Below are 1,153,433 nucleotides of genomic sequence, written 5' to 3'. Positions count from 1 at the left end.
TGGATCCAGATTTGGTAATTGTTGTTCCTAGCTCTGCATAACAAAGGGATCCGATCACGGAAAATATCCCACCAATTGTCCACATGATAAGCGAAAGCCCATAGGAACTGCTGTGCAGAAGAACTCCCTTTGGAGAAATAAAAATAGCAGCGCCAATGGTGTTTCCTAAAAGCAGGCACACTCCACGCAGAAATGAGATCTCCTTTCTAAGATGAACCGAGTGAGCCGAACAGCTATCAGTGTTCTCTGGAATTTTCATTTTTTCCTTTGTTGTAATCCAGCACTGTCTGTTGCAAAGGAAACCAGAAGCTCATAGGTACAGAGGGTAGCAGGCGGGAAAGAAAAACGATCAGTGATCTGCAAAGAAGAAAGAAGAAGAAATCAAACAACATGAAAAAAACACTTTGGGCCCCATTCCACAATACTTCCAAATCATAGAAACCTAGGTTTTTTTTGTTTTTTGTTTTTTCATTTCAAAATACTTTATTCGGCTTAAAAAACATACCATAAAAGACCAGATAAAATACATCACAATATAAAATGTGTGCAAATGGATAGAAAAGATACTTGTACAATCCATCCACAAGTGGGGCCACCTCTCATATAACACTCATCTTTGGGGTCTTTAATGGATAGGCCTGTTTAAAATAAATCATAGTAAGTTTAAAAAAAAAGATAACATTTAAAATCAATGACATAAAATACATGAATGATCAATCCCGCCATACTTAAAAATACCCTCCCCACGTCCAGTTCATTATTAGGGCCTTTAGCAAGCAAATACTGCAAGCCATATGTATTCACCTCTCGCCTCTTGTATTTCTAAGTCTCACAGCGGCCCTTAAAAAGTTTACAATACAGAACAATGTTAATACCTCTGTGGACAATTTCAAGAACTATAGGGCCACCTTCGCCTGTTTAAAGCTAGCATTCTTTAAAATACTTTTTAAAAACAGACTCCTTGGGCGCGAATAAAAGGGACATAATAAGACAAAGTGAAGGGTATCCTGCGGAGACCGATGGTCGCAGCTGCACGGGCCCTTCAACTCTATAGTTGTAGTGTAACCTGCCGGAACTGCTAAAATATGGTGTAATAGATTTAGCCTAAAGCGTGTCATTATAAATCTGTCTTGGGCATTGTGAAAATAAGACAAATAACGCTCAATGCCCAGACAGGATTTAGTCAAAATATGTGCTTTTACTGAAGGCTTAACCAACTCCCTGTCTTTCCTAAGGGATACAACGTGCTTCTGGAATTGATCCTTAACCTGAGCCTTATCCCGGGGTAACAATTTTGTGGTATGATTAAAACAGTCTGCACATCCCATGCCAGTTAGGGTCTCCTTGACGTACTTTAGCCATGGGATATTGAGGCCCCAGTCACGGGCAAGACAATCTGTTATAATCTGCTTGCTCAGTGAGGCATCTGTGGTTGTCCAAATGTTAACCCAACATGTTAGGAGTTTGAGTTCCAACCTGTCTCTGACATAACTAACGCGCAATTCTTCATGGATAATGTGGGATGGTGTACTCTGGGGCACTTTTAACAATCGCCGAAGATATTTATTCTCTGCAGTTTGTAGATGTTGTGAGTCAATAAAACCCCATACCTCACTTCCATAGAGGATTTTGGCACAGCACATAGAACTATACAGTCTCAAAATTTGCTCCGGGGATCAACGACCCAGCCTGCGTGCAAAATTCATGATTGACCCGGATGAGCTGGCTAATGTGCGGCATTTCTATTCTAACAGAGCTTTGAAAGTGAGGCGTGTGTCAAATAAAATCCCCAAGTATGAAAACGAGTGCACCTTTTCCAAACGATGGGAGCGAATCAGATAGTCATATATATTTATTTTTTTTTCCCCACTTCCATGATGTATGACTAGGTTCTCCATAAAACGGACAAAACCATCTATCAAGCCCTGAAGCCCTTTCGGGGTACGCGCCAGGAGAACCGCATCATACGCGTAGAGCAGGACGGGGATCCCTCTCGAGCCTATCTTTGGTGTATCAACCCTTAGGGCACCGAGTGCCTGATCCAGGCCATTTATATACAAGGTGAACAAAAAAGGGGCCAAGATGCAAACCTGTCTCACCCCCCTTGAGCATGGGAAAGGATCAGTGGTGCTTCCCTCCTGATTAAATCTAACTGTGGCAGTAGTTTTCCGGTGTAGCACTCTTAAAATGTTAACCAATCCCGGGTCCACGCCAAGAACCCCCATTTTTGCCCACAACTTCCTACGATTCACTCGGTCAAAATCCGCCGTGAAGTCCATGAAAGCCAGGTACACCGTTTCTTGGCTGGCAACAGTGTACTTGGCTACTAGTAAATATAGATTGAGACATTGATCGTTGGTTGACCTTCCTTGCCTAAAACCATACTGGGTGTCAGTGATTATGTGGTGGTCATCAACCCAGTCCACTAACCGGTTGAGGATTACCCTTCCTAATACTTTCACTGTCACGTTGATTAGGGAAATAGGCCGATAACATAGTAGGCTGTCCTTATTTCCCTTTTTGAAAATGGGAACAATTGTGGCTGTGGACCAGGATGCTGGCATGCCTATATCTACTGCTACATTAATACCTCTGGTCAGGATGGGTGCCCACAGATCTACCTGGCTCAGGAAAAGGTCGGGAGGGATCCCATCAGGACCTGGGGCCTTGTTCCGTGTCAGACCCTCAATGCCTGCCTTGATCTCACCCAAGGTAAATATTATCTGGGCGATAGTCTCGACCCCACCCTCAACTTCGATCTGGTCGTCAGTCATACAGTAATTATAAAGGTCATGGAAGTGCTCATACCATGACTCTGGCAGAATGTGGTTCGCTACCCTCGGTTTGTTTGCATCTTGGAAGCAAGGATCGTGTATGACTTTCCAGAAGGCAGCTGAGATTTTTGATTCAACCGCTTCCCTCAAGTCCTCCCACGTCTGCCATTGCAAGCTAGTTTTATGTCGTTTTACAGCCTGCTTATAATGGGCCCTACATAGAGTCACCCTTATCTTATCTCTTGGGGAAGCTTTTAATGGTGATGTCAGCTCCCTCAGGGCATTGGATCATTGATGTTCAAAGCACCTATGTTCATCCGTTCCGGCTTTCTGCTTATTGCTCCTAAGTAGGCCAACAATTCACTGGGCGACACACCCTCAAAGGCCTTAACCAATTCTGCACCCTCCACTTCTAAATTTAAGCACTCCGCAATACGCTGTTCTTCATCTGTCATTAAAGCTCTATAAAAGGCTTCATCATTAATCTGGGACCATCTGAGCCTCCTCCCTTGATCTATGGCACTTACCATGCCACCCCCCACTTTTAATGAGTGCTTGTTAGGGTTTAACTCCTTGAGCGACATGACTAGAGGATTATGGTCACTAAAAATGCTCGCACATATTTTAAAGCCTGTGATACATTTCTTAAGTGTGTTGGAGATGAAGATAAAATCAATAAAGGAGTCACTTCCTCTGCCTTTGAAAGTTGGATGAACTATTTTATACTCCCCAGCTTTGATCAGATCCATAGTGTATGTGAGGGCGTGTGTGCCTAACAGCTTACTTAACACCCTTCCCTCTCTTGTGTGCTCCATATGCGGGCCCTCTTCCAGGGAGCAGGATGACCAATCCCCCTGTTTGCTTTCAAATGTGGGCACAGGTGGCAATTAAAATCGCCAAGTAACACCATCTGGGGCATCAGCGCTCCTTGATCCTGTATACATGCCAACCTACTCTCCAACTCATCCAATCTTATTGTGCTCTGTCCCAATAAGATATTATAAAAACAGTGGTCCCTATTCTAAAAAAATAAACAAGGGGAGATAATCATACGCTAAATAGAAAGTATGACTTTTGTCCAGCCGGACAAGAATTTATTTTCATAATATTTTTCAATAAGTAGCGTTTAAGAAACAATCAATAACAAGTGGGCACAGCCGTGACCCACAAAACACAAGACAAAACAACGAGAGGGATAGGCCAAAAGGCAAGCCAAAATGGGTCTGTATACTTGTACTCAGTTTACACAGACATATATCAACTTTTTAACACCATTGCACATTCTAATACAGCTTAATCTTGGTGCATAAGGTGTATCAGTGTCGACAACATTTCGATGCCACTATTAAATACCAGGCATCATCTTCAGGACAATAGAATTATACATTGTAGTCTTGACAGTAATATGCTGCGCCTTTTTACGTTACTTTTACATTTTAAAAGGACATGGGAGAAAGGTAAGATACACAGGGAGAAAGGAGGGAGAAAAAGGTGTAAAGCATATTTAGAAAAAATAAGCTAGGCATGTTTTCAGCATAGAATCGGTGACATTTGTGAATAAACCGGCGATTTTATGGTTATTGCTGTGCCGATTTCATGCTCGGGTGATATAGATATGAGAATCATGTCAGAACCACGTAAGTACTATATAGGTGGTTAAACATAGTTTTCTCAAGTATAAAGCGCGTGACCCAGTCCTGTGGGTGGGTTGGTCCGGACTAGGCTTGTGAGGGTGGGTTCCATCATAATCACATGCTTATACAAAATTTAAAAACGGCGCAGTATATAGTAGTGAGTGTCCCAATAAGATAGCATTATAAAAATTGATAAAAATTAGCTTGTAGCCCTTGTTATAAAATCTAATCCCCTGCATGAAGTCTGAGTTCCAACCCAGGTCAATCCATCTTCCATGTAACTTCAGATCCACATATGTGATCAGTCCTCCCCTTGAACTCCCAGAGACGGCCTTACGTGCTGGTACAAAATACATTTTGTAGCCTTCTAGGGAAAACGCGCTACTTTCCACCTCCCACGTTTCCTGTAGACAAATACCTGGAATTTCTTTATGTAGGCAAGCCAATGGCCATTTTTAAATTTAGCTGATAGCCCTGCTATATTCCAGGAGATTATCTCAAAATTACCCTGTCTAAATTTGTCTGGACTATCTGATGAGGGGCAAGAATGAGGACTGTGAGGTGCTTTATGTCCATTACTAAGCCCCTGCATACCCGGTTCCCAAGGCTCTCCATGTGATGGATTTATGGTAATCTCATTTAACTTTGTGATGACTGTTCCTCCCATATCTACGTTAAGGGGGTAGCACACCAAACTGTGAACACTCCTAGTTATCGACCTCCGGCCCAGTCAATCAATATCATTTAGAGCCGATGCGTTATTGAGCGGGGCAAACCGGTTAATTGCCGTGACAATCAAACCCCTCCCCCCCCGGTATAATCCTGCTGGGTGTCCTCTATAATCGTCACGATAATTTGCACAAGTCATATACCTGTAAATAAATCCCAGTGGGAGCATTTTGATACTTGAGCCGCCCTCGTCATAATGGGACCCCTAGCTCTGGGTGAGTAGATTGCGTACAAGCCCGGGGTACCTTAGGTTTAGAATCACACTATCTCCTGCAACACCTTTCCTGCTGCTTCCAATCCAGGACACCCTTCTAGCCATTAAGATGTTCCTATGGTTTGAAATATTGAATCCTACATTTCTATTCATCCAATGGGCCGCTTTATAAATCAACATTTGCGGGATTTCTTCTCTGTCTCCAATACAGGCCGGGACCCCCGGTGGCCACAGTGGTTGAGATGCTATTCTGTACGAGAAGTAAAGACAATTTTTCTTCTATTAAACTAATTTTTTCCAATACGGGCCCTAGAAGGGTGGTTAGCGTTGTTTCCAGCCTTAACCACAATTCATTATCCACCCCTTGGCTCATATCAACCTCTCCACAATTTAGGCATGGGTGGTTGTCTACGGGGCCTTTTATGTCTGTAGGCCTGGTGGCTTTGGGCTCTGCCCTATGCTTTTGTTTCGGGTTAGAAATGGGCAGCCCCTCACCCCTAGTTCGCTTAACTGGGGCCATGGAGTCGTCCAAAGGTTTAATAGCACTATTTGCTTTAGAGGCCAGTTTAGATCGAGCGACCACCTCCCCACCTGCACTTGGGGTAATTTCAGTGCTAGGTGATACTACAGCCGGCACAGTCTCCCCCACCTCCAGCCTTTCCCCCTGCATTAACATAGGATTTGATTCCATGCCCCCCTCGCTATCTTTTGTTACAATCTCTGCGGGGCTTATCTCATCAGATTATAATTCGATAGGTTGGAGTAACGGACCCGTCGCCTGAGGGGAGGAAGCATTTCTACAAAGAGTTTACATCCATGTAATTTGCACATGCAAGAAACTGTATGATGAACGAGTTATTCTTCTAAAATCAAGCTTTAATGAAAGAGGTATTAGGTCCTGTAGAGCTGCAATAATGGCGTGCCTAAATCCTTCAGATCCCCCACTGAACGGAAGACTGATTAAATTCCTCAAAGCATTTACAAAGCTTTGTTAAACAGGGTCGGAAACGTGGCAAAGGAGGATAATGGACAATACCACTGCACTGAATTTTAACAATGACATTTTAGAAGTATTAGAAGAAATGAAATGAATGTATTGCTAAATTTTTAAACTTTTTTGTACTACAATGGTCTTTTCTTTTTTTTTCTATTCTGGTTTTAAATTGTTATGGTTTTAATTAACTAAACAATAAACATTTACTTTGGTAGGATTTACTTTGGTAGGGAGGAAGCAGCGGAGATTAAGCCTTTTGCGTTGTTGCCACCCCCCAGCTTTACTTGGCCTGGAGAAGCCCCGACATTAGGGGATTTAGTCATGGCTATGCTGCCCATTGACGATCGCTTTTGAGCCACAATGGAGTCCAGAGACAGTCTCTTTTCCTCAAGCTGTATTTTGTGGTCTAATAGTGAATCCGCTCTCGTGAAGAAGGCGTCAAGAGTTCCCTTAACACTTCCCCCCACCACAGAGCTAGTTGCCTTACGCTTGCTCATCCTGCAACTTGGTGAGCTTGTTAAAGAAACAATGGATACAAGGCCAGTACCTTAGTAGGTTTTACCCGGCCACCTTGAAGTTCACCACAGTAGCCTCAATGTTTCCTGGGCCCTAGATGAAGAAGTGCCCTTCGAGCGCCTCCTGGCGCTAGCTGGTGCGAAGCGGTGCAGCTTTTTATCAATTTCGCCCAGTACATATGACTTCTACCTGGCTTCAGCGGTACTCAGGGTTCCGATGACAATGCTGACGGGCGCGGACGGGCATGCCCTTGGCCCGGGCTTCGCTGCGGGAGCCCTGACGGCCTTATGAGCGCCTCCTGGTGCTTCTGGGCGTGGTGAGCGGTGTTCCCGCAAAGGATGAAGGGGGATGTAGTCCCCAGCAGACAAGGAGCTGTTTGGCGGCACTCGGGCACAACAGGCAACAAACCACATCAGCGCTCGAACAGGGCGGTTCTCCAAACAGCCACTCCAGTCCTAGCAGCCTCAGGTAAGGGCAACAGCAGAACGGGCTACCTAATTTCATACTGGACCCCCAAAAAATGGAGCTTTCTCCCCAAAATGTTATTTGAAATATTTCCTAGTTCAAAGTGCTTTCAAGTACTAAAAGTCTGAAAATCAGGTTTTAGTGTTTCTTACAGAAAGCATCATTTCCAAGACACTGACAAATTCTAGCTGTAAAACGTAGTTCACTTTGAGGGTACATCAACCCACTCTGTGGCAATTTTTCATGATTTATTTATGTTTGAGGTGTTTGTTTATTTGTATAGTTCTCACTGGTATTTTGTCTATGAGTTAAAGTTAGCCACCTAACCATTTTAGGTTTCTCCTGCACAGCACTTGTTATGTGCTTGTGAAATCTTTTGAATTTAACATATCTTAAAAGGGGGCTCTTTTCAGTTCCCATTTCTCTATTACTGTGTTATTTCGCTGTTGTGTATGATTTTTCTTTTTGGTAACCTCCCCTGGCTGCACAGAATTACGATGCTTCTACTCAAACTGTCAGATTAGATCTCTTCTCAGGGAGAAGACAGACAGCTTCTAACATTATGCTGGAATGCTTGCTTTTTATTACTCAGCTGTGTAAAGTAGATGCTTTAGTCTTAGAAGTCTGTGACATTTCCTGTTCTTGCCTCAGTACCTTTCTTTACACACTGCAGGCATTATCACATTGATTTTTTCAACTTAAGTTATTTAGTCATTATGATGAAATTCCAAATGTAGAAATAAAACATTGCACGTTAAAAATAAAATTAATATACAAGAGCTAGTCTATATTTTACTACTAAACAGGCAGCCACAAGTGCAGGTACTTTGCAGACAACAGGGTCATGATTTGAATGGTGCAGCAGGTGCAGTAGCACCGGGCCCAAAAGCTGTCAGAACTCTTCTAAACATATAATATTGCAATATTTGACTACTAAACAGACAGTCATAATTGCAGTTACCTTGCAGTTAAAGGATACTTGATTTGATTGGTGCAGCATATGCAGTGGCACTGGAGCCAAAAGCTCTCGGGACCCCATTAAACCCAGTGTATTTGCTAAAATGTTAAACTAAACAGGCGGTCAGGAATCCAGTTACCTTGCAGACAACAGGGTCATGATTTCAGTGGAGCACCAGGTGCAATGACACCAAGACCAAAAGCTCAAGGCAACCCACTAAACATATTACGTTGCTATATTTACTACTAAACAGGCAGTCACAAGTGCAGTTTCCTTGCAGACAACAAGGTCATGATTTGAATGGTGCAGCAGGTGCCGTGGTACTGGGCCCAAAAGTTGTTAGAACTCCTTTAAACACCTAATATTGCTATATTTCACTACTGTAAAGGCAGGCACAATTGCAGTTACCTTGCAGTTAAAAGGTGATTGATTTAAATGGTGCAGCAGGTGCAGTGGCACTGGGTACAAAAGTTAACAGAACTCCTCTGAAAACTTAATATTGCTATATTTTACAACTAAACAGGCAGTCATAAGTGCAGTTATCTAGCAAGCACTAGGGTCGACGTTTCAATAGTGCAGCAGGTGCAGTGGCACCAGGACTAAAAGCTCCAGGCACCCCACAAAACACCTAATATTTCTATATTTTATTCCTAAACAGGCAACCACAAGTGCAGTTACCTTGCAGACAACAGAGTTATGATTCGAATGGTGCAGCAGGTGCAGAAGCACCCAGCCCAAAAGTTGTCAGAAGTCCTCTAAACACATAATATTTCTATATTTGATTACTAAACAGGCAGTGACAATTGCAGTTACCTTGCAGTTACAATGTACATGATTTGAATGGTGCAACAGGTACAGTGGAACTGGGGCCAAAAGCTCTTAGAACCGAACTAAAACCCAAAATATTGGTAAATGTTACTACTAAACAAGACAGTCATACGTGCATTTATCTAGCAGACAACAGGGTCATGGTTTGAATGATGCAGCAGGTGCAGTGACACTGGGCCCAAACGTTGTCAGAACTCCTCTAAACACCTAATATTACCATATTTTATTACTATACAGGCAGGCCCAACTGCAGTCATCTTACAGTTAAAAGGGCCTTTATTTGAATGGTGCACCAGGTGCAGTGGCCCTGGGACCAAAATTTGTAATATTCAGGAATTACCGGAAATAAAAGACGCGGAATGTTTAGCTTTTAATTTAAAAGCACACAACTCTTTTACCTTTTCAGGGGCACTAATCTACCGCCCACCAGGACATGGCAGCCACTTTTTAGAAAGTCTAGGAGAAGTACTCACAAATATGACACTCAAGGCCGCTAACTTTACCTTAATGGGAGACTTAAATCTCCATCTCGATTGCACTAATGATACAAACGTACTATATTTTAAAGACATTATGCATGTGTTGGGGCTCACAATTCTTACAAATGAGCCCTCACATACAGCGGGCCATGTGTTGGACTGCATCTGCACGAATTTGAAGTCAATAAATGTCTCTACGCCCCTACCCCAAACGTGGACAGATCATAAATTCATTGCATTTCACCTCAAAACGTAAGAAATGAAAATGTCAAAACCAGATAAAATCAGAGAGGAGAAGCCAACCCCTTGCTGGACCAAAATCATTGAACATCCGAACCTACAAGACTGGGTCAGAGAGAATAAACCAGAGACAGTAGGAAACGCTACCATTGACAATCTTAGTTATGATAAATGGATGAGAACCATAGGTGAGAAATTGACGTCAGGAAGAAACAATAAAAAATCCACATCTAAACAGGGGAAAATATCAGCTCCCTGGTTTACAGAAGAACTGAAAGACACACGACGCACAGTTCGTAAACTCGAACGCAAATGGCGCAAACAATATGATGAGGGAGATCAGGTCAACTTTAAAATTGCCAGGCAGAATTACCACGCACTTATAAAAAAAACTAAAACAACTTATTTTACCAAAAGAATAGAAATTTCACAGAATGACCAAAAAGAAATTTTTCGTATAGTCACAAGTTTCAGAAACCCCAAAATACTATCTCACGAGATACCACCATCACAAAGTTTCTGTAATGACATTGCAGACTACTTTGAACAAAAGATTGTAAACATCACCAAAAATTTCCCTATTACTACGGAAAACAAAGAACATAATTCGCAAGAAAGTAACCATGGGATAACAGTTAGATGGAATACTTTTGACTCGATTGAGAAAGCAGACACTCTGAAAATTCTATCAAAAATCAAATCTGGATCGCCACTTGACCCATGCCCTCCCTCACTAATCCAGGCTATCAAAGAGGACGTAAGTCCCATGATCAATGACATCATCAATGCCTCACTTCAATCTGGAGAAGTCCCCAATGCGTGGAAAACGGCCATTGTAAAGCCATTACAAAAAAAGGCTTTACATGATCCATCTGTCCTAACTAATCTACGTCCGATCTCCCAACTCCCTGCATTGTGTAAATGCACTGAAACCCTGGTCAATAGACAGTTAACAACATTCCTGGAAACAAATAACATTCTACATCCAAACCAGGCTGGTTTCAGAGCTAAACATTCTACCGAATCAGCTCTGTTATTTACAACAGAAACCATAAGAACTGCACTAGACCAGGGGGGCAGGGCTGTCCTTGTCCTCCTTGACTTATCGGCAGCTTTCGACACGGTGTCCCATACCATATTATTACATCGCCTGGCTGAGGCAGGTATAGGGGGGCACCGTGTTGAACTGGTTTACAAACTTTTTGTTAAACAGAAAACAAATCGTCAGGTTAGGACAATTTTATTCAAAGGAGAAGGAGATTGGCTCAGGGGTACCTCAGGGCTCTAGTCTGAGCCCTACCGTATTTAATTTGTACATGGCTCCCCTGATAAGTCTTATTGCGTCCTTCAATGTGAATACGGTCGCATACGCCGACGACACCCAACTGGTCCTGATTCTGGACAAAGATATAGCCAAAGCAGAACGAGACCTAAAAGAGTGTCTGACGGCAACCTTTAAGTGGATGCACGAAAACCATCTGAAATGTATCTCTGCAAAGACAGAGATCATACCATTTGGGAAAAATAACTTATTTTCCCCACTCACCTGTTGGCCACCCGATGCGGAAGCTCCCCCAGACACCATCAATGCCACTCGAAATCTGGGCATAAAATTTGATAATCTGCTTTCTTTTAAGCAACAATCCAAAGAAATAGCAGCTGCCTGCTTTAACATCATGAAAGGGCTACGCAAATTTTTTGACTATCTACCATTGCCCGCCCGCCGAACAGTAGCAGTTGCCCTAATAACATCCAAAATTGACTACTGTAATAGTCTGTATGCTGGAGTAACAAAATCTACTCTACATAAACTACAGACTATTCAAAACGCGGCAGCGAGATTGGTCCTAAGGTTGCCTAGAAGATCATCAGCATCAGCTGCCCTGAACAAGCTGCATTGGCTTCCTATTCAGAAGCGGATCTTATTTAAAATCATTGTGATCACATTCAGGTGTTTTCACAAACAGGGCCCAAAATACTTAAATAACAGATTCCACAGGTATTATCCCTCAAGAGAACTTAGATCAGCCACAGCCAATCTGATCACTGTCCCCAAGTTTAAACTTGCCACCAAGGGGGGAAAATCATTGGCAGTTCTTGGGGCTAAGGCCTGGAACACACTCCCTACAGACCTTCGTCTAATATCTTCAGAACAGACTTTCAAAAAATCTTTAAAAACATGGATCTACGGACTCCCAGAATCAAAATGCAAAACTTTGGTCTAATTATACTCAAACTTCCCAAACTCAGTCGAAACACCATACTACCTATCAGCAATGAAGATAAAAGCGCCAGGATGCTCCCTGGAGTGACAGAGCGCTATATAAAAACCACAAAACATCAAACATCAAACATCATTAACCCCTTCCGTGCTCCCATCGGCCGTTGGCCGACGGGAACACTCCCACCCCAGTGCTGCGAACGGCCAACGCCCGTCACAGCCCCGCCCACTCAATAGAACGCATGCACGGCGGCGGAATTGCCGCCGCGGTTAAGGCGTTAATCCTCTAAACACCAAATATTGCTATATTTTACTACTAAACAGGCAGTCACAAATGCAGTTATCTTGCAGGCACTAGTGGCATGATTTTAATGGTGCAGCAGGTGCAGTGGCACTGGTCCCAAAATTTGTCACAACTTTTCTAAACACATAACATTACCATTACATCAATTCATTCTATTATTTCTCTTTCATTGCATTTTCCTAAATGTTGCTATTGCTTACCCGCATTATACTACTTGTAACAGCACAAGCCTTTTTGTACATAAATAAGTCATAACACTAACAGGCTCTCTGTAACTTATATTGTACAACTACTCAGCAAGCTACAACTTACAACAAAAACAGGTTATTATTAATAACATAGGCAAAACCTCATGCATTTACCAATTCTTGTTATATGTTACTATCTTTCCAGTCAGGTTCTCCTTCATGCATCTAGACGTTCACAAGTGTTAGTTTGATATGGATATTTTCAGACTTTTAAAGATGGCTAGCACAAGCTGGACCTCATTATAGGTGCCCTCTCAAGCCCCCCAGTAACTCTCCCACCCGAGTTACCAATATTGGGGCAACCAGTAAGTCCAGAGGCAGAGATAACAGAGGATTGCAGGTTGAAGCCTGAGGAAAACACCAAGGCCTTGGTACATGCGTGTACCTGATGGGGTCAGTAACTCCTTTACTGGTGCCTACTGGAAGTCTGTGGGAATCCTACTAAGCTTTTCAGTAAATGCTTGGCAGACACCTACTGGTCATCTAAGATTCATTTGTCCCAAACGGAGTCAATGAAAGACATGACAAAGCAAGCAGCCTCCATTTATTCTCAATCAAAAGCCGTACCTCCCCTTTTCCCATACTGTAGTGTGTTTATCTAGGTACCTGAATTGATATTCCTATTCTTTGCCTTTGTCCGGTTATAAATCAATAATATCCCTACAACGGCATAGAAACCCTTTTCATAATTCAGTCATAGCGCATGCTGTCACATTAAGCAAGCCTATTTCTCCAGCCCCCTAGAAAGCACACCGAGTTCTTAAACAAATCCAAGCCTCCAGCAACCTGGGAAATCCCCGCTGCTGTTGTTTTGATTTCATCCAAGAACTCATGTAAAGCACTGTAAGAACGACCAGTTCTTAGTGACATCTTTATTGACGTCTTATGTCCATCCTTACGTCAAGCCCGGCACCTTTCAGGTATAAATATACCAACGTTGCCTTAAGCAAACACACGGTGGTACTCCTGGAGCAGAGCAGCTATCTACTTCCGAAGAGCCCAGCTGATGCGAGAGCCCACGGACGCTGCCCCTCCCTTTTGACGCGCTGAGAAAGACGCTGTCTTTTCTCTTGCCGAGAAATCCAGCCTCCGGCGTTTCCAGCTTACCCTTGCGGGTGACTGGGATACCGAGTCCTGAGAGAGAGATACCAGCCCTCCTGCCTTCTATTACCCAGGTACTGAACTGACTAAACCCTTACAGAAAATTCTTGAGTCAGATTCTTGGCAAAACAAACTTAACTTAAACTGCTACTTACTTACTCCTTCCCACTTATTAGGCTTAGGTCATGTACACCGGGGTAGGCGTAGTTAGAAGCACCAGTTGAGTACGATTAGTCAATGTATATATGTATGTATCTATTTTATCCATTTTAAAGTATCATATGGCTAAGAAACCATATCCATGCTTTTACAGTATTATTTCATACTCCTGCTTTTACTGTATGCACTTTACTTTACTATAAGTATTGCAATTGTAGCAATTCATTTCTCTTGTATGAGGAAAGAGACTGCTCAATAAATAACACCTTTTATTGAAAACGCCCGTCTCTCTTTTTCTCTGCAAACTGGTGAAACTAAGTACGCACTTATTGACTAAGTGAAATAGCTGTCTTTTGTTTTCACACGACTCTAGAGATACACTCTTATTCAGGGAGAGCAAAGTTGTCATGTTTTATGGTTGTCAGAAACTAAGGGCCAGATGTAGGTAGCGAAATACCGGTCGGTAACGGCCGAATTCGGCCGTTACCGACCGGTATTTGGCTACCGAGATGTAGGGGGTCGGACACAGGGCAAATCGGTAATTTTACCGATTCGGTAAATATACCGGTCGGTAAACTTACCGACCGGTATATTTACAGAATCGGTAAAATTGATATGTAGGTGGGACTCTTCTGAGTCCCACAAGGCCTACAAAATCGGTATTTTACCATCAAATTCAATTTGATGGTAAAATACCGATTCAGGTGTGCATGCACATGTGTGCATGCACACCTGTGCCATATGACAGGCAGACCTGCCCTTAGGGCAGGTATGCCTGCCACATGGCCCCCGAACCATTTTTGGGGGTGCTAGAGGGTGTCAAAGTGACACCCCCTGCACCCTTGTCAAATTCGGTATTTACCGATTCGGTAAATACCGACCGGTAATGCCCCATTCATTCCTATGGGCTTCAAAGCCCATAGGAATGAATGGGGCATTACCGGTCGGTATTTACCGAATCGGTAAATACCGAATATTAAAGATTCGGTAAATCCACATCTGGATTTACCTACATCTCGGTACTTCATATTTACCGACTCTTAAATACCGAATCGGTAAAATTCGGTATTTAAGAGTCGGTAAATATGATTTACCTACATCTGGCCCTTAATCCCTTCTTGTCTATCCAGGGAGGTTAAACTCCTCCTCGCTTATTTGAGAAAGTTTCTAGTGAACTCTGAGCTAGCTGGCAAAAAACTTAGGTCTAATATAGTCAGTAGAGACCTAGTTAACCTCAGTCCTACGTCTACACTACTGAAGATATTATTCCAATGTGCAGAGCCTATTGGGACTATAGGAACTACACTACATGGCGCCCAACATTTGGTAAGGCGATAAATCTAACGCAAGACGTTAGAGTAACTCAGTTGTGCTTTTTCACACAGAGCCTTTCTCCCGTAAATACTCCAAAAGACGTCTGGAGTAGGTCAAAGGTTAAAAATCCGCCGAAACTTAGTAGGAAGAGATTTCTATGTATAGTTTTTGGTTTATTCAACGTTGAAGGATACAGTGTTCCAAAATATTGTGCACCTAATCTTTGTTTCCTTGAAACTTGATCTGCAAACAAAATCCTTTCTGCCAGTAACATGGGGGAAAGTGAAGAAGAAAGGGAGACAGCTAGAATGGCAGCTCGACTCCTAGAGGATGACAATAGTCTCCTACAGAGTGACCCGGATGCAATACTCATTCCGGTCAACATAAGAAAAACTATAACTCTTAAACTTATAGAAAATGGACTGACATCGAGAGGTGGTACAGTCATATTCGTAATTGAGGCACATGAATATCGGCAGACAGAGGTATTCTATTCATGGATAAACATTCCAGCAGCAAACGCTGTCACACGTGAGTTCCACTATTACAAAATAGAGGAACCTCCGGATGACTACACTCCTATCGAGGAGGTGGAAATCCCATTAAAATACCAAGAGCACCTGCTCTGGTTTAAAGGCGCCCTAAAACATAATAATCACATCACCAGGCTCGGTTCACTAGGTAGACCAGGAGCAACGTGGCCGGTTCTAGCCAGCTACACACCACATCCAGACATCGAAAAAATGTCAATACCAGAACTTTTAGCACAGCTAAAACAACTAATTAAAATACATAGACAATTAGTCCAATATGTAATGCGGACCTCAACAGTTCAACCAGCTATTAACATTCCACAGCTGACCCCTCATCAGGTGAACACAAATAAAATTACACCACAGAACATACAATCATGTCTGGGAAAAGTACCCATAAAACGGGAACAAATTCCATTCTGGTTAGCACAAAAAATAACTCAAATAGAGGCAGTATTTCCGGATACTACCCCTGTTGAGAAACACAGAATTCTGACTATCTGCCTTCCAATGGGGATCGCACCACATGTGGAGGACTGTGACACTTGGGGCACAGTCGTTGCTTCCATATACACAAAAACACATGGTATTCCGTCCATGGCGGTAATACCCGATGTGCTAAGACAGATTCAAAATGAATACGGTCCAGAACCTGCTTTAACTCTGGGTATGAAATTACTGAAAGACTTCAAGCAGGTCTCAGCTTTATTATTATCCAACATAAAAGGGGAAGCAGCATATGTGGCGATCCGCCAGAAATTGAAAGAAACAGATATAGCAGAACAACCATTTGAACTTGCCAGAATCATAGAAAAATCCTATGAAGAGCTAGGAAGAGATAGTTTGGGTCGGAAACCAGTAAAACCCCAACTAACTGAAAATCCTGAAAAAATATTTATTAAAAATAATCTAAACACTCCAAAAAAGAGCTGGGATGGAAATAAACAATCCACTCCCAAAGAAAAAAGATTCCAGTCCAGAGGAAGGTCTCCTCGGTGGAGAGAAAGATCTCCGGACCAAGGACACAAGTCTCCCCAGAGGGAGCCCTCTGAGAAAAGATACAACCTTAGAAATAGGGATAATTTGAAAAAACCTGATAGATATCAAGATATTGATACACGTCCCTCTCGATCTTTTCAGACTTCCTCGCAGAAATCGGAAAGAAGAGGACGGTCAGAACACAGGGAAGAGCAGGTCAAGTCCAAAGACAAGGAACCTGCTCATCAAAGTAAGAAATTACAATTTCCAAAAAAGAAGGTAGCCAGTATTAAAGTAATCAAACATGCCGAGGATCCTGAGGACACAGCTGAAAAACGGAGAGTGGGCTCAGACAATGCTAGACAGCGCAGCAGAAGTGAGCATAGCTCGCAAGATCCTGATGAATCATCTGGAGACAGTGGACACGAATGAATACATTCAGGTGGAAACTGCAGATACCAGAGTTAGCAAACCTCATAAAATATACGAAATAACATTACGTATAGAGGGAGATAAGACTAGGAAAATAAGGGGTCTATTTTGGGATAATCTCTCCAAAGGCTATGACATCCTTTTAGCTGAAAAAGACTGGCCACCAGAGTTTGTCAGGGAGTGCCCTCATGGCGCAGAAATGATTATGCCTGCCTTCTCAAATCACATTCCAATTCATAAAAAATATACACTTGCAAGAAAGTGGGCAGTAGCCCAAGCTCCTGCATTATATAAAAACCATGTTGGATGGGATGAGGACTCTCCTCCTCACAAAATCCAGTTAAAATGTCAACCAACTGCACAGAGGCAGTACCCAATTAAGCAAGAAGCTAAAAAACAGGTCAGGGAGATCTTAGATCAACTTGAATACCAGGGGGTGATTGAAACATGCACCTCACAAATGAACAATCCTTTGTTTCCTGTCTCCAAACCAGACGAGTCATATCGTCTAGTTTTGGACTACAGACACCTTAACTCATGTTGCAAAACCTTTGCAGTACAAAACTCACATAGTGCAGCACTAATGAATAACATCGTGCGCAAAAAATACAAAACAACATTAGACATCTCTAATGGATTCTTTTGTCAAAACATAGCACCTGAAAGCAGGTATTTGACCGCTTTCTCAATAATGGGCTCGCAGCAAAAATTCTGTCGACTCCCACTTCCGTTCTCAAGAACAGCCCAGGATTATTCTCAGCAAGAGTAACAGAGTTACTACAAATATATGATGATGAGGCATTATCTTATGTCGATGACATCTATCTAACAGATGATGACTTGGATACTCACTTGAAAAGAGTGAACACCATAATACTTGGGTTCGCAGCAGAGGGTTACAAATTCAACTTTAAAAAGTCACGAATTGCCCATCTAACTGTCCTGTTTTTAGGATATGAATTATCAAGTGAAGGTAAAAGCCTGGCAGACAATTTCTTAGAGAAATGCGCTGTAATCCAAGCACCAAGAACGCTGAAAAACTTACAATCAAATCTAGGTTTCCTGAATTTCGGAAGAACTTACATTCTAAATTATGCAGAGAGGGTTAAACCTCTCTATGAACTAATAAAACCAGATTTTAAAACAATCAATTGGACTCAAAAACACACAGAAATTTTGAGATCATTGCAAACAGACATGTTAGTTAAAACAAAATTGCAAACACGCGATAACACACGCAACCTTGTGATCCGAGTCATCCCAGGAAGATGCGGATTCACGTACCTAACCTCTAATGAGGGAGAAACGGTACCAATAGCATACAAATCACATTTGTACACAAAAGCTGAAATGAAATTTAGCTCAACTGAAAAAATTCTAACCGCGGTTCAGACTGCGGTAGCAAAAGAAAGAGCCCTAGCACAAGGTAAACGAATAATCATCGTTACACCTGTACCAGCTCTAGGATCGGTAACAAAGGCAAGCATTCCAAATGCTAAAGCACTACATCCGAGATGGATACAATGGGTTAATTCTCTTGCTGCAACAGGCGTGGTCTACGAATTTGATCCTAATTTAAAAACACAAGAATTTCTCCAATATGAATTTGAATGTCCTCTGCCGACCGAAATCCTGCCTCTTGAACACTACCGCTGTATAATATATACAGACGGATCAGCACAGCCCGCAGTTGGGGGTAAACAAGCTTACAGTGCTGCGTGCGCGATTGTTAAGGGTCGTTGGCACGAAGGAAAATTTAGACCACTGGTCACTAAAACACAATCTCTAGGAGATTGTACAGCTCAGCGACCTGAACTAGCATTTAAGATGGCGCTTGAAAATACCGATCGCGAATTCCCCACACTCATAGTGTGCGATTCATATTATTGCGTTCAGTCTTATAATGAATACTTGCAGAATTGGGTTCTAAATGGTTTCAAAGATGCAAAGGGTGGCACAATGAAGCATAAAACAAGTAGTTCTTTTACAAAAGGAACTACAAAAGACTCACGTGATACATACACTGAGTCATCAACGTGATGGCGTTCACGTTGCAGGGAATTCATTGGCTGATGAGGCCGCGAAGGCAGCTGTGCAAATGGCTTCCGTAGCTGCTATCACCCGGTCAAAATCAAAAATAGACAGCAAGATATTGCAAGCTGTCAGCGCTACAGTAAAAAATGCGATACAAACACTCCCGAAAAGCTTTCCAGTAAAGTACTCATACATAACTGATGCGAATAACGTTCCATTTGCTCGAATCCCTGGAGTGGGGGATAGGGCAATTCCAAACATGGAACATAGGTTAGGACTAATTATAGCGGCACACGAAGGGCTCGCCTCTGCACACGCTGGTGTCTCGGCCACAGTATCATTATTAAAACAGAGATACTGGTGGCCACAAATGAGAAGACAAACTAGGAACTATGTTCTAGATTGTGAAATATGCCAAAAAATGAAAGTTTCGACAGTAAAAAGACCAGCACAGACGCCCCTTCTGATCTCGGATAAACCATTAGCGTGTGTTTACCTGGACCACTGTGGTCCCTTACAAAGGGATGGCAACTATAAATACATCATGGTCGCAGTGGACTCCTGCACGAGATTCATTTGGATGTGGCCCCAGCGCTCGGCTGACGCCAGAACGGTTATAAAAGATTTGCGAGTCTTTATCGGCACATACGCAATTGGCATGCTACATTCTAACCAGGGTCCTGCTTTTAACTCTCGAGCTTATAAGGAGGCCATAACCAGCATGGGCATTGCATTGCGATATTCTTGTCCCTTCCATCCTGAGGGAAACGGGCTTGTGGAAAGAAAAAACCGAGACATAAAGCAATCTATAACGGCAAAGTTATTAGGTTCGGGGGTTGGGTGGGTCAAACATTTAACAAGTGTCCAACGTAGTCTTAAGATCTGCCAAGAAATTCTCTAAAAGGTTTCAGTACGTACGAACTATTGTTCGGGACTAGAATGCATATCCAGGACCTCGATAATCAGACTTTAGTGGTAAAAGAAAAATGCTTTGATATCAAAGATCGTTTGGCTATTTTACAGGACTTAAATGAAACAAGAAAAGACCTGAGCAACATAAAGTTGAAACAACAGCCAACAGCCACTGAAGAGAAACCACCTGTCCCAAAAGGCCTGTCTGGATTCCAAAGATTGGGGATCTGGTCAGAGAGAAAATCGCGGTGAAGAAGGAATTTGGGCCTTCTTACAGAAAAGCAGTACCTGTCTTAGCTGTCAACGGAACAAGATCAGTTGTACTACCGCCCCTTGCTGGTAAAAAGGAGAACCGAGTTGTATCCATCGACCTGGTTAAACCACAATCATGTGGCCAATAATAAGTAGTAGGCCAAGTGGACTCCCAAGAAATAGCAGAACACCAAAGTTTGCTACAAATCAAGAGGTTCAAACTGAGAGACTAATCACATTTGATAAACCTACAGTGAATCAACAAGGACTATGCAACAAAGCCATGGAACTTATGCCTCTTAAAACCCAAATTGCAACAATTTGTCAAGAAACACCTGTCTACAACGATGTAGCCACAGACTATGCTAATGAAACAAAGAAAAATCCAGAAGCAATTCCAACAATGGACAGAACTGCATCAGGCTACTTCATCAATTTCGATGACTTTTCTGAGGATCCAAGCAAACCTGAGGAACAGCCAACAACAACAGAAACTTTTAAAGACAAAGCTAAAGAACTCTTTCATCAACTACAAGAAACCTATCTGATTTCCCCATGGATTGAATTTTGGGTGGTGCTAGGTGTACTTTTCCTCCTGCTTTGGCTCATCATGGTACTATGCTTGGGACACTTCATTGAGGGAAAATATATTACAATGGACACAGCAAGCCAGAATATCAACCTGGTCCTAAAGCCACACAAGTCTTCACACATCGAGAAAAGAGAACTTTCTTCAGTAAACTTCACAGCCAATCCGACACCCGGTGGGGTAGCATGGGACAAAACAGATTACGACATATATGGCCCGGTCGAGCTCCTGAAGTATCCTCATCAATTTAAGGTTTCATTAAGTGACTTTGTAAAACCGAGCACATTCTCTGATGATTGGGACTTTGAAAGTATTAATGATATGATGTCAGACTTAGTTATGTCAGCAAAATTTACAGAACATGATTATTTACAAGGTTCATCAAATTATGAACAGATGTATTGCTACAACCACTATGCTAACCATTATTTGCATAAATCTGCTCAACCTAGAAATGTTTTAAATTATAATCAATGGGAACATTGTGCAACTCCACCAAAAGGCAGTTCTAAAACATTTTATGATAAATTCCCATACTTCTCAGGGTTTAACACAAGTGAAGCGGAAACGTTTTATTTCAAACTATTAAATAAGACAGGAATGAAAACCATGCTGACAAACACAAAATTAATCTATTCAGAAACATTTTTTGAAAAAATGAATACATTTGGTTTTGATTTTTGGAAAAATAACATTGGAACGAAAACCATCTGGGGTACCAGAGATTGGCAAGTCCAAGGTATAGAATCATTATTCAGAGCCTGCATGATCCCAGAACAAATTATATTTTTGAATGACACAATTCAACAAATAACCTGTCTTGGCCTAGCCAAAATTAAAGACTTAAAAAAAACGTCTATTCCAAAGCCAACACCTGACAGTAATAGCACTACAGAGGTTGAGATAGACGTATCCCATATTTTAAACCAAAACAGAACACATCCTGATTGAAAAAAATGGTTGATCTGGCCCACAGACACAAATAACTGTCAAGATAGATTCCTGAACAAAATACAGTGGTTCAAATTGACCAGGCCAGACCCTAGATACTCCCAGAGACAACATCCAGGGATAGTAACAACATACAGTGTAGGGAAACTCTGCCTCGAATGGCTACATACATCCACACTGGCAGAAATTAAGCAACACTTAACTTTACTTAAAGAAGGTGCTGACTTGCGTGATTTCATTATGGGACCACGCAAACTGCGTCAAAAACGTTTCATAGCGGCCTCTATATATGCAGCTTATAACGAAGCTTGGAAAGAAACTCAAATTGAAACAGCAGAGAAAATACGGGAAATTGACCGTATTAATTTGGAAAAATCACTTTCTGTTGTGGACAATGGGTTAATGACTCTGTCTTCCAGAATATATTCACTGGACAGTATTGTATCATCTGCAATCGATATAATAGAGCAGGACGTACTAATGTTACAACATGGTCAGTCCCAATTACGTTCTATTGTACAGCTTGGCTGGACTTTACAAAATCTGCGTTCAGGCTACGGGCCTTGGCGTTTAATCAACACAACGTCATTATTCTCTATCTTTAACCTTACTGATACACAAATCAGCCTGGCACAAAAAGGAGCAGAATATACAAATCTGAGCATTGAAAAACTTGAGAGATTACCATTGACAATGTCAGAACGACCTGTCATTGAATAGATAATACACGGAATCATAACTGTTCCGATAACAACTTTCCAATTTCGATACTGCCAAAAGTATATGCAGGCAGGCTATTATGAAAGGTTGGGTAAAGAATACATTAAGTCATCATGGAAATTACCTTACACACACACATGTTATAGTGACAGAGGACAGAATGTATTTCTTAGTGGTAATAATTGTGAAACATCACTAAGTGGTATACTTCTGTGTCAGGGTATAAATCTACATGGGGCCTGTGAGGGGACTTCAAATAACCTTTCATGTCACCAGCTTGGCACACCTGCAACTCGAATAGAGCCATTCTTTAGACGGCTTTCGAACGGGAGCTACATTCTAATAGTGGACCACAGATGTTGTGGCTTGGTGCCAGGAAAAGCTTATCTAGTAAGCGTTTCGTCCATGGTCACTTGTTGTATGCAAGTATTGTATCCAAACGACACTCCAGACAGGGAGGGAAACATTTGGCCCAGTTTGAAAATCTCTTCTATTCGAATTGATACTTTAAGCAGAATGAAGGCTGTTCTTCTACAGACGCCTGTGCCCTTGACGTCATCAAAAGAAAAGTATGATCTCCAAGTCGCAAGGACAATAACTGAGTTACATGCACTTTTATCAACAAATTGCCCCTTGCATTTCACAGAAATGCTAAACCAAATCTTAAACGTTTCTGATACAAATGGTATCTCAAGTGTATTTAAGACAATTTTTTCGGGACTGTTAACACCCTTCAAAGCAGTCCTGGGCATTTTTCCTAATTTTGTCCATTCGGTCTTTGGCAGCCTTCCACTCCTGTTGGGACTCGTAGCAGGCATTTTATTTTTGATTCTCCTGCTTCGTTATGGCAAGCCAAAATGCAGACAAGACTCCAGCAACAATGGAAGAAACTATCCTAGCTATACGCTATCGAGACCGCATAACTAAAGTCCTTGGATTAGCCCGGCTAAGAGATCTGAATATGACCTGGTTTCTTTCATTCAGACCCATCTGGCAGAATTGTATCTTACCTGTGTTAAGATGTATGCTGTGCGGAGAAGAATGCGTGTTAGACGTCTGTCTTACACTACAATCAGAAGTACCAATGGATACAGATACTTTGCTCAGTCCAGTAACTGCTCATGCATCGTGTTGTCCCCAGCGGTTACCCATCCTGATGACGGCATTCGTGGAAACTTCACCACTGCGATTAAAGGGTAGTGAAGTACAAGATGAGAGCAGCATCAACCAGGTACGACCTTCTGTGAACAATGCTGATCAGTACATCGATGATAGCAATCATTCTCACGACTGCACAGTTGCGGCATTTTCCAACTTGGTCGAACTTTCACCTGAAGCGGTAAACTGCTTTTTTGAAAGTCTGTCTGAAATGATGTTCTCCCCTGAACAAAAAGAATAACTTTTAAGCAAAAGAGCACTCAGCGTTCCCTGAACTCTGAATTTGGCCTTCAGCTTTGAAAACAAAAGCTTCTGGAAATATTTGGAACTGTTTTGACTTCTTCCCCTGCAAAAACGAAATTATTTTTTCCCCGATTCCAAAATATTTACTTTTTTTGGCACTCATCCTCTGCTTGAAGTAGAACTATTCTTAGAGAACAGAGCTTCTATTTTTTAGGAACTCTAGAGACAATATATTACCTCAGCCTCTAGCATATTTACAAATAACTGTATTTATATGTGATGAAGTGGTCTCACACTTTTCTTTTCTGTATTAAGAGCCATTTCATGTGTAATTTTCGCTAAATCATTCCGCTGATATATATGCATCCTATTTTATGAATGATTACTCTGCTTGAAATACTGTACCTATACTCATTTTTCGTGTATTTCGCATATGCCATTTCAGATGCAAAAAATTTATTTTGGGGTGGATCGGTATACACATGCTCCGTTAGATATGTTTACTATTGCTTAGTTTAGTAATTATGGACATGAATTCGTGGAGTGGGTGTAGTGTGTTTATCTAGGTACCTGAATCGATATTCCTATTCTTTGCCTTTGTCCGGTTATAAATCAATAATATCCCTACAACGGCATAGAAACCCTTTTCATAATTCAGTCATAGCGCAAATCCCCGCTGCTGTTGTTTTGATTTCATCCAAGAACTCATGTAAAGCACTGTAAGAACGACCAGTTCTTAGTGACATCTTTATTGACGTCTTATGTCCATCCTTACGTCAAGCCCGGCACCTTTCAGGTATAAATATACCAACGTTGCCTTAAGCAAACACACGGTGGTACTCCTGGAGCAGAGCAGCTATCTACTTCCGAAGAGCCCAGCTGATGCGAGAGCCCACGGATGCTGCCCCTCCCTTTTGACACGCTGAGAAAGACGCTGTCTTTTCTCTTGCCGAGAAATCCAGCCTCCGGCATTTCCAGCTTACCCTTGCGGGTGACTGGGATACTGAGTCCTGAGAGAGAGATACCAGCCCTCCTGCCTTCTATTACCCAGGTACTGAACTGACTAAACCCTTACAGAGAATTCTTGAGTCAGATTCTTGGCAAAACAAACTTAAATTAAACTGCTACTTACTTACTCCTTCCCACGTATTAGGCTTAGGTCAGGTACACCGGGGTAGGCGTAGTTAGAAGCACCAGTTGAGTACGATTAGTCAATGTATATATGTATGTATCTATTTTATCCATTTTAAAGTATCATATGGCTAAGAAACCATATCCATGCTTTTACAGTATTATTTCATACTCCTGCTTTTATTGTATGCACTTTACTTTACTATAAGTATTGCAATTGTAGCAATTCATTTCTCTTGTATGAGGAAAGAGACTGCTCAATAAATAACACCTTTTATTGAAAACGCCCGTCTCTCTTTTTCTCTGCAATCTGGTGAAACTAAGTACGCACTTATTGACTGAGTGAAATAGCTGTCTTTTGTTTTCACACAACTCTAGAGATACACTCTTATTCAGGGAGAGCAAAGTTGTCATGTTTTATGGTTGTCAGAAACTAAATCCCTTCTTGTCTATCCAGGGAGGTTAAACTCCTCCTCGCTTATTCGAGAAAGTTTCTAGTGAACTCTGAGCTAGCTGGCAAAAAACTGAAGTCTAATATAGTCAGTAGAGACCTAGTTAACCTCAGTCCTACGTCTACACTACTGAAGATATTATTCCAATGCGCAGAGCCTATTGGGACTATAGGAACTACACTACAATACAAGTAGTGTGCCCCAGCCAACAAGCATACCCACCATGTGCAAAAACAAGCATTTATCTTTACTTGCTGGTATTAAAACTGTTGAAAGTCCAACAATCAGGCAGAGAAACCAAAGAATGGCCTAACATGTACAGAAAGTCAGGGCCATTGTTATTCTGCCCTTCAGAAACGGGGAACATCCTTTACAACGCGGATGTTACCCCGCGCTACCATTACGACGCGTCTCTTACAACGCAAGTCGTAACCACGACTTGCGTTGGAGGGCGCTCAAGGACAAGGAATAGTTAATTTACTATTTCAACACCTTCCCTACTATCCACGGGGACTAGTGTTGGAATAGTAAATGAAACTATTCCTAAGTCCGCACCCTACAGCGCAAGTCGTAGTAACGACTTGCGTTGTAAAACACGCGTTGTAACGGTACGCGTGGTAATAGCCCGCGTCGTACCGTCATACATCCTTCAGAAACATACCCGGCTCTGGAGGTTTGCTTTTAAAAACCAAATCAAAATGCTGGATGCACCAAAAAAGCATGGCAGCCTGCTTAACTTTAACCTGTGATAAAAGTATCCACGGATATAGTGTGGATATCTCTAAATGTTGAAGTAGGAGGCGAGCAGCTCTGCACATGTGATATGTTGGCCTGCGAGCCACCAACATCTAAATGACTGACACAGTCTTCTCTAGGCTCTTGAGCCATGTTCAATCAGCATCCTTTAAATGAGTCAGGAGACAGGAACCTGTAAATAGGCATGATAACGTTTCAAAGCCCCTCAGAGCGATGATACTAATGTAAAGGTACTTCAGGTGCACATTAATAGGTTACTTCAACCTGCTCTGGAGTAATAGTCATCGGAGAAACTGAAATGAATTAAGCATTTGTAAGGGACACTTGACCAACTTAATGAGCTTTGGGTGTAGCGAGTCTCTGCTCAACTGCACAGCCTTCTGGGCTATCTTAAATTAGGACGTGACTTTGTTGCCGGCTGCCTAAAGCAAGTTAATTTCTGAATGCAACAGTACTCTCTGTACCCTACCAGCCTAATCGCTGAGACTATTCTCGTGGGTCCCATTAGTCAGACTCCCCTGGATATTGCGACATGGCTTAGGAATTTTTGCGGCACAAAAATGGAAATTTTGTTGAGTTGCACAGAATGAAACTTTAAAAAATCTGGGATCAATCCCAGCTTCCTACTTGACTAAATTGTGTTATTTTGGGCAAATGCTCTTTGACTGAGGCTCCATTTTGTTCATTACCCCATATGAGAACACCTTCAAATATATGAATTCAGAATGTGTACTGTGCAACAACCTCTATAATGCTTGATATAATCTATAATGTTGCTCCATCTATAATAAGAATCCAGGCCACCTATAGGGAACGCATGACAACTGACTTGACACTTAGGGCCAGATGTAGGTAATTCATATTTACCGACTCTTAAATACCGAATTTTACCGATTCGGTATTTAAGAGTCGGTAAATATGAAGGGGGGAGATGTAGGTATTACCGATTCTGTAAATACCGAACTTTGAAGCCCATAGGAATCAATGGGAAATACCGATTCTGTAATTACAGAATCGGTAAATACCGATTTTAGCAAGGGTGCAGGGGGTGTCACTTTGACACCCTCTAGCACCCCAAAGACGGGCATGTGAGCCATGTGGCACACAGACATGCCCTAAGGGCATTTCTGTCTGTCACATGGCTAGGTGTGCATGCACACATGTGCATGCACACCTGGAATCGGTATTTTACCACCCAATTGGATTGGGTGGTAAAATACCGAATCTGTAAGGCCTGTGGCACTCTCAGGAGTGCCACCTACATTTGGATATACCGAATCGGTAAAAATACCGATTCGGTATTTTACAGAATCGGTAAATTTACCGAATCGGTAAATTTACCGATTCTGTAAAATATATGCCCCTACATCTGAAAACCCAAATACCGGTCGGTAACGGCCGAATTCGGCCGTCACCGACCGGTATTTTGGCTCCTACATCTGGCACTTAGTTAACTAATAGCATTGTGTTGGTATTTTCTGAGAGTTTCCGAAAGATGAGCAAAAGTTTTTCAACTGTACTGAGTTATGCTATATTTGATTTTTTTAGTACTCCCCCAGTGGCTACAGGATTGGGCAAAGCGAGGAATTAAAAAAAAGTTAAAATATAGCACGATGTTATTACATGTGAAAAGATCTTCTGAAAACTCTTAAGAAAATATTGATACAGGTCTGGCGTTCTCGCTCTCCCCATTCCCCGAGGCAACTCCAGAAACAGGGAGAGGAGGCAGAGCAAAGGAAGGCCACTTTATATGATTTATAGCACATCTTGGGAGGGTGTGCAAGCTATGAAAGGACAGACCGTTCTGCTGCCTAGGAGTGTTGTTTTTCCGAGCAGGGAGGCAATAAAACAATAAATAAATCAGGGAAGCAAATAGTTTGTTTATTTTTCGCAGCACCTGGACATGAAATTGCAGGCTTCCCGCACCTTGACCAATTTTGCGGTAAAATCGCGTTTCACGTAATTGCGAAATGCTGGGGGCTCTAATTAGCCTTTTCTACTTTGCGCTTGCTGGATTCCACGTGTTCTCCACCTATACCACCTTTAAAGGCTCCAAGGACAAATCAGAACTTTTTATTAGGTCGAGCCTAGAGTCAGCGCGCATGCACTGCTGTGCGAGAACTGCTGTATCAAGTGTCTGAGGTAAGAGCACACCCATCGTTTCTGATTCGTTCCGTTGTGCACCCTTCGAAAATCCTTGTTTTTCAGTGGTGCATCACTTACATTTGTCCGCCTCTTGGTGTATTGTTCCCGCTCATGGCTACTGGCCCTGTTACTTGTAGGCTCTCACACCCGCCCATTTATGTGTTTCAGCGCACTATGTGATTCTTTTGGTTCAGCTCATGTTATAGGACTGACACAAAACGTGCTCACCCTACCCTGTAAGTCACCCCTGTAAGTTACCATCATTCAAATATGGCCGCTAAAAGAGACTCAGGCTTCTTTCTAACAACTCTTGAATCTGATGACCGCAGCATTCCTTGCGTCAAAGTTCAGGTAGGTTTGCCAGCGGCCCCTGCTGCAGTCTATGCTTATCAGCCCATCTTGTGCCCCCAGCGTGTTCATTTATAGTGTATAGTTCTAGTCGCCGCTTTTATTCTGTTACATGCAGTACTGCTTGTTCCAGGTCACTGAGTCGCTCATCTACGAAGGACTGCGTGTTTAGGGGCAGATTCAATCTGATCAGGCATGGCGGCTCTGTGCTGCAGGTTTTGTAACGTTGTTAGGGCAGTAGGACTGCACAAGTACTAACAGCCTCCCTTCCGTAGTGAGAAAGGAGGACGAGGAACTGGAGGCCATCAGGAAGCAGCGGATGTCTGAGCCGCAGGCCAAGCAGCATGGGGTGCCTTTCCTTTAGCTTGAACTGAAATGCAGAACCTTGGTAGGGTTATAGAGGAAATCCAATTACCCAATGGTGAGAAATGTGCACAAAAGGAGCACGGATCCTGAAATTTGAATAACCAATGTAAGGCTTCATGGATCTGGGCTTTGTCGCCGCACTGTCCCCGTTCTACTACTGTATTTTACAATGCAAAGACAGGATTCTCCATAAATCTGTCCCCTCTTCTCTACATAATAATACTCCTGTTTACTGTTCCTTCTAAAAATTCAGGTGCGCCTCAGAAGTCCGTGGTCGCAAAAAAATGAAATATGTCAAAATATAACATTGCCAGGGACACAGGCAAAGAGGCAGGCGCACACACACACAAAAGCACAAACACACTATTCTTCTCTGTAGTGATAGTAAAGAACGTTCTCTAGTGATCTATTTTTGAAGAAATCTGTATGGGACCCATGAAAGTACAACATGCAAATATTCAGTGATAAGCAAACAATACAATTAGCATAAACAAGTACTGAGTACTTACCTGTTGTCAGCAAGTAAGTAGGCAGGTAGATCAAAATACAGGGGTTGACTGGAGGATCATTGGGGTGGTGACCTTGAACATTTACTAAAACGTTGACCTCTACTAGATCTGCGAGTGAATCTACGTACCTTCCCTTCTCCCAATGAAGTGCTAGTGAGTACAATAATCATGGTATGCCACATAGTGAATGGCTTCTAGGTGCTGTGCATCTCATATTATAGCATGGCTCATCTGTTATATATTGCCTGAGAAATAATTGCTTATTGAATGGAACAACAGCTTCTCCAAACACTAGTTACACTTGCTATCCCTCTGCATTTTTTCACTCATACCAGCGTCAGGGATGCCAGTCCCACTGGGATCTGTTGAAGCCGGATGTATGTCGTTACAATGCATGCTTTTACCACGCATGCCTTTACCATGCAGGTTTTACAACGCAAGTCGTTACAACGACTTGCGTTGGAGGGTGCTTGATAGTGGAATAGTTTAATTTATTATTCCAACTCCAGTCCCCGTGGATAGTAGGGAAGGTTTTGGATAGTAAATTAAACTATTCCCTATCCTAGTAAATAGTAAATTAAACTATTCCCTATCCTACAGCACCCCCCCAGCGACTTGCATTGTAATACCTGCGTGGTAAAGGTACTGCGTTGTAAAAGTTGCGTGGTAAAGGATGTTCCCCGTTGAAGCCTCGCATCCCTCAGCCCACTGTACACAGGTCCACTTGGCCCCACCCCCTTTTTGTGTGGTTTCATTTTTTTCCAGTTTGTATATGGCGCAAACCTGACCTAAATGTATTGTTGGAGCGCTTTATATGAGCACTAGTTACATTACACAAGAACACATTTTTCTTTTTTTGGTAGGGTTGACAGCGTGACCAGGAGGAACCAAAAGAACCGATGGATGGGTGGGGGCAGGTATAACTACCTCGCCCCAACCTTCCGATGCGCCGGAAGTGATGAGGAATCTGCTCCGTACTTTAGGGACTCCCCGGTGGTCCCAACAACAAGAATGTGACACTAAGGTGGTCGCCCTTTTGAGCAGGCACACTGCGTGTGCTGCTGGCAGCCTTAAAGTCAGCAGCCAGGGAAGGTCTGCCGCATCCTCTACCCAAGTCCTTCTAGATTGTGCACATCTCACATTTCAAAGGTATGCAATTACCATCATTCAAAGACTCTCATTTGTATGTAATCTAGCACAATCTGGAATAATAACCAACAACTCCTGATGTTACAAAAAAACTGTAATGCTGCTGTCGCCACTGCAAGCACATCCGAGAGAGCCTATTTTATTGCCAGCTTTCTTAACACAGCGGAGTAAGCCATCTCTTCTCTGTTGGTCGTGCTGTCTTTCACTGCCCCCTTGCCCTGCCTCCTCCTCTCTGTAAACCATCTTGGTCCTGTTAGTGGTGCTGTCTCTCACTGTCCTCTTGCCACGCCTTCCTCAACTCTTGCGTCACCTCTGCCATGCCCTGTTTGTCGTGCTGTCTCTCACTATCACCTAGCCCTGCCTCCGCTCTGTTAGTCGTGCTGTCTCTCACTGTCCCCTTGCCCTGCCTCTGCTCTATTGGTCATGCTGTCCCACACTGTCCCCTTGCCCTGCCCCCTCGCTTCTTGCAGGATGCCAGGCAGACCCCATGAAGGAGGCTGAAGGCAGCCCTGGTCCCAGACTTTGGGACATGTGTGGAGTGATGCTGAACACTGCTTCAGGAACCTGTTGGCGACACTTGTTTCATTTCATGGCAGCGTAACTTGCACTTACCAAACTGGGCAGACATTGCTCATGCTGATAGCGGAATAACGTTTGAAATATTTTTAGCCAGCGTAGAAAAACTTTGAACTTAGTTGTATGCATATTGCTGTCTTTGTAGCTCAGGCCTTCTCAGAGATGTTTAGAGCCAGTGAAGGACAGGAGAGGGCAAAACCTGGGTGAGGGGGCATCCTCCATCATTGAAGATCTTTACATGGCCAGGGGCGGCTCTAGGTTCATAGTGGCCCTGGGCAGGGAGCGTAGGTAGGGGGCCCCGGAAGAGGGGGTCCTGGCGGGGCGGAGCGCGGAGGACAGTGAAGAGGGGGGGTCAGGGTGTTTGGAAGTGGAACTACCAAATCCCAGCCAGAGTCCGCCACGCAAATATGTATCCATCCTCAGAGGATTATTATATTAAGGATATATATTGGCGTGGTGGCCCCTGGGGTTTGGTGGCCCTGTGCAGGTGCACAGCTTGCACATGCCTAAGGCCGCCCCTGACATGGCATTGGGGAAGCTAAGGGGCACACATGTGAAGGGCCTGTGACGTGGCATGTGCATTGAGATGCTTTGCATCTAATGGGGTGCATGATCCTGCCTGAGGTCCTAGGGGTTGTGCTGCTCTGTGAGACCACCATTGAGGGCACTAGTATATGACACAGGTGTGTAGTGAACACTGCAATCATGGGAAGCAGTGATGTATGACACAGGTGCACGGTGAGCACTGCAATCATGGGAGCCATCTGCAATAATAATTACCAATTCCTAATAGATTGGTGCCCAAATGCTGCTAAAAACTGTGATCATGCTTCTTATGTCAAATGCCAAACAACCCAATCGTTAATGCTGCTGTTGTCCCTGCAAGCACATCCGAGGGAGCCTATTTTTGTTGCCAGCTGTCTCAAGACAGCGAAAGAGTTATGGGTGGGTGAATCAGTATGCTCTTGTCTTAAAGGGTTTACAACAATTTATATGGAAGATGGAGGTAAAATTCTTTCCCAAAATAAACAATATACTTAACCGTTACCACGCTGGAATTATCAGAAATCTCGCACCACTGTTCATGACACATGGTTTATCAGTTTTAATTCTTGACAGGGATGAGGTCACATACTATTTTGTCACCCTGAGGCTCTCTTTGGTGCATGTTACTTAGCTAACATCCCATGGCCCTTTATCTGTCGGAGCACTAAGGGCCAGATGTAGGTAACTTCAATTTACCGACTCATAAATACCGAATTTTACAGATTCGGTATTTATGAATCGGTAAATTTGAAGGTGGGAGATGTAGGTAATTTCTAAATGTGAATTACCGAATCGGTAACATTCGGTATTTACCGATTCCGTAAATACCGAATCGGTATTGCCCATTGATTCCTATGGGCCTTGAAGCCCATAGGAATCAATGGGCAATACCGATTCGGTAATTACCGAATCGGTAAATACCGAATCCTGCAAGGGTGCAGGGGGTGTCACTTTGACACCCTCTAGCACCCCAAATACAGGCATGTGTGACATGTGGCACACATACATGCCCTAAGGGCATGTCTGTGTGTCACATGGCACAGGTGTGCATGCACAGATGTGCATGCACACCTGAATTCGGTATTTTACCACCCAATAGGATTGGGTGGTAAAATACCGACTCTTAAGGGCCTGTGGCACTCTTAGGAGTGTCACCTATATGTGGATTTACCGAATCGGTAAAATTACTGATTCGGTATTTTACAGAATCGGTAAATTTACCGATTCGGTAAATTTACCGAATCTGTAAAATGATGGCCCCTGCATGCCAAATCCTAAATACCGGTCGGTAACGGCCGATCGGCCGTTACCGACCGGTATTTGCTCTCCTACATCTGGCCCTAAATCTTTTTATCGCCGTCAGGCCGCTCTAAGACAGAATTTTGGTCCCCTTTGTTTCTTGGCGCATCATCACCATAAGATTTCTTGATCATGAATATGTTCCTACTAACTGGCAAACTTTTTCCCTTTTGCCATCACAAATGATTGTGAGCTCTATTTGTCTATTTCAATGTCCTTTCAAAATCCTTGCTTGCAAAAGGCAATCCTTCCTCCTTGTCCCTCCTGTTTTTTTTGTTTCCTCCCACTACAAACCAAAATACATGTGTAAAAGACATTGTCATTTACAATGCCAGTAGCTGTAAATCTCACAAATCCAAGACCAATTTGCATGGCAAATGCTTGTTTTTATGTAGTGCAAACTTGACCCAAAGGTATCAGAGCGCTTCACACGAGCACCAGGTGCGCTGCAGAAGACACACATTCATTTTAAGATGCACAGGCAGATTAAGTGATTTGTCCATAATCACAGGATATTGAGTGCCCCTGCCAAGACTCGAACCCGCTTTCCCAGCTTCGAGGTCGACCGCCACACAGCTGTTAGGCCATATCCTCTCCCCTGTCTCAGTGCTTTCCTCTCCTTTGCCAATCAAATGAATGCAGCCAGCATGAATACGTTCTGACACGTAAATCTTGTTGGCAACATTTATCTATTACTCTCCCTTCAAAAATGTACTTAAATTGTGCGTGATTTCTTCTTGCTTGGGCTACTGTAACAGTCTACACATTGGTCTCCCAAGGAGGACAGTGGGCAAACGACAAGTAGAGTACAATGATGCTGCCCCACTCTGATACAGGGTTACAAAGTGACCATAACATGTCCATGAACAACACACTCCACTGACTTCGTTCAAGGAGAGTTCACAGCCAAATGCAGGGCATATAAATCTCTCCATAGGCTCACCCTGTGCTTCCCCGCCAAGTTTTCCAGACTCCACAAATATACCAGGTCCCTGTGATTGTCCTATTTGAACATACTCTTGATATACCTGTATAAATATGAAGCATTCAAAGGATGGGAACTAGGGGTGGGTGTAACTCATGTAATTCTGAGTAGCGTAATCACACAGAATCACCCCGAAACTCAGCGAGATTGCACAGAATTACACAGTAAGAGAAATTCTGCATGTAACACTATTTGCTTAGTGCAAAAATGCAGCGCGCATCCAAAATGGACGTAAGGATGCATTTTGAGCTACGAAATAGTGCTAAGTGCGAAAGAACATGAACAGCAACCATGAGTAGCCTCTTTTGTAGGATTTACCCCAACTTATTCCCAGCATTTAGCAATAGTTTCTTAGTGCAAAATGTACCCTTGTGTCAAAATGGATGCGAGGATGCATTTTGTGCTAAAAAAAACAGTGATATATGCAACAAAACATAAACAGCAAGCAGTGAAAGTAGCCACTCATGCTCACTAAATGTGCTCTTGCTGTAGGATTTGTTCTCCTAAATTACTCTTAATTACGTCAGTGGGTGACATTGTGCTGTTATCTGTAATTCTGCATCATAGTGTAACACCGAATTAGAGAAATCACTGTGATTACTCCAGGGTAATCGAAATTCCACCCAGGCACAATGAGATCTCTCCTAGCTGAAGATAAAAGACAAGGAGGCATATCACCTCTCTCCTTGAGATGGGAAGAAATCCTCTTAGGTTTCAGAAAAAAAACTGACTTCACCTTTTCTGCTCTACCTAGGCAAGTTGAATCTGAATGAGTAATTTTAGACACCAATGCAACTCTTGCTTGGTCCAGTCAGCTACCTAAGACTGGTTATCACTGCCTGAGAAAAAATCTGATACATTTCAATGAAACTTACATCTGCAGCTCTGCATCTGAATCTATCGATCAATCAATCAATCAATCAATCAGGGGCTTATATATCATGGCTACTCACCTGTTAGCGTCTCAAGACGCTGGGGGTGGGGCTGCTGGGCCTTCTAGGTGTAGGATCATTCAGAGAAACAGGTCTTGGTGTACTTCTTGAATTGAGTCAGCAACGAAGATTGCCTGAGGTGGTGGGGCAGAGTGTTCCAGGTCTTGGTGGCAAGGTAAGAGAAGGATCTTCTTCTGGTCTTGTGGATCCTGGAACAGAGGCTAGGGCGAGTTGGGTGGAACGGAGTTGTCTGGCGGGTACGTGGAATGAGAGGAGGTGGTTCAGGTATGCTAGTCCTTCATCATAGTGAGCTTTGTAGGCATGTGTGAGGGGCTTGAAGGTGATTACCTTGTTGACTGGGAGCCAGTGGAGTTGTCGGGATGTTGGGTGATGTGGCTATGTTGGGGGATGTCGAGGACCAGTCTGGCTGTGGTGTTTTGGACATTCTCTTGTTTATTTAGCTGTTTCTGGGTGACGCCGGCATAGAGTGTGTTACCGTAGTCGAGTCTGCTGGTGATGAGTGTGTGTGAGACCATCTTTCTGGGTTCTGTGGGGATCTATCTGAATGTCTTTCGAAGCAGGTGGAGCGTGTGGAGACAGGCTGGAAACTGCGTTGATTTGGCGGTTCATTGTGAGCGATGAGTCCAGTATGATGCCAAGGTTGCATGCATGGTCCATCGGGGGGGGGTGGGAGTTGATCCCAGAGTGGCTGGCCACCAAGAGTCATTCCAGTCTGAAAGGGGTGGGTCCCAGGATGAGTACTTCAGTCTTGTTTGAGTTGAGCTTGAGGAAGCTATCTTTCCTCCAGGTAGCAACATCCTTCATTCTGCTATGGAAGTTGGTTCTGGCAGTTTTGGGTTCATTGGTGAGGGAGAGGATCAGCATAGGAGACGATGTTGAATCCGTGGCTTCTGACGATGGCTGCACGGGGCCCACGTAGGTGTTGAAGAGGGTGGGGCACTCTGCAGCTGCTCTCTGTAGGTTCTGAGAGGAAGAGGACTATTCTGAGTGGATCCAGTCCAGTGCCTTGTCGCGATTGCCAGCGTCGTGGAGTCTCATGATTAGGGTGCGGTGGGAGACAGTGTCGAAGGCAACTGAGAGGTCCAGTAGGATGAGGGCTGCGGTCTTGCCCTAGTCACGAAGGGAGCAGATGTCGTCGGTGGCAGCCAGGAGTGAGGTCTTGGGCTATGGTTGCTTCAGAAGAAGGATTGGGAGGTATCCAGGATGTGGTTTACTTTTAGGAACGCAGAGAGTTGGGTGTTGATGGCCTCCTTGAAGACCTTGGCTGGGAAGGGGAGGAGGGAGATCGGTCTGAAGTTCTTGAGGTCAGTCGGGTCTGAAGACAGCTTCTTCAGCAGAAGGTTGATCTCTGCATGCTTCCAGTCATCTGGGATGGTGGCGGTTTCAATGGAGCAGTTGATGGTATCGCATCCAGATACCCAAATGCCAAAAACTAGATGACATAGAAATCACTTGACCTACTGAAATGGCACGTCCACCTGAAAGCATAGAAAGTGATATATAAAAGGCAAAAATCTATATTTGGTTATTTCTCTCATGTTCACTACTTTTCAAAATGGTCTCGTTTTGTATGTGACTGTTTATAAGGTTCTTAAATGTGGGCCTGGGATTTCTAAGTGCCAAAACAAACACAAAATGATAGCCAATTGATGTTATGATCATTTTGACAGAATACTATTTTATTTGTTTAATTTTTTTGGTTGTCTAGGTAAACAATACAATAAGACCTAAAAACATGGTGCGATGTGGAAGAAAACAGCCTGTGCTTGTACCATCATTCTTTTCACGCGTGTGGTGGCGTTGATTCTCTCTGTGATCCAATGCTGGTTGGTTCTGGCTCACTGTAGTGAGAGGAGAGCCCTGGCACGGGAATGCTAGCAGAATATTAAAGAATAAAGGTCGAATGACAAAATTATTGCGTCCCAAATATTGTTAACAAAAACCCCTGTTGGAATTAGCACGAGGAAATCTGCATTGAAGGAGACAGTATTTTTCCTAACAGCCTTCTAACCTACAACTCCTTCGCTGGCCCCAATGGGGCACCAGAAGAGCCACAAAATGCCTGAGCCCTCTCTGGACCCTAACACCTGAGCCTTGCATGAACTGTGACTTCACATCCGCTGCAAGTTAGTCCTTAACTATGCGTTTTGCTGCTTATTTACAAGCCCCTTGAGTCCTTGGTGCATCACTATTAGTATGGGAAAAGGTGATGCACCTGTGGCTCAAGGGACTTGTAAATAAGCCCCACATTGGAGAAGCCTCCAAATAGCAAGCAGAGTTGTGAAGAGCAGAGTGGAATAAGAGGGAAACAGTTAAAAAGATTCCTCAGCCCAGTGAGTCGCGTTAAGAAGTCCATTACTGAAGAAGTCTACCATCTTCTATTGTATATTGAGAAGATGGGAGAGAAGCTTAACCCTAAAAACTGTCTTGGATGAATGACCCCCTTTAATTAGGAAAACATCATGTAATCAATCCCCTTCCTCTTACGATAACAAATTGCTCAATTTATTTTGCAGCATTCAAGCATCATCCATCCACCTGACCTTTAAAGTTATAATTCCAAATTACAAGAAGCTAATATAGTCGACCCAACAACTAATGTCATGCCAACCCTTCCTGAGAACTCTGCTAAGTGAAAATAAAGACAGAGGTGTGGCTTAATGGCAGGAGCTGCTGACTTTCGAATCTGGGAACCAGGGGGCAGATTTACAATGAATTGTCTTAGTGCAGTGCCAAATGTCATGTGGCTGCATTGCAATAAGTCAATTTGAAAGAACAGAAATCACCGAATTTGCAAGCTACGGTGCATTCCTGCCCTTTAAGCCACTGCCGAAATTGAAGCTGTGCTCCAACGCAGGCACCCTTGCACCATGGTGCAAAGATGTCTGTGTTGCTGGCATCATTGTTTTTGTGCAGAATGCAGCACACCTGGAAAGAGGAGAAATGTAAGATTTCTCCTTGCTACGCCTGCTCTGCGTATGTTTTCAGCAGTGCCCCAGATTCACACTATGTTGTGTATCTGGGGCAGTGTCAAATTCTATGGGTGTTGCGTGCACCCACAGTAACACCCAGGCCACTCCTCCCTGCTGCAATGTAAGGCGAAGCAGGGACTTGCGCTGTGCGGCCTTACACCTGATCTACAAGGCCATGAAAAGCCATGAGGGTGGTTTTGCGTGGCCTTGTAGATATGGGCCTGCACTCCGTGCCACCAGAGAGTCAAAAACATTGGCACTCCAGTGGCGCAAGGGGCTTGTAAACCTGCCCCCAGGTTTGAATCCTGGCCGCAACTTAATGTCATTGTGATCCTAGACAAATCACTTAAGGCCTCATTTAGAGTTTGGAAGATGAGATACTCCATCACAAACGTGACTGATAGATGTTCTGTCTGCCATATTACAAGTGACAATAAATATTTTGCACTTGCAATTAGGTGGAAGGGATATCCACCACTTTTGTGACGAAGTATCCTATCAACCAAACTCTAAAGTAGGCCCTTAATCTCCCCATACCTAAAAATGTTTAACATCTGGTTTTCTTATAATGTGCTTTAAGGCCCTTGGGTCAAGATTGCGCTATATAAAACTGCAAAGCTGTTGAAATAAATAAATGAGATTGCTGCTCTAATATCTGCATCTGGTATAATGGGGTAACCCAGTGCCCCTCAGAACCTGGGTGTGAAGTTATAGAGGTAAAGTGGTTCTGTGGGGAACCGAATTGCTTTCTTATTTACTGAATACAAACCTATCATGTATGTATACAGAGTGGCTTATGCCAATATTTGTCGTTCAGAATGAATGAAAAGAGAAAACAAAAAACACAAAGGAACACACAAAGGACATGAGCAAATCAACGATTATATTCAAAAAAGGGAAGAAACCACTTTTTCTTGTTGAAAGAAGAAATAACTTTTTCTTTTTTGCTTTTTTACATTTTTTAGTGTGTAAATGACAATACTGGGCTGTCACAGACAATACACAAATTGATTGGCGCAAGTGCTGAAGTGACACAGTGCAAGGGAAGTGCTGGTTGTGAAAATGTTATATACATTGATACATTGCGGATTATAAAACAATCATTTTTAAATGACATCTATCCCTAGCTGCATAAAGCTCCGAACCACTGAGGGTTTGATGTTCCTTTTGGCGTAGAGTCGAGAAAGTAGGGTCAGGATTGTCTCAGGCACATCGACGTTTCGACCGAGTTCTAAGCGCGGTTTGAGCGTCACGGCGGGTCTTTATCAAGAAAAGTGAAGCGGAATTTGACAGCCTTGTGACAAGTCGGTGATATTTGACCATCAGGTTGGGATCTTGTATACGCATAAGTTAGGTGACCGTTGCGAGGAGATTCTAGAATGAAAAAAGGGGTGGAACCTTCATTAAGGTCATACGGATCCACCAACCGGTTATGATCACACTTGAAAATAGTTTTCAAAGTTTTAAAGTCAAGAGCTGGGGCCGCGAGTGTCTTGTCAGTCTCGAGAGCCACATATGTAATAGTGAAAAAGGAATGCGCTGGCCTCTGCACTCACCAATCAATATATTGGCAGTACAATATTATTTCTGCCCTTAAGGTAAAGGCTGAAACATAATCCTGTACCTCAAGCATTTCATGTGCAGTGACATATGAGGTCTGTAATGCAAGGAGTGCGCATTCTGTTCCTTCTTTGCATTACACCTTCACTTCTGGCAGTCCAATGCTAGTTCAGAACTACTATAGAGGTGTGTACCAGGTGCAAACCTACGTTCATTCCCCTGTAAATGCGGGTCGTGTGGTGTGCAGTAATATTCATCTGACACTTTCCCTGGCATGCCCCAGAGCAAACATTGAGCTAAAGGAAGAAAGCACCAGAAAAGCAGTTTCTGCACATGCAACTCGCGTTATGCATATTATTAGACCTGCCATCTTTTGGCTTGTTTCCCCTGTCTTTTTGCTTTTTGACCTCCCGGTTTTGACTCTTTTTTTGCTGGTTTAGTGTCTCTGCGCAATTCCGCACTGCTGTTCAGTTTTTAAGTGCAAATGCTCCAAGTGTAGATTGTATTATGGATTGGTGTTTCAATGATTAGCATATTTGATTTACTGGTAAGTCCCTAGTAAAGTGCACTTAGAGTGCCAGGGCCTGTAAGTCAAATGCTCCCAGTGAGCCTTCAACACTGATTGTGCCAGCCGAACAAGCAGCCTTTCAAAGGGTTCTCAGACCTGCCACTGCAGAATCTGCACTCAATTTTCACTGCCATGTCGACTTGGCAAGTGAACCCACTTGCCAAGCCCTAATCTTACCTTTTATTGCTTTGAAGTCATCCCTAAGATAGGCCCATAGTACCCTTGTGAGCTGGGTGCAGTGTATGTAAAAGTAGAACATGGTGTGTGTGACATGTCCTGATAGTGAACTACAATGTAATGCATTTTTCACTGTTGAAAGGCTATCTGTCCCATAGGATAGAATGGGAAATACTTGGTAACATTTTGCAAGTGCATCCTCCCATTGGGACAAGATGGAGAAATGGAGTTTAGTATGCCTGAACTCAGAATGTAGAACAGCATCTTTTAGTAAAGATGATTTTTATATTCTGTGTTTGAAAACAACACTTTTAGAAGGTAGATCTGTTTTTGCTTAGCTACCCTGTGTGCCTCTACTGGGCTGTGGAATGACTGTCTGGATTTGGAGTGACAGGGCCTGGGCATGTGCATTCTCTTCAGACAGTCACGGGGGGGGTCAATGTGTGTCCTGCCTTTCCTGGATGAGTCAGGACTGGGCTGAATAGACATGGGCTGCATTTAGATTAGTGGGAGGAGATTTCCTTGCACCTGAGTGGCCCTGGTCTGCCTTCGACATGGCTGTCTCCACCTCCAGACATGAAGCTGGGCCAGAGAGGACCAACATGATTTGGACTAAGCACAGACACTCTCTGCCCAAGTGAACAAAGAGAAATGAGGTATAAATATTGAGCTCCAGACCCCAGAACTTTAGAAATCACTTGGATTAAGGACCTCGCCAAGAAGAAGAGCTGGAAGAACTGCCAGGAGGAGTACTCCCACTTTGCTGTGTTGTTGCTTTGTTGGGTTGGCCTGCAATTTCTGCTTCTGCCTTGGGCAGTGAAAGCACTGGACTGAACATTCCCCACTTGTTGCAGAGTATCTTCAAGGGCTTGAACTAGAGCTTGCCTCCTGTTCACGAAGTCTAAGGCACAGGAAAGAGTTCACTTACCTCTGGGTACCACCTCTGGAACCATGGGTTTAAGTTGCAACAGAGGGGTAATGCAACCGATACCATCACCAACACCGCTGCTGGCTCTGTGTCCTGAAGGCACTGCCACAATTTGCATCGCAACCCTGGTCTCACCGACGATGATGGGTGCCACCGAGCTGCTGCCTGCACCCAGACCTGTGGGCACCACAATCCGCACCACCTCGCTTCATTCTGCCACCCTGGTCTCACCGACGACATTGCTGCATGCTGACCTCGACACCCTTGGCCAGACAGTGGTTTGGGGGCACCGCTTGTAGTCACACAATGCACCGCCCCATCCCACACTGCAGTCTGGGCCGACAGATGCCAGCTCCCATCAACTGCACTATGACCTTTCAGCGCCACCAACAGCACCACCTCACTCCACACTGCAGCCCTGGTCTCACAGATGCCGCTGGACGACCGTCACCGAGCCGCTGTCTGCACAGCGACTTGAGGGCACAGCACGCCGAACCGCTACGCTTCACATTGCAACCGCGACGGTTGCCACATCTGGCTCGCATCAATGCGGTCGACCGGAACCAAAGGTACAGTTTACAAGTCTACTGACACTAACGTCGGACCGCACCGACGCAGTCGGACGGAACTGTTGGATTCTGTTTTTTTCAGCACTGCGGTAGCCTCGGAAGAAGCTACCAACTTCAAGGAACTGCATTTTAAAGTCATACTTGCAAAGTGCATAATATGAATTACCGTATGTTGGCTTTTTTCATCGCTTTGGTCTTGTTTCCACAGATAAATATTGGTTATTTTTCTAAAACTGGTGTGGTGTCCTTTTGTAGTGTTTTCACTGTATTACTGTTGGTTATGTGCAAATGCTTTACACACTGCCTGTGAGATGAGCCAGACTGCTCATGCCAAACAACCAAGGGTGTGATCTGGGTTTTTTAGGAGTGTATCTCCCTTATCCTGAATAGAAGGAAGGGCCCCTATTTGGACAAAGGTGCAAACCATTGCCAACTAGAGGCTCCTATTTCTAACTATAATAGGGTAGTGAACCTGATGCAAACCTATGTGCATCCCCCTGTAAATGCAGGGTATGTACTGTGCAGTAACATTCATCTGCCACTCTCCCTGGCATTCCCTAGTGCAAAAATTGAGCTAGAGGAAGAATGCCCCAGCAAGGCAGTTTCTGTATATGCAACACGCTTCATGCATATACAAATTACTTTTGATAAGTCCCTGTGATGTATTCCTATAGGTTCTGTATCGATCCCCCTATTCCTGACCCTGTTCTGGTTAACAAGTTAACTAGCAGCCATCCCATGATGCAGAAAACCCCCATGATGCAGAAACCGTTATCTGATCAAGCCATACCACGGCACAGGAACGTGTTATCTGATTAGGTCATAACGCTTGCCATCTAATTAGACAAGCGATATTCCTCCAGCCCCTGATAAGGCATACGGAGTTCTCAAAACAAATCAAATCTATGACAACCTGGGAAAAACCCTGCGGCCATTGTTTTGATTTCATCGAGAACTTCAGCAAAAGAATGTGCTAACGACCAAGTCGTATGACATCCTTATTGACGTATCTATGTCCATCCTTACGTCAATCTCGGCACCTTAAAGGTATAAATATTACCGATATTGCCTTAAGCAAACACACGCGGTGGTGACGAGATCGGAGCAGCCAGACTTGCCGAAGCCCAGAAGCAGAGCAGACCCCGCTGGCGCAGCCCCGCCTTCCTGACGCGCTGAAAAGCACACGCTGCCTTTCTCCTGCCGAGAAATCCAGCTCCGGCGCTTCCGGGTGGCCCTCGCAGGCAGCCTGGAATATCGAGACCAGTGACGAGAGATACCATCCCTCATTCATCCTAAATTCCAGGTACAGAACTGAATAACCCCTCGCAGAGAATTCTTGAGTCAGTCACTTGGCAAAACAAACTTAACTTAAACTGTTACTTTCTATTCCCGCCCACGTATTAGGCTTAGGTCAGGTACACTAGGGTAGGCGTAGGTAGAAACACCAGTTGAGTACGATTAGTCAAATGTATATGTGTATGTATCTATTTTATTCATTTTAAACCTTCATATGGCTTAGAAACCATATAAATGTTTTTACAGTATTATTTTATACTTCTGCTTTTAATGTATGCACTTTACTTAACCATCAGAATTGCGATAATATCGATCCATTTCTCTTGTATGAGAAAAGAGACTGATCAATAAATAACATCTTTTATTGAACACGCCCGTCTCTTCCTTTTCTCTACAATCTGGTGAAACTAAGAATGCACGTACTGACTGAGTAAAATAAGTCGTCTTTTGTTTTCACACGACTCTAGAGATACACTCTTGATTAGGGGAGAGCAAAGTTGTCATGTTCTATGGTTGTCAGAAACTAAATCCCTTCTTGTCTATCCAGGGAGGTTCAACTCCTCCTTGCCTATTCGAGAAAGTTTCTAGTGAACTCTGAGCTAGCTGGCAAACCCAAAACTTTAAGTCTAATATCGACAATAGAAGACCTAGTTAACGTCTGGTCTAGGCCTATACTATTGAAGGTATTCTTCCAATGCGCAGAGCCTATTGGGATAATAGGAACTACACTACATGGCGCCCAACTCGTTTGGATAGGCGATAAAACTAACGCAAGACATTTAGAGTAACTCAGTCGTGCTTTTTCACTCAGACCCCTTTTTTCCCATAATACTCCAAAGACGTCTGGAGTGGGTGAAAGGTCATATCCGCCAGACCTCGCAGGAGGAAACTCCTATGTATGGTTCTTGGTTTAGTCAACGTTGAAGGATACACTGTTCCAAAATATTGTGCATCTAATCTTTGTTTCCATAAGAAACCTGATCTGCAAACAAACTAAATAACCTTCTGGACAGTACAATGTCAGACAGTGAAGGAGAAAGAGAGGCAGTTAGAATAGCAGCTGAACTCGCAGCAGCTGATACTGCTATACAAGATGCAGACCCGGGTATAATAATCATCCCGGTCAACATAAGAAAATCTATAACTTTAAAACTTATAGAAAATGGACTGACACCTAGAGGTGGCACAGTCATATTCGTAATTGAGGCACACGAATATCGGCAGACAGAGGTATTCTACACATGGATAAACTTTCCAGCAGCTAACGCTGTAACAAAGGTCTTCCACTATTACAAAACAGAGGAACCTCCTGATGCGTACACTCCTTACGAGGAGGTGGAAGTACCACTAAATTTCAAGAGCACCTGCTCTTGTTTAATGGCGCCCTAAAACATAATAATCACATCACCAGGCTCGGTCCTTTAGGTAGACCAGGAGCAACGTGGCCGGTCCTAGCCGGATACACACCACATCCAGACATCGACGGGATGCAGCAGATCTTTTAGTACAACTAAAACAATTAATAAAAGTACATAGACAATTAGTCCAATATGTAATGCGGACTTCAACAATCCAACCAGCAATTAAAATTCCACAGCTGACCCCTCATCAGGGGATCACAAATAAAATTACACCACAGAACATACAATCCTGCCTAGGTAAAGTACCAGCTAAACGGGAACAAATACCATTCTGGTTAGCACAAAAAATCACCCAAATAGAGGCGGTGTTTCCAGACACCACCCCGTTAGAAAAACACAGGATTCTGACTATCTGTCTTCCAATGGGAATCGCACCACACGTGGAGGACTGTGACACTTGGGGTACAGTCTTTGCTTCCATTTGCACAAAAACGCATGGCGTTCCATCCATCTTGGTAATACCAGATGTGCTAAAACAAATTCAAGACATATCACGGTCAGAACAGCAGAATCAGCCTTTGAGGCATTAACAACACCATGTAATTTACCAACAACAACATTGAATCCTGAATGGATACAATGGGTGAATTCAATTACAACGGAGAAAGTATACTACTACTTTGATCCAGAATTAAAAGAGTTAAAAAATCTAGAATATGAAAGAACATTCCCTCTGCCAATCGACATTCTGCCATTACGACAATACGCGTGTGTAATCTATACAGACGGACATGCCCAACCCTCCGTTTGGGGAGAACAAGCATACAACCCCACATGTGAGATTACAAAAGAAGTGTGGCGCGGAGGTAAACTAAGACCTCTATTAACAAAAACACACTCAGTAGAAACTAATTCAGAACAACAGACTGAAATACTAGCATTGAAAATGGCGCTAGATAATGCGGATCGCGAATTCCCGACACTTATAGTGTCCGATTCATATTACTGCGTCAAATCATATAACAACGATTTGCAGACATGGATTCAAAACGGTTACAAAGATGACACAGGTGCAACAATAAAGCAAAAACTGCTTTGGGAACAAATAGTTCTGTTACAAAAAGAACTACCAAAGACTCACGTGATACATGCACTGAGTCATCAACGTGATGGCGTTCACGTTGCAGGGAATTCATTGGCTGAGACAGCCACAGCGGTAGCAACTAAATCGGCTTCCGTAGCTAGAAAAAAGCGTACAGTAAAATACATTGACGGTGAAACAGTGCTGGCGGTGAAAACGTCATCAAAAGGCGACTGCTCAGCGCTACCGATCAACTATCCACTCAATTATACATACATAATCGATGCAAACTCCGTCCCTTTTGCTCGAATCCCTGGAGTGGGGGATAGAGTAAGTCCAAACATGGACAGGAGAACATTGTTAATTGCAGACGCACATATGGGCGAGGGTCTCGGACACCTCAAACTAAAACATTCTCTGGAAGAATTACAATCAGTGTACTGGTGGCCAGGCATGAGCCTGCAGCATCACATTTTTGTAAAAAAATGCCCGGACTGCAACAGAGATCGCAGTGGCGAGAGAAACGGTATACTACCGTGGCGTTTCACTCCAGAAAAGATCAACAGTAAAAAACAAAGCGTCCAATTAACATATACAGGCTAGTTTCCACTTATAATGTAGATCCCCAGCACTCGGCTGACGTCTGGACTGTTATACAAAGATTTGCGAGTCTAAATGGCATATACGCTAGGAGCATGCTACATTTGACCGATGTTTTTACTTAAGCCCTCGAGCTTGTAGGGAAACATGGCCAAATGAGCATAGCATAGCGGGATTCTTCTCACTTCCTTCCTGAGGGATACGGGATGGTGTAAAGAAAAAACCAAGGCAGAAAGCTATCTATAACGAAAAGGATATTAGGTTCGGGAGCTGGGTGGGTCAAACATCTAATAAGTGTCCAACGTAGTCTAAATAACCTGCCAAGAAATTCTCTGAAGGGATTCAGTCCGTACGAATTATTGTTTGGAACTAGGATGTTAGTCTTAGATCTCGACAGTCAGACTTCAGTGGTGAAGGAAAATAACTTTGATATCAAAGATCGTTTGGCTATTTTGCAGGACTTAAACAAAACCAGAAAAGACCTGAGTAACATAAAGTTGAAACAACAGCCAACAACCACTGAAGAACCACCACCTGTCCCAGCAAGACCTGTCTGGATTCCAAAAGTCGGGGATCTAGTCAGAGAAAAGATCGCGGTAAAGAAGGAATTTGGGCCTTCTTACAGAAAAGCAGTTCCTGTCTTGTCTATCAACGGGACAAGATCAGTTGTACTACCGCCGCTTGCTGGTAAAAAGGAGAACCGAGTTGTATCCATCGACATGGTAAAACCACAATCATGTGGCCGATAACAAATAGTAGGCCAAGTGGACTCCCGATAAGTAGCAGAACACCAAGGTTTGCTACAAATACAGAGGTCCTAACTAAGAGGCTAATCACATTCGAAACGCCTACAGAAGAACAACAAGGACTATGAAACAATGCAATGGAACTTAAACCTCTGAAAACCCAAATAAAAACATTTAGTAGAGACACACCAACCTACAATGAAGTAACAAACGAATATGCAAGAAACAGTAATCCTGAAGCAATTGGAACAATTGACAGAACTGCATCCGGCTACTTCATAAACTTCGATGATTCCTCTGAAGACCTCAGTGAATCAAAAACACAGCCATCAACAAAAACTTTCAAAGATAAAGCTAAAGAACTTTTGAAACAACTGAAAGAAACCTATCTGATTTCTCCATGGATTGAATTTTGGGTGGGCTTTGGTGCATTTATCCTCATACTTTGGCTCATCATGGTACTAACTTTGGGACGCTTCATTGAGGGAAAATATGCTAAAATGGACACAGCAAGTCAGAAAATCAACTTGATCCTCAAGCCACACACATCTTCACACGTCGAGAAAAGAGAACTTTCTTCAGTCAACTTCACAGCCAATCCTATACCGGGTGGGGTAGCATGGGACAATACTGACTACGAAATTTATGGTCCGGTTGAAATCCTGAAATATCCACACCAAATTAAGATCTCGTTGAGTGACTTTGTAAAACCAAGCTCATTTGCTGATGATTGGGACTTTGAAAGCATTAATAATATGATGTCTGAATTAGTGATGTCTGCTAAATTTACCAAACATGATTATTTGCAGGGTTCGACTAATTATGATAGTATGTACTGTTACAACCACTATGGTAACCATTTTCTACATAAATCGGCACAACCTAGAAATGTTTTAAATTATAATCAATGGGAACATTGTGCAACCCCTCCAAAAGGAAGCTCAAGAACCTTTTATAACAAATATTCATACTTTTCAGGTTTCAACACAAGTAATGCTGAAACATTTTATTTCAAATTGTCAAATAAGACAGGGACAAAGACCATGCTAACAAACACGAAATTGATATATCCAGACTCATTCTTTGAACAAATGAATACTTTTGGTTTTGATTATTGGGACAAAAATGTTGAATTAAAAAGTGTTTGGGGTACAAAAGAATGGGAAGTACAAGGTATAGAATCATTGTTTAGAGCCTGCATGATCCCAGAACAAATTATATTTTTAAATGACACTATTCAACAGACCACCTGTCTTGGCCTAGCCAAAATCAAAGACTTAAATAAACCGTCTATTCCAAAGCCAACAATGAACAGCAATAGCTCTACAGATGAAGAGATAGACGTAAACTATGTATTAAACCAAAACAGAACACATCCTGATTGGAAACAGTGGTTGATCTGGCCCACAGATACTAATAACTGTCAAGACAGATTCCTGAACAAAAGACAGGGGTTCAAATTGACCAGGCCAGACCCTAGATATTCCCAAAGACAACACCCAGGGATAATAACCACCTACAGTGTGGGCAAATTATGCCTTCAATGGCTACAAACTTCCACACTGACAGAAATTAAGCAACACCTAACTTTACTTACTGATGGTGCTGACTTGCGTGATTTCATTATGGGACCACGCAAACAGCGTCAAAAACGTTTCATAGCAGCCTCTGTATATGCAGCATACAACGAGGCCTGGAAGGTGACTCAAATTGAAACAGCAGAAAGTATACGGGAAATTGATCGTATTAATTTGGAAAAATCACTTTCTGTAGTGGACAATGGGTTAATGACTCTGTCCTCCAGAATTTTTTCTTTGGACAGCATTGTGTCTTCAGCAATCGACATATTATCGCAAGACTTACTGTTGTTACAACACGGTCAGTCTCAATTGCGTTCTATTGTACAGCTTGGCTGGACGTTACAAAATCTGCGTTCTGGCTATGTGCCTTGGCGTTTAATCAACACAACGTCACTATTTAATATCTTTAACCTTACTGATAAACAAATCAGTATGGCACAGAAGGGTGCTGATTATACAATCCTGAGCATTGAGAAACTCGAGAGATTACCAGTGACAATGTCAGAACGACCTGTCAGTGAATGGATAATACATGGGATAATTAATATTCCAATATCTACCTTCAGGTTTCAATACTGCCAAAAATGTATACAGGCTGGCATGTACGAAAAATTGGGAAAAGGGTACATTAAAACAACATGGAACTTGCCCTATTCACATGCATGTGTCAGTAATAAAGGACAGAAAGTGTTTCTTAGTGGCAATAATTGTGCGATGTCACTAAGCGGTACACTTCTGTGTAATGGAATTAGTTTGCATGGAGCCTGTGAAGGGAACTCAAATAACCTTTCATGTCACCAGCTAGGCGCACCTGCAACAGAGATAGAACCATTCTTTCAAAGACTCTATAATGGGAGTTACATTCTAATTGTAGATCGCAGATGTTGTAGTCTTATGCCCGGGACTCCTTATCTCGTAACTACGACTGCGAAGGTCAAGTGCTGTGGACACTCATTGTTCCCCAGCTCCTTTCCAGACAGGGAGGCAAGGGCATGGCCCAACTTGAAAATTACTTCTATTCGAGTAGATACTTTAAGCAGAATGAAAACAGTGCTTCTTCAGACGCCAACCAGACTCACGTCATCAAAAGAAACGTATGATCTCCTAGTCGCAAGGACGACTGCAGAGATTCACTCTTTGTTATCAACTAATTCCCCCATACATTTCGCAGAAATCCTGAATGAAATCTTAAATATTTCTGATACCAGTGGAGTCTCAAAAGTATTTAAGACAGTATTTTCGATGGCATTAACACTATTCAAAGCCATACTGGGTATTTTTCCAGATTTCGTCCATTCGATTTTTGGCGGACTTCCCCTCATTTTGGGACTAATTGCAGGAATCCTATTCTTAGTCCTTATATTTCGTTATGGCAAACCGTGTCACAGACAAAACACCTGCGACAAGGGAAGAAACAATCCGAGCCATTGGATACCGGGACCGGATATCAAAAATCCTGGGACTATCCCGGCTTAGAGACCTGAACATGACTTGGTTTCTTTCATTTCGACCAATGTGGCATCGATGTGTTTTACCTGTATTAAGGTGCTTGCTATGCGGAGAAGAATGCGTGTTGGACACCTGTCTGACGCTACAATCGGATGCGCCAATGGATGCAGAAACATTGTTGAGTCCAATAAAGGCTCATGCTTTGTGCTGCCCTCAACGGCTACCAATCCTGATGACGGCATTCGTGGAAGCTTCACCACTACGATTAAGGGGTAGTGAAGTTCAAGATGAAAGCAGCATCGATCAGGTACGACCTTCTGTCAGCAATCCTAATCAAAACGTCAATGGAGACAATCATGCGCACGAATGCATGGTTACACCTTTTTCCGAGTCAATGGAACTCTCCCAGGAAGCTGTTGACAGCTTTTTCGACAGTCTAAATGATATGATGTTCTCACCAGAGCAGAAATAGAGACTTTTGAGCAAGCTAGCACACAGCGTTCCCAACACCCTGAATTTGGCCTTCAACTTTAATAATAAAGTAGCATGAACAATTTTCCCTCCAGTTCACGGACAGCAATTTTTTCAGCAGCCCCAAAATATTTTTACGATTTTTTCGGGACACTTATCTTCTGCTTAAAGTAAGAACTATTCTTAGAGAACTAAAATTTCTATTTTTAGATACTTTATAAACATTAGCTACCCGCTGGTATGTTCATAAATATTTTATTCTGTGATGGAATGGTCTCGAACCTTTTTTCTGTATTAAGAGCCACTTCATGTGTAAATTCTCATATATCAATTAGCAATAATGTATACATATGCGTGATTACTTTAGCATTATTCTACAGCTTGAGTGCATATAATACATGTGATTTTTTTTCGTATATTAGATAATTTCAAAATGCATTTTATGTATTTTGGGGTGGTAAGGTATAACCGATACTCTACAGTATGTTTTACTATGCCTAGATTCGTAAATATGTCCATAGTTAGCGTGGAGTGGGTGTGATGTATTCCTATAGGTTCTGTATCGATCCCCCTATTCCTGACCCTGTTCTGGTTAACAAGTTAACTAGCAGCCATCCCATGATGCAGAAAACCCCCATGATGCAGAAACCGTTATCTGATCAAGCCATACCACGGCACAGGAACGTGTTATCTGATTAGGTCATAACGCTTGCCATCTAATTAGACAAGCGATATTCCTCCAGCCCCTGATAAGGCATACGGAGTTCTCAAAACAAATCAAACCTATGACAACCTGGGAAAAACCCTGCGGCCATTGTTTTGATTTCATCGAGAACTTCAGCAAAAGAATGTGCTAACGACCAAGTCGTATGACATCCTTATTGACGTATCTATGTCCATCCTTACGTCAATCTCGGCACCTTAAAGGTATAAATATTACCGATATTGCCTTAAGCAAACACACGCGGTGGTGACGAGATCGGAGCAGCCAGACTTGCCGAAGCCCAGAAGCAGAGCAGACCCCGCTGGCGCAGCCCCGCCTTCCTGACGCGCTGAAAAGCACACGCTGCCTTTCTCCTGCCGAGAAATCCAGCTCCGGCGCTTCCGGGTGGCCCTCGCAGGCAGCCTGGAATATCGAGACCAGTGACGAGAGATACCATCCCTCATTCATCCTAAATTCCAGGTACAGAACTGAATAACCCCTCGCAGAGAATTCTTGAGTCAATCACTTGGCAAAACAAACTTAACTTAAACTGTTACTTTCTATTCCCGCCCACGTATTAGGCTTAGGTCAGGTACACTGGGGTAGGCGTAGGTAGAAACACCAGTTGAGTACGATTAGTCAAATGTATATGTGTATGTATCTATTTTATTCATTTTAAACCTTCATATGGCTTAGAAACCATATAAATGTTTTTACAGTATTATTTTATACTTCTGCTTTTAATGTATGCACTTTACTTAACCATAAGTATTGCGATATCGATCCATTTCTCTTGTATGAGAAAAGAGACTGATCAATAAATAACATCTTTTATTGAACACGCCCGTCTCTTCCTTTTCTCTACAATCTGGTGAAACTAAGAATGCACGTACTGACTGAGTAAAATAAGTCGTCTTTTGTTTTCACACGACTCTAGAGATACACTCTTGATTAGGGGAGAGCAAAGTTGTCATGTTCTATGGTTGTCAGAAACTAAATCCCTTCTTGTCTATCCAGGGAGGTTCAACTCCTCCTTGCCTATTCGAGAAAGTTTCTAGTGAACTCTGAGCTAGCTGGCAAACCCAAAACTTTAAGTCTAATATCGACAATAGAAGACCTAGTTAACGTCTGGTCTAGGCCTATTCTATTGAAGGTATTATTCCAATGCGCAGAGCCTATTGGGATAATAGGAACTACACTACATCCCAAGTCCAAAATTGTTTATTTAATGATATGCAGAAACTAAAAGCAAAAAAAATATTTTGTGAATTAAAATTTGTAAACATTTTTTTTTTAGTCTTCTGAAAACACCTACGTAACTATCAGTAGGGCAGTAGCAGTGGCGCTAGGGCCCCGGGTTTGGAGAGTTGGGGAACATGCACCCTGATTATGACTGTCTTTCAATACCCATCAGGGAAGGAGCGTAAGGGGTCTGGTGTTGTCCTTCATTTTAGCAGGGCCATAGCACACTATTCCACTCTTTAAAGAAAGGGGAATTCCAGCATCCTTTTTGCAGAACTGAATAAAACCATTAATTACCGGAAAACTTCATTACACCGAATCAGGAACTCCTTGTCCCAGCTCCTAAGTATTGTCTCTCCTGAACCAGTTCTAGGTGTGACTTCTGTACGTCTAATTTGAAACCTGTCTGGTGAGGAAGATTGGTTGTTGTGTCACTGCTTCTTGTGCCTCAGAAAGAAAGGAAGCACAGATTAACCAATTATCCAGGTTCGGAAAAATGGGCACCCATATATATTGTAGAACCTTTGTGCAAGTTCTTGATGATGTTGAGAGTGAACGGCAGCGTTTAAACTGATAGAGTCTTCAGTCCACCACAAACCTGAAAAACGACTTGCTCTCTGGATAATTCGGCAAATGAAAATCTGTGTCTCCAGATCCAAAGTTAAGAAGTCACCTATCTGGATTAACAGAATGATTGTTTGTAGGGAAAACATCTGAAAAGGTTCCAATCTTACACATTTGTTCAGGGATTTGAAATCCATGACAGGACAGAATGACCCATTTGCTTTTAGCACAAGGAAGAGAATTGAATGGAATCCTTCTTTTTCTAGATGAGGAGGTACTGTAACTATTTCCCTCTTCTTGAGTAACTTTTCAACACCTGACAGCATTGCTTCTCTTTTTACCTCATCCTTTAAAAATGATGTAGGTCTGAACAAGGTGGGTAGAAGAGAATGCTTGAAAGGGATTTGATGTTCTCCCCAGTTTTTTTTAACGTCCCACTGATCCATTATATAGAGAGTTCACTGATGTAGGAAGGACTTCAGCCTTGCTCTGACCTCTATCTCATCCTTTTTGATTTGGTTCTTAGTTGAGATGCACCTGTGGTCAGGACTTGTTGCCAGACGTGGCTCCATGATCTCTTGCATGGCCTCAAAAGGATAGTTTGATTTTCTGTTTTAACTGCAAATTTTGTTTCTGGAAAAGGGTTTCTTTCCCCTGAATAGTTTAATTGATCAGCAGACCTCTGGACCATTTCATTGAGCAGCTCTCCAAAGAGCTTAGTGCCAGTTAACAGTAGCTTTTGAACCAGGGACTGTTGGTTAGTCTCCAACTTCTATGGTTTCTTCCACAGGATTCTCCACCCTGCTATGGCGGCTTCTGCTGATGATGCAGATGCCTATGAAATGCTGGAAGTTACATTTGACAATAATTGGGACAACACCTCAATCTGGGCCAGGATAGAATTGGGATCCCTGCTTTCCTGCATACATTGATATAAGTTTTGAAACTCCTTTAATAGAAGCTGAGGGGCATAACCAGCATATAATTTGGCTTGCATGCCAAATTTTGGTGCTGCATAAGACATTTTCATGGCCGAATCGACTTTCATGTCCACCGTGTCTGGTAATGTGGACTCCTCTGTGGAAAGTGATGAGGAGGACGTCATGAATGACAAGATCATATACACTTTTGGGATATGAAGACATTTCTCATCAAAATGTTTAATTAGTTATCTCTTAATTAAATATCATGGAATGTTCCTCTTATGCACATCCTTTGACTCATTGAACATAATGTCCTTAACTACATTATGAAGAGGAAGATCATCAGCAGTAGTCTCACTATTATGTGCAAAAAAATCTCTCTTCCTCTTGGGTCTTCCATTCAAATCCCAACACATCCATTATTATGCTTTTGCAAGGACTTGTCCCCTCAATGTATGGCATCCATCTTTCCAGAAAGTGCGTTGTGCTAAGAGCCACAACTTCCTGTTTATAATGATCAGCGACCAAGTCTCATGAAGAACAAGACTTGGTAACTGAGAAACTAGCCTGCAGGCTCCCTGGCGCGATGCGCACTGACATGAAGTCTGCTAAATCCAGGACAACCACTACAACTCTGACTCCTGATTGGTCTGCCTATGGAGCGTAGGATCATGCTTCCCACCCGAGGCACCACACATAAACTGGGAGCATGAATGAGGCGGAACAGTAATTCACCCTGTTCGCTCAGCATAAAGGTGAGAAAAAGATAAATAATATTGTTGGGATGGAAAAGTCCTCTGCATTGTGAAGAGATGTACCCCTGCCAGGAGTGCCCAATTATATTGTTTTCTGAATCCCTAATAAGATTTTTTCTTGTCATCGGCAAACTCAGATCATATAAGTGCACTATGACATAGGCCTGTCTCGCAGATTGCGGTCTCGTTAAACCAGTAGGGGTATCCCAAGTGCTACCCTCATAGTGGTGGATGTCTACCGCCTTCACGAGAAGTTAAGGCGGTGGAGGCAGCATACCGTGTAGTGATCAATAGAAGTCATCTGGACCTTCTACCCTTCGGTATACAGTCAAAATATTGAGTTTTTAATATCGATTTACATTAATATCGATTAGAAAATATAGAATGGACACAATATCGATTGGACAGAATGTAGACTACAAAAATATCGAATAGGATAGCATTAATGTCGAATAAAAAAATATAGAATGGACATAATATCGGATGGACAGAATATAGACTACAAAAGTATAGAACGGACAGAATATAGACTACAAAAATATCGAATTTGAGGTAAGTAAGGTAATATCAATTTTTAAAGTGTTATTATGTTAGTATATGTTTGAACAGTGTATATTTATTTTATTATGTATATAAATTATTATTTTTATGGTATTTAATTTTTGCGTAATATAATTCTGTAGCGGGTTGTGGGTTTATAGGGGAATAGGGTGGGAAGTAATTTAATTATAATTAATTAAATATGTTAATTTATTTATTGGTATTTATTTTGAATTAATTGTTAATTAATTATTAATTGGTAATTAATTAAAATATAATTGGTAATTATTTTTGATTAATTGATAAATATGTTAATTTTAGTAATTTATTTTCTGTAGCGGGTTGTGGGTTTGTAGGGGAATAGGGTTGGAAGTTATTTAATTATAAATAATTAAATATGTTAATTTATTTATTTGTATTTATTTTGAATTAATTATTAATTAATTATTAATTGGTAATTAATTAAAATATAATGGGTAATTAATTTATTAATTGATAATTATGTTAATGTTATTAATTTAGTTTCTGTAGTGGGTTGTGAGTTTATAGGGGAATAGGGTGGGGAGTAATTTAATTGTAAGTCATTCTATTTTTAAATTCTTTTTTTATTTTATCAAATGTTTTATTATTTTTTATTTGTTAATACATTTATTGTTAATTGGTAATTAATTTGTATTAGTAGGAAATTATTTTTATTAATTAATTTGTATTTGTATTTTTAATTGATTAATTAATATATTATATAAAAGTGTTAAGTATTTTAATTATTTTGTAATTGGTATTAATATTTATTTTATTTTTATTTATATATGAAGTATTTACTTTCCCTACTGTTGCACTCACTGGAGTGGGAATAGTAAATTTTACCCCTACCTTATCCAACGCTTACCTACTGTTGCACTCTCTGGAGTGGGAATAGTAATTTTTACCCCTACGCTATCCAGCGCTTTCCCTACTGTTGCACTCTCTGGAGTTGGAATAGTAATTTTTACCCCTACGCTATCCAATGCTTTCCCTACTGTTGCACTCTCTGGAGTTGGAATAGTAATTTTTACCCCTACGGTATCCAACGCTTTCCCTACTGTTGCACTCACTGGAATGGGAATAGTAATTTTTACCTCTACGCTATCCAACGCTTTCCCTACTGTTGCACTCTCTGGAGTTGGAATAGCAGTTTTTACCCCTACGCTATCCAACGGTTTCACTACTGTTGCACTCTCTGGAGTGGGAATAGTAATTTTTACCCTCCCGCTATCCAATGCTTTCCCTACTGTTGCACTCTCTGGAGTGGGAATGTATTTTTAATTGATTAATTAATATATTATATAAAAGTGTTAAGTATTTTAATTAATTTGTAATTGGTATTAATATTTATATATGAAGTATTTACTTTCCCTACTGTTGGACTCACTGAAGTGGGAATAGTAAGTTTTACCCTCCTGCTATCCAATGCTTTCCCTACTGTTGCACTCACTGGAGTGGGAATAGTAATTTTTACCCCTACGCTATCCAACGCTTTCCCTACTGTTGCACTCTCTGGAGTGGGAATAGTAATTTTTACCCCTACGCTATCCAACGCTTTCCCTACTGTTGCACTCACTGGAGTGGTAATAGTAATTTTTACCCCTACGCTATCCAACGCTTTCCCTATTGTTGCACTCACTGGAGTGGTAATAGTAAATTTTACCCTTTCCGCTATCCTACGGTAAATTTTACTTACATTAATTATTTATTAATTTTAAGGTTATTTGAGTATTTTAAGTATGTTTAAGTTGATTATATTTATTATTTCATTAATTTTTAATTAATTTAAAGCATTTTTAAAAATTCGATATTTTGACTAACTATATTTTTTACATCGATAATTTTGATTCAATATTTTTGTACTTACCTGTTTGGAGATAGGAGGTCGATATTTTGGTATTCTATATGTTAGACCTCTTGCTTTTTTGGCGGAACAAGCAGGTCTCACTATTTATTCCTATGCCGATGACACGCAAGTCATCTATTCACTTTCCACCAACAAACATCTTCCCTCCTCCTCTCTTCAAGCTGGACGGAAACGGATATCGGCCTGGATGTTTGAGCACAAATTAAAATTGAACGGGGAGAAAACAGAACTACTCCTGTTTGGCTCTGACACCCCGCTCTGGGGCCCACAACATTGGCCACCGGAGATGGGCCCTCTTCCCACCCAAACTACTAGTGCTCGTAATCTGGGGGTCCTCCTGGACAATCAACTATCCTTCAGGCAACACGTCGTGAAAGTCTCCGCCACCTGTACCACCATCATCAGGTGGTTGAGGAAAATCACGTGGATGCTGCCTGCTGACACCCTGAGAACTGTAGCCCAGGCTCTTGTCACCTCACGCCTGGACTATGGAAACATCTTACTCCTGGGTGCCTGCAAGGAGGTAACTAAGAAGTACCAGGTGGTACAAAACATGGCTGTTCGCCTTATCTGTAACCTTCCTGCTAGAACCTCTACCACCTCTCACATGCGTAAACTACATTGGCTGAGAATTGAGAGCAGAGTCAAATTCAAGGCACTTTGTCTTATGCATAAGATCATGTCTGGAAAAGCTCCACACTACCTATCTGCTCTAGTGCACCAATATCTTCCACCTCGCACACTTAGGTCATCTACCCAGAATAAGTTCAGGATACCGCGTGTCAAGAGAGCTAAAATGGGAGGTCGCTCATTCTCCCTGCTAGCACCTTCTCTTTGGAACTCTCTACCCCTCCCCTTGCGATCTGAAATGTGCTTCTTGACTTTCCGTAAAGGAATTAAGGCCTGGCTCTTCAATATGTAAACTGCTGTCCTGACACTCCCTCCACCCTGTATACTGGTTTATTTGCCTTAGCGCCGGGAAACCTCCGGGTAGCTGTGCGCTTAATAAATGTAATAATAATAATAATAATAATAATTCTATATTTTTACCTCGATATTTTGGTAGGTCGATATTTTGGCATTCTATATTATGTCAGGGATCCCTACCCTTCACTACTGGAGTGAGAAATACAGACTCACTCACTTTCTTAAAAGATCCTGTGTGTGCTTAAGTCACTCTTTGCCTATATCAGGTAGATGTGGAGTGCTGCATAGCACAGGAGTAGTGACTCTGTATTGGTTTAATGTGTGCCTGGGAAGGGTACAGTACAGGGATGGAGCAGTAATGTTCAGTGCATGTGTGGTTAGTACATGTACTGGGTGTATGTATGCCAAAGAGGAATACATTACATGTGAGAAGCAGTGTTGTCCAGTGCGTGTGCAGGAACTGCATGTGCTGGGTGTATGTGTGTTTGTGTGAAGTACAATACATGAAGGGTGAAGAGTTGTGCAGCAATCACATAGTGAGGAGGGGAACCCCCCCAACAGATTTGTGTATTGTTGCATCCTGTGAGTTGGGTGGGGACATACTGGAGGGAAAACAAAGAAACTCCCTTTAAATTTCAAGAGACTGCTTCAAAAGTTTAAAAGTGATTAAAAAGGAAAGTTAAAAGCTTAAATGTGATTCAGTTATATATCACAAGGGAGGGGCCTGAATACATCTCAGGAAGGGAGATGGGGCTGATATGAGAATCATGAAGGGTAGAGCTGGGGACTAGCGTTAGCCTTTGGGTGCACATATCACGGGAGTGAGCTCTGGTCACTATCATGTATTGTGTTAAGGACAATCAGCTTCAGAGTCGTGCCTGCTGTGACAGCTATCTTTCATGAAGGAAGAGGAGAAGGAGAAGTGCCCACTTCAAAAGACGCAAAACCCGAACATATAACTTCAAATACCCAGACCATAGATCACATTTGGTGTCTGGAAAAAGAGCATAAGAAGGGGAGGTTGAGTGCCCAAATATTAGTCATCTGCCAAGCAGCCAGGCAGTCTTTGTGAGAAGGAGAAGCTCTGCAAGACTTTTGTCTGTGACCAGGGTTGGAGGCCAAGGTACGCTTTTCTGCCTGCTAGGTGAGGGGACTGAATCTCATACCCCCCAACCAGGGAGGACTTGACTTACTGCATCACTAGGTGCTTGAAGCTGCTCCAATCACTGGGGAGAGCGGCTGCACCACTCTGAAAAGTGAGCCTGCAACCGCCTGCCACTGCTGCTTTTACCGCAAGCAACCCAACTTCTCCAAGCAGGATCTGATCTTGCAAGTGCCCGTGCTGAGGGTATCCACTATTATGGAAAGCCCTTCAGTGCTGCAGCAGTGGGTAAGACTTGAATTAGGGCCTTTGGGGCCCTGAAGGATTCACTTATGAAGGTGCTGTGGTACCACAAACACTTTTAACTGAAATCCTGAAGAGTCAAAAGGGAACTCTTCAGTACAGCCAAATAGTCTGCATTCCCTAGTGTGGCCAACAATGAATGGGGAATAACCCTGAACTCGTTACACAAAGGAGGGTGGGGCATTGATTCACCTGATAACTACTAGAGTCCCGGCCTCAAGAGGATTGTGTTACTGCATTTGAATGTCACATCTCTTTGTATGTTTTGAGATAGAAATAAAATACTATGTTTTCTTATAAACGCAAGTATTAGGCTGGACATTGATTTATTGTTCGAACTGATTGCACTTTGAGGTATGAGTTGTCTCTTATGACCTATATCTACGCCCTCCCCCCACTGCCCCACCAGAGGGAGCCTTAACTGCTCGACCACAGATACCACTAAAAGTCAAGTGCAGAAGGGGTACTTGGCCCATTTGAGCGGGATCCATAGTAGGATGGGCCCCGGGACATCAGGAGTAAATGGCCTCAACTACTACATATGGCACCAGTAGCTCCTCTGTGCCCTTTGGCCACCTGAAAGGGGTTCTGATGAATTCATTAATACAAACCAGAGTGGACTAACATCCTCTGGGCCAGGGCGGTCTCTAGGGCGGTGCGGCCAGTGCCACCACACTGTATGCTGACTTCAGGGGGGCCATGTTTGCAAGTTTATCTTGGTTTCAAAAGCAAATAATTAAAATGTCAAGTTAACTCAGTGATTAATGTTCTTCCTGGAGAGAGATTTGTCTAGTTGATATTTGACTGATCATAAAATAGCACAGAGGATTAATATGCCTGGTGAAAAGAACGTGCACCATGCAGATCACAAAGTGCATATAATGGAAATTGGTGAGTGGGTTACTGCTTTTTTAAGAGACATACTTTTGTTACTTGCAGTTTATAAGTTAAACTCTCTTATGCTCAGCACTTGTTTCCTCCCTTCCTTCCAGTTTCTCATCGCCTCTCTCGATTACTCAAGTCTCGTTTTTATGAATTCGATTAATCGGAAATGATTAATTTGTAAACTGCTTACTTTCCGAGTGCGTCCGTGACATATGGCACATACAGGAGGAACTGTTTTACTGCTGATTTTCTTGTTTAGTGCTGGTTGCGTATGCTAATGCATGTAATACGCGCCTTCCACATTCAGGCAGTTCCGCGGCAGTCGTACTCAGTCAGGAGCACCGAAATCACATTTTGTAAAAGTACAACGGCATTCAAAGACAAAGCGTAGTAAGTATTCCTGTGAGAGCGAGGCCTATTAATTAGATCATGCGTGTGCTGTAAGCACCGTACAATAGCTCCGTGGATAGGAAAGTAGTTCGGTTGTACGTTTTTTTAACTTGTATTTGCTGACAGGGAGCAACATATCATATTAATAAAAGTTCTTTCATTAAATCATTTCTCAAAACATAAACTGCTTACAATCTTAACAATCACGCCAATGATAAAAAACAGCGGTAGATGGTCCCTTTTGAGGGGGTGAAAATTAGCTGTAAATAATGCATGTTTTCTTCCGCACTTGAGCATCCGTTTTTCTCACACATTTAGGCTTACACACAGAAATCCCCGCTTACCTCTACTTAGTCCAACCAGCAACTGAACAGAGCCGAAGGGCGTGCAGAATCTTATGGCTGGAGGCATTCAAGTTAAAATGTGTGATTAACCCCAGCGCTTCCAAATTCAGCGAGAGCAAATGTGATTTAAACGAGTCTGGCAATAACGGCCTTCCGTGTGAAACCCTCAACTTATTTGACACTTTACGCTGTGACCCGAGTCCTAAGTTCGGCAACATAAATTTGTTTTCTACAAAAGTATTTGTAATTAAACTAAACAAAGGGTAAATTAACAAGGCCTTGCGCATGGTGCACTTTTAGGTTTAATAATTGTGTGTTTCCGTTGGTTATTGTCAGTCTTGCACTTCCATTTTAAATTTAAAAAAATGAAAGTCATTCGTGCCCAGCCCTTTCACTGCAATCAATGCCGCGTGATTTTACTGTTGGCATGACGAAACTGTTTCAGTGGCATGGAAAGGTATGTGTGACGGAATGACAGCCCGTATTGAGGGGCACATTTACAAGCCCCTTACGCCAGATTTGCGCCGCCGTTGCGTCACTTTTTTGACGCAGCGGCAGCGCAAAGCCAGCGCCATGCTGAGGGCTATTTACAACGCAACGCATTTGGGAGATGCGTCACGTTGTAAAGCCCTGCACCACATGTGGGCGTTCCTGCGCGGGGGGGGGGCGTTCCTGCGCCGGAACGCCTCCTAAAAGTGGCTGAGTGAAATCTACAAGATTTCACTCAGTCACTTTTAAGGCCATGCTGCGTCAAAACCCTTCGGTTGCTTGAAGCAGGCGTAAGGATTGACGCAGCATGTTAGGGATAGGGGCACCCCGAGCCGTGCTGGAGCTGCGTTGCGACTCAACTCCAGCAATGCGCCGCCTTTCCTCCGGGGGATGTGACACGCATCTGCCCATCCGTGCACCACGGTGCGCCGCATTGTAAATGCGGCGCATCAGTGGTGGTGCACAGGTGGGCAGATGCGTCGCAACTCTTCTGGCGCATCCCTGCTGATTAGCAGAGATGAGCCAGAAGTAGTAAATCTGCCCCTGAGTATTTGTAAACTAGCAGAACAGAAGCACTCTTTCACATACATGCCTTTGAGAATAATTAAAATACATAAAACAAATAAATATAAATAATAAAGAGAATCGTCCCTGAAAAGCCAAAATCCATATTAGTAAATGTCAAAGAGGGCACAGTCATTTCTAGTTTTACTAACTGGAAATAAATTGCTAAATAGTAAATATTCACATTTGATTCCCATTTTGAATGTCTTGGGGCTAAACCAATAAGAAACTTAAGACTACTGCAGGACTCAGGAGTACTACTGGAGTACAAATTTACGTGCTCTAAAATGGTTTTGTCAATAGACCCTTTTTATATACACAGTGATACTAGAACCCATATACATGCAATGCACTTATATAATTTGATACACGCACCCAGCAACCCAGCTACAGGCAATCATTTACAAAGAGGCCAACACACATGCACCTTATGCAAGGAACTCCAGATGTACAGGTACCACCCACATATCAACTAACACCCAGGCAGACAGACCACCAAAGTTACTGGCGCATATAGATCACATCATATGCAGCCATCAGGGCACACAGACTCACAGGCACTCATACACACCAACTAACACATATATACAGCCACTCATACAGCTTACACAACACTTGCAGCGAGACAGCACATAAGCAGGCTTGTACAGATGGACAGGGTTACAGACAGAGGAAAGGGGTGGGTAGTCAGAGAGGTTACAGGTAGATACAGGTTTAATATACACTACCTTAAAACTGCAGTTTCAGAAATAGTACAGTGGAGTGTGAGTTGCTGTTCAATTCTTAGCTTCTACTAGTCTGTTGGATAACTCAGTTTCCATGCCATTTCACAGGACAATGAGTAAATAATTGTGGAACTGCGGGCCTAAAACAGTCACAGGATATGCAATAGTAGATAGGGATACCTTAGAGTCACTCTGCCTGAAGCAAGCCTCAGTGGTGTACTGGGGAGTCAGCCCTTTGAATTTTGCCAAAGTAGTAGAATGTATGTTTTACCAAATATTTTCTCAGAGACAGGTTTGTGAGCTCTACAAGGTGGCCTCCTTTAAAAGATGGCGACTGACCTCAAAATTTTTGAAGGTGGTTTCCAGTTCTAAATCTAGATTTTATTCCTGTAATGAATAGGAGTAAAGGATTGAATGTCTGATGGAAGGTGCCATCCGCGTATGAGTCAAGCACTGGCGTGTGGCATTTGGAACATCCCCTGTAACTGTGTCTTGTGTCTATCCACAGATCATCATTTCTCAATCTTCAGACTCTTGATGCTTTCTTAAAAGCTTCTTGGCAGCAGAAGCTAGGGATGCATTTTGAGATCCAGCAAGATCCTACACTAGCAGATTTAGGGCATATTTACTAGCCCCAGCGCCACAGGAACATCACTTTTCAAGAAATTCCTATGTTGATAAGGGCCTTGCCTTATTTTCAAGGCAGTGTTAAGCCACTTAAGCGGCCTTGTAAATAAGGCCCCCTTTCACGCTATGCTTAGCATGAAAGGGGAGGGAAATGGGTGGTGCTGTGGGCTTTCGACCGCAACGCCCATTGACTCTGACTTTTCCCCCTATTTACAGGGGAGGCGTAAATAGGAGGGATCACAAGAATAATGACCAAGGAAATCCTGGTCTTACCCTGGCTCAACGAGGAGAAATGTTTTATTTCTCCTAGTTTTTACTGTTTTCATGTGTACTGCGTTCTGCAACACACATGAAAACAGCAAAAGTCCAATGATTGTTTGTGTGCAGGAAGGTCCCTCTTCCTGCACAAAACAATCTTTTTTTTAAAATGCGGGTTTGCAACTTCTATGTGTGCTGCATTAAGTAGCACACAAAGAAGTTACAAAACGACATTTAAAGATTGAATATGTGAAGGATGGGGGACCTTCCTGCACATAAACAATATTCCCCTGCTCGCAGACACCCTTGCACTATGGTGCAAGGGTGCCTGCGTTGGCGCTGGGCTGCTAAGTGTAGCGCCACTACAGGGGGAAACGCAGTGCTACACCATATTTTTGTAAATATCATGGAGCCCTGCGTTTCTGAAGTGGCGGAGTGAGGCGTTAAGCCAGGAAGGCTAATGCACACAAAGAAGTTACAAAACGACATTTAAAGATTGAATATGTGAAGGATGGGGGACCTTCCTGCACATAAACAATATTCCCCTGCTCGCAGACACCCTTGCACTATGGTGCAAGGGTGCCTGCGTTGGCGCTGGGCTGCTAAGTGTAGCGCCACTACAGGGGGAAACGCAGTGCTACACCATATTTTTGTAAATATCATGGAGCCCTGCGTTTCTGAAGTGGCGGAGTGAGGCGTTAAGCCAGGAAGGCTAATGCTGAACTCCGCCACCTTCCTTGTACATTTGCCCCTCAGTCTCTTGGTGGCACTGAGGCCGTGGTGTTTCTGGATACAGCGGCTATGCAATATGAGGGAGAAAGGATCCCGACTGTGAGTCTGGCCTTAGTTTATAGTGCAGTGTTAAAAAGGCTTACATATAAGGCTTTTATTTCAAATTTATACAGAACTTACTTAAAGGTTTGTATTCCGCCATCCTGATCAACTGACTCTTTCAACTACACTCTACACCCCTAAAACATTAAACAGGTATTCTCACTGAGCTTCCTTCACACACAAGAATCCCCTAAGCTTGTGTTCCTAACGTACCTAGTCAAGTACACCTTACTGTTTTAAAAGGGGTCCCTGAACCCCATGGGTAGAGCTGGTAGCACAAAGAGAATGCCTGCATGGATGAAGGCAGGGCACCTGAGACGAGGAGGATTGAAGGCCGTAGTTCTTTGATGAGGCCTCCTTGATGGAGCCTCAGCTCTCTTTCCAGAAATCCTTGGATAAGCTAAGCGGGGATCCAGCTACCTCCAAATTAAAGCAGAAGGGACATCAAGGAAAGGGGTGCTCTCCAACTCTTTACGCTTGTCTACTTGATTGTCAGGACGCAGTCGCTTTAGTATGGGACCGGACCCACAGTAGCCGCGCAAACTAAGAACTAATCCACCGTTTAAGAGATATGAACACAGTCAGACGTTTCTGTTATATAGTGATTGGAGTGCATGCATTCAATTTCCACCAAAACCACCAAGTACTAGTATAACATGAATGCTGATCTGGGATTCTGAACAAGATCACACATCCACGTCTAGTCAGGATGATGAAATGCAATATTCTATCATAATGAAGCAGTTAAAGCTATGATAATACTTTTCGTAGATATAGAGCCAAGGATCATGTACGTTATCATATGGAACCACAATAGCTTTGTCAGAATATCATCTAACATACATGTTATGGCCTCCTAAATAATGCTTGCTAACATATTGTCCCATTGGAGGAATATACACATCCAATGGGAAGATATTTTTTTAAATGGTATTTTAGAGTCAACATTTCTCAGACAATATATTTGAAAATAATATTCTGACATGCAAGCCTACTACTTCAGTGAGTGCGCCCTCTACACATTTTCACAACATTTTAGGAAAACAAGCTTGAATACAAGGGATAAGCTATCTTGTCTAATGTGGTACTCTCTACAAATTACAAACATTAAGCTGCATTTCAAATCCACCAGTTTACAATATCTTTTTCTGATTTCTTTTTGGCTTATGACTTTGGATAAACAGCATTTAACGGTATGCCATGACTGTTCTACCTCGCCCTAAGTGCGCCGGATAGGCCCAGAGGTGGGCCCCGGGCTTACTGTGCCACTGGAATCAAGCTATCCTGGCTGAAGAGGGGTGAAACCTCGAAACCTGTGGTTCTTAAAAATCCGGACCCTGTTGTTCTCCCGATATCGAGGTCCAATACCCGTGTCACAAAACCTCAACGTACCAAGACGATTTTGGCGTCTATGAACCGATAATTATTAGGACATCATTCCTATGTATTTGCGTCACAATCGAGGGTTGCCAACACCCCAAAATAGTAGTTTCCGTCCCCATCCCTTAAACTCCATTTTGTGAACGGCATCCATCTTGCATCTTGCCCTCATATTAAGTCAATTAAAGGTCGAGCTTGATCGAAAGGGACACGTCCACCTTTCGCGACTTCCCCCTGACCTGTCCCAACTGACTCCATTGCCGTAAGCCAAACCTGTTTTAGCAGCTCCCCGCCCAGTGGCCGAATACGATAGCATCAATACATAACATTCCACAAGCCATTCACTACATACAGACCATGCTTCCTGCAAACATGCACCTGTCCACGTTCCTTGTTTATGGCCAGTTTTATGACTGGGTTGTACCCTTCTTTATTGAGGTTTCATCGATATCTGATGGGAGTTCCAGGCCTAACTGGGTAATCTATCAACGAACTGGACATCTAAAGTAGGGGCTTGCTTACATGACTTCGCTCTTTGTATTATTGTAGAAATATGTGTATAGCCATATCGTAAACTCAGGAATTCTTGCTTGCAGCTATTATTTTTGTATATAAGGAGACGGCTGGTTCTGTAAAAACGAACAGTCTCCCGAGAACCTACTCTCCGTGTGGTGTACTTCTGGGACACGTGTTACTTGGTAGCTACCAATAAAACTTGATCTTTGACGGTAACTAGAAGACTCAGTGTTTCTGTGGTCCGGAACAAGGGAGAACTCAGAGGTCTTCGGGTGCTACCCCCTGGCACCACCGGGTTCCTAAAAACCCGGCACCTCAGTTGGCGCCCAACGTGGGGCGATATCAAGCGGCGACGGTCCAAGCCAGATGTTCGTGAGGAGCTTCGTGTGAAAATTCCGGAGGACGGCCAGCCACTTCAGCGACCCCTGTATGTCGACGTGGTTCCGAAGGTCTTTGCTGCGAGGTTCCCCGCGTCCCGACGGCTACAAAGGACTGCTGCCCTGACTATCGCCTTGTTTTTGACCCAGTGATCCTTGGTAGAGCGAAACGATAGACGAGTCTTCTAGCGACGTCACAGATCTTCAAATACTTCAGTTAAGTATAAGTGGAGCGTCTCCCAGTCCTTAGTTTGTCCTTAGTTTTTGGTATCCTTGAGATACGACTTGATTTGGTACTTGCAAGCCCCAAAGCCGAAGGACTCGTGTATTCACGAGAAATATCATAATAGATAATCCTTTGAAGTTTGAAGCTAGACTAGTGAGCGAAGATGCCTGGTTTTAGCAGACTTGGAAACTTGTTTTGTCTTGGTTGTAGTAAGGACTCCCGATTAGAGGATTCTTGTCCGGTTCCTCCAATTGGAACTCCAACGTATGAGCTCTATGTAAAGCACGGCGTAGGTCCTATAACATATAACGAAGTATGGATAAAATACACCCGCAAGGATGGTGTTTTAAAATGGCCCCAATATGGTAGTTTCGACTCAGAAGTTTTAGATAACCTAGAGGTCAAACTGTTCAAGAAGAAAGCCCGACCGGCGATGTTTGACTCTTTCCGCTTATGGCGCAAAGAAGCCAAACAGAAAGAAATAAGATTAGCAAAAAGAAATAAAAGAGGTATGTCGATGGTGCAAGCTGCCGTTGCATACAGAGATAACGAGGAAGAGCAGGAAAGCGAACAAATGCTTAGGAGCAAGAAACTAGCAGTAGATAAATGTTACCCGATGTTACCAAATAAGGGACAGGGTCAAGAGAAAGGATCCGAGAAAGATCCATTAATGTCCCACTTATTAAATTCGCCACCACCCTATGCACAAAATGCCACAGCACCTCCGCAACCTTTAGTTGCACCTCTGGTAGCTGTTATACAGGCTCCTTTACAGCACTCACCAGCTGCTCTTCAGCTGGCTCCTGTTTCTCTGGTGCAGCCTCCTCAAGGCTCACCGATCACATCTACTTCTCCTACTGTTCCTTCTAAAATTTCGCCTAGCACACCTTCTAGTCTCTCTGATACTCGTTCTATGAACATTTCTGTTTCTACTTTGCGTGACTCTGTTCTACCACCAGTTATTCCCCCACTTTCACCTTCCGTCTGGCATAAAATGGCCAGCATTGTTACTAACTTTCCTTCACCACTTTTTCGGTCGCCTAAAACGACCCCTAACACGGAACGAAGACAATTACGAAGCCAAATGCCCGATTATCAGGAAAGAGAATCATTGAATAAGTTAGCACGAAATTGGGCTATTGACACAGCAAGATATGATGTAGAGTCTGTCTTGAAAGTTTTCCGTCAATGGGATGAACCAACGCAAAGATACGTCTTTGAGCAGATGTGTGTTTTTTCTGTGTGAGGATTTGGAAGATAATGGTCAGAAGAGCAACCAGCAAGAGTTGTGTAGTGTACGATTTAAATTTGGGGAGGGTATGATAGTTGGTCCCGACGTTGAAAAAGCAGTTGAGATATTATTATCACATCGAAGTACGGGTGGTAATTCTGGGTCATCCTCTGAAAGTGGTACATCTAGCAGGAAAAGAGCGAGACAGTACCCCATGAGAGAGGTTCCTCCGGTCTGGAGGGAAGGTGACGCAACTGCAGTTCCACCGGTTCTGCCTCATTTCCAGCGTGTATGGGTACATGTCCCCTGGAAAAGATCCGAAGTTTTAGCACTCAAACAGACACTACCCGATCCCCGTAAAAACCCGACTGGGTATTATAAGGAGTTGTCCCAAACTGCAAGCTCATGTATAATGAATTTAGCGGATATAGACATGTTGTTTGGGAACGTTGTTCCACATCCTTTATGGAGTAAGATACGTCATACAGATCATGACCAAGAATTAGGTGACTCGTGGGCGAACATTGCGACTACAGATGCTAGACAAGTCGGTGGTTTCAAGCCTGAGCCGTTAATAGCTGAACTTCCCGGTAGAATTATTGCGTACATGAAGGCAATTATGCCTGAAGTACGCGTAAACTGGGACAAGCTATCTGCATGCAAGCAGAAGAAAGACGAGAATGTATCTGACTTTTTCACGAGATTCGAGGAAACTTTCACCGATCATAGTGGTCAGGATATGGCTTCCGAGGGTGGCCAAAGATTGTTCGTAGACAAATTTGTACATAATTTGCTTCCTGAACTGTGCACTAAACTAAAAGATTCAGAGAGTGCTTGGGCTGTCTCTACGTCAGCGCAGATTTTAGCAACAGCTCAGTACTACGAAAACAGGCGAAAAGACGAGCTAGATAAGGCAGACAAAAAGACGAAAGATTTAAAAACTAAAGTTCTTCTCCAGCAGGATTATCCGCCTCGTATGGCTAGTCAGCCCAATTATCAGCAACAACCGCAGTATTCGAGAAACGCGCAAGGAAACGAGTTTTCCCATCAGCGTGTTCCGTATGGCCCGAATCAATGTGCGTATTGCAAGGAAGAGGGCCACTTCAAAAGTAATTGTCCGGCTCTTGCGCGACGCTTAAACAGTGTTTTAGGTGTAAGGGGAAGAGGTGTTCAACATGCCCCTAGAGGTAGGGGCCGTGGAAATTTTGTCCAAAACACAGCTTCTTTTCCGCCTCAGAATTCCATGAATAGCTTTGACCAACAGAATAATACATCGTCCAGGTCAGCTCAGTACTATGCTGACGACTATTACACCGAACACGACAATGAGGGTAACGATTGCTAGGACAGCCATGGACAAAGAGAGGGAGTTGTTTCAGTTCCAGTAGATCAGGATGGACCTTATGTCGAGGTAATTACCTCAGGAGTGTCAGAGCCATTTCTGCTGGATACTGGTGCTACAAAAAGTTCTATTATGCACTCAAAACTTCCTGGCGCACCTTTGTCTGGCGAAATGAATGTCTCAGTAGGCTTCTCTGGTGCCCCTGTTAGAAACCCGATCTCTAGTCCTATATCCCTTTCTGTTGGCCCCTGTGTATTAGAAACACCCCTCATTCTTACAACAGGTTGCGGTGAAAATTTGTTAGGATTGGATTTGCTAAAGAGGTTGTATGCGACTTTGTACTGTTCTCCCTCGGGAGTACAACTTACCTTAGGGAAAAAAGTCATTTCTCCAATGTACTTGTCAAAAGAAGGTATTCCAACCGAATTGTCATCACTTCCTGATATACTGTGGGCTAATGGTTCCAATGATGTAGGTCGTTTGGAGATAGCACCGTATGTCATAACTTTGAAAGCCAACGTCGGATTGCCACGTATTCCCCAATACAAAATATCTAACGAATGCGAGAAGGCATTGTTAACGATCATTTATGATTTGATCGATAAAGATGTTATCGAAGAAACAACAGGGAACGTTTGTAACAGTCCAGTTTTACCGGTCTTAAAACGTACTGATCCTTCACAGCCCCCTGTGTATAGGTTTGTTATTGACCTCCGAGAAGTAAATAAGGTAGTTATCCCGCAGTTTCCAGTCGTCCCCGACATTACCGCTTTATTGACAATGGTTCCAGCTTCAGCAGACTGGTTCTCGGTGATTGACCTGAAGAACGCTTTCTTCAGCATCCCGATCGCCGAAGAGAGTAGAGACCTTTTCGGCTTCAATTTAGGAGGACGAAGCTTCCGCTTCAAATGCGCTCCTCAAGGCTACTGCGAAAGCCCATCAATATTCAGTCAGGCTCTGAAAACACAACTAGACACAATTGTGCTGCCAGATGGGTCAACTTTGATCCAGTACGTAGACGATCTACTGATCACTGCAGACACTAAAGAGATTTGCAAGGAAGCTACGTTGTCGCTATTGCGTCACTTATGTGACATGAAGCACAAAGTCTCCCTTTCAAAACTGCAATTTTGTCGACAAGAAGTAACCTACCTAGGTCACATCTTATCGAAGGAGGGAAGGAGACTGACACCAGAAAGAATACAGGCAATTACAGAACTAAGTGCCCCAAGGACACAGAGAGAGATTCGAGCCTTCTTGGGCATTACATCGTACTGTAGACAATGGATACCGAATTTCTCACTACTAGCCAAGCCCTTGCTGGCACTACTCCGCAAAGACACGCCTAATCATATGCCTTGGTCTGAAGATTGTCAGACGAGTTTCCACGAGTTGCGTGATGCATTGTGTTCGGCTCCTGTGTTGGGAAACCCCAACTACAGTAAGCCTTTTACATTGTATGTCCACGAAAAAGAAGGTTGTGCATTATCAGTCTTAACGCAACTCTTTGGGGACAAACAGCGCCCATGCGCGTATTTTTCGGCAACTCTGGATCCTGTGGCTAAGGCACTGCCAAGTTGTCTGAGAGCAACCGCCGCAGCAGCTGTCTGCATTCGACAGTCTGCTGGATTAGTCATGAATAACACTCTGATTGTTATGGTTCCGCATGCAGTAGACATTTTGCTAAATAGAACAAAGACACAACATCTTACTAGCGCTCGACTATCCAGTTACGAACTTACCCTGCTAGCAAGTCACATCCACATAAAGAGGTGTGATATACTCAACCCTGCTACGTTATTACCCATCCCGACAGAGACAGACAAGATTGACAAACATGACTGCTGTTTCAGGACAGAAGAAGAGACAAAAGGGAGAGTAGACTTACAGGACACTCCCCTTCCCGAATGCAATGATACTTTATGGGTTGATGGTTCATGTTTCAAGTTGCCGAATGGTGATACGACTACAGCATATGCCGTAACGACATTACACACCATTGTAGAGACTGCACGCGTTTCCCACAATTCTGCGCAAGCTGCAGAGCTGATTGCGCTTACTAGAGCATGTGTGTTGGCGAAAGGAAAGCAAGTGAATGTGTACACTGACAGCCAATATGCCTTTGGTGTGGCTCACAGTTTTGGGAGATTGTGGCGTGAACGTGGGTTCCTTACGTCCCATGGTGCAAAGATACAACATGGCCAGCTAGTCAATGAGCTCCTTGAGTCACTCACCTTACCCCTACAAGTCGCCATTATAAAATGCAGTGCACACAAAAAGATTCAGGAGGATGTTGGCCGCGGGAATGCATTGGCAGATGAGGTTGCGAAAGAAACTGCAAGGAACACAATGAGTCGGATGTATGTTATGGGTCCCGCCAGATGGATTGCTGATGTAGGAATGTGTGAGGACACCATTGAAAGCGTAAAATCAATACAAGCCGAGGCCACTGAGAATGAGGTGAATGAATGGAGAGAAAGCACAGGTAGATTGGATGCGAATGGTTGTTGGGTCGAACTATCAGAACACCAGCGATGGCTATTACCTAATGCATACGTACTTGCAGTAGTAACGATGGCTCACGGAATTGCGCACATCAGTTCGAAAGGAATATGTAAACTATTGGCCCCAGTATGGCAGAATAGCAATATCCCAAAATATGCAAAGAATGTGGTCGAAAAGTGTATGGTGTGTTTGAAGTACAATCCCGGTAGGGGAACCCCAACTCCAGCTGGTCATTTTGTGCCTCCAACGTATCCGTTCGAGGTTTTGCAGCTCGACTTCATCCACATGGAGAGGTGCAACAATCTAAAGTACGTGCTCGTTGTTGTTTGCGCCTTTTCGAGGTGGGTGGAAGCGTACCCCCTTAAGGACAACACCGCCTTATCAACTGCCAAAGCCCTTGTCAAAGAGTTCTTCCCGAGGTTCGGTATGCCTAGAATTGTCTGGAGTGATAACGGAAGTGAATTCGTAGGATGCGTAATGAAGAGAGTGTGTGAGTGTTTAGGCATCCACCAAAAATTCCACGCTGCAAATCACCCCCAATCAGCTGGACTAGTAGAGTGCTACAATGGCACTCTAAAACTCAAACTAGCCAAGATCCAAGCCAGTACAGGTCTTAAATGGCCCGACGCCTTGCCTCTAGCACTTTTATCAACCAGGATGACTGTCCACTCCAGATTAGGACTTAGCCCCCATGAGATCGTGTTTGGCCGCCCAGCCAACGTCTAGGGCGTGCCAAGACCCAAGAAACTAAGCGAGATAGAACACCCCGTACTGCTTGACTATTTGTGCGAATTGACAACTAAATTACGTGTTTTACACCAACAGGTTCACAGTTCCTCTCCACCAGCCTCTGACGATCCAGGTCACCTCATCGAACCCGGCTCGTGGGTTTTGGTGCGAAATTTCCAGCGCACCAACAATGGACAGCCGAGGTGGACCGGACCACACCTAGTGCTGCTTTCAACGAGATCTGCTGTTCGGGTGGAAGGCAAGAAGAACTGGGTACATGGGACCCACTGTAAACGGGTCCCTCTACCCCTTCCATACGGCCGGTGGGTCAACAAAGGACTTGCCGACTCTGAGACAGAATCCGTACCTCGCTTCATCCCTTTCAGCGATGCACGTTTGAAAGAAACTAGTACCGAAAAGGAGAGTGATCATATTTTACAAGGACTTGTGTCACCATCTATGCAATTGGACACTACCGAACCTGAGACGCTGTTTGAAGACCACACCGTACCTGGGAAACGACGCTACCACCTGCGGTCTAAACAAAGAGACTAATAAACGATTGACCTAAATGTGATTTCCTTTTCCCCCTAAGAACTATTTTTAGATTTTTCAGCTCTCTCGTCCCAGGGGAACTAGCTCATTTTTGATTTTTCGAACCGCCATCCGGTTCTGCTGCTAGGGTCGCGGTTGAAGTCTGGGGAGTGCAACTGGGAAGTTCTAGGTCCACGGTTCTGATTGGTCGACGGGAGTTACCCCGGACTGAGCAGAGCGCACCCCCTGGGAGAATCAATCAACCACCGCGGGCAGCAACTAGAGGATGGAGTTTCCAAGGGTAGAGAGACCTATCAGACTCACGAACTTCGGAAAACAGTTATGCACGATACTGTCCAAAAGAAGATTCCTGATACTATGTGTTTTAATGTTATGTAGCATACTTGTGTTTTTTACTGGTTATACTCTATTCGTATTTAAAGTTACCTTCTCGAATGACACCCAGACACCACCTCCTCCCACTATTTCTCCACACTACTTTCACCCTCTACCTGAACACGAGTCTGCCCGAAGACTCGAATTTGTAAACAACTCTTTCATTCAGCTTCTACACCAACACCAGTCCATAATGAACACATCAAACTGTTGGATATGCGGACTCATGCCACACACAACCGATAAGGGGATCCCATACTTCATTTTGCCATTCAGCTACTATGGTTCTCTGTGGGCTTTCCAAACCATGTTCCTATTCGCCCTAGAACCATACCCGACCCGCTCCACTGTGAGCGATTCCAGTAACAAGGCACTGATTGCAGGGATAAGAAATATGAGTAGGGATATCGACACATATCTGACAATCCCCAAAGATGAACTCAGTCCCTACACCCGTTGGAATGTGACTAAACATGGGGTTTACCTGATCAAGAGCCAGGCAGCAAGGAAATCCCGCCCAGTTTGGATAGTGCCCCACCGAGGTCACTTATGCTTACAGGGTATTGGTAGGGACCCCACAGCACAGTTAGGAAAGAGCATTTGCACGGAAACATATGTATTTGCTTCCCGAACTTCCCCTATACTTTTGGCAGCCAAAGGCACGTATTTCGTTTGCCACGACCAAGCCTACACGTGGTTGCCCCCTGACTTCTCAGGTACATGTTTTATCTCATTTCTGCTGCCTCCCACCTACACGGCCAGAGCAGATTACCATCGGACAAGGACCGCTAGGGGTGTCGTGAGTAAAGACGACACCGCGGGTCAGGAATTCGCTGACTTCGCAAAGGGTTTTCTGCCATTTTGGGGGCCTATGGTGAACAGCAGAAATATTCGCCAGTTATCCAGGATAATTGAATCCGCCGTGACTACGACGGCCGGAGCGCTTGGCAATCTGACAACCGAGCTTCAGTCGGATCGACTTATGACCCTTCAGAACCGAATTGCCTTAGACATCATACTCGCCAATCGTGGTGGTGTGTGTAGAGTCATCCAATCCAGTTGTTGCATTTTCATCCCTGATAACGCACCGACAGTGTACCAGGCCATCTCCAAACTACACGAAATATCTGGTTCCCTTCACGTTGAGAAAGGGGATTGGTCCCTGCTGGGGTGGTTCTGGGAGCTGATCACTGCCTGGGGATGGAAAACCTTGATCTTCATTGGGATGATCTTGGCACTTCTGTTCATGTTTTGCCTGTGTATACAGTGTGCTCCTGCACTATGTGGCCTCTGTGCTACCTCGTGTGTACGGAAGCCTGTGTCCCAGGACGAGCTGAGTAACAGAATGATGCTACAGCAACATCTCCACGAATTTCTTCATACCGATTTGGACTCAGATTAGCATGAGTTATTGCCTTATATGAGGGCAAAAGGAGGGTGTGTGGTTCTTAAAAATCCGGACCCTGTTGTTCTCCCGATATCGAGGTCCAATACCCGTGTCACAAAACCTCAACGTACCAAGACGATTTTGGCGTCTATGAACCGATAATAATTAGGACATCATTCCCATGTATTTGCGTCACAATCGAGGGTTGCCAACACCCCAAAATCGTAGTTTCCGTCCCCATCCCTTAAACTCCATTTTGTGAACGGCATCCATCTTGCATCTTGCCCTCATATTAAGTCAATTAAAGGTCGAGCTTGATCGAAAGGGACACGTCCACCTTTCGCGACTTCCCCTGACCTGTCCCAACTGACTCCATTGCCTTAAGCCAAACCTGTTTTAGCAGCTCCCCGCCCAGTGGCCGAATACGATAGCATCAATACATAACATTCCACAAGCCATTCACTACATACAGACCATGCTTTCTGCAAACATGCACCTGTCCACGTTCCTTGTTTATGGCCAGTTTTATGACTGGGTTGTACCCTTCTTTATTGAGATTTCATCGATATCTGATGGGAGTTCCAGGCCTAACTGGGTAATCTATCAACGAACTGGACATCTAAAGTAGGGGCTTGCTTACATGACTTCGCTCTTTGTATTATTGTAGAAATATGTGTATAGCCATATCGTAAACTCAGGAATTCTTGCTTGCAGCTATTATTTTTGTATATAAGGAGACGGCTGGTTCTGTAAAAACGAACAGTCTCCCGAGAACCTACTCTCCGTGTGGTGTACTTCTGGGACACGTGTTACTTGGTAGCTACCAATAAAACTTGATCTTTGACGGTAACTAGAAGACTCAGTGTTTCTGTGGTCCGGAACAAGGGAGAACTCAGAGGTCTTCGGGTGCTACCCCCTGGCACCACCGGGTTCCTAAAAACCCGGCACCTCAAACCCGTCCTAGGATGCTTGTTTCCGGTCCAGGGAGGACCTGCCTTGGCAGTTCGGGCTGGACTGTTTCCATGAGGCACAGGGTCAAGGCTGATTTGTATATGGCAATGTCTAAACTGGGGTGGCATGGTGAGCAAAAGAATGATGGATTTAACCCAGATCTCTTGACTGGGGTTGAATGTTTTGATTTGTTCGGCATTCTGTCCATCAATTTTGTGTCTTTTGCTTTATGTTTTTTAGACATCGCAATGGACTTGAAGGTATTGGAGCACTTTATTTGAGCACAAGTTACATGACAACGCATTATTTTTTTAGGTAGGTATGGGGACATGAAGTGATTTGCCAGAATCACAGGATGATGAGCCGCTGCAGAGACTCGAACCTGGGGGTATATTATCAAGGGGTTTTATCTCCGCTTTTTTGGCTTTAAAAGCCAAGAAAGCGGAGATAAAATTATCTCCCTATTACCAAGCTGTCGCTAACACCAGTTAGCGACAGCTAATAGGAGATAGCGACCATCATGGGCCCCACTTTGCATGTCAGTGATATTTATCACTAATGATATGCAAAGTGGGCGTGCCAAGATGTTAGCGACTGGAAACAGTCGCTAACATCGCTATCTCCTATTACCAACTTTTGGAGATATTTGCGCTAAGGGCGAATATCTCCAAAAGCTAACACCTGCCCTGAGCAGTTCTTAGCCATGTTATCCAATGGGAGGTGGATAACATGGCTAAGAGCATTTGCTCGATAATGCATGAATATCGCTGACTTTTCAGCGATATTCATGCATTGCGGGCGTTTTTTATCGCATTTGCGATAAACCTTGCTAATAGCAAGGTTTATCTGCGATAAAAATCGCCGATGTGCGGCGATAATTTTTGTCTCTAAACAAGTTAGAGACAAAAATTATCGCTAGTTGTTGATAATATACCCCCTGGTTCCTTAGCACCAAAATTGGCAACTCTGGCCTTTAATGCCACATCTGAGCCATTACACTCTTACTCTGAGCCTTGCTTTTCCTTAGCTGTCTGATGGAGGGTGCTTTAAGCACCTCATGCAGAGGTGTAGCAAGGATGCACGTGCCTGCTGGGGGAAGTGTCTGTCTAAGACCTTACGCTGACCTCCAGCACTTGTTACACTTGTTAACACTACCTGGGCATAGATTGCAGCTCATTAGTATTGGTTCATTCAAATATATCAATAAGGAACAGAAAGGTGTCCAGTCAACCTCTGCAAAGGGCATTTCCCTGCATAGCAACACGTCACTGCGTTTTCAGTAACTGTTTAACCATGAGCTAGAAACTTGTGCATCTGATGATGGATTATGTGGCATATGTGGCAAATCCATAATTGTGTAAAAAATGGAATTACTACACATATTGCCTTTCTCAATAAACAAGTCAAGACACTTTTACGTAGTTTTAGTAAACTTTTATTATACAACTGCTCACCAAGCTAAAATTTACAACCCCAAAAAATTATTAATCACATGGGCGAAACCTAATGTATTTACCATTGGGTTTTTTTAAACCCAAAAACACAGAACTAGAGCTTAGCTCCTACGTATTTGGTTTTTTTTGTCACCATAAAGGAAAAGCTATACACACAGTTCCATGCCACACAATTAAACTCTACAAATTTCCAATCTACACAACATAATTCAACACCAAACCACATAATTCAACTCAACATAATTATACAACACACCACATACATCCAATCCACACCACAGAATTTCCAATCATGCCACAAAATTCAACACACCACATAATTAAACTCCACTACATTCCTCTCCACAACACAAAAAATCCACATAATTACACTCCATAACACACAATTCAACTTCACATAATTCCAGTACACTCAACACCACATAATTACTAACCACATATTTCCACTGCACACCATGCCACAGAATTCCACTACACAAATCCACTCCACACCACAGAGTTCCACACCTCACAATTCCACAACTAAAAATACCAATCCAACCCACATAATTCCACTACACGCCACATACATACACTCCATAACACATAAAAGACATTGTCATTTACAATGCCAATAGCTCTAACTCAACAAAATGTGAAACCTATTACATTCCCAATGCTTGCTCTTGCCTATATTCCTGCCCAGAACACCCTTGCTACCTACACCACTGAACAGGACTGGCAGGTCAGCAAAACTGTTACCAATTGTGTCAATACTCACCACTTAGGAGCGAAACTCAGGATGTATGTTGACAATATTTTTTTCAATTTGTTGTACTTGATCCCCAATCAAACGCAGGTCAAAGGACACTAATGGCACCAGGATATAGGGGCTGGTTTAGTATATTGCTATGTGATGTAAAGGGCCTGAAGTTAACTGAGATAGTTAACTATTGAAGGGCACATCTGACTGGAAGAGGAAAGCAGAGGAGCATGAAGAGGAGGAAGGAGGCTTCCTTGAACACTGTTGGGGAAGGGCACCACAGGCTATTTAAGCAGAGGGGCTACCACACAAGTGAGCAGCTGCAAGTGATGGGTAGGGTGGTAGGGGCCCAGCCACGTTTATCCACAGGGTCCTGCAGTTTATGAGCCAGGAGTTAAGTGCTACAAGGAGAGGAAGTTCCAGGAGGCATTCAGCAAGCACCACCGGACTCTGCTAGAGCTGAAAGGGCTGGGGCTGCTGCTGCCCCAGTCCAAAGGGGACCTCAAAGGGGACTTGACCGCCAAGCTGAGCCATATGGTGGAGAGCATCGAGGCAGCCTGTTACAACAGCGTAGCAGGTCCGCAACCCTACCCTTACTTTTAGTCCTGGCTGAAAGGCAAGGGCTGGCTCATTCCATTCAAGTTTAGAACAATGTTCACACTCAAATGTATTAATTTGCTGCACAATGAAAGATTTCCCACCCTTCAACAATCTACCTTTGTCCAAGAACTTCATTGCACAAACTCCATTACACTTTGATAGAATGTGCACATCTAACATTTTCATAGCCAGGTTTTAGATAGCACTTGATGTGTTGCTACTTTTATGGGAGACTCAAACTCAGAAACAGCCATTCAATTTGACTGAGTTGTCTCCTAAATGACAGATGCTAGGGCAGTCCATATGTATGGTGCTAGAGTTATTGACCACATCAAAGTTCGAGCCTATCATACCAACATTCCATCCTGTACACTTTTCTGAGGCCCTTCCACCTCCTAGTGTCTGTCAGTAGAGCCTCATCGAGTCCACCTTTTGCCTGGGCAAGCCCCTTAGGCGTGTTGCCAATGGGTCTGCCTGTGGTCTGTGCTGGAGCTTCGTTTATGCCAAGAGTGGGCGGCTGCAAAACCACCAAGAAGTCACTGCCTAGTCACTCGTGCAACTGTAGGGGTAGATGGATCATGGTGTACTACAGACAACAGGCTCAGGATATCGCTGGTTGATTGGTACTTTAAAGTGTCATAGGCACTTTATGAATTTTGGTCTTTCAAATTTTGTTGGGATTTACTACGATTGTAAATCCCTCCACAGATGGTAGCAGTGATGAAGGTGACAGGTATTGGCAGGATGGTGTCACAAGTAGGTGAACCTGATGTCGACAACTGGTCTTCATCATTGCATTCATTTTTCTTTGGTTGGTCGACAGGTGGAATGATGGTGACCAGATAGCCTTTGTAGCCTGGTGAATCTGTGAAGCGGCGGTGCTCTAATTCATCTTCCTGTGAGGGCATCTATATCTCTTGGTATGGATGACATGGTGACTCTTTGCACGTTTGTGATTACTCTTGATTGTCCCCCTCGGCATGTGCCAGGTAGTCTCCAACTTGATAGCTTGCTTGTATCAGTAGATGCACTCATAGTGAGTTGTATGAATGTTTTCAAGATTGCCTTGCAGGCCTGGTCCTACCTAATCTTTTTTACTTCGGCCGAGGAGCGGTTGTTAGGTTAACCAATGTGAGTTGGCTAGTCACTCTCTTTTCCTTTCCTTTTTCTTGGTTTTCCGGCAGACACTGTCTTATTGACTAATGCCGGTGAGACTTCAAGTTGTGTAAGTTTCTTCTTTCTTCTAGATGCATTGGTGTGCATTATCTTCAGGAAACGTCCAAAAGGGCCTCTCAGTGGTCGACTGTCTCTGTAGTATGTCCAACCAGCTTTGGGGTACTAGGTTAATTGTTTGTGGTGTTCTGGGCAGGCACTGATCCACTTTTTCATAGGGATCACTCAGGCATCATCTCACGTTTCATATGTTCCCTCATCAGGGACCTTATTGGAGCTCCCACTTCATGGACAGAAGGATGCTGCAGTGGAGAGCCGTGGTTCAGCCTTGCCTTGTCTCGGTGCGCAGTGTTTGCACCTAGAAGGTGCAGTCCTGAGATAAGATAATTGGGTGTGGCACAGTGAGACTTGAGGGTGCAGAACGACAGGGCCCTGATGTCTGGAGCAGGGTCTCAGGTACGGTGTCCTTTCAGTCTGTACTAGCTTTGTCTGGGACTCATCCTGTCTGGGGTCATTTTCAGATGGCAGGCTTGGACAATCAGTGTGGCATCTCTGGGGTTACTGGCTGTGAGGCGGTGGGAGATTTAGTCTCTCGGTTGGGTGGCAGGCAGCCTGTTAGTTTCACCAGGTAATCTAGGTAGCTGTAGTGGTGCCTCTTTTTTCTTCATTGGGGTAGAAGTTGAGTCGAAGAGCCTTGCTGTGGTATAGCTGTGGGTGGCACTAAGGACACCTAGCATGGGACTGGGCAAATCTAAAATAGGGTATTCTAACACCCTTCACTTCAGTAACTAGCCATCAACGTGTTGCTACCATCCGAAGGAGCACTGTGACATTCTTACCATTTCTCCTGGTGATAGACGTTTGTAGTTGCCTGAGCGGTAAAAGGGAGCCACTATTAATCAAACAATTTGATTACACTGGCTACACAATGAGAACCAAGAACTGATGGATAAGGTTAGATGGGTTTATTACAAGTTCAAAGCCAAACTGATATAATTGAATCTCAAGAACATATTATAAAGATATAGAATAACGACAGAGAAACTGATATGAATGAAATTAAGTCTTAGTAGAATAAGGCATACAAGAAATTCAGCTGCAGCAATACAAAATATGAGAAATAGGAATTTATGATCAGTGAACTGATTCCATTCCTGTCTATGCATGAATAATTCTAAAGTCACCTAAACTAGTCCTAAACTAAAGCTGGAAATCTGGGGACCCTAATAAATCGGGGTAAGCAGGAAGGTGTCAGCATAGTGGAGACTTCAGTAAACGTTCTTCAAATTTGGCCAATATATAGCATAAAGCCACACAATGGAAATATGAGCAGAGAGGACTGTACCTCTCAGGGTCCAACGGGTATCTTCTCTAAAGACTAACTGTGTGATTCACCAATTAAACTCACATAACATTTGAGAATTCCACTTCATCGGCTACATAGTTTTCCACCTTCTCACAGTAAAATCTGGCGACTTCATTCAGTGTTTCCCTCCTACGGTTTGAACATCAAGACGACTTTGGATGTCTCCCTGTTCCTACTATGATCTTAGTTTGTTAGTGCCTCTCGTTCTTGCCAAAAGTTTCCTTCCGCATCGTACTTTCTCTAACACACAATATGCCTTTCACTAGCTATTAAATCATGTGAACACACCTGCAAAATAAGGAACATTGCAGCACAAGCAAAACTTAGATATTGAAGCGTAAACATTGAAGAAAAGATGCTTAAGGCCTTTGATTGAGCTAACTGACAGTCAATGTGCATCTGATGCATGATTTCTTTAAAAAGTTTTGTATAGCTCGAACAAGACCCCGAAGGGTATCAGAGCGCTTCACAATAATGGGAGGGGAGAACAAGGTAAAACGGGAACATTGTAGAGGAAGTAAGAGAGGATAACATAAAGAGCTAATAAAATCTACAAGGATGCGCACAAACATTACTTGGTACGGCAAGGTAGACAGTAATGGGTATTACAGTTGTTAGGCCAGCAAAAAAAAAAAAAAACATGTAGAAAGCAGATGACCAATGGTCATTTAAGGCAGGAACCTGTTCATTAGGATTGTTTTTACTTCATGTTTGAAAGCAGCTGTGTGGGGAATTCTGCGGATTTCCGGGGGTAGCAAGTTCCAGATCTTTGGTGCCGCGCCAGAGAAGGCTTGGAGCCTTGTTTACTTTTTGCGAAAGGTCTGAGGTTTCAATAGAAGAGAATTTGCACTTCTTGATGGACTGCCCCCACCCGATAGTTCTAGTTTGTGAGCCAGGTAACCAGGGGTTTTGAAGTGGAGGGCTTTGTGCGTCAGACAGGCAATCTTTAGTTGTATTCTTGCTTTGGAGGGTAACCACTTTAGAGATCTTAGGGCTGGGGAGATGTGATCAGCTCTTTTTGTATCAGTAATCATTATGGCAGCTGCATTCAACGAAGCCCTGAGTGGAGCCAAGGTATGTTTGGGGAGGTCACACAGCGTCGCGCTACCATAGTCCTGTCCTCTTGAGGGAGGAATGGTTTTAGGGTTCTAAGAAGCCTCATTTGGTAACTTACACATCTTACTAATGTTTTTCTCCATGTTCAAGTCCAAGTCTATGGTGATTCTAAGGGATTTCGCTGAGTTGATGATAAGAGGGGAGCAGTTGAAGGTAGTGAGGTGCTTCATCCAGAGGTCAATCTTGGGGGTGTGCTTAGGAGGGGATATGAGAAGGAATTCTGTTTTGGCGGTGTTAAGCAGGAAATGGTTCTCAAGTAGCCAGTTTTGGGTAATCATCAAGGAGGAATTGAGTGCGATGAAGACTTCAGAAGAATAGTTTTTTTGGGTAAAGTTGCGTGTCATCAGCATACATATGAAAAAGATTGTTCATGGATTTAAGAGCGTTCGCTAGTGGTTCCAGGGAAATATTAAAGAGTATGGGAGGGAGCGCAGACCCTTGCAGGATTCCCCATGGAGACTTTAGATGGTTGGGATAATGTATGGTTCACCTTAACTCTTTGGGATCTATTGTGAAGGAAGGAAACAAACCATTGCAATACCCAACCAGAGAGGCCCATCCTGTGTTCCAGAATGGCTAAGAGGATACCATGATTAACCGTTTTGAATGCAGAGGAAAGATGAAGGAGGATTAGTAGGCAGGATTCGTTATGGTCTAACATTTTTAGGATGTCATCCATGATGTGAAGGAGTGTGGATTCAGTACTATGTCTTCTCCTAAACCCAGATTGATGTTGATCCAAGAGATTGAAAGTCTTAATGTGTGAGCAGAGTTGCGAATGAACACATTTTTCAAGGAGCTCAGCCAGAGTAGGGATATTGGAGGTGGGACGAAAGTTATTGAGGTCAGATCTGTCTGCATTCGGTTTTTTGAGAGTGGGTGAAACCTGAGCTGCTTTTAGACATTCTAAGATCTTGCCTTGAGATAAGTAATGATTGTATGTGCACATACAGTTACTGAATAAATGCAAACATTAATAAATGAATACATAAAAAATGCAATTTCAGTAAAAGCAGTATAATTCGAAATACACAAACATAAGTGAACGAGAACTATAATTTGTAACATTATAATGAAAACATTAAAGGACACGCTAATATGAATCCCTAATTTCTACAGTAAATGCACTCCAATAATATGTTTCAAAGCTCACTCTACATTAATATGGTTAAGTCACCCAGTAAATAAATATATTGCACAAATCCATGCAAGCTTCGCTCTTCAGTGGCATATAGGGTTGGATCTTAAATTGTGCGTTCCCACAAGCATTGGCAAAGAAAATATGTTTCGGCTATTGGCATTGGCATTTTTTTTTAAAAATGTTTCACAGCAGCGTTCACCGTTTCATGGCGCTTTAGTTCTATACTTTAAGCCCAAGCTGCTGTGCAACATCTTTAAAAAACATTGACAACACCAATAGGTCTCATACATGAGAAACATATTGGGCCCGATTCACAAAAGTAATCTGAGACAAAATCCTAACTTTACGACTTTCAGTATTCACAAAGTGCATTTAGGAGTAGTAAAGTAAGAAATCTTAACTTTACTACTCCTAAATGCCCTTTGTGAATACCAAAAGTCGTAAAGTTAGGATTTTGTCTCAGTTAAACTTAAGTTTTGGTTAACTTAAGACCAAAACTTAAGTTTAACTGAGAGAAAATCCTAACTTTACGACTTTCGGTATTCACAGAGGGCATTTAGGAGTAGTCAAGTTAGGATTCCTAACTTGACAACTCCTAAATGCACTTTGTATAACGAAAGTCGTAAAGTTAGGAATTTGTCTCAAATTACTTTTGTGAATCGGGCCCATTGACTTTGCCAATGCTTGTTTTAATTTCAAGAGATGTTGCAAGCGCTGTGTAGGTGAAGTCTAATAATTACAAGAGATTTCCCAAGCGCTGTGTAGGTGAAAGCTAAAGAAGAACACACTGCTTTAAAGAATCATCAAACTAGCTGCAATTACATGCAACCAATAGAGGGAAGACTTGAGCTATTTTCTGGTATTATATGTGTTTACACAGCACAGTTCACAGAAATTAGTCTGAAGATTATTTGTATGTTCATTCTTAAAGTATGCGATCCACAGGCTGATTAGAGAGCGTGAGATGCTGATGCCCAAAGAGCAAATCCCAACTACAGAAACAATTGATGAGCATGTGTGGGATCTGGTGCAAGCAACGATGTGGGGGAAGGTGCTCTGGTTGCAAGTAACTATGCGAGAGGAATGTTTGAGAGGAAGGGAAACTGTCTGAAAACATGTGCAAGCCTAGGGAGTGCTAGAGCGTAAATAAAGAAAAAGTGCCTCGAGAAGCATATGGCCAGCTGAAGGTCACTGGCCACCACCCAGAATTTGTACTTTGTCCAAGTTCCAGGAGGGAGCAGCTTAGGAAAGATGAAGTGAAACCTAATGATGTGACCTTGATGCTGTTGACCAGTGAGAAGCAAGAACATTTGAGAGACTGCAAAGACAATGAATGGTAAGCAATGGGCGGGCCATACGCCCCTTTTAAGATTTCTGTTTTTTAATTGCATGAGAATTAGCAAGCTGGAAAAATCTAAAAGTGGGGCCAGTGGGAATTGTTTTACTGGTGTGAGTTTTGTTTCAAATCCTGAGTGACATGGAAGGTCAATTGTGGTGCCAAATGCTCAGGATATCCTGGTTGAAGGATATGTCATTGTGGTACTCTGGCGATTATCTCCCCCGTGGCCAGTAGATCCAATACGACAATTGTGCAAACTAGAAGTGAACAAGTCATTGAGAATACACTAGGGTGGCATTTTAGAAAACAGCTATTTAAAGGACCGCAACCATGGCCATATTTGCCCATAGCAACAGCAATGTTGCGCTGATTGCTTTGTATTTTCCAACCAATGTGTTCGAAATTTACTGGATGTGATAATTATTGCACACTCCAAGTTTTTGGAGAACAATATCCAGAATTTTGTGCTAACCAAATTAAAATGCACATTTCTTGGTAAACACTGGGAGTTTTCTATTAAATTCTGTTAGATTTAACCTGCTGAAACTTAACAAAGGGTGCAATCGTTATCACACCTAGGTAATTACCAGGTGTGATGAAAATTGCGCCACTTGTAATTGCGATCCCTGCTCAAAAAGATGTTTGTGCACTGATCACAAATTAATCGGCCACTAATAATAAGGCCCTACGAGTTTTATTGGTAATGGCCCAAAGTAGTGATGTTATACACTTTCTTAACCTCTTCCATGCTCATGACGGCTCCCGGCCACGGTGGGCGTGTGCTGATGACGGCTCCCGGCCGTCATGACCACGCCCGCGATAGGAATGTTCAGCACTGCGGCGGAATTCGCGCTGCAGTGATGAGGTTAAAGAGTGTTTTGTTGCCTGCTGATTTCTGTTATTTTTTGCTCAGTAATATTTTATTTACGAATTTTTAAAGCACATAATTCTACTTCACATATATTATGCCAAACCTTTAGTTACAGAGGCCTTGCCTCTTCTGCAACTTTATAGGATATGCTTTATAGGCTACACCACTTTTAAAGCCTGATCCTCTATCTTAATCCTACTAACACTACCTATTTCCATGAGTTACTGTTAAACTTGTCAGCCTTGGGGTGGCCTTCTTACTAAATTTTGCCTACTGCCCTCCATTTCTGCTGAAATTCGTTTTTGGTGGCCTTAAGACTTTGTGCACTTTATCACTGCTTACCAGTGCTAAGGTACTTGTGCTCATTCCCCTAAACCTGGTTAAATTGGTTTACACCACGTGCTGTATTACAGAAAGTGTCCTGGCTGCACCATGACCTAGTGCGCCAGCTGGGCAGCCCCGTCTGTAATACAGAGAGCGCTGGCACACATGTAGCGCCAGGTCTATCTCAAGGCAGCATTCTCTCATTTGCATGGGAGCGTGCCCTCACGCAAATGAGGCAATAGCTTTGCCTCTGCTTCCGTGTCATATTATAAACGTATAGATAATGATGCCTTCAAGGGATTCTTTTTGGAATCAATGTCAAAACAAAATTTAACAAAATTAATGAACCTTAAGCCCCAAGTGGTGACTTGATACAAACAAATGTTGGAAATGAATTGATTCATTAAACCATGACTCAATCATTGAAATGAAATATATTCAGTAAAAAAATAATGATACACGGGTGTATACTTCAAAAAGATGAGCTTTATATAAATAGTTGTATTGAGTAAAAAGGGTACATGTTGCAATTCACAAAAAGACAAAAGAAACTGAACCAAAAAATTTTCTATCATGAATACTTTTGCCATAACCCATTTCACATATTGGATAGAAACAACATCATTGACTATACAATGAACTTTTCTTAAAACACAAATGACAAACAAAATGGGTCAGATAGTCGACGTTTCGGTCTTTATAGTGAAGACCTCTGTAAGACCATATTCAGGACATGGGTTCTTTTGTGTACTGATCCTAGCAAATAGGGAACCTAAACTTCAGTTCCAGGCTCTTGTCGGATGGCTGCTAACACAGTTAGCGAGGCACATCAAGAATTCAAGATTGCTTGCAAGTAGCTACTGGTGGGGCTAGCGCTCGCCATAGGATCTTTATTTTCCTAAACACACGGGGAGGCTCGTAGAGATAGGCGTCTCATTCATCCACTCAGTTGGAGAAAAGTCTATTTCGTCCTCACTTTCATATCTCTAGATGGGGAAAAGGGATCCTATGAACCTTTCCTCTCTTTAAAATGCAGTTGGGTTGCTGCATTTACAGTGAAACATGGGGCATCTTATTTATTTTTATTTATTTATAAAGTGTTATATAGCGTAAACATGATCCCAAGGGATATCAGAGCGCTTTACAATTGTGAGGAAAGGAAGGTAATAGATGCAGTACATGTGTCAAATAGGGATACAGGCAGAATCACATATCAAAATGGAACTCACAGGACAAGGGTGGTAACAGGTACAAAGGGTCAGCACAAATAATGAGAAAATAACTGGTATATAGCGAGATGGGGGGGGCAAGTGCATCGAGGGAGGGGAAAAAATAGCATCCAGCGTAGGGCTTAAAAGTGAAGTCCAATGCAGCAGACAATTCATCAGTCTATTAAGGTAAGAACTTGTTCATAAGGAATCTTTATACTTCGAATTTGAAGGCAAACTTGGAGGAGTTACTGTGTATTTCCGGTGGGAGAGAGTTCCAGATCTTCGGTGCTGAGCCTGAGAAAGCTCGGTGACAAGTTCTCTTTTTTCGAAAGATCTGAGGTTTCAGGAGGAGAGAGTTGGCACTCCAAGAAGGTCTACCCCCTCCGGATAGTTCCAGCTTGTGCGCTAGATAACTGAGGGTTTTGAAATGGAGGGCTTTGTGAGAAAGGCAAGCAATCTTTAGCTGTATTCTTGCTTCAAAGGGCAGCCAATTTAGGGATTTTAAGACTGGAGAGATGGGCGCATTTCTTTTGGTACCCATAATCAGTCTGGTCGCGGCATTCAATGAGGCCCTTAGTGGGGCCAAGGTATATTTGGGGAGACCACAGAGCGTAGCACTGCCATAGTCTAGTCTTGGCAAAACAAGCACTTGGACTACTCTGCCTCGAATCCACTATTTCACTTGAATACACTGCCCCCAGGGCAGCACAACTTTGCAGCTGCCTTGGGGGCAGTGCATTGAATATAATAGGGTGCACTTTCCCCGTTTGAGTCTGGCGCATCTGTTTTAAGGTGCGCCATAGCGCAATAGGAAAAGTGCACCCTATGTGTAATGGAGCTCCAGAGTGGTATATTTATTTTGTCTAAAAGTCCATTGTAGAGTGGTATACCATATACCCAAGGCCTGTAAATTAAATGCTACTAGTGTGCATGCAGCACATAATATGCCAACCACTTAGGAAGACTCTTAAATCATGTACCAGATCTGCCACTGAAGTCTGAATGCAGTTGTAAACTGCCAATTGGACTTGGCAATATAACCTCCTTGCCAAGCATTAAACTCCCCTTTTATTACATGTCAGTCACCCCTAAGGTATGCCCTGTGCAGCCCAGAGGGCAGAGTGCATTGTACATAAAATGTAGGACATATACTTTTAACCATTACACTGGTAGCAACAAACTCCTAAATTAATTGTTCACTACTGTGTAGCCTACCTTTCCCATAAGATAACATTGGGTTGCATTATCACATTTAATTAGTGCTAGCGTTTGATTGTGGACAGATAAACATTCCTTGTTTGGTATCTATGAAATAGTAATTAGAAATCTTTTTAATGGTAAAGTCAGATTTTAAATTACAGTTTTGAAAATGCCACTTTTAGAAAGTAGAAATGTTATTGCCCTTAGCCATTTAGTGCCTGCAGCCTCCCTTGGGTCACAGGACTGGTTGCAACTAACAGTTAGACATTGAGAATTCATCCCATACAATTATACAATAGAGAGATTAGGTGTGCCTGAAAGGGTTATCTGCTAGCAGGATTGGGGCGAAGCTGGGCACAGCCCCAATTGCAACTCAATAAGCTGGGCTCTCTCTACATAAAGGGCTTGTCACATCCACATTGACTCTGCAGTCAACTTCCACGCACTTCAAAGAGATACCCACTGAAACTTCTACCGACTTCAATTTGGAACCAGGTCTAGAAATGTATACTCCTTCATCCTGTCGGGATCACCTAAGTATCTGTCTCTGACTATGCTCCCTGATGAGGAAGAACACGGAGAATACAATGACTGACGTCCATTATATTAACTGAAGGAACACCATTAGAAATCTCAGCTAACCATATAGTTGGTAGCCTTTACTGGTGACTGGGTCACTTACTTACTGTCCACAAAGATCCTCAGTGTTCTACACCTGCTCTATGCCCTTTGAAGCTTTATGCACCTCATGAAGATGAGCTTCTTAACATCAAAAGCAATTGGTAACCTCTCTGTGGGCTGGTTGTTTGATGAGGTTCCAGCAGTTTGGGTCCAGTCTTGATACTCCTCTCAGCCTGGAGGTCCTCTTCTAAAAAGGTCTCTTCCACCAGGGATGATGACAGATATTTGCCACTTATGAAGGGTTTAACAGGCCAAAGGGCTCAGCAGGACAGCCCATTGTCATGCCTACAAACATCACTCTGCTCCATTCAGAGGCCAGCTCTTATTCTGAAGTATCTACTACTAGGTGAGAATTTAGATTTGGAACTGCCTGGTAGTCTTTCTACCAAAATGTCCTGGGTTTACCAAATGCCCTCACACACTGTATCTGAGCTCCTGGAGCTCACACCTGTTCATCGCCTTCAGGCTTCGACAGGTGAGAAACCTTTTTGACATAACTTTTCTGGTTAAACAAGGCCATGCACTGGAGTGATTCATCCTTGTGGAACCAATCGCAATACTGCTGTCATGAAGTATGAAGGCGAGCTTCTTCCCAGAGACAACTCACATTCCAGTATTCACCTGCAAGTGCCCCAAAGTCACCTAGCGAGCATGCACATGTCCTATCAACGTTATAGAAGTACTACTTTCTACCTTTTCCTATTTTTGACCTATCCAGGTAGATTTTTCATGTAATGTATTTAGTATTATTTTTATCTGGGGGTATTTTAAATTATGTAGTGCACCACATATTTGTACAGTGATATGTCTCTCTTGAAATGTTTTTGATTTTGTTTGGAGCCATTTATTGCAAGGATACTTGAGCTCCATTTATTATCATTTATAGCATTTTTAATTATTTGTACCCTCTTGGTCCTTGATGCAGCAGTTTTTTCACTGAAAAAAGTTTTTATTATTTTTGATGTTTTAATAATTTTAACGTACCATCTTTTCCCATTAATTCATTGGTGTTATTTATTTTCTTGTGCCTATAATGTTTCAAATCTCTTATTGCTTTGCTTCGGTTTGTCTTTTTTTTTGGGTATATTTCTCTTTTTGACTTACACTTGTTACGGACATTGAGTATTTTAATTTCTTATTGAACTAAAAACACTGAAAAGGTTGAAGTTTGTTAGATATTGCACAAACATGTTGTCTAAGGATTTGATTTAAATATCAATCAGTTTACGAGACCAAAGGCTTAAAATATGATTGGAAAATGCTCACCTCTGTGTTCTGAACTGTAGGGCATTGTCAAAAGGCCTGTTTTCATACACAGCACATCTGGAGGATGGCAAAGAAGGCATCACAAGATTGTGAGCCGAGAAGGAAAATGCTAATGAAAAACCGAGCGAGTCACCTGGTGAGGGATTGAGGGCGATGGCGAGTAAGAGATTGATTATTTATGTATCGCAACGAAGGGACAAGAAGCCTCCTGTTCAAGGTGCATTTAAGTTATACAGTTCCTTCATCTGAAACGTGTTCGTCTTGTATGATAGAGTTTAATTCAAATACACTTCTTTCTTTGACTGATTGACCGGACAAGGCCAAGAAAGAGAGTGGTGATGACGTAGCTATGGAAAATAACAGACTAGTAACTAATCTGCCATGTCAGTGTTTTTTTTCTAAATGCAAGGTTCAATGACACATAGAGATTCAATCTCACCACACCGTGTACACACAGCAAGTACAAGAGTTAAAAAAAGGACTTGTTTGCAGTAACTCCTGGGCAATAGTTATACATTGAGAAATGAGTTCAAGAGAGTGCCCCTCCCTGGTCCAAATTCCAGATGACGTTTTGCAAACGAAGTTTACGAGAAAAACTTGCAGAAGTTTGCTAAAAGACTCTACCTATCCACAGGAATAATAAAGGGTGTTCTTTCTAGTCTTAAAACAGCAAGCAGGGGTGTGTGTAGCGTCGGTGGGAGTGAGGGGGCGACGGAGGGGGGATTAGGGGTTTGGGGTGGGACACCCCAAGAATGCGTGCATTCTTGGCTCGGTATTTGGGTCAGAGCCTGCTGTCTCTGTGTCGTTGTGACGAAAGAATGAGAGACAAAAAAGACAGTGACCTTTGATGTACGGGGGAGGGAGAAAGAGAGTTTGAGGCAGAGGGAGAGATGACCATCTCGTGGCTGAATTTCAAAATGCGAAAGCAGATAACTCGAAATCCATATCGGCTTCCTTGTTTGTGCAAATTGTGTGATCCTAGGGAAATACTTTTATTTCACAGAGCCTCCTTTTTCTTTACTATCAGATATGAGCGCACTTTTAAATACCTGAGTTCAAGCTGTGCCCTGTACAGTCGGACTGGCCTTTTGGGCAATTTGGCAGTGCCCAAGGGGCTGAGATGTCATGTCAGTGTGTAGACCTGTTTTTGGCTATTTGTGGGCCTATTTTATGGTCTAGTGGGCTGGTTTCTATTTTGATTTCCCTGATATTACAACAAAAATTGCTTGCAGCAAGCATAAATGCATGTGATCTCCCATACCTTGTAAAACACCTATACAGCATATCATCACAAGTTCGTAACTGCCTAATTTGTAAATGTGGGACACTTTTTTAGCTTTCTAATTTGCCAATGTGGCCACTTTTATGTTGGTGTCCGTGCCTACTTTCTGTCCCGCTCCGACTCTGTGTATAAGCACCTCTTCTGTTTTATTTAATAGACTATAAAGTTGTTCCATCCCTAATATGAATCTAGGCCACATTTAGGGTTTACAAGACTACTGCCTTTCTTCTTAGCTCACTAATGCATCGTCGATGGAGGGGCGAGACATGGATGTTTCTAAAAACTATCACTTAGGGGGGCGTGGCTAGCAGCCAACCGTAATGGCTGCGTAGCGAGAGGGCTCCATGGTGAAAACGGCCCTTTAATCTATCCGGTCACTGATGCGTCATAATTTAAGGCCCCGAAGGCTGCACCCAGGGTGCGGGACCGAGAGGCCACGACCGGTGAAGCTCCGGCATTGAAACGCGGCTGCAATCTGGAGACAGTGATGCTGATGACCTGCGGCCTGTGCCGACACCCAGACGCCGACCTGAAGTACTGAAGGAGCCCGACCGGAAGTGGCAGCAAGCCGGCGGTGCCCCGCCGGAAGTTCCGCCCAGCCATGTTGGACCCCGGAGCCCTGGAAACCCAGGCCATAGTGCCGTACCTGCGGTAAGCGGCGGAGCAGTGGGAGCCCTTGACACCGCATCGGCCCACCAGCGCGAGTGAGGAACTGCCGGCGGATGGAAGCATTTAAATAAATCGATGCGGCGGGTCTAGCAGCGCCCGCTCAGCAGACTCGCACCATCGAGGCCCAGTGACGCCACCAGGGGAGAGGAGACCCGGTCTGAGGACTGATTGCCCCCCCCGGGCTGTGCAAGCGGCACCAATACAGCATAGCCGCCCGGCGCAGTGCAGGAGTGGGGGAGGCTCGTGGCGGCAATTGCGGCAGCATCACGCATTGGCCCCTGCAGTGCTTGTTGCGCATATCACTTGGGCGCTTTGGAGGAAAAGTGTGGCAGTGGCAGGTGCACAGCTAGGGTGATGAGTGCGCGAATAAGGTGTGCACCGGAGCAACGGAGTTCTCATACCCGGATTGGGCAGTGGCCCTTCATAACTGACTGGCACGGCCCAAGAGAAAATAAAGCACGCACAGCCTGGGGACACACAGCTCTGGTGGGGGGCACCTTCACGACTCCCTCCTCCGTTACAGTGGTTACACCAGGTGAGCTCGAAGAGCTACAGTGTTGGGGACCACCTCTCACTACCGGGGGGCGTGGGAACTACGCACACCTTAATTGTAGCGGCTACAGTGACCACACAGTACTTCACGCACAACACGGAGCAGTGATCCAAGGGGTGGGCCACGACAACGAAGCGCCGGAAGCAGGGCATAAGCGCAAGACACTCGTCTCTGCAACAGGGGACCCCAAGCGGCAACGTAATGGCAGGCAGAGGTTCGAAGACCCACTCGGCCCAGCTGAAGTTGGACAAATATGCCTCTGAGAAAAATACCACGCCAACACCGGAAGGACGCACGCCCCCCGGGAAATCGCAAGAGGGTGACGTGGCCAAGAGGGTGACCCTTGAGGATGTTATGAAAGCCCTGACGCAAGTACAAGCCACTGTTGGGACAATCTCCACTGATGTCACACTGCTGCGGGCAGACTTTCATAAAATGGCAGAGCGTATAAAAGAAGTGGAGGTAGTCACGAAATCACTCGTAGAGGATGTATTGGAGTTACAGACGACAGTGACTCGCCTCGAGACTGAAAACAAACTTATCAAGGAGAAGCTGGATGACCAGGAAGGGCGCTCCAGACGGAATAACGTAAGAATTCTGGGAATTCCGGAATCTGAGGGCCTGCCTGCAATGGATCTCTACGTGGAGGACATGATCAAGAACAGGTTGCATCCCAAAGGTATATCCCACTTCTTCTCTGTGGAAAGAGCGCACAGAGTCCCTGGCGGGAAGCCGAAGCCTGGGGCACCCCCGAGGCCGGTTCTGGCTAGACTCTTTAATATTAGGGACAGGGTGCGAGAATCGCACCACCAATACATATCCAGAACTCCACAATTGCATTTTTTCCGGACTACACCGCGGAGGTTGCCCGCAGACGTAAAAGCTTCTTAGAAGTCAAGAAGGCAATGAGGGCGAAAGAACTACAATATTCTATGTTATTCCCAGCGAGACTGAGGGTGGTGGATAACAACAAGACGTGGTTCTTTGATATGCCGGAAGCAGCACACGACTGGTTGGAGGGATGGAGGCGGGTGGAGGCACCTCGCCGGACGAACAGGAACAATCGAAACTAACAGCAGGGAGACCGCACTGGCCCCTCGGCGTCAAGACGCACAACTCCTGAAAGATCGCCGGGGGCGGCATCACTCGACAACGAACAATGACAGGACGCAGGATGTCTCTGTAATTGCAGGAACAGCAGCTGCTATGAATAAAGGTGGTCGGGATATTGTCAGACGCTGGCCCGGGGCAGGCTGAGGAGGGCATGGAGGGCCGAGGCCGCCACGGGACCCTTACCCCAGCAAGCAAGTACTATGGGTTTGAACGGGGACAAGCACTCTGCTACGTTGGGGGGGAGGGCAGTTCAAAGTCCATTATGCAGGGAGGCAGGGAGGTGGGAGGGATGGGGGATTGGTTTTAGTTTTGTTGATTTAAGTATAGAGGCAGGATACATAAGCAAGAACACGCTGGTGACGTCACAGAGAGGTGAACAACCTACACTACGATTCAGGAGACACTCATACAATCACAGACTAATTAGACATCGCACAAAGCTCAAGGCCTGACAAGGACACGGAGGAAACTCGGGAGACACCCCTAAAATTGTTAATATGAAATGTGCGGGGACTAGGCGATAAGATTAAGAGAGGTCTAGTACTGCAGGCCATAAAGCGACTTGGACCGGCGCTGGTCCTATTACAAGAAACACATCTTACGGGGAAGGCAAGTCAGGCGCTAGATAGGCGAGGATACAAAATGGTGGTACACTCCGACTTCACATCAGGCTCGAGGGGAACAGGCATTCTAATGCGGAAGACATTCCCTTTCATAGTTTTAAACACCAAAATAGACGATCAGGGCCGTTTCGCGGCTGTACAGGGACAATGGGAAGGTAGACCACTGACTGCGGTGTCTGTCTACATACCTCCAGCGCTCCACTCCATTGCACTACCAGCACCAGGGAAATTCCTCTTAGAACTGCCAGCAGGTGACCTTATTATAGAGGGCGATTTTAACGCAACAGCCCATGAAGCAACGGACAGACTCCCTACTCGAGTACAGACACAGGGGCCCTCTCGCCTCTCCAGTTTCTTGGAGGCGCTGGGACTGAGAGACGTATGGAGACACTTACACCCCACCCTACAACAATACACTTATTATTCAGCAACACATAATAGTTTGTCACGCATTGACTATTTCCTAACGCAGAATACTGGAGCTCTAACCATTGACAATATAAGCATACACCCTAGGGGTATCTCAGACCATTCCCCGATGACCTTAACGCTGTCCTGCAAGGAAAAGACCCGCAAACGAATATACCCAATATATCCGGGATATTTTAAAATCCCCACGATTCGAAAAGACCTACGAACAGCCACAAAGTGCTACTTTGCTGAAAACACCACATCGGTTTCCTCTCCCTCAGTACTTTGGGAGGCATACAAGACTGTCCTGAGGGGGCAAGCCATAGCGTCCATCATGGGGTACAAACGGTTGCAGCAGCAGGAATTGGCAGACCTAGAGCTTGCACTACACATAGCAAACACGAATCACATGGCAGACCCAACACCGGAATCCCTGCACACACTACAACTATGTCAGCAACGCCATGGGGACCATCTGAAGAGATGGACCATTGACAATATTGCAGCGACCGCCCATAGAGTCTATGACATAGGGGACAAGGCAGGGAAAATGTTAGCCTGGTTAGACAAGAAGGGGAAAGGTGCTGGAGGTATCTTACAACTGCGTGCCTCCGACGGCACACTTAGATCTCGCCTAGAGGATGTCGTCGGCACCTTGGCTGACTATTTCCAAAAAGTGTACACCCCGAATAGAGAGGTAAAGAGAGAGGTAGTCACGGATTACCTCAGTCGCATACCAACCCCAACACTTACACCGGAAGCGACAGAAGAACTAGAAGCCGACATTACGTCGGACGAAATACAATTGGCCATTAAGGCAGTACAATCCGGGAAGGCGATGGGCCCCAACGGGATCCCCATTGAATGGTATAAGTTGATGTCTGAGGAGTTGAGCGCACCGCTGTTGGCCATGTACACGGATAGTCTGGCACTTACTGTGCTCCCACTTGACCAAAGGACCGCGACCATCGTGGAGATCCCGAAACCCGGCAAACCCCCTACAGAATGCAGCTCTTATCACCCTATCTCTCTCCTAAACGCAGAAGCAAAAATACTGGCGAAACTGTTGGCTACTAGAATGATGGCCCACCTTCCACAACTGATCCACCCAGACCAATCGGGCTTTATGCCTCACAGAAGTACAGCTCTGAACCTTCAGCAAATCCATGGAGCATTGGCTCAAGCGCCGCAACTGTCAACGGCGGCGGTGATATTTTCCTTAGACGCGAGGATGGCATTCGACATGGTCGAATGGCAATACCTCTTTGCAGTGCTCTCGCACATGGGATTCGGTCCTAAATTTATATCTTGGATCCGACTCCTCTACACGCGTCCAATGGCACACGTAGTGGCGAACGGCCACATCTCACACTCGATCCCGCTTGCGAGGGGGACGTGCCAAGGGTGCCCCTTGTCCCCATTGCTATTTGCCCTGGTGTTGGAGCCACTGGCGACTCTGATTAGAACTACGCCGCTGTTGAAAGGCGTCAGTTGGGAGGAAGGGTGGGAGGATAGAGTCTCCCTCTACGCAGATGACATGTTGGTCTATCTGATGCAACCTGAGCATGGGATACCGGAGCTCCTAGTCCTTTGCGATACCCATGGGGCGGCATCGGGCTATACGATAAATTGGACAAAGTCCCAAATTTATATACTACACGGACCGGAGCCAGTCCTGCCTGCAGGGTGCCAGCTGGAGGTGGCAGTAGATTCCTTTAAATATCTTGGTATACATGTTACCAAGACCCCGTCTGAGTTTTACGACAAAAATCTGAAGCCGCCGCTCGATCGCCTACGGCGGGACGTGCAATGTTGGGCGGGTCTGCCTCTGACACTGTTGGGGAGAGCAGCATTGTATAAAATGATGGCGTTGCCCCGCTTCCTCTATGCACTTGAAAACACCCCGTGTCCTGTGTCGCCGCGCTACTTTCAACAGGTAACGGCCTTAGTTTCTAGCCTACTATGGGGAAATCGCCCTGCACGTATAGCGCATGCAAAACTGAATCGCAGCTGGGATGGGGGAGGAATTGCGTTACCAAATCTACAGATGTATTACTGGGCGGCGCAGCTCAAGGTTATTAATTACTGGATACATACACCCCAAAACGACCCAGCGTATAAGGCAGATAGAGCTCAGCTAGGCACACACAGCTTATTGGCGGCGCTCTACCACAAAGGGATGGCGGCAAGACTTCTAGGCCCCACGAAACACACAGTGAAACTATGGTACACGGCGCAGGCCAAACTTGGGTGGAACGGTGTGATCACTAAACTAACTCCATTATGGGATGCTAAAGCGCTGGGGCCCTTGAGACGGAGCAAGGGCTTTACACAGTGGGATAATATTGGTATATCAACAGTGGGAGACTTATGAGCAGACGGGACTGTAATCCCGTTCCCCCAGCTCCAGCAACAGTATGGTCTAGGCCCGAACGAACTCTACAGATACGTAAAAATTAGACATGCCTTGTTCACTGCGATACATACAGATACAGACGTCCCTGAAGCCTCCCCGCTGGAGGACAGACTGCTTACAGATTTTATGCAGCACAGCGACACTTCCCTCACATACCGCAAACTGATGAACAATATAACTGACCCTACAGGTAAACTGCGAGAGAGGTGGGGGAGCGAGCTGGGCGACATGGACGAAACAGAATGGAACGAAGCATTAGCCTCCCCGAAAGAAATAGGCATCTCTGCCAAGTTCCGTTTGGTGCAACTTAAGATACTGCACTGGGTGTACCACACCAGAACCACCTTACATAAATTTCACCGGGCACAACACCCGTATTGTCTTCGCGGGTTTGGGGAGGAAGGGACTTTTCTACACACCATCTGGGAATGTCCGAGTGTACTGGAGTACTGGAGGCAGGTAATGCATACTGTTTCACAAACATTAGCGATCACTCTCCTTCCTGAACCCCGCAAATGTCTCCTGAACATATGGGAGCCTAACAATCTCTCTCGTCATGGTCAAATCTGGGGAACGATAGGCATGATGGTGGCTAAGAGAGAATTGGCGCAGAAATGGGGAGCGACTGACACGCCTACACTGGCACACTGGTGTAGAAACATGGATACGCTAATGCTAATAGAACGAGCGGTCTATACGGCAAGGGAGTGTCCACGTAAGTGGAACAAGATCTGGATGCCGTGGAATGCGTATAGAGGGGACCTGTGTGACCCACTGCCTGAAGAGACCAATACTGATTCTGATGATGAGATGGACGAGGACGACAATAGTTTGGATTGAAGGGTATGAGTAGTAGTGCCAACGACTCCACGTGACTCCTATAGACGACTTAATATGATGATGTGATACAGCCAGAGTACACATAGCCGTACGCAAAGGCTGCATACCAATTTGGATACTATACATGACGTTTGCTGCCCAGTTACTGTTTGGTTACTGTTCATACTAACTATTTGATGATTTATTGCAATGTATACACTAAAAAAGAAGTCAGACGTTATTTTATTCACAGCATATACTGATTGAAAGTTTTAAAGCTCCTTCACTACGCCGCCGGACCCAGGGTTGTCGGCTGACGGGCTGTGTTAATCCGACAATACAAAATGATCGTTGCATAATATCGCGGCCGGCCCCCTGGGTTGTAGGCCTAGAGCTGTGTATTGCTACTATTTTGCAATAAAAGTCTTTACCCAAAAAAAACAAAAAACTATCACTTAATAAATGTCTGTCTGTGCAGTGATATAATCTGGTGTACTAATGTGAAATGCTTCCGCATTTTAATTTGAAGAAATACACTTTTTTTAAATTACATTATCTTTGTTGCATGATGTAAATGCCAAAATGTTTAAATGGCTCGGCTCTTGGAGTCAAGCCAGACACATGGCTTGTCCCTATTGGTCTCGCCTTATTAATTTGTCTGCCATTGTTAGAAATGGGATTTCTGGTTGGCTAGGGCTTGCGCCTAAGCCAGGCAGAAAACACCACTATAGTCAGGGCAAGGGAGTTACACACCGAAGATAACCCCTGCTCACCCCCTTGGTAGTTTGGCACTAGCAGTCAGGCTTATTCCGGAGGCAATGTGTAAAGCACTTGCGCAACACACACACACAGCAGCAACACACTAGGCACACCACAAAAGAAACTCCACACAAGTCTGTATAAAAATAGCCTTTGTATTATCCAAAACACTTTAGAATCATAATCACACATATACACTGTGCCAACTGGCACCGGGTCATAATTTACAGGGGATTATATACATGACAGGGCCAATTGGGCCGCAGTCAGAACCTTTGGAAAGCACTAGTTGCATATATAAAACACAACCAGTGACAACTGGTAAAATACTGTACTGAGCATTATCACCTGCAACATAAACACATTATGTCCGCATCACATTAGGCTCCTCTTCCCCTTTGTCAGGTGGGGGTTCAGTCATCAGACCACCACAGGGAGGCGGAGCCAGCATTCACCCAGGCAGACATAGACCTATTCAGGGTCAGGGGACTACTCCTTCCACTACTCCAAATGCAGATCCCCTATTCAGCCTAGCGCTGACTCAGCCAGGCCTCCCTGAAGCCACACACACCTCCCCAGCCCCTGTCACTCGAGAGCCAGACATGCAATACACATCAGGCAGGCAGACACATAGCACACAGAAATGCCAACTCCTAAAAGTGGCATTTCTAAAATAGTGATAATAAATCTGCACACACCATTGCACAGCATTTATTATTACTATTCCAAACATACCAAAGTTGACCACGCTTCTCCTCTCATATCAGGAATTACCATTGAAACACTTATCAGGGAATCCCCAATGCATTCCTATGAGAGGGCAGCCTCACAGCAGTGAGAAACCAAAATGACTGTTTGTCTCTACCAGTACATTTCACACACTTAAGGTACATGTCCCAACTTTTACCTACAACGCACCCTGTCCATAGGGCTAGCTAGGGCCCACCTTAGGGGTGCCTGACATGCATGGGGTTCACAGATGTGGCACACACTTTAGGTGTCACTTCACCGCGGCAGTAACACTGCACGCACAGGCCCTGCAATGGCAGAGGCCTGAGACAGGTTTTAAAGGCTACTTTGGTGGGTGGCATAATCAGCGCTGCAAGCCCACCAGTAGCATTTAATTTACCGGCCCGGGTACCTGAGATACCACTTTACACGGGACTCACAGGTAAATTAAATATGCCAAACAGGTGTAGACCAATCTTACCATGTTTACCACAGAGAGCACACACACTTTACACTGGACAGCAGTGCTAAAGTGCCCAGAGTCCTAGAACCACCAACACCATGTCAGAAAAAAAGGCTAGGAGGAAGGCAAAAAGATCAGGGATGACCCTGCAAAAAGGGCCAATTCTAATAGCCACCCCTCCTCTATTTTTGACTCAGGCTTAGTACAAGGGACCATCAGTCACTTGATAATATTATTTGTGAAAGGTGAAGACTAGAAACATGCTGCACCGAATTGACAACTCTAAATTAAGGGTTCTTGTAGCGCGTAAGAAGAAGAGTGTGCACAGTGATAATACATCTAAAATAAGTAAACCTAGGCAAGGACTCCAGGCCACTGTGTTGTAAAAGACCATAGCCATGTGCTTCCAGGGGGAACTACCAGACCCAGGTTGGATGGGTAGGGGTGTATCTTGGGGAGAGGTGTAGCTTCAGTAGTGGTGTGAAACCTCTCAAATTATTTTTTGGTTTGGTAGTTGGGTCTAGGGCCTCTGAGTTGGGTTTTCTATGTCTGGGTAATTTGTTCTCATTGTTCTCATTTCACTAGGAAGTTTTAACTCGTTCATTTTTTTGTATTGGGTTCTTAAATATATAAAGTGGGCAGTTTATCAAAAAAGTAGTAAAGCAGGACCCATAGTGGTACTAATTAAAATACGTCCAAATGTACTACTTTTTGGAATTCACAAACATTGACAATAGTAGTTTTGGTAAGCTGTCCGAGACTAGTTTCCAGGCATACTACTAGCAATCAAACACACAAAAGGTTATGGGGTGAGTACTTGCAAATAGTCTAACCAGTGGCAATCAATTGGGCTAACATTCCAACCCACTGTTTTTCACCCACTCTGCCGCTGTAGACAGAGGCCCACCTAATGCAAATTAGTACTGACCGTGTTCTGATGGAAACAGAGCATCCCAAACCTTGGCATCTCACCCTCTCCACTTCTTAGCAGTCTGCTTTTTTAGTTTGGAAATTTGAGATTCACATCCCTCCATCCCTCCAAGACTGTCCAAGCTGCACCCCTGACAGCAAATGAAACAAAGAGACATCCTTAACACACTACTAACTAATTTCAAGAGGCAATTCAAATAAGCTGGATTGGTTAATTATTTAGTAAATATGTTCGAAGGTCATATGCCAGCATGCCGTAGAATTTGTTATAAATGGCCACATGAAATTTCCACTAGGGTACAGATACACATTTTCTAAATTTAAACTAAGGGATCACTATGGGAGTTCAGCAGGCGGCACTGCATAGGACTGTGGTTTGAATTCAGAGATCCCTACTGACTTTGTAATAAGAGTGGTGGCAACAATGGTGATTTTTAGGTCTCACCTGAGACACCTATTGTTTCTAAAAAAGGAACTCTCAAAAAGGCTTTTAGCCCTGCCATTACATACAATTGGTTGGCTTAATTGTCACTTCTTTCTTCCTTTTCAATGATGAGCGCATCACCATGTTTTTGTTTCTTTTCTTCCCTTGAGCATGGAAAGGCCCCAGGCCTAGCTACCGCCCTGCTTCCTCCCTGTTTGTCTGAGTGTTTTCTCCTAATTTTGCACATTTTTAACTTTTTCGTCCTACCCCTCCCTTTTTCTGAGTGTTTTTCCTGCTTTTGCCTCGTATTTGTTACTGCTTTCTTCAACCTTTCACCTGTTTTTCTAAGTGCTTTTCCTGTTTTTGCCTAGTTTTTTACTGCTTTCTCCTAGAAGCAGCTTGCAACTCCAATGTCTTGAGACCTTCACGGGTGACATGTCACGCTTATAAATGCTGATTGATGGAACAAGTACTGATTGATTTCTTTAATAGTGTTCTTCCATGCTGCTTGCACTCAGGTTGCGGTACTTAGTTTTTTTTGTGAGTGTGAATTGTTTGTTTGTATGTTTTCATTACATGCCCCTATGCTGCTCTGTCTTTCAGCCACTTTTATGCCCCTTCGTTTTTTGTCATGGACCTGCCACTCCACTTATTGTTTGCTTTCCAGATTTTTCAAACCTTCACTAGCAGTAAGCCACTTTTCTGTAGCCGGTCTGTTGCATAAAAACACAACACAATTTATTACCTTTTAATAAAGTTAGATGTTCCAGCATTCACTAAGAGCGCGTTTGTTTCAGACTCGTCCTCAGTTTGATCACATTTCATGTAATCCCCATTCCTTTCCAATTTTGGAAAACCAATGTAAGAAATATGTTTTAAAACTGTACCAACTGGTGATATCGGCACTTGGCTAAATGCATGTGTTTGTATGCTGTTAGCAGTTCATAGGTTGTACATCACAATAATACGCCATACAATAGTCATACCTCAACATGCCACTGATCAACAGACTCCACTGCATTAGAATCCAGGGAGACACCCTCAAATGGATCGCCACATACCTCACCGAAAGATCACAAAGAATCTTGTGCCCACCATTCACCTTGGAACCCAAGACATCTGCGGTTTCCCCCAAGGATCGTACCTCAGCCACATCCTCTTCAACACATACATGACTCCCTTGACCAACACCATCTGATCGCACAGCCTCAACATCATCTCCTACGCCGACGACACCCAGCTCATCCCCTCATTGTCAGAAGACCCCTTCCTCCACCAGAGCCAACTTCCACAAATGTATATTGAACGTCGCCAACTGGATCTCAAGCTCAACATGGACAAGAGGAAGTCCTCATCTTTAGGAACAACACTGCACTATGGCACAATGCATGGTTATCTGCTGAACTCAGCCCATTCCCTGCCTGACACACCACACCCTCCACCTTGGCATCATCTTGGTTAGCAAGCCATCTATGAAGAAACAGGTAAACATAGTCTCATCAATCTGCTTCGACACACTACACATGCTCCGCAAGATTTTCAGGTGTCTCCCAGTCAACATCAGAAGGACCTTGTCACCAGCAGTCTGGGCTGCGAGAACACACTCTACGTCGGAATCACCCATGCCTTCTGCAGATACCACAGACAATGCAACACTCAGCGGCAAGACTCATCCTAGACTACTCCAGACGTTACCATATCACACCACAAGAAACTAAACTGGCTCCTAATTCAGAAGAGTTGCCAGTTCAAGATGTTGACCCAAGCATACAAAGCCCTACACAATGAAGGACCAGCATACATATAAAAAAATTGTCCTTCCACCAACCGACCAGACACAGCTGATCCGCCTCCCTCTTCCTCGCAGACACCCCCAGGATCCACTGAGGAAACAGCAGAGAACGCTCCTCTCATCTAGTGGCCAAAGCCTGAAACGATCTTCCCCTGCATCTTAGGACCTCCACATCGCTCTGGGAAATCAGGAAAGGACTCAAGACCTAGCTGCCTGAACAAACAGATCACCACAAAGCAGCTAGCTGCCAATTTGCAAGAAGACACGGGCTGACATTTGACCTCTTACTTTGAACATGCAGCAAATGTGACAAGACAAAGACAAATTTTCAAAGCATGTTTATTGCTCCGAAGCTTCCAAACTCCTGCATGGTTATTTCTGGGGGTGCTGCAGCACCCCTGGCCCCCCTACTTCCAGCGCCTATGAAGATTTGTTGCTTACTCTCCCGGCCACCCTCCTCCTGCGTTGTTGTTGTCTGTCTAGTTCATCCCTCCGCTGTTGTTGCATGCCCTGTCCACCCCTCTCTCACCCCCTTTATTGCTTTCCCCTCCAGTCCCACCAGAAAAAAGCGCACAAAAGTCACTGCAACAGGTGTCAATATGCTACAAAGATTCAAACAGCACTGCACTCCAACTTATGCATGGGTTTTTTAGTGCTGTCTTCACATAGGGCTAAAATGGCGAACTACAGCTTTGATGTAAGATAATTAACATTTTTTTTTAAAGTAGAGTAAAATCCCATACTAAGAAAATGTGGGGTATATTTACAAGGGGATTGTGCCACGGCAGCATCACTTTTTCTGACGTTCTGGTGGTGCAAAGCCCTGCTCCATATTAACAAAGTGAAGTTAAGCCACTTTGCGTGGCTTAACCTGCTTTGTAAATATGGTACCCTTTCCCATAAACATCTGGCTGAGAGGGCGTGCAATGGGTGCTGCTGTGAGCATTCTACCACAGCACCCATTGCTTTTTGACACTGCCCCAGACTTACAAAGATGTATAAATCTGAGATAGCATCAAAAACTAATGACATTCAAAAGCAGGTGTGAGATTGGCGCAACGAGGAGAAATACTTTTATTTCTCCTAATTTTTGTTCTTTCGATGTGTGCTGCCTTCTGCAGCACACATAAAAAGAGAAAATTGCCTTTGAAGATTGTTTATGTGCAAGAAGGTGTACCTTCCTGCACATAAACAATCATTCTCTGCGACACAGACACCCTTGCACCCTAGTGCAAGGGTGTCGGTGTTGCAGAGATGATTTACTGCAATGCAGGCACCGTTTCACTATGGTGCAAGGGTACATGTATTGCAGCGAAGCATCCCAGCAACGCAGGCACCCTTGCACTATGCTCAAAGCAGCACACATAGAAGTTACAAATCACCAATTAAGAATGTTTATGTGCAGGAAGATACACCTTTCTGCACATAAACAACCATTCCCACAATACAGGCACCCTTGCACTATGGTGCAAGGGTGCCTGCGTTGGTGCTAGGCAGCAGTAATTAGCACCAGCACAGGGGGAAACACAGGGCTGCACCGTTTTGTTGTGAATATGGTACAAACCTGCGTTTCAAAACTGGCTGAGCGTGGAGGTAAGCCAAGAAGACACTGGCTGCGCTCCGTCACTTTTCTTGCAAATATGGCCCTGTGTTTTCAATTTCGGCTAGTCCAAAAAGAGTCTATGGACAAATATGTGGAAGAGAAACATGGAGGTAATACATGCAGTTTCAAGTTTGGATATATGTTTCCGGATAATCCAGATTCATTTATTGCACTCCTGGTGAAATTGAGGTTAGCACAGCAGGCCCTAGGTCAGATGTGAACTTTACTTCATCTTCATAAGGAAGATGATATGAAGATTAAGAGAAGGTGAGGAGAACTGTTGCATTTGGTACCACCACCATCCCAAGAACTAAAGACTTAAAACTGTGTTTGTGGTCATAACGCAAGGTAATCAAAAAGACAGAGGAGAGTACATTTAAGGTTATCCAGGTAAATGGCAGGCTTCAGACAAAGCACAAATAATATCCTATGACTAGTGTGTCATAAGACACCATCTGCAGTTTAGGACTTGGAATAGAGGAATAGAATGCCCCTGGGGGGTTGCACACGTTTGTAATGGCAGCTCTTCACAGATATGAAAGCTACACCTACAAAGGTAAATAATTTTTAGGAACACAATTTTCGAAGAGAACAGCCAGATAGCGGGCATATTTTGGTGTGTCTAAATTCTGATTACACGTTTGTGTCTCCTATTCAAAAGCATGTCTTGTATCTAGTTACATTTATATTAGTTTACATTTATATTTGTGTTTGTATAATTGGGGTTACTTTCATGATCAGAGTAACATAATCGTAAAAGCACCAAAGGAGTAACACTGACAGTGACATAGTAGACAAATCTGCATCTAAAATTGATTAACGACAATGCTAACTTGCATAGAGCTGAAACATGAAAATGCATTTACAATGTCACATAGACGAATGGGGCTGACAGCTCGAGGTATTCATTGTTACTGGTAGGCTTCATCTAGATTTTGTTTCTTACTTTCTGTTATTCCCCTTTAATAAATAAATGCTTTAGGAAATGCTGAACAATGCAAGTGATTTCGATGGCTTTTAACATGACATGCTTGGATTTTCTTATAACTGTAGAATATGCCGAGTTTATAAAAAAATTGAATTCTCGAAGAACTAGAATTAACTTCCTTTTTCATATAATACTCAATAGAGATGTATGCACTTAACAAGAGGTATGCTTATAAAGAATGTGAATATCATTATTCAACTAGAGATCTGCAAGCAAATGTTTGTCTTTAGTGTAGTTTATTGCTCCTCAGTAAAACATTTAGCAGATGATAGCAAAAACACTGCAAAGTTCTTCCCTGGGAACCAAGGTTAGCCCGGCCTAGCTAGGTAGTATGATACAATTTTCTAGTGAATAGTGGTCGTCATGTGTTGTGTGGTGGGAACAAAAAACGAAGTCCGGGAGATGTCGTAAGATGTCCGTTTGCTGGATGGAAGAAGACAGAGCTGCAACAATGTTGTTAGTGTGTTCCCATTACTTTTAAATGAGTGCATATTTCTAGTCAGTTAGCATTAATTTATGTTGCATTGAATTGCATTGCATTGCATTGCCCCATGCTGTCCCAATGCTACCACTTCTTCTGGAGAGGCGTTCCCTGTGACCAATTCTCTGTTTTTCTTGGTCCCATGTGCGACTTGACAGAGATACTTTAGCTTGCTGAGCATGGCTACTGCTGTGTCTGTGAGATTGTTTTTGTACAGTCTGCTACTGGACTGAATACTGAGACTTTGAGAAAAGATGAGACTCGGATGAGTTTCCAAACCTACTCTTTATGGGGAATTTGGCTACTTACTTCTGATTCAATTTAATGCTCCTTCCATCTGATTCTTTTCCAGGAACTTTTTTTGGGTTCTGATCGGGTAGGATACTTTGATTAGAATAGGGGCTAATTCCTTTATGGAACACGCTAGAATTTTCCATTATTGATGAATCTAACCATATTTTTCTTGCTGATTTCCTTAAACAGTTTATCTGACTTACTAACTGAATATAAAGACAAAAAAAGAACTTACTAATCTCCGAAAGAGAAGTAAACGTATAAAAAAGTACTTCCAACTCTCATCATTGACTGAACTTAACTTAAACTGTAATTTGATAATGTTGATTTAAATTAACATTGATTTCGGTTTCATTCAAACTACGTTGGCAAATATCTGTCACCTCATGAAGATAAAATTCTAAAGTAGAGTTTGAGTCTATGCGTGTAAGTAAAGAGGTTGAATCAGTATTGCAGAGTAAATTTAAACTTGGCTTCAGTCTGTGGCTATGAAAACAAGTGTCCAAAGGAAATCTATCTGATTGAGTCATAGGTGCCTGCTCTTCTGAACTTTTAGTCTACGAATCTCTTTGTCGTACAATTGTTCTTCAACATACTGACTGTTCTTCATTTGTTTGTCTTCCTCTTTCTGCTTGCATTCCTGCTCTGGGGCAGAATTTAAACCAAAACCAGCCCTGGCAAGAAAGTTCCAGTCAGCTCCACACTGCAGGAGGCTGTGACTTGAATGGGCTATTGGGATATGGCTGGGTCAAGAAGAGTACTTGAAGGGAGGTCTCCACGGCCTGATACCCCCTGCTTTATTGCTATTCTTTCGATCAGGACAATTGTAATAGGTGGCATCCCTGAATACTTTAAGGGCATGTTGAGCCTTGCACCCGCATTAAATGACACAGTGTAGAGTCACATTAAAAAAATAATATGCTTAGAGACTAGTCTTACTTCAGAACAGTAGAGGAATAGCAGGAAAGTAGAAGAAATGAAGACATTTGTTTAAATTCCATGGTCTTTAGTAAACAATCCATAGTGACTGACTACGTTTTTTAAGCTATGAGGACCTATGTGTCTGTGGGCCTAGGGCTTGTTCAAGGCTTGTCATTCTTTGCCGCTTAGTGCATCAGGCAATTGGTACATCTCTTTAGAACAGAAATATTTTGTGGTCCAATGCGTTTTTGTCACATATAAATGCAGGTGGTCTAAGTGCCAAACAATGAGAAGGTATATTGTAATGTATTAACATAAGCTCTGAATGTCAGTCGTGTTTTGTCTATTAATTAAATCTAAGGGATTATTCCTTTAGATCATGACTCAGCAGGAAGCTGTGCATACCCAATGTCATCTCCTCTTCACCTTGCATCAATCTGCTTTTTGCAAGAAATCTCCATGTCTCTATTCAATGTCTTTGTATTATCATCATCATCATCATCATAACCACTTTATTCGATTTTTCAAAAAATCAAAAAAGTATGCTATACACAATAAAAACATTTCAACAATTCATAAAATGCATACAGTACATTCAAGTATAATATAATAACAATAAAAACATATAAAAGATTTCCTCATTTAAAAAACATAATTCATAGTCAATATAATACAGCTATCCTGAAAACCCCCATGACTACAATGCAAGTCTCTTCTTCCTACTTCGAAAGGATGCAACAAGAAAACTTGCCACACTATACATTGTTACAGGTGATTCCAATAGTAGCAAAAAAAGTAAAGCAGGTTTAGCCTGTATAAATGCTTTCTCTTTCAACAGGGGAACAATAAACTTCCTTCTGGCATCGTGATAGAAAGTGCAAAACAGCATGAAGTGCATAGTGTCTTGTGATGAAAAATCATCACATTTACATACGGCCGCATCTTCAGGCTTGGTCCACCCAGTTTGTTCGCTTAGGACCGTATGGATCTGATTAAACCGGAGCTTTGTTAAGAGCCATCTATGGAATGGATTAGTGACGACTGCTAAGTATGGTTGAACGGATAGGCAGGAAATTAACATATAGTGGGCCCTGACATTGGGTTTACTTAGTTGTTTTTCCTCCCGCTCAAGTTCCTTGTATTTAGGGAAGTTAATTTTAACCCAAGTCAGGTTTGTCTTTTTCAGTCCAGAAGGATTGAAAAAGATCTCTGGACGCCCCAGTTCTATTACTGTCCGCTTGATGTATGCTAACCATTGAATGTCCTTAGCCTTATCTAGGTTTAAGCAGTCCTTAAGTATTTTATGGTTCAAGGTAAGATTAGTGTTAATCCAAACTCTGATCCAGAGTAAGATGGGTGCCATTGCTATAGTGTCGCTGATATATCCCATCCCCAGCTCCTGGTGGACCGAAAAGGTAGCGGTCGATTGAGGGAGACCCAAGAGGGAACGAAGACATTTATTTTCCTCCCTTTGGATAATATCTCCTTTTACATATCCCCAAAGGCCCGCACCAGGCTGCAGGTGGAAAGCGCCGGGACACTCATATCGAGTAGACGTGCGCTATATAAAAGTTACATAACATAACATAACATAACATAACCATACCTAGCTATTGAAAGTGTCTTTGCCTTGTAAATAGCTATCGTGGCTTCACATGGTTTCCTCCCTAGTCTTCTCGCGAAGCTTAGGATTGCATTAGCGGAGCTTCTAACCGCTTTTCTCTTTGATGTAAGTTGCGGGGGCCAGTGTCCCTTGTTGTCAAATACCACCCCAAGGTATGTGAAAACCTTTACACTTGAAATGACTTCCTTGTTGCAATAGAAAGTTTTGGTGGCCTTTATGCTGGCCCCAATAGCCATTATATGGGATTTGGAGTTATTCACTACTAGATCAAGCGAATTCATGAAGGCCCCAAAGGAGTCAAGCAATCTTTGCAACCCGAGAGGTGTACGTGCTACCAGAGCAGCGTCGTCCGCGTATAAGAGTACAGGTGTAGGAGTACCTCCCATACGCGGAATGTCGAGGGACGCAGTTAGCAACCTCTCCTCCAGGGAATTTATGTACAACGTAAAGAGCATGGGGGCCAAGATGCAACCCTGGCGTACACCTCTCCCAGATTTAAACCACGCCGTACATTTGCCCTCCTGTGTCATCCTATTGGTAGCCTTCAGATCTCTATGTAATTCTAATAAAAAATATACCAGGGATGCATCAAGCCCCAGGTTCAATAGCATAGTCCACAGCCTTGACCTGTTGACCAGGTCAAAGGCTGTGGACAGGTCCATGAAACCTAGAAAAATGGAACCTTTGGCTGCCCTCGTATATTTCGACACAATCAGATGTAAATTTAGGCATTGGTCCTCCGTACTTCTCCCTGACCTGAAGCCATATTGGGCGTTGGATAGGATGTCATTATCCGTCGTTCACTGTGTTATTTTGTCTAGGACCACTTTCCCCAAGATCTTGACAGAGGAATCCAATAAAGATATCGGCCTGTAACATCTGGGATCACCCCTTTGGCCTTTTTTGAAAATGGGGATGATAGTTGAACAAGACCATGTTTTTGGGAAACCTAGTTTAGAAACGGAATTAAAAACATTTGCAAGTAAAATCGCCCAGAACCTAGCATTGGACTTATACATATCGGAGGGAACCCCGTCCGGGCCAGGGGCTTTACACCCTGCTGTGCCCTCTATCGCAACCTCGATCTCAGCTACTGTAAATCTTAAAGGTGGCAGAGGATGCAAACTGGTTGGTAACAAATACGGCTCCTGTACTTTATTGCTCCCATAAATTTCCTTAAAATGATTTAGCCAGCCTTCCTCCTCAAAATTTGTTTCTAGGACAGTATTCATTGTCTCAGCAAAAAAGGGATTATTAATAATTGCCCAGAACTTAGAGCATGGTGGCTGATTCCATTAACGAGTCCCAAGCATCTTTCTTGATGGTCTTTTTTCTTTCCCGCAGGGTCGATGCATATTCTTTCCTAAGGTTTGCGACCAACAGCTTATCCCTAGGCTAATTTTTGAGTGCTTTCATCAATAGACTATGCACTTTAGAGCAATTCTGGTCAAACCAGCCTAGAACTGGAGCGGCTTTCCGCTTGGTTTTGATTGTCAGTTCCATGGATACCCGTGCACAAATAGCCTCGAATGCTGCTATTACATCTCCCCCAAAATGTGTCGGATCTTTACAGATGCTTATTTCCCTAACCACCTTTTGTTGAATAATGCTAAAAAAGTCTCCAGGGCACACCTTACTCCATTTCAGTCTCCTTCCTTGATCTTTACTCTTTACATCTATCGTTGTCTTAGTAAAGGAGTTTTTGTTCAAGAGGCCGAGGGTCCCATCCAGAATGAGTATAACCGGGTTGTGATCGCTATACCCACTAGGGATGGCATTGTAGGACACTGCATAATGTAACAGCCCCAGTGATAATCAATAATTGACTCGCTATCTCGAGCTTTATATGTAACAACTCAGTCACCCTGGTTTAGAAACCCCACCTCAAACAAATCATTAGATGACAGGAGTTCTTCCATAGCCTCGCCCTTGGCACTGTGTTCAAAGTGTTGTGGAGTAGTAAGTTCAGGGCCATCATAATCCTTATACTGACAATTAAAAGCACACAAATGAACATTAAAATCCCCCATCATAATAAACTGAACAAAAGTGGATTGTTTATGCTTGTAATCAGTTAAGAATTCTGACAAAGAATAAAGATTGAAATTTAGGGGCCCCCCTTGCATAGAATTGTAACAATTTATGAGAACCAACTTATTATGATCTGGTAGCAAGATTTCTAGCAGCATAAAGTTATTTGATGGGCTGTCAAGTTCCTTTACTCTGCCCACAATATTAACTGAGACAAGGAACATAAGACCACCTTTATCTCTCCCCATTGGTGATCTTTCAGCTGGGACAAAAAAAGATGTATATCCGTCAAGCCAAAAAACCTTGTCCCTGGCCCAGGTCTCTTGGAGAGCTATAATGTCGTATTCTTTTACCATGTTTAACCATGCTGGATCATTCATTTTCGAGCGCAACCCTGCAATATTCCAGGTCATCATTTTTATACAATCCCTTGTAGATGTTAATATGCTGGCTCTGGAATCATCTCCTCTTCACCTTGCATCAATCTGCTTTTTGCAAGAAATCTCCATGTCTCTATTCAATGTCTTTGTATTAGCATCATCTTACCTACTGTTTCCACTGGTTCTTAATTGTTGATGTTGTTACGCATCAGGATTTGAATACCTATCCATATCCTGGACACTTACTATATGTCATCTTCATGTACCCAGACTGCGAGCACAGTCTTACCTGAGTAGTGGAAATTAATGAACCAGTCTGCACAGATGCATTGCAGCTACTGTTTGAGGATATCCCCAAGACGATTCACTTCCTAGAGCACTCCCAGCAAAGTTTCACGGGCCTGTGTACCCTTTGGTAGGGTGTGCACATTATTTTGTAAATGTAGCTTTTTTGGTGATAAATTGCTTTGCTTTTCACCTATGGTCTGGGCACCCAGAGGTAACAGCTAATCCTGGTGTTCCTGTCCAAATCAACCTAGGAGAATTACAGTATGCTACTTAGGGAACACTAATGATGTCTGTGTGCTGTGTAGTTGTTCTCTTTCCACAATTCTTTTTGTTTGTCTCCGCCTTGTTGTTTGGGGTCTTCCCGTCCCTCACAGGCGCTAGGTCTTGCTATATTTGAGGTACTATTATTATTGGGGGGAAGAGTGAGAATGCTGGGTGATAGATCCCACAGGTTCCAGAAGTTTTCCTCACAGAAATGAGGAAAAATGCATGATTCTAGCCAAGGTTTAGGGTTTGCAAGGTATTCTGGGGTAGAAACGAATTGGGGTCCATGCAAGTCACAACACCCTGGATTCCTCTGAATGTCTTGTTTTAAGGAATGTCTGGATTTAGTAGGTTTCATTACTTGCCATCTCAAACTGAGCCTGAATAGTACAAATGTTCAGCATGTTAAGTGAGTGAAAATTGAGATTTACTACCACTCTGCCAGCCTATATGTTAAAACAATGCCCAAAACCATCCAAATGTCCTCTTGCTCACCATGGGTATGGGCATGCAATAGGCCCCAGGAGGCCAGAAAAACTGTTAGGGCTTTAAAGGAGGGAGTGGGGCTTAACACCTTGGTAGCCCGCCTCCAACTCATATATTTGTGCATAAAATAGAAACTCTGGCCTTTCTATATTCTGCAGTGGGTGGGGGGATTAGTTATATGGTGAGAAAATGTCCTAAAGAAAGACTGAATTGCCCATTCTGGGATGGGACCATGGGCTCCTGCCAGAGTGGGCCACCACATCTATTTTTTAACATAAGGACAAACTTCCTGGTGTCTGTGGGCTTTCTACATCCCTGGGGAAAGACTGGGGCAACCCCCCAAATCTGTTCCCTGAAGGGAGTACAGAAAGACTATCCCCCAGATGCATCAAGCCCAGATTCTGCGAATTCTAAATACTGAATCGAAATTTAGAATGCATCAAGAAAAGCGATTAAAAAAAGCGAATCGCAGTTGGCTGCAATTGCCGATTGCGATTTTTGCTAAATCGTACAAAATTCGCAGATTCGCCTGTTTCCCATGTTGAAATTGCGATTTCGCAATTACCGAAATTGCAAATTGCGATCTCGCTAATTGCGAGATCGCAAAAACGGGAAGTCGCATTTCGAGCACAATGATGACATCACAACCAGGGAGTAGGCAGTTCCCTCACTCATTCTGAACCCAGAGCCTAAGAGTGGAAGAAGCACAGCACAGAGCTCCACCAGACACACCCTGCAGCACCACAACAGGACACACTCACTAAACCAGAATGTCCCAGGAAGCAGCAGGAAGCAGTGCACCTGGCAGAAAATGAAAAATCAAATTTTCTGAGCAGGAGTTGGAGTTCCTCATCGAGGGTGTAAGCAAGGACCATGACAGGCTCTTTGGCAAGGAATCCCGGAAGGTGCCTGAAGCAGATAAGAGGCGCATTTGGCAGTGCATCCGGTCCAAGGTGAACTCTGTTGGAGCGACCCAGCGCTCCATTGATGAGCTGAAGATGAGGTGGTACGACCCCAGAGGTCGTGCCAAAGAGCGCATTGCAGAGAGGCTGGGGGAGCAACATGCCACGGGAGGAGGAGACCCCACAGTTGCGCCCAACACTCCACTTGAAGACCTGGTGGAGGACACAATCAACCCTGCAGCCTTCGTGGGGGTCACCCGGCTGGACACCTCCCGACCCACCCAACAATTCCAAGGTAAGTTACATGCAACTGCGGCCCGTCCCCTAACAATGCCCATGCCTCCAGAGCTAGCCATTTGATAACCCCAGTAATGCAGACCATGCACATCTGAAATGCCATATTGCATTGTGGGACCTGTAGTGTGACAATAGTTCCCTGATAGCCACACACAGCCAGACATGTCAAGTGAAACATATCCCTAAAGCCAGTCAGGGAATGCAAGCCTGCATGCATGTTGCAACATCCCATGTGCAAGATACATATCATTAATCATGCACCCATTTACATCACAGGTGCTGCAGAACAACCCAGCACAGACAGCGAGGCACTCCAAATTGAGGAGAACCCTGAGGATACCGAGGGAGAGGGCCATCGTGCCCCATGACCTGGACCATCACAACCACCAGCACCAGTACCACCACCTCCCCATGCGAGAGGGCCACCCCTGCAGCCACAGGAGGACAGAAACCACCCCATGTGACACCCATGGCAGTGGTACAGGCCACACCACCACCCAGGAGGCAGACACGCCGCAGAGCCACTGTGCGTTCGCAGTCCAGCGGACTGATGAAGCAGCAGCGCAACGTGGCAACAAGCGCTGGCAGGGGGGAACATGTCCAAGATCCAGGGCTGGGTATAGAACGCCGGATGCTAGCTGTCCACCAAAAGCAGGCACGGCACATGGCAGCCATGCAGCTGCAGCTTTATAAGACAGCACGCAACGTGAGCCAGCTCACGGAGAGCGTGCAGGTACTGACGGCTGCAGTCAGGGAGAACAGCCAAATCATGGTGTCACATCTTTTGACTGGGGGAGTGTGTGACATTGATCCACATTCAGTCCATCACTTGTTGTTTTTTGCAATTGCCGCCCTAAGTGCGCTGGGGATGCCCAGACGTGGGTCCCAGGCACTCCACACCACTTGGAGTCAAGCTAGCCGGGCTGAAGAGAGGTGTTACCTCGAAACCGGTCCGGTCCTCGGATGCTTGATTCCGGTCTGGGAAAGATATGGCTGTTGTAGTTCGGACTGGACTGTTCCCATGGGGCAACAGGGTCAGAGCTGATTTGCATAAAGCCATTATCTGACCCAGGGTGGTGTGGAGTGCAAAAAAACGATGGATTTGGGCCCAGATCTTTTGACTGGGGGAGTGTGTGACATTGATCCACATTCAGTCCATCACTTGTTGTTTTTTGCAATTGCCGCCCTAAGTGCGCTGGGGATGCCCAGACGTGGGTCCCAGGCACTCCACACCACTTGGAGTCAAGCTAGCCGGGCTGAAGAGAGGTGTTACCTCGAAACCGGTCCGGTCCTCGGATGCTTGATTCCGGTCTGGGAAAGATATGGCTGTTGTAGTTCGGACTGGACTGTTCCCATGGGGCAACAGGGTCAGAGCTGATTTGCATAAAGCCATTATCTGACCCAGGGTGGTGTGGAGTGCAAAAAAACGATGGATTTGTGCCCAGATCTTTTGACTGGGGGAGTGTGTGACATTGATCCACATTCAGTCCATCACTTGTTGTTTTTTGCAATTGCCGCCCTAAGTGCGCTGGGGATGCCCAGACGTGGGTCCCAGGCACTCCACACCACTTGGAGTCAAGCTAGCCGGGCTGAAGAGAGGTGTTACCTCGAAACCGGTCCGGTCCTCGGATGCTTGATTCCGGTCTGGGAAAGATATGGCTGTTGTAGTTCGGACTGGACTGTTCCCATGGGGCAACAGGGTCAGAGCTGATTTGCATAAAGCCATTATCTGACCCAGGGTGGTGTGGAGTGCAAAAAAACGATGGATTTGGGCCCAGATCTTTTGACTGGGGGAGTGTGTGACATTGATCCACATTCAGTCCATCACTTGTTGTTTTTTGCAATTGCCGCCCTAAGTGCGCTGGGGATGCCCAGACGTGGGTCCCAGGCACTCCACACCACTTGGAGTCAAGCTAGCCGGGCTGAAGAGAGGTGTTACCTCGAAACCGGTCCGGTCCTCGGATGCTTGATTCCGGTCTGGGAAAGATATGGCTGTTGTAGTTCGGACTCGACTGTTCCCATGGGGCAACAGGGTCAGAGCTGATTTGCATAAAGCCATTATCTGACCCAGGGTGGTGTGGAGTGCAAAAAAACGATGGATTTGGGCCCAGATCTTTTGACTGGGGGAGTGTGTGACATTGATCCACATTCAGTCCATCACTTGTTGTTTTTTGCAATTGCCGCCCTAAGTGCGCTGGGGATGCCCAGACGTGGGTCCCAGGCACTCCACACCACTTGGAGTCAAGCTAGCCGGGCTGAAGAGAGGTGTTACCTCGAAACCGGTCCGGTCCTCGGATGCTTGATTCCGGTCTGGGAAAGATATGGCTGTTGTAGTTCGGACTGGACTGTTCCCATGGGGCAACAGGGTCAGAGCTGATTTGCATAAAGCCATTATCTGACCCAGGGTGGTGTGGAGTGCAAAAAAACGATGGATTTGGGCCCAGATCTTTTGACTGGGGGAGTGTGTGACATTGATCCACATTCAGTCCATCACTTGTTGTTTTTTGCAATTGCCGCCCTAAGTGCGCTGGGGATGCCCAGACGTGGGTCCCAGGCACTCCACACCACTTGGAGTCAAGCTAGCCGGGCTGAAGAGAGGTGTTACCTCGAAACCGGTCCGGTCCTCGGATGCTTGATTCCGGTCTGGGAAAGATATGGCTGTTGTAGTTCGGACTGGACTGTTCCCATGGGGCAACAGGGTCAGAGCTGATTTGCATAAAGCCATTATCTGACCCAGGGTGGTGTGGAGTGCAAAAAAACGATGGATTTGTGCCCAGATCTTTTGACTGGGGGAGTGTGTGACATTGATCCACATTCAGTCCATCACTTGTTGTTTTTTGCAATTGCCGCCCTAAGTGCGCTGGGGATGCCCAGACGTGGGTCCCAGGCACTCCACACCACTTGGAGTCAAGCTAGCCGGGCTGAAGAGAGGTGTTACCTCGAAACCGGTCCGGTCCTCGGATGCTTGATTCCGGTCTGGGAAAGATATGGCTGTTGTAGTTCGGACTGGACTGTTCCCATGGGGCAACAGGGTCAGAGCTGATTTGCATAAAGCCATTATCTGACCCAGGGTGGTGTGGAGTGCAAAAAAACGATGGATTTGGGCCCAGATCTTTTGACTGGGGGAGTGTGTGACATTGATCCACATTCAGTCCATCACTTGTTGTTTTTTGCAATTGCCGCCCTAAGTGCGCTGGGGATGCCCAGACGTGGGTCCCAGGCACTCCACACCACTTGGAGTCAAGCTAGCCGGGCTGAAGAGAGGTGTTACCTCGAAACCGGTCCGGTCCTCGGATGCTTGATTCCGGTCTGGGAAAGATATGGCTGTTGTAGTTCGGACTGGACTGTTCCCATGGGGCAACAGGGTCAGAGCTGATTTGCATAAAGCCATTATCTGACCCAGGGTGGTGTGGAGTGCAAAAAAATGATGGATTTGGGCCCAGATCTTTTGACTGGGGGAGTGTGTGACATTGATCCACATTCAGTCCATCACTTGTTGTTTTTTGCAATTGCCGCCCTAAGTGCGCTGGGGATGCCCAGACGTGGGTCCCAGGCACTCCACACCACTTGGAGTCAAGCTAGCCGGGCTGAAGAGAGGTGTTACCTCGAAACCGGTCCGGTCCTCGGATGCTTGATTCCGGTCTGGGAAAGATATGGCTGTTGTAGTTCGGACTGGACTGTTCCCATGGGGCAACAGGGTCAGAGCTGATTTGCATAAAGCCATTATCTGACCCAGGGTGGTGTGGAGTGCAAAAAAACGATGGATTTGGGCCCAGATCTTTTGACTGGGGGAGTGTGTGACATTGATCCACATTCAGTCCATCACTTGTTGTTTTTTGCAATTGCCGCCCTAAGTGCGCTGGGGATGCCCAGACGTGGGTCCCAGGCACTCCACACCACTTGGAGTCAAGCTAGCCGGGCTGAAGAGAGGTGTTACCTCGAAACCGGCCCGGTCCTCGGATGCTTGATTCCGGTCTGGGAAAGATATGGCTGTTGTAGTTCGGACTGGACTGTTCCCATGGGGCAACAGGGTCAGAGCTGATTTGCATAAAGCCATTATCTGACCCAGGGTGGTGTGGAGTGCAAAAAAACGATGGATTTGGGCCCAGATCTTTTGACTGGGGGAGTGTGTGACATTGATCCACATTCAGTCCATCACTTGTTGTTTTTTGCAATTGCCGCCCTAAGTGCGCTGGGGATGCCCAGACGTGGGTCCCAGGCACTCCACACCACTTGGAGTCAAGCTAGCCGGGCTGAAGAGAGGTGTTACCTCGAAACCGGTCCGGTCCTCGGATGCTTGATTCCGGTCTGGGAAAGATATGGCTGTTGTAGTTCGGACTGGACTGTTCCCATGGGGCAACAGGGTCAGAGCTGATTTGCATAAAGCCATTATCTGACCCAGGGTGGTGTGGAGTGCAAAAAAACGATGGATTTGGGCCCAGATCTTTTGACTGGGGGAGTGTGTGACATTGATCCACATTCAGTCCATCACTTGTTGTTTTTTGCAACAGCAGGACATCACCCGCCACCGCCACTGCCAGCCGCTGACCCAGCTGTCATCATATACCAGATCAAACCACCTGATTGGTAATGCGACCTCCCAACTTTCACGCCGGTCCCTGGCTATGCAAATTCAGATGGCGCAATGCTGCCAGGACGTTGCTAGGGCGTTGGAACAGATCACAACTGCTGTCCAGAATCAGCAGGCGTGTGGCCATGGCCATCCAAGGTGGGGGGGTGATGCCAATGAGGGCATATCAAGTCTCAGCAGCCTGTCCGTGCCGTTGATAACCGAACGCCGCCGCAGCACCAGGCCCAGTGCAGCATCACGGGCCATTACTGGCGAGGAGGATGTGGAGAGGCGATTGGGTGCGTCCGGCCGGAGGCGCCAGTGATTGCATGTACTCTAGCAGCAGTGCCATGCTGATATGACAAGTACGCCTGCTTCGCTATCATGGGGCTGTATGAGGAAATACAGTTTTCATGTATTGTGAAAAAATAATTTAAAGAAATATTTTTGTGCAAAAAACAATAAGAATTTATTTCCAACGTAAATCCGACTCATGTCATTATTTCATTTGGCATGCATGAGTGCAGTGTTTTGTGAGGGGTATGGGTGTACTAGAAATAGTTCATTGTGATGTTGTTGCGGCGCCTGTGTCCTTTTGCAGGATTCTCCCCGCGTGCATAATGCACATGTGCAGGTGGGCAGTTGTCCCCCTCCGACTCACTGCCAGAGATCTCCACAGGTATCCTCCGCTTGGTAGCAATATTGTGAAGTATGGCACACATGGCCACAATGCGGCAGCAGACCTCAGGCTGGTATTTGAGGGCCCCACCAGTCTTATGTAGGATGCGGAATCGTCTCTTTAACAGCCCAAATGTCCGTTCAATGCAATTTATACTGCAAATGTGTGCAGCATTGTAACGCCGTTCCTGTGGTGTGGCAGAGTTGAGGTATGGGGTGAGGAGGTACTCACGGAGGCCGTAGGTGCTGTCACCTGAATGAGAAAAAAAAATGAAAGTGTGTATCCTCATGTAAAACGTAGCTTGTGCTATGTAAAGCGCTCTGATACCTGATTCGGTTTGGGTCTAGTTCGTGCTATATAAAACTCTACAAAAAAAAAAGAAAGGAGCAGAGGGTCAGTGCCTGTTATGTGCAGCTACATGGTCTCGATGTACTGTATGTGGGCATGTGTACTTACCTAGGAAGTGTCCTCCGCCATAGTCACCCCTGGCCAAGCAGGTGTGTATGCAACTGTGCCGGAAGAAGAAGGAATCATGCGTGCTCCCCGGGTATTGGGCCACTATGTCAGTGATGATTGTCTTTGCATTGCAGAACATCTGGATGTTCAGTGAGTGGTAGGACTTGCGGTTCCGGTAGATGTACTCTGTCTCTGCGGGTGGGCAGATGTGGATGTGGGTACAGTCCATGCATCCAATTACATGGGGAAATTGCGCAATGTTGTAGAAGGAAAGCTTTGTTTGATTTAAGTCCTGTTGGGTGGTTGGGAAGGTTATGTAGTGGTGTATCTGGGTCAGCATGGCGTCCAGGAAACACCGTAGGCAGCGTGACAGTGTGCTCTGGGAGATCCCCCCTGCATATGCAACTATCCCCTGGAAGCTTCCGGAGGCCAGGAGGTGCAGGCAACACAGGACCAGGACATGGGTGGGCACGGCATTGGTCCTCCTTGTTGGGTGCTGCATCAGGGGGTCAAGGTCTCTGATGAGCTTGTGAATCATTGCCCCATTCAGCCTGTATTTGGAGTATATCTCCTCTTCAGTCTGGCCCAGGAGTGTTATCCGCAGCCGGAAGATGCGCTCCTGAATCCTGCGTTGGTTCCGGGCTGTGCGCTGGAGCCTCAGCCACCTTGCCACGATGTATAGACATGGCATTGTGAATGTACTCATGCTACTACTGTGTCTCCTTGAGTGTGTTTGTTTTGCTCCGCCAAATGTTCCTGTTTGAATTTTTTTTCCCCAATTGAACTTCATGGTTACCACCTGGTTTGACTTCTCCTTAAATTGCGACTCGAATTTAGCGATTTGGGTTTTTTTCCCGCAATTTGCGATGTTTGATGAATTGTATTTGCGGTTTATTTGCGAATTCGCAGAATTGGTGGAAAATTGCTATTACAGATTCGCTAAGGGGGTCCACATTGATTCTGTGAATATATGTTTGCGAATTCGCAAATTGGTTGGTTTTTGCTTCATGAACTGCGGAAGCTGAAATTGCGATCGCAATTGCTGTTTCACAGCTATTGCGATCGCAATTTCGATTGATGAATCTATGCCTTAGTCTCTTTGGTATGGCAGCATGCCCTGATGCCGGTATTGGTGGCTCCATCCCTTTTTTCCACCACTTAGAAATCTCTAGAGTCTAGTGGGGTTTCTACTTGGCACATCTGGTAGATTGTGCCAAACTCTCCTATTTGTCACCTCTGTGGGGGATAGGTCACAAAGATTGTTTCCTCTTCTGGGGAGAGGACATGGCCCAATGCAAAAGCAGGATGCCCCCATCCAATGTATTTCCCACCCTTTTAAAATCCTTGGAGTCTAGTGGGTTTTTTACCCCCTGAAGGGGTAGATAAGAGAAAACCCTCCAATCTGACTCTCAGGGGCGGGGAGGGGAGCAGGCTAAAAACTGCATTGCCCTGGTTGTGGGGAGCACTTAGCACTGACCCTTGCCCAAGAAGCCCCTCCCCTTTGTAAAAAAGAACTCCCTGGTATCTAGTGGGTGGATCCCTGCATAGGGTTACCCTATGAGGCTGAGTGCTAAGCAGGGATAAACTAGGAAGAGACAGCACTGTAAAAGGGACTTTGTCCTCTATCTAGTACTGCATGTCTAGCAGATATTGGTGTTAAGTGGACAGAAATATGCCCCCGACACAGATCAAAAGTTGAAATGGACTGTATTGCCTTGACATCAGCCACCGTGCAGGGTCATGTTACAGCAAGACTAAAAAAGCAACTTTAGATGCAAGGGAGACTTCTCCCTTGCGTCCTGATTTTGATTTGGAAAGGGAAATGATTCTGGTGTAGGGGTGCCTGTGTTGTTGACAGCATTGTTTTGTGCAGGAAGGGGCACCTTTCTGCACAAAAACATTCCTGGGAGGCTTTTTCCTCTTTTCATGTGAGCTGCAGAATGCAGCGCACATCGAAAGAGGAAAAAATGAGGAGAAATACATGTATTTCTCCTCATGATGACTCATTGCAGGAGGCGTAAGGTTTTGGCGCATCCCCAGGATTACATGATTTTGTAAATCTAGGGAAGTGTCAAAATCCATGGTGTTGAGTTGGAACACCCACTGCAATGCCCATGGAACACCTCCAGAGTGCAGAGTAAGGCAACACAGTGATTTGCGCCGCCTTGCCTTACTTTATATCTATGATGCCGTTCAAAGCAATGCAAAGAGACTTTGCGTGGACTCATAGATATCATTTTAAGGTTTGGAGCGTCTAAAAAGAGATGCCCCAATGGTGCAAGGGGCTCATAAATATGCCTCTTTTTTGGTGCAGATGGAGTACTTTGGAAAACGTGTGCCACATGTTTGTATTTCAGAAGTTAAGGTACTAAATTGCCATGCTGTACATTTATGATTATTGCAAAGAGGTTAGCAATTGAATTGGAATGCAAAGTACACTGCTTTATAACTGAGAGGCAATCATTCCAAAAATGTACTGATTTAATAAGCATTGGCTGTGAAGTATTTTATCACCCATGTGAAGTGATTTTTATAAGGGCAAGCAAGGGACTGACAGAGTATCATTTTTAATTTGTTTTTCAATCATTCAGATGCGGCAGGGTCATGAAATATGAATAACAACTCCTTAATGGGACACAAATCAAGAATCAATAAGAAACTATCACTTTCTTCCGCAATCCATCTCAACATTATTAAACAAAAAAAAGTGCATTATAACATACTTAATCCATTCATAATTCATATAAATTTTCCCCAGTTTTTCAAAATGTTAAACACTTTAAGCGTGGACCATGTATGCTTTGCATACATTATTTCACGCAAATGGACTCTTTTCATCTTAATAATCCACTGGGTCATTGAGGGGACTGTGTCTGCCTTCCATTTAGCCAGAATTAATGGTCTTGCCACCAGCATGGAAATGAATACTTCGTGCCGCTGTCTAATTGACACTTCCCCTCTGATGAACCAATATCCCAACCAGTGCTACATACACATCCAGAAGTTCAGTGCACTCGTGTCTTAAGCTAATTTCCACAAAGATGTCTTGCCAAGACTCCATTAAATGAGTGCAAGTAAACATAATATGGAGCCAGTCCTAGTTCGGATTGTTACATCTATAACATTTAGACTCTACCGCTGGATATAATTTATGGATCCTAGCTGGATTGTGATATAACATCCATTGGCTGAAAAAGCTAGCTGGAGAGTGATATAACATCCATTTGCTGAAAAAGGAAATTCTTCTTAAATTAGTAGCTCATACGGCCTTTAAAACTTTGTGCTGCGAGATAACCAGTTTACAACCTATGGAAGATTTAATTTGCAGCAGTAAATCTAAAATCAGCGCCTTGCTTTTAAGGTGCAGTAGTCTATACCAGTTCTCCGTACCCAGTATTTTAGACACAAAGTAAGCTTTTCTAAAGGAGGCTCGTAAAGTTCCATCTCTAATTAAAAAACTATCACAAAAATGCTTAATTTGGACACATAATAACCAATCACTGCCACTGAGAAAACTCATTGGGGCAGATCTACACGGAAGTGCCGCAGCGTGGCACCGCAAGTCCTTTGGCTGCGTCATGCTGCCGCACTTCCGAAGCACAAGGATAAGACATATTTACAAGACTATGTTGCATCTCTGTGCTTCCTCCTGCGCTGGCGCACAAACTGCAGCCATGCGCAGTTTGGGGCACCTTTGGGGCACCTTCCTGCGCAAAAACAATCACTATAGGAATTTTCCTCTTTCAATGCCTGCTGTAGAATGTCAGGTGATAATAAGGAATTTAGCTCCAGGTCAGGGGATGAGGAGGGACAATAGTTTTAATGTGGGTGCAACACAGGGCAGTTGGGGTGGTCGGTAGTTTTTAGTCTATTTAATTTGGGATTTGTTTAGGAGTAATTTGAGAGATAATATGGCTAAGGCATGCTTGTGCAGTTTCCTCTATGCTCTTGAGCTTGAGCATCAACTATTTATATCGGACCCTGTTTTATGTATGAAGTCTTCAGCCACATTACTGTGTGGGGAGGTTAAAAATCTGAGGGGGATATTCTCAAGAACATGTGATAATCATTGAAAAATTAGCTTAACGCAGCTTTGCACATCGCAGTCTATCGCTTCAAATTAACACAGTTTTAACGTTGTATTTCTAACTCGGCAGCACCATGCGATAGTAGCAGAATAATGTGCCAAATGACTGCGTAAAAATCAACGCGATGCGGAAAGAATGCGTAACACGAACACGAAAAAGTTGCCATGGCCCAAACTGCAATACAAAAATCAGCGACAACCAGCAACAGGCCTGCGATTACCACGCGTCACGTGGGTAAATGCACTATAAAAGCCACACAAAAAAAACACAAAAACCAAACTAAACTGGGAAGCACCATGGATGCACCTGGACCGAGTGCAGAGAACAACCCGAACCCCACAAGCCCCACGGAGTACCAGCCAGGAACCCCGTGTACGGGAAAGGGAAAGGAGAAGAGGAAGACGGGGTTCAGTCCGCAGGAAGACCGGATCATCGTCACAGAGGTGACAGAACACTACCAACAACTGTTCGAGACCTCCACATTGGCAACAGAAACAGAAATATGGCAGTCCATCGTGAACAACGTGAATGCAGTCAGAGTGTCGAGCAGGTCAATAGAGAAGGTCAAGAGGCGCTGGCATGTTGTGCAAAGCCAAGCCAAACAGTAACTCGCTGCCAACAGGAAGGCAGCAAAGGCAACTGGAGGCGGTAGTCCTGCATCACAGGAGGAGCTGGATGAGCTGGATGAGCTGGAGGAAATGGTGGCCACGGTCATCAGTGTGGATACGGTGCAAGGAGATGGGAGCCCAGACACAGCTTGATATGACCTGACCAAACAGCAACAGGGTGAGTAACGACCAGGGACCAAGGGGAAGGAGGGAGATAGGCACCATGGCACACATGCACACTTATGTGTAGCACACTGCACACCCACAATGATTGGGAAATATGTCCCTGATACCCTTGGCACACTGCAGCACACATAGATACACCAAGTAGGACCCCGTCCACAATGTGCACAAAGGGTTCCCCTCCCCTATCACCAATCCCACAACCTACCCATTCACATATGCTGAATCCAGCAAAGCCGCGGCTCTGTGAGCTACACTGACAATGCAAGTGACACTGCATGCAGAGAGTATGGCTGCAGCCAAAATACATGACATGGTTCACGACGCGACACCGAGGTGTACCAGTGTGGATCACATCCTCAAAGTAGCAGGTCACACTCTGACACATCCACATGCATAAACAACCCCTGACATCAACAACACATCTGCAGACAAACAATGCACAAGAGTACAAAAACCGTCCAAGAGCACAAATTACCCAAGTCGTACACACCTCAGCACCCGAAAAGCACACAAGTCAAAGGCACACTGCCTCAAAGGGATAAGGGGCCGCTAAATCAGAGCTGCAGGGGCAACTCTCCCACAATGCAGCTCACACACATAGCAATCACAGCACATCGACATTGACGACAATGTGGTACAAAGTGCAACACTAACACCACAGGACAGAGGACACAACTGATGCCGCTTGTGTGTAGAAACTGGCCAATCACATCTGGAATTGCATGAAACTGTGGGATGATAATGTATGAGTACAACCGCATATTCGTCATGTCGTCAAAATGTCTACTGTCCCGCATTAAATAGGCAGCTCCTCCAAAACAGTCACAATGTACATTGTCATGCTGTCTGTCAGGAAACATGTACAATGCTTCAAAATACATGGGACACACTGTTAATCTGCATCACCCCTTTACATTGCAGAAGGACAATCAACAACTCCTGCAGAGCAGACCAGACATATCTACAGTGAAGATGAAGAGTACCCCCTGGTCATCTGCTCCGACACCCTCTAACTTATCGTAGACAGCATCTGCACCCCACCTCCAGGAGCTGGGCAGCCCAGCTGCATCGAGGTGACCCCACCCCCTGCACAGACCACACAGCAGGAAGCACACACCACCACGGCTGACTCACAGGACCCCCACGGCCAACACATGACATTCCAACGCCGTGTGTTAGGGTGCCAGGAGAAGATGGCTGATCAGCTTTGGGTGGGGTTCGACCTCATGGCAGCCAAACTAGATGCCATACGTGGGTGTCTGAGTCCCATCAGGGACCACTTATAGTCCCTAACGGACACCCACTGTCCGTTCCATGCTCTCCAACAATTCTTGGCTGGCATCGCTCTGGCCATTACTCGGATACAAGAACTGTCTAGTTAGACAGGCTCCAGCGATGACAGCACAGAGTTGGCACAGATGCGGAGGACAATGGAGACCATGGAGCAGATGCAGGCTGGAAGTATGGCTGCCATGGCTGAACACCAGCGAGATATAGCTGGGCTCTTCCATGCCCTGCAGATCCTCATCTTGCAGTCCCAGATGACTGCTGCAGGAACTTCGACACACACCTCTCCGCCCCCTGATGTGTCAGTGGCACACAGTGATGCAGCCAGAACACTATACACACATTGGTAGTAGTGTTTCCCTCTATAGGAAACGGAACTGCACCTCAAAAATTCGTTCAGCATCAACATACAAAGTAATACAGTGTGAATACGTGGCAATGGATCACTGACATAATATCGACGGACAGAATATCGACTATCAAAAATATCGTTGACAAAATATCACAGACAGAATATCGAGTTTACAAAAATATAGTTGTTAAAAATATCGACTTTATTAAAAACAGTGTAAAATTAAATGAATAGTAAAAATTAATTACTATAATATACTTAAAAATACTAAAATTAGCTTATAAAAAATAAATAATTAATGAAAGTAAAAAAAAATGTTTTTACAATCATATTTGTAAAAACATATATATATATATAGTAACATAATATAATGAAATAATATCCAATATTATTACCGTACAATAGCAGAAGTGTAAAAAATACTATTCCCACTCCAGAGAGTGCAACAGTAGGGAAAGCGTTGGATAGCGTAGGGGTTAAAATTACTATTCCCACTCCAGTGGGTGCAACAGTAGGGAAAGCGTTGGATAGCGTAGGGGTTAAAATTACTATTCACACTCCAGTGGGTGCAACAGTAGAGAAAGCGTTGCATAGCGTAGGGGTTAAAATTACTATTCCCACTCCAGTGGGTGCAACAGTAGGGAAAGTGTTGGATAGCGTAGGGGTTAAAATTACTATTCCCACTCCAGTGGGTGCAACAGTAGAGAAAGCGTTGGATAGCGTAGGGGTAAAAATTACTATTCCCACTCCAGTGGGTGCAACAGTAGGGAAAGCGTTGGATAGCGTAGGGGTAAAGATTACTATTCCCACTCCAGTGGGTGCTACAGTAGAGAAAGCGTTGGATAGCGTAGGGGTTAAAATTACTATTCCCACTCCAGTGGGTGCAACAGTAGGGAAAGCGTTGGACAGCGTAGGGGTAAAAATTACTATTCCCACTCCAGTGGGTGCTACAGTAGGGAAAGCGTTGGATAGCGTAGGGGTTAAAATTACTATTCCCACTCCAAAGAGTGCAACAGTAGGGAAAGCGTTGGATAGCGTAGGGGTCAAAACTACTATTCCCACTCCAGTGAGTGCAACAGTAGTGAAAGCGTTGGATAGCGTAGGGGTAAAAATTACTATTCCCACTCCTTGGGTGCTACAGTAGGGAAAGCGTTGGATAGCGTAGGGGTAAAAATTACTAGTCCCACTCCAGTGGGTGCAACAGTAGGGAAAGCGTTGGATAGCGTATGGGTAAAAATTACTATTCCAACTCCAAAGAGTGCAACAGTAGGGAAAGCGTTGGATAGCGTAGGGGTAAAAATGACTATTCCCACTCCAATGAGTGCAACAGTAGGGAAAGCGTTGGATAGCGTAGGGGTTAAAATTACTATTCCCACTCCAAAGAGTGCAAAAGTAGGGATATGAAATACTTCATATAATACTTCTATAAATATAAATAAATATCTAGAAAAAATTAATCAAAACTAATTACCAATTTAATATAATATAATAATTAATCAATTAAAATTACAAATTAAAATTAATTATTACAATTATTTACCTATTAATACAAATTAATTACAAATTAACAATTAACATAATTAGCAATTAATCAAATAATTACAATTATTTGCAAATTAAAATTTAAATAATTACCAAAAATCAATTAACAATTAATGAAAATGAATACTAATAACTAAATTGACATATTTAATTAATTAAAATTAAATTACTTCCCACCATATTCCCCTATACACCCACAACCCACTACAGAAAATAAATTAGCAAAATTAACATAATTAACAATTAATCAATTAATTAAAATTAATTGCCAATAAAATTTTTATTAATTACCAATTTAAAATTAATTAACAATTAATTTAAAATGAATACCAATAAAAAAATTTACATATTTAATTAATTTTATTTAAATTACTTCCCACCCTATTCCCCTATAAACCCACATCCCGCTACAGAATTAAATTACGCAAAAATTAAAACAACACATTTCATTAATTAAAATAAATTATAACATAAATACACACTTTTCACACATATATTAACATAAAAACACTATAAAAAATTAGCTTATAAAAAATAAATAATTAATGAAAGTAAAAAAAAATGTTTTTACAATCATATTTGTAAAAACATATATATATATATAGTAACATAATATAATGAAATAATATCCAATATTATTACCGTACAATAGCAGAAGTGTAAAAAATACTATTCCCACTCCAGAGAGTGCAACAGTAGGGAAAGCGTTGGATAGCGTAGGGGTTAAAATTACTATTCCCACTCCAGTGGGTGCAACAGTAGGGAAAGCGTTGGATAGCGTAGGGGTTAAAATTACTATTCACACTCCAGTGGGTGCAACAGTAGAGAAAGCGTTGCATAGCGTAGGGGTTAAAATTACTATTCCCACTCCAGTGGGTGCAACAGTAGGGAAAGTGTTGGATAGCGTAGGGGTTAAAATTACTATTCCCACTCCAGTGGGTGCAACAGTAGAGAAAGCGTTGGATAGCGTAGGGGTAAAAATTACTATTCCCACTCCAGTGGGTGCAACAGTAGGGAAAGCGTTGGATAGCGTAGGGGTAAAGATTACTATTCCCACTCCAGTGGGTGCTACAGTAGAGAAAGCGTTGGATAGCGTAGGGGTTAAAATTACTATTCCCACTCCAGTGGGTGCAACAGTAGGGAAAGCGTTGGACAGCGTAGGGGTAAAAATTACTATTCCCACTCCAGTGGGTGCTACAGTAGGGAAAGCGTTGGATAGCGTAGGGGTTAAAATTACTATTCCCACTCCAAAGAGTGCAACAGTAGGGAAAGCGTTGGATAGCGTAGGGGTCAAAACTACTATTCCCACTCCAGTGAGTGCAACAGTAGTGAAAGCGTTGGATAGCGTAGGGGTAAAAATTACTATTCCCACTCCTTGGGTGCTACAGTAGGGAAAGCGTTGGATAGCGTAGGGGTAAAAATTACTAGTCCCACTCCAGTGGGTGCAACAGTAGGGAAAGCGTTGGATAGCGTATGGGTAAAAATTACTATTCCAACTCCAAAGAGTGCAACAGTAGGGAAAGCGTTGGATAGCGTAGGGGTAAAAATGACTATTCCCACTCCAATGAGTGCAACAGTAGGGAAAGCGTTGGATAGCGTAGGGGTTAAAATTACTATTCCCACTCCAAAGAGTGCAAAAGTAGGGATATGAAATACTTCATATAATACTTCTATAAATATAAATAAATATCTAGAAAAAATTAATCAAAACTAATTACCAATTTAATATAATATAATAATTAATCAATTAAAATTACAAATTAAAATTAATTATTACAATTATTTACCTATTAATACAAATTAATTACAAATTAACAATTAACATAATTAGCAATTAATCAAATAATTACAATTATTTGCAAATTAAAATTTAAATAATTACCAAAAATCAATTAACAATTAATGAAAATGAATACTAATAACTAAATTGACATATTTAATTAATTAAAATTAAATTACTTCCCACCATATTCCCCTATACACCCACAACCCACTACAGAAAATAAATTAGCAAAATTAACATAATTAACAATTAATCAATTAATTAAAATTAATTGCCAATAAAATTTTTATTAATTACCAATTTAAAATTAATTAACAATTAATTTAAAATGAATACCAATAAAAAAATTTACATATTTAATTAATTTTATTTAAATTACTTCCCACCCTATTCCCCTATAAACCCACATCCCGCTACAGAATTAAATTACGCAAAAATTAAAACAACACATTTCATTAATTAAAATAAATTATAACATAAATACACACTTTTCACACATATATTAACATAAAAACACTATAAAAAATACGATATTATTAAAAATTCGATAATTTTAATAACCTATATTATATACTTCGATATTTTAACTGTCTATATTTTTAACATTCGATATTATATTACTTACCTTAAAAACGATATTTTTGATGTCTATATTCTGTCCTGTCGATATTTTGTCCATTCGATATTTATAACTCGATATTCTGTCCATTCGATATTTTGAAGTCGATATTTTGACTGTTTACCCGTGGCAATATCTATCAATTTAGGATTTGGGGTGCTGTTGCCACTCTACCACATCTACTACCAAAAGATGTGATTAACACAAAAGAAGTCTCTTTTGTGTATACATTATGCAAGTAAGAGAGCATTGATGAGCACACCCTTACAAGGTAAAAATATCTTCAGGTATTAGAAAAGATACCATTTGTTTTTAAACAAACAGAAATTCAATAGATGATGCTTGGTTTGTAACCATATTCTATTTCAAAATCCCGGTCAAGCGAAAATATACAAAAGTCCATGCAATTTAGGTTCTTCAATAGGATGATTCTTTAATCTTGTTGGTGTTACAACCAGCATGTAAGACTGTGAATATGCCAACACGTGTTTCGTCTTCCCTTAGATTTGATCAAGGCAATTGTAAATGCAATCCTGGTCCATCCAGCGTAAAACTGTGGACTCCAGTAGTCTAATCCCTCCATTAGAAAAGTATCAAAAGCTTATTAAAGACGTAACTGATAAAACAACAGTCCAAGATATTTCCCAAGGCTTCAGAGTGTACCTATTGGTCGTTACAATCATTAAATGATATCCTTGAACACAAGTTAATTTATAAAAAACGTGGCTTGTTATTATACAACCGTCCACAGGAATTTCTCAGATTTGGGAGTTCTTTCATAAGTGGGAATACTCGTTTCTTGAAACACTCAATTCATAGAAATTTTTAGTCCAACTCTTTTGTGTAGTTAACCATATAAAAAACAGGACTCCCACGACCAACACATGACATTCCAACACCATTTGTTAGGGTGCCAGTAGAAGATGGCTGATCAGCTGGGGGTGGAGTTCGACCTCATGGCAGCAAAACTAGATGCCATAAGTGGGTGTTTGAGTCCCATCAGGGACCACTTACAGTCCCTAACGGACACCCACTGTCCGTTCCATGCTCTCCAACAATCCTTGGCTGACATCGCTCTGGCCATTACTCGGATACAATAACTGTCTAGTTAGACAGGCTCCAGCGATGACAGCACAGAGATGGCACAGATGCGGAGGACCATGGAGACCATGGAGCAGATGCAGGCTGGAAGTATGGCTGCCACGGCTGAACACCAGCGAGATGTAGCTGGGCTCTTCCATGCCCCGCAGATTCTCATCTCACCATTGCTGCCACAGAGCCTGTCCCAGATGACTGCTGCAGGAACTTCAACACACACCTCTCCGCCCCCTGATGTGTCAGTGGCACACAGTGATGCAGCCATAACACTACCACACACACCTGACACACTGGACACAGAAGACTTATCAGAGGAGTAAGATGTGGATGGTAATGACTGTGTGAGGAAGGAGGTTGTAGCATTCATCCCTGCCATATGGCCTGTCCCTGCCTGGTTCAGCCCTATGCATCATGCTCTGGAACAACACCTCCCACTGTCCCGATACACTCTGCGACATGCACCTGGACCCCGACATGGACTGCCATATCTGCTCTGATTACCAATGACACAGCAATCCGGCTGAGGACTAAACTCTTCCTCTTCCGTTTAACTTTTCATTCCCACAAGGACTCTGGTTGGCACACCACTGGGCAACCATGTAATGTTGGCTTGGCATGGCCATGTACTGCTCCAGTATCGACATACCACAGAATGTGAATAAAATATTACAAATCACACAGATGTGTCATGTCTTTTTTCACTCAGGTTTAAAGTATGGATGAATGTAGGGACATTGATTACACTAAAAGGTACAGTCTGGGAAATGACATCAATGTGTTTGTTTGACCATGACCCACTTGGCCAATTAGATGACTGTGAAGGTGTGAACTAGCTGTGGCCTCATTGCACATGAACAACAATCTCGCAACCCCCCAACGTAGCCCCACATCCATGTATTAAATAGCGCTGTGTGTAAAAATGTCAAATTCGGTAGCAGGCCTGAAGTAGTGTCCCCATCACATGTGACAACAGAATATCTCTTCGTATACCTACTCACACACATCTGTGTGGACACAGCCTGTTTTGATGGATCACATTGATCCACATGGCAAGAAGTTGGACACCATACTTACACTGTTGAAGACACGTAAGAGCACAGGTCTACCAGCAACTATCCCAACCACAATGTCTGGCTCACAGAAGTGGAGCTGCCAATAGGGACTCACACCCAATGTACATGCGGCAGTCTGTCCCTACTTGTGTACGGACAATGCTCATTGAGGCACAAGATTTGTCATACTAATCAACACTCATCACAGTTGAACACTGGTGAAGTTGTGTAGATTTTATTAGCATGTGCATGTCAGTACGGGCAAGGAAAGGGCCACAACATGCAGACAAATGCTTAAGACACTTACAGGCAGCATGGGAACATGTTGAGGTGCAGGACATGGGGAGGCAAAAATGAACACATCTCAATGCGGATGGCAACGGTCTCAGCCCACCTTGCCTTGCTGGACGAGTCATGTGATGTTTGGCATCTGCTCATTGCCCCGTGTCAGGGGACACGACTCACAGCCCATGGGATCTGCATAGTCCTGTACACCGGACTGCGCCGACTGTGTGCTCTGCTGACAGTGAGCATGTGAAAGGCTCAACAAGGTCACATGTCTTACTACATTGCCATGTGTGTAGTCTCCCTCCAGCAGTATGTCAGATTTAGGAACATTGCCAAATAACGCTGTGCAGCTCCGCCCATGGGACTGCATCACATTGCACAGGTGTGTACCAACACGCGTAGTTGCGCGCACATGCATTCTGAGTCCAGGTGAATGCAGACATGTCCACTGTTGTGCTGGGATATGTGACCATTCCTCCAAGATGCAACAAGGTGTTGGGACCTGTGCTCTGGGTGACAATCAGTTGTGGCTGCAGGAACGTAGTTAGTCATCCATGAATGCGAGCGCATCTTCATGGGCAATCAGTTCCAGAAGTACGTCGTTCTCGAGTTCAACGAACACGAGGGAGAGCCAATCCATTAACTGGTCCGGACAGATGTGCTCCGTCCACGCAGTTTCACCAATCCACAACACAGCCCAGGGAGGCACCTCAATGTGGTTACTGCACATGATGACTTGTGCAAACTCCCATCCACTACTGTCAGCACATATGCCACATATCAAGGCATCCCAAGCACGGGTATCCCGGTTACACTCCTGTTCGTGGGTCAACAGGGGGCGCACACACAAGTCATAATCCAGTTCAGCTACCGTTGTGTTGATTGGCAAACCTCCATGGGCCACTCGAATGTGCATGATCGACAGTGGAACCAGGGCTGGACGCATGTGACGTACGCAAGGCGAAAACTCGTGCGGTAACTGATTCGCAACACTTCCAGTGGCAGTGATCCCAAAAGATGCAGCACTTGTGCACAGTACAATTCCACATGATAGGGGTTGTGCATGTGCCTGGGTGTGTCTGCCATTGCATTTGTTGGTCTCATAGCACCGGCACTCCTCAGACCTGCGGCAGTTATGTGGATGATATGCCACAGCTCGGAGCAATGAGCTATATGTGTGTGCAACGTTTGGACGTATGGGTTGTTTTTTACTTATGTGTGAAGGGCATCCCATGCTGGTGTACCTCGAGCAGGGACAACTATGTTTGTGGTGTGGACACGTTGGTCTTTCATTAGCACAGTTTGTGGTATGGGAGTTGTCAGAATCTGGTATGGTATCTCATTCAGGGGGTGCCAGCCACATTCAAGACCAAGGTCGGAGGTTCGGATGTCCTTCCGCCTTGTGTATTGAGACAAAGGAGCTTTCATACCTAATATTAGTCTGACAGCTGCTTGCATTTCTGAAATGTGATGTGGCCTTCACGCTGAAATTGATGCCAGGCCTTAGACTTAGGGTGCACCAATAGCGATACACACGCAACAGTTGGCATATATGAGCCAAGATCCTGATTGGCCTTGCAATTCTTGTTCAGTTTCTCTCTCTCTCTTTCTTTCTCTCTTTCTCTCTCTCTCTCTCTCTCTCTCTCTCTCTCTCTCTGTCCTTTGATGAGTGCCTGACACACCTTCTTATCTTGGATATTATCTTGCAGGCTGTGACTTACAGATTGTCCAGGGATGACCCACCGTGACTCTTCCAAATAGTTGCTTGGAGTCAGATTTGATGGTGATATTTTTTTGGGACTTTCAATGGTGAATAAATGATTCTGCTTTTGCTGTACACACTTGAATGTTAATTGGTGTAACTGTGCGACATCAGGCAAATGATTTTGTTCATGATTTTGTGACGTTGATGTGCAATATCTTGGTCCAGGGGGTTGGGGGTTGTCCTGGGGGGGTGGCGGTGGGTGTTGTGGCCCTCTTGGGTGTCCGAGCTGCATGGTCAATGGCTCCATGGCATCTGTTGTTCTTCAGTTGTGGCTCTGGGCTGGGCTCCCTTTTCTAGTGCAGGTTGTCGTCCAACTTTACACCAGGTAAGAGCAGGTGTTAAATTCCTGCTGCTAGCGCGCCTTATCACCTGCTTTGTAAACTTATTACAGATCTGGCTGGTCGTTGAGAATGTTGTGACATGGTGTTGTAATGGCTTTTGGCACGGGAACGCCTACTCTGCATATCATTAGCGTTAGTTGCCGCGGTCATCTGTGGCTAGACTTTTTGCGGCTGATATCGCAGGCGATATATTTATCGCAACTTTGGCTGTGATAAAGGGCTGATAACTTGGCGATACATCCTTGAGAATATGCCCCTCTGTGTGCTCAAGTCGGCAACCTTATCTATAATCAAGAAATTCTACTAAGGTAGACCAACCAGAAAGTTATTACAGTAAAAAAAAAAGCTCATTTTTTTCTCTCTGTAGGTTGAGATTAGAGCATTTATTTTCTACACATATTACCTCACTGATGTGGCAGTGATGAGAATGCAAGTTTTCACTCGCACGATTGGGATCAACAACAAGATGAGGGCCCAGATTTACAAAGGGTTGGTGCAATGCATGGTAGCAAGCAAAGTTGCTGCTCTGTACTAAGTTGTCTGAAATGGAGTAAACAGAGCTGTGACATATCTTCAAAGAAGTGGTACAGTTCTCCTCTCTCCCTGTGCTGGCTTATTATTAGCAGCCATGCGACAATGCAGGCACCCTTGCGCCACAGTGCAAGTGTGTCTGTGTTGTGCTCAGCAAAGTGGTTGTGCAGAAAGGGGTTGTTTTCTCCACAGTCTCCCCCGATCTACCCTGTCGAATGCTGTAGAGAAATCTAAAAAAGCTGCATATAAGGGCATTCACTGGGTATTTTTTGGTTAAGGTTTGCAAGACAGTGATATTATCCAAGGTGCCACTACGTTTACTAAATCCCGTTTGTTCTAAGGGAATAAAATCATTCCAGAATGCCCAATCTTGCAGATGATTGAGGATGCTCTTTGCAAATAGTTTCCCAGTTGCGTCCAGGAGAGAGATCTGTCTAAAACTGGCAGGGGAATTGTTTGGACCCTTTTTGTACAGTGGAACAATTATACTTTCCTTCCAGGATTGTAAGATATCACCATGGGTATAACAATAAACAAACAGCAGATGCAAAAATGTTGCCCACTCTTCGCCATCCTGTTTTATTATGGCTATAGGTACATTATCTGGGCCCATCGCACTAGAGTATCTTGCTCCTTTAATGTAGGCCTCTATTTCTGAGCATGATGGTGCCCCATAATTGCTCCCCATGGTCTGGGCAGAGCTAACTTCTTGATTCTGCCCAACTGCGGAATTTAAGGCACACAACTGGGAAATACGTAGACCATTCTGCTTCTGGGATCAAACTAGGTTTTGACATCTCTCTCCCATCACAACATTTTTCTATCAGTGCCCAATACTTCCTAGTGTCTCAAGAAAGAGCCACCTATAGAAGTCTAACCCAATTAGAGTCTTCGACCCTTCTACGATCCAATATCATTTTCCTTTTCCGTATTTGTTTCAGTCTATTAATTTCTCTTTGCCTTTGTCTCGTGAGCAGCCTAAATTGATCTCTAATTAAAGCATTAATTTCCAGATTCAATTTTTTTATTACCCTTGATATAATTACTAACGGTGCTAAACTGTTAACTTGCTTATTTCTTCCAAAGGTTGAAGTTGCAGCCAAGATTCTCTCAAACCTGTGAATAGGGGTTTCTTGAATACAAATAAAAGTAGTATTTTCAAAGACCCTCTTAAAATTTGGAAGCAAATTATTTGACCAGCAAGTGCGCCCGTTACTGCGATTATATAAAACCTTCTCATCCCTCTGATTCCAGAGTTCAGGCTCCTCGATTTCTATAACTACATTAATAGCTAAAATACTATGGTCGCTCACACTTGTAGAAAATACTTAAATTGTGTACATACGCTAAAAAGTTGGTAAGATACCACCATGTAATCAATTAATGAGAGACCATATGTGCCCCGATAAGTGTAAGAGGCTGGGGAATTCTCTGGAAATCTGCCATTTAACATTATATGGTCTAAAATTCTGAGATTATGCAGAAGTAGCAAGCCTTGTTTATCTGATCTTAAATAAATAAAGAGTCTGGAATGGATCATACTTCCTCCAATTCAAGGTTTAAAAAAGACATTAATGCACTGTTGGATAATTTGGCCTTATAGTCACCCACCATCATAATCCGTGAGCATTCTTCATTGTTACTTAACCTTTGCACAAAAGTACAAATTGAATCGACCAGTGAGTTCGATGCTCTCCCTGGGGGAATATACATATTTACCAATAAAAGGAAAACTGCTTGCCCCGAATTATCTTCACCAATCCTCAACTTCACTCCCATACAACACTTTGAGGGATGAGTATAAATCACAGAATCCCATCTCATGGTACAGCTAAGTAAAATAGCTAAATCACCACTGGCATGCCCTTTTACAGATGATTTTGCTGTACAACAATACACATAAAAGTTCTCAAAATCCTCCCCCTTCCAGGTTTCTTGGAGGCAAATTATTTTAGGGTCATATTCTACTAATGATTTAAGCTTGCAGCTACTTTTTCCTACCCCGCTACATTCCAGGATAGGATTCTTCCCAATTGGCTACCCCTGCAATTTAGGCTTTGGGTTTGTTACATTTGACCCATTCAGGGTACCAGCCACCCAACTCCACTTAGCCAGCTCATCCTCCACATTGGAACTGCTGAGCATTTGGACTTCGGGACCTAAGATGTTAACTTCTCTGTTTCCTAGATTTCTCCCTACTGTTATTTCAATGTCTTTAGGGTTTATAGGGATTTTAGCGTCCCTGTTAGTAGAGAACCCGCTCCCTTGCATCCGACGGACCATTTCTGAGCTTTCAGACAGAACTGGGCAAGGTGTTAAACTAGAGAGCACATCTAAACCTCTCTTCCTAAAGGAATCTACATTAGCTATTACTAACATTGAAACTATCCCTGACGTGACTGTAACTCTAGTGCTTGGGGGGGGGGTGCTTCTCAAATCTAAGTAGACAAACTGAAAGTCGTTACTTGTTGTCAGTCGCAAGTCCTTTATTTCTGATAACAACTAAAGAAGCCTGGGCTGAGTAATTTTAAATGGAATGATTCTGCTTAAACACTTTCATAAGGGGTTCTAGGAGGACTGAATTACTTCAATTGCACGGACACAAGAATTAGGGTGGTTATGACAACAAATTTATTATCTCCATAAATTGGCTTATCATATACTTTCTACATGGTATTTTGCTCACAGAGGTGCGTGAAGTAAAGGTGTATGGGTGACATATTAAAATTACATTCCATTGTACCACAATCATGGTTTTCAAAACTCCACAATTAAATGAGGGCAATACTGGAGTTTTTTGTTGGGAAGGTCGACGGCCTTTCGATCTCAGATTTATTGTGCGTGGAAGATTGTATCGGATTCATTCCTGGATGAACACGGGCTACGCCGGTCCTCACCCGCCGATACAATCTTCCACGCACAAGTTAACCACCCTCGGACCTTGAAATCATTCCAGTCCTAACTCTGCTGTTTTCTTCTTCTGACCCTCCGGGTCACAAAAATCAGTCTCCAAGGGGAATTTGCGCATGAGTGACAGCGCCAATAAAAGGGAAATTCCACTACATCAGTTACCGCCCTCCTTGGATTATCAACACCAATCCAGCAACAAACAGTGATGGGATTGTTTTGCTCACAGGCTCACGTCCCGAGGATCATCTCAGTAATCTGAGATCGAAACGCCGTCGACCTTACGCTTGGAGCACCTTTGTGAGCATTGACATCACCGATGGGTACGTTTTCAAATAAGAAAGGTGATCTCTATTTCTCCTTTGCCGGATAATTTTATGGATTTTAAGGAGACTACTGTGGTTCTTATAGCGACCTACTGAGCTAGCAGTTGGCCCTGACAGACCTGTAGTTGTTTCTACTGTTGCAATTGGGTGCAAACATCTAGATGGCAATTATACTCTATTATAGTCTATTATTGTAATACTATTGGGCAGGAAGTGTGAAGAATAGGGAGTCCGACTCTCTGCTCTTCCGCAATTACTCCTCTTCTCCACCGGCTCCACAGGCTCTCTTAAAAAGGATGGATTCACCCCCACAGCGCCCGCAACCTCTCCCACAGTCATTAACCGCGCCCTATGTAAGTTATTATCACTTACTAGGTCGCATGAGGGGAATGGGAGTGGGAGTGGGAGTGGGAATGGGAGTAGGAGTGGTAAAGTTGGTGCTCTCAGCCCTCAGCTGGGAAGTGCCGGGAAGTGCTGGAAAGTGCAGCCCGAGAGGTCACAGAGCCTTAGTATCTCAAAACCTCCTGCTCAAACTCCTGGCTCCAGGCTCCCAGAGGATTCCAGAGCGCTGAATCGCCCCTGAGGGAAGGGAAGGTGTATAAGGGACTTTAGTGAGGCGGGGGCGATACAAGGCGATAGAGGAGAGCAGGAAAAAAACCAACAGGAAATGATGGAGCGCAGTGAAGAGCAGCACGGTAAACAGTCAAAATATCGACTACAAAATATCGAATGGACATAATGTCGAGTTTTAAATATAGAATGGACAAAATATCGACTGGACAGAATATAGACATCAAAAATATCGTTTTTAAGGTAAGTAATGTAATATCGAATGTTAAAAATATAGACTGTTAAAATATCGAAGTATATAATATAGGTAATTAAACTTATCGAATTTTTAATAATATCGACATTTTTATAGTGTTTTTTATGTTATTATATGTGTGAAAAGTGTGTATTTATGTTATAATTTATTTTAATTAATGAAATAAGTTTTTTTAATTTTTGCGTAATTTAATTCTGTACCGGGTTGGGGGTTTATAAGGGAATAGGGTGGGAAGTAATTTAATTATAATTAATTAAATATGTAAATTTATTGATTGATATTCATTTTTAATTAGTTGTTAAATAATTTATATTTGGTAATTAATTAAAATTTAATTGGCAATTCATTTTAATTAATTGATTAATTTTTAATGATGTTAATTTTACTAATTCATTTTCTGTAGCGGGTTGTGGGTGTATAGGGGAATAGGGTGAGAAGTAATTTAATTATAATTAATTAAATATGTAAAATTATTTATTGGTATTCATCTTTAATTAATTGTTAATTAATTTTTATTTGTTAATTAATTAAATTTTAATTGGCCATCAATTTTTTAAATAATTGATTAATTGCTAATTTTGTAAATTTTACTAATTTATTTTCTGTAGTGGGTTGTGGGTTTATAGGGGAATAGGGTGGGAAGTAATTTAATTATAATTAATTAAATAAATCAATTTATTTAATTGTATTTAATTTGAATTAATTGTTAATTAATTTTTAAATGTTAAATTATTAATTGTTAATTTGTAATTAATTTGTATTAATAGGTAAATATTAGTAATAATTATTTTTAATTTGTAATTTTAATTGATTAATTATTATATTATATTAAATTGGTAATTAATTTTAATTAATTTGTATAGATATTAATTTTATATTTATTGAAATAATATATGAAGTATTTAATTTCCCTACTATTGCACTCTGTGGAGTGGGAATAGTAATTTTTACCACTATGCTATCCAACGCTTTCCCTACTGTTGCACTCATTGGAGTGGGAATAGTAATTTTTACCCCTACGCTATCCAACGCTTTCCCTACTGTTGCACTCACTGGAGTGGGAATAGTAATTTTAACCCCTACGCTATTCAACGCTTTCCCTACTGTTGCACTCACTGGAGTGGGAATAGTAATTTTAACTCCTACGCTATCCAACACTTTCCCTACTGTTGCACTCACTGCAGTGGGAATAGTAATTTTAACCCCTATGCTATCCAACGCTTTCCCTACTGTTGCACTATTTGGAGTGGAAATAGTAAATTTTACCGCTACGCTATCCAACGCTTTCCCTACTGTTGCACTCTTTGGAGTTAGAATAGTACTTTTTACCCCTACGCTATACAACGCTTTCCCTACTGTTGCACCCACTGGAGTGGGAATAGTAATGTTTACCCCTACGCTATCCAACGCTTTCCCTACTGTTGCACTCATTGGAGTGGGAATAGTAATTTTTACCCCTACGCTATCCAACGCTTTCCCTACTGTTGCACTCTTTGGAGTGGGAATAGTAATATTAACCCCTACGCTATCCAACGCTTTCCCTACTGTTGCACTATTTGGAGTGTGAATAGTAAATTTTACCCCTAAGCTATCCAACGCTTTCCCTACTGTTGCACTCTTTGGAGTTGCAATAGTAATTTTTACCCCTACGCTATCCAACACTTTCCCTACTGTTACACCCTCTGGAGTGGGAATAGTAATTTTTACCCCTACGCTATCCAACGCTTTCCCTACTGTTGCACTCACTGGAGTGGGAATAGTAATTTTTACCCCTACGCTATCCAACGCTTTACCTACTGTTGCACTATTTGGAGTGGGAATAGTAATTTTTACCCCTACGCTATCCAACGCTTTCCCTTCTGTTGCACCCACTGGAGTGGGAATAGTAATTTTAACCCCTACGCTATCCAACACTTTCCCTACTGTTACACCCACTGGAGTGGGAATAGTAATTTTTACCCCTACGCTGGGAGACCTTAATTTTCATTTTGAAGATTTGAAATGTAGAGAGGCACAGGCCGTGATAGAAGCCCTGAACTGTCTATCACTCACACTGCAATCACTATCCCCATCCCATCAACTTGGCCATCTTCTAGACCCTGTATTTGCTAGCTGGGAAGGTCTCAAAATGAATATCCCGCTACAGATCACATGGTCTGATCATTTTGTCATCCCCTTTGAGGTACAAAATGTTCTTGAGGATTATAGCACGATTAACTCCAATGTGCTCAACTCTAATCCCATGAATCGTAGAGACTGGAAGAGCTTTTCAGAAGAAAAGTTTAAATCTGCCCTTGGGAGGGAACCTCCCCCCTCCAGCGACTCCCTACTCACGGCATGGGAAGAATATGAAAAATGGATGTCCAGTGCTCTGGACACAGTAGCACCGTGGACTTCTAAACCCTCTGTTAGAAAGACTCAAACGGCTCCATGGTTCTCCAAAGAACTCAAGGAAGCGAAAGCCAAATGTAAGAACATCGAACGAGGATGGAGGAAAAACTACGATTCAGAGGACAAACTAAAATATAAAAATGAATTAAAAATTTATCACAAACTTATTAGAGCAGCCAAAGGTGTGTATTTCAAAGAACGTATTGAAAATGCTAAAAATCCCACTAAGGAACTGTTTTCAATATACAAAGAGCTCACGGTCCCCACCAGACTTGAGGCTCGAGACACATACTCTAACGAGTTATGTGAGGAGATTGCAGATTTCTTTGTGAAAAAGGTAGATTTAATACACAATACTTTCTCAAACAGCCCCCTTGACCATCACTCAACCGTGACAAAGGTTTCCGACACCAAGCCCCAGCTGACAACCTTTACAGTCCCTAAGAGATCTGACCTGCTCTCGATTATGAGGGGAAAACATTCTGGATCCCCCCTGGATGTGATCTCCCCTAAGCGATGTACGGGAGTCCTTGATGGCATGACCGAGCAGATTGAACAGCTTATTGCTCTCTCTTTCCAGGAGTGCCATGTGCTGGATGCCTGGAAAACCGCTCAGGTTATACCCCTGAAAAAGAAAGCAAATATACAGATCTCTCAACTGCAAAACCTCAGACCGATATCTCTTCTCCCCTATTGTGGGAAAGTTGTGGAGAAGGTTGTGAATAAGCAACTTATGCAATTCATTGAAGAGAACTCCTGCCTCCACTCAACCCAGTCAGGTTTTAGAGCAGGATATTCAACCGAATCTGCGGTTCTGTTTTCTACAGAACGCTTAAGACAGCTTGTTGACGGAGGGCAGACAGCAGCGTTGGTGTTATTAGATCTCAGTGCAGCATTTGACACCGTGCTGCACTCAACGCTGCTGTCACGTCTATCAGATATGGGAATTGAGGGTCCAGCCTTGGAATGGGTAAGATCCTTCCTGGAAAACAGGAGTTTCCAGGTACATTGCCCTCCCTATAAGTCATCCCCCCGCAAGTTAAGGCATGGGGTTCCACAGGGCTCAAGTTTGAGCCCCACGCTGTTCAATATTTATATGGAGCCTTTGGCACATATTGTGGAATCCTATGGTGTGGATATCGTCACATACGCTGACGATACCCAACTAATAATTCAACTTGCTAATAACCAACCTGAGGAAGCCATTAATTTTTCCAACTGTATGCGGGCAGTTGCTGGGTGGATGAACAACAACTGCCTTCGCCTTAATGGCGAAAAAACTGAGCTACTAGTGATCGGTAAATCGTCATCTACCTGGTCACAGGTCTGGTGGCCGACGGAACTAGGGCCTATCCCCCGCCCAGCAGAGGCTGTAAGAAACCTGGGAATCATGATTGATGCGGAGTTGTCCTTCAAGCAACAAATTAATAAAATCACTGGTAAATGCTTTGGAATTCTTAAAACCCTCCGCAAAGTTCTCGACCTGCTTCCCTTTGGTGTCAGGAAGAAACTTATCCACGCCCTAGTCACGCCGCATCTGGACTACGGCAATGCCCTTCTCCTTGGCCTGAGCAAAAAAGGCATTCAACAACTTCAATGTGTCCAAAATGCCGCCGCCCGTTTAGTATTAAACCTTCCACGTAGGGCATCTGGCACAACGGCATTACGCAAACTCCACTGGCTCCCCATCGTAGAGCGTATTAAATTTAAGGCACTATGTATGGCTCACCGCATTGCCCACGGAAAAGGCCCCAAATACCTGCAAAGACTCCTTATCACCCATCGCCCTTCTCGTAATCTTAGATCCGCTGGAGCGATGTTATTCAAACTCCCCCGTGTCTATAAGTCCAGAATGGGAGGCAGCTCATTCCGCTTCTTGGCTAGCAAGCACTGGAATGGCCTCCCCCTGAACCTTCGGATGGAGCCCTCCGAAACAAGATTTAGACAGAATCTAAAAACTCATCTTTTTCCAAAGTAAGTGTATTCTGACACTTCGGGAATTCACTGTACCTTGGTTTTCAGCTTCAGTTGGGAGCAGCAGTCTTTCAGCGCGGGGACACACCGTCACTGGTGTAACCAGGCGCTTAAGAAATGGCCTTATTATTATTATTATTATTACGCTATCCAACGCTTTCCCTACTGTTGCACTCACTGGAGTGGGAATAGTAATTTTTACCCCTACGCTATCCAACGCTTTCCCTACTGTTGCACTATTTGGAGTGGGTATAGTATTTTTTTACCCCTACGCTATCCAACGCTTTCCCTACTGTTGCACCCACTGGAGTGGGAATAGTAATTTTAACCCCTACGCTATCCAACGTTTGCCCTACTGTTGCACCCACTGGAGTGGGAATAGTAATTTTTACCTCTACGCTATCCAACGCTTTCTCTACTGTTGCACCCACTGGAGTGGGAATAGTAATTTTTACCCCTACGCTATCCAACGCTTTCCCTACTGTTGCACCCACTGGAGTGGGAATAGTAATTCTAACCCCTACGCTATCCAACGCTTTCCCTGCTGTTGCACCCACTGGATTGGAAATAGTAATTTTAACCCCTACGCTATCCAACGCTTTCCCTACTGTTGCACCCACTGGAGTGGGAATAGTAATGTTTACCCCTACGCTATCCAACGCTTTCCCTACTGTTGCACTCACTGGAGTGGGAATAGTATTTTTTACACTTCTGCTATCGTACGGTAATAATATTGGATATTATTTAAATATATTATATTACTATATATATATGTTTTAACAAATATGATTGTAAACATTTTTTTTATAACTTTCATTAATTATTTAATTATTATAAGTTAATTTAAGTATTTTTAAGTATATTTTAGTAATTAATTTTTACTATTAATTTAATTTAACACTGTTTTTAATAAAGTCGATATTTTTCTAAACTATATTTTTGTAAACGATATTTTGTACTCGATATTTTTGTACTTACCTGTTTGTAGATACAAACTCGATATTCTGTCTGTCGATATTTTGTCATCGATATTTTTGCTAGTCGATATTCTGTCCGTCGATATTATGTCAGTGATCCGAGCAGCACATCTCCCCTCCTCACTCGCACCCGCTCTCGGTCTCACCCAGGGAGCAACCTCTGACTTTTCCCACTGAAAGAGCTGGAATAGGTCTTATGCTTCGCTTTGCTCCCACTGAAAGATCTTGGAATAGGTCTTAAGCTTTGCCTCGTCCACATTACTATCCATCCTGCTCAAGTTACTTCAAATCACATCAAGTCACATCCATGTTCAATGTTCAGTATCTGAGCCAGTGTTCAGTGCCTGCCTGCCTTAAACCTCAAACCTCATGAGCGTTTTGTTGTGCAGGCTGCAGGCGATGTCGACACCTCCACCTCCACTGATGCCGCTGTTGCCGCTTGCCCCCTCAATGCCACCAACGTTTTGTCTAAGTGCTTAAGCTGGATGCAAATGTGAAGAAAGAGCAGCCCTGCTAAAAGGAAACAGCTTTGCGGGGGGCGTGGCAGGTTCAGAGACGACCCTATAACGCCGATTGGCACCTCGAGGGGCAAGGAGGGAGAAAGAGGAGACAAAGCCGCAAAAAGACAGCCGCTAATAGAAGGGAGGCTCAGTCTCAACCAGGCCAAAAGAGGAACAGAGGCCATGGCAGGCAGGGACGGGAAACAAGGGGCCAACGACTTGAAGAAAAGCAAGAATGAGACACCGCCCTCACCGGGCAAAGAGCGAAACATCCATGGGGATGGCACCATAACGCTGGACATGCTCCTGAAGAAAATAACGGAGGGGAACGAGCTGGCAAAAGCCACGAAAAAAACAGTAGACAGCATCCAGATGGAGCTAATAGCAATCAGAGCCGAGCAAAGCAGAGCCAATGGAAGAATTGACGAGGCAGAGAAGCGAATAGGTGCGCTAGAAGACAACGCAAACATAACACATAAGGACATGGGGCTTGTGATAAAGAGAACAACGGCATTACAAAAGGCCGTAGCGGAGCAGGAGGACAGGAGTCGCAAGGGGAACATAAGACTCTTGGGAGTGCCCGAGGAGGAAGAAGATACACCAGGAGCATGTGCCCTCATGCTGGAGGCCCTAATACCTAAAATAACGGGACTTACTTTCGACAAACCGCTGGAGATCACCAAAGCGTACCGCATACCAGCCAGGAAGCAAATGAACAGCAACGCCCCCAGACCCATAATATGCAAACCATTAAGAGAAAATCAAACAGAGGCGATATTTGCGGTAGCCAGGAAGGGCCGCCCGATGATGATAAACGGGAGCAAAGTAACCATCACCCAGGACTTCTCCAAACTAACAGTCGAGGTGAGGAAAGGCTTCCTAGCCCAAAGGGAACATTTGCGGAAAAAGAACATTGCTTTTACATTTGCAGGCCCGTCCAGGATGAGAGTGACAGACAGACACGGAAGCAGAATCTTCGATGACCCCAACGACCTGCACCGATACCTACGAGACCCGGAACCAGAGGAGATGGAGCTGCCGAGCCCGGGGGCAAAGAGAAGGGCATCCTCTGACGAAACACACAAAGGAGGTGAATAAGAAGGAGTGTTTTGAAGGAGCATGCATGTGCAACTAAGCTCCGAGAGTCTGAACGTAACAAGCTGTCGCAGACAACCATGTACAGGAGCAACAGCAGCCACCGAGACTCTTGACCGCTACGAACAATAGGCTGGAGTAACAAGCATGCGCAACCATGCAAGGAAAACTCTGACATTAACATTAACAACAACCTACCTCAAAAAAAAAAAAAAAAGAAATTACCTCACACAACAACAACATCCTACCTCAGATGGACACAGAACAAGATTGACCACAGCCACCGAGACACAGAACATGCCGTGAGCTACCAAACAGCGAGAACAACCATACCTACCTCAGCAAGGCCAAGGTGGCCACGGGAAGAACGGGCGAGCCACCGATGACCATATCCTTTTCTTTTGAAAGTGACCATGAGGGGGGGTTTTTTGGCTAACACGCTAAGGACTAAAAGACTCAGGAAGAACTTGGGGGGGGGGGAGTGTGAGGACCCTTGCTGTCGCACACCCGGTTTACTAATGACGGGGGGGAGGGGGGAGGGGGGGAGGGGGTCGGGCCAGGGGGGGGAGTGAAGTCGGCGGATATGATAGTACATGGCAGAGCCGCCGGTTGCATCATGAACAAAGGACCCAGAATCTTGCCTTTCTCCACAGGCACCCTATACTTTTCCTATCTCTTTTTTCCCATCCAACACCCCGGGGGGGGCCGCAGAACGCAAAGCACAAGCGACGCAACGAAACCACCATGACAAACCCAACAAGAGTGGGCCTGTCCACTGATTTGAAGATAGTGTCCATGAATGTTAAAGGACTGAACCACCCGGTCAAACGCAGGAAAATCCTGGACTACTTGTCCAAACTAAAGGGAGATGTGTACATGCTCCAAGAGACCAAGCTCTCCAAAGAGGAGGCGAAACTACTCAAAGCTAGATGGATAGGGGAGGTACTCTGCTCACCGGCAAAAGGAAAAAAAAGAGGAGTAATAACCATCCTGAGCAAGAAGGCCAACATAACAACACTAGCAGTGGACACTGATGAAGATGGCCGCATGCTCATAGCAAGCGTCCAGAGAGGAGGCGACACAATCCACATGGTCAATATCTATGGTCCGAACTCGGAAGACAAGCAATTCTGGCGGGGAGTGGACAGCAAGCTATCAGACCTCCCCCAAGAGGACCTCCTGATCACAGCCGGGGATATGAACAAGACGATGGACCAGGCAACAGACAGACACCCAAACAGACCAAGTCACAACTCCAACAACAACAACAACACCCTGAAAGACTTATGCACCAAACAACAACTGGCAGACCCGTGGAGGCTCCAACACCCGACAGCGCGAGAATACACCTTCTACTCACACCCACATAACTCCTACAGCAGGATTGACTACATACTGATGTCCAACACACACACGCACCTCATAGAAGACACGGAGATAGCCACAATCACCGTCTCAGACCATGCTCACATAACACTCACTCTAAGTGGGAAACACAATGAAAACCCAACGAGGAGGTGGAGACTGAACGATGACATCCTCCAGAACAGAGAGAACGTCAAAGAAATTGAAGCTACAATCAAAGAATACCTCGAACACAACGACAATGGCGAAGTAGGGAAAGACACCGTATGGGATGCCCTCAAAGCGACAATAAGGGGGAAATTGATAAACATCAAGGCCAGGATGAACAGAGGAAGGAGCAAGAAACTCCGTGAGCTCGAGGAGGAAATAACAGCACTGGAGAGAGGTCACTGTGCTAACATAACGGACAAAAACACGCTCACTTTGCTCACAAAAAAGAAATACGAGCTGAACAAGATCCTAAGCGAAAGAGCGGGTTCCTGGCTGACGAAGTTCAAGTCAGTCAACCTATGCGCAGCAAACAAAGCAGGGAAGCAGCTGGCGTCCTACTTAAAGGCAAAACAAAGGCAACACACGATAGCAGCGATAACTGACCGCACGAACAAATCCCAAACAACGAACAAAGGAATACTGGAGGTTTTCAGACAATTTTACCAAGAACTGTACACTGAAGATCAAAACCTGAGCAAAGATGCAGGACGAGACCTACTCAGTAAAACCAATCTGCCGAAGCTAGAGGAGGCGGAGAGGGAGTCGCTCGAAGCCGACATCTCGGAGGAAGAGATTGGAACTGCCATAAGCCAACTGAAACGGAACAAGGCGCCAGGACCAGACGGCTACTCGGCGACATTCTACAAAACCTTCAGCGAACACATCAAGACACTGATGGCACAAACATACTCCACATGCATCCAGAACGGGAGGATGACGGAGTCCATGTGCGAGGCCAACATCACCATAATTCCCAAGGAGGGGAAAGACCCACAATATCCCCAGAACTACAGACCAATATCGCTAATAAACGTCGACTGCAAGATCTACGCAAAAGTCTTAGCCAACAGACTAAACAGGATCCTGCCGAACATCATCCACCCCTCACAAGTGGGATATATAAAAAACAGACTGTCGCAGGACAACACAAGGTTACTGTGCCACCTGATCAACCACACAGCAAGCAGCAACGAACAGGCGGTCATGATAGCGCTGGATGCGGAGAAGGCCTTCGACAGAGTTTCATGTCCCTTCCTGGGTAACTGTCTGGGAGCCTTTGGCCTAGGCAGGAAGTACACGGCGATGGTCATGGCCCTCTACAACAAACCGAGGGCAAAAATAGTGGTAAACGGGAGCGCATCCGAAATGCTCACGCTGGGCAGAGGCACCAGACAAGGATGCCCTCTCTCCCCCGGACTATTCCTGCTCGCTCTAGAGCCCCTGCTAGCCAGAATCAGGGACAACACTGAGATAACAGGCGTAAAGCTCAAGAGGAAGACCGTCAAACTAGCGGCATACGCTGACGACATCCTAATCACAACAGCGAACCCCTCCACGTCGATAAAAGCTCTGATGGCCACAATAGGTGAATACGCAGAAGCCTCAGGCTACAAACTCAATAAGGAGAAATCGGAGTGTAAGCCAATGAATGTCCACACCACAAGAGAAGTCCTAGGCGAATCCGGCCTGGCATGGCAGACGAAACCACTGAAATATCTAGGGCTCCACTTTGGGAGAGACCTCACGTCAACGCTGCAACACAACGAGGACCTCACGCTGAAGAAGATAAAGGAGAGACTGGAGTTATGGTCACCAAAGTACATCAGCTGGTGGGGACGCATTGAAACGATCAAAATGATGATAACACCGGCAATAAACTACACGCTAACAATGCTACCACTCCCAATGACAGAGACATTTCACAAAAAATTGGACCAGCTCATAAACATCTTCCTATGGAAAAACAAGAAGCCAAGGATAAGCCTACAAAAACTAAGACTGTCAAGAGACCTCGGAGGCCTTAACCTGGCGAACTTCAAGACATACCAGACAGCATGTCTGGCGAGACAGGGTATCGCCTGGGTAGATGCCACGCAAAAGTACATGCCAGTATGGCTGGAGGTCGAACAGGACATCCTAGGAGGGCTCAAGCCAATAGCACTCCTAACAGCGAACCGGCACCCACTGAAAGCGAGCGCCATACTAAAACACACGAGAGACGCCCTGCTGAAAGTGGACAGGCACATGGCGCAGAAACTGAAAGGCACTGCTTGGGAATCCATCTGGTTCAACAGTAAAGTGACCTACCAGGGGGCGACACTGCACAATGACACGTGGATTGGAGAAGGCATCAGCACGCCCAGTCAAATGGAGACCAGGCAAAAACCGCTGACGTTCCAGAACCTACAGCAGCTACATAACCTCCCGAACCAAGAGTTCTATAATTTCCTAAAAATTAAGACAGCAATAACAAAGGCCAACCTGTGCGGAGGAGAGCCGGGGATCATCAAGTACCTGCAGCTCATCAACTCAGCAGGTCACCAAACGGCAAAGATCTATAAACTCCTCAGCCCATACAAGCTGGCGCAGAACAAAAAAGCAACCAACACATGGGAGACGCGCCTGGGCAGGCAACTGAATGAAACAGAGCGAGCGAAAATGTGGAGCTCAGCGACAACAAACAAAATCACCCCACAACTAGCGCAAACAAAATACTGGCTGCTCCACAACGCCTACTGGACGCCATCCAAACTCCACAAGGTCGGCATAGCAGACTCAGACAAATGCTGGAACTGCCTGAAAGAGGAAGGTACCCTCGAACACCTTATCTTCACCTGCGTGAAAGTCAGGAAGTTCTGGGCACAAATCAACACTTTCCTGAACGATATGCTCAAAACAAATCTGGAAATCAGCTTCGTCAGCCTGGCGACTGAGCACCTAACAGCGAACCTAAAAAGCAGAGAAGAGAGAGAACTCCTAGACCTACTTCTCACAGCAGCCCTCAAAATAATCCTAACGAACTGGAAAAACACAGCCAAAGCAAGCTTTAAAACATGGATCAACTGGATCACCTTCCTGAGAGGAGCCAACAACATTACAGGCACCTTCTCGAAAGAACATAAAGCCAAGCTGCATATGTGGGACCCGCTTGACGAGCTCCTGAGGAAGATCCAATAAAGGACAATCAAGGACAACTACGTGCGTACCCCCCCCCCCCTTTCTCCTCCTCTCCTTTCTTCTTCTCTCTTTCTTCTCCAGTGGAGGGAGAACAATAGATATGACCGCCATCTTTGTACCTATATCTGTATATATATATTTTTGTACGACCTTCTTTTGTATACCAATAAAAAAATCTCTAAATAAAAAAAAAAAGGAAACAGCTTTGCGAACAACCTTGTTATCAGCTTTGCTTCACTGAAATTAATTAAAAGTACTTTGAACAAGAACGCTGTGCATTGATGACAGTTATCAATTCAAGGTGACAGTTATAGGAATTGTGTCTCACTATGCGCTCTTCAGGTGATCTGTGAAGTAGATTTGGTATTAACTGAATGCTCAGAATGCAGTGTAATTAATTAAGATTTTTGACGTGCTAGCTTGCGAGTGAATAGATTCATTGGCAAATCCCATTTTAATATTGTCCAGCAGAGGGCAGTACGAGTTTAGCTATGCTTGTGGATGCGAATCACTGACAGAATATCGAGAGACAGAAAATTGACCTACAGAAATATCCATGCAAAAATATCGAAGTCAGAAATATCTACATTATGGTAAGTACAATAATATCGAAAAAATAATATTGATGTCAAAAATATTGTTGTTAACAATATTGTTTTTTAAATTTACTAAAATGAAAAATAAGTAAATAATATATATAATTAAAATAAACATAGTTAAAAATTTTCAAAAATGTAAAAAAATTATAAATACTATATAATGTAAAATAAATTAAACAGATACATATAAAATATACACTTACTTAATAACATTTTTAAATAATTATTTTAATAACTTATAAGTGGCTAAAAAATATCTTATACATTACAACTACATCTATACACATAAAACAATAATATAAATAAAAAATAAATAAATATATATAACAAATTAAAACTATTACAATTATTTTTTATATTTTTTAAGTTAATTATATACTACATTAATTAAAATCATACAAAACATATTAGATAGTGGAAGAAATAAAATTACTATTTCAACTCCAAACAGTGCAACAGAAGGGAAAATGTTGGAAAGCAGAGGGGTAAAAATTACTATTCCCACTCCAGTGAGGGCAACAGTAGGGAAAGTGTTGGATAGCGTAGAGGTTAAAATTATTATCCCCACTCCAGTGAGTGCAAAAGTAGGGAAAGTGTTGGAAACCGTAGGTGTAAAAATGACTATTCCCTCTCCAGTGAGTGCAACATTAGGGAAAGTGTTGGATAGCGTAGGTGTAGAAATTACTATTCCCACTCCAGTGAGTTCAACAGTAGGGAAACTGTTGGATAGCGGACGGACAAAAAATACTATTCCAACTCCAAACAGTGCAACAGTAGGGAAAGTGTTTAATAGCGTAAGGGTAAAAATGACTATTACCACTCCAGTGAGTGCAACAGTAGGGTAAGTATTGGATAGCATAGGGGTAAAAATGACTATTCCCACTCCAGTGAGTGCAACAGTAGGGAAAGTATTGGATAGCGTAGGGGTTAAATTAACATACTTATTCATTAAATATATATTTATATTTTTTAAGTAACATAATAATAATTTATCCACAAAAATATTAATAACAAACTCAACCTTTATGACCACCTTTACTGATAATGTTAAATAGCTCATCCGCTTCCTGCACCGATCTTATGTGGTGCATTTTTTTTATTATGCATCACCTTTAAAAAAAACGGGAATTTTAGTTGGGCTACTGCGCCAAGTTTTTAAAAATCTTTCAGCCTCCTGCCCAGTTCCCACTGCCTCTCCAAGGTGCACCTCGAGAGGTCGGACCGAATCTCGAACGAGAATTCTTTTGCCCAAACTGTTTTCAAATTCAATGCTGAGTTAAGGATTTTGTCCTTTAAGGAAAAAGTAAGAAAATGAATGAGAATTTTTCTGGGTTTTGGGCTGTTGGGGTACCTTTGAAAAGGATCTCTATGCACGCTCTGTATATACCGGCTAAGTTCTTCCTCGGAGACTTCAAGCTGTAAAGAGGTCTTAAGTAAAGAAACAATATAGGACCTGATATTGGATCCTTCGCTGCCTTACGGACCATTCAATAAACGTAAGTTAAATCTGCGTGCATTGTTCTCTAACTTCTCCATTCTATCACTGAGGTTCACGTGTTCTGTCTTTAGCAATTGAATATCCGACTTTGCTCGTCCAAAGTCTTCTTTCAATTCACCGACAGTATTCTCAAGAGTTACCGTCCTGGAATTTATGAGATCTACTTTTTTTCCAGGGATTCACAGAAGCTACTGATTTCCCCTTGATTCACTGCGGATACTGCAAAACCTTTTTTAATATCCTCCGACAGTGTCTCAAAAAGACCCGCCAAACCTGAGGGTGGGGATGAAGAAGACTGTAAAGACAGAGGAGCCACCTCTTGTTCCCCTCCAGGGCTGCTGTTAAACGTTGTCAATGACTGTGCCTGTGATTGTAGTTGACTAAAGGGGCAAACAAAAGGGCCAGCATTCGGGCCATTCTTGTCCCCTGAAGGCACCCCAAGATCACTTTGTTGGAGACTAAAACTAGCGCTGCTTCCATACTGCTCACAGTGATCGTATCTGATGGTAATATTGATGCTATGGAAGTGTTTAGGCTTACCAAACTCTGTTCAGAAGGTTCAGGTCTTGCACTGATAACCAGTACCTCTGGTTGAATCCTGAAATAAGAGCGCATCAACGGGGTCACTCTAACCAAACTGTTTACTAACTTATTGGTTTGCCTCTTAGGTTTTATGGACCTTCCTTTAACTTGGTATACCTGGAAGGCAGAGTCGCTGCTTAGGGACGCTGTTTCAACAATGGAGGAGGGCTCTGCTCCCCCAGGGCTAAACCCGGCAGTGATCAGATTCTGAGATAGCCCTATGTTGTTCCTCAGACTATCTGCTCTGCCTGAGGTGTTTTTAACTTTTGTTTTCACCTGTCTGCCAACCACTGTGCCTCCTTTCTTTGATTTCTTTTGTCCTTTCCTAGCAATGGTAATGGCAGCTGTTTGCGGTACAGTATCAGCAGTGGGAAAAACCTCCTGTATATTTAGAGGTATCTGGGAGGTTTGATTGCTGAGGGCAGAAACGCCCAGCAAGCACTGCTCAGGTGGAGAAACTGACCCCCCAACCTCTATCTCTGCACCGGTGCCTCGTTCCGGTATACCAGCAGCAGCCTCGCCGACCTTACCGCTACCTTCCTGCGCAAGTCCTTTACTCTGCTCTGACGCTTGATAGAAGAAGCCGCTGATGCTGACTCTGACTCTGCTGTCTTTCCCCCTGAGGTGGTCTTTCGAGGCGGTCTTGCGTCCCCTCCAAATCTCCAGGGCGGCTTCCAGACGGCAAGGCGGCGTAGGTAGGCATTTACTCGCCTCCTCTCTGCACATTCCTGGCTGCCCTAGCCTGGTTTGGCTTACTCAAATAACGCCGCAACTGTGGAAGATGACTCCAGCACAACCAGTAAGATAGCGGAGGGGGTATTAGAGAATAAACTAAAGATTCTTCCGTCTCGTCGGTTCTCTGCCCCAATTTCAAATCATTAGGTGGCTGGTGCGGGAGCTCCGGGTGCTAGCAGCTAACGTGCAGCCGCCATGTTCCCTCATTAGAATTTTTTTGATTAGTTTGAGGGTCTAGTCAGGGGCAGCATTTGGTCCGGTAGGTTAAGTTTTTCCTTTCGCCTCTTGTATGGAAGAATTAGCATAATTAGAGACTATAGGAGAGAGAGGCTTATATGAGAAGGAAAAGAGTATACTTATTAAAGTTCTACGCTCCATCCAACTGACCCCGTTTACCTTGAAGTATAGATAGAGTCCCTCTGCTCTTCTTCTCTTTTTAGTGTGACTTTTCGTATTTGGTCTCTCCGTCTCTTGGTGTATCTTCTCTTTTTATTTTAGTGGACGGGCGGATACCTCCGGGATGCAATTGCCTGGACTTCATCTGTCCAGATAATTGGGGTAAGGGTTCCCAGAAGTGGGTGGTGGGTTCGGGTTTGGCACTGGGTAGTAGTTGGGGTTAGGTGTAGCAGGAAAAAAAATCCTCATTCTCCTTCTTTTTTTGTTGTTTGTACTTACGTTACTCTTAAAGTGATGGTTTTGGAGCTGGGCTGGTTTAAATGCTGTTGTGGGTCACTCCAAATTCATACTCCTATTGTTGTGTTGGGCCTTTCGGCTGACTTAACATGAATCTTATACAGATTTTGTCCTGGAATGTTAACGGGCTGCGAACTAGAACCAGAAGGGACAAGATTATACAGTATCTTCAAGATTCACCGGCTCAGGTAGTGATTCTTCAGGAAACACATCTTCTTACAGAAGAGGTAGCTTCTCTCCTTAAAAATAAAACATGGGTGGGCTCATATGTATGTACAAGCCAGACAGCAAATTCCAGAGGAGTCCTTATTATATTTAAGAATTCAGTCAAAGCGCATATCTTACAGCAAATGATTGACCCAGGTGGCAGATGGGTTATTATTAAAGGTATGATAAGGGGGACTCTGTTCACCCTGGTTGGTTACTATGGACCTAACCAAGACGATGCATTCAGTCTTAAGACCATCTTTTCTCATTTATTCGATTTTCCTGAACCAATAATCCTAGCTGGGGACTTTAATATAGTCTTGAACCCTGCGTTGGACAAAACTCCAAACAGTAGAGCCATGGTCCCTTCAAAATCTCAGGACTTCCTATTAGAGGCAATGAAACAATTTGCTTTTTTAGATATATGGAGAGAAAGATCGGTCAGCAGCCGGGTGTATCGTTTCGAAACCATAAATATGGGCACCAATTCAGAATAGACTATCTGCTGATAAGTAACTCGCTAAGAGGTAGAGTCAACGAAATTTCATACCTGGCTAATCATCTTTCAGATCATTCTGGGATCCTCCTACGTTTGGAAGGTCCACTAGCAGGGCCCACGCGGACATGGTCATTTGTACCGCTCCTTACTCCTGGAAGAGGAAAAGAAGTCCTTTTTACTATAAGAAACTGAATGGTTTCTGGAAACGAATTTGGGGTCAACTTCAATGACTAATGTATGGGATTCTCTGAAAGCTTTTTTGCTGGGCCAAATTACCAGCAGGGCATGCTTTAGAAATAAAAGATATAAGGAGGAGATATCTTATATAGAAGGAAAGCTGAAGGATGTAGAGGCTGAATTAATTCTCCAAGCCTCTCCTGAAATCCAGCAAGAACGGAAAGTTAAGTGGGATAGCTTAAATGGGCAGTTAGAGAACATTCTACACTCCAGGCTTATTCGTAGATGGGAAGCCAGTAAAATCGCCCATTTCGAGTATGGTGAGGGTGCAGGCAAGCACCTTGCATGGAAATCCAAAGCTGCCCGGGTAAGAAATCATATTAAAGAGATTATTAGCGGTAATGATACCTTCTCCTCAGATGGAGAAATTAGTCAGGCCTTTCAGACCTATTTTTAGGACATCTATTGTGAAGATAAAAGTTTGGATGTCCCTAGTGTCCAGAGCTGACTGGGGGACATCCCCCTTCCCTCCTTGGAGTCTGATCAACAACAACACTTAGACCAGGGTTTTACTCAAGCTGAGGTCAGAGAAGCTATTCAACGTTGTAGGAACGGGAAAGTAGCTCGTCCTGACGGCCTCCCAGCTGAGATTTACATGATGTTGGGAGATAAGATCATTCCCACTCTCACGTTGCTTTTTAATCATTTGTTAGAGGCCGATCTAGGGCTCCCAGCTTCATGAAATGATGCTTTAATAATCCTGATTTAGTTTAACCTGGGAAATCTCCATCTAGCTGCAGGTCATATAGACCTATATCACTTTTGAATGTATCATTTTTACTTCAATTTTAGCAGCAAGGTTGGGCCTCGTGGTGGGGGATATCCTCCACTTAGATCAGAAGGGCTTTGTTAGGAACCAGCAGCTTTCAGATGTCACTTATGATTTCATTGGAGCTATCGATCTTGCTTCTACATATTCCCTCCCATTGGCAGCCATGACTCTGGATGCCACCAAGGCCATTGACAGAGTGAATTGGATCTATCTGTCAAGGTCTTGAGGTAGTTCAACTTAGGGGAGAAAAATTTCTGAATGGTCCAGTTGATATATCAGAACCCAACGGCTAGACTTTTGGTTAACAGAAATATTACGGACCCTTTTAGGATCACAAGAGGGACCAGACAGGGCTGCCCACTCTCCCCTTTTCATTTTGATCTTTACATCGAGCCATTTGCTCAACGGCTTAGGGACGATCCTAATATTCAGCCTTTTAGATATGAGGAGTGGGAGAGGACGGTAGCCCTGTACGCTGATATTTTGTTTTTTCTGCTAATTTACAGTCAGCCTTTCCAGCAGTCATCAGTTTAGCCTGGGAGTTTGGTTCTGTCTCCGGATATGAAATTAATGCTTCAAAGACGGAAATCATGACCTGGAATCTTGGAGAGGCACCACATCACCATCAGCTCAATTCTAAAAGGAGATATTTGGGATTCCATGTTGTTCAAGACATCACTAAGATCGCTGATACCAACATGGCCATAGTGGCAAGGGACTGCCGGAGGCTAATGAGATCTTGGGCCTTACTTCCCTTATCCAACTTAGGTAGGATCAATTTGATATTAAGATGTCGATACTCCCGAAGATTACTTTTCTTTTTAACTGTATTCCTCTCTATTTTGAAAAATCTACGATTGATAAGTTGCAGAGTGAAATTAATTCATTTGTCTGGGCATCTAAATCACCTAGGATCGCCTGGAAAAATCTGAGGCGGAGAAGAGAAAATGGAGGCCTAGCTTTACCAGATCTCCAGTTCTCCAGTTGTATGCCTGGGCTTTCCAACTCTCACATTCACGCATGTTATTTAGAATGCCTGTGAATACAGGTGCTGGAGGGATGTTTCTGGCTATGCTTAGGGGTGCCAACTTATAAGAACAAGGTTTTTTGTTTAAATTCGGGGATCCAAAGTTTACAAAAAAAGTTACGGTGAAGGTTCTCCAGGGGGTGGCTTAAACTTGGGCCAAAGGAGGGGTTCAGTGGCGCTTGGGTATTTCTCCAGTTTGGCTCCCCTCTGGGATTCCCCAGGAGCTCCAGAGTGTTTAAAGGACAGGTTGGCAATACCTTTGAGAGACACTGGCTTTGTGGTTTAGGGAGACCTTCTTCCTGGAGGCACTCTTGTTTCCTGGGAAATCTTGAGGACAGGGTTGGAGTAGGTCTTTCCCGATTTAAATATTTTCAACTGGAAAGCTCGGTTCAATCCCACCCACAATTAAATTGTAAGAATGCGGTGGGTTGTGATAGCTTTTTTAGAACGCCAGCTTGTGACCAAGCCCCCAGGGAGGAAGGAAGTCTCTTTCTGGTATCAAACCTTGTTAGAAGAAGTAGACACTGAATGTAATCTAGCTGACGAACTGTGGGGTGGCTCTTTTACTACTCAGGACTGTGTTCAACTATGGCAGAAGTCTTGCAAGATCCTGTATGAAGTCATGAAACCGGCTTGGTTAAAAAGAAACCACCGGTTTACCATCCACAGGGCTTACTTCACTCCTCAAAAATCACAAGACCACCGGTGAGTTGCAAAAGATGTGGTCAGGTTTCTGCTTCAGACATCCACATGTTTAAGGAATGTCAATCCCTGGCTGCCTTCTTGGAAAATATTGGTAACTTTTTGACAAGCACCTTAGGCTGCCCTATCAACATAGATTTACCTCTAATCATATTAGGCTCTGCAGAAAACGTTACTGGCCCTGCTGGAGCTCTGCTTTTCTATGCTATCCTTCTAGCTAGGAGGCAAATATGTATACGTTGGACAGAATCAACCCCTCCTACCTTTTTAGACTGGCAGTCTTCAGTCTTGGCAGTCTCCAAATTGGATCTTGCCAGTAAAAAGAAGAGAGCATTTTGGAACCTTCTGCAACTTAGATGGGGCTCTGAGTTGATGGGATGAAATTCCCCCCCCCCTTTTTTTTTCTCTGAGTCCTATGATTATATGGTTAATACTCTTCGGGCTAAGTCAGGCTTGGCCATATTCTATGGTAGTGCTCCGACGAAAGTCATCTAGCTCTCGGAGCTTGGCAGAAGAGGTATCTCAGTGGTTTCTTCATTGATCCCCAAGCTACTCTGGTACTAGTAGGCGGGTCTCCACTTCCAACAGCCTATGTCCCTCAGCTTGCTGAGTGTGAGTACAGACATCTAGGGTGTGATTTGAAGTGAGACTTGTGGCGAATGAGGAGAAAAGAAAAAAAAATATTAATAATAAATACCAATAAAATTAAATACATATTCACTTAAATAACATTAAATTACTTCCCACCCTATTCCCGTATAAACGCACAACCCACTACACAAAAAAGATAACAAAATTAATTAAATGATCAATTTATCAATTAATAAAAATGTATTACCAACTGATAATTAGATAGCAATACATTAATAATCAATACCAATTAATAAAAATTAAAATGTACTTAATTATAATACATTACTTCCCACACTATTTCCCTATAAACCCACAACCCGTTACACATAAAAAATAACAGTGACCTGCACTGGCTTCCTGTTAGGAAGAGGATCACCCTTAGGATCCTACTGCTATCCCACAAAGTGTTGCATGGTGTAGGCCCAGTGTACCTAAGAGCGAAGATTGTTTCCTACACTGCTCTCAGACGTTTATGCTCAACAAATCTCTATCTGGCCAAAGTTCCTTGGATCCATGGGTCGAGGACAGGGGGCAGATCCTTTTCCTTCTTGGGTCCGTCTTTATGGAATAAACTCCCACTGAAATTAAAAGCTTCACAACAACCTACCTATTTCATAAGAAGCTGAAAATGTGACTCTTCTCTAGCAAATGAGCAGCACCCAGTGCCCCCTCGGTCGTTCCACTGTCTGTGCAGAGTGCCAGGACGATCTTAGGAGTAACACTCAAGCTTTAGAAATTCCCTTACATTTACATTTACTGGCAATAAGGCCAATAACATGGTCTAGGGCTCAGTATAGGTGCCAATAAATTATTCCGATGCTCAACCCTGGGTAGCTTGGCTGTGAACAAGCAGGCTTACCTTAAGAGACAGGTGTGTAAGCATTTAAAAACAACAATTCAATACATATTTAAGACCCAACACACAATAAAAATCCCATACCAGTGTATAAACATAGGACATACTTTTATCTTTAAAATGACACCGAAACAACAAAAATCCAATGTAGTGAACCGGAGATGAGAATGTTTAAAGAATAACCGCTTTCTAGCACTTAGTCACCTAATAGATTTCTTTTTCCAAAGTTGCTCCAAACTTCTCCAAACTTCTGCAGTTTCTTCCTGGAGTTCCTCTTGGGGGTCCAAGGGGTCCAAAACACATTCCACAGTCTGGAAGCTCCAAGATGTCCTGGAAAGTTTGAGACATTTCCCACAATGCATCTGGCCCAAACAGTTCAAAGTCCACTGAATGGACTCCAGGCAGGGGTCTCTTCGTGGAGTTGACACAGGTGAGCTCTGATAACCTGTAGCTTGCAGGAAGCCAACTCTTTATTCCTCTTGAACTAAGGTACATCCAAAGGGCTGTAGTTCCAGATAAGGAAATAGGTGCAGTCAGTCAGAATGCAGGGCCTGATGATGCAAATCAAGCTTCCAGCTTGCTGTCCACTCTTTAATCCTCTTGAAGCAAGATACTTCCAAAGGGCTGTAGTTCCAGATAATGCAGCAGGCGTAGTCAGTCAGAATGCAGGGCCTGATGGAGCAAATCAAGTTTCCAGTTTGGCAAGCCTTTTCCTTCTCTTACTTTCAAGCAGCAGAGCCGAGAGAGTCTGTCCCTCTCTGATACTTATTCAGTGTTCTCTGGGGTCAAGCAGGGGGGCACTCCTGTCCAATGAGGTGGAGGGCAATACTCCAAAGCATGACCACTTCCTCCAAAGTGTGGCGTAATGGTCTTCCGGAGAACACTATTCCCACAAAATTCAATTTTGCTGAAATATCAGCAGAGGAGCAAGAACTAGTTAAACCAACCTCCAATATGGCTCATTTCCATACCTGTCCTCCCCCTGACTTCTGCAAATTCCTTTGTTAAGCTTGACATCTGGCTGGGTTCAGAGATGATGGGGTAGATGGACCTGGCCTTTTCTGCCTGTCCCCTTCTTCTTTTGAAGCTCATGGTTTACAACCCCTCACCCCTGCTCTGGCATTCAAGTGTAACAGGGCCCTCACCCCCCAGATAATCTCTCTCCCTGGGTACCACTTATCACTTCATTAAAGCAGCCTGGCTAATCCTGTTAACTCTGACCAATCAGGGAAGAGAGAAGGAAAACTGAATTTTGGCTTAGAGACAAGAAAGTTTTATAACTTCTTTTCTGTATACTTTATTATAAATTCAACAATAGCATTTTAGATTTATCAATACCATACTCCTAAGTCCTTGAATGATATTTTCTGATATTTCCCTAGCGTTAGTTATGAGTTCATAAACTATTGCAATGCTAACATATGTGGCTGGGGATCTACAATGGGGAAAATTAAATGTCCAATTTCACCAATATCAGGGCCTATAAAACATCTTTAATAAGGACCCTGCATATGGCTACATAACCTCCCACACTTGGGACAAATAAGGGAGACTTTAGGGGTCCTGAATATGCAAAAATACTGCAGATTATCACTTTACAGTGCTCTTAACACAAAAGTTGATTTTGGGAAGCACTTTACTTCGATGAGGAAGTGAAATGGGCAATTTCTCTATCCCCAGGGGATATAAAACTTATTTTATAAGAACCCTCCTTATACGTACCTGCCCCCACCTGCCCCTCCTCCCCCCTTCCCCCGGGGCAGCTAGCAGAGACCCTGGGGATGCCTAACATGCCACAATATTGTAGCTGTCAATTCTTAAGTGTCCCCACAACCAAAGTCAACTTTGGTCTCAATTTACATTTAAAAGCAGTGCTGCAACCCAGGGCTGCTTTTAAAATGGCTTCAAACTCTAAGCAGTGCACACATGCAAGTGCAGAAATGGCTGCTGGCCTCTAAACTGTCATGATCTATTATTTATTAGGGAGTTAAAGGTAGTTTTAATCACAGTGCCCTATTATGTACCAGGGACTTATAGGGTACGTCATGTCAATCATAGTGGTACCCTGACACATAGTATACCGTAATGTGTGTGTGTTTTCACCATAGCACTAGCTCTCGGCTGGTTAGGCAGAGCCCAGGGACAGTCAGATTCAGTTACCAGCAGTACCCGTCAGCAAAAAATGGGGGTGCTCAGGGCACAAGATGACTTTGCAACAGTATTCATCTTGCAAAGTACTTTGCTAAGTCCCTTTTGCCCACATGCATCATTGGTTTTTGCATTCACAAACGGTGCGAATCGCAAAATTCGGCCGTTTGCGAATGCAAAAACCTTTTTTGGAATGCATCATTATTTTTCATTTTTCGCAATTTAAAAATTCGCAATTTTTTGCGATTTCTTAAATTGCGATAGCATTTAAGAAATCGCGAATTTTGCGAATTCTTAAATGCTATGCATGTTTTTTTAAATTGCGAATTCGCAATTAGGAACGGGAAAATTACCATGAAGTAAACCTTCATGGTAATTTGCGAAAAGTTTCAAAAAGTGCATTTTTGAAACTTATATTTTACACACACACATGCCCTTGGGACATGTGTGTGAGTAAAATGTACTTACGTGACATTGCAGGGGTGCAGGGGGGGTCCTTTGGACCCTCATGCACCCTTGAAATTGCATTCTCATTTTGCGATTCCTTAATTGCGAATTCGCAAAATGAGAATGACTTCCCATTGATTCCTATGGGCCTCTAGGCCCATAGGAATCAATGTAAAGCGATTCCTTATTTGCGATTCACAATTAAGGAATCGCAAAGAAGGAAATTAAGAAATCGCAAAAACTTTTGTGATTTCTTGGTGCATAGGAATTTGCGATTCCTAAATTGCGATTCCTCAATTTTCGCAATTTAGGAATCGCAAATTCCTACAATGATGCATGTGGCCATTTGTGTCTTCTCTGTCACCTACCACTCTTTAAAAACTACATGCTCCTGCTGCACCAAGTTTTTGATCAGACCCACATGCGCTTTTGAGTGCATTTATATGACACCCAGATTCACATCTGTTTGGAGAGCTTTCTAGGGAAGATGTCAACATTTCAGAGTGCCTCACTGTGTGGAAAGATTCCACTGTTTAACCAAAGTCAAAACAGAAATTCCAATTCTGAGACAGGAGGCCTCCTTTGATTTAATCCATTTAATTAGACTGGAAAGACTTGGAAGACATCCGGCACCCTCACGGGTAATGAGAAACCTAGAAATCAATTTTAATTTTAATCTCTCCTTTTCTTTTAAATTTTTAATGTTATAAAGGGCAGCAGTATCTAAAATCAGAAAATTGACCCATTTCATGAGACAGACCATCACAGAGTTGACATAAATCCTAATGGTAGCACACTTGGACTTCTGTAAAGTGTTTTTCAGTGGCCTCTCATAAAACCTCTTCACAATGATTCAAAGATTACAGATCCAGACTCAAGTTGAAGGTAGAGGCTCCCAGAACCAGATGGACTCTAAAACCTGTATTTTCCTTTCATTACATGTATTGTGTACATGTTTGTTTTCGTTGCGCACCTTGCAATGTCAAGGGTGGCTTAAGGGTACTGCACAAAACTTCTAAATAAATACATTCTGTTAAGGGACGACTGATTCTGCTGTGCTGTACTGGTCCCAGCGCCCCTGCCCACTTACAGTGCGTTAGCACATATGCGTCCTGGTGTACACTAACCCATCTAACAGCATCTAAGCCTCAGCATTGGAAGGATGTATATGATGCAATACTAAGCGTCATACAGTGTGGTATAGCTTTTGTGTCAGGTGGAGCCCGTATTACAAAAAAAAGCATTGTCAAAGCTGATAGGTCTTGCCTTTAGGACCCACTGGCTTTGCCAACTCCTTTAGACGATGCCCTACAGCATTGGAATTTTTCCGAACTCTGTGCAGCATCATCAAAAATCAATAAATGCAAAAGAACGGATGTAGGACTTAGCCCTTTTTGCAGGGTCATCCCTGAACTTTTTGCTTTCCTCCTAGCTTTTTTTCTGACATGATGTTGGTGGTTCTAGGACTCTGGGTACTTTAGCACTGCTGTTCAGTGTAAAGTGTGTGTGCTCTTTGTGGTAAACCTGGTAAGATTGGTCTACACCTGTTAGGCATATTTAATTTACCTGTCAGTCCCTTGTAAAGTGGTATCTCAGATACCCGGGCTGGTAAATTGAATGCTACTGGTGGGCTTGCAGCGCTGATTGCGCCTCTCACTAAAGTAGCCTTGCAAACCCATCTCAGGCCTCTGCCATTGCAGGGCCTGTGCACGCAATGTTACTCCCGCTGTGACGTGGCACCTAAAGGGTGTGCCGTGTCTGTGACCCCCCTTTTACTACTTGTCAGTCACCCCTAAGGAAAGCCCTAGCTAGCCCTATGGGCAGGGTGTATTGTAGGTAAAAGGTAGGACATGTACCTTAAGTGTGTGACATGTCCTGGTAGTGTCAAACCGCCATTTTGGTTTCTCACTGCTGTGAGGCTGCCCTCCCATAGGAATGCATTAAGGATTCCCTGATAAGTGTTTCAGTGGTAATTCCTGATATGAGAGGAGCTGCGTGGTCAAGTGTAGTATGGTTGGAATAGTAATAATAAATGCTACGCAATGGTGTGCGCACATTTATTATCACTATTTTAGAAATGCCACTTTTAGAAGTTGTCATTTCTGTGTGCTATGCGTCTGCCTGCCTGATGTGGATTGCATGTCTGGCTTTGGAGTGGCAGGGGCTGGTGAGGTGTATGTGGCTCCAGGAGGGGCAGGGTGAGTCAGCTCTAGGCTGAATAGGGCATCTGCATTTGGAGTAGAGGGTGGAGTAGTCCCCTGACCCTGAATAGGTCTGTGCCTGCCTATGTGAATGCTGGCTCCGCCCCCCTGTGGTGTGTCTGATGACAGAGCCCCAACCTGACAAATGGGAAGGGGAGCCCTGGAAACAAAGAACTCCAGAACCAGTTAGGACTGGTTCCTCCAAGCCCCGGAAGCTTGTTTCCTTTCCAGTGAAGAATTGGCTTGGTAGTTTGGTCTGCCCTGTTCCCATGATGCACTGGGCCAGGGACAGACTAATTTGCATATAGCCAGGTTCTGAACTGGGATGGTGCAGTGAGCTAAAAAACGGTGATGGATCAAGCCCTGATCTGTTGACTGGGTAGGAGTGTTCTGATTAACTCAGATACTCTGTCCATCACCACCCCCTTTATGAATCCTCCAAGCCCTGTGCCAGGGCAGACAAAGGAATTTGGGATATAAATAGATATAAATATTGGGGCTGTGACCCCATATGTGGTGCTGTTCCTGTGGTTCTCGGTGATGTGGGGGCTTGCTGCTGCTGGGCCCCAGGATGAACCGCCACGAGGGACAGCCTCCCTGCTGGAGGGTGTTCTGGCCTCCATGGGCCTAGTTCTTCCCCTTTAACTTTTAGGGCTCTAGCGCCTAGTGAGCGCTGTGTGTGGACTGCAAGGTGAAGAGGGGGCGCGGGTGTCTGTAGAGCTGGGCTGAGATGGGCCATGAGGGAACCCCGGCGTGTGGGATTCCCTGTGCGCTGTTCATTGGAGCGGAAGCCCACCCGCGTTTTGCCAATCGAGCGGGAGCCCACCCCGCATTTTGCGCTGCTTGGTTTATTTGCAGCCACATTAGTATTTTTTTATAAAGCGGTTGGCCACCCCGCATGTGTGCTCGTAAAGCAGGAGCCCACCCCGCATTGGCCCGAAATCACCACCGCGGCCCGAGACGTAGGCGAGAGAGCCGCCTTCACCACCACAAGCAACCCGGAAGCCAGGCAGAGGTGCGTCTGACTGTGGGCGGGCCTGCAGGAACTATGGAGCCTCGCGGTCTCCCTCTTCACCTCCTTTGGCCTTGAAGAGGAAGCTCAATGGTTAGAGTCGGAGAAGGGACCGGCGTGAAGCCTGGAGGAGGACGGGAGCCTACCCCGCCTCCGTGACTAGGAGCGAAGTCTGGCGATGGGCAGGGGTCTACCCCACAGAGAGAAGCAACCAGAAAGTCGCCAGAAGCCAGGCAGGTATTCCTGGAGGAATGCAGGCCCCCTGTGCCCGTGGGAGCCCTGCGCGTCTGCCTCCGAAGAGGAGACTCAGGTGAGTGGGGCTGCGAAGGCACGTTGTCAGTGCCTGCCCCGCCACAAAGACGGAGACTGGAGGAGTCCCCGAGCAGCCCCAGTGAGTGGGGTTCAAGTTGGGCACGGTTGTTATCAGCGCAGAATTCCCTTGGAATGATTTCTTTTTGGGGGCAGATTCTGGTTCCCTGAGGCACCGTGGTGCCTGTGCCTATTTTCTTTTGGGGGCAATTGCGCGCTTAGAATCCCGGAGTGGGGCTCCTCAGGCACAGTGGTGCCAAGGCCAATTGCCTACAGCTGCCCCCCCGGACAGAGGGCAGCAACAACGTTGGGCAGAATTATTGTAGAGTCCCAGTGGGGACTCAAGAGGCACAATAGTGCCGAGGCCCAATCTCACAGCTAGATTGCAGAAGCGCGGGCAGCTGCAACGCGAGGGCATTTTGTGTCCATGAGAAGGGGTTGAGATTCACCCCACGCCCCAGCGCATTGCGCACAGTGGCTCTTGCTGCATTGGCAGCCAGAGGGCTAATTGGAAAGCCCTAGAGTAAGCCCTGACATTATGGACAGAGTGCATTTTGAGCCCCAGTGAAAGGTCAGTTCACCTGGGTTCAGCGTTATGGGGGTGATAGGGCGCAAGGCCCTGAGGTGATTTATGACCCTGGTACCTATGTATAATGAGTTTATGCTGCTGATTTTTTTGCATAAGGTGTTTTATGCTAATGCGAGGCCTATTGCATAATGTGTTTATGCTTCTGATGGTTTTGCATAAGGTGTTTTAATGCTAATGCAAGGCCTGTTGCGTAATATGTTTATGCTAATGAGGTTTGGGCCTAATGTGTTTTATGCCTAATGTGATAATGCTGAGGTCATTATTGTACCAGTAGTTACTGGTTGTGTTTTATATTTACTACCTGCATTCTGATGGTTCTGACCGTTGCCCGATTGGCCTGGTCCTGTATATAATCCCCTGTGAATATTGCCTAGTGCCAGTTGGCACAGTGTATATTGTGTTATTATGATTCTAATGAGTTTATGATAATACAAAGGCTATTTTTGATATAACCTTGTGTGGAGGTTCTTTTGTGGTGCGCTTAGTGTGTTCCTGCTGTATGAGTGTGTTGCGCAAATGTTTTACACATTGCCTCTGGGATAAGCCTGACTGCTCTTGCCAAGCTACCAAGGGAGTGAGCAGTGGTTATCTTCAACATGCAACTCCTGTGCCCTGACTAGAGTGGTGGTTTCTGCCTGGCTTAGGCGCATGCCCTAGCCAACCAGAAATCCCATTTCTAACAACGGGCAAATATGTGACTGCTGCTGGTGGGCTAGTCATTGCCCTAGGACGTGCATGCATGTTGACGTATGCACGTGCATGATTGTTGACATAAGGGCGTGCCTGCGTGAGGACACATTTGCATGAATGCATCATCACGCAGGCGCGTCAGCGGAGTGACATGGGTATAATTTGCTTTGATATTTTGTTTTCCAACTAAAATGGCCGACACTTTTTGGATTGGTAAAGAAAAAAAGTACTGTTTTTTCAATGTGAAAGCACAAATTAAAAAAATAAAAAGGTTGTGGATAACAGAGTACTAAATGATAGAGCGGATGAGCTGAAATAAGCCAGCCAATGAGAGAGATGGTAAAGAGGCTATGCTCGTGGGGAGGGACGAACACAAGAGGAACAAGCTAGGACAAAGAAAACCAACAAATGAGAAGCAGGCAAATTGGAGTGGCAATAGAGCCAAGCAATGGTAAGTAACGGGCTCCTGTATGTTCTTAGTAAACCCATAATAGAACTTTTCCAACCAGGCAACTTGTTGTGCCGCCTGGTAGGCTCGTCCTTTAAAACACACTCCCCAGGTCAAAGTACCGCTAGAACATTGCTGACTAAGCAGGTATCAGGCGCGTAACACCCATTGGGCTCACAGGGCTTTATCCCCAACGCCACCCACCTATCCCTCCCCCACCGCTCCCCCCCCCCCCCGACCCCCCCTGTCTGTCAGACCGGGCTGACACAGCTTTGCAGGCTGGCGGCTATCTAATTGCAGCCGCACCCGAGTACTTAACAGGTCTTTAAAAGACCATTTAGGTGTAAATTAAGCGTTTGGTGTGTTTTCACCTCTTCTTTCAGTCACTTTGTCCATGGTTGGAAGGATTAGCCCCCCCCCGAAATATTTTTCAGCCCCCACCCGAAATTTGGCTCTAGTTGCCCGCCTGGCAGTATTTTTAAACACTAGAATGTTGCCTGTGGAGCGAGCGTCCTTCTGAAAACAGCCTGTCAACCAGTCATAAAAGCAGACCGGTAAATAGACCGACGAATTTATTATCTGCATTTCTGAAAACCCCAATCAATAATATGTTGTACGTCACTGCCGTATTCACAAAACTGCATGACAGTTACGCGACTATACATGTCTCACAGCATACACCCGCTAGTAAAACAGTCATGGTAAACAACTGCGTGTTACCGCCACTTACCGAAAGTCTTCGCCGCCATATCCAGTTGGCATTACTTTGGCATTCATCCACGGCTTTTTCTGAGAAAAATTCGTTCAAAAATGCACCTTAAACACGGAAGTAGCGGCGCCACGGCAAAGAACAACCTCGCAGAACCGAGTTGCAACTGCAAGACGTCAACAGAAAAAAAACTATCCTTCAAGTTTCTGCTAGCGTCCAACTACTTTCCGCATCATAAACATTCCCCGTGTATCGCGGCTCCACAGAACTCGTTAAAAAAAATTAATGAATAAGGCAGTACAGAAGAGCAGTATCTTGCCATGGGCAATCCTGGACCGGAAGAAGGCAGGATTATTGCACTGCCTCGCTCCAAGCTGGTAGACTGAGACTATATTTAAAGCTGAAAACATGAGCCTGGCACAAACACAGCAGAAAAAAAGTTAACGCAGCCAAGAGAACTTGATGCAAGAAGAGGTCCCGCCCTCTTTTCGCTCGTTTGGATTATTTATTTATTTGTTATACTGTATAGACTAAGTATGCTGATAACAACGAGTACAACAAATAAACACCTAATGCCGGTCCTTGGTGCGATGTAATGTTTGGTGCAAACGCCTTTTCTCACGGCATAATGAGAGCAGATTCCTAGTGGGGATAATACGTGATAATGTTTGTGTATGTTCATACATGCCAACGTTTTTAAATGAGAAATAAGGATTTTTGAAAAAAGAAACATGGGACTGTATTTTCCCTATTGACACACGTTGAGGTGGAGGCAGTTTTAAGTGGGAGGCAGCTGAAATAAAGCTGCTTTTGTCTTATAAAATTGGGGGGCATATTTATGAATTTTTCACGCAATGGAGGGCAGCAAGCAAAGTTGATGTTCTGCGGTGTGTGAAAGGCAGGGAGCAGAAATGCTGCATGTTTGCAAAGATTTGGAGCATTTCTGCTCTCTCCTTGCGCTAGCACACTCCCTGCAGCCTAGCGCTAACGCAGGGATCCTTGCACCATAATGCTAGGGTGTCTGTGTTACAAGCAGGATAGTTTTGGGCAGGAAGGGACAACTTTCTGCGCAAAACAATCCTTACAAGCAGTTTCCTCTTTCTAAGAGTGATGCAGAATGCAGCTCATTTGGAAAGAGGAAAATAGGAGGAGAGTTAAAGATTCTTCTCCTTATTACCCCTCACTGGTGAAAATGTAGCATTTTGACATATTCCCAAGTTTATAAGCTTTAGTGAATTTGAGAATGAGCCATAATTCATGGGAGGATGCATGGGAATGTCCATGCTCCACCCATAGAATGTCTACAACTTGAAATGCAACACAACGCAGCTGCTCGGAAGTAAGCCAACCATAATCATGAGTGCCCTGGGACAGGGTCAGTGAGTAGGGTGGTGGGATTAAAGATGTGGCTAAAAAGAACAAAATGTTCAGTAACTATTAGATATTTTTCAGATTGAGGTAATTGCATATGTAAAAAAAGCACAAAAAATACATGCACAACTTAAAAAATAAATGCTTATTTCGGTCAGACTTGCCGGTGGAAAACTAGATACATCCACTTCTCCGCGCGTGTGTATGGTTTCAAAAATGGTATTCTGTATTTTGGAAACGGTTTATCAAAGGTTATATTAGGGTGTGAGAGGGTGCATCACATTTTCACATGGATGATGTCATAAGTGATGTCATTAGTGATGTCATTTGAGATTTCATCAGTGATGTAATCAATGATGTCACTGACCATGTCATGAATGATGTAATATGTGACGTCATGAGCAGTGCATTGCGGGGGTGCGAGTTATAGTTAGCTCAACTAACTATAACGGGGGAATTTCTATGGTTTTGTATGAGTGAAATGTCCAACTAACTAGAACGTCCTTGAAACCTATGGTTTTTTTCAGTGAATTTCAAAGGTTTTTAAAGTGCTAATTTGTAACTATAATGTCCCTGAAAACTATGTTTTTTTCAGTGAATTTCAAAGGTTTTTTAAATGCTAATTTCTAATTATTTTCTTCTTTAAACCTATAGTTTTTTCACTAATTTTAAATTATCACTTTATTGTCAACTTAGTGAAAACAGCCAATATCTCCAGTTTTCCAGCAACATCTTCCACAATTTTATTTTGTCACAAATGAGAACAACTAACAGTAATAATATACAGAGTAAATGTCCCTGTACAAAAATTAACACAAAAGCACCGGTTTCCGATATTTTCAACGAGCAACCAAATCTGGGTGCGATCCAAAAACAGGGAATAAGCCTCATTTGCAGTAGGATTCTAACATCTGCATTTTACTGGTGTAAACCAGGACGACTACATACAATGAGAAAGGGCTCGTAGCCCAGACTCACATCTGAAGCACAACATATGTCATAGAGTTACTGATCACACAGCTCAAACACCCATGAAGGCCACAACATGCACTGCCACCAGCCTCAGGATGTTCCCCCGGACCACCCCCTCCCTACTACCACCGAGGCAGCGCAGAACAGGACAGCAGACCTTCCAAAAACAGAATGGTCCTTCAGCCACACAATACGGAATGTTGCTAGATAGGGCAAGCAAGTATGTGTGAAGGACGCAACTCATCCATCAATAATAATAATGCACACAATACCAACTGTAGCACTGATGTGCTGGACAGACCTCACTCTACAGATCATAAATCTCTCCATGTGTATATATACTACTGGTGTTTGTAGTGTTGTGCACAATAGACGCAACCATGTTATCTCAGGCAGTGGGGAAGATCTCGAACATGTAGCTGTGTTGTCCTCCCCTTGAAGCGGAAGCGCAGTGCGCTCCTCCAACATACGCCACTCCAACGTAGGAGTATGAATAAATAAGCCGGGGCTCTGGGCATGGTTCTCTTGTGAACTGTGAAGGCCAATGACTCTGCCAGAGCTGCTGGCCTCACCCTGCCACGTGGCTGCCGCATTGACCACGGGCCTCCTCGACACAGGACCCTGCGAACTCAGCGGCACAGCACCATAGACTTATGTTTGTACAGACTACTGCCTTCGATCTACACTGCGGACAGCAGGCCTCACATTTCATATCGAGTAGCGATTGCAGATGACACAGACCAGTACGCAGGACACATTGCTCCCAGTTCAGCCCTCTCGGACACGCATCATCGCAGGATGCGCACACGCTGAGTATTTCAGGTGCCACTAACTCAGTGCACCACAAGTCATCGGCACGTGGCCTTATTAAGGCAGAATTCAAAAGACATTGGTTTGAGTGCGGCCCCCTGGAATATGCATCATCGCAGGGTAGGTACATGCTGAGCGCCAAAGGTACTACTAACTCAGTGCACCATAAGTCATCGCAAGGAAGAATGAACAGTTTTATGTCAGCAGTGAGGCATACTATCACTCGAAAATTGAATTGAGGCAGAATTCAATAGACAAAAGACATTGCTCTGATCGCGGCCCCCCATGACCACGAATCATCGCAGGGTATGTACAGGCTCAGCGCCAAAGTACTACTAACTCACTGCACCATAAGTCATCGCCACATGGCTGTTTGAAGCAGAATTCAATAGACAAAACATAGGTCCGAGTGCGGCCCCTCCGGATCACGCATCATCGCAGGATACATACACGCTCAGTGCCAAAGGTACTACTAACTCAGTGCACCATAACTCATCACCACGTGGCCTTATTAAGGCAGTATTCAATAGACAAAAGACATCGCTCCGATCGCGGCCCCCCCCCAAGACCACGCATCATTGCAGGATACGTACATGCTGAGTGCCAAAGGTACTACTAACTCACTGCACCATAAGTCATCGCCACATGGCTGTATTGAAGTAGAATTCAATAGACAAAACATAGGTCCGAGTGCGGCCCCTCCAGACCACGCATCATCGCAGGATACATACACGCTCAGTGCCAAAGGTACTACTAACTCAGTGCACTATAACTCATCGTCACTTGGCCTTATTAAGACAGAATTCAAAAGACATTGGTCCGAGTGCGGCCCCCTGGAATATACATCATTGCAGGGTACGTACACTCTGAGCGCCAAAGGTACTACTAACTCAGTGCACCATAAGTCATTGCAAGGAAGAGCGAACAGTTTTATGTCAGCAGTGAGGCATACTTTCACTCGAAAATCGAATTGGGGCAGAATTCAATAGACAAAAGACATTGCTCCAATCGTGGCCCCCCAAGACCACGCATCATCGCAGGGTACGTACACGCTGAGCGCCAAAGGTACTACTAACTCACTGCACCATAAGTCATTGCCACGTGGCTGTATTGAAGCAGAATTCGATTGACAAAACATAGGTCCGAGTGCGGCCCCTCCGGACCACTCATCATCGTAGGATACGTACACTCTCAGTGCCAAAGGTACTACTAACTCAGTGCACCATAACTCATCGCCACGTGGCCTTATTAAGGCAGAATTCAATAGACAAAAGACATTGGTCTGAGTGCGGGCCCCACGGACCACGCATCATCGCAGGGTATGTACAAGCTGAGTGCCAAAGGTACTACTAACTCAGTGCACCATAAGTCATCGCAAGTAGCAGTGAACAGTTTTATATCAGCAGTGAGGCATACTATCACTCGAAAATCACCCAAAAATACTTATAATATATAAAGAACAGAACAATTGAAGTACATTAACGATTACAATGTGGTGATTTTGAAGATGTGGAATGCAAATATGGACATACAATATGTTGCAGATAACTTTGCTGTTTCTCGCTATGTCACGTCATATATTACCAAGTCTGAGAAGACAGAATTGAAAGTAATGTGGGAAAAAAATTCAAAGGAGAAGACACTTAGCAAAAAATTGTACAGCTTCAGCGCAAAGATGCTTTCACATCAAGAAATTAGATCCTACGAATGTTCGCATCGATAGACATCTGCAAGTTTATGTTCAAAGTCAAGAGGAATCATCTGAACAAGTCTAGGTCTTGCTGCGGCACAAAGTCGAGTTTTCATATAAATGATATAAAATATGGGCCTCATTTATGAAGCTCCTTGCACCATCGGAACGTCACTTTTTGTGACGTTCCGTGGCGCAGAAGCCATTGTGATGTTTATCAGGCAGCAATAAGCCATTTTTTTTGGCTTAATGCTGCCTGATAAATATCAGTCCCTTTAACGCAGTGTTCTGTGTTAAAGGGGCGTGCAATGGGTGTTGCTGGGGGCGTTCCCAGCAACATCCATAGCCTTTTGACACTGTCCCAGATTTACGAGAAATCGTAAATCTGAGTCAGTGTCAAAAGCTTGGGCCTCCCCAGGGAAGGCGTAAGGGAGGCGCACCAGGCAGAAATATCTTTATTTCTCCTCGTTTTTCCTTTTTCTTTGTGTGCTGCATTTTGCAGCACACATAGAAAGAGGAAAAGCCTCTTGTGATAATATTTGTACAGAAAGGTTTCCCTTCCTTTACAAAAATAATCATCCCCGCAAGGCAGGCACCCTTGCACCATTGTGCAAAGGTGCCTGCATTGGCGCAGGCAGACCATTGTGCGCCGGCGCAGGGGAAAAAGGACAGGAGTGCGCCTTACCTTATAGATACGGCATATTCCTGCCCTTTTCTTTTGCCGTAGGGAAGCGCAGCATGAAGGCCTGCTGCGCTTCCCTACGGCAAAACCTCATAAATGAGGCCCTAAGTTTGTAATGATATAGAGTTACCTTTCTTTGGTAGTCAAGAGAAGTGTACAGAAAATAACAGTTTGATAAGTGTACTTGTTGAAGAAGAGATGGAAGATAATAGTGATGTGAAGTTTCAAAAAGAAATAACAAAGTTTAAAGTAGTTTCTGGTGAAAATCCCAACTAAGTATAATGTCTCTCAAATCTACACAACATCCTTTTAGTATCCTAGCTTCAAGAACTTGTTTTATGTCAGTTATAGTTCTACTATGTTAACCAAATTCATCTTCCAAGTTCAAATGAACACTGAATGGCAGTCTACACTGCCGACAGCAGAGCTCACAATTTGAACTATAACATCCCTGAAACCTACATATTTCGACAGTGTATTTCATAAATGTTTCATCTTTTGTTCCATCCACTTACACCGCAGACTGCAGGGCTCACAATTCACATTGAGTCACAATAGCAGATGACGCAGTGCAATAGGCAAGAGACATTGCTCCCAGTGCGGACCCCCGGACCCCGCATCATTGCTGACTGCGCACATGCTCAATGCTTCTGATGCCCCGAACTCACTGCAACACAACTCATGCACCCTTTCTGATACAATATTTTGTGTGTAATTTCACATCTGCTGTTCTACCTTAGTGTATCACAATTCATGAACCCTTTACGATATAATCTTTTCTGTATGATTTCATATCTGGTACCCGTACCTTAGTGCTGCACAAATCATTGACCCTTTATGATTGAATCTCTGTGTCTGATCCAATGATTACTGTTGTACTTGTTGCCACCACCAACCATTCACGGAGAGTTGGCTTACAATCGCCCTACACGCATCCACCACAGATGTCACTGGACATGTGATCCTGTTAATAAAAAGAAGTTGAGTGCACGTTCCCGTACCCAGTTCCACTCTCTATCTGTGTCCGTGTGTTCATTATGTATTCAACATGCTTCCCATAGGCCCTACCACATTACATACTGCTCTGGGCAGTGTATTCAACCATCTTCCCTTTGACAGTGGTGGAAAACTTTAGTTATGTAACTTTCTCTTGGTCATTGTACAAGTACGTTTGTAGAGACTGCATCATTACAGTACTGCAAGGAGAGTCTATACTGAATTTATAAGTGCGTGAGGATCGTCGGAGTGATTGTATAAGTACATAAGTTGGAGCAGCCTAACTCTGGCAACGACCTTGTCTCTAATTGACAGCCCGCCATGTGCCAAAAATGGAAACTTCAACTTTCAATGGCCCTGTATTGCTACAGCTGCAATACTCCACTGAATGTGAAATAAACATTATTATCTACACAGATATCTTATGACCACCATCTTTCTTATGTGGAACTATGGATAAATATAGGGTCAGTAATTCCCCATACCTTCCATGTTGGCATATTGTGGGACTTCACTCACAGCGTGACACTTTGGCTTTTGCAACATGGGTGATGGTAGCACTGCAACACGGACACTCTCATCCAGTGTTGTCAGATTTTTTCAGCTTTCTATAGCCCAAAACCAACTAAAAAGTAGCCCAAACTCACTCAATATTGCTACTTTAGAGACGGAGAGGCAGGGACAGCGTCAAGCAGGCAGTGAATGCATTGGAATTGATGTTGCAGCAGTATGCCAAGTAAATATGTGTCTAATAAAGAGCTTTAACATACTACTTTGCTGGGGCGTTGTATATACAATTATAATCTGGCAACTAGCACAAGCCAAAATTTTACCACACAACCGGAAAAATATAGCGTGATCTAGCCCAATCTGGCAACACTGATGCCATAGCCACTCCCTCACGGCTGGTATACACCCACCCCACACCCATCCAGCACAGGCGTCACAGGACACGTGACCCTACTAATATAAAAAAACAGGCACACATGCTCTACGCCATTTTAAAGTTTAGAGTGCGAGGCCTCATTTCCCACTGAGTTAGTAGCACCGCAAGCACTGAGCGGGTGTACAACCTGTGATGATGATAAGTGCACTAGTATGTCCTCTGCCATGGTGATAGCAAGACTCAGTTCCAAATGTGAAACCTGTTACCTTGCAGAATGATGCTGCATGATGTAGAGGGTGCCGTGATCGTGAAAAGGTGAGCAGTGAGGCCTTGGTGCACAGCGGCGGGCAGATACCTCTAGGCGGCGGGAGTGGATGGGGTACAGCAGCCTGAATGCAGAAAGACGGCAGAGCGATTTAGGCGTATGCACTCGTATAAACTCTGCCACAGTGTCAGATTGGTAACGCGTGCACTGGTGCAATGCCCAAGGAGCCGATGCTGAGTTCCAACTGTGGGCTGCTTTTTGGAACAGTCTGAGGGGCGGATTTGGGCGATGTCGCTGTTGTTTGGATACAGCCAGCAACCCAGTGGGTGTCTGAATGGCCTTTCTGGAGGCAGATGAGCGTCATTACCTCACGTTTAACAACAGGCACTTTCTTTCTCTCGCAGGGCCGTCCATTAATGTATGCATACCTAGCATGGCAGGGGGCTTAAGCAGAAGTGGCTTCACTTGTTTTAAAGACACCAGTGTACACAAATCTGTGCATTTTTTGGTATCTTCCCACCCGTGTTTTTTAAATAAAATTTCGCCGAACCAGTGTTTTGAGGAAAGGCAATATTCAAATGTGGCCCGGGCCGAATTTGAATCCTAATCCAACCCTGCTCTGCCATTACTAAGTCTGTACTATCTTTCAGATGTGGGAGCTTAAGAGTTCCACTAGGTCGCGGCACGTGGTTGGAGACAGAGCGGTGGCGTAAAGGTAAGCTGTGACGGTTTTGTACACTCAGTGTCCCTCCTCATCTCTTCCTTTCTCTCCCTCACATTCTTTCTAGCTCCCTCTTCCTCTTACACTGTTTGTCTCTTTCTCTGTATCACTCTTCCGCTCTCTGTTTCTGTCTCTCTCTCACTCTTCCTCTGTTTCTCTGTTCCTCTTTCTCACACTCTTTCTCTCTCTTCCCCTCTCACTCTTTCTCTCTCTCTCTCTCTCTTCGTCTTTCTCACTCTTTCGCTCTGTCTTCTTCTCACTTTCTTTCTTTTTCTCTCTCTCTTTCTCTCACTGTCACTGTTTCTCTCTGTCTTCTGCTCACTCTTTCTTTCTCTCTCACTCTCTACCTCTCTCCTTTGATGGACGCTAGACGCACAACCTTATCTTGCTTTTTATCTAACAGGTTGTGAATCACAAATTGACGTTTGACTTGGCCATACTGAACGCACGACAAAGTTGCTTCGGCATGTGGTGGACCCTCTTACACATGCCCCGATGGCACAAAGTGAGCAGAGAGACTTCTTTCCGTAGCAGCGGACAGTCACCACTGGGAGGTGGGAGTAGATAGTGTGCAGCAGTCTGGGCGCACAAGAGCGCACAGACACCTCTGAACAGAGGGAGTGGATGGGGTGCACCAGCCTCATTGAGCATTAGCGAAACAAAGAATTACGTGTATACAGTTGTATGTACTCTGCAATTACTAATTCTATACTAACTTTCAGATCACTAAACTTGAGGGTTGCACTATCTCCCGGCACGTGATTGGAGACCCACCGGTGGCACAAAGGTGAGCTGCGAAGATTTTCTCCAGTGTCAACACTACCTCTCCATCTCTTCCTTTCTCTCTCTCACACTTTCTCTTTTTCTCTGTCTCATTCTTTCTTTCTCTCTTCCTCTCTCTCACTCTGTATCTCTCTCTCTTACTCTCTCTCACACTGTTTCTCTCTTCCTTGTAGTTCACTCTTTCTGCCTTACTCTCTCTTACTCTTTCTTTGTCTGTCTTCCTCTCTCTCAAACGTTTTCTCTTTCTTGTATCTTACTATTTCTCTCTTTCTCTCTCTCACTCTTTCTTTGTCTTCCTTTCTCTCACTCTTTCTCTCTTCTTCTCCCTCTTTCTCACTTTCTCTCTCTCTCTACCTCCTTTGCTAGATGCATGATGCATCATCCTATCTTTCTTTTTGTCTTACAGGCTGTGAATCACAAATGGACCAACGATGACACGTTACAGCTGTACATAGTTTTATTTGTTGTTGTTTTGCTTAAATAAAATGTTTTATATGTAAATCTATACATGACTAAGGGCCCGATGTAGGTAATTTTTATTTACTGGTTCATAAATACCGACTCATACCGAATTGGTATTTATGAACCGGAAACCCAAATGTAGGTAAAAATCCGGTAAAAAATACCGAATCGGTATCAATCGGTATTCAAACTCGGTAAATACCGAATCGGTATTTACCGATTCGGTAATATCCGACTCGGTAACACCCATACAACCCTATGGCCTTCCAGTCCCATAGGAATGAATGGGAGACACCGAATCGGAATTTACCGATTCGGTAAATACCGATTCGGTAAATAACGAATCGGTAAATTCCGATCTCGAAATTTCGAATACATGACATGTGAGCCTGTGCACCAATCAGGGACACCCACCACACCCCACAACCAAGCATCTGAGAGATCAGCCAATCAGGTGCAAGTACCACACCCCAGTACCTGGAGGTGGCCACGCCCATGCAGGTGCAGAGCAACAGAACTGCAGAGAGAGCTGGAAGGGAGACAGAGTAGCAGGCTGCACTGAGACCAGAAGAGAAACAGCATGGAGTCCCAGGAGGCACAAAAGGATGGAGGGGACAGAAAGAGAAAGGTGAAATTCAGCCCAACAGAGCTCCAGGTGCTGGTGGAGGAGGTTGTGCAGCACTACAGCCAGCTGTTCGGGCGACAGTCTCTGCAAGTAGCTGAGTCTGTAAAGAGGACCACCTGGCTGGCAATACAGAGCAAGGTCAATGCCCTAAGAGTGACCCACAGAGAAATTGACGACATGAAGAAGAGGTGGTATGATCTGAGGATCACCACCAAAAAAAAACTAGCCACCCAGAGGAAGGAATCAGCAGCAACCGGTGGGGGGAAGAGCCGTGCCCCAAGCCTCACCGACCTGGAGCAGCTCGTGGAATCAACCATGGAGCCTGAAAGCATACATGGGATCGGGGATGCTGATAGCTCAGCCAGAGCTGCAAGTAAGAAAGGTAAGATGCATGGACATGTACCCCACCCATTCCCAGGCCCCTTCCCCAATGTGGGTGAATCACTCACAATCTAGCACACATGACTCTAGTCCCCAGCAATGCATCATGGTAGTTGTAGTCATAGGTACATACATCAACGCTGCCAACACCGAACCCTGCATGCCATGCCACACTCCCCATGCACAAACAGTCTAGGCAAATGAAAATGTGTGTTAGGAATCTGTGTTGGGAAAACAGGCAGCGGATCATTGTCCATGTCTGTTCACAGGAGAGTCATCGCGCAGAGCAGCGCTGGGAGGGGAGTGTAGTGCCACAACATCGTCTGCGAGGGAGAAGGCCAAAGACACTGCTGGACCTAGCACTGTCCCTGAGGAAACATCCACACCCCAGGCACCCACAGCAATGGAGCACGACACCACTGCTCAGCCACTCTCGCCCCTGCTGTTCGACACACAGACTCAGCCAGCACCAGCAGAAGCCACAACACCCAGCCCAGGGTCCCCTGTGCACGTGAGGCCAAGGAGGCAGGATGTACCACCTGTAACCCCTTCCATGCTCATGACGGAACGGTTCCGTCATGAGCGTCGGTTGAGCTGTGCTCATGACGGAACCGTTCCGTCATGAGCCCATAGGCTCAATAGAATGTTCAGCACAGCGCAGGAATCTGGGCCGCACTGAAGCGGTTAAGGATCCTGGAGAGCTCCGATGAGGAAGTGGTAGTGGCTCCCAGACCTAGTACACCATCAATGGCTGGCCACGCTGGACAACTTGGCTCACTGGGATCTGGCCGTGCAGGTGACCGTGTCCGTAGGGCACGAGAGCAGGATGAGGGGCAGGATGTGCAGGGTGTCTTCGCTGGGCTTGAAGCCACAATGGTGAAAGTCCAGCGTATGCAGGCCAAAGGCATCATGGCTGTGCACCGGCAGGTACGCATCCGGAATACCAGGATGTCGGACATCGATCGGGGGATAGGTGCCATGGCAAGGGGAATGGAGGCCACGGGCAAAGGGATGGAGGCAATGGGCAAAGGGATGGAGTCCATGGCAGAGGGGGTGAGGGGCATGAAGGTGCACATGGGCACCCTCTGTGACAGACTGCAAAGTGACCAAGAAGAGAGGCGCAGGTATAGGCACGAGGTCAGGCTGCTCAATCAGCCGATTAACCGGTTGGCAACTTGCACCACCCTGCAGTGTCGCCGCTCTGTTAATCTGCAGACTGACATTGTTCACTGCTGCAGTGACTTGTCCCGGGGGATGGGGAGGGTGACCTCAGCAATGGAGGCAATGCTGACACAGCTGACAGCCACAGGTGGCAACATGGTTGTTGGGGACACTGAGGAGTCAACGAGCAGGAGTGGGTCCAGCACGCCTGTTCAGGACATTCGTAGGAGCAGCAGACTCCATGCCGAAGACACCGGCACCACTGCACATGTAGACCCCCAGCCCCGTGCCTCGCAAAACATCATGCGTAAGCGCAAGCATTGAGAGACATATTGATCACAGGACAGGTCAAAGTGAGGCAACTTTGGCAAAACATTGTGCAAAGTTCATTTAATTTGATATATGTTTTTTTGGAAGGTGCAGTTGTGTACATTAAAGTGAGTGTTCCAATCACTGGACATGGCTGTGTGTCATCGCTCAATTAGAAGTATCTGTTGGTAATTTCAGCACGTCGCAGTCGACCATCTGTTGCTGGTGCTGCTCCTGCTGCATTGTGATCTGCTTGTACTGTCCCATCATCAATGTCCTCATGATATGTGAGTTCTATCTCTGTGCCCTCCTTGGTGGCAAGATTGTGCGGCATGGCGCAGGTCGCAATAATCTTGCAACAGATAATTGGCGTGTACTGACGTGCACCTCCACTCTTATGGAGGCACCTAAATCTACTTTTCAGCAGCCCAAATGTACGTTCCACCACGCAACGTGTTGTTCTGTGTGCCACGTTATAACGCCTTTCACTCCTGGTGGATGGGTTCAGGTAGGGGGTGAGCACAAATGACCGCAGGGCATATGCACTGTCACCTGGGTGGGAAAGGATAATTAGATTAGTCACATACTCAGGAGTGCTCCTTCTGCATGAACTGTCAGGGTGTCTCACACATACTTACCCAGCAGGTATCCATCACCAAAATCACCAGCAACAAGGCGTTCTGTATATCCCACTGTTGGTGAATATGTAGGAGTCGTGGGTACTCCCAGGATATTTGGCTACAATGTCCGTTATCATGTTGCTAGCGTTGCAGATCCCCTGCACATTGATTGAATGTGTGGACTTCCGGTTTCTGTATATGTGCTCAGTTGCTGCAGGTGGGCATAGTGGAATGTGCGTACCATCTATGCAGCCTATTATGTGCGGGAACTGTGCAAGTTGATAGAATTCGGTTTTTGTCCTTGCTAGTTCTGCAGGTGTCTCAGGGAACTCAATGTAGTGCTCCATCCTCTGCATCATGGCGTTTAGGAATTTTCTGAAGAAGCGTGAGAGGCAGCTCTGGGACACTCCACCTACAGAGGCTATCACGTGCTGGTAGCTCCCAGAGGCAAGAAGGTGTAGGCAGCACAGCAACTGTACATGGGGTGGGATGGCGTGTGCTCTTGGGGTTGGGTGTTCTAGATATGGGTGGAGGTCCCTGATCAAGTCCAGGATTGTTCTGGGGTGGAGTCGGTACCTTTGCAGGATGTTTGCTTCAGTGAGTTGGAAGAGGGTGATCCTCTGCCTATATACCTGCTCCTCCCTTAGCCAGACCCTCTCCCCTGCTGCCTGTATCCGTAGCCGCCTTGCAATTACGTAGAAGGCTGCCATTGTGGGTGTACTGTAGCATTTTGGGAGCTTCTTATATATCCTGTTCCGGGTTTCCACCTGCTTCCAATCCATGTTAAATACCGACTCTTAAATACCGAATTTCACGAAATTCGGTATTTCCTGACTTTGCTACATCTCAAATGGCCTTTTTTACCACTTCTTATTTACCGACTCGGTAAATATGAATCCGGTATTTACCGATTCGGTAACTTTCCATTTCTTATTTACCGATTTGGAGATTATGTATTCGGTAAATTCCGAATCGTGTAATACCGATTCGGTGTTTTACCGACTGGTATTTACCGATTCGGTACGTTTTTGGTGACATACATCTCGATGCACTAATACCGGTCGGTAATGGCCGAATTTACCGATTTTCGGCTGTTACCGACCGGTATTTGGCTACCTACATCGGGCCCTAAGATTCTTATTTTTCCAACCGCACAGGGACCCTTCTGGGTCCAAGAAGGTTGTTGGGGGTATGCTTGTGATGTGGGAAGAGGGTGTGTTTCCTGCTAATGTTGGGAGATGCAGCGTGAAAGGGGTATCTCTCAGAGAAACAACTCCGGTATGTTTTCAGAAATGCCTCGCACAGATGCCAGCTGACAGACTGAATCACAAAATGGCTTTTCAATACTCAAGTAGTGTGACTTATGAACAGTTCACACCCAGTATCAAGAAAAGCATTTAAAGAATATAGGGGACAAGGTGGATGAAGCGAGGAAGGGTGAGGGTATAGGGTAAAGGGGTAGGAGGGAGATAGGACATAGAGACAAGGGAAAAATCTGCCCAAGGTCCGGCTGGGTAGGTGACGGCGGCAGGGGGGAGTCCACAACCAATCTCCTCTTTTAGCTATCTGGTAGCTCCACCGGGCATCAGCCAAATCGCTTGGTCTCAACAGTCTGGGATAAGTTCTGCAGGTACAACTCCTGATGTGTAGGCAGGTTAGGGGATAGGTTAAAGGTCTGCTCAATGTCTAATTATTGTCCCAGGGAAGTACAACAACGTGGAGGGAACCACTATGGCAGCCATCTTGGGGTCAGGCAGGGGACTGCCTTGCCCCTTCAGTGATCAAATATCCCCCGATTAGCAGGCCAGTCGGATAATGCCCCAATCCTAGGAAGTAACAGGGATTTGCACCTTGCGCAGAGTGTCCAAGGAGCCTAATGGCGATCAGTTTCATGCCCATGGGGCTCCCTTTCCTCCAAGTATCCTACCAAACGGAGATGCCCAGGTCGGTCTCACCCCCAAGAAGAACACAGTTGCCCCCAGTCGGCCCAGGACCCTCAGTACTGTACTCAAGACCTCCTTGTGGTTTCCCGCCGAAGGCCCAGGAGCGTAGACCCACACAAACTCTGGTCTCTCCCATCAGATTCCCACTTACAGGATCCAGGTCAGTGCTGATGCTGCCACAGTAATTCTTGTACTCTGCACTTACTTGCCACCTCAGCCACATTTCTCAGCAATATAGCTATCTCAGGGGGGGAGGGGCCTCGCACACTGGCCTCCGATCTTGTACAGTAGGGACTAGCTCATACTTGCGAGTATATAACCAGTTTAGAATCACGGCTGTCTTCTGCGTAGAATGGACATAAGATCCTGTTGCATGAGTTGGTTGCCCTATTAGGTACCGATGACTGAGACTAGGGGTGAAATATCTCAATTAAATATAGAATTCAATAACACTCTAAACTGAACTTAGGTTTCAGAAAAAAATAACCACTTTTAAAACCAGCCCATTGCAAAATATATACATGCTAAGTGCTGTTGAACACCTTGTTTGTTTTTCAGTGGTCCTATTTGTAGCATTGCAGGATTGCCATTACAGACATGCCTATGAGTGCCTCTGATGCACACGTTAGAGCAGTAGGCAGCATGCAATCATAATAACGACCTGAAGGTTCCTGGAAAGATCGGATCCTGATGCATTATCTAATCTGCCAGATGGCCTTCCTCCAAGGCCTTCTGGGGGCTCGACAGAGAGTGGAGCTTCTGAAGGCGACACCCTTTGACTGCAGGGCCCGTGGACGCAGCACTCTGAGCTGTCCCGAAACAAAACCAAATGTTGCTACATCTGTTTGGCCACAGCATGATTCAAATGGGTTTTCAAAGGAAACAAGTAGCAAAACGTAATGCAGGTGCCTCTCTGTACAGGAAATAAAAATATGCTGCTGCTCATTTATCTTTATGTGACTGTGTTTACTGGAAACACTCTGGGCAGCGTCGATAGTAGGTTCTCTTGTGCAGACCAGAGCTGGTGCCCCGGAGCTCGCTGTTTATTCCGGTGAATCCTTTTGTCACTGTGCGCGCAGCATTGGTCTCCAGGGGCCTCATTTATGAAAAGTGACGCATCGCTGCGTGAAAACAGCGATGCGTCACTTTTCACTGTGCCCTCCTTGCGAGACCAATGATGCATCATATTTACAGTATGATGCATCATGGCGCATGGAGTTACAGATACGTAAGTATTTCTGACGTATCTGTAGGGCGCAAAAGTGACGCACTGCTGGAGTGTGTCACAAAAGTGACGCAACTCCAGCAATGTGCCCTTTCACATGGGGCAAGCCCCATGTGAAAGGGCCTGCGTCAGTCTTACGCCTGCTGCGAGGCAGGCGTAAGAAATTGAGACATTTGCGTCCTAGAAGTGGCACAGTGAAATCTTATAGATTTCACTGCGTCACTTCTATGACCCTGTCTTGCGTCAGAATGCCCCCCCTGCATACATTATACCTGGCGTAGGTATAATGTAGCGCAGGGGTTTACAAAGTGACGCATCTACCTAGATGCGTCACTTTGTAAATATGGTGCAACAAGGCACATTTTTTACGCCACTGGTGCATCACAAAAAGTGACGCACAGCCTCATAAATGAGGCCCCAGGTTTCTTGTTTCTGGCTAAATACGGAGGCACCAGGATGTGCTTTTCTGAACTGAAATCCATCAATACTGTGCAGTGTGAGGAGTGGCAACTTTCCGCAAAGTGAAAACTGCACGCATTTTAAAAGACACACTAGTAGAGACCAAAGAGCATAAACAAAAAAACAGACCTCAGTCATTGACTGCACAGCAAATGTGTGATAAGAAACGAGATGTATAGCCCTGTTTACAGCAGTGAACCACAGTACTCTCTCAAGTGCTCCAATAAACACACAAGAGGCATGACTAATGCATTCCATGGACAAATGAGGAGAAAGAAAAAGAGAGTGGCAATGGAGCCGGCAAATGGGAAGCCTTAAGGTGCGCTGTAGCCCACAAAGTAGCTACAGCATGTCTCATAGAGACAGGGCAAGCGCTGTCTAGCTGAGACCTAAAAAGCTATCCTTAATAGGATCCAAAAGGGCTACCCATCACGAGCAGACAAGAGAAAAGTTAACTGCTAGTAACGCGGTCCGAAAAGCAGACCATGGAGCCTTTTTACCATGCAGACACCGCACCCACTTGTCAAATTTTGACAAGCACCGAGCGGCTGTCTCTACGCGGAAAGCACGTGCACTGTGAAGGCAAGTCCCGCACTTAAACGAGGAGGGTGCCTGTCCTCCATTTCGCTTGACAGAGACGGTCACACCAAGAGGGCAAAAGTTAATTATTTCCCTACTGTTCACGGTCGGCTTTTCGTACCGCGTTACTAGCAATTAACTTTTCTCTTGTCTGCTCGTGATGGGTAGCCCTTTGGGATCCTATTTAGGATAGCTTTTTCTCTTTTCTTTACACTCACAGACGGTTTACAACACAGAGTTTTGAGAAAACTGAGAATGTGTTTCACTACGTAAAGGTAAAAACACTCTCCTTCCTTTCCCCGTAACATGCAATTTATTAGACTGCAGTCAATCATTATAGGCAGTGGTTGTTGACCTTTGTCCAGTTTACTTTTCTCTATTTATACAATACAGCTACTTTCGGAACCTTGGAGTTCATTTGGGCCCAGTACTGACTTCATAATTTACAATTAATTTCCCTGCCCTAAGAAGTGATTTTCAGCAGTGTAGAACCTTTGAGATTTATATCAAGTGAGTTAGATTGATTGCTTTTGGGAGATCGTTGTACATACCCCTATTAAATATACGTGATCTTGTCCTGATGGGCCTCAACTTTTCCTCCAGATGCCATCCTTCCGCTCTCTGAGTTTGGAGCTCGTGGGCCCGCCTACAATTTTCCCTCCCAACATTTGTGGGTGGTACATAGTAATTTTAAGTTCATGCTTTACCCTATGATTTTGTAAACATCCTTATACACTAGAAACTAAGAACCTCCTTTGTTAATATCCTCAGGTGCCCCACGTTCAGTCCTGAGGAAGGCCTAAACAGCCTACTTGAGTTGGGGTTTGAAACGTCGACATGCTTTCCTTTGTGTGCCAGTTTGGTCAACAGTGATTTGTTCGACTGTGCCTTTACACACAACTGGCTGTGTATTCATTATTTGATTAACTGTGAGGCTGAGCAAAGCCGTCTTTCTACTGTAAATAATGGTGTGATGGGTTTAATGTCACTACTCTTTCCTTTTCACTCCTTCAACCCTCACTTGATGCACAATACCTTCTCCCTTTCTTGCCCTATTTACGTGGGGCACTTGTTTGGTGCATGTTTGTATTTATTTTTGTGGATATATGAACCCTTGTTCAATGTGATTAAATAACGTTAAACTCTATTTCATGGAATACTATTGTATCAAGTTTCTACTTACTTTTAAAAAAGTGTGTTATTTAGAATTGTTCCACTCGGACCAGCCTCCCTATTGTACTTCTTTATACCCAGGTCCCAGTCACTTTGTTTGGGTTTACCCTTTTTCCCAAATTTACTATTACAAGTGGCTGTAGATATTTAAAAGGAAAAATGTTCAAGGAAAAATGTTCAAGAGGACCACTCTTCCTCTCACTTTTAGGATGCCCACAAGCTTCCAGAGTTTCAGCCTTCTTCCGGACAAGCCAGAAGTTTCAGGCGCAGTCTGTCCACTTAGTGTTTGCCCTTGGCAGATGCCCCCTTGGAACTTTGGCGATTACAGCTTCGTTCTGGTCAGGTCAGAAGTCGCAAGCCTGTCCCTTCGTGTCACACCATTGCCCGCCCAAATCAGACACAGCACACAGAGCTCGGCTTAGGGCAACCTTCTTTATTCCCTGCCAGGAAGCTACTGGCTTACAGACTACTCGCTCCTCCTTTTCCTGTGTGTCCCATGTCCTGTTCCTCATTGCCTGACCTGTCTCTCTGGGGCCAGGCATAACGACGTGACACTTCGGTTCTAGAGTTCTCTGATAAATGCCTCCTCCCACGCTATCTGCCACTTGACTGATCAATCAATTGAGATACCCCACTGCTGCCAGACCAGCCACGCAATAAACCTCTTTGCTTTAGAGAGGAAATTGAACGTTGCCTTCCTGCTTTTATTTGTGGTAGGTAGGTGCAGGGGGATAAGTGTTAGTTGTGTCCAAGGGTGCTTTTAATTGTGACAATGTTATTCACAGTGTAGTATGTTAATTGGTGAGCTTATTGTAATGTTTTTCAAAGGCTTTATTAACAGGAAGTTAAGACGGTTATTTTAAGGTAGATGTAACAAAGCACTTTTAACTTTTTCTATTATTCTACCAGCATGGTATGGGCAGGGGACAAGGAGGGGTATGGTGAGCTGAGACTAACAGGGAACTAACAGAGAACACATATAGTTGGCAGAATGGAGCAGGTCAAAATGCACACGACATATATATATATAATTTTATAAACCTGGGGCCTCATTTATGAGGCCTTGCGTCAGTTTTGCGCTTCCGATGCGTCACTTTGTAAACCCCTGCGCTACTTTATACCTGCGTCAGGTATAATGTATGCAGAGGGGGCGTTCCACCACAAAAAGCCTCGTAATAGTGACGCAGTGAAATCTATGAGATTTCACTGCGTCACTTTTAGGACGCTGTTGCATCAAAATCTTGCGCCTGCCTCACAGCAGGCGTAAGACTGATGCAAGCCCTTTCACATGGGGCTTTCCCCATGTGAAAGGACGTATTGCTGGAGTTGCGTCACTTTTGTGACACACTCCAGCAATGCGTGACTTCTGCGCTTACAGATACGTCAGAAATACTGACGTATCTGTAACTCCTTGCGCCATGATGCGTCATAGTGTAAATATGACGCATCATTGGTCTCGCAAGGAGGGCGCAGTGAAAAGTGACGCATCACTGTTTTCACGCAGCGATGCGTCACTTTTCATAAATGAGGGCCCTGGATTATTTCTCGCTAAAAGATAGAAGTAAATCTGGATACCAAGACGGCAGCACTGGGTCGTTGCCCCAGATACCGATCGTAGAAGGAAACACAACAGAGTCACTTGAAAACGTGGAGATAGAAAAACCATGAGCTACCCACGAAAACAGGCAACTACTTCTTTCAAAGGATAAGTCGTCAGTTGTCTCACAATTAATTAGAAAGCAAGACTTTGCACTCTTTTGCCAGAAAACAGAATAAAAAGACTAATCCGTACAATGTAAGAAATGTTGACAGATAGGAATCATTTATTTTCTCTTAGACGGAGAACGCAGGAAGCCGAGAAGGGAGCTATTTTCGAAAGTGAAGTACTTCGGGGCAGATTTATGTTAACTGGCGCATCCCCAGGGATGCGCCAGTTAATGTGCGCCACAGTGCGCCACAGCTCCGCCACCCATGGTGCAAGGCAGGGAAGATGCGTGACGCATCTTCCGGTGTACGGGCGGCGCACTCCTGCAATGCACAGGGGCCACCGCTACAATGCATGGTGCGTCACCCTTACGCCTGCTTCAAGCAGGTGTAAGGAATTGACGTAGAAAGTGACTGAGTGAAATCTCATAGATTTCACTCAGCCACTTTTAGGAGGCGTTCCTGCGCAGGAACGCCCCCCCCTGCGCAGGAACGCCTCCTTATGGCGCAGGGCTTTCCAATGTGACGCATCTCCTAGATGCGTCACGTTGTAAATAGGGCGCATTGTTTGCGCCACCGTTGCGTCAAATTAAGTGACTCAATTGCGGCGCAGAGAGGCGCAAGGGCCTCATAAATCTGCCCCTTCCTCTTTATTTTGCTACGCAGTTAGAAATGCTTGAAAGTGAAGTACTTCCTCTCTATTCTGTTATGCAGGCAGAAATATTTTATTTCATTAATGCAAAAGTAGGAGAAGCTAGCCGGGCACCCATTCATAGAGCTATTTATTTAACCATTAACATTCTTTAACTTTTTAGGACTGCAGAAGCTGGAGATTTCTTTTACTTTCAGCACTAAACCTCCCTTTCCAGTCACCAGACGTGAACTGATGAACACTTTTAGGAGTGCTGACCCTTTCAGAACCCACAAGAGCTGAGAGGACCAAGGTGCTATTCCCCTTTTCCTATTTGTACTAATTAAATAGGTGCATAACCTGTCGCATCAGTTATCAAAGAAGATACTCTGGCATGTCCCCAGATGCATGAGAGATCTGGATTTGCCTGCCCTATCTACTTGCATGACGTCCCACTGACAGACCAATGAGACAAGCGATCCCTATCTTGTTAGACAGGCGATATGAAGAAAAATACACAATATAAAAACCGTGCGCGGGAAACCCAAAAACCACAACCTCAAACTTCGAAATCCGTCAATAAATCCTGGCTCAGTGCCTGCTCATGTGCATCTTATTAACCCCTTCCGCGCTCATGACGAGCTCAGCTCGTCATGAGTTACGGCGCTCGTACGCTGATGACGAGCTGAGCTCGTCATGTAACGCGGCTTTTACAAAAACGCAGCACACAGCGGGAAAACCGCTAGCGCGCATGCGGTTAAAAAAGGGTTGTTTGTCGTGGCAAGACACCAGTCAGCATGGAGCGATGACCTAGGCAGAATAACACCTGCAAGCCCTCAACCAACCACAGGCAGACACTACACCAAGGCAAGGCAAAGAGAAAAAGCAAAAGGCTCTTTGACTTTGCCGTGTGTGTCCGGTAGTTCAGTCAGGAAGGGCCAACGAGGGGCAAACTCCGGCCGCGGCCTCCCTCCTTACAGTCTGGAAAATCCAATGCACGTCCCTTCGAGGTCGCCAGCTGTTAGAGGGTGGTTTTTACCACATTATGTAGCACACTGGGGTGCTATCTGAAATAACAAGACACACATGCGAGATGCAGGAACTAAGTCAGGAGTGGCCCCATTTATTCAAAAAACTGTTTAAACAATAAATGTCAAAGACACGTCATTATTCAAAAATAACACCAAGCAGTGTAGCAAATAACAAGTGTCAAGGACATATTGCAGATCATGAGCAAAAACATGCAATCTAGTAAGTTTAAAATCACGGCAAATCAAAGTAAAAGAGAGAGAGAATGACCATCAAAGTACAATGAAGCATTGCGACCTTAGTTGAAAATGCTAAATAAAATGGTTAACCAGGAGCACCATTGCGTCATGACTCAAAGCTTCACTGTATGAGGTGGTCAACGAATAAACTGATAGGTGGCCTTTTATACAATTTTTAATGTTCAACAGTTGACGGCAAGATCTTATATGTTGATATATAGCTCTGGCAGGTGCTTGACCACAAATCATAACAAAAAATTGGACATTTTATCAAACACAACTTGCGTCACTTCTCTGAAGTTTTAAGGCGGAGTTTCCTTATATGTACATAGCGCACAGAAAGGTCATTGTCACTTTAAGGAAAGTGGCCGTCTGAGTTTCAAAGGCAAGCAAAAATTATCAGGTGAGAAGCTATGGAGAGGTACAGTTAGCCCCAACCCTATTCCTGCCCCATCGTGTTCTTCTAAATGACAGATGCATCCTGTTATTGCTACATCTTCATGATGTTCAGAAAGATGTGCATGCAGAGGACAGTAGAGGTGGGTGGGGGCCTGGTGACTTGTTTATGAGAAAATCAGTGAGCTGAGGTTAGTGGCCTTCACAGGAGAGATATCTGTATTCTTATTAGAAAGGCGTGAAGCCTACCGTTTCAATGAATGCTTTAAGGCAGTATGGACAATTTAGCAAACTCCTGCATGTTGGCTGACAGGGACATTCAGGACTCTATATATGATATTCAAGTCAAACACTCCAGTGTATGAATTCCAAGAGGTTAGAGTTCACCTATATTAATATCATTGACAGTGTTGAATGGAAAGAAAGAGGGAGAGGGAGAGAGAAAAAGAAAGAGAGACAGGGGGAGAGAGAAGATTTGTATTCTTTGGGGTAAGACAAACTCATAAAGAGTGATATTCAAACAAGCAGAAAAGAAAAACTACTATCACTACTATTACTACTATTATATCACTTCTGAGGTGTACCAGAGTAAATTCCATTCCCACTTCAAGTTAAATTCACAAGCTTATTGTAGCAATTTTTCAAACTAGGTATATTCTTTACTCAGATCTATTTACACCTAGATTATGGTTCATTTGAATTTTCTTAAAGAGGTTTCACTGTACAAATAAGTTTCAGCAAAGTGCTCCATCGCTAAAGATCAGAAAGATGTAGGAGAGAAAAGAGTTTAACATGTTTTAAATAACTTTTATTGGGTTCTCTGATCGCCAGACATTCTCTGATTATTTACAGACGTGGGAGAAACGCAGCCGCGGGCCGTGGAGGGTGTTACGGTGGGGCAGGGAGGCGGGGAGGGGGAGGGGCAGGGTGGAGAGGGCTAAAAACCGGCACATGGATAATTACAGGTAAGTAAACAATTAAAAAAATAAAACGAATTTCCTAGCGCGCACTGCATCGCATTTTGCGATGCAGTGCGCGCTACGAAATTTGTTTTATTAATTAAATTGTTTACTTACCTGTAATTATCCATGTGCCGGTTTTTAGCCCTCTCCACCCTGCCCCTCCCCGCCTCCCTGCCCCACCGTAACACCCTCCACGGCCCGCGGCTGCTTGTATTGTTAACTTTCTGCATGTTACTAACATTTCCTATGTCCTTTGCTCACATTCCATTTCCCTTAGACATCGGTAAGTATCCAGTAGTTATTCATCTTGCCACTTTAACATATCAATACAATGCCTTTTTGACTTTCCTAGGCATGCATTCTTTAGTGATTCCATAGCAGCAGAGTCTTCACTAAGTGAAGGTAAGTGAATGTGAGATCTTTGATGGGGATAGAAGATACTAACGGCCAGATTCATCAAAGTAAAATCGGCTCGCAAAGGGCCAGATTCTGAGAATCCGGCCCTTTGCGAGCGCTATTTTTGCATTTGGGATTCATCATCCCAAATGCAAAAATCGCAATTACAGAACTCGCTAAATTGCGAAGAATCGCATTTAAGGAATCTCAATTAGAGATTCCTTAAATGCTATTCATGAACCTTTTAAAAATTGCGAATTCGCAATATGGGGCCGCTATTTACCGCGAAGTGTAACTTCGTGGTAAATAGCGAAAACTTAGAAAAATGCACTTTAGTGCTTTTTTCTGAGGTGCATGTTACACACACACATGTCCTTTGGACACAGCCGCGGGCCGTGGAGGGAGTTACGGTGGGGCAGGGAGGCGGGGAGAGGGAGGGGCAGGCTGGAGAGGGCTAAAAACCGGCACATGGATAATTACAGGTAAGTAAACAATTTAAATAATAAAACGAATTTCCTAGCGCGCACTGCATCGCAAAATGCGATGCAGTGCGCGCTACGAAATTCGTTTTATTAATTAAATTGTTTACTTACCTGTAATTATCCATGTGCCGGTTTTTAGCCCTCTCCACCCTGCCCCTCCCCCTCCCCGCCTCCCTGCCCCACCGTAACACCCTCCACGGCCCGCGGCTGTTTGGACATGTGTGTGCCCAACACCTGTGTACATTTGCATTTCAGGGGTGCTACAGGGTGTCCTTTGGACACCCTGGCACCCTTGAAATCGCGTCCTTATTTGCGATTCGCTAATTGCTAATCGCAAATAAGGAATGACTCCCCATTCATTCCTATGGGCCTTGAGGCCCATAGGAATGAATGGGAAAGCCATTCCTTATTTGCGATTAGCAATTAGCTAATCGCAAATAAGGAAGCAGTAGAAATCGCAAAATTAATTGCGATTTCTACATGCATCCCGTTTTGCAAGTCTTTAATAGCGATTCCTTAATAATCGCTATTAAGGACTCGCAAAAGAGGACAATGATGAATCTGGGGGCTAGACGATAATAAGAATAGTCCTTTAACATTTTCATTCAGGGTACTTTATCTGTCATGTTCTGCATTCAGTCCATCAACTGTTGTTTTTGCCTTTGTCGCCCCGAGTGGGATTGGTATGCTCAGACATGAGTCCCATGCTCTTCACACCACTGGAGTCAAGCTATCCTGGCTGAAGACGTCTGATAGCCAGAAACCGGTCCTAGGATGCTTGATTTCGGTCCAGGAAAGACATGGCTTGGCAGTTCGGACTGGACTGTTCCCATGAGGCACAGGGTCAAGGCTGATTTGCATATGGCCATGTCTGAACTGGGGTGGTGTGGAGTGCAAAAAAACGATGGATTTAGGCCCAGATCTCTGTACTGGGGTGAATGTATGACATTGTTCTGCATTCTGTCCATAAACCGTTGTTTTTGCATTTTTGGCTTTCCTAGGAATTTATTTATTTATTTATTTTATTTTGAAAGTTTTATATAGCGCGAACAAGATCTTTGCAGATATCAGAGCGCTTTACAAAGCCGGGAATGCCAGCAAGAGAGTGGGGTTACACATAATAAGTGGGAAGGGTAGGTACGTGAGGGAGCAGAGTAGTACAGCACATCAATAATACAAATATAACAGTTAAATGTGTACATAGATAGTCAGTAGCGTCAGTAATACAGGTGAAATAAATAGTATAGAGTTCGAACAGAGTAAAACAGGTCGGTGTAGAGTCTTTCCAGATCCACGCTAATAGGTCAAGTGTATTTGGCCATAAAAATAGCTTTTACTTCTTTCTTAAAAAGTGTGAAGGAGGAGATGAGCCTGGTTTCAGGAGGGAGTGAGTTCCAGATCCTGGGTGCCATTCCTGAGAAAGAGCGTTTATAAGTTTTTACCTTCCGGAATCTTCGAGGTTTTAGCAGAAGATTGTTTGTGCCTCTAGTGTTTCTAGAGCCGCCGGAGCTTGACAGCTTCTGAGTGAGGTATCCGGGAGAGCTCAGATGTAGAGCCTTGTGTGTCATGCAGGCGATTTTCAAATGTATTCTGGCTTCAAAAGGCAGCAAGTCCAGAGTTTTCAAGTCAGGGGTGATGTGCGAGTGTTTTTTTGATCCAGTGATGAGTCTGGCTGCAGCGTTTAGAGAGGCTCTTAGGGGTGCAGTGCTGGTTAACGGGAGACCGCAGAGGGCGGTGCTGCCGTATTCAATTCGCGGGATTACTAGTGCTTGTACTGCAGTTTGGAAGTCTTTGGCTGGTAGGAAGGGTTTGAGTTTCCTCAGGGTATTGATTTGGAAGTTCGCTCCCTTAGTAGCCTTGCTGATATGATGCTGCATGTTGAGGTTGGAGTCGAGGGTTATGCCTAGGGATTTCGCTGAGTCCACTATGATGGGTTGGACATTGAGTGCAGTTAACTGTTTAAGCCAAGTTTGCGTGGTGGGGATCTTCGCGGGAGGTGTGATCAGCAGGAATTCTGTTTTCAGAGCATTGAGTTTGAGATGATTATCAGCAAGCCAGGATTGAGTGCTTCTGATCATTGAGTTCAGTAGTAAGATGTCATTGGGGGATTGTAATTTGAGATATAGTTGGGTGTCATCTGCGTACATGTGAAAAAGTACATTGGATGCTTGTAGCAAGGTGGTGAGAGGTTCCATAACTAGGTTGAACAAAGTTGGTGATAGGGAAGATCCTTGGGGGACGCCTAACGAAACAGGTATTGGAGAGGACATCAGGTTGTTACTCTTGAATTTCTGCGACCTGTTGTGTAAAAAGGAGGTGAACCACTTGAGAACAGTCCCAGAAAGACCCATTCTTGTGCTCAAAAGATCGAGTAACTTCTCATGTTTGACAGTGTCGAATGCTGAAGAGAGATCAAGCAGGATGAGGAGGCAGGTATCACCTTGATCTAGGATTTGAAGGGCGTCGTCAATTATGTGAGTCATAGCAGTTTCAGTGCTGTGTCCTGCTCGGAAACCTGATTGATGAGGGTTGAGGAGATCAAACAGATCGATGTGTTTAGTCAGTTGTAGTTGAGCGCATTTTTCCAATAATTTGGCGAGAGTGGGAATATTGGTAATGGGACGGTAGTTGTTTAGGTCGGATGGGTCGGCAGAAGGTTTCTTTAGCAAAGGTGTGACTTGTCCAACTTTGAGGGAGTCAGGGATGGTTCCTTCTTGGAGCGAGCTGTTGATAATTTTAGTCCAGAGAGGAAGGAGCAGTGGGGTGAAATCTTTGACAGCGTTTGCAGGGACGGGATCCGTGAGGTGATTGGAAGGTTTCAAGGTGCTGAGCAGTTTGCCTATTTCTTCTTCGGAGTAGGTTTCAAAGGTTGACCATGTTGCATTGTTTTTAGGTTCGGTGGGTGTTATGCAGTTGAGTGTGTTGTGGAGTCTTGCGTCAGCGCGGAGATCATTCTTTAAGTTGTCAATTTTTTGGGTAAAGAAAGTGGCGAAGTCTTCACAGGAGGGTGCTTCGTGCAAAGTACTGAGAGGTTGGGGTTGTTCCTTGGCTTGTGTTCTGATTAACTCAAACAGTTTTCTAGGGCGATTTTTTGCTTGGTCGAGCTGGAGGCTGAAGAAGTTTGCTTTTGAGCGCTTTATTTTCCTGAAGTAGGCGTTTCTCTTTTTCTTCAGGGTTTTCAGGTGCAGTGCAGAGGGAGCTGCCCTCCAGGTGCGCTCTGCCATTCTCATGGCTCGTCTATCTTCATTGAGACTCCCGTCGTACCATGGGTTGGAGATTTTAGCGGAGACTCTTTTTAGCTGCATGGGAGCAGCCTCATTAATTATTGAGGTCACGGCATTAAGATAGTGGTCAGTCAGGGATTGGACATCTGTAGCGCCTGTAGGCGGGAGTAGGAGGTCGCGACTGCTCGGGGGTATGGAGAATGGGTTGAGTTTTTTCAGGTCTCTTTTCCAGACTTTAGGTCTGGAGGGTTGAACCGAATTGAGTTTGACTTTTTCATTGATGTGGAATGTGACAATATGATGGTCTGACCAGTCACAGGGTTGAATAGACTCAAGTTGAGTAGCGTCCTCTTTGGCGATGATAAGGTCGAGGATAGAGCCTTTCTCGTGGGTCGGGCTGTTGCATAATTGTGTGAGGTCCAGGGCGCTGAGGAAGCTTTTAAGACTATTTACCACCGCATCATTGAGATCGTTCCAATGGAGGTTGAAGTCACCCAGGTGTATTTGGGTGAGCTGTCGTCCTGCGTTGGTTGAAATCAAGTCCATCATTTGTTGGGCGAAGATGACGTGGTCTCTGGGAGGGAGGTAAATGCCATGAAGAGAGCATATCGGTTTGCCATCGCTGATGATATCGAGGCAGATGTATTCGTAGGAAGTTGGAGAGGGTAGGGACGGCACGGAGACTTTCAGAACAGAAAGGCTGTTCCTGTATATGCATGCGATTCCGCCACCTATCTTGCCAGACCTGTCAAGCCTAATGATGTGGTAGTTAGGGGGGACCAGAATGTCCATTATAGGTGTAGAGGATTCGGTTAGCCAGGTTTCAGTCAGGATGATTAGGTCAAGGTCCAATGTTAGGATGAGATCAGCGATGGAGGAGGAGTGTTTAGAAGCCGATCTGCAGTTTAGGAGAGTGCATTTGAGACGGGGTGTGTCGGGGGAGGAAGAGGGTACTAGAGAGGGGGACTTTTCTAAGGTTATTCGGGACGGATATTCTGTTGTTAAGAGTGGAGGGTCTACGGGGATTTGAGTGTATTGTGGGGATGGGGAGGTGCGAGGCGGTTGTGAGGTTTAGGGGAGCTGGGTCGTAGGAGCGGAGGAGGGAGAGAGTGTCGAGGTCCGAGAGAGGGTTGCATGTACGAAGGGGGCGGTTGTTGCGATTGTGGGCAGGGATCGCGGTCCAGTGAGTGCGGCGGGTGTGCTTGTTGCGATTGTGGGCATGGATCACGGTCCGGTGTGAGGGACGTGGCTTAGGAGCGTCGTCGGGATGGGAGGAGAGCAAGTTGAGAGGGGAGGTGGTGATGAGTGAGGTGAGTCTAGGGGGTGTGGTGAGCAGCTCTTTGATGGTGTGCGTGTCTTCTTTGATGGTGTGAATTTCTTCTTTGAGTTGTAGGAGGAAGGACATAATCTTGTCTAGCGTGGGGTGAGTATTAGTGCTGGGGGTGGAAGTCATGGTTGGGTGGCTGACCTGGGGCTTATCGTGCGGGTGGGGGGGAGGGTTGGTGTTCATGCAGGGCTCCGTGTTGTCGTTGTACGGGTTGGTGTTAGGGAGGAGAGAGGGTAAGGGGGCGATGGGAGTGGATGAAGTACGGAGGAGGTTGGAGGCGTCGAGGCGGGAATTCGTGGTAGGCGGAGAGAGCGGGGTGGAAGTGGAGTGTATGATGGTGGTGAAGGGGGAGCCTGAAGGGTAGTGAGGGCTAAGAGTGGGGGGGGGGAGCTGGGGTTGGAGATGGTCCTGTCGTGGGGAGGGGGAGTTAAGATAGTAGATGTGGTGTGCTCTGCATGGTTAGTTAGCGTTTGGAAGTGGGGGCTGAGAGAGGGGGGGACAGAGTGTGGGATTTGTCGCTATGTGTGTATGTGTATCTGGTGCTGAACTAGGTTAGAGGGGTTGTGGGCGGGGTCTATGATGTCAGGGGGGAGAGGAGGGGTGGGGGTGTTATGAGTGGGGGTCCCCGGGATGGGAGTGTGAGGGCGGCTGGTGTATGATGGGAAGTTATTTGTGTCTGTGATTGCGGAGTGTGGGGTGGTTACAGCAGGTGGGTGAGTGACTGGTGTGGTGGGGGAGGAGGTGAGGTGCATGTCGTTCTGGTGCTGAGCTAGGTAAGAAGAGTTGTCGGTGGGGGCTGTGAAGTCTGGGGTGATATTACTGGAGGGGATGTGAGTGGAGGTCCGATGGTTGGAGAGGTTCTCTTTGAAAGTGAGGAACAGGTTGTCTAGTAGTTCCAGGTTCCTGTCTGTGGATTGAATTAGGACAATCCCGTTATTGTAGATAGTAATGGTGGTTCTGCCTAGGAAGAGTTGGGATGGTGTGATGGAGAGAGTTAAGCCATGAGCGGATTTCCTGGTGGTAGAGACAGTGAGTAAGGTGAGGAACGTTTTTCTCCATTGAGCTCTGCGAGAGGTGTGGAAGATGATATCGATGTTCAGGGATCCATTGACCGGTGAGAAGTAGGTGTCGACAAAGGGGGTTTCAGGGTGGGACCTCAGGAAGTTGTGTTTAAAGCGTTTAGCTGCTTTTTTGGTGAGTGCGGGTGGGTAGTTGATTTTATATGTGTGCTTGCCGATGGGCTCCATGCTGGGATGGCGGTATAGGTGGGTGTGGCGGTAAAGGTGGGTGTGGGAGGGTGGATGATAGTGCTACACATGTGCAAAGAACAATGCAGACAGTAGGTTACATGGTACACAAGTGACATTAGTGAGTAACAAAAATAGCCAACATATAGAGGTAGCAATCTGTGCAAAGCACAATGCAGACAGTAAATTACGTGGTACACGAATGCCACTAGTGAGTAACAAGATAATCAAAATAAAGAGGTAGCAATCTGTGCAAACCAAAAATAAACAGTGAGAATGGGTGTAGCTTACACAATGTACACAAATGAATAAAGATATATGAGGTAGCAGACGGTACAGCTTACACAATGTAACGAAATATACAGAAATATAAAAATATAAATGGTGTCAAACGGTGCATATCCAGAGTAGACATGAAATAGACCTGAAATAGGTGCGGCTTACAGAGATGTACAGTGCCCAAATAAAGAAATAATATTGATGATATACTGAAACCGAATACCGGTGTCACCAAAAAGCTGCATGAGCAATATTGATACTAGTGATTCGCCAGAACAATTTGAGGTAGCGCTCGGTACATTGACAGTGTAGAAAAGTGAGATGTGTGCAAGTTTACAAAAAAAAAAAAAAAGAAAATGTACAAAATACAAATAGAGGTATAATGTTGCACTAAAGGCAGACACTTAATCACACAAGTGTTTAAATACACAAAATAATTGTAAGTAACAATGTACAAGATACAAGTAGAGGTAAAGTACTGCAAAAATAGGCAGGCACTTATGAGTTAGCAGTCGGTAAATTACATGAGAGAAAAGTGAAAAATGGGTGCAGGTTGCAGCATTGTGCAGAGTAGTGCAGAGTACACTTGGAGGAATAGTTCTGATAAAATATAAACCTACACTATATGAGGTAGCAGTCGGTGAATTACAGGAGATAAAAGTGAGAAATGGGTGCAGGTTGCAGAATTGTGCAGAGTAGTGCAGAGTACAATTGGAGGAATAGTTCTGATAAAATATAAATCTATAACTAAAATATAAAAATAAACAGCAGAATACACATGCAAACAGTCGGTTACATGACACAGATAGGTGTGTATCAAAGTACAGTAGTTGGGCTTAGTCTAAAGTGGTGAGTTCTTAGTGTCAGTTCATATAGTGAATTAGTTAATAGCCCAGCGACAATGACTAGTCCAAGATGGCGACCCGAGAGAGAGACTGGACAAAATGGCCGCCACATAGAGGGGGAAGAAACATTAGTCCTCTGTTTATTGTGGCTGCTTTGTGAGCAGGGAGGGCAGTTTCACTTTCATGCTGTGAGGGAGTCTTATCTTGAGGAGCCTCGTGGGCACAGGAGGTGATTTATTGCCTTAGTTTTTAGATCTTAGACCCCGCCATTTTGAACAATGGGGTTTTGATAATGTATGCCGGCAGATGCAAATAAACAAATACCTTTTCTCTTCTCCGTGACTAAACGGTGCTTAGCTCTCGCGGGTCCGCTGCGAGTGATTGTGTCACCCCTGAGTGGCGGGTGGGGCGTCCACAGCCTCCCGTGACCTCCGCGAGGTCTGTAGGGCTCCCGGTGCAACAACCAGCGACCCAAGCCCCTCTCAGCCCTCCAGTCCGCCAGGACTCCTCTGCTGCGGAGCGGGCGGGAGGGGGGGAGTAGCTCTGCGTGCAAAAGAAACTCCGGGCAGAAAGTGACAATCCTCAGGCTTGGGGAGGGCTGGCCAGAGCTGTTCTCCGCTAGTGCCCCGATCTGCAGAATAACAAAAAGATGAAGTGCAGGGTCGATTCCGCCCGCCACCTACACTGTAACATACATTCTTGGAAAAACAACAAAGTTAGTCATTTCAATGCTTTATATAAATGCTTAAAGGCAAATTATATAGACCTTGTCAGAAGTCAATTTTAATAGTAAAGCATACAAACCATAAGTAAATCTAAGTGAAATCTGGCATAGATTTATCTTCTAAGTGTGGGGAAATTGGGTATTATGGTATCATATATGCAATTGAATCAACATCACATCCTATGATGATAACTCCCTGCTTGTACTCTTCCTTTCTCACAAGATTCCAAACACCCAGACTAATTTCTTTACCTGCATGACCAAAGTCACCAGATGGAAGAAAACCACCTGCCTCAAGCTCAACACAGACAAAATTGAAGTAGTGATCTTTGGCAAAGACATCTTGCTTGCGGACTCTAGCTGATTCCACCTGGAGGCCTGCAGAACTCGGATCTGCAGCCCTCTTGGCAACTCATGCAAAGAACCTCGGAGTGGTGATGGAGCAAGGACTTGCATAAAAGAGACTTGCTCAGACACAGTCCTCTCAAATAAACCTGTATTGTAGTATTAATAAAACACGCCTTTTTGTACAAGCGTATGAGTAGTCATGCCATGCTTTTCTGATTCCTTTGTTAGGCGCCTTGACACCTTTGGGTTTTAGTTTGCGCGGTACAAGATGCACAAATAAATAAATAAATAAATAAATTAATAATGTATTGTGATACTAATAAGCACCACATTTCATATATTTTTAGTTAACGAAGCTTGACTATATGTTCTACTAACGAGTAATCTGAGTGTGACTTAAAATGGCTGCTAACATGGGAAACTGTATTGCGCATTCTTCAGCAGCATCTATGCAGAATTACGTCTTTACACTTGGAGGGAAATTTCTGCTTCTGCGCAAATGCATCTAAAATGGCCACGTGAAAACTCACATGCTAAGCATCTGCTTTGCTGAAATTAAAATGAAGTATATACTAAATGCTAATGCGGGGAGAGTCTTTATAAGTAAATGGCATTGGAGTAGAGATAGGTGGTATACAGTGCAATCATTTTATTTTGAAATAAATAGTTTTCTTTTGACCTCTCTATTAGTTCATATTTGGGCCTCTGAAAGATGTTAAAGTCTGCACCACATATGGTTCCTCACGCAGGCGCAATGAGGACAAGCCCGAAACAGTAATGTTAAATTTACAAACTTGTCCAATGCCTTTCTCTGTACTTGACCTGGTGTAGAGTAGTTCCTATATTCCCAATACGCTCTGCGCATTGGAATAATAGAAACAGCAGTGTAGACGTAGGACTGAGGTCGACTAGGTCTCTACTGACTATATTAGACTTAAGGTTTGCCAGCTAGCTCAGAGGTCACTAGCAACTTTCTCGAATAAACGAGGAGGAGTTTAACCTCCCTGGATAGACAAGAAGGTATTTGTTTCTGACACCCATAAAACATGACAACTTTGCTCCCTCAGAATAAGAGTGTATCTCTAGAGTTGTGTGAAAACAATAGACAGCTATTTCACTCAGTCAAGTGTGCATACTTAGTTTCACCAGAGTGCAGAGAAAAGAGAGACGGGCGTTTTCAATAAAAGGTGTTATTTATTGAGCAGTCTTCTTTCTCATGCAAGAGAAATGAATTGCCACAATTGCAATAATTAGCATAAAGTAAAGTGCGTACAGTAAAAGGAGTATTATGAAATAATACTGTAAAAGCATTGATATGGTTTCTTAGCCATAAGATACTTTAAAATAGATAAAATATATACATACATATATACATTGACTAACGTACTCAACTGGTGCTTCTAAATACGCCTACCCCGGTGTACCTGACCTAAGCCCAATACGTGGGTAGGAGTAAGTAAGTAGCAGTTTAAGTTAAGTTGGTTTTGCCAAGAATCTGAGTCAAGAATTCTCTTTAAGGGTTTAGTCAGCTCCGTACCTGGGTAATAGAAAGCAGGAGGTCTGGTATCTCTCTCTCAGGACTCGATATCCCAGTAACCCGCAAGGGTATCTGGAAACACCGGAGCTGGATTTCTCGGCAGGAGAAAAGACAGCGTCTCTCTCAGTGCGTCAAAAAGGGAGGGGCGTCATCCGTGGGCTCTCGCATCAGCTGGGCTCTCGGGCAAGTAGATAGCCGCTCTGCTCCAAACCACCGTGTGTTTGCTTAAGGCAGCGTTGGTATATTTATACCTGAAAAGTGCCGGGTTTGACGTAAGGTTGGACATAATACGTCAATAAAGATGTCACTAAGAACTGGCCGTTCTTACAGTGCTCACAGGAGTTCTAGGACGAAATCAAAACAAAAGCAATGGGGATTTCCCAGGTTGCTGGAGGTTTGGTTTGTTTAGAGAACTCGTTGTGCTTTCTAGGAGTCCGGGGAAGTAGCCTTGCTTAACGTGGACTGCATGGGCTACGACTAAATATGGATACGATTCTTATGCCTTTATAAGGATATTTTTGATTATAACCGTACAAGGGCATAAAATAGAAATATCGAATTAGGTTCCTAGATAGAAACACAATACCAACTCCACGATCTAATGTCCATCATTACTAAAACTAAGCAATAGTAAACATATAAAAGTGCATGTGTTTTTCCAACCCACCCCAAAATACATACATTGCATTTGAAATGGTAAATACACGAAAATGATTATTGGTACTGTACGCTTTTCAAGCAGTGTTATCATTCAGAAAAAGGATTGCATATAATTATCAGCTGAATGATTTGCGAAAATTACACATGAAATGGCTCTTAATACAGAAGAGAAGGTCGAGACCATTCCATCACATAATAATACAAATGCTTGTACTTGTGCTAGAGGTTGAGGTAATATATTGTCTCTAGAGTTCCTAAAATAGCAGCTCTGTTCTCTAAGAATAGTTCTACTTTAAGCAGAGTACTTTGTGCCAAAAAGAAAGTAAATATTTTGGAAGTGAGAAAAAATAATTTCGCTTTCAGGGGAAATAACAGTTCCAAAAGCTTTCAGTAGGTTTTGTTTATCAAAGCTGAAGGCCGAATTCAGAGTTCAGGGAACGCTGTGTGCTCGTTGCTTAAAAAGTTATTCTTTCTGTTCAGGGGAGAACATCATTTCAGACAGACTCTCAAAAAATTGGTCTACGGCTTCAGGTGAAAGTTCGACCAAGTTTGGAAATGCCGCAACAGTACAGTCATGAGAATGATTGCTATCATCGATGTCAGGATCAGCAATGCTCACAGAAGGTTGTACCTGGGTGATGCTGCTCTCATCTCGCACTTCACTGCCACATAATCGTAGTGATGAAGTCTCAACGAATGCCGTCATCAGAATGGGTAGCCGCTGGGGACAACACGATGAATGAGCCGCTACAGGACTTAGCAAAGTATCTGTATCCAATGGTACTGCTGATGGTAGTGTAAGACAGACGTCCAACACGCATTCTTCTCCGCATAGCATACATCGAAGCACAGGTAAGATGCAATTCTGCCAGATGGGTCTGAATGAAAGAAACCAGGTCATATTCAGATCTCTTAGCCAGGCTAATCCAAGGACTTTAGTTATGCGGTCCCGATAGCGTATAGCTAGGATCGTTTCTTCCATTGTTGCTGGAGTCTTGTCTGTGACTTGGCTTGCCATATCAGAGCAGAAGGATCAAAAATAAAATTCCTGCTACGAGTCCCAAAAGAAGTGGTAGGCTGCCAAAGACAGAATGGACAAAATTAGGAAAAATGCCCAGAACTGTTTTGAAGGGTGTTAACAGTCCCGAAAAAATTGTCTTAAATACATGTGGGATGCCACTGGTATCTGACATATTTAGGATTTGGCTTAGGATTTCTGCGAAATGCACGGGGCAATTTGTTGATAAAAGGCTATGTATCTCTGCCGTTGTCCTTGCGACTTGCAGATCATACGTTTCTTTTGATGGCGTTAAGGGCACAGTTGTCTGTAAAAGAACAGACTTTATTCTGCTTAAAGTATCAATTCGAATACAAGAGATCTTCAAAGAAGGCCAAATTGTTGCCTCCGTATCTGGAGTGCTGTTTGGATACAATACTTGCATACAGCAAGTGACCATGGAACTCACGCTAACGAGATAGGCTTTCCCTGGCACCATGCCACAACAGCTGTGGTCCACTATTAGAATATAGCTCCCGTTAGAAAGCCGTCTAAAGAATGTCTATTTGTGTTGCAGGTGTGCCGTGCTGGTGACATGAAAGGTTATTTGAAGTCCCTTCACAGGCTCCATGCAGGTTCATACCTTGACACAGAAGTATACTGCTTAGTGATCGTTTACAATTTTTACCACTAAGAAATACATTCTGTTTCTTTTCACTGTAACATGTGTGTGTATAAGGTAATTTCCATGATGACTTGATGTATCCTTTAGCCAACCTTTCATACTGGCCTGCTGGTATATATTCTTGGCAGTATTTAAATTGGAAAGTCGTTGTCGGAATTGTAATTATTCCGTGTATTATCCATTCAATGACAGGTCTTTCTGACATTGTCAATGGTAATCTCTCAAGTTTTTCAATGCTCAGAATCGTATAGTCTGCTCCTTTTTGTGCCAAACTGATTTGTTTATCAGTAAGATTAAAGATAGAGAATAAAGACGTTGTGTTGATTAAATGCCATGGTACGTAGCCTGAACGCAGATTTTGCAACGTCCAGCCAAGCTGTACAATAGAACGTAATTGGGACTGACCGTGTTGTAACATTTGTAAGTCCTGCTCTATTATATCAATAGCAGATGATACAATACTGTCCAGTGAATATATTCTGGAGGACAGAGTCATTAACCCATTGTCCACAACAGAAAGTGATTTTTCCAAATTAATACGATAAATTTCTGGTATTTTTTCTGCTGTTTTAATTTGCATTACTTTCCAAGCTTCGTTGTACACAGTGTATATACCGGCCGCTAAGAAACGTTTTTGACGCTGTTTGCGTGGTCCCATTATGAAATCACGCAAGTCAGCACTGTCTTTAAGTAAAGTCAAGTGTTGCTTAATTTCAGCCAGTGTGGATTTTTGTAGCCACTCAAGGCATAGTTTGCCTACACTGTAGGTTGAAACTATCCCTGGATGTTGTCTCTGGGAGTATCTAGGGTCTGGCCTGGTCATTTTTAACCCCTGTATTTTGTTCAGGAATCTATCTTGACAGTTATTTGTGTCTGTGGGCCAGATCAACCTTTTTTTCCAATCAGGATGTGTTCTGTTTTGGTAAAAAATATGGGTTACGTCTATCTGAACATCTGTAGTGCTATTACTGTCAGGTGTTGGCTTTTTGAATAGACGTTTTTTTTAAATCTTTTATCTTGGCTAGGCCAAGACAAGTAGTCTGTTGAATGGTATCATTCAAGAATATTATTTGTTCTGGGATCATGCAGGCTCTAAATAATGCTTCTAAACCTTGGACCTGCCAATCTTTGGTACCCCAGATGGTTTTTGTTTCAATGTTGTTTTTCCAGAAATCAAAACCAAACGTAATCATTTTTTCATAAAATGTTTCCGAATAGATCAATTTAGTATTTGTCAGCATTGTTTTAACCCCTGTCTTATTTAACAGTTTGAAATAAAACGTTTCTGCATCACTTGTGTTAAACCCTGAGAAGTATGGGAATTTTTCGTAAAATGTTTTTGAACTGCTTTGAGGTGGAGTTGCACAATGTTCCCATTGATTATAATTAAAAACATTTCTAGCTTGAGCAGTTTTATGCAAATAGTGATGTGCAAAGTGATTATAACAATACATTTCTTCATAATTTGATGAACCCTGTAAGTAAACATGTTCTGTAAATTTCGCTGACATTACTAAATCTGACATCATATCATTAATACTTTCAAAGTCCCAATCATCAGAGAATGTACTCGGTTTTACAAAGTCACTTAATGAAACCTTGAACTGATGTGGATATTTCAAGAGCTCAACCGGCCATAGATCTCATAATCCGTTTTGTCCCATGCTACCCCACCGGGTATTGGATTGGCTGTGACATTCACTGATGATAGTTCTCTTTTCTCGATGTGAGATGACTTGTGTGGCTTTAGGACCAAGTTGATGTTATGACTTGCTGTGTCCATTGTACTGTATTTTCCTTCAATGAATTTTCCCAAACAAAGAACCATGATGAGCCAAAGCAGGAGGAAAAGTACACCTAACACAATCCAAAATTCAATCCATGGAGAAATCAGGTAGGTTTCTTTGAGTTGATGAAAGAGTTCAGTTATTTTGTCTTTAAAAGTTTTTATTGCTGGCGTTTCTTCTGGTTCGCTTGGATCTTCAGAAAAGTTATCGAAATTGCTGAAGTAGCCAGATGCAGTTCTGTCAATTGTTGGTATTGCTTCCGGATTTTCATTTGCTTCTGGATTTTTCTATTGTTTCAATAGCATAGTCTGAGGCTACATCGTTGTAGACTGGTGTTTCTTGACAAACTGTTGCAATTTGGGTTTCAAGAGGCACAAGTTCCATGGCATTGTTGCATAGTCCTTTTTGATTCACTGCAGGTTTATCAAATGTGATTAGTCTCTCAGTTTGAACCTCTTGTATTGTAGCAAATTTTGGTACTCTGCTATTTCTTGGGAGTCCACTGGGCCTACTACTTATTATTGGCCACATGATTGTGGTTTTACCAGGTCGATGGATACAACTCGGTTCTCCTTTTTAGCAGCAAGGGATGGTAGTACAACTGATCTTGTTCCGCTGACAGCTAAGACAGGTACTGCTTTTCTTTAAGAAGGCCCAAATTCCTTCTTCACCGCGATCTTCTCTCTGACCAGATCCCCAATCTTTGGAATCCAGACAGGCCTTGCTGGGACAAGTGGTTTATCTTCAGTGGCTGTTGGCTGCTGTTTTAACTTTACGTTGCTCTGGTTTTTTCTTGTTTCATTTAAGTCCTGTAAAATAGCCAAACGGTCTTTGATATCAAAGCATTTTTCTTCTACCACTGAAGTCTGACTATCAAGGTCCTGAATATGCATTCTAGTCCCGAACAATAGTTCGTACGGACTGAAACCTTTTAGAGAATTTCTTGGCAGATCATTAAGACTACGTTGGACACTTGTTAAATGTTAGACCCACCCATCACCCGAACCTAATACCCTCGCCGTTATAGATTGCTTTATGTCCCGGTTTTTTCTTTCCACTACCGCATTTCCCTCAGGATGGAAGGTACAAGAGTACCGCAATGCAATGCCCATGCTGGTCATGGCCTCCTTATAAGCTCGAGAGCTAAAAGCAGGACCCTGGTCTGAATGTAGCACGGCAATTGGGTATGTGCCGATAAGGACTCGCAAATCTTTTATAACAGTTCTGGCGTCAGCCGAGTGCTGGTGTCTGCATTTTAAGTGAATCTAGTCTTAAACATAAATGGGACGCATTTCTCCTATTGGATTTCTGCGTATAGATAGCCTTATGCTTTCTAAAAGAAGGATCCTGGCAATACTCTGGTCGGTTCGCCACTGCGATCTCTGTTGCAGTTTGGACAGCCCATTGCAAATTTGTAGTTATGCAGGCTCATCCCCGGCCACCAGTATTCTGATTGTAATTCTTTCAGAGATTACTTGATCTCTTTGTGCCTCAGACCCAATCCCATGTGTGCTTCTTGAATCAAGAAGACTCTCCTGTTCGTGTTTGGAATTACTCTATCCCCCACTCCAGGGATTCGAGCAAAAGGAACTGAGTTTGCATCAATTATGTATGTATAATTGAGTGGATAGTTCACAGGTAATGCTGCACAGTCGCCTTTTGAAGACGTTTTTACCGCCAGCATTGTTTCCCCGTCTATGTATTTTTCTGAACGCTTTTTTGTGGCTACGGAAGCTGGTTGAGTTGCTTCCGCTGTGGCTCTGTGAGCCAATGAATTCCCTGCAACGTGAACGCCATCACGCTGATGACTCAGTGTATGTATCACGTGAGTCTTTTGTAGTTCTTTCTGTAAAATAATTACTTGTTCCCAAAGCTTTTTATGCTTTATTGTGGCACCTGTGTCATCTTTAACAAAGACAGTTGTGGTGAGATGCACTCCTTTCCTTTCATTTATATTCAACTCCAAATTTTTCACGTTTACTCATTTCCGCTCGTATTTAATCTTTTTTCGGCGTGCAAGCCTACTCCGCGCTCCGCCCAAATTGCGCTGCAATTATCAAACTAAACTGAAGTGAGGCCTGTTTAGACCCCGTTTAAGCTGCACAGCCATGTCATCCAATAAGTCCAATAAATCAAACTTATATTTTGCTTCAATTTAATCCTTATTTTCTCCATGCTTTTATCAATCCTTTCATCCTTAAATTTCTTCGATTTATTTTACTCATTTTCACTTCTTTCTTGATGCCTTCGTACACAACACAGGAGAAACTTGTTTCCACATGTCACCATTTGTTCCAGAATACCCAATGCATTTCGGGATTTCCCTTCGTCAGGGTTTATCTGAGAGAAACAAACGTATACTATCAATACAATCCGACTTTTTGACATCAGGGCACAAACATTAAATTAAATATTCATCAACACTATCTGTTAAAAATTGCTATCTACTAAACATTATTTCATTTTCTTAAAATTATTATCACCGTGTACAACAACTTAATGCTCATTTCTATTCAGAGTTCAACAAGAATGCCCTCCTGATTTTAATGCATCATATAGCTCCCTTTTAGATATGGAAACTGCAACTTTGTTATACTTTTGTTGTGAATTCCCTCCATTGAGGCAACTTTAAAGTTCATCCGAACCCTCAACTTCCACTATCTGCTTTCTATTACAGTCTAAACTGAAAATTCGGCCCATACCCTGCTTACCGTGACTCGTGTTTGTAAACTGTTTGCCATCATCATTCTGATCTGCTTTACGCATTTAATCGAGCCTCATTCCCGCCGTCTCGCGGTCTATCTGCGGTTACGCCCGCACTCTTGTTACTTACACAGCTTTGCTCTGTTTCTGCAATTTATGTCCTGACCTCCCTTTCCCAGGTGTTCTGATTCAATGCTCCGCCTAAGGTACGGACCGGAATTGAACCCTCATACTCTACGACATGTTTATAAATACTTCAGTTGGATATCATCAAAACATGCACTGTGTCGTACTCTCGTATTAAAACTACATCAATCAGAATGCTTTCCTTAGACAATTACCCACCCTGAACTTACACTCATCTCCGCCGTGAGCTCTCTTATTTTAAACACTATATGATGTGACATTACATTCTGTCAATACCATGAACAACTAAATACACATATCTAAGTGATGTATTATATTTAAATCTCTGTCTGCATAACCACTTGCTTGTGTCCAAATAGTCCAACAAATCATATTATATGTAATCTGTGTTTTATGTGACCCAAAAACAGCTCTCCTGAGTGTTCCATGCTGTTCTCCATGTTGTTGAATGCACTTCTTCGTTTATCCGTGTTTCCTGTCTCTATGGGTGCAATCTCTCCCTTGGACGGTAAATTCATACATAACAAAGACAGTTGTGGTGAGATGCACTCCTTTCCTTTCATTTTATATTCAACTCCTGTGTCATCTTTGTAATCGTTTTGAACCCAGTTCTGCATGTCATTATTGTAAGATTTGACGCAGTAATGCGAATCGCACACTATTAGTGTGGGGAATTCGCGATCGGCATTTTCAAGCGCCATCTTTAAAGCTAGTAGTTCAGTTCGTTGAGCCAAACTATCTTTTACAGATTGAGTTATAGTGACCAGTGGTCTCAATTTTCCTTCGTGCCACCGGCATTTATCAACCGCGCACACAGCACTGTAAGCTTGCTTACCCCCAACTGCGGGTTGTGCTGATCCGTCTGTATATATTATACAGGCGTAATGTTGTAGAGACAGAATCTCGATTGGCAGAGGATATTCTAATTCATATTTTAGATTTTTTAATTTTTTCATTTCTGGGTCAAAATAGTATTTCACTTTGTCTGCAGCAAGAGAATTTTCCCATTGTATCCATTTTGGATCTAATGCCACAGCAGTCAAATTGAGTGGGCTTGTTAATGCCTCAAAGGCTGATTCTGCTGTTAAAACAGTTATCTGTCTGCCTTGGGCTTGGGCTCTTTCTTTTGCTACAGCTGTTTGAACCGCATTTACAATGTTTTCCGTAAGACTGAATGTTTTTTCAGCTTGTGTGTACAAATGTGATTTGTAAGCTATTGGTACCGTTTCTCCCTCATTAGAGGTCAGGTACGTGAATCCGCATCTTCCTGGGATGACTCGGATTACAAGGTTGCGTATGTTTTCACGAGTTTGCAATTTAGTTTTAGCTAACATGTCTGTTTGCAATGATCTTAAAATTTCTCTGTGTTTCTCAGTCCAATTGATTGGTTTGAAATCAGGTTTTATTAATTCATAGAGAAGTTTAACCCTCTCTGCATAATTTAGAATGTATGTTCTTCCGAAATTCAGGAAACCTAGTATTGATTGTAAGTTCTTCAGCGTTTTAGGTGCTTGGAGTACAGCGCATTTCTCTAAGAAGTTGTCTGCTAGGCTTTTGCCTTCACTTGATAATTCATATCCTAAAAACAGGACTGTTAGATGGGCAATTCGTGACTTTTTAAAGCTGAATTTGTAACCCTCAGCTGCAAACCCAAGTATTATGGTGTTTACTCTTTTCAAGTGAGTCTCCAGGTCATCATCTGTGAGATAGATGTCATCGACATAAGATAATGCTTCATCATCATATATTTGTAGTAACTCTGTTACTCTTGCTGAGAATAATCCTGGGCTAATCTTGAATCCCTGTGGGAGTCTGGCTTGGAGACAGGAAACAAAGGATTGTTCATTTGAGAGGGGCATGTTTCAATCACCCCTTGGTATTCAAGTTGATCTAAGATCTCCCTGACTTGCTTTTTAGCTTCTTGTTTAATTGGGTACTGCCTTTGTGCAGTGGGTTGACATTTTAACTGGATTTTGTGAGGAGGAGAGTCCTCATCCCATCCTACATGATTTTTATATAATGCAGGAGCTGGGGCCACTGTCCATTTTCTTGCATATGTATATTTTCTATGAATTGGAATATGATTTGAGAAGGCAGGCATAATCATTTCTTCGCCATGAGGGCACTCCCTTAAAAACGCTGGTGGCCAGTCTTTCTCAGCTAAAAGGATGTCATAGCCTTTCGAAAGATTATCCCAAAAGAGACCTCTTATTTTCCTGGTCTTATCTCCCTCTATACGTAATGTTATTTCGTATATTTTATGAGGTTTGCTAACTCTGGTATCTGCAGTTTCCACCTGAATGTATTCATTCGTGTCCACTGTCTCCAGAAGATTCATCGGGATCTTGCGAGCTATGGTCACTTCTGCTGCGCTGTCTAGCATTGTCTGAGCCCATTCTCCGTTTTTCAGTTGTGTCCTCAGTATTCTCGGCATGTTTAATTATTTTAATACTGGCTACCTTCTTTCTTGGAAATTGTAATTTATTACTTTGATGAGCAGGTTCCTTGTCTTTGGACTTGACATGCTCTTCCCTGTGTTCTGACCGTCCTCTTCTTTCCGATTTCTGCGAGGAAGTCTGAAAAGATCTAGAGGGACGTGTATCAATATCTTGATATCTATCAGGTTTTTTCAAATTATCCCTATTTCTAAGGTTGTATCTTTTCTCAGAGGGCTCCCTCTGGGGAGACTTGTTTCCTCGGTCAGGAGATCTTTCTCTTCGTTGAGGAGACCTTCATCTGGACTGGAATCTTTTTTCTTTGGGAGTGGATTGTTTATTTCCATCCCAGCTCTTTTTTGGAGTGTTTAGATTATTTTTAATAAATGTTTTTTCAGGATTTTCAAGTAGTTGGGGTTTTACTGTTTTCCCACCCAAACTATCTCTACCTAGTTCTTCATAGGATTTTTCTATGATTCTGGCAAGTTCAATTGGCTGTTCTGCTATATCTGTTTCTTTCAATTTCTGGCGGATCGCCACAGATGCTGCTTCTCCTTTTATGTTGGCTAATAATATAGCCGAGACCTGCTTGAAGTCATTCAGTAATTTCATACCCAGAGTTAAAGCAGGTTCTGGACCGTATTCATTTTGAATCTGTCTTAGTACATCTGGTATAACCGCCATGGACGGAACACCATGTGTTTTTGTGTAGATGGAAGCAAAGACTGTGCCCCAAGTGTCACAGTCCTCCACATGTGGTGCGATCCCCATTGGAAAACAGATAGTCAGAATTCTGTGTTTCTCAGTAGGTGTAGTATCAGGAAATACTGCCTCTATTTGAGTGATTTTTTTGTGCTAACCAGAGTGGAATTTGTTCCCGTTTTGTGGGTACTTTACCAAGACATGATTGTATATTCTGTGGTGTAGTTTTGTTTGTGTTCCCCTGATGAGGAGTCAGCTGTGGAATGTTAATTGCTGGTTGGACTGTTGAGGTCCGCATTACATATTGGACCAATTGTCTATGTATTTTAATTAGTATTTTTAGCTGGGCTAAAATTTCCCGGTCTGACATTTTTTCGATGTCTGGATGTGGTGTGTAGCTGGCTAGAACTGGCCACGTTGCTCCTGGTCTACCTAGTGGACCGAGCCTGGTGATGTGATTATTATGTTTTAGGGCGCCTTTAAACCAGAGCAGGTGCTCTTGGTAATTTAATGGGATTTCAACCTCCTCGAAGGGAGTGTATTCATCCGGAGGTTCCTCTATTTTGTAATAGTGGAAGTCGTGTGTCACAGTATTTGCTGCTGGAAAGTGTATCCATGAATAGAATACCTCTGTCTGCCGATATTCATGGGCCTCTACCACGAATATGACTGTACCACCTAGCGATGTCAGTCCATTTTCTATAAGTATAATAGTTATAGTTCTTCTTCGTTGACCGGAATGAGTATAACATTCGGGTCATTCTGTTGGATAGTTGTGTCATCCAACAACAGTTGAGATGCTGTAGCATCTCTTTCTTCGTCTCCGTCAGGCATTTTACTGACAGAAAGTTTTTTGGTTGCAGATCAGGTTTCAAGGGAAACAAAGATTAGGTGCACAATATTTTGGAACACTGTATCCTTCAACGTTGACTAAACCAAAAACTATACATAGGAATCTCTTCCTACTAAGTTCCGGCGGATTTTAACCTTTTACCCACTCCAGACGTCTTTTGGAGTATTTACGGGAAAAAGGGGTCTGTGTGAAAAAGCACGACTGAGTTACTCTAACGTCTTGCGTTAGATTTATCGCCTTACCAAACGTTGGGCGCCATTTAGTGTAGTTCCTATATTCCCAATAGGCTCTGCGCATTGGAATAATATAAACAGCAGTGTAGACGTAGGACTGAGGTCGACTAGGTCTCTACTGACTATATTAAACTTAAGGTTTACCAGCTAGCTTAGAGGTCACTAGAAACTTTCTCGAATAAACGAGGAGAAGTTTAACCTCCCTGGATAGACAAGAAGGGATTAGCTTCTGACAACCATAAAACATGACAACTTTGCTCCCTCAGAATAAGAGTGTATCTCTAGAGTCGTGTGAAAACAATAGACAGCTATTTCACTCAGTCAAGTGTGCATACTTAGTTTCACCAGAGTGCAGAGAAAAGAGAGACGGGCGTTTTCAATAAAAGGTGTTATTTATTGAGCAGTCTTATTTCTCATGCAAGAGAAATGAATTGCCACAATTGCAATTATGAAATAATACTGTAAAAGCATTGATATGGTTTCTTAGCCATAAGATACTTTAAAATAGATAAAATATATACATACATGTATACATTGACTAACGTACTCAACTAGTGCTCCTAAATACGCCTACCCCGGTGTACCTGACCTAAGCCTAATAAGTGGGAAGGAGTAAGTAAGTAGCAGTTTAAGTTAAATTGGGTTTGCCAAGAATCTGAGTCAAGAATTATCTTTAAGGGTTTAGTCAGCTCCGTACCTGGGTAACAGAAAGCAGGAGGTCTGGTATCTCTCTCTCAGGACTCGATATCCCAGTAACCCGCGAGGGTATCTGGGAACACCGGAGCTGGATTTCTCGGCAGGAGAAAAGACAACGTCTCTCTCAGTGCGTCAAAAAGGGAGGGGCGGCGTCCGTGGGCTCTCGCATCAGCTGGGCTCTCGGGCAAGTAGATAGCCGCTCTGCTCCAAACCACTGTGTGTTTGCTTAAGGCAGCGTTGGTATATTTATACCTGAAAGGTGCCGGGTTTGACATAAGGTTGGACATAAGACGTCAATAAAGATGTCACTAAGAACTGGCCGTTCTTACAGTGCTCACAGGAGTTCTAGGATGAAATAAAAACAAAAGCAATGGGGATTTCCCAGGTTGCTGTAGGTTTGGTTTGTTTAGAGAACTCGTTGTGCTTTCTAGGAGTCCGGGGAAGTAGCCTTGCTTAATGTGGACTGCATGGGCTACGACTAAATATGGATACGATTTTTATGCCTTTATAAGGATATTATTGATTATAACCGTACAAGGGCATAAAATAGCAATATCGAATTAGGTTCCTAGATAGAAACACAATACTGGGAGCCAGCTGGACATCCTGAAGACTCTATGGACAACTGTAAAATTTAGGCATTGTTGTTGATAAAATTGAGAATACCGGTGGGAAATAAAGCTTGGGAGAACAAATTAATGTGTGGTAACATAAAACAAAAAACTAAAGTAGTTTATTAAAAACTTAGCATGGTGTGATGATCATCCCCTCAGCCTGTCCAATCAGAAATAGGAGCTTAATAAAGTTGAAACATTTAGGGGAGGTACATGTCATTAGAAAAGTATAATTGAGGTAGTTAGTTAGAACAGTGCACAGTTGCAACAAGACAACGTTGAGAGACGGGGATACTGTCCGAATGCTGATCAAATATTTGAAGAAGCAGACTTAGAATTTTAAAGCAAAATAAGTAGAAGAAGATCGCGGAAGAATCGAGGAGATATATAATTAGAAGAAGATCGCGGAAGAATCGAGGAGGAAGTTAGTGTTAGTGAGGGGTGAGACGCAGGCGTCGAATCCAGAAGAGGTCATCTATCCTGTCCTGAATCCTTTTCTGAAGTCCCTGTCACCTGTTCTTTCCAGGGTACTCATTAATCTCTTGGCCAGAGGGGTCTGATTTCCACACCATCCTAGGTAAATATATCTCTGTGTATTGTGTCAATGTGCTACACTCGCTTTCCTTTTTCCTGAGGTACTGTTGTTGTGATGATCACATTGAAATATAATATTAACATTTAGTAAACTGATCTTACTTCCTTGGGGATTGGAATTCGTACTGTATTTTTTGCTTTGGCTCATACGATTCAAACTAGATAAAACATTTAAACTTTTCCAGAGTCTGTGGTTATTTATTAAATGAGAGGTAATGCACCAATGTCATATCACCATCAACTAATATTAACAAAATAGGTCCATTGACTAAAAGGAAAGGCTTTAAGAAGTGAGAGGATTATTAAGATGTTATAGGTAACTGATCTTAAAGCATTTATAAAATTTGACCCCCAGTGGTGTTAACCAGCCTATATGAGTGAGATTGTTCATTGGCCCAGATGATTATATGGTACTAGATTTTCGGAGGTTGATAACCCGCTAGATCAGTGGTAATCAACAACCAACTCACCATGACCAACCAAGTGGATGCAATCTCTGCTTCCTGCTTTCACACACTCATTATGCTCAAGAAGATCTCCAAAAGGCTCCTCAGCAACACTTGAAGAACAGTCTCCTAAGCCCTCATCTCTAGCAAACTGGACTATGGCAACACAATGCTGTAATCAACGCCCAACTGAGTAAAATACACCAGACCATACAAAATGAAGTGGCCAGGCTGACTCTCAACTGCCCACCCCACACTTACATCACCCCGCACCTCAAAGAGCTACACCATCTCCCAATCCACAAATGAACATTCTTCAAAATCCTCATGCACACTTACAAAGCCTTACACGACATTGGCCACACGTACCTCAAGAACCGCATAAACTTCCAAACAATTTACCAGACAACACAGTTGAGACGCGCTCCTACTTGCACACATTCCCCGCCTAAGAAAAAACAAGTCTGATGGTATAGCTCTTCCTGTCTCACTCCTGAAGCTTGGAATGGCCTGCCCTTGCACATCTGCGTCACCTCCTCAGTTTTTGAGTTCCGCAAGAAACTCGAAGACCTGGCTCTTCACCTAGCCCCGACCCTGGCTCACCCCACACAGCTCATGCTTTATTGCCAGGATTCCTCCCGGGTGAGTTGTGCGCTATACAAATACACATAACATAATAAGGCGTAACATGAGGTGGGCAGAAGGAAATTGATTCACATACGCAAATAGTCTGAGGTAGAAGTTGTGGGCAAAGTTAAGTTTATTGAAATATGCACCCGATGCACCACACAGGTTGTTAAAAAAACCAAGTTGATTTAAATATGCACCTATTTGGCTTGTAAAAATTGGCGAGGAAATAGGTTGAATTCAATTCAATTCAATTCAATTCAATAATAACTTTATTCGGTAGTTTAAAAGAAAACACCATAAAAGTTAACATTAAATAAATTACAGGATTTACAAAGATAAAAACCAATTAAAAGTACAGTTGTTAAAAGACGGTTAAAAGAAGACATCCCGGTTTATATATTTTTCAGTCATACCATAACATACAATTTTCCATTTATCTAGCAATCTTTCATTTAGGCAAGGTTTATATATAGTGCATATTCAAAGGTTCGCACGATGACGGGTACAAAATTTAAGAAAGCGTACAATCGTTTTGGCATAATTTTCGTTTTCGAGATACTGAAGTGCCAGATATGCTGGACGACACTGTCGGAGTCCCCAGATTTTCAAAATGGGCAATATCCAGCGTTTGCGCGGTTCAATAAAAAATTTACAAAATAACGTTGTATGTATAGTTGTTTGTGGGGACACCAAGTCGCACGGACACATGGACAGTGTAGATGACCAAACATTCTGAATTGGAAATGCGATCAGTAGATGAAATATGTCAAATCTGAAACGGGTAAACAGCATTTTTTCATATTGCGTTAAGCCAAACATCAAATAGGGTTCAACGGAAAACACAGTCTGCGCTAATAAAGAGTGTTGAACAGATGGTTTATGGATCTCTGATACTAAGCGTAGCTGACGCAAGTGTACAAGACACTCTTTTTTTAGATCCTTCTTGGAAATTTCATTTATCGTTGACGGGTGGTCAAAAAACTTCCTGTAACCCATATCTGTTAATAGCGCTTTAACATACGATAACCATTTAATTTTCCTACACCAATCAAGTGTCAAAATATCTTGAATGATCGCTCTAGTTAGTTGACATTGTTCGGTGACCCATATTCGTCTCCACAACATTACTGGTTGTAATTTTATAATGTCTGCTATGTAATCAATACCCAGTTCTGCGTGACAGGCATACGTGGAACAGCTTTTAGGTACCGCAAGCAGGTACCTCAAAAAGGAATTCTCAACTTTTTGTATTGAGTCCACATTCGCAAAGCCCCATATCCCAGCCCCATATGTGGCCGTGCTTACACATTTCGCATTATATATTTTTAACAATTCTGTTGTTGGTCGTTGGCCCAGTCTTTGTGAGAACATTTTTAACGATACAGTCTCTCGCAAAAAAGAAAGTTTCCTTGCATTAATAGCTGGGTTCCATTTAAATTTTTCATCTATAACAATCCCTAAATAGGGATAGGTTGTAGTCCTGTCCAATGGTTCACCTTTTACAAACAATCTCCGATTTTTTGCTTTTTTTTCCCCGCGTGCATAGTATATGTTTTTTTTGCATTTAGTTTCAAGTTTAGGCTTGCCATAAAGGCGCAGTATCTGTCTAATGCCAGCTGGAGTTCAATTGGTGTTCTTGCTAGAATGACAGCATCGTTGGCATATAAAAGCGCAGGTATCTGCCGACGAGCAATTAGAGGAAGATCTTTACTGCCTTGAAGCATGGCGGTCTCTAAGCCATTAGTATACAGGGTGAATAGAAAGGGGGCCAGTACACATCCCTGTCTGACCCCCTTTTCCACCCTGAAAGTATCCGTTAGCTCACCTTTGACCCCAAATCTTACCCTGCCTGTAGTGCGAGTATACAATTCTCGTAGGAAGTCCACAATTGGGGGGGCAACCCCCATTTTCAGAATAATGGTCCATAGCCTTGAGTGTGCCACACAGTCAAAGGCTGCGGAAAGGTCGACATATTCCATGTGAAGCGTGGACCCCTTAGCCTCCACATATTTACCCGCCAATAGGGACAAATTTAAGGCTTGATCTACTGTTCCTAGTCCCTCACGAAAACCATATTGTATATCTGAGATGATGCTATGGTCAGTGGCCCACTCCTGGAGTCGATCGAGAAGTATCCGCCCTGCCATCTTCCCGAGCGAATCCAGGAGAGAGATAGGCCTATAGCAAGACGGGCTATTTCGGTCCCCTTTTTTAAATATGGGGACCAGCGTCGATGTTCTCCAGGAATCTAGTAAACCCACTTCTGTGGTGGCATTCAGGACATTGGTCAACAAGGGAGACCAAAGGTCAGATTGGTATTTGAAAATGTCGACAGGGACGCCATCCGAGCCAGGAGCTTTAGCTGTTTTTGAGAATTTTAAGGCTTTTTGGACCTCTTCATGGGAGAACTGCAGATTTATTGGATAGGTGAACTGTATCAGGGGATCTAGTTGATCCATATCTACTGAGGCGTCTTTACTTAAAACTTCTGTAAAATGACTCACCCACTCACGTTCGCTTATGGCGACATCAATAGAGGGAGAGTCATCTTTATCTGTTAAGAATGGGGAGCGAACTACCTGCCAGAACACAACACTATCTTTTAATTCTGAACTTTAATTAAGGCGTTCCCACAGTTCAGCTTTCAATTCTTTTTTCCTATTATTTAGGGCAACCGCATACTCCTTTCTGGATCTGCTGACTTCAGCACTGTCCCTATGATCTCTGTTTAGGGCTTCCTTTAAACTTGAGTGTGCCTTTGTGCATACTGAATTAAACCAGCCTTTTTTCGTTTGGGACTTTTGTTTGTGCGTCCTGGTTAATTCTTTTTGAATATTTTTTATAACAGCCAAGAAACTCATTATGACTTCCTTAGGTTGTGACTTAGGGTCAAGACAATTTATAATAGCAGTTTGATTGTATTTAACTATTTTTCTAGTTGTTGCTTCCTTATCAATACTACCCCATTTCAATGTGTAGCCATTCAGAGAGCCTAGTACTAACTCACGTTGGTGTAAGATAGTCATGATATCATGTGATTTGCATATTTTTGTTTCTGATAGGATCATAATAATTGGAAAGTGGTCACTCAAAGGGTTTTTAGCGATTTGAATTCAATATTCAAGAGCGTGAGTGAATCGCAAGCTGTAAGCAATATACACTTGATTTAAACATGGATGCACACAGGGCAAGGCACTCATTTTCAGCAAAATGAAATTGATTTAAATGTGCATCCAATGCGGGGGGAGGCAAACGTTGTTAGGAAGAATGACTTTTTAAAAAAAATATGCACCTAATGCTCGGTCCAAGTTATTTAATAAATGTGTTAAATAAAAGGTGTCCTAGAAGTGTTGAGGAGACCCCTTTAATTATGCAAAATGCTGTAATTGTGTTTATTTATATGTTTTGGTTTAATTAAGCACACACTGTGCCTGTTCTGTAATTATGTCTGAAGAAGGAAATACAATAATAAATGCTTTGAAAAAATTGCTGAGATTAGCTTGTTAAACGAAAACCATTGACAAAACTATTATATGATCTTACCACATTAAGATTCGAAGAGGTATTGCTGAAGTTGGAACGTTTTCCAGTCCATACCAGTAATAATTATCTAGTAACTAGACTACAAGCGTTTGTTTTTCAAGCCAACATCAACATAATCATCAGGTTAATGGCCTTTTTTAAAAAATGTATAAAACGCTTACAGCCGTGTATGTAAATATGAAGAAGCACTTGCTTCCTACGAGCAGCTGGCGCTTAGTGTTAATGCTGCACTGCCATCTAGTGGATTGTATTCAAGTGGCAGACAATAACTGCACGGCATATCATTCCAGCCAAGAAACGAGGCAGGTCAGTCAGAAACCAGGCCTCTGATATTTCTAGCAGCTGGAGACAATAAGATAAAAGAAACATTCAAATCATTCATCGCACTGAAAAGTTATATGGATAGTTTGTAGTGCTTGGTTTTCAACAAGTATCTGTGGTCATGAAACAAAACCATTCTAAATTCACTTCAGTGCTGGAATTTGAAAAACTTAACTCCGAGATCCCATCAATTAAAGACAAGATGAGGGGCAGAAAAAGGGTAGCTTCATGAGGAGCTGCTTATACATTTCTTTAAAAGCTCTGCGCCCCGACATCCCCCCCCCCCAAAAAAAAAAATGTCAACAAGGACAAAGAGGATTATAAATCTATTATGGCATATCTTGTCACAAAAATGTGTCTTATGTCTCAGAGGTCTTTCAGGGATATTTGTGTAACAGCAATTTCCAGGGTAGACCAATGATGACATACATCTGCTGGTTAAAGCACTAGCTGGTTAGATCTGCGTGCAGTCTAGACAGAGGAAAGACTTAAAATAGCATAGTTAATGTGCCTGCTGCAAAATATATTGTAACCTGCAGGTCACTGATTTGTGGGGATATCAGTGGGTGGAACTTTTGTCACAGAGATTCTTGTGTTACTTGCAGGTGATATGTCACAATCCTTGCACAGTGAGTTATGAACCAGCATCCAGGAGCGGCATGCAAACTGCAAGAACCTTATTGGTTTACTCTCAATCTTTTGCTACTCTAAGGTTTATTAGAAATAGTTCCTTATGGTAGTGATGAAGTCTAATTACCAATCACTGTATTCTGTAGATCCCAGACACATTTTAAAACCCGACTGTGTGTTTCTGCAATACAAACCTGCCATTCGGGCCTATAACACGGGTTCAGGGTCTTTAAAAACCAGAATAACCCTCAACAGCGGGCTATAAGGCTATAATGTAGAATACAATTTTAATATGCTACAGTTCATGGAAACATACTAACATAGCCTTATAGCCCGCTGCTGAGGGCCATGCCCTGAAGCTCAGACCCATAACAAGGGAAAGAGCCTTTGAGAATTGTTATAGCCCGAGGCAAAAGGACTATAAGTCTATTAGAACATTTCACTTACTGAAGGTAGAATGTTCTAAATTAAAAACAGAGAAACAGAAAGACAAAAATCTACATGTATGAAGCAAAGGCTCATATCAGCCATTATTTCCTAGGGGGTTTTATTTTAAGCATATAGCGTTTATTATTTTTTTATGGGAAGGTACTGCACTTCCAGTGATTGGCCAAGTGCAGGGCTGGGCTTACTACTGTTTTAGTAGTAATTTACACACAGAGGGACCAATTCACAACGGTACACTTAGACCAAAAGTCGAAAGTCTAACTTTACTAGTAGTAAAGTTGTACTTTTGGTCGTAGTTTAGACCAAAACTCTAAGGTGAGACGAAAAGTCCAAATTTACTAGTAGTGAAGTTAGACCTTTGGTATAATATAGATTTTTGGTCTAAATTTAGACCAAAAGTCTAACTTTACCACTAGTAAAGTTAGACTTTAGGTCTAAATTTAGACTTTAGGTTGTTGTGTGGCGTTTTAGGCTCCGAGTGAATTCTCCTGATTCATGCCCTTATATAGGTATGATTCACATTGCCCTTATATAGGCATAGAAATCAATCCCTTATTTAGACATAGCCCATGCAGACCAAATACAGGCAGCGCTACTTCCACCCGTACCAAACTTCACAACGATTTCTTGGAAAATCGGCTTAAGCGGTTAGGGAACTTGCCCTTCCTTGAATATTGATTTGTCCAAGAACTCATGTACTTTGCAAAGAACAACTATTCCCTAGGGGTTCTTTCCTGATGTTATTATGCCGGACTTTACGTCAATCTATGGCATTCCTAAACACCTTCAAGGTATAAATATAACTTCACTTGATATGGCAAACTTCGGTGGTTCGGAGCAGTTCTACTATCTACTTGCCCGATGCAGCTCGCTACAGCAAAGTGCCGAAGGAAGCCAACCCTCCAGCTGACGCACTGATCAAGAGACTGTCTTTCTCTCGCTGAGAATCCAGCTCCAGTGTTTACAAGCTCCCCTTGCGGGTTGTTCGGAAATCGAGTCCTGAGACAGAGACACCAGACCTCCTTCATTCTAAACCAAGGTATGGAGCTGATTAGAACCTAGAGAAACCTTTGGTAGATTCTTGGCAAAAGCAACTAAACCTATGCTACACAATACTTACTTCTTCCTGCGTACTAGACTTAGGTTAGGTACATTGGGGTAAGCATTTTTAGAAGCACCAGTTGAGTATTTTAGTCAATGTTATTTATGTATGTATTTTTATATGGCTTAGAAACCATACAATGTTTTTACAGTGTTATTTTATAATACTATTCTCCCTGTATGCATTATACTTTGCAGTCTGCTTAACGATTGTAGCAGTTCACTTCTCTTGCATGAGAAAGAACACTGTTCAATAAACCTTTTTATTGAAAACACCAGTCTCTCTATTTCTCTGCAACTCTGTTGAAACGAAGCATGCACGATTGACTGAGTGAAATACTTATCTATTGTTTCCACGACTAGAGATATATTTCTTATTCGTGAGAAACAAAGTTGTCATGTTTATGCGGTTGTCAGAAACTAATCCCTTCTTGCGAATTCGAGAAAGTTTCTAGTGACCTCTGAGCTAGCTAGCACTCACTATTAAGTTTAGTATATTCAATAGAGACCTAGTTGACCTCAGTCCTACGTCTAATCTATAGGATATATTATTCCAATGCGCAGAGCCTATTTGGGAATATAGGAACTACACTACAAGGTCAAATCTTGGGGCCTCATTTATGAAAAGTGACGCATCGCTGCGAGAAAACAGCGATGCGTCACTTTTCATTGCGCCCTCCTTGCGACCCCAATGATGCATCATATTTACAATATGACGCATCATTACGCAAAGACTTACAGATACGTCAGTATTTCTGACTTATCTGTAAGCGCAAAAGTGACGCATTGCTGGAGTGTGTCACAAAAGTGACGCAACTCCAGCAATGCGTCCTTTCACATGGGGCAAACCCCATGTGAAAGGGCCTGCATCAGTCTTAAGCCAGCTGTGAGGCAGGCGCAAGATTTTGACGCAACGGCATCCTAGAAGTGACGCACTGAAATCTCATAGATTTCACTGCGTCACTTCTACGACCTTTCTTACATCAATACGCATTATACCCGGCGCAGGTATAATGTGGCGCAGGGGTTTACAAAGTGACGCATCTACCTACATGCGTCACTTTGTAAATATGGTGCAACAAGGCACATTTGTTACGCTGCTGGTGCGTCACAAAAAGTGACGCACCGGCGGCGTAAAAGTGACGCATGGGCTCATAAATGAGGTCCCTGGACTTTAGGTTTAAGTTTACCTTTGTGAATCAGACCCAGAGTTTGTGAATATCAAAAAGTAGTACAAACTTGCTCGAAAGAGTAATTTACCTTTGTGAATTAAGCCCTGAATGATTAATCATTTTTTCCTGAGTCGTAAAAGGTGTTTAGTAAATAAGGAAATGATTTATAATGGTGGCAAGCTCTCTGATTTAGCACATTGTAGTTGCAGTAAAAGTTTTGGTGCATCTGGCCCAAGGTTAGAGTCAGGAAAGGATTCACTTCTTTCAAATTATATGAGCAGAGGAAATGTAATTTGAAAACCACATACCCACGAATGCATCAACCCGCACAAACACACACGCACACAAACACACATTGTGGTTTCACATGTAACGTCCCTACAGTTAGACACCTGTGTTTTTAAGTAACCTACACCCTCTACACTCTATAGTCAACAAATGTTTGGTTATGCATAGTAGAAGACGCTACCTCTGCCCCAACATATCATAATAACTATATCATATATATTGATATATATCATGATAACTATATGAAGCAAGCAATGTCAAAATATAATACGTAAATCCTTGATAACAGCAGTGATACATTCAGCTTGACTCTGTTTTTTCATAACTGTTGAATTTTCAGTGGCGACCAAACAGCATAACTCCTTGCTTTATGCAAGAGGGACACCTTGTGGCGTTTTGAAGATATGACAAAAAGAAAGGCTATTTAATTGGCTTTTCCTTAGATGTTTATCGATTGTTTTGAGAGTTGGTTAAGCACACTGAACTTTTTTTAATTTTTTTTTTTTTAAAACGTTCCCATTATGAAGTTCAAGTATGGTAATTCATTACTCTGAAAAAGACCCTTCTTATTCAGACAGTGTTTGCTTCTGTTCAGATTATATTGACGAGAGAAGCTCCATACTTGATTTTATTTGGACTATGTTACAGAACAACTGAAGTATAGCGAGTGACCATGTTTTAACGGGGTCTTTTTAAACTGCATTTTATGGAATGTGGGCTAGGGCAATGTGGTGCTCTGCAAGTCTGGGAATAGGGAGTTTGCAAGCGTTAGGATTTTTGGTGGATAAGGGAGAGCCTGGGCGGCTGAATGTTATTATGTGAGATAATCCCTTCCACAAGCTTTGAGTCTCGGCATACAGAGGCCTGGTTTGGTTGTTGTGTGATTAAACATGCTTTAAGAGGGTAGTGCACAACATTAAAAAAAACAAAAAAAACTCGCTAATACTTAGCACCAGCATCAGTTTTTGGCAGAGGGTGCAAAATCCAGACTTGTGGTGCATGCTGTCTGGTCTAACTCCAGCCTCTAAGAGACCTTAGCACCAGACACATGCATTAAATATTAATATTCAGTGAATTTCACTGCATTTCCAAGACGTGCGCTAAAACCTGCACAAATACTTGAAGGAAAACAGTGAGCATCACTTGCTCCTTTTTTTCCACTATAGTTTTAATTTGGAAGTTGCCTAATGTCTAACGTGTAGTTGAGGTGTTGCAGATAGGCCGCACAGCGACAGCGATATCTTGAGGGCCTCCGCTGCATGGATATCTTGGATATCTTGATCTCTGGTACTAATTTTTGGTCATGGGTAAACACTGTCCATGTGGAGGCTTGTCTAATGGTAATGTATTGTTAGTAGACAAGGAGCGGTGCAACAAGTGCCACCCTCATTGTGGAAGAGGGTTACTTCCCTTGCAATGGTTTAAGTGACATGAGTGCGGTAGTGACAACATACCTGTTTTGTGTTCATAAAAGTCAGTAGTGTGAACAAGCCTTTGTACCAGTGCCAGTGGAGTGGTGCCTACCAGCTCATTTATGTAAAGTTCCCCTGCTGTGTACTTAACTCATGTTGGCTTATATGATACCTGTAGGTAACACACAGGGCAGTGTGTGATGCTTGCATGTGCATGCTGTGTTGTATGTGTGCCTGAGCGTGGTACATAACATGGATGCCTGTGGGTTCCATTTTGGAAGCCAAGGGCCTGGAAAAGCTAGTTGGAGGTGATGACTGTAACCTCAGACAAACGATGTGGATGACTGACATTCTTGAGGGCTGGGGGAGGAACACCAAGACTGCAGGAAGGGGTACAGAACATCTGCTGTGTACATCAAAGGTCCCTATGATTCAAGGAAGAGTTACTGGCTAGTGAGGTCTGGGCTCATCGTCAGGAAAGATGGTGGGTCTAGTAAGGTTGTGTTGGACGTGGCCCTTTTTGCAGGGTCATCCCTGAACATTTTTCCTTCCTCCTGAATTTGTTCTGACCTGTTGTTGGCTGTTTTATGACTCTGGGCACTTTACCACTGCTGATCAGTGATATAGTGCATATGCTCTCTATTGTAAATTGATGTATGGATTAGTGATTCCATGATTGGCTGGTTTGGTTTACTTGTCAGACCCTAGTACAAGTGCACTGAGTGTGCCCAAGGCTTGTAAATCAAATGCTGCTGGTGGGCTTGCAGCACTGGCTGTGCCACCCACAGAAGCAGCCTGTAAAATGTGTCTCAGGTCTGCCATTGCAGAGCCTATGTGCAGTCTGTTGCTGCCATGTTGACTGGGCAAGTGCAACCACTTGCCAGTCCCTAAACCTTCCCTTTTCTGCATATAGGTCACCCCTATGGTAGGCCCAAGGGCAGGGTGCATTGTAGGTAAAAGGTAGGACATGCCCTGGTGTGTGGCATGTCCTAATAGTGAATTACAGCCATTTTCGTTTTTCACTATTGCAAGGCTACCTGTTCCCCATAGGCCAGAATGGACAGTTTGATTATAAAATCTTATAATCCTAACTGACTCAGAGAACCAGGTAGAAATTCGAGTTTAGTATGCCTGAACTCAGAATGATAAAATACATCTTTTAGTGAAGGTGGTTTTAACATTCTGTGCTTGAAAATACCCCTTGAAAATAGGTATTTCCTTGCCTAACTGTCCAAGCCTGCCTCTTCCAGGTTGTGTATTCCTTGTCTGGAGTTTGAGTGACAGGGGCTGGGGGATTCCAGGAGACAGGGTGAGTCAGCACAGGGCTAAATAGAGCTATCTGTATGTAGATGGGTAGGAGGAGTTGCATCTGGGACCTGAATAGGGCTGGGCCTGCCTTCCTCAATGCTGGCTCCACATCCTATGGTGTATCTGATGTCCCTGGAAAGAAGGAGTCTTGCCAACAAAGTGCTCCAGGGCTGCACAGAACTGGCTTGAACTGGGTACAGGAACCTCTGCCTTCAGAGGAGAAAGGATTTGCTAGAATAAATATTGGGTCCCAGGCCCAAGAACTTTACATCACTTTTGGAAAAAAAGAAGAACCTTTGTTGAGGAGAGAAACCAGAGAAACTGAGGAGGAGACTATCCCTAAGCTGAGTGTTGTTTGGGGGATTGGCCTGCAGTGGTTGCCTGACTGCCATAAAAAGGAGAAAGGACTTTGTGCTACTTTCAAATCAACTTGTAAAGGATCTCCAAGGCCTTGAGATGGAGCTTGCCTCCTGCTGAAGTCTTAGGGACTGTTATTAGGAAACAAGGGAACCCAAAGGTAATTCACTAGGGACCTTGGGCGTTAACTTTTTACAAAAACAGTTGACCCTAGTATTTGAAAGCATCAAGTTAAGAATAGACATACACTAGATAGTTAGTATGTCCTTTGTCTAGGAAAATACACAAAGTAAAGGAGAATCTTAAGGTAATGTCAAGTGGGCACAGCCTGTGACCCACAGGGAACAAGACAAAACAAAAGATTTCAGGCAAAAGCGAACAAGGCGGTCTGCGTACTATTAATCAGTGAACAGACATGATTTAATTCTAAAGTACCATTGTACAGAGCATTGAGACATTTAAGGAACATATGGTACTATTGTTTCGACAACGTTTCGATGCCGAACACTAGGATACATGGCATCATCTTCAGGACAATTATATCATTCATGTTTGTCTTGAGAAGTGATAATTACAATTGCCTATCATACCATCAGTGGCGGGTTTCAGGGAGATCCCGTGTCTTAATTCTGGAGGGCGGGTCAATCGCAGCACTTCAGTGACAGCCGAAAGCCGAATCGCTTTGCCGCGAAGCATGCCTGCAAAGCGATTGAAGAGCTGTAATGACAGCGAAACACGTGTCAGTGGTTGCTTTTATTCATTTCAGGTTGGCTTGGATGGTATTTTACCAATCCAAAGCTGTAATATTGTGCCTGGAGTGGTTAACGGCTTTAGTCATTTTACAGCTCGGCGTGGATAGCACTGTGCTAATCCTATGCTTAAAAACTATGATAGAAAAGCAGACATTTGAGGTGAGCAAATTTAGAGTGTCGTTGGGGTTGAGGGTGCTCTATACAGGAGCTGCCTTCCACCTAAACTTGTGAACTACCCAGAGTTCTCTCCTTCTTTTTTGCATATATATATATGTATATATATATATATATATATATATATATATATATATATATATATATATATATATATATATCTTCACGCTCCAAGTTCCCACCAAACTGCTGGACTCTTATGGCGGGTGCCGTTATTCGCGAGGTAGGAGTCGCGATGGATTGAGGACATTGTTATTTAAGCAATGAGCAGACTGTTTTCACACAAGCATTTCTTGTATCTGATGAAGGCATCACGCCGAAACGCGTCTTATACAGAAATGTCTGCAAGCGAACCTGTGTCCCCGTGAGTGCTTTACACCCTGTGTGTTTGAGCGTGGATATATATATATATATATATATATATATATATTTATATTTATATATATATATATATATATATATATATATATATATATATATATATATATATATCGCTCAGCTGAGCGATGCAAAATCATGCAGTCGTCTCACACTTGCCTCTTGCGGCGGCTTTCTGCGGAGGGACGGCGGACCCCTCAATCTAGATACACATGCTGATTATTCCTTTTCAAACAGCATGCTATAGACCAGATTAGTTGCGAAGCGGTTGTTTATTTAGGCTTCTGACACACTCAACGCGTTTACCCCCTTGATCACAAGTAGAAATGTAGAGTAGAAATGTCTTTAGTTTGTTGGTTTAAATAAACAATCATGTGATACATTGACACAGTGAAAAGACTTCAAACAAGTTGCATCACTCGCTGATACATTAACAAAGCAAAATAAAATAAACTGCCAGTGGTGATCTATGTATGTTTGGCAATAATGCTGTCACATTGTTGTTCATTGCTTATGTAACAGAGGCACATCACCAATTAAGAGACACCCAGTACTATGAAAAATTAAAGAAGAATCCAATGACAGAAATCAAAAGAATGATTGATGAAAATCTTCTAGACTGGTCATCAAGTGGCATGATTGATGAAGGGGAATGGAAATTCTTGACTGTCACACATCCAATAATGGCAACCATGTACTATTTACCAAAGTTACATAAAGACCAGTAAAAACACTGGGCAGACCAATTCTGTCCGCGAAAGGATCGCTATTGGAACTATTGGCTGATTTAATTGATTACTTCCTGAGACCATATGTAGCCCAACTGAGTTCCTACATACAAGATACAAGTGATTTACTGAGAGCTTTGCAAAAAACACCATGGCAGGCATCAAATCATCTGATTACGATGGATGTCATCTCTCTCTATACTAACATCAGGAATGACTTGGGAAAACAAACCTATAACTACTTCCTACACGAGAGAAATATGAAATACAGCGATCACAACAAAATGCTGTTAGATATGATATCAATCTGTTTGGACCAAAACGTATTTGTCTTTGGAGAAGAAATATTCCGTCAAAACAGTGGAACCGCAATAGGATTTTCCTTCAGTCCCAGCTACACGTGTTTAACTATGGGATGGTGGGAGCAAGAAAGAGCATGGAGCATAATGAATGATCAAGCTGTAAACAAAATCGTCAGCTGGAAAAGATTTATTGACGATCTGTTAATAATATGGGATGGCACAGTATCAGAATTCCAGGAATACTTTGAAGTCATCAATAACTGCACAAGAGATCTGAAATGTATGTATGTAATGAGCAAGGAAAGAGTGGTATTCCTGGATACGGAGATCTATATTAAGGACAACCAGATCCACACCACGCTACACAGAAAATCTACAGCCACCAATTCCACCTTAGAAGCTACCAGCTTCCACCAAAACTTCCTGCTTTCCAGCATCCCTTAAGGAGAACTTCGAAGGATCCGGAGGATCTGTAGTGAGGAGGATGAGTGGAGAACACAAAGTAAAAAAACAGCTGAATGTTTCATAAGAAGAAAATATAAACCAAATGTGGTAACAAAATGCTGGGAGAGAACCAACCAAAGAACACAGGAAGATTGCTTAGCGGTAAACACACCTCAAGAGAAAAAGAAAATAGAACAAATACGGATGATAACAGACTTTGCTCAAAATGGCAACCAAATAGAAAATTTTTTGAGGATGAATTGGAAAATTCTCCAATTGGCTGCTACTGTGAAGCCAATAGTGGGAAATCATCCCACAGTGACCTATAGAAGAGCAAAGAATCTAAAGGATCACATGATTCACAGTCATTTCAAGGAAAAGAAATAAGAAGACACATGGCTGAAAACCAAAGGATTTTTAAAATGTCATGCTTGCAAAATTTGTCAAATTGCAAAGCCAAGTAAAGAAATAAAATTGGCAAACAACAAATGTGGGAAATCCGACAACTTATCACTTGCAAAACACAGTACACAGTTTATATAATAGAGTGTCCGTGGCCCCAAAGGTACGTTGGAAGTACCATTTGCGAACTGAAGAAAAGGATAATGGACCACGCGAGGGCTACAATCCATAAAGATCGCACAAATGCAATATCTAAACATATGGAACAATGTCATCAGGGAGATTGAAAACAACTAAAATTCTACGGAATAGAGACAATTCAGAAAAGAGAACGTGGTGGGGATCAGGAGAAGATCCTACAACAAAACGGATCGCGCCACATCTTGAACTTAAGAACTTTACATCCACACGGCCTGAATCAGTCGGAGGAAATGTACATTCATTTGTGAAAAATAACTGTCCTCAAGAAAGCTAGAACAAAGAAGTTTGAATAATGGGAGCAATTGCGAGCCCCACTCGAGGGGAAAAAAAAGAAAATTAGAAAATGAAAAATGTGAAGAAAAACAATAAAGTTTTTTTCTGGGAAAAAAAGGAAAGGAAAAAGAAAGAAACTGTAATCATCTACAAATCAAAAAAAGCAGAAAACAATATAATGTAAACAAATGGAAGATAAAAGATTGACCCATCACTCAACCTAAAGAGACTCAACATAATCTTTGAAAAACGAAAAAAGGAAAAAAGTGTTCGTTGTTGGACCTGGCCTTTTTGGCAGGTTCACCCCGAAACTTTTTGCTTTCTCCTAGCCTGTTTCTGTGACCTGGTGTTGGTGATTTTAGGCCTCTGCACACTTTTTCACTGTGGTACAGTGTAAAGTGCGTGAGCTCTCTGTGTGTGTGGTGACAGTGAACTACCCTCCCATAGGAATGAATGGGGAATATGTATGCCCATGGTAGTTCCTGATGTGTGGGGAGTGCAGGGTCGAGTTTGGTATGTACGAATTCGTGAGATTGAATGCTGCGTAATGGTATATGCGGCATGATTGTGTCTAGTGTAGAAGTGCCACTTCTAGACATGTGGGTGCATGTGTAGTGATTCTGCTGGCACGTGATTGGCTGGAGCCTGGCTCCAGGAGTGCCTGGGACTGCTTGTGGATTGACTGTCTGGTTTGAGGGTGGCAGGGGCTGGTGAACCTCAGGAGGTTGTCTGAGTCAGCCCGTGGATGAAAGGCTGCATCTGCTGCCAGGGAAGTGGGAGGAGATGGCACCTAGGAGTGAATAGGGCTGTGCCTGCCTGCCACAATGCTGGCTCCACCACCTGCTGGGCGACTGTCGCCTATGCCCCTCACCCTGAAAGGAGTTCCCTATAACCAGTTCTAGCTGGTTCTCACACTGCCTGCACCCTTTAGACAAAGGATTTTATAGTATAAAAAGGGGCTGTGTCCCCTTCCAAAATGTTCTTGTTTCTGACTTGAATCTGCAAGGGGCATGCTGCTGCTTGGGCCCAGGGGAATCCCTGGGCCCTGCCCAGCCCCTGGATGCCTGGAGGACTTCTGGGGGACCCCTCTGCCCTGCCTGGGCTGATAGGGGGACTTTGCTTTGCCCTGCCCAGCCCTCTCGCGCCGCCATCAGGAAGCCAGGCATCGTAGGGCCTGACGCGGGGCGGGACTTCCGGTTTTCGGAGGAAGTCCCCGCCGCCGCGCACTGATTGGCCAGTACCCCCGGCCAGAGGGAGAAGGAGAATGGCGGCGCCGGTGTAAGCAGGGCTCCCGTGTTCTGGGGAGAGCCCTGCTGGTGCAATGGACGATGTTGCCGGTCTCCCGTGATTGAGAGGGAGACCGGAGAAGAGGAGAGCCCCGACGCGAAGGGAGAGCGGCAGAGAGCAGCTGAGAGTGCAGGCGGGGCTCCGTGGTGGAAGAGGAGCCCCGCGCTGCCCAAAGGAAGAGACCGGCAGTGAGTGCTTCCCCGCCCCCGCAGCAGCCGCAGACAGCCGGTGAGTGACTTGAGGGAGAGGGGGCGTCGGGGCACATTGCCGGTGCCCGCCCCTCTCCTCCAGCACCGGTGCCTGGGTGTTGGGAGGCCGGGGGGGGGGCCTCACTTGATACCGAGTCCCCCGGGAGGGACTCCAACGACAGGGGCAGTCTTTCTTTGAGCCCCGAGGCTCTTGGGGGCATTTGTGATTCAGAGTCCCCCGAGTGGGATTCCAACGACAGCCCAGTTGTTTTGCTAGAGCCATGAGAAGGCTCCGGGGGCATTTTTATTTACTGAGAGCCTGAGAGAGAGGCTCATGGGCAGTTTTATTTACTGAGAGCCTGAGAGAGGCTCGTGGCCGCATTTACATTATTTGGAGCCCAGTGAGGCTCTTGGGGGCATTTTATATTTAGAGTCCGGAAGGGCTCACCGCCCACATGATGTTTAGAGCCCTGAGAGGCTCCCACGTTGGCCACATCATCACAGCGGCCCAGCACTTCGTGGGCAGCTGCCACGTTTAGGCCCCTGACATTGGGACACAGGGCGTCCTAGCCCCAACAAGGCCGGTGGTCTAGGGACTGCCACAGGTGGTGGCTTATGTAAGTTTTGCGCAATTGTGTGGTTTTATTTCACCTCTGAATGTGTTTTCATGCATCATTTCATGCATCATGTGTTTTTGCGCTATTGAGTTATGTTCTTGCACCTCTGAATGTTTTTATGCATCATGTGTCTTCCTTCCCTGCACCTCTGAATGTGTTTTTGCTGCATCATGTGTCTTGTTTCTACACCGCTGAATGTATGTTTTATGCATCATGTGTTTTTCTTTCCCTACACCTCTGAATGTTTTTATGCATCATGTGTAATGTGTTCTTGCTTATACCCCTAAATGTATTTTATACTTAGGTGGTTGTTCTTTCTAGTACAGGTGGTCCTAGTGAGGTCCTGGTTCCCTGCGTGACATTCTCCTAAGGTGGTTAGGGTTGCGTAGGTGGTACTTACCTGTTCCCAGTAGTTACTTGATGTGATCTATAATTGTTATTTTGTGCTATACTTATTCTAAGTTCTAGAAGTGCTATTTCTAAAAGTGTTGATTCTGACAGTGGCCCATGTGGCCCTGTCTTGTGAATAATCCCTTGTGAATATTGCCCGTGCCAGTTGGCACAATGTACATGTGTGATTTCTATCTGATGTGATTTTGACAATACAGAAGTTATTTTTTATATAACCTTGTGTGGAGTTCCTTTTGTGGTGTGCCTAGTATGTTGTTGCTGTTGTGTGCTGGCGCAAATGCTTTACACATTGCCTCCGAGTTTAGCCTTACTGCTCGTGCCAAGCTACCAAGGGGGTGAGCAGGGGTTATCTTGGTGTGTGACTCCCTCGCCCTGACTAGAATGGTGGTTTCTGCCTGGCTTTGGCGTCAGCCTTAGCCTACCAGAAATAGCCAGTACTAACATTGTTGGTCAGCGGTGCGGATTAGGACTTGTGTTTGCGCAGTGCCACAGCGACAGCTGGCTACATTACAAAACTCTGCATTTTTTAGATAGTCACATGTTTGGGATTATTGTTATGATTTTATTTTTCCTCAAGAGTGTCATTTTCAGATGGTGTTCCTGCGCTTTATGTTTAGCGGCAGATGAGAGAAAGTGACAGGGCGGGACGCCAGTAGAGGGGGAGGTTCCCATAGATTAGGATTCCCTTGCTGGGTCCAGTGCCCAATCCCTGTTCCTGTTCCTGTCCCTGTGTGGGTAGATGGAAGAGAGGGAGTGTGGAGGAGGAATGGCTTGCTCGGGAGGGTGGTTATCGCCTGAGTGTAGTGTTTGTGTCTGGATTCCCCAGTATGGTAGGATCCAGTGGTGGCAGCTTAAATGTGTCCAGTGCGTGAAGTCCCATTCCCAGTTCCCAGAGTATGGTGCCTGGTGCTCAGTAAGAGGGGTACAGGTTGAGAGTCAGGGGCAGTGAGGAACTGTCTCGCCAGTCTGGAGGGGGAGTGTGTGGATGAGTGCTGTGTTGAACTGGAGGAGTTGGTGTGAGTTTTTTTACGGAGCTTGCACGTGAGGTGTACCTCTGGTGGTGTGCAGGAGATCCTGCAGAGGCACTGGACAAGAAGGTGGATGTCTGGCGGTGTGCTAGATGTCTTGCAGAGGCTTTAGGGAGTGGCTTGTGTATCTAATGATCCTGTGTAGGTGAAGAGGTTCATGTGTAGCCCAGCTAGGTCCCATTAGGACGGTAGGGGTGTAGGGGCTCACGTCCTGTCTCAGTGGAGGCGGAGTGAGTGTGGGACGGTGTGTCCCATGTTGGCCCGAAACCCTATCTCAGGGCCTGGAGGGTTCCCTAAGGGAGCGCCAGGTCAGGGGCCTAGGCTGTACTTACAGGTCATTTGAGGAGGATCTTCCTGTGTCTAGAGGACGGGAAGTGTCTGTAACCAGAACTCCGGCGGTCCCGGTGTTTGGCTTCCAGGGGTACCGCTCCAAGGTGGGAGGGTGCAGAACTCTGGACGGAGGTGCAGAGGGACGGTGTGCTTCTGACCCCGGTGCAACCTGAGGGTTTAGATCCTAGGTTGGGAGATTAGGAAGCTTCCAGGTCAAGAGGAATCTCTACCAAAGTGGATCAGCTGAAGAGACTGCGGGGCTGCCCTTGCTGTGTGATCTGGGGCTCACCTGCAGTTTGTTGTTTCCATTAAGGTAGAGGAAAGGGGACTTTGCTGTGTGCTGTGTCCCCCCACCTGCTTGAGAGGGGACTTTGCTGTGTGCTGTGTCCCCCCACCTGCTTGAAGAGGAACTGTGCTGTGTGCTTTGTACCTCAGAAGTGAAATAGTTTCCAGGTGGTAGACCAGTGATGGAGTGAGGTCCTGATCTGGTAGGAGAATTGTGTTCTGGTGAGTGCTTCCCTGTGAGGGTGCGGAAACCCCAGAAGTAGAGGTAGGGTGGGGCATTCTTGCCCGTGACCTCTGGTCAGCCTGGGGGTGTGGACCCTAGGTTGTTGGATCAGTGGTAGTTGTAGCTACCTTGAGAGGGAGAGTGGAGATTGGCTATTGTGTGCCAGGGGTTACTGCCCCCCACTCTCTGGTTTGGACAGGACCTGTGATATTTGGATGGCCTAGTGCCTGGTCCTGGCTGTGGATGACTAGTGTGTACCAGTGGGGTATCCTAGTTGGGTCAGAGAGTTCTGGTTTGGAGGTAACTAGGTGGGTTCAGAGTGGCGAAAAACAGGAGGGTGTCCCTGCCGTGCGGGCCCGTGTCTGTGTTTTGTCGCCCAAAGCAGGGAAGCCCATCAGTGGAGTGATTGGTCTACCCTGCGTTTTGGCTGGAAGGGGGTTGTGTTGGACCTGGCCCTTTTGGCAGGTTCACCCCGAAACTTTTTGCTTTCTCCTAGCCTGTTTCTGTGACCTGGTGTTGGTGATTTTAGGCCTCTGAGCACTTTTTCACTGTGGTACAGTGTAAAGTGCGTGCGCTCTCTGTGTGTGTGGTGAGAGTGACCTACCCTCCCATAGGAATGAATGGGGAATATGTATGCCCATGGTAGTTCCTGATGTGTGGGGAGTGCAGGGTCGAGTTTGGTATGTACGAATTCGTGAGATTGAATGCTGCGTAATGGTATATGCGGCATGATTGTGTCTAGTGTAGAAGTGCCACTTCTAGACATGTGGGTGCATGTGTAGTGATTCTGCTGGCACGTGATTGGCTGGAGCCTGGCTCCAGGAGTGCCTGGGACTGCTTGTGGATTGACTGTCTGGTTTGAGGGTGGCAGGGGCTGGTGAACCTCAGGAGGTTGTCTGAGTCAGCCCGTGGATGAAAGGCTGCATCTGCTGCCAGGGAAGTGGGAGGAGATGGCACCTAGGAGTGAATAGGGCTGTGCCTGCCTGCCACAATGCTGGCTCCACCACCTGCTGGGCGACTGTCGCCTATGCCCCTCACCCTGAAAGGAGTTCCCTATAACCAGTTCTAGCTGGTTCTCACACTGCCTGCACCCTTTAGACAAAGGATTTTATAGTATAAAAAGGGGCTGTGTCCCCTTCCAAAATGTTCTTGTTTCTGACTTGAATCTGCCAGGGGCATGCTGCTGCTTGGGCCCAGGGGAATCCCTGGGCCCTGCCCAGCCCCTGGATGCCTGGAGGACTTCTGGGGGACCCCTCTGCCCTGCCTGGGCTGATAGGGGGACTTTGCTTTGCCCTGCCCAGCCCCTGGATCCCTGAAAGGACTTTGTTGCTGGACTTTCTGCTCCCCTAAGCACCTGGAAGTGCTTTTTCTTTGCTATAGCGCTTGGGAGCGCTTGATTTGTCTTTCCTAGCGCTTGGGAGCACTTTTTGCTTTATGGGAGCGTTTCTCCGCCCCGCATTTTGCGTGAGGAATTGCAGGTGCCACCCTGCTTTATGCCCGATATCGCTATATTTTTTATTTACGGGTGCCACCCCATTTATTTTATTGCCTAACGGGTGCTCACCCCGTTTCTACTCTTATTTGTGATACCAAGGGTGCCCACCCCTCATTTTGGCCCTTGTTTATCACCGCCGCGGCCCTCTCACGCCGCCATGAGGAAGCCAGGCATCGTAGGTCCTGACGCGGGGCGGGACTTCCGGTTTTCGGAGGAAGTCCCCGCCGCCGCGCACTGATTGGCCAGTACCCCCGGCCAGAGGGAGAAGGAGAATGGTGGCGCCGGTGTAAGCAGGGCTTCCGTGGTCTGGGGAGAGCCCTGCTGGTGCAATGGACGATGTTGCCAGTCTCCCGTGATTGAGAGGGAGACCGGAGAAGAGGAGATCCCCGACGCGAAGGGAGAGTGGCAGAGAGCAGCTGAGAGTGCAGGCGGGGCTCCGTGGTAGAAGAGGAGCCCCGCGCTGCCCAAAGGAAGAGACCGGCAGTGAGTGCTTCCCCACCCCTGCAGCAGCCGCAGACAGCCGGTGAGTGACTTGAGGGAGAGGGGGCGTCGGGGCACATTGCCGGTGCCTGCCCCTCTCCTCCAGCACCGGAGCCTGGGTGTTGGGAGGCCCGGGGTGGGGCCTCACTTGATACCGAGTCCCCCGGGTGGGACTCCAACGACAGGGGCAGTCTTTCTTTGAGCCCCGAGGCTCTTGGGGGAATTTGTGATTCAGAGTCCCCCGAGTGGGACTCCAACGACAGCCCAGTTGTTTTGCTAGAGCCATGAGAAGGCTCCGGGGGCATTTTTATTTACTGAGAGCCTGAGAGAGAGGCTCATGGGCAGTTTTATTTACTGAGAGCCTGAGAGAGGCTCGTGGCCGCATTTACATTATTTGGAGCCCAGTGAGGCTCTTGGGGGCATTATATATTTAGAGTCCAGAAGGGCTCACCGCCCACATGATGTTTAGAGCCCAGAGAGGCTCCCACGTTGGCCCCATCATCACAGCTGCCCAGCACTTCGTGGGCAGCTGCCACGTTTAGGCCCCTGACATTGGGACACAGAGCGTCCTAGCCCCAACAAGGCCGGTGGCCTAGGGACTGCCACAGGTGGTGGCTTATGTAAGTTTTGCGCAATTGTGTGGTTTTATTTCACCTCTGAATGTGTTTTCATGCATCATGTGTCTTCCTTCCCTGCACCTCTGAATGTGTTTTTGCGCTATTGAGTTATGTTCTGGCACCTCTGAATGCTTTTATGCATCATGTGTCTTCCTTCCCTGCACCTCTGAATGTGTTTTTGCTGCATCATGTGCCTTGTTCTTACACCGCTGAATGTATGTTTTATGCATCATGTGTTTTTCTTTCCCTACACCTCTGAATGTTTTTATGCATCATGTGTAATGTGTTCTTGCTTATACTCCTAAATGTATTTTATACTTAGGTGGTTGTTCTTTCTAGTATAGGTGGTCCTAGTGAGGTCCTGGTTCCCTGCGTGACATTCTCCTAAGGTGGTTAGGGTTGCGTAGGTGGTACTTACCTGTTCCCAGTAGTTACTGGATGTGATCTATAATTGTTATTTTGTGCTATACTTATTCTAAGTTCTAGAAGTGCTATTTCTAAAAGTGTTGATTCTGACAGTGGCCCATGTGGCCCTGTCTTGTGAATAATCCCTTGTGAATATTGCCCGTGCCAGTTGGCACAATGTACATGTGTGATTTCTATCTGATGTGATTTTGACAATACAGAATGTAATGTAATGTAATGTAAATGTTTATTTATAGAGCGCAGCTGTCACTCCAGGGAGCATCTTGGTGCCAAGTTATTTTTTATATAACCTTGTGTGGAGTTCCTTTTGTGGTGTGCCTAGTATGTTGTTGCTGTTGTGTGCTGGCGCAAATGCTTTACACATTGCCTCCGAGTCTAGCCTTTCTGCTCGTGCCAAGCTACCAAGGGGGTGAGCAGGGGTTATCTTGGCGTGTGACTCCCTCGCCCTGACTAGAATGGTGGTTTCTGCCTGGCTTTGGCGTCAGCCTTAGCCTACCAGAAATAGCCAGTTCTAATAGTAACTACAATTACCAAAATGCAAAGGGCCACCTGGAATGAACAGGAAATGACATCATCAGAATCAGCCGCAGGAGATCGCACCCACAGTGACCGCTGCGTGAGCCGGGACAAGGGAACCCAATTGCATGAATATATATATATATATATATATATATATCCCTCAGCTGAGCGATACAAAATCATGCAGTCGCCTTGTGGCGGCGTTCTACGGCGGGACGGCGGGCCCCTCAATCTCGATACAAATGCTGATTCTTCCTTTTCAAACAGCATGCCATAGACCAGATTAGTTGCGTAGCGGTTGTTTATTTAGGCGTCAGACACACTCAACGCGTTTGAGGGAGAACCCCTTGATCACGAGTACGAGTGTCTTTAGTTTGTTGGTTTAAATAAACAATCACGAGATACATTGACACAGTGAAAGGACTTCAAACAAGTTATATCACTCGCTGATACATTTGAACAAAGTAAAATAAAAGTAAACTTACAGTGGTGATCTATGTATGTTTGGCAATAATGCTGTCAAATTGTTGTTCATTGCAGTGAAACTACGAACATTTGGGCCGTTTTCATAGGCTGCTCATTCAAGCTGCCAAAACTTTATTTTACACAATGACTCAAACTAAATTAGGCTAATCAATATTTAGGAGATTGTTGCACTTGGAGACAAACAATGTCATCAACCTATCCAACCGTCCACTGAATGAAATGGAGGTAGAGATTCTTTCATTGGGCTTATCATTCTGCCCTTCATTTAACTTTAACTTTAACCAAAGCTGCATTGATTTGTTTTATTTCACACGTAAGCTCAGAATTAAGTAGTGGTATGCCACGAAGCTTACTGATACTGAGAATAACATGAATGTGATCCCAGTACCATCAGTATAGAGATTTTGAGTTATGGCACACATTGAAAGAGCTGGAAAGTGATGACTATGATGACACTAATTATCTTGTTGATGAAAATGGTATAGAGTCAAAATATCGAGTTTTTAATATCGATATGCATTAATATTGAGTAAAAAATATAGACTGGACACAATATCGACTGGACAGAATATAGACTACAAAAATATCGAATAGGATAGCATTAATATCGAATCCAAAAATATAGAATGGACATAATATCGAATGGACAGAATATAGACTACAAAAATATAGAATGGACAGAATATAGACTACAAAAATTATCGAATTTGAGGTAAGAAAGTTAATATCAATTTTTAAAGTGTTTTTATGTTAGTATATGTTTGAAACGTGTATATTTATTATATTATTTATATTAATTAATTATTTTTATGGTATTTAATTTTTGCGTAATATAATTCTGTAGCGGGTTGTGGGTTTATAGGTGAATAGGGTGGGAAGTAATTTAATTATAATTAATTAAATATGTTAATTTATTTATTGGTATTTATTTTGAATTAATTGTAAATAAATGATTAATTGGTAATTAATTAAAATATAATTGGTAATTAATTTTAATTAATTGATTAATTGATAAATGTGTTAATTTTAGTAGTTTATTTTCTGTAGCGGGTTGTGGGTTTATAGGGGAATAGTGTGGGAAGTCATTTAATTATAAATAATTAAATATTTTAATTTATTTATTTGTATTTATTTTGAATTAATTGTTAATTAATTATTAATTGGTAAATAATTAAAATATAATGGGTAATTAATTTTAATTAATTTATTAATTGATAATTATGTTAATTTTATTAATTTATTTGTTGTAGTGGCTTGTGGGTTCATAGGGGAATAGGGTGAGGAGTAATTTAATTGTACGTAGTTCAATTTTTTTTTCTAATTATTAATTATTTTTTAATTGTTAAATAATTTATTGTTAATTGGTAAATAATTTGTATTAGTAGGTAATTATTTTATTAATTTATTTTTAGTTGTATTTTTAATTGATTAATTAATATATTATATAAAAGCGTTGATTATTTTAATTAATTTGTACTTGGTATTAATATTTATTTTATTTGTATTTATATATGAAGTATTTACTTTCCCTACTGTTGCACTCACTGGAGTGGGAATAGTAAATTTTACCCTCCTGCTATCCAACGCTTTCCCTACTGTTGCACTCACTGGAGTGGGAATAGTAATTTTTATCCTCCTGCTATCCAACGCTTTCCCTACTGTTGCACTCACTGGAGTGGGAATAGTAAATTTTTACCCCTACGCTATCCAACGCTTTCCCTACTGTTGCACTCTCTGGAGTGGGAGAAGTAATTTTTACCCCTACGCTATCCAACGCTTTCCCTACTGTTGCACTCTCTGGAGTGGGAATAGTAATTTTTATCCCTATGCTATCCCACGCTTTCCCTACTGTTGCACTCTCTGGAGTGGGAATAGTAATTTTTACCCCTACGCTATCCAACGCTTTCCCTACTGTTGTACTCTCTGGAGTGGGAATAGTAATTTTTACCCCTACGCTATCCAACGCTTTCCCTACTGTTGCACTCTCTGGAGTGGGAATAGTAATTTTTACCCCTACGCTATCCAACCCTTTCCCTACTGTTGCACTCTCTGGAGTGGGAATAGTAATTTTTACCTCTACGCTATCCAGCACTTTCCCTACTATTGCACTCTCTGGAGTGGGAATAGTAATTTTTACCCCTACGCTATCCAATGCTTTCCCTACTGTTGCACTCTCTGGAGTGGGAATAGTAATTTTTACCCCTACGCTATCCAACGCTTTCCCTACCGTTGCACTCTCTGGAGTGGGAAAAGTAATTTTTACCTCTACACTATCCATCGCTTTCCCTACTGTTGCAGTCTTTGGAATGGGAATAGTAAATGTTATGCCTATGCTATCCAACGTTTTCTCTACTGTTGCACTCACTGGAGTTGGAATAGTAATTTTTACCCCTACGCTATCCAACGCTTTCCCTACTGTTGCACTTTCTGGAGTGGGAATAGTAATTTTTACCCTCCCGCTATCCAACGCTTTCCCTACTGTTGCACTCACTGGAGTGGGAATAGTAATTTTTACCCCTACGCTATCCAACACTTTACCTACTGTTGCACTCTCTTGAGTGGGAATAGTAATTTTTACCCTCCCGCTATCCAACGCTTTCCCTACTGTTGCACTCATTGGAGTGGGAATAGTAATTTTTACCCCTACGCTATCCAACGCTTTCCCTACTGTTGCACTCTCTGGAGTGGGAATAGTAATTTTTACCCTCCCGCTATCCAAAGCTTTCCCTACTGTTGCACTCACTGGAGTGGGAATAGTAATTTTTACCCCTACGCTATCCAACACTTTACCTACTGTTGCACTCTCTGGAGTGGGAATAGTAATTTTTACCCTCCCGCTATCCAACGCTTTCCCTACTGTTGCACTCATTGGAGTGGGAATAGTAATTTTTACCCCTACGCTATCCAACGCTTTCCCTACTGTTGCACTCTCTGGAGTGGGAATAGTAATTTTTACCCTCCCGCTATCCAAAGCTTTCCCTACTGTTGCACTCACTGGAGTGGGAATAGTAAATGTAACCCTCTCGCTATCGTATGGTAAATATATTGTATATTTTTTGTTAATACTATGTTTATATATATATATATATATATATATATATATATATATATATATATATATATATATATATATGTATGTATTTTAAAATATATATTTTTATTTATATTAATTGTTTATTTATTTTAATGTTATTAAAGTATTTTAAGTATGTTTAAGTTAGTTATATTTATTATTTCATTAATTTAAAATTACTTTTAACTATTTAAAGAATTCGATATTTTGACTATCTATATTTTTGTAGGTCTATATTTTAGATTCAATATTTTTGTACTTACCTGTTTGAAGATAGGAAGTCGATATTTTGGCATTCTATATTTTTTACTCGATATTTTTGTAGGTCCATATTTTTTACATCGATATTCTTTCAGTGATCCCATGAAAATGTACGTATTGACATGAATGTAAGAAGTGGTTTTAAGCCTAAATCGATATTTCTCCCACAGATAAAAAACAATGCCATAGATATTTTTGAAAGAGGAGTAATGCAAGAATTTCATAAGCTATCACAAAAAAGATGGTATGGTAATAAACACTTCTCAGACATACAAATGGAGGCTATTGAGAATTTGAAAAGTGACCATTCAATAGTCATAAAGAGAGCAGATAAAGGTGGAAATGTGATTGTGTTGTCACGCAACATGTATATAAATGAAGGTATGAAACAACTATCAGACCCTGAGAAATGTGAAGTTAGTAGTAGAAAAGAGTACGAGAAATCCACACACACCTATCAAGTCCAATTATCAAACTGGAAAGATAGTGGCATTTTAGAACAGGATGAATTTAAATTCTTGGTATACAAATATCCCAAGCTACCAGCGCTATATCTTCTCCCGAAAATTCACCAAGATAGGCAAAATCCCCCTGGGAGACATATTGTTACTTCCAGGGGGAGTTGCCTTGAGAACACATCAAAATATGTGAATTCCTTTCTCCAGCCCCTTGTACAATCATTACCATCCTATGTTAAGGGCATAGGGGATTTCCTGAGACGCCTTGAGACCATTGAATGAAAAACTGGCTACTATCTATTAAGATTAGATTCTACAAGTGTATATACTTGTATCCCTCATCACCTGGGATTACAGGCCGGCCGGCATTTCCTAAAAGATAGATCAGTCTCCTACACACTCCACACTGAGATGGTAATCTCAATGATGCTCAGCTGTCTCACACAAAATGTCTTTATCTTTGATGGGAAGATATTTAGGCAAACCCTCGGAACATCTATGGGGACTTGCTTTGCTCCATGCTTTGCAGGTCTCTACCTAGGTTATTGGGAAGAAGCTGTAGTCATGAAAATGTAAGCCAGAAATATAAAGGTGATTACATGGGCATGCTACATTGATGATATTTTTGTGGTGTGGGAAAGCAATGAGGCAGAAGCAAAGGAGTTTGTGATTGCTCTGAATAACAACAAATTTAATTTGAAATTCACAAGCCAATTCTCTGACACATCCCTGGAGTTTTTAGACCTGAAACTCATTGTAGTGCATGGCAAGTAAGATAGTAATCTCTTTCGGAAAGAAACAGCAGGCAACAGCCTGCTACATGCCCAGAGTTGCCACCCAAAAACCCATATCTAAAGCATCCCCCTAGGCAAGTTTTTACGAGCAAAGCGTAATTGCAGCACTGAGGGGTGTATGTAGGAGAGGAAGCTGTTATGACCAAGAGATTCTTCCAGAGAGGGTATACAAAAGCCACCCTAAGAAAAGCAAAAACTGAAGTCAAAAACAGAATAAGTTCAAACTTACTTGCCATCAAAGTTACACCACGTGCAGACGCTGATCAGAAGATCAGATTTATAACCACCTTCAACAGACACGCCAAACAAGTGAGATGGAGCTTAGGTAAATTCTGGCAAGTTTTACGCACTGACAAGGATTTGGTACCCCAAATTGAAACATACCCACAGATAACTTACAGGAAGGCTAGATCGCTAAAAGATATACTCTGTAGGACCCTAGAAACATCACTGACCAAGAAGTCTGACATTAGAGGCTTTTACACATGCCGCAATTGCAAGGCGTGCAAATATAGTAAAGACTGCAAAGAGTGCAAACTATCAGCCACATGCAAACCCTTTGTCATTGAGAAACATCTATCTTGCAACACTGAGTACGCGGTGTATGTTCTTAAGTGTCCATGCGATAAGAAATATATAGGAAGCACACTGCACAAAGCAAAAAACGCGTACTGGAGCACTTAGGAGCAATAAGAAATGGGGACAAACAATACCCGGTCGCCAGACACTTTCAGAAAGTTCACAATGAAGATGACAAATTGTTATCTTTTTGTGTATTAGACACAATAAGTATCAATGTGAGAGGAGGCAATCGGATTCAAGATCTAAAACGTCTGGAATCAAGGCTAATTATCCAATACCAGACAATGGCTCCGGAGGGGATATAACTGTGACGTAGAATTGTCAGTTCACTTGGGCTAGGATATTTTCTAAGTCTTTGCTAATAAAAATTGAATTAATGTGGTTAAAACCTATCAGCTATAGTATTGTTCTGTTGTAAATAGTAGGTTGTTATTCAATCCAATCAGGTAAACTGATCAGTTATTGGTGCTGTCCTCACACTCACTTCAAAGACATGATAGCTGGGTGATTATATTATATTTATGACCAAAATGTATGGAGATGAGTTGTAGTTTGCTGCCTCATAGCATAATGTATATAGTTGTCTTTGTAGATTTTAATTATAACTGGAAATTAACAATCTTTGTTCTGTTTGGACCAGAAGTTGAATAGAATGAAGCCATGAAGAACATGAAGCTATGTTCGCTGTCCAAGATGTCAGCTCTGGGTATCACCAGTCAGTTTTAAAAATGTAAGAAAGTTTCCAAGTTGGAGTACATCATCACCCACAGGACATGGCTATATAATGTGATGATATGTTTTTTTCTGCAGGATTTCGCTCACTGGGGCGTGAGTAACAATTAATAAGGAAGCAGGTGACCGTAAAAGCCCACTAGGGCTCAATTGTAGTGAGTCACAAAAGGTTATAGTATATCTAGTAACCTAGAATTATTCGAATGGACATGATCAATGTAATCAAATATATGCAGCTGCATAAGAATCCATGATTGGCCCACAGAAGCATGTTTTACCCAGATCTGAATATTGAGTTCTGAAGCGCAACGATCTCCTAAGTATTGGTTATCCTAATTAAGTTTGAGTCATTGTGTAAAATGGAGCTACGTCGAAGGACTGAAATGTGGACAATAAAGTTTTGGCAGCTTGTGTGAGCAGCCTATAAAAATGGCCCAAATGTTCGTAGTTTGACTGCTTTGAACAACACAAAACCAAAGGAAATGATGGACGGAGCGTTGACAATACAAGCACTCACCCCCAGTCAACTGATCTGGGTATAATCCATCACCATTCTTTAGCACACTCTGCCACCCCAGTTCAGACATGGCCATATGAAAATCAGTCTGACCCTGTGCCTCATGGGAACAGTCCAGCCCGAACTGCCAAGCCATGCCTTCCCTGGACCGGAAACAAGCTTCCCAGGACCGGTTTCTGGCATTGCAGCCGTCTTCAGCCGGGCTTGCTTGAATCCAGTGGCAAAGTGAGCAAGGGACTCACGTCTGAGCATACCCTGCCAACTTATGGCGAACAAAGCAAAACCAAAGGAAATGATGGACGGAGCGTTGACAATACAAGCACTCACCCCCAGTCAACTGATCTGGGTTTAATCCATCATCATTCTTTAGCAAACTCTGCCACCCCAGTTCAGACATGGCCATATGCAAATCAGTCTGACCCTGTGCCTCATGGGAACAGTCCAGCCCAAACTGCCAAGCCATGCCTTCCCTGGACCGGAAACAAGCTTCCCAGGACCGGTTTCTGGCATTGCAGCCGTCTTCAGCCGGGCTTGCTTGAATCCAGTGGTAAAGTGAGCAAGGGACTCACGTCTGAGCATACCCTGCAAACTTATGGCGAACAAAGCAAAACCAAAGGAAATGATGGACGGAGCGTTGACAATACAAGCACTCACCCCCAGTCAACTGATCTGGGTTTAATCCATCACCATTCTTTAGCACACCCTGCCACCCCAGTTCAGACATGGCCATATGCAAATCAGTCTGACCCTATGCCTCATGGAAACAGTCCAGCCCAAACTGCCAAGCCATGCCTTCCCTGGACCGGAAACAAGCTTCCCAGGACCGGTTTCTGGCATTGCAGCTGTCTTCAGCTGGGCTTGCTTGAATCCAGTGGCAAAGTGAGCAAGGGACTCACGTCTGAGCATACCCTGCCAACTTATGGCGAACAAAGCAAAACCAAAGGAAATGATGGACGGAGCGTTGACAATACAAGCACTCACCCCTAGTCAACTGATCAGGGTTTAATCCATCACCATTCTTTAACACACTCTGCCACCCCAGTTCAGACATGGCCATATGCAAATCAGTCTGACCCTGTGCCTCATGGGAACAGTCCAGCCCGAACTGCCAAGCCATGCCTTCCCTGGACCGGAAACAAGCTTCCCAGGACCGGTTTCTTGCATTGCAGCCGTCTTCAGCCGGGCTTGCTTGAATCCAGTGGCAAAGTGAGCAAGGGACTCACGTCTGAGCATACCCTGCCAACTTATGGCGAACAAAGCAAAACCAAAGGAAATGATGGACGGAGCGTTGACAATACAAGCACTCACCCCCAGTAAACTGATCTGGGTTTAATCCATCACCATTCTTTAGCACATTCTGCCACCCCAGTTAAGACATGGCCATATGCAAATCAGTCTGACCCTATGCCTCATGGGAACAGTCCAGCCTGAACTGCCAAGCCATGCCTTCCCTGGACCGGAAACAAGCTACCCAGGACCGGTTTCTGGCATTGCAGCCGTCTTCAGCTGGGCTTGCTTGAATCCAGTGGCAAAGTGAGCAAGGGACTCACGTCTGAGCATACCCTGCCAACGTATGGCGAACAAAGCAAAACCAAAGGAAATGATGGACGGAGCGTTGGCAATACAAGCACTCACCCCATGTCAACTGATCTGGGTTTAATCCATCACCATTCTTTAACACACTCTGCCAACCCAGTTCAGACATGGCCATATGCAAATCAGTCTGACCCTGTGCCTCATGGGAACAGTCCAGCCCGAACTGCCAAGCCATGCCTTCCCTGGACCGGAAACAAGCTTCCCAGGACCGGTTTCTGGCATTGCAGCCGTCTTCAGCCGGGCTTGCTTGAATCCAGTGGCAAAGTGTGCAAGGGACTCACGTCTGAGCATACCCTGCCAACTTATGGCGAACAAAGCAAAACCAAAGGAAATGATGGACGGAGCGTTGACAATACAAGCACTCACCCTTAGTCAACTGATCTGGGTTTAATTCATCACCCTTCTTTAACACACTCTGCCACCCCAGTTCAGATATGGCCATATGCAAATCAGTCTGACCCTGTGCCTCATGGGAACAGTCCAGCCCGAACTGCCAAGCCATGCCTTTCCTGGACCGGAAACAAGCTTCCCAGGACCGGTTTCTGGCATTGCAGCCGTCTTCAGCCGGGCTTGCTTGAATCCAGTGGCAAAGTGAGCAAGGGACTCACGTCTGAGCATACCCTGCCAACTTATGGCGAACAAAGCAAAACCAAAGGAAATGATGGACGGAGCGTTGACAATACAAGCACTCAACCCCAGTCAACTGATCTGGGTTTAATCCATCACCATTCTTTAGCACACTCTGCCACCCCAGTTAAGACATGGCCATATGCAAATCAGTCTGACCCTGTGCCTCATGGGAACAGTCCAGCCCGAACTGCCAAGCCATGCCTTCCCTGGACCGGAAACAAGCTTCCCAGGACCGGTTTCTGGCATTGCAGCCGTCTTCAGCCGGGCTTGCTTGAATCCAGTGGCAAAATGAGCAAGGGACTCACGTCTGAGCATACCCTGCCAACTTATGGTGAACAAAGCAAAACCAAAGGAAATGATGGACGGAGCGTTGACAATACAAGCACTCACCCCCAGTCAACTGATCTGGGTTTAATCCATCACCATTCTTTAGCACACTCTGCCACCCCAGTTCAGACATGGCCATATGCAAATCAGTCTGACCCTGTGCCTCATGGGAACAGTCCAGCCCGAACTGCCAAGCCATGCCTTCCCTGGACCGGAAACAAGCTTCCCAGGACCGGTTTCTGGCATTGCAGCCGTCTTCAGCCGGACCTTTTGAGTGGGTGTGAGTGTTTGATTGGTTCAGATGTTCCGTCCATCACCACCCCCTTTTGTACCGCTTTGGCCGCCATAAGTGTGGCAGGGTATGCTCAGACGTGAGTCCCTTGCTCACTTTGCCACTGGATTCAAGCAAGCCGGGCTGAAGACGGCTGTAATGCCAGAAACCGGTCCTTGGAAGCTTGTTTCCGGTCCAGGGAAGGCATGGCTTGGCAGTTCGGGCTGGACTGTTCCCGTGAGGCATATAGCCATGTCTGAACTGGGGTGGCAGAGTGGGCTAAAGAACGGTGATGGATCAAACCCAGATCTTTTGACTGGGTGTGAGTGTTTGATTGGTTCAGATGCTCCGTCCATCACCACCCCCTTTTGTACTGCTTTGAACAACAATGTGACAGCATTATTGCCAAACCAAACATGCATAGATCTCCACTGTAAGTTTATTTTATTTTACTTTGTTAAAATGTATCAGTGAGTGATGGAACTTATTTGAAGTCTTTTCACTGTGTCAATGTATCACGTGATTGTTTATTTAAACCAACAAACTAAAGACATTTCTACTCGTGATCAAGGGGTTCTCCAGGAAGCGGGTTGAGTTTGTCAGAAGCCTAAATAACCAACCGCTTCGCAACTAATCTGATCTACGGCGTGCTATTTGAAAAGGAATAATCAGCATTTGTATCAAGATAGGTAGAGCATTTTTTGTTTTGCTTATAACTTTGGCGTCGTTTGACGAATCTTCATGACATTTTCAAAACTTGTTCGTATCAGCTCCTATGTTAAAAGTTTGGGGGTGATTCGTCAAGGGGAGGCTGAGAAAAAAAAGGGGTCCCAAAACGTGTTTTCTCCATGTTATTTCCGTTGGAAACTTTAGACAAGACTATAGGTCGAACGGGTGAACGGAATTACCCCAAATTTGGCAGGGAGAAGGGTCTTGGTCTAGAAAGCACGCTTTTGTTTATTTGGTGTAAATTTGTTCAGTAGTTTTGGAGAAATATTGAAATTTACAGATATCAATATTTGGGAATTCTGCCATCAGATTGGCTGAGGCGTTAGGAGCCCGAGCTTGCTGTTTATTGGCTGCGAGCACTGCAAGCAGTTCCAACTAGGAAGTGTTGGCCGCCATTTTGTGATTCTTTTGAAGCGAGTAAGGGGAAAAAAGTAGGAAAGCGGTGGGTAAGAGCGCTGGGCGCTCTGTAGGGTGGTTAGGGTGTGCTATAGAGGGAGTGTGAAGCAAAGTATTTACCCTTACCGGTGTGAAAGTGGTGTTTTGACCAGAGTGAGATGGTGGTGAGGTGCCGGTAAACTCGAGGATGAAAGCGTGCACCTAAACCGTGAGCTGAGTGCTGTAAACTGATGTGCTGTGGGTGCTGTAGCATACTGGTCGAAGCGAAGTATTTACCCATACCGGTGTGAAAGTGCTGTTTTGCTTAGAGTGAGATGGTTCTGAGATGAAGTACCGGTAAACTCGGGAATGAAACCGGGCACCTAAACTGTGAGTTAAGTGCTGTAAACTGATGTGCTCTGGGCGCTGTAGCATACTGGCGGCTGTAGCATCGCTGTGCAGGTGGTGTTAGTATGCGTTTAGACTATAGCAGGAGTGGGAAGCAAACTACTCACTGGTACCGCTCAGAAGACTCGGGATGAAACTGTGAGTCTAAGTCGTGAGCTGGTTGCTGTAAAGTGATGTGCTGTGGGCGCTGTAGGATACTGGCTGCAGTACCATACCTGTGTAAGTAGTGTTGGTGTGCGGTTATACTATACAGGGAGTGGGAAGCGAACTACTCACCCCTACCGGTCTGAAGACTTGAATGCAGTGTTTTAGCATGCAGGAATAAAGAAATAATTGTGAAGAATATAATGCAGAATGTTGCAATACTACAGAAGACAAATGGTGAATTCAGATGTACGTAAGAAAGTGGATGTGTGTAATAAAGCGATGGAGTTTGAAAGTTATATAAAAAGTGTCTTTATTTAAGTGCCATAAATGGACCCACTGGTGCAATAGCTAAGGCATCCAGCTGAGGCCAACTCTACGCTGTCCTGCTGGATTCAAACGTAAGCTCCTTTATCAGTGAATTCCACAATACATGTTACAGTTCCATGTGACATCAACAATACCTATTAGAGTTGATTAATTCTATAAGGAACATAAAAGTAGGATACAAATACCACATGTATCCTTTAGGAAAACAAAGAGAAAAAAAGATTCTGCAAAATGTAATCATCACACTTTTTAGGTACCCTGGTACTGCTTTTTTGTAACACAAAATTATCAACAGTAGAACAGTCAGGAATCTGTTGTACAGTAGATTCTATCTGGCGTGTGTCAGAATTGGTAATAGTTCTACTCACATTGGAACTTTGAGGAGGCATACAAACATTGCGCTTCTGAGAAGCACATTCGATACCCTTCTGGTCAAATCATACATTATTGTCTTCAGCTCTTTCAAAAAAAATTCTTGTGCAGAGAGCTAAGGCATCGAGCTGAGGCAAACTCCAACCGCTTCTGCTGTTTTCAAACTAGGCCTGGGCGGCAAATTCCGTTCCGCTCACGGAATTTGGGTAATTGTGCGTTACGCGGAGAACGCGAAATTGCCTAAAATTGTACGTTCCTCAACTTCACGAAATTTTTTGCTTGTTCGCGTTCTCAAATATGTGTTCACGAGATACAGTAAAAAAGCATTGCGAACAAGCAATTCCACGTGTTCCTGGAATTTCTGCGTGTTCGCTGAGATTTTTTACCGTTTTGCGGAGATTTGCGTAACGCGATTACACAAATTCCGCCCACCCCTAATTCAAACCGAAGCTCCTGCATCAGTGAATTTCACATTACATGTTACAGTTCCATGTGACATGAACAATAGCTATTAGACACAAATGACTAAATTGTATAATGAAAATAAAGGTAGGATACGATTACCAGACTGTGCCAACCAGTTCCTAAACAATGTTGTGTTTTTTAATCTTGACCGCCAGCTTGTGAGCACAGGCTGAGGAAGAGTAAATTTGTGTGAAAGGGCTTTGTGGATAACAGGCAGGCAGAGAGACGTATGGACAAAGAATAGACATGGTTTCAAAATGGATGTCGGGTTTAGGTTAATTTAGCAAGTAAATAGCGGCCTTGCATAGGCCATACATCACCGATCCCTGGTTAGAGTGGAGACGTAAGGGGCAATAATGAAAACAGAGTTTAAATGCGTGAGCATACTTAGAAAGTTATTATATGAAAATAATTCAATTTAAGTGTATTAAAAAACTTTAAAGGAAAAAGTCAGAAAAGTTGCAAAAATTAAATCCAAGAATAATGTGAATTTCTTACAAGTCTTGGAGATTGCAGTCCGGAAGTTCTTCAGCGGCTTGAGATGTGTAATAATCCAAGAGGTTATTGTTGCCATTGTGTGAGAAAAGCGAAGCAATCCAATTCATATCCTCGAAGGGACAGTAATGTTCCTCGAATGTTGGAGCTGCAATTTGAATTGGCAGGCAATCTGCGATGTTGTCAAAGGTCGCACGTTGCAGGAGATCTTTTGCGGCTGCGCAGAAATTCCATTCCGCCACGATACCCTTTGCATTGCTTCCACAATTGCTCCACTGCCTGAACAATCAAGTTAATGGTTTTCAAGATACTCCATTACCTGCTGGATATCGGGAGCGATTGTTGGGATGTTGGCAAGGCATAGATCCATTCGCCAGTCGAATGGGCAAATTTTGCAATAACAAGATGACTGTATGCAGATTGCATATGTGTAAATAAATGTTATGTTGTAGCTTGCTCTGATAATAGATAGAGGCAGGCATCCGAAAAGTTGTTCCGTTTTTTGACAGTATTGATGTAGCTTCGCGTAGAGGCATATTCTGTCGGACAAGGCTGTTAGCACAGGGAGCGCAGCCATTTTTTACAAGCAAAAATACTAGTAGGATGGCCGCAAAGAGAGCGAGAATTATGGGCACTGTTCCTGTTATACCATAGATGATCGAATAAATGAAGTCTGGTATTATACCAGAAACAGTTTGAAAGAGTGTGAGACGGCCAGAGGAGACCGTGTTAAAAAAGTGTGCTAGACCTTGAGTGTGAGATGTGTTGAGAATTGTGTAACAATTCACAAAGTGTAATGGGAGGTTTGTATTTAAGAGGGACTGTATTTTACTTGAAGTTCGTGTTATCTACAGCCGATAAATTTCTTTTGCAGAAGTGAGGGACACTTCTGTTCTGAACAAAAGTTGTTCACTTTGGTTAGTTTAATGAAATCTGTTTTCAAAGTAGGTTTTGAAGGTCAAGTTGAAGTTTGGGAGTTGTTTTGTGTGGGTGGGAATAGACATTGCCACAGGAAGTTACTCAGTTTGAAACAGTAAAGACAGACAGTATGCCAGCTCATATTCCATAGGAGTGCATGGTATTGAGAAGCAGATAAGTGCTGTTAGAAAACTGTGTGAATGTTGGACTGATTGTGGGAGTTGGCGTGGTTTTAAGAAAGCATGCAAGATTTGGGGCTGTAAGCTTAGAAGCGTTGTGCCGTAGGACATTCTTGGATAGTAATGAATGAGTGCCATTGTGGTCGCACTTGTCACCTGTGAAAAAAAGTCCTGTATCCTCTTTAAGACAGCAATATGTAAATGGGAGAAACCACCGCTCGTGAATAAACGCGCTACCTTATATAATCACATGCAACATGACAAACAACATGTACACCTAGCAGACCCAACAACACTACGTACTGTGGGATCCGCGGCAAGCCATGTATACAAACCAAACATGGCATGGCACCTCTGCCACACAATGCAGAATGCGGGAAGCGATGGGAGCAAAGTATGTGCAAAGGTAAGAAGTGATTGTCTATTATAAAAGTATATAATGCAAAGTGTTGAGGGGATGTGCTAGACAGACTTGAGTATGCAGAGAACAGACATGTACATGTGAACATACACTTATGGTCTATTGAGTGAAGTAGACAGTGGACACAACCATGATCGTAAAGTCAGTAGGGAAGATTACGAAAAGATAGCGCGTACTTGCCCCCCCAAACCTTTAGGGTAGTGGGCTGGCTCGGCGTATGCAAGGCTAGCGTAGGGGTATGAATAAAAGGCATGTTTCTGTGGGTGTGATTTTGCTTAGGAATGGCAAACGTGTCTGCCAGGTCTGCGCAGCTTACACCGCCATGAAGTTGGCCCAGTGAGCCAAGGTGGCTGCGTGAATGATGCTCTCAGCCTGCTGGTATCCAGACACCGTCATGGCCGCTGCGACGCACATATGCTGTACAGTTCACCTTTTGCTACCGAATTATGTGAAAGAGGGCCCACCACGTGCCGGAGGAAGCTCCTGGACCGAGTTCTGCGAGGTCGGAAGGTTCCTGAGATCAACGCTGGCTACCGTGACACAGGCACACAGTGCGCAGCCTGAGGCCCAGCACCCTGGAGTGCTCTGTATACTACTAACATAGTAGTCCAACAGGTACCAACAGTAGAACGGTGTCTTGTTCGCATAATGGACGATGTTAGAACTGCATCTGAGAGTGGAAATGAAGGTATTTCCTTCGAACAGGTGCAACCAACTCTAAGTCCCAACAGTGGAACGGTGTCTTGATCCCACAATGGATGATGTTAGAACTGCATCTGAGGGTGGAGACGAATGTACTCCCTTCGACCAGGTGCAACCAACTCTAGGTCCAAACATTGAAATGGTGTCTTGATCCCCCTATGGACTATGTCCAATATTACCTGCTGCTTGCTTTTCTCAGTACTCCCTCTTTTGAGGTGCATCACACTCTGTGCTTCCGTAGTTAACTGCTGTACATGATTATTGGGCTTGGCTGACGGCAGTCGCTGGACTACACTGCGGTACAGCAGGTCAGAACAGTGAAACAGGGTCTTGATTCTATGATTGAGGATGTCAGAAGTTAAAGTCTGTGATAATTTCTGTGTACCCCCTCTGACCAGGTGCAACCAACTGTAGGTACCAACAGTAGAATGGTGTCTTGATCGCATAATGGACGATGTTAGAACTGCATCTGAAAGTGGAGATGAAGGTACTCCCTTCGACCAGGTGCAACCAACTCTAGGTCCCAACAGTGGAACGGTGTCTTGATCCCACAATGGACGATGTTAGAACTGCATCTGAGAGTGGAGATGAAGGAACTCCCTTCGACCAGGAGCAACCTACTCTAGGTCCTAACAGTAGAATGGTGTCTTGATCCCACAATGGAAGATGTCCGATATTACTTTTTGCTTGGTTTTCATCGAACTCCCTCTGTTGAGGTGAATCAGACTCTGTGCTTGCGTAGCTAACTGTTGCACATGATTATTGTGCTTGGTTGACACCAGTCGGTAGAGTACACCGCGGTAAACAGGTCCAAACAGTGAAACAGGGTCTTTATTCTATGATTGAGTATGTCAGAAGTTCAAGTCAGTTATTATTTCTGTGTACCCACTCCGATCTGCTACAACCAACTCCATGCTTTCGAATTCAAAGGTACGTGGCTGTGAGGCGTGAATGAATAGTGCCTCTGGCCTACACTGCGGTCAGCAGGGCTCACAATTTAGATTGAGTGGTGATTGTTTAATTACAGAATCCAGTGGTCAAGTAACTAGAACGTCTATTGAAATATACACAATATCCTTTTAGTATACTTGCTTGAAGAATTTTTTTTAGATGACTTATAGGTTTACTACAATTACCAAATTCATCTTGCAAGTCCAAAGGAACACTGACTTGTCTACACTGTGGACAGCAGAAATTGCTATTTGAATTGTTTTGATTTATTTATTTTAGAGTTTTCTGTAATTTATGTTGTTGTATTTTGTGAAGAGGAAGTGAGAAAAACTATTTATGGTTGTCTGTGTGAGTACTGCCTTCAATTAACACTGCATACAGCAGTGTTCCCAATTCAGATTGAGTCGCTATTGTAGATGATGCAGTCCTGTAGGAAAAGACTTTCCTCGAGTGTGCTCTGTCTGCACCATCAATACGTATCATTACAGGCTCCGCACAAGCTTTTTGTTGCTTTGCTTATGACATATCGGGGAGCTCAAGTCCACATTACGTAGCTGCGGGACCTTGCTGACCGCTCTCTCTGGCCTACACTGCAGACAGAAGTGTTCACAATTCAGAACGAGTGGTGATTGTTTCATTACAGAATCCAGTAGTCAAGTAACTACAACGTCTATTGAAATATACACATTATCCTTTAAGAATACTTGCTTGCTTTTTTTAGATGACTTATAGGTTTAGTGCAATGACCAAATTTATCTTGCAAGTGCAAAGGAACACTGAATAGTTTCTGTAATTTATGTTGTTGTATTTTGTGAAGAGGAAGTGAGAAAAAGTATTCACGGATGTCTGTGTGAGTACTGCCTTCAATTTACACTTCACACAGCAGTGTTCACAATTCAGATCGAGTCGGTATTGTAGATGAGGTACTCCTGTAGGAAAAGACATTGCTGCTGTGCGGTCTGTCTGCACCACTCATACGCATCATGGCTGACTCTGCACATGCTTTTTTGTTGCATCGCATATTGCAAACTGTGGAGCTCAAGTCAATGACACGTGGCTGTGGGCCCTTGCTGAACACTCTCTCTGGCCTACACTGCAGACAGCAGTGTTCGCATTTGTGATTGAGTCGGTATTGTAAATGACGCAGTCCTGTAGGAAAAGATATTGCTGCAGTGCCCTCTGTCTGCACCACTCATACGCATCATGGCTGGCTCCGCACATGCTTTTTTGCTGCTTCGCATAATGCAAACTGTGGAGCTCAAGTCAATGCCACGTGGCTGTGGGCTTTTGCTGACCGCTCTGTCTGGCTTACACTGCATACAGCAGTGTTCACAATTCAGATCGAGTCGCTATTGCAGATGATGCAGTGTTGATGGCAACAGATATTGCTCCTAGTACGGCCCTCCCGCAGCACCCATCATTGCTGGCTGTGCATATGCTGAATGCTTTTGATGTGGCTATGTGAGTGCACTAGAACTGATGGAGCGTTTATGATGTAATCTTTTTGTGTATTATTTCAGATCTATTGATTGTGTCTCGGTATACCACAAGTTGTAGTTCTTTTACGATAGAATTTTTTCTGTATTATTTCACATCTACTGTCCATATCTTACTGCAGCACAAATTATTGATTCTTTTAATATTGAATCTCTGTGTGTGATCCAACGATTACTGTTGTAGTTGATGCTAGCAGCAACCAGTCCCTCAGGGCTGCTTTAAACTCACCCCACAATCATCCAGCACAGACGTCACCGGATATGTGACGCTGGTAATAAAAAGGAGTTGAGCGCACATGCCCGTACCAACTTCCACTATTTATCTGTGTCCGTATGTTCATTATCTATGCATGATACTGCTTCTGGGCCGTCCTACATTACATTGTGCTGTGGACAGCGTATGCAACCATGTTACCTCTGGTAGTGGAGACAACTTTGGTTATGTAACTTTTAGGTGTATGGCTGTCACAGGTGGAAGGCTACTTTACAAAGTATGAATATTGATGAAGATGATGGTTGCATGTTGTGTGTAGTGTAAGATATGTGTACATTGCAAAAAGTTTAGAAAAAAGCTTTCTAAGCAGAATAGGTGTGTGTCATCAAATGCAGTACAGAGATTGACAAAAATGGGTGGTGTTTTCCAACTGTGACAATGGGAAATGTTACGAACTAATGAAATGCTTTTTTTTATGGTCACATGGCAATCGCGCACGCAGCGCGCAAGAAGACTGCAACCGATGTGATTTTGAGAAAATATATTTACTATAATATAAGTTTATTACATTTAGAAATATGTAAAAGTTTAAAATATTTTTCATTATCGCTTTCTCTCATATATACTTTAAAGTAATTTAGATTTAGTTTTGAGACAAAAAAATGAGGGAATGGCGGACGCGGTGCGACACCGTATGTCTATGACGTAACACAGGGCTTGGCAGTGTGCACTCGTCACATACGCAACGCGCAGCGGGCGCGACCCCAAATGTATATGACATAACAAGTGGCTTGGTAGTGCATACCCGTCGCATACCAAAGTAGGGCTAAAGAATGGTGATGGATTAAACCCAGATCAGTTGACTAGGGGTGAGTGTTTGATTTGCTCAAACGCTCCGTCCATCATCCCCTTTTGTATCGCTATGTTCGCCCTAAGTGTGGCAGGGTATGCTCAGACGCGAGTCCCTTGCTCACTTGGCCACTGGATTCAAGATAGCCTGGCTGATGAGGATTCTGAGCTGGGATGGGGCAGTGAGCTAAATAACGGTGATGGATCAAGCCCTGATCTTTGGACTGGGTAAGAGTGGTCTGCTTAATTCAGACACTCTGTTCATCACCACCCCCTTTTCTGATGAGGATTATGAATCCGAAACCGGTCCCAGGATACTTGTTTCCGGTCCAGGGAAGACATGGCTTGGCAGTTCGGGCTGGACTGTTCCCATGAGGCACAGGGTCAGACTGATTTGCATATAGCCATGTCTGAACTGGGGTGGCTGAGTGGGCTAAAGAATGGTGATGGATTAAACCCAGATCAGTTGACTGGGGGTGAGTGTTTGATTTGCTCAAACGCTCCGTCCATCATCCCCTTTTGTATCGCCTTATACATACAGTTAGTCATCAATACAGTACTATAATATGTACTCGTACACCTATACATACAGCCACACTCTACCACTCATCCATAGAGTTACTCACACACCTAGTCAGTCATGCAAAGAATGAATTACATACTCATTTACTCATGTATACAGTTATACACACCAACTGAGTTATTTATACACACACACCTATTTATGCAGAGACTAACACATACTTACTGTCTTATACAATCCCTGATACAAGCACAGACTCATTTATACACCCACTCTTCAAATAACGTAGTCTCATGTAGTCATTTATATACTCCAACACTTACATATGCTGCCTTATAACAAATGTAGTTCCTTACATATATACCACTGAGACATTCATTCATTCACTAACACACCCATAGACACACTCACACACACATACAGCCCTTCACAGATGCACTCTTGAACCCATACACCCAGTGAATCACTCACACATCTATGCACAAAGTCACCCCCCCACCCACCCACACAGACACTCAAGCACCTATAGAGATACTCAGACAATAAATCAATAACCCATATAGACACTCATGTAGCTACTCACCAACCCATGCAGCCGCTTACACACCAACTGAGAGATTAATACAGACTTTCACACAGTTTAGTCACAAGCCCATGCATTCAGTGAGACACGTTCAATCACTGACTTATACAGTCAGTCACGCACCAACTAATTATTCCCTTGAGGCACTTGTAAATCCACTCATTCTTCAATATACCTTGGCATAGATATATATGCAAAATATTTAAACTTTACAGAAATATACATTTACTGGATGATGTCATCAGTTATGTCATTTGAGATGTCATCAGTGATGTCATCAGTGATGTCACTGACCATGTCATGAGTGATGTAATATCTGACGTCATCAGCAGTGCATTGCGGGGGGGCGAGTTATAGTTAGCTCAACTAACTATAACTGGTGAATTTCTCTGGTTTTATATGAGTCAAATGTTCAACTAACTATAACATCCCTGAAACCTATGATTTTTTTCAGTGCTGCATTCTATAGGTACCCATCACTATATCCGCCACACCCAATGCCTTTCTACCATGGGGACCAAGGACATCCTTTTTTAGGACAGGGCCGCAGATCACGCGGCAGAAGACGAAACCATCAACAAGTCCACTGGGCGGAAGAAGAAGACCCAGTGAGTGCCAACACATGCAACTAATCCCGGGAACAACTAGGGACCAGCAAGCAGTGACCACTGAAACAACCACATCTCTGGTATTCAACCTATCAAGCATGCCTGTGACAGAAAGAGAAACAGCGGTCCTCCAGAAAGGCCTCTCCTTCGTTCCGACAACAAGACTGGATAAATTCAAACTTCATGTCGAATTGGTCGAATTTCTCAGAAAATTAAAACTAAAGGCCTCCTTTGAAAAAGTCAGATGAGGAAACCACCAATATGTATCCCAATGAGACCGCCCTTAGGTTAAAATCCACTTTCGTGCCACCACTGACCAGTGTACCTGCAGAAATATCTATCTTCGAGCAAGCAGTCTACACTGACATAGAGAAGCTGAATCCTAAAGGAACCTTCAATAACCTGTCCAAACAAGACCGTGATGTCATTAAACGCCTCCAGAACAACCCCTCAGTGATCATAAAACAGCTGAAAAGGGGGGAGGAATCGTTCTCATGGATAAAACCGATTACGATCAACAATGCCGCAGACTCCTTAGCGACACCCGCAAATACAAACGCCTGAACAATTATCCCACAGCAGACCTACAGACCACAATACATACCTCGGCCAAAAGAGCCAGTGACGCAGAACATATCTCTAACCAAGAGGCAGAATATCTGTGTACCAGAAATGAGAACATTCCCTACTTCTACACTGTACCCAAAGTACACAAGGGCACAATCCCACCCCGGGAAGATCCATAGTATCAGGGATCAACTCACTGCTGGAACCACTTTCAAGGTACTGTGACCATTTTCTCAACCCACTGTTCCAACAGACCCCGACCTACATTAAGGATACCAAACACCTCCTGAACATAATCACAGAAGAAAGCTTTGACCAAACCACCCAACTTCTAGTGGGACTGGATATAGAAAGTCTCTATACCAGTCTACCGCAAGACGCCACACTCCAAGTGCTACACGATGTGCTCATGCGAACCCCCTGGACCTACCACACACCACGACAATTTATTTTAGATTGGGCAGCCCCAGCGCTCAAGGAGAACTACTTCGAGTACGAAGGGACTTATTACCTGCAAACCAACGGAACCTCAATGGATAGTGTTTTTGCACCCAGCGTGGCGGGACTATACGTCCACCACTTTGAGCAGGAACATAGAAAGCCACCCACCAACCCATAGTCGAACGATATAAAAACGTGGCGTAGATACATAGATGACATCTTTTTGATCTGGGAGGGCACACAGGACACACTGAATGTATTCCTCACCTGGCTTAACAGCCGGGACCCATATTTACAGTTCACCTGCATCTCCAGTGCCACTGAGTTGGCATTTCTGGACCTCAGCATCACAGCAGAAAATGGGACCCTGCGTACCACCACCTACTACAAACCGACAGCTAGGAACTAATTACTGCGGTTTGATAGTTTCCATCACAGACCACTGAGAGAGAACCTCCCATTTGGGCAGTTCCTGTGAATACGCAGGAACTGTAGCCATCTAACAGACTACAAAAAACAATACAGTGCCCTATCACACAAACTACAGGAACATGGATACCCTAAAGCCGTTCTTGCCAAAACTAGCAACAGGGCTCGCAACCAGAACAGAGAATCCTTCCTGGAAACAGTGCTAAGAGACCCTGAATCACCACCCATGACTTGTGTGACCACATACAACACAGCCTCAAACCAGGTCTCTAGCATTATCCGAAAACATTGGAGGATAATCAATTCAGGGACCGGAGACTGGGACACCCCACGTTTTGCATTCAAAAGAGCCAATATTCTCAGAGACCAGTTAGTGTCCACACGGCCATGAGCCAGTCCTAAACCCATGGACAGCACCATCCCTAATTCATGGGGATTACCTAAGGTCACCGGCCATTACCCATGCAATAACTGTAGTGTGTGCCACCTCACGAGACAAACTAAAACACTTGACCTTGAATCTGTCAAAACACGGACACAACGCTGACACACTAATTGTAATTCAAGTAACCTGGTGTATCTCATCACATGCCCCTGCGAGCCCCGCTATGTTCGCATGACAACCCGAAAAGTCAGGACCAGAGAGGTAGAACACCGGAGCACGATCAGATGTGGAAAAAATATCAGCAGACTGATAGAACATTTTCTATCCAGGAACTACACTCCCAACGACATAATCTGGACAGTCATTGAACAGTTTGACACCAACCAACCCGATAATGACCAGGTCCTGTTAACCAAAGAACAAAGATGGATCTATCGCCTTTAAACACAGCAACATGGCCTAAATGACTCCATAACTTGGAGTTCACTGAAAGCATGATAGTGCCACTGCATGACATTACATGAGTATGACACCATACAGCCTCTTTCTGACTCTCGGAGTTTAATGGAACCATGATAGTGACACTTAAGATAATCCCTGCCTATGACACCATACGACCCTTCTTCCCCCGCTCTCTCCGTTTTTAACCATAGTCCCACCTTAACAGTAGCGGCCAGTCTTTCCACTTTTTTTGTAAATATTACTTTTTGTGTAAATATTTATTGTACACATTGTACCAGATTGCGCTATATTCCGATACCTTGCCGGTACTGTTCCACGAGCCTTGCACCTAATGCACAGCCGTGGCTAAGTAGTTCCGAGCATGCGCGAACCGGGAGACTCTCTCCTCCCGCACATGCGCAGCACAGGCATGACTCAGTGAGGGAAGTCTCTGTTTCATGTCCTCGCATTCACAGGTGAACTGAATCAAACCGGACAATACTTAGAGCCAGAACAGCTCTCATGGCACACTTACGGAGGTCCACGAGAGAGCAACAGGTTCACCGCAGGTCTCGATCTATAGTATCGTGAGTATACACCTGCTACAGAAATGACCCGGGTAAGCTTTTTCTTTGCAGGTCGCTAATCATCCAAGGACCCTTTTATCTTTCCAAGGTCAAAAACCTCTGCCGGACGACTCCATGGGGCATATGTGGGAAAAAGCCAACGTGAGGATAACAATCCCTTTATGCACCTACCACCCCATTTTGTGTGTGTGTGATGCTTACGATATCTAGCCCACCACAAATCCTTTACGCATTCCTGATAATTTTCACTTTAACCATACCACCAATATTACACCCTTTGCCGCTTTTTTATCGTCTAGACATCACAATAGAAATCAGCATCAAAACTGTATTGTGAATATAAGTTATCATACTAAGACTCGCCCCTGTGTGTTTGTATTGTCATAATTGTTGTGTGTCCAGTAATGCTTTAAGAGGGAATCCCCCTTGCACACATATAGCACCTTAGCGAGTGCTTCACATTTTTCAAATTACACACTCACTTAAATTAAATTTGCACCATCACTTATTTATTGGTCCAGAGGAAAGCCAGTTGTAACAACGAAGGCCTGGCTGAAACATGTAGACCACACCTGGATGCAGAAGGCCCTAATTGATACTCCTATTACATCCAACAGCCTTTTTTAATGCTAACAGAGACCCAGTGATTAAAGTTTAATTTACCCATGGGTACTGGGACCCCTGTATAGCTTTTAATTCTCACTTTCACGTCACCACACTGCACACTCAGTAACATAACTGCTCCGCTGTATCCAGGCGTCGAAGCACACCCGGGACACATTCGGTGTCACTGGGTGGGCCCGATGTTGAAGCATGCCACCAACCAGGTTGGTGGGTGAGGGCTTCATGAACAAACAGAATGGTTTGTACGTTGCCATACAGGTTTTGAGTCAAACGAAATAATTCACATAGAGGCTAGTCCTCATTAATTAAACATATAAACCCTGGGGATACGGACTAGCTACCTAGTCCTCTCTCTCTCCTTTGATAACGATATAGATCAGAAAGTTATCATCATGTTATGATTCCTATTCTTGCACTGCTTGAAAAGCAGTGGGGAGATGCTCTTCAACCATAGCAGATGAGCCGGCACTGGGGGTGCGTTACCCACAGGTGCTAGGCCTTGGCGTGACTCGACCCTGGGGCCTCCTCTGCCACTCATCCCACCTTCTCCTCATCTGAACATTGACACTGTGTCGCAATCCGCTGCACTCTCTCCAAATATGTGACTCATCCAGCAGGAGCCTCAGCCGGGTGGGATTTCGCAAGTCTGGATACGGCAGTCGACAAGTCTGGTAGGGAACCCGATGCAGGTCATGCAACAGAGCCCCCTTAGGTGTGAAGTTACAGCGCTCCTGCAACACAAGTTTGGCTCAGCTTAGTGGCCTCCCCCTCCACTGTGTCTGGTGAGCGCAACATCCTCCGGCGTGTGATGCAGAGAGGCGCGGCCCACCATTAGTAATCTCCTCTGTTCACCCCGGTGTAGTGGTGGCGCGTGGAATGCGACAACAACCTCCCTACGTTGGTGCACAGGAGCCCTTCTACCGTTCACAGCTCCAAGGGGCACCAGGCGTTCTTCTCACACAGGTCAGCAATGTGTCTCCATGCAACCGGGCAGACTTCACCACCAGGCAAAGGTGATCGCCGATGCCTCAATGTCTATCGCACCGGCCCAGCAACTCCACAGCACCTCCGCATCCCACTCCATGTCTCAGATGCAGGTTTAGCGTGGTCTCCAGGCCCCGGGGACTATCCGTGCTTTCAAGGTTTTGGATGTCATGGTGTTGCAAGGAGTGCGCAATGATAAGTGATGCATCACTGGTTTTGCCAAGCGATGTGCCTCTTTTCATGATTGTAGCCCTGAATTTCCTCTTTCTCTGGGACTATGGATGGTCATCCTGGCTGTTTGGGGATTGGGGGGTTGTTGATCTGTGCTGCACTTGGCCCTGGCTGCTCTATTCTGCATTCCTTTGGTTTTGTTTCCTATTTTTCTTTGGAGGTGGACTTATCGGCTATTTTTACCTCTAGAGGAAAAAAAGTCACGCTGGGCTGACTAACATGAGATTGTTTGCCGCTAATGGGCCTTTTGTCAGTTTTCGCCAGCTGACATCACAATTTGTACCTCCTTCACGCTAGTATTAGCAGCAGTATTCACAGCGGCTACCTGAAACTATCGCCATGTAGCAACGTATTGTAAATACATCGCTAGCAGGGCAACAGGTTTCGGCGATAGGCTGCATTAGGAAAAGTGTTGCTAACTACTGCTAATGCTAGTTAGCGGCAGTTCTTGTACATATGCCCCTTGGTTTCTACCTGTCGAATTGGCCCATGACCTCTATAGCCCTAGACCCCTGCATCATATGTCGCCACAGAGACACATTTGCTCCGCTAAATCTCTGTCAGTTCTTTGGCCGGTTTGTGGCCCAGCCTTCTCGCAAATGAAAACACTGCCTTCACAGCTGTTTGAGTAAGAGCAGTCCTGGATTTATATAGGCTCTGCCAGGTTATGCTTTGATCAAAAGAGAGACCCAGATAATTTGTCCCCCCAAAAATAAAGTCCTAGTTTTCCACTTTTCTAGGCCCTCATTATAAAGGAACTTTGTAAGGGGCATATTAACAAGAGGCAACAAAAATTATCGCTGGCCGCGCTTAGCGAGAAAATAGTTATCGCCGGCTATCGCAGAAAATTATCGCCATGCTAGCGCTGTAACAAGAAACCAAACCAGTTGCCAATGCTGCTGTTTTTTCAATAAAGTTTTACCCACATGTAAGAACAATCAATACATATGTAAGCTCATTAATCGCTTGTTTATTTTTAAGGACTTATTTCATTTTTTTTAGAGAAAAGTTCTTTTCATTTTATACCCATATGTACAACAATTTTTAAGCAATATCCCACAAATACAAAAAACGTATACTTTACAAGACAACATCACATCACATACACTGGTTCACACACGCTACATCTATACTCATACACAAGGAATACAAAAATTATACAATAATGAACCAAACATTGAATAATCATGTAAATTATGTTGCTTTTTCAATCCCCAAAGTTATATACATTCTATACAATTAATACACTCAATGGATTTTGTATAAATCTCCTGCTGGGTTTGATATACTTTTGAGTAAAACACAAGCGTTTGGTTTATCCAATGGCCTACGCGTTTCAAACCTCTTTATGTGAGAGGTTCCCATCAGGACCAAACTCACTCTAAGTGAGCTCAAAAACCACAAAATGGCACCATATTATAGATGACCAATAGAAAATTTATGTCGATGTGTCATGTGGTGTGGGAATTCGTGGGTTGTAAGAGTCGTGGTTTGATGATCTCCTAAAAGCCGCTATTTCTGCTTGTACAATGGAGGTTGAGGATCAGTTTGGATGGGAATCCTTTCCTGGAGCGTCAGTCGACAGTTACCAATGAAAGAGCTGTATTAACAACGCATAGCGCAATGGCAATAATTTCCCAGCGATAGAGGTGTTTTCCATGGAACATCGCTGGTTTTCCAGTGATGTTCCATGGAAAACAACAATATCCTTGCTGATACGACCCTGTGGTCGTATCAGCATAATCCACCCCCAATGATAAGTATAGCTAAGTCTGCATTTTAGCAGACGTTAGTTTTTGTCGATTTTCTTCATAAACTAACGTCTGCTAAAATGAGCGGGCATCCGTGTAAATATCTTGATGTGCACATCAGCGATATTTACAAGGTTGTACTGCCCAGTGACACCCACTTTGTATCTCATTAGAGATGCAAAGGGAGGCGTCGAGTAAAGGGTGCTAACATGCACTAATGCATGTTATCACCCTTTTAACTTTGGAGGTTTGAACAAAATATTATTCATCACCTCGCTCCATCAGTCCTTTCTGACGGTCTTTCAATAGCGGTCCAACAGTCATTGAAAGGCTGTCAGAAACAGATTTTGGGGGCCCATAGCAGGGCCCCCGTCCCTCCACAGCCTCCGCTATGAGGCCAGAGGGGGACCACAGGTGCCTCCACATACATCCATGCTCCATGTAGCAAGCACTGTTAGGGAGGTTTAAAAACATGCCTTTTGGCATTAGCGCTTGTGTTGCGGTCGCAGCAGAAGCCTCAATGCAAAGAGGCATGTTTCCGACCTCCTCTATGGGGGTCAGATCCTAAATTGGCGGTCAGGACTGGTCAGGACTGCCGACTACCTATCGGCCAGTCCCTTTCCCGCAACAATGCCAGTCGAACGCTCGTATGAACAGCAACATTTGTAATTGGGGCCTGTCTGTCTAAGTAATAAAGTGGTAAGGTGACAGTCACTCACTCAAATATTTGCCATGCAGAGATATGTGGCTCCCTGTAAGACAAAGGCACTCTCTCATAATTGGTTCCCGCTACAAATGCTTCTGGTGAACTTTGAGTTGAATGTGACAATTGGAAATGACAACTGTCCCCCTTATTGGGCATAAGGGAGCCACTCTTGCCTGCACAGTATTACCCTTTTACCTCACTGAAGCTCTGCACATCCTTACATTGAAAGGACTATTCCTGAAATAGAATCAGTGGCTGTTTTTCTTTATGGAACTGGTAGCAAAACCCTAGAACAGGGTAGGAGATCCATGTTGCTGAGCCTTGTCAATACAGACAATTCTGATAGAATACCACACATCCCTATTCTTAAACAAAGAAACCACAGAGAGAAAAAAAGAGATTAAATAACGTATAAAATATGCATACAAGCTAGATAGATAAATGACACACACACTTTCTTACAAAGCAATATTTTCTTATTCTTCAAAGAAAATAATAAACTTTTGCTACATTTTAGCTATTTTCACAGTCTTTATTTTCTCAGCACCTAAGGAATTGAAGATTAGTCATCTAACACGGCTACTACCAGTAGATGGTGCCATGTGCTGTAAATTTGCTGAGATGGTGCCACAAAAACCTCTGAGACACAAACAATACTAGTCAGATTCATTTGACTAATTAAAATTATTTCAATTAATTTCTAAATTTATATTTTTTTCATCATCGCTGGTCTTTTTCTGTTTTACTGAAAAAATCAGCAGGACCATTGAATATACTATCAGTCCAATTGCACTCTACTGGAGTGATTTGAGGTGAAAGGTAAAGCTGTCGTTCTGTTCGAAAGGGCCTCAGTTAATGGTAAGGCCTTAACGGGCGGACACATTTTCAACGCATTTATGAATCAGCAAACATCCGTACTACTAACTTTCACTTTTTGCGAGCCACTTTATTCATAAGCTCTCTTTACATTGTGCATGTATTTATCCATGGCATCATTCGCCTATTGCTTTGACTCATTCATGAAATAATTCAGGGGCATATTATCAAGGGGGTTTATCTCCGCTTTTTTGGCTTTAAAAGCCAAGAAAGCGGAGATAAAATTATCTCCCTATTACCTAGCTGTCGCTAACACCAGTTAGCGACAGCTAGTAGGAGATAGCGACCATCTTGGGCCCCACTTTGCATGTCAGTGATATTTATCACTAATGACATGCAAAGTGGGCGTGCCAAGATGTTAGCGACTACAGTCGCTAACATCGCTATCTCCTATTACCAACTTTTCGAGATATTCGCGCTAACCGCGAATATCTCCAAAAACTAACACCTGCCCTGAGCAGTTCTTAGCCATGTTATCCAATGGGAGGTGGATAACATGGCTAAGAGCATTAGCTCGGTAATGCATGAACATCGCTGACTTTTCAGCGATATTCATGCATTGCGGCCGTTTTTTATCGCATTTGCGATAAACCTTGATAATAGCAAGGTTTATCTGCCATAATTTCTGACGATGCTTAGCGTTAAGAAATTCGTTGCTAAGCATCGTTAGCGATAAATATCGCTTAACGTTGGTAATATGCCCCTTAACAACTATCGTTTGGTGCTTTACTAACACACAGGCAGATGTTGTGTTACCTTTGAAACGCCGATCTGCATTGTGCTTGTTTTGACAGCACATCTGCGCTTGGTAGTTCATTCTTCCTGCACGAAGTTCTGTTTTCCATTTGACACATTTAGCCAGCAGCCATCTGATTTTTAGGAAGTAATGTCATTACCTAAGCCTGGATGCGTTTGAGAAGTATTCCACTGGGATCTGCCTTAAAGACATTTCAAATATCATTGTTTTCACGTCTTGTCCTTTTTCTGGAAAGCATCATTGCTCCCAGATTTTGAAATGAATTAAATAGACTCTCTGTGACAGCCCCAGCCCCTGGGGGCACAGTTTCGCTTTGTAGTCAGTGTTCTTTCGCAGGTATGTTTTTTTTTTCTTTTCAGCGACCCACCGAGTTTAACATTCTTGCGCGCTTTACATGCAGAAAATAGTAACACAGAAATGCTTTGTCGGCTTGTGAATCATATTTACTATAATTGGCTTCGACAATAAAAAGCGCGGACATATGTGCAGATATTTCACAATCAAAGAAAAACAATGAGAAAGAAAACACATTCAAACGATAAACTTTCACCATTTACCACAATAATTGTTTAGTTTTGTATAGAAAAATTCCTTTACAACAGAGATGCATTTTGTAATCACATTTGAAATAAAATGAATCACATAATACTGCCTTCCACATTATGTGAGAATAAACGCTAAGCACTGAAGTGGTATTAAGGGGCTTATTTACAAGCCAAGTGGGCCGCCGGAACGTCACTTTTTATGACATTCCAGCAGCACACTGGTTTACCCATATCCACTGGCCACCCTATGAGGCTTTTCATGGCCTTGTAGACAGCCGTGGCCGCTGCAGTTAAGAGCGGTGGGGCCAGGTGAGGGGGGATTTCGAGAGAGGACCATGAGGGGAAATTAATTATTTATTTAATTTTCCCTCGTGGTCGCCTCTCGAAATCCCGCCTCACCTGGCCCCACCGTTCTTACTTGCAAGTGGCTGCGGCTGCTTGTAGATATGGAGTTAGGCAACGCAGCACAAGTCGCTGCATTGTCTCATACTATGATGGGGAGGCATGCCATGGGTGTTATGGTGGGTGTTCCCACGTAACACCCATGGTATTGGACACAGTCCAAGATTTACAGCATGCTGTAAACCTGGTGATGCATAAAAAGCCTGCGCCTCTCAGGGGTGGTGTAAGGGAATTGGATATCAATGCAGACACCCTGGCACAATGGGGCAAGGGTGCCTGCGTTGGCACATGGTAGCCATTTGTGCGCCAGCGTTGTGAAAGAGCACAGGAATGAACCGTATCTCATAGATATGCCGCATTCCTGTCCTTTTCTTTTGATGTAGAGCAGCTCAGCAGGAATGATTGTGCTGCTGCCCTACTCCAAAATATTGTAAATGCGGGCCTTAGAGTATTTCTAGATCGCATGATAGTTCATTTTTAGGTCTAGCCTGACTCAGCGCATGCGCTACCCTGGCGAGACTTTTAGTAAGGGCTTAAAAAAATCCTACCATGGCCGGGCTACAGCTTGCGTGCATGTGCACGTGCGCGCGCTTACGAGTAGAGGCGCCATATGGCTTTCCTCGTCATCCTCATTAAGCGCATCGCTTGCCGCGCTTGATCGCCATCGCGATCACTTTCACTCTCTCCGCCGCGTGGCCACTTTGCTGTTCTCAGAGATAGACACGCAGCCAATGCTTGTTTCTTTCCCCCTCCCTTCAACCTCACGCAGCGGATGGATGCTCGGAGACTTCCGGGAGCGCCTTGGACACCTGCATCAGAGGCGCTCACTGACCGCTGGCTTGTGCTCTCCGCGCACCATGCATTAGTGAAACAAGAATTGAGCGGTTGCCCATATTTGCTGACGCCACAGCTCAACACCCCGCCCCCCACACACACACAAGCTGTCCTTCTCTCACTCACTCTCACACCTTACACCGCAGGTCTTTTTGACTTTGCTAATAAAAATCCAGCCAGCGACCAGCGTGTGAGTATGGGTTATAAGTACATCAGTAGTTTTAGCGACACGTCAGATCTGTGACTCATAAAGAGAGCCACCAGGTAGTACTGTAATAAAGTTTGTTGCATGTGCCTCCTTCAAAACTACTGCCTTTTTAGACAGCACAGCCTTTCAGAACTGTTGTTTTATAGTGCTAATCTGACCAAGGGCATCAGAGAGGTTTACAGCAGTGCCGCTTTACGTTACACACATTTCTAGCACAGGGAAATTAAATGATTTGCCCAAAAACATAGGACACTGAGCCGACGACAGGATTAGAACCACAGGATTTTGCACTAGAGCCGGGTTTCGAGCCTGAATCCCCATGTTACATGGTCAAGCGCTCCAGCCACATCTCCATAAAATCTACTGCTACGCTTTGAACCCTTCACTTAGGTGTTAACAGGGAAATTACAAGTCTTAGAGTACAACTTTATCTAAAAACTTTGGCTAAAAAGTAGAATTGCAGAATGACATACAGCATTGTCTGTCCTATCTGAAGCTCTGTGAGAGAAAAGAAAGACGCTGAACATCCGGCCTTAAATGTCATGCATGGTCTTAACTCGGAAACTGTTTGACGTGTTCCAGATGCTCTCTCCCAGCGACTGGGATTTTCTTCTTCATTTTTTTATTATTGAGTTTAAAAACTGTACTCCTAATATCGGAGGCGTTAGTCTCCTTTTTCCCTCTTAAATCCTTCAGATAGTCCCTTCATTATGTAAAATGTTTTTGCTTTTAGCCATTTTTATTTTATTTTTTAGATTGAGAGCCCCCCAGCTTCACCAACAATGTTTTGTAAAAACACAAAACTAAACATTGACAAAGCCAACGCCCGACTTCCTCGCTTTGTTAGTTGCCCTTTTGCTTTGCCAGTGTTTTCCTTTATTTCCGCCTGCTTTCTCTCACCTTGCTGCCTTCCCAGGGTCCTTACCCCCATCGCCCAGCCCTTTACACCATGATCCCAGTTGTTCACCCCAAGGCTCCTTCCTCAGCTCCCTGCTACACCTCATGTTTCCAAATGGGGTGCCTTGCTTTCCTCACAGGTATGGGTCATTCTGCTGTTCCCCAACGCAGAGCCTTTTACTCTTCCTATACCATGCACTGTCCCTCACATCTTAATTTTTTCCTTGCACCTTTGGTCTCTACTTAGACTATGTACTACCCCTCCTAAATTGTACTCTCCTCCAAAATACATGTCTTGTGCTTTCTTCCTCTGATATGTTCAGGCCTCACCCACCCCTTGCGTCGTGTTCTTGTTTACCTCAATGACCCTAATGGCCCATGTGCTTAGTCCGTTATGCTATACAGACCAAGCTATCAACTGCCCCATTGCCTACCTTTCTTATGCCACTACCTACTCCTTTGCTTCATGTGCCAAGGCCCCTAACCCAAGTATTTGCTTTGCCTGCTTATGTACCCTCATCACCAATTACTTGGATTGCATGGTGTCTTGAACACTCCCCGTTACCCTTATTTGCCTGGGGTATTCCTAGTGTTTCCTTTTCCTTCCCCCCTTTCAGTCATCCCAACTTGATGCATGTGTGAGTCTCCCTTAACTTGTGCGTTATTCCCTGTGTGAAAGCAACAGATGGCATGACCTTCTTCTGTGGTGGCAGTGGGCCATCCCTGAAGGTAAAACTCAACTGGTCCTTTAGATTTTGTTTGCTGTGGAGCCTTTGTGTGAGCTGGGGCTAGACGGCCTTTTGCACACCAGTGCATGCAAACGTTTATTGGGGCTGTTTTGCAGACCATAGTATGATGCTCCTGTTGGCTTTTAAAGATTATCATGGCGCTTCTGCAATTCAGTGTCTCTTAAGTTCATGAAATCACAGCTTTGCTTAGTGCCACCATGAGCAATGGGCTTCAGGGTCTCCTGTTGCTCCAGGTGAGCCTCTGACCCCGACTGAGGATGCCCATAAACAGATGGAGATTGCGTGGCAGTGGGATGTTGAAAGTGTGCCTTCATGCCTCATACCATGTAGCTGGACTTTTTTTTTTTTTTAGATGAATTCAGGAGTTGATCCTCTACATGTGGACATGCTTTTCTATTATGTCCTTATTTTAATTAATATATTTGGAAAGCACAAACCTTGCTTTAAGTACACAGCGCTGTGCAGAACATGGCGCGTGCTGCATGACACAGAAATTAAAATCTCTGAAAAAAAATCTAAAGGAAAGTCAAAAAACATAGATGAAAGCAACACTTGAGATTGCCAGAAACTGAACGGCCATTTTTTGAGAACCCCCTTTACCTTTACCTGAAGCATAACGTTAAGGCCAGAAGCAAGGCATTGCATGCAACCTAAATAAGAATTCTTGTCTGCAGGATTTTTCTCTTAAACGTTTAGCATTTTTTTATTTCTGAATTAATTTACCTATTTGTGTGAGGTAAGTGCACACTCTAGGCTGTGCAAGCGTGTATGGATCCACTTACGAAATAGGTTAACCTATTTGGTGTCACAGAGATCAAAGCAATAACATTGTATCGGGAACTCACTCCAAATGACTAACTTTGAACCCCCTTGACCAATTTGCCTCAGAAAATTCGAATTTTGTGCCCAAGTTGAAACTGTTCAAAAGTTGAAAGGGGAGAATGTTTTCCATAGGTTTTGCAAATTAAGCTTTGAGCATAAGACCGAAACTGCTGGCAGAAAGTTTGGCAAATTAAAACAAGCATTGGCATAGCCAATAGGTCTCTCCTTTGGGAACTTATAAGTGTTTAGCCATGCAACAGTTGATGTTGTTGCACCAAGGATATTGTGCTGCATAACTAAATACTTATAAGGTCCCAAAAGCGAGACCTATTGGCTATGCCAATGCTTGTTACTTAGATTGTCTTGTGCTACTGTTTTCATGTCTTTCTCAATATTCACGTAAAAAGCAAAAAGGACATTAGATACATTAAATGGGTCCTGTGGAAGATGTTGCTCAAGGCTATATATATATATATATATATATATATATATATATATATATATATATATATTCACTGAAAAAACCATAGGTTTCACACACGCTATAGTTAGGAATTAGCATTTTAAAAACCTTTGAAATTCACTGAAAAACACCATAGGTTTCACACCAGTTATAGTTAGCTGGTCATTTTACTCATACAAAACCTTTGAAATTCCCCCGTTATAGTTAGTTCAGCTAAATATAACTTGCGCGCCCGCAATGCACTGCTGATGACGTCACATATTACATCACTCATGACATGGTCAGTGACATCACTCATGACATCACTGATGACATCTCAAATGACATCACTGATGACATCACTGATTACATCATCCAGTGGATGTGTGTCTTTCTCAAAAATAAACATTTTTTATATATGTATATCTAAAGGTCGATGGAAGAATAAATGGGTAAGTAAGTGTCTAAATGGATGTATGACATTACAACGCATGCTTTTACCACACATGCCTTTACAACGTGGTTTTTACAACGCAAACCTTTACAACGCATAGCGCTTTTGGGTGCTGGATAGTGAATAGTTTAATTTACTATTTCAACCCCAGTCCCCGTGGACACTAGGGAAGGTGTTGGATAGTAAATTAAACTTATTCCCTATCCTAGAGCGCCCCCCAGCGCAATGCGTTGTAATGGTTTGCGTTGTAAAAGTTGCGTCGTAAAGGCACTGCATGGTAAAAGTTGTGTTGTAAAGGATGTTTCCAGTCTAAATGGATGACTTTTTTATAAAATTGATTGTATTACTGACTGGTTAATTGTATCTTAGTGAATACATGGGTTAGTGAGTAATGTTTAAATATGTAAATATCTGTATCAGTCTCACACATTTTTTGAATAAGTGGCTGCATGGGTTGGTGAGTAACTACATGAGTGTCTATATAGGTTATTAGTTGGTTTTTTGAGTATCAGTATGAGTGTCTGAGTGTTTATATGGTTTGGTGGGGGATATTACTTAGCACATAGATGCATTAATGAGTGACTCACTGTTTATATGTGTTTTGAAGACAGCATGTGTGCAGGACTGTATGGGTGGATAAGTGTGTGTATAGGTGTGTTAGTGAGTGAATGACTGTCTCAATACTATCTTTATGACTAAGTACATATGTGTTAAACTACCATATGTGAGTCTTGGTGTATATAAGTGAGTATATATGAGAGTTAGAGATTTGAAGAGTTCCTGTATAATTAAGTAACAAATGGGGGTGGGGTCGCACACTACTCACACACCGGCGGTGTCGCCCCTAAGGACTCTGGTCAATGTAGTAAAGTGTTCGCGATGCATCATCTTTCGATCTTCTGCTATCTTCGCTGTCTTCGCCATCCCTGGACACGTGTTTCGGGGTATTACTCCTCATCAGCAGGGATAGGCCGTGTACTGGGGTTGCCGATGGCTGCCAATATCTGCCAGGTATAGTACCACTCAGGCGCGTAGGTGTGGGATCCCAGGCTCGTCAGCCCACTGCTCACGGGAGCTTTAAAGTTACAAATGGGGGTGGGGTCGTACACTACTCACACACCGGCGGTGTCGCCCCTAAGGACTCTGGTCAATGTAGTAAAGTGTTCGCGATGCATCATCTTTCGATCTTCTGCTATCTTCGCTGTCTTCGCCATCCCTGGACACGTGTTTCGGGGTATTACTCCTCATCTGCAGGGATAGGCCGTGTACTGGGGTTGAAGATGGCTGCCAATATCTGCCAGGTATAGTACCACTCAGGCGCGTAGGTGCGGGATCCCAGGCTCGTCAGCCCACTGCTCACGGGAGCTTTAAAGTTACAAATGGGGGTGGGGTCGCACACTACTCACACACCGGCGGTGTCGCCCCTAAGGACTCTGGTCAATGTAGTAAAGTGTTCGCGATGCATCATCTTTCGATCTTCTGCTATCTTCGCTGTCTTCGCCATCCCTGGACACGTGTTTCGGGGTATTACTCCTCATCAGCAGGGATAGGCCGTGTACTGGGGTTGCCGATGGCTGCCAATATCTGCCAGGTATAGTACCACTCAGGCGCGTAGCTGCTCCCGTGAGCAGTGGGCTGACGAGCCTGGGATCCCGCACCTACAGCAGTGTGCCCTGCTGATGAGGAGTAATACCCCGAAACACGTGTCCAGGGATGGCGAAGACAGCGAAGATAGCAGAAGATCGAAAGATGATGCATCGCGAACACTTTACTACATTGACCAGAGTCCTTAGGGGCGACACCGCCGGTGTGTGAGTAGTGTGCGACCCCACCCCCATTTGTAACTTTAAAGCTCCCTTGAGCAGCGGGCTGACAAGCCTGGGATCCCGCACCTACGCGCCTGAGTGGTACTATACCTGGCAGATATTGGCAGCCATCGGCAACCCCAGTACACGGCCTATCCCTGCTGATGAGGGGTAATACCCCGAAACACGTGTCCAGGGATGGCGAAGACAGCGAAGATAGCAGAAGATCGAAAGATGATGCATCGCGAACACTTTACTACATTGACCAGAGTCCTTAGGGGCGACACCGCCGGTGTGTGAGTAGTGTGCGACCCCACCCCCATTTGTAACTTTCGAGCTCCCTTGAGCAGCGGGCTGACGAGCCTGGGATCCCGCACCTATGCGCCTGAGTGGTACTATACCTGGCAGATATTGGCAGCCATCGGCAACCCCAGTACACGGCCTATCCCTGCTGATGAGGGGTAATACCCCGAAACACGTGTCCAAGGATGGCGAAGACAGCGAAGATAGTAGAAGATCGAAAGATGATGCATCGCAAACACTTTACTACATTGACCAGAGTCCTTAGGGGCGACACCGCCGGTGTGTGAGTAGTGTGCGACCCCACCCCCATTTGTAACTTTAAAGCTCCCTTGAGCAGCGGGCTGACGAGCCTGGGATCCCGCACCTACGCGCCTGAGTGGTACTATACCTGGCAGATATTGGCAGCCATCAGCAACCCCAGCACACGGCCTATCCCTGCTGATGAGGGGTAATACCCCGAAACACGTGTCCAGGGATGGCGAAGATAGCAGAAGATCGAAAGATGATGCATCGCGAACACTTTACTACATTGACCAGAGTCCTTAGGGGCGACACCGCCGGTGTGTGAGTAGTGTGCGACCCCACCCCCATTTGTAACTTTAAAGCTCCCTTGAGCAGCGGGCTGACGAGCCTGGGATCCCGCACCTACGCGCCTGAGTGGTACTATACCTGGCAGATATTGGCAGCCATCGGCAACCCCAGTACACGGCCTATCCCTGCTGATGAGGGGTAATACCCCGAAACACGTGTCCAGGGATGGCGAAGACAGCGAAGATAGCAGAAGATCGAAAGATGATGCATCGCGAACACTTTACTACATTGACCAGAGTCCTTAGGGGCGACACCGCCGGTGTGTGAGTAGTGTGCGACCCCACCCCCATTTGTAACTTTAAAGCTCCCTTGAGCAGCGGGCTGACGAGCCTGGGATCCCGCACCTACGCGCCTGAGTGGTACTATACCTGGCAGATATTGGCAGCCATCGGCAACCCCAGTACACGGCCTATCCCTGCTGATGAGGGGTAATACCCTGAAACACGTGTCCAGGGATGGCGAAGACAGCGAAGATAGCAGAAGATCGAAAGATGATGCATCGCGAACACTTTACTACATTGACCAGAGTCCTTAGGGGCGACACCGCCGGTGTGTGAGTAGTGTGCGACCCCACCCCCATTTGTAACTTTAAAGCTCCCTTGAGCAGCGGGCTGACGAGCCTGGGATCCCGCACCTACGCGCCTGAGTGGTACTATACCTGGCAGATATTGGCAGCCATTGGCAACCCCAGTACACGGCCTATCCCTGCTGATATGGGGTAATACCCCGACACACGTGTCCAGGGATGGCGAAGACAGCGAAGATAGCAGAAGATCGAAAGATGATGCATCGCGAACACTTTACTACATTGACCAGAGTCCTTAGGGGCGACACCGCCGGTGTGTGAGTAGTGTGCGACCCCACCCCCATTTGTAACTTTAAAGCTCCCTTGAGCAGCGGGCTGACGAGCCTGGGATCCCGCACCTACGCGCATGAGTGGTACTATACCTGGCAGATATTGGCAGCCATCGGCAACCCCAGTACACGGCCTATCCCTGCTGATGAGGGGTAATACCCCGAAACACGTGTCCAGGGATGGCGAAGACAGCGAAGATAGCAGAAGATCGAAAGATGATGCATCGCGAACACTTTACTACATTGACCAGAATCCTTAGGGGCGACACCGCCGGTGTGTGAGTAGTGTGCGACCCCACCCCCATTTGTATAATTAAGTATGTGTTTCTATAAGTGATCGTTTAAGAGAGTCAGTATGTGTATGTTTGTGTGTATAGCTGTATATGCAAGTAAATGGATGTTTGATAGTTTATTTGCATGTGTGAGTATGTGTGTAAGTAACTCTATGGATGAGTTTTGGTGTGTAACAGGATGTATAGGTGTATGAATACATATGATGATTGAGTACATGTATGAGTGACTTTATAGAACTGTTGGGGAATGAGTGGATGTGGAAGTAGATGTTGGAATAGGTTGTTGTAACTGGTATTGGTATCTCCATTTTTTTGAAAATTTTTGTTTCTATTTTTGAATGTGTGTATCAAAGGTTATATTAGAGTGAGAGGAGGTCTGCCACTCTTTCACAAGGATGATGTCATCAGTGATGTCAGTTGAGATGTCATGAGTGATGTCACTGACCATGTCATGAGTGATGTAATATGTGACGTCATCAGCAGTGCATTGCGGGGGCGCGAGTTATAGTTAGCTGAACTAACTATAACGGGGGAATTTCAAAGGTTTTGTATGAGTAAAATGACCAGCTAACTATAACTGGTGTGAAACCTATGGTTTTTTGAGTGAATTTCAAAGGTTTTTAAAATGCTAATTCCTAACTATAACGTGTGTGAAACCTATGGTTTTTTCAGTGAATTTGCAAGGTTTTTTAAATGCTTATTCCTAACTATAACGTGGCTGAAACCTATGGCTTTTTCAGTGAAATTCAAACGTTTTTTAAATGGTAATTCCTAACTATAACGTGGCTGAAACCTATGGTTTTTTCAGTGAATTTTAATGGTTTTGTAAATGATAATTTTTAAATGTATTAATTGTTATATTTTTATACTGATTTACTACATTATTTTAAATTATTTATTTTTAGATATCTTATTTTTTAAATTACATTACATATTTTTAATATAAAAACAAAAATGTTTTCACACCTCTCTGCAACGCAGCCCCCTGGTGTGTTTGCAGAGGGGGAACTAATTCCCCTTGCATACTGGGGGTCCCTGGGGGCCAACTAGCCCACCTAGAACCTCCAGTATGCGCCAGGGGGCTGCATTGCAGAGAGGTGTAATGAGGCCACACCCTTTTTTACACCTCTCTGCAATGCAGCCCCCGGGCATGTTTGCAAAGGGGGAACTAATTCTCCTTGCATACTGGGAGTCCCTGGGGGCCATCTAGCCCACCTGGAACCTCCAGTATGTGCCAGGGGGCTGCATTGCAGAGAGGTGTAATGAGGCTATGCCCCTTTTTACACCTCTCTGCAACGCAGCCCTCTGGTGCGTTTGCAGAGGGGGACCTAATTCCCCTTGCATACTGGGGGTCCCTGGGGGCCAACTAGCCTACCAGGAGCCTCCAGTATGCACCAGGGGGCTGTGTTACTTTGCCCCGGGGGGTGGCGGTCCCTGGGGCAGTGTGGGGGGATTGGGGACCCCCACACTTCTTTATCACTATGCCCCCGCGATTTATTCCCCCCGGGGGGTAATTTGAAAAACAACAAACCAGGTTTAAAAAAAAAGAATTGGGCCTTGGGGCTCCTTGTGGGACCACCCGGGCAGGCCTAGGGGGTCAGGGTGTGTCTACCCTGCCCCCTTTTTGTGTTCTACACGTTTGTTTTTCTGCTTTCTTGTGCCTCGGTCTACCGAGCACACGATGGATGCCAACACTTCCTGGTTTGAAGTGTTGACAGCCAATGAGCATACAGCTTTCTCGGGAAGGCATGCTGATTGGCTGCCACTGTCTGTCAACACTCCAAAACAGAAATTGTTGGCAGCCATCTTGTGCCTCGGTAGACTGAGACACAGGAAAGCAGAAAAACAAACGTGTAGAACTCAAAAAGGGGGCAGGGTAGAAGCACCCTGACCCTCTAGGTCTGCTCAGGGGGTCCCAAGGACCCCCAAGGCCTCCCCCCAAAACATTTTTTTCCGGAAAAATCGCGGGCTGCTCGCACGGTGCGCGCACGGTGCGCGCTTATAGATATATACATTTTTTCAAATTCGATTTTCTCAACAACTACTGGAGGGATTCTCTAGAGGGCAAACCAGGTACAACAAATCTAAAACGAATATACTGGAACAGCTTCAATAAAGAGAAGTGGATCATAATAATAGAGGCCGCATTGAAAGAGCTGGATAGTGCAACAATGGACAAGATACAAGCCTGGTCTCTTTTTATAGAGAAATTAAAGACAAAAATGAAACCATCTAAAACAGGGGCTAAGAGAGAGAACCCAACAAAGAAACTTCCTCTGGAGCTACAAGAACTAAGAAGGGTTTTACGAAGAAGCCAAAAAAACCTTCAACTAAACGCCAACGATCAGAGCTACCTGGAAACTTTTCTTGCTCAAAGAAAATTATATAAAAAAAAGGATTTGGGAGCACAAAAAGGAGACTAATGACGAGTTCTGGATCAATTTGCTGGCTAGCTCTAAGCTCCATGATTCAAATAAATTTTGGAAAATCATAAACCAGCTAACAAGACCGCGAAACATTTTAACATCAAACATCCAAGAAACTGTATGGGCAACTTTTCTGTCAACAAAATTTAAAGAAAACCCAAGGAAGGCACCTGGGCAGCAATTCTTTCCGGCGGATCCCCATACAAACAGCAGTGAAGAACAACACCGTAGCCATCCAACAACAAAGGACTTAAGGATTACGGCACATCCTGCGACTCCAGACGGCCCCCACTCAACTGAGGAGATAATTACCATTATTAGAAAGGGTAAAAGCAACGGGGCACCGGGACCAAACGGTATCCCGCAATTCGCCTTCAAAATCGCTCCAGAATTTTGGGGCCCACCTCTTGAAAAACTTTTCGCAGACGTTCAAAAATGTAATCGCATACCCGAAAGCTGGAAAGGCTCTATCATCACGCCTATACATAAAGGAGGAGACAGAGCTAATCCTCTAAATTATCGTCTAATAACACTCCAGGACATAGAAGCTACATATTTCGCTTCTCTCCTTCTAAAAGACCTGGTAAATTGGGCAGAAGATAAAGCAATGATTCCAATTAACCAAATTGGATTTAGAGCCGGAATCGGAACTATGTCGAACATATTGTCATTAACCATGATAGCAGAAAAATGCCAGCGCGCTAAACAGGAACTTAACCTTTGTTTTATAGACCTGCAGTGTTGATCGCAAGCTATTATGGGCGAAGCTGAGAGGATGGACCTTACCGGAGGGTATACTTAGGGGCCTACTCTTGTTCAACTCTGAGACCTGGACACAAATCAAGCTAGGGGACAGGTCACACCTATCAAGAAAGGTCTAGACATCGACCGGATTAAAACAGGGTTGCGTCATAGCACCACAACTATTAAACTATTCATATCAGACCTTTCGGGCAAATTAAACAACTGTAATGTGAACGCACCGAAACTTGGTAACCTTCAACTTACTCATATGGCTTACGCTGATGACATTGTGCTTCTGAGTCTAACTAAAGTGGGCCTGACTAGACTGCTAGCAGTAACGTCGGAATTCCTGGAGGCAAACAACCTTGCTCTCAATCTGTCCAAGACAAAAACAATGCTAATAACCAACCGCCGATCAGCGCATCTTAGCATCAGTCTTGAAGGAAAACAGCTGGAAAGAGTATCAAATTACAAATATCTAGGATATTATATCGATGATAAACTTAACTTAAACGCCCCAAAAAAATACATGAAGCAAACAGCTGGAGCATTAATATTTGCACTAAGTACACTGTCAAAAAAACTAGAAGGTCCTTCGTTTGCACCTTTATTGACAGTGATGGCCACCAAAGAACTTCCTACCCTAGCGTCTGCTAGTGTAGCAATGCAGGGCAAAGATGCTACTATTTTAAACAATCTTATTATAAAAATCTATAAGAAGGTCTAACAACTCCCAAGCTCAGCTTCACCAGCTCAGACGCGCCTAGAATTTGGCCTAATGAACGAGTCACTGGGACGACTCTACACATGCATCAGAGTATGGTACCGAATTAAAATGAATGCCACAAATAACACTATGAACAGATTCTTATGGCAGGAACTAGAAAGCCAACAAAACTCAGCAGCTAATAAATATCTGACCTGTGCCCTGGAGCAAACATGCACTGTCAACCTATGGGACAAAAACCTGCCATTCATCTCCTTCAAGCAGACACTAAATGAGGCGGCCAAATTTCATTCGCTAATAATTGATAAAGCCACCTTTTCAAACCGCTCCCATTCTTGGTCTGTGGTTAACAGTTACAAAAAACTCACCCCGGCTGCCTATTAAGAAACAACATATTCTGTCCTCATTAAAAAAAGGCTGATGGCCCTAAGATTGGGCAAATTACCAACTCTGGCAGACGAACCGGCCTGGAAATGATCAGACTCAATCATCTGTCGACTATGCGGCACAACAAAAGAAAATATAATTCACATCATATGCCACTGTAAGACTCTGAACCAGGAGCGCACGTATTTTTTAAAGAACATTTTTAGGATCAAGAAACTACGCACCTGCAGGTCTGCCATTATTGGTGCTTTGGACTCAACAGCCCCCATAATCAACTGCAAGCTGATAAAGTTCTAGATAGCCTTTGAAAAGCGTGTGAAATCTATATGAAATTTTAAAACAAAAGGGTTTTCTATATTACTAATTGTCTTACTGATGTGCAATCTGATAAAGTTCTTGTTTACCTCAGAAAGGGGGGTAAAAAAAATAAATGTTTATATCCCTTTTAAATCTTGCTTTTAAAAAATATATCCTGAAGAACTTTACTCGTTTTATTGTAAAGGTCAATTCTTTCACTTGTTTGTTATGGTTTTAATTAACTAAACAATAAAGTTTATATTTATTTATTTATACTGGAGGGATTTACACCATTTAAACAAAAGGGCGATCTGCGAATCAGACTCTACCATTTTGCCAAATTTCTTGTAATTCCGTTCAGCCGTTCGGGCTGTAGCCGTGTCTAATCGTCCTATGGAAAATAACATGGGGAAAACATGTTTTGGGACCCCCCTTTTTTCTCAGCCCCCACTTGACGAATCCCTCCAAAACGTTCAGGGAAGGAGCGGAGTGGGCCATCTTCTTTGAGAAATTCGCAAAGATTCATCAACCGGCGCCAAAGTTATTCCCAATAGAATGTTGCGGATTTCCTATGGAAACTAGGTCCTAACTATAACTACCTACTGGCAACCGCCAGTAGGTAATATATACATACATACATACATACATACATATATATATATATATATTAACCCTGGGCGAAGAACTACGCTCCGTTCGCGGAGCTTGCGGAGTTTCGGCAGCTCCGCGTTCCGCGGAGAACGCGTAGCTGTCGATTACTCCGCGATCCGGTGCGTAGCGTAGTTCTCGCGCGCTGAATAACATTATCGCGTGCGCGGCAATGGCTTACCTTCGTTCTGCGTTCGTTTTTTCCTGGTCGCTTGTGCCACCATGTTTGGAAACACTCTCGCACAGTCCCGTGCGACTGTGCGAACGCGATAACGTCATTTTGATGCGCGATAGCGTCATAAGGATGCGCGAGGATGCTTTTTGGTAAGATCGAGTTGCCGAACACGCAGAAACTGCATTCTTGCACAGAATAACTCGCGAGCATGTTAAAACCATAATAAATTACCATTTTGGTTAGGAAAAAAAAGCAAAAAACCTTAAAGTTGTACCTTTGGCTTTATTTTTAGGGGGGAAGGACCCCTCTTTTTGTTTCTACTCTTGTTTTGAAGAGTAAGGAGGAAGGGCTCTTGAGTTTACAACTTCCTGTTCCTGTCCACCAGGCTCCTCCCAGTGCTTTGTCCATGTGGTGCTCACTTTCCTTTGGATTTTGAGCTGGAAGGATCACTTTCTGTCTGTGTTGGCTGCATTACTGATTTACCTTGGATTTAATGAGGACTTTTTGAATTGGAATTCTCTTTTTCAAGTAAGTTTGTGTAATGTATGAGTGATGTAGACTTGTGCTTGTTTGATTTTTTTTTTTTTCTAACTACAGTATTCAATCCTGGAATTAAATTATTGATGGAGGCCTGTACTTTCATGAGGTCCCAAATTGTAATTTTTTTTTAACATTGCATTTTGTGGAATTTAAAATGTTTCTAATTTTTAAGCCAATATCTGACCCTAGTACCCCATGTAGTTAGTGTGTAGGCATGCATGAGTTCATTGTATTAACTTTCTGTGGTTGGCCTGGCCATGTGTTGGCGGCCATTTTATGTTTCCAGCCACTTTGCTCTTGCCATAGGCCTCCAACCTTGTGGCCTACTCTGGCAGTAGGCCATAGGTACTACTCATAGGGTCATGAAAGTTAATCAACTGTTTTTGTGGTGTACCCTTAATGTGAAAATCATGGATGGCTTGGATTGATATAGAAAATCTTATTTTTATGTGTGGGGTATTTCTGGTTTTGGGTGTGTTTAAACTTTAAATACTCTGTCAATTTCTGCCATTAGGTAACCCTAGGAATACAGCTTGGGTCGTTTTGGTAACTTCGCACAGTGTGAGCACGTGAACTTACATTTTTTGTCTTGTTCGCGCACTCAATGTACTTGCTCGGGAACGCGAACACGACTTTTTATTCCATTCGCGCTGCCGAACATGCCGATTTAGCATTCTCGCGGACAATATGTCCCGAGTTGCATAAAAGTTTCTCAAAAATGTTGCAGGTGTTTCTTGTGCACCCAAAAAGTCCTCATTTATGTTATGTTGTCATTTGGTTGTAGTTTTCTCTTTTTGGAGCATGGACCACTTCCATTTTCTGTCCTCTATGTAATTTTTTTTTTTTTTTTGGGTGGGGTGACCAATTTGGGCGGTGGTGTGGTGTGTCCATTTTGTGAAGCAAAGCATTGTCCCTTTGCCATAGGCATTATTGTCTGTCTTCTCTTTCTTGTCATGTTGTTGGTGGCCAGGCCATGTGGTGGCGGCCATTTTGTGTATGCTTCCTTTGTGATTTATTTTGCCATGTTGTTGTTGGTGGCCAGGCCATGTGGTGGAGGCCATTTTGTAAAGTTGTCCATGTTGTTGTTGGTGGCCAGGCCCTATGGTGGTGATCTTTTTGTGTATGCTTCCTTTGTGATTTATTTTGCCATGTTGTTGTTGGTGGCCAGGCCATGTGGTGGAGGCCATTTTGTGTATACATCCTTTGTGATTTTGCCATGTTGTTGTTGGTGGCCAGGCCCTATGTCGGCGGCCATTTTGTGTGTCCTTCCTTTGTGCTTTTGCCATAGGCATAGGCCTCCAACCTTGTGGCCTACTCTGGCAGTAGGCCATAGGTACTACTCATAGTAGGGTCATGAAAGTTAATCAACTGTTTTTGTGGTGTACCCTTAATGTGAAAATCATGGATGGCTTGGATTGATTTTTGGAAATCTTATTTTTATGTGTGGGGTATTTCTGGTTTTGGGTGTGTTTAAACTTTAAATACTCTGTCAATTTCTGCCATTAGGTAACCCTAGGAATACAGCTTGGGTAGTTTTGGTAACTTCGCACAGTGTGAGCACGTGAACTTACATTTTTTGTCTTGTTCGCGCACTCAATGTACTTGCTCGGGAACGCGAACACGACTTTTTATTCCATTCGCGCTGCCGAACATGCCGATTTAGCATTCTCGCGGACAATATGTCCCGAGTTGCATAAAAGTTTCTCAAAAATGTTGCAGGTCTTTCTTGTGCACCCAAAAAAACAGAATTTGTCATTTGGTTGTTGTTTTTGGAGCCTGGGCAGGGGTTTGTTTGTATGTGTTTTTGCGGTGTTAGGTTTACAACCTCTGTCTTAGCCATGGGCTATTTATTCCTTGCACATTAACCTGTCATGTGCAGCAGGCATCCTCGTTTTTCTGTCCATATTGGTATCTATAGGCCTGCTTGACTTTATTGGTTCTTTCTGGACTTCATGTGGCCTTTGAGCTGTGGTGCTGCTGGACTGGTATTATTAGTCTTCTGTTTTGTCTTTTATACATTGGCCTGTGTGTCTTTCAATTGTTCATGTTGCCTTACTGCTTGTTTGACTGATGTTGTTCTGCCTTCTTTACTTGTAGGTGCACAAAAAAGACTGAGGAGGTGCTGGTTGTTTTTTCATCCATCGCTCGTTCTACTGCCAGACGGACGTCCTTCAGTTGTACGCCACGTGTGGTGTGTGACTCATCTGACCAGACATCTCTGCAATTTGTGCTGCTGTGAGCTGACTGACATCAGAAGAAGATGGGCCCTAAGAAAGCTACCAGGTCCTCCACCACAAAGAAAGTTGCTGCGAAGAAGGAACAGCAGAAGGAAGTGTCACTTAAGTCTGGTATGGACCCCAAAACCTTTTTTGGCACCCCAAAAGGTACGCCTGCAGCAGCGGGGTCTGGGGTGCAAGCTGGGACCAGCACATCTGCATTAGTGGGGGCAAGCCAGCATCCCAGGGCCAAGCACATGATGAGGGTCGAAGAGGTAGCCAGCCTTCTGCTTGCGAGCAGTGATACTGAGCCAGAACTAAACTTATCGCTGTCTCAAAGTAGTACACAATCCACGCAAGATGGAAGTGCTCAACAACCACCGCCAGCAGTAGATGTTCAACAACCACAACCACCGCCCGCAATAGGAGTTGTTCACCCACAACCACAACCACTTCCCGCAACAGTTGTTGAACAACCACAACCACCGCCCGCAACAGTTGTTGTTGAAAAACCCCAGCCCGCAATAGTACTTCCTCAAGAACAACAACCACCATCTCCGCACCAAATAGTAGTAGTTGTTCCTCCCGAAGTCGGGGCAGTTCAGGAAGTAGAGCCTCCTTCCGAGCAAGAAGAAGAGGAAGCCACTTCTGTAGGTGATCTATTTCCTTTGAATTCACCAAGGGAAAGGAGGGTTAGTGCATCGAGTTCTTCGCAAAGCATCCCTTCCGATGACCTTGATACGGATTGGCAGCCACAACTATCTGCGCATTCAAAGGAGAGACATCCCAAGAAGACCATGCTAGGAAAAAGGAAGTTTCCAGGCAGGCTTGAACTTATGGAGGTCGATGTAGGTGAGCAGGATACTGCTGGTGATAAAGGCGGGTCTGACACTGTCATCATCACAAGCGTTATTCCTGGTGCAGAGGATGTAGAGACCAACATTTTCACCCTATCCAGAAATGCTGCAATGACTGATGAGCAGGTACCACGCATAACTCCTACACACTCAACACCCAAAGTAACACCAGCTCCAATTTTTTCAACAGCGATGGCCCGGCAGCATCCGACATCCAGCAGAAGCGCCACTTCAACAGAAGGAGGTAGTGGCAGTACTAGGACTGAGCTGTCCCATAGTGAAATTCCACAATCCTCCAGTCCATCCGGCATTGGCAGTGGGTCCTCCTCTTCCTATGGCAGGAGACAAAAGTTTACCTCCCCAGTGTGGGACTTCTTTACGGTTCACCCAGTTCAGGAGAACATTGCTGTATGCACCATTTGTCATGTCAATGTTAGTCGTGGTAAGCTTGGTACAAACTATGGGACTGGAGGCCAAACGACCCATTTGAAAAAAACACACTTGATCAGGTGGGAGAACCACCTTGCAAGCTTAAAAAATGTTAGCACTCGTGTTGGTGGGGATACAGTGGTACAAGGTCCACTCATGGTTGACCAGGAGGTAGAAGAAGAGGGAGACGATGACCTTCTATCTAGGAGTGGTACACAATGGACCCCTGTCGCCAGCACTGGAGTGGTAAAGTCCACATCCTCCGCATCTGCAACTTCTCAGTGGCACCAGAGTCAGCTGGAAACACCAAGGAGTGCAAAGTCTGCGATGCAAGGTGGTCCGTCTAGCACAACTCAAAGACATGCAAAGCAGCTTACCATTCCTAGCATGTTAAGGCAGGAGGGAAAGTACGAGCGGAACCACCCAGTAGCACGTTTATACAATGCCAAACTTGCGAAAATGTTAGCACTGGACCTTCTCCCATTTTCATTTGTTGAGGCTGTTGGATTTCTGGAATTAGTGGCAACCCTCTGCCCAAAATGGAACGTTCCCAGTCGCTACTATTTTGCCCGAGTGGCTGTTCCAGCACTACACCACGATGTGCTGGAATTGATTGGGAAAGCCTTACAACAGAGTGTTGTCCATTGTATCCACCTGACAACAGACATGTGGAGCAGTTGCGATGCTACAGATTTCATGTGCATCACCGCACACTGGATCTCTTTTGCAGGTGTTAAAGACAAGTTAACTTCAGGCCTCCGTGACGTTGCTGGAATTTTTAATGATACGCGCAGACATGCAACTATAGCCATGTTTGGTATGGACAAAAGTCATACTGCTGAAAACATTTTGTCTGACTTTAACGACAAGGTCTTTGAATGGCTGAAACCAAGAGGCCTTAAGATTGGTTTTGTTTCCACCGACAATGGCAGTAATGTAGTGAAGGCAATGAGAGAAGGACATTATTTCAGGGTACCCTGTTTGGCACACTGCATAAACTTAGTCGTGCAAGACTTTCTGAAAAATGAAGCCAAAGTCAGCAACATAATGGCCATCTGCAGAAGAATATGCACGCACTTTAACCATTCTTTCAAAGGACGGAAGCTGCTACGGGTCATTCAGCAAGAGCATAGGTTGCCAGTCAAAGCACTGATCCAGGAGGTCCCAACACGTTGGAAATCAACTTATTTCATGCTTGAGCGTCTCTTTGAGAAGTACATCCCACTGAATGCTTATGTCATGTCAAGAAGATTAGGGGATCCTACTGTTAATCTTAAAGCCCTGACCATTGAGATGTGGCAGTGGGACCTCATTAAATGCATCACAGAGATGCTACAACCCTTTGAGGTCTTCACACGTGCAGTTAGCAGGGAGGACTGTACTATGGGCCAAGCCATCCCATTGTTGTACATGCTTGAGCAACAGGTGAAGGAGGTCTGTCAAACATACGAAGGTGACGAACAAAAAGTTGATGCATATACCTTAGCCAAGGGCTTAGTCAACCGCTTGTGTGAAAATGTAAGGCTCAACAATATTGTGTCAGGTGAACATTACATAACTGCAACAATCTTGGATCCACGGTACAAATTATTTGTCAGCAGTAACGAAGTAATTCCATTTTCAGATGAGGATGTTGACAAGTACAAAACTTCCATAGCTGCGGAAGCTAATGAGTTAGAAACTGAACGGCTGTTACTTAAAGGCCTGCCACTGCCAGCCCAGGCCAGTCCAAGTACTCCTGACGCAAGTTCTTCACAGCATGAGAGCAGTGCGTCTGCTTTCCAGCAGGCACCAACAGTACCAAAAGCAGCACCTACACGATCTGATTCAGCAGACCCAACCAAAAGCATAACTGCTTTTTTTCTACAGAAAGGGATGGGTAAGTCCGTTGCTGTTGCAAAGGGAAAAGAGGACCAGCAAAGCCGAGCACCAATGAACATTGAGCGGATGGTTCAGGCCTATCTGGATGACACAACAGAGGTGTTCATGGAGCAAAGCCCATTGGTCTATTGGTATGAAAGAAGGAGACAGTGGCCAGTGCTGAGCAGGCTGGCGATAAAGTATCTGGCTTGTCCTGTAGCCAGTGTCTCCTCTGAGCGGGTTTTCAGTGCTGCTGGTGCCATTGTCACATCGAAAAGGACTAGTCTCTCCCCCAAAAGCGTGGAGCGGCTGACAATGATAAAAATGAATCAACGCTTCATACCACCAGACTATCAAGTACGTGAATCACCGCCGGATGAAGAAAGCGAGTGCGAAGAAGACGTCCTCACTACTGGGTTACATGACCTACTTCTGTCTGAACGCACAGAGTTTGAGGACGAGCTCCTCTTCCCTGACAACTAGGACAGGTATATTAAAGGAATGATGCAATGCATTGCATAGGATTGTTTAGCCGACTCTGAGCAAATGTGCATGGAATTAAAGTATACTAGTAACTTCAGACTCACGTGATGGGCAATTTTCCCATGTTATTTAATAATATAAATTATTTATGCACTTGTGACCCTACTACTACAGGTGCAGTCAGTACTTAATTTATCGTTCGTAGTTCATGTTCATGTTGCACAACGTACATTTTTTTGTGAAACAGTCCCCCCTCCACCCCCCCAACAAACACAAATGAACTTCAAATGTTTTCTTGTGAAAATATCTTTGTTTTATTTTTATATTTTCATAATGATAATAGAAAAATAAAATATATAACAAATGTAACCCCCTGACCCAGAGCTGTCCCTACCCTCCCCTAACCCCAACCAAATTTCAACCCAAATGTACACCCCAACTCCCACATCCCACCCACCAACAAAAGGATTAAAAAAGGGGCAAAAAACAGGGTCCATTTCAAAGCCGGCGGGCTTTCAGGTGTTTGTCCACCATTATCTTCACACGCTCCTCTAGACCATCATCCAGCTTCTTCCGCTCCTCCTCCAACTTCGCTACCCGGCGGAGAATCTTTGCTTTGAAATCACGGCACCTACACTTGCATGCATGTTGTTGTTGTTGTGGGGGGGCTGCCGAAGATGTAACAATGCGGCGGCGGGCGGCTGCCTGACCACGGCGACGTAGTCCTGCAGGCTTGGGGCCCGGGGCATTGGAAGAGGCAGCAGCTGCTGCCGCCGCCTCCTCCTCCTCCTCCTCGGCCTGATCCACCAGCCGGCGGTAGGCCTCTACAATTGCCTGCAGTTTCCGCTGCCGGGCCCGGACTGCCAACTCCTTCCTTGTTGGTTTTTGGGAAGGAGTAACTATAAAGAAAGAAACAGAATTGTTGTAATCCAAACTCCCCGCAAATCAAGAACACAACATTGATTCAACACATAGTGGGCGGCACAGTAGCACTAGCAAGCAAGCTGAGTACCAGAAATTGTGTTGCGTCTATCTTGAACATTCTACAGCCTCTATTAATTTTTTGGCCTTTTTGGCACGGCATTATGCCTGCCCTATTAGCATGGGTGTACTTCAACGGTCACACACATTAGAACGAACACCTGTCTTTTTCATATCTCCTTTTGTATTATATACTCTGATTCCGGGAAGGCGGGAACACTCTCAAAGTAACATTAATTAACAGGGGGCAGCTAGTAGCACATGTCTAGTAAAGACTATAATACTTTATACCGCGCAACAAACCTTATTTGGTTTGTGTTTCACCAGCAACGACCCATGCACCCAGTCGTCCCCTCCTTCCCTTGCCTTTGGGTTTGCCCAAAACACCGCTGCTGCTGAGACTATCCACTAACCACCGGTATTGGGTGTGTCTCCCAACCATGCTGGCAGCTGTGTTTTCCCCTTTACATGCTTTAACAACAACCCATGCATCCGACTGCTATCAGCCACTTGCATTACTGTAGTGGTAATGCTTAGCATGCTAATGACAAGTAAAGGTAACATCATATATTTTCCAGTAGAGTACAGTGAGAAAGTTTTCCCCTCCCACCAAGTAATGCAGATCACTATTGAATGTAACTTACCATCGCCCGCCGCTGTTGGCTCCCCCCCCACTGCTGCTGGTGTAGGTGCCTCTGTTCCTCCTGTCCCCGCCGGGATCGCTGAAGCTGCGCCGCTGTCCCCGTCGGCACTGGTCGATGGTAAGGGTTCTGCACCTATAAAAATAAGTACACCTTTTTAGATGGATGCACAGCCCCCTTTGTACTTGTTCACCAAGAATGGAGTTCTTCAAAACAGTTAAGTACAACGTACGTAATCAGTATGAGTCCACATTGCATAGTACAGCAGAGTCACTACACATATTAGCATCCATTGTTATGGTATGGTACCCAAGCTCATCTCATCTGTCCTGCTACTCTAGTCCTTGGAAATTGGAAGTGAACTATGTAACCTTTGTTCATCAATGTATCCAGTTTTGCGCATGTTAACTCGCAGCTTGTTGCGCAGTACGAGAAGACGCTCTGGGGCAACACATCATTGTTCAATGCATACACCTGAAGAGGTGGGAAAGTAAAAGGGCCCGTATTTAAGTTTTCTATGTGGATTGTGGAATAGAGTTTGCTTACAGGTTACAACTTCTTTTTAGCATGGCTGCATAAAACTGGCATAAATGTATTTCATACTGTCTAACGTGCACCACTTTTGTCATTATTTTTCGGCAGGTGAGAAGATTGCCTTCTACGAAGTGGACATTTCCATAGCTTACAAAAAAAGAGGAATATCTGACCAGTATACGTTGGTGAGAGGTCTCCGATAGTTGCCACATTTCCCTATTGTGCACTAGTAGCTGTACAAATGTTGATTACTTTATTATGCTTTTTTTAACTCTGGATTTTTTCTGGTGGGCCCTTCAACGTATTTGACGGAACAACTTAAAAACATTGATGTTACTTACTTACTTCTAACAAAATAAAGCTTTATATATATATATATATATATATATATATATATATATATATATATATGTATATAACTATATATATATACATACACACTTTATTTTTGGGGTAGCCACTCACCAAGACCCACAACCTCCACACCAAGCAGGTCCAACAGGTCCTGCTCCCGGTCCAAAATGTCGGCCCAGCGGTGGGACAGCTGATGGTGGGTACGCCGGATACCGGAGCAGCGGAAGACTGCACGGCGCACCTTCGCCCACCGCCGGAGACGCTCTTCAATGCGCTGGTAGCCGGAGCCGGGCCTGCCGCCTGCTGCCAAAGTCAAGGGGAGGTGACGTTGGATAAAAAAGACCAGGGCGGCCACCTCCTCCTCCCCAAAAAGTTGGCGGGGCGTCACTCCTGCCGGGCGCATTCTGCCGCAAGGCAGCCGGGTTTTTTTAGGCACAGCCGCCTTGCCCTTTGAGCCGCCGATGCTGCTGGCACCCTTCACCATGGTTCTGGGTGGAGGGGAGAAGGAAAGTTGAAGACAAAAAGGTTAGGGGAAGAAAGAAGAAAGATAAAAGAAGGAAGTAATATAAAACAAGAGAAAAGTTGCAAAAAAAGTGGTAAAAGTAAACATAAAATGAGAAATATAAACCTAGGCGCAGACAGAAATAGGTAAGAAGTAAAGAAAGTTAGAAAAACTGAGGGAAAAGACCAGGATGGAAGAGATAGGAGTGAGATGCTAAAGTAGGCCCAAAACCATAGCCAGAGTGTGAAATCGAAGATGGCTCTGCCCGTCGCGACCGCCGCGGTAAGTTCGCGCGATATTTGACGCGATCACGCACTTTGGCAGTGCGAACGAGAAGATGAGTTCCCGAACATGTCTAACACAACGCGAACACGTTACTTGTGACCCGGAACCGGAAATAAGGGAACGCAAGCGGGCGGGACAAACCTCATTGAGTAACTTAGCGCGCTAGCTATCTCGAGCATGCAGGCAGCGCCCCGAACACGCGCACCGCGCTCCCGAAGACAAAAAACGGCGCGCGAACGGGTCTAGCAAGCTACTACGCATGTCCGCGGAGCTACGTGTAGCTCGCGGAGTGCAAGTGCGTCTTCGCGTAGCGTCGCGGAGTGCGGCTACGCGAACTACGCCCAGGGTTAATATATATTCACTGAAAAAACCATAGGTTATAGACCATATATAGTTAGGAATTAGCATTTAAAAAACCTTATTTTACTCACACAAAACCATTGAAATTCCATATATAGTTAGTTGCACTAACTATATATCGCGCACCCGCAATCCACTGCTGATGATGTCACATATTACATCATTCATGACATGGTCAGTGACATCACTGATGACATCACTGATGACATCTCAAATGACATCACTGATGACATCACTGATGACAACATCCAGTGACTGTATGTTTCTGTAAAGTTAAAATATGTCTTACATATTGAAGAATGAGTGGAAGTATAAGTGTCTGGACGAAGGATTTAGTAGGTGCATGACTGAATGTATGAGTGAGTGATTAAATGTGTCTCACTGAGTGCATGGGTTAGTGACTAAACTGTCTTAATTTGTGCGTCATTATGTCTGTTGTTCTGTAAACTGCTGCATGTGTTGATCAGTAGCTATATGATCAACTATATGGGTTATTGATTGATTGTCCAAGTATTTGTATGGGAGACTGAGTGTGTGTGTGGCTGGCTGGGAGGTGTGTGACTCTGTGCAGATCAATGTGTACTTGTATCAATGATTGTATAAGAGAGTAAGTATGTGTTAGTATATGTTTGAAAATGTAAGGTGCTCTATGTTTAACTGTATAGACAAGAAAATGGAAGTGTGATTGATTCTTTACAGGACTGACTAGGTGTGTGAGTAACTCCATGGATGAGTGGCAGAGTGTGAGTGTCTGTATAGGTGTATGAGTGCATATGATAGTGTTGTAAAGATGAGTGATTGTATGTATGAATGATTGTATGGGTGAATGAGTGAATGTGTGTGTAGACGTAGGAATCAGTGAGTGCGTATGTAGTAACTAGTATTGGTGTGTCAATGGTTTCAAAAATTATACTCTGTATTTAACACTGGGTGTAACAGAGGTTATATTAAAATGTGAGGAGATGCATTGTATTGTCACATGAATGATATCATCAGTGATGTGGTCATTGATGTCAAATGAGATGTCATCAGTGATGTCATCAGTGATGTCATTTGAGATGTCATCAGTGATGTCATCAGTGATGTCACTGACCATGTCATGAATGATGTAATATGTGACATCATCAGCAGTGGATTGCGGGTTCGCGATATATAGTTAGTGCAACTAACTATATATGGAATTTCAATGGTTTTGTGTGAGTAAAATAAGGTTTTTTAAATGCTAATTCCTAACTATATATGGTCTATAACCTATGGTTTTTTCAGTGAATTTTCAAGGTTTTGTAAATGCTAATTCCTAACTATATATGGTCTATAACCTATGGTTTTTTCAGTGAATTTTCAAGGTTTTGTAAATGCTAATTCCTAACTATATATGGTCTATAATCTCTGGTTTTTTCAGTGAATTTCAATGTTTTTTTAATAGGAAATATCAAAAGCTTTAAAATGTATTCTTCTTTAAATCGAAAAATATATTTTATATGTTTTTAATACAATTTTTTTATATATTTTTTTTTGTATAATTTTTTTTGTTTCGCTTCTGGTCCGCGAACCGGGTAGCTTCCCGTTAGCTCAGTTTGGTGCCGCGACCTGGTCCGTGAACCGGTAAACGTTCCGTTAGCGCAACTGCGGCGTTAGAAAACAACATCGTGACGCGTCGCGTAAGGGCGACGTATCGCGTTGCCGCGTAATGCGTCTTATGACGCGCCGCATTAGCGCACCCGGAAGTGTTCCGGAGCGCGAACCGAGGCGCGAAGCGCAGCTCCCCGGAAGCGATCCGGGGCGCGTCGCGTAAGCGCGACGTATCGCGTTGCCGCGTAATGCGTCTTATGACGCGCCGCGTTAGCGCACCCGGAAGTGCTCCGGAGCACGAACCGAGGCGCGAAGCGCAGCTCCCCGGAAGCGATCCGGGGCGCGGTGCGGAGCGCGTAACGTAAGCATAACAGGTCATGTGACTTGTTAATAAAACTTTCTATTGGTTCATTTCACTTTTGGTTTCCTAATGATGTAAGGCTAGGTCATGTGACCTAAAAATAACACTTTTCATTGGTTTAGAACATTTTTTTTTCCCAAATGATGAAAGCCCCCACCTTCTTTCCTCACTCTGACTTTCATCTTTGTGAGAGGAAGACCTGTTTTTGCTTTTTAAAATAATGGCATCTGTAGTAGCTGCAGCTGGTGGACCCCCACCACCACCACAACCACCTAGGAAGGAAGGACCACCTCCACAGTTCCTTCCCAACCCAGAGGAGGAAGAGGACGAAGAAGAGGAAGAGGAAGTACAGCCAAGACAGTTTTTACGTGAGGAGCCCCGGATATCTCACCACAAAGATAGTTTTATTTGGCATTTTTTTTCTTTTCCTCAAGGCCAAAAAAAAGTGAATGCTCGCCACGTGACATGCCTCATATGTAAAGATGTTTTATCTAGAGGCACAGATAAAAAGTATAGTTACGGCAACTATACTATGCACCGTCATATGCAGAGGTGGCATCCACTGAATTACAGCGTTGCAGAGATGCGTCACCTCCAAGACAACCCACCAACTCCTGTGGCCAGTACATCGGCACAGGTAACTCTGTCGGGGCCAGTGGCGCGGGAAACGGTGCCAAACATTCAACAGAATTTTGTGCACATGAAGATAGTGTGCCTTTATTGTGGTAACCTACTCTCATGTGCAAATATGAGTATCAATTTGATAAACAGAGCAAGTGCTCAAAACGCCCCCAAAAATAATTTTTTTTTTGCTCCTGTTGAGCCCTTTCTAATGCCTGTTTTTCGTTGTTCCCCCTCAAAAAAAACAAAAAAAATATAAAACCGTTCAAAAAATACAAAAAAGTAAAAAATTGTTCAGAAAAATAATAAAAAAAATATAAAACAACAAAAACAATAAAAAAGTTCTTTTCAGAACTACCTCCCCTTTATAAAAAAATTGCTAGAATGTTTAGCACTCTGGCAACCTCTATTTCTTTTGGTTCGCTTCCCGGTTCGCTCGCCGGTACGCGAACCGGGAGCGAACCAAAACATTTTAAAAAAAAAAAAGAAGAGTAAGTATAAGGGAAGGAAACAGAGAGTAATGTTAAAAGAAAGACAGCTACAGGGAGTAACACAGAGATACTGTTTAATAGATCTATTTACCGAAGAAAAGATGGAAGAGGGTATAATTGTGAAAAACAAAATAGATAAGGAAGTGGAAGAAAAAAAGGAGAGTAGAAGAATAATAAACAAGAGTTTCTTAGAGAATGTGAGTGAATGTTCAAAATAAGATTAAAACATGTGGAATAACAGAGAGAAAAAACAGAAAGAGGAAGTAACAGAAAAGGAATGATTGAAACAGCAAAGAAATGTAAATAACATAGGGGCATATTATCAACATAGGTGATAAAATTATCGCTGCTTTTATCGGCAAAAATCTGCCGCTAAAGCCGCTTTTGCGGCAGTTTTCTGCCGATAATGTCTGCTTTTATTGGCAGAAATCTGCCGCTAAAGCCACTTTTGCGGCAGAAAACTGCCGCTAAAGCCGCTTTTGCGGCAGTTTTCTGCCAATAAAAGCAGCGATAATTTTATTGCCTGTGTTGATAATATGCCCCTTAGTGTGCTTGAACTACAGGGAGAAAGCATAATGAACTATTAGTGAAAGAGTGATCAGTCAGAGACAGTGAGAGTAATAGAGACGGAGTGAGTGAACAGGAGTGAGGAACTATGAGAACAGAGAGACTGAGAAAAGGAGTGGAAGGAGTAGAGTAAGTAAGTAATAGAGAAAGGAATGAGAGAAGTAGCAAAGGCAGGAAACTGATGGTTAAAGAAATGAAGCAGTGGAACTAATAGAAGTTAAATGTGATAGAAATTTAATGAAAAGAGTACAAAACATTTACCTTATAATTGTCGTTAACTTAGTCACTTGTTATTTTTATACTTTCAATCTGTGAAAGAAAGAACAAAAATTTGAAAAATATTAAAACATGTATTTAAAAATTAGAAAAGACAAGGGAAAAGATTGAAGGACAAACAGTTTTTCAACAACTTTGACACTTACAGAAGCCTCTGCTTCTCCATGCCCCCTACACAGTCCTAAAAATATACATTTTAAACTAACAGTATCTTGATGCAGATGAAGTGAGGCCTATCTTGCAACATGGTGCATCTTTTGCACTGCTGCTGCATCACATAAGTGATGCAACAGCGGCACAAAAGAGGCGCATGGCCATCATAAATCTGCCCCTAACATTTTAAATGATTGATTCAGGATGCCGATAAGGTGTGGCCTATCCATGGGTTTGTTTGAGGTGAGGCCTACACAGGGTTACAGATGAAATTTAGACTTGTTGAAGAGTACAGAGGAGATAATACATGTCCATGCCTACCAATGAAGTGAGTCATGTCCACTGCACTCTTTAACAAAGGCCAGACCTCCTCTGTCTCCCTGGACAGGCCTAAACCTGATCTGCACAATGTGATTCGTAATGTTAGGAAACACAGGTGATGTAATTGAAAAAAGTGCAATTTCTTTTGCTCATTTCACAATCACATCACTTGTGTTTCCTTTGCTTAGGTATCTCATTGTGCAGATGTAGTCCAGCATATGAAAGAGTACGCAGAAGTGCAGCACTGCATGCAACAACTTTGACACTTACTGAAGCCTCAGCTTCTGCATGCCCCCTACACAGTCCTAATTATATACCTTTTAAACTGACAGTATCTTGTTGGAGATGAAGTGAGGCCTATCTTGCAACATGGTGCATCTTTTACACTGCTGCTGCGTCACAAAAGTGACGGAACAGCGGCGCAAAAGAGGCGCACGGCCATCATAAATCTGCCCTTAACATTTTAAATGATTGTTTCTAGATGCTGATAAGGTGTGGCCTATCCACAGATTTGTTTCAGGTGAGTCCTACTCAGGGTTGCAGATGAAATTTAGGCTTGTTGAAGAGTACAGAGAAGATAATACATGTGCAGGCCTACCAACGAAGTGAGTCATGTCCACTGCACTCTTGAACAAATGTCAGACCTCCTCTGTCTCCTGGAACAGGCCTAAACCTCATCTACACAATGTGATGTGTAATGTTAGGAAACACAGGTAATGTAATTGAAAAACGTGCAATTTTTTTTGCTCATTCCACAACCACATCACCTGTGTTTCCTTTGCTTAGGTATCTCATTGTGCAGATGTAGTCTATCATATGAAAGACTACGTAGAATGTGAGCACTGTATGCAACAACTTTGACACTTACAGAAGCCTCAGCTTCTCCATGCCTACTACACAGTTCTAAATGTATATCATAAATACAAAAAGTACAGAATTAATTATACATGTTAAATGGTTTATTTTTGCTGTTCTCAGAATTTATCAAATTTCACTAAAAACAGTGACTTGAAGGTATTCATCATATAACAGCGGGGAAAAAAACCACAATCAAAATGATTGTGTTTAAAAAACCCATATAACATAACCAACCAGAAATCAGAACTCCTGAAAAGTAACTTACTTTCCATGACGTCGAAGGATATCCTATGAACAGCTGTTGTGTTTTTTTTTATTTTTTTATTTTTTTTCCACTTTCTGAAAGAAAAGCTCCATCGTTTTGACAAATATGTTACATACAATAAATGACTTCTCGCTCTCTACCGCACTTTTCCACAAGGCCAAATCGTGTAAGAGCCATTTATAACTCTTGGAATTCTTCTAAGCAAATCCCGTCATTTTGTATTTCCGCAACTTTCAGAAAGAAAACGTTCAAGATCACTTTCACAATCCTGTACTAGTAATATCTCACCCTTCTTGCTCACTCATGTTCCACATTTCCTATGACACTGATACTGCTTACTATGAGGCACATTACACTACCTCTATGACTACTATAATTATTTAATTCTCTTGATCACAGTGGATGTTGTCAAAGGACCATCATGTCATACAATAGCTGCAGTTAGAAATGTTCTTCCTAAAATCAACAACTGTGTAGCCACAACATTTGTAATTAAAGTTGAAAACTTATTTTCATCAGGTTTATATAGTTGGAATTTTTAAATGACATTATAACCAAAAGTTTGTTCAAAATATGTCAACAGCATTGCAGACTTACATTACCTCTACTCCATGTTTTGATTGGCTGCTTGAATTAGCTTATTAAAAGAAACAGTTTTTCTGAACTCATTAAAAGTGCAGTTATTTTTCCATGACATCAAGTGTTATGGTAAGAACACCGTTTGCTTTGGGAAATACTCTGTTGTCCTTTAACTAATCCGTGCCCACCACTTTCTGTAAGAAAACCTTTTTTTTTTCAGTAACTACTTAAAACTCAACAAAAAAAAATTGACTCTGTACTACACTTATCCTCAAGGCCAAATAGTGTAGGATCCATTAGAACCTCTTGAAATTCCTCAGAGCAAATCCCAAGATTCTTTCCCTAAAATTTTGGTTGTAAAAACACCAGGTAAGAATTTTTAAGGTCAAAAGGCAATTTTTTTTTTAAAGTATAAACAGAATCATTGCAGAATGACCAGCCGTTTCTAGACTTCAAATAAGCTGTGTAATGTCCTGATGTTGTTGAAGGACCGTCATGATATATAATTGCTGCAGTTACAAAAGTCCTTACTGATATTGACAACTGCGAAGCCACAAAATTTTTAATTAAAGTTGTCAATTTTGTTCCATCAGGCCTACATCGTTGGAACATTAAAATGACATACTGGCCATATGTTCGTATAAATAATGTGGACAACACTTCAGACTTACATTGGCTACACTCCATGTTGTGATCAGCTGCTTTTACTAGCTTATTAAAGGACACTGATTTACTGTCTGGCAAAGTTAAATATATACATTTTTCGGAGTCTACACTAGTAGTACTTGATACCCTACAGTTCTCGCAGTCATGCTGCCATTGATAAGAAAGCCCAAACAGGTGATCTACATCTACACCTTCATCTTGCAATACATCAAGCATATACATTAAAAACTCCTGACAATCTTGCTGAATATTTTGAGAGAATTGTGTTTGACCTGAACATTTGTCTAACAGATTTCGAATTTCAGACACACTTTCTATTTTTGTTCTATCAGTGCTATATTTCTCTAACACAGAATTCAACAAACTGCAAAATCTTTCATCCGAATTGACCACAATCTCTTCTTTTAAATTTTCTAGAGAAAACAAAACATTAACCACTACATTAGCATAGCAGTTGACACCAGAACTGTTTTCAAATTGAAAACCAACAACATCTTCAACAAAATCCTTTTTCTTTCTGCTTATAATTTCTGGTTCATCGACTTTTCGTCTTTTTGCTACAACCTCTCTACTATTGGTCACATTTCTTCGTTTCCGGCCTACCACACGTTTCTCAAACAAAGGATATTGAGGCAAATGTGGCGCATACTCTCTTCTTAACCTATTGTATTCCTTAACACAATCTAGATCCGCACAAATGTTTGTGACATCACACTCAATCAAGTACAATCCCGATAAAGTTCTGACTCGTGACAATGCCACATATGCCATACCCTCCTTGAACACAGAACTGCCAATATTCACCAATGCACTGTCTACACTTAAACCTTGCGATTTATGGATTGTCACCGCATATACCAAGCAAACTGGAAACTGCTTACGGCGAACATATAAGTCTTTTACAAGCAAAAACCTAGCAGAGCAACGACCAATTAGCTGTACTTCCTCAATGCCATCAAATTTAATTTTAAAAAATTCAATTCCATCTCTATTTCTGTATTTCTCAAAATCAACAACATTACCCATTGATCCATTTACCAGACCTCTTTCAACATGTAAATTCCTTCTTAAAATTATACGGCAATTTAAGCACCCATTCAGAGTCTTTTCAAAACCAGCAGTTTTAGATATAGTCTTCTCTAATAAATCCAATTTTGATTTCAAATTCTCAGACAAAATAATTGTTGCTCCCATATGCTCTACTCTGTCAATAGCTTCCAGCTTCACAATCTCTTGGTTTTCTAAATGCAACATTTTGTTGTTGAAGATGGTACATTCTGCAAGAGTTGGCATCAAACATATTCCAGATTTCTCCTCAGTAATTTTCTGAAAAATATTCTCAGGCACAACGTCTTCTTCTGGATACAAATTTGACAGTAATCGTGCATGTAAACCTTCTTTCCCATGCTCGGTCACTTTTCCGATTCTAACATCTTGTAGAAAATTCTTATAATCTTCATCCTTCGCTTGACGCATATTTTCACGCAGTTCAGCATAATTGAAGTTTAACCATATATTGACGTTGCCAATACTCCCTAGGAACTCCCTGGTATCTTCATGCGTGAGCATTTTGAACACAGGTTGTCCTTTCACTGGTGTCAGCTGCAGAAGATCACCGAAAACAATGATGTGTTTGCCACCAAATAACACATCATACTCTGTTTTAAGAACTTCTTGCATTCTCAAATGCACAAAGGCAAGCATGACATTGGAAACCAATTGGAAACTTCGTCAATGATAAGAAGTTTCATTTTCCTCAAGACTCTTGAAACTTCACAACAAGCATCTCCAGATAACTTGTGGTATTGTAATTTGTTATCATGCTCCACTGGCAGCATCAGTAGACAATGCAAAGTAATACCTTTAATGTTATGTGCTGCCAGTCCAGTTGGAGCGGTGACAACACAAGACAGCGATGACTCAGTCCTTTTCTGCAAATAACATGAAATTGCTTTAATGAGGAAACTTTTTCCAGTTCCCGCTTCTCCTCTCACGTACAGTCGGACAGGCTTCAACAACGTACATGAGCACTCTTTCTTCTCATGACTTAATCCATGATCAATTTGGTTGGTAACTTCGTCATATATTTTCCTCTGCTCAACGTTGAGTTGTCTTTCCAAGTCTTCTAAGTTAACCGCATCCTCCTGAGCATGTGCCATGGCTCTTTCCACTTCAATCATGGCAGTAGCAGCTTCATTTTCGATAACTGGTCCTCCTAGTGGATCCTGACTCAATGAAACAGAACTCTGACTGTCCTGAGAACTGTCTCTAGCAATCTCGGCTGCAATCGTTGCTTCCTGCTCGATTTCCGCATTCAACATTTCTAGATATTTGGGAAAAACAGGACATTCTATGGTCTCCTTGGCGGCATTGAAAGAATCTTCGTAACAGAGGAAATCTCCAAGCAGTTCCTCTTCTGCACGCCAAGGCTTGAAAAGTTGCAAAAGTGCTAAATAGAAAAACTCTTTTTTTTCAGGAGATTCGCCACTCAATTTTCGATGGTTTACCAAGTGGCATTTTCTTTGCTTGACCAGACATCCCTCACTTCCAATTACAGCATACACTCCTTTATCAATATCTTCTTTGATGTTCCTCTTGAATATGTAATTTTGTAGAACCTCATACAGACAAACATTCTCGAGGTGACTGCTTCTATTTGGATAATATGTATCCAACATGTTGGTCTTCAAAATATCGGTACTGTTTGGCTCCTTTTCAGCCAAATACTCAATTTCCCGCACAGGTTTCAGAACTCGATTACGCGTTGCAGCAAGACCAAGACTCGCCCAAACGATACTCCTGGATTTGGCATAGAGACTTGCTGAAGACAACCGGTCAGAACATTCGTAAGCTCCGATTTCTCGATGTGACAACATCTTCAGACTGAAACTGTACAACTTCTTACTGAGGCTCTTTTCATGGGAAATGTCCTCCCACATATCCTTCAATTCTGTCTTTTCTTTTTTGGTGATATAAGATGTCACATACCGAGCCACAGCCATACAGTTATCAGCCACAAACTGTATATCCATGTTAGCATTCCACATGGACAAAATCACTGGGTTGTAGTCGTTGATGTACTTGGACTCTTCGTTCCTTTTCAAATTGTATGTGTTTTTAGGTGATTTCTTCATCACATTATGTCGCAGCGAAGACATCAAAATGTTCACTCTTCCTTTAAAAATCACCGGTCGTGGAAAGGCGAAACAACATTTGGTATAGAACTTGTCCTTTTTTCTGAATTTACGACGACAGTACTTTCCACAACGATGGCTTTGGAAGCGTAAAACTTGTTCTCTTAGACTTTTGTCTTCCTTTGCGTTTGGAACAGCACATGTAGAATACTGTTCTATGAAACGCATCACTAAGTCTTCTGGATCTGTTCCAAATTTAGGTGCATCCTTGATCCACAGCAGCATATGTATATGAGGAGCACCTCTTGCTTGGTACTCCTTTCTCCAGAAGAAATCCAACACCTCTCCAAGAGGTGGATTTTTCTTGTTCATGATGAAAGACATCATAGCTTCAAATCTATGATTGAAGTACCTGCATACATTCACTGGATCCAAAGAGCACAGTTCTCCGGGTGTCTTGAATTCGATATTTTCAATGTTTCCATTTGCCTCTCGTAGAAATTCAAGTAAGTCTTCCCAGCCATACTCGGCACAGCTGAGAGTGAGGAACCATGTGGGAGTTCCTAAGTTCCTCAGCATACATTTTAAATCACCATGACGACGGTACCAGTACTCATTAGTACCACGCTGACACGCCATGAGATTAATCAGGTGAGAATCCAAAATACTGTCTTGCACATTGACTTTATCCATAAAGTCACTTGCCGAGATGTTTTGCATCTGTACACCACTTTTCAAGATGTGGTTCACTGCATATGACAGTCCAGACAGATCGCTTTCAAACAGGAGATGAAACAAATAGGGAATGCATTGACGAAACCCAGGATCTTCTGCATACAATCATAAAGTCCGGTATTCAGAAGCAGGAATTTGATGAGGTCGCTCATCATATCTTCCTCCTTGACCTGTTGGAAATAGCTGTGGGAAACACCGAGCTTCCAAACTTTCCTCCCAAACACTAATGGGACTCCCTTTGGCTTGTTTCATTTGAAACAACTCAATAGCATTCCCCATGACTTCCTTGGAATGCAAAGGATGAACACTATAATGTTCATATATTTCTTCATTTTTAGAGGGTTCTACTTTCTCAATTTGACCAGCACACAAATCGCTATCCTCTTCATCACTTACTTCCTCTTCTGCAACATATACATTCTTGTAGTACTTATTGTTTTTTTTCAAATACAATGTTGCCTTTTTGACTTTCCTAACATCCACTAAATCTTGCCATATTTTCTTACTCTTTGTCGGAACCCCATTAACTAAGATAACCAGAGGTTCCTCTTCCACTTTTTCTACTCCAATTGTATTAATGTTTTTCTTCAAATCTAGAGGCAAATAAACAACTCTTCCCTTTAATCCTCTCTGTAAATCTGATGGAGGCAATTTCCCTGTCTTTGGCTCCATTCTTACAATAGCCTGAAAGGGATGGATACTTTGAATCAAAATAGATTCATAAGTATTTAAATCCTTCAATTCAGAAGGAATCTCAACCAATTCCAGATTATTATGAACCGCTCTAGCAGGCATCCGGTTTTGATTTAATTTGTTACAACAATAAGTACACACGTTGATCCAATCCCAAATCAAAACAAATTTTCTACCATCAAGTATGTTGCGAAATCCTTCCATTCACTATTATTTTCCCTTTCACTTTTCGCATATAAATCCACTAACTTAGTCTGATTCTTATAATAAGTGCGTAGACAACACACACAAGTGAAATTAGGCCTCTCACTTGATTTCACCTGAAACGTGGCAATTTCCTTCTGAAAATTATCTGTACTGGAAACCTGTACACTATCTTCCACATTACCCTCTTCTTCTGGGTCAATTTCAACATTCTCCTCTTTACTTGCAAAGTAACAAAACTCAATTTCTTCACAAATATTCTTCACATCTATTTCAGAACCATTCAAAAGAGCAGTGCATAATTGTTTAAGCATAATTGCTGGACTCTTAGCATAATACAACATTCTAACTAATTTCCTCACTTTATTATGATGCACTGCTAGCATCCTGAAATGATGAAAAACACTCTGGCATACTCTCCTGGAAAGACAAGCCAGTGAATGACCATGCAAACCTGTCACTTCTCTCACTCTGCAAGGATCTAATTCTTGCAACAACTTCATTTTCTGTTTTAAACTTTTCTTATTAAATGTCCGTACAAAATCACAAAGCAAATTGATGGAATCCTGTCGCGCACTGCAAATACTACTACACTTCCAGATATACACTGGTCCCTTAGGACGTCTTCCTAAAACCTCATTACCAAACACCTCTTCTGCCTCTGTTGTCACAAGTTTTTCTTTTTCAACTGGACAACCATCTTTCACCTCATAAGCTCGACCACTGGTGTCAACTGCATGCACCAAATCATTATCCTGGAAATAACTCTCCTCATTAAAAAATGCCTCACAACTTGAACTATGCATCCATCCTCCTGAAAAAACTTCACAAAAATTACTACGATTAACTGTTCTCTTCCATCTACTATTTCTTTTGAAATCATAAATTGCCTTGTTTAGCTTCCTAATTCTATTGATCATCAAAATAAATAATTTTCGCTTAATTTCAAATGCCTGATCAATAATTTTCTCAACTTTTTTTTTTCTCTTATAAAAACCACTTTTTGTTGACCTTTCTTAATATTTTTTAACAAATTGCCAATTATCCTGTTGTGGAACATTTGTCTACGAATGTCCCTAAACTGATTTTTCCTTCTACTACCATGCACAGAGTTATCTCCTGCTCTAGCAGTAACATTTTTGATTGGCCTTTCCTTTCCGTTTAAATTGGTTCTCTTTTTCTGGACTAAAACATTTTCTGTAGTACTACTTTTTTTTCCTACAAATGTTTCTTATGAATGATTTCGTTATCTTACCCGGAGCTTTCTTGGTGACTTGACGAGTTTTTATTGTAGAGGACTGCTGCAAGAATTTATTAAGCTGCTGTCTTTGACGTTTTGTAGCCTTTCGGTTTCGTTGTTTAGATGGCATTTTGTACTTTTGAAATGATCTGCAGTTGAATCTGTGGTAAAATATAATTAAAAATGTTATTAACCACTATTAGCAAACAGTAAATCAATAACAGTCGTCAAAAATTTAACACACTACTTGTCATTTTTACATACAATAATTTTTAGTGCATTGGCAAATTTAGTAGTCACAAATAGTAGCAAAGAAATGGAATGCTTCTACATTTGACCTGTGCTGTTTTATATGTGAATCTGAACTAATTTTATGAGCATATTTGACTATTTTATTAAAGACACTACACACAACCTGTTTTTGAAGTTGTGTTTAATTTTAAATGAAACGGTTTACATGTTTACTTTTCATTTCCAGTAACTTTTAAAAATAAATGTTTATAGTTCCATAGGCTCAAGCAGGTCAGCTTCCCACCCTATGTCATACAATTCTGACAAATCGGCATCCTCATCATGTTCTTCATCATCCTCAGGATTTAAATCATCCAAGGGATCTACTTCCACTGACGTTTCAATGACAAGTTCAATGATAAGATCGAGATCAACGGATTGCTCATTATCACTCATGGTTGATGTTGTCGTTATCTTTAAAGAAAGAGAACAACAATGAGATGTTGCAGAGTAAGAGACAAATCTCAGAGACTATAATAGTAAAATTGTTTAACAAGAGTAACATTTTGCAGCTATTATTTAGCCATGTCCAGCGATGCTGAGGAGGTGAGGCCTATGTCCAAGTTTTCAGTGAACAGGACTCATCTCTTCTTAACCTTGGATAAGCCTCACCGACTCTGTGTCCCCTGCTCATACTTAAATGTAAAGGGGCAGATTTATGTTAACTGGCGCATCCCCAGGGATGCACCAGTTAACGTGCACCGCTGCTCTGCCACCCATGGTGTGCCGCATTTACAATGTGGAGCACCATTGAGCAAAAACAGCACAGATGCGTCACGCATCTGCGCCGCAAAAGCGGCACATTGCAGGAATCACGTCGTAAGCGCGACATGTCTACTGCAATGCACAGGGGCAAGCCACACATTGCATGGTGCATCACTCCTTATGCCTGTTTCAAACAGGAGTAAGGATTTGATTCAGCAATGCCATAAAGCTGACTCAGTGAAATCTTCTAAATTTCACTGTGTTAGTTTTACAGGGCTTTCATGCAAATGAATGCCTACCCTGCAACAAAACGCCTATATGAAACCTGACGCAGGTTTCATGTGGCACAGGACTTTACACCGTGACACATCTGCCTAGATGCATCAAGTTGTAAATATGTCGCCACATAGCGCATCTTTTGCGCCGCCGCTGCGTCACAAAAGTGACGCACAGCGGCGCAAAAGAGGCACACGGCTATCATAAATCTGTCCCTAACATTTTAAATGATTGATTCAGGATGACGATAAGGTGTGGCCTATCCAGAGGTTTGTTTGAGGTGAGGCCTACTCAGGGTTGCAGATGAAATTTAGGCTTGTTGAAGAATACAGAGGAGATAATACATGTGCAGGCCTACCAATGAAGTGAGTCATGTCCACTGCACTCTTGAACAAAGGTCAGACCTCTTCTGTGTCCGTGAACCGGCCTAAACCTCATCTGCACAATGGGATTCGTAAAGTTAGGAAACACAGGTGATGTAATTGAAAAATGTGGAATTTCTTTTCCTCATTTCACAATCACATCACCTGTGTTTCCTTTGCTTAGGTATCTCATTGTGCAGATGGAGTCTAGCATATCAAAGAGTACACAGAAGTTGAGCACTGTATACAACAATTTTGACATTTACAGAAGATTCAGCTTCTCCATGCCCCCTACACAGTCCTAAATGTTTACAGTTTAAACGGACGGTATGTTGTTGGAGATGAAGTGAGGCCTGTCTTGCAACATGGTGCATCTTTTGCATCACTGCTGCATTGGTTTCATGTGGCACAGGACTTTACAGCATGACACATCTGCCTAGATGCATCAAGTTGTAAATATGTCGCAACATAGCAAATCTTTTGCACCGCCGCTGCGTCACAAAAGTGACGCACAGCGGCGCAAAAGAGGCACACGGCTATCATAAATGTGTCCCTAACATTTTAAATGATTGATTCAGGATGACGATAAGGTGTGGCCTATCCAGAGGTTTGTTTGAGGTGAGGCCTACTCAGGGTTGCATATGAAATTTAGGCTTGTTGAAGAGTACAGAGGAGATAATACATGTGCAGGCCTACCAATGAAGTGAGTCATGTCCACTTCACTCTTGAACAAAGGCCAGACCTCTTCTGTGTCTGTGAACAGGCCTAAACCTCATCTGCACAATGTCATTCGTAAAGTTAGGAAACACAGGTGATGTAATTGAAAAATGTGGAATTTCTTTTCCTCATTTCACAATCACATCACCTGTGTTTCCTTTGCTTAGGTATCTCATTGTGCAGATGGAGTCTAGCATATCAAAGAGTACACAGAAGTTGAGCACGGTATACAACAATTTTGACATTTACAGAAGATTCAGCTTCTCCATGCCCCCTCCACAGTCCTAAATGTTTACAGTTTAAACTGACGGTATCTTGTTGGAGATGAAGTGAGGCCTGTCTTGCAACATGGTGCATCTTTTGCATCACTGCTGCATCGGTTTCATGTGGCACAGGACTTTACAGCATGACACATCTGCCTAGATGCATCAAGTTGTAAATATGTCGCCACATAGCAAATCTTTTGCACCGCCGCTGCGTCACAAAAGTGACGCACAGCGGCGCAAAAGAGGCACACGGCTATCATAAATCTGTCCCTAACATTTTAAATGATTGATTCAGGATGACGATAAGGTGTGGCCTATCCAGAGGTTTGTTTGCGGTGAGGCCTACTCAGGGTTGCAGATGAAATTTAGGCTTGTTGAAGAATACAGAGGAGATAATACATGTGCAGGCCTACCAATGAAGTGAGTCATGTCCACTGCACTCTTGAACAAAGGTCAGACCTCTTCTGTGTCCGTGAACAGGCCTAAACCTCATCTGCACAATGTGATTCGTAAAGTTAGGAAACACAGGTGATGTAATTGAAAAATGTGGAATTTCTTTTCCTCATTTCACAATCACATCACCTGTGTTTCCTTTGCTTAGGTATCTCATTGTGCAGATGGAGTCTAGCATATCAAAGAGTACACAGAAGTTTAGCACTGTATACAACAATTTTGACATTTACAGAAGATTCAGCTTCTCCATGCCCCCTACACAGTCCTAAATGTTTACAGTTTAAACTGACGGTATCTTGTTGGAGATGAAGTGAGGCCTGTCTTGCAACATGGTGCATCTTTTGCATCACTGCTGCATCGGTTTCATGTGGCACAGGACTTTACAGCATGACACATCTGCCTAGATGCATCAAGTTGTAAATATGTCGCCACATAGCAAATCTTTTGAACCGCCGCTGCGTCACAAAAGTGACGCACAGCGGCGCAAAAGAGGCACACGGCTATCATAAATCTGTCCCTAACATTTTAAATGATTGATTCAGGATGACGATAAGGTGTGGCCTATCCAGAGGTTTGTTTGAGGTGAGGCCTACTCAGGGTTGCAGATGAAATTTAGGCTTGTTGAAGAATACAGAGGAGATAATACATGTGCAGGCCTACCAATGAAGTGAGTCATGTCCACTGCACTCTTGAACAAAGGTCAGACCTCTTCTGTGTCCGTGAACAGGCCTAAACCTCATCTGCACAATGTGATTCGTAAAGTTAGGAAACACAGGTGATGTAATTGAAAAATGTGGAATTTCTTTTCCTCATTTCACAATCACATCACCTGTGTTTCCTTTGCTTAGGCATCTCATTGTGCAGATGGAGTCTAGCATATCAAAGAGTACACAGAAGTTGAGCACTGTATACAACAATTTTGACATTTACAGAAGATTCAGCTTCTCCATGCCCCCTACACAGTCCTAAATGTTTACAGTTTAAACGGACGGTATGTTGTTGGAGATGAAGTGAGGCCTGTCTTGCAACATGGTGCATCTTTTGCATCACTGCTGCATTGGTTTCATGTGGCACAGGACTTTACAGCATGACACATCTGCCTAGATGCATCAAGTTGTAAATATGTCGCAACATAGCAAATCTTTTGCACCGCCGCTGCGTCACAAAAGTGACGCACAGCGGCGCAAAAGAGGCACACGGCTATCATAAATCTGTCCCTAACATTTTAAATGATTGATTCAGGATGACGATAAGGTGTGGCCTATCCAGAGGTTTGTTTGAGGTGAGGCCTACTCAGGGTTGCAGATGAAATTTAGGCTTGTTGAAGAGTACAGAGGAGATAATATATGTGCAGGCCTACCAATGAAGTGAGTCATGTCCACTTCACTCTTGAACAAAGGCCAGACCTTTTCTGTGTCTGTGGACAGGCCTAAACCTCATCTGCACAATGTCATTCGTAAAGTTAGGAAACACAGGTGATGTAATTGAAAAATGTGGAATTTCTTTTCCTCATTTCACAATCACATCACCTGTGTTTCCTTTGCTTAGGTATCTCATTGTGCAGATGGAGTCTAGCATATCAAAGAGTACACAGAAGTTGAGCACTGTATACAACAATTTTGACATTTACAGAAGACTCAGCTTCTCCATGCCCCCTACACAGTCCTAAATGTTTACAGTTTAAACTGACGGTATCTTGTTGGAGATTAAGTGAGGCCTGTCTTGCAACATGGTGCATCTTTTGCATCACTGCTGCATCGGTTTCATGTGGCACAGGACTTTACAGCATGACACATCTGCCTAGATGCATCAAGTTGTAAATATGTTGCCACATAGCAAATCTTTTGCACTGCCGCTGCGTCACAAAAGTGACGCACAGCGGCACAAAAGAGGCACACGGCTATCATAAATCTGTCCCTAACATTTTAAATGATTGATTCAGGATGACGATAAGGTGTGGCCTATCCAGAGGTTTGTTTGAGGTGAGGCCTACTCAGGGTTGCAGATGAAATTTAGGCTTGTTGAAGAGTACAGAGGAGATAATACATGTGCAGGCCTACCAATGAAGTGAGTATGTCCACTTCACTCTTGAACAAAGGCCAGACCTCTTCTGTGTCTGTGGACAGGCCTAAACCTCATCTGCACAATGTCATTCGTAAAGTTAGGAAACACAGGTGATGTAATTAAAAAATTTGGAATTTCTTTTCCTCATTTCACAATCACATCACCTGTGTTTCCTTTGCTTAGGTATCTCATTGTGCAGATGGAGTCTAGCATATCAAAGAATACAAAGAAGTTGAGCACTGTATACAACAATTTTGACATTTACAGAAGATTCAGCTTCTCCATGCCCCCTACACAGTCCTAAATGTTTACAGTTTAAACTGACGGTATCTTGTTAGAGATGAAGTGAGGCCTGTCTTGCAACATGGTGCATCTTTTGCATCACTGCTGCATCGGTTTCATGTGGCACAGGACTTTACAGCATGACACATCTGCCTAGATGCATCAAGTTGTAAATATGTCGCCACATAGCAAATCTTTTGCACCGCCACTGCGTCACAAAAGTGACGCACAGTGGCGCAAAAGAGGCACACGGCTATCATAAATCTGTCCCTAACATTTTAAATGATTGATTCAGGATGACAATAAGGTGTGGCCTATTCAGAGGTTTGTTTGAGGTGAGGCCTACTCAGGGTTGCAGATGAAATTTAGGCTTGTTGAAGAGTACAGAGGAGATAATACATGTGCAGGCCTACCAATGAAGTAAGTCATGTCCACTTCACTCTTGAACAAAGGCCAGACCTCTTCTGTGTCAGTGGACAGGCCTAAACCTCATCTGCACAATGTGATTCGTAAAGTTAGGAAACACAGGTGATGTAATTGAAAAATGTGGAATTTCTTTTGCTCATTTCACAATCACATCACCTGTGTTTCCTTTGCTTAGATATCTCATTGTGCAGATGGAGTCTAGCATATCAAAGACTACGCAGAAGGTGAGCACTGTATGGAACATGGCTATGTAACTCAAAGAATGAAAATCTAAATTTGCCAAGCACACATGGGGGCGTATTTACAAGGACCTTCCACCACGGGGCAACGTCTTTAATTAAAATGGGAAAAATAACATCAAAGGGACTCAAATGCCTTTTAAATATACCCCAAGCAACCTATGAAACTCTAGCAGTACATATCAAGAAACCTAATTGATTTCAAAAAACGTTTTTAAACACATCATGTACATCAATTATATACCTACATTCAAGGGGAAATGACTTAAAATGCCCTAAGACACATGAAAGCGTTTTTTTAAGGCCCTTGCACCATTTTTGCGTCACTTTTAACATGGCTATGTAACTCAAAGAATCAAAATCTAAATTTGCCAAGCACAGATGGGGGCGTATTTACAAGGACCTTGCACCACGGGGAAATGTCTTAAATTAAAATGGGAAAAATAACATCAGAGAGACTCAAAGGCCTTATAAATATGCCCCAAGCAACCTATGAAACTCTAGCAGTACATATCAAGAAACCTAATTGATTTCAAATAACGTTTTTAAACAAATGATGTAAAGCAATTATATACCTACATTCATGGGGAAGTGACTTAAAATGCTCTAAGACACATGAAAGCGTTTTTTTAAGGCCCTTGCACCATTTTTGCGTCACTTTTAACATGCCTATGTAACATGGCTATGTAACTCAAAGAAACAAAATCTATTTCTAAAACACTTGACACAAAGCAACATTTTAAATACACAACTTTCTTCATAAATTTCTCCTTAAAGCATACTATTCTCTATTTAAATTAAATGAATCTTTTCTCACCTTAGCAAATACTTTTTGAGTTTCAAAACAGTCTCAGACACACACCAATTTGTCTTCAGCAGAGCAAAAGGTATGCACTTCAGAGGCTGCAACCAACAATGGCACAGAAATGCTGTAATTCATCACACATATCTCTCATGTCACCCAATCAAAACTCTTCCCTCACTTTTTTCAAATCAACACCCTTCCCCCTTCTGCCCTTTCTGCCTTTTTTGCATAGCAACCACCTCCTGAAAGACCTCTCATGTTTGCAACTTCACACAACAATGTTTCAATTGAACTCTGAACTCTCAGTACACCTGCGTATCCAGTGCAATCTTTCATAAAATGATTTTTTCTTGACCATTTAAATTACATCTTTCAAAGAACTCATCCATGCACCCTAACCTTCTGTTTTCAGCAATCAAAATCCACCAATCACTGCTACTGATTAATTACTACAGAAACTCCACAGTTTTTTTCATTATAAACTCTTATTTTTTCAACTGCCATTTCATTCCCACACTTCATCTGACTGCAGCAGAACCTTCTCTCACCATGTTTTCTGTCTGGATTGTTGGACATAGTTACATCCACTGGGCTCAAAGGTATGCTGATAACAGAAATTTACACAACCTCAATTTACAAAATGTGGAAATCAACTGGATTGGTCACAGAGGATTAAGATGTCCCCAATTGATACCATTGGTGAAAACCTTTTTGCATTTGCCAAAACCTGACCTGTTAATTGTGCACTGTGGAGGAAATGACTTGGGCACTTTGACTGGGGTAGGTCTGGAAATGCTTTTAAAGGACACCTTTGAGCAATTGATGGCACTATTTCCTCAAACTGCCTTGGTATATTCAAATATATGCCAAAGACAGAAATGGAGGTGGTCGAACGAATTTTGTCCACAAATTGAGAAATCGAGGAAGCATGTAAATAAGTCTGTTTCAGCTTACATGAGAGACCATGGAATGGGCTCCATCTACAACAATAACTTGCATTACTACATGCAAGATATCCACAGAGCAGATGGAGTTCACTTCTCAGATGAGGGGAACAGAATTTTCATCCTCAATGTAAGACTGTGCATTGGTACCTACTTGTAGGTACCTACATCAGCCACAGGACCCAAAAGCTCTTTTCAGAGCTACCCTACATCTGATCACTCACAATTATTATTTTACTCCAACTTTTTTCACTAATTTTCACCAAAGTACGCTCCCCGGAGCGCTACCCGGTACGCGCACCGGACGCTAACCGCGCGAAAATTTGAAAAGAAATGTTTTTTTCTCGCACATATGGGCCTCCTCAGCCACCCTCAGAAAACCTAGGGGGTCAGGATACGTCTACCATGCCCCCTTCTACCCATTCTGAACATAATTTGCCCTCCATCTTGTATCTCAATTCTACCGAAACACAAAATGGAGGACTCCCGTAACGCTGCCGGTTCGCGTACCGGGGCGCGCACCGGGAAGCGCTCGCTCAAAAAAGGTGGGAAAGTAATTCACAGAAAAACCACTGGAGACACTTTCACCAAATATAGATTAGCTCATACTACATACCAATCCCTACCATTTTCACAAATTTGATTGAAATTCCATTTAGCCATTTAGCCTGTAGACCTCTCTAAATACCCTGAGGTAAATTACTTCACAAAACACATCTGAAGTGTTGGAATTGACAACCAATTAAAATGTTACTTTCATTTTCTACTTTTTTTACCTGACATTTGATTGGTTATGTACCTGAATATATATAAAGAAAGAGAGAGAAACACAGCCATTTTGACTACTACTTCCTGAACTACATTGCAAGATCATTTTCACTCACAACTTAAACTTGTTTTTAAAAGGTAAGATGTTATTTTATAAATTTGAAAACATTTTCAGATAGTTATATACTATCCCTCTGTAAGAGTTAGACATTGAGAAAGGCTTGTTTATTATAATTATGGATTGATTTAGGTTTCTGTGGTATAATTATGAATTTACTTAGGCTTTTTCACAGGCACTTTTTAATAGTACTACTTCACGCCTCAAAAGTACCTGTCTGAACTTAAACCCAACAGTGCCCTATCTCTAATGATATATTTATTTTTTATGCAAATTTCAGCACAAAAATGGAAGGAGAACAGAACGTTTCCTTTGAAATTGTCCTAGAGATGAACAATGAGGAAATCATTGAACCCATTGACTTGGAATTCATGGATGAATCACGAGACCATGAACTTCTACAATGTGTAGAATCTGTGGATTTCTTACTTCAATATGAGGACGGTCAAATGTGGGAAGTTATGTTCAGTCAAAAAGAAGACATATCAGACAGTCAAATGTTAGACGTTCTATTACATTTTGAAAAAGAATCAGAAAAATAAAATTATATTTAATAATAAAAAATTGTTTGAGTCTTTAATAATTTTTATATGTAATTCATAAACTAGTACCAAATTGATTATAATTTAAAGTCAGACTTATAGTATACTCTGCACAATCACAAAAATAAATTTATATTTAATAATCATAAATACTGCTACTTAAATAAAAACAAACAAAAAAAACACAACAAAAAGAACAATCAATAAACATACAATATTTCAAAATATCATAGTCTATCATTCTTTTTTCCTTATAGTACGCTTCCCAGACCGCTTCCCGGTGCGCGTACCGGGCGCTCCCCACGCAAAAAAAACCATTTTTTTTTTTTTGCCCCACGGGGCCCTTTTAAAGCCTCCACATCAAACCTAGGGGGTCAGGGAGGATCTACTATGCCCCCTTATGGTCATTTCCCCCTTTGTTTTGGCCTCCTCTTGTCTCTCGATCCTACCGAGAGACAAGATGGCGGCCCTCCGGACTGTTTAGAATGTTGACAGACACCGGAGAGCCAATCAGCTTCGCTTCGCGAAGTTCCGTTACGCGTCAGGTACGCGAACCGGGGCGCTGCCCGGAGCGCGCTTACAGATATATATATTTTTTTGAACGTTAATTTCTCAAAATCCACTGGAGCACATATATTGAGACCTAGCAAAGGCACATCGGGCTACCAGTCCCTACAATTTTGCCAAGTTTCATGCAAATCCATTCAGCCGTTTGGGCTAAAAGTGAGGCCAACCGCCCTATGGAAATTAACATGGGAAAAACGCGTTTTGGGACCCCCTTTTTTCTCGGCCCCCCCTTGACAAAACCCCCCAAAATTTTCAGGGGCTGCTCAAAAGCAAAATGTTCCATTTTCCTGAAAATTACAGCCAATTCCGTCCACAAACACCAAAGTTATTAGACATAGAATTTTCAAAAATCCCATAGAGAAAAAATCCTAACTATATATACCTACTGGCGACCGCCAGTAGGTAATATATATATATATATATATATATATATATATATATATATATATATATATATATATATATATAGAGAGAGAGTTTGAGCTTCAAAAAGTAATTATGCATGCTTAGGGCCGTATTTATTGTTTTTTTGCCGCAGGGTAGCTCAGCAGGCCTTGGTGTTGCACCGCCCTAAAGCAAAAGAAAAGGGCAGGAATGCATCTATTAGATATGGCCCATTCTTGTCCTTTTCCCCTGCGCTGGTGCACAACAGGCTGCCGTGCGCCAACGCAGACACCTTTGCACCATGGTGCAAGGTTGCCTGCATTGCAGGGATGATTATTTTTGTGCAGGAAGGGAAACCCTCATGCTCAAAAACAATTACAAGAGGGTTTTTACTCTTTCTATGTGTGAGCAGCAACAACGACTACAAAGACAAAATGGGGTATGAATAGTAGACCGAAACCCCTAGAATTTTAGATTACTTTTGGATTAAGAGTGCCCTGTCAAAAATAAGATCTGAAGAGCTGTCAGGAGAAATAATGCCCCTTTGCTGTATGTTGCACTGCTGGGTGACTTGCAGTTGCTTCTTCTGTCTGTAGGCCGTGGGCAATGCTCATGAAGTGCACAATATGCCACCCTGCCTACATCTTGGCTCTGACACCCGCCAACACCTGCAAGTTATCGATCTCTCCAAAGCCAGCTCTCGCACCGATGCCGGTCGCCGCCAGCACCTGCATCTCGACATCATAGAGGCGATAACCGATGTGGGTGACTTCCTGAACTCATCAACACCGCACTGCTGAATAGAACCGATGCCTCACCACTGCCACCACCTTACCTCTCCTGCCAGCCCAGACTCAATACTTCGCCTCCTCGAGGACTCAATGCCTCGCCTCCCCTGTGGCAGTAAGGAGCCAGCCTTGCCTTGGCCATCGATGCCTCCACAACGCCATGCACCATCAATTGACTTCATTTTCCAGTGACCTGTTACTTGGGGATCTGTGTGACTCCTTTGTCGGCCCACGTACCTCACGGTTGGTGCTGTGCTTTGGATTTTTGCCTGTCATGACATCATAATAGCCCCAGTTGGAGCTGTATGTTTCTATGAGCTTTATTTTTGCAATAATCACTCTAAAGTGATATTTTGATATATGGTATTCACTGTGTTACTGTGTGCCTGGGTGAAAATAATTTACACCTTGTCTTTAGGAAAAGCCTGTCCTCTTGTGCCAAGCTACCAAGGCGGTGAGGTGAGCAGGGGTTATCTAAAGTGTGTAACTCCTTGATCCCAACTAGAAGCAAGGGTTTCTACTGGGGCAAGGTGCATACCTCTGCCAACTAGAGACCCCAGTTTCCAACAGAGGCATTCACCTCTTTCTGTGTGTGCTGCTGAATGCAGCACACGTAGAAAGAGGAAAATGGAATAGAAACAAAGATATTTCTCCTTGTTATGCCTCACCCGGGGAGGCATAAAAAGATGACACAAGTTTACTTTACAAGTCCTTGTAAATCTGGGAATGCACAAAAACCATTGGATTTGCATGGGAACACCCACCACAATGCCCATGAATGACACGCTTGTGCAGGGTAAGGCCACACAGCGATTTGCATTAAATATATTTGTGTATCCATTCAAAGTCACACAAAGCACCTTTGTGTGGCTTCATAAATATGACTTGGTGCTCTGCGTTGTGCATGTACCACGTTGCGTGGTGTAAGCATGACACAAGGCCCTTGTAAATATGCCCCATAATGAATAGAGTAAGCCAAAAATAATAGATGGAGAGTGAATGGCTTACCTGTTATAGTGGCAAAAGCAGTGCATTTAGCTCCCTTCAAAACAGGATACAAGGCTCTTACCCCAGGCACCATAAGACAATCAGATCGCAAGCTGAGGAGCAAAGCATAAAGGAGGAAAATAAAAGAAGGCTATACCAGATCCAGTTAACTATGTAAGGGACTAAAAGTATACCCTAACCATGGAAAGGGACAAAGTAACAAAGGTTCAATAAATGCTAATGATTTTAAACTAAAGCAAAGCAGTAAACCTCTGCAACAATGCAACACAATGCCAGCTGTCCACTCCTTATTAAAAGTGCCCTGAATATTGACTATTTTGACAATAAACCCAGAGATAACAAACTGTCCAAGAAGTGAGAATGTCCCTAGAAACTGTGTTGTGTGTTGTAGAGGTTGCATGAGCCAAATTTCAGAGTCCTGTTCTCCAGACTCTCCTGGTTTTTCAAACTCTACAGATGCCTGATGTGAGTGAGCCTTCAAAATAATGTCACTGCTGCAGTGTAGTAGTAATCCAAGTCAAGTCAAGTCAAAATTTGTATAGCGCACTACTCACCCAGAGGGTCTCAAGGCGCTTTGGGGAGGGGGGTTTCGTTATTTATCAAACAGCCAGTTTTTGGGTTGTTTTCTGAAGGAGAGGTGGTTCTGTGTAAGGCGGAGGTGGGTGGGGAGAGAATTCCAGGTTTTGGCCGCTAAGTAGGAGAATGATCTTCCTCCCATGGTGGCTCTTCGGATTCGTGGAATCGCAGCGAGGGCTTGATTGGATGATCGTAGTTGGCGGGTGGGGGTGTAAAAGGTCAGGCGCGTGTTGAGGTAACTAGGTCCTAGGTCGTAGAGGGCCTTGTGTGCGTGGGTGAGGAGGCGGAACTTGATTCTCTTGTTGACGGGGAGCCAGTGAAGGTCTCTCAGGTGGCCGGAGATGTGATTGTGGCGTGGTATGTCTGGGATGAGTCGGGCGGAGGCGTTCTGAATGCGTTGGAGTTTTTTCTGTAATTTGGCTGTGGTACCGGCGTATAGTGTGTTTCCGTAGTCCAGCCGGCTTGTGACAAGTGCTTGGGTGACCGTCTTTCTTGTTTCGGTGGGGATCCATCGGAAGATCTTTCGGAGCATGCGTAAGATGTTAAAGCATGATGACGAGACGGCGTTGACTTGTTTGGTCATTGAGAGGGAGGAGTCTAGAATGAATCCCAGGTTGCGAGCATGGTCCGTTGGTTTGGGCGCACTGCCTAGGGCCGGTGGCCACCATGAGTCGTCCCATGCAGAGGGGGATGATCCTAGGATGAGGACTTCCGTCTTGTCAGAATTCAGTTTTAGGCGGTTGTTCTTCATCCATTCGGCTACGTCTTTCATTCCTTCGTGTAGGTTGGTTTTGGCGGTGTTTGGGTCTTTGGTGAGGGAGAGGATCAGCTGAGTGTCGTCAGCGTAGGAGATGATGTTGAGGTTGTGCTGGCGTGCGATGGCTGCGAGGGGGCTCATGTAGACGTTGAAGAGGGTGGGGCTGAGGGATGATCCTTGTGGTACTCCACAGATGACTTCGGTGGCCTCCGATCTGAAGGGGGGGAGGTGGACTCTCTGGGTTCTTCCGGCGAGGAACGAGATGATCCAGTCCAATGCTTTTTCTTGTATCCCGACGTTGCTGAGGCGTTGTACAAGGGTGCTATGGCAGACCGTGTCAAACGCTGCGGAGAGGTCCAGGAGGATGAGGGCAGCTGTTTCCCCATTGTCGAGTAGTGTTCAGATGTCGTCTGTGGCTGCGATGAGGGCGGTCTCGGTGCTGTGTTTGGCTCGGAAGCCGGATTGTGAGGGAGCCATTAGACTCGAGGAAGGCGGCGAGCTGGTTGTTGACAGTCTTCTCTATGACTTTGGCAGGGAACGGGAGGAGTGAGATGGGGCGGTAGTTCTTATGTTCGGTGGGGTCTGCTGTAGGTTTCTTCAGGAGGGCGCTGAGTTCGGCATGTTTCCAGCTTTCCGGGAAGGTAGCGGTGTAGAGGGAACAGTTGATGATATCCCGGAGTTGGGGTGCGATGATGGAGTAGGCCTTGTTGAAGATGTGGTGGGGGCATGGATCGGTTGGTGATCCGGAGTGGATCGAGTTCATCAAGCGGATGGTGTCTTCGGTGCTGATCGGGGTCCAGGCGCAAAGGGTGGTGGTGGGGGGCTTCCGTTCGGTGGTGAGGGGAGTGAATTGTTCGCCAAAACTGTTATGTATGTCAGCGATCTTGCTGTGGAAGAACGAGGCTAGAGAGTTGCAGAGGTCTTGAGAGGGAGTGATGTCGTTGGTGCCGGCGCTGGGATTGGTAAGCTCTTTGACGATGCTGAAGAGTTCCTTGCTGTTGTGGGCGTTGTTGTCGAGTCGATCCTTGAAGGTTGATTTCTTGGTGGATCGGATCAGCTGGTGGTGTTTGCGGGTGGCGTCCTTGAGGGCGGTCATGTTGTCTGTGGTTGGGTTTTTTCGCCAGGCTTTCTCGAGGGTGCAGCAGTTTTTTTGGGAGTTTTTGAGGTCGTCATTGAACCAGGTGGCTTTGTTGCTTCTTGGGTTGTTGTGGTGGTTTTTCAGGGGTGCTAATTCGTCAGCGCAGCGGGTGATCCATTGTGAGATTGATGGCTGCATGGTTTGGGTCCGATGCTCTGGCGGGAGGGTTTTGGTTTAGCGATGTGGTGAGCTGGTCGGTGGTAATTTTGTTCCAGTTTCTGCGGGGGACTTGTTGTGGGTGGTGGTGTGTAGTGGTTTTTCTGAAGTTGAAGTGGACGCAGCTGTGGTCCGTCCAGTGGAGTCCTGTGGCGTGATTGAAGGAGATGTGCTTGCTGGAGGAGAAGATTGCGTCGAGCGTGTGTCCGGCGTAGTGGGTGGAGGTGTTTACCAGTTGTTTGAGTCCGAGATTGGCGAGGTTGTCCAGAAGGGTGGTGGTGTTGCTATTGTTGTTCTTTCCTAGGTGGAAGTTGAAGTCTCCTAGGCGTGTGGGCTGATAAAGTCAGTGATGTCTTCGTTGAATTGTGTGCGGGGTCCTGGGGGTCTGTAGACGAGGGTGCCTCTAAGTGTGGTCTTGGGGTCGGTGTGAATCTGAAAGTGAAGATGTTCGGCGGCTGTGAGGGTGTTGTCGGCGCTGGTCGTGATGCGGATGGAGTTCTTGTGGACGATGGCGATGCCTCCCCCTGTTTGGTTGATGCGGTTCCTTCGGATGATCTTGTAACCGTCCGGGATGGCTATGGCGATGTCGGGCGCTGATGAGGCGTTCATCCAGGTTTCTGTAAGAAAGGCGACGTCCGGCAATGTGGTGTCGAGTAGGTTCCAAAGTTCAATGGCGTGTCTGTGGACCGAGCGGGTTCACAGACATTGCTTCCCTTTCATTGCTCCTGGGCTGCTGCTCTGCAACCTCTTATGCTAGAGCCAAATAATAGGCAATTATGCATTTTTTGGATAGGGTTTCTGTAGGAATGTAGGATCTGCTTCTTATGGTTACCCCCACTTTTTGCTTTTTGCAACTACTGTTTTGACTAGTCTGGCTGAGATTCTGATATTCAGGACCATAGCTTATCTGCTTTCTCTCTCAAATTGATATGTATGTACTTTTGTACAACTCCAGATTGGATACTGGGGTACCCTTATCAGTCCCTAGTATATGGTACCCATGTACCGAGGGCATAGGTACCCCAGAGGCCTCCCATGGGATGAAGCATGTATTATGCCACCCATGAGAGGCCATGCAAAATGGAACCTCAGGTCTGCTACTGCAGCCTGTGTAAGCTGGTGCTTGCGTCACTTACGAGAGGTATAGGTTCACCATATCTATATATACCACTACACTTAAAACTTTATGAGTCACCCTTATAGCAGGCCTTAACAGTCCTGAAGGCAGGGTACCGGGATTTACATGAGAGGGTGCTCCTGCATGAGCATGCCCCCTCTGCAGTCTTCGGAGATCATTCTCCCGGGGTGTAAGTGATACTGCCAGACCTATAGGTAGAGGTGCATTATAACCTCGGGGTAAATGCTATCTCGAAATCTCATGTTTGGTGTCAAACACCTTGGAATCATACCTCTACACCAGTAACCGGTGTGGGAGGTATGATTCCTACCCTCAGGACTGAGGTTCTGGGGGTAACTAAGTCTACTGGTACTAACTTTCTCAATCCTTACAGCACAAAATGGATGCTGCCAGCCACAGACACAAGTCTGCCCTCCTGCTGCTGAGCCAAGCTCACGCAGAGGAAGGTCGAACAATAGTTATCCTGTCACAGGGAGGTGTGACCACCTCCCAGACAGTATTTAGTGTATTGCGGCTGGGTGGGTGCAGGGTCTCGGTGCCAGAAAGTCTTCACGAGGGGCACATTTGGTGTCCCTGTGCATAGTCCAGCTCAAACCAGTTATGGGAGCCATTTGCTCCTGCTCTGGTGTGAAACTGGACAAAAGGCATGGGTGTAGCCATCCCTCTGTCCTGTCGGTCCCCTAGGAGTGTCCCTACAATCTGTCCAACCCTTTCCCGTGGGTATAAAATGGGTTACCTTGCTACAGGATATTAGATTTTACGTGAACAAGATTCTGCAAGACGATACCACTACACTTCGTCCGCATGGGCACACCGGACTTCGCTGGACCTCCCTTTGGCTCGACTTCATCTTCCCTTGCCATCCCAAGTCTTGTGTCTTTCCATGATCCATACAGGCTCCATGCTGGGCCCTGTGGACCTCCAAGACAACAGAAAAATCTCCCATGGGGTGAAGGAGTCACTCCTCTGCAAACACAGGCACCATGACACATCATGCCCCAGAGCTCCTGCAGACTCCGAAGACCCTACCAACACAGCAGGTGGGTTTCTGAAGGTCCCTGAGGTTGAGCTACCCTCTCATTGAGTTTGAGATGGATATCCCTCGTGGGGACCGTAAACCCATACTCCTGTCCACTGAACTGATTTGCAATTGCACATGCTTGTTGACATGCAACAATTTCATGCATTTGGCCCATTTGTAGCCCTGACCCCAGGGCATCTTTTCTGAGAAGGACTCCAGCATCCTCTCACTCTATGCCCTGCTAGCTGTTGTCCTGTGAAACTGCCTGAGGTTGCCCTCGCGACTCCTGTGCCTGTGGGTCCACTTGAGGGTCAACTTTGCTTTATTTGGGCTCCCCTGGTTGCTCCAGGTCTGCCCTGACTACCCTTGCTGTGGTGAGTCTCCTGTTCCTTGCTGGGCCAGACCGACACCGAATTTGACAATCTCCGTTGTTGCTGCTGCCATGGCTTGTGGGTGCTCCAGCCGGACACTGACCTCTCAGCACTTGACATTCATCGTGGGACAGCTCACCTCCGGCTCCAGGTCATCCTAGACATCTCCGGGTCCTTGCAGCTGAAGAGTCAAGATCACTGTCAACACACCTGAAGCAGCCGACATCAATGGGCATTCGTCAACTGAGCCCCTGGTCACCCCAAAGTGACCCAGACTCTGTCCCCTCTGCTTTCAGTTTCTTCTCATCTAGAATCCACATTTGGATTCCACCGGACACTTTTCGTACTTCACTGAAGAAGCCCGCGTTGGCTGTTATGTATAAACTAATGAATAAAAGCAATCACCACAGCATCTAGAGAAAAAAACATTTATTTCTGTCATCGCCTTCTTTCTGTGTTTTTGGGATTAAACCCTATGTGTGTTGTCTTTTTAATAATGCCTCTCTCACTCTTTGTGCTCATTGATTGTATTTGAGACCATGGTGGCTGGTTTCGAGACGTTGGCATTATTGTTAGCAACTGCGCAATGAATCACTATTAGCTTGTGTAGTTACATCTTGGATAAACACTGGTAGTTGGTGCAGCAAGATATATACCCTGCCACCGTGCTCGTGTGTGTGACACTTATTTAGTATATGGTTTGATCTCTCCCTGGAGCCCACTGTATATTGTGCTACTTACGCTTGATTCTTTGTAACTGTACTAATTGATTTGTGTTCTATCCTCTTGTAGAGGATACTAGAGAGTGTTATAGATAATAATTACATATTTGTATAACTACTGTGTGGTTTCCCGTTCATTTAATCAATACTAAAAGGGTGCATTCTAGTAAAACAAGTTGTTTAACATTTCTTCAAGACTTAGCCTGAAGGCTGCTCTCCATAGCTACCACTAGGAGAGCTTTCAGTAAAGGTTATCTTTGATCTACTTACCATCAGGGTTGTTTGGACTGGTGCAAGGTGCCCACTTTGACTAGTGGACAGCATATACCAGGCCAACTTTTCACAGTTTCTGTGCCAGACGGTGATCTATGTCCCTCTTGCCATAGCCACCATCTCGTTTATATTGTTTAAAGCTTCCTAATCTAATGGTTAATGGTAGGAGAAAATAGAGACAATGTAGCCTCACTCCTGGCAAGGTTTTTACTGCCACCAACGCATGTGAAAGTTATAATAGTAACATTACTCTCAATTTACCAAGTTCAATGTCACATCGCGCATTGAATGCTTGTCATACCTACCATTGGGGACATTCCAACGCCTTCTTTACATCCACACCCTAGACCAAGATGCTGCAGTATGCTCTTGCAGCCTTCAGGTATCCATCTCATACCCAGTTTTGTACTGCCCCTCCTTTCTGATTTGGTCTCTATAGGCCACAACTACTTATCGTTTTTTTTCTGAACAAGCTCACAGTGGCTCCTCTGGGCGGCATCACTTGCCTCACCTTTTGTCCATGATCTATGAAAAATTCACTCAATGCAGCTTGGAACACTTCCAGTATGAAAATTATCCATTAACACTTTTCTGGCTTTGGATGTGTACACTACAATGCAACCCACATGGAAAGTGGGAAAAGCAAGGAGAATTAAAAAATTTCTCCTAATTATCCCTGTCTCGAGGAGACATTGGATTTTTGCTGTGAAACCCATGAGTTCTTGCTTGAAAAAACCCATGTACCATTCATGGAATAGCCCCTTGATGCAAAGTAATGCAAAACAGGGCATAGCATAACTATGTGTTACTTTGGGAAACTATTCAACACAAATCAGAATTTGTGTTGGATAGCAAATCCCAGTATAACATTTTGCATTTGGTTGCTGTCACCAAAGTAATGCAAATACGCCATCAAGCATTAGTAAATCTAGGTCAAATTCCCATCTGTTGGACATGTCCTTTTCTGCAGGGTCATCTACAAATTTTTTGCCTTCCTCCTCCCTTTTTTTGCTGAGGTTGTTTTTGTTGGCCTTAGAACTTTGCATTTTACCACTGCTAACCAGTGCTAAAGTGCTTGTGCTCTACACTTAAACCATGGTGGTGTTGTCTTATACTCAATTGGCATATCTAATTTAGTGGCATTACATATGCCCATGTCCTATAAATTAAATGTTGCTAGTGGGCCTGCAGCACCAATTTTGCCACCCACATAAGTAACCCCCTAAAAGTAGCTGAGGGCTGTCATCGAAGAGCCTGTATGTGCAGTTTACACTACTATCATGACCTGGCAAAATAAAACTTTTGACAGGCATGAACCTTCTTTTGTAATACATAAAAGTCACCCCTTGGATAGGCCCTTGGCATCTCATAGACCATGGTGCAAACGTTTTACATGTCCTGATATTGAAAAACTCTTAAATTAGTTTTTCACTACTGCAAGGCCTATCTCTCCCGTAGGATAACATTGGAGTTGCCTTAATTAATTTGGTAAGTGTAATTTCCAAAGTGGAGGAGATGAATGGTACGTGTTTGGTGTCCATGGTATCCTAATTTAGAATCCTAACTTATGGTGAAGCTGGATTTTAAATTAAAGTTCTTAAAATGCCACTTTTAGAAAGTTGCTATTTTCTTGGCTTAGCCATTCGTCGCAGCAGCCTATCTCTGGTCACTTAACTGGCTGTAGTTGTCAGTTGGGATCTGTGTATTCCTCCTAGACAGTCACACACAATGGGAACATAGGTCTGACTGAATGGGCCATCACTGGCGGGATAGGCAGGAGGAGCTAGATCTCACTTACACCTGAAAAGGCTGTGTCCTGTCACCACACAAAGGGATGCATACCCCGTAGTTAGTCTGAAGCCAGGGTAGAGAAGGCAGGGCATCTGTACATATCAAAGGCATACCCCCAGAAGTGTCTTTGGGCGAAGTGAGACCCAACCTGTGACCTGTCACTCTATAGGCATGGGTTGGGATTGCAGGACATGTCTGACCAGCAATCTCTGATGCGAGGTTGATGGGGAGGTCACCGTGGATGAATCTGACGGCAATGAACTTACCAAAATGATATGGCAATCATTGATATTATTTTTACTGACATTCTCAACATTGTGCATATAGATGCCACAGCTTCTATTGACATTGTCTTTACTTATATTGACATCGTTATGAATGCCTAGATCACGGCGTACATTCTACTGTAAACAACATTGTTATGCATGCATGGATTATAACATATATTGTCATTGTTACCGTGGGTATCGACTCTGTTGTGTGGGAATAGAGTGACATTGCATTTAAGTTTAAAGCATTTTATTGAGTTATTCACAAAAACAAGAAACAGTAGTCGCAAAAGGTTCGTGTCATAATATCACCATTCTGAAGCGCATGGGTGCTTAAAGTCTCTGCAAAGGAAGTGTCCAGCCGGCACCAGCGTTGATGCGCATACAGCGACAATAATATACTAATAAACAATTCCCTTTACCAACTCCCCCTATCCCTCCTACCCCTTCTGTTCCCTCCCCTCCCTCCCCGTCCAGTGTCTAGTTTGCCTCCTTGTTTCATCCCTCGTCCATCATTTCCCCCTTCCAGCCAATCTCACCCTAAACTCCATCCGTCAGATGCATCTGCAGGTGACGTTAGTCTCAAAAGTCGAAGATACCGTGGACATGTGAGTTCTTTAAATTCCGTAACCAGCAGTGAATGAAACGGTTGCCACAGGTCATTAAATTGCTCCACGTCACCCGCTACTGTGAGCGACAGCTTCTCCATGCCCAGGACATGCCATAACCTATGTAGCCAGCCCGTGAGAGAGGTGAGTGTGGTGGTGCGCCAGTGTATAGGAATGTTCTGAACGGCCGAGCCCAGCGCTATTGCAATCTGTCTGCCTCTTCGGGACTTTAGTGGGTACATCAACCGTTTGGGCAGACCCAGCAATACATACGCCGGGAAGCGTGGCAGCTCAATGTCAAAGTGTGTGTCTATCTCATCTAAGATCTCCTTCCAGTAGGGGCGTAGCAAAGGGCAATCCCATAACAGATGTGTAAGTGTGCCCACCTGCCCACAAGCCCGCCAGCATGTGTCCTCAATACTATGATTCATTTCGTGCAATCTTTCTGGGGTGTAGTACCAGTAGGTAGTCATCTTAGTGAATGTTTCTGTAAGTCCGGTGTGATATGCGGAGTGTCGTGCCCGATATGAGATCTGGTCCCACTCTGTATGACTCAGTGTCCTCCCCAGTTCCCGTTCCCAACACTCCCTACCCGGGTTATAAAGATAAGAGGAGGGAGGCTGCAAAAATTGGTAAAGATCTGAGATCAGCTTCGCGTCCGAAGTGCGTGTCACAAGCCACTTCTCGTAAGGTAAAAGCTTTCTGTCCGCTGATTCACGTACCTGTGGTTGCAGCGCCCAGTGTCGCACCTGCAAATATCACAATCTCTCCGTTTCAGGTAGGTGATATTCGCGCTTAAAATCCTCAAAGGAGATAATGCCCTCTGGGGCATACATATGAAACAGCGCCTTGCACCCCCCAGCCCGCCAACGCTGAAAGGCGCCCTGTTCCATCCCGGGGGTGAAATCTGGGTTCTCAACCAGTGGCGTAAACGGGGAGGGGAACGTGGTGAGATCATGAACAACATTAGTGGCATCCCATACCTGCAGTGGGACTCGCGTGATGAAGGACGCATATAAATTGGGGGGGCGGTGTGCTCTGCGCAAGAAGGGCACCTCCTGTAAAGGCCTGCCCGCTACCGCCTGGTCTTGAAGGAGCCAGTGTTTATCTGACTCCCATCTGCTCCACTCAACAAGATAGCGCAGTTGTGCCACCTGAAAATACTTACGCAAGTCTGGCACACCCAGACCCCCCGCCGCCGGGGCCAGAGTGGTGAGGGCCCTCTTCAGCCTGGGTTTGCGGCCCTGCCAAATGAAGCGTGCAAGGTCCACTTGCGTCTGTTGAATCCACCCCTTGTGAGGCAGGAGTGGCAGGGCCCGGAACAAATATAGAACCTGTGGTAAGATCGTCATCTTAACCGCTGCTACCCTGCCTAGCCAGGACAAGGTGCCTTTGTCCCAGTGCCTCAGTTCCTCCCTAATTTTCTTTCCCAAGGCCGTGTAGTTGGCGGTAACCATAGCGGGCAAGGTGAGTGCCAAGAGAATGCCCAAATAGGGTACAAGATCCGAAGACCAATGCATTGGGAAGAGACTCTGGAGTTCAGTTCTCGTGGCTGCGTTCAGCGAGACATCAAGAGCTACGGATTTCCCCATATTCATTTTGAATCCCGCAACCGACGAGAAAGCGTCCAGCTCCGCAATACACGCTGGAAGGGCCCCCCTCGGGTTAGCCAGTGTCAGTATAACGTCATCCGCATAGAGGCTAATCGTGTGAGTATATCTCCCCATCTTCACTCCAGTCGCAGTCGGGTTCTGACGTACCCTTTGAGCCAGAGGCTCCATATATAGAGCAAAAAGCAGCAGTGATAATGGGCACCCCTGCCTGGTGCCCCTCTCTACGATGAACCTCCGGGAGCTGCAACCATTCACCCGCACTACCGCCGACGGGAATCTATAGCAGTTGAACACTAGGGTGCGGAACTTCTCTCCAATCCCCACCTTTGCCAGGGCCCGCTCTAAATAAGGCCAATGTACCCGGTCGAACGCCTTCTCCGCGTCCACGGCTAACAACATTCTTTCCCCAGGGATCTGGGAGGCCTTCTCCAGGAGGTGAACCACTCTCCTGGTGTTGTCCACCGTCTGTCTCCCTGGGACAAATCCCGCCTGGTCCGGGTCAATCAGACCCGACAGATAAAGTGCCAGCCGTGCCGTAAGGATCCCGGTGTACAGTTTGAGATCAACGTTCAGGAGGGAGATCGGTCTGTACGAGCTGCAGTGAGCCCGGTCTTTCCCTGGTTTGGGGATGACCGACACGGTCGCCTGGAGTAAATCAGGTGGGATAGCTCCAGGAGTGGAGAATGAGTTGAAGAGGCGGGTGAGTACAGGGGCCAGCACAGAGCAGAACGTTTTATAGAAAAGTGAAGTATAGCCGTCCGGGCCCGGAGCCTTCCCATGCTTGAGTCCCTTTCCAGGTATACGGAGCTAAGGAAGGGAGAGTGACTGAGTCCAGATAGCTCGCCTCCGCATATGGAGACGGGGGTTCACCGGCGTAGAGCGCTGCATAGTATTGACGGAAAGTCTCCGCTATCCGGTCGTCTTCCGCGACCGTCTCGTCGTTTGAGACCCGAAGCTCCTTCACTAAGTGCCGTTGATGCGCCACTCGGAGCTTGTTCGCCAACAGCCTGCCACACTTGTCCCCCCCTGTGTAGTACGCATGCTTCAAACGCAGCGCAGCATACTCCGCCCTATCTGTGTCTAAAGCCAACAGAAGTTTCCTCGCCGCCTTAAGTTGTCTCCATACCCTAGGGGCTCCCGTGCGCTGATGTACCTGTTCCAACTCTCGAACTTTGTGCGTGAGTTCGTCTCGTTTGAGCTGTCGTTCTCTATTCTCCGCAGACGATATTGCTATAAATTCTCCTCTGAGCACCGCCTTCAAGGCCGCCCATTAGGTTGCTAAGGAGGTGTCGGAATTATCATTGTGGGCCTGATAATCACGGATTGAGTCCGTGATGTGCTTCACTACTGGTTTTTTATGCAGTAGTGTGTCCCTGAGGCGCCAAACCCCGCGCGACGGAGACACCGGTGGTAAGCGAAAGGTGCCCGTAACGGGCGCATGATCTGATAGGGAGAGAACCCTCATTTCTGATGCCATAGCTAGGGCACACACTGGTCCCGTGACCAAGAGGTGGTCCAATCGCGCATACGTCTTATGCGCATGTGAGTAAAATGAGTAGTCCCTGTCGCTGGGGTGTAAGCGGCGCCAGAGATCGTGGAGATCTAAGTCCTCTAAGTGGGATTTACCCTCACATGAAATCTCTCCTGTTTGTGTGTACCTCTGCGCTGACCTATCTAGAGACGAGTCGAACACCATGTTCAGGTCCCCTCCTATGATAATGTGTCTATCCGCGGTGGCTGTGACGTCCACTAAGGCTGAGTGAAAAAATCGCTCCTGCTGCTCGTTGGGGCAATATACCGACCCTATGGTGAACACTAGTCCTCCTAACTTAACCCTGTACACCAGAAGTCTCCCTTTCTGTTCTGCAAACGTATGTATAACCTGCCCCTTGAATGTTCGGGAAATTAGGATTGCCACCCCCGCTGTCTTGGTAGTGTTGGAAGAAAAGAATTGTGTTGGAAATTTGCGAGATCGCATTCTATGGCAATCGCGGGTCAGCAAGTGGGTCTCTTGTAAGAGACAGATATCCGCCTGGGTGTTCTCAAGCAAAGACAAGACTGCCCTCCTCTTGACTGGATTATTCAACCCTTTCACATTAAGGGTTACTACCTTAAGAGCTGCCATTATCGTAGAGTCAACTGTAGCGCAAGCAATGCATCGGAGCCCAGGTAGGGCGGCTCTGTGCTAAGCAGTGTGTGGGAGCCCTGTCCGGCCAGAGTAGGTGCCACCAGAGCACTGGACGGTCCCCCCCTTCCCCCCCAACTCCCCCTGAACTTCCCCTGACCCAATTCCCCGAGCAACAGAAACAACCCCAACATTCCCCACCTCAAAGGCATGGGTGTAGCCATCCCTCTGTCCTGTCGGTCCCCTAGGAGTGTCCCTACAATCTGTCCAACCCTTTCCCGTGGGTATAAAATGGGTTACCTTGCTACAGGATATTAGATTTTACGTGAACAAGATTCTGCAAGACGATACCACTACACTTCGTCCGCATGGGCACACCGGACTTCGCTGGACCTCCCTTTGGCTCGACTTCATCTTCCCTTGCCATCCCAAGTCTTGTGTCTTTCCATGATCCATACAGGCTCCATGCTGGGCCCTGTGGACCTCCAAGACAACAGAAAAATCTCCCATGGGGTGAAGGAGTCACTCCTCTGCAAACACAGGCACCATGACACATCATGCTCCAGAGCTCCTGCAGACTCCGAAGACCCTACCAACACAGCAGGTGGGTTTCTGAAGGTCCCTGAGGTTGAGCTACCCTCTCATTGAGTTTGAGATGGATATCCCTCGTGGGGACCGTAAACCCATACTCCTGTCCACTGAACTGATTTGCAATTGCACATGCTTGTTGACATGCAACAATTTCATGCATTTGGCCCATTTGTACCCCTGACCCCAGGGCATCTTTTCTGAGAAGGACTCCAGCATCCTCTCACTCTATGCCCTGCTAGCTGTTGTCCTGTGAAACTGCCTGAGGTTGCCCTCGCGACTCCTGTGCCTGTGGGTCCACTTGAGGGTCAACTTTGCTTTATTTGGGCTCCCCTGGTTGCTCCAGGTCTGCCCTGACTACCCTTGCTGTGGTGAGTCTCCTGTTCCTTGCTGGGCCAGACCGACACCGAATTTGACAATCTCCGTTGTTGCTGCTGCCATGGCTTGTGGGTGCTCCAGCCGGACACTGACCTCTCAGCACTTGACATTCATCGTGGGACAGCTCACCTCCGGCTCCAGGTCATCCTAGACATCTCCGGGTCCTTGCAGCTGAAGAGTCAAGATCACTGTCAACACACCTGAAGCAGCCGACATCAATGGGCATTCGTCAACTGAGCCCCTGGTCACCCCAAAGTGACCCAGACTCTGTCCCCTCTGCTTTCAGTTTCTTCTCATCTAGAATCCACATTTGGATTCCACCGGACACTTTTCGTACTTCACTGAAGAAGCCCGCGTTGGCTGTTATGTATAAACTAATGAATAAAAGCAATCACCACAGCATCTAGAGAAAAAAACATTTATTTCTGTCATCGCCTTCTTTCTGTGTTTTTGGGATTAAACCCTATGTGTGTTGTCTTTTTAATAATGCCTCTCTCACTCTTTGTGCTCATTGATTGTATTTGAGACCATGGTGGCTGGTTTCGAGACGTTGGCATTATTGGTGGCAACTGTGCAATGAATCACTATTAGCTTGTGTGGTTACATCTTGGATAAACACTGGTAGTTGGTGCAGCAAGATATATACCCTGCCACCGTGCTCGTGTGTGTGACACTTATTTAGTATATGGTTTGATCTCTCCCTGGAGCCCACTGTATATTGTGCTACTTACGCTTGATTCTTTGTAACTGTACTAATTGATTTGTGTTCTATCCTCTTGTAGAGGATACTAGAGAGTGTTATAGATAATAATTACATATTTGTATAACTACTGTGTGGTTTCCCGTTCATTTAATCAATACTAAAAGGGTGCATTCTAGTAAAACAAGTTGTTTAACATTTCTTCAAGACTTAGCCTGAAGGCTGCTCTCCATAGCTACCACTAGGAGAGCTTTCAGTAAAGGTTATCTTTGATCTACTTACCATCAGGGTTGTTTGGACTGGTGCAAGGTGCCCACTTTGACTAGTGGACAGCATATACCAGGCCAACTTTTCACAGTTTCTGTGCCAGACGGTGATCTATGTCCCTCTTGCCATAGCCACCATCTCGTTTATATTGTTTAAAGCTTCCTAATCTAATGGTTAATGGTAGGAGAAAATAGAGACAATGTAGCCTCACTCCTGGCAAGGTTTTTACTGCCACCAACGCATGTGAAAGTTATAATAGTAACATTACTCTCAATTTACCAAGTTCAATGTCACATCGCGCATTGAATGCTTGTCATACCTACCATTGGGGACATTCCAACGCCTTCTTTACATCCACACCCTAGACCAAGATGCTGCAGTATGCTCTTGCAGCCTTCAGGTATCCATCTCATACCCAGTTTTGTACTGCCCCTCCTTTCTGATTTGGTCTCTATAGGCCACAACTACTTATCGTTTTTTTTCTGAACAAGCTCACAGTGTCTCCTCTGGGCGGCATCACTTGCCTCACCTTTTGGCCATGATCTACGAAAAATTCACTCAATGCAGCTTGGAACACTTCCAGTATGAAAATTATCCATTAACACTTTTCTGGCTTTGGATGTGTACACTACAATGCAACCCACATGGAAAGTGGGAAAAGCAAGGAGAATTAAAAAATTTCTCCTAATTATCCCTGTCTCGAGGAGACATTGGATTTTTGCTGTGAAACCCATGAGTTCTTGCTTGAAAAAACCCATGTACCATTCATGGAATAGCCCCTTGATGCAAAGTAATGCAAAACAGGGCATAGCATAACTATGTGTTACTTTGGGAAACTATTCAACACAAATCAGAATTTGTGTTGGATAGCAAATCCCAGTATAACATTTTGCATTTGGTTGCTGTCACCAAAGTAATGCAAATACGCCATCAAGCATTAGTAAATCTAGGTCAAATTCCCATCTGTTGGACATGTCCTTTTCTGCAGGGTCATCTACAAATTTTTTGCCTTCCTCCTCCCTTTTTTTGCTGAGGTTGTTTTTGTTGGCCTTAGAACTTTGCATTTTACCACTGCTAACCAGTGCTAAAGTGCTTGTGCTCTACACTTAAACCATGGTGGTGTTGTCTTATACTCAATTGGCATATCTAATTTAGTGGCATTACATATGCCCATGTCCTATAAATTAAATGTTGCTAGTGGGCCTGCAGCACCAATTTTGCCACCCACATAAGTAACCCCCTAAAAGTAGCTGAGGGCTGTCATCGAAGAGCCTGTATGTGCAGTTTACACTACTATCATGACCTGGCAAAATAAAACTTTTGACAGGCATGAACCTTCTTTTGTAATACATAAAAGTCACCCCTTGGATAGGCCCTTGGCATCTCATAGACCATGGTGCAAACGTTTTACATGTCCTGATATTGAAAAACTCTTAAATTAGTTTTTCACTACTGCAAGGCCTATCTCTCCCGTAGGATAACATTGGAGTTGCCTTAATTAATTTGGTAAGTGTAATTTCCAAAGTGGAGGAGATGAATGGTACGTGTTTGGTGTCCATGGTATCCTAATTTAGAATCCTAACTTATGGTGAAGCTGGATTTTAAATTAAAGTTCTTAAAATGCCACTTTTAGAAAGTTGCTATTTTCTTGGCTTAGCCATTCGTCGCAGCAGCCTATCTCTGGTCACTTAACTGGCTGTAGTTGTCAGTTGGGATCTGTGTATTCCTCCTAGACAGTCACACACAATGGGAACATAGGTCTGACTGAATGGGCCATCACTGGCGGGATAGGCAGGAGGAGCTAGATCTCACTTACACCTGAAAAGGCTGTGTCCTGTCACCACACAAAGGGATGCATACCCCGTAGTTAGTCTGAAGCCAGGGTAGAGAAGGCAGGGCATCTGTACATATCAAAGGCATACCCCCAGAAGTGTCTTTGGGCGAAGTGAGACCCAACCTGTGACCTGTCACTCTATAGGCATGGGTTGGGATTGCAGGACATGTCTGACCAGCAATCTCTGATGCGAGGTTGATGGGGAGGTCACCGTGGATGAATCTGACGGCAATGAACTTACCAAAATGATATGGCAATCATTGATATTATTTTTACTGACATTCTCAACATTGTGCATATAGATGCCACAGCTTCTATTGACATTGTCTTTACTTATATTGACATCGTTATGAATGCCTAGATTACGGCGTACATTCTACTGTAAACAACATTGTTATGCATGCATGGATTATAACATATATTGTCATTGTTACCGTGGGTATCGACTCTGTTGTGTGGGAATAGAGTGACATTGCATTTAAGTTTAAAGCATTTTATTGAGTTATTCACAAAAACAAGAAACAGTAGTCGCAAAAGGTTCGTGTCATAATATCACCATTCTGAAGCGCATGGGTGCTTAAAGTCTCTGCAAAGGAAGTGTCTAGCCGGCACCAGCGTTGATGCGCATACAGCGACAATAATATACTAATAAACAATTCCCTTTACCAACTCCCCCTATCCCTCCTACCCCTTCTGTTCCCTCCCCTCCCTCCCCCGTCCAGTGTCTAGTTTGCCTCCTTGTTTCATCCCTCGTCCATCATTTCCCCCTTCCAGCCAATCCCACCCTAAACTCCATCCGTCAGATGCATCTGCAGGTGACGTTAGTCTCAAAAGTCGAAGATACCGTGGACATGTGAGTTCTTTAAATTCCGTAACCAGCAGTGAATGAAACGGTTGCCACAGGTCATTAAATTGCTCCACGTCACCCGCTACTGTGAGCGACAGCTTCTCCATGCCCAGGACATGCCATAACCTATGTAGCCAGCCCGTGAGAGAGGTGAGTGTGGTGGTGCGCCAGTGTATAGGAATGTTCTGAACGGCCGAGCCCAGCGCTATTGCAATCTGTCTGCCTCTTCGGGACTTTAGTGGGTACATCAACCGGTTGGGCAGACCCAGCAATACATACGCCGGGAAGCGTGGCAGCTCAATGTCAAAGTGTGTGTCTATCTCATCTAAGATCTCCTTCCAGTAGGGGCGTAGCAAAGGGCAATCCCATAACAGATGTGTAAGTGTGCCCACCTGCCCACAAGCCCGCCAGCATGTGTCCTCAATACTATGATTCATTTCGTGCAATCTTTCTGGGGTGTAGTACCAGTAGGTAGTCATCTTAGTGAATGTTTCTGTAAGTCCGGTGTGATATGCGGAGTGTCGTGCCCGATATGAGATCTGGTCCCACTCTGTATGACTCAGTGTCCTCCCCAGTTCCCGTTCCCAACACTCCCTACCCGGGTTATAAAGATGAGAGGAGGGAGGCTGCAAAAATTGGTAAAGATCTGAGATCAGCTTCGCGTCCGAAGTGCGTGTCACAAGCCACTTCTCGTAAGGTAAAAGCTTTCTGTCCGCTGATTCACGTACCTGTGGTTGCAGCGCCCAGTGTCGCACCTGCAAATATCACAATCTCTCCGTTTCAGGTAGGTGATATTCGCGCTTAAAATCCTCAAAGGAGATAATGCCCTCTGGGGCATACATATGAAACAGCGCCTTGCACCCCCCAGCCCGCCAACGCTGAAAGGCGCCCTGTTCCATCCCGGGGGTGAAATCTGGGTTCTCAACCAGTGGCGTAAACGGGGAGGGGAACGTGGTGAGATCATGAACAACATTAGTGGCATCCCATACCTGCAGTGGGACTCGCGTGATGAAGGACGCATATAAATTGGGGGGGGCGGTGTGCTCTGCGCAAGAAGGGCACCTCCTGTAAAGGCCTGCCCGCTACCGCCTGGTCTTGAAGGAGCCAGTGTTTATCTGACTCCCATCTGCTCCACTCAACAAGATAGCGCAGTTGTGCCACCTGAAAATACTTACGCAAGTCTGGCACACCCAGACCCCCCGCCGCCGGGGCCAGAGTGGTGAGGGCCCTCTTCAGCCTGGGTTTGCGGCCCTGCCAAATGAAGCGTGCAAGGTCCACTTGCGTCTGTTGAATCCACCCCTTGTGAGGCAGGAGTGGCAGGGCCCGGAACAAATATAGAACCTGTGGTAAGATCGTCATCTTAACCGCTGCTACCCTACCTAGCCAGGACAAGGTGCCTTTGTCCCAGTGCCTCAGTTCCTCCCTAATTTTCTTTCCCAAGGCCGTGTAGTTGGCGGTAACCATAGCGGGCAAGGTGAGTGCCAAGAGAATGCCCAAATAGGGTACAAGATCCGAAGACCAATGCATTGGGAAGAGACTCTGGAGTTCAGTTCTCGTGGCTGCGTTCAGCGAGACATCAAGAGCTACGGATTTCCCCATATTCATTTTGAATCCCGCAACCGACGAGAAAGCGTCCAGCTCCGCAATACACGCTGGAAGGGCCCCCCTCGGGTTAGCCAGTGTCAGTATAACGTCATCCGCATAGAGGCTAATCGTGTGAGTATATCTCCCCATCTTCACTCCAGTCGCAGTCGGGTTCTGACGTACCCTTTGAGCCAGAGGCTCCATATATAGAGCAAAAAGCAGCAGTGATAATGGGCACCCCTGCCTGGTGCCCCTCTCTACGATGAACCTCCGGGAGCTGCAACCATTCACCCGCACTACCGCCGACGGGAATCTATAGCAGTTGAACACTAGGGTGCGGAACTTCTCTCCAATCCCCACCTTTGCCAGGGCCCGCTCTAAATAAGGCCAATGTACCCGGTCGAACGCCTTCTCCGCGTCCACGGCTAACAACATTCTTTCCCCAGGGATCTGGGAGGCCTTCTCCAGGAGGTGAACCACTCTCCTGGTGTTGTCCACCGTCTGTCTCCCTGGGACAAATCCCGCCTGGTCCGGGTCAATCAGACCCGACAGATAAAGTGCCAGCCGTGCCGTAAGGATCCCGGTGTACAGTTTGAGATCAACGTTCAGGAGGGAGATCGGTCTGTACGAGCTGCAGTGAGCCCGGTCTTTCCCTGGTTTGGGGATGACCGACACGGTCGCCTGGAGTAAATCAGGTGGGATAGCTCCAGGAGTGGAGAATGAGTTGAAGAGGCGGGTGAGTACAGGGGCCAGCACAGAGCAGAACGTTTTATAGAAAAGTGAAGTATAGCCGTCCGGGCCCGGAGCCTTCCCATGCTTGAGTCCCTTTCCAGGTATACGGAGCTAAGGAAGGGAGAGTGACTGAGTCCAGATAGCTCGCCTCCGCATATGGAGACGGGGGTTCACCGGCGTAGAGCGCTGCATAGTATTGACGGAAAGTCTCCGCTATCCGGTCGTCTTCCGCGACCGTCTCGTCGTTTGAGACCCGAAGCTCCTTCACTAAGTGCCGTTGATGCGCCACTCGGAGCTTGTTCGCCAACAGCCTGCCACACTTGTCCCCCCCTGTGTAGTACGCATGCTTCAAACGCAGCGCAGCATACTCCGCCCTATCTGTGTCTAAAGCCAACAGAAGTTTCCTCGCCGCCTTAAGTTGTCTCCATACCCTAGGGGCTCCCGTGCGCTGATGTACCTGTTCCAACTCTCGAACTTTGTGCGTGAGTTCGTCTCGTTTGAGCTGTCGTTCTCTATTCTCCGCAGACGATATTGCTATAAATTCTCCTCTGAGCACCGCCTTCAAGGCCGCCCATTAGGTTGCTAAGGAGGTGTCGGAATTATCATTGTGGGCCTGATAATCACGGATTGAGTCCGTGATGTGCTTCACTACTGGTTTTTTATGCAGTAGTGTGTCCCTGAGGCGCCAAACCCCGCGCGACGGAGACACCGGTGGCAAGCGAAAGGTGCCCGTAACGGGCGCATGATCTGATAGGGAGAGAACCCTAATTTCTGATGCCATAGCTAGGGCACACACTGGTCCCGTGACCAAGAGGTGGTCCAATCGCGCATACGTCTTATGCGCATGTGAGTAAAATGAGTAGTCCCTGTCGCTGGGGTGTAAGCGGCGCCAGAGATCGTGGAGATCTAAGTCCTCTAAGTGGGATTTACCCTCACATGAAATCTCTCCTGTTTGTGTGTACCTCTGCGCTGACCTATCTAGAGACGAGTCGAACACCATGTTCAGGTCCCCTCCTATGATAATGTGTCTATCCGCGGTGGCTGTGACGTCCACTAAGGCTGAGTGAAAAAATCGCTCCTGCTGCTCGTTGGGGCAATATACCGACCCTATGGTGAACACTAGTCCTCCTAACTTAACCCTGTACACCAGAAGTCTCCCTTTCTGTTCTGCAAACGTATGTATAACCTGCCCCTTGAATGTTCGGGAAATTAGGATTGCCACCCCCGCTGTCTTGGTAGTGTTGGAAGAAAAGAATTGTGTTGGAAATTTGCGAGATCGCATCCTATGGCAATCGCGGGTCAGCAAGTGGGTCTCTTGTAAGAGACAGATATCCGCCTGGGTGTTCTCAAGCAAAGACAAGACTGCCCTCCTCTTGACTGGATTATTCAACCCTTTCACATTAAGGGTTACTACCTTAAGAGCTGCCATTATCGTAGAGTCAACTGTAGCGCAAGCAATGCATCGGAGCCCAGGTAGGGCGGCTCTGTGCTAAGCAGTGTGTGGGAGCCCTGTCCGGCCAGAGTAGGTGCCACCAGAGCACTGGACGGTCCCCCCCTTCCCCCCCAACTCCCCCTGAACTTCCCCTGACCCAATTCCCCGAGCAACAGAAACAACCCCAACATTCCCCACCTCAAAGGCATGGGTGTAGCCATCCCTCTGTCCTGTCGGTCCCCTAGGAGTGTCCCTACAATCTGTCCAACCCTTTCCCGTGGGTATAAAATGGGTTACCTTGCTACAGGATATTAGATTTTACGTGAACAAGATTCTGCAAGACGATACCACTACACTTCGTCCGCATGGGCACACCGGACTTCGCTGGACCTCCCTTTGGCTCGACTTCATCTTCCCTTGCCATCCCAAGTCTTGTGTCTTTCCATGATCCATACAGGCTCCATGCTGGGCCCTGTGGACCTCCAAGACAACAGAAAAATCTCCCATGGGGTGAAGGAGTCACTCCTCTGCAAACACAGGCACCATGACACATCATGCTCCAGAGCTCCTGCAGACTCCGAAGACCCTACCAACACAGCAGGTGGGTTTCTGAAGGTCCCTGAGGTTGAGCTACCCTCTCATTGAGTTTGAGATGGATATCCCTCGTGGGGACCGTAAACCCATACTCCTGTCCACTGAACTGATTTGCAATTGCACATGCTTGTTGACATGCAACAATTTCATGCATTTGGCCCATTTGTACCCCTGACCCCAGGGCATCTTTTCTGAGAAGGACTCCAGCATCCTCTCACTCTATGCCCTGCTAGCTGTTGTCCTGTGAAACTGCCTGAGGTTGCCCTCGCGACTCCTGTGCCTGTGGGTCCACTTGAGGGTCAACTTTGCTTTATTTGGGCTCCCCTGGTTGCTCCAGGTCTGCCCTGACTACCCTTGCTGTGGTGAGTCTCCTGTTCCTTGCTGGGCCAGACCGACACCGAATTTGACAATCTCCGTTGTTGCTGCTGCCATGGCTTGTGGGTGCTCCAGCCGGACACTGACCTCTCAGCACTTGACATTCATCGTGGGACAGCTCACCTCCGGCTCCAGGTCATCCTAGACATCTCCGGGTCCTTGCAGCTGAAGAGTCAAGATCACTGTCAACACACCTGAAGCAGCCGACATCAATGGGCATTCGTCAACTGAGCCCCTGGTCACCCCAAAGTGACCCAGACTCTGTCCCCTCTGCTTTCAGTTTCTTCTCATCTAGAATCCACATTTGGATTCCACCGGACACTTTTCGTACTTCACTGAAGAAGCCCGCGTTGGCTGTTATGTATAAACTAATGAATAAAAGCAATCACCACAGCATCTAGAGAAAAAAACATTTATTTCTGTCATCGCCTTCTTTCTGTGTTTTTGGGATTAAACCCTATGTGTGTTGTCTTTTTAATAATGCCTCTCTCACTCTTTGTGCTCATTGATTGTATTTGAGACCATGGTGGCTGGTTTCGAGACGTTGGCATTATTGGTGGCAACTGTGCAATGAATCACTATTAGCTTGTGTGGTTACATCTTGGATAAACACTGGTAGTTGGTGCAGCAAGATATATACCCTGCCACCGTGCTCGTGTGTGTGACACTTATTTAGTATATGGTTTGATCTCTCCCTGGAGCCCACTGTATATTGTGCTACTTACGCTTGATTCTTTGTAACTGTACTAATTGATTTGTGTTCTATCCTCTTGTAGAGGATACTAGAGAGTGTTATAGATAATAATTACATATTTGTATAACTACTGTGTGGTTTCCCGTTCATTTAATCAATACTAAAAGGGTGCATTCTAGTAAAACAAGTTGTTTAACATTTCTTCAAGACTTAGCCTGAAGGCTGCTCTCCATAGCTACCACTAGGAGAGCTTTCAGTAAAGGTTATCTTTGATCTACTTACCATCAGGGTTGTTTGGACTGGTGCAAGGTGCCCACTTTGACTAGTGGACAGCATATACCAGGCCAACTTTTCACAGTTTCTGTGCCAGACGGTGATCTATGTCCCTCTTGCCATAGCCACCATCTCGTTTATATTGTTTAAAGCTTCCTAATCTAATGGTTAATGGTAGGAGAAAATAGAGACAATGTAGCCTCACTCCTGGCAAGGTTTTTACTGCCACCAACGCATGTGAAAGTTATAATAGTAACATTACTCTCAATTTACCAAGTTCAATGTCACATCGCGCATTGAATGCTTGTCATACCTACCATTGGGGACATTCCAACGCCTTCTTTACATCCACACCCTAGACCAAGATGCTGCAGTATGCTCTTGCAGCCTTCAGGTATCCATCTCATACCCAGTTTTGTACTGCCCCTCCTTTCTGATTTGGTCTCTATAGGCCACAACTACTTATCGTTTTTTTCTGAACAAGCTCACAGTGTCTCCTCTGGGCGGCATCACTTGCCTCACCTTTTGGCCATGATCTACGAAAAATTCACTCAATGCAGCTTGGAACACTTCCAGTATGAAAATTATCCATTAACACTTTTCTGGCTTTGGATGTGTACACTACAATGCAACCCACATGGAAAGTGGGAAAAGCAAGGAGAATTAAAAAATTTCTCCTAATTATCCCTGTCTCGAGGAGACATTGGATTTTTACTGTGAAACCCATGAGTTCTTGCTTGAAAAAACCCATGTACCATTCATGGAATAGCCCCTTGATGCAAAGTAATGCAAAACAGGGCATAGCATAACTATGTGTTACTTTGGGAAACTATTCAACACAAATCAGAATTTGTGTTGGATAGCAAATCCCAGTATAACATTTTGCATTTGGTTGCTGTCACCAAAGTAATGCAAATACGCCATCAAGCATTAGTAAATCTAGGTCAAATTCCCATCTGTTGGACATGTCCTTTTCTGCAGGGTCCTCTACAAACTTTTTGCCTTCCTCCTCCCTTTTTTTGCTGAGGTTGTTTTTGTTGGCCTTAGAACTTTGCATTTTACCACTGCTAACCAGTGCTAAAGTGCTTGTGCTCTTCACTTAAACCATGGTGGTGTTGTCTTATACTCAATTGGCATATCTAATTTAGTGGCATTACATATGCCCATGTCCTATAAATTAAATGTTGCTAGTGGGCCTGCAGCACCAATTTTGCCACCCACATAAGTAACCCCCTAAAAGTAGCTGAGGGCTGTCATCGAAGAGCCTGTATGTGCAGTTTACACTACTATCATGACCTGGCAAAATAAAACTTTTGACAGGCATGAACCTTCTTTTGTAATACATAAAAGTCACCCCTTGGATAGGCCCTTGGCATCTCATAGACCATGGTGCAAACGTTTTACATGTCCTGATATTGAAAAACTCTTAAATTAGTTTTTCACTACTGCAAGGCCTATCTCTCCCGTAGGATAACATTGGAGTTGCCTTAATTAATTTGGTAAGTGTAATTTCCAAAGTGGAGGAGATGAATGGTACGTGTTTGGTGTCCATGGTATCCTAATTTAGAATCCTAACTTATGGTGAAGCTGGATTTTAAATTAAAGTTCTTAAAATGCCACTTTTAGAAAGTTGCTATTTTCTTGGCTTAGCCATTCGTCGCAGCAGCCTATCTCTGGTCACTTAACTGGCTGTAGTTGTCAGTTGGGATCTGTGTATTCCTCCTAGACAGTCACACACAATGGGAACATAGGTCTGACTGAATGGGCCATCACTGGCGGGATAGGCAGGAGGAGCTAGATCTCACTCACACCTGAAAAGGCTGTGTCCTGTCACCACACAAAGGGATGCATACCCCGTAGTTAGTCTGAAGCCAGGGTAGAGAAGGCAGGGCATCTGTACATATCAAAGGCATACCCCCAGAAGTGTCTTTGGGCGAAGTGAGACCCAACCTGTGACCTGTCACTCTATAGGCATGGGTTGGGGTTGCAGGACATGTCTGACCAGCAATCTCTGATGCGAGGTTGATGGGGAGGTCACCGTGGATGAATCTGACGGCAATGAACTTACCAAAATGATATGGCAATCATTGATATTATTTTTACTGACATTCTCAACATTGTGCATATAGATGCCACAGCTTCTATTGACATTGTCTTTACTTATATTGACATCGTTATGAATGCCTAGATCACGGCGTACATTCTACTGTAAACAACATTGTTATGCATGCATGGATTATAACATATATTGTCATTGTTACCGTGGGTATCGACTCTGTTGTGTGGGAATAGAGTGACATTGCATTTAAGTTTAAAGCATTTTATTGAGTTATTCACAAAAACAAGAAACAGTAGTCGCAAAAGGTTTGTGTCATAATATCACCATTCTGAAGCGCATGGGTGCTTAAAGTCTCTGCAAAGGAAGTGTCCAGCCGGCACCAGCGTTGATGCGCATACAGCGACAATAATATACTAATAAACAATTCCCTTTACCAACTCCCCCTATCCCTCCTACCCCTTCTGTTCCCTCCCCTCCCTCCCCCGTCCAGTGTCTAGTTTGCCTCCTTGTTTCATCCCTCGTCCATCATTTCCCCCTTCCAGCCAATCCCACCCTAAACTCCATCCGTCAGATGCATCTGCAGGTGACGTTAGTCTCAAAAGTCGAAGATACCGTGGACATGTGAGTTCTTTAAATTCCGTAACCAGCAGTGAATGAAACGGTTGCCAAAGGTCATTAAATTGCTCCACGTCACCCGCTACTGTGAGCGACAGCTTCTCCATGCCCAGGACATGCCATAACCTATGTAGCCAGCCCGTGAGAGAGGGGAGTGTGGTGGTGCGCCAGTGTATAGGAATGTTCTGAACGGCCGAGCCCAGCGCTATTGCAATCTGTCTGCCTCTTCGGGACTTTAGTGGGTACATCAACCGGTTGGGCAGCCCAGCAATACATACGCCGGGAAGCGTGGCAGCTCAATGTCAAAGTGTGTGTCTATCTCATCTAAGATCTCCTTCCAGTAGGGGCGTAGCAAAGGGCAATCCCATAACAGATGTGTAAGTGTGCCCACCTGCCCACAAGCCCGCCAGCATGTGTCCTCAATACTATGATTCATTTCGTGCAATCTTTCTGGGGTGTAGTACCAGTAGGTAGTCATCTTAGTGAATGTTTCTGTAAGTCCGGTGTGATATGCGGAGTGTCGTGCCCGATATGAGATCTGGTCCCACTCTGTATGACTCAGTGTCCTCCCCAGTTCCCGTTCCCAACACTCCCTACCCGGGTTATAAAGATGAGAGGAGGGAGGCTGCAAAAATTGGTAAAGATCTGAGATCAGCTTCGCGTCCGAAGTGCGTGTCACAAGCCACTTCTCGTAAGGTAAAAGCTTTCTGTCCGCTGATTCACGTACCTGCGGTTGCAGCGCCCAGTGTCGCACCTGCAAATATCACAATCTCTCCGTTTCAGGTAGGTGATATTCGCGCTTAAAATCCTCAAAGGAGATAATGCCCTCTGGGGCATACATATGAAACAGCGCCTTGCACCCCCCAGCCCGCCAATGCTGAAAGGCGCCCTGTTCCATCCCGGGGGTGAAATCTGGGTTCTCAACCAGTGGCGTAAACGGGGAGGGGAACGTGGTGAGATCATGAACAACGTTAGTGGCATCCCATACCTGCAGTGGGACTCGCGTGATGAAGGACGCATATAAATTGGGGGGGCGGTGTGCTCTGCGCAAGAAGGGCACCTCCTGTAAAGGCCTGCCCGCTACCGCCTGGTCTTGAAGGAGCCAGTGTTTATCTGACTCCCATCTGCTCCACTCAACAAGATAGCGCAGTTGTGCCACCTGAAAATACTTACGCAAGTCTGGCACACCCAGACCCCCCGCCTCCGGGGCCAGAGTGGTGAGGGCCCTCTTCAGCCTGGGTTTGCGGCCCTGCCAAATGAAGCGTGCAAGGTCCACTTGCGTCTGTTGAATCCACCCCTTGTGAGGCAGGAGTGGCAGGGCCCGGAACAAATATAGAACCTGTGGTAAGATCGTCATCTTAACCGCTGCTACTCTGCCTAGCCAGGACAAGGTGCCTTTGTCCCAGTGCCTCAGTTCCTCCCTAATTTTCTTTCCCAAGGCCGTGTAGTTGGCGGTAACCATAGCGGGCAAGGTGAGTGCCAAGAGAATGCCCAAATAGGGTACAAGATCCGAAGACCAATGCATTGGGAAGAGACTCTGGAGTTCAGTTCTCGTGGCTGCGTTCAGCGAGACATCAAGAGCTACGGATTTCCCCATATTCATTTTGAATCCCGCAACCGACGAGAAAGCGTCCAGCTCCGCAATACACGCTGGAAGGGCCCCCCTCGGGTTAGCCAGTGTCAGTATAACGTCATCCGCATAGAGGCTAATCGTGTGAGTATATCTCCCCATCTTCACTCCAGTCGCAGTCGGGTTCTGACGTACCCTTTGAGCCAGAGCCTCCATATATAGAGCAAAAAGCAGCAGTGATAATGGGCACCCCTGCCTGGTGCCCCTCTCTACGATGAACCTCCGGGAGCTGCAACCATTCACCCGCACTACCGCCGACGGGAATCTATAGCAGTTGAACACTAGGGTGCGGAACTTCTCTCCAATCCCCACCTTTGCCAGGGCCCGCTCTAAATAAGGCCAATGTACCCGGTCGAACGCCTTCTCCGCGTCACGGCTAACAACATTCTTTCCCCAGGGATCTGGGAGGCCTTCTCCAGGAGGTGAACCACTCTCCTGGTGTTGTCCACCGTCTGTCTCCCTGGGACAAATCCCGCCTGGTCCGGGTCAATCAGACCCGACAGATAAAGTGCCAGCCGTGCCGTAAGGATCCCGGTGTACAGTTTGAGATCAACGTTCAGGAGGGAGATCGGTCTGTACGAGCTGCAGTGAGCCCGGTCTTTCCCTGGTTTGGGGATGACCGACACGGTCGCCTGGAGTAAATCAGGTGGGATAGCTCCAGGAGTGGAGAATGAGTTGAAGAGGCGGGTGAGTACAGGGGCCAGCACAGAGCAGAACGTTTTATAGAAAAGTGAAGTATAGCCGTCCGGGCCCGGAGCCTTCCCATGCTTGAGTCCCTTTCCAGGTATACGGAGCTAAGGAAGGGAGAGTGACTGAGTCCAGATAGCTCGCCTCCGCATATGGAGACGGGGGTTCACCGGCGTAGAGCGCTGCATAGTATTGACGGAAAGTCTCCGCTATCCGGTCGTCTTCCGCGACCGTCTCGTCGTTTGAGACCCGAAGCTCCTTCACTAAGTGCCGTTGATGCGCCACTCGGAGCTTGTTCGCCAACAGCCTGCCACACTTGTCCCCCCCTGTGTAGTACGCATGCTTCAAACGCAGCGCAGCATACTCCGCCCTATCTGTGTCTAAAGCCAACAGAAGTTTCCTCGCCGCCTTAAGTTGTCTCCATACCCTAGGGGCTCCCGTGCGCTGATGTACCTGTTCCAACTCTCGAACTTTGTGCGTGAGTTCGTCTCGTTTGAGCTGTCGTTCTCTATTCTCCTCAGACGATATTGCTATAAATTCTCCTCTGAGCACCGCCTTCAAGGCCGCCCATTAGGTTGCTAAGGAGGTGTCGGAATTATCATTGTGGGCCTGATAATCACGGATTGAGTCCGTGATGTGCTTCACTACTGGTTTTTTATGCAGTAGTGTGTCCCTGAGGCGCCAAACCCCACGCGACGGAGACACCGGTGGTAAGCGAAAGGTGCCCGTAACGGGCGCATGATCTGATAGGGAGAGAACCCTCATTTCTGATGCCATAGCTAGGGCACACACTGGTCCCGTGACCAAGAGGTGGTCCAATCGCGCATACGTCTTATGCACATGTGAGTAAAATGAGTAATCCCTGTCGCTGGGGTGTAAGCGGCGCCAGAGATCGTGGAGATCTAAGTCCTCTAAGTGGGATTTACCCTCACATGAAATCTCTCCTGTTTGTGTGTACCTCTGCGCTGACCTATCTAGAGACGAGTCGAACACCATGTTCAGGTCCCCTCCTATGATAATGTGTCTATCCGCGGTGGCTGTGACGTCCACTAAGGCTGAGTGAAAAAATCGCTCCTGCTGCTCGTTGGGGCAATATACCGACCCTATGGTGAACACTAGTCCTCCTAACTTAACCCTGTACACCAGAAGTCTCCCTTTCTGTTCTGCAAACGTATGTATAACCTGCCCCTTGAATGTTCGGGAAATTAGGATTGCCACCCCCGCTGTCTTGGTAGTGTTGGAAGAAAAGAATTGTGTTGGAAATTTGCGAGATCGCATCCTATGGCAATCGCGGGTCAGCAAGTGGGTCTCTTGTAAGAGACAGATATCCGCCTGGGTGTTCTCAAGCAAAGACAAGACTGCCCTCCTCTTGACTGGATTATTCAACCCTTTCACATTAAGGGTTACTACCTTAAGAGCTGCCATTATCGTAGAGTCAACTGTAGCGCAAGCAATGCATCGGAGCCCAGGTAGGGCGGCTCTGTGCTAAGCAGTGTGTGGGAGCCCTGTCCGGCCAGAGTAGGTGCCACCAGAGCACTGGACGGTCCCCCCTTCCCCCCCAACTCCCCCTGAACTTCCCCTGACCCAATTCCCCGAGCAACAGAAACAACCCCAACATTCCCCACCTCCCTCCTCCCCTACCCCACAACAGATCCCAAGGTCTCATAGTCCCAGTCCGGCCCCACAAGGACAAGACTGTGGTTGGTTACTGTAGTGGACATCCCGCCACTGCACCCCCGTCCGCCCCCCTCCCCCTCCTACCCCCAAACCTGCATCATAGAAAGGCTACATCAATCTCCCCCCGGAAACATCTCAAGCTGTCAGCGCGACAGTATCAGGGACCGCGCCCCCGGCTGCTTCCTGCACCGCTCCGTCCATGCCTGACCGGATAGTAGGTGAATCTGGGCGGGTGGATGAGGCAGAAGACCGGCGGTCCGGGACCCGCTGCCAGCCGTCCCTTGTGGTGCGTCTGCGACGCGGTGTAGGTGGGTCTTCGTCCGACGCGGTGATGCCCAGCACCTTGCATGTGTCCTGGAGAGAGCGGAGTTGGTGCAAGGTGCCATTCCATCGAAAGATAAGCCGGAAAGGGTGCCCCCATGTGTACTGCGTCTCATGGCTTCTCAGAAAGTCAGTCGCAATCTTAAATGCCCTACGTTTTTGGAGCGTAATCGCTGATAAGTCCTGGAAGAGTGCGATCGAGTGCCCTCGGAAGTGCAACGACTGTTGTTTCCTAGCCTCACGGAGGATTCGCTCCTTGAGCGGGTAGTCCGGCAGGAAAGCCAGGATGTCTGGCGGCGGCGCAGAGGTCCGGCGTGCCGGGCCCACTCTGTGCGCCCTGTCTATCCTGATGGGAAAGTCCTCCGATTCCCCCAGTATTTCCCTGAAAATGCACTGTAGATAATTGGCGACGTCCTCTCCTTCTTCCTTGTATGGCACCCCCCAGACTCTGATGTTATTTCGACGGGACCGGTTCTCAAGGTCTTCATTGTGCGCCTGGAGGTCCAGTTGTTGATCCCGTAGACGGAGCACTTCCTGCTGCAAGTGTTCGATCTCTTCGTCTCTGGAGTGACCAGCTCCCTCCATGGTAGCCACTCTCTCGCCCAGGTTATCCACTTCCCTCCGCACTTCTCTGACTTCTCCGGCCACCTCCTGTTTTAGCGTCTGGAAGTCATCCCGCAGGGAGCTGAATAGAGATTCTAGGAAAGATCTGGTGACTGGCGGTTCTCTGTCCTCCGCATCCAGTGGACTTCTCGAGGGGCCCGGCAAATGTTGCCCTTTGTCAGGTTTCGATGATCCTCTGTTCAACATCTCGGGCAGTGTTCAGTCACCCTTCTTAAGTCCTCTGTTGCCAGCCATTGCTGAGGGTGTTGGTGCGTGGGCGAGTCCGCCCGGACGGCAAGGCCGGCGTGAAGGGTGGCCGCGTGTTGGGGAAAGTCTGACCGGGGAGGGGCGGGCCCTCAGTCCTCGGTCCGCAGCCCACTTCCTTCGGCTGGGGTTGGAGATTGGCCCTCTTCTGTGTAGGGTCACCAATCCCCCACTAGTGCAGTTCGTCGGTCGGAGATGCTATGCCGGCGCAGTCGAGACCTTCGAGTTCCCCTTCCTTGCAGACCGAGACCTCCGGCTGATGCTTTGCGGCTCCCTCACGTCCCAGCTGCACTCTCTTAACAATGCGCAGTGAGGTCCCCCTCAGCGTCGAGGCCGTCTGACCCTGCTCGATGAGCTCTACCAAAATTCCACACCGGGGCAGCCCCGGGCTCCCATATGCCTTATGGAATGCTGATAGCGACTCTCTGGGTGCTCGTTGTGTCGCGATCCCCACTGGTATTTAGGCCGGCCTCGTGCTTGGCCGCGCTCCAGCGCGACCCATCGCTCCAGATGGGCCCAAGTCTGAGCTCACTCCCCTCGTCGGCCGTCGCGAATCTATGCTCCAGGAAGCGCTGTCCCTTCAGTTCGCTCCACCGTCGCAGGCCCTTCACCTGTCTTCCCCTGGTGGCCGGGATGTCGTCCGCTCAAGTCGGAGCAGGGGGAACGTCCTGCACCAGCTGCAGGCCCGCGTCCCCGGCCTCGCGTGAGAGCCTCACCCCGGGTGCGTCAGGTCACGTTCCCACCGGCCTTCTCCGGTCGCCCCCCGGGTCCAGGGACCCCCAGCCCGCTTTTCACCACTGCCACCGGGCCGAGTTGGGACCGCAGGGCTCGCTACGTTCTGCCTTACAATGGCGCCAGTCCGGTCCAGCGCCAAGTCACAGCTCTGTGAGGTCCCTCCACCGCCGCTGCAGCTGGGCGAGCAGCTGAGTCCTCCCCGGGGAATGACCACTGCGGTGCTCCTCACCTCCGTGGGCGTTGCGCTGTCCGGCCACTCCACGGCAGCCTGGTCCGTGGCAGGGGGCCGGGACGCTCCGCCAGTAGGCTGCGTCCCCCGCCTCGCGTGAGAGTTTCCGGTCCTGCTGGACCCCTGGATGTTGTCGCTGCTAACCGCCCCCGGGCCTCTCTCCTTCCCAGGGTCCAATCCGGGAGTCCGCCGGCATCCGCTGCCAGGCGTCGAGCTGCGTGGTGCCCCTGTCGCGTGTAGGACGGGTGTCCAGCGATGGATCGTCGTTGGCTGTGTGACGCTGCCACTGCACCGCCACAGTCCGGGGGGAGATCTGTGCGGTTTCACGGCGTAGGGGCCTGAGGTCAGAGGAGCTCGCGGAGAGTGCGTCCGCTCACCTCGCCATCTTGGCCACGCCCTTCGTGACATTGCATTTAAGGAATAGTTACATTGTTATGAGGGCACAGGTTATGGCATTTGTTGACATTGCATTTATTGATATTGCCAGTGTCTGGCCTGCACATGTGATGGTATTCATTGGCATTGTATTTACTCATTCCAACACTGTTGTGGCTGCAAGGGCTATAAGGCTACCTCTTCATCTGAAGCCTCAGGCTTCCAACATCCCTGCATCCTCACCTAGACTCTGCCATGTGCGAGTCTACCCTGCCAAGTGGTGCCACCCTGTCCTGGACTCTTTGAAGTTGGCTAAAGGTGCTGTGCCACTCCCTGTGGATCAAGCAAACTGATACATCTCCTCTGCTCTTGGCGCAAACCCAAGCAGAACTGATACATTGCTGCGGCTGTATGGATTGGATCAGACAACAATACCAGCACTGAGGGCAGCCTCAGTGACAATGCCAGACTCTAAATTGCAAAAGAAACAATTGTTGGATTGACTGCTGGTCAATGCAAACATTCACCCCCAGTTACAAGGATCTGGGTTTAATTCATCATTCTTTTGCTCACCACCCCACCCCAGTTTGGACCCAGCCATATGCAAATCAGTCTTGACCCTGTTCCTTATGGGACCAGTCCTGTCCGAACTGCCAAGCCAGGCCCTCCCCGGACAGGAAACAAGCATCCTGGGACTGGTTTCAGGGCCCTGGTCCATACGAACTTCCAGATCCATTTAGGAGAAATCATTCATTGTTTCTTTAACATGTATGATACGAGTGGGATCGTACACCTATTTAAGCGCCTTGGATCAGGTCTCTTAACCACATTTCAGACAATTTTTGAAGCAATTCCAGCTTTCATACACTCTGTACTTGGAAGTGTTTTTGAGGGCTCCCTTTAGTCCTGCTATCAGTAGAAGGCATCTTGATTGTAATTATATTGCTTCGCAATGGATGTCTCAATCCCTCAAGACATGGAGAGAACACTGCAGAAACTACATTGTCATGAGCGTATGGTGTTCTACCTGGATTATGCCTTGACTTTGAGAGCTGAGTGCGCAAAGGTTCTAGAAGAAACCCTGGCGTGACCACTCTAGAATACAAGACCCTTATGAAATTCCTTCCAAGCTGACACGGGGTCCTGCATGCTGAATCTTCGACACGCAGTGGTCTGACATCCTCTGCGAGGTGTCATCCTTGAAGAAGAGACAAGATCCTTCATTCTCAACCATCAGGTGAGGGGGTTGGTTCTTCCCTAGGGTATTCTTGGCTATATACATATATATATTTCTACACACATATACATCCTCCACCTACTTATCCAGGCTAAGTATATTTAGGCAATTACTTGGGGCATGCATTTAAGGAGTATGCAAATGCTACTATTTTATCTGAACTGTATATGTTCATCTTTTTAGCATTATGGTAGAAATGTATCTACTGTTTACTATATTAGTACTTGCAATTTCTTTTGTATACTTCTGTCTCCTGATTGTAGCAGCAAATATGTTTACACAAAACTGACATTGGACCAATAAATACTTATTGAAACATCCTGATTGCCATCCTGTGTATTTTCTGAGAATAAGTAAGCACGAATGACTAAGTAAAAAGTACTGTACTGTTTTCCAAGATCCCTGAGGAATCGGTGTTGTCATGTTCAGTGGTTGCCAGAAAATACCTACACGACTGTAAAATACAGGGGGGTGGTAGTGGCACTGTAGAGCTAGCTGGTCTAATGGCTGACATATCCTGTGGGGATGTCCGAAAGTGGTTTGGACTCCAAGCCCTTAGTTTAGGCCATCCAAGACGTGCAGGTCCTGGGGATCCCTAGGAACTACATGACAATACTTTACACATTGCCTCTAAATTAAGCCTGACTATCCTGTTGCAAGCTACAAAGGGGGTGCTTGTACCGTTCCCAGACAAGAATTGCGGTTGTTGCTTGACCCGTCAACCTGTTACCCAATTCCGTACACCAGCCTAGCACTTTCTGTCAGGTTTACGTTACAAAAATATAATAAACCAGGAACAAAGCTTTAGGGAATCTGGGTATTCATGTGTTTATTGTGACCACAGACTCGTCAAATCTGCTGAGTCCAAACAGATTAGTCAAATGCTCATGCCTCAATACAAGGATTGGGCATTTCTTTCCTTGGATGTACGTGGGACAGAAAAGATGAAAGCCTTTTCATTGGCCAGCAGAAGCCTAGAAGAAGTTCCTATTACAGTGTACAGGTGGGCAGATTGTGGAAAAGACTCACAAACAAATGTGGTCTTCTTAAATATGGCTGATGCGGCACTACATTTGGTGTATTTCTCTTCAGGCTGAATTGAAATGAACAACAGACTGCAGCCTTTGTTGACACAGCAGATCTTTATGGAACCAGTTACTAACTGTGCTGCCAACATTCAGAACTACAGTTCACTCTGTGTGCCTGTGATGTCCCCACAGAGGGAACATTGTCTCTGCCAGTTCCCACCGCTGTCGGCTTGAGAAAGTATAACGGTTGTTACCATCTCATGCAGTGCTTTTATAAATTATGTCTATTGTATGGTGTTAAAATGTGCACCTCAATAAGTGGTATAACAGCTGAGAAACACTGAGGACCAACAATATTTGTTGGTGTTGGGCTTTTTGAGTTCTCATGGAGAACTCCTGGCTTACTTCTAGAAATCAGTAGTGAGCCAGGAGTGCTACAAGAGGAAGTCACATCTACCCATAGCAAATCTTTCTGAATTGGGCCAATAGAAGGAAATATATTGGCCACATTGTCTATGGTATCACTGTGCTGTAGCTACAAATGGCACATATGGTCTTGTAGAGTTCGTAGATTCATTAGCCGTAGGCTTTGCTTCAAGAAAGACATTTTGTGAAGCACCCCGTGAACACATGGGTCTCATTCGTGGGAAGCATCTTGTTGTCGAGAGTGTGTGCTGTGATACTTCCACCACCTCGTTATTTCCATCCCTGATGACGTGGTTTATTTGGCAACGCACAAGACCCTAATGTTAGTGCTTAGTAATTTTATGAACTGTCTTTGTGGTACATTGCCATTTCATTCTAGCATGCATCGAAACATATTTAAGATTTATTATGAAAACAGCCTGGCCTATTATTCTACTTCAACCATTATCAATGTGCAAGAATGAGAAGCACAACATAGGTATGCATTGTGAAAGCTTTACTAAGCTGCTCATTGCACAAATCTCCTGACTACAAGGAATGCTTTTTTTATTTAGCAGTGTACACTGCTCTCACTTTACAAGGCATAACATGTACTGCAGTACATCCTGATCATCAGAAGTATTTATTTGTACTGTATGTGCTCCTTCTCCCACCTGACAGCTAAGACCTGGAACACCCACCCCTGCACCTCAGAGCCTCACCATCGCTCCAGCTGTTCAGAAAGGACCTCAAAAACTGAATGTTAAACCAGTAGGTACAGGCAGCATGATCGCATAGTGCCTCAAGACCTTCGCAGATTAAACAGCTGCCCTCTACACATCCTGATTGCTTGATCGAGTGATGTGCTAATAATCAGGGCACAGTTCTCCAAGTTTGCACCACACATCCCCCATACCACCTTACTTTAAGAAGTCCATAGCAAGCTCTCCTTTCTTAGTACAAACCAACAAGCTATGGAACTCACTGGCAATAACAAGATTTAAAGCATCCAAGAACATATACACTGAAGACGACTTTTGAAAACATTGTTATTCCAAGATAACTATATCATCCCATAAACCTGGAACTGAACCCAGAAAAGTAATCTCACGTTTAAGTTCAATCTACAGTTCACAACCCTCAGTTATGGAACAACCCAAATCGCACACTATGTTCTATATCCAAGTAAGATAGAAGGGCTGATGTATGGTTGATCTGGGTATTATGTAGTGATGTCTAGTCATATACATCCCATCTGGCCCACACTAATACTATTACAATTAGACTCTACGTTCATTTGACAACTATAGCTCAGTCCTCTCAACAGAAGTCAAGTCAAGTCAAAAAGGCTTTATTTAGATAAAATTTATCATAAAAGCTTTACAATAAAAACAACACAAAAGAACAAATATGCAAAAAAGTTTGTGTCCAAATACTTTGAAAAATATTGCTATTCACTTAAAAAGGGCTTTCCATAAATTATTTAAAAAAGAATTAAACAGTTGATTTAAGGCTTTTGGCTCTAATAGACCAGGCCCATGCTAAAAACTTGGCTAGAACACAAGCGTACAAGGTGCGGCTATCAGACATTAATATGCGTAAGGCCTCCACATGACGTCTAGTGCCCAACTGGCGACACAAGTGTTTGAGCCATTTCTTCCTAGGCAGGGCATACTCTCCACACTCAAACATGAAGTGCGCCACTGTCTCTGGTCTGTTTGTACATACTGGGCAAAATTTAGTGGTTTGCGCAGGTGATTTCCACCGTGATGAAAAGGCATGCAGGGGGAGAGTTCCAGCTCTAAATTTAAAATAAAGGGCCCTATCAAAAGGTTTTTCAATAATGTCCAAGTACAGTTCCCGTTTCGGTAGGTCCTTGAATTTCAGAAAATCCTCGGTGAGTCTGCCCAGGGATTCATTGGAATTCCTTTGTGATGTAACCCAGTTCCAGTAGAGAGTTTTTAGGGTTGCTTTTGGGGGAGAGGATCTATCTGTCCAGGCTTCCTTCAGGCCCAAATTAAATAGCAAAGTCTTCATGTCTCTCAGCCATTTAATTTTGTGCCACCCTGGTAGAGACATGATTTCTGAGAGGCCCTCCGCATATTTACCAAGTTCCTGGACTCTCCAGAGGCGTGCCCATAACAAAAGTGGACGTAATTTTGCTAGGTCATCAATGGGGCGAGAGCCTAGATCCAGCATTAATGGGACCATGGGAGTGCCTTGCGGGAGTGACATAATCGCCCTACAAAATTTCCTCTCGGACTTTGGCAATTCGTTGGTGATAGAAGAACCCCATAGCTCCGCCCCGTAGAGAGCAGAGCTCACCCCTTTAGCTGCGTAGATTTCAAGGACCGCAGCTATGGGTCTAATTACACAAGATCGTTGTTCTTTCAGCAGGGCTCCCATTATTCTCTTGTGGTTCAGCAACATCTTGTCAAGGTGTGGGCCCCAATGCATTTTGTGAGACAAGCGAATGCCCAAGTAGTCGAAAACTTCTACCCTCCCCAGAGGTTCTGCATTCAGGGTAGGCGGATGTACTGTTTTCAAAGGTGGGTTCAACACAAGGTATTTAGTCTTGTCAGTGTTGATTACCAGGCCTCGCTTGATACAGAAGGATTGGAAGTTGTTAAGTAGTCTTTGTAATCCTATTGGAGTTTTAGATATTAGCAGCGTATCATCCGCAAAGAGAAGGGTCGGTATACGCTCTCCAGCCAGGGATGGTTCGTCTGAGGGATGTTTCTGAAGGTGCTCGACCACCCCATTGATGTAAAGGGAAAAAAGGGTGGGAGCTAGAACACATCCCTGGCGGACCCCTCTCTCAACCGGGATACTGCTGGTTTTTTCGCCTTCTGGTCCCCACCTTATCTGAGCAAAACTTTTTTCATGTAGCCTAACGAGTAGTGAGAGAATATTGGATGGCATCCCCATGTCATCAAGGACTCTCCATAGAGTTTCCCTCGGTACTAGGTCAAAGGCAGTCTTTAGATCAATAAACGCGAGGTAAAGACTGCCCTTGCCTATGACCACAACCTTCCAATACACCATCATCAACCTAAAGGCTTGCTCAATTGTGCCTGTTCCCACTCTGAATCCTGCCTGGTAGTCCGAAAGGATTTTGTTTTCGTCTATCCAGTCTAAGATTCTAATCAGTAGAACCTTACCAACTACTTTTTGGCTAATGTCAAGTAGACTGATAGGTCTATAGTTAGACGGGTCTTCCCTGGCACCTTTTTTATAAATGGGAACAACCTCCGCCCCCCTCCAAGATGAAGGAATCGGAGCTCCCCTGCAAATGGCGGTAAGTAAACAGTGTATAAGTTTGCCCCACCTCGGGATGTCTGATCTCAAAAGGTCCCCAGGAATGCCATCCGGGCCAGCAGCTTTTTGGGGAATGATGGTACTTATGGCATACTCGACTTCCTTTAAAGTGAAGTCGAGTCTTTCAAATTGGGGCTCCCCTTCCAGTTGGCTCCTAATTGGAGCCCATTCCTTCCATTCAGCAGCGTAAGGGGCAAAAGTGTCAGTGGGGTCAGCTTGACGAGTGTATAGTTTTGAGAAGTGGCAAACCCATGCCTGGCTTGGGATGCTACAAGTTATAAGATCGCTGTCTGGTCTGTTTCTGGTTCTGAATATGTCCCAGAAACATTTTGGATCTTTTTTAGAGCTGGCCTCTTTAAGTACACGCCAGTACTCTTCTTCCCATTCTCTTTTTGCAAGTGTCAATATTCTCTTATGTTCTTTTCTAGCCGCCTGGATCAGGGATTGAGATTTACTTTTAACAGCCTCTATTAAAAGAGACTTTGTCCGCCTACATGATGACGTGTACCAGTCGTGCTTTCCCCTGGGTTTATGATTGGGCAGGTTCCTCCCTGCGGAGCCTTTTACCAAGAATACCTCCCCAATGGATTTTACGACCGCCTCAAAAATGGGTGTAGCTTTATCAGCTAACAAATCCAAGTTGGTAGTATCTAGTTCTATTTGTGAGGCCTTTAATAAATTGTTTATAATAGAGAGTTTAAGCGCATCAGCAGAGATTTGACACCACTTTAGGCGTCTACCGCAGGAGGAAACCGTTGCGCTATGTGCACATTTGGGTGGGGCCACAGTTGTTTTGGTTAACCATGGATTAGATAAAGTTAGGGATAGCGAGTTATGGTCGCTTTCGACTGTAGGTATAACTATCATGTCTTGCAGCAGTCCCCACAGTTTTAGATCCAATAGGATATAGTCAATCCTAGAGGTTTGGTTGACTCTGTTGAATGTGGGAGCACCCAAGCGGTCAGACAAAGTGCGGCCATTGGTAGCTCTTAGGCCGAACTCTAAGGTCATCGCATTTAACTGAATAGCATTTCGGGACCATCTTTTTATCGAGGGATGGTTAGTGGTGGAATACCACATTTACTGTCATCCTCATCTAGGTCTGGAATATCAACCATAGGGAGAGGCTCATAGGTACAGTTAAAATCGCCCGCTACTAGGATATGGTCACCTTCAGCATGGTCTCTAAGTAGTGCCTCAAGGTTAGTTATTACCAATGATGGGGCCCAATTTTTGGTGCCTCTAGCATAAACATTATACAGGATAAAGGTTAAACCCCTACTGGGGTTTCTCAATGTAATTCCAAGTATATCTGGGCTATTGACCTGCTTGGAAGATATGCAGCAGTTGAGAGAAGTGCTTACCCAGATAAGGAGACCCCCCGAAGGTCTACCCCTCCCCTGTATTGCTTTCTCTGCGGGTATAAAGTAAGTTACAAAACCTACCCTATGGAGTGGTTTGACTCTCCAAGTCTCCTGGAACAGGCAAATTTTGTGCGCATCGACCAAGTCATTCCATTCTGGCAGACCCAGTTTCCTATGGATCCCTGCAAGGTTCCAGCTAAGGATTTTTAAAGGGTCCTTATCAAAGTGACGATTATTTTTAATATTAGTATTAGAGTGAGGTCTTAGTCCGTTACTTTTATGATTGTAGGAAATTGGCTGGGTGTTACTGGGAGCTATGATAGTTATAGGATTAGAGCACTTGGACTGTAAACTATCTATCGTGGATGTCACCTCCCCCCTTTTCGGGTCCAAGGATGGAGTGTTGGTTGCTACAGGAGTGAGTCAGTCTACATCTTCAAGAGCACAAAACCTATTCCAGTGTGCAAACTGGGATAAGAAGGGGTCGGCTACAGGAGGGCCCTGCCAAGGTAATTGCCATTGGTGGAAACTATGGTGTGGAGCTTGTAAATATGCTCTATTAATTGGTAGATCTGACCTCGGAATATGTTGTCTAGGAGCCAATGGATAGAAGAAGGAGAGGGGGAGTGGGTGAATTTTGGTGCTATCTCCCTTGTTATGTGCACTGCAGATATAATTCACTACTGCTGGGTTCTTGAAATTAATAGTTATAACATCCCCTGCTATTGTTTTGATGTTCCTGCCTATCCACTCTCCTCTTCTGACTGCTAGTATTTCTCCAGTCATATGTGGGGGTAGAGGTCGGTTTATCTGTAACCATTGAGCGCATTTATTTCTTAGCTCAAGAAAGGATTCACTTCTTCCTTCCTTCAGCGGTGGTACACCCGTCAATACCACCACAAAGGGTGCTGCTTCTGATGGTAGATTGAGTGTCCTGAAGCGAGTTGGTTTAGACGTTGCCTCTTTGTTTGTAGTAGGTGTGGGGACTGGTGTTGTGTATTTCCTAGTACTTTGTTCGTCCTTGCCTCCTTGTTTGGGAGATTTGCTTATGCTAGAAGCCTGCTGGGGCTGCGGGATAGAAGAAATAGTAAAATTTGAGACAGCATTCGAAGGTTTCTTCCCAGTGTAGATCGGATGTTGCGTAGTTGACGCTAAATTAGCTGGGGCTGGTTTGGGTTTAGAAGGAGCATCCTTTGTTGGTTTGCTGTGAGGTCCCCCCGATGTCCCCACTTTGGTGCCCACTTGGGATGTTGTGCCCGTGTTTCCACTTTGCTTATTTGGCCCAAACCCTTTAGTATTGACTAATGATGTCAGTCTGTCAATTTTTGACATAAGGGGCTTGATGTGTGCTATAATCGTATCCTCAAGATCGGCTTTCAGGTCAGCTACCATGTTTGCCACCCAACAAGGTATGCCTGGTGAGGAATTGAAAGTTGGAGTCACTAAATTATGATTGCGTACATTAGCTTTAGGTTTTTTCTTGTTCTTGTGGGCGCTACTTGGGATGCCTGTGCTCTCTTTTCCTGCAGTTGGATTATTTGGCATTTCAATATCCCTTGTGGGAGTATCAGGGAGAGTGTTTTCAGTAGGCCCTGAGAACTCGGTAGGAGGTTGACCGCAAGGGAGCTCAGCAAAAGAGGCAGTGACTCCAAGGCTTAAGTCCAGATCATCAGTAGCATCTAGAGGTAAAGCCGTGGTGTCAATTGCTACCTCCTGAGAGTCGTGCACGAGTATTGTTGGAGGTAAAGATAGCCTCCTTTCTGTGCTGGCTATAGCAGAAGATACTGCCCCTATAGTCTGTTGTAACATAATGTCAATTGCAGTAAGGGTAGGGACCGATTGAGGGTTGGACTCCTTTTGTTTGGTTTTTGATCGGAGAACAGGCATTCTTCCAGGTTTCAAACCCCTCCTCATACTGTATCGATTCACCAATAAAAAGGATGTGCAGGTAAATGGCAAAGTCAGTATTGGAGTAATTGCAAAATATGGCACTCGGTAAGATATAAAAATAGAGTGCACAATGCGGGCAATGGCTAAATACCTGACCGATTTAAGAAAGGTGGCCCGGCCCGGCCTGGCCTCTTCTGGCCTCTGAGGACAACAGAGGGCCCGCCTTTTGCCCGGGCTTAGCTCCGGGCGTCCCGCTCGCGTACCGCGGAGCGGTCTCTGCTCCTTCTTAAGTAGCCCGGAAGGCGGGCATGGGGCGGGGCTAACAGGGGGCGCTGGCCGGATGTTGATAGGCCACGCAGGGACTCCTGGTAGAGCGAGTCCCTGCCGCGCTTCACCCCTGCCAATGACTCACCGCCTCACTGCCCCCAAGTCCACCAGGCGCACTCTCCCAACGAGAGAGACACGCAGCGGCACCCGCGCAGCGGGTGCGGCAAGGAGCAGCGTCCGTGGCAGCCTGATAAGGAGGACAGGCTCAGGGCTTCAGCGACGAAGGATTCAGCAATGTAGATTTGGTGGCACTCCTGTGCTAAGGTAGCGTGTTCCCGCTTTGTCCCCGGGTGGAAATCTCTTTTATCCACTCACTCTGCCGGGCGGGGGGCGGGGCTAGCAGGGGGCGCTGGCCGGATGTTGATAGGCCACGCAGGGACTCCTGGTAGAGCGAGTCCCTGCCGCGCTTCACCCCTGCCGATGACTCACCGCCTCACTGCCCCCAAGTCCGCCAGGCGCACTCTCCCAACGAGAGAGACACGCAGCGGCACCCGCGCAGCGGGTGTGGCAAGGAGCAGCGTCCGTGGCAGCCTGATAAGGAGGACAGGCTCAGGGCTTCAGCGACGAAGGATTCAGCAATGTAGATTTGGTAGGCACTCCTGTGCTAAGGTAGCGTGTTCCCCTCTCAACTCACATACGACATACATGCTATAAATCTTGTTCATCACCTAGTAATATAATGCCAATAGGCCAGCCATCACCAACTGAACAGGCATGGAATGATGGAAGAAATCTGTCACATACTGCTGGCCACCCGGAGGACTCTGATCTAGATCACCACCCAACTAGCTACACACTATGAAGTTCTCTACATCGCACAATGAAATGGGATGTAAGCAATAAAGCCCACCCCAGCAGATCTCTTCACCATTTTTCCAACCAACCATGCCTGCGGAAGACCAAACAATTTAAACAAAATATCAGGCTAGACAACCCAGTGCAGTAATCAGTTAAGTAGACAATGATCATAAGAACTACCAGAGCTGCTCATAGCTACAACCCTACTGAAAACCATAAAATGTGTGTCTCTCACTCACACCTCTTCATCCACCACACTGCTAAGCACGGCATTCCACAACACACTCCGTAAAAGCCAGAAACAAAGACACCACCCTTCCATCCACACACTGCACAGCATGATCTCCATGTAGGTAAACACTTCTGTGCCCCACATAGAGGTAGTAAGCGCTATAAATGCTGCAATACAACAAAGTGCAATTTATTTAAATTTTTAGTACAATATGTTGCCTTATGACTTCCAATCAGTGCTAAAGGGCTAAACTGTACAGTCCTGCTGCAGTATGAAAAATAAGCTAGGTCGAGTTCTGTTGGATGTCAGGACCAGTAATCCGTCCAGTATTTCTTAAATTACTGTCCTACTTGTATTGAGACTTTGGCAGAATGCTGTATTAAAGAGTTCAATTAAATGTTTCTATTACTTACCGGTAATCACATTACTCCAAGTCCTGCTCTCACTTATCTCCATTGCCTCGTAGAGACCCCCGTTCCTATTTTAAATGGCTCTGCCCACTCAATAAGTCCTGTATATACCAAGGCACTGTATACACAGTTGGCCAGGCAACCGGGAGGGAGGGACGGAGTAATGTGATTATCGGTCAGCAATAGAAACTTTAGCTTCTTGTTCCCCTCGAGACATACCAAGTAAAAAAAAAACAGGCCAATTGTCCAAGCATCAGCCCAGAACACCCAAACAAGATCCACAATTGAAGGGCAAACAAACAGGGAAGACACATCCATCCCCAACACAGCGGACAGAATCCCAGAGCCAAAACTGGCCCCAAACACAGAAAAGAAAGAAGACCCACAAGGCAACGAGCTGAGGACCCCCCAGCCTGCGAGCTGAAACAAATGCCAACCGGAAAAAAAGGAACAATACCTGCAGAGCCAGAAGGCATAACCCCCACAGACGAAAGAAAAACAATGGGGAATACAGGAGACCCCGCAAAACCAGAGGGAAAGCCCCAAGAGGGACACAACCCCTGAGGGAACCGATCGCTCCACAAAGAACCAGAAGACACTAACTGAGACCGACCATTAGACACTATCACGGGGACCACAAAGCCTTAAAGGACATTCTGGAGGCATGGCAGCACCAGAGGCAGAGAAACAGAAAATGAGCACAACAAGCCCCAAACAACAGCCAATGCTGAGCATTAGAAGACCGGGCCAACCCCCACTGGGCGCCTGCACAGAAGAGGAGACAGAAGCCAAGAGACCATGCCACGGGAAGGTACCTCACCCAATCAGCAAGACACCAACTCTGGAAATGCCAGAGAGGATACTAGGGGACAATGAAACCACAGGGCAGACATAACCAGTGGAAGCCGTGACTCCGGACCCACCACCGTCTCCAACAACAGAGGAAACCAATTGAACATGGAACAGGCCATGTTGATGCAGAACAACCAGAGCCCCCCCCAAAAAACTAAAACCGAACCAGAATCCCTGGAAAAAGTCAAAGAGAGGGAAGCATCCAACAAGCCAGCAGGCCAATGAAACCGCAGGGCATCCACCCCCAAACCGACACCTCGTACCCAGAAACAAAGTCAGGGAATAGCATAGTGGAGGCACCAGAACAGCCACCAGGGAAGCCCATACCCAGGCAACAACAGTAGATAGTCCACAGCCCAAATGGCAGGAACTGGAAAGGCCGAGACTCCACAACAAACCCCAGGGACCGCCAAATACATGGACAAACGTAGACGCACAAGAATGCAACCTGCAAAAAGAACGCAGCCACGAAGGCCCCAGGGGAAGGGTCAGCCAGAAGGATAGCAGATGAAAGGAATGAACACCACCCAGGATATGAGGTGCCACAGAACCAACACTGGCTGAAACACCCCTAGACCTTCAGCATACATCAAACCCCTTCCCGACTCAAACCAACAGAACCCGGGCAGCCAGCCTTAAGATGGGAGCAGGGAGGCACCCCATAACATGAGGAAGGAAGAAGGAAATGATAGGAAGGTAGCTCCGAACGAACCACCACACCCACTAGATGGAAAGGCAAACACCCTGCAGGAAGAAATACCACAATTTTCCATCCACAGGTCATGCGCCCCTGGACAACCCAAGCCAGGAGCTCAGGCCAAGGGGCCCGCAGCATGGAGGATAAACATCCACCAACCCAAACTGGCCAGAAACCACCCCACAGAAGGAAGAGGAACGGGGAACCATGTATGGGACAGCCCTGGGCACCCAGGCAGTAAAGCGAGAAAAGGTGCTGGAAGAGGACCATCAGGACTCAGCATGCAACCAAGCCACGCCAGACAGCCCGGGAAACAAAACAACCATTCACTGAATAGCCAGGCACTCCCAAAGGTGAAGTAAGAAAGGACCATGGGACAGCCATAGCCACCTACCAGCAGAAAAAGGAACCGTTAGGCCAGAACAGCAAAGGACGTTGCCATGGGCGTCATTCAAAAACCCAGTACCCAAGGACCGAATGAAGCTGCGTCACCAAGAGGGGCAAAGAAGGAACCAAGGAGAAGAAACGTGGCAACAGCGCCATCCCTACCGCCAAGGTATTGGAGAAGCAGGAGATGGAGACCACCGCCCCACCATGGAACATTAAGAGGGTAAAGCCTAAACGAAACCATAGAAAGCCAAGAAACACTGCACACCAGGCACATAACCAGACGTGGTGAGAGGTAAAGCACACAATCCCCAGGAGACCATCCAGGTGCAAGGAAGCCCCCCACAGAAAAAATTGGCGGTGACCCCTGCAAGCAAAAGGCCAGGACAGCAGGGGAGAATGTTCAAGACACCCCTAACAAGAACTGCAAATAAAACATACAGGAAGACTACATAACGAGACAACAGAATGTGGATTTCTGACATAAACACCCAACGGCACAGCCACTGCCAGAGGTGACAAACCCTGCCTCAAGAAAGAAGCCGTCACCACCCCAAATGATGCAGACCAGGCGCAAAACCAGAGGCCAGGAAACAGGCCGACAGACCACCACCCACAGGCAAACCACAGGATCCGAAGGCAAAAAGCTTCAGGACAGAACGAGGAGCAGCCAACCGGTGGGTTCCTGAAGGAATAACCAGGCCGGAAAGCGGCAACAACGGAACCCCTCCAACCAGCAGACAGGCGAAGCCGAAGACAGAGACCACCGCCATACCAAAGTGGGAGAAATCCTACAAGGGAGAATCCACCAGAGTGACATGCAACTTCCCAAACAAACACCAATGCACCATACAATGGGCCAGCATGAGTGCAGCTGCCCATGTAGACACCCACCGCTACAGTCCCCGGCAAGCCGAGAATAGCAGAAGCGCAGAAACGCAGGAGAAGAGCAGACATGAAACACCACCCGGCTTCTACCATAGGTGCTCAGCAGCCCAAGTGACACCACCAGGAAAAGCAGCTCCATGCCTACATGCACAGCAATGCAGACGCGGAGTCAGAACACAGAGGAAAACCAAAGGTTAAGGAGAAAATGGACAGGCTATAGGCCAAGAAACAACTCAATAAATAATACAGCACAGCTATACATAATATAGAAAAGGACATCCAACCCATAATGACTGTTTTGCCAACAGCAAGGAGCACAGCATCCTCTTCAGGCAGTCACCCACTGCATACTCCGAGAGGCCCAGCACCTCTATAACCATTGGTAATCGAATGGCCAAAAACCCTGCAGGACACACACTGAGATGCCAATCCTGCCACATCGTCAGCGACAGTCAAAACACTGCTCTGAAGTGCCTAGACAAGCCAGGGGAATGCCATAGTCCTAGGATTCCCTAATCTCAGGAACCTCTGCACAGCCGGTCCCGCATGTCAGTCAGAGAACCGCACGTACTTCTGATAACAGGCCCATGAGGACACTGTGAAGCTTCTGCAGCCCTGACCAGGAGACGAGCACTCACAAGGAAGGAATGTGCTGAAACCCATAAATTATGGACCAGGCTGCCTGTGAAATGCCACATACCAAGACGACCCCGCAAGTCTAAAGTTCAAACTCAGGCAAGCAACCCCTGCACTAGGCACCCACCCATAAAGGCCACAGATACAAAAGAACAGAGGCAGACAAACCACCTCAATAACAAGTCTGTCTAAACCCGCGGCAGGACTTGAACCCTTAGCACAAATGCCATGGCAATGCAAACAAGCATTTGCAATGCAATGGGTTTCGTGTTTGGGACCTTACATGTATTTAGTTATGCAGCACATTAGCCTGGGTGCTGAAACATCTACTGTTCTTTAACATGAAGCCAAAGTAAGCACCAAACTGCGTGACATGCCAGGTATGGGAACACATGGAGAGAAATATTGCCTTTGAGCTAGAAATGGTATAGTCCAAAGCTCTGTTCTTAATATAAAATCTGAGCCTTCGGTGGACGTATTACTGAAAATACAAGCTTTGAAAAAAATACACAAGTCCTAAAACTAAAGTGCACTCTTTGTCAGGCATGTACACATCTGATAAGTCAAAAAGTGTTCACTCGCATTTCAAGTCAGCCAATTGATAAAGAGGGCTGGTACACTGTCCATGCTATATCGATGGTAAGTGGAAACTAAGGGCCATATTATCAAGAAAGAACAATACATTATAGCCGCTAAAGCAGCGATAATGGGCTTGATAATATACCCTTGTGAATTCCCATAGAAGCCCAGGTTCTGGTGTTAACCTGGGCTTCTATGGGAATTCACAAGGGCATATTATCAAGCCCATTATCGCTGCTTTAGCGGCAGTTTCCTGCCGATAAAAATGGCGATAATGTATCACCCTTTCTTGATAATATGGCCCTAAATGTCAATGGCAGTTGAACCGGCCAATCGATTAATACGGCTGACTGAAAGACATTTTATTTATGCATTTATGAGGTTCAGTTATATTTATTGCTTCTATGGCAAATGGTCAAGCTCGCAATGCGGATCTGTGGACATTTCTTAATTTGGCTGGGTCAGGCCAACCACAGGCACTTTGAGCTTCTGCAATGGACCACACAGTCTGTTCAATGCCAAAAAACAGTAACCGAGGTCAAAGCGGAATTCACCTTCTTTGCTTTCCAGGCAGCAGGATGTAACAAAATTAACTGATATTATGCATCTGGGAGAGAAAAAAGGGCACATAGAGTTATTGTTTCAAATATTGGCTGATTATGACATAATATTTAACAGCACATGTTGTCAGTGTTGTGACGAAAAGCATCAGCCTTACAATGTTGGTGACAGCCTCCTCGGGGTGTGGTTTCTTCAGTTAAATAAAAAAATAAAACGTCGGAACAACAGCCTTCTAGTTGGTTTTTGTCACGTCAGAGGTGGCTTCACTGAAATTAAACATCGAAAGGCATTATGTGCCCTTTGTGCAGGAGGCCAATGTCCGCCTAAACTATTACCACATCCCCAATGTAGCATTAATGACCACGGTAGTGGGCATTGCCATGAGATAAATACCTGCACAAGGCGCTAATGGAGATACACACAAGTGTGGAGGGGCGTTTTCTCAAAGTTAATGGCCTCGCTAACTTTTATTAATATTGGAATTCCTTGCTGAAAGCAGCAGTTTGGTAAACATTATGAGGGGTACTTAAAAATGTGTACATGAATGATGTGATTTTGCCTAATGTACTTACTTTAATAAACCGAGGCACATTTCTGTAAAGTTAAAGTTACGAAGACCCATAAATAAAAGTGTGTATTAAGACAAAATATGCTGAGAAAGTATGCAGTAAAACACTGTGAGCAAAGGTTAACAGAATGCAGAGTCTTTCTAACTGAAATGCAGATATCAAGTTACAAGCCAGATCATTTTTTGAAGCTACATGTGTTAATCTGTTTATAAAATCCGTTGCCGAGTGAGCACGATCTTGATGGTGAGTGCCCCGTCCATTTGCTCCTTCTGTGTTCCTGATGAACCTTTTCCAAGTAAATAAAACATAAGACACGAGTGTCCTCACCTCTTGTAATTTGTTTGCTTTTGATACATGCACAATTGCCACTATTGCCTTATGTAACGTAACGTTTGTTCTTGTGTTTTGAGTATCTGCCATTTAGTGCAGTATTACACCTCTATTTGTACTCTGTACGCTCTTGTAACATACACACATGTCACTTTTTTCCTCTTGTAGCGTTTCGTTTGCCACCTCTAGTATTTTGTTTGCTCTTGATACATGCACAACTGTCACTATTGCCTTATGGAACGTAACGTTTGCTCTTGTAACATGCTGACTTGTAATTTTTCCTGATGTTTCACTACTGTTCCTATTGTGAAGAACTCTGACACCTTCGGGTAAAGTCCCGCTATATAAAAACGCATAAAAAAATAAAATAAAATAAAATTCTCGTGCTACGGGAAGGAAGCGCGTGCCAGGAACTATGGCCAGCATTGAATAGTTTGGTCTTTGTGAATGGCTCTCCTCCCTCGGCACACCCAAGATTGGTGAGGGGCTGTCACAGCACGATGGCTCTTCTAGTCACCGCTGACCCCCTCGCAGATTAAGAATGCATGGAAGGGGGTGGGACCGCCAAAAGTCACGGACTGCAGGAGGGAGGGGGAGAGCGGCTGCGAGCAGCTCTGAACAGCTGGGAGCAGCACAACATGCACACGCTCAGGAGGACTGTAATGCAACATGCCGGGCACGAAACAGCGGAGTGGGCCCCCGCTTCTCTCCTGCAGACAGGGGCAAACAAGGCAAAGGCTGAGCCCCGTAGTAGCACGAGCATGACTGGGAGTGCCTGGAGGGGGGCGGGGCTGCCAAGAAGTCACAGACTGCAGGAGGGAGGGGGAGACACTGGAAGAAAGTAGTCTTTGCAGTAAAGGGGCTGATAGCCATGGAAGGATACAAATGATGACTGAGGAGGGACTAACAAACGTCAAACCAATCGGAAGGCAGCATTTAAGACAAAAGCCAATGGTCAGAGAGTGGGCAGAACTTCCTCAAAGCTTCCACACTATAGTGTATACTGCATGCCTCGCAAAGCGATGGCAGCACATTTATGCTGCATCGCTAGGTGAGACCTAAAAATAGGCACCAGAACAACTGAGCCATTGCATTCGGCTGCTAGTGGGGCAACAATTGACATACCCAATAGTACATCAAGAAACGCGCTGGCATCTAAAGTTCCAAGACCATGACCCCTTATGCACACTACGGCCAGAGAAGGCACCAAAGCCCTGCAAAAAACACAATCTCTTGCAGGGCTGGAGGGATATTTATAGACCATGCCTAAGTATTATCCCCCGTAGGAATCAACAAACAACTACAAACTTAGGGGTCTAATTATGGATTCAACCGTAGTTTAGGGTTATGCGTGGGTCATACCCTTGACAGAGCATGTCATGATTTGTCCTTGTACACAACAGTATTCTTCCTTTGAGGGTAATACACTAGTTGGCCGTTGGCTATGTATCTTCTTTAGCCTACTACTTATTGATTATCTTAAGAATACTTCGCCTTTGGTTTGAAGCTTCTTACCAGGGATATCCATTCCCCGCGTTGCCCGTATGACAGGGTAGTTTGGCGGCATATTCAGCGTTTTCTGGCACATATGACGGTGACCCAGGAAGTTGTATATTGCTAACTAACCTTATTTAATGATAGGAGTCCGCTACGTGACGAATATTCCCCGTCCAATCCCGATATAAATGGTACGTATCCGGGTTTGTTTTGTTTTGAGCAACATTTTTGGAGTGGGTATGTGTGTTTCTAACGTGTCATTACTACTGTTTGACCCAGCATTGCGCCATCTGTGAGCTAGTGCGCTTTGCCACGATTATATAGCAATGCGGTATTTTGTTTCAATAAACTACACATGAGTGGGCACGTGTGTTTCTATCCCGTCATTACTACTGCTGGACATAGCATTATGCTATCTGGGAGCAATTGCGCTTTACCACGGTCTAACTAGCAATGCGGTAGTCTGTTTTTATTATAAAAAACTACAATCTCGAACGACGTGACGTCATTCTGTAGTTTTACACCGGCAATGCTCGTGAGAGGATGCGCGCGAGGCCGTGAATGAGTGTGTGAGAGGGCATTGCCAAATACTGGGCGATTAGGAAGTCCGGACACCATAAGTGGGCATCACTGAGTGTGGGCATGTGTGTTTCTATCGCGGCATTACTACTGCTGGTCATAGCATTACGCTAGCTGTGAGCTACTGCGTCTTGCCACGGACTAACTAGCAATGCGGAAGTCTTTTTTTGAAAGAACTACAATCACGAACGACGTGACGTCATCCTGTAGTTCTACACCGGCCATGCTCGCGAGAGTACGCGCGCGAGGCCGTGAATGAGTGTGTGACAGGGCACTGCCAAGCACTGGGCCATTATTAAGTCCGGATACCATCAGTGGGCATTACTATTAAGGTAAGCGGCAGATGAGTAACAATGATAGACATGAAAAGTGATCTCTGGGAAGGCGGCGATCGGGCTAGCCCCTCCCTTACCGGTATCGATTGGCTGTGTGCTGCTCAGCCTAACAGTGAAGGAGTCAGAGCTTACTGGTGACTGCGCCTCCCCCTGACTCAGTCACGGCTCGAGATACCAACGGACAGGTAGGATTACCTGTATTACTAGCCTGACACTAAGGTTTTTGTCATTGTGCCAGCCATATGCTGTATACAAGTAGTTTTGTAAACCACTGCTAGTTTAGCCTGTAGTTGACAGGGAAGTGGAGGGAGGGTGGTTTGTGAACCTTTTGATGGGTGTTAATTAGCTCCATTTACAGAAGACCTTGGATTACGTAGATATATACATCGCCAGAGTAGCTCAATGTCTGGTCGTCTGGCCTTTGTATTTTACGCAGTCGGTTTCTGTTATTGTAGAGCGGGGTCTCATATATCCTGAGCCAGGTCCAGGAAGAGGTGAGGTCCCCTCCCCGGACATACTGGGTGAGTAAGCAAGTTGTTATAATTTTTTGCGAAACAATTTATTATGTTTTCTACAGACCAGTGTAGCGGATTGTGATTTTCCTGTACGTTTGTCCTCTCTAAACAGTACATATTCAACCAGGTGCCGAAGAGAGGATTTGACACAGTCGAAGGAACATTATATCCTTTACTGGTTTTCACTTGTGTGTTTTTCCATATTTTTTCACACTTTAATCACATCTAATGCAGTAGTATTATTACAGAACAGAGACCCTGACGAAAGCCGAAAGAGTTAACCTTTAGTGGCTGAAACATGTTGGTCTCCTCGCAGCTATTTGTGTGGACTGCGATGACGATATTATACTGTTCTTGTTTTTATTAAGGAAGGGGCCAACAATCATTAAAGTTTTTTGGGTTGAGTTCCCTATCCTTTTTTAAGATCACCACTTATTTTTATTTACACTGCACTTCCCATCACATCAACACCATGTGGTAGTACCGAGTGATTGTGGGTCGCTACCCCGTATCTGGTTATCAGGGTATGCCGGTCTCAATGATCTAGAGACACAATACCCGATAAGGACTACCAAATGATAATATTGATCATTACAAGACTGTTGATGGGAATCCTATACCAGGGGTGACTCACGTTACTGGTTCTTCACATCTTGTGTTTTGGTTTGTTAGTATTATTGTGTTCGTACCCTTGTACTATTGATAAGGTGATGACGAGCAGAGGATTACGGTTGAATCCATAATTAGACCCCTAAGTTTGTAGTTGTTTACCGAAGCCCTGCAGCCAGACGAGAATAGAGCAAAGATGATACCCTTGCAGCCATACAAGCACTCCCCTCGCTGGCAGCACCAAACAGAAACATGTCATCGCCAGCCATTAACATTCTCCTGAATACCATGGACTAACCAAGAAGAGCTCCACCAACGAGATAAACACACCAGCAACCATGCCTGCAGGAAAACAGCTGCCCAGCCGAGTAGAACAGAGCTCACCTGGCAACAACTCTCCACCGGAGAAAGGCACTGCAGACCTCCGTCAGGGAGAAAAAAACAGCACATAATCAGGTAAAAGCCTGTTGCACTGTGAGCAGATGCTGCTCCGCACGCCGGTCACAGGAGACTTACGACAGCATCGCTGGCCCGGTTAACATAAAGAATGGAGACAGGCATCCCCCCTTTACGCCCACCACAGGGGTCCAACAGCCGGGGAGATGCCAAAACCGTGCATCCTCTCCCCCTGCACCGCAAGCAGGAACAGAGAGATGCTGCAATGCCTCAAGTGCACACCCTGCATATGAGAAAACAGCACCCGGTCTGCAAGCTCCTCAATGTTGTTGCTGAGTCATGTGCAGCTCTAAAGCCTTCAATAGTCCACTGCTGACCAGCTGAGTGTCACTGCCACACAGCAATACACACATCCCAGCAGGGTTGGATTGGGATCACAATTTGGCCCGGGCACTGACGAAAAAAGTGGCCCACATTCGCGGGGCGTGGCCCACATTCGTGGGCGTGCCCTTTCATGAAATACACAAGGAATGTAAGTGAGAGGATATAGTTCTTGGGAAGGATACAGGGCAAAGGTGACAATGTCCTACAAGCTGAGCAACTGAAAAACAGCGAAGTCCTTTCTATTACAAAATTATTCCTCAGCCCTGCAACGCAGGAGCACCTGAAAAACAGCAAGACCCCTTTCTATTACAAAAGTATTCCTCAGCCCTCCAGTGCAGGAGCACCTGAAAAACAGCGAGGCCCCAGCTATTTGTAAATTACTCAGCCCTCCCTAGCCCTTCACTGCCTCAGGGCAATGGCCTGGCAGGAGAGGGGATAAAGCAGACAACACAGCTGGTGGGCGAGAGCCATTCTTCCTCGCCCACTATGCCCTGAATAAGGGCTGTGGGTGAGGTGTTAATGCAAACGCTGTTTCAGGGCTGCGTCGGCCCCAGGGGGGCATCAGTGAAAATGGCTCAATGGCCTGAGCACAACTGGCCCCCTGGGAGGCAGATTCTTGCACACAATCACCTCTCCCCAGCCCACCAACAGCGTGATTGCTTGGCAGTGCAGGGGGTCAAGGAGAGGCCACAGCTGATAATCGCTGAACAGCCGCCCAGCGAAGCTACTTTCCTCTCCCTGTCAGTGCTCTCTGTGGACTGGGAAAGGGAAAAAAACGTCCCACAAAGTGCACTGAGACACAGGCCCTTCGGCCCATGCCCGAGTGCCCGCAGTGCCAATCTACCTCCGCATCCCAGCCACAGAAAGGTACAGCACACCTTCAGCCAGTGGAACGCAGCCCCAGCAACAGGCTAGGCCCAACCCTACCAGAAGAGGGCACCGCCGACCCCCGGCCTGGTGAAAATATGCAGTCATCACAGTGCAGCAGAAAGGAAGCAGCTGACACCGCCCCAGAAACAAACCCACGCAGGAATGAGTGTGCTGCACTCACCCTACTGTGTTTACAGACACAAAAGAACAGGAGTTGTGGAGGGGGCGGAGCCTTTTTATATTGGTATGGGGTGTGTCTACGAAGTAGAGGGGCCTCATTGCATAATGGAGATAAGCGAGAGGGATGAGGAGAAAATGCGGAAGGTTTGGCTTTGCTCTCAAACTGAGATTTACAATCTTCCAGAGTGTGGGCCCCTGGAGTCCCAGTGATCAACCGCCATTTTCTCGCCATCTCATGATGGCCTCCTTTTGGGATGCTATATCTTCTAAATTTACTGCTCATCGTTTATGCTAATTTCAAAACTTGTTATTAAATTATTGTGAAGTGATAGTATGAGTAAAACAAGAAGGAAGTACAGTGCATTGTGATACACAATCTTGCGGAAAAGGTCTGTGGACATATTAGAAAAGAGTCACATTATTGTAGGGTGATTAACCCACAAAGCTATTTGTCACACCTCCAGAGACTACCAGAAGTAAAGAAGATAAGTATGGTAGTGCTAGAGTGCTGCTGAAGAATGGGAACTCAGACACAAAATAATGTCTGTTTCTTTGGCCTAAGTTGTACCTGTAGTGAAAATAGAAGAGTAGAAATAACCGAAATGAAAAATAGCTTCTGGCTTTAAGCATAAGACCTACTGGCTACTCTTCAAAGGGTCATGAAAATCTCTGTATATTGCCTGCAAATTCTCTATCTTTTGAAGATGTAGGTTGGTTACGTGGAAGCCAAGTTTCAGAAAGAATTGGACCAGGAAAGTTGAAGAGCATGGAGGAATGCTCTGCTTTAAAAATCAATGAAACATGGGTGGTAATGAAAACATCTGGGGCTTGGCTTAAGAGTCTTAGTAAAGTACCATATGGACATTATTTATAATATTAATACTTGGCTAGGTGTTTGACAGAGCTGGCTGGTGGGAGCAGCAGAATGTGTACCAAGTATCTACAGTGTCTATAATTAGTGGAAAACAGAAGGAGTAAGAAATGTGTCAAGTGCTTTCAAAATCCAAAATGTAAATCATGAGGAGCGAGGCAATGCATCTAAAATTGCACTGTGCAGCCATGATGTTATTCTAGATTGCAGACTACGGGACTTATTTACAAGTCCCCTGCGCTTACGGAGCGTCACTTTTGGTAATTCTCCAATGGCACAGATTACAAAATCATCTCTAGGAGGCTACACAAAGTCACTAAGAGTGGCTTTAAATTACCTTATAGATATGGAGTAAGGCAAACGGGGAACATCCATTACGACGCGGTTGTTACACCGCGCTACCATTACAATGCGGGCAATACAACGCAAGTCGTTACCCCGACTTGCGCTGGAGGGCGCTCTAGGCTAAGGAATAGTAGATTTACTATTCCAACACCTTCCCTACTGTACGTAGGCTGGTGTTGGAATAGTACATTTTACTATTCCTAAGTCCAGCACCCTACAGCGCATGTAGTGGGAATGATTTGCGTTGTAAAGCCCGCGTTGTAATGGTAGCGCGGTGTAACAACCGCGTTGTATTGACATACAACCAGGCAAGCTAGTGCAAATTGCTGCGTTGCCTTACTCTGCGTTCAGGAGGCGTTCCATGGGCGTTGCAATGGGTTTTTCCACACATTACCCATGAATTTTGACCCTGTCTCAGATTTACAATAGCATGTAAATCCAGAGAAGCTCCAAATCCTTATGCCTCCCAGGTTGACGTAAACAGGAGAATTTATTTATTCCCCCTGGTTATTTCCCCTTACTGTGTGCTCTGCATTCTGCAACACACATAGAAAGAAGAGAACACATCTTAGGATGGTTTCTGTGCAGGAAGGTGCCCCTTCCTGCACGAAAACAATCCTGCCGACAGCACAGGCACCCTCGTGCCATGGTTTAAGTGTGCCTGCGTTGGTACTAGGCAGCTGAAAAAGCGCAGAAAGAAAGGGCAGGTATGCACTGTAGTGCATAAATATGGTGCATTTCATGCCCTTTCACTTTGACACAGAGCAGCGCAGCAAGATGACTTTCTGGACTGCATGTGAAGACTGATGATACTTGGTAAAGTGAAAGGGAATACTAATGAGATTGACTCGATTGGAATAATGTTGCCGAAGAATTAGCAAATCTCATGGTAAATCTCAACTTTACAGGGGATTCTGAGGATACCACTTGTAATTGGCCAGTAGTTTCTCCTTGCCGAGAGTTGCCAGTTCCCCTGGGACAGATAGATTTGGGGTGGGGGCTTATCAGCAAACCTTACAGGAATCTCGCAATGAGACAAATAGCTGTAAATTCAAGACAATTGAACAAGCCAGATCACATTACAAACTTTAATACTTATTTCACAGTGCCTCGGTAGGTGGAGTACTAGGTTCATTAGCAGGAAACACATGGAGGAAGATATGGGAAATAGTTAGCAAGCTAGTTATATCTAAGCAAAAGTAGTAGTTGGCGCAGAGACAACTTTACAAAGAAAAGGGCATATGTACCATCGGCAACGTGTAAAATGAATCACTGTCGAACATTTTTACAGAGAGCACAGATCACATAAGATAAGCAACTAATCTAGAAAAATAAGGGCTCCCCTGCACCAAGATGGCTTGCCCAAGGCAGGAATGATATCAATACATTTCAAAAGGAGATCTCAGGCAGTGGGGATAATTTTAGCTCCTCTGAATTCTGTTTTCTGGCCACTAATATGTATAGATGTTGGTTGTATCAGTACCTTGAAATATTCTGTTCAACTTTGTGTTATTAAAACAATGAAGAAGAAACAATTTACCTCCATAACACAGAACAAATGAAAAGGATAAGGAATGCATGTATGTCTGTATGAGCAGGAGTATGTCTGATGATTGTAAAGTATGTTATTTATATATTATATATATTCATTGTCAATTATTGCACCTAAAGACATAGTGATACTGCACTTCAAAGAGTAAATAGATTTTCTTATTTTTGCATCAATAAGGCAGTCTTGCTGAGTCTTTCTTTGTGCCCTCTACTACATTTTATACTCACTTGCCTGAGATCTCCTTTTGAAATTAAAAAAATGCACTATACAAACTTTTGCCAATTCAATTTAGCACTTTCTACTGACATCAAAAAGAACAATAAAATCTGGGTAGCAGTTAAACTAATCCTCAAGGGAAGTCTTCCGTTGCCCCGCAATAAAAGATGGTCAGACTAACAATACTCCAGCCACTACTAACACTTTGTTCATGTGACTAAGTCTTACTCTGATATACACAAGAGGAAATCTGTGGTGATCTGTAATCTGTACTCTACTCTGCCTGTTGTCATTCCATCACTGAACACTGTGATGTCACCTATGGGGTTGCTGAGTGCTGAGGATTCCACCCGAGTGTTCCTTGTGTGGCAGTTGCAGCTGCTGTGTCTCCTGTTCAAGCTGGACGGCTCTCTTCTCTACAATAAACCTACAACCTCCATTTCCTGTCTCCGCCTCATCTTTACATTGGCGACAAGGATGGTCAGCTGTCCCTCAGCTGTCTTCAACCCTCACCACAACATAATCGTTTAAATCGTTCTGAAGCTCAGGACCTTTTTATTTCTACAAACTCGACACTCATGTGAGTACATTTACAACTTTCATTGCCTGCTGTACATGTTGAGAACCGTCACAGCCGCCGGACTTTTGTTCATCTTTCCTGTCGTTTTGTTATCACTCATCAATTAAGCTTGAGCAGCGCTACTCGTGACTTTCTCTTGTGCCAGTCAAAAGAATCCAACGGAACATTGTCTCGACCGGCTGACCTCACCGAGACCGTTCCTCCGCTAATTAAGCCTATCTTACCTCCAGTTCTGCCTTTCTAGCGCTGCATGTTTTCTCTGCCGCTTGTTCTTCTCCTTCCGACTTGCGCTTCGTTATGATGACGTCGTAGAATTCCCAACGTACCTCAGTCAAGCGCCATCACGTCTCACGCATGCTGGTTGTCATAGCAATCTTCAATCGTCACGACGCTCACGCTGTCTCTCAGCTACCATAATTACACGTCACAAAGGCTTCATTCCTGCTGTAACCAAGTGCTCATTGTTCCTGACGTGCCCAGCTGACCAGCTCAAAAGCTCTTGTCTCCGCTGATGCACACAGCTCTGATTTCTAGTACTCTTCATTTACACGCTGATGTGCACAGCTCTTGTAGACATAGAACCGTTTTCTCATGCTAACGTGCACAGTTTTAGCACACTGAAAAGAGCATTATCACGCTGATGTGCACAGCCTTGGCACACAGAAAACAACTCTTCTCACGCTGACGTGCACTACCTTAGCATAGAGAAAACAGCATTTTCGCGCTGATGCGCACAGCCTTTGCACACAAAAACGATATCTACACGCTGGTGTGCACAGCTTCTGCGCACAACAAAGAACATTTACACATTTGCGCTGTTGTGCACAACTTTAATTACTTTGTTCATTGATAGATGCAGTTCTTATTTTTTTTAAAAAATTCTCTACAGCATTGACTTTTATTTCCTCTTTTGCTCTTAGTTGTACACTTTTCAAAGACAGTTTTTTCTACAATTTTTTTTTCTTTCTTATTTCAATTCAAAAAAAGAGGAGATTCCACAATGCAAAGTGTCACTCCTCCAGCTCCGTTTCTCCAGACTCCTGGCGATCCTCCTCTTGAATGGAAACTCTGGTTAAGATCTTTCATGGCCTATTTAGGTGCAATTGTTGGTCTTAGGTATCGTGCTGAAAGGAAATTTTTTTTTATGTACTATCACCTTGGTGTTGAAGGCCAGAATGTGTTTGACCATTTACCCCCTTTTGTTCCGCCTCCTGGTGAAGCTCCAGATGAATTCGACATAGCTATAGCTAAATTGGACAAGTATTTTGTTAAAACTAAAAACATGGTTGTCCATCGTTACAAATTCTTCACCAGAGCTCAAAAACCTGAAGAAAGCATTGACACCTTTGTCACAGCTTTAAAAATACTCGCTTCCAAATGTGAATTTGATAATTTCACCTCACAACTTATTAGGGATCAACTTGTTTCACGTTGTTCGTGTAAACAAATTCAAGGGAAATTACTAACTTGCAAAGATCCTTCTCTGGATAAAGCTATTGACATAGCTAAAAGTATAGAGACATCTTTGGAGGACTCTAAACAATTGGAAGTTACTCTCTCCAATACCTCTATTTCAAGTGCAGTCTCTTCTAAAGCGTCTGTTTCTACCAAGACACCTAATTTTATTCCTCGTGAGACACGTGGTAATTTTAGAAGAATGGGAACTACTAGTACTAGAAGACCTTATATGCCTAACAGACAATTCAGTCAAAGTACTTTTTGTTTCAGATGTGGCTCTTCTTACCATGTTTCCAATTTCAAAAATTGCCCTGCTGCCAACCAACAATGCAGCCAATGTGGAAAAAATGGTCATTTCTCAAGAGTTTGTATGAGAGGTAGAAGAGGCAGTGTGCGGTGTGTCATGAATGAGAGTGATTCCCTTGATTTAAATTCTCCAGAAAATTCAACTGAATATTCAGAATGTGATATAACTAGTCAAGAATATGTAGTTGTTGTGAAAGACAGTAACAACGTCAGCCAAACATTTCATGTCCCTGATCCCGAAGTCGACACCATTATTGAAAAACATCATGTCCAATTACTTGTAGATACTGGGGCTCGTATCACCATTGTTTCTCACGATAAATACACTCATTTTTGGCAAGATAAGTGTTTACTTCCCCCGGATGTTCTCACTGTAGCTTTTGAAGGGAGCAGAATTAATCTTTTAGGTTATTTCTGGGCTGAAATCTGTATTTTTGGAAAATCTATTAAGTGGAAGGTTTATGTTGCCAAGCGAGGTATTAATGTCCTTGGTCTTCTACATCAAGCTGAATTTGGTATCACTATCAAACCTGGTTTACCCAATCCTGTATTTATTGAAGGGTGCAATCTCTCTTGTTCTACGTCATCGTTTTCTGTTCCTGTATGCAACATTTTGGATGGTAAAGTGTGGGAGTGCAAGTATGGGAACATTTTTGAAGATCGCCTTGGTAAAATCACCAATTTTCAACATCTTATTAAAGTCAAAGATAACATTACCCCAGTCAAACACAAACTCAGAAATGTCCCACTCAGTATTAGAGAGGATTTGTCTAAACACCTAAAGTCACTATGTGAACAAGGAATGATTGAAAAAGTAGAATCCACATTATGGCTTTCTCCCATTGTGCTTGCCAGGAAGAGGTCTGGTGACCTTAGGATGTGTGTGGATTTGCGCAGTCTTAACGAGGCCATCTGGGTCGATGGTTTTCCTCTTCCTCGTATTGAAGATTTGATAGCTAAAGTAGGTTCGTCCACTTGGTTTTCAAAACTTGATCTCAAGGCAGCTTACCACCAGATTGAATTACATCCCCTTTCACGACATCTCACTGCTTTTGTTACGCCTGATGGCGTATTCCAATTTCGTCGTCTTCCCTTTGGCCTGGCTTCTGCCGCTGCTGTCTTTCAGCGAATCATGTCTGAAATGTTTGAAGAACTTTCTAATGTAGTCGTATTTCAAGATGATATTCTTATTTTGACTCAAACTGAGGCCGAGCATGAAAAAACCATTGACCAAGTCTTTAACATTTTGGAACAGAGAGGTGTAACTTTACAGAAGAGCAGGTGTGTATTCAAAACCAGAGAGGTAGAGTATCTTGGTCATACCATTTCTGAGAGTGGCATCAAACCTAGACCAGGTTTAGTTAAAAGCATTATTGAAGCTCCTGCACCCTCTAACAAAGAACAGCTTTTGTCCTTTCTTGGTCTTTGTGAGTTTTACTCAAAATTTATGAAAGACTATGCCAAGACTACTGAATGTTTCAGACTCCTACTAAAGAAGGGTGCCACCTTCAGCTGGTCTGATGAGTGTGAAAAGGGCTTTCAGCTCATTAAAGAGCATATCACTAAAGCTCCTGCTCTTCAGCCTTTTAATGGTAATAGAGAAACTGTGGTCACTGTTGATGCTTGCGAATATGGCTTAGGAGCTGTCCTTTCACAATTGGCTTAAGGCAAGGAATTTACAGTGGGGTTTGCCTCCAGGACCCTTCGTCCTGTTGAAAGAAAATATTCCGTCATAGAGAAAGAGCTCCTAGCTTGTGCTTGGAGCGTTGAGAAATTCAAATCTTACTTGTGGGGTAGACCGTTTATCCTTCAAACCGACCATCGACCTCTCGTCGATATTTTGTCAGGCAGAAATATCAAACGCACAACCGCACGGTTGGCTAGACTTTCCACTAAATTATTGGAGTTTAATTTCAAAGTTATTTATATTCCTGGAGGTAAAAACAAACGGGCAGAATGTTTGTCCAGGCTACCTATACAAGATCCTGACCAAAATGAGTGGGAAACTGAGATTGAAGAATGCTTTGTGGCTAATATTTCCCAAAATTCTATTTCTTTTGCTGAAAATGATTGGATTAAAGCAGTTGAAAATGATGTTGTCCTTAAAGATGTAATTTCCTTCATACAAAAAGGTTGGCCAAAGGAAAAATCTCTTTCTCCCGAACTTCAGATCTATTGGAAAATTAACTCAGAACTTTCTTTAGAAAATGGTAAAATTGTTAGAGGTGACAAATTCATCCCTCCTTCTGTTTATCGAGAAAAAATAGTTGCTGATGCCCACTCTGGACATCTAGGAGCCACCATTACCAAGAGAAATGTTAGATCGAATTTTTGGTGGCCTAAAATGGACAATCAAATTGTGGAAGCTATTAAACTTTGTACACGTTGCAACACTAGTGACAAGGTTCTTGTCTTAGAAGGTGTTTGTGATTCCATTGTTCCCCCACCTGTTAGAGCTTGGCAAAAAATTGGCCTGGACTTTCTAGGTCCATTTCATGTTCTTCCCAATACTTCCAAATACTTCCTAGTACTTGTTGATCACCTTTCTAGATGGGTTGAGGTTGAACCTATCAATGTCCCCAACTCTAAAAGTGTCATTGATTGCTTAAGTAAAATTTTCTTGAGGGAAGGTTGTCCGGAAGAAATTCTCACTGACAACGGAGTACAGTTTATTTCTAAGGAAATGAGTGTTTTTTTGAATAACTGCTGCATTAAACATACCAGAACTCCTTTATACCATCCCCAGAGCAACGGCAAAACCGAGAGGTTCAATAGAGTTATTGTTGAATGTGTGCAAGCTGCTTTCAGGTCTAATAGTTGTATTTTTCAAGCTGTTAAAGATCTTATATGGTCTTATCGGATTTCCCCTCATGTTGCCACGGGTTTTTCTCCCTTCGAACTTATGAGAGGAAGAAAAGCTTGCTCCCAGGCTTTCCCTTTTTGGATGGTGTGATTTAGAAGAAGTTTGGGAATGTGCTAATCAAAAGTCTTCCAGTTCACTGCCTAGTAATGTGAGATTAGGCAAGAAGTCTCTACACAATATTCATGCGGGTGATTGGGTCAGAATTACGAATCCTGTCACTGTTAGGAAGGGGTTTTCAAAATGTCTTGATTCTCAGCAAGTTGTGGAAGTTCGCAAGAATGCTGTTAAATTGTCAAATGGCAACTGGTGGAGCACTTCTCGTATTGCTAAAGATCCCTCTTCCCATGCAACTGCTCCTTCACCTAAAATTGTTAATGTTGGGAATGGTTTCAGGAAAAGCTCTAGAGTAACTGTTAGGCCTAACAGATTTCGTGATTATATCTAATTTGCTCATCCCAGTTCTCATATTCTTTGTTTTTTTTTCTCTGGGAATGTTTTTTTTCATGTTGTTTTTTTTTAAAAAAGGGGGGAGGTGTGTGGTGATCTGTAATCTGTACTCTACTCTGCCTGTTGTCATTCCATCACTGAACACTGTGATGTCACCTATGGGGTTGCTGAGTGCTGAGGATTCCACCCGAGTGTTCCTTGTGTGGCAGTTGCAGCTGCTGTGTCTCCTGTTCAAGCTGGACGGCTCTCTTCTCTACAATAAACCTACAACCTCCATTTCCTGTCTCCGCCTCATCTTTACAAAATCCCCTTCAAGAAACACTAATATGCATCTCCATTATGTTGCTGCATGGGCTTGAAACTGACCCTCTAAAAATTAATGTTGTGCCGCGGCGCCTTAGCCATCTGTATGTTTCAAGACCACTATGCCTAGCAAGGTAGTAGGGTTCTTAGGTGTCATAAATCGCCCCAAGAAGCCTGCATAACCTGCGTGCCTCAATCTCCTGGGGTGCCTTCTCTATTCTTCTGGTCTCCTGGTTCCTTCTCCTCACCCCTCCCCCAGCTCTAAAATAGTGATCACCTTTCTGAGTGTTTGCAGGTGCCTTTTAAAGCTACTCTTCCCATTTTTGTTTTGTTTTCCTTTTTCCCCATCTTGCCTGTGTCTTCCTTTGTTTCTTCCTGATATTCTCACTCCGATAAACTTCCTGCCATGTGATGTTTGATGTCATTTCTTTTTCGTCTTCATTTGCTTTACAAAGGCTTACTGTGGTTAGAGGTTGCATCACAAAAAAGTTGTGTTCCTTTGGTTGTGTCCTTGCTCCATCCATTGCTAATCCAGACTCTTCCTTCATGAAGAGGTCTATTGTTGGATTCCCGATTCCTGGTTTTCTTTAGTCCTTCATTCAGCCAGGAGGCTTTTCCCTCCTGAGAAGTTGGCAACTCCTAGAAAACACTTGGCTACCACATATTCCAGTGTGTGGTTACAGTCTGTGGTGTTGTGGTTTCAGGAAATAATCACCCTTACCAGGGGCAACTGAAATCCTGGGTCCGGATTGCAGGTAATTCAGCTGCCTTAGGCTAAATGCAGGCAAAGTTGAAATCCTGGTAGTTGGAAAGAAACCACCTTTATGGTCTACTGCCTGGTGACCGAATGAATTAGGCCCTAAGCCCACCCCCAAAATAACCTCGGCATCTGGTTTGACTCCACTTTGTCTTTTGACAACCAGATCTCCATGCGTGCTGGAGCCTGCTTTGGAATACTAAGGATCCTATGAAAAAAATCCTAGGGCTCCTGCCTGATTCGACCAAAATAACTGTAATTCAAGCACTTGTGGTATCATGTATTGACTACTGCAACATGCTTTACTTATGGGCCTCTAAGGGCAGGCTGAAAATGCTTCAAAGGGTGAAAAATGCTGCGGCACGTATTCTCCTGAACATTTGAAGATGTTTATCTATTGGCAACGTTTTTGCTAAGCTCCATTGGCTTCCCAGTGAGGATATAATTTCTTTCAAAGCACTATGCTTTGTCCATAGAATTCTAAATCAGAAAGGGCCTCATTACCTTTTTCCACTAATAAGACCTTATCTTCCTAGACAATGCCTCAGATTTTCAGGGACTGCTCAGACAGTGATCCCTAAAACCAGTAGAGTAGGGCTGGGTGGCAGCTTCTTTCGTTTTTTGGCTGCTAAATTCTGGACCTTGCTCCCCTTGAATTTTAGACTGGAACGCTTTGAAAACCTATTCTGGAAAAATGACAGACAATCTTCAGGTTATTAGTCTATACCTGGCTGACCTATTCACTAGCTTCTCAGTCGGAATCCAGCGCAGGGGCACTCTGAATTGGAGTAACCAGGCGCTTGACAAATCTTTAACATAACATAACATAAAATGAGGTAATATAGTTCACATAATAAAATCTTAACACAGGAAGGAAGAGTAAAAAGTGTATAGAGGGGGTACTGGCTGCCCTCAGGCAGAACATTTAAAAGAAGGAGGGCATGTTTTTCGGAGCATCCTCATATAGGGTTGCCACCTTTGAAGTAGAAAAATACTATAACGGCCATTTGTTGTAGTTGTAAGAGTCTGCAAAGGACAGGGCGTGATACAAAATAGGACTGTAAACAAAATTGTATGTTTTCATTTGTCACAAAACGTTTCTTTCTTTGTTTACTTGAATTATTAATCATAGATCATTAATGAAGCTCTAAAAACATTTAAAAGTGATTTCTATTAATATTTTCTGTTTGAAATATGTACAGATAAAGGCCAAAAATACTGACTTTTGAGAGTTTTACTCATTTTTGTACTGGCCAGGACATGAACATGCCGGTGGTGCCGGTAGAAAATCGGCCAAGTGTCAACCTTACCTTCATACCGTGTTAGGTAATATTTTGGTATCAATATAGGAGTATGACACACACAGCATGCTGACATTATGTGTAACACTAGAATGATGCCTCATCAGCTATATCGTCAAACCATATGCATTTGCAACGCCCATTGATTTTGATGCTGCCCCATATTTACAAAGGTGGTGTAAATATGGGGCAGAGCCAAAATTAAGACCAAAGAAAACCTGGTCTTAACATGACACAAGGAGAATTGCTTTATTTCTCCTCGTTTTTGTTGTTTCTATGTGTGTTGCATTCTGCAGCACACATAGAAACTGCAAAACGCCATGCATGATTGTTTATGTACAGGAAGGTGTCCCTTCCTGCACATAAATAATCATTCTAAAAATGACGAGTTGCAACTTCTACGTGTGCTGCACACATATAAGTTACAACTCACCGTTTAGGAGTCCCTTCCTGCACGTAAGCAATCATTCCCACAACGAAGGCCCCCTTGCACAATTTGGGTTGGTGATATGCAGCTGTAATTAGCACCAGCGCAAGGGGAAACGCAGGCTGCACTGTATTGTTGTAAATACGGTGCAGCACTGTGTTTCAAAAGAGATGAAGCCCGGTGTTAAGCCAAGAAGGCTAACGCCGGTCTCGCCACTTTTCTTGTAAATATACCTCTGAATGTGCCCCAAAAGATGTTGGGCCTCATTTATGAGTTCTTGCGTCAGTTTTGCGCTTCCGATGCGTCACTTTTTGTGACGCATCGATGGCGTGAGACATGCCTCCTGTTGCGCTCTATTTACAAAGTTATTTACAACAAGGGATGGTGAGGGACAGAGTCTCTGAATTAAGCAGAATACTCTCACCCAGTCAAGAGATCAGGGCTAGATCCAACACCGTTTTTTAGCTCACTGCACCATCCCAGTTTCAGAACCTGGCTGTATGCAAATTAGTCTGTTCCTGTCCCAGTGCATGATGGGAACAGGGCAAACCGAACTACAAAAGCCAATTCTTACACTGGGAAGGAAACAAGCTCCCGGGGACCGGTTTCTGGCATTACAGCCGTCTTCGGCCCGGCTTGCTTGAATCCTGATGGTGCAATGAGCAAGGGACTCATGTCTGAGTATACCCTTCCACGCTTAGGGTGGACAAAATTATTTACAACAAGGGGGGGTGAGGTCCCCGGAAGCTTGTTTCCTTCCCAGTGTAAGAATTGGCTTTTGTAGTCTGGTCTGCCCTGTTCCCATGATGCACTGGGCCAGGGACAGACTAATTTGCATACAGCCAGGTTCTGAAACTGGGATGGTGCAATGAGCTAAAAAACGGTGTTGGATCTAGCCCTGATATCTTGACTGGGTGAGAGTACTCTGCTTAATTCAGAGACTCTGTCCATCACCACCCCTTGTTGTAAACTATTTACAAAGTGACGCATCTAAGCAGATGCATCACTTTGTAAACCCCTGCGCTACATTATACCTGCGTCAGGTATAATGTATGCAGGGGGTAGTTTCCCCGCAAAAAGCTTCGTAGAAGTAACGCAGTGAAATCTATGAGATTTCATTGCGTCACTTCTAGGACGCCGTTGCGTCAAAATCTTGCGCCTGCCTCACAGCAGGCGTAAGACTGACGCAGGTGCATTGCTGGAGTTGCGTCACTTTTGTGACACACTCCAGCAATGCGTCACTTTTGCGCTTACAGATACGTCAGAAATACTGACGTATCTGTAACTCCTTGCGACATGATGCGTCATACATTAAATATTATTTACAACAAGGGGTGGTGATGGACAGAGTCTCTGAATTAAGCAGAGTACTCTCACCCAGTCAAGAGATCAGGGCGAGATCCAACACCGTTTTTTAGCTCATTGCACCATCCCAGTTTCAGAACCTGGCTGTATGCAAATTAGTCTGTCCCTGGCCCAGTGCATCATGGGAACAGGGCAGACCAGACTACAAAAGCCAATTCTTACACTGGGAAGGAAACAAGCTTCCGGGGACCGGTTTCTGGCATTTCAGCCGTCTTCGGCCCGGCTTGCTTGAATCCTGATGGTGCAATGAGCAAGGGACTCACATCTGAGTATACCCTTCCACGCTTAGGGTGGACAAAATTATTTACAACAAGGGGTGGTGATGGACAGAGTCTCTGAATTAAGCAGAGTACTCTCACCCAGTCAAGAGATCAGGGTTAGATCCAACACCGTTTTTTAGCTCATTGCACCATCCCAGTTTCAGAACCTGGCTGTATGCAAATTAGTCTGTCCCTGGCCCAGTGCATCATGGGAACAGGGCAGACCAGACTACAAAAGCCAATTCTTACACTGGGAAGGAAACAAGCTTCCGGGGACCGGTTTCTGGCATTTCAGCCGTCTTCGGCCCGGCTTGCTTGAATCCTGATGGTGCAATGAGCAAGGGACTCACATCTGAGTATACCCTTCCACGCTTAGGGTGGACAAAATTATTTACAACAAGGGGTGGTGATGGACAGAGTCTCTGAATTAAGCAGAGTACTCTCACCCAGTCAAGAGATCAGGGCTAGATCCAACACCGTTTTTTAGCTCATTGCACCATCCCAGTTTCAGAACCTGGCTGTATGCAAATTAGTCTGTCCCTGGCCCAGTGCATCATGGGAACAGGGCAGACCAGACTACAAAAGCCAATTCTTACACTGGGAAGGAAACAAGCTTCCGGGGACCGGTTTCTGGCATTTCAGCCGTCTTCGGCCCGGCTTGCTTAAATCCTGATGGTGCAATGAGCAAGGGACTCACATCTGAGTATACCCTTCCACGCTTAGGGTGGACAAAATTATTTACAACAAGGGGTGGTGATGGACAGAGTCTCTGAATTAAGCAGAGTACTCTCACCCAGTCAAGAGATCAGGGCTAGATCCAACACCGTTTTTTAGCTCATTGCACCATCCCAGTTTCAGAACCTGGCTGTATGCAAATTAGTCTGTCCCTGGCCCAGTGCATCATGGGAACAGGGCAGACCAGACTACAAAAGCCAATTCTTACACTGGGAAGGAAACAAGCTTCCGGGGACCGATTTCTGGCATTTCAGCCGTCTTCGGCCCGGCTTGCTTGAATCCTGATGGTGCAATGAGCAAGGGACTCACATCTGAGTATACCCTTCCACGCATAGGGTGGATAAAATTATTTACAACAAGGGGTGGTGATGGACAGAGTCTCTGAATTAAGCAGAGTACTCTCACCCAGTCAAGAGATCAGGGCTAGATCCAACACCGTTTTTTAGCTCATTGCACCATCCCAGTTTCAGAACCTGGCTGTATGCAAATTAGTCTGTCCCTGGCCCAGTGCATCATGGGAACAGGGCAGACCAGACTACAAAAGCCAATTCTTACACTGGGAAGGAAACAAGCTTCCGGGGACCGGTTTCTGGCATTTCAGCCGTCTTCGGCCCGGCTTGCTTGAATCCTGATGGTGCAATGAGCAAGGGACTCACATCTGAGTATACCCTTCCACGCTTAGGGTGGACAAAATTATTTACAACAAGGGGTGGTGATGGACAGAGTCTCTGAATTAAGCAGAGTACTCTCACCCAGTCAAGAGATCAGGGCTAGATCCAACACCGTTTTTTAGCTCATTGCACCATCCCAGTTTCAGAACCTGGCTGTATGCAAATTAGTCTGTCCCTGGCCCAGTGCATCATGGGAACAGGGCAGACCAGACTACAAAAGCCAATTCTTACACTGGGAAGGAAACAAGCTTCCGGGGACCGGTTTCTGGCATTTCAGCCGTCTTCGGCCCGGCTTGCTTGAATCCTGATGGTGCAATGAGCAAGGGACTCACATCTGAGTATACCCTTCCACGCTTAGGGTGGACAAAATTATTTACAACAAGGGGTGGTGATGGACAGAGTCTCTGAATTAAGCAGAGTACTCTCACCCAGTCAAGAGATCAGGGCTAGATCCAACACCGTTTTTTAGCTCATTGCACCATCCCAGTTTCAGAACCTGGCTGTATGCAAATTAGTCTGTCCCTGGCCCAGTACATCATGGGAACAGGGCAGACCAGACTACAAAAGCCAATTCTTACACTGGGAAGGAAACAAGCTTCCGGGGACCGGTTTCTGGCATTTCAGCCGTCTTCGGCCCGGCTTGCTTGAATCCTGATGGTGCAATGAGCAAGGGACTCACATCTGAGTATACCCTTCCACGCTTAGGGTGGACAAAATTATTTACAACAAGGGGTGGTGATGGACAGAGTCTCTGAATTAAGCAGAGTACTCTCACCCAGTCAAGAGATCAGGGCTAGATCCAACACTGTTTTTTAGCTCATTGCACCATCCCAGTTTCAGAACCTGGCTGTATGCAAATTAGTCTGTCCCTGGCCCAGTGCATCATGGGAACAGGGCAGACCAGACTACAAAAGCCAATTCTTACACTGGGAAGGAAACAAGCTTCCGGGGACCGGTTTCTGGCATTTCAGCCGTCTTCGGCCCGGCTTGCTTGAATCCTGATGGTGCAATGAGCAAGGGACTCACATCTGAGTATACCCTTCCACGCTTAGGGTGGACAAAATTATTTACAACAAGGGGTGGTGATGGACAGAGTCTCTGAATTAAGCAGAGTACTCTCACCCAGTCAAGAGATCAGGGCTAGATCCAACACCGTTTTTTAGCTCATTGCACCATCCCAGTTTCAGAACCTGGCTGTATGCAAATTAGTCTGTCCCTGGCCCAGTGCATCATGGGAACAGGGCAGACCAGACTACAAAAGCCAATTCATACACTGGGAAGGAAACAAGCTTCCGGGGACCGGTTTCTGGCATTTCAGCCGTCTTCGGCCCGGCTTGCTTGAATCCTGATGGTGCAATGAGCAAGGGACTCACATCTGAGTATACCCTTCCACGCTTAGGGTGGACAAAATTATTTACAACAAGGGGTGGTGATGGACAGAGTCTCTGAATTAAGCAGAGTACTCTCACCCAGTCAAGAGATCAGGGCTAGATCCAACACCGTTTTTTAGCTCATTGCACCATCCCAGTTTCAGAACCTGGCTGTATGCAAATTAGTCTGTCCCTGGCCCAGTGCATCATGGGAACAGGGCAGACCAGACTACAAAAGCCAATTCTTACACTGGGAAGGAAACAAGCTTCCGGGGACCGGTTTCTGGCATTTCAGCTGTCTTCGGCCCGGCTTGCTTGAATCCTGATGGTGCAATGAGCAAGGGACTCACATCTGAGTATACCCTTCCACGCTTAGGGTGGACAAAATTATTTACAACAAGGGGTGGTGATGGACAGAGTCTCTGAATTAAGCAGAGTACTCTCACCCAGTCAAGAGATCAGGGCTAGATCCAACACCGTTTTTTAGCTCATTGCACCATCCCAGTTTCAGAACCTGGCTGTATGCAAATTAGTCTGTCCCTGGCCCAGTGCATCATGGGAACAGGGCAGACCAGACTACAAAAGCCAATTCTTACACTGGGAAGGAAACAAGCTTCCGGGGACCGGTTTCTGGCATTTCAGCCGTCTTCGGCCCGGCTTGCTTGAATCCTGATGGTGCAATGAGCAAGGGACTCACATCTGAGTATACCCTTCCACGCTTAGGGTGGACAAAATTATTTACAACAAGGGGTGGTGATGGACAGAGTCTCTGAATTAAGCAGAGTACTCTCACCCAGTCAAGAGATCAGGGCTAGATCCAACACCGTTTTTTAGCTCATTGCACCATCCCAGTTTCAGAACCTGGCTGTATGCAAATTAGTCTGTCCCTGGCCCAGTGCATCATGGGAACAGGGCAGACCAGACTACAAAAGCCAATTCTTACACTGGGAAGGAAACAAGCTTCCGGGGACCGGTTTCTGGCATTTCAGCTGTCTTCGGCCCGGCTTGCTTGAATCCTGATGGTGCAATGAGCAAGGGACTCACATCTGAGTATACCCTTCCACGCTTAGGGTGGACAAAATTATTTACAACAAGGGGTGGTGATGGACAGAGTCTCTGAATTAAGCAGAGTACTCTCACCCAGTCAAGAGATCAGGGCTAGATCCAACACCGTTTTTAGCTCATTGCACCATCCCAGTTTCAGTACCTGGCTGTATGCAAATTAGTCTGTCCCTGGCCCAGTGCATCATGGGAACAGGGCAGACCAGACTACAAAAGCCAATTCTTACACTGGGAAGGAAACAAGCTTCCGGGGACCGGTTTCTGGCATTTCAGCCGTCTTCGGCCCGGCTTGCTTGAATCCTGATGGTGCAATGAGCAAGGGACTCACATCTGAGTATACCCTTCCACGCTTAGGGTGGACAAAATTATTTACAACAAGGGGTGGTGATGGACAGAGTCTCTGAATTAAGCAGAGTACTCTCACCCAGTCAAGAGATCAGGGCTAGATCCAACACCGTTTTTTAGCTCATTGCACCATCCCAGTTTCAGAACCTGGCTGTATGCAAATTAGTCTGTCCCTGGCCCAGTGCATCATGGGAACACGGCAGACCAGACTACAAAAGCCAATTCTTACACTGGGAAGGAAACAAGCTTCCGGGGACCGGTTTCTGGCATTTCAGCCGTCTTCGGCCCGGCTTGCTTGAATCCTGATGGTGCAATGAGCAAGGGACTCACATCTGAGTATACCCTTCCACGCTTAGGGTGGACAAAATTATTTACAACAAGGGGTGGTGATGGACAGAGTCTCTGAATTAAGCAGAGTACTCTCACCCAGTCAAGAGATCAGGGCTAGATCCAACACCGTTTTTTAGCTCATTGCACCATCCCAGTTTCAGAACCTGGCTGTATGCAAATTAGTCTGTCCCTGGCCCAGTGCATCATGGGAACAGGGCAGACCAGACTACAAAAGCCAATTCTTACACTGGGAAGGAAACAAGCTTCCGGGGACCGGTTTCTGGCATTTCAGCCGTCTTCGGCCCGGCTTGCTTGAATCCTGATGGTGCAATGAGCAAGGGACTCACATCTGAGTATACCCTTCCACGCTTAGGGTGGACAAAATTATTTACAACAAGGGGTGGTGATGGACAGAGTCTCTGAATTAAGCAGAGTACTCTCACCCAGTCAAGAGATCAGGGCTAGATCCAACACCGTTTTTTAGCTCATTGCACCATCCCAGTTTCAGAACCTGGCTGTATGCAAATTAGTCTGTCCCTGGCCCAGTGCATCATGGGAACAGGGCAGACCAGACTACAAAAGCCAATTCTTACACTGGGAAGGAAACAAGCTTCCGGGGACCGGTTTCTGGCATTTCAGCCGTCTTCGGCCCGGCTTGCTTGAATCCTGATGGTGCAATGAGCAAGGGACTCACATCTGAGTATACCCTTCCACGCTTAGGGTGGACAAAATTATTTACAACAAGGGGTGGTGATGGACAGAGTCTCTGAATTAAGCAGAGTACTCTCACCCAGTCAAGAGATCAGGGCTAGATCCAACACCGTTTTTTAGCTCATTGCACCATCCCAGTTTCAGAACCTGGCTGTATGCAAATTAGTCTGTCCCTGGCCCAGTGCATCATGGGAACAGGGCAGACCAGACTACAAAAGCCAATTCTTACACTGGGAAGGAAACAAGCTTCCGGGGACCGGTTTCTGGCATTTCAGCCGTCTTCGGCCCGGCTTGCTTGAATCCTGATGGTGCAATGAGCAAGGGACTCACATCTGAGTATACCCTTCCACGCTTAGGGTGGACAAAATTATTTACAACAAGGGGTGGTGATGGACAGAGTCTCTGAATTAAGCAGAGTACTCTCACCCAGTCAAGAGATCAGGGCTAGATCCAACACCGTTTTTTAGCTCATTGCACCATCCCAGTTTCAGAACCTGGCTGTATGCAAATTAGTCTGTCCCTGGCCCAGTACATCATGGGAACAGGGCAGACCAGACTACAAAAGCCAATTCTTACACTGGGAAGGAAACAAGCTTCCGGGGACCGGTTTCTGGCATTTCAGCCGTCTTCGGCCCGGCTTGCTTGAATCCTGATGGTGCAATGAGCAAGGGACTCACATCTGAGTATACCCTTCCACGCTTAGGGTGGACAAAATTATTTACAACAAGGGGTGGTGATGGACAGAGTCTCTGAATTAAGCAGAGTACTCTCACCCAGTCAAGAGATCAGGGCTAGATCCAACACTGTTTTTTAGCTCATTGCACCATCCCAGTTTCAGAACCTGGCTGTATGCAAATTAGTCTGTCCCTGGCCCAGTGCATCATGGGAACAGGGCAGACCAGACTACAAAAGCCAATTCTTACACTGGGAAGGAAACAAGCTTCAGGGGACCGGTTTCTGGCATTTCAGCCGTCTTCGGCCCGGCTTGCTTGAATCCTGATGGTGCAATGAGCAAGGGACTCACATCTGAGTATACCCTTCCACGCTTAGGGTGGACAAAATTATTTACAACAAGGGGTGGTGATGGACAGAGTCTCTGAATTAAGCAGAGTACTCTCACCCAGTCAAGAGATCAGGGCTAGATCCAACACCGTTTTTTAGCTCATTGCACCATCCCAGTTTCAGAACCTGGCTGTATGCAAATTAGTCTGTCCCTGGCCCAGTGCATCATGGGAACAGGGCAGACCAGACTACAAAAGCCAAATCATACACTGGGAAGGAAACAAGCTTCCGGGGACCGGTTTCTGGCATTTCAGCCGTCTTCGGCCCGGCTTGCTTGAATCCTGATGGTGCAATGAGCAAGGGACTCACATCTGAGTATACCCTTCCACGCTTAGGGTGGACAAAATTATTTACAACAAGGGGTGGTGATGGACAGAGTCTCTGAATTAAGCAGAGTACTCTCACCCAGTCAAGAGATCAGGGCTAGATCCAACACCGTTTTTTAGCTCATTGCACCATCCCAGTTTCAGAACCTGGCTGTATGCAAATTAGTCTGTCCCTGGCCCAGTGCATCATGGGAACAGGGCAGACCAGACTACAAAAGCCAATTCTTACACTGGGAAGGAAACAAGCTTCCGGGGACCGGTTTCTGGCATTTCAGCTGTCTTCGGCCCGGCTTGCTTGAATCCTGATGGTGCAATGAGCAAGGGACTCACATCTGAGTATACCCTTCCACGCTTAGGGTGGACAAAATTATTTACAACAAGGGGTGGTGATGGACAGAGTCTCTGAATTAAGCAGAGTACTCTCACCCAGTCAAGAGATCAGGGCTAGATCCAACACCGTTTTTTAGCTCATTGCACCATCCCAGTTTCAGAACCTGGCTGTATGCAAATTAGTCTGTCCCTGGCCCAGTGCATCATGGGAACAGGGCAGACCAGACTACAAAAGCCAATTCTTACACTGGGAAGGAAACAAGCTTCCGGGGACCGGTTTCTGGCATTTCAGCCGTCTTCGGCCCGGCTTGCTTGAATCCTGATGGTGCAATGAGCAAGGGACTCACATCTGAGTATACCCTTCCACGCTTAGGGTGGACAAAATTATTTACAACAAGGGGTGGTGATGGACAGAGTCTCTGAATTAAGCAGAGTACTCTCACCCAGTCAAGAGATCAGGGCTAGATCCAACACCGTTTTTAGCTCATTGCACCATCCCAGTTTCAGTACCTGGCTGTATGCAAATTAGTCTGTCCCTGGCCCAGTGCATCATGGGAACAGGGCAGACCAGACTACAAAAGCCAATTCTTACACTGGGAAGGAAACAAGCTTCCGGGGACCGGTTTCTGGCATTTCAGCCGTCTTCGGCCCGGCTTGCTTGAATCCTGATGGTGCAATGAGCAAGGGACTCACATCTGAGTATACCCTTCCACGCTTAGGGTGGACAAAATTATTTACAACAAGGGGTGGTGATGGACAGAGTCTCTGAATTAAGCAGAGTACTCTCACCCAGTCAAGAGATCAGGGCTAGATCCAACACCGTTTTTTAGCTCATTGCACCATCCCAGTTTCAGAACCTGGCTGTATGCAAATTAGTCTGTCCCTGGCCCAGTGCATCATGGGAACACGGCAGACCAGACTACAAAAGCCAATTCTTACACTGGGAAGGAAACAAGCTTCTGGGGACCGGTTTCTGGCATTTCAGCCGTCTTCGGCCCGGCTTGCTTGAATCCTGATGGTGCAATGAGCAAGGGACTCACATCTGAGTATACCCTTCCACGCTTAGGGTGGACAAAATTATTTACAACAAGGGGTGGTGATGGACAGAGTCTCTGAATTAAGCAGAGTACTCTCACCCAGTCAAGAGATCAGGGCTATATCCAACACCGTTTTTTAGCTCATTGCACCATCCCAGTTTCAGAACCTCGCTCTATGCAAATTAGTCTGTCCCTGGCCCAGTGCATCATGGGAACAGGGCAGACCAGACTACAAAAGCCAATTCTTACACTGGGAAGGAAACAAGCTTCCGGGGACCGGTTTCTGGCATTTCAGCCGTCTTCGGCCCGGCTTGCTTGAATCCTGATGGTGCAATGAGCAAGGGACTCACATCTGAGTATACCCTTCCACGCTTAGGGTGGACAAAATTATTTACAACAAGGGGTGGTGATGGACAGAGTCTCTGAATTAAGCAGAGTACTCTCACCCAGTCAAGAGATCACGGCTAGATCCAACACCGTTTTTTAGCTCATTGCACCATCCCAGTTTCAGAACCTGGCTGTATGCAAATTAGGCTGTCCCTGGCCCAGTGCATCATGGGAACAGGGCAGACCAGACTACAAAAGCCAATTCTTACACTGGGAAGGAAACAAGCTTCCGGGGACCGGTTTCTGGCATTTCAGCCGTCTTCGGCCCGGCTTGCTTGAATCCTGATGGTGCAATGAGCAAGGGACTCACATCTGAGTATACCCTTCCACGCTTAGGGTGGACAAAACTATTTACAACAAGGGGTGGTGATGGACAGAGTCTCTGAATTAAGCAGAGTACTCTCACCCAGTCAAGAGATCAGGGCTAGATCCAACACCGTTTTTTAGCTCATTGCACCATCCCAGTTTCAGAACCTGGCTGTATGCAAATTAGTCTGTCCCTGGCCCAGTGCATCATGGGAACAGGGCAGACCAGACTACAAAAGCCAATTCTTACACTGGGAAGGAAACAAGCTTCCGGGGACCGGTTTCTGGCATTTCAGCCTTCTTCGGCCCGGCTTGCTTGAATCCTGATGGTGCAATGAGCAAGGGACTCACATCTGAGTATACCCTTCCACGCTTAGGGTGGACAAAATTATTTACAACAAGGGGTGGTGATGGACAGAGTCTCTGAATTAAGCAGAGTACTCTCACCCAGTCAAGAGATCAGGGCTAGATCCAACACCGTTTTTTAGCTCATTGCACCATCCCAGCTTCAGTACCTGGCTGTATGCAAATTAGTCTGTTCCTGTCCCAGTGCATGATGGGAACAGGGCAAACCAAACTACAAAAGCCAATTCTTACACTGGGAAGGAAACAAGCTTCCGGGGACCGGTTTCTGGCATTTCAGCCGAAGACGGCTGAAATGCCAGAAACCGGTCCCCGGAAGCTTGTTTCCTTCCCAGTGTAAGAATTGGCTTTTGTAGCCTGGTCTGCCCTGTTCCCATGATGCACTGGGCCAGGGACAGACTAATTTGCATACAGCCAGGTACTGAAGCTGGGATGGTGCAATGAGCTAAAAAACGGTGTTGGATCTAGCCCTGATCTCTTGACTGGGTGAGAGTACTCTGCTTAATTCAGAGACTCTGTCCATCACCACCCCTTGTTGTAAATAATTTTGTCCACCCTAAGCGTGGAAGGGTATACTCAGATGTGAGTCCCTTGCTCATTGCACCATCAGGATTCAAGCAAGCCGGGCCGAAGAAGGCTGAAATGCCAGAAACCGGTCCCCGGAAGCTTGTTTCCTTCCCAGTGTAAGAATTGGCTTTTGTAGTTTGGTTTGCCCTGTTCCCATCATGCACTGGGACAGGAACAGACTAATTTGCATACAGCCAGGTTCTGAAACTGGGATGGTGCAATGAGCTAAAAAACGGTGTTGGATCTAGCCCTGATCTCTTGACTGGGTGAGATTATTCTGCTCAATTCAGAGACTCTGTCCCTCACCACCCCTTGTTGTAAATACATTAAATATGACGCATCAGGTATGTCGCAAGGAGGACGCACTGAGAAGTGACGCATCGCTGTTTTCACGCAGCGATGCGTCACTTCTCATAAATGAGGCCCGTTGTGTCTAGATCTACTTTAACCATTGCCTCATTTACCCATCTACTTAAACTGTAATGGTGGGAATGGTTTCCTCACAACTATCAATAGTTGAGGCGCAAAAGTCCTCAGCCCCTCTATTAATTGAATATATTGTTTAACCCCTTCGCTGCGGCCGCGATTTTTCACCTGTGCGGTAAACAAAAGAACAGGGCGGGGCCGTGACGAACCCCAGCCGTCATCCGGACACGCCCACCACGGGGCGTGACGGCTGGGGTTCGTCACCAGCATGGGAGGGGTTAAGACACTGCACTAAACAAACGTTGAGATGTGCAGTAAAACTCCTAATTTGATGAAAGAGGGAGAATTTCTATTTTCCGTAATGAAAAACTGCATCTCTATTGATATTAACCGCATAGCAGTGATACCTAATGCTCTAACATCAAAAACCTTTTTAAAAGACAATGAGCATAACAAAGTCACCAACTAAGCAGGCAACGATTTAATTGACACATTTTCATAATCATCTCAGGACTCAAACATGTGAAGAGTACAACATAATTGTATATCTTGGTTTAGGAGGATTCATATTTCTAATACCTTTCGGTGGCCCACCTTTTAAAGGATAGAAATGGTTTCCCATCTATTTTCTGACGTGCCGCTAACATTGTCGACCTGTAGCCTTTAAAGGTCCTATATATCTTCTACCTTTCCTTCAATTATGCTAAAATAATTGAACATCCCCACAACATCTGCTAAAATGTGACCCAAACTCCTCTCCAAACACATGCTACTCCACAGCTCCCATCCTGATCTGTTCGTCTTGACAGCACCTGTGGACCTTAAACTTCAATATCCCCTGAAGCCTCATCCTAAAGTCTTGGCACAATGATAAACAACCTGAAAGATTTCATTTCATTTCACCAGAACCCATTTGTTCTACAACACTAACTCACGGGTCTGCCCATAGGGAATTCTTAACCATTGTGGGAAACCTTGCAACTGAATTGTGCACTCTACTGTGAGTTCTCGCAGCGTGGGGTACCAAGGGTTTGTTACTCTCATAGAGCTGTCAGTATCACCACCCTCTCCAACTGCCTGCGAATTTGTGCCAAATTCCTGGCTATCAAAACAAAGGGAGAAAAAGCATAATGTACAACCCTGACCACTCTTGGAGAAACGCGTCTGTTGCCAAGGGCCCCCAGCTCTGGCCTTCAGCTGATTTTTTTTTCAAATCTGGGCTTAATTTGTAAAAGAATAAGTGCCAGGGCCCTCGTCAGGAGGCCACTGCAGCATATGCTACCCAATGCCCCTGTCAGCGCTGCCAATGACAGTTGTAACACAACTAACTACCACACTCCTACAGGTGTGACAATTCTGACTATTCCTGGCCCCCAAAGCTATCAGAATGGCTTCGGAAGCAGGTATTAGTTATTTTTATTGTGCATTGAATTAATATATTACTGTTGTTCATAATTTCTAAATTAGGCGGACATCGCCACCACGTGGCAGACCGTCATGGAAGCTGCTGTTGACAAGTAAGGGCCGGTGCGGAGCACCGGAAACCACTGGCTCAAATTATGCACTGGTCCAAATGACTTCTCAGTATGGACACTAAGAGATCTATACAAAAGGGCCACCATTGATTCTCCAAAGCTCTGGACACCTGGTAGGGTAAACTCCAGTCGCTTCTGTCTAATGTATTCCTTGAACACCAATCTGCCACTATGTTTGTTGACCCTGGCAAGTGTTCTGCCATTAACAATATGCCTTGTCTGAAACAGAACACCTATAACTCCTTTGCTAATTCTTCAATAGGTTTTGATTTTGTCCCGCCTAATTTGTTGATGTATCTGACCTCTGTCAAACTGTTCATCTGAAGGAGGGCCATACATTGTACCCTACTTTATACCGGGCTTTGAATTGCAAGAGAGCCTACAAGAAGCTCTGCACAATCTATATTCCGTAATTACACCCTCCTGGACCATCTTTCGCCAGTTCAAAAAGTGTCACACCTTGTACCCCATCAACATAGAGCTGCATTTGATTCTCATACAAGATCTGGACATGAGGGAAAATGTGCTCTCCCATTCAAGGTGTCCATGTGTGCTATCCAACATTACATCTCTGCTTTTGCCTCTTCGTCTGATAGAATCATTTGAAAATACCCCAGACCTCTTTGAAAGTACCAAAATGTTGCCATTTGGAAAGCCCCGTAATATAATGGGCCTGGGAATGTTGTCTGGCTAGAGGAGCACATCAGACCCACCAGTCTTGCCTGATCACGCAAGTAAATATGGGTCTTGGTTAGTACAGCCCTTACAGCCTGATTCATCAAGCTAAATTGCACTCGCAAAGGGCAAGATTCTCAGAATCTTGCCTTTTGCGAGTGCAATTTTTGCATTTGGGATTCATCATCCCAAATGCAAAATTCGCTTTTAGAGAATTCGCACATTTGCGAAGAATAGCATTTAAGGAATCTCAACTCACGACTGTCCTTCTACACCCCCTCCCGCCAACTACGTTCTTCCAGCCAAGCCCTCGCCACTGTACCTCGCATCAACAAGACCACCATGGGAGGCAGATCCTTCTCTTACCTGGCTGCTAAAACATGGAACTCACTCCCCACTGACCTTCGCCTTACCCAGAACCACCTAGCATTCAGAAAACAACTGAAAACTTGGATATTTGACAAGTAATCCTCCTCCCCTCCCTAAGCGCCTTGAGACCCTCTGGGTATGTAGTGCGCTATATAAATTCTTTGACTTGACTTGACTTGACTTGACTATTCATGACACATTTAAAAATTGCGAATTAGCAATTTTGAGCCGCTATTTACCGAGAGGTCAGACCTCTCGGTAAATAGCAAAAACTTAGAAAAATGCTTTTAAAAGCATTTTTCTAAGTTGCATGTTGCACACACACATGTCCCTTGGACATGTGTGTGCGCAACACCTGTTTCAATTAGCATTTCAGGGGTGCTACAGGGTGTCCTTTGGACACCCCTGGCACCCTTAAAATCGCTATCTTATTTGCGAGTAGCAAATTGCTACTCGCAAATAAGGGATACTCCCCATTCATTCCTATGGGCCTTTTGGCCCATAGGAATGAATGGGGAGTTATTCCTTATTTGCGAGTAGCAATTTGCTACTCGCAAATAGAGAATATGTAGGAATCGCTATTTATTTAGCAATTCCTACATGAATACCGTTTTGCGAGTCCTCAATAGCGATTCGCTATGAATCGCTATTAGAGACTCGCAAAACGGTACCTTGATGAATCAGGCTGATAGTACCTTTCGCATCCCTCTCATTTTTCCCTCTGGCAACATCGCCATACCTCTATCTCAGTCTACCAGGAACCGCAAGAGATCCTTCTTTCTGGAAGGAGAGAAGTCCGGTTTCTCTACTTTTATTATGAACTCTAGACTTTAAATAAGTTCCACTGTTATCTGCGCCTGATTTACCAAGATTCCTTCTCCTGATCGTAGTCATCCAGATTATTCTTAAACCCCAGGATCTTGGAAACGCTGCAACGACTTTAGCAGTTTGGTGAAATACGAAGACATCTCCTGTGACCTTGAAATAAAGGCACTATAAAGTAAGCATCCTTCTAGCCTAGATGCACTATCTGGACTCCTGCCAGTAACGTGTCTCTCAAACAAATTACTGCCTCTATCTTGAAGTAGCAGTAAAGCATACATTAATTCAGGTCCCTTAGATGCCCTAAACCTTTAGTTTTTTTTGTACTAGAAGAATATCACAGACAAATTCTGTGGGGTGCCTGGAACAATGGTCTATCGACCATCTGAAGAGAAGCTCCCTGAACTCAGTGGAAGTCAAGTTCTCCCTCATGGAAAAAAAAACATTGGATTTGGGCACTCTTCCAACACCTTCCATACTGTTGCGCAGGCTGGAGTTGGAATAGTAAATTCCACTATTCCTAAGTCCAGCGTGCCCCCTACAGCAAGTCGATCTAATGACTTGCGTTGTAACGAACACGTTGTGATATTCTGTAGAATCCATGGCTCCTTGGAAATATTCTCTCATTCTAGGCCGAACAGGGCTAACCTAACCCCATCTTTCACAAGGGGAGATAGCGATCTCTTACCTTGCACTCCCTCTCACCTTGACTGTCCACCTTTGTATACGAAGCCAAATCTGCCACTCTTGCCCTCTGTGGGAAGAAGACAGGTTTGTTGAAACTGAATTTGCAATTGTAGTAGGGTCCGAAGGGGCATTGACGGCCAGTGAAGCAACCCCTGAATCCACCTGCCTTGGAGAGACCTGCTCATATACTTTAATTAGTGACAATTGCATCTTGTCAAGAGAGGAAAAAGCTTGAGTGTAATGCCCTATCTCTCTTATAAAATCATCACCAAACAGACACCTTTTGTATTTGAAAAAGTTTTTGATCTGGTCAAATTCCACAGTTTACGTCCATTTTTTAGAGCAAATCCAGCACTGGCGTGCCCCAGAGAGCACAAAGCCCTTTGAGCCCACCTGGACCCTATCAATGGATCCAAGGACTTAGCTTGTGAGCACAAGATTCTAGACAATGGTTTCAAAATATGTAATCTCTAGCTTCACAGGAGGGTGCCTTGTCTATGTGTTTTCTTGTGTCTTTGCCACCTTTAGGAAGGAACATGACCATTTTGACACCTGTCATAGGGGCCAAGGCCATTTTGTCTGAGATTGTAGAACTTGGACATTCCACCCTCATTTTAGTTCTAGTGGCAGGATCCAATGGATTCTTAATTCTTGACTTAATATACCATTCTATAAATGAAGGAGGAAACCTTTCTGCAGAATGAGGGTGCTGCAACAGGGTGGAATTGAACACAGATTTTCCCATAGAATTCAAAATTAGTTCCTGAGTGTATACATGTGTTTATTAGTAGTGCTTAATATAAGGCCATTACAAGTAATATGCCCACAGCTGCATCATTAGTTGGAACCAAGGGAGGCGTGGCTAACCGCCATGCATGGCGGACATGTTTTAGCTGAGCTCCGAGCCGGGCCCTGAATTGTGCCAACAACTACATCATTGCGCGGCCATCTAATTTTTTAACCAATCTGGAGTGACTCCTGTACCCCTGGGCACCACTGCAGGTGCAGAGAGAGCTTCGCTACTGGCGCCGAAGATAACTGGAGCAACAATGCAGCTTCGGCCCATACCACGAGGGCAGGCGGCCGCTGAGACACGCAAGCTCCGGAGTCGAACGTACAGTGGAAGAGCTAGAGGGCGCACCATAACCCTGCAGTCGCTGCACCTGATGTCCCGAGAAGCGAGTACCGAGCGAGGGGTCCAACTGCGGCTGAGGGTGCCTGCCGGCGGCCACTGGACATGACGCTCAGGTACATCTTACCCACTCTGAGGCCACTAAGTTACAGAAAATGTGGGGAGGACAGCTGTTCTATACATCTTATTCAGCATTTGCAAGGGGGGCTGCCATATGGATTATGAATGGCACCCCTTTTGTGATACTAGAACAGAGAATAGACACGAATGGCAGGTACATGCTGCTCCTTGGCACATTGGATGGGGAACACCTAGTGCTCAGTAGCATATATTCCCCTAATGCAGAACAGGATAAATTTCTAGGGACACTTAACACAGTGATAGCTGACTGGGATGAATATCCCTGGATCATGGGTGGGGATTTTATCGCAGTACTGAACACGGACCTGGACCGCTCCCACCCACCGCTGCAGGGAACCAGCTGTAAGAAACAAGCAGAGGCATTATAAGGGTGGGCGGAGGGTTGAACTCCGTGGGATGAGTGGCATGCACGGAATACGACAAGCCGGGAATACTCGTTATATTCCCCTCCACACATGTTGCATAAACGAAATGATAGGGTATTCTGTTACTTGCAAAAATTAACCACACTACCTGTCTAGGGAAAACACTGTCCGATCATAATCCGCTAAAGATAACTCTCTCGCTGGGGGAAAGTCCCCACACCAGTTCCAACATGGAGACTGCAGCCCTTAATTCTCGAGGACCTTGTATTCCGTACCACCCTATCCACTGCCATATCTAATTATTTTGCAGAAAATACGGACACCACAAGTTCACGGCAGATGGTGTGCGAGGCCTTTAGTTCGGTAATACGAGTAGTGGCCATTAATACAAGAGTAGGTGCTCATATCACTCTAGACAGAGATTTGCGGGAACTGAAAGACCGGCTTGGTAGACTTGAACAGGCAGTAACCTTGTACGACACAAACGAGGCGGCCCTACGGGATGCTCATATAAGACAAGCAGAACTCCTAGAACAGCTACGAATTATAGCCTACTGCCCCCACACACAGAAACAACAGGCAGAGGAGGACCGGGCAGGTTCCCTACTGGCGATCATCATAAAGGATGCATCAGCTACAACCCCAATACATGAGATCATTACTTTAGAGGGCACAACAGTCAACACGCAATTAGGCATTAACAAAGCCTTCAGGAGATATTATGAGTCACTGTACGCACCACCCGCAGAACTCCAAGAGGAGGAATTTGAAAACTTCCTTGATGGACTAAAGTTCCCCCAGCTTTTAGATGCACATAAAAAAGAGCTAGCAACACCCATAACCAAAGCTAAAATTAGATCAGCAATTAAAGACCTTCCACGCAACAAAACCCCGGGCCTGGATGGCCTACCAGTAGAGTTCTATGAGACGTTCTCGACATTACTATTTCCCCAACTAGAACGATTATACCAGGCAGCGCTGGAAACCGGCTCCCTTTCCCCTACCACGCAGCAGGTGTTGGTCACGTCCCACCAAAAGCCTGGCAGGAACCCCACGGACATATTAAGTTACCGTCCCCTTTCCCTAATGAATACTGACTATAAACTATTAAGCAAAATATTAGCTAATAGATTACTTCAATTCCTGCCAAAGTTGATCCACATTGACCAGTGCGATTTTGTGCCAGGTCGGAGCACTTCCCTTAACATTAGATGTTTACACCAAGTGCTAACCTCTGCTGCGTTGGAATGGGCTGGATATCCCTAGACCTGAGACAGGTGTTTGACACATTGGGTTGGAGTTTCATGCTGAGAACCCTCGCAAAGTTTGGGATACCATGTGAATATGTGAACTGGGTAAGATTGCTGTACACGAATCCCACAGCACGTGCCTGCACTGGTGCTCACATTTCACAGCCACACCAGGTAGCCAGGGGCACGCATCAGGGATGCCCACTCTCACCCCTGCTATTTGTATCAGCGCTTGAACCCTTAGCCATTAAGCTACATGCGGTAGCAGAAGACAAAGGTATTAGGATCGGGCTGCCACCCTTATTCTCTCCGCCTACACGAATGATATAAACAATCTCCAAGGCGACCACAAACCCATTCCTACATTGTTTCACAATTTTCAAGTACTGTCAGAATTATCCATCAACTAATCCAAATTGTATGCATATTATTTCACTGACACAGCACAATTAGATCCCATCTGCTTTGGTCACTGAACATTCCCTATTGCTCCTGTCACTTTTAAGTACCTTGGCGTACAGATATACAGGGAGGTGCGGGATCTGTTGGACAGTAACCTGATCTGTGCCATTAAAACACTCAAAACCCAGATAGCGTTCTGGACCTCTCTACCACTCTCTGTGGCAGGGAGAGTGGCCGTCTCTAAAATGGTCATGCTTCCTACGCCACTCTATATTTTTACTAATTTACCAATACCAATCCCAGCACATGTCTTTAAAACTTTGAACACACTTTTAGTGGAATTGATTTGGGGAAAGGGCCATAGGAGAGTGGGACTGTCAAAAATCCAGCTGGGCACAGACCGGGGGGGACTGGGGGTCCTGGATTTCAAAGTATATTGTTTTGCGAGCCAACTCCAGTGGCTCTCATACTGGATTACAGGTCACCATCTGCAAGAGATAGGTATTTCACAGCAAACATGGGAAAGAGGCGCAGTTCATACCCTGTTGTTACCGAGAAGTGAATTCCCGATAATAGCATCTCCACTATTAAAAGTGGCTTTAATATACTGGAAGAAAGCAATCCACTACACTAATGGGTTGCTTCCCTATGCCCCTAACATTCCACTGTTGGGGCTCCCCACACCATCCAGATTAGTCACTACAAGGTGCATTTCCAAATGGTCATATGAGGGAGTGAATACCATTGGGATTCTGTTTGCGGATAATATGCTAATGAACCATGATACGTTTGTCAGGGAACAAGGAGTTCCCAACTCCTTGTACATCCTCCATGCTAGCATTAGCAGATATATAAAGAATACCTGGGCTCTGAAGAGCCCCCGATGCATGAGTTAGTGTACATGCAATACCTAATGGGTAATGGAAGACACTTAACCAGGTGGCTGTACAGCGGTATACAAGCTAACGCAGCAACCTCTCCACAGTCACTTAGAGACAAATGGAATGTGGATATCGGCCGTGAACTAACAGACAAGGAATGGGGGAAAATTCTGGAACACCCCAAGAAGGTATCTTGCAACCCCAAGTTTAAAACCTTTTCAAATGGTAGTACATAGAGCCTATGTGACTCCACATAGATTACGCAAAATGTTTCCAGACACGATAGACTTATGTGCCCGGTGCCATACACAACACGCTGATTTACTACACATAATCTTGACATGCCCACATTGGGCAACTCTGCTTAAAATACGAAATGAAGTAGCACCTGTAGCAGGGGTGACACCCTTGACTACTGCATTTTGGGATTATGTTCTAAACACAAGAAGCGGGGAGTGCAAGCCCTGTTCGCTGATCTGGCATTGATCTTGGCGAAACTGTCAATCACGATGCGATGGAAATCTGCTTTGCCCCCGACAGCACTATGTTGGCATAGTTAGGTTGTCAGATGGGTAAGAGCGGAAAGTATGTAGATAAGAAGGGAGGAAAATAAAGGCCTGCAAAAGAACCCAATTTCATTGAAGTAGAGTACGATGTTGGAACGGTTTATTTCCACCAAACTTTCATTGCATAACAACTCTGTAATATTAACAATCTGATTAGCAAATATATGTGCCAACTGGGTAACAGACCCCGCGTGAACCCAATAGTGCTGGGATATGTATTGTATTGTATTGTAATTGCATTTGTATACCGCTTACTACCCCTGACGAGGCATCGAAGCGCTTTTTCGGTGAGTAGCACGCTACTCCGGGACCCATAGAGGATTAGTGTTGAATTAGTGTAGTGAAACATGCAGGTAAATTTTAAGAGGTGGATATGTTAGTCAGTTATTTGGATTCGGAAGAATAGCAGAAGGATAGAAGGTTTGTATTTATATAGCTCTTCAAACCCCTGATGGGGTGTTGAAGCGCTATTTTTTGGGGGGGAGTAGCACGCTACTCCGGAAACCCATAAAGGATTAGTGGTAAATTAGTATGGTGAAATATGAAAGTGATTTGAGTGGTGGATATTAGTCAGTTGTTATGAGTGAGAAGGATAGCAGAGGGATAGATGTGAAAGAAAAGTTTGCATTCATATAGCACCTGTTACCCCGATGGGTGTTGAAGCGCTTTTCTGGCGAGTAGCAGGCTTCTCCGGAACCCATAAAGGATTAGTGTTGAAAATTAGTATAGTGAAATATGAAGTCATTTGAGTGGTGGATATGTAATTCACTTATTTGGATTGAGAAGGGTTGGGGAGGGGTACAAAAGGAAAAAAGGTTTGCATTTATATAGCACTTGTAACCCTGATGAGGTGTTGAAACGCTTTGTTGGTGAGTGGCACGTCAGAACGTTGGATTAGAAGATATATTGAGAGAAGTATAGGGTGAGAAATAAGGTAGTGCACTGGATATGCAGAATTAGAAGAAAGTGATAAATATATAGATCCATATGTACATTGAAAGTATATAGATGCATAAAGGACAGTCTGCAACTCATCGGCCACCACCAGTACAGTCTGAAACTCATCAGCCACCACCAGTACAGTCTGCAACTCATCAGCCACCACCAGTACAGTCTGCAACTCATCGGCCACCACCAGTGCAGTCTGCAACTCATCGGCCACCACCAGTACAGTCTGCAACCTGCAACTCATCGACCACCATCAGTACGCCGAAAGGCCTGTCAAAAGTGTCTCCTGGATAGATCCTGATATGTCTGCTGGCCTATGGCCCATGTTAACACTTTAGTGAGTCTGGGGTAGGGAGGGGGTGGGATTTTATTGTACTTTTTGTAAGGATGGCGGTGGGTACTCTTTCTTTTGGTTGCGCTGGATCAATTTTAAATGTATAGATATGTCCGCTGAGATTGCAGTTGACCTCCAAAACTCATTGCTATTGATGCAAATGTACCTGCTGCCAAATACTGATACAATAGTGTTAATACTGTAACAGCACTAGCCAACTCTTAAGTGATCCTGGTACTGTCACTTCCAATGCCTTTTCCTTTTGAATTGTTATTCTTGAAAAACTAATAAAATATGTTAAAAAAAAAAAATTAGTGGGAACCAAGCACCCTATTGAAGTACTTGACTCTCTCAGGTTAGCAAAGCAGAGCAGTCCAAGGTCTATTTAGGGGAAGTATTGTGGCCTAATAATCTCTGTTTGCAGTACACAATACCAATACCTAGCTAGTGCTTTTTCTTAGAAAAAGGAAAAGTACACTTTTTATATACATTACTAAATACAACACATTAATTTACAGATATGTACATCAGGCAGATGGAATTAGCGTTGGTATTATTGAAGTACCGAAAAATAAATAATACCATATAGAGCTATACTTACTGATAGCCCCCAGTACCAATTAGCAATAACCAGTCAGTTGGCAGTGAAGAAGGTTCAATCATTTATTAAACAAACACTCTGCCAGAGGAGCCTCTCCCGACCTAACCCCTGGAGGTTCGCTGAGAAGACTGCAGGCACATTATCAAGAGATCACATATATACTGTTACATTTCGAAACCGTTACCTAAGAAGGAAAAATAAAAGTTGGTACAGGTTGTTGCAAAGGAAAGACCATATATGGGACACAAAGCAACCTCAGTTCAGCTCAGCTCGTTATAGCAAGGTCGATAAGGGCAACTCCCTTCTGTCTGTCTCAGGAGGGTTTGCACAGCGCCTCCTGCAATGTGCTTATCCGGCCTATCCCCACCTATAACCTTGACAGACCTAACATGCAGGAGCAGCAGTTTGCTACAGTTGTCATGCTATTTCTCGAGGGAACGACCCTTACTGATTATAATGGTTGGATTCTGCTAGTGCTGCAGGCAAGCTAGGCCACAAAATGGCGCTGGTCGGGTTAAGTTACAATACCCATTAAAATGCAAAACTCATATAGGGTGAGTAGCAACCACAAAATTATTATATATGTGAAACCCACTAATGCACGGGTGCCTATACTAAACTGAATAGGTACATCACGCTAATTTCTAAACAATACTGTGTGTCTGCAGTTTACTCCCAAGGCCTAATTTAGATTTCAGTCCCTCATTATTTTGCACTCACAATTGACCCCCGGTAGGTCATGACTCGCAAAATCACAGCGACCCCCACCTATACTAAACTCTATTTCACAATATAAGGGGGTGCCATTTTAAATAAAGCTCAGGGAATACTTAAAAATGCTAAAATCACCCTAGGTCATACATCCTTTGACTTGGGAGACATAGGTTTAATTTGTAAGCTAGCCAAAGTGTGGGGGGGGGGGTTGCTGCACTCCTGCGGCCCCACAAACACTACCTCACAACTGATGGTGCACATAGCCAATAACATCATTCCAGACCTGTAATTAACCTCTCGTAGTTCAGTTGCCCCATTCTTTGCACTTAGCAATTTAACGAATGTTTCAGCCCAGACACACGTCTTTCTTTGTCTTTCTTGCTTCCTCCACCTCCTGAAGTCTGTCACGGTAGTGACCACCCACAAACATTTTTGATCCATATCTAACTTTATAGTGGAGATAATTTTTGAGATGGACCTTTGAAGACCATCTTTGCACTCCTTTATATATTCCTCTAAAACGGGATGTAAGGTACATTCTGACCGGTGCAGATACATCTTTTTGGGGCATAATGTTTATGATCTTCAACAGTTCTGCGTTAACATGCTGCACCTGCCAATGGCATCATCAAAGAAATGACAACAACATGCAGGTCCCTCCTAGTCTTGCAGCAACTGGGATTTCCATGTAAATCCTCCCAATGAGCAGCTTTCAGGGAGTGGAGGTGTCGACTTCATTGACAACCAGTTCGGCATCAATGAGAACAGTTTGTCATGACTCTCCTTACTGTAAAGGCGACATCCCACAATCCACCGTTGTTCATCAAATGGGCATATATAGGAGCTGGGGCACCCAACAAGGTCAAATAGATAGTCACTTACGCCTCCCAAACAGTTTACAAGGTCACCCAATTTTGCCAATGACAGGGACAATCTCATGGGCAAAGATTGTCAGTACAGTAGCCATAGAGAGCACTCACTTGCCACCAGAATGTTTGCCCCGTGGCCATTGCATTACGGTACCTCCTGTAGTCATCATTAGCCGAGTAAGCAGAGCGAGTACCAGTCCATGACACACACCCTCAGAAGCGCAACACATCACATTTTAAGTCTCTAAAACATAGATCATTGACTTGGATGATCAATGGGCTCTGGCCTCGTTCTACCATAAAATCTCCTGGGGCCCTCCTTCACCGTCAGGGGTGGCGACCTCACCCCATGACAGGGACTACATGAGGTCCTTTTGACACTTTTGTGGTGGTACAAAGGACAGCATCAGTCAATAAGGGTGGGAAAGAATGAAGGGAGAAGGGCAGCATTTGGTTTAAGAAGGTTCAATCTCAAACTTCCTTTGTCTAAGACAATCTCCAACCCACTCTTCACGCTGAGTCCTCTACAGTCTTTGACTTGAATACATTCATCACCCAGCACTCACTACCAAACCAAAATTAGCGATGCAGCCACTTTCTCTTTGCTCCATACTGTATCAGCGCCGGGACGCCCCGTTGGGGCAGCTGTGCGCTTTATAAAACACACAAATAAGTAAAAATAAAAACAGGGCCAACCAGTACAGGGCAAGATTTAGTTTCATTACCGGATATCTGCTCCCAAAAGGCTACCAGTCAAATTATTTCCTCCCTTGTATACCCCTGGGTACTCTGCAAATGTTGTGGGGACCATCCATATAATGTTAGCAGTCGTGAAGTGGCTCCACAGAGGATCAGGCCTCTACCATTATCAACCACCTGGACACGTGCCTCCTAAATATTGCTTCATAATTTGAGGTTTATAAAATTGTCCGTAGTCCACTGCTCAAAAGTGAGGCTTACAATTTTTTTAATATGTATTTATACTTTTTGGAAAAGTATATAAGTCATGTGTGACGAAATAACACTTCTGGATCTTGCCTTCCGTGGTCTCTTAGAAAGGATTTTTAGATTGACTAGAAAAAATATAGACGCATTATTTAATTTCTGTATTGCTCTTACTACATTACTAGATGATAACTGCAGCTCGCAGTTCTATATTCTTCCTCTACAGCTTATGCACTGATAGTCTATGTGTTGGAGAGATTTTTGTGTCTGCGCACACTTGTGCTACGAAATTTGACAGTGCAAAAGGTTTGTCTTCACTATGGAAAAATGGGGCATATTACCAAGCTATAGCGATAATTATCGCTAAGCTTGGTTAGCGGGCATTTAAATATCGCCGCGCTCCGATAATTTTTATCGCTTAGGAGCCTTGATATTATCAAGGTTTATCTCCTAAGCGATAAAAATCGGCCGAAATGCATGAATATCGCTGAAAAGTCAGCGATATTCATGCATTAGCGAGCAAATGCTCTTAGCCATGTTATCCACCTACCATTGGATAACATGGCTAAGAACTGCTCTGGGCAGGCATTAGCTTTTGGAGATAATCGCGCTTAGCGCGATTATTTCCAAAAGTTGGTAATAGGGGATAGCGATGTTAGCGACTGTTTCCAGTCGCTAACATCTTGGCACGCCCACTCTGCATGCCATTAGCGATAATCATCGCTGACATGCAGAGTGGGCCCCTAAATGCCCGCTATTGCCTATTAGCTGTTGCTAACTGGTGTTAGCGACAGCTAGGGAATAGGGCAATAAAATTATCGTCACTTTAGCGGGAATTTTTCCCGCTAAAGTGGCGATATTGCCCTTGGTAATATGCCCCAATGTTCTTTCACTGCGACTTCTGAGATGAGACACTTGGCAGGCAAAACCATCACAAGCCTCCTTTTGTCTATTGTCACAAGGGAGCTTTGTTCAGGAGCAAGCTGGGTGCAACTAAAAACATCCTCCAGTGTTCTAACCGGTATAAACGGAACCCATCCCCCACCCCTACACAATTCTCGCTTCCCATTAGCATAGCATCTTAGCTTCACCTGGACTCTTTTCTTGTGTGCCTTGCTAAGGCCCCTCTGGCTTTTCTCCTGACTGCACTGCGTTCTGCCTCAGTGGCTTGCCTACACTTGGACCAGGCCAGTTACCTCCTCTTTTCCTCCATCTGTCTTTACTGTCCGTTGTTCTCTGTCCTATAACCATTAATCGTGTCCTTAGCGCCCTTCATACTACCATCAGAAGAGCCCCCCCTGAGTTTGTACTTCTGCCCACCCACATAACCAGGCTCTTGTTCTCGTCTTTTCCCAATCCATCAGTCTTTCCTTCACCTGTGCAAGGTGTATTCTGTTCCCCTTCTGGGATAAATGAACCATGTCATGCCAAAATAACTGTGGACATTCTTACACTATGTCTGCATGCTTCACCACACCTATCCCCCTCACCGTAGCACCTCTCTCTGTTAACCTCCCTCCACGAATTTTGATGCCACTTGTTTACATGCCCCTGCCACACTCTCCTGGGTAAGACCTGTTTCCATGCCACTGCCATCTCCAGCCATAAGTCTCTCACCATCCCCAAATCTTACTGCACCATCTTTATCAGGATGTGACCACTTCCCTCTTTTTCCAAAAGCAACCGCATTAACTGCCCCTCCCCACTGCATGCCTCCTTATCCATACCATCTTTATGTCCAAACCCACCCAGATGTGTACTGTCGCCCGTCTTTTCAGCCTTCACTCCAACCCACTGGACAATGGAGTTGCATCAGATCTATACATCCTGTTTAAAATTTCCCTCCGAGTCCCACCTCTCAAGTGAAAGACATACATTCAGCAGCCACCATGCTTCCATAATTTTTTTTAAAAAACCTTTATTTTTCCATTTTATAATACAGTACAAAGAACCACTCAACAAGTAGTGGTAGGTACGGTGGGAGAGATACACATACAAAGCATGCACATTCTTACACATATCATTATTATTATTGGCACCAGAAACAGGAGGCTTCATAGTATCACATGAGCTTCCCTCCCCATCAGTACGTCCCGTTGCAGACCCCCTACCCATAAATTCTTCTCCTCTATCAAGAGCCTCTTCATTTCCTGAGGACCATGCTTCCATCATAGTTGCTCATAAATCTACATGCAGTTACTCTTCCACCGCCCCAATCTTAGTTCCTGCTTCCTCTATCCTTTTTCAAGTCATCTGTGGATGCTCCTAGCTGAAATGTATGCATGCCACAATCACCCCCGTCAAACCCCTCTCTGACAGCAGAGCCGTAGCACTGCCGAACCTTTCACACTGTCACAAGACTTCCTCGATAGATCCAAACCTAGGGCCCAGCCATTCGCCTTTAATCTGATATTTTTTTTGATGCCTGCACATGCATTTAACCTCCCCCGGTCTAACCTGCACACACACTATGGTACCCCTCCTTCTCAAAGTAATGTCCAGGTCATTGTTCAGTATCCCTTGGTCATCCCACTGAAGTCCTCCCAAAAAAATCTGCACCCCACCAGTTCTAACGCCCTGAATACCCCATAGAACATCACCGGAAACACTGCCTTAACAAGTTAGACTTCCCAGGCAAGTCTCGGCTGTTCCACCACACTCCATAATATTGCCACCATAATAATTATTTTGTTCCAGTTTTATGTAGCATGAACTTGAACCGAAGGTATTGGAGCCCCTTACATGAGCACCAGTTACATTACACAAGGACAAGTTCATTTTTGGTAGGCACGGGGGAGATTAAGTGATTTGCCCAAAATCACTGGAGGTTTAGCCAACGCTGATACTCCAACCTGGTTCCCCAACTCCAATGTCAGCAGCTCTGGCTATTACTCCACATCTTCTCCGATCTCCCACTCTCCTCTTTCCGTCTCATAGCTCCAAATGCATTTGTCATAAAATACTATGCCTGCTATATTTCCTGCAAAAGTTACAGGTCAACCCTTCTTCTCAATAATCCCCATGACAAATCTCACTGCATTATTTTGTTGCATCTGCATGTGAGCGTGCCCCCGTCCCTCCTTTTGACCATGACTTCACAAACTTGGTCCAAGCCACCCTTGTGTGACCTCATCATATATTCCACCTACAAATGTTCCAGCAGTCTCTTCGCTTTCACCCAATGTCCCACCTCTTGGGCTACACCACCTTCACTGCCTCGAATGCCTCAGGGCCAAGCCACGGAACCTCCTCCACTGCGAACGAGACAACATTTTAACCACTTAATTTTCTATCATAGGTCTGAACCGTTTTTCATCGTAACACAGTCATACAAATTCTCTCAGCAAGTACAGTATACATTAGTCCTCCGTGGTCTGCCTGTTTAACAGATGCACCCTTGCTTCATTGTCAAGTCAAATGTCACCTTCCTGTGTCTGCCGGTTTCTCCCCCACAGTCGCACTGCCACTACTGCGGGAACATTCTCCAGGAATGCTATGCTGTGTTTCTTTCTCCAAGTTTCAGGCCTTGCCTCCGTACACCACCTGCCTGCCCAGTACAAGCCAAATCCACCGCTTCCTGAGCAGTCTGAAAATATCTCCAGAGCCCACTCCCACGGGTCACGCCGCTGCCAAGCCATCACTGTTATAAGCCACAATTGCAGGTCCCTGCATACTCTGTCCATTATTTCTATGTGATAATGGAGCTTTGATGCTCCTTTCACATGCAAATGCCAAATGCCTGCTGAACCCTTGACCTTGGGACACCCCTCTGCACACAAAGTTGAGATGCCCATGTATTTGTTGGATGAAGTGCATCTCACACTATTTCATGCTCTGCACTTGAGACAACATTTCTAACAATGTTCCCAGTTTCTTTGGGGACATGCATTACTCTCTCACCACAAAGTTGAGCTTCATGCCCAAATGGACAAGCATGTGGCTGAACCTTCTGTTTTTTCTTCCGCCGGAGGACTGTCCAGATCTTTGGATACTTCCTTGAAGGTTGTCAACAGTCTCAGCACTCTTCCCTCTTACCTCTGTTGTAGTGTAGTTCCTATTATCCCAATAGGCTCTGCGCATTGGAATAATACCTCCAATAGTATAGACCAGACGTTAACTAGGTCTTCTACTGTCGATATTAGACTTAAAGTTTTGGGTTTGCCAGCTAGCTCAGAGTTCACTAGAAACTTTCTCGAATAGGCAAGGAGGAGTTGAACCTCCCTGGATAGACAAGAAGGGATTTAGTTTCTGACAACCATAGAACATGACAACTTTGCTCTCCCCTAATCAAGAGTGTATCTCTAGAGTCATGTGAAAACAAAAGACAACTTATTTTACTCAGTCAGTACGTGCATTCTTAGTTTCACCAGATTGTAGAGAAAAGGAAGAGACGGGCGTGTTCAATAAAAGATGTTATTTATTGATCAGTCTCTTTTCTCGTACAAGAGAAATGGATCGATATTATCGCAATACTTATGGTTAAGTAAAGTGCATACAATAAAAGCAGAATTATAAAATAATACTGTAAAAACATTTATATGGTTTCTAAGCCATATGGTGTTTAAAATTGACAGAATATATACATACACATATACATTTGACTAATAGTACTCAACTGGTGTTTCTAACTACGCCTACCCCAGTGTACCTGACCTAAGCCTAATACGTGGGCGGGGATAGAAAGTAGCAGTTTAAGTTAAGTTTGTTTTGCCAAGTGACTGACTCAAGAATTCTCTGCAAGGGGTTTTTCAGTTCTGTACCTGGAATCTAGGATGGTTGAGGGATGGTTTCTCTCGTCTTTGGTCTCGATATTCCAAGCTGCCTGCGAGGGCTGCTCGGAAGCGCCGGAGCTGGATTTCTCGGCAGGAGAAAGCAGCGTCTCGTTCTCAGCGCGTCAGGAAGGCGGGGCTGCGCCAGCGGGGTCTGCTCTGCGCTGGGCTTCGGCAAGTCTGGCTGCTCCGATCTCGTCACCACCGCGTGTGTTTGCTTAAGGCAATATCGGTAATATTTATACCTGTAAGGTGCCGAGATTGACGTAAGGATGGACATAGATACGTCAATAAGGATGTCATACGAGCTGGTCGTTAGCACATTCTTTTACTGAAGTTCTCGGTGAAATCAAAACAATGGCCGCAGGGTTTTTCCCAGGTTGTCATAGGTTTGATTTGTTTTGAGAACTCCGTATGCCTTATCAGGGGCTGGAGGAATATTGCTTTGCCTAATTAGATGGCAAGCGTTATGACCTAATCAGATAACGCGCTCCTGTGCCGTGGTCTGGCGTAATCAGATAACGGTTTCTGCATCATGGGATGGCTGCTAGTTAACTTGTTAACCAGAATAGGGTCAGGAATAGGGGGATCAATACAGAACCTATAGGAATACATCACACCCACTCCACGCTAACTATGGCCATATTTACGAATCTAGGCATAGTAAAACATACTGTAGAGTATCGTGTATACCTTACCACCCCAAAATACATATAATGCATTTCGAAATTATGTAATATACGGAAAAACAGTCATATATACTATATGCACCCAAGCTGTAGAATAATGCTAAAGTAATCACGCATATGTATACATTATTACTATTTGAATATGAGAATTACACATGAAATGGCTCTCAATACAGAAGAAAAGTTTGAGACCACTTCATCACAGTTCAAGAAGAAAAAAATATTTATGAACATATCAGCGGGCAGCTAATGTCTATGAAGTTTCTAAAAACAGAAATTAGTTTTCTAAGAATAGTTCTTACTTTAAGCAGAAGATAAGTGTCCCGAAAAATCGTAAAAATATTTTGGGGCTGCTGAAAAAATTGCTGTCCGTGAACTGGAGGGAAAATTGTTTATGCTATTTTGTTATTAAAGTTGAAGGCCAAATTCAGGGTGTTGGGAACGCCGTGTGCTAGCCTGTTCAAGAGTCATTATTTCTGCTCTGGTGAGAACATCATATCATTGAGACTGTCGAAAAAGCTGTCAACAGCTTCCTGTGAAAGTTCCACTGACTCGGAAAAAGGTGCAACCATGCATTTGTGTGCATGATCGTCTCCATTGACGTTTTGATTAGTATTGCTGACAGAAGGTCGTACCTGACCGATGCTGCTTTCATCTTGAACTTCACTACCCCTTAATCGTAGTGGTGAAGTTTCCACGAATGCCGTCATCAGGATTGGTAGCCGTTGAGGGCAGCACAATGCATGGGCCTTTACCGGACCCAACAATGTTTCTGCATCCATTGGCACATCCGATTGTAGCGTCAGACAGGTGTCCAACACGCATTCTTCTCCGCACAGCATGCACCTTAATACAGGTAAAACACATCTTTGCCATATCGGCCGAAATGAAAGAAACCAAGTCATGTTCAGGTCTCTAAGCCGGGTTAGTCCCAGGATTTTTGATATCCGGTCCCGGTATCCAATGGCTCGGATTGTTTCTTCCCTTGTCGCAGGTGTTTTGTCTGTGACATGGTTTGCCATAACGAAATATAAGGACCAGGAATAGGATTCCTGCAATTAGTCCCAAAATGAGGGGAACTCCTCCAAAAATCGAATGGACGAAGTCTGGAAAAATACCCAGTATGGCTTTGAATGGTGTTAATGGCATCGAAAATACTGTCTTAAATACATTTGAGACTCCACTGGTATCAGAAATATTTAAGATTTCATTCAGGATTTCTGCGAAATGTATGGGGGAATTAGTTGATAACAATGAGTGAATCTCTGCAGTCGTCCTTGCGACTAGGAGATCATACGTTTCTTTTGATGACGTGAGCCTGGTCGGCGTCTGAAGAAGCACTGTTTTCATTCTGCTTAAAGTATCAACTCGAATAGAAGTAATTTTCAAGTTAGGCCATGCCCTTGCCTCCCTATCTGGAAAGGAGCTGGGGAACAATAAGCGTCCACAGCACATGACCTTCGCAGTCGTACTAACAAGATAAGGAACCCCGGGCAGTAGACTACAACATCTGCGATCCACAATTAGAATGTAACTCCCGTTATAGAGTCTTTTAAAGAATGGTTCTATCTCTGTTGCAGGTGTGCCTAGCTGGTGACATGAAAGGTTATTTGAGTTCCCTTCACAGGCTCCATGCAAACTAATTCCATTACACAGAAGTGTACCGCTTAGTGACATCGCACAATTATTGCCACTAAGAAACACTTTCTGTCCTTTATTACTGACACAGGCATGTGAATAGGGCAAGTTCCATGTTGTCTTAATGTACCCTTTTCCCAATTTTTCGTACATGCCAGCCTGTATATATTTTTGGCAGTATTGAAACCTGAAAGTCGATATTGGAATATTAATTATCCCATGTATTATCCATTCAATGACAGGTCGTTCTGACATTGTCAATGGTAATCTCTCGAGTTTCTCAATGCTCAGGATTGTATAATCAGCACCCTTCTGTGCCATACTGATTTGTTTATCAGTAAGGTTAAAGATATTGAATAGTGACGTTGTGTTGATTAAACGCCAAGGCACATAGCCTGAACGCAGATTTTGTAACGTCCAGCCAAGCTGTACAATAGAACGCAATTGAGACTGACCGTGTTGTAACAACAGTAAGTCTTGCGATATTATGTCGATTGCTGATGACACAATGCTGTCCAATGAAAAGATTCTGGAGGACAGAGTCATTAACCCATTGTCCACTACAGAAAGTGATTTTTCCAAATTAATACGGTCAATTTCCTGTATACTTTCTGCTGTCTCAATTTGAGTTATCTTCCAGGCCTCGTTGTAAGCTGCATATATAGAGGCTGCTATGAAGCGTTTTTGACGCTGTTTGCGCGGTCCCATAATGAAATCACGCAAGTCAGCACCATCAGTAAGTAAAGTTAGGTGTTGCTTAATTTCTGTCAGTGTGGAAGTTTTTAGCCATTGAAGGCAGAGTTTGCCCACACTGTAGGTGGTGATTATCCCTGGGTGTTGTCTTTGGGAATATCTAGGGTCTGGCCTGGTCAATGTGAACCCCTGTGTTTTGTTCAGGAATCTGTCTTGACAGTTATTAGTATCTGTGGGCCAGATTAACCATTGTTTCCAATCAGGATTTGTTCTGTTTTGGTTTAATACATAGTTTACGTCTATCTCTTCATCCGCAGAGTTATTGCAGTTCATTGTTGGTTTTGGAATAGACGGTTTATTTGAGTCTTTGATTTTGGCTAATCCAAGACAGGTAGTTTGTTGAATAGTTTCATTCAAGAATATAATTTGTTCTGGGATCATGCAGGCTCTAAACAATGATTCTATACCTTGTACTTGCCATTCTTTTGTACCCCAAACACTTTTTACTTCAACATTTTTGTCCCAATAATCAAAACCAAATGTATTCATTCGTTCAAAAAATGAGTCTGAATATATCAATTTCGTGTTTGTAAGCATGGTTTTCGTTCCTGTCTTATTTGACAATTTGAAATAAAATGTTTCAGCATTACTTGTGTTGAACCCTGAAAAGTATGAATATTTGTCATAAAAGGTTCTTGAGCTTCCTTTTGGAGGGGTTGCACAATGTTCCCATTGATTATAATTTAAAACATTTCTAGGTTGTGCTGATTTATGTAAAAAATGGTTACCATAGTGGTTGTAGCAGTACATACTGTCATAATTAGATGAACCCTGCAAATAATCATGTTTGGTAAATTTAGCAGACATCACTAGGTCAGACATCATGTTATTAATACTTTCAAAGTCCCAATCATCAGCAAATGAGTTTGGTTTTACAAAGTCACTCAACGAGATCTTAATTTGGTGTGGATATTTGAGGATCTCAACCGGACCATAAATTTCATAGTCAGTATTGTCCCATGCTACCCCACCCGGTATAGGATTGGCTGTGAAATTCACTGAAGAAAGTTCTCTTTTCTTGACGTGTGAAGACGTGTGTGGCTTGAGGATCAAGTTGATTTTCTGGCTTGCTGTGTCCATTTTAGCATATTTTCCCTCAATGAAGCGTCCCAAACATAGTATCATGATGAGCCAAAGTATCAGGATGAATACACCAAAGGACACCCAAAATTCAATCCATGGAGAAATCAGATAGGTTTCTTTCAGCTGTTTCAAAAGTTCCTTAGCTTTATCTTTAAAAGTTTTTGTTGATGGCTGTGTCTTTGATTTACTTAGATCTTCAGAAGAATCATCAAAGTTGATGAAGTAGCCGGATGCCGTTCTGTCAATTTTTCCAATTGCTTCAGGATTACTGTTTCTTGCAGCTTCAGCATATTCATTTGTTACTTCATTGTAGGTAGGTGTGTCTCTACTAAATGTTTTTATTTGGGTTTTCAGAGGTGTGAGTTCCATTGCATTGTTGCATAGTCCTTGTTGTTGTTCTGTAGGCGTTTCGAATGTGATTAGCCTTTTAGTTAGCACCTCTGTACTTGTAGCAAACCTCGGTGTTCTACTACTTATCGGGAGTCCACTTGGCCTACTGTTTGTTATCGGCCACATGATTGTGGTTTTACCAGGTCGATGGATACAACTCGGTTCTCCTTTTTACCAGCAAATGGCGGTAGTACAACTGATCTCGTCCCGTTGATGGACAAGACAGGAACTGCTTTTCTGTAAGAAGGCCCAAATTCCTTCTTTACCGCGATCTTTTCTCTGACTAGATCCCCGATTTTTGGAATCCAGACAGGTCTTGCTGGGACAGGTGGTGGTTCATCAGTGGTTGTTGGCTGCTGTTTCAACTTTATGTTGCTCAGGTCTTTTCTTGTTTCGTTTAAGTCCTGTAAAATAGCCAAACGATCTTTGATATCAAAGCTTTTTTCTTTCACCACTGAAGTCTGACTGTCAAGATCTAAGACTAGCATCCTAGTCCCAAACAGTAATTCGTACGGACTGAATCCCCTCAGAGAATTTCTTGGCAAGTTGTTTAGACTACGTTGGACACTTATTAGATGTTTGACCCACCCAGCTCCCGAACCTAATATCCTTTCCGTTATAGATAGCTTTATGCCTTGGTTTTTTCTTTACACCATCCCGTATCCCTCAGGAAGGAAGTGAGAAGAATCCCGCTGTGCTATGCTCATTTGGCCATGTTTCCCCACAGGCTTGAGGGCTAAAGTGAAAACATTGGTCAAACGTAGCATGCTCCTAGCGTATATGCCATTTAGACTCGCAAATCTTTTTATAACAGTCCCGACGTCAGCCGAGTGCTGGGGTCTACATTATAAGTGGAAACTAGTCTTTGTTTGTTAATAGGACGCCTTATTCACACTGGTCTTATTGATTATTGTTTAGCCCTTCTTGAGTGAAACGCCATGGTATTACACCGTTTCTCTCGCCGCTGCGATCTCTGTTGAAGTCCGGGCATTTTTTTACAAAAATGTGATGCTGCAGGCTCATGCCTGGCCACCAGTACACTGATTGTAGTTCTTCCAGAGAATCTTTTAGTTTGAGATGACTAAGACCCTCACCTATATGTGTGTCTACAATTAACAAAGTTCTCCTGTCCATGTTTGGAATCACTCTATCCCCCACTCCAGGGATTCGAGCAAAAGGGACGGAGTTTGCATCGATTATGTATGTATAATTGAGTGGATAGTTGATCGGTAGCGCTGAGCAGTCGCCTTTTGATGACGTTTTCACCGCCAGCATTGTTTCACCGTCAATGTATTTTACTGCACGCTTTTTTCTAGCTACGGAAGCCGATTTAGTTGCTACCGCTGTGGCTGTCTCAGCCAATGAATTCCCTGCAACGTGAACGCCATCACGCTGATGACTCAGTGTATGTATCACGTGAGTCTTTGGTAGTTCTTTTTGTAACAGAACTATTTGTTCCCAAAGCAGTTTTTGCTTTATTGTTGCACCTGTGTCATCTTTGTAACCGTTCTGAATCCATTTCTGCAAATTGTTGTTATATGATTTGACGCAGTAATACGAATCGGACACTATAAGTGTCGGGAATTCGCGATCTGCATTATCTAGCGCCATTTTCAATGCTATTATTTCAGTCTGTTGTTCTGAATTAGTTTCTAATGAGTGTGTTTTTGTTAATAGAGGTCTTAGTTTACCTCCACGCCACACTTCTTTTGTAATCTCACATGTGGGGTTGTATGCTTGTTCTCCCCAAACGGAGGGTTGAGCATGTCCGTCTGTATAGATTACACATGCGTACTGTCGTAATGGCAGAATGTCGATTGGCAGAGGGAATGTTCTTTCATATTCTAGATTTTTTAATTCTTTTAATTCTGGATCAAAGTAGTATTTTATTTACTCTGTCCGTTGTAATTGAATTCACCCATTGTATCCATTCCGGATTCAATGCTGTTGTTGGTAAATTACACGGTGTTGTTAATGCCTCAAAGGCTGATTCTGCTGTTCTGACTGTGATACGTCTACCGTCAGCTTTATCTTTTTCTCTAGCTATTGCGGTTTGAACTGCATGAACAATGTTTTCTTTAATGCTGAACTTCTTTTCAGCTTCTGTGTACAAGTGTGATTTGAATGCAATTGGTACCTTTTCTCCCTCATTAGAGGTCAGGTATGTGAATCCGCATCTTCCTGGGATGACTCGAATCACAAGATTGCGTGTGTTATCACGTGTTTCTAATTTTGTTTTAATTAACATGTCTGTTTGTAAGGATCTCAGAATTTCTGTGTGTATTTGACTCCAATTGGTTCTTTTAAAATCAGGTTTTATTAGATCATAAAGGGGTTTGACCCTTTCTGCCTAATTTGCAATGTATGTTCTTCCGAAATTTAGGAAGCCTAGAATTGACTGTAAGTTTTTTAGTGTTCTAGGTGCTTGGAGTACGGCACATTTCTCTAGGAAATTGTCAGCCAGGCTTTTGCCTTCACTTGATAATTCATATCCTAAGAACAGGACTGTTAGATGGGCAATTCTAGATTTTTTAAAGTTGAATTTGTAACCCTCTGCCCGAACCCAAGTATTATGGTGTTCACTCTCTTCAAGTGAGTATCCAAGTCATCGTCTGTTAGGTATATGTCGTCGACATAAGATAATGCTTCGTCATCATATGTTTGTAGTAACTCTGTTACTCTCGCTGAGAATAATCCTGGGCTGTTCTTGTACCCCTGGGGTAACCAACAGAATTCTTTTTGAGCGCCATTTATTGAGAACGCTGATAAGTATCTGCTCTCTGGTGCTATATTTTGACAAAAGAATCCATTAGAGATGTCTAATGTTGTTTTATATTTTTTGCGCACTATGTTATTCATTAGTGCAGCACTATGCGAGTTTTGTACTGCAAACGTTTTGCAACATGAGTTGAGGTGTCTGTAATCCAAAACTAGACGATATGAATTGTCTGGTTTGGAGACAGGAAACAAAGGGTTGTTCATTTGTGAGGTGCAAGTTTTAATCACCCCCTGGTATTCTAGTTGATCTAGAATTTCTTTTACCTGTTTTTTAGCTTCTTGTTTGATTGGATACTGCCTTTGTGCAGTAGGTTGTGATTTTAACTGGATTTTGTGAGGAGGAGAGTCCTCATCCCATCCTACATGATTTTTATATAAAGCAGGAGCTTGAGCTACTGCCCACTTTCTTGCAAGTGTATATTTTTTATGAATTGGAATATGATTTGAGAAGGCAGGCATAATTATTTCTTCGCCATGTGGGCACTCCCTGACGAACTCTGGTGGCCAATCTTTTTCAGCTAGAAGGATATCATAGCCCTTGGAGAGATTATCCCAAAAAAGGCCCCTTATTTTCCTAGTCTTATCCCCTTCTATACGTAAAGTTATTTCATATATTTTGTGAGGTTTGCTAACTCTGGTGTCTGCAGTTTCCACCTGAATGTATTCATTCGTGTCCACTGTCTCCAGATGATTCATAAGGACTTTGCGTGCTATGCTCACTTCTGCTGCGCTGTCTAGCATTGTCTGAGCCCACTCTCCGTTTTTCAGCTGTGTCCTCAGTATTCTCGGCATTGTTGAATACTTTAATACTGGCTACCTTCTTCTTTGGAAACTGTAATTTTTTATTTGGATGAGCAGGTTCCTTGTCTTTGGACTTGACGTGCCCTTCCCTGGGTTCCGATCGTCCTCTTCTTTCCGATTTCTGCGAGGAAGTCTGAAAAGATTGAGAGGGACGTGTATCAAAATCTTGATATCTATCCGGTTTCTTTATGTTATCCCTATTTCTAAGGTTGTATTTTTTCACAGAGGGCTCCCTTTGGGGAGATTTGGGTCCTTGGTCCGGAGATCTTTCTCTCCGCCGAGGAGACCTTCCTCTGGACTGGAATCTCTTTTCTTTTGGATTGGATTGTTTGTTTCCATCCCAGTTCTTCTTTTGACTGTTTAGATTATTTTTAATAAATATTTTTTCAGGACTTTCAATTAGTTGGGGCTTTACTGGTATTCCACCCAAACTATCTCTACCTAGTTCTTCATAGGATTTTTCTATAATTCTGGCAATTTCAGCTGGTTGGTCTGCTATATCTGTCTCTTTTAACCTCTGGCGGATCGCCACCTTCGCTGCTTCTCCTTTTATGTTAGCTAGTAATATTGCCGAGACCTGCTTGAAGTCTTTTAGTAATGTCATACCGAGAGTTAAAGCGGGTTCTGGACCGTATTCGTCTTGAATTTGTTTTAGCACATCTGGTATTACTGACATGGATGGAACTCCATGTGTTTTTGTGTAAATGGAAGCAAAGACTGTACCCCAAGTGTCACAGTCCTCCACGTGTGGTGCGATTCCCATTGGAAGACAGATAGTCAGAATCCTGTGTTTATCCACAGGAGTGGTGTCTGGAAACACCGCCTCTATTTGGGTGATTTTTTGTGCTAACCAGAATGGTATTTGTTCCCGTTTAGCTGGTATTTTACCTAGGCAGGACTGTATGTTCTGTGGTGTAATTTTATTTGTGTTCCCCTGATGTGGGGTCAGCTGTGGAATTTTAACTACAGGTTGGATGGTTGAAGTCCGCATTACATATTGGACTAGTTGTCTATATATTTTAATTAGTTGTTTTAGTTGTACTAAAACATCTGCTGCAGACATTCTTTCGATGTCTGGATGTGGTGTGTATCCGGCTAGGACCGGCCACGTTGCTCCTGGTCTACCGAGCCTGGTGATGTGATTATTATGTTTTAGGGCGCCATTAAACAAGAGCAGGTGCTCTTGGAATTTGAGTGGTACTTCCACTTCCTCGAAAGGAGTGTACTCATCAGGAGGTTCCTCTATTTTATAAAAGTGGAACTCCTTTGTTACAGCATTTGCTGCTGGAAAGTTTATCCATGAATAGAATACCTCTGTCTGCCGATATTCGTGTGCCTCAATTACGAATATGACTGTACCACCTCTTGGTGTCAGTCCATTGTCTATAAGTTTTAACGTTATAGATCTTCTTTTGTTGACCAGGATGAGTATTATATCCGGGTCTGCTTCTTGCATAGTATTATCAGCTTCTATTAGTTCAGCTGCTAATCTAACTCTCTCTCTTTCATCATCACTTTCTGGCATTTTACTGTCAGGAAGGTTATTCTGTTTGTTTGCAGATCAGGTTTCTTATGGAAACAAAGATTAGATGTACAATATTTTGGAACAGTGTATCCTTCAACGTTGATTGAACCAAGAACCATACATAGGAGTTCCCTCCTGCGAGGTTTGGCGGATTTTACCTCTCACCCACTCCAGACGTCTTTGGAGTATTATGGGAAAAAGGGGTCTGAGTGAAAGAGCACGACTGAGTTACTCTAATGTCTTGCGTTAGTTTTATCGCCTTTCCAAACGTTGGGCGCCATGTAGTGTAGTTCCTATTATCCCAATAGGCTCTGCGCATTGGAATAATACCTCCAATAGTATAGACCTAGACCAGACGTTAACTAGGTCTTCTACTGTCGATATTAGACTTAAAGTTTTGGGTTTGCCAGCTAGCTCAGAGTTCACTAGAAACTTTCTCGAATAGGCAAGGAGGAGTTGAACCTCCCTGGATATACAAGAAGGGATTTAGTTTCTCACAACCATAGAACATGACAACTTTGCTCTCCCCTAATCAATAGTGTATCTCTAGAGTCGTGTGAAAACAAAAGACAACTTATTTTACTCAGTCAGTACGTGCATTCTTAGTTTCACCAGATTGTAGAGAAAAGGAAGAGACAGGCGTGTTCAATAAAAGATGTTATTTATTGATCAGTCTCTTTTCTCGTACAAGAGAAATGGATGGATATTATCGCAATACTTATGGTTAAGTAAAGTGCATACAATAAAAGCAGAATTATAAAATAATACTGTAAAAACATTTATATGGTTTCTAAGCCATATGGTGTTTAAAATTGACAGAATATATACATACACATATACATTTGACTAATAGTACTCAACTGGTGTTTCTAACTACGCCTACCCCAGTGTACCTGACCTAAGCCTAATACGTGGGCGGGGATAGAAAGTAGCAGTTTAAGTTAAGTTTGTTTTGCCAAGTGACTGACTCAAGAATTCTCTGCAAGGGGTTTTTCAGTTCTGTACCTGGAATCTAGGATGGTTGAGGGATGGTTTCTCTCGTCTTTGGTCTCGATATTCCAAGCTGCCTGCGAGGGCTGCTCGGAAGCGCCGGAGCTGGATTTCTCGGCAGGAGAAAGCAGCGTCTCGTTCTCAGCGCGTCAGGAAGGCGCGGCTGCGCCAGCGGGGTCTGCTCTGCGCTGGGCTTCGGCAAGTCTGGCTGCTCCGATCTCGTCACCACCGCGTGTGTTTGCTTAAGGCAATATCGGTAATATTTATACCTGTAAGGTGCCGAGATTGACGTAAGGATGGACATAGATACGTCAATAAGGATGTCATATGAGCTGGTCGTTAGCACATTCTTTTACTGAAGTTCTCGGTGAAATCAAAACAATGGCCGCAGGGTTTTTCCCAGGTTGTCATAGGTTTGATTTGTTTTGAGAACTCCGTATGCCTTATCAGGGGCTGGAGGAATATTGCTTTGCCTAATTAGATGGCAAGCGTTATGACCTAATCAGATAACGCGCTCCTGTGCCGTGGTCTGGCGTAATCAGATAACGGTTTCTGCATCATGGGATGGCTGCTAGTTAACTTGTTAACCAGAATAGGGTCAGGAATAGGGGGATCGATACAGAACCTATAGGAATACATCACACTGTAGACTACCATCAAAAGGTCTTTGAGGTAGTTCTGCACATGCCATAACCTCCCCACACCCTGCACTGCCAAATATAAGAAGGTGTTAAACATTCTAAAGGCTGTGGAAGTTACTGCACAGCCTGTAGACATTGTCCTACCAATGTAAATGTGCCCTTGACATTGAACACACAGGGGGCATATTAACAAGAAAGTGGTGGAGTGCAGGTAAGCTCAAAAATTGCTAACTGCTTTTTGTCACTTTAGAAACGCTGGGATGCGCTGTAGTTACAATAATATGGAACACCCCTGCATTTTTCCCTGCACAGGCACTAAATTCATCTACCTAGCACCAACGCAGGTACCCTTGCACTAAAATGCAAGGATGCTCCATTGAGGGAATGATTATTTATGTGCAGGAAGACACACCTTCCTGTACATAAATAATCTAGAATAGCGATTTGCAACTCCTATGTGTGCTGCATTGTGCAGCACACATAGAATTTGCAAATCATACTTTTTTATGATTGTTTATGTGCAGGAAGGGAAACCTTCCTGCACATAAACAATCTTTCATGGCAATTTGCTGTTTCTATGTGTGCTGCACAATGCGGAGATCCGGCCCGAGTTCAGACATAAAGATAATACTCATAAATGCCCTTTGTGAATTCCCAAAGTCATAAACTTAGACGTTTGGGTTAAGTTTAGACCAAATGTTAGATTTGAAGGTCTCTAGGTGGCACAGGTATGTACTTGTAACAAGTAGGGACTCTTGCCTCTAGTCAGTGTAAGGGTGATACACTCCTAAAATAACCCCTGCTCACCCCCTTGGTAGCTTGGCATGAGCAGACCGGCTTATCTCAGAGGCAGTGTGTAAAGCATTTGTGACCACATACAGTAATCAAGTGACAACACTACAGATGGACGCCACACAGGTTTTATATAAAAATAAGTATTCTTTATATAGGCTTATCACAAGACCACAAACGACAAAAATCCACAATACTGTACTTAAAATGGTAGGTTTAGCTTAGTTCTCTTTAGTTCTTAAAATGCGACACTTTGAGTCAATGTACCTTGCGATGCGTTACGCTTCCACAACAAAAATGTTGCAGCGATGGAAATGCGGCAAAGTTCTGGTGCAATGAAATAAAGACGTGACGTTCTTCCAGTCTTTAGTGTGCGGTGGCAGACCGCATCGAAGGTGGCTGACAGGTCCAGGAGGATGAGGGCTGATATTTCACCGTTGTCAAGTTGCATTCTGATGACGTCCGTGGCAGCGATGAGGGCTGTCTCGGTGCTGTGGTTTCTTTGGAATCCGGACTGGGATGAGTCTAGGATGTTGTTGTCCTCGAGGAAGCGGGTCAGTTGTGTGTTGACGACTTTCTCTATGACCTTCGCCGGGATCGGGAGCAGGGAGATGGGCCAGAAGTTCTTGTGGTCCTTGGGTCCGCCTTGGGTTTCTTGAAAAGGGCGTTGATCTCGGCGTGCTTCCAGCTTTCAGGGAATGTGGCTGTCTCGAGGGAGATGTTGATTTCTTTCCGTAGTTGGGGTGCGATGGCTGCATCTGCTTTATTGAGTATGTGGTGCGGCAGGGGTCTGAAGGAGATCCTGAGTGGATGGAGTTCATGATCTTGCGTGTTTCTTCGTCGTTGACGTTGGCCCAGGAGGTCAGGTGGTTGGTGCAGTAGGTGTTTGCAGGGTTGATGGAGTCTGGAGTTGTTGCGGCGGTCGTGCTGTTGAAGCTGTCGTGGATGTCAGCGATCTTGCGGTGGAAGAAGGTGGCCAGTAAGTCGCACAGTTCTTGTGAGGGAGGTGTGTTGTTGGCGCTGGAGTTGGAGAGTTCCTTCACGATGCTGAAGAGCTCTTTGCTGTCGTGTGCGTTGTTGTCCAAGCGGTTTTTGAAGGAAGATCTCTTGGCTAATCTGATGAGGTGGTGATGTTTGCTGGTGGCGTCCTTGTGGGATTTGTGGCTGTCCGGTGTTCGTTTGTGTAGCCAGTTCTTCTCCAGTTTCCGACATGCTCTCTTGGAGGTTTGGAGCTCTTCGGTGAATGTAAATGTAAATGTACCGGTATTTATAGAGCGCACAGCTACTTCCCTGAGGCAGTGTCCCGGCGCTGTCCGTATACTGCTTAGGAACCCTTCCTGGTTTTCCCTGTGAGTGTCCACTCCTGGGCACCCCCAGGGTGAAACCAGGCATCCCAGCGCTTTTGGGGCCATTGTGGAGATTAAGCAAGCTATTGCCCAGAGTCGCAGAGTGGGACCCATGATTAGAATAGGCACCGAGGCGGGAATTATCAGGTCCGAAGAAATTGAGCCCAAGACCCGCCGAGGCGGGTATTGAACCCTGGTCCCGGGCCAGACCTCTGCATCAGGGTCTGCCGCTCTAACCATTGACTAAAGCAATGCACAGCTTACTGGCGCTAAGGCCTATTTTTTATAAATAAAAGTTATTAATCACAATTCTTCAAAAAGCTTCTTTTACTCAGAAATGCTTCAAAAAGTTATTTCCAATATTACAACAGTCTAATAATCAAATCAATTATAAGGTAATGCATATCAAGAAACTCATCAATATCTCTGTTTTTGAAAATTATGTAACACATTTAAATGCATAAACAATCATCCATAACCCAATGCATTTCGGGTTCAATCAGAACCCTTCATCAGGGGAAATCATATATGAATGTCCACATTAGTGAGGTTTAAACTCCTCGGAGCCAGTCAGAAAGCGAATCTACAACAGAAAACCATTGTAATGATAATTAGTTGAAATTCATAGTAGTAATGAGCATAATTCAATTGCCATCAATTGTAAAATTAATACTGTGGGTTTATCATACCGCAAAACGACAAAAGAAGAATAAAAGAAGAATAAAAGAAAACCTATGTGTCCCCACCGTGAGAAACAAGAATACAAAGAAACCATGAAAACGAAAACAAACTGAGTACCCTCGTGTACTAAAGTCAATAAAGTAAATAAAATTCCCAAGGTTATATGGATCTACTCAGTGCCACACAAGTGAAGTGTGTTAACATAAAATGCGGGCAAAATACCTTATAACGTCCAGGAAAAAGACCAGAAGGTCTATTTCATAAGATTCAATCTACGAACTTCTCTTCCTATTAAAATAAACAAATTGCTATTGTCTAACCGTCCTCGACAAGTAAATTCGAGTCACACTGAAAATAACGGGCTCAATACTCACAATTCTCAATTACACTCCATGGTCAAATCAAAACCCTCGAAATTGGTAATCACCCCCTCCGTGTTTATGAAGTATCTGAAACCAACAAGATTAAATAAATAAATAACGGGGTATTTGTCAAGAATCCTAAATGGTTCTAAATGAATTAAAGAAGTTCCCCTACCTTCTTAGTTAAAGCGTGCAGCTCAAAAAGGTCTAACCGCTCCTCGTGTGTATCCGGAGCCATTAGTCGGTAGCCAAACTTAATCTAACAGAGAGGACGGCGTACCGCCCTGTACTTGGACAACAACATCGACATAGGACTCTGAATGTGACCTATCTAAAATGGCCCTCCTTATTCAGCCCCCGAACCCAATAATTATAAATAATCGAAGAAAGGATAGCCATAAGTGTGAAATGATAAGAAAATGAAAAACAAAAATAAAATAAATAAAATGTAATAGTCGTTATGAAATATGTTAAATACCCCTCACAATCTTGAATCCCTCATTTTGATGTAGATAAAAACGTTTCTATGAAAAACACAAAAGATCATAGTGTTAACGCTAGATGTCAATGTTTTATGAAACATTTTTACAGAAAACACAAAAGCTCATAATGGTCATTGAGACCCCCAGGGATTACGGTCCCTAACATGAGAATCCACTGTGTCTCTTTTCGTGACAGTGTGGTATTAATGTCAATTCCTGTATGTGGTGTGATGCATTCAAGAATAGTGAATCTTAACTGTGGAATGGTGTGTCCTGCCTTGATCCAATGTGCTGCTAGTGCTGAATTCGTGTTTTTGTTACGTATGCGGCTCTTGTGCTCCACTATCCGTGTTTTTATTTTTCTACTTGTTCTGCCCACGTAAGTCAGTCCACAAGGGCACTTGATTGCATATATGACATTCTCAGTGGTGCAGTCGGAAGTATGCCTTAAGGAAATGGTTTTTCCAGTGTGCGGGTGTTGGAATTCCTTCCCTGTGATTACATTCCCACATTGGCCACAATTGTGGCACTTCCTCATCCCCTTCCATTCTCTCGATGTGTCTTTCCTCTGTGTTTTCAACAGTTCTCGAAGATTTTGAGCCCGAGTGTGAGCAAATAGGGGTGTTCCTGTGATAATTCCGTGAAAGTCAGGTTCATTTTCAATGAGTTCCCATCTCTTGCAGATGATCCTTTTGATTTGTGAAGCTTGAGTAGAGTATTTTAAAACAAACACCTCCTTTTTCGCTGTGGGTTTGTTTTGTTTTTGTAAGAGATCTTCTCTTTTTTTATTGGACACTGTCATTCTTGCCTCACACAGAGTAGAATCTGGATAACCTCTGGACCTATATCTCTTCAACTGATCATCCATCAATTGTTCACAATCCTCCTTTTGTGATGTTATTCTTTTAATTCTCATCAGTTGCGAGATCTGCAAATGCTTTTTCAGAGATAAGGGATGGGCACTGGAAAAGTGAAGTGCACTGTTCACATCGGTGTATTTTTTTGTAAACTCTAGTCTCCAATCCTGTTTCAGTTTTCAAAATTTCAATGTCCAAAAAGTGTATCTTGTTTTCATTGATGTCATGCGTGAACTGTATTCGACCATTATAGGAGTTCAATTCTTCAAGACATTTTTCCAATTTCGATCGTGGGCCCTTCCAAATCACCAAAATGTCGTCGATATATCGAATAAACATAATGGCATGCTGTTGCCACTCAGGATGGTGAAGTATGTGTTTCTCTTCAAAGTGTGCCATAAACGTATTAGCATACGCAGGTGCCCCCGGAAAACCCATGGAGGTCCCTGTTCTTTGTGCGTAAAAACGGTCCTGCCAGCAAAAGTAGCTGTGGAACAAAGCAAAGTGTAGTAATTCCAATAGAAATACACATTTTTCATGTGGTAAATCTGAATTCAGGAGTCTCCATTCAGTGGCTTCTAGTCCTTCTTCGTGGGCTATAGAAGTATATAGCGCCACCACATCGATGGTACAAAGTAATGTGTTCTCGGTAAGTAATTCTTGGATGGAGTCAAGTTTCATGAGACAATCCTGTGGTGTCTTTCACGTAAGTTGTCCAAGTTTGGACAAGTGGCTGTAGATAAAAATCCAAGAAGAATCCCAATGCTTCATGTATCGACCCGCAACCCGCCACAATGGGGCGGAAGGGGGGATTATTTCTGTCTTTATGTACCTTAGGTAACATATATATCGAGGGAGTTTTGGGGTATTGATTGTACAAAAATTGCTTTTCTTTTTCCGTGATCACTCCCATCTCCACTGCTTTAGTCAAAATGGTGATTAAGACCTGTTGTAATTCTTTGATAGGATCTAGTGCTAGTTGAAAGTATATATCCTCATCTGAAACATGCATGTTAACGCTCCTTTGATAAAATTCAGTGTCAAGCACCACCAGGGCACCCCCCTTGTCTGCTGGTAAAAAGGTCGTCGTGTGATCTTGTCGCATGTTATTTAAGATCCTCCGATCTTCAGGGGATAGATTGGAATAAGACGATGTAGAATATTTCACTTGTTCCAAATCTTTTTTCACCAGGATTTCAAAATTGTCTAAGGTTTTATGAGATATGGGTGAGACAAATTTGCTTTTAGATCTGAACTGAGTCTCCATTGTTTGCGTGTCTGAAGTCATTTCGCTTGAGAAAAACCATCTCAATCTTAATTTTCTCATGAATTTGAATAGAGACACTTCGGTCTCTAGTGCATTTGAAGTATACGATGGTACAAACGATAATCCTTTGTTTAATATTTTTAGTTCCTTATTACTGAACTTTTTTTGCGAAATGTTGATCACTAAAGATTCCTCAGTGTTTATTTCTTGAGATCTCACCTGGGTCTGCCCGTTTCCACTGGTGTGACTTTTTTTGTTTTGTCCCCTGCGTGTCCTCCGTCTCCAGAGGCTGTTTTGTCCAGGGGTATTTTGTCCACTTGGCCTGACTCTAAAAAAGGCTGCCCAGTTGTTGATGTGGTTGGTATCTCCTCTCTGGTTTTTCTTAGAGTTTGCGATACTGATGCCGCACTTGGTCTTTGCATAGTTAAATCTTGGTCTGTGGCAACACTCTCCTCGGATGAGGCTGTACCAGGTTTTTTAAAAACTCTTTTTTGGGCATAGTTGTCAGCCCACGTATAAACTTCATCCAGTTTATAATCAATAGTGTCCCGTCTGAATTTTCGGGTCTTACGTTCATGTACTTCACGGGCATGAATGTCTAGATTCCTATTTATGTCTTCCAAAGTTTTTGTCCAATCTTCCTCTTCTATCTTACTTGAAAGGTCATCTTTTAGTTTATTAATGTCCTGTGTTAGTTCCTTCAGGGCATTGGAAATCTCCTCCACTAATAATAAAATTAAATCCAATGAACACTTGTTCAAAATTGCGTACCATCGTGACATGAAGCCCTTGTCAAATTTAAATAACATAGGACGTAGGGCAATCCGCAGTCCTCGGGGTATTCTCCTGACCTTGTGATACTCTATCAGCGTGGTGGCATGTAGCCGCTGGTTGATTTCTTTTTTCATAAGGTATTCTAACTGTCTCAATTGATTTGTGGTAGATCCGGTGGCTGAACAGAACTCTCGAACTTCTTTAACCAAGGCGTATATGGTGTCTGCTTCCTCATTGGAATAGGCTTTCGTTTCTGCTTGATTGGATGTCAAATTTGATATATCTTGCCACATTGTTATGGGTGCTAGAGCCACTGGGTTGTACCAAAAAGTTAAGACAATGTAAATATGGGTGGGTCTGCACACCTATTTCTCAAGTTTTATAATAAATGTTCACAAGTGTAATCAAATGTTTGCGTGCAGTGCTATGGGTGAAGGTACCTGTCACCCGGGGACAATGCTTATGTATGAGTCTAGAGGAAGACAAGGGGGGTGCCCTGGTGGTGCTTGACACTGAATTTTATCAAAGGAGCGTTAACATGCATGTTTCAGATGAGGATATATACTTTCAACTAGCACTAGATCCTATCAAAGAATTACAACAGGTCTTAATCACCATTTTGACTAAAGCAGTGGAGATGGGAGTGATCACGGAAAAAGAAAAGCAATTTTTGTACAATCAATACCCAAAAACTCCCTCGATATATAAGTTACCTAAGGTACATGAAGACAGAAATAATCCCCCCTTCCGCCCCATTGTGGCGGGTTGCGGGTCGATACATGAAGCATTGGGATTCTTCTTGGATTTTTATCTACAGCCACTTGTCCAACCTTGGACAACTTACGTGAAAGACACCACGGATTGTCTCATGAAACTTGACTCCATCCAAGAATTACTTACCGAGAACACATTACTTTGTACCATCGATGTGGTGGCGCTATATACTTCTATAGCCCACGAAGAAGGACTAGAAGCCACTGAATGGAGACTCCTGAATTCAGATTTACCACATAAAAAATGCGTAGTTCTATTGGAATTACTACACTTTGCTTTGTTCCACAGCTACTTTTGCTGGCAGGACCGTTTTTACGCACAAAGAACAGGGACCTCCATGGGTTTTCCGGGGGCACCTGCGTATGCTAATACGTTTATGGCACACTTTGAAGAGAAACACATACTTCACCATCCTGAGTGGCAACAGCATGCCATTATGTTTATTCGATATATCGACGACATTTTGGTGATTTGGAAGGGCCCACGATCGAAATTGGAAAAATGTCTTGAAGAATTGAACTCCTATAATGGTCGAATACAGTTCACGCATGACATCAATGAAAACAAGATACACTTTTTGGACATTGAAATTTTGAAAACTGAAACAGGATTGGAGACTAGAGTTTACAAAAAAATACACCGATGTGAACAGTGCACTTCACTTTTCCAGTGCCCATCCCTTATCTCTGAAAAAGCATTTGCAGATCTCGCAACTGATGAGAATTAAAAGAATAACATCACAAAAGGAGGATTGTGAACAATTGATGGCTGATCAGTTGAAGAGATATAGGTCCAGAGGTTATCCAGATTCTACTCTGTGTGAGGCAAGAATGACAGTGTCCAATAAAAAAAGAGAAGATCTCTTACAAAAACAAAACAAACCCACAGCGAAAAAGGAGGTGTTTGTTTTAAAATACTCTACTCAAGCTTCACAAATCAAAAGGATCATCTGCAAGAGATGGGAACTCATTGAAAATGAACCTGACTTTCACGGAATTATCACAGGAACACCCCTATTTGCTCACACTCGGGCTCAAAATCTTCGAGAACTGTTGAAAACACAGAGGAAAGACACATTGAGAGAATGGAAGGGGATGAGGAAGTGCCACAATTGTGGCCAATGTGGGAATGTAATCACAGGGAAGGAATTCCAACACCCGCACACTGGAAAAACCATTTCCTTAAGGCATACTTCCGACTGCACCACTGAGAATGTCATATATGCAATCAAGTGCCCTTGTGGACTGACTTACGTGGGCAGAACAAGTAGAAAAATAAAAACACGGATAGTGGAGCACAATAGCCGCATACGTAACAAAAACACGAATTCAGCACTAGCAGCACATTGGATCAAGGCAGGACACACCATTCCACAGTTAAGATTCACTATTCTTGAATGCATCACACCACATACAGGAATTGACATTAATACCACACTGTCACGAAAAGAGACACAGTGGATTCTCATGTTAGGGACCGTAATCCCTGGGGGTCTCAATGAACATTATGAGCTTTTGTGTTTTCTGTAAAAATGTTTCATAAAACATTGACATCTAGCGTTAACACTATGATCTTTTGTGTTTTTCATAGAAACGTTTTTATCTACATCAAAATGAGTGATTCAAGATTGTGAGGGGTATTTAACATATTTCATAACGACTATTACATTTTATTTATTTTATTTTTGTTTTTCATTTTCTTATCATTTCACACTTATGGCTATCCTTTCTTCGTTTATTTATAATTATTGGGTTCGGGGGCTGAATAAGGAGCGCCATTTTGGATAGGTCACATTCAGAGTCCTATGTCGATGTTGTTGTCCAACTACAGGGCGGTACGCCGTCCTCTCTGTTAGATTAAGTTTGGCTACCGACTAATGGCTCCGGATACACACGAGGAGCGGTTAGACCTTTTTGAGCTGCACGCTTTAACTAAGAAGGTAGGTGAACTTCTTTAATTCATTTAGAACCATTTAGGATTCTTGACAAATACCCCGTTATTTATTTATTTAATCGTGTTGGTTTCAGATACTTCATAAACACGGAGGGGGTGATTACCAATTTCGAGGGTTTTGATTTGACCATGGAGTGTAATTGAGAATTGTGAGTATTGAGCCCGTTATTTTCAGTGTGACTCGAATTTACTTGTCGAGGGCGGTTAGACAATAGCAATTTGTTTATTTTAATAGGAAGAGAAGTTCGTAGATTGAATCTTATGAAATAGACCTTCTGGTCTTTTTCCTGGACGTTATAAGGTATTTTGCCCGCATTTTATGTTAACACACTTCACTTGTGTGGCACTGAGTAGATCCATATAACCTTGGGAATTTTATTTACTTTATTGACTTTAGTACACGAGGGTACTCAGTTTGTTTTCGTTTTCATGGTTTCTTTGTATTCTTGTTTCTCACGGTGGGGACACATAGGTTTTCTTTTATTCTTCTTTTGTCGTTTTGCGGTATGATAAACCCACAGAATTAATTTTACAATTGATGGCAATTGAATTATGCTCATTACTACTATGAATTTCAACTAATTATCATTACAATGGTTTTCTGTTGTAGATTCGCTTTCTGACTGGCTCCGAGGAGTTTAAACCTCACTAATGTGGACATTCATATATGATTTCCCCTGATGAAGGGTTCTGATTGAACCCGAAATGCATTGGGTTATGGATGATTGTTTATGCATTTAAATGTGTTACATAATTTTCAAAAACAGAGATATTGATGAGTTTCTTGATATGCATTACCTTATAATTGATTTGATTATTAGACTGTTGTAATATTGGAAATAACTTTTTGAAGCATTTCTGAGTAAAAGAAGCTTTTTGAAGAATTGTGATTAATAACTTTTGTTTATAAAAAATAGGCCTTAGCGCCAGTAAGCTGTGCATTGCTTTAGTCTTGGAGTTTCCTCTAGACTCATACATAAGCATCGTCCCCGGGTGACAGGTACCTTCACCCATAGCACTGCACGCAAACATTTGATTACACTCGTGAACATTTATTATAAAACTTGAGAAATAGGTGTGCAGACCCACCCATATTTACATTGCTCTAACCATTGAGCCACACTTCCCCACCAGGTGGCTTTCTTGCTGGTGGAGTTGTTGGGTGGTTTCTTGAGCGGGGCGAGGGAGTTGGCGCAGTCGTTGATCCATTGTCTGAAGTTGCGGGTGGTGGAATTCGGGTCGGTGGGGTCAGTGGGTGGGTTCTGAGCGAGGGTGGTGACCAGCTGGTCTGCAGTGATTTTTCTCCAGTTGTGGCAGGGCAGCTGTTCGGTGCAGTGGTGCATGGTGGGCTTCTTGTAGGTGAAGTGGATGCAGGTTGGTCGGTCCAGTGGAGTTCGGTGGTGTGGTCGAAGGAGACGTGGGAGCTTGCGGAGAAGATGGGGTCAAGCGTGTGGCCGGCCGCGTGGGTGGATGTGGTGATGAGTTGTCTGAGGCCGAGGTTGGTGAGGTTGTCGATCAGGATGGCGGAGTTGGTGTCGTTGTTGTTCTCTAGGTGGAAGTTCAGGTCCCCGTGGAGGATGTAGCCCGTGGAGGCAAGAGCGTGGGTGCTGACGAGGTCAGCGATGGAGTCGCTGAACTGTGGTCGGGGTCGGGGGGTCTGTAGACAAGAGTTCCTCTGAGGGTGGTGTTGGGGTAGGTGTGGATCCGGAAGTGCAGGTGTTCGGCGGTGCTGAGGGTGTCGTTGTCTGAGTGGGTGGAGACCTTGAGGGAGGATTTGTGGACGATGGCTATTCCTCCTCCAATTCCGTTAGTGCGGTCTCTGTGGGAGATCTTGTAGCTGCCCGGGATGCCTATGGCGATGTTGGGCGCCAAGGAGTCGTTCCACCAGGTCTCGGTCAGGAAGGCGACGTCTGGGGCACAGGTGTCGAGCAGGTCCCAGAGCTCAACAGCGTGTCTGCATGCAGAGCGGGTGTTCAGGAGAATGCAGCGGAGGTGGTTGTATCCAGTCCTTGGTGGTTTGGCGGCTCTGTCGCAGGTGAAGCTGCAGTTGTGGCAAGAGAAAGGTCCATGGGTGCGTTTTGGGGCAGCCTGGAAGCAGGTGTGGTCTCGGCTGGCTTTGAGTGCGTGGATGGTGCTGGCATCGTAGCAGAGGCTGGCGTTGTGGTGTTCGCGGGGGCCAGGGGATCTGAAGCTGGGCGCGGTCCAGGCGCAGACGCTTTCCTCGGTGCGGCCGCAGCGGTGGGAACGGGCAGCGGGGTACAGAAGAAAAAAAGGGGGGAGGGGGGAGGGGGAAGACAAGGAGGCAAGGGCAAAACAAGGATACAAAATACACAAGACAGTGGGAACAGTAGAACACAATCAATGGGGCACAGAACAAAAAAAAAATAATAATACAGTGGAACACGAACAGCAGGATCGAATTTACAGACTGAGCGGCAGCGAGGGGGGAACGACACTCACACACAGGAGGAGCTGTGCGGTGTGGGGAGTGACCTGACCTGCACAGTCCTATTCAGGTCCCAGATGCAACTCCTCCCTCCCATCTAGATGCAGATCTCTCTATTCACCACTGAGCTGACTCACCCTGTCTCCTAGAATCCCCAACCCTGTCACTCAAACTCCAGACAAGGAATTCACAACCTAGCAGAGGCAGGCTTGGATAGTTAGACAAGAAAACACCTACTTTCTAAAAGTGGTATTTTTAAACACAGAATGTTAAACCCAACTTCACTAAAAGATGTATTTTATCATTCTGAGTTCAGGCATAATAAACTCCAATTTCTACCATGTTCCCTGAGTCAGTTAGGATTATAAGATGTAATAATCTAACTGCCCATTCTGGCCTATGGAGCACAGGTACCCTTGCAATACTGAAAAACGAAAATGCCAGTAATTCACTATTAGGACATGACACACACACCAGGGCATGTCCTACCTTATACTTACAATGCACCCTGCCCTTGGGCCTACCATAGGGGTGTCTGATATGAAGAAAAGGGCCGGTTTAGGGACTGGCAAGTGGGTGCACTTGCCCAGTCAGCATGGCAGTACAAGACTGCACACAGGCTCTGCAATGGCAGGCCTTAGACACACTTTTACAGGCTGCTTCTGTGGGTGGCACAACCAGTGCTGCAAGCCCACTAGCAGCATTTGGTGTACAAGCCCTGGGCACACTCATTGCACTGTACTAAGGTCTAACAGGTAAACCAAATCAGCCAATCATGGAGTTACTAATCCATACATCAATTTACAATAGGGAGAGCATATGCACTTTAGCACTGATCAGAAGTGGTAAAGTGCCCAGAGTCATAAAACAGCCAACAGCAGGTCAGACAAAATAGAGGAGGATGGCAAAAAGTTCAGGGATGACCCTGCAAAAATCGCCAAGTCCAACACAACCCCCTTCCAGCCAAAACGCAGGGTAGATCAATCATTACCTTGATGGGCTTCCCTGCTTTGGGCAATAGAACCTGGACCTGGCCACAACAGCAGGGGCATATTCTAGTTCTACGCCAATCTGAACCCATTTCAATTCCTCTGGCCATATTCTCAGGGTCCACCATGCTAATCCATAGGGAACCCTTCTCCTCACCTTTGGACACCACCTGTGCAGCATCTAACCTTAACTTGCTCACAGGTGTGTCGTAAGAGACACACAGCAAGCCACAGTGGACACTGACAGTAGTCAGGGATGAGACCCAGGCCTTATGCCTCTCAGGGCTCTCGTAGCCCAGGTGCTTGGCACCCTTTGTCCACTCTCCCTCCTGTCAGGCCAGGTATGACATCCTGGCACTGACCCACCAGCCCCAGGCCTGTACCCGGCGGCTGGACAAGAGACTGGGCTGGGGTCTCCCACACCCGGTCCTCCTCTTTGGGGCTCTATACACTCCTACCTGGAGCAGTACCCCCTTCGAGAATTGTCAGGGTGCCTGTAGCAGGTGTCCTGCACAATTCGCCCACCAGTTCAGGGGTTCTATCCTGCAACAGGGCTACCAGGTCAGGGGGGACACCCTGAACCTGGCCCTCCACTCTAGAGTCTAAACCCTCTCGCTGAACTGGGGTCAGAGGTGAGGACTCCCTCCCTCTGCACCCCCTTCCAGAGTGCTGTACCCTCCCACCTGGAGTGGTATCCCTAGAAGTTACATCGGTCAGGACACTGATTACAGTTGCCCCTTCCTCCAGGTCAGACAACACCTGAACCTGGCTTCCCAACCCAGGGACCAACCCCTGCAGTTGAACACTTGCCTGGCGCACCAGGACTTCCTTGGGAGCACATATGCCCGCCCAAGGGTAACACATAACTTATGCGTCATGTGACAGTCTGCCTGGCACAGCTTTCCCAACCCCTGTCCATCTGACAGCATGTGGAGATCCCCCAGGACAGAAGTGGTGTCACCAAGGTCATTCACTGGTGACGCAGCCCTGCTGGCTGGCCCCTGACCCACTGGTTCTTCCACTGGGGTCTCTTTTCCCCACTCACCCCTCAGTCTGGACTTCTGTACCCTCCACTTAGGAGCGGCACTGCCAGACACCAGAACTAATGGAGGCCTGCTTACAGACACTTCCTGTTCACCAGACACTAGGAGATCCCCCTCAACGGGCGGCCCATCAGGACAGCCTAGTTTCTCCACCTGGTGTTCCCTTAAGGAACCATCCAGGCTATGAGACTGGGTTTTCGGGCACCTTAGGACACGCAGCCCCACACTCACCCCTTCTCTACTGAGACAGGATTTGAGCTCCTACACCCCTCCCACTACAACGGGACCTAGCTGGGCTACTCTGAACACTTTCACCACTCTGGTTTGGAAGTTACCTAAGCCACTCCCCACAGGGTCACTCCCCAATGCCTCTCCAGACCCTCTGAAATCCACCAAAAGGTCTGCCTCCAATGTGAGCTCCCTGGGATCAGAATACTCACTCTCCAACAGGTGTAGGCATTGCTCTGGAAAACAGGAACTTACAATATGCTCCCCCACAATTGGATCACACAGCCCCCCACAGGGGTTAACCAAACTATCCTTCACCTCACCACCCAGTACCTCCCACACGTACTCCATACCACTCTCCTGAGAATGGCAAGACAGTATCTGAATGTCTCTGTCACTCAACCCACACTCTTCTGGGCGGTCTTCACACTCACATACCAGGACTTCAACTTTGGGGGAACCCCTCTCCCTGCACCTCTCATCTAGAGTCAGTAGAGCGTCCCTCCCACCACTAGGACTATGAACCCCTGTGCCAGTTACCCTATTCTCCTCAGGGACGCTGCGCACTACTGGAGCTACCTCATGTCCTTGAACTTCCTGGTGTATGTTAACCCCCCCTTCAAGTCAGGCCCCACATCTCTGGGTGTTTGTACTGCCCACTCAGCACTAGATAACTAAATTTTGCTGCCACCGTCTAAGCTGGACTCCACCTCCAACTCAGCAAAGCTCACTGTCTGAGTGGTCCGAAGATCTTCTCCTTGGGCTAAGGCTCTCTGGACCTCATCAATCTCTCTCAGCTCTTCGTCAATTTCTCTCATCCTCTGCTCATAATCCAGAAGCCAGATTTTTCTGTTTCTCCCTCACTTTCAGGGAATTCCTCCTTCTCAGACTCCACTGGTAGTGTTGCCTTCCAGCTGGGTAACTCATACTGAAATAGGGATGCCTCTAGATCCTCCCTGAACCTTCTCTTCACAGGCAGCCCCCTTTCCTTGCAAAACACACATAGCTCCTTCATTTTGTAGACAAACATGTGCCAGAAGTCAAGTTCCATTTTGCAACAATTAACCAGAGCCATAGTATCAAAAAATACCATCAGGAGGACACCATAAAACAGAAAAAAACAGTATGTGGTTGCGTTTGGTCTGCACTCACTAGTAGTGTTCACCAATCACTATACATGAATCACAAATGCAAGTCCAGAATCCTCACCGCTGACCACCAATGTTATATTTGGGGGTCTCTAGGTGGCACAGGTAGGTACTTGTGACAAGGAGGGACCCTTGCCTCTAATCAGGGTAAGAGGGATACACTTCTAAAATAACCCCTGCTCACCCCCTTGGTAGCTTGGCACGAGCAGACAGGCTTATCTCAGAGGCAGTGTGTAAAGCATTTTTGACCACATACAGTAATCAAGTGACAACACTAAAGATGGATGCCACACAGATTTTATATCAAAAATAAGTATTCTTTATATATACTCATCACAAGATCACACACAACAAAAATCCACAATACTGTACTTAAAATGGTAGGTTTAGCTTAGTTCTCATTAGTTCTTAAAATGCGACACATTGAGTCAAAGTACGTTACGATGCGTTACGCTTCCACAACAAAAGTGTTGCAGCAATGGAAATGCGGCAAAGTTCCGGTGCAAGGAAATAAAGACGTGAAGTTCTTTCAGATGTGGCACGCTTCTCTGATGATGCGAGAAGTCTCGACTCGATGAAGCAGCTGCAGCGGCGACACACTTGTTCCGTGATGCGACGACAACAGCTCTGGTGGCGATACTATTCTCCGATGTTGTGAGACGCTTCTGCGCAATGCGACTACTGTAGCGGCGACACCCTTGTTCCGTGATGGGACGACAGCAGCTTCGATGGTGGCACACTTCTCCGTGGATGCGAGGTGCTTCTCTTGATGCGGTGAAATACGACAGCTACAGCGGCGACATCCACGATGCGACGGCAGCGACAGCGACACGCTTTTTCTTCGTTGCAAGCCGTTTCTCTTGATGCAGTGCAGTACGACAGCTACAGCGGCGACATCCAAGGTGCGACTGCAGCAGCAGTGATGGTGACACGCTTCTTCCTCTTGAGCCGTGCTTCCAGCCCCAGAGCAGCAGCAGGCACTTCCCAAGGAACTCTGGGGAGCTGGGGGTTGATGTCTGTTGTCCCTGAGACTTCAGCAGGAGGCAAGCTCTCTTCTCAAGCCCTTGGAGATCCTTACAAGTTGATGAAAGTACACAAAGTCCCTTTCTACTCTCTTTGGCAGTCAGGCAACCATTGCAGGCCAATCCCCCAAGCATCACTTAAGCTTAGGGATAGTCTCTCCTCAGTTTCTTCAGGTTCCTCTCCTCAGCAAAGGTTTCTTCTTGTTTGTCCAAAAGTGATCTAATTTCTTGGGATCAGGGTCCCAATACTTATACCCCAAAGTCCTTTGTCCTCTGAGGGCAGAGGGGCCTTTGTCTTGTCCAAACCAGTTCTGGTCAGTCCTGGAGCACTTTGTTTACATGGCTCCTTCTTTCCTTTCACAGTGCAGGGCAGAAACATCAGACGCCCCACAGGGGGTGCAGCCAGCATTATGGAGGGAAGGCACAGCCCTGGAGCACTCTGTTAACGTGACTCCTTCTCTGCTTTCACAGTGCAGGGCAGAGACATCAGACACACGACAGGGGGCGGAGCCAGCACTGTTTGGGGCAGTGTGAGAAGTCGGCCTGGCATATGCTGTCCACTATTCTAATAGGCACCTTGCATCATTATAAACGACCCTTATTGATGGTAGATTTACAGACAACCTATATAGAAAGCTTTCCTAGTGGTAGCCGTAGAGAGCAGCCTTCAGGTTAAGTCTTGAAGGAATGTAAAGCAGCTTGTTTTACCAGTCTATAATCCCATGAATGACCAAATGAAAGGAGCACCACACCAGGTATATAAATAAAATATATGTATTTTTTCTAAACACATCCATCTAGCCTCTTTATGAGGCTACAGGCAAAAGTAAATAAAGTAAACTTATTTAGCCACAGTAAATTAGCACAATATATGATTAGCCCTAGGGGCATCTCAACCCATATACTAAGAAAGTGGTATAAGAACCACAACTGACATAGATACAAGGCCTAGAGCTTGTAGAATGGCTGGGGGCCACCATGAACCACCCAAGGTAGTGACACAGGGGCCCACAGGGGACGCATGCAGTGTCAAAACACAGCTGCAAATCACCATTTACTTCTAAGGGGAAAGTCGTGGTTGGAAAATTACAAAGGAAGGACACTTAGAAGAGGACTTGGAGCAAACCCCTTTAGGATTAGGCAGTTCTAGTGTCAATACCCACGGGAGCACCAGAGTACTCGAGTTACCTCACCCAGGGAAGCCGGGTGCATAGGTGTCTTTTGATGTCGGGTTTGGTCGTCATTTTTAATGGCGAGCTGCGGAAATGTGCTGCAGGCGACCAAGTGGAAAGTGTTCGGGTGGATCCAAGCCTGGATCGGAGTTGAGAAGAACTTGAAAGCAGAGAGGACAGAGTCTGGGTCACTAGCCAGTGTCCAGAAAGGCGAAGAGAAGATGCCAACCAATGTCGGGTGAATTCAGGTGAAGAAGGTGAAGCTTGACTCTTCAGCCACGAGGACCAGGAGGCGTTGACGACAACCAGGAGCTGGATTCGAGCTATACCACAAAAGATGTTGAGTGCTGCAGTGTCAGTTTGTGGAAAAGTAAATTTTGCCATGTTCTGTGTCCCTACGTGTCCTCCATCTTATGTTATGTGTGCATGATTAATATGCATATGTATCCCCCATGTTCGATTAAAGACGCAATTACAGTTGTGTCCATCTCTAGTATGCCAGTTTCCAGTTCTCGTGAAAGCTACGAGTATTAGGCCTATGTAAAGTTGCGTTGCCACGTTTCTCAGTGTGCACGTTATTTCATTGTAAAGTCCCCGTTTTCTAGGCCTTAAATGGGCCCGGACACCAGATTCAGCTTCTGTTTCCTGAACCCTCGCTGAGGAGCGATACAGCCCCCACCTGTATCCTCGACCCTTCACTTACTTCCTGCCTCACAGTGCCCGGCTCAGCCTGGCTCTGCCTCTGAGTCTGCCAAGAGTATGTTATGATTCTAGTTATCAGTTCAGCCCTCCTTCTCTGCATTCCTAAGCTACAGAATCGCATCAATAGTTTCCGTCATCGTCTAGCTTTTACGTCTCCATGTAAGAGAAATACTGTATTTATGGTCATTTAATATTCCTCAACACGCACTACATGTAGAATAATGCATGCATCAGTCTTAGAGTCTGTTAGCCTTTACCCCGATAACTTTTGGATTCTATCAACATGTTCCTTAAACATCAGATACTAGATATGGTTTAGGCACATGTCGCCCTGACTCTCCAGACTTCAGTCTCTGCTCCTAGCACAGAGTTCATAGCCCCAGCTTCTCCTAGTAACACGTCATTGTCAGTTTGCGCGCACCATTAGGTTAGAGGTCCCGGCTCCTTAGGTAGCCCCCTCCATGTTTCCGCCCCATTTATGACATACTCTGTTACGTTTACATCACATGTCTATGTATACGCCTCCTGTTACACCTACTTTCACCCTTATCTTTCGCGACTGCTATTGACCACACCCACTGCTCCGCCTATTGTATTCACTGTAATGCAACTGTTTTAGTATATATGCTTGTGTACTGTTATTAAAGTTAGCGCGCTCATCCCAGATCCAGCCCCGGCAGCTGCCGGGCCCTGTCATCCTATTCCTGTGCAGGTTGTCCTGTTCCTGTCCTTTATGCTGTATTAAACCTGCAAACTCCTACTACCTCGAATCTTGACTCTTATTTATTGAGCTATCTGTTATTCATTTATCCATTCAAAAATAGAGGTATTATTTATTTATTTACCACATAATGGCGCCCGAACAGGGACTTGCCCTTTCCCCACGCGCCGGTGAAGCCACGCCGGCCCCCTGACCCTCTGCAGCCGTGACGGAACCATACCGTGCACGTGCAGATATTTCTGCTTCAAGTATCCCTCAGGCCCACGGAGGAGACGGAGGTGGCGGTCCAGCATCCAGACGAGGCGGTGGAGGAACGCGGCGAGTCCCGACCAGAGCCCAAGCCGAGAGTCCAAGGTCCGAGGTATCCGGAGGCCCACCCGTAACAGAAGTCCGAAGTTCGTCCGTCCGGCGTCGAAGCAGTCCAGTCCAGTCCGAGGCCTTCCGTTCTTGCTGCCCGGTGAGTACCATTGCTGGGGTAGTATCTAGACAGGGTCAATCTAATTGACTCTGGTCCGTGGGTTGGTGGTACACAGACCCAAAACGAAGTGTCCACTTTGGTGGATGCGGGTCCTAACGTGTCTCTTTATGAGACCGGTGAGTTTCGTACTGTTTTAGCAGTACATCTAGTTTCTGTTCTAGTCAGTTCTGTTTCTCGAGAAAATTCATGTATTCTGTTTTCAGTATTCCAGGTAGTATTCTGTTCGAACTGTTATTTTAAATGTTTTTTCATGTATTTTAATGTCGTGGTATGAATGTGGAGTAATTATCGTGTTCATTGTGTATTGTAATTGCGTATTGTGTCTAGGTTACAGTTCAGTCATGCCCTTATTTTCTAAACTACGTCAGTTAAAAACCAGAAAAGGTCTGCTAGAAGCAGCAGTTCCTGTCCCGCCTAGGGACAGTCCAGGTCATTTTATGTATCAAAAGCATGGCATAAGTGCCATATTATATCTAGATTTATGGGTAGAGTATACCAAACAGTTAGAGGAAAAGTATAGATGGCCCGTATCAGGTACGTGGGATGCCGAGTGCATCATGCGAGTAGAAGAAACATTATGGAAAAAGAAAGCCAGACAGTCACAGAAAGATGCCATCGAGTTATGGCGCAAAGAATCTCATAGAAGAACCGAAAAAGAAATCAGAAAGTCAGAATTAAGTAGAGAATCTTTAGAACGAGCCCAAGAAAGGGAATTAATCGAGATAGGTGAACGAGTTAAAACAGAACAATCAGACAGACAGAGGAATGCCCTTATTAAGGGTATGTATCCTCTTCTTGCCGAGGGCTTGCCAAAGGCAACCCCGGAGGCATCCAGTAATTTTCCGCCACCATTAGTTCCGACTAAGCTACGTCACAAACCGACCGCAGCTGATATTTTCATCTCGTCCTATTTGGACGACACAGTCCCGGAATATGCAAATCCTGTTCCGCCAGCTCCTGTAAATAATGTAAATCCTGCTCCTCCAGTCACCGGAGTACCTGCTACGGTACCCCCGGTCCAGCCTACATTACAATTCACCACTCTGCCGGTACGACGAGTATCAGTCGACGATTCCAGTTTAGGGGCCGCAGGAGGAGGTCCTCCTGGTACCCCGCCACCACACCAACGTAGAACGTTGGCCGAGTTACATGAATGTGCGTTACAGCGTACGCCCAAATATAAGCCCGTTGCAGATATCCGACGAGCTCTCACTGAATGCCGCTATGATCCAGTTGCAGGTGATGATAGTACAGTAATATATTCCATCCGTGTAAGACGGGTGACCGGGTATTTGGACACCCTACCGGATATGAAAGGAGATCTAGACAGAATATATCGTTTCATCCGTACAGGGGATGATCCAGAAAGTATTGGCGAAGCCATGTCTCAAAGGAAAGCTGAGATCCAGCTCATGTTATTAAAGTTTATGATTAATTGTTTAATAAGAGAACAAGATTCCCCGACTAAAGATCCGGCCGAAATGAAAATCCTGACAAGCTGGAGTGATAATATAGCCGAGGGTAAACACAGAACCATCAGTGGCATAGAGAGTATGTACAAGAAAATCCGTAAAGAAATAATACGGTTACACGAGAAACGCAAAGAAGCACTAGTAAACGAGAAAGAAAATGACTCTTCTACTGAAGAGGTAGACGACGAGAATCCCACTAGAATAGCGTATGTAGGTAGAACTAGACTTTCCGACCGACATTCACGTCTAGATTACAAGAAAACTGTTCCTCATCCAGCACCAGAGCAAGGTTCTCTAGAACAAGTATTTCAAGCTACCGATCACATACTGAAATCACGAATCGGTTACAGTGAGTTAAGTACTATGCATGAACAAGAACTAGCCCGATCAGCAGTCCGATGGATTACTGATTCTACCACTTTTCCAGACGAAATAGTGGCACAAATGTTTCTGAAACTGCCTCCAGCCGAGCAACGACTGGTGGGTATGTATATGATCCAGCACCTCATTACTCTGTATGAGGGTCAACATTCTGATCCAGGTCCGTTACACGATGTCCTGAACGAGTTACTCCAGTATAGATGGAAAGGTCTAGGTACCGATTTAATTAGTGTCATCCTAGAACAGCGCCACAAATATAGAACGTTTTTGAACCCGCATTTTGTTCATGTCTCACCCCCAGAAAGTAAACCCTTTTACATAGATAGACAGAATCCGTTACGAGAAGTACACCCAGTCAGGACAGCAGATGGTGAAATGCAACGAGTGTTTGTTTACACCCCGATTACAAAGATGGAACTCTTAGAGATGAAGAAATTAATTCCCTGTCATGACAAAGATCCAGCAGGGTTCCACCGAGAATTAAAAGACATGCTCCGTATGGGAGAATACACGTATCCAGATATAATTAAAATGTTAAAAGTCCTGTTGCCCGCAGGGGTATACGAGAAACTCAAGGAAAAAGAATGGGAGGTGGGAGAGAAAAAGATCGATTGGGCAGTTCTCGAAGCTGAAGATAAGATACGAGTACCAGGTACCGGTCTTGGAGAGAAATGTAAAGAATTACCTGAATTATTGATACAAGTTTTGCCAAGATTATTAGCCACTAAAAAGGAAGACTGGGATGCAATCTCAGCCTGTAAACAGAAACAAGACGAAGACACTAGTGATTTTTATTCTAGATTCGAGAAATGCTTTAGTATTAACAGTGGCCTCAAGACAAGTAGCGAGTCATACCCTCATCTTTTTGTTACTAAATTAGTCGAGAATTCAAGTCCACAAGTTAAGAACCGAGTTTTGAAAGTCGAAAGTACCTGGCAAGCTAATACCCCGTCCCAGATGTTACAGATGCTTCAATATCACCAGAATAGAATCAGAGAAGAGCAAGATCATGAAAGAAAACGTATGAAAGATACGAAAATGAAAGTACTAGTTGCACAATCTGTTCCTCAAGACAGTCAGAAGAGGGGTACGAATCAAGCCAGTCATCCTGCAGTTCCCGTTAAAGGACCTGCAATTATTGTAAACAGCCAGGTCACTATATAAACAAGTGTGCAGTTCTGAAACATAATATAGCTACTGGTAAAACTAAAGAAAGACCACGTCCGCCTAGACAAGAACAAGTTCCACAGACTTCTCAGTCACAGAATGTACAACAGACAGTTCCAGCACCGCAGCCTATTGCTGCAACACAGCATGTTACACAGCAGATGTACCAGTATGCACAGTCCGAGTATCCAGAGTATCAGCCATATTCATGAAACAGCCTAGAGAGGGAGGTAGGCTTGCCTCTCATCGAGATACCTGTAGATCAAGAGGGTCCCTATGTTCATAGTCAAGTACTAGGGAAAGACAGAAAGTTTTTGATTGATACAGGGGCAAGTAGGACGACCATCAGTCACGCCGAAGTTCCAGGGGCTCCGCTCTCAGGCTCTAGAAATGTTTCCCTTGGTTTTTCAGGAAAGCCTATTGTAAACGAGATATCTAAGCCAGTTATTCTAGAAGTAGGTCCATTGTCGCGAACTACTGATCTGTTACTTACGAAGTCATGTCCAGAAAATCTGTTAGGTATTAAAACACTGAAAGAATTAGGTGCAGTTATTTGCTGCTCCCCAGAGGGAATACGATTGTTCTTACGTGACTTCAAGGGTCACTATGTATTACGAGATTTTGATCCGAGATTGTCTAATGTTCTGCAGCATCTATGGGCACAAGGTCCAACTGATGTTGGCTTCATGCAAATCACACCCCATCGTGTGACTCTCAAACCAGGTGTAGTGTTACCACGAATCAGACAGTACAGATTGCCACCTGAGGCTGTAGCAGCCTTATCCAAAATTATTGACGAGCTCATCGCTCAAGGAGTAGTTGTAGAAACTGACTCCAATGTATGTAATTCTCCGATCATTCCAGTCATGAAACGTACTGATCCAAATGCACCCCCAGTATATCGATTAGTGATTGACCTTCGAGAACTCAACAAATGTATTATTCCCCAGTACCCAGTTGTCCCAGATATCTCTTCCCTATTGACAGCCATTGATTCTGAAGCCTCATTTTTTACAGTCATAGACCTCAAGAACGCATTTTTCAGTGTCCCCATTCATCCAGACAGCCAGTTTCTTTTCGGATTTTGTTTAAATGGAAGGAGCTATATGTTCACACGAGCTCCTCAAGGTTTCACAGAAAGTCCAAGTATTTACAGTCAAGCACTTAAGAGACAACTAGACAATATTCACATGCCAACTGACACTGCCCTGCTCCAGTATGTCGATGATCTACTGATCACAGCCCGTTCTGAACGTGCTTGCGAGCGAGCATCCCTTACAGTCTTGTATTTCCTTGCCGAAATGGGGCACAAGGTGTCCCCTTCGAAGCTTCAATTCTGTGTCCAGCAAGTGATCTATTTAGGCCACTTACTGTCCAAGAGGGGTAGGCAGTTGACACCTGACCGTATCCAGTTAATAGCGAGTCTTCCTCAGCCCAAGACCCAGAAGGAGGTACGTGCTTTTATCGGCCTCACTTCTTATTGCAGACAATGGATTCCTCAGTATGCATTTCTAGCCAAGCCACTGACACAGTTAACGACACAGGAGGCAGCCGTATCGACTGTCCTCCCTTGGACATCTGAACATACACTTAGTTTCAATGAGTTAAAGAAAGCTCTATGCCAAGCTCCAGTTCTCGCTACACCGAACTACAGTAAGCCTTTTACACTTTTCGTCACTGAACGTGAAGGTACAGCATTATCTGTTCTCACACAAGATCAAGCAGGACAATACAAGCCCTGTGCTTATTTTTCGAGCACACTAGATCCTGTAGCCCAGGCGCTGCCTGCGTGCCTCAAGTCAGTTGCAGCCACAGCACTAGCTATCAGACAGAGTGATTCCATAGTGTTAGGACATTCCTTGACAGTACAAGTTCCACACTCTGTGGAAGTTCTTTTAAACCGAACACAGACTCAGCACTTGACAATTGCACGTTTAACAGGTTATGAATTGACACTGTTCCAGCCACACATAGAAATCAGACGCTGCAACGTTCTAAATCCTGCTACACTGTTACCATCAGTTACTTCAAATCCTGCCACACACGACTGTGTGGAAGTAGTTAACATTATGACAAAGCCAAGACAAGATCTGACAGACATTCCATTACCAGATCCCGACCTGACACTTTATGTGGATGGTTCATGTATGAGAACAAGTACAGGAGAATTAGTAGCCGCGTATGCAGTGACTACAGACACTGAAGTTATAGAAACACACCGTATTGACACCCTGTCTGCTCAAGCAGCAGAGCTAGTTGCTCTGACTCAAGCCTGCATACACGCTAAAAACCTGAAAGTTAATGTTTACACAGATTCACGTTACGCATTTGGAGTCGTACACGACTTTGGAGTGCTCTGGCAGGAGAGAGGTTTCATGACTTCTCATAGAACCAAGATTCAGCATGGTCTCCTTATTCAAGCTCTGTTAGATGCCATACACTTACCGACATCTATTGCTATTATGAAATGCAAAGCACATACGAAAGTTACTGACATTATTTCCCATGGTAATGATCTAGCAGATCGCACAGCCAAGCTTACAGCTCAGACACCAGACATTCCAGTTAATAAGACACAGACACATACTTCAGATCTGACTACCTGTATGACAGTTAAGGACCCTACTCAAGATGTCATAGATATCCAGTTACATGCTACTCCCGATGAAATCAAGAAATGGTCCGAACAAGGAGGGGTCCAGACAGATCAGGGATGGGTGACGAAGGGAAGAGCCACATGGTTTCTCCCCGACTCAATGGTTCAAGTCATTATCAATACCGCACATAGTCCAGCACATTTAGGAGAAAAAGCTATGTCAGATAGTATCCAGAACATTTGGTCCAACAAGCATTTACGAGCTGCAGCCAAGCAGAAGGTCCGTACTTGTATGATATGTTGCCAGTTTAACCCAGGTAAAAGTGTCCCGGTGGAACAAGGTGGATTCCAGCCCCCTGACCACCCTTTTGAAGTCCTCCAGATGGATTATATTCAGATGGAGCGATGTCGAGGTTTCAAGTATGTCCTCGTAGTTGTATGCGCTTTGTCCAGGTGGACAGAGGCATATCCAGTCCCAGATTACACAGCCACGACCACTGCCAAGCAGTTGGTTCGTGAATTCTTCCCCCGCTACGGACTCCCTAGAGTCGTATATTCTGATAACGGCCAACCATTCTCATCCGAGCTTATGAAACATATTTCCCTGTTGTTAGGGTACCAGTGGAAGTTTCATTGTGTACGCCATCCTGAAGCAGCCGGTCTCGTAGAGAGACATAATCAGACCCTGAAAATTCGAATTGCAAAAGTATGTAAAGAGAAAGGTGTGGACTGGCTAGTAGCTCTGCCAGTCGCTTTGTTTTATATGCGCATGGTCGCACATTCCAGATCAGGTCTGTCCCCGTATGAGGTCGTATTCGGCCGCCCCCCTAACATGTGGGGTACACCTAGACCTCGAAGTATTACTGATGTTTCAAGTAATATGCTGACCGATTACCTAGCTTCCTTGATGTCTGCCCTCAACTCTTGTCGTTCACAGGTTGCCGCTGCATTTCCAGACAATACCGAGGTGGCACCGCATGAAATCGTTCCCGGATGCATGGTTCTTGTGAGGAACTTTGATCGTTCAAGTCCGCTGGAGCCTCGCTGGAAAGAACCCAAACAGGTCCTCCTGGCCACCCGTACTGCCGTCAAGCTGGAAGGCAGGAAGGGCTGGGTCCATTTGTCACATGTGAAAAGATTTTTTGGATTAAAGTCTGTTACCAAGAACATTTCCGAGGATTTGAAAGACTGCCAAAGTACTATTCTTAAGGACTGTCCCGCAAAAGACTATGATACGAATCCCTCCCCGTTAGAGAAAATTCCGCAGCAGGAGTATAAGAAAAAATTAAGGTCTAGTAAAATAAGTCAGCCAGTTTGATTGTCTAAGTCCTCCCCTAGGTGAAACGGTTAGACCGGTTTCTGACATGTATAAAATAGACCCCCATAGTGAGAGAGTTAGTCAAAACTCAATCCGATGTATCGTTTTTCTAAGTTTCATATTGTTTTTCAGCCTTATGTTTACCTGCACAGGTTATGCATTTTATTTGTATTTTCCAGCTCCTCATGTAAATAAGTCTTCTATTGCTACAGTAGAGCATACGTTTAGTGATCTACCTCCTCATGAACTCTCTTATCGTCTTGCTATGCGTAATAACTCCTTTATCCGCATGTTACATTATTCACACCAGACCAGCAATGCCACTAATTGTTGGGTGTGTGGTCGACTCCCCCCTTTCCAGACACCGAAGGGAGTTCTGCCACTCTTTCCTTATCCATTTTCACATAATGGTTCGTGTGGAGCATGGTCCACGTTAACGTCATCCTCAACAGATATGTCTTTTCTTAATAGTACATGTTTCCCAGGCAAGCAAGGTCTTCCCCACAGAACAGGGTTAGATCTAGAAAAGGAAGTTTATAATTTGGGTAATTATTCTTCGAATTTCATGGTCCTGAATGTTCAGTCTGATTCTACTCCCGACTTACCTGCTATGTCAGTATTACCAGTCAAAGGTGAATTATGTGTCCGAAATAACGGTTCCGTACATGTAGGCCATAGTGATTGTACGACTATTGTCAAGTATAGTGACAGTAGGAAATCTATTTTCAAAGCTTCACGTCATTCCTATTTTGTTTGTGGTCAAACCGCATATGTTCGTCTGCCCCTCGATTGGGAGGGAACCTGTTACATTGCCTTCCTACTGCCACCAGTTTTTCTAGCCCCACCTTACTATCATAGGAATTCCCACCTAGTACATACTAGACGCAAGAGAGATCTCCCGATTGTCGATTATACTGAAACTGCTCTAGAGCAATACATAGATATCAATAAAGGTGTCTTCCCCTACTTAGGTACTGTCGTGAATAGTAAACTGATACGTAGATTAACCAGAACCCTTGAAGCAGTAGTGATTGAGACTACTTCTGCTCTAGGTAGCTTAACCGAAGAACAATCCTTTATGAGAATTGTCGTGCTCCAGAATCGTCTCGTCCTTGACGTCATACTGGCCGATAGGGGCGGGGCCTGTAGAGTCATCGGATCTAGTTGCTGCATTTTCATTCCTAATAACGCGCCGTCTGTTTATTCAGCTATAACCAGACTCCATAAAATTGCCCATATGTTACACCAAAATCCAGGCACCTGGACATGGTCCGGTTGGTTCTGGAATATAATTTCTGCCTGGGGATGGAAAGTATTGTCTTTTCTAGGTATTGCAGTAGCGATCATATTCAGTTGCTGCCTCTGTTTACAATGTGGCCCCGCGATTTGCGGCATTTGTGCTACCTCTTGTATTCCTAGTCCCAAGTCCTGTTCTAAATCCCGTTCCAAGAAAATTCGAGACGAGCAAATGATACTGTATGAAATGATAGATGGTATCATGAATATTGATGTTTCCTGATGGAAACGTAGTGACAAGGAGGGAATGTGGAAAAGTAAATTTTGCCATGTTCTGTGTCCCTACTTGTCCTCCATCTTATGTTATGTGTGCATGATTAATATGCATATGTATCCCCCATGTTCGATTAAAGACGCAATTACAGTTGTGTCCATCTCTAGTATGCCAGTTTCCAGTTCTCGTGAAAGCTACGAGTATTAGGCCTATGTAAAGTTGCGTTGCCACGTTTCTCAGTGTGCACGTTATTTCATTGTAAAGTCCCCGTTTTCTAGGCCTTAAATGGGCCCGGACACCAGATTCAGCTTCTGTTTCTTGAACCCTCGCTGAGGAGCGATACAGCCCCCACCTGTATCCTCGACCCTTCACTTACTTCCTGCCTCACAGTGCCCGGCTCAGCCTGGCTCTGCCTCTGAGTCTGCCAAGAGTATGTTATGATTCTAGTTATCAGTTCAGCCCTCCTTCTCTGCATTCCTAAGCTACAGAATCGCATCAATAGTTTCCGTCATCGTCTAGCCTTTACGTCTCCATGTAAGAGAAATACTGTATTTATGGTCATTTAATATTCCTCAACACGCACTACATGTATAATAATGCATGCATCAGTCTTAGAGTCTGTTAGCCTTTACCCCGATAACTTTTGGATTCTATCAACATGTTCCCTAAACATCAGATACTAGATATGGTTTAGGCACATGTCGCCCTGACTCTCCAGACTTCAGTCTCTGCTCCTAGCACAGAGTTCATAGCCCCAGCTTCTCCTAGTAACACGTCATTGTCAGTTTGCGCGCACCATTAGGTTAGAGGTCCCGGTTCCTTAGGTAGCCCCCTCCATGTTTCCGCCCCATTTATGACATACTCTGTTACGTTTACATCACATGTCTATGTATACGCCTCCTGTTACACCTACTTTCACCCTTATCTTTCGCGACTGCTATTGACCACACCCACTGCTCCGCCTATTGTATTCACTGTAATGCAACTGTTTTAGTATATATGCTTGTGTACTGTTATTAAAGTTAGCGCGCTCATCCCAGATCCAGCCCCGGCAGCTGCCGGGCCCTGTCATCCTATTCCTGTGCAGGTTGTCCTGTTCCTGTCCTTTATGCTGTATTAAACCTGCAAACTCCTACTACCTCGAATCTTGACTCTTATTTATTGAGCTATCTGTTATTCATTTATCCATTCAAAAATAGAGGTATTATTTATTTATTTACCACAAGTTTCTGGATTGGACCCAACAAGCCTTGGCAACAGCAACCCACGCAGAAAGCAAATATTGGCTTCGGTGCACACCAGCAAGGTCTGAGGGACTCACCCTTTGGAGGGGAGTCAGGGCATGTCGGGAGCAACCAGGAAAGCCCCAAAAAAAGAAGAGTTACCTTCGTGGGTTCCCACCAGTCGACGGACCAGGGATAGTGAAGTAGCTTCGAGCAGAAATGCTAGAAGCGGGCCCACGGAACACTTGTGGAGTGTAGGTCCACAATCTTCAGTGCAAATGGTGCTCGGGGCTTGGAGTACAAGTAGCCCAATGCACATCTTCGGAAAAGCTCAGGAAGTTGATGCACTATCAATTGTGAACGGTGTCCAGGGGTTCCGGTTCCACATCACTTGTGAGGGCTGCGGGTCTCAGCTTTGCTGGGATCTCGTGTCGGCCTCGGAGAAGTCTGGAAGTCTGGGTCCTGTGTTGTAAATCCAACGGGATCCGGCGGGAGCCTTGGAAATGCAGACTGGCAAGATGCTTATTTAGTGTCTGTTTGAACAGGGGAGTCACTCCTTGACCCCAAGGGAGATTCTTCCATCTTCTAGTCGAAATAGAATGTCGAAGTTCCAGGATATTTGTTGCAGAGTTTCGTCAAGGATAATCTAACGTCCTAAGAACTGGGTTCCTATACTTATACTAAGTCTAGGGGTTGGACTTACTCTAGGGTCCCACCTATGGGAGGACCCAGGGTGGGGGTGGTTACGCCCCTTTCCCTTTGTCCAGTTTTGCGCCAGAGCAGGGGCTGAGTGCCCCTGCAACCGGTTTGAACTGGGATATGCACAGGGACATCAAGTTTGCCCCCAGCACTGTCTGAAAAGCATTCTCTGAATGCACCCACCCAGCCCCAATACATTAAAGCCTGTCTGTGACAGGAAATCTATTGTCCAGGCCTACCCTGCTGGAGTTTCGTCCAGCAGTAGGAGGTCAGACTTTTGTCTGTGGCTGCAGCATCCATTTTGTGATGCCAGGGCTCTTTAAAACTATTACTGGTTAAGTAAGTTCGAACATCTCTTCTTCCTCAAGAAGGATGGAATTCGGGCAGGCGTGGCAATCGTGGCGATGGTGAGGCCCGGAAAGCGGAAGGTAGCAGTAGAGGAGGAGAGGGCCTCCGTCAGTCGAGACAGGGTCCAGCAAAAGCCACCGTCGGAAGGGGAGCAACAGAACTGCGTTGAGGTGCGGAAGACCCCTGGGGTATAATCAGCGCCGAGTGCCTGGAGAGGGACGGGATGAGCACCAGGGGAGCGAGACAGGTGCAGAACAATCGTATAGACAAGTACACGCTAACGAAGAGCCAGCAAGCAGAGCAACATCCAGGAACTCCGGCCACGAGTGATGAGACTCATGGATCCCAGAAAGAAGTCACGCTACAAGACGTTATGGCAACGCTAATACAAATGCAAACATCCATTGGCTCCATTTCCACGGAGGTGTCGCTGCTGAGGGCAGACCTCTCCAACATGAGCTCTAGGGTGACGGAGGTCTAGGCCACGACGAAAACCCTCACGTCAGATACCACGACATTACAAAAACAAGTGGCGCACCTGGAATGGCTGAACGTGCAGCTCTCGGCGAAACTGAACGATCAGGAGGGGCGGTCTCGGTGCAACAACGTGTGCCTAGTTGGTGTGCCGGAAAGTGTTCGGGGACAGGGTTGGAACTCTTTGTGGAAGAACTGATACAAACGCAGCTCTGCCCCTGGGGGCTCTCCAAATTCTTCTCGGTGGAAAGGGCGCACAGGGTCCCAGGCGGGCGGCCCAGACCGGGAGCTCCCCCGAGGCCGATCCTCGCAAGACTTTTCAATTTTCGGGACAGGGATAAGATCCTTCAGGTGGCTCGAGTGGGCCCCCCTATCACAATAGTCAACAGTACAGTGACGATTTACCCTGACTATACGGCGGCAGTCACGGCCCAAAGGCGCAGCTTCACAGCAGTCAAGAAAGAAGTCCGTACTCAAGAGCTGAAGTATGCGATGCTGTTCCCAGCAAAACTACGAGTGGAGGTGGAGGGGAAGACCTGGTTTTTTGAGTCGCCAGGAGAGGAAACCGACTGGCTGGAGGGCTGGAGACCGGCGACCAGGAATCAAGGGCAGAGGGGACGACGGCGGAAGCCCTCCCAGCGTGATGGGGTGAAGAACAAGAGACGGCGACACAGGATCTGAGTGAGGAACAGAGAACAGGCAATGAAGAAGAATGAAGGACCAGAGGCCCGGGAAGGAACCATGGAACAGTCAATAGAGAAACGGATCTCCGCTGGATAGACCCCACTAGCAGGGAGATCAATCAGCAAAGGCAAATTAACTGGGGCGCTTGGACCACACCGGACTGAGATTACGGTAAGACTGATCTGGTAATACAGAGAGAAGCCACTGCAATGGTGAGAGAACAGCTGCAGACTATGCAGAGACTCTGTTGCAGGCTTTAGATGAGTATTGAATAAGGTCGGGCGGGCGGGGTAGGTGGGCTTTCTCCCTCCCCAAGTTACAAATGTACAATGGTTTGGTACTGAAGCACTCTGCTATGTTGGGGAGGCGGGTAGTTTTAAATCCGCTAGGCAGGGAAGCAGGGTGGGGGGATGTGAAGGGGGGAGTTTATAAAGGGGAGTGTTGCTGGGGAACCGTTCCCACTGTTCATGGGAAGTTTGACAGTAAGAATGATGCATGACATATCAGATCAGATTGCAACACTCCTTGCACAGGGGCCGATCATCAAAACCCATGATGGACACACACTAGCGACACAGCCCCAGGGGCTCAAGAGGCCCAGCAGCGGGCGCCACAGTTAACAGTACTCTCCTGGAACGTGAATGGACTGGGAGACAAAATTAAGCGGGGATTGGTCTTGCACTACATAAGAAGGAAGAACATTGATTCAGGATACGCACCTGCAGGGTACGACAGTTAAGGCCCTAAATAAATGGGGGCTCCACACAGCAGCACATGCAGAATTCTCTTCCGGGTCTAGAGGTGTGGGTGTTTTGGTAAACAAACGCTTCCCAATGGTGGTGTCAAAAACTTATAATGACGAACAGGGACGATTTGCGGCCATATCGGGTCAATGGGATGGCAAGACATACAATATTGTTTCAGTATATATCCCACCAACACTGCACCAGACAGCATTTGCAGATTTGGGGAAGTTCCTACTTGCCCTCCCTGCGGGAGAATTGATTATAGGGGGGATTTTAATGCAGTCATGGACCCAGACCTTGATAGACAACCTTTGAGGGGCACAGGGTGGGAGACCCGGAAGTTGTGGGATTTTGCGGTGGCGTTGGGACTAGTAGATATATGGAGGACTAGGTACCCGACCGACAGACAGATTACGTTCCACTCGGGGGCACATAATAGTCTCTATAGACTGGATTATATCTTTACTTTAGCCACCGGAGTATTGGGCGTGACAGACATCCAACATCTCCCAAGAGGCATTTCAGATCACTCCCCGGTCAGTATCACATACACATCCTCCAACCTGCAAAATCGACGACCCTTCCCCATTAGACCAGGGTATCTACAGGATCGGAAGATTCGAAAAACGTTACTTCAGGCCACCAAGGAATATTTTGAGGAAAATGAGCATTCGGTATCCTCACCGTCAACACTCTGGGAGGCGTATAAGACGGTCTTGCGAGGCCAGGCTATATCGGCGATTACGGCAAAAAAGAGGGATCAACAGAAACACATAGGAGACCTTGAGGAGGCGGTAGCGAGGGCCGAGAGAGCGCATGCATTAGATATTACAGAGGGCACGACTCACGCACTAAACCTGCAAAACAGGAATATAGGGCATACACACGAGAGGAGGTCTCTGACAGATTTACAAAAACCCAGCATACTATCTACGGCCAGGGGGACAAGGCAGGAAAATTACTGGCGTGGTTAGGGAAGAAAGAAAGGGCGAATAACTGGATTGCACAAATACGTACACGGGAAGGCACACTAGTACAGGCCCCACAGCAGATTGCAGACGAGCTGGCGCATCACTATGAATCAGTGTACACACCAGTAGCTAAGGCAACAGTTGAGGACAATCAGGCATTCTTACATGACATACAGACTCCCACCCTGGCGGAAGACGCTTTATCAGCGTTAGAAGAAGATATGACACAGGCGTGGCCTTCTTGACATGTATAACGAAAGCTTGGCAATTGGGGCTCTGCCTAGGAACCAGCGCCTGGCCACAATCGTTGCGATACACAAGCCGGGTAGGCCGGCGCAGGAGTGTGTTTCATACAGGCCAATTTTGCTACTTAATGCAGAGGCAAAGATATTAGCTAAAGCCCTAGCTACGAGACTCCAGCCTTACCTACCTGAAATCATCCAGCCGGACCAGTCGGGCTTCATGCCTCACCGCAACACGGCACTTAACCTGCGGCGGCTGTTCGGTGTGCTGGAACGTAGGGAAACCATAGACGAAGACGCGGCCATACTCTCCTTAGATGCGCGTATGGCATTTGATCTGGTGGAATGGCCCTTCCTCTTTGCAGTCCTCCAGCATCTGGGCTTTGGCCCCAAATTCTGTAAATGGGTGGGGTTACTGTATGAGCAACCATTGGGAAGGGTGGTAGTGAACGGCTGTCTCTCCAGAGAATTCCCACTGGGTAGAGGGACACAACAGGGGTGCCCGCTGTCACCCCTGCTTTTTGCTATCTTCTTGGAGCCATTAGCGACATGGGTCAGACAGGACCTCACGATAAAGGGCAATGGGCTGGGAAGATCGAATTTTGTTGTATGCAGACGATATCCTGCTATACCTTACCTCCCCAGCGCGGTCTATTAATTGTCTACTTGACATCTGTGCTGCATAAGGATGAGCGTCTGGATACATGATAAATTGGGATAAGTCTTTGTTATATGTCCTCCGAGGCTCGCCACCTCGATTACCAAGGGGGTGTGCTCTACAGATAGTCACAGATGGCTTTAAATACCTAGGGATCTTCATTACACCTGACCGGATGCAATTTATTGATCAAAACTTGATGCAGCCGCAACTGTGGCTCAAACAGGACGTCCAGCATTGGCGCACACTGCCCCTTACACTCCTTGGACGTGCAGCGCTGTTTAAGATGGTGGCGCTGCCGAGATTCTTGTACGCACTACAGAACACCCCATTCCTGGTCCCATCTAAGTATCTTGGGGCAGTCGAGGCAGAGATAACTACTCTCCTATGGGAAGGGAAGGCACCCCGTATTGCCATGAAGAAACTAAACAGAAGCTGGTATGACGGAGGGATAGCTTTGCCTGAAATTAGGGCCTAATACTGGGCCTCGCACCTTGTCCCGATCAACCAGTGGCTTCATGTCCCCCAAGAAGAGCCAGCGTTCAGGCTGGACAGACATATTTTGGAGAAAGCAGGTATCATGGACGCCCTATATAACAAGAGGCGAAAGCACTCGGCCACCGGACCGACACTCGTTACGATAAACATCTGGTTTATGGCGCAGCGTGCATTGAGATGGGAGGGAGTGATTACATTGGCAATGCCATTGTGGGACACCCAAAAGCTCGATAGGCTTGGCTACTCCAAGGGATTTCGAAATTGGGATCACATTGGGATCTCGTCAGTAGGAGATTTGTGGCAGAAGGGATGCCATTAGCGCAACTTCAGACCACCTATGGCCTCGCTGAGACGAAGCGCTTCCGCTATATGCAGATTAGGCATGCCCTGCAGTCGGCCCTGCCGCCGGGCGCGACCCCAGAGGAGTCCTCGCCGTTAGAGGATAGGCTCCTGACTGACCACCTTCAAAAAAAGGCAATCTCGATGACATACAGAAAAATTTACAACAATAGGCTTGACCCCACCGGAACAGTAAAGGCGGCATGGGGAAAGGATATAGGGGACATTGATGAGGCGGATTGGCGAGATGCACTCGCCTCCCCGAAAGAGGCTGCAATCCCGATCAGACTGCGTCTGGTACAGCTTAAAATATTGCACCGCACATACTACACAAGGGTACTGTTGCACAAGATAGGGAGCGCAGATACACCAGAGTGTTTGAGAGGGTGTGGGGAACTAGGAACCTTTTCTCATACTCTGTGGACCTGCCCCGCAATAGGAAGATACTGGATGGCAGTAATGAGGACACTCTCCCAAGTTACAGGAATCATGATAGTGCCAGAGCCAAAATATTGCTTATTGAACATCTGGGAACCAACAGATTTGAATGCGGCGATGCAAGGGTGGGTGACCCTGGGAGTAACAGTGGCAAAGTGAAACATTGCGCAGCGATGGGGTTCCAGGACCAGTCCGACCCTTACCCAGTGGTGCCCTGATATGGACCTTGCAATGAGAGATCTGTTTTTGTGTATAGGGGATGTCCCTAAAAGTGGGAAAAAATATGGGGAAGTTGGAACTCCTATAGGGGTGGAATCTGCGAGCCACCGCTCCCGGAGGACTGTGATTCAGATGGGAACACTTAAATGTTTTTTGTTTATGTCAGAAGACCGGCCCACCACGCAAAGCAGGGGAGGGGTTGTGGACTGAAGTACCCTGGAGGAGGGCCCTCACACCTAAAGGAGTGAATGTATATGTACACGCTTTTGCGATCTGTATTTATGTCATGCTAAAATTAATGTATGAATCTTGCTTTAATCTTTCAAATAAAAATATTTTTTTAAAAGAAAGAAGGGTGGAATTTTACCCCGGCCACTAGGACTGGTGGAGGGGTAGGATTCCAAAGTGTTTGACACCAAGCACGACATGTTTCCATGCAGCCATTCCAAAGTTAGCATTAACCGCGAGGTTATGACACGCTTAAGAGTATATGGTCTGGCTGCATCACAGAACAACTACAGAGAAGTGATTTCAAAAGCTGCAGAGGGGTCCTGCTCATGTATGGGCATCCTCTCACACAAAACCAAGCACTCTGCCTTCAGGATTGTTAAGGCATGCCATAAGAGTGACTTATAGGTTTATATGTGTCAGTGATATAAGGTAGATATAGGTAACCTATAACTCAGTAAGGGGTGCATGCACCACCTTACCCAAGCTGCAGTAGCAGACCTATGGTGCCATTTTGGAAGGCTTCCCAGGGGTGGCATAATACATGCTTCAGCCCCTGGAAGGCCTCTAGGGTACCTATGCCCTTAGTACCTAAGGTACCATATACTAGGGACTCACAAGGGTAACTCAGTAACCAAATTGGAGTGTACCTAATGTACATGCAATCAATGTAGAGAGGAAGCAGCTAGGCTGGTGTCCTGGTTAGCAAGGCCCCAGCCAGACTAAAGTCGAAAAACAGTAAAATACCAGCAAAAAGTGGGGGGAACCATAGTAAGCAGATCCTACTCTCCTACAGGCAGGCGCAGTCCTATTCATGTCCCAGGTGCAACTCCTCCCTCCCATCTAGATGCAGATCTCTCTATTCACCCTCTTTCCTGGAATCCACCAGTCCTGTCACTCAAACTCCAGACAAGGAATACACAACATAGCAGAGACAGGCTTGGATAGTTAGACAGGAAAATACCTACTTTCTAAAAGTGGTATTTTCAAATACAGAATGTTAAAGCCAACTTCACTAAAATATGTATTTTATCATTCTGAGTTCAGGCATGATAAATTCGAATTTCTACCATGTTCCCTGAGTCAGTTAGGATTATAAAATGTAATAATCTAACTGCCCATTCTGGCCTATTGAGAACAGGTAGCCTTGCAATAGTGAAAACCGAAAATGGCTGTAATTCACTATTAGGACATGCCACACACACCAGGGCATGTCCTTCCTTATACTTACAATGCACCCTGCCCTTGGGCCTACCATAGGGGTGGCCCAAGTTACTCCGTCACATATCCCTTCCGCCGAAATATGAATCCTATAGGATATCATGGGATTTATATTTCGGTGGACAGTATATCTGTCACTGTTGTTACGGAGTAACCCATCCGCCAAGATCTAAATCAGACTCTAAGTCTTAGTAACATAAGGCATACAAGAAATTTAGTTGCAGCAATGGAAACATAAGAAGTAAGATTTGATGCTCAGTGTACAGGTTTCGATCCTCCCATCTATACATGAATAAATCTACAGTCGCCTAAACTATTCCTAAACTAAAACTGGGAAAACTAGAGGGACCTTGTTAAATCAGATCAAGCCGGAAGGTGTCAGCATAGTGAAGACTCCAGTAGAAATTCTGCAAATCGAGGAAATGTATAGAATAAAGCCACACAATGAAAATATGAGCAGAGAGGTCTGTACCTCTCGGAGTCCAAAGGGTATCTGCTCTAAAGACTAAAGAGTGAACACCAATTAAACCCACAGAGCATTCAATAATTTCACGTCATCAACTCCAGTACTTTTTCACCTACTCACAGTAAAAATTGGCAACTTCATTCAATTTTCCAATCCTATGGTTTGAACATCTGGGTAACTTTGATAGTGTCCCTGCTCCTGCTACAACATGAATAGGAATCTTCTCTTGGTTCGTTAGCACCTCTCATTCTGGCCAAAAGTCCTCCTCCCAGACCTCACTATCGCTAATACACAATATTCCTTTCACTAACCATGAAATTATGTGACTGTGCCTGCAAAAGAAAGGACATTGCATCACAAGCAAAACTTTCATGCTGAAGGTTAAACATTGGGGTGGGGCACCCTAACCAATAGGGAATAAGCTACCTACCTCTAGTATGACCATCTGGGCCTAACTGGCTGCAGTGGGCACCAAGCGTTTCCCTGGTGATCCGCCAGGGTGGAGCCGATTTTAGATCCCTGAGGGGACGTATTTGTTACCGGGCTGGTTTTGCAGCATAGATGCAATATTAGCCCCCTACAACAAAAGCGAAAAGTGCTCCACCCCCCGTTCTTTGTCAGGGCTATTCCTGATGACCACTTCCTGTAAAGTGTGGCAAAGTTCTGGCCCCACACACACTATTCTCCCAAAAATCAAGGATGGAAAAAATCTCTCCTTTGTGTATGTGTCTGAGTAACCCAACCCAGAGGTATTACTAACTACTGGCTACACTCCTCTTCCAGCCCCTCTGCTAATCTAAATAGGGGGGGCTCCCATCTGGCTTGGGATCAAAGGATGCAGGCTGGCCTGGGTCCTACGACATCTGATCTCCTGGCTTTGAAGTCCAGCTTATCTCCCCAGCCCCCTCCCTGGCTTTTTCAGGAAACAAATCTGCTTCCACCTAATGGGTGTATTGTTGCAGCCCCAGACCTCTTCACGCCTACTCAAGGAGCAGCTTTTCCCAGGCTGTCAAAGGCTGACCAATCAGAAGATGCTGCTAAAGGGCTGTTTTGGGTAACTTCTGGATAGTAAGCTCTAAAAGTACTTTCCCGTTATAAATATATTAAATCCAACCTTGGCAAAGTGTTGGATTTAATGTGACCCTTAATTTGATACTTTGAATGGTGTTGCTAACTAGCTCCTTTGCAAAGATTGACTTTATTAAATTTGATAAAGCCTCCCTCTATGTTAGCATATGAGGCTAGCAGCACTACAATCAGGAAACATTACTTTGGCTCTTTTTCCTTACCAGGGCATATAAAACATCTTTCAGATTGTTACTGTTTTATTTTAGAACAATGCACCCTGCCCTTGGGGCACCTAGGGCAGAACTTAGGGATCACTTACAAGTACAAGTGGTTTTGGACTTAGGAAATATTTGTAATTCCAAAATCGAATTTGGACATAGTTTTATTTTAGGACTGGCTTTATAATGACACCAAAAGACACCCAATAGATAGACGGAATGCAGAACAAATAAAAATATTCACCCCCAGTCAAGAGATCTGGGTTAAATCCATCATTATTTTGCTCACCATGCCACCCCAGTTTAGACCTGGCCATATGCAAATCAGTCTTAACCCTGTGCCTCATGGGAACAGTCCAGCCAAACTGACATGCCAGGTCCTCCCTGGACCAGAAACAAGCATCCTAGGACCGGTTTTGGGGTTTCACCCCTCTTCAGCCAGGATAGCTTGATTCCAGTGACAGAGAGGGCCCAAGACCCACGTCTGGGCATTTCTGGCACACTTAGAGCGAGAAATCAAAAGACACACAATTGATGGACAAAATGCAGAACAAATCAAAACTTTCACCCCCAGTCAAGAGATCTGGGTTAAATCCATCATTATTTTGCTCACCATGCCACCCCAGTTTAGACCTGACCATATGCAAATCAGTCTTGACCCTGTGCCTCATGTGAACAGTCCAGCCCGAACTGCCAAGCCAGGTCCTCCCTGGACTGGAAACAAGCATCCTAGGACCGGTTTCGGGGTTTCACCCCTCTTCAGCCAGGATAGCTTGATTCCAGTGGCACAGTGAGCCCAGGACCCCCGTCTGGGCATACCTGGCGCACTTAGGGCGGAAAAGCAAAAGACACACAATTGATGGACGGAATGCAGAACAAATCAAAAAATTCACCCCAGTCAAGAGATCTGAGTTAAATCCATCATTATTTTGCTCACCATGCCACCCCAGTTTAGACCCAGCCATATGCATATCAGTCTTGACCCTGTGCCTCATGGGAACAGTCCAGCCTGAACTGCCAAGCTAGGTCCTCCCTGGACCAGAAACAAGCATCCTAGGACCTGGCTTGGCAGTTTGTGCTGGACTGTTGTGGTATGTGTACATTTGTTCTTCTTACTCCACCTCTAAGTATCCTGTAGATGCATATATGTTTCATTGTACCATGCTAGCTCCCCTACAACTGTTAACCTGATTAACTTGCCTGAGGTCCGCTACCCTCTGCTGCTTGTCTATGTGCTTCCCTCTGTTCATGCCTCCTTTGCTCGTTTCTTGCACTGTTTTGCCTTCTGTGCTAATTTTTCTGCCCTCTTTTTCCCCATTTTCTGCTTGTTTTTCTGTCCTCTGTTTCACCTTTCCTACTCATTTTTCTGCCCCCTGTTTTGCCTTTTCTGCATGTTTTTATCCTCTCTGTTTTGCCTTTCCTGCTCATTTTTTTGACCTCTGCTTTGCCTTTTTTTGCTTGTTTCTTTCCTCTTCCCACCATTTCCCTCATCTCACTGTGTCCCTCCTCCCGCCACCCAGCACCCTGCCTTCCCCCAGGACCTACTTAATAGAGGCCGCAGTGCAACCTCATTGAGAAGGTCTGCGTGCCATATCCCCCTGCGACAATTCTCTTGTCCAGCTTGCCCACAGTCCACTACCGCCTGTGTAACTGCTGCCCTCCATTTGTGCATCCTCTACTAATTTCTTGCTCTTTTTTGCCTTTTCTGCCCTCTGATTTGCCTTTTTTCCTGCTTATTTTTCAGCCCTCTGTTTTGCCCTCTTCTGCTCTGTTTTGCCTTTTCAGCTCATTCTTCTGCCCTCTGTTTTGCCATTTCTGCAAATTGTTCTGCCCTCTGTTTTGGCTTTTCTGCTCATTTATTTTTCTGCCCTATGTTTTGCATTTTTCTGATAATTTTTCCCTCTTCCCACTGTGTCCTCAAGACCTGGCTTGCTGACGGAGACCTCGCACCCCAGCGCCCAATACCTCCAGGGGTGACAGTGCCAAGCGATACAAATGCTGATTGTTTGATTGATTGGTATTTCCAAGGTAAGTTGAAATTGAGCTAAGTATAAAAAATCTACACTTACCACTATATATTTACCTTGACGGTATAGTAATTGATATCCTACACTCAATATTGTCGCAGGGCGATATTTAATGATCAATATTGTTGCGGGGCAACATTTAATGTTCAAGATTGTGGTACGACACAGAAAAAGTCTCTCAAGCACAGGCATGGATGAAGATTATGGTCACTTTTTTTAACTATGTTGATCATGGTCACCAGCATCCTGGGCCATTTACAGTGTTGGAAATATAACTATAAATTAATTTACTAATACCACAAGTACCCGGTTTTGCGCAAAATGCCACCACATGCATTCATTCCTGCTAGCACCACCATTAATGTCTGCAAGACATTTTGGCCATAAGAACCTTGCTTATGGTGTTTTACAGGCCCGGCCCGTGCAAGTGAAAACGTTGGGGCGGGGTGGGGGGATTCGACATACGATCAATAAAAGAAGAGAAAACCATGGTTTTCTTTTTTATTTATTTAAGTTTCCCTCATTGTCGTATGCCGCACCCCCCACCCCGCACCCCCGCTCCACTGCTCTTACCTGCATGGGCTGCGCCTGGTGTTTTATCCATGAACACTATAATGTCTCTATGCACAGGAGAACAGCGATCATCACAAACAGAGAGACGCCAAGGAGGTTGGGAGATACTGGGTGTGTTTTAATTCTTGGTGGTAAGGATACTTCGTTGCAACTGCGATGGAATAGCTTTACAGCCAAGAATGGGGTCCTCTCGACGCTTTTATATGCAGGAGGGCATTGGTTTAATCACAGCGGAGACTACTCCATCTCCGTCATCCATAAACCCCTCTAACGGCCCAGTGGATAAAGGGATGTCAGAGTCAGACCTTTAACTCCACCCACCTAATTAAGATGGGCAGAATTAGAAGTCAATTTTCACTGCCCATTACTGCCAGCAAAACCCTGGCGGTAAGGGGCAGTGAAATCTGTTAAATGTTCCCCTCCCGAGGAGAGTATTTTCTTTTGTATTTTTAAAAAGAAAATCCAGCTTCAGTATTTAAAAAAACAAAAGAAAACAGTTTAGTTCAGGGCTCCGTCATATTGACGGAGCACTGCTCCAAACTTACAGCATTGACAGGAACCGCCATGATGCCGGTTTCTGCCAATGCTCTAGAAATTACCAATAGCTTGGGAGTAATTTCTAAATTTACTCCGTTGCAAACTGGCTACCTGCCCATATCTAAATTATGCCCTAAATCACTCATCTGCATTTATTTTCTTAAGTTTTTGAAGTCATGAACAACACCTACAGAAGTTGAGAATTGAAATGACTTATTGATGGTAAGTTTAAAACATTCCTTTGCCTTTGGCCGTACATGTGTAGCCAGATTAATTCCCACTGACCAAACATAGTTGGACTGATATGTACTGCTTGATTGCCGCACACAAACTGCTGCTCCAGTCCTGGCGCATGGGTCCTTTCCCGGAGAGGGGCCCGGAAGCACATTACTGAGGTAAGAGAGAAAGGCATGCCCAAGCACTGGAGAGTACACAACACTACAAACACCTTTATGAAGGCAGTGGTTAATTTGTAAAAAAAAACATAAGGAGGCAGGTCAAAGTAGCCCATTTCTCCTGTTAGAACCAGCAACTGACCATGAAAGTGTGGAGAGGATGTGGCGTAATGACCAGAGCTGGCAACCTTGGTGCTAGGGAACTAGGTTCGAGTCTCGGCGTTGGCTCAACATCCCGTGATTCTGGGCAAAACACTTAATCTCCTCGTTCCTTTAATAAATTAATGTGTCCTTAACTAGTGCTCATGAAACGCACCAGGGTTGATGATTAAGTGCCGTTGCTGAGCACCGGAAACCACTGGCTTAAATTAAGCACTGCATGAAGGCTTCTGGCATGCAAATGGCAAGTAAAAATGGGCTCATTTTAGTCATGCTGTGTTTAGAATGCCTTCTTAGCAGTGCTGATGAAGGTGACCTGTTGGATACTTAGTGCCCCATTAGGATGGCGGGCGGATCACCCCCGCCAGGCCAGCGGTAGCCACCACCGGCCTGGCAGGGGCAATCCGCCTGCCATCCGTGCCGGAATGACCCCCCGCCATATTATTATGGCTGGGGGGTCCGCGGCGGACGGAAAGACCGTCCGCCGCTTTTCCGCCCCGGTCGCCTTGCGACCGGGCGGAAAAGGGTTCTATATGGTGGCGGTGTCTGACACCGCCAGCCATATTAGAATGGGCATTTTCCAATGCCTTACGGAAAGGCATGCAGAGTCTGCTTTGAGGGCCCATTGCGGGCCCCCAGGGACTCCGGGGGTGCACATGGGGGGAACCTATGGTACCCCCAGGCAGTTCCATGCACAACATACCTTCCAAACATTGTGGCGGGCGGTGCTGAGTGCACCGCCCGCCACAATGTTAGGGATGCAGGATGCGCCCGCCACTGTGGCAGGCGCATCCTAATGGCAGGCACGGGACCCCTGCCCTTATGGCGGGCGGTCCCTCTGTCCGACGGGATCCACCCGCCATCCTAATATGCCCCTTAGTGTTTTCTAGCAGATTTTTACTGTTGCCATCTCCTTTGTATTTGGTAAAAAGGAAATGAGAACAAGTGAATGAACTAATACCAGATGCCACCCTACACATAAAGCAGTATCTTTAAACTGCACTCTGACGTACTTATCGGCCTATTATAGAAAAGACGAGTCGTGCATTTCAATAAGTGCATCAGCATCAACATGTGCCAGGCTGGTGTGCACATGCTAATCCCATTCCCTTTACTCTGCCGTTCCAAATACTTGTCATTTTCTTGAGCTTTCTTTGGCTGCACTGGAGAATACTCTGACCTTGCAAGGTCATGATCAAGGATTTGATGAAGTGATGAAATGACTGCTGTGGTGAAGGTCTTGTGGCACATATGAAGAGATATACAGCCTGATTCATGTAGGTAAATTGCACTCGCAAAGGGCCAGATTCTGAGAATCTGGCCCTTTGCGAGTGCGATTTTTGCATTTGGTATTCATGATACCAAATGCAAAAATCGCTATGTAAGAATTCGCATATTTGCGTGGAATGGCATTTAAGGAATCTCTAATAGAGATTCCTCAAATGCTATTCATGACACAAAACAAAATAGCGATTTTGGACTTTTGGGGCCGCTATTTACCGACAGGTCAGACCTGTCGGTAAATAGCAAAAACTCAGAAAAATGCTTTTAAAAGCATTTTTCAAAGTTGCATGTAGCACACACACATGTCCTTTGGACATGTGTGTGCGCAACACCTGTCCAAAAGTGCATTTTAGGGGTGCTACAGGGCGTCCTTTGGACACCCCTGGCACCCTTAAAATCGCTATCTTAGTTGCGAGTAGCAAATTGCTACTCGCAAATCCCCATTCATTCCTATGGGCCTGTTGGCCCATAGGAATGAATGGGGAGTATTTGCGAGTAGCAAATTGCTACTCGCAAATAAAGAACATGTAGGAATCGCTATTTAAGTAGCAATTCCTACATGAATGCCGTTTTGCGTGTCCTCAATAGCGAATCGCTATGATTCGCTATTAGGGCCACGCAAAACGGCCTGTACATGAATCAGGCTGATAGTTACTCTGAGAATACAGAATGGTGTACTATTTCCTTCTACTAATGTTTCCCTGAGCGCAATAATACAATAGCAGATTCCTCGTACATGTTTTCGTCATAAAAGAAACGCATCTTTGAAACCTACAATTGAGGTTTCGTTTTGAGGTTTGTTTTTATTCAATTTACCTAGTAACATTGCATAATGTATGAATCAGTGCCCTCCAAACATGTACAGGATATGAAGTTCCAGATTTACAAGGAATACACACTGGGTTTGTATCATAAAAGTGACATAAACCATTGCAAAATGTTTTTTTAAATTAACTTTCCAGAAAAAAACTTGTTTTGCACTGGAAAATTGCCTGAAAGTAACACAAAGCAGCGCAGTGCTGCTTTGCATTACTGTGCATAAAGAGGGCATTCGGGGCGTTCCTATGCACCCACCCATGGCTTTTGACGAAAAACCCTAGCTGCTAACAATAGGAGGCAGGGTTTTGTGCAAAAAAATAATGCCACTTTGAAGCAGTTGTTGAAAGGATACATTATTTTCTTTCTCCTAAGGTTCAACACTTTGCACTATACAGTACCCATCCGAAGTGCATACTCTTACAGAACGAAACCTATGCTAGACATCAAGCACACACCCTTGCACTACAGCACAGTGTGTGCATAGCGCTGGGCGCCATGATTCTGCGCCAGACCCAGGGAGAGAGCAGGATAGTGCCCTGTCTCTAGATATGGTGCTGCGTCATGCAACACAGTGCAGCAACTTTGGGTGCTGAGCTGCGTTCCGTGACATATTTCTATATCTGGCCGAAGTGCTGTTCACCATGCAGTCAAGAATCCATATTTGTTGTTACACAATGTTAAATCGACAATGCTAACAAAGGTCAGAGCCCAAGTTGTTAGTGACCTCTAAGACACAACACGCACTGGCAAAGCAATAGTTCTGGTGTGCATTTTGAGTTACAAGCCAGACCCACTGGATTTGCCAAAGCATGTTAGCAGAGGATGAAATGTAGGATGAGAAAGAGCCACCAAGCTCTCTGAACAGCTGCGGTAGCACAGCAGTTCTTTTTCATCCTGATACTGGGCAACTTGAACAGTATCGACTCAATGGCTCCTGTTCATACCGCAACCTACTGGGCATCCTGCACAGGAGCACAGGCCCAGCAGCAGGAGGAAGGGAGCGCTGGGACTGCTGAAAGGAAGCAATGTTCTTGCAGGAGCAGACAGCCGAACCCCATGAAGGCTGCCTTAGGTCTTGCAATATTGTGCCAGTTGTTGCTGATCTCAAGAGTCAGCATATCTGATTTGAAAAGGAGCATGACAATGAGGCAGTCTAAGTTAGGATCATGCTCATGGTCAAGCACTGGCAAAACTAGCTGAAGAATAGCTATTACCATAACAATAAACTTAAAAAATTCAATTGATTTATGTGAAAAAAAAGCATGCTGAGTGAAGTGATAATGTAAAACTATGAATATTAAGTGTACTCTTGCACCTTTTGAATTTAATTGCAGCTGAAAGGATGCATTCAAACAGACCAAAGCATGACATTGATACTATCTTACTCCACTGTGCTGAGCTAAGTTGTGATTGACAATGTCTAGAGCCAATGGGTAAAGTGGGATGAAGAAACCAAACCAATGGCTTGAAGGTAGCTGTCCCAAAGCACGTGTTTTGTGTTACTTGAAAACAATAGATCTGGGAATGGTGTTGCCAGATTTAGGAAAGGAGCATTCTTCACCCTAGGTCTGAGCACAATCTACCCAGCTTCCACAGTGCAATCAGCCAAGCTCTTGATGGATCGTTCTTCAATGCTGGTGCGTACAGAAAGTGAATGAGGTATGCCCAATTGTTCTATGTATTTCAGTTATAGTTGGCAGTCACAACACCCATGCCTACCCAATGAACAGGCGTTGATCTATGCCCACCACTTTGGGCAGACCAGCCTAAAGGAACATAAAAACCATAGTGAATGAAGTATCTTGGGCACCAAACAATTTCACCAACAAAATTCAAGTTTATAAATTCTTGTGTGTGATTTGCAGAGGGCGTGTGTTTTCATATAGTGCAGGTTGCTACTATGTTATTTCTTATTCAGTTGGTTCCACTTTATGCCATTGTTCAGACCTGAGATGTGGGTCTTAAGTCTGTATACCCACCGCTGTTCACGTTCCAACAGTATTCTCATAATGTTGCCCTCACCTTGAACCCTTTCAATCACTGACCACCATAAGTCACAATCTGTATGTTTCTTCTCTACATAGTGTGCGGTTAGTATAGTGGCAGTTATAGATCTCCTGATGGTGCTCCTATGCTCACTTAAACGCACTTTCACCTTTCTTCCTGTCATCCCAATATACATCAGTTGACACGGGCACTTGATCACATAAACTACTCTATCTGAGTTGCAGTTAGTGTGCGACCTTTGTTCCCACGCATGGTGCATGCCCAAGTCTAGTTCTTTCGTGTGATCCGTGAACGCACATGCCACGCATGACCCGCATGGATAGTGACCCATGACTACACAAGTGGCAGACTGGGTCATCTTGGGAGTACTTGTGTTGTGATACGGTGTTTACCCACGAGAGGGTGTACTCCCTCCAGAAGTCCCTCTCGGCCCCCCCACCAAGCGAGGAAGCTCGTTCCACGCGAGGTTTTGTGATTCATGCAAGGCGACCCCATCATGACACCGTGACACTTGTATTCCCCTCCAATTGGGTAAAGATGAGTGAGAGCATATGTGTGAAAAAACGAGGCACGACTGGCATTTAAACTAATACCGTAGAGTGAGAGTGTGATGACGAATATGAGACAACAATGGCATGCAGTAGTTTACAGAGGTCACGAATAACAACTTTTTACATATGTGAGACCACTGGTTTGACATGTACGCATTACGACACAGGTTGTTTATGTTTTTAGTGAGTGTGGTGCAACTTGAAGAGGCAAACTTCACTTCCAAGTACATCTCGTACGTTATGATAATACGCACACTGCCAAATGGGCAGGATTTGAATAATGGTTTCAATAAGGCTCTGCTGTTTGTGGTCACAAAAACACAAACCATGCATGCAGAAGAAAGGTGCACCCGTGCATGATGGATATAATTGCACTATAAGATTGCTATTGTAATGCAATGTGATTTTTGCCCTTTTCTTCTTCTTTTTCCTCTGTTTCTTCTCCTTACAGGCGGAATTTTTCGTTTATGGAAGAAGAGAGAAAAGTATTCTCCTTAATGTGGTTGTTTTTACTGTCACTTTTGTCATGAAGGTAGCAGCTTTCTGCACCATCAAAACGAATATATAGCCCAGCATAGTTTTTCTCTAACTCTACACCAGGGAGGGAACTTCATTGTGCCCTGACGAAAGCCCGGACCAATGTTGGCCACCTAATTTTGGGCTGAAGCATGTTGGCAGTCTTTTAGGGTCTTAGGACCATAACCTCAAAAAAGACCTATTTTTATTTGTTTTAACATCCACTACACCCTCATGAATACAGGGATACCTGGGGGGTGCAGTAAGAATTGTATCTTTAAGTCCCCCTGGCCTACATATCCTAAGAGCTCCCTGCAATACGGTTGAGCCCACCCTGACCTTTAAGAGTCAGGGTGAACCAGATGATGAAGCATGACACCAATAGGGTGTGTGAGGGTTAAATAACAAAAGGATTTTTTTTCCTCTCCGCTGAAGCGGTACACACCGCCGTAAGGAGTTCATAAGTTTCTAGGAGCCAATTTGGGGTTTGGATACACAGTTGTGAATAAAGGTTCTGTTCTGCCAGAGCAGACCAAAGTTGCGGTGCCTAGTTAGCACAATCAACACACGCTTGTAACTATGAGTTGTCGAGGAGAGAAAATTACACATAATGGCTAATATTGTTTTAGTTCAAAGGCCTTTGGCTAGAGGTGAGAGCAGAGTTACTAGGAGGGGGAGCAGTAGTGTGGGAAGAGACTAGCGAAATGAGAGTTTGAAAGGGACGTTAACTTGTGGAGGTGTATATAAAAAGTGTTTTTCAAAAGCTTCACAGGTGAGAGAAGAGCTGGGCTAAGAACATTGAGAACTACCAAATCGGTGCCATGCTACTGTTGTAGCTGAAAAAATACAGTAGGGTAAGACTCACTACATTGTCTCTTTTTACCCTGAAATGTCATTCAATACTAATAATGAAAGAGGATGTTGTTCTGGGAGAAAATCCTAGCAAGTCAGGTGAATGACTCATTATGTACAATGGAAAGAACAGGGATCTCTCAATCTATGAAAATTGGGACTTGCATGAAGGGGTGAGGACAGGGTAACACAAGGCAAGCTAATTCACTCTTGCACTGTCAGGACAGAAACCTACCAGGTACTTCGGCTCTCACCCTCGCATGTGCAGGGTGCCTCTCTAGTTGTGTCTAAGATCCCACCTATTCGGGCATGTCTGACTGGTGTTTGTCCACTTTTGAGAGCCTGAAAGGGTCTTGGGGTGTGAACCTCTGTCCAAATATTGGCTTTCTTCTTCTGCCTAGCACAAATAAGTGGAGCCCAGGCCATTTAAAGTATAGTTTCAGCTCAGTTTGCCAGCCTTACTTTCTCTTCTATATATAACCTTTCTCCTTCATGGGTTGCATTTGTTCAGGGGGGGCATGGCTAACCGCTGATGTAGGAGGAAGCGGGTCGCAGAGCTCTGCCTAGAGAATCCCCCGTCCAAAAGGATCCTGTGCCCCAGCCTGCCTCAAAATTGACTGGAACAGCGGGAGAAGTGCACCTGAGTAATTCCCCACTGGCTTGGTTGGACCCCGAGCCGCGATTCAAGGGTGACTGGCAAAGGTCGAAGAGAGGTTCCATAGAGAGGGGCTAGAGACACATGAGGGCCCTGAAGGGGCACGACGGTAGCCCGCCAAGACAGAGAAGAGTGCAGCAACTGTCCAGGGCAGAGGCAGAGACATAGCGGCTGAAAGGGGAGGCGGAGACCGAATCATAGGCATCATGCACAGCACAGCAGGGGAATCAGTAAGCGAGGACGGGCAGCAGTGATATGGGGCCTCTGGCCTTGCAGAAGCAGAGGCTGAGAGCGGCCTGCAAAACCATGCTGGGGGATCCCAGGAAGACTGACTGCTCACAAAGAGGGAGGAGTGGAGAGGGAGTGAGCTGAGGGGACACCTTTGGTGGGACAGAGGCACCAAGAAGACAGCACCTCCAAGACTGTCCCTTCACATTACCACACCTAAGTAGGAGTATAGGTCCTGAGGAGTTCTTGTGCTCACTATACCAACCTGTACTTAGATGTAGACAAAAGAGAGACCTGAGCCTACACAGGAAAGATTAGAACCGCAGACACCCAAAGGGGGGCCCGGGGTGTTGCCCGTCAGCGAGATAAGAGCATGCAGAGGTCCGCGAGGGATTGCTGGCCCCCTGGTTGGCACCCAGCCCAAAGAGGACAGCGGCTGTCTGGACAAAGGGTGAAAGTCCCAAAACGCAGAGGGCACAGTGTCCTCAGTATGAAGGAGCTGGGACCAGACAGATGATGATGAGGAGGGCCCGGAATTAGGGAAGGATGCCTCTACTGCATGGCCTACCTGGACGGACATTATGCAAGCCATCATAGCCTCCTGGGATGCACTCAAAACAAAGATTGATGTCATTGTCATCAACTTAAATCTTCTGAAGGATGATCACAACCGATTAACAGAGAGGGTAACGGCCATGGAAAAGACACTCTCCGACCTCCCCACAGAAGTGGCAGAACTGCAGAAATCGCTCAGGGACATTGAAGCCAAGGTACGGGTCGTAGAAGTGAGAGCAGAAGACAGTGAGTGGGGGTCTCGTAGGAATAACCTACGCATAGTGGAGATGCTGGAGAGAGAAGAAGGAACAGATATGGTGCAGTTCCTAGAAGACTGTATCAAGACAGAAGTAGCACCAGAGGAGCTTTCACCATTTTATGCGCTCGAGCGGGCACACAGGGAGCTCCCTTATGACCCATAGTTGGCTTCTTCACTTTAGGGACCGGGGCCACATTCACAAGCAGGCTCGCCAGAAAAATTATCTGCAAATGGATAACAGTAAGGTGATGGTGTTTCCCAACTTCACTAGAGAGGTGCAAAGACAGAGAGACTCATTCTTAGCGGTTAAAATTAAGCTGAAGCAGGCACAAGTCACATATGCAATGCTGTTCCCAGCACGACTGAGAGTGGTTGGTCAGGTGGGGTGCAGTTTTTTTCACACACCACAGGAAGCCTGGGATTGGCTGGACTCTGGCCCTGGACGGGAGAGGCAGGGAACTTCCCCAAGATCAGTGTAGAAGAAGAAAGACAGGGGACCAGGCACAACTGGGATGCCCTTCTCAACAGAAGATAGAGAGCGTGGCACAAGGCTCTCAAGGCGGTGGCAGAACTTAGTCAGCCAACCCCAGATCAAGTAGAAGTGACCACAAGACAGAACGCTCAGATGATTCACATCAGCAACAAGTGCAGCTGAAGACTTGGAGACGGATATCCCGAAGACAACGCCCAAATCTGTGGATAAGATCATCTAAGGGAGGAAGGAGGAAACAGAGAGGACATGGACCCTAATGGAACATATCCTTTTGGAAGCAGAGTTAAGGACTAGAGGGGATTAGCCTGGAGGCAAGATGATGGACAGAGCACAAAGCTGGGGCCAAAGTTCCGGATATGAAAGATGGAGGAATTGGCTAGCGGGGCTCCTGATCCTGACATGTAACCTCAACAACCCCAAAGTTACTTAGAATTTTGCCCTGTTTTCTTCTTGTTTGGATGGGATCTGGACTACCTTTAGCTGTCCAGGGGAGGGGGATTTGGGGGGTTTGTTTACTTTGGGCGTTACTTTCAGGGGCCAGGCGTGTCAGGGGTAGGAAAGTAGATGGGCAGTTGTTAATACAAGTTCAATGGCACCCGCCGTAGACCTTAAGTGCATCTTGTGGAATGTGCGAGGGATGCACACCATGACAAAGCGCCACTGGATACATGCATACATGGTGAGGCGGGGGCCCAAATTGCAATGTTGCAGGAGACACATATAACTGTGAAGGAAGGGGCCGTGCTACAACGAAGATGCGAAGATGGCGGGGGCAAGTGTATTACATGAATTACTCAGCATTTCCTAGGGGAGTCCTTGTATGGGTGAGAGCAGAGGTCCCATTCCAATGCTCTAAGCAAATACTCGAGTAGTCCTGGTAGGTAAACTGGATGGGAAGGATGTGTTGATTGGTAGCATCTATGGGCCTAACACTGATCAAATTTTGCTCCGAGCACACCATTCTGACTGGATCGGTGACACTAGGGGGGGGGGGGGATTGCAACTACATTGAAGATGTGGTGCTTGACCGATCCCACTCTGTCCCTACCAGATTCACCCATACATAGAGCAGCAGAAACACACAGGAACTGGCAGCCGCAATGGAGGCTGATAGACACTTGGAGGGCACAACACCCGGGGGACAGAGATTATCTTTTTTTTTCGCACCTACATGAACTACACATTAGGTTAGACTCTCTGCTGTGTTCTCCATATGTGCATGAGTGTGTGCAGACGAGTGAGAATCTGGTAAGGACGATTTTGGATCATAAGTATTTATTGGTGGGGCTGGTCTGGATGAGGAGTAGGCCGAAAATTCCCAACTGGCACCTTAGACTGGAGGCATCAGAGGACAATGTTTTCCAAGCACCAATACGCACAGCGATTGGGCAATACTTTGATGAGAATGCCGGGATGGCTGTGAACCCTTTGGTGGAATGGAAGGCCTTCAAGGCTGTGATACGGGGTAGGTTCATCTCTGAGGCGGTGGGCGTGAGAAAGATTCTTCTGAGGGACACCGTAGCAATAGAGCAACGCCTCCAAGAGCTTGGGAGGGAGGGACCGGAAAGGAGAGACAATCAAGAGGAACAGTTAGCGGCTAAAGAAATAGCAGCTGAACATGTAGAGATGTTGTGCTATAAAAGTTATATGGCACGTACTCACACAGAAACGGATATTCCTGGGGCGCTGCTAGCTTTGCTGGCTAGGAGAGGGTTGGTTATCCTGGAAATGAGAGAAGTGCAGGGAGAGGTTTGGCAACGGCAACAGGACATTAACAACATATTCCTGAGGTACTATACCGGTCTATATGAAAGTAGGGTATCCCCTACAACTGCTGAGATAGTCGATTTCATGGAAGATATTGAACTGCCAGCAATATTGGAGGAAGAGGAGGAGACTCTAAGGAGGGAGATAGAGCTGGGGGAGGTGAGTTGAGCCATCAAGGCCATGGCCAGAAACAAAACACCTGGGACAGACAGGCTCCAAGTTGAGTTGTATTCCACATATTTCGACATCTTGGGCACCCGGTTATAATCAGGCAAAGCACATTGGGAAGTTACCAGAGTCAACAAGGGAGGCATTGATTATCCCACTATGGAAACCAGGGTAATCGCCATCTGATAAAACAGTGTACAGGCCACTCTCTATGCTAAATTTGGATTATAAAATTCTGAGCAAGATCCTAGCCACTCGTCTCCTGCCACATATGGTGGGTCTCATACACCAAGACGAAGCAGGGTTTATACCACCCCGTAATACAGCGATGAATGTTCGGAGACTATTGCACCTACTTGAATCCGACTCCTACTGTAAGGAGGAAGTTGTCATCTTTGCAGTGGACATAGAGAAGGCCTTTGATAGCCTTGAATGACCTTATCTGTTTCGATGGTGAGAAGATTTGAGTTGGGGTCTGAATTTGTGGCGTGGCCCGCCTTACTTTACACAGAATCTACAGCCAGAGTCAGAACGGGTAAGCTCATATCGGACTGCTACAGGGTGGAGCGAGGAACAGGGCAGGGTTGCCCTTTGTCGCCCCTGCTGGTTGCCTTGGCCATGGAGCCCCTGGTAGCTAGATCTATTAAAGGATGCTTCTACTGTGGGCTGGAGGCAGCAGGCTAAACACACTACATAGCACTGTACGCTGATGACTTATTATTATTCCTTAGCAACATGAGGGAGGACCTTCAAGGAGCCAGGGAACTGATAGCGCTAATGGTGATAGTGGCAGGCCTTAGGGTAAATTGGATGAAGTTGTGCGTCTTCCCGGCCACAGAGGGCAGAGAACGACCACTGGCGATGGAGGGAATCCTGTGGAAAAATCGATGTTTGCCGTACCTGGGAGTCCAGATATATCATGACCAGGCAGACCTGCTAGAGGGAAATGTGGGGAGGTCATTAAGGGGAGTGAAAGAATGTTTTTGATTTCAGATGGCTCTTCCCTTATCAGTAGCAGGCAGGGTAGCCTTACTGAAGATGGTGACCTCTCAGAGACTATTATATTATTACCGAGTACTCCCGGTTTGGATCCCAGCTGGGATGTTTCGGTAGCTCCAGGCACAGATAACGGCATTCTTAAGGGGTACGGGGAGAAACAGAGTAGCACTCACAACACTAATGAGACCAAAAGCAGTGGGAGGATTGGCGGTGCCAGGCTTTGAGTATTATTAAATAGCAGCCCAGCTGCAATGGCTCACGAAATGGATAGCGAGCCGTGTGAGAGGGACAGCGCAACAAGGTGATGCTGCACCAAGTCTGAGTCTCCTGTCGCGTGTGGTGCTGAGGCTCCCCGTTCAGGAGGGAGAGATCACCTCTGAACTAAAAGTAATTTGCAAAATGCTGGAACAGAAGCCTGCAGAGATTCAAGATAAGTGCCCATATGACCCAGATATTCCACTGTGTATATGTAAAGTTCTCCCACATAGGGGAGATTGGCGAGGTCTAGAGGACTGGATAGATGTAGGGGTGACCACTATTGGGATGTTGTACGAAGAGGGAACCTTACTACCCTTTAATGACTTCAAGGAGAGATAAGACATACCCAAGGGAGACTTCCTATGACATACTGCCCTCACAGCGGCGATATGCAAACAATGGAGAGGGGGAATCTTGGAGCCACCTACGTCAGTGAGGTGTCAATATGTGGTATCCACGGCAGGGACATATAAAGCAGTCACCTGTTTATACAGGCGGCTCAGCAATACGACACTTCCTGCCCTCAGTGAATAACACCAGAGATGGGAGGAGGATTTAGGAGAGCCAATCGCCAAAAAAACATGGGGAGAACTGGGAGAACGAGCAAGCAAGGGTACCAGAAACACCAGATTTCAACTTGTTCACTTGCAAGCTATGCTGCCAGGACATGAGATCTGTCAGAAGAGTGGACAATGGGATGCAAACGAAATGAAATAATGCTTGAGTATAACTGTATTTGAATTGTTGATTGTAAGACGCCAAGAGTAAATGTTCAATAAAATTTGTTTAAAAACAAAATGGGTTGTATTTGTTCAGCAGTAGACAGTGCCAAATAAATAAAATAAAATTGTACATGGCTACTGATTTCTCACCAATTCCCATTCTTGCCCTCTTGGTATCCTTTTACTCGTTCAAACACATCTCTGCCTGGCACATGACACTTGATGGAATACTGGGCCTTCTCCTATTTCGCCCCTTTTTTGGAATACAGCCTCAGCAATCAGCTGCCCTGGTGGCTAAGCTGTTTGGACCTTATTATAATTATAATTTGCACAGCTCCCTCTCACATACCCTTCGCCATGGGGAACAACGCGGATGTTACCCCGCAGTACCGTTACAACGCGTCTTTTACAACGCAAGTCGTAACCACGACTTGCGCTGGAGGATGCTTAAGGATAAGGAATAGTAGATTTACTATTCCAACACCTTCCCTACTGTACGTAGGCTGGTGTTGGAATAGTACATTTAACTATTCCTATGTCTGCACCCCTACAGTGCAAGTCGTGGTGACTGTCCTTCATTTCGTATCAGTTTGTAGTAGAGTTCTACATATATGAACAGATATTGTTAAAAAGGCTGCCATATAACCTGCCGTTATAATAATTAATTGCTAGTGTAGTCTAACTGTGTGGGTAATACTTAAATGTATAAGACTATTGTCATTTTGCTGCATTGTGATTAATTCCTTGTGAAAGAAAAGCGTTTGTGAATACACAGAAAGGTAGTTTGTGTTTTGTTCACAAGAATTCACACTTTACCCGCCAGCCCTGTGTTTGTGTAAATGGATTTCAACTCAGATCAATTTTTTGGCACGCCCAAGTTCCATTTACAGGCCTCAAAAAATGTTGCCAAATCAGCCCCAAATGCAACTATACTGATTTAATTACAATTCGAAGCTTTCCTTCAGAGGAATCTTGCGCGTAGCATATCCGATTGCTTTTCAAAGTTTACTGCTATCTCCACAGTCTGAATACGTTTTGCGGCTTTTAAATACACACTTGAGAAGCACTAGCATGCATGTGGGGAACACTCAGAAATGTTTTATTGTGAAAGGCTGCATTATAACGGACATTTTTTGATGAAACATTACAACCAATGAAATCACATTTCCAGTTAGGGTGGAGGGACGCTCGGCTGGAAATCATCCAGTTAACCAAGACCCCAGAGCAGAAAACAAATGAAAAAGTAAGCAGGATAGCCAGTTGTTTACGCACTCACGTGTGAGCCGGAGTAGCACGAGCCGTCCCGCGAGCCTGGAGGGGTGGGTTTGTTTATCACCTTTTGCTTTCGCTCTTTCGTTTGAGCGTATTAGTCCTCTAGTGGAAAAGAACAGACTGATGGGGCGAAAAAAGCAGAAGAATTCTAGAACTTGGAACAACAATCCTAAACAGCCGGTTTGCAAAAGCGAGGTATAGTAGTACTCAACTCTGTGCATTTTATTTATTTTAGTATTACAGCGTTATATTTTTTTCATGTTTAAATATATGTATATGTACAACAATAGCACAGTTTTTCTCAGTATTGTATGATTTTCGGTATGGAAAGTAGAGCGCGCTATCAGCTGTCACAGTTCATGCGTCAGGAATTTGTATTTAAGACTTTGAAAGACTACATCTGGTTTACAAAATGTAGCTGTGTGTTTATAGAGCTACACTTGAGACAATTCATATATAGAAAGTATGTTTACCTTAAATTCACTTCTGTCAGGAAAATGTAGCCGCCTGTTGATATCAATCATGAAAGAATGTTTTCATAGTACATGGTTTTACTGATATTCGCATGCCTGCCAGACAACGAACTGGCACATTCTGCCCATTAAAGTCAGAAAATACGTTTTAGATTTCAGAACTGGCAACTGATACCTCACACTTGTTTCTTGTATTCCGAGTCTCTGGATAGAGGGCTAACAACATTGTAGTGGTCCACTCAGCTGAAGGAAATTAATAATATGCTTAGCATTAAAAATGAGAATAGTTTAAAAATCAATGTGCCTCGTAAATGATGTCCATGGAGCTGACATTATTAATGATTCTATTAAACTAGTGTATTTCCAAATCAGTAATCGTAAACTTGTCCACCATACCTATATACCTATACCTATATGGCTTCAATTATGTTTGACGCTAATTCGTGGAAATGGATTATCGTTGATCAATGTAATATTTAATTGAAGCCTATAGTGGGAGCTCCTGCTCGTTTGTTTCCATTTCAAACCTATGCATTCATTATTAGGTACTTAATAGTGGCTATTTCAGGATTTTTATGTACCATATTATTGAAATACACTATCCAGAGTTCTTTTCCCTGAGATATGAAATGTGGCTACGATTATATATCTCTTGGAAAGGTGCAGATGGTGGAAATAAATACTGTTGTGTTTCTAAGTTACAGAGTGGAACATTGCCATTTTGTATCCCAAAACACCCTAAATATGCATCACTTATTAAACATGGTAGCCAAAGTTCCCTACTTGCTGTCCCAAAATTGCAAATTACCTACATTATTCTATATTTACAAAGCATAATATATAAAATGGGCACCATTTGATGGTTATATTAATGGAAAAGAGGTTCAGTTTTGCACACCTATTTAGAGAAGTATTATATTTCATACGTTTTGTATATAGCTAAACAAAATATGTTTCTACGGCACAATAAAATCGTTTAGTCTGTAAAATCAATGTCTCTTTAAGGACATCTCTTGAGAATACATCATAGAAACTCGTGCTTCATTTGTAAAATAATAAGGGCCGGTGCTGAAAGAATTCCCAGAAGCACACAGTCGCCAATGCCAAATGACAGGTTTGCTGAATACCAAGGCTGCATATCCGTGATTCCGCCTCATGGCTCTTTCATCCACTATCAGACTCTCCTTACCCCATTATCCCACACTTGACAGTTTGTTTCCTTCCTTGATTTCTCCCTTTCTCACTGTTTTCCTGTCCTTCTCTTGCTGGTAGCTTGCCACAAATAAAGTCAGGCCTAACTAAGAGGCAATGTGTAAAGTATTTATGCAGCCCACAAACAGTAATAAAGTGAAAACACAACACAAGAAAAATCTCACACCAATTTAGACAACTAGAGTACATTTAATAAATTATTTGACACCATAACAACAAAAATACAATCAGTAGAATTGGAGATATGCAATGTTAAAGGTTTAACGAAAAAAGTGCCTAAAAGTACAAAGTGCCAACTGTGGTAATCTGTTTTCGCTGGACTGGGACAAAGTCACAGGTTCAGGCCAACTGCAATGGACCATAGGCCGGATACAGGAACCCATTTAGGCCTGCTGAACAAAGTACCTTAAATCCTGGTTTCCAGAGCATTGTGAGATCCCACGTCGAGGATGCATCGTGCAGTTGGGGATCTGCAGAAGCTGCAGTGCGATGATACAGAGTCCTGTGTCATGGTCAAGGATGCCATCAACGAGGGCTTGTGGTGCGGTGTCCTGCTTTGAGGATGCATCATGCAACACTGTACTGACGAAGTTTAGAGGCTGTCATATGAAGTTCTGCGTTGTTGTGGAGGATGCTGTCAATGAGAGGCTTGCAATGTTAAGGTCTGCGTTGTCTCGCAGCAGCAGTTACAAGGAGGCTGTGGGCTGTGATGTGAGGTCCTGCACCAGGGGTGCGATGTGTACCGTCAGTTCTAAAGTGGCTGTGAGGTGTATTTGTTCTACCCGCAGAACCACAGCTTGGCTGGCAGAGCACTTTTAGGCCCACTTCCAAGGGCCCAGGACTGGGATGGCACCACTTGGGAGGGGGGAGGGGGATAGGACACACAACATACAAAGTCCTGGTGCTGGGTTCAAGATGTTTGGAGGCTTTTCTGTCCCTGAAGCTCTTATCATGGTGCCAGCAAACTAGCCCTTGGAGTCACTCTGGTGGTCCTAATTTCAAGATTCAGGTCCAGTCCTTCTTACTGTGGTAGCAGGGCAGCAGTACAGCAGGGCAGCATGGCAACAGGGCGGCAATGTAGCAGTCCTTCTTGCAGAGTAGCACAACTGTCCTTCTGAGTCTTACACAGGTCCAGGGGTGTACTTAGGAGTGGGTCTGAGAACCCACATTTTATATGTGGTGCCTCCTTTGAAGTGCTTATAGTTTTCTGAATTCCCAGCCTCCCAGCTGTGTGCATGGACAAGTCAGGGGTAAAAAGCTCAATGTGTGAATGCAGAGCACAACCTATCCAGTTGCAAGTGGGGCTGTGCCCAGTTCATCCCCATCCTGCCAGTTGATGGCCCATCCAGATACACCGTATCCCTTTATTGTGTAGCTGTCCGAGAGGAATAAACAAAGTCCATCTGTCAGCTACACCCATTCATGTGACCCAGGAACAGGCTAAAGGGCACTTTTGGGCATTAAAACGCCAACTTTCAAAAATGGGCATTTCCAAAATTGTAACTTAAAATCCGACTTTACCAGTAACAGGGATTTTTATTACAATTCCTCAGACACCATACATGAAAAGTCTGCCAGTTAAGGCTTGGCAAGGGGGTTATATTCCAAGTCGAGTTTGCAGTTTAATGCTGCATACAGGCTGCAATGGCAGGCATGGGCTATTTTTTAAGGGTATACTTAAGTGGCTTGCACAATAAGTGCTACAGGTCCACTAGTAGCATTTCATTTAAAGGTGATGGGTATATGGTATACCAATGTACCACGGACAGTAAATTACATATGAAAATCTGGTGTATGCCAATTTAACCATGTTTTAGAGAGAGAGCACAAGCACTTTAGCACTGGTTAGCAGTGGTAAAGTGCACAGAGTCCTAAAACTAACAAAAAGCAATTGCTCTTCTAATTTTTAAGCACTTTTTCACTTTTTCTTTTTCACTTTCACGCCCCCAGGTCAGGGTGGACTATTAGAGTGTCCATACCGCCGGGGTTTAGTCCTGAAGAATGCCTTGGTGAATACATACCACAAGTACGGCAGAAACATGTTGACTGATTAATTTTAAAACCCTTGGTATTTAGCTGAATTTATCCCAACTCGTAATAAACTTGGCACGTAAATTCAGACACATAAAACCACCCACACGTGTCTTAGGGATCACTCATTAAAATTTTTTTTCTGATACCCTGTTAGGCACTTTTAATTTTCTAATTTTCACATCACGTCCTCCCCACACGACCAGCTCCGCAGTCTTTCTGGCGTCGCAGCACACCGAAGAGGCACTCGGCCTCTTCGGTGGGGCCCGATGATGAAGCATGACACTGACCAGGTCGGTGTGTGAGGGCTTTCCTACTCAATCGGAGTGACTGTGTACAAACAAAACCCACTTATCTCCTTGCTCCATATCTCTGGCAGCCTTAAGACTGACCAGACCTCTCTTTTCTTGTTGTTTGATACTTAACTGGGGACTAAGAGAGTGTCCTTGATTTCCCTACCTCTCTCTTTGTTGACATATGATTTGACACTTGCCCACTGTCCTTTAATCTGACAAGGACATATATGTATCTGGCAAGTTGAGGTATTGTGGTTTAAGTGAAACATGCTTTATTTGGTTCATTGTAATACCTTTTTACGGTCTCTTTAGGAATCTGATATATTCAGGACTAGGTTTCTGTGAGCCAAATACCATCATAGCCTGATTTTGGTAACTGATATAAGATTCCTGGGTTCCTCCCTCTTTCTCTAGCTGTCGCCATTTTCAAACTTGTAATCTCATACGTGAATGAAAAATTTCCACTTCCCTTCATCTAGAACAGTGATTGCTATCAGAAACACCATCAATAATTCTGACACATGTACACATTTCACCCATACTACATTTAAAGTGGTATCCATAGTTGAAATTTCCCTGGTGAGAGGAGAGCATGTAGCCTTAGGGCTAGAGCGGTCAAGTCGAAGCTGGATAACCGGGTTTGAGTCTCGGCAACAATGCTAAACATCTTGTGATTCTGGGCAAATCACTTAATCTCCCTGTGCCTACACAAAAATAAACGAATGTGTCCATCTGTAATGGAACAGGCGCTCATGTAAACACTCTGATACCCGATGTCTCGGGTCTAGTTCCCGCTATATAAAAACTCTAGGTAAAAAAAAAATGGTAACCCATAGGCTTCATTTGTGCTTTGAACTCTTAGCACTTCCTTTTCCAGCCATCTAAAAACTGCTCATTTATATTCTCTGTGTGTTCATATGAGCCACAATTTCCCCTTTTTCAATGGACCTATAACTCTTTATTAATTTTAACTAGTTTCAATCATGTTAGTTCCTGACTATCAGAACTTTTGTATTCATTTTGCAATCTTGTCACTTATGTTTGCTTTCTTGTTTTTCCCTGGTATTTGTTTGACAGCACCAATGCAAATTAATCAGCGGTTGTTGGTTGCCTTGTTGAGCATCTAAAGCAACATTAATTGGAGTTAGGTTTCACATGATTTCTTCTTTAGTATCTATGTCAGGTTTTGTGAAACGTGATCAACTGAGTCTGAAGACAATAAACCTCACTCCCTAGAATGTAGCTTGTCTCATGTGTGAGGAAGCATGAACAGCAGGAATACCCTGTAGGAGAAGGAAAACTGAATTGGGAGAGAAAAGAAACAGCTGGAATAGTATGGACTTGTCAATATGTTTCTTTTAGTTCAGGATATTTAAAATAGAATTTTCAATGATGAATTCCCATTGTATAGCGAAGGTAAATAAAACAAAGTTTTACTAGGTTGCATGAGCATTGAAATACTCTGAAAAAGAGGTATTGGTGAAAATGCGTGTCATGGTGGGCTCCTGGGAACTTAAGCCACAAATAAAAAAAGTCAATAACAGCTATGGTGGAACGTCAGGTCGACAGCGAACCTGGAATTCAGGGAGCTAGAGGGAGAGCAAGCATAGCAACTAATGGAGAGGCAAGACAAGAGTTCTGGGGATCGTTTAGAAAATAGTACCAAGTCCTAATCCAAAGGGCAGGTCAGAATTCGTGCAAGAAGGCCAGGGAACTGATGGAGCTGTTAAGACAACAGAAAATACAAAATTGAAGGATGCAACAATGGTGAATGAACTGAGGAAAAGCAAAGGAGACACTACAACAAGAAGAAGTTGCCAGCCGCCTTCCCCAAGGAAGTGAACTGCTTATAAAGCCCTGGTATGCCTCATAACCTGAAAGTCTTTCCCCTTGACCTCCACCATGCTGATTCCTTGTGCCCCAGTCACCACACACCCCTCCCCCACAACTTTCCTGGCTTTCTCTAACGTATTCTATGGCAAATAGTCCCAGCACCAAATCCCTGTGCCTGAGTAACTTGCTTATTCCTGACTGGCTAGTCCTATTAGTTTGCTCCCAGCCTTGAAAATTAGTCTGAAAGGAAATGCCCATTGTTCCTTTGTTGATTTACATTGTTGTTCACTATTCTTCTTCCTTCTGTGACAGAAGCTTGTATTAGGCCCTGCAACATGGAGGCCTTGCTTAATCTAAGGGGTATCTTGCATTTTTGAAAGACCGCTTCCCCAGTGTTGCCTTTGGCCTTGAAGTGCTGCATCTTTATAAGCATGACTAGCTGAAGCTGACTTTTTTCACTGCACTGTGTAAACTCTCTCATTCTCATTCTGACCCCTCTACAAATTCTGAAAAAGGACAGAAATGGGGTTGGGACATATTTGCAAATCTGAAACTGGCGTTTTTTTCCCCTAGAAATTTCTCCAGATATTACCAGTGGGTAATTTTACCAGTGGCCTATAAAAGTTCTCTCTATATGTCCAACACCACTTTAAGTGGTCTTTGCTAGTCCATGGGCTAGAATCTTAGGATGGTCTTTTAGTCATTTATTAATAGACTACATAGGGTAGTGGGTGGGTCATGTACATACCACCTACAAACTTCACTTTAAACGTGAGGTGTTCAAGAGGGTTTGGGGGGCTTTTCTATCCTCATTTCGGAGGCAACTTCGCCCTGATTCTAACAATACACACATTTGCTTACATTTCGTAAAAGGTCCAGATAATTTAGCCAACATTGCTTTATGTCTGAGACATTTGTTATACTGGGTGAAGAAGATCTTCATGTGTATGAATAGACCCAAGACTGAGATGCTGGTATTCGGAAGCACTGAGCTCAGTTCACTACCTTCTTACCTGTCAGGCACAATTCAAATAAGGGAGGAAAAAAATGTTTTTACAAAGTCCAAACAATTATGTCCCTTTAGTGTGTCTGGCAACTTTTTTACCCACCATATATATTTGAGATTTGACCCTTAATGCTGGACATCAAAAGACCATTATCAGGACTGGTGAACAATAGGAACAAATATAGAAGTAAATATCAAATAACTTGTATGATTAAACTTAGTTCACTAAAAAGCATAAACAATAACAGGGATGTAAAAAATAATGACTCCCTACAGAAGAGAGTTAGTACAGTAGAGGAGTCCACAAAGATCTACTCTTGGGAAATTCAGAAAATAATCTATGGAACAGAAGTTAAAAGACAATCTAAAAGACACTCTTTTGGTGAACAGGCAACCAGCGAATAAAAGGCTTTACCAAAGTGGAATTATTTCATGCTGTAATGTTAAAGTCAAATTAGACCAATCTACGAAAGACAAAAATATGAACCTAATTTCACTATTTCAAATTACGAAATTTGAAAATTAAATCAGAAATCGGGATTCTAATATGACCGATGACTCCATCAGCAGGTGCAATGCGTGCCACAAGCACGTGTGAACTCGTGGCACACTGCAGTGACACTAGGGCAGTTACCCACTATTTTAACATCAGAGGTAGAGCAATCACTCTGAATGAGCTTTGCTAACCACAGCACAATTTATCGTCTAAGGCAAGATGAATTATTCTTATATTAAAAATGGTTTTATGGTAAGAAAAAAACAATAAACAAATAGAGAAAGGGAAAATCTGCCTCCCACAAGACAAAGAAAACAGTATCTTCTTGCTTTATATCAGATTCATGGCAGATTTGGGCCACATATACCACAAGTAAGCTAGACACTTGCTGATTTGTGTACTGCTCATATGAGTAGTGTTGCAAAAACTTCAACAACATTATAGGCACCATTGTACAACACATAGAGAAATTAAAAGCACAGTCAATCGTTTAAAATTGGTACCAGAAATAGAGCATTGAGAAGAGACGATTTGGTTTCTTGCATCCGTCCCAATCGGGCTTTAGGGCTAACCACTCCACAGAAACGACTCTTCTTGGAGTCACTGAGAGATTGCGTCATTGCATGGACCGCGGAGAGACAACAGCACTCATATGGCTTGATTTGAGTGCCGCATTCAATACTGTGTCGCATTCCATTCTTCTTGCCTCCGGTCCTTGGGAGTGGAAGGTCCTGCCTTGGCCTGGCTTGCCTCCTTCCTTAGTGGCTGCACCTTTCAGGTCTTTTCCTCTAAAGCCTCTTCTAAAATCTATTCTTCAGCGTACAGTGTGCCCCAGGGGTCTATTTTGTGTCCCTTACTCTTTAATATCTATATCAGACCCCTTGGCCACCATCGTGGAGGATGCTGGTCTTTCTCTATTTTCATACGCTGACCACACGCAAATCATCTTTTCTCTTTCAGCCACCGAAGATGATAACATCTCAGCCCTCAAACAAGGATTGTATAAAGTCTCACAAAGGATGCGTAACAACTTTTAGAAGCTGAACAAGGGGGGGGGACAAGACAGAGGTTGTCGTCCTGGGCAAATGCAAGGACCTATGGGGCCCCCAACACTGGCCCCAAGAAATGTGTCCTCCCCCCCAACCCGTTGCCCAGGTCCGCAACTTTGGCTTTCTCATTGATGAAAACCTTTCTATGCGGCAGCAGGGGGTGAGGGTGGCCGCTACATGCTTCACCATTTTGAGATGGCTTCCATAAAATCTACAGAATGCTTCCTGACTCCACCAAAAGGTCGGTTGTCCAGGCCCTGGTCACCTCTCGCCTGGTTTATGGCAATGTTCTTTATTTGGGGGGGGGGTGTCATGAAGCTCTTAGAAAGCTTCAGGTGGTGCAGAATGCGGCTGCCCGCCTCCTATGCCATGTCCTGCGCAGAGTCTCCATATCCCAGTCCCTCCTGAACCTTCATTGCCTCAGGATTGAAAGTAGAGTTTAGTTTAAGGCACTTTGCTATATTTTTAAGATCAAACAGGGTGTTGCTCATCTATATTTACAGGAGCTCATTCATGTCTATTTCCCTACACGTTCTCTCCGGTCTTCCTCGAAGGGTGACTTAGTGATTCCCAGATTTAAGTTGGTGAGAATGGGCGGCCGCTCGTGCTCCCACTTAGGCCCTAAGAGTTGGAATCCCTTGCCTACTTCATTGAAAACGTAAACCATCTATTTCAACTTTCGAAAGGGCCTCAAGACATGGCTTTTTCTGCAATAAGCTGCATTTTGTTCTCTTTTCACCCTTTTAGACTATCCCTTGGTGCCAGGAAACCCTGTATGGGTAGCTGTGCACCTTAAAAGTTAAATAAATAAATAAATAGTCATATGGATGGTCGCACACATCCATATAACTCATGATTTACAAATGAAAAATCATTCTATAATTCACAACAATGTAGCATACAATAATAAAATAGCACATCAACCAGAAACAGAGTATCATCATCTTCTTCTTCTTCTCTCGAGTATCATCATGTACCATAATAGATGATGACACTCATCTATGCTGCTTTTTGGCAGCCTAATGCAAATGGCTAAATATCAATCTGTGAATTAATTAATTATTTTACTATCATCATACCAGCACTTGAACACTGGGAGGCCTTTCCTTTGTGAATATATGATTATCGCACCCTGAATTACCAATATATTGTATAAAACTCACTACAGTGTCTAGGTTATTTATTTATTGATTCACACACTTGTCTCAAGACACAAGACATGTAGCAGGAACAGATTTTCCTGATATTATATTGTTTACCCAGGTTTGACTATGGTGATGGGTATCCCTAGCACTTGCATAATGACAATAAAAGTAAGGCATTCAACAAACTATGCTCTAATTCAATCCCACAGTGGCTTACGCGTCCTTCTGAACAAAAATCAATCAACATTAATGAATATTTCTTTTAACCGCATGCGTGCGGGCGGAATTCCGCCCGCATGCGTGCGGGCGGAATTCCGCCCGCACGCTGACTTTTATGGATTCGCATGTTACGTGACGAGCTGGGCTCGTCATCAGCGTAGCAGGAGGCTACCTCATGACGAGCCCAGCTCGTCATCAGCGTCGAAGGGGTTAAAAAGTGGACACAATCAGGTTAAACACTAACAACATCCTTGACCTTGCTGCAAATCCCTATGTACTGCTGACACACTCCATAAAAGTCTGACAGCAAACTCCTGTCCACTATCTTACACTCTCTAAAAGCAAACTCCTATGATGATGACCCCCATCTGTCTTTTAAAATTAAGTTCATGCCCCAGGAGACTGTTACATCCATCTTGGACTTGGCCAACACCTTGCTGCACAAATGTAACTTTGATCTTCACATCTTCCTACCACTGTACCAACATTGGTTTCTTCCTAGCTTTAGTACAAAGATTGAAAACCTGCATATCATAGATGAATTTCTGACAATCACTGATTACGGGCAGCTAAGTCTCTTTGCCTGCTTGACATGTGAACTACCTTTGAAATCCTGATCATTTGCTTGAAAGGGATGACAGAATGTTTGTAGATTTTTGGTTCTGGCTTCTCATATTATAATCACTTTCTCATCAATATTCTTATACCAAAATCCTGTGTAATGTTGTGGTGCAGATTCTCCCCATTCAGCAATGATGCACTGAAACATTGATCATTGGATGAAAATGCCATCAAGCATGAAAGTGAGATTATACTGTATGCCTGTAACTGCTGATCAAAAGTGCCAAGCGCTTGCATTGGGTTATACCTCAGAGCCGATTGAATTAGCCAATTGAATAGTAAAATACAGTCATTGTTTTGAAATATCTCCAAAGGATATATATGAGGAGATTTTAAATACAATTAATTTCAATAGCAACCATTTACAACTATATTAGCCATTCTGACAATTTGGCTGGACTGTACCATTCAATGGAGTGCCCAGCTCTGAAAATCATAATGTATAATAAAAAAAAAAATACAGTTTGTGTGAAAACTGTTCACCTTGAACTGAGCTCTCAGGTTCTGTGCAGCTTATTCGCATCAGTGAAAGGTTCAGTCACAAAAAGCATTTAAAAAGGGCATTCTGGTTGACTTGTAGGAAATCAATTCATGAAATGCATTCTTCTTCAGAGCACATCTGGAAAAACATCATAATTGAAACAAACTCCCTGTCCCTAGTTTTGTCAATGTTTTATGGGCCTTTTAGTGGAATGGAAAGTCTGTGTTACTGAAACTGCATTGACCATGCCTGGCATTGCTCATTGCACTGCTTTCCAACAACATAAAAAAGTGGTTCGATGTTTAATTCTTCAGATGGTGCATGAAGAAAATGTCTAATAACACGTTCATATAATAATGATAATAGCAACATTAAAAAACAGAACAACATCAACACCAGCCACATTACAAAACGAATTATAATTATATTGCTTCTTCAACTAATACTATTACTATTCGTGTTATTAATCGTTAAAAGCATCATTATAATGATCATATTGTTTTAAAGTTAATAACAAGTAGAAATGTACAACTCAATTTAGAAGAATGTTTCCAAATTGTAAAAAAACAGCCACTGGAGGGACAGGGACAATGTTACTTTTAAAAGATTGACTGATTAGTTTGTAAATAACACTGGAGGTACACCTTGACCTGGCCATGCCCGAGTGATCAAGGAAAAAGACAAGGAATTGACCATAATGGTATAGATAAACCCCTTGGGCGTACAAGAGGTGGGAATCAAGGTTCACTTTTAATTTAACCACCACACTTTATGTACCGAGAGATAGTTGTTTTCAGAATAAAACACTTTACTTAGAAAATGAGTTTGTGTTTCCTGAGAGAATCTGTTTCTCATTAAGACGTGAAGGTTTTTCCAAAGTACTGAATTCTTTTCCGAAGTAGCAAGTAAATGATTTTGTGTAGTTGGAAAACAATCACAGCGCTTTTTTAGTGTTTAACTCTTAAGCACCTGAATCTCTATCCTGTGTTTTGTGAAAGGCAAAAGTTCCAAGTATAATATTGGCTGTCGAAGTACCTTATATTAAAATACGCATTTCAGTTTCAACTCATCTGAGTTTATACAGTGATACATGTGGACAAAAAGTCAGCATAATGCTATTATGTGAATCTATTTTCCTTCCAAAGGGCAAAGGATTTAACTATAATAAATGCTACTTAACAGTTTAAAATGAAGGTAGCTGTACACATTATATTTTTATCCGGAGATAAGGATGTTGTGAATTTAGGTTTTAGTGAAAAAGTATGACATTATTACAGAATTACAATATCTGGCAAGTACACCCCCCAGCCTATTCAGTACTGTGTCGCTTGAGGTGCAACATGTAATACCAAAGTTGTGGCTGTTTTTTCAGTGGCTGGACATTGGACGGGAGAGGTTTTCTTAATTGCATAAGCTGTGGCCTATAAAAACGAGAGAATACACTTAGTAGCTTTCCATGCTCTCATTATTTAAGCACAAACTAAGAAATGTTTTGAAAACACCCCAACCCGATTTAAAAGGCACATGTAGTCCTGGGTATGGTTGTTGCACTGGTCTTGTAGCCCTGCTGGCAGTTTGACATTCCAGATGGTACAGCTTGAAAGGGCCAGTGTATGAGATGATTTTTTGGTCCCATCACGGTGCACCGGACCATAAAAATGGTCTACTTATTGGCCCATTCAAGCTAGTCCATTTGGAAATGCCAGATTTTTAAGGTGAACGAAAAGCCAGCCCAACACTGCTGAACATATTGTGGGGATCCAAGCAAGGAAGGAAGGGACGGACAATTTTCCCAAGTCATATTGGAATGCTTATGCACAAACCATGTGTGTGTGCCCTGACACGGATAGACCATCCCCTTATATGCTTTATACAAGTGTTTCTGAGCCTCACTCAGTTCCAGATTACCAAATAGGCAAAGTAGGCACTGCCCTATGGGCCCCACTCCTTTTAGGGGCTCTGTGACAACGGATCAAAATAATATTGATTTGATCTTAAAAGAAAATTAAAATCAAGCTTTCTTAAATATTGTTTCCAAAAGATAGAAAAAATGAATCAACTCATAGAAACGAAAACTTTACATTAAAGACTCAAGAAAGTACTGTATTAATGTAATGTACTCATTAATAACTTAAAGTGCATAACCCAGAGACATCAGATTCACATAACAATTTGCCTCTTAAAAGCTCATCTTCTGGCAGCTGTCTTTTTTTTTTAACAAATCCGGTCATTGCATATTAGGAGATAATTCGCGAGTGGGGCTCGGAAATTTCGACTGCCTTGGGGCATCCACAGGGTTTAATCCAGCACTATCCCCACTGCATGGTTGGGTGCGGTTTCATCTGACTGATATAATTTATCATTTACAAAACAACAATACCAAAACTGTGTACCTAGGCACTAGTCTTAAAGTCGCCTTGCTAAGAAGTTTTACCTTCAACTTTTGCTTGGAGGCTGTCACAAGGAGATCCTCATATCCGAAGTAAAGGTTTCCAGATGCTAGTGGTTGGAATTAAAAGGATCCCACCCACCTTGGTAGGTAAAATTGATTGTAGGTTCCTTACAAACGGCTTTTCTTTACTCTATAAATTGCAAACTAGCATTAAGGGAGACATTTTATCAGTAAGATAGACGTGGATCAGTTGCCTCAGGTATTTTAATGCTAGACAGAAAACCAAAGTAGAGCACTCGCTGTAGCTGCAACGTGATCTTTACGGCCAAGCCAGGGATGCCATTTACCTTTTGCTCTAGACCCTTTGCAGTCATTGAAACAGTATTGTTGGCAGTTCACAGTCCAATGTTTGATAATAATCAGTACTGGCATTAAGGGGCTAATTAGGAGGTTTTCCGACTGACATCCCTGGTTTGACTTCCGACCGCCGTATAACAATCACAGTGGTTGGACTTCAAACCAGCCAGATAATCCGACTGCCTTCCGACGGGCTCGAGGAGCCCCTCAGCCAGTCTGAAGGGACGCATATTCCAGTGAGGATGGCATTTCCGCATTTGGAATTATGATGGGACTTTCCGAGAGCAAATCTATGTCGGCCTTTCCGATATAGATTTGCTCTCGGATAGTGCCTTTGGGGGACCCAGCAGGACCCCCTTCACTCCTGGCCCACCGGTTGGGGGCTTGGAATTCCCTCCAACGTGTGGCAGGCACCCTATGGTGCCTGCCACATGGTGCAGGGCTTTACACTGGCTCCCATTTCTCTATGGGAGCTTGTGCTACGGCCGGTTTATGGTCACAGCACAAGCTCCCAGAGAAAAATAGGAGTATGCGACCACACCATGGGGTCGATTAGGATCGCGGACGGACTTGAGTCCGTCCGCGACCCCTGAGGAGGAGGGAACGTCCGCATGGGCTGCGGCGTTCCCTCCGATCTGATTAGGATGTGACCGCCAGGGTGGCGGTCACATCCTCTATCTCTAACATTGCGGCGGGTGCAGCTTCAAGCTGCACCCGCCCCAATGTACAGAATGCATGCACAGCATTTGCGTGCACAAAGCGGCAGGCACCGCGCGGTCCCTGCTGTATTGTGCACGCAAATGCAGGGGGGTACCATAGGTACCCCCCATGTGCACCCCCCACCACCCCTTCACCCAGGGGGCCCGCAACGGGCCCCCGAAGTGAAGGTCCGTATGCTTTTTCACGGCGGAAAAGCAGCCGTGGAAAAGCATAGAATTGCAGACATCCTAATATGCCTGGCGGTGTCTGATAGACACCGCCAGCCATGTTAGTGCTTTTCCGCTGTGGTCGCCTTCTGACCGCGGCGGAAAAGCGGCGGACAGATTGTGAGACCCACCAGCCATCCTGATTTGGCGGTGGGTCTTTCAGGCCTCCTCGGCGGATTTCCCGCATACTCCGGGCTGGCGGTGGCTTCCGCCGGCCCGGAGTATGCGGAAAATCCGCCATCATAATGACCCCCTATGTGTGGTGACATTGGAATTGCGGTGTTGGGACTGCCGACCGGAGGTCGGTTAGTACCGTCCCCTGACATCGTAGTCATGCCCTTTTTATTACATTTGTTTGTTGGCGTTTTATTTTAAAAATGTAAAGTTTTCCGATTTTTCAATTTTATTCCTAATATAATTTTGTGAAGGCTTGGGCTCCACTTTTGATTCAGGCGTTGAACGCAGCTGCACTGGAGAGGATTTTGCCCTCCTGGTCTACCGTTGTGATTGTCCTGATTTTCAAGAAGGATGATAAGGACAATCCACAATGTTACCACCCAATATCTTTATTAGATGTGGTGGTAAAGGTCCTGTTGCAGGTTATTTTACATTGGCTGGGGAAGTGGGTAGAGGAGAACAATATTTTGAGCAATATCCAATACAGTTTCAGGTCAAGGAGGTCTGCTTCAGATCTGTGCTTGAACCTACATCTAATTATTAATAAGTACATGGCTGCACGGTTTGAATCTTTGCATTTAGCATTAATGGACTTAACGTCTGCATTCTTTAAGATAAACCAAGCAAAACTTGGGCTCTGCTTGGTGAGTTGGGGGTTGACCCGAGTATTGTGGGCCTCCTAGACAATCTCAATTCAAAGACATCTGCCTCGGTGCGTTTTTTCCAGGGTGCTGCTTGCACTTGCTCACTACCTACTAGCTAAAGTGTTTGTCAAGGGCACATTCTTGCTCCTTTTCTGTTTACTCTATAGATGAACAGACTAGAGCCCACTTTATTATCAGTCTCAGCGGACTGCCCTAGAGTTGGAGCTAGATCCCTGCCAGTTTTATTACATGCGGATGACTCCGTTCTAATGGCCCGCACCACTCAGGTTTGGATTTACTCATGACCAGGTATGTTTCATTTATGGAGAACATAGACCTGTTGTTCATCTTTTCAGAGTCCTATGTAATAGTAGTGGGTCTAAAATCTACAAGAAGTGAGACCTTTAAGGTGGCTGATTTCACTCTAGGTAAAGTCACGGCATTCCCTTACTTGAGCGTCTTTTTTGATGCCAAAAACTTTTAGGAGCCATTAATCGAGGCTAATAGATTTGAGTTTGTTAAAACCATGGGGGAGGTTTGCAGGTTTGCACGTAATTTTGGTTTGCGGGTGCCAGAGGACCTTTTAGAATTCATCAGGCTAAATGTATATCTCAACTTCTGTTTGATAGCGAGGTTTGGCGATATCTAAACTTGGATTGTATTCAAGTGGCAGAGAACACATTTCTTCAGCAGATGGTACAGGTTCCACATTCTACCCCAGCATTTTCGGTCCAGGCGGCGCTAGGCCTTGGACAAGGAATGGACTAGTTGCTCTTAAGCCCTTAATTGCGCTGGATGAAGATATAGAGAATGGAAGAATTAATGCTAAATTGGTTCATCCTTGAGGACTGCATGGCTCTTGACCGGGCACATGAAATACTATGGATAGCCTATGTGAATGCAGCTTTTGCTTCCCGAGGTAGGACCGATATTTTTGAGGATCACACTTAATTGTCCATGCACAAGCTGGGGTGCCTTAAAAGGCTGTTTTTGGATCAATCCCATTTGGAGAGAGAGATGAATGAGCTGCAGAAACCATTTGTGCAGAGTCACAGGTTGTTGAAAATCATGCAGGGGATGGAGACGTATTTAGCCAAGGTCTGTTTACAGTAATATAGATTTTTATTGGCCAGGTTGGGTCTAACCAACGACCTCATATTTTGGCATCCCCATGTGGTTGAGTGCAGTCTGAGGCAAGGTTGTACTGCACCTGAGACAATAAGTCTCAGCAGAACATTCTGCACTTTGTAATGTTTTGTTTCTATTTTAGCTGGTCAAGGAAGTGTTTTTTAATTCCCTTGTTGAAGGCCCTGAATTTTAACCAGATAAGACCAGCTATGCTTTATCTCCAGTTGTTTCCTAATGAATGTGTTACTATTACTGTTTTATACTTTCTGCCAGCTGCTTTGGTGTCCAGGAGATCGAGAAAGGACTCCAATTGGCTAATTGCGATACGGTCGGAACGGCTTTGACCGACGGTCGTAGTCATTTCCGACTGCATTGTAATTAGGCCCTTAATTTAAATATTATTATTATTAATGAATATTTTTTCATTTTAAATATATTTAAACATTTATATTATGTTATATATGTATTTTTTAAAAAACCCTAGGAGTTGGAATAGTGAATTTATCCCCTCCAAAATCCAACGCTTTCCCTACTGTTGTACGGATTGGAGTGGGAATAATTAATCTAGCCCCTCCAAAGTCCAACTCTCTCTACTTTTGCGAACATTGGTGTGAGAATGGTAAATGTAACCCCTCCTATTTCCAGCACTTTCCCTTGACTGTTGTATATTTTGGAGTGTGAATATTTGACCACTGAATGACCCTCACTTTCCATACTGTTGCTTGGATTGGGGTAGGAATAGTAAATCAAACTCTTCAAAGTCTAACACTTTCCCTGATTTTGTTTAAACTGGAGGGATGATTGTAAATCTGACCCCTTTAAAGTCCAACACTTTCCCTACTGTTGCTTACTTTCGAGTGGTGGGGACACCTTAAAGTTTAGTTAGGATTATTAATATTTAAAAAACAAAATGTAGCAATATGTAAATTATCTATACATTTAAGTAATTTGTATGTATTTATATTTTCAAATTGTTGGTTGTGTATTCCTTTTACTATTATTTGGCAGAGGTTTTTCCGGTCTATATGTTTGTTGTTTTAATAATTGTATTAGTATTAATAATTTCAATGTAAGTTACTTTTTAGTTGTTTACATATTTTTCAATTTTTTAAGTTTAAATATTACCTACTGGCGGTCGCTAGTAGGTAGTTATAGTTAGGACCTGTTATCCATCGGAAATCCGCAACTTTCTATTTGGAATAACTTTGGTGTTGATTGTTGAATCTGCGTGAAATTTTCAAAACGTTTGACCAGCTCCGATCCGCTCCCATCCTGAAAGTTTCACGGTGATTCATTAGGCGGGGCCGAGAAAAAAGGGGGATCCCAAAACGTGTTTTCCCCACTCAATCTCCCATAGGACCTTTAACCGCAGCTACAGCCCGAACTGCTGAATGGAAATACACCAAATTTGGCACAGAGGTAGTTCTTGGTTCAGACTCGTGTCTTTTGCTTATTTGATGTGAATCCGTTCAGTAGTTCCTGAGAAAATGACAGTTAAAGTCATTTATATATCTATGGGCTTGGTGGATCCGCGTACACTACGCGCAGCCTACGCGCAGCCTACGCGCACCCTGCTGTGCATGAGTTGAATTTTAATTGGCTGTCAACACTCCAAATCAGGAAGTGTTGGCAGCCATCTTGTGCCTCAGTAGAATCGAGGTACAAGAAACCGCAAAAAAAACGCTGGAAAACGCGAAATGGGGGCAGGGTAGAAACACCCTGACCCCTAGGCCCGCTATGGGGTCCCACTAGGACCGCCAAGGCCCAAATAGTTTTTAAAAAAAATCGCGGTATGCGCGTAGGATCCGCGCATCCCGCTGCTGAGAAAAAAACGAAGCGAAGGTTCACGCGCTTTAAAGGTTATTAGCCCCCAGGGGGCCAAATCCCGGGGGCATTTTCTAAAAATAGTGTGGGGGGTCCCAATCCCCTCCACACTGCCCCGGGGACCGCCACCCCCGGGGCTCTAACTTAATATAGGCAAGGGGCTCACGCCCCCCCCGCAGACCCGGGGACCGCCACCTTTGTTTAAAATGGGTGGGGGGCTCTCAGGCCACCCCAGCCCAGGGGACCTCCATCCCCCGGGGCTTCAACATATTATAGGTGTGGGGACGCACGGCCCCTGCAGCCCGGGGGCAGCCAACCCCCGGGGCTTCTTGAATTGGGTGGGGGGGCTCTCAGGCCCCCCAGCCCTAGAGACCGCCACCCCCCAGGGCTACTTAACGTAAGGTGTGGGGGGGGTCTCAGGCCCCCCAAGCCCCGGGGACCGCCACCCCCGGGGCTCCTTAATATAAGGTGTGAGGGGCTCTGAGGCCCTCCCAGCCCCAGGGACTGCCATCCCCCGGGGCTTCGAACAAATGTGAGAGGGAGGCCATGGGGCCCGCCTCCTGGAGCCTTGTCCAGGCCCTGGGGACCACCACCCCCCAGGGCCGGCTCCTGCAGTGTCCCGCTGCACTGCTGTTTGCAATGGCAGGGTGGGAGCCGCAAGGGAAACCTGCTCTCGCTTCAATGAAGCAAAGCAGATTGCTTTTCCATATGGGGAGCAGCATGTTAACTGCTCCCCATATGGAAAAGCAATGCCGGCTCCTGCAGTGTCCCGGGGTGCCCACCCCGGGACACTGCTGTTTGCAATGGCAGGGTGGGAGCCGCAAGGGAAACCTGCTCTCGCTTCAATGAAGCAAAGCAGATTGCTTTTCCATATGGGGAGCAGCATGTTAACTGCTCCCCATATGGAAAAGCAATGCCGGCTCCTGCAGGAGGAGAGGAGCCGGCGGGACCATGGGGAGATTGGGGACCCCCTCACGGGCCCCAATGGTGAGGGCCAGCCCCGGGAGATGGGGTCCCCGGGGTTACCAGTGGCCCGGGAGGGGGGCCACGCGCCCTCCCCATTAACACATTTTTTTTTTAAAAAGGCCGGCCCCGGGGGATGGGGTGCCCGGGGCCTTGAAGTGGCCTGAGGAGGGGGGTTATGCAGCCCCCTCCATAACAAAATTAAATTAATTGGCCATGCCCCGGGGGATGGGGTCCCCGGGGGCCCGGAATTGGCCACGGGAGGGGGGCCACGCGGCCCCCTTCCCATAACAAAAAAATTAAAAAAATTATATTTGGGGTTTAGGCCCTGGGGGTTGGGGACCCAGGGCCCAAAAAAAGTAAAAGGAAGGGGGCCACACAGCCCCCTTTTCAATAAAAAAAGACGCGCTTGTCCCTAGGTCCCCCCCCTCACAAACACACTCTGCAAACGTGCCCTGTGGCACGCTTTAAATTGGGGAATTAATTCCCCTTCAATACTGGGGGTCCCTGGGGGCCAACTAGCCCATCAGGTACCTCCAGTAAGCACCACAGGGCTGCGTTGCAGAGAGGTGCTCCAGGCCATGCCCCTATTTACATCTCTCCGCAAAGCAGCCTTGTGGCGCTTACTGGAGGTACCTGGTGGGCTATATGTACCCCAGGGACCCCCAGGATTCAAAGGGACTTAATTCCCCAATTTAAAACGCACCACGGGGCGCGTTTGCTCAGTGGTGAAGGGAGGGGACGGGCCTGAGTTCACATGTGTGCAAACACGCGGTTTAAGTTGGGGAATTCATTATTTTTCAATATTGAGCGTCCCTGAGGGCCAAATAGCCCAACAGGTATGTCCAGTATGCGCCAGGGAGCTGCGTTGCAGACAGGTGTTCAGAGGCCACGCCCCTTTTTACACCTCTTTGCAACACAGTTCTGTGGCGCTTACTGGAAATACCTAGTGGGCTAGTGTGACCCTAGGGACCCTTAGGGTTGAAGGGGACTTAATCTCTCAACTTGAACGGTGACAGAGCGCGTTTACACAGTGGTGAAGGGAGGGGAGGGGCCTGACGTGATATATGCAAACACGCCCTGTGGCACGTTTTAAGTTGGGGAAAAAATTCCATTTCAAACTTGAGGGATCATGGGGGCCAAGTTGCCCACCAGGTGCTTCCAGGAGGTGCCACTGCGCTGCGTTGCAGATAGGTGGTGGAGGCCGTGCCCCTTTTTACATCTTTCTGCTTTGCAGATCTGTGGCGCTTACTGGATGTACTACAAATTCTGATTTACTCACCTTTAATCAGGAGAGACCTCAGTGCAGCATCTTTGAGCCCAGTACTGATCCTGAAAAGTAATTCTAACCATACTTACCATTAACTTGAATTTCCTTCCATAGGCTAACATTTACTGGTTTCACTTGGAAATTCTAAATATGGAGTTTTAGAACTTTTAAATATTCACCTAAAATCATCCGAACAACGAATTCCGATTTACTCTCCTGTTATCAGGAGAGAACTCAGTGTTGCATCTTTTAGCCCAGCACTGACCCTGAAAAGTAATTCTAACCATACTTACAAGTAACTTGTATTTCCTTTCATAGGAATCCATTGTCTGGTTTTCACCAGAAAAGTTTCGAAGAGTCTATTTTCACAAACTACAAATATTCCTTAAAAATCACCTGTATGACTTAAACGCATTCTTTCAACTGTTTACAGGAGATGCACCAGTGCTGGATCCAGGATCCACCACTGAGTAGGAAGAAATAACGATAACACTACTTACTTGCTAAGTGAATTTCCTCCCATGGGATAACATTGGTGATTCTATGTGAAAAAGTTTGTGTCAACTTTTAAAATACAATAATATTCCTTAAAAATCTCTACTGTAACCAGAACGCTTTTACTCAACTGTTTACAGGAGATGTCCCAGGACTGAATCTAGCATCCAGTCCTGTGGTTAGAAAAGTAATCCATAAAGTAACTAATTGCATTTAACTAGAAATTCACATTCAGCTCAATGTTGCATTGTGTTTGACATTGTGTTGCCCATTGCAACAACTGTAACTTAAAACTCCATTGCCTATTTGCAAAGTATTTAAACTAAAGTAATTCATTCTGAGAAAGAATATGTTGTAATGTAATGTATAATGTAATTATAATGTAATTTAAAAAATAAAATATCTAAAAATAAATAGTTAAACAAAATGTAGTAAATCAGTATCAACAAAATAAATATAAGAATTAATACATTTAAAAAATTTCATTTACAAAACCTTTGAAATTCACAGAAAAAAACATAGGTTTCAGACATGTTATAGTTAGGAATTAGCATTTAAAAAACCTTTGAAATTCACTGAAAAAACATAGATTGCAGACATGTTATAGTAAGGAATTAGCATTTAAAAAACCTTAGAAATTCACTAAAAAAACATAGGTTTTAGGGGTGCTATAGTTAGTTGGACATTTCACTCATACAAAACCATTGAAATTCCCCCGTTATAGTTAGTTGTACTAACCATAACTCGCGCGCCCGCAATCCACTGCTGAAAATGACACATATATTACATAATTCATGACATGGTCAGTGACATCACGGATGACATCTCAAATTACATTACTGATGACATCACCGATGGCATCATCCACGTGACAATCTGATACATCTTATCATACACTAGTATAACCTTTCAACACGTATTATAAAATATGGAGTACCATATTTGAAACCATTGACATACCAATACAAGTTTCTAAAAACCCACTCAGTGATTCCTACATCTACACACACATCTAAACATTTACCTATAGATTCACTCATACATGCTAATAAAGATCAATAGAACACTATTAAATATACTTATACACCTACATCAACATTACACACCAGCACACATCCTATTCACTTATGCAGTCATCCTACTCACTTATGCAAACAATTGATCATACTTATATTTACTAAGCTACACACTTACACAAACACCACTTTATGTATTCATATAGATAGTAACTCATACTTAGCCTTTTGTACAACTAACTATAACAGGGGAATTTCAATGGTTTTGTACGAGTGAAATGTCCAACTAACTATAACACCCCTAAAATCTATGTTTTTTTCAGTGAATTTCTAAGGTTTTTTAAATGCTAATTCCTAACTATAACATGTCTGAGATATATATAGTTCCACGCCTCCACGTAGCACCTGGGCTACCTGATTCCTGGCTCCTCCCTTCCTCCACGAGGCTGATGGTGGATGGCGGCGGGCTGCTAGCTGGCTGTTAACGTGGCTACTAAGCGGCAAACGGCGCAGCGTTTCTGCACAATTCCAGCGGAGTTTCCAGCAGCATTCTCGACAGGATGCAGTGAATTCTTTATGTGCTTTATGACGGCGGTGGCAGATGGAGTAAAGAGGTGCGGTCCTTTTGTTTGTGGCAGCTCGATACTCTGCTGCGGAGGCTATTCAACGCAGGATTGCGCTTCATTGTTCCACGCAGCAACCGTGAGTCGTGAGTCGTGATTGCTGTTCTTGGCTTGCTGAATTAAGATATTCTACCACATTCAGCAGTTTAACTGATCGGAAGGGGGAAAAAACGGAGAGAGGAAGACATTTTTCCCTGGACTGTCTGGCAGCAGTTTTGCGTATTTCTCCCTCTTCCCTTTTTTGCTGCACTTTAAAAGCCTCATTTACCCTGCGAGTTCACCCCGCCGCCGCAGCCTTTTGGATAATAGGCAGCGGCACAGTGTGGGTAGTACTATAAGAGTTTGCTTTTTTAGTTGTCCCGAGTTATGGGCAAGTAGCTGACGGCCCGAGCAAAGGCGAGAATACGTCGCCAGTATCTGAAAGACGAATTAGAAAAGGCTAAATCGGCAGGGTTGGCCGCGAATAAAGAAACCTCCTCTGTTGAAAATTCGGAGTGTTCGGGTGAGGGCGAAGACGACGTCCTAGACAGTGCAATTATGCCAGTCCCTCCGCCTAATCTCTGCAATCTTGGTATCAGCGTGCGGCAGGAAGTATTGGAGGTATTGGAGTTACCTGGGGTAGAAACTTGTACGGATCAGCCTTCAGCTCCAGCGTTTAAATTATCTGAATGCCCAAATACAGGTGCCCTACCTGGCGTGCAGGCCCCCAAAGAAGTTAAGACACCCAGTGTTCCCAAAGTCTCTAAACAATTTCCTTTATTTGAGAAAAAAGTCACGATACATGCTCCTTTTAATATTTCTGATACTCGTGCAGGGCCACCAGGGGCTTCTATAGCTACAGCCTCTTTGGGAAATCTAGAGAACTTGGGTTCAATGAGCTTGTCTACTGATTTAGTTGATAAAACCGTCCTTTCACCTCCAGGTACAAGACCTTTTTTACCCAGTGGTAAAGAAACTTGTGCTACTGTGTCCCATACAACGCCACAATCAAACTTAATCTCTACTGATGATATTATGTTGCAGAGCTCGAGTATGGGGATGGACACTGAGACTACTGGGGATTTTCAGATTTCAGTTAAGGACATGCTAAACTTGATTTTGGGGGAGGTAAGAGAGATAAAACAATTTCAAAAGGCAGAATTGGAGGTTATTAGCCAGCGTTTGGATAAAATTGAAGAATCCATGCTTTCGTTTCCAATCTGACTTCAAGAGGCTGAATCTAGAATCTCGGGATTGGAGGACAATATGACTATAGTGAAGAAAGAGGTGTCAAGCATATCCAAAATTTCGAAAGACTTTGAATCGAAACTTGATGAATTGGAGAATTACAATAGAAGGTCAAACCTTCGAATAGTGGGCGTACCAGAAAATATCGAGGGTTCTAACATGATGCAATGGATTACTTCTTTTTTCTCTCGAGAGTTTGTACCTGAGTTTAAGGGGGATTTAACAATCACCCGGGCGCACCGAGTCCCAGCTCGCCCTTTTTCCAATTCTCCGTTTCCACGGACTATCATTGTAAATTTTGCGGTTGTCCGTGTTAAAGAAATAATCTTAACTCAGGCTTTCAAACAAAGACAATTCTCTGCCAATCCTACTACTAAGTGCCGGATTTTTTCGGACATGTCTGCTGCGGCTGCTAGACAGAGAAAGGATTTTGTTAAGATTCTTCAATTATTTAAGGACAAAGGCGCTCAAGCCTTGATTGCGCAGCAATCAAAGTTAAAAGTACTTGTTAAGGGCAAATTCTATATGTTTACTGATGTTGATGAGGCCCGGGAGCTGCTTGGCCAGATGGCGCAGGGCTAGAATGAACTCAGGATTTGTTTTGACTACAGTGTTGTTTTTCTAATTATGTTACTATTGTGTGTATATTGGGTTTTTCTTTCTCTCCTTCTTTCTATAATCCTTATTTACTATAAGGGGGGGAGTTCAGGAACCGGGGTGCCATGGGGTTAGGGGCGCAATTGCAAGGCGCCTCCATGTTAGGGGGTAGTACCGTGTGGCCAGCGTGGGAGGGAGGAGAAGGAGTAGGTTTCGGCCACGGGGTTAGGTGTAGGGGTTGGTCACCTGGGTTGGGTGGGGTGGACGGGGAGGGGGGTAAAAAGAGAAAAAATTGAAGTTCTTGGTGAGCAGCAATGGGAACATATTTTGGCAAAAAAGATGATGGTTGGGAAGATTCGCTTTCAAGTAATTTACTTGTATATCTATTGGGGGGCTTAGAGTGATCTCTTTTAATGTCAATGGGCTAAATAATAGAAAACAAATGCGGGCTATTGAGTCTTGGATTAAAACAGAGCGTCCAGCTATCGTAATGTTGCAAGAAACTCACATTCCTTCTGCTAAAATTGATGCTTTCTCCATGTTTCAATCTTGGTCCTCATATCGCGGGTTTTCATGTGCTCAAGAACCTCAAAGAGGGGTTGCCATTTTTTTAAACCGGAACTTAGAGGCTGATATTATCCTGTCCGAACATGTGGGGGTAGGTCGGTGGTGTTGGGCCACATGTTTAATAAAAGGCAGGAATAGGCCAATCACCTATGTTAGTTTTTATGCCCCTGTGGAAGACCGCGCTCAAATCTATGAGGAATTGTTTCATTCATTGTTGATGGTCAGGGGGATATAGTCATTGGAGGCGATTTTAACCTTCTTATGGACACAAAGCTGGATTCCACTATTTCCTCGAAGAAACAATTCAAACTAAAGTCACGTAGGGCTATTCTGAATAATATATCTGTACTTGATCTGTGTGACCCCTGGCGTTCACAATATCCACAAAAAAAAGAATTCACTTGTTGGTCCGGAAGACATAAATCTTCTTCTCGTATCGACTTTTTTTGGGCCTCCAGGATATTAAAATTTTTTCACCAGAAATTTTTTCATAATGGTTTTTCCCACCATGCAATGTTGGTAATTGAATTTATGGTTGGCCAAGAAACCAGGGCCCCTAAAAGATGCATATTCAATAAAACATACCTACAAGATGGTGATTGGATCACCTTTTTAAAATTGGAAATCGCAGAGTTTATAGTTTGTAATTCTGGTACAGCTCCTCTGCATATCATCTGGGATTCACTAAAAACCTATATGCGTGGCATTATTATCCGTAAAGATGCAGAAGAATGGCGTGCTATTAAGCAAGCCAGGATTTTACTTTATCGAAAAATAAATTCGCTAACTTTGCTGCGACAATCCGACTTCCAGCGCTGTCCAAAGTAAATTAAACGAGGCCAAACGTGAGCTTAGTGCACTTTTTTTTATACAGAGTGAACAGCAATTTTGTTCACAATCTCAGCGGATCTATGAGGATAGCAATTTCACTGGCAAACTCTTAGCCTGGCAGGCGAAAGAGCAAGTCGCCGCAAATCTGATCCGTTCATTAAAGTGTCCTACTACACAGATAGAAACATCACAGTCTGAGGCTATCGGCACTATAATGTTGTCCCATTATATACAGATATATAGGCAACATCAAAAAATAGATCACTTTAGGCTCACCAATTTTTTAGACAGATATGATCTCCCCTCTCTTTCACAGGTAGACCATGAAGTAATGATGACTCCATTTTCCAAAACGGAATTAGAATTAGTGGTTAAGGACTTACCAATTGGTAAGGCTTGTGGCCCGGACGGCCTCCCAGCTGAATTTTTTAAGGTTTTTTCGTGCTTTTTCTGATTTATTACTTCAATTATGTAACTCTATGTTAACTGGTGGGCAGGTTCCAGACTCCTTCGGAGGTGGTACAGTTGTTAGTTTCCTGAAGAAGGGTAAAGATTCAAAAGACCCCAACTCATATAGGCCTATTACTTTATTGAAACGGATTATAAGATCATTACTAAATTACTAGCATTACATTTTAATACTATAGCGTCAGGCCTTATTCATCCAGATCAGAATGGCTTTGTCGTCGGTCGGCAGTTAGCCACTAATACACACTTTCTTACAGAGGCTATCGGATTATTAAAAAAAAGACGGAAATTCTAGTCTGTGGTGGGGCTGATGTGGATTTACATTTTGATTTAGTCGGCTGCATCAATTCAAGACCTAAGAGGTATTTGGGGGTTATGTTTTCTGCCCTGGTTTCCGATTTATATAAATTGAATTTTGAACCTCTTCTTCGGAAGGTTCATTCCATGTTCACTAGATGGAATCCGTTGCCTTTCTCCATTTTGGGGCGTGTGGCATTGATTAAAATGTCTATTCTCCCGCTTTTTAATTTTCTATTTTCTACTATTCCCTGTTTTTTGCCCGGTGCCTTCTTCTCTAAAGTTGAATCTTTATTTTCAGGGTTTATATGGGCAAAAAAAAGTCCTCGTAGAGCAATAGGGACACTTTATGCAGAAACTGAGAGGGGAGGCTTATCCGTACCTAATATCAGAGATTATTATAGTGCATATTTTGCCCAATACTTAGAGCGATTTAAATCTGGAATGCAAGGTCCAAATGTATTTATTAACTTTTTTTTGGAACAAATTTGTCTTGAGGCTCAGATGCTTCTCCGTTACAGGTCCCTAAATCCCCGAAATTCACTCGATATAAGATTATGAATTGGTTCTTTAAACGTCGTGATGCTATTGTTAAAAGATATTCTCTCCCCCAGTTTAACTCTAGAACTCCCTTAGCGCATGTTCTCACTTTCACGGGGATTAAAATCGGAGCTGATACAGTAAGGCAATGGGAGCGTGCTGGGTTTCCTACACTATCAGATTTTCTTAAGGAGGGAATATGGTTAACGCCCGGAGAGTTGCAATATTTAATTCCGGGGAATTTTTTGTTAACAGGCTCCTATACTCCGATTTATAAAATGCTTGAACAAGTGGAGCCAAGACTCATGTGTTCCCCTAGCCCGTTATGGGACGATTTGTTTTTGATTTCACGGATTAGGAAGCCAGGGGAATGGAAACGTTGTCTAGCTCAACATATTGAGGTAGATTTGAGTTTGAAAGCTATTAAAAAATGGCAGGAACAGGAGAATCATGTTCTTACCATTAATACCTGGAAATGTATTAACAAGTTGAACTTTAGTGTGATTCGAGGATCTAACTGGAGAAGAATGCTATTTTTCAGTAAATGGCTTCTGTATCGCACCCCTGCTGCCATTGCTAAAATGTACGTTAATTTGAGCGCCATTTGTTTTAGATGTCTGCAATTTACACCTGCTAATTGGTCTCACATTATAGCTCACTGTTGTAAAATTGTGCCTTTCTGGAATGATATCTTTGAATATTTGCAAATATATTGTGAGATTCAGATTACTTATAACGTTAAATTAATACTGTACGGATATGACTCCGATCTCGGTTTTGTAGAACAGATGGTTAAATTGTTGTTCATTGCAATGGCAGTGGCAAGGTCTCTGGTTTTACAGAACTGGAAATCAATCCAGGTTCCTTCTTTTCATACTTGGTTTCAAAAAATGAAGAATGTTAGAATGAGTGAATTACGATACGCACAGCGAATTGGTGGGACAAGGAAGTTTGATAAAATTTGGAGATTCTATTTTGAGTAATTTTGGATTGATGTATTCCAGCCAATAATCTCTTTTCTTTTTCCTTTCTGTATGTTGAGATATTTGTATGATTATTTGTGGTTGCCAATTTGTGTTGTATTCGTTTTGACTTTATGACCAAGAACTTCAATAAAAATGTATAAAAAAAAAATAAAAAAATGTCTGAGATATATATATATATACATTTTTACAATTATTTTAATTTGTTTTATATTTATATTGAATTATAATATTTCATTATTTTATATCTAAAATAAATTAAATATACTATACATCTATATAATTCGATATATTTACCTGTTTTTTTATGATAATGTGGATCATGATATTCTTTCTGATATTTTTGTTGCTTACTTGCAAAGTATGTAAACTTGATATTTTGGTTCCTGATACTTTTTTTGCAATAATATTGTTTGAAATATTTTTGTTCCTGATATTTTGTTATGGAAGTGACTTTGAGACCCACGTGAGACAACGTAGCTCAAATTTATAGTTTCAGAAAAAACAGTGCCTGATTTGAGCCAATGCGTGTGACTTTGAAGGAAAGATTTAAACCATTTTATTGTAAGAACCAAGGTCTCTAACACAGTGGATAGACGCTCCAGCAAGACAGATTTGCCCTTTGTGTCAAAAGTCAGGAAGAGAACTAGCAGAACGGGTAAGGAAATAGCCTTGTCAACAAAAGGGGATGGGCAAAATAGTTGGTGAACATTCCGGATATTACTTGAATTTTGCTTAGTAGATGTCTGTGTGGAAATTTAGCATGAGTTATTACCTCATGCATGAAAGTCACACCAGATATCTGGTCAACGTATTTCTGCACAGTTACTAAAAGTCAAACGATGAACAATGCTCATGTAGCCCGAGCAACTGTAAGCAATGCCCTGTTTCACATGTGCAAAGACATTTCCTTTTCAAACCAGTCTCCAGCAGGCAAAAATTATGTGTAAAGCATAAACAGTTTCAATAAAAAAAAGTGATATACACCTAGATCAAACTTCATAATTAACACACGGCCTTGCTGGCAAGATAAAAATTGCTCACCCAGGCCTCATCTGAAACCTAGACTGTATTGAAAACAAAATTACTGATTATCAGGGAGATTCATGCAGTCATTCGGGCCTCTCCACAAAGGTAAATCTCAATTTGTATATTTATTACAATTAAATTTACTCTAACACTTTTAAGTAACTCTACTCGATTTGGTTATTCACCATTTATGAGTATAAAGCTACTCAAAAGTGTATACTTACATGTTCCTACCCCCTGAAATAAGTCATGGAGTCAGGTAAAACATCAAATGTGATTGTAATGTTATTTCTAGTTGTGACTTTCTTACCGTATTGGCCTTCAGCACACTTGGTGGAAACCTCTGCAATTGGGGCTGAATTCTCCATATGTCATTAAACAGGAAACTTTTAAAGTGTTTTAAACATTACAAAATTAAGAAAAACAATGTAATGTTAAGTATGAATGTTTATTTTAAATGGTAAATAATTAATAACATAAATAAAAAAGATAGTATTATGTATTTACAGTTATTAAAAGTGAGGTACTGAATTAATTAAAAGTAATGTAATTCTTTTTAATACATATTTCTGTTGCATTATTTTTTAAATGTTATATGTGTACTTAAATACTTTAAAATATGTTAGTTATTATGTTTTATTAAGAGGCAATATTTAAACATTAAATAAAATACATGTTTATTTTTAAATTGTTTAAATAATGGAAGTATTGTAACGTTAGTTCCAATGGGGTTTTATTTTATGTCCCTACCTCCATTATTTTATAATGGAGTGTTATGCAGTACCAGTGGCTGGCCATGTGGGTGCTGGATTATTCCAACTCTGAGATGGAGTATATTTTTGACTGTTTTGATTCCTTTTTTGTTTGTAGTAACATTAAAACAGAAGCTTTCCAATACCAATATGCTTACTCTTTTGTGGGTGAGTGCATGTCCATCCTTAAACCCCTCACTAACCCTCCTAAAACCCCTCCTTACTCCTCTCTTAACCCTTCTCCTGTACTAGTAACTTGTCGCGATTTTCCAGCCATTCCCCACTGTCCCTCCCGCATTTACTGCTAAAGCGTATATTTATGTTTGTGGCGATCTCCACAGTCAGGTGGATTATGTAGGAGAGTAGGATCTGCTTACTATCGTTACCCCCACTTTTTGCTGGTGTTTCACTGTTTTTCGACTTTAGTCTGGCTGGGGCCCTGCTAACCAGGTCCCCAGCCTAGCTGCTTCCTCTCTAAAATGATTGCATGTACATTAGGTAAACTCCAGATTGGTTACTGGGTTACCCTTGTGAGTCCATAGTATATGGTACCTTAGGTACTAAGGGCATAGGTACCCCAGAGGCCTACCAGGGGCTGAAGCATGTATTATGCCACCCCTGGGAAGCCTTCCAAAATGGCACCACAGGTCTGCTACTGCAGTCTGGGTAAGGTGGTGCATGCACCCCTTACTGAGATATAGGTTACCTATACCTACCTTTAATCACTGACACATATAACCCTATAAGTCACTCCTATAGCAGGCCTTATCAATCCTGAAGGCAGAGTGCTTGGTTTTGTGTGAGAGGGTGCCCATGCATAAGCAGGGCCCCTTTGCAGCTTTCGGAATCTATTCTCTGAAGCTGTCCAGTGATGCTGCCGGACCATATACTCTTAAGTGCATTATAACCATGCAGGAAATGCTAACTTTGGAAGGCTGCATGGAAACATGTTGTGTTTGGTGTCAAACACTTTGGAATCCTACCCCCCGCCAGTCCTGGCGGCGGGGGTAGAATTACACCCTTCTAGAGGGAGAGACATGTACACACTGACCTAACCGGTAATAGTTTAAAAGAGCCCCAGCATCACAAAGTGGATGCTGCAGCCACAGACACAAGTCTGGCCTCCTGCTGCTGGATGAAACTCTGGCAGGGCAGGCCTGGACAATAGGTTTCCTGTTATAGGGAGGAGTAACTACCTCCCACACAGGCTTTAGTATATTGGGGCTGGGTGGGTGCATTCATAGAATGCTTTTCAGACAGAGCTGGGGGCACACTTGGTGTCCATGTGCATATCCCAGTTCAAACTGGTTGCAGGGGCACTCAGCCCCTGCTCTGGTGCAAAACTGGACAAAGGGAAAGGGGTGTAGCCAACCCCCTCCCTAGATCCTCCCATAGGTGGGTCCCCAGAGAATGTCCAACCCCGTAACTTAGTATGAGAATGGGAACCTAGTCCTTAGGATTCAGATTACACCTGGACGAAACTCTGCAACATATATCCTAGAACTTCGACATTCTACATCGACTAGAAGACGGAAGAATCTCCCTTCGGGTCAAGGAGTGACTCCAACGTTCAAACAGGCACCAAAGAAGCATCTTGCCAGTTTGCATTTCCAAGGATCCCACCAGATCCCGCCGGATTTGCGACACAGGACACAGACTTCCAGACTTCTAAGAGGCCGATACTCAATCCCAGCAAAGCTGAGACCCGCAGCCCTCACGAGGTGATGTGGGACCGGAAGTCCTGGACACTGTGCACATTTACTAGTGCATCCACATCCCGAGCTTTCCTGAAGTTGTGCATTGGGGTACTTGTAGACAAAGCCCCGAGCACCATCTGCACCTAAGATTGTGGGCCTACACTCCGCGAGTGTTCCGTCAGCCCGCTTCTAGCATTTCTGCTTGAGCACCCTTCGCGATCCCTGGTCCGTCAACTGGTTGCTCCCCACAAAGGTAACTCTCCTGTTTCTTGGGCTTCCCTGGTTGCTCCAGATGCGCCCTGACTCCCCTCCAAAGGGTGAGTTCCTCGGACCATGCTGGTCTGCACCAAAGCTAATCTTTGCTTTCTGCGTGGGTTGCTGTTGCCAAGGCTTGTTGAGTCCAATCCGTAAACCGACACTGCAGCACTCGACATCTTTCGTGGGCCAGCTCGAATCCAGCTCCTGGTTGTCCTCGACGCTTCCTGGTCCTCGTGGCTGAAGAGTCAAGCTTTACCTTCTTCATTTTCCAACCACGACTTTCCCCATAGAAGTTAATGGTGATTCACGGCTGTGTTTAGACACTGCACGCGTCCCCCCGTGGGTCCCCTGTGTCACTACCATGGGTGATTCTTGGTGGCCCCAGTGGTTCTAAAGGCTCTAGGGGCCCGATGTAGGTAAATCTTTTTTACCACTTCTTAAATACCGATTCATACCGAATCGGTATTTAAGAAGTGGTAAAAAGAGGAGGGGAGATGTAGGTATTTCAGATTCGGTAAATACCGAATCGTTAAGATTCGGTATTTACCGATTCTGTAAATACCGAATCGGTAATGCCCATTGATTCCTATGGGCATTGAAGCCCATAGGAATCAATGGGCATTACCGAATCGGTATTTACAGAATCGGTAAATACCGATTTCAGCAAGGGTGCAGGGGGTGTCACTTTGACACCCTCTAGCACCCCCAATACAGGCATGTGTGCCATGTGGCACACAGACATGCCCTAAGGGCATGTCTGTGTGTCACATGGCACAGGTGTGCATGCACAGGTGTGCATGCACATCTGAATTCGGTATTATACCACCCAATAGGATTGGGTGGTAAAATACCGAATTCTGAAGGCCTGTGGCACTCTGACATGTGCCAGCTACATCTGCATTTACAGAATCGGTATTTTACCGAGTCTGTATTTACCGATTCGGTGCGCATGAGCAGGACCCCTCTGCAGCTTTCGAAATCTATTCTCTGTCGCTGTTCTATGATGCAGCTGGACCATATACTCCTAAGTGCATTAAAACCTCGCGGTAAATGTTAACTTTGGAATGGCTGCATGGAAACATGTCGTGTTTGGTGTCAACCACTTTGGAATCCTACCCCCCCCACCAGACCTGGTGGTGGGGATAGAATTCCACTCTTCTAGAGGGAGAGACAGGTACACACTAACCTAACCGGTAATAGTTTAAAAGAGCCCCAGCATCACAAAATGGATGCTGCAGCCACAGACACGAGTCTGGCCTTCTGCTGCTGGACGAAACTCTGGCAAGGGAGGCCCGGACAATAGGTTTCCTGTCACAGGGAGGTGTAACCACCTCCCAGACAGACTTTAGTGTATTGGGGCTGGGTGGGTGCATTCATAGAATGCTTTTCAGACAGTGCTGGCGGCACACTTGGTGTCCCTGTGCATATCCCAGTTCAAATCGGTTGCAGGGGCACTCGGCACCTGCTCTGGCGCGAGTCTGGACAAAGGGAAAGGTATGTAGCCACCCCCTCCCTAGATCCTCCCATAGGAGGGTTCCCAGAGTATGTCCAACCCTCTAACTTAGTATAATTATGGGAACCCAATCCTTAGGACTTCAGATTACACCTGGACGAAACTTTGCAACATATATACTGGAACTTCGACATTTTACATCGACTAGAAGACAGACGAATCTCCCTTGGGGTCAAGGAGTGGCTCTCCTTTTCAAACAGGCACCAAAGAAGCATCTTGCCGGTCTTCATTTCCAAGGCTCTCACCGGATCCCAACGGATTTGCGACACAGTTCACAGACTTACAGACTTCTCAGAGGCAGACACGAGATCCCAGCAAAGCTGAGACCCGCAGCCCTTACGAGTGACTTGGGACCGGAACTCCTGGACACCGTGCACATTTGATAGTGTATTGACTTCCCGAGCTTTCCCGAAGTTGTGCATTGGGCTACTTGTAGTCCAAGCCCCGAGCACCATCTACACCAAAGATTGTGGGCCTACACTCCACAAGTGTTCCGTCAGCCCGCTTCTAGCATTTCTGCTCAAGGCCCCTTCGTGATCCATGGTCTGTCGACTGGTGGTCCCCACGAAGGTAACTCTTCTGTTTCTTGGGCTTCCCTGGTTGCTCCATACGTGCCCTGACTCCCCTCCAAAGGGTGAGTCCCTCCGATATTGCTGGTCTGCACCAAAGCCAATCTTTGCTTTCTGCGTGGGTTGCTGTTGCCAAGACTTGTTGGGTCCAGTCCAGAAACCGATACGGCAGCCCTCGGCATCCTTTGTGGGACAGCTCGAATCCAGCTCCTGGTCATCCTCGACGCCTCCTGGTCCTCGTGGCTGAAGAGTCAAGCTTCACCTTCTTCACCTGAAATCACCCGACATCGGTTGGCATCTTCTCATCACCTTCCTGGTGACTGGCAAGTGACCCAGACTGTGTCCCCTCTGCTTTCAGGTTCTTCAGATCTCTGATCCACTCATGGATCCACCCGGACACTTTCCACATGGTCACCTGCAGCATTTTTTAGCAGCTCGCCATTGAAATAGATGACGAAACCCGACACGAAAAGACACCTATGCACCCGGCTTCCCTGGGTAAGTTAACTCCAGTACTCCGGCGCTCTGGTGGCTGTTGACTCTAGAACCTCCTAATTCCAAAGGGGTTACTCCAAGTCGTCTTCTAAGTGTCCTTAATCTGTAATTTCCCAACCGCGACTTTCCCCATAGAAGTTACTGGTGATTCGCGGCTGTGTTTAGACACTGCACGCGTCTCCTGTGGGTCTCCTGTGTCACTACCTTTGGTGGTTCCTGGTGGCCCCAGCGGTTCTAAAGGCTCTAGGCCTTGTATATATGTCAGTCGGTGTTCTTATACCACTTTCTTAATATATGGTTTGGTACGCCCCTAGGGCTCAATGTATATTGTGCTAATTTACTTTGTGTTAAAAAAGTTTACTGCATGTACTTTTGCCTCTAGCCTCATAAAGAGACTAGAGGGATGTGTTTAGAATAAATACATATATTTTATATATATACCTGGTGTGGTTCTCCTTTCATTTGTTCATTCATGAGATTATAGACTGATAAAACAAGCTGCTTAACATTCCTTCAAGACTTAGCCTGAAGGCTGCTCTCCACAGCTACTACTAGGATAACTTTCTATATAGGTTGTCTTTAAACCTACCATCAATAAAGGTCGTTTGGACTGGTGCCCACCAGAATAGCGGACAGCATATGCCAGGCCAACTTCTCACAGAAAAGATTGATTGGAGAGGGGAGGCATAGACCTCTGTACATAGGTTTATACGCTGCATTGTTGTACATTAGTGGCACTATTGGAGTTCTACTAAACATACTAAAATGCAGTTAGGGAATAGGCCCCTAAAAGTTATTGAATAATGCTTCACAAATGATTCAGCAACAACCAGTACAGGTGATATTTGTGTATGTATTTCATTTGTCAATGCATGTGATATTTGTTTAACTCAACCCAGCCAAAAGGCAATGGAGTGCTGGACAGAATCAAAGGCAAGAATACAGCAAAGGTGTGATTGGAGGAGTTGCTGGTTTCTAAGTTTAAGAGTGGACTGCAACTGCAAAATGATGTAAAGTTCTTTGAAGAGGCATGTCTTACTAAATTGAGGTAGGGTTGGACAGATCCAATGAATATGGGACTATCATTCAAGATTCTGTGTGGCATGTTTCCATGTTGCTTTTTTTATAGCACTTCTTTGTCTCCAGTCTGATAGTGTACTAGCCGCAGTTAAGCCAAAAGCCAACAGAGTTGGCGACCTTGTCAGCCAGTTGGACAGGGATGCTGATTGTGATGGTTTTATAGCTTCTTTAAATGATTTTGAACATGATGCAGGACAAAAAGGGGAGCCAGTGGAGTTTCATAATTGTGGCGGCAGGTGATGTGATCATCTACTGTTAGGCTTTTGATAAGACGTACTTGGTGAGTAGACAGTCCTTTAGAGGCATACTATAGAGTCTGGGATGCCCTGAGCAGGGCATCCAGATGTTAGAATGCAAGGGCTTGAACAGCATCAAGGGCTTGAACAGCATTTCCAGACGGGGCTCTTAAAGAGGATTGTTTCACTTTCATTAGTAGAACGAGATGGTTCCCGGCTGTTTTGTTTTCCTTGGAATATGTTCCTATAGGGTGAGGTCGGTGTCCAAAGTGAATCCGAGTGACCTAACATTCAGTTGAAATGTGAGGTAGACACTAACAAGGTTTGTGTTGTTGAGCCAGGTTTAGACTAGTTGTTGCTCTTTCCCATAGCAGAAATTCTGTTTTGGTGAGGTTAAGATTCAGGCAAGTCCTGGACATCCATGTCTGAATGATGCCTTTCAAATATAGTTGTGTGTTATTGGTGTAATCGTGAATTTTGATGTTGTTGCCAGAGAGTAGTGCCTCAAAGGGATCAATGTAGAGGCTAAAGATGATGTAAGACAACATGGAACCTAGGACGAACCAGAATGTGCTGGGGATCTTCTGGGACCCTGAGGTCCACCATGTAATCAAATTGGTGTCAGTTGATAGGAGAACAAGCGTTGAAGGATGGTGTCAGTGAATCTCATTTAAGGTTTTATTGTATGGATGAGGATGGATGGTTAATGGTGTCAAAGAGTGCTGAGAAGTCCGGCCGTGTCATGAGGCATGTATCATCATTATTTATTTTTCACAGAAGCAGTGTGTATGATATGTACGGAAGCTATCTTCATGGTACAGTGTGATCTTAAACTGGATTGGTAGTTTTGTATGGATGGGTGGCGTTGATGTGATTGCGAAGGTGTGTGTAGTGTTTTCTTATGATCTTGCCTGTGAAGGACATGTGGGTGGTGGAGTGGGAGTTGGCAAAGCCATCTGAGTCTAGTGTGGGTTTCTTCTGGAGTTGGAGAATCAGGCTTATCTTGAGAACTTTAGTGAACATACCATGAGTGAGGGAGGTATTAACCACAGGGATTAGGGTTGATAAAGCATCTCAAGGGAAGACGTTGATGAAGGACAAGGGTTGGACATCATCTTCCTTGGTGGTGGCATTGACATAGTTAAGAGACAATAGCTTGAATAATGCTGCTCAGATGCAGCCTGTAGTAAGACGAGAAGCAGGTTTGTTGTTGTCTATGTGCTGATGGATTGCCTATAATTTCTTCAACTTATTTTTAACTTTTCCTCAGAGTCTGGACTAGGAAGCTCAGGCAAGGAAAGAATGCTGTCCTTTGTTGTCTTGAGTAGTGTTTTGCTGCTGTTGGCAGCTTTGTTGAGGGTGTTGATGTAGTACTTGGCTATGGCTAATGAGATGAGTGGCCAGCATATTATGTGGGGGAATGTCAGTAGCTTCAGGTTGTGGAGGTTCTATTTAACAGGATGCTGAAAATATGAACTTGCAGTTGCTTGTTTTATAGGGAGCATGGGTATTCACAGGATTCTCCTAAAATGTTTTGAAGTTCTTTGTAAGAGTGTTAATGTTAGATATGAAGATGGCAGGTGATAGGTTGGTTATTAGGCACCTCGAAGATGGAGTGGTTAACTTTCTTGAGAAGAAGTGTAAATTGACCATCTTACAGTATGTATGTGTATATATGGTATTAGTAAAGCATGAATCTAGCCAAAAGACAGCTGGTCATTGTATAGGGTCAATGGTAAAGATACAGTCAATCTGTGAATGGAGATTCTTTTTAAAAAAAGGTGTGCATTCAGCTCTTTCTTAAATTGCAGCAGGTGTTTCTTCACAAAGATTTCCTTGAGGATGAGCTGGTATCCATAGTGAATTCAAGTGACTTCACAATGGATGAAATTTAGGTTTCAAATCCATCCAGGTTTGGCAAATAATAGGAACTCATTCTGCAGCACGCATACAAGGAGGAAATTGCCTCAACTGATTTTGAGCAGGATGGTGTCCCTTCCTGCGCAAAATCAATCATCCCTGCAATGCAGGCACCCTTGTACCATGGTGCAAGGGTGCCTGCATTGGTGCATGGCGTCCATTGTGCGCTGGGGAAAATGATTGGATTGCACCATATCACACACATACGGTGCATTCCTATTCTTTTTTTTTTAAGTAGGGCAGTGCAGCAAGATTCCTTGCGGATCTGGATACGACAAAACCTCATAAATGAGGCCCACTGTCTTGGTGAGTTTGAGCTTAAGGTAGGTAGAGGACATCCACATCTAGATGAGGTGCAGGCATGTGTGAGGTTGACCAGTTGGCTTCACGAGGGCATGTTAGCGATTGTAAACATCTTTTTGCATTTGATTAGTGTGAGACGAGGTGACCCATTTATTTTGTCATCATATGATTTCTCAATGCAGTTTCGCCTATTTTAATAATTGCAATTCCTGAATGAAATAAGACACTCTATGAGATTTCATCTTAGATTTCTTGATATAGTATGTTGGTTCATGAGGAACATCATGCACTTGGTCAATTAGTAAAAAGCACTCTATTTACCTCGCATTCTCTTTGGTTTTTGCCACCACCGCTGCCAGAGTTACTTGGGGGAATCACCGGTCTCTTAAGTGGAGGCAGGACCACAACTCCCAGCAGCCCTAGCGCCGCACATGCCGCCCACGCTGACACCAAGCGCCAGGATGCGCTTAAAAGGATCACAGGGCTCCCGCAGCGCGCAGCTGCACCCGGGCCAAGGGCGGGCCCATCCTTGTCCGTCAGAGGCCAAAGGAGGCTGGGCTGGGACACGTCATTAACACCTTTACATCACCTTGGACTCAATCAGTGTGGACCTCATAAGGTATTGTGACATTATCACTGTTGCTACTGAGTCTATATCACGGAGGGTGTCAAAATGATCAGGTTAAAATCGGGAAATGGACAAGGGGTAGTGGGGACCTTGGATACTTTTTTATTGAGGGCCGAATCAGCACTCATTCATGAAATTGAACTCACCGAGCCACAAAACCCTCATAATTGACCTGCTCATAATGTCCCTGCTCCACAATTGGGTTTGGAAACAAACCCATTACAAATCAGTAAGCCACGTTCCCAAGGAATTGAAATCATTAACGCTTCTGATATAACTGAAAAATCTGATACTTTTGTAATGCCAAAAGTTGTCACACGTTGTCAAAAAGCTAAGATTAATCATGGGAGTAGCCTCGCTCCGCTGTCAAAGAAAAGAAAGGGGCAGGTTCTAAATAAACAAAATAAGCAAAGTTATCTTCTGCCTAAACCTTGTGGATGTAGGAGTAAACTTGCTGTCATAGAGCACAATCAAGGGGCAACTAAAGCACTAGCTTCAGCTGCAGATGATGGGGTATCATTGGTAGTATCACCTAGTCGGGAGAGTTTAAGAGTATTTAGAAAAATCCTACCTTTAAGACTTTCGGTATTCACAGAAGGCATTTAGGAGTCCTAAAGTTAGAAGTCCTAACTTTACTGCTCCTAAACTGAGAAAAATCATAACTTTAAGACTTTCGGTATTCACAGAAGGCATTTAGGAGTCCTAAAATTAGGACTCCTAACTTCTGTGAATACCGAAATGAGTAAGTGCCTTCTGTGAATACCAAAATGGTAGTAAGTTTAGGAATTTGTCTTAAGTTAGTTCTGTGAATCGGGCCCTCAGTCACAGCAAAACCTGTAATCATTTAAAAGGACATTTGGTGAAGATTATATCTATTTCAGGTGCAGAAATAAAGAAATATAGACTTGTAGATTAGTTTGCATTTGCTTTTGCTGTTTTTGTAAGATGAAAACTATGTGGGAGAACACAGGTGGGTTTCGAGTCACAAGTAGCATCAGCATGACTTTTACAGGGTTGTACTTGGAGAGAAAATTGGCCCAGGCATCAAAATAAAAGTGTCCCCCATTAGTGATTTACATCCTGATTTAGACTTTGACCGATGGAATACTCCATCACAAACATGACAAATGTCTCATCCACCGTATTCCAAGTGCCATAGGATATAATGCACTTGCTATTCAGCGGTTAGGATTTCTGTCACATTTATGACAGAGTATCCCATCTTCCAAAGTTTAAATCAGGCTCTTAGTTTGCTAAAAATGTGGCCCATGTTTGCACATTGGGGCAGTTTTGAACTTAAAAAGACAAGCTGTGTAAGTGTTGTGCAAAGTATGAAATACTATGGATTTGAGCTTGTTTCAGACAATGCTTGTTTTAATATCAGGAAAATCAACAGGAAAAATTAGTCCAGCAGACCATAAAACAGACCCACAAACATCCAAAAAACTGGCCCACACTCTTACCTTTCAGGCCAACCGTCAGGCGCTGCCTGATTGCCCTTTGGGGTCAGTTCGTCCATGGACTTTTATAAAGGATTCATCCCTAGGGCCCTCCTAACAAGTGGGCAGATAAATTCTGATATGTGCGATAACTTCTGCTACTGCGCATATCTGAATTATGGGTTTTGTGTAAAATATCGTCAAACCTGATAATATTTATCTGTGGAAAAATACTTGGTAAATACCAGAAAATGCTGATTTTTTTGGAGTTAGAATGAAAGGCTACATGTTATTTGCCAAAAATCCATGACAGGTGTTGATAAATACAGAGTGCCAATTCACAAAGGGCCTCTGCACTGGTGGCGGGGGGCCCCCAGTCATAGCGGGGGGTGGTGTCGAGCACTTGAGGCGGGACCTCTGCATTGCAGTTTCTCATTGCAGAAGTCCTGCCACAAGTGTGGGCCCACTGCTGCAACTGTGGGGTCTCCGCCACCAATGCAGAGGCCCTTTGTGAATCAGGCCTGAGTGCCAGTTATCTGGCACATTTTTATAAATGTGATAATGGCAAACTTGTAATGGAGGCAATTGACAGTTATTGAAAATATAATCAGAGTTCAACTGATTCTTTAAAATATTTACTTGCTTACAATTGATTATTTATTGCTGTAAATAAAATGACTGCATAATCCTAGTGCAGACTGGATATGTGGGTGATCCAGTCTGAGGATGTCTGTGTTTAGTCTGTTTCTCATTTTGAGAACATTGCTACTTTCAAATGAAGGAAGTTCAATATTGTGATTAAATTATGCCACATCTGCTTTCAGGAGCCTTTGAGCATTTCTGAGTAATTTACATAGGAAATGAATGTGTTTCCTTTCCATGACCTTTTCCAAATGTTATGCTACATCACTTTAGCGTTTAGAATTGCGTACTATTTTAACCTTAATCTTCTTTTGGCATACGTCTTTGTGTTTCATGTTCATTTTAGTCATTAAAGTTACTGCATGTAATTATTATTTATGTTTGTTGTGATGCGCTCTGGTTTGTAGTTATTCAAACAATTTGGTTTAAGCAGAGGCTTAGTAGGTTATATCCAACAATAGGTGTAATTGTTTCTGATGGACAAGGTCACTCTTTTCAAGTGTAATTAAAATGTCTACAAAACTAAGGGGTATATGTATGCTAAAGTGGTGGAGTGAAGGGTTAGCTGCAAGCTGCCTAACGCCAACGTAGGCACCCTTGCACTCTTTACCTGCATTGAGGGAATGATCGTTTATGTACAGGAAGTTAACCCTTCCTGCACATAAACAATCCAGAATGGTGATTTGTAACTTCTATGTGTGCTGCATTGTGCAGTACACATAGAAATTGCGAATCGTAATTTTTTAAATGATTGTTTCCCTTCCTGCACATGAACAATCATTCATGGCAAATTTCTGTTTCTATGTGTGCTGCACAATGCAGCTCATGTAGAAACAGCAGAAACGAGGTAAAAGAAAGCATTTCTCCTTATTTCGCGATGTTAAGACCAGGTTTTCCCTGGTCTTAATTTTGTCTCTGCCTCCTATTTACGCCACCCTTGTAAATAGGGGACAGTGTCAAAATCAATGGGTGTTGCGGTGGAACGCCCACCACAACACCCATTGCACCCCCCTGTCACGCTAGGTGTAGCATGAAAGGGGGCCTTATATACAAGGTGTCGTTAAGCGGCTTAACTCTGCTTTGTAAATAAGGCGAAGGATTTCTTGCCACAGGAACGTCACTAAAAGTGACGTTCCTGTGGCAATAGGGGCTTGTAAATATGCCCCCAAATGTTGCATCTTGATTGGTTTCTAGCAGGTCGGTTTGTACTAAGAGAACTTTAGGATCTATAACAAAGCTTGTTACAAGCACAACTCAAATATTCACTGTACTCTGTTCCATAAAGATTGTCTTCGATGATCACAGTCATCCAATGAGGAATTTCTGTTATTTTTTAGAGTTTTATATAGCGTGAACTAGACCCGAGACATCGGGTATCAGGGCGCTTTACATGAGCACCAGTTTCGTTACAGAAGGACACATTCACTTTAGTTAGGCACAGCGAGATTTTGTGATTTGCCCAGAAACACAGGATGTTGAGCATTGTTGCTGAGACTCAAGCCCAGGTCTCCAGCTTCAAGGGCGCCCGCTCTAGCCATAAGGCTACATCCTCTCTCCCAGAATTAAAGTTATCATCTAACGCCCAATGACCTGCTGACACTGGGAGTCATGCCTCTAGATGAAAGAGCTTTATAATGCCCCCCATTCCAGTACTACAGGCAAAGTTTGTCAATATAAGCAGTTCCTAAAATCGACATCCCCCAAAAACTTCTTACTGTTTCATTTCTAAACTCCTAAGCATATGTTTATTGACTATGAAAATTCTGCCCCATGCTGCAAGAAAAATGAGTCACTTTAACAAAATGAAAACACTTCAAAATTCACGCAGTCTTGCAGATGTGGAGAAGTATTTTAGTGTATGAAACATCACTCCTGTATGAATCAATCCATTAAAATCTTCTTTTTGAATCCTTACAAGCAAAACATTTCATGACATGCCACGTATCACTAGGCTATAACACTCCAGATGAAATAAATCAATGGCTATTACACAAGCTTCCCCCAGTGCACTGGCCATGGTAAGCAATGCATCTACAACTTCCTCCAGTGCACTGATCTTGTCCTCAAACTGATAAGGGCCATCAACCTTTCTACGGGATCTGTGATTGGCCTATGGCAAGACCCTGGGGCTTATTTATGAAAACTGTTGCATTGCTGCGTGAAAACAGCAATGCAACAGTTTTCACTCACCCTCCTTGTGACAGGATGGATGTGCCATATTTAATGTATGGCGCTTCATGTCACAAGGAGCGCCGTCAGTATCTCGGACGTATCTGTAAGCGCAAAAGTGGCGTATTGCTGAGGTGTCTGAAACCAGACGAAACTCCAGCAATGCGTCCTTTCACAAGGGGCAAGCCCCATGTGAAAGAACCTGTGTCAGTCCTATGCCTGCTGGGAGGCAGGCATAAGATATTGACGCAGTAGCATCCTAGAAGGGGTTCGCTGAAATCGTATGGATTTCAGTGCTCCACTTCTATGGGGCTTTTGCGGGATAATGCCCACCCTGCATACATTATACCTGGCTCAGGTATAATGTGGGCACATGGGTTTACAAAGAGACACATCTGCCTAGATGCGTCACTTTGTAAATAGGGCACAACACAGCGCATTTTTTATGCTTCCAGTGCGTCACAAAAAGTGATGCATCGGCGGAGTAGAAGTGTTACGAAGCCTCATAAAATAAGGCCCCCTCTGCTCAATTCCTTTATCCTTGCACTTTGATCCTGAGTGCCCCAGCCATCTTTTGGGGTAGAGTATGTTCTTCATCTCAGAATACACCTTGAAGCCATCCCCATTGTCCCCAAAACCAGCTCAGCTGACCGTAGGTGCAGTGCCTAATGTACCTTCAATGGGAGACAGCCTTTACAACAAAACTATTACAGCGCGTGCCTTTACATCGCATGTCGTTGCAACGCAAAAGGTGTGCAGCAATGGGTAGAACGTGTTGGATTTAGCTCCAACACCTTCCCTACTGTTGCACACACTGGAGTTGGAATAGAAAATTAATCTATTCCAACTTCCAGCACCCCCAACAGAAAGTCAGAGTAAAAGTTTGCGTCGCAAAGGCATGCAATGTAATAGCATGCGTTGTAACTTGACCTATTCACCTCCAATAGTAACTTCACACAGTCTTTGGCAATTCACAGTGGCACTGTGGCTCTTTGAGTGGATCTTCAGATGTTGTATTGAAAAGTAACAACGAATTATCCATGCTATTTTGAAGTTCATTTCAATCAATCAATCAATCATGCCATTTGTATAGCGCGCTACTCACCCGGGAGGGTCTCAAGGCGCTTGGGGGGAGGGGTATGCTACTGCTCGAACAGCCAGGTCTTGAGTTGTTTCCTGAAGGCGAGATGGTCCTGGGTCAGCCGAAGGTGGATGGGGAGGGAGTTCCAAGTCTTGGCAGCCAGGTAAGAGAAGGATCTTCCTCCGGCTGTGGCTCTTCGGATGCGTGGTACGGCTGCGAGGGCGAGGCTGGTGGACCGTAGCTGGCGGGTGGGCGTGTAGAAGGTCAGGCGGTTGTTGAGGTACTTGGGGCCCAGGTCGTGGAGAGACTTGTGTGCGTGGGTGAGGAGCCGGAACGTGATCCTCTGGTCGACGGGGAGCCAGTGCAGGTTCCTCAGGTGGCTGGAGATGTGGCTGCGTCGGGGGGCATCCAGGATGTGTCGGGCGGAGGCGTTCTGGATGCGCTGGAGTCTTTTCTGTAGCTTGGCTGTGGTTCCGGCGTAGAGGGCGTTTCCGTAGTCCAGTCGGCTGGTGACGAGTGCCTGGGTGACAGTCTTCCTGGTCTCGGTCGGGATCTAGCGGAAGATCTTGCGAAGCATACGCAGGGTGTTGAAGCACGATGAGGAGACGGCGTTGACTTGTCTGGTCATCGAGAGGGAGGGGTCCAGGATGAAGCCCAGGTTGCGTGCGTGGTCGGTTGGCTTGGGTGCGGTGCCCAGGGCTGGGGGCCACCAGGAGTCGTCCCAGGTGGAGGGCGAAGATCCTAGGATGAGGACTTCCGTCTTGTCCCAGTTCAGTTTCAGGCGGCTGTCCTTCATCCACTCGGCGACGTCTTTCATCCCTTCGTGTAGGCAGGTTCTGGCGGTGTCGGGGTCTCTGGTGAGGGAGAGGATCAGCTGGGTGTCATCGGCGTAAGAGATGATGTTGAGGTTGTGCTGGCGTGCGATGGCTGGGAGAGGTTTCATGTAGATGTTGAAGAGGGTGGGGCTGAGTGAAGATCCTTGCGGGACGCCGCAGATGACTTCGGTGGCCTCGGAGCGAAACGGGGGGAGGCGGACTCTTTGAGTTCTTCCAGGGAGGAACGAGATGATCCACTCCCGTGCCTTCTCTTGGATACCGATGTTGCTGAGGCGCTGGACTAGGGTGCGGTGGCAGACCGTGTCGAACGCAGCGGAGAGGTCCAGGAGGATGAGGGCCACTGTTTCCCCCTTGTTGAGCAGGGTCCGGATGTCGTCGGTGGCTGCGATGAGGGCGGTCTCGGTGCTGTGGTTGGCTCTGAAGCCGGACTGCGAGGGGTCGAGGGATCCGTTCGTCTCGAGGAAGGCGGTCAGCTGTCTGTTGACGATCTTCTCGATGACTTTAGCAGGAAAAGGGAGGAGCGAGATGGGGCAGAAGTTTTTGAGATCGGTGGGGTCCGCTGTAGGTTTCTTCAGGAGGGCGCTGATCTCGGCGTGCTTTCAGCTCTCCGGGAAGATGGCGGTGTTGAAGGAGGCGTTGATGATGTTCCGGAGTTGGGGTGCGATGGTGGAGTCGGCCTTGTTGAAGACGTGGTGTGGGCAGGGGTCGGTCGGTGATCCGGAGTGGATGGTGTTCATCGTGCGGGCTGTGTCTTCGGTGGTCACCGTGGTCCAGGTGCGAAGGGTGGCGGTGGGGGGCATTGGTTTGACGGTTGGGTGCGTGGGTGGGGCGCCGAAGCTGTTGTGGATGTCGGCGATCTTGCGGTGGAAGAAAGAGGCGAGGGAGTCACAGAGGTCTTGTGACGGAGTAATGTCGTTGGTGCCGGTGCTGGGGTTGGAGAACTCCTTGACGATAGTGAAGAGCTCTTTGCTGTCGTGGGCGTTGTTGTCCAGTCGTTCCTTCAGGGATTTCTTCTTGGTGGTGCGGATGAGCTTGTGGTGCTTGCGGGTAGCGTGTTTGAGGGCGGTCATGTTGTCGGTGGTCCGGTCGAGGAGCCAGGCTTTCTCGAGGGTGCGGCAGGTCTTCTTGGAGTCCTTGAGGTCGTCGGTGAACCAGGATGCCTTCTTGCTTCTGGGTCTGCTGGGAGGATTCTTTAGTGGCGCGAGGTCGTCGGCGCAGGCGGTCAGCCACTGTGTGAAGTTGCGGGCTGCTTCGTTGGGGTCCGTTGTGTTGGCGAGTGGGCTCTAGCTGAGGGAGGTGGTGAGCTGGTCTGCGGTGATCTTGCTCCAATTTCTGTGAGGTACCTGTTGCGGGTGGTGGTGGGTCGTGGATCTTTTGAAGCTGAAGTGGACGCAACTGTGGTCGGTCCAGTGGAGTCCGGTGGCGTGGCTGAAGGTGATGTACTTGCTGGAAGAGAGGACGGGATCAAGCGTGTGGCCGGCGTAGTGGGTGGTTGTGTTGACCAGTTGCTTGAGTCCGAGGTTGGCGAGGTTTTCCAGCAGGGCGGTGGTGTTGCGGTCCTTGTTGTTCTCCAGGTGGAAGTTGAGGTCCCCGAGGAGGATGTAGTCAGTGGAGGGGAGGGCGTGCGGGCTGATGAAGTCTGTGATGTCTTCGCTGAATTGTGTGCGTGGTCCCGGGGGTCTGTAGACGAGGGTGCCTCTGAGGGTCGTCTTAGGGTCGGTGTGAATCTGGAAGTGGAGATGTTCGACTGCGGCGAAGGAGTCGTTGGCGTCGGTCGTGATGCGGATGGTGTTCCTGTGGACGATGGCGATGCCACCTCCGGTCTGGTTGATGCGGTCCCTCCTGATGATCTTGTACCCGTCCGGGATGGCGATGGCGATGTCGGGTGCAGAGGAGGCGTTCATCCAGGTTTCCGTGAGGAAGGCGACGTCCGGTGATGTAGCGTCGAGGAGGTTCCAGAGTTCCACGGCGTGTCTGTGGACGGAGCGGGTGTTGATCAGGATGCACTTGAGGTGGTTGCTGTTGGTGTTTGTCTTGGCGGGTGCGGGGCAGGTTCGGAGGCAGGTGAACTTGCAGGTGCAGCAGGTGAAGGGTCCGTGGGTGCGTCTCGGGGTGGCTCGGCAGCAGGCGTGGGTCCGGCCGGCATTGAGTGCGTTGATAGTGGCGGCGTCGTAGGTCAGTCGGGTCGTCTTGCCTCGGCGGGGAGGGCCAGGGGTCCTGGCGCTGGGCGCAGGCCAGGCGCGGACGGGCGCAGACGGGCTTACCTTTGGCGCACCTTCGGCGCTCAATCGGTGCTCCCGCTGCGCGCGTCCGCTGCGCGGTCGCTCTGGGGGCGTCATAAGTGAGGAGCCGGGAGGGAGGAGCAGCTGGGTGGCGGGAGCTGGGCGGCGAATGGAATCACAGGGGGGCGGGGCCGCAGGGAGGCAGCGGCGGGAAATTCCAAGAAGCAGCAGGCAGCGGGAAATTCCCAGGAGCAGCGGGAAATTCCCAGGAGCAGCGGGAAATTCCCAGGAGCAGCGGGCAGCGAGCGAAGGAATCTTCAGGCAGGAGACGGCAAAGGCAGGCAGGAGCGGCAGCAGTGAGTGGGGCGACCAAGCCCTGTGGAGGGCTGAGCGGTCACACTCTGTGGTCCCCTATGGTCCCCTTAAGTAAGGAGCCGGGAGGGAGGAGCAGCTGGGTGGCGGGAGCGGGGCGGCGAATGGAATCACAGGGGGGCGGGGCCGCAGGGAGGCAGCGGTGGGAAATTTCAAGAAGCAGCGGGCAGCGGGAAATTCCCAGGAGCAGCAGGCAGCGAGCGAAGGAATCTGCAGGCAGGAGGCGGCAAAGGCAGGCAGGAGCGGCAGCAGTGAGTGGGGCGACCAAGCCCTGTGGAGGGCTGAGCGGGCTGCCCGCTGCTCCTGGGAATTTCCCGCTGCCTGCTGCTTCTTGGAATTTTGTCTGTCTCCCAAAACCACCTGATCCTTTCTGAGGCCAACTCATGTTACCCCAGCCTCTTTAAATGTACACAAAAAAATTGCTAATCCTGTGAATCACTTAATAGTAACTGCAAGAAAAAAAATCATTTATGGGAAACGAATGAAATCACTCAGAGACTCTGGATCCACTCAGGATCTTTCTTTCTTTCTTTCTTTCTTTCTTTCTTTCTTTCTTTCTTTCTTTCTTTCTTTCTTTCTTTCTTTCGGATTAGGTGGCAGGAATATGCTGAAGGTCATTACAGAGATGTGCTTACCTGTAGAGAGCCACAAATTGTGGTGGGGCTTCACAACATGTATTATTGCCAATGGCCCTAGATAATGGGTGCCATATATATGTTTGTGGACATCAACTAATAGACTTCAGGACAATTAGCCAAGACAGTGAAAGGGTTTCGCGTCATAGTTCTCAAAAAGTGAGCAGTGGCATCTTATGAGCTGAATGACAAAGTAACAAGCCTCAAGCTTCAATCAGACACTCAGGTTTTACAGGTGATCCATAAAGATCAAAGTGTCAAAATGATCTTCTGAGACCCCAGAGGTAAACACTTTGTGATATGGCTCTATGCCACTTAATGCTGAATGTTCAATAGAGCAGGACTGACGTCATCCAGGGGCAGTGTTTAAGTTACTTGGTCCTTAGATACCCTGTATTAGGAAATAGCTCTGGGTGATTTTCATTATAAAACCACTGAACATTGGCCCCAAGAATATCATGGTGCATGACTATCGAGGACAGAATATTGAGGGACAAAATATCGAAAGGTAAGTGTATATAGGGAGGCACAGATTTTATATTCCTAAGTCTATATCTATGTACTTTGAGGATTTTATGTACCACTTACATATATGTGAATTCAGGTATAGAAAATCTGGGCTTACCTGTTGATATTCTTTTTTCCAATGTTTTCCTTGATATTGTGCCCCATGGCTATTTTGATGTCGATATTCATGTCAAACAACGATTTTCATTAATCAGCAGTAGTAGTCACTATAGGAAAGGAAAGAGACTCCTCCTCTAATGTATACGTATTGGAAAGTGGGCTCAGGTACTTGCTGCAGAAATCATTTATACAAGAAAAGGGAAATCTATACCTCTTTATTCTTCACTTTTAATTCATAAGAAAGAAGTTGTGTGTTTTTAGCACACATAATGAAGTGAACACAGAACAATCAAACTGCGATGGTTAACATGCAATTTAATTAAATGTTTGCCATTCATTTCCTAATAATTTTGGTGTTGTTTCACAAATCTGCATGAAATGTGGTAGCTAATTAACATGTTTAGGATAGTTTTGTTATGTCACATTTCATGTAGCTCTTTCAAGCTAGGTGAAGCTAAAATTGGGTTGCAAAAAGTCCTGATTTTCCAATAAGTGTTTTACAAATATTCATATAAAATGAACGATGATTAGTGCATTGAACTCAATTTTGTTGTGGGCAAACGTCACAGGGCAAGGTTAATGGGGAAGAGCGAAAAATTAGCTTTCCTGGTTTATATAGCATCGCATCTTATAGTCATCAATGACTAGGGATACATAGACAGAGACCACCCCACTAGTATCTTAGAAACGACTCAATTTCAGACACAAACACAACAACATTTCCTCTATGGGGGGAGGGGAAGGCGTGCCCTTTTACCCACTATTCAAGTAACTCATGAGGCATGGGATAAGGCAAATTCCTCCATGGGTTGGAAACAGAAAATTACACAGGAGACTCCTTTATGGATAGGCAGAAATTTGAAAGAAATTACCAAACTAAAAGTTTTCACACCCTGGGCTCGAATAGGCATTTCCAAGGTGTGGAACGTATTGGAAGATGGGACCTTAATGCTCTTCTTCTCCCTTCAGTGAGAGCTCCAACTCCATGCTCACCAATATTATAAACACCTCCAACTTGCACATGTATGGAAAGCTAAACATATTCCCCTGGACCACCTAAAGTACAGTCTCTTAAACAACAGGCTTCTGGTAGCTGAATTATGAGAAAAGGCATTATCCTCCACTTACAAAACTATAAACAATAATATGCCTGATACCCTTTTAAAATGAAGGATAACCTGGGAGGCTGACGTCTGCCCACTTGAGGATATTGATTGGGAGGCTGCAATGATGTTCTCCCGAGAAGTAGTAATTAAAGCGTCTTAATCAATTTAAAATTCTACATAAAATTTACTAAGATAGAGCCCACCTCCATAAAACAGGCGGGGTAGCCTCACCAGACTTGCCTACATTGTAGGTGAAACCTTGGAGGCTTAATCCAGACATTATGGTCATGTACGGCTCTTAAGGCATACTGGCACTGAGTACTGTCGAGCTTAGCATAATACTGGATGTACAAATCCCTGCGAATCCTAAATATGTCCTTTTAGGGATACTTACTGATGCTGATGTATCACGGATGCAACTAATATTATGTAATTTGAGATTGGTAGTGGCCCAACGAAATCTAGCTAAGCTTTTGGGAGCTCCGGAGGTACCCAGCCTTGCTGAATGAAGGATAAGCATGGATTTATGGATGGCTGCCGAAAGAGTAACTAACAAAAGTAGGGGATGTCCATGCAAATTTCTTAAAATATGTGGAAGCTGGATAGACTATATGGACTTGCTAATGATGATGATGATGCAACAGTGCCCTCTCTGTAACTATGTTATGCAAACCATGATATTCTCTTATGTTGTGGTGGTCGTGACAATGTTGATGTCTCCTTTCCTTTCTGGGTTGCTTGATGATGTCAAAACTGCAATGTATTGTTGTCCTACAGACATGTTTACATGTTTGATGGGAGTATCTTTCAGTACCACTTTTGTTATTTAAACATTTTAAAATATTTTTTTTCTTATTTATTGGTATGTAATGTTTTTTGGTATTCATATCTTGGAGGGTTTCGCCTTTGCGTGCATTGAAAGGGAACTTTGTGTATGCCATGGCTGCTAATTTGCAAATTATTTGTTGATCCATATCTGAGGAATGGTTGTATGACAGAACCACGCTTGTCCAAACCACGCATGGTTTAGCAACGTACTCTAAACAATGAGTGCGACATTACCACACGTTCCTTTAGCATGCAAGTCAATACGACTTGCTTTAGGGAATCAATGGTCTTAGGAATAGTATAAATACTACTCCAACTGCGGTCTGTGTATCATTAGGGAAGGTGTTGGACTTAAAATCAAACACCAGTCCAACACCGTGTTTCCTAAAGCAAGTCATCGTAACGACTTGCGTGCTAAAGGAACGCGTGGTAACAATGCAGTCGTTGTAGTCCCTGGGATGTAAAGGCACTTCGTGATTTTGAATATGTATTAAATGATGCTTTCTTTGAAGAATATCTACTGGTGAAACATTTGCAAAGTAAACTACTTTGATTGGACAAGCAAGTTTTCCCCATCAGACATTGCAGGATAGAAATAAAGAAAGAAAAAGAAAGAAAGAAGAGTAGTGAGAAAAAATGAAACAGGAATGGAGACTAAAAATGAGAAAGAAAGAAGAGGAAGAAAAAAATGGAAGGGAATGATGAAGAAGAAAGAAAATAAACTGTGGATGAAAGAAAGAGAGAAAAAGAAACAGAGAGAAAGAAGAAATGTAAAAACTAAAAAGAGACGAAGAAAAAGAGAGCAAATAGCACAAAAGAAAAAGGCGATAAAACAAAGAAACAATTATTGGAAGAGACAGAACAAAAGAAAGGAGAAGTAACAAAGAAAGTTAGAAATGATAGGAGAAAAAAATAAAAAGGTTGAAGTAGAATAGTAAAGAATGTGTGAATGACCAAAGACAGAAAGACCAGAGAAAGAAAGAAAAAAAGAGCGAAAGGGAGATAACGAGGAGAGAAGGAAAGATAAAAGAAAGTAAGGAGGCAATTGAGACACAGTGGAAAAATTTAAATACAAATTAAAGAATAACAAAGAACAAATAAAAAAATTGAAAAAGAAAGAAGATGAAGAAAAGGGAGAAAACGGCAAGAATGATGGAAGAACAAAAAGAACCAAATAAATAAAGGACTAAATAAGTAAAGAAAGGGGTAGAAGATGAAAGGGGTAGAGGAAAAGGGAAAGAAAGCAAGAAAGATGTCAGAAAAAAGAGATGGTCAAAGAAATAGTCAAAGAACGAGTGGAAGAAAGAACAAAAGAAACGGAGAAGGATGGAGAAAAGGACTGAGAGAAAAAAAGAGAAAAAGAAGGCCAAAGTAAAGAAGCAAAAAACAGCAAGAATGAAAATCCTATTTAGAAGAGGCCCTACTCTGTCATCTTCTCAGGTTTTTCAGAACTGGGCTTGCTAAGTTTTCAAGTGTTGCTTTAGCAAGTCGACAGTTACATAATATTAAACCGGCATCTTCCATGTGTAAGTTACTCAAAATGACAACTACTGCTACTGCACAGTCGACTTGTTCCAAACCCCTGCTTTAGCAAGACATGGGGGTAGACTCACAAACATTTGTGCGCTGGGTTAGCTTCACAAACGTCATGCTAACCAGCACAAAATGTTTTTTCCTATTTACCTTCCAGTGCAGAACTTGTTTTGTGCTGGAAAGTACATTAAAAGTAATTTAAAGCAGTGTGAAGCATTGATTTGCATTGCTTAGCGCCCATGTACCACCCATGTAACCATCCATGCATTTTTAATGCAAACCCCTATCTACAAACAATAGTAGACAGGGTTTAGCGCCAAATGTTAACGCCATTTGAAAGATGGCATTAAAAGGATAAACGTTTTTATTTCTCCTTTCATTTTCTGAGTCCGCATGTATGCACAGTGCAGCGCAGACTTTACATGTGTGCTGCACTGTGCAGCACATGTTCGAAGTTGGAAAAGCTTTAAAGTGTGTCTTAGCATATTATTTTGTACTGGAAGGCTACCCATCCAGTACAAAATATGTGGTAGACTCAGGCACGCACCCTGGCACTATTGCGCAAAGGAGTGTGGCTGCCGCACAGCAACTATAATCTGCACCAGCACTAGGGAGAGGGGTGGAGAGGAGAGAGCCATATGTCTGTTGATATGGTGCTCTCCTGCTCCCTCTCTATCACGCAACGCTTTGCAGCATTTTCCCTGCTGCGCTGTGTTCGTGATGTTTTTTTGAGAATCTGGGCAATTGGAGTATGAGTCAAGATGCCATTGGCTGTTTGCATCAGATGGGGATTCATCCTTTAGCTGCAGTTTTGTCTCAATGTATCATAAACAGTTTCCCACATGTCCCACATGTTGGACAGTTGGGCTTTGGAATTCTTGACCATGTCTGTTCTTATTATCAACCTATTTACTTGCATCCCTCTTGGAATACTTTACAACCCCCAAAGGAATACTGCTCCATAGGAATCCAGTTTAAAAGCCATGTCCTAGGAGAGGGCAGTCTCTCACTGTTCGAGCCAGAGCTGGATGTCAATAATGTTCGGAATCCCATGGCACAACTCTGTCACCTTCAATAGTGACAAGCACATGGAGTAAAAATACTCCTTTAAAAAAAAAGAAATTGTTTTGCACATTACACATATAAAAGACATACAATGTCTGCGTAAGCACCCCATATCATTAGAATGGGCTATTCTACTGAATCAATTCAAACAACCACTACCCCATGACGACCCAGAGGGGGATGCCCACACACCACGGGACACACACTCGCAAGTACAGACCACAAACATGTGCGCGAGATCTCCTCCCGCAGAACACTCCTAAAGACGTTTGTTAGTAGTACCATCCAATACACCCCAATCGAAGGCCAGATCCCGGAGCTAGGCTGACCACAGTTCCCCCCCCTGGAAACACGCAGAGCCACCATCAATCGGGGCACATGCCACCCTAAGGCCCCATTCGACACCTGTACCCAGAACTTCATGAACACTTCCCCAGTTATATTTAGAAATTCTAGGCCTTAAGACCTCACTAGTGGCAGGAAACTTGTCTAATTACTATGCGAATAGCAATGCATTATGGTTTAAATACGAAAAATATGACTTGACAAACAGTCTGTTGATGCACAATGTCACTGTAAATTCAAAATGCCAATAAAAATATTTTTGATAAAAAAAATAAAAGTCATACAACGTAAAAATAAACAGTGCTGCACAATTCAAATGAAGTTTGTGACCTGTGCTGTACGCTCACCGCTAAACATCTTGAGCCCGATTCACAGAACTAACTAAAGACAAAATCCTAAACTTACTACTATTTTGGTATTCACAGAAGGCACTTACTCATTTCGGTATTTACAGAAGGCACTTACTCATTTTGGTATTCACAGAAGTTAGGACTCCTAACTTTAGGACTCCTAAATGCCTTCTGTGAATACCGAAAGTCTTAAAGTTAGGATTTTTCTCAGTTTAGGAGTAGTAAAGTTAGGACTCCTAACTTTAGGACTCCTAAATGCCTTCTGTGAATGCGGGAAGTCTTAAAGTTAGGATGTTTCTCAGTTTAGGAGTAGCAAAGTTAGGACTCCTAACTTTAGGACTTCTAAATGCCTGCTGTGAATACCGAAAGTCTTAAAAAGTTAGGATTTTTCTCAGTTTAGGAGTAGTAAAGTTAGACTAACTTTAGGACTCCTAAACTGAGAAAAATCCTTACTTTAAGACTTTCGGTATTCACAGAAAGCATTTAGGAGTGCTAAAGTTAAGACTCCTAACTTCTGAGAATATCGAAATGAGTAAATGCCTTCTGTGAATACCAAAATGGTAGTAAGTTTAGGATTTTGTCTTAAGTTAGTTCTGTGAATCGGGCCCCTTATCAGCATGACATGGTCTACTGGATAAGTCATAAATGAGCTCCACATCTCCATGAGCAGGGCTCTCCAATGGCAGTCCTGGAGAGCTGGATCCATGGCAGATTTTTTGTATATCCCCATTTAGATAAATGCAGTTATCTTAAAAATCTGGCATGGATCCAGCCTCCTGAATCAGCTTCGGAGAACCCTGTCCTAGAGTAAGAATGCTCCTTGTTGTGTTGGACTTGGACTAACTTCGGCACAATTCTAGCTGCACTGACCGGCAAACAAGGCTGAACATTTCTACGTCTTGGGAGGATTTCACCAGCAGCATGACTCACTTATAGTAAGGACATTGTTAATATGTGTCCAGCATTTTTACAAATAAAATGTAGAACAGAGAATACAGTGTACGCAGGGTCGCTGGAAGTAGATGGGGGGGTGGGGGGGCTGCAGCATCCCCACAATATCCCTTGTTCTGAAGAGGAATAAGCAGCAAAGAGCCTTTACGGTTACTTTTTATCTTTTTGCATTGGATGTGATTTCAGTGACAAAGTTAAAGTGTTGGACAATGTCTTTAGACATTCGCATGCTTATTTATAATGAAGATTGGTGTTTAATGTTCTTTTCACCAGGGTGCAAGAATGCCTATGTTGCATGTGGGACTGTTTTTGTGCAGGATGGGACAACTTCCCGCACAAAAACAATCCAAAGTGCAGCACACATAGAAAGAGGAAGTAATGAAGAGAAATACATATATTTATCCCCGTTACGCCGCTCCTGGGGAGGCGTATCTTTTTGGCACATTTCCAGGTTTACAAGGTCTTGTAAATTTGGGAATGCATCAAAAACCATGGGAGTTGCATGGTAACACCACCACAATGCCCATGGAATGCCTTCCCAGGGCAAAGTAACACAATGCAGCTATTTGTGCTATTCCAGATTTTTGGAGCCTCTCAGAGCCATGCAAAGTGGCTTTTCATTTCTTCAAAAACCTTACTTAAAGTTTGCGTCACTGTTGCACCACGCTATGTGGTGCAAGAGTGACACAAACCTTAAGTAAGAAGCAAACCGTGTCATAAATATAGCCATTAATGGCCATTTCAAGAGGGCATCTATGCTTCATTCATTTATATAGGGCAATGCGGTCCAAAATACTCCACTGGACATACACTATTCGCAACCCATATGGCTTCATGGATATACCGCTGATGGCAGCACCGCCAATCTGAATATTGTGCCAGTACAACTAAGTGTACTGCTTTGTAGGCAGAGTCAGACTTGCAGAGAGGGCAATTAGCCAGATCCCAATGGGCTAGCTTGTCTGACAGATTTGTCTATGGCTGTTTTTTCAGCAGTTGTGGGCCAGTTTTATGGCCAAGAGGGCGCAGTTTTTACTGTTGATTAATGGGGCTACTTTTATTTGGGTTCCTTACCACATCGTCCATCTGCATATCGTAAACCTCTTCTCTTTCCTCTCCAGCACCCTCTTTTAACTACCCTCTCCTGATTGCACTTCCTTGCATCTCTTTCACTTCACCACCTCCAAACATACACTGTACTTACTCACATGCAAGCACTTTAATTTATTTTACTTGTGCCTTGTCAATATTTTGGCTACTGTGTATCCTCTTTTTTTTTCTTTCCCAAAAACCTTTATTAGTGACAAAATAAAGAGTACATAGCTTCATGCCTACAACCTGCGTCCGCAGTCCGGCAGCTATCGATGACAGAGTCCTGTGTGTATTTACGTCTAACAAGGTAAAGCAACAGTTATTTAACACAGCATGTCGCCTACAACCCTTTTGGGCCGGCCACGATGTAAAGTTGATGTAAGCTGTTTAAGGATGCATTGTCTAGCAAGTAAGTTAGCAAGATATATTCAAACAGTATATACTTGAGGTTTCTTTTATCATTTATAATGAACTGAAGAAACCAACATAATCTGTTCCCTCCCATGATTTCCCCACCATACTTAGTATGTTGCGTAAAGGACCTTGAGGTGCAGAGCTGTAGAGCGGTACCGTCTGTGTCGAAAAGTGACCCTCGTCGGGGATAATGGTACTCTGCACCCGATTAACCTTTCTGGCTGACATGGGAGGGGGAGGGGGAGTAGTCTATGATCCGATCTGTGAGTTCAACAGTATGTAACGTCCTTGGATGCTGTGCTATATATGACATTCTAGTGTAGTGTGTAAACAATCTGGTTATGGCGACGAACGGCACACAAGCCATCAGCTGGGTAGCTATTGCTGGTATGGTATGTGTTCTAGTCTCCTGCAATCTCAAAGGACAGTACAGTGTCCCGAGTCATCCGCCCCATGGCCCATCATGCAGACTGACTTACAAGTGGAATGATGCAAAGGGGGTGGAGGGATTCTGCTAGTCCCTGCTGTCTGGGATCCTGGTTCAGGCTTGGATAAATTGGACGGGTTAGCTTAGCTTGCTTCTCTGTTACTTCCCGCCTCTGACGAATCCTCGCCCTGTTCACGAAGAAGATATGTAGTGAGGGGACCCCATAGGTCTTTAGGACATGACTTTTGTGGTAAAAGTTCAGCATAATTGTGCAGTTGATCCTGCCAAGTAGACATTGTGTTCAACCATATCTTGAATTTAGGCGCCCGACCCCGGCCCCATCTGCACGCAACATGGCGTTTAGCTAATAGGAGGCCTAGCGCGAAAAATGTCCTATGTGTTTTTATCGCTGGATTCGACTGGCCCAGTAGGGCAATCTTAAGACAGGGTACGATGTCCACCCCGATCATGTCGGACAATGCCTTAAATATCTCATCCCAATATCCTGCTACAGCAGGGCACATCCATGCCAGGTGTATGAAGTCTGCACCTTCGCTTCTGCATCTTAGACAGCTGTCATTGTCCCGAAGTCCGAAGCGGAACAGTTTGGCAGGGGTGTAGTAGAGTCGGTGTAAAAATTTTAAATGAACCAGTCTGAGACGTGCATTGCCTGTCACAGCGTTGGTATGCAGGCAGCTTTCTTCCCATTGTTCGTCTGGCAATGGGGCGTCTAGATCCCCGTCCCAGTCACGCCGCGCTCATAGTGGTGGGGGCGATGGGGCAGCCTGCGCATGTTTATATAGCATGGAGACTACATGTCTCTGGGTGTCTGCTTGTAGGAGGGCGTGTAGGGGCGCCATAGTATCCGGCTCATTAGGGAAACTGGGTGTGACCGCTTTAACATTCTGACGAAGCCGAATATAAAGGAACGTATCCATCACTGAGGGGGTGTTATCCCCAAAGAATTGAGCCGATGTGCGAAATTGCCCCTGAAGGTATAGATCGCCCCATGTATGGATCGCCAGTTTCGTGATCATTTTACGGCCGATCTCCTCACAGGAGACACGTAGTCTGGGGTCATGCGCTAGGGGCATACATGGTGAATATAGGAACTCGACCCCCATATTATCAGCTAGACGCTTCCAAGCCTGTACCGTACAGTCTACCGTGGTCGGGTCTTGGTCTATGATACGAGCTGCAGTGTATAAATAACCCGATGGTTGTTCGGGCCTCATATATCCGTCCTCCACCGCCAGGTGAGCCATGAAGGGAGGAGGATGAAACCAGTACACAACAAAGTGGCCCTGGGCACAGTCATAATATCGTTGAAAGTTTGGAACATCAAACCCACCTTGGTGATAGGGTAACATGAGTGTCTTCAGACTAATCCTGGCCTGTTTGCCGCCCCTAATGAGCCGAGATAATTGGGAATTGAGGGCGCGGAAGAAGTATGAGCCTGGACTGTACGGTATATTAGTAAAAAGATATAGTAACTTGGGGAGAACCTCCATCTTAATCAGGGAGATGCGCCCTGCCATTGACAATGGGAGATGGATCCACTTAGTGATGGTGTCTGTCAATTTATCCAGGACAGTACCATAATTAGCTCTAATGAGAGGTTCCCGGTTCCTGGTCACAGTGATGCCCAAGTATTTTAATTCATCTGTCTCCCATATTAGGGGGTAATCCAGAGGGAAATGCAAGGTCTTGTCCGTCAAGGGGAATAGAGCAGACTTTGACCAGTTTATCTGTATCCCCGATATGGCTCCGAATCTGGTAATCTCGCGCAACAGAGGGTTAAGGTTATCTTGCGATTTGTGTACATATAAGGTCATGTCATCAGCATATAATGCGATGAGCAGCTGGCGTTCCGGGTATATTAGAGAGCGGTGATTGTGATGTTGTCGGAGTTTGGCCGCCAAGGGCTCAATGGCGATCGCGAAGAGAACTGGGGAGAGCGGGCATCCCTGCCGGGTACCCCTACGGATCTCAAAGGGGGCTGAATGGGAGCCATTTAGCAGGACAGAGGCTTGCGGTTTGCAATATAGCAGTCGGATCCAATCGAGAAAGCTAAAGGGAATCCCCATCCATTCCAGAAGGGCCAGAAGGTAATCCCATTCGAGGGAATCGAACGCCTTTTTGGCGTCTAGGAAAACTGCAGCAGCCTCGCATCGAGGATCAATGTCCTGCAGCACAGTCTGGCGGGTGCACAGGTTATGTGACGTCGCCCTATTTGGGACAAATCCCGCTTGGTCAGGCAAGACCAGACGCTCCATCAATAGGTTAAGGCGTGTCGCAAGTACTTTGCTAATATTTTCACATCGGTATTTAGCAATGACAGAGGTCTGCAAGAGTCGCATTGCTCTGGAGGCTTGCCTGGTTTCAACAGGGATGTTATAAGGGCTTCACGCATAGTGATCGGCAAAGTACCTTCTTCAAGGGCCGAATAATAAACTTGCTTCAGTATTGGAACGTGTAGATGGATATAGGCCTTATAAAAGTCAATTGGCAAACCATCAGATCCAGGTGATTTGCCCGACTTCATAGACATGATAGCGTCTTTTATTTCGTCCAGCTCGAGTTCATGATGCAAAAATTTCTGCTGGGACGGGCCAAGCCACGCAATAGCAGTGTCGTCGAGATACAACTTTAAGTTGATAGGTGTCGATCTTTGGGAGGTGTATAGTGTGGAGTAATGATTAGTAAGAATGCAGAGTTGTTCTGGGAGGTCTCTCTGCGGAGCTTCATGTTCGTCCAGTAAGGTCGCGACATATATATATATATATATATATATATCTTGGGGATCTGACAGCGGAAGCAAGTGCCCTACCGGGCCTATCCCCCTCGCCATAGATGCGCACATTATACGGTTTCCCTAGGAACTTACATTCGTTATCCGCCACTTCCGCATATTCATTCAGCTTCTCCCTGAGTAGAGCGTTAGTTGTATGCCCCCGCGTGTCGTGAGTCATGACCCGTTCGAGGTCTCGGAGCTTGGTTTCTAACTTGCGCAATTCACCACGCAGTGATTTGAGGACGCCCCCTCCTTTAGCAATGCACCACCCTCTTACCGTGACCTTAAAGGCCTCCAATACCATCGTGAGATTCGACACTGACCCCATGTTACGCTCAAAGAAGTCTTGTATGTCATGGTCAAGTTCCGCCCTGAAGGCCGAATCAGCGAGATGCGTGGGATTAAGGCGCCAGCTTAAATATGGGGAGGCAACAATGGGTATGCGTAGTGATAGGAGGACTGGTGAATGATCTGAGAATGTCCTAGCAAGGTGTAGGGTGTTAACTAGCCAAGACGTGAGGCCAGCCGATAGGAACACGTAATCAATCCGCGCCCAACTGTGTATCCTCTTCACATACAAAGTTTCTATTGCAACTCGAATATGTGACCATTGTTTTGCGTGCTCTGCAGAGCACCAAACCCACTGACAGGCAATGTGAGAAACTCACCCTGCCTTTAGCGATACTGACAGCAAAAAAATAATCTAAAGAGTTTTTTCTTAACAGTAAAAAGACTAGCTAAATGCACTGAGGCTACTGATTCTCCTAACTCCCATGCTTCTTGTGATAGAGTGGCCACATACTTCCAAGAGAAAGTTAAGGAGGTCTACGACAGTTTCGCTGAGCAAACGGTTCATGGAATAACAGCCGTGTCAGTGGAATCAGCAAAGCCTGATATTGCCTGTATTGCGCCAGGCATCCTTGCGTGTGGTAACAGTAGCAATACTCCTGAATTATTTACCTTCTTGCCACTGACAATGGAAGTAACAATAAACCTGCTAAAATCGATCAAATCGGGTTCTCCACTGGACCTTTGCCCTCCAAAAATCTTTCACCTCTTACCTGAGATATTTGCATTTCCCTTGATGCCCATTTTTAATAAAAATGTTTTTATCTGGTATTTTCCGTACCAGCTGGAAGCTGGCTTCCGCGCTCCCCCATCTAAAAAAACTTAACCTGGATGACACTGATCCCAAGAACTATCGTCCCATTTTGAGACTTCCACTACCTGCTAAAATGGCGGAATACATTGAAAAGAACGATTTCTTTGATGACACTCAATTCGGGTTTCGTAAACATCACAGTACTGAATTGGCACTAATCACAGCCTCCGAAATGATTAGGCAAACTGTCGACTCAGGGGGCAGTGCAGCACTTGTGCTGCTTGACCTCTCAGTGGCATTTGACACTGTGAACCATCAGAAAATCTTGGAAGTTCTGAGGGGAATCAGTGTCAAAGGGAAGGCTCTTACCCTATTTGAATCATTCCTGTCTGGTAGAGAACAGTTTGTGGCTTTAGATAACTTTAGGTCACCAAATTTTACACTACCCTGTGGGGTGCCGCAGGGATCATCCCTGAGCCCCACTCTTTTTAATGTTTATGTTGCACCATTGGCGAAATTGTTTAGATCCCTGTGGTTCTCTGCCGTCTCCTATGCGGACGATACGTAGATTATTTTCACAGTGTCAGGATCCCTTACTGACACTGTGAAGCGGTTCCACTCCTGCCTCCGTCAGGTGGGGGAATTGCTGGCTACCAATTGCTTAAAACTGAACTCCAGTAAGAAGGAGGTTTTACTTTTTGGGGCTCACACCAACTTCTGGTCACCAGATCTCTGGCCCCTGGAATTGGGACCACTACCTACATCAGTGACCAAGGTTAAGAATCTGGGAGTCACTTTTGACTCTAAACTTTCATTTGAATACCACGTCAATCAGGTTACCTCCCTCTCTTTTTATACATAAAAATCCTTAGCAAAATCCTCCCATTCATCCCAGCTGAGCTTCGTAAGTTAGTGGTCTCAGCACTTGTTCTCTCGAGAGCCGATTATTGCAAAGGGCTTTTTAATAACCTCTGCAAATAATGCTTAGCCAAGCTGCAGGTCGTTCAAAATGCTGCAGTCAGGCTCCTGCTGAGTATCCGAAGACATAAATCAGTTTCTTCGGCACTGAATCATCTGCATTAGCTGCCAATAAAAAAAATGTATAGAGTTTAAGGCTCTATGTATTGTTTTCAAGACCACTCAGGACATAGGACCAGGTTTTCTAAAATGGAGTCTGCTATTCTACAGTCCAGCACGTAACCTTCGTTCCTCCTCTTCCAATGACCTTGTTGTTCCCAGGGTGAAAAAATGCTCCTGGGAAGGGAGAATTTTTTTGTTGGGTGCTACTAGGCTGTAGAACTCTCTCCCAACATATCTGAAACATGAGAATAATCTGTTAGCTTTCTGGAAGGCGCTAAAGACTTGGCTCTTTAGTCGTTAGGGCCTTAGTCGAACCTCAGCCTCAATGAGTAAGCGCCTTGACACCCTCGGGTGAATTTTTGCGCTCTATAAACAGCCATTTCATTTAGCCTCAGCGCCAGAGCTCTCAATTGCGGCCCATCATAAACACATGGCCTCAGTATGCACTGTTCAAAAGTAATAAGATGTACAAAAATAACACATGAAAACATCATGATGTAGATAGCTAACAGTCTTAGGAAATGCAAGATTAAGTAAAACATGTGAAATAGAATCAGGAACGAAATCGCTGACATGCATTACCTTAAGATTTTTAGCATTCATTGCTAGGAAATCAATCAGTGTTTTTGCAGTTAATGTTAAGGTCATGAATATAGAGTTCGACAGAGACCCAATTCAATGTCTGTTGAAAAGACATTATAGAGCCAGATCCCTAAAATTACGCAAATGTAAACATCAAGCATGCTCCAGCGTCTGTGTTTAAACTCAAATAAAACATTCTAGAACCATTGCTCCAATTAATCTAAATTAATCAGAATCTTAATAGCGCGCCGCATTCTAGGCATGCATACTCATAGTATTTAATGTTTTTTAAATTTTAATGGTATTCCACTAATCAGGACACTATAAGCAGAGTAGCCTCCCTTTGCACTTGACTGATATTTGGATCAAGTTTGCCAGGGAGCAAAAGCCCTGAAAGTTTTTGGGATAAACTTCAGTGGGGAACAAATACAGCAGCTCTACTTTGAAAGAGGCCAGTAATCCTCAGCCACGGCCTTGGGTGCCTTAGTGGGGGAGGTCATTGTGACCAGGCACCTGAGCACAATGTACCTACTAAAAGTTTACCTTTAAAACACACCATTACTGAGGACAAGGCGCTAAATCTGATTATGGCACTTGCATCCTAAGCCTACCATGTAAATAATGGGAAACTCTGGAATCTAAGTCTGTGAAAGGCGGATGTCTGCCCTCATGCAGGGATGCAGCATGCCATGCCTGAAACCGTGATGGGGCAGTGTCACTGGCCTAAAGTGGATACCACCATGGACACCCCGGCCACTGACGGGATTTAGAAAGGTAAGCCCTGTGTCCTACTTCAATTTGAAGAAAGTTGATTTACTGCCTGGCAGAAAGCAGCAGATAGCACTGCCAACACATGCAACTAAATAATGATTGTTGCAGAAAATAAAATACATTTTTAGATATGGCCTGAGCCTTATCCTTTTTACTTTAGTATAATTATATGTATAATATACTGATGGGGGCTTTCAGCCGGCCCTCTTTATCAATTGGCCTGTTATTGTGTCAGTCACATTTTTCTTCCACCCACTACAGCATAAAGCATGCAGAAATAGGTAATCACATTTCAGCCATTGAATAACTTCACTGTGAGTGACGGCGTGCTGCTCTTTCACGAGTAGCACATTCACACACAAAATAGCATTCTTTCTTATTAGGGCCTAATATGGCTATGGAAGCTTTTTGAGACCCACAAATATTCTTGCTTTTAGAATGACGAAACCCAGTAGCATTCCGAAAAATAAAGCTTTGCAAAACCCATGATAAAAATAATTAAGCATTGTCAAAGCCAAACGTCTGGCAGCTATTGCCAGACCTATTGGCTTTGCTAGTGCTTGGTGTTTGTATGTATTTTTCAGACACTTTTCTCTGCACTGGCTCCCAACAGGGCCGGTTTTGGTACTGGGCATCAGTTTTGAAGCATGGCAGCAATATAGGCCCCCTGTTACAAAAAAACGGCAGCAATGCTAGAGCGGCAGCAGTACTTTTCACTAGAATTCCCCCCCAAACCTCTCCCACTCCCTGGGCCAGTGTAGCAGAATTGTAAGGCTGTTTTTGTTCCCAGTTCGGCCGTCACGCCAAAGTGTTGTTGGGCGAATAAACACTGGTAAATGCAATATATGTTATGTTTTTTTTTTATATTTAAAAAGCTTTATTGAATGAAGATAAAACCACGTACAACATCATTACAGGAGTAAATGGTATAAAAAGAGCAAGAAAACAGTTGAGATACAATAATAACTAGACTAATAACCCCAAAAAGGGGCTTATAACTATACCAAGAAACTTAGGGGTCCATTATGATGTCGGGCGGATTTCCTCCGCCAGGCTGGCGGTGGCTACCGCCAGTCTGGCGGAGGAAATCCGCCCGACATCATCAGCCCAATTCCCCCTGCCAGATTTGGATGGCGGGAGGGACCGCGGCGGTGGGAAACACCGCCCGCCTGTTTTCCGCCCTGGTCACCTAGCGGGCGGGGTGGAAAACCAGTAACATGGTGGCGGTGTCTTTTAGACACCGCCTGCCGTATTACTATGGGCTGTGCACAATGCATTTATGCGGAGACTCCCTGCGGGGGCCCCTTGCGGGCCCCCTGGGAGTCCGTGGCTTGGGGGGTGCACATGGGGGGTACCTATGGTACCCCCCCGCATTTCAAAGTGCAACATGGCAGGCACCGCGCGGTGCCTGTCATGTTTCACTTTGAAAAGCACAACATGCACTTTTACCATTGCGGCGGGCGGAGATTCCTGCTCCGCCCGCCACAATGGTATACATACAGGATGCGCCGCCTGTGTGGCGGGCGGATCATAATGCCATTTTTGGGACCCCCGCACTGTTAGCGGGCGGTCCACTACTCCGTTAGGGTGGCGGGCGGGCAAAGCCCTCCCGCCATCCTAATGGACCCCTTAGCTTTTATGGGAAAATTTTCATTAGGGGGAAAATGAGAGGGGAAAAGAGAAAGGGAATAAGGCAAATGTAAATTCATAATCTACCATTATATGTATCTAATAACCAGAAGAGAAGAGATAATAAAGAAACCAGAAACAACTCAAAGGGTGTATCTAGAGAGATAATCAGTTAAAGGCAACCATAACAAATCTCTTTTGATTAAAAGTGGTACAATTGTAGCATCAAGTCTGTGATGGTGACAAAGCAAATTCCACCAAGCATTATATGCAATTTTTGAAGTGTCTTTCCAATTAGTAGTAATAATCTGAAAATAAATAGCTATGAAAAGGTCAATAAATTTGCGGACATTATGTTGAACATTCCAAACGGGAGAGGAACCACCCAGAAAAATATGCACAATATAGAAGGGGATATCAGTAGACAAAATATTATTAAGTGTAGACCAAATACGGGACCATAAAGCTTTGGCCACAGGGCAGTAAAAAAACATATGAAGAAAATCACTGAGATCACAGGGACAGGACCAAAGTGTTGTTGGGCGAATAAACACTGGTAAAGGCAATATATGTTATGTTTTAATTGCCTGTTCACCCCCATTTACATGTCATAAGAAAGCTAAACCTACTGGCTTTGCCTCTACCTGTTTGCAATATATTCTGTTCAAAACCAAGGTAGCAACGCATTGCCAAACACTGCAATAGAACAGCAGCATTTATGGACAACAAATAACGTGAATAAAAATATTTCAATTGGATCCCCATTTCACTCAGAATATTTTCTGCAAACCCACTATTTATTTGGAAATGAAACTCTAAAACATTAAACGTATTTTCTATTCCAACCGTGCCAACACACGTAAGCTCATATCTTCTGACTGAAAAATAATGAAAGTACTGCAGAATTTTTTTTTATGTAGTCTAAATAAAATTTTGATAACACACCATACCGCCAGTTATAACACACATTCTTGTCTTCTCTCTCTCAGCCTCACCTGAAGTAGAAAAGTTAACTTTTTTAGTGCTTGATTTTCATGAAAGAAAAATGGCTGCCTATAAACCTTCAAACGATAAGAAAAAAACTGATTTAATCAACAATATCTGGCTCTAAGTCAGTTATGGGAATGAAACAAAGTTAACCTTGTCTCCTAAGTAAATCCATGACTAAAGCGACCTCGTATCATTTTTGGGAAACTGAATTTGCACTCTCTCTAACTCAACTGCATTCATAAAAATGTGGTCCTTAAACAAATTAGCTGGTGACTTGGGGAATCTTTAGAACTAATGAAAAAGGGCAAGTAATATTGAATATAACAAAATGTATGCAATGTGGATGAAATCAAATTAGCCTGCAGACTAGTGACACTGAGGCTTTCTTGTGGCCTCACTAAAGGAATTTTGTGAGAGAGATCAAAGAACGCAGACACAGTAGACTCCTTCTACGCAGTTGTGGCTAGACAGAAAATGTTCAGGATCAAATAAATAGCCATCACATAGTCATTATTAACTGAGCTACAGATACATCCTGATATATAGGCACTTGGGGATCGTTCTGTTTGCGGTCTAACTTGTATGAACGTCTATTCAGTTGTGCTCAGTTTAATTCAGAATTGATCATAGAAGTTAGACAGTTGAAATATATGTGTCACAGGCCTTAGTAACTTACAGGTTCTCTGTGATAAAGGATGACCTGACAGGTAGGTGAGATGCTACGCAGCCTGTTTAACCTCCCTCTTTGATGTCCTCATTCACAAAGGTAAACTTACACATTCGCCTTTGGGGCGGAGAACTTAGCACCTAAAAAGATAGACCTGGTCATTGTGTGTCAGGAGATATACATTTAATGTATCTGCTAGTTGACCTTTAATCCGCATGAGTGATGGAGCTGATACTTAAGGTACCTATTTTCATGGGTGCCGTCAAAGACTTCTGAAGCAATTGGGGGTACTCATGAACAGAACAAAGAGTGGTGCTTTGATCCACCTCTCGTCTTTACTCTGCAGAGCATCCGCTAACTCACGTGGTCAGCATATTTGGTGGAGACAGTTCAGATTTGATAATCGAGAAAATAGCAGCTGTCAGTGTTGTGTACCCCCTGTGAAAAAGGGCGTTGTGCCTTGGTAAGAAAGATCTTATTGCGTGATTAATAAAACAGGAATCACTGACAGAATATTGACGTCAAAAATATTGGAGGCAGAATATCGATGTCAATAATATCGAATTCCTATCTACATTTTGGAAAGTACGAAAATATCGGCAAAAAAATATTGTTGTCAAAAATATTGTTGTTAAAATATCGTTTTTTAAATTATTTTTTTTACAAATAATGTAAAATAAAATAGATAATACATATATTTAACATAAACATAGGTAAACATATGTTTAAAATGATAAGTAATACATATAATGTAAAAAATAAATAAAAATATAAATATAAAATATAATATATATATACTTACTTAATAATATTCACAATTACTTATTATAATAACTTATAAAGTGTTAAAAACATTTTATACATTATAAATACATACATACACATACAACAATAATATAAATAAAAATATAAAAACTATATATAACAAATAAAAAAAATAACTAAATTATACACTACATTAACTAAAACAGTAAATAATGGATAGCTTAGGGGTAAAAATGACTATTCCCTCTCCAGAGAGTGCAACAGTAGGGACAGTGTTGGATAGCGTAGGGGATAAAATTACTATTCCAACTCCAAATAGGGCAACAGTATGGAAAGTGTTGGATAGAGTAGGGGAACAATTACTGTTCCAACTCCAGAGAGCGATACAGTAGGGAATGTGTTGGATAGCGTAGGGATTAAAATTACTATTCTTACTCCCAAGAGTGCAACAGTAGGGAAAGTTTGGATAGCGTACGGGTCAAAATTACTATTCCAACTCCGGAGGGTGCAACAGTAGAGAAAGTGTTGGATAGCGTAGGGGTTAAAATTACTATTCCAACTCCAGAGGGTGCAACAGTAGGGAAAGTGTTGAATACCATAGGGGTAAAAATTACTATTCTAACTCCAGAGAGTGCAACAGTAAGGACAGTGTTGGATAGCGTAGGGATTAAAATTATTATTCCAACTCCAAGGAGTGCACCAGTAGGGAAAGTGTTGGATAGCGTTGGGGTAAAAATTACTTTCCAACTCCAGAGGATGCAACAGTAGGGAAAGTGTTGGATAGCATAGGCATTAAAATTACTATTCCAACTCCAGAGGGTGCAACAGCAGGGAAAGTGTTGGATAGCGTAGAGGTAAAATTGACTATTCCAACTCCAGAGAGTGCAACAGTAAGGACAGTGTTGGATAGCGTAGGGGTTAAAATGACTATTCCAACTCCAGAGAGTGCAACAGTAGGGGAAGTGTTGGATAGCGTAGGAGTAAATATTACTATTCCGAATCCAGAGAGTTCAGCAGTCGGGAAAGTGATGGATAGCTTAGCGGTTAAAATTACTATTCCAACTCCAGAGGGTGCAACAGTAGGGAAAGTGTTGGATAGCGTAGGGGTCAAAATTACTATTCCAACTCCAGGGAGTGCAACAGTAGGGAAAGTGTTGGATAGCCTAGGGGTTAACGCCTTAACCGCAGTGGTTTTTCCACGTTCTGAAGAGTGGGCGGGGCTGCGTCAGCCGTTGGCCGACGGCAGCACTAGGGAGGTAGTACTCCTGTCGGCCAACGGCTGATGGCAGCACGTATGGGGTTAAAATAACTTACAAATAATTTTTTCTTTACATAATTTATTTATTAAATAACAATAAATTAAATAACAATACCAATAAATATGTACTTAAAATCGTTACCAATTAATAATTAATTACCAATTAAATTGATGATGATACCAAATAATAATTAAATAAGAAACAGTTAATTTTTAATACCAAAAACAATAATTATTAAAAATATTTAGCAATGAACACTAAATTATTGATAAATACCAATTAATTATAATTTATAACATATAATTACCTTAATTACAAATATTAATTAATTAACAATAAATAATTAATTTCCCCAGAAAATATTAATTATTAAAAAGTTATTACCAGTTAATAATTAATTAACAATAAATTAATTGTCAATAATCAACAATAAAAATAAATAATTAAATACAATCAAATTATTTCCCACTCTATTGCCCTATCGCCTCACAACACACTTCAATAATAACTTAATACACTTACCAATGAATCAATTAATAAAAAATATTTACGAATTCATAATTATTTAACATAAAATGTATTATCAATACCAATAAATAAAAATAAATAGTTACTTAATTACAATTAAATTACTTCTCACCCTATTCCAGTATAAACCTACAACCTGCTACAGAATTAAAACGGTAAATTTATTTTAAAATAATTACTAATTCCTAAAATGTTTTAATTAATTTACTATAAATAATGCTTCTGCAAACGTCTGGAGAGCGACTGGAGGAAGAATTTTTGTTCTGAGGATAAGTTAGCGTATAAAGCGGCATTAAAAGCCCACTATACTAAATTCCGCTTGGAAAAAAAGAACTTTTTGTCCTTAAAAATAGAGAAGCAGGCAACAACAGTAAGGAATTGTTCAAAATTGTCAAAGACTTCTCTTCCCCGTGCGCGACAAACAGTCCTTTTATTCCCACAAATGAATGGACGACACGCATTGCACATTATTTTTATTAAAAAATTACTACCATCCAAGCTACGCTTGGGGAATCACCCACAGCCACAGCAGCCATTATTGATAAGCTCCCTCGTGCTTTACCCAATGCCGGTGGATCCCTACTGCACTTTCCACCAATCACACTCGATGACTCATTGAAAATAATGAAATCACTAAAATCAGGCTCACCCTCAGACCCCTGCCCAGCAAAAATATTGGCATCTGTTGCAGAGGCGATAAACCCTACCCTCAACAAGTTTATAAACCTCTCTCTGGTCGAAGGAGTGATGCCGTATAGCTTGATGCACGGGAAAATTCTCCCCCTTCTAAAAAAATCTTCAGCTGAACCTTCTGTAGCCAGCAACTACAGGCCTATTTCGTTGCTGCCTTTTTTCTCCAAGGTCCTGGAGAATTACGTAAATAAGGTCGTTGCGGATTTTGTGGTGACCAATTGTGTATTACATACGAGCCAATCAGGGTTCCATACTAATTTTAGTACTGAAACTGCCCTTCTGGAAATTTCTGAATCCATTAAAACCTCTTTGGATAAAGGAGGGAAGGCAGTTTTGATACTGCTGGACCTACACGCAGCTTTCGATACTGTGCCCCATGACCTCCTTTTGGGTAGACGCCATGATGTGGTATAGGGGGCACGGTCCTCCAGCGATTTACATCTTATCTGGAAAATCGTCAGCAAACAGACTGGTCTCCCCCTTTTCGGCCCCTATTCTGCCACTCAATGTAGGTGTTCCACAGGGATCTATTTTGAGCCCCACTCTGTTTAATGTGTTTATGGCCCCCTGGCGCCGTAGGCAGAACAATACGGTGCCAAAATCATATCATACGCCGATGATACACAACTGTTGGTCACGTACGGTAAGGACGAGGCCATGAATGGCAATGATATAAACACCTGCCTGTCAGCAGTATTTGAGTGGTTTAAACAGAATCAGCTACTGTGCAATTCTGAGAAATCAGAAATTATCTTCTTTGGTCAGAATCCGGGGGAAGAGTGGCGTGAATGGTGGCCACAGAACATGTCCCCTCCTGCTACCTCAGCCACTACTGTTAAGAATCTTGGGGTAAAATTGGACGCGGATATGTCCATGAAATCCCAGGTTCAGACTGTGGCTGGTACACGTTTTGGCCTACTGAAAATGCTGAGAAACTTCCTCCCACTACTCCCAGTTTCCCACAGGAAAACAGTAGTACAAGCACTGATTATGTAAACGTTCTTCATGTCGGCTTTCCTGACTATCTTCTCGGCCGCCTACAGGTGGTACAAAATTCAGCTGCAAGAGCCATACTTATTGTGGACCTCAGCACACCCATACCTCCTCACCTGAAGTCCTTGCATTGGCTCTCAGTATGAAAGAGGGCACATTTCAAGGCCTTGGTGTTGGCTTATAAGGCCTTCCATAATATTGGGACCTTTTATTTGAGAAACAGGTGTCAGCACTTTGTTCCATCTAGAATTCTGAGGTCTTCAAATCAGCTACTCTTGCAGATCCCAAGGTTCTCCCGCTCTCGTCTGGGTGGGCGGTCTTTCCAGGTGGTAGCTTCTCGGCTCTGGAATAACTTGACTCCAGCCTTGCGTCAGGTGCAGGACCTCCTCAGCATTAGATGCGGATGAAAAACTTGGCTTTTTGCACAATAGGTCAGCGGCCTGGGGGCTGCCTGCTCTGCTCTGTCACTGGTTTCTCCTTTCCTAGCACCGGGACACTCTAGGGAGTAACCGTGCGCTTTATAAGTACCCAGTACCATTAACATTAACATTAAATTACTTCCCACCTTATTCCCCTATAAACCCATAACCCGTTACGGTACTAAAATGCATAATTAACTTAAAAAAAATATTACTAACTTCTAAAAATGTAATACTTATATTCTAAAACTAGTACAATAATTAACAAAAGATATAAACACAAACATATAAAATACATAATAAAATAAATAACATCGATATTTTTGCTATTGATTTTACTAACTTCGATATTAAACAAACTATATTACTTACCTTCAGGTCGATATTCTGGTTGTCGATATTCTTCATTTCGATATTGTGTCCCTACGATATTTCCAACTCGATATTCTTGTACATCAAAATTAAAAACTCGATATTTAGACTGTTTACCATAAAACACATTCCAAGGTTACAACATTAAAAAACACAAACTCATACTAAAACCAACATTAATAAATACAAATAAAACAATGTTTAGTTACACAGACCCCAATTCACAAAGGTAAACATACACTTTTTGGTGTGTAAGTTTACAATTGTTTACTATTCACAAAGGGATTTATGAGTAGTATCTGTACTAGTGCATAGTCTCTGCACATAAAAAGATAGGTCTTTTCATGTGTGGAGGATCCGCACTCGTAAAGAAACTACTCGTAAAACCCTCCGTGAATAGCAAACAATCATTAAGTTACACAAAAGTGTAAGCTTACATTTGTGAATCACAATATTTTAGACATGGATATGTGTAGTGTTCACTGCAGGTGTGATTGGACCCTGGTCATGAAATTGACAACACACTCAGCGAGCTGTGGGCTACCAATATTCAAGCACCCTAAAACAACTTCTTAACTTCTCCTAATGTCCAAGTAATAAAGAATTAGCATCAGAAGGATTTTGCCCAGAGAGTCTATTTCATAATGGTTGCTTAAAAGGGCTGTGTGGCTGGGTCACCAATACTGTCCCACGACTTGACATTCTGCTTTCAATGACTTAGCGAAATGATAGGTTTGGTGCTGTAATTTGTACAATTGCTTGTTCTCTCATCATAAGATACCCTGAGTTAGAATTTGACAGAATTAGCTGGAGAACAAAAAACACAGGCCTTCATAGAGATTGACAGGCGAGATACCTCGTCATATTCTGTTGAGTCGCAGACCTCTGCGTCACCTAAGGCATATTTCTTCCCAGAACCCTGGGTGGAGGCAATACCACTGCATGGAAGCAAGTGCAGTATTTCTAATTTTAGTGGGCACTCAAGACTTAATGCTGGCCCCCCGTAAATTTTAACATATAGGGTAGGTAATATTCTGGTCCTGAAGGAATGCCAATTGACCCTACAGGCAACTAAGGCATGAAATATGTCGACCCCACTATTTCTTTCACATGATAGCTATTAGGATACATTATTACCTCAAGATAGCACAGTTGTTTTTATTGTGTCAAGGGACCCATATCTGATTAAAAAATCCCTGGGTTTCCTCAGACTCTTTTATATCACCCCTGTCACCACCCTATCTCTGACCCCTTACATGTATTCATCTCATGGCGTTCATGTATAAGAAGATCTCCGCTAAAGAGCCCACAGGCATGTCAGGCATTGCAGCGCCGGCTTGACAAGGAGTGCTCTATGATGAAGCATGACACCCTACCAGGTGTGTGAGGGCACTGTGATCTGACCACAAGGATCCTCGATCTATGTGGTTGGGCATGTTTGATTCCACTTCAAATACAGTTTACTTTGTCTTTTCAGAGCAACTACCCCCTCTTTTTGTTTTGATATATTGAATTTTAAACATTTACTAACAGACAAGCATGTTTTCAATGAGTTTACGTCTGCAGTTACTCCCTTCATCCTCATAATGTCACCTTTTGATGGATCTCACCAACATACCAATGGGGCTCCATCTCATAATCATCATCAGGGATAAATGGGATGTTTCTCCGAAGGGCACTGCTGTGAAGGTATGACATAAAACAACAATCTTCTAGGCACTTCCCAGGAGAGTAGAGGAGGCCCCCTCCAGATTTGTCCAGGAACCAGGACTGGGCATTCAGAAGTGCAAAGGCCCACTCTGCGGGCCCCTTGTTCACATTGGACCTCATTGAAGAAGACTTCCGCTGGCATTGTTGAGTTTTCTCATTGATGTTAAAAGCCATATGTAGTTAGAATATGTCAAGCCATGTCTAAAGCAGAATCAAAAAGCAAATGTAAGTAAAATTATGCCTGAAAGACCCGAATCTTCCAAACAAATGTCACTAGAACACTAACTTTAGAACTTACCAACAAGTCATGCTCTCCTTGGTTCAAGGTCTGCCATCTGATGTGGTATGGAGGTGTTGCGTAGCACTAGCAACTCATGGGTGGAGCACACACCAGAGGCATAGGGAGTTACAATGCAAACCACCTGCACATTGATGGAGTGAAAATGCTTCCTATTGCAGTACACTATCTCTCACTCATGAGGTGGCTCCAATGCAATTTGGGTTCTATCTATGGCACCAATAACATTGTGGTATGCCTTCCAAATCATAGAACTTGCCCTGCTTATAGTGTAGCATTATCTGATGAAAACTGAATGTACTCATTCATATGTGTAAGCACAATATCCCGTAACTGGCTAAGGACAGCTGAAAAAAAAATACAGCATCTCTTTGGACTCGCTAATGGTAAGTGTCATAATCTTCACAATAGGTGGACTGCCAGTCTGAATTCTTGTGTCTGACAAGGGTTGTGCTTAAAAATTGTATCACTGTTTAGCCTGCACTTCTTAATGATCTGTCTTTCCTACATGGTTTCCAAATGAAGACGTGGTGTATACACTCTTTTGCTCCTTTGGTTTTTCCTTCTTCCATGGGGTGTTGAATGGACATATCTGCAACATGTGTTAAATAAAAAAAAATAAAAAAAGGATTGTATCTTTACGCATTTGTTAGACATATTTCACAATGTAATGATTTTAATCCCTTGTGAGATACTGTACTGTTGGTTGCTCAAGCAAGCTGCTCAAGCAGCAGCCACAATCCTTGTCAGGGTGAACCACAAAAGTCTCTAAAGTAACTTCTGCTTAACCCTCTGGTAGCTTGGCACAAAGCAGTCAAGCTTAAGTTAGAGGCAGTGTTTAAAGCATTTACAGATCACACAAACAGTAATAAAGTAAAAACAAAACACAAGTTAAATCCCACACCAATTAGAAAATTGAGTACTTTTTAATAAATTATTTGACACCAAAATGACAAAAATCCAGTGAGTATGATCAGAGTTATGAGTTTAAAAATGTTAGGTAAAAAGTATCGAATAAAAGGTAAAAAATATGGCAGACCCCAGTGAAGCATGGGACAAATACAAAGAGTGGATTTGGTACTTACATTCAAACTTAAAAGAAATTTCAGGGCGTGGCCAAGATGGCGAGTGGGTAGGACGTGTGTTGCTTCGACTCCCCCCCCGCTGATGCCCAACTCAGCCCCAATGTAACGCATTCCTCCCCCACAAAGCAACCAGGGAGCAGTGCAATTGGTCCCCAGCCGGACTAACACTTCCATACTGTGATCTTGTGGCTGGGGGCTGACTTTCGAGCCTTTACAGAGCAGAGCAGCGGAGCAAGCATGAAGGCCAAGATGGCAGCCGGGCCCTGAGTATCGCCGGATCTCGGCAAAAGGTATGGCCGGCCGGTCTTCAGCCCCTACTCCGGCCGGTGGGCACAAGCAGCGGCATTGACGGCGACCAAGAAGACATCAGAAAGGGGCACCATTGCCGCAGATCGCTGACGAGCTCGGAGAGGGGCTCCCGACATAGCCAGCTGCGCACAAGGCCTGCAGGTCTGCAACACCAGAGAAGTCCCGGAGTAGTAAGGAGCGGAGGCCTGTGTTCTTCGTGGGCGGCACTGGGTGGAGACGAGCGGCCAGTGAGGACCAGCTGTCGCTCTAGTGCTGAGGGTGCGACCGGCCTGGAAGCCCCCGCACTCATCTACGACTCCAACAGCAGCACCCCGAGGGACGGAGGAGACGCAGAGGGATGCTGAGTCTTGCGGCGGCCCTCCGGATCGGCGAGGGTAACGGTAAGCAGCACCTACTACCCGGAGGGGGATCCAGTGAGTGGCCTTCCTGAGCACCTGCTGCCCCCGCACATAGACTGAGGCTGATACTGGTGCAAAAGGTCTGCAAGGTCTGCAAAGCAGTGCAGCGTAGCAGTGAGGCAGATTGGCGCATTTGAAGGAGACGGGACAGCGCTGAGCAGCTGGGGGTATTGGCCAGTGCATATTGGCTGGTGATGAGGGGTAGTGTAGGCGCTCCATCAGTCGCTGACCCCCACAGTTCCCCACGGAGAGGACCTCATTTTAGTGCAGGAAAGCCCTGATTACCTGCAGGGGCCTCCCATCCTGACGCGGGCGGCAGCACGAAGCCCTCCGCATCGATTCAAGGGGCCCAGCATATGGAAAGGGGGCGTGAGATCTCTTACACTGCCTGATGTCCTTCTGGAGCTCCTACCCCTTGTGAGCAATCTATAGCAACTGAGAGCCACAGCGCAGCCGCAACCGCCTTGAAGCCACAGTGGGTCGCGATTTCCTTCTGCACTGGCACAGGCCCACGCCCAGGCGGCGTCAGTGGGAGCCAAGACTGGTGAAAGATTCCCTTGACCTAGCAACGCTGGTGATGCTACCCAGCTGGCACTTGTGATGGAGGGAGGTGACACAATCCGGAGGATTGGCGACCCGGCAGCCAGACAATTACCAGCCTGAGCCTAACCCTTCACATTACATTAATTGGGGGAGACGCGGCTGGGATTTGAGTGTCCTGGAATGTCGTCGAGGGCTTCTCCATCATCGCTAAAAGCGGCAAGTGGAACCTGGCCCTGAGCAAGGGTCCAGCATTTTGATAACTCATCCATAATTGGCAACGGGGGGCTTTGCTGGAGATTGCAACACTGGCTGCCCAACTGTTACGACCACTGGGAGCTGAGATACTTCCTTGGGCAACTATTGTATCTCTCTGGGGCGCACTCCCCCAGACCGCAGCGTAGCCCTTGGTCTGGTTGGCGCAGAACAACCTGTCGACCGGCACCCAGTGACCCTTCAGCCCAGGAGATGTCTTGTCCAACCAAAGGGGTAGGTTGGAGCGCACACTGAAGGAGATGCTCACCAAGGGCCCTCAAGCCAGTGTAGGACACGAAGATGAGGTCACTCCCATAACCAAATCTTTCCTAGAGGCACTATTTAATGAACTTCGCAAAGACTTCCACACCTTGAAAAGCAGGAGAGGTGCGCCAACTCTGGAGGGAGTGACCACTGCGCCTTCCGGCCTGGTCACCCCCAAGCTCCTGTGCCCGTGCCTGCTCCCGCAGCCCCAGCTACCCGAGGGCCGCCGAGCCCACACCAGCCTCCCGCAGCCCCAGCCACCCGAGGGCCGCCGAGCCCACACCAGCCTCCCGCAGCCCCAGCCACCCGAGGGCCGCCAAGCCCGCTCCAGCTTTTCCCGCCACCCTAGCCCGCGGCCCCGCCCCCCGCCAGCCGATTGGCTCTCGCTCCCGCCTCCCCGCAGAACCTCCCGACCGGCTCCCTTCCTATGACGTCCCCAGAGCGACCGCGCAGCGGACGCGCGCAGCGGGAGCACCGATTGAGCGCCGAAGGTGCGCCAAAGGTAAGCCCGTCTACGCCCGTCCGCGCCTGGACCGCGCCCAGTGCCAGGACCCCTGGCCCCCGCAGAGGCCACCCCTCCCGCCGGACGTACGACGCCGCCACCCTCAACGCACTCAACACCGGCCGAGCCCCGAGATGCTACCGAGCCACTCCGAGACGCACCCACGGACCCTTCAGCTGCCACGCCTGCAGGTTCACATGCATCCGGACCTGCACTACACCAGCACCCACCAAGCCGAACACCAGCAGCAACCACCTGAAGTGCATCCTGCTCAACACCCGCTCCGTCCACAGACACGCCGTTCAACTCTGGAACCTCCTCGACACCACATCTCCAGACGTCGCCTTCCTCACGGAAACCTGGATGAATGCCTCCTCAGCGCCCGACATCGCCATCGCCATCGCCATCCCGGACGGATACAAGATCACCCGGAGGGACCGCGTCAACCAGACGGGAGGAGGCATCGCCATCATCCACAGGAACACCATTAGCATCACGACCAACACCGACGACACCCTGACAACCGCCGAACACCTGCACTTCCAGATCCACACCGACCCCAAGACCACCCTCAGAGGCCCCCTGATCTACCGTCCCCCGGGACCCCGCACACAATTTAGCGAAGACATCGCCGACTTCATCAGCCCGCACGCCCTCCCCTCCGCTAACTACATCCTCCTCGGGGACCTCAACTTCCACCTGGAGAACAACAATGACCGCAATACCACCACCCTGCTTGACAACCTCGCCAACCTCGGACTCAAGCAGCTGGTGACCACCCTCACCCACCTCGCCGGACACACACTCGATGCCGTCTTCTCATCCAGCAAAGACATCGCCTTCAGCCACGCCACCGGACTCCACTGGACGGACCACAGCTGCGTCCACTTCAGCTTCAGAAGGACCACGATCCACCACCACCAGCAACAGGTTGCACGAAGAAGCTGGAACAAGATCACGGCCGACCAGCTCACCGCAGCCCTGAACCAGCACCCTCCCGCCAGCTCCGCGAACCCCAGCTAGGCCGCCGACAACCTCACGAAGTGGATCAGCAACTGCGCAGACGACCTCGCCCCACTGAGGACCCCGCCCAGCAGACCCGGCAGCAAGAAAGCATCCTGGTTCACCGACAAACTCAAGAGCTCCAAGAAGAACTGCCGAGCTCTCGAGAAAGCATGGAGAAGAGACCCAACACCGGACAACATGACCACCCTCAAGCTCGCCACTCGAAAACACCATCAACTGATTCGCTCCACCAAGAAAACAGCATTCAAGGAAAGACTGGACAACAACGCACACAACAGCAAGGAACTCTTCAACATCGTGAAAGAGCTCTCCAACCCCAACGCCGAAATCAATGACATCACCCCATCACAAGACCTCTGCAACTCCCTCGCCTCCTGCTTCCACAACAAGATCGCTGACATACACAACAGCTTCAGCACACAACCAACGCTTCCCACGACCGCACCAACGCCCCCCACCACCACCCTCAGCGCCTGGACCCCTATCAACACCGAAGACACCATCCGCACAATGAACTCCATCCACTCCGGATCTCCAACCGACCCCTGCCCTCACCACGTCTTCAACAAAGCCAACGCCGCCATCGCACCCCAGCTACGGGACATCATCAACGCCTCCTTCGACACCGCAACCTTCCCTGAGAGCTGGAAGCACACCGAACTCAGCGCTCTACTAAAGAAACCAACAGCAGACCCCACCGAACTCAAGAACTACCGCCCCATCTCGCTCCTCCCGTTTCCAGCCAAAGTCATTGAGAAGACAGTTAAAAACAAACAGCTGGCCGCCTTCCTCGAGACGAATGGATCCCTCGACCCCTCACAGTCGGGCTTCAGGGCCAACCACAGCACCGAGACCGCCCTCATCGCTGCCACCGATGACATCCGTGCCCTGCTTGACAACGGAGAAACAGCGGCCCTCATCCTCCTAGACCTCTCCGCGGCATTCGACACTGTCTGCCACCGCACCCTAGTGCAACGCCTCAGGAACGTCGGAATCCAGGAGAAGGCACTGGAATGGATCATCTCCTTCCTCGCTGGAAGAACACAGAGAGTCCGCCTACCCCTGTTCAGGTCAGAGGCCACCGAAGTCATCTGCGGCGTTCCTCAAGGCTCCTCGCTCAGCCCCACCCTCTTCAATGTCTACATGAGCCCCCTTGCGGCCATCGCACGCCAACACAACCTCAACATCATCTCCTACGCCGACGACACACAGCTGATCCTCTCCCTGACCAACGACCCCGCCACCGCCAGAGCCGACCTACACGAAGGGATGAAACACGTAGCCGAATGGATGATGACTAGCCACCTGAAACTGAACTCAGACAAGACGGAAGTTCTCATCCTGGGCTCCTCGCCCTCCGCCTGGGACGACTCCTGGTGGCCACCCGCCCTGGGCTCCGCACCCAAACCAACAGACCTCGCACGCAACCTGGGCTTCATCCTGGACTCCTCCCTCTCCATGACCAGACAAGTCAACGCCGTCTCCTCGTCTTGTTTCAACATCATGCGCATGCTACGTAAGATCTTCCGGTGGATCCCCACCGAGACCAGGAAGACGATCACCCAGGCCCTCGTCACCAGCCGTCTGGACTACGGCAACGCCCTCTACGCCGGAACCACCGCCAAGCTCCAGAAGAGACTCCAGCGAATCCAGAACGCCTCAGCAAGACTCATCCTCGACATCCCCAGACGAAGGCACATCTCCAGACACCTGAGAGACCTGCACTGGCTCCCGGTCAACAAGAGAATCACGTTCCGACTCCTCACCCACGCACACAAAGCCCTGCACAACCAAGGCCCGAGTTACCTCAACAGCCGCCTCAACTTCTACGCTCCCACACGCCACCTTCGATCGACCAGCCACGCCCTCGCCGCCGTCCCCCGCATCCGAAGAGCCACAACAGGAGGAAGATCCTTCTCCCACCTGGCCGCCAAGACTTGGAACTCCCTCCCGACCCACCTCCGCCTGACCCAAGACCACCTCGCCTTCAGGAAGCAGCTCAAGACCTGGCTGTTCGAGCAGTAGCGGACCCCCCCCCACCCCAAGCGCCTTGAGACCCACCGGGTGAGTAGTGCGCTATACAAATGCTATGATTGATTGATTGATTGATTGATACCCTTGGAGAGTGGCGGCCATTGAGGACCAGGAGCGGGCCAAAGAAGAGGAAGTAACGCAACTACAACAGGAGGTGATCTGCTTGAAGGACCAACAGCTGAACCTGCAGGCCCATGCCGAAGACCGAGAGAACCGTTCTCGGCGCAACAACATCCGAGTCCGGGGGGTACCATCGGATGCCGAAGGGACTGACGTCACTGGGTTTTTGCAGGGCCTATTCCGAGACATTCTAGCAGCCCCTTCAGAGATGGAGATCCGCATTGACAGAGCTCAAAGGGTGGGCTTGCGTCGACGGTCTAATGCACCACCACCGGACATACTGGCCTTCCTCCCGGACTATCCGCTGAAGGAGTGCATCATTAGGGAAGCCAGACTGAAACACCCTGTGCAATATCAAGGCCTGAACATCACTCTGTATCAAGCCTAGTGGCTAGCACTCTGCAGAAAAGAAGAGAATTCAAGAATGTCACATCACATTTACAGGAGAACGGGGTGGCATACTCTTGGGGGCACCCTTTCCGCATAATATTTACGTGGCATGGCAGATTTAATCAAATACACTCCCTACTTGAAGCAAGCAAACATTTGGGTCTACCACACCAGAGTTCGGCGGCGGAGCACTCAGCTAGCCCATGCCAGTCCCCAGCACGATGGCAGATGGTTGGTGGTAAACGATTAACAGGAACTGCGCTAGGGCCCTACCCGGAGACACTAGCTCAGGAGCGGAAAGTGGTGCTTGCAGCCGTTAATAACGATACGTCCTCCCAGGAAGAACTATGACAGAGCTCAGGAGGATTTTGCATGTTTTCGCGAAGTGAGGGCCGGGGGAGGGAGTGCGGGGGGGCAAAGGGTTTTGCTTCGTCACCCTAGTCTGAGATGCCCCTGAATTCAGTGATCCACCAAGGGCACTTCTCGGTACCGTGTGCGCGGGACTATTTGGGGTTGACAGACTTTTTGGTTGGGGTTAGGGAGGGGAGGGAGGGAAACTGGCATGCTAATAAGGGGATACTGTTCTTAGGCACTTGCTATTCTGGGGGGTGCCGTGGGGGAGGGGAGTTTTGGGTCCCAAGCGGTACGTTAGCACTATGAGCCTGGGAGCGCACTGCCCATCTTCCCCAGTCATGAGGGACTCAGAATTAACCGTCCTCACACTTAATGTCAACGGTCTCAATAGCCCCAATAAGAGACGCTCCATACTGTCCTATATTTAGAGAATTCAGGAGTGGATATCAGTCTGTTACAGGAAACTCATCTGCTTGCAGGAGACTGGCATAGAATGAAATCCAGGGCTTTCCCCTTCCAATATTTTTCCTCTACGCCAGACAAGAAGGTGGGGGGGGGGCAATCCTAGTATCAAGGGCATTTAGAGGGTCAGTGGGGGACAAGATACCCGAAATGAGAAGGCGGTTATTAGCATTTCACTTTTGGGTGAACGGCCTAGCCTTAACGATTGGGACTAATACTCACCAAACACAGGACAGGAGACATTCCTTAGAAATGCCTTATCAGCAGTTCTGGAGTCGCAAGACCGCTTCATAATGGTGGGAGGTGATCTGAATCTAGTTATGGACATAACTGCAGACAGATCTGGCAGTCAAAGTTCCCAAGTGGGGGATGTGTCTGAAGTAGGCAAACGATGGTTGGTGGAAAGTGAATTACTAGATCTATGGAGAGAGTCGCACCCTCGAACCTCCCAATTCTCCTACTACTCACATGTACACCACACCTATGCTAGATTACTCAACTTTCATGGCTCCACAGAGGGTCAGGCGGCTATTAAAGATATCTATATCACAGCAGCGGCCCTGTCAGATCATGATGCGCTGGTGGTAACCATGGGGGTCCCCCACATAGCTAGGCAAGCCGGAAGTTGAAGGTTGAGGGAGACCATGCTCCATAAACAGGTGGTGGAGGAGCAAATCCTCAAATGCATTACAGACTATTTAGAAGTCAATGACATCCCGGACACATCCATCTCTTCTTTGTGGGGGGCACTTAAAGCAGTAGTATGGGGCAAGCTGATTGCTATATCAGCGGCAGAGAACAAGGAACACAAGGTGAAACGGGAGGAACATACCGCCAAGTGCTAGAGCTGGAGAAGGTGCATAGCTGAACGGGAGCGCCTAGGATCTGGAGGAAATTGAAGAATGCACACACCCTGCTGGTGGGGCTCAACTTGAACAGGGCAGAATACGCAGCCCTCCGCCTTAAACACTCATATTACATAGGGGGATAAGACAGAACGGATGCAGGCTAGTAGACTGAGAGCGAGGACGCAACAGTGTAACGTAAAGGAGACTATAAGCCCTATGGGTGATACGATTACCAATCACATGGGAATAGCACAAAGATTTTGAGATTTATATGCTACTCTATATGCGGGTGACTCCTCGTCCATTCGACATATAGATGCCTACCTCCGTAACGCACATTCGACCACATTGAACCAACATAAAGGAGAGACGCTCGACATCTCCCGCCTTAAACCCTGAAATCTCCGGGGCCAGATGGTTTCTCGGCTGGGTCTTATAAACAGTTTTGTTCATGATAGCTCCAATACTTACTCGTCTTTTTCATTCCTTCACTGGTCCGGGCACGATCCCTCAGGAGATGTTATTAGCTTCATTAAGGGTGCTTCCCAAACCGGGTAAGGATGCCTAAAATTGGGGCTCGTACCGGCCAATCTCGTTGCTTAATGTCAACCTAAAATTGTTTACAGGCATACTGGCGAAGCGCCCGGGCCCCCTTATGCCGGGTATAATCGACCCGGATCAATGCGGTGTTATACAGTCCCGGCAGAGTAGCGATAATACTAAGCGCATCTTTCATCTCATAGACAAGGCTCAACGCACCAAGTTGGACGCTCTCCTCCTGTCAGTGGACACGGAAAAAGCGTTCGATCGGGTGGATTGGCGCTTTTTAGATAGGACCCTAGTACACTTTGGCTTTGGAGATAGGTTTAGAGCGTGGGTCTCAAGTTGCTACACTAACCCCAAGGCTTCAATTAGGGTGAACGGGGTAACGTCCATGCCCTTTGAGATACAGAGGGGGACCAGACAGGGTTGCCCACTGTTGCCTCTCCTCTTCACCCTTTATATTAAACCGTTGGCTCAGAGGATCAGGGACAATCCAGAGATAGTGGGCATCCCCTTTGGGGGAGAACAACACACCATTAGTTTATATGTTGATGATATCATTGCTTCTCTGGAGTCCCCAGCTCGATCGGTCCCCGCTTTTTTGAAAGAATTGAAGGAATATGGTCGGGTCTCCGGTTTGCGAGTTAATGTGGGGAAGTCCTCAATCCTAAGGTTTCAGGCAGACAGCCAAACACTTCCCCCGTAGGTTCAATGTATGCAGGTATACCGACTTATTCTTCTATCCCCTACCTGGGCATTGAACTGGCAGCGTTGGTGGCCCAGACGCCCCACCTCAATTACTCCAAATTCTTCCAGCGATCCACAAAAGACCTGAATTAATGGAAGCGCCACTTGATCTCTCTGCTGGGCAGGGTAGCAGCTGTTAAGGTGTCTCTCCTACCTAGAGCGCTGTACCTCTTCCAGACTATTCCAGTCGGGCCGCCCCTGGGCACTCTACAGGCTCTATAGCGAGCAATCAATCATTTCATATGGGGAGGAAAGAGACCCAGAATACGCAAAGACCTGAGCTGTTCGAGACCAGATCAGGGGGGATTAGGGATTCCTAACATCCTAGAATATTTCCGTGTGGCACAGTTACGGTACCTTGTTGAATGGAAACGCCCCGAATCCGAGAAGAGCTGGATCTTCCAAGATAGGGCGATAGCTCAAATGGATCTATGGAAGGTCCCCTTTCTTAAACGGATACACAGACCTCCCAGCCTCTGGGTCTCCCCTACTACAAGGACTTTAATGAGGGCCTGGGATGGGGTGGCAGTAAAAAGGGGTCTGATAACGTTTCCCTCCCCATGACACCTCTATTTGATAATAAAGAGTTCACCCCAGGCGCGGGCATGAGGGCATTTTCAGTCTGGAGGGCATCTGATTGTCGGTCAGCAGGTCATTTCTTCTTACCTGGAAGGCATCATTCCCTTTCAGGACCTGAAAGCTGACTATGGGCTTCCGGGCACACAACACTTTCCCCATTTTCAGCTTCAACACTGGCTCCTTCATGTCGACGTTCTCCCTGGGGTAACTAGGAAACTCACTAAGTTCGAGAAGTGGCTGTACACTAAAAATACTGAGAAGGCAATGATTTCTGAGCTTTACGATATGCTTAGAGTTGGGACCCCCAGGGAACACACTGCAGGTCAGCGGAGATGGGAGAGAGAACTAAGGAGAGAATTGACGAGCAAAGAATGGTTGGACATCTATTACTGTGCAAATCATACAGCACGCAACATAGCTAGTAGGGTGTCAGCACTTAAGGTGGCCATGTATTGACATCTGACCCCGGGCCGCTTGCATAAAGGGAATCTAACATGAAGCTCGCTGTGCTGGCGTGGCTGTGGTGAGGATGGCACTCTGGCACACATATTATGGGACTGAAGAGAGCTGCAGACTTATTGGAAAGATGTTTTGGATGACATTGATCAGCAATTCGATACTGAGATATCACGGTTCCCTGTCTATGTGATTTTGGGGCTGCCTAACCCCATAATATACCCACTTAAGTCCAAATGAGGCAGTCTAATGGGGATTGCATTAAGAGCCACCCCACAGAACATCCTATCACACATGGGCTCCCCCATGAGACCGACCAAATTGGGATGGCTACATAAATTATGGTATATTATAGGAATGGAACGCATACAGGCCTCCCTATCGAACGCTATGGCCAGCTTTTCTGATTCTTGGCAACCATTGCTTTCTCTCTTGTTGCTGGAGATGAACGAAATCACATGTCCTAAATATCTCCTCCTTCTCCGTCTCACAAGCTTGGCCTCCACAAATGATGACCCATGACTTCACCTTTGTCCATCTGCACCTTAATACAGAACAATTGCACACCAGTTCGAGGGAGGGAGGTGGGAGTTGGGATTGGGGGGGGGTCTCTTATATTCATTAAAAGGCAGTAGATCACTAGCTCTTAATAATGATTTGCCGTACAGGGGCCATCCTGGCAGCACAAGAGGCCCTGGTTGTAGCCAAGTGCCTCACATTTGTCTTATTGAATATTGTTTGTACAACTTTGACTCAATGCCACTAAAAAAAGGTACTTTACAAAAAAAAGAAATTTCAGTAAAAATGGTGTCTAAGAATGTAAAGTTCAGCAGGTCGAGGATGCAGGAGGTTTCTGAGGAGAAGGAGGCACCATCGTCAGAGAGTTCTATGAGGTTGAATACTTCTTTGGCAAAGGACTTCTGAACAGAATTTGCTGCTTCTGAGAAGATTGTAGTAAGTTCACAATGGGGTGAACCCTAAGACAACCTGACCTGGGTCAGTAAAGGTAGGTATGTATATATTGGTCAGTGTCTCTTTAGTTATGGATCAAGAATTCATCATGAGCAAGCTTTACATCACAAACTTCTTTGAAAATTACTTTGGTGTAGTACAAGGGATTTATTCCAATTTTTCAAAAATTAATATACATGGTAATGTATTTACCGGAATCCCACAAGTTATGCCTCATTTAGGCAAACAATTTCTTCATTAAATCAAGCAAAGTCAGCCAAACAAAAAGGCTCAACACAATTGTTTCAAAATAGTCCTTGTGGATTCATACAACCATATTGAAAATTCACACATAATAATACAATGAAAATTGCGCTCAAAGTGAAGGAGAGAGGAGACAGTTTGAGAGGGATGGGTGTGATTGGGTGGTGGTGGGGACTGGGTAAAGGATGTTGTGACCATGTAACAATCACAGTGATTAATGCAACCTTTCCAGACTAATTTTGTTCATTAGTTCCGTAAAACAACTTTAACATAGGGTCTGTCTGTATCAACGAGTTACTTCCTACGTTAAGTAAATGGAAACAATGCGGTCTACGTTTCGACCCCTAAGGAGCAAGGGTTGATTGAAGCCTCATACTGGGGTCTTCTTCAGGACGAGAGTACATGGAGCGCCTAAAGGTGACATAATTTAAAACAAAAGGAGATTATCAGGAATTATATTTAATGCAGGGTTGTACTACAATTATTTAAATGGGAAGGAAAGATTTCTTACTTAATAACGGGCCGTTCAGTGGCCTCATGTTAGTGCACCTATTTCGGTTCCTCAGGCATGGCCATTCATCTAAAAATGATTCAAAAATGAAGGATATCGGTTTAGGAAGTGGGTTAGAAAGTAACCCTGTCATTTTTACATAAAGTATGATCCCTCAGGGGACTTACTGGGGCATCCGGGGCTTTCCAATCAGGCACACCGTTATGGCTTGGTTTCCGCTCCTCCAGATGAAAGGTATCTGAGGGTTCAAGAAAACCAACATGAAGAAATCACTTAATTGATCTGGAAGTCATGGTCCGTGGGCATGGTCTTAAGTAAAGTATTTAAAAGGCGAGATTATATTGCTACTCGTCACACAATGCCATGTGTACAAAATGTACTAAACGGGCTGAGCGTACAAGATTAATCATGAATTCAGTTAAACGTAGCCGTCCCCGCGGGTGCATAACGCAATATCTTACCCTCGACTCCACATCTGCGCGGGTGTTAACATCAACACAGCCTGACCGCGAGTGAAGCGAGCGCGAGGTGCAGGCGCTGGATACCTGCCGGGGGCTCGTCCTTGTGGACCAATCACAAGGTGCCACCTCCAACCCGTTTAGGGAGTGTGTAAAAAATGGCCTGAGCCAGTGAAACGTGACGTTTCATTAAGGAGGGGTTGGTTTGGCATATGCGGTGCCGGCGGAAAAATGAAACCGAATTCATATGAAATTATAAACACTGATACCCGAAGGGTCCGGTGTATCTTAAGGTCATCTGATCAAAAATATAAGGAGTCGCAGCGGCTCGGCTGCAGGAGTTCGACAATCTTGGACGGGGCTGTTGCGGACTGATCAAAAACCGGTACCAGGGGGGAAGATCTACCCCATTAAGATGGTCGGTTATAGACAGTGCATAGCAAGCGCGGTGTCTTGCTTTCTGTACATAACAGAGACAGGTCGCTTATTCTGATAGTGATCTGTGGATTATCACAGAGTAGTACACTACGCGTTATATATTTGAAAAAGGTATACCCATGTCTGAACCTAGAGTCCACCGGGATACGGGCAGACAGGTTGAATCTGTGTGGTATTACATAGAGGAATGTCATCAAACATATGGCCCTGGGCCTACAAGACGTTTTTACATCGTACAGTTAGAATGGGTATGCCTATGTTTCAACACATAATACAAAAAAGATTACAAGGAAATACGGGCATTACGATGGATGCAGTATTTGAAACAGGAGTGTCACAATACATTCAAAAACTGGGCATGCACAATGTTGTATACAGTACCAATGAATAATGAATTGCCATACTGTTGTGTGTAATACACTGTAGTATAGGCAATATTGGACAGATAGCATACAAATTTATTAGGACGCACTGGTTTATGCCCCAGAGCTCAGTCACGATTAATCAAGGCCATTTGGGAAAAAGTCGAGTCTATTTCATTCAACCCATTTTTCACTGAATCAAAACGCTGCATCCATTTACATTCTCTTATGTTCAAGATGGAATCTAGGTCGCCACCCCTTGGTCCTAATGTGATCTTCTCAATAACCACCCATTTGAGCGATTCAGGTGTGTGGGCCTTCGTTTGAAAATGGTCAACTAAGGGTGCCCCCACAGTTTGGCATCTAATTCTACTGCAATGCTGAAGTATTCTGTTTTTGATCTTCTGCTTTGTTTGGCCTATGTACATCATCCCACACGGGCAGAATATAGCATAAATCAGGCCATTACTATTGCAGTTTGTCAATGTTTTGAGAGTGATGGTAATGTTATTGTGTGTTACGATCTTAGTCTCCAAGCACAGGACACAGGCCTTGCAGGTGCTGCATTTGTAATTCCCAACCACACTGGGTAAATTCCACATTGTTTGAATTGTGGGTGCTGGTGGGGTGTCTAGTAAGGAGCGGACCACAACATCTCGAATGCTCTTTGCCTTCTTGAAGGCATGCATAGGTGGATCCGGTATTTCAATCACATCTGCTATGATACTCCAATGGTTGTTGATTATTTTCCTGATCTCATTGCTCTTGCTGCAGTACGTGGTAACACAGACCATCCTGTTCTCTGGGAGTTGACGATTCTTGGGTGTAAGTAGTGTTTCCCTGTCACTAAACCATGCTCTTTTCCGTGCTCTTTTAACCAACCTTTTCGGGTACCCTCTTTCCAAAAGCCTGCAAATTAGTCCATCAGATTCCGCAAAGTAATCGTCTTTCATTGAACAGTTCCTCCGGATGCGGAGAAACTGTCCGAAGGGTAAATTATCTCGCAGGGCCCGAGTGTGGTGGCTTGAGTATCGTAATAAAGTATTCCTCTCACTGGGTTTCCTGAATAAGGTGGTGTATAACATTCCCTCCTGTTCCTTTATGGTAATATCCAAGTAATCTATAGATTCATTGCTGCTGCTGGAGGTGAATTTGATGTCATCCGATCGGGTATTCATCCATTCCATGAAGGTATCCAGTTCATCTTTATGGCCAGTCCAGATCATCAGGATATCATCGATGTATCTGCGGTATTCCGATATATTGTTCGCAAACGGGTTGTTGGGGGTGAGAATGTGATGTTGCTCGAACTCACTCATGTAGAGGATCGCTAGATCCGGAGCAAATGCAGCCCCCATCGCTACCCCTTTCGTCTGCATATAGTAGTTGTTTTGAAAGATAAAGAAATTTCTGGTCATCGCGATTTCAAGTAGATCATTCAGGAATTCCGTAGGGACCCCTGCTGGTTGTGGTCTTGTTGATAGCGCTCTCCGTATAGTTGTTAGTGCTTGGTCTTGGGGAATGCTTGTGTACAGTGACACAATGTCCATGGTCACCAGTAATTGATTGTTCTTATCAAAAGGTTTGTTATCCATCAAGTTGATAACCTGCATGGTATCCCTCAGGTAAGTGGGTGTTGCCTCAGCCAAAGGTTTCAGAAAATTGTCAACATATTTACAAAGAGGTTCCAGGAGGGAACCACAGCCCGATATAATTGGTCTTCCCGGTGGCTTGGTTGGGTTCTTGTGGACCTTTGGAAGGACATAGATGGTCGGAGTGCGTGGTTGGTCTACATTCAGGTAGGTGTACTCCTTATCCGTGAGGAAGCCCTCTTCTCTCCCTTTTAGGGTCAGATCCCTGATCAATCCTCTTATGTTTGCAGTTGGATTGGATCCTAGCAAACGGTAACTCACTCCATCATTAAGTTGTGAATAAATCTCCTGTCTGTAATCATCCACATTCATAACCACAATTGCTCCCCCCTTGTCCGCTGGTTTAATGACTATGGACTTGTTATCATGTAGGCCATCAAGGGCAATCCGTTCATTTTTCGTGATGTTATGCTTCACGTAGCGTTTAGTTCCACATAATTTAAGCACATCTCTAACAACCAGACTTTCATATGTCAAAATCCGATGATTAGTCAAGGCAGTTAAGGGAGTAAAGGTGGAGGGTGGTCGCAGGTTCGTGAATGTTCTGGTTTGATTGAGAACTTTGTGTAGAAAAAAGTTCCTGAGTCGGATCTTTCTGAAAAACTTGGTCAACTCCGTCTTGATATTGAACACATTTACATGGGATGTAGGCACGAAGGATAGGCCCTTACTAAGGACTTGGATCTCATCTTGCGTCAAGGTGGCATCCGACAGATTCATGATCGGGCTTGTTTGTCTCAGTATCGGTGGATTTATAGTGAATGAACCACCCACGTCTAGCCAGTTTCTACAAGTATAAGGAACGCGTACTGGTCAATTTCCCCAATTAATTTTATAATCTTCGAGCTGAAAAACCTAAAGATAATACTAAAACAATTACCAATCCTGGAAATTCTCCAGTAGATACAAATGAGAAAAGTTAATTGCCTACCCAATGCAAAAATTAAGTGGCCAAAACGAGTAAATGCATGTAGATATCTAAATAGTTGACCTGATAACACCAAATCACGGCTATTTTTATAAGTTCTAACATTTTGGGTGACTTTCACCGCGTAACTAAACGACTCGGTAAATATAAATTTGAAATATCACTTTCTTATATAATATAGAGCAGTTTGAATATTTTTTCTGACAAATTGTAAACGTAAATAGTCAGTACTGAAAGAGGCTTCCGCGATCACTAACAACGGGTAGTCTCTTTTCCCGTTCTATCTTCTTCTCGCTACGTCATCACTAAACACCCGCGTTATGCTGGGTATTTAAATTCGTGTATTTCATCTAAGTGTCGCTAGCCGGTGACACGGAGATGAGCACGCGGGACGCCCGACGATCCGAGAACTAAGGTAGGCAGACCGTTAGAAGGGGCCACGCTATATGCCAGCAGCAAAAAAATTTTTTCTTTTTTAAGAAGGAGCACGTTTTTCCAAAACGGCATTTTGACCTTGTTCCTTGTTTAATCACATAGGGACTAGAGAGAGGACTCTCCCAACACAGCGGGTACCTGTGTACAAATCCCCGGGACCCATGCTGTATTTGAATTGCACTGAATCGGGACTGAAGTGTAAAGGATAAATCCCCATTACTGCGTGCTCAAGCACTAGCACTTTTAATTAATTGTAAGTATTCCGTTTAAACCAGTACGCGTTCCTTATACTTGTAGAAACTGGCTAGACGTGGGTGGTTCATTCATGTATATAAATCTCTTACAGTGCCCAGTCATCCAACTGGAGATTCACATTACCCTCAAAGACGTATTTACGCCTTGCAACACTATATAGTAAGTACCTAAAATAATTTTCCGGCTTCAGTGAAAGAACCCGCCATATATTCGAATTCTGGCTAAACAAAAAGACTTGGGATTAGCTCGCTGTTGGCTAAGTTTTCCTATTTGATTTTGAACTAAAGATAAACAACCTTATGAGCAGTAACGTCTGTAATAAACTAACAGGCATAGCGCATAAAAACAGTAGCCCATAACACAAAGCCCTAAGCAAATAAAACATGGCCCAAATGGCGATACAGGACAAGACTGATAAGAGTCATAAATCTATGTGAACTCTGTAACGCAGCCTTGCAAATGGCTACCCAACATTACCCTGTAAATTATTTCTTTACTACTAGGTATCTTATTGCGTATTTGAACGCACATCTAAAAGAATTCGCTGGCCGAATTCCCCGGTTTGACGCATAGGAGGCGGAATACCCCATGCAATATAGGTCATACCCTCTATACGCTCGAGGTAGGTGATGTACCAATGTTCTTTACCGTATGCCACCTCCGCCACTATATAATTTGGGACTCTTGTACCTCTAAAGAAAGCCAAATGTTCCTGAATTCTACATCAAGCCTGAATATGCATATATCAGTACTTTGAAGGATGTTGTAGAGGAATTGTTAAATCTTGAGTTGTTGTCATCTAACGATGTAGGCTATGTAGTCTGATAAATTGGTTTATGTAGTGTGTCTTGGAAGCAATGTAAATATGTTGGTGCAATGATCTAATTACATTAGAGTTTTTTAAGACTGTGATTTTCTGATTACCATATGTTATGAACTTGGTAAGCCTAAAATTGGTTTTATTATAATTGCAGAATCTATTTGGGAAACTGTATTGTTCTACTGTCCTGATGAAGGCGGATTAATATGCTAATTCCGCCGAAACGCGTCGACGCCTAAGGAGTGAATCTAGGAATATACACGAAGGAGGAAACCAAATTTGTTTTTCTATGAATGGTTTCTATCCTTATTTCTTGCACACTCCTTTTTAACTGAATGTTGTTGTTTTTATTGATTATTACACCGTCTGTATATGTTTCCCAAACTTCTGTTTTTATTTAATGTGATGTTTCTATAATAAATTGTTTTTATAATTTGAAATGTTTTGAGAGTGTTTTCACACATAGTTGCTGCACCCTATCTATCTACATTGCTTCGTTGGAAGAAAAAATTGTTTTTGTCTGTATGCCTGTGAGTACCTATGTACGGTTGCTATTTTACCCAAAGGGAATTTCTGTCTGACTAACGATAAACACTACTTACACCCAAGAATCGTCAACTCCCAGAGAACAGGATGGTCTGTGTTACCACGTACTGCAGCAAGAGCAATGAGATCAGGAAAATAATCAACAACCATTGGAGTATCATAGCAGATGTGATTGAAATACCGGACCCACCTATGCATGCCTTCAAGAAGGCAAAGAGCATTCGAGATGTTGTGGTCCGCTCCTTACTAGACACCCCACCAGCACCCACAATTCAAACAATGTGGAATTTACCCAGTGTGGTTGGGAATTACAAATGCAGCACCTGCAAGGCCTGTGTCCTGTGCTTGGAGACTAAGATCGTAACACACAATAACATTACCATCACTCTCAAAACATTGACAAACTGCAATAGTAATGGCCTGATTTATGCTATATTCTGCCCGTGTGGGATGATGTACATAGGCCAAACAAAGCAGAAGATCAAAAACAGAATACTTCAGCATTGCAGTAGAATTAGATGCCAAACTGTGGGGGCACCCTTAGTTGACCATTTTCAAACGAAGGCCCACACACCTGAATCGCTCAAATGGGTGGTTATTGAGAAGATCACATTAGGACCAAGGGGTGGCGACCTAGATTCCATCTTGAACATAAGAGAATGTAAATGGATGCAGCGTTTTGATTCAGTGAAAAATGGGTTGAATGAAATAGACTCGACTTTTTCCCAAATGGCCTTGATTAATCGTGACTGAGCTCTGGGGCATAAACCAGTGCGTCCTAATAAATTTGTATGCTATCTGTCCAATATTGCCTATACTACAGTCTATTACACACAACAGTATGGCAATTCATTATTCATTGGTACTGTATACAACATTGTGCATGCCCAGTTTTTGAATGTATTGTGACACTCCTGTTTCAAATACTGCATCCATCGTAATGCCCGTATTTCCTTGTAATCTTTTTTGTATTATGTGTTGAAACATAGGCATACCCATTCTAACTGTACGATGTAAAAACGTCTTGTAGGCCCAGGGCCATATGTTTGATGACATTCCTCTATGTAATACCACACAGATTCAACCTGTCTGCCCGTATCCCGGTGGACTCTAGGTTCAGACATGGGTATACCTTTTTCAAATATATAACGCGTAGTGTACTACTCTGTGATAATCCACAGATCACTATCAGAATAAGCGACCTGTCTCTGTTATGTACAGAAAGCAAGACACCGCGCTTGCTATGCACTGTCTATAACCGACCATCTTAATGGGGTAGATCTTCCCCCCTGGTACCGGTTTTTGATCAGTCCGCAACAGCCCCGTCCAAGATTGTCGAACTCCTGCAGCCGAGCCGCTGCTTTGACTCCTTATATTTTTGATCAGATGACCTTAAGATACACCGGACCCTTCGGGTATCAGTGTTTATAATTTCATATGAATTCGGTTTCATTTTTCCGCCGGCACCGCATATGCCAAACCAACCCCTCCTTAATGAAACGTCACGTTTCACTGGCTCAGGCCATTTTTTACACACTCCCTAAACGGGTTGGAGGTGGCACCTTGTGATTGGTCCACAAGGACGAGCCCCCGGCAGGTATCCAGCGCCTGCACCTCGCGCTCGCTTCACTCGCGGTCAGGCTGTGTTGATGTTAACACCCGCGCAGATGTGGAGTCGAGGGTAAGATATTGCGTTATGCACCCGCGGGGACGGCTACGTTTAACTGAATTCATGATTAATCTTGTACGCTCAGCCCGTTTAGTAAATTTTGTACACATGGCATTGTGTGACGAGTAGCAATATAATCTCGCCTTTTAAATACTTTACTTAAGACCATGCCCACGGACCATGACTTCCAGATCAATTAAGTGATTTCTTCATGTTGGTTTTCTTGAACCCTCAGATACCTTTCATCTGGAGGAGCGGAAACCAAGCCATAACGGTGTGCCTGATTGGAAAGCCCCGGATGCCCCAGTAAGTCCCCTGAGGGATCATACTTTATGTAAAAATGACAGGGTTACTTTCTAACCCACTTCCTAAACCGATATCCTTCATTTTTGAATCATTTTTAGATGAATGGCCATGCCTGAGGAACCGAAATAGGTCCACTAACATGAGGCCACTGAACGGCCCGTTTTTAAGTAAGAAATCTTTCCTTCCCATTTAAATAATTGTAGTACAACCCTGCATTAAATATAATTCCTGATAATCTCCTTTTGTTTTAAATTATGTCACCTTTAGGCGCTCCATGTACTCTCGTCCTGAAGAAGACCCCAGTATGAGGCTTCAATCAACCCTTGCTCCTTAGGGGTCGAAACGTAGACCGCATTGTTTCCATTTACTTAACGTAGGAAGTAACTCGTTGATACAGACAGACCCTATGTTAAAGTTGTTTTACGGAACTAATGAACAAAATTAGTCTGGAAAGGTTGCATTAATCACTGTGATTGTTACATGGTCACAACATCCTTTACCCAGTCCCCACCACCACCCAATCACACCCATCCCTCTCAAACTGTCTCCTCTCTCCTTCACTTTGAGCGCAATTTTCATTGTATTATTATGTGTGAAATTTCAATATGGTTGTATGAATCCACAAGGACTATTTTGAAACAATTGTGTTGAGCCTTTTTGTTTGGCTGACTTTGCTTGATTTAATGAAGAAATTGTTTGCCTAAATGAGGCATAACTTGTGGGATTCCGGTAAATACATTACCATGTATATTAATTTTTGAAAAATTGGAATAAATCCCTTGTACTACACCAAAGTAATTTTCAAAGAAGTTTGTGATGTAAAGCTTGCTCATGATGAATTCTTGATCCATAACTAAAGAGACACTGACCAATATATACATATCTGAGAAGATTGTAGCAGCAGCCACAAAGCCAGGCCGACTGGCAATGCACCTTGAGTGGACAGACGAGCTAAGTGCTGTCATTAGCTCAAAAAATAAAGTTACAAGTTTTGACTTTTGGCTATCTGGGCACATTTAGCTCCACTACTGAGGGTCCAGGTCTGATGATATACCACTTGGGGAGTTAGGACTCACTAAGAATGGGTAAAGGTGTGGGTTCAAGATGGTTGGAGCCTTTTCTGTCCCTGAGGCTCTGATCAAGATACCAGCCAACTAGCTCTTGGAGTCACTCTGATTGTCCTGGGTCCAAGCAGTTGAAGAGGACTCAAGCAGCTGGGGAGGCCTCAGAGAGTTCAAGGCAGGCTCCAGGCAGCAAAGCTGTCTTTCCAGGTGCAGCAAAGCAGTCTTGCCGAGTACACGGAAGGACACAGCAGCAGGCAATCATCTGAGAGTTCTTCTGAAGTTCCAGAAAGTGAACTGAAGAGTGGGCCTGAGGGTCCTATTTTTATACTGTGTGCCTTCTCTGAAGTAGGAGAATCGTCTAGAGAATTCCCTTTGAGATGCTTGAAGTTTCATGCTTTCCCTATTCTGGGTCAGGGCTGTATGAATGAATAATGTAGGAGTGACAAGTCCTTTTTATGAATGCAGAGTGCCACCTATTTAGGTGCAAGTCGAGCTGTGCCCAGCTCTGCCACAATCCTGCCCGTGATGGCCCATCCAGGCACACCTAATCCCGCTATTGTGTTGCTGTGTGAGAGGAATGAACAAAGTCCAAAAACCAACTACACCCATTCATGTGACTCTTGAACAGGCCGCCATATTAGCATGGCTGGGGGCGCCGCGGCGGACGCAAAGACCGTCCGCCGCTTTTTCGCCCCGGTCAGAAGCCGACCAGGGTGGAAAAGGTGTAATATGGGCTGTAATATGGGCTGCAACAGATGCCTTTCCGTGGCGGCGATGCCGCCACGGAAAGGCAGGCGGTCTTCACTTCGGGGGCTCCCTGCGGACCCACTGCGGGCCCCCGGAGTGAAGGCAAGGTACCACCCAGCGTTGGCATACACAAAGCGGCAGGCACCGGTGCCTGCCGCTTTGTGTATGCAAATGCATACATGCATTTTTAGCATTGTGGCGGGCGGTGCTGAGAGCACCGCCCGCCACAATGTTAAAAATGCAGGATGCGCCCGCCACTGTGGCAGGCGCATCCTAATACCCCACACGGGACCCCCACCCTTATGGCGGGCGGTCCCAAGTACCGTGGGGATGGCGGGCGGGCAAAGTCCGCCTGCCATCCTAATGGCCCCCTTAGTGTCAATAATGGGTTTCAAAATCATCAAATATGGAAAATGAAAGAAAAACAGTTGCTTTTCATAGAAAGACCTTAGTTGTCCTCCATATTAGTGTAGTTTGAACATGAAAACCCAAAAATAATAGTCTACCTGTTTCAAACAATATATATTATAGGTTCTCCTCAGGACCAGGGCTGGATGATTTCTGAGATGTTCAAATATGATGTAAGAGGATGAGCCTCTTTCATCTGTGTCTGTGTTTTCTATCTGGATATAAAACTGAGTGGCAGCGAAATGCAGTCCTAATTGGTGGCTGTGTTTCATTCCTTCATTAGGAAATCTTTTGAACAATATAGACCTTTGACTTTTCGTTGAAAAACTAATGAACAAGATCTCAGTTTTCCTTCCCTCCAGCTTCAGTTGGATTGGCAAATGTTATGTTATGTTATGTTAAATATGCTTTAGGCAACGCAGTGTCATCCTGTGGGAGAGGTAAGTCTCCCAGCAGTAAAAAATGTATTTAGGAGTTTTTTAGTTCTAGGAGATGTGAAGCTTAAAAGTACATGTCCAACATTGTAATTACAATGCACTGTGCCCATCGGCTACCTAGGGCCTACCTTATGTTTATGTGTTTGTTCATGTGTTTATTTTTGTATAGCGCATATGTCACCGTTCGGTCTCAGAGCGCTTGCTGAGTCTGAGTTGGAGAGACAGGGGGCAGTGGACTAATTAGAATAGCCAGGTTTTTAGATTCTTGCGGAAAGTTTTGTGGTTAGGGTCAGTTCTAATGGAAAATGGTAAGGAATTCCAGGTGGTGGGGCCTATTTTTGAGAAACTTCTGTCCCCATTTCTGACAGTCCTGACCTTTGGGACTTTTAAAAGGTGTTTATTTGATGAACGTAGAGTCCTTCCCGGGCAAAAGCCCTGGAGCTTTCTCTGAAGGTATTTTGGCCCCTGTCCATTAATGGACTTGTGCACTAGGCAGCAGATCTTAAATTTGATGCGCTTTCTAATTGGGAGCCAGTGGAGAGTCCTTAGGCACAGAGCTGAAGGGGTACGGGGAGGGAGGTCAAGAATCAGCCTTGCAGCGGAGTTTTGCAAGGTCTGAAGTTTAGTTAGCAGACCTTCATTCACATCAGCCAATAGTGCATTCCCATAATCAAGGCGACTGATTATGAGGCCCTGGATGAGGGGTTTCCGGGAAGCAAGTGGAATCCACTTGAAGGTTTTTCTTAGGTTTCTCATTTGCCCAATGCAGGTATGAACCACTTTATTTATGTGTTGGGACAGGGTCAGCTTATCATCGATGATGATACCCAGGTTCCTAGCAGAATTTTTTGGAGCTGGGCAGGGGCCTAGGGATGATGGCCACCATTCTGCCGACCAGATTTTATTGGCCTTGCCAAATAGCAGAATTTCCGTTTTCGCGGCATTTAGCATTAAGTGGTTGGTCGTCATCCATTCTTGGGTTGAGATCATGCACTGTTGGAATCTCCCTTTGACATCTGAGTGGTTTGGTCCTAGGGTTATGAGGATCTGGGTATCGTCGGCGTAAGATACCGTCTCAAAGCCATGAGCTTTGATTACTTTAGCTAGAGGTGATAGGTATATATTAAATAAGGTTGGGCTCAAAATCGGCCCTGTGGAACACCTCTATAATTATCCACGTAAGATGAGGAGAACGGGCCTAATTTCACCTTTGATCGTCTACCTGTCAGATAGCTCTGAATCCATCTGTGTGCTTGACCCTCGACACCAATCTCAGTTAGCCGCTTTAATAGGACGCTATGAGAGATGGTGTCGAAGGCCGCCGACAGGTCAAGTAAAATTAGGATGGCCGATTGCTTGGCGTTCAGGGATAGCCGGATGTTATCTACAACCTCCAGGAGGACAGTCTCGGTGCTGTGGGATGCTCTAAAGCCCGATTGGGTGGAGTCCAGTAACATGTTGTCCTCTAGATGTTTGGTTAGTTGGGTGTTGATTAGTGCTTCCATTATTTTCCTGAAGAGTGGCAGAAGAGAGATAGGAAGGTAGTTTACTGGTTGCTCCGGGTCAGCATTGTTCTTTTTTAAGATGGGTCTTACAGTAGCTTCTTTCCAGGACTCAGGAAAGATGGCTTTGTCTATAGATAAATTATAGAGTGACGTTATTTCAGTCATCATGGCAGGGGCTATTTTTGTCAGAATCTGAGCAGAAGCGGGATCACTAGGGGAGCCTGATTTTACTTTTTTAAATTTATCTGTGACTTCTCCCACCGTTACAGTGTGGAATTCGAGAAGGGGTTTAGGCAGGGATGTGGCTTCCAGGGTAGGCAGATTAGGTGGACATAAGAGATTCCTTAGGGTGTGACATATGTAATAAAAGGTATAGTTAAGGCTTAGCACAGTGGTTGCATTGTAAAATTAAATTGGCAGCATACAACAGCATTTAGGCTGCAATGGCTGACGTAGGACTAGTTTTAATGGGCTACTTTAGGGTATAGCTGAATAAGTGCTGCAGGCCCACTAGTATCCTTTATTCTGGAGTCCCTGGGTATATGGTATACCACTCTACAAGGACTTATAAGTAAGTTAAATATGCCAATCAGTTGTAAGTTAATTCTACCATGAAGAAAAGAGAGAGCACAGGCACCTTAGCCCTGGTTAGCCATGGTAAAGTGCAGAGTATCCTAGAGCCAACAAAACAAATTCCTGCAAAAAAAGAAGGCTAAAGGTTTGTTGGAAGACCCCCATAAGGCTGACAGGTCTTACACTCCTGTATAAAGGAATCCATGTATTTCATTTTCTCATTTTTCCAAAGATGTTTTGACTAAAATATTTCATTTATTTTTGACTGAAAATATACACGCATTCATTCCCAGTAGTAGTATTTTCTGAACTTACCAACCATTACTGCATTAAAAAAAATATTTTCTGGTTCAAAAAATGCTTTCAGTCAGGAAGAATTGGATATCCTTGCGGATTGCCTCCTTAATCAACGCCTGCCAACTCTGCTGGCCAGTAGTCTCAGGCTTGATCCAGACATGAAATGCATTTACATTGACGTGCAGTATTTTTTAAACAAGGGTTGTAAGTGCCTTCACAAACTTTAAGTAACATTGAAATACTCCCTTCAGCCATAATCTTAATGTTAATTCAACCTTTTATGTCAAACATTGACTTTAATACCTGTGGTAATGTTAAACCACACTTGATGCTGACCTTGTGTGTCTAAACTATCAATAGTCACACTTTATGATCCTGAAATTGCACTTAAGGACGTGGGAAACAAGTCGCCTTGGGGCAATCATTCACCTTTTAATAGTACAAGTCAATGCATGCCCAAATATATTTTTGTTATACATTTTCACACATATGTATATCTATACTATCTATACTACTATTATAAAGGAAGAACTTTGAACCTTTGAGGCGGGTAAACTCGGGAACCACAGCGCCAATCCACACACCCGATACATCGTTGTAATCGTCAGGGTGTGCAGATGGACATAGGCTATATAAAGTTAAAAAATATACGTTATTTAAAAAATTTAGCGAAAAAAAAGTAGTCCCGTGGAAGAAGCGCCGGCCGCGACCTGCGTGCTGACGTCAGGAGCGCGGGGAGGAGCGGCGTCCAGGAGTGCGAGGAGGAGTGGCGGACATGGCGCGGGGAGGAGCGGCAGACCAAGCGGGGAGGAGCGGTGAGGAGCGGCGGACAGGCGGTGAGGAGCGGCGGACAGGCGGGGAGGAGCGGTGACCAGCGGCGAGGAGCGGTGGAGCGGTGAACTGAGGAGCGCGGGGGAGGAGCAGCGGCTGAGGTAAGGCTCCGGAGGCAATGTCGGGACAGGCGGGAGTCGGGGCAGGCGGGGGACGGGGCGGGCGGGGGCCGGGCGGGGGCCCTGAACACTCATGGCGGGGGGGCGGCGGGGGCCGGGGCGGACGGGGGCCCTGAACACTCATTTCGGGACGGGCTGCTATGTCGGGGCGGGCGGGGGTCGGGGAAGCCTGATTGCTCCCGGACAAGGTCGGGGCGGGCTGCTAGTAATATAATAAAGAGAGAGCCCAAACCTTTGAGGTGGGTAATCTCAGGAACCACAGCACCAATCACAACACCAAATACAGCGTTGGAAAGGGCAGTTGCAGCAGAAGGACATAGGCTATGCAGATGCCCACCATATACATCTAAAAGGTAAAATAACCATGCCAGCAAAGTAGTCCCTTGTGGGCGTGTCTGCGTTGTGCTGTGGGCGTGTGCTGGGGGCGTGACAAATGCTGGGGGCGTGTGGTACGTTCCACCCTTCATGCCATGTCTCATATCGTGTGCTAATCCCACCCTGCTCCCTTTAAATACCCCTGCACCCCATAATCATAACCCACCCTTACTTATTAAAATACCCCAATACCCTTAAACGCTAACCCATCTTAACCCTATAAATATACCCTGTACCCCAAAACCCAAACCTATCCCTAAACCCTAAAAAAAAACCTGTACCCCAAAACCCAAAGCTAACCCTCAACCCTATAAATACCCCTGTACCTCAAAACACAAACCTACCCCTGAACCCTATAAATACCCCTGTACCTCAAAACACAACCTACCCCTGAACCCTAAAAATACCCCTGTACCCCAAAACCCAAACCTACCCCTGAACCCTTAAAATACCTCTGTACCCCAAAACCCAAACCTACCCCTGAACCCTAAAAATACCCATGTACCCCAAAACCCAAACCTAGCCCTGAACCCTAAAAATAACCCTGTACCCCAAAACCCAAACCTACCCCTGAACCCTAAAATACCCCTGTACCCCAAAACCCAAACCTACCCCTGAACCCTAAAAATACCCCTATACCCCAAAACTCAAACCTAGCCCTGAACCCTAAAAATACCCCTGTACCCCATAACCCAAAACTATATCTGAACCCTTAAAATACCCAAACACCCCAAAACATATACCTCAGTACCCCAAAACATATACCCCTATACCCATACTTACCTTATCCAAACATTAAAAAAAACATGCTTTTACCATTCATGCATTTACAACGAATTTCATTGTAAATGTATGCGTGGTAAAAGCATACAAAATGTAATTCATGCATTATAATGGCATTGCGGAGTCATGGTACTTTCATAATGAAAGTATGCGGAGTGATGGTATGCGGAAAGAAAGTTGCAGAATAATGGGTGTTTACCCTCCCCCGGTAAGTACATTGGTGGCACGGCGGCCCACATCTCCAGCAACATGCTCATATTTTTTCACCACCCATTTGAAAAATGCACAGGTCTCTCTCATTGATGGCCAGCACCGACATACACTTTTAGACACACCTCCCGCCACAAGTTCTAGAATTGCGAACTTTAGAGCTGGGGAGCTACGTTCGAATCTCGGCATCAGCTCAACATCCTGTGATTCCAGGCAAATCGCTTTGTCTCCCCGTGCCTACCACAAATGAATGTGTTCTTCTGTAAAGTAAATTGTGCTCATGCCATGTTGTCGAGTTCGCGCTATATAATATTGCAAGGAAAATAAAGTAGGGAAACTCGAGTTCACACACTACTGAACGCGCACTCTTAAGTGCATCAGCAGTGCACTGTGAATCAGAGCGTTTCACAGGCCTGTCACAGATAAGAAATGCTATCAAAACGAAATCCTACAAAACAATATACTACTGGCCGGCAGCAATTCATACCCGTACAACGTCGGGACGGGCTGCTAGTATATATATAGATTATTTTTGGAACATTACTAAGGTTATGTATACAATGTTAAAACTATCACCTCAAGAAGGTGTACTTATTGTTCAATGCTTTCATGAGATTTGTTACATTTGCTCTTGCTTATGGTAGTGGAAATATTTTGAGGTATGAAACAAAACAATGATTGTATTAATACTCTTAAAAGAATGAAGGGGTATTCTTTATCGAAATGAGTAATCGTTCTTTTCTTTTTCCTGAACACCATACATCTGATTGTGTTCCATTTTTCATTTATGTGTCCATTTAAGGAGAAATGCATGTTTCAATAATATAGAATTAAGTACACTCATCCTAAATAATAAGGGTAAAGTAAGCTTCTGCAGAGTACTGTGACATGACAATGTACAGGAACAAATTACAAAAAACAGTGGTCCCTAGTAGTTTGGAGGATCAAGATAAGAATAGACATAAACTTGAATAGTATTTATGTCCTTTGTCCAGCCGGACAGGAATTTATTTGGCGATGCACAAAATCAGAAAGTAATGTCAAGGGGCACAGCCCGTGACCTACAGTGAACAAGACAAAACAACAATTATAGGCAATAGCGAGCAAATCGGTCTGTATACTTATTATCAGTGAACAGACTTGATTGTAGTTTGAGTGACCATTGTACATAGCATTCACAAGCATATTCAGTACATATGATCCTATTGTGTCGACGACGTTTCGATGCCAAAGTGAAAACTGAAAACTTTTACTGAGTTAAGTGTTACCATAATTCTTCTCAGCGAACGTATGCTGGGATGTGAGGCAATGTGCTCCTTTCCCCTTAGTTTGATAAGGTTCACATGAGCTGATGAGCTCTGGTTCATGCCCTTAGTGAGTGGTACAGAGAAGTGGGAAGGATGTAAGCAGAATTTTCAGCACCTCTAAAACAGCGTGTTACTCTTTATTCTTGAAGGACAACTATACTGAAACACAAAAACAATTCTGGATGCAAAGCTCTTGTGTTGAAACGCGTGCATCAGTGTTGAGGAGCCATCGATGAGGAGCTGTGATGTGGAGTCCGGCGTCAGGATGCATCATGCAGTAGAGGGGTCGATGTCCATTGATGAAGAACTGCAATGTGAAGTAGTGCATTGTTGTTGAGAAAGCTGGTGGGGCTTGCAGATACTTAAAATGTGATGCATTGGCACAGAAATGAAATGTGTTGTGCTGGGATGGTGTTGACATCAGCCAAAGAAGTCACTAGTGCTTGTGAGGACTTGCAGAAAGATGCATCTTCATCAATGACTAGCTGCGTCGGGCTGGGCCCGAGTCGATGGCGCGTTGGATTTTGTTGCGTGGAGATTCATCCAAGTAAAAATAGCCAGTAATGTCTGTGTGGCTTGAAACAGGGGGCCTGCCAACTAACCCTTAAAGATTTACTGGTGTTGTGGGTCCGCCCAGGGAGTTTGGATCCAGCAGGGCAGCCCACAGCATCAGAAGATTCCTGGCACACACACTGCATCAAAGCAGTCCTTAGTAAACAAAGCAATCCTCGGTCATCAAGCTAGTCACTAGAGCAGCCTTCACAGCTGGTCAGTCTTTCTTCCTGATAGAGTCCACAGGTCCAGAAGTGATCAGAAGAGTTGGGGCTGAGGGTCCCATATTTATACTTGGTGCCACCTTTGAAGTAGAAGGTTTCCACCCCAGAGGTGTTGGGAATTTTCTGCCCTCCTGTCCTGGCCCCAGCTTGCCTAGGGGACAAAAAATGAGTGTAAAACTCTTTTGTGAGTGTCCTGAGGCAGAGGCTTTTTGATGTGCAAGTATGGTAGGTGACAGCTCCAACCTCTATAAGGTCAGAGATGGCCCATCCTGCTAACACCTATTCACCCTTTTACACAAAGATCAACTGCCAGCTACACCTAGTCATGTGGCCTAGGATACATGCTACAGATGCCGAATGTTTGGAACAAGAAAGTGCCAACTTTCTAAAAGTGTCATTTTCAGAATTCTGACTTAATATCTAACTTTACCGGGGCGTGGCCAAGATGGCGACATGGAACCCCTGGCGGTGTGATTGCTTGGGGACATGGAATCATGGGCCATAGTGGTTGACGGTTGTGCACACATTGTCTCCATGTAGGCGGATGATGCACTCCTCTATGTCAGGGAGCCGGAGGGGGCAATCCCGGCAGCTTGGGAAAGATTATACTCATTCGGGTCGTCATCTGCCTCCGAATCAATTGCTAGAAAACTATATTGTTCCCTCTCGCTGCCTTGGTGTGTGGGACACCTCAGGATCTTCCTGCGGTTGGCATGGATTGGAGGTGTGACCGATTCCATTACCTTTTTATACAGATGGCCCATCAACTGGAGTCCCAATTTGAACTGAACATGAGGAAAGTCCTCACAGGACAGCGGTGATCGATTACATTCTGGAACAGGTTGCCGTTGCTGGAAATAGGGAGAGTAGCAATATCAAAGATGGTGCTCTCACCCCGTTGTCTCTATGTGCTACAGAACTCCTTTTGTAAAATCCCTAAGGGTACGTTTGACACCCTGAATGGTCTCTTGATCTCACTAGTATTGGCCGGTCGACATAGCAGAGCCAAGCTGGAAACATTTAAACTGGATATGGACATAGGATGCGGATGTCGTCTGTTGCTGTGAGGAGGGCGGTTTTCGTACTGTGTTTTTTTCTGAAGCTGGATTGGGAGAAGTCGAGGATGTTGTGTTCTTCAATGAATGTGGCGAGTTGACTGTTAATGGCTTTCTCGATGACTTTAGCTGGGAATGGGAGCAGGGAGATGGGTCTGTAGTTTTTGAGGTCAGTGGGGTCTGCTGAGGGTTTCTGTAGGAGGGGGTTGACCTCGGCGCATTTCCAGTTGTCGGGGACAAGGCGGTCGCCAGGGAGCATTGATGGTGTGGCGGAGCATGGGTGCGATGGTGTCAGTGGCTCTGTTGAGGATGTGGTGGGGGCAGGAGTCCGTGTGGGCCCCTGAGTAGATTTACTTCATTGTCTTCAGTGTGTCTTCAGTGGTGAGGGCTGTCCTGTTGTCAATCACTGGTTTCCGGGTGTCTGGGGTGGTTGGTGAGTGTTCAATGTGTTGGTGGTCTTCGTCGAAGTTGTCGTATATGCTCTTGATTTTGTGGTGGAAAAAGGTGCTAAGTTTGTCGCAGAGGACTTGTGAGGGGAGGATGTCGGTAGACTCGCTGGAGGGTTGGGCAAACTCCTTGATGATTCTGTAGAGTTCCTTGCTGTTATGCGCCTGGGTGGAGAATAGCTTTATTCCTTGTTTCTCCGATGAGTTCATGGTGGGCGTTGGTGGTGGCTCTGAAGTTGCTGTGGGCTTCTGTGGATTTGGTGTTCCTCCAGGCCTTTTTGAGGTGGCGGCAAGTGCGTCTGGACTCTCCAAGTTCGGTGGTAAACCACCTGGCTTTCTTGGCGCGGGTATTATTATTTTTCTTGAGGGGGGCTATGGTGTTGGCGCTGTCTGAGATCCATCTATGCAGAGTTCGGGCTGCAGTGTTGGGGTTGTCGTTTTCCACGATGGTTGGGGTGGAATTGTTCAGTGAGCTGGTCGTCGGTGATTTTGGTCCAGTTTCTTCGTGAGAGCAGTGCTGGTGTCTATGTATGGTGGGTGTTCTGAAGGTGAAGTGGACGCAACGATGGTCGGTCCATGAGAGTTCAGTGGTGTGGCTGAAGGTGATGGAGTTTCCTGTAGTGAAGAGGGGGTCGAGGGTGTGTCCTGCTGAGTGCGTGGGCTCGGTCACGATCTGGCGGAGTCCAATGTTGTGGAGGTTGTTCAGGAGGGATGAGGTGTTGGGGTCCAGTTGGTTGTCGAGGTGGAAGTTGAGGTCTCCCAGCAGGGTGTAGTTGGTGGAGGCGATGGCCTATGGGTAGATAATGTCCATGATGGAGCTGGCGAAGGGTCCGAGGAGGTCCAGGGGGTTGGTAGATGAGGGTTCCTCGGAGGCTGGCGGTGGGGCTGGCCAGTATCTTGAAGTGAAGGTGTTCCATCAGTTCTGTCGGCTCTTCTGGGAGTTTGCTCAGGCGGAGGCTGGAATTGTGGACCTTGGCGATTCCTTCTCCCGACCAGAAACAAGGATCCTGGGACCGGTGTCTGGCAAATCAGCCGCCACCAGCCAGGCTAGCTCACTTTGCCACTGTATTCAAGCTAGTCTGGCTGATGACGGATGATTAGCCAGAAACCGGTCCCAGGATGCTTGTTTCCGGTCCAGGGAGGACATGGCTTGGCAGTTCGGGCTGGACTGTTCCCATGAGGCACAGGGTCAGACTGATTTGCGTATGGCCATGTCTGAACTGGGGTGGTGGAGTGAGCTAAAAAATGGTGATGGATTAAACCCAGATCAGTTGACTGGGGGTGAGTGCTTGCAATGTTCAACACTCCGTCCATCATCCCCTTTTGGTTTTGCTTTGTTTGTCATAAGTTGGCAGGCTATGCCCAGACGTGGGTCCCTTGCTCACTTTGCCACTAGTTTCAAGCTAGCCTGGCTGATGATGGCTGATTAGCCATAAACCGGTCCCAAGATGCTTGGTTCCGGTCCAGGGAAGACATGGCTTGGCAGTTCGGTCTGGACTGTTCCCATGAGGCACAGGGTCAGAATGATTTGCGTATATCTGAACTGGGGTGGTGGAGTGGGCTAAAGAATGATGACGGATTAAACCCAGATCAGTTGACTTGGGGTGAGTACTTGCAATGTTCAACACTCCGTCCATCATCACATTTTGGTTTTGCTTTGTGCTTTTAGGCGCTATACCTACCTAAAACTTTAAAATTGCATTTTTCCTCTTGTATGGGTTGGATTTTCTACGAGTTGTTCACTTTTTATTTTTAAAATATACTCTATTTTCCAAATTGATTCGGGATTTTTCATGTGTTGTTTTGCACTTTATTACTGTTTGTGTGCTTCATAAATATTTTACATTTTGCCTCTAAGTTAAACCTGACTGCTTTGTGCCAGGCTATCAGAGGTTCAAACTAAGGCTAATTTAGTGACTTTTGTGGTTTACCCTAACTACGGCTGTGGTTGTTGCACGAGTAGGCTCTAGTGACTTTTGTGGTTTACCCTAACTACGGCTGTGGTTGTTGCACGAGTAGGCTTAACACCCCCTTCAAGCAATAGCCCAATTTCCTGCAACCAATTTTTCGTATCTGACCTCCTCCCAATTGTGTCAGTTTGAAATCACACCTAGGGCCCGGTCAACTGCAAACTGATATTTTTCAATAGCCCTATACATTTTGAAGTTTAATTTTGCCCTATAATGTGATATTTTATAGCTCCCTTTTCCCTATTTTGATTGTTTTGGTGTATTATGCTTCTTATATTTTCTTCATTTTTCTAAATGAGTTTGGTAATTTTAATTTTGCTTTCTTAACTCTACAATTTTTAGTTCTGCTTTTACTTATCATGCATTTCTCTGCAGAATAGCCTACTGCATGTTCCATAGCTATCAGGAATTGAGCTTCACTGACACTTGAGACCTAACCAGGGTATGCCCCCCTTACCAATTTCAGATAGTTGTCCACTACATTAACAATCTGGTATGTATTACAAGATTCTTGCCATTCTACATGCTGATGAATGAGTACACCTGAAATAGAGACTTTAACCATGCCATGGACGTAACGGTTACGTCCATGACAACAGCACTGGTGTGCCATGGATGTAACTGTTACGTCCCAGGCACACCACCACATAATCCTTCTGCTGTTTTCAGCAGATGGATTTCCTTTCTTTTTTAGAGCCTCAGGAGGTGAGGAAGAGCTTCCTCGACCTCCCAAAGCATTTGTTTTCATATGTAATGACGATCATGCGCACGGAGCGCTGACATCATTACATATGATCAGTTCATTTCAGTTTCAGTGCTTCGTGCTCGTGGGACTATCTCAGCCCCCCGAGCACCGAATCACAAGTGAGAGGTACCATTGGAAAGGGGAGAATCACCCTCTTCTAGTGGTATCCCTCCCTAGTGGATCCCTGCTTGGGGATCGCCCCAGGAGAGTGATCCCCAAGCAGAGATCCACCTATTAGGCACCAGGGAAGGGGGAGCATCCCCATGGGCATGAGGTTTTGCTCCCCCATAGTAACTTGGTCATAGTGGGTCTTTCTGCCCCCCTGGGAGGCAGATGGGGCAATAGCATACTAGAAACCAGGGATTCTTTTTTTTATTGCTTTGGGTCGTAGCACCCTAAATGGGCACTATAATGCCCCACCCTTCCCAGAAATGATCAATAGTCTTTCTACTCCCCCGGGTGCAAATGAGGGCAATAGTCCCCAAACTGCCCCCTGGAGGACAGAAAGCCCACTAGACACCAGGGTATTTTTTTTATAGTTAGGGGTGAGGGCTGCCCTAATTAGCACTGGAAAAATGTGATGTGCCCATGTTGCGTTTTGGTCCATTTTCTGTTGCTGGCACTCAGCCTACCCACACAATTGAGGTACCCTTTTTATCGGCAGACTTGGGGGAGTGCTGGGTGGGTAGAAGTTTGTGGCTCCCTGCAGATTCCAGAACTTTCAATCACAGAAATGTGAGAAAAATGTTTTTTTTCTTCTAAATTTGAGGTTTGCAAGGGATTCTGGGTAACAGAACTTGATGAACGCCACACAAGTCACACCATCCTGGATTCCCCTGGGTATCTAGTTTTTAAAAATGTACAGGTTTGCTAGGTTTCTCTAGGTGCCGGCTAATCTGGACCCAAAATCCACAGCTATGCATATTGCAAAAAAAGGTCAGAGTTTTCACTGGAAAATTCTGATGTGTCCAGGTTGCGTTTTGGGCTATTTCCTGTCACGGGCACTAAGCCAACCCACACAAGTAAGGTACCATTTTTATCCGCAGTCATGGAGGAATGCTGGCTGGGTGGACGTTTGTGACTCCATTCAGAGTCCAGAACATCACGGAAATGTGAGAAAACATATATATTTTTTTTTTTTACAGTTTGAGGTTTACAAGGGATTCTGGGTAACAGAACCTGGTGAGAGCTGGACTGCATTCCCCTTGGTGTCTAGGGTTTTAAGCTCCACAGGTTTGCTATGTTTCCCTAGGTGCTGGCGGAGCTACGGCCCAAAATCCAGTTAGGCACATTGCGAAAAAAGGGTCAGTTTTCATTGTAAAAATGTGATGTGTCCATATTGCATTTTGGGTAGTTTCCTGTCGCAGACACTATGCCTACCCACTCAAGTGAGGTGCCGTTTTTATCGGGAGGCTTAAGGAAACACAGAGTAGTAAAACAAGTGTTATCTCTATTTGTCTTTCTATGTATTTCTATCTTCCAAATGTAAGACAGCATGTAAAAAAGAAGCAATTTTGAACAATACCCTCTAATTCACATGCTAATATGGGCACCCACAAATTCAGAGATGACTAAATTCCATATCTTATTCCAATTTCAGAAATACATAGGTTTCCTTGATACTGATGTTTCACTCTTTATATTTTACCAAATGAATTACTATATACATGGTACAACTCAGTTATTGGCTCTGGGTACCTCGGGTTCTTGGGGAACCTACAAGCTTCATATAACCCTGCAACCAGAAGGTCCAGCTGACGTTATGGTATATAGCTTCCAAAAATCTACCATAATTCGAAGTTACAAGTGAAAATGAAGGCACAAATGGCTGTATTTTTCAACTAGATGTCAATATTCTTTTATTTCAACTGTTACTTTTCATTGGAAAACTTTGAAGGATTTACACAAATGACCCCTTGCCTAATTTAGAATGTTGTCTACTTTTCAGAAATGTATAGGTGTCTGGGATCCATTATTGGTTTCATACCCTTTTCTACCACTAACTGGAAGGAGTTTGAAAGCACAGAAAATAGCAAAAATAGGCTATGTCCCAGTAAAATACCAAAACTGTAGAAAATGTTGGTTTTCGAATTGGTAATTAATTTTTATGAATTGGTAATTAATTTGTACTCATTGATTAATTGATAATTATGTTAATTGTTTTAATGTATTATATGGAGTGGGTTGTGGGTTATAGGGGAATAGGGTGTGAAGTAATTTAATTGTAATTAAGTAATTATTGTAATTATTTGTGTGTATTGATAAATAATGTGTTGTTAATCAATTATTAATTGGCAATTTTTTATTACATATTACATTTTAGGGATTGAAAATTAATTAGTTGTTAAATAATTATTAATAGGTAATTATTTTTGAATAAAAAATATTTATTGGTATTTATAAATATTTAATTATTAAATATTTTGTGGTTGGTAATTAATTTTAATACATTTTTGTATTGGTATTGATAATTAATGTATTCTTATTTAAATATTAAATCATTACTTTTCCTACTGTTGCACTCTTTGGAGTGGGAATAGTAATTTTTACCCCAACACTATCCAACGCTTTCCTTACTGTAGCACTCACTGGAGTGGGAATAGTAATTTTTACCCCAACGCTATCCAACGCTTTTCCTACTGTTGCACTCTCTGGAGTGGGAATAGTAATTTTTACCCCAACGCTTTCTATCGCTTTCCCTACTGTTGCACTCTCTGGAGTGAGAATAGTAATATTTACCCTCCCACTATCCAACAAATTCTTTACTTTTGCAATTGTTGGAGTGTGAATATTAATTTTATTCTCTTAGCTATGTAATGTTTTTAATTTTGTTATATTTAATGTAGTGTAAATTATTAATTAACATGAGTTGAGTTGTGTTGTCATAGTCAGTTGAGCTGCAGAGGGCGCTGTTGAGTAAACGAACGAACGTCGAGCGAGGAACGAGACGAGGAAGACGCCAACTGCAGACTGCAGCACCTGGCACCCGGCACCCGGCGTGGATAAGCCTGTAAACCGCCTAAAAAATAAGGCAAGCAGGCAAAAAAAACGAGGATTGAGGCCACCTCGCTGCAAGGGTATACCACGGAGGCCGAAAGCATCCCGGACGCGGTAGGAGCGGCAAACTGTGTCCCGGGTGCGGCCGGAGCCGTGAGAGCCCCCAGGACGCGGCAGTAGCCGCGAGTGGTGTCCCGGGTGCGGCTAAGCCGCGAGGGCTCCCCGGATGCAGCAGGAGCTGCGAGGAGTTGTGAGCTGTGAGTACAATTTTGGGTGCGGCCAGGCGCGGCCGAAGCAGTAAAGGTAAAGGCCCCCAGAACGCGGCAGGACCCACGTGTGGTTCCAGGTACGTGGCTGAAGCCGCGAGGATCAAGCTTGTGGACCTGCAATTCCTACTTTTGACTACCGCGGAGCAAGGATTTTGTGAAATTACCATAAGGAGCCCCCTAAAACCTCTTCTAAGAGACCACTTCCATTCACTATACAATCTCATCTAAGTGGCCACCTGTATTCACTATACGGTTTCCTAAGGCTCGGGTTGTGTACTAAAAACCCTCATTAGGAAGCAGGCCTTAACCTCACAGGTTTTTTTTGCAGCAGGAGTAACGAGCGGTATTAATATTATAATAACCGAATGACTGGTAACTAATGTCTGACGTCTCTGAAAACTTTATAATTTCATAAGAAATGGAGTTAGAGAGCGGGAACTGGGGGCTAGCTTCGGTGTTGCATGAGAGGCGCACCGGTTTACTGGCCCTTGGAGCTTTACCTCTCTGACTGTGTTGACTGGAATTGGGCAAGAGTATCTTCTCTAACGTTGGATCAAAAGTAGGGGGCAGCAGGGGATAGCATATTAAGCATACGGCTGGTTAAGACCCCCAGGTAATAACTCTCCGCTATAAACAGGATGACTAAAATTACAACTAAAACAATACTAAGTGATCTACTATACTGTAATGGCTTATAAAAAAATAAGATCAAGAACCATCTTTGTGAAGAGGATGGGAACGGAAGAGGCAATTAGAAAGAGTACTAGCAAGACGGTAAGAACTGGAAAGTCTGTAGCAACTTCTGGGATTATAAAGTATTTTGCAAAACGAAACCAAGATGATCAGGAGCAAGTACCAAAAGAGCAGATAATCAAGGAAAAAAAAGGGAATAAAGAGGATGGAAAGGATGGAATACATCAAACTCAAATTCAAAATCAAAGAACATCTGAGGTTCCTCAAAAAAGTACCTTAATCGACCGGGAGGACTCAATTCCGAATTTAATGGTATCAGGATCAATAATACCGGAATCATCCAAAATACAACAGTCTCAAGAATATAATATCACCTGTCCAGATATTAATATCAAGGACCTAATATTTCACATGGGACCCCAAAAGGAGACCCAGAATATTCAGAACAGTACTCCACAAAAACCATTAGATCTAGAGGGATTCCTTGAAAAATCGCCAGATCTCTCTCTTTTTAAAACTACAGGTCTTTCTAACAACTACACCCCAGTATCCAAATCTTTGTTCACCCTGCAAAATATCCTGGAATCAGTTCTCATCCATCTAGGGAACATATTGGAAAATTCTGACCAAACGCTTGATACTCAACTAGGAATACTAAAATTTCTAGTAGAGAAAAAGAAGGAGAAAGAGCACATGAAATCGACAATAATAACAGGAGTCTGTAGTAAATGTAAAGGGGAAAACTCTTACAATTCAAAAGTTGAAATAAAAAAACGCCTCTCCCTCTAAAAAAGAAACTGCAACTCAAACCGGAAGGAAACTATCTATGGAATCTAAGGGTAATCAGGATAATAAACTGATATATTCTCTCAGAAACCTTTTCAAGGAGGAAACCAAATCAGTGCCACACCATCAGCCTGTAGCTTACTATCCAATTTTTACAAAAAGTAAACCTAAATCTACTTTGAACAGTCCTGTAATATCTCATCTTAAAGCAACTGCAGATATTGAGCTATATAATGATGACATACAGGGCCCAGAAAGTATAAATAAAAGAAAAAAACAAAAGATGACCAAACTGAAAAGAAGAAAGGCGCTAAGAAGAATTGAGAAAAAGAAAGCCCATAAAATTAGATTTCAGAATAATCCCCCTTTACCAATCGGATTATTAGGTAATGAGGAAAGAGCAGAATCGCCCCGGATACCGAAGATAAAGGAGCAGAAGTCACCGGCGAAAACCCAAAGTGATAACTTTAACCAACTGAGTAAACTAAACCCAAAGGCAACACATTTTCTTCTAGCACCACACGGCCCTACAAGCCCGGCATTAAGAGAGATGCCAAAAAGAACTTCTTCTATTCAGAAAAAGGATCCACAAGCAGAGGAGATCAGGTCTAACTATCTGCAAATCACAGAATTATTCCCTTCAGAAGAACCAAATTATTAGAGAGAGAGGTCAGAACAATCTCTGATCAAACTTTCAGGGATTTTTAAGGACCACACGAAACGGAGTCAGAAATAAGGTTAGCACACCCAATTTGGGTGATGAAGAAAGCCCTCACACACCGACCTAGTCAGTGTCATGCTTCATCATCGGGCCCCACCAAAGAGGCCGAGTGCCTCTTTGGTGTGCTACGACGCCAGATAGACTGCGGAGCGGGTTGTGTGGGGAGGGCGTGCTCTAGATTACCGTGAATTAATTTAAAAGTGCCTTAAAACGAGTATCAAAAACAAAATTTAATGAGTGATCCCTAAGGCACAAAGAGTATTAAGTGTCTGGATTTAGTTGCCAAGGATTATGGTTGGTTAAATACAGAATATACTCAAAATAGATTTACTTAGTCAACATGTTTCTGCCATAAGGGTGGTTGTTTACCAAGGCATTCGTCAGGACTAAACCCCGGCGGTATGGGCTCTCTAATCACCCACCCTAACCTGGGGACGTGAAAGTGAAAATTAAAAAGGTGAAAAAAGTGCTTAAAAAAGGGGGAAGAGTAAGTTACTCATTCCAAAAAAAACTCCTTAAATTTTGGAGTATATCCTCGGGGTCCGGAATCTTCGGGGTCCGGTCTGGAGGCTGCAACTAGGTTTCCGGCGGGTCGAGAGCACCGAGGGCGATGTGCCAGGTTCGCTCCGATCCCCTCCCGTGACCCATGGTGCCAATAGCGCCCATTTTGAAAGTGCTGTTATACTCCAAAATTTAAGGAGTTTTTTTTGGAATGAGTAACTTACTCTTCCCCCTTTTTTAAGCACTTTTTTCACCTTTTTAATTTTCACTTTCACGTCCCCAGGTTAGGGTGGGTGATTAGAGAGCCCATACCGCCGGGGTTTAGTCCTGACGAATGCCTTGGTAAACAACCACCCTTATGGCAGAAACATGTTGACTAAGTAAATCTATTTTGAGTATATTCTGTATTTAACCAACCATAATCCTTGGCAACTAAATCCAGACACTTAATACTCTTTGTGCCTTAGGGATCACTCATTAAATTTTGTTTTTGATACTCGTTTTAAGGCACTTTTAAATTAATTCACGGTAATCTAGAGCACGCCCTCCCCACACAACCCGCTCCGCAGTCTATCTGGCGTCGTAGCACACCAAAGAGGCACTCGGCCTCTTTGGTGGGGCCCGATGATGAAGCATGACACTGACTAGGTCGGTGTGTGAGGGCTTTCTTCATCACCCAAATTGGGTGTGCTAACCTTATTTCTGACTCCGTTTCGTGTGGTCCTTAAAAATCCCTGAAAGTTTGATCAGAGATTGTTCTGACCTCTCTCTCTTTTTGTTTATGAACGATTGGTTGGGGACTGAGAGAGTGTCTCCTCTCCCTTGCTCTCCCTTTGTTGTTGAGAACCAAATTATTAGTCTGCTTCAAAAGATTCAGCCGTTACAATCCCTAGCGCGAAATGAAATAAAACTAATTTTCTTCCCGGAAAAAACTAAAACAACTACTGCGATTGTAGAATTTTGGTCTCCAGTAATACCAGGAATTATACTGATGGAGAGTGAGACTCTCTACAAATATGGTTATGATCTGATCCCAGTATTAAAGCACGAAGTTCAAAAGAAACATATAATAGAAGAATCTCTCAAAACGCAGCGATTGAAGCAAACCTTTAACACCATTATCAATTCCCTAGACCATGTTGCAGAAAACATATTTGGTTCTATAAAGAATGGCGAAAGAGAAATCTGGAGTAAAAATACCCCAGTAAGGAAATAACAAAGAGGGATCATTCATGGGCCTGGATCTCGGATACCCTGAACAGTAATAAACAAATTAAGGAAAACAAATTCTCTGTTTAGCACAGGCTTGACGATCTCCTCTTGGAACATAGCTGGAAAAACTAAAGAAAAAATGGCTGAAATAACAAAAAACTCTCCAGCTTTGGTGGCTCTTCAAAAACTTGGACTACACAAAATTTTGATCAAGATAAATATTTTGTATATGATATTCCTGCAGAGCAGGTTGATCGGGGTCATGCGAAAGGTGGGATAGCGATTTTATTAAATGATTACAATTGTGCCCAAGAAATAATTCCAACTAACTCAAAGAATCATCAATGTATTAAGATCAAGTTTGGGACAAACCTTCAAGAAACTTTAAAAGATCCACTAATTTATAATATCTATATCCCCCCTGGGTTTACTCTTTGCTTGCCTGTACCCGCGGAAAATCGGAGCTGCGGTCAGCGTATTGACTGCTGGGATCAGCGTGGTGCTCAACGCTACAGTTCGCCGGACCCGCTTCATCTGCATACTCTGTGGGGGCTTGTGATAATTCCAGGGCTGCAAGCGTGAAGGCAGGGACTCGAACTTCCAGGAGTCCCTGCGAGGCCGATTGCTACCACCTGGCCCGCTCTCCCTGTTGCCACGCCCACAACACACACGTATATAAACAGCTTATTACCCGCGTACGCGCGCGGGACGAAGCGCGGTGCGAAGCCCGGGCAAAGGGCGGGCCGTTTGAGGCCGTTCGAGGACGGCTGAGACCGGACCGGGCCACCTCCCCTTTGACCTCTTTCGTCTGGAACTTGTTGATTCTTACTGAGTCCAAGGATGGCCACGATGGAAACAAGGAGTAAATGTACACAGCCGGCTACTGGACCTAACAAAGGTACTTTGGACAATTACTTTGTTAAAGCAGGGTCACTATTGATCGATGAAATTACATTACTTGAAAGGCGCATTTCCCAAGAAATCGACTGGGCGAGGAGGTCCTCTATGGGCCCCCTTGCACAAGCCATGACCCCAACTAACAGACCAAATTGCTCCGAGTTATCGGGTACTACCGAGGGGACATCTAGGATTAGCGAGCACAATACGGTTTTAGACTTGTCTAGCTCTAGCTCCCATACCAGTCTAAAAGAAGTAAGTGACTTTGATGACCTGAGTTTGTTAAACCTCCCAATAGTCCAATCGCAGCCAGCCCAAATTTTGAACCTCGGGCAAGACTTACCGCTATATGTATCAACAAACCATTTTGCATTTCCTAAATAGCGAATTTTAAGGAATCGCTATTTAGGAAATGCAAAACGGTATGTATGTACAAAATCGCTTTCCAATAGCGATTCCTTAGCATTCCTTAATTTGAGATTAGCAAATTGTCAATCGCAAATTACCCCTTCATTTCCATGGGCCAGGAGGCCCATAGGAATGAAAGTGCAATTTGCAATTAGCAATTTGCTGATCGCAAATTAGGGATGTTTCCAAGGGTGCAGGGGTGTCTCAAGAACACCCTGCTGCACCCCTGAAAAAGACATTTGGGGGCATATGGCGCACATACATGCCCTAAGGGCATGTATGGGCGTCATATGGCACCTTTGGTTATTATCAAAAAAGATTTTTGATAAGAATTCGCAAATTACCACCAACTAGAAGTTGGTGGTAATTTGCTAATCCTTAATGGCATTTTTTGCATTTTATTTGTTTGATACATTGCATTTAAGGAATCGCAAAATTTGCAATTCCTTAAGTGCAATCGCAAAATAAGGATTAGCAAATTTTGCTATTCCTTATTTTGCATCAAACTAGTTTGATACATTCCATTTGTCTATTTAGCATTCGCAAAGGCCGAAATTCGCAGAATTTCGGCCTTTGCGAATGCTAAATAGCTTGATACATATAGCGGATACTCATGGTTGACACAAACGACAGAATTACATCACAGGGGCTAAGGGAAGGAGCAGTACCTAAAGTGAAAAACAATAGGGCACAGAAAAGTGGTGGGAGGAAGACAAAAACATCAAAGAAAAACCCCAACCCGAAGACAATTAGTCTTGGACCAAGCACAATGGGGACTATGCCCATCGAGCGAGCTGAGGCAATCCTTCCAGAGACTCAGACTGTCGTGTCTGAAGAAAATACCACCAACAACCGCCATGACATCTCGGGCGAAGATATTACTTTGGCCGACATAGGATCACTTTTGAGAACCTTATTGTGCCCCCTAGAAGCACGGCTTATTAAAATGGAAGCCAGGCTAGTGAATATCGAGAAATCTACAGCCCTACTATCCGCTAATCCTAAAACTGATACTAAAATAGAGGACAAGGGAGGTAGACTAGGGACAGCGATTAAGCCTAATACTAAGAGCGGTGCCCCGGTTAATAGTAAGACGGGGAAAAGCACAGGTCCTTTAGTACTCCAGGACAAACTAATTCCCCCTCAAATAAGATCACACAGTCTAGTACCACCACAGCATCTCCCAACCTCCGACAGGTCCCCCCTCCCAAAACCATTTCAAATCAGCCTAAGGCTAATACCTCTGCCTCTAGCTTACCCCTAAAAGCGCCTACACCGATAGATGAGGCACTAGCGAGCAAAAAAAAGCCAAGAGTAGTGCATTTGCCGCCGGAGGCTAGCCAGTACACAGTAATCTTAGCGGGGGTGCCAGAGTTAAAAACAACGCTGATAGAGCCCACCACCTCTCTTAAAAACAAGGCGTTGGATTGGCTATCCAAATATAGACCTTTACGGCATGGCATAACTAGTGATGTCCTTATGGCAAGAAGGGTCCCATGGGTGGGCACCACTAGAAAAACCATCAAAGGAGACTGTGTCCTGGTCAGCTTCAGAGACCCCACAACCGTTTCTCACAATTGTGGCTGGCAATATGAGGATCAGGGGACCAACATCCAACCTCTACCTCTATCCTTTTTCTACCCCCGGCTGCCGCATATCCTGGAGGAAGAGGGGTGGGGGAGCCCCCCTGAGGTCAGTGGGAGAGGAGACAACTACTATCCTAGTCGCCACCCACAGGTGTATTATCCTCCAAACATCGAAGAAGAGGGATGGGAAATCTGCCAAAGAGCGGGAGGCGGTTGGAGGAGAAGAGAGAGAGCTGATTCTCGCCACCCCAGATTACAGACTCATACATACCCCCCCCCCTGTCCAATAGGTACAGCTATTTGGACATGATAGATTGACAGTCCAGGCAGAAGGCCAATGGGGACAGCATGTATTCTAGGGAGGGTGTGGAGGCAGATACGACTCTCAACGGCGCATACTTGCCCCAAAGTCAGACTTGGGTCAGTCTGCTGAGAAAAGTCGAACCAATGTAGACTCCCCCCCTACAAATCCAGAGAAAAGGGAACCTAGGGATGCTCGGTCCCCCAGTGGTGATCGGCCTCCCATGGTTTCACTTGTGGTTAATTCAAATAACAACGTTATGTCCCCTAAATTGGCCCAGTCCTCCAAACCATCATCATTGAAGTTAATCTCATGGAATGTGGCTGGTCTAGGTAATAAGCTAGATCTACAGGAATGGACCGCCTTCGTGGATACCGGGGATATATGTATGTTCCAGGAAACCTGGGCGAAGGAAGAATACTCCCGACAGGGTTACCTTGCATTTTCAATCCCAGCAAAGTGGGCGGGAAGGGGCCGTCCCTCTGGTGGACTCACAACGTGGGTAGCGACCCATTTGGGCTGTCAGGCAGTACGTCTCCCACTGGCATCTGAGGACATACTGCCTGTTTTGTTGGTATGGCCCAACTCAGCTAGACTTGCCTTGATAAATGTCTACTCAAGGCCGGTCAACATTACACGCGAATCACCCACCATTGAGGAACTATCGGTTTACCTCAGTGAAATCCCGAGGGGCACCCCATTTTTGGTTGGTGGGGACCTGAATTCACACTTCAAGCCCCTAGCAGGCCTCCTGGATGGTTTTGCCATGGAAGAGGAAGGTAGGTGGGCGGTCGCCCCTGTAGTGGCACCTCCTCCCAGAGCCTGGACACCTCTAGCCTTACAGATTACTGCCCTGACCCTTAACCATGGAGTCAGAGCCTGTAATGGGCGTATTAAATCAGATATACCGAGCAGGCACACCTACAATAGAGTGGGAAGGGAGTCCCACTTGGATTACGTCCTTGTACAACTTTCAGAATGGTCGCATATCATTGACTTTAGGGTGGCAGAAAGAGTTGATAGCGACCATAATGCTCTCGAACTAGATTTTGTCCATCCTGGTATGGCCATGCGAGTTAGTGATCAAAGTATGGTGGTGACCAAACCCTAGCTTCTCCTTGAAAATAACAGAAGGAGAATTAGGTGGGAAAAACTTGTTGTTAGCCGAGAAAAGCTTCCCAAGCTTTACGCTGGGATAATCCCAATTCTGGAAAAAGTGGGCGTCTTAATTGACGAAATAAGTAATGAGGACACTCGAAAAGTGATACATCAGACTCATGAGGATCTTATTAGTACTATGGCGGATGACCTCTTTACTAGAGCCCAATGCAAAAGGGGGGGACCTCACTGTAAGTTCTCATGGTACAATGCTGCATGCCGTAAGGCAAAGGGAGAACTCCTTTTATGTATCAAGGAGGGCAAAGGCAGAGGGGAGATACAGGCTGCTAGACGGGCGTATAAGAAACTGGTAGCCCAGGCCAAGATTGAATGGGAGGAGGGCCAGTGGGAGGAACTCTCTAGTTCCCTAGCTACCAGGGATTATCGCAAGTTTTGGCGAATTGTCAATGGGGGTTCGGGGAACTTACATTCAGCAATTGAACCTAATATTGCAGCAGGGGTGTGGCAGGCGCACTTTCAGTCGCTCTACACTTTGGATGCTGGGGATACTGGTTACACACTTTCAAGTACGCCCATCCATTGTAGGGGCGAATTTTCACACTAAAGGAGGTGCGGGCAGCCATTCTGGGACTGGCATCCGGCAAGGCCCCCGGACTGGATGGTCTCCCAGGCGACCTGTTTAAACAAGAGCCTGATATCTGGGCCCCCTATTTTGTCTCAATATTCAATGCTGTACTGCTGGGCATGGAGATTCCCAGCACTTGGCTGGGGGCAGAGGTGGTTCGTATATTTAAGAAGGGCTCGCCTCTGCTCCCAGCCAACTATAGGCCCATTAGCCTAATAGACGTGCCCCAGAAGCTTTTTGGTAGGATTGTGCTGGATCGCCTCCAAGCCTGGATGGAAGAAACTAACACTCTTAGCCCTTACCAGGCAGGATTTAGAAAGGGGGTTTCCACAGTAGATCAGATTTTTCGCCTAAACCTCATCTATTGGAGGACGGCACTATTCGAGGGGGGCAGCTTGTACACGGTTTTCGTGGACTTGCGTGCCGCCTTCGATTTGGTGCCCAGAATGAAACTGTGGCGCGTGCTTGCTGAGATGGGGGTTCCACCTGATATTCTTGACATCTTACAGAGACTCCATCGGAACAACTTTGCACGCGTCAGGTGTGGAAGAAACGGCGAACTGACAGACAGATTCCCCGTTGACAGAGGGGTGAGACAGGGCTGTGTGCTCGCACCGACCCTGTTCTGCCACTTTGTCAACGGGGTAATCGCCCACTTGAATGGGATTGAACATACCGATGCCCCCAAATTGGATGGCAGCAGGGTGCCCGCAATCATGTTTGTGGACGACACCCTGCTGCTGTCCAAAACCCCCAATGGGGATACAGCGAATCCTTGATTCCTTCTTGGTTTTCTGCACGGAGAGGGGTCTAGAGATCAAAACTAAATTTATGATCCTAAATCCCACCCCGAGGACGCGTCCAAATCCATTGCTTGGCTTAACACGACTAGAGAGGGTCACCACATTCGACTACTTAGGTGTAACCTTAAATGAGAACATGACATGGGGGGCACACAAGACTAAGGCCAACTTGAAATTAGTGCAGATCACGGGAGGCATATCAAGGATGATGAATAAATCAACATATCGACCATTGGGACCAGTCATCCAGATTTACAAAGCCCAGGCACGGGGTGCTGTAACCTAGGGGGCTGAACTCTGGGGCCACACTCCATCCCCAAACTTGATGACAACCGAAAACAAATTCATCAGACAATTGGTTGCTCTTCCAAACAGCACGCCGCTGTTCCCTTTGAGGCTAGACCTAGGACTTAGACCAATTATGGATGAACTGGGTCTTAAACCTCTAACATTCTGGCGAAAGATATGGAGCTAAGAAAAACAATGAGGGGAGGTAGAGTAAAGAGATAGGATTCCTACTCCACGGGCACTGATAATTAAACAAGGAGAATCCTACTTCCAGTGTACACCACAGGGTAGGGGACACTCAGTGTTGTGTAAAATACCCCTCACACACCAACAGGCCCCTTGGTGTCATGCTTCATCATCGGGGTCTTCGCACCCCGCTAAGGGGATGCGGCACGCTGCGACCTGCGACTACGCGGGAGCGTTGACAGGGTAGACTATGCGTGGTGTGTGTCAAGTGCAAGTGAGGGGATATATGTGAGTGAAGGGTGTTGTGAAAAATTAAAAAGTACCTGGCTAGTGGGTGATGTGAATTTTTTTTTATTCAGAACCCCTAGCTGGTGCTATTAAAAAGTGTGCAAAAGAACGAGGTTGGTTGTCTTAATTAGGGACAAAACCTCTGGTGTGCGTCGACATGTTTCGGAACTGGTGTTCCTTCTTCAGGACGGGGCACAACTTCCCAACCCTACTCACGTATTTCTATATAAAAAGTGTTATCTACCAAACTTATTATTTTTAAAAAATTGTGATAAAGATAACCCATAAGCTAACAATGTGCCTACAGCGGTATTTCGTAGGTTCATGCAATTGCATGCCCTGTAAAAAGAAAAAACCCAAATGAGTTCGGTTATCCCACAGGATCGGCTCAAACAGGTGCAGTCACCTGGAGCCCCAAACAGTTAAATAAACCTGTAAGGAAAAAGACAAACAAAACACACAAACATAGAGAACACATTTATAGTTTTTGTATTTGTTCTGTAGGACATACTCGTAATTACTGTTGTATATGCATCATGAGCATATCCAGAACATCAAGGTAGGTAGGTGGATCCACAATCTGTGAGGGTAAAGAGTGGATTTCAGTGTTTTTACTCCATTTACTCACAGTTTAACTCCACACTCAGAGTGGGATATTTGTGGGTTGTTTTCCTGTAAAATACTCACGAAATCCGCCTGAATTGGCCTCCTTCTACCACCTTGTGCTGCTCCGCTGTCAATGCGTTAGCTAGCACCGTGGTGGTATATATTGGTTATTCAGGCGTTGTAGGATTGGTTAATTGGCGGACATAGTCAGCAGACCATGTATGGGACATCCATGTAATAGCCTATCGTGAGCATGTTCACGGTCTAAATGTTACATGTATTGGCCATGCCTTATCTCATTGGTTAATTACCTGGTTATTTTACAGACCAAATAAGGAGTGTCCGCCTCGATTCCTATCGGAAGGCGGACAAAGGTTCTCCCATGACGCGTGTCTCTTGCCTGGCAAACCCGGTTGAGCTGAGTTCTGTTTCTGATATGAGCATGCGCATATCGTGCTTGTCCCGGTTTGCTTATTCAACGCGTTTGTGCAGTTAGACGGATCCTCATTGTGCCTTGACAAGATATTACCAGTTTTACCTCGTGACACTTTTTAATAGCACCAGCTAGGGGTTCTGAATAAAAAAAAATTCACATCACCCACTAGCCAGGTACTTTTTAATTTTTCACAACACCCTTCACTCACATATATCCCCTCACTTGCACTTGACACACACCACGCATAGTCTACCCTGTCAACGCTCCCGCGTAGTCGCAGGTCGCAGCGTGCCGCATCCCCTTAGCGGGGTACGAAGACCCCGATGATGAAGCATGACACCAAGGGGCCTGTTGGTGTGTGAGGGGTATTTTACACAACACTGAGTGTCCCCCACCCTGTGGTGTACACTGGAAGTAGGATTCTCCTTGTTTAATTAATTGAAAGATATGGAGCAGCGAGGATCTTAGCCAGTACAGGTCCGAGCTCAAGGAGCTTTTAACCCATTCAAAATCTATGCAGATTCCTTGGCTAAAATATATAAAATCATCGTGTGAGTGTCTAGGGTTCTCCGAACTTTGGACTAACCCAGCCAATGCATCTGCCAGGATACCGCGCAAAGTTCTGTCGAAGGCGTATTATGACTTAAAACTTACTGTTGCCTTAGACAGCAAGCGTGAGGGTTCATTGACGTCCTTATTTATCCAAAGCAAAGACTCCTACTGCCTGGAGAAGGTTCTGGATGGGATGACCCCTGTGTTGACCAGGAAGCTGTTTCTCCAGTGGAGTTATGGCACATTGCCCCTTAGGTCTTTTACCAGTTCTTGGACTACGCCACCAACCACAAAGCAATGCCCGGCATGTGCTTTTGCGGTGGAAAGTTATCTACATGTGGTTTTAATTTGTAAGGCCTACCAAGTCATCAGAAAACACTGGCTTGTTCCCCTCATCAGAAACTTTGGATGCAGACAGTTCTCCCCCATGTACAGAATTTTAAAAACTGATGTTTCACCTCTAACTGTCTTTGTACTGGCGAAATACCTCACAGCCATGTGGTTTATCCGCACTCGTACCTTGGAAGCGGAGTTGGGTCCTTAACATATTTTATTACAGTTTATTATTATATTTTACTCTTTCTTTCGAAACATTGCTGACGGATTATCCTCATATTGGCAGGCTTTTTTTTAACTAATGTTGCATATGATTGTGTTTATTTGTATATCTTTGATGGTCTACCTGATCGAAATAAAGATTGAAACTGGAACTGGATATCCCCCCTGGAGTAACAATGGACATACTTGCTATAGAAATCTTAAAAGATATTGAACAAACAATTGAAAGTCAGGGTTATCCATCGCTTTTTATTATGGGTGACCTTAATGGAAAAATATCTAATGAGGTATTACTAAAATGGGCAAATTGGCACAAAGAAGAGGCCCTGGGAATCTCCATTCCACTACTTCCTAAAGAAAATAAGGCGGATAAAAGAGGAAAAATCCTAATAGCTTCACTCCCCATGATAAATGGAATAATACTAAATGGCAATGTAGAAGGAGACATTCCTGCCTCAAATACAAGACAGGGAAACTGTAGTTCCTCACTGCTGGACTACATGATCTGCAGCTACGATTTTTTTGGATCAGTCTTACAACTCAAAACTAATTTGTCCCTGGTAGTGACCATGCTATTTTACAAGTAAGTACAGAGTGGAAAACACAACTTTCCCCATCAAGTCAAATTATGTACAGTTATAGCACAGTTTTGGCAAACCCAGTCCAAAGACAGATTCATTGGAATTCAGCTACACTTAATAAGATAATTACCACAATTGATTCAATTTAACTCCTACAAGTAATACATTCTACAAATCCGATAACAAATTTTGAAATGGTTATCAAAAAGTTAACACAAAGATTACAGGAAAAGTTGATGCAACCGAGAACAACAAAGAATCAAAACAAAAAGCCAAAGTCAGCTACCAATACAAAACTTCTAAATAAACTGATAAGAGAACAGTTTCTAGAAAGCTTAGCATCCAAACAGTAAGAAATTAACAAATTGAAAAACCAACGTAGGAGAGAAAAAGAAAAAAATAAGAGAATAACCCAAGATAAAAACTGGGTAGACCTGCAGATAGCTGCGAAACAAAACAATCAACGTGACTATTGGAGTATAATTGCCAAAGAAACGGGTACGAAAAAAGCATTACAAGCAATTCCGGTGCCTTCAAAAGAATGGAAACTACCTTGCCAATTTATATAAACTTAATACCAATTCAAAAATGAGCCATAATTTTGCTAGGAATTCAGAAATAAAACCCTTAAATATCGGAGTATCTAGTCCATTTTTAATTGAGATACATATAAGAAAGGCGAGACAGGAGCAACAGGTCCTGACCAAATCCCGATCAAGGTCCTCCAATGTAACCCCAAAGAATGGAGTAAGATGTTATCTCCCCTCTTCAACCATATTTTTAGTACTGGGGAAATCCCAAAATCTTGGAAGGGGAGCATTGTAATACCCATACATAAAAAGGGTACGAGGCTGCATCCTGGCAATTACAGGCAGATAGCCCTTCTGGATGCAACAGGAAAAATCTTCACAGCAACAGTATTAGAGCATCTTAAGGACTGGGCCTTTTCATCTGGACTAATTCCCCCATACCAGGCTGGATTTAGACCAAAGCATTCGGTCACCGACAATATTGCTATGTTGCAAACCATCCTAGATAAATACGTGACAATTAAATCCCAGGTTGTATATGCTGCTTTTATCGATTTCTCCACCGCATTCGATAGAGTGGATAGAGGAACACTCTGGAGAAAACTTAGTAAAATGGGTATCCCGGATAAACTATTACATATATTAACATCACTACATACAGATACCTGGTGTCAGGTTCAAATTGGGAGGGAAAAGGGTCTTACTAGTCCTATCCCGACTCCAAACTGCCTTAGGCAAGGATGCCTTCTTGCTCCCCTATTGTTTTCCCTGTATCTTAGTGATATGCCTCAATGTTTTCAGCAAGTATGCAACTTTCCAACAAAAATAGCCTTCCACAATATACATACTATGTTATATGCAGATGATGTAATTATATTAGATCTAACCCCATTTGGTTAACAAAGAAGCCTCCAGGCACTTCATAATTATACGGAGGAAAATTATCTAATTCCTAACATCGAGAAAACAAAAATAGTTTCATTTTCAGGAAGGAAAAAGAGCACCAAATTCAGCTGGTCCCTAGAGGGAAAAATCGTGGAAGTGGTAAATGAATATACCTATTTAGGTCGAATTTTCACCAAGTCTTTACAAAATAGGCCCCATACTTTGAATCTGACCCGGAAATCTGATGTGCATGTGGGAGCACTTTCACGGTTATACGCAGCATCTGGACAAAGACACTTTTCTTTCATGCTTAAGGTATACAGCGCCAAGATTCCACCAGTATTGTCATACGCTCTCGAATATATACCAATAAGCCAATGGAGTTTTTTAGACCTAAAAGAAGGAAAGATCCTACGGAAACTAACAAAGCTGTCTCAGGCGGTACCAGTACAAGCTCTCCGCCTTGAGTACTCATTAACCAGTTCCTATGCTTGAGGAATTGCCAATATCATCAGGTGGGCGTACAATCTCCTCCACGCGGAAGAAGGAACGCTTCCATCTCGGCTCAAAATAGAAACATTTGAATGTGATTCGTCGAAACATGTATTTTCAAAAAATGCTTTATCCGCTTTCAAGTTATCAGAGACTAACATCAATCTGTTACTATCTTGGACACCTGCCCAGCTGAAACTCTTCTTAAAGCACTTTACTCCAAGACTTAGTTTTGACCTTGACTCTCAGTACTGCTTTAAATTGCCTTTATATGAGAATGTTACAAAAACTATAGCTTTTAAGAAACCTCAGCAGTATATTAACTTTAATCTAAACCACGGGTCAGGAGATCGATAGTTCTGCTCCGATTTGGGATACTTCCTGTAAAAACCGTCACATCTAGGTGGCACCTAAAAGAAAGCACTATTTGTAATCTGTGTAATGGTGGAGAGCAGGACTTGGAACATTTGTTGTTTATCTGCCCAAATGCGATAGTGGTAAAGGCAAGAAAGAGGTTTTTACAACCAGTTTATACCAAATGTAGAATTAATTCAGTACAGGAACTGATTATTTTATGTAAAGCTCCGCCAAACGAATTTGTTTGCTACAATTTTTACAAATTTTTAAAACCATTTTTAACTTTGTATTAGAATGAACATTTTAACAAAATGGTGTAAAATTGAATACTGTGCATTAAATATTTGTGGTTCTCAGTGGAGAACCAAATCAAATAAATAAAAAAATAAACTTGAAACTTGAAATAAAACATAAAAAGTATTACTTTAATTATTTAAATTATTATATATTATTTATTTTTATATTTAGATAATAGGTTTATTTATATTTATGTAAATATATTTGTAATAATGTTTTAAATATTTTATAATTAAGATTAATAATTATTTTATATTATTAAGTAAATATATATTTAAAAAAAATTACATTACATTTATTATTTTTACATTTTAAGCTTTTTTACATTATTTTAACTATGTTTTATTTAATTGTGTTTATTATTTAATTACTTTTAAATTATTTTTGATACATTTAAAAAAAATCGATATTTTAGTTAACTATATTTTAAAATTCTATATTTTGTACTAGATAATTTAGTACTTACCTGTTTGTAGATAGGCATTCTATATTCATTCCCTCAATATTTTGGGCAGCCTATATTTTGTACCTCGATATTTAGTCACTGAACCATTCTGTGCATGGCAGATACTGGCAGGAAAACCTAGTGATGGTATCAAGTCTGCAGTTTCCTGCGGTACCCTACTTCTAAATGGGGTGCCAGAACTACAGGTATGGAGGAAAAGGCATCCACTCTATCGGGGTTATTTCAACATTGACATTTGTAAGATATTCCAAAGACCAAAATTGTGTGATTGTTTCTGTTGTGACGGAGGAGATTGTTTACCTATTTAAAATGTTTATGTGGTGGTTTTGTTAAACCTTCAATGCAAGAAATTGGGTTGTTGGTTGACTGGGGAAGAAGTCCTGGTCAAGCAGCAACCACAAGCCGCTTCGGGGGAGGCACACGCTAACCCTAAATTAACCTGTGGTCAACCCTCTGGTAATTTGGCATGGAGCAGCCTGACTTAACTTAGATGCAATGTGTAAAGTATTTGTGCAACACTTCAAACAGTAATGAGTGAAAAACACCACACAAAAAAGGATCCCACACCACATTTGAAAAATAGAGTGACTTTTAATCACAAAAATCCAATCTAGAACTGGATTTGGTTATTGTGAATTGTATGAATTTTTAACAATTTAGTATAAATAGCGCCAAAAACGATAATTATCTGGTCACGCTAGACCGGGTCAAAGTCACTCGTTTTCAGGCCAACCGCATTTGACCGTAGGTCTGCTACAGTCACTAGGCTAGGCTCGCTGAATTTACCTTCTCAAAGTCTGTGCCAAGAGTCCCGTTCGTGTTGGAAGGTGCTGCGGGAAGCAGGGAGAGAGTCGCTGGAGGCTGCCAGCATAGCTGAAGAGCAGGCCAGGTGTTGTGGGTGGGCGTTGCTAGAGCTTTTTGTGGTGGTTCCCGTGGCAGTGGATGCTGGGGCATAGAGAATAGGGCTGACAGAGCTTCACACTGAAGCATTATGCAAGCGGCGAGGTCTCAGTGTGAAAGGACCAGTTCGTGGCTGCAAAGAGTCCAAAGCTTGTTTCAGCTCACTGGGTTACACCAAGGGCCAAGGACCTGAGGGGCACCAATTAGGGGCCAGGAACTCGCTGCAGCTAGGTCCAGGGGCTGTTGCAGGGTTTTGGGAACCCATTTATGACCCTACAGCTAAGATCAGGAGGCCAGCAGACTAGCCATTGGAGTCACTCTGGAATCCTGGGTTCAAGATGAGGTTGAAGGTCCAGTTTTTTGTCCCTATGAAAGAGGTCAGCAGATCAGCACAGCAGGGCAGCACTTCCTTCAGAGTAGCAGTCCACCAGAATGACAGTCCTTTACTCTGCATAGCAGTCCTTCTTCCTAGAAGAGTATCCGCAGGTCCAGAAGTGTACTGAAGAGTAGGGCCCCCATTAGGATGATGGGTGGACTTTGTCCGCCCACCATCCCATCGGAAAAAGGGACCGCCCGCCTTAAGGGCGGGGGTCCCGATGGTGGCATTAGGATGCGCCCGCCACAGTGGTGGGCGCATCCCTCATTTTTAACATTGTGGCGGGCGGTGCTCTCTGCACCGCCCACCACAATGTTAAAAATGCATGCATGCATTTGCATACACGAAGCGGCAGGCACCGCGCGGTGCCTGCTGCTTCGTGCATGCAAATGCTGAGGGGTACCACAGGTACCCCCCGTGTGCACCCCCACCTCTCCACTCTGGGGGCCCCCAGAGTGAAGACCGCATGCCTTTCCATGCCGCCACGGAAAGGCATCTCACCAAGCCCATCATAATATGGCTGGCGGTGTCTAATAGATACCGCCACCATATTAATCCTTTTCCGCCCGGCCGCAAGGCGACCGGGGCGGAAAAGCAGCAGACGGTATTTCCGTCCGCCGCAGAATTCAGGTGCGGATGGCTAGCGGATTGCCCCCGCTAGGCCTGGCGGGGGCAATCCACCCGCCATCCTAATGGACCCCTAGGTGTCTGAGGTCCTACTTTTATACCCTGGTGCGCTGGTGCTCAAAGATGTGAGAAGCTTCTAGGCAGTGGCTTTGAAGTGGTATACACCCGTTACAACGCATCTTTTACTCCGCACTACCATTACAACGCGACTTTTACTCCGCATACCATTACAACGCATTGCGCTGGGGGGCGCTCTAGGATAGGGAATAAGTATAATTTACTATCCAACACCTTCCCTAGGGTCCACGGGGACTGGAGTTAGAATAGTAAATTATACTTACCACTATCCAGCACCCCAAAGCGCTATGCGTTGTAATGGTATGCATTGTAAAAGTCGCGTTGTAACGGTATGCGGAGTAAAAGTATGCGGAGTAACATGGTACATCCCTTTGAAGTGCACGGAATTTCCTGACTCCCCTGTCCTGGCTCCAAGCTGGCTGCAGTGACAATGTGGGGTCATTAGTCCCTTTTTGTGAAGGCAGAGCACAGGTGTTTCATTTGTAAGTGGGGCTTTGCTCAGCTCCTCCCCCCATTCTGTCAGCAGATGGCTTATCCAGGCACACTTGATCCCTCTGTTGTGTGACTGTCCGGGAGGAATTCACAAAGTCTAACTATCAGCTACACCCAGTCATGTGACCCAAGGCCAGTTACAGGCACAAAAGGGCTAAGGACAGGAAAATAGCACTTTTCTAAAATTGGCATTTTCAAAATAGCAACGAAAAATCCGACTTAGCCATTAGAAGAAGGTTGATCATTACAATTTCATAAAAATCAAACAAGACATAGCTGCCTGCTCCCAGTTGGTAATTACAACTTATTAAATGTAATAAGGAATTATCAATGTTATCCTAAGGGAAGGGTAGGCCTCACAATAGTGAAAAACAAATGCAGGTGTTTCTCACCACCAGGACGTATAAAACTTAAATATACATGTCCAACCTTTTAATTACACAGCACCCTGCTCTATGGGTACCTGGGGCCAACCTTATATGTAATAAAAGGGGAATTTAAGGCTTGCCAAGGGTTTAATGCCAAGTCAAAATGGAAGTTTAAAACTGCATTCAGACTGCAATGGCAGGCCTGGGACATGTTTACAATGCTGCTTAAGTGGGTGGCACAAGAGGTGCTGCAGGCCCACTAGTAGAATACATTTTACATATATGCGTATATGGTATACCACATTGCAAGGGACTTATAAGTAAATTAAACATGCCATGTTTTCTGGGAGTGAGCACAAACACTTAAGCACCAGTTAGCAGTAAAGAGAGCACAGATTCCTTAGGCCAACAAAAATAAGTTCAGAAAAAAATATAAGAGGAGAGGCAAAGGGTTTGGGGGAAGACCACCCCAAGGCTGACAATCCTAACAACAAGGACTGAGGTTGGTTGTTTTCATTTTAGATAAAATTATTAGGCTCTCACTGCAAAAAACACTGCACAGTAGCAGTGACAAAAACATGAATCTTAATTTTTCCCTAAAGGTATTTGGTCCTTTTCATAATTTTTAGATTTCACCTAGACAAGTGTTTTAGCTATCTATTTTGTAAGACCTATTGCAGACAAAACCGATGCTAACAGAGGGCTTTGGGTCAGGTCTTTCTTGTCAGTCTCAATTGCTTTCATCTTATTTGATGGCTTTCCTTCCTGTTCTTCTGTTGTCCATCAATGGAGAGTAGCTTCTTTAGCATCCTTTTCATTGGATGGTTTGTATCCTGCCACTACTTACATATGGAGTTTTCTTTTTTTCTTTTTATTCAGCACTAAATGAGAGTACATGTGCAACAGCTGCATTTGTGTGTTTTGTCTAGGTGCTAGAGGCTTACCAAAACAGAATAACGAGGGGCATTGTTGTTTGACCATGTCTACGGTGTTCAAACTAAATGCCAGGAAAGAACAGAACGCAAAAACAATGGTAGATTCTGTGTGAAAGTACACCGTGGCACAAAGCTAAATACATTTGAGTGTAACCTGTGCAAAGCAAAGTACAGACTGCAACGTGTTCATGCTAACATAGGGAAAACGCCAATGGGACATATGACAGGGGAAGGGAAGGGGGACAGGGGAAGTCTAGCTAAGATTCCCTGTGAGTAACTATATTATACACATTACTGTATTAAAATCAAATGGTCTTGGTTAACACCAGACCTAAACAAAAGCCAATTGATCCGCATTCATTGCCAGCGACTTGCCTTTGCTAAAGTTTTATGTGAGATGTTTATAAAACTTTCTTACAAATACATAGATAGGCTTGCAAAGATAGCTAAATAAAGAGACATCTAAATAGAGAAGCTTGCAAAAACAGCTAGATAAAGATGCTTACGAAGACATATACATATGAGGTAATATAGATAGATGATATTCAAAGATAGATAGGGTTACAAGGATCGTTTTACAAAGAGAGATAGACAGTGTTGAAAAGAGATATAGACAGTGTTGAAAAGAGAAATAGACAGTGTTGAAAAGAGAGATAGACAGCATTGAAAAGAGAGATAGCGTTGGATAGATAGATGGATAGATAGATAGATAGATAGATAGATAGATAGATAGATAGATAGATAGATAGATAGATAGATAGATAGATAGATAGATAGATAGATAGATAGATAGATAGATAGATAGATAGATAGATAGATAGACAGACAGACAGACAGACAGAGACAGATAGATAGATAGATAGATAGATAGATAGATAGAAAGAAAGATAGATAGATAGATAGATAGATAGATAGATAGATAGATAGATAGATAGATAGATAGATAGATAGATAGATAGATAGACAGATAAACAGATAGATAGAGTTAGCTGTAAAGGTAGACAGATAGATTGAGTTGCAAAGATTGGGTAGACAGACAGATAGACAGAGTTGCAAAGTCATAGTTTCAACAACAGATATAGTAGACATATAGATAGTGTTGCAAAGTTAGACAGACAGATGGAGTTGCAGAAGATAGAGTAGGCAGATAGGGTTGCAAAGGTAGACAGATAAAGTTGCAAAGATAGCATAGACAAATAGATTGACAGGGTTGCATATGTAGACAGACAGATTGGCAAATATAGACAGATGATAGATAGGGTTGCAAATGTAGACAGAAGGATAGAGTTTCAAAGATAGAGTATTCAGATAGATCGAAAGAACGGGTTGCAAAGCAAGATAGGAAATTGGAATAAATGACAGAGCTAACATTAGTAATAAAGTAGCTAAGTGTTTACATAGGCATGGCATACAGGAGCACTGAAAGCACACTAGAAAGCCATTCAAGCAGGACAAACAAAATAAATTGGTTTACAAATATAGCTATAGTCTTCAATCAAAATACTGTAGCAGCATAACCTGCAGGAGCGCAGTTATTTATGCACTTCATTGCATGCATAGTAAAAAAAATGACAACTTTGTGAATAACAGATTAAAATGGACAACATTTCGTATGCTGTGAAATAGCAGCAATAAGATAAAGGCCACTCCAAAACTAATTTAAAAAATCATTATCAGGAGTCAGGAAGTAATAAAGCTGGAACTGCCTTGTGCTCACACAAGGTGATGATGGACGGAGCGTGGAAACTTTTCAGACACTCCCCAGTCACAGATCTTCTGGGTTGAATCCATCATCGTTCTTTATCTCACTTCGCCAAACCAGTTCAGACACAGCTATATGCAAATCAGTCTTGACCCTGTGCCTCATGTGTACAGTCCAGCCCGAACTGCCAAGCCAGAGCTTCCCTGGAACGGAAACAAGTGTACTGGGACTGGTTTCAGGGTAACAACCCTCATCAGCTACGCTAACTTGAATCCAGTGGCAAGGTGAGCAAGGGAATACGTCTGGAAATACCCTGCCAAATTAGGGCAAACAAAGCAAACACAAGGGGATGAGGGAAGGAGCGCTGAAACGTTTCAGACACTCAGCCCCAGTCACAGATCCGAGTTAAATCCATCATCATTCTTTAACTCACTTCAACCCACAGTTCAGACCCAGCTATATGCAAATCAGTCTTGACATTCTGCCTCACGGGAACAGTCCAGCCCGAACTGTCAAGCCAGGTCTTCTCTGGACCGGAAACCAGTATCCTGGGACCGGTTTCGTGGTAACAATGCTCATCAGCCAAGCTAGCTTAAATCCAGTGGCAAAGTGAGCAAGTGACAACGAATATTGAGGGTAGAACACACTATCCTCTAGGCTGAGCACTCTTTAACGAAGAAAACTTGTTTCTACTCCAATTTTTACGAGTTCATCAAATTTATTTGCATAGTTCAAATCATGACGATGATTATATGTTCATAAGTCAAAATCCATACTGAACATAATCCAATCCTTGTATCATCGTTAACAGATTATCATGGAAACTTCCATTCACCCAATGCATTTCGGGTCCATAACACAAATGACCCTTCGTCAGGGGTCTGAAAATTAAGCGCAAACAGGACCAAATTAGTCACTCGCAAAATACATGGCATTATATCACAATGTAATTCAAACATTACACATTTTACTTTAAACCCAACTTCTAGAAAATCGTCTCGCTGCTCTGTTACGCATTGACCTCTATCACTAACAGAAGCCTGGTTGTCTCACTTACGAGTAACAGGACGCGGTGGCGTCTTCCCGATCGAGATTCAAATTCCGCCAGTGTAAGCGGAAGTTTGCATCGCTAGGTATTAAATCACGTGATCGGGCCCGCAGCCAATCGTGGCACAGTGCCTCCGATCACGTGAGAAACCTACTCAGTTTTTTTTAAACAAATAATGAAGTTTGAATGTCAAAGCTTTAACACCTAATGTGTTGTTATGAACAACTGCTATACGGATTACTCTTAACTGAAAAACAATTCAATTACAAAATCATAAATTTCGGGGATCAGAAAATATCAAAAGTCAATGCTACTGTTCATAAAAAACATGCGTGTTCAATTCGATCATTAAGCCCGGCTGGCTGGGTTGAGTTCAGCTTTTTAATCCAATGGAATTCTGCCCTTATAACATTATTGCAATGAATGCAGTTCAAACATTGTGTTAAAATTCGCCTCAGACTCCCATAAAATTCAAAAATATTGAATAAACATTGGCATTTGATACAAACTGAACCAGATCTCAACATGCTATTTGATAAGAAAATTACGTTTGCCTTCCAAAGGTCCAGGAACCTGAAAGAATTGTTGAACAGTCCGATGAAACCTAAAAGAATTTGGAAAGGCATGTCTAAATGTTTGAACTGCATTCATTGCAATAATGTTATAACAGGGTGTACCATCAATCATCCAACAAAAGGTTATTCCATGAACCTGCATCATTCGAGCACATGTGACACAGCCAATTATATATATCTCATCAAATGTCCATGTGGTAAAATTTACATTGGACAAACAGAACGCAAGATTAAGGTCCGCATTACAGAGCACAAAAGCAATATCAGATTGAGTAATGTAAAGTCTGCGTTGGCAAGACATTGGAAAGAAATGGGTCACCAAATCTCCCAATTAAAATTTATGGTTATCGAGAGCATCCTGCAACGCCCTGACATGGATCCCATGAAGCAGAGATTAAGGGCAGAATTCCATTGGATTAAAAAGCTGAACTCAACCCAGCCAGCCGGGCTTAATGATCGAATTGAACACGCATGTTTTTTATGAACAGTAGCATTGACTTTTGATATTTTCTGATCCCCGAAATTTATGATTTTGTAATTGAATTGTTTTTCAGTTAAGAGTAATCCGTATAGCAGTTGTTCATAACAACACATTAGGTGTTAAAGCTTTGACATTCAAACTTCATTATTTGTTTAAAAAAAACTGAGTAGGTTTCTCACGTGATCGGAGGCACTGTGCCACGATTGGCTGCGGGCCCGATCACGTGATTTAATACCTAGCGATGCAAACTTCCGCTTACACTGGCGGAATTTGAATCTCAATCGGGAAGACGCCACCGCGTCCTGTTACTCGTAAGTGAGACAACCAGGCTTCTGTTAGTGATTGAGGTCAATGCGTAACAGAGCAGCGAGACGATTTTCTAGAAGTTGGGTTTAAAGTAAAATGTGTAATGTTTGAATTACATTGTGATATAATGCCATGTATTTTGCGAGTGACTAATTTGGTCCTGTTTGCGCTTAATTTTCAGACCCCTGACGAAGGGTCATTTGTGTTATGGACCCGAAATGCATTGGGTGAATGGAAGTTTCCATGATAATCTGTTAACGATGATACAAGGATTGGATTATGTTCAGTATGGATTTTGACTTATGAACATATAATCATCGTCATGATTTGAACTATGCAAATAAATTTGATGAACTCGTAAAAATTGGAGTAGAAACAAGTTTTCTTCGTTAAAGAGTGCTCAGCCTAGAGGATAGTGTGTTCTACCCTCAATATTCGTTGATATTTGAAGGCACGTGGAGACTACGTGCGACGACTTTGAGCACCACCCCAAAATTCCTAATATCACTCAGAAAAGTGAGTGCACCGGGATAACATTGTGTTTTGAAAGTGAGCAAGTGACCCATGTCTGGGCATACACTGCCAACTTAGGGCGAACAAAGCAAACACAAGGGGAAGATGGAAGGAGCGCTGAATCGTTTCAGACACTCAGCCCCAGTCACAGATCTGAGTTGAATCCATCATCATTCTTTAGCTGATTCGCCTCCCCAGTTCAGACCAAGCTATTTGCAAATCAGTCTTGACCATGTGCCTCATAGGAGCAGTCTAGCCCGAACTGCCAAGCCAGGTCTTCTGTGGACTGGAAACAAGCATCCTGGGACCAGTTTAGCGGTAATACCCCTCATCAGCCAGGTTTGCTTGATTCCAGTGGCAATGTGAGCAAGGGGCCCACGTCTGGCCATACTCTGCCAACTTAGAGTGAATAAAGCAAACACAAGTGGATGATGGACGAAGCGCTGAAACTTTTCAGACACTCAGCCCCAGTCACAGATCCGAGCTGAATCCATCATCATTCTTTAGCTCACTTTGCCTCCCCAGTTCAGACCCAGCTATATGCGAATCAGTCTTGACCATGTGCCTCATGGGAGCAATCGAGCCCGAACTGCCAAGCCAGGTCTTCTCTTGACTGGAAACAAGCATCCTGGGACCAGTTTCGGGGTAACACCTCTCATCAGCCAGGCTTGCTTGAATCCAGTGGCAATGTGAGCATGGGACCCACATCTGGGCATACCCTGCCAACTTAGAGCAAACAAAGCAAACCCAAGGAGATGATGGATGGAGCGCTGAAACTTTTAAGAGACTCACCCCCAGTCATAGATTTGGGTTGAACCCATCATCATTCTTTATCTCACTTTGCCACTCCAGTTCAGACCCAGCTATATGCAAACCAGTCTTGACATTGTGCCTCATGGGAACAGTCCAGCTCGAACTGCAAAGCCAGGTCTTCTCTGGACCGAAAACAAGCATCCCGGGACCGGTTTTGGGATGACACCCCTAATCAGCCAGGCTAGCTTGAATCCAGTGGCAAAGTGAGCAAGGGACCCACGCCAGGGCATACCCTACTCAACGCAGAAGAGCTGGTCGAAAGATTTCTGCTATCACATCAGATTCTAAACACAGAGGCAACACCAAAGTAATAAAGTAAACTGGCGCTGAAGAGAACTACCTTAGGTGTGGATGTGCTCAATGTGACAGAGCAAAATGCAGTCACACAAAATGAACCTACCCAATGGCTAAAGTGGGCAGACCCCCTCCCTATGTTTCATGCAGTAGTTGGTGGAAGCGAAATGTGTAATACACAACAGCAAACCAATGGACGAACACAGCTGGCTGCAAGTCCCTCTAAAAAATTATATTAACCATATTTTAAAAACAAAAACTCAAACGGTCGGGGCTAACTCCAGACCTACAATGTAGTTATACCCACCCCTTTTACACATTACAAGTCATCTACAAAATCAGGCAAACGCCAGACCTAAAAGTTACTTATACTCACCCCTTTTACACATCATAAATCATCTGCAAAAGTCAGGCCTACGAACTTTGTCACAGTATTCATCAGTAATATTTTCTTTTTCATTTACACGCCACTGGCTGTGCGCAGTGGAGTCATCTCTTTATGGCTTTTTGTTTCTTTAGGTTTCAGTGGAAAAACACATTAGACCCCAGGGAAATGAACTCATAGAAGGAACCAACTACAACAACGTCCTCTCTCATCATAAATCTTGTCATGACAAAAGAGTTGCAAATCCATCTTCTGTAAAGTGGTAAAAATATCTGCGGAGGACTCATTTGATATAGAAGGCTGAGCATCTGCGTTTGTACTTGGAATCTCCCTGGATGCAAATACAATTCCACCGTTCGCTTCCCATTCATTGCAGATGGAAATCTACAAACGTAATGATGACATCCGGGTCACAAGTGCCTGAAGTCTCCAAGGTAACGCAGACAATGTTTCACCAAAAGGGTTTAATGAATGGTATTAACACTCTGCGTGTTTAAGTTCAGTGATGGATTGCAAAGCCGAAGTCTTTCCATAATGTCTTTTCAGGCCGCGCTTGGCCCTCTAAGGCCTACCATAAGTGTTGCTGACAAGCTGCTAAGGTATTTCCCACACACGTACACGAGCTGCGAGTCACGCGCAGGATATGAGGCCTGACATTATTACTGTTTTCTAGTTCAGTCCAATTAAGGCAGATGGCTGCATTGCTACTTCTGTAACTACTTAAACATTCATGACTGAATGTCAACATTTTATTTACATTTTGTGGGGGTATGTTTTGCTTTCAGGTAGGTTCTAAGTAAGGCTTTAAGGGGGCAGGGTCTTTCCAGTGCTCAGCACCGGCAGTTCTAAAAAGCTGGTGCTGAACGGTCCCTATAGAGCTCTCCTTTTTTGCACTCACCCTCAGGATGAAACAAAAAATCTTAACTCTGCAGCAGTGCCCCCCTTCACTGCCTTTGATTTAACTTCAAAGAGACTCCTCATAGTTCTTTCATAGTCTCATCATTTCAGAACTTAAGCGTTTTCCATATTATATACAGCTAAGCCATGGATGTTGCCTATTTATGTTATGCAACTACTAACCATTGACCACGCCAATGGTACTGGCTTGTTGTAAGTGTAATGTTACTTGCTATATTATATATCTGGATGTTATGAAAGAAGCAGCAAAATACCAGTCAGGCGGCACACCAAGCTAGGCTAAATGTGCTTTTAAGCCACGCCCTTAATTACCTCGGCCACGCCCCTTTGAGAGACCCCCCCCCCCCAGTTTTTTCATCCCACTTAAAGCCCTTTTTGCAAGGGTCATGAAAAGCAAGAATGGGGGATTCTCGGGAGCGCAGGCAAAGGTAAATTAATACTGAGTAAATCTAGAAACTAGTCACCTTCTGGTTCTTATATTTCAGGCTGAGTGCCTGATTCTTCCATCACATGAACTATTATTTATTGCTAAGTAAATGGATTAACATTTTAATGGGATCCAAACACTGAAGGCCTGATTCCGAAAGGTAACTTACACTTTTAAGTAGTTTACATTTTTGAGTACGTTTACTACTTTTTGGCTATTCATAAAATCTGAGTGTAAATTTACTCCAAAAGTATAATTTATACTCGGATTTTGTGAATAGCAGAACTCCGTTTCTTACTGCTTCTGCTAGAGGGCTAAACGTTTTGTGATAAGTATTTGGCTAGGTTATGTGAATCTTATTACATAATGTCTTATTTAGTGAACAGTTATGAATGAGAAACTAACCAAGTGATGGACGGACTGATGTGTATTGGGGGCTAAAATGACTATCAAATTTTGGCCTTGAAGGCAGTGAGCTGAGATTTTGACAGACCATTTAACAGAGCATTTTCATAGTTTATACACAACATAACTAGGGCTCTTATGGCCAATTTAAGTTCTTGACTTCAGAGGAAAGGCTTGTTGCTTTCAAGAATATTTAATTGGAATTTAGCATTCTTGACGATCTCTTTGAAGAGTAAGCAAGCTTGGAGTAGATTTTTGAGTTTAAAGAGAAAGATTTTGCTGAGGTTATCATTTTTGGGGTGAGACTGGTGTTTGTGTGCTGATTTCACCAGCTGCCACTAAGGGCCCCATTAGGATGTTGGGCGGATCGCCACCGCCATGCGGGCGCTGGCGATCCGCCCGACATTCCTCCCTGCCGGACAACCATTTCCCCCGCCATATTACTATGGCAGGGGGACCGCGGCGGACAGAAAGACCGTCCGACGTTTTTCTGCCATGTCAACCGGGCGGAAAAGGGTTCTATATGGTGGCAGTGTCTGTTAGACAACGCCATCCATTTTAGGAAGGCAGCGGGAACATGCTTTTCCGTGGCGCCAACGCATGCGGGAATCTCCAGTGGGGGCCCGTTGCGGGCCCCCAGGATTCTGGCAAGTGGGGGGCGCACATGGGGGTTATCTATGGTACCCCCCTGCACTTCAATGTACAACGTGGCATGCACCACACGGTGCCAGCCACGTTGTGCATTGAAGTGCGCAACGTGCATTTTTAGCATTCAGCACCGCTCGCAGCTTTGTTAAAAATGAGGGATGCGCCTGCCAGTGTGGCGGGCGAATCCTAATGGCCCCCAAGGGACCGCCACCCTTATGGCAGGTGGTCCCGTTTTACGTCGGGATGGCGGGCGGACAAAGTCCGCCTGCCATTCTAATGGCCCCCTAAGTTTCTTTCCTTGGTTTGCTTAAAGAGTGCTTGAATTTACTTCTACACTTCTCATTCAGTTCCGAATTTGAAGGTTATGTCAGTATTGTAGCCAAAGTGAATCCCAGGTTGGAAGCCATTTAAATATTTGTTTCGGGTGCAATCATTTAACTAGATGGCTACACATCTCTCGGGAAACGTTTAAAGGAAAAGGAGGTGTGTGATGAGCCTGTGGTTGTCAGTGGTGGTTTGTTCCAATGGGAGTCCGGGACCTGCCCCCTCATTTTTTGCCTCCTAATTATTTAAAAAATATATATCAATGGCTCAATCATTGCCACAACACAGATCCTCTCTCTAGGTGAGGGGCAGGCAGTTGCAGCTTTTGAAATGTACATGTGGTAGTGCGTATGTGCTAGTCATCACAGGTTGGGTAGGGTTCACCACATTTCAACCCAGCCCGTTGTGGCTTGTAATGCTTTGGGGGCACACACCCCCATCATGCACTTCTGCCTGGCTAATTAAGCTCCTCCTAGGCGCTTTAGATTTAAGACCTTTTTCTGCCCGAGGCTGTAAGTTCATCAGCAAGGGTACTTTGAGCAACAATACTCTACATCTCTTTCCCATTTTGCCACAGAAATGAAAAGGATTAGCAAGCCTCATGGACCCCACCGCGCCATGTGCCAAATTAGGGGGGTTAGCAATACTCCTTGGCAGAATGCTGCTCAAGACCAGAGGCCTTATTTATGAAAAGTGACGCATCGCTGCGTGAAAACAGCGATGCGTCACTTTTCACTGCCCTCTCCCTGCGACATGATTGATGCGCCATATTTATAATATGATGCATCATGTTGCAAGGAGTTACAGATACGTCAGTATTTCTGACGAATCTGTAAACGCAAAAGTCACGCATTGCTAGGGTGTGTCACAAAAGTGACGCAACTCCAGCAATGCGTCCTTTCACATGGGGAAAGCCCCATGTGAAAGGGCTTGCGTCAGTCTTACGCCTGCTGTGAGGCAGGCGCAAGATTTTGACGCAACAGCGTCCTAAAAGTGACGCAGTGAAATCTCATAGATTTCACTGCGTCACTATTACGAGGCTTTTTGCGTGTGAATGCCCCCTTTGCATACATTATACCTGACGCAGGTATATTGTAGCGCAGGGGTTTACAAAGTGACGCATCTGCTTAGATGCGTCACTTTGTAAATAGTGCGCATCAGGAGGCAAGTTTTACGCCGCGGATGCGTCACAAAAAGTGACGCACCGGCGGCGTAAAAGGCACGCACGGCCTCATAAATGAGGCCCCAGAACTGCAAGTTAGTCACTGATGGGGATCCCGCCAACTGGGAAGCTGCTGTCATCGGCTAGTCCAATCTCAAGGGTCTAGTTGAGCCTGGCACAGGAAGCAACTCTTCCTCACGACGGCACCATCTCCAGTCACACTCTTCAAACTATCTTACCTCAGCTATCAGCTTCACTCTTGACTGCCAGCAAAATACAGGCCTCGTAAAACCTTTAATCTGTATCTTAATAAAACCGGCAGACAGCAAGCCATGAGGCTTAAAGAGTTCTAGGTTCATTCTGTGAACAGTACTGTCAGCCGCAGAGATGGTTTGTGCTCTCCTTTATATCATGATTGTTGTGCACTTAGTTGGTCTATGCTAAATAGTTTTACCAGCACGTGCCATGTTGTGTTTGTTGTGTATTTATACCCCCACCCCCGTCTGTTTCCTTTTACAATTAATTACCTGGACCCTGCCACTATCTCCGCTCTAGCCTCTAATTATTATGTTTCTTCTACGTGAAGCATACTTCTCCATTTGCACAGGAGAACTTGTAACTGCTGGCTTTCTGGGCCCAATTGACCAATAGGTGTGGTCAAAATGGCTCACACCCTAACTAAGCATGTAACATTTTACAGCACTAAGCACTTTTTTCCACAAGGAGCGCTAATTCTCGTCCAAAAGAAGAACTTGACGCCATTTGTTTAAATTATAGCTTTTTTTGAAATGACAGTCTTGTAATGTGACAATTAATGACATTCTAGTAATATTCTCAGTACACAGAAGCAGCACTTACTAGATTAGTAATTTTGTCCCACGCATGGAACATTCTTGACTTAAATGAGGGCACACTTAAACGAAATTATTGCATTTCCAGGTGCAAATGAGTGAACACACCAAAAGTCGTGATATTTTTATTATGTAATCATTTGGGTAGGCAAGAAAAAGAGCAAGAGAGACAAAGGGAGGAGGGCAGAGATAAACAGTAGGAGGGAGATAAGTCAGGAGGAGAAAGATTAAGAGACAAACAGGTGAAAGAATGGTGCAATAGGGGAAATGAGTGAAACAAAAGGAGGAAGTTGAGAGGTGAGTAGAAAGTAAAAAAAAAACAAGGGAGGAATGTGAGGTTGCCGAAGACATAAGGAGAGTCTAAATGAGTGGGCGGAAGGAGAAAGGAAAGCAAAGGAAGGAGGGATAGGATTGGGGTAGGTATGGGTAAAAGGAGGTGGGAGAGGGGTGCAATGGGAGGAGAAAGAAGCAAAATGAGGTAGGACATGCTTAAAGTGGAGGAAAGAGGCAAAAAGAGGGGTAGAAGGTGAAATGAAAATGAATATTAGTGAGAGAAAATAAGAGGGACAGAGCTAGAGAAAGAGAAGTAGGGATTGAGGAAGAAAGAAGAGAAAAGGATTTCGAATAGAGAAGATAAGCAGGAGAAAACTGAAAAAGAAAAGAAAGTGAGTGCAGATTTGGGGAATATTGAGCGATAGGGAGCAAGAGAGTGATAGGAGGAGGGTGGGAATAGATGTTGGAGAGGCAAGAGACAACAAAGTGGGAAAGGAAGGAATGAATGGTGAAGTGAAAGATGGATAGAGGACAGGAAGAAGGGAAAATGTCCTGAATTTCCCAGTCTGTAGCCTCAACGGAAGACTGCACAGTGCCTCACAACTCTCACAGTTCAGTTCCTCATGGCCACAGAAGGTCTGCAGGTAGAGCCACCCAATAGCAGGATCGAAGGATCGTAATACGATCCCTCTTCAAGGGGCTCCTTTCAGTGACCAAAAGCAGAACAAAGTCCCTCAAACTGCAAAAGTACTTGAAGATGGTGGAGTAACAACACACACTGGAACAAGGCCCTAAAAAGTGGTTTCATGGTCGTTCCAATTATGCATTAGAGCGAAAAGGTTCAATGACAGGTTGATCTGAAAAGTGGCTTCTCATTTCAGTAGAGTTTTCATCTTGCTCAAGCATATTCAGTTGTGGTGCAGGCACATTGATCATAGGCTCTTCTGGTGTGTCCATGGTGGGCAGAGACGTCTGAAGGTTCTGAAAGGGCATCACCTAAGGACTGGGTTTTAGACAAGGTCTTTTCTGTGGGAGCAACAAAACTTTCTTATGAGGTAAACAAGCTAGTACTAGGATTTCAGCAGAATAATTTTTATGCACATCTTCATTTGTAACAAGGTCAAGTTTGATAGCATCACTGGGGGTACATTAGTAGAAATAATTAGATTGAGCTGAGATCATTTATTTTGTCGGAGTGGAGTTGAAGGAGCTAGGCCTAATTTTAACGCCAATTTTTTTAGTAACTCAGAAACAAGAACAACAATATACGCAAATAAAGATCATTCTCAAAAGTAAACCAGCAATATGCAATCTGCTAACATATTTACCACGTTAACGATTAAACCTTCACATTGTCTATACATTTCTTCGTTTGAAAATGTAAGGAATTATTTTGCCTCCACATTCCTTCCTTTGACGCAATCACCAGGACTGGTTTTTGGGTAGCTGGGAGATATAGCTATATGACAATGTTCCCATGGACAAGGGGAATTGCCTCCATATTCAACAGCTAGTTTTAGACATGGCTGATTGAGAGATGCTTGAGGGTGACCAGATTTGAAAAACCGAATCTGGTACATTCCAATACATAGAAATAGGACTACGATTTTTCACCGACCCCTAACTACAGTATGACTTTATTGACAGCACTTACCAAAAACGAAAACAATAAATACATACTATAAAGGGGAATTACATGCAACTTTTACACACAGCCAAATTTGTGTTAATGTAATTGCTTTCTACTAATGACTTAAAAATAATTATGGAATGAAAACATTTCTGTTTAGTCGACCCTCTCTCAAATTTGGGACATGGGATAAATGTACTGTAATTTACCAGGACAGATGGTGAAAAGCTCGGTTCGTCCCGCCAAAACTGGGGCTTCTGATCACCCCAGGTTTGGGTTAATAAGGTAGTATTGTAGACAATACTGATTCACTAATCAGTAGAACCACAAGGCAGAATATGCTTCTGTTTAAAATTATATTTCATAGGGGAGTAGCAGGGTTTTCATGGACTAGAACTGAAGTAAGGAAAATGCTAATTCTCAAAAAAACACAAAACACTATGGGCGGCCCCTTGCGCTGCCGGAACTTCACATTTCGTGACGTTTCTGTGTTGCAGGAACCTGCTCCATATTTACGAAGCAGCACCAAGCCACTTTTTTTGTGCTTAATGCTGCCTCATAAATATTGTCCCCTTTAACTGAATTCTTCAACACACATAGAACAAGCATTTGCAATGCAATAGGTCTCGCATTAGGAAAGTTTGAGCTATTGGTATTGTAAATGACAAAGTTTTTATTTATGTTTCTTTTTTTTTAAATAGCTAAATTAATAGCTTCGTCATTTACAATGCCAATAGTTATAACTTTCACAAATGTGATACCTATAGCATTTGTAATGCAATATGTTTTGTATTTACAAACCGCGAGAGGACAAAAAAAAGCTCCGGACCACCGCCTCCTCCCAGGCCTTCAAAAGGGACCTCAAAGTTCTCCTCCTCCAGAGACACCTCCAAAAGTAATTCACGTCCTCTTGCTATTTGTGAGGAAGACTTCCCACTACTGATAATTTCTACTTTCCATGACCATGGAAGTGCCTTCCCAGTGTATGCCTGTGATTGGAGGGTCTGCCTTTTTGCAGTATTTTCCATGTACTGGTGTTCGGTGCCCTTTTGTAACATGCACACACCACTCTGCCCTTGCAACACACGGCTGCTACCTCTCACATGTCTTTACCTTTAATCCTTGCACAAGTGCCACCTTGCCCATGTAACGCTTGTTCCTGAGCCTGAGTGTCTAGCACTTATTGCAGGACTATACCTCTAATTATACTCTGTTTTCTCTTATAACTGCACACTTGTCACTTTCATTTCCTCTTGTGCACTTTTGACTACCTCATGTATTTTGGTTGCTCACAATTTTCACTCAAGTATTTTGTTTGCTCACGATTGTCACTATTACCTTTACTACCTCATGTATTTTGGTTGCTCACAATTTTTCCTCTTGTGCACTTTTGACTACCTCATGTATTTTGGTTGCTCACAATTTTTACTCAAGTATTTTGTTTGCTCACGATTGTCACTATTACCTTTACTACCTCATGTATTTTGGTTGCTCACAATTTTTACTCAAGTATTTTGTTTGCTCACCATTGTCACTATTACCTTTACTACCTCATGTATTTTTGGTTGCTCATAGTTTTTACTACCTCATGTATTTTGTTTGCTCACAATTGTCACTATTACCTTATGTAAGTAACGTATGTTTTTGCAACCTGTTCTTTTGTAATGTTTCTCATTATGTTTCATTTCTGTTCCTAATGTGAAGCGCTCTGACGCCTTCGGGTAAAGTCCGCGCTATATAAAAATGCATAAATACATGAATACATAAATACCGCCTTCGGGTAAAGTCCGCGCTATATAAAAATGCATAAATACATAAATAAACAAATACCGCCTTCGGGTAAAGTCTGCGCTATATAAAAATGCATAAATAACTAAATAAATAAATACCGCAAATCACCGCCGTCACTCTGCCCGCCTGCGACCAGGAAGTCAGGCAGGCCGGCGCGACAACCGGAAACAGGAAGTAGGAGGGCGGGAGCCTACCCCGCCTCCCACGGAAGAGCCGCGATTGGAGCCGTGTTTGGAGCACCGGAGCAGGCAGGAGCCTACCCTGTGTCCCGGTGCCGAAGGAGGAAAGAAGAGTCCTGCTGCCGGGCCCTGCAGCTGAGGAGAGCCGCCGTACGAAGGAAGCCGGTGAGTGGGTTGCTGAGCTGCGGGGGGGGGTGGAGAGAGCATGTGTGTGTGCGCGCGCGCGTGGGGGGGGCCGCAGGCTGTGTATGTGTGTGTGCGTGCGTGTGTGCGTGTGTGTATGTGTCTTGGAGTGCGTGTGTGTGACTGTGGGGGAGGGGGTGTGTGTGTGTGAGCGAGTGTCTGTCTGCGCGCGCATGTGTATGGCGCGGGACGCGACGTGCGCGTTCGCGCACACGAATCCAGGAAGAAAAGCTCGTACACCCTCTTGTCCTCCTTCCCCCCACACTGATCGCTATTGGTCTCCAGCTGGACAAATGCATCCTTGCGGATGCATTGCCAGCGAGACCCAAAAAGGAAAAGCACCTTGTGATTGTTTTTGTGCAAGAAGGTTTCCCCCTGCGTGGGAGCAAGGGGAAAGGACAGGAATGTGCCGTATCTCATAGATACAGCGCATTCCCGCCCTTTTCATATGCCGTATGGCAGCGCCGCAGGGAGGCCAGCGGCGCTGCCCTATGGTAAAACCTCATGAAAGAGGTCATATATATTTGTTACCATTAAAGAACCTCCAACAGTTCCCCTGGGTCTCTGCTCGTCTTTTGAGAGGAGTTTCGTGGCAAGTATCTGTGCATCGGCCAGTGATGCATTCCAGAGACCCCTGCTTCGCTATGGGCTTGAACGACACTGGCACCCTTGTGGCAGCTCCTTGCCACAACAAAGTTTTCTTTAAGTGCTCCTTGAACAGTTCAAGTCCGCCTTGGCGCCCGGGGAATAACGTTGGTGGTGACGAGGATATCCAGATCTCGCTTTGGGCTGCCTGCACGGTCAGTGTAGTCCCTGCCGTACTTACCCCTGGAACCCGAGGCTGAGGTGGTACTGGGGAGCCGAGGAGGACATTTGATGGATAACCAACCTGGAAATTTTAAACCGCTACACTTTGGTTTTCTTTTTCCTTTTTTTGGGCACATTTTGCTGTAATTTTGCCGAACACAGTGGATCTTCACGACTCGATCCATCCCCCTGAGCAACACCCCCGGGGACCCGCTACACAGGATTCTGGGACTTGCAGTTTCTTACAGCATATAGGACTCTGCACAGGTGTGCTGCACGGTCAAGGGGGCGGTGCTGACTCGCTACCACGAGATCAGATAAGGCGACGCCCTGCAGCAGAGTGTATTCCTTTAATGGAGGTTTGTGGCCCTGACGACGGCCAAACACCGGCCAGAAATGCATCCGCCTTTGTTACCATTAAAGAACCCACAACAGTTCCCCTGGGTCTCTGCTCGTCTTTTGAGAGGAGTTTCGTGGCAAGTATCTGTGCATCGGCCAGTGATGCATTCCAGAGACCCCTGATTCGCTATGGGCTTGAACGACACTGGCACCCTTGTGGCAGCTCCTTGCCACAACAAACTTTTCTTCAAGTGCTCCTTGAACAGTTCAAGTCCGCCTTGGCGCCCGGGGAATAACGTTGGTGGTGACGAGGATATCCAGACCTCGCTTTGGGCTGCCTGCACGGTCAGTGTAGTCCCTGCCGTACTTACCCCTGGAACCCGAGGCTGAGGTGGTACTGGGGAGCCGAGGAGGACATTTGATGGATAACCAACCTGGAAATTTTAAACCGCTACACTTTGGTTTTCTTTTTCCTTTTTTTGGGCACATTTTGCTGTAATTTTGCCGAACACAGTGGATCTTCACGACTCGATCCATCCCCCTGAGCAACACCCCCGGGGACCCGCTACACAGGATTCTGGGACTTGCAGTTTCTTACAGCATATAGGACTCTGCACAGGTGTGCTGCACGGTCAAGGGGGCGGTGCTGACTCGCTACCACGAGATCAGATAAGGCAGCGCCCTGCAGCAGAGTGTATTCCTTTAATGGAGGTTTGTGGCGCTGACGACGGCCAAACACCGGCCAGAAATGCATCCGCCTTTGTTACCATTAAATAACCTCCAACAGTTCCCCTGGGTCTCTGCTCGTCTTTTGAGAGGAGTTTCGTGGCAAGTATCTGTGCATCGGCCAGTGATGCATTCCAGAGACCCCTGCTTCGCTATGGGCTTGAACGACACTGGCACCCTTGTGGCAGCTCCTTGCCACAACAAACTTTTCTTTAAGTGCTCCTTGAACAGTTCAAGTCCGCCTTGGCGCCCGGGGAATAACGTTGGTGGTGACGAGGATATCCAGACCTCGCTTTGGGCTGCCTGCACGGTCAGTGTAGTCCCTGCCGTACTTACCCCTGGAACCCGAGGCTGAGGTGGTACTGGGGAGCCGAGGAGGACATTTGATGGATAACCAACCTGGAAATTTTAAACCGCTACACTTTGGTTTTCTTTTTCCTTTTTTTGGGCACATTTTGCTGTAATTTTGCCGAACACAGTGGATCTTCACGACTCGATCCATCCCCCTGAGCAACACCCCCGGGGACCCGCTACACAGGATTCTGGGACTTGCAGTTTCTTACAGCATATAGGACTCTGCACAGGTGTGCTGCACGGTCAAGGGGGCGGTGCTGACTCGCTACCACGAGATCAGATAAGGCGGCGCCCTGCAGCAGAGTGTATTCCTTTAATGGAGGTTTGTGGCGCTGACGACGGCCAAACACCGGCCAGAAATGCATCCGCCTTTGTTACCATTAAAGAACCTCCAACAGTTCCCCTGGGTCTCTGCTCGTCTTTTGAGAGGAGTTTCGTGGCAAGTATCTGTGCATCGGCCAGTGATGCATTCCAGAGACCCCTGCTTCGCTATGGGCTTGAACGACACTGGCACCCTTGTGGCAGCTCCTTGCCACAACAAACTTTTCTTCAAGTGCTCCTTGAACAGTTCAAGTCCGCCTTGGCGCCCGGGGAATAACGTTGGTGGTGACGAGGATATCCAGACCTCGCTTTGGGCTGCCTGCACGGTCAGTGTAGTCCCTGCCGTACTTACCCCTGGAACCCGAGGCTGAGGTGGTACTGGGGAGCCGAGGAGGACATTTGATGGATAACCAACCTGGAAATTTTAAACCGCTACACTTTGGTTTTCTTTTTCCTTTTTTTGGGCACATTTTGCTGTAATTTTGCCGAACACAGTGGATCTTCACGACTCGATCCATCCCCCTGAGCAACACCCCCGGGGACCCGCTACACAGGATTCTGGGACTTGCAGTTTCTTACAGCATATAGGACTCTGCACAGGTGTGCTGCACGGTCAAGGGGGCGGTGCTGACTCGCTACCACGAGATCAGATAAGGCGGCGCCCTGCAGCAGAGTGTATTCCTTTAATGGAGGTTTGTGGCGCTGACGACGGCCAAACACCGGCCAGAAATGCATCCGCCTTTGTTACCATTAAAGAACCTCCAACAGTTCCCCTGGGTCTCTGCTCGTCTTTTGAGAGGAGTTTCGTGGCATATATATATATATATATATATACATATATATATATGAAGCAAGCAGTCCCAATTCCGTCAAGTGACGACGGAATAAAGTAGGTCTGGACCTCAGAAATCTCTCACAATGCAGCGAATAGTAGCCAGCAAACAGAATCACTACTCGAGATGAGTAAGCAGGAAGACGGTTTATTCCATAGAGGATGACGCATTTCGCTCCACAAGGGAGCTTGTATATTTTGCAGGGTCCAATTTCACAATTGATAATGTAAAAACGCACTCACTCTAGTTTTTTTAAAGAATAACAGCGGCTTTATTTTCCAAGTATTAGCCAAAGCCCAACACGTTTCACCTTCTCAAAAGGCTTGATCACGGGATGTTGTGCCCTGACAAAGAACCTTCTTTTATTTTTAGTGCACAGTCACTTCCTGTGTTACAGACTCGTGCATGCTGGTCTTTGTAGTATAGTGACTTTATGTGAAATGTAACAATAACTGAATTTCAGCAAGGTGTCAGTGCTCAGTGTTAGTGCAAACAATTAAAATTAAGAGTGCAATGTACGGTAGTTTGTGAAGCAGAACAATGAGTCTCCAAATCAAGTCTCTCACGTGAGCAGTTTGTATTCCAGAAAAGTCTCTCTAGTGAGCATTATATTATTACTGGCCTCATTTTTGTCCTTTCTCTTGGTGTCAAATACATTTTTGTCAATTCTCATGGTATCAAACACATGTTGAATGATAGCGTCCCGCCAATAATGGTGATTTCATTTCCAGCTCTCTAGTGAAATGGTATCTTTTTCTTACTCTTTGATGAGAGAGTCTTCCTTATATCAGAATGTTATTAATCACAGATGGACGTATAATTCTTCATTCTGATTCAATCCTCTGGGATCCAGAGTCCTGAAGGTTATAATGTGTTTCGATTCCTTTTGTCTTAGAGTCTTCATTCGGTTTCCTCCTCTCTCAGACGGTGGTACTTGTTCAATGGCACAATATCGCAGGGTGTCCCAATTACTGTTATGGTATTTTTCCATATGTTTCGCGATAGCTTTTGTCCGATCTTTGTGGGTCGTGGCTCGTGCATGTTCCAGAATTCTTTTTTTCACCTCAAAGATGGTGCTGCCAATGTATCTTTTGTGACATGGGCATTCTACCATGTAGATTACATGTGTGCTCTTACATGTTAGGTGTTGGCGAATCTTCCATTTTGTACCCTTTTTGATTTCAATTTCTTTAGTTGGGGAGGCGATTTTGCAAACTTTGCAATGCTTGCACGGCTAAAAGCCTTCCCTCTGCAGCCAAGTTGTATTTGGAGACTCTCTGAAGTGACTATGGACAATCCGATTGCCTATGTTTCTTGCTCTTCGGTACATTATGTTGGGATGGTCACCAATTATTTTTGGCATTGTTTGATCCGATTTTAAGATTCCCCAATGTTTGCGGACGATCTTTGTCAGTTGTTCATTCTCTGCATTGTGTGTAGTGATTAGTCAGATTGTGTTGTTATCCATTTTGTCCTCTCTTTTCCTATGTCAAATTTCTTTTCGATCTTGACTCATTATTTTATTGAGACATTTATGAACAACTTTCTTTGGATATTTTCTTGTGAGGAATCTGGTTGTGGCCTTCTTGCTGTGTTTTTGGAATGCGTCTTCATTTGAACAGTTCCTTTTTAGTCTCAAGAACTCCCCATATGGGATGCTACACTTGAGATTTTCATTATGAAAGCTTTCTCCATGCAGAGTTGCATTCGTAGCTGTATTCTTTCTATGCAATGTTGTCTGTAAGGAGTTGTTTTCGATGTAGATTTCAGTATCCAGGAACACTACTCTTTCAGAGCTGATTTCAAATGTGAACTTTAATTTAGTTGGACTGTTGTTCAGCTTGTCAAAATATTGTTTGAATTCTTCTGTGGTGCCATTCCAGATGATTAACAAATCATCTATGAACCTGAGTTATAGTACGATTTTTTCTCTCCATTCATTGTTTTCTGTATTCCATGCCAGATTTTGTTCGAACCAGCCCATTGTAAGGTTCGCGTAATTTGGGGAGAAAGAAAATCCCATTGCGCATCCTCTTATTCATTTATAGATCTGTTTATTAAATAGGAAGATGTTGTTATTTAAGCACAAGGAGATTATTTCATTCTGCATTTTATTGTGGTCTCTGTATTTGATATTCCGTTTCCCCAGGTAGTATTTACAAGCATTGATGCCAATGTGATGTTCAATGTTGGTATATAATGATACCACGTCCATGGTTATTAGTTTGTAAGTCGGTGACCAAACCACACCCTCAAGTTTCTTTAAGAGGTCTGTTGATCTTTCAGGTAGGATGCAAGATCTTTTACCAATGGTGCTAGAAATTGATCAATGTAACTTGATGTTGGTTCTAGCAATGAATTATTTGCAGACACTATAGGCCTGCCTGGTGGATTGTCCAGGTTTTTATGGACTTTTGAAGGCAGTAAAGGTTGGTAGAGTAGGATATTTGTTGTCAAGATATTTGTATTCATCGTCATCTTAAAGACCTTGTTGATGCCATTCTTTAAGATGTTTTGTCATTTCAATTTGTAATTCTTTTGTTGGATCTTTGCATAAAGGTTGATAGCATTCCTTGTCCATTAATTGGTGTTTGGCTTCTGCTACATAGTCTTTTTTGTCTATGATGACGATGTTATCGCCTTTATCTGCCGGTTTTATTTCTATGGTCTTGTCATCTCGTAGTGTTTTCAGTGTTTCCAATTGTTTTTTGGTTTAAGTTATTGTGGCTTTTACTTGGTGTCATTTTGTATAGTTCTTCCACTATTAACTCGTGGAAGATGTCTATCTTGTTGCCAGCTGGTAAATTTAGATAGAACTTGGACTTTAATTTTAGGCCACTTTCACTTGCTCCTTCCATTTGTGGTATTTCTTCCATTTCCATCAATGCTTGTTCTTCTTGGGACGGTGATGTTGTGTCCATTGTCATTAATGTTGTTAGACCCGCTATGACTTCAACATTAAGCATACTTGTCGTATTTTTAGTGGTTTCATTTCCAGATGATGTTTTTTCTGCGTAAATTTTTGCTAACTTGAGCTTTCTTGTATATTTGTATAAATCGATGCGTGTTTCTGCAATATTCAGATGGGAGGTGAAACAGAAGTTGAGGCCTTTTTTGAGTATTTCATTTTCTATTGGTGTCAGAGTTCTTGGTGCGAGATTTATTATGTTCAGTTCTTGTGAGTCTTGATCTTGTGTAGTCATTTCCGAGGTTGTCTCAGTCTGTCTCTTGACCATGTATCCTCCTTTGGTTCTACCCTGGCCTCACTGGCCTCGTCTGGTTTTCCTCTTCCTCCTATTCTGGAACATGCACGATCCACGACCCACAAAGATTGGACAACCGCTAATGCAAAACAAATGGAAAATACCATGACAGCAATTGGTAGACCCTGCGATATTGTGCCACTGAACAAGTACCAGCGTCTGAGAGAGGAGGAAACCGAATGAAGACTCTAAGACAAAAGGAATCGAAACACATTATAACCTTCAGGACTCTGGATCCCAGAGGACTGAATCAGAATGAAGAATTATAGGTCCATCTGTGATTAATAACAATCTGATATAAGGAAGACTCTCTCATCAAAGAGTAAGAAAAGGATACAAGGTCTAGAGAGCTGGAAAAGAAATCACTATTATTGGCGGGACGCTATCATTCAACATGTGTTTGATAACATGAGAATTGACAAAAATGTATTTGACACCCAGAGAAAGGACAAAAATGAGGCCAGTAACAATATAATGCTCACCAGAGAGACTTTACTGGAATACAAACTGCTCACTAGAGAGTCTTGATTGGGACACTCATTGTTCTGCTTCATAAACTACCGTAAATTGCACTCTTCATTTTAATTGTTTGCACTAACACTGAGCACTGACACCTTGCTGAAAATCAGTTATTGTCACATTTCACATAAAGTCACTATACTACAAAGACCAGCATGCACGAGTCTGTAACACAGGAAGTGACTGTGCACTAAAAATAAAATAAGGTTCTTTGTCAGGGCACAACATCCTGTGATTAAGCCTTTTGAGAAGGTGAAACGTGTTGGACTTTGGCTAATACTTGGAAAATAAAGCCGCTGTAATTCTTTAAAAAGAACAGGAGTGAGTGCGTTTTTACATTACCAATTGTGATAGTGGACCCTGCTGAATAATTTATCGACTGGACCCTGTCGGAAAAAACGCACCACGCTGTATGGGGAGCGTCGGAGTCAACGAGGACCAATCCTTGTTTGATATATATATACAGAATGAAAATTGTAGCATGTTGTGGTAACCACCATTATTTTCGTTTCACTAAATGGTGTCACTGAGGTTTTGGAGGATGACCTTATTTCGGCTGTGAATTTGAACATGCTGTATATATATATAAAAAATAGGTCATAATTATGCTAACACATAGGGGTTGGGTGATAATTGTAACAGTATTAACAATTTGAAAGTGAAAAATGAATTCTGAAGAAATGCTCGTCCTGGGTGTAAAAATGTAAAACTGTAAAAATGTAAAAATATATAAATAATTATATAAGACAGGTTTAGCCACATTGTAACCATGGTAATATCCAGTTTCAACCTGTACTGTAATTGAATGACACGCCCAGTATGTGGTGCATATATAAACGCCCTAGATTCAAATGCAGATGTAGTGAACAAGGCTGCAACGCCGAAACGCGTCTAAGCAGACACTGATCTAGAAATAAAGTTTGGATTCAGACCCACGGAGTCAGCGCCTTCTTCAATCGTACGAGCATGGTAGGAAAGAATATATATATATATATATATATATATATATATATATATATATATATATATATATATATATATATATATATATATATATGTATATATATATATATATATATATATGCTCAACAGACGCCATCCATCACGCTCCATTACCTCACGGGCAAACAACGTCGGAACGAAACCACAAATGCGTGCAGTATTTTCAGTGCTTTATTCCGTGCATATAATTCAGCCAGCAAAATGCCATGACGCGTTTCACCTCTCACAGAGGCTTGATCACATGATGTGTCACAGACATAGAAGAGGGTATATATGTAAAAACGGTTGATTGCAAACCATTTACAGCTGTGTGTATTTTTTCTAAATGCAATCATAGACATAGTAGAGATATTGCCACAAAGGAAATACTAAGCAGCAAGCAGCAAGGTTAAAGGGCAAGTGCCCAACATTGTACAGAAATATATCTTCCGAATGTTTAGAAAAATATATACTATATACAAAATAAATAATTATGTAGAAAAATAGACCATCTATTTACACTCATATTTACATATTATTAAGAAAAACCAATTTAAAAGGAAGTCATATTCACATATAAAAACGCATTTCATATAACCTCAAATATTAGCATTGGTCTTGCTGGACTGGTGTAGGATACAATAAAGAAAATGGGGAGGAGTGGAAGATTCAAAACTCCGTTGATCCCCCACCTCGCAATCCCCAATCCTACTCCAGTGGTCTACCCATAGCCTGAAAATGTCTAAGTTGAATGTTTAGCATCTTAGCTGTTACATATATACATACCCTACATAATCGTACTGGGGAAAGATCACCCAAAGTGAATAAATGTGAAAATTATTTAAAAACTACATCATAATAGTCTGGTTATAATCGGGGATTCGAGCACTCAAGTTGTTAATCATAATGTTGTCCAATCCCAAATAGTACAGCCAAACAAGAGAAATGGAAACCTAATCTCTCATATAAACTGATGTGCAAAAAATATATGAGCCAGTATAATCATAGGCAAGTATACATATCCTCGGTGGCGTTAAGGCCTCCCGGGGCCTTACTATTGAACTCCAGAATGTATCTCGTCTCTAGTAGTCTCAATTGAGCATCCCTGTTCCCCCCTCTTTTAAGGGGCGGGATCGTGTCCACCAAAAAGTAGACCAATCCATCGGGATTGCTATTATGGATCTGCTCAAAATGTCGTGCAACAGGGTAAGCTGGATCTTTGCCTGAAATGGCTCGAAGATGCTGCAAGATCCGTTTGTGTGCGGGCAGTCGGGTGCTGCCCACATAGCATAGCCCACACGGACATTGAAGCACATATACTACGTATTCAGTTTTGCACGTTAGTCTATGCTTGATGGCTATAGGCCTATCATGGAATGGGATAGAGTAATGGGTTTTACTGAGTCCCTGCCTGCAAGCTTTACAGAAAGGACACCTTTTGAAACCTCTGCTGAGGTCCATCCGGGTTCCTGAGAGGGGCTTGTCCAGAGTGCTGCTCACTAAAGCTTTTGCCATAGACGGAGACCTACGAAAAGTCAGTTGTGGCTTGATAGGTACAAGGTTGCCAATGACCGGATCTCTCTTAACCAGGTTCCAATTTCTGCTGAAAATCTTGCGAATTTCAGCATGTTGGACACTATAGGTGACAATTGCCCTTGATTGTATGGTTTCAGAATTGGTTACAGTTACCAGCCCCTTACCTTTCAGGGCCTGTGCCCTTGGAATACTTTTCGTGCGCTCTATAGCACTGTCCACCACATCCGCTCTGTATCCTCTCTCTAAAAAGCGGCTCCTGCTGTCTTTCTGTGCTATATCACACTCCTTCTCAGTACTACAGAGCCCTCTCATGCGCAACATTTCCCCATAGGGAATGCTGCGTATGAGGTGTCCAGGGTGTTGGCTGGTAGCGTGTAGGAGAGTGTTACCTGAGGTCTCTTTTCTATAGGCCCTTGTCTCCAATGCACTATTCTCGATGTACACTTCTACATCTAGGAAGTTTATTCTTTCCTTGTGTATTGTGGATGTGAACTCCAAATTATAGTTGTTATTATTCAATTTGCACACAAAGTCAGTTGCTTCTTTCACATCTCCCCTCCAAACAAAGAATAAATCATCTATGTACCTGCAATATAGGACTATGTTCTCCCTCATGATGGCTTCGTGGTCCCCCATGAGGACCCGCTCCTCCCACAGTCCCATGTGTAAACACGCGAAGCTGGGGGAAAAGCAGGCCCCCATGGCCACCCCCCTTATCTGTTGGTAAATTTGGCCATAGAACAAAAAGAAATTCTGTTCTAAACAAAGTCTCAACATGCTGATGATCATCCTGTTGTGGTGTACATAGTTCATGGGTCTCTTGTTTAAATAGTGTTCAACTGCTTTAATCCCATCATTATAGCTGATGGAAGTATAAAGGGATTTCACATCCAGAGTCATCAAGCAGTAATCTTCGCTCCAAACCACATTCTCCAATTTAGTTAAAAAATCGGTTGTGTCTCTGACATACGATTTAAGTTGTGTGACCCACTCCTGCAGAAAATAGTCAATATACCTTGAGATGTTTTCGGTGGAACTACCAATCGCAGATATAATAGGCCTCCTGGGTGGGACAGAAGTGTCTTTGTGCACTTTTGGCAGCATATAGAAAGTAAGAATAATCGGGTGATCTTTTTTCAAAAACTTGAATTCATCTTTGGAGATCAAACCACCACTCTTCCATGCTATAAGTTTCGAGTTTTGATCATTCCATGCCGCTTTGATTGCCCCAAAGTTACTTTTTTTGTAGCATGATTGGTCCCCCAGTTGGCTTTCAGCTTCCTTTACATAGAGGTCTCGTTCCCACAGCACAATGTTGCCGCCTTTATCGGCTTGTTTAACCACAATGTTCTTATTCTTGTTCAGTTTCCTTACTAGATTATCGTAGTTTTGGTTTTGTCTGTAGATTGCAACATGTTTTTTGTTTGTGGTGGTATACAATTTTTTAAGGTCCTCTATGATAAAGTCATGATAGACATCTAAATTGTCATGAGGCATGATCGGAAGAAAAGTAGACTTTGCCTTAAAAGGGGTAGTGCCAATCTCTGTTCCTGCCCCTGTCAATGGGGTTTCCATCAGACTGACCTCTGCTCCCTCTTGTTGCAATGACCATATCTCATTAAAGGAGGATGTGTCTCCTGCCGTGAGAGGAGATGGACTTTGTTGTTGCGTGTTCTTTGCCCTTTTATACGGTTGTATCCGGTGGTATTTGCTTAGCTTGAGCTTCCTTATAAACCTAAACGCGTCTAAGCGGGTAGTCGCATAGTAAAAATTCCTGGGAGGACAGTATGACAGCCCTAATCCAAGAATAGCTACCTCCTTCTCAGACAGCACCACATTGGTTAGATTTATAACGGATTTGGACCCGGAGTTACTCACTGTGTTTTCTTTCAATTGCCGCGTTTGTTCCTTCTCAAGCCGCCCTTGTTTGATCCTGCGGCATTTGCGCCGTTCGAGCCGCTTGCGGTTGGCTCTTTGGCGCCTTGAGTGGCATTGGCATGTGGTTTCTTTCGGGGTCTCAGGGTATCCCTCCGATCCTCGCACAGGCAGTTTACTTCCTGGGCGAGAGATAATTTGGTAAACCCCAACTGCTCTGTTCTTGTGGGGCGGCCTTCCGTGTCACTCTCAGCTGCTGAGCTTAAATCTATTGATGAGGCTGACGTGGACGCTGTCCCTTGTGTACTTTGAATTACTTTGCCATCTCGTGCTTTTATGTTGTCATACCTACGGGCAAATGTAAAAACACGGCCATTAAGATAGTCCAATCTATCTCTTTCGAACTTGAACGCCTTGCGTTTCTTTATAATGTCCTCTTCTTTTTCCAGGCGCTTTTGCATATCCTCTCTCATTTTTTTGGTAATGTCATCACTATTCATTGTTTTGAGTTCCTCCTCAATTTTTTCAATCTCAGTCTGTAGATTCAGACGGTCCTTTTCTGCTGATTCTACGAGGAATCCCATTAGCCTGGCAGAGTGTTCCAAATTTGCTGTTGCCCAGCGCTCGAGCAGGTCTGGGTCAGGGTTATCATAGCTTGGCGCCAGAGTTATTCGCAGCCCCCTCGGGACACGGCCAGCTTGTAAATATCGGGTCAGGGACTTATTCTCCCACCATTTCGCTTGTTCTTTCTTGGACAGTTTTTCAAGTTTGCGAAATAACTCTCTGGCTGTGGGATTTAAATTGGGACTGTCTGCATGCTGAGTGCTCGGTTCCCCACCCCCAGCCGGGGGCACAAAAAACGATTCTGATGCTTCCTCCCTTCGTCTCAACACTTCGCTGGACATATTTTCATATATTGGCTTCCTAATGAAAGGTGCACCGCACCGAAAATCCAGTAATCGTACGAGTTCACGATGTGAAATAGCGTTTACCGGGCACACTCTCTACTGCGTTTTTCGTAGGCTTCTCCTACCTGAGCCAGGCTGCCCGCCAGTCCAAAGAGAAAAAACAAATCCTCGATGTGACGCCGGCTCCTTCACTCTCAGGCGGTGTGTGCCTATCACGCAGGGGCTGTCGCGGCTTCCTCCTACCGGAGTCACAGTATTGGTTCTGGGTCACCAGATCCACAGCTTCCTGCCGCTTTTGCCCAATCAGAGAGGGGTTTCGTTCGCACCGTGGAAACTACTAGGTGCTAGTTAGATGCTCAACAGACGCCATCCATCACGCTCCATTACCTCATGGGCAAACAACGTCGGAACAAAACCACAAATGCGTGCAGTATTTTCAGTGCTTTATTCCGTGCATATAATTCAGCCAGCAAAATGCCATGACGCGTTTCACCTCTCACAGAGGCTTGATCACATGATGTGTCACAGACATAGAAGAGGGTATATATGTAAAAACGGTTGATTGCAAACCATTTACCATATACACATAAGTTACCCGTGAGCAAGGCGAGTGTTGGTCGCTGAAACGCGTTGGGTTTTCTATGATTTCCGTTTACAATATGCTGGAACCGAAATGAATAAATAAGATTTAGCACACGTGCTTTTCGTCGTCGGTTTTGTGAAAGGCTGGAGTGGAAGTGCATTCGCACAGCGGCCGCTGTGTGGAGTGAGAAGCGTATATTTTTCAGGGCAACCTCTATCCCTGACATGCACCGCAGTCGTGGGTCCCGGTGATATGGAGGTAGTGAACTTGGATATATATATATATATATATATATTCACTGAAAAAACCATAGGTTATAGACCATATATAGTTAGGAATTAGCATTTAAAAAACCTTATTTTACTCACACAAAACCATTGAAATTCCATATATAGTTAGTTGTACTAACTATATATCGCGCACCCGCAATCCACTGCTGATGATGTCACATATTACATCATTCATGACATGGTCAGTGACATCACTGATGACATCACTGATGACATCTCAAATGACATCACTGATGACATCACTGATGACAACATCCAGTGACTGTATGTTTCTGTAAAGTTAAAATATGTCTTATATATTGAAGAATGAGTGGATGTATAAGTGTCTGGATGATGTATTTAGTAGGTGCATGACTGACTGTATAAGTGAGTGATTAAATGTGTCTCACTGAGTGCATGGGTTAGTGACTAAACTGTTTTAAATTGTGCACCATTGTGTCTGTTGTTTTGTAATCTGATGCATGTGTTGATCATTAGCTATATGACTAACTATATGGGTTATTGATTAGTTGGCCAAGTATTTGTATGGGAGACTGAGTGTGTGTGTGGGTGGCTGGGAGGTGTATGACTCTGTGCATAGATGTGTGAGCAGTTGATTCACTAGATGTATGGGTTCAAAAGTGCATGTGGAAACAGCTGTATGGGCGGTTTACTGTGTGCATGAGTGTATTGGTGAGTGAATGGATATCTCAGTGGTACATGTCAAAGTAAGTACATATGTAAAACACAGTACATGTGGTAGTTGACATATATAAATAACTGTGCATAAGAGCCAGTGAATGTGTGAGTGGCTGTATGGATTATTGTGAACTTGTATCAGGGATTATATAACAGAGTAAATATGTGTTATTATATGTTTCAATAAGTAAGGTGTGTTTAACGATATAGTTGAGCAAATGGAGGTGTGATTGATTCTTTGCAAGACTGATTAGGTGTGTGAGTAACTCCATGGATGAGTGACAGTCTGTGAGTGTCTGTTTACACTGAGTGTATCTACGGTTATATTAGAGTCTGAAGAGGTTCATCGTATCATCACATGAATGATGTCATGAGTAATGTCAAATGAGATGTCATCAGTGATGTCATTTGAGATGTCATCAGTGATGTCATCAGTGATGTCACTGACCATGTCATGAATGATGTAATATGTGACATCATCAGCAGTGGATTGCGGGTGCGCGATATATAGTTAGTACAACTAACTATATATGGAATTTCAATGGTTTTGTGTGAGTAAAATAAGGTTTTTTAAATGCTAATTCCTAACTATATATGGTCTATAACCTATGGTTTTTTCAGTGAATTTTCAAGGTTTTGTAAATGCTAATTCCTAACTATATATGGTCTATAACCTATGGTTTTTTCAGTGAATTTCATAGGTTTTTTAATAGCAAATCTTTATAAAAATAATACATTTTAAATCTAATTTTATATTTTATAATTTTTTTATTTTTTTTTAATATTATTTTTAGTGCGCTCCCGGGGCGCGGACAGGTGAACGCACGGGTAAGCGCAATCTTGCGGCGCGCCCCGGGGCGCGTACTAATGCGCTATTGCCGAGAACGAAAACAACATTGTGACGTATCGCGTAGCCGCCACGCCTTGCGTCATAAGACACGTATCGCGTAGCCGCGAGATGCGTCTTATGACGCACCGCGTAAGCGCACCCGGAAGCGCATACGATCGCGCAACGTAAGCGCCCTGATGCGCTTACGATACACGCCCGGGACGCGCCCCGGGGCGCGTAGCGTAAGCGCGTCAAACCATGTGACTTTAAAATAACACTTTTCATTGGTTCAGAACTTTTTTTTTTCCAAATTGTGTGAAACCCACCCATTTCTCTCACTATTGCTTTGTACTTGGAGAGAGCAAGAGCTGTTGTGTCTACTCTATCTCCTACTTTTCTGATCTCCAGCAATGGCTGCAAGAGAGTCATCCAGCAGTGATTCAGAGGGATTTTTAGATGAGGACCCTCCTCAGCAAAAGAAAAAAACCCATTTCATCTGGAAATTTTACGAAATCCCAGAAGGACAGAAAAAAGTCAACGCTCCCAAAGTAACATGCAAAATATGTGGGAGTAGTTTATCCAGAGGCAATCCTCTGAAAAAATATAGTTTTGGGAATGCTAATTTGATCCGGCATGTGAAAAGAAGACACCCTAACAACTTTGCCAGGGAGAGTGTCAGAGAGCTGGCACGGAATGTACCCACAGATGGCGGCAGCACCTCCACTGGTGGAGCAACACCTTCGGGACCACCCCGTGGAAGAATGGTCCCTAACATTCAGCCGGTGTTTGCGGGCATCAAATTTTTGTGCACAGAGTGTGACGAACTGCTCTGCTATGGGGAGCAGAGTGTTGAACTGATTGCCCTAAAGAAACAGCAACACTGCTGCTCTTCCAGTCCCTAAATTTTCAATTTTTTTTGCTCCTGTTGAGCAGTTTTGGAATCCTTGTTTTTGTTTTTCCCTTGAATAAAATCCAAAAAAAATATAAAATTGTTTTAAAAAGTCTAAAAAAATATAAAACAACAAAAACAAAAAAAATATATAAAACAACAAAATCAAAAAAAAAGTTCTTTTCAGAACTACCTCCAATTTTTAAAAAGAAGCTTTATTTTTTTAAAAGTCTGTCATTTTTAATCTCCATGGTACGCTCCCCCGTACGCTCCCCGGTGCGCGTACCGGGCGCTCACCCCCGCGAAAATCGAAATTTTTTTAAATTTTTTTTTTCACCCGCGGGAGCCTTTTATGGCCCCCACATGAAACCTAGGGGGTCAGGGGGTGTGTACCCTGCCCCCTCTTGCTCATTTCCCCCTTTGATTTTTGCCACCTCTTGTGTCTCAATCCTACCGAGACACAAGATGGCGGCCGCTGCGGACTGTTTCGAATGTTTACAGACACCCGAGAACCAATCAGCTTGCCGTGCGCAAGTCGCGTGGCGCGCCTGGAGCGCTCCCCGGTACGCGTACCGGGGAGCGCTCCAGGCGCGGCTCTAGATATATATCTTTTTTTGAATGTTAATTTCTCAAAATCCACTGTAGCACATATATTGAGATCTACAAAAGGCACATCGGGCTACCAGTCCCTACAATTTTGCCAAGTTTCGTGCAAATCCATTCAGCCGTTCGGGCTAAAAGTGAGGCCAACCGCCCTATGGAAAACTCAATGTTAAAAACACGTTTTGGGACCCCCCTTTTTTCTCGGCCCCCCCTTGACGAAACCCCCCCAAATTTTCAGGGGCTGCTCAGAAACAAAATGTTCCATTTTCCTGAAAATTTCATCCAATTCCGTCTACAAACGTCAAAGTTATTAGACATAGAATTTTCAAAAATCCCATAGGGAAAAAATCCTAACTATATATACCTACTGGCGACCGCCAGTAGGTAATATACATATCCCGACGCAGTATTCATATTCTTTGCAGTACTTGCAGTTTTAAGGAACGTTTATTTAAAACAAGCCTTTGAGATGCTGGTGTGTAATGACAAGTGGATAAAATATTTGTAACACTGACCTTGCCAACTTTTTCTACAAAGTACCAAAGCACATGTTTTGGAACGCACAAAACACAGTCTGAAAACGTGTACTGCCAAGATGGAACACAGTTTCCCTAAAATTCCCCGTCTACCGAGAATAACCGATCAAATACAGACATGAGCACGATCAAACGCCGTTCTTGGAAATAAGAACCAAAAAAAGGCTTTTGGCAGAGTACTGTTTGATGTTTTCCGAGAGTTAAAGAGTAAATGCTGATTTGACTGGCATGTAATGTACCTGGATGTACTTTTCCTTTCATCCACATGTGCTGTTCGACAGAGCTCTCTGTTCTTTTCTGACAGCCTAACAAGCCTTGCAGTAAGTAGTCAGTTGATGGGAAGTGAGGGCTGGTGCAACATGTATGCATAGACACCCCAATCTTCAAAGGAATGGATATACATATAATTGGCATCAAATAGTCTGCAGTGAGTGAAATAAACCCTGTACTGGGAGGAGAAAAGTACATATAAGAAAAAAATAATAATAAAGTGTCAGAGGAAACTATCATGAATTTCCTTTAATGTTTTAAGTGCAAAATTAACATTGGACGTAAGGCCTGAAATAAAATTGCATAAAAAAAGGAATATAGATAAAGGTAAATATGTAAAAGTGCGAGTATACCACGTTATGAATAAATATGGCGTAATGTGGTGTAAGTGGTGGTGCACACTTGAAAGGTGTGAAAATCATCGTTGGCCGAGCATCCATTTGCTGTCATTTCTGACAGTTCAAGCTGTTATGGTGCTACAGAGAAACAGCAGCCCTTGTGTCAATGTCCCAGGGCCGTCAGCATTGCCACTACCCCCATTCACACACATAGGGTAACCAGGGATGCAATGCAGGCCCCTGTAGTCCCAACAATGAACATTGCCCCTAAGCCTCCAGGGGGCGCTAAATCACTCAAGTCGGCACCATTAAGCCCTAGGCCAATGGAAATCTTTGAGTTGTGTGAGGCTTGGAGCCCTCATCACATTCTGCTGGGGGCCACTTCATTTTGCATTATGTCACTGAGGATAACGGCTAATGATTTAAAAGCCTTTTCTTCACAAATCCCTCCATTTTAAATTACATCATTTGCTCGGGGTATCTCTCGATTACTTTTCACCCACAGTGCACCTTATAAGGCTGTGTCACCCGCACTGCAGCATGTTAGCTGCACTGCACTATATACGCCACTATTTTGTGTATACTGGACCATGGCAACGTCACAGCATTTTAGGAGGCTCCATATCATCTGCACAGTAGCGCGTTACCCATACCGCAGCCTGTTGATGACCTCAAGAACTGCCTCACCTACATTGCACCTTTTGAGCCACTAGGCTGCCCACATTGCTGCATATTACTCATGTGGAAGCACTTGATGTTCTGTGACTCTCACTGCAAAATGATACCCACACTGTGCCTAAGGAGACCTCATGTCCTCTGCATTGTACCATGTGCCATTATGTCGCCTTCTGTGCAGCAACTTCACACAGTGCACTGGCAGTGGAGTCTGCATTTGTATGAAGAGCACAGGGGCGTGTGCACTGGCATGGTTAGGCATTGGAGTGTGGACTGGAGAGATGCATTCTTTATTAATCACAGATGTTTGCCTGAACCATACTCTTGAATGTAGGGTTTTGTGTAGGTGCTCAGAACAGACATCCCTAACATTACAAGAACAGACAGACACTTGGCCGACCGGCCAGGAATTATATCCTGGTGTGGTGGGTTGGAGCCGGACAGTCAGACCTGAAGGACCAATGCCTGTAGGCAGGGGGTGCAGGAGGCTCAACGATCTCAGGACTCATCAGCGGACCATCACCACTTTTGGTGGGCCTTGCCGATAGCTCTGAAGGTTGCTTTCAGTAATTTCCCTGTGGGGCCCATTGGGGAAAGGGAGGGGGGGGGAAGAAAAGCACCGACCCGAGACTCAATATAGGTGTGATAAAGGCCGCTTTATTGGAAGCAGGTGCATCCTATACAATAACAACCTTGGCCTGCGCCGCACAATCTAAACCTCATAAATATGTAATTTCCTGACTCACCCCACCCCCTCCCCTAACTGATTCCCACAATCCACAAACAGTAACAATTAGCATAACGTCAATTTTCCTCTCCACCTAGCTAAATACTTTATTGTGCTTGACCTACCCCCCGATAATCCAAACAGTTCTCCTACTCTTCCCCCATATATTAGGAAGAACCGCCACTTGAGGGACGTGCTAACGGTCCTCGACCCCCCCCTAGGACTCCCCACTGCTTAAACCCGGTACGTGCCGCATGCCCCAGCCGGCAGGACCACACCCTTAACCATATGGCGCGCCACGGACCCCCCTCAAACACAGTGCTGTCAGGTCAATGCCTTCTTACCGCCGGCAGGTCCGCCCCCCTAACCATAGGACCATGTCCTCCGTCCCAATGTGTAGGGCCATGCCCTCCGTCACCCCGTGTAGGGCCATGCCCTCCGTCACCACGTACAGGGCCATGCCCTCCGCCACCAATGTATAGGGCCATGCCCTTCGTCACCCATGCATAGGGCCATGCCCTCCGTCACCACGTATAGGGCCATGCCCTCCGTCACCACGTACAGGGCCATGCCCTCCGTCACCACGTACAGGGCCATGCCCTCCGTTACCCATGTATAGGGCCATGCCCCCCGTCACCAGCGTATAGAGCCATGCCCTCCGTCACCAGCGTAGAGGGCCATGCCCTCCGTCACCAACGTATAGGGCCATGCCCTCCGTCACCAAAGTATAGGGCCATGCCCTCCATTACCAATGCACAGGGCCATGCCCTCGTCACCAATGCAGAGGGCCATGCCCTCGTCACCAACGCATAGGGCCATGCCCTCGTCACCAATGCCTAGGGCCATGCCCTCCGTCACCAATGCATAGGGCCATGCCCTCCGTCACGAAATGTATAGGGCCATGCCCTTCCTCACTAAATGTATAGGGCCATGCCCTCAGTCAACGTCACCCCCGGGGCGTGCTTCCCGGTCGCGGAATCGAGCTCCCTACGAAGTATGACCGCACTGAACCGGGGCCGTGCCCTCTCTCTGGCGCCCATGGCCCCCCCCTGTCAACACAAGGCCTGGGAAGCCGCCCAGCGCCTGCAGGCAGTCCGCCGAAACCGGCCGTCCCACCAGAGAGAAGCCCTTCGGATGGTGCGTCCCACACCGGGGCCCGTCCGCCAGGAAAAAAACCCTGCCGCAGTGCCCCCCAACACCCCCGTCACCTACCATACCCTGCTGCCCCCACATGGCTGCGTCACCGTTCCGCGTCAGACCCCACCGCGCGTTGCGACCCCCCTGTCCTCCGGCGGGCGTGCTCCCTGACCATGGAGTCGAGCTCACTACGGAGAATGACCACACCGACAGGGGACCGTGCGTCCTCTCTGGTGCCCAGAGGGAAGTCCTCCACACATGTGCGACACCCTCCAGAGCCTGTCCGCCAGGAAAAAGCCCACTACAAAGAACGTACCTCTCACCCGCGCACGACTCCCAAATGCCCTTGATATGCCCGCGGCCTAACCGAGATGCTTGCCCTGTTCACGTCTATACGCCCGTACCGACCGCTCGGGCCCCCCAAACCTGCACCTAGGCCGACACCCCAAAAGTAGTCAGCACCTAACAGATGCCCCCATGTTCACCCTCACGGCAAGAAAAGGATCCAGTACGCTCCGCCCAAAAGCCCCCGACCCTGCGAGACTGGTAAACTCCCCCCTCTTCAGAACCCCAGGTCACCGACAAAGCTGCACCGGAGCCCGAATGAGGCCCGAACGACTCCCCTATCAATGCCCCCCGCGTCCCTACATACAACTCCATCCCCCCCCCAGACCGTCACCCAGGCCGCCCCAAGCAACGTGTAGCCCTCCCAGACAGTCTAGACAAACCACCCCTGCCCTCGTCTCCCCCGTATAAATACCAACATGTGCTCATCTTAACTGATATTTGCTGCAACTGTTATTGCCTCCACTTATAGCATACCAGTAACCTTACACCTACAACAAGCCATGACTATTGGCTTTGTCAAAGGTTGTTCGTTGGATAATATAAATATACTACATGCAGATATAACACCACGGCGTCGTTGTACATACTATTGAAAACGCTTTGGTTCTTGTGCGAGTGGTTGTGGCATAACGGCTAGAGAGCTACCAACGTTGGCGCTCAGGAAGCAAGTTGGAGTCTCATCATCAGCTCAAGGTACAGTGGTTCTGAGCAAATCCATTAATCGCCAGAGCCTACCAGAATTAAATAAATATGTCCTTGTTGCCGCTCAGGTCAGGCACTTCGAGTTCAACCCCATTTAACTGCACACAAATAAAAGTTACGGCAAAAAACAGTGCACCGCTGCAGGGTAAGATTTCTTTCCGTTCAGAGAGCGAGGACGAAAATGGTGGGCCCGACAGGGACCCGTCTCGGTACCTGCTGTGGGTTCGCGCGTGATTTAAACGTGCGTGACCGCGGCGAAATGCAGAAATCACGGGGACGCGCAGAATACACAAACCGCTGTCAGGCCTAAAAACAGACAGGGCGTGGCCAGCCCGCCCTGTTGACACTCCGCATCAAGTTGTTCGTGTTTAGTTATACTGCCCACCCTTTGCACACTTGCGGCCCGGCCACTTTCCTCGAAGGCGGTGTCTGTGACGCAGCCTCGAGTACATAAAAGGCACACTCTGAAAGCAGGTGCCTAGAAACGAGGAACTTCCTTCAGGGCCCAGCGAGCGGAGCACCGTGTCGGCCCGGGCAGCGAAACAGGCGAGATTCACAGAAACAGCACTGTATTAAGGAAACGTCACTGTGTCCGACCAGGTGTTGAATGTGTAGCCGCGGGTGCGGTGGCAAGACCCGCAGTCCTCCTGCGGTACCTGTCGGAAAAGTTTGGCACTCCTGTCTCCCATCTTACAGTCACGCCCCCTAATGTCAGAGACCATAACAGCTCTAAAAACACTAGCACACTGTGAACGGGTATAGCTTCCATATGGACCACCAGCGACGGATTCAATTCTATAGTACCCGCGTCCTCAGAATTTGTATTCCTATTTAATTATTTATTTCTGGATTTAATTATGTTGAGTTCTACACCTCCGCCCTAATCCTTCAGCGTGTCGCCATGGATCATACACCGACCTGAAGCAGTGGTCCGTGTGAATGCCGTGACGCCGAAAAAAGCCGAGAGTTCACTGCATGCAAAGATAGTCCTGCTCAGTGTTAGCGATCTGAAAAGCCACCTGCTGGAAGGAAGCAATAATCCGGCCCCTTCTGCAATTCCACAACTGTTGGTTGTATCTGCCTTTCAAATGTCCGGGCTGTGCTCAGAAAGGAAAACGCTCGTCGTTTAGCCTACAGAAGGTGCACAGATAAATGGAAGAAAACTGAGTTGGAAAAATTCTTTAACAAAAAGACTATTTACTTGAAGAAAAGGTTCCCCGGAGGCATGTACCAGTACGCCTCAACGACCTCGCAGGCGATGCATAGCCGAAGTCGTGGATAGTCTCTCAACGCTCCCCCCGACCGGCATCGTCAGGACAGTGGCGCGCGCCACGCTAGGCTGTGACCGCGCTCAAGAGCGCGAAACGAGCGCCCGTGGCAGCGGAGCGCCGCTCCTCTACCTCCGGCACGTGGCAGGCACAGCCCGCACCCACAGAGCGGACTGACAGCCCAGCGGCACTGAACGCACCGCAACCTATTTGCCAACCATGCGCAGTAGGAATATGCACATGCGCTGTAATAAATTCACCTGTCCGCAAACCCTCCCCCACTCTCAAGGGTGGCCAACCTCCCCCCTGTATCACCCATTCCTCCCCTCTCTTCCCGCCCCCCATCCCCCTACACCACCGAAAAGTCCATACCCCCCCGCGCACACACCTAAAATTTTTCACCCCCAGGAAGTATTTATTTAAGTATTCCTGTACGTATGCTTTACTATGCAGCGCGGGTCCCTCCCGAAGGCGCCAAAGCGCCTCACAACCGGGACAGAAATGAAACATAATGAGAAACAGTACAAAATAACATATCCCACAGCACACGTCACGTTACATAAGGCAATAGTGACAATTTTGAGCAAACAGAATACATGAGGCAGTAAATATTGCGAGCAACCAAAATCCATGAGGTGAAACATAATGAGAAACCTTACAAAAGAACATATTACCCAGCATACGTCACGTTACATAAGGCAATAGTGGCAATCGCGAGCAAACAAAATACATGAGGCAGCAAATATTGCGAGCAACCAAAATCCCTGAGGTGAAACATAATGAGAAACATTACAAAAGAACACATTACCCAGCATACGTCCCGCTACATAATGCAATAGTGACAACCGTGAGCAAACAAAAGACATGAGGCAGTAAATATTGCGAGCAACCAAAATCCATGAGGTGAAACAGTATGAGAAACATTACCAAAGACATATTACCCAGCATACGTCACGCTACATAAGGCAATAGTGACACTCGTGAGCAAACAAAATCCATGAGGCAGTAAATATTGCGAGCAACCAAAATCCATGAGGCAGTAAAGATACTAGTGACAAGTGTGCTGCCCCAAAACGAAACCCCGGCGGCCGTAGGGACCCTTCGGGTAGGGGCAGCTGGGACTCACCTAGTCCCACGTGGGAGCGCAACCGCCCGCACCAGGCAGAGCCGGCCCATCCGCTCGGCCGCGTGGAGCCGCATGCTGCTCACCCGAGCTCCACCGTCGTCCAGCGATGTGTCCAGCATACCTCCTGCGAAATGTCCAGCCTGCCGGGAAAGTCCAGTTTCACCGAAGTCTAAAATGTCCCATTGTACCCTACCTACAGTAAGTCCATTCTTCCACAAAATTTTACTTCAAAAATTTTTCTTCCGCCACCCCCGCCGGCCGAGACACCACTTAAAATGGTGTCTCTGCCGCGTCCCCGGCCGGATATCCCACCCCAGCCCAAAAGGAGCCCAACCAAGCCCCGCCCCCCAGCCCAAAAGCTACTGGACAACCAAAACCCTTCCCCGGGCGGCGCCAGCTCCACCCCCCCCTTCCTTTCCTCGGCCCCAAATTCCCCCGGGCGGGGCAGGCCTCCCTTCGGTCGGCCACCCCCCCCCAGGGCCCCCAATGGCAAATCCAAGTAGTCAGGAATAGGTGTGCTCTTGGCCTTGGGATGGAAGGGGCATGATGACATTATACGGATGCCTCACATTACCATGCAAGGTTAGGGCTTGCATAGGACAGGACTGAAAAAAGAAGAGGCATATACATCGAGGCTTAATTTTTTTGACACTGGGATTTCGGCCTTTTGGAACGATATAAAGAGTCCTGATGGGGAGAAGAAACGTGCTGGTGCTGGCAGACACCAGCTCAAATTGGCTGATTTGGTTTCTAGGTCGGAAGTCAGTCACCCAGGGCAATCTATCAAACCCCATACATTTCTAAAAAAAATACGACGTAGGGTGATGTGGATTGTGTGTATCCCAGCTTGTTTGATTACCCAGAATGGCCTTGAAAATGTCAAACTAAAGAAATAAAATCACAATTTCCTTACTGTTCTGTGACAGATGACCCGGGATTTTAGTCTAATAGTAACGTTCCGATTAGCCAACCTTCTGTCACTGTTGATAAAAAGGGTACATCTACTGTATGTGCGATCTTATTACTCAGAACAGGAATACCCCTAAACTTAAATCATGTGAAGACCTCAAGAACAGTATACTGACAGTATAGTAACTTCACATGGTCCTAATTATGGCCTGTTCCTGTCTATTATGATATGGCCCTCTTTTATAGTACTGTTTTTATTAATAGATGTGTGGGGGCACTGGGTGGTAAACTTTCGCCCTTCATCAGAAATTCCACAATTTCTCATACAGAAATGTGAGTGGATTCTGTTTTTTGAATAGAAGTGTGATGTTTGATGGCATTTTATTAAATATAGGGTAGTTGTATGTAGGTTCTGGCTGAATGCAGGACTATATTATGCTTGCTTTTGTCGATTGCATTCTCCTTTTTTTATCTTCCAATTGCAAATCAGTGTTTGCAAAAGCACTTTTACAAAAACATTTTCAGATCTACGAAGCATTACAGGTTAGTCACAATTCCGAATCTTTCACGTCAAACCACACTCCTAAAATGAGGTTTGTGAGGGCAATGCAAACATACCTCATTTTTATTAAAAAATAAATGTATTCTCATTAGAGTTTCAGTTATCAGGTGACACTCTACAACTCAGTTGTTGGCTAGGGCTATAACAGTCTTTTGAACAAACTACACATACTATACATGTTTGCAGCACACATTTCTGAGCGAAGGCAAAAGCCCAGATGCTTACTGGATTATTTTGTAGGTTAATAAAAAATTCAACCAGCCTCTGTCTCCTTACTATGGCATGGAGCTGTGAGTCTGCTCCCAAGACAGGATCCAAAAGCATTTTGGAGCTCTTCATAGGCAAAAAAAAAAACATGACCTGGATATTTGATGGGGTAAAGATGTGTGTTCATGCCCCAGCAATGATTCAGAATCTGTTTGGATTTTTTCTGAGTGACACACAAACTTTTGTGTCTGTGCCCGAAAAGGAGCATTTTTCAAATTCAACTATTAATGTGTTATAACTGAGTGTGTAAACTAAATTTAGCTAGGTTTAAATTGGGTAAATTGTTGTCAGAAACAGTGGTTCCTGTGGAATAAAAAAATCAATATAGATAATAATAGTGATTCTATTATTCCACAGGAACCACTGTTTCTGGCAATAATTTACCCACCCAGGTTCCTTAGTGAGTTGGGTTCCTTGTCCTTTTTCTCGAGGTTTAAATTGGGGTCAGGGAATTGCGTGGGACTAATATGAGGAACTCTATTTTCAGAGGATTTAACTTTAGGTGGTGCTGGGGCATTCAGCCTTGAATATCATTCAAAACGTTTGCCACAATATTGATTTGAGTAATATGACTAAGATATCAGTGAGTGCCATCAGCATAGATGTGATAGGAAATGATAGTGTGGCTCAGGGGGAGGCTAGGGGTTCTACGTAAAGGTTCAAATGGGGTGGAGATTGACTATAGCATTGAAATACCCTATGTTTGATTTTGGCTGGCTTTGGAGAGGTAATTTTACATTTTTGTAACAATTTAACTTTTTAGATTTTTTTTAGAAAAAAGAAAGAAAAGGCAGTGAGCCCAAGTTACAAAGGACTTATCAGAGTTCACACAAAAGAATAAGTAGTTGTACACCTTCCATTGTGCATCTGTTTATGCAGAATTAAATTAATAAAAAAAAGAGGGGCTATCCTTTCACTAGAAAACAAACTCTTCATGCCCAATTGCAAACATGCATATGGGGTAAAGGGTAGACCTATTCCTGAAATTACAAAAGTAATGTTACTACAAGTATGTTAAGGGTCAAGTGTCTTGCAATTTTCCACCTAGCATATACAAATGAATGACATACATTGATACACACATTGCATATGAATCTGAATGGACACAAATAGGAAAACAGTTCAAACCTTCCTGCATCACTCACACCAGTCACCGATCCAATATAAAGCACCTATTTCAGACCATTGTTAGTGTTCTACCTTCTTATATTTGTGCTTGTTTTGGAGAAAGATGTATGCCGTATCCAACAAGATGCAGATCATCCCACTAAAAGGGAAGATAAACCTTACTGAGAAGGAGAGGAGTCAGACATTGTGGTGACTTATGTAATTGACCACTAAAGTGAAGTGCCAGGTCTGGCTCCACACACCCTCAGTGGAGTGGAGATGATAGCCACATTGTAAGATATCATTGAGAAGGTGTATGCATTTGAGCAGTAGAATACATATTTAAAAAAATGTCTGGATGAGAGAAAAAGTATGAAAGACTAGTTGTCCAAGATGCAGGCGGGCGCAGCTATGCTTGGTGGCAAACTCGGATCATGGCTCTGTCTCAACAAATCCAATATACATATCCTCTCAGCCATGCATCCTGACAGTTCTTGAGACCACCATTGTCAGACCAGATAAGTTGGACATATCACTACCTTTAGCAATATATCGAATTCCCTATAAGTGTCACCATGTTAACACACAGGAGACATGTCAGACACAAGAAACAGAACTTAAAGGCATATACATTTTCACTCGTACATATCAACATATGCCCTTCCACACACATATCCACAAAAGGCACTAAATGCAGATATTGCCAATCATTTCCTTTACTCCTACAAGATCCTGTGCAGCATAACAGCTCAGCTCATCACTCAGCCAGGTATATGTCATAGAAATAATAGGCCTAATTGCATGCTAAAGACAGATGCTACTCACAAGCACCCGGTGTGCCTATTGATGTTGTATTAGTCTGCCATTGGAATGTGTGCATACAAACATCCTCACAGTCATTCACTTTTCGTCTGTCACTGTCACAGTTACAGACCATCGGTTATCAACCATTTCCCACCTGCCACCACCTCCATTGTTGTTGGCCTACTGGCCACTGAGGCCAGATAAATCAGGGAGCATGGTAAGTCTCCCTCAACATACACAATCAGATTGGACTGTATAAGTGGTTTTGTACTGGCAACTGCCTGTAATCTTCAATGGCATTTGATAACATAGAAGCTAAAACAATGTACTTCACATGTATGTTGCATGTGTGCATGTCCAAATGTCTATATTGTCAAGACACAACACTCACCCTTGTTATGCTTAACACTGGAGTCTCCAACTCAAAGATTTGCACTTAACCTATTTGTGCCACATGGTACCCCACTTTGCAATTTTCAACAGTTAATATTCATGTGACAATGAATATTAGCATCTGGAGATCACTAGCTCACAAAAGCTCACATGTTCCAATATGTTACCCTAGATAGACCGTATATGTAGGGTAATTATATGTGTCCAGCAAATGGCTACATGTCACTTCTTGTGAAGTCACTGTATGTTTTGTGAAATTAAGTTTCAACTCACCCAAGGTGCGCACATTTTACGATGCAGGGCGCACAACGAAATTCGTTTTATTTATTTAATTGTTTACTTACCTCCAATCATCCATATTCCGGTGTTTACTACCCCCCACCCTGCCCCACCCCTGCCACGCCTTTCCACCCCACGAAACTCCCTCCACTGGCCGCAACTGTCTCTTGCGTTTTCTCAGTCGCCCCTAGAATAGAAGGGGGTTTCTTACAATAATGTTTCAAAGTTAGATGACCGCACAAATGTGGAGGCTTGGCTTGAAAATTTGTTATTTGTTATTGCAGGTTTATATCGCGCCAAATCACCTACAGGTCTCAGGGCGCTTTTACCTCATGACATAATAACCAGAGTACTGAGAGGGGCAGAGGAAGGGACAGGGTTACACTAGGTTGTGACTCACTCTCTGGGAGTACCTCTTTGCAAAACAAAACTCAATGCATCATAAACATGTGAACATGGAGGGTCCCTGCAATCCTTGAACACGTCTAGGGACCCAGAACAACCATCTACAGGGCCATACATGTAGATGAAATTGGCACAACCAACTCTTGTACCACTAGAATTGGATGCCTCTGCACAAAATAGAAGTGCGCCAGGAATGTCTATAAATATAAACTAATGATAATGTTTGGTGGCACAATGATTTCCTGCAACTCAGTCTATACGCTATAATTCACAGTCAACACCATGGAATTGGACACTGCAGAAGTGGTTCCAGCAGATTTACTTTCTTTTACATGGGTAAACAGAAATATTTTACAGCTTCTATGCCCAAGCGCTTGATAACGTTGTCATTCAAAGCACAATAAAGGACTTCTAAAGTCTTTAAAAAAGTTTAACTATTTTTGCTCAAAATTATGTACAGTAGTTGTAAATGTTGCATGAAGGGTTCTAAATACAATATAATTAAGCAGAGTGAAAGAGCCTACAAGCACATCACAAACTTCCTTTAGCGAAAAACACATTTCCTTTCAGATGTTTATGCACTGTAGATGGCACATTCACCGTGGCATAATACAGTTCTCTTACAGCTAGATCAAGAGTGTAGATTTTAGGTCCAGCTTCCAGGAGAGTTTGGACCGTGCCAGATTTTCCTGATTTCCTCAAAATAATACCTACAATGCATCTAAATTGCATTAATTTACATAATTAATAGTCTGAAAATCTAGCACGATCCTGACTATTTATAGGACACCAATTCAGGAATCCTGCTTTCATTCCTGGCTGAACTGAGGGATTCTGGGCGAATGATTTGCTTTACTTGTTGTTTCCCGGATGATCGAAATTAAAAACATCAGTTAGAAACATATAGAAACACCCAACATTTAATAGCCACAAATTACAGCTGTGTTCCTGCAGACTGGAGAGTTGTCCATTATGCATAACTTGCAAAGAGGGTTGATGACTTATCATTCATTATTTAAATTCAACTGTAAATTCGGCATTTTAGTGAGGCACCTCGCCTCATGCCATAGAATCTCACACTCCTATACCACAAGCATGTAATCTAAAGATTTTGTCCCATCCTTGGAAAAAAAGTCACAGAATCTATCTTGTAGATTATGCGGATATAAGAACGAAACATTAATTAATTTACTATGTGTCTGTCCTGTACCCTTGGCACAAAGGAAAATTCTTTTGAAATCATCATTTAGGAACATGTGAATATGTTCATGCTCGCAAGCCGTTGTCATCTGGCTAAGTGGATGGTCAGCTGCACTTGCTTGTAGGGGAGTAAAGTTTATAACGCCTATATTTAACCGCATGCGTGCGGGCGGAATTCCGCTCGTACGCTGAGTTTTGCGAAAGTGCATGTTACGTGACGAGCTGGGCTCATCATCAGCGTAGCAGGAGGCTACCTCATGACGAGCCCAGCTCGTCATCAGCGTGGAAGGGGTTAAGGAAATTTCACACATAGGGTTACAGAACTAAGAACTGTACCTATAATCTGTAGCAAAATTTCGCATTTTAATAGTAACCTCTGGAAAAAATGAATTAATGATGGTTTTAAAAATGTTCTTTTTTTAGAGGTATTTTGCATCATAATTGTGACCGTGAATGATAATTTACAAAAAGTAAATAGTGTATATAAAGAATATTACATTTTAGAATATCAGCAAATGGAGCTCAGAATGGTGTAACACCAGGGATGCACCTAATGAACAATGATACTATTAGTTGTAAATAATTTCTTGTTATGATATTAATTTTGTACTGTAGTAATGGTTTTAAATAACTAAATACAATAAAGATTCTCCTTCTTCTTCTATACCACAAGCAGGATCCCCTGGAAGATGTTAATGTAGCTCAGTGAGTACTGTGATACTGAAAATGTAGTAGAGAATAGAATAGGAGACTCTCCTGCCAACTCACGAAATGCTGATTTGCTATTTACCCTCCATTTTTCTAAAGTCTGATGTGTCTCTTTCCAATTTCTTGCTTTCTAAGCCTGGCTACACTTTTCTGTTTTGGAAGGGGTAATAGAAGGGAGGAGGAGAAATGAAAAAGAGTGAACATATGGTAGTGAGTGAAGAGGGGTGGGAAAGGAAGTAAAAGGAGGATAAATGGCAAATGGCAGCAAGGAAAGTGTAGAGAGAGCTATTTAGAGTAGGAAATGATGTATGAAAGTGAGGGTGATTAGTAACAAATAATTGAGGCGAAACATGAAGGAAGAAGACAGAAGTAGAAATGAAAAAGAGGAAGAGGAGGGAATAGTACGAAGAAGGCGCAGAAGGAAGAAGGAGGTAGGGAAAAAGATTGGTAGCAATTTGTAGTATATTATGGGAAATGTGTTATTAAAGGCATAATTTTACTCTTTTTAAAGAAAATTCTTAGGGGAGAACCTTTACATTGCAGCTGTTGAGCTCACTCACTACGTATAGAATGGTGGCTTCTCTCACAAAATGTACTATCCCTGTTTGCATGCCAGGCTGATGGGAAATTAGAACAGCCCGCAGAGATCTTTCTGTGCTCAGCATGTTTCAGTGAATAATAACAGCATGACAACTCTGGTGGTTAATGCACTCTATGGAGAGAGCATGTAGTGTAGTTCCTATTATCCCAATAGGCTCTGCGCATTGGAATAATACCTTCAATAGTAAAGGCCTAGACCAGACGTTAACTAGGTCTACTACTGACGATATTAGACTTAAAGTTTTGGGTTTGCCAGCTAGCTCAGAGTTCACTAGAAACTTTCTCGAATGTTCAGGAAGGAATTAACTTCCCTGATTAGACAAGAAGGGATTTAGTTTCTGACAACCATAGAACATGACAACTTTGCTCTCCCCTAATCAAGAGTGTATCTCGAGAGTCGTGTGAACAAAAGGCAATTTATTTTACTCAGTCAGTACGTGCATTCTTAGTCTCATCAGAATGTAGAGAAAAGGAAGAGACGGGCGTGTTCAATAAAAAGGTGTTATTTATTGATCAGTCTCTTTTGTCATACAAGAGAAATGGATCGATATTATTGCAATACTTATAGTTAAGTAAAGTGCATACATTAAAAGCAGAAGTATAAAATAATACTGTAAAAACATTGATATGGTTTCTAAGCCATAAGATGTTTTAAAATGAATAAAATATATTATATACACATATACATTTGACTAAACGTACTCAACTGGTGTTTCTAAATACGCCTACCCCGTATACCTGACCTAAGCCTAATACGTGGGCGGGAATAGAAAGTTACAGTTTAAGTTAAGTTTGTTTTTGCCAAGTGAATAACTAAAGAATTCTCTGCGAGGGGTTATTCAGTTCTGTACCTGGAATTAAGGATGAATGAGGGATGGTATCTCTCTCTCTGGTCTCGATATTCCAGGCTGCCTGCGAGGGCTACCCGGAAGCGCCGGTGCTGGATTTCTCGGCAGGAGAAAGCAGCGCGTCTCGTTCTCAGCGCGTCAGGAAGGTGGGGCTGTGCCAGCGGGGTCTGCTCTGCTCTGGGCTTCGGCAAGTATGGCTGCTCCGTCTCGTCACCACCGCGTGTGTTTGCATAGGGCAATATCGGTAATATTTATACCTTTAAGGTGCCGAGATTGACGTAAGGATGGACATAGATACGTCAATAAGGATGTCATACGACTTGCTCGTTAGCACATTCTTTTGCTGAAGTTCTCGGTGAAATCAAAACAATGGCCGCAGGGTTTTGCCCAGGTTGTCATAGGTTTGATTTGTTATGAGAACTCCATATGCCTTATCAGGGGCTGGAGGAATATCGCTTGTCTAATTAGATCGCAAGCGTTATGACCTAATCAGATAACACGTTCCTGTGCCGTAGTGTGACTGCGTCAGATAACGGTATCTGCATCATGGGGGTTTTCTGCCTCATGGGCTGACTGCTAGTTAACTTGTTGGTTTGTTTAACCAGAATAGGGTCAGGAATAGGGGGATCGATTCAGAACCTATAGGAATACATCACACCCACTCCACGCTAACTATGGACATATTTACTAATCTATGCATAGTAAAACATACTATAGAGTATAGTGTATACCTTACCACCCCAAAATACATAAATGCATCTTGAAATATTTCAAATATACGTAAAAAATTGCAATCATATGTATTGTATGCACTCAAGCTGTAGAATAATGCCAAAGTAATCACGCATTTGTATACATTATTGCTGTTTGGTATATGAGAATCTACACATGAAATGGCTCTTAATACAGAAAAAAAGTTCGAGACCATTCCATCACACAATAAAATATTTATGAACATACCAGCGGGCAGCTAATGTCTATAAGCTATCTAAAATTTAGAAACCTTAGTTCTCTAAGAATAGTTCTTACTTTAAGCAGAAGATAGTGTCCCGAAAAATATGCAAAATATTTTGGGGCTGCTGAAAAATTGCTGTCCGTGAACTGGAGGTAAAATTGTTCATGTGACTTTATTTTTAAAGTTGAAGGCCGAATTCAGGGAACGCCGTGTGCGAGCTTGCTCAAAAGTCTCTATTTCTGCTCTGGTGAGAACATCATATCATTTAGGCTTTCGAAAAAGCTGTCAACAGCTTCCTGGGAAAGTTCCACTAACTCGGAAAAAGGTGTAACCATGCATTCGTGCGCATGATTGTCTCCATTGACATTCTGATTCGCATTGCTGACAGAAGGTCGTACCTGTTCGATGCTGCTTTCATCTTGAACTTCACTACCCCTTAATCGTAGTGGTGAAGCTTCCACGAATGCCGTCATCAGGATTGGTAGCCTTTGAGGGCAGCACAAAGCGTGAACCTTGATCGGGCTCAACAATGTTTCTGCATCCATTGGCGCATCCGATTGTAGTGTCAGACAGGTGTCTAACACGCATTCTTCTCTGCATAGCAGACACCTCAATACAGGTAAAACACATCTTTGCCACATTGGTCGAAATGATAGAAACTAAGTCATGTTCAGGTCTCTAAGCCGGGAGAGTCCCAGGATTTTTGATATCCGGTCCCGGTATCCAATGGCTAGGATTGTTTCTTCCCTTGTCGCTAGAGTTTGGTCTGTGACATGGGTTGCCATAACGAAAAATAAGGACCAAGAATAGGATTCCTGCAATTAGTCCCAAGATCAGGGGAAGTCCGCCAAAGATCGAATGGACGAAATCTGGAAAAATACCCAGTATGGCTTTGAATGGTGTTAATGCCATCGAAAATACTGTCTTAAATACCTTTGAGACCCCATTGGTATCAGAAATATTTAAGATTTCATTCAGGATTTCTGCGAAATGTAAGGGGGAATTAGTCGATAACAATGAATGTATCTCTGCAGTCGTCCTTGCGACTTGTAGATCATACGTTTCTTTTGATGACGTGAGCCTTGTAGGCGTCTGAAGAAGCACTGTTTTCATTCTGCTTAAAGTATCTATTCTAATAGAAGTAATTTTCAAGTTGGGCCATGCCCTTGCCTCCCTGTCTGGAAAGGAGCTGGGGAACAATGAGCGTCCACAGCACTTGACCTTCGCAGTCGTAGTTACGAGATAAGGAGTCCCGGGCATAAGACTACAACATCTGCGATCTACAATTAGAATGTAACTCCCATTGTAGAGTCTGTGAAAGAATGGTTCAATCTCTGTTGCAGGTGCGCCTTGCTGGTGACATGAAAGGTTGTATGAATTCCCTTCACAGGCTCCATGCAAACTAATTCCGTTACACAGAAGCGTGCCGCTTAGTGACATTGCACAATTATTGCCACTAAGAAACACTTTCTGTCCTTTATTACTGACACATGCATGTGAATAGGGCAGGTTCCATGTTGTTTTGATGTACCCCTTTCCCAATTTCTCGTACATGCCAGCCTGTATATATTTTTGGCAGTATTGAAACCTGAAGGTTGAGATTGGAATAGTTATTATCCCATGTATTATCCATTCACTGACAGGTCGTTCTGACATTGTCACTGGTAATCTTTCGAGTTTTTCAAAGCTCAAGATTGTATAATCAGCACCCTTTTGTGCCATACTGATTTGTCTATCAGTAAGGTTAAAGATTTGGAATAGTGACGTTGTGTTGATTAAACGCCAAGGCACATAGCCTGAACGCAGATTTTGTAACGTCCAGCCAAGCTGTACAATAGAACGCAATTGAGACTGACCGTGTTGTAATAACAGTAAGTCTTGCGATAATATGTCGATTGCTGAAGACACAATGCTGTCCAAAGAAAAAATTCTGGAGGACAGAGTCATTAACCCATTGTCCACTACAGAAAGTGATTTTTCCAAATTAATACGGTCAATTTCCCGTATTCTCTCTGCTGTTTCAATTTGAGTAACCTTCCAGGCCTCATTGTATGCTGCATATACAGAGGCTGCTATGAAACGTTTCTGACGCTGTTTGCGTGGTCCCAAAATGAAATCACGCAAGTCAGCACCATCAGTAAGTAAAGTTAGGTGTTGCTTAATTTCTGTCAGTGTGGAAGTTTGTAGCCACTGAAGGCATAATTTGCCCACACTGTAGGTGGTTATTATCCCTGGGTGATGTCTTTGGGGATATCTAGGGTCTGGCCTGGTCATTTTGAACCCCTGTGTTTTGTTCAGGAATCTGTCTTGACAGTTATTAGTATCTGTGGGCCAGATCAACCACTGTTTCCAATCAGGATTTGTTCTGTTTAGGCTTAATACATAGTTTACGTCTATCTCTTCATCTATAGAGCTATTGCTGTACATTGTTGGTTTCGGAATAGACGGTTTATTTAAGTCTTTAATTTTGGCTAGGCCAAGACAGGTAGTTTGTTGAACAGTGTCATTTAAAAATATCATTTGTTCTGGGATCATGCAGGCTCTAAACAAAGATTCTATACCCTGTACTTGCCATTCTTTTGTGCCCCAAACACTTTTCAATTCAACATTTTTGTCCCAATAATCAAAACCCAAAGTATTCATTTGTTCAAAGAATGAGTCCGAATATATCAATTTTGTGTTTGTTATCATGGTCTTTGTCCCTGTCTTATTTGACAATTTGAAATAAAATGTTTCAGCATTACTTATGTTAAAACCTGAAAAGTATGAGTATTTGTCATAGAAGGTTCTTGAGCTTCCTTTTGGAGGGGTTGCACAATGTTCCCATTGATTATAATTTAAAACATTTCTAGGTTGTGCAGATCTATGTAGAAAATGGTTACCATAGTGGTTATAACAGTACATACTATCATAATTTGTAGAACCCTGCAAATAATCATGTTTGGTAAATTTAGCAGACATTACTAAGTCAGACATCATATTATTAATGCTTTCGAAGTCCCAATCATCAGCAAATGAGCTTGGTTTTGCAAAGTCACTCAATGAGATCTTAATTTGGTGTGGATTTTTCAGGATTTCGACCGGACCATAAATTTCATAGTCAGTGTTGTCCCAGGCTACCCCACCCGGTATCGGATTGGCTGTGAAGTTGACTGAAGAAAGTTCTCTTTTCTCGACGTGTGACGATGTGTGTGGTTTGAGGATCAAGTTGATTTTCTGACTTGCTGTGTCCATTTTAGCATATTTTCCCTCAATGAAGCGTCCCAAAGTAAGTACCATGATGAGCCAAAGTATGAGGATAAATGCACCAAAACCCACCCAAAATTCTATCCATGGAGAAATCAGATATGTTTCTTTCAGTTGTTTCAAAAGTTCTTTAGCTTTATCTTTAAAGGTTTTTGATGATGTCTGTGTCTTTGATTCACTGAAGCCTTCAGAGGAATCATCAAAGTTTATGAAGTAGCCGGATGCAGTTCTGTCAATTGTTCCAATTACTTCAGGATTACTGTTTCCTGCATTTTCGCTTGGTACTTCATTATAGATTGGTGTGTCTCTGCTAAAAGTTTTTATTTGGGTTTTCAGAGGTCTGAGTTCTATTGCATTGTTGCATAGTCCTTGTTGTTCTTCTGTAGGCGTTTCGAATGTGATGAGCCTCTTCGTTAGGACCTCTGTACTGGTAGCAAACCTTGGTGTTCGGCTACTTATTGGGAGTCCACTTGGCCTACTGTTTGTTATCGGCCACATGATTGTGGTTTTACCAGGTCGATGGATACAACTCGGTTCCCCTTTTTACCAGCAAGTGGCGGTAGTACAACAGATCTTGTCCCGTTGATAGACAAGACAGGGACTGCTTTCCTGTAAGAAGGCCCAAATTCCTTCTTTACCGCGATCTTTTCCCTGACTAGATCCCCGACTTTTGGAATCCAGACAGGTCTTGCTGGGACAGGTGGTGGTTCTTCAGTGGTTGTTGGCTGTTGTTTCAACTTTATGTTGCTCAGGTCTTTTCTTGTTTTGTTTAAGTCCTGCAAAATAGCCAAACGGTCTTTGATATCAAAGCTTTTTTCTTTCAACACTGAAGTCTGACTATCAATGTCAGAGATCAACATCCTAGTTCCAAATAATAATTCGTACGCACTGAATCCCTTCAGAGAATTTCTTGGCAAGTTATTTAGACTACGTTGGACACTTATTAGATGCTTGACCCACCCAGCTCCCGAACCTAATACCTTTGCCGTTATAGATTGCTTTATGTCACGGTTTTTTCTTTCAACAGTTCCGTTCCCCTCAGGGTGAAATGGACAAGAGTACCGCAATGCCACGCCCATGCTGACCATGGCCTCCTTATAAGCTCTAGAGCTAAAAGCAGGACCGTGGTCCGAATGCAGCATGCCAATTGCGTATGTGCCGATAAAGACTCGCAAATCTTTTATAACAGTTCTGGCGTCAGCCGTTCGCTGGGGCCACATCCATATGAATCTCGTGCATGAATCCACTGCGACCAAGATATATTTATAGTTACCGTCCCTTTGTAAGGGACCACAGTGGTCTAGGTAAACACAGGCTAATGGTTTATCCGAGATTAGAAGGGGCGTCTGAGCTGGACGTCTCACAGTTGATACTTTCATTTTTTGACATATTTCACATTCTAGAACATAGTTCCTTGTTTGTCTTCTCATTTGTGGCCACCAGTATCTTTGTTTTAATAATGATACTGTGGCTGAGACGCCAGCATGGATAGAAGCAAGCCCTTCGTGTGCCGCTATTATTAGTCCTAACCTATGTTCCATGTTTGGAATTGCCCTATCCCCCACTCCAGGGATTCGAGCAAAAGGAACATTGTTTGCATCAGTTATGTATGAGTATTTTACTGGAAAGCCTTTCGGGAGTGTTTCTATCGAATCCTTTTCTGAAGCGCTGACAGCTTGTAATATTTCGCTGTCTATTTTTGTTTTTGACCGGGTGATTGCAGCTACGGAAGCCGTTTGCACAGCTGTCTTCGCGGCCTCATCCGCCAATGAATTCCCTGCAACGTGAACACCATCACGTTGATGACTCAGTGTGTGTATCACGTGAGTCTTTTTTGTAAAAGAACTACTTGTTCCCAGAGCATTTTATGCTTGATTGTGCCTCCTTTTGCATCTTTAAAACCATTTTGAAGCCAGATCTGCAAGTATTCATTATAAGATTGAATGCAATATTACGAATCGCACACTATGAGCGTGGGGAATTCTCGATCGGTATTTTCAAGCGCCATCTTGAATGCCAGTAATTCAGCTCGCTGAGCTGTGCAATCTCCTAGAGATTGCGTTTTAGTAAGGGTTGGTTTAAATTTCCCTTCGTGCCAGCGACCTTTAACAATCGCGCACGCAGCACTATCAGCTTGTTTACCCCCGACTGCGGGTTGTGCTGATCCGTCTGTATATATAATACAGCCGTAATGATCTAGAGGCAGAATTTCGGTCGGCGGAGGACATTCAAATTCATATTGGAGAAATTCTTGTGTTTTTAAGTTAGGATCAAATTCGTATGCCACGTCCGTTGCAGCAAGAGAATTAGCCCATTGTATCCATCTCGGATGGAGCGCTTTAGCATTTGGAATGCTTGCCTTTGTTACCGCCTCTAGGGCTGGTATCGGTGTCACGATTATTATTCGTTTACCTTGTGCCAGGGCTCGTTCTTTTGCTATAGCTGTCTGTGTTGCAGTTATAATTTTTTCCGTAGGGCTAAATTTCATTTCAGCCTTAGTGTACAAGTGTGATTTGAATGCAATTGGTACCTTTTCTCCCTCATTAGAGGTCAGGTATGTGAATCCGCATCTCCCTGGGATGACTCGAATCACAAGATTGCGTGTGTTATCACGTGTTTCTAATTTTGTTTTAATTAGCATGTCTGTTTGTAGGGATCTCAAAATTTCTGTGTGTATTTGAGTCCAATTGGATCTTTTGAAATCTGGTTTTATCAGATCATAAAGGGGTTTGACCTTTTCTGCGTAATTTGCAATGTATGTTCTTCCGAAATTTAGGAAGCCTAGAATCGACTGTAGATTTTTTAGTGTTCTAGGTGCTTGGATTACGGCACATTTCTCTAGGAAATTGTCCGCCAGGCTTTTGCCTTCACTTGATAATTCATATCCTAAGAACAGGACTGTCAGATGGGCAATTCTGGATTTTTTAAAGTTGAATTTGTAACCCTCTGCTGCGAACCCAAGTATTATGGTGTTCACTCTCTTCAAGTGAGTCTCCAAGTCATCATCTGTTAAGTAAATGTCGTCGACATAAGATAATGCTTCATCATCATATATTTGTAGTAATTCTGTTACTCTCGCTGAGAATACTCCCGGGCTGTTCTTGTACCCCTGGGCTAACCGACAGAATTGTTTTTGAGTGCCATTTATTGAGAACGCAGACAAATATCTGCTCTCTGGTGCTATGTTTTGACAAAAGAATCCATTAGAGATGTCTAATGTTGTTTTGTATTTTTTGCGCACTATGTTATTCATTAGTGCAGCACTATGCGAATTTTGTACTGCAAAAGTTTTGCAACATGTGTTAAGGTGTCGGTAATCCAAAACTAGACGATATGAATTGTCTGGTTTGGAGACCGGAAACAAAGGGTTGTTCATTTGTGAGGTGCAAGTTTCAATCACCCCCTGGTATTCTAGCTGATCTAGTATTTCTTTTACCTGTTTTTTCGCTTCTTGCTTAATTGGGTACTGCCTTTGTGCAATAGGTTGTGATTTTAACTGGATTTTGTGAGGAGGAGAGTCCTCATCCCATCCCACGTGATTTTTATATAAAGCAGGGGCTAGAGCCACTGCCCACTTTCTAGCAAGTGTGTATTTTTTATGAATTGGGATATGATTTGAGAAGGCAGGCATAATTACTTCTTCGCCATGAGGGCAATCCCTGACAAACTCTGGTGGCCAGTCTTTTTCAGCTAGAAGGATATCATAGCCCTTGGAGAGATTATCCCAAAATAGTCCCCTTATTTTTCTAGTCTTATCTCCCTCTATACGTAATGTTATTTCGTATATTTTGTGAGGTTTGCTAACTCTGGTGTCCGCAGTTTCCACTTGAAGATATTCATTCGTGTCCACTGTCTCCAGATGATTCATAAGGACTTTGCAAGCTATGCTCACTTCTGCTGCGCTGTCTAGCATTGTCTGAGCCCATTCCCCGTTTTTCAGTTGTGTCCTCAGAATTCTCGGCATTGTTAACTATTTTAATGCTGGCTACCTTCTTCTTTGGAAATTGTAATTTCTTTTTTAGCTGAGCAGGTTCCTTGTCTTTGGACTTGGCGTGCTCTTCTCTTTGTTCTGATCGTCCTCTTCTTTCCGATTTCTGCGAGGAAGTCTGAAAAGATTGAGAGGGAAGTGTATCAATGTCTTGATATCTATCAGGCTTTTTTATATTATCCCTATTTCTAAGGTTATATCTTTTCCCAGAGGGGTCACTCTGCGGTGACCTGTGTCTTTGGTTCGGAGATTTCTCTCTTCGCCTAGGAGACCTTCCTCTGGCCTGGAATTTCTTTTCTTTGGGATTGGATTGTTTGTTTCCATCCCAGCTCTTTTTCTGTGATGTTGAATTATTATTAAAAAATATTTTTTCAGGACTTTCAATCAGTTGTGGTTTTACTGGTATTCCACCTAAACTATCTCTACCTAGTTCCTCGTAGGATTTTTCTATGATTCTGGCTATTTCAGCTGGTTGGTCTGCTATATCTGTCTCCTTTAACCTCTGGCGGATCGCCACGTTTGCTGCTTCTCCCTTTATGTTGGCTAATAATATAGCCGAGACCTGCTTGAAGTCTTTTAGTAATTTCATACCAAGAGTTAAAGCGGGTTCTGGACCGTATTCGTCTTGAATTTGTTTTAGCACATCTGGTATTACCGAAATGGATGGAACACCGTGCGTTTTTGTGTAGATGGAAGCAAAGACTGTACCCCAAGTGTCACAGTCCTCAATGTGTGGTGCGATTCCCATTGGAAGACAGATAGTCAGAATCCTGTGCTTTTCTAGCGGGGTGGTGTCTGGAAACACCGCCTCTATTTGGGTGATTTTCTGCGCTAGCCAGAATGGTATTTGTTCCCGTTTAGCCGGTACTTTACCTAGGCAGGACTGGATGTTCTGTGGTGTAATTTTATTTGTGTTCCCCTGGTGAGGGGTCAGCTGTGGGAGTTTAATCGCTGGCTGAATTGTTGAAATCCGCATCACATACTGGACTAATTGTCTATGTATTTTTATTAATTGTTTTAGCTGTGTTAACAGGTTAGCTGCAGACATCCCGTCGATGTCTGGATGTGGTGTGTATCCGGCTAGGACCGGCCACGTTGCTCCTGGTCTACCTAAAGGACCGAGCCTGGTGATGTGATTATTATGTTTTAGGGCGCCATCAAATAAGAGCAAATGCTCTTGAAATTTGAGTGGTACTTCCACCTCCTCGAAAGGAGTGTACGTTTCAGGAGGTTCCTCTATTTTGTAATAGTGGAAGTACTTTGTTACAGGATTTGCTGCTGGAAAATTTATCCATGAATAGTATACCTCTGTCTGCCGATATTCGTGTGCCTTAATTACGAATATGACTGTACCACCTCTAGGTGTCAGTCCATTTTCTATAAGTTTTATGGTTATAGATTTCCTTTTAATGACCGGGATGAGTATTATATCCGGGTCAGCTTCCTGTATGGTAGCATCAGCTACTGCGAGTTAAGTTGCTAATCTAACTGCCTCTCTTTCTTCATCACTGTCTACCATTTTACCGACAGGATGGTTATTTTGTTTGTTTGCAGATCAGGTTTCTTATGGAAACAAAGATTAGATGCACAATATTTTGGAACAGTGTATCCTTCAACGTTGACTATACCAAGAACCATACATAGGAGTTCCCTCCTGCGAGGTCTGGCGGATATAACCTTTTACCCACTCCAGACGTCTTTGGAGTATTATGGGAGAAAGGGGTCTGAGTGAGAAAGCACGACTGAGTTACTTTAAATGTCTTACGTTAGTTTTATCGCCCTTTCCAAACGCGTTGGGCGCCATGTAGTGTAGTTCCTATTATCCCAATAGGCTCTGCGCATTGGAATAATACCTTCAATAGTAAAGGCCTAGACCAGACGTTAACTAGGTCTACTACTGACGATATTAGACTTAAAGTTTTGGGTTTGCCAGCTAGCTCAGAGTTCACTAGAAACTTTCTCGAATGTTCAGGAAGGAATTAACTTCCCTGATTAGACAAGAAGGGATTTAGTTTCTGACAACCATAGAACATGACAACTTTGCTCTCCCCTAATCAAGAGTGTATCTCGAGAGTCGTGTGAACAAAAGGCAATTTATTTTACTCAGTCAGTACGTGCATTCTTAGTCTCATCAGAATGTAGAGAAAAGGAAGAGACGGGCGTGTTCAATAAAAAGGTGTTATTTATTGATCAGTCTCTTTTCTCATACAAGAGAAATGGATCGATATTATTGCAATACTTATAGTTAAGTAAAGTGCATACATTAAAAGCAGAAGTATAAAATAATACTGTAAAAACATTGATATGGTTTCTAAGCCATAAGATGTTTTAAAATGAATAAAATATATTATATACACATATACATTTGACTAAACGTACTCAACTGGTGTTTCTAAATACGCCTACCCCGTGTACCTGACCTAAGCCTAATACGTGGGCGGGAATAGAAAGTTACAGTTTAAGTTAAGTTTGTTTTTGCCAAGTGAATAACTAAAGAATTCTCTGCGAGGGGTTATTCAGTTCTGTACCTGGAATTAAGGATGAATGAGGGATGGTATCTCTCTCTCTGGTCTCGATATTCCAGGCTGCCTGCGAGGGCTACCCGGAAGCGCCGGTGCTGGATTTCTCGGCAGGAGAAAGCAGCGCGTCTCGTTCTCAGCGCGTCAGGAAGGCGGGGCTGTGCCAGCGGGGTCTGCTCTGCTCTGGGCTTCGGCAAGTATGGCTGCTCCGTCTCGTCACCACCGCGTGTGTTTGCATAGGGCAATATCGGTAATATTTATACCTTTAAGGTGCCGAGATTGACGTAAGGATGGACATAGATACGTCAATAAGGATGTCATACGACTTGCTCGTTAGCACATTCTTTTGCTGAAGTTCTCGGTGAAATCAAAACAATGGCCGCAGGGTTTTGCCCAGGTTGTCATAGGTTTGATTTGTTATGAGAACTCCGTATGCCTTATCAGGGGCTGGAGGAATGTCGCTTGTCTAATTAGATCGCAAGCGTTATGACCTAATCAGATAACACGTTCCTGTGCCGTAGTGTGACTGCGTCAGATAACGGTATCTGCATCATGGGGGTTTTCTGCCTCATGGGCTGACTGCTAGTTAACTTGTTGGTTTGTTTAACCAGAATAGGGTCAGGAATAGGGGGATCGATTCAGAACCTATAGGAATACATCACAAGCAGTGATTTGTACTCAGTTGTAAACCATGATAAAGTATCTCAGAGATGTAATGCTCCTGCTGCAAAGTGCAACGTGCATGATGCAAATAGCAGATTTATATTTTTGTAGGTAGCTCAGTGGGTTACTGCTTTTGTCACAGAGATCACTCTATTTCTTGAGGTTCTTCAGATATTATTCTTTGTTGGAAGCCTGATTCCTAGTCCCACACTACTGTCACCCAGTGCGCGACCAGGAACCTCCCACTCAATGGTAGCCCAAGTAAGGACACCGTTTGAGATAGCCCTGCTCACCGCCTTAGTAGCTTGGCACGAGCAGCCAGGCCTATCTCCAAGGTATGAGTATTCTGTATGTGCAACCACGCCCACAGCAACCCCCAGGTGACACCACAAATGTGCTCCACACGAGTTTGATAAAAATGAGTATAGCTGTATACAAAAAGATATACGATCAGACCACACAATACATAATCCAACATAGAATAAAGGGTAATATTTGTTCTGGCTGGCTGATAGGTTCAAATCCCAACCACCGCTTTCAAAATGCTATGCTGGTCGCAATGCTAGAATCACACATGTTGCAATAAACAAACAATAGTACACTGCGTAACGATACAATCCTGTGCTGGGCACAGGAGAAATAATACAACGCATAACGATACATCCCAGTACCTGCAATGGGCGAAATAATGCAATGCGTACCACTACATTCATGTACTGCGCAATGAAGGAGTAATGCAATGCGTCACACCCCAATCACATACTTTGCAATGAAGAAATAATGCAATGAGGGCAGCTACAATCATGTACTTTGTAGTTAAGGAATAATGCAAAGCGTAACTATAATCATGTACTTTGCAATGAAGAAATAATGCAATGCGGGCCGCTACACTCTTGTACTTGGCAAGGGAGAAATAATGCAATGCGTAGCGCTACAATTGTGTAGTTTGTTAGGCAATAATAATGTCAGGCGCTCTAAGACAGTCCGTCAGTTAGTTAGCATTAATATTGGCAATGTGTATTACGACACTCAGCCTCTTCGATAACAGTTGCCCCCCACACGGTTCAATGATGACACAGAGTGCAGCTTATTACTCTGGCCCCTGTACTGCCACTCCTTTTGTCAGCAGGGGCCCCACTCTGAACCGAAGCAAAGGCTCACGTCGTCAGAAGGACTGAGAGGCCGAGAGAGTGTCCCCCTGAGCCCGCACCCCACCAAGATAGTAATCCACGTTACCTGGTGGCGCAACCCCACTCTCTTCTCCTCCTTCCTTAAACTGGGCCTTCCATACAGAATGCTCTCAACAGGCCTCAGCGGCTCGGCCTGGCATCCCAGTTCCTCCGGGGCTGCCGGTCTGGGCCGCAACTGTTATTAAAGTCTCAGGTGGCCGCCGGGCACCGTACCCCAAGCCCCTGAGATTACTTTTCCTCTGGTTGCACGTTCACCACCGCACCATCCGGGTCTCCTCTTGCACAAAGCCATGCACACAACGCTGGTGGGACTCCACGTTGACTCCGAGTGCACGCTCACCACACACTCCTTCCTGCAGTCTCAGTTGGCACCAAGACAGGCACACTGCGCTGCAGAGACTCACTTTCTTCCGGTGGACACGATGATCAGCCGATCACCTCCACAGTCCCAACTTGCACCAAAGCATGCACAATGCTTTACTGAGACTTACTCCAACTCCGGTGTCCCGATATCCAGGCGACCTTCATCAACGCCTTTGGCCACACCACAACACGCTCACCATGTCCGAGCCTCACTTCTCCTCCAGTGCACTCGATAACCAGGCGCTCCTCACCAACACCTTCGATGCACCCCAACATGAAGCCTGTTCGTCCGAGACTCACTCCACTTCTGATGCACATGTTGGTCAGGCGCTCCTCGCCAGCGCCTGTGGTGCACCATGACACGCACCCTGCATGTGGGAGTCTCATTTCAGTTTAGGTGCACACACTGACCAGGCGCTCTTCACTAACGCCTGCGGCGCACCACGACACGCACCCAGCACGTCCGAGACTCACTTCACCTGGGATGCCCAAGTGGCCAGGCGCTCTTCCCCTGTGCACCACGACATGCTCCCAGCGCGTCTGAGTCTCACTCCTCCTTCGTGTGTCCAACATCACAGGGCACACCTTCGGAGGGTCTCAAGCTGCCACAACATGTGCCCACCGCGTCGCTTGTACCTTCTCTGGAAACTTTTATGTTCCTGTGTTTCCAAACAGGGAGTTAGCTCACCTCGGGCCCTTGGGGTTACAAGACACAGCACAAAGCACAGTCACCATCAAGCAGGGGGACCCAGCGCCTCCAAGCACAGTCCCAGCAGCCTCTACCTTGGTTAGAACAGCAAACTGCAGACCAGCCCCAGATCATGAAGCAAGGGTTGGTCTTTCCCCAGCAGTCTCTTCGGGTGCTCCTTCCTTAGCAAAGGTTCCTCTTGACCACGAAATGGGTCCAAGCCTTTTCAGTCTTAATCTGTGTCTGTTTCATTCCAACGCTCAAGGGTTTCAGCTCTCATAGTTATACACCCCTAATGTCTTTGAAGTTTATTGTGCTCAGGGGTCCCTGCCCCTCCCTACATCAGTTCTGGGTGTCTCCCTCTCAGTGTCACCTTTCTCCCTTTGATACTGGGGGTCTGGATCCTTAATCACTCAGCAGGAGGTGGGTCAATTGGTTTATAACACCAGCCCAGGCCTTTTCACCTCCCGGGCTTCTCCTCTCTTTTCCCTACAGATGCAGGGCAGCCTGGTGCCATCTCCAACTCTCACTGGGTCAAGACATCTTCCAGCTCCTCTCACCTTTCAGATCCTGACAGACAATCCACATTCAGCAGAGACACACAGAAATGCTTAAAGCACAAAACTCAGCCACTTTCTAAAAGAGTGGTTTCTGAACACACAGTGAAAAAAACATTTTCATAGAAAGATGTGTTATGACACTGTGAGTTCATACATACTAAACTTCACCTCTCCATTATAAACTTACTGGAAACTAGGCTACCAAAACACAACACCCAGCCCACCTATTTTATCCTATGGGCAGAATGGCCTTTCAGCAGTGAAAAACGAAATGGAGTGCTTTTCACTTTCAGGACATAACACACACCTTAGTATATGTCCTGCGTTTTACCTACACTGCACCCTGCCCAGGGGTTACCCTGGACCTGCCCACGGTGTATGCAAAAGGGAAATTAAGGCCTGACAAGTGGTTGCACTTGTCAGGACAACATGCTAACTTAGCAAACTGTTCACAGGCCCTACACTGCAGGCCTGAGTTCCCTTCTCTGCATGCCTTTGCATTACTAGCCCTGGCACACACTGTGCACATCACTAGGGACTTTACTAGTAAGACAAACATACCAATCATGGGCAACCAATTACCATTACACTTTACATAGGGAACACTTGTACTTTGACACTGATCAGCAGTGGCAAAGTACCCAAAGCATTTAAATTGGCAGCTCTCCTGGACAGTAGATGGCGCTAGTGTGAGTTTTTTCTCCTCCCGACCTCCACGCCACTCTCAAACTCGAGGCTTGCTGAACAGACCTGACTGCCCCGGGCTCCCTGCTCTTAGACCAGCGGTTCGCGCCTTGGTGATTCGGCGATTCGGCGGTCTGGCGATCTGTCAGGTGTACCTCTGGGCAGGATCGGATGATTTGATGCATGGGGCCAGGTGGACAGGCAGCTACGAGCCGCGGACCGCACAAGCAGCAACATATTCACGGCGCACCCGGAAAAGCAATACCGGCTTCTCGGTCCAGATCAAAGTGTGCTGGTGTTTTCGAGAACACATGGACGGGCAGGTAGAAGCTGAATCTGAGCCTGACAGCATCCCTTGCAAAACGCCGCAGATACTGCATGACGGAGGGCAATAGGATGAAAGGAACGGACGCCCTTCAGGAAAACAATTAAGTGCAATTATAGAACTTTCAAAGCGGATTTTCACAAGCTATTGGAAGATGTCTACACGAGGGCAGAAAATCATGAAAAATAAAGTGAACATGGGCCACGAGGAGCTCGGAGAAAAAGACAAAGCTTGAAAGGCCACAGAAAAGGCGGATCCTCTCAAAAAAGGTAAAAGGGAAGAGGGGGGTAAAGAAAACAAGTAAACCCAGTGGAGGGGGTAATCCAGCTCCAAATGCATCTATGACTGGGAAAACGCTTTGAATTGCCAGACATTTTCCTATCACTGCAAAAATCCCCACTACCCCCACCCCTCCCGCTGCAGTTGTCACCGCCTCTGCTACTGCCCTTGCTTCTACCCTTGCTCCTAACACTGCTACCAACCTGCCTGATGCTGCACCGACTTTAGGTCAAGACCATGTGCTATCACCGCTGCTAGGTGCATATTCAGTTATGGCAAGTAAGGCAAGTAAGGAATTAACTCTCCCCAACCCAAGCCATAGAGATGAAGCCACCATTGTTGATAATGCTGCATTGGGCAAGGAAACTTCACTAGCCTTAGCTGACATTGGAGGTATTCAAAACGAAGGAGCGGGGAACTGGGAAAGCCTGGCTAAAGAGGACCAAAGGGCCGATGACCCGCAATACCCGGATCCTACAAATGAAAAATTCTACTCTGTTTCAGATGGCTCCTTAACAGGATCAGATGAAGAAACAGTAAGCATATTAGTCCCCCTCTTTAAGAAAGGAGCTAGAGACTTGCCACAAAACTATCGTCAAATTGCTCTTTTAGATGCCATAGGCAAGGTTTTTGCAAAATGCCTTCTTAACTCGATCAACGATTGGGTGCTTAAGGCCGAAATCTTACCCCATGAATAGACTGGGTTTAGGCAAAAGCACGGCACTTTAGATAATCTGGTTTCAAAAAGGAGAGGGTACCCCACTTTCACCAGGGAACAGGGTAGGAAGACAGTTAGTCAAAAGGGGGAATCCCTGGAGTCGACTGGTCGACCGTTAACTATTGGCCTTTCCTATTTAGGAAGAAAAGGTCACAGAGTGCGGTGGGTGTATAAATGGATATAAAAATAGGTTTCCACAAAGAAATAGAATCGTTAACAATCTATATTTATTAAAATTACAATCAATCAAGCAATAAAAAGCAAAGCAAATTCATACAATTTTTGCAATACAGTTAAAATCCAAGGGAAAGGTACCTTGGAGGGATAAGAATTAAATATTCAACAATGTTACACGAACACAATATTACGGTACACGGAAAATAGGAACACAATTTAAAGCATATTCACAGTAAATAGACGGCAAACTACATATAGTCACAAAAAACCCCTAATACATATGTGGCCCACCAGACATCTATGCCACTGTATTTAACCAGATCCAATGGCCTGAACCAATTCTGTTGCTATGAAGCTTTAGTGGAAAAATGAAATACCCATCTAAAATTTTACCCGGCCCTGATTGGATTCTTTTAAACAAAAAACAGTGCGTCGACGCGTTTCGGTGCTGTACAGTTGATTTTGTGGCACCTTCCTCAGGACTTCTCTTTTCTGGGGTTTCGAGGAACGGATGGTTACACCGTATCCTTAGAGTCGTGTGGGAGACGTTCCAGGATGGGGTCTGTTTAAAATCTCACTTTGCTTCTGCAAGTATTGTTCTTCAAGTCTCTCCCCTGAACTAGGAGCTCCTTGTCTTGGGGTTTCTTTCTTTGAGGTTGTCAGGCGTTTTCCCGATTTTCATGTATCTCATATAGTTTTAAAACGTTCTTTGAACGGGCATGCAATGTCGCTGGTCTACTCCAGAACTGGATATGTTCAGAATAACGAAGTGGTCGTGCTTCTGCCTCGTTCCTTCACTCGCTCGAGCGGAAGCACGACCACTTCGTTATTCTGAACATATCCAGTTCTGGAGTAGACCAGCGACATTGCATGCCCGTTCAAAGAATGTTTTAAAACTATATGAGATACATGAAAATCGGGAAAACGCCTGACAACCTCAAAGAAAGAAACCCCAAGACAAGGAGCTCCTAGTTCAGGGGAGAGACTTGAAGAACAATACTTGCAGAAGCAAAGTGAGATTTTAAACAGACCCCATCCTGGAACGTCTCCCACACGACTCTAAGGATACGGTGTAACCATCCGTTCCTCGAAACCCCAGAAAAGAGAAGTCCTGAGGAAGGTGCCACAAAATCAACTGTACAGCACCGAAACGCGTCGACGCACTGTTTTTTGTTTAAAAGAATCCAATCAGGGCCGGGTAAAATTTTAGATGGGTATTTCATTTTTCCACTAAAGCTTCATAGCAACAGAATTGGTTCAGGCCATTGGATCTGGTTAAATACAGTGGCATAGATATCTGGTGGGCCACATATGTATTAGGGTTTTTTTGTGACTATATGTAGTTTGCCGTCTATTTACTGTGAATATGCTTTAAATTGTGTTCCTATTTTCCGTGTACCGTAATATTGTGTTCGTGTAACATTGTTGAATATTTAATTCTTATCCCTCCAAGGCACCTTTCCCTTGGATTTTAACTGTATTGCAAAAATTGTATGAATTTGCTTTGCTTTTTATTGCTTGATTGATTGTAATTTTAATAAATATAGATTGTTAACGATTCTATTTCTTTGTGGAAACCTATTTTTATATCCATTTATACACCCACCACACTCTGTGACCTTTTCTTCCTAAATAGGAAAGGCCAATAGTTAACGGTCGACCAGTCGACTCCAGGGATTCCCCCTTTTGACTAACTTTAGATAATCTGACTGCATTGTAGGTCATAATTGAGAAATATGTCAAGGTTCGTGGAGGGGGAATTTATGGCGCCTTTATTGACTTCTCCACAGCCTTTGATAAAGTGGACAGATCCTTGCTGTGGAGAAAGTTATTTGCTTTAGGGATGCCTCCCACTCTTATTAATCTAGTTCGAGCCCTGCACTCAGACACCTGGTGCAGAGTGTTGATGGGCAGGGAAAGAGGGTTATCTAGAGTAATTACCACAATAAATGGCTTAAAACAGGGCTGCCTATTGGCTCCCCTGTTATTTTCCTTGTATATAGCTGATCTCCCCCAGGTTTCATCTGCAAGTAAAGGTATAGTTCCGATCTCGGGGGATGCCCCAATTGCATGCCTAATGTATGCAGACGATATTCTGATCCTGGATCTTACTCCAAAAGGTCTGAATAGCCGCCTGCGCGCCTTATATGAATATGCGGAGGCGCATTATCTAAAAATAAATACCGCAAAAAGTAAAGTAATGTGCTTTACGGGTAGGAAAAAGTCAAAATATGCGAACTTTCATTGGTCTGTGGGGGGACAAAGACTAGATGTAGTACAATCTTACATTTTCCTTGGAAATATAGTTACTAGTAATTTAAGTGAAAAAGCACACATAGCTAATAACACACGGAAAGCTATTGCCCCAGGGAAGAGTTTGATTTCACTTTATAAGGCTACTGGTAGTAGGCATTTTGCGATATTGCTGGAGGTTTTTCGAGCTAAAATTCCAGCATCATTACTTTATGGTTTGGAAATAGTTGACATAAAAAATTGGAGCTTCTTGAATGAAGCGGAAGGCAAAATTCTACGTAGTCTAGCGTCTGTCAATACAGCAAGTTCAACAGCCGCCCTTAGACAGGAATTCGGCTTACGTAGTAGCTGGGTTCAAGGCCTATCGGGAATAGTGCGTTGGGTTTTTAACGTGGCAAAGGGAGAACCTGGCACTTTAAGGCATCTTATAAAAACGGAGTTATTGGGAAATTTTAATGAACACTCGCTCATTGTAAAGAACTTCAGAATTGCTGCCGATCTTTTACAATTAGATAAATCAGCTTTATTCACCCTATCGGCATATCAGCTGAAATCTACCCTGAAGTTGGCCTCCTGGGAATTATGTTTTAGAATGGATAGGGAGGTTTGTATAGCGAAGAAAGGTATTACTCCAACCATTGACTCTTGTTTAATGAGGAAAGCCCAACCATATGTTGTTTGGAATCTCCCTCATGGAGTCCGGCGTCTACTGTTTCTATTGAGGCAGGATTTACTTCCTTTGAACTCTCTAACGTCCAGATGGTACGGCTCCTCATCTATTTGTGACTTCTCTAATAGCAAAACTCAGGATATGTATCACGTTATTTTCGTGTGCCCGGCCTTAATGGTGCATAGGCGAAAGTGGTTAAAACCTATTTGTCTTCAATTGAGTATTCTTTCAGCTACTACTTTCCTTGATGCTATTCACAACCCTCCAAATGAAATGTTCTGTTTTAAATTGTTTCATTTTTTCAAATGTTTTTTAGCGATATATTAGAAGGTTATATATGTCTACTTATGTCCAAACTGTTTTATTTCTTTTTGCATCGTGCTCATGATTATATGTTATTGTATTTAATTTGTTCATCCTTTTATGTGGATCTCAACGAGTTCCAAAACCATAAATAAATTTAAAAAAATTAAAAAAAGAAGCAGTAAGCTCCTTTGAAAGCAGCTACTCAGAAGCGGGGCTGAGCGAACAGGCAACGAATACAGTGAAAAAGGGGAAAAAAAGTCGAACCAGGAAACGACGCCAGCTCAAATGGGATCACTCAGACTTGCAAGAGATATCATCCCTTGAGTCCTCAAGGTCTCAGCAAGGCGAAAACTCACAACTAGCCTCTATAAAGGCGATCGAGCCGTCCCTGTTTTCAATCATGGAATCTATCAATCAATTCCGGGACGAGGCAAGGGCAGAAAGCTTAGCGGCAAGAGGGGCCTCAAAAAAACTTCAAGGTGGCATTCGGAAATTAAATAATATATCACAGATATTGGTGACAGACTCACCACTGTTGAGGAAAGAACAGAGGTCCTTGAAACAGAAGTAGTGCAAGTAAAAGAACAGTCAGCGTCTCATGAGGCGCGCTTAACGGATATGATGATAAAGCTTGAAGAGCAGGAAAACCGAATGCGAAGGAACAACCTGAGGCTATTAGGTATTCCAGAAGGAGTCGAGGGAGAGGATCCTAGGGCATTCATTGTGAAACTCCTCCAGACGGCCTTCCCCCACAGACTGACTGGAACTGGGATCAAGAGATCCAAAGAGCCTACCGCTTTCCTTTTAATCTGAAACAAAGACAAAGGCAAGAGGGTACAAACAGTGATAAGCCAAGAGTCTTCCTAGTTTTCTTTGGGAATTTTCTGCTGAGGCAGCTAGTATATGACCAAGCCAGGCCTAACTAAGGTAGTAGATGGAATAAAGTTTTTCTCCAAACCTCATTTTGCCCACGACACCGTTGAGCAGAGGTGGCGGCTTTGCCAACTGATAACACCATTGCAACAGCTTGGAGCCCAAGTATACCTGATGAACCCGGCTAGATTGAAAGTCACTTTTGAAGGAACAACCCGGGTATTCCTTTCCGATATTAAAGCTGGAGAGTACCTTCAAGAACTAACCAAAAGGAAGAGACCATAAACAGCTAAAGATCTGCCTCTTAGATATTCAAGACTTCCCTCTATATGGGTTCCAGCTAAGACAGATCTAAGGCCTGCACTATGAACCAGGCAGGGGCTAAAGATTTTTCTTTGTTAGTGACATTTTCTCCTAAACCCTTTTTTTTTTCTTTCTTCTCTTTTCTCTTTTCTTAATATTTTAATATTTTTTCTTTTTTACTTATCTATTTACTTACTTACTTATTACCTCTAACTCACATGGGTATTTGTGTGGACTGAAATGCCCTTTTGATTTCTCCAGTGTAATGCTGTTCAGCCTATCAATCAGAGATGTCACAATAGGGTGGAGGTAGGGACCTCACACGCGCTCACCATCATTCAGGGTTTCCCTGACTGTCCAATTTTGGGGGGGAAGTGGGGGGGGTAACCGGGTCCGGGTAACACACAGGGCTAATATTTAACGAGTTGTATTCAATTGCTTATGAAGGTCAAGTTTTTTCTTTTTTTGGACACTGTAATTTAGGGAGGTCACACAAGCGGGATACTGAACGACTGAGTAGGAAAACGGTATCAAAACTGAACCATGAGTTCATTAAATAAACTTAAGGTGGTATCTTTAAATATCTGCGGCTTGAACGATCCTTCAAAACGACAGAAGACTGCACACACACTCCGATTAATGGGGGCAGACATAATATGCTTGCAAGAAACCCACATTGAAGGTGCCCAGAGATCTCTATTAAACTCCCTAGGTTTCAAAGTTATTGGGGCAACATCTCAAGGAGCTAGGGTGAAGGGGGTTGGGATATTGGCTAGAAGAAACCTGCCGCTAGTGGTAAACCTTGTTAAAGTTGACACACTATTGAGATGGGTCATTGCAAGCTGCACTCTATTTTCAAAAACAGTACTTACAATCTGCTCTATTTACGCCAGCAACCTAGATGACCCGGGGGCTATACAACAGGTAAATGAGGAACTGGCCCATTGGCCACTTCCGATTATACTATGTGGGGATCTGAACTTGAATTTACCTAGCACTTGGGACCCAAATGGGACATGGGCCTACCAGGGCAGGAAACCTAAAGTGTTTCAGGCCTTAGTTGACCTAATAAACAATCACGGCCTAAGACATGTTTGGGACCATACCAAACCGAACAACATGGCTTTACTTTTGTTTATGCCCCGCATTTGTCACTAGCCAGTCTAGATTACTTTTTGGTCTCTCCCTCTTTAATTCATGACTGTTCTAATGATGCCACCCCCAGATTTCTCTCTGATCACAATACTCTAACCTTAACTATAGAAGGATGGGGTAACCTTGAGGCTACTCCACAATGGACCTTTGAAAAAGCACTATTATATAATGATGATTATCGGAAGCACATGTCCGACTGGATATTAAAATTTTTGAGAATAAACAATGGATCAGCTTCGATTATGGTAGTGTGGGATACTCTTAAAGCTGGCATAAGGGGCGAGACACTCCGATTCTCCACTAGGAGGAATAAAAAAGAAAAGCTTCAAATTAATATGGCACAGGAGCGGATGAGAGAAGCGGAGGAGAAATTATTATCCGCAGTTCAGACTGGTACAGAGGTTGAGGCAGCACAACTAGCAGTATCAATCGCCCAATTAGAGATGGGGGTAGTGATGGCCGAGAAAATAGCCAGTAAATGGGCAGCGGCTAAAGAAAAATGCTACGAGCTGGGTGAACATATTCGCCACCAACTTGCCATTGCCACCAGACAACAAATAACCGCCAATGCTATCACCACAATAAACATAGACAATGTGGCAACATATGGCCCCAGGAAAATTGAAGAAGCCTTTAAGAGGTATTACGCAGAACTGTATCAAGAAAAAATCGAAAGAAGTGATGCCAATATTCAGGGTGAGATTAGAGAATATTTAGCTAGTATCCCCATCAATGAGCTTAACCTGAACGAACGCGAGGCTATAGAAATCGCTCCAGTATAGAGTGAAATCTTAACAGCAAAGTCTTCCCTCCCGGACGGGAAAGCCGCTGGGACCGACAATATACCCGTAGAATTCTACAAAGTCTTCTCGCAACAAATACAAGAAACATACATTGAGGTGGTGAGATCTATTTTCGAGGGCGCTAAACCTCCAGAATCTTGGTCATCAGCTAAATTATCATATTTCCTAAAAAAGACAAATCACCTTCAGAAATGTCATCATACAGACCCATAACATTAATCAATACTGATTCCAAAATATTTTCCAAAATCATCGCAACCAGGCTTGCTAGTAACATCGAGGCCTTAATTTCAAAGTGGCAACATGGTGTCATACCTAAGAAAGGCACTACGGAACACGTCCGCTGCACGATCACTTTATCCGATTCCGCAGGAGTGTCAGGAGACCCGATCTCATTAATTCTGCTAGATGCGGAGAATGCATTTAATCGGGTCTCCTGGCAATTTCTATGGGCTGTCATGCGGCGGATTGGCTTTGGACCTAGAATAATTCAGGCAATTCAGGCACTCTATCTTAATCCCACTGCCAAAATTCTTATTAATGGGCAATTGACAGAACAAATCAAGATCACAAGACGGACGAGGCAGGGGTGCCCATGTTCACCCCTACTATTTGCAATCTACATCGACCCCTGATAAAAAGAATAGAGTTAAACTCTTATATTCTACCAGTTAGCAGGTTCAGCATGGACACCAAAATTATGGCCTATGCGGACGACCTCACCATAATTACCCCTGAGCCTGAGACTGCTATCAGGGAATTAGAACTAGAAGCGCAGGAATTTGGTTCAATCTCAGGCTACGGTCTGAATAAAGCTAAAACGCAGATAGTAGTAAATAACCCGATTAATTGGACAGATAGTAGGATAACAGAAAAGGCAAAATATCTAGGAGTTTGTATAGTCTCTGATTTGGACAAAGTAGTCTCCGCAAATCTAACTCCTTTGGCCGCTACAATGGAAAAATCTCTTCGGAAAATTGACAACCTGCACCTTACCTTAGTAGGGAGTTGCAATGTCTTAAAAATGACATTCTTTCCAAAACTACTTTTTATCTTTTCCGAACCATACCGCTCGATTTCAACAACCACTCAATGGCCATATTTGAACGAATATTTACTCGGTTTATTTGGGCATAAGCTCAGCCAAGGAGGGCATTCAATCGGCTCTCCCTTCCTAGGGCAAGGGGAGGCTGGGATCTTGCTAACCTAAAACTATATTATTGGGCCTCAGTTTTGCAGTACTCTAGTGACCTATTAAAAGAGGAATGTTCACAAAGCCTTTCAGGGTTGCCTTCTCCCTATTGTTCACTCCTGGGGGAAAACGCAAAGGGCTGCTTATTGCGCCAAATGGAATTTGGTTACTATAAACGTGTCCGTTTTAAGACTCTGATTAGTGCCTACCGAGTCTTTAACAATGTCCGCAAGATTTTCAGAATCTCTAAATTAAAGTACTATACCCCGGTCAGAGACAATGACAAGCTGCCACAGATATTTCAAAACACATACTTGCGAGAATGGTACTTAGCAGGGATTAATAAATTAGGGGATTTTTTTAGCTCCGGACATAGCCGAACATTTCAAGACCTACAAACCTGCTTTAAATTGGGCAATAGCCAGGACTTTCAATATCAGGCTATCACTAAAGACCTTAGACATAAAACCAGTGGATTCTCCGGCTTTGCCGCTATCGGACTCATTGACACGTTAACAAGCCCTAATCTGCCAAGGATAGGAAGCATTTATTCGACTCTGAATGAACAACGACCAGATGACTTAAACAAAATCGACTCTAAATGGCAAATTAAGGTTAATGCCCCGCCGAATGCCCTTGTCTCTGCCCTAAATCTGGCACAATTATATCTATTATCCTCGAAGCTACATGCTCAATTTTATAAAACCGCATTCTTCTTGTACATAACACCCAGTAGGGTTGCTAAATGGACTTCCGGCCCCGGGGAAAAATGCCCGCGCTGCGCTGTGTACAGTGCAGATGCTGTACACATGTTTGCCACCTGCCCTAAACTTTAATCATTGATCCAAGAGATACAAAACTTTTTGAGCAATATTCTCTTGTTAGATATTCAACTATCACCTTATACGATCCTGTTGGGGATATATGGCCAAATAGACCCAAAAACCGGCGGCACATTAATCTTTGTTGCAATGACTATCCTACGGATCTGTATAGCTTCCTATTGGAAAGACTTGAACCCTCCATCGTTTGGCCAATGGCAAGCAAGGCTATTTGCCACATACAGGCTGGAGCGGGCAATCTACTCACAAAAAGGCCAGAGGGCAAAGAAACGGGGTATAACTGTTTGGGGTCCTATGACCAACTGGATTGAGGCTATAAACCGCTAAGTTTCTTTTTCCTTTTGTCTGTCCAGGAATTCACTAACTCTCTTCTGCCACAAAATAACCCGCTTACATACTTGTCAGGGAAAAAAATAATAATACCTATGATTGTAGTGTATGTATTGAATTTACATAAATGCATATATGTATTTGGCTTTTGGTTTTTCCACTTTTCCCCTTTTCTTTTTTTTATGCTGTATTCCACGGACCCGGGGGGGGGGGGGGGTTGACTTTGAAGTAACTAACTCATGATTTGTAACTGTCGGAATTTTTTTTTGCTTTAATTCAAAAAATAAAAAATTTAAAAAATAATAATAATAATCATAGTAATAAATTGGCAACTCTATGTCAGGAAAAAGGTCGAAGGGGACAGCAAAAAGTTCAGGGAACTTTAGCCAAGAAGGCCAAGTCCTACATCGTTCTAATGTAGCACTGTGGAGTATAGACTGGCATCAATGTGATGCACACAAACTGCAGGCCATAGATTTAGACATTTGTTGCTTTTTTCACTCCTTTGCTGTTCCAAGGTTGCTAAAAAGGGTTCCTTTGGGTAATAATACATTTTTATTACTATACACAAAAAACTCACAGTGCAACGTTTTAAATCCTGAGCCTGTGGGGCAGATTTATGAACACTTTGTACTGAATTTGCATTATAAAAGTGATGTAAGCCCGAGAAAAGTGTTGTTTTGGGATGTACTTCCCACACAAATCCTGAAATTTTGTTGGAAAGTCACTCCAAAGTTACTCAAAGTAGCACTATGCTCTACTTTATGTCAAGGGGATTTACCATGGGTGTTAGATGGTGGTTCACATGTGACCACCCACAGATTTTGCTGCTAATTCCTATCTACTACTATTTGTATAAAGGAATTTTCATCAAATCGTTACTCGCCCAACGAGGCAGGCATAACTGTACAGCACAGATACAAAGTGGTAAAGTGGTAACCTTTGTAAAAGCCTACAATTTTGTACTGGAAGGATACTCTTTAAGTAAAAATTACAAAGGCTAAAGTTACAGCATGACACCTATGGTTGACATTACATACACACCATTGCCCTGTGGTGCAAGTGTGTTTCATTGGGAATGCAGCCTCAGGTATGCCAGGGAAAAAAAGCAACAGCACCAAATCATAATTGATATGGAGTTGTTGTGCTCTACCCTTTTCATACAATGCAGTGCAGCAACGTAGGTTACTACGTTGCTTGAAAACTTAGTACATCTGCCCTTTCTTTTTTCTAAACCAAACACTGATGGGGCCTCATTTCTGGCATTTTGGCATAGGGCAGCACTGCAAGGCACCTTGCTGCGCTGCCACACGCCAAAGTGAAAGAGCAGAATTGCACCGTATTTAAGCAATACGGTGCATTTCTGTCCTTTCTGCAAGTGCTGGTGCTGTTTTCGCATCCTAGAGTCAACGTAGGCACCCTTGCACCATGGTGCAAGGGTGCCTTCTTTGCAGGCACGGTTGTTTTTGTGCAGGAAGAGGCACCTTCCTGCCCCAAAACAATCCTTTGAGGCATTTTCCTCTTCCCAAGTGTGCTGCAGAATGCAACATACACGGAAAGAGGACAAAACGAGAAGAAATTAACGTACGTATTTGATGCTTCCCCAGGTTTACATTGCTTTGTATACCTGAGGCAGCGTCAAATACCACGGGGGTGCATGGGAAAACCTACTGCAATACCCATGTAATGCCTTGCGGACACACAGTAGGGCAACACTACGATTTGCACTGCTTCTCTTACTCATGAGTTATGAGGCCGCACAAAGCCATACAGGGTGGCTTTGCATGGTTTCATAAATCTTTACGAGAACCCTGCATCACACATGTACCACTTTACCTGGTGCAAAAGTGACGCTGGCCTTTCATAAATAAGCCCCTAAATATATAATTCCTACCTGCATTGATGACATGACTCATACACCATGTAGCCCTCATTGTCTTAAGTAATATTTCCGATACATTGATTTGCACACTTGTATTACTCACTATCTCTGTAAATCATATTTGTGATGTAAAGTGCTCTGACACCCTACATTTGGATGAGTAGTGCTATAAAATAAATATGAGCGTGGGGCTAAAAAGTGATCATGGCCAACATGGGATGGTAGTAGTGAGGGACTCAGTAAAGAAAATAGTCATTTCGGGGCGTCAACAAAGATTATTGCACTAGGCGCCACCTACGCTAAAGCCAGAACTGATTATCTAACAAAAGTAAACAAGGGGTGGGAACACGGGAGAGCATGGTCAGCGACTGGCTGCCGCCCCCTCCCCAACTGACCACACCAGCACCCGAACACATGAATATGAAAGATGGTTATCTTTGGAAGGCGGGAGGTCGCTAGACCCCCCGGCCGTATTTATTAAGATATAAAATAACACATTTTTATTGCATGGTAAACGATTTATACAAAAATCAGCAGGACGTTAGATACAATCATATCAACAAGTTTGAGAGACTAACCTTAACAGAAACTCTAATACAGATTGTTTCCTAACCGAATCTAACATCCTCATCTAGATTTTTGTATACTACATTTTTGGCCATATGGCAAGGTCGCTAACCGGTGTCAGGTCCTACTAGCTGCGCCTTACCTAGAGATGTGCGCATGCGCAGCCGGGCCCGGTAATTTACCCGGTCCATGCCGTGAACTCCATTTACCCACTAAAGGAGGGCCCTTACTCTGCGCCATCCGGTGACGTCATGAGTATGCGCGCGCTGGGTGGCTACCAGCCAAAGGAAAGCGTGACTACTCCAACCCGCGCCCCTTTGAAGCACCAGTTACCTTGCCCCTGAAGTTCTAGGAGGGGCCAATGGCTCCCTCCCCCTGGGCGGGAGCCTCCAATGGATGATGCCCGCCCCCTCAGACCTTAAAATAGCTGCTCACCGGTCATGACCTTACCGCATGCCCCATACCTAATAAATACGACGACCTATGGAAAAATACTAAAGGACAACTACACTGGCTAGATCATATCACACATCAACGTATAGCTACAAAGGGAGAAAAAGGCCTAAACACAATTGCACATCAAAAACATATTTCAGCACAGTTCACTACAAAAGGGGAAAGAATTCCTAAAGAAAGTATCATCAGCAAAATATACAATCCAGATAATGTTCACTTACGCATGGAAAACATGGTAACAGTATCCCAGCAAATTACCCCTAAACCAGACTATTAAAGCATCAACCTTGTAGTTCCAGGGATGGTGGGTGGGAAAACAAGAAGCCACGAGCGCGGGGCACGACACGCTGTGGGGGAGCGTCCAGGGAACAAGAGGGTCTCCTGGGCGCTCCCCGCTTCTTTATCCCCAAGGGGCCCGGCGGGGTGGCGGCTACGCCCCCCGCCCAGCCCCTCTTGCGGCCCGCCCCCCTGACCCGGAAGTCCTCCTATGACATCCGGGTCAGGGAGGGCGCCAACCACCAATCGGTGGAGGGGTGCGCCCAGGAGGGCACGCCCCACCACCGAGAGGCATGGGGGAGGAGGCGGTCGCCGCGCCGCCATGCGGGCGGGGGGGCCAAGAGCCCCCCCTTTTCACATGGTCAGCGACTGGCTGCCGCCCCCTCCCCAACTGACCACACCAGCACCCGAACACATGAACATGAAAGATGGTTATCTTTGGAAGGCGGGAGGTCGCTAGACCCCCCGGCCGTATTTATTAAGATATAAAATAACACATTTTTATTGCATGGTAAACGATTTATACAAAAATCAGCAGGACATTAGATACAATCATGTCAACAAGTTTGAGAGACTAACCTTAACAGAAACTCTAATACAGATTGTTTCCTAACCGAATCTAACATCCTCATCTAGATTTTTGTATACTAAATTTTTGGCCATATGGCAAGGTCGCTAACCGGTGTCAAGTCCTACTAGCTGCGCCTTACCTAGAGATGTGCGCATGCGCAGCCGGGCCCGGTGATTTACCTGGTCCACGCCGTGAACTCCATTTACCCACTAAAGGAGGGCCCTTACTCTGCGCCATCCGGTGACGTCATGAGTATGCGCGCGCGGGGTGGCTACCAGCCAAAGGAAAGCGTGACTACTCCAACCCGCGCCCCTTTGAAGCACCAGTTACCTTGCCCCTGAAGTTCTAGGAGGGGCCAATGGCTCCCTCCCCCTGGACGTGAACCTCCAATGGATGATGCCCGCCCCCTCAGACCTTAAAATAGCTGCTCACCGGTCATGACCTTACCGCCACAGGCCAGCATTGTTTACCGACGATCTGGCCTCCCCCTTCCTTGACCTAAACCAGGAGCATACTCACTTTGCAAATCCCTCAAACCGGCCCATAGATTATTAGCCCACAGTACGTTCCCTGCCTCAGTCAAGTGTACCCTGTCCCCCATGTAGGAATCGTCTGCAAACGGGGGGGGGGGCTCGAAATAGTTTGTTCAACTGTGTGTTGATCCTCTTTACCTAGTGATTCAACGCCCTGACCGGTTCCCTCCCTCGCCACTGCCACCGAGGGATAAGTTGCGACCGTACTACTGTGCAACCCGGGCAAGTCCTGGCCACCCACCCCGCAGTAGAGATGATCTCCTCAATAAAGGTGCGCCTCCCCAGTTTGGCCAAATCATTCTCCCCCAGGTGAAGTATCACCACTGACGGGGGCGGGGGAAGGCTGCTGAGCTAAGAGTCCCTGGAAGGGGTTCCTAAACTGGCTGGGGCATAGACCCCCTCTCCCAAAGAATGAGATATCAAACCCCTTTTGTGCCGCCCTTTTCTTACGGTCTCCTGAAAGAAAAAACATTGACCCGGACATGTCTTAGCCACCCACCCCGCAGCGGAGATGATTTCCTCAATAAGGATGCGCCTACCTAGCTTGGCCAAGTCGTTCTCCCCCAGGTGAAGTATCACCACTGACGGGGAGCGGGTTGCTAGGAGAGTAGCTCTGACAAAATAATTACTAAACTGCCTGGGGCGTAGGCCCCCTCTCCCCCTAAGGGGACGGAAACCCCTTCTGTTCCGCCCTCCTCCTACATTCACTCGCAAGAAAAAACACGTTTGGCTCGCCTCACACATGAGTGGCCCACCACCAAGTCACCAGTGTCTGTTGCACGTCTTGCTGCTTTCGTTGAGCCGTTGAAGCCTGCTGATGCCCCGCGGCGAATTCCTCCCCTGCGTGACAGGTTTGAGAAACTGCAAAACCAGAAAAAACACCAGGCATAAGTTACCTTGCACGTTACAACACGTCAATCCTCACATATCGTTTATGGACCCAGGGACAGGCCCATGATGGCATCAGAGAGCTTTACATGAATACCAGTTGCGTTACCTGAGGACACCTTCATTTTCCGTTAGGTGCGAGGGGATTAAATGATTTGCCCAGAATCACAGGATGGTGCGAACAAGAAGCCCCGAGCGCGGGGCACGACACGCTGTGGGGGAGCGTCCAGGGAACAAGAGGGTCTCCTGGGCACTCCCCGCTTCTTTATCCCCAAGGGGCCCGGCGGGGTGGCGGCTACGCCCCCCGCCCAGCCCCTCTTGCGGCCCGCCCCCCTGACCCGGAAGTCCTACTATGACATCCGGGTCAGGGAGGGCGCCAACCACCAATCGGTGGAGGGGTGCGCCCAGGAGGGCACGCCCCACCACCGAGAGGCATGGGGGAGGAGGCGGTCGACGCGCCGCCATGCGGGCGGGGGGGCCAAGAGCCCCCCCTTTTCAGTTGGTGAACTGCAAAAAGGAAATAATAATAATCCACATTTGTAAAGCGCACAATCACCCGTAAGGGTCTCTAGGCACTGGGGGCCGTCGGGAAGATTAAGCAAGCTATTGCCCAGAGACACAAGGTGCTGGGCTAACCTGCCGCAGGAGCCTGGGATCGAACCGTGATCCCCAGATTCCAGCGTCAGTCAGCCTGGCCGCGGAGCCACACCTCTTCTCTAAGTAAGGTAACTCACGTTGGCAGTCAAGCAGGGCCTCCACTTCTAAAACTAGACTTAGAAACAGCCTAACTTGGCCAGGCAGCTGTTGTTTGCTGTGAAACGATCCTCTCTGTTGTTGGCTTCACATTTTGTTTCAACAAAGTGAAAAGTAACACTTATGAATAATGTGCCTTGGAATGTCGCACCTCGATCTGTAATGATCTCATATAGGAAATAACCATAACATATAAAGTTTCGTCCATCTAAGCACTACGCCTTCAGTGATCTGAAATTCGATAGTGCTTGTTCCGTGTTTTGGAAACCCACCGAGGATGTTTACGCTGCCAGAATTCAGTGATGGATACTACCACCAAGCGTAACGGAACAGACTGTTGACTTTGGACAAATATCTTTTTTATTTCTTTTGTGCATTATTCGGGCTGGACTGTGCTCTGACTATTTCCAGGCTTTTGGCTGCACATAATGAAAACAGAATGACCTGCAAAGGTCCACGGAGTACTTTAAATTCAGGAACAAACCGACATTCCATCAAGAAACACTTTTTATGTAATCGAAGCTCCCGTCCAGATCATGTCATGTTTCCTTGTTGGTTAAGTGACTGACGCTTCAGGAGTGTATTCAGTGCCTAATTTGAGCGGGTGGTTTCCGATGCTCAGCACCAGTACCTAATCATCAACACCAATGCTTTTCATGAGAACCAGTTAAGAAAACATTCATTTATGGTAGACACAGGGAGATGAAATGATTTGCCCAAAATCACAGGATGTTGAATAGAGGCTGAGACTCGAACTTGGGGCCATATTGTCAAGAACAGGCGATAAAATTATCGCCAGGAAACTGCTGCTAAAGCGGCGATAATGGGCTTGATAATATGTCCTTGTGAATTCCCATAGCAGCCCAGGTTCTGATGTTAGCCTGGGCTGCTATGGGAATTCACAAGGGCATATTATCAAGCCCATTATCGCCGCTTTAGCGGCAGTTTCCTGACGATAAAGCGGCGATAATTTTATCGCCTGTTCTTGATGATATGCCCCTTGGTTCCCCAACTCTGAAGTCTGAAGATCTGGCCATTACGCCACATCCGCTCCCACCTTTCATGGTTAGTAGTTGGATCTGTTTTAGGCGCTAACATCCAAGCTGCCTCCTCACGAGAGCCCCGGCACTTATTTTGTTTTACAAATTAACCACTGAGCGCATTAAAAATGTTTAATATTTCACTTTGGAAGAAGAACCTCCCACAATTCCATCAGCAAAGCCGTCATTGCTTTTTGATTCTTTATTCTTACCAAAATGTCTAAGCGATTTTGTCCTGAGATAGAGTTGTCACAACCAGGATGGGTGCTTTAAAAATATCAGTCTGATAACATTCCTTGCAAATATTTTGAATGAACTGAACAAAGAGAACACGGGACACACACACGTGACTTTTCTTCAAAAAAATCGTATGTAACAGCCGAAATAGTCTGTTTTCTTCGAAAGAGCTGTTCGTTTTGGGGATCTTTGTCAGGAACCTGGGTCAGAGGATCATTGCCCCCCCCCCATAACATAGAGCCCTCTACAGGGAATCATGTACCTGGAAGGGCGAGATTTTGATCGATACTTTACCACTATTGATCTAAACCTCGATCTGGTCGACTGAACCTTTGTTGCCTGTCTGTGAGGAAAGAAAGTGCACCTCTCTGCAAGTTAGTTCACCCAATAAAGGACTTTGCTCCCAAAGATCACAAACAACTTCTAGCTTTCAAAAGTTTATTGTAAAGATATGATAAGCTGCAAATACAGGCATCTCAGAATGAGATTCACGAGATACACAGGTCCAATTACATACATGTGCTCTCGGAAAGCCCTCAGACGAGCAACGGAAATCACTAACACAAGTTCTAAGAATAATAAAGCTATCAGCATTGACGCATATCTCTCCTTCATTTAGGTTGGAGGAAAAACGCACAGGTTAGGCTGTCCCTACCCTGCTCTAGATGGTATCCCTACTTAACCAAGTCCCAACCTAACAAAGGTGTCAGCAGTGAATGACCCCCAAGGGAAGTCACTCACTCTAAATCTCTTGGTGAAAACCTATAGTTCTCCAGTCATGACCCCTCTCTGCCTACCCATCCGCTCTCTAAAGGGTCCTCAGGTATCTGCTCTAACTCCACCCAGGGGTGCTGTCCCTAATACAAAACAGTCAACAACATTTGAGACGCCCCTTGCGAGACGCCCCTCACGTGGTGTAGCTTCTGGCTTTTTCCATGATGCTTTGTATTGGGCCTCATACGTTAGAGTTGACCTTGCTTCTCAGACTCTTCTCCGGCCCGCTGATACCCCTTAAACATTCCAGAACCCTCCTCCATGTCTGGGCCGTCTACTGAACAGACCTCTATTCATTCATTTATAATTGGATCCCCCCTTTTCCTGTGCAGACAGATATCTGCAGCCAAGAACCCAACTCTCATAGACTTCCAAAAAGGCCTGCAACATTTCTCAGCCCAGACATGTACGTGCAAATCAATGTTAAAACATTTCAGGCCTACAATATTTTTCATCATAATTATAGCATCCAACTTCTTCATTAATTAAAGCATGTTAATATTCTTATTCTATTATTCAGTAAACATCTCTATAAATCATGGCCCATTTAATGCAATGACCAAAACATTAATACAATCTGTGTCGTGAAAAGAAACACCTTCCCTCTTAGCTCTGGCCCTGAGGCCTACCACATTCTGCGTTTAACCACATACCATCTTATATTTTAACAGCTACACGACAGAGATTCAGAAATAATCACATCTACTAAAATCATATAATGCCACACATTTCTGTATTAGTTCCACTTCTACTTAAGTCTCTACATTATCTATACATTCAGAATATAATTACAGATACTATTAGCACTCATGGCATTTCTCCTCATGATTTGTGCTTACTACAGGTAAGTGTGATGTACTCATACATTTAAGTCAGTTTGCGCTCTCTCAGTTCCCCCCTTTGATGACCTCTCGGGGTCATCACTAACATTTAGACTGCAGTTATTGCTGGCATTCTCTGCGCTTCCAGAGCCCTCAGGCTCCTATACTGATTATCTTGTATGGCAGCCAATCTCTGCAGCTGTTCTCTTTGGGCCCTTTCTGACCTTCTTGCTCTGTACCATTTGAATACCCTCACCAATCCCCACAATATAATCCCACAGATCAATATTATGATGATAGGTTTTAGTATATACCAAACAAAGCTTTTGCCTAAGGTGGAAATCCACCCTCCAACTTCACTCATTCCGTGGCCCACCTTTTCCCAGACATTTTCTCTACTCAAATCTTCGATCTCCTTGTGAATATTAGTTATGTTCTTAATAACTTTCTCAAGGGGCTTCGAATTGTCTGGAATGTAAGTACAACATTCCTGGACCTTCAAAGCCTTACAGACTCCGCCCTCTTTTGCTAGTAGGACATCTAACGCAAGACGGTTCTGAAGAACCATAGCCCTTATCGATTGCATCTCTCCTTCTACCAACATTAAGGACTGAGCAGTGCTGGCAGACAACCTGTCGACAACTGTTGCCAGTCGTCTAATTTTAACATCATTAAGGATTACCCCCAAAAGAGGGAACATAGCTCCAAAGACATCTCCAACCATTTCTGCATCTCCTATATCTCTCCTTCCCCTCGATAATGTCTTGCCCTCAATGATCACTAAGTCTTGTGCATGATATATTTTGGGGAAGACAATTGCTAAGTAACATGATCCATACCAGTTGTCAGGTAGTCTCACGTAGGCATTTCTTCCACATACAAAATACACATTTGGAATCACTTGCATTCCCTTCAGGAAATCTTTAGTATAGTACTCTAGATTGAAAGCATGTTCACAGTCTACTTCTCCCACGTATACATTTTCATAATACGTTTTGGCTCGGTGAAGACATAGCTTTCCTCTCTGTGTCTTATCTAAAGCTATTGGACCACTACTACCCTTTCTCTTGTGTGCCTTCTCTTCCTCGGTCCAATCTGTTTTCCATTGTCCTGATTTTTTCAAAATCTTTTGTCTCCTGTAACGATCATCCACCTGCCCTATGAACTTCTTCTCGACTTCTGACACCTTGCATGTCAGGTTATTTCTACGGGCATGTGAAGTATCTAAGGTAATCCAAGGAATGAAGAACTTGGCCAATCTGTCTTCACTCTTCCAGTAGTCCCATTTGTTCATCTGCTTATAATTTGGGACTTCTGGCAACACTGAATCATAATTTGAGAAATAGTATTCGAAACTATCTCTCTCATAAAATATACTAAGCAATAAGCTACATGTAATGCCATATGTCAGCGGGAGGTGATGATATCGAATTCCTTCATCTACAGACGCCGGCAACTGCATGCAGACGTAACAATCCTTAACCTCCATGGCATCCACGTATTCATATAAGAGTTTAGCATAAGCATTTGACCTAAAGTCTCCTTGGGACTCATCTACGTGTAACCTGCGGGCTTCTGCAGCTAATAACGCTTTCTCTTGAGTGTTTTCTCTTTTCTCACCAGCAACAGTAGGTGTAAGCGTTTCTACAGAATTCACATCAGTTACCTTTGCCTCTTCCTCATGTCCCTTTACATAAGAAATTGTTACCACTAAAGCTATTAATATTATCACTCCTACTATTAGTGTACCTATTATACATTTAGCTCTGCGGTTCTGGGTGCCGGCCTCCATTTCGTCAGACAATATGGCTCTCTCTTATCTTAGCAAAAAGTTCTTTTCCTCTCGTTCCTTTACAGTCTCTTTTAATCCTTTTGTCTTTAGAATCCACGCAACTGGAAGCTGACAACCTTCTTCGCAAAAGTCCTTTAACAGTTCAATAAAGACAACCCTAGCCCTTCTCCATCAACTCAAGGGAAGTTCCCTAAAATTCTCTGCTTCCTGGGCGCTAGGTAATCTTCTTTTTCTGCTTGTTTTATTTACAAAGTCCTTTAACAGTCTACTATCAGGTTTGTGCCTGTAGCTTCAATAGCATAGTTCAGTATTTCCAAACGAAGATTGTGCTCTTCATGTGCTGTTATCGTTGTACCAAAGTCGGGGAATTGCAATTCTGAAAGGAACATGTGTTTTAACTTGCTGAGGCGGGGAGGTCTGGGGAGCATGAATGTTAGTGACCCTTCTTGTTCGACTCCGGGTACCAACAGTCGTATTTCCACGGTGACAATGGGCTCAGAACTGGACACCACCACCGCTCGGATCCTCCCTGTCTCCGGTTTCACAGACATTTGTCGCCAGATATGTCCACTCAGGTGTGGAGTATCTTCTGTTAGGCACACGCACTCTTCTTGACCTTCTTCGGTCGGGTGCTTCAGCGCCCTGAGCACCTTCTTCTGGGTCTGAGTCTTCTGATATCGGAGGAAGGGTTACCTCTGGAGTTGACCTCAGGCTAGAGCTCCTTCTTTGCGGCCAATTAGCTTCTCCACGTGCCCTTCTACTCCTTCTCCTTCTTGTCTGTTCTCGCTCTCTCTCAGACCTGTCAGGGTCTGACTCGTACTCCCAGCTACTTTCTCCTTCTGTAGCGTCTTCCGTTTCGCTGTTGTACTGACCGTCCTCAGCTTGGTCAGACTCGTCCCCTGCTTCCGCTGGCACCTCTACAGCTTGGCTAGCCCCCTCTATGGCTTCTCGGTCCTCTTCTGGACGTCTATCCGAGAGAGGAGCTATTTCTTCTCGAGGTGCTGGAACCCTTCGCGTATGTGACGCGTGGATCCAATTGGGCAGGCCTCCCACCTTCACAGCTGTGTTCGTGATCAGGATGATCTGGAAGGGCCCACGCCAACGAATATCCAAGCAGCTTCTTCTCACATGTTTTTTCACCAGGACCCAGTCCCCAGGGTACAGGTCATGGCACGGGCCCTGGCACGCTGGAACCTCGGCAGCCTGCACCTGAAGGGACACAGAACGAATGGCGTCAGACAGCCCCTTACAATAGTCCAGGATCATATCATCTGTGATATTTAACAGTGCAGTAGCTGGGACAGATGGCAGCCTCATTGCTCTCCCCATTAACACCTCATGTGGTGATAACCCCGTTCTTCTGTCGGGGGTACTACGAAGGCTCATGAGAACCAATGGCAGGGCATCAGGCCAACTCAGGGTCGTTGAGGAACAAACTTTGGCTATTCTGGCCTTGATCGTGCCATTGATCTGCTCCACAATTCCTGAGGCTTCTGGTCGGTAACTGCAATGCAGCTTCTGATCGATATTTAACGCTACACAAATCATCTTCACAAGCTCGCTGTTAAAATGTGTTCCCCTATCTGATTCCAAAAAGGCCGGCACCCCGAAGCGCGGAATGAGTTCCCTGAGCAGTAACTTGGCCACTGTGAGGGTGTCGCACCTACGTGTAGGGTATGCCTCAACCCATCTGGAGAACACACAAACAACCACCAGAACATAGCGGAGGCGGTTGCACCTTGGCATTTCAATGAAATCTATCTGCATCCGATTGAATGGACCTCCAGACCTTCCTATGTGACTTAGTGCAACTGGTGTTCTTTTTCCTACGTTCAGCTGCTGGCAGGTCACACAACGCTGGCACACTGCTTCTGCTGCTATTCTAAACTTAGGATTGTACCAAGTTTGTCTAAACACTCTCAGCATAGCATCTCTCCCTAAGTGTACGGGACCATGTATGAGTCTAGCCATTGGACTCACCATCTCATTGGGCAACACTGCTCTGCCGTCTGCTGAGACCCAAAAATGGGACTCACCCATTACACATCCTGCCTTTTCCCATGTTTCTTTTTCAGAATCAGGAGCATTTTCTTGCATGTTTGACAGTTCATCCCAAGTATCAACAGTTTCCAGTATCATGGCTAATTCAGTTCTTACATTTATTCCACCCACTTCCACCTCTGTGAAAGAGTACCCTTGCTCTGCGCAATACCGCGCAACTTCATCAGCATATCTATTGCCTTTCGAAACGAAGTCCTCATTTCTGGTATGTGCGGTGCACTTTACAACTGCGATACCTGCTGGGCATTGCAACGCCTCTAACAACAGGCGCACAAACTCTCCATTGCGAATGGGAGAGCCTGAAGAGGTCATGAACCCTCTTTGAGACCATAACTGCCCGTAATCATGAACTACCCCATACCCATATTGGCTGTCGGTGTATATGGTGACTCGAATTTGATTGCTTGCCAAGCAAGCACGTGTCAGGGCAATAATCTCGGCTACCTGAGCGGAGTGTACTCCTTCCAGGCACCCAGCTTCCACAACTCCAGTAATTGTACAAACAGCATAAGCTGCTCTCAACTGCCCAACTTCGTCTCTTACACATGAGCCATCGACAAAGAAAATTTCGTCTGGGTCGGTCAGTGGCTCATCTACGATGTCGGGTCTGGGTTTGGTGCATAGTTCAGTCACATCAAGGCAGTCATGGTCTGTACATTCATCATCATCCTCGATATCATTTGGAAGTGGCATCAAGGTGGCAGGGTTCAAAACAGAGCATCTCTTGAGGGTCACATTCTCTGCAGCAAGAATAACTTGCTCATAACGCGTGAGCCTGCTGTTGGTCAGATGCTGTGTTTTGGTCCTGGTCATCAACAGTTCAACAGAATGGGGCACGCACACCTCTAACGGGTGCCCCATGACGATATTTTCACATCTCTCAATGCTGACACCCGTTGCAGCAACGGATTTGAGACATCCGGGCAACGCTGCGGCTACTGGGTCTAAAGTAGCCGAGAAATAAGCAACTGGTCTACGGGCATTCCCATGGATTTGGACTAACACAGACAACGCGCAACCTTCCCTCTCACAACAGTAAAGAAAAAATTGTTTATTGTAATCAGGCATTCCCAATGCCGGAGCACGACACAGGTCCTCTCGCAGCTGTAGGAATGCCATCAAACAGTCTTTGTCCCATGGTACCGGATCGCTCACCTCTTTGTGCGTCAGTTTTTGCAAGGGCTTTGCTTTCAATGAAAAGTTCACGATCCACTGTCGGCAATAACCCACCATCCCTAGGAACATCCTGACCTCTCTCTGTGTCTTAGGCGCATTCATTTTCATGATCGCCTCTATCCTGTCTGGTGACACCTTTCGTTTGCCTTTCTCTATTCTGTGTCCCAAGTACTGCACTTCTGTCAGGCAGTACTGCAATTTTCCCGGGGACACCTTGTGCCCATTTGCAGCTAGGTGATTTAACAAAGCAATGGAGTCCTCCCTGCAAGCCTCTTCTGTTTCTGACGCCACAAGGAGGTCGTCTATGTACTGGACCAGAACTGACTTCTGGGGCAACACTAGACTTTCAAGATTTTTCTTCAAAAGCTGGTTAAAGATCGATGGGCTCTCTGTATACCCCTGAGGGATACGACACCATGTTAGGACGCGATTTTCCAGCTTAAATGCGAAAAGAAAATGGCTTTCTTCGTCCAGAGGGATCGAAAAGAAAGCCTGACAAAGATCGATCACAGTGAACCACTCAGCTTGGAATGGAATCTGAAACAGTATCACTGATGGATTCGGTACCACTGGACAACACGAAACGACTATGTTATTAATCTTTCGAAGATCCTGCACTATCCGAAATTTCCCATTTGGTTTCTGCAGACCCATAATCGGGGAGTTGCATGGACTACCCACGATTTCTTTCAGTATTCCCTGTTTAATCATGGACTCGATCACGGGTTTTATGCCTGCAATCGTTTCTGGAGTCAATTTATATTGGGGTGTTCTTGGGAACTCAGCATGCGGTTTCACTACAATTTTCACTGGGTCCACCCCTTTTACCAATCCAATCTCTTCCCCAGTGAAATCCCATACTTCTGGTGCCACTGTCTCTCTCAAGTCCCAGGGGAGCTCATCTACTGTCAAAGTAGGGTACAGCTCCACGCATATTCTTGAGTTTGCAACTTTGAAATCTGCGTCATCATCATTGGTCAATACCTCCACTCCCTGAGGTGTACAGTATATAGTACAATTCAATTTACACAACAGGTCTCTCCCTAGCAGACACACAGGACTTGAATCGCAAACCACAAACTGGTGCTCATCGCTGTACTTCCCTATTTTCACCTGTACCGGTTCTGTCAATTGGCTGGTTATTCTCCTGTTTGCGACCCCTACCACTTGTATGGTCTCTCCAGACATGGGCAGGTCTGGAACTGCAGCTGATCTGATCGTGGATCTAGTGGCTCCTGTGTCCACCAGAAATGTCGTAGGGCACCCTGCTACTTCTGCTTCCACATAGGGTCCCCTTTGGTCCACCTCCAAGGCTGCCCCGAGGGTGCAGTCTTCTCTTTCCACTCTCTGTCCGGTTAATGGGTCCACATAATAGCACTCTTCCCCTTCTACAAACAGGGGCATTTGTCTATAGGTCTTACCCATAGTCCCTACTCGAGGAGGTTGCGGGAACTGGGCTCGGGGAGGAGCCCCCCCCCCTTTGAGCACCTTTCCTTGGTATTGCGTTCCCCCTCTTGTAGGCGCGCTCTGGACCTCTTCCTCCTCTATCTCTTGCTCTCCTATCTCTACATTGTAGGGACACTCGCGTTTCCAATGCCCCACCTCGTTACACTGGTGGCACCTAGTCGTTTTCTTCAAGGCAGCTATATCTATTCTGGGTCTAAAGGTGGAACTCTCCTCATTGCCCTTGTTCTGACTGTACTGCTTCTTTCCTCCTGTACCTGTTCCTTGCTGCTGTTGCTGTTGCCCCCCCTTCCCTGCTGCCTGCATCTGTACCACCATCAACTTTTCTTTTAGTTTCTTAGCCTTGGAGTCTATCTCATCACAGCAGTACCTGGCATATCTCAGTATTTCGTCTAGGGGTTTACTTTGCCAACAAATCGAGTGTTGCTGAATCATTAAACTAATATCCGGTCTCAGTCCCAGGACGAACTTGGACACGAATTGCCCTATGTCTTTTGGATCCATTACATCCAAGCCGCTATACTGTTTAAACGCCTTCAGCAATCTCTCGTAATATTCGTGAACTGTCTCTTTGGGTTCCTGTCTTGTTCGGTCTATTCTGACCCAATCTATGTCTTGCATTGGCACTTTCTCTTTCAGCCAAGTCATCACTCTCTCGAATTTTGCCATCACAATCTCGGACGGCCCATTAGTCTTAGCATCTCTCTCTGGCTCCGTTATGGGCCACTCAGCGCTAACCTTGCATGCTGTCCACAGATCTCCTGGTACTACAATGTCAAACAGCGTGTTCAGATCTATCCATAGGACCTTTGAGATTTTTACAAATCTCTCCACTTGCTTGTACCACTCCACTGGGTTTTCCCGCAATTTGGGGAAGGAGGTGGTAAAAGCAGCTAAATCTCCCCTACTCCAAGGGACATGTACATAGTTCCCATTTGCAACTTCACGCAAAGGGTAAGCTTCTATTCCCTGCTGTCCTCCTGGTGTCATACCAAGCGTGCTTCTCCTGCCGGTCCCTTTCTTGGACCACCTCTCTTCCCACTTATCTAGTGCCCTCCATGTCCTTATTCCAGCGATCAGTTCCCTTATGTGCGTTTTCAGCCCAATCGTTCTCCTCTCATCTAGGTCTCGATCTGTATAATGTAGCCTGTGGTTACCCTGTAATGCTTTGGTTCTTGACAAGTCCACCATATATTTGCCTGCTAGTTCGACTAACTTCTCATGGACTGCTCTCGCTTTTCGAGTAATGTCCTTTGCCATATACAGTATTTCATCCTGTTCATACATTTCCATTCTTTCTAAAGGCAGGGTACCATCTACCATGTCATCCAGGTCTGACCTTAAACTGGCGACATCGAGTCTCTTGGCTTTTATCTCAGCTCGCAATATGTCTTTCGAAGGGGGCTCACTGGTCTCCCTACCATCCCAACTTCGAGCTCTACGTTTGGGCTCGGGAGAGTTAATGGGTGCCCTCCCTTGCTCCCATCTCTCCAGGTCCCATGCTCGGCCATCCGATCTTGGAAGGTGATGGAACACGGGCCTGTTACCCCCACTCTTTCTCTGCCCACTCTCTTCTTCTTCTCTCCTTTCACCGTGCGCCTCTCTGTTATTTTCCCTCTGGTCGCTACTCTCCCTTTGCCTAGTATCGCTCAGTATCCGATACGCTCCTTCCTGGTTCCCCATATTCCCTGGGCTGCGCTCATTCCCGTCATCACAGGGACTATGGTGCGACCTCTCACAACTCCCATTCAGTTCTCTGGTGCCGGGCACACAGTGTGGACACTTAAAGCTGTTTCTGTACTCTTGCGCTCTCCTCTCCCCTTCACTGAGTATTGGGCGCGCCACCCCTCCACTCCCGGGGCCCCCGTTTTCCAGGTCTGTTCTATCTCCTCTCCGGGCCCAATGGGTGACTCCCCTACTCTCTCTCTCTCTACAGTCCCACTCCGGGCTGCTCTCCCCAGCCCCGCAGTGAGTCCGAGCTCGGCTGTCCTGACTTTCCCTTTCAGCTTCCGCAGCTATGATGCACTTTTGAGCCTTCACTGCCTCATCCCACTGCTTCATGTACTCATTTAGCTCTTGAAAGGATTTTCGTCCAGATCCCCTCAGATCCACTGGCCATCTAGGGCCCCCAGGATCTCCTCCTGGGTCCCCTGCTGTGTGCATCGGGGTGCTCCACTCTCTGGGTATCGGCATCTGACTTGGGGAATTAATCGTATCGTTCCTTCCTGCCTTCTCTGCTCTTTCTCTGTCTTTCCGTACCCGTTCTTCCCCTCTTGCTCTCTCTTGGTCATATATCGATATTATAGGACCTATGGTAACAGGTACCTGTAGTGCATCTGGTAATGGGTAGGATGTGGCGCTTTCCGTTTCCGGCGCTCTTTGTACCACAAACCTCCCGACTACCTGTTGCACCTGACTAGGCTGGGACAGCTCTTTCTTTGCCTCAGGATCCCACTCTGAACTGGGAAGCGGTCTATGCTCTCCTGCATTGCTCCCCTTTTCTCCTTCAGTATGCTCGACCTCTCCCCCTGCTCTATTATACGGGGGTGGCCTGTCTGTCAATAATCTGTTTATCAAGCTGTCCTCTGTTTCGCTCTCATCATCTTCTTCTAGGGGGCTTTTATTTACGGGCACCTCTAACACTGGGTACAGTTTATTTACTTCCAAGTTATGCACTCTCCATCTTTTAGCATCCGCATCCCACCTGGCATCCTGCACTGCCCTTACCGATCGTTTCACCCTTTCTTGTCGTCTGTTCATATTCTTTTCATGCGCTGCCCTAATCCATGCATCAAGAGCTTCAAACTGGGTTGGTCTAGGCAAGGGTCTCATTGAGGTCATGACTGATTTTAATCGATGTAACACCTCTAATCTGAACGTCCCGTACTTCGGGAACGTCAGTTCCTCATTTCCTTCAGTAATCTTACTCCACTCTGATATCCAAAGGATCGTATGCAGCCCAACATTCACTGCCATATAACGAGCTGGCGTACCCTCCGGCGGGGCTTCTTCCCCTTCATACGATCCCCGCTTCTCTTTTTTAAACACCGCTTTCAGCCATTTAAAACACTTCATAATTATGCGCACAATATCCAGCCTCGCTACTCTGTTTACTTCCTGATGACAATCCACCAATCCTGTCGCGGCTTTGCTAGCTTGGCCTATCGCAGCGCGGTCTTTCTCCGGTCGGCCAATCACGTCGCGACCCTGTCTGACGTCTTTGCTAGCTGGCCTATCACAGCGCGGTCTTTCTCCGGTCGGCCAATCTCGTCGCGACACTTTCTGACGTCACTTTTCTCCGCTTCGCAGCAGCACCCCTCCTTTCTCAACTCGTCTCCCAGTTATGCATGCGTCCCATTCATACACCGAAAAATGACTACTTCCGACCAAGCGGTCACTTCTCTCGACTGTACGTCCACAGTCTATCTGTAATTGTCAACACAACTGACGAAATGTCTATCGTCTCTCTGATAGGTTGCTTACACACACAGTAACTTCCGACCAGCGTCCGTTACTCACGCACTCACTCTTACGGTCCCCCTATCTCGGTCTTTCGGGTGATCAATGGTACCTCATGACCCCCATCACACTAGTTGACAATTACTCTGGGTGTCCGATACACCCGGACCACTTAAGCTCTCCTTGAACTTAAGATTTCCACCGGTTGCGCGCGCTCACAACCTGTTCCACAGTCACTCTACAGACATTCAACTCCGCCAGACATTACAACATAGATACAATACAAAACACCGCAATCTAACACGCATAACCCTTTATACTCACTCTCGACCGATACTGCTGCCTTTTCTGTCTCACGTCATCCGGATCTTCTTCAGCGGGCTGTTCTTCCGATCATCGATCTCTAGGGGCCTTGGGGTAAGCTAACCTGGCCTAGGTCACCGTCCTCAAGAAGGCAACCATCCTCTGCTACCAACTGGAAGGGCGAGATTTTGATCGATACTTTACCACTATTGATCTAAACCTCGATCTGGTCGACTGAACCTTTGTTGCCTGTCTGTGAGGAAAGAAAGTGCACCTCTCTGCAAGTTAGTTCACCCAATAAAGGACTTTGCTCCCAAAGATCACAAACAACTTCTAGCTTTCAAAAGTTTATTGTAAAGATATGATAAGCTGCAAATACAGGCATCTCAGAATGAGATTCACGAGATACACAGGTCCAATTACATACATGTGCTCTCGGAAAGCCCTCAGACGAGCAACGGAAATCACTAACACAAGTTCTAAGAATAATAAAGCTATCAGCATTGACGCATATCTCTCCTTCATTTAGGTTGGAGGAAAAACGCACAGGTTAGGCTGTCCCTACCCTGCTCTAGATGGTATCCCTACTTAACCAAGTCCCAACCTAACAAAGGTGTCAGCAGTGAATGACCCCCAAGGGAAGTCACTCACTCTAAATCTCTTGGTGAAAACCTATAGTTCTCCAGTCATGACCCCTCTCTGCCTACCCATCCGCTCTCTAAAGGGTCCTCAGGTATCTGCTCTAACTCCACCCAGGGGTGCTGTCCCTAATACAAAACAGTCAACAACATTTGAGACGCCCCTTGCGAGACGCCCCTCACGTGGTGTAGCTTCTGGCTTTTTCCATGATGCTTTGTATTGGGCCTCATACGTTAGAGTTGACCTTGCTTCTCAGACTCTTCTCCGGCCCGCTGATACCCCTTAAACATTCCAGAACCCTCCTCCATGTCTGGGCCGTCTACTGAACAGACCTCTATTCATTCATTTATAATTGGATCCCCCCTTTTCCTGTGCAGACAGATATCTGCAGCCAAGAACCCAACTCTCATAGACTTCCAAAAAGGCCTGCAACATTTCTCAGCCCAGACATGTACGTGCAAATCAATGTTAAAACATTTCAGGCCTACAATATTTTTCATCATAATTATAGCATCCAACTTCTTCATTAATTAAAGCATGTTAATATTCTTATTCTATTATTCAGTAAACATCTCTATAAATCATGGCCCATTTAATGCAATGACCAAAACATTAATACAATCTGTGTCGTGAAAAGAAACACCTTCCCTCTTAGCTCTGGCCCTGAGGCCTACCACATTCTGCGTTTAACCACATACCATCTTATATTTTAACAGCTACACGACAGAGATTCAGAAATAATCACATCTACTAAAATCATATAATGCCACACATTTCTGTATTAGTTCCACTTCTACTTAAGTCTCTACATTATCTATACATTCAGAATATAATTACAGATACTATTAGCACTCATGGCATTTCTCCTCATGATTTGTGCTTACTACAGGTAAGTGTGATGTACTCATACATTTAAGTCAGTTTGCGCTCTCTCATACCCCTTTTTAGCACTTGACAATCATGGAAGTGACTCAGAGCAGTCGAAGGCTAACATGGGTGATGCTATGAGCTACAGTCTCACCATTCAGAAACACAACAAATAACATGTGCACACTCAGAGTTGTGTCTTATAAAAAGGAAAAGCACTTTATGACACCCAATACCAAATACTATGCACACATGTACGAATATATGGGAATAAAGTAGGTGGAAAACCTATGGTGACATCCTTTAAAAGGGTCTCACAGCCAACAGTGGGCAAATATTAAAGAAAGAATCAGGTAAACGCCTAAATATACCATGGACCCCCGTACCAGAGGCAGCAATCCCAATATCCCAAGGCTTAAGTCCTGGGAACATTGCTGTTTCCCTGTACCACTCACTGTGCCTGAGTTTTGGATGAGTGGGGGACACCTAGCACCCGTGCTATCTATGGGTGGGGAAAGAAGGAATCTGACTAGCACGCTGCTACACAACAGTGCAGCAGGCGCTGAGCCAGCCAGGATCATAAGGGCTATTGGATCTCCGTCACAGTTGCCCATCATGAGCCTTGCATGTGTCCAGCTGGGGATCAGGAAACCCGAGTTGAATAATTGAAATGATTTTGCTGCAAATAAAGAGAATAAACAACAACGGGGATAGAAAGTGTTTACACATGGTGGGAGAAGTTGCCAAAGGCACTGGGGCCACCTGAAAATTTGCATATTTGGTTCTGTGGGTTCCCCAGAAGGCAGCAAACCCACCAAACGAGTTTGATCAGGATGGCCCTGGCAGTGATGTCAGTGAGAGGCGGAGCTGAGGCCCCAGAGTAGATGTGACTACTGACTTGTGGATGATGCCATTTTGAATTTTTCCATAATGCTGGGCTAGCAATATACGGGGTCAACCCAGTGACCCTATGAACCAGGGTAGTAGTACTGTTTAACAAAACTATGGTTCACTCAGGAGGGTTGGGATGGGGTGGAGAGGTGACGTGGCACTCTTGGATTGGCTAGAAGGGCCTTGCATCTGGAACCTTCCCCTTCTCTTTAAAAAACTCTTGCACACAGTGGAGACTCTCTCTTGCTTGATGATTTCTGTGTGCTTCACTGTTAAACCCTGCGACCGCCATGGACAACTAGAAGGAAGAACCCCCTCATGCCTAAAAAGGACCAAGGACTCTGCCCAGTAAACCCAGGAACAGAGGCTTTACCCAAGGGCCAGTAAGGCTGGCCCTCTAACAACCCCGAGGACCAGTTGGGGGAAAGTCCTGGACTTTTGCACACCGAGAAAGAGACGAGGAGGAAAGTTGGCGCAGGTAGCCAGAACAACCAACTCTTTGTGGGCGCCAATTTGGAGGTGAAAAGGTCTGCTTCAACTCGCCCTGGTGGCAAGAGCTCATCAACCCCCAGGAGTAAAATGAGCTCAAGATCGTCAAAATTGGCCCAATGGTGCATGAGTTATGGCATTTTAAAGTTTGGTGATCTTTGACCCCCCATTTGCCTAAGGGAGCGCGTTGGGCTCTGACACCTGGACTACAATTATTCCTGTGATGGTCCAGGGCCTGGAGATGGGACCTGCATTTATTTATTAAAATATCCTCAGGGATGGCATGCTCTCTACTCTGCGTGTCTTCTAGAGGAGCTCTCATTACTGCCTTGTTTCGCTCTCTCTCAGGCACAGTGGGATGATAACAAATATTTACTGGCACACATAGCATTAGGCAGCTAGCTTTCTGTTTGTGATCTGCAGTTTCCTACCTGTACACAGAATTGTCAACTCACCCAATGTCATCATCACAACCACCTTGCATGCAAATGCATCCACGTACTGAGAATTATAGAATAGGCTGATATTTATAAAGGAGAAGTGAAAGTCCAAGAATCTGAAATGATGTAGGTTAATTGCTCGGATTATCTATAGGTGCTAAAGCACATACAGCAACTATGTACATTTGGTAGCCATCGGATTTTGGGGCTGGCAGGAGTAGGTTATGGATGTGGCAGATGGCTCTCTGCAGCACAACTCAAAGTTCAATAAAACACTTGACTTACGTACATTCTGCCAGCGGGGAACCTTTTATTCTTTATAATCAGGAAACTTGATCAGACGTAGCGAGGCGTACACAGGGACAACAGAACAAGTCACACGCTGAACTACAGAGGCCTTGCTTCTCTGCGTCAACCACCAGTTCCTTAAAGACATTCTTACCTACCCCCAGTCTTTGCATGTGTCACCAATTCCCATAGCAGTGCATGGATCCTTGGGGTTGTCATGTTCTCCATGTGCGCCGGGAGGTACACCATACACGGGACACAGGTTAGTTGCACATTTCTTTATTGGCACCTCGCATTGCTGCTAGTTAGCCTCTCGGGCAGCTGCTGGTCCGCACGTCCGTCCCCGTCCATGTCCTAGTCATTGTTCCCACTCTTTCCTCTGACGTCACCGGATCCGGTGTCCGGTGACCAGGTCACTCTGCCCACAGGGTCCTAGCGCCCTACTGTCCATCGCCCACACTGTCAGGTCACGACACCTCCCCCCTTGTTGCAAACAAATCTTTGTGACACATTTACCATAGTCCTCATTCACAGTTATATTGATGGAGGTGAACGAACGAGAGAAAGAGAGAGAGAGATAGAGAGAGAGAGAGAGAGAGAGAGAGATAGAGAGAGAGAGAGAGAGAGAGAGAGAGGGAGAGAGAGTACTTGTCATTCCACATTTCTTCAATGAGTCTCTGTTGTTTACTGCATGCTCTTCGTGAATCTAGTGTCTCCATCGCTTCCTTGTCCTCTATCTTCTACCTTCCATGTGGCTGCAGTTGTCGCTGCCATTTCTTCTTTCTCCGCCTTCTTTGTCCTTGAAATGCTATCTCTTTCTTGTTATTCGTTGTTTGTCGTGGACAGCCGTTATCATCCATCCTTTCACTTTCGTCACCGCCAGTGACTCTTTGGAGAACTTGTTGTCTTATCATCTATATTATTTCTGTCTCAACACCTTTGGTCCTGGCCCTGAGGTGCCTCTTGCCTTTATTTCCTTGATGGCGCTTGTCCGCTCTGCTCATTGCATGTCTTTGTCCTTTTACTCCTTTTTACCCCCTTTTTTTCGGCTCTCCTTGTCCTTTTAGCCTTTTCTAGGCTCTCCTTGTCCTTTTAGCCTTTTCTAGGCTCTCCTTGTCCTTTTAGCCTTTTCTGGGCTCTCCTTGTCCTTTTAGCCTTTTCTAGGCTCTCCTTGTCCTTTTAGCCTTTCCTAGGCTCTCCTTGTCCTTTTCTCTTGTGTCCCTTTTGTGTCCTTTTTTTCTTTTCTTCTTCTTCTTCTGTTATTCTCCTTTTCTTTTAGCCTTTTCTAGGCTCTCCTTTGTCCTTTTAGCCTTTTCTAGGCTCTCCTTGTCCTTTTCTCTTGTGTCCCTTTTGTGTCCTTTTTTTTTTCTTCTTCTTCTTCTGTTATTCTCCTTGTCCTTTTAGCCTTTTCTCGGCTCTCCTTGTCCTTTTAGCCTTTTCTAGGCTCTCCTTGTCCTTTTCTCTTGTGTCCCTTTTGTGTCCTTTTCTTCTTCTTCTTCTGTTATTCTCCTTGTCCTTTTAGCCTTTTCTCGGCTCTCCTTGTCCTTTTAGCCTTTTCTAGGCTCTCCTTGTCCTTTTCTCTTGTGTCCCTTTTGTGTCCTTTTTTTTCTTCTTCTTCTTCTGTTATTCTCCTTTTCTTTTAGCCTTTTCTCGGCTCTCCTTGTCCTTTTAGCCTTTTCTAGGCTCTCCTTGTCCTTTTCTCTTGTGTCCCATTGTGTCCTTTTCTTCTTCTACTTCTTCTTCTCTTGTGTCCCTTTTTCGTTGTCTTTGTGTCTCCGTTTTCTCTCTTTTTCTTTTATGTTCTCCTTTTCTCTTTCCTGTTTCTTTAGTCCCTTCTTTCCTCGTTATTTTACTCCTCTTTCTTCTTTTCTTTATTGCCTTGTAACTTCTCCTTTGCTCTTTCTTTGTCCTTGTGCAATCTTTGTCCTTTTATTTCTCTTTGTTGTTCTGCTTTCTTTCCTTTTGTTTTGTTTTCTTTTCTTTGTTATGTCTCTTTTCTGTCTTTTATTTAGCCTTCTCTGTCTTCTTCCACTCTCTTGTTCTTCTTTCTTATATATGTATATATTCTTTCCTTCTTTCTCTTTCTCTATTTGTCCTTTTGTTATTCTCTGGTAATCTCTTTTCTTATTGCACCATCATCTTCCTTTGCCTTATTGCTCTTTTGCCTTTTATTTATCCTTTATTCTTCAATCAAGACATTCATTTCCTTTGTCTCCCTTTTCAGACCTTTTCCGTGCTTATCTTCCTTTTCTTCTTTATCTTCTTTTTCTTCCTGTCTTTTCTTCTTGCTCGCGTTCTCCTTAATTCACCTTGTCTTAGGTTCTTCTTCTTCTTTACCCTTTGCCTGGCTTTGAAATGGCTGCTCTCCTTGTCCTATGACCTTTCCTTGAATGTCCCCTTCAAAATGTCACTTTGGTCGTCTTTGTCCTTTCTTGTCCTTAATATGCCCCTTTATTCTCCTTATTTCTGCCTTTGTTTTTATTTATTTTTACTTCTCGTCGTCTTTCCTTTCTCATTTCCTTCTTTTCCGACGTTATTTGGCCTTAAAATGGCCGCTCCATTATTGTCTATCTTTCTTTCCAGATCTAAGATGGCCGCCTCTTTTTCCACAATTTCGCCGTCCTAATCGCATTGCCTGTACTTAAAATGGCCGCCACCGCTGTTCTCACTGCCCATTGGCTCAGCTCGCCTCCTTCCAATATGGCCGCCGAGACCCTCCATATTCTCGCGATGGCTCCCACCAGCCTTTCCAATTTGTTCCCTTTCTCCTCAGCGCTTACCGCATCATCTTCACCGGTGGCAGTCGGGGTGAGCTCCCGCCTCGCTGCTCAACGGGCAGACTTTCTCGTGTCTCCTACTCTTCCAGGGTGGGCTCCTTGTGTGTCTCCAGCCTTCCCACGCGTCGTTCGTCACTTTCCCTCGTCATCAGTTGTCATGTTCTCCATGTGCGCCGGGAGGTACACCATACACGGGACACAGGTTAGTTGCACATTTCTTTATTGGCATCTCGCATTGCTGCTAGTTAGCCTCTCGGGCAGCTGCTGGTCCGCACGTCCGTCCCCGTCCATGTCCTAGTCATTGTTCCCACTCTTTCCTCTGACGTCACCGGATCCGGTGTCCGGTGACCTGGTCACTCTGCCCACAGGGTCCTAGCGCCCTACTGTCCGTCGCCCACACTGTCAGGTCACGACAGGGGTGGCAGCGATAACATTAAAGTACAGCAGCGTGCAAGTCTGCCCTGGACCCTGAGACGGATGAGCGCGGGTTATGACGCACCTTCCCACTCTCTGAGAGGGATGACCACCAGTAAATGAGATGATCCCTGCTCACCGGCGCTGACAGACACTTTAAGGGGTGATTGAGGTGAACGAGTTCTCGAAAGTGACATCACCAAACGCTGCATCCATCAGGCGGCGGCTGTGAGCTCAGGCTGTAAGTAACACTTACTAATGCGGCCTCTGTGATCCCTCCTGCCACCCCACTCCCCCAGCGCTGATTTCATTTTCCTCCGCTGATTGTTATTGATTTTTCCTCCGATAATATGTTTTCTTTGTCTAGGCTCTTCAGCCTTTAGTAATTCAAGATCCCTGCCCTGTGAGTGTTCCATCTTCCAGGGATTTATTGTTCTTTCCCGCCCGCTGGCCAAAGTGTACACTGTCCAGAGCTCCCCTCGGCCCGCTTACCAGAAGAGGCAATCAGCAACAGTGAGGAGAACACCGCGCCCCCACCCCCAGCATCACAACCTCTGCCAAGACAACAGTCGCGGCCGGCATTACGGGCGGGTGGAGGGGGGGTGGTCATAATGGGGTTGTCGCGCTGCGGAGGGGATGGGGGGGAGGCGGGATATATAATAAAAGTAAATAAAAGTAAAACTTACCTTCCTGTTCCGAGACTCCCGACTCCCGCCGTCCTGGTTTTGAATTTCTGCAGCCAGGCACGGCACGTCATCAGGAAGGCTGCAGGCAGCCTCCCTCCCCTCCACCGCCGCGTTGTTGATTGGTGCGGCCGCTGACCCACCGCATCATTTTCTCTCTGTATGCTGGAGCATACAGAGAGAACAGGGAGAGTGGGCGGTGTTACTCGAGGGCAGGGGGGAGTGGCTTGCCCACTGTTGTTAATACTGCCTGTTTGGGCAGCCGGAGGCCGCCCAAACAGACACTATAAACAACAGTGGGCAAGCCACTCCCCCCTGCCCTTGAGTAACATCGCCCACTCTCAACCAGGAACTTCTGTTTTCTCGCCGTGCGAGAAGGCAGAAACAAATGGTAGTTATATAACTACCATTTGTTTCTGCCTTCTCGCACGGCGAGAAAGCCCGGGTGCGGCGCCCAAACGCCCCCATAGAGGAGCCCCCACTGGGCATGAGGGTGCCCGGGTGGGACTTGCTGCCCCTACAAAAACAAAGAAAAAACTACGAGGCTGCATGGCAAGAAAAAAATGCAGCAAAGGCTGTCCCCAGCACAGCGAGAGAGCCTCTAATCAGATACACATGACCCTGGCTGTAGCACCCCATTATGTGCTGCGGGGCTCCTCTAATTATATATTCATTTCTATTCATGGTGGCCTCAGGATGGCAGGGACATCACCAATAGAAATGCAGTACAAGTGGAGGGCTGCAGGAGAGCCTCATCTCCCCCTCACAGAAATGTTCAATAGGAAAGACCCTGGGTCTGGGGTGTTCAGGAATGCTGGACCCTGCAAGGAAATCACCAACATTTAAAGCACTGGCAGGGCTGGAGCTGTGGCTTTACAGCTATGAGTGCAGATGCTTTTAGGGGCTTGTTCTATGGGTCTATCTATTGTGGCCTGATAATGTTGGGAAAAGGTACATATTGTACAGCGTCCTCTAGGGGCTAAGTCTATGGTTGCATGTTATGTAATCAAAATGTGATGCACTTTAGGGGCTGTTTTTATGCTTGCATTTTCATGGTTGGAAAGTTTTAAAGTAGCACACAGTCATAATTTTTGCTAATTTTAAAATGCTAAATTGACATAATGCTGATTATGATTACTGATACCAGTGAGTATGCTTTATTAACAGTAATAAGTGCCTTTACACAGAACTATTATTATCGATGACTGTATTCACACACTAAATGATGTCTTGAACACGTGGTTTGTGGATCTTGAGCATTTGGCCAAGCCAATAGACCGCCTTTATATGTTTGTATGACCCCTTTAGGTGGGGTCAAAGGTGATTATGTAATGATATCTATGGTATTTTCCATCTACCAATGAATATATTTGGGAATCACTCCATAGTATTTAGTAGTGTGTGTGTATTAAATGTACTTTTCCTTTTTTATAAAGAAAATAACTGACTGGAAATCATTTATTGAGTGATATTGTGTGCCAGTGATGATAACTAGCCCTCACCACCTCCCCTGAGTAGGCTTGGACTGCTCTGCTTTGCTACTCTGAAAGAGTCACGTGCTCCAATGAGGTGCTTGGTTTCCAGTGAGGAGGATTGTGCATTTAATACTTGTACAGGCTACACAACTAATAACCCAATTTCCTACAACTAGAATAGACCATAATGAAGTTTGTAGAAACATGGGCCCTAATTTAGGGCAGTGCGGTAAGTCACCTTACTCCGCTGCCATATACCAAAGTGAAAGGGCAGGAATATACCATTTTCATTTTATATTGTGCATTCCTGTCCTTTCCCCTTGTGCTGGCGCCGTTTTGGAAGCCTAGAGCCAACACGGGCATCCTTGCACCATCAACAGGATTGTTTTTGTGCAGAAAGGGGCCCCTTCCAGCACAAAACCTCTTTCTCTGTGTGTGCTGCAGAATGCAGCACACATAGAAAGAGAAAAAAAGGAGGAGAATTAAATATTTGAAAAGTTATTTCTCCTTGTTACACTTCACCTTGGAAAGCGTAAGGTTTTGGCACATCCCCAAGTTTGTATGGTTTTATATATAATGGGAGGCATCAAAATCCATGGGTGTTGCGTCCGAGTACAGAGTAAGGCAACACAGCGATTTGTGCCTTACTCCATATTTATGAGGCCTTTCAAAGCCACGCAAAGTGGCTTTGTGTGGCCTCATAGATATGATTATGTAGTTGGGGCGTGGCTAGCAGCCAATGGAGGTGGCTGCCTAAGCGGAGAGCGCCGCGATCCAGTCCGCATTAATCCTGACAGACGGGACCTCGAGACCCCCGCCTTGCACTTGGTGCTAGGGGAAACAAAGGCCCCCCCTCGGAGGTGACAATCGGGGGTAGTGGGGATCTGGCGGCCCATGAAGATGAGTTGGTGGGCTGACCGGTGAGCCGCGCAGGAGGACCCCAAATTAGCGCCCACGATGTGCTGACTGACGCCCTGAGACCCGGCGCGGGGGGAGCGACCAGGGGCGAGCGAGGCTCCAGTGGACTGAAGATCCCGAGGTGGGGACGACCCGCAGACACGGCCAACGGGGGAGGAGCGGCGACGACGCTCAGAGAATCGGGAGGGAGAAAAGGCCCCTTTCTTGGTATTCAAGCCTGGGAAGTACGGAGGCACATCGGTGCACGCCACAGGAGAGAGCAGATTCGGGACTTACATAGCCTGAATGCTCCCGCGATCGCACGTGAGGGAACCGACTCACATGAGAGCTGCGCTGCACTGGCAGATTCAGGAGCACTGAGGTCGGCGAAAGTGGTGGAGGCAAACGGAGAACGGTAACAAGAGAGGGGAGCGCCTGCAGGACCTAGAAGAGCTTTCCTGAGAGGGGGGGGGTGCAGCGTGGACCCCCGAAGGGACAGGGAAACAAGAGAGGCACGTTTCCTGCCATTTCAGAGAGCAACCCAGTAGGGAGCGAGGCTGGACACAAGGGAAGGCGCATAGAAGGACACATAACCAGGCGAAAACCTGATGAGAACTGTAGTGTGGGTTTGGGTCGGCCCTCGTCATTCATTGGCTGGCTCCATAAATGGAGCCTAGCCATTGGACGAGGGGCCTGTCCGTCAATGCCGGACCAGATTCGGGGGCGTTCCCGAGATTCTTTGGCTTTTGCCGACGTCACGCGACGTCAGCCGAAAGCCGGGAACGCCCCCGAATCTGGTCCGGCATGGTCACCCTGCCTGACGCGGATCCAGAAGCCCCCCGCTGTGGCTGAAGATAGTGGCCCTCCTCACACGGAGGGATCTGTTGTTGTTTACTGCATGACTGTTGCATGCTTTACTTGCTACAATTCAAACGAGATCCGCATGTGTGTCTCTGACATAAAGGGGAGAGAATGGCATTATTTTGAGCCGGCAGAACGTCCCCAGCGGGTGAGTTATGCTCTCTAAGTTTAGTCGCCTTTCGTTGCTTTTTCGCACTTTTTTTTTTTTTTTTAAGAGGGGATAAGGGAAATAAGTTTCCCTTCAGAACCCACGTGCGTGTGGACGCCCTGCTTGTTGTGCTGCTTACAGGCTTTTGGTGATATTTGCATAAGTCTGGGCTGCCGGTATCTTGTACTCCGGGCTGCTCCTTCTCCGCCCGGCTCTCTGTCGGTCAGGTTCCTGTCTTGTGTCCGTCTGGCCTTTGGCGCGTTCTCGATTCGTGTCAGTGTGTCACGGGGAGGGGTAGGGGAGTGGCCAATGTAGAAGGAAACAAACGACCATGGGTGGGGGGGAAGAAGTGACTCGTGAAATCAATGCGTGATGAAGGCGACTGCCGGAAAGCCCCAGAGGGCAGCAGCGTGCCATTCCACGCAAAGCCGCGGAGAGCAGCCGAACGTGCGGACGTCACTCCCAAAGAGTGACAACTTTCAATAGGACTGCAGAGATTAACGTCTAAAACGGCCGACCTTGAAGCTGGGGAACCAGGTTCGAGTCTGGCGGGAGGCCCAGGCACCCTGTGATTCACTTAATATCCCTGTGCTAAAAAAAAAATCCAAAGAAAAAATAAAATAATAATGTGTCCGGCTGTGATGCAACTGGTGCTCTTGTAAAGCGCTCCGATACCTTCGGGTCGAGTTGGTGCTATATGAAAGTGCAACAACAAAAAACAAATCTGACTGTCTGGTTGAATGAATGCAGGAGCGTACAGCGCAGATACTTGGTTGCACTTCTCTAAATCCAATCTCCCTTTTCAAAACTTGCGAGCGCACAGATACGTGCACCCTATCCCTACTCACCCTCATGATAAATAGTCGTCACTGACTCCTAATTGGAACTTACTTGACGGCGGCGAGTTCGAAAAAAAAACATTATGATCCAACATGTGTTACTCTACTATCTTCTTAACTGTTTTATTCATCACTGGCAAGCACGTTCTACCCCCCACCACAATGACCATCCTTCCCACTGCTTGTCGTCACCCTTGCTCCCCCAGCCACAAGTGCCAGCTATTGTTGACCCCAACAATTTAAACAACAAAATCTACAAGTTCCAGAATGCCTCGTGGTGCTGGATGTACATAGCACAGTCGGTAACTGCACCAAAAGGGGCAGATCATGTGTGAGACAGGGAGGTGGGGGTAGGTAGATGGGGGTGGGTTGGGACAGATGGGTGGGGTGAGGGGGAGGGTAAGAGGGGGGGGATCTTCACCTTCTTGTGCTGGTCTGGGTTTGGAGGTCATGGATCTCTGCCAGAGTGGGGCTGGGAGGAGGAAGGCAGATTCATGCAAGCTAAAGGGGAACGTGGGAAGAGCACGCAGTCCTTTGTGCTGTCTCCAGTGCATGTAGTGCTTTCGCTCAGACTCCCACCATCTCCATACATAATCCCCTCCATACCATTCTCCATATACATAGTCCTCTCCACACTGTCTTCATATAGATAGTCCCCTCCATATCTGTGAATAAAGCTGGATGGGGCAGCGCTCTGGAAGGTACACCGCACACACAAAGTGGTGCATACCGCTGCACGGAGTGCTGTCGTACTCCAAAGTGCGTTGCAAATCAATAACCTATTCTAAAATATCACAAATCAACAAGCACGCAACAGGCTTACACACCAGTGATGAAACTTCGCTAGCTGGGACAAGGCAGCTGCTGAGAGATGACCAGATGTCAAACTGTGGGTGCCTGTGTATAGGAGGTGCCGAGCTGCTCTTCCTTTCATTCAGTGGGATTCCATTACTCATGCGCTGCTCATACGGGGTGCACTGTAAATGATAGCGGCGACTGCTGGAGCCTAGTCTCTCTCCGCTTCTTAGTCCAGCTCACAAAGTGCTTGCTCTTTTTGGGAATGCCCCGTCCCTCGGACGGAAGTACCCGGCGCTAGGACCCCGCAGCTCTCCCTCCCTGTCATCGGCCCGGGCTCAGCAGCTCTAGCGCAGCGCTGTCCCCAGCATTTCAGAGGCTCTGGTGTATTTTGCTATCTTTCTTCGTGCACAGACAAATCGATTTTAGGGAGACGTATGGCTGCACTTGCAGTTAGAAAACGTTTTTAACACGCAGAAAAAAGGTGAGGTTGATCTCATCTACACACATTATTCACGCCTTGCTATATTGTGTATTTTGGGGAGGGTTTGTGTGGTTCCTTCTGCTCACAGCACTTTTCACCTACCTTTACGTTGAAGTCAGCCGGGGGCTCAGTGGACTAAGGTGCGCACGAGTTTATCCTTTCCTCATAGATTTCTCTCGCAGCCGAGCGCAGCCTTTCATCTTCATGAGGTCGATCAAACCGCAACATTTGAAGCAAACATAGAATCTGTTATTAGTGCTGAAGGCCCACTTTAATAACTCTGCTGTGCAATAACTTGATGCTGTGGCTTGTAACTGTACGCATATATACAAGACCAATATTTGAACAGAGGTCTGTATCCTGTTACTGGGTCAGGAGGGACTTGAGGTGGTTGGAAGATGGAAGGGAATGGTTTTGGGAGGTGGGTGGTCAGAAACAAAGTCCATCCCAGGTGCGCCTTTGGATTTCATTAATTTCCCATCCTCCTGCCCGATTTTGAACCTGTAAATAGTTGCTATAAAAATCAAAACAAAATCTGTCCAATCTTGGGTTTTGAGTTACAGAGGCCTGCCATAAAGGTATCTGTACATGTGGACTCTCTGTGGGGCTCCCAGTGGACAGCAGCAAACTCAACAGGAGGGGCAAACGCTGGGAAAGGTATCTGCACTATAAAACAGCCCATGTGGTTCATGTGCTAGCTGCAGATGTGTGTGCAGGTTATGTGTTTGGAGTGACCAGAGTGCCTGCTGTAAAGGACTGTGTATGTTTTAGGAAGTGTGATCTATGTGTAAACTGCAAATTATAGTGTTAGGCACTGCAGCCTTAGGGTATTTGCTTTAATGTGTATACATCTTGCAGGGACCGAAGGGGTGCGACCATGGTGACAGAACACAGACACTTAGTGAGCTTGTTGGAAAAACCTATGTGTAAACTACAAGTTACAGGTTTGATTACTTGCTGTTAATGGAGTGGCTTCATGTGCCATCTGTGAAGATCTGTGTATTTATCCCGCAGGACAAGAGATTGAACCGAGAAAGATAGCATGGTGGTTGGGGTGCCTGTTGTAATCATCTGAGTACACAGATTGGGGGTTCGCTCTGACTGCTTCCATGGCCAATGCAGCCTGGAACGCCTGTCGCCACTACACCTGGCTCTGGTGCTTTGCAGCAGTTTAAATATTTTAGAGTTTCTGGTTGCTCAAATGGGTGTATTTTCTGATATTTATATGTTCCTCTCGTATTTATTGCTTGATTTTGCTTGTGAGAAAGTGTCACTCATAGTCGTTGAATGTCACTCATCATTACACTGAGATTATGAAAATGTCACACAAAAGCAATCTGAAACATTGGCAGCTATGCCCAGCTTCGGGGAGCCCTCCAGCGGGCAGAGGCAGACGGAGCTCTGGGGGGTCACTCCCACCCCCGCTGACACCAGGCACCTCAACATCATCTCCTACGCGGATGACACTCAACTGATCCTATCACTCACCAATGACCCTAGCACCGCCAAAACGAACCTACACGAAGGAATGAAAGAAGTAGCCGAATGGATGAAACACAGCCGTCTGAAACTGAACTCAGATAAAACAGAAGTCCTCATCTTAGGTACCTCCCCCTCCGCATGGGATGACTCTTGGTGGCCAGAAGCCCTTGGAAAAGCACCCATCCCGACAGACCATGCACGGAACCTGGGCGTCATCCTGGATTCCTCACTTTCAATGAACAGACAAGTCAACGCCGTCTCCTCATCCTGCTTCAACATTCTTCGCATGCTCAAAAAAACATTTCGTTGGATCCCCACCGAAACTAGGAAAACGGTCACCCACGCTCTGGTCACGAGCCGACTGGACTATGGAAACACCCTCTACGCCGGGACTACCGCTAAACTCCAGAAAAAACTCCAACGAATCCAAAACGCCTCAGCCAGGCTCATATTAGACATCCCGCGTAAAGAACATATCTCTGGTCACCTGAAAAACCTCCACTGGCTTCCCGTCAATAAGAGAATCACTTTCCGGCTCCTTACCCACGCACACAAAGCACTCTACGAAATCGGACCAGAATGCCTCAACACACGACTGTCCTTCTACGCCCCCTCCCGCCAGCTTCGATCTTCCAACCAAGCCCTTGCCAATGTACCTCGCATCAACAAGACCACCATGGGAGGTAGATCCTTCTCCTACCTGGCAGCTAAAACCTGGAACTCACTTCCCACCTACCTTCGCCTTACCCAGAACCACCTAGCATTCAGAAAGCAACTTAAAACGTGGATATTTGACAAGTGATTCCCTACCCCTCCTTAAGCGCCTTGAGACCCTCTGGGTATGTAGTGCGCTATATAAATTCTCTGACTTGACTTGACCGCAGCCGGGCCGGCCGCTCGCACCCGCAGCCACATCCTGCTGGGGTGTCAGGGGATGCGCCGGGAGCAGCCCCACAAAGGGAGCGGCTGACACACGGAGAGGGTGGGACAGCCCCCAGGGGGCCGGCAGGATGGCTCTGACCAAGAAGCACATCTACACGCGGGTGAGTGGGGGCCGGGGGGCCGTGCACATACAATCTGTCTGCACATCTGGCTGTTTTAAATGTGTGTTATCAATGTACACGTATATGTGGGTTTGGGTTCATGATATGTGTTCACAGATGTGCATGTATCTATGTGCCTGTACATTGCACATGCGCATAAATATATATGTAGATATGTATACATACATACGTGTATCTTTTTAAAGGTCTTATAATGTCACGAGGCCTCCTGTGACAATAAGCCATGAAGCCGAGGGCCTCGTGGCTTGCGACGCCCCCACACCCACGAGATTGCTTTGTTGGACCATTACACACAGATTACCCTCTATGTGCTCCCATCCACCACCTTTTAGGTTGGAGCACAGATGGTGCCTGGAGCTCACTTCCCAGTGCCAGGTGGGCTCATTTTCCGAGTCAGCCTGTTCCCGAGTCCACCCCCGGGTGCTGGTCCTGTGAGTGGCAGGTCTGCGGGGGCCTCCGGGAAGTGACGCGGCCCTCCCCCCTGCCCTCACCCTGCCCCTTCCCATTGTGTGTTTCCTTCATCTCTGCACTTCTCACCTCGTCGCTGGTAGCCCTGTGCGGGGTCAGTGGTGGGCGGTGGTGTGTGTCTGTGTGTCTGTCCCTTTCTATTGTGGATTACAGGTCGCCGGTTTCTTACGTCATTCTTTCTTTGGTGGATGAGAGATTCAGCGATACACATTGGCCTTGCTTGGTCCTTTCCTTGAAGGGGTAACATGTCTTGTCTTCATTCCGCTGAACAGATGGGCCGTACTCCCCCAGGGGCTCCTAGAAAGTCCTGATGCTGCAGATGTTTCTACTGGAAACTATTTATACCAGGTCGACCGAAAGTGCCACTGAAGTTGCCTTTTACGTCTTCTGGTGGCAAGGCCAAAGAACTCTGTGGTATACAGTGATATGTTTGTTGTTGTTGCAGTTTTATATAGCGCCAACTCGACCCGAAGGTATTGGAGCGCTTTACATGAGCATCAGTTACATTACACAAGGACACGTTCATTTTTGGTAGGCACGGGGAGATTACGCGATTTGCTCAGAATCACAGGATGTTGAGATGACGCAGAGACTCGAACCTGGTTCTCCAAATCCAGAGTCAGCAGCTCTGGCTGTTAAGCCAGTTTCAAGGCCTGTCTCCAGTATCTATAGAGAGACAGCCCACACAACGCATAGTCTGGCTCACACATCATGTGTACAGTCACTCACGTTCAACCCTAGGATTCAGCATCTTTGGAAAAGGTGGGAAACACACCAGCCCCAACCTGCCCCATCTTCAACAGAGAAGGCCGGTGCACTGCTGGTCAAAGAGTGCTCGAAAGGCCAGGGGGTGCCCAATATCCTCATATGCGGAAAGGCTCAGAGTGACCTAAGGCAAGTAAATGGTCCGGCACTTTTTAGGTTTTGCCTAGCCGATGCGTACGAAGTGCGCATGAGCTAGGAAAAACGTGATGATTTCTCTCTGTGGGGCATGGTTCGTCCCCACTCTCCCATTGGCTAGCTCCATAAATGGAGGCTAGCCATTGGGAGAGGGCTCTGTCCGTCAATGCCGGACCAGATTCGGGGGCGTTCCCGGGAATTTTTGGCTTTTGGGGACGTCACGCTACGTCAGCCAAAAGCCGGGAACGCCCCCGAATCTGGTCCGGCATTGCCGGCACTGGCAGCCAATGGCTAACTTGGAAAGCTTATAGTTGTGAATGAAAGGATCGATTGCCCTTTAAAAATAACGGACACTTTGCATTTTCTGTGCCACATTGCAGGTAAAACCATGTGTTACACACAGAAGCATTGCCCCGGTCACCCTTCCTGCCAGACGCTGCTCCCTCATTCCTCGCTCTGCTCGCAGCCCTCCGTGCCCACGCCTCATTGCTGCAGGCTGGCGTAGCTCGGCTGTCGTCGTCTGCAGCCTCGCCCGACTCAGGCCAGCTTCCAGTGGAGGCCCGGCTCTCAGGTGGATGGAGTGGCCTTCCGCACTGCTTTTACACTCCACTCGTTAAAGTGCCGGTGCTTGTGGCTTCGAAGGGGACCCCTTCCCGCCAGTCACCCGGAGGACGGCCCTCAGCAGGGCTCAGCCCATGGCTTGCTCCTGGGCCGCAACGCAGGACAGGCTGCTATGTATTCAGTATCACCTTGCAGCAGGTACATTGGGTGCGTCTGCACATGTTTGTGTTGTCCAGGGCTGCTTTACAGACATTTGCCGGCCCTCTGGTGAAACCAGAGTCTGTATAACTGTCTCACCCTCAGCTATAATCGAAGCCACGGGAGGGCACTGGCAGTGCTGGGTGTTGGTGTTAAGCATGCAGCGAGCTACGAGCGCACAATGACTCCTAGTGCAGGCTGACTTGTCTCCAAATGCTTACATAGATTAATGCCACCCACCTTCTCTTTGGTACCCATTTCGTGGACAGAAAGATGACAGTAAAGCTTTTGGGGTCCAAACCCTGTTGGTGGGACCAGTGGTGGGACCAGTCCTGGTAGAGACGTGAAACGTGGCAACGGCAATGGTACATCTGTCAATTATAGTAGCAGGAAGATGATAAAATGATGCGTGCCTGTCTTTAATGATACGGCAGCCGGGATTGCTGCACTGGTATCACATATATCGACAGTTGTTTATCTGTGCAGCGCCAGAGATGCAGGGCGGTGGCTTGGCTGTGGCAATCTTCTGTGGGTATTGATGCAGCTCATGTTAGTGTGTGTAGAGTAGGGCTGTGTGCGGGGCATCCGACCCCGACACACAACGGATTGTGTAGTTTTAAGATGTATGTATGGTGCTGTGTGGATGTAAGTACTGGAATGACATGGAATGTTGAAGGGTGTTGCTCTATGTTGGAAATGGGATTTGCGCAGCTTGAAGCATTCATTGCTGGCTAAGATTATACACCTTGGGATTGCCTGTCTAACTACCGCTGAAGCAGGTTGTTGTGCCGGTCAAGATTGATGTTCTTGTTTCCCAACAGAGTGCACGACTGCTCTGTGGTTTGGTATGGTGGTGCGCCAGCAGAGAGCTGTTTCCAGCACAAAGAACTCCGCAAAGTGCTGTATGTATGAAGTGGGTACACGGGCAGAGTACCAGTACTGGAAGTTCAGGAGAATGCCACGCTTTGGTTGAGCACCACTATCAGACGAGTGTGCCTGTGGTGTTTTATAAAGGATGGACTGTGTTTTTACTCCATCAGCCACCACCTAGGTTTTATGGCACAGTACTTATGAATCTGGATGGTCAGTTCAAAAAATCCCTTTCAGGTAAGGGAGAATACTGCCTTCTTTCCTATGGTCCATTAGAAGTATTCTAGGGGTCCTGGACTTCACAGAATACCCCCTTTCCTCGCCTGAGGTGGAGGTGAAACAGAGGTATTTTTAAGATCCAAGGGTTTGATGGTTGAGTTTTTTCTGTCCTGTATCGTGGACTTATGCCCGCCAAGGGCAAGCCAGGTGTTGAAGACTAGCCTGCAATCAGAATGATGTTGTTTGACATTCCAGACTGGTATTATATGAAACTTTCTTAAAGACTGACATAAAGTTGTGAATTGATCGCAGCGTCACCACTGGCTATGTGTTTTGATCAGAAATGTAGGACATGAATTGTTTTAAAGGTCAGAGGTTAAAAGCAGCTTATATAATCGAAGCAGCAAGTTGGACATTTTTATGTCAGAAAAAACTGCCCCCTACCTCTGTGAAGTACTCTGACTCTGCTCCTTACCCTCCCTTGGCGCCTAAAACTGTCCCCTGCCATGCACCCTACAAAGCCTCGACTTAGTAAACTGTCCCTTCTCTGTGTGCTCCGAGGCCGTAAAATGTAAGCCTAGGCACAAATGGATGGTTGGATTTGTGGGGTAAAGTTTTATTTAATGTGATTTTATGTAGCGCGAACTAAGGTGTCAGAGCGCATTACATAAGAACCAGTTGCCAAACCTAAGGACTTTGATTTACATGCGTTAAGTAAAAGATACAAACAGGAAAACAATTGAAATGTACTAGATGTAGTCACACAAAAAAGAGACTGTTGATTCTCGTTATATTTCCATATATATATGGAAGGGATATGAATAGATGTACTGCAAGAGTCGCATACGAATGTTAGAATAGAAAGGTCTACTGCATATACTAGTGAATACAGTCCTCTCTATATACAGAAAAAATGAGTTATATTTAGAGGGGTCGGAGTGGGACACAGTGGGTGGATAGATGCATGAATGATGAATGTATGCATGATGTATGGGTGGATGCATGGATGGGTTGTTGGTTGGATGGGTTGGTGGATTGCATACATTGTTGAGGGATTGGCTGTATATATGCATCTATCCATCCACCCATCCATGCATCTATCCATACACCCATCCATACACCCATCCATGCATGCACTTATCCATGCATCCACCAACTCATCCATGCAAGCATTACAACAAGAGCCCGCAGCTCTCCGTCTCTCCTCGCCCCCCCTTCCCTGAGCCCGCAGCTCTCCTTCGTCTCTCCTCGCCCCCCTTCCCTGTGCCCTGCTATTGTAAATGACAATGCCATTTATTTGTTACAAAAAAAAACATAAATAAAAATAATGTCAAGAGCAATGCCAATAGCTCTAACTTTAACAAAGGCAAAACCATTGCATTGTAAATGCTTGTTAGCACTTGACTCTCATGGAAGTGAGGCAGAGCAGTCGAAGGCTATCATGGGTGATGCTATGAGCTACATTCTCACCATTCAGAAACACAACAAATAACACGCAAGCACTCAGAGTTGTGTCTTATAAAAAGGAAAAGCACTTTAGGACAACCAATACCAAATACTAGGCAAAAATGTACAATTATATGGGAAAAAAGTAGGTGGAAAAACCTATTTTGACATCCTTTAAAAGGGTCTCACAGCCAACAGTGGGCAAATGTTAAAGAAAGATAGCATGAATCAGGTAAACGCCTAAATATATCATGGACCCCCGTACCAGAGGCAGCAATCCCAATAACCTAAGGCTTGAGTCCTGGGAACATTGCTGTTTCCCTGTACCACTCACTGTGCCTGAGTTTTGGATGAGTGGGGGACACCTAGCACCCGTGCTATCTATGGGTGGGGAAAGAAGGAATCTGACTAGCATGCTGCTAAAGAACAGTGCACCAGGCGCTGAGCCAGCCAGGATCATAAGGGCTATTGGATCTCCGTCACAGTTGCCCAACATGAGCGTTGCATGTGTCCGACTGAGGATCAGGAAACCCGAGTTAAATAATGAAAATGATTTTTCTGCTATCAAAGAGAATAAACAACAACGACGAAAGAAAGTGTTTACACATGTTGGGAGAAGTTGCCAAAGCCACTGGGGCCACCTGAACATGTACATATTTGTTTCTGTGGTTTCCCCAGAAGGCAGCAAAACCACCAAAAGAGTTTGATCAGGATGGCTGTGGCAGTGATGTCAGTGAGAGGCGAAGGTGAGGCCCCAGAGTAGATGTGACTACTGACTAGTGGATGATGCCATTTTGAATTGTCCCAGCATGCTGGGCTAACAATGGGGTCGATTAGGATGGTGGACGGATCGCCACCGCCATGCAGGCGGTGGCGATCCGTCCGCCATCTGTGCCCGTCTGACACCAATTTCCCCCCGCCATATTACAATGGCGGGGGGACCGCGGCGGACAGAAACACCGTCCGCCGCTTTTCCGCCCCGGTCGCCTTTCGGCCGGGGCGGAAAAGGGTTCATATGGCTGGCGGTGTCTTCCAGACACCGCCAGCCATATTACGATGGCCGAATGCAGATGCCTTTCCGTGGCGGCATAGCCGCCACGGAAAGGCATACAGGCTTTGCTTTGGGGGCCCGTTGCGGGCCCCCAGGGTGAAGGGGGTGGGAGTCGGGGATGCACATGGGTTTCACAGTACAAAATGGCAGGCACCGCGTGGTGCCTGTCATGTTGTGCTGTGAAACGCACAACATGCATTTTTGACATTGCGGCGGACAGTGCTTTCAGCACTGTCGGCCGCAATGTTAAAAATGCGGGATGCACCCGACACTGTGGCGGGTGCATCCTAATTCGGGGCACGGTACCTCCGCTCTTGTGCTGGACGGTCCCTGCCCCAGACAGGATGGCAGACGGACTTTGTCCGTCCGCCATCCTAATCGACCCCTTAATACGGGGTCAACCCAGTAACCCTATGAACCAGAGTAGTAGTACTGTTTAACAAAACTATGGTTCACTCAGGAGGGTTGGGATGGGGTGGAGAGGTGATGTGGCACTCTTGGATTGGCTAGAAGGGCCTTGCATCTGGAACCTTCCCCTTCTCTTTAAAAACTCTTGCACACAGTGGAGACTCCCTCTTGCTTGATGATTTTTATGTGCTTCGCTGTTGAACCCTGCGACCGCCATGGACAACTAGAAGGAAGAACCCCCTCATGACTAAAAAGGACCAAGAACTCTGCCCAGTAAACCCAGGAACAGTGGCTTTACCCAAGAGCCAGTGAGACTGGCCCTTTAACAACCCAGAGGACCAGTTGGGGGAAAGTCCTGGACTTTTGCACCCCGAGAAAGAGACGAGGAGGAAAGCTGGCGCAGGTAGCCAGAGCAAACAACTCTTTGTGGGCGCCAATTTGGAGGTGAGAAGGTCTGCTGCAGCTGGCCCTGGTGGCTAGAGCTCACCAATCCCCCAGGAGTAAAATGAGCCCAAGATCTTCAAAAATGTCCCGATGGTGCGCATGAGTTATGGCATTTTAAAGTTTGGTGACCTTTGACCCCCCCCCTTTGCCGAAGGGAGCGCGTTAGGCTCTGACACCTGGACACCAATTATTCCTGTGATGGGCCAGGGCCTGGAGATGGGACCTGCATTTATTTATTAATTTCCTCAGGGATGACATGCTCTCTACTTGCTAGGGGACCCCATCCCCTGTGCTGTGTATATTGAATGGGGCCCGTCCCTGGCCTTTGAAACAAAGGAGGATGGGGGAGCCCCATTGCACTCCCCCCACTGTGGTGGCCTCAAACCCACTCCCCATACCAGGAGGAGTGGGGTGGCTGCTTGCATTTTCATGGTTGGAAAGTTTTAAAACAGCACACAGTCATAATTTTTGCTAATTTTAAAATGCTAAATTGACATAATGCTGACTATGATTACCGATACCAGTGAATATGCTTTATTAACAGTAAAAAGTGCCTTTACACAGAACTATTATTATCGATGACTGTATTCACACACTAAATGATGTCTTGAACACGTGGTTTGTGGATCTTGAGCATTTGGCCAAGCCAATAGACCGCCTTTATATGTTTGTATGACCCCTTTAGGTGGGGTCAAAGGTGATTATGTAATGATATCTATGGTATTTTCCATCTACCAATGAATATATTTGGGAATCACTCCATAGTATTTAGTAGTGTGTGTGTATTAAATGTACTTTTCCTTTTTTCTAAAGAAAATAACTGACTGGAAATCATTTATTGAGTGATATTGTGTGCCAGTGATGATAACTAGCCCTCACCACCTCCCCTGAGTAGGCTTGGACTGCTCTGCTTTGCTACTCTGAAAGAGTCACGTGCTCCAATGAGGTGCTTGGTTTCCAGTGAGGAGGATTGTGCATTTAATACTTGTACAGGCTACACAACTAATAACCCAATTTCCTACAACTAGAATAGACCATAATGAAGTTTGTAGAAACATGGGCCCTAATTTAGGGCAGTGCGGTAAGTCACCTTACTCCGCTGCCATATACCAAAGTGAAAGGGCAGGAATATACCATTTTCATTTTATATTGTGCATTCCTGTCCTTTCCCCTTGTGCTGGCGCCGTTTTGGAAGCCTAGAGCCAACACGGGCATCCTTGCACCATCAACAGGATTGTTTTTGTGCAGAAAGGGGCCCCTTCCAGCACAAAACCTCTTTCTCTGTGTGCTGCAGAATGCAGCACACATAGAAAGAGAAAAAAAGGAGGAGAATTAAATATTTGAAAAGTTATTTCTCCTTGTTACACTTCACCTTGGAAAGCGTAAGGTTTTGGCACATCCCCAAGTTTGTATGGTTTTATATATAATGGGAGGCATCAAAATCCATGGGTGTTGCGTCCGAGTACAGAGTAAGGCAACACAGCGATTTGTGCCTTACTCCATATTTATGAGGCCTTTCAAAGCCACGCAAAGTGGCTTTGTGTGGCCTCATAGATATGATTATGTAGTTGGGGCGTGGCTAGCAGCCAATGGAGGTGGCTGCCTAAGCGGAGAGCTCCGCGATCCAGTCCGCATTAATCCTGACAGACGGGACCTCGAGACCCCCGCCTTGCACTTGGTGCTAGGGGAAACAAAGGCCCCCCCTCGGAGGTGACAATCGGGGGTAGTGGGGATCTGGCGGCCCATGAAGATGAGTTGGTGGGCTGACCGGTGAGCCGCGCAGGAGGACCCCAAATTGGCGCCCACGATGTGCTGACTGACGCCCTGAGACCCGGCGCGGGGGGAGCGACCAGGGGCGAGCGAGGCTCCAGTGGACTGAAGATCCTGAGGTGGGGACGACCCGCAGACACGGCCAACGGGGGAGGAGCGGCGACGACGCTCAGAGAATCGGGAGGGAGAAAAGGCCCCTTTCTTGGTATTCAAGCCTGGGAAGTACGGAGGCACATCGGTGCACGCCACAGGAGAGAGCAGATTCGGGACTTACATAGCCTGAATGCTCCCGCGATCGCACGTGAGGGAACCGACTCACATGAGAGCTGCGCTGCACTGGCAGATTCAGGAGCACTGAGGTCGGCGAAAGTGGTGGAGGCAAACGGAGAACGGTAACAAGAGAGGGGAGCGCCTGCAGGACCTAGAAGAGCTTTCCTGAGAGGGGGGGGGGTGCAGCGTGGACCCCCGAAGGGACAGGGAAACAAGAGAGGCACGTTTCCTGCCATTTCAGAGAGCAACCCAGTAGGGAGCGAGGCTGGACACAAGGGAAGGCGCATAGAAGGACACATAACCTGGGGTACAAAGGGTGTTGGGAACCATAACCAGTGCCATTAGCAATTTTTCTGGAGATCTGGAAGTAGGCCTCTAACCCCAGGACTGAGTCCAAGATGGCGACCGTAGAGCTCGTCAGCAGCGGTGACTGGGAGGCCACACACTAAGAAACCAACGCAGTGGTGAGTGAGGGCCCGGGGAGGTGCGCCCAGCAAGCAATAGCCCACACACAGCCACACCCGATGACGATTGATGTGGAACGCTCGCTGCTTGCGCTGCCCGGCGCCAGGCACAGTGCCGCGCTAGACCCCTAACGGACAGAAGCAGAGGGTCATGCCCGAAGAGGACGAAGAGGTGGGACAGCACCGAAAGTGCGACTGGTCAATAACACCCACAGGGAAGGGGTCTATGCCAATTGAACTGGATGTACCTGATGATGGGGAAGCCTAAAGGGAGCAAAAGCGGCACCCAGCCACCATCGGAAGAGAGATTACCCAACCAAGAAGAGAGGGGAGAGACTGAGCAGGAACGGGACCCCCATTTGCAACAGCAACCGGATAAAATCCTAGAAGCAATGACGGACACCCGAACAGCGCTCCAGCAAGATATAGCGCAAGTAGCAACGGGACTAGGCTTGTTGAGGGCCGATCATGGCAAACTGGCCGACAGGGTCAAGTCAATAGAGGGAGCGCTGCAGGTCATCGAACCACTACAAAAAGACCTCAAAACCTCAATGAATGATGTACTGGAGTGTGTGATTGCCTTAGAAAGGAGAGCGGAGGACGCCGAAGGGCACAATCGCCTGAATAACATCCGGATAGTGGGACTTCCGGAGAAAATCGAAGGGTCGGACATGGTACAATACCTGGAGACCTGACTTAAAACCGTGGTGGTGCCAGAGGGGTTATCCACCTTTTACACCTTGGAAAGGGCCCATAGAGTACCGGCCAGACCACCCCCCCAGGGGCAACCCCCGCGGCCAGTGGTGGCTTGGCTGCTACACTTCCGAGACCGGGATCTGGTCCTTCAAAAAGCGCGGGCGGATGGCTCCTACCAAGTGGAGAACAGTCGGGTCAACATATTCCCTGACTATACCTATGAGACCCAGCGCCACCGCACCTCCTTCCTGGCCGTCAAAAGAGAGCTGCGTAATGAGGGGTTGCAATACTCTCTCCTCTTCCCGGCTAAGCTGAGAATCACTGTGGATGGCAAAACGATCTTCTTTGATACCCCAGACGACGTCTGTGCTTGGTTAGAACTGTACAGAGCGGGAAGAGATAATACTGAGCGCAGAGTACAGACGGTCGCAGATGGATCCCAACCGTGGAAATCGAGACGACTTCGCAATCGACAACGGGGCTTGAGGAGACCCTCTTCTTCACAGACTGAAGCGTAACATCGAGATGTATTAACAGCGTTGTCCACGTTGTCCAGTGCACAAGGGCCCCCATCACAGGATGGTACAGAGTCGGAAAAAGACAATGTTGGCACTGACACTGAACACTCAGAGGCGGACAGCGATCGATTACTGAAGGTCACACCTAGGACGGCCGACGGGATGATGGATAACTGGGCTTGGGGGGTCGGCTGCACTGTACAGGAATCGCCATGAAGGACTTCCGATGGGGAGGACACGAGAAGGTAGTAGATTAACCGAATGCTGTTGGGGGGGCGGGGGGTCTATCGTAGGCGCTAACTCCAAGGGGCTTAGCGGATTACTCAGGATTGTGAAAGTAAGGCAGCTAATATCTGGCGTGCAGCTCCCCTACATTGCCCTTAAGGCATGCCCACAATGTCTACTGCTGGGCTTAGAAGAATGTTGAATTTTGTTATGGTTTGGATGGGAACTAGGTGGTTGTTGCTAGGTCCTGTTCTTGGGTGGGTGGGGGGAATGGGGAGCTCTGGGATAGGTTGGGGTAAGATCGAAATCAACGCACACACAGGGTCATGCTTACTGTTGCACGAGCCAGAATGGGAGAATGGATGACACCTCTAACCTAAGATATATAACCTGGAATGTGAGAGGGCTTCACACCATGACGCGGCGGCACAGAATCCATGCTTACTTAGTGCGTAGGGGGGTGCATATAGCGCTGCTTGAAGAGACACACCGGACGAGAGCCGAGGGAATAGCACTGCAGAGGAGATGGAGGGGCCAAGTTTATAGCACTACATATTCAGCTTTTGCTAGAGGAGCTTTAATCTGGGTGAGGGCGGGAGTCCCATTTCAGTTGGCTAGTCAGATGATTGACCCAGAAGGCAGATTTGTAGCCATCAAAGGAAATTTAGAGGTAGGGACATAGCCCTTTGTAGCGTATATGCACCCAATGTCGACCAGCTGGGCTTTCTAACACAGCTATCAGGTTGTCTGGCACACTATCTAGCGGGGCCACTGGTGTTGGGAGGCGACTTCAGTTCCATTACGGACGTGTCGCTGGATAGGTCTCATACCCCATTGACTGACTCACCAATGCACAGACTATCCAAGGGCAGGCTAGACTGGCAAACGAGTGGGGACCTAATTGACGTATGGCGCAGGCAGCACCCGCTGGATAGGGACGACTCATTCTACTCTGGGATGCACGACCTACATGTCAGACTGGACGCGGTGCTGTGCTCCCCTACAGTGCTGCCAGCCGTAGTGCAGTCTGAATACTTGACCAGGACGATCTCGGACCACAATCCACTGCTTCTCACATTGCATTGGATGGCTGGGACATCGTGCATACCCACCTGGAGGCTGCGCCCAGAGACGCTAGACGACCAGGTCTTTTCTGAGGTGCTAAAAGACGCAATCACCCACTATTTCGAGGAGAACGCTAATTCGACGACCTCGTGGGCGACAGAGTGGACGCCTTCAAGGTGGTCGTGAGGGGGATCTGCATAGGGAAGCACGCAGGAGTGCGCAAAGGGTTATTGAACGACTTGACTGTAGCTGACAATAAATTGCGAACTATAGAACTCGCCAGACCCGGCATTCGGAACTACAAGACGAGGTTAGACAAGCGAAGGAGGCAGTTGCGGCAGAAGTTGAGCGGCTGCGCAGCTTCGATCACAAAGCCTATGTGACGAGGGCCCATGCGGAGGGTGACAAGGCAGGGACCTTATTGGCCTGGCTGGCCAAACCTGCTAAAAGAGGATACCCAATACTAGCACTAAGCGCAGTAGTTAACACCCAGAATGAGATCCAACAATGCTTCCAGAGATATTATGAAGAATTATACACAAATATAATAACAGCAGGGGACCCCTCCATCGACACTTTCCTAGAGGAGATACAACTGCCTGAAGTAGATCGCGAACAAGCGAAGGAATTGGGAAAGGAAATAGAATTGGGCGAAATTCGGAGAGCCATCAAAAGCATGGCCCGTAATAAAACCCCGGGTGTAGATGGTCTACCTATAGAATTTTATGAGAAATATATCGATCTCCTGGCGCCAAGACTCCAGGAGCTCTACAAGGAGGCGAAGGAACTAGGACAACTACCCCAATCAATGAGAGAAGCGCTAGTGATCCCACTGCTGAAACCGGGTAGGGATAGCGCGGAAACAGCATCCTACTGGCCGCTATCGATGCTGACTGCGGACTACAAAATATTAAGCAGCGTGCTGGCGACCAGACTCTTGCATTTAATGACCACGCTAATCCATGAGGACCAAGCTGGGTTCATACCGACCAGAAACACTACTGCAAATATTAGGAGGCTGGTGCGCTTGCTGGGAGATGACCATCCTGAGGCGCGACATCCAATAATACTATCGGTGGACATAGAGAAGGCCTTTGATAGCCTAGAGTGGGGATATTTATATAGAGTAATGGGACGTTTTGGCCTGGGACCGGACTTTATACAATGGACGAAAGTACTATATGCATCAGCGATGGCTAGAGTAAGAGTGGGAACGCTGATATTGGAGCAATACCCAGTCAAGCGGGGCACAGAAAGAAAGATTCTGCCCCTGCTCCCTCCCATTTCCCAGAAATTAATAATCCAAGGCCTTATTATATCAAGGCTGGATTTTAGTAACGCCATTTATCTTGGCGCTCCCGAGGCAACTTTCAACAAACTGCAGAGAATCCAGAACACTGCAGCAAGGATTCTCACTAACACCCCGGCGAGATCCTCCGCTAAACCAGCCTTGAGGCAGCTCCACTGGCTCCCAGTGAGAGAGAGAGTGGCTTTCAAGGCTCTTTGCCTGTCACATAAAATCTTACAAGACAAAGGACCCCCTATTCTAAAAAAATTTATCAGGCCCTATAAAGCCTTGAGAGCCCTTCGTTCGGACCATGAAAACCTAGTCACTATCCCTAGAGTGAAGAAGGTGCGTACGGGCGGACGGCGTTTCTCCGTCAATACGGGCCGTCTATGGAACTTCCTCCCCCGGGACCTTAGGATGGACCCTGACTACCTCCGTTTTAGGAAACGGCTCAAGACACACTTGTTCCCCTGCTCTCCCTTCCCCTCTCTCCCACCCTCCTGAGCCTCCCTCTGGTCAGATCGGATCTTAGCGCTGGGATACTTACGGGTGACTACGCGCTTTATAAAATCCAATAATAATAATAATAATAACAAGGCTGGGGTGCTCGCTCTCCCCGCTATTGTTTGCATTGGGGATCGAACCACTAGCAGTGAAAGTACGTGAGGGAAACAGTTACGGGGGCTTGAGGGGCAGAGATGAGCGGCAATATAGATCACTGTACGTCGATGACATGTTATTGTTCCTGGAGGATGCTGATGAAGCACTGACGAGGGTCAGGACATTGCTAACGGGCTTTGAAGACATCTCGGGACTAAGGGTAAACTGGTCAAAGACATGCCTCTTCCCGGTGAGACGGGGTGAAACGCAGCCCACCACGGACTGGGAGGTGCGATGGGAACCCTCGTGTTTGAAATACTTGGGGGTCCATATATACCACAGAGTCGAGGACATGCTGGAGGGGAATGTAGGTAGGAGCGTACGAGCCTTGAAAAGCAGCATGGCCTTCTGGGGCACTCTCCCGTTGTCGATGATGGGCCGGATTGCCCTGCTAAAAATGATAGCACTTCCTAGTTTTCTGTACTACTTCAGGACACTGCCAATATGGATCCCGAGCTCCATGTTTAAGGCGCTGAAGTCACAAGTGGTAACTTTCCTCTGGGACGCAGGTCAGCGTAGGGTGGCGCAGGCTACGCTAGTGTGGCCTAAAGCCGAGGGTGAACTGGCAGTCCCGGACTTTGAAATCTATTACTTAGCTGCTCAGCTGCAAGTATTAAAACAAGCAATTGCACAAGAATATAGAGGCCCAGAGCAACACAGAGGCAGAGGTATACCGCGCCATGTGTTGTCGTTCATAGCCCTGCAGCAAAAACTAGACCTTAAAGATTTGTCGACGGAGGAGAAGACACTCCGGTTATGCTGGAACCGATCCCAGCGAAGAGCGGGAGTCCTGCACCCCTATGCACCCGAGATCCCGCTGGGGATGGCTACGGCATTGCCCCATGGCGGAGACTAGTCGCAGTTACAGGCCTGGGAGGAGGCGGGGCTCCAGGTGCTGGGTGACCTCTACGAGGATGGAGCTTTGTTACCCTTTCAGACACTGAGGGACAGATTTGACCTTCCCAGGGGGGGTTACTTGCTACATGCAGCATTTACAAGGGCGATGCCGGTACACTGGGGAGAAGGGCTAGCGGAGCCCAAGACGACAATTGCTTGCCAATATACTATGATGGCAGCTGGGACGTTCAAAGCAGTCACATGCCTGTATTCCAGAATGCTTCACGGAGGACTAGCTCCTTTGTAGACACTAAAGGGAAAATGGGAGACGGATATAGGGAAAGATATCCTGGATACGGCATGGTCGCAGATAGTGCGCAGGGCCCGGAAGAGTACCAGGAATGCTAGATTCCAGCTTGTACACTTCTACATACTCCACAGAGCGTACCTAACACTGGGTAGAATCCGCAAATATTTTAAAGTAGAGGAGGCGGCATGTCCCAGATGTGCGCGAGTAGGTGTAGAATTGGAGCATATGCTGTGGTCCTGTCCAATGCTGGGAACATACTGGGAGGAGGTGGGGGCAACATTGAATGACACTACAGAACGACAGCTGACGTTTGATATAGCCACTAGTGTATTACATTAGTTTCCCCACACATCCAAAAACAAGGTAACGAGCAAATTTGTAGATATGGGCCTCATATTAGCAAAGCGAGAAATCACTAAGCACTGGAAGGCAACAGTGGGACCTAATAGCAGGAGATGCCGGGGTGAGTTCTTAAAATGGGCAAACAGCGAAAGTATATTACGGTATCTACAAGCGCGCAGGCTAAACAACGATAAGGCATTGGAGACGGCCGCAGCATGGGAAACACTGGTACAGGCATTGAGGGATTATGAAACACACGAAGACCAGATAATGCCCTCCACTACATAGAGAACGCCCCGAGACATAGCAGGTATATCAGGAAGACTGCAACACAGCAACACCTGAGCATGTTTAAAAGACAGGTCTACTAATACCCTACGTGTCGATGCCGATCGTTGGGGAGGGTGGAGGGAGGGAATATTTCATGCAGAAAAGGAGTTGGGGTAAGAAAACTAACTTAGAAGAGGGGATTGACTGAATGTAATAAATGCATGAAGCCGCAACACGACCAAGGCATACGCATAGTTTAAGGAGGGTTTACAGCTACTGGCGAATTGCCACTATAGTATTGAAAGAAATGTATCTTTGTGTGTATTGGGCAGAAAATCAATAAAAGACGTCTTAAAAAAAAAAAATAGATATGATTATGTAGTTAGCGCCACCATAGCGTCCCAAAAAGGGGCGCTCTGGCAGTGCAAGGGATCACTGACATAATATAGAATGCCAAAATATCGACCTACCAAAATATCGAGGTAAAAATATAGAATACCAAAATATCGACCTCCTATCTCCAAACAGGTAAGTACAAAAATATCGAATCAAAAATATCGATGTAAAAAATATAGTTAGTCAAAATATCGAATTTTTCAAAATGCTTTAAATTAATTCAAAATGAATATAAAAACTATATTTTTACCGTAGGATAGCGGAAAGGGTAACATTTACTATTACCACTCCAGTGAGTGCAACAGTAGGGAAAGCGTTGGATAGCGTAGAGGTAAAATTTACTATTCCCACTCCAGAGAGTGCAACAGTAGGGAAAGCGTTGGATAGCGTAGGGGTAAAAATTACTATTCCAACTCCAGAGAGTGCAACAGTAGGGAAAGCGTTGGATAGCGTAGGGGTAAAAATTACTATTCCAACTCCAGAGAGTGCACCAGTAGGGAAAGCGCTGGATAGCGTAGGGGTAAAAATTACTATTTCCACTCCAGAGAGTGCAACAGTAGGGAAAGAGTTGGATAGCGTGGAGGTAAAAATTACTATTCTGACTCCAGAGACTGCAACAGTAGGGAAAGCGTTGGATGGCGTAGGGGTAAAAATTACTATTCCAACTCCAAAGAGTGCAACAGTAGGGAAAGCGTTGGATAACGTAGGGGTAAAAATTACTATTCCCACTCCAGTGAGTGCAACAGTAGGGAAAGCATTGGATAGCAGGAGGGTAAAAATTACTATTCCCACTCCAGTGAGTGCAACAGTAGGGAAAGTAAATACTTCATATATAAATAAAAATTAAATAAATATTAATACCAATTACAAATTAATTAAAATACTTAACATTTTATATAATATATTAATGAATGAATTAGAAATACAAATAAAATGTAATTAATAAAAATAATTACCTACTAATACAAATTATTTACCAATTAACAATACATTATTTAACAATTAAAAAATAATAAAAAATTTGATAAAATAAAAAGAAGAATTTAAAAATAGAATTACTTACAAATAAATTACTCCCCACCCTATTCCCCTATAAACTCACAACCCACTACAGAAACTAATTTAATACAATTAACATAATTATCAATTAAAAAATTAATTGAAAATTACCCATTATATTTTAATGAATTACCAATTAATATTTAATTAATAATTAATTCAAAATAAATACAAATAAATAAATTAACATATTTAATTATTTATAACTTCCCACCCTATTCCCCTACAAACCCACAACCCGCTACAGAAAATACATTACTAAAATTAACATATTTATCAATTAATCTATTAATTTAAATTAATTACCAATTATATTTTAAATAATTACCAATTAATATTTAATTAATAATTATTTCAAAATAAATACCAATAAATAACTTAACATATTTAATTAAAGTGTGTTCAATTTATTTTCAAAATGTGTGCAATTAGGCAGTACATCTACATTCAAACATATTAGCAAATCGTTTGGCATTTGCTCATCAAATAAAGAGACGGAATTAGCAAACAACCAATTACAGGTTGAGATAGTTTTTATCCCTACAAGGAACTGATATTAAGAACAGTTGACCACTAGAAGAACGCCCAGAGTTTGAAGGGGAAGCACTTTTCAGTGGCGAGAAACTCATCAATGGAAAGGATCTCCTCCAGCCAGGTCTCTTGCAGAATTAAAATCAGATATTCATGTAGAAGTATTTTATATTCAGTTGAAGTGGAAAAAGTTTCATAGCAGCGAATGCTCCAAAAAAAAGATCTTTGTGATAGTAAATGGTCATTCACCTAAGGATGGCATGACTTCCAGTTTTATCCTCTGGAAAAGCTGGCATAAGCTTGGTTTGACTTGTGCGATGGTACTAGAACATAGTTTCAGTTTTTATTCATATCTAAGGGGCATATTACCAAGCAATAGCGATAATTATCGCTATTGCTTGGTTAGAGACAAAAATTTACCGCTGAGCTGCGGCGACTTTTATCGCAGATAAACCTTGGTATTACCAAGGTTTATCGCAAATTCAATAAAAAACGGCCGCAATGCATGAATATCGCTGAAAAGTCCGCGATATTCATGCATTACCGAGCTAATGCTCTTAGCCATGTTATCCACCTACCATTGGATAACATGGCTAAGAACTGCTCAGGGCAGGTGTTAGCTTTTGGAGATATTCGCGCTCAGCGCGAATATCTCCAAAAGTTGGTAATAGGAGATAGCGATGTTAGAGACTGTTTCCAGTCGCTAACATCTTGGCACGCCCACTTTGCATGTCATTAGTGATAAATATCACTGACATGCAAAGTGGGGCCCAAGATGGTTGCTATCTCCTAATAGCTGTCGCTAACTGGTGTTAGCGACAGCTAGGTAATAGGGAGATCATTTTATCTCTGCTTTCTTGGCTTTTAAAGCCAAAAAAGCGGAGATAAACCCCCTTGATAATATGCCCCTGAGTCGTTTTGAATTGACGTGATTATTCCTTTTCAGGATTGAATAGACAAGGTGATAAGAGATTTAATGGAATACAGTCAGAATAAGACTAAAGTGCAACTAATGCCAAAAGAGGACATCGCTTTTGATATGGTAGGAACTTTACAGATGGGTGAAAAGCAGTAATTTCATATTAGTTTTAGTCAAACTGTTCTAGAGATAAACAGAAGTAGACATAGAGAATGACTTAAGAGAGAGTAAGTGTGATTAACCTTCTCAAAAAGGTAGGATTTCAGAAACCATACTGTTGGACAATAGGGTACAAGTCACATAAAGGGAGATGGAAAGTTTTTAAAAGTATGATCATATTAAAACAAGAACAGAGTGCCTGACATCGCCCTTCTAATGGGATGGTGGAGAAACTCAACACAATGGTCAAGGAAGCAGTCCAATCAGATTCAAAAGAAGTTGTGGAAAGAATTGGAGAGGGCAATTGGAAACCAAAGTTGATTCGTACAGGATGATACTACATGGGACCACTAGAAGGGTAACATACAGGGGAAGAAAACCCAACACATGGTTGAGTCCTGTTTGAGAAAATAAAGACACAGGTTGAAAACATTTCCAAAGAAGCCAAGTGGAGAAATTAAGAATTAGAATGGATACAGAAAAGGATTGTTTGAGGAAAGAATCAAGCACTACCAAGATAAAATAGGGTAAGAATAAACTCATCAATAAGATGTTGCAGGTTTTCAACATTCACTAAACCTTTGAAAGTGATTAAAGTATTTACTAATGCAGCCAAAACAGAAGATAATCACATTTGGAATTTGAGCACAGGTGCTAAAGTACAAATTGTCTAAGAGAAGAAATAGGAAGCGATACTGTTTGGGACATTAATTTTCAAGATGAGATGATGGAAGAGCACAAGGTAAAAGATGAGTAAAACACAATGACCCTGTTTAAAGTCTTCCTTTTTGAAAGACTATAACCTATATATTTCCTCATTTAAGCCCCTTTTGTCTGTGTCGTTTAGTCATTTGCTTTCTGATACTTGTATAATTAAACATTTGTAGTATGTTGCATGATTCATAAGATGGAGAAGTGTGGAATATTTAATTCATGGTATGTTAGGTAGCTTATGGAATGTGGCCTTATAATGGGTAAGTTGGATGTGACATCTTTCAGACAAGAGCTCTTACTGCCTGGGCAATCATCTTGCGAAGAAGTATTTGTGAAGAATACAGTGTTAGATTGTTAAAACTATCTGGAGTGGAATAAGTTCAAAACAGTAAATGTGTTTCTTCTTTTCAGAGTTATTGATGGTGGTTGTCCTAAAAAGGAGATACCGCAATTCGTAGGAGCTCTAGGTGCCCTGAGTCAGAGGCTCCTTATTCAGCAAGGACTAACCACTATGGTGTCAGGTAGAATACCTTTTTTTTGCGACCCACAGAAATGGAGTGGAGTCCTAAGGCTAGCTGGATATCCATTTGCGAGCTACCCAACAGTAACACATAGGGTCAAGATGGAAAAGAAAAAGGAATTGCAGAGAGGAAACGAGTCATCACTTAGCTTACCTGCATTTGTAGAGGTTGTTTAATTGGGTACCTCGCCTACGGTCCGTTGTAGGGTATGAAGAGGGCTAGAAGGTTCTCTGTCATTGACACAGTATTAGTAAAACTGCCTTTGGGCTGCAGACCTGAAAAATCAGCAGTTACTGCAGGGCCAGCTAGGAAAGCCATAGGAGGGCCTCTCTTTTTAATCCGGAAGAGATGAGAAGAACACTGCTCGTTATTGTGGAATTAACAACAATATAAGGGTCCAGACAGGTCCTAGTCCAAAAGGTGTTCAACATATTGATGACAAGTTTTACCTTCTGTGTCCATATTAAGCTGTTATGCACATGCCAACGACAATGCCAACCTTGCTGCTCCTGGTCTACAGGGTTACGGAGACAGTGTCATTGGCAGAAGAAAGCGAATGACAGCAAAAGGGCCCTGTGTAATGTTTGTAGTTTCTACCAATTGCCTTTACCTTGGCCCCCCTAACAGCACAAGAGAATCTGTGGAATGGGGGGAAGGATGTATGGGAGACAATGGCAACCATATCAGAGGGAGGATCTTAAATGTAAATACTACAATACTTTTAGGGGGCATTGCTTCTCATGCATTTGCCATCCAAGTAAACTTGACTAACACAAATAAATTGTAAGGCTAACCCTCATCCACCTACCTAGGTGCATGCATCATCACTGTGTTGCCTCATTCATAAAAAAATATTAAATGACAAATAGGGGCCCTGGGTTCATGGAGCACATTTTGGTGTATGTGGGAATTCTTAATGCTGGAAGGCTCATGCATCCCCCTGGTTTCAGCAGATAAGTGGCCCCATAAGGGATCCCCAGCTTTCTTCACAACCTGAATTCCTATATTTTTTGAGTGATAACTCGTACCTAGTTGTAGTAATCTGTTTCAGCCTACTCTGTTTAGTTTCCTCATCTTCGTTTAGCTATAAGTGTAGTGTTTCTTTAAGGACATTCTACTGCTGCTTAGATGAATTAGAATGTGTATTATGTATTCTTGAGTTGGTGTCTGTAGGAGCTGGCTGCTTTGAAGCTGGCTCCTCATTCATGTAACCTACAATAAATCTACTCAAGACAACTGATATATCCTGGTTCATTACTACATTTTACTGGCGACGATCTTGGTTACATGGACAACCCAGTGTGCATGACTTCATAAATGTTCTACAATCAAGACTAGTCAAGCCTCAAACCTCTAGCCCCTAGTCTCCCTGTGACTGAAGTTCATAGCCACTTTGGGACATTGTGTTTCCGACTTTCAAAAAGCTGTCTTCATTCCATGTGCCAGCCAACTCTTCTGACACGGTAGGGCGTTTTTGTTTTGTTTACTCGAAATTCTCTCTGCCCTACGTGCTGTGCACCTGCTTTGACTTGCGCTGGATTTCCACCGCTTCTGCCGCTGTTGTTCGCTTTGTTTGGATCGGGGGTTTGGAGCAATTTAACTTTCATTTACAACTTTATTAAGGCAACCAAATAAGCGTTTTTTAAATGCGCCTCCTCCGCATGCACGTTCTAATCTTCAACATTCTCTCATCTGCCGTCTTCACGAGTCTGCTCTTAAGTGCATCATTCACAGCGTCTGCGCGCTCCTGCACATTGAAGCTAAACGACAGATCCTTATCTTGCATACGTCAGCGCGTCTCACATTGAAACAATACAGAGCGTCCTCTGTGTCCCTTAAGCTTGTCTCCTAGCGATGAGTCACGCCACAATGCTTATGCCCGCGTCCCTAGCAACCTTTCTTCGCTGATACGCACAGCCTGAATTCTGTTTTTGCCGATCTGCTCACGCTGATGCGCACAGCTAATTGTGCGTTTAAACCACAGCCTGTGTTTAATCCTTGCCAATCTGCTCACGCTGATGCACACAGCTAATCGTGCGTTTCAACCATTTTTGATCCAACTATTTTTCTGATTCTGACAGAATTTGCGACGCTGATGGGCACAGCTCATTGTGTATTTCAAGTTTACAGACATCACTACGCTGATATGCACAGCTAATTGTGTGTCTCACGCTTAAATAACATTACAACGCTGATACACACAGCTCCTGTGTTTAATCTCGTTGCGCTCAGCATTAAATAAATCAACGCTGATGCGCACAGCTTATTTTGCCACTTTTATCATTTAAATCTTAGCCAACGTTAAGTTTATGCACATGTTGGTTTTTTAATATTCAATTTTTTGCCTGTTTTTGTACTTCACGTGGTTGGCGCAGACCTTGTCTCCAGCTGTGCATTTCGAGATAACAGTCATTTTTATTTTTCTTCATATTTTATTTACACATTTATTCGATATGTGTACACTACAGTCTGTTAATCCTCCGCCAGCATTTCTGGACACTCACGGAAAACCAACAATTAGATGGGAAGTTCACCACAATGCCTTTGAAACCTATTTAGGAGCGATCGGTGCATCCAGATTCGCTGCAGATAGAAAAAAATGTTTACTTCTACATTCTCTGGGTTTTGAAGGTAGGTCAGTGTTTAAACATCTACCAGATCTACCTCAAGATGATCCTGCACTGAACGATGTGTACCAAGAAACTGTAAAAAAGCCTAAACTTTGTTTTGACAAGCAACCAAGCCTCATGGTTCTTAGGCATACATTTTTCAAAAGAAAGCAATCGGAATGTGAGGATGTTGATTCATATATTTCTGTGTTACGTAGATTGGCGGCTGACTGTAGGTTTGAGAACTTTACGGACCAACTCATCAGAGACCAATTTGTGTGTCACTGTAACGACAAAAATATTAGACAGAAGTTACTTACCATGGATGACCCTTCCTTAGATGCAACCATAAAGTTAGCTAAAAGTTAAGAAATTTCTATGGTCTCCTTAAAGGAATTAGAGGAAAAAGTTGTGGAACCTGTTAATGCGATCGATCTTAATTCATCTGTCAAGGCGGCAAAGAAATCTTTTAAAAGCAATACGAATAATTTGGGAAAGTCAACAAAATATGGTATGTCAGGGAATACTGATACTACGTTGTGTATAAGATGTGGTAATTCACTTAATTCAAAGGGATCATGGTGTCCTGCATCCAATGTAACTATTGCAAAAAGGTGGGACATTTTGCAAAGGTTTGTTTAAAGTTAAAGGGACAAAAGAGTTTTAAAAAATCTACGGTATTTATGATTGATGTCAGGGTATCATCCGTGACATCAATCATCCGTCCATCATCTTGTGTGTTTAGCTGAAATGGGCTAAAACCAGCAATCAAGATGTTGTCAAATCACTTAACAGCAAGATATGGTTTTATGGAACCACCCCACATTTATCCACCAAGTGTCTCCTTTCGAATTAATGAGGGGAAGGAAGCCTAATACTTCTTTTCGTCCAGGGTGGATGTCCCAGTGGATTAATGCTGAGTCAGATATACGTAAATTGATGTCTTTTGTAAAAGGTAATGTTTCTCTTACCCAAGCTAAGCAGAAAGTTAGTTTTGACACTAGGAAGGGGTCGAAGATGTCTATCCTAAAGGTTGACAACACTGTTAAGATCAAGAAGTCAATTCATGTTAACAAAGGTGAGAGTAAATTTGGTCCACCTGTTAATGTTGTCAAGATTGTTGGCAATGCTAATCAAATTGAAGGTGGATGTTGGTGGAACTTGAGTAAGGTAGCTAAAGTTCAATGTTCTACCCAGCAGCTGTCCTCCAAGTCTGATGGTAAGCTTTCGCTGAGCACGGAATCTGTCCCTGGGAATACCAGGGAAAGTTCCCGGAATATCGTTAAACCTGCAAGGTTCAGGGAATGAAATTTTGTGTGTGTATTTTTAATTTTTTTTTTTGTTTTTTTGTTAGAAGAAGAGAGAAGGTAAATGTAGTAATCTGTTTTAGCCTACTCTGTTTAGTTTCCCCATCTTTGTTTAGCTATAAGTGTAGTGTAGTGTTTTTTTAAGGACATTCTACTGCTGCTTAGATACATTAGAATGTGTATTATGTATCCTTGAGTTGGTGTCTGTTGGGGCTGGCTGCTTTGAACCTCCAATAAATCTACTCAAGACAACTGAGGTATCCTGGTTCGTTACTACAGCGCTAGAAAAGAAAGAGGCGGAACAGGATTTAGGAAATGCTTAGACATTTACCTCAAGTAAACTTAAGTACTAGAATCGGATTCCTTGAGCTAGTATAACCTCGTAAGACTAAAAGGCGCTAATTGAACCCTCGCTTCCTTTGTTTTATTGATCAAAATGTTTTAATAGAAAGCTTACTTACTAAACCAGTATTATTATAACATTTTAAGTTACAGGTGCTTATGTGTTTTTAGCGGTCATTCCGCTATTTGTATGATTTAAACCAAATCAAATAAAGTCTTTTTTTACTTACTACAGTAGTTTGTAGTGTCATTCTTACAAACACTCATACGGTATTTATGATTGATGTCAGGGTACTCAATTTCTGTAGTCGAGTCAGTGGTCACGGTAGCTCTGTAAAACTAAAGACATAGTAAGGCATAGTAATCTTGAGCAACTCACTCCGATGAAGTGTGTTCTGTCTATTCAAATGTTTAATTGGAGAATTAATCCCTGATGTGATATGATGTATGGCACTGAAGTCTAAGGTATTACGCCAGAATAGGCTTTAGCGCTGGTGGCCCCCAGTGTGACAATTTATTTCCCCCCTGACCTCCTTCTTCACAGGTTCTCTCACTACCACCCTCCAACAGTGCCTCTCATCTCTCCATAGGCCCTCTCTAACATGCATTTCATTTACTTGATAGCGCTACTCATAGCAGTGTAGGGTTTTTAAGCACACACACATTACGCAGAGACAATGAATCATACATGTGTAAATCAGTCTATAGGAAATTTTGCATAAGGCAATGAGGATTACAAGGTTTAGGAATCACGTCATCCATACTAGTAGGCAGCCTATTTTAAGAGTGCTCAGTCCTGAGAATTCCAAACTCAGCTTTTAAAACGTACCACAGTGGTTGGGGTTTGCTTTACTAATAGGAATACATTTTGACCCTAATAAACCCTTTTAGAAACATTAGGAAAATGAAAGACTGCAGTTAAAAACGCAACATTCTAACCTACACCATGCAGTTTGCATGTAATGCTTTTATGACAGTTCATAGGTCACTGTGCTATATTCGTCATTTATGAACTGCAAGTAACAAATGGATTTCTGTGACAAATGCAATAACCCACTGCACTATCATATAAAAAAAACAGTTCTTTGGTGTTCATGTTACCCTTTCTTTGTAGCAGGCATATTAACCCTCTGGACTTCTTTATGACGAGTCAGAACTACCACTAGTCAAAACTTCAATCTCCCTTCAGCAGGAACAACAGAGTTGTCGTGAAATTTTGTTGATGCTCGAAAACTGCACACACACAACAAACTCTGCAGCTGGTACTTTTAAACTCGTACGTTATTTCTAAACACCCCACCCCTCGAGGTTAGTACCAGGTGCAGCAGCACCAGTTGCATTGCCCTAAAGTCGGGCCTGCCTCTGATTGACGATCCATGTAACCTGAGAGGCAGCTCTGTTGTCTGAGGACTGAGGGCTCGATTCACAGAACTAACAAGACAACATCCTAAACTTACTACTTCTAGTATTCACAGAAGGCATTTAGTAGTAGTAAAGTTAGGATTTTCTCTTAAGTCTGTCTTAAGTCCGTCTTAAGTCTGTCCTAAGTTTGTCTTAAGTCTGTCTTAAGTCTGTCTTAAGTCTGCTTTAAGACTGTCCTACGTTTGTCTTAAGACTGTCTTAAGTCAGTCTTAAGTCTGTCCTAAGTTTGACTTAAGTCTGTCTTAAGTCTGTCCTAAGAGGAAATCCTAACTTTACTACAACTAAATGCCTTCTGTGAATACCAAAAGTAGTATGACAGACTTAAGACAGACTGAAGACAAATGTAGGACAGACTGAAGACAGACTGAAGACAGTCTTAAGACAAACTTAAGACAGACTTAAGACAGACTTAAGACAAACTTAAGACAAACTTAGGACAGACTTAAGACAGACTTAAGACACCTAACTTTACTACTACTAAATGCCTTCTGTGAATACCAAAAGTAGTAAGTTTAGGATTTTGTCTTAAGTTAGTTCTGTGAACCGGGCCCTAAGCCTTAAATACCTGTGTCTCTGCTTTCTGATGCCCGAAACTGAATACCAGTCTGGAGTCAGAGAAACCTCTGATGGTTAAGGCAATAAACCCAAAAATCCTTGTAACCTAAGGGAAAATTGCTGCTGTCTTAATTCAACTCATTTATGTGGATGTTACTTTAGGGACAACTCTGTTGTGTGAGCCCTGAATCTGTCAGGTTGTGAAAGCTAAGATATAGTTTTACTGTCTCATAGCTACAGTGCTTAATTTGAACCTGTGGTTTCCGGTGCTTGGCACCAGCAATTAATTGTCAGCACTGGTTCTAGTGACAGTCTACCACATGGTGGCGCTGACTGAGATATTCACAACAGCCATGTGTTTTAGGTCAACTGGCATTGAAAATTAATAGTACCAGTATCTCACATCATTATTATAGCTTTGTGTGGACTGACAAATTGAGGATTGCCACACTTGTCGGAGTGCAATGGTTAGGTGTTATTTTAGTACTGTCATTGGCAGCGCTGGCAGAGGAAATGCATGCTGCAGGCTGCAATGACCTTCCGAAAAGGGTCCTGGCACTTAATTTCTAAAACATTAAGCACTGCACAGCTAACACATGTAAATTCTGTATATTCTGAGGTATAGTTTTGTTGGGAAACAACGAGTCTCTTCATTTTGTGTCACCATCCTACAGCATTATTTTTATTTATTTTTTGAGTTTGTAAGGAGGTGGAGATTGGCAAGACCCCACAAAGTTGGGCAATCAATAATTCTTACATTTGATAGCCAAAAGCTCTCTGCACCGAGCATTCCCTTGATGGCAAGTAAACCCTTTCATATGGGAAAGCTCACCATGAACACCTGACTCTGTGGTAATATAGCATGTCTCTCAATGATGCTCATTTGTGGAATCTAAGCAAATTGAAAGGCTACACCTTGCATGCTTGAAGTGAAGTAACGTTGAGAATAACATAAAAGCCCACAATCACACACTTTAATGTTACTTATTTAATATGATTATGAAATGCTGTCACAGATGCCTACATTCAAAATTGTAATACACATGTCACCACAGCAGGCACATTCATCTATCAAGCTTACTGAAGAATTAGATAAACTGTTTTATTTGTTCATCATGTACAGTTTCCTCCATAGATATTTCACGCTCAAATCATTTCTTCCAATGATGCAGACACATACATTTGTCTGTATGGCAAAAATCAGGGGCAACATTTTTGATAATCTCCTTGTTCATGATGCATGGCTTTTTAATCAGCAGGCCATATCGAGAAAGTATGCTGACTGTATGTAGCTCAGATGCTTATTTGGTGTATCCCAACTTGGGTCAATCCAACCCTGTGACTGGTCAGACCACCACATTATCACATTCTTCATCAACGAAAAAGTTAAATTTAACCCGGTTCAATCCACTAAATCCAAGGTCTGGAAAAGGGACCTGAAGAAACTCAAGCCCAACTCGTTACCTTCCCACAGCTGCAATCTCCTCCTTCCCCCTACCGGCGCCTCAGACGTTCAAGCTCTGACCGACCACTACCTCAACTCTATTACCTCAATAATCAATGAGACCGCCCCCTTGCAATTGAAAAGAGTCTCCACTAAGAACTCTAACCCATGGTACGATGGTAGACTCAACGAAGATAGACGTGCCATGCGAATGGCAGAGCGCACCTGGAGATCAGCCCCTTCTGCACTGCGCCTTAAAGCTCTTAAGAAAAAGCGAAACGCCTACTTTAGGAAAATCAAGCACTCAAAATCAGATTTCTTCAGCCTCCAGCTCGACCAAGCAAAAAACCGACCAAGAAAACTGTTTGAACTAATCAAAACACAATCCAAGGAACAACCCCAACAATCACATAGCACAATGGGCAATATACCATCCTGTGAAGACTTCTCTGCTTTCTTTAATCTAAAGACTGATAACATAAGGAGTGATCTCCTCAATGACGTAAGCCTTTACTCCAGCCCCCACAGCATAACAACCACTGAACCAAAAACAATGCTGCATGGTCGTCCTTTGACACCTACTCAGAAGAAACAATTGGCAAATTGCTCGTCACACTGAAACCCTCCAATCACCTCACAGACCCCCTTCCTGCTAACGCTGTAAAAGACTTCATCACACTGCTCCTCCCACTTTGGACCAAAATTATTAACAGTTCACTCCAACAAGGACTCATCCCCGACTCCCTCAAAGTGGGACAAGTCACACCTATACTCAAGAAACCAACAGCTGACCCTACTGACCTAAACAATTATCATCCTATTACCAATATCCCCACCCTGGCCAAACTGTTGGAAAAATGCGTACAACTCCAATTGACAAAACACATTGATCAGTTTGACCTCCTCAACCCTCATCAATCAGGCTTCCGAGCAGGACACAGTACGGAAACAGCTATGACACATAATTGATGACGCCCTCCAAATCCTAGATCAAAACGATACCTGTCTCCTCATCCTACTTGATCTTTCCTCAGCATTTGACACCGTCAACCACGAGAACTTACTCGAGCTGTTAGATATCAGAATGGGTCTATCAGGGACTGGACTCAAATGGTTCACTTCCTTTCTGCATAACCGTTCTCAGAAATTCAAGAGCAACAACCTGATGTCCCCACCTGTGCCTGTAACATTAGGCGTCCCACAAGGATCTTCCCTATCCCCAACATTGTTCAACCTAGTCATGGAGCCACACACCACTTTGCTACAAGCATCCAATGTACACTTTCACATGTACGCTGACGACACCCAACTCTATCTCAAATTACAATCCCCCGAAGACATCAAACTTCTGAACACAACATTCAGAAACACCCAATCATGGCTGGCCCAAAATCACCTCAAACTCAATGCTCTGAAAACTGAGGGGCATATTACCAAGCAATAGCGATAATTATCGCTATTGCTTGGTTAGAGACCAAAATTTACCGCTGAGCTGCGGCGATTTTTATAGCAAAGAAACCTTGGTATTACCAAGGTTTATCGCAAATGCCATAAAAATCGGCCGCAATGCATGAATATCACTGAAAAGTCAGCGATATTCATACATTACCGAGCTAATGCTCTTAGCCATGTTATCCACCTCCCATTGGATAACATGGCTAAGAACTGCTCAGGGCAGGTGTTAGCTTTTGGAGATATTCTCGCTTAGCGCGAATATCTCCATAAGTTGGTCATAGGAGATAGCTATGTTAGCGACTGTTTCCAGTCGCTAACATCTTGGCACGCCCACTTTGCATGTCATTAGTGATAAATATCACTGACATGCAAAGTGGGGCCCAAGATGGTCGCTATCTCCTACTAGCTGTCGCTAACTGGTGTTAGCGACAGCTAGGTAATAGGGAGATAATTTTATCTCCGCTTTCTTGGCTTTTAAAGCCAAAAAAGCGGAGATGAACCCCCTTGATAATATGCCCCTGAGTTCCTGCTGATCTCACCTCCCGCGAAAATCACCACCACTCAAACATGACTTAAGCCCCTAACTGCACTCAATGTCCAACCTACCATCGTGGACTCCGCGAAATCCTTAGGCATAACCCTTGACACCAATCTCAATATGCAACAGCATATCAGCACGGCAACTAAGGGAGCTAATTTCCAAATCAATACTTTGAGGAAACTTAAACCCTTCCTCCCAGCTAAAGATTTCCAAACTGCAGTACAAGCCATAGTCATTCCTCGCATAGTCTACGGAAGCGTCGCTCTCTGCGGACTCCCCCTATCAACAACCGCACCCCTAAGAGCCTCTTTGAACGCTGCTGCGAGACTTATCACCGGATCAAAAAAACGCTCACATATTTCCCCTGACTTAAAATCCCTGAACTGGCTGCCTTTTGAAGCCAGAATCCATCTAAAAATCACCTGCATGACACACTTGGCTGGATGTACGACATTACAACGCATGCTTTTACATCGCATGCTTTTACAACGCGGTTTTTACATCGCATACCATTACAACGCATAGTGCTTTTGGGCGCTGGATAGTGAATAGTTTAATTTACTATTCCAACTCCACTCCCCGTGGATAGTAGGGAAGGTTATTGGATAGTAAATTAACCTATTCCCTATCCTAGAGCGCCCCCCAGCGCAATGCGTTGTAATGGTATGCGTTGTAACAGTTGCGATGTAAAGGCACTGCGTGGTAAAAGTTGCGTTGTAAGTGATGTTTCCCCACTTGGCTGTACATCACATCTCGCCCAGCTACCTCACTCAGAAGCTGACAATATCAGGTGGCTCAAGAGCCACTAGAAGCACAAAAAATCTTCTTCTGAAACCTCAAAGATTCCAGAAGGAAAAAACGTACAAAGGCTCCTTTTCAGGAATGGCACCCAGGTTCTGGAATGCACTCCCTCCAGAAACCAGACTTATCTCCTCCACTGCATTTTTCAAAAAAGAAGTAAAAGCTATCCTCATGGCTAAATTCACCTGAACTTTTACTTAAGACCTATTTGAGACTCTGCATCTACTTGTACTATTTGTTTTGTCTAATCGACTATGCTCCTTCATGTGCTCAAAAATCTGTTAAACACTCTCTTGTTTTTCTTACCCCTTGTTTTTGTAAAGCGCTCTGATATCTGCAAAGATCTTGTTCGTGCTGTATAAAACTTTCAAAATAAAAAAAATAAAAAAATCTACTTATGTTTTTGACATGCATTTAAATGTTTAAAGAGTGATGTTAAAAAAATGCAAGTAAAGGCAATTAAATAGCCAGGACCAAGAAAAAGTACTTCCATTGGTCTTTCTACTGCTAAAAATAAATAGCAGGGTATGAAACTAGGTGGTCAACTCACTTTGTTCATAAAAACACTTTCTAAAAGTTGCATTATCAATAACAGGATTTAAAAAACACCTTCACAAAAAGTTGTGTTAATAAATTCTGAGTTCAGAGAGTCTAAACTTAATTTTTCTATCTTGTCCCTATGGCAAGTTACAAATGTAAAAATGTTACAGTGCAATTCCAATGATAGACCAATGGGACTGATAACCTTGCAACAGTGAAAAACAAATTACACAGTATTTCACTATCAGGACATGTCACACAGACTAGTACATGTCCTACCTTTCACATACACTTCACCCTGCCCATGGGGATACCTTGGGTCTACCTTAGGGGTGCCTTACATGCAGGGCCGGACTGGGAACCAAAACCGGCCCTGGCAAAGTGCTCGCCCCCCCCCCGGGGGTTGTGGGTGCTGCGAGCTCTTTGCCAGGGCCGGTTTTCGGCCTATTTTGTTTCAGGGCCGATTTTGCAGCAAACCAGCCCCCGCCCGTGCGGCGCACCGGGGAATTGGCCGGTGCCGGCTACGGCCAGTCCGGCCCTGCTTACATGTAAGGAAAGGGAAGATTTTGGCCTGGCAAATGGATGCACTTGGCAGGGCAACATGGCAGTTTGCAAACTGCATGCTCAGACATTACAGTGGTAGGTCTGAGATACATTTACAGGGCTACTCATGTGGGTGGCACAACCAGTGCTGCAGGCCCACTAGTATCATTTGATTTACAGGCCCTTGCACACACCATGGACTTTACTAGGGACTTACCAGTAAATCAAAAATGCAAATCATGGATAACCAATCATTGTCACAATTTATACAGAGAGCATATGCACATTAGCACTCTGGCCCAGAAGCCTATAGCCAATGAATATAGGGTCAGAAAAATAGCAGGCAAAAGGCAAAACGTTTGGGGCCCGGTCTAACAGTCAGGATGCCTCCTGACTGCATCTTCATCTTGATGCCCATATCTCATCTATAACACAGCATGTGTACAAAGGCTCACGCATTTGAATAGGGCTATGCCCCCATGTAAATAAAAGCATGCTACTTAAGATAGCATCAGAGTTATGTGTGTGCCAGTGCTATCAGTATTACAGAAGGGCCAAACAAGCATTTGCTTTAATGCCCTCGGGGTGCAGGAAATGCCCCTGGGGGACTCTATTTAATACAGCCCTTGGCGAACTTGCATGAAGTGCTCACAGAAGTGTGTGCATTCTCTTCCGTAATATAAATAGCGCATATATTCACATTTTGCACTGGAACAATGTGAATTGACATTAGCAAGGGGCATTGGCCACATTTAAATTAGTGAATTATTTTGCCCCTGAACCAGCTCCATATTATCTGTACAGGAAACAAGACATTCAAAGGATTCGCTACCTGGAAATTGGGAGCAGTTAGTGCCTCTGATGGTGCCATTTCGAGAGCGAACGGATGGTACTAGGATCCCTTACTCTTCCCCAAAGGTATGCTGGCTCCACCTGCAGTGAAGAAGGTGGCAGCATGAATGTTTTCTGCCGCTGTCTTTTAGTGCTGTGCTGGTCCCACTGCTGACCAAAGCTCATTTTTGTGCAGTGTCAGTTTTAGCCCATGTCTTTACCAAAATAGGGTATATGCTCGCATACACCACCTTGGTGAATCCAATATATATTTGGGTACCTGCTGCACAATGGGCTCTGTCGGCCTTTGGTTCAAGGTAGGGAAAACAATCTTCTCAAACGCATCGCCTTGTATTTAACATGAAAAAGTGGTGGTGGCTCTCACACATTCAGAAATGATAAATGAATAGATAACATTAAAAAATGTTATTAATAATCCTGCTCTCACTTCAACTAATATGCTGAGTAAAGCAGTACACCCTTAGTTGGAAAGTAAGCAAAATAAATAAATGCATAATTGCGCTAACAGTTGAAGGCTTATGTATTAAACTTGGATAATGTCTCTCGGTACATTTCACACAATACTCTTAAAACTCACATCTGCTTTCACATTTGTTTTAAGTTTGTATCTCAAAGTGCAGCAAAGTAGGGTACACCCACAAAATTGGCTGAAAAAATAGGTAAAAGAAATCATTTTTTTATAAATTGCTGCATGCAGACTACTGTCACCGAATTATAGCTTAATGCAACACATCATGCTGGAATCACCATGATAAACATATGACCATATCGGTTTTGAGAACCTCAATTCTAGCGCCTTGAACTGCCTTTCAAAGACCTTTTGTCTATGGAAGCCCATGAGGGTCAATCAGTCGGCAGCGTAAGTAAACTGAAACCTGTTCGAAATAGTTGTTAATTCCCACAGTAATGGCTGCAAAATCTGGCTCAGACCAGGACACAATGAACCGGGTTAGTAAGCTCAACTTCTCAGTACCTTTTGCCGATAATAACCCCATTGCTCAAAGGTTTCCTAAGCGATGAAGTGATTTGGCTACATGGGCAATTCTCTCTCCTGTCACGTGTAATTATCTTCATCACCTGTCTAGGCCCTTTCCTGTTTTCTAATCTCACCCATTTCATGTTTAGTTGAAGGGAGCCTATGTGGGACATGACAGCTATTGCTTTGAGGAAGAGAGTAGGAGGATGCTCTGCTGGCTGGGGGCAACACCAGCAATATCTTGCCAGGACAGGAAAGCAGGAGAGATGTTTTGAAGGCCGTTGGCATTGACAATTCCCTTTGATAGTTGAATTAATTACTATTAGTACAAAAAAAACTAATTGGGTAGATGTTGTTTCCAATTTTTAGAAACGTGCGAGGGAGGATGTTTAAATGTGATTGTAACCATGGTAATGTTATTGTAAAAATACTCTATTATTGACAGGATTACAAGTCCCATACCTTCGCATTGCAATGAACAGGATCTACTTTTGGCTGTTGTGAAACAAGTCTCCTAAATGCGTTTTCAACATTTCATAGAGATTCCCGCCTGGAGCCAAGAAGGATTAGGAAGCTTTCCAAATTTGAAATGGTATCTAATACTCTAGCATGGGAAATACAAAGTAAATCTGCCCTGGGGAACTGCAGGCCAAATACTTTATCCTACCAAATAAATTAAATCAAATGTAGATTGGAGAAAGACATGGGAAAATGGAGAGTGAAAAAACATTATGACAAACATATTTTAGAATGTGTGCACTGCTTTGCAAAATTGTATTACATTTAAGTTGCTAGTTGGAAAGTCTTTTCAACTAGGCACACTCATCTACATCAACCACAAAGTAATAAAATCATTAAAGACTTTTAGTACAGTCAATAAAGAAAGCTTGGCTGAGGTAAGGGCTTTTATTCAATTCTTTCATTTGGTTTTTACTTATTCCATAAGTATTGATCTTTTAATTATTAGCATTAAAAGTTAGGGCCTCATTTTAATGTCAATGCTTCTGCCTGACACCGACTCAGTCCAGGAACCGATCTCAAGGGCGGACATGCCGCCCCTTGAGATTACAGGCCGGATTCCGAAGTCCTCGATGGTCTCTCTGAGCACATCGGAAGCCAGCCTGATTGACCAGCAAATATTTGAACAGGATGAGAGGCTTCACATTTCTAAAACAAATTAGTTTAGGTATCAGTCCAATATCCAAGTGATATACAATTCAATCCAACTCTTTTATTTTTAATAAACAAATTTGTAATTTTATTATTCCTTTTTTTCTTTTCTTCTTATCACACTTGATTATACAATGCAGCCAACGCATTTCGCCCTACACACACAGGCTTTTTCAGGGCACTGCAACTTGTGTCAAAAATCAAATTCCTTGTGCACAACAAGCTAAGCATCTAGTCCCATCCTTCACGTTTTGTTTCACACTTCCATATGTCCTCCTAGATGTCTACGATCCACTTCTGTGTTTCCAATAATTATTAGTAATTCAACGAGTGGTGTATGTTCAATTTTGGCCAAATGGTTCTGCAGGTCTGTTTAAGGATTATGGTCACATAGACAAGGGAACTTTGTTTGGCAGCACCACCCTGTTGAATTATTTGCATTTAATTTGTGGCCATGTTGCAGCTGGTCATTTGAGGTGGGCAACAATGATATAAGGGAACTTTTATGAGTGTCTAAGATGGGTGGTGCAGTTATTTCTTTAACCTAGCTGCCACTCTTTCCTCAGAATGACCAACAGGTTTAGTGTACGACTGCCTCCATTGTAATGAAAACCACCACTGGGTTTGGGCTCCCAACAGTAAGGCCAAGCCACTGACCAATATTAAACTTAACAACTGCTAATACTGTTTCCTCGAAATCAATACCACACCACCATATTGGAATTTAGCACAACACGGGTTCTAGACTTATCATTTAGTCTGAATTAATCTTTTTATTTTACATCATATATCAAAAACAATTTCTTTTGTTGAATTTCACCAACTTGACATTTTAACATCTTATATTACAACAACAAAAACATCATACATTAAATAAAAATCATTTGCATAAATTAGAACATTACATACATTCTATCATTCATCCTTGTCAAACATTCGTACGCCACTCTCTTTCATACACAGCACCAAATATTTATTTACAATTTTTCATTTCTGATATCATCTCATCAAGATTTACAAAGCCATAGTAACTGATTGAACACCAATTTGGGTATTTTTATCTTATTATGAGAAATGCTGTCTGTTTAACATTCTTATGGCTTAAAACTGAAATGGTCTACGCGTTTCGAACTCCTACTTGGTATGGAGTTCTCATCAGGATCCAAAAAGCTGCGAAAAGAAAAGGAAATGATTTTAAAACCTAGGGAGATGTAAGTATGAAACCTTGCAAGAAATTAGACTAGGGCAAGCTGGACAGCAGGATAAAATAAATTTTGACAAAGTTTCTTGTACCTGTTTTCACAGTGTTCAGCGTCGAGGCTGCAAATACAGGCTTGATTTATATGAGGTAAGGGGCATTGGTGAGGCTTTGTGGAGAGCAACAGCATGGTATTTAGGAGCTGAGGTTTTAAAATCATTTCCTTTTCTTTTCGCAGCTTTTTGGGTCCTGATGAGAACTCCATACCAAGTAGGAGTTCAAACCGCGTAGACCATTTCAGTTTTAAGCCATAAGATTGTTAAACAGACAAAATTTCTCGTAATAAGATAAAAATACACAAATTGGTGTTCAATCAGTTACTATGGCTTTGTAAATCTTGATGAAATGATATCAGAAAGGAATTGTAAATAAATATTTGGTGCTGTGTATGAAAGAGTGGCGTACGAATGTTTGACCAGGATGAATGATAGAATGTATGTAATGTTCTAATTTATGCAAATGATTTTTATTTAATGTATGATGTTTTTGTTGTTGTTGTAATATAAGATGTTAAAATGTCAAGTTGGTGAAATTCAACAAAATAAATTGTTTTTGATATATGATATAAATTAAAAGATTAATTCAGACTAAATGATAAGTCTGGAACCTATGTTGTGCTAAATTCCAATATGGTGGTGTGGTATTGATTTCGAGGAACCGGTATTGGCAGTTGTTAAGTTTAATATCCATCGTAATGACGCAGTCATAAAGTAAGCCAACTGGCCCATTACGATGCAGCCATAAAGGCTCCGACCGAGGGTTAGAGCCTTTTACGGCTGCAGTGTAATTGGCCCCATAATGTAATCCACTGATCAATATTTCAATATAAGTAAAATACATTATTTGTTAAAATTACAGTTAATATTGAAATAATACAGCAAGTGTGTTCCATAAAGGAAGTTCCCTAATCTAAATTAAATTGGAATAAGGTGTCAGTTCAGATACCCAATAAAGGGTTCTGATGAGAGAATAAATGCATAAGCATAAGGCCTTTGCATGTCAAGCTGGAAAGTATTCTCTTGTATAAAGAAACTCAGAAATGAGCTTCCAGCCAGTACCAGTGAGAGATCTCAAAAGTAAAATGCCCCACTCTAAACAAAAAGCTCAAAGGAAAATAGCCCTCTGCTCCTCTAATAGCACGCTCTAAAATAAACACACAGTATTCTAGGTGGCAATATGTTTTCTTTCATCCTCCACATCATTCAATAGGATTTTATTAAACTGCTGGGAATAGGTAGACTCCCCATCTTCCGATCTCTACACAATAGTCAACAGACATTACTACTTGAATAGATAAATTGTCCACATTTTGTAGTTTAGACAGTGCTTACCATGAATCATCCTTCCTGTTTTCTCCAATCCTCCCAGTAAGAACCTCACTAGCAGTTGCCTAATATAAAACACATGCCTATTCTCTAACTACCAGGAGGCTCCAGGAAAATTACAGCTTCTGCAGCAAAAGAGATAAATATTTTGTGCAAACAACAACTCAATATTGTAAAACAGACCTTTCAATGTTAACATAAAGCTTCCACTGATAAGGCGTAAAAAATTAGTACTTGTTTACTTCACTTTTAGGCTTCTCAAATCTAATTATGGTTACCTACTACAAACTTGCATTTATCATATTCATATTAATTAAACTTAAACTTTGCATATTTCAATTTAAAATGCGTTTTTATTTGCAGATGAAATATTAGCTATTGTACAAGGCAATCCTAAATTTACCTGTTCTCAAACCTGTGGTAGTCAGGCACAGATCAGTCACTTAACTTAGAGGCTTGAGGATGTGGCACGAAGTCAGGGCAATGCGTAGGTTCCGAGGCAATGCAAGGCTGCGATTCAGGATCCTGCACTGTCGTCGAGTCTGCCATCGACGAGCGATGCGAGGACCTGTGCCAAGGATGCGTCGTGCAGCGAAGATTCTGATGGAGATGTGAAGGTGATGCAGATTTTTGCGTCATGTCCAATCCACGCAGCAGTGGCGATTCATCACCTCTGCCCAGGTATGTGCTGCACTGCAGAGGAGATGCATTGGTTCCACTGGATCCATTGAGGCAGGCAGAGAACTGTAAACCCACTTCCAAGGGTCCAGGACTGGGGTGGCACCACTTGGCAGGATAGAATCATAGATTAGAGTTCCAGGTTGTTCAAGCTGTTGTGTCCCTCAGGCTTCAGATCAGGAGGCCATCAAACTAGCCCTTGGAGTCACTCTGAGGTCTGGGTTCAAGAGATGTAGGTCTAGTGCTGCTCACCTAGGCAAGTGGTCAGCAGGTCAGCACAGCAGTAGTCCTTCAGAGCAGCAGAGTGGCAGTCCTTTCAGCAGCAGACAACCATTCTTCCTCACAGAGTATTCACAGGTCCAGAAGTGTACTGAAGAGTTGGTGTCTGAGGTCCAGTATTTATACCCAGTTGTGCCTTTGAAGAGGGAAAAGCTGATGGAGGCATGCCTTTGAAGTGCACAGGTGACCTGCCTTCCTGGCTCCAGATTAACTACAGGGGATATGCAGCCCTTTGTGTGTAGGTAGGACACAGCCTATTCAAGTGTAAGTGAGGCTGGGTCCATTTCCTCCCTCCCATCATGCCAGTGATGGCCCATCCAGTCACAGTTAAGCTCCCCATCGTGTGTGGCTGTCTCGGTGGAATATACAAAACCCAACTGTAAACTACACCCAGGCATGTGACCCACACGTAGGCTATAGGCCACAAATTGCTAGGGCAGGAAAATGCCACATTTCCGAAAGTGCCGTTTTCAAAATTGTAATTTACAATGACACTTCAACATAAATTAGGATTTTTCTGGTTACCTATTCCTATTAGGGAATTACAATTATGAAATCAATAAGGTTACACCAAGGTAATCCCACAGGTGAGCTATGTGTTGCAGTAATGAAAAACATAATTAAAAGTTTCTCAATACCAGTACATGTAAAGCTTACAAGTACATGTCCAGATTTTTAAATACACTGCAACATGTCCTCTGGGCAGTCCAGGACCTACCCTATGGGTGATTTATGAGTATTAAAAAGGAAGGTTTGGGCCTGGCAAAAGTTTTTTTTTGCCAGGTCAAAATGGCAGTTTAGAAGTGCAGACTCAGAGACTGCAATAGCAGGCCTGAGACATGTTTAAAGTGCTACGTAAGTGGGTGGCACAATCAGTGCTGCAGGCCCACTAGTAGCATTCACTTTACAGGCCTGGAGCATAAATAGTGTCACTTTACTAGGGACTTACATGTAAATAAAATATGGCAACTGGGTATAAACCAATCTATCATGTTTTAGAGAGACAGCACGTTAGCACTGGTTAGCACTAGTAAAGTGCTCAGAGTCCTAACCAATTCCTAAATTAACCTGTGCTCAATCTTCTGGTAGCTTGGTACAGAGTAGTCAGGCGTAACTTAGAGGCAAGTTGTAAAGTATTTATACAACACTTCAAACAGTAATAAAGTGAAAAGCACCACACAAACAGAATCACACATCAAGTTAGAAAAATAGAACTTCCTTTAATAAATAAAACAAGACCAAACAACAAAAATCCAATTAGTTGAACCGTAGATATGCAATTTTAAAGTTTTTAGTGAAAATAGCTGCAAAAAGCACAAGCGGCAGGTGTGGATATCTGGTGCGCCGGACCCAGACAAGGTCACAAGTTCAGGCTGACCACGAAGGAGTGTTGGCCAGTGACAAGGACCCAGTTAGACCTGCTGAACACAGTGCCTTAAATCTGGGTTTGCGGAGCGGTGCAAGGATCCATGCCAAAGATGCGTCACACAGGAGAATTAATGCATCGGTTCTGAGATGCGGTGAGGCTGCAATGCGAGGGCATGCATAGCTGTCGAGGATCTAGTCGAAGGGGCTTGTGATATAAGGTCTGGCATAGAGGGTGTGTGAGAAGTTGACCTGGTATATGATGTCCACTAATGAAAGTGGGCACCTTGCACCAGTCCAAACAACCCTTATGGTGATTTAAGAGGTCAAAAATAACCCTAGAAAGCTATCCAAGTGGTAGCTGTGGGGATCAGCCTTCAGGCTTAGTCTTGAAGGAATGTTAGGCAGCTTGTTTTACCAGAATGCAACCTTATTGTGTTGGTTAAATGAAAATAGAACAACCTATTAGTTATAAAAATATGTATTTATTATTATAACACACCTTAAATACCTCACAGTATCTGCTACATGCAGATAAACTGAAAGTACACAATACTGTAGCACAGAAACAAACGTAAGTAACACTAATACACAGTGGGCTCCATGGGGAAACTAAGCAATATACTAAAACTCGAGTCAAAACAGTGTCTAGAGGTTGTAGAATCACTGGGACCCCAAGGAACCACCCAAGGTGAGTAAACAGGCACCACACGGAGGACTTATGCAGTGTGAGAACACGACCGCATGCTACTTACAATTCAATGGGAGAGTCTTAGTTGCAGTTTTAGGGCCTCATTTATGAGAGATGTCGCATCACTGCGTGAAAGCAGCAATGCGTCACTTCTCAGTGCGCCCTCCTTGCGACATACCTGATGCGTCATATTTAATGTATGACGCATCATGTCGATAGGAGTTACAGATACGTCAGTATTTCTGACGTATCTGTAAGCGCAAAAGTGACGCATTGCTGGAGTCTGTCACAAAAGTGACGCAACTCCAGCAATGCTTCCTTTCACATGGGGCAAGCCCCATGTTAAAGGGCCTGCGTCAGTCTTACCCCTGCTGTGAGGCAGGCGCAAGATTTTGACGCAACGGCGTCCTAGAAGTGACGCAGTGAAATCTCATAGATTCCACTGCATTACTTCTACGAGGCTTTTTGCGGGGGAACACCCCCCCTGCATACATTATACCTGACGCAGGTATAATGTAGAGCAGGGGTTTACAAAGTAACGCATCTGCTTAGGTGCGTCACTTTGTAAATGGTGCACAACAGGAGGCATGTTTTACGCCGCCGATGCGTCACAAAAAGTGACGCATCGGAAGCGCAAAACTGACGCAATACCTCATAAATGGGGCCCATAGTGCTTAAGGACCCTTCCCAGTGGATTATGAAGAAAACCTTTGGAACATAGAAGGTTGGAGAGCCAACCCACCCATGGACACCAAAGTACCAGAGTTACCTATCGTAGAGAAGCCGGGTGCATAGGGTTGAAGGGGCGTCGGACACCGCAGTAGTTCTCAGTGGCAGTCTTCAAAGAAATGCCACTGATAGAAAGAAGAAAAGTGTCCGGTGGATCCCATAGGTTGACTCTTGAAGGAAGGGACCTGAAAGCAGAGGGGACAAAGTCTGGGTCACTCTGGAGTGACCAGGGGCTCGGTAGACAAATGCCCACTGATGTGGGGTGCTTGAGGTGCAAAGATGGAGACTTTGACTCTGCAGCTACGGGGACCAAGAGATGTCAAAGGAGACCAGGAGTTGGATACAAGCTGTCCCACGAAGGATGTCGAGTGCTGAGGTGTCAGTGTCCAGCGGGAGCACCAACAAACCTTGGCAGCGGCAACCATTAAAGAAGGACGAAGAAGGTCAAGGTCCGGCCCAGCAAAGACCAGGAGACTCAACAGGGCAAGGGGAGTTAGGGCAGGCCTGGAGCAACCAGGGGAGCCCAAGAAAATCAGTTTTGGCTGTCAAATGGACCCACAGGCCGAAGGCACAGGAGTCTCTAGGGAACCTCTAGCAGTTTCACAAAACAACAGCTTGCAGAGCACAGAATGCGAGGAGGCCAAACTCCTTTGTATGAATTGTGCGCAGAGATTGGGGCTATCAACAGCCCAATGCACTTACTTAGGGAATGCCAACAAGCATATGCAATTGCAATCAAATTCAGTACACAGGGTTTCGTGTTATGCAATCCCCATGATGGATATTGGCCTCAAGCTCAGTGAGAGGACAGCTCTCTCTCTCATGGAATGTAGGAACCCACCTCCTGTGTTGCTGGAGCCTTCGGAGTCCACAGGAGCTCTGGATCAGCAGACAGGTCAGTTGCGTTACGGTGCCTGCGAATGCAGGGGAGTGACTCCTTCACCCCAAGGGAGATACTTCGGATATCCTTGATGCTCCCCAGGTCCCGCACAAAGCCTATATGGTTCTGGGGCACAGACAATACTTTGGACGGAGAGGGAGATGAAGTGGGGCCCAGTCGAAGCCCAGCGAAGTCCAGAGTGTCAAGACATTTGAAGTTTAGTGGTTTCTTGATCAGAATATTGTCCACGTCTAATCTAGGGTCCTGCAGCCAGGTGAGCTCTTTTGTGCCCAAGGGAGATGGTTGGACAGATTCAGGGGACCCTCCCAGGGGAGGGTCAGGACAGTGGGGAGAATACTCCCATGTCCTTTGTCTAGTTTCGCGCCAGAGCAGGAGCCAATGACTCCCAGGACTGGTTTGAACTGGACTATGCACAGGGACACCAACTGTGCCCCAGATGCAGACTTTCAGGCACGTTGCAAGTGCACCCACCCAGCCCCAATGCACTAAATGATGTCTGAGAGGTAGTCACACCTCCCTTTGACAGGATACCTCAAAAGAAAGATACCTAAAGGAAGCAGATAATGGGGTGATGTTGGAGGGATTGGAGCATGTCGGAGTAACAGAGAAAAAAAGGCAAGGAAGCTTCAAACATGCGCAGGTAGCAACTGTGTAATGGATCGAATTGATACCTTAATCAGTGAGTGTGAGGGAATTTTAGAGTCTTCACCCTTGACACTACCTATCTGCAATGAATCCCCCCCACCCCCCCCCCCCCCGGCCGAGGCAGCCCTCTGACCTTGCTATCCCTGCAAATTTTTCTCAAAATAAAAAACAATATTCCGGCCACTAATAATGATTTTTTTTTTAAAAACAGTTTTTTATTACAAACTTAAAATATACAGGGTACATGTGTGTAGGCATCGCTCTCCTAATGCCAGCGCCTCTCATTTGTTTACCTTCATACACGGCAGTTAAGCCCACAACCCGGAGGTCGGGCGGCGTCAAGCACTAAAACACCAATCCCATTAGTGCAGTAACAGTTGTAGCCATTTCACAAGGAATCTACTTGTCTGCTTTTATTTTTCTCCCCCCTCGAACCCCCCCCCCGCATCCATTTAACAATATAACTCCCCTCCCACCCCTTCACAAGTCCCTCCACCTACGCCTGAGCTCTCGGTTTGTCTGTATCCATGAATGTAGTCAGGAGTGAAAAAGTGTCTAAGTAAGAGATGTATCCTGTGTGTTGTTGGGAGTTTTAGCGTCTAAGCTGGGAGTACCCTCTTCTCCTGGTGACGCGCTGTCTCGCAAGGCCTGTACTAGCGCTTCCCACGCAACTGCCGCTTCCAGTGCTTTGTCATCCGATTTACGGCGAGCCAGTTGATATCGGAGTGTACTTTCACTAGCCGCCCATTTCAGGAACTCGTTAACCCATCGCCTGTGTGTAGGGCCCGTTCTTGATTTCCAGATCCTCGTTATTTCTCTTTTGGCCAAGAGAAGGCCCATATCAATAAATTTGCTTGTGATCTTATTTTTGGGCGTGTGAGGGAACCAGTGCAATATGCTAACAGCCTTATCATATTGTAACTCTCTGTCTGTTACTACGTTGAGTGTCTCACCAATCTCCTGCCAGTATTCTCGCAGATAAGGGCAATCCCATAGCATGTGGCCCAGTTCCACTCCTCCTGCAGTGCATCTGGGGCATGCCGCGTCAGCCACCCCAAAATATTTCCCAATTTTACCAGGCGTTAGATAGGCTCTCTGAAGAACATAAAAGTGTATTAACTGGAAGCGCGCATTTCTCGTGCTCTTTCGTGCTCGCCGTACTATTCGCGTCCAAGTCGTGTCGGAATCTCCTTGTCGAGATCCGATTCCCATTTAGCTTTCAATGCCGTCAAGGGCTGCAAAGTCTCCCGCAGCATCCTAGAGTAGAGGCATGTTACCGCCTTATAAGTGCCCGCTGCCATCATGGTATATTGGCAGGCCATGGATGTTGTGGGTTCCAAGAGCCCATCCTTCCAGTGCGCCTGCATGGCCCTGGTCACCGCGGCGTGTAGCAGGTAGCCCCCCCTCGGCAGGTCGAAGCGGTCTTGTAAGGTCTGGTACGGTAGCAGCACTCCATTTTCGTACAGGTCGCCAATCATTTGCAGCCCCGCGTCCTCCCAGATCTGTAATCGTGACCAGTCCCCACCGTGGGGGAACGCCGTCACCATTCCCAGCGGTATCTCAGATGCGTACGGGTGACGCACGCCCGCTCAGCGCTGCGAGCGGTTCCAGCAGAGCCTGAACGTCTGCTCCTCCAGAGACAAGTCTCTGTGGGAGATCTTTTGCTGCAATGTGATATAAGCCAAAACATGGCGTGGGGTGCCCCCATCTCTCTCGTGTTCCGGGCCTCGGAATACTCTCGCTACTTCCTGCGTGAAGACCTGCAATTGTGCGGCTAGATAGTAAAGCTCGAAGTCAGGGACCGCTAGGCCACCCTCGTCCTTCGGGCGAATAAGCGTAGCTAATGCTATCCTGCGCCTGCCCGTACCCCAGAGAAACGATGTCACTTGAGATTTCAGTTGTCTGAAGAGGGATCCGGGGATCCACACTGGGAGCGTACGGTAGTAATAGAGGAGGCGCGGCAAAGCAATCATTTTTAATAGCGAAATGCGACCATTTACCGACAGCGGGAGCGTGGCCCAAAAGGACATGCTTCCCTTCAGCGCACGCATGCATCGGCCCACATTGCCCTCCAGCATATCCGCTGCCGTGTGGTACACATGCACCCCGAGATATTTTAGACAGGTGGGCTCCCATTTGAGCAACGGGCGGTTGGCGGGACGTATCTCCCCCTGTCGCAGAGGGAATAGGCAGGTCTTGGACCAATTGACTTTTAGACCTGATAGCCTGCCAAAGAGCGAGAGGAGTCTCTCCGCACCCTCCAGGGCCTCCCCCGCATTCTCAAGGAATATCAGGAGGTCATCTGCGTACAGCAAGATAAACTGTGGACCCCTCCTGCTGACTATACCCCTATAATGTTTTCCCGTCCTGGTCTCAGCCGCTAATGGTTCTATTGCTATGGCGAACAGTAGGGGGGGCAGGGAGCAACCCTGTCGAGTGCCCCAGCTCACCGGATATTGGTGCGATACTAGGGAGCCCACCCGTACCCTCTCCACCGCTAAGGCGTACAGCACTCTCGTCCAGTGGATGTAACCGTCGCCAAGGCCAAATCGTTGCATGACCTTGTACAGATACTCCCACTCCAAACTATCGAATGCCCTCTCTATATCTATTGATAATACCAAGTGCGTCTGTGCTCCCGGTAGGATCATCCAACAGGCGTATAAGTCTCCGAATATTTATTGTAGTATTGCGCGTGGGGATAAATCCGGACTGGTCGTTGTGGACCAATCCAGGCATGTACTGTAAGAGTCTGGTCGCTAGTATGGTACTTAGGATTTTGTAATCTGTGGTCAGCATTGATAGTGGCCGATAGGAAGCTGGGCTGTGGCTTTCCCTCCCCGGTTTCAGCAAGGGAATTACCAGTGCTTCGCACATGGATTGGGGCAATCGGCCATTGGTCTTGGCCTCGCTATACACCGTTTGGAGTCGCGGAGCGAGCAGGTCCAGGTATTTACTGTAAAATTCTATGGGCAAGCCATCCAATCCCGGAGTTTTGTTTTGGGCCATTTTTTTCACAGCACTTCTGATCTCCCTCAAGTCAATATCCCTGCCCAGGGAGTCCGCCTGCTCCTGATCCAATTGTGGCAGCTGGATCCCCCCGAGGAAGGTGGCAATATCACACTCCCGTCCCTCTAATGCGCTCCTATAAAGAGTCTCATAATATTTGTGGAAGCTGCTCAATATCTCCTTCTGTGTGCAGATCGCGCGTCCTCCCTCCTCTTCTAGGGCTAGGATCGGTGGGCTGTGCTTGTCGGGGTTAGCCAACCATGCTAGGAGTGTCCCTGCTCTGTCCCCCTCAGCGTGCGCCCGCAGCAGGTAGGCCTTGTGGTCGAAGCTACGGAGGCGCTCCACCTCGCCAGCCACTGCTTCCCTGGCCGCACTAACAACATCTTGGAGCTCAGGGTGACCTGGTCGTGCTACTTCTGCTTCTCGCAGCCTTTTCTCCACCTTCTCAAGGTCATCTAATAGGATCCTGCGCACTCCTGCGTATTTCCCTATACACTGTCCTCGAATTACAACCTTGAAGGCATTCCATTCCATCGCCCTGGATGCAGTGGTGCCCTCATTTTCGGCAAAATAATGTGTGATTCCCTCTTCAAGCGCTGCTCGAAACAGTGGGTCGTCTAATGTGTCAGGTCGCAGTTGCCATATAGGGACCTGCGAGACCTCAGTCATCCAGTCCAGCGTCAGCAGCATGGGGTTATGATCAGAGAGTGTGCGGGTGAGATACTCAGTACGCGCCACAGCAGACAGCACAAGCGGGGAGCACAATATCGTGTCGAGTCGAACATGGAGGTCATGCAAGCTAGAATAATACGAGTAGTCTCTTGCAGTTGGGTGTTGCGCGCGCCAAGCGTCTGCCAATCCCCACCTCTCCTGCCAATCAAGCCTACCCTTTACAAGTCGGTGCACCGGGGAGTCTCCCAGCGGTGGGTGGGATCTATCCAATGCAACGTCCATCACCGAATTAAAGTCCCCTCCCATCATGATAGGGCCCGCTAAGTCGTTCGCAAGCGCTCCAGAAAGTCTCGTCAAGTAAGACAACTGGTCAATGTTGGGAGCGTACACGCTGCATAAGTCTATACCCCGGCCTCTAAGTTTGCCCTCGACAGCCACGTATCTGCCCTTAGGGTCTATGATGTGCCTGACCACCTGGAAGGGAGTGCCTGCTCTGATCCAGACCAACGCACCCCTTGCAAACGCGGAGTACGTGGTGTTAAACAATTGCCCCCTCCACCTGCGCTGCAGCGCCATCCCCTCTTGTTTCGTCAGATGTGTTTCCTGCAGGAACGCAATATGGACCCCCCTACGGACTAAGTAAGCGTGAACCCTATGCCTTCTCGCCATAGTATGCAGCCCCCTCACATTCCAGGTTATACATCTCACAATGACCAAAACAGTGTAGCACAGTTCCGCGCTCCAGCGTAAGTGGTGGTACCCTCCCAACAGAACTTCAGGAGGACTCCCCCCCCCCCCAATATAGTTCCCGCCCTGAACAGAACCAAAAGAACTCCATCGGGGAGCGTCCTCAACGACCCTCAGTACCCTCCCCCCCAGAGCAGGACCCAATTTCGAAGCATCAGCTCCCATCCAAAACCTAGAAAACAACCCAACTTTCTACCTATTCCGCATTCGTCACCGCGGCAGCCTTATGGGCCAATACGGTGTAACTCGGAGCCGGAGGTGGCTATCTCAATTCCAGCCCCCCGCCCTGCAATCCCCTCATAAATGCATGCAGTAATCCCAATCTGTGTTGCCATGCGTTTTTGCATTGGTAGATACAGGCCCCCCCAGTTATCACAAGAGGTCACCTCAGACAGCTTCCGTGTCAAGTTCCCACGATTTCCTCCGATGTCTGTGGCGTCACTATCGGGCCCTTTGCGCCATTAACATCTGACTGGTCCGTTTCCGAACCCGTGGCGAGGTCCTCCGAGTCAGTGCCCCGGCGCGTCTGGGCTGCATCAGTCCCTGACAGGTCCTCCACCGCCTGCAGCGCCGCTCTCCTCTCCTTGTCCGTCTGAGACCCCGTGGATTTCTGGATCCTTGTCGGCGCTTACGGAGCCTCCTCGATTTGCGCACCGGGGGCAGGCGTCGCTCCTCTTCCTCCCTGAATTTCGCTCCATCCGTTCCTGCCTTGTACGTTTCCCACAATGCCCAGGCTTCTGCCGACGTGGGGAAAAAGAGCGTCTTGCCATCTACTACCACTCTGAGCTTGGCCGGGAAGAGTAAAGAGTATTGCATGCCCTCGGTTCTCAGTTCCCGTTTAATGGATAAGAAGGAAGCACGCAGTTTCTGGGTCTCCATAGTATAGTCAGGAAACAGCGTCACTTTGCTATTGTCCACTTGAAATGGACCCGCGTACCTGGCCCTCTGAAGCAGCAAGTCCCTGTCCTTATAGTGCAACAACTTGATCACCACTGGTCGGGGGGGTTGGCCCGGCCTTGGAGGCCTAGCCGGGACCCGGTGCGCCCGCTCAAGTGTGAAGAAAGGGGAGAGACCCTCCGGCGCCACTTCCGATCGGAACCAATTGTCTAAGTATCCGACCATGTCTCCACCTTCTGTTTTTTCCGGCAGACCTACCAGGCGGACGTTGTTGCGTCTGCTGCAATTTTCGGCATCCTCTGCTCGTCTTTCCAGTGCCTGTACCCGGTCAAGTGCGTCCGCCAGCCTCACCTCCACCGACTTATGAGCCGGGACCAGCTCCTGCAAGACATCTTCCGTACTTTTGACTCTATCTTTGACTCTATCTTTGAGTTTGGCGTGGTCCGCGCGTAGGATCTCCAACCCTGTCGCCACCTGCGCAATGTCTTGTTGCAATGCTTCCTTCGTTGCCGCGATGCCTCCAGAATGCGATCTTGGAGTTGCTGCAAGTCTGCAGGTCCCGTCACAGTACTCTCCGGCGTTTCGGAGCTGGCAGCTCCCTCTAGCTTCTCCTTGATCTTCCCCATCATGCCACTGCGCCAGCCGATCGTGCCACACTCCAGCACCAGAGGGGTGCACGCAGCCTCGCACAGAAGGGGAGTGTGCGACCGGGTCCCTCCCAGAACCGGCGTCGTCCCAAGCCTGAGTTCCAGCGAAGCTACAGCGCTTCAAGTAGGCCAGCGCGTAGAGCCTAGCCAGTAGTGGTGTCTCAGAAGTCTCCCAGCGCGCAACCGCCTCCGATCTCAGCTCTCAGCTCTCGCTTCACTCAGGGGTCAGGGACGTGTGGCGCCCCCCTTTATCTTTTTTTTTTTTCTAAATGTGATTTTTTATTTTTTTTATTTTACCCCTTTCATCTTTATTTAAACCTTTCTTTCTTCTTCATTTCTGCTACCATCCCCACTTCCCTTTATAACCAAGAAAAAAAAGAGGGAGAGATACTAAGATGCTGTTAAGGACGGTAAAAACAGTGATCTCAGCCAAAGGAACCCTTAGCACCTCCCTTAGCCCCCCTAAGGTGATTAATAGCTCATCTGCCTCCTGCACAGACCTAATGTTAAACATTTTGTTGTTGTGCACTATTCTCAATGAGGCAGGGAACTCAAGTTGAGCCGATGCGCCTGCACCTCTAAATGCCTCCAAACGCCTGCCAAGCTCCCACTGCTTCTCGAGGGTAGCCCTAGATAGGTCTAATCTGATTTGAAAGTTGAACCCTTTCCCTACCAATGATTTATGCTTCAAAGCTGAATTGAGAATACTTTCCTTAAGTGTGTAAGTGTGGAAATCTACAAGGATTTTACGGGCTTATCTCTTTGAGGGTTTTTCCTAAAAGGGTCCCTGTGGATACGTTGAATGTCCTTGGTCAGGTCTTCAGGTAGCTCCGCCAAACTCAGTGACTCCCTTAAAAGAGAAACCACATACTGTTTAATGTCGGACCCCTCGCTTCCCTCTGGAACATTTAAAATACGGATATTACTACACCTAGCGTTGTTCTCCAGAGTTTCCATCCTTTCGGCCATTAGGAGATCTTCTCGCTTAAGCTTAATGACATCGCCTTTGGCCTGATCTAGATGTAGCGATAGTCCCGCAACTGTCTCTTCAAGTGCTGTTGTTCTAGCATTAAGGCCATCGATCTTATTATCTAGAGATTCACAGAAATTTCTTATCTCTAATTGATTTGCTTTTAATGCATCAAACCCGTTCTTAATGTCTGCGGACAGAGCTAAGAACATAGACAGCAAAGAGGTAGTCATAGAGTCGTCACTATCTCTCCACGAGGGCTCTTCCTGCAAGGCATTCGCCATTTGTGCTTTCTCTGCCTCCATTCCCTCTGATTCTGTACGTGTCCCTTCTAACAACGTGAAGTGCAAAGGTACTTTATCAACTGCCTGAGAGGGCAGGCTGCTCTCTGTGACCACTGCATCTGTCTTAAGACCAACCTCAGGAGTAGGGGAAGGGGGTACCTCCAAAACACTAGCCCTACCAGCCCCATTTAAGTCCAGCAATTGACACTCCGAAGAAGCAGGCTGAGCCAGAGCCTGATCTTCTGAGAGGTGCAATACCTGTGGAATTACTTTAAAGTAAGAATGCAATGATGGGGTGATTTTGGACCCGGCACTGATAGCTAGGTTATGGCCCTCTATTGTTTTACAGTTTTTTGCCGGCTTAGCTTTGATTTCTGCACTCAAATATGAAGAGGTCTTCTTTGTTTTTATTCTTCCAGAATCCGGGCTAGTAGATACATTTAACCTCAGAGAAAGAGGCTTGAAAAGCGGTTTAACAGGTATTGCAGATATTACATTTAAATCACTCTAACCAAGGCTGACATTAGTTAGCACTCTTATCCCGAGTGCCCTTCTTCTTGCAACCACGCTTACCTCTTTTTTTGGTATTAATACTGGTGCACCACTAGAGGAATTGATATCAATCTCAGGGCACACCACAGCCTCACCGTAACTCTTACCGGCAGGACCCCCTGGACCCCCCAAACACCTTAGGCTCCTGTAGTGAATCCGTTCCTGCCTCAGCGTCAGCGTCAGCCAGTGTCTCCTCACCGATAACGTCGGGGCCAGTACTGCTGGAGCCGCTGATTGCCACGGGAGAAGCGTGCAATAGGCTCCGGAACCGCCGCCCTCTCCTGAGCTCCAGGGAGGCCTGGGACCAAAGCCGCAGAACCGGACGAGTTAAGGGCAGGTGGGCAGAGAGACTCGAAAACAGCGAGACACTCACTCCAGCCGCCTGCCGGGATCCAGGAGGAAGGGGAGGGAGGGAACACGCCTCCAAACACATAGGAAATGAAAGACGCCGAAAACGCCAGACAAGACGCCGGTAAGCCTCGGGGAATCGGAATAGTAAGAACCGCTAAACCTCTATGCGGGCAAAAACGTTTAACAGACCCTTAAACTGGTCCTTAATAGATCGCACAAATCTTCTCAAGGTCTTGCCATATCATGTCGATCCTCACAGGACCGCACAACACTCCGTGACAGCTAGCAGCGGGAGCATGGAATCGGAGCACCGCGGCAGCTCAGCTTGCTGCCGCCATGTTTCCCCAACCAACACCATAACACTATCCTAAATCACTACCCTCCACTACACAAACACTACCCTAAACCCTAAAACACTACCCTACACTACACAAACACTAGCCTACACTACACAAACACTACCCTAAACCCTAAAACACTACCCTACACTGCACCAACAACACAACACTACCCTGAAACACTACCCTACACTACACAAACACTACCCTAAACCCTAAATCACTACCCTACACTACACAAATACTAGCCTACATGACACAAACACTACCCTAAAACCTAATACACTACCCTATAACACTAGCCTACACTACACAAACACTACCCTAAACCCTAGAACTCCACCCTAAACTACACCAACACCACAACACTACCCTAAACCCCAAAACAATACCCTAGACTACACATACAGTAACCTACACTACACTAAACCATAAAACACTACCCTGCACTACAAAAACACTACCCTACACTACACTAACACTACCCTATACCCTAAAACACTACCCTACACTACACAAACAATACCCTACACTACACAAACACTACCCTAATCCCTAAAACACTACCCTAAAACAGTACCTTAGACTACACAAACATTACCCTACACTACACCAACACCACAACACTACCCTACACTACTGTAACACCCACCCCAGGCCCATTCCCCCTTACCTCTCTCTCCTCTTTGTTTCTCTCTCCTTCTGTTTCCTGCATCACGTCGTCTTTCTCTGAGGGGCCGTGCAGGTCAATGTGAGGAAACGGAAAAGCCTCTTTCCTCACAACGACATGGATCGCCCAAATTCTTTTTTTTTTACGGCGTATTTGCATTTACCATACATACCTTTACAACGATTTTCGTTCTAAAGGCATGCGTGAAAAATACACATGCTGTGTAAAAATATGTAGAGGACTGGTATGCAGGGTAGGTGCACTACTGTCAGACCTCCAAAAGGTGCCATGACAATTGTGAGTACCGTGTTAAATGACAGTTGTTGCCAGGTGGGGAAAAACTGCCTGGGAGCAATAGTTGGACTGTACTGCATCGCCAAAGGAATTCCAAGATGGCTGCCGCTCTTAGATTATAGCGACGGTCCAGTCTTTATCCCCACAGTTGTCCCGAGGCTAAGTGAAGCGTGTGCTCTAAAACAAATGCGCACTTCACTGAAGAGAATACTGTGTACGCACCTTAGTGTTATCGCTCCAGAGAGAGAAAAGGCAGAAGTGTATTTTTCGGCTGGTAAACTCTGGCGACTCATTTTGAGGCAAAGCGGAGCATCGTAGGAGACTCAGCTTCCAGAAGACATCAAAGCACCGCTTCTTCGTCACAGCAGTCTTCTCTTTGTGGCTTCAGATTCCTCACGGTGTTTCTTTGCTCCTAGCACCTTCTAGAGAGGAAAGACAGGAAGACAAAAGCTAAGTAAAAGAAAGTTTTTCATAGAGAAATGTCGTGTGAGAAATTGGAAGCAAATAAAGACATTGTAAGTAGTTGTCAAATGTAAATAAGCACTTACCCACGCAAGAGAGTTGCTCTCAATCCTGGAAAAGAAAAAGAAAGATAAATGTTAAATAGAATTTGTGTAGCATTAAGTCAATAAGAGAATTACTAAAGATTATATTAAAACAAGAACTCACCAGAGGTATGTACCAGTTCAATATACCAAACACCTTGATCCAACTAACACTGGTTAGCCAGATGTATGCTTTTCCAATATTGAACAACACATGTTCCTCTCTACAAATATGTCATGCCTAACCATATCTTGTGTCTCCCCACTGTAAATTGACTTGCCTAAGGACACCCTGTGTCTCCTCACTTTATGTGATTATGTTGCTTTTGTATAATTACATTAATGTTGTAGTGTGCCAATATTTAATAAGTCATGTACTTTACAAACAATATGAGCTGCAATATTCTACTCCATGTATGTTCTAACCACTGTATATGTATAAATGTTTGTACCGGCTCAATATACCAATCACAACGTTCCCTGTGAACGAGTCCACCTAGAAACCCGTCCTGGGGTGCTCGAGAATATTTGTATCGGTTAAAATGAATGCCATAAACTAATATGTATTGGTGGTAGAATACATACTGTTTTCCGGCACAATTGAGCCGAATATTCTGATAGCCACGCCCGACCAGCCATTGGTGGTTGTCAGGGCGAGCTCACGGGAACCATGGAGCGGCTGCACCACGCAGTGCACGCACGCCATGGATTTTCACTACAACTAGCGTGAGTTAGCTGGTGGAAGCTCATTCCTTGAGCTGCCTAGCCGCATTGAACAAGTAAGGGTCCAGCAATTACTGTAACAAATAGGGGGCACGTTACTTGGCTTTCGAGATCTCGACTTGCCTTTTAATCACTTTTAACATAACCACAGCGCTAAGCCGGTACCGAGGTTGTTTCTCGTATATCCGGCTCTGCAACGTTTAACTTTATTTACACCTCGTACGGACATGTATTTATTAATGTAGGCCATTTCTCTGCCCACATATTAACATCATCAGGCACTCTACATTTCCTAAAATCTTGCACACAAGGCGCTTCTTTAACCCGCCCCACTGAGCCTTCTCCTCTCATGAGGTTCAGCGTGTCTGACAACACTTACTGAACCGTTTTCCACAGGGATTCATTGTCTCAGCCCCTACCGGGCATGCATTTGTAAATGTAGGCGGCTTAACTCTACTACCCGCACCATGCACCCTGTAATGTTTTCAAGAATGAATGCCGGCATAAATCCACCGTCCGCATTCAGGCATTTTAAAGATCCTGCACGCAACGCGATGTATCACTGCCTCTTTTACCTTTTGTCACATGCAATAAGCTACTGTTTACATCGTTTGCTAACTATCACTCTTAACCTAACACAAGATAGATCTCAATGACAAGCAGTGCTCGCCACCAAGTTCCTAACATGCCGCATTCATTAACCAGCACTCTTTAAACTTGAGTACCTTGAGTACCTTGACTTAAGTTTATATCCCTTCTTCCTGCAGACTCTTATTCCGGCTTAACCAGTGTCTACATCGGGAGATTGATTCCCCATGTTGTGTGCCTAACCTATGTGAGTAAACCACCCCTTGGACTTTCCTAAAGTCTTGGAAAATCCTCCTTTGGCATGCACCATCACCCATTATGTCTTTCCCTTTTGGTAAGCTCGGAGCACCATGACAGCCCACTCAGGATCGAACATTGTCTGTCTTTTCTTGTACACAAGTAGGTACCAGTAACTTTTACCTACGTAACATACCACATCTAAGCATAGTATTATCAGAGACTGAATTTTATCTGTAATATTGCAAAAATTAGAAGGGGCATGCAGGGCAAAGTCACTCAATCTTTCTCTGTAGAAAGAGGTGTGCGCCAAGAATGTGAGATGACTCCAATGCTATTAATTTTATTCATCAATGGAATAGTGAATTGTTTTAGATCTATCCCTACGGATGCCCCAATTCTAGCAGGCAAAAAAATCCCCATACTAGTGGTCTCCAGAGAGTTCTAGCAATCTTTGAGGAGTTCTGCTTGAAGCGAGACTTGGAGGTCAATATGTCGAAAATGAAACTAACAGCCTTTAATCCGCATAGGGCCTCTAAAGGGGGTATTCTAATAAATGATCGGCTGCCAGAGCAAGTTAAAGAGTTTGCGTACCTAGGGGTTAAGATCCAGGATGACCTGAAATGGAACCATCAGATTGACTTGGCATCTCTAAAACACAGACAATTGTCGGGGGTGTTGCATACGGAACATAATACCTCATATACAAAGCCAATTAGCCCGGCACTTGAGATTTACAATATGAAAGTTATCAGTTCAGCCCTTTAAGGATCAGATGTTTGGGGGTGCGAGAACCTTTCCATGCTTACACTATCGGAAAATAGATTTTTGAGGAAAATGACCAGGCTACCACAGAGCACTCCAACTCGTCCGTTATTATATGACCTTGGGAGGAAACCTATTGCAGATATAGCCAAACTGTGTCCCCTTTTGTACTGGCAGAGACTTTGGACTACTCCTGAACTTGTTTGCAGCATATGTGAATGGGTTTCTAGACATAATAAGGGCAGACACTTCTCACTGAATAAAATGGCTATGGGCGGTTAGAGACAGTCTATCAAGTATTGGTATTATCTCATTGTGGAAGAACCCAATAAATTCCAATTTCCCCACAAAAAATATTCTGAAGGAGAAATATTGGGAAAGGGTTCAGCATAATATACTTAGAACCAGTGAGTCATCCTCATTAACAGACCGTTTCCTGGAAAGCAAACTAACCCCCATGTTGGAATCATATTGGGACCAAATCACAAACCGCTTGACCGGAACCTATATTTCCAGTTTAGGGTGGGTACATTGCCACTAAAAACATTTACTCCCAGATGGGCTTAACCTAGCAGCAAAACGTGCCCGGTATGGCAGTTTAGTAAAGACTCACTGGCTCACCTATTGTTTGCCTGTGTTGGTTACGAATCTCCACGTCGTGTTTGGCTGACACCAATCTGTAAGCTCCTAGGGACAAGAAGGGCTAGTGAAGCAGAAAGAATACTTTGAACGGACACATCAACAACGATTGCCATAGAGATGGCAAAATACTTGGGGTGGTTGTGGGCTATAAGAACAAACTTCCTACATGTAGGCAAGTTTAAATGAGGTAGTGATTAACAGTACACAATTGAGCTATCATAGTAGAAACCAGATTAATTTAAGTGCCTGTCCACAATAAAAACGCTCTGTAATTCGTAAAATTAAAAAAAAAATCTTTTTTAAATCAAGCTTTTATTATATGAGATTTTAACGGGTCTTTAATGTTGTATAGATCCTTTTTATCCAAGGTGTTTTTGTTTGCCGGCCATTCAGGCTTTGTACCACACTATAGCAGATGTTTTATTGTAACTATTTATGTTTGTTAATCTATATTTTGTATGTGCTTTTATGACTTAATTTGTTGAATAAATCTTGTTTGGATTGGATTGGATGTGGATGCCTACTGTCCTGCCTTCCCTTGCTCAAGCTTGGCTCAGCAGCAGGAGGGCAGAAACGTGTCTCTGGCCAGCAGCAACCATCTTGTGCTGCCCGGGTTGAGAAGGCTGGTACCGGAAAGACCAGTGACCCCACAAATCTTGCTTCAGAAGGGTGGAATCAAGGTAAGATTCCAAGGTGTTTGATACTAAACATGACATCTATTGTTGCAGCTATTTTCGAGATAGCATTTTACGCGGGCATATGATGCACCTCTACCTATATGTCTGGCTGCGTCACTAACAACCCGGGAGAATAGTCTCCAAAGGCTGCATAGGGGCTCTGCTCATGCAGGGGCACCTTCTCACATAAAACCCAGCACCCTTCCTTCAGGATTCTCAAGGCCTGCTGGAGGGGTGACTTGTAAAGTTTAAGTGTAGGAACCTGTAGATATAGTAAACCTATATCTAAAGTAAGTGGTACGTGCAACATCGTACACAGGCTGCAACGTCAGGCCTGTAGTTCCATTTTTCATGGGCTCTTATGGATGGCATAATACATGCATCAGCCTGTGGGAGGCCTCTGGGGTACCTATGCCCTAGGTACATGTGTACCATTTTATTTATTTATTTATTTAGAAATGTATTAAGCGCACGGCTACCCCCGACGGGGGTGTCCTGGCGCTGACATATACTAGGAACTGACAAGGGTACCCCAGTATCCAATCTGGAGTGTACCTAAGTACATAGCACAACCAATTGAGGGAGAAAGGGTATGAACTGGAGTCCTTTTTAGCAGGATCCCAGTCAGACTAGTCAAAACCCAGCAAAACAGCAGGCAAAAAATTAGTTAATTATGAATTACCTTCCTACATGATGCAACGCGCAGTCGGGTGATGCACCGGTTGATAGGAGATGGGAGGCTGTGATGTAGAGAATGGTGTCATCATCGAGGCTGCCATTGAAGAGGGATGCAACGTCCTACGCCAAGGATTCATCCCACAGTGACGGTTCCAATGGGGCTGTGAAGGCGATGCAGGTATTTGCGACAGGTCCAATCTACTCAGTGGTGGCAATGCATTGGTACTGCTTGGGCTTTCATAGCGCAGCAGAGGAGATGCGTTGGTTCCGCTGGATTCACAGAGGCTGGCAGATCACCTTAAGCCCACTTCCAAGGGTCCACTGGAATGGCACTACTTGACAAGGTAGAGCCTTTTCCTTACGGCTTTGAGGCACAATAGCACTTACCTGGAACTATGTTGGTGGATAGCCCTGCATTTTTCGCCTGTGGTTTCCCTCCGCCGCCGCTGCATCCGAGACCTGAGCGCGGCCGCTGTACGGGGGAACTACATTTCCCAGGACCCTCTGCACCAGGAAGCGGACTAAGACCACGCCCACAACGCACCTGGTGGCGCTTAAAACACCGCGGGTCCTTCGGTGGAGTAGGGAGCCTTTTCCTTACGGCTTTGAGGCAGAATAGCACTTACCTGGAACTCTGTTGGTGGATAGCCCTGCATTTTTCGCCTGTGGTTTCCCTCCGCCGCCGCTGCATCCAAGACCTGAGCGCGGCCGCTGTGCGGGGGAACTACATTTCCCAGGACCTTCTGCACCAGGAAGCTGACTCAGACCACGCCCACAACGCGCCTGGTGGCGCTTAAACACCGGGAGTCCTCCCGCGTCGCGGGACGCTCGCGGGCGTCGCCCGGGCCAAGGGCGGGCCCGTCTGCGCCCGTCATAGCCCGGAAGAGGCTGGGCTGGGCTACCCCCCTTATGTTGCCACCAAGGATACACGAGTAAGACTATACTACACACTGTAATGCTGCCAAAGGACGTCGAAACTAGTTAGGCGATTGTTTATTTGATAGCTGTTATATGTCCACATAATTAGGCAATTTTCGAAAACAAAGACGCGTGAGATGAATTCAAAACTGGGCAAACTTAGGAAGTCCTTATGGGAGGGACAATTACGGGGACTCTAGATCAGTTCATAACTAGGGCTGCATCAGTCCTAGAACATGAAATTGCAATTACTGAGCGACGTTTATCCCTAGAATCTCTATATAATAAACGGTCCTCCCTGGGACCAATTCAGTTAGCCATTACTCCACCAACATTTGGCCCTGGTAAGGACCTAATTAATATTCACAGTACTTCGCCCCATCAGTTGGCTATGGTTGCTCCCAGAGTATTGAGCAGGGAATCTACACAAGAGGATTTAAGCATTGAGCCCATTTTAGAAATTATATCTGAGGAGAGTGCCTTATGCCTTCTCTTATGCCCCCCTAAAATCGACAATTAAAGATAGCCTGCAATCCATTCCGCAAGGTCAGGGTTCTACCTCAAAAAGAAAGCGTGGGGGGTTTGCCTCATCAAACTCAAGATCTATTAGGAAAAATTAAACAACTAGTGAAATCTTTGATAATACCACTGGTGGAAAGAGTAAAGAGAATAGGGGAGAAATTGGGGTCTATGGAGGAAGCGATAAAGTCGAATGCTGTACTTATCAATAAATTGGTGGACCACTCACAAAACCAGAATCAAAACCAGAATAAGTCATTTAAAATAACTGGGTTTGAGAAAAGTAATGAATTAAGTGAGGCGGATCCCCCGTTACCATCCTTACCTAATATTTTGGAACCGCTGAAAAATGTTAGCGGTGCCTCATTACAGAGAGAGGAAGGCATTGTGGGACAGGCAAACAAAGTGGCTAATATAGATAAGGAATGCAGCATTGACGAAAAACTAAATAGATCCTTACCCCGTATTGACCTGCCGCCAGAGGCAGCTCCTTATGTAGTTGTCCTATCTGGGGTCCCTGAATTAGCCACTGGGAAAACAGAGGGATATTATGAGTTAAAAAACAAAGTAGTCTACTGGTTAGGTAAGACCAGACCACTTCCACCAAGCATAGATGGGGAAATCCTTCAAGTAAGGAGAGTGGGGTGATTGGGACACAGGCCAAAGGATGTACTAGGGGATTGGATCATTGTTAATTTTAAGGATAGGCGTTTAATCCCTTTCTTTCAAGGCTCGTACCTCCAGAGAGATGATGGAGGTATATCTACGTGGGACTTAAGTTACTTTTACCCCAGATCGCCAGCCATGTCACTGGCAAGATACCAACAAGGAAACCGCCACACAGGTAGACCAGCCGACCTTAGCTTTAATCGTTTCAATATTCCAACTTTTAACCGATTTGCCATGCTCTCAGGACTAGAAGTGGTTGATTGACTTACCAGAGAGATCCCTAACTATTGTGAAAATCAATTGACACCTGAAAGATCATTCGATAGTGTACAGACGGCAGTGAGGGTGCCCCATGGGTAGAAGTGGATATAGTGATCACACACAGAAGGATGAACCCTCTAATTCTATTATTGCAACAGCGATTTATAACTCTGGTGAACTTGGTGCACCCAGGAGTCTGCAGGGAGACTCAGTTGGGGAGCCCTCTGTAAGGAATGATCCTGGTAATTCCATTATCCCCACAGATAACGGGGAAGTATGCCTCTTAATGTTCTGGAACGTGGCAGGTTTAAAAGCTAAAATACCTAATATTACATGGAATAACACCATAAATAGGTATGATATTTTAAGCTTTCAGGAGACATGGGTAACAGAGCCCCTCCACCTTTGCGGTTTTAAAACTCTGTTTACATCGGCAGTGGATGTAACACATGGCAGGGCTAAGGGGGGTCTGTGTACATACCTATCGAACCAGCTTAAATATGAGAAAGTCCAATTACTATCGAATAATAGTTACTATCAGCTGGTGAAGACATGTATTAATAAGGTGGCGTGTGTCATAATCATTAATTTCTATAATAACATCCCCTCTGTTGATATTGAAGTGACGTTAAACAAAATGGGCATTGAACTAAAAAAAGAAATTGAAACAAACTTTAAAGAAGTATCGGTTATTTGGGGGGGATTTTAATTGCACAATCTGTAAAAGGGGATGACAAGGAATTTGTGGCATTATGTTGGACCAGGACACCTCTTTAACACATTTTGAACACACTACATGTGGGGATTTGTTAAATGAAATGTTGTTTTCCTGTGATCTGGGGTATGCCAATGAAATCGGCCAAATAGAGTCTCCCTTTGTCCCGACATTTATTGGCAGGGGTGCGTCCACAACAATTCATTTTATCTTATTTTCTGCTAGATATGGATGCCAGATTAAAGTCTGTAAGACCCTTAATATTTCACTTAGTGACCATTATCCGCTAATTATGGAGATTTTAAATCCATTTCGGGATTTAGGCGGAGATCAGACCTGTAGGCAGACTGTCCCAGATGTAATCATGAGAAGAAAAAATGGTTATTCTCTTAAATGGAGTAAGCTGGTTCCAGATGATTTTATACACAAATTGATGTCAAAATGTTTAACTAGTTTCCTGATCTGTCTGGATGAGAATGTTGATAGTCAGAGTATTATTAAACATTTCCATATTATTGCAACTCATATCAAGGATAGTTTATGGGTGGAATTAAAAAATCGTAAAGAATTGACTAGGTGTTGGTTTGACACAGCATGCACAAAGGCCCACTCGAAACTTAAGAATGCCCTACATGCAGTCCCCCGTGACCTCCTATTGGTTAGGGAGGCGCAGAAAATTTACAATAAGACATTGAAAAAAAGGAAAGCAGCTATTAAAAGGGATGCGTGGGAGTCATTATGCGAGGCCTCACAGAGTAGGGACTCTACTGCTTTTTGGAAAGCAGTAAATGCCCCATTCTTCACTAATAATACTAAGGCACACATTGAAATTGCGATTACAGAGGATGAATGGGTAAATCATTATGCCCAATTGTACAGCACTCCGTATGGGGCGCAGCAAACGCTATTTCATACTCCAGGGGAAGAGAGGGCTAAGGGCATGAAATTTGATGTCACCATGGAAGAAGTAACTGCGAGTCTCAAAGCAACCCGGGGAGGTAAAGCTGCGGGCCCAGAGGCATACCATCCGATCTGTTTAAAAATAATATCGAGCTATGGGGGCCTATTCTAGTACAAATATTTAATGCTACCTCCGAGATGGGGCTAAACACTTCGTGGTTTGCATCTGTCATTGTGCCCATATTCAAAAAGGGAGATAGACAAAATTGTATGTGCTATCGACCGATTTCTTTACTGGATTCTTCCATAAAAATCCTTGGTAGAGTCATTTTAAATAGACTCCAAAGCTGGGCCGAAGATAATTCTGTTATTAGTGACCTTCAGTATATTTCAAAAAGGGGTAGGAACTGTAGATCAGGGCTTAAATCTATTTATCTTGCAACAAAAATATATCAGGGCTAGGAGGGAACGCATCTATTTTACATTTGTTGACTTAACGTCAGCGTTTGACTGCGGTTCGCATAGTAAATTATGTTTGATCTTAGAAAATTTGGGGGTGGAAGAAAAACTAATTTATTTTTTAAGGGAACTGTGAGTGCACAAGATTATTTGGCAAAGGGCGCGGGGTATGCCAGGGGTGCGTTCTTGCCCCCTTTTTATTCTTAGTTTATATAAATGACCTTGAAAAAACTTTACTTCAAGAGTGCAGGGATATGCCTACGGTAGCCAAAAGATCAATCCCTGCGCTCCTTTACGCAGATGATGCGGTCATAATGGCTCGGACGCCCCTCGCCCTACAAGGCCTGATAACATCTTTTAATACCTTTATGTCAAATTTAGACTTGAAAATGAATTGCACTAAAACATTCTCAATGAATTGTGGCCCTGGTATTAACAAACGGAAAAAGATCATGTATATTAATGCTAGTCCCTTGGATTTCACCCCCACCTTCCCATATTTAGGTATTCTGTTTCATGAAGCTGGCACATGGGCAAGTGCCATAAAAGCAAAAAGATTTATGTTTTGTAAATCAATGATGGCCCTAAAAAAAATTTCTAAAAAAATGGGGAAAAAGCTAATTGTTGAACTTTCAAATTTTTTTAATGCTACATGTATATCAATTGCTGTCTATGGCGCAGGTATATGGGGATATGCCAATGTAAAATCCATCCAGCTTGCAGAAAATATGTTTCTGAGATACATCTTAGCTGTACCTGAGAGTGTCTCCAGTTACATCTGCCACACGGAACTCGGTCAACCATACATTGAAGACACAATTAGGGCCCAGCCAATACTCTTGTGGCATAGGGTCTGGACTACCGAGGAGTGTTCACTGAATCGCACTATTATAATGGATGTGATAAGTTTAGATCATGCGAGCAGGATAAGATGGCCTCGCTTACGTAAAAGATTTCTTTGTGAAAATGGGCTGTCAGAATTATTATGATGATCCACTCTCAATGTGCAATATCCCAAGGAAGATATTGAAAAATCAGTGTATGAAGTACCTGGAAGATATAAGAGCCAGTGAGGAAATAAAGAAAAAGACAGTATTAGCACATCAATTGATATTGGCTCAGGGCAAATTACAACCGTATTTAACCCTTTCTATGAGTGAACACGAGAGGTTCGTTTTAACACGATTTAGGTTAAATATCCTTTTTACAGTTTTTAGCTTCCCTGTTACGAACATTTGGTCACGAGACTTAATTAAATGCCCCTGTGATGATCTATCTGAACAATCGGATATCCATATTTTATTTTTCAGTAAGTTTTATATATTTCCTCGAAAGAGACTGATTGTTCCCATACTGAAGGAGATGGAAGTTAATCGCTGTCGTCCAGCCTTTTTAGCAATGCAGAAATTAGATACTATATTGACTGTGGCATCTATTTCTGAATTTTATAAAAATGTTTTTAGATTGCGGAAATCAATTTGTATGTGAGAATCTCACTTTTAATTATTGCTTATGTGATTGTCACCTTCTATAATGTAATCTTTCTGTTTGCTGTATTTTTGAATAATGAAATTTTGTGTGTATTTTTATGGTTATCTGCTTCTAACCGAATAAAGTTATAAATGAATGAAAAATGATGACAAGGTGGACTTACAGTTGGAAAGGTTTAGGTACAGATGTAAGGTTGTTGTAAGACTGTTGTGTCTCTTATGCTTCAGAGCGGGAGGCCGGCCAACTAGCCCTCGGAGTCACTCTGGGTTCAACAGATGCTGGTCCAATCCTTCTCACCCAGGCAAGAGGGCAGCAGGCCAGCACAGCAGGGCAACATTCTTCAGAGCAGAAGTCTAGCAGAGTGGTAGTCCTTTCAGGGGCACAGCAGTCCATTTTCCTGGTTGTGTATCCACAGGTCCAGAATTGTACTGAAGAGTTGGTGTCTGAGGTTCAGTTAGTATACTCATTGTGGCTCTGAAGTGGAGAGACATTTCTAGAGGCATACCTTTAAAGTGCACAGAGGCCCTGCCTTCCTGTCCCTGGCTCCAGACTAACTACCAGAGATATGCAACCCTTTAGGGCTGATTAGGATGTTGGGTGGACAGTCACCACCTGGCTGTTGGTGGCCATCCGCCTGACAGACAGCCCTTCGGTCTGACTGCTGTATTTGGATTTATGCAGTTAGACCGTCAGCCAGTGGGGGAAAGACCACCGCCTTCAACAGGATCTACTGATCCTCATAGAGCGGTGGTCGGAAAATCAATCCCAGTGATGCCGGTGCCGAGGAAGACACCCCCCTCGGGATTACGATTCGCATTTCCAACATCCTTTTCATGGTGGTCCGACCACCATGAAAAGGCTGTCGGAAAGGGACTATGGGGGCCCCAAAGAGTGCCCTGTTCCTCGTGGGTCACTGCAAAGTGGCTCAAGGGCACATGTAGTACTCCATCACATATCCATGGTTGGTGTGCCCGGCACCCCATGGTGCCTGGCACACGGAGCATGGATTTGCACAAAGTTCTACTATATACGGCGGCTTGTGCTGCTGCCCTTTTCATGTGCCGCAGCACAAGCTGCAGTGTACAGGAGACGTTTCTGACAGTGGTCTCATCATAATTGGGCAGTTGGACCGCAGCCTGCCTGTTGGGCGGTCCATGGATCGCTTTAATGGCAGGCGGCGGTGCGACCATCCGGCATCGTAAAGATACCCTATATGTGGAGGCAAGACACATCATATTCAGGTGTAAGTGGGGCCTGGGTCCAGCTCCTCTCTTCCATCCTGCCATTGATGGCCCATCTAGTCACATATTATCTCCCCATTGTGTCTGGCTGTTTAGGAGGAATACACAAAGCCCAACTGTCAACTACACCCAGTCATCGCTTTAATGGCAGGCGGCGGTGCGACCATCCGGCATCGTAAAGATACCCTATATGTGGAGGCAAGACACATCATATTCAGGTGTAAGTGGGGCCTGGGTCCAGCTCCTCTCTTCCATCCTGCCATTGATGGCCCATCTAGTCACATATTATCTCCCCATTGTGTCTGGCTGTTTAGGAGGAATACACAAAGCCCAACTGTCAACTACACCCAGTCATGTGACAAAGACATGAGCTGCAGGCATCAAATGACTAAGGCAGGAAAAATACTACTTTCTAAGAGTGTCATTTTCAAAATTGTCATTTACAATCCGACTTCACCATAAGTTAGGATTTTTCATAACGATTCCAAAGTCACCAAACATGAACTGAAGACCTGTTCCAATTTGGAAATGACACTTTTCAAATCTAATAAGGTCACTCAAATGGTATCCTATTGGAGAGGTAGGCTTTACAGTACACAGGCTTTACACAACATGAAGAGCTTTTCAATACCAGTACATGTAAAACCTACAAGTACATGTCCAACTTTTAGTAGACTGCACACTGTCCACAGGCTGTCCAGGGCCTGTCCTAGGGGTGACTTATGCATTAAAATGGAAGGTTTGGGCTTGGCAAAAGGTTTATGTTGCCAGTTTGAAATGGCAGTTTGAAACTGCACGTACGGGCTGCAATGACAAGGTTGAGACATGTTTAAAGTGGTACTTAATTGGGGAGCACAAACAGTGCTACATGCCCACAATTAGCATAACATTTTTAGCATACCATTTACAGGCCCTGGTTACAGGGAGTGCTATTTTACTAGGGACGTACAAGTAAATGAAATATACCAATTGGGTATACATCAATCTCACAAGCACTTCAGCACTGGTTAACAGTGGCAAAGTGCGCAGAGTCCCCAGGCCAGCAAAATCCGAAGTCAGCAAAAATAGGAGGTCTGAAGGCAAAATGATCAGGGTAAACCACAACAGGACGCCAGGTTCAACACCTATCAACATGTGCTGTTGGTATTCAATCTTCTGAATGGTTTATTTCATGATTTGCAGGAGCATAGAAACCTGTAGCATCACACAGTCTTCCTCATACACAGATACATACTCAGGCTAAAACACTCACAAACATTAAAGCACTAAGACACCTTCCCATACATCAGTGCTCACAATTATACGCAAACTCACAGATTGATACACACAAACAAGTATATATGCATGCACAAACTCAGTTGTAATTCAGCAGCAGTCATCTTGGTCAAGGCTGTTGTATAAAAGCAACAAATGACCAGCTCTAGAAAATTGTAGGGCGAACTGTTCCAGGGCAGGAAGAAGCAAGCACATCTTGGTGTAGGGCCAGAAAGAACATTATACAGACAAGCCAGCTGGACAGCAACAGAATCTGGCACAGTGAAATTATTTTTAGGAGGACAAACCAAGAGGCTGTCATATTGTTTTGAGCATACATCTCCTTTCATTATGAGCATATATGTGAATTGGAAAACAAGAAAACATGTGGCTGTTTAAATATCTTGGGCTACGTTTGATGCTGAACTAATCTTCAAGGGGTCATTACTAGCAGTTCAAAGCTAGGCCTTGAGACTTTACTTGAAACAAAATTGTCAACTTGCATATTTTATGAGACTAACAGAACAACGGAGAGGTAATGCAAGTCTCTAGTTTGATTATATTATAGGAGCCAGTTTATGTTTAAGCACAAAGTAACTAGCCAGCACAGAAAATCAGCAGTACAAGTATTGAGCTAGAGACAGGTCAGCTCACTAGAGATAGAACATGTAAAACCTGAGAAGTGCAGTCCTGCTCAAAGAAGTGTTGTGTTACCAGAATGGATTTCAGGCTCAAGAACAATAAAAAGTAACCAAAACATTGCAGAAAAGAAATGAGGTATGTTTTAAGACAGACTGTTAAGAACATGTAAAGAACGGCTATGGAACAAATTAGTTATCAGTATGAATAGTTCCTATTGTTTCTGTCCTTAAGCAATATCAATCCACAGGTGTCAGGGCGTCGCTGGGGTTGAATACAGGCCCATCTTGATATAAAGGCACTTCAAAGCAGGTGTGGTGATATTCATGGTATCAAAAAGAAGCATGCTGTTCCTGAACTAGGGAGAGGAGGTGTAGGAAGGTCATGTTCTATTCCAATTATGGAGACAGGGGGTATCCCTATTTGGGAAATGGGTCCCTCACACACCCAAAGGTGTCATGCTTCATCATAGGGCATGCTCCTCATCAGTCCGGCGCTGCAATGCCTACCTGGCAACCTTTAAGGGGCTCTTTGTTGGAGATCTTGTGTCCCAAGCCGTAAGGTGCAGGGGTCAGAAGTTGTAGATGTGCGCATGTGGTGCAAATGTGGAAAGGATTTAAACTGGTGGCCAGTGGTATTCCAGAACGACAAATTTAATCAGATGAGCCTACTGGTCCCTATTAAAAAAAGATAATGAAAACCACACAGGGAGTAATGTCCAGTAGTTGCTATTACGTCAACATGTTTCTTGAATGAGAGTGTTAAAAAATATCATGCAGCAATTATTCAGGACCGGGTGTTAAAAATCTATCTACACTAGGGTCAGACCACTTGGTACCATCACATTGTTGGTCCGACAGTTAGAAGATAGCCTAACAGTGAGGTACCTGATTAGGAAATAGAACAACCCATAATGGGCATATTAATTGCTCCCTCGAGTCAACGGTGACAGGATTACTCTGCAATACTGCGTCAATACTCAGTGTTTGCTGAGGAGTACAGCACCTACCCGTCTTTCACCGTCTCAGAAGTCATGAATTTTGCAGGATATTTTTTAATATCGGTATAGTCAATATTACAGAAATCCAACCTTCATGTTATTAATACCCTTGCCAGTTCAATTAGGTTGTAGGAGTGAAGGAGAACATGGATTTTTGTGAGCATATTCAGTTAGAAATTAGAGTTTTTTCTCAATGAGTTAATGAGTGGCCTGAAGGGATTTGAGTATTAACGTTAGTGTCACGATTATTATTAATTTTTTTTTTAGGATGAACGTTGCCCTAACACCACAGACCAGATGATAGGTCAGAGTGGCTTAAGGTGTAAACTCATTGCATGCCCGTTGAGATATCAGAAATTGTCCTTTATGCAGAAAAATATGTGGTCTAGTCCATTAGCGATGTTGCATTGGCTAATAGTGTCTCTGTCCAGTTGAAGTAAAGATCTTGGAATCATCAGGGTACATCTCGAGCAGTCGGAATTGGAGGTGATAGATGCATACGACCTGAGGGTGCACCTTGAACTAGATGAGCAACTGTATTAAACTCTGTGGACCTCTAAAGGTAATAGTTTCCAGATAGACCCAGAAGAGCCCCTCATATTTAATTTTTTCTATTCTACGGTAAGAATCTGATCCCGTTAGTATTGGGTCATCGTACTTCTGCCTCATTTTCCAGATTAGTTTGTAGTATACTATGGCCCACCCTAATGTATGCGTGAGAACAGTCAAAGATGATCAGTGTTGCTGGTTGGTTTATGGTGCAGGTAAAAAGATGTCTTCACTAAAATTTGTTACAGCTGATTCTGGCTTCTTCTGTGACTGAAACCTGATTGGTGGAGAAGATTGCTTGACCATCAGCGCACCATTAGCAGCGCTCTTACTCTCAGCGCGCTCTTGATTGACTGCTGCTTTTTAGCATTTTAAATAGCCCGTTTTTGGTATTTGTGTTATTTTGTGTTTAAATTGTTTACCTTGTTTTTAACTGTGCTGGCCATCGCCTACCTGTAATAACTTCCCCTCACTTGCACTCTAATCGGTGGAACCACCGCTCTTTGCGGGTCCCTCGTCCCCGTTTTTTGACGGCGGCCATCTTAGGTTGGGGGAATAGCTTGGACGCGCTAGTCCTCTTTCTAGGAGGCGACTAGGGTATAAAAATAGGCAACTGAGGTCAGCTCGCCCTTGACCATCAGCGCACCATTAGCAGCGCTCTTACTCTCAGCGCGCTCTTGATTGACTGCTGCTTTTTAGCATTTTAAATAGCCCGTTTTTGGTATTTGTGTTATTTTGTGTTTAAATTGTTTACCTTGTTTTTAACTGTGCTGGCCATCGCCTACCTGTAATAACTTCCCCTCACTTGCACTCTAATCGGTGGAACCACCGCTCTTTGCGGGTCCCTCGTCCCCGTTTTTTGACGGCGGCCATCTTAGGTTGGGGGAATAGCTTGGACGCGCTAGTCCTCTCTCTAGGAGGCGACTAGGGTATAAAAATAGGCAACTGAGGTCAGCTCGCCCTTGACCATCAGCGCACCATTAGCAGCGCTCTTACTCTCAGCGCGCTCTTGATTGACTGCTGCTTTTTAGCATTTTAAATAGCCCGTTTTTGGTATTTGTGTTATTTTGTGTTTAAATTGTTTACCTTGTTTTTAACTGTGCTGGCCATCGCCTACCTGTAATAACTTCCCCTCACTTGCACTCTAATCGGTGGAACCACCGCTCTTTGCGGGTCCCTCGTCCCCGTTTTTTGACGGCGGCCATCTTAGGTTGGGGGAATAGCTTGGACGCGCTAGTCCTCTCTCTAGGAGGCGACTAGGGTATAATAATTAGCCATGTCCACGCGCAGCGGAGACGCGCAGCGGGGATGCCGGGATATCGCCGGAGTTTCGCCAGAGTCAAGCCCGTCTGGGCCCGTCCGGACCCAGACGGGCTTAGGGCATGCCACTCTACTCAATCCATCTAGACTTCTGGCCCCCCCCACAGGTATTCACGGGACTCACTACTCTCGCTTCGCGCACCTAAATTGCCTAGTTGCCGTTACTATTGGGTTGAGGGTACCGCTTTCAAACATTGTCTTGGGTGTCGTTTGTCTAATAGCTGTGTGATTACCAATTCACTCACTATGGCTCTGCTTAATTGCAGATCACTGCCCTGTCACGCGATGGAAATACACTCCCTCCTTTTGGACCACTGTTTGGATGTGCTATTCCTGACGGAAACGTGGTTGACCGCGTGTTCAGGTCCCGACATCGTTAATGCTCTCCCGCCGGGTTATCTCATTTTCCATCTCGATAGACCGGATGGGAGAGGGGGTGGAGTGGCCATCGTGTACAGAGACACATTCGTGTGTAAGGCCGTAGACTGCGGTATTACCAATTCTGAAAGCTGTCATTTCTCCCTCGCCATTTCTTCTTCCGTCTCTATCTCCGGCCTCCTTTTGTATCGACCTCCTGCCACGCTGGGGAACTTTGTTGATTCTCTCATTGAGGCCATTATACCGATAGCTGCTGCTTCGTGCAATTTTGTACTTCTGGGGGATTTTAATCTTCATTTTGATGACCCCAATGATGTAGTAGCTAGAGATTTATTGAGCTCGCTGGGTGCACTTGATCTCCATCTCGCACATTCGGGATCCACTCATAACAGAGGTCATCAGCTTGATGCTGTTCTTGCTAACACTGTTAACCTGCAAGCCCTCCAGATGTTGGCCCTTCCCTGGACGGATCACCACCTTATTCCTTTCAGCTGGTTGTTGAAGAACCGGGGGGAGCCTGTGCCTACACAACATACTGTGGAACGCCTCTGGTCAAAGCTGCCGGTTGACAGTTGGGTTGAAGAGCTAGCTATATTTCGCCCTGATCCTGTAGAGGACCCTAACACTGCTGATCAACACCTGGTTAACTGGCTCACTAACTCTCTTGATCTACTGATTCCTAAGAAAAGGAGGCTCATCAGGGAGAGAAGAATCGCCTCGGCTCCCTGGTACACTCCAGAACTTAGGAGCTGTAGAACTTCTTGCAAAAGGCTTGAACGTGCCTGGAGAAGAGAACAGACGGAAGAAAGTCGGGCTAATTATAAAAGAGAGATGAGGAAATACAAAAGTGCACTGAAGGATGCCAAAAAGAAGTTCTTTAGTGATAGGATTGAGAGGGCAAGCAATTCTCCAAGAGAATCGTTTAAAATCTTTAAAGAACTTCTGAACGCCCCGGTCCCGCCAGTAGTGCATGCCAATCCTAAAGATAAATGTGAGGAACTGGCCAGTTTCTTCCATTCAAAAATAGATACCATCTTATCCTCTCTGCCCGCTATGCCCCAACTCTCTGAGCCGGCTGTTGGTTCAATAAGCTGTCTGACTGAATTGGTCTCCTTTGGCCCCTTCTCGAAAGAGGAGGTTATAAAGGTCCTGCTGGAGATGAAGAGTGGATCCCCGAGTGATCCAGTGCCCATGAAACATCTTAAACTTGTGGCTAGTACTCTGTCAGCTCCGCTGACCGACCTTATCAACCTTTCTCTCTCGCATGGCATAGTCCCTCAAAGATGGAAAAGGGCTGTAGTAAAAGCCTTACTGAAGAAACCAGGCTTAGATCCCGCTAATTTGACCAACTTCAGGCCAATTTCGCTTCTGCCGGGGTTTTCTAAAATCGCCGAGAAGCTGGTTAACCGTCAGCTGTCCTACCATCTTGAGTCCAACCACCTGTTGGGAGACTCCCAGACTGGTTTCCGTCCCGGCCAGGGAACGGACACAGCCCTGCTGGCGGTAGTGGAGGAAGCAAGGAGCACTCTTGACTCTGGAGGATCAGTGGCAGTGATCCTCCTTGACTTGAGTGCTGCCTTTGATACCGTGAGTCATCAGGTGCTCCTCCAACGCCTGTCAGAGGTAGGTGTCTCAGGGACGGCCCTGAAATGGTTGGGATCTTTCCTCTCCAACCGTTTCTACCAGGTCTGGGAAGGGGCAGAGCAGTCTTCCTTATTCCCTCTTCAATGTGGAGTCCCGCAGGGCTCATCGTTGAGCCCTACCTTGTTCAATGCATACATGACTCCACTTGAACGAGTGATAGCCCCTTCGGGGCTGAAGATCATCAGCTATGCTGATGATACTCAGCTGGTGGTGGGCCTCACTCAGCTGGCGGAGCAACCCAATGTGCTACATGACTGCCTGGACAATGTCTATCAGTGGATGTCCAACTCGGCTCTTAAGCTGAATGGAGGAAAAACTGAGCTGATGCTCCTGGGTAACTCCAGTCCCTCCAATATTGCTGGCTGTTGGCCCCGGTCTCTTGGCGACCCACCATCCCCCAAGAAAGAGATCAAGTCCTTGGGAGTATGGTTGGAGGAAGATCTGTCCTTTAGGACTCACGCCAGGAAGACCGCGGGGGTCTGCTTCGGTTTACTGAAGTCAGCCCGAAAGGTGCTACCACTGCTTCCGGATTCAGCCAAGAAGCTCCTGATGCGTGGTTTAATCCTTTCAAGGCTTGACTATGGAAATGCCCTGTTTCTTGGTGCCCCCGAAGCGACCTTTAAAACTCTCCAACAGGTGCAAAACGCAGCCGCTAGAGTCCTGATGGAGATCCCTAGAAGGCAGTCGGCTGCCCCGGCCCTTAAAGCGCTTCACTGGCTCCCTGTCAAGGAGCGGGTGAAATTTAAGGCGCTGTGTACGGCCCATAAAATCTTACATGGCAAAGGCCCTCCCATCCTTCTTAATATGGCCCGTCCTTATAAACCCTCACGCCCTTTGCGCTCGGACCAGCAACATCTTTTGCGATCTGCGAGAGTTAAGAGAGCTAGAACTGGGGGCAGGCGTTTCTCGGTACAGGTGGCATCTCTGTGGAACTCTCTGCCCCTTAAGATTCGCTCAGAGCCCAAGCTCCTACTATTCAGGAAACTTCTTAAGACATACTTGTTTCCATAGCAGTGAGTAATCGAGTCTCTCCTTCTTCTTTGGTCTGTCGCGCCGGGATGCCCCTGGGTAAGCTGAGCGCGTTACAAGTTTCATATAATAAGAAGGAAGCTATTAATCCCCCAAAAGATTTTCGAGTTGTAATTGTTTAGTGGATTTCCTTTTTTAATATTTTGCTTAAGAACAAAATATATGAAACTAGTCAATAGTTGTTTATGTTTATGGGGTCTGCAGAGGGCTTCTTTAGTGGCTGGAGTCCTAAATGTCTGCTACAAAAATATTTATGCACCAACATATCGATATGAAAATACCTGCAGCAAAATATGAACAGTAAACAATTTAACCGGGTTAAAAATATAAACTACAAAAAAAGACTGTTGCAAAATATTTTTACAATTATTTAAAAAAGTAACATTTTAACTGATACTAATTTTAAAAAGCAAATATATCTTTCATATTTAGTACAACATATAATAAATGTAATAGGGTAATCAAGTATGTTTATATTCAACACAACTTTATTTGAACATTGTATATAGAAACATACAACATTTAAAAAAAACACTTATGACATAGAAACATTCAATAGGTAATAAATAAATAAATACATTAAAAACATATATCTGAAAACATATACTCCAAATTCATTCATCTATGTAAGCATTTTTGAGAATTATTTAATAAACTGCATCAATATCTACAATATAATTATAAAAGTAAAGAATAAAAAAAAATCACAAATTCAGTATTATAATTAAAATTATGCAAATATTAACATTATGGGCCTTATTTTGATGTTGGTGGAACTACTTATGCCTCACACCGACTTGGTCCTGGGACCATCCGACACCCGTTCGGCGGTACGGACTGCCTTATTAGTATTCAACCGAACACTGTTCCGTCTCATTACTATATTTTACTTTGGGAGCATAAACCAGCTGTAATGCATGCTCCCAGAGTGACTTTGGGAGATGCAGTTCATCCCTGCACCCGGTGGCAGGCACCTCACCATATGTGCTCCCCTCGCCGTGCACCAAGGGGGACCCTGCTGGGGGCCACCCAAACACACTTTCTGACAGAGTTTCCATGTCAGACAGGCCCTTGCACTGTAATCTCAAGGGTAGAAAGGCCCGTCCTTTATATCACTACCCGGCTTCCAACTGGCAGACAGGATCTCCTAGTCTGTCGGAAGCCAGCTGGATTGACTAACCGATTTCCTTCCCGACCACCTCCATCATAATAAGGCAGTCGGAAAGGAAACATTTTTGGAAAGGGGAGGGTACTGTTAGATTTAGTATTCTAACATCAGTCCAACAAGTATATGAGAAACTTTGCATATTATGGAAGCCGGATGTACTATTCTAGTTTCAGCTAGACAAAGCTTTCCCCAGGACACAACTTTATATAAAATGTACCCTCCTAAAGTTCACACCACTCATCCACTTTCACAACTTCTCTTTAAAAGATTCCACCAATATCAAACCTTAAGTCACATAGGCTTTAGAAAAAAATATATTTATTATGTAATATATTGATATTGCATAACATACAGATTTACACATCATTATGCATAAAACATCATATGTTAAAAACATTAAAAACAATATTTGTCAAATCCATAAAGAAAGAACAACAAATATTGTCAAGGGAACTATTTAGACAATACAGTTTGTCATCATTTCAAGAACTTCTACTAAACATATCACTCGGGGTATATGTATTCATTTACACATATCGCATTGCTCCAAACCGCACCACCCCACGGAGTACCACTGAGAGGTTGGTTTCAGGGTGCCTAACGTAAAGGAGTGTATCATCCGCATATGTGGAAACCATCATTTTATAGTGCGGAAAACATGTTCCCGTGTGTTGGTGATACTCCCGTAGTACACAAGCCAGGTGTTCTGCCACTGAGGCACAAAGTAGAGGCGTTAAGGGGCAGCCCTGATGCGTACCCCTGGAAATGTGTATTGGTTCTGTTACTATGTTACCTATTTTGATCCTGGCCGTGGGCTTACTATAAAGAATGCCTAATAGATGGAGGAAGACAGGTCCCACTCCCATCCTAGTTAGCACTTGAGACATGAACGGCCATTCTACGGAGTCAAATGCCTTCTCTATGACTAGGAAGACCGCAGCTGCCGGAGTTTCCAGTGTAGCGTGTTGCAGGACTCCGCAAACTGTACATATGTTATAAGTTAAATTCCTACCAGGGACAAACCCCCCCTGCTCCGGTGCCACCAATTTTGGCACAAGGGGAACCAGTCGATTAGCGAGTATTTTTTCAATCAACTTTGTCTCCAAATTAAGCAGGGACAAAGGTCGATACAAAGCACATTCCTCGGCGGGCTTACCTGGATTAAGTAGAGCCACTATCAAGGCTTCTGACATAGTGGGTGGCATAGTCACGGTGATGCACATATCGTCAAAGAGCGTAGCTAGTTGTGGGAGCAATAAGTCAATAAATGTCCTATAGAATGTAACAGTAAGGCCATCGGATCCAGGTGCACTCCCAGCCCGCATGCTGGATAAGGCAAGCAGTATTTCATCTCTCTCTATGGGTCTCATAAGGAATTCCCTTGTGTGTGTGAGATAGCCATGGTAGTTGGATATGCACCAAATAATCAATTATATCTTCTTCTGGGGCTGTGTCACAGAAGGAATATAGTACCGAATAATATTGCCGGAATCTGTCCGCTACCTCTTTATCCTCAGACAAGATTGTGCCACCAGCTGACCTAATCCCCGCCATATGCATTGCTTCCTGTCTTTTCTTGAGTAGCCGTGCTGATACCGCTCCTGGTCTCTCACTTTCACTGTATGTCCTAGCTTTGGCATATTTGCCCAAATGTCTAATTTCGTCATCCGCCGCTGAATTATATTCTCCCAGTAAGTCTGCAAGCTTCCCTTCCGCCATACTATCCATGTCCGATAATAGGCGTAGTTCAGTGATCTTAATCTTCCCCTCTAAGTCAGTTAGTCGGTTGCGTATGGATCGAAGAACCCCTGAATGCTTTGATATGGTGACCCTTCTGATGTAGACTTTAAAGGTCTCCCAAACAATTTGATAGTCATCAACAGAGCCTACACTCTTGTCAAAAAACACCTCAATAGCCTCGGCCATTTCTTCTTTGAAAACTGCGTCCAGTAGAGAATAGGGCGGCAAACACCAGGTAAATGGGGAATGCGCCTGCGAGGTGTGTCTAATACCAGGAGAACTGGTGAGTGATCGGAGAGTGAACATGGCAACACTTGACATGTACGGACCTTATCACAGAGCGAACTGGTTGCAAGCAAATAATCTATACGAGTGTGTATATTAAGGTATGCAGAGTAATGGGTATAGCCCCCCATGTGCGGATGCATCCATCGCCACATCAGATTTTAATTAAACCTAACCAGCATACTTTCAAGCTCCCTGGGCTAACGCAGAAAAAAACTCTGAGTTGTCAAAATTCGTGTCATATATATTAATCAGAAGTGCATCCATGTCCTTCCCACTCAATCAATCAATCAATCACTGTATTTATAAAGCGCGCTACATACCCGTGAGGGTCTCAAGGCGCTGGGGGGGGGGGAGGTGGGGCTGCTACTGATTGAAGAGCCAGGTCTTGAGGAGTTTTCTGAAGGCCAGCAGGTCCTGAGTCTGTCGTAGGCTGGTGGGGAGAGCGTTCCAGGTCTTGGCGGCGAGGTAGGAGAAGGATCTGCCGCCGGCGGTGGTTTTCCGGATACGAGGAACTGTGGCGAAGGCGAGGTTGGCTGAGCGGAGGTTTCGGGTGGGGGTTTGGAAGCTGAGATGGTTGTTGAGGTATGTGGGTCCGGTGTTATGTAGGGCTATGTGTGCGTGGATGAGGAGTTTGAAGGTGGTCCTCTTGTTGACGGGGAGCCAGTACAGCTCTCTCAGGTGGGGTGTGATGTGGCTGCGTCGGGGACGTAGAGGATCAGTCGTGCTGAGGTGTTCTGGATTCGTTGAAGTCGTCTCAGGAGCTTGGTTGTTGTTCCTGAGTAGAGGGCGTTCCCGTAGTCGAGTCTGCTGGTGATGAGGGCCTGGGTGACGGTTTTTCTCGTGTCGGGAGGGATCCATTTGAAGATACTGCGGAGCATGTGGAGGGTGTTGAAGCAGGACGTGGAGACGGCGTTGACTTGCCTGGTCATGGAGAGGGTGGGGTCGAGGATGACCCCCAGGTTGCTTGCGTGGTCTGTGGGTTCCGGGGCTGTGCCTAGCGATGTGGGCCACCAAGAGTCGTCCCAGGCTGATGGGGTGGTTCGGAGAATGAGGACCTCCATCTTGTCTGAGTTCAGCTTCAGTCTGCTGTCCTTCATCTAATCAGCTACGGCCTTCATTCCTCTGTGGAGGTTGGCTTTGGCGGTGTGGGGGTCTTCGGTGAGGGATATGATCAGCTGGGTGTCGTCGGCGTAGGAGATGATGTTGAGGTTATGTTGTTGTGCGACGTGGGCGAGCGGTGCCATGTAGATATTGAACAGCGTCGGGCTGAGGGAGGATCCCTGTGGGACGCTGCAGATGATCTCTGTGGATTTCGAGCGGAAGGGTGGGAGGCGGATGCTCTGGGTTCTGCCGGAGAGGAAGGATGTGGTCCAGGCCAGGGCCTTCTCTTGAATTCGGGTGTCATTGAGGCGTGCTGATAGGTCCAGGAGGATGAGGGCGGCTGTTTCTCCTTTGTCCATCAGGATCCTGATGTCGTCAGTGGCGGCGATGAGGGCGGTCTCGGTACTGTGGTTGCTGCGAAAACCGGATTGGGAGGGGTCCAGGATGTTGTTGTCTTCGAGGTAGCGGGTTAGCTGTTTGTTGACAATCTTCTCTGTCACTTTTGCCGGGAACGGGAGCAGGGAGATGGATCGGAAGTTCTTGAGGTTGTGGTATATAAATAAATAATACCGGATCTAGGTTTGACTGGACATAGCAATAACAGATAGCTCAATAAATAAGAGTCAAGATTCGAGGTAGTAGGAGTTTGCAGGTTTAATACAGCATAAAGGACAGGAACAGGACAACCTGCACAGGAATAGGATGGCAGCGCTGCCTGGGACAGGATTGGACTGGCGTAAGGGAATGGGTAACATTTAATAACAGTGCACAAGCATATATACTAAAACAATTGCATTACAGTGAATACAGTAGGCGGAGCAGTGGGTGTGGTCAATAGCAGTCGCGAAAGATAAGGGTGAAAGTGGGTGTAACAAGAGGCGTATACATAGACATGTGATGTAAACGTAACAGAATATGTCATAAATGGGGCGGAAACATGGAGGGGGCTACCTAAGGAGCCGGGACCTCTAACCTGATGGTGCGCGCAAACTGACAATGACGTGTTACTAGGAGAAGCTGGGGGCTATGAACTCTGCGCTAGGAGTAGAGACTGAAGTCTGGAGAGTCAGGGCGACATGTACCTAAACCCTATCTAGTATCTAATGTTTAGAGGACATGTTGATATAAACTAAGAGTCAGGAGGGGAGAGGCTAACAGACTCTAAGACTGGAGCATGCATTATTCTACATGTAGTGCGTGATGAAGAATATTAAATGACCATTAAATGCAGTATTTCTCCTACATGGAGACGTAAAGGCTAGACAATGACGGAAACTATTGATGCGATTCAATAGCTTAGGAATGCAGAGAAGGAGGGCTGGACTGATAACTAGAATCATAACATACTCTTGGCAGACTCATAGGCAGAGCCAGGCCGAGCCGGGCACTGCGAGGCAGGAAGTAAGTGAAGGGTCGAGGATACAGGTGGGGGCTGTATCGCTCCTCAGCGAGGGTTCAGGAGACAGGAGCTGAATCTGGTGTCCGGGCCCTTTTGAGGCCTAGAAACGGGGACTTTTCAATGAAATAACGTGCACACTGAGAAACGTGGCAACGTAACTTTACATAGGCCTAATATTCGTAGTATTCACGAGAACTGGAAACTAGCATACTAGGGATGGACACAACTGTAATTGCGTCTTTAATCAAACATGGGGAATACATATGCATATTAATCATGCACACATAACATAAGATGGGGAACACGTAGGGACACAGAACATGGCAAAATTTACTTTTCCACATTCCCTCCTTGTCACTACGTTTCCATCAGGAAACATCAATATTCATGATACCATCTATCATTTCATACAGTATCATTTGTTCGTCTCGAATTTTCTTGGAACGGGATTTAGAACGGGACTTGGGACTAGGAATACAAGAGGTAGCACAAATGCCACAAATCGCACGGCCACATTGTAAACAGAGGCAGCAACTGAATATGATCGCTACTGCAATACCCAGAAATGACAATACTTTCCATCCCCAGGCGGAAATTATATTCCAGAACCAACCGGACCATGTCCAGGTGCCTGGATCTTGGTGTAACATATGGGCAATATTATGGAGTCTGGTAATAGCTGAATAAACAGACGGTGCGTTATTAGGAATGAAAATGCAGCAACTAGATCCGATGACTCTACATGCCCCGCCCCTATCGGCCAGTATGACGTCAAGGACGAGACGATCCTGGAGCACGACAATTCTCATAAAGGATTGCTCTTCGGTCAAGTTACCTAAAGCAGAAGTAGTCTCAATCACTACTGCTTCAAGTGTTCTCGTTAATCTACGTATTAGTTTACTATTCACGACAGTACCTAAATAGGGGAAGACACCTTTATTGATATCTATGTATTGTTCTAGAGCAGTTTCAGTATAATCGACAATCGGGAGGTCTCTCTTGTGTCTAGTATGTACTAGGTGGGAATTCCTATGATAGTCAGGTGGGGCTAGAAAAAACTGGTGGCAGTAGGAAGGCAATGTAACAGGTTCCCTCCCAATCGAGGGGCAGACGAACATATGCGGTCTGACCACAAACAAAATAAGAATGACGTGAAGCTTTGAAAATAGATTTCCTACTGTCACTATACTTGACAATAGTCGTACAATCACTATGGCCTACATGTACGGAACCATTATTTCGGACACATAATTCACCTTTTACTGGTAATACTGACATAGCAGGTAAGTCTGGAGTAGCATCAGACTGAACATTCAGGACCATAAAATTCGAAGAATAATTACCCAAATTATAAACTTCATTTTCTAGATCTAACCCTGTTCTGTGGGGAAGACCTTGCTTGCCTGGGAAACATGTACTGTTAAGTAGGGACATATCATTTGAGGATGACGTTAACGTGGACCATGCTCCACACGAACCATTATGTGAAAATGGATAAGGAAAGAGTGGCAGAACTCCCTTCGGTGTCTGGAAAGGGGGGAGTCGACCACACACCCAACAATTAGTGGCATTGCTGGTCTGGTGTGAATAATGTAACATGCGGATAAAGGAATTATTACGCATAGCAAGACGATATGAAAGTTCATGAGGAGGTAGATCACTAAACGTGTGCTCTACTGTAACATTAGCAGACTTATTTACATGAGAAACTGGAAAACACAAATAAAATGCATAACATGTGCAGGTAATCATAAGGCTGAGATATAGCAGAAAACATAAAATAATAGTGCAACTTTTAGAGTTCTCACTAACTCTCTTTCTATGGGGGTCTATTATATACATGTCAGAAACCGGTCTAACCGTTTCACCTAGGGGAGGACTTAGACAATCAAACTGGCTGACTTATTTTACTAGACCTTAATTTTTTCTTATACTCCTGCTGCGGAGTTTTCTCTAACAGGGAGGAATCTGTATCATTGTCTTTTGCGGGACAGTCCTTGAGAATAGTACTTTGGCAATCCTTAAAATCCTCGGAAATGTTCTTTGAAACAGTCTTTAGTCCATAACATTTTTTCACATGAGACAGGTGGACCCAGCCCTTCCTGCCTTCCAGCTTGACGGCAGTACGGGTGGCCAGGAGGACCTGCTTGGGCTCCTTCCAGCGGGGCTCCAGCGGACTTGAACGATCAAAATTCCTTACAAGAACCAAACTTCCGGGAATGATTTCATGCGGTGCCACCTCGGTATTGTCTGGAAATGCGGCGGCAACCTGTGAACGACAAGAGTGTAGGGCAGACATCAAGGAAGCTAGGTAATCTGTCAGCATATTACTTGAAACATCTGTAATACTTCGAGGTCTAGGTGTACCCCACATGTTAGGGGGGCGGCCGAATACGACCTCGTACGGGGACAGACCTGATCTGGAATGTGCGACCATGCGCATATAAAACAAAGCGACTGGCAGAGCTACTAGCCAGTCCACACCTTTCTCTTTACATATTTTGGCGATGCGGATTTTCAGGGTCTGATTATGTCTCTCTACGAGACCGGCTGCTTCAGGATGGCGTACACAATGGAACTTCCACTGGTACCCTAACAAAAGGGAAACGTGTTTCATAAGCTCAGATGAGAATGGCTGGCCGTTGTCAGAATATACGACCCTAGGGAGTCCATAACGGGGGAAGAATTCACGAACCAACTGCTTGGCAGTGGTCGCGGCTGTGTAATCTGGGACTGGATATGCTTCTGTCCACCTGGACAAAGCGCATACAACTACAAGGACATACTTGAAACCTCGACATCGCTCCATCTGAATATAATCCATCTGGAGGACTTCAAAAGGGTGGTCAGGGGGCTGGAATCCACCTTGTTCCACCGGGACACTTTTACCTGGATTAAACTGGCAATATATCATACAGGTACGGACTTTCTGCTTGGCTGCAGCTCGTAAATGCTTGTTGAACCAAATGTTCTGGATACTATCTAACATAGCTTTTTCTCCTAAATGTGCTGGACTATGTGCGGTATTGATAATGACTTGAACCATAGAGTCGGGGAGAAACCATGTGGCTCTTCCCTTCGTTACCCATCCCTGATCTGTCTGGACCCCTCCTTGTTCGGACCATTTCTTGATTTCATCGGGAGTAGCATGTAACTGGATATCTATGACATCTTGAGTGGGGTCCTTAACTGTCATACAGGTAGTCAGATCTGGAGTATGTGTCTGTGTCGGATTAACTGAAATATCTGGAGTCTGTGCTGTAAGCTTGGCTGTGCGATCTGCTAGATCGTTACCTTGAGAAATAATGTCAGTAACTTTCGTATGTGCTTTGCACTTCATGATAGCAATAGATGTCGGTAAGTGTATGGCATCTAACAGAGCTTGAATAAGGAGACCATGCTGAATCTTGGTTCCATGAGAAGTCATGAAACCTCTCTCCTGCCAGAGCACTCCAAAGTCGTGTACGACTCCAAATGCGTAACGTGAATCTGTGTAGACATTGACTTTCAGGTTCTTGGCGTGTATGCAGGCTTGGGTCAGAGCAACTAGCTCTGCTGCTTGAGCAGACAGGGTGTCAATACGATGTGTTTCTATAACTTCAGTGTCTGTAGTCACTGCATACGCGGCTACTAGTTCTCCTGTACTTGTTCTCATACATGAACCATCCACATAAAGTGTCAGGTCAGGATCTGGTAATGGAATATCTGTCAGATCTTGTCTTGGCTTAGTCATAATGTTAACTACTTCCACACAGTCGTGTGTGGCAGGATTCGAAATAACTGACGGTAACAGTGTAGCAGGATTTAGAACGTTGCAGCGTCTGATTTCTATGTGTGGCTGGAACAGTGTCAGTTCATAACCTGTTAAACGTGCAATTGTCAAGTGCTGAGTCTGTGTTCGGTTTAAAAGAACTTCCACGGAGTGTGGAACTTGTACTGTCAAGGAATGTCCTAATACTATGGAATCACTTTGTCTGATAGCTAGTGCTGTGGCTGCAACTGACTTGAGGCACGCAGGCAGAGCCTGGGCTACAGGATCTAATGTGCTCGAAAAATAAGCACAGGGCTTGTACTGTCCTGCTTGATCTTGTGTGAGAACAGATAATGCTGTACCTTCACGTTCAGTGACGAAAAGTGTAAAAGGCTTACTGTAGTTCGGTGTAGCTAGAACAGGAGCTTGGCATAAAGCTTTCTTTAACTCATTAAAAGCAAGTGTATGTTCAGATGTCCAAGGGAGGACAGTCGATACGGCTGCCTCCTGTGTCGTTAACTGTATCAGTGGTTTAGCTAGAAATGCATACTGAGGAATCCATTGTCTGCAGTAAGAAGTAAGGCCGATAAAAGCACGTACCTCCTTCTGGGTCTTGGGCTGAGGAAGACTCGCTATTAGCTGGATACGGTCAGGTGTCAACTGCCTACCCCTCTTGGACAGTAAGTGGCCTAAATAGATCACTTGCTGGACACAGAATTGAAGCTTCGAAGGGGACACCTTGTGCCCCATCTCGGCTAAGAAATACAAGACTGTAAGGGATGCTCGCTCGCAAGCACGTTCAGAACGGGCTGTGATCAGTAGATCATCGACATACTGGAGCAGGGCAGTGTCAGTTGGCATGTGAATATTGTCTAGTTGTCTCTTAAGTGCTTGACTGTAAATACTAGGACTTTCTGTGAAACCTTGAGGAGCTCGTGTAAATTGGTAGCTCCTTCCATTTAAACAGAATCCGAAAAGAAACTGGCTGTCTGGATGAATGGGGACACTGAAAAATGCGTTCTTGAGGTCTATGACTGTAAAAAATGAAGCTTCGGAATCAATGGCTGTCAATAGGGAAGAGATATCTGGGACAACTGGGTACTGGGGAATAATACATTTATTGAGTTCTCGAAGGTCAATCACTAATCGATATACTGGGGGTGCATTTGGATCAGTACGTTTCATGACTGGAATGATCGGAGAATTACATACATTGGAGTCAGTTTCTACAACTACTCCTTGAGCGATGAGCTCGTCAATAATTTTGGATAAGGCTGTTACAGCCTCAGGTGGCAATCTGTACTGTCTGATTCGTGGTAACACTACACCTGGCTTGAGAGTCACACGATGGGGTGTGATTTGCATGAAGCCAACATCAGTTGGACCTTGCGCCCATAGATGCTGCGGAACATTAGACAATCTCGGATCAAAATCTCGTAATACATAGTGACCCTTGAAGTCACGTAAAAACAAGCGTATTCCCTCTGGGGAGCAGCAAATAACTGCACCTAATTCTTTCAGTGTCTTAATGCCTAACAAATTTTCTGGACATGACTTTGTAAGTAATAGATCAGTAGTGCGGGACAATGGACCTACTTCTAGAGTAACTGGCTTAGATATCTCGTTTACAATAGGCTTTCCTGAAAATCCAAGGGAAACATTTCTAGAGCCTGAGAGCGGAGCCCCTGGAACTTCGGCGTGACTAATGGTGGTCCTACTTGCCCCTGTATCAATCAGAAACTTTCTGTCTTTCCCTAATACTTGACTGTGAACATAGGGACCCTCTTGATCTACAGGTATCTCGATGAGAGGCAAGCCTACCTCCCTCTCTAGGCTGTTTCATGAATACGGCTGATACTCTGGATACTCGGACTGAGCATACTGGTACATCTGCTGTGTAACATGCTGAGTTGCAGCAATAGGCTGCGGTGCTGGAACTGTCTGTTGTGCATTCTGTGGCTGAGAAGTCTGTGAAACTTGTTCTTGTCTAGGCGGACGTGGTCTTTCTTTAGTTTTACCGGTAGCTATGTTGTGTTTCAGAACTGCACACTCGTTTATAAAATGACCTGGCTGTTTACAATAATTGCAGGTCCCTTTAACGGGAACTGCAGGATGACTGGCTTGATTCGGACCCCTCTTCTGACTGTCTTGAGGAACAGATTGTGCAACTAATACTTTCATTTTTGTGTCTTTCATACGTCTCCTTTCATGATCTTGCTCTTCTCTGATTCTATTCTGGTGATACTGAAGCATCTGTAACATCTGGGACGGGGTATTAGCTTGCCACGTACTTTCGACTTTCAAAACTCGATTCTTAACTTGTGGACTTGAATTCTCGACTAGTTTAGTAACAAAAAGATGAGGGTATGACTCGCTACTTGTCTTGAGGCCACTGTTAATACTAAAGCATTTCTCAAATCTAGAATAAAAATCACTAGTGTCTTCGTCTTGTTTCTGTTTACAGGCTGAGATTGCATCCCAGTCTTCCTTTTTAGTGGCTAATAATCTGGGCAAAACTTGTATTAACAGTTCTGGTAATTCTTTACATTTCTCTCCAAGACCGGTACCTGGTACTCGTATCTTATCTTCAGCTTCTAGAACTGCCCAATCGATCTTTTTCTCTCCCACCTCCCATTCTTTTTCCTTGAGTTTTTCATATACCCCTGCGGGCAACAGGACCTTTAACATTTTAATAATATCTGGATACGTATATTCTCCCATACGGAGCATGTCTTTTAATTCTCGGTGGAACCCTGCTGGATCTTTGTCATGACAGGGAATTAATTTCTTCATCTCTAAGAGTTCCATCTTTGTAATCGGGGTGTAAACAAATACTCGTTGCATTTCACCATCCGCTGTCCTAACTGGGTGTACTTCTCGTAACGGATTCTGTCTGTCTATGTAAAAGGGTTTACTTTCTGGGGGTGAGACATGAACAAAATGCGGGTTCAAAAACGTTCTATATTTGTGGCGCTGTTCTAGAATAACACTAATTAAATCGGTACCTAGACCTTTCCATCTATACTGGAGTAACTCGTTCAGGACATCGTGTAACGGGCCTGGATCAGAATGTTGACCCTCATACAGAGTAATGAGGTGCTGGATCATATACATACCCACCAGTCGTTGCTCGGCTGGGGGCAGTTTCAGAAACATTTGTGCCACTATTTCGTCTGGAAAAGTGGTAGAATCAGTAATCCATCGGACTGCTGATCGGGCTAGTTCTTGTTCATGCATAGTACTTAACTCACTGTAACCGATTCGTGATTTCAGAATGTGATCGGTAGCTTGAAATACTTGTTCTAGAGAACCTTGTTCTGGTGCTGGATGAGGAACAGTTTTCTTGTAGTCTAGACGTGAATGTCGGTCGGAAAGTCTAGTTCTACCTACATACGCTATTCTGGCGGGATTCTCGTCCTCTACCTCTTCCGTAGAAGAGTCATTTTCTTTCTCGTTTACTAGTGCTTCTTTGCGTTTCTCGTGTAACCTTATTATTTCCTTACGGATTCTCTTGTACATACTCTCTATACTACTGATGGTTCTGTGCTTACCCTCGGCTATATTATCACTCCACCTTGTCAGGATTCTCATTTCGGCCGGATCTTTAGTCGGGTAATCTTGTTCTCTTATTAAACAATTAATCAGAAACTTTAATAACATGAGCTGGATCTCAGCTTTCCTTTGAGACATGGCTTCGCCAATACTTTCTGGATCATCCCCTGTACGGATGAAACGATATATTCTGTCTAGATCTTCTTTCATATTCGGTAGGGTGTCCAAATACCCGGTCACCCGTCTTACACGGATGGAATATATAACTGTACTATCATCACCTGCAACTGGATCATAGCGGCATTCAGTAAGGGCTCGTCGGATATCTGCAACGGACTTATATTTGGGCGTACGCTGTAACGCACATTCATGTAACTCGACTAACGTTACTCGTTGGTGTGGTGGCGGGGTACCAGGAGGACCTCCTCCTGCGGCCCCTAAACTAGAATCGTCGACTGATACTCTTCGTACTGGCGCGGCGGGAAATTGTAATGTAGGCTGGACCGGGGGTACCGTGGCAGGTACTCCGGTGTCTGGAGGAGCAGGATTTACATTATTTATAGGAGCTGGCGGAACAGGATTTGCATATTCTGGGACTGTGTCGTCCAAATAGGACGAAATAAAAATATCAGCTGCGGTCGGTTTGTGACGTAGCTTGATCGGAACTAAGGGTGGCGGAAAATTACTGGATGCCTCCGGGGTTGCTTTTGGCAAGCCCTCGGCAAGAAGAGGATACATACCCTTAATGAGGGCATTCCTCTGTCTGTCTGACTGTTCGGTTTTAACTCGTTCACCTATCTCGATTAATTCCCTTTCTTGCGCTCTTTCTAAGGATTCTCTACTTAGCTCTGACTTTCTGATTTCTTTTTCGGTTCTTTTATGAGATTCTTTGCGCCATAACTCGATGGCATCTTTCTGTGACTGTCTGGCTTTCTTTTTCCATAATGCTTCTTCTACTCGCATGATGCACTCGGCATCCCACGTACCTGATACAGGCCATCTATACTTTTCTTCTAACTCTTTGGTATACTCTACCCATAAATCTAGATATAATATGGCACTTATGCCATGCTTCTGATACATAAAATGACCTGGACTGTCCCTAGGCGGGACAGGAACTGCTGCTTCTAACAGACCTTTTCTAGTTTTCAACTGACGTAATTTAGAAAATAAGGGCATGACTGAACTGTAATCTAGACACAATACAATACACAATGAACACGATAATTACACCACTTTCATACCACGACATTAAAATACATGAATGACATTTTAAAGTAACAGTCTTGGCAAAATACTACCTGGAATACTGAATCAGAATACATGAATCTTCTCGAGAACAGAACTGACTAGAACAGAAACTAGATGCACTGCTAAAACAGTACGAAACTTACCGGTCTCATAAAGAGACACGTCAGGACCCGCATCCACCGAAGTGGACACTTCGTTTTGGGTCTGTGTACCACCAAAACCCACGGACCAGAGTCAATTTGATTGACCCTGTCTAGATACTACCCCAGCAACGGTACTCACCGGGCAGCAAGAACGGAAGGCCTCGGACTGGACTGGACTGCTTCGATGCCGGACGGACGAACTTCGGACTTCAGTTACGGGTGGGCCTCCGGATACCTCGGACCTTGGACTCTCGGCTTGGGCTCTGGTCGGGACTCGCCGCGTTCCTCCACCGCCTCGTCTGGATGCTGGACCGCAACCTCCGTCTCCTCCGTGGGCCTGAGGGATACTTGAAGCAGAAATATCTGCCGGTGCGCAGAAGAGTTCCGTCACGGCTGCAGAGGGTCAGGGGGCATACGTGGCTTCACCGGCGCGTGGGGAAAGGGCAAGTCCCTGTTCGGGCGCCATTATGTGGTATATAAATAAATAATACCGGATCTAGGTTTGACTGGACATAGCAATAACAGATAGCTCAATAAATAAGAGTCAAGATTCGAGGTAGTAGGAGTTTGCAGGTTTAATACAGCATAAAGGACAGGAACAGGACAACCTGCACAGGAATAGGATGGCAGCGCTGCCTGGGACAGGATTGGACTGGCGTAAGGGAATGGGTAACATTTAATAACAGTGCACAAGCATATATACTAAAACAATTGCATTACAGTGAATACAGTAGGCGGAGCAGTGGGTGTGGTCAATAGCAGTCGCGAAAGATAAGGGTGAAAGTGGGTGTAACAAGAGGCGTATACATAGACATGTGATGTAAACGTAACAGAATATGTCATAAATGGGGCGGAAACATGGAGGGGGCTACCTAAGGAGCCGGGACCTCTAACCTGATGGTGCGCGCAAACTGACAATGACGTGTTACTAGGAGAAGCTGGGGGCTATGAACTCTGCGCTAGGAGTAGAGACTGAAGTCTGGAGAGTCAGGGCGACATGTACCTAAACCCTATCTAGTATCTAATGTTTAGAGGACATGTTGATATAAACTAAGAGTCAGGAGGGGAGAGGCTAACAGACTCTAAGACTGGAGCATGCATTATTCTACATGTAGTGCGTGATGAAGAATATTAAATGACCATTAAATGCAGTATTTCTCCTACATGGAGACGTAAAGGCTAGACAATGACGGAAACTATTGATGCGATTCAGTAGCTTAGGAATGCAGAGAAGGAGGGCTGGACTGATAACTAGAATCATAACATACTCTTGGCAGACTCATAGGCAGAGCCAGGCCGAGCCGGGCACTGCGAGGCAGGAAGTAAGTGAAGGGTCGAGGATACAGGTGGGGGCTGTATCGCTCCTCAGCGAGGGTTCAGGAGACAGGAGCTGAATCTGGTGTCCGGGCCCTTTTGAGGCCTAGAAACGGGGACTTTTCAATGAAATAACGTGCACACTGAGAAACGTGGCAACGTAACTTTACATAGGCCTAATATTCGTAGTATTCACGAGAACTGGAAACTAGCATACTAGGGATGGACACAACTGTAATTGCGTCTTTAATCAAACATGGGGAATACATATGCATATTAATCATGCACACATAACATAAGATGGGGAACACGTAGGGACACAGAACATGGCAAAATTTACTTTTCCACAAGGTCCTTGGGGTCCACCTTGGGCTTCTTCAGAAGGGCGTTGATCTCGGCGTGCTTCCAGCTTTCCGGGAAAGTTGCTGTCTCGAAGAAACTGTTGATTGTTTTTCGGAGGTGGGGCGCGATGGTTGTGCTGGCTTTGTTGAAGACGTGATGAGGGCAGGGGTCAGATGGGGATCCGGAGTGGATGGAGTTCATGATTTTGATGGTGTCTTCGTCGCTGACATTGGACCAGGCGGTCAGGCGGCTGGCGCGGGTGGTGGTCGCAGGGGTTGTGGACTTGGTGGTGGGTGTGGGGGTGTCGGAGCTGAAGCCGTCGTGGATGTCGGTGATCTTGCGATGGTGGGATGTCGTTGGTGTTGGAGCTGGGGTTGGAGAGTACTTTCACGATGCTGAAGAGCTCTTTGGTGTTGTGTGCGTTGTTGTCTAAGCGGTCCTTGAAGGCGATCCTCTTGGCGGTCCTGATGAGTTGGTGGTGTCTGCGGGTGGCGCTCTTGTGGGCTCTGTGGCTGTCTGGTGTTCGGTCGTGGAGCCAATTCTTCCCCAGCTTCCGACAGGTGCGCTTGGAGATCCGGAGGTCTTCGGTGAACCAGGAGGCTTCCTGGTTGGTGTGGTTGGTTGCGGAGGTCTTGAGAGGGGCGGGGGTGTCGGAGCCACTGTTTGAGGTTGGTCGCAGCGGTGTCTGGGTCGGTAGGGTCGGCGGGTGGTCTCAGGGCGAGGGTGGTAGTCAGTTGGTCCTTGGTGATCTTGCCCCATGTGGCGATGTCCGGTGCTGAGGCGGCGGTCAGCCAGGTCTCCGTCAGGAAGGCGACATCGGGGGCAGTAGAGTCAAGGAGGTCCCAGAGTTCGATGGCGTGTTTTGCGAGCGGAGCGAGTGTTGAGGAGGATGCAGCGGAGGTGGTTGGGTTCTCTGGTTGGTGGTTTGGTGGGCTGGATGCTGGTGAATCTGCAGTTCCGGCAGGCGAAGGGCCCTTGGGTGCGCTTCGGGGTGGCCCGGTAGCAGGAGTGGTCTCGTTCGGTGTTGAGTGCGTAGAGGGTGCTGGAGTCGTAGTGCAGTCTGGCGTTGCGGGGGGCGCGGGGTCCAGGGGTTCTGGTGCTGGGCGTGGTCCAGGCGTGGACGGGCGCAGACGGGCTTGCCTTTGGCGCACCTTAGGCGAAGTGGGAGGGAGGGGCAGCTGGGAGGCGGGAGCGGGCGGCCAATGGGCCTGCAGGGGAACAGAAAGGAAAAAGGGGGCGGGGCCATGGGGGAGCAGCGGCGGGAAGCGGGGAGCGGGGGGCACAGAGGGCAGGGGCGCACAAGGAGCGCCTAGGAATCCACAATAACAATAGTAATAATAAAATACAAATAATAAAATGCACTTAGTTAGAACATACCTGTCTTCCGTGTCAGTAACTAACGGAGTGATGGTGATAGCGAACTTGGGGTTGAGCCAGTTAAGGACCCCTTGCGAGCGTGTGGTGAAGCCTGCAGCGTGAGTGTGCCCAAGGAGGCCTCTATAGCATAAAATAGGGGAGTCGAGTGGTTGTGCGTTTCTTGCAATAACGCCACATCTATGGAGTGCCTCTTCAGATACGATAAGACTTTGCGTATTTTTTTATGATCATTCAGTTCTCGGACGTTCCATAAGTGTGTCTATACCAGAGACCTGCCCTTCATCTGTTAGTCGAGTCATTCAGTGTAGCCATAGCTCAGCGTTGTAGTGTACAATAGAACCACATCAGGAGCAAAAGTGCCCATAGTTTGCGCATAGCATTGTCTGTGTGCCAACTCCCCATCGCCCCCCACCCACATCAAGGCCCTCCCAACCAGGACCTGACAGAAAATTACCCAACATGCCCCACTAAACTAAACCTTCATACTGCTAGGCCAAACCAAAGTAAACCCACCTCCCGCAATCCCTCCCACCAACTTGTGTCAGTGACAATTTCTCCAGTGTGTGATTCACTTTCAGGCGAAGGTTGCCAACAGCGTGTTATCAATCGAACCGTTAGTAATGTACATTCCCCTCCGCTCTACAACATAACAATTTAAAGCATTAGCGTGTCATCATGCAGTCAACGTAGCTATATTATCAATCAGGCGGCCGTTCCCGCCCATTAGTCATACTCTAGTATATCCAACTCCTTGAAAAAATTAGCCCACTCCTACTGCTGTGCAACGGCACATGCATTTAGGGGCACTGAGCAGCCCCCCAGAGTCCACCAATGGCTGTGGTAGTTCGTAGTCTATTGTTCAAACATCAGCCCCCACATGCACAAGTGTCTTATCTGAACCGTGGTCGATCTGGCGTTCAGTCTTGCTCTTCCAATGCTCCTATTACTGCTCCGGACCAAGTATCCTTATCCGGGCTGTGCAGCTGCTCTCTGGATCAGTCCTTGATTGCTTTTTGGAGAATTTTAGTGACCTTCCTTGATGATTGACTCGGAGGTGAGCTGGATACAGCATTACATAGAGGGGCAAACTGACTACGTGCCTCTTGAACCCTCGCAGTAAAATCAGGAAACAGAGCAAGCGTAGAGTCCTCGTAGTACAAAGTCTGCTTATCCCTGGCGTCTCTTACTGCCGCGTCCCTGTAGTGATATTTAAGTAATTTAGCTATTATTGGTCTTGGAGGAGCACCTGGAGCCGGCTGTGGGCCCAAGGATCAATGCGCCCTCTCGACCACAAACATAGATGAGAAGGTATCGATGTCCAACAACGAGGTCAGCAATTTCTCCACAAACTGTTCCATATTGCAAGTAAGTGTTGACTCCTGCAGCCCCGTGATCCGCAGGTTACTTCTACGAGACCTTGCCTCTAAATCTTCAGCCGTGTCCTGCAGCAACTGAAGCGTCTTTTCCATACTTTTGCGGCCCGTGTCCATGTCTGTCTGCGCTTCTTCCACCTCTGTGATACGACGTTCAGCCATATCGATGCGTTCCGCATGTTTGTCTATTCCTTCAGACATCTTATCCATGCAGTAGGAGAGGGAATCGATCTTCGTGCCCAAGACTGTTAGCAAATTGTGAAGGCCCTTCTCCATCCAGGCTAGCATGGTTTTGAGGTCACCATCTTCCTGACCCTGCTCTCTATCCCAGCCTGGGTCTCTGTCATCCGCTGAAAGCGCAGGGTCCCAGGGCTTGAGCTGCCCCAATGACAATTTCTGCTGTGTTTTTCAGTTCTGCCCGTAGTGACTGATCACAGTTGCACTCACCAGAACCCTGTGGGCCCACGCAGAGCCAACCAATATCAATGAGGCACATGGCGGGTACGGGTTTCATAATAGATACATTTCAAGCACAATTTGACACGCTTTCTCCAGGTTCAGTTGCCCAGCATGGTTTTCCACCCCCAGAAGTCCAGAGCCACTAGCAGAGGTATCGTCTCGACATAGGGGACCCCAGTCCTTGCCGCTCAAGCCCTCGCTTCGGATAGTGCGCACCAAGTGTGGCGAAGCAGTCTCCCTGCAGGGAACACAGCAGATACTGGGCAGTTAGGGCATCGAGGAGCATTGTGGCTGCCAGGTGCGGAGAGTGCGCGTGTGGCAGCCAGGACAGTCGTCAAGAAGCACTCCACCAAGCCGGTCAGCACCGTGATGTCTGTGCACTCAGGAATCGAGGGCAGTCAGGACCCAGCCAGACCCGGCTGCACAGGAAGATATGTGGGCACACTCAGGAGTCACCCAATATAGGGGGAGGATCGCTCCTCATACTCCCTCTCCCCCAAAGACTCCAGCCACATTACCTCAAGGGAGAGGCCTCTCGGTAGGGTCCACTGTTCCCGGTGCACTGGCCAAACTGCCAAGTCCGCCTCTAGCCTTCTCCGAGTCACAGCCGCTATCTCCTGTGGGCCGCTACAGCTATTTATGTGCAACCCACGCCGTCCATCCAGCCCCCGTGCCGCCCAGGTGCACCTCACATCTGCTTAGGGAGTCATTAGGAGCGTCTCTCCCTCCGCTACCAGCAGCTATTGTCAGGGCGTGTTCGCGCCGCTCCGGTGTTCCGGCAGACTCGCGCGGGCCCGTGCACCCAGCCAGGCCTCACTTCCAGCCGGCTATGGATGTGCCCGGGTCTGGGGATGCTCGGCCGAGTCGGCGAGCCACCTCCACTAGATTGCTGTGGCGCCCACACACCTCTCAGACGGGAGCTGGAGGGCTCTTCTGATAGCGAATCCTTTCCGCAGTGGAGGGATGTGTCCAGTTAAGTCTGCATTACACGCTAATGCTGGATAATTTCAGGATCTTGTGTTGTTAGTGTGGAGCTCTTCCTCTAAGTGGCCATCTTCGGTGCCGGCAAGCCCCGCCCCCCTGCATGGCGTTAGTTATTGGTGCTACCTCAGATTTACACATCCTTGTAAATCTGGGGCAGCGTCAAAAAGTAATGGGTTTAGTGGTGGAACGCCCACAGTAACACCAATTGCTTGCCCCTTTCATGCAGATACCTGCGTGAACGGGTACCATATTTACAAAGAAGCGTTAAGACATGTAAATATGATGCAGGGCATTGCCCCACCCAAACCTCAACAAAATGACTTTCCAGTGGCACAATCCTCATTAAATATGCCCCATTGTTTTATAAAAGTTCCTGATTGATATTCTCTCACTGGTAAAGTGCATAAGTGCAGTGGCATCCTGCCCTGTTAGAAATTTACTCTGGACGAAATTACTGGCAGAATAGTCACATATTTCTAAGTATTCAAAGATGCTTTCCTGCACGAAATCCTGGTGATCATATAATCGCACAACAGACTTTAATGCATTACGGTTCTGCCTGGCAGAACCGTATATAAATGGGATCTCAATGAGAAATGTTATCAAAACACACCATCATCTTTTAGAGGCGGAAATCCGAAAGGCATCTCCCATTCCAAACACCAGAGTCTGAACAGAACATCATATGTGTGTGAGACAAATTGGGATGACAGGTTAAACATGCTAACCGTATCTCCAGCCAGTGGCTTAAGGATCCTGAGCCCACCTAGCGCATGACTGATGCAGGCTGGCCCAAATCTCACCACGTCTTGTTATTTATATTCTTTTGTTGCAAAAAGAGTACGAAGTTCCTCAGAGTTAGTGTATTAGGAGATCAAGAGCGTGAAAGGGTAGTGTGGTCACAGTCAGGCTGCTGGTGTGTGCGGTAAGGAGAGGGAATTCTCCTTGTAGGAACTAGGGCTCTCACACACCTAGCAAGCTAGGAGTCATGCTTCATCATTTGATCCTGCCCCTTGCCAAGTCAGCGCTGCAATACCTGATGGGCACCCAAAACCGGGGCTCTTTGTCGGGGATCTTTTGTTCCTGCCAGTGGGTGCAGTGGGGGTGAGGGGCCTAGTATGGGTAGATGTAAGGGAAGTACGTGAATTAAAATAGGTCAGTTAGTCCTAACCAAACTTTTATTCCAGAGGTAAACTGCCTAATTAAAAGGTGGAGAAGGGCATAGAACTAGTAATTAAGTGTCTAGTGGTATGCACCCTGCTCTCGGGTGATCAACATGTTTTGTGTCTCAATAGTCACCTCGATCAGGACACTTCTTCAGCATCAGTGAAAATCTATCTACACCAAGGTAAGTGAAAACTACATACCCTGTATGGAAATAGTAAACCTAGGAGATGGATGAAAAATAGGTGGGGGAAACATGTAAAAAAACACATCAGCCTTTGAGTGAATAAATCGTTATCAACCAGTGAACCAGTCACTGTCCAAGGATGCTCAATCACGCCTAAGGCCATGGTGTGCCATTCAGATATGGTGTCCAAATTATATACAGCATGTTAAAACAGTGTAGTCCATTATCTAGACATGCTAAAACAGTTTAGACCATATCTAGACAAATCAAAGGCTTCCACTGGAGTGCTTGTGTGCATATCAGATAGCTGTGCGTGGTATAAAGATAAAAAAACAAATAGTAATAGATCCATTATGATCACAAAAAAGTTGTAACTTTGATAGAATTAAGGAAACGAGTGACAGGACATCACAGGACTCACCTAAACTGCCTGCAAAAAATAGCTTGCTGCAGTAGTTGGCGGTATTGGACACCAATTGGGTCCTAGAAGGGAAAGGGGGGCTCCATGTTAGCCTTGAAGGTCAACCAGTGTCGAAAGAAATTATAAAAATTATAAAAAGGAGTTCAAAACAATGTCATTGTTAATGATGACGTCCAAAGTTAGGGTAAATCCATGTGGTGGCTAATTCCCATTGAGGAACCGGCCCTATGCGGCAGGTCATGCGAAGCGCGGGCCTCCCCGGGATCGAGCCACCGACCGGCGTGCTTGCAGCAAGCTGTAGCACGTCCTATTAGCAGCCCGGACCCAGCCCAGCGTCGCGTCCACATGTCAGCCTCACTCCGGATGGGCTTCACAGCAGGTAGCCAGAAGGAGCCCATTGCTACAGACATTCACCTTCTTACGGGGGAAACAAAGCATGGGTACTCACCAGCATAGTAGACTCTTGTATTGAGACCTACCCTGCCGCCGACAACGGGATGGTAAAGGTGCATCGGCGGAGGGTCAGAATGTATTGGTGCCTCAGAGTCATGTGATGGTCATGTGCTGGGTCACGTGTTAGGCTCAACCCAAGACATAGAAAAGGTATCATTAGGATCGCTAGGAGGCATTGCAGTGGCGGCCATCTTGTGATGTGTTGCTGTAACCAGTGTGTGTATCTAATTGTCAGAACAGAGGTGTTCGTTCCATTTCACGGGACTATGCTCCAATGTCGATCAAGATTTTAACAAAGACCTGGGGAAAGTATAATTATAGGGAAACGGTACATATTACATGGTATCAATGTGTGGATGAATAGTTGAAACATCACTGGTCAATGGTGTATTGTGCCAGGGGTATTGGGGGTTCAGTACAACAAGACCCAGATGATGAGGATACCGCATGTAACATGGTATCACTGTGTGGTTGGATAGAATGAAACACCTCTAATAAGTAGTGTGAACTAGTCAGTCAAAAGTACTCGTTGTTGCTTTAGTCCCTTCATGGAAAACATCAATGGTCAATGGTGTACTGTGCCGGGGCTACTAGGTGTTTTCTTCAACGAGCCCCAAGGGATATCATCATTAAGGCCAGTAGTGTGTGCTGATAGTCTATGTACCCATCGCTGTTCAATTCTGAACAGTGCAGCTTTGTTGATGGTGGGGAAGGCTTCTAATATAGTCCAACACAGGTTATCAGGGGTGTGTTTTGTTTCTATGTAGTGGGTATAGAGTTTAGTCGTGACCCTCTGGCAACGGATGTTGCTCCGGTGCTCAGCAATCCTTGTCTTAATGGGTCGCATAGTCCTGCCTATGTACCGCATGCCACAAGGGCATGTGAGCATGTAGATGCATTGCTTGGTGTTGCAGTTAGTGTGTCTCTTTTGTGTCCATTTAAAGTTAGGTCCTAGAGTCAGCTCTTTAGTAGCGGTGGTGAGAGGGCAGGCAATGCATGAACCGCAGGGATAGTGCCCAGTCACCGCTGGCATGTCCCATAAGGTCCTTTGAGTATCAATATTAGGTTTTCTAGGTCTGGTATGCACCAATGAGGCTTTGAGATTGCGAGTACTTTTGTATGCAAATCTGGGTTTCGGAAGGTTTAAATCCCCTGTGTTCAAGATATGCCAGTGTTTAAGAATGATCTTCTTGATTCTTGTGGAGTCTGGGGTAAAAGACGTCACACATGTGAGAGTATCAGTCAGTGGTTTAGAACGGGGTTCCAGTAGTGCCTCCCTTGGGTTGTTCCTGGCCCTTTTCAATTAGTTACTGATTTGTTTCTCGGGGTAACCCCTAGCCATGAGGTTAGATGCCAAGGTAGTGGCCTCTGTCTTATAGTCAGCGAGTGTGGTACAATTGCGTCTGATTCTTAAAAATTGACCGAAAGGGAGGTTATCTCTCAGTGCTTTGGGGTGGTGGCTGGAGTATAGAAGTAGGCTGTTTCGGTCGGCTAGTTTTTTGTACTATGATGTTGTTAGACCTCCTGTTGTGCGGGTGATCTTTACATCTAAAAATGGAAAGGATGTGTCTGCGATCGTGTGAGTGAACTTGAGATATTCATTAAGCCCATTAATCCACCCTACGAATTGTTCACAGTCAGCTCTAGTGCCATGGCAGAAAATCTGAATATCGTCAATAAAGCATTTCCACAGTCTCAAGTTACCGTGGTATGGCTTGGCAGTGTTTAAGATGTGTTCTTGTTTAAATGCTGCCATGTAGATACAGGCTAGGCTAGGAGCAAATGTGCTCCCCATAGATGTATCCTGGCTCTGATGGAACAGTTGTTTTTGGAACTCAAAGAAGTTCTCTGCCAGAGCCAGGGTAGCACACTCCATTATGAATAAGATTGGGGTTGGTTATGACCACTCACAGGTGTTGAGAATCATCTCAACGGTTGCAAGGGTGGCCCTCTGAGGAATGTTGGTATAGAGGGCCTCGACGTCAAGTGTGACAAGGAGGTCAATCTCTCATGGGTGTGGTGTTTCGTCTATGATTCGCAAGATGTCGGTAGTATCTCTCACAAATTATGGGGTTTCTACTGGTTGCAGGAAGTGGTCACAAAAAATGGAGAGGGGTTCTAAAATAGAACCAATCCCTGAAACAATAGGGGGGCCAGGAACCGGGGTACTCCCTTTATGAATTTTAGGTAAGGTGTAGAAATAGGGTACCCTCGGTTTCTTGGCGATTAAGAAATCTGCCTCCTTGTGGCTAATCCAGCCATTTGTTTCTGCCTCGTATACCAGAGTGGAGATCTTGGTGGCCAGACGCAATATGGGGTCTGTTTGAATGGGGGTATGGTATCTCACGTTGGAGAGTCGACATTCAGTTTCGTAGTCAACAGTTGATTGTATCACTGTCGCACCGCCCTTGTCGGCCTGCTTTATAGTGATGTTTAGATCATCAGCTAGGGCTCTGACTGTGTTCTCTTCCATAGTAGAGAGATTATGAAAAGGTGTCTGTCGCTGTGGTAGGTCAAGCTCTTTTAAGACAGCCTGTTCGAAGGCAATGACCTCCACTGGCACCATATTACTATTTGGTGTGAAAGAGGAAGGATTTCTCAGTCCTGAGTCCTCCTGTTCAGTGGGGGGGAGTGTCTTTAAAAAAGTCTTACGGTACAAAACCAATTGTGTATCTCACAATGTGTTCTGAATTTGTCTGTCTTAGGAGTAGGGACAAAACCTAGACCTTTCTGTAGTATAGCTTTCTCAGGTTCAGAGAGGGTACGAGGAGAGAGGTTAACCACTAGGTCTTCCTGCCTTGTGTCTTGCTCCTGCTGTCCATCCCGCTGGTTGTTTGATCTTGCCATTGGACCTGTTTTTGTGTACCTCTTCTGTTGCGCCCTCTTCCTCTGCCCCAACCTCTGTCTAAAAAAGGTGTGTTCCCATGGTTAAAGTATTGAGGAGGGGGAGAACCCTGTTGGTATGGGGGAAATGGCCAGAAAGGAGGAGCTTACGAGGTTACTAGGTGTGTGAGAGCCCTAGTTCCTACAAGGACTAACTGACCTATTTTAATTCACGTACTTCCGTTACATCTAGCCATACTAGGCCCCTCACCCCCACTGCACCCACTGACAGGAACAAAAAATCCCCGACAAAGAGCCCCGGTTTCGGGTGCCCACCAGGTATTGCAGCGCTGACTTCGCAAGGTGCAGGCTCAAATGATGAAGCATGACACCTAGCTTGCTAGCTGTGTGAGAGCCCTAGTTCCTACAAGGAGAATTCCTTCTCCTTACCGCACACACCAGCAGCTTGCCTGTGACCACACTACCCTTTCATGCTCTTGATCTCCTAATACACTAACACTGAGGAACTTCGCACTCTTCTTGCAACATAGCCATTTTGGGGCATGTGCGCTTGACCTCCATAAATAAGCCCCCGTCCCTCTGTTTTGCTCAACATTCATATTATTTTGCCACAAGAAAAGGTCTTGACTTAAGTTCAGGTGTAAATATGTAGAAGTGACATATTGCTTTTCTCATTGTTGTTGTAACCTATAGTTAGAGGGAAGTATTTTTCTTATCTTACATTGTTTCTTTCATCTGTTACTTTCATCTGCACCTATAACTTGTAAAGCACAGTTTAATATTTTAATTCCATCTGTGTCTAAGAACAACAGGAAAAAACTGAACATATAATAGATTTTTTTTCTGATTGATGGTTGTAAGCCAAAATTCACTCTACCTTTGTGAATTTACAGATTTAAAAAATATCCATGTTTTTTATACTCGTGTGCTCTGAATCTTATATGACAACGGTGTTGGTGTGCTTTGTTTGTCATGTATTTATAGTTGGTAAAAAATGGTGCTTTTCAAAATAAGTCACAATGCATTATTCCGTTGCAGGTGTGAAAATACTCAATAAAATGAACGTGAACTCCGAAAATGGACTAGAATTACACGGAGGATCACAGAAATTAAAAAACCTTACTTTTTCGTCAGGATCACACAACGCGTTTGCAGATAGCAGTCAGCCGTCTGGAGAATTCTATGAAATGAAGCCCTCTGCTCAAGTGATCCAACCATCTTCCACTCAACACTCATGTCTTCACCTTGACGGCATTGGTGACTGGGACACACGTGAAATGCTGCACGCCCATGAGCTAGAAGAAGTCAAATCTAGAGTTACACAGATGGAGAAGACCATGCGTTGGTGGTCTGACTGCACCGCCAACTGGAGAGAAAAATGGAGCAAAGTGCGAGCAGAGAGAAACAAAGCTCGCGAGGAAGTGGGGCAACTACGATTACAACTAGAGACTACAACTAAGGAATTAATTACAACAAAAAAAGATCTGCAAGAACTTATAATTGAAAATAAGGAGCTGAATGAGGAAGTTTGTAACAAAAATGATTTTTTTTCAAAAGTTTTCAGTAGGAGTGGAGACGGTTGTCCAGTTGACATTGAGGGGCATCAGCTTCATGAAATAAAGAACAACACAATCATTCATTTGCAAGACCTGGACAACAGGGTAAGTACATTAAGAATGGAAGAATGTTTGTCAAATGAAAGTGTATTGTATAGGAAACACCTTATGCAACTGTTCACCTGCCTAGTTGAAGGACACATTTTTCTTAGCTCGAAATAATTTAATGCTGAGGCCTAAAACAAAACAATTTAACATAACCTATACTTTCATGCAACAGAAATGAGACAAAAGGTTCTGTGCATGTTATGCCCATAACAATTCTGATCGAAATTCAGGTAAGAAAAAAAAGACAATAGTACTCTCAAATCAGTGTCGAGAAGCAATTGTTTATTCAGGTCAGAAATTATACAAATGTGGTGTTATATGTCCTGTAAATACTCAGCAGAAAATTAAGTGCATTTTTGGTTGTAAGAGAGGATTTAGTATGTAAATAAACGTATGCATCACCCAAAAAATTTCTTTTTGCATATGCACGATTATATCTGAGTTTTTTAAATTATTTTAGATCTACAATCTGTCCGGTTGAAAAATATTTGAAATAATGTCTGAGAGCTGTAAACAAAATAAAGCCAAAAGATTTACAGAAACGGTAGATCTAAGACCATCCTACGCTTCCAGGAGAAAACGTACTCGCATTCCATTTACCTGACCTTGGAAGTCTATAGAGCGAAGGCCCAAAGCACCACATTGTATGGCATGGAAGTTTGGAGTTACACTGATACCACGCGGCTCGCAGTAAGGGAGAATACATTCATCAGATCATTGCTTTCAGTCCTCGTAAGTACCCCCTTGGTCCCACTTTATTTTGACACAGGGATGAAAAGAGTATCTGATCTGGAGCACTTAAAACCACTAATATTCTGGATCCGTATCTGGACTACTCCAGAATTAGCTGAATATAGAGACTCCTTGAGTAATGTAAGGAATATGGATCGGGATGTGAGCTCCGCAGGCTTGGGATCCTAATGTGGACTTTATCCTAAAACAGCCTCAATATGCGAGTAGGAAACGTAGATTAAAAGAAACAAGAGGAAACTGGTAATCAAAAGAAACTGGATTTAACTACTCACGCTCTGGAAGTCCCAAGATCGCGGGTGAAGGCAGAAACGCCTACCAGAGGCTGCACGGGCTCAATGCAGGGTGCTATGGGCTCGGAGCGAAATCGAAGTGGAAATAGGTAGAGGGATCCGGCGTAAGAGCAGAGCAGGACCTCCCGATTACAGCGAAGGAGCTGAGGAGAGGCCCAGAGGACCGGAAGGAACTGGAGGCAAGGCCTCTGGTGCAGGAGCGGAGTACGGGAGCCTGGAGGGGGCTACGAGAGAAGAACATCTGTCAACTATCGCCTCCCTGCATGCCGCTCCCTCCCTGCATCAGGGTTGTGTGGGGGCAGTGGCAGAATGTAGTGAAGTGTGAGGTGGAGGGAAGTCTCTTCGCAGGAGGTATCGTCTGGTGGAGTTTGTCCTGGGAGGGAGCGGCCATGTCTGCCGCAGTAAGGAGGAATGAGGGCTTGTCCGACGGATCTACATGGGAGAAAGTGCAAGCAGGGAACGTCCCTCGCACTCTGCCTCCCTGCAATCAGCTGCCTCGCGAGACACCAGTAATGGCGGCGGCCATTGCGGGATAAGGCGGAAGCCAGCGCCAAAAGCCGCAGGCACCACATGAGAAGGAGTACGTCGTGTGGAGGGAATGCACCTCAGCCCTACGCGTCCCTCGCTAGTTTTAGCAGGGTCCGCTGATCTGGTGCGAAGAGGAAAATAGCGCAGAGAAAATCCGGCTTCTGCAGCAGCAGGAGCACGTCTTGTGGCGGGCTCGCCCATCCTCTCTACGCGTGTCTTGCTAGTGAAAAGCAGGACAATGCGGGAGAGGGACAGGGTCATGCCGTGGAGCAGAAGGCAACATCATCTTTCAGCGCAGAGGCAAGGGACTTGGTGAGAGACGGCTATCACCTGCAGAACCGACAGTGAGACGCTTTTGTTATACCTACTGGAAGAGGTGAGGAAAATTGGTTTGTCCTTGTGGGAGTGGTGCAAGAGAGGGACAATTTCTCACCGCACCTTATCACCGCGCAGGGTTATTTGCTTACAGGATCGCCCCATTTGTGTTCCATTTGGGTTCTATCCAGGACATTAGAAGGGATGCCACCATTTTGGGGGGTCAGACTAATTGCTGGTTTGAAACTATATCAGGCACAGTGCAAAATGGCGTTGGACTCAAATAGAGATAGGACTAGCGCAATAAGTAAGTTCCAGTGAATTTCATCAGTGGTTTTCTGAACAGGTGTAAACAGAGGACTTCATCAAAAGAAGGCTGAGTGGAAACTAAAAGAGGACTTCTTCTTCAAGGAATCTGGTCCATTAACAATGACAAAGGACTTCACTCCAGTCTGATGCTGTAAGGGCAGCCATCTTGGTTGGGGCAGAGCATTGATAATAATAAATACTCTGCTATCTAAACCGTGTGAGGGCATCATCTAAAACCTGAAGGAATGAATTCATTCTCAATAATTTACCCTCCCAGACTAAAAATGCATCCAAAGCTTTTAAACAAAACCTTCTCAGATCTAATCCAGAAACGCTAATACTAGATCCTTCCTTCAATTTAAAAAAAAGTATGATTATTAATGACCTTATCTTCTTTACTACTAAAATGGCCAAATGGAGAAATACTTTAAATAATTCACTGAAAGTACAGGAATCAAAAACCATTCCCCATGGAACGAAGTTGCTCATTACACCTTCCCGAAAACTGAGAGCAACATTAAATATAACATGTTATAAAAATGGCACGATTCTCATCCAAGCTGCTAACAAAGATCTGGAACGCTTTGACGAATTTTACGCAACATTAAAAAACCATGTCCTCAGTGGCCCCACCTCAGGAAGAAACCAACCTAATATGAGCTCTCAAGTCCTTGCCGCAAAGGGAAACCAACCGGCTGTGTCGGAATTAGGCAGTGCGAGGGACCCCCTACAGTCTGATCAAATTATATCACTGGATGGCATTAACACCAATGAAGAGCCCTATCCATTGAATCAGGAAGACAGGAAAGGGCAAGATAATACAAATGGAAGAGATAGGACGTTAGGTTACATAAACCCCAATGCTGAGCCCCAATTGTCACTTTGGGAAGTCATTGCCTCGAACGATGGTTAAACGGGAACTGCCAGGGCGATAGAATTCCAGCAGACGGTTCATGAGGTGGCATTAAAAGGCAATTACACCAACGATGAGCCCCAACAATTGAATCATGAAACCAATAAGCCAGAAGACAAGGGCCTCAAAACTCAGCTAGCATTAGGTACCTCACCCGTCGAGTCTAGCTCCCCTACTACGCCTGGCTTTAAACTCTACCAGCTAATAGGAACAGTAAGTAGGTTGGAAAACACACAAGTCAAACAAGTTAACTTGAGAGAAACGCATGTGACTTGCATAGGGAATTGCAGATCTGTTTCCAGTCTCAAAAAAACAGGCCCAGATCCTGCAAAGATTTGCAAAGCTAGCCCGCCAATAGGGACGAAACCTCCAACCACTATACATAAAAGATTAGACTCGGAAAACACTAGAACCCCACAAACAAATGGGGATTTTAATTATCTCAGTTCACGATCTTGCAAAGCCATGCTTTCTGCCATCAGAGATATGAAGAACCTGCTGTGCCTATCAGAAAATTGGCTGGCAAAAATTGGAGGCACTTCAGTCTTCCCCATTTGTAACACATGTCAATTCCTGTTCCACCCCTATGGCGTCTCCAAACAGAATCTACCGCCCACGCACGCAACTCAACTATCTGACAGACAGGGAGTTATCATTAATTCTGTCTACATATGAACCTATTCTCACTTCGCAAAGTAAGATAGGCGAAAACGTTATCCTAACTATCGTATCAAATACGGATAGAACTTCCCAGGCTAACAATAGAAGGATTAATGCCAGCAACCTAAAGATGGTGACATTAATGCCTGAAATGTCTGTTCCGCCAATGATGAACTCCCAGAAACACATTCATTGCATATTACTCAACTGTCGTTCAGCAAACAAACATGCGGCGGACATAGCCAACCTCATACTAAACCATGAAATTGACGTAACCATTTTAACTGAAACTTGGCTTTCCGACTCGTCTACCCCGTGCTTAGACCTGTTAGTCCCCCCGAACTACCAGATTATGAGACAGGACAGACAAGAAAGATTAGGTGGAGGCATTGCTTGCATACATAGGTCAGACATTACCATCACTAAAATTCATTCTGACCCTTTAGAGTCTTGCGAATATCTAGGCATGTCTTTAAGATCAGTAGACAACCAAAACTGTAAACTCCATGCATTCTACCACCACCCTGGTACAAAGACCAAGTTCATAGACCAGTTGATTGAAATCGTTACCATCAACTCTAATCTTCAGTCAAACGATATCTTCTTAGGTGACTTCAATATTCACTGGGAGGATCAGGCTGACAATCAAATCATCCTCCTTAAAACCTTCCTGGAAGAACAATCATTAGTCCAGGGATGTCATCTCCCCACCCACTCCAAAGGATCAACCTTAGACTGGATCATAGCCAAAGAAAAAGCAATCGAGAATATTATTATCACACCCTGCGATTGGTCTGATCATCACATAATGAAATTCGAAATTCCCCTTAGAAAAACAAAATCATCCTCACAAGCTATTAAGCCTAAAAAATGGACCAGGGACACTGGAGGAATCAATATGGAAAACATAGTAGCTCGCTGTGAAATAGAGTTGCAGCCACCCAAGAGCATGGTTGACGTCAGTGACCTTACTTTGCATTATAACAAGTCAATATTAAGCATTATCGAGGACTTAGCCCCTCTAAAACTGAAAAGGATCTCTGACAAAGAAAGAAATCTGTGGTTCAATGGTTCCCTAAATGAGGTAAGAAGATCACTCAGACTTTCAGAGCGCAAATGGCGTCAATACCCTACCTCGCCCCACTTAATCCAACTGAGACAATCCAGGAAAGCTTATCACAAGAGCATCCTTAAATCTAGAAAATACTTTTTGGGGAAAGAACTGGACAATGCAGTAAATAGGAAACTATTCAATATACTTAAAGAACAATCGAAAAAAGCTGCCAAATGTGTGTCATCACCAAAACAAGCTTAAATAGTGAGGATTTCTCCGTCTTCTTTACTGACAATGCTAACGCTTTGGAGAGGGAACTCAAAAATCAGCTGAAGACATTGAAAGGGAGACGGGTTCCTCAGATGAACTTCAGGCTCAAGAGGAATTGGACAAACCAAAAAACAATGCTCGATGGTCAGGATTTAAACCAGTAAGTGAATTAAAGTTAATGTTAATGTTAGTAAAACTTGTACAGTGCACGAATACCCTCAGGTGTCTTGGCGCTTCTGGTGCAACATACTATGCTAAGTGCTACTATTGATGAAAAAGCCAGGTCTTTAGCTGTTTCGTAAATTCCAGAAGGGAAGGAATTTTTCTAAGAAACAAAGGACGAGCATTCCATTCTCTAATAGTGTTAAATGTAAGACTCCCCTCCCCCCCCCAATTCATTTTCTTTATCTTACTTGCCCGCATCAAATATGCATTGGCTGAACGTAAAGGTCTGTTTGGTGAATACCAATTAAACAGGTCCTGTAGAAACTTCGGTCCTTTTTTATAAAGCGCCTTGAATTCCAGCAAAGAGTTTTAAACTTTATCCGCTGACACACTGGCAGCCAGTGAAGTTCTCGCAATGCTGATCTTACCGACTAATGTTTTGGACTACCCAGAACCAGCCTCGCAGTGGCATTTTGCACTGCCTGTAACTTCCTCAGAAGGTTGGCGTGCACCTTAGTGTACAGTCCATTACAATAGTCAATTTTAGACAAAACTAAGGAAGTTACTACTGACTTTCTGCATGTTTTCGGAATAAAAGGCAACATTTTCCTAATCATCTTAATCATAAAGAACGAAGAGGACACCACCTTAGAGACTTGAACTTTGAAGCTGAGCTTTCCATCTATTAAGACCCCTAAGTTTTTAGCTTTTTCAACCGGGGTAGGGGGAGGGCCAAGGTTATCTTGGCACCGAGGTGGTGACCAAGGCGGAAAAAGATTACCGAACATAGAGGCAGATGTATCAAGATTCCATTTTGCGATTCCTAAATAGCGATTTTTAAGGAATCGCTATTTAGAAATAGCAAAATGGAATGTATGAAAAAAATCGCTATTTTTTTGCGATTCCTTAATCTTCCTTATTTGCGAATTTGCATTTTGCGAATTCGCAAATAAGGAATAATTTCCCATGCATTCCTATGGGCCAGGAGGCCCATAGGAATGATTGTGAAGTAATTCTCAAATTGGGAATTCGCAATTTGCTAATCTCAATTTGAGAATTATTTCAAGGGTGCAGGGGTGTCTGAAAGACACCCTGCTGCACCCCTGAAATGTACATGTGTGTACATATGGCGCACATACATGCCCTATGGGCATGTGTGTGCATCACATGCCACCATCAAAAATGCCAAATTGTGCATTTTTGACAGACTTCACAAATTACCATCAACTACAAGTTGGTGGTAATTTGCGAATTCTTACACAAAAATCGCATTTCAAAAATGCTACATACATAGCATTTAAGGAATCGCAAAAATGCGATTCCTTAAATGCTATGGCAAAATAAGGAATCGCAAATTTTTGCTATTACTTATTTTGCGAATTCTTGATGCATGCCAAAACATGCAAAAAGGCCTTTTGCGATTCGCAAAGGCCGAAATTCTTCGAATTTCGGCCTTTGCGAGTTGCAAAAGGCTTGATACATCTGCCCCATAATTACTTCAATTCAATTTCAAGCAATGTGTGCTCATCCAGTGACTTAGGGAGAGCATACAGTCATGAAGCTTTGATGCATGATTAATGTCCTTATCCACTGTCGAGATCACCAGCTAGGTATCGTCGGCGTAGGATGTTGGGGTCAAATTAAAACTTCTTATTAGTGGTGCTAGTTCTACTACATAGATTTCGAAAAGTGTAGGGCTCAACGACGAGCCTTGCGAACACCACATGGAAGGGAAAAAGGTGCAGACTGAAATTTGCCCAGATGGACAGATTGAGTCCTCTCTGCTAAAAACAATGTCAGCAAAGACATGGCTTTACCTCCTATACCAGCTTCTTGTAGACGACAAATCAGTAGCCTATGATCTACCGTATCAAATGCAGCGGATAGGTCAAGCAGCACCAAGGCTGCTTACCCACCGCTGGCTAATGAAATACGGATTGCCTCTGTAGTCTTAATTAGAGCTGATTCTGTGCTATGATTAGCTGTAAAACCAAACTGACTGTGGTCTAAAATATGATTGGTTGAAACAAAGTTAGAAAGTTCCATATTCATGTTTTTTTCAATTATCTTTGCCGGAAGTGGAATTCTCGAGATCAGCCGATAATTTGCTGTGTCAGATGCATCCAGATTATTCTTTTTAAGCAGAGGCAGAATACAGGCCTGCTTCCACACAGTGGTAACGCTTCCTTGTTCAATCATCTGGTTGAAAATCTTTGATAGATGGGGTCCTACAAGGTGGCAAATACTTTGTACAATTTTTGGGGGACATGGGTCTTCAGGCGAGCCGGACTTAGCCAGAGAAATCAGCTTAGTGATTTGCGAAGGAGAAGTCAGTGAAAAATTAAGTAGTTGAGGTTTTTCGCCAATATCTTGTTCAGTTTGATTAACTTTTAGTGTCAGATGAGTAAATTGATCATAAATTTGCTCTATCTTTTTTCTAAAGGAAAAGGCTAGAGCGTCACAAAATTCTTGATTAAGATTTGAGGATTCATCTTTTTTAATAGTGGTTAGATTTTTAACAGTACGGAATAGTTCTTTACTAGAACCACTAGAATTTTCTCTTTTTGCTGTAAAAGACTGAGTTTTCTCTCCAATCAGCTTCTTTTTAAAGTCAGAGAGCATGGATTTATATCAGTTTTTTTCTAGGAGATCGTAATTTTTTCGCCAAGTCCTTTCTTGCCTTCTGCAAGCTTGTTTATCTATTCTCAAGGCTTCGGAGAACCAGGGAGCTGAGGGAGATTTCCTATTTTTATTGATCTGCGTACTAGGAACTAAGTTAGCAAATTAGACTCTAGCCAGATGTTGTATTTTATGGCTGAGATTTCTGCTACCTTCTCTACCTCCCCTTCGCTATTTGCCAACTGGTTAACCAAGGTTGTGCGATCGATTTTTTGCCATGCTCTACCTATGGTTTTTTAATTCACATTTTTACGAATATTCATACGTGGGAGCTTATATTTAAAAAGAATTACATGATGGTCCGACCAAACTAAGGGGAGAGTAGTTGGATTAAAGATGGCCGGGTTATTGGTAAACAGGCCATCCAAAGTGTGCCTGCTATATGCGTAGCACCCCGGATCATCTGACTGAGGCTGTATTCCAAAGTTATATCTAACATTTCCTCGGTATCTTTATCACCAGTTGTTTCTAAATGGAAATTCATATCACCTAATATTGTAAAAAAATTAGAGTGAAGACTAGGCTCCAACAGAGAATGAAAGTTGGCTAAGAAGCCAGCCATGGGGCCTGGAGGGTGATATATCAATAGACCTTTGAAGAAGTGTTGGTCACCAGAGGTGATTTTAAAAGACAAGGCTTCACAGTCAGGCGTATCTATTTCTGAGCATAAGGCACTTAATTCTGCCCTATTGATCAGAGCTAGTCCACCGCCCATTTTTTGTCGCCTATCTAGTCTAAAGGTACTGTAACCTTGTGGCGTTGCTATCTTAAAATCAAAATTTGAGGAATCATCACCCCAGGTTTCTGTGACAAATAATGCATCATTTTTATAATCTGTGATGAGATCCGCTATTTCATATTTGTGTCTGACCAGAGATCTAGCATTAATAAGTGCAAACTGAAGCTCTGCCTCTTTTTGGTCTTGAGTCGTAGGGCATTTCAGGAAATTAGATGGTAAATCCAGGAAAACCGGAAGCTTGTAACAACCAGGGCATTGGGAGTGCTCAGATTTTGTGGCAAGTTTACAGCTTAACTGGTAGCATTTCTTATACAGTGGCGGGAGTAAAAGCCGGAGGCTCTTACCGGAATATGAAATCAGAGGTTTATTTCCCACGTGAGAGGCAGAGTTTCTGGCCCTAGGCCTGGTCCCGGCGCGGACGGGCGCAGACGGGCTTGCCTTAGGCGCGCCAGCAGCGCGCCCGCTTCGTGCGTCCGCTGCGCTGGATTGCCAGCATGTCCCTTAGTAGGAGATTCCAGGAGAACTGGAGCGCTAACCGCCCCAAGTGAGTGCACGGTAATGCGTGCCTTGTAGTGGGTCTGAATGAGGTTCTTCCTTCCGCAGCAATGGCGGACCGGGGAAGCCTCGTAATTAAAGTACAATGAACACACAGTTTTTAAAAAAAAGCAGTAAAAAGAATTAAAAAGCCTTGTCATCCCAAAATAGCTTCACACAGTATGGAAACATTATTAGACATCTCAAAGATCATGTTGACCACTAAACCTAACAACCACTATAACAACCCCCTACCAGCAAAGTGCTGGTCTTCTCTAAACCACCTGCTAATCCCGTCTTGAACTAAGATCATAAATGCCTCATTATCACAAGGCCAAATACCGGACTGCCTAAAAACAGGGCAAGTCATTCCTCTCTTAAAAAAAACAACAGAGAACCCTTCTGATCCAAACAACTTCAGACCTGTAACTAACATTCCCATGCTAGCCAAAGTTCTGGAAAAATGTGTCCAACAACAATTGAGTCTTCACATTTCAGATTTAAATCTGCTAAATAATTGCCAATCTGGGTTCAGACCAAACCATAGTACTGAAACTGCAATCCTGCATATAGTAGATGACGCTTTAATGGCTCTCGACCACAACGACACATGTCTCCTAATACTGTTGGACCTGACGTCTGCTTTCGACACAGTAAACCATGCCAAAATTATTGATAGGTTGAAAAACAGAATGGGGCTAGATGGTACAGTCCTAAAGTGGTTCAGCTCCTTCCTAGAGAACAGATCGCAAAAAATCATTGTCAACCAAACCCTGTCAGGCCCAACCAGAAATACAATTGGAGTTCCACAAGGTTCAACGTTATCCCCGGCGCTTTTTAATCTATATGTAGAACCACTAACGGTTATGCTACAAAAAGCGAACATTTCCTTCCATATGTGCGTGGATGACACGCAGCTGTATATCAAGGTGGCATCGACAGGAGATATAATGACTATGAACCAAGCCCTAACGAGAACCCTCCAATGACTAACCAAGAAACACCTGAAGTTAAATCCGCAGAAAACTGAATTCTTACTGATTACACCACAGAAAAGCACATTTAAGATAGCACAATGGTCCAACATTATCACTGCTATAAAATGTACTCCGAAGATTGTCGACTCCACTAAATCTTTGGGAATTACTCTTGACAAAAACCTGAACATGGTAGCACATATCAACACAATGGCAAAGAACGCCCGTTTCCATCTAAGCTACCTGCGAAAACTAAAGCCATTCCTAAATAAAACAGATCTTAAAACAGCAGCCCAGGCACTGGTCATATCCAGGATCGAATATGGTTGCACTACATTGGCTGGGCCCCCCAAGGTCACAACAGCCCCATTGAAAGCATGTCTTAATGCAGCCACAAGACTGATATCGGGATACAAAAAATTCGACCATATCTCCCCTCACTTGAAAGTGCTCAACTGGCTACCCTTCGAAGCAAGAAATCACTTCAAATTAGCATGCATCACTCATAAAGCATTGCACCATAAAACGCCAGTTTACCTTGCACAGAAACTCACGCTTTCAGGAGGATACCGAGTCTCCAAGAGGAAAGCTGATCTACTACTGAAACCAGTTCGTTTTTGTAAGAAAAGAATTTATGACAGAGCGTTCTCAGTAGCAGCACCAAGAATTTGGTTCGCACTCCCCCCAAGCATTAGAAGAATTCCATCCATCGCAGCATTCGAAAAAAGAAGCACAATCGTTTTTTAGGAGAACATTTCTCCCATAAGACCATACAGCAGAACCTAGGGCTACAAACTTTCCATGTCTGCTTCCATGCATCCGCTAGCCTTTCACTACCCACACATGAGCTTGTATATATGTAGTACACAGCCCAGGTCGGTAGGGGAGTACCTGCCGGGGCGGTGCCGTGGGGAGGGGGAGGAGCAGGGTGGAAGTTAGTAATGTATGGAAAATGGAGGTTTGCAGGTGAGTAAACATTTAAATAAATCAAAGGAATTTCGTTGTGTGCACTGCATCCCCTAATGCAATGCAGTGCGCAACGAAATTCATTTGATTTCTTTAAATGTTTACTTACCTGCAAACCTCCATTATCCATACATTACTAACCCCCACCCTGCCCCTCCCCCTCCCCACATCACCGCCCCGGCAGGTACTCCCCTACCGACCGTGGCTGGTAGTACATGTGGTCGTGTGTTTTTATACTCTATGATAATAATTCAATTGTTGACTGTTATATATGTTTATACTCTTTCCTGAAGTTTATTGTTGTAAAGAGTTAGTGATTTGCAATCTATAAGGTTTTAATGTTGAAATACTTCTGTAAAGCGCTCTGATACCCTATGCAGGGTCTTGTTCGCGCTATAGAAAACACTAAAAAAATAAAACACTGGTTAAGGTTTGTTCGTCACTGGTGCAAAAAATTGGGTTTGCTCAGAATGTGGGACATGCCTGAATTATTTTGTAAGGCGAACAAGTAGGTCCTAAAATCGACCTACTGGTGTCTGGAGTGGCAATAAATAATATCCAGGGGCCCTCTGGGCCACCTTTCTGAGCATTTTTTGGCATTAAAACCTTGTCCTGTTTTTGAAAAGTTTATGGACAATATAACACCACCGTTCGCCAAGAGCTTGTTTATTAGATTCAGAACAGGCTGTTTGCCCCTTCGATCGTTCAGCAAAAATTGGGATAAAAGTGCTTCGTTTGATTCATGTCCAGCTTTTGGCCTGAATTCTGAGACTCTTGACCATAATATGTTTGTATGTCCTGAATACCGTGGTGTGCACAGAAAATGGATGCGCCTGATCTGTTTGTCCATGGAAGTACTACACTTTAGAGAGGCGAAACGAATATTGACAACTGACACATCTGGCCTTGTTTTTTTCTGTGAGTCGGTTCTTGTTCAAAATTTAGATAATGCATGAGAAGTTTCTGAAACCATTGTAAATTTTAGCATTTTAGTTATGGGTTGTCCTGTGGAAATAATTTTAAGTATTTATGTATTATGTACATAATTGTGTTTATATAGCTAATATTTATTGGCAAATTCCTTTTAAAAACACTTTTCCAAACATTGCACTTTATAATATATCATGAGTTTTATATATCTTGGAACCTGTAGTTAATTCAAACTAATAATTTAGGCATTGCATAGATAAAATTATCATTTTCAGGGATTATCTTGATATTCCGACAGAAAGAACTGCAATGAAGTTGCATTGCATGAGGTCTGCTGGGATTACATTTTACGACTAAATTGTATTGATGTATTATACTATATTTATGCATTAGGGATATTGAACAAAGAGAAATCTGTTATATGTATCACATGTAAGTTCCTTCGATGGTTATGAAACCGATTAAAAAATCTCTGATTTGATTTGATACAATAACAGTACTTTGTGTGACAAAATAGATGCATGCAAAAACGAAATAAAAAAGAAAAAGATAATTCAGTTACAATGTGCGACATTCAAAAATATAATTTTCCTATCTATACAGTGATACCGTAATAAATATGTTTATTAAAATAAAAGATGAATTATGTACACAGAATCACTTTCTATCTGCCTTCAATATGCATTTAGAATTAACCGTATACAACAACCAGCTTTGACTTTTGCTTTTGGAGGGACTACAGTGATTAACCCCTTGCATGCTTGTGACGGAACCGTTCCGTCACAAGCCTCGGGTGTGCTGTGCTTGTGACGGAACGGTTCCGTCACGCCCCGCTCGCCGCGCCTGCGCGGCGCGAATTCCGCGCCTGCGCTGAGCGTTCTATTGGGCAGGCGGGGCTGTGACGGAACCGTTCCGTCACAAGCACAGCTCACCCGAGGCTCGTGACGGAGCGGTTCCGTCACAAGCACGGGAGCGCCACGCAGACCCCCCCTCCCCCTTAGCACTGCGGCGGTATAGCCGCCGCAGTGAAGGGGTTAAAAAGAAAAGGAACAATGGTTAAAGATACACAAATGTATCATGGTGTGTCTGACCATTTGTTGTTTCTACAAATGACTTCAAAACATACAAGACAGAAAACATCTTCTAGTTTGAAATGTGTTTTAAATTCAAAACATAAATATACAGAAGATTTGCTCCACTGCCTTGTGCCCTACCAGAGTCTCTACGTGTTTATGGAGAACCCCTCTCCACGTGAATAACCAGTGCAGTGGTTTAAGGTAAAGCAATGATGGATGGAGACAGAATCAGCTGTTCCTCCACTCTTCTGAGGCTACTCCTTTGAATGCATCACTCCCCATCTAGGATGGTACTGCTATAAGGCCTGCCCCCCCCCGACTGCTTGCCCTTGACTGGGGAAAAAGGAGTGTTGTGGCTGTCATATCTAGAGCCATTGGAGAGTTGGCATCATCTATTCTCCCACCCAGCTCATTGCAGGGCAATGTTATGGTGCTGCTGAGGGTTACAATATGGAGGGAATTTTTTTGGAGTCCTAAGAAGTGGACAAGATCCCTGTGGGTGGACCAATACCGCACCCTCTATGCCACCCATTGCTGATCGAAGAGGGTATCTGATACTGAATTAAATTACCTCTGGACTGACTTCTGCTTATCTGCATTGCTGTCCTAGTAAATAAGTGAGACATGCTACAGTGAAGGGTTGGCCTTTTTAATTGTGGATACTGCTATATATCAACTGGACAGCTGAATATTTCATTTTCTACTGTGGTATACTAGTAGCTGAAGGGTGCATCACTTAGGCACTCCAATCCTTTGTTTTGTTTTGCTGCAGATATGACACTTTCTCTTGTGGTTGCACATTAGGGAATATTTCATATTCAATTTTCTGGAGCTGACTGTTTACACTTGCTATGCATTGTATGTTTTTGATAACCAGAGGCTGTATGTACCTTTACTCTGTCACGTCTACCACACTCAAACTCCCAGCTGGCAGGAGCTCATGAGCAGTTTATTGGAATTGGTGATACTGATGAACCCCATGTCTGCTCTCAGCAGACTATAAGATGAGTCGACTGGCAGTGCTTAAATGACGGTCCTAATTTTAGGCAGATTTCCAAGTCAACTGTAGAGGCTTGTTTGGTAAAGCATAGGAAAAAGTAAAATTGTTTATGTATCTAAATAAATTGCAAAATATTGTTTATATAAAATATTAATGTAAATTAATGTTAGATATTTATATTAAATGTAAACGAAATAGGCAAATATTACAGCACTATTACCTTCATTTTTTATTTATTTTTTAATTAAACCGTCATTTAATTTAAATATATTAAATTAAATAAAACTCATTTGCTGAAGATTAAATTAATTCCCACCTAAATTTAAAAAAGAAAATAATACAAGTTAACATTATTTCCTGTGGGGCTTTATTTTCAGTCCCTGATTTCATTATTTTCTAAGGGAGGGTGTGGCAATACCAATGGTTATTCATTATTTTGGGGCGACATTTCGCCCCAACCCAAAGGCACTGCTTGTGTGAGTGCTTTTTTTCTTTTCTCATTTCGAACCACGTTTCTCCCGTTTTTCTCTGTGTGGCTCAGGGGTTAGAGGCAGCAGACCCGGAAGCTGGGATCGGTCCTGGACCAGGGTTCAATTCCCCGCCTCGGCGGGGTCTTGGGCTAAAAATTCCACGGACTCGATAATTCTCGCCCCGGTGCCTCCTCGACTCACGGGTTCACACTCTGCGACTCTGGGCAATAGCTTGCTTAATCTCCACAACGGCCCCTCGCGGCGGGATGCCTGACTTTCACCTTGTGGATACCCTGCTATCTCACAGGGGAATACCAGGAAGGGTTCCCTAAGCAAGCGCCGGGAAACCCACTGCGGGTAGCTGTGCGCTATATAAGCTCAACTACATTTACATTTAAACATTCACTTTCGCAATCTTAACTATTTAATCCATTTTATTCCGCATGCTCAATGTGATGCCATTTTCAAAGTTTTCTCATATTTTTGATGTGCCCATCCGGACCTCTCGTCAAAAACACGTACTGAAGCATATTTTCATCCAGAAGCAGTGTTTATTAAAAACCCAATGCATTTCGGGCTACTGGGGCCCTTCGTCAGGGGTCACTACAAGTAACAAAAAAACACGTATTTGTAATTTAATTACACCAATATGTAAATTGAATGACATCTGTACAAACATTTAATTAGGAATGCAACTCGCTCCTCCTAACCCTCGTGCCTACTATATTACAAAAAATCAAATATTTCCCTCAATGTGTAATCGATGTTTCCCCATATGTGTTTGTGAGCAGGAACCCTCTGATAACTGTTATTTTTAACAACAACTACCCTTTAACAGAAAACACCCTTTGCCACCGTCGCACTTGACCTTTCAATCCTTCACTTACTCACCAAATCTACTCTACAATCAATCCCTCTGCTTATAAAACAGCCCTTCCCTGTACCCAATATTCATCTTCATAACTCCTCGTGTGCATAGTAAACCAAACATGACACACCTCCTGCCCGCCGTAATTGTTCAAGCGTCTCTCTATTCCCCTTGCAAAACTCATTTCCTGCACATCAAGCTTTCCCGTTCTATTCCCAGAACCACATCCTTTATTTTGCCGTAAATATAATAAAATGCGCTATCCCTCGCATTCTTCCCTCATGTACCTGCTAATAAAACGGTCCGTTCTCCTCTGGCTGATGAAAGGAAGTGTTTCCCATTCCTTTCCCTCCTCCGATTTAAACCCTACCCAACCTTGGTGCTGTGACCTCCTCCCACACTGCCTTGATGCTAATTAACCAACTGATTTCTTAACTCACTGCTCATGCCCTACCATTCATCACTGTGCACTACGATACCCACAATGCAGTGATTGTGCTAAAAAAACTCTATACAAATATAACAAGGAATGTTGTACAATATTGAAAATTGTGTGTGTTAATCAAAATAAATATTGGCCCTATAAACCTTTACAGATATCTCTCATATGATGCAACCGCCTCGTGCTTGTTTAGTGCCAAACATAAAAACATTGCTGTCTGAACGCGATGTTCCGTTGAGCATATGGAGAATGTCATAATATAATATTTATCAAATGTATTCATCTTTTATCTTGGCGGGTGCAAACCCGAACTGGGCAAATTTCATTAAAATACATTATTAGGGTGGGGGATGCACACCATTACTAAAGTCCAATTGAACCGATGTTCATCCATGTTTTTCCAATTTAGCGTGCTCCTTGGGAAAGCGCCTTGCCCATGTGGCGGTGAAAAATTGAACTCATTATTTTGGGGCGACATTTCGCCCCAACCCAAAGGCACTGCTTGTGTGAGTGCTTTTTTTCTTTTCTCATTTCGAACCACGTTTCTCCCGTTTTTCTCTGTGTAAACATTCACTTATAGTAGGCACGAGGGTTAGGAGGAGTGAGTTGCATTCCTAATTAAATGTTTGTACAGATGTCATTCAATTTACATATTGGTGTAATTAAATTACAAATACGTGTTTTTTTGTTACTTGTAGTGACCCCTGACGAAGGGCCCCAGTAGCCCGAAATGCATTGGGTTTTTAATAAACACTGCTTCTGGATGAAAATATGCTTCAGTACGTGTTTTTGACGAGAGGTCCGGATGGGCACATCAAAAATATGAGAAAACTTTGAAAGTGGCATCACATTGAGCATGCGGAATAAAATGGATTAAATAGTTAAGATTGCGAAAGTGAATGTTTATACAGAGAAAAACGGGAGAAACGTGGTTCGAAATGAGAAAAGAAAAAAAGCACTCACACAAGCAGTGCCTTTGGGTTGGGGCGAAATGTCGCCCCAAAATAATGAATTCAATTTTTCACCGCCACATGGGCAAGGCGCTTTCCCAAGGAGCACGCTAAATTGGAAAAACATGGATGAACATCGGTTCAATTGGACTTTAGTAATGGTGTGCATCCCCCACCCTAATAATAGAATACCAATGGTTAGCCACTTGTGGTGCTGGACTAACTCTATCACTGGGCTTACACTATTGCTGGTGGATACGTGGCCCTCACTAAACCCCTTGCTAACTCTTCCTAAACCCCACTTACTCCTCCTTAAACCGTTACCACTGAGAAGTAAGGATGCCCTTTTTTCCAGACACGCTAAGTAGCAAGTTTATATGTGTGAGCATTTCTTCATCAAAAAGATAGAAAAGATTGTAGAGGTGGGGATGGAGATTTACACTCGTAGATTTCTGAAAATAATTTTGTAGCAGTTTAGTACTACTATTCTAGTACTACTAAATGTTCTACAAATGCAGTTTCTGAATAGACCGCAATATGTATCAGCTCTTTTATTGTTAGTTATACAGCTATTGTTAGTTATACAGCTAAGAAAAAAAGCAGCATGGATGTGAAGTATTTTGATGGAGAATGCAAAGTCAAAATTTACCATATAACAATACATGTTAATTAAGTGTGTGAAACATTTATGAAAAGAGAAAAATACCTTTGGAGAGTCAATCGAAAAGAAAAATATGGTCTGCAGAGGCCTAAAAGGAATTCTTTGAAAGACTCTATAGCAGATGTGTAATCTATTGCACACCTGAACTTGTTAAATATGTTATGATAGAAACTTAGAGACAAGACAGATGTGGGAGTGTTGTGAGAGACTATAACATATGTTTTTGCAGATTTCCTGCAACAATCTTGCCAGCAGATCCCTTAAGGCCTCGGTGAAGCAGCCCCTGCTCGCGCTTGTAACTGGGCCAAATCTCAAGAAAGACTTGGACGAAGGCGCAGATTCACTGGCAGTGCTAAAAGACGTAAAGAAGTAAACGTGGAAAAAAGGGACCAATACATGCTTAATTGTTTTTCAATAAAGCCAGTGGGGCCAACCATTTAAAAGGATGTCAGCAGGCCCAACGTAAGTCTAAAGAGAAAGGAAATATATCTGAACACAAATTGTCAATACAAGACTATTTATTGGGTTTGGGAACAAAAGGTCAGAACAAGCAGTGAGTGAATGTGCTGATCTGGAACTTGGGCAAGGGACCAGTGTAAATAAAAGCCCAGTTGTGATCGCCTTAATGCTGAATTTGGGGAGAGTGCTTGAAATCACATTATCTGTATCAGAGTTAACAAACTCAAAGTGCATAGTGCAATATGGGTCCAGGAGGCACAATTTTTTGATGCATTGTTTGGTGTTCCCCAAGGTCAGGATAATGACATTTGAATGTCACGGGTTGATGAGAAGTAAGTTTAAGCAACCTCTTATCTGCCTTGCAGGAGGTCTGAGCAAGGAGTATTTGTGGAAACGAAAACCTCTCAGTTGGACACTATCAATTGCAGAGAAGACAGCAAAGTCCATTAGTCCATCTCAGTTGAGAGCTAGCAGGGTTGCACTGAAATCAAACTCCACCTTAGGCAGCTCCTGCACCTCATTTATCATTTGCCTCTTGCATTCTGCAGCTTCGAGGGATGGTCTACAGTCTTCCTGTGACAGGGTATTTAAAGCAAGAAGAGAATAGCATTTTATTGTTGTTTGATTAATTAAAATCATTAGATCTCGGCACACATATGGATTAAAAAGAGAAGAAAAAATTTAAAAGGTTATTTCAAACAGCTCTGGACATGACAATAGGTTTATTCATATTCTCTTCTCACGTAGAGCCTAAAATTGCATTGTCCGATCATCCCATCATAGTGACCCACTGCCCACCCCTAACATCCCTCTCCCCAAAGCAAAAAACAAAGCACTAATAAGCAGAGGCCCACGGGGGACAAAGTCCCTGCCAGGGGCCCCCAAAGTCCCTTTCCATCTCAGTTTACATGGCAGTCGGACGGCCATGTGAAGGCAGAGGAAACGGGACATCCTAATCCCTACGACGGTGCCTCCGCAGGCACCACCCCCATTGTATGGAATAGGCTCCGACCACCGCCCCAACAGGATTCTTGAGCCTGTCAGAAGCGGTGGTCTTTCCCTAGCCCGAATCTTTCTGACTGCCAGCATTGTAGTCTGGCATTTGGACTGATACTCGGTATGTAGGATTGACTGCCACCAATGTCCTAATCAGGCCCCAAGTCTTGTGAATCATCCCAATCTCTTGGGTAGTAAGGTTATTGTGACCTAACCAATGAAATTGTGCTTTTATGATCTGTTTGTACATAGATCGAATAAAGATTTGAATTGAAATTGGGTAGTAAGGTTAATGTCAGTAGTCACTGGGAAGGTATGTGTATCCTGTCTACCACTCTAACGGCCGCCTGGCACAAGGGACTTCCTAAAAATGAAAGCCTTCTTCACATGTCCAAATGTGAACCTTGATGGCACATTTTCTTCAGTTTACTCTGCTGAGTGTTTTTTACAGGAGCTGTCTTTGGCATATGGATTGGATTTCCTGTCCCCTTTAATCCATTAAAACTAATTTGTGGAGAAAAATACGGGCTATAGCTCAAACACGTTTGTATTTTGAAAACTTGACTTCGATCCAAACTGCCACTAAAAGCTATTTACAAAAGTAAGTATTCCATTCTGTCATAGAGATTTAATACAGCTTGACTGTTGGACAGTTGAGCTCACCATACTGGGAGACACAGCATAGCCACAAGCAGAGACACAGGACAGAAAGGTTGTTAATTTCCCACATCTGCTTTTAAAGTTGTGCATTATCTGGCATTGCCAAAATACATGTTGGACCTCCATGAACTTTTAAGAAATCTGTAAACACACAGCTCTTCCACAGTAGACTCATAAGCGTGACCTCACTCATTTTACCTATGCATATCTAGTCTGTTGGCGTGTTTACTTTAAAGAAAAGTCATAGGAGGAGTGAGCCAAAATATGTAGGCCTCAAGGTACATAAAAAGGAACATTTTAGAGATCAAAATGTTCAGCTTGAGTTCCTGCAGTCATTCTGTTTTATCAATAGATGATGGTAGTATAATTGTTTATATGGTATAGTAAATGTTGCATTATTTTATGCTTCATCTCCAGGTTGTGGACATTATCGAAAAGCCATTAAGAGAAAACTTGGATATCACACAGAATTCTGAACATTTTCACTTTTTTGGTGCTCATGTGGGAAAACCAAGACCAATTGTTGACAAGATTAGTAGAGCACAGGAGAGGGAACCATTAAAACCATCCGATCTACAGTTGTATCTAGAAGAGACACAGATAACGCTGGAGAAGGAAAGAAAGTAAGTGTAAAATACTGAAACATACTAAAAGATTTAATAAAATGTCAGCGGACACCAACATTCATATTTATTGGTAAATATAAATATATGTTTCCTAAAGTGTTATATATAAAGCTTGTACAACAGAAGGCACTCCTTCTAAACTGCATGTTCATCTTAGCACTCTCTAAGGCATCAGCCTATGATGTTCCAGTGATACACTGTTAGATCTGTCAGCCTTAGGGTGGTCTTCCCCCAAACATTTTGCTTTCACCCCTCCTATTTTTGCTGATCTCGTTTTTTGTTGCCCTTAGGACTCTATGCACTTTACCTCTGCTCACCAGGCTAAAGTACTTGTGCTCTCTCCCCTAAACATTGTAGATTTGGGTTATACCCCATTGGCATATTTAACTTATTTTTAAAGTCCCTAGTGAAATGGTATCCCATGCACCCAGGCCTGTAATCAAAAGCTACTAGTGGAACTGCAACATTGATGGTGCCACCCATTTAAGGAGCATTGTAAAACATGGCTCTGGCCTGGCATTGCAGCTTGTGTGTGCAGTAGTTTTGAACAGACATTGTGGCCTGGAAACATACAACTTTTGCTGGGCCAAACCTTCTTTTCTAAAACATGTAATTCACCCCTAAGATAGGCCCTGGAAAGCCCATTAGGCAGGGTGCTGTGTATTAAAAAGTTAGACATATTCTTTTCAAGTTTTACATGTCTTGGTAGTGAGAAACTCCTAAATTAGTTTTTACCTACTGTAAGGCCTACCTCTCCCATAGGATAACATTGGGATTGCATGATATTACATTTAATAGGTCATAACACAAATTGGGAGCAGGCAGACAATTTAAGTTTGGAGTCTTAAGAATTGTACTTAAAAATCCTCTTTAATGGTAAGGTCGGATTTTAAGTCACATTTCTGGCAATGCTACTTTTTGAAAGTTGACATTTTCTTGTCATAACAATTTTGTGGCTGCAGCCTGTTCCTGGGCCACATGACTAGGTGTAGTTGGCAGTTGGTCTTTGTTATTGCTCCCAGAGAGTGAGTCAACGGGAGGCTGGGTGTTGGCAGGATGGGCCACTCTGGCTTACAGGGGTAGGAGATGTCACCTAACACACGTGCACATCACAAAGGCTCTCCCTGAGCACTCTTATAAATGGTTTGTCACTAGTTCCTTCTGGCCCCAGACAAGCTGGGGCCAGGGCAGAGAGGAAGGAAATGCCTCACAACTAAGGGGTGGAAGCATCTAGAAACATCTCCTTCTTCAAAGTGGGCACTAGTTATAAATATTGGACCTTGGACCCCAACTTGTCAGTACACATCTGGAGCTGTGGAAGACTCAGAAGAAAGACTGCTGTGTTTTTGGCAGCAATGACTGTCACTCTACTGTCCTGCTGCTCTGAGAAGGACTGGACCTGCATCCTGAACCCAGGACCAACAGTGACTAAGGGTTGGTTGACTGGCCTCCTGATTAAAAACCTCAGGGATGGAACAGGCTTCCTCCATCTTGAACCCATCATCTGGATTCTGACAGCTGTGATTCCTGCCCTCCCAACTGGTGCCACCCAAGTCCTGGACCCTTGGAAGTGAACCTGAAGGTGCTCTGCCAGTCCAATTGTGGTGCCAGCAGAGCAGACACATCACAATGCATCACCTACAAAAGACTATGCATTGGAGCTGCTGCACGACGCAGCACCTCACCAAGCTGTGCATCCAGAATGCTGCATCATGTATCCATGACACAGGCCTTTGCCTCGCAAGCCCCTTGTTTAGAGCATCCTCGACAATGACACAGAACTCCTTATCACAAGCCCTGCAGGTTATTCGTCACCAACCAGTGTGTGACTTATCTTTAACACAGGTCTTCAAATCGCAAGCCCCTCCTTGACGGCATCCTCTATGATGATGCTGGGCCTCACATCGCAATCTTGCAGTTCCTAGGAAGCACCGCTGCTTGACGCATCTTCGATGCTGGACTCCGCATTGCTCTGCAATTAGGATATAAGGTACTTTGTTAATCTGGCCTAACTTGGTCCCTGTAGCTGGCCCATGCCTCATCGCAGTCAACCTGAACTTATGGCTTTGTCCCAGTCCAGTGCAACCAGATAACCCCAGTTTGTGCTTTGCACTTTTGAGCTCTTTCTTCATCTAAATTATTAAAATTGCACATCTCTGGATCTACTGATTTGATTTTTGTCATTTGGTCTTAGATCATTTATTACATGTTACTCTATTTTCCCAAATTGATGCTTTACACATTGCCTCTAAGTTAAGCCAGGCTGCTTTTGTGCCAAGCTATCTGAGGGTTTGTACAGGTTAACTAGGGGTTTGCTTGTGACTTCTCCCTGACAAGGACAGTGCTTGCCTCTTTTGTAGGATTTCACCCTAACTCAACTAGCAACCCAATTGCTTACAAACACATTATACATCGTACACTGATGATAGACATGCAATTTGTATATGTATTTCATTCTGTGTCATCAAGAATCTAGACAGTTATGATAAATGGGTAGTCCTCTTCTAGAAGGATTGTTCCACTATCACTACCTATCAAGGTCACTTAGTCCCCACCCGATGGGCTTCCACCCTGACTCCAGGAGCACAGCAGAGATCCACTCGCTATATTTACAGATCCTTGCAGGGTTGGTTAGGATTTCTTCTCTGTGTGCCACCTCTGACACAGAGAGAAACTCTCTGTAAACATGATCAATGACGATCTGTCCTCCGTGTCACAGTACCCTTGTAAGTCCACATTAATTTGCTTTGTTTTTAAAAATAAACTCTGCAAAGAGGTATTTTGTGAAAGGTGAAAGATAAACAATGTCTCTGATGCACTTGGTGATTTTTTTCCCAGTGATTCAAAGACATCTATTTTCTTCTCCTGCCATGACCCCCATGCCACCAGGAAAAAGCAGAGTCTAAAGGACTTAGTAGGCGGTCCACAGACTACCAGACTTGTGGGGGCGTGGCGATCTTCCGACTGCCCTATTACGAACAGGGCGATCAGGCTACCCTGGGACCACCACAAATGACAGGGATCAGAGATCCCTGGTGGTGGTGCAGTGGTCTTGAGGCCGCAATATGCTTTGTGAGGCTGCTGTGGCCCTACCAAGCATATTAGGAGTTTCCTCACCGCCACACTTTTCATTGCTGTGCGACCGCCATGAAAAGTGCGGCAGTGAGGAAACAAAGGGGACCCTACAGGGCCCACATGTCCCTCTGCTTCATTGGAGTGCATGCAGGGGAGCACATGATGTGACCCCCCTGTCTGCAAGCACCCCAGCACCTGCATGGCATGGACTGCAGGAGTCCATCCCATGCAGGCACTGATTTTGATGGTCCCATTTTGGGGCCTATTTCATTAACACTGTGGTGGGAATGTCAAAGAACCGCCCACCAGACAGGTAGTTGTAAATCTCTGGCTGGGTAGATGTACACAGTAAGGTTGTTCAAATATATCTCCAATCATTACAGGAGGACTTACCTACCATTCACCTGTCTTCTGTGATCCAGCATTTAAGGATTCAATATGTTGGGGAAAATCTGCATCATTAGGATAATTTGACTGATGCATTTTCCTTCTCTTCCCTCATAGACCATTGACAAGTGAAAATGCTTTTGTACACAAATGGGTCTATTTACAATTTTTTACACAGCACAGCAGCCATTTATGCTGCACTGCATGAGAAGGAGAGAACAGGAGAGTGTTGTATTTACACAGATATGCAAAACTTAGCTGCTGTGCACCTCTCAAACACCTTTGCACCATAGTGCAAGGGTGTTTCTGTGAGTCTAGCATAGGTTTTGTACTGGAAGGGTAACTTTCCAGTAAAAAATACTATGCTCAGACTAACTTTAAAACATTTCACACTGTACAGTGCTGCACGCATGCAAAGTCAGAAATGAAAGGAGAAATAAAAGCATTTCTCCATGATAGCGCCTGTTTGAAATGTGAACTGTTATTTCACGCAAAACCCTGTATACTTTTTTTCAGAAATAGATTTTTGCATCAAAAACCTTGGGTGGTTGCAAGGAAACACCCATGCCCCACCCATGGAATGCCTCGTTGGCTTTAAGTACTACAAAGTTGCACTATGTGTGCCTTTGTGTTACTTACAAGTAAGCCTAGGCGGAGACCTCCGCTCTGCCCGCGGACTGCGCAGAGATTCACCTTATCCGTGTTACGTGGAGAGTGCTGAGAAGGCAAATCTCCGCAGCGGAGCGGAGTTGGCCAGCCCTAACCTCCACCCCCTTATATTAACAAGTAATTCTACATTACTTAAAAGTAAATTAAAACCACTTACCTGTACTGCGGCGTCCCCGGGCTGCCCTTCCCCTCTTCCTCGCCATCTGGGTAATCCTTGAGAAAACTGCGTATGCACGCTTGCCCGTGTATTTCTTGCAAGAAATGCGCGGGCGCGCGCACATGCACAGTTTTCTCAAGGATTATCCAGATGGCAAGGAAGAGCAGGGGAGCAGCCTGGGGACGCCGCTTCTGAGGTAAGTGGTTTAAATTTACTTTTAAGTAATGTAGAATTACTTGTTTAAATATGGGGGAGGGAGGCGGGTGGCGTAGCCCCGCGGAGTTCCACGGAGTTTGTTCGCACCTCCGTTGACCTCTGAGTAGCCTCTATATGCCCACTACGCCCAGGGTTACTTACAAGTGCTTTTCTAGTAGAAATCAAGTTTTGCACTGGAAAGTAAATTGTTAAAAACATATGGTGCATCGATTTGCATTACTTTTGTGATGCATATACAGTGCAAAATCTATCTAAATATACCCCATAAGTATTGACTTTACACATGCATAATTATGTCTTACACACCATAAACGGTTTGTGAATTGGGCTTCTGCATTTACAGCCAAAAACAATTACAGAGGTATACATTAAAATGAAGATGATGTTTAGGACATACATTCCCAAATTTGTTTATGGATATTCCTTGATTGGAGATAGCAGCCTTCAGTGGACTTTGCCAAGTTGACTTATGATTATAAGGAGTGGGTTTCACTTTCTCATGAGGGCATGGTGGGTGGAGCTCCATCACTTTGCAGCTAAATTCGTACACACACTAGCCACGACGAGGCACCAAACTCAGGCCATGTCGGCCTCTGATAGTCACACTGCATGTGAAGATGGTAAAGGTTCATTTCTGTATGTTGGAAACCTATGAAATGGGAGAAAATAGCTTGTTTATGAGAATGACAGTGCAAACACCAGCTCACGATTGGGCAAATACCACCCATAATCCCTTTCTCCTATGTTGATCTGCTGAGACTGCCTGCCAGTTTTAGCCAGGGGCAAAGGCATCAACCAGGGCAAGGCAAGTGCAAGCAGGAAGTTAAGAAGCTCGTGTCGCTCTCTCCTGCTGCACTGTTCCCACTGCTTGAGATTGTAAGCAGAGAGGAGGCTCATGAGCCATAGGACCTTGAGGAGTGAAGCGGGAGGATGATCTGCAGTGGAAAGTTAGTTGAGTGATGCAGAGGTGGTGAAGAGCAGGTGTGTCTGAAGCATGTTACATATCTGAATGTAGGGCTTATATGTTTGTGTTTTTGAATGAGGTATTCCCTAGATGTGCAGGTTGGCTAGGTTCCATAGGGCCTGGCATAATATTATTCGTCCATGACATATTGTGACTATTTTTGGCAAACGTCAGGCTATACCTGGAATAATGGTGCTCATCCTTGACATTTGAGAATTCTTCACATAATTGAGATTACAGCTGGCTCAGTGGTGGCCGTTTTTGACACATTTGGGGCGTCATTCCTTGAATAACTGATACTATAGGCGGCATAATGATAGTTGCCCTTCACATGTTGTGGCCATTATGAACATTTGGTCACCCTTGGTAAAATAGTGCCTATCCTTGACATGTTGTGGCTACCCTGGCAGGTTTATGGTTTTAACCTAATGGGCCAATTATTGACACATTGTTGCCATTTTTTAAATATTGAATTCAGGCCATCCTTGGCACAATACTGGTGAAGTAGTAAAAATATTTGGCCATTCCTGAAATATGTATTGGTTTACCATAGCATAATGGGAAACATAAATTAATGGTGACCATCTTTCACATATTTTGGGCATTCTTTGGTGTGCAGGGACACATGAAGAGACCACACTGGTGATGCACCAAAGGCAAGCCCATCTGCACCCATCCACATGCCACTTGCGCTCTCTCCTTTTCTCCCCAGATTTAGAGGCTGTTAGAGAGATAAGTGAACAACAGAAGACCTTTCATGGGAATTTCTTCCTTCCCTGATGGCGTCTTAGCAACTCACTTTTTGCAATACTAATTTGCATACTTTACCTCCCAAGGTTGGATCCTCAGGAGTTGGTGACTTACCTGCGGATAATACCTGTTAGTTGAAATGTGCTTCAATAATGCATGCTCATTGGTAAAGGATGCACTTGAGATCAACTAGTTTCTAATTAACTCAGATTTTGAGGTATTGTTCATTATGGAAGTTTGGACTCCTGAATTATCAGGCCACCAATCATGCACCTGATTGAGGGGGCGTGGCCAGCAGCATGACTGGCTAGGACGTGAATCTCCGGAGCTCCGGCGAGCTGCTTCAACATCCGCCTAAATACTGAACCAAAAGAGCAAAACAGTGGCCAATACTGGATAAACTTCAAAGTAATCTAATGGTAACCCTTATGAATCAAGCATAACGGTCCGTTTTGCGTCACTAGTTCAATTTTTATTTTCTTCACTAGTTAAGCATTGCAATTTTAAGCCATGTCAAAAATTAAATATGCATGTGTTAACAATTATAAGGTTAGACATATCAAACCAGCAGCTTTATACATATTTACAATTTGCACACATCCTACCAACAACATTCATACTTCATTCACACAACTATACATAAACACAACAATAAGGCCCTTTGTCAACGAAAGTATAAGTAGTAAAGCCTATAGATGGTATTACTTTCCTAGTTCAAACGGTTTACAGTTATATGTATTGAACAACAAATTCTTATTTTGACGTGAGGCATAGAATTTTTTTAATATTCGTGATTGACAAAGAGTCCAGTCAATTTAGTTCAGGTCGACGCGTTTCAAACCCCTGATGTCGGGGTTCTCATCAGGACCAACCATTTCTACAACAAAGACCAAACAAGTGATTAAAAAATCAGCTCTTAGATTCAGATTTAAGTGAACATGCCACCAGTTGGCAAAACCACCATACCTTGTAAATTCGGTCAATGGCCAAGTTCGTGTGTGGTAGACAATCGACAGTTTCCGAAATGACACTAGACAAAAGAACCACGACATAACATAAACCTATGTAAAAGCCTTGTTTATGGTATATTTCGACATTTGTCAATTTTAGGGCTGCACTCACCTCTATGGTCAAAAGAGATGGAAAAACCTACAAAGTGAAGACACAATTTGTGTCAGAAGTTTTCTAAAACAGATGCATTCAAGCCAGACACATTAGTTTACTAAACTAAGCTTACCGGGCTAAACGAAGCTTCCAATTTGGTGCCCGTTTTTACTTTCCGTATTATTCAGACTTCGGTTTCCACCTAGAAAGGAGGGGTCGATTAGTCGGCTACTTGAAAAAAAGTCGGGCAACGCGTTGCATATTGCGTTCTGAGGAGAGAGATTCTTACCTTCAGAAACAAGCGCCGGTCGCGTCTAACAGTAAACAGCAAGTGAACGCGATGCACATTAGTCCTACATCTCTATTTACCCGGAAGGGTTGCGGGGACACGTGATTGGATGATGTACAAGGATGATCCTTCTTCTATGTTCCCTAATGCGGACGGAGCACGTTTTTTTCGTGCGATTATTGTTCCGACAATCAGATTTTCGGAACATACCCACAGAAGGGTTCAGAACGAGGAAATACTCCCTAGTTTAAACCCCGACACCGTTCCTAAACAAGTGTTCAATTGGGGAAATGGAAATGCTGCCACAGGATAACAACTGAAAGAATCATGGATTTATTTTAAATATTTCTGAAATTTCATTCAAACCCGTCATTGCAGTGTTATATTTCATTATGAGGAGGGCTTCTCGCTGGCTGAGTCTTCCTTCAGTATCTCCTCCTCTCGGATCTGCATCGATCTTTGACAGAATAGTCCATTTTAGATCGTCCTCACGGTGTTTATGTGCCTGCCAGTGTAAAACCAATAGTGCATTTGGCGTTTCATTTCTTAAGCGTGACTTATGCTGCGTGATGCGCTGCCTTGCTTCCTGAGTTGTTTTCCCTATATATAATTTAGGGCATGGACACATGATGCCATAGACCACGTTTCTGGTCTGGCAGTTAGTAAATGAGTCGTGTTTCCAATGGATTCCATTGAATGTAAACAAGGAACCTTCGACAGTTTGAACACAACATGAACAGTTGCCACACTTTTGGTGCCTTATTACTGGGGGTAAGCCCAGCATGCTTCTCAAAGTAGATTTTGGAGTGGTGGGTAATGCTGCTCTGACAATGTGGTTGGCCACACTTTTTTCTTTCTCGAAAGCGAAAAGTGGGGGGTCAGTGAAGTCACTGTGGAGATTTTTAACCAAGTGCCAGTTCTGTGTAACCATTTTTCGCAGATGATGTGTTTGAGGTCCAAACGTTGTGACACATACGATTCTGCTTTGTTCTGATCGTTCTTTCTTTTGAAGAAGCGTGTCTGGTGGGACCCACCAGGCTCTTTTTATTGAGTTTTTTAAGAGTTTTTTGGGGTATCCTCTCAAATTTAGTCGTTCCATTAGTTCATTTGCATGACGGAAAAACTCCTCTTTGTTTGAACAATTCCTTCTTATTCGAAGAAATTGTCCGAATGGTAAATTTTGTTTCAGACTTCTCGGGTGGTGGCTAGTAAAGTGTAGCGCTTTATTCCGGTCTGTGGGCTTACGAAACAGTGTAGTACCCAATGTACCATCCACCGCATAAACGTGTACATCCAGGAACGTGATGTTTTTGTTTGAAAAATTAAAACTGAATTGGATGTCTTCCATTCTTTGGTTTAACCAAGTCATAAATTCATGTAACTGTTCCTTTGATCCAGACCAAATCATAAATACATCATCGATGTACCGAATGTATTTATTGATATGTTCAGAGAACGGGTTGGAATTGTAAATAAATTTGTTTACGTATAATCCCATGAACAGGACTGCCAATTCTGGTGCGAATGGGCAGCCCATCGCTACTCCTTTCGTCTGGTAGAAGAACTCACTGTCAAATTGGAAATAGTTTCTTGATAGAGCAAATTTGGCTAGTTGAACTAGAAAGTTAGTGGGCACTCTGGCTGGCTGTTCCCTTTGTTCTAAAAAGTAGATGATTGTTTCTAACGCCAGGTCCTGAGGAATCTGCGTATATAGTGAAGCTACATCCATAGTCACTAATAGTTGTTTGGTAACATCAAACTGGACTGATGCTATATGGTTAAGAAATGCTTTCGTGTCTTTCAAATGTGCTGGAATTGAAACTGAACCAAGCACCACCAAACTAACGTAGGAACAGCCCCAGAGCAATAGGACCCTGTGGAGACTATTTTCACGAAGTGCCCACGACAATATCCAACACAGCGCCGACTTTGGGCTCCGACATCGGGAACTCCGAAGGCGGCAAGATGGCGGCCGCTGACACGGAGCTCCGGGATCGGCGCAGAAACAGGACGACCCGGTCCGCAGGAGGTCCACTCTCTGAGCCAGGTGCAGGAGCCCCTGAGAGAATACGGGCTGACCGGAGGTGCCGGTGAGATGTTAGGAGGCCCCGTCGGGCCCGGCGCACTTAAATAACATGGCGGCCGGTGCGGCGCTGAGGGGCTGAGACCGTCCTGAAGATCGTTCCCCATCTGTCCAGCCGACCTCAGGACGAGATGGTGAGGAGCAGTTGGAGCTCCCTGTGGGATGCAGAGACCGTGAGGAAGGCCGTCAGGTCCCCCCTAGACCACCGGGGACTTTACCAATATGGCGGCCGATGCCGCGAAATAGTGCCGAGGTGCGCCGTGACTTGGCTCCTGGCCCACCTCCTGTGCCTAGGACGCGCGTCCTCCCGAGCGCTGCACTGCCTCCGGCCTGGGCCTGTATTCGGACCCCCCCGGCCCGGCGCTGCCCCTGTTGAGGTTGGGGTCGCTTGAGGGGTATTTGAGGACGCGTGTCCTGCGGGGGTGCCGCCATTGCCCTGAGAGGGTCCCACGGAGGCTTCCGGAGACGAGAGGGCGCGGAGGGAGCCATAACCAGCGACCCGCGGACCTTGAGAGGAGAGAACACCTAGGATTGCCGAAGAGGGCTGCCGGGACGCTACGCCATCCTGCACCGAGACGGCTGAAGTGGGGCCTTGAGTCCGCTCTAGACCGACCCCGGAGTCCAGGCTGTGCCTGCGTCCTGCGGACCACTGTGCCCTCCACGACCCCCCGCCTGGTGCGGCAGCCTGAAGACCCTGGCCCTGCCTTACCCCTGCCAGAGTGTGGATCCCCTGGTGGTGTCCCTTCAGCCCAGGCTTTGAGGGGAGACCCTCGTCCCCCACTGAGAGGGACAATCCAAACCGCCGGAGAGCAAGGTAGATAAGGAGGTGCGGATCCCAACGAAACGGCGGACTTAGGTGATAGCTGAGACGGCCGGAGAGACGCTTGTCCCAGCATTGAGGAGAATATAGGACCGGTGTCAGAGATTAACACATCGCCGAGCATGGGAACTGAGGCACCCTGGGAGTGGGAGAGCGGCACGACTGACCCACAGCGACCGCGGCGGGGAGAGTCGGAACCGCCCAACCTTGCTGCAGAATACGAAGGCGGCTGGTTCCTGATGACAGCCAGATAGCCCGAAGCGGGGTGCGCCTCGAGAGGCCCGGAGGGCTACACACCACAGACACGCCAGCCATGGGAAAGAAGGACCCTCTCTCTAAACCAGCAACACAGGGGCCTATGGATAACTTCGCTACCCCCGAGACAGTTGACAGACGCCCTCCCGCCTGCCTCTGACGCGCGTTTAGACATTGAGCGGCTGCTGGGAGCCATTCAGGCGTCACGGGCCGATATCCAGGAATCCAGGACGGCTCTAGAAACCAAGATAGGTGAGGTGGGATCGGAGGTGACACTACTAAGGCAGAACTTCCGCAATCTGTCGGATAGAGTGACCACCGCTGAAACGCGGATTGGAGAAGCCGAAGATTCGATCTCCACCTTGAGAACATGGCGGAACTTAAAGCCTCTCATCGACAATTAATGTGGAAGGTGGATGATGCCGAGAATAGGGCGCGACGCGACAATCTACGCTTTGTGGGTTTTAGAGAGGGAATCGAAGGGGCGGACATGGCAGCATTTCTCCACGCCTGGCTTACCAAAACCTTCCCAGCGGCGCAGTTCTCACCTTGTTTTATCATCGAAAGGACGCATAGGGCACTCCTGGCGAAGCCACCAGACGGGGCGAGACCCAGACCGGTTATTGCACGCTTCCTCAACTTTGCCGACCGTGACTTGATCCTACGTGAAGCGAGAAAACTGGGAGAGATCCGGTTTGAAAATACGAACATTATGATATTCCCAGACTACAGCCAGGAGGTGCAGAAGCAACGTCGATCCTTTTATGCGGTCAGAGCAAAATTGAGAGACCTACATATTTCCTACATGCTCCTCTTTCCTGCGAAACTTAAGGTCCTCTATAAAGACAAGTCAATCTTCTTTACCCATCCGGACGACGCCTGGCAATGGCTAGAGGAACGCCCTATACTCAATAGCAGAGAGACAGCTGGCCGTAGGACAATGGACAGGTCACCGTCACACGGACCCCTGTGGGAACAGCCGAAAGCACAGAGACTGAAGTCCCGACGGATAAAGAGACAAACTCCGGCTACACCCTACCAAGGACATGGCTCGGGGGGCACGAGACGGGGACGTTCGACTTCGCCGGTTGGAGGCACTGCGACGGGCTCAAGGTACAGCTGTCTCCGAAGCCATGTACGATCGGAGGGAGAAGACGAAGAAGAAGTGGGGGGGTCGCGCTCAGTACACCCGTTGGTAGAGGCGATCGGACTTTGGAACATGACATGCCGGGGAGCAGTAGTGTCCCTGACACGGTCACCCAAGACTCCCACTCATGAACATTGGTGGGCCTGGTTACGGTTATTGCAGCTCGCCGCTGCGGAGCACGCAAGTAGACACGCCCCTTTATGTTATGTTTTACACTTCTTGTTTCCACTGGTTCTGTGTCCTACTACACGACTACTGGGATTGTTAATAGCAGTGTCAGTTTTGGGAAAGTGGCGCTGCATGTTGTGAGAAACAGTGGTTAGAGAAGACTAAATGGAAGGGGGGGCACAAGGGAGGGCGACAGACCTTCTCCTATGACCAGTTCTGTCTTGTAAAGGGATGAGGCTGGAAGGGGAGGGAGATGGGGTGGGGGGGGAGATGGGGAGTTCTGTTTTGCTTTTGCTCGTTCAGGTTGTGGAGCGGACGGGGAGAGTTGGGGGGCGGGGACGGCAGTTGGGAGACTACAGCAGGACACTTTAAACCTCCACGCCACATATGCAAGCCAGGGACCAACCCCGTACAGATACCAAATCTTTGAATGTCGTGTACCTTAGGCACTCCACGTGGGGGTGATAGGGGAATAAGCATCCTGACATGGAATGTCAACGGATTAGGCTCCAGAGTCAAGAGAGGTCTAGTGAACGCTTACATCAAAAGGGTGGACCCGGATGTTACTTTCCTACAGGAAACACACCTCAAGGGTACACAATGCACCTTCATCGCTAGGGGTAGACATAGAGTTCTGGCTCATGCGGGCTACACATCAGATTCCAGAGGGGTGGCGGTACTCGTTAAAAAGTCCTCGCCATTCTGCATCTCACACACCTGAATAGATCCACAGGGGACATACGCGGGAGTACAGGGTACCTGGAACAGAAACACATACACGCTAATTTCGGTTTATGCACCGCCCAAATTACAGACCCGCACGCTTACAGGGCTGGCGACCATCCTTCTAGACACGGCGGACACTATACAAGTGGTGGGAGGTGATTTCAATGACGTGATGAATGTAGAACAAGACTGGTCCGGGTAATCAGGGAGGGGAGGTAACCAGACCACACTGTCCAGTCAGATGTCCACCATAGGACTCACGGACATCTGGAGAGGGCTACACCCGACACAACAGGCCTACTCATACTACTCTGGAGCCCACAGGGTATTCTCACGATTGGATTATATTTTCATGTCCCGACAGTACTTGAGGGTGAGTGATACTGCAGAATATAAGACAAGAGGTATATCGGACCACTCGCCGTTGTTCGTAAGGGTGGGATACAACCAGGGCAGGGGCACCGGCTCATGGCGCTTAGCGGCCTGGGACCTCCAAAATGTGGACATACTGAGAGGCATTCGGGCGGACATTAAGGTCTATATCGCAGAAAATGAGGGTACAGTAGAATCGAGTGTCACCTTCTGGGAAGCCCAAAAGCCGGTGTTGCGAGAGACAGGATACAAAGTAGACTGAGGGAGGAAAGACGTAAACTCCAGGCTGAGGTTGCGGCCCTGGAACGGGCCATCTTGGGATGGGAGAGGGAGTACCAGACCCATAAAAATGACGAGACTCTTAGAAGGTTACTTGACACCCAGCGACAATATAGAGAATTGGTTACTAATGAGGCGAAGACCCAATCCCTCGCCACCCTTCACCGCCTATACGACGTAGGTGACAAGTCGGGCAAACTCTTAGCGTGGCTCAGTAAAAGGGAACGGGCGGCGAGATGGGTAGATAGTATCTCCACGACAGACGGAACTAGTATTAACACTGACATCGAGATAGCTGAAGCCTTTGCTACGCACTATGAACAGTTCTACGCAGCCAGAGATCTCGTAACATGCGAGGAAGCACTACTGTACATGGAACGGACGGACCTCCCGGTGCTGCCTCCTGAGGCCCTGGTGGGATTAGAGGCGGACATAACGACTGATGACATCACAGACGCCATTGCTAAGATGAGACCGGGCAAAACCCCTGGCTCGAATGGTTTCCCGGCCGAGCTCTTTAAGCGCTCGGCGGATCTTCTGACACGCCATCTTAAAGGCCTCTTTGCTGGTGTCTACCAAGAGGGGGAGATCCCTCCAGATCTCGCTATGGCGACGATTGTACGAATCTACAAGGAGGGCAAACCACGGGACGACTGTGCCTCCTACCGCCCCATATCATTACTTAATACGGAAGTTAAATTGTTGGCAACCATCTTGGCGCCCGCTTACGAGCGGTCATTCCAGGCCTTATACATTTAGACCAATCGGGTTTTTTACCTGATAGGGCGACTAAACTGAACCTTAGAAGAACTCACAACTGGCTACAGGAAGTGCGAGGGCGGAGCGAACCTCACTGGTTCCTATCCTTAGACGCTGAGAAAGCGTTTGACGCGGTGCACTGGCCATTTCTCTATGCAGTGCTCCACAAGTTTGGCTTCGGACCGAACTTCGTAAAATGGGTCCGACTTCTTTACACCTCTCCGAGAGCAAGGGTGAGGGTGAATGGGACGATGTCACGGGAGTTCCAGATCCAGAGAGGTACCCGGCAGGGCTGCCCACTATCTCCCCTCCTCTTCACACTCACTATCGAAGTACTCGCAGCCAGGATCCGGCAAAACGAGGCCATCTCCGGCTTTACAAGCAATGACACGGACCCGACACAAGAAAAGATCTCGCTCTATGCGGATGATGTTCTGCTATACATTACTAAACCGGAGACCACCGTTCCGGAGTTATTCCGGGAATTGGAGCAATATGGCGGGCAGGCGGGACATAAAATAAATTGGCACAAGTCTATTCTCTATGACCCCGGGGGACGTGACAGGTGGGGGGGTTACCAGAGAGCCTACTGACGACGACCAAAGGCTTCCAATACCTCGGGATATATATTACCCTGAGTGAGACCCTCTCGTTCCAAAGAAACCTGGAACGGATCATATTGAACGCGAAGGCGGATATGGATCGCTGGAGACAGCTCCCACTCACGCTCTTGGGCCGAGCGGCCATGTACAAAATGGTCACTCCACCCAAATTAATCTATGCCTTACAAAACGAATATTATCCATTACCAACTGCGGTCATCGCTAAGATCCATGCTGACCTGAGATCTTTTCTTTGGCTAGGCCAATATGCTAGAGTGGCTTTGTCAACGCTCCAGAGACACCAGTATAGCGGGGGGATATCGCTGCCTAACCTGGAGGCCTACTATTGGGCGGAACATCTGACACCAATCAATGATTGGCTCCATGCCCCGGCGAATCACCCGACTTATGCTTTAGAGAGAGTTAAAATGTCCTCCAAAAACCTATTGTGCTATCTCTATGGGGATGCTGGCAGGGCACCGCTCCTACCGGCAACGTCTCTCACACTCAACGCGTGGACTAAGGCCACAAGACGCATGGGCTGGGAAAAGAAGCCTACACGGCAGACACCGCTGTGGCACTGCCGGTGGTTGACAGAACTCTACAAGGTGCGCGTTTTCCAAAGGTGGGACGATATCGGCATCTCCACTATAGGAGACGTGATAGCCAAAGGGGAGCTGAAATCTTTTCAGGTACTTAAAAAGGAGTTCGGCTTACACAACACACAGCAGTTCAAATACATCCAATTACGACATGCATGGCAAGCCCAGAATATCACACTCGCTGATATCCCAGAATATACACCGCTGGAAGGGCGGCTCCTCCAAGAGCAGATAACGGGGAAGGCGGTCTCCTTAACCTATAAAACCTTAACTAATAATATGTTAGGGGACCTAGCAAAACTCAGAGGTACGTGGGAGGCAGAGGTGGGGGAGATGGAAGACCTAGATTGGGAGATAATGTTGATGCATCCCCGGGAAGTGGCAATCAAATCAAGGCTGAGACTCATTCAATTTAATGTGCTCCATAGGACCTATTACGACAGGGTACGGCTCAGTAAAATGGGAAAAGTAGACAACTCACGGTGCCTTAGATGCCACCAATGTGATGGGGACTTCTATCATACCATCTGGGCATGCGACATAATACAAGAATACTGGACGCAGGTGTTTAGGGAACTAGAGGAGGTCCTGGGGGTTCCAATCCAACGCGAGCCCAAGCTGGCACTGTTAGGCATGACCAATGAGGTGGACCTGACTCGCCCACTTCTTACATTCCTGGTTCTTGCACTGGTTGTGGCAAAAAGGGACATCGCAAAATACTGGGGGGCGCCGGAACCTCCGGGAGTGGAGGAATGGAGGAGGGGGCTGGACCTCTATATGGCAGCTGAGAGAGTTACTAATAAGGCTAGGGGTTGCCCCAAACATTCTCGAGAGTTTGGTCCAAGTGGCGCCACTATCACGGGCTAGATGGAGGGATGTGACGGGTATGGATGTTAGACACAGGTCATCACACAGAGAACACTTTACATTGCTAATATAGTTGGGATGAGCCGAGATGACCCCGAGGGGAGCCATGGGACACTGGACATGTGAAGCCTCGGACGGTGACAGACTCTACAGGCATTGGGGGGTGGGGGGGTGGAACTGGAAGTGAACCTGCTGCTATTTACGCGACTGCATTGTTTTTGTAAATTTCTTTCACGTATTGTTTGGTTGGTGTAGGAGAGTAGGGTCTGCTATCCTATGGTCACCCCAAATTTTTGCTTTTTGCTTCACTGGTTTTAGACTACTGAGGCTGTGGGCCTGCTAATCAGACCCCCAGCCTGCTGTTCTCTCTCTAAATTACTGATACATGTGCTATAGGTACATACCACAATTGGAAATGGACTCCTTGTCAGCCCCTGTACCATGCACTATAGGTGCTCAGGGCATAGGTGCCACCAAGGCCTACCAGGGGCTGCAGCATATCTTTTGCCACCCCTGGCTGGTTCTTAAATTGACACAGCTGGCTGATCACTCAGCTGGGGCAAGGTGGTGTAATCACCCCTTGCTTAGATATAGTATACCTATATCTGAACCTATATCTGGACACATATAGACCTGTGAGCCACTCCTATGGCAGGCCTTAGCAATCCTGGAGGCAGAGTGCGTGGTTTAATGTGAGATGGAGCTCTAGCATGAGCTGAGCCTGTCTGCAGCCGTCGGGAACAAATCCCTAAGCTGTTTCAGGATAATGCCATACCATATACTCTTAAGTGCATTATAATCCTCGCGGTTATATAGCAACTCTGGTTTGGCTTTATCAAAACATGTCGTGTAAGGTGTCATACGATTTGGAATACTATCCCCTCGCCAGTTCTGGCAACGGGGATAGCATTCCACCCCTCTAGAGGGGTAAGACATGTTACTTTACCTAAATGCGGTTAATTTCTAAAAGGGCCTCAGATCCACAAAATGGATGCTTCTGCCACAGACACGAGTCTGACCCCCTGAAGCTGACCGAAACTCAGCCCAAGAGGCCTGGACAAAGGGTTTCCTGTCGCAGGGTGGTGTTACAACCCCCCAGACAGGAGATAGTGGATTGTAGCAGGGAGGTTTGAAAGAAACCAGACAGTGCCTGGGGAGCACAAGGCTGCCCCTTGCATAATCCGGCCAAACCGGTTCTAGGGCACTCCAGCCCCCGTCCCAGCGCGGCCAGGATCAAAGGAAGGGGGTGTATCCACCCACTTCCTGGGTCCCACCTATAGGAGGGGACCTAGCAGGTAATCCAGCCCCCCAGATTCGAATAAGAGTGGGAGCAGTGCCACTGCACTTCAGATTATCCTGATGAAACATAAGAAATGAAACTCTGGACCCTTCGACATCCTACTCAACGTAGAAGACTGAAGAATCTCCCTTGTGGTCAAGGAGTGACCACCCTGTGCAAACAGGCACCATCCAGCCCTCGACATCTACTTTGTTGCAGTTCCCGCCGGAACTCGAGCGACAGAGATCAACGAGATCAAGCTTGCCTGCCTTTTAACAGCCCGATCCACAGTCCCTGCAGAGCTGAGACCCGTGGAGGCGACCGGAAGCGTGGGGCACGCCATCTTGGAAAGACCACGAGACGCTGACCGTACAGCCCACGAGTGACCCTCGAAGCTGTACAATGGGGTTTGAGAAGCCCCAACCCTGAGCCACTCTTGCACTGAAGTTCTGCCCCCTACACTCGACGAGTGCTGCGTGGGGCCCTTCTGCTTCTTTTGGTTCAACGCGTTGGTCCGGTCACTTGCCAGCTGGCTTGTGGCCCCTGTGCCAACGAAACTTGAAATACGACTTGTGATTCTGGTTGCTCCAGATTTGCACACGCTCCCCTGAAAAGGAGCCCCCACTCTGACCCTCCTGGTCCGAGTGAGAAGCAATCTTCCAGTTCCGCGTGGATTGCTTTTGCCAAGTGTTGTTTGCTCCAATCTTGAAGCCGACAGCGCCGACGGCGAGAGCCTGCGTGGGACAGATTGTGACCTGCTCCTGGACTTCGTAGATGCCCCAGAGCCCACGTGACAGCGGAGAGAAGCTCCTTGACAACCACCTGATTGCGCCCGACATTGCCTGGTTCCATCCTGGTTCCACCCTGGTCACTGCTGAGTGACCCAGACTCTGTCCCCTCTGCTTTCAGGTACTTTTCGACTCGAGTCCACCCTTGGACTCCACCGGACACTTCTCCTTCACCTCGCCTGCAGCCCTTTCAGCTCCAAGCACCAAGAGCCTGCGTGACGAAACCCGAATCCCGCGGGCTTTTCCCGACTTCAGCATTGCTTGTCCCGACTGCTCCCAGCAATTCCCTAGGCCCTAGGCCTACCCACTGATCGAATGGTATCTCTTATACCATTTTTTTAGTATATGGTTTGAGTGGCTTCTTGGCCTCATCCAAAATTGTGCAACTTTGTATGTTATACTGTGCTTTTGATTTAACGCTTGTGCCCCTTTATTCATAAAGAATACTGGGGATTGTTTTTAGTAATAAATACATATATTTGTATAATATATACTTGTGTGGTGTCCTTTCATTTGATATTACAGGATTGTATTTGGTAAAACAGCTCGCTTAACACGACCTCTTAAGTTAAGCCTTTAAGGCTGCTTAGTCCATGCTACCCCTAGGATAGCTTGTCTAATAAGGTTGACTTACAACCAGACACCATAAGGGTTGTTTGGACTGATACAAAGTGGTTCCAGAATTGGAAACATTATATATCAGGCCAACTTCTCACATTGGTGGCAGCGGTGGGATTTGAGCTTGCTGTTGTTTTACCATTGCAATCTTTTTATCAAATTGAAAGATCACATCAAGTACCTCTAGGTACATATAAATCAAAAGCTTAGCATATTTAAGTTCTACTGAACTTAGTAGTTGTAGATTAAAGGGATTAGCACACCCTGACTACAACTCACTAGCAAGGTACAGTAGGGAAACACTTAGTGTAGGTAGGTGCATCACTTACACCACACTAGAGTCATGTCTGACACAGGAAAAGCCTCAGGGTCTGTTCCTGTGACAGTTGACCTTACCCAGGCAACTTCCAGCTATGACAAACTAACCCACAAAGACTTGGTTGCCTTGTGCATCTCAAGAGGGTTAAAAAGGGGCAGAAGTCCCACCAGTCCTTCCCTGATAGCCATTCTAGAGCAGGATGACTTGGAAAAGGCAAATGCAGTTCCCTTAGAATCAGGAGAGGGAGTGGACCCCACAGCCACTGAGACCACCCCAGAGGAGGAAGAAGAGGAGGTAGAAGAGGAGGAGGACTCAGAGGTAGAGGACCCTGAAGATCAGGATCAAGGGCTTAACCAGGTTGTAGTTGCCAGGCTTAACCAGGCCAACTTAAACCTACTGGGAAATGGAGAGGGCCAGCACCTCCCCAGATCCCACCAGAGTATTCTCCCAGGCAACAGAAGAGTGAGATCTCCATCAGGGGGCTCTCATATTTCTAGTGCCTCAAGAGAATCTCAGAGAGGCATGACTGCCTCACAAAAGATAGAGCATAAGGCCAGGATGAGAGCTGTCAAACTCCAAATAGAGAGGGAGGAGGTAGCCCTGGCCCAAGCTAGACTTGCCTTGGCAAGAGAGCAGAAATTGTGTGGCTTAGATGTCACTGGTGGCAGCAACATTCCTAGAGAAAAAGACAGGAGCTATGATAATAGAAACCTGACAAAAATTGTGGCCCCTACAAGGAAGGGGATGACATCCACAAATGGATGACTGCTCTTGAGAGAGCCTGCATGGTACAGCAGGTTCCTCAGGATCAGTGGGCTGCCATTTTATAGTACTCCTTTTCAGAGAAAGGGAGGGACAGGCTCCTCACAGTTAGACCTGAGGATGCCAAAAACTACTCTGTCTTGAAGAGTGCTCTTATTGAAGGATTTGGCCTAACCACTGAGCAATACAGGTTGTTGTTCAGAGACACCCAAAAAGCACAGACTCAAGACTGGACTGATTTTGTAGATTGTGCCACTAAGGCTCTGGAGGGTTGGTTGCAGGGAAGTAAAGTTTCAGACTATACAGGATTGTACAATCTTATCATGAGAGAACAGATCCTTAATAACTGTACAAACCAGCTGGTGCATCAATACCTTATTGACTCTGATTTGACCTCTCCCCAAGAATTGGGAAAGAAGGCAGACAAATGGGTCAGAACAAGGATTAAGCAGAAACCCCAGAACCAAGGTGGTGACCAGAAGAAAACAGACCAGAAGGGTGGAAATCAGAAAGATAAAGAAAAGGACCAGAAGTCTTCAGGCCCCCAAAATAGTAATAAGGAGGGTGGTTCCCAGAATGGAAACAAGAAAAAGAAGAATAATGGCCCAAAGAAGCCTTGGTGTAATAACTGCAAATCAGTTTCACACTGGGGCAGTGAATGCACCAAGACAACTCCAGTCCCCACCACTGCAGCTCCTAAAGCACCTGCACCCCCTAGTACAGTAAGCAGTGGTGGAACACAGCCAAAGGGTGTAGTAGGGTTAACCCTGGGTACTGAAGTAGGATCTGGCTTAGTCAGAATCCCTACTCAGGCAGTTCTCCTATATGATGTGGACTTAGCTTTGTCCACTACAGTGAGTCCCAGTAACCTGGGCAAATATAGGCAGACGCCTTTAATCAATGAGAAACTGGCTCAGGCCTACAGGGACACATGTGCCAGTGTCACAATGGTGACACCTGACTTTGTGGACCCTGGACAGATTGTACTAGGTGAAAGTTACCTAGTGACCAATGCAAGCAACTCCACTACTTCCCATAGTGTGGCAGTTGTGAACTTCTCCTGGGGAGGGGTAGATGGCCTAAAGAAAGTTGTTGTGAGTGCAGACCTTCCAGTAGACTGTCTGTTAGGCAATGATCTTGAAAGCTCAGTTTGGTCAGAAGTGGAGTACAGGACTCATGCAGAAATGCTAGGGATTTCAGCTCATGTCCTTGCAGTGACAAGGTCTCAGGCTAAGAAGTGCCTTCCTGAACCAGTGGTGGATCTGGAAACAATAGACCAACCACAACCCAAGAGAAGGAGCAAGAGAGGAAAGGCTGAGCCTTCCACCTTGCCCCAGGTTGAGGATCAGGTTTCACAGGAAACTGATTCTGTAGTCCAAGAGGAGACTGTCTCTGAGGAGCTTGAACCTGACCAGGTTGAGTTTCTGGGGACAGGGGGACCCTCAAGGGCAGACCTGAGGCAGGCTCAATTAGATTGCCCTTCACTTGAACCCCTCAGACAGCAAGCTGCTGCTGAGGCTGCTGGGGATGCCCAAGGTACCCATACTGTGTATTGGGATGATGGACTCCTTTACTCAGAGGCTAGAGACCCCAAGCCTGGTACAGCCAGGAGGTTGGTCATACCTCAGAAGTTTAGGGGCTTCCTTCTTACCTTGGCCAATGATATTCCCCTTGCAGGACACTTAGGCCAGAACAAAACGTGGGACAGGCTTGTTTCACACTTTCACTGGCCTCATATGTCAGAAAATGTCAAGGAGTTTTGTCGCTCCTGTGTCACTTGCCAAGCCAGTGGTAAGTCAGGTGGCACAACAAAGGCCGCCCTAATACCACTACCTGTGGTGGGGGTACCCTTTGAACGTGTTGGAATAGACATTGTGGGTCCCATGGATCCCCAAACAGCATCTGGGAACAGATTTATACTGGTGGTAGTGGATCATGCCACCAGGTACCCAGAAGCAATTCCCCTGAGGACCACCACAGCACCTGTGGTGGCAAAAGCCCTCATTGCAGTTTTCTCAAGAGTGGGCTTTCCAAAGGAGGTATTATCAGACAGCGGTACTAACTTCATGTCTAGTTATCTAAAAGCAATGTGGAAGGAATGTGGAGTAAACTACAAGTCTACCACACCCTATCACCCACAGTGCAATGGGCTTGTGGAAAGATTCAACAAGACCCTCAAGGGAATGATAAAAGGTTTACCAGAGAAGCTTAGGCGGAAATGGGACATCCTTTTACCCTGCTTGCTCTTTGCTTACAGAGAGGTCCCACAGAAGGGGGTTGGCTACAGCCCTTTTGAACTTTTGTTTGGCCACCCTGTGAGGGGTCCATTATGTTTGGTGAAGGAAGGATGGGAGTTACCTCTCAAAAAGCCTAAGCTAGATGTAGTGGACTATGTACTTGGTCTCCGCTCCAGGATGGCTGAGTATATGGAAAGAGCATCCAAAAACCTGGAGGCCAGCCAAGAATTACAAAAAGCTTGGCATGACCAAAAGGCTGTTCTGGTTGAGTTCCAGCCAGGGCAGAAGGTGTGGGTGCTGGAGCCAGTGGCCCCAGCAGCACTCCAGGACAAATGGACTGGACCCTACCCTATCATTGAAAAGAAGGGAGAAGTCACCTACCTGGTTGACTTTGGAACCCCTAGGAGCCCCCTCAGGGTGCTCCATGTGAATCGTTTGAAAGCATTTGTGGACAGGGAGGACATGAGCTTGCTCATGGCCACAGATGGGGAACAGGAGGAAGAGAGTGACCCTCTCCCAGACCTGCTTTCTCAGAACCCTGATGATGGTTCAGTTGATGGAGTAGCCTTGGCAGGCAGCCTCACTGACCAGCAGCAGATGGACTGCAGACAAGTTTTGCAAGCCCACAGACACTTGTTTTCACTCACACCCAGCCAGACAAACTGGTGCACCCATGAGGTGGACACTGGTGACAGTCTGCCTGTCAAGAATAAGATCTACAGGCAACCTGACCATGTCAGGGATTGTATCAAGGCTGAGGTGCAAAAGATGTTGGAGCTTGGAGTGATTGAGCCATCAGAGAGCCCATGGGCCAGCCCAGTAGTCCTCGTGCCAAAACCTCATACCCAAGATGGAAAGAGAGAAATGAGGTTTTGTGTGGACTACAGAGGTCTCAATGCTGTCACTAGGACAGATGCACATCCCATTCCAAGAGCAGATGAGCTCATTGACAGATTGGCTTCTGCCAAGTTTCTGAGCACATTTGACTTGACAGCTGGCTACTGGCAAATCAGACTAGCCGAGGAGTCAAAAGCCAAGACAGCATTCTCTACCCCCAGTGGGCATTATCAGTTTGTGGTGATGGCCTTTGGTTTGAAGAATGCACCTGCCACCTTCCAAAGGTTGGTGAATCAAGTCCTTGCTGGGTTGGATGACTTTTGTGCAGCATATCTAGATGATATTGATGTCTTTAGCTCCACCTGGGAGGATCACCTGATCCACCTGAAGAAGGTTCTGGAGGCCCTGCAAAAGGCAGGCCTGACTATCAAGGCTACAAAGTGCCAGAGAGGGCAGAGTAAGGTTGTGTACCTGGGCCACCTAGTAGGTGGAGGTCAGGTTCAACCACTGGAGAGCAAAATCCAGACCATACAGGACTGGGCTCCTCCAGTTACCCAGACACAAGTCAGAGCCTTCTTGGGCCTGACTGGGTATTACAGAAAGTTTGTGAAAAACTATGGGTCCATTGTGACACCATTAAATGACTTGACATCCAAGAAGATGCCAAAAAAGGTTCAGTGGACAGTTAGCTGTCAGAAGGCATTTGATGACCTGAAGAAGGCCATGTGCTCTGCACTTATCCTGAAGAGTCCTGACTACTCCAAACAGTTCATTGTACAGACAGATGCTTCTGAGTTGGGGGTGGGAGCTGTGCTCTCACAACTTAATCAAGATGGTCAAGACCAGCCCATTGCTTTCATTAGCAGAAGGCTGACCCCCAGGGAGAAACGTTGGTCAGCCATTGAGAGGGAGGCCTTTGCTGTGGTTTGGGCCCTGAAGAAGTTGAGGTCCTACTTGTTTGGAACTCACTTCCTAGTTCAGACAGACCATAAGCCCCTCTTGTGGCTCAATCAGATGAAGGGTGAAAATCCCAAGCTGCTCAGGTGGTCCATTTCCCTACAGGGGATGGACTATACAGTGGAGCACCGCCCAGGGACTGACCATGGTAATGCAGATGGTCTCTCCAGGTACTTCCACTTAGAACATGAAGACTTATCTGGTCAAGGTTAGTTTAATGTCCCTGCGTTTGGGGGGGGGGGTTGTGTAGGAGAGTAGGGTCTGCTATCCTATGGTCACCCCAAATTTTTGCTTTTTGCTTCACTGGTTTTAGACTACTGAGGCTGTGGGCCTGCTAATCAGACCCCCAGCCTGCTGTTCTCTCTCTAAATTACTGATACATGTGCTATAGGTACATACCACAATTGGAAATGGACTCCTTGTCAGCCCCTGTACCATGCACTATAGGTGCTCAGGGCATAGGTGCCACCAAGGCCTACCAGGGGCTGCAGCATATCTTTTGCCACCCCTGGCTGGTTCTTAAATTGACACAGCTGGCTGATCACTCAGCTGGGGCAAGGTGGTGTAATCACCCCTTGCTTAGATATAGTATACCTATATCTGAACCTATATCTGGACACATATAGACCTGTGAGCCACTCCTATGGCAGGCCTTAGCAATCCTGGAGGCAGAGTGCGTGGTTTGATGTGAGATGGAGCTCTAGCATGAGCTGAGCCTGTCTGCAGCCGTCGGGAACAAATCCCTAAGCTGTTTCAGGATAATGCCATACCATATACTCCTAAGTGCATTATAATCCTCGCGGTTATATAGCAACTCTGGTTTGGCTTTATCAAAACATGTCGTGTAAGGTGTCATACGATTTGGAATACTATCCCCTCGCCAGTTCTGGAGACAGGGATAGCATTCCCCCCCTCTAGAGGGGTAAGACATGTTACTTTACTTAAATGCGGTTCATTTCAAAAAGGGCCTCAGATCCACAAAATGGATGCTTCTGCCACAGACACGAGTCTGACCCCCTGAAGCTGACCGAAACTCAGCCCAAGAGGCCTGGACAAAGGGTTTCCTGTCGCAGGGCGGTGTTACAACCCCCCAGACAGGAGATAGTGGATTGTAGCAGGGAGGTTTAAAAGAAACCAGACAGTGCCTGGGGAGCACAAGGCTGCCCCTTGCATAATCCGGCCAAACCGGTTCTGGGGCACTCCAGCCCCCGTCCCAGCGCGGCCAGGATCAAAGGAAGGGGGTGTATCCACCCACTTCCTGGGTCCCACCCATAGGAGGGGACCTAGCAGGTAATCCAGCCCCCCAGATTCGAATAAGAGTGGGAGCAGTGCCACTGCACTTCAGATTATCCTGATGAAACATAAGAAACGAAACTCTGGACCCTTCGACATCTTACTCAACGTAGAAGACTGAAGAATCTCCCTTGTGGTCAAGGAGTGACCACCCTGTGCAAACAGGCACCATCCAGCCCTCGACGTCTACTTTGTTGCAGTTCCCGCCGGAACTCGAGCAACAGACATCAACGAGATTAAGCTTGCCTGCCTTCTAACAGCCCGATCCACAGTCCCTGCAGAGCTGAGACCCGTGGAGGCGACCGGAAGCGTGGGGCATGCCATCTTGGAAAGACCACGAGACGCTGACCGTGCAGCCCACGAGTGACCCTCGAAGCTGTACAACGGGGTTTGAGAAGCCCCAACCCTGATCCACTCTTGCACCGAAGTTCAGCCCCCTACACTCGACGAGTGCTGCGTGGGGCCCTTCTGCTTCTTTTGGCTCAACACATTGGTCCGGTCACTTGCCAGCTGGCTTGTGGCCCCTGTGCCGACGAAACTTGAAATACAACTTGTGATTCTGGTTGCTCCAGATTTGCACCCGCTCCCCTGAAAAGGAGCCCCCACTCTGACCCTCCTGGTCCGAGTGAGAAGCAATCTCCCAGTTCCACGTGGATTGCTTTTGCCAAGTGTTGTTTGCTCCAATCTTGAAGCCGACAGCGCCGACGGCGAGAGCCTGCGTGGGACAGATCGTGACCTGCTCCTGGACTTCGTAGATGCCCCAGAGCCCACGTGACAGCGGAGAGAAGCTCCTCGACAACCACCTGATTGCGCCCGACATTGCCTGGTTCCGTCCTGGTTCCACCCTGGTCACTGCTGAGTGACCCAGACTCTGTCCCCTCTGCTTTCAGGTACTTTTCGACTCGAGTCAACCCTTGGACTCCACCGGACACTTCTCCTTCACCTCGCCTGCAGCCCTTTCAGCTCCAAGCACCAAGAGCCTGCGTGACGAAACCCGACTCAACTTCGACCCTGTGCACCCGCTTCCTGTGGGTGAGGTAACATTGGAACACCGGTGTTCCCACACTGGTACACACCTCTAGGGTCTGTGTCTTAAGTTTTGTTCCTCTAGGTTCAGCGGAAGTGTCCTTAAACTCTAACTTTGTAACTTTTACGCACCATTGGTTAACATGGATGCATGCGTGCACTTTCTGCACTGCACCCGAATCCCGCGGGCTTTTCCCAACTTCAGCATTGCTTGTCCCGACTGCTCCCAGCGATTCCCTAGGCCTAACCATTGATCGAATGGTATCTCTTATACCATTTTTTTAGTATATGGTTTGAGTGGCCCCTTGGCCTCATCCAAAATTGTGCAACTTTGTATGTTATACTGGGCTTTTGATTTAACGCTTGTGCCCCTTTATTCATAAAGAATACTGGGGATTGTTTTTAGTAATAAATACATATATTTTTATAATATATACTTGTGTGGTGTCCTTTCATTTGATATTACAGGATTGTATTTGGTAAAACAGCTCGCTTAACACAACCTCTTAAGTTAAGCCTTTAAGGCTGCTTAGTCCATGCTACCCCTAGGATAGCTTGTCTAATAAGGTTGACTTACAACCAGACACCATAAGGGTTGTTTGGACTGATACAAAGTGGTTCCAGAATTGGAAACATTATATATCAGGCCAACTTCTCACAGTTGGTTTTACTGGGGGGAGGGAAGGGGTAAAACAAGAAAAAGCAGATACTCGAAACGCTTACTGAATGCTCACATTTGTTTTTGCGTTTGTATTTACAGCGCCCTAACGATATTTGCCGCCCGACCTCCGGGATGTGGGCTAAATGGCCGTGTGTTGCTCTACCGACTACTCGGTGTAATATTACTGGTGAAAAGACTGGAAGATTGATTGATTACGGGTATCCTTCTGTGGATCTGCAATAAAAACTATTTAAAAAAAAAAATCATGCACCTGGTTGCCCCCTCCCCCGTTTTAAATCATGAACTTACCCCATCCCAACAGGTAACGTGCTGGCCTGGCAATTATTTTCAAAGAATACCTCAATTATTATACATTTTCAACCTTAATCCTTTTCCCTATGCTGAATTCATGGCATTTTTATATCTGTTTTCCCTACACATATCCTTTTGGATGTTCTTTGTTATTGTCAACCACCCACTTGTCTGGATGGTTTGGTAATTTGTTGGCTGGCCTTATAGCCTTTCTTCTTTTCAGCCATGTCTCTTTATTAGTACTATGTAATTATACCATGTGCACTGATTCGCCTGATAACCCACTGCATCTCTGTTGCTTAGTGTTCTTTCTGTCCCTACTCTACAACAATCATTTACAGGCCCTATCCACTCAGCTGGCCAGTGTCTTGATCTTATTTTTGCTCCTGTGGTCTTTGTGGTATTTAGCTACCTATTCCTAAAGTGTGAACTGACCACTTGCTAGTTCCTTAAAAGATTCACATTTCTTTTCTCCAAAAGAAATGTTGGTGCCTCCTTTAATTAGCTTACGTCTTAACTTGTGTTGTGTATATTTTTCCCACAAGTATTTGTCAACGTTCTTTTAGAGACCAGTCCTCCAACCTTTTAGTCTACTATAGATGAAGACCTCACTGAATTCATCAATTGGATAATTTTGGCTTTTTTTATTTATTACTGCGGAATAAACAGGGGTTCTGCCCACATTACCCTCCCATACCTGGGCAAGGAACATCACATGGATGAGAAAGTAGAACAAAAAGGTACTGAGGGATAAATTAAGCAAACGCTACTTCAAAACAGGAAACAATTTATTAACCTGTTTTCTATACTCTTTTTTTCAACAATAAATGATATAATTTTTGCAAAGGACAAAATATTGAGCCACAAAACAGGGGGGAGGTAACCAGACTATATACAGTAATCAAAATTAGGTAATTACAATATATACAAATATACAACTATGTACCCTAAAAAAAGAAAAACAGGGGGGTAAAGAAAACACTATTAATTATCTGTCGACGCTGTCGCGGTCGCGTTTCCGCCAGTGGTTTCTTATGGCTTCATCAGGACAAGGGTACTGAAAAAATATATATACAAATGCAATTTATATAATTCCTAAAAACACACTAAGCCGCAAAGAAAGACTCACCCATTTACAACGATGCAATGACCACCAGAAAGTTAAAGGCGTGAAAGTAATAGAGTAAAAACCACGCCTCATTTAAGTGAAAACGAAACAGAAACTCCAAAAAGACCAAATCTACACATAAATGATAAAGAAAAACACGGATTATAGAAACCCAATCACCAAGGACACATTCTTCTGTCCACCGTGTGCCTACAGATAGATATCAGGGGGCATGCACTCAAAAAAACAATGGACCAGTTCCAATGAACATATGCAGCCACCACAAGATTCTAAATACCTGCAAAATGTAGTGCACGTGACCCCCCCAGTGGGAAGTGCGGAGGCACCACCCTGGGGGTTACAGACGACCTCTTCCCAAGGGTCAATCAGTTCACTCTTTCCTGAAATGTATATGAAGGAAGAGAGCCAGAAACCGAGTCTATTAACTTGTCGGTTACTCAGAACCATAGGTGAATTTTTATTTATTAAGCACTTCTGGGTTCTTCGTTTTGCTCAAATCAGTGTAATAATACCACACTGAAGACAGCAAAATTGATGCTTAAATGGTAGCTGACCTATGCTTCCAATAATAAGACCACATTGAAGATCAAAATGGAGCAGCGTGGTGCCACAATTAATTTTGCTGAGTTGAGATGCATCATTTTGAAAACACAGGGATGCCCCATCAACAAGATTATATGGCACAGCCCTGTGCTTACCCCTGTGCCGGTGCTAAAAAAGCTGCCTAGTACTAATGCAGGCACCCTGGTGCAAAGTTGCCTGTGTTGCAGGGATGATTGTGTTTGTGCCAGGAAGGGACACCTTCCTGCACAAAAACAATATTTGATGGTGTTTTGGTCCACACAATGCAGCACACATAGAAAGAGCAAATAACTAGGAGAAATAAAAGAATTGTGCCATATTAACACCTCCTTTTGTAAGACGTTAGTTTTTGGTGCTGCCTCTGATTTAGAGATCATTGTAAATCTGGAGCAGTGTCAAAAAAACATGGGTGTTGCTGGGAACACCCACAGCAACACCCAAGCATGCCCTTTTGCCACAGAAAACTGCATTGTAGAGGGCGATATTTACGAGTCTGTTTTACGGCATGCAAAGTGACTTAGCGTGGCCTTGTAAATATGGGCTAGCACAGAGCACCACTGCAGTATAAAAAAAGTGATGTTTTAGGGGCGCTAGGGGCTTGTAAATATGCCCCCTGCTTCTATCCACCAGCTGTAAATTACTATGGATCTGATGTAGAGTCCTGGGGATGATTTACTCCATCACAAACTTGACAGATATCCAATCCGCCATATTCCAAGTGCCATTGGATTTAACCCCTTAGCTGCAGAGCCTTTTCCCCCAGTGCTGTGTCCTTTTTGCCAGCTATTAGAGGTAATTTGCACTTAGTGCTCCATACAGCCGCGGCCCGTGGAGGGAGTTACAGTGGGGTAGGAAGGTGGGGCAGGGTGAGGGTGCTAAAAACTGGAATATGGATAATTGCAGGAAAGTAAACAATTTAATGAATAAAACGAATTTCGTAGCGCTCCCTGCATCGCAAAATGCGACGCAGTGCGCGCTACGAAATTCGTTTTATTCATTAAATTGTTAACTTACCTGCAATTATCCATATTCCAATTTTTAGCACCCCCCGCCCCGCCTTCCTGCCCCACCGCAACTCCCTCCGCGGGCCGCGGCTGGCTCCATAAATCAGTTTTCACATCAGATATCCATGTCAAATTTGCATCATTTTTTCCAACTTTCTGTAGATTCTAAAGGTACCTAGGGTTTGTAGATTACCCTGGAGGGGACTATGAAAAGAGGCAAAATACAGCAACATTTTGAGATTTTTTGAGAACAATAGAGAAAATGTGCACCAGATAAAAGTGCCTGGTGTTTCCCTAAAATTGGCATCCACGAAATGTTTGCTATACCATATTCCCAGCTTTCAGGAAAATGCAGAGCATAATCTTAAAACCAAATTTTGTGTCACAGTTGTGTTTTCTGAGAGGTAGCCTATTTTCCCTATTTTTTGTGCTCCCAACCTACTTCCAGTTTGTGGTGCAGACCAGTGTAAAACCCATGAGTGATCTAGAAAAGCTATAGATTTATGAAAAGGAGATATTATGAATGCAGCAAGGGGTCATATGTATAGATCCCGCCAGGTTCTGCCAAGGTAAATAACTGTTGAAAGAAAGAAATATTGAAAATGAGTAGGAAAAAAGGGGCATATGTAAAAACATTTCAACCTGTAACTTTTAGTCATGATGGCCGATTGGCAAAAGCAATATTCTATTACATTCGCTAGCCCCTGAAAGTTGCTGGAATATATAGGGTTTGCAGATTCTCAGAGCCAGCAACTGATCTGCACTGTTCGATGCTTTTTCATTGAGTACAGAGTATGGACCAATTCTTATAGCAAAATAGGCAGAGTGAAACATGGGTATCTATGAAACCTATGTATTTCTGAAAAGGGAACAAGATATAGGGTTTAGGAGCAGTGGTTATTTCTGAATCTGTGAGTTTCCATACCAACGTATGATCTGGAGTGCATTTTTCTAAATGTCATCTCCATTATACACTGGCTTACATTTGAAAGGAATAATGAAGAGAAATCCAATAGGTAATAACAAATGTTGCACTATTCTATGCTCCCACATATGTTTCAATAAAAATAGTACCTCACTTGTGTGGGTAGGCCTAGTTCCCGCGACAGGAAACAGCCCAAAACGCAACATGGATGCATTGGATTTTTCCGTCAAAAGCTGGCCCTTTATTCCAATGTGGTAGCACTAGATTTTGATTCCTAGCTGAGCCAGTACCTCAGGAATCTTAGCCAACCTGCACATTTTTTAAAACTAGACATGAGAGGTATCCAGTGTCGACCTGCTTGTGTGGTTCTCACCACGTTTTTTACCCCAGAATCACTTGCAAACCTCAAACTTTCCCTAAAAAATACAATGTTTCCTCAACTTTTTGTGATGAGATGTTCCGGAATCTGCAGGGAGCTATAAACTTCCTTCCTCCCGGCATTTCCACCTGTCTCCCGATAAAAATGGTACCTCACTTGTATGGGTAGTCCTTGTGCCTGTTACAGGAAATTGCCCAGAAAGCAACATGGAGACAGCACATTTTTCCACCGAGAACTGGCCCTTTTTTTCCAATCTTGGTAGCTCGAGATTTTCGACACTAGTTCAGCGGCATTTATGAAACCTAGCCAACCTATATATTTTTTTTTAATGGACACCTAGGGGTATCCAGGCTGGGCTCACTTGCATGGCTATCACCATGTTTTTTTTATGCAGAAACCCTTGCAAACCTCAAACTTTGATTTAAAAAAACACATTTTTCTCACATTTCTGTGATGGAAAGTTCTTGATTCTGTGGGGAACCATGAACTTCCATCCACCTGGAATTCGTCCCCATCTTCCGATAAAAAATGGTACCTTACTTGTGTGGGAAGGCCTTACGCCTGTGACAGGAAAACGGCCCAAACCGCAACATGATACAGACAAGGGGGTGGTGATGAACAGAGTGTCTGAATTAAGCAGACCACTCTTACCCAGTCCAAAGATCAGGGCTGGATCCATCACCGTTATTTATCTCACTGCCCCATCCCAGCTCAGAACCTGGCTATATGCAAATTAGTCTGTCCCTGGCCCAGTGCATCATGGGAACAGGGCAGACCAAACTACCAAGCCAATTCTTCACCAGAAAGGAGACAAGCTACAGGGGACCGGTTTCTGGCATTTCAGCCTCTTCGGCCCGGCTTGCTTGAATCCTGATGGAGCAGTGAGAAAGGGACTCATGTCTGAGTATACCCTGCCACACCTATAGTGGCCAAAAACGATACAGACAAGGGGGTGGTGATGAACAGAGTGTCTGAATTAAGCAGACCACTCTTACCCAGTCCAAAGATCAGGGCTTGATCCATCACCGTTATTTATCTCACTGCCCCATCCCAGCTCAGAACCTGGCTATATGCAAATTAGTCTGTCCCTGGCCCAGTGCATCATGGGAACAGGGCAGACCAAACTACCAAGCCAATTCTTCACCAGAAAGGAGACAAGCTACCGGGGACCGGTTTCTGGCATTTCAGCCTCTTCGGCCCGGCTTGCTTGAATCCTGATGGAGCAGTGAGAAAGGGACTCATGTCTGAGTATACCCTGCCACACCTATAGTGGCCAAAAACGATACAGACAAGGGGGTGGTGATGAACAGAGTGTCTGAATTAAGCAGACCACTCTTACCCAGTCCAAAGATCAGGGCTTGATCCATCACCGTTATTTATCTCACTGCCCCATCCCAGCTCAGAACCTGGCTATATGCAAATTAGTCTGTCCCTGGCCCAGTGCATCATGGGAACAGGGCAGACCAAACTACCAAGCCAATTCTTCACCAGAAAGGAGACAAGCTACCGGGGACCGGTTTCTGGCATTTCAGCCTCTTCGGCCCGGCTTGCTTGAATCCTGATGGAGCAGTGAGAAAGGGACTCATGTCTGAGTATACCCTGCCACACCTATAGTGGCCAAAAACGATACAGACAAGGGGGTGGTGATGAACAGAGTGTCTGAATTAAGCAGACCACTCTTACCCAGTCCAAAGATCAGGGCTTGATCCATCACCGTTATTTATCTCACTGCCCCATCCCAGCTCAGAACCTGGCTATATGCAAATTAGTCTGTCCCTGGCCCAGTGCATCATGGGAACAGGGCAGACCAAACTACCAAGCCAATTCTTTACCAGAAAGGAGACAAGCTACCGGGGACCGGTTTCTGGCATTTCAGCCTCTTCGGCCCGGCTTGCTTGAATCCTGATGGAGCAGTGAGAAAGGGACTCATGTCTGAGTATACCCTGCCACACCTATAGTGGCCAAAAACGATACAGACAAGGGGGTGGTGATGAACAGAGTGTCTGAATTAAGCAGACCACTCTTACCCAGTCCAAAGATCAGGGCTTGATCCATCACCGTTATTTATCTCACTGCCCCATCCCAGCTCAGAACCTGGCTATATGCAAATTAGTCTGTCCCTGGCCCAGTGCATCATGGGAACAGGGCAGACCAAACTACCAAGCCAATTCTTCACCAGAAAGGAGACAAGCTACCGGGGACCGGTTTCTGGCATTTCAGCCTCTTCGGCCCGGCTTGCTTGAATCCTGATGGAGCAGTGAGAAAGGGACTCATGTCTGAGTATACCCTGCCACACCTATAGTGGCCAAAAACGATACAGACAAGGGGGTGGTGATGAACAGAATGTCTGAATTAAGCAGACCACTCTTACCCAGTCCAAAGATCAGGGCTTGATCCATCACCGTTATTTATCTCACTGCCCCATCCCAGCTCAGAACCTGGCTATATGCAAATTAGTCTGTCCCTGGCCCAGTGCATCATGGGAACAGGGCAGACCAAACTACCAAGCCAATTCTTCACCATAAAGGAGACAAGCTACCGGGGACCGGTTTCTGGCATTTCAGCCTCTTCGGCCCGGCTTGCTTGAATCCTGATGGAGCAGTGAGAAAGGGACTCATGTCTGAGTATACCCTGCCACACCTATAGTGGCCAAAAACGATACAGACAAGGGGGTGGTGATGAACAGAGTGTCTGAATTAAGCAGACCACTCTTACCCAGTCCAAAGATCAGGGCTTGATCCATCACCATTATTTATCTCACTGCCCCATCCCAGCTCAGAACCTGGCTATATGCAAATTAGTCTGTCCCTGGCCCAGTGCATCATGGGAACAGGGCAGACCAAACTACCAAGCCAATTCTTCACCAGAAAGGAGACAAGCTACCGGGGACCGGTTTCTGGCATTTCAGCCTCTTCGGCCCGGCTTGCTTGAATCCTGATGGAGCAGTGAGAAAGGGACTCATGTCTGAGTATACCCTGCCACACCTATAGTGGCCAAAAACGATACAGACAAGGGGGTGGTGATGAACAGAGTGTCTGAATTAAGCAGACCACTCTTACCCAGTCCAAAGATCAGGGCTTGATCCATCACCGTTATTTATCTCACTGCCCCATCCCAGCTCAGAACCTGGCTATATGCAAATTAGTCTGTCCCTGGCCCAGTGCATCATGGGAACAGGGCAGACCAAACTACCAAGCCAATTCTTCACCAGAAAGGAGACAAGCTACCGGGGACCGGTTTCTGGCATTTCAGCCTCTTCGGCCCGGCTTGCTTGAATCCTGATGGAGCAGTGAGAAAGGGACTCATGTCTGAGTATACCCTGCCACACCTATAGTGGCCAAAAACGATACAGACAAGGGGGTGGTGATGAACAGAGTGTCTGAATTAAGCAGACCACTCTTACCCAGTCCAAAGATCAGGGCTTGATCCATCACCGTTATTTATCTCACTGCCCCATCCCAGCTCAGAACCTGGCTATATGCAAATTAGTCTGTCCCTGGCCCAGTGCATCATGGGAACAGGGCAGACCAAACTACCAAGCCAATTCTTCACCAGAAAGGAGACAAGCTACCGGGGACCGGTTTCTGGCATTTCAGCCTCTTCGGCCCGGCTTGCTTGAATCCTGATGGAGCAGTGAGAAAGGGACTCATGTCTGAGTATACCCTGCCACACCTATAGTGGCCAAAAACGATACAGACAAGGGGGTGGTGATGAACAGAGTGTCTGAATTAAGCAGACCACTCTTACCCAGTCCAAAGATCAGGGCTTGATCCATCACCGTTATTTATCTCACTGCCCCATCCCAGCTCAGAACCTGGCTATATGCAAATTAGTCTGTCCCTGGCCCAGTGCATCATGGGAACAGGGCAGACCAAACTACCAAGCCAATTCTTCACCAGAAAGGAGACAAGCTACCGGGGACCGGTTTCTGGCATTTCAGCCTCTTCGGCCCGGCTTGCTTGAATCCTGATGGAGCAGTGAGAAAGGGACTCATGTCTGAGTATACCCTGCCACACCTATAGTGGCCAAAAACGATACAGACAAGGGGGTGGTGATGAACAGAGTGTCTGAATTAAGCAGACCACTCTTACCCAGTCCAAAGATCAGGGCTTGATCCATCACCGTTATTTATCTCACTGCCCCATCCCAGCTCAGAACCTGGCTATATGCAAATTAGTCTGTCCCTGGCCCAGTGCATCATGGGAACAGGGCAGACCAAACTACCAAGCCAATTCTTCACCAGAAAGGAGACAAGCTACCGGGGACCGGTTTCTGGCATTTCAGCCTCTTCGGCCCGGCTTGCTTGAATCCTGATGGAGCAGTGAGAAAGGGACTCATGTCTGAGTATACCCTGCCACACCTATAGTGGCCAAAAACGATACAGACAAGGGGGTGGTGATGAACAGAGTGTCTGAATTAAGCAGACCACTCTTACCCAGTCCAAAGATCAGGGCTTGATCCATCACCGTTATTTATCTCACTGCCCCATCCCAGCTCAGAACCTGGCTATATGCAAATTAGTCTGTCCCTGGCCCAGTGCATCATGGGAACAGGGCAGACCAAACTACCAAGCCAATTCTTCACCAGAAAGGAGACAAGCTACCGGGGACCGGTTTCTGGCATTTCAGCCTCTTCGGCCCGGCTTGCTTGAATCCTGATGGAGCAGTGAGAAAGGGACTCATGTCTGAGTATACCCTGCCACACCTATAGTGGCCAAAAACGATACAGACAAGGGGGTGGTGATGAACAGAGTGTCTGAATTAAGCAGACCACTCTTACCCAGTCCAAAGATCAGGGCTTGATCCATCACCGTTATTTATCTCACTGCCCCATCCCAGCTCAGAACCTGGCTATATGCAAATTAGTCTGTCCCTGGCCCAGTGCATCATGGGAACAGGGCAGACCAAACTACCAAGCCAATTCTTCACCAGAAAGGAGACAAGCTACCGGGGACCGGTTTCTGGCATTTCAGCCTCTTCGGCCCGGCTTGCTTGAATCCTGATGGAGCAGTGAGAAAGGGACTCATGTCTGAGTATACCCTGCCACACCTATAGTGGCCAAAAACGATACAGACAAGGGGGTGGTGATGAACAGAGTGTCTGAATTAAGCAGACCACTCTTACCCAGTCCAAAGATCAGGGCTTGATCCATCACCGTTATTTATCTCACTGCCCCATCCCAGCTCAGAACCTGGCTATATGCAAATTAGTCTGTCCCTGGCCCAGTGCATCATGGGAACAGGGCAGACCAAACTACCAAGCCAATTCTTCACCAGAAAGGAGACAAGCTACCGGGGACCGGTTTCTGGCATTTCAGCCTCTTCGGCCCGGCTTGCTTGAATCCTGATGGAGCAGTGAGAAAGGGACTCATGTCTGAGTATACCCTGCCACACCTATAGTGGCCAAAAACGATACAGACAAGGGGGTGGTGATGAACAGAGTGTCTGAATTAAGCAGACCACTCTTACCCAGTCCAAAGATCAGGGCTTGATCCATCACCGTTATTTATCTCACTGCCCCATCCCAGCTCAGAACCTGGCTATATGCAAATTAGTCTGTCCCTGGCCCAGTGCATCATGGGAACAGGGCAGACCAAACTACCAAGCCAATTCTTCACCAGAAAGGAGACAAGCTACCGGGGACCGGTTTCTGGCATTTCAGCCTCTTCGGCCCGGCTTGCTTGAATCCTGATGGAGCAGTGAGAAAGGGACTCATGTCTGAGTATACCCTGCCACACCTATAGTGGCCAAAAACGATACAGACAAGGGGGTGGTGATGAACAGAGTGTCTGAATTAAGCAGACCACTCCTACCCAGTCCAAAGATCAGGGCTTGATCCATCACCGTTATTTATCTCACTGCCCCATCCCAGCTCAGAACCTGGCTATATGCAAATTAGTCTGTCCCTGGCCCAGTGCATCATGGGAACAGGGCAGACCAAACTACCAAGCCAATTCTTCACCAGAAAGGAGACAAGCTACCGGGGACCGGTTTCTGGCATTTCAGCCTCTTCGGCCCGGCTTGCTTGAATCCTGATGGAGCAGTGAGAAAGGGACTCATGTCTGAGTATACCCTGCCACACCTATAGTGGCCAAAAACGATACAGACAAGGGGGTGGTGATGAACAGAGTGTCTGAATTAAGCAGACCACTCTTACCCAGTCCAAAGATCAGGGCTTGATCCATCACCGTTATTTATCTCACTGCCCCATCCCAGCTCAGAACCTGGCTATATGCAAATTAGTCTGTCCCTGGCCCAGTGCATCATGGGAACAGGGCAGACCAAACTACCAAGCCAATTCTTCACCAGAAAGGAGACAAGCTACCGGGGACCGGTTTCTGGCATTTCAGCCTCTTCGGCCCGGCTTGCTTGAATCCTGATGGAGCAGTGAGAAAGGGACTCATGTCTGAGTATACCCTGCCACACCTATAGTGGCCAAAAACGATACAGACAAGGGGGTGGTGATGAACAGAGTGTCTGAATTAAGCAGACCACTCTTACCCAGTCCAAAGATCAGGGCTTGATCCATCACCGTTATTTATCTCACTGCCCCATCCCAGCTCAGAACCTGGCTATATGCAAATTAGTCTGTCCCTGGCCCAGTGCATCATGGGAACAGGGCAGACCAAACTACCAAGCTAATTCTTCACCAGAAAGGAGACAAGCTACCGGGGACCGGTTTCTGGCATTTCAGCCTCTTCGGCCCGGCTTGCTTGAATCCTGATGGAGCAGTGAGAAAGGGACTCATGTCTGAGTATACCCTGCCACACCTATAGTGGCCAAAAACGATACAGACAAGAGGGTGGTGATGAACAGAGTGTCTGAATTAAGCAGACCACTCTTACCCAGTCCAAAGATCAGGGCTTGATCCATCACCGTTATTTATCTCACTGCCCCATCCCATCTCAGAACCTGGCTATATGCAAATTAGTCTGTCCCTGGCCCAGTGCATCATGGGAACAGGGCAGACCAAACTACCAAGCCAATTCTTCACCAGAAAGGAGACAAGCTACCGGGGACCGGTTTCTGGCATTTCAGCCTCTTCGGCCCGGCTTGCTTGAATCCTGATGGAGCAGTGAGAAAGGGACTCATGTCTGAGTATACCCTGCCACACCTATAGTGGCCAAAAACGATACAGACAAGGGGGTGGTGATGAACAGAGTGTCTGAATTAAGCAGACCACTCTTACCCAGTCCAAAGATCAGGGCTTGATCCATCACCGTTATTTATCTCACTGCCCCATCCCAGCTCAGAACCTGGCTATATGCAAATTAGTCTGTCCCTGGCCCAGTGCATCATGGGAACAGGGCAGACCAAACTACCAAGCCAATTCTTCACCAGAAAGGAGACAAGCTACCGGGGACCGGTTTCTGGCATTTCAGCCTCTTCGGCCCGGCTTGCTTGAATCCTGATGGAGCAGTGAGAAAGGGACTCATGTCTGAGTATACCCTGCCACACCTATAGTGGCCAAAAACGATACAGACAAGGGGGTGGTGATGAACAGAGTGTCTGAATTAAGCAGACCACTCTTACCCAGTCCAAAGATCAGGGCTTGATCCATCACCGTTATTTATCTCACTGCCCCATCCCAGCTCAGAACCTGGCTATATGCAAATTAGTCTGTCCCTGGCCCAGTGCATCATGGGAACAGGGCAGACCAAACTACCAAGCCAATTCTTCACCAGAAAGGAGACAAGCTACCGGGGACCGGTTTCTGGCATTTCAGCCTCTTCGGCCCGGCTTGCTTGAATCCTGATGGAGCAGTGAGAAAGGGACTCATGTCTGAGTATACCCTGCCACACCTATAGTGGCCAAAAACGATACAGACAAGGGGGTGGTGATGAACAGAGTGTCTGAATTAAGCAGACCACTCTTACCCAGTCCAAAGATCAGGGCTTGATCCATCACCGTTATTTATCTCACTGCCCCATCCCAGCTCAGAACCTGGCTATATGCAAATTAGTCTGTCCCTGGCCCAGTGCATCATGGGAACAGGGCAGACCAAACTACCAAGCCAATTCTTCACCAGAAAGGAGACAAGCTACCGGGGACCGGTTTCTGGCATTTCAGCCTCTTCGGCCCGGCTTGCTTGAATCCTGATGGAGCAGTGAGAAAGGGACTCATGTCTGAGTATACCCTGCCACACCTATAGTGGCCAAAAACGATACAGACAAGGGGGTGGTGATGAACAGAGTGTCTGAATTAAGCAGACCACTCTTACCCAGTCCAAAGATCAGGGCTTGATCCATCACCGTTATTTATCTCACTGCCCCATCCCAGCTCAGAACCTGGCTATATGCAAATTAGTCTGTCCCTGGCCCAGTGCATCATGGGAACAGGGCAGACCAAACTACCAAGCCAATTCTTCACCAGAAAGGAGACAAGCTACCGGGGACCGGTTTCTGGCATTTCAGCCTCTTCGGCCCGGCTTGCTTGAATCCTGATGGAGCAGTGAGAAAGGGACTCATGTCTGAGTATACCCTGCCACACCTATAGTGGCCAAAAACGATACAGACAAGGGGGTGGTGATGAACAGAGTGTCTGAATTAAGCAGACCACTCTTACCCAGTCCAAAGATCAGGGCTTGATCCATCACCGTTATTTATCTCACTGCCCCATCCCAGCTCAGAACCTGGCTATATGCAAATTAGTCTGTCCCTGGCCCAGTGCATTATGGGAACAGGGCAGACCAAACTACCAAGCCAATTCTTCACCAGAAAGGAGACAAGCTACCGGGGACCGGTTTCTGGCATTTCAGCCTCTTCGGCCCGGCTTGCTTGAATCCTGATGGAGCAGTGAGAAAGGGACTCATGTCTGAGTATACCCTGCCACACCTATAGTGGCCAAAAACGATACAGACAAGGGGGTGGTGATGAACAGAGTGTCTGAATTAAGCAGACCACTCTTACCCAGTCCAAAGATCAGGGCTTGATCCATCACCGTTATTTATCTCACTGCCCCATCCCAGCTCAGAACCTGGCTATATGCAAATTAGTCTGTCCCTGGCCCAGTGCATCATGGGAACAGGGCAGACCAAACTACCAAGCCAATTCTTCACCAGAAAGGAGACAAGCTACCGGGGACCGGTTTCTGGCATTTCAGCCTCTTCGGCCCGGCTTGCTTGAATCCTGATGGAGCAGTGAGAAAGGGACTCATGTCTGAGTATACCCTGCCACACCTATAGTGGCCAAAAACGATACAGACAAGGGGGTGGTGATGAACAGAGTGTCTGAATTAAGCAGACCACTCTTACCCAGTCCAAAGATCAGGGCTTGATTCATCACCGTTATTTATCTCACTGCCCCATCCCAGCTCAGAACCTGGCTATATGCAAATTAGTCTGTCCCTGGCCCAGTGCATCATGGGAACAGGGCAGACCAAACTACCAAGCCAATTCTTCACCAGAAAGGAGACAAGCTACCGGGGACCGGTTTCTGGCATTTCAGCCTCTTCGGCCCGGCTTGCTTGAATCCTGATGGAGCAGTGAGAAAGGGACTCATGTCTGAGTATACCCTGCCACACCTATAGTGGCCAAAAACGATACAGACAAGGGGGTGGTGATGAACAGAGTGTCTGAATTGAGCAGACCACTCTTACCCAGTCCAAAGATCAGGGCTTGATCCATCACCGTTATTTATCTCACTGCCCCATCCCAGCTCAGAACCTGGCTATATGCAAATTAGTCTGTCCCTGGCCCAGTGCATCATGGGAACAGGGCAGACCAAACTACCAAGCCAATTCTTCACCAGAAAGGAGACAAGCTACCGGGGATCGGTTTCTGGCATTTCAGCCTCTTCGGCCCGGCTTGCTTGAATCCTGATGGAGCAGTGAGAAAGGGACTCATGTCTGAGTATACCCTGCCACACCTATAGTGGCCAAAAACGATACAGACAAGGGGGCGGTGATGAACAGAGTGTCTGAATTAAGCAGACCACTCTTACCCAGTCCAAAGATCAGGGCTTGATCCATCACCGTTATTTATCTCACTGCCCCATCCCAGCTCAGAACCTGGCTATATGCAAATTAGTCTGTCCCTGGCCCAGTGCATCATGGGAACAGGACAGACCAAACTACCAAGCCAATTCTTCACCAGAAAGGAGACAAGCTACCGGGGACCGGTTTCTGGCATTTCAGCCTCTTCGGCCCGGCTTGCTTGAATCCTGATGGAGCAGTGAGAAAGGGACTCATGTCTGAGTATACCCTGCCACACCTATAGTGGCCAAAAACGATACAGACAAGGGGGTGGTGATGAACAGAGTGTCTGAATTAAGCAGACCACTCTTACCCAGTCCAAAGATCAGGGCTTGATCCATCACCGTTATTTATCTCACTGCCCCATCCCAGCTCAGAACCTGGCTATATGCAAATTAGTCTGTCCCTGGCCCAGTGCATCATGGGAACAGGGCAGACCAAACTACCAAGCCAATTCTTCACCAGAAAGGAGACAAGCTACCGGGGACCGGTTTCTGGCATTTCAGCCTCTTCGGCCCGGCTTGCTTGAATCCTGATGGAGCAGTGAGAAAGGGACTCATGTCTGAGTATACCCTGCCACACCTATAGTGGCCAAAAACGATACAGACAAGGGGGTGGTGATGAACAGAGTGTCTGAATTAAGCAGACCACTCTTACCCAGTCCAAAGATCAGGGCTTGATCCATCACCGTTATTTATCTCACTGCCCCATCCCAGCTCAGAACCTGGCTATATGCAAATTAGTCTGTCCCTGGCCCAGTGCATCATGGGAACAGGGCAGACCAAACTACCAAGCCAATTCTTCACCAGAAAGGAGACAAGCTACCGGGGACCGGTTTCTGGCATTTCAGCCTCTTCGGCCCGGCTTGCTTGAATCCTGATGGAGCAGTGAGAAAGGGACTCATGTCTGAGTATACCCTGCCACACCTATAGTGGCCAAAAACGATACCGACAAGGGGGTGGTGATGAACAGAGTATCTGAATTAAGCAGACCACTCTTACCCAGTCCAAAGATCAGGGCTTGATCCATCACCGTTATTTATCTCACTGCCCCATCCCAGCTCAGAACCTGGCTATATGCAAATTAGTCTGTCCCTGGCCCAGTGCATCATGGGGACAGGGCAGACCAAACTACCAAGCCAATTCTTCACCAGAAAGGAGACAAGCTACCGGGGACCGGTTTCTGGCATTTCAGCCTCTTCGGCCCGGCTTGCTTGAATCCTGATGGAGCAGTGAGAAAGGGACTCATGTCTGAGTATACCCTGCCACACCTATAGTGGCCAAAAACGATACAGACAAGGGGGTGGTGATGAACAGAGTGTCTGAATTAAGCAGACCACTCTTACCCAGTCCAAAGATCAGGGCTTGATCCATCACCGTTATTTATCTCACATATGGCACACATTTCATACTACCCACTGTTTCCCAGGTCTCCTGATAAACATGCTACCTCACTTGTGTGTGTGGGCCCAAAACATATTGTTGGAACATCAAAATTATTTATCGCAAAATTACCTCGTTTTGCTAGGGCGCCCCTATGGCACCTGCGTTTTTGGTCCTGGGCTCGGCGGCCATCTAGGGAAACCTACCAAACCCAGGCATTTCTGAAAAGTACAGACCCCGGGAAGTCCAAGGTGAGGTGACCTGTGTGGATCCCTTAACGTTTTTTTTACCCAGATTCACCCCAAACCTCAAATTCAGCTTAAATAAATCTGCCAAAATGTGTTCACTAAAAACAAAGTGGAGCAACTGTTGCCTAAAGGGCTGCTCCCTGATATTCCCATAAACATACCTCTGGTATTTAGTTGGCTTTCTGCTACGCTACAGTTTTTTCCTCGCTCGCCCTCACCAATGGTAAGTTGGCGAGCGTAAGTGAGGACAATCAAACCCCAGACCGCTTCCAGGCTAGATTTCTCAACTAGGGCAGATGCGGACGGTTGCTACCGCTTACATTGAGAAACCTTCCAGTTGCGTTGAGGAAGCTACCACTCGAGTAAAACTTCTACTTGAGTGTCAGAAAGATGCAGCGTCCTCTTGCGCACTGATTTTACAGCACGGGACAAACACCCTGCACTAAAAATTAGTATGAGTGGCGTGAGGTAATGCACTCCACCGCTTGCAGAACTCAGCGTAGCTTGGCAGAGTTTTTTTGTCACTTTGTGGGGTTCTGTTGAAACTAAGGCAAACATGCAGGGGGAATACTGCCTAAGTTCCTTAAAAAAATAAGCCAAATAAATGTCCTGTGAGACTCGTTCACTGACACTTCCACTTTTACTTTGCAGTGTGAAAAGTCAATTACTAACTTGTTTCAGAGCTAATGTGACTGGAAAAGGGTACAGAACACAATATCTCGTATGATGATTGTTTTCATATCTTACCCTAAAAAAGTGACAACAATCATCATGCAAGATATTGTGTTCTGTACCCCTTTTCAATAACATTGGCTATGATACGAGTTACTAATTGGGTTTGCACACTTTCAAAGCAAGTAGGAATGTTAGTGTATAATTCCCACCGGACATTTGTTTGACTCATCACACTTAATCCCATTTTCGTGGGCAATCAGTTTGTCCTTGTGCAGTATACATAAATTCCTTCACAAGCAAAACCCAGTCAAGCCTTTAACATTTTTCCACACAGGGCACTCCATGTCAACCGGGCATATGTTCTTTCCACCAGTATGAGCAGTGTGGGGACTACGATACTCTTGTCAATTGCAGAACAGAAGACCTAATACATTTTGACAGTGGATAAAGGTGATGAGCAGGCCATAAGGAAGTTCATGCTAAGTTCTCACAGACTACCCCATGTTTCAAAAACTACTGTTCTTAATAGGTTATGATATTCTCCTTAGAAACCATTGTGTAATGAGTCAAACAAATGTCCCATGGAAATTATTCACTAACTTTCTGCTTGCTTTGAAAGTGTGAAAACTCATTTAGTAACATGTATCAATCAATCAATTTCTTTATTCGATCCATTTAAAAGTACAGATCATAAAAGTACAGAAGAGAGAAATAAAAACATGTCAAATCCACAAGTTACCACTAGTTACATTCAGTGGCAACTAAAACCAATTACAAAGTCCTCAAGTTGATTTCATTAATGCATTTTTGGAGTAAGTTGATTCAAACATCCTAAAAAGTTAATAGATCGACTAAAGAAGATTTCATCTTGGTCCCAAAGACCAATTAGAACTAATAGATATACCATAAGAAAAAGAAAAAAAACATAATTGAAAAGAAAAATAGGGAATAATTACAAAAAAGAATCAACACCATGAGACCTCTGTTATATACAAACTAAGTATATCAGAACATTTAGGGAATATAAATATAGCCTAATCACTCTTCATGGACGCTAAGGTCATCAGCTTTCTTCCTCCTTAGACACACCAATAAAAAAGTAGCTATCGAAAAGAATGTAAATGGGTCGAGAAGTTTCTTTAGATATAAAGTGAAGCGCAATTGCCTAATGTGAAGTTTTTTTTAAAATTAGGAGTAAAAAACGAGAACGTTCCTTCTCGTACATGGCACAGAAAAAAGTATATGTAGCTCTGACTGCTCCTGATCCCTTATTGCATGGGCAAAGCATCTGGTCCGTACATCTGAACCTCTCTTTGCAGGAAAACCCAACATCAGCGGATTAGATACAGATGGGATCTCATCATAATATATCTATGCTGTGAGTTTACTATACTCTCTAAGTATGAGTAGTCCCCCTCTAAAATCGGCAGTGCCAGATGGTGCAACATCACTGATTTCTTTAAACAATTAAGTTCTTGGTGCTCGTGGGCCACATAAGAAAGAAGGCTAGACTTCAGTTTTTGCTTAGAATTCTTTTTACATGTACTGGGGTAAGAAATAATTCCTCCAACCCCAGTGCAGTAAAAGTTAATCTCACAGACTGGAGCCAAGGGATTTTGTGTGTGTTATCCAGAAGTACTACAATGTGAGGGCGTTCCTGCAATGGCCTTATATTTTAATTTGTACAATTACATCTATACATTTTCTATTTGGGTGATAAATACAAACAACATACTAAATAGGTTCAAAACATTACAAAATTTATTTTTTAAGTTTTTCAATTCATTTAAATACTAATTTTCATCACAAAAATCACAAAGGAAAAAATTACAATTCATATCAAAACCCTGACAAAAGACAGAGGAATCATAAATATATACAACACAATTAATATATAAAAATTATAACCCCTTGGTAACAAACATATCTCTCAACATCCTCACATGCTAACAGTCATACCACACTCAACCTCATACTCAAATGGAGAAGGAACTGAATAGACAGTAAGCAGAATAACAATGCTAAAATATTGGCCCCCAGATGTACTATTAGGCCATCGCAGCAGGTCTACGCGCGTTTCGGCAGCGCTCGGCCGCCTTCATCAGGACCTTTTCCTCGTGATACAATAAATACCAAGGGATCAATTGGCACCAACAGCAGTAGAGTCAGGGAGGACCGGCTCTCACAATTATCATAGGGCGGGATGTCCTGTTTGTCCTTGAAGTGTCTTTAATGGTAGTTGGAGACCCGGTGTGGCAGTCGGTTCCTAGATTTTCGAATTCATGGAGTGGTTTAAGACAAAGACGGTCAGCGGGATGTCAGTTAAAATTCCTACCATAATTTCAATTTATTATGAAGGACAGATTTGGTAGAAAGGCACATTCTTTGTCTTAAACCACTCCATGAATTCGAAAATCTAGGAACCGACTGCCACACCGGGTCTCCAACTACCATTAAAGCCACTTCAAGGACAAACAGGACATCCCGCCCTATGATAATTGTGAGAGCCGGTCCTCCCTGACTCTACTGCTGTTGGTGCCAATTGATCCCTTGGTATTTATTGTATCACGAGGAAAAGGTCCTGATGAAGGCGGCCGAGCGCTGCCGAAACGCGCGTAGACCTGCTGCGATGGCCTAATAGTACATCTGGGGGCCAATATTTTAGCATTGTTATTCTGCTTACTGTCTATTCAGTTCCTTCTCCATTTGAGTATGAGGTTGAGTGTGGTATGACTGTTAGCATGTGAGGATGTTGAGAGATATGTTTGTTACCAAGGGGTTATAATTTTTATATAATAATTGTGTTGTATATATTTATGATTCCTCTGTCTTTTGTCAGGGTTTTGATATGAATTGTAATTTTTTCCTTTGTGATTTTTGTGATGAAAATTAGTATTTAAATGAATTGAAAAACTTAAAAAATAAATTTTGTAATGTTTTGAACCTATTTAGTATGTTGTTTGTATTTATCACCCAAATAGAAAATGTATAGATGTAATTGTACAAATTAAAATATAAGGCCATTGCAGGAACGCCCTCACATTGTAGTGTTTATGCTCCCCTCTGTTCCTGGGCCAAATTTACCTTTTGAGGGGGTCCCTTCGTACATGTTGTTATCCAGAAGTAAACAGTTTTTAATTAAAGTCTGGGTTAAGTTTACTGTGCCCCTATGCCATATAGAATGCCACAGAAGTACAGGACCGATATTGATAATATCTGTCACATATGGTAGACCCAATTTAAGATGATAAATATAGTTTGAGATCGAGCTGGGGAGGGAAAGTATTTTCTTATTAAATCTATCCTCCAAAATTTGAAGTTGAGTTACAGGGAGCGTACCCCAGACACCTGCCACGTAAGATGATGCAGATAATGTCTTTGCTTGATATACCTTCTTTATAGTTGTAAGAGGTTTTGAACCCAACCTTTTGGCAAAAACCATGATGGCTTCCATACTCCTCTCCATCACTAGGGCTCTGTTATTTACCATATTTGCCTAAAACAGTTTTATTTTATTAAAGTGGACCCTTAGGTATGGGAAGGAGTGTACCACCTCTAGTCTCTGTGAGTCTATCTCAAAGTATGGTATTCTTTTTGACACTGGCATCCTTGCTATGAGAATATCACAAAATTAATAACCCTTCCATTGTGTTTAGTAAAGGACTTGGCGCTGGTCCGTAGGAATTGGCAAAACTAACCCATGTCGTTGGTCTCTACTGTTTGGAGTGCGACCATGACTCCCGGTTATGTTCCGACTGTCTGGCCATGGCTCCGAAGGCTTTGTGGGAGCGGTCCCGAAAGCTGCTGGCAGCCAGGCAGTCGTCTCAGTGCCATTCGAGGTCCAGGGGTCGCTCGAGGGACCAACCGCGGAGCCATCACCATCACTCTTCGGGCTCCAAGTCTTCGCCCTCAGAATCAGGTAAGCGACATCACAAGAAAAAGTCAAAGAAGCGTGACCGCTCTCCGACCTTCCCTCATCGGTCTCCCGATGCGGACGAGGGGGCCAGGGGTTCGCCCCCTGTGGCTCCGTTGGAGCCTTGTAGTTCCGCGGCCTACCCACCTTATCCGGGTCTGTCGGCGACTCCGTCCCAGGTGCAAGAATTTCTTGCTGCCATGGACTGCCTTTTCAGGCCTAGGGCTCCAGCCGGCGCGCCTTTGGGCCCTGCTGTCGCTTTTGAGTGCCCTTGCTTGCCAACAGCTCTGCCGTCGTGGACCCGGCGCCACAAGGTCCTCTGCCGGTGGCTTTGGCCCCGGAGCCCCCTGAGGCTCCGTTCCCGGCACCACCATGGGTTTCGTTAGTCCCAACTCTGCCCTTGACCAACTCTGCCCTTGACCGACTTTGCGGGTAATTTCGCTCTGGCTTGGGACCCTAATTGGGATGTGGAGCCGGATCGGCGCCGACCGGCGCCGGGCTCAGGCGATGTTCCTGAGCACTTGTTTTCCCCTGTGCCACCCCCGCCGCTGCCACCTGTACCACGGGCCATGGAGGAGGGGGATGACTGGGAGGGGTCAGAAGACCCTCTTGCATGGCAGTGCGAGTCGGAACATGAATGGGTAGAGGACTCAGAGGACGCATGCAGTCTTGACCTCTCCTATGACCCGGGATTTATGTCCCCTCCCACGATCATGGAGGAGGGCGCCACGTATACTATGGTGCACCATAGAGCAGCTGAGGCCCTTGACCTACCTACTGTCACCCACTAGACCAACCTCCTTACTGAGGTGCTTCAGCTGCCGGCAAGGTCAATGGGACCTCTGCTCCCGTTTAATGAGGCCTTGACGGATGTTCTGATGGGAACCTGGTCTCAGCCAGCCACAGGGGTTCCTGTGGATAAGAACGTGGCCAGGCGTCATCGCCCAGCAGGGTGACCCGGCTTTTCTGACCAATCCTCTAACTTCGGAGAGCCTGGTCATCCAGGCTTACACTTCCCAAAGTGTGTTCCCTACAGCCCCGCCGGATAAGTAATCGAAAAAGCTGAAGCAGTTTGGCAAGAGGCTATTTTCCTCTGCCAGCTTGGGGCTGCGGTCAGTCAACACCGCATGCCTGTTGGGCCGCTACTCTCAAGCTGTGTGGGACATGGTGGCACAGGCACTGCCCCAGTGCCCGGAGTAGGTTCGGGCTGTACTTTCCCAAGCTGTTGCGGAGGGAAAAGATGCTGCAAAGTTCACCATTCAGTGTGGCCTGGACACCGCGGACTCCTTAGGGAGAGCGATCTCCACAACAGTGGCCCTGCATCGCCATGCTTGGCTGCGGTCCACTGGGTTTTCGGGGGATGTCCAGAGTTCCCTCATGGACATGCCTTTTGATGGTACTCGCCTGTTTGGCGATAAGGCAGACAGTGCGCTGGAGTATTTCAAGGACTCTCAGGCTACGACCAAGTCCTTGGGTCACTCCACCATGCGCCCAGCCCCGTCTACCTTTTGTTCCTTTCGTGGCCATGGAAGGGGTGCCCCTGCCCGCTCATTCAGCCAGAAGCCTGCGCAGAACCAACCTCAGTTTAGCCGTGGAGGCCGCCGTGGTGGCACACGGGGCCAGCGGGCGGGTTAGTCCACCTCCTCTCCCGCAGCATGTGCCTCAAAGCTTTCCAAGTCCGAGCTTTGGGGTGCACCCCACGCCAGTGGGAGGCAGGATTCGGAATCACCTTCCCCACTGGCGCTCTGTAACTTCTGACAAGTGGGTGCTGCAACACGTCCGGAGGGGTTACTCCCTCCCGTTCAAGTCTACCCTCCTAGCCATGCCACCTCAGTTCCACCTCATGCTGGGGGATCATTTCACGCTTCTCCAAGAGGAAGTTATGGCCCTCATGGCCAAGGGGGCCATTGAGCGCGTTCCTGGGCCAGAAGTAGGACGTGGTTGTTATTCCCACTACTTTCTGGTCCCCAAGAAGGACAAGGGGGGCTTGCGCCCTATCTTGGACCTCAGGAATGTCAATCGCTTCCTTCGGAAGGAGAAGTTCAAGATGTCGACTATGGCTCAGGTCTTGGCTGCCCTCGACCCTGGACTTGCAGGTTACATATTTTCACATCCCCGTCCTGCCGGCCCACCGGCGTTATCTGCGGTTCATGGTAGGCCAGGAGCATTTTCGGTTTGCCATTCTCCCCTTCAGCCTTACCAGCGTCCCTTGGGTGTTCACGAAAGTGATGGCGGTGGTCGCAGTTCATCTGCGCAGGTCACGGGTGTCAGTCTTCTCCTACCTCGATGACTGGTTGTTGAAGGCGGGCCCGCCCCAGACAGTAGTCATCGACCTATTGCATTTGCTGGTCCCTCTCAGAAGCTCCCCTTCATCGGAGCAGTTAAGGATTCAACGCAGTTTCAGGTTTATCCTCCCGAGCTGCGAGTCCGGGATATTCAGGCTATGATTCCGATCTTTCGGCCTCTATCCCAGGTTTCAGTCAGGAGGACCCTCCGGCTCCTGGGCCTGATGGCCTCCTGCATCCTGCTAGTGCAACATGCCAGATGGCATATGTGGGCTCTGCAGTGGGACCTGAAGTTCCAGTGGGCGCAGCATCAGGGCAACCGGTCTGATCATGTCCAGATTTTGGAGGGCACTGCACGACAATTACATTTGTGACTCAAAAATCGCGATTGGGTCAATGGCAGATCCCTCTCCCTTCCCCAACCAGAGCACAGAGTGGTGAAGGATGCGTCCCTCCTGGGATGAGGAGCCTGGGACGGGGAGCCTGGGATGGGGAGGTCACTTGGGAGAGGCGGAGATCAGATGCCTTTGGTCTCCAGTGGAGTCCTGGCTCCATATCAACCTTTTGGAGCTTCGGGTGATCCGACTTGCATTGAAGGCATTCCTTCCCTCTGTCCGGGGAAGTGTAGTGCAGGTGTTCTGGGAGAACACCACCGCCATATGGAATTGCAATACATAGGTTGGGGTGGGGTTCTGGACCCTGTGAGGAGGCTCTGCGCCTCTGGACATGGCTGGATCGTCAAGGCATTAGCTTGGTGGTTCAACACCTGGCAGGTTCTCTGAACACCAAGGCGGACAAACGCAGCCGCTGGTGCTTGATGGATCACATATGGCGTCTGAACTCAGACGTGGCGCAAGGCCTCTTTCAGCAGTGGGGAGAGCCTTGGTTAGATCTATTTGCCACCACAGAGAACGCTCAATGTCATCAATTCTGCACGTTGGAATTTCCAAGGCGGCACTCGCTCAGCGACGCTTTTCGTCGTGAGTGGAGTTGTAGTCTTTTGTACGCCTTTACGCCGATACCACTTCTGCCCAGAGTGCTGAAGAAGATTTGGCGCAACCGGGCCCAAGTCATCCTTGTGGCCCTGGATTGGGCATGAAGATACTGGTATCTCGAGCTACTCAGCATGGCGATCAATCCCCCGATCCGACTGCCTCTTCGGGAGGATGCTCAGTCCTAGCAGCAGGGGACGGTCCTCCACCCAAACCTGTGCAGCCTCCACCTCCATGCGTGGAGATTGAGCGGCGACAGTTGACAGCTTCCGATCTTCCTCCCGAAGTCTGTGATGTCATTCTGGTAGCCAGGCGTCCCTCCACTAAGACGGAATACGCCTGCAGGTGGAACACATTTGTTGCATGGTGCACAGCAAAGGCTGTGGATCCCCTCTCTGCCCCTCTTTCTGAGGTTCTTCTGTTCCTTCTATCCTTGGCCCAGCAGGGCTCTGCTCTTGGCACTATCAAAGGTTATCTTTCGGTCATCTCCGCCTTTCTAAGGCTTCCAGATCAGCCTTCTCTTTTTAAGTCCCCGGTTGTTAACCGTTTCCTCAAGGGCATTACGCACACGTTTCCTCCTGTGCCATTCATAATGCCTCAATGGGACTTAAACCTTGTCTTGACATATCTGATGTGCGCTCCCTTTGAGCCTCTTCATAACTATCCTTTGCATCTTCTCACTCTCAAGACGGCTTTCCTGGTAGCTATCACCTCTGCCAGAAGAGTGAGTGAGCCCCAGGCTCTTTCTTCCAAACCTCCTTTCCTTTCTGTTCATCCAGACAAGGTAGTTTTAAGGACCCATCTTTCTTTCTTCCCAAAGGTTGTCACGCCCTTCCACATCGGGCAGACCATCACTTTGCCCACCATGCACAAATGAACCATCTCTCGGTAAGTTGTTCATTGCATAAAAGCATGTTACACGTTGGCCGAGAAGGAGCCTCCTGTGGGGTGGACGTGCCCATTTGACCGGGGCCATGGCAGCCACTACTGCCTTGGGACGCGGCGTTCCCTTGCAGGACATTTGTCAGGCAGCTACGTGGGCTTCGCTGCACACGTTTACCAAGCAAAACTGCCTTGACAGTCAAGTTAGGAGAGACGGCTTCTTTGGCCGTTCTGTTCTCGGTGACTTTCTGGTGTCATCTTGTTCGCAGACCCACCACTGGAGTTGGTATTGCCGCCATATATCAAATGGGCCCTCTCGCAATGCTGGGAGGAAGTCGGGATTGAAATGAATGGGGGTGTACGGTTAAGGGAAGGATTTCAGCACCCATCCCTCATGACTTCATCCTAAACCTTGAGCGTGGTGCGTGTCTGGCTGTTAATGTATGCATTGGCCAGCCTCTCTTTTTTTGACCTCTTAGGTACTTCCCAAATAGACCTACCCATTATCACCCTGTCCATGTGGGGCCAATGCTTATCGGATTTTCTCATGGACCACTCCACCACTGCCCTCAGTTAGGCCGCCTTGAAATATAATGAAAAATCTGTTAGCGTCACCTCCCTCTCTTACTTTGGATGCTGTAAAACATGGAACGGGAGTCGAGCTCTTCCCCCCTGCCATATGAATTTGGTAATGAGAGAGCGCACCTTGTGCAATAGATCTCGCTCTTAGTCCACCGGGAGCGCCTGGAACAAATAGAGCATTTTTTGGAGCAACGTCATTTTAACAGCATTTATCCGTCCTAGAAAAGAGATTGTTTCCAGCTCTTGAGGTCTTGTTGCATTTGGGCCAGCATTGTGGGATAGTTGGCCTTATAAAAGATCCTCTACCCTTGGGGTAAGCTGAATGCCTAAGTATTAAATGGAGCGTTTGGCCCATTGAAAGGCGGACTGGCTCCGGAGCTGCTGGGCCGCTCCTTCAGGAATAGTGAGATTTAGAATGAAGGATTTAGATGAATTAACTGTAAAGCCTGCTACTGCTTGCTTCAAATTTATCCAATTCTGCCAGCAATGCTTGTAGTGAGGAGCCTGGGTCGGTGATTGTCATTAGAATATCATCCACAAAAAGCGAGGCCTTGTATTCTATACTCCCAAAATGTATACCTTTTATCTCCTTGTTAGCTCTGAACCAGACTGCTAAGGGTTCGCTGCTTAGGATAAATAAAAGAGGGGATAACGGGCAGCCCTGCCTCGTGCCTCTGCTCAGTGTAAATGGGAGCGACTGAGACCCGTTGACCTGTACTCTTGATTGTGGGTGTTTGTAGTTAGCCCGAACCATGTTGATGAAGCTGTCCCCAAAACCGAACTTTTGCATGGTCAGAAAGAGGAAAGACCAATACACCCTGTCAAAGGCCTTCTCGGCGTCTAGGCCCACCAACAGAGTCGGAATTTTGAATTTAGAGACTTTTTTGATCAAGCGAATAGTCCTACAAATGTTGTCATGTGTCTGTCTTCCTATTATGAAGCCCGATTGATCAGGGTGGATTAGTGAGGGCATTAAAGTGTTGAGTCTAGCGGCTAATTTTGCAGAAAAAAGTATGGCATCCAGGTTTTGCCGTGCAATGGGCTGATATGAGGCGCAGTTATGTGGGTTTTTCCCCGGCTTGAGAGTTACTGTGACCACTGCCTCGGCCATAGAATTCGAGACCGTGGAGTCCTCCGCCATTACATTGAATAACGAGGTAATATGGGGTGTAAGCTCCAACGCAAATATTTTATAAAAGTGCGCCATCAACCCATCGGGCCCTGAGAATTTGTGTACTATGAGTTTTCAAATTGCTTTCCTTACTTATTCCTCAGTGATTGGCCCATTTAGCTGATAGTTCTTCACTGGCGGTACCTGGGGGAGTTCCAGTGAATCTAAGTAGTGCTGCGGCAAAACCGTATCTGGGTGTGTACCTGTATAGAGGTCCCTATTAAACCCTCTGAAAATGCGTGCTTTGACATCATCCTTGTGGGCCAGAGTACCAGTTCCATCCTGTATTCCCCCTATGTAATCGTGCTTCTTTTTTTCGCGTAGCTGTCTTGCTAGGTGAGTCCCTACCTTACCTCATTGAGCATAAGATATTTGCCGGAGCCTTAACACGGTGTGTTCTGCCCTATTTGTGTAAATCGCTTTGATTTTCCCTTCAATGCACTAAGCTGTCGCTGCAGTACCCAGAATGGGGCTGTCTTATGGTCCCTTTCTACTTTCTCCAATTTCTCCTCCAGTGCTAATCGTTCCTTGTCCTGCCACTTATTCAGTATGGTTATCAGTTCAACACATTTGCCTCTGAGGACTGCCTTGAACGGGTCCCTATTGTTCTGGGTGAAATGGCCTGGGGTTGATTCTGCTCAAAATATTCCGAAATGGATTTCCTCAGCTCATCTATAAGAAGTCTGCCCCTGGTCACTGAGACTGGGAAGTACCTTCTGTGAGTGCCCGTCCCATTGGTCTCCCAAGACAAACTGATAGTCACTAGACTGTGATCTGAGATAGTGATTGGGAGTATCTTTTCTGCCTGTAGGGAGTTCAGCAGGGATTGGCTTATAAAAATGTGGTCTAACCTAGAGTAGGTCGAGTGCTCATGTGAAAAGAAAGTGTAGTCTTTGGTGGTCGGATAGAGCATATGCTAAGCATCCAGTAAACCCAAAGACATTCTCTGCTTGATTCGCTTGGAGAAGATGCGTGTGGTCATCCTCTGGGGGTGTTTGCTGTCCATCTCAACCTACCAGGTCAGGTTAAAATCGCCCATGCTTATTGTCAGTCCCTCCGCATACTCGCCTACCTGTTCTAAGAGGGAGGCCAAGAACACTGTTTGCCCTGTATTGGGCACGTATGCAGAGATAATCGTGCAAAGTCTGCCTCTCAATTTCCCTTTTACCATAATTAATCTGCCCTCCCGATCTGTCTTTATATCAGTTAGGAATTTTGCAGAGCTGCGAAACAACAGGGCGACACCCTTCTGTTTGGAATTAGCGGAAGACCTATAGTTTAAGGGATAGATTTAATGGTGAAGTCGCAACTCTTCGGTTTTTTTAAGGTGCGTTTTCTGCAGCGCAACTACTTTGAATTGATGGTCTGTAAGGTACTTCCAGATTTTTTGCCTTTTAGGGGGTGAATTCAGGCCTTTTTCGTTCCTTGAGGCGATTGAGACCATATTATAGACCTCTGTACGCTCTACCTCGCATGTCTTCCGCTTTTGGCCCTTGATCCCCCTTCGTCCCCCTGATTGTTTTCCACATTTACCCTCGCCAACTCCCCGCCTGTAAAAATTGCCCAACTGTCCCTTGGATCCACCACCAGGTACCCACCCACCCCCCCCAAAATTTGAAAAAAAACATAGCTTCCCAAAAACCATGCACTGGGCACCCAGCAGGCTCCCAGCCAGTTCAGTCTTGATTAAAAATGACATGGTAACGGGTGACAGTGCCCAGAGCCCTGGCCGTCGGATGTTTCCTGTAGAGAGTTCCAGTTAGAAAGAATATTTGTATTAATGTCCAGTGCAGGAAGTCATTTTTGATGAAGGGGTGAGAGTTCTTTCACCAGTATTTCGCCTGTTCACGTTTTATGTCCCATTGTAGTTCCAAAAATCAAGAGGTAGCCTCCCTCCTGAAATTAGTTTGACTGCTCTATACCTTTTATTTTATGCTGAGCTTACCTTTTGAGATTGTGTGCCATTGTTGTCAGGCCTTATTGTTGTATCCATTCCTTTTGTAGGGCCTTGGCTGCCTTCGTCTTCAGGGATAGGAAGACCCAAAATTCAAAGACCCTCCTCCAGAGCTGAGATGTGTTGTGGTTTGTCGTTAAGTTCAAAGGCGAGACCAAAGGGAAAAGTCCGTCTATAGCATATGTTGTCTTCTCTGAGTTTTGTAGTTATCGGCCTGAGTTGCTACCTATGTGTCAGCGTGGAAGGAGTCAGATCTTGAAATAGCAGGCACCTGTATCCCTGAAAGGAGGTTTCTTCCTTTTTCCTTGCGGTTGTAGAATTGCTTCTTTTGTTTTAAATGAGTGCAGCTTGACAAGGACATCCCGTGTGCGTCGTCGATCACCCATCTGCTGGTTTCCTACGTGGTGCACCCTGTCGATTTTAATCTTCTACTGGCGCGGGCTCAGAAACACTGCAAAGAGCCCCTCCACAAAGGCCTCCAAATCTGGTCTCTCTGCACCCTCCTCCAGGTCTCCTATTCGTATGTTCTCCCTCCGGGACCTGTTTTCTAGATCGTCCGCCTTCAGGAGAGCCTGTTGAAGCTGCAGCTGAAGCTCTTGCTTCTTTTCCTGCATCCTGGTAGTACGAGTGTTCTTGTGAGTGCTCCTCTATTTCTAGGACTCTGGAACACACAGCATCCACGTCTTGCTGGAGGGCTGACGTGCGGTTGGAGATTTCAGTCTTCAATTGCTCTATAGAAGACCACAGGTCTTGCTTGATTTCTGCGCACAGTTCTGACTTAAAGTCTCTTGGCGAGGCCATCAAGTCCTCTCTAGTGAGCACCATTGTGTTTGTCTGTCCTCCTTCGTCCTGGACTTATATCCTCTCTGTTGATACGAAGTAGGTGGAGACCTTATTCATCGCTTTTTTCTGTGGCATATGAGCAACACAAAGAGCCCTCCTTGCTGGGGGAGGGCAAATCCCACTCCGGTTTGCGGCCCCTTTGTAGAGAAGAAGTATGTTGTGCTGTTCATCTGCTGTGTAAGGGCTGAATCAATGGGACAATTCACTGGTTGCAGCCCGAGGCGGCCATCTTAGAGCCAGGTACGTGGTGTGGCACTTCGCCGTCATCAGCACTTTTGACGTTTATGGTATGGAGTAGGGGTGCCTCAAAGAGTTGACCTGAGAGTGTTTCTGCCTCTCCATCCAGGTGCTTGTGTCTTTAATGCCCCCATTGCTTCAGGGCAGCCTCAAAGAGGCGCCATCTTAAAGTCAGGCGATGACTTTCAGCCCAATATAAGGCCCAAGTATTTCCAGCCCCAGTGTGAGCTGATCCGCAGGGGGGGCCGCCCTCCCGGACAACCCCCGTTTTTTTTCCGCTGTGTTCGCGGGCCACGCTCACCTTTATCCTGTCAGAGCGCCAGTCGGGTGCATCCTCAGCACGGGGCTTCAATCACGGGCCGGGCATCCCCTCAATCATTTGGGCACGGCGCTGCGAGGGAGAGACCCACACCAGGCTCACCCCCTTGCCGCACCACGCCTGCGGAGGACCCGCCGATGCCTCTGCTTACTGTGTGGGTCTTGTGGCGTCTTCATGGGACTAGTCGTGCTCCTGGCCTCGCGCAGGTGCAGCCATTAACGCCATCTTTGCTCCTCCCACGGCTCCGGGCCGCAACTCACCCAGCCCAATTTCTGCCCGCCGCCTTGGTGTCTTCGTGCCCACGGGCACTCCGCTTCATCGCGCAGCTATCCTGGACCCGATCAGGTAAGTTTGGATCTTCTAGCCCTAGGGCAGCGCTCTCCGATCAATTTGTGGCTATGGAGCGGGTGTGGATTACGTCCACCTAGCATTCTGCCTTGCCACGCCCCGACATTTTCTTGTTTAACCATTCTGTATGTCTCTGCTGGTTTGTGTATTGACTGTCTGGTTTTGAAGTGACAGGGGGATGGGGATGTGCTTTCACTGGAGACAGCCACAAGGTGGATTGAGGTGCGTCCTGCCTTTCCTGGGTGACTCAGAGCTGAGCTGAATAGACCTTGGATGCATTTAGCGTGGTATGAGGAGATTTACTTACACATGAATAGGCAGTGTATTCTCTGCACAATGCTGTCACCACTTCCTGTAGTGATGCTGCTCTAGAGAGGACAGAGTTGTTTTGGACTGGGCTTATAGACCTCTGTCACAAAGAGAACATAGCCAAAATGGGGTATAAGTAGTGGACCTTAAACTCCAGAGAATTAGATCACTTTTGGACTCAAGAGGAACCTTTTGCCAAAGGGAAGAGCTGGAGATCTGTAAGAAGGAGATCCACCCCTTTTCTGTGTGCTTTGCTCGGTTGGCATGCAGATGCTGCTTTTGCCAAGGAAGAGGACTAAGACTGGAATTTGCTGGGAACCTGCTTTAGGAAGAATCTCCAAGGCCTTGTGTGTACCGGTCGCCTGTTCTGAAGTCTCAGGGACACAAAGACTTCACCAGCTCCCCTGAATTCCACTGCTGGAAGTTCTGATCTACCAGAAGGTGCCCATTACAGTTTTGGGCCCCTGGAGCTTGTTCCTGCTGTTGGGAGATGGAAGAAACTTAAAGAAAGCAAGAAAAACCACTCTGATGCCATCAGCACCACCACCAGTGACGGGGAGACCTGCACCAAGGCTACGGGCCCCACTCGTGAAGTGCACTACAAACTACCCCGCCTGCACCACAGTGCCACCGCCCTTTAACTTGTGCCAACGCCTGTAGATATCAGCCTCCCCGATGCCAGCGCTCGCACCAACGCTGTCACCATCAGCACCTGCATCCCGTTATCACAAAGCCGATACCTGATGAGGGTGACTTCACGGATTCTTCGACTTTGCATCGCCTCACCGGTATCAATACCTCACCGCTGACGCCGCCGTTTTTACCTGTCCTGGACTCAACACGTCTCCTCTCCGTGGACATGATGCCTCGTCTCCCCCGTGGCAACCAGGGAACCGGCCTTGACCTCAGCACTGACGCCTCACCTCCTCGGCATCGTGCATAAACTTTGTGGGTCTGTGTGAATCCGTGCCCAACAGCATGCACCTGGTTACTTGCTGTTGTGTGTTTTATGGATCTTTGTATCCAAAATAAACTTTTTTTTACAACATTTCCTTATATTTGACACTGTGGGCATCTCCAGCAAAATACTACCACTAATAATATATGGTGGGGATTTTTGGTATACCTATGGCTATCCATTATAATAGGACACTTGCAAAATGGTGATCATCCTTGATAGTTTGTGGACATTCTTAACACAATTAGGTCTACTCCAGGCATAATGGGGAACCATATATAATGGTGTCAGTCCTTGACATAGCGTGGGCGCTATCAACATAATATTGTATATGTTTACATATTGGAAGTCCTTTTGTAAAGGTACCAATTCTTGATACAGTGTAATGGTTCCTTAAATGTTGTTCCTCTCCCAGGCATACTTGTGATCCTTGCATTATGGTGCTAATTTATAATATGCTGTCACATTATCCATGCTGTAATAGTGATTGAATTCCGTGTCATATTTGATGATAAATGAAAGTGAAACATAGAACCTCTCTATATGTGAGACTAGTACTTGCGAGCACTTGGTAGACATACCAACATGGAATTTGGAATTCATAATATGTATTTAACGTAATTAGAGAGCTGGTAAGTCTGTACGTGAAAAAGACAAGCTTTCGATTCTAGGAAATGAGCTTATTTAACAAGAAAAGTGTCTGCTAATTATCAAAATATTTTTAATTTTTACTTATTGGCAAGCTGATATTTGAGTGCTAATTCATGATAAGTTCCATTGGCTTGCTGATGGCACCTATTATTAATGTGTCTGTTACTGTGGTTACTTAATGTGTGTGTTGTTTGCTTTCATCCTCCTGAAAATGGCGAACGACAAACACTCTTGGAGAGTGTAATGTTTTCCTGGCACCCCATAAATATATTTGAATATAGTATTAATCCATCTTCAAATAGGATCGACATTTAACAAATTTACACAGCACAATGCGCTACTTAGACCACATTCTCAGTGGTGGAGAAACCCATGAACTCGACACACTCTATGAAAATAGTTAGGCACACTCTTTTTTCTTGCTTGCTCAATCCACTTCCAGTTGGGTATTTACAACCCACCGCTTTCATAGTTTACCAGCTGCCATAGCTCCTTGTACCATGTGGAAAGATGTGGAAGTAAGAGAGCTAAACAGATAGGTACAATTAAGAACCTGAAGATCGTGCTGAACCATTTAAATGAAATATATGCCTGCTGCCACTACATATGAATGAGTATCAAACAGTTTAAATTCTTCTTAATCTCATGTAACTTCTATTATTTTATGGGTGATTATTGGATACTGCTATTTAACAACGGGACATCTTAGAGGCCATGCTTAATTTGTAAAAAAAAAACATAAGTACCAGGGCACTTGTCAGGAGGCCACCACAACCTGCACCGCCCATTGCCTTTGCCAGGGTTGCAAACGACAGTACCTCCACAAAGAACCATTACACTGCTACAAGTGTAACAATTCAGACTGTCCAAGACCTCCAAAGCCAAAGAATGGCTTGTGTGGTATTAGTTGTGTTTAATGTATATTGAAGAAATGACCAACTGTTGTTCTTCTCATCGATAAATTACACAAACAGCGCCACCATGAGACAACGGTCATAAGTGTCAGTGTTGACAATTAAGCGGCCGCGCCGAGTACTGGAAACCACTGGCTAAAATTAAGCACTGCTTGGAGAGCTTGAAGGACAACAAGGAATGCTTGGAAAGTTGCTGCAATAGTCCGACTTGGAACCTGTGGTGGAGCATAGGATTTTGGCGATCTTGGTCAGCTTATTAGGGGCAGCAGTGCAGAGTTTTGGGACTAGTGTGATGAAGTTTCATACAACGAACGCTACATTTTGTAACTTAGTCATTGGCAGGGCATAGTTGATTTCAGGTTCCAGTCTAGCAAATATCTAGAAACCGAATCTTGAATTTATTTGTGCCTAAATCTGCAATTAGTTCTAACATATTAACTTGGTGATTGACAGCTACTGTGAGCTACATATGTGTAAGTGGTAAATGAATGTAATGTAATAAACAAGTTGAATTAGTTAACAACTGCCACTTATAGAGAATATAAAATAATGCGGCTCATGTACACATAACTTTTCCAGAAAGGTCATTCTTAACCACATTAGAGAGAAGAGAGGAGTGAACTCATGAGAGGAAGGAGTGGCTTTGATCAGTGTGTCAATACATGCCTAAAATACACTAACTCTATATTCTCTTGCTCAAATGTCCTCTGTAGCATCATGATAAATGTATATTTAGCTACATTTCGAATATTCGACCAAGTCATTAACACTTATGTTAATATTCGACCTCAAAAATATGCATAATCAATTTCTGGTATGTTTTTTCCTTATTTGTTTTTCTCTTCGTATCAATAGATGACACTGATTGGCAGGTTAAAAGGGACCTTTGAAAATAAAGTTGAGAAAAATACATTTGGCCGTATCCATTAAGGAAGGGATCTGTCAGTTTCCTTTTGGCATCTTGAGTGCATACATAGATTCTTGGGGGCATATTAATGAGATTGGTGGTGCATTGCAGTGCCGCAAGTACCTTGCTGCGCTGCCCTGCTCCACAGGAAAAGGGCAGGAATTCTCCATCTATATCTAATACGGTGCATTCCTGTCCTTTCGCCCTGTGCTGGTGCAGTTTCAGCAGCCTAGCACCAAAACAGGCACCTTCCTGCACAAAGAAAATACATTGAGGGGTTTTCCTCTTTCTATGTGTGCTGCATTTTGCATACAATATATATATATATATATATATATAATACTTTCCCTTTATGCACTTGCCTTTTGATATTTTGGTCCGCCATTTTTTGTATACTATATTATTATATCACAGTATTTGCATACAGTCGTACAACCAGAGTTAGATGAGGATGGAGATGACTGTGGCTTATGCCACTGATGTGTTTGGGGAGCATTTGGTGCAATGATGGAACTTCATAAATTATGTTTTCAGAATGACTGATTCAGCTACTTTGTGCATGTGATTAGTTAAGGTAAAATCAGAGTTATTATGAATGCACCTCTGCAGGGATGCTATGTCGTCTAGTGGCTTTGCTGTTTATTTGGGACCTGAAGAGGATTGTTGTATTCCTGGTCTCAGCACTTGATTGAAACTTGTGTGATCCTAGGCACATCACTTGAGTTTCCTGTTGCAAATATGTGAATTGTAGTAATATAATTCAAATATAGAAATCCCCGCTTGAATGCATAGTGCAGGAGGGTTGCCCTCCATCACATGCTTGCTCTAGACACATAAATACAAGATCACAATAATTTAGCACTAATGGGAAATGGTAGTATGTAATACTACAGGAAAGTGAGATTTGCTATCACGCACAGATCAATATTCACCGAAAACTCAATTGTTTGCAATAACAGGCGGCCACTCCACAGCCAGATAGAATATGTGTGTTTGCTCTTGCGTTTGCAATGCTCTGCTCTCGTGCACTCACGCCTCCTTTGATCCCAGTTCCTACCCCCTCTTCTGATACGGAATGAAAACCACATTGTTGATTTCCATCACTCTAAGTGGTTAGTGGCAATTTCTAGAGTAATGCTTTTAACATCTTCATATAACTTTTAGAAGAGCGATATAAAATGTTTATTGGTCCCACAGAAACAATTTGGCTTCTAAGCCTTTCCACTCTCGATGGACCTGTAATCCATTCACATCTTGTCTGCCCCGCACCTGTGGCGGAAGTGGGACACTTCAACAATCACTTTACATTTCCTGAGTCTTCTTGACGCTTGGCAGTGTACTATTTCTGGTTTCGTAATGCTGGACAACAGTAGATTCCTGAAACATTGTTAAAAAGCTCTTAAGTTTCGTCTAACTTTCTGAATGTGTGTTGTTCCTTTTCTCGGCTTGACTTGTTACATATATTTAATCTTAAGGTGCGAGGACATAACCCTCGCTCTTCAAGTTAGCTTTAGGGACATATTTACAAGGGCATAGCGCCACCGGAGCGTCACTTTTACTGATGCTCTGGTGGCGCTAGAGCCTGCTCTATATTAACAAAGTGGCGCTATGCCACATTGAGTACTTAACACGGCCGCAGGGGCGTAACACAGGCCCCTGCAGCCCCCGTGGTGCGGGCTTACCCTCCAGGGGGCCCCGTCAGAACCGCACTTCTGCTGGGGAGCTCTAGATTGAGTCCGGAGGGGGCCCCTTCACGTACCCAGCAGGGGGGCCCCCTCAAGGTTTGTTACGCCACTGCGCGGCCGTGTAAATACGGCCCCTTTTCGAGCATCACTTTGCATTAAAGAGGCGTGAAATGGGTGTTGCTGTGGGCATTTCCATGCAACACGTATTGCATTTTGATGCTACCCCAGATATACAAGAATCTGTAAATCTGAGGCAGCTCGAAAAACTAACACCAGTGAAAAGTTAGGCATTAGAGTAGCACAACAAGGAGAAATACTTTTATTTCTTCTGATTGTTTGCTCCTCTATGTGTGCTGTTTTCTGCAGCACACATAGAAGGAACAAAACACCATCAATTATTGTTTATGTGTAGGAAGGTGTCCCTTCTTGCTGAAAAACAATAATTAAATAATGGCAATTCGCTATTTCTATGAGAGCTGCAGAATGCAATTTGTCGTTGTATTTCAGGAGAACTCGACTACACATATATTAATATCGATATGTCCTTGGTGTTCTGTTTCATGTGAACATGTTTTCTTTTATATAATCCTTGTCGAATGTGTTGAGGAGCTGTTGCAGAGCATCTACAAGGCACATCCTTGGATGAATGTATTTCCTTCTCTGCCGTAAACTGATGGGCTCTTTGTCTGAGAATCGGGCGTAGGTGTAGTAAAATGTTAGAGTTGTATTATTTAACTGATTCAAAGTAGATGCAGAATCAAATGCCTTTTCAACTTTCTATTTGCCTGACTTATAGGCAGATTTTTTTTTTCTTTACTTAGCAACAGATGCCTTTAGAGCAGAGGTCCTTTCACTTGCTTCCGTGACAAAAACCTTTTTCTTACTGCTTAGCAGAGTTTTCCTTAGCTTCTCAGAGTAGGGTGCTCACTTTATGGGAGAACTGGTTTTGCTTATCTGTGCTTGTAAGACTCATGTATAGTAGTTTGTCTTTGCTTTTATTGTCATTGAATTGCATTGAATTATTCAGCATATCCCTTTCTGTCCTGGAAAGTATGGGTAATGGGAGGTCCTGTAAATGGAGACATTAACTCCCACTGTGGTACAGTGCAACCTTATCAAGAGATTAGTAGGTCTTTAAATACATGAGCAATGCAACCTCATTCACAACAATGTTAAATGCTCTAGAGTTGTCACTGAAACCTAAAACAATTCTAGTTTCAAGTTGAATTAAGAGAACAAGGAAGGAGCGTACTAATCACATGTGCACAAAACCAAATATATATATATAAACGAAAGTCACAATGATTCATATTCCATAGAGATGTCTTCTCAGTTTTTCATTGATTTCTTTAATTCTTTTTGACAGATTTTCGTATTTCACAGTACAATATTCGACAGCCACAGCCTCCTCAGGGCTGCGAGAAAACATATACAAAAAAGAATATATAACCAAACAATAGTTCTTGTTTGTAACAAGAAAGCATACATATGCCATTTTTAACTCTGTCTACACAGACAAATAACCTGCAACATCAATAGCTTATCGCAACATGATCACATCCTCTGGTTTCGTGTTTACCCACACTCTAGAATAACATTTTGTCTAACACAGTGTGCCTGGTGAATACTGAACAAGTCTTAAAACAATTGAAACCCACATTGATCATAATCATCAAACTAAGCCTCATTCCTGTACTGATTGATATGTTTAAGCAAGCTAAACATGGCTGTATTGCTCACCTTTCAAAGTTCTAATCCACCACAATATATTGTATGACTGTTCAATAATACTTCTTTGATTCAATTTCAGAAGGCGACCCAAAATCTGAGTTGATGTATAATCTATAGACGTGTCGACGGGGAGAAAAGACACATCTATTACTATAAAAGACCCAATTAAATGCATATCTTGCTAAACACATATCCCTGGGGATATTTGACAATGGTAAGACAAAGTAGGGGAATATTGGATAAATCCCTCTCACAATTTACCTGCTGTTCGAAATATCCTATTTAGTTGTCTGTAAACCAGCGACCGGTCCACAATCATGTCATATGAATCTAATAAATCCAAGAGAAAGTAAACTAACCATCTAGTTGTATTAAGTGTACCTTCATACCGACAATATGACACACAATTATCCTATATTGACCTACTTTATAATTTGTCATGTATTCTTCCTAGATCAGTACCCACGAAATTGCAAGTTCTGCGACCAAAATCATCAATATCATGTAGTGTGTTATCCTAAAACCAAAAAATGATATAAAACCTTGCTATCAAATGCAAGAACTGGAGGGAAAGAGCCATACCTTCCCCCTCCCAAGACACAAGTTTGACTCAATAGAAGTACAACTCAACTTCTCACCTTAGAACTACTCAAGAAAACCATCATCCTGCTCATTATATATTTCGTTGTCCAATATTCTGACTTCTAAACTGATGATGAAATCATCTAAACACAGAGAAAGAGAAAAATATATATATCCCTCTGTTAACTCTCCGTGTACCATGTTAACTCATCCCCCCTAACGCTCAACCCCTTAGTTAAAATCTCACCTATAAATCAATCCATAGCCGCCTTCGCAGACATCCTGTCGTCAGCCTTGTTCCGTTGACAATGATGGTGAAAAAGTGCTGTGCTTAAATACTCTTGAAAACACCCGCCAAAAAGCCTAATTAGTAGGTAAGCCGCATGCCGGTGGCCGTCACCTGTGTTGTTATATGGTGTTTCCTTCCTGGTCCGCTAATCCATTACACTGTTCATTGAACGTGAACGGACTGAGCTGCGGGATAAGAACATGAATCCACCTATCTCATTGGTTGCTGATTCTCCTATCGCCTGTCCCAGTCCCGTGTATCAGCACTGTTTAGATGTACTACCCTTCATGTAAAAAACGCCAAAAATGCCGGGGCCGTTATGAAATATGCGACGCAATTTACCTATTGCAACATGTAACCTAATAAGTACGGTACTAATAATCCAAAAGAAGCACCCGAGCGCCGACCTGGCAGCTCATAAAAACACCGTTTCTCAATATTTCTGCTCTATCTGGTCCCCCATTGGAGAATGGCCTAGATGCACCCATCTAATTGGTCGTTCGACTGCTCAGTCGTAACGTTGCATATAAACCAAAGACCTTGTGTTCTGAAGTTGTAACAATATCTACAACATATCCTCGTTCTTGTTATATGATCTGTATGTTCAAAAAAAGGGAAAATCTCAACCGCGGATCTGCCATACCCTCTCGAACGCCGTCTCACAGTATTCACACTATACCTAGTCTCCCATAGGACAATGGCCTGAATACGACCATCCTATTGGTTAGTTCGCCTCCCTATCATCTAGCTGTTCCTTCGTGGTAATGTATGTAAACAAAAAATCTCATATTCCACTCCTGATTGATTACTGCGGGGTGCTCCGGGGCAGAGATCGGGGCCTGGCATCGGCGGTTGGACCTTGAGGCGTGGGAGCCTGCCGGACACCGTGACCTGTGGCGGCCCGGCCTTCCCAGACGCACCCGGCCCTGGAGCGCGGCCCTGGTCCCGGGACTGGCCCGGCCGCGAGATTCGCCCTGCTGTCCGCCGCCTCCCTCGGGTGCGGGCCCTTGCGGTGTGCCTGCACGGTGTGACCGGTCTACGGGGACACAGGAACTATATACTTGGCGGCGACCGGAGAGGAGGCATCCAGCATACGAGGGAGGTGAGAGGCGGGACGCCGCCAAAATTGAGCCCCCGGCTTTGGGCCTACCCCCACGCAAATAGGAGTCGCACTTGCAGCGGAGGCCCGGTGATCGGACCCCGGGGGACAGCGAGAGTCTCTTCTGCTTGAAGCGGACCCCCCCCTGGTGTGTGCGGCCCCGGGGTACGGCTGTGAGTGGAGGGGCCTGTGCACGCTGCTCGGGGGTCCTTGAAATCCAGCCCCCGGCTTGGGGCCTAGAGCAGCATCAGCGGCGGCGGGCCCTCGACCAGCGCATTTAGGAACGAGACTTTCCTTGTGGGCCCTTAGAAGCCTGTGCGCCCTACTCCCGGGGACCCGGTTGCTGCTGGGTAGGGAGGCTTGCTGAGACCCCTACCTTCCCCGAGAGCTCCTCGGCCCAGCCTTGGAGAGAGTGACCCAGGCTACACCGGCGCGGAGAGGGGACCTGAGGCTCTCCACAGCACCTACATGCGGTGCGGACCCCATTGCGGACTGGCCCCCGACTCACCTGCTCGGCGCGCTGCGACAGCCCTGCACCCGGAGAAGCGGGCCTAGAGGAGGCGCTTGCCGGTTCTCCGGAGGGGTCAGCCGCCCCGCTCTGGACTGACTAGGGCGCTGCAAGAGACTGAGCTGCGCTGCGGGGGAGACCCGGGCGATCCCCCTGGTGACGCGAGACCCCGTGGCCCTCGAGGTCCCTAAAAACGGTGATGGATCAAGCCCTGATCTGTTGACTGGGTAGGAGTGTTCTGATTAACTCAGATACTCTGTCCATCACCACCCCCTTTTGAAATTATTTTGGCCACCACTAGTGTGGAAGGGTATGCTCAGACGTGAGTCCCTTGCTCACTGCACCATCAGGATTCAAGCAAGCCGGGCCGAAGACGGCTGTAATGCCAGAAACCGGTCCCCGGAAGCTTGTTTCCTTTCCAGTGAAGAATTGGCTTGGTAGTTTGGTCTGCCCTGTTCCCATGATGCACTGGGCCAGGGACAGACTAATTTGCATATAGCCAGGTTCTGAACTGGGATGGTGCAGTGAGCTAAAAAACGGTGATGGATCAAGCCCTGATCTGTTGACTGGGTAGGAGTGTTCTGATTAACTCAGATACTCTGTCCATCACCACCCCCTTTTGAAATTACCTCGAGGTCCCTGAACCCGACAGCGGCATGGCTAACGTGGGACGCAAGGGCAACCGCTCGATAACAGACATGCTCAGCAAGAACGTTCCAAAAGGGGGGAAAACCCAGACACCCCCATCACCCTCGGCCGACATCACTGGGGCAGCGAGAGGAGGGAGAGGCGCCCATTACGAGGACCTTCCTGGAATCTCTTTTTAATACCCTAAGGGAAGATTTCCAAGCACTGAAACAAGACTAGGTGTTGAGGGCACTGCTCTCGATTGGTTCCGTTCCTTCCTTGCTGACAGGACCTTCAAGGTTGCCACCCCGCCGTTTGCGTCCAAATTCTATCCCCTGGAGCTGGGTGTGCCTCAGGGTTCGTCGTTGAGCCCCACATTATTCAATCTATATGTGAGGCCGCTGGCTGCTGTCGTCAAGCAGTGGCGTATGACTATGGTCTCCTATGCTGACGACACGCAGCTGGCGGTCGCCTTGAGTGGGGATTCCGACCTTGACACCCCCAGATTTCGGGATGGACTCTTGGCAGTAGCTAGCTGGATGAATTTCAACTGTCTCCAGCTCAATGCTAAAAAAACGGAGGTCATGATAGTGGGTAAGCGAGCGGATCTTTGGGGTGACATGTGGTGGCCCCCTGAGCTGGGTGTAACCCCTATTACAGTCTCAGAGGTCAAAAACTTGGGGGTTTGGTTAGATCCTGCCCTCAGTTTTTGTGGCCACACAAAAAAAGTAGCGGCCACCTGCTTTGGTATCCTACGAGGGTTGAGACCTATTTTGAGGTTCTTTGATGCTTCGACTAGGCAGTTGATTATACAAGCATCCATATTATCTCGGCTTGATTATGCCAGATCACTTCTGTGGGGGGCAAATCAGGCTGAAATCGCCCGGATGCAACGTATCCAGAATGCTGCAGCCAGAGCCCTGGTGGGGTTCCCGAGGTTCTGCTCTGCGGAGAGTACCATCCGCTCTCTACACTGGCTGCCTATGGCACAGAGGATTCACTTTAAGACCCTGTGCCTTTCCTTCAAGATCCTCAAGATGGCCTCCCCCCAGATTCTTGATAATCTTCTGAGGCCTTATGTGCCCTCGCGCCCCTTGAGATCCCTTGGCCAAAATCTGGTCGTGGTCCCACGGTTTAGACTATGTAGAGCGGGAGGTCGCTCCTTCCGGGTCTTGGCTGAAAAATTGTGGAATTCTCTTCCGTCCCACATTCGCGAAATAGATGAGCTGCTGAAATTCAGGAGGGCTATCAAAACTCATCTGTTCCCCCATAGTTCTTAGGTTCCAGATCTGTGCGCTTCCGCTCTTGTATTGCTGTGTTGTGTTTGGGTACCCTTCCTGAAGCGCAGGGACGCCCCTTGGCTGGGGCAGCTGTGCGCTATAGAAGTGTTATTAACATAACATAACATAACTTAGCTGGGGAGCAGCGGGAGCTACGAAGAGACATTGACGGTTTGGGGGAGCGGGTGGCCGCAGTGGAAGATGCTGACCATACCCGCATTGAAGAGCTGGCTCACCTTCAGCAGGAAGTTCTCCGCCTTCAGGAACAACAAGTGGACCTGCAGGCACATGCGGAGGACCTCGAGAACGGTTCCCGGAGGAACAACATCCGGGTCCGGGGTGTGCCATCAAAAGCGGAGGGGAACAGCCTCACCTGCTACCTGCAGGACCTCTTCAGAGACATACTTGGGGAACCCCCTGAATTCGCCATCCGCATTGACCGTGCACATAGAGTAGGCCTGGTGAGACGCACACAGGCTCCGCCGCCGGACATTCTGGCATACCTCCCGAACTTCCCCCTCAAGGAGCGGATTCTAAAAGTAGCCAGTCAGAAGCAACCTCTGCAGTTCCGGGGTGACACCATTGCCCTGTACCAAGACTTATCAGCCATCACGCTGCAGAAGAGGCGTACCTTCAGAGTGGTCACGACATTCCTACGCGACAAAGGGGTGCTGTACTCCTGGGGACATCCATTTCGCCTCATCTTTAAGTGGCAAGGGACTTTGCACCAGCTCCGCTCCCTTAGTGACACATTCGCTCTACTGCAGCTCGACCTGCCGGAGGACGGGGGGTCCGGGGAGGCTTCCCCACGCAGATCGCAAGATGGACCCACACAGCACTCCCGCGATGGCTGGCAGTGCGTTCGGCGGCGTCACCAATCGAGGGCGCACCTCAAACCTGACCCAGAGATGATAGCCCAGGAACAAGCAGCGGCCGTACAGGAGGTGGTCAAAGACACCACAGCTTCTTCCTAAGAGGCCTCAATTTGGGGGGAAGCCCCACATGCTTTGCTTTGCTGGGGGGGAGGGGCCGGGGAGACGGAGGGGTTGCCTCTGCCACGTTTCCCTACACGATGACATTCTACGGACCTGAAGTTCGTTCTGACAGGCCCGAGACTCTGGTTTGCCTTTTGGGTTTTCAAGTTGGGGTGGAGGTGGGGAGAGGGGGATTGGAGGGGGACGGGTTGGAGTTGGGGGAAGGGGCTGAGGATTCTACAGTTGGGGTTAGGGTGGGCACTGGGTGGGGTGGGATGGAGTTCGGGAGGGAGTCCAGAGGGAGTTGGGGAGGAGTTGGGGGGGGTAGTCCAGAGCTCATGTCTTGTCTACACATATTGATTGCACCTCAACACTGCCCGGTCCTGGCCGTCCGGGGGGAATCATTTTCATTCATTGCTAAGGATCACTTGCCGGGTACCATAGCCTCATCCCACCACCTCACACGCCACGATGCCTAACACCTTTAAAATACTGACACTCAATGTGCGGGGACTCAACAATCCAGTTAAAAGACGAGCGATCCTCTCTTCTTTGGAAAATACACACGCGGATATCTGCCTTCTTCAGGAGACGCACATGCTGGCACGGGATTGTCACAGGCTTCGCGCATGAGCGTTCCCGGGGCAATACTTCTCCTGTGGGACCACTAAAACTGCCGGGTAGCACTTTTAGTGGCGAGGCATTTTAAGGGGGAAGTCCTCCACAAAATAGCAGAGATAAGGGGCAGACTCTTGGTGTACCGCGTGGTCCTGGGAGGAGTGACTTTCACAATAGGCTCTTTGTACAGTCCCAATGAGGGTCAGGAGAAATTCCTAAACACTGCCCTTACAGAAATAGCAGCGACCCCGGCTAGACACATTACAATAGGAGGGGACTTGAATGTCGTGTTTGACGCAACCTTAGATCGGTCTTCCCCACGCACCTTCCATGCTAGAAGCCTCTCAGCCGCTTTCACTGACATGCTACGGGACCTTGATTTACACGATCGGTGGCGACAACGGCATCCTGGGGAAAGAGAATATTCCCACTACTCTGCGGCACACGTCGTACGCCCGCATAGATCACTTACTAGTGACGAGTCCGGTATGTTCTCTCACCTCCTCGGTTGATATGGGAGTCATATCCTTGTCGGATCATGCCCCGGTCTCCATGACTGTTACCACCCGCCGTCTCTACTGTCTCCTAGAGTATGGCGACTCCGAGACATGCTATTGCATAGACAAGACGTGGTAAAACAGGTTCAGGAATCCGTACAGGACTTCCTACAGCACAACGCGAACTCAGACACCATGCTAGCAACCCAATGGGCCGCATTGAAAGCTGTCCTTTGGGGAGTATTTATTGCAATTTCCTCGGCCGACAACCGAATGCGAACAGAAAAAAGAGAGGAACTAACTCTAAAAGTGCAGGAACTTGCATAGACAAGACGTGGTAAAACAGGTTCATGAATCCGTACAGGACTTCCTACAGCACAACGCGAACTCAGACACCATGCTAGCAACCCAATGGGCCGCATTGAAAGCTGTCCTTCGGGGAGTATTTATTGCAATTTCCTCGGCCGACAACCGAATTCGAACAGAAAAAAGAGAGGAACTAACTCTAAAAGTGCAGGAACTCGAACGCATGCACCAGCGCATGGGGGCCGCAAGAGTCTGGAAACAGCTCAAGGTGGCGCGTGGTCACCCCGCAGCTCTCTATACTGACCGGGCAGAATATGCGGCACTGAGGCTGAAACACGCCTATTACACCGGTGGGGATCGGTGTGGGCAGTTACTAGCCAATCGGCTCAGAATAGCCCAACAACATCAGAGGGTGAAAGAAATCACGCGCACTGATGGGTCTATTGTATTAGAGAATGCGCAAATAGCAGAGACGTTCCGAGACTTTTATGCTGATCTTTATGAGGGCACACCTCCGAATGTCGCTGCCGCAACCAGCTATCTGGACTCGGTCACACTCCCATCCCTGGCACCGGAACAATCGGAATGGCTTGAGAGAGACATTTGCATCGAGGAGGTGGTCGCTGCAATCGCTCGTCTTAAGGTGGGGAAGGCACCTGGGCCGGACGGCTATACCACCTCCTTTTACAAGACGTTCTGCACCACCCTAGCGCCGTTGCTCACTCGCCTATTTAATTCGTTCGCGGACCCAGGAGCCATCCCACCGGATCTCTTGCGTGCCTCTGTCTCGGTTATTCCAAAGCCAGGGAAGGACAAAACTAATTGCGGGGCATATCGACCAATCTCCCTCCTTAATGTTGACCTCAAACTATACACCAGCATCCTCGCCACGCGTCTGGCCGCCCATCTGCCAGGCTTAGCAGACCCCGATCAAGCAGGCTTTGTCCCTGACCGCCAGACAGTTGATAACACTAAGAGAGTAACCCACCTGATTGAAAAAGCTTCCCGAATACCTGGGGAATACATGATATTGGCGGTCGACGCTGAGAAGGCGTTCGACTGTGTTCATTGGCCCTACCTGGAAATGGTGCTAGCCAAGTTCGGGATTGGGGAGAAATTTTGGACCCTAATCTTCTACTGCTACAGCGCGCTCTACGCAGTAGTGAGAGTCAATGGCTACACATCGACCACGTTCCCCTTTGAGTGAGGGACGAGACAGGGATGCCCACTGTCACCACTCCTTTTCCGGCAACGTCAGGATGCTCTTGGCATCAAATTCGGCGGCGATCTTCATACCATCAGCCTTTACGCGGATGATATCCTACTTACCCTGGACCACCCGCGGACGGCGCTGCCGACGTGTGTGGCTGAGCTTGAGGCGTTTGCTACGGTGTCCGGATTCAAGATGAATACGGACAAATCTATTGCATTAGTCTTGTCTCTTGCAGCCTCAACACAAGCTTATCTGCAGTCCCTTCTACGCGTTCAGTGGGCTACAGAGACTGTTCCATACCTGGGAATTCAACTCGCCCCGACCCTGACCAGAATGGTCACGGCCAACTACACTTCTCTGCGCGCTCGCATCCGAGGAGAGTTAGATCGGTGGAGACATCTTCCCCTATCCTGGCTAGGTCGCATTGCAGCAGTTAAGATAACCGTCCTGCCGCAAATCTTATATCTCTTTCGTGCCCTACCACTTCGGCCTCCAGCAGGCTGGATAAGACAAACCCAATCGGACCTAGCCAAATTTATTTGGCAGGGTCGGAAGCCCCGATTGAAGAGAACACTTGCCACGTTGCCTCCTGAGGAGGGAGGTTTGGGCGTTCCTGACCTGAATAAATACTACCAGGTGGCGCAATTGCGCTATTTGGTGGAGTAGAGCAGATGGGAGTCCGACAAGCACTGGCTCTTTCAGGACCAGGCGGTGGCCGGGCGTCCGTTGCAGGAGATACCGTTTTTACCTCGAGTTTATAGACCTGCCAACCTCTATGCGTCCTCTATAACCCGGGTTCCCCTAGAAGTCTGGGATGCGACAAAAATGCTTCACGGCTTGACTACATTCCCCTCTCCAGTCACACCCCTGGTGGACAACCCTGACTTTACCCCCGGAATGGCTAAAGGTGTCTTTGCACACTGGAGGCCGGCAGGCTGCCGCTTCCTGTTTAATATATACAGCTCGGATGGGGTGCTTCCTTTCCAGCTCTTTAAGCAAGAATATAACCTCCCTGAAACAGAGCGTATGCGATATTTGCAGGTGCGTCACTGGGCGTTGCAACCGCAAGTAAGAGAATCGGCTGATAGGAAATTCACTCCGTATGAGAAATGGCTTTTCTCACGCACTTCCAACTCCAAGCTCATCTCAGACCTTTATTAATTGATCCAGACGCCAACCACACACATCTACAATCCGGGCAGGGTACGATGGGAAAGAGAACTGGGTAGATCCTTGAGTCATAAGGAATGGGGGAACATTGCATATAGAGCTAGGCACTCAGCATACCACATGGGACTCACTGAGACACTCACAAAAATATCTCTATACTGGTACTACACCCCTGAGAGGCTATCCGAAATGGATCCTTCAAAAGATAAGCTCTGCTGGAGGGGTTGTGGGCACACCGGAACTTTGTTTACATATCCACTCATACTGGACACACATCTTAGATGAAGTTGACGCACACTTCCAGACAGAAATACCCCGCTTTCCCGCTTATATACTGCTGGGCCTCCCCACTGCGCTCTCGTAGGGGCCGTCAAATGGCAATAGCCCTTGGGTCTTCTCTGTAGAACATCCTAGCTTACTGGCGTACCACTACAGTCCCTACCACCACAGGCTGGCTTTACCGGATGTGGCATGTGTTGGGTATGGAGAAACTGTCACTCACCGCCGCAGGGAAGGGGGACCAATTTGAGGAACTCTGGAAGCCCTTTAGAGCCCTACTTCTGACTGAATTCACGGAGATAACTTGTCCTAAATATCTCAGATTGTTGCGCTTGACGGCACCCATGGCTACGGACCCTTAGGCACTCGAGGCATGAAACGCTCAGAAGTTGAGCGAATGAGCCGTAAGGAGACTGCTGAGAGCTCTGGACTGGGTGGGGGTCAGGGGGTCAGAGGGGGGTTGGAAAGGGGGGGTTGGGCTAAGGGCGGGGGGAAGGTTTTCCTGGGTTTTTCTAGTTCTAATATTTTCTGGGTCAGTGCATTTTCATCCCCAACAAGTTGGACATTGCTGTTATTGCCAGTACTGCCTTGAACATCATGCCTTCGCTGAGAATTACTATTCGTACCTGGTGTAACCACACTGCTTATTGTACTATATTGCACTGCCTTCCACTAATAAAAAGATTTAAACCTAAAAAAGGGGAAATGCAAGTGCGCAGCGGGCGCGCCGTTGGCGTGCCGGAGGCGCGCCAGAGGCAAGCCTGTCTGTGCCCGTCCGCGCCTCGGAGGCGCACGGCGCAGGATTCGCTGCCCGACGGGGAGTCGATCAAAGGGGGATACAATATGATAGAGACCGACTTTTGGAGTTAGGTAGGACTGGGCCCGCGGTGGAAGATGAGGGGAAGACTCTTAGGGGAGGGCTGATTAATAGCCGATCAATTGCAAAACATGCCGTAGAGGTCTCTGATCTGATTGAGGACCTGCGCCTCGATATACTATTCCTAACAGAAACATGGCTGAATTCAGAGTCCACCACTGTTCTAGGATTTGCCTGCCCTAGTGGCTATAAAATTTTACATAAGCCTAGGACCAAGGGCAGAGGGGGAGGAGTGGGAGTAATCTTTAAGGAAGAGCTGGATTTTAGACTCCTACCAACTAATGAAGTGGAGGGCATAGAAATGATGGGGTTTGCACTACACTCCTCTAGCGGGAATTTATTTACCGGACTCCTATGCTATAGGCCCCCGGGGGGCTTTACAGACTATCAGAGTCTCTTTGATGTTATCACTAATTTTACACTGGCTCACTCCAGAATTATTATTCTTGGAGACTTTAATCTCTGGGAGGATGGGAAGGCTAATAACCACTTACGGGATTTAAGACATACCTGTACCAATCTGGATCTCATCCAGATGGTGGAAGGCCCGACGCATGAGGGGGGCACGACCTTGATTTGCTATTTTCTAATCAAGCTACAACAAGGATACTAGATGTCATACCTCAGAGCTGGTCAGACCACCACCTAGTCCTGTTTAGCATCAGGACGATGCACACTAAGGACAGAGAAGATCAGCACAGGTCCTATAGAATAGGCAGGGAATGGGCAAAGCTGGACCACTGTAGATCCCCAGTTTTTGACCCGGAGGACATGCACTTCAACCCCATGATATCGGTAGAAGAGAACTATTCAATCTATACAAATCACATTTCTGCCATCTTAGATCAGGTAATCCCTATGAAGAGGATAAAAAATATGAGGAAGGCGTCGGCGCCCTGGTTCAATGAGGAGCCGAAACAGCTCCGGCTACTTCGTAAGAAGGCGGAAAGGAAGTGGAGGAATGGGTATGGGGAGGAAGATAAAACGGAACTAAGACATAGACAGCTGCATTATAAGGAAAGTATCCTTAAGGCTAAGGCTGACTTTTACGCTAGCTCAATAACCCATGCATCTAACGGGACAAAAGCCCTCTTCGAAAGCATTAAAACGTTGTCCACCCCTAAATGTCTGGACAGTAAAGTGGCAGCATCACAAGAACTTTGTAATGCGATTGCCTCATATTTCCAAGACAAAATTACTAAGATCGTTGACAGTCTTACTGTTAACAACACGGTGGACGAACTTACCTCGGTACATATGGGAGCGGAAGCTCAATTGCAACCAGTCTCCCTGAATAAATTCCAAACCCTGCCAAAAGAAGCTTTTGATAGTCTGGTAGAGAGTGTATCCTCAGGCTCCCCAAATGACCCCTTCCCCTCTAGAATATGGAAGTCATCTGGCCGGGACACGCTCCCTTGGCTGAGACAGATTTGTAACCAGTCCCTGGAGAAAGGAGAGGTCCCAGAGGAATGGAAACTGGCAACGGTGACTCCTCTGATTAAAAAGCCTTCCCTGGATCCTTCGGTACCGGCCAATCTTATACCTATTTCTCTCCTACCTTACCCAGTGAAGATTCTGGAGAAAACAGTCAGTAGGGAACTGTCGCACTTCCTGGAGGAGAACTCCTTGCTTGATAAAGACCAGTTCGGCTTCCGCCCCGGTCACGGAACGGAGACGGCTCTGGTCACTATGCTAGACAACCTGCGGATGCGTGCCGACAACGGGAATGCGACTGTGTTAGTGCTTCTCGATATGTCGTCCGCATTCGACACGGTGAACCATCTAATCCTGTTGGAAAGACTACAGAATTTGGGAGTGGGGGGGAAGGCACTGCAATGGTTAAAATCCTAACTGGCAGGACGTCATCAGGTGGTAACACTGGCTCCTTTCACTGCCAGGAAAACATCAGTCACCCATGGGGTACTGCAGGGGTCTGCAATTAGTCCCATCTTATTTAATATTTATTTGCAGCCCTTGCTCCCCATTATAAAATCTGCCGGAGTCTGCACAGTTAATTACGCGGACGATACACAATTGGCATTCTCCTTGGAGGGTGCCAATGCTGTATCCCTTGATCTGTTCCAGGAATGCATGCGGAAGAAAGCCGATTGGCTCAGTAGGAACTCCCTACAGTTTAACGCAGGAAAGACCGAGGTGGTTTACTGCTCCTCGGGTAGGCCACCTAGACAATTCCCATCTGAATTTAGGTTGACCCCAGAGGAGGAACCACTGATTCCGGTGAGCAAAGTACGTAACCTGGGGGTGCTGATTGACATGGACCTCCAGTTGGAATCACAGGCCAATAAGACCGCCAATGTCTGCTTTGCGTTGCTACGCATGCTGCGTAAAATTCTGCCCTTGCTGCCTAAAGAGGCTCGCCCACTGGTAGTTAGTAGCATAGCGGGTAGCAGGCTGGATTACTGCAATTTGTTGTATCTAGGGGCCCCGTTATAAATTCTACAAGGGCTCCAAAGAATCCAGTCTGCTGCAGCTAAACTTGCCCTTGGGTGGCAACGTCGCTCCTCGACAACAATGGCATTGAGGGAACTGCACTGGCTACCGGTGACGGAACATATTCACTTCAAGTCCCTGTGCCTGGTTTTTAAAGCGATACATGAGTTAGGGCCAGTCCCTATGCAGGAAAGGTTTTCTAGGTATCAACCCCCCAGGCAGCTGCGATCATCTAGTGCCTCACTACTCACGGTGCCTAGGTTCAAACGGGCCAGGCTAGGAGGTAGAGCATTTAGTGTAGTTGGCGCTCGGCTGTGGAACGGACTTCCCCAGAGCCTTAGACAGATTAGCGCCTTGCTAGAATTTCGCAGCAACCTGAAAACCTGGCTCTTCCCCAAAGCCTAGTAGGAATCCTCTATTTAGGTAAGGGCTGATGTAACCTTTTTAATTGTGATTCAGTTTTTAGTCGAAAGCGCCAGGATACCCGTGGGGTGACCGTTAGCGCTATACAAGTTTTAAATCAATCAATCAATCAATCAAAAACTATTTGGGATTGAACATGAGGAAGACATTCTAGAGAAAGAAAATAGATCCTTCAAACAGCAGTCCTAGACATTGCAGTTTTGTAATGTGACCAGACGTCTACCAAAGAATAGTGAGAAAAGCTAGGTAAGGATCAGTCATGCCTAAGAGTGGTATAGAGAGTAATTCTAGGAATTTGAAGCGTATGTGCAATCAATGACCATATTTGTGAATAGACTGCAAATGTCTTAAATCAGGTTTTCTCAAAAGTACGCAGGTTCGAAAAAGCTGCATGTCTGAGTTAGGTCATTACACAAGTCATGTAGACACTATGGTGTGGCAAAAGTCCTACTACTTCTGAGAGCCTGGATGAAGATCATGACCACTTGTTGAATCTTAAACAAGGCAAGAACCACCTGCTGTTATATAGCGGGAGCTGCAGTTGAGTAAATGCTCTGAACTGCCAAATTAAACAAAGCCATGATGCTTCAACCTTAAGAAGGAAATTCAAATATTAAGAGGCAGAGCTAGGAAAAAATCGATATTTTAGATTTTAGAAGGAATACTATTTTGATAACATTGCTTGATTCCCTAACAGGAGTCTGTTCCATTTTAGTAAACTGGTAATCATGGACGCCAACATGTCTACACAGTTTAGCTCAAACATTTACTTAAGACTGGGGGAGTTTTTAACCATTCAGTTGGTTGCTGATGGTACATAATGAGATTCCAGGCTGTATGTCATCTGGTTATACTAAATTTGTGCTTCAGATATGTTCAGGAGATAAGTAGAGACAACACCAAACTCTTTAGCTTCATTTTCAAATAAAAGGTAGTGCAGTTAAGTGATTAGAAGTAAACACTGCAATGTCAAAGAATAGGCAGCAAATTTGCGGAAGTCTCCAGATAAGGCAGAAGGAGTATATTGGTGGAACTGCTAGGATGTTTATGTATAGATCTAAATACAAGCTGGGATTACTGAGGGAAGCCCTGAGAAGTAACTCTCAGTATAGGGAACTTCTATGACAAGGTATCCACACAGACCACTTTTGCCATCAGGTCTTCACATAGTGCACTTTATCCGAACTATCCTCATAGGACTAAAACCAATAATAATCAAGCCCTGCCAGAAAAAAGGTACAAAAAAGGTGGTCAACCCAAAAAGTCACTGGGACCTGGGTGTTAATTGTTATGGAAAGAAAGGGTCCCAGAACAAAAGAACACATTTTTCGAAAACATGCAAAGTACTCTATTTTTCATTTGAGAACACCATGTTGTTAAATCACATAGGGTTACCAACATTTTACTGTACATTGTATTTAATAAGTCATTTTCAATTGTTATAGTGCCCAGAGGTAGGATGGGGGAAAGGTAGTGAAGTGGTTGGAGGTTGTGAAGATAAAGGAATGTGACAGAGTCAAACATACAATCTCGGTATGCGGAGCATAATTACTGCTGGCTTCGCCGGGGAGCCAGATGGGGATAAATCATGTGTTGCATTTGTTTACATGGCCATACTTCTGTTGATCAGTGTTACAAATCACACTTGTATTAGAAGATGGGGATGAGGTAGTAGTCTACATTTCGACCCGAAATAAGTAGGGTTGTTGTCCCTTACAGGGCGGGTCTTCTGTAGGACAGGGGGAGGGGTTGTTGGAGGGCAAGCTTCCTAAAGGGAACAGATATAGCATATAATTAAATGTGTCCCGTATAGGGATCCAAACTGTCAGGTAGCAAGAGAGGTTAAATAAAAAAAAAACAACACAAAAACACATGATGTGTGCCATTCTGAATTAAGACCATTGGCACAAGTTCATTCTTATTTTTAAATAATTTAAAAAGGAATATAAAGGAGAAAACACCTATTTACATAGATTTGTCATATTGGACCAGAAGAGAAAGGACCGAAACTCACATGTGCGGCAGGGCAAGGAGACGCTATGTTGTTACGAGCGCGCTGATTCTGGGTGGAGGTATATCCCTCTAAAAATACAAAGGCTACATTGGACTGGCGTGTATCACAGATGGAAAACGCAACAGAGATATCAAGAAATAGGGATACCTGAAGTCTTTTGAAGTCTTTTAAATTTGGGCTAGTATTGGGAAGACGGTCAAACGTACAGCGTTGCCTAAGGATTAAAAAAAAGGGGAGGGGTTTTAGTTTGAGTCCGGGCAGCGTTCTTAGGCGTGATCCTAAAGGAACGTGTCGAACAGTCCTAATCAGTGCACTTTACCTGAAAATGGGGTCGAGGACCTCCATCAATGCTCCAAACTGCCGGTGTGTCTGCTCGGATGTAAGCAACCCGGTGAATGCGGAAGTTTAATGAGCAACTTGCCTGACTAAGTCATACGTTGGACGTAGAGAAAATGAAGAAAAGACTACCAATCGTAGCCATGGCGACTTCAAACACAAAATGGGCTGCATGTTTTATTTCATTAAGTGAGCCCAAATGCGTGAAAGGTAATTACATGGTTATATAGTCACACAATCAATGACTGAGCGCGTAGCTACCACACAGGGTGCTAAGGCACCACTACCACCTGATATGGATTACCGTGTGGTTTTCGATAGCGTGTAGCTACCTCGCATGGTGCTGAAGCAGAGCTATCTGATTGTTCACATTTGATTTTTTGTACAACAAGGTGCCGAGCAAATTTGTGACATATTTATTGGGAATATCACATGATATTAACTGTGAAATGAGAAATACTAATTGAGAATAAACCTGATATTAACTGTGGAAACATGACCACCGCGAATGAAGGGATGTCTACCTGCCACGCAGGGTGGTACATACATCCTTGGGGAAACAGTGTTAAAGGGAAAGTAAAGTAAATCAAAAGACCCGTGGGTCAGAAGGTTACCAAGGTATGCAGTTCATTCATGTAAGGAGTGGGGATGGATTTCACAATACTGCAAGTTGGGCAAAACTGCTATCTAATTCATTCAGTCCTTTGTTGATCGAGTTAAAAAGTGTTATCCATTTCAATTCACGTGTGCTAAGTAGAGGACCAATGTTGCCACCTCTGGGTCCCAAGGAAACTCTTTCTAGGACAATCCACTTGAAGCTGTCTGGCGGATGTCCTGCCATTTCGAAGTGTTCAACAAGTGGTGCCCCCATAACTTTGCATCTGATCCAACTGCAATGTTGTAGGATTCTAGATTTTATCCTCTGTTGCGTTTGACCGACATAAATCAAGTCACATGGGCATATGATGCAGTAAATAACATCCAAAGTATTGCAATTGGTGTGGTCTTTGAGCAGAATATTGTGGTGTTTGTAGTGAAATTCCTTTGTTTGGATACTGTTTGCACAGGCTTTGCAGTTGCCACACTTATGATGCCCCAGAATGGGTGGTAGGTTCCAGAGTGACGTTAGGGTGGGTGCTGTCGGCAGGTCAAGGAAGGATCGAACCACATGATCTTGAATATTCTTCGCTTTTTTACAAGAGTGCATGGGGAGGGTATCTAGCTGCAGGTCATCAGAGATAAGTTTCCAATGTTTATTGATAGTTTTTTTGATGCCATTGCTTTTGGTTGAGAATGTAGTCACACAGATCAGCTGTTGTGACTCCTTGTCATTCTGTTCTTTGGTCTGCAAGAGTGACTCTCGAGGACTGAGTCAAGCTCTTTTTTTTGCTCGTTTCACCTGTCTTTTTGGGTTGCCACGTTCTACAAGGCGCTTAGTTAGCTCCTCAGATTCTGTCATGTAGTGTTCTTTTTTGGAGCAATTCCTCCTAATTCGCAGAAATTGCCAGAAGGGCAAGTTGTCTCTCAAGGCTCTGGGATGGTGACTGGAATATTGTAGCAGCGAGTTTCTTTCTGCTGGTTTCCTGAACAAGGTGGTACATAGGCCATCTCCTTCTGCATAGATAGAAAGGTCCAAGAAATTAATGGTTTTGGGATCGGATTGGGTTTTGAATTGGATGTCGCGAGACCTCGTATTCAACCAAGTATGAAAAGCTGTCAACTCAGTTTGGGTGCCGGTCCACATCATTAAAATGTAATCAATATAGCGCATACACAAATTTATATTAGACCGGAAGGGGTTGGAACTGTTCAGTATGAGGTGTTGCTCAAAGGCTGCCATAAAAATGATCGCCAGTTCAGGTGCAAAAGCGGCCCCCATGGCTACTCCCTTGGTCTGCAAATAAAAAATTTCTGAAAGACAAAGAAATATCGTATCATCGCAATTTTGAGAAGTAGGATGATAAAGTTGGTAGGGACAGGGGTCGGAGCCTCGCGTTGTGTAAAGAGACACGATGTCGCACGTGACAAGTAACTGTTTTGTAGAGTCAAAAGGAAAACCATTTATGATGTTGGTAGTATGGGTGGTATCCAGAAAAAGGGGCAGGAGAATGTGTTGAATGAACCCACAGGATAATCCCAGTGTGAATTCTTGATATAGGAAATACTAAAGTGTACATAAAAGTGATGGATGGATTGCTTGAATAAATCTCAGCCATTGGTAATTACTCTGGCCCGCATTCCAGTCCGTCATTGTTTTGCACACTATGTCCCCTCACTGTGGACCCAGCCGTATGAAAATCAGTCTTGGTCCTGCTCCAGTGGGAACAGTCCTACCAGAATTGCCAGGCTAGGTCCTCCTGAACCAAAACACAAGCAACTTAGGACTGGTTTTGTCATACTTAAGGCTCATCAGCCAGAAATAGCTTGGTCCCAGTGACACAGTGTGCACAGGACCCACGTCTGAGCATACCCATCCCACTTAAGGTGACACACTAGAGTATACAAAAACTGATGAATGGGATGCTTGAATTAATCTCAGCCACTGGTAATTACTCAGGCCACATCCCAGTTGATCGTTATTTTGCACACCATGACACCTCAGTTTGGACCCAACCATATGCAAATCAGTCTTGACCCTGCTCCTACGGGAACAGTCTAGCCCGAATTGCCAATAATTATGGTCCAGAGGGTGAGCCGAATAATTATTAGTGGCTTTAGAAAAATTCATATAATTTACACTTAGGTACCCCTGTTGTTATGAAAAAAACAAGCTAACAGCTTGTTCATAGCCAAGAGCTGTTTTATATGTTGTTGAATGTGTGAATAATGAGCTCGCTCAAAAGGGAGAAATCCTTCTTTAGGACGAGAAACCTCACTTACCCGAGGGTGACGTGCTACATCATTCGGTCCCCTCCTCACACCCGGACCGTGAAGTGTATGGCGTGGGCTACAACTCCCCTAGTTGGGAGGAGCAGAGGTGTTTTGATGAGCATGGAATAAAGTCAGTGAGGGACGGAGTGCAAGTGAATATACAGTTTAGTGATCATTAAAACTAGCTCCAGAGGGCCAAAATAACATTATTCCATATTCCCACTGGGATAGCTTTTAAAAGAAGACCGGGGTTGTAAACTAAATACACCTCTTTCAATGGTCAACATGTTTCTGCCCATAGGTGGCCCCCAAAAGGGTTCCAGGGCACTTGTCAGGACCCAAGATATTAGTCACTCTGTTTACAGTGTTTATAAATACAAAATATATTGGCCAGCCCAAAGATCAAGGTGGCCACAATGATTGATGGCCCGTGTGTTTAATTGGTCCACCGTCATTCTGGAAAATCAAAGAAGGAAAGAAAGAATAAATCAAAATTGCAAGTCAATTCTATACACAACATTTGAGGATTTCAAGTGCGCATTAATTATGCATTATGAGTGATCATCCATTAGTATTGGCATATGTCCATATTACAACAACACTTAGTAATCACAGGATCCTTGTCCTAATAGTTGTATGTATAGTTTTAGTCCTAGTTATTTAGGTTGTCTTACCTATTCCAGGAGTCAGTGAAATCCACCCTCAAGCCACTGAGTACATCCAGAAGCTCCCCACTGAAAAATAAATTGTGAAAGGGCACATAGGACCTGACAGTATCACAGCACTTTGTGCATAATGTTCGGGTGTTTGGGGGGAGAGATGTATCCTCCCACCAACATGCTGCTCAGATCATTTAGTGTTTAGAATAATTCAAGCATTCCATCCATCACTTTTTTGTATCCTTAATATATTAAATACAGCAGTAGCCAGATTAGTATTAAATGTGTTATCTATCTGTGATACAAAACTGTTTGGCATGTAATCTACCCACTATCCAATCTAAGGAGATATTCTATTCCTTATTGATAATATACATTTTGGGGTTTGCTGAAACTCAGGGCCCTGCGCTGCTGTTACCCACTAGGCCAGTAACCTTGCTGGCATACCATTTACTGAACATTAATAGGTTTCTTTGGGGAGCTATTATCATTACCATAAACTCTTTCTACTTAGTTACATTTATTACTTCCTTTTATTCGATACTTTGATAAAAGACAAATATATGACAAAAGTCTCATATAACACAATAATAAAATCATCTAATTTACATGATTAAAAAAGCTTTTCACATTGCTATCAATATAAAATGTGTAAGTGTATGTTGTTTCCTTCATAGTTATTGAAGAAGGGCCATCTTTCCACTGAAAAACTGACTTTCACAGCCTATTTGCCATTATTGTGGTTTAAACATTGGAATCAATGAATGCAAATTGATTCATGAAATCAGAAGGTTGATCCACACTATAACGGGTCCTTGTCTTTATTAAGGATTAAAGCTATGCAGGTCTCCTTCCAGGAGGCAGAAACGTTATGGTTATTGCTATCAAAAGAGTTGAAGAGATTTAATAGAGAAGGAGGCAAAATAGTAATAAAGGCTTTGTAGAATTCTTCAGTAATAGAATTTCACAATTTGAATAGATGTGACAACATGGATATTCAATTCTTTACAATAATTATTCTTCTGCAAGAGGGAGGGTCATTGTTACCCTTATATAAATGCAAAAAATACTCCTGGATGTGGAGATTATTGGATCTCTCTCATAAAAATATTACACTGGGTGTCATAAATAGCTGCAATGTGATTTTTTTACCGCTTGATCTTTTAGTTGTAGAGCTAGCTTCACTATTACCAAAGGAAGGTAATTGATTTTGTCGAGTTTGACAACTACAATATCCTATAATTAGTTTTAGTCATTGTGTTAGTAGTAGTTAGCTAAATAAATAATCTCTCCTAGGTGAGATCATAACTGTGTTATGACAGGGGAAGTGCATACTCAATTTCTAATATTTTTAAAGCAGTTGTGAGATGGTTTGTGCTAATAGTTAGAATGTATGGCTTTATAGCAAGAGCTGTCGACTTTGGAACTGGGTTTAATTCTTTGCGTCGGGTCAACATCCTATGATACTGGGCAAATCACAAATCTTCCCATGCCTAAAACAAAAAAAGAATGCGTCCTTGTGTAATGTAAGTGGTGCTCATGTAAAGTGCCTCAATACCTGTTGTGTTGAATTTGCGCAATATTAAAGAGTAAAAAAAAAATATCATCATTTCTATCTTTAGAAATAGTAAAGGTGAGAGTTGAGCCTCTTATAACAGCTTTCATACAATCACATGCTACATTGGGAGAGGCAGAGTGCTCATTGTTAATGATCCTTTCCTCTATCAAATTGTTAATATAGATGTGATCATTTGAGTCAAAATGGAGTCTTCTTTCAAAGGTCCAGCATTGCTAAATATCAAGGAAAATTAAAATACTTCCCCGCAATATTTAGCATGACTGGGTTGTGATCAGATTCTATCCGTTGGCGTATCGGAATTGTTATATTAGAAATTAGTCTTGGGAATTTTAAGAACACATCTATTCTGGAACATGGTTTATGTGAAGCCAAATAAAATGTGAAGACAATGTTCTGAGGGTCGATACACAGACCAGGCATCTGCCATATCTAAGGAAGTCGTTATATGCAGCCCTGGAAATCCGCATTCGATAGGTTGAAAAGTGGGCCTCTTGTATCTATGCTAGGTTCAATAGAAAGTTTAATAACATAAAATTAATGGATCTTCTAAGTTAGGAAATTCCAACACCAGTTGTTGGAATTTCTTGACACAGCTTTCAGCTGTGTAAACACACCATGGTGTTGCTGTTAATGATTCCTTATGAGTCTTTTGTAATTGCAATTAACCCTCTGCACTTGCTAAGTACACATTTTAATGAGTAATGTGATCCCTTGTGTGGACTTATTTTTATGTGTGGCCACTAAGAGCCACACTACGATCTTTAAATTCTTTAAAGGTTCTGAGAACCTTTGCAGGTTGATACTGGCTACAGCACCCCTTCCAGCCTAAGCTCAATGGACAGGGGTTCCCTACTCCACACCATCACCTCCCCATTCAGCGTTGTGAGAGAGCTGGAACCCATACTCCTAAATTCGTTAGACCAATGTTTATTTTTATGCGGCATGAGGGGTAAAGAGAAAACTCCTTTCAAAATATCTAGACTGTAAATGTCCATGCTTCCAAGAAAAAATCCAGACAAACAACCAATTCAGGTTGGTTTGTTCAATTCAAATTTTTAAACAGATTAATATACACCAATTGAAGCATTATGGTGTAAAAATACAAAGTAAACTGAATGAAGCTAAATCTCTGAAACTGATTGATGCGGTACAGCAAAAAGAAAACAGGTTATCAAAAGACACAAATGCACTTTGGATTGCATCAAGTTTCAGGTAACAGCCCTAAAAATCCCTAACTATCCCTACACTTCCCTAAAATGTGAATCTTAGTCTGGGCAGGTTTAGCAAAGGAAAGGAGAAGAAGGTCTTAGCTTCCTAAAAAGTAACTCCAAGCAGGGTCAAGTGGCAAGAAGCCACAAAGTCAAAGGCAAGGTTTGTACCTCAAGGCGTCCTAAAGCAGAGTGTCAGCTGTCTCTAACTACATTATAAAATAAACAATCACTAAATTAAGGCACTTCCATCGTGCCATGGGTAAATTTTCACCTCCATTGGTCTCTGGCTTTCCCTCTTCGCCTCCATTTTCACACGCTGAAATATTTTATATGACCTTAGCACCACCTCTTATTCCCAAAGAGAACTCTTTCTCAATCTGTTATCACTTTCTCCTTCTCAGCCCTCTCTATCTACTAGGATGATAATTCAGTATCTCAATTAATGAAGCATGTCCCCCTGCAGTGGGAACACAAGATTCAGGCAACATTCCACAATGGAAGAACAATGCAAATTCAAACATTAGCGGAAAATTTAGAGATGCATTTCAGGCCTACAGTTAGGCTAAATTAGCAAAGCACAGATTACATTATTTGTACATTTTCCATAAAGCACTAAGAATACTTTCAGCACGTTTAAACAATTATGAGTGGAAAGTCTGAATATGCTAAAGGTTATGAATGACATATTATTGCAGTTTGGGGTAACGGGAACTGTGTCCCTATGCCATACAGAATGCCACAGCAGGAGTGGTGCCATTTTGATAGAATCCATAATGTATGGTAGAGTCAGTTCCATATGAAGCACATAATTCGAGTATGACTGGGGTAGGGAGGTAAAAGACTTAAAAATGTTATTCTCAATGGATTGCAGAGAATCACTGGGAGCCACCCCCATACTGCTGCCCCATACACCGCTGCCACCTTTGTTTTTGCATGATCATTTTTTTTCGTAGGAATTAGAGGTTTGGCTCCCAAGCTTTAGAAAATGTTTTCAGCGCCACTAGACTTTTCTGCATACCCATTGCTCTGCCCTCTAGCAATTTGGACCATAATTGATTTTTACCAAAGAGAATACCTAAATAGGGAAACAAGTCCACCACCTCAATTTTACCGGAGTCCATAAAGAAATATGGTGGCCTTTCTCGTTTCCCAGCCCCTGATTGACCTTTAAATCTAGTGAGTTCATAAAAACCGCATAGGCTGATATAAGATGCTGGAGCCCCATTCCAGTTAGGGCCATCATAACGGCGTCACCAGCATACGCCAAGATCGGTAACTGCTGATGATTGGAGTGCACGGGAACATCCAAGGCTGCGCCATCAAGATATTTTACCACAAAGTTGGTATAGATGGAAAATAAAAACGGTGCCAAGACGCAGCCCTGTCTTACCCCTTTTAAGATGAACTACAGCAGGATCAGGTGGATAAAGTACGTGGAGTCAGAACTAACTGCAATCGGTCTAAATCACCTTTTTAAAGATCCATCCACCTGTAACTCCATTACAAAGCGGAAAGTAATTGAGATATTCACTCAGAGAGCTCAATATATAAGACGAGAAAAAAACTTCCACACTCAGTCAGCTCGTCTGCATGAATTAACCCCAGTGCTGGAGGAGGGAAGCTACTTTTATTTGGCTGATGTTACATTGCCACATCACAAATACATTTTACTAAGATTTCGCCTTAATTTGATGCCATTGATGGTAGGATATCCAGGGAAGAAATATAAACACTCTGATCTTTCCTTGTGTCCGTGTGGCAAGTTATCCCCAGAAAATGATCTTCATCTTTTATTCCTTTGTGGTTTTTACTGCCAGGAAGGACATAATTTTATTGTTCCGATTTGTAAGCGTTACAATTTTAGATTCTGTCGTGTAGCATTGTTTTTTCTCAAATCCTTGCAGAATTATTTTGTGTGTTTCTTGCTAGCATCGTTTTTATGGACATGTTTGAAAAAGAGGAAGCAGGTTGGCTCATAAGACGATTTAGGAATGGTTCACAAACTCTTATTGTATTTGTATATGTATATAGATGAAATAGATTTTAACCAAATTGGATGTTAGCCCATGTTTAGGTATCAGGACTTATGCTATTTTTATCCATATCGTTTCTTAAACTGTGACTGTAAATACTTTTATGATCTTATGTATAAGATCGAATAAAGGATTTTAAATGAATGAAATATTAAAGAAGTCAATAAAACATTTACTTTGTTATCCCTTCACAAAGTATTAATTCACCTTCTTGTCAGTACATTTCTAAAATACTCATGAAAGTCTAATTAATCAGAAGAATTTGTAATCATCTTGTAATCTTCTTTCTTCCCTTCATATATTATTCACACAAAGTATATTTGAGTGCAAACTAACCATGATTATAACACACTCTTAATGTTACTTCAAAATGGCCTAAAATACTTTCCTGGACTAATGCAGTAGTAGCCAGGAGCAATCTTTTAACTAAGAGCTCCAAAGACCAGCACAGGATTGCAATGGCCACAAAACTTCACTGGGTCAAAGCTTCAGCCACTGCGGAGGGACCTCTTCTGTGTTGCAACCCCTGTAGCTTCACCACAGAGCTCCCAAGGCTGAAACACTCCGTGGCACTTGACCCCAATCAGTCCCTGGGCTCCTCCGCTGTTTCAATAGGCTGCCTTTGTCCCTCTTGCCTCACCTAGCTCGGCTCTTTGCTGCCTGTAAAGCTCCCTGCAAAAGTAGCATTGCCGGTCCCTTCAGCCGCAGTATTGCCCCTCAGCAACACCACATGAAGCAGGGGAGCTCTTCTCTCTTCGAGATGGCATCAGACATCCCATCACCAGCAGAAAGAAATTAGGATGCCGTGGGGGGGGGGGGGGGGGGGGTGCGGAATTAGAGGTTCTCTAGAGCATGTCTGCCATCTTAGAAAATCAGCCCATGATCTGAGGGGAAGCTATTTCACCACGAGTGAAAATGTTCCGCTAATCATATACCTGTGTACAACTAGGTATAGGTGTAGTGGAAGAGTATATTCCATGGGCTTTTACAACTTGCACCACTTACTTGACTACTCACATATACCCTACAAATGTCTGGAATTTCTAAAGCAATAGGAGTAACTATCAATGAGTAGAATGCAGATTTTTAAATTAAGTTTGAGAATTTGACCCCAAATGATTGCGTAACACTCAAGCTGAACCCATGGAAGTTGGGACACATTTTGCCCCAGAATCAACTATACTACCACAGCGTTCTTGTGAAATATAATATGTCTAGGTGTCTCTGAAATAGTAAAATACAAATGCCCCTCAACACTCCTGTTACATACAACTCTGTGCATTGGAACCACTCGAAAAAATCTGAATTAATCATTGAGATAATGAGCACAGATATGACATTGCAGAAGTATTATTTTATTTTCATGCAGCCTAATATGATTTTTAGTAACACAAAGTAAAATGTTAATAGATAGAAAACAGGTTTAGTACGTCAACCATTTCTATAAAAGAACTTTGCCCTAACACGTCATCAGAGGTTTTTTATGTTTTATTCTGAAATGCAATTTTTATGGGGCTATCATTTCCTAAACTACTTTATAAAAGATACACATTTTGTTTGCTGATAAACAGCTTGTACATCAAATGGCTCAGATTTTGTTTGTTGGGTTAAATGCATCTGTTCTTAATGGTAGATGGTCAATCTTACACTTTGATTGAACTGATGCACTGATCCTCTTAGCAACTAGAATGCTTAATCAGACAAGGGCTGTGTTCCATAAATAAAACACAGTTAAATCAATTTCTTCGACCATTTGTAGTGTAGGCTTCTTACACTCGCTCTAGAATCTTAAGGCTATGCCAATTGTTTTGGCTCTTTTATATTGAAAAGTATTTTTGTGAACTTCACAAACACAGAGCACACACACAGCATGGATTAGAGCCATAAACACTTCTCTAACACACATTTCAAATACATGACAGGTGACACCAGCAATGCAAGAATCACTCCACAAATGGAACAGGTTCAACGCAGCTAGCTGCAGCATATAATTCTGCTAACAAAGGCAGAACTAATAAAACAGAAGCAGTAGCACTGCATGATTCCATAACTTGTAACTTTACATCACATGTCGTTGTGTACTTAACACACACACATACTTTACATGGAAAGCATGTGCAGCACCAGGGGATGCTTCACTCAGTTTGTGTATAGAGAGACATGTCTTGAGTCGGTGTGTGAGGGGAATCAGTGTCACTGTGTGATATGTATGATTATGTAAGTTGATGTGCCGTTCTATGAGAATGAGAAGAGGAGTTTCAGAGAGATCGTTGAGGTGAAAAGGTGATGATGAGGTGAAATTGTGGAGATTCAGGGTGAAGTTACAAGGGTGAGTTAGATAAATAAAGGCAGGCATGAAGAAGGTGAGTTGGAGAGAATAATGGGCAGTAGAGTGAGGTGAATGTGGTAGAAGGCAAAGCAGAAAGACTGAATAGAAAAGAGTAAAGCGAAGAAAGAACAGGTAACTGAGAATATAGAGTGAATTGAAAATACTGGGTAAGGGAGAAAAGGAATTTAGGTGGCGAAAGGCTGCAAGATGAAGAATTGGGAGCTCATGGACGAAAACACAGTGAAGCTGTGAAGGGGATGAAGAGGCAAAAAAGGAGAAAACTGGAGCCAAGAGTATGGAGAATGAAAGTGCCCACTAATAGAGACTCTGAACTGTATTAGAAAATAAGCTAATATTGCCCCTTAGTCCTGGTTTCCCTACAGTGGAAAGAAAGGAAGCATAGGCACAGAAAGGAACAAGTTTCCAAAGGATTTATTCCCATTTTCACATTTTCAGAGATATTTTTACAACTTGCTGGTGTGTGTAGTAGAAATAAGCCCCTGGGGTATTAAGCTTTACCATAGCTTTCTCTCCACTTCTATACACAAGTGTCTGTTCCAAGAATAGTTTATTTCTCCAACCGGTATGATCAGCGAGTCACAGTGTATGCACACTGGGTAACATGATCAACCCAAACGGAGGGTTGTAACTCAGAAGACTATGTACAGAAATATCATCTGACATAAATATTGTGTCTGAAATATTGTTTACAAGCATATCATCACATTGGGTGTTGATTTTTTTATCAACTCCAATGGAGAGGTGCTTTTTAGAAGATATTTCATACACAATATTCATGTCAGATGATATTCTGACAATGATATTCTTGTACCTCCAAAGGTGTACTATAAATAAATAGGGCCGTTGGAACCTGTTCACCTCACCTTGCATCAGAGAAGTAGATATCCTATGCAAATTAACAACTTCAAGAGACAAAAAAGAATTTGGAAAAAACAGTACTTGTTTACAGTGAGACCTGTTCAGATTCCAATTTTCATCACCACCCATGAGCCAGAGGTGGATTCAGGTCTGACACCAGGAAATCATTTAGGCTGTATACCAGAGTTATGTGCTAACATTGAGACACAGGCAATGCATCCAGGCACATTCTCTGTGGGTTGTATGTCAGTACAACGCATGCTTTTACCCCGCATGCCATTACAACGCGGGGATTAAAACGCAAGTCGTTACAACGACTTGCGTTGGGGGGTGCTGGATAGTGGAATAGTTTAATTTTCCATTCCAACTCCAGTCCCCGTGGATAGTAGGGAAGGTGTTGGAAAGAAAATTAAACTATTCCCTATCCAACAGCGCCCTCCAGCGAAAGTCGTTGTAACGACTTTCGTTGTAATCCCCGCGTTGTAATGGTAGTGCGGGGTAATAGTTGCGTTGTAAAGGATGTTCCCCTTCTCTGTGTTTCTTTGTGAGTAGCTCTTATTTTCCTTTCCAGTACACCATCTGCATAATGACTCCTTCCACAGATACTTCCTGTTGTGTTCAAGAGATGTGCTTGCTAGCTGGCAGCAGTTGGAAGTTACATTGACCACAGCTGGACCATCACACCTAATTGCCATACTAAACAGCCCATCAGAGGAAACAAATACACATCCTGTGGGGTGTCACTTGACAAGGTGTTAAGAGATAAATGGAGATTTTAAAGTATTTTATACTTTCTCAAGCTTTGGCTGTAAGTAATATGTGTTCTATAAAAATGCAAGCTATATAGAAGGGAATTGAGCTTTTTGTAGTTTGTTATGGACTAATGTGTGTGCATTTTGACCTCTGGTGCTTAAAGAGTCATGTGCTTCAACACCTAAAGCATGGTGTATAATTTGCTAACCCTAACTGTCTTTTCTAATGTTTTCAGTGAAGAAATGGCAAAAATGTTCTAAAGCTCCAAATGTGGCAAAAAAGTCAAATTACACTTGTGGACTACAGTGTGGCTTTGTAAATTGTAACACCCACATGGGAGACTTTAAAGCATGGCATATAGGTTGCCTCGGCAACCCTGGAATGATGCAGGTCAATCTGCAGCAAACTCAGTTCAGAATATTTGTTTTTACATATTTAGAAGCCTGCGTCTAACAATAGATAAGTCAACTGTAGAAGGTGTCTTGGAGCGGACAAGACCTCTCAGAGTAATGTGTCGAAGTGAGTCATTCCTTGTATGTAACATGCATGTTTCTGCAGTTATAGACTTTAAAATTGGTACTCCCTGAACTGTCTAACCCAGCATTTATAAAGGCCTGCTTTATGTAAGAAGTCCATATCTGTATAATGTGACTTAGGAAGTACAATAGAAGACACATCTTTAAAGGTTTTTGAGTCAATAAAAACAAATTTTTTGATGACCTTTTCAAAGCAAATATCACGAAGATGAGTTTTAGAAAATCTATTTATTTTTTCTTAAACACTGGAAGCCACCTAAACATGTCCTGTCAGACCCCCATATTCTGTAAGGACTGTAATCACATTTCTCCAAGCCTAGAGGCGCCCAGGCAGAGGAGTGAACCACCATCACCTTTGACAGCCTGGAGAATAAAGGGACCTTCCAAGGGAGCTAAACATCTGGGGAATTCCTACCAGAATGTTAATGGAAATATTAATTACAGGACCTCACATTCCCAGTAGGTATCAATCTGCAAGTATCTGATGAATCCGGGACAAGGAAAAATAAGTTAAGACAAACTGAAACACACAAAGGACGAACGTGAACTTCTGGATGATTAATGTTTATGTCAAAAGAATTCTATAGTGTGTTGGACAGGAAAACACATGAAACTTTTAATGACATGAGAAACTGGATTATGACATTTTGAGAGAAAAACAATAGCCGTTCACTAACTACATGTTCGAGAAAATGTGACAAGATAAGATAATTTTTGTTTCTGCATCATAAACGCATGCAGAAAAAATATGTAGTCTAGACGATATTATTCATGTAAATAATATGGACTGTGACCTTTTAATTGACAAAGTACTATTTCATGGTGAACTCTCATGTTATGGAGTTTATTTCTAATCATTCTTTATTCTCATTATTATGTGTGTATAACTAATGGAAATTAGCTACTTATCAAAATTTTACCTGAATATGACAACAAATTCAATTTTGGGTATCTTTTATGTGTAAACGTGTACACCAAAATGACAAAAGAAAAATGGGTGCTGCACATCCCTAATTAATGCCGTGTTCGTGAAAATTTCAGAGAATGTATGTTACACATCTGCTAATGTTATACGCCTAAAATTAATTTTTTATACTTTGATTTAAAATATGTTTACCCATTAGTTCTTTCATACATCAAACTGACACATATCATTTGTCAACACAGTAAGGGGCATATTATCAACACACATCTATAATATCGCTGAGCGCGATTAGCGCTATTTTTTTTATCACTGGATTAAATCGCTGAGATAACGCGTTATCATTAACGTTTATCTCCACAGCGATAACAAATCCAGCGATAGCGGCAAAATAAGGGAACATCGCTGGAAATCTAGCTATACAAATGCCGCTATTAGGGAATCCTTGGTAATAGAGAGATGTGGACTTAGTGTCAGAATACGCCTCCCCTTATAAATATAGCTAAGTCTGACATTTTGCAGACGTTAGGTTATGGCTATAACCACGCATAGCGCTGCTTTTTTTTATCACTATGGGTGTCCTGGGCCGGCTTGGTAATACGGAGAAGTGCAGTTAGCGACATTTTCTGTGTTAGTTTGACACGAAACACCCACTTTGCTTCTCATTAGAGATACAAAGCGAGGCGTCGGTAACAAGGCTGCTAACATGCGCTAATGCATGTTAACACTGCCTTGTTATTAGGGCGAAAACATTATCTCCGCTTTTTTGGCTTTTAAAGCCAAAAAACAGGAGATAAGGCCCTTGATAATATGCCCCTAAATTATTTCAAATGCAGCAGTATTATTTTAGAATCATCATCTTTATCTTCTTTATGAACATATGTCCAGTTTTCATATATATTTTACGTAAAATTAGCTTGATTAATGTAGGCCTGACTGAAAATGTGAAGTCTCTTGACTTGCTGAGTCTACTGCTTGTGAGAGAATTCCTCATTATAACCATTAACGTGAAACAGTGTTTTCGTTCCTGAGTTCTCATGTAACTGAACAAGACACTTTGCAACATTTTTCGTTACATTCCTCAACAGCTGCCTGGGAAACTGCCATCTTGCACTTGCTTATGTGCTCTTGCTAAAGGAACATTGTTTCGACGTTTCACTTCTCTGTTTGCTTAAGGACTGCGTAATTGTCCCACCTATTTCTCTACATTTTGTGTCCTCTTTATGTCGCCTGCCACTCATCCAATACAAACTGACCAATGAACTCAGTGGTATGATCAGATGAGGTGACTCCAGGAGGTGTCACCTGCTGAACTTTAACAATATAATGTTGCCTGGTGAAACAAACACTTAGACACTCTCTGAGCTGGTTAGCACGAGCATACATGCTGACTGATGGGTTGCTGATTATCCTATTACGCAGATTTGCTGAACTTCCTTGGCACTTTGAACTTGCCTGATGCGGACTCACTTGACTTCCATTTTGAACTGACGCTTATGTCATATACAACCTAGTGGTCTCTCCCTTGCTGGGAGACTGATTGAACTGGCATATTTCATGTCCCTTCCTGAACTCTTGAGGTTTGGTACATCTATTTATAATCTAAACCGAATTGCCTAATAATCAGATGCATATTTACTGACGCATTTATTTTTATTTAACTTTTGAGAAACTATACTAAAATGTTCCATAATAACTCAGCTATCATGATAATTGCTATCAAAGTGAATGTGCATTCCAAATTTTGGTTTATCAATGATCAGGAAAGATCATATTAGAGCGATATCAGAGCATCAAATACTAATCTTATTATTCGTATCGCTTTAACTGAGCTTTCGCTTTGTGTGATTTTGACTTGCCTACATTTCTTCAGGTGATATTGGCTTGCTGTGATAATCCATTGTTTTAATAGAAATTTACATGAGTCTAATTTCTAGTTTGTAGTTCAGTTATGCAATTCATGACCCTCATTGGATGACTGTTGGTACCCTTGTATCCAACCCCTCTTGGCACAAAACAAGGTCCATCGGAGGACCAAGAGAGTGGTATAAATGATCTGACAGAGGAAAAAGAAAAAGAAAAGGTTTTTTAGTGGGCCCAGTAAACACCACAGAAAGAGTGAGCCTGCCTTTGAATCCGGCTTCACCATAGTCACACTGGCACCTTTCAGAGGAGGGAGACCAGATGGACAAAAACATTTTAAGTGAATTTTCTATTGGTGGGGTGAGGGAGGGACCTCTTTTTAACAGGCAGGCCTAGGAGCATGTGAGGGATGATACAGCAGTAGAGAAATGTTTTCTCAATTTTAGAATTGGGCTTTCTGCATATATTTAGCCGTAAGTCATAAAAGATGCTAAAAAGCCCTGTATGTTTATTTGGGTAGCTTCAGTCTTCTTTTCCTACTATTGCTGAGTTATCACTATATTTTGCGGCTCCTACCACAAGCATACTGCTTTCGCTTGATCCAAAAGCTCTAGAAATCAAAAATGTGGACTTTCTCATGTCCAAAGGGACAGTGAAATACAAGTTAAGAGGATGTCATGGATAAGGAAGCAGCAAGCCATTAGGGACCAGACCCATAGCCGTATCAAGGATGGGATGCTGAGAAGTTATGTTGAGTCCCCTTTCATGATTTCTTTAGGAAAGGGTGACTCCTCCCAGGAACCACTGTGCCACCCTACACAGAATAGTACACATACAATGAGTCAAATATCCCATTAATATGGTCACTGTGAGTAGAACAGCAACACAACATTTAAAAAACATAATTTGCAAAATGTTTTTATTTTTATTTTAGATGAATTGAACAGACACATGTTTACCCATCATGCCTGACACTTCAGGCAGCTTACAGAATTACATTTGGGTGACAATGAGCACAGAAATGCCAGTGTGGTCTAGACAGCAAAAACACTTACCCTCTTTCCAAGCATGGCACCAAGCAGCATGTGCGAAAAGCAGTCTGTCTTCTCTTGAACATATGTAATCTCTGGTAAGCTCTTGGCGCATTTCTCACCAGCAATGTAAAAGGCAATGACCCTGAGAAGCCAGGGTTAAAAACATGTGCCCTCCTTGGTAAATAGCTGAGACCCATCTGAAGACCTCCTAAGGAACATATTCAACTTTTGAATGCACCCCAGTAATAGATTCTGCCTAGGTCTGTAAATGAGGAAAGACTTTCCTTTCTGTAGCTACACTGCACAATTGCTATCTGCCTGAGGCATGAGAAAATTGTCTTCAGTTTCTTCTTGCACTTCAGCTTTTGCCAGAAATGTCTGTTTGCTCCAGTGAAAATTCTCTTTTGTGACGAGTAAACACAGAAAGTCCTGAGATGGAGGAAGTTGCTGCCTGCCGTGAAGAGTAGCCTACCCTCTGGAACTGCTGTGGCTTAATGGTGCAGAAATCCTTCAGGATAGAGAAACTGCTTCACAATAGGGGGGGGGGGGGGGGGGGGGTACCGGAGGACCAGTTTGAACTGGAAAATGTTCTGTTGCTATAAGAATATTAACAGCATAGTGGATACATTTTGTATTTCCAGGGCACCCGTAGAAGATGCTAGTCATTGTTAAGGAAATACACTCAGTGACCTCATTTTCAGTCGGGTGTCTCACTCTCAATTTTTAGTATGAAGTTTAAGGGATTGGATGGGACTGCTCCATCAACATATATACCTAAACCTATGGAGCTCTGTTTGGAAAAAGATTCCTCTGTGAGTATGGTTTAACTTCAGAAACATTTTAAAAGATATCTGGGGCGAACTTGCAATTTTCACCTGGCTCTGGTCACTTAAGAGTCAGACTCAAAGGACACATAGGCCCTGGTCGACATCCTAGAAGATGCTGCACTTTTTGTTCTTTCCATTTTCTACAGGGGAACATTAAATACATTTTTCAATTACATGATTTTGTATTTTATTTCTGTAGTGTGATCCCTAGATTTAACTTAATCCATTTATGTGGTATCATTTCTATAAAGGCTGGTGTTTTCAACTAAATACATTTTTGGTTTTTATTAGCTGTATTTCTGTTTTTGCTAGTTGTTGCATTTATCAACACATGGGTTGACTCTGAGGTAGGCCTATCTGCGGGTGCCACGTTTCTGCAGATGCGAAAGTTTTTCGTGAACAAAAATGTTTTTGTTAATAATGTGCTATGCTTACGTTTAAATAAGTACATCTATCAAACAAACTATTTTTGTAGGTAATTATATGTAAATATTATAGATCTAAACATGAAATAAAAGTGTTGATTTAGGTTAGCCTAACTGCCATTGCCAAGTTAACGGAAAAATAATGTATTAAAACTGAAGGACATGTTTTTCACATTGAATAGTTTTTTGCGCACTATGGGGTCCATTATGATATCGGGCAGATTGCCTCCGCCAGGCTGGCGGTAGCCACCGCCAGCCTGGCGGAGGCAATCCGCCCGATACCATACCCAGATTTCCCCCATGCCATATTAGGATGGCGGGGGGACCATGGCGGACGTAATGACCGTCCGCCGCTTTTCCGCCCCGGTCGCCTTGCGGCCAGGGCGGAAAAGGAATAATATGGTGGCAGTGTCTAATAGGCACCGCCAGACATATTATGATGTGTGGTTTTCAGTGCCTTTCCGCGGCGGCGATGCCGCCACGGAAAGGCATGCGGTCTTCACTCTGGGGGCCCCCTGCGGGCCCCCAGATTGAAGTACAGGTGGGGGGTGCACATGGGGGGTACCTGTGGTACCCCCCTTGATTGTCATTTACAAAGCGGCAGGCACCGCGCGGTGCCGGTCGCTTTGTAAAGGACAATGTGAAAGTGCATTTTCAGCATTGTGGTGGGCTGTGCAGAGAGCACCGCCCGCCACAATGCTGACAATACAGGATGTGCCCGCCACTGTGGCGGGCACATCCTAATGGCACCCCCGGGACTCCCGCCCTTATGGCGGGTGGCCCGATTTACGATGGGATGACGGGCGGGCCAAGTCCGCTCATCATCCTAATGAGGCCCTAAGTCTTCTCTTTGTTTTGCAGATGTTGTCATTTTTCAGACGTCTTCTGTTAGTTAGTGAATACTTAGGCACTTGTTATGAATTAGACAACTAATAGTGAGGTTTGGTAGGAGAGGAGGCAACAGGAAGAAAGAATCATAAGAAGAATATTCTGGACCACCGAATACCAATGATGTAACATTTCAAGGTCTAATGTCTAAAGACTATTGTACTAGTCTGAGAAAATGGGAAGTCTGACTAATCCCAGGAGTTTACTGAAATACTATCAGAGGACTCAGGAAGTGAAACTAAATTACATTGCAACATAGAACATAGTGTGTTTATATTAGTGTAAGTTCCTTCCCTGATTCTCTGACTGGAGACTTATCTTTGAGTTTCTGACACCTTTATTCATGACAGTCTGCCATACTTAGTTATTGAAGGTCTTCTGATTTTGATCTGAGAATACTATCCAGCTTATTAAGAAAGACTTAATGCTTATGCTTTGATTTCTCTCGTCAGAACTCTTTATTGGGTATCTGAACTGACACCTTTTCTCTCATTATTCCAATACAATTTAGAATAGGGAAGTTCCTTTATGGAACACACTTGTTATTATATTACAACAATAACTGTTATTTTGACCAATATTGTATTATAATCAAATAGCGAAATAATGGATTATATTAACGTTTAATGCTGAGATCTGAAGATGAATACTTCATGAATAAACAATGAAAAACTAAGACAATTGAAAATAAAGCACTTTAACTTACACTAATTCGCTTTAATGACTGTACTAAAGGTTTTTAATAATTTGTTGCTTTCTATCCATGTATATGAATGCTCCTCACTTCTCTTTGTCAACAATCAAATGTCCATACGACTAGTGGTGGGGGGTAGTTAATGATTACACCTGAATATTAAGGTATAGAAAACCCAGCGTCCTCACTGCCAAGCATGGGTCAGGGATTTCTTACAGAAACCAGTTTACTTTTGTGAGTCATAATGTTTGGACCTTATGGCAACTCAATAAGTTTGATGTCAGATCTTGACATCTGTTTCTAAATAAACTGGTCCTATACACCACTCATTGTATTGCATAAATGTATTTGGCACGTTGTTAAACATTCATGAGTTTTTTTGGAGTCAGCCAGATTATAGTTTGCATTTCATTCTTTATCATCTTCAATATGGGAAAATGTTGCATGTAATATCTTGAACGTTCTCCTTTCCGGTCTATATATCTGCAGATTCTCCTTCCCTTTCATTATCAAAGTTGTTAATGATCAGAAACAGGTTTTTGACTGGAGATAGGCACTGATGACGATCAATTAAACCTTTCTTATATTGCTCCTCCCCACTGGCTGTAAAGGCTCACTTGCATGTAACCTTATGATTTCTTAACTTTATGTTTTTTACAGGTGTTTTAGCTCACTCTACCAGCTTGGGTCTTTTCTTGAGTGGAAATTAATAGGTTACTTATAGATGATCCTTTGTAGTGTAGTTCCTATATTCCCAATAGGCTCTGCACTTTGGAATAACATAAACGATAGTTTAGACGTAGGACTGAGGTCATCTAGGTCTCTATTGAATATGTTAGACTTAATTATGAATGCCAGCTAGCTCAGAGGTCACTAGTGAACAGGAAGGAGTTAACTTTCCTGAATAGACAACAAGGGATTAGTTTCTGACAACCGCATAAACATGACAACTTTGCTCCCCCCAGAATAAGGAGTATATCTACAGAGTCGTGAAAAACAATAGACAACTATTTCACTCATTCAATCGTGCATGCTTAGTTTCACTAGGAGTGCAGAGAAATAGAGAGACGGGCGTTTTCAATAAAAGATGTTATTTATTGAGCAGTTCTCTTTCTCGTACAAGAGAAGTGAATTGCCACAATTGCAATACTTGTCATAAAGTAAAGTGCGTACAGTAAAAGAAGTATTATGAAATAATACTGTAAAAGCATTTATATGGTTCCTAAGCCATAAGATACTTAAAACGGATAAAATATATACATACATAAAATCATTGACTAAACGTACTCAACTGGTGCTTCTAAGATACGCCTACCCCGGTGTACCTAACCTAAGCCTAGTACGTGGGAAGGAGTAAGTGAGCTGCAGTTTAAGTTAAGATAGTTTTGCCAAGAATCTGAATCAAGAATTCTCTGAGGATCTAATCAGCTCCGTACCTTGGTTATAGAATGAAGGAGGTCTTGTATCTCGTTCTCAGGACTCGATCTCCCAGCAACCCGCAAGGGTGACTGGAAACACTGGAGCTGGATTTCTCGGCAGGAGAAAAGACAGCGTCTCTCTCAGTGCGTCAATGGGACGGTCGGCTTCCTTCGGTTCTCGTTACAGCTGGGCTTCGGGTAAGTAGATAACCGATCTGCTCCAAACCACCGCGTGTCTGCTTAAGGCAAACGCTGGTATATTTATACCTGGAAGGTGCCGAGTTTGACGTAAGGTTGGACATAAGACGTCACTAAGAACTTATAGTTCTTTCAGGACTCCAGGAGTTCTTGAACAAATCAAAACAAAAGCAGGGGGAATTCCCGGGCTGCTGGAGGCTTGGTTTGTTTAAAGAACGAGTTGTACTTTCTAGGAGTCTATGGGAGTAGCCTTGCCGTATTTGGACTGCATTGGCTATGACTAAATATGATATGATTCTTATGCGTTTATAAGGACATGATTTGTTATAACCACATAAGGGCATGAATTGGGAATATTTAAATAGGGTCCTAGATACGTTCACAAGACCCACTCCACGTATAATGCCCATCATTACTAAATACTAAGCAATACTAAACATATAACGATGCATGTGTTTTCCAACTCACCCCAAAATACATAACTTGCATTTGAAATGGTATATGGTGTATACACGAAAAATGAGTATTTGTACTGTACGTTTTTCAAGCAGTGGTATCATTCAGATAATGCATACATAAATATTGGCTGAATGAATTGCGAAAATTACATTTATGAAATGGCTCTTAATACAGAAGAGAAGGTCGAGACCATTTCATCACATATTTATACAAGACTGTACATGTGCTAGAGGCTGAATTAAAATATTGCCTCTAGAGATTCTAAAAATAGAAATTTCTGTTCTCTAAGAATAGTTCTACTTTAAGCAGAGTACCATGTGCCAAAAAACAAAAAAGGTAAATATTTTGGAAATGGAAAAATAATTGCGCTTTTAGGGGAAAAAAAATAGTTCCAATTGTTTTCATGTAGTGTTGTTTATCAAAAACTGGAGGCCGAATTCAGAGTTCAGGGAACGCTGTGTGCTTGTTATTTCAAAAGTTGTTAGGAGAGAACATCAAATCAGATAGGCTGGCAAATTATTCGTGTGCAACAGTAGGTGAAAGTTGGACTAAGTTCGAAAAAGCTGAAATAGTGCATATGTGAGACTCATTGCCATCATCGATGTCTGGATCAGCAAGGCTCACTGAAGGTTGTACCTGTTTGCCGCTTTCATCTCGTACCTCACCGCCACCTAATCGTAATGGTGAGGTCTCAACGAATGCCGTCATCAGAATAGGTAGCCACTGGGGACAACACGTTGCATGAGCCGTTACCGAACCAAGCAAAGTATCAATATCCATAGGTACTGCTGATGGTAGTGTAAGACAGACGTCCAACACGCATTCTTCTCCGCATAGCAGGCATCGTAGAACAGGTAAGATGCAATCTCGCCAGATTGGTCTGAATGAAAGAAACCAGGTAGTATTCAGATCTCTTAGCTTCGCCAAGCCGAGGACCTTAGTAATCCTTTCTCGGTATCTCATCGCTAGGATCGTTTCTTCCATTGTTGCCAGGGTTTTGTCTGTGACTTGACTTGCCATATCGGAGCAGAAGGAGCAAAAATAAAATTCCTGCTACGAGTCCCAAAAGAAGAGGCAGGCCGCCGAACACAGAGTGCACGAAATTCGGGAAGATGTTCAGGAATGCTTCAAAGGGTGCTAATAGTCCCGAAAAAATTGTCTTAAATACATGTGCGATGCCACTGGTATCAGACATGTTTAAGATTTGACCTAACATTTCTACGAAATGCACGGGGCAATTTGTCGATAATAGTGTATGTATCTCTGCCGCTGTCCTTGCAACTTGCAGATCATACGTCTCTTTGGACGAGGTTAAAGGCACAGTTGTCTGTAAAAGAATAGACTTAATTTTGCTTAAAGTATCAATTCGAATAGAAGAGATATTCAGGGAAGGCCATATTGCTGCCTCCATGTCTGGTTTGCTGTTTGGATACAATACTTGCATACAGCAAATGACCCTGGAAGTAACACTCACGAGATAGGCTATTCCTTTCACCATGCCACAATAGCTGTGGTCACTTATTATAACGTAGCTGCCGTTGGAAAGCTGTCTGAAAAAAAAGGCTCTATCTGTGTTGCAGGGGTGCCGTGCAGATGACATGAAAGGTTGTTTGATGAACCTTCGCAGGCTCCATGCAAGTTAATACCTTGACACAGAAGTGTACCGCTTAGTGAATTTTTACAGTTGTTACCACTAAGAAATACCTCTTTTTTCCCTTCACTATAAAAATTATGTGTATATGGTAATTTCCAGGTTGACTTGATGTATTCTTTACCCAACCTTTTCATACAGGCATGCTGGTATATACTTTTGGCAATATTGAATCTGAAAAGTCGTTATCGGAATTGTGATTGTACCATGTATTATCCATTCAATGACAGGTCGTTCTGACATTGTCAATGGTAACTTTTCGAGTTTTTCAATGCTCAGTATCGTATAGTCTGCTCCTTTTTGTACCAAAGAGATTTGTTTATCTGTAAGGTTAAAGATAGAAAATAATGACGTTTTGTTGATTAGACGCCATGGCACGTAGCCTGAACGCAGATTTTGCAACGTCTAGCCTAACTGTACAATAGAACGTAATTGGGACTGGCCATGTTGTAACATTAGCATATCCTGTTCTATTATATCAATAGCAGATGATACAATGCTGTCCAGTGAATAAATTCTGGAGGACAGAGTCGTTAACCCATTGTCCACTACAGACAGTGATTTCTCCAAATTAATACGATCAATTTCTCATATTTTTTCAGCAGTTTCAACTTGCATTACTTTCCAAGCCTCGTTGTAAGCTGCGTATATACCGGCGTATATGAAACGTTTTTGACGCTGTTTGCGAGGTCCCAATATGAAATTTCGCAAGTCAGCACCTTCTTTAAGTAAAGTCAAGTGTTGCTTAATTTCCTGCAGTGTAGATTTCTGTAGCCATTCGAGGCATAGTTTTCCTACACTGTATGTTGTAACTATCCCTGGATGTTGTCTCTGGGAATATCTTGGGACTGGCCTGTTCTGTTTGAACCCCTGTCTTTTATTCAGGAATCTATCTTGACAGTTATTAGTGTCTGTGGGCCAGATCAACCATTTTCTCCAATCAGGATGTGTTCTGTTTTGTTGTAACATATGGGATACGTCTATCTCCACATCTGTAGTGCTATTACCATCAGGTATGGGTTTTGGAATAGACGGTTTGTTTAATTATTTTATCTTGGCTAGGCCAAGACAGGTTGTTTGTTAAATGGTGTCATTCAGGAATATTATCTGTTCTGGGATCATGCAGGCCCTAAATAATGATTCTAGACCTTGTACCTGCCAGTCTTTTGTACCCCAGATGGTTTTTGTCTCAATGCTGTTTTTCCAAAATTCAAAACCAAATGTAGACATTTTTTCATAAAATTTTTCAGACTAAATCAATTTAGTATTTGTCAACATGTTTTTCATTCCTGTCTTATTTAACATTTTGAAATAAAACGTTTCTGGATCAGAGTTGTTAAACCCTGAAAAGTATGGAAATTTCTCATAAAATGTTTTCGAACTGCCTTATGGCGGTGTTGGACAATGTTCCCATTGATTATAACTAAAAACATTTTTGGGATTAGCAGATTTATGCAAATAGTGATGACCATAATGATTAAAACAGTACATTTCTTCATAATTTGATGAACCGTGTAAATAATCATGTTCTGTAAATTTTGCTGACATTTCTAAATCTGATATCATAATATTAATATTTTCAAAGTCCCAATCATCAGAGAAAGTACTAGGTGATACAAAGTCACTTAATGAAACCTTGAACTGGTGTGGATATTTCAAGAGTTTGACCGGGCCATAGATTTCATAATCAGTAGCGTCCCATGCTACACCACCAGGTATAGGAATGGCTGTGATGTTCACTGACGATAGTTCTCTTTTTTCAATGTGAGAGGATCTGTGAGGCTTTAGGACCAAGTTGATGTTCTGACTTGGTGTGTCCATTGTACTATATTTTCCATCAATGAATGTTCCCAAAATTAAAACCAAAATGAGCCAGAGTAGGAGGAAAAGTACACCTAACACAATCCATAATTCAATCCATGGTGAAATCAGGTATGTTTCTTTGAGTTGATGAAAGAGTTCAGTAATTTTTTCTTTGAAAGTTTTAGTTGCTGGCGTTTCTTCGTGTTCACTTGGATCATCAGAAAAGTCATCGAAATTGATGAAGTAGCCAGATGCTGTTCTGTCAATTGTTGGAATTGCTTCCGGATTTTCATTTATCTTTAGATATGTATGTTCAGAGGCTACATCATTGTAGATTGGTGTTTCTTGACAAACTGTTGCAATTTGGATTTCAAGAGGCACAAGTTGGCTCGTTAAAGCCAGCAATATACACACCCCTCCAAAAATGTCGAAAACTTTGCATCAATCTGACGCTCATAAATGGTTTTCCTCAGACCTCAGGGCCAAGAAACTTATTGTCCGCCAGAAGGAACGCGAGTGGAGAAGGAATTATGATCCTTCTGGGAAAACCCAATATTTGGCCGCTCGCTCTACTTATATGAAAGCCATTCTTTTAGCTAAAGCAGCATTTTTTTCCAACATTATTGAAAATTCTCTCAATAGGTCGAAGGACATCTTCTCTATTGTTGATAAGCTCACCAATCCAGCAAGAACCCAGCCCAAACCTAAAGCTACACAAGAATTTTGTAATACCCTCAATAAATATTTTCAAGATAAGATTAGGCTTATCAAGTCCAGTATTCCAGCTACCCTTCCCATTCCCCATGATGCCACCTTCCTTTCCAATACTTCCTCCCTTGACTCCTTCCCACTGCTGGATGTCCCGTCCTTGCTCGCTCTGACGGCTAGGGTCAAGTCAGGCTCCCCTCATGACTGTTGTCCATCCCAGATCTTAAAAAAGGTGATCACTGCCTTTCCCCTGCCTATATTGAGTCTTCTTAACAGCTCTCTAGTGTCGGGCGTGGTGCCAAGCTCCTTTAAAGAGGCTGTAGTAGTACCTTTACAAAAGAAGCCAGGCTGGGATCCTACCATACTATCAAATTATAGGCCTATCTCTCTGTTACCTTATTTGGCTAAAGTCTTGGAAGCTCACGTCACCACTCATCTTTCCAACTTCATTAAGCAGTCGGATTTTCTGGACCCTGCTCAAGCGGGATTCTGTCCAGCCCACTCTACTGAAGCGGTTATTACAGCAGTCCTGGACTCCCTGCGCCACAATACAGACCTAGGCATTCCCCAGGCCCTGGTTCTGCTTGATTTATCGGCCGCGTTTGACATGGTCGACCATGACATCCTTCTCGACCGTGTCAAACTAGCCGGCATACGTGGCCTCGCCCACGACTGGGTTAGGTCTTTCCTTAGTTCCCACTCCCAATCAGTAGGTCTTCCTCCCATCTCCTCGCCTAAATTGCTCACTACCTGCGGGGTTCCTCATGGTTCCTCTTTATCACCGATCTTGTTTAACATTTATATGTTCCATCTGTTGAATTTATTAAAATCCTTTAAAGTTACCTCCTTCAACTATGCAGACGACCTGCAACTCACCTTTACCATCGACGACTCCCCTGAATCTGCCCTTCAATTTCAGTCCACCTGGCTTTTCATAGGTCAATGGATGGACAGTAACCATCTCAAGCTGAATACTGGAAAGACAGAACTGGTTCTTTTCGGCAAAAGTAAGCTTTATTGGGGACCACATTATTGGCCTTCCAAACTTGGCCCCCTCCTAATCCATCCAAATCTGTGAAAAGCTTAGGGGTACTGATTGATGATGAGCTCTCATTGAGGCCTCAAGTTAATGCTGTGGTGTCATTGTGCTTTTTCCAGCTCTGGAAAATAAAGATGATCAGCCGATTGCTCACCCAACCCGCCCTGACTCAGGTTGTAATGGCCCTGGTGCTGTCGCACTTAGATTATTCAGACCGCCGTTTACCTTGGCCTCCCGGTCGCTCTTAGCAAGCGTCTGCAGCTGGCTCAGAACCAAGCAGCTAGACTTATCTACCGTCTTCCTCGCTGGCAATCTGCTAGACCACTGCTTAAGCAACTCCATTGGCTTCCTGTTATACAACGCACTCTCTTCAAAGTTGCCTGCATGACGTTCAAAGCCCTTAATGTTCGTAGCCCCAGGTTCATTCAGGATCTTTTGCCTAAATACATCCCTTCACGCAATCTCCGGTCTGCCTCTCAAACCCTCTTGGTTGTCCCCCGCTTCAAATTCCAACGTAAGGGAGGACGTACGTTTGCCACGCTTGCCACCAAGCTGTGGAACACCCTCACCTTGGAGATTCGTTCTTCTACTACCCTTCTCCAGTTTAGGCAGCGACTCAAAATGTGGCTGTTTGTGCAGACGCTGGCGTAACTCCCCCTTCCCTCCTTGGGTTTAGTTTCTAGTTCTGTTGGTTAGCGCCATGAAACCCTCGGGTGTACGTGCGCTGTACAAATTCTGGTTAAGATAAGATAAGATAAGACAAGTTCCATGGCTTTGTTGCATAGTCCTTTTTTTATTCACTGCAGGTTTATCAAATGTGATTAGTCTTTCAGTTTGAACCTCTTGTATTGTAGCAAGGTTTAATCTTCTGCTACTTCTTGGGAGTCCACTGGGCCTACTACTTATTATTGGCCACATGATTGTGGTTTTACCAGGTCGATTGATACAACTCTGTTCTCCTTTTTACCAGCAAGGGACGGTAGTACTACTGATCTTGTTCCGCTGACAGCTAAGACAGGTACTGCTTTTCTGTAAGAAGGCCCAAATTCCTTCTTCATCGCAATCTTTTCTCTGACCAGATCCCAAATCTTTGGAATCCAGACAGGTCTTGCTGGGACAGGTGGTTTTTCTTCAGTGGCCGTTGGCTTTAGCTTTATGTTACTTAGACTTCTTCTTGTTTCATTCAAGTCCTGTAAAACAGCCAAACGATCTTTGATATCAAAGGTTTTTTGTTTCACCACTGAAGTCTGATGATCAAGGTCATGAATGATCATTCTGGTACCAAACAAAAGTTCGTATGGAGTGATGCCTCCTAGAGAATTTCTTGGCAGATTATTAAGACTACGTTGGACACTTGTTAGATGTTTGACCCACCCGTCACCCGAACCTAATACCCTCGCTATTATAGATTGCTTTATGTCACAGTTTTTTCTCTCCACTACCGCATTTCCCTCGGGATGGAATGGACTAGAGTACCGCAATGCAATGCCCATGCTGGTCATGGCCTCCTTGTAAGCTCGAGAGCTAAACGCAGGACCCTGGTCAGAATGTAGCATGCCAATTGCGTATGTGCCGATAAAGACTCGCAAATTTTTTATAATAGTTTTGGCGTCAGTCGAGCACTGGGGCCACATCCAAATGAATCTCGTGCAGGAATCCACTGCGACCATGATATATTTATAGTTGCCATCCCTTTGTAAGGGATCACAGTGGTCCAGGTAAACACATGCTAATGGGTTATCTGAGATTAGAAGGGGCGTTTGTGCTGGTCGTTTCACTGTTGATACTTTCATTCTTTGGCATATTTCACATTCTAGAATATAGTTTCTAATCTGTTTTCTCATGTGTGGCCACCAATATCTCTCTTTTAATAATGATACTGTGGCGGAAACACCGGCATGTGCAGAAGCGAGCCCTTCATGTGCCGCTAAAATTAGTCCTAACCTGTGTTCCATGTTTGGAATTGCTCTATGGCCTACTCCAGGGATTTGAGCAAAAGGAACATTATTCGCATCAGTTTTGTATGAGTACTTTACTGGAAAGCCTTTCGGGAGTGTCTTACCGCTGTCTTTTACTGAAGCACTGACAGCCTGTATTATTTCGATGTCTATTTTTGTTTTTGACCGGGTGATGGCAGCTACGGAAGCCGTTTGCACAGCTGCCTTCGCGGCCTCATCAGCCAATGAATTCCCTGCAACGTGAACACCATCACATTGATGACTCAGTGTATGTATCACGTGAGTCTTTTGTAGTTCTTTCTGTAAAAGAACTACCTGTTCCCAAAGCATTTTATGCTTGATTGTACCACCTTTTGCATCTTTGAAGCCGTTTTGAACCCAGTTCTGCAAGTATTCGTTGTAAGACTGAACGCAGTAATATGAATCGCACACTATTAGTGTGGGGAATTTGCGATCGGTATTTTCAAGCGCCATCTTAAAAGCCTGTAGTTTAGCTCGCTGAGCTGTACAGTGTCCTAGTGTTTGTGTTTTTGTGACCAGTGGTCTAAATTTTCCTTCGTGCCAGCGACCTTTAACAATCGGGCACGCAGCACTATAGGCTTGTTTACCCCCAACTGTGGGTTGTGCTGAACCGTCTGTATATATTAAACAGCCGTAATGTTCGAGAGGCAGGATTTCGGTCGGCAGAGGACATTCATATTCGTATTGGAGGAATTCCTGTGTTTTTAAGTTAGGATCGAATTTGTATACTACGTCTGATGCAGCAAGAGAATTAACCCATTGTATCCATCTCGGATGTAAAGCTTTAGCATTCGGAATGCTTGCTCTTGTTACCGCTTCTAGGGCAGGTACCGGTGTAACGATTATTATACGTTTACCTTGTGCGAGGGCTCTTTCTTTTGCTACAGCAGTTTGAACCGCAGTCAGTATTTTTTCAGTAGAACTGAATTTCATTTCAGCTTGTGTGTACAAGTGTGATTTATAAGCTATTGGTACCGTTTCTCCCTCATTAGAGGTTAGGTACGTGAATCCGCATCTTCCTGGGATGACTCGGATTACAAGGTTGCGTTCGTTTGCGCGTGTTTGCAGTTTTGTTTTGGTTAACATGTCCGTTTGTAATGAACGTAAAATTTCTGTGTGTTTCTGAGTCCAATTGATTGGTTTGAAATCAGGTTTTATTAATTCAATAGAGAGGTTTAACCCTCTCTGCATAATTTAGAATGTATGTTCTTCCGAAATTCAGGAAACCTAGAATTGATTGTAAGTTTTTCAGCGTTTTTGGAGCTTGGAGTACTGCACACTTCTCTAAGAAGTTGTCTGCTAGGCTTGCCTTCACTTGATAGTTCATATCCCAAAAATAGGACAGTGAGGTGGGCGATTCGTGACTTTTTAAAGTTGAATTTGTACCCTTCAGCTGCGAACCCAAGTATAATGGTGTTCACTCTTTTCAAGTGTGTCTCCAGGTCGTCGTCTGTAAGATACATGTCATCGACATAAGATAATGCCTCATCATCATACATTTGTAGTAACTCTGTTACGTTTGCTATGAATAATCCTGGGCTGTTCTTGAATCCCTGTGGGAGTCGACAGAATTGTTTTTGTGCCCCCATTGTTGAGAAAGCAGTCAAATACCTACTTTCAGGTGCAATGTTTTGACAAAAGAAACCATTTGAGATATCTAATGCTGTTTTATATTTTTTGCGCACAATGTTATTCATTAGTGCTGCACTGTGTGAGTTTTGTACTTCAAATGTTTTGCAGCATGAGTTTAGGTGTCTGTAGTCCAAAACTAGACGATATGAATCGTCTGGCTTGGAGACAGGAAACAAAGGATTGTTCATTTGTGAGGTGCATGTTTCAATCACCCCCTGATATTCAAGTTGATCTAAGATCTCCCTCACTTGTTTTTTAGCTTCTTGCTTAACGGGATACTGCCTTTGTGCAGTCGGTTGATTTTTTAACTGAATTTTATGGTGAGGAGAATCCTCATCCCATCCTACATGATTTTTATATAATGCAGGGGCTTTGGCCACTGCCCATTTTCTTGCAAATGTGTATTTTTTATGAATTGGAATTTGATTTGAAAAGGCAGGCATAATCATTTCTTCGCCATGTGGGCACTCCCTGACAAACTCTGGTGGCCAGTCTTTTTCTGCTAGAAGGATATCATAGCCTTTTGAAAGGTTATCCCAAAACAGACCCTTTATTTTCCTAGTTTTGTCCCCCTCTATACGTAATGTTATTTCATATAATTTATGGGGTATGCTAACTCTGGTGTCTGCAGTTTCCACTTGAATGTATTCATTCGTGTCCACTGTCTCCAGAAGATTCATCAGGATCTTGCGAGCTATGGTCACTTCTGCTGCGCTGTCTAGCATTGTCTGGGCCCATTCTCCGTTTTTCAGTTGTGTCCTCAGAATCCTCGGCATGTTTTATTTTAATACTAGCTACCTTCTTTTTTGGAAATTGTAATTTTTTACTTTGATGAGCAGGTTCCTTGTCTTTGGACTTGACGTGCTTTTCCTTGTGTTCTGACCGTCCACTTCTTTCCGATTTCTGTGAGGAAGTCTGAAAAGATCGAGAGGGACGTGTATCAATATCTTGATATCTGTCAGGTTTTCTTAATTTATCCCTATCTCTAAGGCTGTATCTTTTCTCAGAGGGCTCCCTGTGGGGGAGACCTGCCTCCCGGTTCTGGAGATCTATCTCTCCGTTGAGGAGACCTTCCTCTGGACTGAAACTGTTTTTCTCTGGGAGTAGTTTGTTTATTACCATCCCACCTCTTTTTTGGAGTATTGAGATTATTCTTGATAAATGGTTTTTCAGGATTTTCAGTTAGTTGGGGTTTTAGTGGTTTCCCACCCAAACTATCTCTACCTAATTCTTCATAGGATTTTTCTATGATTCTGGCAAGTTCAAAAGGTTGTTCTGCTATATCTGTCTCTTTCAATTTTTGGCAGCAGTTTGTACCGTCAATTGTCAATTGAACTAATTCTCTATATGCTTTTGTTAATTCTTTTAGTTTAACTAAAAGTTCTTGGTCTGACATTTTTTCAATGTTGAGGAAACAGCTCCAGCTCTGACTGCCCTCTGAACAACATGTGCTGTCCCCATACCTGGTCCTTACTTTCCCGTCACTTTGTTATTTGGGACTTCTGTGTATTTATAATTTCACATGCCTGATATGTACGAGGCAGATGATGTGCTTGCATGAAATGGTGATTGCCCTTCAGGTTATCTTCTTCTGTCTTGTGGACAAGACGATCTACATACTGCTGCAGCACGAATCCCTAACCCTTGAGAGCAAGTAGATGTCCAGTGAGTTGAAGGAATATACAGTCACCTCCTTCCAGGACAACTGTATTGAAAAGTAGTTGAGCTCTCCTTCCCCTTGGTCAAACAGCCTGTTTTGGTCACTATTCATAGCCTTATGAGCTGGTAGCCTCATCTCACTTTTTTCTTTTCCTGAAAGGCCAGAAATACATCCAGAAAAGTACATTCTTCATCAGTTACAGGATGTGACAAATCTATTTTTTCCTGTTGGTTCCTTTTTGCACTCTAGAGAGTTCATAATGTTGATTTCTGAAATAGCTCAGGCTTGATGCCCACACTTGAGTTAAATGTACTCTGCTTAAAACGCCAACCATTTTCAATATAAAGTTGCCACATTTGGGTGCGTGGCCAAGATGATGGACAGCTGAGACTTATTCCTGTGTCTCTCCATCAAGCTGTCGTTCCATCCAGAATATCAGCATGCATGCCAGGAACTTTTTTCCCTCCCCTGTGTGTCTCGGCTCGACGAACTTATAGGGCACTAGCCAAAGCATGAAAACTAGCTGACAGAGGCAATCTAGGCTGTAATCGGTGATCAGGGGAGGAGAAAGCGGCCTACAGGAAGTCAGCAAGATGGTGGAGACGCTGCCCAGCCCTGGTCGAGTCTAACACAGATAGCCCCTGCTTTGCCTGACAGCGATATTCTGGGAGCTCTACAGAAGGGACCAGGCTGTGTGGCTATCCATGGGGGCGAGAAACCATGAGTGAGCCCAGCGTCCACGTCCTCCTCTGTCCTGGGGACCTCTCGGTTCCCCGAGGAGCTGAGTGTGAGAAAGCACCACCCTTCCCTGGGGGTGTGGAGGCTCCGGACATGGTGCTGCAGTGGAGCACATGCCCTCTCCTGCTCCTGGACTGGATCCCAAGGGTGTGGTTACCAGAAGTGCTAACCCATGACCTGGCTGTGATTTCTGCTCCCCATCACCCAAGTACTCCTCCCAGAGTCCTCTTCGCACAGAGACTGTACCAACTGGCCTACACCAGTCCTGGGCCCTATCCTCCAGGCATTCTCCTGGACTTAGCTAGAAGAGCTGAACACGCTTCTAGGCCCACCACATACCTCAGAGTATCAACACAGTGCTCCTGGAGACCTGCAGGTAACTGGAGTATGATAATCAGTCTGGCCCTCCATAATCAGCTCATATCTATGGACTCCACAGTTGGTGAGACTTACTGCCAGACTCTGGGTACCTGCCGGCCCCATACGTATATTTACCCCTTGCATTAACAAGACACAGGACTTAAAATCGACCATGCCAGCGTGATGACACTTTTCCGAATGGGCAACATTACCTAATTATCATGAGCCAGTCAGCTGGAGGAATCATTGGAAGATCCCCCATAGTCCTACATCCTGTGGATCCAGTGGGGCAGTGAACCTGACGTTCTTGCCACATCACTTCCACTCTTTTTCTGGATTGTACTGGGCTGCTTGATCTAGGTGGATCTTTCAGGGTTCTGACATTTAATAAACCTACTCTTCACTATTTACAGATCATGCCCTCATGGCTGCTGAGACTATGGCTACTGGAAGGGTGAAAAAGGACCGCACATTGAAGGGCATGCTCACTAAACTCATCAGCTCACAGTCTGAGGGAACCTCGCCATCCTTGGAATCGAACATCTCGCCGGATGGCAGAGAAGCTGAGTCCCAGGTTACCCGCCCTTTCCTGGAGGCTCTCTTTGCATCTTTAAAGGATGACCTTCAGACTCTCAGGAAGGAATTCTCCAATAATCTTAAAGAGGCTTTCCAGGGGATTGACAGTTTGGGAACTCCTTTGCAATCTCAGGAAAACAAATTCCTAAAGAGACTTCTAGCAATTCCTGAATCCACCTCTTTATATAAAGCTACTAGGAACTGTCCATCCCCTACATTAGTGAATACATCATTATAGCAGCTCTCATGCTCTTGCATGAAATCTGGACTAAAGAGGAGATCAAATTCACAAAGGAGATTATAATGGATTGTTTAGACCTAGATCACTATAATAGAAATCCCCTGACTACAGCATATTCAAAAGCGATTGATTGCGTTTAAGGTGGATGTTGATTTTAAAGATCCCATGTCGATCCAGAAATATAGCAAAAGGGACTTAAAAATTAGGCTCGTAGAATCAAGAGATGCATCAAGAGATACAGCAGTTTGCCTTAAACATACAGTTAAATCATACTGTGAAGGTCCATCATTTTTGACTACCCAACTATACTTATTGTTTACAAGAAATGTATAACACATTTTCCTTTTAACTAGATTACGATTGGGCACTCTCCATCACTTGATTGTATTCCCCAAGATGGGCAAGTGAAACCGTACACTTCCAAACTGCCCTTGCGAGGGAAAATCATCAGAAACGACATTGCACTTTATACGTTTTTGTAATTTCTACAGAAATATCAGGAAGTAATGTTTCACGCCCTCTATTTATTGATAGCAATTTGTATTTGCTATTGCACTTTATACGTTTTTGTAATTTCTACAGAAATATCAGGAAGTATGTTTCACACCCTCTATTTATTGATAGCAATTTGTATTTTTATAAACATGCTTTTAATTATATCTGCACTTTGGAAAATGTAACTGTCTGCAATGCAGCGATTACTTTTGTACCAATGGCGATCAAAAGAAGAACAAATAATTCTCATCTGGAGGCCTTATTATACAAAAATAATTAGGCTTATAAGTATTGGCCAGCCTCTTTTTTATGAAATGTTTTATCCCTTTTACCTAATCCTTTTTATAATATTTGAACTTTTTATTAGTCTTTCCTAATTGCCTCAGTATTAGTATGTACTATATTGCATCATGTATTGGATTGTGTCAACTAATATTTTGTTAATTGAATAATGCAAATCTTTAGTATGCTTTTATGGTTGTATTTTATAAACCGAATAAAGCTTGACTTGACTTAACAGTGTGGGCAACAGAGTTTCAAACCTGGAAACCATGAAACAAGTTGTGATGAGGAGATCAAGCAGTTGCAACAGGAGGTTCTTCAACTCCGAAATCAATATTTAGACTTACAAGCACATAAAGAAGATTTGGAAAACATGATCATGATGAAATGATATACGCATTAGAAGGATACCTACCGGGGTCGAGGGATCTGACATCACACAGTTTGTCATGGGGCTCTGCAGTTCGATTCTGGAGGTTCCACCAGAAACTGAAATCAAGCTAAGTATAAGGCCTGGCTTAGGCCTAAGAGACCTGACTCTGCAGCCCCAGCAGACGTTCTACCATGTGTCCTCAAGTTCCCCTTGGAGGAGCGCATCCTCCGAGCAGACAGAGACACAAACCCAATAAAATGTCAGGGCTTCAAGCCAACACTCTACCAGAACCTAGCTGCCTCCACCCTTCAGAAACACAGTGCCTTCTGCTCGTTCACTGCTCACCTTCGATTCACAGGCATATTATACTCATGGGGGCACCCCTTCCACCTTATCTTTTGTCTGAACAGAAAACGACACCAGCTTCATGTACAGGAGGAGGCATGTCAGCTTCTGGGCATTGAGGACGTTCCATCTGAACTATCCTAGTTCAACCGTCATGAATGGGGATCTCGCAGGGACCGCCGAAGAGGGGGCACCAGAGCATCTCCCACAGAGCTCTGTCCTGATCCAGAGACTATAGCTAAAGAACGGCAAGCAGTTCTGGAGACATTAACTGCTGCCTCTACTGGAGCTGCTGTGTCATGAAAGTAGCTGTGAATCGTAATCTTTTTGATCTAGGTGGGTGGTTTGGGCGGCGGATGGTGAGGCAGGGACCCTAGGCTACTAGACACCCTTCCAATATCTCTATCAGTTGTGTCCTCAGCCCTGGACACTGGCTTTTCTGGACTATGTTTACACAGTTGTGCATTCTTTTTCTTATTTCTTTTAGTGGAGAAGCTACAGATAACAGCCTCACTTCCCTGCTTCCTCATATCTCATATTGGCTCCAATACTCTTTTACAAACTGCAGGCCAGTCTTTCCTGTCTTGAACACTCAGGCACCCACATCTGTCTCTTGCAGGAAACTCACCTGCTTGCTAGGGTTTGCCATAGGTTATGGTCCAGGGCCTTTCTGCACCAATTCTTCCCCTCCAATTCTACGGAATCTGCGGGAGAAGCGATATTCATATCCATCTCCTTTCGAGGGAAAATAGGCCCCAAACAAGTTGAAATCCCGGGTAGGTTGCTTCGGTATCCTTAGGCACTTATACCTTTACTCCGGGAAATATCTGCTCTCTTAACAAGGTTCAGTAACATTAAATACGCCGTGGAGTGGCAGATGTGATGGATGCCTAGGATAAACTTCATTTTTGATAATGACCTTGCCACATCTGCCTAACACCACTGTCAGGTTGAAGCCCTCTCCCGGGACGGAGCACTGTGTTTGAAAGACATAGGTCTGGGACTCAATAACAATCACAAACGACGGCAGGTGGTGCATTACTTGATCAGATATAATATAGACATTGCCTTCCTGCAGGAAACACATTTGCCTGTTTCAGACCCTTCCCGCTTTGCCTCAAGCTGGGGTGCACACAGTTACTTTGCTAATTTTAGTAATTATGCGAGAGGAACAGCGGTTCTTAGACACAAGAGAGTTCCCTTTAGCTACCAGCTAATAGTCAATGATAAAGATGGCATGTACACCATTGTAACAGGGTCATTGATGGGTCACAAGGTTACATTGATGTGTGTCTATGCCCCAAACACTGATTCCCCGGAATTCTTCCATACTCTACACGCACAGCTCTCTAAATTAGAACCCAGTCTGGTGGGTGGGGATTTCAATCTCCTTCTGAACACCAACCCGGATAGTATGGCCACCTCGCCAGAAACAAAACCTTGAGTGCGGCGCGCTCTCCTTGAACTGTGTGACCAGTTTTCGTTGATAGATATATGGTGCAGGCGCAACCCTTCTCTTACCAATTTCACACACTATTCAGGACAATACGACACATGGACCAGAATTGATCTTTGGCTACTCTCCCCCGAAGTGTCCTCCGGGTATCATGCACTGAATACGTTTCCCAGAATGTACTCGGATCATTCCCCGGTCCAGGTTTGTCTCCGTGTCCCTCGGCCAGAGGGGTTTGAAAGACAGTGGCGCTTCCCTAGTCGTGCCCTTCTCCACAACCTTTTCTGTCATGAGGTCTGAGAGGCCATAGAAGACTACGTCGATATTAACACCGGCTCGGTGGACACCTGGGCTGTGCTGTTGGAGGGGTTCAAGGCTTACATCCACGGTGTGTGCATTTCCAAACATGCAAGGGTGCTTAAAGCTTTACGTGCAACACTGAGGAGACTAGAGGGTGAACTCACGGATCTAAACAACGAATCTCAACATGCCCCCACATCTTCCTCTCAGGGTAAGAGGCTGACCCTCCTCTTGGAATACAGAGACACAGCGGATCGCGAGATCCTATACTTGGGCAAATATCAAACTGCCCAACGTTACGGAGAAGATGACCGCCCATGTTGTAGTCTGGCTCAAATACTCAGGCCACCCTACAGCAAAGCATGCATCACTGAGATCCGCACCTCAAAAAGGACTCTACTCACATCCCCAACTGATATTCGGGATAAATTCTGGTCTTACTACATCACATTATATGCCTCGAGACTGAGCTGGGACCCTACCGTACAGGAAGCTTATCTCTCGGAGGTTGCTCTTGTATACCTAGAAAAAGATATGCAGGACTTCCTGGCAGAACCTATTACTGAGAATGAGGTACTTGGAGCCATCAAAGTGCTCCTTAGCTCCTCCGCCCCTGGCCTAGACGGCTTTACTGGGGAGTTTTACAAGGCCTTCTCAGACCTGTTGGCACCACAATTGATTAAAGTATATGCGGAAGCCCTGGAAAAACAAACCCTGCCCCCCACTTTGAGTGAAGCGGTTATTATTCTCTCCCTACGCCCGGTAAATACCCTCTCTCTGCGGATCATGCAGGCCACTTTCTCTACTTAATGTAGACTATAAAATACTTGCAAAAATTATTGCCTATAGACTCTCACAATTAATCAAATTCATCATATCCCCAGCACAATCTGGTTTTGTCCCACATCGCTCGACCTCCTTGAATCTGCGGACCTTGTTTGCGATACTTCATAGGATCAGCCCCGAGGTTCCTGCTGCAGCAATTCTCCTTGACATGGAAAAAGCCTTCGGCATACTAGAGTGGTCCTTCTTTGTGTCCGTCATGCGTCGCATGGGCATGCCGGCTGGCTTTATAGCCACCACAGCCTTACTATACAGTCGACCTACGGCAAGACTTTGCATAAACGGCACACTCTCTAGCCCATTCTCACTGTCACGCGGCACACGCAAGGGTGCTCTCTGTCGCCCCTTTGTTCATTCTCCCCATGGATTCAATATTAGGACACTTTCAAGAACGACACCTGCACAGGGGGCCGCAGATTACCACAGGCCCCCTTTTGGTTTCACTATGCGCCGATGATACTATCCTGTATGTCAGGGATCCCCACTTAAACCTAGACCCGCTTCTCCGGGAGATCCTTTGTTTTGGTCAGCACTCTGGTATACACGTGCACCTAGACACAGACCACATTTTCCAACTTAATTATGGACAAACGGTGGGAGCACTGGAGACTCAAGTGGAGAAGTGGCTGCGTCTCCCACTGTCCATTGCAGGCAGAATCGCCATAATTAAGATGATGGTCCTACCTAAATTTTTATATCTTTTTAATAATATCCCCATTTCCCTCATGAATAGTTTAAGAAAAAAAATTGCGATCACATCTCATCAGGCTGGTCTGGGGTGGAAAACAACCACGTGTTCGCTGGAAGATATGCACCATATGATAGGGGCAGATGTGGGTTACTGGATGTTTATTTATATTATCTAGTAGCGCAATGTAGTTTTGCCTTTGCATGGTACCACCCGGACACCTGGATTCCCCTTCTGCACCCTGAGGCCGACTTTGTCCTCCCTGAACGGCTTGCTACCGTCCTGCCCAAATGTGTACCTAGGGACCCTGTCGACATACAAACGGTCTGGACCACTAGTTGGACGTGGAGCAAACTACAGCGATACACCGGCACTTCGGTATTGTACTCGTCTGCCCTCCCTCTCCCTAACGCCAGCTCGCGCCCCATTATGGGCATGAGACTTGTGCTGCGTACGTTGACTAAGTTTAACATTTTAACGATAGGTGACTTGTACCCAGGCGGTCACATCTTTTCGGCCTCAGAGGAAGTTTGCTTCCAAGGGCAAATTTGTTCTTAAACGTCTGTACTTAGCATTGCGGGTTATGATCAATGGCTTCCCTTTAGAACCTAGCGACACAAAAGGGGATGATGGACGGAGCGTTTGAGCAAATCAAACACTCACCCCCAGTCAACTGATCTGGGTTTAATCCATCACCATTCTTTAGCTCACTCTGCCACCCCAGTTCCGACATGGCCATATGCAAATGAGTCTGACCTACGAAGCTTGTTTCCGGTCCAGAGAAGGCATGGCTTGGCAGTTCGGGCTGGACTTTCCCCATGAGGCACAGGGTCAGACTGATTTGCATATGGCCATGTCTGAACTGGGGTGGTAGAGTGGGCTAAAGAACGGTGATGGATGAAACCCAGATCTTTTGACTGGGTGTGAGTGTTTGATTGGTTCAGATGCTCCGTCCATCACCATCCCCTTTTGTACCTCTTTGTTCGCCATAAGTTTGGCAGGTATGCTCAGACGTGAGTCCCTTGCTCACTTTGCCACTGGATTCAAGCAATCCTGGCTGAAGACGGCTGGAATGCCAGAAACCGGTCCTAGGAAGCTTGTTTCCGGTCCAGGGAAGGCATGGCTTGGCACTTCGGGCTGGACAGTTCCCATTAGGCACAGGGTCAGACTGATTTGCATATGGCCATGTCTGAACTGGGGTGGCAGAGTGGGCTAAAGAACGGTGATGGATTAAACCCAGATATTTTGACTGGGTGTGAGTGTTTGATTGGTTCAGATGCTCCGTCCATCACCACCCCCTTTTGTACCTCTTCCCTTTATAACCTGACTCGTTCTCCCCTTTCTCCCTCCTCATTGAGAGTGAGAGCGGAGTGTACATCGTGTCCAAACTTTACAAAGCTTGCTCCGCACAAATCCCTATCATAGACAACAAGCTTCGTGTGGAATGGGAGACTGAATTGGGTCACCCGATCACGGATGACCAATGGACCATTTGCTGTAAAGCCACAAAAGACATCTCATTGAACAACAGTCATAAATTATTACACTACAAGTTTCTGCATAGAATTTACATTACTCCGACTAAGATACATAAACTTGACTCCAGTAGACCTCATACATGCCAGAAATGTGGTGCCTAGCACGCTGATTTTACCCACCTTACTTTGATCTGCCCCTACATACTCTCCTACTGGGAACTATTGCACTCAACAACAAACAGATAATATTGGACTCACCCTTGTTCCTACTCCGGAAGTGGCGCTTCTGGGTTACACGGTGAGCTTCCCTAAATCAGTCCGGAAACTTTCATCCCTTAGCCTAATGTTAGCAAAACGATAGATCGATTTACACTGGGCAGCAGAGTTTCTCCCACATTACAAGGCTGGTTGAACAGTTTAGTCTACTGCAACACTAACAGTGAGGTCTACTCCAGCACGTTACCCAGCACGGCGCGCCCCAAGTACATTTGGGGCCCATACAAAGTATACATCGATGCCCTTCGGAATTCCACCACTTCTCAGACGAACCTGGGTATAGTACCCACAAGTGTAGGATAGGTAATGAGACTTACACACTGACATGCCATCTCAGGCGACATCCGGCACTAGAGGGTTCAATACCGGCGCTCTCTCCCCTTTCACTCACAATAATGGTTTTGGGACAAGTACACAGCCAGCTCTACAGTCACCAACTGTTGCATCAATAGACCTGGAGGGGACATTAGGAAGTATGCTTAGCCGACCACTTCTTACACACCAGTATGTTTTTATCCATTATTTTGAGATCGAGTTCTGTCAAATTCCTTCATGTATATCAATGTGATACTTTCATGAAATTTTTTAATGCTTTGCAGTGAACAATAATGATTGTACCAGATGCTTATAGTTTAATAATCAATAAAGCAAAGTTAAAAAAAAAGACATAGGTCTGTGTGACATTTGTCTGGCTTTACACCCACAAACAAGAGACTACACATTTTACTCTTATGCACATAAAACATACGCTTACTAGATCACTTTTTAGGCACATCCGATATCCTGTCACTGATCTCAGTTTTGGAAATAGAACACCACTCCTTATCTGACCATGCTGCGGTCTCCCTTACTTTAACTTTTCCCCTGCTGCAGCCCCTACCCAGAACCTTGTGACTAAGATACACTCTCTTACATCGTTCTGAAGTAGTTAAACAAATAAACAAGGCCTTAGTGGACTTCTTTGTAATCAATGACACAACAGAGTTCTCTATCGCCACACTTTGAAAACTCTAAAGTGGGTGATTGGCGCAAGCTGAAAGTGGTTTCCGCAGCAGACAATAAGCTCCACAAGGAAAAGAGGGAGCACATGTCCCGTAAAGTCCAGGAACTTGAGCGCATTTACTGGCGCCCCTACAACTGGACAACTGGAGGTGGTCTGTACACAATTGGTGGATACTGATTTGGATAGGGAAGAGTATGCTGCTCTCTGGCTCCATCATTCCTTTTACATGGCTGGAAGTAAATGTATTGGTCTTCTGGCTAATAAACTACGGGTACAGCAACAGATTGCTGGAGTTTAGGATATTTTTGACACAGAGGGCTGGGAACACACTGATGACCCCCACGTAGCTCCTATCTTTCAAGGGATTTACAAGGAGTTATATGCAGGGCAGGACCTACCCATAGAAGGATTTGGGAATATCTCAGAGATACCCACACATTCAAGCTAATGCTAGAACAGGCATCTGAGCTACACAGCTCAATCCAGGTCGAGGAGGTAATTTTGATCATTGCTAGGCAGAAACTTCTTAAATGACCGGGCCTGGATGGCTTCCCATCACTTTTTTATAAAACCTTCTACACAACCATATCCCCCCCCTCACTAGACTGTTCAAGGCCATCAAAGATCCAGCCTCGATTCTGCCCTCAATGTCTGCAGCTTCCATCGTCGTTATTCCAAAGCCCTGTAAGAAAGCACCACTAGGCATTCTACCCGCCGATATCTTTTTTAAATGTCGACCTCAAGGTCATTATTGTCATTCTAGCAGTGTGCTTAGGGCCCCTTTTACTGGGCCTCATTGCCCCTGACCATGCTTGGTTTGTGCCCCACCACCAGTGTAGTGATAGCACAAAGCGGATTCTGGACTTAATTGATACGCTCAATGCTTGAATCAGGAACAAATGCTTTTGGCAGTAGATGCCAAAAAGGCATTCGATCAGGTCCTCTGGCTATACATGGCAGCCACTCTTAAACACTTTGGACTCGGTGAACGTTCTTAGCAATTATGGTCACCCAGACGCAGCTGTTTCGGTGAATGGACGCACTTCCACCACTTACCCATTTGCAGCAGCACGCGTCAGGGACACCCTTTGTCACCCCTGCTATTTGTATTATATATGGAGCCCCTATCTCAGAGAATCCATGATAGTCCTGATATGAAAGGGAGTCTGTTTGGCAGAGAGGAACACACTATCAGTTTATATGTAGACAATGTTTTATTGGCTTTTCAAGACCCATCTAGTTCTCTCCTGGCCCTCCTCACTGAACTTGAGGCTTTTGGACAGATAACGTGTTTGCGAGTGAACCTAAACAAGTCCCAGGCCCTCAACTTCTCTCTCATGCTGAGACACAGCACGCTCTTACACACACTTATCCAATACAAGGGGCAACATCTTCTATCCCATACCTGGGAGTACAGTTGACCTCTACAGCTCGAACAACGGCTTCCTTTATATTAGATGGAGACCTTATCACCTTTCTTGACTTGGTCGAGTGGCTGACCTGAAAAAATCAACCCTACCTAACATACTATTCCTTTTTTAGGCCTTACCAGTGGAACCAAACAAATAATGGCACTGAAGCACACACACTCTATAGTTATTGTAATCCTTTATAAGAAAGTCCAATTCAAACTTAGATGATGTTCTTCTTCTTATTTCTTGGATGATTTTGTATGTGTCATTTTCCATCAAGAAGCAGCTAAGACATATTTCATCCATCCAAAAATTTTCAAGGCTGCAAAACCATACGTTACAATTACTAACTATGATATTTATGCTAATGCATAGTACCACAACTGTTGCTTGACCTTCTTACCAAGGATTACAATAACTATAGAGTGTGTGTGCTTTAGTACAATTGTTTGTTGAGTACTAGTCTGTACTGTTTTAGCGGTACAGCAGATTGCAAACAAGGTGGCTAGGCTCTGTCAATGTGCGAGCAGTACTGTACAAAATCTCTGCACATTTTTAATTATGACTATTGATTCTAGATCATATTGCCAAATACAGTAGATGGATGTGCACACAATCAGGCTTAGCCACCGTTCTTAGGTTGTAGTCCTTGCTGGTGGAACCGCCTGCTGGGACCATCCGGGCCGTACAGAATGAGCTAAACTGCTTAGTGTGGGCTGATGGTCCTCCTCATATACACAGGGAGGTGAGTTATAGGCCCCCAGCTGAGGTTGGTCTTGGCATCCCCAATATTCCACACTATTTTCAGGTGGACCAGCTTCAGTACCTGCTGGATTGGTCTCGAGAGGAGTCTGAAAAGCATTGGCTTTTCATGGACAGTGCGGTGGCAGGACAGCAGCTTTGGAAGATCCCCTTTCTGCATATACTTGCCAGACCCAAAACTCTTTATCTCTCTCCCATTACTAAAACTTCATTAGACATCTGGGATTGAACAGCTCTATGCGACAGACAGCTTGACATCATGCCCGTCCCCCTTAATGCCAATTGTCGGTAACAAGGACTTTACCCCAGGATTGAACGCTATAGCTTTTCAGTATTGGCACCGAGTTGGTTGCTGTTCCGCTGGCTATTTGTTTGATGAGGAGGGTCCCCTCTCCTTTGAAGAACCCCGTTCCAACCATGCATTGCCAGAATCAGAGTGGCTGCACTATCATCAGATCTTCCCCTGGTTGATGCCCCCCACAATTCCCCCTTGGGCTCAGTGCTGTCTTACCCCTTTTGAAAAATATCTCAGTACGAAAACATCAGACACACACCTTATCACTGAGCTTAACACCCTCCTGCGCCCCACTAACAACTAAGCTAAAACAATGAGTTAGAAGAGGTAGGGACTAGAACTCGGCCGTTCGTTAACTCAGAAGGAATGGGGAGATATATATTACAGTGCACACCATACAACCTGTAACATGGCCAGTATTGAAATGGCCACTAATATTGCCATCTACTGGTAACTTACTCCTGTCCACTTACACAGAAGGAACCCCGTTCGCAAACCTGAGTGCTGGTGAGGGTGTGATTTCCCTGGCACTCTATTGCATTTGCTGTGGGAGTGCCCGAACCTCACATCCTATTGGACACCATTGTTAAACAAGGTCGATACCCATCTTAAGACCCAGCTTCCCCAAGTTCCTGCTTATATTATCCTGGAAAAAATAGCAATTGAGAACAAAGTTTTTATCTGCAATCTTTTGTCTTGGAACTTGGAAACTAAAATGAAGCGCTATAAGTGTTAAAGTGTATTCCAATGTGTTCCTGTGAGAAAACCAGCCTTACCACAGTGAAAAATTACTTTGGAGGTTTTTCACTGAAGGGACACATAAAACACTGATTTGCAAATTTTAAAATGTTTTTAATCTGTCAGATGCTTCTGGTTGCACAGACATATGGTGCCAACAACTGAGATTAAAGTTTACAATGATTTTTCATTGTGTACCAACCATGCTGCATTTCATATGGTAAAATCTAATTAATGAGAAATGGGTATGAATGAAACATGTAGTGATAAAATATGCACAAGAATATATAATAGTTTAGGAATAGTGGGTATTTGTACACCTCTGAATTTGGGGTTACCCATACTATAATGTTACTCAGAGGTCAGTTTAAAGCATGTGTTCTTTCTAGCACACTGCCTTACATTCAGAAGCCAAAATTAAGAGAAAATAAATATTCTCCTAATCTGTCTTCCCACAGTTCTCCAAATATAAAAGGCGATCAACTTGTTTGAGGCATTGCAGTTGTATGGGTGGCTTAGCCCCCAAATCCCAACCTGAAAACATCAAATTTTCTGCATCAACATTAACCAGTTGTGGAGGTGTAGGTAGCGGTTGAATTTGGACCTAGGCTCTGCCACTACACAGAGAAACCTACCTAAACTAAACATTTCTGAACACTAGATCCATAGGGGAGTATGGTGTGTCCTGATTTGAAGGGATCCCACTACCTTTTCAAGTGCACAATATCCTGCAAACCTCAAACTTTGTCTAAAATCATTCATTGTCCATGCATTTCTGTGAAGGGAAGTTCAGCAATAGGCAAAGCAAAATTCCACCCACTCGGCATTCCCTCATTTTTCCTAATGAAAACGGTATCCCACTTGTGGGAGTGTGCAAAGTTCCTGCAACCGGGAAGGACAATAAATACCATGCTACTACAGGTGTGGGGCTAGAAAGGAGGAGGAAGGCATAAAGCTAACCAAGTGAGTGGTACAGAAAACATCACATCATGTTCAATCTCCCCTGATGACTATTGGCAGGTCAGGTCTGCAAAAATATTTTGGCAGAAAAAGGGCAGATAATTTCTCATATTTTCAACTTTCAAGAATACAATTCTGAGCAGAAGATGGTTAATTCACTGACAAAACTACCATACCCTGCAGTATCAGTATTTACAACCTGCGATAAATAACTCACCCCTTTGTGGCCTGCTTATATATGTAACATGAAACCACCGCAATGGAGCGCACACCGCTAGCCCCTCCTCCGGATCGCCCCTCGGGACTCTGGTACTTGTAGTTTAATAGTGGATCACCCAGGTGGGTGCAAGTCGGTACTTGTTGGACTGATGAATCTCTAGACCCGATACATGTCCCGGGTTTTTGGGTATCGCCCGAGACATGGCTCGGGTTTCGGGATAACTTCCCTCATCAGTAGAGAAATGGTTAGGGGTGGAGGAGAAGGCCGCCAAACAACCGTCAAAGGCCTCGATGCCCGAACCGGCACGCAGGGCAGCATCCAGGAGCCCGTCGGCTCAAAGCTCAATGGAGCCAATTAGTAGAAACCACCGCAATGGAGCGCACACCGCTAGCCCCTCCTCCGGATCGCCCCTCGGGACTCTGGTACTTGTAGTTTAATAGTGGATCACCCAGGTGGGTGCAAGTCGGTACTTGTTGGACTGATGAATCTCTAGACCCGATACATGTCCCGGGTTTTTGGGTATCGCCCGAGACATGGCTCGGGTTTCGGGATAACTTCCCTCATCAGTAGAGAAATGGTTAGGGGTGGAGGAGAAGGCCGCCAAACAACCGTCAATGGCCTCGATGCCCGAACCGGCACGCAGGGCAGCATCCAGGAGCCCGTCGGCTCAAAGCTCAATGGAGCCAATTAGTAGAAACCACCGCAATGGAGCGCACACCGCTAGCCCCTCCTCCGGATCGCCCCTCGGGACTCTGGTACTTGTAGTTTAATAGTGGATCACCCAGGTGGGTGCAAGTCGGTACTTGTTGGACTGATGAATCTCTAGACCCGATACATGTCCCGGGTTTTTGGGTATCGCCCGAGACATGGCTCGGGTTTCGGGATAACTTCCCTCATCAGTAGAGAAATGGTTAGGGGTGGAGGAGAAGGCCGCCAAACAACTGTCAATGGCCTCGATGCCCGAACCGGCACGCAGGGCAGCATCCAGGAGCCCGTCGGCTCAAAGCTCAATGGAGCCAATTAGTAGAAACCACCGCAATGGAGCGCACACCGCTAGCCCCTCCTCCGGATCACCCCTCGGGACTCTGGTACTTGTAGTTTAATAGTGGATCACCCAGGTGGGTGCAAGTCGGTACTTGTTGGACTGATGAATCTCTAGACCCGATACATGTCCCGGGTTTTTGGGTATCGCCCGAGACATGGCTCGGGTTTCGGGATAACTTCCCTCATCAGTAGAGAAATGGTTAGGGGTGGAGGAGAAGGCCGCCAAACAACCGTCAATGGCCTCGATGACCGAACCGGCACGCAGGGAAGCATCCAGGAGCCCGTCGGCTCAAAGCTCAATGGAGCCAATTAGTAGAAACCACCGCAATGGAGCGCACACCGCTAGCCCCTCCTCCGGATCGCCCCTCGGGACTCTGGTACTTGTAGTTTAATAGTGGATCACCCAGGTGGGTGCAAGTCGGTACTTGTTGGACTGATGAATCTCTAGACCCGATACATGTCCCGGGTTTTTGGGTATCGCCCGAGACATGGCTCGGGTTTCGGGATAACTTCCCTCATCAGTAGAGAAATGGTTAGGGGTGGAGGAGAAGGCCGCCAAACAACCGTCAATGGCATCGATGCCCGAACCGGCACGCAGGGCAGCATCCAGGAGCCCACCGGCTCAAAGCTCAATGGAGCCAATTAGTAGAAACCACCGCAATGGAGCGCACACCGCTAGCCCCTCCTCCGGATCGCCCCTCGGGACTCTGGTACTTGTAGTTTAATAGTGGATCACCCAGGTGGGTGCAAGTCGGTACTTGTTGGACTGATGAATCTCTAGACCCGATACATGTCCCGGGTTTTTGGGTATCGCCCGAGACATGGCTCGGGTTTCGGGATAACTTCCCTCATCAGTAGAGAAATGGTTAGGGGTGGAGGAGAAGGCCGCCAAACAACCGTCAATGGCCTCGATGCCCGAACCGGCACGCAGGGCAGCATCCAGGAGCCCGTCGGCTCAAAGCTCAATGGAGCCAATTAGTAGAAACCACCGCAATGGAGCGCACACCGCTAGCCCCTCCTCCGGATCGCCCCTCGGGACTCTGGTACTTGTAGTTTAATAGTGGATCACCCAGGTGGGTGCAAGTCGGTACTTGTTGGACTGATGAATCTCTAGACCCGATACATGTCCCGGGTTTTTGGGTATCGCCCGAGACATGGCTCGGGTTTCGGGATAACTTCCCTCATCAGTAGAGAAATGGTTAGGGGTGGAGGAGAAGGCCGCCAAACAACCGTCAATGGCCTCGATGCCCGAACCGGCACGCAGGGCAGCATCCAGGAGCCCGTCGGCTCAAAGCTCAATGGAGCCAATTAGTAGAAACCACCGCAATGGAGCGCACACCGCTAGCCCCTCCTCCGGATCGCCCCTCGGGACTCTGGTACTTGTAGTTTAATAGTGGATCACCCAGGTGGGTGCAAGTCGGTACTTGTTGGACTGATGAATCTCTAGACCCGATACATGTCCCGGGTTTTTGGGTATCGCCCGAGACATGGCTCGGGTTTCGGGATAACTTCCCTCATCAGTAGAGAAATGGTTAGGGGTGGAGGAGAAGGCCGCCAAACAACCGTCAATGGCCTCGATGCCCGAACCGGCACGCAGGGCAGCATCCAGGAGCCCGTCGGCTCAAAGCTCAATGGAGCCAATTAGTAGAAACCACCGCAATGGAGCGCACACCGCTAGCCCCTCCTCCGGATCGCCCCTCGGGACTCTGGTACTTGTAGTTTAATAGTGGATCACCCAGGTGGGTGCAAGTCGGTACTTGTTGGACTGATGAATCTCTAGACCCGATACATGTCCCGGGTTTTTGGGTATCGCCCGAGACATGGCTCGGGTTTCGGGATAACTTCCCTCATCAGTAGAGAAATGGTTAGGGGTGGAGGAGAAGGCCGCCAAACAACCGTCAATGGCCTCGATGCCCAAACCGGCACGCAGGGCAGCATCCAGGAGCCCGTCGGCTCAAAGCTCAATGGAGCCAATTAGTAGAAACCACCGCAATGGAGCGCACACCGCTAGCCCCTCCTCCGGATCGCCCCTCGGGACTCTGGTACTTGTAGTTTAATAGTGGATCACCCAGGTGGGTGCAAGTCGGTACTTGTTGGACTGATGAATCTCTAGACCCGATACATGTCCCGGGTTTTTGGGTATCGCCCGAGACATGGCGGTGGTTTTTACTAATTGGCTCCCTTGAGCTTTGAGCCGACGGGCTCCTGGATGCTGCCCTGCGTGCCCGTTCGGGCATCGAGGCCATTGACTGTTGTTTGGCGGCCTTCTCCTCCACCCCTAAACCATTTTCTCTACTGATGAGGGAAGTTATCCCGAAACCCGAGCTATGTCTCGGGCGATACACAAAAACCCGGGACATGTATCGGGTCTAGAGATTCATCAGTCCAACAAGTACCGACTTGCACCCACCTGGGTGATCCACTACTGAACTACAAGTACCAGAATCCCGAGGGGCGATCCGGAGGAGGGGCTAGCGGTGTGCGCTCCATTGCGGTGGTTTTTACTAATTGGCTCCCTTGAGCTTTGAGCCGACGGGCTCCTGGATGCTGCCCTGCATGCCGGTTCGGGCATCGAGGCCATTGACTGTTATTTGGCGGCCTTCTCCTCCACCCCTAAACCATTTTCTCTACTGATGAGGGAAGTTATCCCGAAACCCGAGCCATGTCTCGGGCGCTACACAAAAACCCGGGACATGTATCGGGTCTAGAGATTCATCAGTCCAACAAGTACCGACTTGCACCCACCTGGGTGATCCACTACTGAACTACAAGTACCAGAATCCCGAGGGGCGATCCGGAGGAGGGGCTAGCGGTGTGCGCTCCATTGCGGTGGTTTTTACTAATTGGTTCCCTTGAGCTTTGAGCCGACGGGCTCCTGGATGCTGCCCTGCGTGCCGGTTCGGGCATCGAGGCCATTGACTGTTGTTTGGCGGCCTTCTCCTCCACCCCTAAACCATTTTCTCTACTGATGAGGGAAGTTATCCCGAAACCCGAGCCATGTCTCGGGCGATACACAAAAACCCGGGACATGTATCGGGTCTAGAGATTCATCAGTCCAACAAGTACCGACTTGCACCCACCTGGGTGATCCACTACTGAACTACAAGTACCAGAATCCCGAGGGGCGATCCGGAGGAGGGGCTAGCGGTGTGCGCTCCATTGCGGTGGTTTTTACTAATTGGCTCCCTTGAGCTTTGAGCCGACGGGCTCCTGGATGCTGCCCTGCGTGCCGGTTCGGGCATCGAGGCCATTGACTGTTGTTTGGCGGCCTTCTCCTCCACCCCTAAACCATTTTCTCTACTGATGAGGGAAGTTATCCCGAAACCCGAGCCATGTCTCGGGTGATACACAAAAACCCGGGACATGTATCGGGTCTAGAGATTCATCAGTCCAACAAGTACCGACTTGCACCCACCTGGGTGATCCACTACTGAACTACAAGTACCAGAATCCCGAGGGGCGATCCGGAGGAGGGGCTAGCGGTGTGCGCTCGACTGCGGTGGTTTTTACTAATTGGCTCCCTTGAGCTTTGAGCCGACGGGCTCCTGGATGCTGCCCTGCGTGCCGGTTCGGGCATCGAGGTCATTGACTGTTGTTTGGCGGCCTTCTCCTCCACCCCTAAACCATTTTCTCTACTGATGAGGGAAGTTATCCCGAAACCCGAGCCATGTCTCGGGCGATACACAAAAACCCGGGACATGTATCGGGTCTAGAGATTCATCAGTCCAACAAGTACCGACTTGCACCCACCTGGGTGATCCACTACTGAACTACAAGTACCAGAATCCCGAGGGGCGATCCGGAGGAGGGGCTAGCGGTGTGCGCTCCATTGCGGTGGTTTTTACTAATTGGCTCCCTTGAGCTTTGAGCCGACGGGCTCCTGGATGCTGCCCTGCGTGCCGGTTCGGGCATCGAGGCCATTGACTGTTGTTTGGCGGCCTTCTCCTCCACCCCTAAACCATTTTCTCTACTGATGAGGGAAGTTATCCCGAAACCCGAGCCATGTCTCGGGCGATACACAAAAACCCGGGACATGTATCGGGTCTAGAGATTCATCAGTCCAACAAGTACCGACTTGCACCCACCTGGGTGATCCACTACTGAACTACAAGTACCAGAATCCCGAGGGGCGATCCGGAGGAGGGGCTAGCGGTGTGCGCTCCATTGCGGTGGTTTTTACTAATTGGCTCCCTTGAGCTTTGAGCCGACGGGCTCCTGGATGCTGCCCTGCGTGCCGGTTCGGGCATCGAGGCCATTGACTGTTGTTTGGCGGCCTTCTCCTCCACCCCTAAACCATTTTCTCTACTGATGAGGGAAGTTATCCCGAAACCCGAGCCATGTCTCGGGCGATACACAAAAACCCGGGACATGTATCGGGTCTAGAGATTCATCAGTCCAACAAGTACCGACTTGCACCCACCTGGGTGATCCACTACTGAACTACAAGTACCAGAATCCCGAGGGGCGATCCGGAGGAGGGGCTAGCGGTGTGCGCTCCATTGCGGTGGTTTTTACTAATTGGCTCCCTTGAGCTTTGAGCCGACGGGCTCCTGGATGCTGCCCTGCGTGCCGGTTCGGGCATCGAGGCCATTGACTGTTGTTTGGCGGCCTTCTCCTCCACCCCTAAACCATTTTCTCTACTGATGAGGGAAGTTATCCCGAAACCCGAGCCATGTCTCGGGCGATACACAAAAACCCGGGACATGTATCGGGTCTAGAGATTCATCAGTCCAACAAGTACCGACTTGCACCCACCTGGGTGATCCACTACTGAACTACAAGTACCAGAATCCCGAGGGGCGATCCGGAGGAGGGGCTAGCGGTGTGCGCTCCATTGCGGTGGTTTTTACTAATTGGCTCCCTTGAGCTTTGAGCCGACGGGCTCCTGGATGCTGCCCTGCGTGCCAGTTCGGGCATCGAGGCCATTGACTGTTGTTTGGCGGCCTTCTCCTCCACCCCTAAACCATTTTCTCTACTGATGAGGGAAGTTATCCCGAAACCCGAGCAATGTCTCGGGCGATACACAAAAACCCGGGACATGTATCGGGTCTAGAGATTCATCAGTCCAACAAGTACCGACTTGCACCCACCTGGGTGATCCACTACTGAACTACAAGTACCAGAATCCCGAGGGGTGATCCGGAGGAGGGGCTAGCGGTGTGCGCTCCATTGCGGTGGTTTCTACTAATTGGCTCCATTGAGCTTTGAGCCGACGGGCTCCTGGATGCTGCCCTGCGTGCCGGTTCGGGCATCGAGGCCATTGACTGTTGTTTGGCGGCCTTCTCCTCCACCCCTAAACCATTTTCTCTACTGATGAGGGAAGTTATCCCGAAACCCGAGCCATGTCTCGGGCGATACACAAAAACCCGGGACATGTATCGGGTCTAGAGATTCATCAGTCCAACAAGTACCGACTTGCACCCACCTGGGTGATCCACTACTGAACTACAAGTACCAGAATCCCGAGGGGCGATCCGGAGGAGGGGCTAGCGGTGTGCGCTCCATTGCGGTGGTTTTTACTAATTGGCTCCCTTGAGCTTTGAGCCGACGGGCTCCTGGATGCTGCCCTGCGTGCCGGTTCGGGCATCGAGGCCATTGACTGTTGTTTGGCGGCCTTCTCCTCCACCCCTAAACCATTTTCTCTACTGATGAGGGAAGTTATCCCGAAACCCGAGCCATGTCTCGGGCGATACACAAAAACCCGGGACATGTATCGGGTCTAGAGATTCATCAGTCCAACAAGTACCGACTTGCACCCACCTGGGTGATCCACTACTGAACTACAAGTACCAGAATCCCGAGGGGCGATCCGGAGGAGGGGCTAGCGGTGTGCGCTCCATTGTGGTGGTTTTTACTAATTGGCTCCCTTGAGCTTTGAGCCGACGGGCTCCTGGATGCTGCCCTGCGTGCCGGTTCGGGCATCGAGGCCATTGACTGTTGTTTGGCGGCCTTCTCCTCCACCCCTAAACCATTTTCTCTACTGATGAGGGAAGTTATCCCGAAACCCGAGCCATGTCTCGGGCGATACACAAAAACCCGGGACATGTATCGGGTCTAGAGATTCATCAGTCCAACAAGTACCGACTTGCACCCACCTGGGTGATCCACTACTGAACTACAAGTACCAGAATCCCGAGGGGCGATCCGGAGGAGGGGCTAGCGGTGTGCGCTCCATTGCGGTGGTTTTTACTAATTGGCTCCCTTGAGCTTTGAGCCGACGGGCTCCTGGATGCTGCCCTGCGTGCCGGTTCGGGCATCGAGGCCATTGACTGTTGTTTGGCGGCCTTCTCCTCCACCCCTAAACCATTTTCTCTACTGATGAGGGAAGTTATCCCGAAACCCGAGCCATGTCTCGGGCGATACACAAAAACCCGGGACATGTATCGGGTCTAGAGATTCATCAGTCCAACAAGTACCGACTTGCACCCACCTGGGTGATCCACTACTGAACTACAAGTACCAGAATCCCGAGGGGCGATCCGGAGGAGGGGCTAGCGGTGTGCGCTCCATTGCGGTGGTTTTTACTAATTGGCTCCCTTGAGCTTTGAGCCGACGGGCTCCTGGATGCTGCCCAGCGTGCCGGTTCGGGCATCGAGGCCATTGACTGTTGTTTGGCGGCCTTCTCCTCCACCCCTAAACCATTTTCTCTACTGATGAGGGAAGTTATCCCGAAACCCGAGCCATGTCTCGGGCGATACACAAAAACCCGGGACATGTATCGGGTCTAGAGATTCATCAGTCCAACAAGTACCGACTTGCACCCACCTGGGTGATCCACTACTGAACTACAAGTACCAGAATCCCGAGGGGCGATCCGGAGGAGGGGCTAGCGGTGTGCGCTCCATTGCGGTGGTTTTTGCTAATTGGCTCCCTTGAGCTTTGAGCCGACGGGCTCCTGGATGCTGCCCTGCGTGCCGGTTCGGGCATCGAGGCCATTGACTGTTGTTTGGCGGCCTTCTCCTCCACCCCTAAACCATTTTATCTACTGATGAGGGAAGTTATCCCGAAACCCGAGCCATGTCTCGGGCGATACACAAAAACCCGGGACATGTATCGGGTCTAGAGATTCATCAGTCCAACAAGTACCGACTTGCACCCACCTGGGTGATCCACTACTGAACTACAAGTACCAGAATCCCGAGGGGCGATCCGGAGGAGGGGCTAGCAGTGTGCGCTCCATTGCGGTGGTTTTTATATATGTAACATCTTGGCATTCATTTTAGGGGGACGCCAACAGGGACAGTATAAAAGTATAGGCCCTAGCTGCCGATCATGATGAATCCCTTTATGTTGGGACTTAAAAACCTTTTCAGAAGACAGATGTCCTTCAGAATGGCAACACAGCAAGCTAAAGCTGACTTGCAATTCAATGTTGGAGGCTGTGACTTCAACTGCATTGCCCATCACCGTGGGTTCTCTGGGCAGAAAGTGGGTAAAGTGTTCTAAGTGCCACTTCCTACAGTTTGAGGTCAGGAGGAATATGCCTCAACACCAGCCAAGAGTCCAGGACCTGGGGGCACCTCTTGGGGGTTAGAACTCACTCCAACAGAGGCCAGCAGCAGGGTCCAGGGTATGTGGGTACTCTTCAGCTATGTAGTTGCAGATAAAAGTCCTCAGGAAGTTTGTTGTATCCCTGTCTCTCAAAGAGGAAGTCACTTCTGGGGTCCTGGGTTTAAGGCAAGCTCGTACAATCTTGCTTCATGTTCTTCAGACAACAGGTCAGTTTCTCTTCTGCTTCTTTACAGGACTAAGAGTGTCCTGATGAGGGTACTGGGAATTCCATGTGTATGTCCAGTGCCAACCTGGGGGTTGGGGAAAGTCCTGGCCACTGCTTAACCAATGGGTTATATGTTCCCATAGATGATCCTACCCACATTTGCAGCATCTCCTGTGTGTTTTATGGTAAAGTATCCTACAGTACCCCTCTTTCCCTAAATCCAACATGTCAGAACCTTTCTTCCCCTGGTCAGAGAGCACTGTGCTCACACAGAGGTGCTGGTATGATAATAGGCAACCCCTCCCTTGTGATACTCCAAATTAATTCTGAGGCTGCTCTCCCTCCCACTGGTTTTGGAATCAAGTCATGTAGGAAGATAAAAAAGAGGCAGGCCTTGGAGTGACCTCATCTGCCGGTGACAGGGTAGGCATTCATTGAAGCTCAGGAACACTACCCAAGGTTGAGCAACGTGCCCCACACTCAAACCCTTGTGCATTATCTGGGAGTGCTCCACATCTCTCCACAGGGGAGCCATCAGCAGTCTTGTGCCTCTGGACACTGGCAGAAAGGTACTTTTGGCTTTAGACAGGAAAATTAAAACTTTCTAAAAATGTAATTTCCAAAATATTGATATAAAATCCAACATGATCTTTAAGTTGGCAGGGGCGGCCTTAGGCATGTGTAAGCTGTGCACCTGCACAGGGCCACCAAACTCCAGGGGCCACCACACAAATATATATCCTTAATATAATAATCCTCTGAGGATGGATACATATTTGCGTGGCGGCCCCCGGCAGGGATTTGGCGGCCTCCGACTCTGTTCCACTTCCAAACACCCTGATCCCCCGCTTCACTGACCTCCGCGCTCTGCCCCGCCCGGAGCCCCCTACCTATGTTCCCTGCCCAGGGCCCCCATGAGCCTAGAGCCGTCCCTGAAGTTGGATTTTAAAGTACTATTAAAATGAGTCCCATGAATTATTTTTTCTAGCAACTTGGAAACTAAAATTAAGCGCTATAAGTGTTAAAGTGTATTCCAGTGTGTTCCTGTCAGAAAACCAGCCTTACCGCAGTGAAAAATGATCTTGGAGGTTTTTCACTGAAAGAACTCATAAAACATAAAATCTACATGCACTACTTTTGAAATACAATTCACCCTGCCCTGTAGACATTAGGTCCTACCTTAGGTGACTTATTAGTAGAAAAAAAGGAAGATTTAGGCCTAGCAAAATGTTTGTTTTGCCAGATCTAAATGTCAGTTTAAAATGTCACATCTAGGCTGCAGTGGCAGGCCCAGAGACTTTTCAGGGTGAACCACAAATGCCACTAAATCAACCTATACCTAACCCACTGGTAGCTTGGCACAAAAGTAGTCAGGCTCAACTTTAGAGCCAATGTTTAAAGTATTAATGCTTGACACAAACAGTAATGAAGTGAAATCACAAGACAAATCCCAAACCAATTTAGAAAAAAAGAGTACATTTTAATGAACTCTGTTCTATTCTATGAAGCATTTGCAAAGCACATAGCTACCCGGTGGCATCCCAGCGCTGGAAGTGAGGCACAGAATCGCTGGGAGACTTAAAGGGTCCCATCCTGAGATTGTCACATTTGTAATTACTTCTGAAAATCTTTTTGATTGAGCAAAGACAGAGTGGAAGGCTGTTCCACAATTTAGCTCCATTGTATGTGAAGTAGTGTCCTCCATATGTTGCATTCTTGATGACAGGTACCTTGGCAAGATGGGTATTGAAAGAACACAGGGATCTGATAGCATGATGGCAGAACAATTTAAATCCCATCAGAGGAACTGGAGAAATGCTATTAGAAAGTTTGTAGTGAAAACAGCACCTAGAGGGACAAATCGCCACTCTCCGTGTCTTGTTGTGCTGGACCAGAGGAAAGTCACAAGTTCTGGAGACTGAAGTGAAGTGCAGGTCAGATAAAGGGACCGGTTTAGTCCAGGTGAAAAGTTACCTTCTGAGTCTGGAGCAAAATTTCCCAAGTTGGAGAGGGCCACGAGGATCAGGATGAGTCTTGTGAGGAAAATATTCAAGATTTGCTGTCATACTATTATTTCTTTGTTTGTCTAACTTTGGACATGGCAAACAGATACATACCTTGATCCCATTTATGCCTGGTCAAATTGCTAAAATCAGACTGCTATTGGCTTGCTACTGATTTAGAATGCGTTGCGATGCCCAATCAAAAGCATTAAAAACTATTCTAATATACTATTCAGTAGCCATTTAAGTTGGGTATTAGGGCTATTTAGATAAATGAACAAATGCATCTTACATTATCTATTGCTATCTGGTGAAGACAGTACTAAATGTAGCTGAAGACGGACAAGGATAGTTTCGAGTTATTTAACCTTTTCTCTTTATTTGTGCCATTTAATACTTTTATTCTAATGTGTCTATAGCTAATGAAGTAATCCACAGTTTGTTAAATTTCAGTTTTGCATTTATATGTTTTTGTTTTCTACATTGACAGCTGCTTGCTTCGCAACAATTATTTTTGAAGAGAAAAAACTAAAAGTAAATAAACAACGTTTCAAATCTTCACCACATATTTCTATTTTTAGATTACGAGCAACTCTGGAAATGCGGATTAGGAAATTGGAAACTGAACTAACTCAGTTGAAATTGAAAAATGAAGAAGCTACGAGATCTAAACTGGATTCTCTAAAACAGGTAGCCATTTCCAAACTTCATGTGTGCAGAGCTGTGAACACTAGTGTGTTTTGGACGATTTCAGGGAATATCCAGTTCTATTTAAATATGCATTGTTGCTTTTATGAGCGAAATTATCATTTATTAAAGACAGGGGGGGCAGATTTATCAGTCTTTTACGCAGTGCAACGCAGCAAGCCACCTTGCAATGCTGCGTGAAAGGGGAAAAGGCAGGAACGCGCTGTATTTACCATTATACGGTGCAATACTGGCCTTTCCTATCACTAGCGTACTTTTGGCTGCCAAGCGTCAATGCAGACAACCTTGCGTCTTGTTACAGGGTGCCTAGGTTGTAGGCAGGTTTGTTTTTGTGCAGGAAGTGTAAATTTAGGAATGCACCATAATCCGTGGGTGAATGCATGGGAACACTTACGCTCCACCCATGGAACGTCTCCGTGCCGCAAAGTAACACAAGGCAGCAAACTGTGCTGCCTTGATTTGCTCTAGATTTTTCAAGCCATATGGGCTGTGTGGCTAGATAAATATTAGGTCTTGCGTCCCCCTCTCAAAACCCTGATAAATAGGGGCCAGGGTATTTTCATAGATAAGGCATTAGGTTACCACTGCACCTAGAATTCTACCTAGATTAATTGCTTCAGTTTTCAATTCTCTAAAAGAATTGCAGCCTGATTCATGTACGGGCCGTTTTGCGTGGCCCTAATAGCGAATCATAGCGACTCGCTATTGAGGACACGCAAAACGGTATTCATGTAGGAATTGCTAAATAAATAGCGATTCCTACATGTTCTCTATTTGCGAGTAGAAATTTCCTACTTGCAAAAAACTGAATAACTCCCCATTCATTCCTATGGGCCAAAAGGCCCATAGGAATGAATGGGGAGTATCCCTTATTTGCGAGTAGCAATTTACTACTCGCAAATAAGATAGCGATTTCAAGGGTGCCAGGGGTGTCCAAAGGACACCCTGTAGCACCCCTAAAATGCACATTTGGACAGGTGTTGCGCACACACATGTCCAAAGGACATGTGTGTGTGCAACATGCAACTTAGACAAATGCTTTTAAAAGCATTTTTCTGAGTTTTTGCTATTTACCGAGAGGTCTGACCTCTCGGTAAATAGCGGCCCAAATTTGCAAAATCGCAATTTTTGAAAGTGTCATGAATAGCATTTAAGGAATCTCTAATAGAGATTCCTTAAATGCTAATCCTCGCATATTAGCTAATTCTTCATTAGCGATTTTTGCATTTGGGATTGTGAATCCCAAATGCCAAAATTGCACTCGCAAAAGGCAAGATTCTGAGAATCTTGCCCTTTGCGAGTGCAATTTAGCTTCATGAATCAGGCTGTTGGTTAATTGAGCCAGCAGTACTCATCTGACTCAGATACATTTAGTTCAGTTTTTGAATGGATACATAATTCAAAATATAATCACTAAGAACAGCATAACTATATGTCCTTTGCAAGGCACTGCCATAAACCAACAAGATCCCAAAGTCCCATTGAAAGTCTAGTGGTAGTTTGTTCATAGGGGCATACAAACCTGACCATCACCTATGTTGGACTTTGGCCTTTTTGCAGGGTCATCCCTGAACTTTTTGCCTTCCTCCTGTATTTTGTCTGACTTGTTTTTGTTGGTTTTATGACTCTGGTCACTTTACCACTGCTGATCAATGCTAACATGCATATACTCTCCCTATTGTAAATGGATTAATGACTCCATGATTGGCTGATTTGGTTTACTTGCCAGACCCTAGTACAGTGCACTGCGTGTGCCAGGGCTTCTAAATCAAATGCTGCTAGTGGGCTTGCAGCACTGGTTGTGCCACCAACAGAAGCAGCTTGTAAAGTTGTCTCAGGTCTGCCATTGCAGAGCCTGTGTGCAGTCTGGTACTGCCATGTTCACTGGGCAAGTGCACCCACTTGCCAGTCCCTAAACCCTCCCTTTTCTGCATATTAGTCACCCTATGGTAGGCCCAAGGGCAGGGTGCATTGTAGGTAAAAGGTAGGACTCGCCCTGATGTGTGTGGCATGTTCTAATAGTGAATTACAGCCACTTTCATTTTTCACTATTGCCCATAGGCCAGAATGGGCAGTTTGATTATTACAATTTATAATCCTAACTGACTCAGGGAACTAGGTAGAAATTTGAGATTAGAATGCCTGAACTCAGAATGATAAAATACATATTTTATTGAAGTTGGTTTTAACATTCTGTTTTTTAAAATACCACTTTTAGAAAGTAGGTAGTTTCTTGTCTAACCATCCAAGCCTGCCTCTGCTAGGTTGTGTATCCTTGTCTGGAGTTTGAGTGACAGGGGCTGGGGGATTCCAGGAGACAGGGTGAGTCAACACAGAGCTGAATAGAGAGATCTGCATGCAGATTGGAGGGAGGAAGTGCAGCTGGCACCTGAATGGGGATATGCCTTCCCTTCACAATGCTGGCTCCACCTCCTGTGGTGCGTCTGATGTCCCTGCCCTACACTGTGAAAGGAAAAAGGATTCATGTAAACAGAGTGCTCCAGGACTGATCAGTACTGGTTTAGACTAGGCAAAGGTCTCTATGCCTTCAGAGCACAAAGAGAAACTGTGTATAAAACAAGAAGAACCTTTGCTGAGGAGAGGAACCAGAGAATCTGAGGAGGAGACTATCCCTAAGCTGAGTGTTGTTTGGATGATTGGCCTGCAGTGGTTGCCTGACTGCCAAAGAGAGGAGAAAGGACTTTGTTCCACTTTCAACTCAACTTGTAAAGTATCTCCAAGAGCTTGAGATAGAGCTTGCCTCCTGCTGAAGTCTCAGGGACAACAGACTTCACCAACCAGCTCCTCTGCCTTCCCTTGCTGGGAATTGAAGTGCCTGCTGTTGAGCTGGGCCTTCTGAGATACTGCGTGTCACTGGGAGCTGGAAGCATGACTCAAGACGAAGAAGTGTGTCGCCGCCCCAGCTGTTGTTGTCGCATCACTGGAGAAGAGTGCCGCATTCGCAGCATATGCCGTCGCATCACCGGAGAAGTGTTCTGTCGCCATCGCATCACCCCAAGCACCTCACATCACCTGGGAAAAGTGTTGCCGTCGCAGCAGATGCCGTTGCATCACTGGAGACGCGTGTCCCAGGGCCTGTCACGGCTCAGAAGAATCATTGAGTGGCTACACGGCCGTCGGGCGTGCACGCATCGTTGTCACATCAAGAAGAAGACGCCATTTTATTTCATTGAACCGGATCTTCACCGCATAACGGCTCTACTGGGCGCATCGCTACGAAGCGCAGCAAGAAACCGACGCATCACCTCCCCACGCGGATAAGAACCAACGCATCCCATACGCAGCAGTAGGGGCCCTACGCATCACCGTTCTTGCGTGTAAGGAACCGACGCATCACCTTCCCTGCAACACTTTTGTTGTATAGTGTTACGCATCCAAAGGTACATTGAATTCAAAGTGTTGCATTTTACATCTAAAGAGAACAAAGCTATTTCTACCATTTCTAAAGTACAGTATTGTGGAGTTTTGTTGTTTGTGGTCTTGTGTTAAGTCTATATAAAAATACTTTTTATACTACAACTTGTGTGGTGTCCATCTGTAGTGTTGTCACTAGGTTACTGTACGTGTTCACAAAGGCTTTACACACTGCCTTTGAGATAAGCCTGCCTGCTTGTGCCAAGCTACCCTAGGGTGAGCAGGGGTTATTTTAGGAGTGTACCCCCTTACCCTGACTAGACGCAAGGGTCCCTATTTAGACAAAGGTACCTATCTCTGCCAACTAGAGACCCCCACATCTAACAACGTACATCAGACATAATCACACATTTTCCCTTGCACGCTTTCCTCTCACCTGTTTAGGGGCAGGGTCATGACAGAGTTCTCTCTCCCAGCATCAAAGTAGTTAAGTGGGTTGACCTGAAGCTGTTAACTGAACTGCACTTGTCAGATTGGCCTTGGATTTTACTGTGGCCAGACTGACATGCACAGTTTAGGTTTCTGCAATCAACAGCTTAAAGGCAGCTGAGAAGCGAAGGAACATCCCCGTAGGTGTCCGATTCAGTGTTGTGTTTGCCTGCTTCTGCCAATACTAGCACTATTTTTTGCTGTGTAAGATTTTAAGCAGAATGAGAGCAGTGCTTGGATTGGCTCCAATGATTTTGTCCAGAAACATGCGAGAGGCAGGAGGAACTTTGTGTGGGCTGCAGAACATCATTGTGCAAGGTAATGTTTGTTTTAAAGGATTGAACGTAATGCTTTATGTGCCCCATCACCTTCAAAATGTATCAGCCACCACTGTAAAAGTCTTAGTTCATTTTCACTACAGTCCACTTAAGTGGTTACATGCACCCACAGGCAGAAGCGCTGATCAAATTTTTAGTAGTGGCTTTCATACCAGCACAAATGATACTCAGCTCTATGTGGGCTTCTGATAAGGCAACTTTGAGTAGTTGGCTCGAAAAGGGGAAATCCATTTCAATCTTTCTAAATTCTAACCTGCTCTAACTCAATATTAAAAAAAAAGCTTAGAGTCCAAGACACAAAAGAATTCAGGGGAAGTAGTACAACAGGAGCAAGTTTTTACATTTTCAAAGAAGGCACAGTCTTTTAAATTTATACTAAGGGGAGTATTTTTCAAGAAATCATGTAGCGCCGCAACCCACCTTACAGGGCTGTGGGATAGGCAAAGGGCTCTAACATTATATGGCACATTCCTGTCTTTTCCTCGCACTGGCAGACAATGTGCTGCCTACCGCCAATACAGGTTCCGTTGCACCATGGTGAAAGAGTGCCTGCCTCACAATGTATATACATATTTTGTGAATACACTCTCTCTATTTTCTCCTACTATTTCCAAACAAGAGTTTGCACATAGATTAGATTTATGAGTTGTGTGATAATGATCACAAACAATATGAAGTTAGAGGGTGAACAAATTGTGCATGGTCCCTTCATTCAAACAATGAGAACATTAACAGACTATACACCTAATTCTAAACATTTCATAATTTATGCGAGTGCACCAGACATATTGCACGCCCCTGCGGTAAAGCAGCTACATATAGATATATATCAGAAACTGAGAATGCCTAAATATCAATACCTTTAAATTAGATGTGACTAAAGAAAAATGCTCAATATAAGCTGCTTGACTTCCAAGACACCAACCAAATATAATAATTATATGAGCTTTAGTGAAGAATTTCCTACAGGAAACTAATAAACCTTACCATAAAAGAGGTATATAGATATCACACTTCCTAAAGTATTCTGTAAAGCGATGAAGCTCAGTTTGATGGGAATTGTCCCATGACATTTTGTACAGATGTAATATTGTATGATAATTTATACAGTAGTTAGGAGTTGCAAAAAAATGTGCTGCAAAATGAATGCATTCCAAACTTGTTTAATGGTAGGTATTCTCAAAAAGGTGAAGGTGCATACTTTTAGATTGTTATACCAAGAGTAAAATGATATGATTTAAGTTGTAATCTTATTTTTTGTTTGTCTGTGTGGCTCTCTGGTATTAGAAACTCATTTACCAAAAAGTCCTTTGGCTACAAAGAACTAAAGAAAGAAATGCGTTTAGTCATACTCTTAGAACCAGCACCACTTACCAATGTTCCCTACTGATAACGGTCATGTTCTGTATGACCAAGAAAGTTAAGGAACAATTTAGTGCACAAAAATAAATATCCTTTTGTTTAAACAAAATAAATGGAGAGCGAGGCAAAGAGTAGCACATCCTCCCTGAAAATGAAACACACATACAAGTGGCAGCGGTCAGCAAGCACCTTGTATCACCAGATTTCTTTAACCAGTTTAATTCCTAGGAAATTTGCTGTGTCCTATTCATCACAAAGGTGGTAGAACCTTGATCCACACAGCACACAGTGTGGGAAGTTTCATTTTAGCATTCTACCATTTAGCACTAGGGTGCAAGTTGTGTAGGTTTAATTTAGTGCCATCATTTCTATATCAACCATCTATTCAATATCCAATTCTGTAGGTGTTATTAGGTCTATTGCCTAGTAGGATTTCTTGATGTTCCCCAATACTTCATCAAATTTTCACTGGTAAACCAAAATACTAAAATAAAAATGGGTGAGGGTAATCTAAATTGGCTTTTTATGCCTTCCAGCACAAAACAAGAGGGTTGATTCATTTGCCCTGCATGCACCAGTCAACATGTTTCAGCACTCAAATAATTGTCTACTACAGAGAATGCGCATTTATCAGGATTTTTAATCTACGGCCCTATTGAAAATCATGATTGACTTTAGGACCCTATGCAATGATCGCTCCAAATTATATGACGGGTTCTTCATTCATAAGCTGGCACAAATGGATTATTCTGTTTCTAGAGTTGTTTCTATAGTATTCACAAGCGTGTTTGGTTTAGTTTAGCTAAAAGACAATATAGCATATAATGTTACATGATGCACAATTTTTTATGAAGGAACTGTATGTTTGGTAATTTAGTATGTATAATAACTTGTGATATCGATACAGACTTTGTTCTGTCAATGGGCAAATTAGCTGGTGCTCCCCACCCTGATGAGGTTTGAGGAAGTATTTGAAAATATAATGTTCATATCCTACGCTTTCAGTTTCTCAGGAACACAATGATGCTTTTTGCCAGATCTCACTGACTGACTGAGTGAGTGAATGAATGAATACTACATCTTTGCAGCACATAATTTCACAACTGTGGGCCCCGATGCTAACACCAAGGCCTATCAAGCTGGTCTAAGATAGAAACTGTTAATTAAGATGGAAGAGCCCGGTTTTAAGAAGTTTGTAGAAGGTAATTTCAGAGGTAGAAAAGCAGATGTTCATTGAAAAAGAACATCAGAGCTTGGATGCACTATATGAAAAGGATCGACTCCCTATACATGTTCTGCAGTTTCCAAGGGTGTGTAGAAGCCTATATCAAGTAGCTCTAAGGGCATGAGAGGGTGTATACCACTGAATCATCTTCTGGAGATATTTCGGGCCGCTGCCCTACAACAGCCTTTAATGACAATACTTTGGCAATAGGCAGCCAATTGAGATATTTTTTAATAGGGCGAGATAGAGTGGTGTCTAGGAATGTCTAAATCAGTCTTGCATCATTATTCTACATCACATGAAGTTGCTGGAGCAGATATTTAGAAGCTCTTATCAATAATGAGTTTCCATAATCAAGCCCTGAATCTATCGATGCATGAAACTCTGTTGTACATGTAGTAGTTAGGATGAACTCAAAGATACTTTTAAGGGCTGTGAGGAAAATCAAGCAAGTAGCAGATCCATTCATAATCTGGGAGACAAAATTTCAACTGGAATCTGCCTTGATGCTATGGTTTCTGGATGCTGATGGGAGGGACATGAAAGGCCCAGTTCTATTTGTCTCAAAGGAGTGACCTGGTTGAAGTGCATCAGCCGAAAATAACAATATCTGTCTTATCAGAATGTAATTTAAGGCCACTGGAATTCATCCATTTGGGTGTAGATGAAAGGCATGACTTGAACTTGCCTTGCATGCTAATGTCAGCCTCAGATAAAGTGATTAGAAGCTGAGTATCATCAGCGTAAGACAACATTTGTTTGCCAAATATTTGTGCAAATGTGTCATTTCAGTTGACATCAGTGATGTCATAAACATATCGTAAGTGATGTCATATGTGAGGTCATAAGCAGTGCATTGCGGGGTGCACAAGTTATAGTTAGTGCTACTAATTACAACTGCTGAATTTATATGTTTGTTTAATTCAGAACATTAAATGTTGTCACTGAGAAATTCATCTAACTACGTTACATTAACCTTTGTTTTTTCAATGAATTTCTAGGGTTTTTAAAAGTAAATTAATTATTAATGTGTCTCTATGTATGGTATAATGATATTGTAATATATATAGTGGTAAGAAATTTTGTAAAAATAATGTTTTTTTGTAATATAAGTATGTTTCATAGTTTGAAAAATATTTATAAAACATGTGTGAGTATTAAACAGTTAAATATTCAATATTTCTGTAGTGAATGCATGTTTGCTGAGTTCTTGTAACTCTCATATGGATACATGATACCAGCAGTTTATTTTTAAGTGCTATTACTCTCAAAAGAGCTACTAAACAGTTCTCTAAAACAGGCCTTTGGAGAGCCATCCTCTACTTTTATCATGTATGTTGTTTTGTACTGTATCCTTTTTATTTTTTGGTCTTAAAGTCACTCACGAGACTCCCTTGAGAGCCAGAGAAGCCTATCATAACTGGCTGCTCTCGCATCCCTCTTTCGAGAGTTTGTGCAAGCTTGTGAAAGCCAGGAAGAAAATCCCTTGCTTGTTGTCCGAGAGGGGCAGTGCTTCCTAATTTGCTCTTGCGAGCCTCTCACAAGATTGTACTTTTTATAATATAATTTGCATTTTCGCTGAATATGTCCTGATGTAGTATGTAACATTTATATACACCATAGTACTAACAGTGTGCTTTGTTTAATTAAATGCAATACATTATATAATTGTGGGGAAAAATAAATCAATTAGATGTATGAGAAAACCCACATATGTTTTGTGCCTGAGAACATCATTGGCACTCTTCACATATTGATACTCATTTATTTCTTTTAAAAATGTATTATTTTTAGAAAAAGTTCAATTATTATATAGTTGTTATACTTAGTAGGCCACATAACACCAATAAAAAAAGAACTTTAAGGTTTTTGTACCTATTTAGATCTACATACATGTTTACAAATATTGTTTCTTTTAGAACTATGGTTGTAAAATATAAGATAAGAACTTTGAAGTTTCGTGGGTGATTTCTGCTTTACTGTAAGAGAAACATCATCACATTCAGTCAGATTTGAAATTTGACCAGCTTTAAAGTGGAAGATATCAGTATTCATTTTGCTACCATCAGCTGTGCATCTTTGTAGCATGAGAATTAGATATTTTCAACTGTGTCTTACAACCAATGTAGACAACAGTTGTGATGTGCAGTCTGGATGGGAGTTGTTCTGTACAGCTTTCACTGATAGTTTTTCAAATGATACAGTTTTTCAAATGATACTGACTTGCAATCTGTTACTGTAAGGTACAAAAATGTCTCTGATTGAATGGTTACATAAATAGTTTGTTGGAAAGAAATAATTTATTAGAATTTCCTCATTATCCAACACATTTAGCACTACTATTAACAATTCCTGTGCATCTTGTTGAACGTTCAAAGTGAACTGTGTACCACAATTACAGTAGTCAACCATATCACATATAAATGCAGTAAAAATACATGTGTTTTTCAGTATGTACTAAATTGAAAAGTGTTGTCAAAACTTGACATAAAGGTTTCTCTTTGTGTTGAACAATGTTTTTAACCACCGCTGGAGTTAGAATTTAACAATAACTACTACATTACAGTAATACAAAACTCCAGAAGGGTTAGAAAATGGCAAACATATGACAATCCTGACTTCATTAGTTATCAGCTTTTTTTAAGTGTTTGTAGATTCTTCACTTTGTTTTGAAACTTTTGGAAAATCTACAATCTTAGAACTTTTTGGCTTGCTATGAATTGGATGCTTCTCAACAATGGGATATAAGCTCAGATGTGGAGCATAGATCCCTTGCAAGCAATTATACTCTATCACACATGCCGAGTTAGCATTTACTCTGCCTTTATCAAAATCAAGAAGGTACAAGCCTGACAATGACTTTGGTCATGGAAAAGCAGCATAAGTCATTCCTTCTTTAAAGATTGTATTGTCTATATTTATCATAGCTACTTCCAAACCTAATTCTTTGAGATTTGTGAATGGTGATAGCATAGTTCAAACACAGAGGAAACTGTTGTCTATTTACATACAGATCTTTTGCCAGGAGAAATCTGGAAGTGCACCTTCCTATTTTCTTTCCTTCTTCAAATGTAGTAAGAATATATACAAACTCTGTTCTGTTGGGATTTGTAATGAAGTCTATCACACTATCACATTTCCCATTGTACCATTCGCTAATCTCTCTTCAGTGTTCAGATTTTGTTGCAAAATAATTCAGCAATTTTTAAACCAGCAGCATTTGAAATTCTCTTCTCTAGCGATTCTAGTTTCTTTACCACTGATTGACATAGTGATAGGTTTAAACCTTGATTTTCCATTTTGTCTTTACTATTAAGAATCAATGTTTCCTCATTCTCCAAATGATGCATTTCTCAGTTAAATTGTGCGCCCTCGTCAAGTACTGGCATTAGGCACACAATCAGTTTCTGACTTTTCATGATATGTTGCATTATAGAAACTAGAAATCTCTCGTGTAGGAATAGAGATGTAACCATGTGAGAAGCAATAGCTTTTTTAGCTTCTTTGCTAATTATACTTTATATGATGTCTTTTAATATTTTCCCATACTCTACATCTGCTGCCTGTCTCATATTTTCTGTTAACTCGGCGTACTAGAAATTTAACCAGATTTTAACATTTCCAATACTGACTAATGACTTTCTAGTATTTTCATGCACACGTTTTTTTAAAATCTGGTTGACCTTTGACCGGAGTCAACTAAAAGGTCACCACAAACTTTAATGTGTAATGAATTCGAATGATGTAGTAGTGGTCCCCAACTGGGAAAATTACCGCACCTCGAAGATGAAGCAGTAAGTATAGTCAAATCTTGTGTGAATCAATAGTTTACCAATTTTACAGTCAGGTTGAGGTGCTTTCAGCTCAAATCACCCACTACCTCAGGTGCTGATTACACATTAGAAAACGAATGTGTATGCATACATACAAAAATAGAGCTTAGTTCAGCACTCTCAGAAAAAAGTACAAATATCAAGGATGTAGTGGATACGTAAAACTGTCACATATTATATATTGAACATAATTTTCTAGGAATTGTTCAAAGCAGATCAATGATATTCTTTCTCAAAATATAAATAGGCACAAGAGTCCATAGATTCAGTGTTCAACTTGTTGGTTTATTCGTTTGGTATTCCCAGCAGGGGTTCCTTATATTTTGAGAAAGGATATAATTGGTTTCTGTGTTTGCGGTCCCCACACATTAACGTGGGAAAATGGTTGAAATTACTTTAAGCTTACCATGGAGCAGCCTCATGTTATTTACTATCATTGGATTCACAATGACAAATCCTCTCTTGTGGTAAAGATGGATTTGTCATTGGTAGCTTTGAAATGCCACTTCTAGATTGTGGTACAAAAGGGGGTGGTGATGGACGGAGCATCTGAACCAATCAAACACTCACACCCAGTCAAAAGATCTGGGTTTAATCCATCACCGTTCTTTAGCCCACTCTGCCACCCCAGTTCAGACATGGCCATATGCAAATCAGTCTGACCCTGTGCCTCATGGGAACAGTCCAGCCCGAACTGCCAAGCCATGCCTTCCCTGGACCGGAAACAAGCTTCCGATGACCGGTTTCTGGCATTACAGCCGTCTTCAGCCCGGCTTGCTTGAATCCAGTGGCAAAGTGAGCAAGGGACTCACGTCTCAGCATACCCTGCCACACTTATGGCGGCCAAAGAGGTACAAAAGGGGGTGGTGATGGACGGAGCATCTGAACCAATCAAACACTCACACCCAGTCAAAAGATCTGGGTTTAATCCATCACCGTTCTTTAGCCCACTCTGCCACCCCAGTTCAGACATGGCCATATGCAAATCCGTCTGACCCTGTGCCTCATGGGAACAGTCCAGCCCGAACTGCCAAGCCATGCCTTCCCTGGACTGGAAACAAGCTTCCGAGGACCGGTTTCTGGCATTACAGCCGTCTTCAGCCCGGCTTGCTTGAATCCAGTGGCAAAGTGAGCAAGGGACTCACGTCTGAGCATACCCTGCCACACTTATGGCGGCCAAAGAGGTACAAAAGGGGGTGGTGATGGACGGAGCATCTGAACCAATCAAACACTCACACCCAGTCAAAAGATCTGGGTTTAATCCATCACCGTTCTTTAGCCCACTCTGCCACCCCAGTTCAGACATGGCCATATGCAAATCAGTCTGACCCTGTGCCTCATGGGAACAGTCCAGCCTGAACTGCCAAGCCATGCCTTGCCTGGACCGGAAACAAGCTTCCGAAAACCGGTTTCTGGCATTACAGCCGTCTTCAGCCCGGCTTGCTTGAATCCAGTGGCAAAATGAGCAAGGGACTCACGTCTGAGCATACCCTGCCACACTTATGGCGGCCAAAGAGGTACAAAAGGGGATGGTGATGGACGGATGCTTGATTCCGGTCCAGGAAAGACATGGCTTGGCAGTTCGGGCTGGACTGTTCCATGAGGCACAGGGTCAAGGCTGATTTGCATATGGCCATGTCTGAACTAGGGTGGTGTGGAGTGCAAAAAAAAGATGGTTTTAGGCCCAGATCTCTGTACTGGGGTGAATGTATGACATTGTTCTGCATTCTGTCCATCAATTGTTGTTTTTGCATTTGTCACCCCGAGTGGGATGGGTATGCTCAGACGTGAGTCCCATGCTCTCCACACCACTGGAGTCAAGCTATCCTGGCTGAAGACGGCTGATAGCCAGAAACCAGTCCTAGGATGCTTGATTCCGGTCCAGGAAAGACATGGCTTGGCAGTTCGGGCTGGACTGTTCCCATGAGGCACAGGGTCAAGGCTGATTTGCATATGGCCATGTCTGAACTGGGGTGGTGTGGAGTGCAAAAAAATGATGGATTTGGGCCCAGATCTCTGTACTGGGGTGAATGTATGACATTGTTCTGCATTCTGTCCATCAATTGTTGTTTTTGCATTTGTCACCCCGAGTGGGATGGGTATGCTCAGACGTGAGTCCCATGCTCTCCACACCACTGGAGTCAAGCTATCCTGGCTGAAGACGGCTGATAGCCAGAAACCGGTCCTAGGATGCTTGATTCCGGTCCAGGAAAGACATAGCTTGGCAGTTCGGGCTGGACTGTTCCCATGAGGCACAGGGTCAAGGCTGATTTGCATATGGCCATGTCTGAACTGGGGTGGTGTGGAGTGCAAAAAAACGATGGATTTATGCCCAGATCTCTGTACTGGGGTGAATGTATGACATTGTTCTGCATTCTGTCAATCAATTGTTGTTTTTGCACTTCTAGATTGTGGGCATTTCTCTACACTAAACTCTTTTGTGTAGTGTACCTTGTAGTTTGTGCATTCCCCAGAGACAGCCATAAACATTGGACATGCAACTGTACAACATACCTCTGCTGTTTGAGGACTTGGCTGGATAGATTGAGGGAGAGGTTTTGACACTTGGCCTCTGGGAAGTCATATCATGGCCCCACTTAAGATTAAGATCTGAATTCTAAGGCTTTATGGCAGACAGGACTTGAGTTTAGGAAAACATCTGTGGTTCAAAGATAAACACACCGAGCCACCTCAACTTCAAAGGCACACCTCAATATAACCACTGGTGCCATAATTCAGCAGGGAAGAGATGCAATTGTGGGGACGTGGGACCAGACATTCTGGACTGCGTGGTGCACACTACCAGAGAAATCTGTTGTGCACAAGGAGGAGACTGCTATTGGAAGGGACTGTGCACTCTGCCTGAATAGTGGCAGGCCTGGGCAGATTACCTGCTTCTGTGTGGTGCCCTGAAGTGTGCTCTACAAGTTCTTGTTGGCTTGTCCCTTGTTGGCTTGTCCCCTGCCCTGTGTCATCAAAGACCTCTTGTGAGGGACTTTCATCATCTACTTGTTGTACCTGGAGAGCAGTGCCCTCTCAAGTGCCTCCTTCGTCTGCTGGATCCTGACTGCAGTACGGTGTGAGCGTGAAACTAAGTATTGTGCCCATAGACCACATTGCCTTGTGCGCAGCCCCCAAACCATGCTCGCATCTAATGAGTGTAGCCCCTGCATCATGGGGTCCCAGCATTCACAAGCGTCTCATTGGTGGTGAGCGGATTCACCGTTTGTAGGACTCAGTGTGGCCCATTTCATCATCTGTGCCGCATCCCTCTTGAGCGACACACCATCTGCATTCTCATTGTGTGCGATGTCTGATTCACAGACTGGGACCCTCGGAGGGAGGACACGTCCATAATAGGGCCTCCTCCTACCTCGTATGGTAATACTGAACTTGCGACAATGTGTGTGGGACAGGATTGTCTGGTGCGACTCGTATCATGCATACCAGACATTGTGCCTTATTCCAGGAAGGTAAGGTGAACCCGACCAATGGTTAATTGTGGCCAGATTGTCTGGGGCAACTCATATCTTTGTGCATCAGACGTTGTGCCTCATTTCCAGGGAGGTACGGCAAACCCAACTGTGGGTTGATTGGGAAGTGTTTGTCTGATGTGACTCAGATCATCGTGCACCAGATGTTGTGCCTCATTTCCAGGGAGGTACGGCAAACTAACTTTTGGTTAATTGTGACCAGATTGTCTGGTGCATCTCGGGTCAATACGCACAGATGTTGTGTATCACTACCTGCGGGTGCGGAGGCACCTGCACCCCCATTCACCGAATGTTCTGTCTTGCCCTCAGTGCAGCAAATCAACTGCCCTCTCCTCACCCGGCCTGATGTATTCCTGTTGCCAGGTCGTAGCATCCAGACTTGGCCTGAGTGGTGAGAGTAAGTAAATGGGTTGAGGAACACTTCCAGGAGCAATCAGACGTGGGTAGAGAGACTGTGTGCCTATCCTGTCCTTTGCAGACCTGGATTGGTGCTGAAAGGCGATTGAGGGACCTATTGATTGAACTGAAACAGCCTCTAGCTCATCTCTGCTCCACATAAAGTGTGTGAACTTCCTGAGTGTCAACAGTTGCCTGGTTATCCTGATAGTTACTCTTACCTTCTCTTCTGGGCCCCTGACTAAGTGTGACTCTGGCCTTAAACCGGCATAGTAAGGGGTGTTTTTTTTTTACTCTAACCTGTGGGCGGAGTTGTGGGTGGGTACCTGACAGGTGTGGGAGTGCCATGGGGTCCATATTCATATTACCAACTGACCTACCGGATATCATTTCCAACAGTGACGAGTGTGTGTGTTTTTGCGAGTGTGCTTCATATGTACTGCCCGATATCCTTTGCCCCGCGTTACAAATCTGTGTGAGTGTGGGAGAGTGTGCTACATGAGAATAGCCTGCTCCACTGAGCAGCAGTGTTGTTTTACCTGTTTGTTCCATTACCGAACAAATACTCTGTTTGGACATCTGTTTTCCTGTGCGACCTCGGCCCGCGGTGCTGCTGAAAAGTGCTACAAATTCCTGTGTGTACACATTCCTGTTATCCTTGTGACCTTGGGTGCACCCTAGAAATGGGTGGATTTGAATTGTGTTACTTGACAGGGTGGGCCCAGTTTTGACAATGTATCATACCGCAAATGGGTACTGGGGTAAAGTAGAATGTTTCCCAAGTTTGCATATTACTGATGTTATTTTAAAAATATTGGGCCTAGTACTACTAGTAATATTTCCAAGTACCATTTATGCCCAGAATAAATGGTGTTCATGTTGTGTTAATCAATATGTGTGTTGAAAACAATCTTTGTTTACATACACCACTTGTGAAGTATCTTGTGTGATGCTCAGTGTATTTGTGTGACAGTGCTGTGCTAGTGCTTTACTCATTGCTTCTGTGATAAGTCTGATGGCTCAGTGCCAAGATACCCACAAGGAACAGGGTCAAGACTGATTTACATATGGCTGGGTCCAAACTGGGGTGGTGTGGTGAGCAAAATAATGATGGATTTAACTTAGATCCCTGTCACTGGGGGTGAATGTTTGCATTGTCCAGCATTCTGTCCATTAATTTTTTCTTTCGCATATGTCACCCTAAGTGGCAAAGGTATGCCCAGATGTGGGTCCAGTGCTCAATAAACTACTGGATTCAAGCTAGCCTGGCTGATGAAGGATAAAACCGGTCTCAGGATGCTTGTTTCCGGTCCAGGGAGGACCTCGCTTGGTAGTTCGGGCTGTACTGTACCCACAAGGAACAGGGTGAAGACTGGGTCCAAACTGGGGTGGTGTGATGAGCAAAAGAATGATGGATTTAATCCAGATCCTTGTGACTGGGGGTTAATGTTTGCATTGTCTAGCATTCCGTCCATCAATTGTTTCTTTTGATATGTTGCCCTAAGTGGGAATGGTATGCCCAGACGTGGATCCTGTGCTCACTACACCACTGGATTCAAGCTAGCCTTGCCGATGAAGGGCGATGCCCTGAAACTGGTCCCAGGATGCTTGTTTCCAGTCCAGGGAGGACCTGGCTTGACAGTTTGGGGTGGACTGTTCCCACAAAGGAGCAGGGTCAAGACTGATTTGCCTATGGCTGGGTCCAAACTGGGGTGGTGTGGTGAGCAAAAGAATGATGGATTTAACCCAGATTCTTGTGACTGGGGGTGAATGTTTGCAATGTCCAGCATTCCATCCATCAATTGTTTCTTTTGCATTTGCATATGTCACCCTAAGTGGAAATTATATGCCCGGCGAGTGGGTCCTGTGCTCACTACACCACTGGATTCAAGCTAGCCTGGCTGATGAAGGGCGATGCCCTGAAACCGGTCCCAGGATGCTTGTTTCCGGTCCAGGGAGGACCTGGTTTGGCAGTTCGGGCTGGACTGTTCCCACAAGGAGCAGGCTCAAGGCTGGTTTGCATACGGCTGGGTCCAAACTGGGGTAGTGGTGGTGAGCAAAATAATTATGGATTTAACCAAGATCCTTGTGCCTAGGGGGTGAATGTATGCATTGTCCAGCATTCCGTCCACCAATTATTTATTTTGCAGAAGATACCCAAGGGTGATCGCAGGTTCTACAGTGAATGTAATCACCTAACCCTGATAGGAGTTGTAGGTTCTGCCTGGCTTGGGCACTGCCTCCTCAACCAGAAAATATGAGTTCCGACACTGCCTAACCACTAACTTAGCGAAGTGTAGGCTTGAATGTTTTTCAAGTACATTCAGACTTATCATGTAGCAGTATATGCTCTGCAGACTTTGTTATTTGCTGAACAATCTTCAGCTGTTTTTTTCATTTAGTTGTGAGATCAAGCTGTCTAAATCAGGGATCTCCAAAGTTGATCCTGGAGTGCTGGATCCGTGCCAGATTTTTAAGATAACTACATTTTTCTAACTGGGATATGCTAAAGATCTGGCATAGATCCGACCCTCTAGGACTAACTTTGGAGAACCCAGGTCTAAATCATTGCTCTCATTCCTCACTCGACCCATAGCATTTTCTACTCCATCCATAACTATGGAAGCCTTATTTCCCATGATAGGCTGGCCAAGAGGATCTTGACAATTAGAGCCTGAGCTCTGGCTGTCTTGTGAGCTGTCCTTTGCAACTTTTAAAGTAATTGTTTCCTTCTGTTGGATTTCCTCATTTAAAATTTTCTGATATGTGGGAAAAAAATCACATAGGATGCTATATTTGACAGCATTGAAAGCATCTTCATAGCAGTCATAATCACCTTGCAGTTTAGTGTCTGAAAACCAAGGTTTAAGAAGATGCAAGACAGCCAAGTAAAATAATTCTCTTTTCTGTGCTGTTTGACAGCACTGTTTATAAGTGTTAAAGAGACTTGGGGCCCCATTAGTATGTAGCACCCGACATATTCCCCCGCCTGCATGTAAATGTCCCCCCGCCACATTACCATGGAGGGGGGGACCCCAGTGGACGGAAAGACCGTCTGCCGGTTTTCCGCCCGGTCGAAGAGTCGACCAAGCGGAAAAGCTGGTAATATGGTGGCGTTGTCTGGTAGACACCGCCATCCATATTAGCATACATGCGGGGACATGCCTTTTCGTGGCGGCAACGCCGCCAAGGAAAGGCATGTGGTTCTCAGCATTGGGGGTCAATAGCGGGCCCCCAGGGATTCTGGGGGGTGGGGGGAGCACATAGGGGGTACCTATGGTACCCCCTGCATTTGACAGTACAACGTGGCTGGCACCATGCGGTGCCTGTCACGTTGTACTGTCAAATGCACAACTTGCATTTCTGGCATTGCGGCAGGCGGTGCTTTCAGCACCGCCCGCCGCAATGTCAGAAATGCGGGATGCGCCCGCGTGTGTGGCGGGAGCATCCTAATGGGATGTGTGGGACTGCCGCACCCTTAGCCATACTAATGAGCCCCTTGGTGTGGCATGTCTCACAAAACATCCATTAAAGCCAGTCACCCCAAACCTTCCTTGCACAGTGTTCTCATCTACGTTATTTCATTATATACAGTACTGCAGTACTTCATACAACACATGTTTCTAGATTAACACTTTGGTTAGGATAGTGAGTGTCCATCATATTTGTTTTAAGATGCTCAGCACTTTCTGGTTTAACTGTCAAGCTACTTAATTTCAGGAAAGGTCTCAACACGCACTTTAGTGTTGATGCCAGGCCTAAAGTAGCCCAAATTATTGTTTCGGACTTCCCATATGAGCTTGAAGTACTACGTCTGACACAACTTTCATAGGATACAATTTTTCTGTGTGAAAGCACTTTTAAACTAAAACTGTAAAGCTTTTTAGTTAGACTTCTCTGCTGCTATTTCTTCCCATACATCCTTCACATCTGTCTTTTCTGAATTTGCTATATATGAAACAACGTATCAAGCTACAGCAATAGAATTGTTGCTACAAACTAAATATCCATGCTGGCGTTCCACATGGACAGGATTACAGGATTGTAATCATTGATCAGTTTTGAAGCCTCACTTCTTTTCAGATGATATGTTTTTTAAGGAGATTTCCTAGTAACACTGTGTCTGACTGCAGACATAAAACTGTTAATGCTTCCTTTCGAGATTACAGGCCTAGGGAACCCAAACAACAATTTGGGCTACATGTGTCTTAATTGTAAATTGTGAATACCTAATTGCGAATTTCTCATAATCGCAATTAGGTAATCGCAATATATAATGTATATAGCGACTCCTAGGGGGTCGGAAATCGCTCTACCTCATTAATATTAATGAGGTAGATCTCAATTTGTGACCCCCTTTAGAATCACTAAAATCATGGGGATGGTGGCCTTCTGGGGTCAGCAGACCACCATGTCCATGATTGCTTTTAAATAAAGCAATCTTTTTTTTTAAATGCAGCTCATATTCCTTAAAGGAAAATGGGATGCGTTTCAAACACAAAAATGAAAAGTTTTCTTTTAATTTTTTTAGAGTAGGATGGGACCACTGCCTTCTCTTAAAAAAAATGCTGTAACATACATTCACAAAGAAAAAGGGGTCCCTTGGAGACCCCTTCCCATTTGGGAATAGGTTACCACCTACTTGAAGTAGGTGGTAAAATGTGAATGTTTTGCGACTGCATTTTGGTCACAAAACATTCCTACATACTGATGCGATTTGGTATTAGGAAGGGACACCCTAAACACGCCCCTTCCTAATAGCGATTCGCAAACCTATTTTGCGATTCGATAACAGGTTACCAAATTGCAAAATGGGTTTTGATACATGTAAAAAGGCTTTTTAGCATTCGGTAACAGACCGATTCTGAGAATGGGCCCATTTGCGAATGCTAAATAGCTTGATACATGTAGCCGTTATTGTAGTATTTCCCTCTTGCGCTGTGTCTCTGTCAACAATATTTGGCATATTTATGCAAGACTTGTTGCTTTCGAGTTCTCTTCTAAGACTCTTCGGGAATGTCACAAGTTACATTTTGCTCAATAATTGGCAACACTGACTCATCAGTGTCTTGACCGAACTGTGATGCATATTTCACCCACAATAATATCTATATATGAAGTGCTCCTCTACCTTGCCATTCTTATCTCCAGAAGAAGTCCGCAACGTCACCTAGTGGTGGATTATTTTTGTTGCAGATAAAATGAAGCATGGATTTAAATCTGTGCTTAAAGTATCAACAAACATTTGCAGGATCAATGGAACACAATTCACCTGCAGACTTGAAATCAATCCCTAGAATGTTTGTATTGGCTTGCCTGGGGAAGTCATGAAGATCATCCCAAGCATACTCTTTACAATTCAAAGTAACAAACCAGGTGGGAACACCTACATTTAGTAACATACATTTCAGCCCACCATGATTACGAACCCAGTATTCCTTGGTACCCATAACTTTAAACAAACTACTTTCTAGTGCCACATCTTTATAATGTTTTTTTTTTCAACAAACTCTCTAGTACTCATGTCATTAAACAGAGTTGCTGTTCTCATAACATGACCCACAGTATAAATCAACACAGGGAGATCACTTACAAACAAAAGGTGAAAATGTGTGGTATATTTTGTCTAGCACAGGGATCTTTATAAAATAATCTATTGCATCTACATTGTGATGCAGGAACCTGTAGAGGATGGTCATTATAACGAGCACCTTGTCCTGTAGGAAACGACATCAGAAAACATTGTGCTTCTAAACTCTTTTCCCATGCACTTACTGGTACTCTTTTTGCTTGCTTCATTTTGTAAAATTCTAAAGCATCAGTCATCATGTCTCTGGAATGTAAAGAATGAATGCTGTAATGTTCATATATTGCTTCAGCTAAATCAACCTTTGCAAACTGCGCAGAATGAACTGATGTGGAATTTTCTGTTCTAAGATAGCTATCTTTGTAAAATACATTTTATATTTTAAGGTATTGTAAAGCTCTCTGAACCCTATCAAGGCTGACAAGTTCTTGCCAGTTGTTTTTTTTCTCTTTGATAATAATTTTACTTACTAGAACTACTGGTGGTACTTCATCATCTGCATCTACTCCTATAGTTTCGATATTCTCTTTCATGTATAATGGAAAGTACACACCTATACCAAGAAGGATGCAATTTTTGTATTTTTAGTTTCCATTCTAACAAAGGTTTGGATGGGAAGTATCTGTATGAGAATAGCCTCATACACATTGAAGTTTTGGAAGTTGAGAGGAATTGGAAACTTTGTTATGAATTCCTCTAGCGGGCATTTTATTATCATCCAGTTTGTCAATACAGTACTTATAGACAAACTGGCTTACACACAAGATAAATATATCTTCAGTGATCAAATAAAGCGCAAGATTAAACCATTGCATTAGATCGCTGTCTTATATTTTTTCACAAATATTAATTTTTTTGACTTGTGATTTGTAGTGAGTTCGCATGTAACAAACACACACCTTGTCTGGAAGTTTTGCAGTTGTTCTTGCAAATGCATTTTTTTTATTTTTCGCTAACACTGAGCTAGTTTTAGAATTTTCAGTGATGCTCTCAACAACCATCTTAGTCTCTTCACTCTTTCAGGCCCAAAGTATTGCATTGGAATGTCATCTGTCACAGAACTGACTTGAGAATGAGTACCTGTTAATAGCATATCATTTAATTTCTGAAGCCGCAGAGCTGGAGTTTTACATAATAAAATCTTCTTACTATATTGCGCATTTTAGTGTGGTGCACAGGTAGCATCGTATGTGATGAAAAGTACTGGCAAATCAGCAAGCCAATAAATATCCTTGAAGGTTTTTAAGTTTCCTTTCACAACAAGGATCAAAGCTGTATATTAGTTTCATTTTTTGTTTCACATTTCCTTTGCTATATTTGTTAAAGAACAGACTACATTTTTTAATAGACTGTGGACTTATAATAATAACAGACATTTACAGAGCGCAACGTTTACCTCACAGGTATCCTGGCGCTGTGTCAACTTTGCCTGGTCAGCAACAAAACAGGACCTACATCTCCTTACTTAGGCATTATCTTCCCTGACCAGTACTAGATATAAAACGAACTACTATTTAGGGAGCAGTCAGGTTTTTAGACCTTTGTTAAAGTAAGTGAGGTTTGCGCTAGCTTTGAGAGCAGTTGGGAGCTCATTCCACAGTTGAGCTGCCCTCACCTCAAAGGTCCTGCTACCAGACCTCAGTTTCCTGAATTTGCTTGGTTAGCAGAGGAGGACCATAAGTTCATCTTTGGCCTACAGGGTGTACATTTTCTTTGTAGCAGAAAGGGTCCTGTTCCATTTAGAGCCTTAAAGACCACACAAATTGATTTTGAGATAATTCTTAAAAGACAATTCTTTCTTTCACTGTAAAATCGGAAGAAAGAATTGGGGAGGTAGGAGCTTTATTCTCTCCACAACACGACTGTGGAAAAATTTCGCTGAAAACCTGAGAGGTCCATCGAACTTTGTTGACTTCAGGAAACAGCTTAAAACCTGGTTATTCTCAGGTAATACAGAGACAATGGAACGTGCTGTGCCAGTATGGTTGTTTGTATTATATAACTTCTACCTTCATGATGTTATACACGAGCAATAGAGAGTTAGACGCAAATAAAAAGAATAAAAAAAAGAATAAGGATCAAGAAAAGAAATGATAGGCATCAAAATCGGGGTCAGGCTATCTCTTGTATCCAATTAATACCTAACATTGATCTCAAGAATACCACGTTATGATAAATCATACCTGCCTTACCAATATATTCTAAGAAACAGCAACCAAACAACAACCAACAACAACAACCTTCTACCTGTACTGTCAAATGCGCTATTTTTATTTGGTTTGTTCCTTAGTACTTTCTTGCCAAACCCAATAAAAACTATTTGGTTATCCTCTTGTCCATTGTGAATAGATTTAAGAAGTAAATCTGAGTTTTACGATCATTCTCTTTTGAGTCAGTATTCATTAGCACCAAGACGCTGTTGGCATTTGAGCTCTTCATTAAACAAATCAATATCAAACTGAAAGACAGTGTGACTCTCTAAGTGAGCCTGATGAAGAGCCATATCTGGGTTTGTCCAGTGCAAGTTTTTCTGCTGTTGATTGCACTCTATATAATCTTTTAATTAGATAGTCTGGTGTGTCCAGTAGGAGTGCATTACCATAATCAATTCTGATGAGGACTGTACACTGAACCACTAACTTTCTTGCTTGCAACATTTACATGCATATATGTTGCATACACTGCTGTTTTTCCGCTCAAAAACTGAATTCTGAGGATGATGACCTAATACTTCATCAGTTACTTCTTTAAAATTTTAAGGCACTCATTTTTCTTTTTTAGTCGGTGTATCTTCATTGACTTCATATCCACAACCATGTCATTTGAAAACACTGCTTTTCATGTTAGTAACACTCCTCATTAAAATGCCTCAGTACTGGAGGTGTGTTTCCTCTCTCCCTGGAAAATACTGCAGAAGTTTACTTTGCTCACTTAAACATTCTGCTGAATTTTTTTCTTCAGTCAATTATTCAGTTTACCTAAACATCTAATTTTCTTCAAAATGACAATAAATAGATTTTTTAATGCAAACACCTTGTCAAAAAGACACTCAACATTAGTTTTCAGTTTTTACAAACCTCTTCTGCTTTTTACTACTTTCATCATTCTTATAACATTCCATACTACTCTTCTAGGAAAGAACTTCTGAAGAAGTTCTTTGAAATTATTGTTCGTAAATCTGTTAGGTTGGCCTCTTTTTTTGTGGCATTATCTTTTTTGAAGAATAATAGGATTTTACGTTAGATGTAGACTCATGTTGCATTCTACTCACACCTGTAGAATAAAGTTTACATGATGTTAATTGTTTTTTTAAAAGACTTGATGCTCTTACTTGATTTGTTTTTTCTGATACTATTATTCTGTTTATCTTGCTGTGTTTGAGGTTTCGATAGTTCTTTGTAATATTGTTAATTTTTCTTCTTTTTCTTTAGTTGTTTGTTAGCATCTTCAAATGTCTGGAAGTCCTATAGACAGAATAAAATACACATACTATTTATTTCTGCTTTTAATAGACTTTTTGCTAAGAGAACGCTGTATGTAGAGGGATTAAGAGAAAACCTAGGGGCATATTATCAAGACAGCCGATACAATTATCGCCGCTTTAGCGGCAGAAAACCGCCGCTAAAACGGCGATAATGGGCTTGATAATATGCTCTATGGAGTTCCAATTGAAGCCCATGTTAAATGTGAAGGAAATCTAACATGGGCTTTAATTGGAATTCCATAGAGCATAGTATCAAGCCCTTTATCGCCGTTTTAGCGGCAGTTTTCTGCCGCTAAAGCGGCGATAATTTTATCGCCGGTTTTGATAATATGCCCCCTAGAGTCTGTATTACTACATTTCAACATACTATACATTCTTCATGCTACAGATTACCAAAGTCAAGATGAGGGATATTTCAGTTTGATTTAAGATGACAGGTTAGTAATACAGTTGTATACAGCATGAGTGGCACACTTCTATGAGAACATTCCCTCTCCGCTAATAGGTGTGTCAGAGGTTATAGGTTGGGTGTAAAAGGGTTTAGTGAGTCCTTCACCCCTACTCAAAGGCATCTCCTCTGAGATAACATAGTGTATGAATGGGTTTACAGACAGCAAGATCTATACTAATGTCTCTGAAGAGAGAATAAGGCTAGAGCAAAACGTTTTAGAGAAAGTCTAAGTCCTCTCCTACCTGATTTAAACAGGGTAGAGTTTGCTTGTGGTACTGTTCGATGAAGTAGTAACTTCTTTTTACGCAGGCCATCTAGAGTGAATGGTTTACATTCATAACAGTACACCATCTCTCCTGCTAGCGCTGTACAGGTTAAACAGTGAGTGTGAACCGCTTTAGTGATAGAGGGATGTGTCTCAACAGATGTTTTCTCATACTGAAGAGTGTGTTTACTTCAGGTCACAAATACCTATCTGAGTACTGACACTTTACTGACAAAGTCATCCCTCCATTAAGATATTTTGTATGAGTGAATAGGGTGTTTAGTTCAGTACATTCACACCACCCTCTCTAATCATTCCTCTGACTAGCATAGACAATTTCTGTGGAAACATTAACAAAACAAGTAGGCCCTCAACAACTATATTTCAGCATTCTATACATTCTGCATGGTGCAGTTTGATCAAACAGTGATGCTATCTCACACTACACTGTAACAACAGCCCATCTAGTGACCCCTCAGCAGAGAGCTGCATAAAAGAGCTTAAAAAACTAGACCTGGTATGTTACTTGGTTTTACAAACAGCAAGCTCTCTACTGATACCAGAGAACAGATTACCGGGTTGTGTAGAAGGTCTAAGGTAAACTCGGTGTGCACCCATAATATCGAGTCATTTATTTCGATTGGACCGAATATCGAGTAAAAAATATAGAATGGACATAATATCGACTAGACATAATATAGACAACAAAAATATCGACTAGAGAAAATTAATATCGAATAGAATGGACATAATATCGAATCAAAAATATAGAATGGACATAATATCGACTAGACATAATATAGCCAACAAAAATATCGAATTTAAGGTAAGTTAATAATAATTTTTATTTTTTGTGTAATATAAGTCTGTAGCGGGTTGTGGGTTTATAGGGGAATAGGGTGGGAAGTAATTTAATTATAATGAATTAAATATGTTAATTTATTTATTGATATTTATGTAGAATTAATTGTTAATTAATTATTAATTGGTAATTAATTAAAATATAATTGGTAATTAATTATAATTGATTAATTGATAAATATTTTAATTTTAGTAATTTATTTTCTGTAGCGGGTTGTGGGTTTATAGGGGAATAGGGTGGGAAGTAATTTAATTATAATTAATTAAATATGTTATTTTATTTATTGATATTTATGTAGAATGAATTGTTAATTAATTATTACTTGGTAATTAATTAAAATATAATTGGTAATTAATTATAATTGATGAATTGATAAATATTTTAATTTTAGTAATTTATTTTCTGTAGCGGGTTGTGGGTTTATAGGGGAATAGGGTGGGAAGTAATTTAATTATAATTAATTAAATATGTTAATTTATTTATTGATATTTATTTAGAATTAATTGTTAATTAATTATTAATTGGTAATTAATTAAAATATAATTGGTAATTAATTATAATTGATTAATTGATAAATATTTTAATTTTAGTAATTTATTTTCTGTAGCGGGTTGTGGGTTTATAGGGGAATAGGGTGGGAAGTAATTTAATTATAATTAATTAAATATGTTAATTTATTTATTCTTATTTATTTGGAATACATTGTTAATTAAATAATAATTGGTAATTAATAAAAATATGATTGGTAAATAATTTTAATTGATTTATTGATAAATATGTTAATTTCATTCATTTATTTTCTGTAGCGGGTTGTGGGTTTATAGGGGAATAGGGTGGGAAATAATTTAATTTTCATTAATTACATATGTCATTTAAATTATTGGTATGTATTTTGAATTAATTGTTAATTAATTTTTATTAGGTAATTAAAATATAATTGGTAATTAAAATTAATTTATTAATTTTTAAATTGTAAATTAATTTATTGTTAATAGGTAATTAATTAGTATGAGTAGGCAATTTTTATAAGTAAATAATTTTATTTTGTATTTATAAATAAATATTTAATATTTTTATACACAAGTAAAATATTTTATTTATTTGTAATTGGTATTACTATTTATGTTATTTATATCTATTTGTGAAGTATTTACTTTCCCTATTATTGCACTCTCTGAAGTTGGAATAGTAATTTTAACCCCTACGCTATACAACACTTTCCCTACTGTTGCACCCACTGGAGTGGGTATGCAACGTTTACAACGCAACTTTTACTATGTACTACCATTACAACGAAACTTTTACAACGCAAAAACTTTTACAACGCATACATTTACAAAGCATGTTTTTACAACGCAGATACCTTTACAACGCATACCATTACAACGTAAGTATTGCTAAGTATATAATTATTTTTAAAATGTTATATGTTTGGGTTTTTGGGTAAAGGGGTATTTTTAGGGTTCAGGGTCAGTTTTCAGTTTTTGGGTAGAGGGGTATTTTTAGGGTTCAGGGTCAGTTTTCAGTTTTTGGGTAAAGGGGTATTTTTAGAGTTCATGGTCAGTTTTCAGTTTTTGGGTAAAGGGGTATTTTTAGGGTTCAGGGTCAGTTTTCAGTTTTTGGGTAAAGGGGTATTTTTAGGGTTCAGGGTCAGTTTTCAGTTTTTGGGTAAAGGGGTATTTTTAGAGTTCATGGTCAGTTTTCAGTTTTTGGGTAAAGGGGTATTTTTAAGGTTCAGGGTCAGTTTTCAGGTTCTGGGGTAAAGGGGTATTTTTAGGGTTCAGGGTCAGTTTTCAGTTTTTGGGTAAAGGGGTATTTTTAGGGTTCAGGGTCAGTTTTCAGTTTTTGGGTTAAGGGGTATTTTTAGGGTTCAGGGTCAGTTTTCAGTTTCTGGGGTAAAGGGGTATTTTTAGGGTTCAGGGTCAGTTTTCAGTTTTTGGGTTAAGGGGTATTTTTAGGGTTCAGGGTCAGTTTTCAGTTTCTGGGGTAAAGGGGTATTTTTAGGGTTCAGGGTCAGTTTTCAGTTTTTGGGTAAAGGGGTATTTGTAGGGTTCAGGGTCAGTTTTCAGTTTTTGGGTAAAGGGGTATTTTTAGGGTTCACGGTCAGTTTTCAGTTTTTGGGGTAAAGGGGTATTTTTAGGGTTCAGGGTCAGTTTTCAGTTTTTGGGTAAAGGGGTATTTTTAGGTCAGTTTTCAGTTTTTGGGTAAAGGGGTATTTTTAGGGTTCAGGGTCAGTTTAGGGTTTTTGGGGTACAGGGGTACTTTGTAAAAATAAAGTAGAATTACATTTAAATTACATTAATTAAATAAAATTAAATACAATTAAATTATATTATAATATTTTAAATTAATTTATATTAAAATAAATATTATATAGTTACCAATACTTACGTTGTAATGGTATGCGTTGTAAAGGTATATGCGTTGTAAAATCTTGCGTTGTAAATGTATGAGTTGTAAAAGTTTTTGTGTTGTAAAAGTTTTGATGTAATGGTAGGTGTTGTAAAAGTATGCGTTGTAACGTCATACATCCCTGGAGTGGGAATAGTAATTTTAACCCCTACGCTATCCAGTGCTTTCCCTACTGTTGCACCCACTGGAGTGGGAATAGTAAATTTTACCTCTACGCTATCCAACACTTTTGCTAATGTTGAACTCACTATAGTTGTTACAATAAATTTTAACCATTGTCTATGCTACGCTAAAAATGTTATATATGTTTATTTAATTATATGTTTTTATATATATATATATATATATATATATATATATATGTATTATTTTTCGTGATATAATTTTTTAAATTATAGCAATTATTTATTAAAATTAAATTTTTAAAATAATTATTTCTAAGTTTATATGACATATATTTATTACTATATTAGTTTTAACTTAATTTTAAGACATTTAAAAAAATCGATATTTTGACAGTCTATATTTTTGTAAGTCGATATTTTGGAGTCGATATTTTGGTACTTACCTGTTTGTAGATAGGGAGTCGATATTTTGTCCCTCGATATTTTTCACTCGATATTTGTGTATCTCGATATTTGTGACGTCGATATTATGTCAGTGATCCGGTAAACTCTATGCGCTGCACTATCACATTTTAACAAAGTCCAGGGTGAGCTTGGTAAATGTTGATGCAAAACTAAACCTTTTTAATACAATTGTGTATAGAGTGGATGCCTCACTTCTATGACAACATTCCTTCTCTACTAATAGGTCTGTGGAGGGTAAAGGTCTGTTGTAAAAAGGTTTCAGTGAGTAATTCAGTCCTTTATGAATGTGTCTCCAAGATAACAAGGTGTATGAATAGGTTTACAGACAGCTAAGTCTCTAATCATACCTCTGAATAAAGCAAAGGGTTATGTACACGTTTTTGACAAAACCTAGGCTCTCTCCTATGAGATTTAAACAGGGTACAGTTTGGCTGTGGTAGTATTACATGAAATAGTAACTCCTTCTTCTTCAACTCCATACAGAGTGAATGCTTCAGTTTTATAAGAGCACACCATCTATCCTGACATCCCGCTACAAGTTAATTGGTTGGTGTAAGGGCTTTAATGATGAAGCCATCAATCTCTACAGACATGTTCTAAGAGTGAAGAGGGTGTTTGGTTCACTTCACAAACATCTATCTACAATTATGAAGAGGATAAGGGATCTATGTAGAAGAATGCATGGACGCACTAGGCCTTGCATAGTCGCAGTTTAACAAGATACAGATTCTCTATGGACGGTTCAATCTGATCAGAGAGGGGCTCCTTATCTTATAAGTGTAAAGAGGCAAAATGCTTCCTTTTATTAATAACAACAAACTCTTTGTTGAGACATCTATGCACAGGGAAGGGTAAGTGTGGAATGCTTTACTGAGAAAGTCATCCCCCTGTAAACATGTTTTGTCTGAGTGAATATGCTCTTCAGTTCAGTACACATTGAACACTTTGTGTAGAAACACTGAGAGAAGGAGCAGGCCCTGTACAACTATATGTTAGCATGCTATATGGTCTGCATGGTAGAGTTTGATCAAACTGTGAGTTAATCCCATCCTACACTGAAGCATCAGTCTCTCTAAGTGACAGTTTAAGAGAGAGCTAATTATTTATGTAGAAAACCTTAGAGAACTAGTACCTCCTGTGTTACATAGCTTTATAAACAGAAAAGGTTTCTACTGATATCTGTGAACAGATTAAAGAGTGCATGTAGAAGGCATCAGACAAACACTATCCCCACTGCTAAATGTGTGGTTTATAATACAATTCTATACAGAGTGAATGGCTCACTTCCATCAGAACTTTCCCTCTCTACTAATAAGTATGTAGAGCTTATAGGTTGGGCATACAAGTCTTTAGTGAGTAATCCAGCCTTGTACAAAGGCATCTCCTCTGAGGGAACATGGTTTATGAACAGCTTTACATCCAGCAAAGTCTCTACTAATACCTTTGAAGAGAGTTATGGGCTAGCATGCTTGGTTTTAGACAAACACTAGGCATTCTGCTATGAAATCTAAACAGGGTGCACTTTGATTGTGGTAGTGTTTCATTAAGGAGTAGCTGCTTCTTATACAAGTCCATACAGAGGGAATGGTTCAGTCTTATAAGAGCACACCATCTCTCTTCACACTCTTCCACAAGCTAAACAGAAGCTGTGAAGGGCTTTGATAACAGCATGTCCTCTCTACTGAGACCTCTCAGCATGTTAAAGGCTAGGACTGAAAAGCTTTTGCTAGAAACATATCCCTCTACAAAGACCTATATCTATGAGTGAACCACATGTATGATTGTTTTAAGAAACAGAGCCTTCACTTTTTACAGCACTGGGCTCAGCATAGTTTAAGAAAATGCAGATTAAATAAGGTGTCATTTGATAAATCCTTGAGTATATTTCGTAGAGTTCTATACAACCTCAACACATCACTACAGTGTAAAACCACCATGCCCTTTTCCCCATTATAACAGAGTATGCAATCTCTATAGTACATTTGCATACATGAGATTCTTATTTTACTAATCTCTACAGGGTGAATATAACATTTTAATGACAGCATATCTTCTTACCTGATACTTCTGTACTGACTGTTACCTAGGTACTATAACCTTCACCCAGAAAGTCTCTTCCCGTCAAACACCTATTATGACACCCTCTGTCCAAAATTATATATAGTAAGCACAATAGTTGGAATACACATCAACTGTCCCTGAGAGACACCTAGAACTCAAAATAAAACTAGCTGCATAGCCACCTATGTACTCAACAACATACCAAAGACAGAATCAGCTAAGGTTCAATAGCAAGCACTGTTAATTTATATTTGGTATTTTAAACATCCAAATTGTTAAAACTTGCATAATGAACAAAAATATTGAAACTGGTTTCTAAATATATCCTATTACTAAAATATTTAGTAACAGACATCATAGTTTAATTGAATATATTTGTAGTTACCTGCAACTAAAGCGGTATGTTGAAGGTAGCTGAATACACCAATCTCCTTTACTCAAAAATCAAATGGCCTCTGCTGAACACAAGTCAAAGCGATAACACTTCCTTCACCTCCAAACCACAAAGGGCAATCTCAGGTATCTGATGTTATGTAACAGATTTAAGTGTCTGAACCCTCAAGCCTTGTAGCCAATCATATCATAGTTTTTTAAAATTTTATAGAGGGAATGTCAACTATTGGTTGACCCTAAAATAACCTCGCTCTTGCATTCTTCACACAACAAATGTATCTGTTCCAGAGTACATGTACTATACGTACCATATTCCCATTTAATGGTATTTCTAACCTTTTTTTTATCTTAATTATTAACATTCACAGTCTCTGCTTTATTTGTTTTGCTTTACGGTTGTTTTACACAGTTAATAGCACTTGTACTGTAGAAATACACACTCTTTTCTTTCCCTGTACAATCAAGCTTGTGAGAATCTTAGAAGATCAAGCAAAGCCCATGTGGCAGGGTCACTCAGTACATTTCCATGCAACTCTTGCGAGGGCCTCACAGGTTTGTATGAGGTCGCCCCCACATCAAGCTTCACCCACACAAGCTTCTTAATGTTGTAATGTTAGAAATGAAATGGCAGCCCTTACTGTTTACTGTGAAAAATTGACTAAGGAATAAGTACTTTGAAAATAAGCGTATATAGTTTTTAACTAACTTTTACACTCTTGTGGGGCTCTCACTGAATAGTGAATAGTAAAAAGGAGTTGAAGAGTTCCCAATACAAACAAATTTGCTTTGGTAATGGGGAAAATAGCATACCAACTACAGATATGGAGATTGGTGAGTGCCAGGGGATGAACACCATAGCCAATCTTAGCAACTCTAGTCTTGACCAGAACTTTTATTTAGAATGCATAAGTTGTAATCAAATATTGACTTTTTACGTGGGCTTTGCACAAATGGTGTTCCTGGACCTAATGGGCTGCTTAATGCCCTGTTCCGTGCCGACGCTGATATACAGGATGGAATTTTGTATAAATTATTCACTCAAGTATTGGCATGGGAAATTGTGCCAGCATCATGGCAAGGTAGCATATTGCAGCCTATTTATAAAAGTGGTTCAGTAGATAATCCCGCTAAGTATCGTCTAATATTGATGCAAAAGTCTTTGCCTCCATTTTGTTGGAAGAATTGGAAAAGTGAGCAATGCAGGAGAGCACCATTCCATTTAACCAAATTGGTTTTCGGATGGGCTAGTCCACTACCACCAAGCTGCTTGCACTCACTTTACTTGCTGAGATGGCTGTTTTGAAAAAACTACATTTATGCATCTCTTTTTTTGATTTAAAGTCAGCCTTCGACTCAATGTCTCCAAATCTGCTATGGAAAAAAATTGCTTGGATGGGACATCCCAGGGAAACTGTTGGAGGCTATCATCCGTTTGTATACAGATACCTGGGTTCAAGTCAGGTTGGGTGATAGTAGTTCCTTAACAAGGAGAATCAGAACATATAATGCCCTAAAGCAAGGTTGTGTTCTTGCCCCTTGCCTTTTTAATGTATTTCTTATCAGATCTTGCTTAGCATCTTGATTCTAATAATGCCGATGCCCCAAGGTTGGGAGGGGTGTTCAAATCAGCTACCTTCAATATGCTGATGATACTATCCTCCTGAGCCTCACTCCAATTGGCCTCCAAAGACTTATAAATGCCTTGGAAGATTACATACAAATAAACGGTCTCAAACTGAAATAAATGTAAATTATGAAAATTGGATCTGTAAAGCAGAAGTTCAATATATGGAGGGCCAGAGTAGGCCCAATTGAAGTTGTTAAAACTTGGGGTGGTGTTTGATGATAGAGTTTCTTTTAAATTTCATGTAAAAGACCTAAGGGCAAAAACAGTGATTTTAACTCATGCTTTTAAATGCTTAAAAGTTTTTTTGAATTGTCAATAATATGTCTATATTCTTAAAGTTATGAAAGCCAAGGTACAGCCACCCCTCCAATATGGCCCACCCATTACCAGAGGGAAAGATGCAAAGCTCCTGGATCTGTTGGTAGTTAAGGCCTTCAAAGCAACCTTTGGGATGTCCAGATCAGTCGGCCTAGCTGGACTAAGATTAGAGTTTGGTCTCCAGAGACAGTGCTTGGTATGAGAAGGAGCATTTTTGAAATGTATGTAGTCTGTATTTTCATTAGCTCCTGCATCCCTAGGGAACACACATTTGCTGGCTAAAAATAAATAGGTCTGCTTATGCTGTCAAATGGAGATCCCATATCTTAACCTCCCTACGGGATATTGGTCTACAAGTAGCTCTCGAAGACTTGATAATGCTCAACTATAAGTTAATTTAAAAAAAACTGATCAAAGCTGAATCCCTCAAGTTGGATAAAAATACACTAGCAGGGAAAAATTATGCATGGTACGTGATGAACTCATACCAACTTTTACGCACCCAGCTATATTTGCAAAAATAAAAAATCCTTTTTTGAAATTACGAATTGGAAAACATCCTACAAAAGAGGGCACACAGACATGGATTCAGCAGTGGCCACAAGAGACATTGGTACATATAGGTGTCGATTCCGATCCGGTAAAATGCGCTCCGAATGGTCGTACGGAGAGTTTTTTTCCCGTACGAATCGTATCCGTAGACGTCCCGTACGTACAATGAAGTACGATCCGTACTAGGTGCCGAACACCGTACGAGTCGTACAGGACTCCGTACGACTCAAATCTCCGTACGAATCTCACTCGGAACCCGCTGTACGCGACATCGCGGCACGTTTTTACGACCCAGCAAGTACGATTCGTGTCGGGTACGCGCCGTACGACCCTTTTCCTACGGGAGCCGAAAACAGTCGTAAACGCAGAGTTCGCGCCGAAACAGGTACGGAACGCCCCCCCCCCGGGTACGGCACGTACCCCCCATGATCGCAGGGGTACGCGGTGTACCCCTGTGGTCATGCGGGGTACGTGCCGTACACCCAGCGTACATGGGGTACGCACCGTACCCCATGTACAGTGGGTGTACGGCACTTACCCCGTGTACGCTGGGTGTACGGCACGTACCCCGCATGACCACAGGGGTACGCCGCGTACCCCTGCGATCATGGGGGGTACGCGCCGTACGGTGTGTAGGTGATCGTGCGCTTTTCCGTACGAATCGACGTGTACCGTACGAATCGCGTACGGGTCGGCCGATCGGGATCGGAATCGTCCGGTCGTACGGCGTCTGTACGAGTCGTACGGAAACGGCTCCGGATACGATTCGTACGCCGGATTATTTTACCGGATCGGAATCGACCCCATAGTGTGAGTGTGTCCCTTTTTGAAACCACTATTGTTGAGGATCAGAGTTAAATCAGCTCGCCAGGCACTAATTAGGTCAGTTTCTGGTGAATCGATCTTGATGTTGTGCCAACATATAAAATATTTTAAATGGAGCCGAAAAATGTTTGATATAACAAGTTTGAGAGGTATTGTATTTATGTCCCTGGAACCTATGAGCTATTTTATATATATATATATTCACAGAAAAAACCATAGGTTATAGACCATATATAGTTAGGAATTAGCATTTACAAAACCTTGAAAATTCACTGAAAAAACCATAGGTTATAGACCATATATAGTTAGGAATTAGCATTTAGAAAACCTTATTTTACTCACACAAAACCATTGAAATTCCATATATAGTTAGTTGCACTAACTATATATCGCGCACCCGCAATCCACTGCTGATGATGTCACATATTACATCATTCATGACATGGTCAGTGACATCACTGATGACATCACTGATGACATCTCAAATGACATCACTGATGACATCATCTAGTGTCTGTGTGTTTTTGTAAAGTTTAAATACGTTTTACATATTGAAGAATGACTGGATGTATAGAAGACTGAGTGTGTGTGTGGCTGGCTGGGAGGTGTGTGACTCTGTGCATATCAATGTGTACTTGTATCAGTGATTGTATAAGAGAGTAAGTATGTGTTAGTATATGTGTGAAAAGTATGGTGTTCTGTGTTTAACTATAGATGAGGAAATCGAAGTGTGATTGATTCTTCACAGGACTGACTAGGTGTATGAGTGCATATGATAGTGTTCTAATAATAAGTGACTGTATGTATGAGTAATTGTATGGGTGAATGAGTGAATGTGTGTGTAGACGTACGAATCAGTGAGTGTGTATGTAGTAACTGGTATTGGTGTGTCATGATGTCATCAGTGATGTCATTTGAGATGTCATCAGTGATGTCATTTCAGATGTCATTAGTGATGTCATCAGTGATGTCACTGAAGTATGGTGTTCTGTGTTTAACTGTATAGATGAAGAAATGGAAGTGTGATTGATTCTTTACAGGACTGGCTTGGTGTGTGAGTAACTCCATGGATGAGTGGCAGTGTGTGACTGTCTGCATAGGTGTATGAGTGCATATGATAGTATTGTAATAATAAGTGACTGTATGTATGAGTGATTGTATGGGTGAATGAGTGAATGTGTGTGTAGACGTAGGAATCAGTGAGTGCTTATGTAGTAACTGGTATTGGTGTGTCATGATGTCATCAGTGATGTCATTTGAGATGTCATCAGTGATGTCATCAGTGATGTCATTTGAGATGTCATCAGTGATGTCATCAGTGATGTCACTGACCATGTCATGAATGATGTAATATGTGACATCATCAGCAGTGGATTGCGGGTGCGCGATATATAGTTAGTGCAACTAACTATATATGGAATTTCAATGGTTTTGTGTGAGTAAAATAAGGTTTTCTAAATGCTAATTCCTAACTATATATGGTCTATAACCTATGGTTTTTTCAGTGAATTTTCAAGGTTTTGTAAATGCTAATTCCTAACTATATATGGTCTATAACCTATGGTTTTTTCTGTGAATTTCATTGGTTTTTTAACAGCTAATATCTGTAGCTGTAAAATGTATTCTTCTTTAAATCCAAAAATATATTTTATATGTTTATGAATAATTTTTTTTTTAAATATTTTTTTTTCTTCGTTCCCGCTTCGCGAATCGGGAAGCTTCCCGTTAGCTGACCTTGATGCCGCGAAATAGACCGCGAGCCGGTAAACGTTTCTTTACCGCAAGTGCCGCGTTAGAAAACAACATCGTGACGCCTCCCGTCCGCATGACGTTTCACGTTGTCGCGTGATACGTCATATGACGTACAACGTTAGCGAACTGGTACGCGAAGCGAGTCGCAAAGCGCAGGTTTCTGGAAGCAAACCGGGAGGCCCTGCAAAGCGCTTAACGTAAACACAGCAAGTCATGTGACTTGGTAATAACACTTTTCATTGGTTCATTTCACTTTTGGTTTCCTAATGATGTAAGACTAGGTCATATAATCTAAAATGAACACTTTTGATTGGTTGAGAACTCTTGTTTTTCCCAAATGATGAAAATCCCTCCTTCTTTCCTCACTCTGACTTTCATCATTGTGAGAGAAAGACCCTTTGTGATCACTGAGCAATGGCTTCTTTAGTAGCTTCAGCTGGTGCTTCCCCACCACCTCCACCACATCCAAGGAAGAGTGGACCACCTGCTCAAGTTATAATTCAACAAGGAGAGGAAGAAGAGGAACAGGAGGACGAGCATGAAGAGAGGCAGTTTTTGCCTGAGCAGCCCAGGACGTCTCACCGGAAAGAAAACTTCATTTGGCAATTTTTTAAAATTCCCAAAGGTCAGAAAAAAGTAAATGCAAGATACGTAACTTGCCTTATATGTCAAGATAGACTGTCCAGAGGGACCGACAAAAAATACAGTTTCGGAAACTACACAATGCATCGCCATATGACTAGGTGGCATCCTAACAACTACAGTGCTGCACAGTTTCGGAACGACCTAGATAATCTCCCTATTATGGCCAGAAGATCTGTTGTACCGGAAGTAACGGGACCAGAGGGCAGGGAGATGGTGCCAAATATACAAATGAGATTTGGTGATGTAAAACACATCTGCGTATTTTGCGATGGATTCATTTCCTACGGAGAAAAAAGCATCACTCTGATCAACAGAGCTATTGACTATCATATGCAAGTTTGTACGAAACGCCCAAAATAATAAATACTTCTTTTTTTTGTTTTGTTGCTCCTGTTGAGCCCTTTACAATGAATCGTTTTCATTGCCCCCTCCAAGAAAAACCCAAAAAAATATAAAACTGTTCAGAAAAATTCAAAAAAAGTAAAAAAATGTTCTGAAAAATAAAAATAAAAGTTCTTTTCAGAACTACCTCCCCGTTATTAAAAAATTGGTACAATATTTGGAACTGTGCCAACCTCTATTTCTCTTAGTTCGCTTCCCAGTTCGCTCCCCGGTACGCGAACCGGAAGCGAACCAAAAACAGTAAGTATAAGGGAAGGAAACAGACACTTATGTTAAAAGAAAGACAGCTATAGGGGAGTAAACTAGAGATACTATTACCCGTAATCCACTGCTGATGATGTCACATATTACATCATTCATGACATGCTCAGTGACATCATCAGCAGAGGATTGCGGGTTTTTTGGCAACGTGCCTTATCCACGGTTTAATAACGCTGCCTTTTGCTTTATATAAGTTTTCAAATTGTATGAAATATATACCAATAGGTCGTTATGAACCTTTAGGTAGTGCTTTTCTTCATGAGGTCTGGTCGCTTCCATACACATACAGATGTTTCAAAGATGATCAAGAAGTTTATCTGAATGGAGAGGAATGCACTGAGACGCCAGATCATTCACTAATGTGTAGGCACATACAGTTACACGGTTCATGCAACAAACACCGACCAAATATGGCTTGCGTGTTGCAAGGCACGCCAGTTCCTGCTATCATCCCCACGTTCAAGTTGTTGGAAAATGGTAGTTATTTGATGCTCAATAATGAAGATTGTTCTGAGTTAATTAAAAGTATTCCTTTTATCGTAACAGTAAGTGAACGGGTTATTTGCTGCAGAAATGTTCTATTTCCTCCCACACATGAACATAGGGAGTTTTCAATCTGGCCACAAATACCAACCTTGGGACAGATTTCAACGGCATGGCAAGAATAAGAGCTCTTTTGTCTCAGAGAGAGGTGGCCTTGAGTTCGGCCCGTGAAACTTTCGTGCTTCACATAGCGAACACCCGTACAGAGGTGCACACACTTTTCAATTCAGATTTGCCTTTCAAATTCAGCAAGATGGTTCCGACTATCTTTAACGCATCCTCCGCAAAGTCCCTGGCGCACTTTTTTAAAGTTGTTACCAGTGGTCTCGTGACTTCATTTGAGAAAATCTTTGGACTCATCCCTGCTTCCTTTCATTCTATTTTCTCCACTCTGGTTCGTGGATTGGCATTTTTACTTGCATTACCAGCGGACGCTCTTGTGCTTTTTTACATTTTTAAATATGGATGTCCCTCCTATGCAACCTCCCACCCTGCAGCTGCTGACACTGTTCCGCAATCGCATGCTAGAATATTATGGCACAATGCCGTTGGCGATATTAAGCACGGCATATGGATTATCTTTTCGATTCTCCTACTTCACCTGTGTCCAGCCTGTATTTCACTGCCTGACCTGTGATTTCGATTGGGCCATTGATTTGTGTCTCTGCGGACCGGTTTCTCCTGACGTCGACTTTAATCAGCTGATGACTCCTATCATTACTCACGAGTTGGTTTGTCCTGGCGAAAGGATTATGGCTGTGGCATTGATGCATGGACTACTTGGTCCCTGGAATTTACTGGCGGCAGCACAGTCTTTCTTGGAACAGAGCTTTCTTGAAAACCCACCGAGCTGTCCTCTGATGGTGATAGAGGATCCGGTGCTGGGAGAGCACGTATGTTCTTTTCCGCTTTTAAATTGGATGGCTGAACTGTTTTCGGATGAAGACGGTGACTTCCTATTGGAGGCTGTTGCAGCTTATTTTGCATACACAGTTATGTCATAGACCTTTTTCATGTTTGATATGCTGAGTACTAGCATTTCATTGACAATTCATTGACTTATTTGTCAAGTTTTTATTATTTACCTTGCCTATTGGCTTAAGACTCGATAAAGTACTTGGCTGTTTTATTTTTCTTTAGCATTAAATTTTCCTAGTTTTTAATGCTTTACCTTGCGGACCGTCCACATATAAACTTGCAATCTGCTCTCATGAGATGGCACTTCTATTATCTTATTCAGTTCGTTTCCGGATCATGGGGAGGTGTCATCTAGGTCCTGGATATCTTTACACCGTGTTAAGTTAGCATGGGCTCATTACCGGTTTAAACGCCATTTTTCCTTTTTTGCAACTTCTGCACACGACACTTAGTTGTTGCTTTAGCTTTCCACCTAGTAGTTCATCGTGGTTTACATGAGAATAATATGTTATTGCTCTACTATCTGCTTTGCTTGTTAAACTATATCTGTACAGCGAGTGCTAAAGTTTCAAGAACAACACGATACAGAATTGTTATGAGGTCTGATCTCCACGACTTCATACTCATAACATAAGTGCAACTTCTGCCAATTCTGGGCATGAGGCGGGTTTTATATTGCTTTGCCGAACACACATACACAACAGTTGATGCGGCTCACATGAAGAGAGAGCTGGTGTATGCTGATGTGATTCCTTCAAATCTAAGACACTAAAGTATGGGCACGCCCTAAACCAACACAAAGAGACCTTCTTAGCAAATAATATAATATGTGTATTAGGGAGGGTGAGATATAAGCAGCCGCGGGCCGTGGAGGGAGTTACGGTGAGGCAGGGAGGCGGGGAGGGGGAGAAGCAGGGTGGAGCCCTCTCTACCTTGCCCCTCCCCCTCCCCGCCTCCCTGCCCCACCGTAACTCCCTCCACGGCCCGCGGCTGCTTATAAGTGTTGCTAACTCTTATTCATTTACAGCATGTTAACATACTATCACCATTCGCTTTTTATGTACTAGTAACTATGCTGGTAATTTTGCTACTGATAATATGTGTACTTGTATTATCTAAGATACTACGCCTGTGAAGACGGCATTAGTAAATAAACATTTCAAATACACATGTGTTCTTCTTAACTCCATGTTCTGGTTTCTAAGAAATATATAACGACCGACTGTTCATGAGTTCCACGTATCCTGAGGTACTATAAGTTCATATTCTGGATTGTCTAAACATTGAGAGTTTGTTATATCCAATGTGACACTGTACCTAGCTTGCTAAGGAGTTTTTGATTACTAACGTGAGTTTTGGGACACCCTAATTCGCCGAGGTTCCAATCCTCTGTCCACAGTTCTGTGTGAGAACAGAAACCCTGCGACAGGGGCACCCCCGACCCTTGCTGGAGCTTCATCACACTTGCGATACAACTCCAGCAATGCGCCACCTTTACGGCACAGATACATCACGCATCTGTGCTGTTTTTGCCCCATGATGCGCCGCATTGTAAATGCAGCACACCATAGGTGACGGAACAGCGGCACAGAATGACTAACACATCCCTGGTGATGCGCCAGTCATCATAAATGTATCCCTATGCTTCTTATCTTGTTAGAGATGAACCGCCATATGTATCATCAAAGTTTTTTGCATTTCCTAAATAGCGAACTTTAAGGAATAAATAGCGATTCTTTACCATTCCTAGTTTGCGATGAGCTATTTGCTAATTACAAATTACCCATTCATTTCCTTCATTTCCATAGGGCGGTTGGACTCACTTTTAGCTCGAACGGCTGAATGGATTTCCACGAAACTTGGCAAAATTGTAGGGACTGGTAGCCCGATGTGCCTTTGCTATGTCTCAAGATATATGCTCCAGTGGTTTTTACGAAAATTAACTTTGAAAAATATATATTGGGCTACATTGGCCTATATATATGTTGGAGCCCAAATGTAGCCCAATGTAGCCCAATGTAGCCCAAAGATGGCCGCCAGACACACAAAAAAACAAATGTAGCCCAAATATCAGCCAGATGTAGCCCAACTATAGCCCAGTGACAGAATGACCAATCAGCTTCGCAAACCTCCGTTACGCGAAGCGGAGCGCTGTTACAGATATATATCTTTTTTTGAACGTTAATTTCTTAAAATCCACTGGAGCACATATATTGAGACCTAGCAAAGGCACATCGGGCTACCAGTCCCTAATATTTTGCCAAGTTTCGTGCAAATCCATTCAGCCGTTCGATTATTATTATTATTATTTTTTTTTGCCCCGCGGGGCCCTTTTAAAACCTCCACATCAAACCTAGGGGGTCAGCGAGGATCTACTATTTCCCCTTATAGTTATTTCCCCCTTTGTTTTGACCTCCTCTTGTCTCTCGATCCTACCGAGAGACAAGATGGCGGCCGCTACGGACTGTTTGGAATGTTGACAGACGCCGGAGAACCAATCAGCTTCGCTTCACAAAGCTCCGTTGCGCGAAAAGTACGCGTCCTGGGCCGCTGCCCAGTCCGCTGTTACAGATATATATCTTTTTTTAAACGTTAATTTCTCAAAATCCACTGGAGCACATATATTGAGACCTACAAAAGGCACATCGGGCTACCAGTCCCTACAATTTTGCCAAGTTTCGTGCAAATCCATTCAGCCGTTCGGGCTAAAAGTGAGGCCAACCGCCCTATGGAAATTAACATGGGAAAAACGCGTTTTGGGACCCCCCTTTTTTCTCGGCCCCCCCTTGACGAACCCCCCCAAAATTTTCAGGGGCTGCTCAGAAACAAAATGTGCAATTTTCCTGAAAATTTCAGCCAATTCCGTCCACAAACGCCAAAGTTATTAGACATAGAATTTTCAAAAATCCCATAGAGAAAAAATCCTAACTATATATACCTACTGGCGACCGCCAGTAGGTAATATATATATATTACTATTTGATTGCTACTACGGCGATAATTAGAATTGTATCAATATAAGCCCTGTTACAGTAAATATTGATACACTTTATTATACAACGGAATTATTAATTATTGCACGTTGGCACTTTAAAATGCAAAATGTGCAATATACTGTTATAGTAATTATTGATGTATTTTTATATGTGCTATCAATGTAATTAGCTATGCATGATTGAAGCCCATGTTTGATTGATTTTCTATCCTATCTTCATATGCACAAGGTATGGTGAATTGGTCTGGTTTTGTGACATAATTATGATTGTATTGGTAATTTTTAAATAATACTTGTGGTACAGTTTGTAGATATTGTGTAATGTTAAGATGTTTTGATTGCAATGATTTTAATTAATCACACAATGAAGACTTAATATTATTATTTTTCTGAGTTCTCAATACAGTCTATTAGTAAGAATGCATTTTGTGGTCCTTGTTTTTGAGAGGAAGTGTGTAAGACATAATTACTGTGATGAGCAAATAGTGCATTCTTATTTTCAAGAAAGAAAGAGATTCTAACGATTGTGAAAAGTAAAAAGGAGTAGGCGATCTTTTAATACACTGTAGAATGCACACTTGCTACTGTATGAAGTAGTATTACTGGAGGTGTGCTGTTTATCACCTGTGTAACTGTTGTGAGTAGAATACAGTATCTTCTCACACCCTACTATGCACACCTGTTATCAGAGAGATGTGTGTTAGCAGGGTGGGCAGTCCCTCTTCACTCACTACTGCGATCATCCATCCCCTGTGGGAGAGATGTCAGCAGAGAGGCCACTTTCTCTGAACAGACTCTACGATGCACACCTGTCATCTGAGAGAGAGGTCCAAAAGGACAGTCCTGTCATTCTCCACACCCTACTACGTGTGTAGAAGGGTGTGCACAATGACAGGCTCATCATTCAAGAGAGGTGTCTCAGCAGAGAGGGCAGTCTCTCTCCTCGTATCCTACCATGCTCATTTGTCGTCTGAGATCGAGGTCTTAAAGGAGAGCCCAGTCCTTCACCACACCCTACTATGTACATCCATTATTTGAGAGAGAGAGGTCTGACAGGAGAGGCCTGTTATTCTCTACATACTACCACACACCCAACATCAGAAACAGAGCTCTGAAAGGAAAGACCAGTCCATCTACATAACCTACGCACATCATCCACCTGAGAGAGAGGTCTCAATGGAGAAGCCAGTCTCTCTCCATACCCCCACTATGCACACCCATCATTTGAGAGAGAGGCCTGGAAGGAGAGGACTGTCCCTCTCCACTTACTACTATGCACACCCGTCACCTAAGACAGGGACTCAAAGGAGTGTTTACTCCATCCATGCGCCCTATTACACACACCCATCATCTGAGAGAGAGGTCTGAAAGTAAAGACCAGTACCTCCCTACTGATTACTATGCACACCCATTATTTGAAAGATACCTCTTAAAGGAGAGGCCAGCCCCACAATACACCTTACTATGTACACCCGTGTTAGACCTGGCATCCTAAGGGTGGTCTTCCCCTAGACGTTTTGCCTTTTACCTTCCATTGTTGCTGATTCTTTTTATTGGCCTTAGGACTCTGAGCACTTTACCACTGCTAACAGTGCTAAAGTGCATGTGCTTCTCCCCTATAGATGATGACAATAGTGTATACCTGATGGGCATATTTGATGTACTGGTAAGTCCTTGTAAAGTGGTATACCATATATGCAGCACCTGTACTTCAAATGCTCCTAGTGGGACTGCAGCACTAATTGTGCCACACAGATAAGTAGCCTTTCAAACCTCTCTCAGGCCTGCCACTGCAGTGTCTGTGTGTACAGTTTACTGCCACTTTGACTTGGCATTTAAAACTGCTTGCCAAGCATTTAATGCCCCTTTTGATACATATAATGCACCCCTAAGGTAGGCATTCCTTCCAAGTGATCTCGAAGGGCTTGCTGGCTAGCCTCCTGTTTTCTGAAGTCTCAGGAATACAAAACACTTCCTGCAATTCTGCTGGTGCTGCTGGACTCTGCCTTCGTTGAGTTCTACCCTTACCTGAGCGGAACTTTACAAGTTCTTGGCCTTAGAAGTGGGTTCTACAGCTGCTTTCTACAAAACCGGCACATTGTCACCACTGCTCTGGTCAGAACCAATGCACTGCTCTTCGATGCTGATGCAGATGCTATTCAACATCAGCTGTCCTACAGCCTGCGCGACCCGATGACGACTCTTTGCACGGCTCAATGAGGACGCATTGTCTTCACTTCAATAAAGCTCGATGAGGATGCAGTGACCAAACTTCATGGAAAAGATTAACGTATTAAGCCCTCGGTGTCGACACTTTGCTCCAGCCAAGGTTCTTTCTCAGTGGGCCTTGCGTGAGTCCTATAGCCAGCCTACCCTCCATCATGGTTGGCCTGAACTTTGGATTTGCACCGGTCCCTCATGACCTCAAGTAGCCTTTTGACCTCTAGTGACTTCAAAGCACTATTTATGCAGTTAATCTTTATAAATTCATATTTCGATTTCTACGGATTGGTTTTGTGTTATTTTTGCCCTATTTTGTTCAGATAAATGTTCTCTATTTTTCTAAACCTGTGTGGAATCTTTTTGTGGTGTAGTGCTTATGTTGCTGTGTGTGTGTGTGAATGTGTGTTACACAAATACTTTACACATTGCCTCTTTAAATAAGCCTGACTGCTCTGTGCTAAGCTACCAGAGAGTGAGCACAGATTATCTTTTAGTGTGTAGCAATTTTGCTGTGATTACAGTGGCGGTCCCTGCCTGGTCTGGGTGCATACCTCAGCCAACCAGGAATTCCATTTCTAACAACCTGTTATAGAAGATAAGAGTCTCAAAAGAGAGACCACTTCCTGCATACTCCCTACTATGCATAGTTATTTTTTCAGAGAGAGGTCTGAAAGGAGAGGGTAGTCGCTCCTCATACTCCAGGAAGCACACCCGATATCCAGCAGAGGGGTTTTCAGCAGAGAGGCTAGTGCTTCCCATATACTACTATTTCCCTACAATTGTCTCGAGAGTCTCACAAGAGTAGAGTGCAACCTTTGAGGAGTGAGGCTTTCCTCATGAGGCTCGTGTAATCCCGCAATCCTCTCACAAGACCTGCATGGAATATTACTGGCCCTGCCACAAGGTGGTTTACGATCCCATTAGAGCTTTGCGGGAAAATATGGGGAGTAGTAGAAAAAAAGGGCAAGGGCGTGGCTAACCGCCAAACATGGCAACCGCAACTCAGCGAAGCTCTGCTGTAGGACCCAAAACTCCTGGCAAAATCGTCTGAACTTGGGGCCATCCAACCGTAATCTCCCCCCCTCTGTGCACTTTTGAATGCCTATCTCTTGAGCTTTAATTACACCACCGCTCATCCCTCGGATTCCATGCCATTTACCACCCGCCTGTTAGCGGCCCTTCGTTTATGGAGGAACTCATTGACTTTATCAGCGACCAATTCTCGCAAAATGACAATCAGACCTTCGTGGGTGACTTCAATCTCCACTGGGGCTTACCTCAAGACTCTTCTGCGAATTTGCTGCCCACCTTCCTCTATGCAAACGATCTTATCCAACACTGCACAGAATCAACACACTCTAATGGCTCAATCCTGGACCTTGTTATTTCTAAAGCAGGCATGCTTTCTATCGCTACCCCTATTCATGTAGACTGGTCTGACCACCTCCTCATCTCATTCTCGCTTCACCTATCACACTCTTGGCCAACCTAAGAGGGCTACCTCCTGGTTCCGTGACACTAAAAATATTGACATCGGTTCCCTCTGTTAATCAGCTTTGCTATCACTTCCAAGGCTAGATCCGAACCTAGATGTTGACGAACTCACCTCCCAATGCCTCACAGTCCTTGCAGTCGAAATCAATAACGTCGCTCCTCTCCAAAGCAAAAAGAAAAGGCCCACTCCCTCAGCACCTTGGTTCAACAAATCCCTCTATGAAGAAAGGAAGCACCTAAGATTCCTGGAGAAACAATAGAGGCATGCACCCTCCACCGATAATTTGGACACGCTTCGTTCAGCAAGATCCAAGTACCACAAGCACATCTTCCATGGGAAAGCGTGACACTTCAGAACCCTCCTTGACTCAGCCAAAAATAGACCCAAAAAACTATTCGATCTTATCAAGAATCCTAACTGCTCCCCCCCAACCTCCAAGTTGGAGGATTCTAGAAAGAAAGCAGCGGATTTCGCTTTATTCTTTGACGAAAAAGTGAAAGCACTTGTGGATCAGGTCGTTCATCCTACCTCTCCAGAGGAACGCAAATCCTTAGCCATTTGGCAGAACTTTGACCCCATCTCTTAAGATGCCCTCCTCAATTGCATCCTTGAAACAAAGCCCTCCAACCATTCTCTTGACCCCATTCCTAGTGCCATTGACTTCTTTACCCATTCTCTTTCCTATTGGACCACTCTGGTCAACCTCTCCCTCTGTCAAGGCTCCCTTCCTATCTCCTTCAAAACTGGGCAGGTCACCCCTCTGCTTAAAAACCCCACTGCTGATGTGAATGAACTCAATAACTTCCACCCCATCACTAACCTACCCTTTCTTGCGAAGATCACTGAAAGATGTGTAGCGAAACAACTCTCTCGTCATATCAAGGACAATGATCTTCTTGACAATTTTCAGTCCTGCTTCATCCAAAACTGCAGCACTGAAACAGCCCTGCTGCAAGTGACTGATGACATGCTGAGGATACTCGATTCGGGGGGTCTTGTCTTCTAATTCTCCTTGACCTTTCTGCAGCCTTTGACACTGTCAATCACAACACTCTCCTCAACACTCTTCAACAGAGAATGGGCATGGAGGGCACTGTACCTAAATGGTTTGCTTCCTTCCTCTCTGATAGATCCCAAATGATCAAAATAGCGAAGTCTTTCATCTCCTTTAGTGGTAGGTCAAGGTGTTCCTCAAGGCTCTACACTTGCACCCACATTGTTCAATCTCTATTTAGAACCACTGGGAAATCTCCTAAGTAAATCCGGGATCCACTATCTTCTCTATGCAGATGACACTCAAATCTACCTCAAGGTTGCCTCCACTCACGATCTCTCCATCCTAAGCTCTACTCTCGACGCTATTCAAAACTGGATGTCAACTCATCAACTGATTCTGAATCCCTCCAAAACTGAATACCTCCTCCTCTCCTCCTCACTTTCTCCTCCCTCTGTTCAATCGCGGATGGATCAGATGAATCTACTTAACAATAAACCCATCATTGTTGACAGCGCAAAATCCCTTGGGGTCACACTCAACAAAAAACTCAATCTAATCTCCCGCATCAATTCCATTGCAAAGTCTGCTCGACACCAACTGCGCCTTCTTTGGGGAATTTGTCGCTTCCTCCCGGAGCAAGACCTTAAAATCCTGGTCCAATCGCTGGTCCTCTCCAGACTGGACAACTGCAATTCCCTTCTTACTGGCTTCCCCAAATCCCACCGCTCCCCCCTTAAATCTGTTCTCCATTCAGCAGCTCGTTTAATTTATGGGGCCAAAAAAAGCAACCACATCACACCCATGTTATCCACCCTCTGCTGGCTTCCCATCAAGGCAACATCTATCTACAAGACTGCCTGTATCACCCACAAAGCCCTGCATTCCTCCTCTCCTCGCTACCTGGCGAACAAACTGAAACTCTCTAGAGGCTCTAGACCATCATGCAATGTGGAAAATTTACTGCTTGAACCTACCTCTTTCAGGAAGGAAAGATCGATGGCCCAATCCTTTTCAGGCAACGCGGTAAGAATCTGGAACTCACTTCCGCCTCAGCTCCGGACCACCACCTCCCCCCAGGCCTTCAAAACTTACCTCAAAGCTCTCCTCCTTCAAAGACACTTCCAAATTTAATTCACACCCTCTCTATTATCTGAAGGAAGACCTTCCATTATAGAAAACTCTACTCTCCATGACTATGGAAGTGCCTTTCCAGTGTGTTCTTGTGGTTTGAGTGTCTGCCATTTATTGCAGTATTATCCTTCTAACTGTGTTTGGTACTCTCTTGTAACTCTCTTGTAACATGCACACGTCACTTTTCTCTTGTAACACACTGTTTGCTACCTCTTACATTTTGTTTGCTTTAGATAAGTGCCACCATTGCCTACGTAACGTTTGTTCTGGTGTTGGAGTGTCTGCCATTTTTTGCAGTATTATACCTCTACTTGTACTTTGTACTCTTTTGTAACTTGCACACATATCACTTTTTCCTCCTGTAATGTACCATTTGCTACCTCTGGATTTTGTTTGCTCACAATTGTCACTTTTGCCTCACATAACTTAACGTCTGCTTTTGTAATTGGTTCACTTGTAATTTTCTCCTCATGTATCATTACTGTTCCTATTGTCAAGCGCTCTGACACCTTCGGGTAAAGTCTGCGCTATGTAAAAAAGCATAAAATAAAATAACGGAAATGCGACTAAAGCTACAGCCCCAACCAAAGAGGCGACGCTACGCTATGCACCCACCCTGGGCATGGTGCTGGAACTAGAAGCCTGGCACTACCCCTGACACCTATGGATATCTGTGCTTACACCAGTGGGACTGTGGGGCTGATCTGACACCAAGAGTGGCATAATTTTTCTTTATGAAGCCCGAGGGTGAGATGTGCTGACGACCGTGGCTGGGCCGGCGGAGGGCCTGCTCCCTTCCCCCTCTGACTGGATACGCTGACTGAACCGGGTTGGCGGCGGTCTTTCAACGCAGCCAGGAGATAGCGAAACATTACTGGAGCCCTGTCTTGGGTGAGTGGGAGCACCACTGTATCCGTGCTGGGTGGTGCGGGGCTCAAGCTGCGGTGCAGGGCCCACCAGCGGGCTCTGTGAACCTCAAGCGGCGCTGCAAGAAGAGACATGCAGAGATTTACCTCCAGAGGAATCGGTGAGTCGAATTCTCCCTTGCGCTGCGAAGTGGATCGCCGGTGCCTGGGCCACTCCTGGCGCTGGGCCTGCACCCCCTTATGCCCCCTGTATGACTGCTGGGACAACCTCGACTGCCCTAGGCGGCACCCCACTCAGGCATTGGGTGGCCTACGATTGGGGGATCTCCTGATGCAGCAAGGGCGCTGAGAGCAGGATGAATGCGCTAGGTCCTTAGTACATACGCCGAATAGAGTTGCCTACATTGAATTGTGCCTAGTGAGTGGGATACAATTGACCCAGTGAGCGGGCTGAAGACGCTGCTGGAGTTGACGCACCACACCAGTGAAGGTCCCTCAGGCCCCCCTTCCTCCTCTCCCCTCCTGAGTCCATGAGGGCGGCCTACATAGGAACTGTCAAGCAATGAGTATTGCTTCAGCATCCGTATCGAACCAAGAATCACCTAGCCAGCAATAATAATCTAGTTGACACTCGCCAAACACTGCACCATGGGGCAAACGAAGGGGAAAACGCCGGAAATAACACCTGCGAACTCGCATTCACAGGAAGAATCAGATGCAGTCTCCCAATCACTCTCACTAGGCTGCATTCCGCCGACCAATATGGAATCCACTCCGACAAATTGGATTTAATCCTGCAGGAAATAAGAGACTTGCAAAGTCCATAGAACACCAAATAGGCTTCCTCATCACTGGATTCAGCCTCCTTAAAGCTGACAATGAGAAACTTTCCATGACAGTAAAAAACAACAAACAGACTCTGTCGGACTTACTGCCACAACACAAGGAACATGCAGAGCACATATCTCAAATACAGCAGCAGCGGGCAAGTCTCTTCGATAGGGCGGAGGACACAGAGGGCAGGGTGAGATGGAACAACCTGCGCATAATAGGCCTGCCGGAATGTGCAGAAGGCCCAGACGCCACCCGATTTGTGTAGCAGTGGCTGCGAGACCAGATAGCTCCAGAGGGCCTATCGAACTTCTGTGTGGTGAAAGTGCATTGGATCCCCGGGTAGACCGACGCTGGGTGCGCTCCCGCGCCCAATGATAGCCTGTATTCTGAATAATAGAGATCTTGATATCCTGCTCCAAAAGGCCAGGGAGAAAACACCCATACAGTATGAAAACCATGGAATCTCATTTTACCCAGACTACACAGTCCTGGTTCAAAGAAAAAAAGCCTCTTACAAGCCTCTGAAAAAGAAGCTCCAAGCCTTTTCCAGAGACCATCAATGTATCACATTCATCCTACAGTTGGATATACAGTTACTGGGCTCTGATATGTACAGATCCATAGTGCAACAACATAAATAAGACTCAGATCTTTGCTGTACTCACCAGACCTCCCTCCTCCTGCAGTTATACTATAGTTATGGTCCCTTTTGCTCAGTCTAGAGGTCATTCTTTACATCAACATTCTTATCTTCTAACTCCTCCCTGCTAACTCCCCCCCCCATCCCTCCCCCCAGGTGTGTCACTTATATACATATTCCTCATTTGTGATTCGCTTCTGGTACAGGTTGTGCTATGCAAATATCGGAGGGACCACTTTAGGAACACTTATTCTATAGGGACGGCGGTGTACTATGGTTGCTCAACAATTCTCCGGGGCTATTTGAAGGTCATGAGCGTAAATAGCCCTACCGGGGGCTCCTCAATTGAGTCTGTGTCACTAGCATCATCTGGGGCTAATAGTAAAGCCACCAAGGATTCCCATGCTCTAGCTGCTTCCAGCGCCTTCTCACTTTTTGTTCGTTGTGCAATCTGCATCCTGACTATCCCTTCACACTTTGCCCACTTAATGAGTTCTTTCTTCACCTGGTTGTATTTGGCCCTTGTTTTGCTTTCCAGTGCATGGTTATATCCATTTTGGCCAGTACTAATCCCATATCTATGAATTTACTCGTGATTTTGTTTTTCGTTGTGTGTGGAAACCAGTGTACAGGCAGTATCCCTGCGATGTCTCTACTTCCCTATCAGTGATATCGGCCAGCAGCATAGTTACTGCCTCCCAGAAGTTCCCTAACTGTGGGCAATCCCAGAGCATATGTCTAAACCCAGCTCCCTTTCTATTACATCGTGGGCAAGCTGCCTCTTGAGAATTAAAATACTGATTAATCTTCTCCGGGGTAAGGTATGCCCTGTGTAGATTGGAAAAGTGTGTTAATTGGAAACTGGCATTTCTGGTGTTCTTCTGAGACCTCTCTACTATCTCCCCCCAACGACTTTTCTGGGATGTTCTTCCCAATGTCCGCTTCCCATTTTAGGTGCAGCTCCGTTAAGTGTAGCAGCATTTTCGGTGTTTTCCTCCTGTAGATGAACATGACTGATTTAACCGTCCCTGCCGCCATGACCAGATATTGACCAGATATTGACACCCTAATGACGTCGATGGCTCTGTGAGTCCCAACCCCCAATGTTTTCGAATGGCTGCGGTGAGGGTAGAATGCAATAGGAAATCCCCTCTGGGTAAGTCAAACTGATTTTGCAGATTGTTGAACGGGATCATGGCACCCTCCTCATACAAATCACTTAAAGTATCCAGCCCCAGTAGGGGGGCGGAGCTAGCGCGAGCGGAAAATGGCCGCTTAATTCCCAGGCTCCGCCGGCACCGTCAGAGATCCTGCAATTATCCTGCACCAGCCCAACTTGCTCTCGTCCCCTGACACCCCCGCGTTTGGCGGAGCAGCGGAGGAACAGAGGGAACTGCGCAGCGGGAGAATCCGCCGCGTATAACAGCTGCAACCGGCACTCTCTCCAGTGCGTGGTGCGGGCCGCAGACCGCGGCCTCTGGTGCGCCCGGCACCCGCAGAAGGTGCGGAGACGTGCGGCGAGGGTCAGAGTGCGTCCCCCCCTGCCACCCCACCCCCGGATAGCGGCGATCGCGGCCGAGTCGGGGGACAGCTGGCCTCACAGGGAGACATCAGGAGCCCCGGACCTCGGCGGCAGTGGCGGCAAGAGCGGGAAGGTGAGCCTGATCGGCGGAGCGGGGTGAACCAGGCGGCGCCATTTATTGCGACCAGTGGGAGACGCCGGGGAAGCGGCGGCTGGGCAGGAGGATGCAGGGAGTGCACCCATTGTCGGAACAACAGCGGCTGGGCCCCTGGGTACCCTGTTCTCCTATCTACACGCAAACTCTGGTGCTACACCTGCAGAGGCCCTACTACACACGTGACACTGGTGACTTAGTAGGTGTTGGCTCTTACACCTCCCCACGTGAGCCCTTACTTGCCCTTTCTGACGCCGGCGGCGGAGCTGAGGGACCTGCTCACCTGCTCCCCACTCACTGGGTAACGGGGTTCCCTCATTGTGGGAGCACCCCGCCTTGACGACTTGCTGGATCTGCTGACCTCTGGACAATTCAGAAGGGGGATTGGGAGTGGAGATATTGCTCGGACCCCTGATAGCGCGCACATTGGTCCCTGGCAGAAACGCGGGTTCGGCTTACGGCGTTATAGCGGACTACGCTTGGTCCACCGCAGTAACCGCACGAAGCTCCTACGATGGGGAAAGGGGACAGAACCCAGAGTAAGCTCCCTTTCTCGCAGAGGCGAGTAACAGTGCAGACTCCCCCGCCGCAACGAGACGAGGAGGCGCCTGCAGGAGTCCCGCAGGAAGAAAACGCAGACATCAAAACATTGCTCCGCTCCATGGAGCACAACATTCAAACGAATATAGCGGCGCTGGGATCCAAGATGGACGCCATGTCCTACAGAATGGACCGCATGGCGGAGCGTCTAGACAAGCACGCGGAACGACACGACATGGCCGAACGGCGCATCACTGAAGTGGAGGAGGCCCAAACAGATCTAGATACGGCGAGACGGAGGGCGGAAACACTCATCAGGACATTGCAAGACAAGACAGAGGATTTGGAAGCGCGGTCACGGCGCTGCAACCTCCGCATTACGGGCCTGCCGGAGACCACCCAGACTGGGAAAATGGAACTATTCATAGAACAATTGCTCACCAAGCTCTTGGGCGACGGAGTGTTCTCGAATATGTTTGTCGTAGAGCGTGCGCACCGCACACTTGGCCCGAAGCCCAATCCGGGCCTTCCACCACGCCCAGTCATAGCGAAATTGCTGAATTATAGAGACAGGGACACGGCGTTGCGGCTGGCAAGAACCAAAGGGGACCTGCAATTTGAGGGATCGGCGATTTCGATTTACCCGGACTTTACAGCGAGGGTGCAGGAGGCGCGCAAGCATTTCGCGCCACACAAGAAACGCCTTAGGGATATGGGACTCGACTACGCAATGTTGTACCCAGCCAAATTGCGTGTGAACAGACAGGGTCACTCGCATGTTTTCACGGACCCAGCGGAGCTGCAGAAAGCATTGAAAAAGTGGGCGAGGGAGAAAACGGACGACAATGCCGAGCGTCAGCAGGAAGCGGAATCGAGTCGCCTAAGCGAGCAAGAGTGATCTGAGAGCACGAAGTCTGGAACACGGTGAACTCATGAGTGGTGCCCCGGATTTCCTGGAGCGCAGCGTTACGCTACAATGGATGAGAGACTTGCTGATACATGGAGACAGATAAGTGGGGCCAGGGATTGGATATAGGGAAGGACTAATTAATGCATGGCTCTCTGGTCCCAGGCTCTGAGGGTGTTCCAGATATGGAGGTGGCTGGAGGGGTTAGGGGGGGAATGTGGGGATGCGGGGGCGGGAGGGACAACACGATGACTAAGTAGGATATCGTACTATTGAAGTGAAGGTTGGTGCATTTGCATATTGTTGATGGTGCAGGGCGGAGGGGAAGGGGCCGGGCAACAGAGTCGAAAGTCAGACACTTAGGAAGAGCCGGCTGGCTAACTTTGCCTCTGAGCGTGATGCACACGGGACTGTTTCCTTTGTTGAAGGGGGGGGATGGGTGGGAGGGGAACCTGCATGACCAAGTTGGGGAGGGTCTGCTGTGGGTGGTGGGGGGAATGTTGGGGTTGGTGTTTGGGTACAAGTTGTTGTTATGTATGACTGCTGAGGTGCTGAATGCCGCAACTGAGAAGAATGCCGCTCGATACGAACGAGCCATTGCCACGCTACGCCGACTGCCTGACCTTGCCCCGCTGGGGCGCTTTCAATCTTGGCAGAGTAGCCTCCTGATGCACACTGTTGGATATGGCTGAGGCTGATAGGGGTACGTCACGGGCGGGTACAGCACAGACTCACCTACGGGCCCTGACTTGGAATGTTAGGGGCCTAAATGACTTTCGGAAGATACGTAAAGTCCTTAGTTACCTACGTAGGCAACACATAGACCTCGCTCTCCTACAAGAGACACACTTACCACTTAACAGCAGAATGTTACTGCATAAGGGAATAGCGGGATGCAGTGTAGCGGCAGGCTTCACCACTCACTCGAGGGGGACACTCACGTGGGTCAACCCGCACTCCAAACTCACATTGACGCCTCTAGAGACAGACCCAGAGGGACGATACACCATCTGTAGATGCAGGGGCCAGGGACATGACTTATTGCTAGTCAATGTCTATGGGCCTAACTACGATTCACCAGACTTTTACGTGGAATTAGCCAGGAGATGCAAGTCGTATGATCATAATAGTATGCTGTGGGGAGGGGACTTTAATTTGGTCCTTGATCCAGCTCTGGATAGGTCTGCGGGACCCCACCGAAGCCCGTCGGCTGCTGCCACGGCGCTTCAGACTGAAATGGTACACTTGGAACTACTGGATGTGTGGAGAAATAGGCATCACTCCAGAGGGGGGTACACTCATTATTCAGCTTATCATGCACTGCACACCAGGATAGATTACTGGCTTGCATCACAAAAGCTATCCAATAGTTTGAGGGACTGTCAAATACTGCCACGCACTTTGTCTGATCACTCTCCGCTCCTCCTGATCCTAGATACGCCGGAACGCGGGATCCCCCCTTTTACGTGGCGCTTCCCCCCGTATTCTTTACTGGATGAGGTGTTCAGAGGGGAAATCGCAAACGACATTGAAAACTTTTTTGAGACCAACACGGGCTCTGTGGACAGTTGCCAGACGCTTTGGGAGGCCTTTAAGGTCTACATCCGAGGGATGGCTATGGCCAAACACTCTAGTGTCCTGAAGTCCATTAGGCAGAGACTCACGTATCTGGAGACTCAGTTATCAGATCAGGAAGAGAGGCTACAGGTAGACCCCGAGGGAGACGCCTTGGACCACATTAAACAGTTACTGACGGAATATAACGCGGAGGCAGACAGGGAGGTGCAGCATATGGGCAAGTATGCCACAGCCCGCACCTACGGTGAGGGGGAAAGACCCGGCTCACTCCTGGCCAAGTTGATTCGGCACGAACGACGTCCGTTACTAATTGGCGAGCTGGTTTCGAGTACGGGGGAGGTCCTCACAGATGAAGAACAGATTGTTGGGGAATTTAGACGGTACTACTCCACTCTATATGAATCAAAGTCTACGGGTATGGAAGGGGCTATCGACGATTACCTGAGCTACATCAGGATGCCACAGCTGTCCAACTCGCAGAGAGAATTCCTTATGATGCCCATCCAAAGGGAGGAAATTGCGGAGGCGCTCGACAGCATGAAGTCCGGTAGTGCTCCGGGCGCTGATGGGCTGACTGTCGGCTTCTACAAGTCTTTTAAAGAACAGCTGCTCCCCTTCCTATCAGCTTTATTTGATGATATTTGCTTGGAAGGCTCCTTGCCCCCGACGATGCGGGAGGCACTCATTATAACGATCCTTAAGCCTGGGAAACCCGCGACGGAGTGTGGCTCATACAGGCCTCTCTCACTGATTAATGTCGACGCCAAGCTGTATGCCAAGGTTCTCGCGACTCGACTCGCTCTGCTCGCCCCGGAACTGGTAGCCCCAGAACAGGCAGGTTTTATACCAGCTAGGAACCTCACGTATAATATACGCACGGTCCTGGGGACGATGCAGCATGTGAAACCGGAGAATAAGGCATTGGCAGTATTTCTCGACATGGAGAAAGCCTTTGACTCTGTGGAGTGGCCGTTCATGTCCAGAGTACTCAGAAAGATGGGACTGGGCGAACCATTCCTACAGATGATAGGCGCCCTGTATTACAAGCCGTTGGCCAGGTTGCGAATTGGAGACAGAGTCACGGAGACGTTCGGAATAGGCAGGGGTACCAGACAGGGCTGCCCCCTCTCCCCCTTGCTATACGCCCTAGTGGCGGAGCCCCTAGCGTGTGCGCTCCGGGAATACCACAGTCATGAGGGCATCAATTTCCCTACTTATAAGATTTGTATCTCTACGTACGCTGATGACACGCTTTTGTACGTCAGAGACCCGGAACTTAACCTCTCCCCCGTACTCAGGGAAGTAGTGCAATTTGGCGCCTTATCCGGTTTAAAAGTGAACTGGACCAAATCGGTGGCGTTCCCACTGACTACGGTGACGCGTAAATTTGTCATGGAGTACCCATTGCAGTGGTCGGATGACCCAGTTAGGTACTTGGGTGTGCAGCTGCATCCAGACCCGGATGTTTTAGTTCGGGAAAATTATGGTGTCGCCTACACAAAGTTAACAGAGGATGTTGAACGATGGTGCAGGTTGCCGCTCTCCCTCATGGGCCGCATTGCACTCATGAAGATGATAGTACTCCCGAGGTTCTTGTTTCTTTTTAATAATCTCCCGGTGACCCTTTCTAAGGCCTTCTTCAAGACGATGACGCAAACTCTCACGCGGCTGGCATGGGGAGGAAAGCAGCCTAGGGTACAGTGGCAAATCCTGACCCTCCCATATGAGCAGGGCGGACTAGGGGCCCCGGATATGGAACAGTACTATAGGGTCGCGCAGGCGACACACCTGCATACCTGGATACACGGGGAGCGTACCATCCCACACGTGATTCTAGAGACTCTCTTCACGCAGCCCCTCCCGCCCGCGGCTACTATCTTTGAACCGGTCACGCGACGTGTAGGATCTCTGGACTCAATCGCGTCGACGAATCACGCATGGCACTCTTTGGCCAAGAGCCATGCCTGCTCACTGCTGTACTCCCCTCTAGTTCCGATAGACTGGGCTGTGTGGTTACCACCGCTGCGGGAAACAGGAGTCACGCGTGCTCTTAATCAATTAGGCATATTCAAGTTGGGGGACCTCTTCAGGGAGGGGAAGGTGGTTTCCTGGGACCAGGTCGCTACCTCCCAGGCCCCGGTGACATTGATGCACCGCTTTCACTTGCATAGGATTCGTGTGGCACTGCGAGAGCTGCTGGGGCCAAACATGGAGGAGCCCCCCGAGTTGCCTGAACTGACGTACGTCATAAAAACGCCGTCATCGTGCAATATGCTTTCGCGATTATACAAGATGGCCCAGCGTCTCCGGGAACAGGCTCCCTCTAAGGCCAGACTGGCGTGGCAACGAGACTTCCAGACGGAGATCAGCGACGCAATGTGGAAGTATTGCTGCCTAAATACGAAAAAGGTGTCGCTGAATGCTAGACACAGACTCATACAGTTTAAATTCCTGCAGAGGGTGTATTACACTCCAGAACGCTTGCACAGATATGGGCTCCGGCAGACGCCCGAATGTGAACGCTGCCATGCGCCAGTAGCGGACTTCTTACATCTGGCATGGTCCTGCCCAGGAATTAACAACTTCTGGGAGGACGTCTTTCTAGAGCTGAGTCGAATACTTGAGATTGAATTTCCAGTAGATCCAGCGCTGGCACTGTTGGGACACACCAAAGTTCTTCCTCCGGCGACGCGTCGCTTGGCAGACATAGGGCTCATCCTGGCTAGGCGAGTGGTGGCGCAGTGTTGGATGCGAGGCCCGCTACCAACAAAAAAAAAGTGGGACAGGGATATGCTGTACAGTTGCACCCAATCACGGTTATATAGTGAACTACTCCCCCCTGTGAGTAGGCCTAAAAACTTTTGGGACCTGTATCTGACTTACGATTCCAATAGAAACACCGCGGAAGAGGATCAGGAGGAGACAGAGGTACAAAGGGAGAGGGAGGAGGGCCAAAAGGATTAGATACACATTCCTGGGGGCTGGGGGAGGCAGGGGTATATAAGGGAGCTCGAGGACTTAGACATATAGGCTGCTTACGCTGGGAGACACACTAGTCGGGAGGTCAGGGTGAGCGTGGGACCTAGGTGGCCGGAGAGGGTTAGAACAGCGTAGATGCAGGCGGAATGACAATTGGCATTGAAAGGGCGGTGAAATAATAGTGGAAGGCACACAGGCAGTCAGGGGAAGAGGGTGGGGGGTTTAGGGGGATTGTTGTGATAGAAGAAGGGACCTGGTTCTCGTTGTCGGACACACACACTTCATGTTACGAACCGTCTCTTCTGGCGGCTGCCAAATCCGCAAATACCTAGGATGGTGAGATTATGACTCGGGGTAGAGGCGCATACGTAACACTAACGGGGCTGTAATTTTTTTTGAGAATTGGTCAACTGGCCCCTAGGACGATGTGATGTAGAAAAAAAAAAAATTTGTGCGATGGTCTTGATTACTGTACAGCCATTGTTCTAAATTTGCTGCCGGCCCCAGGGTTGTAGGCGGAAGCTGTGTGTGTGAATTGATGACGAATAAAAGTTTATAACCCAAAAAAAAAAAAAAAAAAAAAAAAGTATCCAGCCCCAGTTCCGCCCAAACTGTCAATCCCTGCCAACTACTTCCATGTGGCAAGGCCTCACACATAAGTAGCGGAAATTCTGGAGCATAGGGGCATCTTATTTTGGCACGTGCCAGATACCTATGCCAACATTGGCGGGCTGTGCATACTTCCAGGGGGAGGGTTAAAGGGCAAACAGGCAGCCTCAGTGCGATCTGGGCTATCACTCTCAGGGTCACGGTGTCCTCCCTCAGGTCACCAAGCCCCCGAATGCGGCTTGCCGCCCATTTCGTGAGCCACTGTAGGTGTGCTGAGAGGTAATAGGCCTTGAAGTCGGGTACCGCCAGTCCTCCCTCTGCTCTCGGTCGCATGCCACTCTTCGCCTACCATTCCCCCACAGGAACCCCAAAATCATCGACTTGAGTTGGGTGAAGTACTTTGTTGGTATCCATACTGGCAGTGTTCCAAGTAATATAGTAATCTCGGCAGGGTGACCATCTTAAGTAGCGCCACCCGGCCAGCCACCGACAATGGTAGAGATCCCCAGAACTCAAGATACTTTTTGTACCCCTTATTGCTTTCCCTATAATACCCTACAAGATGTTTTTCTGGGTGTGGTAGATTTGAGTGCCCAGGTACGTCAGGCTCCTAGCCTCCCATCTCACTCCCTCAGTTTCTTGTGGATCTATCCTACCCTCCACTGCTGGGAACAGACAGGACTTTGACCAATTTACCTTCAGCCCTGCTGCGTCACCCAGGGCTCGCAGCAAGGTTTTTGTACCTCTATGCGCCTCCCTCGAATCTGACAGAAACAGTAACAGGTCGTCTGAGTAAAGCGCAATGTGGTGGATCTGGCCAAGAACATTTAGTCCCTCATAGTGCTGACCTGTTCTAGCCCGAGCTGCAAATGGTTCCATCGCAAGGGCGAAGAGTAGGGGGGAAAGTGGGAACCCCTCTCGCATTCCCCGTCCTTCATTACAGATGTCTGATATTAGGTCCCCCGTCTTAACCCTAGCAGTAGTGTTGGCATATAGGAGAGCCAACCAGCCCACAAACCTCTCACCGAGCCCGACCCTCTTCATCACATGAAATAAATATGCCCATTCCAAGCTGTCATATGCCTTCTCAATCTCCATTGAGAAGACCGCAGCTTCCTCTTTGTTATAGGTATCTGCCTCTAATACCTGTATTAGGCGGCGAACATTAAGGGCTGTATTTCTGGTGGGTATAAACCCAGATTGATCTCTATGTATGAGGGTTGTCATATGAGGGAGCAGTTGAGTGGCCAGTATACGACTCAGGATTTTGTAGTCCAGGTTAAGCATGGAGAGCCGGCGATAAGCCGCTCTGTCCCAAGGTGGCTTCCCTGGTTTGCGCAGGGGTATAAAAATTGCTTCCCTGGTTGAGGCGGGCATGTGTCCCTCTTGCCTTGCGTCATTGTACAGCTGTGCCAGTCTCGGGGCTAGCAAGTCAATATATGCAAGTAGAATTCAATGGGTAAGCCATCTATTCCCAGTGTTTTGTTACGTGCCATATGTTTAATAGCCTCCTGCACCTCTCCTATTTCCACATCCCGACCCAGGGTATCAACAAGTTCTTTGTCCAAGACAGGTAGTTCCACGTCTCTTATGAATGCGTCAAAGCCCTCTTCTGTTGGCGTCAGCCTACTTTTGTATAAGTCGGTATAGTATTCTAGGAACAGGTCATTGATACCTTGCTGGTCATATCTCACTACTCCATTCTGTTCTCTGATCTCCAATATGACCGACCCCCTCCTGGCTGGTTTGGCCAACCAAGCCAACAGAGAAAGCAGCTCCAAGCCCTGAATCTTAAATATGATTTAATGTTTCCAGGACGCTTGACAATCATCTATGAACAAAAATCACATTTGTTTGACAGCCCGGAATGCGGCAAATGACTGGCTGGAGATCACCCTCCCTTCTCAAGCGCTGGAAAGCCTTGAACAAAGGGCACGCCGAGGCCCAAAAAAAGCAACAGAACAAAGAATACGCCGGAACCAATTGACTCGCAAACCCGCTGCCAAAAGCCCCTCACCAGAACAGGCTCTGCATGGGCAGGAATCAGCCATGGGCACCATTGTGGAGTGCTGTTTATCCTGCATATGTTTATCACACGTTTTAATAATTCACTTTGTGTTGTTTCTTAATGATTGTTTATTCACATCATTTTCGTTCACATCATTATCATTCAAACGCTTGTGGAAACTCCAATTCCCATAATGCAATATTTTGTCTTATACATTCACCGTGGTTTAGTTCCATCCCAATGCATTTCGGCTAATATAGCCTTTATCAAGGGAGTATCTACAAGGAAAATCAAAATGGGACAGGTTTATATCTACCAATAAGAATCGCCGAGGTTATGTCCACCACCGTGGGATTAGTGTGGCCTGCGTGAAAGTCGTTCGTTAGTCAGTTGACCTGCTGGTTATTTAGCTGCGTGTGGTGCTCTGTGCTCCACATCTAATGACTGGTGGTGTGGTCAGGCAGTTCTCGCTCGTTTATAAAGTATCGCTATTTGCCGTGCCGTGTTAGTTAAATCTATGTTTTAAAAACGTGTTCTATTAGTTACTACCGTGGTCATCGTGCATTCTTACCGGAGTTTGAAGTGCGGTACCGCTTGCATTCGAATCTTCCGCTGTGTGAAGTTCAGTGCACCCAGTTGTTAGATGACGTGTTTTTACGTGCTGGCGTCAGATGTCAGTAATGGGTTGCTCGTGAATGTTAAAGGGACCGCCACTTGATTGTCAATAAAGGTGCATACCCGTTGAGAAAAAAAAACGGTGTTAATGCGCGCTATATATGCTAATATCGTTCGTGTCAAGTTGAAAGGGGTTACGTAACTTATCACAAACAATAAACACGTTATGTCGTGTTGACCAACACTAATGTCAATATGGGTAACTATATAGAAGCCACCGTGGATTTCAATGCCTTAGTTCGTATGTTACTCTTGTGTTCATTGAGTCTGGCTTTCAATTTGCGTTCAGTTTGACCTACATATGATTTCCCGCAGGGACATTTGAGTATGTAAATTATGTTCATGGTATCACACGTACCATTAACTTTTAATGGGATTTTTTGTCCTTTCATTGGGTGGGTAATGAAACCTCCTCTGAGTATGTTATTGCAGTTATTACAGTTCCAACATGGTACATTTTAGCCATTCCTTCTGCCATGACTGATTTATTTAGTTCCATTTTTACTGCGTCAATTTATTTCTTTAGTTCCTCCAAGATATTGGATAGTTCTTCTATTATCAGAAGAATAAGGTCAAGAGAACACTTATTGAGTATAGCATACAATTTTTCTCTGAATTTCAATGTGTTATTACATAGGGATGGTCTTAGGGATATTCTCAGGCCTCTCGGGATCCTCTGCGCTTTATGATAGCTCACCATCGTGCTGGCATAGAGGCGCTGATTTATTTCTTTTCTTGACAAATATAATAATTGTCTCACGAGTTGTTCCTTAGTGCGTGTAGTGGTATACTCGGTAGATTCTTCCTGGATTAACCCTATCCATGCTGCCGTCGGCCATTGGCCGACGGCAGCACTTCTTCGCTGGTGCTGCCGTCGGCCAATGGCAGACGCGGCTCAACCCGTTTTGCGAAAGTGCCGCACTTCCGCAAAACGGGTGGCGCAGCCAACGGGTTAAAGAATAAATTCGGGAAATCTCTTCTTCGGCGAAAGCGAATGTTTCGGCCCTTGATTCAGTAAGATGTGTTATCTCCTCATACTGCATCGTCAGTTGTATGTGTGCTACGAGCTATTAGTGGGACGTATATATATATATATAAAGGAGTATAGGTCGTGCACAACTGAGATTATTCTGTTTAATCTGGTCGTCCCTGCTCCTGGGAATCACTCCCAAATAGGGAGTGTATGTAAAATGCTAAAGTTGCAGTCCTAGGTACCTTAGGCTGTCTCCCTGGGCACTGTTGTGGAGTGCTGTTTATCCTGCATATGTTTATCACACGTTTTAATAATTCACTTTGTGTTGTTTCTTAATGATTGTTTATTCACATCATTTTCATTCACATCATTACCATTCAAACGCTGGTGGAAACTCCAATTCCCATAATGCAATATTTTGTCTTATGCATTCACTGTGGTTTAGTTCCATCCCAATGCATTTCGGCTATTATAGCCTTTATCAAGGGAGTATCTACAAGGAAAATCAAAATGCGACAGGTTTATATCTACCGATAAGAATCGCCGAGGTTATGTCCACCACCGTGTGATTAGTGTGGCCTGCGTGAAAGTCGTTCGTTACTCAGTTGACCTGCTGGTTATTTAGCTGTGTGTGGTGCTCTGTGCTCCGCATCTAATGACTGGTGGTGTGGTCCAAAAAAAGTAACAAAACAAAGAATACGCCGGAACCAATTGACTCGCAAACCTGCTGCCAAAAGCCCCTTACCAGAACAGGCTCTGCATGGGCAAGAATCAGCCTTGGCGGGGCGGCGGCTGCCATTCGAGACTCCAATCCTCCTTCATCACCGGAACAATCGGATGAGAACATTATGCACTTGGATTCTGAGAGCAATGATATACTATTCCCCTTGATCACTCCACAAACAGTGCAAGACCTATTTGGCTAAACGATATTCTGAGGCCAAGCGACACTCCAAGAACATTGTTGCACGGCTGCATTAAAGGGAACTAAGATATTACCAATGTACCTAACTATTTCTTCCCTCCCCAGCTCCCCCTACACTTGGTCTACATTAAGGGCCCTGACATGCGTGTAGTTGTGCCCTTGTAGATGTACTATGCAGTCCATAGGAACCACCCCCCCTGCTGCAGATGCATACCAAAACCAAATGGAAGTTCAGACTGTTCTGTGTAACGTTTGGACCAGCATAGTTTATGCACTAGTCCTAGTATTGGTATCTTTAGCTGCTATTTTTCATTGGGTTCCTGGCTCTCCCTGCACTATACTATACACACCGCCTACCATACAACCCTGAGCAAGCACAACACCGAACATACTAATACATGGCCACATTGGGTAAATAAACTGTTATTACCTGGAATGTCAGGGGGATTGAATCAGTTCACAAACGCCACAGGGTCCACACACAGTTGAATAGACGAAAAGCGCAGATCACCTTGATCCAAGAATCCCATCTCACTGACTCCGAAGCAGTTAAACTCTGGAAAAAATGGAGAGGCCAAATATTTAATACATCATTCTTCGCATTTGCGAGAGGGACAGTTATATGGGTCAGGCATGGGGTCCCGTTCATGGCCATTGAGCAGGGCACAGACCTTCAGACCACTATGAGCCCAGGTCTCCTTTTGGACATCCTTACCCCTTTCGGAGATGGGTAGAATAGCCATCTCCAAGATGGTGGTTGTACCACAACTGCTATATATTTTTTTGAATCTGCTGGTCCTGATCCCCGCTACTATTATCCGGACATTAGATTCCCTCCTCTCGGATCTCATTTGGAGAAAGGGACGCAGAAGAGTGAGCCTGGTCGAAATGCATTGAGGCCAGACGAGGGAGGACTGGTGGTCCCTGACTTTTGCGCATACTGTCTGGCTAGCCAACTCCAATGGCTGTCATACTGGCTTACAGGACGCAACCTACATGAATTTGACTACACATCACAAACATTGAACCAGGTCACTCTCCACACACTGTTACTACTTGGGAATAGGGCATCCCCCATCTGCTACGAATAGCTCTCCTTTATTGGAGAAGAGCATTACCATACACCAGATGGAACCCCCCATATACACCTAACACTCCTTTACATGGAATTCCCACAACAACAGGGCTAGTCACCAGACATAGTGTCTCCCACTGGACGCAAGAAGGGGTATCCACCGTTGGAGTGATGTTCATCACCTGTATGCTAGCAGACCATGAACATTTCGCTCATAATCAGGGAGTTCCCCGTTCCCTGTTTATATTACACACTACCATCACTCACTATATTAAAAAGTACTGGACCCCAGACGGGAGTGAACCCCCTACACATGAACTAAAACATGCAGTCTACCTGGTGGGGAAAGGACGCCACCAAACCAGATGGCTGTACAAGGGTGTCAGTGCACACGCAAGTACTTTCTTCACAAGTCTGTGAGAGAAATGGACTAGGGATCTCGGTAGAGATCTAACGGATAAGGAATGGTCCTCTCTCCTGGAATTCCCCAAAAAGGTGTTCCGTAATGCTAAATTCAAACTTATATAGTTTATGATCTCGCACAGGGCATACCTTACACCACACTGCCTTAATTGCATATACGCTGAAGCGCAAGTCTGCAGCCCTAGGTGTCAGACGCGGATATACTACATATGTTGTGGGCATTCCCACGCTTTTGGTTCATAATTGTGCAGATGGTGAGAGACACGACGGGTACCTCTGGCCTGGATACAGCAGAGAGCTGTGTACTAGGACTACTCCACCACCCGAAAACACAGAAAGTGCAATGCCGTTTTGCGGATATGGCCATCCTCATAGCGAAATGCACCATCACAATAAGGTGGAAATCAGCCTGCCCTCCTATACTAGTCACTTGGCACAAAGCGATGGTTCGATGGGGTGGAGCAGAGAGTGCTATCATCAGGAGGGAGGAACTCCGAGGGGTGTGTAAAACATCCATCTCCTTAGAATGGAACCAGATGTTAGAAACACTTAAACCCGCTGGCCCCTTTACACCCCTTTACACCTCACAATACTCAAAACATGTCACCCGCTTCCCCCCCCCCCCCCCCGCCGACTCATAGTATAGTTCTCTCACATATAACTATTCTGCTTATTAGGTCGTCCAGTTTGAATGCTGTCCTTAAAACATAATAACCTTATGTAGGATAATCTAAAGAATGAAAGGCGTAAACCGTTTCGCACTCCATGACAAAAAGGTGAGCCAGTTCAGTGGGTGGGTGGTGGGTAATTTAGGGAAGTTACATTCTCTGTTTGAAATCCTATGAAATGTTCACATGTAACAACTATTGACAATAGCAGACTCTGTAATGTGAATGCATGACATAGAATAATGTGAATATTTTTAGGATCTCAAAAGCAAGATTCTGAGGAAACAGTTAATCTGCAAATCTCCAAATGATGTACCAATGTACCATTGAATACGGAAATGTGATATTGCATCACACTATTCAAAATCAATAAAATTATGTTTAAAAAAAAGTAGAAGAAAAGGGCCAAGATTCAACCAATAGTTAACATTCTTATTTCATGGTTGATGAAATGCTGTGATGTGATTGAATGCAGAACCAGAGATGGCTCAGATTGTCTTGGTGCCTTGGAGCAGAAGGAAGTCTCTCTGAGTTTTGCTCAGCAGATGTGACTTAGTTTGGAACTGAAAGAGACTGGTGTCTTATGCTGTAATTAAGAAAGATTTCCAAGTGTATTTATTTAATAGCATACTTTATGAAGTATGTTTGTTGAGAAGTGTCAGTAAGTGCACTCAGATTGGCAAATATATTTTACACCATTTGTACAGAGTGAAATGCTGTTTGGGGAGGTGTAGATGTTTTAATATAGCTTTTGAGAGGTATACATTATAATGTAGTGAGATGTGAGCAAGGTTTGCAGATTGTGCTGAAAAATTAAGTGTTCCAACTGTATGTTCTTGTATGTAAAGGAGGCAGTGTTTCTCACATTATAAAACAAAGAATGTGGAATGTTTTATGACAAGCCCAAGGGTTTATATGAACCTCACTGTACATATAGTTTAACCTTTTGAGATGTTTTAGTGGTGATATTGCTATTTATTGAGTAAAAGACCATGATTAGTGTCAGAAAGGGTGTCTCAAGAGAAATGAGTTACTTTAACATTTTTATGAAATCAGGTTTGATGACGTTATAATTAATTTGGGAAAAGATACACTTGGTGAGGGTGTGGAGTGTGTCCCCCAAAAGGAATAACAAGTTAGTGGTACACTAGATATAAATATGTGATTGTGGGTGAAAGGTGTAGCAAACTGTATAGATAGCAAAGTATAGTGAAGAATGACATGATTTGGATCACTGACATAACCTCGACAGACCGAATATCGACTGGACAAAATATCGATGACTAATTATCGACAACAAAATTATCGATTTACTATACTTACACAACAAACATCAAAAATATCGACTACACAATATCGACTACTAAAAACAACGACTACAACAATATCGACTCACAACATTATCGATTTCTAAAACACCGATTATTAAATATTTATATAACAACAGTCAAAATATCGATTACACAAACATAGATAGCAAATTTATCGATTGTAAAAAAATCGCCATTAATAGATCCTAAAATAAATGACTTTATTATTTAATAATTAAGTCATACTGATCATAAAAAACCAGATTTAGTTAATATAAATAGATGACATATATTATTTATTTTCATAACATTTACAACACACAATAAATACTAACATACATTTTATAATACATAAACAATGTTTCGACCTTCTACACATTTTTTACAACTAATTATATATATTCCTCCACTTTACAAATATCAAAATAGCATTACCTAGAACATTACCTATACAAAATAAATCCTTACACATTCAATAAACGTTAATTTGCGTCACCCATATAAGGAAAGCAATTAGCATAACAGAAAAAAAAATTCAAATCAACAAATAAAAACAGACTATCCATTTAAACAACCAATCCTATTTCTGAAACAATTAACCTAATACTATATAAATGAAATAATAAGTAACTAAAAACGCAGTATACATCTCCTAAGTAAAGGAAGACGAAACTCTGCTGGATTTCTGGAAGAAAACTGATGGACTTCAACAGAAAGAGACCTACACATATCTAAAGTAAGTACTACTACATTATTAATCAGCGAAAATGTAACTCTCAAAGCTCACACCTATATTTTAAAGCAAAATACATCAAATATATCTTTTTTTTTTAGCACTCATCCTACAGATGAAAAAAAAAAACAGAAGACCTACACAACACCTGGACATCAAAAGTTACATATAAAAAAGTAAGTATATATTAGAAATGTAAAATCGAGAATTAATAGATAGGTAACTAAATCTAAACTAGCAAAAAACGTCGAACAAATTATCATAAATAGTAATAAAATATTTCTACACATTTTCTCAACTTCCACAGGTACAAAAAGATATACACAGAAAATAACAGTTTGAAGAACATCAACAGCTGAAAATAACGACTTGAAAGCATCAAAACATTTACAGGTAAAATACAAATGTGTGAAACTGTATAATGTGATTAGAACATTTTTTTTCCTTAAAAAATATTTACATTCTCTTTTAATTACCTCCTAGCACTACAATACTATCATGACTGAAGGAGCTAAATTCATTTATTCACAAAAAGGGAAAATGCTTCTTTGTTACATGGGATATGTCTACACTCAAGAGAAACAAAAAGATTTGAAAGTGTTTTGGAAGTGTACGAAATATTATGCCAACAAATGTTATGGTAGAGCTATAACTCAGGAAACTACTGTTACTTATACTAAAGAACATAATCACCCACCCAATGTAACAGAAATAGAGATTAGACAAATGCTAGATTCCCTTAAAGAAGCTAGTACTAGCACTGATCAACCAACAACTGCTATTCTGAAACACCATTTAAGTGTACTTCCCCAACATGCTTCTAGCCAATTACCATCTATAGAATCCCTTAAAAGAACAGTAGCTAGACAAAAAAGAGCAACATGCACTACTCCTCCCACACCAAAAACTTTAGAAGAAGTCCAAATTCCACCTGAACTCTCTGTAACTCACAATAAAGAAAATTTTATACTCTATGACAACAAATCTAAAGATAAAAGAATTATACTGTTTGCCACAGCAAACAACATGACAAAACTTACCCAATGCCAAACTTGGATGATGGACGGTACTTTTTCTGTATGCCCCAAACCTTTTTATCAATTATACACCATCCATGGTCATTTCCAAAATGCAAATATTCCATTCCTTTATGCCCTTCTACCAATCAAACAGCAAACTACCTATCAAGAAATACTAACTGAAGTCAAGCAACATACTAACAACTATTTTCCACAAAAAATTATCATTGACTTTGAAAAAGCTATGATAAACAGCATCCTTAAAACATACCCACACACAGCAATACAAGGTTGCTATTACCACTTTAATCAATGTATCTGGCGACATCTACAAAAATCAACCTTGAGTATCCAATACGCCACTGATAGCACATTTGCTTATCAAATAAAAAAACTCATCGCCCTAGCCTATGTTCCACTAACAGATGTAACTGAGCACTATAACTTATTAATAGACAGCCCCTACTATAAAAGAAACGAAGATAAACTAAGCCCTATGCTTGACTACTTCGAAGACACATGGGTAGGAAGGCTACACAGATCAGGCCATAGAAGACAACCCAAATACCAAATAGCTTGGTGGAATGTCTACCTTAGCACACTAAATAAGGAAGCAAAAACAAACAATGCAGTTGAAGGATGGCACAATGCCTTCCAAGCAACTACAGGCCGAGGAACGCCTACCCTTCACAAATTAATACAATCCTTACAAAAAGAACAAAGTTACCAGGAGCTCCGAATGGAGCAATCAGTAACTTTGATTGGACCTAAACTCACCAAAGAAACTAAACAAATGTATAACACACTCCAAAGTCAAGTTACCCTCTATCCAACTAGCAAAGGACTAGAATATCTATCAATGATTGCCAAAACTATTCTTTAAAACATTACATAACTATACACGTAAAACTAAACATATTTTTCCTAAAATTCTTCATTATAATATGTAACAAATTGCAATTAAATTATCAAATACATAATATTAACATATATAAAATGTATTTAGATAATGTATTTACAAAATGTTACATACAACGTAAGTAAAGCAAAATTAAAAACAGTTTTCCCACCCATTAAAAATACAGAAAATACTTATATTTCTGATACAGCTTCAAACGTAATCCAATTCCAAGCAATCCATAGGACACCATTCCAAAAACCCATACAATCCATGAAAGCCCAAAAAAAATGCTAAAATACAAGCAAATGCATAGCGACTCCTTTCCACTTCAGTAGACACCAGATACCATAGAAAACCCAAAAATCCGTAATGGCGAAAAATAAACGCTCCAACAAAATGTAAAAACCCAAAAAATAGTGTGCAAAAATAAGAGTATATAATACTCGTTACACAGCTGTGATCAAAAAAGAAGGGAGTCCTCCAAAACAGCGAAACGCGACGATAACCTAGAAAAAATTAAATAACATACCCACCCACATAAAAACACCCATACATATATAAAAACACATATTTATACATCAAACATATTATCTTAGTAACATTTAAACATATTACCTCACCTCACACACCTACAACAAAAACGCGGTAAAAATCCAATATCGTACACTCTACCTAACACCGAACACACAATCTTCTCTAATTAACTCTACCTACATAAACATAAACACAGCACACATACACTAGCAATAAGTTCAGAAACTTATAAAACACAATTAAAACAAACTTACCCTCTCTAACGCGAAGCAGCACCCAACCGCGATCTGTTGAAGCACCAAATACGCCGAAGTAACATTACGCGGTTAAAAAGTAGTCCCTGTATACAGCTAAATGCTATTTAATTTCTATATTCCAACACTTTAAAAAATACACAGAGTATTATATTAAGTGTAAATATTTATTTAAAGTGTATAAAATTATTTCATAAATATTCATAAGTTTGAAATAATTATTCAACTGTTATGTTATAGTTAAAAAATTAATTTTTGATTTATAAATACATTTAGTAAATAGTGTTAATGTAAAAATAAATTGCATATATAAGTTTGTTACAAGAAATGTTTTTTTTAAATTTGCAAATATTATGTAAAACATTATGTATGTATATAATAAATGTTTTTGGTGTTTATGTATTTAAAAATGAATATTATAAATATGTTCAATATTCATAATAATTATTTCCAAAAATATAACATGACTTGGTAATAAACAAAAATGTTACAATTACAAAAAAATGTACATAATTTGCAATGACAATAAATTCAATGTGTATGTGAATAAATATTTTGTTATTAAATAAAAAGTACATATTACCAATTTGTTTCAGAAACTATTTAAATGTTAATATATGTAAAAGATAAAAAAATTATGTTAATATAATTTATGTGTTAAAAACATATACATGTACTTCATATTTTTGTTATGTTAATAAAAACATTGAATGAAAATTTTTGATTATAAATAAAAAATGTTTCTCTATTTACAAATAAATTTTTATATGTGAATAAACAATTTTTCATTTATGGCATTTAACCCTGTCTATGTTTCCTTCTTTATTATTGTATATAAATATTATTTGCATATTAAATAATCAATTTAAAAATACCTTATACATTTAAATATATTTAAAAATTGTATTAATATTTAAAGTCCTACAATACCAATAATTGTTTCAATGTATATTAATTGAAATATTTTATATAAAATATATGAAAAAGTAACTAATTTAATAGACATTTAAATTGACCATATTTTTACCCTGTATCCCTCTAACCTAAAACCCTAAACTGACCCAAAGCCCTAAAAACACCCCTTTACCCACAAACTAAAAACTGACCCAGAACCCACAAAATACCCCTTTACCCACTAACTGAAAACTGACCCTGACCCCTAACAATAACCCTTTACCCACTAACTGAAAACTGACCCTGACCCCTAAAAATACCCCTTTACCCACTAACTGAAAACTGACCCTGACCCCTAAAAATACCCCTTTACCCAAAAACTGAAAACTGACCCTGACCTCTAAAAATACCCCTTTTCCCACAAACTGAAAACTAACCCTGCAACCAAAAAAATACCCTTTACCCAAATACTGAAAACTGACCCTTAACCCTAAAAATACCCCTTTACCCACTAACTGAAAACTGACCCTGACCCCTAAAAATACCCCTTTACCCACTAACTGAAAACTGACCCTGACCCCTAAAAATACCCCTTTACCCACTAACTGAAAACTGACCCTGACCCCTACAAATACCCCTTTACCCACTAACTAAAAACTGACCCTGACCCCTAAAAATACCCCTTTACCCAAAAACTGAAAACTGACCCTGACCTCTAAAAATACCCCTTTACCCACAAACTGAAAACTAACCCTGCAACCAAAGAAAGACCCTTTACCCAAATACTGAAAACTGACCCTTAACCCTAAAAATAACCCTTTACCCACTAACTGAAAACTGACCCTAACCCCTAAAAATACCCCTTTACCCACTAACTGAAAACTGACACTGACCCCTACTAATACCCCTTTACCCACTAACTGAAAACTGACCCTAACCCCTAAAAATACCCCTTTACCCAAAAACTGAAAACTGACCCTGACCTCTAAAAATACCCCTTTACCCACAAACTGAAAACTGACCCTGCAACCAAAAAAATACCCTTTACCCAAATACTGAAAACTGACCCTTAACCCTAAAAATACCCCTTTACCCACTAACTGAAAACTGACCCTGACCCCTAAAAATACCCCTTTACCCACTAACTGAAAACTGACCCTGACCCCTACAAATACCCCTTTACCCACTAACTGAAAACTGACCCTCACCCCTACAAATACCCCTTTACCCACTAACTGAAAACTGACCCTCACCCCTACAAATACCCCTTTACCCAAAAACTGAAAACTGACCCTGACCCCTAAAAACACCTTTATCCACAAACTGAAAACTGACTCTGAAAAAAAAAAATTACCCTTTACCCAAATACTGAAAACTGACCCTGAACCCTACAAATACCCCTTTACCCACTAACTGAAAACTGACCCTGACCCCTAAAAATACCCCTTTACCCACTAAATGAAAACTGACCCTGACCCCTACAAATACACCTTTACCAAAAAACTGACAACTGACTCTGCACACAACATATACCCCTTAATAACCAAACAGAAAAGTAACCCATAAGACTAAACCAACCTCTTTCCCCAAATACAAAATAATATATATATGAGAATATCTATAATTATATATATTTATATATTATATATATCTTTATATATCTAATTATAAATATATTATATATATGTAATTAAATGTAATTAGACAATTATATTTCATATATATATATTTTATATTTAATTATTATAATATTAGTTATATCTATTTATATCTATATAATTAACATATTTTAAGTCTTTAACAATTATTTCATTATGAATACCAATTAATTAATTAACATATGTCATTACTTATAATTAATTAACTTCCCACCCTATACCCCTATTAACACACAACCCACTACATAACATAAAAATGTGAGATGTAACATAATTTACTATAATAGCATTAATGTTAATAAATTTACAATTACATAAAATATAATTAACATATTTAATTTATTTTACAAATATTTAATTATTCATAACAATTAACTAATTAACATAATTAATTACTTACAATTAAATTACTTCCCACCCTATTCCCCTATAATCCCACAACCCACTACATATCCTAAAAAAGTTTGATTTTACATATTCAACAATAATTCCATTTATTTAAATAAATTAACAATTAAATTATATATAATTAACATATTTTAGATAAATAACAAGTATTTACTTATTCTTACCAATTAATTAATTAACAGATTTAATTACTTACTATTAAATTACTTCCCACCCTAATCCCCTATAATCCCACAACCGGCTACATGAAAAAAATGATTTAAATAAGCATAATTCTCAAATAAGCTATTAAAATAACATATTTACCAATTACATATTATATATTTAATTAAATAGTAATTTAACAATTAATTACATATTAATACCAATTATTATATTTACATATTTAATTAATTAATACCAATTAATATATTTACATATTTAATTAATTAATACCAATTAATATATTTACATATTTAATTAATTAATACCAATTAATATATTTACATAATTAATTAATTAATACCAATTAATATATTTACATAATTAATTAATTATATTTAAAATACTTCCCACCCTATTCCCCTAAAAACCCACTACCCGCTCCTACAAATTATTATAGTAATATAATTTTTTTTATATTTATTAATTATTTTTAACATTAATTCTATATAAATAAATAAATAAAATTAATACATTTTAACACAAAATGCTATTATAAAACATTAAAACAATGTACATTGAACTATTACATATTATATATATACATATTAAAATTCGATATCATGAGAGTCGATATTGTGACAGTCGATAACACAACTTTCGATATTTTTAAACTAATAAACATATCGATATTTTTTACTGACGATATTACTTACTCGATATTTTTTATGTCGATATTTTTTACATACATAACAATCGATAAAAAAAAAATCGATATTACTTACCTCGATATTAATGCCATCTCGATATTCTCTAGTCGATATTATGTCCAGTCGAAATAAATGACTCGATATTAAGACTGTACACCCATGATTTATTTACTAGTAAGTAACTTTTGAATCTTTTGGCTATTTTCTCTTTTTGTAGGAGGAAAATGAAAAACAGAAGTTGTGAACAAGAAAACTAAAACGTGAAAAACAATATGGAGAAGAAAAAGAAGTCATGTCTACTTTTGAAAATACAGGAAATAATTACTCTTTGGAAAGTGAGGAAACAACTATTGATTAGAGAAGTGATACTATTTATATTGCATATGGGGACTTTTGTGATCGTGTAGAAGCTTGTGCTGTGTAGGTGTACTTGTTTCAGAGGAAATTATCATCTTTTTTACCTAAGCAGCAAAAGGAGCTTTGGTAAGACAAGCAGGATTATTGTCTTGTTCAGCAGTGAGTAGCTAAGCAGGCACCGTGTATCCAGTTTAAAACGATGTGGAAGCACATAAAGAGCTCTGCAGGTCAGAAGCACAATCTAACTCTGCCTAAGCTAGCCTTTGTTAACTCCTTTTGAAAACTGTATGCATGAGAAACTTTGCAGAGAATTTTTTGCTAGCTGGCCTCAATTAAAAACACTGCCATACCAAATACTTCTTGCCAGGAAGAGGTGGCTAATGTGGTGCAGGTATAGCAGGTTGCTCTACAGAATGTGATGAAGAAATTATAAATTGGTAACATTGGTTGTTTTGTTTGTTTTATAATTGTTGATATAGTTTGTTAATGGAGTATTGTAGTAGTTTTGTAATGTTGCCAAATTGTTATTTTGTAATAAAAGTTTAACATTTCTACTTATTTGATTGCTTAATAGTTATTACAGATTTCAATATTGTTACAGTATTGTAATGTTGACTAAAACTGGCAGTTCCATCTCATACAAGAGAGAGGTTTTGTCGCAAAGGCCAGTGCATCCTCATATTCTATTACAAACAGTTATCAGCTGGTGGAGTTGTGACAGTGAAGAGGGCTGTTCTTTTGCACATGTTATTATTTATGTTTGTGACTCTGGAGAGAAATTGCAGCTGAGAACTCTGTTCCTGTGCACCCCTACCGTGCCTCATTGTCCCCATGGGGAGATGTCTGAGGGAGAGGTGAGTGTGTCGCCATACTGAACTATGAATCTCAAGATAGGGTTAGTTCCTCTTTAGCCAAGCGAGGGGCCCATAAAGGTGGACCATTGTAGCTGTTAGCCCTGCTGTAGGAAGACCTGAAAATCAGATCTTGATGCCCTCACATACCCCTTAGGGTGTCATGCTTGATGATAGGGCGCCCCTCTCAGGCCGGCACTGCAATGCCTGACGGGCCTTGGGGCTCTTTTTCTGAGATCTTTTTGATCTGAGGATGCTGTAAAGATAAATGTGAGTGAGGGGGCTACCTAACAGTGTAACTAGTGAAGGGTGAGAGTGGTGAATACAATAGGCTCTGGTACCCAATAATCAAAGTTTTATAGGAAGTAGCTACCAGGTCTAGCTAAAAGCATACTCAACTATTCACAGCAATCAGCTAAGACACAGTTCTGAGCAGAGAGGATACACCATACCTATACCCTACTACCGACAGCCTACTTTGCACATATATTACTCTGGGGAGCTGTCTCATCTGACAGTGCAGTGTGTTTAAACATCACAGTCTCTATGGTTGTTATGCAAGATAGACTTCTCATCATTCCCACACCTTACTTGTACATCTATCATCCTTGGGAGAGCTGTTAGTCCATGGAGAGGCGTCAGTGAGATCCCAGTGTCTCCTTACACCCTACTGTGCACTGTTATACTGTGAACAAGTCTCATTTGGGAGTCTACTGTCTCCCCACTCAGTACCAATGGGGACTTTAAGGCATAAGTACTGTAATTAAGGAAAGTGATATAAAAAAAGCAGTTGTTGAACTTTTTCTAAGAATAATAAATGGACATAAAGTAAATTAATGAGTATCAATGTGTGCTATGTATTAATGTTCATCTCATGGAGATAAAACAATGTTTTTTCATAAATCTAAGTGATTTGCTTTCCCCCACAAAATTATAAAATTGATTGCATTTTATTAAACTAAACACACTGTTATTTTTCTGGTGTATATAAATTCTAGATACGACATCAGGAAATTTTCAGTGTAAATGCAAAGTCCATTATAAAACGTAGGATCTAGTGAGAGGTTTGCAAGAGCAAACCAGGACGCACGCTGCCATTGGACTGCATGGCAGGGACTGTCAGCCTGGCACTAGCGAGATTCTCATGAGAGCTTTCAGAAGGGGAAAAAAGGCAACATTGTACAGACAACATAGTTCTCTGGAAAGAGAGATCTTTGTTAACAGTTTTCAACATCTATAAAATCTTTTTTGTGTTTTCAAACATTTAAAAAAAATATTTTACTTAATTATTTTTAAAGGGGTATAAGAAAAGCATGCAACTTGGAATGTTAAACAAACACCAACAGAATCACACTAAAAACAAACTAATAGTAGTAAAGTTAGACTTTTGGTCTAACTTGGACATTTGACCTAAACTTAGACCAACAGTCTAACTTTACTATTAGCAATGTTAGGGGCATATTATCAAGACAGGCGATAAAATTATCGCCGTTTTAGCGGCAGAAAAATGCAGCTAAAACGGCAATAATGGGCTTGATAATATGCTCTGTGGAATTCCAGTTGAAGCCGATGTTAGATATCCTTCACATCTAACATGGGCATCAATTGGAATTCCATAGAGCATATTATCAAGCCCATTATCGCCGTTTCAGCGGCAGTTTTCTGCAGCTAAAACAGCGATAATTGTATCGCCTGTCTTGATAATATGCCCCTTAGACTTTAAGTCTAAACTAAGACTTCAGATCCAAACTTAGACTTTTGGTCTAAGTTTACCTTTGTAACTCGGGCCCATCATTTTTTATAAATAGTTTGCAAAGTCTGCACTCTTTTCTTTTAAGTTAAAATACGAAATCAATTCCCTTTTGGAATAATGTCATCACACAGGGTATATTATTCAGTTATTTACCATATATATACTCAAAAAAAATCTACATAAAAAAAGGTAGAAATTCACTGAACAAAACAAAGGTTAAAGTAACTTTAAAGTTAGATGCAATAAAAAGCTGTTTTTGTTTTAAAAATACCCTTTGAAATGTTCTGGAAAAAAAACCAAAGGTTAAAGTAACTTACAGTTAAGTGAATGTGTCAATGACAACATAAACGTTTTGAACTAAAAAAAAAAAAATTCACTAGTTATAGTTAGCAGCATTAACTAGAACTTGCGCTTCCACCATACACTGCTTATGACCTCCTATATGACATCACCCATTACATATTATATGACATCATTATGACATCACTCATGACATCTCAAATTACATCATTTATGATATCACTAATGGCAACATCCAAACTTCATTTTCTCGTACATTGGTCCATAAATTACTATGGAATTACATGCCTGACAGTAAGTACAAAGTAGCTCAGGAGAATATCAGGCATCATTAGTGACATCACAGATACAACTCCTTTAGGTGTAGAAAACAAGCATTATGTGCAACTTTGACAATATACCATACACTTGACAGCTAACATAGTTCACATTAAGAATCAACCACAGATATATGGGAAAACCTTATTGCACATGGTGTTCAATCTAAATAAAACTGTTCAGAGGTAGCCAAGTTCCTCAATACACTCAATGTTTGTTCTGCATAACCAAAATATGTGTATGAAACATTCTGGACATAAGCTGGCAGCTGACACCTGCTCACAAAGTTATTCTTCAATGCAAAGCTTTATAACGTAATTAATATATGTGTATATATGTGTACACACACACATATATGTATTGAATCTCAAAGGGCTTAGGGCAAGCCCTGGTGTGCACCATGCTGACTAGCGAGCAAGAAGTTGCATGAAAGATATTCAGAAAGATGCCTGTTTACTTCCTTTTACAAGATTTTGAGGTTAGCTATAACACTAAGAATTAAATAGGTCCGAAATTGGATATACTAATTGGATCTGTAAAAGGCTTCACCCGAGGTTGGACCACGAGGGCTATTTTCCAGGCACAATGAACTGCTGAATATATGAGGAAAGAAATTCAGAGTTGCCTGAGGAAAGGACAGATGTTTTTCATGACCTTTGTGAAGATGGAAGGGGGCCGGTGGATATTGAGGAAACCCAACTTACAGTTCCAGATAGCAGGTGACATATATTCCTCTGACAAGAGTTTGGAATTGTTCTCCAGGACCCATGGACGTTATCTCTAAAGTTTTTGGACATAGTTGTTCAGAAACTGTTTTATAAAATGTCAGAAATTTGTCCTGGAAGAACTTAGTCAGATTAATATACAATTTGCAAGATGGAGATAGCTTCTGATTATAGGCAGAGGGATAGAGGAAGGAATTGCCTACTGTGAAGATTATGGTGGGCAAGCTATGTATGAGAAGATGGAGTTGACTAAGAAGTCTGCATGAACTTTTCATATTAATTTATTATATTCTTTTAGCACCTTTTTATTTGTATCCTTTGATACAGTATCACCAATTGCTATTTTAAAATGCACCTGGGTCTCTGTGGGATTGCTGCTGCACTCTTAGTTGCAGTGTGGCATCTCGCCTGGGGGTTTACAGCTGAAATCTGGAGATATTGTAGGTTAGCGGCTAGTTCCTCGCCCTGCCTGACTACAAATGCGTGTGCTGACGCGACAGCGCAACGGACGCGAGTAGCAGGTGCGCCGAAGGTGCGCCAAAGGCAAGCCCGTCTGTGCCTGTCTGCGCTCGGATCTCGCTCAGCACAAGTCCTCTTGTGCATTTTAAACCAGGAGTTGCCTCCATCGTAAGTTACACAAAATCACAGCTACTAGATTTGAGGCCAACTAGTAAATCCAGTGGGTTTGTTTGGCTGACATTGGATTCAAGTCCTCCCTCTTCCCTGGTCACCTGCACCATTTTCAACTGCACGTTGCCCAGACTCATGTACTGAACTGTTAGCTCCATAACCTCTAAAAAGCAAAAATGCACGGGTCTGACAAATGCAGTGATTAAATGCATGATGCTTAACGCCAGATCTTTAGTGAAGCACAGCATAGAGTGTGCGGATCTAATTGAGGAAAGAGACATCAAGATGGCGTTTATTACAGACACATTGACTGACGAAGCCTCAGGACCTGACATTGTTAAGGCCACCCCTCCTGGGTTCCTATGTCACTCCTTAAACAAACCACTTAGGAAAGGAGGGAGCGTAGCTATAATCTATCATAACTCACTGAAGGCAGGTTTTTGTGCAGCTTCAAACTCAGCCTGTGAGGCACTCTCCTTTAGCTTCTCTCTTTCGAATCACCACACTTTTAAGGGCATTCTACTATACAGACCCCCTGTGCCCAGAAGCAACCTTCTAGCCTCTATTGGGAATCTGTTGGAAGTAGGGCTGTGTACTGACTCCTTCACGATCTTGGGTGATTTCAACTATCACCTGGAAGAACTCATGGAACCTGACACATGGGCTCTCATAGATATGATGAAGAGCGGGGACCCAGTTCAACAGGTGACAGGACCCTCTCACATAGCAGTGCACACTTTGGATGGTATCTTTTCAAACCATCCACAACTCACCTGTACGGACGTGCTGCCCCTTACATGGACTGATCATGCAGCTGTATTATTCGAACTGACCCATCCCGCTCACGGTGTCACCAGGGGGGGCACTAAGAGTCAGACTGATAGCAGGGCATGGAATAAAATTGAGGGCAATGACCTAAAGGTGGCGCTTACAGCAACTGCTGGGCCGTTAACTACAGGAATAGATGAGGTGACCACCTTCTACACAGACTAGGTGGGAACAGCGTGCAATAAATTAGCCCCAGTAAAACTCCAATTTCCCAAAAGATCTCAACCAACAGCTCCCTGGTATACAGAGGAGCTGAGGAAACAGAAACTCACTTGCAAAACCATAGAGCGAAATTGGAGGGGAAAATAATATGAGGAATCAGATAAAAAGATATACAAACAAAGTCTTGCCTCCTACAAGCTACTGATATTTAATGCTAAGATAACTTTCTTCACAAATCAAATCAGTTTAGCAAAAAATGTGGCTTAAGAAATCTTTAAAACGATATCAAGTTTGCCTCCCCCCATCCAGCTAAATTTTTGTCAAATCAGGAACTATGCGAGGACATCACGAGGTTCTTCCTGAATAAGGTGGAGGTAATTTTTTCAGCATTTAGCCCCCCAAGCTCCGCAGAGACTGAGGTTTCGCTGGAGAGAAGGAGGCCAGCAAAGGACCCTCCCCTTGTCTTTGACAAATTTGCAGAAATATCCTTAAAGGATGCAAAGAGACTCCTCATGGCAGCGAGATCAGGTTCCCCCTTTGATCCCTACCCAGTCTCAGTGATCAAACGCGCCCGGCACCCATAGCCCTTGCACTCACCTCCCTCTTTAATGCAATTTTCAAAACAGGACATTTCCCAACAGTGTGGAAAATCGCTTACATACTACCCTTGCTAAAGAAGCCGAGCCTTGATCCTAAGGATCCTAACAATTTTTGACCGATATCTCGCCTTCCGCTACCAGCGAAAATGATCGAGAAGTCAATGAACTTGCAACTCAGTGCCTTCCTATGTGAAAACCAAGTGTTAGACCCTACGCAACACGGTTTCAGAGAAGGTCACAGTACAGAGTCTGCACTTATTAAATCTATGGAGGAGATTAGGGAAGCTCTGGATAAGGGAGGTAAGGCCACCCTGGTTCTGCTCGACCTGTCTGCAGCATTTGATACGGTCCATCATGACCTATTGTTGGACCGTCTGTTGGCATGCGGGGTTCCAGGTAAAGTGTGGAAGCTCCTAAAATCGTTTTTATCTGGGCGATCACAAATAGTGGCACTGGATGAATTTACTCTAAACCTTTCACCCTGCCTTGTGGAGTGTCACAGTGGTCTCTGCTCAGCCCCTTACTCTTTAATGTGTACGTCTCATCCCTAGCCTCACTAATCACCTCCTTTGGTTTTAACCTGACCTCCTATGCTGATGACACACAGATAGTCGTGGCGCTGCGGCCTGGTCAGGGAACTGAATTAGATAATCAATTTTCACAACTGTATGGAAGCTGTGGGGAGGTGGATGTCACAAAACTGCCTAAAATTAAATTCAGGCAAGACAGAAGTCATCCTTTTCGGGAATGATGCCAACTGTTGGACCCCCAACTTGTGGCCAATAACAATAGGAACTCTTCCTATACCTTCAATGAAAGTAAAAAACGTAGGTGTTATGGTTGATGAGAAGCTTAATTTTGGTGATCAGATTAATGCAGTGTCATCCGCCACCTTCTATGTGCTTAGAATGATCAAGAAATTTCTCCCCTTTCTACCGTCTGACAGCCAGTGGACAGTGGTGACGGCGCTTATCCTGTCTAGGCTCGATTATTGAGGCGACCTCTATCTGAGCCTACAGGAATGCTTCATGAACAAACTCCAACTGCTGCAAAAAGCGAGGCTGCTTTTGGGCTCACCAAAATGCGCATCCATCTCCAAGGAAATTAAAAAACTTCGCTGGCTGGCTGTCTGTCAGGAAACGGATGCGCTTTAAAGCCCTCTGTACAGTTTTGAAGGCTCTCCAAGGCACAGGTCCAGATTATCTGAAACAGCATATACAATGGTACTGGCCTAAAAGAACCCTGCATTCCATGGAAGCCAGGCTGGTGATAGTACCACTTATAAAAAAAGCCTCTTGGGGTGGAAGAAGCCTTTTCGTGCACGCTGCAAAAGTCTGGAATGACATTCCTTTTTCCTAAGAAACACCACAGATCTCCTGACATTTAGGAAAGGACTAAAGACATGGGGGCAGATTTATGAAGGCCTTGCACCGCCGGTGCGTCACTTTTTCCCATGTTAAAAACGACGCACCGGCGGCGCAAGGCCTTCATAAATCTGCCCCATGGCTTTTTAACCTGTAATTGTGGTTTACCGTTCTTTACCCAGGGGATGATAACTAGCTCCAGGACACCTCCGGGTAACCACTGTGCTTTATAAGTTCTCATAACATAACATAACATAACATAACATAACATAACATAGTAATTCTAGGTATTTACAATTATTTTAGCACTTTCTAGCTTATCATTAAACCAAGGAGCACTGGTAGAGGATCATTTACTATTTCACATGCCTTTTAGAAAGTACCTTGTCCAGGGCTTCAGTGACCCAAGAATTAAATCCACCAGTGTCAGTGAATATATTGCCTGTTGGAAAAAAACAAAGGGCCAGTCAGTGCATCATTAACATTGTCAGGCATGAATTTACTCCATGCTCAATATAGTTTGGAGAAAGTTTTGTCAGAGTACCTTAAAAGGTGATTTTAAATTCAAAATGGATGGCATTGTCTTCTGTTCAGATGAGAGGTAATGGTGGATAGTTATCCATTGACAAGGAATTTGAGAAAGGGGATTAAATTATGAAGTGCTACATGTGCAGGCTGGGTCATCAGCTGTACTATATTGATGGTGGAGCAAAGAGTAGTATGACAGCACAATATTTTATCCATGGATATGTTAGAGTCACTTTCCACACAGAAGGTAGCCTGCCTAATCACATTAGTCGCAAGAATATCAGTGTTAGTTTTGACAAACGTACCTACATGACCAGGATCAACAGATAAGGCCCCAGACACACTGCAGGAGGAATTTACTTTGATGGGAAAACGTATATCTTCTGCTTCATGGAACTGAGTTTGGTTGTCGAGAGAACAGATATATTGGGGACAGAAAATAATAGAAATTATTCCTCCTAGGCGAAGTGAATGATCAATGTGGACAATGCTTCAAACTTCCAATATAGCCAGCGTAATACTTGAGAGAACTATTTATAAACAACAAATCTGACAAAAAGATTATATCCAGATTTGTAATCTTGATGAAATCTAAAAATTCTACAATTTGTTTGTGAATAGATCTGACATTTATTGAATAATACAGCCAAGACGTACTTTTGTGGTAAAGGTGAGCCTTAAGAAGGAGTTCAAAGCGTGTCTACAATATTTGCAGGAAGAAGGGCCACCTGATAAGATAGAGGGCTCCTGCCCACTGCACTTTCTTATAGGGCTAATCTTGTAGAGTTTTCGAGAAGAGTACATGATACTGCCCAGAATTTCTTAGTCCCATGGATAAAGGTTTTGTCCCTAAGCATGGTATGGGCACAGACAGGAGCAGATGGCTTGCCATTGACAGGCCTTCGGTGCAACCATTGAACAGATGTGCAGCAGCGTCTTTTTTCATCATGGCCCCAGCAACAATGTCATGCTCACTGTGCCACAAAGTTGGTTTAAGTTAAAACAAGAGTGGCAAATAAATATCTCAATGGAACCCAGCAGTCCTGTGCCTCCCTCCAGGCAAACTCCCTTGTCTGAGGCACTACAAGCCTGGAAAACAACATTGAAATTGACATGTTACATGAAAAACATAAACATATTAAACTACTCTTTTGAAGCTAGTGATTGGGAGCCAGGCACCTTCATAATGCATGTAAGGAAAGTAAAGGCTTCTTAATTAAAGAGCAATTACCCTGAGTTCAGTTGTAAAGAGAGCACCACCGTGGTACATATCCTTTATAGTCCTTACCTAGGGTAAAACTCATCCACAGAATAAAGTACAAACTTTTAAAAACTCATTTCATTTTCCAATAGATACCATGTAATTTTTTTTACATTTGTTTTGAAGTTGAATGGAATAGAAGATCTCAGTAGCAACTGGGAGCATATGTGGACATGATGATCACCAATAGAATTGAAGAATGGGCATTCCATGATCTGTCAAGCCTCTGAGCTCGTAGTATCTGCACACATTTCCTCCCACCTTTATTCAAATGATCTGCTGAGTGACTTGCAGTGTGGTTTTCAACTTAAAAGCCCAGGATCCACAATACTGAACATTATGGAAGTCCTCAACGGGACACTCCTCGGAGTAGCTGTTGCGCATTATATGAAATGAAATGAAATGAAAAGATGCTTGCTAAAGCGCACTGCGGCCAAGCGGCTTCCTGGCGCTGGGGGGGGAGTCGGATTCTACAGTGCTACCAAGGGACTAAACTGGGAAGGCCTGGGAGAAAAGAAGAGTTTTTAAGGCTTTGCGAAAGGAGGAATAGATGGGAATGGACCGAATGGACAGCGGAAGGCTGTTCCAGAACTGGGGGGCCAAAACCGAGAAGCGGGTACCACCGGTTCGGGATTTGCAGAAACGGGGTACTTGGAGGAGAAGATGAGAAGAGGAACGAAGGGTGCGAGTCGGGGTATAGGGAGTGACTAAGGAAACAATAAAGAGAGGAGCAGAGTGGGTGTAAGCCAGAAAGGCTAAGCAGACTAGTTTAAAGAAGGAGCGGAAGTGCACCGGGAGCCAGTGGAGGGACTTAAGGACAGGCGTGATGTGAGAAAATTTGGGGAGATGGAAAATGAGACGAGCTGCTTGATTTTGGATTGCCTGTAGCCGTCGTGATTCGAAGGCCGGGATGCCAACATAAAGGCAATTCCCGTAATCAAGACGAGAGGTAATGAGAGCCATGATGATCGATTTAAGGGCAGTGGTGGAAAAGAAGCGGGAAATTTTTCGGATGAGACGGAGGGACAAGAAACAGGATGAAACAACTGAGCTAACTTGGGCGTGCATGGAAAGGTCATTACTAACCTTGATGCCCAAGGTGCGAACAGAGGGAACAGGGGCGGGGGGGGGGGCAAAGGAAGGGGGCCAGTAGGAAGGGGACCAAGGATTGGTGGGACCACCCGTGAGGACAAGCTCCGTCTTGTCCGGATTCAACTTGAGATGGTTCGTGATCATCCAATCCGAAATAAAAACTAGGGTTGAACTAAGAAAAGAGGGAGAGTCAGGAGTGGACAGGTCAAAGATGAGCTGAAGGTCATCCGCGTAATTGTACACGGAGACCCCCAGCTCCTGAAGAGAAAGAATAAGAGGGTAGATGTAAAGAGTACTCTACAATAACAATAACAATCATAATCCAGTATCCTCGAGTTCTATACAGCTTTCAACAGCACTGACTTTGAAATTCTGTTTAACATGTGGTTTCTTATGCTAGTGGGCAGTGCATTGTCCATTACTGGTTTTCACTTTTCTGACAAAACTAAATCATCAATCGAACTGCTTACCATGTGATCTGCCTCCACTCACATCATGTGTGCTGGTCCCTAGGCTTTTTTACCTAGGTATTCGACGTATAGGTGCCCCACTGCAATTATCTTTATTTGACATATGTTAAATTGGATACCTTATGAATGCAGGTGATCCACAGATCAATATTAAACTCAAAAAAAGGATTTAAGGAATATCTACAAGTAGGCAACTATCTGAGGTAAGACAAACCATGGAAGCAAAATACTTGACTCTGCTGTGACAATCAGAAATAAGAGCTCTTACTTAGGCCATTTGGATGCATTGTTTGCTTATATTAGCGGTTCAAAAGGAGACAAAATGTTGCTCATTTTTAATATCAATCTATATCTGGCATGTGTGTGATCAGCAAGAGCGTCTTCAATGACGGGATTCTGCTCAAACCATTCTCCCTCCTTCTAGAGCACCCACAAAGGATTGTCCTGCTACTTGTCATGGTGACCTTCTACCTGCAGTACTACACTAAAAGTCTCACTTGGCTACCCTCACAAGCAATTGGTAAGTTACAATGAATCCATGCAGGCTACCTCATTTGTGGGTTACTTCGGCCTTCAGTTATCTACATTAGTCCCAATCAAAGAAACAACGCAACAGAAACTTTGTATAGTTCACAAATTCTACCAGTGCTGTGCCACAGGTTTTCTAACAACATTCCCCCAATGCTGACTAATGCAAATGCAATAAAGACTTGCCTTGGTGACACTTCTGGAAAGGATATGGTGAAAGATCCCTCCAGTACAGGGCTTTACCCTTTGGAACTCTGTACCTCTCCCTGTAAGACTAGAGAAGGGATTTTTATGTTTAAAAGTGTCCTGAAAATGTATCTCTTGTGCTCATTGTAGGCCCAAATGTCCACAGACCCAGGCCTGAATCTCTATTCTGATTACTTGATGTTCTTCCTCTTTCTTCAGTGTTGTCGTCTCACCCAGTAAATCATTTAACTAACACTTGTTTTGCTATATTTATTGCTGTCAATATAATCCAAGAAGAAACTCTAGTATTGAACCCCAGAAGTGACATACATGAACCCCAGCAACATGCATTTGGATGTTACATGAACTGCCTTCATAAGTCAAGAGCAAATATTTAACCTAGATTTTGATGTTAGGAAATACTTATATCTTCATTGGTTTGAAAATGAGCTGCCAATTATTTCACTTAATTTTAAAGGCTCTTTGAAGTAAGACCGAGAAGTGCCTGATGTTGAAATAATGTCAGGGTAAAAACTCATCATGTAAATGATTTCACTTTACTTCTAGTGTATGGAAATTTCTTTATTTAAAAATCCTGACTTTCTATCTAGGATCGACGTTCAACCTTACTTTAGAATATAGAATACGATGGAGGAATGTGTGAAAAACATGGCCGATACATAACAAACAGCTTATGTACGGCATCGTTACGTTAAAAGCAACAAAAAACATCTTTTTCAGTTTAAATAAACTGATAAAATAGGGGGCAATTCACAAAGACATTTATGAGTATGTGCATTAGTACTACAGCAGTACTACTTCATGTGCTCATGAAATGCCTTTGTAAAAGCCCCCAAAATGTCCAAATCCTTATTAGTAAAAGTGCAAAGATGGCTTGGTCCAATTTATTTGTATTAATAGTATAGGAATATTCTCTGAAAAGTCCCATTTGGGGCCAATTCACAGAAGCATTTAAGAGTATGTGAAGTAGTACTAGAAGAGTAAACTTCCCACTGATGCTGCACTTTACAAGAGATTTCTTGCACACAAAAAATATTTTTGGGAAGAGTTTTTGCATGCAGGCGAATTTAGGGGCATATTACCAAGGGTGGCGATAGGCAATTATTGCTGGTTTTTGTCCGCTAAACTGCGATAATTCTATAGCTCAATTAGCAAGCTGTCGCTAACTGATGTTAGCGACAGCTTTTAGGCGATAGCGAGCGGTTTGGGGCCCGCTTTGCATGTCAGTGATATTTATTGCTAATGACATGCAAAGTGGGCGTACCCAACCTGTTAGCGACTGAAAGCAGTCGTTAACGTCGCTATCGCCTATTAGCAAGGCAGGCATAGCGATGGAAATATTCCTGCTATCGCCAAAAACTAACGCCTGCTCAGACCAGTTCTTAGCCATGTTATCCAATGGGAGGTGGATAATATGGCTAAGAGCATTTCGTCGCTAATGCGTGAATATCGCTGTATTCTCAGCGATATTCACGCATTTCGCCGCTATCGCTGGATATTTTAGCGCAATGGAGAAAAACGTTGCTAATAGCATGTTTTCTCCGCTAACATATCCAGAGATAGGCAGCGATAACAAAATCGTCGCTAAGCCTATCTAGCGATAAATATCGCTACTTGTTGGTAATATGCCCCTTGGTGTACAAGGTTTCTCTGAACGTTTATCAAATGTACCACTTTTACATAACTGACATCCATTACAAAGTTATGGGGAAAAAAACGAATTTCAGAGGGAAAATAATTTCAAATATGCTCACCTCTATGGGGACCCACCCCATCTTTCCCCAAAAACAGAAGGTAATGCTCCTGCATATGCTACAAGTCACACTGCTAAAAGCCACACTGCCGCAGTTCACGAAGGACCTCAAGACCTGGCTCTTCGGATGGCTCCAGCGCTCAACGGAGCTCCCCCCTCCCATCCCCCCCATTTGTAGTGCTAGCATAGGCTATGGGCGGTGTAGGCTGCAATGGCCTCCTGGTGAGGACCCGGGCACTTAATTATTTACAAATTAAGCACTGCAAAGCAGCCCTGCCAACAATGTGTAAACCAGCCTTGCTTTCTTCCTCCTCGCTGTCTTATGTCTCTCCTTCTCTCGTTCCCCTCTCTTTCTCTCCTAACCCCAACTCCCTGCCCCTGTGCCTGTTGTAATTACCTAGGGATTCAGGAGAAGGCGACTCCCGGCCCTAAAAACTGGCCTCGAAAGGAAATAAATGCGAGATGGTAAAACATCTAGCCGTCCTAGCCTGTTTACAATAAACAGACTGCATCTTAATCAGGAGTTGCTGGGACTGTTTTTTACAGATATTGTGCTGTAATATTGGCCCCCTCAGGTTAACTGGAATGGTACTTTTGTGAAAGGCGAAGGTGCAATGGATTTCACGGTGAAGAGAATTTGCAAATGCATTTTGCTTTGTAATAATCTCGAGTTTGGGAGCTTATACTAAATGTGCGCATACTATATTCAAAGCAGCAATAAAATGACTGGGGGAGACATTAGCTCAATGTGAAGCTACATATCTCAACAGAAATCATTCAGAGAAACAGGCACCTACCATTTCAGTTCCAGTTTTGCAGCCTTGATATGTTAGAGTCACATTATACAGCGCATTTATTCCTGAGTGGTCCATTTATTTGCATCATCCACACAGAAGGATGGAGATCCAATTTCTTTATAACAGATTTTTGTAGAATAAATAATATCCCCCTAGGAAGCTTTACAAAGGAAGTTAACAGCTCTTGGTAAAACATGAGCCTGAAATGGCCCTGCAACCGCACTTCTGTGAAATGCTCTCTCCAGAGGCACATTATAGCACAGCTATTGCTTACCTTATAAAGGAACTAATCTTGAGAAAGAAACAACACTTACTGTAGAACCATTTCTGCGAATATTTCATTTTATATGTTGCAGAAAGGAGCAGCTAAATACTTCAGCAATCCCTGCATGAGTTAGTAATAGAAGCAATTCAAAATATCACATGAATCATGTATGAGAGGTAGCCTCACATTTCTTAGCATGAGCAGGGAATTGTAGAATTGCGTGCCACTGAGACCCAAAAAGATTCACTGTGTTGAATATTATGCTTTCTGATTGTAATTAGTGGAAGGTTTTTCAGTAGTTCAGGAAAAAATAGAATTTTGCGCCCTCAAATGCGCTCCATGTAAATAAAACTTTTCTTCTAGTACTTTGGTAATTGATGGCTCAAAGAGACCAATTTGATGATTCTGTACTTTTAACTTTTAATGCCTGATATTGGGCATGGTAAGAAATTGCCTGACGACAAATAGTGTTAAAGCTTAAACAAATAAAATTGCTATATTCCTCCTCGAAAGTTACAGATACCATAGCATAGCTCAAGGATATTATAGTTCACAATAACATAATATTTGAAGTCTAAAATATGCATATATATAACTGGGATAGCACAAACCATTTAGAATACACTGTTGCACCCAATATGATCACCTGCAGAAAGGGAAACAGTATGAGCTTGCAGGCCTGATCACTGTGGAGTGGTCTTACTCCTTTAAGTCTCCTAGAGCCTCTCCAAATTTCTCACCACCAGCTGGAATCTGGCACATTCACCACAAATAAAGCAAGCCACCAAGAAAAGCTAAGTCAGAAGTTGCACTTCCTGTGTGTTAATCAGCTCAGCACCAAGTAGGATATCCTGGCCAGCTTGCCACCTATTGGTTGGGAACTGGTGAGGATGTGATTGAACTGAGGGGAGACTTTAATCAGGACAATTACAGGCAATCCTGTTATGTTTCATAAAGGTACCCTAATATTGGCCCAGGTAACATCGTACCCCTTCACCTACATTACCTCTCCTACACTACACTTAACAAGCCTTTTAGGATTGAACCTTTACCTAGTTCTAGTCCTGGCTGCAGAAGGAGGGTTTCTCCTAAACAATAGAGTCCTACAACTCCATCAATAGACTCTCACAGCATGAATTAATATTCACAAGGATTCTTAGAAACAAGGCTGGGGCTACACCACCTTCCTCTCCATATCTATGTAAACGGTTCATCCCATACATCATCCTCAAATCCAACAATGGCTAATACAAGCAACAAGGGACAATGGAGCCCTAGATACTTTCTGTATAAATATAGCACCTCTTGCTAGTGTTAATGAAAGGGAACCAAGACTTCCAGGCCGACACACTGACCAGAGGACCTGAGGCTCCTGCTTGCAGACGCTCCAGCTGACAGTGGTCTGAACATCCCTCGCGGGGTGTCCAACTCATGACTAAGAAGGGTTTCTACATTCTCAAACTTCAGGTAATGGGGTTCAACTAAATCCTAGAGGGATTCTTGGCTTTACACCTACTTACATGCTACGTACACTTAGTTACATCGCACTTTTATCATGCATTTTATATTCATGTATTTACTCATGCTTATTGCAAGATGGTAGAACTGTAATATCCTTTTATATTCACTGTACTGCTAATCATATATCTCTGCTACTGTCTAATGGTTGTTGCAGCTCATATATTTTACACAAGAATAAACACAAGAATAACAAGCATTTGCAATGCAATAGGTCTCGCAATTACGTGAGTTTGAGCTGTTGCCATTGTATGACAATGCTTTTTATTTTTGTTTTGGTTTTTCAAACATAAATAAAAGGCATGTTATTTACATCGGCAGTAGCTTAAACTCGCGTAAATGCGAGACCTATTGCATTGCAAATGCTTGTTTAATGGAGGTAGGGTTTTGGGCTGCAACACCGAGGGGCATATGTGGTCACAACAGGGACGAAGGCTTTGGAAAGAAAAAAGTACTGGGTGGGTGTATAATAGCACTTTTTTGGATTATTGCATGGCAGGGTTGGGAGACAAAACACATGTTCGGGTTAGAGGGAGGGAAACAAAATGGACAGCCGGAAGGGTGGAAGGAGGGAGAACAACAAAAGGGACAGCAGGTAGGGGCAAACAACAACATGGACAGAGGATAGGGTAAGCAACAAGACAGACAGCGGGAGAAGGCAAGCAACAACACGGACAGCAGTGGGGGAAAGTAATACTGAGGGCGAACCAAAACGGAGGGCGGGTAGGTGGGGGCTCGAAGGAAAATGAAGGATGAGACAAAAGCGAAACTGCTGGTAAAAGACGTGCACTATAGTCGCCTGCTTAGGCAAAATGAAAAAAGTGGCGCCCAATTGACCGAGCTGTGGAAGGATACCAGTACTTGGGCACTTGTCTTGCAAGCAACAGCGCCTTAGTGTCTCAGACGAGATCTAAAAAAAAGAGAGGAGAAAGAAAATATGTGTAACTATGTGGAAGCAGATGATGGATACCACTTGGATTGTTAAATTAAAACAATTAAGTTTTATTTGGTTGAAATCTTTTTTTAGGAATGAGGATTGGCCAGGCAGCAAATGGCAGATATCAGGACTTCAAAACAAATAAAACATGAATAATTATATTTAAAGGATCGAGAGTGGTGGGGGAATAACAGAGGTGTGGGTGCGGAGTGAACAGGGGGAGCAATGTAGGGTGAGTGGGACCAGTGAGAAATGGAGGCATGCGAATGTACTGACGCTGAACGAGCCGGCAGCAAACAGCAGCTGCCGGGCCCTAAACAAAAATGAAAATGAAAGCATTTCATTTAAATGGTCGTGAAGGTAGTCTGCAGTGGAGGAACGGGTTGTGGGCAGCTGAAGGAGAAGCAAAACGGCGAGGGCATTTGAAGAGGGAAGCAGCATATGAGAAAGCAAGAACGCACATGCATACACAAAAAATGTGCTTAATGAAAAAATCGCGGGTCAGCTGACCGTAGCCCTCTTGCATACAAAAAACATTACCCAAAAGTTTCAGAGCGCTTTACAAAAGAAGCTGCTAATTAAATACAAGAGCGGACGGGAAGCGGCCAGGAAACACAAGTACGGCCGGCCACATAATTAGGGGAGGAGAAGCCGCACAGCACACGCTGGGAGAAGCCCTTTGATGTGCTGTGCGGCCGCGATGCGCGCTCTGTGCTGGGGGAGGGCCATTAGGAACAGTAACAGATGGCCATGAAAGTGTATAGGCCAAATGCGCGTGCCTGTACGTGCACTCCAAGAAAACGCCACGGACAAAAGTGGTGGTTTGACTATCCGATGGAGCACATGAATTCTCCCCCATTTCCCATTGCTTCGCAATGGAAAAGGACGAGACCTAAAAACTGTTCAATAAACCCTTATTGAAAGGCCCAGACTGTTTATTCTGTGTATCTCTGAGATAAACTTAAAGAGCACGAGGGACTGAGCGAAAAGTAGTACATTGTTTCCACGATCCTGAGGGATCAAGGTTGTCATGTTCTAAAGGTTGCAGAAACTATTCTCTTCCCAGATAAGAGGAGGCACTAGTGGCAGCACTGTGAGCTAGCTGAATGAAAACAGGCTAGCATTTCTCGGTGGTGGTGTACGGATCCAGTCTACCACCAATCCCACAGTTTATGTTATCCAAACGCGCGTGTCCTGCATGGGTACTATAGGAACTACATTACATGGCGCCACCAACGTTGCTTGGGTACTTATTTAACAGTAGAATCTGAGTAGTACGGTCGTGCTAATTCTCAGAGACCCCTACTCACAAACACCAGAGACGTCTGGAGTGGGTGCGCACAAACTCCACCACAGCTGAGTAGGTGAAGAAATCTTATTTATTGGCTGTTGGTTAATCAAGCTTGAAGGACATAGTGATCCTAAATTGTGCATAACACCTTATTTTAGTTCCCTTGAACAAATTTCTTCATTTCAAAATGACAGAGGGCGAAAATACCACTGTAGTGGATCTGCACCTCTCAGGAGAAGAAGAGGTGGATGGGATTCTCATTCCACCTAAATTCAGACGTACTATCACCCTGAAACTACTAGCACATGGTTAATCAGCAAACGGTGGCTTAGTAGCCTTTGTGATTGAGGCACACAAATCAAACAAAACTGAAGTATTCTATTTGTGGGTTACATTTTCAGAAGCAGATACTAGAACACACACATTTCACTCTTACACAGAGGGAGATGCACCAGTGGAATATGGCCCTTGCGAGAACATAGAAGTTCCGCTCACGTACCAGGAACATTTTCACTGGTTTAAAGGCACCCTACCCCACTTAAGATACAGAGTAAGATTAGACTCGCTTGGAGGAGACGGGGCAACATGGCCAATATTAGCGGCCTACTCACCACATCCTGACATTGATACAGTGCCACAACCAGACTTACTCATACAACACAAAGATTTAATTAGAATCTACAGAAACCTGACGCAATTCGTCATGAGGACTTTCACAGTCCTACCAACAACAGTTGCAACAAGAAGTACTCAATCTCAGGCTACAGCCATTAAAATCACAACACAAAATATAACACACAGTAATGGGCAAAATGCCCACAAAACGCGAACAAATACCATTCTGGGTAGCTCAGAAAATAACTCAGCTCGAGGCAGTATTTCCGAATACTAACACGTTTGAAAAACACAGAATGCTAACAATCTGCTTGCCCATGGGAATAGCACCACAGTTGGAGGATTGTACCTCATGGGGTACAGTCTTTGCTGCCATATATACCAGAACACATGATATTCCTTCATTAGCAGTAATACCCGATGTATTAAGACAAATACAAAATGAGTACGGAGCAGAGCTTGCTCTGAACTTAGTGATAATGTTATTAAATACCTACAACCAGGTATCAGCCTTAGTACTAGCTAATATTAAAGGGAAAGCAGCTTCAGTGGCAATCCCCCAACACCTAATGGAGTTTGGTCCATTTGATCAACAACACAAACTGCCCAAAATGATCAAAACTGCATATGCGGAATTAGGCAGAGACTGTTTGGGTGGGAAAACTTTAAAACCATATCTGATGGGCAGTCCTGAAAAGGAAACTTCTAAGCAGACACCTGCTTCTTCTTCTAAAAAAAAAGTGGGACAATAAAAAACAACCAAACTACAGAAAAGAGATCTCAATCCTGAGGTCGATCTCCTCCACAGGAGCCCTCTGAAAAGAGGTATAATCTCAGGTACAGGGATAATATTAGGAAACCTGACAGGTATCAGGATACTGATACACTTTTCTCTTGTTCCTTCAAAACCTCTGAGAGAGAAGGACGGTCAGAACACAAAGAAGAGCGTACAAAGTCCAAAGACAAGCAGCACGCTCAAGACTATACTTCCAAAAAAGAAGACAAGCCAAAATCAAAACCTCAATTTAAGAAAAAGAAAGTTGAAGGACTGAAGATCAGATATGCCCAGAATACTAAGGACGCAGCTTCTGAATGGGGAATGGGATCAGACGTAACTAGACAGTGCGGCAGAAGTAACAATAGCTCTCCAGAACCTGAAGGAATTTCTGGTGACAGCAGACTTGAATTATTACATTGTGGTGGAAACAATAGACACAAGGGTGAGCGTCCCACATAAGTTACACAAAATAACTCTCCAAATGGAGGGGGCCAAGCCCAGGAAAGTTAAAGGTCTTTTTTGGGAAAATCTGTCATCAGGGTATGATATCCTATCAGCAGAACAAGATTGGCCGCCGCATTTGTTATGGAGTGCCCTAGGTGGGAAAACATAATTTTTCCAGCATTCTCCGACCTCGTTCCCATGCATCTTAAATATGCATATGCATGAGAATGGGCAGGAGCTCTGGCTCCAGCATTGTGTAAAAATCATGCAGGGTGGGATGAGGAGTCAACCCACCACGTGATCCCGTTAGAAGTTTCACCACATGCACAGAGGCAATACCCTATAAAGCAAGAAGCTTAAAAACAGGCCAGGGAGATCTTAGATGAACTTGAATACCAAGGGGTGATTGAAAATTGCACCTCACCAATGAACAATCCTTTGTTTCCCGCATCAAAATTGGACAACTCATATCGTCTAGTTTTAGATAACAGACCTTTAAATACTTGCACAAAGACATTCGCTGTCCAAAATGCACACAGTGTCGCCTTGATGACCAACATTGTGCGTAAAAAAAAACAACACTTGATATCTCAAATGGATTTTTCTGAAGAAATATAGTGCCTGAAAGGAGGTATTGGACCACATTCTCTACATTAGGGTCCTAGCTAAAATGTTGTTGTCTCCCCCCGGGGTATAAGGACAGCCCGGGGGTATTCTCAGCAAGAGTAACTGAGTTATTCCAAATTTTTGATGAGGAAGTGTTGTCCTATGTGGATGATATTTATCTTACCGATGATGACTTAAAGATGCCTCTGACCAGTTTGAGCACCATTATTATGGGATACTTGCCTAAGGGCTACAAATTTTACTTTAAAAAATCAAAAATTGCCCACCTTAGTGGCCTGTTTTTAGGATATGAGCTTTCAAGTGAAGGAAAAAGCCTGCCAGCTAACTTTTTAGAATAGTGTGCTCTGCTCTAACCTCCGAAAACATAAAAAAACTTACAGTCAATACTGGGATTCCTAAATTTTGGCAGAACATACATTTTGGGTTACACAGAGAATAAAACCTTTCTACGACTTAATAAAACCTGACTTTTCAGTTAGACATTGGACACAGGAACATTCCAATACCCTACGTTCACTTCAAGAAGAAATGTTTGCTTCCAAACACTTACAGGCATGCATAAACGTACGCAACTTGGTTATCCGTATAATAGCGGGTCAAGGCGGGTACACTTACTTAACCGTCAATGAAGGCGAAACAGTACCAACCGCATACAAAACACACCTGTACACAAAAGTAGAAATGCATTTCACTTCAACATAAACATCCTGACAGCAGTTCAGACAGCCGTAGCAAGAGAGAGAGCACTGGCTCAGGGGAAACGCATAATAGTCATAACCCCGGTAGTGACTTTAGAAGCTATTACCAAGGCTAGCATTCCAAATGCAAAAGCCTTACACCCGAGGAGGATACAGTGGGCTAATTCTCTTACTGCAACGGACGTTGAATACAGATTTGATCCAAGTCTAATAACACAAGCATTCCTGCAATGCGAACAAGCATATCCTCTACCAAATGAACTTTTGCCTCTAGATCAGTATGAATATATTATTTACACTGACAGATCTGCTCAACCGGCCATAGGGAGTAAGCAACAATACAACGCAGCATGTGCTATCGTTAAAGGTTGCATGTAGGATGGAAAGTTCTATCCAAGTTGCACCAAAACACAATCTCTAGGAGACTGCATGGTTCAGTTGGCAGAACTAAAAGCACTGATACTGGCACTCGTAAATATGGATCACGAAATCCCCACACTAATTGTGTGTGATTCCTTTTACTGTGTACAGTTGTAAAATGAGTATTTACATCATTGGGAACTAAACGTGTTTAAAGATGAGAAAGGTGGCACATTTAAGCATAAAATGCTATGGGAACAGGTAGTAGAGTTAGAAAACGAACTACCAAGGGCTCACGTGATACACTGAGTCATCAGCGTGATGGCGTACACGTTGAAGGGAATTTATTGGCTGATGAAGCTGCAAAGGGCTCTGTACGCACAGCTTCCGTAGCTGCAATCACTCGCTCTAAACCGAGAATAGATGGTGAAATAATGGTGTCTGTCATTGCTTCTCGCAAAGGCAGCTCAGCAGTACCTAAAACATTTCCACTCAAGTACTCCTACAAGTTAAATGCACACAACATTCCATTTGCTCAAATTCCTGGAGTGGGGGATAGAGTAATACCAAATATGTATCGTAGGCAAGGGTTCATACTAGCAGCACACAAGGGTTTGGGCTGTACACACACAGGCGTTGCAGCAACTATTTCTTTATTCAAGCAGCGCAATTGGTGGCTAGGACTGACCAAACAAACGAAAGACTACGTCTTGAAATGTGGCATCTGCCAACAGATGAAACACTCAACCATAGCATGCCCGGCACAGACACCATTATTAAAATCAGACAAACCTCTTACTTCTGTATATTTGGAAAACTGCGGCCCCTTAAAATCTGATGGAGTTTACAAATTTATCTTGGTGGCAGTGTATTCATGCTCCAGATTCCTATGGGTTTTGCCTCAGCGCTCAGCTGATGCTCGAACTGTTATAAAAGATTTGCGAGTCTTTATAGGGACATACGCAGTTGGCAAGTTACATTCTGACCATGGCCCGGCATTTAGCTCTCTGGCTTACAAAGAGGCCATGGAAAGTATGGGCGTAGCATTGTGGTACTCCTCTCTCCGTACCATCCTGAGGGAAATTCGGTTGTGGAGAGGAAAAACCTGGACTTAAAGCAATCTTTCACAGCTAGGGTATTAGGCAAGGGCGGTAGTTTGGTCAATCACTTATATGGGGTACAGAGAGCCCTCAATAACCAGCCAAGAAGTTCTCTATGGGATGTCACTCCACATGAGGTCCTACTATTAGAGATGAGTATGTTGGTACCTGATCTTGATTGTGAAGGTGCAGTGGCGGATGGGAAACCATTTGATATCCATGATTGTTTGGCTGTTTTACAGGATCTAAATGATTCCAGGACAAGACAAAGTAACGTCCATACAAAACAGACCACCACTGGGGAAGTCAAGGCAGTAACGGCAAGACCCGTCTGGACCCCAACAGTCAGGGATCTGGTCAGAGCAAAAATAGCAGACAAGAAAGAATTCGGGCCATCCTACAGAAAGTCTATACCGGTCCTAGCGGTACAAGGAACAAGAACTGTGCTATTCCCGCCTCTTGCCGGCAAAAAGGAGAAAAGATTTGTTTGAGTTGACTTCAAATCAAACCACACTATGGGGCCGATTATGATGGCGGACGGACCTGAGTCCGTCCGCCACCATAGAGTAGGAGGGAACCTCCGCATGCCCTGCGGAGTTCACTCCTGTGCAATTAGGATGTGACCGCCACCCTGGCGGTCACATCCTCTATTTTTACCATTGCGGCGGGTGCAGCTTCAAGCTGCATCCGCCGCAATGGTAAAAATGCATACATTGCATTTGTATGCAGAAAGCGGCAGGCACCGTGCGGTGCCTCCCGATTTCTGCATACAAAGGCAGGGGGGCACCATTGGTATCCCCCATGTGCACCCCCCACCCACCCTTCACCCAGGGGGCCCGCAACGGGCCCCGGCAGTGAAGTTACACATGCTTTTCCACGGCGGAAAACCCGCCGCGGAAAAGCATTTTGCACAGCCCATCCTAATATGCTTGACGGTGTCTGAGAGACACCGTCACCATATTAGAGCTTTTCCGCCGCGGTTGTAAGCCAACCGCGGCGGAAAAGCTGCGGACGGAAACCAGGACCCACCAGCCATCCTAATGTGGCGGTGGGTCTTTGGTGGGTCCGCAGAGGATTTTACAGCATCCTCCGGGCCGGCGGTGGCTTCCGCCGGCCCGGAGGATGCGGAAAATCCTCCATCATAATCGGCCTCTATGTGTCCGATACTGCACAGTAGGCCTCGTGGACTCCACAGTTGCAGATGCCCTCCACTAGCTACAATCCAAGAAGTTCAAACAGAAAGACTCATCACGTTTGAGGAGCCTCTTTTACTGATTGAAGGACTATCCTGAAGTTCAACTTCAAAATCAAGATAATAACCAGGTTGCAATTAGACATAACACAGATGTCTACATCAACATGCCTCAACAAGAGCAAAATACAATATCAACAAATCCCGATGCAATTCCAAAAATTGATCGAATTGCTTCTGGCTATTTCATGAACGTTTTCCTTGTATCCAAGTGAACCAGAAACAAGGCCAGCTCAACTATCACACAAGCAACGGATAAAGAACTTTCTGCACTTTCTTCAAAAGATATACCTGGTATCGCCTTCGCTAGAACTCTGGGTAATTACTGGGATACTGTTTTTTTCTTTTATGGCTAGGCTTAGTTATAACTTTTAGTATACTTATTAATGGAAGATACCTTCAGCAAAGCTCTACAGCCCAAAAGGTCAACTTGATTTTAAAGCCACATCAATCATCACATCAGAACAAAGAGACTTGTCATCAGTGAACATTACAGCAGTTCCTATACCAGACAGTATAGTTTGGGACAAGGTTGATTTCGATGTATTCGGCCTGACTGAACTTAAAATAAATTCTCATTTATTTAAAATTTCATTGAGTGACATCATTACCTCCAGTACTTTTTCTGTTTGGGACACTGAAACTGTTAATAACATGTTGTCTGATTTAGAAAAAATTGATGCATTTCCAAATACTGAAATGTTAGAAGGTAATTCTGACTATGACGCTTTGTACTGTTACCAACATTATGGTCATCATTTCTTGCACAAATCTATTTCACCTAGAAATGGTTTTGAGTACCATCAATGGGAACATTGCCCTACACCACCAAAAAGTAGTTTGCACAGAAATGTTCATATTTTTCAGGGTTTAACACCACTGACTGGACCTCACATTATTATAAGGTTACACCAACATCAACAATGAAAATTATGCTGACTAACACCAAACAGATTTACTCTGCTTCCTTTATTTCCCAATTGTCTAAACACGGGTTTGTCCTATGGAAGGACACAATAGACTTAAAATCGGTCTGGGGATCTAGGGACTAGCAAGTCCAGGGGAAAGAAGCACTATTTAGAGCATGCCTCATTCCACAGCAGATGATATTTCTAAACGAGACTGTGCAACAGACATCCTGTCTTGGATTAGCCAAGATAAAGGACCTCAACACACCTCGGTTTCCAACACCATCTCAGGGGTGGCAAAATTCGACTACACAGGATGGAGCAACAGTAGATTACATTTTACAGTAAAATAGATCAGACTCTAATTGGAATGAATGGATGGTTCGGCCCTTAGACAGAAACATATGTCATTAGAGATTATTGGATATTACCATAGGGTACAGTATCCACTGGCCAGACCCAATCTATGTACAAAGAGAACACCCAGGGGTAGTGACATCCTACAGTGTTGGGAAGTTGTGCCTTGATTGGCTAGAAACCTGTACACTCACAGAAGTAAAACAACACTTAACCTTACTCACACAAGATATGGATCTTAGGGATTTTTTACTAGGCCCCAGAAAGACACGTCAGAAACGTTTCATATATGCTGGCATTTACGCTGCCTACAATGAAATCTGGAAAATATCCCAACAAGTGGCTGAAGAGAGAATACGGGAAATAGACCATATTAACCCCTTGTGCACTCAGGGCGGCCCCCGGTTGTCCTACGTCACTCTGGGCATGTGCTCAGGACGGTCAGGGGCCATCCGAACGCTGCAGATTCGCCAGCGTGGCGCAATTCCATGCCTGCACTGGAGAATTAATTAGTGGGCAGAGTTTGGATGGCCCCTGGCTGTCCTGAGCACCCGCCCAGCGTGACGTAGGACGGCCGGGGGCCATTCTGTTCTGAGCACGCAAGCGGTTACGCGCCTAATTACGTCCCAGTGCCGAGGCAAAGTCCACGCTGCAGGGAAGGGGTTAACTTAGAAAAATCGTTAGCTGTAGTAGACAATGGGTTAACAACTTTGTCCTCCAAGATATATTCCTTAGGCAACATTGTATCTTCTGCGATAGACTTCCTAGAACAAGATTTGGCCATATTACAACACGGGCAATCTCAATTACGTTCTCTTTGCATGCAGGCTATGTGCCTTGGCGTTTTATAAACAGTACGTCTCTGTTTTCTGGATATAATCTAACAGATAAACAGGTTGAAATGGCACAAAGGGGAGCTAAATATACAATGCGTGTTCAATAACTGGACCGCCTACCATTTACAGTAGCAGAAGCTCCGTCTACTGAGTGGCTAATCCATGGCCACATAACTCCACAGGTCACTACTTTTCAGTTTCAACATTGCCTTGAGCAAAGGCAGGCCGGCAAATATGAAAAGATGGGTAAGGAATACATTAAGGAATATTGCGATTTACCATATAGATTTCGATGCCAGAGTGGGGATTGAGAAGTGTTTCAAAGTGGTACAAACTGCAAGAACGCTTTGAGCGGTTCTCTCATGTGCCAGGACATTACGTTGCACAGGGCTTGTAATGGGTCGGTAACAAACTTGTCCTGCCACATGAAAGGGACTCCAGCTGCGGTGATTAAACCGGTGATTGAGCTGCTCTCGAATGGGTGTTACTTGATGCTGAACAATCAAGGTTGCTGTGGTATGCTTCTGGTCACTGTGAACCCCAGGGTTACTTGCTGTATGCAAGTATTGTTTCCCCCAACAAGTACAGTCAGGGAGGCGCCGTTATGGCCTTCGTTGGATGTTTCTTTTATACAATTTGATACTTTGAGCAGACTGAAAGTCATGCTTTTACAGCAAATCGTACCCTTAACCTTCACTCGAGAGACTTTTGATCTTCAAATCTCAAGGACGTCGACTGAGATACAGGCACTTATACGCACAAACTGCCCCATTCATTTTGAAGAAATGGTAAGTCGGATCCTTTTTAAAAAAAAAATCTTTTTATTAAAGAAAAAAAAAACAAAGGACATTACAAAACGAAAATCAAATCTCAGGTGAATGCATTCGATTTCAAAACATGGAACATTGCAACACAGTTCAGGATCACATATCCATCATCAACAAATGGGTCAAGGGGAATCCTGTGCTTCTGAGTCTAATATCGTCACTGGCGGTCACAAATTCCTCCCTGGCGACTATTCCATGCATCCCAAACCTTACTCCACTGCTACGGGCAGCCCCTGGCCACATACACCGACCTCTCCCGGAACATGCACCAATCAAGATCTTCCAACCATTTCTTAAGCCTGGGCGGCTGACTGGCACCCCAAAGTTGAGCGATATTTCGTTTGGCCACCATATAGGCCAAAGTCACCCATTGCTTCTGGTAAACATTCAGGTCAGTCGGCTTCCACACATTCAGCAGACATCTCTGGGCCTCCGGCCGGATCTCAGCACCTAAAACTTCTCTCAGCTCCTTATGAACTTTTTTCCAGTACCTCTGGATATCATCACAATGCCAAAGGATATGTATCAATGTCTCAACCTCCCCACAACCTCTTCTACAGACTCCACTCTCGGCTCTCCCCATTCGCACCAGACGGGGCCCCGTTATGTAGGATCTATGCAAAATCTTTAACTGCACTAGCCGGAGCCTCATCTGGATAGCTACCACTTTGGGGGACGACACCGCCTCTGTCCAATCCTCATCATCAAGCTCTAATCCGTCTGCATCCCACTGTGCCCTGAGTCGCACCAAGGGGTCGTCCGAGTTATTAACTAACTTCCTATAAATCAGCGAGATGGTTTTCTCAGGAATGTGGCCATCCAGCACACGGTCCTCAAGAGGAGATGCCTCTAGAAGCTCCGTACCCTTGGGAACATGTGTAGTGAGAGCATGTCTAACCTGCACGTAGCGAAAGTACTCTTTGTGATGCAACCTATACTGCTGTACAAGGGATTCAAACGTGAGTACTGAGTTCTTATCCCACACATCTTTAATCTGCGTAATCCCTATGAGATCCCATCTATCGAATCCCTTGGACCTCCACAAACTGCCCAAACTTTCGGAATTCAAGAGGGGGGTCGCGAGTGTCAATTTGTCCTCCCACCCGAGCCCTCTATTGTCAGCGTGCCAAACCTGCACAGCATGACCCCGTCGGGCCAGTTAAGGGAAACCTCCCAGGCTTAGCCTATAGAGCTCGGTCAAACATCCCCCCTGGAGCCTGGCCCCAGTCCATAGCGTATCCCGGATGTCCGGGGAGTCCGTAGATAATATTATTCACCGCTGCCAGCTGCGAGGCCCAATAGTACTTCTGCAGGTCTGGGAGCCCGATTCCACCATCAGACCACGGAAGGGTCAGCTTATTGAAGGCAATTCGGGCCCCACCATCCCAGATGAGCTGTCGCTGGAGAGCCTCTATCTCCTTGAAGTATGCAGCCGGTACCGGGTCCATCGAGTTTTGCAAAACGTACAAAATCCGTGGCAGAGCCATCTTCTTGAAGAGGACGGCCCGCCCAAGCAGGGAGAGTGGAAGAGCCTTCCAACTTTCCACATCTTTCCTGCATCTATTCAGTGGAGAAGCCAGATTTCTGTCATACCGTACCTTTGGATCCAGTGTGATAAATATACCCAGGTATTTGAACCCCTTAGTCTCGATATGAATAGGGCACAACGCTGGGATCACCGGTGGGTTCCCCACTAATACAAAAAGCACCGACTTTGCCCGGTTAATAGCGAGCCCAGAATAACGACCAAAAATCACCAGCACATCGAGAAAATTCCGGAAAGACTCTCTAGGGTGAGTGAGATAAAGAAAAACGCCATCCGTGTATAGGGAGATCTTATCTTCCCAGTCTGGCGTCCACCGCAAACCCCGTATTGACCTATCCCACCAAACCCAGGCTGCCAATGGCTCCATAGCCAGAGCAAAAAGCAGCGGGGACAGTGGGCACCCCTGTCTGGTGCCCCTCTCTAAGAGAAAGTCACCTGACTTGCAGTTGTTGACAACCACTCTGGCCAAGGGGTTCGCATATAGCAGGCGCACCCAACCAACAAATTCATCTCCGAAACCCAGCTTTGCCAATACTGCGAATAGATATCTCCACTCTACCCTATTGAAGGCCATTGTGGCATGAAGGGATACCAACACCGTTGGTTCGTGGATTTTGGAGGCGCCACTGAGGATACAGTGTAGCCTTCGCAGATTCAGTGCTGTGCTGTGACGCGGCATAAACCCGGACTGATCCGGGCGAATCAGGGTGGTAATCACTTTGATCAACCTAGTCGCCAAGAATTTTGCCAGTATCTTGGGTTCCGCGTTACGAAGTGATATGGGCCTATAAGAGGAACATTGTGTTGGAGGCTTGCCGGGCTCGTGTATTACCACTATATTGGCAATCCGCTGATCATAAGGGAGTTACCCTTTTTCTTTACTTTCCAAGTGCATGGCGCGTATGTGGGGGGCAAGTTTATTAGCACTCAACGTATACAATTCGATGGGTATCCCGTTGGGCCCCGTCCCTTTACCCGATCGCAGTTGCCTAATAGCTTGAGCTACCTCATCGTCCGACAACGCCGAGTCAAGATAGCCCCTATCTTCCTCCGTCAGACGCGACATAATTATATCCTTAATCATTTCAGCGTTATCCCCTTCGGTGAAGTCACTACCGGCCATGTAAACCTTCGGGTAGTAAGCAGAGAACTCATCCGCCACAGCCTGCAGTTCCGTAATCTTACTTGATCCCAGCCCTTCCAGCTCAGGCACTAACCTGGACTCATGCTCCCCGTGCTCGAGCCATGCAATCAGTTTACCTGCTTTATCGCCGTGCTCGTATATACAGCTCTGGACGGCATTATGTTCCATCACGGCTCTATTCCTGACAAGATTTTTGTATTCCTCCTCCCGAAGGAGCAACAAATGGAGCCCGGCCTGCGTGTGTGCCCTGGCAACCTTCTCCACCAGGAGCATAACCTCGGCCTCTTTCCGCGCCACCTCAGCCTGGCCCGCCCTCTTCTTCCCGGACACCAAAGACAGTACTTCACCTCTAGCAACCGTTTTATATGCCTCCCAAAGAGACCGTGCAGAATCTACCGACCCTTTATTCTCCTTAAAATAACTATTGGACATCCAGAGAATCTCCTTCTTAATGACTGGGTCTTTTAACTGCCAGGCGGCAATGGGAGCCACCCTACCAACCGTAGGCATATCTAGAGCGAGGGAAAGCCATAACGGGGAGTGGTCAGAAATTCCTCGACGGAGATATCTTACTTCCTGGATTGTGGGCGCCATGCCCGTGGGGAGAAGCAAATAGTGCAACCTAGACAGGCTACCATGAGCAGCCGAAACATGAGTGCAGTGTGTCAAAGTCGGATTTCGTACCCGCCAGCTATCCACCAGTCCCAGCGTGTCTAGGAACTCGGAGATCCATCTCTGCGTCAGCCTGAGCGCCCGGGGCGGACTTCGATCGACCTCCCCATCTATCACTGAATTAAAATCGCCACCCAAGACTAGAACACCAAGAGGTAGTGTAAGGAATATAGTACTCAAATCTCGAAAAGTCACTGTCTGAAGGCCAGGCTGGACATAAATGGATAAAAGGGTAACCGTCCGGCCCCCCACCTGCCTGGAGACTCCGGCATATCTACCCCATTGGTCAATCCATGTGGCCTGCACCAATAAGGGGAACGAGTTCTTGACCAGGATACCGACACCTCTGGAGCCGGTAGTGATTCCGGCGTGCACCACCAATTTATACCCTCCCTTATGAAGGACCATACACCTATTACCAACTAAGTGTGTCTCTTGCAATAAAATCACATCTGGGGAATGCCTCCTAACCAGTTGATTAACCATCCCTCTTTTGATCTTATCACCCAAACCATTTACATTCCAACTCAACACTCTCATCCCCGACCCTCGACTATACTGTGTCACCGGACCCTTGCTGAAGGCAAAACGCAACAAAAAATAATAACAAAAAGAGCCTTAATCAACAAATAACACGCACAACAACAATAAATGAAAAAACATTCCCGACCCTCCTCCCCCTCCCTGCACCCCTGCTCCTGGCTTGCGCCTGACCCCAACTTGCAGTGTGCCTGTCGCCCTACACTCTAACTAACCAACTAACTGAAGATAGTAATGAGGAGGAAGACGGCTCCCAGGGACACCCCCCCCCACCCACAGAACACCCTTTCAATAACTACACACATCTCTTATCTTCGTAATATCAAACACGCGCCTCTATTCCTGCTCCGGCACCTCACCCCCTCCATGTTCCCCGATGTTTCAGACTCCGGCCTGGGGTGCAAATCCATCCAGTCTGAGGTGATTCCCGGATTGTCGAAAAACCACACTTTCCCATCCAGTTCAATCCGCAGTTGGGACGGAAACATCATGGCGTATTTCACACCTCTCTCCCTGAGTCTCCTCTTAATGCCCAGAAAACCTTGGCGTTGATTCTGGACCGCTTGCGTGAAATTGGGGAAAAAAGGAGAGATTCGCATTTTCAAATTTCAGAGGACCCCCGGACCTGGAGGTCTGCAGGATAGCGTCTCGATCTCTGAAGTTCAGCACTCTCACTATCATTGGACGCGGGGGGCCCGCGGTCGAGGCCTACCGCCCGGGACTCTATGAGCCCTTTCCACTGTAAAGAAGTTGCTCAATCCTTTGGGCTGAAGGTGATTGAGAACTAGATCCTCCACGAACAGAACTGGGGTGAGGCCCTCCGCTTTTTCAGGAACTCCTACTATCCTGAGGTTATTTCTCCGAGCCCTCCCTTTATAGTCATCGAGCTTCCGACTCGCAATCTCACCAGCCCTCCAGAGCTCCCGCATCTCCGCCTGTAACGTGGCCACATCGTTGGTCAGGCTCGCCGTTTTGATGTCGAGGGACTTGACCTTCTCGCTAGTTTTGGTGAGATCAGCTCAGATGAGGTTGACTTCAATGGTGACAGTGTCCAACTTATGGTCAAGCGACTCCATTTTCTATCCCAGGGCTGTTTTAACCCCATCGCGTTGGCTCACGTATAACGGTCTAGTTTGTTAGTTTGAACATAGCGGGGACCTCTGGAGGATCGGGACTGAGGCTTCTGGGATTCAGGTTTGGACGCCATCTCGGGGCCCCAGACAGGACCACCAAGGCGGCTCACACTTTAGACGCGCCCGGAGACTCAGCCTTCCAGCACCCCAGCTCCGTCAACTCAGCATCCACTGTGTCTCCAGCGACAAATCAATCCAAGGGCCACGAACCCACCAATCAGCACAACTCCAAGCACCAACCACAGTTACACCAGCCGGTCCGTGGTCAAGGATCTTCTCTATGCACTCACCGGTTCTCCGTATCCACCCGCCAGTGATCCAAAGGGGGAGAAGGCCCAGGGGGACAGGATGTCACAGCAATGGCCCACAGACAAAGCAAACTAGTCAATAGGCCCCGGGCACCCAACCCCCTCTGGGTTGGGCTCCCGTCTCTCCACCGGCCGAGGCAGCTCTCACCAGTCCTTTGAAAAGCGGACCCCCAGCCACCGCAGCAGCGACCTCAGCCGCCTCTCGGAGCCCCGGCCACAGCCAGGTCAATCCTGCCCCGCAATCCTGCAGGGCTCACAATATATGAAGATGGTGTCCATGCCAATGGGTGCGGCCCGGGGGTTAAAGATCAGGCTGGGCAATGTCCCTCACTGCCTCGGCCACAGCCCCCACCGAGCTCCAGGGGAGCCGGCCGTCGTCAGCAAACAACAAGCGCAGCCGGGGTCACGGACAGCCGCGCACCAAACTCAGTTCCCCAGCTCAGGGCGTCTAGAAGGCCCCCAACCTCAGTTCTTGGGCCCTGGCCCCCAACAGATCAGCCGGACCGGGCCTGCTCCAGGAGGGGGGGCACCAGCCACACAACAAGCGAGACCGGAGCATCAACCCCACCTCCCACGGTCCGCTTCAGAACCTCCGGACCCCAGCCACAGCAATCAAAAACCTCTTGGGGCAAAATGCAGGGCCCCCGGCGCCCACATCCATCGATGAGATAGAGTGGCGCTACACAGAAGGGTCCCTGGCCGCGGGTGTGAGGTTCGCCCCCCACCGACATAAGGAAGCAGGGGAAGCTCCGTACCTCGGGCCTCTTCCGGTCACGGCCGCGGGTGTTGACAAACTCGCGGCCGGCCGCTGCAACAACGCGAACCCCCGGCTCCAGACGTCGCGGAGGCCAGGAACTGTTAGGCGCGGCGCTCTGGTCCCCGGTATCGCAGCGGGACCGGAGTTACATGGGGATGTTGCCGGGAGCTCCGCCGTCCAAATCTTGAGATAGCGTGCCAGGATTAAATCAGGATGGTAGGGTGAGAGTCTCGTCCCGGCAGAGCCGCTCACCTATGCAGCCATCTTCGGTGCGCGTTAGGCTCCTCCCCCCTTGGGTTGTATCTTCAATATGTCTGATACGAGTGGTATTGTACACTTATTTAAGACCATAGGGTCAGAATTTCTTAGCACCTTTCAGACAATTCACGGAGTCATTCCAAACTTTATACACCGTATTTGAAGCATTTTTGGAGGTCTACCTCTGATCCTGCTGTCAATAGCGGTAATCCTGATTGTCATTTATCTGATATGCAATGGACGGCCCAATCACCAATGAGATGGCAAAAGCGCTTCGGGAGCGGAGATATAGTGAATGCATGGTACAGCATCATGGCACACTGCGCCTACGGGAACTACGGGACCCATTAGGATGGCGGGCGTAGGCACCACTGCGGTGCTGACGCTGGGGGAAAATGGCATTTTCCGCCAGCGAGCAGCTGTCCTCACGTCCACCATATTACAATGGGCAAACATAGCCTATTTCCCGTCCGCCACGGTGTGACGTGAACCACCGTAAAAATGCACCTGCCACCACAGCGGTGGGAGCCAATAGAGACCCACCGCCGTGCGGAATGATGTCTCGACCGCCGTACACATCATGATGCCTCAAACAGCAAGTCACACCGCAGTGGAGAAACCACTCACCCAGTGACGGCGGAAGCACGACAGCGGAGTGCCAAACCAGACTCCCGGTCCCGAACACAATGGATCCAGCTTTTCACGCCTTTCCGGTGCTGTACCTGATACACTACGAGCAAGTAATGCACAGTCGCGGACAACACCGCAGGTACGCAATCACATAACTCCGCACACAACCCCAACACAAAACTCCTAGGCTGAAATATGGTTCCTGTCCTTGCCAGACACACTGGTGGGAACAGGAACACATCCACAAGTGTACCCACACATGTCCTACCTGCCATGAAATAACCCCTCAGCATCCGAGTCACCCATCAACCGCAAAATCAATGCAATGTCCTAATCACGTCACCACAGCGGTGAACAAGCGGGAAAACATGTGCACAATGCATAGGCAGTGCCAGGCATGGGCAGTCCACAAAGATCATAGGGCCACACCACCATCCTCCACACACCAGTCCCCCCACAACTATTAGGGGACATGCTGTGTGCTCTTCCTGTGCATCCCCTGCACAATAATCAGCCATGTGAACCCAGACCTTGCACTACACACACCAAACAACCAGGGAGACAGTCTCAGCAGTTGGGGCTGAAGAGGAACACACAGCACAGAAGCACAAGGCCAGGGCAACCCTCCTCCCCACACTACACTCATGTCAAGCAAACTGAGTCCAAAAACAAAATGAACACTCACATTGAATATGAACAATACCTTAACTGTACACAATGCCTGTTAGACACACCCCAGACTGACACACAGCCACATACACAAACCAGATGGAAGCAGCAATGACATGGTGCCCGAGCACTAGTGTGCTGAGGACTCCCACGCTGCAACGCTACTCTGCAGGCTGCGCTACTCGCTTTTAAAAACTGCCCGTTTTTGTATCTCTGTTGATTTTATTTTTTATTCCCTCATTTTACTTGGGTCTTCTTGCCCCTCAACTGCACTTTAATTGTTGAAGCACCGCTGCTTAGCGGGTTCGGGTCTGTGGGTTCTTAGCTTGTTTGGTTTCGCCGCCATCTTGGGTGTGGTTGTGCCGTTCTGGAGGCGCCTTACCGAGCTCTCTAGTGGTGCGGCTGTCTCCCGCCCGCCCTACTTAAGTCCAGTCCTCTAGGGGGTTAGCTAGGACATGGTGCCCGAGCACTAGTGTGCTGAGGACTCGCACGCTGCAACGCTACTCTGCAGGCTGCGCTACTCGCTTTTAAAAACTGCCCGTTTTTGTATCTCTATTGATTTTATTTTTTATTCCCTGATTTTACTTGGGTCTTCTTGCCCCTCACCTGCACTTTAATTGTTGAAGCACCGCTGCTTAGCGGGTTCGGGTCTGTGGGTTCTTAGCTTGTTTGGTTTTGCCGCCATCTTGGGTGTGGTTGTGCCGTTCTGGAGGCGCCTTACCGAGCGCTCTAGTGGTGCGGCTGTCTCCCGCCCGCCCTACTTAAGTCCAGTCCTCTAGGGGGTTAGCCAGGACATGGTGCCCGAGCACTAGTGTGCTGAGGACTCGCACGCTGCAACGCTACTCTGCAGGCTGCGCTACTCGCTTTTAAAAACTGCCCGTTTTTGTATCTCTGTTGATTTTATTTTTTATTCCCTGATTTTACTTGGGTCTTCTTGCCCCTCACCTGCACTTTAATTGTTGAAGCACCGCTGCTTAGCGGGTTCGGGTCTGTGGGTTCTTAGCTTGTTTGGTTTCGCCGCCATCTTGGGTGTGGTTGTGCCGTTCTGGAGGCGCCTTACCGAGCGCTCTAGTGGTGCGGCTGTCTCCCGCCCACCCTACTTTAATCTACCCCTTAGTGCGCAGCGGTGACGTGCAGCGGTCGCGCCTTCACTGCGCCTGAGTCGTGCCAGAGTCCTGCCCGTCTGCGCTCGTCAGCGCTAAGTTAGTGCTAGGGCAGGGCTCTATAGCTTTCTCTCCTCTGTGTTGTATTCGACTCATGTCTGTAAGAATGTATTCTAGAGCCGAGCTGCTCCGTCTACGCTACCTTCCGCTGCCCTGCACCTATACTTCTTTACATCCTCTTTGCGGCCCTTTTCAGTGCCCCGGGTGCGCTTTTCATCTTACATCCCCGGCCCCTACACTTGCCCATAGGATAGTTCCCTTAGGAGGTCCAGATACTACTGGTTCCTCTCAGGTAAAATCTCAGGGCCTTTATGACTTTAAGGTGTGCCATCTCAATGTGAGATCACTGGTTAAACACCATCTGGACATCTATAATCTATTAACGGAGGAGACTCCTGATATTCTTTTTATGTCAGAAACATGGTTACATGAGGAAGCTTTGGCGGCAGTTAATCTGGCACTCCCTTCTGAGTACTCGATATTCATCCTCAACCGTAACTCGAGAGGTGGTGGCATTGCGGCTGCTGTTAAATCTTGCTACCCATGTGTATGGAAGGCTATGGACATAGTTGGCTGCGAAAGTGCCCATTTCTGTGTCTCTGTCAGCCACCATTTTACTTTTTCTGGCCTGCTTATCTACCGGCCTCGGGGTCCGGATGCTGCGTTTAGGGCAGCTCTTCCTGACGCAATCAGCTCATTGGCTTTAAGAGCTGCCAATTTTAGCATTGTGGGTGATTTAAATCTCCACTTTGACTCCCCCCGTTCCCCTGCGGCTAGTGGTACTCTCGCCGATTTGGAGGCTCTCCAGCTATTTCAGCTAGTTAATAACCACACTCATGTTGGTGGTCATATTTTGGATCCGATTTTTACAAACCTTACTATGGCTAAGGTGCTGCCCCCGAGGCCTATGGCCTGGACTGATCACCATTTAATAGAGCTGCACCTTACGTTCAGTGATTCCCCCCTTAGAGCCCCTATTCCTGTTACTCTCAGACGTCCTTGGAAAAAACTGAAATTGGCCGATTTTCATCAGCTTCTTAGTCTTTATCCTCCGGGCCCCTTTACTGATGCTGAGTCTGGCTACCATCTCTTTTGTAACTGGCTGATTAAAGCCTTAGACAGGTAGATTCCAATTGCTGAGAGTAAGCATCGGCGCGCCGAATCCAGCCCCTGGTACGATGACTCGCTTTGGCTCCTAAAAATATCTTGTAAACAAGCTGAAAGAGCCTGGCGTAAGTCATATCAGCCTGAAAGGAAAACTCAGTACCTTGCTAGGATTAAGAAGTACCATAGAGCGATCTGTAAGGCACGTACTGCCTACTTTTCTCTTGAATTTAGTACCAGCACTAACCCGACTAAACTAATATTCAAGGTGCTTAAGGATCTCACAGCCAGTAGGGCCCCAGTTGCTGAGATCTGCTCCTCCTCCCACTGTGAGGATCTGGCCGCTTTTTTTGTTGAAAAGGTGGAGGCCATTTACCGCTCCTTTCCCGGTTCTACCGTGTCATTGGAGAAACAGGAATCTGCTCCGAAAACAACCATGTCCTTGACTTATCTCTCAGAGCTTTCGATGGAAGAATTTAATAAACTTGTAGTGAAAGTTAAATCAGGTTCTCCAATGGATCCTCTACGTCCTGCTCAATTCAGAGAATCTGCTCCATTCTGCCTCCCTCCTCTACGTGATCTTATTAATTTATCTTTGTCTTCAGGCTCTGTCCCTGGTAGTTGGAAACAGGCTCAGGTGATTCCCATCTTAAAAAAACCTGCCCTGGACCCACTGAAATTGGAGAATTATTGTCCCATCTCCCTTCTCCCGTGGGTAGCCAAACTGACCGAGGCCCATGTCAATACCATCCTATCTAATCATCTCCATTCTGCCAATATACTAGATCCTTCGCAGAATGGGTTTCGGCCCGGCCACAGTACCGAGATTGTGCTACTCTCAATGGTTGAACACCTTCGAACATTGGTAGATTCTGGTCATACTGCGGCACTGGTGCTTCTTGATCTCTTTGCCGCGTTTGACACGGTCTCCCACGCTATTTTACTACAGCGTTTGGTTGAGGCAGGTGTCGACAACGTGGCACTTGAATGGTTTCGATCTTTTCTATCTGGTCGTACCTTCAAGGTTGCCACTCCTCCTTTCGAATCTAAACCTTATCCTATTGTCCAGGGAGTTCCGCAGGGTTCGGCTCTTAGCCCCACTTTATTCAACCTCTATGTGCAGCCGCTGGCTGCTGTCGCCAAGCGCTGGAACCTGACTATGGTATCCTACGCTGACGACACGCAGCTGGCGGTTGCAATAATTGGGGCCTCCGATCTTGAGGCGGCTAAGTTCCGTGAGGGATTCATCTCAGTGGCCCGCTGGATGACAGATAACTACCTTCAATTGAACGCCAAAAAAACCGAGGTGCTCATCGTTGGTAAGCAGAGTCATCTCTGGGGTGACAATTGGTGGCCATCTGAGCTCAGTCAATCCCCATCCCTGCTACCGAGGTTAAAAATCTAGGGGTCTGGCTTGATTCCAAACTTAGTTTTGTTACTCATACTAAAAAAGTTGCCGCCACGTGTTTCGGGACTCTTCGTAGGCTCAGATCCATTTTTAAATTCTTTGATGCTCCTACCAGACAGCTTATAGTACAAGCTACGATTCTGTCTAGGTTGGATTACGCGAGCTCTCTTTTGCTTGGAGCTAATCAGGCTGAACTTTCTAGACTTCAGCGCGTTCAGAACGCTGCCGCCAGGGCTTTGGTAGGCTTACCAAGATTCTGTTCGGCCAAAAAAACTATTCATAAGCTCCATTGGCTTCCTGTTGCTCAGAGAATTAAGTTTAAGTCTCTTTGCCTCTTGTCTAAAATCCTGAAACACTCTTCCCCTCAGATTCTGAGGTCCTCAGGATTACATCTGGCTACAGTTCCGCGCTTCAAGAGGTCTAGGACCGGCAGCCGCTCCTTTAGAGTGCTTGCTGCTAGGCTATGGAATTCTCTTCACGTCCATATCCGTGCGATTGACGAACTCTTGGCCTTCAGGAAGGCTGTTAAAACTTTCCTCTTTCCTTTGGATTCCTAGTGTTGTTGTGTTTATGTCCCTGGTATTGCTTCTGTCCGGTTTTCTGTCCTATTAGCGCCAGGACGCCCCTTTGCTAGGGCATCAGTGCGCTCTACAAATCCGGATAACATAACATAACATAACATAACATAACATAACATAACATAACATAACATAACATAACAATGGAGGACAAGACATGTGCAAGAGAAATTTGAGGAGGACAGTGATGGGAAGACAAGGAGCTAGCCACAAAGCACATGTACATTACATGCAAGAGAAGGAACAGAACAGAATACCCTTAGGCCAACCAATAACACATGGCTGCCACAATGAGTGAAATCAAACCGCAGTGATCTCTGGGTAACAACTCAGGGAGACAGCAATGCAAGCCATGCATGGGCACTGGAATGATAGGAAGTGTCTGAAGTCAAATAGTGATCAGCCACACATCTGTTCCTACTTACTTGACATGTATATGTCATCAGCACAACCACAGGGCCTAGTGACACACTGCATGACACATACCCCTCCTCCACCCACCTCACACCTGCACCACTCAACAATAGTATCAAACACACAGAATGGTGCTAATAATGTCCTGTGAATGCACTGACAATCACACTTCCTGGGGTGCATCCACAAACATCACACACACTCAGGGATGCCTGAAGCAATGCTGGCACAAATACAACAGCCAAACACAAACTTCACAAACAACAGACATAGAAGTACAAGGCCAGACATGTGCAGACAAACAGTGAAAAGGCAACGGGATCACAGACAGAACGGGAATACACACCACCATCACTCATGACCAATGCACAGACACCATACCCCAACACAGACAAGAAGTGCATCATCTCAAAATAATCATGGACACAAACTGGAAGCAATGGTCCAATAAGAAAACACAGACAGACAAGCCACACCACCTATCAAGTCAACATGGTGTCATAGTGTACCACATGCATGCATAAACACAATCCGGACAAGTGGTCAAATATGAGAGGACAAACCAACAAGGTGCACTCAAAACAAGCTCTGGAACATGAATACTCCTAAGTGCATGTGACAGACACACAAGTAATGCACACTACACTTACAACACACATCTGAATGCATCACAATGCACAAACAACTCACACACAATTACAGTCAAATAGAACATCACACACAGAGCAACTGTCGGCTGAAAGAGACAACACAGGCTAAACACTGCACATAATCACAGCAAACACACAACAAATGCACATGCCAATACTTTACATTGCAAACACATCTGTACATCAGGGGATGCACACCTGGCAATTATAAGGCAACATACACTCACAACACTGCATGCACACCAACCAAAACAGTAGCACACATATCTGAGTGCCACAACATGAACACCCACAACACAAATCACCACAGCACACAGACATCACACTCAGGAAGGGTAGCAGTACCACAGCAAGCACACATACAGTTTACCCATCACCCACAGATGCACAAGTCGGGGACACCCAGGTGCAAACAACATGACCAGAGGACTGTGCTGCACAAACAGATGCCATGCACATGAACAACCATGACTGCAAACCAGTACAAGTAAAACATACACATAACCAATTGGGAAACTGTCCTGAGTGGCACATTGGTCCTGTGCAAAGATCAGCACCACAAAGCATAGTGTAACAAATGAAGTGGTGGGGAGGGACACATACTGACAACCCAAGGGGATAGCTGACAAGCGGGTGAAGTGGTGTGTACGTCAGTAGTAGACATGGCAGGAGTGCACCATGCACAAATAGATGAAGTGGTCACAAACAATGGGTAGCTATCATAAGCTCAGAAAGGGGATGGTACAGCTCCACATCCCACATGCCAGACTGGAGCTAAAATGGCTCAAGTGACAACAACGCATCAGAAAACACACACACAATGTCAGTGTGGCTGAGCAGGTCTGCAAAGTGAGCACAAACAGTATCAAGACACATGGCTGGTCAACAAAACACAACACCGACTTGCCAGGCACACACTCTGCATACTCACAATTAGCACCAACAACAAGTAGGTGTCCCCCAGAAGTGTAAGGACACACCAACACACTGCACAGTGCACAACCTACAACTCCCACATGTGTACACAATCACAAGCACAGGGCTGACCAATCCAACTAACATGCACTCAAATCCAGGTTGACACATGTGTGCAGTTGCCATCACAGGGGCACACACACATCAACACTACTGACAAAGTCACTCCCTTCACTCTATACACTTCATGACCACCCAAGTGCACACATTGAAATTTACCCATGTGACTAGGATGACTGGCCATCACAAGATGAGCATACACCAACACTGCTGTTCACACATCCAGAAAGATCACACGGACACAATGGAACCTGGCCAGCCTGCCTGCAATCCTGTGGATAGAATCCCTCTCTGTGCTGGCAGGGCATCCAAACAGGACATGTGTACAATGTATCTAACATCACCATAGCTTGATTATGATAACAGTAGTTTATCACAGACAACCATCATTGCACCCCCAAGCCTCAGAGTCAAGAAGAACTGAAGCGCCTGTCACCTCTGCAAAACCCTGAAAAAGTGAAATCAACCACTGGCAATGTTAAAGTGGCTTACAGAGCATGTGTCACATTAAATCATACCCACACATAAAACCCTTCATTTTGCAAGGACACTGACAAAGCAGACAGCAGGAGTAACTGACTTTATTCACATATTACACAGATAGGCATCAAAGGTAGACAAGAGCAAGACCAGTGGCCAGTACAAAGTGCAAAGTAGGTGCATGAGATACTGCACAGGGAATGGGCAAACACAGTAATGAACAGCAAGGCCAGTGGCCAGTCCAAAGTGCAGAGTAGGTACATGAGATCCTGCACAGGGAATTGACAAACACAGTAATGAACGCAAGGCCAGTGGCCAGTCCAAAGTGAAGAGCAGGTACATGAGATCCTGCACAGGGAATGGGCAAACACAACAATGAACAGCAAGGCCAGTGGCCAGTACAAAGTGCAGAGTAGGTACAAGTGTGCATGAGAACGTGCACAGGGGTTGGGCAAACTCAGTAATAAACAGCAAGGCCAGTGGCCAGTACAGTGTGCAGTGTAGGTACACGAGATCCTGCACAGGGAATGGGCAAACACATTAATGAACAGCAAGGCCAGTGGTCAGTCCAAAGTGCAGAGTATGTAAATTAGATCCTGCACAGGGAATGGGCAAACTCAGTGATCCAAAAACAACAGTTGATGGACAGAATGCAGAACAATGTCATACATTCACCCCAGTACAGAGATCTGGGCCTAAATACATAGCTTGCTTGCTCAACATGCCATTCCAGTTTGAAGCCAGCCATATGCAAATCTGTCTTGACCCTGTGCCCCATGGGAATGGTCCAGCCCGAACTGCCAAGCCAGGTCCTCCCTGGACTGAAAAACAAGCATCCCAGGGCCGGTTTCGGGCTTTCAACCCTCATAAGCCAGGATAGCTTGATTCCAGTGGCATGGAGAGCACGTGACTCACGTCTGAGCATACCCGTCTCACTGGAGGTGACAAATGCAAAAACAACAGTGGAAGGACAGAATGCAGAACAATGTCATACGTTCACCCCAGTACAGAGATCTGGGCCTAAATCCATCATTTTTTTGCTCACCATGCCATTCCAGTTTGAACCCAGCCATATGCAAATCAGTCTTGACCTTGTGCCCCATGGGAACAGTCCAGCCCGAACTGCCAAGCCAGGCCCTCCCTGGACTGGAAACAAGCATCCTAGGACCGGTTTTGGACTTTCAGCCCTCATCAGCCAGTATAGCTTAATTCCAGTGGCATGGAGAGCACGGGACTCACGTCTGAGCATACCCATCCCACTCGGGGTGACAAATGCAAAACAACAGTTGATGGACAGAATGCAGAACAATGTCATACATTCACCCTAGTACAGAGATCTGGGCCTAAATCCATTGTTTCCGGTCCAGGGAAAACATGGCTTGGCAGTTCGGGCTGGACTGTTCCCATGAGGCACAGGGTCAGACTGATTTGCATATGGCCATGTCTGAACTGGGATGGTGGAGTGAGCTAATAAATGATGAGGATTAAACCCAGATCAGTTGACTGGGGGTGAGTGTTTGATTTGCTCAAGCGCTTCGTCTTTCATTCCCTTTGGTATCGCTTTGTTTGCTCTAAGTTGGCAGGATATGCCCAGACGTGGCTTCCTTGCTCACTTTGCCACTGGATTCAAGCTAGCCTGGCTGATGATGGCTGATTAGCCAGAAACCGGTCCCAGGATGCTTGTTTCTGGTCCAGGGAAGACATGGCCTGGCAGTTTGGGCTGGACTGTTCCCATGAGGCACAGGGTCAGACTAATTTGCATATGACCATGTCTAAACTGGGGTGGTGGAGTGAGCTAAAGAATGATGATGGATTAAACCCAGACCAGTTGACTGGGGGTGAGTGTTTGATTTGCTCAAGCGCTCCATCCATCATCCCGTTTGGTATCGCTTTGTTCGCCCTAAGTTGGCAGGGTATGCCCAGATGTGGGTCCCTTGCTCACTTTGCCACTGGATTCAAGTTAGCCTGGCTGATGATGGCTGATTAGCCAGAAACCGGTCCCAGGATGCTTGTTTCCGGTCGAGGGAAGACATGGCTTGACAGTTCAGGCAGGACTGTTCCCAAAAGGCATAGGGTCAGACGGATTTGCATATGGCTATGTCTGAACTGAGTTGGTGGAGTGAGCTAAAGAATGATGATGGATTAAACCTAGATCAGTTGACTGGGGGTGAGTGTTTGATTTGCTCAAGAGCTCAATCCATCATCCTCTTTGGTATCACCAAATACAGTAATAAACAGCAAGGCCAGTGGCCAGTCCAAAATGCAGAGTAGGTACATGAGATCCTGCCCAGGGAATGGGCAAACTCAGTAATAAACAGCAAGGCCAGTAGCCAGTACACAGTGCAGAGTAGGTACATGAGATCCTGCACAGGGAATGGGCAAACACAGTAATGAACAGCAAGGCCAGTGGCCAGTACACAGTGCAGAGTAGGTACATGAGATCCTGCACAGGGAATGGGCAAACACAGTAATGAACAGCAAGGTCAGTGGCCAATCAAAGTGCAGAGTAGGTACATGAGATCTTCCACAGGGAATGGGCAAACACAGTAATGAAGAGTAAGGCCAGTGGCCAGTCCAAAGTGCAGAGTAGGTACATGAGATCCTGTACAGGGAATGGACAAACACAGCAATGAACACAAGGCCAGTGGCCAGTACAAAGTGCAGAGTAGGTACATGTGTGCATGAGAACCTGCACAGGGAATGGACACACGCAGAAATAAATAGCAAGGCCAGTGACCAGTACACAGTGCAGAGTAGGTACATGAGAACCTGCACAGGGAATGGGCAAACTCAGTAATAAACAGCAAGGCCAGTGGCCAGTACACAGTGCAGAGTAGGTACATGAGTTCCTGCACAAGGAATGGGCAAACACAGTAATGAAAAGCAAGGCCAGTGGCCAGTACACAGTGCAAAGTAGGTACATGAGATCCCGCACAGGGAATTGGCAAACACAGTAATAAACAGCAAGGTCAGTGGCCAGTCCAAAGTGCAGAGTAGGTACATGAGTTCCTTCACAGGGAATGGGCAAACCCAGCAATGAACAGCAAGGCCAGTGGCCAGTCCAAAGTGCTGAGTAGGTACATGAGATCCTGTACAGGGAATGGGCAAACACAGCGATGAACATAAGGCCAGTGGCCAGTACAAAGTGCAGAGTAGGTACATGTGTGCATGAGAACCTGCACAAGGAATGGACAAACTCAGTAATAAATAGCAAGGCCAGTGGCCAGAACACAGTGCAGAGTAGGTACTTGAGATCCTGCACAGGCAATGGACAAACACAGTAATGAACCGCAAGACCAGTGGCCAGTACAAAGTGCAGAGTAGGTACATGTGTGCATGAGAACCTGCACAGGGCATGGGTGAGACTGTACGCTGCCATGGTCAGCAACACAGTTAGGGGGATAACAATAGGCAGTCCAGGCACCGCTGTGGGCGAGACAGGTGTGTGAGGGGGACTTTGACTCAAGACTTGGCTGTCGGTCGACTGGGAGATGGCTGAGTGTTGGGGCCAGTTGGAGGACTGGACCTGGGAGAGAGAGAACCAGCTGAGTTAGAGGCATCAATGACTTTGGAAGACGGAGGGCTGCTTGGACTGGGTGGTGTGGCAGCACGTGGAGGTGTAGTCATGCTGCTGTGAGACACAGTGTGGGTGGGAGATTATGGAGGGGTACCTTTCCACTTCTTGTAGGCACGATAGCCAAGAACTGTCTTGGGAGGAGTTGTAAGTGGGACGGTCACTACAGGCACACTCACCATCAAAGCTGCATCAGGTGAAGCCAGTGGGCCTCCCCCCTGGGGACCTGCTGGATCCGGAGGTACGCTTGGCCTGGCCTTGCCTTTTCCCCTCCACCACCTGTTTACCAGGTGAACCCCCTACACTGACCTCCTTTTCCTGCTTCACAGGGGTTTGGATGGGAGTAGATGTTGTGGGTGAATCTGCCTTAGCAGGCTTTTTCTGTGGACCCTTAACAGGCACCAGCTTCACAACAGGAACTGACTGCTTTTCTTTGTGAGACGCTTTTGGGAAAGGAGAGTCCTTGGCCGGGGATGCCTCTGAGGCAAGTGGGCCTAAGGCCTGCTTCTTGGCTTTATGCCCCTGAGTGTTGCCTGAAGGGCTTTTGCCTTTGCACTCTGGGGTGGCTTTGGTTTTTAGGGGGGATGGTGTCTGCGCTCTGGCCCTCTTGGGCTCCTGCTGTTGTGTGCTGCGCCTGAGGTCTGTGGTGTGTGGTCACTATTGTCAGATGTAGCCACTGGCAGGGGGGTGGTCAAAAGGACTGGAGCTGGACTCTGAGGCTGTGACAGATGAATGGCTGCCATCACTGTGGAGGACAAAGACTGGACAGTCCGGTGTAGCCGACCCACGTCTGAATGAATGCCCTCCCTGAAGGCAACTACCTGTGCCAACTTTTTGTCATGGTCAAGGAAGGCATTGAGGAGAGTTGTCTGACCTACACACAGCTAGCGCAAAAGGACGTCAGCCTCAACACTGATGGCAGCAGTGGAGACAGGGGCAGCGGTGCCTGGGGTGAAGGACACTCTTCTCTTTTTACTGATGCCAGCACGTGCAGCACTAGTGGAAGTAGGTGGGAGGGTGGGCCCTGGACGGTGTGCGTTGGAAGAGGAGGCAGAATTCCCACTCCCTGTGCCTGCCAACATAGATGTGTCACGCTGGCGTCAGATGATGTTGATGTTGGTGTCTCAGGCTGGAATTCCTCAAGCAGACTCCAGTCCCCCTTCGAGGCACTGGTCACATCAGTGTGCTCGTGTGTAGCAGTCGTGCTTGATGCCTCACCACTGGTGTCCGTCCCCTGTCCTGCTGTGCCCACGGTAGATGCTGAGACTGAGACGTGGGGTCCGTTCAGTGGCATTAACACAAACATCATATGCAAGCAAAGCACTAAACAAAATGATGATATCCCCATGTTGCACACCACCCTGTGCAGTAACATTGTACATCTTCAATTCAAAACTCAAATTATGCGTGTCATCATGCAAACTTTGCATACGTGACCCATGTGATGAACACACAGCCAAATAGTCTGCCCGTGGCTCCGTGTAACCAGACATACAGATCCCTCTGAGCAAACATCGTGCCCTGAGGGGGGGGAAGATGTACCTCCCAACATGTTGCCACAGTCACATCTGGGGGCAGCAGAAGGGGACAACACAGATACAGACTCCAACATATCAGTCCTCAATAGCCATGAGCTCATGCCATCCACCATGTCGTATTTTGGGGCTCAACTACAGTTGCACATTGGTTTCAGATGTGTAGTCCTCACAATTCAGACGTCAGGCACTGCACACATTGATGAAAGCACACTCAGATGAGGCATACTACCATTCCTTTCCATGGGATGTCCCTGACTACCCCAATGCAGACGATGCCCGAAGACCACAACTCAGAAAGCAATGTCAAGCACCATTACAGGTAGGAGAAATGCATGACAGGTGCACCCAACACAGAGGCCACTTACAAGCCATTGCATCACACTAGCAACATCATAGAGCTCAGCACTGGCCCAGGCTTGAAACACTTGCAGCCACTCACAACCAAAGTCACCCTTCCCAGAATACTCACCCCCAGCTTGCTGCTGATGCTCCTTCAAATGTGCATCCAGCTCAGGCTGTCACAGCTAAGATGCGGACCATAAGTGGTGTCATGCTCCTGCACGCCAATCTTCCAGTCTGAGGGAGAAGCCCCATCGTCATCTCTGCCACGTTTTTGCTCATCCGGCAGATATCATCCCACTTATTGTCACAGTGTGTGCGCCGTCGGTTGGAGACACCCAGAGCCCGCAGCTTGCGTGCAATAGCCCTCCACACGGCCTTACGCTGGTGGACTTTGAGCTGCAGGCATGGGAGACAAGAGTGGGAAAAATCAGTGACAGTGGGTTATGTACCACTATCTCTCAGTACAGAAGCATGATAGTAACTCAGCACTACTTCACAGATATGTCTAGCAGAGACAATACAGCATTTTGCAAAGTACATTTGCGTGGCAGAATCATTCAAAAATGCATGCAGGTATAAGGGTGGACAAAGTACCTGCCCATCTCATAAACATGCAGGATAACAGCACAGAAGGATATGTGCATGGGGCCCACATCTGCTATCCAGTTTGTGGGTGAGCAAGACATACATTATATTGAAAATGATGTTTCGGGGCAGACTCACAGTGTCCAACACTGCGCAGCCCTCAATGTCCTTGCCCTGTGAATGGCTCACTGTGTCATGGAGCTCACATTTAGGGACATGATCTTGCAATATCACACCCTTCTCACAAGGTCTGTTGTGTGCAATCTACAGGGCTGAGATAGCTCTTTGATGGACAGACTAGCAGACATCCCATATGTTTCGCTCTGTACATTCAGTGATGTGTCCTTGTCAGATTAGGCAGTGACTGTGCAGGCCAGGTGGGCACACACTGAGATCCAACATGGGGCATTAGAAATGTCACATGCAGGGACAATATAAGAGCGTAAACAGTGCCTACACATGCAGGTCAGTACACATGCTGATATAAATGGAAGGGGCTCTGTACAAAAGTACAATATGCTGTGTCATAGGTGAATTACCGCCAAGTCCTGTGCATAGTGCTGACCTATACATGATGGCAAATTTGAGTCAGACACACTTCCATCAGTACCCTCTGGACGTAAACCCTTGGTAATGTCACAGCTGAGCATATGAAGAACATCATAGACCCACACATCCATTCACATAGGAAATTTCTGTCCTGACTCCCGCTTAACCTACTTGCTCTGTCACAGTATGGCTGATAAAACAATACATGTCCCTCCCATTCTAATGTGCAACCAGGGAAACGTGTGAAATAGGCTATACACCCCTTTCCCCTGGAGTCAGCATGCTAGGCAGTGTATGACACAACCCCACACTCTCAGGCACATACTGCAGCAGATCAAGTTCATGTGTGCACTCCCTGCACTCTCACTGCTACTCTGAAACACTTACCATGAGATCTGGAGCACCATATAGCCTCCCATACTGTGTGAGCACCTCGTCCACCAGGATCTCCAGCTCCTCGATGGTGAAAAGATGGGCCCTGATCTTCTCAGTCCTCGACATCACTGGGTCCAGGAGACAGGAGCAGCAGCAGTTAGTGGTGAGGGGTGTCAGGTAGCAGTGTCTGGAGCCAGTAGCAGCAGCAGTTGGTGGTGAGGGGTGTCAGGCAGCAGTGTCTGTAAGCAGTGGAAATGTGAGGCTCTCTCTCACACATATATAGCCCCCTGGGGTTGTTTCAGTGGTTCTAAGCTGCTGCAATTGGTGTTCCATGTTTTTTCAAATGCATTCTATGACCAGCACGCCTACTGCAATTTTCAAAATTGCATTAGGCTACCATGATTGCGGTTCCCATTGGCTGTTGGGGCTTGGGCATTGGCGGTGACACACCACAGGGGCCAGGCGGTCACTACAGCGATCGTGCATCTTTCAATTGCATCCAATGACCGGCTCCGCGGTGGCGGAGCATGCCTACCGCGATTTTCAAAATTGCATAAGGCTACCCCGATTGCGGTTCACATTGGCTGTCAGTGCTTAAACATTGGTGGTGACACACCGCAGGGGCCAGGTGGTCACTACTGTGATCGTGCATCTTTCAATTGCATCCAATGACCGGCTCCGCGGTGGCAGAGCACGCCTACCGCGATTTTCAAAATTGCGTTAGGCTACCGTGAATGCGGTTCCCATTTGCTGCACGGGCTTGGGCATTGGCAGAGACACACCGCAGGGGCCAGGCAGTTGCTATGCCTGCTATACATTGCAGGAAGTGACCGTGATTTGGGTGGCAGAGCATGCCAACCACCATTTGACTATAAACATTTGTTTATCACTACCGTAAGTGTGGCTTTGGCATTGGCAGTGACACACAGCAGGGGCCAGGCAGTGGCTACCGCGGTATGCCTGCAATACATTACAGGAAGTGACCGTGATTTGGATGGCGGAGGACGTTGACAGCTCCCATGGACACATCATGCTGTGTCAATAGCAATGGCCAGTTCTCAACAGTGTACAGTGGACACATGATTCATGGCACTGCTGACGACACCTGCAATGATGGTGGATATGATTGCAAACATTGGCATGTACTTAGTCACATTTCACTTGTGATCTTGCTGGGCATGTACACAGAACAGTGTTGTGATGGACTCTCCAATGGGTACACATGCCAATGTGTGATATGGCTGAGCAACTCACAGTGATGAATGTCTGACTACACAATGTGCATATTTCATTGTCTACTTTGCTTTGCTCATGCACATACTTGATCTTAATGCACAGACTGTGATCATTGTGTTGTTGATGTGTGCCCTGTTCTTCTTACGCAATAAAGTGTGGTAGGTACAGCAGCTGGATAGGAGACAGTGGTGTTGCTGTTTCACACATATGCTGTGTGAACTGCTGTCAGTGCTGGTCATGCAAGATGTGGCAATATAACTTTAGGCATTCACATAGTCAGATGTTGTTTTGGAGGCACTCACTGTGTGAACAGAGTACAAATGTACGACTAGTGTAGCTGTTGGTGTCCCTACATGTAAGTTGTGCTGTAAGCTGAGGTTTCCTGCCAGTCATTGTTGGCGTTGTGTCAGTCAAAACGTAAGATGTTGGACACATAACATGACGGATTGCAATCACAGGTGTCCCCTTTCATCTCACCTAGGAGGTGTCCAAATGTGCATCGTCCCTTTACAGTGCTGGCGGACATGGAGGATGAGGACGTCATATGGAAATTCCGCCTTGATCGACCCACCCTATAAGACCTATGCGCTCACCTGGAGCCCCAACTGCAGCCTCGCTGAACATAACCTACTGCTTTGCCACCCACGTGTAAGGTGATGGGGACCCTGCATTTCTTTGCTACTGGTTCATTCCAGTACATGGTGTCCAGCGCAGGTGGGATGTCGCAACCTATGTTCAGCATGGTGCTACGTGATGTCCTGTCCAATATGACGAGCTACAAAGACAGATACATCCATTTCCCACAGAGGCATGAGTTGGCAGGTGTGAAGCGTGATTTCTATGCCCTTGGCCACATCCCTAATGTTGTTGGTGCCATTGACTGGACACTTGTTGGCCTGGTTCCACCACAGGCACATGAGCACATCTACAGGAACAGGAAACATTTCCATTCCATCAATGTGAAAGTGGTGTGCCAGGCTAATATGATCATCTCCCACATCTGTGCCAAGTTTCCTGGCTCGGCCCATGACTCACACATCCTGCATAACAGCATTGTGGCACAGCTGATTGCTAATCTGCTTCCAGAGCATGCATGGATTGTGGGTGAGTATGCATAGTCAAGAAGCGTGCTGTGTGTGTGTGACATGCTGTCCTCTGCCACAGTCATATCCCAAAATTGGTATGTGTATCTCACACCTAGGTGACTTTGCATATTCCAACCGTTCTTGGTTGCTGAGCCCACTGCGGAATCCCAGGACCCCAAGTGAAGTCCGCATTGATGCTCATGGCAGGACCCATTGTGTGGAGAGCATTGTTTTGGTCTCCTGAAGTCACGATTTCCCTGCCTGGACAAGACCGGAGGTGCACTGATGTACTCGCCCAAAAAGGTGTGTCAGACTGTAGTTGCATGCTGCATGCATCCCAACCTAGCCTTGCGCAAGGAGATCGCCCTGCTCCTGGACGCTGATGAGCAGCCAAGGCCCCCACCTACAAACCAACCCATGTCCAGTGACGAGGATAGTAGAGAGGAGGAAGGTGTCAACCTGCGTCAACAGCTCATCAACCGCTACTTCCCTTGAAGGTGAGTGTAAACGTACAAGGGGGCCATTGCTTGCTGATTTCGTTGTTGGGGATTAGGTGTAGGTGAGCATTGTGACTGCTGCCTGTTGTTGACTCTTTGCTGGCTGCTAATGTTTTGGGGACAGAGTAGTTTAGCACAGATACAGGATGTCTATGTCGGTACTGTTGCTCATTGTGATGTGCGCAGATTGGAGTACCTTGATGACAAGTGTTGTGTGATGGCTGTTATGCCACTACCTGACTAGTGAATATTGTTCTTTTGTGTTTTCCTAGGTCCCTTCAGCCTCTCCTTGCCTACAAATGATTTGTGCACCTAGTACATTGTAATCATGGTGAACATTTCACATTCTGTGATGAACACGGAGAAGACTCAACAAAATAGGTGTGTAAGGAGTGTTTATTTACAATGGGTACATGTGACAGGGGAGTGAATATTTACAAAAACTGTGAATAGTGAAGCAATGAGTTGTCAGTGATGGAAGATGAGACAATTGTGTAGTCACCACATTGATGTGGTGACCCAGTTCAGCAAACGGATGCCATGAATATGGCAATGTGGGGAAGGACAGTCAACAAAGTCAATGGCAAGGTGAAGAGGGGTGCCATCATGGCTGGCACCTTGACTGGCTTTTAGCAGGTGCTTTGCCACAGGATCCTCCCTTGTATTTTTTGGGATGGCCCTTTCGCCGTTTGGCAGGGGGAGCCTCTGCTGTGGGGCCAGTGGGGTCTGAGGATTCCACCCTCTCCATGGCCGCAGGGGAGGATGTGGAACTGTCATTCTGCGGGCCACCGGAGGGAAATGAAGGTGTTGTTTGGACCCCAGGCCTGTCCCTCAGAACCGCCACTAGATGGCCCAAGAGGTCCACAATTTGGCCCATGCGGGTGTCGATGGATCTCAGCACCAGGCAGAGCTCACGAGAATCCTCCTGAGCCTGGCCCGTTTGTCCCTGGACCCGTTCATAGGTCCCAAGGACTCTGGTGATGTTGTCCAGGGCTTCAGTCCCAGTGTCCTGTTGGCTTTTACTCCGCCTTGCCCTCCCACCTGCTGTCACGGACCTGTTGCCTCACCACTGTACGCACCCGCCTACTCTCCCTGCCCTCCTCAGTTGGTGGGGTGGGGTGTTCATCCTCTGGGGCACGGAGAGTGTTGCAAGCAGGGCTGGCAGTGGTGGAGGCCGTAAAGTTTGTTACAGCAGGGGTCATCATAGTTGTTGTTGCTGACGTGGTGGCGGAGGCGGCAGTGTGGTCCTGGTACCTGTAGCGCTCTGGCATGCCAGATGGGCTGGCTTCAGGACAGAGGGTAAATGGTCATTGACATGCAGCCCTCAAGGTTGGTGTTCGATGTATATTTTTACAGGTTGTTCAACACACAGTGTCCTGGTTCTCACATTGTCTGTCTGCACAGTACTGTGCATCATGATATGATGTGGAGGTACATATATTGATTTTCCAAGGTGTGACTTGTCAATGGATACCATGCCCCATGTGCAGTATCTGTGATTACGAGGACATGTTGTCACCTAACAACTAGCGGCACAACAACTTAATGTGAAGAATCTTTGCTGATTACTCTGCCTGACAGGCGTTACATCTGCACATGAACTAGCCATAGTTATCTCATGCATACCTTTGTCATGTCATGTGTGTACATTTATTAGTTCTACAGGCCATGCTTGCTTTGTCTTCATTTGGTCCTTCAAGCTCTGCCCCCATGTAACTTACAGATGGCATTCAGTGCTATGCATGGTTGTGCCCTGATTTTCTTCTACATGGGATTTGGTGAGTCCCACTTTTGTTTCTGTGACAGTTACATACGCTTAGCTGTCTGCACATTGTAATTTGATACTGTTTCAATGTCAATTTTGGTGTGAAGTGAGGGCTGGTGTTATCATTAAGTTCAATGCTTTTCGAGAGGCATATTAGGGTGCATGTACTGTCTACTTATCTGTTCTGTTGTCACATTGATGTGGACTTTCTGACACATCTCTCTGGGTGTGGTGGAGTGCTCCACCCTGCTCATGGGTGGGACAGGGGTGCCTAGGGGCAGGCCTCCCACCCCAAAATAACCCTCCCTGGGAAGATGGCTACCTACCTTTAAGTTTGGTTGGTGAGATACAATGGCTGCCACATGATTCGGGCTACATCCTGCACAGGGGTGGGACAGGGGGGCTGGTGGGAGCTGTAGTGCCGACCTCCCACCCCCAAACAGCCCACCCCTGGAAGATGGCTACCTACCAGTTAGGTGAAGGTGAACCATACAATGGCCTCCACATGCCTCTGGCTGGGTGGGGAGCTCAATCCTGCTCAGGGGTGGGGTGGGGGGGCTGGTGGGAGTTGTAGTGCAGGCCTCCCACCCCCAAACAGACCTCCCTGGGAAGATGGCTACCTACCTGTTAGGTGAAGGTATACCATGCAATGGCTGCCACATGCTTCTGGCTGGGTGGGGTTGCTCCATCCTGCTCAGTGGTGGGACAGGGTGAATGGTGGGAGTTGTAGTTCAGGCCTGCCACCCACCAGCAGCCCTCCCTGGGAAGATGGCTACCTACCTGTTAGGTGAAGGCGAACAATGCAATGGCTGCCACATGCTTCAGGGTATGTTTGAGTGCTATAGCCTGCTCAGGGGTGGGACAGGGGGGCTGGTGGGAGTTGAGGTGCAGGCCTCCCACCACAAACACCCCACCCTGGGAAGGTGACCGCCTACCTGTAAGTTTGGTTGTTGTAATACAATAGTTGCCGCATGCTTCTGGGGGGAGTGCTCCATCTTGCTCAGGGGTGAGACAGTGGTGCCTGATGGGAGTAGTGCAAGCCTCCCTCCCCCAAACAGCCCTCCCTAGGAAGATGGCTACCTACCTGTTGGGTGAAGGTGAACCATACAATGGCTGCCACATGCTTCTGGCTGAGTGGGGGTGCTCCATCCTGCTCAGGGATGGGGCAGGGGGCAGTGCTGGCTGCCTGTACTCATGCTACCCTGGGAATGTTGCTGGCTACCTTTGGGGTGTTTCGGATGGAGTGAATGTTACATCTGTGAGACGTGTTGGGTAGTGTGTGGTGCAGATTAATGGAATTGGGCCTAGGAGGTGTAGCTTTGTAGTTGTGCAAGATGGCAGTACATGTCAGTGTAATGGTAGACATTTGTTTGAACTTACCAGCCTTCACTCCCCCGGGTGTTCCTGCGAGACTCTCTGGATGTAGTATGGCAAGCACCTTCTTCTCCCATGCAGTGAATGTTCTTGGTGGATTGGGAGGGCCTCCACCAATCATCTGAGCCAGCTGACAGTTCTTGTTATTCTTATATTTCACCTTGCTCTCAAGGTCATCATACCACCACATGATCTCCTTCTTGTTGTACGGGACAGTCCCCACTGCATTAACCTTGTTGACTATCCTAGTCCACATTTGTTCTCTGATGGCTGATGGTGTCTGTTGGACCAGGGTACTAAACAATTGTGGTTCTACTCTGATTATCTCATCTACCATGACTGACAACTCACTGTCAGTAAATGTGGGCATTTTTTTTGTGCCATGGTGTGTGATGTGCAAATGGTTTGAGGTGCCGTTTTGAGAGTGGTGTAGGTGGTGTAGGTGGTGTGTGTGTGTGTGTGTTGTGCTGGTGAAATGTGTGGTGTTTTGCCTTTCCAATGTGCTGGAGGGTTTGGTTCCTTCAGGGCTGGAGTAGTGCAAAGGATTCTGGTCAGGGAAGGGGCTGGTTTTATACTCAGCTATGTGGGTGTGTCAAAATGGAGTATTGCTGTCAGGTGTGTTGTGTGGTTTGTCCTGCGATTTGTATTTTTTAAGTTGCCATGGGGGTGTGTCATTGTGTGTCAGGTGTTTTTGTGGGCAGAGCTGGTTTGATGTGAGCATTCGGAGGCCTTGTTGTGTGGATTTTTTTCCGACCGCCATATTTATGACGGAGCTTCCGCGGCGGTAGCTGTGCACCAGTCATTCTGCAGCCTCTCCCATTCATCACTGTTAGCTTTTGCGGCGGTCGGAATCTGTGGATCATTCCGCTGTCACCTCATTGGAATCCTAATTTTACGGGTGGTCACTCCTCTGGTCTCGCTGCAGTTTCGTGTGTTTCCGCTGCCGTTGTAATTATTTTGGCGGTTGATCCTAATGGGACTGCCAGTTTTGCCACCATACCAGTGGATGATTGATTTTCACTACCATGGCGGTTGGAATGATTTTCCGACCGCCATCCTAATAGACTCCTAAGTGCCTCTTGGTTCCTATCGTTTAGACCAGTCTAGATGGACTGCATCTTACCTGTTCTTTGATCCCTGTTTTGCGGTGACGAAAGCATGTTGGACCTCTGTCTGACACTTGCAACGGACACGCCTGCGGACTTGAATACCCGGCTGGAACCCTTGAGGTCTCATGCTCGGCAACGTCCCCAGCGTGCTCCTATACTGATAACTGCATTCCTCGAGAACCCGTAGGTGCCTTTTACAACTGGGCTGAGCTTCAGCTCCATCACTAGCACCAATAGCACCCAGGTATCGACTACAGCACCGGCTGCCTCTACACCAGCTATTGGCAGCACTGAATATCATCTATGCTCCAATTACGTAATCGGCAAGGTGTTACAAGGATCGTCCCCTGCAGCGGCAAGCAACGATGATGTTGTGTCTCCCAGCCAGGACATTTAATCTACAATTGGCTCATCGTGTGCTGGGAAAGATTTTTGATTTTCTTTTTTTCTAAACTTAACTAAATTTGGAACATTTCCTAAAAATTGACACTTTCTCTCTGAAAAGCATGGCCTTTATACGCTTGTAGGTTTTCAATGTATATAAACAAACTCACTTAAGTAGCAACTGATTTTCGTAGTAAAGATTTTTTTTTCCCACCTTTTTAAACTGTTTTTAAAATGATTTAAAAAAAAAGGTTTTTAACAAAGCTAATTGATAAATGTTTTCTGCCCTACTATCTAGTAAAGAGAATAGCATTGTGGACTGTTCAGGAGAGGAGTGGGTATTATGTTTCATATAGGTACCCTAATATAGGCCAGGGTAACATCGTACCCCTTCACCTACATTACCTACCCTACACTACATGGTAACAAGCCTTTTAGGATTGAACCTTTACCTAGTTCTAGTCCTGGCTGCAGAAGGAGGGTTTCTCCTAAACAATAGAGTCCTACAACTCCATCAATAGACTCTCACAGCATGAATTATTATTCACAAGGATTCTTAGAAACAAGGCTGGGGCTACACCACCTTCCTCTCCATATCTATGTAAACGGTTCATCCCATACGTCATCCTTAAATCCAACAATGGCTAATACAAGCAACAAGGGACAATGGAGCCCTAGATACTTTCTGTATAAATATAGCACCTCTTGCTAGTGTTAATGAAAGGGAACCAAGACTTCTAGGCCGACACACTGACCAGAGGACCTGAGGCTCCTGCTTGCAGACGCTCCAGCTGACAGTGGTCTGACGGAGGGTTTCTCATAAACAATAGAGTCCTGTAACTCCATCAATAGACTCACACAGTATGAACTAATATTCATAAGGGTCTTTAGAAACCAGGCTGGGGCTACACCACCTTCCTTCCCACATCTACGCACATGGTTCATCCCACACGCCATCCTCAATTCCAACAATGGCTAATACAAGCAACAAGGACAATGAAGCCCTAGATACTTTCTATAGAAATATAGCACCTCTTGCTAGTGTTAGGTAGAGGGAACCAAGACTTCCAGGCTGACACACTGACCAGAGAGGCTGAGGCTCCTGCATGCAGATGCTCCAGCTGACAGTGGTCTGAACATCCCTCATGGGGAATCCAAATCGGGACCAAGAAGGGCTTCCACATTCTCACACTTCAGGTAATGGGGTTCGACTAAATGGCTTTATACCTACTCAAATGCTAGGTACACTTAGGTACATCTAGATAGGCATCGTAGGAGTACGCACACTTTTATCATGCATGTTATATTCATGTATTTATTCATGCTTATTGCAAGATGATAGAACTGTACTATCCTTTTATTTTCACTGTACTGCTAATCATATATCTCTGCTACTGTCTAACGGTTGTTGCAGCTCATATATTTTACACGAGAATAACAACTGTTCAATAAACCCTTATTGAAAGGCCCAGACTGTTTATTCTGTGTGTCTCTGAGATAAACTAAATGAGCACGAGTAACTGAGCGAAAAGTAGTACATTGTTTTCACGATCTTGAGGGATCAAGGTTACCATGTTCTAAAGGTTGCCAGAAACTATACTCTCCCCGATAAGAGGAGACACTAGTGGCACTGTGAGCTTGCTAAATGCATGCAGGATAACATTTCTCGGTGGGTGTGTACGAAACCAGTCTGCCGCCAATCCCACAGTTTATGTTATCCAAACGCGCAAGTCCTGCATGGGTGCTATAGGAAATACACGACAATCCAGCACTGCACTATACCAAATTTATTGTGCTTTCTAGTTGTAACTAGGTATACGCACTACTTTATATTTAGATGCTGGGCCAGGGGATTTCATGATCTACTCCAAGTATATTATATGTATACTTTCAGGATTTAATGTTAAATGTAGGAAAGTAGGATCGGATCTTTCTGACATGGTTGAGCCCACTTTTTGCCTGGTGTTAGTGTGTTTAGACTGTTGTATGCTGGGGAATGACTGACATAATATCGACAGACACATTATTTTTTTTCAGAACCAATTTTATTGATAATTCAAATATGATCGCAAGATATCCACAGTACTCCGAACACCGGAGGGGCTGTGAGCATAGAATGAGAGAGAAAAACATAGCAATCAATACAGTAAGCAGGATCGGCTATGAACATTAAACTACCCGTACCCCCCCAACCCCAGAACGCCACCCCCTCCCGGGTCCCTCCCTAGCCCTGTTCACGATGGTCTCCTGGATCCAAGCTAATTAGCAATGCAATCATTGTAGTACACTTGCACCCCCACCCTGGTTCTCAGGACAATAGGTCTTCAGTTACATCCTGTCGCGGCGGCGGCTCCAGCCACAACCCCCTGTAGTCCGCCCACCTCTTCCAAATTTTATAGTGCTTTCTAGGGCAGCCACGGGCCTCAAATACTGGACGCTCCAGCCCCATGTAGTAGTCCAAGCCCCGTTTCCATACCTCTATCGGGGGAGCCCTAGGGTCTTTACAGGCGCGGGCCACATCCCTCTTGGCCACCTTAAGACCCAGAAGTAATAAGTGTCTTTTGTATATGTTGCCACCCACCTGCTCCAGGACATGCAGGAGGCCCAGCTGCAACGTACGCGGGAGCTGCCAACCCAGTACCTCATCCAGACAGTCCCATACACGCCCCCAGTACCTCTCCAGTGCCCCACAAGACCACACAGTGTGAAGGAATGTGCCCACTTCCCTGCCACACCTCAGACAATCGGGGGAGGCAATCAGTCCGGCTCACCACAGCCTCTCTCTCGTGTAGTAAGCCCTGTGCAGGTATTTAAATTGGATAAAGCGCAGTCGTATGACTATGGCCGCCTCTCTCGGGGTTGCGAGGGCCTCCCTCCATCCCTCCTCGTCAATGTCTCCGACATCCCGCTCCCAAGTAAACCGCAAGCCGTCTAGGGAGGAGGAACAGTGAATAACCAGTGACTGGTAGATGCGGGATATTTTCTTTTCTGTCAATTCTCCCATAAATAACTTGGCTTCTAACGGACTAAATTCCGCAGGGAGTCCAGTCCCTCTAAGGCAGGGGAGATAGCATGTCGGAATTGCAGGTACCTGAAGAACTGGGTACGCGGCATATCGTATTCATCCCTCAGTTCCTGAAAGGATTTAAGGGTTTTGCCCCTCATGACATGCCCCAGCGCTGAGATCCCTATCGCGTCCCAGCCGCGAAATCCCTGCAAAGTCGACAAGGCCGGCACGCGGCCATTCTGCCACAGCGGGGTCTCCCCAGTCAGCCTATTCCACCATCCTATACGACTAAGGGCTCGACGCCAAACCTGGAAGACTACCTGCGTAACCACCAGGAGCCTCCTCCTCTTTCCCGCCGAATACAGTAGCGTGTGCAAAGTATCTGGCTCCATTAAATAGCGCTCCAAAGCGTACGCCAGGGTCGCCCCGATCCCCATACCACCATTTGTTGAGTATTAATAAATGGGACGCTTGATAGTAGGAGAGGATGTCAGAGGATGCCAGGCCACCACAGTACATTGAAAGGAAACAGGTGCGAAGGGCCACGCGTATAGCCCCCCCTGCCCAGAGAGAGCGGCCCAGCGCCGAGTTAACCTGGCGGAACCATTGCGGCAAGATAGGATAGGGGTGGTTCTGCAGTTAGTAGAGCAGACGAGGGAGAGCCACCATCTTAAAGATGGCCGACCGGCCATACAAGTTCAAGGGCATACAGGACCAAGTTTTCATATCCGATCGGACCCTGTCCCAGACCGGAACAATATTGCGCTCCCACGAGACACTAGGGATGTCTGTCATGAATACCCCAAGATATTTAATGCCTCCTGTCGCTTCCTGCAGGGCGGACGCCCAATTACCAAGAGCCACACCGCTGCCCAGGGTCCACAAGGTGGATTTTTTTACATTGAGGTTAAGCCCCGAAACCTCTCCAAACACCCTCATGATGTCAAGAACTCTCGGGCCCGATCTATTGAGATCTGTAAGAAAGAAGAGCACATCGTCCGCGTAAAGCGCAATCCTGTCTGACGGCCCCGCCTCCCACTCAAACCCCTTCAGTTGCGCGTCCATACGCACCCACGCCGCGAGAGGTTCCATCGCAAGAGCGAATAAGTACGGAGAAAGTGGGCATCAGACGCTGTCAAGTCAGTATATAGCAGCCGTACATACGAGAGGAAATGAGGGCCGAGATTCAGACGAGGTAGAGCGCCTGCAGGTATGCCCAGCTCAGTGAATCAAAGGCTCTATCAATATCGGCCAACAAGAGCGCCGCCTGAGAGCCAGTGGCTCGCATCATTTCCAGGGCCACCTGGGCCCGCCTGATATTATGTCTGGTGGCCCTGTGTGGCATAAAGCCAGCCTGGTCCGGGTGGACCAGAGTGGTGATCAATGGGAGGAGGCGGTAGGCGAGCGCCTTCGCCAGGATCTTCGCCTCAATATTCAGAAGTGAGATAGGGCGATACGATTCATGGAGGTCCGGTGGCCTTCCCGGCTTGCAGAACAACACGATCTCGGCGTGCCTCCAATCAGACGGCAGATGACCCAGCTCTCTAGCAGCATCTAGTGCCTTCTTGAAATGTGGCCCTAACTGGAGATGATATTTCCTAAAGAACTCGCACGGGAAACCGTTCGGCCCCGGGGCCTTCCCAGCGTTCAGTTCACCAAGTGCCTTACCCAATTCCTCCGCGGACAATGGAATCAAGAGACAGTCCCGCTCCTCATCGGAGATCCCCGTGGCGGGAGATTCGCTAAGAATTTGTCCACGTCTTCCGCAGGGAGAGAATCTCTAGGGGCGTATTGTGATTCGTAATAGTGCGCAAAGCTGTCGACAATGACCCTTGGATCGGATAAGGAATTTCCGGCCTCATCCCTAAGCGCCGGCAACGTCTGAGCCTGGAACGCGCCTTGGCACAGTCGATATAGCATTGAGCTGGATTTGTCCCCCCCTGGTAAATTCTACTCTGCGTTGCAAGCCATATGTGGCGGGACTCCTCAAGTTGTAGGGAAGCAGCATCCCTCTGCGCCTGCAGCAGCCGTCGTATATCCTCCTCCGCCCCGGTTTCGGTGGAACGTGTCTCCAGGGTGCGAACCCGTCCTGCCGCCCTCTCTAGATCCTCTCCCAGCGCCCTACGGGCCTTCGCACACCAGGCAATGTCTACTCCCCTGAGTGTAGGCTTCATGGCCTCCCAGAGGTTCACCACATCCGACCCGACCTCTCATTTTCATCCCAGTAGTGGGCTATGGCCTCCCGCATATGGGATTGGTAGTCATCCTGTTGTAGGTGCAAGGTAGAGAGGCGCCATCGAAAAGGCTGCCGCCTCCTGTCAAGGAGGATATCTATCGCAATGGGGGAGTGGTCAGAGAGCCCACGCGGCAGTATAGCCGTCGAAGCCACTCTTCCCATCTTGGCGCAGGGGATGAACAAGTAGTCTAACCGTGAGAAGGACCGATGGACCGCTGAAACATATGTATATTCCCGACTGTGCGTGTGTTGAAAGCGCCAGGCATCTGTCCAACCCATGCCGCTCACCATATCATTCAATCTCGTGGGGGCAGCTACCACCTGTCCGCCATTCGGCCTGTAGCGATCCACAGTCCCATCCATAACGTCATTCCGATCGCCCCCAATCACAGCCAGCACGTCCGGAATCTCGGCCCATACAGTGAACAGCTTCTCCACCAAAGACCATTGCAACGGGGGGGGGCATACACACTGCCAAAAACCACTGGTTCCCCATCAATCATTCCTTTAACAAAGACATATCTGCCCTGGGCGTCTATCCAGTGGGTAGAATGCACATACGACACTCTGTGGTGAATCATAATAGCCACACCCCGGGATCCCCGGACAAAACCAGCATGGAACACCTGATGATAACCATAGCGCTGTAAACTAAGAGTCTTGGTACCCAGGAGATGAGTCTCCTGCAATAGCAGAACATCAGCCCTCTCCTTTTTCCCTTGTCGCAGCACTGCGCCTCTTTTAATTTTATCTAGCATGCCCCGCACATTCCAGCTCACAATTCGCAGCATAGCCCAGGGGAGCCCCGAATCCGAACCTCTATCCGCCATCGACTGGGAAGGTCAGCAATCGCCCAGATGTGGGTGAGTGCAACTGTCCAAAGAACATGATTCGAACCCGGTGGACCATCGTGTGTGAATGAGCTACCCCTGTGGAGCCAAACTTTGTGCATCCCCCACCCCCTGCCCCTGAATCCCGCCCCAGCCCAACACCCGGAAAACTGCCCCCCCCCTCCCCTATACCTCAGCAACATGGAAGTATCTGGCGAGGTCAGTGGCCACCCACTCCAATGGATCCCCAACAACCACACCCTCAACCCCCAACCAACCCCGCTAATGAATGTCTGTGGGCGACTGGACTGCCGCTACTCTGGGGCAGTAGCCCGCCTTGTCATCCCCCCCCCACCCTCCCCCACCCCACATCTCATAACTGCTAATCAAGTCCGTTGTATAGGTCAGTGGCGTATCGGCCATCGTCCGACACCTCAGGCTGGGCCATTCCAGTCACCTGCGAAGTTCGCTCCGCGACCCAACACAATTAAGTACCACATGTCCCTTCTCTTTTCAAGAATCTGCATCCTGAGAGTCCGGAGGAGCTGTTTCCTCCGCAGCACCCTTTTTGGTGGGGGACCTCTTAGTGGAGCGGGACCGCCAGTTACTCCTACTACGAGAGCGCCGGTGGGTCTGCCGCCGCGCCGTCCAGGAAGATGAATCAGAGTCTCGAGCCGGCGGAGTGTGCGGCCGAATCCAGACCATCTCATCAGTCCATGTAAATACTTCTTCCGGAGAGTTGAAGAACATGGTCCGGAATTGAAGGATCACTCGCAGGCGGGCCGGGTAAAGGAGGGCGTACTGAATTTTGAGTCCCCTCAGGCGAGCCTTGGCCTCTGTGAAGGATTGCCGTTGTCGCTGTACTAGCTTGGTGTAGTCCGGGAATATCATAATCCAGTGATTGTCATACATCAGGGGTTCCTTCCGCCGAGCTTGCTTCAGGATAGTGTCCCTATCATGATAGTTAAGCAGTTTAGCTATCGCTGGCCGCGGGCGCTCTCCAACCGGCTGCTTCGGAGCGAGCGCCCTGTCCGCCCGCTCTATGACAAAGCAGCGAGAAAGGGACTCCGGCGGCAACCACGCCTCCAGCCACCGAGTAAGAAAGGCCTCCATATTCCCCTTTTCACAATCCTCCGGAAAGCCAACGAACCGCAGGTTGTTGCGTCGGGCCCGTCCTTCGGCATCCTCCGCCCGGAGCGCCAGGCCTTTTTGGATCCCTTCCATGGCGGCTACTTTCTTTTTTAATGTTGCCACGTTGTCTTCCACTCCGGTGATCCTCGTTTCGGCCTCGGTGATACACGCCACCGCATTTCGCAAGTCCTGGCGCAGCAGCGTGACATCGGCTCCAACTGCCCCTATCTTGGCATCCAGGGTGTCTCTAGCTTGGGTGATTGCCACCAAAAGCGCTGCATTATCTGGCCCCTGGGGCGGAGGGCCCCCAGAGGCCCCGGCCGTTCCACCCGCACCCGTAAACTTGTCGAGGGTGCCTTGTTTCGAGGATCCGCTGCTTCCGCTACCTCTAGTCATGATCCACAGCCAGTGGGGTCCGCCTGGTAGAAAAGTTCCACACGCTACCCACTAGGCTTCTCCGTCGCGGCCCAAGGGGCCCTCCGCCAGCCACCCGCCGAGAGGCCCACTGGTTAATCCCCTGGTGATGTACCGGGCATAAACGGCCAGGTAATCCACAGCGCAACGCACCGGGCCAAGCAGCATTCCTCCGCTGGATTATGCGGGCCCCGGAGATCTCCACGACTCACCCCGAGACTCCACGCAGTGCCACCAGCCCGCGGTCAGGGTACCGCAGCGCAATCACCAGGCCCCGCGCCGCCCCGGGCAGCCCCACACAGTCAATAGTGGTCAACGCCGTGGGTGGTGTACCGCCCCACACGCCCAATGCCCTGGATCTCTGCACTGTTGCAAGGGGGCACCCTAGGGGGGGGGCCCACACCCGCCGCGGCTCGATACTGCCGCCGAATCGTAGGCCGCCGCTGCGGCTAATTGGGCGCCAACCAATGCTCCTCGGGTCAAGGACAACGTGCTCGCGCCTCAGAAATCTGGACAGCTGCGGTCCGACCTGACCGCCGGATCCACCACTCTCTCCCCTTCGCTTCGGGCACCTGCCGCTGCGCGCCCCCAGTGTACACTCACCACCGGGGTCGCGTCTCAGGCCTCTCCCAGGGTATCTGCCGCCTCCAACAGCCAGTCGGGCAACGCTGCGCCGGCTGTAGCCCCGCGGCGGCCGCCCGGTCCTCCAGGTGCAGTGCCGGGCCAGACAGCCCACTCCGCCTGCAGCCCCCCGCTGGTGTGTGCGTCTTGGGAGGGGGCCGGGCCGCCCGGCCGCCCTCTCTCGCCGTCTGCCGGCAGCTCGCTCACTCCTCGGGCGTCCTCTGCTAAATTGAGGTCCCGGCTTCAACTGCCGGTATAGGCCGCACCACCTCCGGGGCCGACCGCGCCCGATCTAGGGCTCCGATGCGGCCAGGAGTCACGCCACGCCTGTCGGACACCTTCCGCCGCCCCTCACTGCTGTGGGATGGGCACAGGCGGGGGGCAAGACAGGATAATTGGCGGAGAATCGAAGCGGCGGGACGGAGCTTTACTAAGCTGCGTCCGCCATCATAGCCGCCTTAGCCACGCCCCCCGACAGACACATTATTGACCTACATTTTTCTCGACCAAAAAATATCGACAACCCTAATATCGATACTATATACTTAGTTAAAAAAATACACAAATATTGACCCAAAAATGTTGACAAGTAAAATTATTGATAACACAAATATTGAACACATAATTATCATTATAAAAATTATCGAATATTCTTTAAAAATAAACATGTCCAAAATATTGATAACAAAAATATAGACAGTAATAATATCGTTTAAAAAAATATTGAAAACTCAAAAACAGAGAAAAGACACAATTTTTTGAAATAGTAAAACATAATTAATACATTATAAAATGAAATACACTATTAATAACAATTTAAAATATAGACTTTCATCATATAAACACTTTTTTTGCATATCATATATAATATAATGCACATCTAAATAATTCAACATATGGAGAAAAAAAATAACTGACTCTTAATTATCATTTTCCATATAAGGAAAACAACTACAAAAACAATTAACACAATAAAAAGCAACCAATAAAAATACACAATAATAAAATGAACCAATGAGATGAAACAATCAATTAAATAAACACTACATAAAGAAAGAAAACATACTCTTATTTTACACCTTAAACCCAAAACAATAAGGAAGCCGAAACTCCTCCGGATTTCTACAACAAGCAAGGACTTCATCAATACAAATGCTATTGCACTCTTCAAAAAGTAAGAAAATTACCATCTATAAAATAACTGTTAGGCTAATATTCTAAAACTAATAACTTTCCTACTCAAATAATTACATTATATGTTTTTTCGCTTTATGTTTCTACTACAGATAATTCTGGAAACAACCAGATAACAGATCACCTCCTAAAACAATCTAATAAAGTAAGTATGCATCAAAACACCTTTCAAAACTATCTAAAAGATCCACCCAAACCCCAACTCCATCCCAACCATCCACCCCACCCATGTACAAATGTAATAAAATAAATACAAATGTTTTACTTTTCTTACAGAAAAACCAACGACTTAACAAGATTCAACAAATAAATAACATCTCCATTTAAAAGCATCTGAAAACATACTTTGTAAGTATAGTTATAAAAATGTGTATTTATTAAAATGTAAACATGTATAATATTCTATTTTTTTTTTTTAAGACCTTTATTGTACACAACTGAACTTACACAGCTTATGGCCTACAACCACCGGGGCCGGCCGCAGCAAACAAATACCTCGATCAAATCTGTCGAAGCAACACAGCCCTTCAGCCGACAACCCTGAGGTCCGGCGGCGTAGTTGATTAATGTGCGTACTTCACCTGCACTTGCACACCGGATAACTTATAGGTCTGTATTTTCCGTTTTGAAGAAACATACAAATTAACTATAAAACTAACACAATACACTTCGTAAGGCAGACACCTAGGTTAACACTCATCCCCCGTCCCGACCCACCTCCAACACCCACTCTCTTCGGGCATACAGAGGACTCCAATCTGGCTGGGTTATTGTTTAACACACCTCGGGGAGGGTAACCCCATTCAAATGCCGCGTTGATGCATGTAGTTAGGCCTCTCTCTCCCCCCCTACCGTGTTGCCTTTCTTCGATGGAGTAAGCAGTCCCCATGTCCGCCCACCCCACCCCATCCCACCTCAATCCCCCTCCTCCTCTTCATCTGAAGTGAATTGCTCATCCTCGTGTAGTAGTTCGCAAATCTCCCCTCTATACACGTTCCACGGGGACCGTATCTTGTTCCATTTGCGTGGGCAAGTCCTAGTTATATAGACTGCCCTCTCCGTTATCATCACCCTGTCCATATTCGTACACCAGTATGCCAGCGTGGGGGCCTCTGCTGCACCCCATTTCTGGGCTATATATTTTTTTGCTATCAGTATGCCTATTGTGGACCATGTTTGGCCGTGTCTAGTGAGGTCGTTCGGTTCCCATATGTTCAACAGGCACTTGCGCGGCTCTGGGACGAGGGACAGCCCCATCACCTGAGATAAGGTGCGCATTATTTGTCTCCAATACTCCAGTATACGAGGGCAGTCCCACATAGTATGTAGAAACGTACCCTCCTCCCCACACCCGCGTAGGCAGTAGGGATGTTGTGCCCGCTGTATTGTGTGCAAAGGCGTTTTTAATATTCTTTTCAATAATTTTCATATACATTTATGATAGAATTTACGACATCACAATGACAGAAGGTGCACAATTTATAACATCCCAAAAAGGAAAATGCTGCTATCTTACATGGGGTATTTTTACACCCAGGAAAAGCAAAGTGGGCTAAAAGTCAATTGGAAATGTACCAAGTACTATTCAAATAAATGTTATGGTCGTGCAACTTCTAGAGAAACAACTGTTATGTATACAAGGAACCATAACCCTCCTCCTAATGTGACAGAAACTGAAGTTAAAACAGCCCTTGATAACTTTAAAGGAGCTAGCACTAGCTCACAAACACCTACTAGTGTAATACTTAAAGAGCTGCTACCTAGAGTACCCAAATAAGCAACTGGACAAATGCCATCTATTGCTTCAATAAAAGAACTTTAGCTCGCAGAAAGAAAGCTACAACAACTACCACACCTACTCCTAAAACTTTTGAAGAGGTGATAATGACCCCACAATGAGGAACCCTTTATTTTCTATGATAACAAATGCAAAGACATGAGAATAATTATGTTTGCCACTGCAAACAATTTAATAAAGCTTCAACAATCAGAAACATGGATGATGGATGGGACTTTTAAAATCTGTCCCAAACCATTCTACCAATTATACACTATCCAGGGCCTACATCAGAACATAAACATCCCCTTTTTTTAAGCCTGGCTACCCAATAAACAGAACTCAACATATATGGAAACACTAAATAAAATTAAACAAGAGACAAAGAATTATTTTCCACAAAAAATAATTCTAGATTTTGAGCAGGCTATGATAAGCGCTATTCTAAAATCATATCCACACACATCAATACAAGGATGTCACTACTATTCCAATCAGTGTCTATGGAGACACCTACAGAAATCTACACTAAGGGCCCGATTCCGATCTCTTTGGTAAAGCCCTGTGGCTGACTCGCACCCATAGAGCTTTCCGAACGACTTGTGCTCCTGGGCTACGAGCGACAGAGTATGATGCGCTGCATCGCTGACGGATTCGGGTCAATTGGAGCCCCATTGATGTCTATGGGAGACTGGTTTATGTTGCGTACATGGGCTCCCATAGACAAAAAACGCACATCTCGGGCAAGGGCGTTTCCTGTCGCGGAGATGCCTTGGTCCCGCCCGCACCATGCATGCATGGGTAGGGGGACCCTTGGGGCCCCCCTCCAGTAATTGAGTCATAGGGCCTCGGGTGAAAGGGGGTCTGCCACAGACCCCCAAAGCCCTCTTCCGAGGGCTTTTTCGAGTCGGAGGGTCCGATTCAATCCGGTTGCTCGACGTGCGCATAGTACTTGGTCGCTTGGGAATGGGACCCATTGCACGGTGTGCGTCGATGAAGTCAGAGTCGTACGGACAGCGTCGCTGACGGGTACGAGTCGGTCGGAGCGCATGGTTTTACTCGCATCATACTTGCTCGCTCATAAAGCGGTAGGAGTCGTCCAGAAATCGTGTGTACGAGACGGAGTCACTCTGGCAGGCCCTCTGAGCGAGATCGGAATTGGGCTCTAAGTGTAGAGTATGCGACAAACAGTTCATTCGCATACCAAATAAAAACATGTATTACACTAGCCTACATACCAGTAACTGACGTGACAGAACATTACAACCTTTTACTAGAAATCCTTACTACCAGCAACATGAACAGAAAGTAAGTCCCCTCCTAGACTATTTCGAAGATACCTGGGTGGGAAGACTCCATAGATCAGGCCATAGGAGAGAACCACAATACCAAATTCCATGGTGGAATATCTACCTTTCCACACTGAACCAAGAAGCCAAAACCAACAATGCTGGTGAAGGATGGCATAATGCCTTCCAAACATCAACAGGACGAGGCACACCTACCCTACACAAACTCCTATTCTCCCTGCAAAAAGATCAAACCTACCAACAGCTCCGAATGGAGCAATCTGTCACACAACTCAGGCCTAAACTATCTAAACAAACTAAGCAAATGTATCAATACCTTCAACAACAAGTCAAACTATACCCTACAACAAGAGTCCTAGAATACTTAGGAATGATTGCCAAAAGCCTACTGTAAACTCTCAAAAAAATGTAATGTATAATACTTTCCTGTGAAATTATTAAAATACATACAAAACAATCTTATTTCTTCACAAAACTAACTAACTTGTCTAATATATTTTTATTAATAAATATATATACAGACACATTAATTAGAATTTTGAAAAAATAAACAACAGCAATAAAATTACAATTATTTTCCCACAATTAAATAGTTTAAATTACTTACCGTTTCCGTAGTTGTAAACTGAAAATCCCAGATCTTCTAAATTAATCCAGGTAGTCCATAATCCAAAGAGATTTAAAAATGTGCCCCCTAAAAATGTAAAAATCCAACTGTAATAAAAATAAATACTCCTTCCGTGAATCCACAATCTTGAAACCATACAAAACCCCCAAAAAAGTAAAAAGAAAATAAACGCTCCTTGAAACCCAAAAACTTAAGAAAGTGTTAAATAAATATTAGTTACTAAGCCTAATACACACTTCCTTATTTGAAAAAAACCGCAATCTTCCGACACCCACAACTTCTTTCGCATAAAACCTATAAAATAAAAACACAAACATTCCCACCCACACAAATATACACATAACATACAAAATCACATTAGAAACATTATACTCACAATAGTAACACATATATGACTCTACTTTAAAGTTTCTAACTAGGCCTCAAAAACGTAACACTACATAATTCATCGATACCTAACTAACACATTAAAAAAGCCATAACTTCTGAAACCTAACTCAACACACACTAATTACAACCTAACTAACTTCAAATTCTATTAAAAATGTAGTTTAAATAAAGAGAGGTATTCTTACCTTGCTCGATGTGAAGCAGCTCCGAACCGCAAGCATCTCCCCTTCGAAATAACGCAAAACAACAGCGAGCGGTTACAAAATGCAAGCCCCAAACACATATGGCAGCTTTAAACATATAAAAGAAATGCATTTTCATTTAAAAAATATTATAAGGTGATATAAAACTTACTATTATGTTTAAATAAAATACTACAATTTGTACCTTATTTATTTAAATACATTATATGTTTTTTGGGCATTGTAAAATTATCATAATAAATATTATTAAACATATAGGGGCCCATTACGATGTCGGGCGGATGGCCTCTGCCAGGCTGGCGGTGGCCGACGCCAGCCTGGCGGAGGCAATCCGCCCGACACCGTATCCTGAATTTCCCCCCCCACCATATTAGTATGGCGGGGGGAACGCGGCGGACGGATAGACCATCCGCCGCTTTTCCGCCCCGGTCGCCTTGCGACCGTGGCGGAACGGGCTTAATATGGTGGCGTGTCCAATGGACACCGCCAGCCATATTATGATGAGTGGGTATAGGTGCCTTTCCGCGGCGGCGATGCCGCCATGGAAAGGCAGGCGGTCACTGCTTTCGGGGCCCCCTGCGGGCCCCCCTGGTGAAGGCCGATGTGGTGGGTGCAAAGAGGGGTACCTGTGGTACACCCCGGCATTTACATACACCAAGCAGCAGGCACCACGCGGTGCCAGCCGCTTCGTGTATGCAAATGCGTGCATTCATTTTTCAGATTGTGGCAGGCGGTGCAGTGAGCACCGCCCACCACAATGTTAAATATGAGGGATGTGCCCGCCACTGTGGCGGGTGCATCCTAATGCACACATCGGGACCCCCGCCCTTTAGGCGGGTGGTCCCGTTTACGGCAAGGGTGGCAGGTGGGCAAAGCCCACCCGCCATCCTAATGATCCCCTTAATGTTTAATATTATAATTCCATATATTTACATGTTACATAAAACAATTATGTAATCATTGTTATATATTGTTTTTGTCTTAAAAAAATATCTTGTTTCAAAATAAAATGTACAATATAAATACTGTAATAATTATTAATATTTTAAATATTAATATTAACAATTACAATGTATTATGTGTTTGTATACAAATCAAACTATTTTTATATTGTTCATATGTATTATAAAAATATCAAAACGTTCATGTTATTAAATTGTTTGAAATATATGCAACACATTTAAAAAAGGTTAATAATACCAAACAATAATTAGCAATTGTTAAAAATCTATAATATTTTCTCAAATGTACCCAACAAAAGTGGAATTACAGTATCTGATATTACAAATGTGTGCACAAATGTTTAAAACAATGTACTAATGTATGAAAAACATTTTATTTAATTATGACGTAACAGATTACATATAGACAGTTTTGTTTTTTTCTCAAATAAATATAATTTCCTATATTGATGTATTGATTTATTTTTCATGTTTGCAATAAAACAGTATTTTTGCCTTTTCATTCCATATCATTGTTAAAATAAATAAACTTGAATAAAAACATTGCAATGTCGAATTTATTGTCTCCCATGTTATTAATATTGAATTCAATGTCTCATATTAAATGTATTCTTATTATTTTGTACAGTATACAATATTATGTTTTAATAAAACACATATACAATGTGAGATTTTTTCTCCACAACTATATTATATTTATAATTGTATACTACTTTAAACTGTAATAATATTTTTTAAACATATTTAAAATTACATTTAGGTAAATTACTCCTCAAACTCCACTTAACATAAATACAGAGTAGGCGCTGGACACTAAACTAAAATTAATTAACTATTCCCACTCCAGTCAGTATTAATTGGGGTAGGTGCTGCACAGTAAACTTAATTAATTTACTGTTCCCACTCCACTCAGCATTAAATTGGAGTAGCTGCTGGACATTAGACTTAATTAATTTACTATTCTTACTCCACTCAATATTAAATGTGGGTAGATGCTGGACACTAAACTTAATTAATTGACTATTCCTACTCCAGTCAGTATTAAATTGGTGTAGGTGCAGGACACTAAACTTAATTAATTTACTATTCCCACTCAACTCCATATTAAATTGGGGTAGGTGCTGGACACTAAACTTAATTAATTGACTATTCCCACTCCAATCAGTATTACATTGGGTAGGTGCTGGACACTAAACTTAATACATTTACTATTCCCTCTCCATTCAGTATTAAATTAGAGTAGGTGCTGGACAGTAAACTTATGTTAGATTTAATTTTATTTTTTTGAAACACTACACTCCTTTAGCCACTAGAAAGTCAACATCCCACTCCCCCAAAGAATAAACTTAAATATTAAATAGTATTTGTAAATTAAAAACACAATTTTCATTTTTTTTAATTAAAATACTATTTTATACAATTTGTCCCCATCCTTATACCTATAAACACAAGCCACTCCTAATAAATATTTTCTGAAATATTAATGTTATTTCAAAGTTAATAAATATACATTGTAAATGTATTATAAATGATAAAACAATGTTTTAAAACCTTCCCCACCCTTATCCTCTCTAAACCCAACATCCCGCTCCTAAAAAATATATTTCAAAATTTGCCATTTTATTTTCTAAATATTAAATGTATATTTGTCATAACTTAAAATAAATATTTTACAACACTCCCCACCCTTATTCCCTATAAACCCATCATCCTACACCTACAAAAATATTTCAAAATTCAAAATTTTATTTTCTAAATTGCAAATAAAATATTTTAATTTATTATAAATTAAAAACAAGTATTTTAAAACACTCCCCACCCTTATCCCCTATAAACCCAACATCCCGCTCCTAAAAAATATTTTTCTAAAATTGAATTTTTATTTTTAAATTGATATATTTTTTTTAAAATTTATTATAAATTAAAAACAATTATTTTAAAACACACCGCACCCTTATCCCCTATAACCCAACATCCCGCTCCTAAAAAATATAATACCAATTAATTTTTTTACATTGAGTAACTAATATACTACTACAAACAAACTCTAAGGGGCCTATTAGCATATCGGGCTGATCGCCACCTCCGGGCCTGCGGTCGCCACTGCTGGTCCGGCGATGGCGATCCGCCCGCCAAATGTCCCTGGTTCACCCCCGCCATATTAGTATGGCGGGGGCACCGTGGCGGATTGAAAGACCGTCCGCCGCTTTTCTGCCGGTCGTATTGCCGACTGGGCAGAAAAGGGACACAATATGGTAGTGGTGCCTTGCAGGCACCGCCATTCATATTCATATTATTCATATTACTATGGTGCCTTGCTGCCTGTCACGTTGTGCAGGCCAATGCACATCATGCATATTTGACATTGTGGCGGGTGCTGCACAAAGCACCGCCCACCAAAATGTTAAATATGCAGGATGCGACCGCCAGGGTGGCGGTGGTATCCTAATGGGCACAGCGGGACCACAGCACCTCTGGCGGGTGGTCCCATTTACTGTTACGGTGGCGGGTGGACTTTGTTGACCCGCCATCGTAATAGGCCCCTAAATACATTAAAATATAAAACAATAACAATATTTTCATATAATGATATTTTTACAGACGATTTTACATACTTCGATATTTTTGACAATGCTTCAAATCAATATTTTATACATCGATATACAGGACATCGATATTTAATACTATTGATATACTAAACTCGATATTTCTGTAAATCGATATTAAAAACTCAATATTATGACTGCTTACCCTACACTGGGATCCTGCTAATCAGGACCCCAGTGGGGGTGCTCTCTCCTCTACATTAAAGTTGGTAAGTACTTTGTACACCCCACAATTGGCATACTGGTGTGCCCCTATAAGACTCTAGTAGATGGTACTAAGGTACCCAGGGCATTGGTACACCATGGGTCTCCCATGGGCTGCAGCATGTATTATGCCACCTATAGGAGCCCATGCACACTGTGTCTCCAGGCCAGCCATTGCAGCCTGCATGAAATGCTGCATGCACCTTTCACCGCAGATATACGGTTCACCTTATATCCCAGTCACTGCACTTGAACCATATAGGTCACCCCTAAGCGACCACCTTCAGCCAAAGGGCAGGGTGCATGGCCCTAAGTGTGAGGGTGCCCATGCCTGAGGTGACCCTACAAACCCCAGACTCTATTCTCTGGGCTTTGTAAGTGTGAGGAAGCCACTTTAAGGTGTGTAGTAGACACTGGTCAACACAAGATGTCCGTCTACATTATGTCTTCTCCGAACCTAGTCATGTTTGGTATCATACATGTTGGAATCCTGCAACTACACTTATTCCAGTGTTAGTTGCCTGATACCGCGTACTTGCGGGCCACCCATATCTACCTGTGTAGCCTTGCATGGCTTGCATGCCAGCCAGTGCTTCCGCTGAGCCCAGACACTGTTTTGCCCTCTTGGTGCTGAGACTGAGAGGGTGCTACCAGGCACCTCCAGACTACTTTGAAAGGCACATTTGGCGCCCTTCTTGCATAAATCGGTTTACTCCAGTGCAGGATCCCTCAGCTCCTTCTCTGGTGCAAATCCACACAAATGAAAATAAATGAAATGAAGGTGGATTTATAAAGCGCGAATTGCTGCCCGGGGGCGTCCAAGCGCTAGGAGCCAACAGAGGTGGCCTGGCAGAATTGCTAGCGGGGAATTAATGAGGGAGGTTGAATAGGAATGTCTTCAGCTGTTTGCGGAATGAAGAAAGGTTGGGGTTGGCTCTAAGATGTAGGGGGAGTGTATTCCAGGTCTTGGAGGCATTGTAGGTGAACGTCCTGCCGCCAGACCTAGTCTTTTTTATTCTAGAGGTGGTGGCCATGAAGGACTTGCTCGAGCGGAGACTTCTGCTGGGTTGATAGTGGACGACAAGGTCACGGGTGATAATAGGACCTGTGTCCCAAAAGGCCTGGTGGGCAATGCACATGGCCTTGAAGAGGATTCTCTGACGCACTGGCAGCCAATGTAGGCTGATCAGACCCGCTTTAGCTGATTGTCTGCGTGGAAGCTGAAGCAGTGTGCGAGCCGCACAGTTCTGCACTGTCTGAAGTCTACGCAAGGTGTATTCTGGAGCACCAAGGTAAAGGACGTTGTTAAAGTCTAGGCGGGACGTATCAAACCCTGGATGGCTACCTGCTTAGCCTCCATGGGTAGGAGGACAGGGGATTGACCACACCCTATTCAGCATGTCCCCCAGGGGGGTGCCCAGAGCTCTACCAGGTGGCCGCTTGATTCTGCCCTTTTAAAAGCCAAAATAAGCATCTTACTTCAGAGTAGCGTCCCTGACACCCCACCCCCAGAAGCTATTCAACCCCCTTGCTGCGTTACTTAAGAGCTTCCCTGAGGGTGGGACCCTAGTTTCGTATGGACCAAGACTTCTCTGTAAGAGTCATCTACAAGACTCTTCCACAAGACTTTCTGCTGCCGGTCACTGGACTGTGCTGCTAGGCTGGTCGGGATCCAAGACAAGTCTACACCTGGTAGGAGGGCTGCTACTGTGATTTTTACCTGTACTTTACAAAGTTCCTGCGACCTCCATAGCCATGCATCCTTCATGGTCACAAGGACTCTGTGTGCATCAAGGACAGCAAGAAGGAATCTCCCTGGGAGGGAACGAGTCACTCTCCTGTATCCTTAGGTACCTCATGATGATGACTGGCTTGTGGACCCTGCTGTTCTACGGAAATTCCAAGGCTCTTCACCACAGGTTGTGGTTTGGTTTCTCTACAGAGGCTGGGCCTGTCGTCTGTGCTACTTGGAAGACTGCAATCCCTCATTGGAGCTGATAGAACCGTGCCCCTGTGCACTACGTCTGTTTGCTGTTGCCAAGGCTTTATTGACTTTAAAGTCCAAAGGGCTTCAAGCTCCGAGAACCTCCAGCCTGAAGCATCACACAGCATCAAATGCGACATCCTCAAAGCATCTCTTGCGACGTGGGCCTCCTCCATCTTCAGTTTGCTGCTGAGGCCTCCCAGCGGCTGCCTGTGCCTGCTGCCAGATGGTTCCTCCAGGGTCTTCATAAATTCCTGCTGTCTCTCCTGCTTGCTGATGGCTAGCCCTAACTTACCTGTAGTGGGTGAGTTCAAACGACTGTGCTGGTCCCCATTTCTGCATTTCCTCCTGCAACGTGTCTGTTGCATTTGCCAAGGCTTGTTGGCGGTCCTGCTGGCTACTGGCTTTTCTACCATTCGTTGATCGGCATGGGAACACTTTTAGATGGCTCCTGAGATCCTACAGGATTACCTATACTCCTCAGCTGCATCTCCAAGGCATCCGTCTGACAGCGAAGTACCGCAGAGAAGGGCTGGTTTTGTGCCCCTGCACCTCCTGGTCAACTCCAGGAGGATTGGACTCCTTTCTCCTTAGTTCCTCCTCATCCAGCAGCCGTGCCAAGATTCCACCGACCTGGCCCATGGTTCACTGTAACACCTGAACAGCTGAGGTCCTCCAGTGACTCCAGCGGGTAGTTCCGACACCACTTCACACCCATGCACCCTTGCTACTTGGTGTAGGTATCCTGCTTCTCTGAGAATCTGCAGACGGGGAGGCTCTCCAACTTCCCTTGCTCCAACGGGTTTGCTCGGGGTCCTCTAGGAAGGGTTGTGAATCCTCAAAAACCGAACCATGACTTGCCCCATGTTGTCCTATGGACACTGACCCAGGGTATCACCTCTGTACACGGGCGCCTAGGGAACCCTAGCAACTTACCTTGGGTTGATCAGTGCTTCCTCTGGTCTATAGAATTTTGGGTGGTAGTCTCGCTTAGGCACCCTTTCTACATTCCATTTTTTTTATTATATGGTTATGGTTTATGGTATCGGGCCCATGTGTTTTATGTGCTTACTTGCCTGTTTTCATGGTCTGTTTGATGTGTATTCATGTCTCTGCGTATGAGATACACCAAAGTAGGGTAGTGATTGGTGCTGTAATAAATAACAATTCTTTTCCTAACACTTTTCCTACCTGTGTGTACTCCCCTGCCTGACCTATGTGGTAAATGCACCCGCTTTACACCCCCCTGGATAATCCTTAGCCTCTCTCCACAGCTAACCCTTGAGAGCGTTGGTTATCAGGGACCACTTCTACTATCACTAAGGGTTGCCTGGACGTAGTGCAGAGTGAATCACCAGTAGGTGTGCACCATGTACAGAGCCAGCCTCCTAGATTAAATATTACCTAAATATCCCAAGATTGTCTAAGAATCACTGCTCAGATATCTTGAATAAAAGAAACACAAAATACACTGTGAGGCAATACAAAATATACCATCTGTTAAGGATGCAAGTGCAGTGACATCATAAGACTTATCTCATTGTCAGTGAGGAAAGATTGTGACTAGCCTTAGTCTTACACAGAGTCAGCCTATAGCCTAGGCTTCTGAAGTGGAACAAGGCAACTTGATTAAGGAGCAACCAGAAATGCAAAGAAATTTCTGAAAGGTGTAATACGCCAATGGAGAGGCCACCAGGAAAATTGGTCATAGGATCTGTAGCAGACCAGCGAACACAAAAAGAGAATGGCAGCCACAGGAAGGATTCACAAAGTAAGCAGAAGGTATCACATGCAAGAACGGCAAGGATATGAAGGGGCAGGGAATTAAAGGAAAAAGGAAAGGTCAAGGTACAGAATGTCAAGGGATAAACTGCACTGTAGCGAAGGTGCCAAAAAAGCTGGGAGATTTTGGCAGGCACTGACCTCTTAAATCCACTGGCGTTATTTAGTCATGCTCATCCAGAAGCCCAGCCCATAACCCGAATGTTTCTGTCAAGCTAATCGCCAGGATCATGTTCTCCATATACACCCATCCTGCCATCTTCTAACCTTGAAAGAGGGCTTGAAGCTTACAAGTCTGAGTATCAGCCCTGCATTAGATAGGAAAAGCTGGCAAGGCTGGCTTCGGCCCCCTCTATGGTTCGGAATAGTTGTGCACTGGGGGGTTACCCATGGTACCTCCATACATTTCCATGCACAAGGTGGCAGGCACCGCACCCTGCCTGCCACGTTGTGCAGGGAAATGCACAACATGGCCACTTACCATTGCGGGGGGCTGCAGCACCCGCCAAAATGTTAAATTGGCAGATGCGACCGCCACAGTGGCAGTCGCATCATAATTAGGGGTACGGAACCGCTGCATTACAGGCGGGCGGTCCCGATCTCGCTACGATGGCGGGCAGACTCAAGTCCGCCCACCATCCTAATCGACCCCATAGTTCTTCATTGACTTGTTATAGTTTGGCTTTTACTTGACTTAAACATTTGTTGATTAACCCCTTCACTGCTGCCGTCAGCCGTTGGACGTCGCGCGAGCTACCTCGCTGGTGCCGCGCACGTCCAACGGCCGACGCGGCCCCGCCCACCCTTTAGAACGCCCGCACCGTGGCGGAAAAACCGCTGCGGTTAAGGCGTTTAGTCAGATTCTTGCACCATGGCAATAGGATGTTAGAAGTAGCCATGAGTTCTTCATGAACTTCTCCTTGTCTTGACAGAGCACCTGCCTTGCCATCATGTTCCCTCATTCCATAAGTATTATATAATAGAATCTTGAAATAAATACTGTCCATATTACATGTCTCATGTTTAAACACCTAATTGATTTTATATACAGCAGACTTTTATGGTCCGTCCATATTGTGATCCCATGTAATGCTGCTTCTAAACAGTATTATGCTTGTGTGAAGGCCTCAATTGGTAGCTACTCCCCATCATCAATGGTATTGTTTCCTTTGGAAATTGAAACGGGTTTTTGAATAATAAACCACCAGATGTACTGCCTTGGTCTCAGGATCTCTTTGGAACAGTGCTACAACGATAGCACTGATGCATCACTCTGCACTATGCAGGGCACCTGCAGATTTACATGTTGTAGTATAGGTTCTGATGTAAATGCAGTCTATAAAATGTTAGAGGACTCTTCCTGTTCTTGGTCCCACAGAACCAACTGATCTTACTGATTCAGTACTGTTATAACTTCCACTCCACTATGGGGGAAATGCCTTTTATGAAGTGGCGTTAGAAGTTTCCAAAATCTAAAAATCATTGTGTTTATTTAACAGATATTGGAGTTGCCCACTATAATAAAGCTTTGACCTTGCCTTGATCATGTGGGTGGTGCGTAACTTCTCCGGCAGGGCCACCAATCAAAATCTCTCTAGGTATCTCTGCAGGAAGCAGATATTTTTGAAAAACGCACTCGCTCAGGATCCAAAATTATATGATTTATTTAAATGCAAAAGGCAACACTTACTACTGCTTTACATCCTCATTTTGGCTGTATTAGCTATGGAAGTGCACTTTGTGAATGTCAATGGTCTTGTCCATAATCAACCCCTCCCCTACCCACCCTAAACACTTCTCATTTAGGGGCCGATTCCGATCTGGGTCGGAAAGCACTCCAACCGAGCTGGATCTAGGGTGTTTTCTGACCGATCTGGACTCCTGCAGTCAGACCGAGCGAGTACGATGCGGCCGTATGCTGTCGGACTCGGTTCGGTCGGACTCCCATAGAAGTCAATGGGAGCCGGTCGTACATGGGCTCCCATTGACTGAATGGGTACGTTGCGGACAAGTGCGCCCCCTACACTGGGTACCCGTCTGTGCCATACACACCATACATGCCTGTGTTGGGGAGACCCATGGGTCTCCCACCTGTGTCCGAGTCGTAATGCTGCGGGTAACAGGGGGTCCAATGCAGACCCCCAAGGTCCAACTCCGGGAGCCATTGCGAGCCGGAAGCTCCGACTCAATCAGGCTGTCCAAGTCGAGCATCGTACTAGCTCGGTTGTGAAACGTCTCCATTGCGCACCACGGTTAGCTTCTGGCCGAGACGTACGGAGCGGTTCGAACCCGGAAACGATGATGGAGATTTTGCACTTGTTTGCATCGTACTTTGACGTCCGGACCCGTGTACGAACCGGGCAGAAATTCAGCCTCCGAATCTGATCTGCTAATGCCGAGCCCGATTCAGTGCCCTTCAGACCGAGATCGGAATCGGCCCCTATCGTTCCCACATTTACATCTAAAACCTAGGGTTACATGTGTGAAAATGTCGTCAGTCAGAGATCTCTGCACAAAAAAAGATAGGAGCAGTGGTGGCGTAGAGCTCCCCACATAGGTTTGTCACAGCATTTTGTAGAACTATTGTAGTTCTAATAAATATAGTGCAAACTGAGAATATTAGCCTCACAATCTGTAGCACATTCACTGCAATTGTGTCATAAGACTTTGTCAGTGAGGAAAGATTGTGACTAGCCCCAATCCTACCCAGAATAAGGCAGAGAAACCAAGTAACCAAAGAGTGACTCTGTGACTACTGAAATGGAGGAAAAGAGCTCACCGGAGGAGCAAGAGGGTACACAATGAAGTTGCTGAAATGTGCCTGTAGCATGGTTTCAAACTCAAGAAGATTGTAGCTAGCAGAGTAAGAATTCAGACAATGATCAAGATGTATTACTGGGACGGTGGACAAAGGGTCTGGAGGGGAGAGAAACTGAAGGGAACTAAACAAAGATGAGAGTGCAGAATGCAGAGTGACGAACTGCATGGTAGTGAAGGAACTGAAACAACTGGGAGAAATTATCCAATATTGACCTAGTGCCTACACTGAGTTTATATAGCCACGATCTACCAGAAGCCCCACCCATAACCTGGAAGTGTCATTCAAGCTAATCTCCAGAATCCTGTTCACTATATCTGCCAATTCAAACCTCTTATAAACTCTAGTGAGGGCTTGAATCCTTCATGTCTGAGTATCAGCATTTCATTGCAGTGATCTTTCCCACGAGATTATGCACAGTTTGTAAATACATAAGGTCCTGTGTGATCTGGATCTGCACACTGTAAGTGAGATACTGCACACACACGCCTTGGTGAAACATTCAGCAGATATTCACCTGCAGATTTGTTGGCTCCTAGGCACTGTTAGAAGCAGGTCATTTCATCCAGACAGCAGGAATGCAGACAATGGCCCTTACATTGCCTCCATTCAGGCTTAGGCCCTCATTTACAAACTTTTGGCGCAGGGCAGTGCTGCAATTCTTCCTTAAAAAAAAGGTCAGGAATGTGCCATACTGATGAAATACGGCGCATCCTGTCCTCTTCCCCAGCGCTGGTGCACAATTGACTGCCATGTGCAAACACCATGGTGCAAGGGGTAAACAGTCAAAATATCGACTACAAAATATCGAATGGACACAATATCGAGTTTTAAATATTGATTGGACAAAATATTGACTGGACAGAATATAGACATCCAAAATATCGTTTTTAAGGTAAGTAATGTGATTTCGAATGTTAAAAATATAGACAGGTAAAATATCGAAGTATATAATATAGGTTATTAAAATTATCTAATATTTAATAGTATCTCATTTTTATAGTGTTTTTATGTTATTATATGTGTGAAAAGTGTGTATTTATGTTATAATTAATGAAATTTGTTTTTTTAATTTTTGCGTAATTTCATTCTGTAGCGGGTTGTGGGTTTATAGGGGAATAGGGTGGGAAGTAATTTAATTATAATTAATTAAATATGTAAATTTATTTATTGGTAATAATTTTTAATTAATTGATAATTAATTTATATTTGGTAATTAATTAAATTTTAATTGGCAATTAATTTTAATCAATTGATTAATTGTTAAATATGTTAATTTTACTAATTTATTTTCTGTAGCGGGATGTGGGTGTATAGGGGAATAGGGTGGGAAGTAATTTAATGATAATGAATTAAATATGTAAATGTATTTATTGGTATTCATTTTAATTAATTGTTAATTAATTTATATTTGGTAATTAATTACATTTTTATTGACAATTAATTTTAATACATTGATTAATTGCTAATTATGTTAATTTTAATAATTTATTTTCTGTAGCGGGTGTATAGGGGAATAGGGTGGGAAGTTATTTATTTATAATTAATTAAATAAATCAATTTATTTAATTGTATTTAATTACAATTAATTGTTCATTAATTTTTAATTATTAAATTGTTAATTGTTAATTTGTTATTAATTTGTATTCATAGGTAAATAATTGTAATAATTATTTTTAATTTTTAATTTTAATTGATTAATTAGTATATTATATTAAATTGTTAATTACTTTTAATTAACTTTTTATAGATAATAATTTATATTTATTGAAATAATATATGAAGTATTTAATTTCACTACTATTGCACTCTCTGGAGTGGGAATAGTAATTTTTACCACTATGCTATCCAACGCTTTCCCTACTGTTGCACTCATTGGAGTGGGAATAGTAATTTTTACCCCTACGCTATCCAACGCTTTCCCTACTGTTGCACTCACTGGAGTGGGAATAGTAATTTTAACCCCTACGTTATCCAACTCTTTCCCTACTGTTGCACTCTTTGGAGTTGGAATAGTAATTTTTACCCCTACGCTATCCAACGCTTTCCCTACTGTTGCACCCACTGGAGTGGGAATAGTAATTTTAACCCTACGCTATCCAACGCTTTCCCTACTGTTGCACTCTTTGGAGTTGGAATAGTAATTTTTCCCAATCTGGTGGTAACAACACAGAGCCCCAGTTTACCTGCGATAGCATCCCCAAAAAACATCGCCACAGATGACCCCGGCAACTATCGTTAATGAGATGCAGAGTAGTCGTTTCCGTGCCAAAAGCCACAACAACACCACTTGGCAACATTCTCAACGACCAGCCAGATCAGCAAAAAGAAACCGAAATATGCGATAAGCCATGTTAGCAGCAGGAAACTAATACCTGCTCAGGCCTGGTGTAAAGTCGGAAGGTAGCCTGCACCACACAAGGGTGCCCAGCCCAGAGCCACACATGAAGGGCAACAGATGACATGGATCCATAAATCATGCAGCTAGGAGCCCCAACAGGGCCACAACACCCGCCTCCACCACCTCCAGGAGCCCCCTTTCCCCGGGCACCCCCCTGGGCAAAGACAGGCCACATCAACTACAACAAACAACTACCAAATAATCAGCCTGATGTCGCTCAATCACATTTGGTGACATACATGTGTTGTCACAAAAATGAGCATTCAACATTCACCTTCCAATAAACAATCATCATTTTATTAAAATAAACACAGAACAGAAATCAAGACACATGGCGACTCTCCTCGGGACAATCTGTAGGTCACAGTGTTGGACTTGGCCCTTTTGGCAGGTTCACCCCTAAACTTTTTGCTTTTAAAGGTGACCTGGTGTTAGTTGTTTTTGGCTTCAGCGCACTTTAACACTGTGTCCCAGAGTAAAGTGCTTGCACACTCTGAGTGCATGTTGTGAGATTGGCCTGCCCTCCCATTGGAAAGCATGGGGATGTGTGTGTCCATGGTAGTTCCTGATGCGTGGGAAGTGCAGGGGCGAGTTTGGTATGTGCGAAGTCATGAGATTAAATGGTGCGCGATGGTGTGCGCAGATTTAATGTGTCTGGTGTAGAAGTGCCACTTCTAGAAGTTGGCATGTCTGTGTACTAAATGTGAATTGACTGTCTGGCTTGTGATTGGCTGGAGCTGGCTGGTGTGCCTGGCTCCAGGAGCCAGGATTGGTCTGCCCCGGTGGTGAATGGAGAGATCTGCATGTTGATGGGAGGGAGGAGTACACCTGGGACCTGAATAGGGCTGGGCCTTCCCTACACAATGCTGGCTCCGCCCCCTGTGGTGCGACTGATGCCCCTAGCCTGTCCTCTGAATAGGAAGAGGGGCTGAGCACAACAAAGTGCTCCAGAACCAGCCGCGTCTGGTTCTCCCCCTAACCTGCAGCTTCCAGACAAAGGAAATGTATGTATAAAAAGGGTCTGTGACCCCATGTAAAATGTTCTTCTGTGTCCTAACTTGAGGGGGGCCTGCTGCTGCTGGGAGCCAGGAGGACTGCCACTGGGGACTGTCTCCCTGCTGGAGGGCCCTGTGAGATGGCCCCTGGGCCCAGCCTTTGCCCCCCGCTTTCCTAAGGACTCTTTCTGAACTTTGCCTTGTAGCACCTGGGAGCGCTTGATTTTGCCCTCTGAGGAAGCGCTAGACCTTGGTGTCTTGCAGCACCATGTTTCTACCCCCGGGAGGAAGGCTGGTGCCTGCAGTGAGGAGCGTCATCGTGGGGATCCCCCCTACCTTGTGCATTTGAAATACCCCTAGCGGGTGCTCACCCCGCCAGGGGCTTTGTGCCATTGCCATTTCTAACGTCCCCTAACGGGTGCCCACCCTGCCAGGGACTCTGCATTTAACCTGTTGCCTACCCCGTCTCAATGCCGCGGGCCCAGGAATTCCTGGCCGAGCTGCTGTTGACGTCACGAGGCCGCTGGGATTGGTCTCAGCCGTGGACGTGGCCTCGCAGTGAAAGGGGCCTTGAGCAGCCGCGTCATGAGGCGGAAGGGATCCGGTGCCTCGCGGGCTCCCTAACGTAGCCCCCAGTCCCCAGGGGGGGGGGCAAGGCGAGAAGAGCTCCGAGAGATAGCTGCCGGGGGAGTGTCGACTGGCTGGGGAGAGATCCGGGCAGGTTTGGAGTGCTGGAGAGAGGCACAGTGTTCTCCGTGTGTCGAGCTGCCCTGTCTGGTAAGTGGGCCGCTCCAACAAGAGGCACCTTATGCTCCACGAGGCTCCAATGTGGTAATTGGGGCATTTTTCATTCAGAGCCCACGAGGCTCCAACGTGTGGGGGCATTTTTATGTTTAGAGCCTACGTGGCTCCCACGTGGTTGGTGGCAGTTTTTCATTGCAGAGCCTACGAGGCACCCACATTGTTATGGTGGCACTGTTGTTTCCTTAGGAGCCCCAGAGGAGAGCCAGGAGGCAAGCTATTGCCCATGAGCAGTTCCCCAGCTGCCCAGCAATTAGTGGGCAGCTGCAACATTTAGGCTGTGCACATCTTGGTAACTTTATAGCTGCCCAGCAAGTAGTGGGCAGCTGCTACGTTTAGGCCCCTCTTGCGCACTCTTCTTTGGCTGCGTGCATAGTCAGCCCAAACATTCTGGACATTGGGCATTTGAGCCCCACGGAAGGCCAGTTGGCCTGGGGTTTATGCCTAATGTGATTCTGCGCAAGGTAATTGGTGATTTGTGTTCATGTTGGTAATCACCTGATGCCTAAATGTGACTTATGCATAATGTGCAATGCCTTTATGCCTAGACCGCTAAATGTGTTTTCATGCTTAGGAGGTTGTTTGGCCTAATATAGTTTATACTAGTGAGTTTGTGTCCCTGCGTGATCTATGCCTAAGGTGATTAGGGTTGCGTAGTGTGTACCTACCTTTTGCCAGTGGTTACTGGTTGTGTTCTACAATTGTTATTTTGTGCTACAATTATTCTATGTTCTAGAAGTGCTATTCCTACTAAGTGCTATTTCTACTAAGTGTTATTTCTGGCGGTGGCCCATGTGGCCCTGTCATGTGTATATAATCCCCTGTGAATATTGCCCAGTGCCAGTTGGCAGTATATCTGTGTGATTATGATCTAATGTGGTTATGGTAATACAAAGGCTATTTTTGTCAAAAGTATTTTTATTGGTCAATGAGAAATAGGGGAAAGGGGATCATGGAAAAGAAACATGCGACAATCCCGCACTTCAGCCCACGCAGGTTTTTGTAAATCATGAGTCCAGAAGCGGCCCAACTGAGTCAGGTCGGGCCGTCACATAGAAGGCAATGTCATCAGTTGGACGCCCAGAGTAGTACTACGCTGCTAGCATATAGGACATTAGTCATTAACCCCCTAGGGCGGTACGCTTAGAGTCAAAAATGTGCCAGAGGCTATCAACGGGGGCCTTAATTAGCCCTCCATCAGGGTGGAACACTTGGCACAAAGGCTATTTTTATATAACCTTGTGTGGAGTTCCTTTTTGTGGTGTGCCTAGTGTGTTGCTGCTGTGTGTGTGTGTTGCGCAAGCGCTTTACACATTGCCTCCGGGATAAGCCTTACTGCTTGTGCCAAGCTACCAAGGAGGTGAGCAGATGTTATCTTTGGCGTGTAACTCCCTTGCCCTGACTAGAGTGGTGGTTTCTGCCTGGCTTTGGCGCAAGCCTCAGCCAACCAGAAATCCCATTTCTAACATTTGTGTCAGCGGTGGGATTTGGACTTGTGTTTGCGCAGTACCACAGTGACAACTGGTTGCACTACAAACTCTGCGTTTAGATAATCACATGTTTGGGGATTAATATTGTTTTTAAGTATTATTTTTTTGTTTCTCCTAAGAGTGTAATTTTTCGATTGTGTGCTCTTGCTTCAGCTCAGACAGTTAGGTCCCTTGTGTTGCACGTGTCTGTGAGCATCCTGCCAAGATGGAATCTCCTTTTAATTTCTGTGGTCTGTTTAGATACAGTATGCATGAGTTGGTAGAGTTTTGTGAAGAGAGAGACATCGCAGTGAATGAGTCAGACACCCAGTCCAAACTTAGGGATAACCTAATCCAATGGCAGAAGGATGACTGGGAACGTGAGCGCCGTGAGGAAGAGAGGGCCCGGGCCGCACGCCGTGAGGGTGGTGGGTCTGTAGGGAGCCCTGAAGAGTCTGAAGAGGAGGAAGAAGATGACAGTGCATGGACGTCAGTAGATAGTGAAGACCCCATAGATAGGGAGTCCCTTGCTGGGTCCAATGTTGGGGGCAGCACCCTGGCTCCAAAGGAGTGGGTCGATAGGAGGGAAGAAAGGGAGCATCAGCTGGCATTAGAGAAACTCCAGGCGGTAAGCTATGAGTATATGGAAGCTCAGAAATTGGAGTTGGAGAATAGGAAGTTATCCTTCAAGGAGAAAAAGGCAATATGGGCTCATGAGTTGAGTCTTAAGGCGTTGGGCCTTGAAAATCAAAAGCTAGAGACAGAGAGGGTCTTAGCGCAGGAGAGGATGGAAGAGGCTGAGAGGGCCTTCACCAGAGAGAAATTAGCTCTGGAGGGTAGATTATCCCCTGAGCACAGTTATAGTTTTCTGGAATCCCCAGAGAGGGTTGAGTCCAGTGTTGGCAGCAATATAGAGTCCAGTGCAGAAAGTCCCATTCCCAGTTCCCAAAGTATGGTACCTTGTTCTCGAGAGGAGAAGTACAGGTTGAAGTTCAGGGACAGTAGGAAACTGTCTCACCAGCCTTGGGAGGATTTTGCGGAGGAATGTAATGAGGCACTGGTTGATTGGGTAAAGGTTCACACGGAATCTGATTTTGACAAACTGTTTGATCTGGTTCTCAAAGAGCAGTTGTTCAGTCATTGTTGGCCGGAGTTACGCCTGCACCTGTTGAGGTATGACTCCCTTTGCCTTTGGGAGCCTTCACAGGAAGCAGATCGCTGGGAAAGTGCCAGAGGTTCTGAAGTGTCATTGGTGAGTGATCCCAAAAGTAGTGGTTCAGGTATCTTCCAGCCCAGAGTGGTGGAAGAGGTTCAGAGTAGCCCAGCTAGGTCCCAATGTAGCGAGAAGGGTGTAGGGGCTCACGTCTTGTCTCAGTGGAGTAAGAGTGAGTGTGGAACTGAGAGTTCCCAGGTGCCCGAAACCCAGTCTCAGAACCTGGATGGTTTCTTTAGGGAACACCAGGTTGGTGACCTAGGCTGTCCTGTTAGTCCATTTGAGGAGAATCTCCTAGTGTCTAGAGAACCTGGAGCGTCTGTAAATAGTGCTCCCGTGGTTCTAGTGTCCAGCAGTGCCACCCCAGTTGGGAGGGCACAGAAGTCCGAAGTGAGGAGTGAATGGGGGGTGTGTTCCCCAGTGGAAGAACCAGTGGATCAGGGACTAGCCAGTTGGGCTATGTTCCCTTGGAGTGACCATGGTGACACCACTTCTGTTCTGGTGGATCTTCGCGCACTGTCAGGTGGACAGGGGACGGAAGATCTGCGCCAGACAGCCACACAACATATGAGTCATGTGTTAGCCTCAGGGGGATAGTGTGTGAGTCCCCAGAAGTTCTGGAGTGCCAGGCAAGTATTCCACCAAACCTTTTAGACCCAAGGGTGGGGGGCCAGGTTCAGGATCTGCCTGACCTGGAGGGAAGGACATCTGTAACCAGTGTCCTGACCGGTTCATTTTTTAGGGATACCACTCCACTGGGAGGGTGCAGAACACTGGAAGGGAGTGCAGAGGGAGGGAGTCCTTGCCTCTGACCCCGGTGCAACCTGAGGGGTTAAATCCTAGGTTGGGAGAGTGGTGTTCTATGGGTACCCCTCAAAGGAGGAAAGGGCTGAACCCTAGAAGGAGAGCCTCACCCGTGACTTCTGGTCCGCCTGAGGGTGCAGACTCTAGGCTGGAGAATCAGTGGCAGTCTAGCACTGTCCTGAGGAGAGTAAGAGTGGAGAATGGCTACTATGTACCAGGGGTTACTACCCCCCGCTCTGCGAATAGGCAAGGACCAGTGGCACCTGGGTGGCCCAGGGCCTGGTCCGGCCCGTGGACAGCTTGGGAGTACCAGTGGGGTAGCTCAGTTGTTCCAGACAGCGTTTTTAGAAGGAACCACATGGGTTCACCACGGCGTAGAACAGGAGGGTGTCCCTGCAGTTGCAGGCCTGCGTCCGTGTTCTATCGCCCAAAGCAGGGAAGCCCATCACGGTGGTGTATGGTCTGCCCTGCGTTTTGGCTGGAAGGGGGTTCTGTTGGACTTGGCCCTTTTGGCAGGTTCACCCCTAAACCTTTTGCTTTTAAAGGTGACCTGGTGTTAGTTGTTTTTGGCTTCTGGGCACTTTAACATTGTGTCCCAGTTTAAAGTGCGTGCTCACTCTGAGTGCATGTTGTGAGATTGGCCTGCCCCCCCATAGGAATGCACGGGAATGTGTGTGTCCATGGTAGTTCCTGATGCGTGTGGAGTGCAGGGGTGAGTTTGGTATGTGCAAACTTGTGAGATTAAATGCTACGTGATGGTGTGCGCAGATTTAATGTGTCTGGTGTAGAAGTGCTACTTCTGGAAGTTGGCATGTCTGTGTACTAAATGTGAATTGACTGTCTGGCTTGTGATTGGCTGGAGCTGGCTGGTGTGCCTCGCTCCAGGAGTCAGGATGGGTCTGCCCCAGTGGTGAATGGAGAGATCAGCATGTTGATGGGAGGGAGGCGTACACCTGGGACCTGAATAGGGCTGGGCCTTCCCTCCACAATGCTGGCTCCGCCCCCTGTGGTGCGACTGATGTCCCTAGCCTGTGCTCTAAATAGGGAGAGGGGCTGAGCACAACAAAGTGCTCCAGAACCAGCTGCGTCTGGTTCTCCCCCTACCCTTCACCCTCCAGACAAAGGAAATGTATGTATAAAAAGGGGCTGTGACCCCATGTAAAATGTTCTTCTGTGTCCTAACTTGAGGGGGGCCTGCTGCTGCTGTTGGGTCCCAGGAGGACCACCACTGGGGACTTCCTCCCTGCTGGAGGGCCCTGTGAGCTGGCCCATGGGCCCAGCCTTTGCCCTCCCTGCATTCCTAAGGACTCTTTCTGAACTTTGCCTTGTGGCGCTTTATTTTTCCTTGTAGCGCCTGGGAGCGCTTGATTTTGCCCTCTGAGAAAGCGCTAGACCTTGGTGACTTGCAGCGCCGAGTTTCTATCCCCGGGAGTCAGGCTGGTGCGAGGAGCGGCGTCGTGGGGATCCCCCCCACCTTGTGCATTTGAAATACCCCAAGCGGGTGCCCACCCCGCCAGGGGCTTTGTGCCATTGCCTTTTCTAACATCCCCCAGCGGGTGCCCACCCCGCCAGGGACTCTGCATTTAACTGGGTGCCTACCCCGTCTCTCCGCCGTGGGTCCAGGAATCCCCGGCCGAGCTGCTGTTGACGTCACGAGGGCGCCGTGCTGGGATTGGTCCCAGTCACGGGCGTGGCCTCGCAACGAAAGGGGGCTCGAGCAGCCGCAGCCGCAGCCGCCCCACGAGGTGGAAGGGATCTGGAGCCTCGCGGGCTCCTTAACAAAACCCCCGGTCCCCGGGGGGGTCGGGCGAGGCAAGGCGAGAAGCGCACCGAGAGACATCCGCCCGGTGAGTGTTGACGGGCTGGGGAAAGATCCGGACAGGTTTGGAGTGCCGCAGAGGGGCACAGTGTTCTCCGTGTGTCGAGCGATCGCGACTGGTCAGCGGGCCGCTCCAACAAAAGGCACCTTTTGCTCCACGAAGCTCCAACATGGTAATTGGGGCATTTTTCATTCAGAGCCCACGAGGCTCCAACGTGTGGGGGCATTTTGTGTTTAGAGCCTACATGGCTCCCATGTGGTTGGTGGCAGTTTTTCATTGCAGAGCCTACGAGGCTCCCATTTTGTTTTGGGGGCCCTGTTGTTTACTTAGGAGCCCCAGAGGAGAGCCAGGAGGCACGCTGGTGCCCATGCGCAGTTCCCCAGCTGCCCAGCAATTAGTGGGCAGCTGCAACGTTTAGGCTGTGCATATCTTGGTAACTTTACAGCTGCCCAGCACGTAGTGGGCAGCTGCTACGTTTAGGCCCCTCTTGCGCACTCTTCTTTGGCTGCGTGCACAGTCAACCCAGACATTCTGGACATTGGGCATTTGAGCCCCACGGAAGGCAAGTTGGCCTGGGGTCTACCTAATGTGATTCTGCACAAGGTTAATAGTGATTTGTGTTCATGTTGGTAATCACCTGATGCCTAAATGTGACTTATGCGTAATGTGCAATGCCTTTATGCCTATACCTCTAAATGTGTTTTCATGCTTAGGAGGTTGTTTGGCCTAGTATAGTTTATACTAGTGAGTTTGTGTCCCTGCGTGATCTATGCCCAAGGTGATTAGGGTTGCGTAGTGTGTACCTACCTTTTACCAGTGGTTACAGGTTGTGTTCTACAATTGTTATTTTGGGCTACAATTATTCTATGTTCTAGAAGTGCTATTCCTACTAAATGCTATTTCTACTAAATGCTATTTCTGGCGGTGACCCATGTGGCCCTGTCATGTGTATATAATCCCCTGTAAATATTACCTAGTGCCAGTTGGCACAGTGTATCTGTGTGATTATGATCTAATGTGGTTATGCTAATACAAAGGATATTTTTATATAACCTTGTGTGGAGTTCATTTTTGTGGTGTGTCTAGTGTGTTGCTGCTGTGTGTGTGTGTTGCGCACACGCTTTACACATTGCCCTTACTGCTCGTGCCAAGCTACCAAGGGGGTGAGCAGGGGTTATCTTTGGCATGAAACTCCCTTGCCCTGACTAGAGTGGTGGTTTCTGCATAGCTTTGGCGCAAGCATCAGCCAACCAGAAATCCCATTTCTAACACACAGCCTGCAAGACAAAAATCCAGATAAGAAGGTGTGACTTGCGCTCATCAAAAGACAGAGAGAGAGCGAAGGAGAGAGAGAGAAACAGACAGAGAGAAAAAGAGGGAGTGATTGAAAGATGGACAGGGAGGAGGAGAGAGAGAAAGACGGACAGAGAGGGAGAGAGAGAGAAAGATGGACAGAGAGGGGGAGAGAGAGAAAGACGGACAGAGAGGAGGGAGGGAGAAAGACGGACAGAGGGGAGACACATATAAAGGAAGAGATGGACAGGAAGAGAGAGTGCCCACACTGCGCACCCAGGCCTCACTGCTCACCTGCTGACACCAATGTGTCTCCAACCACGTGCCAGTATGTAGTGCAGTTCACCTGGTCCCACATCTGAATCAGATACAAGATCTGAAACAGATTCCAGCTACATGATTGGCAAAGTACACACAATTGCACACGCCATCATCGCCTGTCCGCCCCTGCGCACCCAGGCAGATGCACCCCAGTCCCTCCCACCGCCCAGTGGTGCATGCCCACACCTGCTCACCCAGGCAGATTCACCCCAGCCCCTCCTGCTGCCCAGCGGTGCATGCCCGCCCCTGCGCACCCAGGCATCACTGCTCACCTTTCACCACAGGCGTGTCGAAATAAGGGCCCACCACGTGCCAGTGCAAGCCCCAAGCCCAGGGCCCGTGGACATGGGACCCTCCACATCATGGAGCCCTGCTCAGCAGGCTACCAGGTCTCACATTTGATTCTGGGTGTTTATTTCACCATGGCAGAGGACATACCAGTGCACTGTGCTTCATCGCAGGCTGCACACCTACTCAGCACTTAAGGTGCCCCTACCTCAGTGCACCGAAGGTCATTGTCCCGTGGCGGTGGGCCTGTGCCAACCGCAGTGTATCCGGTGCCACCAAGTCTGAGCCCCGCAAGTTATGGACCCTGTATGATTGGGTATTGTGGTGCGGACGCCATCATGTCACCTCCGGGGCCGGCGGAATGTGATGTCGCAGGGCCCTAGGCCCTCAGGCCTACATGATCACCACACGGATACACCCAGATAGAGAGTGGAAATGGCGTCGAGCCTTTTTATTGGCAGGGTCACATGTCCTGTGACGTGTGTGCTGGATGGGTGTGGTGTGGGTGTATACCAGCTGTGAGGGAGTGGCTGTGGCATGCAGATAGCTAGACCTGTGATCAGCAGATCACTACAGGGAAGACCTGGGACATGTAGCATTGCCGTCCACCCCTGTGAGCATAAGCAGAGTGGGCTGGCCTGGCGTATGCCAGTCCAGCTTAAGGGTTTGAATAATGACCCAGAGGATCTGGGCATGGTTCCGTACAAGGCTGGACAAGGAAGTTACTAATGCGTGTGTCCCTGTTGTTGTATCGGCGCCACCCGGACCCCATTCGGCAATGTGTGACCTTGTGACCCAAGTCCAATGACATGAGCCACATGGACGTAAGAGGACTTTACAGAGCCCACATTCATGCATACTTCCACACTTGAAAGACCATATACATGACACATCTGTGTGATTATGAATGTTTAATGCACATTCAGTGGAGTGTTGCTTCTGGTGCAGTACAGGGCTGTGCAAACCCCACATGACGATGTTGGCCTATGGAGGGCCAGCCAGAGTCCTTCAGGGAATGACAAGTCCAAAGGGAGGGGAATAGTTCAGTCCGCAGTCTGATTGCTGTGCCATTGTCAATCAAACAGAATATGGCAGTCCATGTCAAGGTCCAAGGTGAGTGTTGCAGAGTGCATTGGGGGACAGTGGAAGGTGATGATGCAGAGGGCAGGGCTAGGCAGAAACGGACCATATGGCGGAGATGAATGCTACACTTTTCTTTGTATCAGTAAGGTGGTTTCATCCACATCTTCTTTTTCTGCTGTTTCATGTGCCTCACATGTGGGTGGTTGTGTTCTGTCTCCTGCACTGTGTGGCACTGACGCTTCAGGAGGCGGAGATGTGGCTGTAGTGGTAGCAGTAGCATGCATCAGTGCTAGGCCTTGTGGTGGCAATGCCATGAGGAAGGTTTTGAGGTCATTGAGGAACCCAGCTACCACTCGCTGGTGTGCAACCGTGGCAGCCGCTCTTTCCGCATTAGCCTGCTCCATGGTCTCCATTAACTTTCGCATGTTTCACAACTCTTGTGTGACATCACTGGAGCCACTCTGACTGGACAGTTGCTCGATTCTCTGAGTAAGGGCTCCAGTGATGTCAGCCATGGTCCGTTAGAAAGCAAGGAGCGGACTGTGGGTGTCTGTCAGGGAGCGTGAATGGTCCCTGATGGGACTAAGACACCCACGTATGGCATCTAGATTGTTTGCCATGCAGTCGAAGCCCACCCACACATGTTCAGCTAGCTGCTCATGGAACCCCAACACACGGTGTTGGAAGGCCATGTGTTCTTCGTGGGGGTCCTGGGAGGCAGCTGTGGTGGTGGGGGCAATTTCATAACTGATGGAGGGCGAAACACTAAGGGGCATATTGTCAAGAACGTGTGATAACCATCGCAAAAGTAACTTAATGCAACCTTCAACATCGCAGTCTATTGCGGAAAAATTTACTTATTAACTAAGTATTCACAACATGGCGGTACCATGCAATAGTCACCAGATAATGTGCCAAATGACCACGGTAAAATCAACGCCACACTGCAAAAATGCGAAACACAAACGCAAAAAAAGCTGAGATAAGGCCAATCGCGATACAAAAATCCGCGAAAACCAGCGACAGATCTGCAATTTTAACGCGTTAGACGGGAAAATCACCATAAAAGCAGAAAAAAAACAGACTAACAAATGCAAAACAACAGCGAAGCACAATGGATGTCGCTACAGCAAGTACGGAGGAGAACCAGAACCCCACAAGCCCCCCGGAGGACCTGCCTGGGACCTCGGGGTCAGAGAAGGCCAAGGAGAAGAAGAGTAGGAAGAAGCGGTTCAGTCTGCAGGAATACAGGATCCTGATAACGGAGGTGGTAGAACACCATCAACAACTGTTTGTCACCTCCACTGTGTCATTGGCAACAAAAAGTGGAATATGGCAATCCATCGTGGACAAGGTGAATGCAGTGGGAGTGCTGAAGAAGACAATGGAAGAGGTCAAGAAATGCTGGAATGATGTCAAGCGCAAAACGAAGCTGAATCTCGCCAACAACCGGAAGGCAGCAATGCAGACTCGAGGGGGCAGTCCTGTGCCACAGGAGGACCTGGACGAGATGGAGGAAATGGTGTCCACAGTCATCAGTGGGGAGACGGTGGCTGGAGTCGGGGGACCGGAAACTGCTCAACATGACAGGACACAACAGTAGCAGAGTGAGTAATGACCAGGGACTGGGGGGACGGGGGGAGATGGGCACAATGGCACACATGCACAATTGAGCTGAGCACATCTGCGGACAAACCCTGCCCCAGACCCCAACTCCAACCAAGAGACCAATGTACCCAAGTATGCAACATCTCAGCACTGTATAAGCACATAAGTCAAAGGCACATCGCAAGAAAGGGATAAGGGGCAGCAAAATCAGAGCAGCAGGGGCCACTCCCCCAAAATGAAGCACACACACATGACACGCAGAGCACATCAACACTGACAACAATGACAACAATGTGGCTCAAACCGCAACACGTCCACAACAGAACACAGGACACAACTGGTGCCGACTGGGTATAGACACTGGCCAATCACACTTGGCATTGCAGGGACATGTGAGTCAATAATGTACAAGTACAAACACACACATGTCGGTTGTCGAAATGTCCACTGTCTCCCATCAAATAGGCAGCTCCTCCCAAACAGTCACGATGTACACATTCATGCAGTCTGTATATAAAAATAAATGCGACAACATACATGTGAACACATTCTTAAACTGCATTTCCCCTTCACATTGCAGAGGGAGAATCATCAACACCTCCTGCAGAGCAGCTCGACCCTCTCTTCTCTGATGAGGAAGAGAACCACCACAGCTTCGACTCCAACGCCCTCCAAGAGTTCATTGACAGCCTCTGCAACACACCTCCAGGAGCAGAGCAGTCCAGTTTCTACGAGGAGACCCCACCCCTTGCACAGACCACACAGCAGGCAGCCCCCACCACCATTGCTGCCTTCCAGGGCCACCACAAAGAACACATGGCCTTCCAACGCCGTGTGTTGCGATGCCAGGAGCAGCTGGCTAAACAGGTACGTGTGGGCTTCAACCGCATGGCAGACAAACGAGATGCCATACGCGGGTGTCTTAGTCCCATCAGGGACCACTCACGGTCCCTAACGGACACCCACAGTCTGCTCCATGATCTCCAATGGACCATGGCTGACATCGCTGGAGCCCTGACTTAAAGAATAGACCAACTGTTAAGTCAGAGTGGCTCTAGCGATGTCACATGGGAGTTGGGAATCATGCGCAGGTCAATGGAGACCATGGAGCGGGCGAATGCGGAAAGAGCGGCTGCCATGGCTGCAGACCAGCGAGTGGTAGCTGAGTTCCTCCATGACCTCCAAACCATCCTCATGGCATTGCTGCCACAAGGCCTGGCGCTGATGAATGCTACTGCTACCACTACATCCATATCTCCGCCCCCTGAGGTGTCAGTGCCACACAGTGTGGCAGACATTTCACCTCCGGGCCCTAAGGTGTCACTGCCACTCAGTGCTGTTGAAAGGGCACCACCAGCCACATGTGAGGCACATAAAACAGCAGAGGACAAAGATGCGGATGCGGCCAGCCCATAGCATTAGTTTACCTGCGATAGCAGCTGCAACAAACATCGCCACAGATGGCCTCCACAACTATCTCTAAAGAGATGCAGAGTAGGCGTTCCCATGCCAAAAGCCTCAACAACACCACTCCGGAACATTCTCATCGACCAGCCAGATAGGTGATACGACCACAAAACATGCGACAAGGCACGTTAGAAGCAGGAAATTAACACCTGCTCTGACCTGGTACAAAGTCGGACCACAGCCTGCACCAGAAAAGGGAGCACAGCCCATAGCCACACCTGAAGGGCAACAGATGCCATGGAGCCACTGTGAATGCGGGCTGGACACCCAAGAGGGCCACAACACCCACCGCCACCACCCTCAGGACCCCCCTCCCCAAGGAAATGCCACATCAACTACAAAGATATGCCACATCAACTACACGGAATCATGTACCAAATAATCCGCCTTATGTCGCACAATCACATTTGGTGACATGCATGTGTTGTTACAAAAATGAGCATCACATATTCACCTTCGAATTAACAAATGAAAATGTATTCAAATAAACACAGAACAGAAATGAAGACACATATTGTCCCAAGCTCCCCTTGGGACAATCCATAGGTCACAGCCTGCAAGACAAAAATCATGATGAGAAGGTGTATCTTGCGCACATTAAAGGACAGAAAGAGAGCGAAGGAAAGAGAGAGAGAAAGAGAGGGAGGGAGAGAAAGACGGACAGAGAGGGGGAGCAAGAGTAAGACGGACAGGGAAGGGGAGTGAGAGTAAGACAGACAGAGAAGGGGAGCGAGAGAAAGACAGACAGAGAGGGGGAGCGAGAGAAAGACGAACAGAGAGGGGGAGCGAGAGAAAGATGGACAGAGAGGAGGAGCGAGAGAAAGACGGACAGAGACCGGGAGCGAGAGAAAGATGTACAGAGAGGGGGAGCGAGGGAAAGATGGACAGAGAGGGGGAGAGAGACACAGATAACAGAAGAGATGGACAGGGAGAGAGAGTGCCGACAGTGCGCACCCAGGCCACACTGCTTACCTGCTGCTACCCGTGTGTCTCCAACCACGTTCCGATATGTAGTGCAGTTCACCAGGTCCCACATCTGAAACAGATCCGTCATCTGAAACAGAGTCCAGATACATGAATGGCAAAGTACATACAACTGCACATGACATCATCGCCTGTCCGCCCCTGCGCGCCCAGGCAGCTGCACCGCAGCCACTCCCATCGCCCAGTGGTGCATGCCTGCCCCTGCACACCCAGGCAGCTGCACCCCAGCACCTCCTGCTGCCCAGTGGTGCTTGCCCGCCCCTGCACACCCAGGCCTCACTGCTCACCTTCCTCCCTTGGCGTGTAGCAATGAAGGCCCACCATGACCCGCAGCAAGCCACATGCCCAGGGCCCATGGACATGGCACCCTCCACATCCTGCAGCCCGCTCCGCAGGCCACCAGGTCTCACATTTGATGCTGGGTCTTGATATCGTCATGGCAGAGGACATACCAGTGTACCCGGCATCATAGCAGGCTGCACACCCGCTCAGCCTTTGAGGCGCCACTATCTCTGTGATCCAAGAGGCGATGCCACGTGGCGTTAGGCCCATGCTGTCCGCTGGCTCTGGCCTACACTGCGGTCCTGCAGGGCACACAAATTCTGAGCAGTCCGGACCGCCGGGACGGGGCATCATCGCAGGCTGCACGCCCACTCAGCACTTAGGGTGCCCCTACCTCAGTGCACCGAAAGTCACCTTCCTGTTGCGGTGTGCCTGTGCCTGCTGCAGTGCATCCCGTGCCACCAAGTCTGTGCCCTACAAGTCATGGACCCTGTATGATTGGGTTTCGTGGTGCAGACGCCATCATGTCACCTCTGGACCAGTGGAATGCGATGTTGCAGGGCCCTGGGCCCCTATGCCTACATGAATACCACACAGATACACCCCAAGAGAGTTTGAAAATGGCGTCCAACACGTGCGCCCGGGCCTTTTTCTTGGAAGGGTCACATGTCCTGTGACTCGTGTGCTGGATGGGTGTGGTTTGGGTGTAAAACAGCCGTGAGGGAGTGGCTGTGGCATGCTGACAACTAGACCTGTGACCAGAAGATCACTGCAGGGCAGACCTGGGACATGTAGCATTGCCATCCCCTCCGGTGAGCGTAAGCGGAGTGGGCTAGCCTGGCGTATGCCAGTCCAGTGTAAGGATGTGAACAATGACCCTGGGGCTCTGGGCGTGGTTTCGTACAGGGCTGGACAAGGAAGAAACTAATGCGTGTGTCCCTGTTGTTGCGTCAGCGCCACCCAGACAACTTTCGCCAATGTGTCACCCTGTGACCCAAGTCCAACCACATGAGCCACATGGACGTAAGGGGAATACACTGACCTTACATTCATCCATACTTCCACACCTGCAAGACCATAGACAAAACACATCTGTGTGAATCGGAATGTTTAATGCACATTCAGTGGAGTGTTCCAACTGGAGCAGTACAGGGCCGTGCAAACCCCACATGATGATGTTGGCCCGTGGAGGGTCAGCCAGAGTCCTTCAGGGAATAATAAGTCCAAACAAAGGGGAAGAGTTCAGTCCGCAGTCTGATTGCTGTGTCATTGGCGATCAAACAGTATATGGCAGTCCATGTCGAGGTCCAAGGTGAGTGTTGCAGGGTGCATTAGGGGGCAGTGAAAGGCGATGATGCAGAGGCAGAACCAAGCAGAAACAGACAATATGGCAGAGATGAATGCTACTGCGTGCTTCATACATCCAATACACGCAGCAAACAAACAATGCACTGGGCTACAAAATATGTGCAAGAGCACAAATGACCCAAGTCGCAAACATCCCAGCTGCAAAAAACACACAATTCAGAGGCACACAACCTCAAAGGGACAATGATCCACGAAATCAGAGCTGCGGGCTTGACTCCCCCACAATGCAGCACACACACATAGCAACCACAAAACATCACCATTGACGGCAATGTGGAACTAAGTGCAACACCTACACCACAGGACAGAGGACACAACAGGTTCCGCTTGTGCGTAGTAACTGGCCACTAACATCTGGCATTGCCTGACACTGTGTGATGACAATGTACGGGTACTACCACACATCCGTCATGTACTCGGAAAACCCACAGTCTGCCATAAAATAGCCAGCTGCACCAAAACAGTAACAATGTGCATTGTTATGCAGGCTGCATGTAAACATCTGCAAAGCGGCATATAAGGGAACCTCTTTTAACATGCATTTCCCCTTCCCATTGCAGGGGGACAAACAACACCAACTGCAGAGCAGACCACAATTTCCATCAGTGATGATGAAGAGGAAAACCTGCACATCTGCTCCGACACGCTCCAACGGCTCGTGGACAGCCTCCGCACCCCACCCCCAGAAGCAGGGCAGGCCAGCTGCCTCGAGATGACCCCACCACCTGCACAGACCACACAGCAGGAAACACAAACCACCACAACTGTCTCCCAGGACCCCAAGGAACAACACATGAAATTCCAACGCCGTGTGTTGGTTTGCCAGGTGGAGTTGGTTGATCAGCTGTGGGTAGGTTTCCAGCTCGTGGCTGCCAAACTCAATGCCCTACGTGAGTGCCTGAGTCCGATCAGGGACCACTTATGTTCCCTAATGAACACACACTATCTACACCATGCTCCACGACAATCCTTGGCTGACATCGCTGGGGCCATCTCTCGGATACAAGAACTGTCTAGTCAGACATGCAGCAGCGATGACAGCACAGAGTTGGCACAGATGCACAGGGCAATTGAGACCATGGAGCAGATGCAGGCTGGAAGTATGACTGCTATGGATAAACACCAGCGAGATGTTGCTGGGATCTTCCATGCCTTGTTGTTCATCATCCTTCCATTGCTGCCACTGAGCTGGGCCCAGATGACTGCAGTGGGAACTGTGACACACACCTCTCTGACCCCTGATCTGTCAGTGGCAGACAGTGATGCACCTGATCACCATCGGACCCTGATCTGTCAGTGGCACACAGTGATGCAGCCCTATCACCATCGCACCCTGATCTGTCAGCGGCACAGCCCTATCACCATCGCACCCTGATCTGTCAGTAGCACCCAGTGATGTAGCCATTACCCCGCCACACACACCGGACACACCGGACACTGAGGAAGTATCAGAGGACTAAGATGTGGATGGTAATTACTATAGGAGGAAGGAGGCAGTAGCATCCATCACCGCCATTTGACCTGTCCCTGCCTGGTACACCCCTATGCATCATGCCCTGGGATAACACCTTCCACTGACCCCCAGAACACTCTGCAGCATACACCTGGACCCCGACATGGACTGGCAAATCTTCACTGGTTGACAATAAGACAGCAATCCTGCAGCGTACTGCACCCTCCCTCTCTCACATCACTTACCAATCACCAGCGGACTCTGGTTGGCACACCACTGGGCTCCCATGTAATGTGGGCTTGGCATGGCCATGTAAAGCTCCAGCTCTTGAATTCACCAGAATGTGAATAAACCATTCAAAATCACACTGATGTGTCATGACTATGTTCACTCAAGTGTGAAAGTATGTATGTATGTATGGACAATGATTGCACAAGAAGGTACACCCTTGTAAATGACATCAATGCCCATGCTCAACCCTGCGCCAAATGGCCAGTTGGATGTCTGTGAAGGTGAGTACTATCTGTGGCCTCGTTTCACATTAACGACAATCTCGCTACCCCCCAATGTAGGCACACGTCCATGTATTGAATAGGGCTGTGTGTAGGAATGACCAAAGGGGTAGCAGGCCAGAAGTGGTGTCCCACATCATATGTGACACCAGAAGTTCACTTCACATTCCTACTCACACACATATGTGTGGACACATTCTGTTGTGAGTCATAGCATTGGTCCACACCGTTAGATGTTGGACAACATACTCACATTGCTGGAGACACGTAAGTGCACAGGCCTGCCAGCAACTATCCCAAACACAGTGTTTGGCACACAGAGGTGGAGCAGTCAAAAGGGACCCACCCCCATTGTACAGGTGTCACTCAGTCCCTCCCTGTGTGGGGATGATGCTCATTGTGGCACATGATTCGTACGGATCACTGACATAATATCGACTGACAAAATATCGACTACCCAAAATATCGAGGAAAAAATATCTACAGACAAAATATCGAGTTTGTATGTACAAAAATATCGAGTACAAAATATCGTTTACAAAAATATAGTTTTAAAAAATATCGACTTTATTAAAAACAGGGTTAAATTAAATTAAAATTTAAAATTAATTACTAAAATATACTTAAAATACTTAAATTAAATTATAATAATTAAATATTTAATAAAAGTTATAAAAATTTTTTTAACAATCATATTTGTTAAAACATATATATATATTAACATAATATAATTAAATAATATCCAATATTATTAACGTACAATAGCAAAATGTAAAAAATACTATTCCCACTCCAGTGGGTGCAACAGTAGGGAAAGCGTTGGATAGCGTAGGGGTAAAAAATACTATTCCCACTCCAGTGGGTGCAACAGTAGGGAAAGCGTTGGATAGCGTAGGGGTTAACATTACTATTCCCACTTCAAATAGTGCAACAGTAGGGAAAGCATTGGATAGCGTAGGGGTTTAAATTACTATTCCCACTCCAAAGAGTGCAACAGTAGGGAAAGCGTTGGATAGCGTAGGGGTTTAAATTACTATTCCCACTCCAAAGAGTGCAACAGTAGGGAAAGCGTTGGATAGCGTAGGGGTTTAAATTACTATTCCCACTCCAGTGGGTGCAACAGAAGGGAAATTGTTGGATAGCGTAGGAGTTTAAATTACTATTCCCACGCCAAAGAGTGCAACAGTAGGGAAAGCGTTGGATAGCGTAGGGGTAAAAATTACTATTCCTACTCCAAAGAGTGCAACAGTAGGGAAAGTGTTGGATAGCGTAGGGGTAAAAATTACTATTCCCACTCCAGAGAGTGCAACAGTAGCGAAATTAAATACTTCATATATTATATCAATAAATATAAATTAATATGTATAAAAAAATTATTAAAAGTAATTACGAATTTAATATAATATAATAATTAATCAATTAAAATTACAAATTAAATTTAATTATTACAATTATTTAACTATTAATACAAATTAATTACAAATTAACAATTAATAATTTAACATCTAAAAATTAATTTACAATAAATTCAAATTAAATTCAATAAATTGAATTTGATTTATTTAATTAATTATAAATACATTACTTCCCATCCTATTCCCCTATAAACCCACAACCCACTACAGAAAATAAATTATTAAATTGACATAATTAGCAATTAATCAATTAAATACAATTAATTAGCAATTCTAATTTAATTAATTACCCATAAAAATTAATTAACAATTAATTCTACAACAATACCAATAAATATGTTTGCATATTTAATTAATTATTAATAAATTACTTCCCACCCAATTCCCCTATAAACCCACAACCCGCTACAGAAAATAAATTAGAAAAATTAACATAATTAACAAATAATCAATTAATTTAAATTAATTGCCAAATAAAATGTAATTAATTACCAAATATAAATTAATTAACAAATAATTAAAAAATTAATAACAATAAATTTACATATTTAATTAATTATTATTAAATTACTTCCCACCCTATTCCCCTATAAACCCACAACCCGCTACAGAATTAAATAACGCAAAAATTAAAAAATAAAAATGTCATTAATTATTATTATTTATAACATAAATACACACTTTTCACACATATAATAACATAAAAAACACTATAAAAAATTCAATATTATTAAAAATTGGATAATTTTAATAACCTATATTATATACTTTGATATTTTAACTGTCTATATTTTTAACAGTCGATATTACTCTACTTACCTTAAAAACAATATTTGTGATGTCTATATTCTGTCCAGTCGATGTTTTGTCCAGTCGATATTTAAAACTCGATATTATGTCCAGTCGATATTTTGAAGTCGATATTTTGACTGTTCACCGATTCGTACATTTAATCAACACTCATCACAGTTGGCCAGTAGTGAAGTTGCGGAGACTTGGCATGTGAGTGTCAGTACGGACAAGGCAAGGGCCACAACATGCAACGATATTCTTGAGACACTTACACGCAGCATGGGAACATGTCAAGGTGCACGATATGGCGTTGCAAAAATGTATACAAATCATTACGGATGGCATTGGTCTCAGCCCACCTTGCCCTGCTGGACTGTCATGTATTCCTATAGGTTCTGAATTGATCCCCCTATTCCTGACCCTATTCTGGTTAAACTAACTATCAAGTTAACTAACAGTCAGCCCATGAGGCAAGAAAAGCCCCCATGATGCAGATACCGTTATCTGACGCAGTCACACTACGGCACAGGAACGTGTTATCTGATTAGGTCATAACGCTTGAGATCTAATTAGACAAGCGACATTCCTCCAGCCCCTGATAAGGCATACGACGTTCTCATAACAAATCAAACCTATGACAACCTGGAAAATCCGTGCGGCCATTGTTTTGATTTCACAGAGAACTTCAGTAAAAGAATGTGCTAACGAGCAAGTCGTATGACATCTTTATTGACGTATCTATGTCCATCCTTACGTGAATCTCGGCACCTTTAAGGTATAAATATTGCCGATCTTGCCCTATGCAAACACACGCGTGGTGACGAGACGGAGCAGCCATACTTGCCGAAGCCCAGAAGCAGAGCAGACCCCGCTGGCAGCAGCCCCGCCTTCCTGACGCGCTGAGAGACGCGCTGCTTTCTCCTGCCGAGAATCCAGCACCGGCGTTTCTGGGCAGCCCTCGCAGGCAGCCTGGAATATCGAGAGCAGAGAAAGAGATACCATTCCTCATTCATCCTAACTTCCAGGTACAGAACTGAATAACCCCTCACAGAGAATTCTTTAGTTATTCACTTGGCAAAAACAAACTTAACTTAAACTGTAACTTTCTATTCCCGCCCACGCATTAGACTTAGGTCAGGTACACGGGGTAGGCGTATTTAGAAACACCAGTTGAGTACGTTTAGTCAAATGTATATGTGTATGTAAATATATTTTAATCATTTTAAACATCATATGGCTCAGAAACCATATCAATGTTTTTACAGTATTACTTTATACTATTGCTTTTAATGTATGCACTTTACTTAACTATAAGTATTGCAATAATATCGATCCATTTCTCTTGTACGAGAAAAGAGACTGATCAATAAATAACACCTTTTTATTGAACACGCCCGTCTCTTCCTTTTCTCTACAATCTGATGAGACTAAGAATGCACGTACTGACTGAGTAAAATAATTGCCTTGTGCTCACACGACTCTGGAGATACACTCTTGATTAGGGGAGAGCAAAGTTGTCATGTTCTATGGTTGTCAGAAACTAAATCCCTTCTTGTCTAATCAGGGGAGTTAATTCTTTCCTGAACATTCGAGAAAGTTTCTAGCGAACTCTGAGCTACGCTGGCAAACCCAAAACTTAAGTCTAGTATCGACAGTAGTAGACCTAGTTAACGTCTGGCCTAGGCCTTTACTGCTGTAGGTATTATTCCAATGCGCAGAGCCTATTGGGAAGATAGGAACTACACTACATGGCGCCCAACGCGTTTGGAAAGGGCGATAAAACTAACGTAAGACATTTAGAGTAACTCAGTCGTGCTTTCTCACTCAGACCCCTTTTCCCAAATACTCCAAAGACGTCTGGAGTGGGTGAAAGGTAATATCCTCCAAAACCTCGCAGGAGGGAACTCCTATGTAAGGTTCTTGGTTTAGTCAACGTTGAAGGATACACTGTTCCAAAATATTGTGCATCTAATCTCTGTTTCCATAAAGAAACCTGATCTGCAAACAAAAAGAATAACCTTTCTAAAAGTAAAATGTCAGAAAGTGATGACGAAAGAGAGGCAGTTAGATTAGCAGCTGAAATAGTAGCAGCTGATACTGCAGCACTAGATGCGGACGGGGATATAATACTCATCCCGGTCGCCAAAAGGAAATCTATAACCTTAAAACTTATAGAAAATGGACTGACACCTAGAGGTGGCACAGTCATATTCGTAATTGAGGCACACGAATATCGGCAGACAGAGGTATACTATACATGGATACATTTTCCAGCAGCAAATGCTGTAACAAAGTACTTCCACTATTACAAAATAGAGGTTCCACCCGACATTTACACTCCTTTCGAGGAGGTGGAAGTACCACTCAAATTCCAAGAGCATTTGCTCTTATTTGATGGCGCCCTAAAACATAATAATCACATCACCAGGCTCGGTCCTTTAGGTAGACCAGGAGCAACGTGGCCGGTCTTAGCCGGATACACACCACACCCAGACATCGAAGGAATGTCTACAGGAGAGCTGTTAATACAGCTAAAACAATTACTAAAAATTCATAGACAATTAGTCCAGTATGTAATGCGGACTTCAACAATTCAGCCAGCGATTAAACTTCCACAGCTGACCCCTCACCAGGGGAACACAAATAAAATCACACCACAGAACATCCAATCCTGCCTAGGTAAAGTTCCGGCTAAACGGGAACAGATACCATTTTGGTTGGCACAGAAAATCACCCAAATAGAGGCGGTGTTTCCTGACACCACCCCGCTAGAAAAACACAGGATTCTGACTATATGTCTCCCAATGGGAATCGCACCGCACATAGAGGACTGTGACACTTGGGGTACAGTCTTTGCTTCAATCTACACAAAAATGCACGGTGTTCCATCCATTTCGGTAATACCAGATGTACTAAAACAAATTCAAGATGAATACGGTCCAGAACCAGCTTTAACTCTTGGTATGAAATTACTGAAAGACTTCAAGCAGGTCTCGGCTATATTATTAGCCAATATAAAAGGTGAAGCAGCAAACGTGGCGATCCGCCAGAGGTTAAAAGAGACAGATATAGCAGACCAACCAGCTGAAATTGCCAGAATCATAGAAAAATCCTATGAAGAACTAGGTAGAGATAGTTTAGGTGGAATACCAGTAAAACCGCAACTGACTGAAAGTCCAGAAAAAATATTTTTTAATAATAATTCACCAAAAAAGAACTGGGATGGAAACAAACAATCCAATCCAAAAGAAAAGAAATTCCAGTCCCGAGGAAGGTCTCCTAGGCGAAGGGAGAAATCTCCGAACCAGAGACACAGGTCACCCCAGAGTGACCCCTCTGGGAAAAGATATAACCTTAGAAATAGGGATAATATTAAAAAACCTGATAGATATCAAGACATTGATACACGTCCCTCTCAATCTTTTCAGACTTCCTCGCAGAAATCGGAAAGAAGAGGACGATCAGAACAAAGAGAAGAGCACGCCAAGTCCAAAGACAAGGAACCTGCTCAACAAAAAAAGAAATTACAATTTCCAAAAAAGAAGGTAGCCAGTATCAAGGTAGTTAACAATGCCGAGAATACTGAGGACACAACTGAAAAACGGAGAGTGGGCTCAGACAATGCTAGACAGCGCAGCAGAAGTGAGCATAGCTCGCAAAGTCCTTATGAATCATCTGGAGACAGTGGACACGAATGAATATCTTCAAGTGGAAACTGCAGACACCAGAGTTAGCAAACCCCACAAGATATACGAGATAACATTACGTATAGAGGGAGATAAGACTAGGAAAATAAGGGGACTATTTTGGGATAACCTTTCCAAGGGTTATGACATCCTTCTAGCTGAAAAAGACTGGCCACCAGAGTTTGTCAGGGAGTGCCCTCATGGCGAAGAAGTAATTATGCCTGCCTTCTCGAATCAAATCCCGATTCATAAAAAATACACACTTGCTAGAAAGTGGGCAGTGGCCTTAGCACCTGCTTTATATAAAAATCATGTAGGATGGGATGAGGATTCTCCTCCTCACAAAATCCAGTTAAAATCACAACCTACTGCACAAAGGCAGTACCCAATTAAGCAAGAAGCTAAAAAACAGGTAAATGAAATACTAGATCAGCTAGAATACCAGGGGGTGATTGAAACTTGCACCTCACAAATGAACAATCCTTTGTTTCCGGTCTCCAAACCAGACAATTCATATCATCTAGTTTTGGATTACAGACACCTTAACACATGTTGCAAAACCTTTGCAGTGCAAAACTCACACAGTGCTGCACTAATGAATAACATAGTGCGCAAAAAATACAAAACAACCTTGGACATCTCCAATGGATTCTTTTGTCAAAACATAGCACCAGAGAGCAGATATTTAACTGCATTCTCAGTAAATGGCACTCAAAAGCAATTCTGTCGGTTAGCCCAGGGGTACAAGAACAGCCCGGGGGTATTCTCAGCGAGAGTAACAGAATTACTACAACTATATGATGATGAAGCATTATCTTATGTCGATGACATTTACTTAACAGACGATGACTTGGATACTCACTTGAAAAGAGTGAACACCATAATACTTGGGTTCGCAGCAGAGGGTTACAAATTCAACTTTAAAAAATCCAGAATTGCCCATCTGACAGTCCTATTCTTAGGATATGAGTTATCAAGTGAAGGCAAAAGCCTGGCTGATAATTTCCTAGAGAAATGTGCCGTAATCCAAGCTGCTAAAACACTAAAAACCTACAGTTAATTCTAGGCTTCCTAAATTTCGGAAGAACATACATTGCAAATTACGCAGAAAGGGTCAAACCCCTTTACTAATTAAACCAGACTTTAAAAGATCCAATTGGACTCAAACACACACAGAAATTTTGAGATCCTTACAAACAGACATGCTAATTAAAACAAAATTAGAAACACGTGATAACACACGCAATCTTGTGATTCGAGTCATCCCAAGGAGATGCGGATTCACATACCTAACCTCTAATGAGGGAGAAAAGGTACCAATTGCATTCAAATCACACTTGTACACAGAAGCTGAACAGAAATTCAGTAATACAGAAAAAATCATTCGTGCAGTTCAAACCGCAATAGCTAGAGAAAAAGAGATAGCTGACGGTAGACATATCACAGTCAGAACAGCAGAATCAGCCTTTGAGGCACTAACAACACCGTGTAATTTACCAACAACAACATTGAATCCGGAATGGATACAATGGGTGAATTCAATCACAACTGACAAAGTATACTACTACTTTGATCCAGAACTAGAAGAATTAAAAAATCTAAAATATGAAAAGACGTATCCTCTGCCAATCGACATTCTGCCTCTACGACATTACGCCTGTGTAATCTATACAGACGGACATGCTCAACCCTCCGTTTGGGGAGAACATGCATACAACCCCACATGTGAGATTACAAAAGAAGTGTGGCGCGGAGGTAAACTAAGACCTCTATTAACAAAATCACACTCAGTGGAAACTAATTCAGAACTACAAACTGAAATAATAGCATTAAAAATGGCGCTTGATAATGCGGATCGCGAATTCCCGACACTTACAGTGTCAGATTCATATTACTGCGTCAAAGCATATAACAAGGATTTGCAGACATGGATTCAGAACGGTTACAAAGATGACACAGATGCACCAATAAAGCAGAAATTGCTCTGGGAACAAATAGCTCTTTTACAAAAAGAACTACCAAAGACTCACGTGACACACTCACTGAGTCATCAGCGTGATGGCGTTCACGTTGTAGGGAATTCATTGGCTGAAACAGCCGCAGCGGCAGCCACTAAATCAGCTCCCGTAGTTCGAAAAAAGCGTACATTAAAATACATTGACGGTGAAACAGTGCTGGCGGTGAAAACGTCATCAAAAGGC

At 44.9% G+C, this 1,153,433-nt stretch overlaps 2 protein-coding genes across 3 annotated transcripts in view; one reads left to right on the top strand and one right to left on the bottom strand.

Moving 5' to 3' along the window:
* The window catches only part of LOC144828913 (Y+L amino acid transporter 2-like), a 505,595-nt gene extending 336,666 nt beyond the window's left edge, over positions 1-168,929 (bottom strand). For both annotated transcript variants that reach the window (XM_078687526.1, XM_078687527.1), the window contains exons 1-2: positions 168,608-168,929; positions 1-357 (exon numbers count right to left, since the gene is read on the bottom strand). The exon at positions 1-357 is cut by the window's left edge and continues 192 nt beyond it. In XM_078687526.1, the coding sequence (XP_078543652.1) occupies positions 1-259 (259 nt within the window). In that variant the 5' untranslated portion in view covers positions 260-357; positions 168,608-168,929. The remainder of the gene's footprint in view (positions 358-168,607) is intronic.
* A 309,954-nt stretch (positions 168,930-478,883) lies between these two features.
* Positions 478,884-1,045,510, top strand: CCDC102B (coiled-coil domain containing 102B). Its single transcript, XM_078685713.1, has 5 exons — positions 478,884-479,053; positions 813,430-814,052; positions 834,137-834,342; positions 971,477-971,585; positions 1,045,060-1,045,510. The coding sequence occupies exons 2-5, from the start codon at positions 813,450-813,452 to the stop codon at positions 1,045,084-1,045,086; spliced, it is 945 nt and encodes a 314-aa protein (XP_078541839.1). The 5' UTR covers positions 478,884-479,053; positions 813,430-813,449; the 3' UTR covers positions 1,045,087-1,045,510.
* Positions 1,045,511-1,153,433: the final 107,923 nt, after the last annotated feature.

This window comes from Lissotriton helveticus, chromosome 4_1, assembly GCF_964261635.1.
Source record: "Lissotriton helveticus chromosome 4_1, aLisHel1.1, whole genome shotgun sequence".
NCBI classification, from domain to species: Eukaryota; Metazoa; Chordata; class Amphibia; order Caudata; family Salamandridae; genus Lissotriton; species Lissotriton helveticus.
The sequence above is the reverse complement of the archived record's forward strand: the minus strand, read 5'-3'. Positions and strand labels throughout refer to the sequence as shown.

What these genes read in the sequence shown, in the direction of transcription:
- CCDC102B (XM_078685713.1), top strand. Translation starts at nt 813,450, where the DNA reads ATGAACGTGAACTCCGAAAATGGACTAGAATTACACGGAGGATCACAG. An exon ending in TGCAAGACCTGGACAACAGG is followed by an intron (nt 814,053 to 834,136) that starts GTAAGTACATTA and finishes CTTCATCTCCAG; the next exon opens with GTTGTGGACATTATCGAAAA. An exon ending in AACTGGATTCTCTAAAACAG is followed by an intron (nt 971,586 to 1,045,059) that starts GTAGCCATTTCC and finishes CTCTTTTTGTAG; the next exon opens with GAGGAAAATGAAAAACAGAA.